The sequence below is a fragment of the Halichoerus grypus genome, chromosome 12, assembly GCF_964656455.1.
Source record: "Halichoerus grypus chromosome 12, mHalGry1.hap1.1, whole genome shotgun sequence".
NCBI classification, from domain to species: domain Eukaryota; kingdom Metazoa; phylum Chordata; class Mammalia; order Carnivora; family Phocidae; genus Halichoerus; species Halichoerus grypus.
Genome location: NC_135723.1, coordinates 87,213,038 through 88,366,470, shown reverse-complemented (window position 1 = coordinate 88,366,470; position 1,153,433 = coordinate 87,213,038). Strand labels below are relative to the sequence as shown.

At 40.8% G+C, this 1,153,433-nt stretch overlaps 4 protein-coding genes, 1 long non-coding RNA gene, 1 other non-coding gene and 4 pseudogenes across 10 annotated transcripts; 7 read left to right on the top strand and 3 right to left on the bottom strand.

Annotated features, from left to right (window-relative positions):
- Positions 1–44,902: 44,902 nt before the first annotated feature.
- On the top strand, positions 44,903–69,315 carry AKR1B1 (aldo-keto reductase family 1 member B). 2 transcript variants are annotated; one of them, XM_036091678.2, is made up of 10 exons: positions 44,903–45,173; positions 53,132–53,299; positions 53,952–54,068; positions 54,866–54,943; positions 55,244–55,366; positions 55,855–55,961; positions 56,275–56,356; positions 56,892–56,975; positions 57,891–57,973; positions 69,023–69,315. In XM_036091678.2, exons 1-10 carry the CDS (start codon positions 45,108–45,110, stop codon positions 69,150–69,152), a joined length of 1,038 nt encoding a protein of 345 aa, XP_035947571.1. In that variant the 5' UTR covers positions 44,903–45,107; the 3' UTR covers positions 69,153–69,315. The 2 variants fall into 2 exon arrangements, with proteins under 2 accessions (XP_035947571.1, XP_035947572.1); XM_036091679.2 differs by lacking the exon at positions 69,023–69,315 and adding an exon at positions 59,954–60,362 and having other exon boundaries at positions 44,909–45,173.
- LOC118535324 (uncharacterized) lies at positions 45,657–49,395 on the top strand. The gene is made up of 4 exons (XR_013442881.1): positions 45,657–45,692; positions 47,356–47,567; positions 48,524–48,631; positions 49,135–49,395. It is a non-coding gene; the product is annotated as an uncharacterized LOC118535324 (long non-coding RNA).
- Positions 69,316–169,273: 99,958 nt separating the features above from the next.
- Positions 169,274–210,479, top strand: SLC35B4 (solute carrier family 35 member B4). The gene is made up of 10 exons (XM_036091690.2): positions 169,274–169,607; positions 175,639–175,752; positions 194,128–194,230; positions 195,800–195,849; positions 198,237–198,318; positions 198,537–198,597; positions 200,084–200,193; positions 201,519–201,594; positions 204,162–204,237; positions 205,076–210,479. The coding sequence occupies exons 1-10, from the start codon at positions 169,531–169,533 to the stop codon at positions 205,317–205,319; spliced, it is 993 nt and encodes a 330-aa protein (XP_035947583.1). The 5' UTR covers positions 169,274–169,530; the 3' UTR covers positions 205,320–210,479.
- A 36,950-nt stretch (positions 210,480–247,429) lies between these two features.
- Positions 247,430–352,040, bottom strand: LRGUK (leucine rich repeats and guanylate kinase domain containing). 2 transcript variants are annotated; one of them, XM_036091688.2, is made up of 20 exons: positions 350,873–352,040; positions 343,657–343,764; positions 341,034–341,115; positions 337,135–337,235; positions 333,551–333,632; positions 323,976–324,100; positions 319,278–319,421; positions 314,239–314,319; positions 312,560–312,646; positions 311,096–311,202; positions 305,932–306,051; positions 298,927–299,023; positions 295,048–295,161; positions 292,229–292,430; positions 291,504–291,599; positions 272,491–272,630; positions 261,717–261,805; positions 259,505–259,627; positions 252,539–252,690; positions 247,430–247,647 (listed from the first exon to the last, which is right to left on the bottom strand). In XM_036091688.2, the coding sequence occupies exons 1-20, from the start codon at positions 351,167–351,169 to the stop codon at positions 247,517–247,519; spliced, it is 2,478 nt and encodes an 825-aa protein (XP_035947581.2). In that variant the 5' UTR covers positions 351,170–352,040; the 3' UTR covers positions 247,430–247,516. The 2 variants fall into 2 exon arrangements, with proteins under 2 accessions (XP_035947581.2, XP_077915705.1); XM_078059579.1 differs by lacking the exons at positions 247,430–247,647; positions 252,539–252,690; positions 259,505–259,627; positions 261,717–261,805; positions 272,491–272,630 and adding an exon at positions 275,392–285,179.
- Positions 352,041–386,991: 34,951 nt separating this feature from the next.
- On the bottom strand, positions 386,992–1,116,385 carry EXOC4 (exocyst complex component 4). Of its 3 annotated transcripts, XM_036091687.2 has the most exons (18): positions 1,116,231–1,116,385; positions 1,094,215–1,094,404; positions 1,083,832–1,084,026; positions 1,066,056–1,066,240; positions 1,058,129–1,058,238; positions 1,043,830–1,044,073; positions 1,025,847–1,026,021; positions 924,642–924,787; positions 920,140–920,228; positions 793,139–793,235; positions 602,967–603,186; positions 546,558–546,694; positions 529,416–529,571; positions 500,865–501,043; positions 452,950–453,091; positions 443,656–443,834; positions 440,697–440,856; positions 386,992–388,498 (listed from the first exon to the last, which is right to left on the bottom strand). In XM_036091687.2, the coding sequence occupies exons 1-18, from the start codon at positions 1,116,314–1,116,316 to the stop codon at positions 388,261–388,263; spliced, it is 2,928 nt and encodes a 975-aa protein (XP_035947580.2). In that variant the 5' UTR covers positions 1,116,317–1,116,385; the 3' UTR covers positions 386,992–388,260. The 3 variants fall into 3 exon arrangements, with proteins under 3 accessions (XP_035947580.2, XP_077915703.1, XP_077915704.1); XM_078059577.1 differs by lacking the exons at positions 386,992–388,498; positions 440,697–440,856; positions 443,656–443,834; ... (3 more) ...; positions 546,558–546,694; positions 602,967–603,186 and adding an exon at positions 671,016–671,991; XM_078059578.1 differs by lacking the exons at positions 386,992–388,498; positions 440,697–440,856; positions 443,656–443,834; ... (3 more) ...; positions 546,558–546,694; positions 602,967–603,186 and adding an exon at positions 779,424–779,540.
- Positions 486,521–486,627, top strand: LOC118535349 (U6 spliceosomal RNA). Its single transcript, XR_004917138.1, has one exon. It is a non-coding gene; the product is annotated as a U6 spliceosomal RNA (small nuclear RNA).
- On the top strand, positions 728,924–729,411 carry LOC118535339 (ATP synthase F(0) complex subunit C2, mitochondrial pseudogene; annotated as a pseudogene).
- Positions 913,713–913,893, top strand: LOC118535347 (U2 spliceosomal RNA; annotated as a pseudogene).
- LOC118535337 (large ribosomal subunit protein eL21 pseudogene) lies at positions 960,161–960,749 on the top strand (annotated as a pseudogene).
- Positions 969,687–970,566, bottom strand: LOC118535336 (small ribosomal subunit protein eS1 pseudogene; annotated as a pseudogene).
- Positions 1,116,386–1,153,433: the final 37,048 nt, after the last annotated feature.

Sequence of the window (1,153,433 nt, the reverse complement as noted above, 5' to 3'; positions counted from 1 at the left end):
GTTTGCATTTTTATAGTCATGCATACTCAGTATTTCAGCCAAAAAAATACTTATTTCCAACAATGTTCACTAAGAGGGTCTTGAATTTTACTGAAACTTATTTGCTTCTGGAGACTCTAATCGGTACCACTTTTGCTCTGTAATGTACAGTGAAATCCCGCAATAATGCAATAGGTAGGGTCCAAAATTTTAATCGGGTAAAATGCGGTTATTATGAGTTTAATGAACGACTGAAGCCGGCCTGGGTGGTTGGGCATTATGGGATCTGAGTACCTCCAATCCCTCTGGGTCACAGCTGTAGTTTGGCATCCACTGGCTGGCGTTTGCTAGATCTCACTCACGTACTGAGGGGTCAAGTCAAGTCCCAAGACTTCCTGGGAACTGCAGGACAGCAGCAGTGACTCCTGGAACTCCAGGTTAGCTGGTACCCCGTTTTCCAGCCCAATCCCAGACAATGGATGGAGGAGAGACATACTCGGGACATGAGGACCCACCACTTTCCATGATAAGCTCCCTTCATTTTCCACACCTGCCTTGGATCCCTTCCTCCCCTGCTACTCCCCTTCCTCTTTCTCCATAAGATAAGGCAAGTTCTCTACACACTCATGGAGTAGAAAGAGTTCATTTAATACACACCTCTAGTGTATACATAAGACTCTCCATCAGGGTGGACGCAGGTTTAGTTGATGACTGCAGTGTTTTATTTCCAGCCATCCAAGAACAGTGAACAGATTTTAGGATGGATTCATTGTATTTGTCAGAATTGTGAGATTAGGGACCCTGAGGCCTGCAAAGTTCTCATTCCTCAAGATGCAAATGTGGAAAATAAAATTGGGAATAACCAGGAAGTTCCTTTTTGTAGAATACATTCTTTTCTCTGTATCAGCTTACTTACTTACCTCTTTTTAAAATATAAGTGAAGTGAAAATGTCATAAAATTCTTACATACTTATTTACCTCTTTGTTAAATGTAAGTGAAATGAAAATGTCATATAAATCATTAATAGGACTCTAATCTTTTTATCCTATAACCTAAGCTTTTTAATCAAGGAAATCATAATCACATGAAGGAAAAAAAATTTATACCATTTTAAAAGCACACAAAACAATCCCATAGATTATTTATGGATGTGTAAATAAATAGTGAAAATATCAAAACGTGGATGTGAAGTGTATCAGTCAGGGTCCAGCCAGGAGAACAGAATGCACTCTAAGCTTGTTGAACATTAGATATTTAATTCAAAGAATTGGCTACCTGAGGGATGGAAGAGCTGGGATATGAAATGGGAGAAGAGCCCGGAGAGGTGACTCAGGAATTAACAACAGCATGAAAGGACTCGGTCCTTGGGATGGAGCACCTAGGAGGAAGTGATGCTCCTAATCCCAGCCGCAGCGTCTTCTGCTGAGAGAGAGAATCAAAGTGGAGGCTGCCTGGCAAGAGTTGAGATCACAGAAGAAATGGGACTGCTTTTGGAGATGCCACTCCAGGAAGAAGAAGGAGAAACACCTGGCTTCTTTCCTCCAGCCCTCCAATCACCTGACCGTAAGTCCTATTGACCAAATCCAGCAAAAGTGGCTGGGAAGCCTGGGAAATGTAGTCCATCGGCGCCCCCCACCCCCTCACCCCCATGACGAATAGAAGGAGGTAAGGGCTGGGAGCAAGCAGGCAAGTGAGCAGCCGGGGTGGGAGGGGGTGGGGGGTGGGGGAGTGGCGCTCACCAACCTGAGGATGGGCACGACCTCTGGGAAGGGAGTCAGGAGAATGGGGAGGGGAGGGTACAGAGTGGTCCTCAACTGTACTGGTAACTATTTCATTAATAATTAAAAAAAAAAAAAGTTTGAAGCCAATATGGCCAAACGTTAGCATTTGTTAAATTTATAAGGTGGGTGGCCAGATGCTCATTATGTTACTCTCTGTGCACTTCTACATAATTGGAATATTTCAGAAGAAATTATTATAGAAAAAAAAATGTTCCAGATTAACGGCAATAACAAACATTTTACTTGTTCAGACTCACTTCCTTTTCCACTTCCACTCCCGAGGATTTGCCATGACTCTTCTTCAAAGAAGAGTGGTACCTTTGTGGGTCTTACAGGCTCTGAGGATCACTGGAGTTGACTCTTGGGCAGGAGGGCATCGTAAAGGCAGAGGGAGAGAACGAGGAAGGAAAAGAGTAGGGAAAGACAAGGAGGGAAGGTACCAGAGGCTTGGGAAGCAGGGGTGACCAATCACGGGGAGCTCTCCCTGTCTTTTTGCCTTTGAAACTTGGTTCAGTAACTCACAACCCGGGTGCCTTTGGACAAGTTCCTTGGCCTCTCCATTCCTGCATTTGCTTTTCTGTAAACACGTGATGGTTGCAAGATTCAAGGAGTTAACACATACAAAAAGCACTTTAAAAAAAAGAAAAAAAGAAAAGCACTTTGAATAGCGTTGGTGCATAGTGAACTCTCAGTCCATTTGGTTATTATTATAATTTTTTATTCTTTTTATCTTTGGATTCTCAGTGTTCTGAGAGTTCCCCTGTGATGGGATCAAATAAGTGGGGTGGGAACCTTGTAATTTGCTTGTCTAAGACAGATTTCCCTGTGATAACCTGCTCCCGGTTGAACATACCAATCTCGATACAACGCTGCCTAAATCCTGGCCTAGGGGCAGGCCAGGCTCAGTGTGATTTCAGATAAGCTTGGCAAAAGTCAGACTCTGGCAGAGAGAGTTACACTTCAATAAAGTGAAGAGAGAGAATCTACGGGGTCATCTTATCAGGAGATTCGGCTTTAATATTCTGTATAGAAGGGGTAATAGCTCCAAATGAGACAACCTGCAGAGAAAACAAGCACAAAGGAGACTATGTGGCATAAACTCTGGTTTAGAAGGCATTCTTTTCTGGTGTGCCCTCAGACCACTCCCCACAAGGTGCTGGAAGGATACAAGAAGGGACCCCACCTCAACCTTCCATCCAGTTGCCTGGAACAGTGTGCTAAGAAGGAGGGCAGGAAGCAGGGCTGAGGGCACCGGAATGAACTCCTAATGGTAGCTAACAATAAGCCTGGTGCCAAGCACGGAGCTCAGTGCCTTCAAGTATCACCCCCATTTATTCTCACAACAGCGTGAGGTGGGGGAACAACACTAGAACAGTTTGGGGACTGTTGTGAGCATTCGATGAGTTGATGACACATGCAAAGGGCTTAGGATGTCAGCACTTTCTGAGCTCACCCTCAGTGGATGTTAGCAATGAGTACAGTCATCCCACGTTTGTGGATCAAGAAAGCAACTCAGGAAACAGGGGTGGAGGGGAGTAGAGTAGCCCAAGAGTGAGTCATGGAGCCTCTGGACTCTAGAAGACGAAAAGTCACACAACCAGTAAGGGGAAGAGCTTTGATGGAGCGGATGTGCACATTAGCATCATGTGGGGCAACTGCTGACCCTTGTTGCTGGGGTCCTCCCACCTAACCACACCCTCATCCACACAAGAGATTCAGATTTATGTGGCCGGGGCTAGGGCCCAAACACCGACCTTTTTTTGTCTTTTTTTTTTTTTTTTTAAAGATTTTATTTATTTATTTGAGACAGAGAGAATGAGAGAGAGAGAGAGAGAGCACATGAGAGAGGGGAGGGTCAGAGGGAGAAGCAGACTCCCCGCCGAGCAGGGAGCCCGATGCGGGACTCGATCCCGGGACTCCAGGATCATGACCTGAGCCGAAGGCAGTCGCTCAACCAACTGAGCCACCCAGGCGCCCATAAGTCTTAAGTAGATACTTTGTTGAATTACAACATACACCCAGGCAAGTGCTCCCAATGGAAGCATAGGTTGATGAATTTCACAGAGTGAACGTTACCATGTAACCACACCAGGAACAGGAAACTGAACACTCCAGACAGAGGAGCCCCCTCTGCCCCCTCGTGCCCCCTCCCGGTCACTCCCCAGACCCATTAGAACCACCAGGCTCCTGGCTGCTAACAGCACCCAGCCGTTGTGCCTGCTTTCGAACTTTATGTCCATGTTTTCATGAAGCCAAACATTGTGCACTCTTCTGTGTCTGGCTCCTTTCACAGCGAAGTTGGTTTGGAAGGTCCATCCGTGTTGCTGAATGTGGATGTAGTTTGTTTATTCCTATTGTGGTATAGCACTCCACTGTATGAGAAGACCACAATATTTGTAGTCAACTCTTGATGAGCAAGCATGAGGGATCTTTCCAGTCTGGGGCTATTAAGACGTGGTGATGCTATATACATTCTCGGATGCGTTTTTTTGGTGAATATATGTTCACCTTCCTGGTGACTATTTCCATGGGAGTGGAATTGCTGAGTCCAAGGGTAAATAAAGCACTGGCATTTGTAAAGAGCTCCCTGGGGGATCCTAAGGCGCTCCACGGTTGAGAAAGCCTTCTCTAGACTAGAGAGCATACCAAGCACCATGCAGATGTTTCTCATAATACTGTCTACTCTGCACGAGCACCCACACCAGCTCACTTGTTTGAAAGGCAGATTTCTGCATCTACTAAACCAGAACTGGTGTGTGTGTGTGGGGGGGGGGGGGTCTTTGGGAATCTACACTGTTAACAACCACACCCCCACCCCAGGTGATTCTTTTTTTTTTTTTTTCTGAGAGAAAGAGAAAGAGAGCAAGGGGTGGGGGGGATCATGACTGAGTGGAAGGCAGACCCTTAAGCGACTGAGCCACCCAGGCACCCCTCCCCCAAGGTGAATCTTATACCAGAGTTGAAGAAAAACTGCATTAGGCCACATTGCAAAGAAGTCAATCCACACCCAATAATACTTCTCAATCCAAGATCTTTTGAAACTGATGAAATGCAGACACTGAAGGGAACGATGGTTTTTTGCCTTCAGTGAGGACTTATGGGTAAGAACAACTCTCAAGCATTATTAGTTTTGAAAGCTTGCTACAAGAATGGGGACTGTTTAACTAAAAATTTTTACAAACTCAGGGCACCTGGGTGGCTTAGTCGCTTGAGCGTCCAGCTCCTGGTTTCGGCTCAGGTCATGATCTCAGGGTCCTGGGATCGGGCTCGGAGCTCAGAGGGGAGTCTGCTTGAGATTCTCTCTCCCTCCCTTCCCCTCCCCCCACCCTGCTCGTGTGCACTCTCGCTTTCTCTCTCAAATAAATAAATCTTTAAAAAAAAATTTTTTTTTTAACAAACTCAGCAATTCCATTCCCATGTGAATACCCACCAGAAATGCGAACATATAGTCACCCAAAGGTACCTATGAGGATGTGCATATTTTTATAAAAGGTTGTAACTCAAGAAAACATTCCGTTGTTGGGTTGCTTATCGCTGGGGCTGACAGCACAGCATAAGCTTCATTTACTTACATGAAGTGAGAGGCATGGGACAGATTTAAGTCAAGACCCGAGCTTATCAGGAATGGATGGAAAGCACACACCGGGTTTCTGCCAGGAAAGCCTTTCTGACCGCTTCTTTGGGAAACACGAACACCAGAACTCATTTGCAGTCCTGTCCAGTCTCTTCCTCTGGGGTCCCCACACCCTGAGAACAGGACTCTTCTCTCTCACCTGGTCCCTGCCTGTAAGAATCCAGCCCCCGCCTCGCTGTTCCCTGTGTCGCTGGTACCTGTTGCCTCCAAGCCCAGCATCTTATTCAGATTAGAAAGGACTCTGGCTTCTGCCAGTACAACTCCTGCTTGTGCAGTTTCTGACTTGTGTTCATCCTTTTCCAGCAGCAGTCTGCTTGCCCAAGCTTCGTCTGGAACAACTCACCCGGGGCCCCGTCTCTTCTTAACGTAGCAGCTCTGCATCTAAGCTCTTAGGCCTTCCCAACTGAGCCCCAGCTTGGGGGCAGGCCCACACCCAAGTCCACTGGCCGTTATGTTTCACCCACACAGCAGGGGCCGAGCGTTATGTCTTTTATGGCCCTAGCCACTTCCTTCTTCCATAAAAATATTCCAAAGCATATTTTATGACTGCGTTGCTATAAAGACTGGATTTATGATGATATATTCGTTAACATATTCATGTTTTTCTTCTGAGTTTGAAAGAAATGAAAACATCTTTGTGGGTCTCTGAAAGTATCATGGGTCGTAGATGCGGTACCTGCCGAGCTTCCGATGGGCCCTGCGTGGAGCCCATTTCCAGGTGTGACAGCCTCAGCCTTTATCTTAGGGCCTGTTTTTCATGAATAGGCTTTAATTTTTGAGCAGTTTTGGGTTTACAGAAAATATGGATGCATTATTATTAACTAACGTCCATAGTTTGCATTAGGCTCCACTCTTTGCGTTGTACCTTTTCTGTTGTACACACATGATGATGTGTGTCGAACATTAAAATATCATACATATTTTCACTGCCCAGAAAATCCTCTGTGCTTGTCATCTCTCCCCCTCCTCCCCAGCCCCTGGCAACCACTGATCTCTTTACTGTCTCCGCAGTTTTGCCTTTTCCAAAATGTCGTAGAGTAGGAATCATACAGTATATAGCCTTTTCAGATTGGCTTCTTGCACTTAGTGATATGCCTTTAAGTTTCCTCCATGTCTTTTCATGGCTTGGTAGCTCTCCACCCCCCCACCCCCGCCACCCCCACTGAGCAGTATCCATTGTAGGGATGTACCACAGTTTGCCTCTCCATTCACCTATTGGAAGGCATCTCGGTGGCTTCCAAGTTTGGGCAATTACAAATAAAGCTGGTGTCAACATTCACATTCACGTTTTTTGCGTAGACACAAGTTTTCAACTCATTTGGATAAATACAAAGAAGCATAATCACTGGATCATCTGGCAAGGGCGGCTCTTGTTTTTTTCTGACAACATTTTTCTTCTGAAACCTTGCATTTATGTTTTACACGTCCAGCCCACCTGTGTAAGGTATCAAAAAACCCACGTGACTTTCTCTGCACTTGTCTCTGAAAAGTGTGTGTTTGCTTGCACCGTGGGAGGGCGTCCCATCCACCCCAACCCTCCTTTTCTCCTCCAGCCTGCTGACAAGTCATGGGGCTTCTAACTACTCAGCATCTTTATGTTCCTCCAGTGCATGCTCTTATGCTGATGGAAACGGGGAGGACATAAGATTTTAGTAAGAAAATTTTTTGTTTCTATTCAGTCAAGTTTCTGCAAATAGACCTGGGTTAAGTAACAGAGCCCCCAGATTACCTGTATAATAGTATAATAGGGAAGTTCTCAGCTATGATTTCTTTAAATAAACTTTCTGCCCCCTTCTCCCTCTTTTCTCCTTCTGGAAACCCAATTGTTCTAATATTTGTACATTTCATTGGGTCCCATAGGTCATGTAGGCTTTCTTCACTCCTTTTCATTCTTTTTGCTTTGTTCTCCTCTGAAGGGGTTATTTCAAAGTTCCTGTCCTCTAGATAACTTATTCTGTCTTGAATTCGATCTACTCTGCAGCAGGTGCTTTCTACTGCATTTTTTATTTCATTCTTTGAATTCTTCAGCTCCAGAATTTGTTTGGTTCTTTTTTATGATTTATATTTCTTAGTTAAATTTCTCTTTTTGTTCATATATATTTTTTTCCCAGCTACCATTGAATTGTCTTTCTGTGTTTTCTTGCTGTTCATTGAGCTTCCTCAAAATAGCTCATTTTAATCCTTTATCAGCTAGATGGCAAGATTTTGTCCCTTTGGGCTCGGTTGTTGGAGAATCATTATTATCTTTCGGTGAGGGTGTTACCTTGATTCTTTGTGCTCCTTACAGTTTTGCATTGCTGCTTTTGCATTTGAAGTAGCAGACACTTCCTCAAATCTTTGCTAGTTGCCTTCAGATAGGGGATACTGTTACCTCGGGGGTTTTCTCTCTGACTTTGTATGAATCCACCTCTCCACACCTCTTGCTACCTCCTGGGGCAGCGCTCTTAAGCTTTTATGTCTTCTCTGGTTCTTTTTTTTTTTTTTTTTAAGATTTTATTTATTTATTTGACAGAGAGAGACACACAGAGAGAGGGAACACAAGCAGGGGGAGTGGGAGAGGGAGAAGCAGGCTTCCCGCGGAGCAGGGAACCTGATGCGGGGCTCGATCCCAGGACCTGGAATCATGACCTGAGCTGAAGGCAGACGCCCAACGACTGAGCCACCCAGGCACCCCTGTCTTCTCTGGTTCTTAAACTCACCAGCTGGCTGCTGGAAACCTCTCTTTCCCTTTTCAGAAGGTGGTACCATAGCTCAAGCTCATGGTTTTGTCCTTTCCTGCAGATCCTGGTCTGTTTCTCTGAAAGCATCCCCTTTACCGGACTCTCCCTGGCTGCCGCACTTGGGAGCATGCATAAGGACCCCGCTGCTGAGTGGGGATATGTGTTTACTACATAGGGCATTGGGGGTGACTGGGGCCTGTGGGCAATCCAGGTAAGATTCTCCTCCCAGCAGCTCATGGGTGGGCTTCCTGCTGGAGTCCTGAGTGCAGCCAGGGCTTTGGCATTTTAGCTGCCCCTCTCCCCATCTCCTGCTCCCGCCTAGTCACGGAGGATCCCACCAATACTCTGGGTGCTGCTGGAGAGAAATGGGTTTCTCCAGCATCTTCCCGCACAGCTGGGGCTAGCTCAGTTGCACACTGTGCTGTCCTGGGGAGGGCTGGTGCTGGCAAAGTGCCTCTTTCCCTCTCCACTGTGTACACTTTTTTTTTTCCGCTCCAAAGGCGTGCTGGAATCTCCCCTCGGGAAGGCTGGACTTGTACAAATTCTCTTTCATCCGTGGGTATTTGCCCACGTCAGCATTCTCCAGGTTTCTCCCCGGGCCGCAGCCAGGAGAAGGCAACAGCTAGAACTGAGGTCTGGCTATTACCAGATGCGCAGGTGGGCAAGAGGCCACTTGGGGGCCCGTGGCTTACAGTGCTGGATCCCACAACTGCCACATTGGCGTTCTTGTGCATGGATGGATGCCTAATTTGTTGTCACACAAAGGACGACAGAAGGAGGGATGTCCTATGCTTCCACGATGCTGCTTTGAGAATTGTCACCAAAGTCCGAGAGAACGTTCAGTTCTCCGTTTCACCCCTTTATCCGAACCTTTGAATTCGTGACTTTTAAATACTTAGAAGAAAAATAGACTAATGTTTAAACAAGGTGGAGAGAATTTCTTTGTCAACTTTAGAGTAAAATTTAGTTAGGAAGTATATTAACTTTTCTGGTTTGTCTGACCGTAAATGCTTTTTACAGATCAGCCGACTGATTCTCTCTCCATCCCCTTCCCACTGAAGCCGCATGGCCTGCCCATTTTCACCCAGACCTCTGACATAGCTCCTACCTGGTCTCTGTGGACCTGCTCTGTTCTCGCTGGAGCAGTGGTTCTCCAAGTGTGAACCCCTGCCCCGGACCAGCATCACCTGCTGTCTTAGCTGGGGCCGCCATAACAAAATACCGCAGACCAGGGGGCTTAAATCACAGAAATTATTTCTCAAAGCTCTGGAGGCTGGAAGTCCAAGATCAAGGTGCCAGCATGGCTGGGTTCTGGGAAGGCTCACTTCCTGGCTTGCAGATGACTGGTTTCTCACTGTGTCCTTAAACAGCACAGAAGTGAGAGCTCACTCACTCACTGATGTCTCTTACCTTAATCCTACCCTGAGGACCACACCGTTAGGACCTCATCAAAACCTAATTACCTCCCAAAGGCCCCAGCCCCTAATACCATCACTTTGGAGGTCAGGGCTTCTACATCAGAATTTGGAAGGGACACGGTTCAGACCAGAGCACCCAGGAGCTTGCTAGAAATGCACACTCTCAGGCCCCACCCCAGACCTACTGAGTTAGAAACACTGGATGTGGGGCCCAGCAGTCTGTTTTCACAGGCCCCCCACTGGTTCTGACACATGCTGGAGACTGAAAACCGCCGCTATAAATCATTCTCTAGACTATACACTTCTCACAATGAAAACGGATCACGTTCCCCCTGCTTAAAAATTCACCAATGAGTTCCCACTGCTCTTACAGCAAAATATAGACTTCTGAGCCTCCAAGGCCTCTGTTCTCTGTCCCCTGACTGCTTCTCTGACCTCATCTTGGGCCACACTCCTTTGCTTATCATGTGTCACACTGGCTTGCTATTTCTCAAAGATTCCAAGCTTTTTTTCCTGTCCCAGGGCATTTGCACTTGCTTTTCCCTCTGCCTTTAATCATGTACTGGCTCTCTGCAGGGCTGACTTCTCTCTTCAGGTCTTAGCTCAAATGTCTCCTATGAACTGATAGGCCTTCTTCCCTGATCAGCCCGAGTGAAGTGGCATGCCTACCCTCTCCCCTCAACAACTCTCTACCTCATATTCAGTGGATTTATCCCATCAGCTTATTAGAATCTGAGTTAATGTATGTTCACATTTTGCTTTCTTTCTCCCATCACAAAATGTAAAACTCCATGTGGAAGAAATCTTGTCTGTCTTGCTCACCACCATCACCCCATTGCCTGAGAGAGTACCTGGTCCATAGGAGGTGTTCAATACGTACTTCATGAATGAATGAACAAAGGAATGAATGAGGTTAGTGAAAGTCTTAGTCTTCAAGGGAGTAGGCTCCAGAGCCTGAACTATTACCTAAAAGTTTGAGTCAGTACACTTTTTTTCAAAAGTAACCAATAGCTATCTCTATCTGCTTACTTTGTATCTAGTATTTGTCATCTTCCCCATGACCAGAGGGAACTACTTACCCCCCTCCCCCCCATGCTTGGTCTCCTATTTCTTCTTTGTACACAGCTGCTGTTACCCAGGCTGGCTGACAGTAGAAAGTTCCCGGAGGAGAAATTTGGGATAAAAGGTGAAGGAGGGAGTATCCAAGCAAAAGTCACAACATCCCATTTGATCCCAGTATTTGACAAACCTCCCATTCAAACAGGACTGTCTGAGAATGTGCCTTAAGCCAAACAGCTACCCAAGCATGCAAAATCTCCCTTTAGTTAAATAAATGGCAGGTGAAAACGGTCCAACAGTGCCGACTTCACATAGACTCCCTTTGCTCTTTAAGCAAATATTCAGTGAATGAATGGATTGTAGAATATTCGAGCCAATAGAAAGAGAAACCATCAGGAATATAAAGGAAATTTTTTCAATCTGGAAAAAGTCAGGAAAGCATGATGAAAGGAAAATAAGATTAGATAACAGATATATGATAAAACTTATCTTTATTATAATAGATATAAATATTTTGAATTTACCTATTAAAAGTCAAAGTAAACTGCCATGTTTTTATGGGCAAGGACCCTGTCTTATTCACCATTTATTATTACCCAGACTAACCCTTATGGAGTGCTTATAATCCTTCTGAAATTGTGTTAATGCTTGTGAGACACTAAATCTGGCAAAACGACCCTCTGGTGTCCCTTGAGGATTACGCTTAATAAATATTTACTGAATAAATATGATTAATTCAGTGCATGATCAAGGCCTATCAAATTCAGTAAAAAAGCTAAATCTAGGGGTGTCTGGGTGGCTCAGTTGTTAAGCGTCTGCCTTCGGCTCAGGTTGTGATCCCAGGACCCTGGGATCGAGCCCCACATCGGGCTCCCTGCTCCGCGGGGAAGCCTGCTTCTCCCTCTCCTACTCCTCCTGCTTGTGTTCCCTCTCTCGCTATGTCTCTCTCTGTCAAATAAATAAATAAAATCTTTAAAAAAAAATAAAAAAAAAGCTAAATCTATATGACATGTTTTTAAGAGACAAACGAGGATAACACAGAGCAATATCTTTCAAAAAATAAAAAATTTTTAAAAAGTAAAAAAACAAAGGAGCAATACCTTTCACTAGATTAATAAAGAAACAACAAGGAAGTGACAAATACTCCTACGTAGAAATAAATAAGCAAAAAATAACTAGAAATACAGAGGAAATTCTACAATTTTTGAAATTATTTGACATAATTCCATACTAATCCATCTTAAATTATGGCATGTTTGTATGTATAGGTTGCTAAAATGTACTTTTTTTTTTAAAGATTTTATTTCATTTATTTGACAGAGAGAGACACAGCGAGAGAGGGAACACAAGCAGGGGGAGTGGGAGAGGGAGAAGCAGGCTTCCTGCTGAGCAGGGAGCCCGATGCGGGGCTCGATCCCAGGACCCTGGGATCATGACCTGAGCTGAAGGCAGACGCTTAACGGCTGAGCCACCCAGGCGCCCCCTAAAATGTACTTTAAAAGGAATAGGCAACCTAACCCTATAAATAACTATGGAGAAAATGAGGAATTTGTCCAAGAACAGTATCTCCTTTGCTCTGAGCTCCTAAAACACGACAGGTCCAAAGGGGTTTAAAGGTGAATTCACTTCCAACCTTCAACAAATGAATAATTCCCCTATGTTTTCACACTTCCAGGACCACAGAAAAAGAAAAGCTCCATAGTTTCCCCCAAGAATTCATTGAGACACTCTTACCAAAACTTCACAAAGACAGTTCACTGAAAGAAAGCCACAGGCTCTGCTCTACATGGATGGACCTTGAGGGCATCACGTGAAGTGAAATATGTCAGGCAGAGAAAGACAAATCCTGTACGATCTCACTTACATGTGGAATCTAAAAAAAACCAAACTCATTGAAAAAGAGATTAGATGTGTGTGGTTACCAGAGGCAGGGGGTGAATGGTGTGTGTGTGTCGGGGGGGGATTGGATGAAGGTGGGTCAAAGGGTACAAGTTTTCAGTTATAAGATAAGTCCTGGGCATGTAATGCACAACATGATGACTGTAGTTAACAGTGCGATAGTTAACAATGCTATATTTGCAAGTTGCTAAGAGAGTCGATCCTAAAAGCTCTTATCGTAAGAAAAAAAAATGTTTTTGTAACTATATGAGGTTATAGATGTTAACTAAATTTATTACAGTAATCATTTCACAATATATACGTATATCAAGTCATTATGCTGGACACTTAAGCTTAATATAGTGTTGTATGTCAATTATATCTCAATAAAACTGCAAGGGAGAAAAAACACTATGGATATTGGTGTAAAGATCTTACGGCATTAAAATACAGAATCTAACACCGTTTCAAAAGAAGTCTACCTATGATCAGAGGAATTCCATGCTTAGATCATGTATTAACAGGTTAAAGGAGAGAAAAATATATGGTCCAGTGGCTGGGAGTGGAGGGGTTGGAAAGAGTGACTGGGCCATAAGACAGGGCTCCCAGAGCCCTCAAAGGGCACTGCAGTATTAAATAGGGAGTTGGCAATAGCCCTCTTGCAGGCTGGATGCACGAAGAATTAGGGATCAGCTCCAACCTAAGAGGAGCAAGGTAACTCCATGCTTAAATTTTGGGGGCTTGGTATATTCCCCCAAAACCCTGCCACCCCAGTAGCGTTAACTCCAGAGCTGGGGCAATGTGGCCAGAGGTCAGAAGGAGCCTCGGCAGCTATCGTATGATTGCTGAAGACTAGGGTGGGAGAAACGGCAGGGGCGGGGCAATAGGACATCACTGCCGACTCTGTTCTAACCCCCTAGTTGTCAAGGAGTGTTGGTCTTGAAGTCACCCAGCACTAGCAAGATCTGCTGAGGAGGGGTCTCCGAAAGGTGGTGCCCCCCGACACTTTTGGTAATGAGCAAACATTTTCTTTGCTGAGAATCTGTGTTCAATTAAGGAAAGTCTCATCTGAAATAAAATAAAGTAGAGCCCTTAGCACAAAGACTGCCCCCTTCGAGGATGCCAGTCCCCTTGCTCCCTTTACCAATAGTTCCCACCTTGTGATGCCGAAGAGTGACAGGGGTATGGGCATTAGGGTGTTCCGTAGCAATCGCTGGTCTCCTTCCGGCCAGCCTTCAGAACATCGAATTTCATGATAAACTTCCATTTAATCTAATGCTGCTGTTTTCACTGCACAAGAAAAGGTGCTTAATCATCACTTTTAATAATTTTCAAGGCCAGGGGGCACTTGCCAGTGTGTGCACACTCCCGCTGGACCCTTGCCCTTACCTGGACAGGACGGGGGACCGAGGGCCCCACCGGAGGGAGACAAGCAGGCTGTGTGTGCTGAGCAGGTCCAGGAAGCTCAGAACAGGAGCGATGGGGTGGTCATGTTCGTGGTGCTGGTGCTCACCCTTGGGCTGGCGAGGCCTTGGAAGGCAGACCGTACGATGTCGGTTACAGTCTAGGGATATGCGCTGGTCAAATGAAAGCATGAATCTAAGATGTTGTCTTGTTAAGAATCTCAAAAGCAGGCATTCTTCATGAAATGGTTCAGGGAAAATCTTCCCAAGAGCAGAAGAAAGTAAGTCAGAGGGGGTATTTAGGAGAGACTGGACTGGGTTAAGAGAGAGTAGACTGCCCTCAGGACACCAGTCTGCACTGGGCCACTGTCCTGATCATCCCAAGGGCAGGAGGGGCCTGGACCCCGAGGCAATGCTATCAGGGAATTTCCAAGGGCCATCGCCACGGCCATCCTCAGCCCCCTCTCCTCACCTCCCAGATCCAAGAGCGCCAGATTTACTTTCTTCTCTCTCATAGTTTTGTCTTTATCTTATCTCCCGACCTTGCTCAGGGGACCTGACTTGCTTGACATTGTCAAGGCTAGCTGAAGTCCAATCATCAAAGAATGTTGCCTCGCTTTCAACATTCTGCTCAAACACAAAGGACAAAACCTAGCAGATGCAAACCCCTCATTACACATTTTGCATAAAACACCAACCTTCACCTTGGGTCACGACATAAAACACGGGACATTTAAGAGAAATTCCTTGGCCACTCCATTATGTAATAATAACCAATCAATAAAATGTCATGATGCAAAGCAGTGTACGCTTGGTGATAGGTTTCATGACAAGCTTATCAAAAGAACAAATGAGTTTTGCCTTCTCTTCTACGTGAAGAGAATAGAGGTTGCTTCATTCTGCAATAAATTCCCACTGACCTACGACAATTCTAGGCCGGCTACTTCCCTACCTTTCCGTGAATGGCAGGAACACAGGTAGGCAGTCTTGTCGGGTCTGCCTTGGTCTACCCAGCTCATGAACTGGCCCAGAAGGTATCTCCATGATCTTTCCTATTTTAGCCGACCCCAGTCACTCCAATATGAAAATATGTACAATGATCCTGCTCTATCTACTGGCTTCCTACCTCATATCCAAATATAGTTCTAGCATTGGTGACTCTTCCTTTAAAATGTCTCCTATTTCAATCCCTACCCTTTGTCCCCAGCCTCCACTTCAATTCAAAACCATATAGAATCACCCAAGGCCATTGCTATGGCCTTTTGCTTCGCTTTGGCCCATTCTTCCTCTTACCCACTGCCATCAGATCGCGTGAGAGGACTTCCAAAAGCGTGGTCCATGGAATAGCTGTCATGTGAAAAAGACAAAAAAAAAAAAAAAAAAAACAATGGATGCATTCAAAAAAGTTTGGAAAATTCTGGGTTAACTGAATTTAAATCGGTTTCTTTTTCTGCAGGACTTGTCAGAGCCTTTAATACACTAAGCATGTGCATTATGAATCTTGAAGTAGAGGTATAATATGTGGTTGTTCTAAGCTTTTTTGATCACAGAGTGTTATCCTCCCACTCTTACCCTTCTTTGTCAGTAGATCACCCTCAAGCTATAGAACACACTGTGAGAAACAATACTAAAGAAAACTTATTTTTCAAAAGCTATGTTCTAGTAGTCCAGAGGGCTCTTACTACATACTTAGAATCTTGCATTATATGGAAATAGAAAGTACTCTTTGACATTTTAATTTTAAAATTTATACCATATTTCATACCTACAAAAGAATAAACACAGGGGCGCCTGGGTGGCTCAGTCGTTAAGCGTCTGCCTTCGGCTCAGGTCATGGTCTCAGGGTCCTGGGATCGAGCCCCGCATCGGGCTCCCCGCTCACTGAGGAGTCTACTTGAGTAAGATTCTCTCTCCTCCCACTGCCCCTCCTGCTTGTGCTCTCTCACTTGCACGCTCTCTCTCTGTCTCTCAAATAAATAAATAAATCTTTAAGAGGTAAATAAATAAAATAAAAAGCCAGAACTAATCAAGAGAGCAGACCATTTTTGTCCTCTTTCCTGTGAGAAGAACATGAAGGATTGCTTTATTCTTCGTAGACCATGTGGGCTGTCACAAAAATTCAACTCTGATGTTGTAGCATGAAAGCAGCTATAAACATTACGGAAATGGATATAAACACTATGTAACAGGGGCGCCTGGGTGGCTCAGTCGGTTCAGCGTCCGCTTTAGGCTCGGGTCATGATCCCAGGATCCTGGGATTGAGCCGCACGTCAGGCTCCCTGCTCAGCGGAGAGCCTGCCTCGCCCTCTGCTTGTGCTCTCTCTCTCTCTGACAAATAAATAAATAAAATCTTAAAAAAAACAAGACTATGTAACATTTTGTTTACAAAATAGGTGGCAGGCCAAGTTTGGCCAGTGGGCTATAGCGGGCCAACCACTGAACTGGACCATGGCCAGCTCCATTGGAGCTCCTGTGTACACATTTCCGTTTGTACAGCATTTGCTCATGCCAAAGGTTAATCCCAACAATACACATTTGGATTTTTTTTTTTTTTGAAGATTTTATTTATTTATTTGAAAGAGTGAGCACATGAGAGGGGGGAGGGTCGGGAGGGTCAGAGGGAGAAGCAGACTCCCTGCCGAGCAAGGAGCCCGATGCGGGACTGGATCCCAGGACTCCAGGATCATGACCTGAGCCGCAGGCAGTCGCTTAACCAACTGAGCCACCCAGGCGCCCCACATGTGGATTGTTTACACTTTAAAACATATATATATAGACAGTTCTTTAAATATGCTTCAGTAAATTTCTTTTTTTAAAGATTTTATTTATTTGTCAGATTGAGAGAGAGAGAGAGCACACAAGCAGGGGGAGCGGTATGCAGAGGGAGAAGCAGGCTCTCTGCTGAGCAAGGAGCCCGACGCGGGGCTCAATCCCAGGACCCCGGGATTATGACCTGAGCCGAAGACAGATACTTAACAACTGAGCCACCCAGGCGCCCCTAAATGGGTATGTTTTTTAAAAAGCAGTTTATGTATCCATACTGTATTTATGTCTGATTTCTATTGGAACTGTGTGTCCAGAGTACTGCTTGCTATAATTTAGGAAGCATAGATAAAATTAATGTTGCTAAAGGTGATAAAACGTATGATAATACTGATGTTGATGATCAGATTTATCGCGAGGTTGAATTAAAGCCCCTGCAGGACGTTGTATCTATGGGAGAGACTTGGCCTGAAGATTTAGATTTACTTAGTGATTGATTATGGTTCTTAATTACACAACAGATGTATAGCATATTGTGCGAGCAGCTATAGATCAGGGAAGCAAAAGATCTGTAAAGTTACTACAAAAATATGAGATAGTTTGTGGCAGAATTATGGGATGCTTTAGCTATCTGGTTAAATCTAAACCAACCCCTCCCTGGCTATTGAAAACGTCTGGAGGGCCCCTGGGTGGCTCAGATGTTTGAGCGTCTGCCCTTGGCTCAGGTCATGATCCCAGGGTCCTGGGATGGAGCCCCGCATCGGGCTCCCTGCTCAGCGGGGAGCCTGCTTCTCCCTCTGCCTCTCTCTCTGTGTCTCTCATGAATAAATAAATAAAACCTTAAAAAAAAAAGTCTGGAAAAATCTGTACATACATTTCAATGTCTATCCGATGAGGCAATGTCATGAGACAAGTAAATGCTGTCAAACTAGGAGTGATTGCTTTGTTGTAAAAAGGCTTTGACCATGGATTGGGGTGGCATGGGGGGCGGGTGCGGGAGGTGGGATGAGTTGTTAGAGTTAATTCCGGTAGGCCTGGGATTATCCTCAACTGTGTTATGGAAACAAGAAATGTACTTCCGTGATGTTATGCGTGATTTGCCCCTAGGGCTGGTGAGGCCCCCAGAGGAGTCTGGCCGTGGAGCTGGTTAGTAGCAAGGATGTTGACATGATCCGTAGAGTAAAAGAGGCCCCAAAGGTGTAAAATGATTTCAGAGAAGGGTAGGCAGTAAAGGACAGACAGCTGAATTGGCCTCTTGGATTTTTTCCCCACCTATCCATTTTTTTCCCTCCTCTTTTCTCTTTGATTACTAGTAACCACGTTATCTTGTGCTTTTCTTTTTGACCCTTTTCCCAAAACCAGTTGATACTCTCCATAGCAGCCTGCTGATCAGTCTCCCTAGTAACTGGGTTACCTGCATAAACCCTAGGATCACAGATGAAGTCACCTCCCTTGTAAGATGGAGACTGGAAGGCTATTGCGTGTATTACTTACAAGGAGAGGGTCTTTTTCGGGATCCCTTCCATTGCTGTCTCCTACAGTAACCTTTAAAGGAAAGCCCTGGGACTAAAATTCCCAGGGTAGGTTCCCAGGGCTCCTCAGTGGTCATCACAAGCATTGTTCTTGACAAAGGAAGCCTGCAGACAGCCGCGGTTGGGTTATTCCAGGATGACTCGTATTAAAAATCATTAGCAGGGGCTGCCCTACTTCCTTCTCCCCTCCTTCTGACCAAGAAGCCATTTCTGCCAAACTGATGTACTGGGCAGGATGTGGGAAAGCCCCTACTGGTCACCCATCCTCGCCTTGAAGGAGATTTGCCACCTCCTCGTGCAGAGCCATGACCTGGGGACCCTGTGTGAGGCGGCATGTGCCACCACTGAGGTCCCAGTGCCTTCTCTCCCACCAGCAAGTCTTCCTGTCGCTCACCATGCTGGGCTCTGAAAAATGCCACCACTCTGGTGGTTCTCAGCAGAGAGGGGGCTGCCTCTCAGAATACCTTGGGATGCCTCCTGAGCATACATCATTTTTTCTTGTCTCTTGTGAAAATAACTCCGAAGTCTCTCGGGCACACCCACCACCCAGGACTACATGACCGTGAGGGCCCCTCACAGACCTAACACCGAATCCGGAGAACTAGCTATGTAATAGTAACCCGTGCTAAAGCTCAGAATATGTGCATATCTGAGGGTTTGTTGTGGAATGGACCTGCAAAGTCGAAGGAATGATTTGAATGCCTTTCTGGGACTCGCCTGGCCCCAAAACTCCAGCTCCCAGAGTCCAGGGCGCGGCAGATTGCACTTGCGAGACGATGACCAGCAGGGGGCAGCACATACCTATGCACCTGGCTTTCCAGCCGAATCTGTGAGATTAGCTACAAGCCTACCGGGCGATTAAAACACATTTGGAGCACAATCTGAAACTCAAGCCCAGGTCCAGGGCTAGACCAAGGCAATGTTCAGAAGCTGGAAAATGTTGTCTTTGAATCCTCACTGTTTCCGGCTCTGTTCCTCTTTGCTTCTCAAAGTACGGGTGGGGGACGGGCGGCATCAGCCAGAACTAGGAGTTTGTCAGATATGCAGCATTTCTGGCTCTACTCCAGGCCCACTGAGTCAGAATTTGCCTTTCCACAAGATTCCCAGGTGCTGTGTGTTCACAATTGAAGTTTAAAACACACTAGGGTAACCATCCACTTCTCTCTCTATATACATGCCACCCAGGAGCCTACCCCCTTCCCTGTCCCCAGCCTCTCCCTCCACCTCCCCTTGCACACACCCCACAACACTGCAGAAGAAGCTTGCTGCCGGTTCCAGGCTTACCAGACGGGGGCCGGCCCATAGTATGGACTGAAACGAGCACCTCTGAGATTTCCCCTTCCGGCCACTCAGGGGCTTCCAAGTCTGCTTCCAACCATCCAGCTCTATTTGTCCTTGGGTAGCTGCTCCTGAGCCAGGGCACCCTGGGGCAAGATGCCCAAAGAGATTAAAAAAACAAAAACAGGGGCGCCTGGGTGGCTCAGTTGGTTAAGTGTCTGCCTTCAGCTCAGGTCATGATCCCAGTGTCCTGGGATCAAGTCCCACATTGGGCCTGCTCAGTGGGGAGTCAGCTTCTCCCTCTCCCTCTACCCCTTCCCTTTTCCCTCCTCCCCCCCACTCATGCTCTTTCTCACTCTCACTCTCTCTCATATAAATAAAAGCCTTTTAAATAAATCTTATTTATATTTCATTTATTGACAATATTGCTCATTATATTCCTTTATTATCTTTTAATATCTACAGAATGTGTGGTCATGTCACATTTCACATTTCTGATATTGGTAATCTGTGTCTTCTCTCTTTTTCACCTGATCAGTCTGGCTAGAGATTAATCAATTTCATTGACTTGCTTTAAAAAAAACATATTTTGGACTCTAGTTTTTTTCTATTTTCCTGTTTTCTATTTTCATTTATTTCTGTTCTGAACTTTCTTTTTCTTTTTTTTTCTTACCTCGAGTTTCATTTATTTTTTTTTTCAGTTTTTTATGGTGAAAATTTAGGTTTTTAGTTTGAGACCTTTATTCTTTTTAATAACGGTGTTAGTGTTTTCAAGTTCCCCCACAAGTACTGCTTTAATAGGATCCTATAAATTTTAGTATGTTGTGCTTTCATTTTCATTCAGTGAGTTCTAGATAACTTCTAATTTACCTTTGATTTCTTTTTTATCCCAGGGGTTACTTAGAAGTGTTTTATTTAGTTTCCAAATACTTGAAGTCTCTCCAAATATATCTGTTGTCGATTTCTAATTTAATTCCAGTTTGGTCATAGAACACACTTTGTATGACTCAAATCCTTCTAAATTTATTAAGACCTATTTTATGGACAAGATTATGGTCTATCTTGGTAACTATTCCATATGCATTTAAAAAAAACATATATTCTGCTGTTGTTGGGTGGGGTGTTCCATAAATTTCTATTAGGTCAAGTGGATTGATTATGTTATTCAAGTTCTATATATCCTTACTGATTTTCTGACTACTTGTTCTTTTGATTATTGGAAGGGGAGTATTGAAATCTCTTATTACTGTTGTGGACTTGTCTATTTTTCTTTTCAGTTCTTTCAGTTTTTGCTTCACATATTTTAAAAGTCTATTACTGGGTGCATTAATGTTTAGGATTGTTGTATCTTCCTGGTGAATTGACCACTTTATCATTATGAAATAACCTACCCTATCATGAAATATTATTGGCTCTGAAGGCAAGTTTGTTTGATATTAACATAGTCCCCCCTAGTTTTCTTTTCATCAGTGTGAATATAGAATATAATTCCAACCCTTTACTTTTTACCTAATTGTTTCCTTATAAACAGTATATAGTTGTGTTATGCTTTTTTTTTTTTTTTTTTTTACCTCAGGGGATCATCTTTGCTTTTTTTTAATGAACATATAATGTATTATTTGTTTCAGAGGTACAGGTCTGTGATTCATCAGTCTTATACAATTCACAGTGCTCACCATAGCACATACCCTTCCCAATGTCCATCACCCAGCCACCCCATCCCTCCCACCCCCCTCCACTCCAGCAACCCTCAGTTTGTTTCCTGAGATTAAGAGTCTCTTATGGTTTGTCTCCCTCTCTGGTTTCATCTTCTTTCATTTTTCCCTCCTTTCCCCTATGATCCTCTGTCTTGTTTCTCAAATTCCACATATCAGTGAGATCATATGATAATTGTCTTTCTCTGATTGACTTATTTCGCCTAGCATAATACCCTCTAGTTCCATCCATGTCATTGAAAATCACAAGATTTCATTTTTTGATGGCTGCATAATATTCCATTGTATATATATATACCACCTCTTCTTTATCCATTCATCTGTTGATGGACATCTAGGCTCTTTCCATAGTTTGGCTATTGTGGATATTGCTGCTATAAACATTGGGGTGCACGTGCCCCTTTGGATCACTACATTTGTATCTTTGGGGTAAATACCCAGTAGTGCAATTACTGGGTCGTAGGGTAGATTTTCAACTTTTTCAGGAACTTCCATACTGTTTTCCAGAGTGGCCGCACCAGCTTGTATTCCCACCAAAAGTGTAGGAGCGATCCCCTTTCTCCGCATTCCCGCCAACATCTGTCATTTCCTGACTTGTTAATTGTAGCCATTCTGACCGGTGTGAGGTGGTATCTCATTGAGGTTTTGATTTCGATTTCCCTGATGCTGAGTGATGTTGAGCACTTTTTCATGTGTCTGTTGGCCATTTGCAGAAATGTCTGTTCATGTCTTCTGCCCATTTCTTGATTGGATCATTTGTTCTTTGGGTGTTGAGTTTGGTAAGTTCTTTATAGATTTTGGATACTAGCCCTTTATCTGATATGTTATTTGCAAATTTCTTCTCCCATTCTGTCGGTTGTCTTTTGGTTTTGTTGACTGTTTCCTTTGCTGTGCAAAAGCTTTTTATCTTGATGAAGTCGCAATAGTTCATTTTTGCCATTGCTTCCCTTGCATTTGGAGATGTTTCTAGGAAGAAGTTGTTGCAGCTGAGGTAGAAGAGGTTGCTGCCTGTGTTCTCCTCTAGGATTTTGATGGATTCCTGTCTCACATTTAGGTCCTTCATCCATTTTGATTCTATTTTTGGGTGTGGTGTAAGGAAATGGTCCACTTTCATTCTTCTGCATGTGGCTGTCCAATTTTCCCAACACCGTTTATTAAAGAGGCTGTCTTTTTTCTATTGGACATTCTTTCCTGCTTTGTCAAAGATTAGTTGACCATAGAGTTGAGGGTCCATTTCTGGGCTCTCTATTCTGTTCCATTGATTTATGTGTCTGTTTTTATGCCATTATCCATATTGTCTTGATGATGACAGCTTTGTAATAGAGCTTGAAGTCTGGAATTATGATGCCACCAGGTTTTGTTTTCTTTTGCAACTTACCTCTGGCTATTCGGGGTCTTTTCGGGTTACATACAATGGAAAAAAGATGGTATTTTGATAGGGATTGCATTAAATGTGTAGATTGCTCTAGGTAGCATAGACATTTTCACAATATTTGTTCTTCCAATCCATGAGCATGGAACGTTTTTCCATTTCTTTGTGTCTTCCTCAATTTCTTTCCTGAGTATTTTATAGTTAGTTTGAGTACAGATTCTTTGCCTCTTTGGTTAGATGTATTCCTAGGTGTCTTATGGTTTTGGGTGCAATTGTAAATGAGATCAACTCCTTAATTTCTCTTTCATCTGTCTTGTTGTTGGTGTATAGAAATGCAACTGATTTCTGTGCATTGACTTTATATCCTGCCACTTTACGGAATTCCTGTATGAGTTCTAGTAGTTTTGGGGTGGAGTCTTTCAGGTTTTCCACATAAAGTATCATATCATCTGCAAAGAGTGAGAGTTTGACTTCTTTGCCGATTTGGATGCCTTTTATTTCTTTTTGTTGTCTGATTGCTGTGGCTAGGACTTCTAGTACTATGTTGAATAGCAGTGATGATAGTGGACATCCCTGCCGTGTTCCTGACCTTAGGGGAAAAGTTCTCAGTTTTTCCCCATTGAGAATGATACTCGCTGTGGGTTTTTCATAGATGGCTTTTATGATATTGAGGTATGTACCCTCTATCCCTACACTGTGAAGAGTTTTAATCAAGAAACGATGCTGTACTTTGACAAATGCTTTTTCTGTATCTATTGAGAGGATCCTATGGTTCTTGTTCTTTCTTTTATTAAAGTATTGTATCACATTGATTGATTTGTAGATATTGAACCAACCTTGCAACCCAGGAATAAATCCCACTTGGTTGTTGTGAATAATCTTTTAATGTACTGTTGGATCCTATTGGCTAGTATTTTGGTGAGAATTTTTGCATCCACGTTCGTCAGGAATATTGGTCTGTAATTCTCCTGTTTGATGGAGTCTTTGTCTGGTTTTGGGATCAAGGTAATGCTGGCCTCATAAAATGAGTTTGGAAGTTTCCCTTCCATTTCCATTTTTTGGAACAGTTTCAGAAGAATAGCTATTAATTCTTTAAATGTTTGGTAGAATTCCCCTGGGAAGCCATCTGGCCCTGGGCATTTGTTTGTTGGGAGATTTTTGATGACTGCTTCAATTTCCTTACTGGTTATGCATCTGTTCAGGTTTTCTATTTCTTCTTGGTTCAGTTTTGGTAGTTTATACATCTCTAGGAATGCATCCATTTTTTCCAGATTGTCTCATTTGCTGGCATATAGTTGCTCATAATATGTTCTTATAATTGTTTGTATTTCTTTGGTGTTGGTTGTGATCTCTCCTCTTTCATTCATGATTTTATTTATTTGCATCCTTTCTCTTTTCTTTTTGATAAGTCTGGCCAGGGGTTTATCAATCTTATTAATTCTTTCAAAGAACCAGCTCTTAGTTTCGTTGATCTGTTCTACTGTTCTTTTGGTTTCTATCTCATTGATTTCTGCTCTGATTTTTATTATTTCTCTTCTCCTGCTGGGTTTAGGCTTTATTTGCTGTTCTTTCTCCAGCTCCTTTAGGTGTAGGGTTAGGTTGTGTATTTGAGACCTTTCTTGTTTCTTGAGAAAAGCTTGTATTGCTATATATTTTCCTCTTAGGACTGCCTTTGCTGCATCCCAAAGATTTTGAAGAGTTGTGTTTTCATTTTCATTTGTTTCCATGAATTTCTTTAGTTCCTCTTTAATTTCCTGGTTGACCCATTCATTCTTTAGTAGGATGCTCTTTAGCCTCCATGTATTTGAGTTCTTTCCAAGTTTTCTCTTGTGACTGAGTTCTAGTTTTAAAGCATTGTGGTCTGAAAATATTCAGGGAATGATCCCAATCTTTTGGTACCTGTTGAGACCTGATTTGTGACCCAGGATGTAATCTATTCTGGAGAATGTTCCATGGGCACTAGAGAAGAATGTGTATTCTGTTGCTTTGGGATGGAACGTTCTGAATATATCTCTGAAGTCCATCTGGTCCAGTGTGTCATTTAAAGCCTTTATTTCCTTGTTGATCTTTTGCTTAATGATCTGTCCATTTCAGTGAGGGGGGTGTTAAAGTCCCCTACTATTGTTGTATTATTGTCAATGTGTTTCTTTGATTTTGTTATTAATTGGCTTATATAATTGGCTGCTCCCATGTTAGGAGCATAGATATTTAAAATTGTTAGATCTTCTTGTTGAATATACCCTTTAAGTATGATATAGTGTCCTTCCTCATCTCTTAATATAGTCTTTGGTTTAAAATCTAATTTGTCTGATATAAGGACTGCCACCCCAGCTTTCTTTTGATGTCCATTAACATGGTAAATGGTTTTCCACCCCCTCACTTTATTTTTTTTTTTTTTTAAAGATTTTATTTATTTATTCGACAGAGAGAGACACAGCGAGAGAGGGGACACAAGCAGGGACAGATGGAGAGGGAGAACTGGACTCCCCGCTGAGCAAGGAGCCCAATGCGGGACTCGATCCCAGGACACCGGGATCATGACCTGAGCCAAAGGCAGACGCCCAACAACTGAGCCACCCAGGCGCCCTCCACCCCCTCACTTTAAATCTGGAGGTGTCTTTGGGTCTAAAATGAGTCTCTTGCAGACAGCATAATGATGGGTCTTGTTTTTTTAATCCAATCTGATACTCTGTGTCTTTTGATTGGGGCATTTAGCCCAATTACATTCAGGGTAACTATTGAAAGATAGGAATTTAGTGCCATTGTATTGCCTGTAAGGTGACTGTTACTGTATATTGTCTGTGTTCCTTTCTGGTCTATGTTACTTTTAGGCTCTCTCTTTGCTTAGAGGACCCCTTTCAGTATTTCTTGTAGGGCTGGTTCAGTGTTTGCAAATTCTTTTAGTTTTTGTTTGTCCTGGAAGCTTTTTATCTCTCCTTCTATTTTCAATGACAGTCTAGCTGGATATAGTATTCTTGGCTGCATATTTTTCTTGTTTAGCGCCCTGAATATATCATGCCAGTCCTTTCTGGACTGCCAGGTCTCTTTGGATAGGTACGCTGCCAACGTAATGTTTCTACCATTGTAGGTTACAGACCTCTTGCCCCGAGCTGCTTTCAGGATTTTCTCTTTGTCCCTGAGACTTGTAAGTTTTACTATTAGATGTCGAGGTGTTGATCTATTTTTATTGATTTTGAGGGGGGTTCTCTGTGCCTCCTGGATTTTGATGCCTGTTTCCTTCCCCAAGTTAGGGAAGTTCTCCACTATAATTTGCTCCAATATACCTTCTGCCCCCCTCTCTTTCTTCTATCTTCTGGGGTCCTAATTATTCTAATGTTGTTTCGCTTTATGGTATCACTTATCTCTCGAATTCTCCCCTTGTGAGCCAGTAGTTGTTTATCTCTTTTTTTCTCAGCTTCTTTATTCTCCATCATTTGGTCTTCTATATCACTAATTCTCTCTTCTGCCTCATCTATCCTAGCAGTTAGAGCCTCCATTTTTGACTGCATCTCATTAATAGCCTTTTTGATTTCGACTTGGTTAGATTTTAGTTCTTTTATTTCTCCAGAAATGGATTCTCTAGTATCTTCTATGCTTTTTTCAAGCCCAGCTAGTATCTTTATAATCGTCATTCTGAACTCTAGTTCCGACATCTTACTAATGTCCATATTGATTATGTCCCTGGCAGTCGGTATTGCCTCTTATTCTTTTTTTTGAGGTGAGTTTTATCATTTTGTCATTTTGTCCAGAGAAGAATAGTCGAATGAGAGGAAAAAAATGCTAAAAGGGTAACAACGCCCCCAGAAAATTATACACTAAACAAATCAGAAGAGACCCAAAACTGGGGGGAAAAAAAAGAAAGAAAGAAAGAAAAAAGAATATGATCAGGCTGGTGAATAGAACAGAGCCACACACTAGATTTTGGGTGTATTTTGGTCTGTTAGAAGAAACTGCCTCCCAAAATTTTAAAGAAAGAAAAACTTACATATATATATGAAGAGATGGAATATGACTGTAAAAATGAAAATTAAAGATTTTAAAAAAGGAACTGGTTAAGATAAGAAGTTGGTTGAAAAAAGAAAGAAGAAGTGGGCGCCTGGGTGGCTCAATTGGTTAAGCAACTGCCTTCGGCTCAGGTCATGATCCTGGAGTCCCTGGATCGAGTCCCACATCGGGCTCCCTGCTCGGCAGGGAGTCTGCTTCTCCCTCTGACCCTCCCCCCTCTCATGTGCTCTCTCTCATTCTCTCTCTCTCAAATAAATAAATAAAATCTTAAAAAAAAAAAAAAAAGAAAAAAGAAAGAAGAAAAATAAAAAAAAAAGGAGAGAATGTGATCAGACGGGAGACTAGAACAAAGCCATACACTGGATTTAGGGTATATTTTGGTCTGTTAGAAGAAACTGTATCCCAAAATTTTAAAGAAAGAAAAACTTATTAAAAAAAAAGAAAGAAAGAAAAACTTATATATATACAAAAAATAAGGTTAAATACAATGAAGGGATAGAATATGATTGTAAAAATGAAAATTAAAAAAGATTTAAAAAAAAGGAATTGATAAGATGTTGATTGAAAAAGGAAAGAAGAAAAATTCAAAAAAAAAGAAATTGAAAAAGAAAACGTAAGGAAAATTAAAAAAAAATAACTTCGAAAGACTAAAGAATCAGGAGGAAAAAAGCCATGAATTCTATGTGCAGTGTTCCCCTAGCACTGGAGTTCTGCCGTTCTTGTTGATCGGTAAACTTGGTCTTGGCTGGAGGTTCTCGCTGATCTTCTGGGGGAGGGGCCTGTTGCCCTGGTTCCCAAATGTCTTTGCTGGAGGCGGAATTGCCCCGCCCTTGCTGGTCCGGGCTAAGTAATCTGCTCGGGTTTGTTCTCCGGAGCTTTTGTTCCCTGCATGCTTTCAGTACAGCTTTGGAGGACGAGAGTGAAAATGGCAGCCTCCCAATCTCTGCCCCAGAGGAGCCAAGAACTCGGGGAGTGACCGAGCGGTTCTATCTCTGGCACCCGACTCGGTATGGAGTCTCCAAACCCAGCAGATCCCTGCAGTGCGCTCCCGTGTCGCTCCTCCCGGGGGAGGAAGGGGAGTCTCCCCGGATCTGCCGCTTGTTGGGTCCCTGCTGGAGGAGCAGTGGCCCAACTGTGCCACGGATCACGGTTTATGGCAACCCCGAGCTGAGAGCCCGCGCCTCGGCTCCGTCTCTGCAGCCAGCTTCCCCGCTCCGATAGCTGGGAGTTCTGCCGCACTCAGGCACCCCCGGTCTTTCTGTTACCCCGAGGATCCTGAGACCACACTGTCCCGCGAGGGTTCCATCCCCCGCTTAGCCACTGGAGCGACGTCCCTCAGCGGAGCCGACTTCTAAAAGTTCCAATTTTGTGCTCCGCGGCTCTATCACTTGCCAGAAGTGACAGACGGAGGCCCCCTCCCCCACCATCTATCCTCCTGAATATCGCCTCGGATTCACTCTCCGCACGTCCTACCTTCCAGAAAGTGGTCGCTCTTCTATTCAGAGAGTTGCTGCTATTCTTTTCTTCAATCTCCTGTTGAGTTCGTAGGTGTTCAGAATGGTTTGGTAACTGTCTAGCTGAATTCCTGGGACCAGATGAAATTTAGGTCTCCTACTCCTCCACCATCTTGCTCCTCCCTAGAGAGAGACTCTTAAGCAGACTCCACACTCAGCACAGAGTCCATGGTGGGGCTCGATCTCATGACCCTGAGATCATGACCTGAGCCAAAAATCAAGAGTTGATCACTTAACGGACTGAGCCACCCAGGTGTCCCTTAAATGTCTCTATTTTTAACATAACATCAAATTTTTGCTAGTTTGCTTGCTTTAAAATTTCATACTCCAATTCCTTATTCCAAGAATGGAAGGAGATAATAATGGAATAAAGTTTTGCCACTTCTGATTTAAGGGAAGATTTAAAAAAATGTGATAGGCTAAAATTTGGAACCAAGCCCAACACAATGAGGTTTGAATGAGCGTTAGGGTTTAAAGAATCTATTGCATGAACACAAACTAGGAGAGCCCTAATTCTTGGAGAAACTCAGAAAAAATAAGGATTTGCTACCAGCAATTCCGTAAGACATAATAGTGCAAAAAATAGAATGACAAATCAAGGAAGTTGATAGGCTCATTGCACTTGGCTCTGGTTAGATCCTTTCCAGAGAAATTCTCTTTTCTTGCCATGTTGTGCCGAGCCCAGGAAAAACTGAATTGCACTAATGAGAAGATTAGAAATCAGGTCAGTAAAGGCATTGCGATAATTGAGATTGTCCTACAGATTGACAAAATTCCTCCCAAATCTCTGACCTCATCAAGAACAGAATTATTTTTTCCTGGGTTGGGTGACCCACTATTATGAATGCTGCAAATGATTTCTCGATGGGGAATAGTAGTAAAACTTTATGGCAGTGGTTCTCAAACTTTGGTTTCAGGATCCCTTTACACTCTTAAAAAATTATTGAGGACCCCAAAGAGCTTTAGTTTAATGTGGGCTACATTAACCAATATTTACTATATTAGAAATGAAAACCAAGAAATTTAAAAAATAGTGATGTATTCATTCATTGAAAGATAACGAGAAAACCCCCACTGCATACAAATTACATATTTTTATGCAAAAAAATGACTACATTTTCCAAAACAAAAATTGAGTGGGAAGAGTGGCATTATTTTGCATTTTTACAAAACTCTTTAATGTAGAGTTTCATAGAAAGCTGAATTCTTGTGTCTTTTTTTGCGTTTGCTCTGTTGCAATATTGCATGTGGTATAGCCTCTGGAAACTCCACTCTACGCTTGTGGGAGAATAAGAGTGAAAAAAGAAAATGCTGTCTAAGTATTGTTATGAAAATCGTTTTGGCCCCACGAGCTCTCTAAAAATATCTTGCATATCCCAGTCACACTTTAACTCTGTATGGTCTGATAATATCAACCCAAATTATCGAACAAACAATACTACATGAATAAGCCAGGCTCTCCCCGTCCAGTGGGAGGATTCTACTTTGGAAGAAAGCATCGACATATGAATTCATCAAAACCCAAAAAGATCGTTCATTATTTTTTTCCCATATCAAGATGTAACAAAATCTTCGACTAGTAGAAGGTCAACACCCTTCACAGCATCAAATCACTGGCAGGTATGAATTTCAATAATTCACCTGCAAAGAAACTGTCTTGAAAACATTTCATATCAGGGTCATGTCAACGTTGATATATCTATGAGGAAATTTAAATTTGAAGTTGCCCAAAAAGTAATTTCTTAATTCAGAAATCCAAAATCAATGTTTAATGTACAAGTAATTTTCACTGTTTCCTCAGTTCTGCATAAGCTTTATTATAATTACACTCAAACATGTTTACAGTTGAAGAGGAAGAAACTCCAACTTGCACTGAATTTTTTAAACTAAATCTAAACTTATATGTTTTCACAACACTAAAAATCTTTAGATCATATTTATGAGAACACATTTGCTTCTGCATATTCAAATTTCCATTCCATTCCATGCAAAAACATGTCCTTATATATTATGTTAAACCTCAGGCAGATTCAGATCAAAACGTTGGGCTAATTTATAAGCAATACAAGCTTATTGCCACTGAAACTATTAAATTGCCCTGTCTAAATATTTGCTTTTGTGGTACCGTATTACAAAAGCCCAATATCCAAGTGAAATCCATTTCCCTACATTTTTGTACTGCTGTGGTATTTAGATTATTCTTGATACAAGCCAAGTTTATGGGCTAATCCCACAGCTTATTCTTAGTAACTGGATAATAATTACAGCATTTGTTTACTAAAAAATGAAGCTGTCTCATCATTTTCCAAGAGGATCCAACTCCCTGAACTTTTCTGGCTTTTTTTCATGTGTTGCTAACAATTGCCTGGTTTGCCAGTTTCTCTGTATCTCTCATGTGCTCTTTTAACCTAGTCGTCTGATTTTTTTCTACTATGGTGATCTAATTCTTAGGTAAGGCTTCACTTCAGTAATTCAATTCTTTAAAATTTTCTCCACATGAAGTTTTCCAACTCAAACTTCACATAACTGCCAACTTAAGAGAAGGGCTTCTTTGGAATGTTGGGTCCCCCAAATCACACCAAACAACCTGCTGATCATTCTAGGCTAATGGAGGTAAGGGGAATGCTGCCTTTATGGAGTCTTGTTAGCATCTCAGAGGGGAGACAAGGCAAAGTTGGGATATTTCTTGAGATGTTGAGTCTGGTCATTTGAAGGAGGACAGAGTGTGATTGGCACTGGATTAGAATTGGGGAAAAATGATGACAGAACAGACTAAGCTTGGTGGGTCCCAGAAGGTAAAGATTTTGAGGATAGCCTTCAGAAATTCTTGGGATAAACTGCTATTTGTTGCTTTGTATGAAAGAGTTGGTGGGCCTTTTAGGAAGTTCCTGAAATGAACAATATAGTTATCTGCCATTTTTATCTTCCTGGGCAAGAATCTCCTTGAGGCATATGTTAATGAAGAAAATAAACTCATATGAATGTAGACTGTAAGTCATGTGGTACAGATGGTTTCAGTTCTCAGTATCCTTCTCATTAAAAGAACACAATTTTTGTAGAGAAAAGGATGCCTCATATATAAGTATTTTTATAAATTATTTAGTTTGAACATATATCATATGTAAATAATACAAATTATAAAAATAAATACACTTATAAATAAGTGATTGGGTGAATGCATGGAAAAACTGCAGCTCGGGAGGAGAAGCTGACCAAGCAGCTTGATTCTGTCCCCCCGGTTTCTCCTTCCTCTTGGAGCTCTAATATTTTATGCCTTTGTCGCCATCATGCCAGACTTCCCTGAGAACAGTTTACAATTCCAATTTTTGGAACAAAAATATCCTTTCTTTTCAATTCCTTCTTACAATTCCAATTTTTGGAACAAAAATATCCTTTCTTTTCAATTCCCTGGCATAGCTCAGTTAGGCAAGAATTTTAGAAATTATAGCTAGCTACTAAGAAAACACTGAGAGAAGTGAACAAAGAAATGACCCCAACATTCAAACAAAAGAATGACATCTACAATAACCAACGGTATGTCTACTCCCAACAATCGGTGCTGAGTAAACAGAACCATCTGTTTACTTAGTAAAAATTCCACGGTTGTTTCAAGGCAAGATTGCTGATACTACTTTAATCACTGCTTAACCATGTACACACTCTGATTTCCTAAGATAATTCTCATAGCAGTCCACAAGATGAAGTTAGAGCTCCTTTGCTCGACACTCAAGACCTACGCAGTCTGGGCCAGTCTACCTTCCCAGCCACATTCTCCGTCCCTTCTCTTTCCGCAGTGCCTCCCTGACCATCTGTGCCAAGGTACTTGCCATTTCCTGACCCCACCATCTTTATTCACGCTGACATGCCTTGCTTCTTGTTGTAATCACTTCTTAGAATGCCCTCCCCACTCTTCATGACATTGCCCAACTCCAAGGCCAGGTGTAAATAGGACCCCCACTGTGTAAAATTTCCCATCTTCCCATCTCTGCCTTTCTATCGCCCTTGCCCCACCATCTCACAGTCAGTTCTAGATGTCTGCTCTCTACCAGGCTCGCTGGCTGGAGCGCGGTGGAACACACCTCGGTAGAACAACATCGATTTGACTTGGTTTGGTTTGATCTAGCTTTATTTAAGCCTGCCACTTTGCACACCTCTATGGCTTTATTGTACTTTTAACCTCTGTGGTTGTTTCCTTATTGCATTACAGCACACACATAAGAAAAATGGGAGAAAAATAAGGACAATCAAGAAATTTACCAGAACTATTCCCTGTCAAAGTTGTTTTTCTCTTGCTTCTGGTTTCCAAGCAGGAGGCAAATAGAATTTTATTTAAAAACAGATATTTTTAAATATTACTCTTTTTTTCACCTGAAGTATAACTACCTCCCCACCTATAGACAATCGATCCTGGATGTTAGGAATTAATTCAAGGAAGGAGTGAAGATTCCATTTTATGTAGTCTGAGACTCATGAATGTCTCTCTTCCCTTTCCTTCCAGATAGCTGACTGGGGTTGGGAGGGCACATCAGGCAAGGAAGCTTTGTAGGCTGATCAGAGTGTTTCTTATTGTGAAAAAACAAACAAACAGTCATATCTCTCATTTCCCCCATCATCTTTGAGAACCCCTGCCTTCCTGCACTCTTAACTCTAGTGCTTATGACAGCGACAGGCCTCAGTCCCTTAGCTGATCTATATATCAAGTATCACCTGACACTGCAGCGGCCATGTTGGATAGCCCCGACAAAGGATCTAGGGGAACAAAGGGAAGAGGACATATACTTTTTACAGTGTTTTGTCTTGGCTATGGCAGACATGGGACTGGGGAGAGGGCTCCCCATTGCCCTCCCGACCCACAGGTAGAAGGACCTGTAGACCTACCAAGGCATAGATGGGCCTTCATTGGGATCCTCTAAGCCTTGAATCCCAGGAAGGATAGAGGCCCTCTCCTACTGAGGCTGAGGGTCTCCATCTTATGTTATACCCAGTGCCTTCCAAATTTCTTCAAAGAAATGGGAGGGGGAGTATATGTCCTTGGCCCCATTTCCTACAGAGATAGGGAAGCCTGCAATCTGGATAAGGCAAGAAGCTAAACAATGATCTAGAAAGCAATCCGTTGTTTGTGTTGTCTATAACAATTTATATGCTGTTGTAGTTGGTCAAGACACACTTCTTTTTGCTAAGAAACAAAATATAACTTAATGAATCTTAAGCACAGTAGGTATCACATATTTTTTTGGTATCACACATTCATATTAATCATTTTTACTTTCACTTGTAATACTCTAATATTATTGCATGTATCCAGATCTGATGCTTTAATTTTATCTTTTTAGTTGTTGATTGATTTCCTTTACTCTTTATTCCACTACTCATGAATTCTGTCAGTCTTCAAGGTTTTTCTCTTTTGATAATAACTAGTGGAAAAAAGAAAATCCTGAGTTTCTCCTTGCAGATGATAAATAGAAGAGATGATGTCTGCTAAGTGACTCACTCATGTCATAAATGAGACTGTTGGCTACAGAAACAGAAAGACCTATAGATTCTCAGTTTAGCCACACAAAGGCTTGTGGCCTTACTGTGAACCTCCATTTCTTCATCAGTAAAGCATAAGTAATGAGAAACCTATTTCACAATGGCTTTGTGAGAGCTCCATGAGATGACATGTGTCACACTTACTCCGACTGCTATTATTAGATTCAATGACATGAAACTGACATTTTTGTATTTTAAAAAGCTGAATTTTATAATTTTTTTTTTTATGATTCTATCTTATGTTAGCTAGTAAGAAGCAAAAGTGGAATCCAAACTCCAGTCTTCTGGGTCCCCGCTCTCCACACTTCCATACCATGCTAACTTTCAGTGTTGGTGAAACTTATTTTTAGAAGGAAAAGTGCTGATAGTGGAATTACGAAATAGCTTAATACAGGAGATGTGTGACGAGAACAACCAGTGAGAGTGGGAGAGAAAGAGAAGTTACAGAACTGGTGCAAACTTCTAGACATTACAAATATAATGGCTGTCTAGTGATTTTGCCTTTCATAAAAGCAATGAGGTATATGTGGTGGAAGATTCTGGAAATCTCATCAATGTCATTCATTAGGGATTGTGATAGTTAATTTCATGCGTTCACTTGTCTGGGCCATGGGGTGCCTAGACATTTGATCAAACATTATTTTGGGGCTGTCAATAAGGGTGATTACATTTGTCTCACTAGACTAAGTTGATTGCCCTTGCTGGTGTGGGGGAGGGGGGAATTCATCCAATCAATTAAAGATCTGAATAAAAAAAAAAAATTTTAAAAAAAGGCTGAGCAAGAGGGAACTTTGCCTCCCTGACTACTGGAGCTGAGACATCAGTCTTCCTCTGCTCTCTAAGCAGAACTTATGTCTCTCATGGGTCTCCATCTTGCAGACAAGCTGACTACAGATCTTGTGCAATCCATAACCATATGAGCCAATTCCTAATAATATTATCTCGAGAGAAAGAGAGAGAAAGATTGTAATGTCTATATTATATTATTATATACCTACAATCTATATATTACATGTCTATTATATATCTATTTATATTTATATTTTGTATGTATTGGTTCCGGTGTCTGGAGAACCCTGACTAATGCAAGGATGGATACCAAAGGTTCTGTTAAGTTAGTAAGTTATCTTTAATAATGCACTCTGAAGCTGCCATCCATAATTATACCTACAGGATTCTTCAAAGATAATGATACTGGGGGGCGCCTGGGTGGTTCAGTTGGTTAAGCGTCCAACTCTTGATTTCGGCTCAGGTCATGATCTCAGCATGGTGAGATTGAGCCCCATGTAGGGCTCTGTGCTCGGTGGGGAGTTGGCTTGGGATTCTCTCTCTCCATCTCCCTCTGCCCCTCCCTGCCCCCCCATCAATAAATCTTTAAAAAAAAAGATAATGGTAATTACTTTGTAGATTTTTTTTAAGTCTGAGCACATGGACCCCAGATCTGTCATTTGGCAGCCAGCTTTGTTCTGTCTGTGAAGTCATGACTCAAATCCAAAGGCTTCCTGTGGGTAAAAAGGAATGCATCTCAGATTTCAGTGGGGCAGTGTACTGGACAGGACTTGAGATTGGATGTCAGAAGACCTGCATTTGAATTTCAGCTCTGCTCTTTATTGGCTCCAAGAAGTAACTTTTTGAGCTTTGGCTTTCTCACCTACAAAGTGAGCATAATAAAGACTAATTCAAGGGATCTGGGAAAGACTTTAGACAATGTATGTGATCTGCTCTTTGCAACTCCATAGTTGAAGCATATTGGTTGCTGGAATGGATTATTGTATGTTGAAAGGAGCATTGGTTTTGGACCTGTGTGCTTAGGTTAGTTAATCTTTTTGAGCCCAAGGATCTTCATGTGCTAAAGATTGACAGAAATTACAGCCTACCTTTGCAGGGTTCTGTGAGGATTGCCTTTCACACGAGTCATCTTAGCAGGACCTCTTTGTTCTATTTCTGTAGATTCTAGGACATTCTGCTCTCGGAGAACTCCTTAGAGGGTAACATTCATTCCCTTTTGCCCATCCCCTCACTTAGTCTTCTTTAAGGATGGTGGAATGACTTATTTGGTGAATCCTCGTGTTTTCCTGACTTTGAATTGTGCATGATTGGCACAGCCTTTTCTGGATTTGCTCATTCTCTCCCTGTCTTCGGGTTACATACATTTTCCACCAGATGAATGACCTTCCTCCGAGAGGAAGATGCAGTGGTGTGGCTTTGCCTGACGCTGGTGGGCACATCCAGTCCTGGGGGGCATGTTCTGGAACATGTCTACAAAGTTCAACCCGTATTTTCCAATTCAGCCTTGTCAGAAACAAAGCTGAGATTTATTTCCATATGCCCAATTCTTGTGTCTATTACTCAGCGTGTTCTCAAAGGAGAGCAGTCGCTCTCAAACTCCAACAGAACATGACTAATATGTGTTGACTATTATTTTGACTTTCAGTTGCCTAGAGATTTCCATGCTAGGAACATACATGATGGCATTTTTCTGAACATCACATAAATGTGTTTTTTGTTTTGTCAAGTAAGCTCTGATACTCTTAAAATAGGGAAATCTAACTTTAGTGTATGAGGGCATTAAATCCATTTATGATTTGGGTAGATATTTTCTAAGTTTTGCTGCAAAGGCTAGCTCTCTGGCGTTTGTTATAATGGACACTGAAGAGAGCTTTTGCAAATACTTGCTTTTGGTTTTGCCTCTAAAATCAATATCCATATATCGTCTTGACTTTGGCAATGCTATATACAAGGTTGGTGACTCTTCAATGCCATATTTAAATCAAGGCACTTAACTGGGTTTACACAAATGGTAGGTATCTGTTCATTGGACAAAAGCAGCTCATAAACCTTTACCAGATAATGGTCCTTAAGGGCACGGAGTTCATCTCTGCCTCTGAGAAAGGCCGTATCACGGAGGGCCAGACAGGGAACCCCACCCAGACTCGGAGCCCCGCCTTACACCCGGGCTCCACCTTACTCTCTGTGATGTGTGATACTTTTCATATGGTACATGCTTCGATTTCCTCTTTTACAAGTTGGGGGCGGGGGGGGGGTGGATAACAGTAACTATCTTCAAAGTTTCCGGTGGGGTTATTTGAGTCAGTACTTAAGTGCTTGGGAAAATGCCTGGTATAGAGTAAGAATACTGGTTCTAAAGCCAGACTGTCTAATGCAACCTGCCACCTCCTCAACCTCTGTGGGTCTTGGCTTCCTCATCTATAAAACTGGTCTAACAGCTTGTACCTTTTTGGGTGATTATGATGTGTAAGTGAGGCCAGGTGTGCAGTTTGTGGTAAGCAGTAGCATAAATAAGATGGAAGTTTTCTTTCTTTCTTTCTTTTTTTTCTATCATGAAAAGGAAGAAGGCAATCCAGGTCTGGTATGGCAGCTGCACCACTTAAAGAATCCAGGTTCTTTTTATCCTGCGGCTTTACCCAGGCTATCTCACAATTCCAATAGGCTGCTTGAGCTCCAGCCATTATATCCACATTCCAGGCAGCAGAAAAGAAAGAAGAGACAAAGAAAGGCTGCTATAACCCTTTACTAGCTACTAGGTTTAGCAAGAAATGTTCTCTTAGAAAACTCAATTCCCTTTGCTTGGTTAGCATGGAATTAGAATACTTTCTCAACTATAATTTTACTTCCTATAAAATTTGAGAAGGATTTTTCTGCATTAATAATCAGAACTGATCATGTCGTCTCAAAACACATGTTCCTCCAAGCAGTATTAAAGATTTGTTGACAGTCTTACAATTCAGTTTGGATGGTCACTTAACCATTTGCAATCTGTGGATTTATAGTGTGTATTTTTATCATTTACATTTTATGGAAGCTGCTCTCTGATCATCCTAACTTTTGGGGGCTCAGAAATCCATATGAGGGTCTGAAAGAAAGCTCTGAACTCCTTCCTGGAAAAATGCACATAAAAACATCCTCCGAATTGTGCCTTCGTGGATTTTTATTGCATTGAAAAGGTATTTCCTTCACAGAACTAATATGTAAAAACCCATACAATAATTAATGACTCCTCCATTCTCATAAATGTTCAAGCTTGGCAAATTATTTTGACAATGGGCTTTCCTTTCTTCTTAACAAAAGAAAAAAAAAACTGCCAGAAGTTTGATCATGTGCTTCCAGAAGGCTTCTGCAAAGGCAGTGAGTTGGAGTGTGCTCCCATTTCTTGCTAAAATCTTGTGATTCCAGTGGTGATTCAAAGCCCAGATTCTGATGAAACTGATGAGGACTGCAGCAGCAAACAAGACTTCTTTCAGGATTTTCGCAGAGTCTTTGAAATCTCTAAGGAAATGTGGAGCCTCCTCCTCCGAGACCAAAGGAGCCCCTCCCCCACTCCCAAGCACTCCCCACTCAGTTACCCTGTTTTAACTGTTTCCATATTGTTACCACTATGTGGAATCAGGGTCTCCATTCATTTAATGACTTTATTCCTTCTTAAAATATCGTATTAAAGTCTCACTTATCATGATACCTGAGGGTTTTTTGGCGCTGCGTTCAATTTTGAACCTGAGGAGGTTGCCTCACTTGACTCACCCTGATCTTGCCCCCCACCCGGCTTGGGTAGCTTAAAATAGGTTTGGGAGAGGAGGAGTATCTACTTACCGCACAGAAACTAACCAGCACTGCAAATCCCAACTCTTCCTGTACCCCCGCCCCTTCCCAGGACACAGAAATGTTACACATTTATCCACACACCCTGCCAACAAACCTCCTCGCCCAGATCCCTTGGACTATTATCCTGTATCTCTTCTCTGAATGTTCATTTCACTTGCCCCGCAGCTCTCTTAAGAGGCAGCTGGTTTGTTTCTCTGTCAATCCTCCTGCCAGTGAGCCTAAAAGTGAGGTAAATATCTTCCTTGGATACTGCAGCTCTCAGTCCATATCTTGTCTCAAGATCCAGATACTTGCAAGTGCACGGCATCTCATTATATGCCCCAATATCTCTTCCACTGGCGTCAGGTCATTCTTCCTCCGTTGTCCGAGATTTTACTACGTACCACTACCCCCTCCGTAATCATTCTTGGTGACTTACAACATCCTTCTAATTCTTGGTGCCTCTGATATCTGTTTACCGACTCTCTCAGTGGTTATGAACTTTTCTTCTCTCTTCTGCCATTACCAATAGATCTACTACCATTAAATCTCAAATTTTAGCATCCTGCCTACTACCTCTTACCCCATCGTGTTTCCTCTAAAACTCATACTTCCATCAATTCTTTGACACCATAAAGACCCCTAATCCACTAACCTTATCTCATTTCACTGTCTTATCACCACCTTCGTAGACAGTCACCGTCTTCCCATCCTCAATTCCCGCTTTATCCAGCTTAGATTCCGTGGTCTATCCCAACAATTACTCCTTGCATTTACGTTTCACTGGCAAATAAATGTTTTCTGTTTTCATCAATAAAGAGGATCAGAGAGCATTTGCCTTCAGACAGAACAGGCAATAGTATTGTTTACAGTTGTGCCCCAGGGCTAAGTTAACTGTCTTGCTCTTTGTCATAGCTGAAAAATATCTGGACTTTATGGATATCCCGCATTGATCCACTATATCAATGGCATCATGCTAATTGGCTTGTCTGAGCAAGAAAGGGCTAACACATTAGAGACTTTGGAAAGAAACATGCCTCCCAGAGGGTGGGAGATGAACCCTACCATAACTCAGGTTGCATACCACACCAGTAAAATTTTGGGCATCCGATGGTTGGGGTATTCTGGGACACTCCAACCAAGTAAAGGAAAGGACAAATTATTGCGTCTTGCAACTACCATAATGAAGTCACTTTTGCCAGCAGACACAGCAAGAGTCCCATTAAATTATAAGCTCTGACTATTGCCTAGGTTTTGGGGGGCAGCTTGTGCCTTCTAAAGTGTACATCAGGTCATGACATTCCCCTGTTAAAAACCTTCCAATGGCTTCTCATCACATTCAGAATAAAACTAAATTATTATGTGATGGCCCTTTCAGGCTCTAGATGTGACTTGTGCCTACCTCTCCCATTGCATCTCCAACTTCATTTCCTAGGAACCTTATCATTATCAGGCCAGAAATTACATTGGCTTGTTTATAGATATGTTTACTAGTGATCTCTCCCTCTAGAAAGGAAGCTTTATGTGGTCAGAGACTTTATTCTCTTTATCTCTCTAATCCCAGGCCTCAAACAGTACCTGGCCATATCAAATACTCTGTAAGTTATTTGTTGGATAAATGAATGAATCTGTTGAATGAATACAGGTGCCAAACTTAATAATACCCCATGCACTTTGCCTGTGCACAGAGATCTTTTCTTCCAGTAGATTTGCCCAGCAAAGCTGTGGATCTGGCCATTACGGATGAAATAAGAGCCGGCAACCAAGAAGTTGTCCATGGCCTCATGCAAATCCATGCTGATGGGAATGACCAGCGGGCTCCGTGAACTGCTTAACAATACCAGAGCCTGCGCTAGCCATTCCGTAGTTTCATTGTCCTCCACCCACCCGCGCTGCCACCCAAGCCAGGACCCCAGATCAATAAGGAGACCGCTCCATCTCACCAGTAACCTATTCCTAGACTGGAGTACAGGAGACTTATTTGCACTGCGAGGCCTATTGCCCCGCAATGATGTATAGGTACGTCTCCCCTCTTGCCACCTAGTACCCCAAGTCCGCTCACTTAGGAAGGAGAAGCCACAGATCTGAGGAGATCCTCAGCCACTGGGAGAAAAGGGGGTGGAGTCACTGCCACACAGGACGCTCACACATGTCCTCACGCCTGCGCTGTGAAGAGCGTGGCAGTCAAATCACTGCAGTGTGGAAAGCGATTGCTCTGGGTGAGTAACTCCACCTCTCTGGGGTTCTCTTTTTTATTTTGATGCCCTTAGGTACTGTGAAGCAAATGAGGCACTTGCCTCAATGCAGAATTTAAGGGAGGGACGGCACCCCAAATATCAGTAATCAAAATAAATTTGGGGTGCCTCAGGGGCTCAGTTGGTTAAACATCTGACTCTTGATTTCAGCTCCGGTCATGATCTCAGGGGCGTGAGATTGCGCCCCACATGGAGCCTGCTTGGGATTCTCTCTCTCCCTCTGTATGCCCCTCCCCCGCTCATGCTCTCTCTCTAAAAGAAAAAGAAACAGAAAAACCCCAAATAAATTATATTTTAATGCAGGATTTTAAAAATCTAAATTAATGCAAGAAGAATCCATGATGAACAAAATATGAAACTTTTAAAGAATGGCTACTTACTAACTTCTTGGGCTTGGGCAAATTAATATTACCAAACCTCAGTTTCTTCAATCTGAAAAATGGGAAAGCTATGGGGTCATGTCTTTTCCAGGAGTTCGTAAGGATAAAGTCAAGCAATGTGTTTGAAGTGCCTAAGCATGGAAGGCACCCAGAAAATAGTGGATGTTATTATTTACAAGAATGTATTGGATAGCTATGCTAAAAGTGACAAAAGGTTTTTCTTTCTTTTCTCCTTCTTCTCCTTATTCCTCTTCCTTTTTTTTTTTTTTGGTGTTGCTATCATTCTCCAGTATCTATGAGGAAGGTTAATATTGATAATTCTCTCAATGATGTTTGCCATCTAAACTTCAGCTCGCAAACAAATACGAATAAATATTGACACCCTGGAGCCAGCTTCTCAGCTGACCAGTCCCTGAGGTTTTAAGGCCAATCCCCCCTCCCCGGCAGGGGCTGAGCCCTCTGTCCTGTTCTTACGGCTTCCACACTTTCTCTTTTGCCTCATTACCTCTCCCTGCTTCTACCTACCAAAGGACCAGTCTTAGTTCTCATCCTATAGTTAGGACTGCTTGGCCGAGGGTACAGAAGGATGGAGTGGGCAGAGATGGGGAGAAAGACAGTTTGCGGGCATGGTAGAAAGGCTCCCGCTGTGGATTTCTCCTGGAGCTAGCATCATGTCCCTTGCATGTGGCTGTCATAGTTTTCCTGCCACCTGAGATGAGGCGTAGTGGCAAGACCACAGAGTGGATGGAAGGCAGAGGTTTTCCAATCCTCAAGCCACGATCTGATAGTGGGTCATGAAATCATGTATTGTTGGACCAGGAGTGAATCATGATTGAAAGCAGCACTAAAATAATCCAGAATATGGGGCACTTGGGTGGCTCAGCCTGTTAAACGTCTGCCTTTGGCTCAGGTCATGATCTCCGGGTCCTGGGATCGAGCCCCGTATCCAGTTCCCTGCTCAACGGGGAGCCTGCTTCTCCCTCTCCCTTCCCCTTGTTTTGCTCTCTCTCTGTCAAATGAATAAATAAAATCTTTAAAAAAAAATCCAGAATGTGCCATAGCAGAGTATGCCATACATCATAAGGATGAGAATTACTTTGTCAATATTTTGTTTCTGTTCTATCTACATACATGTGCACAGTATGTGTAACTATGAGTCCCAGTAAAATCATTGGAAAGCCACCAGTGCGGTGGTTAAGAGTTTGGGTACTATAGTCCAACTCCTCAGGTTTAAATCTTGACTCTGCCACTTACTTGCTATGAGACCTTAGCAATTTACCTCTCTTCCCTGTGCCCAGTTTCCTTATCTGTAAAATGAATTAATAATAGTACCCACTGCAAAGGGTGGCCATGAAAATTAAGTGATTTGATGCATAGCATGCTTACAGAATAGCAAGCTCAACAGATGTGAGCTATTATATTATTACCAGCAGCAGCACCAACAGCAACACCTTCCTATAATGTATGTAAAGGGCCTAAGACTGTGCCCGAAATGTAATAAAGCCTCAACAGTTGTTTGTCATTGTGGAAGAGACTTCCGGTACTTACTGTATTCTACTACATTCTGTTCTCCTCTGCTTTCTGGCACATAAGAAGGCGACATTTCCCCATCCCAGTGAAGCTAAACGGGACCCCCTGAATAGGTCCGGCCAGTAGGCTGTAGAGAGAAGTGAGGTGTCCCACTTCCAGGCCCGAACAATTAAGCGCTCATTTGAGACTCTCCAGTGCTCTTTGGCTCCCCTGAGGCAGAGCCTGAAGATTTGGATTGGGACAGCAGTGAAGCAATGTCGTTAGAACCTGTAGCCTGGGTCCTTGAGCCTACTGCCCCCCCTTACCCCACCGGCCCGGGTTGGACAGATCTCACATAACCTTTATACATTTGTTTGTTTGTAACATCTTTATGGAGATATCATTCAAATGCCATAATATTCACCCCATTAAAGTATACAATTTGGTGGTTTTTCATATATTCACAGTTATACCAGATGTCACAGGACCTTGAATACCAGGCTAAGGAGTTTAAGTTGTATCCTATGGGAATCAGAGAGTTAATAGGAAAGTGTCTTGTAGTTGCAAAACGTATTTAATTAATGATAGTCTGACAAACAACTTTCCCATTTCCTTTGGCTTCTTCCTAAATTTATCTATATGGTACATGCTTTTTTTCATGCTTATAATGAGGCCGTATTTACAATTTTGTTCTCTACTTTCACCTTCGTATTATTTCAGGTACACTTTTCTCTATATATTGTCTTTGATGGCTACATTGCATTTATTGTCATAGTTGGACACTTACAGTTTTACTTTATGTGGCTAGAACTGTTTCTCTCTCTCTCTCTCTCTCTCACACACACACACACACACACACACGGCAAGTGAAGTGCCCCTGGGTGTCAAGTTTAAGGAGGTACTTACATCCAGGCTGTATCTGAATGACAGCTCACCTCCCTTATCCCCAGCCCCAGGGCTAGCCTGTGTGTGCGCATGCGCAAACGCGTTGCTTTTACGTGATTTCTTCAGGATGAGATTACTGGTTCAGAACATGAAGATTCTTACTGCTCTTGATACGAAATGCTAGAATGTTTCTTGAAGCATAATTTTGACACGTGCACGATGGCCTCTTACAAAGCTGACACCGGCCGTGGGGCAGTTAGGAGACTATCACAATATGTCCTGGTGATAGTACTATTTTTGCTATAGAAGATCCCCAGGTATGACTTTTCACATTTGCATAACCCACACAGAATACTCCCAAGTCAAAACTTTAGCTATACCTTCATGCAGTCAGCTTCCATCCTCAGTCGTCATAGAAACAGCAAGACCTTCACACTGAGTCCATGTCCCTAACAGATGACCCCTCTGTGTATACCAAACTGGTCATTTAAGGTGTATCATTTTCCCAAGGGACTAGCCCCTTGGACAGCAACCTTTGGATATAATCTGTCAGCAGAAATCTTATGAATGAAGAATGTTAGGCTACTGCTGTTTTATTACAAACCAAGTTCCCAGCTGAAAGTTCTAATTAAAATTCCATTCTGTGAGGACAAATAGCATCAGAATTTGCCAATTAGCAGGTTTTTATAAAAGTCAAATGGAAAAGTATCTGGGCTAGTCTGTTGTGTATAAATTTTTCCTAGGGGGCACTTTTTAGAAGTCACCAAGTGGAAAATCACTAGAATGGAGTTTAGCGAGGTCTGGTTCTTGAGTCATTGCCCTGCAGACGTAATGCCCAATCCTGCATAATTAGGAAAGATTAGAGGGTGATGGAGCAAAAAGAGCAGGTTTGGGGTAGGACAGAGAATCAGAGAGAGAGGTTGTTGAAAAGAAACCAAAATTGTCTTCAAAGCTCTTTCCAGCAACTTTTGGGTGTCTTGGAAAGTAATGTCTTCTTGGCTGACAGGGCTGATCAATTTATTATTTAGCACCTCCTAATTTGAAACACTTGAAGCTACAATATTAAAGTTAACTTTTCTTCGGTGGGTTTCTGCCTTTTCACTCTAGAAGTTTCATTACTGAAACTTGGTTTGATAGTCTTATTTTCTGAAGACCTGATGCCATCCAGGGGTTCTGGACCAAGCTCATTAGGGATTCCTAACCTCAAGAGAAGCTGGCTTTTGAGGAAGGCTTGCTCAACCACACTCAGTGGTACAGACAAAACCCGCACCTAGGGTGGGATGCCAAGATAGCCCTAAGAGCCTACATACAAGCTGTGTAAACTCCAGTCTCCAGGAGGTGTTCTGCAACAAGACTGCAAGCCATTTCTCTGATATGCACCTTTCCAAAAGCAAAGTGCGCTGCTCAATTGTACCTGTAGTCAGTATGATTCCTACAGATGATAAGACATCGGTCCAGTTCTCAAAGAGCGTGACTCTGGCTTGGACAACAGACCAATGTATCCTTCGGGGCTCCTTTAAAAAAAATAAAACCCGAACTCCTTCCCAGTCTACTTATTTATAGGATGTCTGGTACTTTTCGCTGAAGCATTCTGGTTTCAACGCGCCCCACTGCCCGGTGCGGTCTCCACCGCCGCCGCCAGGTGGGGCGTGGGCGAGCGAGCCGAGCGGCAAGAATCCGGGCCCTCGGGGACCTAGCGGAAGGCGCGTCCCCGCCGAGCCCCCCGGGCTGCGGCGCCCCAGCCTCGGCGCGGGCCGGCCAATCAGAAGCCGCCTTCGCGTAGCCGCGCGTTCGTCGGACCCGCCCTTCCTGCGGGCCTCACGCGCTATTTAAAGGCGTGCGCCGCAGCTGGCGCGGCGTGGTCCTCGGGAGCGGGTCGGCGGAGCTCAGCAGTCATGGCCAGCCACCTCGTGCTCTACACCGGCGCCAAGATGCCCATCATGGGGCTGGGCACCTGGAAGGTAAGTGCTCTCGGGAGCGCGCGCGGCACGGCTCGTCTCGGGCTCAGCGCGGCGTGGGGCGGTAGGGACCTACAGTGACCCAGAGCGGCCCCCCGCCGGGGATGCCCGGTCTCCAAGGAGCTATAGTTGGGCTGGCCGGGCCCGGGCGGGACGGGGGGGGTGGGTCCCCACGGGGACCGGGGCACCGGGCGCTGGCCTGCCGTCCCGGGGGCTTGGGTGGGGGACTGCTGCTGTAGACGCTCGGCGGGTGGGATCCCCAGGCCGCACTTGGAATCCAATCCCGGTTGGAAAATCACGGAGGGGGGTTCCCCGCGCCCCGCCGCTCTGCCCAGGGGGCGGGAATCGGGAGGAGCCGGGGCGATGGGGCCGAAATGGGGGGCCGTCGCGCGCCGGCGAATCGCGTCTGAACCGCACCTGTCGCACCTGCGCCTTTGTTTCTTTTCTAAATAGTTTATTCTTAATGGTTTCCGTTTTTACTCTCTCAGGAATAAGCACTCCGCTTAAGCCCGGAGACTGCAGGTAATTAAATTAGCTGCCACGAGTTTGCCCAGGATGCATCTATCTCCGTGTCCCCAAACACGCGACGCCGACCCCTTGTAGCCGAGCTTGTCTCTCGGGGTTGCGGGTGGGGGCGGTTGTCGTATGCGGGGCAGACCTTCGCAGAGAATCTGGGCACCTGTGGTTACCGCCCAGAGAAAACTCTTAGCTGTTGCCAGCTGTTGCAATTGAAGATTAGTAAATATAAGAAATAAGAAAAGGGTCAAAGAGTTGATTTACACAAAGTTTCTTGGCCAAAGTAATCAGAGTATGTGTAATTTGTGTTTCCTTCAAGAAGTCCAGTGAGGGCTCTAAGGGTGTAATTGAATTATGACCGTGATACAGAGTTATAAATTTCAGCTGTTGAGGGTTATTCTCTTGGAATGGATGTGAAAAGACACTTTCTTGGCAATAGTAAGTTATTACAGTTTGTATAATGATGCAGGCACGCAGAGACATACGCATATAACTGGAACAAAAGAGCCACAAAACACTACTAAGTGGGATGAATTCCAATATTTTTATTCTGTTTTGTGTTTTCAGAAATTATGTTCCTGACCTTGGTCCATTGTTTGAAAATTACTGCTCTAGGGTAAATAAGGAATAAAAGTTGTTAAAAGGATTTTTAGAATTTTTTAAAAATTTTTTAAATGTTTTATTTTTTAAATTACTTTTTTATTTCTTATTTTTAAAGATTTTATTTATATATTTGAGAGAGTGAAACCGAGAGAGATCACAGAGGGAGAGGGAGAAGCAGACTCGCTGCTGAGCAGTGAGTCGGATGTGGGGCTTGATCCCAGGACCCTGAGATCATGACCTGAGCTGAAGGCAGAAGCTTAACTGACTGGAGTCACCCAGGTGCCCCTGTTTTATTTTTTTAAAAAAGATTTATTTATTTAGAGAGTGAGAGTGCGAGCAGGGGGAGGGGCAGAGGGAGAGAATCCTCAAGCAGACTTCCCGTTGGGCTCAGAGCCTGATGTGGGGCTCAATCCCAGGACCTGAACTGAAATGAAGAGCCGGACACTTAACCAACTGAGCCACCCAGGGACCCGTATTTTTTATTTTTTAGAGAGTGAGCGTGCATGCAGGCACGATTGGGGGGGGGCAGAGGGAGAGAGGGGCTGGCATCTTACAGCACAGAGCCTGATGTCATGACATGAAATCATGACCTGACCCCAAATCAAGAGTTGGGACACTTAACCAACTGAGCCACCCAGGCGTCCCTTAAAGAGTTTGAAGTCCTGCACCTGTGCACTTAATGCCCTGAAAAGCTGTATATTTATTTAACATTATAAAATCTATAGTTAGGTCATTCATTCTGGCAGAGTACGTTCTTTGAGGGCGAGGGTAGCATCTGTCTTGTTCACAAATATTTCCCCCACGTCTTACAATGCCTGGTAAACAGTAGGTACCCAAAAAATATGTTAGATAGGTACTGAATTAATACAAAGAAGTAAGATAATTTTGGATGGTGGGGGAGGTGAGGAGATGAGGTTTGTACAGAATCGTGTTGAGGTGTGAGAAGGGAGGTAACTGAAATAAATAGCACAAGTATAGGCTTAGAATGGATTCCTTTTTTTTTTTTTTTCTTAAGGATAGCAGATAGTCCCCTTTCCCCCATATGTGTGTACATATTTCTTCACAGATGCTGGACAAAAGAAGGGGTGACCCGAGAAGCGTTTGCTTATCTTTGTGAGAAGTGGGGGAGGCTCTGAAGCGGGTACAGTTCCTTGTTCTCCTGGATCTTTCCTATCATGGCATCTGTGTTGTACCATCCAGACCCTTCGCGGGGCTCTAGTGGTCTCTGATCTGCTTTTTGCATCAAAGGTCGTCAAATCTGCCCTTCTGTCCTTGGAGGTGAGGCTTTCAGGCAGATGGGAGAGCATCTCTGCCTCAGACCCCGTGTGCCATAGCGAGTGTTTCTCCCCGGCAAGCTTGCCTTCCCCATTAGACAGGAAGTAAACCCACCAACCTTGTTTTGCCAGGAATCCGTTAAAACAGATTTCTTTTGATGCCCTCTTGCAGTCCTGTTGCTAGTAAATGTTCTGACCTAGCGGAAAAATTGTTGGTAGTTTGGTTATTATAACACACCCACATGCTCCAAACTGAGGAGGGGGGTACAACTGTGTTTCTTAACCTCTTTTCCATTATCTCCACCCCTGCCCCATGCAGGAATCTTTGAGACATTCTTCCCTAATTGCCCCCCACATACAATTTTAACATCAGGGATAGACTGTATCTGTTTATGTCCTGTGGCCCTTCAGAGGGCCGCAAACCTTTGTGTAAGCTAAGATTTATTTTTTGCCCCCACTGAACCAGTTTTTGTCTCTTTGGGGGTGATATCTCCCCCTTTAAGAACACATGAGGTAGAGAAAATGCTGAGAAAGACTTTCTGTCACGTGCCGAAAGTGGGACAAGCTTGTATTGGCCCCAAGATCCTGGGTTGGGGGAGGGGGGAAGAGGTGCTGGCTTTGGAGCTGAGACCATAACTTGGTTTTACCGTTCACCTGCCTCATCTCCCTGCGGGCCTCAACCTGGCCCTCTTCAAGATCAAAGATAGTTAAGTAAGTCTTCCCCAAGCAGGGCCAGCCCTGGTCCAGTCCCATCTCAACCAAGTGGAGATATCAGTGTCTTAGAATTCAGCAGAGATTGATTCAGGTTGGGTGGGAGGAAGCTAATTTCAGTTTTATTAGTTGGTTTGTGTTTGTTGCCAAGCCTGATTATGAGCTTTGATGCCAAAGAGTAGCCAGATTGACTGTTTTCATGTGATAAGGCAAGTGAAAAGGGTGGTCAACCCCTTATCATTTGTACAGAACTGCAAAATGATGTGGACGTACTGATCATGAGCCCAGTGAGGTTGGCTTATCTGCACCAAACATTGAAAAGCACACTTTGTATTGACCGTAGATTGGACACGAGAGGTAGCATGTTGTTCTTACTCTCTGGATTCTCCCCCATGCTTGGTCTGTTGGAATCTTAGGAGTACGGCAGATTTTAAGCCTTGTTTATACAAACCACCGGGTCCCCAGTCTCCCATTTGTGCAGAGTGGAGCATTGTGTGCCCTACAGAGTGAGGAAGCCAGCTTGCTCAGATTTACCCGAAGTTGATTGAGATTGTATTGTCAATTGGCTAAATTAGAACTGGGATTAAACCCTTTTGGTCACCAAAATACCCATGTTCAGTATCAGAATACCTAAACTTTTCATTATCATAATACTGAATTGGACACCAGATATTTTATTTGTGATTAGGAATTAGGACAAATCAAGGCTGGGCCTCTTGCCTAATCCCCATTTCTTTGTATGCTCTTCTGGCGTAGAAATGGGCTGGTAAACTATAAGCCACAGACTGTTTTTGTAAATAAAGTTTTATTAGAACACACCTCCTGTGTACGTGTTATTTATGACTGCTTTTGTGCTGCAGCTGCAGAGCGGGGCACCTGCATCGACCGTCAGGCCCACAAAGCCTAAGATATTTTCTGTCTGGAATCTTATAGAAGAAGTTTGCCAACTCCTCTTCCAGAAGATTCTAAGTGAATGGAATACATTTTGAGAAGTAACAAATGCCTGTTACACTTGCATCTGGTTGAAATGACTTACACTTAAAACGAACACTTAAAATAGAAAATTATATTGTAAGACCACTAGTATTTAAACAAACCTAATAAAAAATGAGTTTCTCTTAGACGCAGGTTGAGTTTCTCTAAAGAAAAGCTGGTTTAATCGGAAGAAGTTAAATAATGTTTGTGGGGACGGCTTTTCTGTGATCATGGTATTTTTAAAGGCTTTAGAGGTTGATGGCCCTGTTTCTTTATTAAGTCTAAGTTCACATAAAAAGTTAGGTTTCCTATTCCTTACCCTAGGATTATCATTGGCACACTGTTCTCATACATCTTACCTAGGATTTTCCCCCAAAGTTAAGTTTCCTTCATTCCCATCCCTCCTTTCATTGCAAAAGTAATACCCGCTAACTAGAGAAAATTTTTAAAAAATACATCAGAAAGAACATAATCCCCTCTTTCAGAAATCCCCATGGTTAATATTGCAAGGGATTCAGTCTCTGAAATACTTTTTTTTTTTACACCATTGATGCCATTTTATAACCTTTCTGGTTGAGCCTTGCAGAGGGAATAGAGGGAGGGTTATTATTTTAAAGTAACAGGTAAGAGCTACATGCAAAGGGGAAGATGATTAGGTTTTTACAAGTTGTGTGTGTGTGTGTGTGTAAAGGGCGAGGCACTAATAGGATCTGAGTTGGTATTAGCTGGCTTCAAATGTTACAAAGCGAGGAGATAGGCCTATCTTGTGGAGATGGTGGGGGGCCCCCGGGGCCGAGAATTCTCTGCCATCTGTTGATGCCATCGGCTCAGACCATTGTCAGGTTGCTGCCTGAGCTAGTGCTCTGGACCTCTAAGGTTCAAGAGAGTTGGGCATCCGTGGGTTTGCCGAAGTCACAGGGCAGATTATTGGCAGAATCGAGTTAAAACATGATTTAAGTCTGTGGGATTTGTACAATTTGGTCATCTGTAATTTGAATGTTTCCTATAACGATTTTCTGCACATTTGCTGTGAGATGTATGGAAATACGCTTTCATGATTTATTTTCTTTTCAAAGTTTCAGTTTGGACCACTCCTCCTGTTTGCATTTGTAAATGTGGCATGAAATGGAGAGATGGTATAATCGCATACTAGCATTGCCAAGTTTATTGTGTGATTTTTCACCGTATCTTAAATTGGCTGATTCGTTAGTGGTAAGAGAAGTTCATTTAGTCTCTTTCTCTGAAGGGTTAGGTTGAGATGATGAATAGTGAATGTAGTTTGTGGACTCTGGTACATTTTCATTCCAGAGAATGATTTTTTCAAGCCCAGGAGACTTAATCCTTTCACTGACCAGTGTCTCGTGCCTCTTAGGATCCACACAGGAGGACAGACCTCTAGGCAGAGCATGGCTCTAAGGTCCTTCTGCCAATGTTTGAGTCCTGACATCTTTGACCGACTGTGATCATGGGCCTGTTGCGTCACCTCTCTGTGCCTTTCTTTCCCTAGCTATAGAGATAACTGTATCTGCCAGGGTTGTGGTAAAGATTCAGTGTATTAATGTACTTAAAACTGGTAAAAATGGGTCCATATTTTCAGTTTGAGCCAGTGTGTGCTAAATACCCCACTGGTCAGTTTCCATTCAGTGACATGATCTGCCCTGGCGCAGGCTTTCTGGGAACCAGGATGCCTGTTCCAGAGTCAGCCCAGGGGACAGCCATCAGTCCCGCGGCAGAGCATGTGGCCCCGTGTGGCCTCCCTGTGGCTGCAAAAGGTGTCCCCAAAAAGGGGAGGCTGGGGGCGCCTGGGTGGCTCAGTCGTTGGGCCTCTGCCTTTGGCTCAGGTCATGATCCCAGGGTCCTGGGATCAAGCCCCGCATCAGGCTCCCTGCTCCGCGGGAAGCCTGCTTCTCCCTCTCCCACTCCCCCTGCTTGTGTTCCCTCTCTTGCTGTGTCTCTCTGTCAAATAAATAAATAAAATCTTTAAAAAAAAAAAAAAAAAGAGGCTGGCACACAGCCCCCATTCTTGGGAGTCTTGTCACCGATTGCTACAATTTCTGCAGACTGAATTTATAAAATGCCCAACAGTCCTTGCTTCTGTTTTTCTTTACCTTTAGAAAGCAGCGTGGCCCACTTCCCAGTGCCTGTGTCCCTGGCTCATCTCTTGGTCATTTCTGCCCTTGGCTTTTCTCTGAAAACATAACGTGAACCTTTTTTCAGTTTTGTGCCACTCTTTCGGCAACCTTGATTATCCTCGTTTACACTTTTCTGGCTCCAAGTAGCTGAATAATTCTGTTGGGCAGAATAAAAAGTACGTTTGAGGTGGGGACTCCTGGGCCCACAGGATGCCCTCGGGTGTACCAGAGTCAAGGCTGTACGTGATGTCGCTCCGAGCAGTCTCTCTCGGCCCTCCTGTCTCTCAGCCCCACTCTCTTCCAGCAGCCCCTGGCTCCATTCCCCCAGGTCGGCGACCCCAGCAGGACGGGAGCCTGTCCTGGTAGTAGTTGCAGAGACCGAGTCCCGCGGGCCAGGTTTGGGTCATGCCTCTGCCTTTGCCCTAGTGGCTGTGCCCGATGCGCTGTGTGGCCATGCCGGGCCTGGGGAGTACGCCCGCCCCTCTGTCCGGGCCTGGCCGTCTCTCGGCCTGCTCCCTTGGATCTCCAGTGGTGGGGAAGGCTGTACCTGTCGCTTCTTTGTTCCTCCAGGGAAAAAAAGAGATAATCAGGTCATCTGGAGGTGTACCCTCTCTTAGACCTGAGGTTAGCATCCCGCCCCCTGCTCCCTCCTCGGGGGTGAGCAAGCCCAGTGTACGAACAGGCTCTGGGCATCCCCTTGTTCCCACTGGTTCACAATCTCCCCCCCTGCCCCGGGCCTGTTCACAACAGCTGATGTCAAAACAGCAAATGTCTGCAGCTGCTCATAGCCCTGGGGATTTTCCTTTTCATTCTCTTCTCCCCCAGCTCTCTGGAGGAATGCACTATATTCATGTCACAGTCTGTTGCACATGTGTGTATTTTTCACCTCTCTGGTCTGAGTAGGATCAGTGAGGCGATGGAGTAAATGTCCATGAGGTCAGTCTGGGTGCTGGCGAAGCTCGAAGGCCTGGAGGAGCCTCCTCTTCCCTGACAGCTAGGCTCTGCCCTGTCCTGGGCACAGAGGTGGTCAGATGGCTGTTCAGTCTCCTTGCAGCTCTGCCCACACATTAGTGATGCCCATTTCCCCTCTCCTTCCAACTCCTTTCTGTCTGCTGGTATCTCAGAGGGGCCGTCTGCCACCCCTGCCTCTTAGAGCAGGTTCTTACGTGGTCACAAAGAAAGCACCAGCCTTTGAATCTGTATCAGTAATGTCCTTGACTTTACGATGATCTCCTAGAACTGCTGAAAAATGAATGATTGCCAATGTCAGAATCCACACCGAAAAGAAGAGAAAGTAAAGCATGGGCGTTTAGTGACAGCTCAGAAACCAAACGGGCATTGGGTAAATATTTACAGCAGTTATTAAAATATTCTGAGCTATTTGAAGGACATGGTGTCTCTTACTGTCTTGGGAACCTAAAAGATTCAGATAGGGTGGTTTTTTTATGTGGTGGTTTGTAAATCAACATGTAAAGAAGCAAGGGAGACCGCTCTGGCACATCTTTTTAGGGTGGGCTAGGCTGCCGTTAAGTGGTTGTCAGAGTATGCTAATGTGAAGCCATGCTGCATTTCACCTGGGCTCCACGCCCCCATCTGAGAGCAGATGGTTTGGGAAGCCGCTGGCCATCTGCAGCCGTCGGAGAGGGGCAGGAGCTTCAGCGAGGAGCGGGGGGCTCACACTGCCCTTCTTTCTTCCTGGGTTGCTTCGTTGTTGATTTTAACTCCATGCCTTCCGGTCTTTTCCTTTCAGTCCCCTCCAGGCAAAGTGACCGAGGCTGTGAAGATGGCGATTGACCTTGGGTACCGCCACATCGATTGTGCTCACGTGTACCAGAACGAGAACGAGGTGGGGTTGGCCATCCAGGAGAAGCTCAAGGAGCAGGTGGTGAAGCGTGAGGACCTGTTCATCGTGAGCAAGGTGCTGCTCGGCAGGGGGGCCCAGGCGATTGGCTCCTTCATGTTCGTACGATGGCAGAGCCGGCTTGGGAGCCGAGGCCGTTCTGCCAGGGAAGCGGGTTGACTGCAGGCCACAGCGGGCTCCGAAGCTCGCCTGTCCCCTGTGTGTTAGATGGTCATGTGGTGGAGAGCCATTGGTTAGAGCCCCTTGTGGATGAGGCTTAGGTTGTGGGTTGGCGCTCCCTTTCCACGGAGTTACCTTTGAGGACAGAACTTGGTTTCCATCTGGAGACTGGATCTCCGCTGCTGGCCACGGTCTTTCACCTGGAGGCTTTGGGTGCCCAAAGGGACACTGGGTGGGAGGGTGAGGCTGGCTCCACAGAGACCAAGCCTTGTAGGAAAATGGCCTTGAGAGCTCATGTTTAGGGCCTGTGCCTTCCCGACCTGTCCATTCTACATTATGCCTTCAGTTTGGTCCCTCTGCCGGATTTCCCTGACCTGATTATCCTGCCTGCCTTTGGAAAGTTGGGGTCCACGGTGTGCAATGGAAACTCCCTCACCACCATTGACAGTGCCACAGGGAGAGGGGTGGGTTTTGTCGTCGAGCTGTCTGGCTCCGGCTGGGGACACCACCTCCTGCACGCGGGCTAGGACGTGCTCTCTCCCTGCTTCAGCTCTGGTGCACGTTCCACGAGAAGAGCATGGTGAAGGGAGCCTGCCAGAAGACGCTCAGTGATCTGAAGCTGGACTACCTGGACCTCTACCTTATTCACTGGCCAACCGGCTTCAAGGTAGGCGACACAGGGCTCAGGCCAGGCCCCGTCCCTCCGTGTAGCCTGGGTGTGCCAGGCCCTCCTGCATTGTGTGGGTAGAGGTGGGCACACGCTGCATGTGTGTCCTTACTGGCCCAGGCCCCGTCCCTGAGGTAGCTGCCAGTGTTGTCACCTGGGAGCTGTTAGAAATCAGCCTCCGGCCCCCCAGGCTACTGAATCTGAGCCGTAGGCGACTCGGTTGCACGTTACAGAATTTGAGGAGCGCCATGCTTTGTCATTTGCTGCTTGTGGTACCGTTTCAAACTGTGACTGCGAACGTGGCTCAGGTGACATTCTGCACGTGGCCGGAAGACCTCATTGGTTGTCACCCTCTGCCTGCATGTGTGGGGGTGTAGTCCTGCCTTCTGCACACAGGCCCCATCCTGTGGAAGCCTGATCAGTATTCCCTGGCAGCCTGAGTCTCTGCACTAAACAAACTCGGGTTATTACCTCCTTTGCCTTCTTCCTAGCCACAGGGTCCGTTTTCTGCTTTGTCCGCTGGATTGAAGGCATGTGGCTTTTATCCTCTAGCCCTGTTGTATTGTGCTGGTTCCATCGGGCAGTCAGCTGCAACCATTTGAAAGGAGAAGTGTCTGGGGGCTTCAGGACTTGTCTGCCTATTTCTTTTTCCCACTGGCCTGTGCGTTTGCCCTTGATTATCTTCTGAAAACTTAGTCAGCTATGGAAGTTAAGAGTAATTTTTTTTTTAGAACTTTGTGTTTAAAGATGCAGGTCTGTGAAGGGCTGTCATTGATTGTTTGCTCTTGTAACAACAGCACGGGAAGGAATATTTCCCACTGGATGGGGAAGGCAATGTGATTCCCAGCGACACCAATTTTGTGGACACGTGGGAGGTAAGGCAGTCCTTGACCCGGTCTTCTCCCTCCTTGCTGTTTTCCCTTTCTCCTGTGAGTGATCTGCTCTGCCGTGTCTTTCCCTGCATTTTGGTGTTTGATCACCATTTTTGCTCTTCCTGTCTTATTAAAGCCAGCCTGGCTTTTGTCTTGGTGTCTCTTGGCTTCTCAAAGGTCTAATTTGCTGGCACCGATTAGTAAGGGCAGGACCTGTTGAACTGACTGGAGCCAGAGATGCTTTTCTCGTCCTTGTCCTCTGGGACACATGTCAGGAGCAAGCAGCCCCTCTTTTGTTGGTAGGCCATGGAAGAGCTGATGGATGAAGGGCTGGTGAAAGCTATTGGAGTCTCCAACTTCAACCATCTCCAAGTCGAGAAGATCTTAAACAAACCTGGCTTAAAGTATAAGCCGGCTGTTAACCAGGTAAACATCGGCGGGGGAGGGGTGTGCATGGGAGACTGTTTGGTTACTTTCTGAAGCTGGCAGTTACTTCTGATCCGCGTCCCCCGGGGAGCAGCCAGTAGGCAGGTCCCGATTCGGGATTGAGAATGATGGTGACCCATCTGGGAGCTGAGCTTGCAGGAGAGACGGGGTTGGAGCCTGGCTTGTGATGACTCAGGCTCTCCCGGATTATCGGCGTGCAGACGTTGAGATCCTCAGACTCATCACAGTTGATAAATGGCCAAAGCCAGAACAAACCCTTAGGGCCCGTGGCCACAGTACATCAATAACAACATTATTGTTGTTTGTGTTGAGGACACTAGCTGGGAAATGGAGACCATTGTTACAGCTTATTGGGGAGCTCAGACGTTGGTTATACATCGTTTTCTGTCTGGGAAGGGGGGGCACTTCCTGTATGTCCCCACACCTGTGCCCACATGCCACCACCAGCCCCCCATTTGCATCTGCAGATCGAGTGCCACCCGTACCTCACTCAGGAGAAGTTAATCCAGTACTGCCAGTCCAAAGGCATCGTGGTGACTGCCTACAGCCCACTCGGCTCTCCCGACAGGCCCTGGTGAGGTTCCCACTGGATCGTGTTCTCTTGTCCATCGGTGAAGGTTAGAAATGGCTAGAAAGAAATACTCAGCGTCAAGGAAAATGCTTCTGGCGCCAACTTGCAGACTTAACCCAGGAGCCTCTTGCTGGGTTTCCTGGTTGTCATTTCTAGTAGCAAGATGGCCGCTCTTTTTCTAGAGGGTTGGGAGTTTGTGCCCGAGCTTCAAATCAGGAGGAGACTGGTGGGCTGCCCTCTAAGGTTGAGGGGAGTTAGAGCTGCCTTGAGTGGAAGTGATGATGGGTGCTCACACAGGCCATCTTTCTGTCTCCAGGGCCAAGCCTGAGGACCCTTCCCTGTTGGAGGATCCCAGGATCAAAGCTATCGCAGCCAAGCACAAGAAAACCACAGCGCAGGTATCGTCCTCTCCACGCGCCCGTGACTGTTCCCAGAAGTCCCTGCATTCTTAGTGGTCCCCTTTAGCGGGGAGGGAGAGGCGAGCAAGCCCAGCCAAGCCCTCCCTGGAAGTGCAGCTAGAGGTCCTGGAGCGGGTGGTAGACAGGTACACAGACTAGGAAGCCAGAAGATGGCCACGTGGTGGGGATGGTGGTGCCCGCCCCCCCACCTTTACAAGCCGCCCTGAGGGGCCGTGTTTGCTGACGGAGGTGGGAAGCTCATCTGTGCTCGCAGGAGAGCACTCATCCTCAGCTGCCTGGGAAATGTTTTTCTTCTCCCAAGTGGTAGGATGGCTTCCTCCTCGTGCCCAGTACACCTGGGAGACGCGGAAGCACATGGCATGGCTGGGGGTGGGCCTGACCTCTCTGAGCCTCCCATTTTCTCGCCTGTGACGTTCTGGAATTTTCGTCTCCGGGGAATGAATGTATATAAGACTAAGTGACATAATAATGTAGATTATTGGTGTACGTACACCCTCGGCCCCTCTGTTCACAGATTCTGATCCGGTTCCCCATGCAGAGGAATTTGGTCGTGATCCCCAAGTCCATGACACCCGAACACATTGCTGAGAACTTTCAGGTAAGACCCTGGCTGGTTGGCCAGGGTTTTTTCAGCAGATTCGGAGACAGGGCCTGTCATCTCGTGCCTGGATTGTCATGTGTGGGACCCCACCGTCCTGTGCCCTCGCAGGGAGCAGGCTGTGTAGACAACTGTGCAGTGTTTGCACACTTGCCCACAGATGTAGCTGGCGAGTGTGCAGCACTGTGCTTTCTGGACGTCATGGCATGGGGGCCTTCCTCGTCCCCAGGCGCGCCGCCCCTCCCACGCACCGGCGGCTGCTTTGGGCCCGCCTGCTGGCCTCCCTGATGGCTGAGTTCTTCCCCGGCAGGCATGGTGCCCCTCCCGACGGACCTTTCTTGTCCTCTCTGTCTAGCTGTTGTTTGGCTGCTTAGGCCCATCTCAGATACCTTCTTTGACTACATCCTTCAGCTGCCCGGCCGGACTTCATTCCTAATTCCTCTGGACCCTCTGAGTGCTTTGTATAGCGTCTCCCTACAGCGTGCGATCGCGTGTTCCATGTGTTGCGCTTGTTGAATTACCTCTTCCCTTCGCGTCGCTGTAAACTGAGGCGGAGACACTTGTGATCCATCATTTTCTTGACACTGCTGCTTGTCACAGAAATGCTCAGCACCTCTGGGGTTTTGACCGTCACTAAGTGGACTCAAAAGTACCGTTTTGCTCAGAGGCTCCGAAGGGAGGGACTGTCTTCCCGTTTTGTGTAGTATCCCGCCAGCACGTGGCGTTCTCCGGAGAGTCCTGCAGTTCCGTTTCTCTGACACTTGTCTTCCTCCTGCCTCCCCACGCGGGGCCACGCAGGGCAGCGGCTCCCCAGCGGCCCTGCACACAGCTGTGTGGGCGCTTCGTATTCTGGGCTTGGCCTTTATTTGAAGAAGAATAACTGGGTTTTTTGTTTCTGTTTTTTTTTCTTTTGAGGTCTTTGACTTTGAACTGAGCAGCGTGGATATGACCACCTTACTCAGCTACAACCGGAACTGGCGGGTGTGCGCCTTGGTGAGGTGAGTGCGTGCCGGGAGGGGGCCTGAGGCGGCGGCGCGAGGGAAGCCCCCGGACGCCGTAACGGCCGCGTCCTGTCAGCCCAGCGGGGCGCCCGCTGCCGCTCGTCGTCTTGCTTTCTCACCCGTGCGCAGTGGGAAACGCTTGAACCCGTGTCAGCTGACCTGACACAGCCCAGGGCAAAATGCCAAGAGATCGGTTCTAGATATCTTCTCCCTCGCCGGCGGCATTGTTGGTCCAACCTGCAGCAGCCACAGACTTCAGCATTAATTTTCCAATCTCAGTGGCTCGTCTGAAACCAGGTGATCCGTGGGGCTGCTGTGCCCCCTTCTGGAAGAATTCACACGTGACTCTTACACTGACTTAATCGGAGGGGTTCGGTGGGAAGACTGGGGCTTGGGGCTGGGGAAGCCTCTCGACCCCTCCCTGACCGACGGTCACCCAGGGCCCCTCGAGCTGCATATTCGCTGGCTTCTTGTATTCCCTGCGATTTGTAGTTCGGAATTTGAGGGAGATGACAAGGAAGGTTGGTTTTTGGTTTTTGTTGTTGTCGTTGTCGTCCCCCCCGCTTGTCCTACAGTACAGGAACTAAAGTTTAAAACTGATTCTCTGCTTTTTAAGAAGCCTTCGTTTTACAGTGGGGACTGCGAGCTTCCTCTTTCACTATGCGTATGGCCTCTGTTTCGTCCCCATCTCCCGGTGGTGCGTCTCCTGAGCAAGGCTTGGACTTGCCCCGCGGTGGGGTAGGGTGCTAGCCTTCTCTCTCCTGCCCTGCTCCCTCTGCAGTGCCGCCCCCACCCCCTGCCCCCCGCCGTGTCTGCCAAGAACTCTGCTGCGCTTCGGCCGGGAGCGCGCCTGTGAGCGTGTGGCCGTCCCAGATGGGCCCTCACACTGCTCACGGGGGGCCGCAGGCACCGCGCGCCAGGCCCTTTCCGATGCCCCTGTTTGTGTCCGTGGTGCTTAACTTTTAGGCATTAAAATCCTTTTTGGACCAAGTGGGTGAGGGAGAGAGAGGTGAATCCTTCGCCAGGTGACGTCTGTTCCCTGTGGGAGTCTCTGTATCGTTCATTCACGTCCCTTTGCCCTTCCCACTGCTGACACCGCGTATGGGCGCTCTCGGGGCTGACGGACCGCAGTGGTTTTCCAGTGGGTCCCTTTTCCCTTAGACTCCCTGCACTCTCCAGTGCCACTCCAGAAACAGCTGTCGGGTGATTCTGCGGGCTGTCGATGGTTAATGGGGATGGGCTGGGGCTGGAGTAGGGAGGGAAAGGCCGGGTCACCTAGGAAGCTTTCTCACTAGACCTACACCTACGCTGCCTCTTTTTGGCAATTACTGCTTTACTGAGCCTCTGTTGCTATGGGCAGGGCCTATTACTCAGGCTTGCAGGGAGGTGGAAAAAGGGGCAGACTGTGGGCCTGTTTTGAATGGCTCCGAATCTTTGACTGAGAGTTCCGGGCCCCGTGCTGGGTTCACCTTAGGCCTTTCACACTATGCCCAGCCAGTCTTTCCAGTGTGAGTGCCAAAACTTGTTCCAGCACGAGCCACTGGCCCTGTTCACACGCAGCCCCAGCCTCCTTCCTCCCCTCTGGCTCTGTCGCACGTGCAGACTCCTGACCTCTGTCTGGTCACCCTCTTACTGTTGCACCTATGGGATACTGTCTGGTGCGGCCAGTTAGACTGAGTGACCAGGAAGCAGGACCGGGTCTCGGCGCCCCGCCCACCTCAGGCACAGTGCTGGGCTCCCGGGGGCGGGCGGGCTCCGTCATGCCTGTGCAGACTGATGAGAGCCTGAGGCAGAGAGGCCTGGAGGGGGGCGGCGGCCCGCAGGTGCAGACCCATGATCTGCAGTCTGGAAACTGACTCATCGCTCAGGCTTCTATTTCTGCTGATAACGAGACACTCACCATTGCTTTTCGTTATCTGTTACGGTTGAAATCTCTTCCGGAGAAGCTAATGTGTTCCTCTCTTCTCCCCCCGACAGCTGTGCTTCCCACAAGGACTATCCCTTCAACGCTGAGTTTTGAAGCTCTTGGTGCCTCTTCCCCCCCCAGGTGACCTGCCGCCGTGTTCCCCGCGCCCCTTTCCCTGTGTGGAGTGCAGTGTGGTCTCTGCCCCTCAGTGGTGGGTCAGCGACTGCGGACGGGCCCATGAGGGCTTGGCCCGCTCGGTGTTGGGTGTGAAGGGCAGTATCAGTAGGTTAGAAGCTTCTTCCAGTTCTCTTTGCCCTTCTTCTTGTCCAGCTGGGGAAAGTAGGACCTTAGTACTCTTTCTGACTAAGTTGAGTCTACAAAGTTGAAATAGTGCCACTAACACTGGATGTTGGCTGCTGGGAACTGTAACCCTTTCATCCAGATTTCTTGCCTCAAATAAAAGTTGTTTTGTGACTTGTTGCTGTTCGTTTTATTTTGATTTATTGAAGCAATACACCGCTGTCTGTCTCAGCCTTCATCCCCTCTATACTTATAAAGCAGACACTCAGCTGGGCAACGAGAACGAGTACCTGACCTCTTTCCCTCTAGCTGGGGACCTGTCGTCCCAGTACTTCACCCATTTAGCTTTAGGGTGGTTGATCTCATCTGGGCACATTCGAGTCACCTGGGAAGCCTTCAAATCTAGTGCTGTCTGGACCTCACCGCTGGGGACCCATCTGATTGGCCCAGGGTGTCGCCAGGCCCCTCAGGTGTTCCTACTGTGCAGCCAAGGTTGAGAGCCACCGCTTCAGGGCTGGGAGGGGACAGGAATCCATTTGTCACTTCCCGAGTTTCTCTGTTGTCCCTGCTGCCCGGCACGCCCCAAGTCCTATGTTTACTAAGCAGCCCTGTTCACGGGGAACTGCTTTCGTGAAGCTCATGGTCTAGACGAGAGGGAAGAGAAGCCTCAGTGAACGGCATCTGAGTGAGCTGCGGCCGCCGTAACAAAATGCCGTCGCCCGAGTGCGAGAAACAGACGTTTATGTCTCTCAGTTCTGGAGGCCGGAAGTCGGATCAGGGGGCCAGCAGGGTCTTGTTCGGGTGAGAGCCTTCTTCCTGGGTTGTAGACTATCCCCTTCTCCCTGTATCTTCACATAACTGAGAAAAAGGAATGCTTTAAATAGGATCACACAAGTAAAGGTCTGCTTTTAACGTTTACGAATGCTGTTGCTTATTTTTATTAACATTTTCTTTCCCGGAGTTAAATTGACAAAGGGATGAGCTAGACGAGAGTCGACTTTGGGTTTCATAGAATTAATGGCTTTGTTGTGGAGTACTTCCGGGATGACCGTAACCCCTGTAGGTGATACTAACTGCTGTGCAGGTTGTCCACAGGTAAAGCGCACCCCCAAGGTTTCAGATAACTAGGCCTCACCCAGGGATGCAGGAGAGCACCAGGCCCCTGCCTAGCGGCAGCCCACACCCTACAACCCTGGGCCTGGACCCCTCTTCCTGGCACCTGTTCCTCACAGCGGCCCAGTTTCCCCTGCCAGATAGGCAGGTCCCACCTTATCCCAGGTTAAGCAGCAAACTTCTGCAGTCACCCTCTAGATCATCATTTTATTGTAAATTGAGTCAAATAATCTCTGACCTTGTCCCCACCCTCTATCTCCAGTTAGCCCAGAGTTGGTTGGGGTGATCACTAGTAAAGCGTTCCAAGCCAATGCCAGGGTGCTAGATCCCTGCTTGAAGAACACTATCAAAGTAAGATAATTTGAGGGTCAGCAAGAAGCACAAGTTAAAGAAAGGCCCCGCTCTGGCCTTGGTCCCTACTTCGTAGCAAGACTTGGTTCACATCTAAGAACCTGTTCCTGAGAAGGAGTCTTGCCTGGAGTGGGGAAGGGGAGGAGAATTAAAGCCTCTTGATTAAAGAACTCCTGCATTTTGAAGATTAAAAAGGGGTGTGGCTCGCTGGCCCTGGAATGTGGCGTGAAGGACCATAGGTGCGGCCAGCCTTGGCTGGCCAGCTTCATTCCACAGGGGACTGATCCGAGGGTGGAGCAGATAGACACGGGGTGGGGTGGAGGGGGGGTCCTCCTAGAAACAGGGGCTGCCTTCCCAGTGCAGAGTCCCTTTCTCCCTTCCCGTTGTGCAACTAAGACCCCGACAGCTTTGCACATTCCGGGGGGGGAGGGCAGGTTTCCGATCCAGCCTCGGCACTCAGGTGGACTCCTTGTCGTGAATGAAGTGACTCTCCAGGGGGCCAAGGCGGTGGGAGTTCTAGAACAATAGTGCCGGTCCCATCTCTGAGGACCTTTGCTGGGGCCTCTGAACACATTCACAAAATAGTTGGACTTTTACCAAAACAAAGTTCCAGCCAAAGAGCAAAATTGTTAATAAGATAATGAGACCCACTGAAAGACGGAACTAAATTTAATTGAATCACATAGGCGATTAAGACCTGCACTTGAAAATCTAGCTGAACAATGCAGACTTGATTTCAAACAGTACAATTTCTCAAGGGCCAGTTTCGCAGAGCACGGTTTCTCAACACTGTCCTGCTTCACGTCGGTACAATTGCCGAACGAGCTTTTTAGTGCAATGTCTGCGGTGCTCCCTGGCAGGACCCCGGGAACTGCCCAGGCAGGAGCGGAACCATCCGTGTTGGGTCCAACCCCGGAAGGCTCCCTAGGGGGGCAATAGGGACTACCTCTGGGGGTTCAGGTCTCCCTGGGACCCAGCTCCAGGTCACACCTAGTCTTTCTGTCCCTTGAAGGCATTTTCTAGCTGTGTTCCAAGAAGACCCCGGTCTTCAGGATCCTGAAGGAGCCTCCCCTTCCCTCCCCAGAATTTGGCTACAAGTAGTCAAAGCAACTGATGGCTTCTCAGGTCCTCCTCCAGCCCAATGCCCAAGCTCGGCCAGAGGGAGCATCAGTCTCTGCTTGCTTTCCTTTCTATCCGTCGTGCCTAGAACAGCCCTGGAGCACAGAGCAGGCTTTCAGTAATGCTGTTTGCATGAACGAGTGAGCAAATGAATGACGAGCTTTTCTTATAGCGACAGATTATGACAACCTCCTAGTGTAAAATCAGTGCATTTCTGACCCAAAGAGGAGCTGCTCAGTTTTGAATTGTGGCCAGGAATACATGAAAGAGGCAAAGGGTTCTACAGATGCAGACGGACTGAGACTTCCTTGCAGCTCTCTTCCTAATCCTCGACTCCGGCAAACTGGTTAGCCTTCCAGCCTCTATTACCCCAATCTACAAGATGCCTACCTCCTAACGGTCATGGGGGTTAAATAAGGTATATGGAATGTAAAACCCCTATCCTGGGCCTTGCCCACAGCCCTCAGTGCCTGCTTGCCCTTAGTCTTACAACGGAATGTTGGCAACAGGGGCAAACCCATCCTCTCCCTCACAGCCTGCAGCTGGTGCCCGGGGGATGGAGCTCTGCCCAGCAGCGCTTTCTCCACAGCCTTGACTCTGGCCACCTCACACCCAGAAAGGGCAGCGCTTGATACACTTCTCAGTGAGCAGCACACTGTGGGCTCTTGTTTCCCATCTCAAGGACGGTGCGTCCTTCAAGAAGAGCAGGCCCTGAAGAAAATGCTGTCGGAGCGCCAGGGTGGCTCAGTCGGTTAGGCGTCTGACTGTTGATTTTGGCTCAGGTCATGATCTCAGGACTGTGAGATTGAGCCCTGCATTCAGCTTGTGCTGGGAATGGGGCCTGCTTGAGATTCTCTCTCTCCTTCTGCTCCCCTACCGCCGCAAAAAAGAAAGAAAGAAAATGCGTATGTGTTTGTAAGAAGTATTTTTTTGTACTGATAGATGAAATCATTGAGTGTTGGAGGTCATCTAAATCTACTTCTTTCTTTGAAAGAATCCTACATGGATCCTCAATATATAAATCAGAAGGCCGAGCTGCTGTGGTTTAAGTGGGGGAGGAGTCTGGGAACCAAGCCAGTCAACACCCTCACACACAACCCCATAACCATGAGGGCCTGAACACCATCGCAAAGCCTTGGGATCCAACCCTTTGTTGTTTGTTTTTAAGAGCGATAAAGATTTTTTTCACATAGTTGTTGGAATTCAAGAATTCCAGAGTGGCTTAGCAGGTTGTGGATGGGAGTCTCTCATGAGGTGGCAGCAAATACGGTGGCTGGGACTGCATCATCTGGAGGCTTGACTGGACCTAGAGGATCTGATTCCAAGGTGGTGCATTCCATCACTGGGAAGACAGTACTTGCTATTGGCAGGAGGCCCCAGTTCTCACCCCACGTATCTTTCCACAAGGCGGCTGGGGTGTTCGTGACATGGTGGCTGACTCTCCCTGATGAGTGATCCGAGCGATCACAAAGTGGGAGCCATATTGTCTTTCATTATTTAACCTCAGAAGCCATACACCACCATCATTTCCACAAAAGATCAGCCCTATCCACTGGGTACATCTTGGAGGCTGGTGACCACAATTTGCAAATCTAGAACTGCATATGTTTAGAAAGCATTTCAGAAGTAATTATAAACATGCAACCAATATTTCAAAAGAATATATGTTCTGATTGTCATGCCCAGCCAGGGCAACATTTTGGTTTTACAACAGAAAACCCTGGGGATCAGAGAGGTCAAGTGACCAGCCAAAACTCACAGAGCAACTTAGTAACAGAAATGGACCTAGAATCCAGGTGTCTAGATCTAGTCTATTGCATTACATCATGATATTCCATTTAATAAAAATTATAGTAACTTGCACACGTGTACAGCCTTATCCAGGGGATCAAGCTTAACATCAGCAGTCGTAGGTCATATTCATAATATGTGCTCTTGACATGATGTGATGAGAATGGCCCTTTACCTCCACGATCTTCCTCCCCCAAACCCATAACCCCAGTCTAATCAGGAGAAAACATGAGACAAATTGTTTTTGAGGGATGTTTTACAAAATATCTGACCAATACCAATACCCCTCAAAACTGTTAAGGTCATAAAAACCATGAAAAGTCTGAGAAGCTATCACAACCAAGAGGAGCCTAAAGAGACACGACGACAAATTGTATGGGATCCTGGGACAGGAAAAAGGACATTTAGATGAAAACTAAGGAAATCAGAATGAAGTCTGGACTTCAGCTAAGAAAAATTTATCAATATTGGTTCACGAATTATGCCAAATGTCATCTGTTATACTAAATATACTAATGTAGTCTGTTAATAATGGGAAAGTAGGTGTGGAGTATATGGGAAGTCTGTACTATCTTCAAAATTTTTCTGTAAAACTATTCAAAAATAAAATGTCTATTAAGAAAAAACTTTATAGAATGCTCAGAGCTGCTTTTCTAAACAAAATATAACAAGGCTTGTTTACTCACTTGCTTTAAAAAATGCTCACATCTCTCTTAGATCAAGCAAACAAAATAACTAGTAAGGGTACAGATTTGAATGACATGATCACTAACCTTGCTCTTGGAGAACACATATTTCCAAGCACATGTGGGATATTTATGAAAATCAGTAATATGCTAGGCCCAAGTGCTGGCCTCAACCAATTTCAACAAAATGATATCATATGGATCATACTGTCTGACCACGATTTAATAAAAATATAAAACATTAGCAAAAAACATGAACGTTAGGAGCTGCCCATCCCCATATTCACAGTTCGAAATTTGAAAACAGACACAAACAACTCAAGGGTTAAAGAAAAAATAATAGCAAACACTCTATATGGCATTTATTTTATTTTTTTAAGATTTTATTTATTCATGAGAGACAGAGAGAGAGAGGCAGAGGGAGAAGCAGGCTCCCAAGGAGCAAGGAGCCCGATGTGGGACTCGATCCCAGGACCCTGGGATCATGACCTGAGCCGAAGGCAGACGCTTAACTATCTGAGCCACCCAGGCGCCCTCCCTATGGCATTTACTAATGAATTATGTGCCATGTAATATTTTATGAGTTTTATATATTTTTTAATCCTCCAATCAACCCTTTGAGGCTGGTCCTATTATCATTTCATTTGCAGACGAAGAAACAAGGGACACGTAGAGGATGGACAACATGCTCAAGGTTGGGCAACTGGAAAATGGTGGCACTGGGTCTGCATGTGGGCAGTCTGGCTCCAGACTCTGTATTCTGGTTCTGTTAGGCTGCCTCTTAATATAAAGTAGAAAACACACGTGGAATGGTAAAAATAAGACATATCAAAATTTTGGGACGCAACTAAAGCAATACTTAGGAGTCTTACAATTTATGGAGTCTTAAAACCACTGAAGAAGTAGAATAACTATTAAAAGTATTTCCACAAAGAAAATGCCAGATAGAGATGGCTTTATAGAGGTGTTGTGATGTATCATAACATGCTAGGTACAGACAATGCCAATCCAGCACAAGTTACTCCAGAAAGCAGAACAAGAGGGAAGACTTTCAAAATCATTTTATGCAGCCAGCACAAATTTGATACTCAAATTACTAGGGCAGTTCAAGAAAGGAAAATTACAGACTAACCTCACCGAAGAACAGATATGTACAAATCCTAAACAAAATAGACTTTTAGTCACATTCAATAATGTATAAATGATCAATGCAATTTTATCACAGGAATGCTCTGTTGATTTTATATTAGAAAATCATTAATGTCCTCTACCATATTAATAAATTAAAGGCATATGTATTCAAATAAAAAATGTTTGATACATTAAAATCGTTTAATGATAAAATCTTTTGGCAGACTCACAATAGTAGAAAACTTCTTTAACTTGGTAAAGGGCATCTCCACAGCCATCTCATATACCCACCATGGCGTATCCTTATGGTGTATGATCTACCACTATATGCTTTCACATGAATAAATCTCAACAACAGAATACCGAGGCAAGAAAAGTTAGTCACAGAGAAATGCACACAGTAAGAGTCTACTGATACAGGGGCGCCTGGGTGGCTCAGTCAGTTAAGTGTCCAACTCTTCGTTTTGACTCAGGTCATGATCTCAGGCTCAAGCCCCGTGTAGGGCTCTGCGCTCAGTGGGGAGCCTGCTCAAGGATTCTCTCTGTCCCTCTGCCCTTCCGCTCGCACACACACTCAATCTCTCTCTATGAAATTAATTAATTTTTAAAAATCGCAATGAGATATCACCTCATACCTATTGGAATGGTTATTATAAAAAAGACAAGAAATGATGTGTTGGTGAGGGTGTGGAGAAAGGGGAACCCTCGTGTGGTGTTGATGAGAATGCAAATTGGTGCAGCCATTATGGAAAACAGTATAAACGTTCCTCAGAAAATTAAAAGTAGAACTACTATATGGTCTAGCAATCCTACTTTTGGGTATATATCTAAAGGAGACGAAATCACCATCTCGAAGAGACACCTGCATCCCGAGGTTCGTTGCAGCGTTATTCACAATAGCTGAGACATGGAACAACTTAGGTGTCCATTAATGCATAAATGGATAAAGAAGATGTGGTATATACATAATGGAATTATTCAGCCATGAGAAAGAAGAAAATCCTGCCATTTGCAACAATTTGGATGGACCTTGATACATTATGCTAAGTGAGATAAGTCAGAGAAATAAAATACTATATAATCTCACCTATGCGTGGCCACTAAGCACATTGAACTCATAGAAACAGAGATCAGAGTGGTGGTTGTCAGGAGCTGGGGTGGGGGGAGGTGGGGGAAATAGGGAGATGTTGGTCAAATGACACAAACTTCCAGTTATAAGATGAATAAGTTCCGGGCATCTCATGTTCAGCATGGTGACTTTAGTTAACAATATTGTATTGTGTTCTTGAATGTTGCTATGAAAATAGGACTTTATTGTTCTCACTGTAACAACTGCAAAATAGTAATTATGTGTTCACTAACCTTATTGTGGTAAACATTTCCCAATATATACCTGCATCGAATCATCACACTGTACAACTTAATTTTATACAATGTGACCTGTCCGTGATATCTCAGTAAGCTGGAGAAACAAAGACAGACCCGGAAGACGCAGACAGAAGTTACCACAAAAAGATAAAAAAAAAAAAAAAGGAGGTCGGGTGAAGTTTGACATCAGGAAGGGACGTGAAAAGATTTCTAAGTTACTACTTATTTTTCTTACCCTGGGTTCTGTGAATATGCATGTTTGTTTTATTTTAGTCCTTAATTTAAATGGGTTGCAGAGATTCTACACATTTTTTGTATATGTATTTCATAAGAAAACATAAATGCTGAAAAATACGAATGATCTCATTGGATCCTTGCAACACCCCCATGAGACCCATGTGTCATGATTCTCATTTTATAGATGAGGAACTTAAATCAAAAAAGTTCATTGCTATGCCAAATATCTCACAGCTAGTGCATGGTTCCGTCTTCTCATTCTGGGGCCAGGATTCCTACTCAATCACACTGAAACTAATTTTTATGACTATTTTTTTTTTAAGTTTTATTTATTTAAGTCATCTCTACACCCAACATGGGGCTCGAACTCACAACCCCAAGACCAAGAGTCACGCACTCTACCAACTGAGCCAGCCAGGCACCTCTTTATGACTATCTTAACTCTGGACACAGAAAACTCTTGAGTGCCCAGCTGCATGTTATTGAGCAAAATAAAAGACAGGGTTGTTTGCTTGTTTATTTGTTTAAAAACAGAATTGTCTTTTTTAAAAGATTTTATTTTATTTATTTATTTATTTATTTATTTATTTATTTATTTATTTATTTGAGAGAAGGAGAGAGCACAAGCAGGGGAAGCGGCAGGCAGAGGGAGAGGGAGAAGCAGGCTTCCCGCTGAGCTGGGAGCCCGACTTGGGGCTCGATCCCAGGACCCTGGGATCATGACCTGAGCCGAAGGCAGACGCTTAACCGACTGAGCCACCCAGGTGCCCCTAAAAACACATTCCTGCTGTACATTTCCACCTGAGCCTGCAGCGAGGCTCCCAGCCTGGGTCTGGGCACTGAGAGATTTGTGCAGGCTTCCCTCCCAGTCACCATAAATCAACCAATGTGGACAAGAACATTGGCTCGGGAAGAGCTCTCAGAGGTCATATAGTTTCAGTTTCATTGTGTAGGAGGGCCCAAGCCCAAGGCCAGCCAATTGGTGGAACAGCCAGGATCAGAACTTATGTCTTTGGATGTTTATCCAGCGTTCTTTTCCTACAGGTCACCTACACTGGTGTCATCTTGGACTGGACACATCATTTTGGAAACCTCAAACCCTCACTTTGTGGCCTCATCTGAACTCGAGACTAGACTGGTTTGTCATCCAAGGGTTTCAAACTGCATTTTCTAGGAAGGTTGGATTTGTGGGTCAGGGCCGAGGGTCAAGAAGGGTGGCATAGGTCTCCTCTCTCCTTCCCCTTCCTGCCTCAACCGGAGCAAATTCCTTTTTATCTGCTTTGTGTTTTGGAACTGTGTAAGATTTCATTTGTGGAAAAGGTTCCGGTCCTTAAAAGTTGCAGAAAAATTAAAATCACTCAATGGTGAATCAAATTGGATCTCTTGGGACTCTCTCTCTCTCTGCTCATTTCCCAAGTTTTAGTACCTTCCAGTAAGTATTCTTGGAGACTTGAGTTCTAAGTTCAGTTCCGTGGCTAAGGGGCACAGAAAAGAAGATCACTCCATCCTCGAGGTACAGATCCATGAAGAATTCCTAGGTTAATCAGTCACTTGGAGGAGGGAAGCATTTTCCCTTAGCAACAGTTTAACGAACACTTGTTCAACTTGCCTGTCTCGTGCAGTGTTCCTGCCATCCTACTGTATTACATCTTATTTCTGGGATGTCCCAGAGGAGGATTGCAGAGGGATAGGGCGATATGATCGTGACACCAACGACTTGCTAACTCTCTGCCTTTATAAAATAGGGACGATTTCTCTCTATATGTGCACAGGTAACTCTAGTTCAAAAGCCTTCCAGATTATTCAGTACAGGACAGCATAAGGCAATTATTAGCTCATCGTGGAAGAAGAGAGGACAGAACAGGATGTCCTAGGTTGGATGTTCCTCAGTTGGGCACGGCCAGTGTGAATGAACACTGTTGGCTCCTGGGACTACCCGGAGAGCAGGTGAATAGGTAGATAACAAGACAAGTTTAAGGAGGGAGTAAGTGAGACTAGACTGAGAGGCCCCAAATTGTATGCAGAATTATTCCCAGGACCCGAATGTATGGCTCTCTCTAGTCACTGCTTGGCTAGGATGGGGTATATACAAAGAACTGGTCTCTGGCCCTGGCCCTGGCCTCCCCACAACATTCCTGACATCGCCTCAGTGTCTAGAATGGGGACTGGACAGCCTTTTTGGCACTGGGGGCCGAGCAAAGGGGGCAGAAGGAACCTAGCTCGTGGAGTTCATTCTGTGGAAGCAGAAGGAAGTTTCCACCCACACACATCGCTGCCCTTTCCTCCTCAGCCTATAGTATGGTGTTTGCTGTCACCTGCTGGCCACATGTGAGTCAACCCCAGTGTTTTCCTGACTTGCATTGAGCCCTAGTTGACTGCTGGGAAATGGGTCTTCATAGTGACAACAATAACCACAATACCCTTGCTAGAACTCTTGGTGGAGGGCTTATAAAAATATACCAGACACCGCACCGAGCTTTTTACACACGTCATCTCATTTAATCCTCAAAGCAATTTTGTGCTTTAGGTAATTATTACTCCCACTAAACAGGAGAAACTGAGTCAGTTATAAGATCGTGCAAAGTACATGCTAGCAAATGGCAGGGCTAGGGTTGAGACCCAGGGGTGTGAGATTTCAGAGTCCACATTCCGAGCCACTGTGCAAATTCATGTTCCTGGCAGGCTGTATCCGGGATGTGCTATGCTCACCCATACGCTCTTGTCAATAGAGACAGCGACAGACCCACCGTGCCTTTTTACTCCATCCATCCACATCTTGGCAACCTCTCACATTCCTTTTCTTCTCCACCTCTTGTGCCCAAACCTACGATCATTACAGTCTTTTTCTTTTCTTTGGATCTTTGTGCAATTTGCCTCCCTCTTGGTGTGGCAAACATTCGCCCTAGTGCAGGGGTTTTGAAAGTGGGATCCACAAGAGGCCTGAGCAGAATCACGAGGTCTGTGAACTTGGACAGGGAAAGAGTTGTATTCTATAACAGAATACAGAAAACAAGCGGAAATACTGTGACTTTGTCACTAATAGAAATCATAGGCGTTTCTGTATCATGTTGCCATTGTTACAGAGATCTCAAAATATCATTTATGCTCATCACTGCTTTATCAAACCAGTCACAGATCTGTTATTTAATCACCAATAAAAAGTATGTATATTATGACATCACAAATTCATTTTTTTCAATATTTTGATAGCATTCTCTGAAAATTATGGAATTCCTCTGTAATCCTGTACATTTTTTCTGTATTAAAAAACTATGCTTAGAAATAAGTCAATCAGAGAAAGACAATTACCATATGATCTCACTCACATGTGGCATTTAAGAAACAAAACAGAGGATCATAGGGGAAGGGAGGGAAAAATAAAACAAGATGAAATCAGAGAGGGAGGCAAACCATAAGAGACTCTTAATCATAGGGAACAAATTGAAGGTTGCTGGAGGGGAGGGGTGTGGGGGAATGGGGTAACGGGGTGATGGGCATTGGGGAGAACACGTGATGTAATGAGCGCTGGGTGTCATATGCAACTGATGAATCACTGAATTCTACCTCTGAAACTAGTAATACACTATATTTAATTAATTGAATTTAAATTAAAACAAAACAATTATGCTTAGAAAGCGGTTCAGAGGCCTCTGCAGCTGGATGAAGGGGTCCTGGCATGAAAAATAAGAGCCACTACCCTTGATTCTATGCCAGGCTTTGGTCCTCCTGATCCAGATCAGGGATAGGAGTGTTTGCAGTTCTCCAAAAATGATGACCTTTTGGTTTATCTTCCAAACCAGGAGGCTTTTGAATTGAAAGGGGACACTATTAGCAATTCCCCTGGGACAACAAGTGTTAAGCCAGGACGTATATTGGTCACCCCACCCAAAGAGCATGTACCCTGGAACCTGAAGACTTAGATAGGAAAATGCCAGGTGATTAAATGTAACTTACAAACATCAACATAAAACTCTGTAAATATGCTGCTGACAAAACTAGATTATCTCCTAAAGTCCAGAGAAACCGAAGTATAACTAATATAAAGTACAGGCTTTCCCTGCTATCCAAAAGTAGAGTGGTCCTTCCTATGAAAAACCTTCCTAAGCCCAGAGGGGGTAAATCAAAGAAAAGATTACCATTAATTTATATGGAAAAAATTTTGAGTATTTCCAGACCCCAAAAATAACCTCTGCCAAGCTTTTCTGGTACCTGAGGACACATCTTGCTAGCGGATGGACAAAATACACCGAGATAAAGCAGGTGCTCACACAGTTTGCAGCTTGGGGGGCTTGATGCTGAGAGGCTGGGTGTCCTTCCTGGGTAGGGGCTTGGGGGGGGGCGCCCTTACTGTGCAGGGTACGCATTGCCTCTCTAAGGGCTCGCTGAACACTGTTGGCACTCTCGGCCTTTTCTTGTAAAAGCGAAATTCCTCTTTGGATTTCTTTCAGTTGAAAACAAGGACTAATGTAGGTCTTTTGTAAAAGGAAAGTGGTGTAATGAGGACTTTTGAGAAGTGGGGGATACCTGTGCACTGGCGTCAAAGAAATACCTCTGTTATACAATAATAATAATGTAACTAATGTACCACTTCTGTTGGATCCGGTGCCGTCTGCAATAACAGGAAGGTACTATTATCATTCCCATCTTGCCAGTGAGGAGGCTGAGCGGAGTCACACACCCACACACACGGGCTGCCACATCGGTGGCCCGAACCACGGTCTCCACTGCCTCTTGGAGCCCTTGTAACGTTAGGAGAGGTCATGTTCGGAATGGAGTCCAGCAACATAAGAGATGAAACACAAAACATGGGTCTGTGTCTCTCCAGAACTGGACAGGCTAGCAGTTGCTTTTATTCTCCGTGACTAGATCCAGTGATTTGAAAAAATTCCCCAGACTGGAAAGGGAAATCTGGACGGTTCCCATAGAGCAATAGAAGGATTCCTTTGAGACTCCTAAATTGTAAGTAACTGTCCCCAGGCATTCACCCTTTTTCCTTTGACTGCAAGCCCCCGGCTCCCCATGAGACGCGGCATGGGGCCGTGATGAGGAGCAGGGGCCTGAAGGTCAAGTCCCGGGCACCAACTACGCCGAGTACCCTGGGGCATGTCACATAGCCTTCTGGGGCTGACATTTGCTCACCAGCAGAATGCAAATAATGATAAACCTTACAGGTGATGGTGAGGAGTAAATGAGCCCGGAAAATACAGCGTCATGATTATTATTTTCTTAGCCTCCAACCGATTTATATCCCCAAACTCAGCGCTCCTTATTATTCTGAGTATTTCCATGGGTTCAGGAATTTTCCGCGCTGCTTTCTCTTCAAGTTCGTTGATCCTTCCGTAGCCACCTTTGGATGACTATTAGAACATTTGCTTATGCAGCGTTTGAGCCTCAGTTTGCTGAGGAAACATAAGCTTTGACAACTGTGGGTGAGAACAGGGGCCGTGCTCTCCTGATTACGGTGTATTTCCGATCTGCCCGCTCCATAACAACATTTGTGCCCGAGCTCCTCATTTGCATTCTGCTGAGCTGATGTGAATTTTTATAAGTTCAGGGGTGTCCAGAGAACGCTTCAGTAAGAATTGAGTTGACAAAAAAATGGGATGGATCATTTATCACCTTTGTAGAAACAAGATGAATTTGTTTTCAACTGAAATAAGAAATTACAAAGGACTGCCGGGCCAGGCCACATGAAAAATTAAAATGGTACAAAAGAAAGATAATTCAATATAAAAAGGTAAGATGCAGCTTGGGAAATGTTTACATCAATATGGAAAGGGCCTAATAAATATGTACTTATAAGGCCAACTTTTAAAATTTTGCCTCATGACCCAAAATGTACCTAAACTGAAACAAAAGTTTCACACACAAAAAAACACACCATGCGGGAAATTATATTTTTATTTAATTCTGATAATATTATCAGAGAATAAGTTTTTTATGTTTTTATTCTATTCTAATTTTTAATGCTTGTTATGAGCCACTTAATTGATTTCATAATCTACTAATGAATTGTGACTTATAGTTTAAAAAAACAGTGATAGCAAGACCTCTTATAAATACATATTGGATAAAGAATATACATGGATACTTCTATGTATAAAACAATTTTTTACACTTTTTAAAATCTGGAAAAACCACCTTTAAAATATAGCAGAATCTCAGCTTCAGTACTCACCAAGAGATACAAATGATAACAAGGATAAAATACAATTGCACTGATTAAATTAGCCAAAATGAAAAACAGTGACGGTGTCTAATGATGATGACATTATAGTAAAGGTTTTTCTTCAAAGCCGTTGTTTATTTATACCCCACTTCAGTTCAAAACACATTTGAGGTGGCTTTATGTACCCAAATTGCCAAACACAATGGGTGACAGAATCTACTGATGCAATTTTGCTTGAGAAGGAACTGGGTAGTACATTTGTGGAGTCATAAACATGTTCATACCCAAAAGTAATTCCACTTCTGGGAATTTGTCCCAATGAAGCAGTTCAAAGAAAAAAAAAAAAGCTATACACAACTTTTTATATCTATCGTTACTTAAATAGTGACAAATGAAAAGCAGTCTAAATAGCCAAGAATAGCACAATATTTAAATAAGTGATGCTACATTAATTCAAAATATTTTGCAGCCAATAAAATAATTATGGCTATGAAGCAACATGAGTAAATGCTCTTGCTAACAAACGCGAAAGTTACAAAACAAAACGTTGTATGTGTTTCAGTTACCATGGCTGCATAAAAATTGCCCTAAAACTTAATGGCATGAAACAACCATTTTTTATGGATCAGGAATTAAGACAGGACACAAGTGTATGACTTCTCTGAAGCCACAATGCTTGGGGCCTCAGCTGAGCCCGGATCCTCCCAGGCTCATTTGCTCACATGTCTGGTTATCAATGCTGGCTGTCAGCTGAGACCTCAGTTGGACCTTTTGGCCAGGACACCGGGGTGTGGTTTGGGCTTCCTTGAAATGCGGTGGCTGGGTTCAAAAGCTGAGCGTCCCCAGAGAGAGAACCAGGGGGAAGTCAAGTCACCTTATATGACCTAGTCTCAAAAATTATGTGCCATCTCATCTCCACTCATTGAGACAGTCACAAAGTCCCAGCCGGTTTGAAAGGGGAAGGAAAAGAGACTCTATGAGAGAGTGACAAGTTTCGGGACCAGCATGAAGGACTGGCAATGTTGCTCTGGCCATTTTTTTCAGAAAATACAATCTGCTGAGATCTGTGCGCTGTGGTTAAAAACCACATAAAAATCACAAGAGCATTAGGATCGGGACTGAGAAGAAACTCCGGAGGAAAAAAAGCTCGGTTTAAAAAAAATATTCCTGTTATTGGTTTGATAATGTTCTTTGGGCAATCGGGGAAAATTATTCATAAAGGTATATTCACAAAGAATTAAGATGACAAAACCTTGGGAATTGTTCCCAGGGGAACCCCTGCTCCCCTGGGCTCCTCCATTTATAAGATTCCACTGTCCCCACTTCCGGCTGTCAATGCTCAAGCCCCGGCGCGGGCGATGTCCCTGCCACTGATGAGAGGTGGGCCTGGAGCAGACACCAAGAACCCAGGGCACTCGCGCATCACCCACACACGGCACTGCGATCCTCTGTCCCCCATCCCCTGACGCCTCCCCGCTTGGGCAGCCTCATCTACAGATGACCTCACTCTGTGATCACTAAAGGAAGAAGGAGATGGGGACAGGTCTTGGAGAGAGAGGCCCCTTCTTCCTTCACAGAGTCAGACCCTCCACCTGTTCTCCTGTTTTCCCCAAGTTTGAGCGGGAGCTCAACCACCACACACTGACAGCCTCTCATCTTCCTAGCACCTTGATCTTTTCTCATTGGCTGCATCCCTTCTCTCTGCCCAGGTCCCCCTATAGTACCGTTCTCGCTGCGCCTCTGATTGTCATCCGGGGTATTGCTTGCGTCTACCCCACGGACAAGCCCTTCGAAAGACGCGCGGACTCTAGCTCTTTCCATCACCCACCCACTCACTCAACACCAGGATTTACCCGGCAGCTTTTTCTCGGGGCACTACTCCCACCTGCTTCTGAAATGTCTCCTGTCAAATGACATGAGCCTTCCTGCACCTTCATCCTCCCTTCTTCTAGCAGTGGTCTGGCACTGCTCACCGCCGGCTTCCTGAACGGATGTTTCCAGGCTCTCAGACACCACGGGCCCCAGCCTCTCGGCACCAGTCTGCCCACCCCGTCCCCTCCCCCAGGCTTCTGCTCTCATTCCGCCCACATTCCTCAGGCACCTCCGGTGATTCTCAGAGCGCCTACTCCCACCTACGGACTCCTCCACTGAGCGGAATATTTAACCCACGTCACATCTTGGGTGTACAGGATTGAAACTGCAATTTTCAGATGACGAATAAAGCTTAATCAGGCTAGGTAACTGTCAAGTCCCTTAGGTGTCTGTTCAGCCTTCCTTGGATTAGGATGCTGGGTCTTTCAGCTGCCATGGCCCATCTCTGCTAGAAGAGGCCCCTGGCCGTGGGGGCGCTCGTCCAGTCCTCCAGTGGGGTCACCGGCTCTCCAGGATGATGACCTTGGCCGGCCTCTTGCGTGCCCTTACGGCCTCTGATCTTGAACCAGCTGCTGTGGGGTCTGCCCACCTGGGTCCCGGTCAGGTTGTTAGATGACAGGGCCCAGTCTTACCGGTCGCTGCCTGCAGAACCCTTAGCCTCCCGCCCCTCCTACGGCCACCATCTTCTCCTTCTTCTCCCTTAAATCACCCCAACCAGCCGGCTTTTTATTTTGATCTCCTTATGTCCCATTACCCTCTTCCAGATTTCTACCTGAGCCTAAAATTCCGGGCAGGGGCTGAGCTCTTAAGGAACCAACAGGGAAAGTGGGAAGTAAAGGAATTTGGTGAATCCTCCCTCAAGATAGCATCCTGGCTTAAAGATTATTGTCCTGCGGTGATCCTATTTTGAATGTCAAAAGTTGAATTATCAACTTAGTTTTTTCCTAGGCAATCCTTCTATAACAAATTCTGATCTCTTCCCAGACATCTGGTTGCCTGAGGCAGACTATGTGTAAAGGTCATAGACTCGTGAAGACAAAAGAGAAAAATCGCACACAATTTCAAATTATTCCTCCAGTTATGTTCTTGAATATCTGTATCCATCTCGACCCCAGTGGCTTTCCTGAGCTCAAGCTTATAACAGCTAACTGCCTATTGGACATCTCCAAACACCCCTAAAGCCAAACTCATTCTCTTCCCTCTAAAAGTTGCTCTTCTTATTATGTTCCCAGCATCACAGTTTAAGGGGACTGAGAACAAGTGGGGGCGGGGGGAAGGAATCGTGAATATTTAGGACCAGGTGTTTTTCCAAAGCCGGGGCTCTACCCTTCCATTCCCAGAGATTCTGCGTATGGCTTGGGCATCTGCATCTTTTCCCAAACAAGCCAGATGATTCTGATTCTGATGAAAGTGACGGTGTGGGAACCACATTTAGAAAACACGCCTCCAGCCCGGCCACCCGGGAACCAAACCGGAGAGGGGGTGGAGCCACGGCCCCTGGGGAGACCCCGCCCCTCCTACCGCCTTGCTTAACCACATCACCATTTGCCCGGTTGAGAAGCCTGCGAATCCTCTGGCCTCCTCCTTCATTCTCACTGCCGCCCCTTGACGATCGGCTGACCTTTGTCCTCAAAGCAGTTATGGCATCCATAACCTTCCCTGGATTCCCCCTCCCAGCACCTGGCTGAGACCCGTGCCACGTTTAGCGGGATGACTGAGTGCTCTTATAAAATGAAACTCTGATCATACGGCTTCCACTGTAAGGCCCACAGTGGCTGCCATTTCCCCAGATCCAAACCCTTAAGAGCTGACGCCACACTTCCAGAAGCACCTGACTCCCTCCCGTACAGATCCCGCCCTCCAGCCAAACCCGAACTTGCCATCTCTGCGCTAGGCCGGGCTCTCTTAGTCCCCCGGGCCTTGGCTCCGGGGGCGCCCCTCGCCCAGTCCCTCCGGCCGCCCCGCCCGTGTTTGTGCTGCGAGAGCCCGGGGCTCCTGCTCTGGGCGGGCCATTCTGGCTAGTCCTAGATGCTGCCACTCCCTCTAGTTTAGGAGTCCCCCCAAGGAAAGTCTGCTCACCTTTGCATCACCTTTGCATCCCCAGGCTCAACGGCTGAAGCGAATCAAACATCCATGTAGAAAGCGTCCGCTCCAGCGCCCCAAGAGCGAAGCCACGTTTTGTCCCCGACTGTGCATCTTCCTCAGGTCCTGACCACGGTTAGGTGTGGCGTGGACTCCAGATCCGGACTCCGGGGTGGGATCCGGTCCCCCGTTTGCTGCCAGATCCTTGGGCACGTTGCGTAGCCTCCCTGTTCCCCCAGTTTCGCCATCTACAAAATGGAAGCGATAATAACACCCGGGTCTCAGAATTGTTACGAAGATCAGATGAGAAACCAGGTGTGAACCGCGCTGCCCAGCTGCGAAGCGCTCTGCGTCCTGGGGCGACATGGCTCTCCGCTGGAATATGGCCCCCTCTTCTGAGTTGCTGCACTGTCAGTCCGTAGACGGGCTCCAGGCCCTCCTCTGCCCCTCTCATGCCCTTCCATGATAAGGACACGTTGTCGGCCACATGGTCACTCCAGCACCAAGATTTCCTGCAGACAGGCGGTTGACTAGACAGACAGGGGCCTTACCCTGCCCCACAAGCCCCATCTTGGCGACTGACTCATGGTCCCTCCTCATGGAGTAGCCTCCCTCCTCTTCATATGACCAAGTTGTGGCTACCCTCTCTGGCCAGCCCACAGGAGCCCCTTCCTCCCGGTCCAGGATGCTCGAGTCTTACTTATGACTCACAGAGCAACTGTATGTAGAAAAGTACCCAGCTCCTGGTCGAGGGCTGAAGCCACGGATCACCCCGGGGATGGAGTAAGATCTAGATTTGGTGAGGCTTCGCAGGCAGATATCTTGCAAACCAAGTTCTGAGGCAGGCTTCAGAGTAGCTCTGAGGAGAGCTAGATGGTTCTATTTGTGGGCCAGACCTCACCCCCTGGGGACCTTTGATCCAGAGGAAGCACATTTCTGCCCCACCATCCTGATCTATGTCCTAGGAAGTCAGTACTGAAAGCAGGATGGGCTCACGAACACCAGCAGCTCCTGGCCACGGAGAGCCGTGAGCACTAGCAGGTCGGTCTCCCCCTGAGGGCTCAGTTTCTGGAGCGGCTTGCCAGGGACCATCTCCCATGGGTTTCCTTCTTTTCCTTCCACCCTTGCCTCTGCTCTGCTGGCTCCACCAAGCCTGCCTCAAGCCCGTTGTTAGAAAGGATTCCGTAGACAGACACTCCTGTTACCTCACGGTCCTTCGGGGGACAGATGCTGCCACAAATCCTTTCTTACCACCAAGGTTCCTGCACCAGGAGCCTCAGACCAATCTCAGAAAGTTTTGATAATGAAAGAATTTAGAGCAAAATGGCTAGTGAACGATTTTCTTAAAGTACAAGGGGATGGTGGGAATGGAGTCTGATGCTGGTGGAGAGAGAATAGATCTCCCTCCCCCAGCATCCCCCCACCCCGAAACACCGTGGGGAGCCAAGCCTGGGGCTGCCTCTGCTGGTGTATTCAGCACCTTCCTTCAGCATTCCAGGCGAGGATTGGCCTGCTCCTGGATGTGGACTCCTGCTGAACTCCTGTCCCATATATCTATTTGAATCCAGATGGGCTGAAAAAAAGTTCCCTGAGCAAAAAAGTGATCCAAATTCTAACCTCCCTTGTGTTTCTAGAATGAAATAATATGTCCTAAGTATTGGGTAACCCCAGACAAGGCCAAATTGAAGAGCCCCTAGAAGGGGCCACAGGGCACATTAGGAGAGAGGCAGCCAGACCTTGGCACAACCCAGGGATACAGGGGAGGGCTGAAGTCACCCAGGGACACCTACCTTGAGAGAAATGGCTGTGTGTGTGTGTGTGTGTGTGTGTGTGTGTGTGTGTATGGTGAGACCTGAAAAAGCTGTACCATCAGAACTGCAGTATCTGGGGCCTGGGCTTGTGGTATCTCGTTATGGGGTGCCCCCGAGGGAGGGTGACAAAGAGGGGACAAGCAGTCTCTCACCTTACAGGACTTTCGTTGTCCGGCGAGTCTGCACGGGGTTGTCCAAGGCCAGTAGGCACAGGCCAGAGTGAATTCAGTACCTCCGTGGGCCTAGAGCTGCCAGGGGCATGAGAAGGGCGGATAGCAGGGGGCCACCAGGATGGACTCACAAACATTTGTGAGCACTTTTAGCAAGACTCAGAGATACGTGGGGTGAGGCAATCTGCGGGGGGGACTGGGGGGCCTGCAGACTGAGCAGGCCCAGCCCTGGGAAGCGGAGCTGTAAGGTAAATGTCCTCTGGCCTGGATTCTCAAGCTCAGGAAGATCAGAGCCTAGAGTTGCTGTCCCTCTGCATTTCTGATTGTGGGAGTGGCCCGCCCTCAGGCTCCTTGGTCCTGCTCCATCCATTCCAGCCCTGCCTACAGCAAAGTACCCCCTAGCCTCTAGAGAACAGAATTTTTGGTATGGCGCTACTTTCTTCTCTTGCCACTACCCCCATGCCACCTTTCAGGGGTCTTCTACTCTCTTCTCTAAAGCCACAGAAGGGCCTGGGCTGGCTTCTGAGGTGCCCCATGCCAGGTGGCCAGCTCTGTGGCCCCATATGAGTACCTTCCAGCCTGATACCCTGGGTCATCCTGGGCAAAACACTTCTACCAGGAGGATGAGTTGGACCAGGTGGTCAACACGGTTTCTACCAGATCTGTCACTCTGTAATTCTGGGATTAATTTGGAAAGGAGCACTGAAAAAGGTCCTGCCTAAACCCTTGGAGATGTGGCTGCTGAAGACTCCTTCTCCAAGGCCCAGCCTCACACATGGCTTCATGGGAGGTCCAGGGGGCAGAGGAGACCAGGAAGGAAAGACACTAAAGGCCCCAAAGAGGGGTCTTCACGAGCAGGGCCCCTGTTCAGGTTTGAGATAAGAGAAGAGATCCCACCAACTCTCTTACCCCAACTTCGGCCTGCATTCGGACCACAGTGGAAATCTACCCTCTGGCGGCATGGGTAGTTGTGGTTTTTTTCCCTAATACCTTTGTGCTTTTTTGGTTCCCTAAGTTTTTGAGAAAAGGTTCCTCTTGGAAAATTCCAACTCAGTCTCAGCTGAACACAAAGGAAGGGGGTTTTTCCACAAGAGGCTGTGGCAGATAGGGGGACCCAGAGCCCCTAGCTGACACTTGTCTGGAAGCTGTAAAGAACCAGGAGCTGAGATCCATAGTAAGGGACATCCCGGGAGGACTGGAGTTGAGGTGGGCCTGGGCAACACCCTGCTCTGCTCTCCCACCACCCTCTCACCCCGGACAGGGTGGGGTTCTCACACGCTGACTTGTTCTTCTTCTAGGACTCAGCATTTGGGTTCCATCGGAACACAAATTGTCCAACATAGTAAATCAAGTTAGAGGATGAATGCCTCAGTTTGCAATCCTCTTCCAAAAGGAAAACCCTCTGCCAGGAGTTGGTCCAGGGAATCTTGGAATATTCTTTCCCTTCTCTTTACCTCTAAGAGCCACTCTGTGACTTCTTTCTCCTCCTCCTCCTCTTCTGCTTCTGCTTCTGCCTCGCCAAGTATCTGAATCTTTTTTAAAATTGAGATAATTCCCCAACATAAAATTCTCCATTTTGAAGTGTACAGTTCCGTGGCTTTTACTATATTCACAATTCCCTGTGACTTCTTACCCCATTGACATCTTCCCCGGGACAGAGAGGAAGAGACCTGGGGCTGGAAGTTTCCCTGACGAGGTAGCAAGGCACCGCTGTCGGCTCAGATGGTAAAGGCCTGTTGCAGCCTCGTGACAGCCACACCCTTCTCCGGAATTTCTGGGGAAATCCTGTCCCCGGAGCTGGAACCCTGCCACTAATGGAACTGGTGGGTTCTTAAGCAAAGTTTTCCATGTATCAGAGCCTCTAACATCAGTGGCACCAGGATCAACCCATAAGGGGTTGGAGAACCCTGACCCCACCATGAAGTCAAGCCCTGAGGGTGAGATGAGCAGGTCAGGGCCTCAGGCTTGGGGAGATGACAGGGTCTCAGCCAATCATTCTGGAGAAGAGAGTCCTGGGGATACTGGTAGAGTCCTCAGAGTCATGTAGCTTAACTCCTTCCTCCAACCGATTGAGGAAACTGAGACCCAGAAACCAAAGAGTTGAACAACCCAGCAATGGCAGACCCAAGACCCAAGACCAGAACCCAACTCTTCTGACCCCGGGCTGGTGCCTTCTGTGCCAGCTAATTCATTCAACAGTAAATGTTCATTGAACCTCCCTCCTCTGAGCTGGGGACTCCACTGGGTGCTGGACAGGGGTGACCTGGAAGTCCACAGAAGGCCACACCCCCCTCCCCAGCTCTAGGCAGTGGACCAGGGAGGACTTTGAGGCAGCCACTCCATGCCCAGTGGAGGGCTAACCTCGAGAGGAAAGATCCAGAGAGAAAACCCCTAGCGTGACCCAGAAGCTGCCTCAGAAAGCCCTCTCCTGAGAGCTAACTCTCATCAGCTCCTGTCAGCAGCTCCCCCCAGGCTTGGCTCCGGCCCTCCACCTCTGGCTTTATGGTGGTGACAAAACATTTCTTGGGGCAGACTGATGATATGTTGGAACTGGCTCCTACCAGTTCATGAGATCCGACTGTCACGGTTTCAGGAATTTTGCAAAAACACAATTTATTTTTTAAAAAATGATAACATAATTAAATTATATTAGATACAAAGGTAATAAATACTCAAAACTCATCACCTCCTAATTATTTTATTACATTTTACTATGATCTGTGCTCTTGGGGTTACTTACAATTATACCTATCTGGTAAAATACTACGAGATTGTGCATCTCTTCTGTGTTCAGTGATGTCAACATCGTGGCTTGAAATAGGCTACAGTGGGAGTATTTACACCACAGAAACAGGCAAATGCTACAAATGAAGGTTTTGTTTTGTTTTTACATGTATCCACCACCAAAAGGTCCATGACATCCTCAGATTAGCAGATTGTTTGCACGTAACTACTGAACCTCCATGGTAGAGCGGCTCCCTCCCCATCAGCCATTGTGGAAAAGGACCAAGCGGGATTCAAACCAGAGTTGCCATGGGGTAGGTTACAGGGATGGATTGGAGGGGAGACAGAAGAAGAGAATGTTGAAAGGAGAGGGCACACATATCTGCTCCGCTCCCTCCTTCTCTTCCTCTTTCGCTCCCTCCTTTCTTTCCCTCCCTCACTCCCTCCTTTCCCTCCCTCCCTAGGAGTCTGTCTAATTTAAAACTTACAAAGGGTGGGGAAAGCAGATCTGTTTCAAGGGAAGGGCTGAAAGGTCCCCAAATGTAACTGGATTACTCAGGACTAAAACGTGGGGTAAGTACTTCAGCTTAAGTAGCTTAACTCGTCCTGATTTAACAAAAAAAGTAAGGATCTTAAAAATCATGGGTCCAGCAAACAAAACTCTAGTGTTCAGCGGTTGCATTTCCCTTCAAGTTTCTCTTTTAAATGTGATCGTTTCCTCTGCTCACTGTCTTGACTTTCTCTTTTTTATAGAATGAGTTCAGGAAACCTTCACAGCTCCTCATTCATTGTCTTCTGTTCATTTTCTGGTCCCCAATTTTAACATTCCCCAGGCTGCCCAGGATACCTGTTAAAAATGCAGACTCTTAGTCGCCATCCCCAGAGGTTCTGGCTCGGGAGGTCTGGGGCGGGTCCGGGAATCCGCACCGTTACCAGGCTCTCCAGGTGATCCTGAGGCAGGTCTGGCAGAAGAACAGCATGTTGCAGAGTACTTCCCTGTGTCACTGACAAGCTGTAAATAATACAATTATTTATTGTTTTTCCGCCTTGAAAGGATTCATTTCCACGGCTCCATTCCCACTTGCTTGCTATCCTTCCTCGCAGTTGTTTGAACTGCGGCCAGTGCCCGTGAGCCAGCTCCATTCAACCCTATGCTCTAATGAGCCAGGCCTTGGATAAGGTTTGCCAGGTAACTCCGAGGACAACGAAGTTCATGAACAACCGGCAGGCAAAACTGTCATTTGCAGTTTCACCACTTGGTGGCGCCATTGCTCCACTTCCCGTTTCCGGGCAGTTTGGCGTCCTGAAGAGCTCCTACTGTTTTGCTGACGGTTTAGAGGGGATTGCTGTTGTTGTTTTGATGTTTTTCATCCTTTGTTACAACTCTGATTCACATACACAGTGACACAACGGCGAGCCTGGAAAGGGATTGCATTTTGTCTCACACTCGCCGGATTTGGGGAATACATTCTGGATTGATGTAGGGAAGATGGTTCCAAAGCATGGACAAAGATCCGGATTGGTGACAATCAAGTTGGGAGAGGCTGATCCATAGCTCAGAGTCATGGGGAGTCATTTTTCTGGCCCCCTCCCCTTGGCCCTAATGCAGAGATTGCATATCCGGTGTAAGGGAGATACCTAGTATTTGTTGATCACCTCCTGTGTGCCAAGCTCTTTACGTTCACCCCATCTAATCCTCACGCTGATCCTGTATTTTGTGTCTCTCTCGGGAGGGAAAATGGCAGGCCTGAGGAAAATGAGACAGAGATCTCTCTAAATCCCGTATGCTTTCTGTACACAACATGGTCTCTGCTCATTCACTGCTCAAACATTGATAACAAAGCAGATTTGCAAGCGATTCTATTTTAGACAAACCGATGGGCACTCAGGCCTCTGCCTCCACTCAGGAAGGAAAATACTGAGCCCCCAGCTGTGGAGCAGTGGACACAGACTGATTCACTTCTTTCGCCAAGGGTGGAGCAGATTAAAAAATAAATGGAAGGGGGCGCCTGGGTGACTCAGTGGGTTAAGTGAGTGTCTGCCGTCGGCTCAGGTCATGATCCTGGAGTCCAGTGATTGAGTCTTGCATCCATCGGGCTCCCTGCTCAGTGGGGAGTCTTCTTCTCCCTCTGCCCTCCAACCCGCTCGTGTTCTTTCTCTCTTTCTCTCAAATAAATAAATAAAATCTTTAAAAAGAAATAAATGGGAGGAAAGGAAATGAAGTCCTTTCTAATGAACAGGCAAACAGTCCCACCAGCAGCTAAAATCAATGAAGCAACAATAGGATGGCATTTTAGTAAGTTGGGATGAAGGCTTACTATCTCCTTCAGTTTCCTAAGGACATCTCCTGTCCCTCTCGCATCTGCAGACTCTGCTACGGCTCCAAAAGCCACTGGAGGGGTGTCCAGCTAGAGTCACATAATTTGATGATGTCCTGTCTATATGAATAATGTGGAGACAGGCAGGGTGGTGTTCCAGGTTAGTTAAGGTACAAATAGAACTTTAAAAGACCTAAATTTAGGAATGACATAATGTCATTAGGGGAACAATTAAAAGCAGATATGATCTGGTAGGAAGGAGCCATGTCTGAGCAGAACTATGAGAAGTGAGATGCAGAGACTGTTGAACCCAGGCAGGAGATGGAGAACGCATCTATTTGCGTGGGCAGCCTGTTTTCTTATTTTAAATGCCTCTTGGGCTCTTTTGCCTCACTGGTCTTCCATTAGCCACCCATACACCCAACCGGCTAACTAATCCCAGCATCTGAGACCCCATCGGGACTTTCCTGAGATCAACTCTACTCTTAGGACTCCAAATTGCCTGAACAAGATAAAAGGGGGAAAACCTAGCTAACGGACAACCCGTTGAGGTGACATGCAGCCGAGGGACTATTGGATCTGATTTGCTCAATACTAAACTGTGTGTCAAAGCACAGTTGCAACTGGAAAGGCATTGTGCTGTCTGGCCTCTCCATAGCCACTCACGAGCTGGGCATTTGCTTCACGTATTGGTAGATGGCCAAATCTGGCTGTGTTGGCACCTTGTGGGCTCTGTCTGTGTGTGCTGGGCATCACTGATACACATTTGTTGGTTCACGTACTTCCTCTGCTAATGGCCATTGAATGCCACCCATTCTGTGCCCAGCAGCCCTTCTAGGAAGTGGAGGCCAGATGGGTGGGCATGATGAGGCCTCTGCTCTTATGGAGCTTATGTTCTAGTGAAGGGAGACAAAGAATCAGCAAACAAACAAGTCAGGTGGTGATGAGAGCCAGGATGGAGGTAAAGAAACGTGGAGTGACCAAGCATGACCAAGCACTTAGTTTAGAGTGGTTGGGATCGGTCCGCAGGAGCCATGCATACTTTCCCCAACAGCACACTTTCAGGGATTAGCTCAGCCCTGGTTTCTGTGGGAGGACAACCAAGGGACAGGCATCATGGCAAACCGGTGAGGTCATGGCTTCTCAGTGATGCTACAAGTCCACGGATGGGACAGAAGATAAGAAATTTCTGAAGGCATTGCCGCTCTGGCCCTGATCAGTGTGCAGAGGAGCTGGAGATCTGGAGTAGCCTGTTGTCTCCCTGGGGCATAGACTGCTCCAGCTAAAAAAGACCCAGGCTTCCCTTACAGATGAAAGAACTGAAGCTAGCCAGGTGGGGTGGGGGTGGGGAGTGCTTCTCTGACATCACACAACTACCCACCTAATATTTATTTTCCATTCCTCCCCTGGGTCCCCCTATTTTTTGGAAAAGGAAGGGAGAGTATGGAAAAATTGACAGTAAGTTCTTTTGATTTTCCAGATTCCTGGTTCCGCCATACATGGCAATACTTGAATCAATTTGAGGGGGATTTCTAAAGTCCTTTCATGATCTACTAATTCTGATGTCACCAGTTGCTGTGCAATGGGGGTCTAGCAGGATCAGAGTTGGCACAATAGCCGCCCTTCCAGAACACCTACTGTGCCAGGGAACCACGCATGACTTATCGTACATAGACCTTTATATCCACCCTCCCAGTTGGGAGTTCACTCACGAGGAAACTGAGGTTTGGGGAGTTTAGGTAACTCGCCCAAGTGGCACACTCAGTAATAGAGTCAAGATTTGAGCACCGATCTCCTTGACTCCAAAGCTTGTCTTTTTTTCTACTACAGCATGCCAAGAGAAAATGAGAGTAAGAGAATGAGAAATGAGAGTAAGGAATTAACCTGTAATCTTTGCTCAATATACCAAAGCTCTGAGCCCACGTTGTCCCAGCTTCTGCAAGTTGTGCACTCAGATGCTGGCACCTCAAGGGAGGGATCAGCTCCCTGAGGGCAGGGATTTTATATATAATCTTCTCCACTACGGAATCCATGGGGATCTGCAGCACCTACTACATTGCAAACTCAATAACTGTTTGTTGAATGAATGAATGAGTGAAAGAGGAACACAAGTTCATTCTCCCCATGAAATACAGTGGGTTCTGAGGAAATTGAAGTCTTTCTGCAGGGAAATTTTCCAGCCATTCTTTGGCTCTCTGGCTGCAGTGGGAGATCCATACTCTTGGTCTTATTGCTCTCCTCAGGACCTCCTTAAGAAATCTACCTCTCCGAGCCACAGGGGAAGCCTGGTCCCTGAATGCCAGCCTGCCTTAGGATCTCACACCCTCCCATCTCCACCCAGCTCTCAACCCCCTCCTTCTCCTGCCCACCACCCTGGCAAGGCGAGCTGGTTTCCTCTCTTCTGCTCAGAGCTTGGCACCTTCACTCTTCCTTCTTTGTTTGGTTCAGGTCAAGAGCAGCTCCCAGAAATATGCCTCTGTCCTAGACAGTCTTGTTTGAAATGTAAATCACTGATAATGAGGAGGAAGACACTTGGATGGAAAGGTGAGAGAGAGGGAAGGAGGCACCGGGGAAAAGTTGCATGCAGGTTGGCAGTCCCTATCAGCCTCTTTGAGGATTTTTCCTTCTCTAGCAATGAAGGTAGAGTCACACTCTACTGCCTTCCCTGGGACAGGGGTGTAGCTCCTGATGCCATTCCTTTGCTCTTCAGGTTTCCTGTTTGGGTGTCCACGTTCCCCTTTTGAGAGGATGGTTGGTGATGAAGACAAGGTCACCACAGATTCCATTTCCTTCTCCTTCAAGTGATGTCAAAGGTAACACTGAATGAATCTAGCAAAGAAGTATTTTATAAAACTTTTGATTCTGAAATGGAATCATTAATACAAGATTCAGCAACTCTAGAGACCAGATAACCTAACCAGTTAAGACCACCAAGATGCTGCAAAGGCAGATTCTCCTCACTGGGAAGTCTAGCTTCCAGAATGCACATGGGTTTGCCTGGTCTTGCAGGTAATTCCCCCAAACGGTCATGGCTGCAAACATTAGCCTTGGTTGTTGCATAAGGATCTGCCACTTTGACTTCCGGTCATCATCCACTTTGTCTCTTCTTCATTCCTCACTCCCATTCTTTTCAAATCCAAGCCCTCTCCACCCACCTCCCCCAGCTTTCAAATGACTGTTTCAAGTTTAGGCATAAAAGTCCTCAGCCTGCTGTTCCAAGACTCGTGGCCATGTGACACCAGTTTATGGTTGGAGGTTATTTCTGTTTTCCAAATCAGCACCTTCCTCTCTTGCCCCGCCTACGGTCAGCTGCCCCTGGTAGCCATGCATGGCAGACCTGACCCCGGCCACTGACAGCTCTGGTTCTTATTTGTGAAATCCTGGCAGCCTGTGAAGTAGCCATTTATCAGATGGTATCACGTGACTTAGCTTCTACAAAGCCAGTAATAAATTGCATCCCTGGAAAATCTATATTTCAGTAGTCGTATTATTTACATTTTTCATTTATTAATCCTATTAGGAATGTTCCCTCCAGGAAAAGAATAAAGGTAGAACAACAATAAAAAAAAAAAAACAAGACAAACAAGCAACTATGAAAAAAACATCCCATTCAAAGGCTTGCTGTTTCTCTTGGGCACCGGCGTATCTATCACCTGTGTGCAAAAAGGACATCTGACTTGGTGCAGATACTAGACCATCTGCTGCTCAAAGTGTCTCCTGAATCCCCCCAAAGACGCCAGGAGATCCTAGCCTAAAGAGTCTATTTTTCAAGGAACACCGCAGCCAAACATTTCTTTAAAATTCTGGTGATAGCCCTATCGAATGCTACGAGAAGTGTTGAAAAAAATGTTGAAAACAAAATGCAGTTTAGAAAAGAGCCCAGCGGTAGAGCAAGCAGGTGTGGGCTGTTTGGTTGGCTGGCTGGTGGTCACGCGTGCAATGGCTCAATACTGACCTGATCGCATTAGCAGTGTGGTGAATGTGGTCGCCCTCATTTTAGCCCAGGGCTCAGCACTCAGTAAGCTCAGGATCATGAGTTGCCAGCTCCTGGGGTTGTCACTGCTGTCTCATCTGCCAAGGATCCGCGTGAGGGATTAGCTCTCGTGCTGCCTCTTTTGTCAAAGCATTCCAGCATCTGTGCCTGCCCTAAACTCCTGACGAATTGGGATCCTCTTCTTTTCCATAATGTGGTAGTCCTCTGCCTATTTTATGTCCCTTACCGGATGGCTTGCTCCACAAGAACTGTGATTTTTATTCACTTTTTTTAAACCCTTCCCACCTCATCCAGTAGGGGCACAATGAATAAGTGATACAATCACGACGTTGACAGTTGCCATATTTTTGTGTGTGTTTGCTTCCTAGCTCTTGTAGGGTAGCTTCAGAGATGGGAGGAAGAGGCTACAAAGCAGACGTGCATAAGAGAAGGGAAATTCTCTTTCTCACCTGCCTTCATGCTTTAGCCTTCTTGGATTTTGGTCAATTTTTGTAAAAATTGAGAAATGCAACCCATTTTTGGAATATAAGGCGGAGGTATAACTTCCCTAAGCAGTAATTTTTTCTCCTCTAAGATAATAATTCCTCTTGTAGCCACCTCACAAGACTATCATGAGGCTCAAATAAGATAATGTGCATCCAAAAGCTTTTTGCTAGTGCGAAAGCATGATATGGGTGTAAGGTATTATTATCTCTTTAATCTTTCTAGTCTCATAATGGAGAAAAATTTCCAAAGACAAATTGGGAGTTCATTTCAGGCTCTCAGCTGCCTCCCGCTACATGAGGTCCATGACAATTAAATGCTGCAGAAGAGTCTGGCTGAATTCAAATAAACAGCGCTGTGAAATACATATGTCAACCCTCCAGCGCTGTTGCAGACTGGCAAAACTCTCCTTCAGGCCTCTGGGACTCCCCCGCTGGCTGAGATGCCAATTTGCATAAGACTGCAGATGCCATTCTGAGTAAGACCTTTATTTCATGCCTTTCAATTTCCTGCTCTTACCATGCCGCCAAGGGTCATTCTGCAGGAGAGCGTGGCTGTGCCCTGTGATCACAGAACGCAGAGCCTCTGGAAGTAAATTCTGGGAGCTCTGCCCAGACCCTCCCACCCTTTAGGATTGAGGGACCTATTCCCCCCAGCTGATGGGAGTCATGGCAGCTGATGGCTCTCAGTTGAGTCCCAACTGGGGCATTGCCCTCAGCCTATGAGAGCCCCTTATTCAAAGCCAATCCCCTCCCATATCCAGTGACTGGCCAGTGATGGGGAAGGATGGTTTCCTTGGCCTGGCTCATTTGTCTCTAAGTGGACAACCCTGAAGGGCCATCCTGGCTCCAGAGCTTCTAATGGGATCCTCTGAAGTCTCTGATTTGGGGCCACTTAACTTATCCTGTTGCCCAATTCTGTACCCCTCATCCCTCACAGGTGTTGTTCTTGAAAGCACTACTGGATAAAGCTCCTGTGTGCCAGTCTCCAAGAAACTTTACCCATGACACCTCTCAAACAGTGAATGGGCTACTGGTCTGCAGGGACATTGATCTTCTCAGCCCCTGGAGAAGCGAGGTCGGTCCCACGTCAATCTGTGTCCACAGGTGAGTTGCCCTGGCCATCGGCAGCATCCTCCACTCACTCTGGGTTGCCATACAAGCATTATTTTCCAGGTCCCATGATGAAAGGTTGGGAAGCACTAATGTAATATGTGGAACACTCGGAAATAAATCTGTTTTGACACAGCATGGTTGTCTTTCCAATATCCGTTCCCTCTCCTCCTTAATAATGGAACCCTGATTTTAATTCCACGCAGTAATTTTCTCAGCTGAAAAACAAAATAAAACAAAAAACACATTTCCCAGGCTGCTCTGCAGCCAGGGAGAGCCAGGTTCTTAGTTCTTGCTCTGTGGAGAGAATCCGAAATTTGTTACTTCCTTAATAAAGGCATCTCTCCCCTTTCACTGTCTTCCTGTCTGGAACAGGAATGGGAGTGGTGACCAAGAGGAAGCCCGTGTGTTGAGTGAATTCATCATCTATTGCCGCATAAAAAAACTACCCCCACACTTGGAAGCTTTGAACAAACATTTGTTATCTCACAGTTCCTACGGGTGAGAAATTTTGGGGAAGGGGGTCACTATGATGTATTCTCTTGGTAACACGGCTCAAATGTGGTATAATATGGGAGGGATCTACACAAGGATGTAAATAAATAGCAAGAGGCAGGGATCATGGGACCTTCTTAGAGGCTGCCTACCACCATCCATCCTTGGGCCCCAGTGGTACACATCCATCCCATGTGCAAAAGATTCTCACTCTCTGCTCCCACCTGCAGAAGTCTCATCCCATTCCAGCATGAACATATGACTCAGAACCATGTCACCTAAGTCAGATCCAGATGTGGACAAGGTCCCTCGGGTGTAGTTCCCAGAAGCTCCTCCAAGACAGTCCCCCCCCCCCAATTCATGTGGTCTCTATAGCATGACATTTTCGTTTCATGACTTGTGTGAATGTGTCAGGAAGAAGGGTAATTTGGCTGTTATTTTGACTCACTGCACACTAAACTAAAATGTGCCTATATGAACCTGGACATACACACATACACCCTTTCTCCAAAGCACTCTGTGAGAAGCGGTGATCTAACCATGTATGTAGGCAAGACAAAGAAGACAGCACTCAAGCAGAAATACCAAAGCTAATATTTTTACGATGAGAACAGCAATGTGATCAGAAATGCTGCTCACATGTGGCTGATTCAGCAGATGCCAACCGAGGATCCAAAGGCTTCTTCAACCATCCCTGAAGCTCCCCACAGAAAGCAGTGATGGAGCGAGAGTGGGCTGGGGGAGGAGATGCGTGGCAAAGTTAGGACAAGGGCAGTAGAGCTGGGAGCAGGAAAGGAATAATAGAGAAATGTATAGGGCAGTGTGCCTGTCTGCACTTCATCATTCCGAGGAGGCATTGCTCTGACGTTTTACATTGCCAAGTGAAACACTCAGTGTTCTGCAAAACGAGGGGCACAGAACCCCCCTCTCCCGGTGAGAGTATCTTCAGTTGCTGAATTGCTTAACTGTGAGCTGAGGTCCCTCATTCCTATCTAGTTGATGGCCCATCTTTGGTGTTTGCCCTCATTTCTGATAACCATCTCAGGTTTGGCTAGCTAAGCACTTTCTCCATTGTGCTATCTGTGTGAAGAGTCACACTTGAGGGTTCTGGGAGGATGATTCCAGATACAGATAGAAAAGCCAGTCCTGAAAACCACTCTACCAGCTTTGCTGTCTAGGCAGATGTTCCTAGAGATTCAATCACTTTCTGCATTTAAAGTTCATTCTATAAAATTAACGTTAATAACCAACTGAAACTCACTTTTTTTTTTTTTCCAACTGAAGCCACCAAACCAGAATTTGAGGTTTAATCCTTTTCATCCTGCACCCAAATAGGAGAAATTTAAGAGCATAAACCACCTTGGCTGTTAGTCCCTATCTGATCTTGGTCTCTTGGTTCCAATAATTCCCCCTGCCTTTTTCCATTTGGCCAAGCCTTTGTCCTGAGCCCCAATTCCAACTAAATCCTAGCCTTGGTTCCAAGAACTCCAGCACATCCAAGAACAGGATAGCACCTTATTTCGCATCCTCCAAGGATTGATGTCTTATTTTGAACCCAAATTCCTAGAGATGGATGTTTCCTTCTACCTGATGAGAGTCTCCCCTGGTCCCTTCTTGTTCCAGACAGATCCTTCTTCCTGAAACTTGTGTTTGCTAGAATCCAAACTATTCTCAGGTCAAGATTGGTGGCCTTTCCGCTATGCCTTTCACTTGTCAGACCACCTATGAAAATACGGCATTCATGACTGGAAGGGACTTCAAACATCATTTAGTCCAACATTTCCAACACACCTTTCCTGACGGTAAATTCAGGGAATCATTCACACACTCCCCCAGATTCAGAGCTCTCCCCTTATCAATGCTAAATAAGAATGGTCTAAAGTCAAACATTCCAAAAAGTTTCTCTCTAGTGCTAAGGGTCAGAGTTGCTTTGGAGGTCTAGAGATGCTATTTTTCAGATTGTTTTAAAGACTGGCTAATGGGTAGAGGAAGCCTGGCCATGATTGCCAGACACAGAGCCAAGTTTCATACAGCAAAGAGGGGGTAGAGAATGAGAAGGAGGCACCCCCTAGTACTTCTGACTTAGAGCCATAGCCAGCTTGTTCTCTCTGAGGCTGGATGTGGACACCTTGGTTGGCTCCTAATTCAGTTCTAAGACATGACCATCTCAAATGCTGCAGATGAGGCTTTTGCCTGAACAAGGAGGACCAACCTTATGGGTTTCAGTTTTTCAGATTGTTGATGATCTAGGAGCCTGTGGATCTAAACTGTTCCAGGTGGCCCTTTAAAATAAAGAGGATCCTGGGGCACCTGTGTGGCTCAGTCGTTAAGCCTCTACCTTCAGCTCAGGTCATGATCCCAGGGTCCTGGGATCAAGCCCCGCATTGGGCTCCCTGCTCAGAGGGAAGCCTGCTTTTCCCTCTCCAACTCACCCTGCTTGTGTTCCCACTCTCGCTATCTCTCTCTGTCAAATAAATAAATAAAATCTTAAAAAAATAAAATAAAATAAAGAGGAACCTTCCTGGACTCATGGCCAGCTAAGAAGCTATGGACAGGCCATGGAAACACACTCCCATCTCCACCCAGAGCTTTCGAGCTTCTTTGCAAAGCAACTACTCCCCAACACTACTCCTTGTAGGTTTAGCCCTGTCCCGTCATATAGCTGCACACTGGTCCTTGACCCAGTTCTAGTCCCTATGTGCCTGAAATTGCACTCTTACAGACCAGCTAGTGCACAAGACACCCTGACAGGCCAGATGGCCAAACACATTAGGAGAGGCTGAGGGTGTGTGCATGATGCTTTTGTAGACATGGAGAAGGCCAATCAACTAAATCTGGGAAGCCCACGAAGTGTGGCAGATTCTGGGCAAGATGGAATCAACAGGGACACAAATAATTCAAAAGCCCTGCTAGGAGCTCCAAAGTTGCTGCTGCTGCTTCTTCTTCTTCTTCTTCTTCTTCTTCTTCTTCTTCTTCTCCTTCTCCTTCCTCTTCCCCTTCCCTTCTTCCTCCTCCTCCTCCTCCTCCTTCTTTTTCCCCAGAGTTTCTAATAGAAGGCTCCTTGACTTTACCCAAACTCCTGAAAGTCAAGGGCACACTTCCTAAGGTGATGGCCAATGGCTGGGCAGAGGGAGAAAAACATGGAAGCCCAGGGACTCAGATGCTTTGGCTGGGCCACTTCTAGATTATTTATAGAAGCAGGTAGTTTGGAGGTAGCTAACCAAATAGCCACAAATTACTTAGTTGTTTAACAAGATAAATCCCTGGGTAGGGATGGGGCTCCCCCAGGACTTTTTGAGGGGCTGGGGGAAGGGCGGTGACATTGTGCAACTCTCAGCCCGTGTGTCATGTGTCAGCACAGAGACCTCTGACGTCTGGGGGCAGAAAATACCGGTTTGACCCTGAGCAAGGGGAAGACTCCACAGGGGCTTCTGAGAACCAGGAGCAGAGCTCACTTCCAGCAGCACCTAGGCAGGCGTGCGGAATCGATGGGGCACTCTCAGATACGCAGAACTTCCCCGGGAAAGGCAATTCCAGAAGGGGAAGGCAGGCCTGATTAATGCACTGCAGCCTTTGAGAAGATTAATGTGTGGACAAGGGGAAACCAATGAATGTAATTTATTTAGACTTTCCAAAAGGCTCCACACTAACAGCTATTTTTAAAAGTCACTGTGCAATCTGGGTTTTAAAGGACTAGCTTTTGGAGGTTAATGCCAACGAAGACACCCACATTTTCCTGCTGCCACCACCATAAAATATGGATAACGTGTGACTTTTACCCAGTGTAGTGGTTTCTGAGCAGGTTCCCACCACCTCTCGCCCCTCAAGAAGTGACCTCCCGCTCTCTCCCTTCTGAATTCCCAGCTTGTTCCTCTCTTACTTAAGACTTCTTACCGTGTGTGTAATATTATGTGCATAGCACATTCCCTAATAGACTGGAACCCACCCAGGACAGGGATGGTGTCTTAGCCATTGTTATATCCTATACAGTACTCTGACCCTAAGTCGGAGAACACAGGTGACTTCAGACCCAGGAATCTTAACCACTACAGTTTACTCCTGGGAATACTGCACAAGCATCTCCAATTTGGCCTCACTGCTTCTGCAGCTGTCATCCCCCACTCCCGTCACACCCAGCTGCTCTCCCCGTGCCCCGCTCCTAGTTATGGCACCACTCCCCACCCACATGGAAGTGCGACTTCGCTTCATCCCCACCGCACCTGCCTTAGCTTAGGCCCTCATGCTGCACCTGTATTATAACACCTCCCAACAGGCCAAATCCTTCAAAGGTCCTGGGGCCAGGTGGAGGGCTCCTCCCGTCCCCTCCTGCTTTCCCCTCCAACCTCATCCTTTGGGCCACCCTTTGTCCTGCCTGCCCCACGCTAGAGCCACTGCCAGATGGGGGTCTCTGCAGGTGCGTGATAGCTATTGCTAATACTCCTATTATCTCCCGCTCTTTCCCTCACTTCCTCCAGTTTCTTCCTGTAGTGAAATCCTGCTTCTCCTTTATATCTCAACTCAAGTGCTGTCTCCTCTGAGGAAATTTTTCTGAATCCTCAGTCTGGATGTATTGCTTTTCCTATGTGCGCGTTTATTTATTCCACAAAAATTTCTTGAGCAGCTACGACGTGGCGGGTGTTGTGTTATGCAAGGGTGATAAAATAGTGAACAAGACAGACATAGTCTCCATTCTCACAGAGCTCAGCATCTAAGGAGGGACACAGATAATTTTACAAGGAACTGTGAAATATGTAGTAAGTATTAAAATAAATGCTCCCTTCTGCCACGGGGCCTTTGCATATGCTGTTCGCCCACTCCCCTCCGCAGAACTCTCTCTCCCCTTTGTCTAGTACTCCTTCAGACTTAAACTCAGTTCCCCAGGCTAAATCAAATCCTCCTCCTTTATGCTTTTTTCACATTTTGTACTTCTCTCTCAAAGCATTTAACACAATTATAATTTCATATTTATTTGTATCATTAGCCAATTAATGACTACTATATCCTCTAGACTGTAAGCTTCATAAATGCAAGGCCATGTCCATTTTGCTCACCTGAATAAACCTAGAATAACAGAAACTCAATAGGTATTTGTAGTATGAAGAAGTGCTAGGGAGGGGCGCCTGGGTGGCTTAGTCGTTAAGCGTCTGCCTTCAGCTCAGGTCGTGATCCCAGGGTCCTGGGATTGAGTCCCACATCAGGCTCCCTGCTCAGCGGGAAGCCTGCTTCTCCCTCTCCCACTCCCCCTGCTTGTGTTCCCTCTCTTGCTGTGTCTCTCTCTGTCAAATAAATAAATAAATAAAATCTTAAAAAAAAAAAAAAGAAGTGCTAGGGAAATAAATAGAATTACCGAACCTGATTTAAGTGGGGGTTAGACAAAGGTGTCCAGAAGACATGATAAATTGGAGACCTAGAAGGGCATATAGAAATTAGGCCCTGAGTAAGTGGGCAGCAAAAGTGTTCCAGGCAGCACACACAGCTCTGGGAAGACTGTAGCTAGATGGCCTGATGTTTGCAAGCACAGGTTTTCAAAGTAGGGTGCTTATTCCCAAAGGGGTGCATAAATAATCCATGATGAAGCAGGAAGAAAGAATGGTCACCTACTTATGCTGGATTTTTAACAGAATAAGAAATTAAGCTCTATTATTATCTAATAAACAGGCTGAAACCAGCAACTCCCTTAGAGTCAGAGGGTCACATGCTATGGGAAGTACATGGTGTATTCTGGAAGCAGAATGGCCATGCCCTAATGTGCAGCTCTCATGGGTTTATTGCTTAGTCTAAACCTACGCAATATAAAGTGTGGTTTAAAGAGGTTTCTGCAAAGGAGCCACAGATTGAAGGTATGTAAGTAGAAGTGAGCAAGAATTTTCTTCTGACCACTAACTTTCTTATACCATACACAAAAATTAACTCAAAATAGATTAAAGACTTGAATGTAGGACCTAAAGGCATAAATCTCCTAGAAGAAAACATGAATAGTAAGCTATTTGACATTGATCTTGGCAATGAATTTTTGCATCTGACTTCAAAAGCAAAAATAAACAAGTGGGACTATGTCAAACTAAAAAGCTTCTGCATGGCAGAGGAAACGATCAACAAAATGAAAAGACAACTTACTGGACAGGAGACAATAATGATATATTGATGATATATTCAATATCCAAAATATACAACTCATAAAACAATAGCAAAAAACAAACAATCCAATTAAAAAATGGGCAGGGGATCTGAATAGATATTTTTTCCAAAGAAGACATACAGATGGCCAACAGGCACATGAAAATATGTGATGCTCAAAATTACTCATCATCAGAGAAATGCACATTAAAACCACAATGAGATGTCACTGGTTAGAATGGCTATTATCAAAAAAACCCTAAGAAATAGCAATGAATATGTGAAAAAAAAGGGGACCCTTGTACATCGTTAGTGGGAATGTAAGTTGCTGCAACCACTTGGAAAACAGTATGAGGGTTCCTCAAAATATTAAAAATAGAACACCATATAATCCAGCAATTCATTTTCTGGGTATTTATCCAAAGAAAACAAAAACATAATTTACAAAGATATATGTACCCCTATGTTCATCATAGCATTACTTATAATAGCCAAAATACAGAAACAACCTAAGTGTCCATCAGTGGATGAATGCATAAAGAAGATCTGGTGTTTATATATAATGAAATACTACTCAGCCATAAAAAAGAATGAAATCTGGGGCGCCTGGGTGGCTCAGATGGTTAAGCGTCTGCCTTCGGCTCAGGTCATGATCCCAGGGTCCTGGGATTGAGTCCCGCATCGGGCTTCCTGCTAGGTGGGGAGCCTGCTTCTCCCTCTGCCTCTGCCTCTGCCTCTCTCTCTCTCTGACTCTCATGAATAAATAAATAAAACATTAAAAAAAAAAGAATGAAATCTTGCCATTTGTGACAATGTGGATGGATCTTAAAGGAATTCTGCTAAGTGAAATAAGTCAAAGACAGATACCATATGATTTCACTTATATGTGGAATCTAAGAAACAAAACAAGTGAACAAACAAAATAAAACAGAACAAAATCACAGATACAAAGAACAGAATGGTGGTTGCCAGAGGGGAGGCATGTTGGAAAGTGGATAAAACCAATGAAGAAGGTCAAGAGGCACAAACTGCCAGTTATAAAATAAGTCATGGGGATGTAATGTACAGCATGGTGACTACAGTTAATAATATTCTTGAGGATACTTGGAACTTACAAAGAGAGTAAGTCCTAAAAGCTCACTTTGTATGATGACAAATGATAACTAGACTTATGGTGATCATTTTACAAGGTATACAAATATCGGATCATTATGTTGTACACCTGAAACTGATATAATGTCATCTGTCGATTATACCTCAATTAAAATTTTTTTGAAGATTTACTTATTTATTTGACAGAGAGAGAGATAAAGAGAGAGGACAAGTGGGAGGGGCAGGGGGAGAGGGAGAGAGAATCTCAAGCAGACGCTGCACCGAGCGCAGAGCCTGATGTAGGGCTCAGTTCCACGACCCTGAGATCACAACCTGAGCTGAAACCAAGAGTCTGATGCTTAACCAACAGCGCCACCCAGGTGCCCCTATACATGAATTAAATTTTTTTTAAAAAAGAATTTACTGGGCGCCCGGGTGGCTCAGTCGTTATGCGTCTGCCTTCAGCTCAGGTCATGATCTCAGGGTCCTGGGATCGAGCCCCGCATCGGGCTCCCTGCTCCGCGGGAAGCCTGCTTCTCCCTCTCCCACTCCCCCTGCTTGTGTTCCCTCTCTCGCTGTGTCTCTCTCTGTCAAATAAATAAAATGTTAAAAAAAAAAAAAAGAATTTACTTCTGAACCGACACTGCCTCATACAAGTTCTTTGTCAGCCACATTATGAGATAAAAACAATTATTTAATCAGATCTGACAAGAAGTCTGTCAAAAGAATACAAAATTATCACCAAGGCTTTTTGAAATATGTATGTGAATCCTCTGTTGTCAGTGTCAAATCTTTCCCTATTTATAGTTCTCCTTGTCTTGATATATTAGTTATATGTATACAATTTATAAATAAATATACATATCGTGGAGTGTGCATGTGTGTGTGTGTGTGTGTGTGTATGAACCTGGAAGGTTTTTGCTTATTTATCTGTTGTGTTCTAATTGTGGTGTACAACCAAGACTTTGGAAACTGTTTCATTAAAGAATGTCAATATAGCAGAACTGGAGAGTAAGGGAGGACCGTGTTGAGAAATTGGACTAGGGAGGTAAATAGGGAACATATCTCTATATAGCATTTATCGTACTATTTATAATTATTTATTTTAGGGGTTCCTAACCTGGTGTATAGGGTTAAATTATACTCAATAGCTTACGTGTATAAGCATTTTGTGGAGATGATTCATAACCTTCTTACAATTCTCTAAAGGTTTATATCTTAGTGAATGTTAAGAACTATTGATTTAGTTAATGGTCTGCCTTCCCCAACTAAACTGTGCTCTGTTGTTCAAAGACTCTCATTTTTAGGATCGTCATCGTGATAGATATGAAACAGGGCCTCAAAAATTATTAAATGACTCAGTAATTTACCTATTGCGTTCTCTTCCAGCCCTGGAAGACAAAGCAACTAGAAAACCCCATGCAGCTAAAATTGATTCTTTCATGAAAAGAGAATTTTACAGATTCTAGTCAACGCACACTTACATGACACCAACTGTGTGCAGATGGAGTCTAAGTCTTCTGGTGACGTAAACTCATTCAGTCCTCGTAATAAATCTAGGAGGAAGGTGCTGTCACTGTCCTATTCTGGGGATGGCGAAGCTGGGATGAGAGGTTAAGTGGTCTGCCAAGCGCATACAGCTGGTGAGTGGTAGAGGCAGGGATCAAACCCAGACAGTCTGGCTGCAGAGTCTGTGCTTGGCACCGTTATCCCATGGCGTGACCTGCACGTCAGCCCACATGATGAAAGGGTCAGTGTCATCAGAAGATACTCAGTGCAACCTGACAGCGAAGACCCCCGCTGTAACCTCCCGCATAACTTGGCAAAGAATGCCCTTCAAAAGCAAAATAGGGAAAAGCAGAGTTAGATCCAAAGGGATTGAATTCATACAGCTACAGATGATTGAGAGTTGAGTGGATAGCTCTACTTTTTAAGACAGCAAAGTGCTCACAAAGGTGTGAGATTTCATTGTGAAAATCCTCAAACGTACTCAAAAGGGTAGAGAAGAATACAATGAGCTTCCATTTACCTGTCACCCAGCCCCAACAATTATCAGTACATGACAAATCATGTCTCATCCATACTCTCACTCGTTCCCCCATTTTATACTTTTTAAGTAAACTCCTCGTATATGATTTCATAATCGGACTTTAAAATACCGTATTACTCATTTAGAAACTGTCTAGGATTGAAATCATGGAATCTGAGTTTGAGTCTTGCCTCTACAATTTTCCAGCTGTCCTTTGGCAGTAACTTCTCTGAGCCTCAGTTGCAACTTCTGTAAATTATGGATGATAAGGGAAACAAAGGCAAAAATGAACTATTGGGACTTCATCAAGATAAAAAGCTTTTGCACGGCAAAGGAAAAGTCAACAAAACCAAAAGACAACCGACAGGATGGGAGAAGATATTTGCAAATGTCTTATCAGATAAAGCGCTAATATCTCAAATCTATAAAGAACTTATCAAACTCAACCCCCAAAGAATAAATAATCCAATCAAGAAATGGGCAGAAGACATGAACAGACATTTCTCCAAAGAAGACATGCAAATGGCCAACAGACACATGAAAAAAATGCCCCACATCACTCGGCATCAGGGAAATACAAATCAAAATCACACTGCTCAGAATGGCTAAAATGAACAAGTCAGGAAACAACAGATGTTGGTGAGGATGAGGAGAAAGGAGAATCCTTTTACACTGTTGGTGGGAATGCAAGCTGGCACAGCCACTCTGGAAAACAGTGTGGAGGTTCCTCAAAAAGTTGAAAATAGAGCTACCATACGATCCAGCAATTGCACTACTGGGTATTTACCCCAAAGATAAAAATGCAGTGATCCAAAGGGGCACCTGCACCCCAATGCTTATAGCAGCAATGTCCACAATAGCTAAACTATGGAAAGAGCCCAGATGTCCATCGACAGATGAATGGACAAAGAAGATGTGGTATATATATATACAATGGAATACTACTTAGCCATCAAAAAAATGAAATCTTGCCATTTGCAATGACACAGATGGAACTAGAGGGTATTATGCTAAGTGAAATAAGTCAATCAGAGAAAGAACTATCATCTGATCTGACTCATGTGGCATTTAAGAAACAAAACACAGGAGCATAGGGGAAGGGAGGGAAAAATAAAACAAGATGAAATCAGAGAGGAAGACAAACCATAAGAGACTCTTAATCATAGGAAACAAACTGAGGGTTGGTGGAGGGGAGGAGGTTGGAGGAATGGGGTAACTGGGTGATGGACATTAAGGAGGGCACATGATGTAATGAGTACTGGGTATTATATAAGACTGATGAATCACTGACCTCTACCTCTGAAATTAATAATACAATAATAATGTTAATTGAATTTAAAGATAAATAAATAAATAAATAAATAAAATAGAGTTTGGGTAAAACAGTAAATAAACAACAACAACAAAAATTATGGATGATAATGCCTGTTTCACCGTATGGTTTTGAGGATTAGAGAAGTCAACATTTGTGAGAGTAATTTTTCAACTGTAAGGTTCCTGACTGAACTTCAGCCTAACTCTGCTTTCATCTTGTTACACCACAGGGAGTTCAGTGATGGTTAATTTTAAGTGTCAGCTGGACAACACTATAGTGTCCAGATATTTTGGCCAACACCTGTCTACATGTTGCTGTAAACATAATTTTTAGATGTGATTAACATTCACTGTCAGTTGACTTTGAATAGAGCAGATTACCCTCCATAATCTGGGTGAGCCCCATCCAATCAGTTGAAGATCTTCAGAGCAAAAATTGATGTTTCCTGAAAAGAAAAACATTCTGCCTCCAGATTGTAGCATGGAAATTCTGCCTGAGTTTTCTGCCTTTGGACTCAAGACTGCAACTTCAACTCTTACTCAAATTTTCAGCCTGCCAATTGCCTTAATTTTGGACTTGCCAGCCACATAGTCATGTCTGGCTTCAAACTGGGATAAACCAATGGGTCTCAGCAGCAGGTGATTGGAGGGTGAAGAGAGAGAGGGGTTGGGGTATTTATTCCCATGGCTCTCTCCTGGTAGCTGCTGCACCTCTCTACCACGGTGGTCCTCTCCCCACTGCCCAGGTTCAGCACTGCTTCCTTCAGTCCCCTCCAGATGGTGGGGTGACGATGCTCTCCCCACATTGTTCCCAGCCCTGAGCACTGTCTCTTGTGGTTTCCTCACGCTGCCCACGCCTTTGCAGTCTCTTTATTGGGCTCCCCTGAGTTCCCCAGTGTGAGTGCTCCATCTGTTTCCTTCTGGGCCTCCAAGCAATACAGATGCCAGAGAAAGCAATTTAATAGAGACTCCGTGCTAGGTCTGTGGATTACACATTTCACTAAGAACTCTATTAGGAGAACTTCAAGTGCTCATCAGTATCACTTTTCCCAAGTCCCCAGACTGTCATTTCGTAAGCTCTCCCGCTCTCTGGGAGACTCAGCTAATGCATGCCTCCTCCACATCCTCCATCCTCTTCCCTTACAAAGGCTTCCCCAGCTGGGCGCTGGAATCACTCAGGTCCCTCAAGTCTGCCCCTTGACCTTTGATGGTATCTTAGCGGGGGGGGGGGGGGGGGCGGAAACCAACGTCTCCCCTTTCCCAGAGTATCACTTCATCTCCTTCCTTCCACAACACCCGCATCCTCTTTCCTGTCCTCTGAGCCTCGCTCCCTCTGGCAACCACTAATCCACAGCCTCTGAAGCCAGCTCAGTCCGGTGGTTCCCCGGTCTGCCCCAATGATCTGTATGGACCCACATCACCGGCACGTGTGACATACTTTGGTTATTTAAATTACTATTGTCACTTTTCTTTTAGGTGTGGTTGATTCACCAGCTCGGCCCTTTGTGCAGCACTGCAAGGTGAATTTCCACCCAGAGCTAATTGGATATCCCTTCATTACCTCCATGAGTCCCCTAGTGTGGCTCCCCACCCCCGCCCCCATAAATACTTACAACTGCACTCCAAATATTAGCAGTATGTTTTAAAAAAACATATCCAATTTTACCAGGAATCTAATATTATGTTCAAAGCCAGTCACAGCCTTTCCCTCCTTGGCAGCTTACTTTGGAAGCAGGAAAACAATCTTTCTTGTTTATATATATTAAAAAAAAAAGAAAAAGAAAAAGAAAAACTTGACCTCTAATCACCAATGCAACTGTGTGTGGAAATTTTGCTTTAAATAATTAAAAACACTGATAAACTACTAAGCAGCCCTTCTCCCCTGTTACAGCAAGAGATGTCCATTTTAATGAGGCATTGATACGATACGATATAGCCATTCTGATGTTTCCCCCGATTCCATTAAAATAGGATTATGTATGGGTGGCCGTGTGTAGCCAATAAGGACAAATTCAAAGACCAAAAAGTACAAAAGCCGTTTGAAAGCTAATTAAAATGGCCTTCAGGATTCAGGGGGCAGGGATAAAGTAAACACCATCTCCCTGCCAACTACCCTCTCGGTCACGAACATACAGTATGTAGTCAGCCAGCGTGTCTGCTTTCGGAGTTTATAACTCAGCTGGTTAATGGCCTGTGGCCGTGAAGATTGCCCACCCCGGAGTCATCAGTCAGCTAGGACCTCTTTGACATCCTCCGTCACCCAAACCTCCATTAGAAGCCATGGCACCTGGCAATGCGGGACCCTCCCCAAGTAAATCCACCCAGCTTATGCAGCCAGGGAAGGATTTTCTACTCAATAGTGAGCAGATGTAGCCTGGGACAAAGCTGAGAGTCTCTGGGAGTCAGGCCTCCTGGGGACCACAGCTGAGATCTGGGCATCTGGGCCAGCCTGACCCCACCCCGGGCCTCACTGCCCTCCCAAAAGAGGAGACAGCAACCAGAGGGCCCACACAGTCCTCACAGCTTCCAAGAGGAAAGTGGCTTTCCTTTGTCCTTGTTCGTCACTAGCCTCCGTACTATGGGAACTGCGTGGGAACGGTAGGTGAGGAGTAAAGAAATCTGCCCAAATCTACCTCTTCTGACACATTTCACTACCCCGCTCTCTAAACTTTTCCTTCCTTCACTCACTCCACCGTTCCCCCCAAACCCACTCAGACAGAGGGCATCAAACAGCCAAGGGAAGGAAAAAGGTTTTACATGGAAATGTTGGTCTTTCATATTTTGTCTCTGGAATTAAACAGCAAGGTTGTGTGGAAGCACATCCATTGGGATGTTCAGCACTTATTAATTTGTCTTCATATATCTGGTAAGGGTCAGGTAGACCAGGGTCAGGTAGACCAGGTTGCTATTTATTATTGGACGACTTCGGGATGATATTTGACCTCTCTGGGTTTGCAGTTTCTCATTTGTCAATAGGAACTACAGTAAGGCCTAATAATGGGACAATTATGAGGATTAAGATAGTTAATGAATATAAAGGAACTTCGGGTAGAACTTGCAATGTATCAGGTCTTCAAGATACCACGCTATCTGCCCAAATCATTATAGGAGCACAGAATTCACATTTTCTTGGAAACCAAGGCTCATTCTGTGTGTAGAAATCATGACAATTACCAAGGAGGAAACCCTAGCCTGGAAACTTTGAGGGACAGTCAGAGAAGTTTCACCAAAATACTAGGCTTCCAACAACTCTCATGAGAATTAAATTCTTCTCCATGTTTCCTTTCTCCCAGCTGCACTGGGGGCCACTCCCTTCTTTTAAATGGAGCAGAAGCTCAAATGAGGACATGATCCTGTTTCTGGGTCTAGCTCTGACATTTCTTCCCACCAACTTAAATTAGGTCTTCTGGTTCCATTCTTCCTCCCACTACATTCTATTCTTCTCCCAAACATGAGAGGAATTTTCTTAAAAATAAATCAGGCTGTGACACTCTTCTGCTCACAATTTCCTCAGGGCTCCTCATCTCACTCAGGGTAAAATCCCAATTCTTCATGGTGACCAGTAAGGTGCTCTATGACATGTCCTTTCCCCCACCCCATCTCTACTGTCTCTTCAAGCTCATCTCTCCAGCCACACTGCCATCAAACACACTAAGCATATGTCAGCCACAGGGCCTTTGCACTTGCTTCCCTTGACCTGAAAAGTTTTATTTTCCCCACTAGAAGTCTAAATGATTTGCTCTGTCACTTCTTTTAAGACGTTTCAAACACTACCTCATCACTGAGGTCATCCCTAACCACCTAAAAAGTAAAATAGTTTGCACCCTTACTTACTTCTATACCTGTGTGTTGCTTTATTATTCTTCACAGTACACATCACTAGCCAACATACTATGCATTTTTAAATAAATAGACTTTAATCTAGAGAAGTTTTAGGTATACAGAAAATTTGAACAGAAAGTACAGAGAGTTTTCATATGCCCCTCCCCACCCAGTTTCCCTATTACTAACATCTTGCATTAATATGGTACATCAGTTACAATTGATGAACCAATACTGACACATTATTATTAACTAAAGTCCACAGTTTACATTAGGATTCACTCTTTGTGTTATGCAGTTCTTTGGATTTTGACAAATGCATCATGTCGTGTATCTACCAATACAGTATCATACAGAATAGTTTCACTGCCCTAAAAACCTTGGGCTCCACTCATTCTTCTCTTCTCTTTCCCAGCAACCCCCTGGCAACCACGAATCTTTTTACTGACTCCATAGTTTTGCCTTTTTCAGAATGTCCTATAGTTGGAATCCTACAGTAGTTAGCCTTTTCAGGCTGGCTTCTTTCATTTGGCAATACACATTTCACTTCCTCTCCTCATGTCTTTTGTAGTTTAATTCCTCATTTCTTTTTTATCACCGAATAATATTCCACTGTATGAAGGTATCACAGTTTGTTTACCCATTCGCCTGTGGAAGGATGTTATGGTTGCTTCCAATTTTTGGCAATTATTAACAAAGCTGCTATAAACATTCATGTGCAGATTTTTATGTGGACATAATGCCAAGAAGCACGATTAGTGGATCATGTGGTAAGAATATTATTAGCTTTGTAAGAAACTGCCGAACTTTCTCTAAAGTTGCTGTTATCATTTTGCATTCCCACCAGCAATGAGTGAGACTTCCTGTTGCTCCCCATCCTCACCAGCGTTTGGTGTTGTCAGTGTTTGGGATTTTAGCATTCTAATAGATACGTGTGGAATCTCGTTGTTTTATTTTTTGTCTTTATTTTTTAGATTTTATTTTATTTATTTGACAGAGAGAGAGAGAGAGACAGTGAGAGAGGGAACACAAACAGGGGGAGTGGGAGAGGGAGAAGCAGGCTTCCCGCGGAGCAGGGAGCCCGATGTGGGACTCGATCCCAGGACCCTGGGATCATGACCTGAGCCAAAGGCTTAATGACTGAGCCACCCAGGCACCCCTCTTGTTGTTGTTTTAATTCGCAGTTCCCTACTCACATAGGATGTTGGACATGCCTTTACATTTTTATCCTAGTTCATCAGCCCTACAGTATCTTTTAAATGTTTGCTAAACGAATGAATTCATCTTTTTTTTTTTAAAGATTTTATTTATTTATTTGAGAGAGAGAGAAAGAGAGAGAGAGTGCATGAGGGGGGGAGGGTCAGAGGGAGAAGCAGACTCCTCGCTGAGCAAGGAGCCCGATGCGGGACTCGATCCCGGGACTCCAGGATCATGACCTGAGCCGAAGGCAGCCGCTTAACCAACTGAGCCACCCAGGCGCCCTGAATGAATTCATCTTAAGAAGAGCAGGTTTTAGGATTTTTAGTTTTTACTTGCACCTCATGTCCAAGATAACCCCCAATGTCTTGTGGAGACTGGGCTTCCAGCCACAGACCATCACAGACTGACATCGTGAAGCTAAACACAGCTCCAGAAGGGGTAGGGTAACAAGTACACATTCTTCTATCTTGGGAACTATAGTGAGCTGAATAGTAACCCCCTAAAGGTGCCCACAGCCTCATCCCCAGAACCTGTGAGCATATTGCCTTACATGATAGAAAGGATTTTGCAGGTGTGATTAAATTAAGCCTCTTGAGGTGGGGAGAGTAGCCTGACTCAGCCAGGTGGGTCCAATATAATCACAAGCGTCCTTATAAGAGGGAGGCAGGCGGGTCAGACTCAGAATGAGGGTCATGTGATGACAGAAGCGGCAGGTTGGGATCTTGCAGAAACAAGCCAAAAAATATTGGCAGCCTCTAGAAGCTGGAAGAGGCAGACAAATGGATTCTCCCCTAGAGCCTCCAGAAGGAACACAGCCCTGCTGGCTCATGTTCAACTCCTGACCTCCAGAACTGTAAGAGAATAAATTTATCTTGCTATAAGCCGCCAAGTTAGTAGTAATTTGTTTCAGCAGCAATAGTAAACATACAGGGAGCAAGAGCATATAAGAAAATATGAAAATGTAAGAGAAATGCTAGAATTGAGACTAATCTCTCTGAAGGACTGATCTCGAAAACAAAGAAAACTCTGCCTCCCAGCAGTGTGCTCAGAAGGCAAGGAGAAATAAGGGGTCCGTCCCCTGGAGCCCAGCCCCCCAGTGGGGCAGAGAAGGAAGCGTTCTGTTCCTGTAGATGGTGTGTTGATTGTCTCTGTGTGCCCAGAGCCTGGCGAAGCATCAGGCACAGAGTTGGTGCTCAGTGAATGTGTTTGGGATGAGTGGTGTGGCTTGGAATGGAGTGGAAGAGAACACTGGGACAGAGGCAGGGGTCCTTCTAGAAACTGCCGAGATGTGGTTACTGGCAGCTGTTAAGGTGCTGAGGTCCCTCCTTGAAGAGGCAAGGAAATGGTACTTCAAAGATGGTCAGAGGAGGTGGTCGCTGGGGTCCATTTCCAGTAGTTCCTAAGTTGCATCTACCCTGGGCTACAGACCTGTCTGAGCTCACCTTCAGCCCTGATGGGGCGCAGCTGCTTGGGCTCCATTTGCAAAATCGAGGACCAGGTAGGCTGCACAGGTTCAATTTCAAAGACAAGAAATGTGGCCTCGCTGTACAAATGGCAACTGGTCTGTCTCCCCTTCTTTTATCTGTGTCTGTGACCTCTGTTTCGCCCAGAGTGGGCATTTACACCATCAACCCTATTCACTGGTTTCCATAAGAAATCCAATCGAACCAAGTATTTTATGGTTTTTAATAATATTGATTAGGATGAGTCCCACTGTGCAACACATGGTCTCTACCACCCACTTTATTCTTCCTCTGTTCTATTCTCCTCTTTCCCTTCTCCAAGACAAAATACAAACATAAATCGTTTTCTTACGCAGAATAACTTTGGCTCTTGCCCTGAAACCATGGCACCAGAGAATAGCTATGCTTCAGAGGAATTGACTACACAAGTGAGCTTATCAAGGCATTTTTCTCAAAAAGGCAAGTCTCTTCCTAAGATAAATTCTTGTACTAGCTAGTAAGTGGATGACATTTTCCCTATCTCATTGTACCTGGGAACTGTAGCTGAGGGCAGTAGGCATCTGTCACACAGACCATCTCCTGGCCTGGACCCCAGGTGCTCATGGCTGAGTTCAGCCATAAAAGAGCAAATCAAATCTCAGCTTTTTCATAATCTCCACCGGACTCTGATAACACAAGACACCGCCATATTGGATCCTACAGCTCTGCCCTGGTGGGAGAAAGTGCCAGGGGCTTCAGAAGTGCTCCAAGACAACTCCCTTGTTTAGCTATCTAGGCCTTCACAACAGATACCAGCTTGTGGCAGCTGAGTGGTGACCGAGGGGGAGAATCCATGCCCAGGTGTTGCTTTTGGAGTTGGCCCAATCTGATGTCATCCAATTAACAGGAAAAGGAAAACTGTAAGTGCCACTGTGTAGCCCAGGATAACTAATGCACAGAATTCACATGAGACCCCCTCCCCTCCAGGGTGTCTTGGATGCTTCAGGAGGAACTTGAGAACTAAAAAGATGAACTGACCTGGGTTCTCAGCAGGGGTGACCTATCAGGCCTCTCTGTCAGATTTCTGTAACAAATGGGAAATAATCCATGAAACAAAACATGTGCTTTGTGAATTTGTCTTCCATGGCACATAGCAGTGTGACTTGTCTTGCTCAAGGTTATTTAAGAATAACTTCAAAGTGTGGAGGAAAGTGAGCTTGGCTGACCCTCTCTTCTTCACTGTTCTCCCATCTCCCTCTCTCCTTCCATGAGTATGGAGACAGTGGTTCTTCTTGGCGATTCAGGAAAGGGCAGAGACGGCTCCATCTCTAATTAAACATTAGAATCTTCGGATTTCCATAACAATGTCCTCATCCCTTCATTTTGCCCAGATCTCCCAGGCGACTCAGTTGATACCTGTGAGCTAAGATCTTGGTGCCTACGGATAAGCGAGGCTGAAGCTACTTCTGTTAGGCTAGACCTCCTGTTCCCATAAATCCACATCGAGCCAGTGGCTTTACAGCCTGCTGAATCCTCTAATCATTTTCCAGAGTTGAGCTGGAACCCTTTTCTTCCATCTGCTCCACACACCTTGTGTTGTCATCAATATCCTTTTCAGCTCTTTAAAATGTAAATAGATGAGCCACAAATTGGGGAAGACAAGAAATACACTGGAAGGGAGTTGCCAGGTCAGTACTATTGTAAGCTTTAGTTGGTGTCAATACTAATTTGTTTCATCCAATGATCTGCATGGGAAGAAGCATAAAGAGGACAAGAAAGTTGTGCTCATGGTTATAATTCTTGTACTTGAGTTCATAGCTACCAGCAGCTTCCATGGAGACCCTTTTGTCTCTGCCTGGCTCTCTCCTGGTGTTCAGAGCCATTTAAGCAATTCCCCTGTGCAGCACTGCCTCCAGATAGAGGTCGAGGTCACCCAGGGGCATGCCATCTTCCTCCTCCCCACAACTGCTGCTTCCTCCCTGGCACACAGGAATGGGGTTCTGATAGGCTTCTCAAAGGCTGGATGTTTGGGCATCAGTATACTTTCTTTCTCCTAAAACTGAATTTCAAGTATTTCCATCAAACCTCTGTGGGTTTTCTGTTGTGTAGGTTCCTTGGTATTTTTAACCAGCTCCCAATATCTGTAGTTTTCCCTCATACTGTACATCATTTAATTTTTAATACTTTTTTATCTTCATTTTTCTTGAGAGAGAGAAAGAATGTGTGTAGGGGGATGGGGAGGGGCAGATGGAGAGGATCTTAAGCAGGCTCCATGCCCAGCACAGAGCCCAACGCTGGGCTCAATCTTACAACCCTGAGATCATGACCTGAGCAGAAATCCAGAGTCTGACACTTAATCGACTGAGCCACCCAGGTGCCCCTGATATTTTTATTCTTATTTCTCTGTCTTACACACCCATGCACACAGAATGCCTATACTCAATACTTCATCTCTTAGAGTTCCTTTTACCTACACAGTTATGCACTCCCCATCTCACTTTCTACTGCCTGTGATCAGAACCTTAGACTTATAAGGGCCGCAGTCTTTTATACCAAGTAAAATTGGCTATTATATGTTGAGATCTGTGTAATCCCTGAACTAGAGATGAGGAACTTGGGAGTCAGAACGTTTGAGAAAACGGTCTAGCAGGTGGTAGAGCTGGGACTTATGTCGGGGTCTTTTTGACTCTAGATCATGTTGTCTTAACCCATGGCCTCGTTCTGGTACCGAGTATTTGAATTCAGTACTGACACTGACATCTGATCACTATACTACTCCCCCTATATTTCCAGATTCCCCATTTTTCGTAACATACCTGTATGTTTGGAAGGATTGGGGTGGGGGGAAATCCTTGTGCATTCTGTTCCAGTTTGACATTGCTAGGTCCAGGTGTCCTAGGCTTAATTTCACCTAACAATCCCCCCAGGCCATGCTCCCATCATCAAATCTCCTATCCTTTCATTCATAGGCCAGATGAAGCAACTTCCTTTATTTCTAGACCCTACGTATAGAACTATTATTTAGGATCATTCTAGCAATAACTTTAGAAAAAGTGGTAGTGTTTATCCTTGACCAACAAAGTTAAAACTTGAACATGACCTTCCCAGCCTTCCCAAATTTCCCAGCCTGAAAGTGAGGAAAACTTATGGACTGAAAATAAAAGGATTTATAATGGCTCATGCATGCCTATGAAATATGAATAACAAAATTCACTAAATACACAAAATTCACTAAATACACATAACAAAATTCACTAAATTCACTAAATACACATGATCCCATCTGAATAAGATCCAAAGATATTTTTGTTTTAGGGTTTCATTATTTTTTCTGGGCTTGTATTGAGGGGCACAAGAACAATTTATTCTCAACCTCTCTGTGAATTGACTTAGAGGTCTGTGCATCAAGGAGGCAAAAATATCTAGAGCTGGGACTGAGTAGTTGTGAATTCCAGACTGAGGGCATTTAGTATTTCAATAAAGTACCAGGTTGACTAAGGCTCTTTTTATATTGATGCCTGTCTGCTCTCAAAATAACTTCTAATCTGGATTGTTTCGATGAATTTAATATTATTAGAATATTTTCAAAATGTTCTTAGCTATTCTCACGTGTTCTCCACATGAGCCTTATTACACTTCTGATTTCTAAAAAATAGTCCCATCAGAATGTTGATTGGGTTTTTAATGAATGGATACATTAAATTGGGAAGAATTAACATTTTTTACAGTATTCAGTCTTATTATCTAGAAGTATGTGTATGTCTCCATCTTTTTAACACTTAAATTTAGAAGTGGTAAGCATATTTTGCTGTTTTACCTCCCAAATTAAAATAATTTTCTGCTTTTTAAAAAATGATTCTTGCTTTTACCGCTGCCATTTTATTCCCTCTATTTTCTTAAGATTTGTTTTCTTCTTACTATTCTCTTTTTTCCCCTCCAAATAAGAACATTTTTTGCATCCATGAGTTTCCCTATTAGTGGAGCTTTGGCTACTTTCCATTAGATGTCATCGGTGACCGATATAATTTTCCCCTTGTTTTGTAATCATAGTTTTAATCTTCTGTTTGGTTCAACAGTAGGTTAAGAATGTTTTACTTTATCTTAACTGATTGGGAGTTTAGGTTAGTTTCTTTAAACTTTTACTATTTGGGGTAATAGAAAATGTGACCAAAAAATAACACTACTTTAGTAATGATACTGATAGCTGACCTGTAGGGAGTGGTTATTATATGCCAGCCACTATAATAAGCTCTGTAGAAACTAATTTACTCCTCATAATACCCATAGAAGTTACCTATTATTCACATTTTACAGATTAAGGAACCAAGGTTAATAAGCCAGAATGTGACCCCAGAGTTTCTGCATTGTATTTTCAATCCTCATAATAATTTTCACTCATTTGAATTTGTCCATGTTATTAGGGCTCTGATAGCCCCCCGTGGGGCCTTTCCTCATTGTCCTCTTACTGCTGTCTGTGTCTCCACCAAACTGTGAGCTGTAAGAAGGCAGAGAGGTCTGCCCTCTTTGTGTCTTCCGCATCCACCACAGTGACCAGGAACAGGGAGGACATTAGTTGCCCTGAGGGGTAGAGACGTTTAGGAGATGGCTCTATGAGTGGGATCCTGCCATGTGTGCAAGAAGGAAGAGAACAGAGCTGCCTTGGGAGGATGAGTTGGAAAGTTCCAAAAACCCCACCACCTTCAGAGTCTCCCAGATTCCTTTGCCACGGTGTTTGAAAATTTCCACCTTAGTGTCCTTTGTTGGAAGTACTGGTTCTAGAAGGATAAAGTTGAACTGCACTTACGTTTTTTGGCATCAAGAACCTATTAGCACACATTATTATAATGGCACAGATATAAAGAATTACCAGTAAGTGTCTTCTACATTTGCAAAGCACTTTGACTTATAAATGATGGAAGTTCTTTGAGGGTTTGAATTGTCTTAACATATATTTTTATTTTTTCCATCCCAGCAAAGTTCCTGAACATAATAAGTGCTCAATAAAAGTATGTTGAGTAAATGAATGAATGACTTTCAAACATGTTATTTCCTTAAATGCTCACCTACAAAACCCAAAGCCAGGAGAGACCCTGACTACAAACCTCCTGATGTCATTTACTGGAAGGAATGGGCCATTGAGAACCAGAGAGGAGATGACCCAAGATGACACACTTGGCTGATGGGTATGCATGTTCATTCACAAACTGGGGCTGGCAGGAATAAACTTTGTGAAGAGCAAGGACAATGATGGATTTACCTGAGCCCAAAATAGGTGCTGAGATACCTCTTCTGAATCCTGCCGATTCAGCAAGGGGTTAATGGAAGCTTTCAAGCAAGCTAGATAATTAACAGGATTAAATCTCTACCTGTCAATTAAGCCAATATATTTTAGTATAATGCTATTTAATTCTGTACCAGGAACAGTGCAATAAATCAAAGTTTACAGATGTCTTCAGCAAGCCCTTGATGGATGAAACACTGTAACTCAGAGGTGCATAGAAAATCTCAAATAAGATAACCTCCCATGTGATTAATATAGCTGTCTGCATTGGCATTGGCTCCAGAAGGTTCTAATCCAAACATGTTTAACATCACATACTTTATTGTGACAGATTTAGACACCTGAACTAACTAACCAGGCAAATGGTGCTTAATTATACTGACTCATTATGGACCTCAGCAATAAAGCTGGGTCACAGAATTGTGTGTTAATTCCCACCTCACACAGTCATAGGCAACATAAGCAGCCCAGTGTCCAGAGGGCTTTACAGGTCTGGTGCACAAAGCACAGGGTAGAGGAGCAATCTGATTCCTCCAAGGCACACTTTCCTTTTCTCTGTTCAGTGGTGCTTGTCCATATGCATCGTTCAGACTGACTGGCCGGCAAATGTATACTAGTGATCACAGGAAGAAAGAGGCAATGTCTCTATGAACATCTCCCCACTTAAAAACCAAAAGAATTGAGGTTCAAGTCTTTTTTCATACACAAAGGATGTTACCTACAAAAGTACACATGCATGACTGGAGCTCTTGTTTAAGAGGCCAAACCAAATGCTTATCAACCCTCTGTATTGATTCTGGAATGGAATGACCTTCAAACAGGTACACAGATTTTAAGCTATCAGAAGTGAGCTCGAGACTCCCAAATACAAAATTCAACTTTTCCAGTAGGATCAAGTTGTTTGACTTCATCTGTGCTAATGTCACAGTGGAACCGCGAGGGGTGGGTCTCCGTCATTGCTTGCTGATTGACGGAAAGATCAGTAAATTGTGCTAAATGTGTAACGATGGTCTCTGCTCTCAAAACCTACCTCATTTATTTGGGAAGAGCAGCTTAACACATACTAAGGATCACAATTATGGTGTTGGCTATACGTGAAATAAAAATTCATTGAAGAGAGACCAGCATAGGCTCGAGTTAGCCGAGAAAGCCTTCATGAAGAAGGTGAGTTTGAGACAAACGTTCAAGGGATTTGGACGGGCAGAGAAGATGGAGTAGAACATTCAAGATGGGAGAAACAACACAGAAGTATGGAAGCAGGAGTTGACGTGTTAGGTGAGCAAGGCAGTGAGGGGAGGTATTTGAAGAGTGAGGGCTGCCTAGGAGTGGTGGATGGGATTAGCATAACAAAAACACCTCTGGAAAAACACCCAGAGACATCTGAGCTGAGAACCAATGACAGGAGAGAGACCTTAAACATAATTGCATAAAGATGTGACAAAACGAGAAGAGGATTTTAAGAAACTTCATCAAGCAGAGGCATATGAAGCAGGGACTGGAGAAAAACGAGATGAGCTGGAAGAAGCAGATGAGAAGTTATGCAAAATTGATGAATAAAAACGTGGGCATCTTTAGCATCTTTAACACAGTAACATGTGGTAGTGTTAGGAGAATTAGGACAAAAGGAAGGAATCAACTCAGCAGAACCAAAAGGGAGAAAATGCCCCAGCACGTCTGTTTCTCTGACTGTAAATTGGGAATAGAGCTAACATCTGTGATAGACTCCCCAACATCCATTCACTCTTCGTCTTACACCTACTCTAATGGTTCTAAGTCAGTCCTGACAATTCTGTCCTTCTCACCAGGGATGTTTTCAGGGTTGGGCATGTGACCACTTCGGGCAGATGAGCAGTGGTTTGTGAGAAATCCTTCCTCTCTTTAAGTGAGAAACACAGGATGAGATGATGGATCTTCTCCCTTTGAACATTGCCCCATGTGGATGTGACGTCTGGAACTGCTATACCTCCTCGCTATCAGCTTTAGAAAATAATCTGAATCCTTGACAATATAACCGAGCTGCTGAATGAACTAATCCTGAACCCCACAAAATCTCTAGACTTTTGATAATGTGAGATAATTCGCATCCTTATTGTTGCAACTAGTTTTGGGTTGGGGGCTTTTGCTATTTGTAGGCAGAAACATCCTAACTGATCCATAGTTGTATCTTCTCAGTAGAAAACCTTTGTAATGCACTATACAATGAAAAGGTAGGGGAAAAAAGGTGGGGGGAGTAATAATTCAAAAGTCACAACACAATTTAAGTTGAAACTTGTTTTTAAGTTTTATTTCATGAGCCTATTGCTAGTATTTTCTATTTCCATCAATAGAGTTGCCACTAACTCAAATGGGGATCAGTGTCTTCCTCCTTACCTCACATGAACAGGTGTTAATGATGGCAATAGGTATTTCTTTTTTTAAAGATTTTATTTATTTATTTGAGAGAGAGAATGAGATAGAGCATGAGAGGGGGGAAGGGTCAGGGGGAGAAGCAGACTCCCTGCTGAGCAGGGAGCCCGATGTGGGACTCGATCCCGGGACTCCAGGATCATGACCTGAGCCGAAGGCAGTCGCTCAACCAACTGAGCCACCCAGGCGCCCGGTATTTTTTTTTTTTTTTTTTTAAGATTTTTATTTATTTAAGAGAGAGAGAGTGAGAGAGAGAGCACGAGAGGAGAGAGGGTCAGAGGGAGAAGCAGACTCCCTGCTGAGCAGGGAGCCCGATGTGGGACTCGATCCTGGGAGTCCAGGATCATGACCTGAGCTGAAGGCAGTCGCTTAACCAACTGAGCCACCCAGGCGCCCCGGCAATAGGTATTTTGATTATCCCTTAAGAACGCTGTGGAATGGTGGCTGAACATTTAACTTCTAGTATGCTGTGTGATTCCAGTCTGTTTGGAGTGTTGACAAAAGTGATAGCCAGCTAAAATTACACGGTGTACCAGTTAGGATAAGCTATATGATGCTGTAGTAACAACACAAATATCTCAGGGGCTTAACAATAAACAGTTTGCTTTGGATCTGGAAAACTCTCCAGGCAGCTGTTCTCCATGTGGTGGCTCAGTGGTAGCAGGTACTTTGTTCTTGTGTCCCTCTCAACACAGGATTCCACGATTACCGTGGCAGGAGAAGAAGGCTGGAGGTTCTCACCCCAGCAAGGAAACATTCAGCCCTGATAGGACACCCCACTTGCAGCCCGTTGGCCAGCACTCATCACACATGGTCAGCCTAACAGCAAGGATTACAGGGACGCATAGCCCATCCACGTGCCCCTAGGTGTGGGTGAGCACCAGAGTCTCTGCCACACATACTAACATGCTGTAAACTTCTGAAGGGCATTACCCAGTCCTGCTGGTTAGAGTCTGATGAGAAATGCAAGACCTTAAAGTGTCATCAAATAAAATAAACATAAATTGGCAATCAGAACCATGCCAACAAGGGGGTTCTTGGTAGACTTTCAAAAAACTGCCTTTTAGTTATTAAGTCCCCTAGCTTGAACTATTGTCCACCTTGACCACTGTCTTCCCAGTAGCTCCTAATTCCTTGAGCTCAGTACCTTGTAAGGAAAATAGAATCAGGGAAATTATTTTTTTTTAAGATTTTATTTACTTGACAGAGAGAGACACAGAGAGGGATCACAAGCAGGGGGGGTGGGAGAGGGAGAAGCAGGCTCCTGGCTGAGCAGAAAGCCCGACGCGGGAATCGATCCCAGGACCCTGGGATCATGACCTGAGCTGAAGGCAGACGCCCAACGACTGAGCCACCCAGGTGCCCCAGAATCAGGGAAATTATTAATAAAGATAAGGCGGAACTGGATCTACTAGGAGTAGGGGAAGTATTGGGAACAAATACCCAAGGACGTCAGACATCCCAGACTTTAAAAAGCTGTACGACATGGAAAACAGAGCAGGCACTGTTCCAGATTCTCCCACTGACAAACCGTGAAACACTGTCCATTGCTTTGTGAATGGACATAATGCAATGTGGTAGATTCCCCCCAACACAAATTGCTCAGTATTTGGAGCAACGGAGCTGTTCAGGAAAAGTCAGCTTCCAGTCCAGTGGGCGTCACACTAGCAGGAGAGCTTCTCTAACCAAATTCTTGCAACACAGCCGTTAAAAATGTCATTTCCACTTGGTACTTACCAGCATCACATTTTACCCAGATCTTTGCGTTTCCCTGGCAATCTTTCCTTTACCTTGTTAATAAAAGTATAGAATAATATCAGCTCTCTGAGATTTGGGAGACTTTACTTTTTTTTTTAATAAAGATTTTATTTATTTGTCAGAGCACAAGCAGAGGGAAGGGGCAGAGGGAGAAGCACACTCCCCGCTGAGCAGGGAGCCCGAAGTAGGGCTCGATCCCAGGACCCTGAGACCATGACCAGAACTGAAGACAGACACTTAGGCATTTTATATACTTTGCCTAAGTATATAGGCAAAGTATATAAAGGCATCCGTGGGAGATTTCACTTTTTATACTCCCGCTAGAGTCCAAGGGAGATGTTGCTCAGATAGGAGTGTGTGAATGGCAGGAAGGTAAGAGGGATTTCTCTGCCCACCTGAAACCTCATTTCCACCTCTTATCTCTTTCTGCTCTTCTTACTCGGTCCTCCTCCCCAAGGATTGATTGATCAGAGAATAGGACGTTCATTGAGTGCATATTTGCAGAGGTTAGAATATCTGCATCTACAGTCAGTAACCTGGGATCCGCTTTCTCTCCTGATTCTTAGGGGCTTAGCCAACCATCAATAAAGTGAAAAGTGGGCAGAAAAAGAGACCGAAAGTGATCTCTCCTCCCGCTCGAGTAGCTAGTGTTTGCAGAACAGGAAGCAGATAGAAAACTCCTGAGACAAATTCCAAGAGACATCTATTCCATATTTAAGGGAAGCTAATCTGCTGGATATGTTGCAAGGATATGAAGTGGTGCCTGCCACTTAATAGATGCTCACTAAACATTTTTGAACAAATAACAGTGGATTAATTGGGTTTGCATCTGGTGATTGTTTTTCTTTCATAATTGAAACAGGCCTTCTGTGAATCCCAGCAGTGCTCCAACTTGCTTTGAGGCCTGGGGCAAGTTATTGAGCCTCTCTGAGATTAGTCTTCTCATTTATCAAGTGGAAATTATGATGATAGTAATAATACCCCACAGTGTTGTTGAGAGGACCAAGTGAGACAAAGTATATAAAATGCCTGATAACCATAATAATAATTTTATGATAATAATGATAATAAACCTTAAATGCTCTCTCCATCCTCTTTCTATAATTAATGGATTTGACTGAAGCATTTATTTGGTAACTCATTTCAAAGTTCCTAATAGCAGAACACTATTGTCATATCAGCAACTGGGAGTTTTCCCCAGGCCCTTTGTCACTAGAATGTCAGTTCTATCATTGGTCATCTGGTAAACTGAGCCAGCTTCCATCTCCAAGCTGTATTTTCCAGTTTTTACTGGAACTAGAAGAGAACTAGTCTTGTTTTTATTTTCATTTTTACTTATTATTTTGGGGTAGGCAGTAGATGGGGTCAAATATCAAAATGAGTAAAAAGCCATACATTGAACAGGCTAATTCTCTCTCTGTCCTCACCTATACCCTTCCTCAGCTTTAGGCCCTCTCTGATAACTATTTGTATTATTTTCTTATATATTCAGTTTGTCCCTTTCCATATACTAAAGGTAGCATGCTTTATAAAGTGCTCCGAGTATTGCTTTTATCACCTAACAATGCATCCTAGGCCTCTTCTATATTAAAACATATGGAGTTACTAGATGCTCGCCTGCTTGCTTGCTTCTTTTCTTTCCTTTTTCTTTCTTTTCTTTCCTTCCTTCCCTTCCTTTCTTTTTTGGGATTCCACTGTATGGATGTACCATGGTTTAATTAAACAAATACCCTATTGTAAACACTTACGCTATTTCCAAACTTCTGTTATTACCAATAATACTGCAGTAAATAATTTCATACTTACATATTTCATGTGTGTGGAGATGATAAATTCTCAGAAGGGGTATTGCTAGCCCAAAGGGTAAGTGTACTTACCATTGTGATAGATATTGCCAATGTGGTCTTTACATGAATTCTACCATTTTTCCACTCCCAGCAGGAATGTCTAAAAGGGTGAAACAAGGATGCTTAAACCAATTTAGCAAAGGATAAATGAAAATAAATAATGAAAGCAAGCAGAACCGTGGGTAAAGAGTCCCCAGGAGTGGTGGTGCCCTCAGGAACTCGGGATCCTAGCTATTTCTCTTTCTCTAAGAGAGAAAATTAGCTTTGATAATCAAATGAGATAAAGCTCTATGGGGTCTGCATGTGGTGCAAATACGTCTATGGAACAAAAATGAAGAATCAGTGGAGAGCCATGCTTTATGGCCTGCAAGTCCCACTTCCCCTGCCCTTGAACACCTTCTTCTCTTTCTCTTAGGGCTTTGCTCCAGTCCCTGCACCAATGGAACATGCTGATCAAGTGGGCCCAACCATGACTGCGTCTCAACACACACCAGTTTGTGAATGATCCACGGTTTTTAATGCCTGAGTGTGGAGTTCAGGTGAGTCCCGGGGAGAAAAGGCTAGAATGATCCATAGTGTAATGGATTAGAGTTGGCAACTTCAATATGAACTCATGTTTAGTTTAATATAGATATAGATGGATACGTGTAGAGATATTTATAGATATGTACATATACATAGGTTAGTAAACACACATTTCCTTGCTCTGTTAGCTAAGAGAACCTAGAAGCAAGGACACTGCAGCAGAAATGAACACATGTAGAAATCAGATCTTGGTTTCTAATACCATTCTAATAAAAAGAAGCAAGGCTCCTTGCAGAAATGATCAATTCCAGAACTGGGGAAGGAAATACAGAATGAATCTGGAGCATCTTAGAGTGCCAAAAAACAAAGAAGTGCTGAAAAAACAAAAGTAGAACCAGAAAACCGTAATGATAACTTTCTCAGTGAAAGAGAATGGGGTGGTCCTTGGCCAGCTTGCCCCGGCCTTAATCCAGAGTGAGCAGCCAGCTGGTGGATGGTTGGAACTGATGATGGCATCTGGAGTTAGCATAGGGGCTCGGCTCAATGACCAATGTGGGGGTGTGTCTTCAAAATCTGAGCCTGCCCTGGAGAGTGTTGAAAATTAATCTTTCCCATCTGGCTTGCCTGAGGACCAGTGGCTGTGCCCTATGTTAGGGTACAGTGGAGGATGCTCCAACAAGAAAACCAATGGGCAGTGGAGTTAATTGTGAAAGAGTGTGTTTCTTTGTGACTACAAGGTCCAGGGTGGGCTGTCCTGGCCGGAGGGGCAGCTCTGTTCCATCCTCCTCCTCTCTGCTTGCTGTCCCACCATGCTGTCAGGCACTGGGTCTGGATGGCCAAAGCTGAGTCACCTCACCCACCTCCCTGCTTGCAGAAATTTAGGAAAAGGAATTTTCTTTTTTTTTTTTTAATTTTTTTATTGTTATGTTAATCCCCATACATTACATCATTAGTTTTAGATATAGTGTTCCATGATTCATTGTTTGTGCATAACACCCAGTGCTCCATGCAGAACGTGCCCTCCCCAATACCCATCACCAGGCTAACCCATCCTCCCACCCCCCTCCCCTCTAGAACCCTCAGTTTGTTTTTCAGAGTCCATTGTCTCTCATGGTTCTTCTCCCCCTCCGATTTCCCCCCCTTCATTCTTCCCCTCCTGCTACATTCTTCTTCTTCTTTTTTTCTTTCTTAACATATATTGCATTATTTGTTTCAGAGGTACAGATCTGAGATTCAACAGTCTTGCACAATTCACAGCGCTTACCAGAACACATACCCTCCCCAGTGTCCATCACCCAGTCACCCCATCCCTCCCACCCCACCCCCCACTCCAGCAACCCTCAGTTTGTTTCCTGAGATTAAGAATTCCTCATATCAGTGAGGTCATATGATACATGTCTTTCTCTGTTTGACTTATTTCGCTCAGCATAATACCCTCCAGTTCTATCCACGTCGTTGCAAATGGCAAGATCTTATTGGAAAAGGAATTTTCTTTTAAGCAACTGTCGCAAATTGGGGGGGGCCAAATTGCAGTCTCCACACCCACCTCAGCCAGTTACTCTCCATTCCCTTCTCCTTGGTAGTTCCACACCCAGGGTCAATGCTACTGGTCCAGGAATGTCAGGAACCCAGAGCACCTGGGTGCAGGTACACTATTGTAAATGCAGAGTGTAGCATCCCCAGCAACCGGCTGTTTTCAATGTGCCAGTGAGAACAGAACGTAAAATATAGACTTAAAATTCAGTACAGAGACACACAATTGATAGAAGAAGGGGCTGTCATAGAGGAGGGGTTAAAACACGCAGGCTGCGACACTGGGAAAGACTCTAGAATCATCATCTTTCCTGCAGGCTTCTAAAACGTGATCATTTCCTCCTGGAAACCAGAAGCCGGGCAAGTCGAACCCTTGAACTCCCTCCAGATTTATGATTCTTATTACTGCAGCCGCTAACAGGCTTGTCATCCCCCTGCCTCCTCCTACCCAAAAAGGGGGAAAAAATCAACTTTAAAAATAGTCTGTGTAAAGAGAAATGCTCTCTGAAGAAAAAAAATCAATTCCTAGATAATTCTACCTTCACGTTAGGGGATTCTGTTCCTTTTATTTTTCTGACTTAGACTACTTGCATGGAAGAAGAATCACAGATCAGTTCCTTTGCCGGTGCCATTTCTCTGTGTGTTCATGTTCTCGTCTGCTCTGTGACATGACCATCAGTCGCTGTGGAGATCCTGTGTTAAGAATAGACAATTTCATAATTTCAGGGGCAGGATGACTTCTCCATCCTCGGCTGATAGTTTCTGTGATCATTTCGACTCCTCAGCTGCTCTTGTAAGAACAGGAAAGATCTCCTGTTGAAAAGAATTCTTCTGATTAATGTTTTAAAAACTTATTTAATTCTTTTCTTACTCTGGACTTGCAGATTGGTGCCCAGCTAAAGTCACGGTCACTTTACAGTTGTGGCAATTCCAAATGTCAACAAAAGACTGTCCCCTGGTTTTTGGTCTTGCAGAAAACAAGACGAGGGTATGCATTCAGGAACAAAACATCACCATTTCCCAAGGGCTGTGAGTTAGTGGACATCTGGCAGAAGCCTAGAAGGTAACTTATTTCAAGGCTCTGGGTAAATTTCTGTCTTTCCCAAAACATATTTCTCAATCACATGAAATTTCATAATTAAAAATTCCTTCCTTGGATGTCTGCTGGAAGGCAAATGCTACCTTTGAGCTCCCGCCCCCACCCCATTGCCTGGAAAGGCTACAAAAAGTAGTGACCCTGGGGATGTGGAATGGGTAGGGAAATGCATGAAGCACAGGTAGAGGGAGAAGGGGGAATGTGGGGATACAGGAACCAACATCCCTTTCTTAGAGTTTTCCCTGAAGGCAAGAAGAGCGTATGGCAGAAGCTGATGACGCCCACCCATCTCTCCTCTGTGCACCTGAAGTCACCCGTGCAGCTCAGTGGGAAGTTCCCACACAGGGTGATGGCTCAGCCCATCAAGCACCCATTTGTCTTGCGGGTTTTCTCCTGCCTCATACTAGGAGCACACAAAGCTTACCCATGGAGAGGTCAGAAGTGCCCCAGAGTTAAAGCCCAGGAGCAAATTTCAAGTCAGTAAGACGGAATTGGATGAATCAAAACCTTGCCTTCCTAATGCCCGAAGTCTTACTCATGGCTGCATCACTCTTCATTGTCAGCCTTCATTGGAATGCTTCATTGTCTTTGATAAATGCAGGTTTTTTCCCAGCTTTATTTTTAGATGCTTACCTGTTTGGGCAGTGAGATCTAACTTCAGACTGAACTTTCTCATGCTTAATCTCAGGCTAGATGTAAGGGTATTTGTGAAATTTAAATAAAATTCCGTTACTCATTTTCAGTTAAGCATGAAGAAAAAGTGATTGCATGTTTAAAAACTGAAATTGTTCATTTGGTGATAAATGATTGATTCCAAGAAAAAAGAACACTTGGGTATTCCTCATGTCTAAGGACCCCATGGGTCCGAGCGCCATTTGCCCACGGTGCCAACCCTCTCGTTAACGCACCTGTGTTGGCTTTCCCTCCACCCATCCTACTTTCCCACTTGTTCACCATGCTTTCTGAGATCACTTCCTGAATAAACGACTTGTGCCCCATTCCTCACTCCAGGTGTGCGTTGGAGGGAACTTAAACGACGACAGCACGTCTTCTCAAACTATAACAACTCATTCGTATCCCACCATGCCACGCACCAGCCTACATCTCATCCTCACAAGTCCCTGCAGAGAAACATCTGTGTCAGACACACCCTTTCCCTGCTGTCCCCTGATGCCCATCTGGACCCACATCCACATCTTTCATCACATGCTTGGCCTCCCTGGAAGAACATTTCCTGGCCTTTCTCCCTGCCTAACTCCTTCAAGACCCATGACGCCAGTCCTTGATGTTTCTGACAAAGTGATTTGCCAACATTGTAAAGTCCTAGTGGGTCCATGTCGTCTATTTTCCTCATGACCATTTCTCTGTTTAATTGCCTCATTAGATACAAGTCTATGCCAAAGATCCTATCAGAAGGTGCAAGAAAGAAGGTGCAAGAAATCCATCCTTGGCTTAACCTGATGACCAATGGCCCCTCTGTACCCTCAAATGACAAATGCTGGTCACAAAGACACCTGCACAGATAAGCATGGTAAAGATGAAGGGATCATGCAAGGGGTGGGGGTACATGATCCTGTGAGAGGAAGCAGTAGTGGGTTCTTATTTTCTATCTTAATGAAAAATTGTAAGTTTTACACTCTTGCGGAACAAATAGAACTGTGACTTAGGCTTCAAAATTTATGTAATTGGGTACTTGGATTTTTGACAGTTCTACCATGCTTTCAACAAAGGTAACTTTCTTCCCTAGGAATAAGTTGATCATGTGGTGGTGGGAGTGGGTGGTTCAGGGAGCCCTGATTATTTTCCTTTCTTTCAACTGCAAGACAATTACTGCCTAAATCATTTATTTGGCACTTAGCAGAAACCACCTTGCATTTTTAATTCCTTTTTCTACCCACAAAAGCCCAGCTTCCCCAGGAAGGCATCTTGCCTTGTACTTCTCCTAGGATCTGATAATTGCCAGGCATCTAAAAATAGAAAAATAAATTTTTCTCATTATTGATGAGAATGTTGACACTTCTCTGAAATGTATTATAAAATTGTCTGCCTTCTTGAAGAGAGATGCTGGCAGAACTGGATCTCAGCAATGGCACCATGCCCTAATATGATACTACCCTGAGTTTTGATTTTCTGCCTTCTTCCTCAGCATCAGGCCATTAGCCAGCTCTCCTACCCCATTGCACCCATCTCAGACACCTCCCCCTTCTGCGCTACAGGCCCCTTCTCAGTTCCCAGGTTATAATCTGCAGCAATTTAGGAATCTAATATCCTAGGTGGGATCTGGCATGGAGGGGAGAAGGCAGCAGGCATCTGCCCTTTCCTCAGCAGCTCTCTATGTCCATATGGCTGGACACACCCAGTGCTCACAGATGGTTCCCTTCCTGTTTTCAGGCTGGGGCTGTCAGTTGCAGAAGGCCAACATCCCTATGTACATGGGGTCTTGGGCAAGTGTGAGCAGTGCCTGGTCAATGTTAAGTGACACAGACAAAGGAATCATTGATGCCCTAAAAGCCAGCACGAAAATCTCCTGTGCCTAGCTGTGACTCATGCAATTCCACTCCCAGCCTTGGTTTCCAGGACTGGAAAAATAGAAGAGATCTCATGTCCTCAGAATTCGGAAACACGTGTGATCAGCATCAGCTTTGCCCACAGAGGACAACCTTCCTCAGCGCTCCCCTCTGTCAACACTGCTTTGGCCTGTGGCCTGAGAACCTCACCCCTTGCGGGCAACCTCAGGCAGCCACCTGGATCCACCATGGAAACTAACTGAAACCCATGTCCTCAAAGTATTTTATTTTAAATAATGTTTTTGACGATAAATATAGGCTGCATAAAATTATAAAATATTTAAAAGTATAAAGGAAAAAAACTAAAATTTCATGTAATTTCATGTAATTCACATACAGACACTCCTGCCATAGGTAGGATCTTGTTTCATGTCATTAAGAAAATCTCTGGTGACGTCGTATTGATAGCTGCTTATTCCTTAATTTTAGAGGTAACCGATTTAATCCTCTTGTTGTAAATTTTGAGGATTTCAAAGTTTTCATTTATATAAATAGTGTGTTGATAAATATCTTTGTGCGCCTGAATTTCTGTTTGCTTTTAAGTTTATGTCTTTAGGAAAGTTCCTAAAACAATTACTGGTAAAGATGATCACAGAACCACCTTCCATTCAAGACAGCTACCACCAATACCAATAATTATCATCATCATTATTATGGTTATTACCATTATGTGATCTCTCACCTGGGACCCCATCACGTTGTGTCACCTCCCTGCTGGCTCCCCCTTTCTGGTTCCCCCACTGCTGTTAGGATAAGATTCAGTCGCTTTCATGTAGCTTATAAGGGCCATGCATGAGCTAACCTTGTCTTGCCCTCTCTGTCTCATCTCTTGCTATTTTACCCTTGAACTTCGTGTTCTAGCAACATTATACAACTTGCCGTTTCCTGAATATACAAGAAGGTCTCCAAGATTTTGTATATGTGGGTTTCTTACCTGGACCACTTTCTTTACCACCAGCCCCCAAATTTACCTCCTTAGTTCTTGCTAATCTCTCCAATTTATGCTGTGATATTTTCTTTAGTAAAGAAGCCGAGCCACCACACTGCGCCCCATCCCAGGACTGGGCTACCCGCCCCTCCTCATGCCCCCATTGCCCTGGGTAGTGTCCACCCTATCATTCCTCTTGCGGCAGTGTAACTGACTGTCTTTCCTACCAAATACTAAGCTCCTTGAGAACAGGACTGTGTCATACTGGCTGTTTTATCCTCAGTGCTTTTTGCAGGTCTGACCTCTGGTAGGCAGGGAATAGATATTTGTTGAGTGAACAGAACACAATCTGTGTGTAAAGTATTGGTTTGCTGCTCTGATTGAATGAATCTGAGAAAGTACTCAGGAGCTGAGCAGTTGTGGACCCCGAGGAGGTGCCATTTTCTTGAAGGATTTTTTTCTGATTAGAAAATAATGCACCTCAGCAGAAATGGCAAGAAAGTCAAACCAAATGTGTAAGGCTCTGGTTAGTGAAAAGGCACAGAGAGAGGAGTAAAGTGCATCCATCTGTCCTCACACAGTAAATTTAGAGGGTAGGTCTAAATGCTAAGTTCAAATAGGAAATTCCCATTCTCATGGATTGGCAGTGCAGGAATGGATGGGTAATTCCTACTTTCAAAAGCCCACAATATGGAGATCATCATCCCATCATGGCCTGAGGAGCAAAAAAAACAAAAAACAAAACAAAAAACCATGTCCAGGGAGATGCTTGCCATACCTGTTTTCCAGATACAAAAAGGAAATGTCTTCTCGTGTATCCAACACTTACAGATCAGCTACCAGAATGAGCTACCAGATTCCAGCACTTTCTGGAATCTTCAGAGGAGATGGGCTTGTGGTGACTCATCCCTCCGTGCTCTGCCATCTTTTCTCACCCTTGAGCTGATGCGTCAGTACAAATACTTCAGGGCTGGCCAGCCTCCAAGCTATCAGAAAGCTGGACGGTGCAGTGGACGGATATAGAATTGGACATCAAATGACCTGAATTCTGGTCTAAGGTTTGTAAGTAACTTGATTGTGTCTACTTCTCTATGTGTCTGTTTCCTCACCTGGAAATAGAGGTGTTGGGGGGAGGTAAGCCCCTCCTGAGATCACCTTTTAACTCTCAGATTTTTCTGATTTGACTCCTACACGGCCCTGGGCTCGGCATTATTGGGAATCATTTAAATACACAACATGATTTCAGACCCTAGACAAATTTGTGGGGGAGAAAAGACAACCTGGAGTGGTTTACACATTCTTCCATTTCTGTAAATGCCAAATCAAGGGTTATTATCACACCATTGGAGATAAAGGAAAGGCTTCAGGGGTGGACGGAATTTGAGCCTGTCCTTAAAGTAAGCCACTTAGCAAAGGCCCTTGACAAGAAATAGCCCCGGCCATAAGCCACAGCCAAGGGATAGTCCTTATGTAATAAAATTTACCCTCCACCAGGATCCTAGAGGATCCCTAAGAGGGTGGGTGCTCAGTAAAGCTTGTGGGATGCAATAAGACAGGTGTACTCATGTCCAGTCTATGCTTTGCCACCATACTTGGCTGTAATACCTTATCCAGAGACTGAGTCTCTGTGACACCACTATTAATACTTTTAAAAATTGTTTTAGCTCAGCATCGTATGGCATGTCTGTATTTCCAAAAGGTGTTGCCATTAGTCCGTGAAAATGGAGTCTTAATCTCTGACCCTTCACCTTGGAGGAAAGAGGGGTTGAGAACAAAAGCTGGGCAGGCACTGAGTCAGGATTAGACCACACAGCCCCTCCGTGACTTGTACCTCCCCCACCCCTCTCCCCATCTGGGTCTCCTATTACCCAAATGAGTCATCTACTGCTTGCCTCATCTGGCAGGTTAGCTGCCCAATGAAGCGTGGGGCTTTAAAGGCTAAGAAATTTTCCAATTGTTCACCATGTACACCCCTCCTGTGTTCACCTTTGGATTTTAAAAGGGAAAAAAAATGGGGGAGAGGCACATAGAAATGGAAGAAAGGGGAAACAAAAGGGCAGAAGGGGTGCTCTGGAATTGTTTATCTGGCTTGGAAGTAGGAGATGGGCATGAAACCAGTGGAGGACCATCTCTGTGCCACTCCAACTGGCTCCATGTCCCACCTAAGGCTTCAAGCCTCCACTGTGTACATGGTCGCTGGAGAAGTAGCAGGGTGATCTGTAAATCATGCAATGTGGATTCACGTTCTTAATTTCATTTTTCATATGCTGTTAAAATTAATTTGGACTTGCCCTTATTAAACAACAGGGAATTCTCACAGGTTCTTAGTCAAGGGAAGTACTTGAATATAGCAGCTTACATTTTGTATCTGCCAGAATCACAGCAGGAAACAAAGGGCACATTCCAAAGGGGTGTTTGAAGAAAGCTCATCAAAGAGATGATAGTCGATGATGTGGGTGGATGTAGGGACTCCAGCAAAGGAGAATGCAGGAGACCTGGAACGGCCACTGAAAGTGGATCAAGCTCTAGCTTTGGGAGACAGACAGCTGCCTGCCAGAAGCTGTTGGTAGAGGATCACAGTGTGGCTGGAAGGGAGAGAGTTGGTGAAATAGCTCTGATCTCCCTTTCCTCTCGCCTTCTAGTCCCCATGAAAGCCTCCTATTGGCTCAACACAGTGAGATCCACTGAGAGAGCAGGAGACCCCTGGATGATCTCCATTCAGGCCAGCTTCCCAGCATCACAACAGGGTGGAGATGTGAGGTGCTGGGTCCTCAGGGGCAAACAGAGAACACCTAGCTTACATCTGTGTAGTATATTATGATATCCAGAGATATAGATCTGTAGACAGAGATCTATTTTGTAATCTCATTTGGTCCTCACAACAATCCTATAGGGTTTTCTTGGTTTTCAGACAAGGTCAGTTTGGTTCTCAGAGATCAAATCATTGACCCAACCAGAAGACATGGCAAAGTGAGGACATCAATCCAGGTTTTGACTCTTCAAGATGTCACTCCCTGCCTGTCTTTTCTCATACCCTACTGTCCTCCTTCTCTTCACCTACCCAGGGTTGACCTGTGCATCGGGTTTAATTCAAACCTACTTGAATGAAGTCACTCCATCAATCCCATTCCTTCTGATAGCCAAGAGCCCTTGGTGGTGGTCAACACCATAGAACGTTAACAGCTATTTGTATTGTTCTGAGGTGTTGATCCCTGAGTTCCAGAGTCTATCTTCTTACGATCAGTAGAAGATTCCTTTGGATGGCAACCTCCATCAGCACTGGGCACATCCTTCCACTCAGCAAATGATCAATAAATACTACCTAAATTTAAATAAGCAGCATGGGAAGGCAGTCAGGAAACTGTGCATGTGAGTGAACATACATGTGCCGGGCAGGGTTCAAAGCAGGACACAGAACCACTGTAGCTGAAAGGGATTGGATATCAGGAATCATGCACTCTCATAATTATTGGGTGGGCAGAAGTAAGGGGGCCACCATTAGGCAATTGGCTTCAAGATCAAATTACTCTGGCTGTATTTACAGGTCAGGGAGCTGTTGCTGCTTAATGACACCACACAACTGCTCACACTTCTCAAGCAGTGACCAGACCCTGGGAGTGGAGCGAAACCACCACACACATTCACCTCTGACTGACCTTCCAGCAGCCACCGAGCAGGCAGATGACCTCGGCGGGCTTCTTCATTACTCATGCAAATTCACTTCACTGGCTCAGCCTGAATTACACCTAGACCCCTAGCTTGAAGAAAGAATGGGAAGGCAGTTTTTGGCCTCTTCTCTCTTGCAGTATTGAAGGGAGCAGAGAGGGGGTTGGGAATGGATTCTAATGCTAACAGAGCGCAGACAGACGTAGGGCGTCTATGTGCTGCCATGATTCAGAGACTAAGACCACGTCATCGTGCCTAGATACCTAGGAGTGTCAATAGGCTTGGTATGGTAGATGGTTTTGAGGTGCTCTAGATAGAGTGCTTTTATTCCAGTCTGTGAAATTTGATGGGGCCTTCAAGATCAGCCTTGGAAGGGAAGCACTGTCAAAGAAAGAGTCTGCAACATGAAGAAGGAGTATGTGGAGAGGAAAGGCAACTAGCCATCCCTGGGAGCCAGCAGGGGTGTAGAGGGGGGAGGCCGGAATACCTGGTGCTTTTAGGAATATGAACCTGAGTCTCTTGAGCACCATCAGCTCATTAAAAGTTCCGTCTCAAGCCCTCTACTCCCCTTACCAGCCAAACGCAGCGCTGAGTGGGGTTACGGTCTTGAGCCTTTCTTGATCAACAGGGCCCCCTAGTGGTGTCGCAAAAACACCGTGGTCTCTGTAGCCTCCCAGCAAGTTAGCTAGCTCAGTTTGAACTCAACTTTTAGATGGAAAAAACCACAAATCTAAATGAGACAGTGAGCAAGTTGGAACCGCAACTCATAACACTTAGCTCACAGGAACTGGGGCAGCCTCCAACTCTCCTCCTGATGTGCCAGGCTGACTTTAGCTGGTCATGACTTAGACAGTGGTTCTCAATGGGGGCAGTTCTGTCCCCCCAAAGACACATTTGGCAAAGCCTGGGGACACTTGATTGTCACTACTCAGGAGAACGTGCTACTGACATCTAGCGGGGAGAGGCCAAGGATGCTGCTTAAACACCCTACAGTGCACAGGACAAGAAAGAAGCCTGCAGTCAAAATGCCGATAGTCCCTCAGTGGAGAAATTCTGCCTTGGAAGAGGACAGTTTTTCCCTCAGGATGTCACCGGGCTCAAACCCTCTGCATTGCTCTACAGTTCTCCTCAAACCCAAGACACAGAGATGCAAAAAGAAAAGGCTTAAAACCCACAAACTTCACAGTCATTAGGATGGTAGGATGACTATTATTTTAAAAAAAAGGGGGGACAGTGACAAGCGTTGGGGAGGACGCTGGCAGGAACGTAAAATGGCACAGCCACTGAGGAAAACGATATGCTGTTTCCTCCAAAAACAAAACATAGAATCACAGGATACCATCCAGGAATCAGCAGACACCCCAAAGAGCTGAGAGCAGGGACTCAAATGGACACTCGTACAACCGCTGTTTATGAAAGCATTACTCACAATGACCCAACGGGGGATACAACCCAGATGTCCATCAACAGAGGAACGGGTAGACAAAATGTGATATATGCTGACAATGGCAATTACTCAGCTCTAGGAAGTCATGGAATTCTGAGATCTGCTCTAACAGATGAAATCTGAAAACAGTAAGTGAACTAAGCCAGACACAAAAGGACAGATATTGTGGGATCCCCCCCCTCAAATGAGGTACCTGGAATAGGCAGATTCATTAACACAGAAAGCGGAACCATGGTTGCCAGGGGCTAAGAGATGGAGGAATAGGGAGTTCTTGTTTAATGGGTACAGGGTTTCTGTTTGGGAAGACGAAATAATTCTGGAAAGGGATGGTGGCATTGCTCACACGACATTGCGAATGTACTTAACGACACTGAGTTGTACACTTGATCATGGTTAAAATAGTAACTTGTATATTATGCATATTTTATCACACTCACACCCCCCCCCAAGCTTGGGGTTCACAGCTCTTTTAGCTCAAACAGCAGCTAAGGTCAGCAGGGTCCCCCACTGGCCAAGACCCTCTGCCTGACCCACAGAGGCCCGAGCGTGGGTTTGCCAGGACCTATGCCAGGGCATGATGTATTAGCTGAGGACTTGTGGCATAGGGATTTGATTGCCTGGGGCTCAGATTGGATTTCCTGGGACTGGGGACAGCTGGTAGCCATGCTGCCGCCCCTTTGGTCACCAGGAAGGCATCATTTGAAAGTCTGAAATGGACTGCACTGAGGGGAACTTCCTGGAAGGCCTTCTGGCTTCCATTGCGGATTCAGCAGGACCGCCTTTCTGTGGGGAAGAAGATAAGAGACAGGGCTGGAATGAGGACAGTGCCACGTCTTTCTGGAGGCCCCCAATTCTCTGCTGCACCCGTGAGAGGTCAGCTCTGCTCAAGACAAAGCTAATTCTCCGCTCTTAGTCCATTGCACGGGGGCCATCTCACGCTTTGTGCGTGTGCATGCATGCACACAAGGGTGGTTTGTTTACCATTGTCCTCTAAGTCTGTGATCTCGGTCTTTAGAACACAGGGAGGATGAATCCAAGGCTGTTGGTTCAATTCCAATTACAAACCAGTTAGCATGACACAGTGAAAACTGCTTTGGGTCTCAGAGAGCACGCTGGTCTGAGCCGGCCAACTGGCACGGGGAAATCAGTCAAGGAATAGGGATGAGACCGGACAAGCCGTCCACACTGAGCCTTGCCCCAGCCCTGCAGGAAGTGGAAGGCTTTGTACAGCAGTGAGTAGTGCGGAGAGATACCGGTAACTGGCATAGGGCACATGCTGATTTTCACCCAGAGGATGCTGCAGACCCCAGGGATACCCTGTTAGTGATAGTCAGCACTTCCAGCAACGGAATTAACTTCATGATTCTCTTTTTGAAGTTGCAGGCAGGGTACGCTGTGTATACCCCAATCTTTTCCCAATAACCATTGGGGATCCGCATTGAGAGGAGTCCATACCCCGTGACGGTGGTAGCTGGGCAAATGTGGGTCCTCAGCTGTCAGGACTGGGGATATCCATATATCCAGCCCCTGCAGAATCCACAGGCCATCGGGCCACTCTCCTGGTGGAAACCTTGACCAGCATTGTTAGCAGGATGGCAGGATTCTGCTCAGACCACCGCAGACAAGTACTTCACCACGGGACTGAGGATGGCGTCACGAGAGCCATGATCCTTGAAAGCCTGGATGGTAGGGGTAAGACCACACCCTGGTGCGCCCATCAAGCATGTCCCTGTCCATTGCCTACTCGTGCAAAGTTTGTGGCAATATGAGAAACAACAAATCTCTTGAATCTCTTTCCTGTACCTCTCTACCCAAAAGTCAGTGTAATAATTCCCATCCCTGTGTTGTGTTCATGTTATTCTCCCTGAGCAGGTTGCCTTCCCATTCTCACTCATTTATTCGATTTCTCCTGGTTTCTACCCATCTTTGTCCATCCTGGTATTTAAGCAAGTTAAGTTTAAGCAAGCCATCATATAAAACGGGTTTCTTCGGGAGCCGATTATTTGCAACTCCAAAATCCTCCACCAGGTGGCGGCAGCATGCTGCGCTTTGCTATCCCGGGTCCCACGGGGAACTGACGTTTGCTGGGAACCCACTGTGGGTCAGGCACTCACTTTACCCGACAGTGACCCTAGGTTTTACAGATGAGGAGACTGAAATTCTGAGAGGCTAAATAAACAGCCCAAGATCACGCCACTCATCAGAAGTAGAGCTGGAGTTTTGAGCCCAGGTCTGGCTGCTTTAAAAGCCCACGGTATTTACCTTGAGTTGTGCTCTCGAGACAGAGTTTCTCGAAGAAGCTCCTTACTCTCTGCTGCCCTTCTTCTCATCGTATGTGCTGCACACTTTGCAGGACAGCCAAGGCCCTCTCTGGCCCCCGCCCTGGGAACTAGATTGCCACTCTCCATGTTCTGGACCTCCTCCACCTTCCAGGCTACGTGGGACTCCCAGAAAGGGTTCAATGCCTTGTAAGGGCTAAACTGGTGCGACTTTCAGCATGGGTGGGTGGCTGGGGGGGTGATGGGTGCTTACTAAACGTTAGCTCAAGGGGGTGGGGCCGCCAGGGCTGCCAGCTAGCATCTTAAAGAGGAGGAGGGGGTGAGACTGAGCGGTGGGGATTCAGCCTGTCCGTGTGGCCCGAGACAGCTGCAGTCCAAGCCCAAAGCGTGACCTTGAAAACTCACCAGGGTCCCCAGTTTCCCTTGGGCGCCCGCAGCTCTTGTGAGCTTAAGAAAGTAGCTCCAGATAGGGGTGGACCTCCATGGAGGAGGGATCAGGGAAGATGGGGCAAGAGTCTGAAGAGCTCCTGGGTGCACAGCCAGTGGTAAGTGTTACATCAGCTGAAGGGAAGGGAAATGGGAGAACCCAAGAGCAGAGGGAGATACTGCAGGTAAGAGTCGGGGATGCATAGGAAAGTGGCTTCTGGTCAGTATCCTGGGCTCGAACAACAATGTGAGTGTGGCCTCTTCTGATCCTCTCAGGCTCCCAGGCTCCCTTACTTACTTCCCAGTGTCCTTCCCACCAGGGATGATCCTGAACTAGTACCACTCATTCAAATGCACCCCCCCACCCCAAGAGGAGGTGCAGAGTCTGCCAGCATGGTAGGTGGGGGCTCCTGCCAGGCTGGTGTGGCATGCTTTCCACTCAATATCTGGATGGTAACAGAAGCAGATAGAGCCAAGAGCCAAGTTCTGAGCAGAGCGTAAAAATGGAGGAGGTGGGAGCTTACAGGCCTGAACCGAAAGGGCAAGAAGTGGAAAGAAAACACAGAAGATGGACCCCGGAATCCACGGTGGAAGAGGCAGGAGCAGGGTGCTAGTGGGAAATAAGGAGAGACCCAGCTTCCAGGAGATGCTGTTAGCCTAATCTCCCTCTAATGTGGCTCAGGGGGGCTGCGGACAGGGAGGGTCAGTGAAGCGCACAAGTCATGTTGGACCCTACGAATGGAAAACGAGGTTCTGGAGGTTGGCTTCTAACAGTGGCCTCCAATCCTAAGAAGAAACTCCCAAAACGGGCCCCCAGACTCAGCTCATGGTGTGCTTTCATTTAAAGTGATGTGTGATGTGGGGCAGCAATACCACCAACCGTTGCTGCGCTAGGAAATCATTGCAAAAGCTACTGGTGCTTCTGATGTGGCTGGACTGGGATTTAGCTAGAATTTGATGGCGGTGTAAATAGCTTCTTTTTTTTTAGATTATTTATTTTAGAGGGAGAGAGAGCACACAAGCGGGAGGGGCAGAGGGAGAGGGACAAGCAGGCTCCCCAATGAGGGCGAAGCCCGATGCCGGGACTCGATCCCAGGATCCTGAGATCATGACCTGAGCCGAAACCAGGAAGCCAAGGGGAAGGCACTAGAAAGGAGAAGAATACAAACACCGAACTGGACAGATAGATGCCAGCTTGCTTGCACCTTGTGCCACCATTGTTATCACCAAAAGAGACATCCCTCCGTGACCCCCAAAACCGACCAGCCAGAGCATCGTGCTCTGCAACTCCTTTAGCAGTCAAACCGCCCTGTTGGTAGAGAGAGAATATTTAACCCCCCTAAGAAGAGTCTCTGATAAGAACCCATACTGTTTGAGCCGCCGGAGTCAAACCATCTTTCTTTTATCATTTCAATAGTATTAGGAAGCGAAGAAAATCAACTGTCCGACTCAGCCCTGTGTCACTGTGTGGTTATATTCGGCCCACAGGCTCCAAGGTCTCGCTGTGGCTGACATCTGCCCATCACGAAGCCCTTTCCCACGTGGAGTCTTGCTTGAGGCTCACAGCAGTGGTGGAGTAGACCAAGGTCGAGAGACTGGAGGTGGCTCTCGGAGCCCATGGGTGAGTCGGGACTTGAACCCAGGACCTTTAATTCCAAATATCACCCCCACTTCATTTCCTCCTCCCCCCCCTTTTTTTTAATAGGTCGGGGATAAATGATACAAAATAAGGTCAATCTGGGGAGTTTTTAAAAAGCTAAAATTTTCATTTTGGAAGATTGTCCTGTATTCTGTGATGATTTCCTTCCTGCCATTTTGGCATTGAAATGTCCTTTTTTTTTTTTTTTTTTACAAAATGATGCTGATTGTGGATGGTAGATTAACACCTTTTAAATTCAAGCCCCACTTGTCACGATTAAAAAATGACAGCCCTATGTCAGCCTCCAAAATTTATACTGGGAACTTCTCTGGTGTTTGACATCTGAGAGCCCCGGGGACAGTAGCCTGCGGCATACAGTGGTCTCAGACTGCCAGGTGCTTCCAACACCCTGGGAACCCTGCCAAGCCCAAGTTTTCAGACTGTCCCCGCCATAGTCCGCGTCAGGGACGCTGCTTCTTTGCCGAGGGAGTGACAGCCCTTCTGCTCCGTGGCTGCTGCCGATCTTAGCCCCGTCACCACCTCGTGGGTGTCAGCAGGGACGGGAGAGGCTCCACTCAGGTCAAACGGGTGGTGGATTCCTCCAGGGGCTGCAGCTGCTTGCTGTCTCTTGGGAGAGAAAAAGACCTTGCCATATGTCTTGAGCAACTTTGTTATCTCAAATATTCCATTATGCAAAATGGATTCAGTACTGCACCATTTGGAAGGGAGGTTTGTGAACCACTGGATCTCAGCTGTGTGCTAGCTTGGGCCATAACCTTCCAATGCCTTCTCTATGCCTACACGTTAACGTGCAAAATCCTAAACTTGGGTCATGCCAATGCACAGTCTGGCCCCATTGCCCTTTCCAGGAAACCCCAGCCTCCCTCCCCCCCGCCACTGACCATTCCACAGTATTCATGGAAGCCAGTCCATTCTCCAGCACCCCCACATTCTGCCCCATCCCACCCCTCACCTGTCATCGCAAACTTTTTATTTATTTATTTATTTATTTATTGAGGGAGGGAGGGAGAGAGGGAGAGAGGTATGGGAGGGGTAGAGGAAGAGAGAGAACCTTAAGCAGGGTCCAAGCCCAGTGAAGAGCCCAACGCGGGGCTCAATCTCATGGCTCTGAGATCATGACCTGAGCTGAAGTCAAGAGTCGTCCACTTAACTGACTGAGCCCTCCAGGCAGGCCCAAACTGTTTTTTACAGTAAGCTTTACACCCAATGTGGGGCTTGAACTCATGACCCCAAGATCAAGAGTCTCATGCCCTACCGACAAGCCAGCCAGCTGCTCCCACACTCACAATTTTACGCAGAGTGGGGAGGATGGATGGAACTGCAGCTCACTTCCCCATTATCCAAGGAAGTCTGCCATATTCGTGATGTACTTAGCATCTCCCTACTGCGATGCTTGCTTAGCAAATTGTTGCCTGTCTTGTGTTTTTTTTTTTTTTTTTTTTTTAATGACTAAAGCTCAACCAAACTACCCCCAATCAGATGTCAACATTCCCAGGGACCATTACTAAGAGAGTTGTAAAAGAGGAATATAACTTGATTTGCTTTATGTCTGATATAAAAGCTAGATGTCATTATGGGCTCCAGAACCCCCCTGCAGTCCACTCTGGCTCCTTAAGTGGGTGACACGTACTTATCTAACTTCAGGGATTTGTTGACAACACCTTTAGTCCCTCACACTGGGAAAGACAGGAGCTGTGAATCTTCTGTGGTCCCTTGGTCTGAAGACTTCACCTCCCCAAGTCCTTTTGTTCAGTGACACCCCCCCACCCCCACCCCCACCCAGGAGGACTGTGTTGGAGATGTCTGTTCTCTAGACTCTCGGTGGTTGAAGACAAGGCTCCTTCAGAATCACTAACCTGCTCACCCAAGCTGTGAAGCCTCACTGGGTCCGTATGGTACCCACTGTCCTTGCTGAAGGATCAAAGCCACCAAGCTCTGCTCTTTGTTATAAACCTTCTGTGACTGTCCCTCCCACTTCCCCCCGTAGCCAGGGCGGTGGCCCCACCGAGCACAGTCCCTGCATCCTGCCTCTGCTTGAGAAAGTGCTGCTGTCCGGCTCAAGCTGGCCCACCACTGTCTTACTTGAGGGTGGAGAGACCCCAGTGGGGATCTTCTTGTTTTCCCTATCTTAGGCAGATGGGCAAATGGACCTTGAAATGCTATGTCCCCCGGGACTAGACCTGACTTGGGAATCAAACAGTGTTGCCTGTCGTTCTGAGATCCTTAGAAGGTTGTCCCATGTTTTCACTGTCTGCCATTGGAAAATATGAGCCAGGGCCCCTCCGTAGGGAGCCGTGGGAGCGATCAGCTCAATCCATCTGAAATGGGCTTCCTCAACCCCACACACAGCAGCTGAGCCAAGGTGTCTCTCAGCAGTAAAAGCATGTCCAGATGTACCTTTCTGATACCCACTCTCCATGATGTGATGTAGAGAACAATGTCCTCCAAAACATCTTCCCCAGAATTAGCTAAACTCAAGGTTAAGGGCACACGACTCCAAGATGCCAAGTAAGTCTGCCCAAGATTTCTGGCACCAACTGCAAGCTTGGGGTTTTCCCAAAACCATCCTCAGTTTTGCTCATTCACTAGAATGACTCACAGAACTCAGGAAAGTGCTATATTTATGCTTACAGTCTTTTCTTCATAACACAGAGAAACAAAGCAGAGCCAACCAAAGAAAGATACACAGGGCAAAGTCTGGGAGAGTCCCAAATGTGAAGCTATTGTGTCTTCAGGGACACGTTACCCTCCTGTCATCAGTGTGTGACAATACAGAGTGTTGCCAGTGAGCTCACCCAGGCTTCAGTGTCCCTAGTTTCTCTCCTGTAGGCATGACAGATTGAATCTGTTGCTGTGAGGTTGACCAGAGCTCCAGTCCTCTAATCACATGGCTGGTTTCTCTGGCAGGGCCATCTTCACCCTAACTCACCTGGTTAGCATAAACTATCCAGTGAGACCCAAGGGGCCCACCACCAATAACAAGATATGTCTATCACTCAAGAAACTCCAAGGATTTTAGCAGCTACCTCCCAGGAGCCTGGACAAAGACCAGACCTCTGTGTGGATAAAGTGAACTCTCCACTATGCACATCTCTAGGATGAAACAAGGATCCTCAGGTTGTTTGTTCTAACATTCCACCATGTCTCATAGACCAATGTCATAACACTGAGCACAGGTCAGAAAAGTCATCACATGGAGCAGAGCCCAAAGTCATGTGGGCGAAGTGTGAGGCTCTTTTTATCTGCCTCATATCAGGGGTAAACTAGAGTATTTAACAGGATATCTCCACTGCACGCCCTATGCCCTAGTGGAAAACTTCCAAAAATAGAATTTCTCTCAGCTAAGCTTTTGAGAGCTATTGAGGCAACTTACACTCTCTGATAACCATTGGAGAGCAGATATTTCATGTATGGCTAAGTGTCAAACCATGTGTCTTAAGAGCCTGCCCAGTGAGGTGTGGGAATGACATCCTCTGATGAACGTAGCAGAGCTAATGAGGATACATACCTACCTACAGAGACCCTCCCCACCCTAAATGTGACAAACTTTGGAGTATCCCTAGCACCTGAATGGATTAAAAATATATCCCACTTTCCAAAATGTACGGCTATATATCAAATTAGCAGCATTCTTTCTGCCAAAATATCTTTCCAGGTCTATTTTTAAGTGTAACACTTTGGCAAGCAAAGGTATTCAAAACTCTGTAAGCTCAAGGAAACCTTGCAACTGTGCATAAAGTAACTTTTTAAAAAGTTTCGGCAATCAAAACAATGTATTTTAATGAATCTCTGAAAATATCCCTATGCAGTTGACAATGGGGAGACATAGTTACCGTTGGATCCATTTTTAAACAATTGTATCTATTCCCTGCCACGTCTGATGCTTATTTAATTGGAACCCCTTGACTGTGTATGGTCTAAACGGCCCATGGAAAATAGTGTGCACGTGTCACCAAAGAGCAGGGTTTGTCAAGCTGGGATCAGAAGACCTCGGTCTGCCTCACCAAATCTGTTCTTTGGGGAAGTTTATATCAACTTCACTGATTATATCAGCTTCCTCTCATTTTAATGGTAGAGAAGAGCTGATCCATGGAGTCACATCACTTTCAAGAGTAGATACCATGCAGTCAATGACAAGAAAAACTGGCAAAAATTAACATCCTTCTACGAAGCAGAATTTATCAAGATAACTGCTCGGGGACCCCCACAAAAGCCAAGAGCCAAAATCATCTCTTCGCCCTTCTTCCCTGTGCCGAGGGCCTCACAGCAAGTTGGCTACGGTACCCTCCTGACAACCTGCCTTGTCCTAAGAGTGTGGTTGAATCTAAGGATTCAGCAGCAGCAGACTTACCTTGTCTTAAGCTTTCCACAGTCAAGAAAAGAAATGCTCAGGCCAAACTGCTTTATGGTAAATCAAGAAGCAAAGTCTACCGAAGGAGTCTTTCTGGACCCCGCCCTGCTTTTGTGTTTCTGTGATAATGTGGCACCAGAACGTCTAGCAATGTCATCGTACCACTTTCCAAACCATGCTGGGCATGTCATCAGCAAAAGTGCAAGATTCTTTTTATAAATAACCCTCAGTTCACTTTGTGTGAATATTTACATATATCTGGGCTTGGTTATTACCTTGGAAGAGGGTCATTACATGTTTTCAACATCCCAAAGGACCCAGCACTGTGCCTTACACCAAACAGGTGTGTAATAAATAATTCATTAAATCGTGGATGGGTTTTAAATCAGCACATTATAGACTCTCCCCGGGGCAGACTCCCTAAGAGAATTTCTTGTGTTGTTAGAGTTTGGATATATATAGGAAATATTACTGAAGCAGTGCACCTGAACTCTATCTAAGCGGAATTTTGAAGGAGATCAAAGGAGATTCGTAATGGTGGAAGAAATGAAATCGTTCGAATTGCACTTGGCAATTCCGGAAGTGTAAGTTACTCCCAGAGTATGTATAGCCCTAGAAGGTTCTAGTCCTGGCACACCCTAGAACAAGTTGGCGGATTCTGGTTTCAGCATGAATCCAGAACAGCTATAGCCCCAAGCATGTAAATTATCATGTACATATCAGTTCCTGTGCATGCTCTAATTTTTGTTGTTGTTGTTGTTGCTATTTTGATCAGCCATTGCTGAAAATTGTTGCCGGTAGCCTAGAGGAGAAATAACATCTTCATGGTTCACAGTTTACAAAATACTTTCATGTACATTATCTCATCAAATCCCTTCTAATAGCCAGGTAAAGTAGATACTATTTTCGGAAAAGGATGGCTTATAAATGTTGCACCTTGCCCAAGCTGGGTGGGAAAATTGTGTCTCAAAACCAGGATTTCAACTTCAGAACTAGCTCTCCCCACTCCGCCGTGGCTTTAGATCATCCAACCCTGAAGAACATACTTAAGTGGATCAGAAGGACAATGTGGACACAAACCCAATTTGGCTAAAAATGATTATCTTGCAAGTTAGTAATTTCAGTGGATTTTAGGGTTGTTTTGTACCCTTTATTGCATGTTGAGGGAATTCTGTCCAATTTTCAAAGTTCTTTGGGGGGAGGTTTCAATCCTTTTATTCTTTACTTATAATTCATTCCCAATCAGTGATTCTGGTCTGCCTCATTTGTTGTTGCAAGATAGTGGGACAGACAAAATGTCCAACCACAGAAGATTTATTAGATCAAACTCACTATGTTGGCTTCTCTGCTAGAATTTGGAGAGCCTCTCTCTTTTCTGTTCAGTCGCCTGTGACACTCTGGAAGCTGAGTTCCCATGCTCTTCTGGTCTCAGTCTCCCCTTGCCCACCCAGGCTCAGGCAGGAGTCCAGGGGCCATGTGACAACAGGACTGACAAACCCTCTGCTCACAAACGCACCTCCTCACTGATGGATGGGGAACACCAAATATTAAGTGCCACATGGTGATGTGCTAATATAAAAATTAAATTGTAAAACAGTAAAAAAAAATCCACTCTCTTTACTAACTTCGGCTGTAGACCAAGGCAATCTTTTTTATCCTAATCAAGATTTCATACACTTTTCCTTCTCTCCTCTCCTACCCCCACCCTACCGTATGTATGTATTGTGCACACGCACACACACACAATCATTTCGGAGGTCCAGTCCTCACGTGACAAGGATTTAAAATGAGAAATGCTGAGGAGGAGGGGTAGAGGAAAAGAAACAAGCTAGCTAGATCGACGTGCCTCCAAATCTCAGGGGGACTGGCTAATGTTAGTGCAGCTTGGAGACTGCCTAGTCATTTAATGAAACACAGGGAAGAGAGAGATGCATTTGCTATTCTAAAAAGCCCCAAGTCAGTGAATGCAAATGTGCCCTATTCAAGAAAACCAAATTAAAGGAGCTGCTGGGAATTCTCTGCATAGTTAAGCAGAACAATTTTTCCCCCTTTAAGGCCATGTTTACCCTTCAGAAATCACATACCCTTAAGCACAGAGACCTAGAAATGCATCATTTTCAGGAAGGATGTGTTGCATTAGCCCAGCCTTGTCCTTCAAAGGAAGAAAGGAAAAATCCATCATTGCCCTAGACATCTTCTGCCACGCTGTGAAGAGAGAATGGGCCCCAGGGTTCCCATCTGACTCTGAGGTGACAGGTGTCTGGAGCGGTCAGAGCCCTGGCCTTGCTCTAGCCTATGGACACACTCCAGCGTGAAGACAGGTCCAGAGATTGTAGACCAGGGAAGCGTCTTCCAGAGCCAGAGACAAGAAATAGGCAAATGAACAGGTATGTGGAGAGCTCGCACCCCAGTTCCTGAAATTTATCACTGGGTGACTTGCAATCATTGATTCGAGATGCATATTCTTTGTTTAAATGGCTAAGAGAACTATCTTCCAATTGTTCTGTCCCCATCTCCAACCAGCTCATGTTGGTTTCAGGTTATGGAAATACACTCAGCCTAGTCCAAAGCTCAGAGGGGATTGATGGGAGGATTCAGAGATCTATCTCATATGGAAAAACAAAAACAAACCCAGTGTGGGCAGGGGCATCTCTGCCTCTCTCTGGGTGTCTGTGGGTCTATGTCTCTCTATCTCTCCATCACTGAGACTGTGTCTCTCTTCCTGCGAGGATTTTTCCTCTTGCTTTCTCCACATTGTCTTCTCTGGTAGGAAGTTCCTTCCTACAGCTCCCGGAGGACTTGTCTGCGATGCAGGTGACCAGCCAAGACTGATACCAGTTCTGATTCTCAATTCCAGATTCCTCGAAAATAGAAATTCGTGAGCACAAAGAACATACCCTTTGTCTTTATGGAACTGTCATGTAATAGACAGAAAAGGACCCTACCAAAAATAGGCATGGAAATTTCTAAGTTACTAAGTGAGAGGAAGACATATGCAAAAGTACAGACTGCTGTGGTAGAGAAGAATGGTTGGGGCGGTGGGGGCTAGACACTGAATGTTTGTGTTCCCCAGAATTCAGGTGTTGAAACTTAATCCCCAAGGTGATGGTATTTGGAGGTGGGGCCTTTGGGAGGTGCTTAGGTCATGAGAGTGAAGTCCTCAGGAATGGGATTGGTGTTCTTATAAAAGAGACTCCAGAGAGCTCCCTCACCCTCTTCCACCATGTGAGGATACAGCAAGAAGGCATCCATCTATGAACCAGAAAGTGAGCCCTCACCAGACACGGAATCTGCCAGCACCTTGAACCTGGACTTCCCAGCCGCTAGAGCTGCGAGAAATAAACTTCTGTTGTTTATAAGCCACCCAGTCTGTGGTATTGTTATAGCAGCCAGAATGGACTATGACAGGGAGGATTATATAGATTGGGCGTGCCAGGAAGTGCTATCCTGAGGGAGTGACATTTAAGCTGAAAAAGAAGTAGGAATTAGCCATTTGAGGGGAAGGGGATGAAGAACATTCCAGGCCAGGGAACCACATGAACAAAGCCCCAGGGGCAGGGAAGAGCTGAGCTTATCTGAGGACCTTAAATGCCAGTGTGGCCAGAGGTGAATGAGGTAGAGCGTAAACTGGGATGAGCTCCACCATGCTAGGGCTCATGGCCATGTTATGAGATTTTATAGGAAGTACAGTGGGAAGCAATGAAAGAATTTTCAGCAGAGGCATCACTTTCCTGTTTGTTTTAAAAGACCATTCTGGTGACAGCATGAACTGACAACTGGAAAGCAACAGTGGAAGCAAGGAGGCCAGCTAGGAGCCCATTTGAAGGGTTCAGAGGAGAAACTATGCTCGCTTGTTAGTTCAAGGTTATGACAATAGAGACAGAAGAGAAGGATTTGGGATAAATCTGGGGAATAGAAATGGCAGGTGTTGGGGATATATTTGATGTGCATGGGACGGGGGACAGCTGACATAAAGAGTAGAACTAAGGATGCCTCCCCAGACTTCTGGTGAATGCAGGTGCCAGTACTGAGACCAGAGGCCCTGGAGTAGGAGCAGATGGGGCAGGAGGGGAAACTCTTCTGTTTTGGACCCATTGTACTTCAGCTGCCTCTGAGACATCAAAGTACAGTTGAAGAGTGGGTAATTGTGTATGTGTATATAATGGTATATATGAATCAGAAGAGAGCTGGCCAAGAATGATACAGGTGAGAGCCATCAGGATCAAGAGCATTTTTAAATCATGGGAATGGGTGAGGTCACCCAAGGAGAAAGTGCAGAGTGAGAACAGGGCCTAGGACCGAGTCTGGATAACTCCAACATCAGGAGCTTAGGGAGAGAAAAATCAACTAGGAAGTATGAGACGAAATAGCTGGAAAGAATGAGGAAAACTGGGCAAGCTGGCTGTCACAGAGCAGGAAGGAGAGGGGGCTATCACTCCGTTCTGGTCAGTGCCCCAGAAGGTATTAATTAGCTATTATACATAGCTAATGATAATTCTATCCTATTTTCCTTCTGGCCCCTTCCTGTTTTATAATTATTCCAAGTAACCTTTTTATTCTAAACTCTAAATTGTAAGCATTCAGTCATCCTTCTACTCACCTATTCATCCATCCATCCATCCATCCACCCTATTATCCATCCATCTACCCATCCACCTATCCACCCATCTATTTACCTAACCATCCATCTACCTATCCGTCTGTCCATCCATCCATCCATCCATCCATCCATCCATCCATCCATCTAACCATCCATCTACCTATCCATCCATCCATCCAAATCCAACGTCCCACGAAGGTGCAGGGCACACTAGAGTCCACAAGGAGGAGCCCTCAGTCCTCTTTGCTTTCACTGTTCCTTTTCCTTCTCTACTGGTTTTGTTTTCTGGCTCTGAAGGAATTGTGCAAAATTTGCTGCACGTACATATAATGATATCCATTCTGGTAGTTGGTCTTGGGAAAGCGCCTCAGATCTCAGTTTAATTATATGGAGTTAGTAGTAGTAATAATAGCATTTATAGTAATACCGTGATGGGAACAATCTTCCTTTTAGTGAAGGCAAGGAATATTTCAGTGTCCATGTTCTCCTCACTGTGTTTTCATACACTCTAGATTGCTTCTAACGCATTTGAGCCCACTTTCCCTCCATTCACTCAGTTTCTTTCAACATTTGCTTTTTCTTTCAGCCTGTCAGCATGAAACCCCCCCACGTAGTGATGTGGTAAAGGCCGGTGTTGTACCTTCACAAGGGCTGAGAGTATTTTCTGTTGTGCTGCTTCATTCTCTCCCCACAGCAGAGGCCCATCCTGGTTCAGCCAGCATCCCTGCCCATGGCCGGTGTCCTCCCGAACTTCTGCCACCACTAGAACTGCAAGTGTTCCCTTTTTAGTGGGTCCCATCTTCCTGCCACCACCCAAATTTGCCTCTTCATCATGTCTCCTTCAGCCCTAGAATGGCGGTGGATTTCTCCCAAGCTTCCCCTCAGGGAGTCACACATGACTTAAGGACCCTTTGTGACACAGATGATACCCTAAGGCGCCACCAGCCTATCCTCAAATCTTCGACGGCTGTCAACATTGGCTTTTTGCCAGTTTCTTCTTTCTTTCTCTAGACCATTTCAAAGCAACTTGCAAATGGTGCTCTCACTGTGCCCCTCGGCCTCTCTACTCACTGCCACTTGGCTCGTTCCGGTGATGCCAAGTCCAGCCTGGATTTTCCTGTGTGGAGGCCCTCCTTGGTCTTTCATTAGGGCAGCATATTATATAGCAGTCAGCTCTTTTACGTTCTCTTTTTCCCTAAACTCTGAGCCAGCTCCATCAGCGGGTTGCCTCATACCCATTTGGGAAGCAGGTAGGGACGTAAATCCTTAGAAAAATAGATAGACTCCATCAGCTTGTGTTTGCCATGGTGGGTGATGAATTAGGGGGATGAAATTTCCAGCGAGTGAGAGCTGTTAACACTGTAATGGCTCCACCAAAAAGAGGTTTTTGAGTGTCTTTCCCTGGGGGTCTTTCAAAATAAAATGAACCTGCTTCAGATGATTTAGGGGCACAGATTAGATGACTCTTCAGAATTCCTTCCAGGGCCGAGTTTCCATTTGTCTCTCCCAGACTCTGCCCTCTGATTTTGGAAGGCCTAGTGAAGTTATATTGGGATGGGCTGCCCCGCCCTCCCCACCTGTGTTTTCTGTTGCCCTGGTTTTATTGATGGAATGAGGTAACTTCTTGTAAATCCATCAAAACCATATCTGAAGAATGCTCTGGGGGCACATATGAAATCTAGAAACCTGATGTCCTTTCATTCTGTCCCCGAATAACAATTAGGCATCTATTCCCACACTTGGCCGTGTCTTGGATTTGCCAATCTGATGATTTCTTTGCCTGTGTTCATCTTACCAAGTTCTGAGTGAATGGCCACTTCTCCGAGCCACTGAAAGTCTCCTGAGAAATAGTTCAAAACATGGAATTCTTCACTTGAGAGGTTAACTGTGAGCCCAGACGTGTACTCCTGTGAAGCCTTTTAAATTTAAAAGCCGAAGAGGATTGATTCTCGCCATCTTGCTCAGCCCAGGGGCCTTGTATGGATTAACTGGGTAGCTGTTACTCCAACAATTCATTGCTCCGCAAACATTACTGAGCACCCACTATGTGCTGTGCCCAGTGCTCGGGAGACTTCCAGAGACACAGAGCATGGCTGCCTTCCAAAAACATAGCACATCCTACAACAGAGGAGGGAGAGAGCAGGGAAGAGGAGGAGAGCCTGGACTCTGGAGCCACACAAACCTAAGCTTTTTTTTTTTTTTTTTTTTAAGATTTTCTTTATTTATTTGACAGAAGGAGCACAAGCAGGGGCTGCTGCGGGCAGAGCCAGACGGAGAAGCAGGCTCCCCACCAAGGGGGCTCAATCCCAGGACCCTGGGATCATGACCTGAGCTGAAGGCAGACGCTTAACCAACGGAGCCGCCCAGGCGCCCCCACACCTGAGCTTCTAACCAACCCCAGCCGCATCACTCCACAGCTGTGGGACTTTGCCGAATATGCTGGTATCTTGATCTTAGACTTCCCAACCTCCAGAACTATGAGAAATAAATGTTTGTTGGTTAATTGTTAAAAAAATCTTACTAAGACTTGGTTTCTTACTCTGTGAAATGGTGCTAAATGTAAGATTACTGCAAGGGTTAGGTGAGCAAATGAATGTGAAATGTTCAACCAGTGTGACCAGTGTGCAGAGCCCATCAAACATGTAAGGACTACTGCCAGCCCCTGAATTTAGCTGGGCTGTTTGATCGAAGGCATGTCTCAGCCCGGGGCTATATTCAAAAGAAATACAAATTCTCCCACAGAAGGTTTTGAAAGGTAATATAAGCCTTCCCTGAAAGTGTCTCAAGGAGGCAGAGAGAATTGCGTTACACAATTGAGGGAGAGCTGGGCTCCCCAGCAAGGATCGTTATACCTCTCCCCCAAATCCCACCTCTCATCCATGACCCCACCTCTCTACTTTCCATAATCCTCCTCACGTTCTCCCAGCCTCCTGGCTCTCATGCTCCTCCCTCTCGCTCCCAAACCACCCCAAGCACACCCCCATTCTACCTTCTTGCCACCAGGAAACCTCCTCCTGGAGCATTCTGAGTTGGTTTCAAGCCATGCCAGGCATTTATCAGCATCTCTAAGGACTGTGCAAGCCGTTAGCTCGAGGGAAGTGATTTTTCCCCCTTGTGTTAAACAAAAGTGGATTTTTTTTTTAAAAGATTTTATTTATTTATTTTGACAGAGAGAGACACAGCGAGAGAGGGAACACAAGCAGGGGGAGTGGGAGAGGGAGAAGCAGGCTTCCCATGGAGCAGGGAGCCCGATGTGGGGCTCAATCCCAGACCCTGGGATCATGACCTGAGCCGAAGGCAGATGCTTAACGACTGAGCCACCCAGGCGCCCCCAAAACTGGATTTTAAACACAAAATCTCCAGGAGAATCTGAAAGGATGGAGGAGAAAGCAGGAAAAGGTGGAAGGCAAAGGTTTTCCCCTGCTTTGCAAGGCAGAATGGGCACTTGCCCTTCCAAAGTATGGAGGGAATAACTATCTATTCACCGTGGGAGGAAAGCAGGGTCACCAATCACAGTGAGATGTGAGTAGCACGCATTTCACAGGCTCCGGAGAACCTCTGCTTCCTCCCCACCATCACTGAGAGAGCAGGGCGTTCTGCAGAATCTTCGAGAATGCAGTGGAGCACCCCGCATCCTTCCCCGGGAACCCAGGAGAATGTGCACATACCCCACCTAGGAAGAAAGCACAGAAGAGACACGTGTTTGCTGGTGCGACTTGTCATCCAGCTCCACACTCCCAGGCTGAGCTGACTTCCCCAAGGTCACACCCTATCTCCAAAGAGGAACAAAGCATTAAAGGATCTGGATTCAGAGCAAAGTTGGTGTGCAGTAAGCAGCTGCCCAAAGCTCCTCATGGGGCCCCAAAGCCTCACATGGCTCTGGGTGTGACCCAGCCACTGTGACAGTGGGTATCTGGAGACACACTTAGCAACAGCTCTCTCATACATTAGCAGAGCCTTCTCCATTAACCTTGGCTCTGCATTTAAGCTGATGCACTTTAGGGCGGATGGAGGGTAAAGAGAGACTGAAATTCACTGAGTACATTCCATGAGCTTTACCTATGGGATTTTATTCCCTTTTATAGATGAAAAACTGAAGCTGCAGGGTTTTGAACAACTTGCATGAGGTCACATCACCTAATAAGAAGCAGAGTCAGGATTTGACGCCAGATGCATCTGATTCCAAAATAGCTACTTTTCCTGTCACTCCACGCAGGTTCCCTTCCTTCAGTGTTTTACCTTAAAATGAAAGCCGTTAACTCTTATGGATCAACTTACACCTTCGCAAATGAGAGCTCGATGAAGAGACCCTCCAAAGAATCGTTTTCACAGCAACAAATCATGCATGCTGCGCTCAGTTAAAATCATCAATCCATCTATGACTCAAAACACTGCAGGTACTGTGCTATTTCCATCCCTGGATTTACTTATTTCCTGGGCATGTTCAGAATGGATAAATGACCATGACATCTGACATGCAAGTCAGATAGGATTTCTCTGCAAATGGGGGAGGAAATTCTCTTTTTGAGAACATTAGGGTCCAGGTCTCAGCCCGACACAGGCTCCGAGCGGTTAAGATTATTTGCTGAGATAGTTGGTTTACCCAAATCACACTGAACAATTAGGCATTCCGTGCTGCCATTCAGCATTTCAGGAGCCAAAATAAACCTGTGTAATTTTTTTTTTTTCTCCACAAAATGTAGAGTCAAACAGCAAATGAATCTAATTCCTTCCCTTCAAAAGCACATTGCCCAGATGGGCTCCCTTTGTTCACCCAGTTAATGAACTCTCTTCACTGCCAGGTGAAAGACCAAAAAGAAGGGGAAAAAAATCTTTGATTAAAAAAAAAGAAGAGGAGTCATTTAATCATTACCCACCTAGTCTGGAAAGTCTGATGAGTGTCTGAGGTGGCTCTATTAACACTTTCCTTAAAAAAAAAAAAAAAAAAGTACTTCTTAACTGGCACCTGACTTTTTTGTTCTTACTTATCTGATTTGACCTTCCCAAATGACATCTGGGTCTCTAAGGAGATGGGGTGTGGTGTCTCAAAGAGAAGAATTAGGGGAAGTCAATGGGCTCCAGAATCTTTGTTCTTTTATCATTTCTCTGCGCCTCAGAAGTAGGACCGAGAGGTCTGACCTGACTTGCTGAGCAGCTGGGCAGAGAGAAACCTGCAGAAATGAAGAAAGACATGAACCCTTTTGAATACACGAGGAGATGGGAGAGGAAAAGCCAAGCCCAAGGGTTCTCTCTGTCACACAGCCTCACAGTACGTCCCTGCAAGTCTTGTGTCTGTGGCCCGTCCACCCTGGATTGCCCCTGGCCAGGCGGTCACCCCTGAGATCCTCTCTGGGGCAAACGTGGTCTCAGCGGCTTCCCACACAGTGACTAGCACAGGATGGCCTCGTTCCCCAAGACGACAACGGTTGTCACTTGAAAGCTCCTGGGAAACTCTCCTGTGTGGCTCTACTAGGGACTGGGTCTGCCCCCTCCTGGCCCCCGTATTGCTATCTGGTGCGTCGTTGACTCTGTACTAATGACAAAAATAAAAAGGCTGCTCACACCTGCCAACCAAGGAGCTGGAGGGGAGAGACCTCTGAATCCTCCTGATGCATCAGCAATTGCAAGTTGAGGGCACTCTTTGAAAACTTGGGTTGGAAAACACATTACCAGCCACGTACGCGGCCATTAAGAATCCTAACCAGATGCGAGGCAGGAAAAGCACAGCAGCGAAGAACCTCTTCCACCCTCTCAGCTACTTGGAACGGCGAAGCGCACAACCAGTTGAATTATATATTGTGCAAACAACGCATGCCAGAGACTTCAGGTACCTGTAATTAGCGGCAGAGGGGAGTTGGCCCAGATTTATAGATTTCCCTATAATGAGATCATTACTTTCTACACTTATCCAATTCCGCGTGTAGAGTTTCTAATATATAATCTCTTACATATAATCTCTTCATGATTTCCCAAAAGTTTATGCAATGCAGGAGGCAAGGAGCTTATAGACATAAAACTTGGACTCTGGCAGGAGATACTCAAGGGCCCCCAAGAACGGTCTGAAAACTCGGGAGCTCCGGGTTTAAATTGGCCTCCTGCAGTGCGAAGGTGTCTCAGGTTGCAATGTTGTGCCTCAGTTTCCCCATCTGTAAACCGAGGAGAAGACCACTAGTGGATCCCACAGGACTGTTGAAAGGATGAGAATTTTAAGAGATTAAAAATACGCTGCAGACATAAAGCACACATGCAATTTATAAGGCTCCCTGATTCTGAGACAACCGAGGCACAGCAAGTAAACTCACTTAGGTAACATGTACTGAGCCTCTGCTGTGGGGGGCCAGGAAGTGATCTGGGTGCTGCTAATGATGCAGGAGTGAACAGAACAGCTAAGTCCCTGTCCTTAAGAAGCTTACATGCTTAGTCAGAGGAGACAGAAAATAAACTATAATATAATGTAACGTAATGTAATAATTTCAGGTACTGATAGGCATGTTTTAAAAATAAAGAGTAAGGGGCTGGAGGGGGATGCGGTGGGGAGGGTACTATCTTAGGGTGGCCAGATACAGTCTCTCTCACAATTTGGCATTTAAGCAGAAACCTGACTGAATGCGAGCACCTCGGACATTTGAGAAAGGAACAGTCTAAGCCGGGGATGGGGGTGTGTGTGTGCGTGGAATGCAAAAGCTCACCCATTGCTCAGTATCACAGTCAGAAAAGAGACAAAGATTTGCCTCTTCAGGTAGAGGCTGAGCAGGTGAGCTCCAGGGAGAGGCGGAGACCCCGCAGAATCCACAGGCTCTCGCAGCCTGGGCAGGAGCAGGTGAAGACGTGGGAGGTCTGGTTGCAGTCCGGGGGACTCCATCAAGGAGCTGACAACCCACGACTGTGTTAAGATGTCATCTGGAACAGCCTTCCACGGTTTTCTGAGACCCATCTTTCTCTGACTGTGAAGATCCTTCTACTTTTTTTTTTTTTTTTAATGGGGGTTGAATTGTGAGTGCTCCCGAGCATGGCAGCAGGAAGCTTTGTGAGTGACCTGACTTACACAAAGCAGGACTCGTCCCCACCTCCACCACGCCTGGGAGGGGGCAGCCAGCCGAGCCAAGCCAGGCTCCCACTCTATACCCACCAAGTGCCCATTACCCTCTCACTAAATATTATTTTTGTAAGGGCTTTAGTGAAATTGCAAGCCACTTTGCAGGCTGAATACACCCCACTGTAGTGCGTATATTATCCTAAGCCATAAATGTTTTGAGGTTTCCTGGGATGGGAATGGGTATAAAATTACAGTCCATTATTATTATATATTTCTTTGCATTACTCTTTGTTATTTTTCTTAGGTCTCACCAAAATAATTCTTGCTCGGCTGACTGTTTACAACCTTCAGATATAAGTAGATGGTCCCCAAGTTCTCCCCAGAACATCATCTCTGGAGCTCTTGCTATTCAGTTCTTTTAATCTTTCTTCATAAATCCAGCTGTCCTCCTCTGTCACATCTGTTGATTTTCCCCCAATATTCGCCCCATTTGTCTGCACCTGGCTGGTAATTAGAGGCTCAGAGCTGAGCACAGCTTTCCAGGTGGGGTCTCAGCAGGGTCGTCTGTTACTCCAAGTGTTGCTTAGCCAATCCATCTCCATCTCCTCTTGGGCCCCACATTTCACCCCAGACGGGATAATACAAAGGGAGCACAAAGGAGAACAACACAAATATTACCCTGACCCAGGAAATGGGTCCTGGGAGGAAGATTACAAAGCTGAGCCCTGTTCTGTTTGGATCCCAGAAGCAGTCCCAGGAAGACAGTATAAAGAGAGTGGGGATTCATTTTCTCCTTCATCTTCAGTAACGAGAGAGCAGGTTTTACTCCACAGCGGAGACATTTTGTCTTAAACATTATTAAAACCTACACAGGGCTGAGCTTTCTGTGGTTTCTCTCCTTCCAGAAGTCACTAGAAGTTTCCTCTCAAGTGAGATGAGCCACAAGGAGGAGCATCCCGTCCCAGGAGGCTGCTGAGGTCACAACTCAGCATGCTCCTCCTCTCTCTTCTCCACACTCCTTCCCTTCTCCCCATGCCCCTTCCTCTTCCCAGTCACAGGGCAGTTTCCTAGGAGCTCACAGACTGTGACCTGGGACAGATGCATTTTTTCATCAGCAGGTTTAGGTTTAGGGAAGGAGAGAAAACTGCATGCACAGAGAGTTTGCATGAGCTCATGTGAGTCAGTCACACCTTTCTGGCAATTTGGTCAGCTCAGTTTTCCCTCATCTTGTTTGCACACCCCAGTCCTGGAGAACACGTATCATAGAGTAGGAATCTGACAGGGACTGGGGAGATGGCCCCAAGCAGTGGATTAGAACACGTTTTTGTTGGTGGTGGTGGCTGGTTGTTTTTTAGAGAGAGAGAGCATGCATGCACGTGTGAGCGGGGATGGGGGGCAGAGGGAGAGGGAGAAAGAGAATCTCAAGCAGAACCCCCACTGAGCATGAAGCCCAACGTGGGGCTCAATCTCATGACCCTGAGGTCATGACCTGAACTGAAATCAAGTGTCCAATGCATAACTAACTGAGCCACCCAGGCACCCCAGAATGTGTTTTTAAACTGGACTGCATTGGGCCTGTGGCCTCATTTTCCTGTCAGCTGTACACTTTTGAGTGGGCAACCTAATCAACCTGGGCCTCAGTTTCCTCATATGTAAGACAGAAGCATCTCACTGGGGGTTTGTGAAATGGAAGGGAGGGGGCATAAGGAAGGCTCCTGATACTTACTTAACAGGCATTTATTCAACGTTAATGTTTCTTCCCTGGGAGGGAAACCTATAATGGGGGGCTTGCTCTGGTAGAACTCATGATATCTCATGCTTACAAAATTTCTGTAATTATCTCTACTTAGGGAAAGTTAGTGTTTGGAAGAAAAAAAATTCAAAGAATACTGTTAGTCAAATCCATTAGCAAGACAGCCTAGAAGTTCATAACCTAGCTTTGATCTGCAATTTAGAGGAAGGAGTTTCCAAATACTTGAGGGATCATTTTTCCCCCTTGATGTGATGTTGGAATTTAACTCCCATTAACCGTTACAGATATAATGAGTTGGCATCCAGGGGAAACATACCCTCTAGTGCTTAATGAACACAAAATAAAACATTTCCTTTTATCTTCGACATCCACCAGAGTAATTTGAATGATGATATTCATATTCATGATGCATAAGACCCTTCCATCAGCTCTGTATTGTCACTAAGACTCCTATGGAATGCCAGTAAGTATGCTGAGACCTTTTTTGATGATGTTGTGGTCTGGAAGCTGCCGCTGCAGATGAATCATGGGGTCCCAGGTCAACAGAAAGTAAGAAACATTCCACAGTCACTGTGTCTTTCCACTGGAGCCAATGGATGTTGGTGGCCTTGAAATAATCACTTCCAAATAGAGCATAAATCACCTTTAATAGAGCAGGGCCCCTCTACCACCTGATGGGATGAAAACAGGGCTGTGGCAATAATGAAAACTGTTCTCCCAGGCATGAGGCTCTGCTGTTTTCCCAGCTAGGGCTAGAAAGGGCAGACTTGGGAGTTTGAAAAGGACCCGGGGCTAGGGAGGAAGGCTGTTCAGGCTGTGCTCATGTCTCATGCTGAACGTGAAAAAATCTCTGCAGTGAAGCCAACTCTCTCCCTCATTGTATCTGTAGCTCCTTGAGGCGCAAGAGTACGTCTTTCATGTCTTTATTTTTCCTATATCTCTTAGCGCAGAGCCTGGTGCCCAGTGGCTGACAGTTTTGAAGCCTTCACTGTGCACCAGGCCCTGTGTTAGGCATTTTACGTCATATCATCTCACCTGTTTCTCATTACAAGTCTAGGAGAGAAAAAGATAGTATAATTAGTCCCTTTTTTTTTTTTTTTAAAGATTTTATTTTATTTATTTGACAGAGAGAGAGAGACAGCTAGAGAGGGAACACAAGCAGGGGGAGTGGGAGAGGGAGAAGCAGGCTCCTGGCCGAGCAGGGAGCCCGATGTGGGGCTCGATCCCAGGACCCTGGGATCATGACCTGAGCCGAAGGCAGACGCTTAACGACTGAGCCACCCAGGCGCCCCTAATTAGTCCCTTTTTATAGATTAAGAAACTGAGGTTAGTTTAGAGCATTCTAAAAACTTGTTCAAGGTCACCCAGTAGATGTCCGAGCTGAGACATGAATCCAGGTCTGTCTGATGCCATCATCATCTGTGATCAGAGCTACGCACTCGGAGGTACTCAGAGAAATGTTTGCTAAACAGCACTGGAGTCAGGAACAGGGTCAGCATGTGCCAAGGCCGTGTGGCTTTTATACATGAGTCTGGATACAAACAGAAATTCCAATATGGGATAAGTCTAGAAGAGGTATGTAACAGTCTGTAAAGGGCCATGTAGTTAATATATTTTAGGCTTTGTCATAACTACTCAACTTCGCTGTTGCAGCATGGCCGAGGTCCAATAAAACTTTATTGACAAAAACAGGCAGTGGATGGCTCTGCATTGCCTCCCCCATCTGGAATTTGCCAATTCTTGGTCTTGCCAACAAAACCAATGGCTACATTAATTTGGGGGGGCAGGTAGACTCCAAAGAAGATAGAGCAGAATTTGATGCTATCTCTTTCAGGATCCCAGAGGGAAATAGATAACACACTCAAAGAGTTAATTAAATAGAGTTTTATGACAGGTGTTCCCACAGAAATGTGTACAGAGATAAGAGAACCAATGAAGGATGGTGAAATATCCAGGGACCAGCAACACTGGGAAGACATTATCAACCCTAGGCCTAAAGGGACAAAGGGAAGAACATTATTACTGGAACATGGCATGAGTGATATTCATGGGAAAGGAGCCCTCTGTCAGGGATTCTGGCTCTAGGTAGAAAGATGGAGCCCTTGCTTGAACCATGGCCCAAGGGACGAGGGGAAGGAGGAATAAAGACCCAACCTCTCTCTCTTCCTGCCCTCTGATCTCCTGGCCTTCTATTTGTCAAACTCAACTGGAAACCAGTGAGTAAGGGAGCCTGGGTGATGTGTTCCAGTTGAGCATAGTTCCCAGGGCCCAAAGCAGGACAGAGAAGGGTGGGAAAGAGACCTGGAAGGATAATGGAGAATGACCATCATGGTTTTCTATGATAAAGTTAAGCACTGCTCTTCTACTGAGATGCTGACTAGTTTCCATGAAACCACCAGTATTCTTCTAAACTTCCTTTTCCTCATATCTTTTTGGGCCAAGAAACTAGAAAAGGGTACTTTCTGAACAAACTAGTAGTGTCCTACAGAACGTAGCTCCTTTTGGAGAATAACCTTGCAGTTGCCTCTCCAGATTTGTTGGAAAAAGCTCTTTATGTACAGTTGCCCTGTGTCCCATCAGCTGAGTGCAAATGTGAAACCGGGTAAAAACTGAACAACACATACTGGATCAATGAATACCAAGGGAGAGTTAATAACACTATTAAAAAAGAAGATGCTGGAAGGTTGTGATCTCTGGGTGATTTTTCTTCTTGATAACTTTCTGTGTTTTCCTTTTACTCTATGGTAAACAGGAAAAAAATCCCAAAAAATAAAGAAAAAAGAAGAAGAAGAAAGAAAAGGGAGATCTATTTTAATAACACACTTTATTGTTCAGAAAAATGTCAAGGTTTACAATTCCAGGCTCTCCCAAGAATGTGTTACTGCCACCTACACAGAGTTACTAATTCATTCACTCATTCATTTCACAAGTGTTTATTGAGCAGCTACTATGAACCAACTAGGATGCTAAGCACTAGGTTGCTGGTGCTGAAGAAGATAAGCACAGCCCTGCTTATATGGAGACACCAGAAATAGATGAATAAGGCACAGGGTCCTTGACCTTGAGGTCTCCCCAATTCAGATTCATTGAGTACCCAAGAGAGTAAGTGTTATGAGCCAGGTAAGCAGAGGAAGCTATAAGGACCCAAAAGGGGCACTTACCCCAGTCAGGATTAATGGAAAGCTTCCTGGAGGATATAATGCCTGAACTTCTATTGGGAGATACACAAAATTTATGCAGAAGAATAAGGATGGCAAGGTCAGTCCAAGCAGAATGACCAGCACAAGCAAAATGATGCAAAAAGTGGGGGTAGATGGCTCTAGAACAGTGTTGTCAAACAGAACTTTCCGTGACGATAGAAATGTTCTATAAATCTATCCAAAATGGCAGCCATACCCACATGTTTCTGTTGAGTGGCTAATCTGACTAAAGAACTGAGTATTTAATTTAATTTAATTTAATTTTTTAAAAAGATTTTATTTATTTATTTGAGAGAGAGCAAGCGAGCAAGAGAGTACAAGCAGGGGGAGCGGCAGAGGGAGAAGGAGAAACAGGCTCCCCGCGGAGCAGGGAGCCCGATGTGGGGCTTGATCCTGGGACCCTGGGATCATGACCTGAGCCGAAGGCAGATGCTTAACCGACTGAGCCACCCAGGTGCCCTATCATTTTATTTAATTTAAAATTTTAAATTTAAATTGCCACATGGGGCTAGTAGCTACCAAGTTGGATGGACAATGCAGTTCTAGAAGAAAAGATTGGGGTAGGTAGTGGTTCACAGCAAGAGGGCCATCAGTTGGACCATATTTGATGGGTAATGGGAAGCCACTGAAGAGTGTTAGTCTGGAAATGACCCATGGTCAGAGTTGTGTTCCTGGCAGATTGCAGCGTGTGCAGGATGAAACACAAGGTGCTCTTAAGATGGAGCCCCAACTCAGGATGAGGGTGGGGTGGAGCATCACAGAAGAGGAGGCCACACCTGAGCAGACCTGAAGCCATGAGCAGACATTTGCCAGGCGGCCCTAAAGGCACCAGAGACCTCGACAGACGCAAAGCGACTAAGGTCGTCATGCTCGTGCTCAGGGAGTCCCAGGCGGTTCTCATAACCCAGGTTCTGGCGCAGGTGGTGGTGGGCGTGAGATGAGGCTGGGAAGACGGGGTGTGGAGGGCTCTGGAAGGAAGTTTGGGGTTTTTCCTGTAAAGAGATCGGGAATCAATGAAGACTCGTAAGCAGAGAAGCGGATCTTAGGTGTGACCCTGAGTTAACTATCAACCTATCTGAACTTCTATTGCATGTTTGGGGAAATGCGAAGCATGGATAATGAGCATCTCACCCCGCACAGGTCTGCGTGAAGGTGGGGAAACTTTCCTGCACCAGAGGAGCTGCCTGGCCTCCCCCCGCCCCCCCCCCCCCCCGCTGCCCCATCACCACGTGGCGTCTCGGGGTGTGCTGCAGCTTCCCCCTTCTCAGCTGTCACTGCCACAAGCTTGATGCTGAGCCATCTGGAACTTCTTTTCAAATCCACCCCCACCACCACCCCCAACACCCCTATGCTGTTCCATGAAATTATGGGTGTTGGGGGCGTAGAGGAGGAAACCAAAGCTGACTCTGGAACGACAAAAAGCATCCGGATCGTTAGAAGTTTTGTTAATAAAGAAATGCCAAAACTTTTCTTGGTAAGAAAAACCCAGGCCGCCACATTGGCGCCTCATGGGAAACAAAGTTGGTATTAACGAAAGTACTGCCTGCCCTTACCCCTTCCCCCAAATACAAGCTCAAGTGAATGGGGTAGGCTTGTTAAAGGTGGAATCTTCCAGGTCCACATTCAAAGTACGATTATTCTCCAGCAGGAGATCAGGGACTGACTCTCCACTTTCCCAGGGCATGACGCAACGTCCAGCAATCTGAGCCGAGCCGGTCAGGCTGCTTGTAAAAACCACACTTGGAAAAAACAAAAACAAAAACAAAAACACCTGTTGCTACATCATTGAAAACTTTGGAAAGCCTTCTGCACAGGGATAAGCCTTCCTTGTGTCAGAGGGGTGGGCGGCGACACCAAACCTCCTCTGCCATGGAGTTGCTCTGACCACTCTCCTTGTAACTGTTTGCCGAGTTATTTGTTCTTTCTGAGCCATCTGTCGTGGCTGAAAAAAAGCTGGGGGATCTGAAGCATCCTGGAGGAAATCGGGTCCTGGATAAACGGCTGCCCGGTGACCTGACCCTTGTGCGGTTGTGTGTGGGTGTTAGGCCGGAGCTTGAAAAGCCCCTGATCCATTCTTCTTCGCTGTCCTGTTAGAACTTGTTGAAATACCATCAGAGCAAAACAAAGGAGAGACTATTGTCTGCTATAAGCTTTGCAGATACAACCTGCAGTCTGCAAGGAAGCCCTGGGACAATGAACTCTCTCCATAGCAGGAAAGAGCACATCCAGATCCCGGCTCAGCCAAGGAGCCCAGGAGCACCTGGTTCCATTTCTCTGAACTTTGGTTTTCCTTTCTGTGTCTGTAAAATGAGGAGAAGATGATATGCTTCTCTCATCAGGGTGTGACAAAGTAACATATGAGATGGCGTAATGTAAAACATCTGGCAAAATGCCTGGTGCAGAGCTGTTGTTCAATACTTAGCAATTATCTTAAAGATAATTGCCATGTAATAAAGTAATTTAGTCATTTGGCTAGTACATATTGAGCACTGCTATGTGCCAGGCACTGTTGAAGTTGCTGGAGGAACATACAAAGCCGCTGGCTTTCTGGAGTCTACTATCTAGTGGAGGACACAGAAGTTAAAAGTAAATCTATAAAAAGATAGCCAATATCATGTTAGGTAATGGTAAAATAAAGAAAATAAAGCAGGATACATCCAGAAAGAATGTCAGAGGATGTTATTTCAGAGATGGAAGGGTCTCTCCGAGGAAGTAATTTAAGCACAGAAGTTAATGAAATGAAGGAGATTGCCACAGATAAAGCTGGAGGAAGAGTGTTCCAAGCAAGAGGAACAGCAAGTGCAAAGGCCCTGGGGCAGGAATGTGCTCGGCATACTGCAGGAACAGCAAGGAACTCAGTGTGGTTAGAGAGCAGGTTCACAGGGAAGAGCGATGGGTGAGTGGAAGAGAAGTACCAAGGGCTGGGTCATAAGCTGGAGTGTTTTGAAAAGTGGTGGTAGTTTCATGTGTGTTTATCGTATCTCTCTGATGAAACTGAAAATCTCTTGGGTCAGTGGAGCAGAGCAGTTATGACTCTGGTCTCTAGAATCAGATGGATCTGGGTGTTAGTCAAGTTCACAACTTTATATCACTTTGAAAAGGTCTCTTAATCTTTCTAAGCCCCAATTTCCTCCTCTGTAAAATGGAGATCGTAATACTGCCTATCCCACTGGATTTTTATGAAGATTAAATGAGATAATTTTAGTAAAGTGCCCGGCATGAAGTGCTCCATATGTTAGCTATTATTATCGAGGGCAGCAGAACCATTCTCTGCACTTTTCCTTTATCAATCAACAAATAATACATATTAAGCTCTTACCTTTGCAAGCTTTGTGATATATAATCCCATACTTCCCACGTGTGTGTTGAGCACATAACTCGACTCTTAATTAATTTTTATAGCCTTACAAGACAGCAATAACTTTCTAACCTAGCAATCAGCTGACTGATAACTCTATGCAGAACCCAAGAACCAGAAAGAAAATAAAATATGTCTTTGAATTCCCAAAACACCTGTCAGAAAGATTATGCACTAAAGCTATAAACTTGAATCACGGAGAGCTCGTCATTCCTTACACGCTTTTAAACCCAATCCTATGCTCAGTCAGTCAGGTTTCTGAGGTTACAGAGGGTTGGAAGGGACATTGGCCAGAGGCCAACACGCTCAATGTACAGAGAGCAACAGTACCAAAGACAAAATTAAAACTAAAATGAGGAGAGAATTCGAACTATTCACTCACTCTTTATTTATTCAATAATTCATTCACCTAACAAATATTTATGAGTGACTATTGTAAGCGAGGCACTGTTGTGGGGAGCTGGGTACACAAAAGTACCAAGAACATTATCCTTGCCCTCACAGGGCTTACAGCGTGAGGCGAGGAGACGGGCAAGGGATCCATCTCAATAGCATGTTAAGCTCTAGGCTAGGGTGAGTACTTGACAGCGGAAGGCGCTGGAGGAGCACCGATCAGTCTTGGGCCACCCGAGACCATTTCCTGGAGGGAAATGGGGGGCCATTTAGTATCAGGGCACTCAGGCCATGGTTCATCCAGTGACTCAGTAAGAATCCCACACTGCAATAATGACTGCTCAAAACCACGATGCTGCGTGCACAAGATGAGGATAACCAACGTTCACTGTGTTACATTTGATAAGGTGGGGAATTACATGAAGACATCCATTCAAAATTATTTCAGTACAATTTTCGGTTCGCTTTCAGTCCTAAAGTTCACATTATCTGGACATTTTGGCTTAATTACCAGGTTGAAATCTTGCCCTTGTGACACTAACATTTATTTCCCCGGTGACAGTAGATCTCTGAGGAATTATTGTGAGGCTGCGGTTTTCAGACAATGTATGAGGTATACTATATAATATTTTGTATTGTACATAAGTATTAAAGTAAATATCTACTTTGGTCTTTTTTTTAAAACTATCTGGTTATAGGGAGATGGTTTAGGAAGAAGCATTCTTAACTACACGAGTCTTGTGAAAGCTTGGTACTACCAAGCTCGGTCCTTGGTACAATTTTGAATCAGTTAACTTGACTATGATTCATAATTAAGTAATGGCCAGCTGTCCCTCTGTTTGGTTTACTCAGAAATACATGCCGTTGATATTCAATGCAATGCTGTTTGCTAGAGCAAAAGATGGAGAACAATCTAAAAACCCAACAACGGAGGACTGGTTAAATAAAAGATGGCAGATCCATAAATGGCCTATTATGCAGTCATTAAAAAAAGAACAAGATCGTGCTAATGTGGAACATTCTCCAAGATATAGTTAAGGAAAAAAAATAGCACCTAAACTTTTTTTTAAAACAACTATTTTGTAATAAATGGGAGGATGCACAAGACATTAGTGACAATGGTAGTCTCAAATTAGGGGTGCTGGGTGACTGGAGTTTAGGAGAGGAAGGAAAATTATTTTACACTGGTAAATTTTCATGTATTACAAATTCAAAAACAAATCTGCAAATAAAATTTTAAATGAAGAAAAAGTAAAAAAAAAAAGTATCTCCAATCCCAAAGGGAACATGTTGGGGCAAGATGGTGGTACAAACTGAGCAGGGGTCAAGGGAGGGCTGCCTCCTCCTCGTCCTGGCACCGTCATTTGGGGTATGATCAGCGGTCATGAGCCAGCAGTCTGCAGAGAGAATCTGTCTCAAAGATGGCTGTGCTCCATGATTTAAAAATGTGGATACAAAGGACTTTGAGTACACATTTCTCCAAAGAAGACATACAAGTGACTAATAAACACATGAAAAGATGCTCCACATCCCTAATCATTAGGGAAATGCAAATCAAAACCACAATGAGACACTGCCTTACATCCATTACGATTGCTACTACCAAACAAACAAACAAAACCCCAGAAAATAACAAGAGTTGGGGAGATAAATGGAGAAAAGGAACTCTTGTGTATTGTTGCCGGAAATATAAAATGGTGTGGTTGCTGTGGAAACAGTATGATATTCCTTAAAAAACTAAACATAGAATTACCATGATCCAGTGGAATGATCTAGCAATTCCACTTCTGGGTACGTACCCAAAAGTATTAAAAACAGAGGCTCAAAGAGATATTTGTACACCCAGGTTCATAACATCATGATTCCCAATAGCCAGAAGGTGAGAGCAATCCAAATGTCCATCAATGGGTAAGTGGATAAACAAAATGTGGTAGATACATACAATGGAATATTATCCAGCCTTAAAAAGGAAGGAAATTCTGACATATACTCCAACAGGGATGAACCTGGAGGACATTATGCTAAGTGAAATAAGCCAGTCACAAAAAGACAAGTACTGTATGATTCTACTTAAATGAAATACCTAACTAGTCAAATTTATAGAGCCAAAAAATTAGGATGGTTGCTAAGGGCTGGGGGAGAGAAGAACAGGGAGTTATTGTTCAATGGGTACTGAGTTTCAGTTTTGCAAGATGAAAAGAGCTCTGGGAATGGATGGTGGTGATGGTTGTACAACTGTGTAAATGTATTTAATACCACTGAACTGTACACTTAAAAAGGATTAAAATGGTAAATTTTATGTTATATGTACGTTAAACAATTAAAAAAATTTTTTTAAAGATTTTATTTATTTAAGAGAGAGAGTGAGCTAGAGAGCACAAGCAGCGGGAGGGGCAGAGGGAGAGGGGGAAGCAGACTCCTGCTGAACAGGGAGCCTGATGCAGGGCTCGATCCCAGGACCCTGAGATCATGACGTGAGCCGAAGGCAGACGCTTAACTGACTGAGCCACCCAGGTGCGCCTAAAAATATTTTTTAATGTGAATTTGAATGTATCCAGACAGACTTTCCAATTCCTCGACAAAATTCTTATGTTTTGCAGCCAGTTTCACACATTTACCTGAAAAATCAGTTTGGCACATGTACCTTACCTGCCTGGCCCCACATGCGTTGAAATTTGTGAGCCTTAGAAAATACATTTAACCTTCTTAACCCTCAAGTTTCCTCCCAGGAATAATAATCCCTATCTACCTTACATAATTGATGGAGGGGTTGATGAGGTATGTGCGGAAGCTTTCATAAGCTGAAATTGTCAGACACTGTGATGTACTGCTTTCCCCCCTAGCCCCCCACCCCGGAACAGATCAAAGCATGTTTCAGGACAAGGGTTAGTGACAGCTTCACACGCACTTAATACCCGAGTTGGGCAAAAGGTGACAGAACCAGTGTAGGGAAATTGAAATTAAATGATCCCATGGGTCTGGTTTTTTTTTTTTTTCCCTTAAAATCTTCTCAGTCATTCGGGGTTGGGTGGGGAGAGGGGAAATGCAGTACGTAACTCTGAGACATGTCACACCATGTAGAAAACTTGGTTCTCTGCTATCATTTTTACTAGAAGTAGTGTAACTGTCTTTTCCTCATAGTTAGATTTTCCGCCTCAATTCAATAATACAATTTAACAAATATCAGTTTAAACAGAAATGAAGGAGGAAACTGCAAGGCACATAGGTCATCAAGGAGACAAGATTCCTGCCATTCCGGAGCTGGCTTACAGCCCCAGGTACTAAGGACTGGTGCTTGGTGGCACTTAGGCACTTCAGGTAATGATTGTTAGTTGTATCTCCCATGGCAGGTGGCACTTTCAACCCCTTTCCTGTTTGTGTATAAAAGTTCCCTAAAGGGACGGCTGGGTGGCTGTTGGTTAAGATTCGACCTTCAGCTCAGGTCATGATCCCAGGGTCCTGGGGATGGGCCCCAGGGAGCCTGCTTCTCCCTCTGCTTGCTGCTCCCCCTGCTTGAGCTCTCTCTCTCTCTAATTTAAATAAATTTAAAAAAAGTGTTCCCTAAAAAGGAGCTGGTTTTGCTAAAGATCCTTCCTTCTCCCTTCCATCCTCCCTCCCTCCACTTGTCCCTCTGTCTGTCCCTCCATCCCTCCATTCCTTTTTTTCTTTCCTCCTGTCTTCCTTCCTTCCTACCATCCAATCATTACTAACTGAACATCTGCTCTAAGCCAGACATATCTAGATGTAGAAGATACTGTGGCTAATAAGACAAAGTCCTCAACCTTTGCCACTAACATTGTGGTCGGGAAGATCGCCTTCCTAGCCCAAACTCCAAAACTATGTGTCTTAATGTAGTGCTCTGAAAAAGGAAATCTGTCCTTGAATAATGTCCTTGAAGAAGCTAGAGTGCATACATCTATCAATACGCTGGGGCATTGCTTGAATCTGACCTCTGAAACAAGCAACAGAAATATTTTGACTCTATAAATAATACCTTAAGTATATTTATAGTGTGTCTTTCCAGGACACAGCTCCAAGCACCTCAAGATTTATGTGATATAGAGAGAAGAAAATCATCCTCATGTGGTACATCTGGAAAATAAGTTTAAAAAAAAAATCAAGTGACAAATCCCTGTAGGATTATCAACTTGAGGACACTTGTCAAGCACTATTCCACAGGAGTCATCTTACTTAATTTTTTTGTCAACAACTTGGTTAAGTGGATTTTATAAATGATTCAAAATATGTCTGAGTGGCTGGCACTAGAAGCAAAAATGGTTTTTAAAAACAACCGTGACAGCGTTTCCTGCTGACAGACAAGGAGGCAGAGATGATGAACGTGCCCAGAGTGATAGGTCCTTCTTCGCCAGGGAAGAGGGTTGTATGAAGGTTGAACTCATTGAGCCCGGCTGCTGTCTAAGAAATTCTATTCATTCAAGGATGCTAGAATTTTGAACTCAGGGTAAAAAGAAGAAAAGGTCTGGGAGATGAAGGCTTGCCTATACTGCATAACTTTGGTTTTACGATGAAACAATGAAAATATTTTTTTAAGATTTTTTTATTTATTTATGAGAGAGAGAGCATGAGATGGGGGAGTCAGAGGGAGAAGCAAACTCCCCCGCTGAGCAGAGAGCCTGATGGGATTCGATTCCGGGACTCCGGGATCATGACCTGAGCCGAAGGCAGTGGCTTAACCCACTGAGCCACCCAGGCACCCCAAAACAAAGAAAATCTTAAAGTTGAAATGACCCCTAAAAATCCCCTGGGGTGTCCCACTTGTTGATTTGCAGCCTCTCAGCTCCAAATTCACTCTTCATGGCTTTGCATGTGGGGCTGGAGCTGGATCCTATGGATGTCTTTCCTCTGCCAGGTCACCCAGTGGGTGCTATGGGAGCAGAGCAGGAGGAGGTGGTTTGTCTTGTGGGTTCTGGTGTTGTCCCCTCTCTTCTTGTTCCTGCAGCCCCAGAGGTACCCTGTGGCCCTGCCCTCACCTCAGTGAGTTCATCAGTACCCTTACAGATGGTGACTAGAGAGTTCTGCCAGACCCCAGCCAGCTACCTAGAAAGTACGATACCCCCAGGAAGCTTCCTGATGAGTTGGCCAGTGACCCAGCTAGACCCCAGAGGGGGTCGCTCACAGTGAGTTTGATCAGCAGCTCACTGAACTTCTCTGCTAGCCAGGGGGTCGCTCACAGCGAGTTTGATCAGCAGCTCACTGAACTTCTCTGCTAGCCAGAGGGCCATAATCACACTCTTTTCAGTGAGTGAATCTCAGTTTGGCTCTCAAGAAGGCCCTCTTCCAAATTTGTTCCTTCCTTGGGTTGTCTGCCTTGGTCCTAAGTAATAGCTGCGCCTTGTATCTGTTATTTGTATCATCTTGGGGGTTTCTTAACTCCTTATAGTAATGAATTCTCTGTTACTAGTTTGTAACTCTTTATAAAAACTTTCCCCATTCACTACTGTGTGAATTCTGTTTCTTGACTAGACCTTGATGAATATACTCATATCCAACAGAAACGTGTGCTTAAAAGTTCACTAGAAGCTATGTACAACAAATTCCATAGTAGCACTATTTGTAATAGCCAAAATGCCCATTACCAGCAGAAGAGAGAAATAATTTGTGATATATTCATGGAAAGAAATGTTGGAGAGCGATGAAAATAAATGAACTACAAATACATGCAACAACACAAACAAACAGAAACAGAATGTTGAGTGAAAGAAGCAGAAACAAAAGAAAATATGCTGTATGATTCCATTTATGTGAAGTCCCAAAACAGGCAAAACAAACTCTGGTGCTAGAAAGAGAAAAGTGGTTATTCCTAGGGGGCATTAGTGATTGGGAGGGGCAACAAGGAGCTTCTGGGATGCTGGTAATGTTCTGTTTCTTGGCCAGGGTCTTGGTTATATAGATCATCATTCGTGCAAATTAATTGAGCAGTGCATTTTTTGATGTTGGCATTTTTGATGTTTAAAAATTAGTTATGCTGAAAATATGTAATATTTAATAAAAATATTTAATAAAATGTACATATTTATTGAATTTATGAGGTACAAATTATTTGACTCAAATAATAAAGCAAAGCTCATTCATTCAACAAAAAAGCATATGTACATAGTATGTATCAATCACTGTATATGATGCTAAGGATCAAGAGATGAATTAGTTATTCTTGGTTTTGTCCACCAAGGGGCATGGTCTACAGGGGAGACAGACATGAATATGACAACTACAATACAACATGCTTCATGGCTTTGTTCAGGTGGTACGGATGGAGTGCTACAGATAGAAGAGGAGCCAGGAATGGTGCATTGAAAACCTACATGCAGAAAGGTGGTGTCTGAGAGGGGACCTTCCCTCCGCACAGTGCAGAAGTATCTACTTGCTCCACTGTCCTCTACTGCCATAGAAGGATGAGTAGGAGGTGACCAAGGAGAAAGGCGGTATTCTGAGCAGGCAGAACGGCATGTGCAGAGATGTGAATTTTGAAAGTCATTGTAAACTCAGAAAACAGAGTGTTTAATGTGGCAAGAGTCTGGGTAACACTGGGAAGAATGGCAGGAGATGAAACTAGAGAGGTAAACTGAGGCTTGATTGTGACATGCTTGTACATCTTCTACAAGGGTAAATTTTACACAAGGTGCCAAGAAGTGCTATGTGGCTAGTCTTCAGAGATGCCCTCCCGCCCCACACCCAACTGATGCCTTTGTTAGTCCTCTCCCACAGTGAATTTGGTTAGGCCAATGAAACCAATAGAACTTGGTACAAGTGACACTGTGTGATTTCTGAGGCCACTGCGGCTTCTGCTTTGATTTCTTGAAAAACTTGTTCTAGGGGTGTCAGTCATCATATAAGAAGTCCAGCTAGCCTGAGTCCACAGTATTGTGAAGAAGTACAGCCTAAGAGCGACCGTGTGGAGAGGGCTGTTCCTCAGCCCAGTCAAGCTTTCAGGTGACTCCAACCTCACCTGACATCTGACCACAACTGCATCAGAAACTCCAATGGAGAATGGACTTGCTGTGTGTTGAATGTGTATAACATAAAGAACTGTAAGAAAGAATTTTTCTTTTTTGGATCTACACTATATTTTGAATCACTACACTTCAGGGTGGTCTATTATGCAGTATTAGACAACTGAAACAGACATTTTGGAATAGCAGCGTGACATAGTTTGAGTTTTTGGAAACACAGTCTGGAGACAGCATGGAGGATGGTTTGAAGAAGGCAGAGGTTGAAGATACCAAGACATGTTCAGAGGCTTTCACAGGAGGATAAGTGGATAGAGAGGCTGGAATCTAGATATACTTGTGAGGCATACTTGACAGGATGTAGAGATCAAATAACTGTGTGGTGGGAAGGAGAGGAAGACTGTGAAAATCTTTCAGGTTTCTGCCCAAAGAGAATAGGTGGTAGATAATGTCCTTAATAGAAATTAGGGCCTATTGGGGCACCTGGGTGGCTCAGTTGGTTGAGCGTCTTCCTTGGGCTCAGGTCATGATCCCAGGGTGCTGGGATCGATCCCCTCGTTGGGCTCCCAGGTCAGCAGGGAGTCTGCTTCTCCCTCTCTGTCTGCCCCAACCCCTGCTCGTGCTCTCTCTCTCAAATAAATAAATAAAATCTAAAAAAAAAAAAAAAAAAAAGAAATAAGAGCCTATATGGAAGGGTAGATGAGCTGTGTATATGCTTAAGCTGAAGGGTTTACAGGATATATTGCTGAAGAAGTCAAATAAGCTGTTGGAAAGTTTTATTTAAGGCACACCGGAAATTGGGGTTGTACATGTACATTTATACACACATAGGCTCACAGTTACATATAATGATGGTTGAAGTTACAGAGATGAGATCACCAATAGGAAGGGTTTAGGGCAGTAAGAAGAGGGACAAATAATGGAACTTTGGTAGAGTTGGGGCAGAGGTACAAAAGCCCCAAACAAAACTGAAAAAAAAAAAAAAAGTCAGAGAGGTAGAAAGAAACAGGAGACTCATGTCTTATAAGCAGATGGACAAGAGAATGTCAAGAGGATGGAGCTTTCATTGTCAAAAGCCACTGCAAGATCAAGTAAGGTGAGCACGTGGCATAAGGTTTTGACCATTAAGAGGTCTTTAGGAGTCTGAATGAGACTACTTTCCATAATTGGGCTTTGATCAGAGTAAAAAGCAAAGACTATGAATTTAGATTGCTCTTTAAAGATACTTGGTGGCCAAATGAAAAACTAAAGTAAGTTTGTTTGAGCAGGATCATAGGCTATGAGGAAGGAAGAGACTAAGGACAGGTTGGCTGGCACAAAGTCCCCGAACCAGTAGGAGGGGTGGGATAGAGAGGTCTCTCGAGTCATCTGTTTTATAGGCATCTGCTCTTCAAAGTGTGGTCCACAGACCAGTAGCATCAGCGTCACGGGAGAACATGCCAGAAACGCCAAATCTCAGGACACACCACAGTTCTAGTGAATCATAACCTGCATTTAAACAAGATCCACAGAACCAGGTAAGATAGGCATTACTGTTTCTATCTTTACCTAGGATGAGACTCAGGCTCAAAGAAGTTGACTGACATAGTGGAGCTGATTAGGGACTGAGCCAAGATTCTAGTCTAATGTTCTTTTCAAGAGGTAGACAAGCGAGTTCACAGGGATTTCTACTTTCACTCAATTCAGGAGAATTGTTTCAGATGATAACACCTCCGACAATCCATCAGGTCTGTAGTTCTAGTGCCGTCAGCTGTGAGTTTGGTGTTACAGCGACGGACGAATTCCTTCCTGAGCCCTCGGCGGCCTCGCAAGAAACCACGTTGACAGCATTGGAACTTCACTTCCCAGCAAGCCCAGCGGCCTCTTTCCGCGCTAGGCATGACGGGCACCTCGGCCCACTCTCCTCTCTAGCGGAAGAACCCTGAGGCGGGACGCCACACAGCCTGACGTGAGGGCGCGCAGCATCCTGGGATGTGTAGTCTAGCTGGGACCGGGACGCCCCCTCGGATGAATGGGGCCCAGGCTGGCTGCGAACTACAGCTCCTCGGCCGGCTACGTTGGTGGCGGCCGCGGGGGAAGGGGAGCCGGCGGCGGCGCCGAAGGAGAGCCGCGCTGTGGCACTGTGGGGATGTTCTGTGCCGCGGCGGACGCAGCAGCCCGGCCTCTTGGGGTGGCGGTATAAGCGGGCGCCTCATCTGCGCGCTCGCTCTCCTCTCCCCGCTCCGGCCATGCGCCCGGCCTTCGCGGTGGGCCTGGTGTTCGCAGGCTGCTGCAGTAATGTGATCTTCCTAGAGCTCCTGGCCCGGTGAGTGACCTTCACGGGCCGCACCCCCGCTCGCAGCGCGCGGGGGCGGGGGTGGGACGGCCTGGGACCCGGCGGAGGCGGTGGCTCCGTGGTCCTGCGCGCTGGCCGCTGTCCTGCCCAGTTTGTCCGCATCCTCGGAGGGGAGCGCCGGGGGTGCTGCTGTCCTCACCCGCTCTCCACACCCTGGGGGATTGAAGGCTGCAGAGTTTTTCTCGTGACGGGTCCAAGGTCGGCAGGGAGCTCGTGCCAGAACCCAGGGCTCCTCCAGCTCTTTTCGCGATCCTGTTAATGCCACACGTTTGACTTGAGCAAAGCTCTTTGACTTCTAACGCAGTCTGATTTTGTACTCGCAGCAGTGAGTTTCATTAAGGTGGCCCCTAAAGCATTTGTTTTATTGGCCTTAGAGATGGTTATGAGTACTTGACCCAAACATACATCCCGATGATGTAGTCGAATGGATTCTTAACTTATTCACAAGGCCCGTCCACTTGACCAGAGAGAATTCCAGCTTTTAAGATATTACAGTCTCTAGATTGAGAAACATGCATTTCGAGGGGTAACTTTATAAATTAAGAATGATTATGACACTTTCCCAAAGGGAAACTAGGTTAGCTTTATTGAGGTGGCACTCAAATAATGTTGAGTAATGTGCAAAGTTCAGTGGAGCTGTTGTTACAGAAAGACAACAGGTAGACTAGAAAAGGCTCAGGACTGAATCTCAAGTCTTGTTTGGGTCCTCCTTTTTATTTAGCCGCTCTGGGCCTCCCTTTTCTGGCTGAAGAATAAACTGTATGTGGTGTCCTTTAGTGCCATATATCTGAATGTGCACATCTCCCCTGACCATCAGAACAGTCTTGTGTACCAAATAGGTCAGGAGGTATAATCTCTTTTACTGAAAGTGAAACAGGTCCCAAGAAGTTAGATGGTCTTTTACTACTTGTAGGTGGCAGGGCCAGAACTAGAATCCAAGATACCTACACCCTAGTCCAGTACCTTTTGCAACCTCCCTGTTATTTTTGAACTTGAGCAGCCCACAGAATTTTGGTCAGTGCTTCACCTGGAGCCTACTACAAATGTATTTATTTTGTTTTCATGATAGCATTGATTAGTCATTCTGAAGCAATCAGTTTACTTAAGGTGTGGGTTAATTTTTGCTATTACAGAGCTTGAAGTCTTACGCAGAAAGTGTTGATAAAGATCTGCCACTTATTTGGGGCATAGTTGGAGAGAGGTTTAAAAATAAAAAAAATTAAAAATGTATCCGCTTGTCAGTCTGGTATACTTCAAAGGAAGGTCATTTGGGAAATTGATTTAAAAATATTTAAAAAGTGAGAAAATCAGGCCAGCCATGGAAATGAAGGTCATAGAATAATATATTATGAATATATATATAAATATAATACTTGTGTTGAATATGCCATTAAATTAAATCCTGCCAAAGGCAGTATGACGTCATAATATGCTAGCACCTGAAGGCCCTCGTTACTAAGTGTGAGCTCTTGGCTAAATTACTTCATCTCCTGAGTCTGTTCTTTGAACTGTGAAAGGCCGGTGGTGGCTCTCCCAGCCTCACAGGGTTTTGAAGGGTTCAATGAAATGCATGTGCAAAGCACCTGAAGCACACTGACTTCTTTTTTTTTTTAAGATTTTTAATTTATTTATTTGGCAGAGAGAGACAGCAAGAGAGGGAACACAAGCGGGGTGGGGGGAGGGAGTGGGTGAGGGAGAAGTAGGACCCTGCCGAGCAGTGAGCTGGACACGGGGCTCTATCCCAGGACCCAGGCGCCCCAAACTGACTTCCTCTTGTCTCTAACAACTTCGGTTTCAGTAAGGGTAAACCTTGTTTTATAAGCTACTCCTGAAAAGTTGTGGATAAATCTAACTTTACAGAATGTTTTTGTGAATTATAGGAGCTTCTATTTAGAACGCTTAGAAGAATTTATATATAAATCTTCCTCATTTATCTTTTTTGTAAATCTGACTTTTTGGATACAGCAATGGGTTTTCGTAAAGCGATAAGGGGTACATTTATTAATTCCGTGAGTGGTGTACATCAGACTGAATAGCAGCTTTTTCCTGATTGGCTTGGGCAGCTCACAACTTACTCTGTTAAAGAGCAATAAAATAAGAGCAGGTTGGACCAGATGGTCTTTAAGGTCCTTTGTAGATTTGGCCTCCTCATAATTTTTTACTTTATCTTGGGCCATCACAGTGGAAAGCTCATAAATTTTTATGGAGCAGGAACTGTGCTCTTATATGGCTTCCTTGGAACCATTATGTGCCCTAGTAAGTGCCAAGTAGAACACTAAGTATAAATGGAAATGCTAGAGTGACTTGTAGGGAGAAGGAAACATTTTTCTCCATTTTCCCCAAATTGGAAAACAAATCTAGGTTTCTTCTTTTTGATTTTTATATCTATAATTGGGATCTATAATAAAAAGCACCACGCAGTGTACAAAACAGACATGAAGTCATGAATGGATGCCTTGATCTCCCTCCTGAAAGAGCTTAGAAACAGGATGCACACACATCAGCTAACTAGCTAGCCAAGGTAGCGCATGTCTTACTTCAGGAAAACAATCTGAAACATTTTCTTTTTCCTATCTTATTTTACAATCAAGTGCATCATTTTGACTCAAGTAGGAAGTTTCCTAAATCTGAAAGAAGAAATATGAAAGGCATAAACTTCTTTCTCTTCAAAGTTGCTTGTCTTTGAAGTAAAAATTTGAATGCTTGCCAAAGAGAATTCAAAGTAAGAGAAACTTTGCAGTTGGTGATTATAATTTCTAAGGAGTAAAGTTCAAGAAAACAAGTGATTTAGGGAAAAGGATCCAAGTTTTTACATTGAAGTTTTAAAATGAATTATTAAAGTTAAAACAAATAGTTCCATTGGTAGCCATACAACAGTGTGTTTCCCAAAAAGCTAAGTTGATTTTTTAAAAAAATTTAATTATGTGAGTACATTAGGGATATTTTAAAATCCTGTGGAAATAGACACAAAGTAGAATAGGGTTGTCAAGGGATGGGGGAGGGGGCAATGGAGAGGGACCCTAATGGGTATGAGATTTCTTTGGGAGGTACCCTAAAATGGTAATAGCCGCACAACTCTTAGTAAAAAACACTGAATTGTAAACAGTAATATAATGGAGTCTGCAAACATCACTTATTTGCCCTGTGGCTCTGTGAGACTTCCCTGAGTCAGTGCCATGTGGCCCTCAGTGTCTTTAGCAATGAAATGGGCATAATTACAACTACCTCTGTAAAATAAAGGTAAAATTTATTATGCCTTTTAAAAAAATCCTGTGAGGTATACACTTGTAAAGTGAATCAGTTTTAGAAATAAATGATTTTTTTTATCTTTCATACAATATTTTAGGTCACCCTCACATTCATTCAGCCGCTTGAGTGAAGGCCAGATACTGGGCCCAGAGAGCGGGGCATGAAAATGAATTGGACACCGTCGGTCCTCACCTTCCCTGTGTGGCACTGGGTTCTTATCTGTTTCATACTCTCATGTTTGCCTCATTCATTACATTGTCATCTCCTTAAGGGCTCAGGTCTCCGTCACATCGGGAGCTCCCCAGCACCTAACTTTACATGTGATATGTTCTCCTCAATTGTTCTTTAATTGAATTGGCCTCATCTTTTGGTAAAGAAAAAAATGGGTGGGAAGCAGGGAAGCTTGATGAACCCCATTTGGGCTAAGTCTTGTGTTGGCAATTTACATTTTCTCATGGAATCCTCATTACAAAATTAAAAATCTATCACTTGCACTTTATAGGTGAGAAAAATTGGTCAAGATAAATGTCTTTATCTTTAATTGAAGACCTTCCAGGGTGCAAGATCCTAATGTTAGTCTTTGCCTTTTTCCCTCTGTGGCACACTATTAAGTGCTTTTCAGGGACTGGCTTGTTTACTCTACCGTAAACCAGTGAGATAGGCACTAATACTGTTCGCATTTTAAAGATAAGGAAACAAGACTTAGGGTAATTAACTTCCACTCTAGAGAACTGGATCCTGCCTGTCATTGTGTAATTTTAACCACCTTGGGTGGTTCTCATCCCTGTGATAACATATGGGAATCACCTGCCCATCTTACGTAGGCGCATACACACACTCCCACACACATCTTCCAGCACTTTCCCCAGACCTACACTAGTGGTTCTCAGCTCTGGCTGCACCTCAGAATTAAGCAGAGAGCTTTGAAAAGTACAGGTTCCAGGGCCCTACCCCACAGCAGTCTGAGCAGAACTGGGGGGTGGGGAGGGTGCTCCTCAGGCACGTGGGTTTCTAAAGAGCAGCCTAACCAGAGTTGAAAAGCACCGTGCCAGGAACTAGGTAGAGCTAAAGTACCTTCTCCTGTCACTCATAACTAGGCTAATGGTTTTAATTAGCTCTTTGAATGAGGTCAGTGTCTTCCGTGATTGTTTATGGCTTCTTGCAATGTTTACCCTGTATCCCTTGAACATAAATGCTAAAAGAAATGGTTGAATATAAAGCAGTAGTTTTCAAGAACAGTTTCATAGAGCCTAAAGAGTAGCCACAGTTGTTGCACATGGTAAGCATAGCTCCGCACAAGAGTGGCTTATGTTCACGGTTATCGCTTTTATGCCTGATGGGTGTATTTAAGAACTTGTATACTTGACATTGCTGTTGAATAATAATACCACCAGTAGAGTGGGCACCTGGGTGGCTCAGTTGGTTAAGCGACTGCCTTCGGCTCAGGTCGTGATCCCGGAGTCCTGGGATCGAGCCCCGCATCGGGCTCCTGGCTCAGCGGGGAGCCTGCTTCTCCTTCTGACCCTCTCCCTTCTCATGCTGTTTCTCTCTCGCGCTCGCTCTCTAATAAATAAAATCTTTAAAAAAAAAAAAACCACCAGTAGAGAACGAGGTTGTTTTTATAAATAGCATTATATTATATTTATAATACAGTAATCATCTAATCACTAGCCTCTGGTAAATAAATGTCCTTGATAAGATGAGAAAACGGAATATGAAGCCTGAGAAACCTGGAAGCTTCAGGGAAACAGAGACAACTGGTCACTTTGTACTTCCAGTGACTGAGCAGAAGCTGATGGAGGACAAACTCCAAACCACAAACATTTTAAGTAACCGGCTTTTCGCAGAGTGTTTCAAGAGTGAGGTCAGAAGGACTTTTTCTGCCTTGTAAATATGTTCCTAACAGATACTGTGGAAGAATCCTCAGCCCTTACGTGGATCACTGAAGAGGTTCGATTCAATTCCACCGTTTATGGAGTACCTAATATACTTGTGTTCAGGCTGTGGGGAACAGTAGATGATAGTAGTGTTCTTCAGCCTTTTCTCATTATTGCTCCTTATCTCTCCTTACCCCTGCCAAAGACCCTTTGTCTGTAGACATTTTTTTCTAATCACCCCCTAGAGATACAATATATAGTGGGTTCATGTGCTGTATTTATATATACTTGATACTTCAAAAAAGAGTGCTTGATACTTCAAAAAAAGAGTATGAATCTCCCCACCCCAAGAACCAATCGTTGCTCCCAGGGGGACTTTCTCTAAGGTGATGTCCCAGTCACCAACAATGGGTGCATGTCTTCTGTTGACAGTAGTCTTGGTGGTTCCTGGTCAGGAGGCTATGTAAACATTCCAGGAGACCTGAGCATATTTCTGTGCTTGGGCTTTGCTGCTGAGGCTGACTAGGATTCTGACTAAAGCCAATTCGATGAAGTGAGTATCCCAAGTACATACGACCAATTTCCCACAGTTTACTAGAAAAGTTGTATGGTAGTTCTGAGAATGAGTGTTAGCACAATTCTTACTCATGGCCTGCTACACCTAGGGAAGAGTGAAATAAGCAAGCTTGACATTCTTCTCTGCGAGCTCTATTGATAGATGTGTGTGATCCATGGGATATGAAATCTGAGATAAAGGACAGTGGGTAATAGAAATCGGTCCTCCCTGTTACTTGAAACTATCAATATAACAAGTCTTGGTGCCCTTTATCTCAACTTTTTGTACCTTATTTGCCTCTTTGTTTTTTACTACACAGGAAGCATCCAGGATGCGGGAACATTGTGACATTTGCACAATTTTTATTTATTGCTGTGGAAGGCTTCCTCTTTGAAGCTGATTTGGGAAGGAAGCGGCCAGCTATCCCAATAAGGTATGGCACATTGAAGTCTCTTTTAGCCTTTGTTTTTTTTTTATTTTTTTTTTAAGAAGTTCAGGACTTTTCTGGTAACTAGATAGGGTATGAGATATCCTTTTATAAGATCTGTGTCAAAGATATTAGTAGAATAATAATGGTAATTCATTTTCTGAATTTAATATATTGTGAGACTCCAGGGAGCCTGTTTTTAGAATAAAATTCCCAGTGCAATACAAAATAATTATGACGGAGACTACAACGTGTGTATGTGTGTAATATATGGTTGGTAAAAGGCTTAGTGTGACCACAATGTTTTTTAATAGTTTTGTATGCTAGCCTCATGTTGGCAAAGTTATCAAATACACTAAGAGTGGTATTACTGGTCCTTTTTAAAAATGAATGGGCTTGGGGAATAAACAGAAGTGGTGCTTATGCAGCCTCGTGATATACTAAATGCCACTGAATTGTTCACTTTAAAATGGTTGATTTTATGTTACGTGCATTTCCTCTCAATTAAAAGGAAGTGAATGGCAAGCTAAGGCAAAATTGTTGATTCCAGACCTCCACCCATTAGTCCAGATTTGCATAACTGTACTCAGGGGGCCAAATAGAAAACAAGACAGTTCTTCTAATAAACAGTGTATTGAAAATTCTACATTCTTGCTGAGAGGGACTGGAAATAAAAGTGTAATGCATCCAGTTGTGAGTGTGTAGTAAGATCAGGACACGTAATCCTGTTGATAGGGATTTTCCTGGTGTGAATGTATCCAAGGACCGGTTAAGGCTCATGGTGGTTGGTGTTCTTTTACAACATTCCCGAGTAGCCTGCTATAGAAAATGTGGTTGAATTTTGTTATTAATATTGTGCTTTTGAATTTCCCAACGTGATGCTAAGTATTCTGAGTAGGTTGTTCCTTCATTGGCTTTAATATTTACATAAAACTTTCCGTTCCCTAGACCAGCATTTACATCATGGTAAGAGCCCCCACTTTTTTTTTTTAAATCACTCTATTGTTTTATCCTATTTTCAAATTTTTATTTAAAGGTTAGTTAGTTAACATACAGTGCAATATTGGTTTCAGGAGTAGATTCAATGATTCATCACTTATATGAGACACCCAGTGCTCATCGCAAGTGCCCTCCTTAATGCCCATGACCCATCTACCCATCCCCTACCAACCTCCCTCCATCACCCCTCAGTTTGTTCTCTACTGTTAAGAGTCTCCTATGGTTTGTTTCCCTCTCTCCTTTTTCCCCCCTTTCCCATATGTTCATCTGTTTTGTTTCTTAAATTCCATATATGAGTGAGATCATATGGTATTTATATTTCTTTGACTGACTTATTTCACTTAGTATAATACACTAGCTCCGTCCATGTGGTTGCAAATGGTAAGATTTCTTTTTTTTTTAATGGCTGAGTAATATTCCCTTGTATATATATGCCACATCTTCTTTATTCATTCATAAGTTGATGGACATTTGGGCTCTCTCCATAGTTTGGCTATTGTTGATAATGCTGCATAAACATCGGGGTGCATGTACCCCTTCAAATCTGTATTTTTTAATCCTTTGGGTAAATACCTTTAGTGCAATTGCTGGATAGTAGGGTAGTTCTATTTTTGAGTTTTTGAGGAACCTCCATACTGTTCTCCAGAGTAGCTACACCAGTTTGCATTTCCACCAACAATGCAAGAGGCTTCCCTTTCTCCACATCCTCACCAAAACCTGTTCTTCTTGCATTAATTTTAGCCATTCTGACAGGTGTGAGATGGTGTCTCATCGTGGTTTTGATTGGTATTTCCCTGATGAGTGATGTTGTGTCTGTTAGCCATCTGGATGTCTTCCTTAGAAAAGTGTCTATTCATGTCTTCTGCCCATTTCTTAAGAATATTTGGGTTTTTTTGTGCATTGAGTTTGATATGTTCTTTATAGATTTGGGATTCTAAGCCTTTATCAGATATGTCACTTGCAAATATCTTCTCCCATTCTGTAGGCTGCCTTTTAGTTTTGTTGAATGTTTCCTTTGCTGTGTGGAAGCTTTTTATCTTGATGAAGTCCTAATATCTCATTTTTGCTTTTGTTGAAGTTGCTGTGGCCAAGGTCAGAGAGGTTGCTGCCTATGTTCTCCTCTAGATTTTGATGGCTTCTTGTGTCACATTTAGGTCTTGCATCCACTTTGAATTTATTTTTGTGTATGGTGTAAGAAAGTGGTCCAGTTTCATTCTTCTGCATGATGCTGTCCAGTTTTCCCAACACCATTTGTTGAAGAGACTGTCTTTTTTCCATTGGATATTTTTTCCTGCTTTGTTGAATATTAGTTGACCATACAGTTGTGGGTCCATTTCTGGGTTCTCTATTCTGTTCCATTAATCTGTGTGCCCCAAATAGCCCAAGCAATCCTGAAAAAGAGAAACAAAACTGGAGGCATCACAATTCCAGATTTCAAGCTATATTACAAAACTGTGGTCGTCAAGACAGTATGGTGAGAACAAGGATCCCCCACATTTTTTATTCCTCTGACTCTCCGTGCCCCCCCCCCCCCCCCGCCATTATCTCCTTCCATTCAGGCTGCCACTAGCAGTTCAGGAATGCATTCACTCTCGCCATTAACTTTTTTAATGGTGTCCTAGCTGGCTGGCCTCTTGCCTCCCACCCCTCCGTCCCCGTATTTCGACTTCCTACCATTGTATTGTGACACCCCCCTCACAGGCACTCAGGCGTCACCAGTAGGTTCAGAGGGAAGCCCAGCTCCCTAACCTGGCCTTTGAGGCTCCCCAGGATCTTGCCCTAACAGTCGTACCTCCATGTGTGCCCTGTAAAACTGGCTGTTTTATTTTCTGTCTGTGAAGCTGCAGTCAAAATCTTGACATCGTGGGGATACCATTCATCCCCAGGAGCAATTTTTAGGCCATGCTGTGTAGACAGCAATGTGGAATACTTGGAATTCATTATCTTTCCAAAAGACCTTGATGAACTCTGTCTCCAAATGGCATTGTTTCAAGATAAGACTAAGAAAATTTGGCAAGAAACCTTGTGAAGTCACCAGTAGTATTTTAGAAACTGTGAAATAGCTGTTCTCAGTGTTAAAAAAAATTCAGCTGAGTAAATTTGAAGATCTAATTGGTTTTATTAAATGATTCATGAATCAGGCAGTATTTCATCTAGCAAGAAGAGGGGAGCTCCACTGAGCTAAAGAAGGGAAAGGCTTTTAAAGGCAGAGGGCATTAAAAAAAGCAGAAAGGAATTTATTAGCAAGATATGCATTGTTGAGGCAAGGTTGCCTCGAAAGGAGAGCAAAGGGGGGTCTATCAGAAAATTCCCTAGTATTGACCAGGGAATTCTATGTTGACTGGATAAAGGTGACATTCCAGGGAGGGGGGATTGGTTGAAATTGCACTTGGGTAAGGAATTAAGTCTTGGTTTACTGACCTGGGTCCTTAACCTTAGTGGCACCATTTTGGGCTAGTGGTTTTCTTTTGAGCAATTACCCCTTTTTGATCAGACTCTCAGCTTAACTGAGAGATGTGATAAACATTTAAGGCCTTAGCACCACTCTCTGTTACTGCTCTAAGTTCTTGAAGTTTTTGTTGTTCCTTTGTGTGGTGTCCATAGTCATGACCGTTTTGCTTAACGTCTGATATTCATAGGTCATGGCCTCAGATTGACACTCCTTTAAGTGGGTTATTTTCTTTGTTCCGTAGATGTTCCAGTCTTAGGGAGAGCATTTGCTCGATGTACTGCTACATGTATCTCAAGCTTTTGAAAGAATACAATGCACTAGGGAGATTATTATCATTACATAAGTAGGATAAATCGCAATATTTGGAGTGCAGTTTAGAGCCATGGTCCCCAAGACCCAAACCAATCAAAATCAAATAAGCCAAAGAAAGACGCTGTGGAAGGAGTCACCTTCTTAAGCCAAGCGACTTGTTCTTTGATCTTACCTGAGTTTCAGGGTCGACAAGGGTCAGGTGCAGGCTCAGCAGGTGGTGTTGACCCCACAGACACCGCCTTCGTCAGCCAATAGATAGTTAAGAGCTGTTCCGTTACCAAGGACAACTTTGGCTAGAGAGTTTAAGGGTATTTGTTGGGCTGCTATTGCTTTAACAGGTTTTGCAGTAATTTTAAGAATTAAGGAGCAGTTCTTGATCCTAGCCTCATTTACATTTATCCCTAATCAGGGAAATAGACACCTGTCAGAAGGAGTGAATTGTGAATCATGAATGTCTTCCAGTAGGCCCTTTAAAAAAAAAAAAAATTATTGGACGCCTGGGTGGCTCAGTCGGTTGAGCGACTGCCTTTTGCTCAGGTCATGATCCCAGAGTCCTGGGATCGAGCCCCACATCGGGCTCCCTGCTCAGCAGGGAGCCTGCTTCTCCCTCTGACCCTCTCCCCTCTCATGCTGTTTCTCACTCTCTCTCTCTTAAATAAATAAATAAAAATCTTTTTTTTAAAAAATTATTTATTTATTTTAGGGGGTTTGCAGAGGAAGAGGGATAGAGAGAATCTCAAGCAGACTCCCCACTGAGTGTGGAGCCTGATGTGGGACTCAGTCTCAGAACCTGAGATCCATGACCTGAGCTGAAATCAAGAGTTCAACTTGGCTCAACTGACTGAGCCACCCAGGCGCCCCTGGTAGGCCCTTTTTAACTCACCAAAATAAATTTAGGGGAGTCGACCAATGAGATGTCTTATTTTGTCTGTGAAAAGTTAGGGGCACAGTTAGATTTTTTTCTGTCCTGAAATAAAAAGTTGTTTAAATTTCAGAGGTTGCCCTGTTACAAGGACGTTAGGATGACAAAAGTCTGGCAGTGAGGGGCTATTTTTGCAGAAGCAGAATGGACTTTATCCACATGTGGCACAGTCTTACAAATATAAAGGCTTAGTGTTATTTTTTTTGACAGTGCTTTCCATGTAATTTACATATCAAATAAGCCTAATTCATTTAACAAGTCCTTTGGAAAATTTTAGGTCAAAAAGACTTCACTTAGAATTTGGTTTTAGGAAGTTAGTCAAAAATATTTTTTTTAAAGATGTTATTTATTTGAGAGAGAGAGCATGCTCGAAGAGAGAGGACGAGCAGAGGGAAGGGCAGAGGGAGAGGGAGAAGCAGACTCCCCCCTGTGCAGGGAGCCCGATGAGGGGCTCCATCCCAGGACCCTAGGATCAGGGCTTGAGCCGAAGGCAGTGACTGAGCCACCCAGGCACCCCAATCAAAAATATTTTTAGAAAAGGTTTTAAAGCACTTGCCTAAATAGGATCACAGATTACTACAAAATCTAATACTTAAAAGGTAAAGAGAATTTTAGTCTTACCCAAATGACACCAAAAGCCCAAGAAAACTTTTTCCTTTTAATAGAAAACCAAATTCTAATTTTGCACCAGCTTACTTTTGATATTAAAACCCATTTTTAAAAATAAATTTATTTTAATCTTAACCAGGTCGACCACACATGAAAGTTCCTGTCTAAAGATTATTTTTCCACAAACCTCCTACAACTTTTTTTCCCCTATATTCCAATTTTGTCTTATGTTTTTTTCCCTTTAAACAGTCAGCCTCATTTTAGGACAAAATTACTTTTTCTCCCCTTCACAAAAAATGTATTGAAAGAGGACTTTGGCTGCCTCCATTTTGACCTCAAACTTTCTAGTTGGGTTCTTTCCAGCTTGTCTCTTGGCTCAGGCTGAAGACCCTGTGGGCAAAGCATCCCACGATGGGAACCGAAACTACCCCCTCGAGCAATAGAGACTGCCCTAAGCTAGCAAGGTCCCACCCGTGTTTCACTTCAAGACAGTGGTTAATTTGACTTTCACTGCCCCCCCCCCCCCGTACATATCCACCCACCTTTGCTCCACATTTTCTTATATATAAACCTGGAAGTATTTTCAGCACTTTGGAGATAGTCTCTCAGATGCTAGTCCCCTGTCTTCTGGGTGTTGGTCTCACTGAAATAAATTCCTGTTTCACCACCACCCTTTCTCTGCCCTTGGATTTTGTGAGTGGCCAGTGGCCAAACCTGGTCTGTTTGGGACCCCCGGAGCCAGGTGCTCTTGCGCCCCTGGGCCCCGGCTACACCATCTCCATTTATCACACCTTTTTCTCCTGAAAACACATCCTACTTTCCTGCCATACAGAGATGTTTTCCTTATTTTTAGTAGCTTTAATTACATATATTTGAGTTCTTAACCCTGAGAAACCTTAATTTTTAGTGAAAACTAAGAAGTAAATTGTGAGCTGTTGGTTTTACCAGCATTTTTTTGAATTTGAATTTTACGAATACATTTCAAAAATTTTAAAAGCATATACCTTTTTAAATTTGCCAATGGAGTATTAACATATCCAAATATCTTTTAGTTTCTTTGTAATAAGCCAAAAGTAGATCAACTTATGTTTAGTAATTAATGTTTTGGTATTTTGTCTTTTTTGGAAATGATCTAGATTTTATTTTTTTTTAAGATTTTATTATTAGAAAGCACACAAGGGGGAGTGGCAGGCAGAGGGAGAGGAAGGGGGAGAGGCAGACTCCCTACTGAGTAAGGGAGGGGCTCGATCCCAGGACCCTGAGATCATGACCTGAGCCGGAGGCAGACGCTTAACCAGCTGAGCCACTCAGGAACCCCAACCTAGATTTTTTAAGTTCTTATTTTACTTCCAGTTAGTTAATATACAGCGTTATACTAGTTTTACATGTACGATATAGTGATTCAGCACTTTGATACATCATCCTGTGCTTATCATGACAGGGGCACTACTTAATCTCTATCACCTATTACCCCATCCCCCCCCCACCTCCCCTCTGGTAACCATCCGTTTGTTCTCTATAGTGAAGAGTCTGTTTCTTGGTTTGTCTCTTTCTCTCTTTTTCCCTTTGCTCATTTATTTTGTTTCTTAAATTCCACATATGAGTGAAATCATATGGTATTTCTTTCTCTGACTTACTTAGCATTATGCTCTCTAGCTCCATCCATGTCATTGCAAATGGCAAGATGTCATTCATTTTTATGGCTGAATAATACTCTGGAGTGTGTGTATGTGTGTGTGTGTGTGTGTATATATATGTGTGTGTGTGTATGTATATATATATATACATACACACACACCACATCTTTATCCATCAATCAGTCTGTGGACACTTGGGCTGCTTCCATATCTTGGCTATTACAAATAATGCTGCTTTAAACATCGGGGTGCATATATCTCTTTGAATTAGTGTTTTTGTATTCTTCGGGTAAATACCCAGTAATGTGATTACTGGATCATAGGGTAGTTCTATTTTTGAGGAACCTCCAGACTGTTTTTCACAGTGGCTGGACCAGTTTGCATTCCCCAACGGCGCAAGAGGGTTCCTCTTTTCTACATGCTCACCAACACCTGTTGTTTCTTGTGTTGTTGATTTTAGCCATTCTGACAGGTGTGAGGTGATATTTCATTGTAGTTTTGATTCACATTTCCCTATGATCAGTAATGTTGAGCATCTTTTCCTTGCCTCTTGGCCATCTGTAGGTCTTCTTTGGAAAAATATTCATGTCCTCTGCCCATTTTTTAATTGGATTATTTGTTTTTTGGGTGTTAAGTTTTATAAATTCTTTATGTATTGGGGTACTAACCCTTTATCAGCTATGTCATTTGCTAATATCTTCTTTCATTCCAGAGGCTGTCTTTTAGTTTTGTTGATTGTTTCCTTCGCTGTGCAGAAGCTTTTTATTTTGATGTAGTCCCCATATTTTTGCTTTTGTTTCCCTTACCTCAGGGAACCTGTCTAGAAAAAAGTTGCTACAGCCAGTGTCAGAGAAGTTACTGCCTGTGCTCTTTTAGGATTTTTATGGTTTCATGTCACATTTAGGTCCTTAATCCATTTTGAATTTATTTTTGTGTATGGCTTAAGAAAGTAGTTGCATTCTTTTGCATGTTGCTGTCCAGTTTTCCCAACACCATTTTTTGAAGAGGCTGGCTTTTTTCCATTGGGTGTCTTTCCTGCTTTGTCAAAGATTAATTGACCATATAATTGTGGGTTTATTTCTGGGTTTTCTGTTCTGTTCCATTGATCTGTGTGTCTCTTTTTGTGCCACTACCATACTGTTTCGATTACTACAGCTTTGTAATATAACTTGAAGTCTGGAATTGTGATGCTTCCAGCTTTTTTTCCCCCCTCCCAAGATTGTCTTGGCTATTTGGAGTTTTCTGTGTTTCCATAAAAATTTCAGGATTGTTTGTTCTAGCTTTGTGAAAAATGTTCATGGTATTTTGATAGGGATTGCATTGAATGTGTAGATTGCTTTGGGTAGTATAGACATTTTAACAGTATTTGTTTTTCCAATCCATGAGCGTGGAATGTCTTTCTATTTCTTTGTGTCGTCTCTTCAAATTTCTTTCATCAATGTTTTCCAGTTTTCAGAGTACAGGTCTTTCACCTCTTCATTAGGTTTATTCCTAGGTATCTTATTTTATTGTACTTATAAATGGAATTGTTTTCTTAATTTCTCTTCTGTGTCATTATTGATGTATAGAAATGCAAGAGATTTCTGTAGACTGATTTTGTATCCTGTAACTTTACTGAATTCATGTGTCAGTTCTAGCAGTTTTTTGATAGTCTTTAGGGTAGTCTTTAGGGGTAAAGATTTTATTTATTTATTTGACAGAGAGAGACACAGCGAGAGAGGGAACACAAGCAGGGGGAGTGGGAGAGGGAGAAGTAGGCTTCCTGCCAAGAAGGGAGCCCGATGCGGGGCTCGATCCCAGGACCCCGGGATCATGACCTGAGCTGAAGGCGTATGCTTAACGACTGAGCCACCCAGGCGCCCCTAGGAGTAGTCTTTAGGGGTAGTCTTTATGGGTAGTCTATTTAGTCTTTAGGGTAGTCTTTAGGGTGTGGTAGTCTTTAGGGTTTTCTATACACAGTATCATGTCATCTGCAAGTAATGAAAGTTTTATGTCTTCCTTACCAATTAGGATGCCTTTTATTTCTTTTTGTTGTCTGATTGCTATGGCTAGGACTTCTAATACTATGTTGAATAAAAGTGTTGAGAGTAGGCATTCTTGTCTTGTTCCTGACTTCAGGGGAAAAGCTCTGTTTTTCCCAATTAAGGATCATGTTAGCTGTGGGTTTTTTCGTATATGATCTTTATTATGCTTAAAGGTGGATGTCTTTAGGTTTAAAATGAGTCTCTTGTAGGCAGCATGTTACCTCTAAACCTATTTTGTTTAGGGTTTTTTATCATGAATGGATGTCGTACTTTGTCAAATGCTTTTTCTGCATCCATTGAAATGATCATATCGTTCTCATCCTTTCTTATTTATGTGATGTATCACGTTGATTGATTTGCAAATATTGAACTACCCTTGCAACCCAGGAATAAATCTTACTTGATCCTGGTGAATTATTTTTTTAATTTATTGTTGGATTCAGTCTGCTAGTATTTTGTTGAGGATTTTTGCATCTGTGTTCATTAGAAATACTGGTCTGTAGTTCTTTTTTTGTGGTGTCTTTTTCTGGTTTTGGTATCAGGATAATGCTGGCCTCATAGAATGCATTTGGAACTTTTCCTTCCTTTTCTGTTTTTTGGAATAGTTTGAGAAGAATAGGTGTTAATTCTTCTTTAAATGTTTGGCAGAATTCCCCTGTGAAGCCATCTGGTTATGGTCTTTGTTGTGAGTTTTTTGATTACCAATGCAACTTCTTTGCTGATACTGGTCTGTTCAAGTTTTTCTATTTCTTCCTGTTTCAGTTTTTGTAATTTATAGGTTTCTAGGAATTTATCCATTTCTTCTAGGTTGTCCAATTTGTTGGCATATAGTTTTTCATAATCCCTTAAAATTGTATTTCTGTGGTGTTGGTTGTTATTTATCCTCTCTCATCTGTGATTTTATTTATTTGGTTCCTTTCTCTTTTTGATAAGTCTGGCTAGAGATTTATCAATTTTATTGTTTAAAAGAACCAGCTCCTGGTTTCATCGATTTGTTCTATTGTCTTTTTAGTTTCTACACCATTTATTTCTGCTCTAATCTTTATTATTACCATCCTCCTGCTGGCTTTAGGCTTCATTTGTTCTTTTTCCAGCTCCTTTAGGTGTAAGGAAGGTTGTTATTTGAGATTTTTCTTGCTTCTTGAGGTAGGCCTGTATTGCTGTAAACTTCCCTCTTAGAACTGCTTTTGTTGCGTACCAAAGATTTTAAACCATTGTTTTCATTTCCATTTGTTTTTGTGTACTTTTTAATATCTTCTTTTTTTCTTTTTAAAGATTTTATTTATTTGAGAGAGAGAGAAAGAGAGCACAACAGAGAGAGCACAAGCAGGGAGGGGGGCAGAGGGAGAGGGAGAAGCAGACTCCCAGCTGAGCAGGGAGCCTAACATGGGACTCGATCCCAGGACTCTGAGATAATGACCTGAGCCAAAGGCAGATGCTTAACCAACTGAGCCACCCAGGCACCGTTTAATTTCTTTTCTTATTTCCTGATTGACCCATTTATTGTTTAGTAGCATGGTACTTAACCCCCATGTATTTGTAATCTTTACAGATTTTTTTTTCTTGTAGTTGACTTCTAGTATCATAGCCTTGTGGTCAGAAAAGATGCATGATAAGACTTCAGTCTTCTTGAATTTGTTGAGGCTTGTTTTGTGGCCTAATATGTGATCTGTTCTGGAGAATGTTCCATGTGCACTTGAAAAGAATGTGTATTCTTCTGTTTTAGGATGGAATGTTCTGGATACGTCTGTTAAATCCATCTGTTCCAGTGTGTCATTGAAAGCCGTTGTTTCCTTGTTGATTTTCTGTTTAGATGATCTGTCTATTGATGTAAGTGCGATGTTAAAGTCCCCTACTATTACTGTATTATTATCAATTAGTTCCTTTATATTTGCTATCAACTGTTTTATGTATTTGGATGCTCCCACGTTGGGTGCATAAATATTTCCAGTTGTTATGTCTTCTTGTTGGATTGTCTCTATTATTATTATTATTATTATTATTTAGTGTCTTTCTTCATCTCTTGTTACAGTCTTTATTTTTTTACAGTCTTTGTTTTAAAGTGTAGTGTGTCCAATGTAAGTATTACTATTCCAGCTTTCTTTTAACATCCATTTGCATAAATGTTTCTCCCTCCCTTCACTTCAATCTTTAGGTCTAAAGGTGGATGTCTTTAGGTCTAAAATGAGTCTCTTGTAGGCAGCATATAGATGGGTCTGTTTTTTTATCCATTTTGTCACCCTGTATCTTTTGAGTGGAGTGTTTAGTCCATTTAAATTCAAAGTAATTATTGATTTGTATTTATTGCCATTTTATTACTTGTTTTCTGGTTGTTTCTGAAGATTTTCTCTGATCCGTTCTTGTCTGTCTTTCATGGTTTGCTGGTTTTCTTTAGTGGTAATTTGGATTTCTTTCTCTTTATTCTTTGCATATTTATTAGTGGATTTTGATTTGTGGTTACCATTAGGTTTGTATATATAACATTTTCTGCATATAGCAGTCCATATTAAGTTGATGGTTGTTTAAATTTGAACTTACTCTTTAGTCCTCTCCTCATATTTTAGGTATATGGTGTCATATTTTACATCCTTTTATTTTGTGAGTTCCTTGACTGATATTTTACAAAAATATTAGTTTTTATTGCTTTCGTGTTTCCTACCTTCATATTGCCACTTTTGGTCTTTGCTTTCCACTTAGAGCCCCCATTAATATTTCTTGCAGGGCTGGTTTAGTGGTCACAAACTCCTTTAGTTTTTGTTCATCTGAGAAACTCTTTATCTCTCCTTCTATTCTGAGCGATAGCCTTACTGGATAGAGTATTCTTGGCTGCAGATTTTTCCCATTCAGAATGTGCTTTGAATATATCATGCCACTTCTTTCTGGCTCGCAACATTTCTGCTGAAAAATCCCTTGGTAGCCTTATGGGGTTTCCCTTTTATGTAACTGTCCTCTCTTGTCTTGCTGCTTTTAAGTTTTTTTCTTTAGCACTATGTTTTGCCATTTTAATTACAATATGTGTTGGTGTGGATCTCCTTTTGTTGATGTTGTTGGGGATTTTCTGTGCCTCCTGGATCTGGATATCTGTTTCCTTCCTCAGATAGGGAACTTTTCATTTATTATCTCTGCAAATAAATTTTCTGCCCCCTTTTCTCTCTCCTTGTGGAACTCCTATAATGCAAATGTTATTACATTTGATGGAGTCACTGAGTTCCCTAAGTCTGTTCTCATTTTGCATAATTCTTTTTTCTCTTTTGTTCAGCTTGATTACTTTTCCATTACTCTATCCTCTAGGTCATTAATTCATTCCTCTGTTTCTTTCAGCCTGCTGTTCATTGCATCAGGCATGGTTCTCATTTGATTTATTGAGCCCTTTATCTCTGCTTTGTTATTTGTTATTGCTTTGTTAAGGGTCTTACTCATGTCTTCCACTCTTTTCTCAAATCCAGTAAGTATCTCTATGATCATTACTTTAAATTCTTTATCAGGCATGTTACTTTTATCTGTTTCACTTAGATCTCTATCCATGGCCTTTTCCTGTTCTGTCATTTGGGACAGATTCCTCTGTCTTCTCATTTTGTCTAAGTTTCTGTGCCTGTTTCTGTGTCTTAGGAAAGTCAGCTACATCTTCTGTTCTTGAGGGTAATGGCCTTATGAAGAAGAGGTCCTATAGTGCTCTGCAGTGTAGTGTCCCCTGTTATCTAGGCCCTGCCACTTCAGGGAGTATCTCTGATGTGTGCAGCATGTGGTCTGTTGTTGTGTCCTGGCCACTTTATCCTTCAGGCCAGTCGTCTATAGAGGCTTTCTTTGCCTCCTGTGGGCAGTGTTTGGTGTCTGGCCTGAGTGTGGTGCATTTTAACAAGTTGTGCTCTGGTCTGCTTGTGAAATGAGACCTCTCACCACTGCTGCTGGAACCGAGCCTCTGCAAAACTCCCAGTTCAGGAGATGTGCTGTGGGCAGGGGTTTGGGCTGGTCTTCTGGGGGAGGGGGCCTGCCTCATTGGGTTTGAGGAAAGCATGACTGGAATGGGCAGTTCCAGCAGTGTAAGCCGGTTAGTGTCAGTGCTGGGCTAGTTCCCGGAGGTGGTGGTTCTGTGTTTATGCTAAGGAGCGGGGGAGGGAAATGTCTCTGCCAGTTTCTTTGTTGTTCCCGGAGGGGTCTCTCTGTGAGCTGCCTCTCTGGAACAGGTCTGAGATGAACAACTAACCTCTTCACTGTGTGCCCCAAGCACTCTTCAAATCACTGTTTCCATGCTGTATGTCCTTGGACTGTCTGCCCTGCCTTCTCTCCAAAAGCAGCCCCAGTGCCTCGGGGCTCTATCTGAACCAAACCCACTGACCTTCAGAACTCCAGACTTTAAGCTCCACTGGTTGCAAGAACTCAGGAAATTCAGCCTCTCTCACTTTCCAAGCCACTTGCTATGGGGATTTATTTTCTTCATGGCTCCCACGTGTGTTAATCTGTCTCTTGCCCTTCTCTGCAACAGCAGCTCCTGGAGTCGTTTCTCTCCCAAACCACACATCCACACTTCCTACCTTCTTCCATGTGGCCCTTCTCTGCCTTTAGTTGTGGAGTCTGTTCTGCTAGTCTTCAGGTCAATTTCTGGGATATTTAGGATAATTTGACAGTTATCTAGTATGAGGTGAGCCTAGGGTCCTCCTACTTCTAGAAATGATCTAGATATTTAATGAATTTAACTTATCATTTAACCTAATTCAGCAAAACTTTAAGGTTTTAGGTTACCAAAAAAAAAAAAAAATTGGGAAAATTAAGTAGACATAAATATTCTTGAAAAGTTCATTTATAAACTTTTATCTTGTTTATATCTAATTTACTTGTTCTTAATAACTATGTTTAGATGACCTCTAAAAATGGTATTAAACATTAGACAAAGTCAGCCATTATCCTAAGCTATTAATTTTTGTTCACAGATCTTGGAAAGGACAACATGAACTTATTTGGAGGCTACTAAACTGAAGTAGAATAGAAGTTTTATATTTAGTGTTGGTAACTTTAAAGACATGTCTTTTTAATTAAGCCATCCACCTTAAACTAGCTTTTATATCAAATATTTTTTTCAAACCATGTGACCTTGAAAAATATTTGAGTTAGTTTCTTTCTTTTTGAGAGTTTTAGAATACACAATCCTTACAAGTGCTTGCCTTCAAACCAACTAAATAGAACTCTTTTACAAATTAATTGTAGCAATACCACCCAGAAGTAGAAAATACCACAGAGCTACAACACATAAATATAGACACACATGAATATAGGACAGATAGCCCTTATAGTTTTAAGTTACTGCCATGAAGTAGGTACAGAATTTACTAGTTATAGTTATAAAAGTTAGATCTCAGTTGTTTTTCTGGTAGATGGAATAAGGTTATCAGTCTAGATGGCCAGAGTTTTTTTAGTATTTGTGAAGACACTTAAGATTTGAATTTCTCCTTGGCAAGTCAAGTTCCAAATGACCTCTCTCTGCCCCTTGTGTTTTTTCTTGACAAGAATTACCACTCTGAAATTTGTATTTTAAAGAGATGGACTAGAAAGGATTTCCTAGAAAAGATCAGTAGAGTGTTGAACATTTACATCTTAAAGACACAGGGAAAGAATGCAAGCTTCCCCTAGAAGGACTCTTGTTCCCTTAAAGTCAGAATTTTTACACTTACAAGTCTTTTGAGATAGGGGATTGGCAAAAAGGTTTGGTAGTCTTTGAATTGTTTTGGAACTACACCTCTGATCCTGTAGAGACTAGATTTGTGAGATAGGGACAGCTATTTTTAATTCCTATAAGAATGTCTTTCTTTTGGGTGCCTGGCTGGCTCAGTCGGGAGGTAGATTGTGCAGCTCTTGATCTCGGGATTGTGAGTTTGAATCCCATGTGGGGTGTAGAGATTACTTTAAAAAAAAAAGTGTTCTTTCTCTCTGGGTTCATATAGCTTAGGAGAAAAGTCCTTAAAAAATTCCTCTCAGGCTCTGAATCTCAGTTTCCAATTTGACCAAATTCCTGATTATAAAGGTATTAAATCCTTTCAAATATTTTGTCAGGGCAAATGGTAAATAATTCTGGCAGTATTAAATAACTTCATGGATCCAAGAGGTGCCCTCAAAGAGGGTATAAAAGATATCCTCTTCAGAATATTTAGAGTCACTCCCAATGATAGCCAAAGAAAGAACCAACAACCTGCATACTCCAGACAGGCAGAAAGCCAAGCCAAGTTCTTAGGATATATGGACTGGATTTGTGATGCAGGATTTCTTTTCCTTTAGTGCCCGTGGCTCTTGGTCATGCTGCTTCAAAGAACGAAGAAGTAGACCAGCTGAAGACTGGTGGGCAGCAAAGCAAAGTTTATTAAGTGATAGTACAAAGCTCCCGAAGAAGGAGGTGGGCCTGAGAAGGTTGCTGCCAGAGTTTCTAAGTCTAGGGGTTTTTATGAAAATGTTGGCGGGTTGTTTTAATCTGATTAATCAATCCTCCATGCACCTGTCACCCAATTAGGTTTTTGTCCACACGCTCATCTACCTATCAGGTAGTTGTTCACAGGGGGAAAGGATGGAGGGCTCCTTCCAGGGTGGTGTAAAATCCTTTTAAAGGTAGTTTCCTCTTACGGCTGGGGTGGGGGTGAGGGGTGGGCCTTGTTGCTGCCTGCCTTTCTTCCAACTATCCATTATTTGTAAAGGAAGGGACAATGTGAATTTTTATTCCTCTCTCAGCTGGGCTCAGGAAGTGATATATTTACAAAAACTCTTGAGGATTCTCCCCAGGTTTGAGAAATTATTCAGCTATGGACTTTAGTTTGGCCTTTGACCAAGGAGTGAAGTGCCTATAGTCTCAACTGGTTTTCTTCTAAAAGTAACTGTTTAATAGTCTCTTTAGAGTGAAAGGCAGTTCATAAGAGGCTGACTAGGATGAGTACTCAAAAGACGAGGGGAACAGTAGCAGTTACGTCAGTTTTAACAGTCTTGTTTTAGGTATTTTTTTCTCATTTTCATTAGCTGTTTACGTGAGTCTTTTAGTGAGACTATTTTGGAATTTTGAACCTTTTGGAGGCTTCTGCTTGCCATTTAGAACAGATACCCCATTCTGTTTAATTTGGGAACCCTTGCATTCAAGGGCACTTTTTAAATGACCTTATCTAATTGGAACATTCTCCATCATGGCCATTGTAATTCTAGGTTCTTTTCAGTCCTTTATTTCTGTAGCTGTTCACAGCTTCCAGCACCATAGTTTTTAGACTTAAAATAAGCAGGTATGCCAGAAGGTGGCACGCTTGATTCTGTAGAATTTAGGGACCCCCAAGCTAAGCCTTTGTTTACACAAAAAAACAAATATGTGTACCTTAACACACCAGTAGTAAGTAAGAGTTGTTCCTGTGGACTAGCCAAGAGAAGACCATGGGCAAAACCAGCAATTTACTGGGTGGACTAAACCAGCAGACTCCATTCAGGGAGACGATGGACTGGAAATGGGTAAAGGATTAAACCACCAAACCCTGGTAAATGGGGAGTTCGGACTGGAACTGGGGAAGGAATGCCAATATGGAATTGCAGAATGAACCAAGGGCCAAGGACTGGTGCTCTATTAGAGGCTCCTGTTTGTCTAGACCTGTTAACCCTGGATTAGGAAGCTAATTAGATGGGTAGCTTAAATGCAAAAAGAGTGGAGCTGAAACCAAGAGGGACTTACCAATGGCCCTTGGAAACAGTGAGGAAGACAGAGAACTCAAATGAGTTCTTGGGGCACCACGCCTGTTTCTCCTTGTCCCTGAATGCTGTCAGAAGTTTGCTTTGGATCCTGATGCTGCCACCAAATGTGTTTAGAAAAAAAATTCAGCCAAGTAAATTTGAAGATTTAATTGGATTTCTTAAACCGTTCATGAATGGGCAGCATTCCATCTAGCAAGTAGAGGGGAGCTCCACTGAGTAAATAAGAGAAAGATTTTTTAAAGGCAGAGAGAGGGCATTTTTAAAAAAGAAAGGAATTTATTAGCAAGATATGTGTTGTTTAGGTAAGGTTGCCTGGTAAAGAGAGCAGAAGGGGGGTCTATCAGTCAATTCCCTAGTATTGACCAGGAAATTCAATGTTGACTGGTTAAAGGTGACATTCCTGGGGGGAGGGGGAGGGTTGGTTGAAACTGCAGTTGGGTTAGGAATTAAGTCTTGGTTTGCTGACTTGGGTCCTTAAGTTAAGGCACCATTTTGCATTTTGGGCCTATGGTTTTCTTTTGAACAGCAGTAGTTTTGCGTGTGGGTAATACTGTGTCCTGCATTCATCATGAAGCTCCTCAAACTTTACAGACTGTGTTAATTTAGTCCCAGCCTGGCTGATGGTTAGGGCATGTAGGTCCATATCCAACCAGCAACATCAGGTAGGTTCCTGTCAAGGAAGATAACTGGAATCTCAGTGCTATCATTCTTCAGATGTGCCAAGATGAAAAAGGTGGGAATCTATGCTCAAAGACTTTTTTTAAAAAAATAATTTCTTTTAACCTTTTTTTTTTTAAGATTTTATTTATTTAGCCATTATTTCAAATATTTTTCTTTTTTTTTATTTATTTTTTTGATCTTTTTTTTTTAAAGATTTTATTTATCCGAGAGAGAGAGAATGAGCAAGAGAGAAAGAGAGATCATGAGCAGGGTGGGGGGGTAGAGGGAAAAGCAGACTTCCCGCTGAGCAGGGAGCCCGACCTGGGGCTTGATCCCAGGACCCCAGGATCATGACCTGAGCTGAAGGCAGCCACTTAACCAACTGAGCCACCCAGGCACCCCTCAGATAATGTTTTTTGAAGCCTAGTTTTAAATTGCTTGAAAAAGGGGCGCCTGGGTGGCTCAGTCATTAAGCGTCTGCCTTCGGCTCAGGTCATGATCCCAGGGTCCTGGGATCGAGCCGCACATCGGGCTCCCTGCTCCACGGGAAGCCTGCTTCTCCCTCTCCCACTCCCCCTGCTTGTGTTCCCTCTCTCACTATATCTCTCTCTGTCAAATAAATAAATAAAATCTTTAAAAATAAATAAATAAATAAATTGCTTGAAAAATACTAAGAGTATACTCGACAAAGATTAAAATAGTGTTTCTTTTATTCATTTATTTGAGAGACAGACAGAGCATGTGGGGGAAGAGCAGAGGGGAGGGAGAAGCAGGCTCCCCGCTGAGCAGGGAACCCCATGCTGGACTCGATCCCAGGACCTTGATATCATGACCTGAGCCAAAATATATTCTACAGTTCAGACTTTTTCCATGTTAGTTTGGCTTTGGTTGTAGTTTTGTATGTGCTTAGTATTGACTTCACATTATAGTAGTGATACAATCTTTTAATCTAGAGGGACTAAAACGAGATATTTTTCTAACCAAAAATAACTATTTCCTTCTATACTTGATTTTCTTGAAATAGTAGATTTTGTGTGATGTGCTGTGATCTCTGCGTTTCAGGTACTATGCTGTGATGGTAGCCATGTTCTTCACTGTCAGTGTGGTGAACAACTATGCCCTGAATCTCAACATCGCCATGCCCCTGCATATGATATTTAGATCTGTAAGTGCTGCCGGCTTACGTATGTATGTTGCTCTGGGAAATCTAAGTGGGTCGATTGAACACTTGACAAAAGTAGAAAGGTCTTATAACTAGTAGAGTCTAGCGTCTAAGCATAGGTCTCCCAGATGCATGAGCAAAGACTGGCTTTCATCTGTGCGGTAAGGCAGAGAGTGGACAGTTGACTGTCATCCCTCTGAGGTCTAATGGGTGATCAATAAAAGGAGCTAAAATTTCCCTGGGAGGCAGATTTTATGTTTAATTTCCCTCATCTGGTTGATTTTATATTCAGACTTGCTATGAATGTTACTTATTTCTCATCACTTTTGATTTCTTTCATAAAATTACATTTACTTCTAGTACATAAAATTGATACTTCCCTTTTTTGATTTTTTTTTTTTAAGCAAGAGACTTTTGAGACCATTAAGTAAAGGGAAATTCTTATTTTTAAAAAATATTTATTTATTTTAGAGAAAGCATGCACACGCACAGGTGCAGTGAGGAGCAGAGGGAGAAAATCTCAAGGAGACTCCCCGCTGGTGTGGAGCCTGATGCAGGGCTCAATCTCATGACCCTGAGATCATGACCTGGGTCGAAACCAAGAGTGGGAGGCTTAACTGACTGAGCCACCCGGGTGCTCTAAATAAAGGGAAATTCTTAAAGATTTTTATTTATTTGAGAGAGAGACAGAGGATGAGGGGGAGTAGCAGAGGGAGAGGGAGAAGCAGGCTTCCTGCTGACCAAGGGAACCCGATGCAGGACTCAATCCCAGGACCCTGAGATCATGACCTGAGCCGCCAGACGCTTAACTGACTGAGCCACCCAGGCGCCCCAATAAAGGGAAATTCTTGATGAAGGTGGGGTTTCTCCCAGAGCAGCAGTGGCTTTTTCCTTCCTCTCACGTTTGGTGGGAGATCTGTATATAAATAAATAAGAACAGAGTGCTCCCTGAAGAGCAAGAAAACTTCAAGGGGAATGTAGTTAGGATTGCAGAAGAATGCAAAATTGGTCACCATTGGAATTATAACATTTCTGTGTAGTCTGAGATTTCTGGGAGATTAAAGGTGCTATCCTCAAAGGGACTTCTCAGAGCTAATTATACTTATAAAGATGACTTTCAAAGTACTGAGCACATAATAGACTTTCAATAAACCCTTGCTGATTGAGCGACAGCTTTCTAGAGAAGAGAAAGATCCCTGCACGCCTTCTTTCATTAATTAAAACCGGGGGTGAGGAGAAGCCTAGCAAAAGCTCTCATAAATCAGATGGAAAATTTAACAAAATTAAGTCTACAATATAATTTCTGCTAGCCTTAGTTTCAGAACTCTGACCAGTATTTAGAGAATGATCATTTTTATTCTCATTGTTATCTTCAGAAGGTTTTATTAATTTACATAATAGATTTGTATGGTTTATACTTTTTGCCATTATAAGAACAAGTGAACCTTACTAATTATTCATTCTAACCTCCTCCTTTCTGGCTCTTTTTCCTGCTTGTCGGTGTTCTTATTTATCTTGAATTATTTTCTTTCCCTGGTGCACTAAAACTCTGTTACTGTTGTCCTTTTACAGGGTTCTCTAATTGCCAACATGATCCTAGGAATTATCATTTTGAAGAAAAGGTAAACAATATACTTTCATATTTTATGTGTAGGAAGGATATCCTGAGCCCCATCCATAAGCTGGATTCCTTCTCTCGTAGTGGTGATAAGTTTGCTCTTGATCATCCAGCTTGTGTCTTTGTTCTCTCCGTGGCAGTGCTGTGTGTCCTGAGGCAGTGGACCAGGTAAGGGGCCCCCCTGTGGCTTTGGAGACACATTTCCTCTGTGTAGAACGAAGTAGCTCTTGTCACCACGGAATCTTCAGTACCATAGTAACCTCCAAAGCCAGCTGATCTAGAACTTCACTGTCCCATGTGGTCTCCACTAGCTGCATGGGACTATTTACATTTAAATTTAAGTTATTTAAAATTAAATAAATATTTAGTTTCTCACATTTTAAGTGCTTAGTAGCCACATGTGGCTAGTGGCACCCATGTTGGAGAACCCAGCTATGGGACATTTTCAACTTCACGGAAGTTCTTGGACGACGCGGTAGTAGAAGGTGTTTATCAGTACAATGTGATGAACTGACGATACCCATGTTAGAAAGAAAGTTCCTAACAAAGACCCAAATGGCCAAGAAGATGGGGTGAAAACTTTCAGGACTGTTCTATGTGGCTGTCACCAGTGCCTGTCTCTGGGATATGGTTGGGAAATACCAGAAATACCTGGGATACTTTCTCAAAGTATTTGTCTTCCACCTTCGTTCTGGGCCTTACCCCTTACTCCCAAGGAGGAAGGGCACTGGGGAGAGTCAGCACATTCAGTCTGGAACATTCCTCAGGGGAAGTTCACCCTCACTGTTAAGATCACAATGGTACAAGCTCACGCCAGCTTTTCTCTGTATTCAGTATCTAGCCCCAGTGTTAGAACTCTATACCAGCTTAGAAAGTGCTGCCAGTTAAGAGTGTGGGAACCCCGAGTATTTAAGTAATAAGAGCAGTGTCCTAAGAAGGACAGTTGTCCTGTCCTGCTAGGCTCCTTATCATGAACGCTTTATCTTCTGAGGCTTATGTATTCCCCAGATGAGTACAACTGCAGTTGACTTCTTTTCCAGGTCTCCACATTAAGTGTTCATATGTAATGGGTTTGTTACATTGAAGTGACTGCTAAGCTTCTTGGTAGTGTAGACTTGACATTGGGACAGACCTGCAGGCCTTCCAACCTTTGATTTTGCTCATAATAGGGCTACAAAAGAACATATTATAAAAGGAATGTATTCTCCTGATAGTGCTCTGAAATGTCAGGGGCCTTTCTTAAACATCTCTGTTTCCCTGGAGAACTTGTTTTGGGTCTGTCATCTTGAATCTATCCAAGTAAGCCTTTTTGACTCTCCTTGGTGTGTATCACCCAGAGAGCAGGAATTTCCCTAAGGTGACCATCTAATATCAGGAATTAGTAAGTTGTTATCTTCTTTTGTGTATTTTGAGCAGAGCCCCTTAGGTTCATAGTGTGTTCCTCATTCTGGGATTTGAAGACCAAGTCTGTACTTACCTGAACCTGCCCTTTGTTAATTTTTAGGCCTGAGTTACAAACCTCTCCCTGTCTGGATCTTTCCAGATTGAAGAGTTCCCTTACTTTTCTATCTGCTTCCTCAGGGCCTGTTACCTCATCCTGCCTCTGTCCACTAGCAGGTTGCTCTTGGCCCCGATCTGCTGCTTAGCTAGTCCTGTTGGCCTTTTATGAGGTGATGTGATCAGAACTGTGCAAAGTGTTTGACTAGAAAACCTCGGATGGTTCATCCTATAAATTTAATTCCTTTTCATTCTTGCCTGAGGCCTTCTGCTTTATCAGTAAGAGCCCAAGAGAGATGTTAATGATGTTGTTTTAGTTATTATGAAATGCCACTGTTCTTATTACTAGTAGTCCTGTTAGTGTAATATTTCTTCTTTTATCCAACTGTGCTGACATTTAAAAACATTTAAGTCATTCAGAGGTGTTAAAAATATCCTCTCCCGACAATGGACAGTTGAATGATTTTTTTTTTTTTTGAGCATTGAGTCCTGCTACTTGTCTCTGATACTCCGTTCTTCATCTTGTCTGGTGTGTCTCTGACACTCATGTTTGGGCCCCTGAAGACCAGAAAAGCCACAGGAGGCAGTTAAGATCTGCCCAGCTTTCATTGGGACTCAAGCAGAATGGAATATCATGTCTGGTCTATGTCTTTTTTTGTTTTTGTTTTCTGATGAAACAATTTCTCGGTCCACAAACTAACGGAAACTATTTTAAGCAACACTAAAAAAGGGTGTTTAGTCATTAGTCAGCACCCTGCTTCCTTCATGTGTGTGATACCATCAGCTGTATTTTGGTGATTTGTGCTCTTATGCAACATTTGACTGTGAGCATCATATGGAAGTTCGTATTGGTGCTTTTCTTTTCTTAAGGTGTTCTTGTTCTTGTTTTTGCAGATACAGCATATTCAAATATACCTCCATTGCCCTGGTGTCTGTCGGGATATTTATTTGCACTTTCATGTCAGCAAAGCAGGTGGTAAGAATCGCTTCACAAATCATTTCTATTCACTGCTTGCCATGGGGGCCCCGGTACTTTTATTGATACGGTACATTTACAGGCTTATGCAATAGAAGGATCCGGGTCTCTGCAAGAGGAGAGTGGAAGGGACTGGGTAACACAGATTGTTCCTTTCTACCCAGGCACCTTGCATGTAGTTCTGGTCTCTCTACCTGGTGTTTTTCTTCCCTTCCTAGACTTCCCAGTCCAGCTCGAGTGAGAATGACGGATTCCAGGCATTTTTAAGGTGGCTACTAGGCAAGTACAATAATTACAATAAAGCTAATTGCCTCTGCAGTTCTGTTCGCTGAGTTTTCTCCCGAGGAACAGGTTTCTTGGCAAGAAGCTTTGGCTAAACAGATTATGCCACAGAAGAGAGAGGCACCTGGGATCACCTGTCTCTGAACTTTGGTGTTCAGAACATGAAAAAAAGAAAATGTCCATGTTCAGGGTGGTGTGTTCTACAACGTGGATCCACGATTTCCTTGGTTGCCACTGGTATAGAAAGAAAAGTGCATGTCAGTTGCCTGTCCCGCTTTCTGGGAGCGAGGGCTTCGAGTGTCCTCCTTTTCTTCATGATCTGTCTCCCGAGTAGAAGCAGTAAATTTCCAGGGGACTCATTTCTAAATCTTAGATTCATTTTCTTCATAAGTTAGCTCTTCCATAATGAGTGTTCCCAAACCTGACTGATCATCAGAGTCTCCTAGGGCATTTTTAAAAATGAGTATCTCTTTGTGGAATCAGACAGCTCCCGTAGAGCTTTGGCCTCGTGCTGTCGGATAGGAGGGGAAACGCTTTCCAAGGGCAGCCGGTAGCGGCAGGAACAGATCGAGACGAAGCCGCAGAGAAACAGCAGCGCAAGAACTCGATTCTCCCTGCTGCTTGGCTTCGAAACTTCATCCCTTCAGGTCGCTCTTCTTCACATAGAAAAATCTTCATGAGCTGTTAGGAAACACTTCAGCCAATAAGAAAAATTTGCAGAGGATATGCACATACAGTTCACAGGGAAAAATTAATATCTGATTATTAGGTTCAGCCTCAGTAGTCTTGGAATAGAGAGATGCGAATTGAAACCAAAATGTAGTACCTTTTTATTTTTGGCCTGTTAAAATGGCAAGAAAATAAACGATTATTCTCATTGCTGCTGAGGGTGCATTTTTGTGTAAACTGTTTATGGTAGAAATTGATACAGCCTTTCTGGAAAAATTTATGTAGTGAGTTTTAAAAATGGCTACAACTTTTGACTCTGTAATTTCATTTAGGAAAGTTTATCCTAAGGGAAATCATCAACATTTTGTTTAAAGATTTATGTACAAGGATGTACATTGATTTGAATGGTGAAATAATTGGAAGTAATCTAATCATTCTCATGTTGTAAGACAGTTAATATGGTCCCTCCACGTGATAGAGTCATGGAGCCATGAATTCATACCTTTGAAAAAATTTTAATCACTTGAAGGAAAATCCAAGAAAAAGATCATGAAGAAAGCAAGATGTACAATTGTATGTTCATTATCCTGTTTTAGCATAAAATATATACATAAATATATATATAGAGAGAGAGAGAGCGCAACCTATCAAGGAGTAGGTAGTGATCCTGTGGTTGATTTTTATTTCTTTTAAAAATTTTGTACATTTCTACAACTGGCTTGTAATTAGTGTAGAACAGTCGGTGTTCTTTAGGAAGACATCTGGAAATGAGCAAATCTAGTATCTTGTAACCTGATTTTTGTTTTTTTTTTAGGAATTGGGGCACTGACTTTTGCACTTCTGATGTCAGCAAGAATGGGTATTTTCCAAGAGACCCTATACAAACAATTTGGGAAACACTCCAAGGAGGCTTTGTTTTATAATGTAAGCAATTTCTTGAACCTGAGGAAGATAAAAAGTACTGAGTTGTAATCTGTTATTTCAAATGAAATATGCATTTTTCTGATGTAGTCGAAGGACCAAGTATTTTTAATAGGCTACTAATGTGTATTCTGAGCCCCAGTTCTCTATGTGAGATGATCATGATCAGTGTGAACCTAGCGTGTCTGCTAACCAGGAACAAGTCTGGGGATGAGAACCTTCACCCCCCCAATGTTCCGGAGATGAAATCAAGTTAAAACCACTATGGAAACTTGGAACAGGAAAATAAGTTCCAAAAACAACATGTCGAGGGGGACGTTGGCAGGCAGGTGGGCAGGCATGTGAGAGAGCGGGGAAGAGGGGTGAGCGCAGTCCCTCTGGGGAGCTCTCTCTACTCGATGGAGAGTTCATTACCTACTTCTGTGTGCTTCCGCTGCTTTTTTGGAAACTGCTGAGCCAGAGCTGCCCTCTCTAACTGTGCTCTTCCTCCAACCTCTCTCCTATGGAGAGAACATCCACAACACAGCCCCTCAAGGTTCTGGGTGGTAGAGATGCCTTCGGCTTCAGTGTTCAGGTGGAGTCGGAGTCAGATGAGTCAGGTGTTCCTTCACCGCCAGCTTTTTGTACTGAAGTTGCAGACAGTCCGGTTGAGATACTTAACTGGAGCTGGAGTATGTGGCTGGGAGTTTAAAAAATAAGGAACAGTCTATCTGGTTCACAGCTTTGAGACCAGTACCTGGCACAGAGTAGCTGGCCCGTAACGTTAGCTGTGATCCCGTACTGTGGTGCTGGTGCGCTGCTGTCAAGCACGTTCACCTGTGCTTACCTGTCATTCCCTCTCCTCTTCGTCCTTTTTATTCTTGTCATTTCATTTTCCCTGACCTCGTATTGTCCTCAAACCTCTTTTTCCCACAAGTTACCTAAACTCCCTGAAATCGACCTTTGCCTTCTTTATAATTTTTAAATCCTTCTGTTCGCTAAGCCATTCTCAAAAGTAGCAAAATGTAGCAAATCCTATGGGCCGAATGGCTGTGAGTTCAAACTTCGCTTTTGTTGGAGGAAGGATGCTGGCTCCGTTTTTTTGTTTAGTATGTGGTGATCATCTGACTCCATTCCGTAAGGGCAAGAACTGCAGTTTGGGGTCAGTAGCACGCTGGACAGTGTCACCTGGTCCGAAGCCCTGGATACATTTAACCTAACGAGTCTGAATTGCTTTTCTTGCTGCAGTTTTACGAGTTGTTTGACAAGCAGTAAGTCATTGTAAAGCTGCTTCACACGTTGTATCATGTGTCTGTATTTAAATTGACATGAAGTCTTTCTTCCCATAGCATGCCCTTCCACTTCCTGGCTTCATCTTCCTGGCTTCCGATATTTATGACCATGCAGTTCTGTTCAATAAGTCTGGTGAGTGGGATGTTATCCGGTAGGATTACCTGACAGGTTCTGTGGCCACCTCTCAGTTTTGCTATTGACTTGACCGCTGCTTTTTTCACAATCTTATCCAAATCACCGCCCTTTTGGGAGCCATCCCCCCTCCACCTCTTGGGGATACAGTGCTGTTCAGCAGCAGCTGCAGCGGCAAAAGCGTTTACAGGTGCTTCTCAGTCATTTGCAAACGATGGAAGAGAGTATCTTCAGATTTTCTGTTTTGCTTTGGAATTTGTGTGTTTGCATTTGCATGTGTGGAACATTTGATGTTTTGAGAATGTAAAAAAATAGCGATACCCCCCTGCAGAGGTGGGACCGTGAGAAACTGGGCAGCCGTCCAGCTGTGTGTGTTCCTGCTCTTCCTTTGCTGCTGGCGAAGGCAGACCCGCTCGCACACCCCGTCCTAGCTCCTTTGGAGCGAGGGGAAACAAGAACCACAAGGGGGCTTTTTTCCAAGATACAGGGTAGGTAGGCAGCAGGAATAAGCAAAATTAGTTCAGATGTCTACAGGGTAAGTTAGCTATTGTTAAAGGGGCTATTTAATCAACTAGCTATAAATTGCCAATTAACTTGAAAGGAATTACTTATGTGACTATCGACTAAAAGACATAGTGTGTACACAGACACATGAACACACAGGAACAAATAAACGTGTAAAATTAAGGCTTTATGTTGCTCGTATCTAAAATGGCAGGTGTGTTTTGTGGTAGGGGCAGTATGTGCCCTGTTAACTTGTTTGCCCTCAGAACCTGCGTTGGGAAGTTGTGAATGCTTCCTGTTGGAGTTTGCAGTGTTGCCTGTCCCATTTACCCACCGAAAGTGTGTAATGAAGGTAGTGTGTCAGGAAGTTTTTAAGGCTCCAAATTACTCAATCATTTCTGGCTTTTCTTTTCTTTTTTTTTTGAAGATATAATCGACACATGGCCATTTTTGACACAATGATTTTTAAGGTCTCTTGAGAATTCCCACATAATGAAGGGCTACTGACATAAACATATTACCAGATTCCTTGGGATTGATTTTGATTTAGTTACTAGAATGCTGCTTCTAAAAGTCACAGGGATGGGTATAAAAGTAAAATCTTTTTTAGAGTCTGCCTTCAACGTCTTCAAAATCATCCCTGAGTTAAGTATATGCTTTTTTCTTTCTCTGGCTTGCCTTGAGGTTATCTCAGATGAACCTGTTATCCTTGAATTTGTTCAGAGAATTGAATATCCACCTAAATATTTTGAGTCCTACTGATGGACTCTTGCCCAGCAAATTGATACAGTGGATCTCTGAAGCTATTAAATAGTAATAATACTTGTTAATTTTCATTTCAGTACATGCTAAGTGTTTCAAAGACAGTAGAATACCAGATTATGGGGATTAGTCCAGACAGTTATATTACCTTTCTTTATATATACGTCTTTCTGTGTTTTGCACAAGAGAAGTAACATTCATTCACTAACCAGACCTCACTGTCACTGTGAGAATTCCCTGGGTTATACTGTATAATTCAACTCCCCGAACAACTGAGGAATTTTTAAAAACAGATCTTTTGAGGATTACTGTGTCCTTACTCTCTTTGATCTTGAATATTTTATTTCCTCCCAAATATTTACTATGCAAGCCTCATAACATAAGAATGTATTTAAAGGAAGAAAAGTTACAGTTCCATTGCCTTAGACGTCAGCTAATTTCATTTTAGCAGTTTCTTTCCAGATACTGTTTACATATATTCTTACATAGTTGTCATCCTTGTGTAGATAAATTTTATACTTGCTTTTTCACTTGCCTTCTTTTTTATGTGAGTGTATATAATCTTCGTGATTCTTTTTTTAATCAGATGTGTCCTGCCTCATTTAGTGGAAGTTCTTTGCTTACACAGCCATTGCTCTAAGATTAGCCATTGAGATTGATTCAGTTTCTCCTCATTATAAATAGTACTCCCATCAATGGAGAATTTTCTTCTTCTTTTGAATTCATGAGGACTAATTCCTAGAATGAATATAAATAACTTGTATTGTCCCTTAATATAAGCATTATGAAATTGATTTTTAAAGACCACACCCCAGTTGATACTACTACCAACTGAGTGGCTGCCAATTCCGCTACCACCTTTCCAGATTAGGATTTTATAAGTTTTTAATTGCTGTTTTAATAGAGTATAAAATGGTAGAGCCTTGTTCAGTTTTGAATTCTTCAATTACTAGTAGGATTGAGTATATTTCCAAATGGCATTTAGTTACGGGTTGTCTTTACTCGTGTGTCGATTGTCAGTTAAGACCATGTCATTTTTAACTTCTCTGTGCCTCACAGTGTTTCTTTGTAAAGTGGGGTCGTAGTCAGGTGGATGGTGAAGAGTTTATTTTACAGGTAAAATAAATAATTTAAGAAACCAGTGTAATGACTCTTAAGACCTATGTGGTCTGGAATCAAGGCAAGTAAAGTGGTCTACTGTCCAAATCTACTTGCAGGGGAAGTACTGTTGCTGTCTCTGTTATGTTCAGTCTCCATTAAGCTGTCAAAAATATGACGGTCTCCCCTCTTTATCTTTGCAGAATTATATCAAGTTCCAGTCATTGGTGTGACAGTGCCCATCATGTGGTTTTACCTCCTCATGAATGTCATCACTCAGTATCCTTTGCACTCCTCTGCCACATGGTCTGCTCCGTGGTCTTTTGACATAGGAATGTTTATTCTTCTAACGGTGCGGTGACATGAGTTTTGTTTCTGCCTTGATCTGTTCTGTACTACCGGAGACAGAGGTGCCTTCGTGGGGGGCCAGAGAGAGGTTAGTGCTCCAGGAGGTCAGTAAGTCACTGGGCGCCATAAAGGAATTGCTCTGGATAACTCAGTGGATAACTAAGTATTAGTATATGACATGAATGCTCTGTGATTTCTGCTGGAGTTTTTCAGTAACCTAGGATATGTCACAAGCTGCCACAAAATTCTGCAAGAAATTTCAAACTAACTAAAACCTAATTTTTTCAATGGTTCTTTTGAACAACTTTAAGTATGTTATAAAAGTCATGAAGGCTTTGAAACCGTGGAACAGGTCGAGATTGGTTTCATTCCTCTAACGTCACCTAATAGATTTGCTGGCAGAGTTCCTTTTTGGACGAGTAGGTGGAGCCCGGGTCCTATAAAGTAAGTTTGCTGACCTTTATTGAAAGTGTTACCTACCTTCTGTCACTACTTGGGAGGGGGACCCTCACCGTAAACCGTGTGAAGAATTCGGAAGAAGAATAATGGGAGTTCTGCAGGCAGTTTCAAGTTAGGATCCACAGATGAATGGTAGGACATTCATTCTGCAGGATGTTCCACTAAGGAAGAGCCTCAGAGCAGCCATAACCCACCCCCGTGTTTTCTGGTTCTTAGAATATGAACATTTAAACCAAGAGCGATGCCAGAATGTTCTCCCTGGTGTTCTCTCTGTAGTCTACCGAAAACCACCTTAACCCCACCACTCCAGGTACGTGTGCATCCGGGGCGTCTTCATTCTCACCACAGAATGCGCCTCCCTTACCGTCACCCTTGTTGTGACTCTACGCAAGTTCGTTAGCCTCATCTTTTCCATCTTGTACTTCCAGAACCCTTTCACTCTGTGGCACTGGCTGGGTACCTTGTTTGTCTTCATTGGGACCCTAATGTACACAGAAGTGTGGAACAACCTAGGGACCACAAAAAGCCAGCCTCAGAAGGACAAGAAAAACTGAGGTCTGCGTGGAGCAGAGACCAGTGTCCTAACGTGCCAGGGTCTGGTGAAAGTCTGGCCACCATTTCACGTTCGTTAATGCTGAAGTATTGAACCAACCTTGTACGAGAGAATCCTCAGAAGGAGGGACTTCTCAGATTTCTTAAGGCTGTACAGACCGTTTGCGGACTCTAAATGGACACCCCTCAACCATGAAGTAGAAACAAGAACACTTCTCTGCTATTGAACAGCCGGTTTGTTACTTGTTTTGTTTACCAAAATATTTAGTACTGTTACTTGTTTATTGAATTGAGTCCCCACAGCTACTAGTTTTATATGCGTGGTCTCAGACGAGTTGATCTCTCGTTGCCGTTCTGATGATTTTCTGCCACACAGTCATTATCCTCCTGTGGCCTCGTCCCTTCTTTCTGTCACCTTTCCCCTCCCCCCACCACCACCGCAGCACTGTCAGCCAGTCAGATGCTCCAGCCTCATCCTTGGGAAACAGCTGAGTGGCCCTGTGAATTGAGACCCCAGTGACATTGGGCCCGGAAAAGAAGCGGTTGTCCCTGTGAGCAGAGCCTTGTCACCCCGAGCAGGGCCGGTGGGAATTCTTTCCCCCAACTTGCTTTTTTTTTTTTTTCCTCTTAATGCAAAAGTCTTTTGCTTTCTGTGATTAGAACAGACCTGCGGCGCATCTCTCTATGGCACAGAGTTAATAAGAAAGGTTTATGTGAGTCGGGAGGGAGAGATGTTTTCCTCCGTCTTGTACATGGAGCCCTTCAGCTCAGAATGGAGATGGTGCTGCCAGGGTGGCCGGGAGCAGCTGCCCCTCGGCGGCAGTCAGAGAGCCCCAGCTCCCCTCTGAGCCCAGCCAGGCACGCACAGGGCTGGTTCCCAGTGGGTGCGTTAGCTCTTTGAAAGGCTTCTTAACCAGAGATGCCACTCTGCCTGTCAGTCTGATAGAGTCATGGGCAGTCAGGCTAAGGAGTAGACTAGTATATGGTGGGCGTGGTGGGTAAATCAGGTCCAGTCACAACAAAAATGAAGGTGGATTTTTTTCTTTCCTATGAGGTATCTCAGTGTTCTTGGTGGTTATTTACAGGTGGTTGGGAGGTAATGTGTTCTGCTGTGTAGAAACATGATGCCCCTTCCGGCTAATCATTTCGGAGGTGTGGTTTTTCCTTCCTGGGATAATTTTGAGAAAGAGGAACAGTGTCAGTATAGCATGTGTAAGGGTGTGTGTGTGCGTGCGTTTGTGTAGTTCTGTGATAATACTGGAGGAGAAAAGAGCATGAAAGTCTGTTCTTCTATTTCCTCATTCTTCACTCAGCCTTGGACCTTCATTAACCTCACAGAAGTACATGCACTTCCGTCTTTTGCACACAAAGCCCTTCCTTTGGGCATAGACTGTGTTCTTACATTGCGATGTGGTTCTCCAGATCTCCTTGTCTCATTCTGTAGTGTGGATATTTCCTTATCTGCAGCTGTTCTCTGATGGGGTCTGAGATAAGTGTTGGGTCATTGGGTCGCTTTGGGGAAGTAACTTAAGCTGCCTCATTGTTTCTCCATGTTAGTCACCGGGTTTTCAGACTAATTTGTTGTTCTGAAGGACAACTTTCCAGAGCTAATAATTGGTCTACCCTAAAAGATGCCAAATTTGGTGTGAACCCGTTCATGGAATCAAAAGGCATTTTCTTTGAAATATGTAGAGTTCCTCAGGCTGATGATGCTATAAATAGCATGTGTTAAATGTCCTCTTAAAAACAATTAATAAAAGCTACTTTTTAAAAAATCACTTAATAGAAGAACCTGTCCCTAGGGGCTATTGGATTGCTATGTATCTGGAGTCTTAACAGGCTTTCATAACTTAGTGTTATCCTTTTTATGTTGATGAAAATTTTTAGTTATTGAAATGTGTTGGTGTACATAGACAGCATTTAACTGGGTCTATTAGGTTTTAGATTCTGGTTTTAGAAAGTACATGTCCCTCTCAGTCTGAACACCTCTGCTGGTTTTATTAACAAGAGGTTATGTATGGACAGATTATGGCACTTAAACAAAAAACGAACATATGTAAGAACAGAATGTCTGAAGTGCCCTCTGAGTTGATTTTCTCTCTAGTGGCCAGATGTAAGAAAATATGTCTAATGGACACTAATACTTCCATTAACAACTTTTTTTGGACCATTTATTTCCATAGGATAACTGATTTTTCAATCCAGGTTGAAACTAATTTCAACTTCTATTAAAGAGGCAAATAAACCATTTTGTAGAGGACCAGACCCATGCAACTGAAGGAGAAATGTCTATTACAGTGTTTCTCCTCTTCTCTGGGTCAAGACTATGTAACTGTGTACCCTAGAGATAGAGTTTGTTTACAAGAGAGATTGGTGTTTAAGACAGCCAAAACTCTATCCTTAGAGCAAAGATCAAATAGCAGATGCTACTAGCCAGAAAGTATACTGTGTGTGTGTGTACATGTGTATACATACTTGGGTACCCACTTAACAACTTGACCACTGTCATAGATAAAGTAACAGGAGAAAATGGTAGATATTTGAATTAATGTAATACCTACATCAGCTTTTACACAATTCTGTTGTCACATTATAAATGCTCTTTTTCATTTTTTTCATTTTTTTTTTCTTGATCCTTTTTATTTTCCTTTTCGTCTAAAACAGTCATTAATGTACTTGGTAAATGTCTATCAAGTTTTAAAATATTTAGACACAATCTAGTTTTTCCTCCTTCTTCCTGCCCAGTTATCCAATTATGAAATGCTACAGTATCTTATTCTTGTGGGAAGATTACCTGACATTTTTAAAGCATTCTAATAACTTGAGGTCATTTCTTGAGCACCTTTCCTCCCTTCTGCCCTATTTTGTTTCCCTCCTAAGCCCCACCTCCAGTGTCCTCACTGCAGTCCCTGTTCACTTGTGTACTTTTCCACACCTGTAATCTTGTATCTGTTTATGCCTCTGTTCTCTGGGGCCTCTCAGATGTTTTTCTGGATTTTTACAAGGTATTTATATCTGTGTAGCACGTATTTTGTTAGACATTGTTATAAGCATTGATACTTGGAGTGTGAGAAGATCTGGCCCATATGTGAATATATGTATAGATAAGTATGAACATGAGGGTAAATGTAAAAATGTTTATATGTTTTGTTACCTGAAACCGGGGCTGAAAATCTTAACCCCCATGTTCTTCTATATTTGGAAAATAATGTTCTTGTTTGCTCTTTTCACCCCACGTTGAGCTCACTTTACTCACCAGTGCCAAATGCCAGGGAGAGGGGAGGTGGAAAACCTCAGGAATTATTCAGAGCCAGTGAATTAGCTGTGGGCTGGTGGATCAGTTGGCATGTCAGAGTGAAGGGGAGGAAGAAAATTTCCTGTCCAAGGTTCTTCCTGCTGGACTAGGAATTACATTTACATGATACAGATTAACAGGAGGAAAAAAAAAATCAGTTTTATTTTGTGCACCCGGAGTCCCAATAAGGAAACTGAAACCTAAATAGAAGACCAAAGCAGGCATTTTTAAAATACACATTTTAGACAGTAAACCTGTCAGGACTTGACAGGATAAAGAAAACGGATGTTTGGGAGCTTTAGTAAGGAATTCGGGCTGTGGTAGTAGATTAGTAAAAATATAACCAGGTTTGTTTCTGCAGCTTTCTTGGCTTTAAAGATTTTTTTTTTTAGTTTTCTTAGTGCAGGGAGGGTACCTTTCACATGGGAGACTTATTTTCTACTTTCAGGAGGATAGAGGAGGGTCTGAGTGTCCTTGTACATGCTGTTTCCCACATAGTTTCAATTCAAAATAATGAGTATGCCATTGTGGTACATTATGGGGCCTGCCCTTGGCCTCTGCAGTTCCCTCCACCAAAATTTCCCTGGAAGTTTCACACATTAAAAGTTCCAGATTGTTCCATTTCAATGAACCAGTCTGGGTTCTGACGATAACGTCAGTTTAGTTAAACTCATTTCAGGAGGTGGTGATGTGTTCTCAAAGTTAGTCCAATGGTTCGAATCAGGAATGAATAAGCCATTTCTATGGAAACAAAAGCAATGGTTAATGATTGGATCAAATTATAAACCAGTTTCTGAGGGGAGCAGTCGAGTGGATTTCTGGATGACTGTGGCAGTCTGATGTATTTTCGTGGTTTGTAATTGGAGTTTCTGTGATCTTTCTGAGTCATCCGTAGAGCAGCAGGCATGGAGATCGTGTACATATGAGCTGTTGCCACTTCTCGGAAGCTTAAGTTGTTTATATGCAGTTTGCAGGGCTTCAGGAAAAAGTGCAGTTTTTGGTTAGCAAGCCAAGTAAAAAGGATGGGGAAGAAAAACAAAAATGTTAGTTGGGGGAGTTGTAGCCAGGCACTGGAGAAAACCACAAGAAATCAGGATCTTATCCAGTTTATAATGAAGTGTATTAGAATATAGTATTCACAAAGGTATGTTATTGGAAGTTTTTCTCTTTATAAGCACACTCATTTTTACCAGAGATAGCCCAGTTGAGACTAATTGGTTTGCAAAATAAGTGTAGTTTTTTAGAACTTGGTCTGATTCCTTATATAAGTGCAGCAAGAATAGCGATTGACTGTATAGGCTCTTTTTATAAGGACTCTCCAGACTGAACTTCACAGCCTCTCAAGGTTGGAAGCCAAGCCAGATGCTTGCCACAGATTGCACCTGTAAGATTTGGATTGATTCTTTCTCAAGGTCCCCAAAGTACCCCAAGGTTCTTTTTCCTGCCAGAAGTGACCATCTCTCTTCAACTGGTAAGTTTGTTGGGAACCCTGTCAGCAAGATATCAGGCTATTTTTCCAGGGGGCTTTATTGGCTCCATATAGTCAACCTTAGTTCCTTAAGCTCTCTGGTAATATCTGAGTTTATGCAGGTCTCCCTCAAATACGACATTCCAGTCAAAGCCTTGGTAATATAACCAGGGTTTCCAGTTGTGTCCTATTACTTATTGAACTTATGCAAATGAATATATTATGAAAATATAAGAATACTGAGAGTTTTTGAATTCCTAAGGGATCAGGTAGAGAGAAGATAAAGGTTTTATTCACAAAGGTATATTTTATCAAATTGCTGTAAGTTATCTTAATTTCTTTAAATCTGGATAAACAATGTTTCAACAAAAGAAAGTCATAAAAATTATAATCATCTTCCATTCAGTCCCATGTTATTATTGTTTTGCTTAAATCTAATTCTTTCATTAGTTCTGGAAGTTCTTACCGAGTTCAGTTGCATGATCTTAATATTATCAGAAACCTGTACTTCAGTTTCTTTCCATGAGTCTCAGCGCAGACGAAACACATTTGCAGGACGGCTTGTAAAAGCATCTGAGTATAACAGTCTGGAAACAACAAAAGACTTAAAAGTGGCCGTTGTTAGAGATCTGATTACAGTTCATAACAATGCAGTTGACAAGGAAATTCGGTTATTTCTGTGACATAGAACACTTCAAACAACATACTAGGACATACCTGATTTCTAAGAGCTTCATACAGTTTTTAATAACATTTCTATACACTTATAATCTCAGAGAGTTCAGTATCACTCGACAGAGCTTCCCATTTAACTTAACCAGCCTAATTAGTGTAATCTTTTTATAAGGAGACCAAGTATCTGTGGGCCCTCTGGAATATTTCAATTAGATGGTGATGAAAAGACTTTATTGACAAACTTTCCAAAATCAAACATCAAAATGTTTGAACATTTTATTAAATAGGATCGCTGATCATTCTGAAATATTTAACCAAAGTGACAAAAGATTTTAAAGGCAAATACCCAAGGTTACATAATTGTGAGCAAAAGTTGGCTCTTTTAATATTGAAGACTCGGTTTTCCTGAATGATCAAAGATCTGATGAAGACATAGAATCTTAGATTATTGGTTTGCTTTTCATAAATTATAAACAAAACTATTTAATGTTAAAACTTAAATTTATTCTAATCTTAGCCATTACTGACCATATATAAAATTCCTTTTTTACATTCAGATTTTGTTCTAAGTTTTTCCTCAACAAAAATGTCTTTGCATTCCTCATATCTTTCTCTTAGTGAAAGCATTTTCCTTGTATAAAGAGTGGTTTCTTTTATTTGGGGTAGCTTTAACCCATTTAATTTGAATTCTTAGGTGAAGTTTGTGAAGTAGGAAAACCTTGATCTCCCCTTCTCTGAGGGCTGACTAGACAGCTTCCCATAGAGAACAGCGAGAGAGACCGACATGGTAACAACTGGGAACCCCCACCCCAACACTGTAAACTGCAGTGGGGAGGGATAGAATTGAGGGACTGAACAGATTTATCTGCCCTGGAATGCAGATAATAAATATTCTAGTTGCCTTTTTAAACCATGGCTTTTTAAGGAACTAGCTCTCTACCAAGCAGTAGGGGGCCTGCTGGAACACTCTCCGGTCAGAGAGGCTGCAGCATGCGCCTGTTTACACTCCTTCACCCTGATAATGCAGATTTAAATAGGATCCAGGCTCCCGGGCTGGCCTACTTCTGTGAGCCCAGGGCCCCAGCACATACTGGGTATACCTGGACAGCATAGACTACAGCTCCAGCTGTATCACCAAGGTGACACAGGGGCAAAGCATCTTGGGATAGTCCAGATGACTTGCCTGAGCACCCCCCTGCACATGGCTGGGGAACTTTCCACCCAGGCCTCCTGCGGCTCCAGCAGTCTTACCATTATGTACCTTGCAGAAAAAGCCCCGGGCTCCCCCAGCTTGTCCCTACTTCAGCTTCAGCTGTCCTGCTGGAGTGCTCTCTGCAGAGCCCTGGGATCCCCAGTCCACACACCTGCTACAGCCAGCCCAGTGGCCAGGCACACAGTCTACACCAGCCAGCCTTCCACAAGGCAATTTCCTCAAGTTTAGAAAGGAAGTAACTATTCTACCTATTTCATAGAAATAAACACAAAATGAAGAATGTGCTCTAACCAAAAGCACAAAACTTCAGGAAAAAAACTAAATGAAATGGAGATCAACAATCTACCTGATAGACATAAGAGTAGATGAACTCAGAACTTCAACAAAGAGAAAATATAAAAAAGAGCCAATCAGAGGGAAAGAATACAGTAACAAATGAAAAATACACTAGAAAGAATCAACAGCAAATTAGAGGATGCAGAGGAGTGGATCAGTGATCTGGAAGACCGGCTAATGGAAAGCACCCAACCTGAAGAGCAAAAGAAATTTTTAATGCTGATAGGTTAAGAGATCTCTGGGACAACATCAAGCATATGGATATTCACATTATAGGGCTCCTAGAAAGAAGAGAGAACTTAACTAACCTGGGGGAAGGAAAGAGACACCCAGGTCTAGGGAGCACAGAGAGCCCCAAACAAGATGAACCAAAGGTGGTCCAAAACAAGACACATAATTAAAATGTCAAAGATTAAAGATAATCTTAAAAGGAGCCAGCAAGAAGCAACTAGGTATGTACAAAGAAAGCCCCCCCAAGGCTATATGATTTTTCAGCAGAAATTTTGCAGGCCGGAAGGGAGAGGCATGACACATTCAAAGTGCTGAAAAGAAAAAAACCTATAACCAAGAGTACTTTACTGAGCAAGATGGTCATTCAGAATTGGAGAGAGAAGGAATTTCCCAAACCTAAGGTAAAGGAGTTTATCACCACTCAACTGGCCTTACGAGAAATGTTAAAGGGAATTCCTTTTTTTTTTTTTTTTTTTAAGATTTTATTTATTTATTTGACAGAGATGCAGAGGGAGAGGGAGAAGCAGGCCTCCGGCGGAGCAGGGAGCCTGATGCAGGGCTTGATCCCACGACCCTGGGATCATGACCTGAGCCGAAGGCAGATGTCCAACGACTGAGCCACCCAGGCGCCCCAAAGGGAATTCTTTTAAGTGGAAAAGAAAAGCCCATAATTAGAAGAAAATTAGGAAAAGGAAAAAAATTCACAAGTAAAAGCAAATATACAAAGTAGTGTATCAGTCACTATAAAATTAATGATTAAAAGACAAAGGTAGTAATATCAATTATATCTAATAGTTAAGTTATATCTAAATAGGGACTCAAAAAATAGGATGTAAAATATATACATAAAATATGGAGGGGGCTGTAAAATTGAAGTTCTTTTAGAATGTGTTCGAACTTAAGCAACAGTCAATCAACAATACAGACTTATATACTTAGGATCTTATATATAAGCCTCATGGTAATTACAAACCAGAAATCTATAATAGAGACACAAAAATAAAAAGGATAACACTAAAGAAAGTCATCAATTACAAGGAAACAAAACTATAACCAGGAAACAATGAACAAAATGGCACTAAATACATACTTAGTAATTACCTTAAATATAAATGCTCAAATCAAAAGACATAGGGTTCTCTCTCCCTCTCTCTCATAAATGAATTAAAAAAGGGGGCACCTGGGTGGCTCAGTCACTTAAGCGTCTGCCTTCTTCAGCTCAGGTCATGGTCTCGGGGGTCCACACAGAGGCTGTTTGTCCCTCTCCTTCCCCGTCTGCTCCTCCCCCAACTTGCGTGCTCTCTCTCTCAAATAAATGAATAAAATCTTAAAAACAAAAGACATAGGGTAACAGGATAAAACAACCAGACCCATCTATATGCTGCCTACAAGGGACTTACTTCAGACCACTTACAGAGTGAAAGTGAAAGGATGGAAAAAAAGATTTCATACAAATGAAAGGGGGAAAAAAAAACTGGGGTAGCAATATTTACACAAAATAAACTTTAAAACAAAGGCATTATATAATGATAATGGGATCAATCAAGAGGATATAACAATTATAAATATCTATTCACCCACCATTGGAGCACCTAAATATATAAAGCAAATATTAACAGAGGGAGAAATTGACAATAACAGGAGGGGAATTTAACATCCCACTTGGATCGATAGAGCATCCAGACAGAAAATAAGTAAACTGTTGCTTTGATGGGTTTTACAGATATATATAGAACATTCCATCCAAAAACAACAGAAACACATTCTTTTTAAGTACACATATAACATTCTCCAGAATGGATCACATGTTAGGCCACCAAACAAGTCTCAATTAATTTAAGAAGATTGAAATCCTATCAAGCATCTTTTCTGACCATAATAGTACGAAACTAGAAATTACAAGAATGGGAAAAAAAAGAAAACAACACATACGCACATGGAGCCTAAACATGTTACTACCTAACCAGTGGGTCAATGAAGAAATAAAAAATAAATGAGGGCGCCTGGGTGGCTCAGTTGGTTAAGCGACTGCCTTCGGCTCAGGTCATGATCCTGGAGTCCCGGGATCGAGCCCCACATCAGGCTCCCTGCTCAGCAGGGAGTCTGCTTCTCCCTCTGACCCTCCTCCCTCTTATGCTCTCTGTCTCTCATTGTCTCTCTCACAAATAAATAAAATCTTAAAAAAAAAAAAAAAAAAAGAAAAAATGGAGACAAATGAAAACCTAACAGTCCAAAAATCTTTGGGACACAATGAAAACACTTCTAAGAAGTTTATAGCATTAGAGGCCTACCTGAAGAAATGAGAAAAATTTCAAATAATCTAACTTAACATGTAAAGGAACTTGAAAAAGAACTTTAACAGGGCGCCTGGGTGGCTCAGTTGGTTAAGTGACTGCCTTCGGCTCAGGTCATGATCCTGGAGTCCCTGGATCGAGTCCCGCATCGGGCTCCCTGCTATGGTCAACTAATCTTCGACAAAGCAGGGAAGAATGTCCAGTGGAAAAAAGACAGTCTCTTCAACAAATGGTGTTGGGAAAATTGGATAGCCACATGCAGAAGAATGAAACTGGACCATTTCCTTACACCACACACAAAAATAGACTCCAAATGGTTGAAAGACCTCAGTGTGAGACAGGAGTCCATCAAAATCCTAAAGGAGAACACAGGCAGCAACCTCTTCGACCTCAGCCGCAGCAACTTCTTCCTAGAAACATCGCCAAAGGCAAGGGAAGCAAGGGCAAAAATGAACTATTGGGACTTCATCAAGATAAAAAGCTTTTGCACAGCAAAAGAAACAGTCAACAAAACCAAAGGACAACTGACAGTATGGGAGAAGATATTTGCAAATGACATATCAGATAAAGGGCTAGTATCCAAAATCTATAAAGAACTTATCAAACTCAACACCCAAAGAACAAATGATCCAATCAAGAAATAGGCAGAAGACATGAACAGACATTTTTCCAAAGAAGACATCCAAATGGCCAACAGACACATGAAAAACTGCTCAACATCGCTTGGCATCAGGGAAATCCAAATCAAAACCTCAATGAGATACCACCTCACACCAGTCAGAATGGCTAAAATTAACAAGTCAGGAAATGACAGATGTTGGTGGGGATGCGGAAAAAGGGGAGCCTTCCTATACTGTTGGTGGGAATGCAAGCTGGTTCAGCCACTCTGGAAAACAGTATGGAGGTTCCTCAAAAAGTTGAAAATAGAGCTACCCTACGATCCAGCAATTGCACTCCTGGGTATTTACCCCAAAGATACAAATGTAGGGATCCAAAGGGGTACGTGTACCCCGATGTTTATAGCAGCAATGTCCACAACAGGCAAACTGTGGAAAGAGCCAAGATGTCCATCGACAGATGAATGGATAAAGAAGATGTGGTATATATATACAATGGAATATTATGCAGCCATCAAAAGGAATGAGATCTTGCCATTTGCAACGACGTGGATGGAACTGGAGGGTTTTACGCTGAGCGAAATAAGTCAATCAGAGAAAGACATGTATCATTTGACCTCACTGATATGAGGAATTCTTAATCTCAGGAAACAAACTGAGGGTTGCTAGAGTGGTGGGGGGTGGGAGGGATGGGGCGGCTGGGTGATAGACATTGGGGAGGGTATGTGCTATGGTGAGCGCTGTGAATTGTGTAAGACTGTTGAATCACAGACGTGTACCTCTGAAACAAATAATACATTATATGTTTAAAAAAAAAAAAGAGGAAGATAGCAGGAGGGGAAGAATGAAAGGGGGGAAATTGGAGAGAGAGACGAACCATGAGAGACGATGGACTCTGAAAAACAAACTGAGGAAAGGAAAGGCCATGGGGTTGTAAGCGCCAAGAGCGCCGGGACGCCGAGCTCCTCCGGGTTAGAAGCAGAAGCAGCCCCTCCACCTCGGCCGACCCAGTAAAGAGCTGCCACTGTATCTGGCTTCTTGGGATTCGCGTTAATGTGGATCTTCCACATAAACGATTTACGGATGAAATAAAAGCCCTTTAAGAGTAAAAAAAAAAGAAAAACTGAGGGTTCTAGAGGGGCAGGGGGTGGGGGAATGGATTAGCCTGGTGATGGGTATTAAAGAGGGCACGTTCTGCATGGAGCACTGGGTGTTATACACAAACAATGAATCATGGAACACTACATCAAAAACTAATGATGTAATGTATGGTGATTAATATAATAATAAATACCCATAGGCAGGAATCTCTGGGATGTTGGACTTAGCAACATTTTTCTAGATATATCTCCTCAGGCAAAGGAAACAAAAGCAAAATGAAACTATTGGACTACACCAAAATAAAAAGCTCTTATATAGTGAAGCCATCAACAAAACAAAGTCAACCTATTGAGTGGGAGAAGATACTTACAAATGATATACCTAAGGGATTAATATCCAAAATATGTAAAGAGCTTATATAACTCTAAACCCCCACCCCCCCAAATAACCTGATTAAGAAATGGGCAGAGGGGGGCGCCTGGGTGGCTCAATTGGTTAAGCGGCTGCCTTTGACTCAGGTCATGATCCCAGGGTCCAGGGATTGAGCCCTGTGTCAGGCTCCCTCTTAGCGGGGAGTCTGCTTGTCCCTCTCACTCTCTCAAATAAATAAAATCTTAAAAAAAAAAAAAAAGAAATGGGCAGAGGACTTGAACAGACATTTTTCCAAAGAAGACATTCAGATGGCCAACAGACATATGAAAAGATGCTCGACATCACTAATCATCAGGAAATTGCAAATCAAAACTGCAATGAGGGGGCGCCTGGGTGGCTCAGTCGTTAAGCGTCTGCCTTCGGCTCAGGTCATGATCCCGGGTTCCTGGGATCGAGCCCCGCATCGGGCTCCTCGCTCAGCGGGAAGCCTGCTTCTCCCTCTCCCACTTCCCCTGCTTGTGGTTCCCTCTCTCGCTGTGTCTCTCTGTGTCAAATAAATAAATAAAAAATCTTAAAAAAAAAAAAAAAAAAACTGCAATGAGATATCACCTTACACCTGCCAGAATGGCTAAAATCAAAAAGACAAGAAATAAGTGTTTAGTGAAGGTGAGAAAAGGGAACTCTCATGCACTGTTGGCAGGAATGTAAATTGTTGCAGCCACTGTGGAAAAGAGTGACAATCTCTTAGAGGAAATGGATCAGTAAAACCAAGAGTACCCCACCAAATTTTTATGAAGAGTAGCTAAGCCCAAGGAACTAGTTCGTCAATATTTTCTCCTGCTAATCTAAATTTAGAAAGAGAAATAAAGGTTCTCACCATTCTCAACCCATTGAGTTCTGTAGACAGAGGTTCTGGGAGGCTGATGGGGTAGGAAATCCTACCTTCTGCCAGCTATCTGTCAGATGTCCTAAGATCTCAAAGCTGCAGAATCTTCATGGCAAATGTCCAGTGGAAGTTTATCCTGCCAACAATGCCAATTGAAGAGGAGGAAGAGATCTTCTGTCCAAGATTCTTCTAGCTGGACTAAGAAATTTACACGAGACAGATTAACAGGAGAAAACCACCATTTTATTTTGTGCACAAACAGACCCAATGATGAAACTGAGAAATAAATGAGCAAGGCAGGCAGTTTTTATACAATTTAGACAAAGAGACCATAAATCTGTGAGAAATTGACAGGATAAAGAAAATAGGTATTCAGGAGCTTTAGTAGGGGATTCCTAGTGGAATTTGGGCTGAGGTAGTAGATTAGTAAAAAAGTAACAAGGTTTGTTTCTACAGCTTTCTTTTTAGTTCTTAGTGCAAGGAAAGTACCTTTCATGTGGGAGATTTTTTTCTGCTTTCAAGAGGACAGAGGAGGGTCTGAGTGTCCTTGCACTGTGGTTCCCCAAGTAGCTTAAATTCAAAATAATGAGTATGCCATGGTGGTACATTATGGAGCCTGCCCTTGGCCCCTGCAGGGGAACATAGCAAAGACCTGGGCAGATGCACAGTGAGAAGATCCATATCATAGAGATCAGAAATCAAGATCCTATGTTTGTTGTAGTTTGTTTCTCTTCAGCTTGGAGTAAATAGAATTATGAGTAACTCTGCCCTTAGATAAAGCGTTTTGGTCTCAATGGCTTTATTCTGAAAAACAGGAGTAGATCTTACCTGTGACAGTTTATTCTTGGGTTGAAACAACTGTCAATGTAGATAAAAATCCATTAATATATTATTCTGATTGAAGTGACCTGTCAAAATGAGTATAAACAATATTTGTAAGTAAAAACTAGTCATAAACGTTGGGGTATGTTCAGTACGGACCAAGCTAGGGCGGAGACTTTGTAGTGTGCTCTCTCTTTCCAGCAGCTTCCTACCAGTAGACACTGCAGAGAAGGGAGGGACCAGGGATCACATCTTATTCGGTTCTGTAGTGCCGGCCCCAGCCTAGTGTCGGACTTGGGGAATAAGTGAACGCTTGCCAAGATTTCTTATTCCATCAAGTTTCTGAGAAACCTTTTATCGGTTCCTGATACCTGTTCCCGCTCTCCATTAGCTGGTTGGCAAGAAAGCAAATAAGAGGAAACCTTTCGGAGACTCGTTTATAAGATTTCTAACATTCCTAAGAAGGAGTGGACGACACACACAAGGGATTGCTGTCTGATCGCAGGTGGCGTTCGGGTGGGGAAGAGCATCCTGGTGTCATCTGATGCTCTGTGCAAGGAGATGCCTCTCAGGGTAGCATTAAAGATTCTCCAGTTTCTGAAGCAGGCTGCCCGGGGGTGAAGCTTACATCTTTAGAGCTGGTCTGGCTGATGCCTGGGGCTTACTATGTGTCTATTCTCAGTACCATTTTGAGACACCTCCCCTGAGCTTTACCTACTTAAATTGCTAACCATTCTACCAAATATCCTCAATTTGAACCAAGTAAGGCAGGCTGCAAGGGTCCCAGAGATTGGGGGCGGGGGGGAAGGAGGAAGCTTGGTCTACATTTAAGAGAAATAAGATCCATACCTTTTAAGAAAAAAAGGGTATAATAATTTGTTGACCTATTGAATTATTTTTATCTTTTGAGATGGGAGAAGAACCAAGGAGAAAAGCAGTGGTGGTTCCCGAGCACAAGGAAAATGTCTGTGCATCACTTGCAATCACAGGTCATTTCTGTGCTAGTTGCTCTCATCCAGGGAATGGTATCATCCTCCCAAAAAGGGGATGGTTTTTAAAGTGGGATTTTTGAACCAAGTATGTGGAGGAGGGGTGGGAAGGGCCAGCGGGGATTGGATTTACCCAGCCTCTTAGCTCTTCATTCAGTATCCTGCTTGAAGAACAAAGACCCGGGGGAGGAGAAAGCTGCACAGCAGTGGGGGGTGTAGAACAGCTAAGACACATTAGTTCATATTCAGATTTCGAGCTTATGAATATCAAACACCAGCTTCCAGCCTTCTGAGTTCTCTGAGCAGAGAGTTAGGGAGGAAAGGGAAATTTTGTAGAATAAAATGTTTTGCCACACTGACCATTTTCACCATGATTTCTTATAAAGAGTCATTTTCTATCTTCTGAAACAACTGATCAGACACCTGGTTTTTATCTTGAATTTGTACATTGTTTCTTAATAAAAGTGATAAATTTCTTGCAGGTGTTTCCCATCACCATTACCTTTCAAGTGCTTGTGTGCTGTTTCAAAAGCTCTCCAATTTTTGCCTCATATAGTGATGGTGGTACATGTTACTACAAACGATCGTAAGCAACCTGTCTTCCTAATGCCTAGCAGCTGGATCAATCATAAACCACTTCTCAAGCTACAGGTCTGTTTCTACTTTAGAAATGTAAGGAAGATCAGTCTACTTGTGGAGGTTTTAGAGGTCACGCAGTAAGTTGCCGTAGCCACTCTCTCAAATCCTCTTTGCTTTAATGGGAACACACTGATTTTTGTAATGCTGCAATGGCCAGTTCTCTTTATCTCCAATCTGTTGCTTTTAAATGAATCTTAACCTGAAAGCAACTTTCCAAGCAGTTGGCCACACCTAATCTATTTTTAATGTTACTCAGTAGCCCCTCGATCCAGAACGCTGAAAGAAAAAAATAAACGGGAGATTTTGCATTAAATATAGCATGATGGAAATCTGTCTCCTTAAAAATCATAGCACAACCTTATCAGAAGGATGGGGCTTGATGTTCCCAACTGGCCCTGAGCCTAGGATGTAATGCTGGACTGGCCTTGCCTGCCTCTGAAGCCCCTTCGTGCTAAAGTTGTACAGGCTTAGAGGATGGGGAGTTCTAAAATGGGATGAACTGCAAGCCTACAAAAAGGAAAGAACCCTCTGGGAGACTAAATCATGGTTTAGTTCAACACCTTAGAAAATTGTGTATCTCACCCACGGAGCAGTCTTCTACAGGAGAGCTTGTGATCCCAGGGCCAGCCTCGAAGTGTAATTGCAGATAACACAGCAGTGTCTCAGCCTGAGATTTCTCTCATTAATAAGGGCTCAAGCACATAGGTGGATGTCAGAAAAGATCCAATTTCTTTGTCCCTGTCTTCTATTCGGCATTCAAGCAACCATCAAAAAAGCACAGATCAATGAGTTGAGTGTGTATTAATGTCAAAACTTCTTAAAGAGAAAGCCCATCTGGCCAGGCAAGTATTTGTTAATAGTCAAAGCTTTTCAGTGATGTTCTTTATCTGCAAATTAACTTAATAAAATCATCCCATCATTAAAATTAAGTTATGTTCATGTCTGATTGTTTCTTAATCAGCACGTCAAGAATTTAGCATCTGGCTTCATTATTGCACGCAACTCTGGTACACAGATGCGTTCTGAAGCTATGGGAGCTTCTGATGATAATTATTGGAGTTTTATTATTTCCTGTAATAGCTTCAAATGAAATTTACTGCATGAACATATTCCTTTCATGAAGGCCACACATCTGTGTCAGTTTCCCAGAGTCATTAACATGGTTGCAAGGATGGATTTCATTCCAGCAATTGAATGGAGTGACACGGTATTAATAGTAAACATATTTACCACGTGTGAGGAGCTTTGCTCCGCCTAATCCTCGTGACAAATCATGGAAGTTAGAAAATTATCCTAGTTTCACAGATAGGGGAAACTGAGGCACAGAAGAGCTAATGCCTCAGTTAACCATTAAGTGTTGGAGCTGGGATTTGAACCCATGAAGACTGATTCCAGAATCTATGCTCTTAATCACAGCACTATGCCAGCTCTAAAATCTTCGTAAGAGTCCAGTTGGTATAGATCTCTATACGCTAAAAGTCAGCAATTAGTCTTGAATTGGTTTTCTCGCTATGATGTTAACATCTGTCTTCGAATTCAGAGCTTATTCTCTACCTTTCCTCTGAAAGCTTATGGTCTGCAATGCAAGCAAGAAAATAAAAACCAGAAAGTAGCAAAACAGCACTCTGAAATGGTTCTGGTTCTTAAATGGTCACATCACCTGGTATCTGAATCATAATGGCTTTCGGGTTAATCAATAATATCAAATACGCAGTATGGAAACTTAGGTAATTAAATCACAAAGCCTTTATCAATAATTTGCTTAAGTAGCTGTAATTTACAGAATGTTTAATGTATGCGTTAACCATTCTTCTAGTTTCTCCAAGTCCTGTCTCAGAAAGCATTTAAATTATGTTATCTCATCTACCTGGGTACATGCCGTCCCTGAATTATACTTTGATAATAAACCTTCAACCATTATACAAGGATCATTACAAGAGTTTTCATTTTCAACGATTCACTGTCTTTGGCACAAATGGAGTTTAATGCGCTATCCATTATCCACTGGATTGTCTAATATCCCCCTTTCACACAAGAATCAAGGTTACAGTATTGCTCAAATTTTGATTCTAGAAAACACTGGTCTCTGCAGATATGTTTGCATATGTAATTCTATCAGAAAATGAAAACCCAGCTGTCATCCTTTTTATACAAATATCATCAGGATTAACTGTGTGTCACAGAGACCCAAACCACAGTAACTTAACCTAATGGCTTATTTTTCACAGGAGATAGGCACACTGGGGCTAGTTCAGTCCCTCGAAGTCCTCAACGAAAGCAATGAAAGCCGCTATACAATGGCGCATCTGCAGAAGCCTGCCTGTGTGCCCAGAGTTGCCAGAGGGTCGGTTATATGCCTCTCATTTCTGCCTCCCGCTCACACCAAGTACATGTCGTGGGGGAATCTATCCCCCAACACTGCTGGTGAATATTCCGGGGAATGTAGATTCCAAGACTCCCCAACCCTCTGCTACAGGGGGAGAGATTAGAATTAGAGGGGCAATCCAGCACACTCAGCCCCGTGGCTGGACTATTAAATAATACTATTTTACATCCAAACGAACAATGGAGTGAGCAGCATGCTTCTGCCTAATATGATGTGCCACCTCTCATCCAAACGCACCATCCAGGTCAGCTGCAATTCCCTTTGAGATCCTGGAACCTGAAACTAAAAATTAAGCCAACCATCACATCTTGTGTAAAATGAAATGGGGGAAGGAGATTGGTCACTGATCATAAAATTAATTTGCTAATGTTACTAATATATTCATAACAAAGCAAGGAGCAAAACGGGCAGGCTTGCGACGGTCTTCATTTTCTCAACTGTCTGTGAGGCCATAGTTGGCGTTTACAGCTTTCTTATTCTGCTTGCCATGCTGTTCCCTCTGCCCTCTGCCTGCTCCTCAGCTTCTCCAGGGTCTTTACCTTGTGGAATGACCCAGACCTTCAATCCTGAAGTGCAGGGAGCCTGTTGTTGCTGTACCAGTGGTGGTGTCTTCCATTAACTTGAACCTCTGGACATTTCAGTACCAGGAAAGGTTCCGAGGGAGTGCCCTGACTTGCAAACATTTCTTCTCCTCCTGGTATGGCAGGATCCTTGTTTCTCTTTCAGGATCCAAATTCCCCCGAACAATGACCACAGTCCTTTTCTTTGCTTATTGCTCCAGTGACATAAGAAGCCAAAAACGACCAGGTGGCAGTCTCAACTTCCTCCCCACCTGAACCTTTGCTGCATCCCTTGGTAAAAAGTATTCCTCCCTTGGAATCTCAGACTTCTAGACCAGCAGCCCTTAAAGTTGTGGGACACAAGAAATAAACATTTTGCAAGGGGGTTTACTGAGGGGTGAGGGTGTGAATCCACTTCACATCTATCCCAATTCTTGGTCCTGGGTTTTCTCTCTTGGGGTAAAAAGGACCGTGTAGAGGTTGCTGGTTCCAGCCGAGATGGCATCTTGCAGGACCGTAGGTTTTAATTGCTCCTCCAACACCTCGAGACTGAACCAGGATGTGTCCACTTACTTACCTAGAAGCTTTTCTTCCGGCTGCCACACAAGAGGCCGGTCTCAGGTGTTGGTTACTGGTTTAGGCCAACTTGAGTGACAGAGTTGGCCTGGCTCGGTCCATCTGTCTCTGGCATCTTCGTCAAACACTGCTTAGACACATGCAAATGAACACACACATTTTGCAGGGTTTCTGGTGTGAATCCCGAAAGCTACATTTTCTCTTTTTCTCTTGAAGGCTCCCCGTCCCCCGCCCCCCCACTCTCTTTGATGGGCACATTTCCAATGTGTTAAATCTAGGAAAAGATGTCATCAAAGGGAGAAAAACAGGTGGGGAAGAAAGAGATGAAAACACTCTTTGACAGTTCACTTCTGTTTTGCAGCTGCGAGGAGAGCCACAGATTTGAATTGCATTACCTCCCTCACCAAGCTAATTAATTCTCCTTTTAAAACAAAACAAAAAACGTCTCCTTCCTTCAATCAGTGTCAACAGCCAATTACAATCTTTCATCACCCAGTGTAATAACACAAATGTTATCAAGGAAGAAAACAGTTGGACTGACAAGATTAGCAATTCACTCCTTCTTTCTTAATCTTGTAATCACATGGGATGCAGCAGTTTACAATAATATATACCCAAGTTTGCCAGTAAATTACCCCATAAAGGCCATGTGTAAATTCCCCATCATGTCATGTCTACTTTTGGCATAGAAGCACGTGTCTTCCTGTAGGAGACATGGGATAAATTAAGATCAACTCCTTAGAGAGCTTTTTCCTCATCCATTAACCACTGCAGAAGGTTGTTAATTATGTAAAGAGGGGCATACTTGGTAGAATATATAACCACGGATGGCATTTAGGGGCAACAGAAAATGGAGGCAGCTGACAGTGACAGAAGGTATTTGGCCAGTGATAAGATCAGCACTTTGCTGTCATGTGCTGGAAGACAAAAGGCTTCTTGCCTTGTTAGGATCAAATATTTGTTGATATGATTTGAGTTTTTTCCCTGACATCTTTGGGAGGCCTGACTTGGTTATCAGTGCTGAAAAACCACACTCCCTACAACTCTAGCAGTTGTGAGTGTAATGGGTATGAATTTTAAACCACAAACTGGATTGTGAAAGCAATGTCACAGAGAATTGATAAAAAGAAACTGACTTAAAGAACTGATTCCCAGCCCCCATCCTGTCGGGCTGGTGGGGGTCTCATCCTCCATCTTGGCTATGGCTACTGCATCTCCTTGGGGTTGAACAAAGACCCAGGAAGCTTATCTGATGTTTAGAGAATGAATGAGGGGCTCTGATTTCTGTTCGTCCTTGGGTGTTGGGGTTCCTGAAGCCTGGTGACCCTGCAGCTCCAGTGCCTGCCCTGGAAACACTGTCTTGGTTTCCCCTTGGCTGTGTTGCTCTCAGTTATTTACCTGGTCCAAATGCTCAGCTTACCTCAGGTTGGGGAGCATGGGGCCCGGACGGGTAACTAACCACATAAAGGCTTTAATGAAGCAAAAGAAGGGGAAGGCAGAGGCAGACCAGTGCTCTGTGCAAGTGTAGATCTTGCTTCTCCTACCTTGGGTGGAGAAGGAATGGGGGCTTTCGTTTAGAGCCTTCTGTGTGCCTGGTATTCTAGCTTCCAAGAGGACTCACCCCCGCCCCCACTGCGGTCAGAGCAGGGTGCAGCTGCTGCCCAGTGTGGTCTGGAGGCCCCTCGGCTTCTGCTGCTACATCCATACTTGACTCTGGCCCCTGAAGGAGAATTTCTCCTTCCTGGGTAGCCAGAGGAATTTTAGATCTTTTCTGAGAGCCATCACACTTCGTTCGGACCCCCTCTATTGAGGAAACTGGAATACATTTCCTACTTTCCCGAAGTCCTCATCATTTCTGCCAGGACCTGTGATCTCTAGCTGAAAAGCCCAGGAAGGCATGAAGAAGCAGACCCCACAACCAGCCGCCACTGGGAGTCACACACTTTCCACACAGGGTCAGATCTTAGCAGTGTGAAAGAAACATCAAAATGGAGCCACTGCTAAGAGAGTGATTTAAAATGGAGCCATTAAGGAAGCAGAGCTTATGCACGTCTCCACTGAAAGATAAACTTTACAATATAGGTCGCTGCCAAACCACAAGCATCCCAGAGCACCAGCAATGCTGCCGTGTCAAGAAATGAACTTTTTTCTTCTACTTAGAAACCGACTTTTTGCTTAGCGATAGCCCTTAGCAACCAATCTACGTGCAGATAAGAACAGCTTCAGCTTGTCAACACCAATCAGAATTCTTGACAATTTACGTGGCTTTACTGGAAGTCTCCGCTTTGCCTTTATAAGCCCACCTCTTCACTCCCTGCTTTTGGAACAGATTTTTGACTCCCCCTCCTCTGTGTCTCCCAAACTGCAATTCTAAGGCTTCAAATGAAAGCCTTTCTTTGGTTTGCCTTCCAGTCTTGCTGCATTTCTTGTTCAACGGCAGTCAACTGGGTAATACGACAGGATCAGAATATTTCTTAATGAAAACATATGTCCCAAATCTCCCAATCATCCTTAAGTAGCCAAAATGCAATCACCATAGATAATTTATGGAAGCCACTGCAGAGCTCAGCATGCGTAGTGCCTTGTGTTTGACAACCTCCCACCGGAAGTGAATGGAAATATATCTATTTCAAATCAAAGATGCACACGCTCTGCATGCTGAGTTCACTTCACACAACTAAGGCATAAATTCCACAAAAACACTTTGTCATGGCAGCCCGCAGGCTTCAAAGGCTGGCGAAGAGTGTGTTATGTGCCTCTGAGCCTCTGCCATTTCCAGGCCGCAGAGTGCCTGTGGGGGACGTGGCTGGCATGGCCCACCAGCCACCTGTCTGCAAGCAGTAATATATAACGATAAATGAAATTTGAGAATACATGATCAATGACAAGTTGTTGATAATGGGCTGTAACGGATTAAGAATTTTTACTGTTTTTAAAGTGCATTTTCAAATTAACTCTTGAGTACCACAATTCACAAGTGCAGTGCTAAACTATAGCAATACGAAGCTAAGAAAAAACTTGGTACTAATTTGAAGGTGTTTACAGTCTAATGCAGTAGTCATACTTACTGGTGATTCCCACCGCCCAAGGACAGCTACTGAAAAATACTGGTATATTTCTTTCCAGTTTTCTCTTTGCCTGCATATCCTATACCAAAATTAGGATCATACTGCATATTCAGTTCTTTTTTTTTTTTTAAGATTTTTTTCTTTATTTGAGAGAGAGAGAATGAGAGCGAGAGAGAGAGAGCATGAGGGGGGGCGGTCAGAAGGAGAAGTAGACTCCCTGCTGAGCAGGGAGCCCAATGCGGGACTCGATCCCAGGACTCTAGGATCATGACCTGAGCCAAAGGCAGTCTCTTAACCAACTGAGCCACCCAGGCGTCCTGCATATTCAGTTCTGTGTTCTGTGTTATTTATTTAACACTGTTTTATATGCGTTTTTTATATTCTTTGAAAACATGAGTTTTAATGACATCATGACATTCTTCTGTGGATGTCCCATAACTATTTGAACAAATTCATTATTGTTGAACATTTCACATTTATGGTTCCAAAGTTACTTATCAATAGTGACTGCATGAACATCCTTGTATATAAATCTGCCTGCATTGATCAGAATTCTTTCTTAGAATGCATGCCTTGAAGCAGATTTATGGGTCCACAGCCTGTGAACAGTTTTAGATTCTTAAAGATATATGGCCAAAATTTTGTGGATCTATACTTCACATAATTCATTAAGCAAGTATTTTATAACCAAGCTACTGTGTGCCAGGTATGGTGGTCCAGGACAAGGAATACATCAGTGAGCAAAATCAACAGGGTCTCTCTCCTTAGAGAATTTATAAGCCATTAAAGAGAGTTTAGATATAACCTGAGAAGTGGAAACAAGAATCTTTGTAGATTTAATGTTTTATTTCATGCAGAATTAAGAGCTTTGGGGAAGGAAAAACTAAGAGCAAAATGAAAATTTTGACTCTCAGGCTGCCATTTAGGCAAATAATTCTAACAAATGTTAAAACTTTCTAAGCATTATAGCAGCTGTCAAGTTGCCCATAAATGATGCAATTACCCATAAATTATGTGTTCAGTCAGTTAAGGTTATAGAGGAATATTAGAAATTGGTTTAATTCCAAATGGTACTCAGTGGGAAAAATAAAAAAATAATTATTTTACTTCCACAATTTAAAAATGAAAATGAATAACTCACATGTCAAGTGAGTTGTCTATTTTTCCAAAAGGTTATCTAGGAAAAACTGCCAAAAATGCTAGGAATGGGAAAATTTAAGAGGCAGAGTCTATGGGGAATTTTTGATGGATTAAGCCAACATGGATAGATCCACCTCTCTTTCCAAACACATAGATATTTTGGGGGAAAAGTAAGAAGGAAGAGAGGGAGGGAGAAAAAGGAAAGGAGAAAAAGTAGGGTACAAACGAGGAGAACATATTTGTAATACATACAACTGATAATGGATTAATATCCGGCATTTATAAAGAACTCTTAAAATCAGTAAGGAAAAGACAAACAACTGCAAAGAAGAACAGATGACATGAACAGTATTTCACAGAATAAAAAACACCCAATGGCCTCTAGACATGAAAGGATGGTCAATCTCATTCCTAATTAGAGTAATGCATCCTAAAAGTGGAGTGACAGATCACGTTACATTCACCAGACACTGAAAAGTCAGAATATAGCAAGTGTGGACAAGGAGTACATCAACAAGAACTGCAAATTGGTATAGCCCACTTGGAAGATAATTTGGCATTATCTTTTAAAGCTGAAAATGTGTCTATACTAGGACCAGAAATCACTCCTGGCTATACCTACAGAGAAACAGAATGTCTTTCCTTGCCTTTACTGTTCTTCTCTTTCTTTCTTTTATCTGGCTTTCTGAGTCATATACTGATTGGGTTTTTAAGAACTTGCCCCAATTACAAGCAAGTGGAGTTGTTATTTAGGTAAAATTAGTGGCCCAAGAAAAATCTTTATGTAGCAAAACCCGTGGTTAGATCAAGAATTTTGCCACAATTTACAAGTACTGCAATTTCAGGAAACATTAGAGAATTAATTAATTAATTTATGGAGGGGAGAGAGAGAGAGAATGAGCAGGGGGAGGAGCAGAGGGAGAGGGACAAGTAGACTTCATGATGAGCTTGGAGCCCAATGCAGGGTTCCATCCCATGATCCTGAGATCATGACCTGAGTAGAAACCAAGAGTCGGATGCTTAACCAACTGAGCCAGACAGGTGCCCCTCAGGAAATATTAGATTGGATCTCTACACCTAATCTCAAAGATCCAGTAAATACAAAACTTAAATATTCTACAGTGGCAATTCAGGATATTTTTGACTTTGCATTTGGTAGGAATTACTATTTCTTATAGGAGTTAGAGAATTAGAGGTATGCATTAGGATAATAGAATTTTCAAGAGAACCTTATAAACTAGGGTGAAATTAGATTTGGGGCTTTAGTGTCTAGGATTCTAATTTAACATGCTGTGGAATTCACCTCATCAAATTGCTGAACTAATCTCTCACGTCAACAACTGCTTGGGTTCATAAAAAACCGGGAGCTTTTCACATGTTAATAAATAAGAGAAAATATAAAACCGCAAACCTTTCTCCTCCTTAAATGCAAGCAAGTGGCACATGACCTTAGCTAAGCCACTGTGATTTACTGGAGGCGTTCTAATTAGTGGATCAAATTGCTCTCATTTTTCATAGTTCTTGTTCAACAAAACTTGCTGCATATGCTTTTTGAAAAAGCAGTGATACCATAGATTCTTTCTGATGCTAGGCTGATTATTACAATGAGGCGTTGTTCTTTATGCGTCAATTTCATCATCTTTGTAAGCAACTTCATTATCAACATAGTTTGGGATTGGAGTGCTTTCATTAATCAGATACTTTAGGTTTTTAGGCATGACCACTTTTCAGAAAAGTCTGAAAACAAAACCATACAGTGCCTATGCATTTGGAGATCAAAGCAGCATATATTCAACTATGCAGTGTCTCATCAACAATGTTATGAGAAATCTTTAAGGTGTTTAATGGGGTTTGGGAGAAGAGGATGCAGACAGTTTGATTCATGTCAAGCCAGGGAATTTTATCCTGCTGACTATGCCAACTGTTGAGGAGGAAGAATTTCCTCTGCCCTTCAAGGTCCTTCCAGCTGGACTAAGAATCAGATTGACATGAGACAGATTAATAGAAGAAAATCAAATTTAATTTCTTAAGTACAGGGAATCCACATAGACATGAGATTCCAAAGGCAGTCAGGCAGAATGAAGTATATAGGTCATCCTGAACTAAGGAGAAGGTGTACGGATCTGGGACTTAAAAGGCAAGGAATGTAATACATACACAGGAAGATGAAAAAGAATAAATGTTTGGTAAACACAGGTTTGCTGGGCCACTCAGAAACAATGGGACATAGAGGACTTCGACCACATTGGCCTTGTTATGTTCCTATCTGCCACACCTAGTTCATATCATAATTTACTTCTCTATGGTGATGGCTCTCTTCCTGGAGCAGATCCTTTAACTAAATTATTTTTAGGCAGTTGAGGGAGAGGTAAAGAGTTTTTTCTATATCAGCTGGGCTTTAATTGGTTTTAATTCAAAAATACTCTTCATGCCAAAGTGGCCCATCTTGGGGTAGCCTTCCCTTGGCCCGTACAGGAGCCAGGTTATTCTCTGGGTGCCCTCACACGACTTCTCCCCGACCAGGGATTCTGCTTGGCCCCTGCACTGTGAGAAAGGGCCCTGCCTACAGAATTGTTGCTATTCACTAGCTTCCCGTCATGCCCTGGTTTTTTTTCTCCCATTCTCTTTTAGTTTTTGGTTTGTTTTACTAAGGAGATAAATATGATGTGTATATATAAATATATTATAAACATAAATATATTTATATGTATATTATGTACAGAGATATGTACTGTTCTCCAGATCTATTTTTATTGTTTTATTTTCTATTTATATTTTTATCCTGTTTTACAACTTATTTAATCTTTGGATACTTTGTCTTTTAAGATTTATCACTACATGTCTTAATGTAACACTTTAAAAACACTTATTTTGAAATTTTATTTAAAAATTGTTCTTTTAGGGGCACCTGGGTGGCTCAGTCAGTTAAGCATCTAACTCTTGGTTTCAGCTCAAGTCATGATCTTGGGGTCATGAGATTGAGCCCTGATTCAGGCTCTGCACTAAATGCTTTTCATTTAACAAGTCCAACATGGAAATTTTTCCACTACAGTATTTCTTATTTACTCTTCTATTTGAGTTTTTTTTCATTCTTGATTTCCTGGTTTTAAAATTCTTGTTCTTAAACTTTTAAGTATCTCACTAATTCAATTTTATATCCTTCTATATTTAAATTATTTTATTACTCACATTATATGAATAGAAATGGAAAAATTGACCCCACATGACTCAGATGTAGAATGAACATATAAATTAGTTGTCTACACTAGGATGCTTTTGAAAATGAGTGTGCCCATTTATAATTTTGCTGGGACAACAGGCATAAAGTGGGACAGCCCCAAGCTAACTGAGACACTAGATCACTTAACCCATAGAACCAATTTTTAGGTCTTCTCTTACCCCAGCACTCCCAGGCACCATAAAATAGAGTAGTATTTCTGGTTTTCCATAATAGATCCTTCATATCTTCCAAAACTGTCTTGCCAAAAATACTTATAAAATAAAAATTGCTATGTTTATAGAGCATTTATCATTTGACAGACACTTTACGTGGACAATTCTGGAGGGAACAGAGTGCAAACTTCCCCCGAAGGTAGATGTAGCCTCTTTCCAAACTGATATAGTATAGCTATTCAGTCTGCCCTTCCCATGCAAGGTAGGTTTTTTGTAGTCCCTGTGTCCAGTAGTCCCTGATGTCCTTGCCAACAATGTGCTATCACATTGTGTGCTACCACACCAGAGGGAAAGGTCAGAGGAAGGGTCTACTGGCAATGATTTCTCAATAGCCCTGGCTGACTTGGCAAAACAAAACAAAACAAAACAAAAAAGACATAACCATAGGGAAATGGCATTGGAGGGGACATGGGCATGCTGTCCACTTGCTCTCTACCTTCCTCTAATCACATATTCTTATGTTTATTTGTGGTTTAACTCTTCTCCCATGTTAAAAAAAAGGAGTTTCTTGGTACATGCAATTCCTTCATTATGAGGAACCTGGAAAAGATGGATAACACAAGAGTTAGCCCTAGCAGGGCTTCTTCATAAAATAGGAGAGCCATATCTCTGACAGAATCCTAACTGGACAGCTGGGGCCCTCTTAGATTGCCAGAAGTGTAGAGGGATCCATTCTATCTCCCCAAACAGACCTTGCCTGCCTCTGAAGAAAAGCTGGTCTCTTACAATAATTATCATTACCATATTTTATTGAACTAAGATATTATAAATTGTAATATATAGCATCATTTTATATTCCACCAAGAAAGAAAAATAATGCTGTCAAGTCAACTATGGCATGCCATCAATTTTAAAATGTGCCTTGATTTAAAGATATTAAAATGCAAAAAATGTGCCTCCTAGAATCAATATTTTTTTTCCTTCAATTTTCCACCACCTGATTATTAATTTTCTTCTAAGACCCACCACAGGGGATTGGGGACTTGAGACTGGAGACCTGCAGGCTATTGTACAATCTGATTCATTACATCCCTTCACCCTGCCCCCCACACCACTCGCAGTTCTGTGAAGTGACATCTCTATCAGTCCCTCTGTGACTGAGCCTAGCAGTTGAAGAAACAGAGAGTTGAGTAAATTGCCTAAGGTCAGGATGGCTTCACAGGTGAATTCTACCAAACATTTAAAGAAGAGTTAATACCTTTTCTTCTCAAATTATTCCAACAAATAGAAAAGGAAGGAAAGCTTCCAAATTCATTCTATGAGGCCAGCATTACCCTGATACCAAAACCAGACAAAGACTCCACAAAAAAAGAAAACTACAGGCTGATATCTCTGATGAACATAGATACAAAAATCCTCAACAAAATATTAGCAAACTCAATCCAACAATACATTAAAAAAATCATTCATTACAATCAAGTGGGATTTATGCCAGGATTGCAGTGGTGGTTCAATATTCACAAATCAATCAGCATGATACATCACATTAACAAGAAGGAGGATAAAAACCATATGATCATCTCAATAGATGCAAAGAAAACACTTGACAACACCCATTCATGATAAAAACTCTCAACAAATAGTTTAGAGGAAACATATCTCAACATAATAAAGGCCACATATGAAAAACCCACAGCTAACATCATTACATGGTGAAAAATTGAGAGCTTTTCCCCTAAGGTCAGGAACAAGACAAGGATGTCCACTCTCACCACTTTTATTCAACATAGTACTGGAAATCCTAGCCACAGCAATCAGACAACAAAAAGAGATAGAAGTCATCTAAATTGGTAAGGAAGAAGTAAAGCTTTCACTACTTGCAGATGACATGATACTATATATAGAAAACCCTAAGAACTTTACCAAAAAACTAAAATGAATTCAATGAAGTAGCAGAATACAAAATTAATATACATAAATTTATTGCATTTCTATACAGTAATCACGAAATAGCAAAAATTAAGAAAACAATCCCAATTGCAATTGAACCAAAAATAATAAAACATCTAAGAATAAACAAGTGAAAGACCTGCACTCCAGAAACTAGAAAACATTGATGAAAGAAACTGAAGGTGACATAGACAAATGGATATTCCACATTCATGATTTATAAGAATTAATATTGTTAAAATGTCCATACTACCCAAAGCAATATACAGATTTAATGCAATCTCTACCAAAATACCAAAAACATTTTTTCACAGAGCTAGAACAAATAATAGTAAAATTTGTATGTAAACACAAAAGACACCAAGTGGCCAAAGCAATCTTGAGAAAGGAGAATAAAGCTGGAGTTATCATAATCCCAAATTTCAAGATATCTTACAAATCTGTAGTAATCAAGAACAGTATGGTACTGGCACAAAAAGAAACATATAGATCAATGGAACAGAATAGAGAGTCTACAAATAAACCCATGCTTTTATGGTCAATTAATCTACAACCATGGAGGCAAGAATATGCAATGGGGAAAAGACAGTCTCTTTAACAAATGGTGTTGGGAAAAGTGGATAGCTACATGCAGAAGAATGAAACTGTACCACTTTCTTACACCATACACAAAAATAAACTCAAAATGGATTAAAGAGGGTGCCTGGGTGGGTCAGTCTGTTAAGCGTCTGCCTTCGGCTCAGGTCATGATCCCAGGGTCCTGGGATCGAGCCCCGCATCGGGCTCTCTGCTCCGCGGGAAGCCTGCTTCTCCCTCTCCCTCTGCCCCTCCCTGCTTGTGCGCGCATGCGCTCTCTCTCTCTCTCAAATAAATAAGATCTTTTAAAAAATGGATTAACGACCTAAACATGAGACCTGAAACCATAAAACTCCTAGAAGAAAACAGAGGCAGTGATCTCTTTGACATTAGCCAGAGAAACATTTTTCTAAAAATGTCTCCTTAGGCAAGGGAAACAAAAGCAAAATTCAACTATTGAGACTACACCAAAATAAAAAGCTTTTGCACAGTAAGGAAACCATTAACAATATAAAAAGGCAACCTACTGAATTGGAGAAGATATTTGCAAATGATATATCTGACAAGGGGCAAATATCCCAAATATATAATGAATCTATACAACTCAACACCAAAAAGACCATCTGCTTAAAAATGGGCAGAGGACCTGAATAGACATTTTTCCAAAGAAGACATATGGATGGCCAAGAGATATATGAAAAATGCTCAACATCACTAATCATTAGGGAAATGCAAATCAAAATTGCAACAAGATATCACTTTACACCTGCCAGAAAGGCTAGAATCAAAAAGACGAAAAATAACAACTATTGGTGAGGATGTGGGAAAAAAGGAACCCTCATGCACTATTCATGGGAATGCAAATTGGAGCAGCCTCTGTGGAAAACAATATGGAAGTTCCTCAAAAAATTAAAAATAGAATTGCCGTATGATCTAGTAATTCCGCTACTGGGTATTTACTTAAAAGAAAATGAAAACACTAAGTCAAAAAGATACATGCAGCATATTTACTGCAGCATTATTTACAACAGCCAAGATATGGAAGCAGCCCAAGTATCCATCAGTAGATGAATGGATAAAGAAAATGTGGTATCTATACACAATGAAATATTACTCAGTCATAAAAAAGAATGAGATCTTGCAATTTTGCAATAACATGGATGGATCTAGAAGGTACAATGCTAAGTGAAATAAGTTAGTTAGAGAAAGACAAATACCATATGGTTTCCCTCATGTGGAATTTAAGAAACAAAGGAACAAAGAAAAAAAGAGACAAACAAAAAAACAGACTCAAATACAGAGAACAAACTGGTGTTGCCAGAGGGGAGCTGGGTGAGGGGATGGTGAAATAGATAAAGGAGGTTAAAAGTACACTTATCATGACAAGCACTGAGAAATGTATAGAATCAGTGAATGATTATATTGTACACCTGAAACTAATATAACACTGTATGTTAATTATAATTCAGTAAAAATATTGCCTAAGGTCAGACTCCGAGCAAATGGCTGAATCAGAATTTGAACTCAGGAATTCTGACCGTAGTTTCCCATTGCTATGCTATAGTGCCTTCTTACTAGTTAGACAGAGCCTCTAAAAAATTGCTTTTGTTTGAGGGGGAGGGTGGCATGAAGGGATTGTGATTTTGTATTACATAGTCGATGCTGGAGGACATTACAAGAAATGACTGTGTCAAACTCAAGACTATTTAATGCCTGTAAGGTAAAGAGGATGTGGTCCACCTTTTCACGGTTCCCCCTTTGGGAGAAACTAGGAACAGAAGGTCTCTGAAGTCTCACTCTACAGAAAAGCTGTACTGTTCCTGGGTAACCATTTGACTTCATCTTAAGGTCACTGTGAATCTTGAAATTACGGAACTGATCATGTTTCCTTTTTTACTGTGACCAACCAGGAATCCTACTTTTGTGACCCACCTCTAAGAATTAGGGCTCGCACTTGATATATTAACCAGTCTTTTTTTCTTCTTTTTTTTTTGCCCTGATAACCTTACTTTTTCATGTTCTGTTCTATTGAATTGCATGTACCACAATTTCATGTCCTCAACCTTTTTGGAATGCACTGGTATATGATACAGACATACATCTTCATGAGCTCTTGAAAATTTAATGCTTTCTAGAAATTGAAATGCAGGTGTCCAGGTTAATATGGCGGCATATAAGCAACTACCTATCCTCACTTCCCATTCAGTGAATCCTGAAAGACGTCCCCCCCCTTATAAAATCCAAACAAAACAACAACAACAAAAGTAACTAGCACTAGGAATCAAATCTAAAGGTCAGCCCATATGCCCAAGTCCTATTCTTATCCACTGAATGCAGCATCCTAGGGAGAGCAGAAAGAAAAGAACAGAGAATATACCCTGGGAAAAGAATAAATGTTAGAAAAATGTTAACAAGTTCAGTCACCTGTCACCTCTCATTTCTTCCACTGGAATACAGAAATCAAGCAGATTCTTCCATTACTACGCAGAACTATTTCTGAAATGGTCTCCTTCCCTCACTTTCCCTTTGCGACTTTAGGTTAAGAATGTGACAATGAGAAAATCATCATATACAACAATTGGTAGTAAATACTGAAACTACTGAAAAATCCAGAGAGAAATAAAAGAACCTAAATACTTAATATAAGGCCAAAGCAGCTCTTGAAGATTTATTTGGCAAAAAAGAGAGGTAAGGTTCTATAAACTGAGTCCTAATTAAATTTATAATTATGGAGATGGGAAAGGATGGGGGAGGGGAATAAAAACATTTTAAACTCCATGATACACATCAGAATAGGGGGAAATATACCTTCCAAGTCACTATAAATGAAAAGAGCAAAATATGTAGCAAAAGCCAAAAGCCAATAAATGAAACAGCAAAAAAAAAAAAAAAAGTCTCAACTCACCATAAAACATAAAACAAAGTGACATAAGTAGGACTGAACTCATCTGTATTAAAAAGAAAAAAATAATTTTGCTTCATAACTGAAGTAAAAGAGACTCTGAATGAGTTAAAGAGCATCCAACTATATGTTTCTTATAACACTGAGACCAAAATCAAATTACATAGAAAAAAATAAGAGAATAAAATGAATCAGGCAAATAAAAATAAGAGGTGGCACTGATATTATCAAAGGAAAGTTCAAAACAAAAACGATTCGATGAAACAAAAACACATTTTGCACATTGAAACAAGCTGAAATTCATAATTAGATAATAGTTGAGTATTTATGAGTTGATTAACATAACCTCAAAATTTATGTAGCAAATAACTATTTAGTATATAAGAAGAAAGAGACAGAAATACAACTACAGTGACATACTAAAATATCATCTATGACAGAGCAAGTTGTTAAAGAGGATATATCTAGGTAGTTTAAATAATGTAATTAGTAAAATTGAATTAGTAAATGTAGCAAAACTTTATACCATAGACATTCTTTTCAATTCCACTGATGATTTTTTAAAACTAAGTACCTGCCAGGGCATAAAGAACATGAATAAAGTTTACAAAATATAATGACAAAAAAACATATTTTCATTTCTTCATTATAATTCATTGAAACCAGAACTTATCAGAAAAAAACTCTCAAAATAACTGTCAGGCCAATAAAACCCCAAACTGAGATGATAAACCCTTTAGAATTGCACTGTTCCATACAAGAACCACTAGATACATGTGGTTATTTACATTTAAATTAACTAAAATTAAAAATTCAGTTCCTTAATCACACTAGCCACATTTTAGTCTTTAACCACATCTTAGTCACACCACAGCCACAGGGAGCTTGTGGCTGCCACACTGGACAATGTAGATATTTCTGTGCATTTCCATCATCATAGAAAGCTCCAAAGAATAACATGACTTTTAGAAAATAGAATTCACGATAATAAATGGGGACCAAATAGTTAATCCCCAGTAGATATAGCTCTCACAAGAATGTAAGAGAAAACACGAACATTCCAGGATAAAAATGTAACAAAGACATGAACAAATAATTCATAAGAAGGAAATGTTAACCAAAAGTAAGCCTATGAAAAATACTAAACATAACATCATTTTGCAACTATCAAATTAATAGTGATAAAAAATTATAATATACTTCATACTAATTAGAGTGTGGTGAGTCACTCATAAACTGATGAAGGTAAATAATAAAAACTTTTGACAAAATCATTCTAGAAAACCCCCATTCATTAGTCATTCTAGAAAGCCCCAGTCCAGGAGCAGTGGTTCTGACACCTAGCTATACATTGGACTCTCTGGGGACTTTAAAAAAATACAGTATCTGAGCCTCCATACCCACAGATCCTTATTTAATGGCCTGAGATGGAGCCTGGGCATGGGTACTTTTCAAGCTTATGGAGAGTCTGATGTGCAGACCAGACTGAGAACCATTATTCTAGAGTTATAAAGCTTCAGGGTCTGGGGTACAATAGAAACCTCACTTGAGTGTGAGGCTCTAAGAGCAAGGGCACTTATGCCTACTGTTTGGCTCCCCATATAGAGCTGTAGCAGGTAGCCAGTCCTCTGAGTTCCCAATGTACCCATGTGGTGGGAACTCATCAGGGAAAGAAGACTGTGTGGAGGTCAAGGCAGAGAGGGTCTAAGGCAGTCCTCTGGCTCCAGAATGACACAGGGAGAAGTTGGTTTATTATGTGCTTTCATGAAAAGAACCCAAATTATACCAAAAGAGGATTGACATACCTGGAGTGGCCAGAATGATGGGGATGCAGCAACAGCTATATTCATGGACCCTGGAGAGTAGGCAAGACCCAAGGTTTTCATGTTAATGCGGGAAACAGATGCGTCCCTCCCCACCCCTACCCCCACGTCTTAAAACTCTGTAACCATCTGGAAGTTGGATGCAATCCCAGGTGAAAAAGCCAGCGAGGAAAGATGGAATGGATTGAGACTGTCCTGAATTGACTGAGACTAAAATAAAGTTTCTTTACTTTGGATTTGAATTTAAATTTAAGAGTTTATGGTCTGAGGTATTCTTACTCACTACACATTCATTATCTAGTGTACTACTCATCACAAGATCCCAAACAGGCACTCCTGTTGTAATCGTGATTTTATAGATGGTAATGCTTTGATTCAGATAGAAAATAATTTACATTTCTAACACCTTTTGCTTTATGTACTTTGATGTTATAGGACTCAATTCATAAGGGCTCATGACTGTTATGTCTTAGTAATGAGATGCACCTGGTTTTAATGTAAAGGGTGTTTTATGTATCATTTAATGATTTTTGTCCTGACTTCTTACTTTGATTATAATATTATATATTTGACTTGTGCTTTTTATTTGTGTAATGTTACTTTTGATGCTTCTATAAGCATTTCTTTTATGTACCACTAATTTTTTTACAGTCAGCAGGTAATCCAGGAGGGGAAGGAGGGAGGGAAAGAAGGGAAGCAACAGAAACTCAATCACTGTGATGGGTTTTTTAACATCTTAGTATAAGTGGGTAGAAAAAAAAGAGCTAAAAAGAAAATAGTTTGAATATAATTAATATGATTAAATTAATACATACCTCAATTTTTTATACCCTACAAAGAAAACCCCTTATTTTCTATACTCACTCATGGTAAAATTCATAGTAAACCAGGAATTAAATGAAACATTTTTTTCTAAAGAAGTTTATCTGCCAAAAATCTATAGCAAATCTATTTATGAGTGCAGCATTAGACATTTTTTTTCAAAAAATCAGAAGTGAGATTAGAATGCTCACTATCAATTTCTTCTATTCAACATTATACTGGAGGTTCTCTCCAGGGCAGTTTTTTGAAAGAAAAAAAATGAGAAAGAAAAAAGAGAACAATAGGAATAGAAAGGGAAAAAATGGCATTTTTGATGATATTACCTAGATGGAAATCCTGAAATAATCTACAAGTATATTATTAGAATAAGTACCCATGATTTCTATACTCCAGTCACAGAAAATACAAAGAATATTCCAATTACAAAAACCAAAAAGAAGTACCTAGGAATAAATCTCAATCTTGCTAAGGATACGTATGTTCTTTATGGAGAAAATTACACAACTTAATTAAAGAAAACCTACACAGGGCGCCTGGGTGGCTCAGTTGGTTAAGCAACTGCCTTCGGCTCAGGTCATGATCCTGGAGTCCCAGGATCGAGTCCCGCATCGGGCTCCCTGCTCGGCAGGGAGTCTGCTTCTCCCTCTGACTCTCATGCTCTCTGTCTCTCATTCTCTATCAAAATAAATAAATAAAAATCTTTAAAAAAAAAAAAAAAAAAGAAAACCTACACAAATGGAGCATGTTTATAGACAGAGATATCCAATATCATAAAGAAGACAAGCCTCCTCAAATTTATGAATTCAGTGTAATTCTAATCAACTCCAAGGAAGGGCATTTGTAGGGTTTGAAAAACAGATTCTAAAATTACTTGGAAAAGCAAAATGCAAAGGACAGCCAAGATAATTTTAAAGAATATGGAAGTACACAACTTGTCCTACCATGTTGTAAGTCTTGTTACAAATATGTTACACGCAACTATTGTTCATCATTGTTGAATCACTGAACACTATATCAAAAACTAATGATGTACTGTACGTTGGCTAATTGACTTTAATTAAAAAAATATTGGCAATAACGTAAGTAAAGGGGGCATATGGTCAATATAGCTATTGTTATGTACAAGTACGTGCACCTGGCTTTAAGCAGCAGGTGCAGTGGAGAGCAGACTCTGGATTAGGAATGGAGAGACCTGGATTCAAATCCTGACAGTGCTGATCATTTGTTAAGCAATAAAAATTATTTCTTTTTCTCTCAAAAAACAAAAACAAATATATAGTAAATAAAACAGTGAGTTAGACGAGAGCGCCTAGAAAGAGACCCAAGCATTTACAAAAACAATTTATGAAAGAAATGGTTTTATAGATTAGAGAGAAAAAGAGATGGGACAACTGGAAAAAAAATTCAGTTCTCCCTCACGTCATACACAAAAATCCATTCCAGGAAAAGTATAGACCTAAATTGTAAAAGCAAAATTAAAAAACAAAAGGAATTTAGAAGAATATCTAGGAGATCTTATTCATGACTATGGGATAGGGAAGGAATTCATAAGACATAAAAATAAAAGGTACCAGCCATAAAGAAAAACACTGACAAATTTAGCCATAATAAAAACTTTTATTCATTCAAAGATACTATTTTAAAAAGTGAAAAGACAAGACACAGCCTTGGAAAATACACCTGTAATACACATAGTTAACAAAGAATTACTAACCCAAATTCTGAAATACATAAATCCTGCAAATTGATAAGAAAAATATAGTAATCCAATGTAAAACTAGGCAAAACATATAAATAGGCAATTCACAGAAGAGGAGCCATTAAGTGGCCAATAAACTTACAAAAAATGTTTAACTTCACTAATAATTGGAGGAATTCAAATTAAATACAAAAATGAATTTATATTAACAGCCTTTGGATTAGCTATTAAAAAGATTGTCAGTTCCAATCCCAAGATGCAGGAAAACGGGGACTTTCTTAGATGTTGGTGAAGGCATAGTAGAGTAATCAATGTGGGAATATCTGTTAAAGATTTGCATGCCGCAACACAGCAATTCAACTCCTAGACAAGAATGTTTTTTGTTTTTTGTTTTTTTTAGACAAGAATGTTTTTACCTGCATCCTTTGTAAGAGAAAAAAAAAAAAAGGAAGCAAATTCAGCATTCATCAACAGGAAACTGGATACACTGTGGTTATAGTCTTACTGTGGGATAGTATATGACAGTGAAAAAAAATTAAAACTAAAACAACACGATCTACATGGATTAATTCCACACACATAATGTGGAGAACAAAGTTAGTTGCTGAATATATACAGTATAATATGAAGTTTAAAATCATGGTGAACAAAAGTATATATTGTTCAGGATAAATACATATGTACAGAAGTCTTTATCAAGTTGAGGAAATCCTCTTCTGTTCCTAGATTTTTTATCATGAGAAGGTGCTGGACTTTGTCAAATACTTTTTCTGCATCAATCGATGTGATCAGTGATTTTTCTTGTTTAGCCTGTTATTAGAGTGGATTACATTGGCTGCTTTCAACTGTGGAACCAAGCTTGCGTTCCTGGGATAAACCCCACTTGGTCATAGTGTGTAATTCTTTTTATGTATTGCTGAATTTTATTTAATATTTTGTTAAGGATTTTTGCATCTATTCATAAGTGATATTAGTTTGCAGTTTTCCTTCTTTGTATGGCCTGTCTGATTTGCTTTCAGGGTAATATTAGTCTCATAAAATAAGTTGGAAACCTTCCTTCTTGTTCTCTTTTCTGGAAGAGACTGTATAGAATTGGTATGAATTCTTCTGTAAACCTTTGGTGGAATTCTCCAGTGAAAGCATTTGGGCCTGGAGGTTTCTTTTTCAAAAATTGAATTATCAGTTCAATTCAGTATAATTCTTCAGTTTCTTTAATATATTTATGGGGTTCTTTAAATAATCTATCCCATAGTGTGTGAGCTGTATTTTATTTTGCGGAATTGGTCCATTTCATTTAAGTTGTCAAATTTATGTCTCTGGTTTGTAGTATTCTCTTACTGCCTGCCCTTTGATGTCTGTAGTCTGTAGTCTCGTCCCATTTCACTTTCAATATTGGTAATTTAGGTCTTCTCTTTTTTCTTTGTCAGTTTTACAAGAGAGGGGTTGGCAATTTTATTGATCTTTTCAAAGAACCACCTTTTTGTTTTATTAATTTTTCTCTGTTGTTTTTGTTTTCATTTTCAATGATTTCTGCTCTTATTTCCTCCTGCTTACTTTGGGTTTATTTTGCTCTTTTTCTAGATTCTTGAGGTAAGAGCTTCTTGATTTAAAAATCCTCCACTTTTCTTTTTTTTTTTTTTTTTTAAGATTTTATTTATTTATTTATTAGAGAGCGAGCGAGAGAGAAACAGCATGAGAGAGGAGAGGGTCAGAGGGAGAAGCAGGCTCCCCGCTGAGCCGGGAGCCCGATGTGGGACTCGATCCCAGGACCCTGGGATCATGACCTGAGCCGAAGGCAGTCGCTTAACCAACTGAGCCACCCAGGCTCCCTAAAAATCCTCCACTTTTCTAATGTATGCATTTAGTGTTATACATTTCCCTTTCAGCACTGACCTGGCTGCATCCCACAAATTTTGATATGGTGTATTTCACGTTCATTTAGCTTGATGTATTTTTAAATTTCCTTAAGAGTTTCTCATAGACCCACGGGTTATATAGGAGTATGTCGTTTGTTTCCAGATGTTTGGAGATTTTTCTGTTATCTTCCCGTTATTCTAGTTTGATTCATTGTGGTCAGAGAACATACGCTGTATGATTTCAATTCTTTAAATTTGTTAAAATTTCTCTCATTGTTATGTAATATACCTCTCTGTCTCTGGTAAAAATTTTTGCACTGAAGCCTACTTTATCTGATACTAATCACCGTTCCTGCTTCCTTTTGATTAATGTTTGCATGATATATGCAAACACATTTCTATCCTTTTCTTTTGACCAGCTTACCTTGTTAAATTTCAAATGAGTTTCTTGTAGATAGCATATAACTGGGTCACGTTTTAAAATCTACTCTGCCAACCTCTGCCTTTAATTGGTGTATTTAGACTGTTTACTCTAATGTTAATTGCTACTATATAAGGGCTTAAGGCTGCTTTTGTTTTTTTGTTTTGTTTTTCGGTTCTCTATTTCTTTTTTCTGCCTTCTCATGTGTCACTGAAATGTTTTTAAAACTCCATTTTTATCTATCTGTAGTATTTCTTGGATGTATCTCACAAAGTAGCTTTGTTAGTGGTGTTCTAGGTATTACATTATTCATGTGATTTATCACACAGTCTACAGTTTAACAGTTCAAGAGAAATGTAGAAAGCTTACCTCCCTTTAAGTCCTTTCATTCCTGTTTATAATTGCCTTAAATTATGCGTAACTTCTACACATGTTGAGAATCACATTAGATGTTATAATTTTCCCTCAATCATCAAACCTTATTTAAAAAACTCAGGATGAAAAGAAACTTCTATTATATTAATCCATATTTTTACTTTATTGTTCTCTTTCCTTCCTGTTGTTCCAAATGTCCTTCTTTAACATTTGCATTCTGTTTCAAGAACATTCTTTAGCCATTCCTTTAGGGTATATATCTGCTGGCAACATAGTCTCTTTGTTTTCCTTCTACCTGAGAATGTCCTGATTTCCCCTTCATTCCTGAAGAACATTTTCACTCAACACAGAATTCTAGATTAACAGTTTTTTTTTTTTTCTTTTAGCACTAGAAAATGTTGATCTACTTCCATGGTTTCTGGTGGTACCATGATTTCTGATAAAAAATCCATTATCATTTGATTTGCTATTTCTGTATAATGAAGATGTTTTCTCTCTCATTGCTTTAGGATATTTTTCTTTGCCCTTAGTTTTCAAAAGTTCGATTATGGTGTGTCTTGTTACAAATTTATTTGTGTTTCTCCTGTCTGGGTTCCATCATCTTCTTGAATTTGTAGATTTTTGGCTTTTGCCAAATTTGGGGAATTTTCGGTCATTATTTGTTTGAATACTTTTTCAGCCACATACTCTTTTTTGCTCTCCTGGATCGCTAATGACATAAACATCAGATCTTTCCATATAGTCCTACATGTCCCTGGAGCTCATTTTGTCTTTCAGTCTATTTTCTTTCTGTTGTTCAGATTGGGCAATTTCAGTTGCTCGGTCTTCAAGTTCACCGACTTTCCCCCGCTCTGTCCTATCCATTTTACTGAGTCCATCCAGCGAGTTACTGTATTGCTCAGGTATAAAATTTCCATTTGGTTCTTCTTTATATCTTCTATTTATTTGCTAAGATTTTCTTTTTTTTTTTTTTTTTTTGCTGAGATTGTCTGCCTTTTTCATTTTTTTCAATTGTGTTTATAATTGCTTCTTGAATCAGTTTTATGATAGCCGCTTTAAAATCCATCCGATCACTCCAGCATCTGTTTCACCTTGGCTCTGGTATATGTTGATTATCTTTTCTCATTAAAGTTGAAGTCTTCCTGATTCTTGATGAGTTTTGTTTTTCTTTTTTTAAAAAACTGTATCTTGGACATTTGGGATAGTATATTGTGAAAGTCAGTCTTATTTAAATCTTAGCCTACTTTCTTCAACACCATGCTAGTGGGGGAGGGGGCACTGACTCATTCCTCCCAGGCAGAGGTGGAAAGCTAAACTCTCCATTTGGCCTCTCTTGACACTTAGGGTAGGAAAAGGGGGAATGATGCCTTACTGATACTGGGTGGGGTAGAAGTTTAGGGTCCCCACTAGGCCTTCACTGACATCATCCTGGCTCAGATGTTGATTATCTTTTCTCATTCAAGTTAAAGTTTCCTGATTCTTGATGAATTTTTTTTTTCTTTTTTTAACTATATCTTGGATATTTGGGGTAGTATGTTACAAGAATATGGATCTTATTTAAATTTTCTGTTCCCCACCTGGCCTCCACTGACACTGCAAGAAGATAGGTCAGTGGTAAAAGTCCTGGACCTCCACAAGACCTTCTCTGACACCACCCTGATGGGAAGGGAAAGAAGTGTCTCATTACTATCAGGTTGGGAATGGGAGTCCAGGTCCCTACGTAGCCTTCAATGACACTGTGGGAGGGCATTCTTCTTAATATTGGGGAGTGTTGCAGGTCCTGGCTCTCCACAAGAACTTCTCGGACACTATCCCAGCAGGGAGAAGGAGGGAACCTCATTATAGCCAGAAAAGCCTTGGCTGACAGGGTAGAGAGAAAGGATGGAGCCCAGTTTCATCTACGATGTCTGACCAAAGTAAGGCAGTTATTGTCTAAACGTTTTCTGTCTTGCCAGGCTGCCCCTTTCCTAGTCCTTTAGCTAGACAGTGCAAGCTTTTGGCTGGAGATGTGTGGTCTTTACCATTAATGTTTTGAGGTTATAGCTTCTCTAGCACCCAGTTCAGGATATCTGAGCCAAAAAAAAAAAAAACCCCAGGGAACTCACCTCTGTGTTGCTACTCAGGTCCCAAGGTCCCCAGCTGGCTTGCCTTCTTCCTGCTACCTCTCAATCTTCTTATGTTTATTTTAGATACAATTTGTAGGATTTGATTGTACTTAGTGGAAGAAATAGGGGAAAGTGCATCTCCTCCATGTTGTCTGAAATTGGAACTCTTATTTTTATATCTTCTGGTGTTTCTAAAATATTTCAAAATAACTTAAAAGATTAGATGATGCTGGTGAATATTAAAGTATCCTACTCTCTGCCTCCTCACTGCTCTAGAGAGGACTAACTCCCTTTTCCTGCTCAGCCTTGTCCTTTTCTTCAGGTTCCCCCCTTCCATCCCCTCCCACCAACCCCAAGAAAAGAAATTTAAGCAGCTTCTGTTGAGAATAGGGCTAAGTGGCAGACAGAAGCCAATAGCAAATCATGTTACATCCAAATTTGATCATGGGAAAAAGGGTTATTTAAGGGGGGTTTAATATTTTTATTTATTTTTTATTTTTTTTAAAGATTTTATTTATTTATTTGACAGAGAGAGAGAGAGCGAGACAGGGAACACAAGCAGGGGGAGTGGGAGAAGGAGAAGCAGGCTTCCCGCGGAGGAGGGAGCCCGATGCGGGGCTCGATCCCAGAACGCTGGGATCATGACCCGAGCCGAAGGCAGACGCTTAACGACTGAGCCACCCAGGCGCCCCAAGGGGGGTTTAATATTTTTAAAAGGGAAGTCATTAGAGGGTTATAATATTTTAAATATTTAACTATTAGTACAGTACTATGTGAAGGTTCTTGCTCCCATGAATCATCATGCACAGAGGATTCAGAAAAGAGACCATCTACCAATCCAAAGAGATGTGTTTCAATATTTTAAGAACCAGGATAGTCTTACTGGCACATTATCAGCTGAATACCAGCCTTATCTATAATAACTACCCAATTTTTTTTTCTGCCAACAGTAGGTAGTGAAACTATAAAGATGAAGAAAGTTGTTTAAAAATATTTCTAATGACAAGCAGTACTTAATCAGAGTCAGGAAAGGGTGAACTAAAAGAAATATCTGATAATTCTTATTCCTTCATATTGCTAGAGGAACTCAAGAACCATGAAAAAATACATTAATTAATTCCTTTTGAGAGATGCAGTCGAGATCCTGTTGGTCACGAGTTAAACGGAACTCTACAATCCTTTCATAATCAGAAGAACAAAATATTTCAATATCCCAGGGTATACACTAATGTTATAAATGGACACACTGAAATTTCAAAAGCAGAATCCCAGTTGGATATATCCAAAAATCACTATCCACACAGCAATGCAGAGATCTTGGGAGAGTTTGCCGTCTGATATTTCAGAGCAGGAAGCAGTTGGAAAAATCATTAAGAGCTATGAGAAAAACTGAAATTACATTTCTAAAAGCTAAGAATAATTTACATTTTAAAAAGACACTATTTGGAATCACAAAAAAAATTGACTGAGAGAATTAAAGGCATGTAGAACATTTCTTTTGTAGGTAGTTGGTTGAGTGGGAAACAGGATCCATGGCCAGGTAAGACAAAGGGATTGGACATTGATCAGAACAAGTTTTGTGTGTTAAGACCAAATGTCAGCTCCTGGTCTACTTGCGGCCCTGAGGGATTGGAGGGAGGATGAGTTTGGTGTTGAAACCTGGGTGGCTGATGACCGAGACCATGTGTCTTCTGTGTTGGACAGACCCTTTGTCACATGGAAGTGGCTGTTTACATAGCTCTGTAAGACATTAAGAAAAAAAAAGACAGTACATAGAGTTAACCTCCTGGTACACAAGAGATTTATTTGTTTACAGAGAAAATAAACATTGCAATGTTGTAAGCACCAGAATATTGTTTAGAATTAATTCATAACAAACTAAAGGGAACAAAAGACATCCAAACAAGAAAAATAGGGGATGAGTTTCAAAACACATCATGTGCAGGGTTGGATGAGCCTTAGGCTGTGTAGACTTGCCCAATGATCAGAAGGCTGGAACCCCAAGTAATCCCATGTTACTTTTCTATCCCGCTCATACCTTCTATAATGATGCCTGGGACCATATTCTTTTACAATCATACCTAACCTGGCTTAGTGCACGCGTGCGTGTGCACACACACACACAGACATGCACCCATATATATCCTAAAGTCCTTCCTAGAAAAGCCTCATCCACTGTGCTCTAAAGTTGGTTTGTTCACCAAGGATGAAGACACCAAGGATGTACCATAAAGTTCCATTGGGGACTATGGGCAGCAAGAAGAGTTTGAAAGATAGAGACTGAAGGTAGAGCACAGAGTGGCCACAGAGGAAGCCGAATTCTCCCTGGGGAGAAGGAGTGTAGCAGGGATTGAGGAAGTGAGGCAGGGGATTCTACAGAGAATGAGAAAAAATGGAGTGACCCATACCATAAGATTAGGAAGACTCCATCTATCGGGCAAACAGAAGCAATCTGAATCATGAAGGGAAATGGGCCTTTTTAAGGTATAATCAGAGCAAAAAGGGCACATTCCATGAGATGATACTATGTTAACAGAGGACAAAAAAAAAAAAAAGAAAGAGAGAAGAAAATGAAGAGCTCCTCCTTGTTTGCTGCTGCTGGTGCTTCTTTTCTTCCCCCCTACCATGGAGATGTTTTTCAAACTGGAAAGGGTAACAAAAACATCTTAAAAGAAGGAAGGCCCTGAAGAAGAAAGAAGACAGTGGAAGAGTAGGCCTCCTTTCTAAATCAGTTCAAATTTCCACACCCAGGGAAGTTGAATCCCAGGGTGCTGGAGTAAACTACAGAAGTGCTTTCAGAGTTTGGTCTTGGAGAGCTCACTGACAGCAAGAAAAGTACAGGAGACAAAGGACACTGCTTGGAACATGCAGAACAAAGGAAACATGGGAACAAAGATTTACAAACTAGTGCACTTGACTTCAAACCTTAGCAAATTCAAGTTTGTGAAAGAAATGGTTTGCGCATTTATAAAACACCATAGCGAGTGATAAGTGTTGGAAAGGGTTTGCAAATTATGTCAAATTAATTATTTCAAATTAACTTAATTTCCCTTTTATTTGGGCAGTCAACAAATGTATAGCCCATAGGCCAAGTCTGGTCTGCAGTGTGTTTCAGTAAATGAAGTTATTGGAACCCAGGCTATGACAGTTACATATTGTCATATTTACATATTGTCTATGGCTGCTCTCACACCACAATGGGAGGGTTGAGTCATTGCAGAAGGCTCTAGCCCTTCACAGAAAATGCTGACCTCTGAGTTAGAAAGCACCACTGAAATAGTCTTGTCTTGATTTCTGCAAGGCACGTATCAGAGTTTCTCACATAAGGACACTAGAGAGATGTGAGTAGAAATCACATGGCAAGTAGGCTCTCCCTGGAACTGAGTCCCCGAAGACTTGTCACAGGACACTACTCTCGGCCAAGTCCTGGATCCTGCTGTTGGCAGGGACTAGGACAAAGGCATAGGTAGCATGCTTGCTGGTTTTACAGAAATTTGTAAAACTGTAAATATGGAGGATGAACCAACACCCAAATGATCGAATTAAACTAGAATGTGGGGGGGCACCTGGGTGGCTCAGTCGTTAAGCGTCTGCCTTCGGCTCAGGTCATGATCCCGGGGTCCTGGGATCGAGCCCCACAGCGGGCTCCCTGTTCGGTGGGAAGCCTGCTTCTCCCTCTCCTACTCCCCCTGCTTGTGTTCCTTCTCTCGCTGTGTCTCTCTCTGTCAAATAAATAAATAAAATCTTTAAAAAAAATAAATAAATAAACTAGAATGTGGGGCTGAAACCAAAATAATAAAAAGAAGAAAATAAAAGCTGCCCTCACATAAGAAGAAAATCAAGTGCCTATGTGTTAGATGACGGAAACCTGGTTTGGCAGTTCGTGTGCAAAAGACAGGTGAGCTGAACTGACCCGGAGCCAGTCATGTGACCTATTGCTAAGCAAACCACCCCTGAGAGACACCGGCAAGACGGCAGACTGGGAATCTCCAAGCCCTTGCTCCCCTGTGCAAACACTGAACAGTGAGACTAAGTGAAACAACCTTGTAGGAGCTCAGTGAAAGAGCCCTAGCAACCAAGCGAATGCCCAATCAAGAAAAAGCCACATTAAAAACAGGAGGAAATTTCAGGTTTTTTTTTTTTTTTTTTTTTTTTAAAGATTTTATTTATTTATTTGACAGAGAGAGACACAGCGAGAGAGGGAACACAAGCAGGGGGAGTGGGAGAGGGAGAAGCAGGCTTCCCGCCGAGCAGGGAGCCCGATGCAGGGCTCGATCCCAGGACCCCGAGATCATGACCTGAGCCGAAGGCAGACGCTTAACGACTGAGCCACCCAGGCGCCCCGGAAATTTCAGGTTTTTTTGCCAACCAGAGAGAGTAGAGCACTGTGCTAACCTGCCTGGAGGCTGCCTGATGGGTCTCTGTGTCCCCTAACTCGGGTTTCAGAGGGCCACGAGTGACATGGCTGGGATCCCACACAGCTGAAGCTGCAGGAAGAAGTAGGTAAGGCTAGTGAAGACCCAGAACTACGTACGCCTGGGGCAAGACATTACTAATTGAAGAGGACAAAAGAACATCTTCATAAGGTCCCAAGAAGAAGCTAGGGTAAGACTGTTAGGGAAGTGAAGACTTTAAAAAGTGGCTGTGTATGCTGGGGAATTGGAAAAAAGCATACGCATAGGTCCAGGAAAAGTACATGCCCAGAAAAGGACTGGAAAGACCTTAAGCCTTCACACTAGACTGACCCTGGGCTCAGGACAAGACCCGGGGCGGCCTGCACCCTTGGAGAGGTGGCTGCTTTTTCAAATGTGATGTCAAAACATCACGGCACATGGCACATAAAGAAACAGGAAAACATGGCTCATTCAAAGGAACAAAATAAATCTCTAGAAACCATCCCTGCAGAAAACTACCACCATCTTCTGCTTATGTGTATACAAATTTATAATACCGAGTAGGTATCTAGCACATGACTTCTTTCTTACACCACACCCCATCTTGTTGGTTCTAGATAATACCATATATTACATTATAATATACATGTATATTATATAATTATTATATATTATATATATTATATAAATATTATATAATATACATGTATATTATAACATAATATATGGTGGTATAGGATGTTGCTATATTACCGTAGGACAGATCTCATTCTCAAGGCTCAGACATGATCTGATTTGCCCAACACTATGCAGTCAGACAAAAGTAGAAATGGAGCTAGAACCTGGTCTTCTGATTTTGAATACAATGTTATTTTCACAGGTAACAGCCCGCTTCCACTCTGGTCAGACTGTTTGGAATGCAGTTTTTGACTCTAAGTATCCCATTGAAGGAAGGGTACAAGAGGACAGAAAATAAGATGCGAAAGGTCTGGAAACACTGTCCTATGGGACACCAGAACCACGGTGGGCCTTGGTGACACATTTGGTCCAGGGCTCCTGGAGTTTTGTCCTCAGGCTCCTAAGTGGCAGGTCACAGTCTTTAAGGGGTTCCTAGAACACTCCCCACAACTGGTGAGATGACAAGAAAGTGTCTACTTCAGAATCTGGGATAACTCCTGGAACTTTGGTCTTGGGACTCTAATCCTTACCGTCTGTGTCCACCCTCACAAGTAAAATGCTTGAAAACACCTTATCTTGGCCGGCTGTCCTGAACGTAAGGACAGCTGAAGAGAGAGTCCTCCACCCTTGAGCTGGTGAGAAGCTGCCTGTTTAGGAACCCTGCCTTCTGGACATGCCAACCACTGTGTCCTCTTGTCCCTGGCAAACTAACAAGTCTTTATTCTCTTTCTGGTTCCCCTGGTCACCCTAAGGAGGGGGTCCTCACCTCCCCTCTGGGCTCAGGCAGAACTTCACCACCCACCCAGGCTATAAATGGAGGCTCCCTGTTAGCCTGCAGGTCCTACGGAATCCTCCAAGTTACTCATTGTTCTTCCCATCGCTCACAGAGCCCCACCTTCTATCCCAACACCGGGTTACTTTCTCCCGTTCTCTCTCCTTTCACCTCTAGCCCTTCAGTCTCCACAACACCGTGCAAGGTCTTTACTCGCTGTCATTTGTGAACACCCCTAGTATGCCCAGAGACAAAAATGCAATGCCCCTCTTGTCGGGGCCTGAGATACGCATTCACCTGTGTGTTGAGGAGCAAGGGGCATGAAGGGGGGTGACGTGGCTAGGCTGGGCCAGATCCTTTAAATCTAAAACCAACGGGATTCGGCCAGACTCCCAGGGCAGAAGATGGGCCAGCAATCGGAAACCTTCCAGGCTTCTCTTCACCCTCACTGAATGGAGCCCAAGTCCTCAAAGACCTCCTGCGGAGAGCACGTGCCCGCAACCTGGGAAGACCCCTGCCGGCAGAGTGGCTCAGTGGGCAGAACAGCAGCCTATTCTAAGCCCATTCTAAATGGCCTAAGTAAGTGACCTTGGGCACATTCCCGACCTTTCTGAACTTCGTTTCTCATCTCTAAACAATGGGAGACAAAAAACCCACCCTACCTCAGAGGAGAGAGTCTGACTTAAAACACTCATTTAATTAAAAAAAAAAATCAGGAAACAGTGGGAAATAGATATAATTATGATATTAACATTTATATGAGAACCGTATGTAAAATGACACATACCTTTTAGGGCCTGATCGGCCTCACTATCACTTACTCCTGATCCCGGGCGGGAATAGACGCTGCCCTCTGGAGGCTGAAAAGCCATTTCTTTTGACCATGGATAAGAATGAAATACTGTAGAATAGTTCTTGGTAAGGTGGGAATCCTTGCCGCTGAAAAACAAAAAGTGCATGATCCCGTTGAGATGACAAGCTCCCGAGCGCCACACGATCTACACCTGTGACCGCACTGGGTCACCTTTCCGGAGCCGTGTCAGGGTTCTGTGCCCGTCTCTGTTGAGCTCAAGCGATCAGCGGTCCCTGCGGCAGGAGTTACGCAGCACCGGGCATAGTAAAAGCTGTCCATATTAGCATAAACCTCTCCTCCAACCGACAAAACATAGCTGAACGCCTACTAAGGGCAAAGCATCGTGATGGATACTGGAGCGTACACAAGATGAGTAAGGCACAGATACTATGCCCAGGACTTTAGAATCGAGTGCAATTTACATATGGCATCTCCTGCTATTTCAAGGACAGAGGATATGAAAACGTATTAGGACAACACACTGGGCAAACCTAATGAGAGTTTTGGGGACTATGATTTTATTCCCCTTTTAGGATAAGGTTCGGGTGTGATTAGCGTGCCCAACATCCCTGTGTTTGGCCCAGTGCACTTCCTGCCACCAGGTTACTCTCCTTTGGGATTCACCTGCTTCTTGGCTTCGGAGCTCCTGGGGTGGGGGAGGGGGCGGGCAGCTTCACGGACCGGAGGGGAGAGGCTCATCCTGCAGAGCACTGTGAAGTAATTGGGCTTTGTTGCTTTGTTCACAGCAAGATTAAACATTATTTCTTAATCTTTAAGTTTATTCATTTATTACTTAGCTTTTCTCCTGTCATTTGTAAACTGTCTTTTCCTCATTTACCTTTGGAGGATCTATCTTCCTGTTTGCTCTATCAATTTGTGTGAACTCTTTATATATTGAATGTTGACTCTTTTGTTACATTTTAAATAGGCTGCTGTTTTTCCTTTTACATTTGTTTTGGACCTAGAGAAACTGAAGATGTTTATTTAGTCAAAATGTACTCACTTTTCCCTCTGTGATTTTTCTTATTTCTCCAAAAACATTTCATTAATATTTTAAGCAACTTACTGGGGTTGACCCTTGAACCATGTGAGGGAGGGTTAGGGGTGCTGACCCTCCCTGCAGTCAAAAATCCACATATGACTTTTGACTCCACAAAACCTTAAATACTCACAGCTTATTGTTGACTGGAAGCCTTACCGATAACAAATATCGGTATATATAAGTTGATTCAATCAACATAAGTTGATTAACACATATCTTGTATGTTGTATGTATTAGATACTGTATTCTTACTCTTACAATAAAGGAACATAGAGTAAAGGCTATTAAGAAAATCATAAGGAAGAGAAAATACATTTATGGTACAGCAGTACACTGTACTGCAAATAACCCGTCTATAAATGGACCCACGCAGTTCCAGTCTGTTTGTTCAAGGGTTAACTGTCTATACATATAATTAAAACTAAATTCTATTATGCAGAAGAGCTTATAATAAAAAGCAGCAATCCAAGCCCTACCTCTCCCAACACCACTTGTACTCTCCTGAGAGTCAACCATTTTTTTTTTTTTTTAAAGATTTTATTTATTTATTTGACAGAGAGAGAGGCACAGCGAGAGAGGGAACACAAGCAGAGGGAGTGGGAGAAGGAGAAACAGGCTCCCCGCCAAGCAGGGAGCCCGATGCGGGGCTTGATCCCAAGACCCCGGGATCATGACCTGAGCTGAAGGCAGACGCTTAACGACTGAGCCACCCAGGCGCCCCGAGAGTCAACCATTTTTAACCACATCTGTTTTTAGATATTCTGACAATAATCTTATTTGTAAATAATATGTTACTAGCTTTTATTGACTTATCAGTTTTTTTTTTTTTTTAAGATTTTATTTATTTATTTGAGACAGAGAGAATGAGAGAGAGAGAGAGAGCACATGAGAGGGGGAAGGGTCAGAGGGAGAAGCAGGCTCCCTGCCGAGCAGGGAGCCCGATGCGGGACTCGATCCAGGGACTCCAGGATCATGACCTGAGCTGAAGGCAGTGGCTTAACCAACTGAGCCACCCAGGCGCCCATTGACTTATCAGTTTTAAGTCGAACTTTGGTAGATATGGATGTCTGCTATCATCAGAAAGGATTCAGCTCACTTAATAACACTCCCCCTGTTTTTCCTCCCCCAAAGAGCCCTATCACTGTTTTCAGTTCCTCCATCTGTCAAATCTACACCTTCATGTATCGTATTTCAATCCTGCGTTTCTTGTTCCATCAACAACAGATGATGCATGTTGACTTTCCACCCCTACCTCCTCAACTTTGTCATTAGAGCTCTACTTTTCACTGCCAGTGTTAATTACAGTAAGTTTTGTCGTCAGAGTGTTGTCTTTTCATTATTTAGCCAAAGATTAATTTAAAATGTTGAAAATTAAGAGGTAATTGTTTACTGCAGAGCCTGGTGGTTGAAAGTGATTACACTTTCTTCCCTGTAGTTCCAACACGATGACTACTATTTCAGCACAGAAGTACATTTCTGGGATCAAATGTCAAATTCAGGTTGACCTCCACTTGTTCACACTCCACATTTAACTTAAGTTCATATCTTTGCAGTAGCAAAGGCTGATGCAAATCGGGTCTATTCAGGATAAAGCTTGTCATTTAATGAGGGTGTCTCTGTCTACCAGGATGATATTATGACTGTAGCAGAGATGAAAAGGGTAGAAGCAAGTTTTAATGAGCTGTCCCCAGGAGTTCAAGGCCCTATTACTAGGAAACACAGTCCAATTAGCTATCTGGGCTTGTCCTTGACCCAGGAGGAAATGTAGTGGGTGATGTAGGCATACTGAGGGGACACGTCCAATGTGAGGACACTCATGCTGTCTGGGTTATGTCTGAATGGCAAGCAGAAGCTGCAGTTCGTGGGTGGTAGTCCATGGCTGGAATCCAAAATCAGCTCTCCTGGAAAGCTCCCACACTGGGCATGGACACCTGCCTTCTGCTCAACCTATCAACTACAACTAGGGCTCGATGGCACCAACATTCCCAGGCAGAGACAGTCCAGGATTGAGCAATCTCCCTGCAGCTAGGGTTCTGCTTAGACGTTTTGAGTACTTGTAGGGACACCTGGGTGCCTCGGTCGGTTAAGCGTCTGCCTTCGGCTCAGGTCATGATCCCAGCGTCCTGGGATCAAGCCCTGCATCGGGCTCCCTGCTCAGTGGGGAGTCTGCATCTGCTTCTCCCTCTGCCTCTCCCCTGTGCCCTGCTTGTGCATTCTCTTTCTCAAATAAATAAATAAATAATCTTAAAAAAAAGAGAAGAAGCTTTGAGTACTTGTTATCAACAGTTATTCTATCTATCTCAATTTTTCTAAATTGAATTGCTCATTGGAAGGAGGGAATCCCTCATACCAGGTTGGACTGAGTTCTTGGGTTTGTCTCTTTTTGTCAGACAACAATTTTTGGAATCCCTTCACAGAATACTAGTCCCCCTTCAGGTAGAATACCATGATCCTAGGAGACTTTGTTTTCCAACCTCTTGCTCCCACATAAGGTAATTGCGTTTGTCTAAGAAGCACTTCCTAAAGAACTGAGACCAATACTGCCAACTTCTGGATTTCTCAGTGACTGAACAGCTCTTTCTTCTTGCAGTGGACAAGTGACATTAGTAATCCTGCTTGGGAGCTTCTCTCCAGAGTATACTAGACTGAATCTTGTTCTGCTAAATACAACGTTAGATGCATTTATGTTTTATGAGCTAGACCTTCTATTCCAAACTATAGAAGCATAAAGTTTTCTTCCTTCTTTTAATTAAAACACACAACAATCCATAGATTGTATGGCTAAATCTCTAAAGTAATACCAAGATAGTATGTTGAAGGGAGCACAGAAAGAAAATAGCAAGAAAAATGTCACTGGATTTTTAATACCTATTAGTTTGTTAGGTTTGGTTTAGCAAAGTACTGTGAACTGAGTGGCTGAAATTTAATGTCTCACGGTCCTAGAGTCTGTAAGTCCAAGATCAAGGTGCCAGCAGGTTTGGTTCCTTCAGAAGGCTGTGACAGAGAAGCTATTCTAGGCCTCTCCTCTAGCTTCTGGTGGTTTGCTGGCAGTCTGGTGCTCCTTGGTTTCTACATCACCCCAAGCCCTCTTCCGGTGCGTGTGTGTGTGTCCAAATTTCCCCTTTTTATGTGGACACCAATCATATTGGTTTAGGGGTCTACCTTACTACCTTACTCCAGTATGACCTTATCTTAACTAATTACATCTGCAACAACCTTATTTCCAAATAAGGTCACATTCTGAAGGGACGGACTCCAGCAGGTGAATTTGGCAGGGGGTGAGGTGGGGATGGGAGGGGCACAACTCAACCCATAACACATGTTCTGGTCTCTTATTTTTGAAAAAGACAGTAGGTCTTCATTTAAAGCACACACCAAAAAAAAGGTGGGGGGAGTCACAGAACAAGGTCTGTCTTTCAACAATTACTTTTTCCTTTCTATCAAAGAAAGTATTAAATGAAAATGCTTTGAAAGACAGATGTAAAAAAGTGGTAGAGTTAAAAGACACACATATATTACCACCAGCGAATGGTCAGACTTGAGGGTAGGTCTGACCCCCCCCTTTTCACCATGGGGACAGGTGATGTATAAGCCCAGTGTGGCCTGTTAAGCATATTAATTCTCTGTTATGGTATGAATGTATCTATCCTTCTCCCTTCAATTAATATTGAATATTAATACTAATTAGAATACTAACTAGAATACTAGGGCCTCTAGTAGTTGGTGAAATGGTAGGCCTGAAGGAACCCCTTAGAAGGCAAGGTTATTTTTCATCATCAAGTTTATGGGAGAAAATCCAAGTGCTACAGCAATAAAACTCAGAAATAAAGGAAAACAGCACTCATTTTTTAAACTGTCATTCTTATGACACATGCCATCAAAAAATATCCCTTTGCTGTGGCAGACCTTTAAGATAACTTTTTAAAGTGACGTTAATACTTCAAAAATTATTAAATATTCACCACTGAAAATATGGGAGAAGAACAAAGAAATAAAAATTGGTCATAATCTCATCACTACAAGATAATAATTTATTTATTTTTTTATTTTTTTAAATTTTTTATTGTTATGTTAATCCCCATACATTACATCATTAGTTTTAGATATAGTGTTCCATGATTCATTGTTTGTGCATAACACCCAGTGCTCCATGCAGAACGTGCCCTCCTCAATACCCATCACCAGGCTAACCCATCCTCCCACCCCCCTCCCCTCTAGAACCCTCAGTTTGTTTTTCAGAGTCCATCGTCTCTCATGGTTCTTCTCCCCCTCCGATTTCCCCCCCTTCATTCTTCCCCTCCTGCTACATTCTTCTTCTTCTTTTTTTCTTTCTTAACATATATTGCATTATTTGTTTCAGAGGTACAGATCTGAGATTCAACAGTCTTGCACAATTCACAGCACTTACCAGAACAGATAATAATTGATTCTATTTTGGTGTATTTTCAGTATTTTTTTTTTCTATACATACACATGAATATTTTTAAACCTAATTACACTGGATATACATATGTATCTCAATCTCCATACTTATTATTATATCATAGGCATTGATTGTATTTAACGCCTTATAACTTTAACATTTGTTTTAACATGTAGAGTGATGTGAGAAACTTAATTGTATCTAAAGGGCCAATTTTTTCCATTTATTAAATATTTCATCAAACCATCATGGATTCTTAGTTTTTTTTTTAGTATACAAAAATAAAATATGTATCCTGTAAAGACAATTTACAAGTTACAAAAAAAGGATAAAGAAGAAAATAAAAATATTTCTAGAGAAATCTCCCGTTAATAATATTCTAGTGCACTTCATTCCAGTCCCATTTCTTGTCTATTATGTTGCCATGGATTCAGACCCTGCAGAGACTCTGCCAAACCCACACGACCCCTTCTGAAGAATTCTCTACTTGGTTCTCTGTCACTGGTCTGGCCATAGATAATCAGATAAAGGATGGGTGCTTGATATAGGTGCAACCAATCCATAGACCAGCCTGTTTCCTACGAGGGCTCTAGCTACAGATCTCTATTCAAGAGTGGCACCCCTAGTAGATGGTGATTGACCCAACCAGCCAGATCTTTGCTTGGGAAATTTGGATTCAAGACCTATGTATGGAGAGATGGTCAGTTGTAGAAGTAAACACAGCAGAAGCAGGAACAGGATGTAGTAGAGAGCCTGCAAAGGCCAAGCACTAAAATCAGTGGTGGAGTGTCAGCTGTGGTCTATATGTGGTCTTCAGCTTAACACCTACTCAGCTTTTGAACTACACTTTGATATATTAAGCACTGGAACCCTGAAATGCCCTTTTGTATATTAGACACCAGCTGGTAAACATTTAGAAACACAAAGCTATACTAATCAGAGATGTTAATTGCAAATTACAAACACCAACTCTGGTTCATTTTAATACCTAAAAAGGAGTTACTGAAAAGCTTTCGTGTAGTTTATAGACTAATGAAAAACTGAAGAATGAGACCTATAAACTGGGCAGGAACCAAAGTAAGCTAGGTGCCAAGAACACAGCCAGGTCTCAATACGGGAAGAGATAGGTAGATCATCACTGCTTGCCCTCCACAATGGATTCTTGATCTTCCATTACCGGTGTCTTGATGGATCTCTAACTGCCCTTGCATCTTTGTGTCACTCCCTCAAGATTCAAAATCCCAGAGAGAAGCTTTCAATTGGATGAACCCAGGATATATGCCTGTGTCTTCCCTGGAGGGCCCTTCAAAGTCCATGGTGGAAGGTGGGGCCCTGCTCCCCAGTTTTAAGATTTCTCTGAAGCTTAGGGAGGAGTGCTGTGATCTTAGCTAATCAGCAGAAAATAACTGATTTTATTCGACAAAACTCAACTCACCTTTTCTCAGAATACGGTCCAATGGGAGCTTTAAAATAATCTTCACAAAGCTCAAAACTTTTCTGTAGTTCTAAAGCTGTAAAATAATGTAGACCATTGATAATAGGTGCTGGCACCGGACCCCTGAAATCAGAAAAAAACCAAACAAACAAAAAAACAAAGAATTTTGTAACGATACCAAGCATACACACACGTAATACCTAAATACTGACTGATATACCCACATAAATGTAAATGCCAATAAAATCTATTTGGAATAATGTAATATATCCACTCAACATTTACCCCAGAGCTTGTCTTAAAACACTAGCATTATTATATTCTAATTTGTAGATTAGGTGAATTTGTATTGTTTTGAATCTTCCTTATCCGTTAAGTCACTAATACAGGCAAATTATCTTCCTACTGATTAGTATGTATTCTATGTATTCTATTAGAAACTCTAGTCCATTTGTTATGTGAGTCCAGCAATGTATCAACTGCTATAAAAATTGAAACAGATATTTTCGAATTTTGTTTCTAATCCAGTGCTTTGAAATGATACCAGAATAAAATATTTCTAAAAATTCTAATATTATACTCTCAACTGAACTCCAGTGTAAACTATTCTTTTTTCATCTTTACTAGCCTGTTTCCCCAGAGTGACTTGGAAGAATCATTAACCATTTTTAGTGAAAAAATCCTGTTGCTATTCACCTCAGACTTGCTAAATAGAGTTGCTGTGTGCAAAGTAGCCCAATTGCATATAAATGCATGCAAATTCGAAGCATCTATCTGTCCTGGTATGACCCATTTGGAGCTCATATTTAAAACTGCTTCGGTTCTCTGTCCCCAGCGTTTTAATAAGCATGGCCCTGCTGCTGGTCAGAGGTCACACAGACTCCAGCTTTGCTGCTCTGGAAGACACTGCCTATCTCCTGGCCATCACCTTCCTGGCCCTTCAGTAGAACTCTGTGTATGCCACACAGCCTATCTTTTGAATCAGACTATCCAAAGATAGCCTATCAATATGGAGAAAATTCATCACACTTTTTGGATATGTAACAAAGTGACAAAACTTGGTTTCATTTATATTGGATGAAGATTTTCAACAGCTTAAAATTACAGATAATAAAAAGAGCTGAAATTGAAAAAAAAATTTAAATGGCTTCTTTATTCTGCTTCCTTGAATCACTGCATTCTAAAAAGCTTTTTAAAATGCGATAATTAAGGTCTTGTCATGTTCTTACTAGCTTTCTGAAAACAGGGACTTCACTGTATTACTCAAATTTTCTAAAATGTGACACAGGAAAGAGAATTCAGAATATCAAGGCCTATAACATTAATGAGAAAATAAAATGCAAACATTCTATAGCTATACTGTGACCCAGTTATTCATTTTGAGTAAATATTAAAGCCTAAATGTACCTCTTGATATGTAATAATTAATAGTACAGTAATTATTATAGCCACTAACTTCATGAAGCCTTTACTATACAGAAGAACTAAGTAAAAACTTTCATATTAAGAATAGAGAATTCAGGGGCGCCTGGGTGGCTCAGTTGGTTAAGCGACTGCCTTCGGCTCAGGTCATGATCTCAGGGTCCTGGGATTGAGCCCCGCATCGGGCTCCCTGCTCGGCAGGAAGCCTGCTTCTCCCTCTCCCACTCCCCCTGCTTGTGTTCCCTCTCTCGCTGTCTCTCTCTCTGTCAAATAAATAAATAAAATCTTTAAAAAAAAAAAAAAAAAGAATAGAGAATTCATAGGTTAATAAAGATACAATGATTCCCACCCTCATGGAATTTACAGTTTAATATGGAAAGGAGGCTTTAAACAAATGACTTTGCACATAATTACTATTGTTTTGAGAGTCATGATGGACAACAGCAAGATATACAATAGGATATAATGAACCCTCAGTCATGAACAGCCTTGGAGAAGGCGGATATATATATTCAAATTTCACCAGAAATACCATTCTTTATAGGCTTCAAAGAATGGAAAAAAAAAAAAAAAGCCATCAATTTCTAACAGCTATGAACACATTATGTCTTTTTAAAGTATATATAAATGAAAGGAAAATAAAACTTCTAGAACTAGGTTTACTACTGAATCACTGGGTCCACTTTAGTACAGAGGCCCCTGTTCACGTTGATGATTCATTTGGTATATTTGGATACTAGAGAATCAATCTAAAGATGCCCAGGTGTAAATAAATGTGATATATCACTACCTTTGAAACAGGAGTGTATGATGAGGAGGTATCTTTCCCATCAGGGCCTGCCGGGCTGTCTCATATTGTCTCTCTATAGATGCTCTTTCCTAGGCAAGGAATATGATCAGAAAATTATACTGATGTTAAAAATATGTCAGACGGTGAAAGTAGCTATAATCAATATCTTCTTACTAGAGATTGTCAAATATGTGGAAAGAAAAAGGGGAGAAAGGACTAAAAAACAACTGGTATTGGTTCAGTGGAAAGAAAAAAAAACTTTATAAATTAAATATTTTTATGAAGAATACAATATATCAACTTCATTTGACATCTAAATAATGTGGCAATTCCTTGTTAATGTTTATATATTTTTTTTATCTTTCCAATGAGATTATCTCTCAAGGATATATATTATTATTGTCTTTTTGTCTTCCCAGATCTTTGCACACAGAGTAGTCAACTGATTGATTATATCCAACGTTTCAGTACCACCCTGAAATATCTCCCACATTTCACCAGCATGTCACCATCACTATATACTTTAGTAAACATTTGATGGGAAAACAGAGACATAAAAGACACAATCACTGCCTTCAAAAGGTTTATAATCTGGTGGCAAAAGGGGATTTAAAAAGACAGAGGAAAGAAAAACAAGATAGCACATGCTGTTTTATAAATAGTACAATGTGTGTCTATATATGGATTATGTAATGGAGTGTGATCGGTTTAGCAACCGTCCAAGTGCTGGATCTCCTCACTTTAAGCAAAGCTGATGTATAAAATTCTCAATTTACAGAAAAAATAAATCAGCAAATTGCTTATTTATTTTACATAAAAGACTAAAGGATAAAGGGATTTATAATAACATTTATTTAAACAGCAATCTTTGCTTGCAGTAACTGAATCTAAAATAAACCTCTTTTGATTTTAATGTGACTACCAGGTTCGTCTATGAGTTGATATTTAGTTAAAATCACATAAGAAATGACAGCAAACAAGTACACTAGGGGAAGAATACCCACCAAACCTACGGTTGTGAGCCCATAACTCCGGGCTAACCACTTGTTCTGGCCTTGGGGGCTACCATAGTTTCAAGTGGTTGCGTGTGTTTTGGGGGAATTTTTCAAGAATCAATTTTTAAGGGGTAAGTTGATGTGATTCTAAAAAACATTTTTGCATTACAGAAATTAATCTGCAGGAGTGATGTCAAGGTTGGCCCAGTGAACATCCCTAGGAAACAAGTCACACCCCAGAGACCAGAAGTCCCTTTGGTCACTCCTATGTTTCCCTGTACACAGCATACACACACCTGAGCATAAAGTGGGAGCTCAATCTACATCTTTAATGTACAACAGTATATATTTGGGGAGATAATATAAAGTGTGAATAATGTCTACCATTCTTCATGATCTGGAATAGAATTTGCTGTCAACGGTTGCTAGCTTGAGAAATTCTGGGTCATGCTTTTGAAAGTGTTCCTTAGACACCATGACACATGAAAGCTAACGTGCAAACTCACTGAACACAGGCTCTCGGGTGTCTATTTGGTCGTCAAGACCATTTAACGGTGTCCCTGGCCATTAGCTCTGTGATTCTGTCTAAGCAGGACAAGGAGAAAATATCTGTCGGGCTGGAGGGATGGAGTCTGTAATGGGACAAGAAATGAAGAAAGAAACTCTATTTAAATTTCACCATTTAAAACTGTTTAAATAACCCCATAGTCCTTGCACTATCATCTCCCACTTAAATTGTTTCACATTACTACAAAATTACTATATATTGATGAACTCTGCTGCCCTATCCACTCTCAGGTTAATGTGTTATTATTTTTCCTCAATTACTCAATAGCAGTACATATATTCTCAATTGTGATTTTACTTTATACCATCTTTATTTTTTTTCTGTATTGATCCTCAATTTCAATTATATCATGACTGGGAGGATATGACAGTAATAGTGGAAGTACAGTCTGGATCTTTCAGAATTCCCACACAAAAATAGTCAGAGCAAGCCAACGGCAAAATAAAAAACATATCAAAACAGCAAGAAAACTAGGTGAAGAGATTCCCCTCAAACCCCAAATCCCCTCAAACCCCAAATCAGAAGAGAAATCCCTTCAAACTCCAAAATACAGGTGATAGTAGCAACACCACCACATGGTACCAGTGTCTATGCGAGAGGAAGACAAAGGAAGCAACAGGGGAACTAAAATACCTGAGAACAGGAGAACCTCAAAACAGCTAAAAAGTATTCACTGGGAAGAAAAGCAACACAATTGGGCACCACAGCTGGAATCCAGGGGAGCCTGTTCCTACCCCAATAGTGGGTAAGAATAAGGGGTCACAGTAAGTTCTGAAACTGACCCACTGGGGCCGTCTTCTAAGACAGGGCCCCACACCAGAGAAAAGCTGATAGGAGTGGAATCAGAATTAATTAGGGTAGAGTCAACAGAGACAAAGAGAAAGTCTAGACCAAAATGGTGGAGGGGAACAGAGCCCAGAAACCCCCAAAAGAAAACTGCCATATATTTAAACACAATTCTAAAGAAGCACGCTTCCTTATAAAAGTTTGAAAAAACGAATTTCACATAAAAATGAGAAATTTCCTAGTAAAATCCCAAAGCTATTATTTTAAAAAGAGAAAGGAGCAGGATAACCCCTTTATATACAATGAAAGTGTGCTCATAAAACAGATAAAATCTGTCATCTACTATTTCAAAACTAACTAAAAGACATTAAGGAAATAGCATAAAACATTAAGAAACAAATAAATTACAATTTTTTTTCCAGAGGGAGAGAGCACATGAGTGGGGGGAGGGGCAGAGAGAGAGGGAGAGAATCTCAAGCAGGCTCCTTGCCCAGTGCAGAGCCCCACATGGGGCTCGATCTCACAACCCTGAGATCACAACCTGAGCTGAAATCAAGAGTTGGACGCTTAACCAACTGAGGCACCCAGGTGCCCCAATAAATTACAATTTTTAAAACTCCTAAGGGAGGTGACAGACCTCAGGAAAGAATTAGAAATATATGGGGAAAAAGTTACTTCAGAAATGAAAACTGAACCAGAGGGAATAGAAGAGTGAATAAAAACAACAAATAATACCTTCAGAGGACTAGAAAGTGAATGGAGGAAATTTTTTAAACTCAAAAAGAAATCAAGAGGTAACAAGATTCAAGAGAAAATGACAAATATTTAAGATAGACAAAGAAGATCCAACATGCAAACAAGAGCCCTTGATAAAGAAACCAAAACAAGCAAACAGGATAGGTCACAAAAACTACAATTCGAGTCTCAAGTATGACAGACTGTCATCGACAGGCAAGAACTCAGGAAATGCTGCCCCCGTAGCCCTTCCTGGATCTAGCAGAGAATGCGCCTAGACAACAGAACTACTAGATATTGGCCTGAGGCCTAATGATGAGTATCAAGTGTGTATATATTTGAGAACTAAGACAAAAAGAGTTAAAAGGGAGCGAACACATGACTATGTGCTGAGAGTGTAGCTGGAACACAACCACAAATAACCAGGGCTGGGGGTGGGTGGAGAACATGTGCAAACAAAATTTTTAACTGTTCTTGGTCTTTCTACTGGGTGCTAGTCGTATTGGTATTGTTATTCGGAGACTCTTCTGCCCACGATCTGGATAAACCATGTGAGAAGTTTAGTGACACTGTAGTTCTATCATCTCCCATGTCATTCAGAATCAGGATGCTCAGTGTGAAAGAAAGATATGTAATAGAGAAGAAGACAAGTAAAAATCCCCAAGTCTTGAATCTGAATTGGAAATATTAACTTGAACTCATGAAGTTCATCTCATCTATCCACAGAAAAAGCCTAGAAGCAATGACCACCCCAGTAGCGACAAGCACTCCTGGCAACCACGTGTCCTTGCACTATCATCTCCCACTTAAAGAAACCAGGGCTGCTTGGAGAAAAGATGGTTTGCAGGTCTGGGACAGGGAATGCACAGAAGAGCATAGAAGATCTCATCCTAACAGAGAGCAAGACGGCTACTAAAGTCGACATGGATCATATTAAAGGACACAGGAGCCACCCTTAAGAGGCTCTGACTGGCCAAAGGTAGAACAATTTGAGTTTCAATAAAGATACAAAATGCAGTGGGTAGATACCATTCAATACATACAAATCAAGAACATAATGATCATAAACGATATTTAAAAATTAATTGGTCACCGTCAGAGAATAATAGGAAACCATTATCTTGAAAAAAGCAGTTAGATAGCTGATCCTATATGATCTGTGCCACTTGGTAGCCAGGTGGTAGATGAGAGGAGCATCTCTTTATAGTATTATTCCAGCTAATAAATCTGGTGAATGCTGTGCCCTGAAAAATGCATCTGAGTAGATGAAAGCACTTTTCTTTTGGAATCAAAATTGACATTGCTAAGCTGTGTGATCTTGGACAAGCTCTCTGAGCTAAGCTCTCTCACAGTATTGAAAAGAAGTGGTGCTTAGTAGATTTAGGTGCCCAATATTTTGTCACCACAGATCCACCTTCTCACTGGCTTTCATACATTCAGGTACTTCATGGGATTGGACTGCACTAATCTGCCACACACACACACATTTGCTAAAGTGTCTTTGAATGAATCAGCCATTCAGCAGTTTTTCTGGAGAACTGGATTTCAGTAAGCTGGTCTGCCCCAGGAGTGAGGATGGTCCCTAAGGAGGTCAGAAGACCTGGCTGAAGAAACAGATACAATTGAAGTTCAAGTGAAGGTTGAAAATCAAGCTTCTTCTGGAAGGCAAAGATCTAGTCATAGTTCCAGAGCAGAAAATCTTCACTAAGCCATCATGTATGTGCAAGAATGTTCGGCCTTCCAGGCAGCCAACCATGCAAAAGGGGGTTGCTATCAGTGAGGGGAAACTAAAACACAGTGATATATAACAAAACTCATGAACTTCAACTTCTTTAATCAATAGTATATGTGTCATATAAATAAAAACCTTTTACTGGATAGTGTTTGTTACATACTTTTTGCAATGGTAAGAAAAGAGCTGTGCGTTTGTTTTGTTTTGTTTTTTACTCAAACCTTAAAAGAAAATTGCATTTAAGAAGTAAGGCTGATCAATATTTCTTTACAGTTCTCCAGGAATCTTTCAGAGATGTTCAAATTAATATGCTCTGGGAGTCGTTCAGAAAAGTAAGTACCATTTAAGCTAAGAAGAGAGAAGAAATGAAACAACAAGGATTGTATAAGCAAGGAATAAGGAAATACACTGAATATTTTATTACTATTTAAACTCATTAAATTATGGTCATATTCATGGAAAGTATTTGATATTGATAAACTATTAGAGTTACAAGCAAGAAAAGTGATGTTAACAGATGTTTTTCCAGATTTGAAGACAAAGAATAACACTCTTGGACATTTCTTCCTAACAGAGAAAAGCCATGTGGGTCCCAGTGATCCCACAGTTGAGAAACAAAACATAGCTGTTGGTACATTAGATGTCGGTAATCCTGAGGACGTCGCATGCTCCATTAGCCCATTTTCTACTCAAAGAAAGAAGTAAGTGGTAGAAGGGCTAGAGACACCGACCTCACACCCCACCGACGAGAGGAGACCAGAGGCATCTCTACCAGTCTGTTCCATTCAATAAGGGCAGGGATCAGCTCCACTTTGTTCTAGTGTCTAGAACAGGGTCCAGCAAGCAAATACCTGCTATCTACTGAAAAGCAAATCTAATCCTTATACATGGTAGGAATTCAACAAATTCAAGATATGTGAGGAGAAGGGAAGATGAATGAGTGAGAAGAAAGGAAGGGAAAGAGTTAGGGAAGGGAAGGGGAGTCCTCTGCATATGGGAAAAGACAGGATGGCTATGACAGCAAAGGCTCTTCCTGGGATTGCTCAACTAGCAATGACAGAATGCACTCATCCTCCAACGAACCATCACGCAGACTATGGACACTACTTTCCCCCATGGCCACACCTCCCATAGCTCATTATTTCCCTTTTCCCAGATTTATATCCAGGGGGACAGGAAGCTAAGTCTCAGCCCTTAGCAAGCTCTCACCCTAATGTGCTCTACTGCTGTGGTCTGGATTCCTCACTCTCTTCGAATCCTTCAGATTGATCATGTAGTTGCACCTGTTTGGTTGTGGTTTCAGCATCACCCTTGGACTAAAACCCTGTAGACTGCCCTTGATTTTTCAAGCTGCAGGAAATCCTACCCAATCCCAGAGAGGTTAAGTAACTCATTGAGGCTTGTCCAGCTAGTGAACAGACAAATGGCCCTCATTCCACTACACCAGGTGCCCTCCTCCACCCCCAAGTGCCAGCATCCCTTGCGTCCTTTTCAACCTTTGCCACCTCCTTCCCTCTTCCAAGATAAGCACTCTCCTGACTGTGACGGTCACCACTTCTTTGTTATACTTTTACCACCTAAATATGCATCCCTAAGTATTATGGTTTAGTATTGCCAATTTTTAAATTATATATTATTAGAGTCATATAGTGTGTACTCTTTAGAGTCAAGAATTCTTTGGTTCAACAGGATGGTTGAGAGAGACATTCATGGACCAAAGTTTGTTCATTTTCATTACTGTACATATTTAACTGTATGAATATTCAAAATTTTACTTGGCCAATCTACTGCTAGTGGACACTTGAATTTCCAGTTTAGGACCACTATACACAAGGCTACTACGAACATTCTTGCACATACATTTTGGTGCACATGGCCACGCATTTCCATTGGAATCCCACTGTTGAGGCATAGGGTACGTGTATGCTCAACCTCAGTGGATAATGCCCACTTACTTTCTAAAGTGTACAAATTGAACCTTCCACCAGTTGTCTTATAAAAATTTCCACTATTCCACATCTTAACAGTCAGCTCAGACTTTTAATGCAGCAGTATCTTACTGCGACTATAATTTGCATTTCCTGATATGAGGTTGACTATCTCTTCACATCATTATTGGCCATCTGGATATTATCCTTTGTAAAGAGGTTTTTCCATGAGTTATTTTTTCTTAATAATTTATAAAAGTTCTTTATATATTCTAAATAAAAGCATTTTGTTATACTTATTATAAATATCACCCCCTCCCATGTGGTTTGTCTTTTTTCCTCTTTAATACTGTTTTTTTAAATACATGTTACTAATTTTAATGTTCCTCAATGTTTTAAACTTTTCCTTTGTAATTAGTGCTTTTTGTATTACATTTAAGGAATCTATACCTGCCTCAAAGTCATAAAAATCTTCTCTTACATTATCTTCTAGAAGTATTCTTGCTTTGTCTTTCACATTTATCTAGGTAATCCACCTTAAATTTTGTAATCACACCTTGACATACATGAAGTTAGAAACTCTGCATAAGGAAAGGGTGGAATATTTGGATGGGATGAGACAGAAAGACCTCACGTGCACAGGGAGTTTGAGGTAGATTTGAGCAGAGAGGAAGAACGCCGAGAGGAAGAACACTGTCTTCAATTAAGTGGGAAGGAGCTTCAGAGAAACAGAACTCAGAAAGCCTAGATGATGGAAATTTCCACCCATCCATTACTGTCAAATGGCTCTCTTGATAGTTTCTAAAGGTAAATATGAATACATTAAATCTACAGTGAAGACACCAAAAAAGGCACAAAAATTTCTACTTTTTGGGGGGAACAATTTAAGATACAGGTTTTTGACAGAGGAAGTTGCAATTTTTCTTCAATCCACTAAAAGCTTTCAAAAATACATGGAAATTTATGTTGGGGAAAGTAAAATGAGCAAAATAACATCTTCTCCAAAGGGTTGCAATGAAAGGTACATGAGATAATTTACATGAAAGCCCTTTCCAAATTACAAATGCGGTGTAAAGGCTATTTATGTTCTCTAACATAACATGATAACGTCTCTCTAAAGCTTCTGCTGTCATGTTGCCCATTTTGCATTGTTAACAGCTACACAAAAGATTAATAACCTAAAATCTGAAAAGTACTTAAAATTTAAAAATAGTATTGAATCCATCATCTTTAAAAGAAAATGAGGCACTAAAAATAACTTTAGGCACATTCTACCCCATATATATGACAGCAGCAATCTAGTATTTTGCACCTATTTCTGAAGAATGTATCTACCTGTTGGTTGTTGGGGGATTTGATTTGCTTCTCTGTGAAACTGCTGTTACATCGTATCTCTGCCAGCACCGATGGGCAAAGACCCCAGAACCTGGAGGCTGCAGGGAGTTTGAGCTTGTTACCATCGGGAATCAGTCACTGCTAATGCTCTAACAGGGGACACAAGAGATGTTCTAGGCCAGGCTCTGGATGCCCTGGATTATGGGGCTGAACAGTTTCTCAGGGAGGTGACTGCAGGGAAGGAGTGACCCCGGGGATAAGTTCATGAGACTACTCTTGACCACAATACCTGCACCCCTCCCCTGTCGACCACCACCAAGGTGGCCCCTCGTACTATCACACTGCCTTTTTATCATACTCTTCCCTTTCCAGTTTCTCCAAACTCTTCATTAATTTTATACTGAATTATTATTATCGATTATTTATTATTATTATTGGTCATGAATTATAGCTAAGAACACATTGTGTGTGTGTGAGTTTTTTTGTTTTTCCCCATCTCTGTTCCTTTTATCCTCTGTTCTTGCTCCTAAATACCTGAGTGCCCTTGACCTGACAAAAGCTGTCTTTAAGCCTGGAGTTTCTCTAACAGGTGAAATTCAGACTGGTCATGTTTAAATAAATCATGATTACCCACTAACGGGCAGAGGGGTGTGGCAAATCAATGGTGTGTGTTGCTCATCAGTGTGTGTGAGGCTGTGCGGCAGGACAGCAGAAGTGGGATGTGAGGGGTTCTGGTTGGCAGAACACAGACTTTATCATGAAGGAATAACAGTGGCCAAGGATTTGTTCTGGAGTTTACGCTATGGATATGCCACGTCCTGGGGACATAAAGAAGAACCTATATTTGCAAGTCTAAGCCCCAACACGCATAAAGCCATATTATCCAAGGACAGGATAACAAGTGTAGAGAGAAAGGGGGGGGCTGACCCATAAAGAACTGAGGTTTCCCAGGATGGAAAGACAGAGGCTGAGAGGCTCCTCACGGAGAGGGAGCCCCCTAGGGGTCAGTACTAGGTGAGGGTACTGGTAGTAGAGGATATGGAGAATACCAGCGCCACTGGCTCAGAGTGGAACTCAGGCTCTTAGACTAGGGGCATCTCCATGGTAACCATGGTGGCCTGGAAGCCAGGGGCTCTCCCCTAATCTTCCAGGATGGTGAAACCCTCAGGGTTCTTGAACTTGATCCAAAGAATGGGAGTGATCCCAACTCTTCATGACTGATATTTGACTTCCCACAGATCCTGGTGGATGGCAACAATTCCAGAATTGATTTATTTTGGATAAATCAATGATATTTCCTGCCACTTAAGTATCATGGTACAAATTCATATTATTTATAAATGTTTAGAGCGCACCCACCCTCTGTTCCTCCTAAGAAGCCCTGATCTGTACCCGTGCTGTTTGCCCTTCCACAGGTGACTGGACAAGCAGTCTCACATGATCTCTGTGGAATGGCTTGAAAAGTCCAGCTGGGCCAATTAGATTCTCTTGCCTCCCACAATATGAATGACAGAGACAGAGAGAAGTGACCAGGAATTGGGAGCACAGAGCCAAGAGGCAATGGAGAGTCAGGGCTGCTGTGCATGAGAATGAGCTCAAATTAGGTGGGAGGGAAGCCTGTGTGAGTGGACGAGGCTGGCCAGGAGAGAGAGGAGCACAGAACACTTGAGAATCAGGAGCAGAGACGACAGGAACTTGATGCCTCTGGAAGGCAGAGAAATCCGAGCACCTCACTCGTTCATTCCAGTGCTGGGCAGTACCTGTGAGGTATTTCATCCCTGTTCATGATGCACTGGGAAGCCCCTCGCTACATTTTTTCTATGGCACCACCTCTTACTTAAGCTGACTTGATCGGGCATCTGTTTCTTGCCCGTTGAACACTGGCCTCGTAGGACTTAATCTGAGCAGACTGCGGAGCTATGCCTGCGTATTCTGCAGCCCAAGATTATTCATCTGAAGTAACCAGTCGGATTCTTCCGACCGCCGCCTATGGTTCTGACTTTAGAGTATGATGTGATTATTTGCTGACAACAGCCTCGCCTTCAGGAAACACGAACTAGGAGCTGACAACCAAAAGGCAAGTCCTGTAGCATCTCTGGCGACCGCAGTGGCCGTGACTTAGGCCTCCTCACACTCCCAGACCATCCTATAAAACCATGACAGATGGAAAATGAGCACAACCTAATCTGCGTGCAGAGCCAACTCTGCACGCAATCCTCCCGCACGTACCGATTTTTCTGGGTGGTCCAAGAACTGAGTTGGGACAGTTATACGACTGGCTTGAGTGCTGCAAAGTTATAAGACAGGGTCTCTGAGTGGACTCATTTTGAAGGCTAAGCACAAGAACACTTAACGTTTTACTCTAACAAGAAAGCCAGTTTTCTCTTGAAATACATATTTTACCACGTTAGTTCTGTCAAAGTCCTTTTCTATTCTTGCTAAAGAGAAGAGCTGAGTGTCCGAGTTTTCAACTAAGGGCTAGAGAAAGGTACTCACAAAAGCTACACTGAATATTCTTTGTAGAGCCCATGTCTATTCCTACAGGTGTAGAAAGAGACTTAAAATGTCTTAAGCTCATACCAGAGAAGAGTTTTGGCGAAACTTAGTCTCAAAATACCCAAATCCCCTTTTGGTCTGAGCCATGTGATGCTCAGATGAGGCTCTATCCCTCCCTGCCCCCCCCCCCAATCCTTACCACTGGGGTTTTTTTGGCTGCAAGTTTGGCCCATAATTTCACAAAGTAGTTTCTGTCTGTAGAATCCAGGAAATCACACAAATTCAAAGTGGAGAGCTTCCTAGAAAACTCCTCAGATTTCATCGGAGATATCTTAATACCTGGTAGGGAAGAAAGCAAAGTTTACAAATAAAAGGCATGAAATAGGATAAGGGAAGTTCCTGAAGTGACAGAAATTTTTTGTATCTGGATTTTCCCAAACACAGCAAACTAAATACTTAAAGTCTGTGCATTCCAACTTGAGAGTAAGATAACAAAAATATGTCTTAGGGGCTCCTGGGTGGCTCAGTCAGTTAAGCGTCTGCCTTTGGCTCAGGTCATGATCCCAGGGTTCTGGGATCAAGTCCTACATAGGGCTCCCTGCTCAGCGGGGAGCCTGCTTCTCCCTCTCCCTCTGCCTGCTGCTCTGCCTACTTGTGCTCTCTGTCAAATAAATAAAAACTTTAAAAATATAAAATAAAAATATGTCTTAGAAAACAAGGTAATAATTATTATTGATTATAGTAAGGACAGGCCACAGCACCTAGTAGAACGTGTCCCGGGAGCACACTTGGTGCTCTCAACACAGGCTCATGAAGGGAACTGAAGTAAATCTTGGTACATACAATACCTTCCAGACACTTAAAAGTCACACTGATAATTACTTTCCATTTGACAAAATTCTCCTAAGAGGCTAGAAAGAAAATAAAACATGCAACGCTGAGAAGAAACTTAAAAAAATAATGGAATGGATGATGAGGTCACTGTTTGACAGAATTTATTCATAAATAATGCTGAAAGTTTCCTTTAAAACACTAGAATGTCCAGAGACCTAGAATATAAAGAATCTAAATTTCTATTACTGCTCATCCATAGCGAGCCCTGATGTAAGTGCTTTTGGATATATATGAGCATCAACTCTTTCAGGAATATTGCTTTAAAAGTGCTAAAATAAAAAATCTAAAAATGCCAAAATAAATTATTTCCACATGCCCCACCAGTCAATATGGCTGACTGAACAGACATGGGAAGCTCTCCTCACCCAAAGACAAGAAAACACTAGATAATATATAACAGAAATTTGTCTTGCCTACATAGCACTGCTGAGAAACCAAGAAAGAAAAATTTCCAGGTGCTGGAAGTGAAGGTTCCAAGTCAGAAGAGTGGGAATCGATGCCAAGAAGTCCAAGTGCTCCTGGGGCTGAGGTTTCTGGACTGAGAGAGGCCAGTCCCTGTGTTCTTGATGCAGAAGTCCTGGGCTCTTTGATAAGGTGAGAAGCCACAAAGGGGGTGTCTGGAAATCTCAGCCCACGGACCGAGAGACTGTGCCTGGACACGGAGTCTCGCCTGGACTGAGGGTGGAAACACCTGTGGAAAATCAGGCCTCTGATCCTGTGTTGTGTGCTGGTATGGAACCTGAACTCAAACTCCCACCAGATTGTGTGGCAATCCCAGGCCAGTAAGATAAGGAAAAAACTTGTAGGCAAGTCAAAATATTTAATCATGTCGGAAAGTCTAAAGCTCCACAACCCAACACTTGCCTTGAGAGAGAGAGACACAGAGAGAGACAGAGACTCAGAAGATACAACAGATGAGTGAGTCCACACCCGAGGAATTCCAGGCAACAGAGCAATCTGAGGAGCACTGAGGTAACTACGGTTCTAACAGTCACAGCGATAGTAAGGGATAATCGCATGTGGAGACCTTCTTTGTTAAATCTTCATGATGGAAAAGCCATTCAGTCCATATTTGTTGAGTACCTGCTACGTGCCAGCTAGGGCTCTGGACGCTGGAGATACGGCAGTAGACAGAAAGTCCTGAGCTGTGGGAATTACCTTCTCAGGTTGGAGAGAGACAGACACCACATCAGATGCTATCGGTGGCGGTATTGTGCAATGAAGTGAATGGGAAGCCAAATAAGGAGCCAGAGCCAGAGAGGGCGTGATGGTCAGAGAAGTCCTCTCTGAGGGGGTGACATCCGGGACAGGCAACTAAAATCACAAGAAAAGCATTCAACTACCTGGGACAAAAGCATTATCATGCAGAAAGAGGTGCTTTGTATAAAGACCCAGGAGCATGCCTAACTGAATTAAAGAATGGAAAGGGCTGAAGCAAGGGGTGGGGGATGGGATGGAGATGATGGAGCCTGTGATCATTTAAAAAGAGGAAAGAGGGAAAATACTTGTCCTCTTGATGGGACTCTAAGAACCAAAAGCACTGTGAAAAAGACCAGATGAATTTGAGAAAAGTTAAGATGAAAATTAAAGAAATGGAAGCTATATATTCATTGAAAGAATTTCCACAAAAATTTCCAGTCTATGTGTCAGGGTTCCTTTTTCTACTTTCTGAGACATCAGCAATTTGTACCATGGTGTGAACAAGTCAAGTTCAATCTGATGATACAATGGAGCTATAATTCCAACAATTTTATGTCTTTAAGGTTTCTCAACAATAAAACATTTTGGATAAAGATAATGTGTTTACATTACTATTAAACTATCTTGTAATGCCACCACTTTAATGACTTGGACTCCTATAATGAAGAGTTTCGTACTGTTCTTAAAACAGTTACTAATGTCTTAATACATCAATGGACAGGGATCCTGCTTCTCAATTATATATATAATTACCACTGTTATAATACCCTGCAACAAAAGTTTAACATATCATATTCAAAGTATCTACATTAAAGACAACCTTGAGGCAACGTTAAAAAATATAAATTACAGTCCACAAAAACAACCAAGTCCCTCAGTATAAAGGCTAGTTAAATGAAACACAAATGAATTTAATGATGCATGACAGATTTTAAAGTTATTTTATGGATTAGTATCATTATTAAATGCATGAAAATATAAATGAATTACCCGGAACAAGTGGAAGTACATCTCAAATTAGTTCTAAGTAGCTTAGACCTTTTATTTAGACTTCTATCCCTTTGCAGTCCAGTGAATTAAAATAATTTGCATAAAACTTTTTAAAAGCAGCAGCATAGAATCCAAACTAAATAACAAATGCAGTACGAGCCATGTACCTAAGAATAAAACATGTTGAGCATATATTTAATATCATGCCATCACACAGACAAAACAAGGCCTTTTCTTGCACAAAGGAGGAAATACAAAACCGGCATGCGGCCACATATCCATGTCAATAACTAGGAATAACATTAGAATTTGGGAATCAGACTGTGAATATTTTGAGAAACAAAAACCCCTACTTTAATAACCAATGTTTCTACATTAATGAGATTAGTTATATAGCAAAGCAACTAAGTCATTTTCCTGTTCAAAAATATGAGACTAAACACTTGTAAATACACATTTTTTTAATGTTTAAATAAAACCCTGGGAAAAAAATCAATCAACTGGAATTTGTCTCTCTTTGAAAACCATGTGAGATGTATGACTTGGAAACAGGCTTTAATTTTCAAACAAAAGTTCTCAGATAACTGGATGGTTACAGAATCGTTCATTCCCCCCCCCAACTCAAATGGGGTTTAAAAACAAACAACGCATGTTTATTTAGGTAATAGTGAGGTTTTTTTGTTTTTTGTTTTTTTTAAACTAGAGAGAGTAATTTATCCCTACCATGAATAAACCCATATACATATAAAATATACTTGTAAAATCACTGTAAAGGAGTAAATACTGAAATATGTAACCATAAAAAAGGCCAAAACCAAATTAATGCACAATAATCTGTGATACAGTATTTATTTTTAATGAGAGTTACATAATTTTAGTGGAAAATTAAAGGAAAGCTCAGTTCATTGGGAAGTATCACAAAACTAAAGGTTCTGAAAGAAGCTATTTTTCTAGGGCAGAATTAAATCTTGAAAGTCTTGTCTATCTGTGCTTCCAAGTAAGGAATAAAAGCAACTAAAATTTCACATAATAGCCATAATAATTTTCCATAGCAAAATAAGCTTTTATAGTGGAAAGCTACCAAATCCAAGGAAATGGAGTAATAATGTTCATGTTATACATGATAAAATGAATACACTTATTAAATCATTCTAACAGTAAAGTGCTCTGTTCTTGAGTTTCTAATCAAAGGATAATCAGCTAGTTAAACAGAGTCTATATCAAGACAAAGGAAAGCATGTGAATGTATATTCTCACACAGACAGAATGAGGTACAAAAAAAATGTTTCTTTTCATTGAATTTCACACTGAAATCTCCTCCATACAGCTGAACTAATGGGCTCAATATTTGGTCCCTGCATTTAGAATGTCCTAATTAGAACATATAACAGGGGTGCCTGGCTGACTTAGTTGGTGGAGCATGAGACTCTTGATCTCAGGGTTTTGAGTTCGAGCCCCACCCTGGGTGTAGAGCTTACTTAAAAATAAATACATATATAACTTAAAAATAAAATAAAATAAAATAAAACATATAACAATAGTACCCTGAATTTTGTGTTTTTTTTTTTTTAATGGATGAGTTTATCATGAAGTAGTTAATTGATGCTTTGGAGGAGATAAGATATAGGACAGGCAAATCTCAAGACTGGAAACTTGATACATAAGATCTGCATACGTACAGCACTTGGGCAAGAGAAAGGAGAAGCAGGAAATAGGAAAGAAACATTCAGGGAGCCTGGATACACAGGAAAGCCTTCTTCCCCTTTAAGTAACATGTTTGATAATGAGGCTGGTAATGAGACTTCCACCCAATCCTAAACTCCCACCTCTGGCAAGCGCAAGGTGCTTCCTAAGGGATCATCCTTCAAGAACAGCTTTTTCAAAGATGTTACTTCATTGGTCAATTCCTCTACGAAAGACTTTTTTTTGGCGGGGGGGGGGGGGTCTTTGTTCACTTTTCTTTGTCGGTGGAAACTGAGGGTCTTTAAAATTGGGTAGCTTGTAGAAGTCAGTCTTGGTCTCAATCCACCACAAAAGGAAAACAGAATGCCCACTATCTGGTAGCTGATTCCGAGTTAAATAACTTGACAGCACTTATTATCTAACCAATTTGAAACACAGAATATAAATGGCTTTGACTTTGTCAATAAAGAAATAACAGTAGCAAAAACAATAGATAGCATTTATTGAGCATGTACTATGTGCCAGGTGCCATGACAAGCCTTTCATGTGTGTATCACAAGTAAATTTCATAATAGCCCTAGAGCTGATGTTTCCCTACTCACTTCTCCAAACTGCAACGCTGCATGTGAAGGTCTATGAAACAATCTCTTGATCTCAGTAACATGTTGCTCAACTACAATTTCTTCCCAACATTATCCTAATTCTGTTTAAGCTCCTTAATTCGATCAAGGTTGTGAAAGTTTTTAAAAGGATTTTCAAAGACCATCCTATTTGCCAAACATTTCTACCTAGTTTGAACGGTTCTTAAATCCAATTAATGATAAAATGCTATGTTTAAATTTTTTTTTGCTGCTTACATGTTAACACTAATACTCCTATACACACTTACTATGTGCCAGACATTGTCTTTCAATTTATTAACTCAAACTCATTTACTCCTCACAATAATCTTGAGGTAGGTACTGTTATTGTCTCTACATGAGAACTCTGTAACTTGCCCAGGTCACACAGCTAAACGGTACACAGTGTTGGAATTTCCAGTGATTATTTTGACTGTTAGTGTTATTTGAAATTATGAATTTCTAAGGTTACAAACTTAAAAAAAAAAAAAGCCTCCAGCTTTCGCTAATCATTCCCGCACTCTCCTTATCACCTTGGAGATGAAAGATTTGGTGGTCTGACATTATTTATCTATCATCAACACAAAGAAACGGGTAGGCTCTTCTTATCCTCTTTTCTGAACGCCTGGTCAAACAAAAAAAGTGATTTCTAGAATTATGTCTTTCAGATTGAACTAAGCAATTAATTAAATTCATTTATGAACATATTGTGCTAGAGACTATATAAATAGCGCAATTATCTAAAGTGGAATTTGGAGGATCTTTTATGTTAACAAGATGATTTCAGGGTTGTCATGGAGCAAAAGGAAAGGGAGTCAGCTAAGTACTTAGTGCTGAAAATACTACTGATCAAGATTTTTTTTTTTTTTGCTTTACAGAAGAACTTAATTTTTATGCACAAGAATTTTGGACATATCTTCTCTGGAGCCCTAATACTGACAAAGAGCATAACTGCCAATCCACTGGATCCTTGCTATTGTCCCAGAAAGGAATTCAGCATAGATCATATGTCAACCCATCCCATTACACATGAAGTTACCAGAGCAGGGAAGCATCTCGTGAGCAGGCCTCTAGGAACGGCACCAGAGCAAAGCTCCAGAGAGCTCAGCGCAGGGGTTTCCAAACTGTAGGTTGCAAACTAAATTGTGGAATCCATTTTGTAGGTTATGACCAGCATTTTTAAAAATTAGGTAGAGCCAGGTGTAGTAAATGGATATCATAAAAGGAACCTTAAATTTTATCCAGCCCAACTGATCACCCGACATATGGAGGCTTCTTGTAAGATTCCCAACACAGAGCCTCTAAGTTCTAAAGAAAGCCTATTTGTTCCTTTGAACATGACTTCTAACTTTTAGAAAGTTCCTCATTATGCCAAATTGAAATAGAACATAAGGTTGCTCTTTCACAGGGCAGATTTTCATATATGTGAATTTGATTCTATGTAACCTTTCCCAAATAAACACAGGTTCGTTGTAGAAAATTTGGAAAATACTACAAAGCATAAGTGAGAAAATAAAAATTATTCATAATCTGACAACCCAGAACTCACAACTGGAACCATACTGGTTCTACCTCCTTAACCTGTTTTCTCCTTAATATGTAACAAATATTTTCCTCTTCTCTATATTCTTCTACAACATGATTATAATGGCAACATAGCGTTCTAGCATATAGCTATACCATAACTTTTCCATAACTTATTTTTAAAACCCCATTGGGTGGCTATATTATTTCCAGATTTTATTATAAAGATATTAATGGGAACATCCTTCTAGGTCAGTTACTTCCTTGTGGTAAGTCGTAGATTAGACTTACTAGGTTAAAGATAGGCAAAATTTAAAGGCTCTGACAGATATTGTTCAACTGTCCCCCAAAAGTTGTACCAGCTTACTTTCTCAGTGATGACACAGAAAGCCTGTTTCCCCTTAACCTCACCAAGAATAGGCATTAATTTGCTTTCCATCTTTGCCAGTTTGGCACCCCCCACAATCTAATCCATTTTAACTTACAGAAGTGGTGAAAGCTAAAAGCTTTTTGACATGTATTTTGGCCATTTTTCTCTCCTCTTTTGTGAATTACCTGATCGTGTCCTTTGTTCCAATTCTCTTTTGAGGCTTGAAAATAACTGATTTAGCTCTTTAAATATTTGAAGAAGGCTCTTATGCCCAGTGGAACTATTATCTCAGTTGATTTCAATACGAGCTGCCGGACTTTAAAAAGCTAGAAATCATATTAGCTAATAGAGGGACTAAAGTCTGCCATGTTTTCTGCTTTCCCATAAAGATCACTTCGCTGAGGAATACAGCAAATGGAAGTGATGTGAACTTTGTAAACGTAGATGGAAAATGACAATTCTTATACAGCTAAAAAGCAGAAGTTTCCATTACACTGAGAAAATCAGTAATAGCAGTAAAATCCTCCCACCACAGAGGCGTCAATGATTTTTGCTACTCCCTTTCTTGGACTATAAAGTGTTGCCCAGTTGCACTGAACCTAGGACATTTTGATATACTATCCAAAACACAAACTTTATACCATCACCAACACCCGGGAAGGGAGCTAGAGCTTCCTCTAAGTCGAACAAAGGGAAACTTGGCTTTTCACTTCCCTTTAGCACCCTAATAAAAATGCGAACCCGAATGCCTTAAGGAGTCTCAGAACAAGTTGCCCGAGGAGGAAACCATGTATTTTTCTTAAGTTCTCACCTAAGTGAGGTATCGGCGCCTCTGAAATGCACCCTTCATGGCTCATAAAACAAGGGGTGGTTATCCTAATTTTCTTCCTTTTTTTCACGTCCATCCTCCCCCCTCCCCACGTCCAATCCAGATACTTCCTCAAATCTGTCCATTCCTGCCACAGTACCTTATTTCAGGCCCTTACCATCTTGTTAGGACTACTGCAATAGTTTCCCAGCCATCCTTCCTACCCCCTGTATTGACTATCTTAAATTTATCCTCCATACCAACTCTAGACACGTCTCTAAGATAAAAATTTAACTATTCAATGGCTCCCCATTGTTAGATCAAGTTTCCAAACTCGTTATTCGCATAGCACAAAACGCCCTCTGGACCTACAGATACCTACAGCTCTCCTGACATCTGGGTCCTTAGAAGAAATGCTGTGTCTGCTCTTACTGCCATGCCTAGTATATGCTGTTCCCTCCTCGAAAAAACCTTCGCTCTCTCCCATCATTCTCATTTTGCAACCTTGATAACTTGGCTGAAAGATGACCTCCTCTTGGAAGTGTTTTCTGATCCAATTCTCCCATCCCAGGCTGGATTCAGTGTCCTTCCTTGGTATCCTTAGGGCATACTGGAAAAGTTAATAAATGGGTTTGCCTGTCCATCTGATGTTAAACCTGGCCCGGTGTGCAGTGGGGCTTCCAGCTGCCCCAATCACATGGAGGTGTAATGAACTCTCTTATCTGTCTCCCTGGATAAGAGAGAGAGCTCCTTGGGTGTCTCATCAACGCTACGTACGTCCATCAGCTAGCACAGTGTCTGGCACATAGGCGCTCAATCAATGCTTGTTGGATGACTGAACTAACGCAATAAAAATAAGTTATTTTAAAAAACATTCACCTTATTACTGTCATCTTTGACAAACCAGATAAATCAAAGGGTAATTATTGGCATAACATAGGCTCTCCATTTTACAAGAGGATTCCTGCATCCTGGATTTTAAAAATGTCAATTTCCTCTACTGAACTTGAAATAACATCTGCCATACATACAATTTCGTGGACACATACCTTTCGTATATGGTAAGATCCATTTATACGGGCATTTAGTCCTCAATTTTTTTCTATTTTTTAAATATAAGATGCCAAACACAGCTTCAGATGCTGCTATATACATAGTAAGCACTCAATAAATAGCTTGTTAACTCTCTAAGAGCCAAATCTTGGGTTGGCTGCTTTACTCATAATTACTGCCTTCCAGGAACGCAGTTGCCATGTACTCGAGGAGGGGGACCCAATGGTTACGTGTCTGGGACCCTGTCTCTGCCCAGAGTAGATTGATTAGTTTAAGGATGAGCACCTGACCCAAGCCAAGCCAACTGGTATCTTTCCCTGAAATTTTTTTTTTTTAATTTTAGGATTAAGGAACATGTAAATTAATCCCTTTCTAGTAGTGGGAGCTGCCACATGTAAAACCAGATGTAAGACTTGAGAGGTACTGGTGGCCATGTTCCTTGCCATGTGCAGAAACTTCGATGTAGTCTGTCTGAATCAAAAGGAGCCACCATGGAGAAAGAAACAGAGAAATGACGAGAGTGCAGTTGATGACAGAAAATACTGGGGATGATGAGAGTCTGGGTTATGTTCAATAACTGGTCCCCAATTCTGAGGCTCTGCTATACCTCCGCCCTCCCCACAGTTTGGTTGTAGGAGATATCCCACTCCCTTCTTATAGATTCCCGTAAGCTGGCTCAGGTTGGACCCCAGTAATTTGTCAGCAAAGGAATCCTGATGGTGTGAATCGATAAAGGAAAACTGATTCCCCTCCATTTTCTCCCCACTAACCCTTTTAACTGATTCAACCAGGTGGCTTGGCATAATGAAGGCATGGGCTAATTTACATGAGGTTACTATTCGGAGAGAAAAGGAAGGTATTCAGTTTGAAATACATTTCCAGCAAAAGTAAGGTTCAGGTCACACGTGCCAACACAAATCCAAAGCACTCATCAATCACAGTGTCCCATGTGCAAAGAACTTGTTCCCACAAATTAACCACGGGTCTAGAATCTTTGCCGGAGTGACCAAGACCCAGAAACTGCAGAGGCTTCCTTTCTCAGTTCTCCTTCTGGATCCCTTGATAAGGTGAGAGGCATGTGACACTTTTCTCATCTAGAAGTGAGTTTTCCTAATGAATCCAACAAAAACAATGGCAACGTGACATTGCTTCGGCCAGAGTTGGAACGCATATTGGAATTCATGCGAGTCTAGACACGGAGGCTCCCTGCTGACACCAATCTTTAAGACCAGCTCTATCGCTGGCCGCAGGAGCGCTGTTTGCTGGTGTACCCCGCCTCGAGGGGCTGCTCTTCCAGGCTACAGTGGCAACCACAAGAATCTGCACAGACTAGCTGCCTTCTAAGAACCCAATGCCTGGACAGGGCTGGTGCCCACCGCCCCCCATGCTTACGTGGGGCGGCAGAAGGAAGCTGATATATGGGCTCATAGTGCCCCGGCCATCACTGTCCTTTCTGTGACAGCACTGGCTCCAGGGCGCACAGATGTTAAAGACCCAGTGCTCCAGGGATGGCTTAAACCTTGGGGCTCTGACTGCCCCTAGATCGCAGTCTTCCTTTCCAGCTGCCCCGCTCCTCAGTGGACACCTGATTCTGGGGTGCGGCAGAGCTTCTGTCCTTTGGTGCTCCGCCATGTCTCCGGCTGTGTTTGTCTCGTCTCTGGCTTGCTGCCTGGAACCCTGTCCCTTTGGACAGACCTCTCTCCGGTCTGACTGGTCCCCTTCCGGGCTTGCGTCCCTGTGATGGGCTGGGTGGAGGCCTGCTCTGGGGAATCCAAAGCAGTCTCTCTCTTCTGAAATCTTCTGCTTTTATGAGCCTCTTCGTTTCTCCTCCGATGCTGCCTAGGAGCAGAATCATCTGGTCTTGACTCTGCAGAGGACGTTTCACTCTGGAGAGGTCTCCTGGGCAGGGGCCGACCCTCCTGAGTTGGCTGACCGCCACTGAGGGTAGCTTTATTTTCCTGAGACAATCCTCCAGAATTCTCTTTTTTCAAGGATGGCCCTTTTTTGGACATAGCTACCTTCTGAACCAGGTCATCTGGGGGGAGGTTGGCACGGGCCTTTTTTCTGGAAGAATGTACCTTTACCCGTTTCTCTTCTTGTAATTGGGGATCCTTAGGCAATGGTTCAGCGTGGGGTGGCTCAGGAATTTCTGGTGTGTGGGCTTTTCTCTGCTGGTTCCCCTGAGGACTCAGAGGCGGGCTGGGATTAGGGTGGTCTGGTACCTTTGGGGGAGTCAGCTTACTCTGGGATTCTGGCTGCAAGGCTGTCTGATGGCTTCTAGGCGGTGCCTTTTTCAGATGCCCTGGTCCTTTAGTTGTCTCTCTTTGGATAGGGAGTTTTTTTTTTCCTAGCTTCCGTCTGCTGCACTGGCTCTTGGTTTTGGGGTAAGGCCCGCACATCTTAAGTCTTCTTCCTGGAGGCGTGGCCTGCTTTTGGAGCTTGCCTTTCCTTCGCAGGCCTCGGATCATGGCGAGGCCCTGTGTTCTGAGGCAGCTGCTGTTCAGAGAAGGAAGTGGGAATTTGTGGGAGCCTAACCACCTGGGCCTCCTCCTCCTGGGGCGAATGGGGAGCGGGCTGCGGCATGTGCTCCTGGATGGGGGAGCTGATAAGAGGGAGTTTCACCTCCCTGACCTTTTCTTCCTGGACTTGCTGAGGACTGTGGTCCAGATGGGGGCTCAGATTTGGTGGTGGTTTGGAATGGGGAGGGCTGATGGGAGGAAGTTTACTGGGGTCTCCCTCCTGAGCTAGTGGAGGCCTGGGGGAGGGAATCACGGTTTGATCTGAGGCTCTTCCTAAAGCTTCCTCCCTGCTGGGTGAGAGGAGTTTGGGTGTGGGCCTCCGACTCTGGAGTGGAGCAAGGACCTGAGGCTGGGGCAGCCTGGTGGGAGCCAGGCGGCTTCTGGGAAGCAAAGTCATTGGGTCTTTCCTGTCCTGGGTCTGTTTGATATCTGTTGAATCCTGAGGACGTGGCAATTCTGGGTAAGGAGTGCTAACCCGAACAAATTCTCCTTTGGGGGTTCCCTCCTCTAGAAGTTGTTGAGAATCTTCTGGAGATGGTCCTGGTGCTTTGGCCCCATTAGGGTGGGAAGAGTCTCTTGGAGGCTCATAAGGGGTACTGTTGGGTGGCAGATCGGCTGACTCAGTTTCCTCATCCTGGGTTCTCTGGGGGCTGAGGGATGTTGGGCCAGACTCCTGGGGAGCCTCAGATGGGGGAGGGCCAGTGGAGGTCACCTTGGCCTCCCCTGATTCCTCATCTTGGTCTGGCTGAGGGCTGTGAGCTAGAGGTGGGTCAGGGTGCTGAGAAGGCCCTTGGGAAGGAACGATGGAAGGCTGCCCTATTTTACCTGCTTTTGCCTCAGATGTCTGGGACTCATTTTCAGGGAGATCTGTCGTTACTATTTTTGAAGAAAGATCCAATTGTTGAACATCCCCTTCCTTCTGGTTTGGGGATAAGTCTTGGGCCTGCTGGGAAATACCAAGTGCTGATGAGCTGGGCTGTGGAGGAGGCTCAGCACTGACATGGCTACTGGGAGAAAATTCTTCTTGATGGGTTGCTCCCGCCTGAGCCAGCTCTTGGTTCTGGGAGGGGGCTGGGTTCTGATGCTCAGGGACCTGTGCATGAATCTGCATTCCAGAGAGAGCCTCTGTTATCTGGCCATCTGCTTGCAGTTTCGCCAAGCGCCTTGGGGATGGGACCAGGTGTGCTGGCACCCCAGAGGGGGTCTTCTTGCTAGAGGGAGCTCCTGCTTTGATATAAAAAGAAGTTAGCTAAAAACATCTTAACACATACTATGTAACTAAGTAACTTTAGAAATAACAACAACAAAAAAATACCTTTTCCTTTCCTGATGCACATAGGCCCTTGAAAAGAATAAAATTACACATAGAGAAGAATTATAACCGTTCCTTCCCCTTGGGGATACTAGGTGCCTAGAATTCTCTTATTTAGTAGTAAGTAGAACAATCTTAGTCAATTGAAATCATGAACATAAAGAGACTGATTCACAGAATCAAAATGGTTCTGAGTGGCAAGAACAATTTTTAAGCGAATGAGATTTAAAACTTCCACAGCTTAGAGAGGCCAGTGCTGCTTTTGATGGTAGAAACTAGAGGGAGGACATCTAAGCCAGGGGAAGTCCTGATTGTTTAATGGTAGTCCTCTTCAAGAAACTGGGAGCTCTATGAGGAATAATCAGCTTACCAGGGAAGGGAAGGGAAGGCAAGGCAAGGTAAGATACGGGAAATTCAACAGGCACTCAATAAGTCAGCAGTGAATGGAAGGAGGCAAAGAATGGATCCCACGGAAGGCTGAGGTGCCATGGCTCGGAGGACCTGCTCCTGAGGATCCGCCCCACCCCCAGGGCTACTCTTCTCCCTCCGAGTCTACCCCGGTTTCAGCAATGGCTCTCAGAGGCCACCAGCACATTAACGTTGCAGAGGGGGACGCTTCCTTCGATTACCATGGGAGCAAGTTCTCCATATGATTCTGGTCTCGTGGACAAACCATGGACACAATCAGCTCAGCAGGCACTTGGTTATGAGAGAAGCCCATACATATTCTGGTGGCCCATATAACATCTTAACGGAGTCCTAAGGACATGGCTCTGAAATGCTGTGGCCAGGGGCGGGGCACACCAGTGTGGAACAGCCTTGAAGAAACTAGTCTCAGCCCACTTTGAGGGAGACCTGATGCTCAGAGACTGCAGACAAAGTCAGACCTCCAAGGTGACCCCAGGGTGGTCCATCCCCAGAAGCAAACCAGGCTCCCGGCCACTGTCCATTCTCCCCCACAAAGCAAGATGAGCTTGGACTACTCTGGGTCATCCCTGAACCTCCTCGTCTGGGCAGATACCCTGTGCCTCCAGCTGAACCAGACGTTTCTGGGGAGGGGTTGGGGAAGAGTGGGGACAAGGAAAAGTTTGCCTCCTGGTGGGGTTTCTGAGGGGATGGCCCTGCTCATCATTCCTATCTCCCTAGTTCATGACAGTTATAGATTAAATACAAATTTAGTCAAGAAACAAGGCTAAATTAAAATATAAGAACAGTAAAAATGTCTAGACTAGGTAAATTCATAGAGACAGAAAGTAGATTAGAGGTCACCAGGGGCTAATGGGGGAGTTATTGCTTAATGGGAATGGAGTTTCTGCGTGGGAGGGGTGAAAACTTTTGGAAACAGGTAGTTGGGATGGTTATGCAACACTGTGAATGTAGTTAATGCCATTAAGTTGTATACTTAAAATGGCTAAAATGGCTAATTTTATGGTTTTTTAATCACACACACACAAAAAAAGAAATAAAAAAAATAGAAAGGCATAAGAGTGAAACCCAATGCTGAAGGCTCTTTCTATTTGTAAACCCCTGGTTTCCTAGAATCAGACACACAAGGATTTTTTCCCCACTTATAGGATTCAACAATTCACATCATTTGGCAAATGATACCCTGTCCTTTATTAGAGATAAAAGCACCACATGGGGAGTAGTAAATTGCTCAAGTGCCCCTGTTTGACTCATCATCACCATCATCATTTTCCTCTATCATTAGTCAGATCTAAATAATGATTTGCAAATATAATTTTATTTTATGATTTCTATAGCAGGAACTCAGAGTGGTAGTTGGATCAGCTTTTTAAAAGCTTTATTGGGAGCAGCAGATAAGTATTCCAGAAATAGGTTGTATAGAGACACATGGAGGGTAAAGACGTCCCTTACACTGAGTTGTGAATAGAGTGAGTTTTTTCTTATTTCATAAAAACTGTATTGTTTGCTCAGGATTTTTTTAGTCTTCATGCTTTGGAAATGAATATTACCTGCACTGCTATAGGGGAAGAAAGATAAGATCATCCGTACCATGGTTGATAAACATTTTTAATTAATGTACATCTCAGTATTTTGAGGTTTTATAATCACTCTGTACCTAAAGTTACTATTTGTACGTGCATTTAATGGAAATTCAGAGTCTTTCCTCTGGTAAAGGTTTGCATTTCTGGGTCCAGACGGATGCGGTTGTTATACTGATAGACTTCAGGCTTACTTTTATGACTTTGTTCTAGTTTCATCATTAAGAGTAGAAATTAAAATTGCATCATCAGTTACAAATTAGCAACATGAAATTACTAAAGATAAAGCTATGTATTATTACTTCAAATATCTAGGAATACTTCCCAATTGGCATTGGTACAGGATTCCTGCTTCCATGAAAACAATACCATTGGCCACCAGATTTCGATTTGTACTGGAGCCTAACTTATAGGCAGTCTAATCTAACTGGGAAAAAAATCTCAGCAAATTCTAGAATGTTCCATAATATTAAATGTAGTTGGCCTTGTTTTTCAGAAATTTTTAGAAATGGAAGTTCAAAGTGATTTCTCTAATCAAATTAATGATTACTGGTGAAATCTGGAATACAAAACTAAGGTTTCCTATTTCCAGTTCAATTTTCTAATTGTTCAGACTGTCTTTCATAGACTCTTAAATATTTTTTACTTCAATTTCTTACCTTTGACAGCTCAATTAAATGTTAAAAATATTCCACTCTGCTAAAATTATTCATCTTTTCTTCTAGGGGTCTCACTTACATTTAAATAAGTAATATAAGTCTTTATGTAAACATACCTGAACTACAGAACTTAAAATCAGAGGGACCCAGCTCAGAGTGGAAGCAAAAATTTAAGAGCCAGCCAGGCCTGGGGTGGTGACCCTGCTGGGGCTCTGGTCTCTTTTTGGGGAGTCATGACGCTCATTTTGAGGTGGTTATGGTTGGGCCCTGCTCGCCTGCAGTGAACCTGTGAACATCTGGGCCTGTCCTCCTTGACATACACTTTACAGCCCTGAAACGCCAAGAGGCCGTTGGCTCTACTCTTAATGCACTAGAGATCCTTTAAAAGCTTTATTAGAAAGGACTATGCTCTTAGAATTTTTATTTTTTATTTATTTATTTATTTATTTTTTATGCTCTTAGAATTTTTAAATACTCACTTGAATCATGTCTGGCCTCCACAAAGTCACTTTATGTGCAAGTTTATCCTGAAACCAGCAACTGAAGACAGTAACATCTTCCACAGATTGACTATTTAAATAAAATGAGGTGGTGTGGCTTCTTAAGAAAACACATTATTTTCCAAAACACTAAACCTGCCAGGAAAATGGGGGTCTACGGAGGTCCGGGAATTGATGTATTAATTATAAACCCTCCCCTCTACTTTTTAAAGCTGAGGCTCTATTAGTCAATAACTGGATGACCCAGTTTCTGTTATTAAATGTATCTGAGAGGGGTAACATCTTAACAAATTCTGTAATTCATACTTTCCATTAAATCAGACAGGCCGAACCTAATTGGTCCAAATAAATGAAGTTTTATTATACCCTTTGAAATGGGAGTCTGTTTTCCTATGCACACATTATCTGGTCTATTAATTCGCCAAATGGCAACTGCACCCAATAGTCAGCGTGCTGGTGGTTGCACAATATGGAAAGATGGAGGGCTGGAGCCCCACTGGCTTAGAGGCAGAGTCCTGCTCAAGCGCCACATCTCAGAGGTGCCCTCTGTGCTACGGACTGACAAACATGCTTCTCTCCGTTCCTCAGAACTGCTCAGGCTCGGGGGACTGACTCACGCTCATCTAAATCCACAAGGGGCTGATTTAAAAGTCAGAACACCAACTTATTAATTTACAGTGGGAGATGGGCCCGGCTCAGGGATCAGGGCAGGGTGTTCTAACGTAGGAGAGCGCCCCCAATGGGACAGCTCCACCCAGGAGACCAAATTAAACATCAGAAGTTGCTGGGTTAGCAAAGATTAAAAGCAAAGAGGGTCAGGGCGCCTGGGTGGCTCAGTTGGTTGGGCGACTGCCTTCGGCTCAGGTCATGATCCTGGAGTCCCTGGATCGAGTCCCGCATCGGGCTCCCTGCTCGGCAGGGAGTCTGCTTCTCCCTATGACCCTCACCCCTCTCATGTGCTCTCTCTCTCTCATTCTCTCTGTCTCAAATAAATAAATAAAATCTTTAAAAAAAAAAAAAAGCAAAGAGGGTCAGATTTCCTCATGAGACACTTCTATCCAGCTACCAAAGCCTCGTGAGATATACTGTGCACCCTGCCAGGCATGGACGGCTTTCTAAAGAACCGATGGGAGCAGTGCTGGATAAACACATGGGCACGCTCCTCATTGAATGTCCCCCCTTGCACAACAATGTGAATATACGTAACACAACTGAACTGTACACTTAAAAATGGTTAAGATGGCAAACTTTATGTTATGTGTATTTTTATCACCCTAATGAAGAAAAAGAAGGTCCCCTCCGGTGGGCTGAACTGCTTTCACATATCATATTGTAAAACGTTGACGTGAGACCCTGGCTTGCTGTGTGTTCGTGTGCTTTTAGCCTTTGTGACTCTTGGCCCAATTAGGATTTCACGGGCCAGGTTGAGGCAGGCCTGGCCACGGTTTTGCCAGAGTTCAAACTGATGGTGCCCTTTTGCAATTTTACACATTCTTTTCAGGTCAGGTACCCTTGGAATTCTGGAACGAGGTCAGTGTGAAACTGGTAACAACCAACAGATAACAGAGTGAGGCTGTCCTTCTCCATATGTCTTTTTTTTTTTTTTTTTAAAGATTTTATTTATTTATTTGACAGAGAGAGACACAGCGAGAGAGGGAACACAAGCAGGGGGAATGGGAGAGGGAGAAGCAGGCTTCCCGCGGAGCAGAGAGCCCGATGTGGGGCTCGATCCCAGGACGCTGGGATCATGACCTGAGCCGAAGGCAGACGCTTAACGACTGAGCCACCCAGGCGCCCCTCTCCATATGTCTTCTAGGAGACAGGTGACCAGGGTATGACTTCCCACCTTCAGAGGACCAGAAGAAGGTGTGCCCTGTGCACAAACAGGCATTCATGGAGGACTGCACAGTTCAGTTGTGTTACGTACATTCACATTGTTGTGCAACCAAGTCCATGAGTCCTTTTCATCTTGTAATAGTGAAACTCTGTAGTTGTTAAGCAACAACACTCCATTCCTCTCCCTCCCCCAGCTTCTGGCAACCATTCCATTTTGCTGTCCTTGTGGATTTGACTACTCTAGGTACCTCATAAAAGTGGCATCAGACAGTATTTGTCCACTTCTCAGCTACTGTGAATAATGCTGCATTCACTGGTGTACAAGGACCTAGCAAGTCCCTGCTTTCAATTCTTCTGGGTAGATACCCTGAGGTGGAATTGCTAGATCATATGGTAATTCCATTTCTAATTTTTTGAGGAACATTATACTGTTTTCCATCAGATCTATACCATTTTACCTTCCCAACTTCTCTACATCCTTGCCAACACGTATTTTCTGTTGTTTTTTTCATAGTTAGCCATCTCAGTGGGAGTGAAGTGGATTGGGGAGAACCTTCTAAATGCATCTCAAAATACTCAGGTACCAAAATTCTAAGTTAGGGCTTTAGAATTCCTGGATTCTGAGGAGATACACGGCTCTATAGCCCATGTCGTTTGCTGCAGATACTCCATGAGGCATTAACTCTCCTTTAATGGAGAGCATTAACTCCATCTAGCAGGACAGTCCACTGAAGCTCCAAACAGCACAGCAGCTTGCCCAAGGGAGCGGGAGGGCCACAACCAGGCTCATACCCTCTGACCATGCTCTTCTACTATCCTCTCTAGTACCACACTTGGAGGACTGTGGCAATGCAAAGAAAAGGAGAAAGAAACCTATTGGATTAAAACAACGCTAAATACAAACCTGCTGAGCAGAACGCCACGTCAGCTCCCTAAGGGAGCCAAACTTCTAGAAGGCTGAGATCTGAACCGGGAGGCTGGCCCTTATTTACCATTAACCTCCAAGGAGGCAGTGGCCAGCATGTCCCTGAAGGACAGTCCTGTGAGTGCCGCTAAGGCCACCCAGACAAGGAGAGGGACAGGTCCGGGGGCTGATTCACGCGGCTCACTTGTGGGGACCGTCACACGGGAGGAAGGACAGGGATTAAAGAGTTAGAACCAGCTTGAGCCTGCTCAACGAGTACCTAAATAGCAATTCACAGACTTGTTTTCCTGGCACAAAAGGGAGAGGGTAGTACCTGCAGTTGGAGCCAAATTCTTGGATGTTTCCTCAGACAACCCAAGGTACTCTCTGATGAGATGACTCAGCTTTTGGTAGGCAACTTCCAGATCATCTACAGTAAGTGAGAAAAGGTACTTTAAGGCAACAGAATCATACCAAAATACAGTCAGTTTGCAACTGTTGGTGGTAATGATTTTTTAAGCCACATCTAACGTTGTGACTATTGTGGTAGGCAGAACTCTAAGACCCTCATGACACTTCACCCTCATATAACTGCCTCTCTTCAGTGTGGGCAGAACCTGTGACTGTGAGGGGGTGTTACTCCTGTGATTATGTCACGTCAAATGGCAAAAGGGATTTTTGCAAATGTAATGAAGGTTACTCATCAGTTGAGTTTGGGCCAGTCAGAAGGTAGACTACCCAGGTGGGCCTACACATGATCACAGGAGCCCCATACAGGACGAGAGTTTTCTGGTAGAAGAGGAAAGCAGAGACTTGAAGCATGAGGAGAATGTGATGTGCCGTCACCAGCTTGAAGACAGAAGGGCCACATGTACAGGACCTGGGAGCAGCCTCTAGGACAGAGGGCAACCCCTGGCAGAGAGCCAACAAAAGAAGCGGGGACCCCAGTCCTACAACCAAGAAACTGCAGTCAGCCAACAGTTAAGAATGTACATTAGAGAGGATTTTCCCCCAGTGACCTTACACTTCAAAAATAAAACTTTGCTGAAAGTTACTGACCTGCATTGATGATTGCATCAAAATATCCTGGAAATTTCTGGTTGATTTTAATATAATGGTCCACTCTAGAGACAGCAAATTCAATCTCTACACGACTAAATAATCCTTTTCTCCGCAAATATCCCTCATATTTTTCCTTGTTCATGGGCACCACCAGGATATATCGAGGCTCAAAATAGGAAAATTTCAAACTTCTTACACCCTATTTGTTTAAAGAAAAGGGAATAAATTAGAACCAGATACACAATTTAGAAATCATGCTGGAGACATCTGACAACATAGGTATAATAAGTAGTCTTGTATTAAAAGGTTTATTTGGATAATTAGCTATTATTTTCCTGTAAATATCTCAAAGCTGGATTACTTCCCTTTGTTCATCAAATATTGTTATTGGAAATAAAAGAACTACCTGGTTATCCTCTAACTAACTACTCTAATAAACATGAGGGTTAAAAAAGAAAATTGCTAGGGGTCCCTGGGTGGCTCAGTCGGTTAGGTGTCCGACTCTTGATTTTAGCTCAGGTCATGATCTCAGGATCATGAGATCGAGCCCAGTTTTGGGCTCCACACTGGGCATGGGGCCTGCTTGAGATTCTCTCTCCCTCTCCCTTCCCCCCCTCCCTGTTCATGCTCTCTTTAAAAAAAAAAAAAAAAAGAAGAAGAAAGAAAAACAAAAAGAAAATTGCCAGAATAAAACAGGTACATTCACAGTAGTGCTGTATCTTTAGTACTGAAAAGTAACTTCTTTTTTTCTTTTTTCAGATTTTATTTTTAAGGAATCTCTATACCCAATGTGGGCTCAAACTTACAACCCAGAGATCAAGAGTTGCATGCTCTACTGACTGAGCCAGCCAGGCACCCCACTCAGAAGTAATTTCAAGTCTACATTTCAAAGAGCACCCTTACAGCTCCAGGAGATAAAGATCTTACCAGGGAAGAAAGGCTCCTCTGTTACCCCTTTGTCATCTCCTTGGGACTGGTCCTATTCCTAAACCAGCAACCTGGTTGGATGGTTCCTATTACATCTCACAGCTTCTACCCAGAGCAAGGGAGAGCCAAGCTGCCAGGAGCCCATGCCAAGAAGCAGGGCTGGGTGGTGGTCTGTAGATCAGGAGGGCTGGGTGGTGAATAACTGCGGCTCCCCAGCTCCTGCAGACCGCGAGCAAATCCCACAATTGCTCCCCGAGCACTAATTTCCTCATAGCTGAAATGCAAGAGCCCTTCCAAATGAACCCTAAAGCTCCTTCCTCCTCGATCCCATCATCAGTAGTTTAGTTTAACATTCAAAATCTTTGTTTTAAACATTCAGCGGGGGGAGTGGGAATGAAATATGGGATCTTTTAAAAAATAATTTCTAAAAGTGTCAATGACTAGAGCAGTTTGGAGAAATGCTTTCACTTGGGAGAATCAGGGACATCAGGCCTGGTTTATAGAGTCAACCTCTTGAAAATGAGTAGGAGAAAGTTCTCAGGGAGGAAAAAGACAGGAGCCAGCACTCAGAGAACCAGTGAACTGGAAGAAGGTAAGCACAAGGAGCTGGAGAGTTTCTGCCTTGTCCGAGGAAGATATTTTTGATTATTAACATAGAAACACAGAAAACCTCCTTAAAGATGCAAACGTAATCAATTGTGGAAAGATGAGAACTGCAGGATTTTGAAGTTAGAAAAACGGAAGAGCTGGAAGAAACGTGACCAGTTTCACTGAAGGGAGGCAACGCCCCAATCCAAGGAGCCAAAAAGGAGTCAGTCTCCTCCTCTGCCCAGTTACAAAGGAAACAAGTTTTTTTTTTTTTTTTAAAGATTTTATTTATTTATTTGAGAGAGAGAGAATGAGAGACAGAAAGCATGAGAGGGAGGAGGGTCAGAGGGAGAAGCAGACTCCCTGCTGAGCAGAGAGCCCGATGCGGGACTCGATCCAGGGACTCCAGGATCATGACCTGAGCCGAAGGCAGTCGCTTAACCAACTGAGCCACCCAGGCGCCCCAAAGGAAACAAGTTTTAAAGAAGTTTCTGAGTCGATAGTAAAGGAGTATCTGACCAGCACAGATTCTGTTTTCTATAAGTTTGATCTAATGGAATCATTTTTCTAACTTCTTTCTCTGACTACAAAACTGTTAGACCGCTCGGTGAAGGTACCTTAAAAAGACAATCAACTGTCTTTCAAGACTTCACATAGTTAATAAAGCTATCTATTTTTAAAACAAATAAGTAGGATAGTCATGGTTTTACTCTGGATCTGGATTGGAGAGAAACTTCTGCATATTCTAATTACAGAAGGTCACTGGGGAGGATGGGATATGGGGGCAGAGAGGGAAGTCTCCTGAATTCTGCAAGTCTAAATCGCTCAGAGCGGGAAAGGATTGGAACCAGCGAGCAAGGGGGGTCAATGAGGGCATAGCGCACACGTCTCCCCCGAGGAAGCAGAGAACAAGGGCGGCTGCGCAGAGCTGCCCAGGCAGGTCCTGAGGGGGCCACGCACCTGCTCCACAGCCTGTGAGAAGGACCTTTACCTAGTATCACTTTATATAAACAGAGACCATGCCCTAAAAGGGATAATTTGGTGAGGAAATTAACTTAGAAAGTAAATCCCGAGGAGCACTTCTATCCCGAGGGTACGTACAAGCCACGTCTTGTAGCGTAACTCCTGTCGTTTAAGTGTTCACGTCTGGCCCCCCCATAGGAACTATAAGCTTCCCCCTGTGCCTGGCAGTGTGCTCCCTGCATTCGTGGCCCCCTCCTCAGCCCCAGATATATATATACAGACTCACACACACACACACACGCATTAAAAATAAATTGACTGAATGAAAAAACACTTACTTCTATTTCCATGTGAATACAGCTTGCTAAACCGTCTCTGGCAATACCTTCTATGGTGTCCCTATTTAATCCATAACTGTGATTACCATAATTAAATGTTAGAATGAATTTCCCCTGAAATTTGAGAAGTACAGAGATTTTCATATAACAGCTGCCATAACGAAAGTTAAACACAAATGAAATTATTTGATGTCTTACTTTTACATGCTTCCATAAAACTTACAAATCGAAGGCTGACGATGGGCTTACGGAACTTAATATCAAAATGTGGTAGAGAAATTTATTCAGAAGTCTCAGCTGGCAAAAAAAAAAATTAAGTTTTTGGAGCTCCCGGAGTCTGCTGACAAAACACGTGGGGAGAGCGAAGGCGCTGAAGCTTCTGGTAGAACAGATCATTTTGCTTGTTTACCTGCTTCCTTGCCAAACCTGCACCATAAACGGTCATTACTGAGAAAGCAAAACCGACAGCTCGCCCTTTGCCATGTCAGCTATGCAGGCAGGCCAGGTACCCCAGAAAAAGCTCCCATTCTTGAAAGCCCTGCATTCCCAGATAAGCCTGAAGGCCATGAATTACAGGGACATCCAAAACCCTTTGCATCCTGAGATAAGCCATGAAAAACAGACCCAGTTCTGTTTTTCCTTATAAAACACAGCTTTTTATTGACACCGCCCCAAGTGTTTTTCAACAGAATTGCTGTGTGCCCTATAGTCATTTGAGGTTTAAATACTGCCTTCTATCTACATTCTGGAAGCCCAGTTCTTCCCAAAGCTGTACTCCCTTGCAAAACAGTCCAAGTTAAAACATGTCTCTGGAAGCTGACCTTTTCTTTGACAATGTTATATTTATTAAGCTACTAGGTCTCATCTAAACTGGAAAGCTGGTCGCAAAAGAAGGAATAAAAATATGGATGTTCTTGGCAACTGTGGCTCCTCATGCGCGGGATTTTGGAAGAAATGATGAAATGAAAACTTGCAAGGCTGAATCCCATCAACTGAATCCCATTGAATGGCGGCATCATCATTAAGAACAGTAGCAATTAGGAGTCCTTTATGCTACTTCTGCCTCCTGGCCCCAGACGTCCTGGAGATTTGGGGATCGGGGACAGGCTATCTGTCCCGGGACGGGGGGCCTGGAAGTCCATGAGACACAAAATATCTGCTGTGGTGGGGTGGGTCTCTAGTGAATGTGTCTGCTAGGAGTGATGAGGAAAATCTACACACCTCGTAATCCAAAGAAGTTTATATCATGCATTCTAAACATTAAAAACTCAACAATAAATATCCTAATATTTTACTCCTTCAATGTCATACCTTCTTTGTTCTTTGGAGAAAATACTAGGACATCTTTTATATATATATATATATATATATATATTGCATCTATATAGGTAGATAAGATACTGAATCTCCCATCGGGTATATACTTTTTCTTGTTTACTGTGACTCACCCTGTTTTCAAAATGTATTTTTTTTTGGCGGTGGGCGAGGGGCAGAGGGAGAGAGAGAACCTTAAGCAGGCTCCATGCCCCGTGTGGAGCCTGACACGGGGCTCAATCTCACAATCCAGAGATCATGACCTAAGCCGCAATCAAGAGTCGGACATTTAACCAACTGAGCCACCGAGGTGCCCCTCAAAATGTACTCTTGAATCACGTTTCAGATACATACTACGCATCTGTTTACTTGTGTGTACACAGGTGCACACAAGGGCCTCCCTCTGTGGACCCCAAAGATATTTCCTGGGAGAATGCAGAGCTGGAAGAATCTGACATTGTGCTTTTATATATAAAACAGGCTTTGTTAACCTTTTTTTAAAGAATTGAGATTAAGCGGTCGTCCAGCTTCTGGCTGGGGATACATCTTCCTGCTTGCAGATTTCTTAGTAAACAGCAGTAATCATATTTCAGGAGCCTCCAGGTCTGTGATCTTACTTCAATAAGAGAGGAAGAATATCTTCAGGGAAGTGACTGCATTTATGTCCTTAAGAAAGGTTCACGTGTCTGTAGGCATGTGGTGGGGTGGCAATTCCACGTGTTGGTGATGAGGGAATGGAGGAGTGGGTGGGTGTGACTGTCCACAGGAGGTGTCCAGGGCCTGGGTACGGCAGGGTGGACTGCCAAGGTGGGGTGGCAGGCGGTCTGGGTGGCTGTTCCAGGGAGGGGGGTTGTATATACAGACAGCTGAGTGTGTTGGTGTGACCAGAGAAGCTGACAATATGTCATGAGTTATAACCTCTAGGTTTGCCTCTTTTTTTTTTTTTTTTTTAAAGATTTTATTTATTTGACAGAGACACAGCAAGAGAGGGAACACAAGCAGGGGAGTGGGAGAGGGAGAAGCAGGCTTCCCGCTGAGCAAGGAGCTCGATGCGGGGCTCCATCCCAGGACCCTGAGATCATGACCTGAGCCAAAGGCAGATGCTTAATGACTGAGCCATCCAGGCGCCCCACTAGGTTTGCCTCTTAGAAACAGTCTCTAGCTCGCTTTAAGGAAAAGGAGCTCAGAAGCAAAATTCAAATTGAAGAAAATGACATTATACTGAAGTAATATACGTTAGAAGAAGCAGTAAAAACAAGTACTACGCACCCGTACAAGCATTTTGTAGAGGGAGTCAAACTGTAAAACCAAATATGGTGTGTAAGTACAGCGATTTCTTAGACTAGGAATTGAACCAGACTTAGTTACTACCGATCCAATGAGGTATGGAACATCAGGGGAGCATATGGGGTACTGAGAACAGACGAACTGAACCAAGAAAAAAATGCCTCAGACTCTAACAAGAGAAATTAACATGAATTTCGGCAACTAGCTGTCTTTCAACCCAAAGAGTCCTAAAGGAATCCTTCTTACTAATATCAAGATAATGCTTCCTATCTCTATTAAGGCTTTTAGAAATATAAAAATCCCAAAGTACTCTGGATACATTCAAATGAACTACCAAAATACAGCCCTAGGAGAGAAGATTATAAAGAATCTCCAAGATGTTCTTTTGACAAGGTTAGAGGGGAAACGGCCTAGGGATTACAGGACTTTCTCACTTGGGTTTCTCTGTGAACGCAAGAGAAAACATGCACTATGTGTAAAGCTGGCCATTCAAAATTAAACTCATAGAAACTGCAGATCCCATGCTTAATTGTACCACAATTACCTGCACTGATGTATAATGTGGAAGATTAAGGCTATATATGTGTCCAGGACAGGCAACTGAATGAGACACACCATGATGAAATGACGCTTAGAGCTACAACCAGTAGAAAGCACCAGTGATGGGGCACCTGGGTGGCTCAGTCAGTTGAGGGTCCAACTCTTGGTTTCAGCTCAGGTCATGATCTCAGGGTCCTGAGATCGAGCCCCGCAACAGGCTGTGCACTCAGCGCGGAGTCTGTTTGTCCCTCTCCCTCTGCTCTTCCCCCTGTTCTCTCTCTCTCATAAATAAATATAGAATCTTAAAAAGAAAAAAAAGCATCAGTGATAGCAAACAGGAGTGGTCTCTGGACAGAACACTCCAACACCAAGGGAGGCTCAATTCATAAGCTTTGCACATCAGCTCTGTCTGTGAGAGTTGCCTATCTTGAGTAAAGTCTGATTAATAACAGCAGCACATGATAAACACAGATCACAAGAACTTTTGTAGTGCTCTTATTTCCATTTTCTTAAAACGTCTACTCATTGAGCTTTACTGAAAATTTACAACATTCTCTCCAAGATCCTAAAATAAAGCTGCATGTCAACAAGGATGTATACCTGGCTTAAGAAAAAACAACCCAAGAACACTTCTCTCATAACAAACAACATTTTTCTCTTTGTTGTCACTAGTTCCTAATATTGCTACCAGAGGACGTGTGTTTCTTGTGTAATACAAACAAAGGAAAATGTTCTTACCATGTTTAGCATTTCATCAAAAACTTCCTGAGAGATAAAATGATAATCAACTCGATCCCCTTCTCCAAAGTAAGGCGGTCTTGTGGTGTGGCAGGCCCTGAAAACACAGTAGATAACCGGTCTACTTTCAGCAGCTTGGGATTCAAAATGCAAAAGGTCTGGGTAAAAGTAGGTTTTAAAAAGTTGAAATTCATCCACGAATCATGAATTGTGAGGTTAACGAACGTAGTTCTGAAAACACTGTGGTTCTGAAGTGCTAGACTACATTCAGCTGCTACACTCTACAAGGATTATACAAATTCAGGATTATCCACACCAAATCTTGACCCATTGTTATTGATCACCTCTGAACCACCTCCTCACACATACTACTTCAGTTCATTACTCATATATTTCCACCCAAGAGTCTTCGTGTCCTCTCTGCTCTGTGGGCATTTCCCCACGCCCCTCCTCATCCCTCATCTGGCTGGCCCACCTGTCTTCCAGGACTCAAGTTAAGTGTCTCCGCCCGCCCGCCCCCCCCCCAAAAGCCTTTCTTGACCTCCTATCGCTGATTATGCACCTCTTCTTTACATGCTCATAGCCTCAATGCCTGCCACTGCCTGCATCCCAGTTCCTTGTTCAGCACCCCACCTCCTCAGTGCTGTCAGTGCTTATAAACACCAAGTATGAGCCTCCCGTGGGAAGCCATGAATGGAGTTCTCAGCTCAACCAGAGAGACCCTTTCTGATCACTGTATGCGACAGCATCCCCTCCCCGTCCCCACGCCCCCACTTACTATCACCAAAACTGCCTTCCTTTATCCACATATCAGGGTTTTCCCTGTCTTCCCCAGCAGGACGTACAACTCATGAGGAGAGGACTTTATCTTGTTCATCTTACTTGCTACTGCATTCCCCAAGCCTGGCCCCCATGCAGGCAGTCGCTAGTTATCTGTAACATGAACCAGTAAATGACACCTGTGAGGGGGGTAACAGGCGTGACCAACTCCATTTGGTGGAAGACAATAAAGATGGCTCGTCTAAGGCCACAGAACCGACCAGTGTCAGTCCCAGAAATAGACAATGGGGCCCCAACTAGCCCACGACTCTCGATTTCATACCATTCTGACTTCCTAGTGTTAAGTTTTGGGAATGCAATGCAAACTGATCTTTGTAGTATCCTGTAGTTTTTAAAGGAGAAGATGAGAATAGCTAGACATTTGACATGTTATTTCATTCCTTCCTCACAAAAAACCATGAGGCGAGTATTGCCGATTCCATTTTACAGATGATGAAACTGAGGCACAGGAATTAAGTAAGGGGACTAAATAGCAACGCCAAGGCGACTCCGCGTCAATTCCTTTTACTATCGCGCCAAGAGCGTAGAGGTGTAACCTCAAAAGCCTCTCCTGTTACAGAGTCCAATTTCTATAATTTGTACCGCTGTTCCCCTTCCATTATCATCAAGAATTAACTAGACTAGGGCGCCTGGGTGGCTCAGTTGGTTGGGCGGCTGCCTTCGGCTCAGGTCATGATCCTGGAGTCCCTGGATCGAGTCCCGCATCCGGCTCCCTGCTCGGCGGGGAGTCTGCTTCTCCCTCTGACCCTAACCCCTCTCATGTGCTCTCTCTCATTCTCTCTCTCTCAAATAAATAAATAAAATCTTAAAAAAAAGAAAAAATTAACTAGACTAGTAAATTTTAAGTTCTTAACATTGTATTTAAATTATAGACCCAGGAAGGAGAGTATATTCTAAGAAAAGACTGTCAAAACACATGGTATTTGTTTTGCTGTGTGAATACGCTGGCATTTCTTCACACACCGTGGCAGGGCCCTGGGACCCTCTGTCTATTGGTGTCCTTGACAGGCGGGGAAGATAATTCAGGGACTTGGCATCCTGCGCTGCACACCCTTAGCGTAGCCTTCACACGCAGTGTTGGATTTGCATTTTCCAACAAAGGAATTGAGCGGCAGGAATTTTTTCAGTATTTCTAAAAGGAAGACAAAGCAAAGAAGTAATTTGAAGCTTCTAGGCAGGTAAATAGAGAGGAGGCTTCAGTGAGGTGGAGAATGCGGATGACAGAGCCCGTATCCGCCGCAGAACCTTCTATTACGAAGGACCTAAGATGACCTGTGGGTTTTTGAATCCTGTCATCCAATTTTCACATGCAGAAATGTTCGCTGTGGAGTATGCTGCCCAAATGTGAACATCTTAAAAAGGAAATTCTGCACAGTGAAAGCAGTGTTTCACTAAACTTAGAAAAAAAATGATGCCAAATTTTAGACAAAGAAATCTGCTTGGGCCATCACCTTCGGTGTCCTTCTTCTCCCTGGTCTCAGTACAATTCCATTTGTAATTTAGATTTCCATGAGTTTCTTATTTACTAATTAATTTACTAGTTAAGTCATGGTGAATTAGTTAACTCATGGTTTGCAATGGGAGCCACACCAAAGAAGTGAGTTAGAGATGAACGCCAGACTACAACACTGGGCCTGAGAGTCTAAGAGTGAGTTTAGACATTCAAAAGGCCCGTTCATGGCCCAGCCGTCCTGGAGGATCCTAACAAATCAAGTCTATGGAGAAGAGGAGATGATCAGGAAGGGAAGGAATCCGCAAGGTCAGACCAAACAGTGGAATGGCAAAATATTCAGGGAAATGCAATGGGAAGAAAAGATGTCTGAGAAGAGCTAGCAGCTGGATGAGGAGTAGAAATTTTTTGAGTTTGATTCAGAAGCATGCAGTTTTAGAATTTCCATTCTGGACCAGATGGCCTCAGGAAATAACAAACTTCTTGTTACTGCAAATATTTAGGCAGAGGTTTAGCTGTGAGCACATCTAAATTCAAGCACGTGTTGTGACGAGCACTGGGTGTTATGCACAACTAATGAATCGTTGAACACGACATCAGAAACTAATGATGTGCTAGATGCTGGCTAGCTGAACATAATAAAAAAAAATTTTAATCACACAGGAAAAAAATAAAAGATAAATAAAAAATTAAAAATAAATAAATTCAAGCACATGATAGCACGCCGTACTGTTAGTAAGTGAACTCTTTCAAAGGCTATTCACAAGAGCCCAGGTCTTCCTAGGGCATTCAGTAGGAAAATTAAATTGGTCCTAACCCTCACTGCAAATATACATCAGTTAACTGCTGGGCATTTAAAGAGATCGTCAACACAAGATTCCAGCAGCACGTCTGAGTATCCCATTCCAGGAAGCCACTGCCCTGTCCACTTTCCAGTAATGGCATGCTGCTTTCTAACTGATGCCTTTGTGAGCTGTGACTGTACCCCAGCTGGCCCCCCTGTCTCCAGTACACCCCCCCCCCCGAGCTTCCCACAGGGCACACTTCCTGGAATGCAGCAGTCCTCGTGACACCCCCTGCTTACCTATCCTTTACGCTCAGACTCCTGTCTATGTCTCTGGTCTTATCTTCTGCCGTCTTCTTGCATACTTCCAGTACTCCGGCCTGTACTTACAGCTCATCAGACCTGCCTGTCGTTCCTCCCGCCTGGAAGGCGCTCCTGCTCAAGTTCCACATCCCATGTGTCTTCCACATCTTCTATCCCAGAGGCTCTTTACTCCCCTCAGCACAGCACCCATCACACCATCCTGTTGGCCAGCACTGACCTGCCTGAATCCAATACTAGATGGTAAGCTCCCAGGACAAGACCCCCGCCTGTCTGTTCTACAGTTCCTGCTGGCACATGGCTGGTGCTCAATAAACACTGATTAGGTGAACAAATGAACCATTCTACGGGTTTGTCACATCTGGATAAACAGACCTTAGATTATTAGACTGCACGAAGGTAGCTGCAGCTCATACATCTCAGTTAGCTAAAGAGCTGTGGTCTTTTACTTTACTGTACTATCGTACTAAAAGTAAAGATGTTTAGTAGTTGACATCAAGAAAAAGGTTATAAAAAGAGAGACTGCTGTAAAATGGAGATCTCAGAAAGAAGAATAAAGTTTTCCTTTCATGACTATTCAGCTCACTCTCAAGGCCTTAAATCTGGAAGTTGGACAGGTATACCAGCATTGTTTTACGTTTCTCTCATTATTCATTACTCTGCCAGGGAGCCACTGGTTTGTGTGATAATATTAAGGTTGGAAATAGATTTTGAAGGCAGTAAATTCCTATCTCCATGTAGAACTAATAGAGGTAAAGAAAGAACAACCAACCTATTTCTAAAACCAAGAACAAATAGAAAAATCAAAACCTAAAGCGAGAACAAGATCTCTCAGCTATTCTAATACTTGTTAGACCACCACGTTATGCTTTTAATACTGATATATCCGGATATACAGCTCAGTGTGTGAGAATTTCACTGAATGTCTCAGTCGTGGGTCAATGTAATTTAAAAAAGGGAAGACAGAATACCATGAGAAAATGAAATAGATGGGAAAGAAGATTCAAGCAAATCGCAGAGAAAGTGCCTTTGTAAATACTTGTATGTTTCATGATGAAACTGTTTTCATGCCTTCCCCCCATTTAATTAAAAATCAATAAAAATTATGTTGGATAAGGAATTAAAAAATCTAAATAAGAGCAATGACTTGCCTCTGAGGATGTGCTTTGGTTTTATCATTTGTTTTAATCAGAAAGTTGCTGCATATAAAGTAGTCCTGCCTTACCTTCTCCACAGATGACATTACTAGCTAGCTAATACTTTTTTTTTTAATCCAATGATATGATCTTTGATCCATGCCTCGATGGAATTTTTAGAATGATGCGCCACTGAGCAAGCCCCGATCTCTGCCTCCAAGGGGACGCCAGTGAACGGCGGGCCAGTGCTTCGGAGCCTGCAGGGGAAGTGGGGGAGTGACTAGGCAGTTAGGAGTGTCTTTCCACACGTGCCACTAATTCCATCCGGAGGAGAAAGACAGCAGCAGCAGTAACCCTGCGGGCACGAAGCTAGTCTTAAGGTTCTGTTTCGCTGCCTTGTGCCTCCCTACAAACTATGCACGACACTAATTAAAGGTCTGAGTTCCCCACTAGATTACAAATCTCATTAAAGCAAGGACATTGTCAATCTTGTTCTCGCTGTATCTTCAGGGCTTAGCACATGGGAGGAATTCAATAAATATTTACTGCAAGAATTGGTCAACAAATGAATGAATCCATTCATGTCCCCATATATCCATCAGTGGTAGTTGTGGAAAATCACCTCTGTTTCTTGTCACAGTAATTTCCCACGAAATGTGGCTTATAATACCCTTAATTCATTCATCCTGTGCACTCACTCAATCTGTCACTTGGTTAACAAGTATTTCTCATGTAGGTATTAAGTTCCTGGTCATCTGCTGAACTCCGAGAACCGAACAGTGGGCAAAGCTGACACTGGTCCATACCCTCCTTGGGCTTACAGATGAGTAGGGAAGACAAACATTAAATCAATCAATCACAAGCATGATGGATAAGCATTCTAATGGGGGGAAATGGGCTTTAATAAAAATGAATAAGAAGAAGGCCCATCCAGGTGAGAAGAGAGAGGCAGACTGACTCACAATCTTGGTAATGAGTTAATGAACACCTCCGAGAACACATCTGATCCCGCACGCCTCCGTAACGAGTATCACAAACACATCTGAAGGACCTGGCTCTCAACCTTTACAACATAATTAAAAGGAATTTTAATCCGAGAAAGCCTTGGTTCCCAGCATTCTGGTTTGCTAAAAGTTCCGGGTTTACATTGGCACTATAGTTGGGATACACCTCTCTGCCCGACTTTGACCTTCCATTCATTTCGTTCTACTTATCTTTCAAAACAGGGTCGGTACCCCTATACAGGCAAAATGGCACTCTATACTTTTTTATTCTAATGTTAAGTTTTAATTTATTTTTGTTACTTCAGGGGGCTTAAAATATATTAGTAAATAAATCATTCTATATATTTGGATCCCAGAGTTGTTCAAATGAGGGATGTAATTTTAGATATCTAAGTAAATGGACCTGTTTCTTTCTTTTTTTTTTTTTAAAGATTTTATTTATTTGACAGAGAGAGACACAGCAAGAGAGGGAACACAAGCAGGGAGAGGTGGGAGAGGGGGAAGCAGGCTTCTCGCGGAGCGGGGAGCCCGATGCGGGGCTCGATCCCAGGACCCTGGGATCATGACCTGAGCCGAAGGCAGACGCTTAACCATCTGAGCCACCCAGGCGCCCCTAAATGGACCTGTTTCAAATAGTATTTACATTGTTTGAACATATATAGCTTAAGGGAAGGAAAGGCATTAGAAAATAATTTGCATTTATTTTTCTTGCTGTCCGAAATAGCTTTGCAGTCCCCTCCTCCGGTCACCAACAAACATTACTAATCTAAAGGTAATTGCTTTGCCATAGGTAAAAATTAAGAGGAAACCAGTTTAAAAGACCACAGTGGTGACTCTAACTCTGACTCCCAGAAACCTTTAAGTAGTCTGTAAGTCCAGCTGAAGATTTTTTTTGAATGGTCATGTTTTTGATATTCTCCTCTATTTTAACTGGACCATGAGGGAAGCACACAACAAAACGTTTGCTCCAGAAAACGGGAGTGCACTGAATGCTAGCCTGAGGGAAAGGAAAGGAAATGAAAAACATTTGCCGTCATTTCTCTTTCCTTCCTCCTGAAATAGGCCTCGAAAGAGGACGCCCCGCATGGAGATGAGTAAGTGGAGGTGCAGTCGGTGTGAGTCCAGCGGAGGAGGGGAGAGGAGCTCACGGGTCCTCCGAGCACCGAGCCCGCCACCTGTCACTGCACTATCCGTGCTGTGGCGTCCCGTGGCCACAGGACAAGCCCGGGCTCCGACGCCACCACGCTTCACTAAAAACACGTGGATCTTCAACCCTTGGAGAGTGATGTGAGCTGTCAGTGAAGAAAGGTAAACATTTGGAGGAATAAAGTACAACAAATAAAGTACAGGGTATCTATCACAGTGTAATAAATGGCAAAGAAGCTGATGAGCCTTCTCTGCACCTTTTTGAGCTTGCTTAAAATTAGCAGCCACAGCCGACAATGTACAGCCTTACACGAACACACTTACCCGTATCGGAAGTATGTGCTGAACTGTCTGCAGAGGTGGTGAGCCAGTTCTCGTTTCCCACAGGCTTCAGGACCAGCTAGCACCAACATGGGATAAGGGGCGTCCAGGCGGGGCAGAGTGCTGGAACATAGGGCAGGCAGTGACGGCCGGTCCTAGTCACATACACGCCCGGAGGGCAGGGGCTGCACCACAGTCACTCCCAAGTCAGGGTCTACACCACAGTCACACCTAAGTTCGTGACTGAGCACGTGCTACCTGCAGGCCCAGGACAGGAGGCTGGTCCTACTTTCCTGAGCAAGTTGATGATGATAGGCCAAAAATAATATTCAAAGTGTAGATAACAAGTCAAGTCCAAATGTATGTAAATTTACTTTAACAACATTTTTAAAAGGAAAAATACAGTAAGATATGTTAGTTCTTGGTTGATAAAGTATTTCCCCAAGAACTTCAAAACGGAAGAAGAATGCTCTCTGAGAGGTAAGCTTTAACATCCATACCCCCTGAATTAGAACACAGATATGCAATGAAAATGGTAATAATTAAAATTTACCTGAGCAATCACTATGTGCCAGGCACTATTCTAGGAATCTGACGGGCATTACCTCATTTAATTACTACAGGAAGCGGATGAAGACGTTTCTATCATTATCTATCATTATCCCCATTGCATACACAAAGAAACTGAAGTACAGAGAGGTTGATTAACTTGCTCAAAGGAACAGCTAATAGCTAAGAGCTAATATGGGAATCTAGGCACGGCTTCTGGGCCTGAAAGACTGGACTAAGGAGTGAAAACATGCTGGCTGGAGTGTGTGAATTCTACTCGTGCCACAACTATAGAAATACAGAATAAAACATATTTTAAAAATACATGCTAAGGTATAGATTCTATGATGAAGAATGGAGGTGGTGGTAGCATCCACAGAAAAAAACAGAAAAAGTTAAGAGCGAAAGCCCATGGATAACATGTGTAACAAAACCAGATGAGAAAGTATCTCCATGAACCATAAACCCACAAGCCTTGCCCAGTGATGGAATCCTTCTTGGGGGGGTGGGGGGGGTGGGGATTTGGGGCAGCAAGTGACAGGCCTGAGGAAAAGGGAACCCCAGCAGAGTCAAGGGGTATCCACTGGAAAGCAAGCAGGCAGATACTGTACATGAGCAAAAATCTGTACATCAGTATTCCTAATAGCTGGATTTGTAATAGCCCCCAGACGGAATCAGCTCAGAAGTCTTTCAAGAGATGAATAGTTATCTTATAATGTATTATTTGTTTCAGAGGTACAGGTCTGTGATCCAACAATCTTACACAATTCACAGCACTCACCATAGCACAAACCCTCCCCATAGCAGGAAGGGAAAAATGAAGGGGGGGAAATCGGAGGGGGAGACGAGCCATGAGAGACTATGGACTCCGAGAAACAAACTGAGGGTTCTAGAGGGGAGGGAGGTGGGGGGATGGGTTAGCCTGGTGATGGGTATTAAAGAGGGCACGTTCTGCATGGAGCACTGGGTGTTATGCACAAACAATGAATCGTGGAACACTACATCAAAAACTAATGACGTAATGTATGGTGATTAACAATAAAATTTAAAAAAAGAGATGAATAGTTAAACTAATCGTGGTGCATCCATACAAGGAATACTACTCAGCAAAAAAAGGAATGAATTGTTGGTATATCCAACAACTTGAATGCATCTCCAGGGAACAAGGCTAAGTTAAAAAAAAAAAGCCAATTCTAAAAGGTTATACACTATATGATTCCATTTGTATAATATTCTTAAATGACAGCACGATAGAGATGGAGACTAGACTACTGGTTGCCAGGGATTAGGGGGGTTGAAGAGGAAGGAGGTGGCTATGGCTCTAAAAGGGATCCTTGTGACAAAAGTCTTCTGTAGTGGTGCTCATATGATCTACACATGTGACAAAATTGCATAGAACTAAATGCATACATGAGTACACGCAAAGCTGGTCAAATCTGATCAGGTTGGTGGGTTGTATCAATGTCAATTTCCTGGTTTTGATATTCTACTAGAGTTAGGCAAGGTATCACCACTGGGGGAAACATCTAGAATTTCTCTGTATTATCTCTTACACTGCATGTGCATCTAAAATTATCTCAAAGTTATATGCAACTTATGAATCATTGAACACTACGCCAAAAACTAATGATGTACTATATGTGGGCTAATTGAATTTAAATAAAAATAAAAAATAAAATAAAATTATCTGAAAGTAAAAATTTTTAAATGATTTAAGAGAAAAAAAATTGAAAGTGACAAATATTGAATATAGGCCAAGGAGATCTTCTTTCTGAAGGAGAAAACCAAAGCAAAGGAACAGAACAAATATTAAAGACTGTAATTCAAGAAAACTTTCCTAAAATAAAAAAATAAAACTATGCATTGAAATAGTACACAGCATACCTGAGAGTATTAGCCCAGAATGACTAATATTAAGATACAGTCTAGTAAAATGACTGGACTTAAAAAAAATCATTCAGATAGAAAAAGAGAACACATGACTTATAAGGGAAAGAAAACTGTCTATCAGATTTTGATAGATGTTTTGCACCCCCCCCCAAAAAAGAGTAACATCCTTTATATAGTCAAAGAAAGAGCCACAGATTTCAAATATAACAAAAATGACTTTCAAGTATAAAGGACAGAGAATATTATCAACATGCAAGAGGCCATGGGATACTGATCCCATAGCTCATCCTAAGGAGTCTACTGGAGAACAAGCTCCACACACCCAATTAACTCAGGAGACATCAATACAAGGGCTGGTCGGGAGCCATAAATATGCAGTTATCCACAGAACTAAGACCAAATGACAGCAAAGGAGGAAGTACGGTGTGTGATGGATACACGTTCTGACAATATAAATATGGTACACTATTTTTAATGTGGGTGATTGACACATAAAATGTATACAATAGGCAAATTCACAGGGATAGAAAGGATATACGAAGTCTCCAGGAACTGGGAGTAGCAGGCAGTGGGCAGTCACTGCTTAGTTACAGCTTTTGTCTGGGGGCGGGGGGATGGATGAAAAATTTTGGAAACAGGTGGTGGTGATGTGTAAATATAATTAATGCCACTCAACTGTACACTCTAAAATGGTTAAAATGGCAAATTTTATGTTATATATACTTTACCACAATAAAAAATGGCGGGGGGGGAGAAGAGTATAGGCGAAATAGGATTTTAGTGTTTTCAGTAATCATGTTGGTGGTACTATTAGCACTGATACTGCTGTGTTGCAATAAGGGATTAGAAAAAAGTAATTATGGGATATTTTAAATCCATCTTCCTCTGTGTTTTTGATGTGGGAGGGAGGACACAGATGTAATAGAGAGGAGGATAAGTAAAAGCTCAACCATCGCCTTGAAATTGAATTGAAAGTATCAATATGAATTCAGGAGATCTCTTATCATCTACCTATAAATAGATATAGATCTACCTAGATATAGACTAGATATAAGCAGATTGAATAGATGTAGATAGAGACATATAAACAGATAAATAGGATAGATAGAATAGACCAATGGGTGGATGGATATATGGGTGGGTGGGTGGGTGGGTGGGTGGATGGATGGATGGAAGGAAGGAAGGAAGGAAGGAAGGAAGGAAATACATTCCTAGCTCTGTCCACTAAAAAGCCTAACAACAATGACCAACTCAGTAGCAAGGATAACCTCTAGCACCCATACTGTGACTGGGAAGTACCGTTTCTCACTAAAACAAACCAGGGCTTCTTGGAGAAGTGGTTGATTCCAGAGTTTGGACAGGGCTTGTAGAAGATGAACCTGGACGACCTTGTCATACAGGAGAGCAAGAAAGCTATCCACGACTACCAGGCCAGAGTCAACATTCTGCCATGTAATTTTAGTATTGTATCCTCACCCTAGTTGCACCAGGGGAAGGGACGGTGTTCCCCAATAATGCAGCATAAGAGTGCCAAGGTCAAGAGTCAGGGTTCCCTAGTGGCCCAGCTTGGGAAGGGCAATGGTAGGCTTGCCCCTGTCTCTGTGAGCTTCTCACAATGAACACTGCTCCATTCTGGAGCATCTGGGGCTGCTTGGCCACTTTGCTCTTGTCTACTTGATAGCCGCAAATGATGATGAAATACGTGTTTTTCAGACAGTGCTGTAAATTTCTTTGATACATATTTTTATATAAATGTACCCTAAAGCATGAAACAACTAGCAATCTCATAAACTAGGAAAGAAATACAATGAGGATATAAATGCCCTTCTTTTAAATCAAATGTGCTTTTCCAGATGTATGCAAATAAATGATAAATCATTTCACCTAGAGGGCGACCATAAATATATAAAACTGTCAATGTCTGTATTATTAAATTACATGTAAAAAATCATGTCCTGGATGCAAAACAAAACATTGTGCTCTCTGTGGGAAACCAACCATGTGAAGGTACAGAAGCAAATACCACATAAAGAAGGGAAGCCATTTGTAACGAAGAGATTTTACAAGTATTTTTTAAATGCCTTTGGGTATTGATAGAATTTCTGCAATATACTTATAGCATAAAAGGCCATCTGCTCCAACAGATTGTTTAAAAAGAAACGGAGAAACTGTGGTAAATCTGTCTTTGAACTTAGAGGTGAGAGACTCTGTTCATGTGTTCAACTAAGCTGCGTGATTCACGGGCTCAGTGCAATCAGTATAAAGACTATTTCAGGTTTCCCTTGGGCTAGCTGGGCTTCCTTCTATGGACTCTCTCATAATCTGCATTCATGTTCTTTGGCAGGGCTATCGAGCATTTACTCACAGCTAAGGAAAAATTTACAGTGGACAGAAATCATCATAATTCTCTGTTAATGAGGCAAAGGTCTATGGCTCTATCCTACAGCAGGAAAGTTGACACATTTTTAAACATCGTGTTTCACTGTCCTATGTCAGAGGCTAGCCACCATTCAAGGGGCTGGATGGAAAAGGGAAGATGAATCCACTCATCTCCACACCTGGGAAACCACCAATGAGTAAATCCCGCACTCAAGCATGCGATGATAATCGCTAAAACTGAGACAGCCAAATAAAGACAAATAAAGACAAAACAGAGTGCTAGGGCAGACGATGAGGTTGTCCTGTGCTCGCCACCCTGAGTTCTACCCTGGGGATCCCTCACAAATACCTGTCAAAGATCCTCTGCGGCTGCATCACACTGTTGACAACATGGGTCAGGTGATCTTGGGCTGCGACCACTTCTGGGGGAGGGTCGTATCTATTCACGGCAGCAACCTTTGCCAGAATTAGAAATGCAAGAGGAAAACACGTTTGACTTCTTAAAAGAAGACAAGTCTTAGATTTTCTTGAGTGAAACATTCTAGACACGCAACCAGGTACGGAAAATAATTTAATGCATGCTCACTGACCTTTGTGCTCAGTCTTTGTGCTCTCACTTTCCTAAAACCTAAATAAGGATGATTATCTTAAAATATGGAGCTGGAGTCCCTGGGTCCCCCACTTCTTTATGCTCCCGGGTTTGGAAGAGAAGCAGCAAATACAAAACCTCTAAAGCCCAAGATTACTTTTAATATAGTAAACATTCCCACTTTGAGTATGAGAGGAAGGAATAAAATACATAGTTCTAGATTCCAGGTCGTTGATACCACGGGGATGTGTTCCTCATGCCATCTCACCAGGAGCAATTCCAATGATCTCAAATTCTACCCAAACCTCCCCCTCTTTCAGCAGAGCTCTCTGTGTTCAAAGATAGGGATCTTTCCCTCGTGACATAGCCTTCTCTATCCATGTGTCCTTGTCACCCCCCTACACACATGATCTTCGTGAACCCCACCTTTACTTAATGCAGGCTTTTGAATTGCATTCCCTTCACAAAACATTAAAGAGAAAAAGAAATCTAGCAAGTGCCCCTGAGTTTGAGAATAACAACGCACTAACATCTGTAACTATTTAACAGCGATTTCCAAAACGCATGTATGAAATGGAATATCTGCCCCTCTACATACTTATACCTGCTTTCATGCTCATCTCAAATGGGTATTTAGCGTAAGAAATCCCTGGTTAGTGGTGATTTCAGCTGTCCCCAGTCACTAAAGCAAGACAAAGTAGCACCCCTGGCATGGTGGCCGGGAGGCACGTGCTAGTGTGTCAGGTCCGGTTACTCTGGAACCGTGTGTCCAGGGGGATCATGATTTTAAAGAGCAGAATTAAGGGTTTAAAATACCAGGAGAGTGATTTGAGTACCTTTGGATTGTAAATGTAGAGTGACATAATAATAAATTTCATTATTAAATGAATGTTTAGAGCAACACAGTGAGAATCACACACGCTCCCTTATGATAGTTATCCAAGTTAATAGACTGCCATCGCGCTGCTGCCTGGACCCACGGAGCGCAGCTTCTGTCCCCACTGCTGGCCTGTTGACTGTGCGAGAGCAGCACCTTCGCCGCATTCGTGCTGATGCTCAGCTTTGCAGGGGGTTAAACCACAGAGTAAGGAAGCACTCCCTAAATAAGTAGTTAATTCCCATATTGTCACGTGTGCCATTTATTGATTACATCGGTCCTCCGGCAGAGAGCAAAGCCCTTGAGCACATTAACTCACAAACACGTGGAATAATATGATTACATACCTTTTCTTCCACTTTGATTTTCTTCTGATCTAATTCTGTTAGTCGTAGGAGCATAAAAATCACGAAGAACCAATATTCAGATTTTTCCTATTTAAAATATCAAGAGGAATATTCAGTTGCCTTCATGAGCAAGCACTAGCATGCTACTCTCACACGTAGGTGTTTCAGCTTCTACCCTATCCACACACACACACCCTCAAGGTGTCTGCAGTTTCACGCTTACCAGTCCCCTCGTATTAACTCACACGCAGACTGTGCCTTGTAGCTTTACAAAGCTCTTCAAACGTGTGATCTCGTTAATCTCCCTGTGACATAAGCAGGATGGGTATGATCATCTTCATTTCTAAAGAGAAACTAACTAAGCCTCTGAGTGGTGAAGCATTTCACCTAAGATTCCATGGCCAGTGATTCAAATCCTTTTTCTTCGAACTCCAAAGAGTTTCATTATTGCAAATAATGAACATTATTTATGACTAGTTTGTCATCTATTTTGTATTAGTTTGAATTAATTTGTACCATTTTGAATTTATTTTACAATAATAAATAATATTCATTTATAGAACAAATTCCTTATTACTCCCAACCATCTGCTATGTTAGGATTATCTAGCTTTTAGAAATATAATTAAAGTTTTGTATTAAGAAGCGACATCTTTGAAGAGAAAGGTATTGGTGGGTGATGCATTTCATAGATAAGAGTGCACATGAAATGAATATACAAAGGTATCTTTCTTGTCCTTTGATGTGTGAGTTGGGGGGGGTTGTGTATATAAGTGAGTTAATGTGTGTGATAGGGTTTGTGGTATTTATTTATGGGCATGCACAAACATTCCCCATGGCTCTAAAAGGGGGGGCGGTGTTCATGGTTGCTTTGTAAGCCCTGCTCCTTTCTTACCAGAGATGCGTTTAAGTTGCCAGCCACTATTCCCGTACCAAGGATTGGATTTATTTTTTAATCTTGTTTTTCATTTTTGCTTTTGCTTTTTTTCTTTTTGCTTGTCCAGACATGTTCATCAAGTTACACACACACAAAAAGGTACTCAGAGATACATTTAAATTCAAGAGTCTCTGGAAAAGGAAGGGCAGGGTATAGGTAGCAAAGTCGAATGAAGGACAAATGGAAAAAGAGGGAGGGAGAGAAGCCAGGAGAGAGGATCTATCAATGGTAGGAAACAGAGAGGTTTGAAAAACAGTGGATTTTTGAATATCAGAGGTGAAGAATCCATAGGAAATAGAGTATTTCTTTCTATAATCGTTTTTACAACATCACCAATTTCCCACCTATATCCAGACAAATTACTATAGGTATCTGATCTTAGACTTTCTTTCCCCTATTATACAACAGGAACCAGAGTCTGTCTATACCTCCAGCATGGCACCTTCTATAACGTAAAAGGACATTGCTCCAGTCTCAGTAGCTGTGTCACGTGACCTTTATTACCAGCGGGGCTGAGTCACACTTGACCACCCGGAGCAGGGAACTCCAGGCTCCACTCTCACTGACAGCATGAATAGCTGCTCCTTGGCCTAAACCTCCTCAATGGCCAAACCTCCCTTAGAGATTGAGAATGAAGGTAAATACAGTGCATGCACATCCCTGATGCTCCTTATCAAAAGTATTCCTTGAAGAAGAATTCCAAGAAAGTCCTCACCCCCTCTCCGCACATAAATCTCTCTCACCTGAACTGGATTTCTTAGAAAATTGAGAACCCGGAGGAGAGGTAGATTTTCAATGTATTCTATTTCACCCAGCTCAGCAATCTGTTTAATAAAAGAAACAAAGTATTATCAATAGATTAACTATACAACCAATAATATAAAGTACTGTAAGAGGAGCTGGTACGGATCCTCACACTTCAACTTATTTTAGAAACTGTTCTGTTGCATATCTAGCCTTCTCATGAGTATTCCGAATGCAGAACAAGGGAATTACTGCATGCGCCTTCACTAAATGTGAACACACATAGCCACATTTTATTTTTTTCTTCTCTGGCTAAAAAATAGTTCTCTGAACTATTCCTCATCTCAGCCATATTTATTTTAATTAATTAATAAATATTTTATTTATTTTTTATTAATTGATAAATATTTTATTTATTTTAAGGCAGAAATAACGTAGTATGCAGAATCAGAGAAATAGGACAAAAAATGCAGGTGGGGGCTCCTTGGTTCTCTCTCCTCAACCCTAATCCTTCCCAGCCCTCCTGTTCCCCAGTCTCCCTCCCCAACGCTGCCTCTGCTAGCCTGGCTACTTGTGACCGATGAAGACTTCTTACTACATGTGCATGTGTAGCTCTATTGTTTTTTTAATAAGAGATAATTAGTTTAAGGAAAGATAAAAACAGAAATGATATGACACATTTCTTGACATGGGCATTCACCTTAAAATTTTTTGTTTAAACTGCACCCTTATGTTTTATACTCTTTTCTGTGGGGGTCATGTGTCACAACTTTAAAAAATGAGGGGAAAAAAGGCTGCTTGACAGTTCCTTAATTTGACCAAGGAGAGAGCTTAGGTTGCAGAATGCCTGGATTTCCCACTAAAGACAAACAGTTTTACTTAAATTTCCTGTAGTTAGCATAATTATAATTTTATTTCAGATGTGGATACTAAACTTCTGCAAAAAAACTAATAATCGCTTCTTCATTTCTGTTTCTCCCCAAGTCATTTCTGTGTGCATTGTGAAAGCTCTCCAAAGGTAGTCACTGATAATTCCTGAGTTATCCAAACACAAAATGCAGCTAAAATTAAACTACTCCCAGCGCTAAATCAGGGGAAGAACATATGCACCATGTTCAAGGGATGCCATTTTCGAAGACATAATGTAAAAGGTAAATTCTGAGTCACCGCACAGAGCCTTGCATTAGTTCTATATGCTTATTAATAAGCATTAATCTGCTTATAGCAATGCTATGCTATCAGACACAGCTCTTTCAACACAATGACTAGATCCATGAGAGTGGCATTTCGATCCTCTGCAAGATAAAAGGATCATTTTTTAAAATATTGTGTGATTCAGGAAGGTGGAAAAGTCAACTCGGTTCACACTGCTTGGTCAGAGCTGTGGCCTGATTTTCCTCTAGGACACAGCTCCTGTGCTTTGACCCGACACAAATGCAAGCAGGGGATGTTTTCCTGCGGTGAACATGTCTCACCACCAAGTCCTGGCCACATGCACCGGCACACACTGCTGATGAGGGTGGAAACTAGCACGTTTTTCCTAAGCTGATGTGTTATGTGTACATAAGCTATGAACCAGGTACCCACCCTCAAGAGGTTTACACTGAAGAGATCATCAGACTGGCAAACATTAGATAAAGAATGTCTGGGCTAACATTTTTATTAAAAGTTTAAAAATTCCTAAATTCTGAAAAAAACCCATCATTATGTGATGAGTTTAATGAGCACACAGTACAGTCCCATAATAGGAACACTATGCACTTACTTTAGAAGATGGTGACATCTCTGGTAACTGACATGGAAAGATCTTGAAATGTTACAAACACATGAATAGTAGCATGATCACGGACTACAAAAAATTGTAACTAAAATGTCAGCTGGGATCACCTGGTCTTTTGAGAGTCACATGAGAGGGATCCAGCTCCCTTACCCCCCATAGTCCTTCCAAAGGTAGGAAGAGGCTATTAAGGGCAGAGCCAAGCAAGTATGGGCTAGCCCGGCTTCAAGATCCCACGCCTGCTGAATTGGCCACATTCCACAGATACTGGCTGTCCTGCATTGGCCCCCCACTCCCTCTCCTGAAGACCTCAACCCACAGCAGACCCACCCGCATGTCTTCTTCTCAAATGCCAAACCCAAGGCTGTGTGCATCACAGATCATTCATTACAGTGGATGTAGGGGTACAGCACCCCGAATGACTTAAGAGTAAAACACTGCCAGAAAGGTTCTATTCTTAAAGGAACATCAGCTAAGAATGTCACACCAGCACAGCTGATCCCCAGATTCCAGACGCCCCTCTTCGCAAACCTCCTCTGCCCCTGTGGGTTACTCCCAACCCCTAGCAGCCTGTCAACTTCGAATTCCTAGGGAGAGCAGTTTAGTCAACTCTCAGTTTGCCATTTCCTCGTAGGCTATGCTCTCCAAGCCCCAGTATCCACACCTAAAGCGGCCTGTGAAAGCTTTTTCTTTGATTAATTGATTGATTGGCTGACTGATTTATGAAATAATGACACTAAAAGAAGGAAAAGCATTCTCTAAGTAACTCCCCAACCAATGTCTTGTTTCTAGAAGAAAGGACTGAGGTTATAACAGAGTTAACATTTGGGGGATAAGTTTTAAATGCTAGAAATGACATCCACTCTAACAAGGACTCTAGAGAGTGATAAGGGCCCCCAAATCACCAACTGATGGGAAACATTTGCAAAGGAACTTAAAAGAGATGTTGAAATGATCGTGTGAGAGTACAGCAATGTGTCAGCAGCTAAAACCAAGTAAATAATACTGATGAAAGTGCAAATGATAAAATATCAAATTAATCATATGAGGAGCAGCAGCTAAGTTATGTTTCTGTTAAATGACAAATTTTCCATCCCTGACATGGTATTCTCAGTAGTACTGGGGAAATCTCTGAGGAAATCTTTGGAAGGCACAAAGAACATTTCAAAGTACTGTTGGTTGCTCCCCAACCTGCCCAGTGGGGAGCCAGGGAATTATGTTACTGTTATGGACTCAATTGTTCCCGAAGGATTCCCTGCTTTGGGACACATGGCCACTTTTTCTTTAATGGAGTCTCTTGAACATTTGAAAATTATAAACTCCTTTACTCACTCAATGATACCCCTCTTTTTTTTCTTAATCGTTTTCAAATGTAACTTGAAATGTCTCTTGAAATGGAAGAGAACGATATATTTATTCACGAGGTCTTTCTAGAGCAGCACTATCCAGTATGGTAGTCACTAGCCACATGCGGCTAATTTAACACCTGGAATAGGGCTAGGATGAACTGAAATGTGTGTCAGTATAAAATACACACCAGATGTCCAAAACTTAGTATGGGCAAGAGGTTATAAAGTGCCTCATCAATGATTTTTCTGTAGATTACATGTTGACATGATGATATTTTGGATGTATTGGGCTAAATAAAATATATTATTACAATTACTTTTACTTGTTTTTACTTTTTTATTGTGGCTACTAGAAAACTTAAAATTGCATATATGGCTCACATTTATGGCTTGCATTATATTTCTAAAAGAAAGCACTCTTCTAGAGCATTACACTATATGCTCTTCTGAAGGATAATTACTGTATTATCCTTCAGTGTTGAGAACACGGAGTCTGGAGGCAAACCATTCTATATTTGCATCCTGACTCTGCTATTTGCTAGACGTAGAACTTTGGGCATGTTACACTTAACCTCTCTGTGTCCCAGTTTCTTCATCTATAAAATATGACAATAGCAGGGTTATAATGAGGATCAAATGAGATGTAGATGTGAAGTGCTTAGAACAGTGCTTTGTGCACGGGTACTCAACAAATATCTCTAGATGATCTTATGACTGCAATTATTACTATTATTACCATTAACCATTATTCTTTTTCCTGAATTCTGAGATGCATTCAGTTGGGACTCAATGGATGCATTCCATACCTTTTCAACACTCCCTGGATATATGTGAGAACCATTTTCATGGCAATTTCATGAAAAGACACTAAAACTGTATGAAACAGAGACTGTGCTGACTTCATAAGATACGTGGCACAGGGAACAAAAGTTAAATGAACTTAGGAGCTGACAAAACAATTTAATATACAAATCAAGTAAAAATAAGGATGAACAGTTTTGTCTGTGATTAAAAAATCTACTTTTCCCCAGACCTAAAGATGGCCTTTTCTTGATGTTTAGACGAACAGGTGATGCGAGTTCACTGGAGAAAGAGTCATCAGACATAACTGATAAGCACCATCACACCTGAACAGAGAAATGTCTTCACAGCGTCACATCTCACCCCAGGTAAGACCAATGTCTCTTTCAGGGCCAGCCAAGTTTGCATTTTCAAGGAGAAATAAACAGTCAACTTCCTTATGAAGTCTTTCCAAAAAGTATGATAAAGTACTCAGTAAGAATACAATTGTTTTATAGACATTATTGCTTAAGTAGTCAGATATACCATGATTATGAGCACAAATACTTCATTGAAAATAAAGTATAATTAAAAGTGGACACCAATTTATATAATTTATGAAACAAAGTGTGTATTAAACCAGATACAGAAAATTTGAGTCAGTCCAATCCCCAACTCCTATGGATTAGGAACATACACTATTGTTACCAGTAGAATATAGGAATTCACTCCCTGCGCCTCTTCTCCTTAAATGATAGGCACAGGCAACACCAGCCTGAGGCTCTTCTCATGTCTCCCATTTCCCTGCTCTGACATTTCAGACACTCCCAAGGTCACCTTTCTACACAAAATTTTACACGAACACATCTACTTCAGAAAGTCATGTCCACTTGGTTGCAATTTAAACCCTTAAAACAATGTAATTAGGAATAATCAGATTTCCAAAAATTAAGAATCATATTAATTACAAACAAACAAAACAGTCCTTCTGCAATGACTGCTCCTGGAGATTTTCTAGAATAATGTTTCTAAGCAGGCATTTCAAGTGACAGCCCTTGAAAAACCAATAATGGGACTTGGTATGTCCTCTTACGCAGACACTGAAACCAGGACAGGTGACGTGTGACGTTACCTTATTATCCTCCAGGTTGATCACTTCCAGGAAGTCATGGTTCTCTAAGCCCTGGAGGCTGCTGATCTGATTATGGGACAGATCCACACTCTGCAAGGCTTTTAGGTCCTCCAAACCCGTGATCTTCTCAATCTGGTTATTGCTCTACAATTGGTAAAATACAACCAATGTCTTAGAAGCTTCTAGTAGGAAAAAGTGTAAGGCCAAGTTTTCATTCTGGATTCTGCCCCAATCTCCTAAAATCAGCAAGCCATTCTTGTTGCCCTGCACCCTCCCATTTCCACCGATCACCTCGATAAACACATATACATACACTCCAGAAAGAATTCCCAGTTTTTCAGTTGGAAGATTCAGAATGTCATATTTTCACTAAAGTTCATGCAAGATGAATGTTTGAATCAGTAGGACAGACAGAAGCTAGGTAGTGTAAGCTTTTAACATTATTTACCTAAAGCTTAATAATAGCATACCTCCGTGTTTATCTTCAGAAACATTTAAAATTGTAATTCTTTCAGCGCCATCATGTTACACCACTAGAATAGTGTGATTCCCACATATGCTTGGTTTTCAGGAACGTTCTAAATATAATCACTTCATATCACAAGGGCCATGGTAGTCTGATCCATGGCTTGAGTTATTCATGCTCTTGAGCAGGTCCCTCCTCTTGAATCTAGGCCGGACCTACGACTTGCCTTAAGAAAAGAATATGGCAGAAGTGTACCAGTTCCAAGTCTAAGAATTAAGAAGGCCTGGCAGCTTCCCTTCTTGTGTCCTGGAGCCCTGAGCCGCCATGTAAGGACTCTAGCTACTCTGTTGGGAGAGGATTTGTGGAGAGGTCGCATGGAGAAGAAGAGGTCACATGGAGAGGGGTGCTGACACTAAAGAGAGAGAGGAAAAATACAGCCATTTCAGCATCCCCGCTGAGCGCAGCCCCCAGCCAATCTGCCAGCTGAATGAGGCAAGAGCAGCAGAAGAACCACCCTGCTGAACCCAGCTCAGATGGCAGAGCTGCTAGCCAAAAAAATGGTTGGTAATACTTCTCCGTGCACCACACTTGGGGTGGCTTGTTATTCAACAATAGATAACTGAGTTCTTCAATAATTCACACATAAGCATCTTCTCAGACAATGAGCATAAAACAAAGATTCAGAGATCCTCTTTCCCAACCCCCATGGACCCATAACAACAAATTATAGTGGCAACAATAACCGGCATTTTCTTGTGCATTTTCCAACATACAATTCCTTGGGTTTCTTAGCCTTGAAGTGTAAGAACATGCCACAGTAAAATTACACTTTTAGTTTAAGTTGGGAATCATAAAGACAATTTTGGGGTTTCAATTAATGATATAAAATGCCCATCTTTAAGCTTTTAATACTTTTAATAAGCACTTAACTGAAAAATTAAATTATAGCATGTTCTTCCATCTGCAATATTTTTCCTGATATATGTTTCCTGGTACATTTTAATAGCAAGAGCTCATTTTCATCCTATCTTTCATAAGATTTCACTTCAATAATGAGCAAGATTTGCAGTCATTAGTTTAATTCTGTGGCTCTTTAAAATACATTAATAGAATGTTGATAATCTACAAAGCTGGGTGATAATACATGGGGGCTCATTAAACTATTCCCTTTTTTAAAATATATGTTTGAACAATTCCATAATCAGAAGGGAAAAATACTCATAACCCCCATTTGCCTAAGTCAAATTTCCTACTATTCAGAGTTCAAAAAATTTCTAAAAAGTGTAATAGAAAAGTAAAAGAAAAAACAGCACTAAAGTTAACATAATAGCCATACTAATTTAACTTATTGAAATAAGACCTCACTATCCTATTTAAAATATGCCCACATATAAAATTTATATACAATACATTTCTTCCCGAAGGACTTTGAAGTGCTAGAACTATGGAAGATAGACTGTAATAAATCTTTACAGCGTCTCTGATGGCTTTCAAAGTGGTAGATGCATAAGAGAAGAGTGAGACATAGAAACGTTTAATTAGCTAGCCTATGGTCATAAAGGAAAGCAGAGTGGCGAAATATTCAGAATCACAGAATTTCTGAGTTGAAAGTCATCTAGTCAAACCCTTTATCCGATGCTGAAAAATGGATACATTGCCCCTCAAAGTGGACATCCAGTTTCAGCAAGAACGGTTCTGCTTTTCTTTTTTGTAAAATCGTGATCAGCAGGGAAAAGGGGGCCTTTAGAGAGAAGCTATTTTCTTAAACAGACGAAATGAGAAATGTTCTTCGTCTCCCCAATTTGGAAAGGAAGAAATAAATGGCTCTTACTAAGACAAAATGAATTTTAAAGTGTGGAATCATTGTCCTTACTTGCTCAAAGAAGTGGTTGACAGAATAGCCCATGAGTAAACCACATTACCCCCTTACATTTATTGTAAAAGCTGATGGTAGAGAATTAACTGGTTTGTATAGCGAATTATTCTCTTTTCTCTAAAAAAATGTAAAATGAATTATTTGCAGTAGTAAAGCAGTCGGTTTTCTAATTCCACAAACTAAAACATAAAAGCATTAATTATTGAAACAAATGTGTATCATTTTATCTTCTATATTTCATTAACATTTGTGAAAGAAACCCTTACTATTCTCAAAAATTTTAAGGGGAAATGAATGATGGCATGGTCCGTATTTTCTGATTCATCTTGGGTGATGGGGGCAGGGACTGGGAATAATCCCCCTAATTTATTTGTAGAAAAAATAAGTCTTTTACGCTTTTTATAAAAGCTGCTTGAGATGGAACTGTCAACATGGATTACTTGTTTAGTTATTGAAACAAACTCTTGTTTAAAGCGCTATGTGTAGGGGCACCCGGGTGGCTCAGTCGTTAAGCGTCTGCCTTCGGCTCAGGTCCTGATCCCAGGGTCCTGGGATCGAGCCCCACATCGGGCTCCCTGCTCGGCGGGAAGCCTGCTTCTCCCTCTCCCACTCCCCTGCTTGTGTTCCCCTCTCGCTATGTATCTGTCAAATAAATAAAAATCTTTAAAAAAATAAATAAAGTGCTATGTGTTAATCTTCTTAATCATGAGTTCAGTTCTCCTCCCTCTAAGCACACCCCCCTATCTCTTTCCACATACCATGCTCCACTTAAAGTTACTGGGAGCACCAATACAAAGAGATGTAAAGAAAAGGATAAGGTTCTAACAAGGTACCAATGGAGCAGTACATATTGCCAGTACTCCTTTAAATTATCATAATTTTTTTAATGTGACTTTCTTTTATAATTTTTAAATTTGTCCACCAACTTCACAAATTCATTTTCTTTTATGCTTTGCTAACATGCCCCGGTGGGCAGAAAACATGAAATCTTAAGGACATTATTAGACCTCTCCTCGCCTACGGTCTGTCCTTGGTACTGGAACCAGTACTTTGCCCTCACCTAACTTGCCGTAAGGAGGGGAGTCTCTTGAAAAACCACTTCAAGCTCTAAGCTCAGGGAAAGAAAAATTAACACTAGCCAACCTTCCACTATCTGTAGTTAAGACAGGAATAGTATATTATAAATGTCATAAATCTGCAGATAACCCCAAGATGTCATTTCAAATAGCAGTTCAACACTATCCTGTGGGATAGTTCACATAAGAAATTAATAAGCTACCAGCCTTATGGCTTAAAATCCTCCCTGCCCACCTTGTGACAGATATAATAAAAAATAGCAAAGCCATCCAAGAGTAAGACATAGGAGAGAGGAGGAAAGGAAGAAGAATCCTGAATAATCCACAAACTATATAATCAACTTTTAAATTAGTGAGCTATACAGTTATTTCAAAAACACTGTATATATCTTTGGAACTATTATAATTCTGCTGACTTTTTAATAAATTATCTGCATGTTTATTCATAGTCACAGCACACATCATAGAGCTTAAGAAAAGTTCTCTCTATGGGAAAAAATTTAAAAACTTCGTTTCTGATTGGAATTGTTCCTTTATTCTCAGCATCAATTCTGGTTTTCTAGAATGGGAAACTAGCATATATTAATATAAAAGGGCTGCCAAAGTTCAGGCCCAGAGAACATCTTATGGTTCATTTGAGAACAAAAAAGGGTAAACAGCAGTAAATATTATGCTTAAATGTTATTTCATCAGTGAGACATTATGAAATGTATTTTTAATAGTTGTTAAAAGTATTCCTTTCCTTCTCAGGGTTGCCTTCCTCTGCCCCTTTACAGCACAGGCACACTTCGGGGCAGCAGGATAAATTAGACAGAGACTCTGGAAGAATCGGAGGAAGAGGGGCACCTAGGTGGCTCAGTCGTTAAGCGTCTGCCTTCGGCTCGGGTCATGATCCCAGGGTCCTGGGATCGAGCCCCGCGTCGGGCTCCCTGCTCAGCGGGGAGCCTGCTTCTCCCTCTCCCTCTGCCTGCCGCTCCCCCTGCTTGTGCTTTTGTTCTCTCTCTTTCTGTCAAATAAACAAATAAAATCTTAAAAAAAGAAAAAAAAAAAAAAGAGTAGGGCACCTGGGTGGCTCAGTTGGTTAAGCGACTGCCTTTGGCTCAGGTCATGATCCTGGAGTCCCGGGATCGAGTCCCACATCGGGCTCCCTGCTCAGCAGGGGGTCTGCTTCTCCCTCTGACCCTCTTCCCTCTCGTGCTCTCTGTCTCTCATTCTCTCTCTCAAATAAAAAAAAAAAAATCTTTAAAAAAAAAAAAAAGAGTAATTTTGGTTAGACTCACCAGACAAAGGATTTTGATTGGCAGCATGCCTAGGCCGTTAATTGACGTGATCTTGTTCTTGGCCAGACTCAGGTACGTTAGGCCACTACACAGCTCTAGCCCACGGATCTCCTCTATCTCGTTGCCTATGCACCACGACTATGTTTAAGGAAAATGTTATGAGAAACATTTTGAAGAGGGGCGCCCGGGTGGCTCCGCCGGTTAAGCATCCGACTCTTGATTTCCGCTCAGATCATGATCTCAGAATTACGATACTGAGCCCCACTTCAGCTCCACACTCAGCACCGAGTCTGCTTATCCCTCCCCCTCCACCCCCTGCTTATGCACACACACTCTCTCTCTAATAAATAAAATCTTTAAAAAAAATTTTTTTTTTTGAAGAAAAAGATAGTCAGTGTCAGATCATCATTAGAAAAATCAGACAACGCCATTAATAAAGCACTAATACATGCCCAGTACAGGATGAACACTAAATCTTGAAATATATTTTTTTCATTATAGAACTTAATACTGGCACTGCTTCAATTTTTTTTAAAGACCTAGCTTTTGAGTATGCTCAGCTGCACTTTGCATTCATATGTGACTCATTTAATCAGTGAGGAAAAACAGTTCAGTGTGCTTTGGAAGCTGCCTCCTTGGCAGTGTTTCTCCTTGGTCCCTTAAGGGTCTCCACGAGAACTCACGTGCTTTCCCACAGGCAGGACTTCCCAATACAGGGTCACCTAAGCAGGCAACATGCACCAAGCTTCATCACCCTCAGAACCAGGGGAATAGCGGGGAGATATCACCTGTGCAGATCGGTGGTAAAGAACCAATACCCTGATACAGAGAGGAACAGCCTTTCTGCCTATATTGGTTTCTCTTCTCCCTTTAAAATAAATGAGGCCTAAACTCCATCTTCATTTCCTCATGTTGAGTTTCTAGTCACTTTAAAATTTAAATTTCTTCTGTGTTCCATCCTTACAGTCACCTAAAATTGCAGTCCCAACATCACCAATTCTATTCTCCTCTCTCTGGTCTCGATTTCTTTGGCAAATTTTTGGGATTTAGTATCATTTGCCCACCACAGCTCAGTTTTCCCTCCCAAGTATTGCGGAAGACATCACGGTTCTCTCAGCCACTTGTAATCTTCAGGGCATCCAATCAATCAGCAAGAGTTGGCATTTTTTGCTTTAAAACATCTCTTTAATTATTCCCTTCCTTCCCGTTTGCTCCACTGCCAACTTAATTCAGCTTTAGCACTGATGGGTACCTCTAACATCCATTTCTTCCTGCCTCAAATCACCTGACACACTGTAGTCAGGTTAATTTTTTTTCAAAATATTGATTGGATATCATGTTTCAATCAAAAAATTCTCACAGGACAAATTCCAAATTCCTCACTCTGGCATCTTAAGCCCCTGACTTTTAGCAAAGCCTATTTATCCTGTTCCATCTCCATTATAACCCAGTGAGAATTCCCTAATTCTGCCAGGTCAGTCTTCTCGGCAGTTCTGGAACGTACCAAGAACTTTCTTACTTAGCAGTGTGTCTTTTTTTCATGTTGCTTTCCTACCCTTCCTAAACCCTGCCTATTCCTCAGGACTCAATTTCAAATTCCATTTCTTTTCTTTCTTTAACATTTATATTAAATCAACTTAATTACTTCTTTTTGAAAAATAGCCTCATATTCTTATTTCTGTTGCTCTTAATTACTTAAGTACATACAAATGATAGGCTTGCAACAAACAGTAGATGAAGGATTCCTATCTAGAATACATAAAGAATGACAATAACTTAATAAAGACCGAACCACCCAATAGAAAATGAGAAAGAATATAGGGAGAAAATTCCCAAAAGAGCAAATCCAAGTAGCTAATAAACATATTTAAGAGACTCTGCTTCACCCTTAATCAGGAGAATGCAAATCAAGATGCCATTCTTCACCTATCAGTTTAGCAAGCATTTTAAAGGTTCTGCAGAACAGGTTGTTTCCTATGACTAGGGCTTCATTATGTTGGAGCCAATTTGGAAGCAACTTGGCAGGGTCTGCTGTAATTGTAAATTTGTCACAGCAACTTCAATTCTTGATATTTACTCTGGACAAACCATTTCTTCCCCGGAGCCTTTTCTGGTCAACTTCCAACCCCCCGCCTATCTCCTTCCATTAATCATAGAATCAAAGAATTTTTAAAAGGGGATGGAAGGGATCATTAAGGATCACAAAAACAGGTATTTTGCCTCATAATTCTTTGTAGTTCTCCTAACTCCACTAGTTACTCATTATGTGACTTAACTTCTCTCTGTTCAGATTTTTCACTGGTAAAGTGGGAATAACAAACAACAGTTTGTCATGAAAACTGAAAGTCTGATCATGGAAAAAATCTTTGGAATGAGGTTCACAAACCATAAAGTTCTTCACAATTATAAGGCAGTTATCATTACCACATTACAAGCATGTGAGGTCAAGGAATCACAACCTCTACCCGTTGGCCAACAGCACAAAATGGAAGATTGAAGGCCAGCATCTATTCCGAAAAGATGTAGGCCAGAGAAAGAGGTAAATTAGGAAACTAGAAGGAATGAGGAGAAAACGTTGCCAAATGAACCAGACATTCCTAATTTTTCTTCATTGGTTCCAGACGTGATCCTTGGGCTGAAACAGTTTCACTGGTCATCAAATATGCATTTTCAAATGTACTTTCATAAAGCTTCCTGCCAGAAGAGCTCTACAAAGAAACATTTAGGCTCACAAACGCCACACTCTTTCTGCTTCCGTTTCCTCTGGGCTGTTTAAATAATCATTCTCGAACGAGAACGAAGACCAGATCTTTGCAGATACGGATTGTAACAAGGGATGTGAAATGTGGGAAACAGAGATTAAATTCTCACACAGCTATAGATGAAATGAAATGTCCTTGGAGTGGCAATCTTTGGCAAGAAAAATTAGGCAAGGAAAACTTCAAATGGCCGTCTGTCTCAAGTTAGCAGAGGATGCAATAATCTTTAAGTCCTATGTTGGGGCATTAGTGTCCTGATAAGTCTGCTCCAACCAAAATGAAGATACTCTACAGGTAAGAGTAAAACAAATGCTTGTGGGCCCTGAGTCAGGAAGCCCTCCCATGGGAAGGGGGCAAGGATCAGAAAATGAGGAAATAGGAATCCTGAAACTATCAAGAGCTAGCGGGAAGTGAAAAGGCAAGCTTGTTTATTGTGTATGCAGTAATTTTCCAAGATATCCAAGGCTAACCCCAGTTCTCTCAGTACATCTGGCTCACTCTCCTGCTTTGACTAATATGGCAAGTCAGGTTTCATGAAATCAGCCTCGCAAGAGGCCAAAGGAAGAGGAATACAGATGGCTCACTGCAATGGTAATCCTGGCTTCTGCAGCTACCTCTGCAGTCACTCACAGCACTGGGTGCAAAGGCTTGAGGAACTGACTGCACATCTCTGCTGAGATATAAGTTCATTTCAGAAAAATTGTTTATTTCCCAACTCTTCACTACCCCTTAAATTTTGAGGGATCTCAATCATTATAAATTAATCAGGTTCTTGAGTGAAGAGTACTTTTTACAGTGGCCCACCCCCCCTGCCACAGCCTGCCTCCATACTCCCAAGGTCACATCATCTGTGACCATGAGTAGTGATAATGGTCAATATGCAGGACTGGTCCATACAGAGCTCTGAGTTCACAGCTCACTTTCGGGAATACCTTTATCTCCCTCATCTCGCATTTTCTTATTTTAAGAACCTGCATGAAATGTTACTTGTTCTTCCTCTGAACGTTATTCTTTTGCATTCTTTCATATAGATCGTGGGACTTTCCAATAAGAAGAAATATAATCTGATAAGTCACTAAGCTATTACAATGAATTAGCTTACTGGGTTAACCCTCTTATGTATGTTTTAATTTTCAAAAGGCTGCTATCAGAAGAAGGAGACTCAAAGAACTCAAAATCATCATACTGCATTCCAGCTCTAAAGTTTTACATTTCTGTGAATAAATCTTTTATGGTGGAATTTTAGATCCTCAGAAACTGAATGAAGGAACCCAAAGGCACGTAAGCATAACTTTACAGTGAGGGAAAAGCCCCACAACATATTTTTACATTTTGGTGATGCTGTCAGCAGTTTGCAGACCTTGACATGAATTATTCACTAGTTCGGTATTTGCTCTTATTCATTTGTCTACAATCATAAAATATGGTTCGGGTGTATAGAAAACAGTTGCTGAGAAATAAGTAGGAAATCCATCACAATTCTCTTAGTAGAGAGAACCGCAATGATAGCTTTAATCAAAACCAATCCTGAAAGATCTATATCACCTTACCAGTGAAAAATGTTCTTCACTATGGGAGTGAATCTCTAAGAAATGAAACACACATACACTTTAAATAGCTAGGTGATAAAAGTAGTAATTACTCAATGAATTGCAGCATGGGGAAAACAATGGAATTTAGAGGACTAATCTCAGTTCAACCACTGACCAAATGATCCTGGACAAGTTACGGAGCCTCCCTGGGTCCTAAGCTCCTCTTCCATAAAAGAACAGTTAGTAGTAGATAATCTCTAAAGTCCAGTCTGGATTTTAAAATTCTGTGAATCACTTTTTAAAAACTCCATGATTCTATAATCATAAAACAAATTCCAGTGAACAATCAATCTGTCAATATTTACAGGTAAAGAATACACAGAATTCCTTCTTAAGAAATACATTGACTTATCCTTGACAAAGTTTATCAGCTTGTGATTTAGGATGATTATCAATTAATCAGTCATCCACAAATGGAACGACAAAATAGCATAAGATAAACCAAAAACTTGATTTCTTATAGTTAGCCAGTCCATTTTGAGGCACTAATCTACAATCACAATGTCAGCATCACCAGGTTGATTAACTGATTTGTGTTTATTTTAAAGGAGTGCTTTTTAGTGTTGATAATTGCAATTTTATTTAATTATATTTTAAACAAAAGTGCACTTGTTTCCCTCAAATAGAAAAGACATATACGTCCCCTAAGGAAAACTTGAACAAATATAAAAAGCACAAAAAAGATAACCACCAAACCCCTAAAAGGGACACACGAATGGCATCAGATTAGGAAAGCATCCCCAGCAAGGTACAACAGAGAAGACTGGCTAGCTTGAAGCTGGGGATCTTCAAGTGCACTCCTCAGACCAGCAATATCGGTATCACCCGGGAGCTTGTTTAAAATGCAAATTCTCAGGTACCACCCCAGACCTACTTCACCAGAAGTTCTGAGGGTGGAGGCCAGCAAGAGCTGTTTTAACAAACCCTCCAGGGGATTCTGATACAAGCTCAAGTTTGAAGCTTGGTAAATAACTATTTTCCAAGAAATCAGTAATTTTCAGATTTAAAACCTTTTTAATGGACACAGATACACCATTTGCCCATACACGGCCTACGTATATTTATTTAAAAAAAAAAAAATCTAATGAACACTCTTGAAATGGCCCCCGCCTCCAGCCCAAGAAGAACGTGAGCAGTAACTAACATCTACCTCTGCACGCCCCTCCAGGTGCATCCAACGCCCCCCTCTCCGAGATGACCAGTATGCTGAATTGTCCACTTCCTCTTCCCTTTCCCCTTTGGTTTGATACTAAAATTATATTTAGTTTTATTAAGATGCATCCCTACTGCTGCATGGAGATATATTTCATTCATTTTCACTACTGTATGATATGCTATTATAACGTAGTTTATGCTTTCTCTTATCAATGAGCATATGGGCTATTTCAATTTTTTGCTATGACAAGCAGCGTTGCTATGAGCATTCTTATACAAGCCTCCAGATACACGTATGCTAAGCTTCCCATATGTAGGAATGAAATGCTAGGCCACAGGGAATTTGGATGTTCAACTTTATAAAAGAACATAAAATGGCTCTCCAAAGTGGTTGAACTAATTTCACACCCAAAGGAAGAAAAAAAGACATCCTCTTGACCTACATGTTCTCCAACACTTGATATTTTTAGATTTCTTAAATTTTGTCAATTGAATGGATGTAATATAGATCTCATGTGGTTTAGGGTTGCATTTCTCCGAACACAAATGAGGCTGACATCTAGTCTTATGTTCATTAGCCTTATCTGACTCATTTTCTGTAAAACTCTTTTTATACATCTTCTCCCATTTTCCTGTCTGGGAACATGGAATATATTTCTCTTTAGTTGGGTCTTTAATGCTCTTTGATAAAGTTATATATAATGGGAGGAATATATATGGGAGGAATATAATGATATTCCTCCCATAGGCCTTATTCATTGTTACTAAGATTCATTTTTATTGCTCTTGTAAATGGGGTCTCTGTTTTAAGTTGTGTTTTCTAATTGCTTGTTCGTGATGTAGAAAAATACAATGGATTTCTGTTTATTGAAATCATATCCAACTACTTTGTTGAACTCTCAAAACTATCATTTCTAGTAGTTTATTGCAAGTTATTTTTGATATTCTCTATGGACAATCAGAATCATATCATTTGCAAAAAAAAATGACTTTTATCTTCTCCCTTCAATCTTTACAGTTTCAATTCTTTTTTCCTCTTGTTTTATAGTACTAAAACCTCCAAAACAATGATGAATACAAGGGGCAACGGTAGAGATCTTTGTCTTGTTCCCAATTTTAAAGAACGCTTAGAACATGTCCCCAATTAGGATAAAGTCTGCTTCAAATATTTTTATAGATCTTAGCAAGTTGAGAAAATTCCTTATTACTAGCTTACTAATAGTTTTTATTGTAAATTAGATTTTATTAAATTCTGTCTATTGCATTTCTAAACCTACTGATTATATGGCTTATTCCTCTTAATCTGTTAACATAATGACATGTATTGACTTTCTAATATTAAACTATCCTTACATTCATGAGATAAACCAAACTTGGTCATGGTCTATTATCTTTTTTCAAACACTATTAGATTCAGTTTGCCAATACTGGTTTAGGATTTTACATCTAGATCAAGAGTGAAATGAGTCTGTCATTTTCCTTCCTCTTACTGTTCCTTATATGCTTTTGGATATCAAAGTAATCTCATTAGAATGGATTGTGAATATGCCTTCTATTCTTAATCTTTGAAAGAATTTGTTCATTATTCGAAGATCTGTTCTTAAAAGTTTGGATCTGGTGGGTTTTTTTTTTTTATATGAGTATGTTAATTTAATTAACTTTACTTTAAAAGAACTGCATTTATAATTACAGGACTACTCAGGGTTTCTATTTCCAAAGCAGCATTTTGGTGCATATTTTTCTAGGAATTTATTCATTTCATCTAAGTTTTCAAATGTACTGGCATAAAAATTTTGTTTAAAAATTCTTTTTTATTGCAAAGCTTTTCAGTCTTTTCAAAAATCTAATCTAATAACATAATTATACACAGTATGTGTGACACTCTTGAACAGAGCAAGAGGCATATTCAGTACTGTTTAAAAACCAGCCCACTATCTTTTCAAAATGGTAAGCTAAGAAGTTTACTTCATTAAGAGTTTATGAGGGGGAGGGGTGCCTGGGTGGCTCAGTCAGTTAAGCGTCTGCCTTTGGCTCAGGACATGATCCCAGGGTCCTGGGATCGAGCCCCGCATCAGGCTCCCTGCTCGGTGGGGCGTCTGCTTCTCCCTCTCCCTCTGCCCCTCCCCTGGCTCGTGCTCTGTCAAATAAATAAATAAATAAAATCTTTAAAAAAAGAGAGAGTTTAGGAACTCTTTACAAAACAATGACTTGTTTTGGCTACTGTGTTTGCATTTTAAAAAACACAGGTGAGGAATGCTGCCATGTTACTTTTTAATTATGTGTCCATGTTCTGAATTTCAGTTGGTTCTGATGTAATGACGACAGCTTTTTATACTTTGGAGAGAAGATAGAATTGCTACCTCTAAAGTCAGGTTAAAAAAAAAAAGTAAAACCCCAATTCCTTTCTTCATGATATTTGACATTTACAGAGTCATAACAGTTTCTTACATGGAAAAAATAAATTTATATAGAACTTAAGTCTTCCACAACAGAAATGTTTTAAACTGCACCCTCTGTCCTGAGTCCAAAATCCTGTGGAGTTGTTTTCACTGGTGGTCCCATGCTACACACAGAAGAGTATTTTTCTGGGAGACAGAGCCCAGATTGCCACATGACCGCCCTCATTCAGGGTACCCTGAAGATTAGATGGAGCTCTGGATGCTCATTCCTCCCTTCTGGCTGGTAGGAGTCTTGGGCGCAGCTGACTTCTAGACCAGTGCTTCTTGAGCTTTACCATGTACTCCCATCACCTGGGGGTCTTGTTAAAAATGCAGGTTCTCATTTCAGGGGTCTGGGGTAGAGTCCCAGAGCCTGCATTTCTAAGAAGTTCCAGGCAATGCTGATGCTGATGCCATTAATCTTCCCTGAGCAGTGTTCTTCTAGGTGGTCTGAGTGGATTTCTGAGTCAGGTGGCTTCTGGGCAGTCAGCCTCTCTCTACCTCCTTGCAAATCCAGTATGTATGACTATCAAGCATGAAGTGAAAAGTTCTATGGACAGATGCTGGGCTAAGGTGTACTACTTTAGTTTGCCATCAGAGCATTTCATTTTGATCATTTTCTCATTAGGCTACATTTAGGAGAACTTGCTCACTTCAAGAGTACCAGCTAAACGTCCACTAATGGCGCATTTTCACACACCAGTTCTAAAGAGCGTGGCGCTATGTTCTAAGTTTCTCATCATATATGAAAAAGGTTTTTTCCCAACAAAATACGTCTTCAAGACAATATACCTTCTGTTCTCCCCACATCCGTCTCATTACAAGTGTAGTGTTCTAACTGCTGCCCTGTCCCTGCAATGAGGCACCCAAGGGCAATCAATTCATTCCCCACTCTGCCTCGAAAAATCCTCAGGTGGGCAGAGAGATACTGAGAAAGAGAAGATGCTGCTCCCTTATCACCCAGCAAACATCAGTCTCTGGTGTAAAGAGACTCAAGCTCATTAAACTCACAGATCCCCAATTAACCCTTTAGGCTTTCAAAGTTGGAGTGTGTGTACTTCAAGGTAGATGCTCTGCATGGGAGCCTGACTCATGCAGTAGATAGGTTCCTGAAGTTGGTTGCTCATCAAAAGGGGCTGGTTTTGCTTTTTTTAAAAAACGAAAGTACATTTTAAATACGCCAGAGAAGCCTGCTATTTAAAGGGAGATCACTATAAATTCTTTTGTAAAATAAAAAAAAATCACTTATTTTCCTTTTGGTCATATCTGGATTTCCAGAGACTGACTTTATATAAAACAGGGCACAAGTTTAAGTAAATTTGAAGAAGAGAGTCAATTAAAACAGAACTTATCTGGTTCTAGAATTAAAAATAAGCCTATGTTTATCAGAAGAATGACTGTCTTATGTTGCTTTTTCAGGTGTAAGATGCTCTTGGCAAGCTCTGACTTACAATCTTACTCCTTGGTAAATAAAATATCTTTCTTCATTTTGTGAATATCAATTCTTAGTCATTCAAATGAGTCACACATCTTCAGTAAATTGCTGATCTGGTACCACTCCAAGTCATCCAAGTACACAGTTATTAACAGGCCTATTACCCAAATTTCCCCTTTATTCATTCAAAGGATACTGTCCAAAATTAGTTTAGTGAGAGCCTGGTATGCTGACAAATCACACATTTCAGAAATTTGATTGTAGGAAAAATCCACCTTCTGATGAGAAAAAGAGAACAATATGTCAAAGTTTATTTTTCATCCGCTTAACCACCATAATTCCTCACATAAGAAGGTCTTTCTGGCTGTGGGGTTAGAAGTCATTACTGAAAATACGCCAAGGCTAACATAGCCACCCATATCTAATCCTGTTCTGCCTGGACCCTTGTCTGTTCAGCCTGAGGGAGACGGGGGAGGAGGCTCCTGCCCTGGTGTGGACACCCCCACCCCCTAAATGCTTTCAATTCCTGCTCTTCCTCTCTCTCCATTTCCAGCAATCACTTCAGACTTTCTTCATCTTCCCGCAGAATTCACCTCAATTCCACTTTTACCACCATTTCTTTCATTTTCTCTACTGTCCCATAAGTGGCATTCACTTAGTTCCCGTGCTCATCTTTTCTCTGCCTTTTCTCCTCTCTCTCAATATATTCTCCCATGTCACCTCCCAAGTGCCAGAAAAATCTTTTTTATTCATCCTTCAGGCTACATCTCATCCACTTAACACCCTTTCTCAAAACAGACTATTTTAGGAAAGCCTTTCCAGCAACATCAGTTGTTCTTACTCAAAAACAGGAGACTAAAGAAAAACATTAAATAACTAAATATTCACCCACAAGCAAAAGATGAACAGTAAGGATTTAAAAAAAAAACACTTTTTTAAAATGCTGCATTGATAACTTGCTGGGCACATGTAATAATTTTCTGGAAAACTATCAAACAATGATCTAATGAGCACAATTCTTATCTTCTTGTGCCCTTTAGAACAGTGATTCTACCCCCAAAAATGTACTAAGAATATTTTATCAATGTATTAAATACTAAAAACTTTAAATACTGAAACTTTAAATACTGAAGAGAAGAAAACTGATTAAGTTGATTACAAGATAGCAACAGGACCACAATGTCAATAAAACACAAGTGTGTGAACCATGTGAAGAAACAGTAATGTGCAAACAAAATACTGTTAGTCCGAAAAAACCAAACAGAACACAAAACTTGATGCCTATATAAACTCCAACTATGTCAATCGCAGACCATGGCTGACCTAAGAAGTCAGTCTGGCTTGATGAAATGAAGTTTCATATTCACTTTTGCCTTCTAGGTAATAATGATGGACTGGAAGTCAACATAGTGATCTAGGCTTACCTACAATTGACACTTTTTCATCAACACCTTCCGTTCCTGTGCCATGGCTGGGTCTGCTCCTCTCTAACTCTACCCTTCTCTGGGCCACGCGCCCATGCTGTGCCCTCTCTGGGCCACGCGCCCATGCTGTGATACCAGGTGTGTTGAGAGGCCTGAAAGGGTTCTGATGGTGCTCTGACTCCCCCTGGGAGTTCCACTGGACCCGAAGCCTTGCAGGGAGTCCCATCCATCAAATGAACCTGCTGGACCTACTAAGAGCAAAGCATTCTGGGAAATACAAAGCGTGTATAAGAACAAGCCCCTGTGCTTTAGGAAACGTATGTCTTCTCTGGCTGGTAGCACAAAGCTCACAAATAATAAGTGAACAGGATGCTGAGCTTTCTGAGATGGTGGGACGGCGTACACATTTCCTGGGAAGACATAGGCTTGGGTGGCAGACATTGGGCTCCATCCCGGCCCTGCTACCTCCCAACAGAGATGACATGTGATTTGCCCTTTCTATACTCTGGAGTCCTCATCTGTGAAATGGGACCATCGCAGCTGCCTCACAGCTCTATGGGGAGGATTGCCTAAGATAATGCCCTGAAAACACCAGCAGGCCTGGGTCACTGCCTCAGGCTGATACAGGGTTCACAAGGGCTTGGAGCACGTCATCAGAAGCGGCTCTTTCCAGGCACTTCTCTACAGTGACCGATAGATTTGCTCTTAACTCTCTGGGAGCTCGGAACCTTAAAGATGAGGTATCTGCATTGTTTTTGTTCATTGGTGAAGCCTTCTTGGAGGGGGGAGAGGGGGAATGGAAGAAATTCCAAGGAAGTTTTTCCCAGGGAAGGGGTTACATGGTTGCCATGACTCATTTCCCTGGGGCTTAGGACAAAGCAGAATGGGACAGCAACTCAGGGAGAGATGAAACAGCTCCGCAAATAAAATTGCTGATCACCTGGAGACCACGTGGCCCCACACCGAGTACAAATAGGCATCTTGCATGGCTTATTTGGACAAAGGAATGTCACCCTGGCAATAAGTATAATTTCAAAGGGGAAAATTTTTACCCCACTATTGAGAAGAAAAGGGTGAACAGAAGAAAAATTAAGAAGAGCATCTCACGGGGCGCCTGGGTGGCTCAGTTGGTTAAGCGACTGCCTTCGGCTCAGGTCATGATCCTGGAGTCCCGGGATCGAGTCCCGCATCGGGCTCACTGCTCGGCAGGGAGTCTGCTTCTCCCTCTGATTCTCCTCCCTCTCATGCTCTCTGTCTCCCATTCTCTCTCTCTCTCTCAAATAAATAAATAAAATCTTAAAAAAAAAAAAAAAAAAAGAAGAGCATCTCACTAGCAGTATGGGTGATGTCAGATTCTTGATTTCAAACAAACTTTCATATTTGTGCGAGCCCCAATAGAATGCTTGGGCTCTAAGTTCATTTCGTTTGTTAATAAAACAAAATAGATAATAAAAGCAATAACTGATGTCCAATTCTAAAAATATTTAATGAAATGTATTAGTCTACTAGAACACTAATCCCAAGCTCACAGCAACGGTTCCCAAATTTGTCAGCACATTAGAGCCACCTGGGGGTCTTTTAAAAATTCCATATCCAGGCCTTACCTGGGGCCACTTGAATCAGACTCTCTGGCAGTGAGAGCCAGGCGTGAGTAGGTTTTGAAAGTCCCCAGGTGATTGCAACGTGCAGAACAGTCTGGGAACCACGAATCTATACCGTCTCTGCTTCCGTGTGGCCCACGGACCACCAGCAGCAGCGTCACCTGGGAGGCTGTTAGAAACCACAGTCTCAGGCCTGACTTCAGACCTTCTGGGTCAGAATCCCTAGTTTCACAAGAACCCCAGGTGATCTATACGACATTAAAGCACGAGACAGAGCCCAGAGCCTGCTGTTCCATCAACTACCGTTCACAGAGTTTAGCTGTGTGTCAGATGCAAAAGGAACTTCAGAGAAGCAAGATCGGAAATCGTTGTGGAAAAAAAAGAAAGTAAAGGTTGGATAAATAAGGAGGGCAAAATTTGAGCCCCCAAAGAAATTTTTACAGGTTTTCCAGGTATAAAATTGTTGTACTATACTAAAAATATACAAATAATAACTAGTATTTAGCTGTGGGAGAGAGAAGGAAGTTAGCTTCTCAGCCTGAACACTATTAGCAAAGCTTCCTAAAAAGATTATCTGCAGACAGACCATCTTCCTTTTTCATCAGTGATACCCAAATCCCTTTTTATTTCATTTCAGACATTTATACTCTTTACTCCCATATCTTAGGGTGTCTGAATTATCTGTTTAAGCACTGTTTTGCGTGTTAATGTACTTTGCAAGCCGGTTAATGAATGAATGTATTGATCAAGTCTACCTTGAGATTTTTGGGTGGCTTGAAATTGAAGAATGTCGTCAGTTTATTGTGAGAAGCATTAAGTTCTAGAAGGTAAGGCATACAACTCACACAAGACAGATCTGGGGGGAGAAACAAATACAGAATAAGGTAAGCCAATAAAATCAAAATTAGACTAAGTCATTAAAAACACCTTATGTTACATCAGAGCATGTTCTCATTATGCCAGTTGCATGCACTTCTTAATTATTGCAAGCAAATGAAATGAATAAAAATAGGAATCCGTGAAACACACGCCGTGTGGAGAACTCTCCATGAGCTCCTAACTTCACCTTCTTCCCCAGGGCCTTCCCTCCTCTTCCATCCCTTTTTAAGTGACAGGTGCACCCTCCAGGTCCCAGCTCACTCTCCCAGGAGCTACTAACAGCCAAATGCTTCAAAAAATACCAGCCTTGGAGGAAAGGACGAGAAACTAAAGCCATAGATAATCCCCTTGATAATTAGCCCCTAAGTGACTGAATTCTTTTCAGAAAGACTGAAAATGCCACAATTAGAAAAGTTTGTTCGTTATAAATTTTGTTTTAGTTGGACTTAGTCCTAAATCTCATTAATTCTTTGAAGTGATTTAAATTATTGCTATTATTTTACGTTGGCTCTGGATTGGTTCAGAAGTATGTCTGAGTTTTGCACTTTGTCCCAAGCAAATATTCTAAACCTCGAACACTAAGGACAGCCGTGCTCTAATGACAGTAACATATAAAACGTAAAAATGGTGAAGTACTGGGTTGCCTTCCTCTGCCCCTTTACAGCAGAGGCACACTTCGGGGCAGCAGGATAAATTAGACTCTGGAAGAATCGTAGGAAGAGGGGTGCCTGGGTGGCTCAGTTGTTAAGCGTCTGCCTTCGGCTCGGGTCATGATCTCAGGGTCCTGGGATTGAGCCCCACATCAGGCTCCCTGCTCTGCGGGAAGCCTGCTTCTCCCTCTCCCACTCCCCCTGCTTGTGTTCCCTCTCTCGCTGTGTCTCTGTGTCAAATAAATAAATAAAATCTTTAAAAAAAAAATCGTAGGAGGAGGATTTACAGCCCTGTCTCCAGCAGGAACTTAAGTCTCCACCTGAAAACAGGAATCATAATAGCTTCTCCCTCTCTTTTCATTCTAGGTCACAGAACCAGCTATTACGCCTCCCGCGCCCCCCCCCCCAGGAAGGCCCCTAGTGGCAGAATGGAGCCTCCACACCCGAAGCCAAGAGGACCACCCTGACCTGTCACCAGGTGACAGATGCACCCAGCCTAGGAGAAGGGAGCAAGGCCAGCAGCTGGGGTCTTCCCTGGAGTAGGCACCATGAGCAACCCCCTCAGCCCACCTCCCCCCAGCATCTTTCCTTCTTGAGATCCCACCAAATTCTATGTCATTTCTCTGGTCTAAATCACACCCTTCTTAAACCTGTCTTTATGGAATTGTTCTAGGGCAGACAATACACTGAGACTTTAACACTTTGGTGGGACTTAATGAGTGAATCAAGGAAGGCTGCCTGGAAAAGGAAACCTAAGGTGAAACTGTCATGACTTTACAAGTCTTGCCTATTTGTCCTTTCTGAGCTCAGCTCCACATCTATCAGTCTGTCAACTCTATTAATGTCCACCAGCCCCCATGTGTCCTTGGAGCTGATCTTTCTGTGGGCAGGTAAGTGCTGTACCATGGAGCTGTCCTGAAGCAGAAGCAGCTGCTACCACTGAAATGGAGCTACATCCCAACTTTGTAGATGACTGATCCTTTCAAATCACTTGGACAGAAAAAAAAAAAAAAAAAGCATGATCTTGGTTGCTGGGTTTCTAACCCTGGCTGGCCCATTAATCCCTACTTGGTGCAGTGACCTCCATGTCCACCAGATGGCAGGAGCTCCTTGCGTCTACAAGGGTGGTTCTCAAAGTGTGGTCCTGGATCCAGCACGTCGGCTTCCCTGGGGAACTAATTAGAAATGCACATTCTCAAGTCCCACCCCAGAGCTACAGAATCAGAAACTCTGAGGGTGGGGCACAGCCGGCTGTGTTTTAACAGGCCCCCCAGGTGATTCTGATGCAAGTTGAAATCTGGTCTATATCAGAACAGAAGCTGTTCTCACAAAAAAGAAAAATATACTGTGCCTTACACATAGTAGGTTCTCAAACACTGGATGAGCTAAGAAAATGGGCCCTAAAAGATTAAAGGAGACTGATCTGAGGAAAGCTCCATTAGCAACTGTGGGGTCCCGGCTCAAGCTGCCAGGGTAGGAGGCCACCACTGAGCATTGCTGCAGCCTCCCATCACGCTGCAATTCCTCATCCAGGGAAGGAAACCAACCTGGGAGTGGTGGGGTGCGGGGCAGCTCCTGCCAGTGACACTGAAAAACCCTTTCCGATGATAGGTATATCTGGGATTTGCTTTAAAATACTGGGGGGGGGGGGGGGCGCCTGGGTGGCTCAGTCATTAAGCGTCTGCCTTTGGCTCAGGTCATGATCCCAGGGTCCTGGGATCGAGCCCCGCATCGGGCTCCCTGCTCAGCGGGAAGCCTGCTTCTCCCTCTCCCACTCCCCCTGCTTGTGTTCCCTCTCTCGCTGTGTCTCTCTCTCTGTCAAATAAATAAAATCTTTAAAAAATAAATAAAATAAAATAAAATAAAATAACCCTGGTGGGGGCGCCTCCCTCCCTCAGTCAGTTGAGCGTCTGCCTTTGGCTCAGGGGCTCAGGTCCTGATCTGGTCTGGGGGAATCGATCTCCCTGCTCAGCGGGGAGTCTGCTTCTCCCTCTCCCTCTGCCTCTCCTCCTCCCCCTGCTTGGGCTTGCTCTAAAATCTTTAAAATAACCCTAGGGAAGTTGGGCAGGGAGGTATAGGTGAAACCAGATGGGCCATGGGCTGATAAATGTTGAACCCGAATGTTCATTACAATAGTCTCTTGTGCACGTTTGTAATTTTCCATAAAAAAAAAAATTCATAAAACTAGAAAAAAAATAACTCACAAACAGTAGCATTAGAGGGATAAATTATGCTGGAATATTTCTTAGCCACTGAAAAGCAAGGCTGGATTTTAATTATTGCTCTCTTAGGAGGCGAAGCAATCAGAAAGGAGCCAGAGAAAACCGTATCAGCACCATTTAACCGTCATAAAAAAGACAGGCTAAACAAGCGAGTGGAAAGATGACCAACAAAGAAAGCAGGTGGGAAATAACAACTGCTGACTTCCCTCCAAGTCTAAACAAAAGAAATTGGACACTTTAACTTCAAATAAGATCAGAAAATTAGGAACAAGAATCAAGCTTCGAAGAAAATGTGACTAATTTCATTAAATGTGAGCAAGATGTCACAACAAATACATTACAGAGAACTACAAATGGTGAAGTTGAAAGAATCAGATACATGTATAGAGACAGTAAAAAAATTTAAAAAAAGAGGAAAAAATAAATGTGTGAATCCCTGGCACTCAAGAAGAAAAGAAGTAGCTGGCCAGAATTAAAATGTAGACGCAAAAGCAAAATAAAGAAAAGAATCCATTAAAGGAAAAAAAGGGAGGAGGGGAGGACTAATTCATCTGTACTGAATAAACTAACAGGGGGAAAGACAAGGGAATCATCAAATATTCAGAAAGTAATAAAGAAGTAATGAGCCGTCTCTTACAAGGAAAAAACAAAGCAAACATTCCATGGGATACTCTTCAACATCACTGAGCACCTTTGAACCATAGCGTAATGTTGCATGTTTGCTGACTTTACTCATCACCCATGGTGCCTTTTTTACATGCAAAGTAGAGCATCGATATGTAAATGAATCCACAATAGCGCTTATACCAAGTTTTGTAGTATTAATTTATGTTACATACTGCAAAGGTTAAATTTTGAAATAACCGAATGATCTATCAATCTACTAGAATGAAAATTACATACCTTCAATTTTATTTACTGAAAGATCCAACTTCTGTAGGTGAACATATTCACAGAGAATCCTAATGTCAATTAAATCACAACCCTGAGAAAATAAAAGGTAAAAAGACTTTAATGCTGCTTTAACAGGTTAGTACTCAGCCATCTCCTGACACCTGGAAATAAGAGTTGACAGAAAGAAATCCAGAATTTCTGTAAGTATAGTAAGTATAGTATACTAGAGTTATAGTAAAAGTATAGTAAAAATATACTTACTTATAGTAAAAGTATAGTAGTTAAATGAGAGAACTAAATCTGAGGCCTACTACTAGCAGGATCTCAAAGCAGAGGACAAACCCATTTAAAAAATGCATTCCTCTGAAGAAGAAAAGAGCTTGGAAAATTAGTGATATTAGCAAGAACAAATACAACATGAAAAGGCAAATTAAAACAGTGTCAGGTAGACCTTTAGAGCAGAGTTTTATTATTAAAAAAAAAGAAGAAAAGAAAACCCCACATAATAGCAGTAAGGCCAAAGCCTTTCTCTAGTAGAAGAAAAGGCAGATGCCTAGAATTTAAATGAAATGCTAAAGAGATCTCACAATCATTAATAACACTGTCACCTACATTTTCACAGGGTCCTGTTCAAAGCTCCTTCACAGTAATCTCATCTGACCAAGTAAAACTGAGATCCATAGGGTGGACTATTCCCAATTTGGCGATGAGGAATATGAGGGACAGAGAGGGATGTAAATAACCTAAAATCACACAGCAAATTAGCAACAGAGAAGCAGATCCAAGTCTCCTAATCCTTCTCCAAGATTCTTTCCACGAAATCTTGCTTCTAGAGAACTTCAGGATGGGAGAGGGGAATTTGGTCCCTTGGAACAGACTCTTGCGGCTGGTTTATGGATCTCAGTTTTACTTGGTCAGATGAGATTACTGTGAAGGAGCTTTGAACAGGACCCTGTGAAAATGTAGGTGACAGTGTTATTAATGATCTCCTGATGATGCCTGAGATCTCTTTAGCATTTCATTTAAATTCTATTGGCCACGACCTCCTCTCTCAGGACCCCATCAAATTCCTCCTATACCTCCCTGCCCAACTTCCCCAGCATTAGAAAAAGCCAACCAATGAAGTATCATGATGAGCAAGTTCTCAAATATACTGATGATAAAAATGTTTAATGAAGGCCACAAGAATAGTGTAATAAATATTAAAGAAAACCTACCATGCACAAGGCATTGTGCATCATGAGAATTAGGGGTAGAGCTGTACTGTGCCCTTAAGAAACTTAGGACTTTGGTAGGAGAGAGGCTATGTACATAAGTAATAAGAAAAAGTAAAAAATAACGTGTAACATAAGATACAAGGGGGGACAAAAATCAGGCAACCATAAGAAAGTGTATGCAGTAAGACAGGTTATAAAGGCAAAGTAATTCAATATGTAATATCTCAAATGTAAGGAGGTCAGGGGCAAGGTAAGTTAAGCATCAGTCCATCTAGCTGAAATAAGATTTAAAGGATCTTTTTTTTTTTTTTGCAGATCAATTTAAGGCATTGCACTACATACGTAAGTAGAATATTGATTGAAATGGACTTGTGCGGGGATGTATTGGATGCTGGAATTATCTACCCTTCCAATGCCCGACACAGGGCAGTGTACACAGGATGCTCCCTGTAAGTTACTGCTTAACTGGCTGAGTCATCCATAAAATGTTATAAAGTGAAAACAGTAAAAGATTACAGCCTTAATATGCTGTCCTCAAAGGATATGCCATGCAACCAGCATGGGTGGAAAGAGCTTAACATTTCTTGGATAGTTTACTAGCTCAAATCCAAGATGGACCAAGATTATGAGTTGTATATGCTTTGCTTGCTGTGAATTATATATACTTTAGCCAAATTATAGTACAGTAGCAAAATTTCAGTGTGCTTTTTTTCACCTACATATCTGCATTTACTGTGTGGATCTCCAAGGAATATTTAATACTTTACAATATAAGGAAGCAAAAAGAGTTAAATTATTTTTCTAGGACTATAGAGAAACAAAAGGAAGAAAGAATTTGAAAAATGATGAGTACTTTGCTTACAGCTTCCCTTAAAAAGTGAAGCCAAGATTATGTGTTAGTATTGATATCTTGAAAATTGAACAACACATTGTTTTCTTTAATAATGGGGTATCTTTTGGAAAGTGAACTGTGGCTGAAAGCTACTTATTTCTTGACATACTTGGGGGGGGGGAGTCAATACCAAAATACTTTGTTCCCTTGGATTTAGATATTAATTTTAGTCCTGGCACTGATCAGAGAGAAAATTCTTAGAGTTTTTGATTGGTTTCACAGAGTCAAATTCAACTTCTGGAAAGAAAGCATTGATTACTATAATACAGACTACTTAAGATGAAAGAAACAGACTGATGGGAATGAAAACAAAGGAATTCAGGGGCTGATTACTGGACTGCCCAGAGCTCTTTGATTTGATACCTCACATAACATAAATAACTCTTATCACCAGTCTCCATCAGATGAAAGACTCTGAGATCTGGGGCCACCACAAAAGCTATGAGTCCCAGAAAAACCAGATATGGTCCAACGAGTATCAAGATGTAGCCCAGTCAGCCCATGGTGATCTTGTCGTACTCACTGATAAAGCTAGATTGAGATAGACCTGCTCAGTCCCGGAGCCTGAGCGCCCCAACTGGTGAAGGGCATTGGCCACGACCTCCTCTCTCAGGACCCCATCAAATTCCTCCTGCAAAAAAAAACACACAAAAACAAAAAACCAGAGAGGTGGACAAAGGACTTCCATTAGAAAAGAAACAGTCCAGGGGCACCTGGGTGGCTCAGTTAGGTTAAATGTTGACTCTTGATTTCAGCTCAGGTCATGATCTCGAGGTCATGAGATCAAGCCCCACAACAGGCTCTGCACTCAGTGGGGAGTCTGCTTGAGGCTCTCTTTCTCGCCCTCTGCCCTGCCCCCGCTCTCGTTCGCTCGTGCTCTCTCGTGCTCTCTCTCTCTCTCTCTCAAATGGACAAATAAATCTTAAAAAAAAAAAAAAAGAAAAGAAACAGTTCACCTCCTCATAGTCAGCACTTAGTACATTACATAATCAGGAGCTGACCCTTCCAGAATTTATCAGCCCTAAAGAAAATTCTATGTTGAAGACACATACATAGGACATACAAATACCTATCAAATCGGTGTTTTCATTGCCACCGAATTTTCTGGTGGTCACTTGCATTAGGCATTCAAAGTGAAATCAACACAACAGCAGTGGAGGCATCACCATTAATGGTGAGTGTTTCTTTGTTCCAGGCACCAAGAGCTTTCAGTGATCAACTCATTGAATCCTCCTGATAACCCTGAGGTAGGTACTCTTAGTTCCATTTGACAGATGAGGAAACTAAGGCTTACAGGGGTTAACTCGCCTAAAACCACATAGCTAGCATGTGACAGAGCCAGAACACAAACTTGAATCTGTCTGACTCCAGGGCACTTCTAACCACTATACTAGACTGCTGGCCTCCACCCAAAAAGATGGTTACATCCAAATTAAGGCAATTACTTTGCTAAATCTGGTATTCTTGCTGGAAAAAAATAAACAAAACAAACAAAACAGGTTCTCAATTTACTTCTTATTAGCTAATTTTACTGGATTCACACAATTTACAAGATTTATTAAAAGGGTAACAATCACTGCCATAGGAGGTTGGCCCTTGGTCTGTAGAAAGCCATGAACCACTGATGAGTCAAAATGCCCTTTCCCCAAAAATAACAAACAGAAGAGACAACAGGTAGATCGGTGTTAGGTTTGCACTGCCTTCAACTCTATAATGACCAACACATTAACACTAACATCAACATGAGGACACAAAATCCAGTAATCCCATCAGTCACACCAATATAGCGAACCGTGACTAGCATGTGGACAATAATGGCAAAATACTCTTTCCAGTTCTATATTAATTCAGGAACCAGCAATGCTGCTCAGGCTGCTGGTACTGAGGCCGTAAGTACATGGGCTTGTGCTACTAGAAAGAGTTTCTCTGTGCCCCGCCTCCATCTCCAGTAGCCCAAGGAAGCAAATATCTCTCATGGATATAAATGGAGATAGCGCACAGGCTGTGAGGCTGGACAGGCTTGGTCTGAAGCCCCGATCTGCCATTTTCAGTTTATGACTTTGGGGAGATAAAGTTTTCTCTGAGCCTCGTATCTGCAATAGGAAATGTTATTACCTTCTCTTAATGTTTTAGGGAGAATGAAAAAAAAAAAACAGTGTAAAGCTCTTAGTGCCTTGCCTAGAACTACAGCAAGTGTTCCCAATAAATGACAGTTGTTTCCACTAATAGATGAAGTTGGAAATTCCGCATCTTACTGTTTCATTCTTCCATACCAATCAACCTGTTTACAAATGGAAGAAAGACACTCACTTTTCTAAATATAGTTCCAACTTCTTACACAAGGCCTGGGAAGGATTAGAGGTGGGGGTGTTACCTTCCCTCCAAAACTTTCCATCTAAACCTCTGAAGTTTACCTGACCCACTGCCTCTATTTCCTGGTGTGAGAAGATATTGCACCCCTGACTGATAGTGGGTCAATGTCTGTCTTTCAACATAGCTACTGATATGGAGACCGGCCTGCTGGTCAGCCTTTTCCCAGATCCCCAAGGCAAGCCTCCCCATGGCAACCCCCTCACACCTCCGTTGAGGTTCTTGCCACTTATCAGCATCATGCCTTTCCCTTCTGATCTTTGGTCATTTTCAGACCTTTACAAGCCCTGCTTGATCTTGGGTGGCTTCAGAGCCTAAGGATGGCCATTCAATCCCCCTCCTACTCCCAAGCACTCACGCACACACACACGTTTCTTCCTCATCTCCACAATCAACTTTAAATTGATCTCTACTCAGCTTCAGCCACTCATCCCCATGGCCATGCCCTGGACCAAGTCATCATGCTGAACTGTTCCACCTTAGAAACCTCAGAACCTAGTATTCTCCTTTGTGATCCTACAACCTTTCCAACCCCTACTGACCCTGTTCTGTGATGACAACAAAATCTCCGGTCTGTTCATCTTTTCCTCTCTCAGAGTCTATCTGTCCCCTCTCACTTCCTTCCCTGCTTGGTATCCCCTGGGCCATTTCAATGTCTCTCTACCCTTAAGTCTCTGACTCCTCGTCCCCCCGACTCAAACTACCGCACACATACCCAAACCTGAATCAAGTACACAATCAACTACCGCTCTGAGGCGGGGACTCTGTCATGCTCATCATTCATTTGGGACAAAAATCTTTATAGCATGCCAGGCACATGCCAGCCAGTATGCTAGGCTCAGTGAACAGATTTATGAATAAGACATGGTGCCTATCCTTAAGGGATTTACAATTCAATCTGGGAGACAGACAAGTACACAAGCAATTTCAGTAGTTTGATAGATATTACAATACGAGTAAGCAGGATGCTTTGACTATAAGCAGGGCATCCATTTTATGTCAGTTCTAGGGGGAATTAGGAGGTTAGCAAAGACTTGCTGGGGGAGAAAGCAATGAAGTTGAGACACAAGTAACTGAGTTACTCTGGCAAAGGAGAAGAAAGGGCAGGAGAAGAGGACCAAGAAGGGTACTGTAGGCAAAAGGGCAACAGGTACAAAATTCCAAAGGCAAAGGTGAACACGGCCCATTGGGGAACCAGAGTTCAAAATAGCTGAAGCATAAAGCAGGAGGGCAAGATGGTGCCTGGTACCTGGTAGGCGCTCAAACACGGCTGAGTGAATAAAAACTGCTCCTGCCCTTGAGCTAGTGAGTGGGCTGGGAGGGGCCCCACAACCATGCTTGCTGGTACCACTCAGGGGTCAGCTGTTAGCTGGGCAGGCTGCTGTTCCAGTCCCTCGTTCTTCATCAGCTCCCACCTTGGCTGCCAGATCTTCATCCTCTCCTTGAGCCTCTGGGTGCCTCCACTCCTTTGACCTCACTCTCAGCAGACACATTGCTCCTCCACTTCCAAGGCAAAGTAGAAGTGATCAGACGCCAACCCCATCAGCGTTCTGCACCTGTCCAAATGCCCTTCATTCGGGTGTCAGAGGCAGACTGCTTCTTTCCTGCCCTCAGGGCCCCCACCTCCTGTTTCCTCAGAGACCCTGCTCGGGGACCCTCCATTTTGCCCTCTTTGCCTGGGATTTCAGCCAGTCTCTCTCCACCATCATTTTGCACCCTGTCAGTTCTCCAGCGGTGCAAGTCTGTGCGTCCCTTCGGTCCCGCACGTTCCTTTAGCTACAGCTACAGCTTCCCTAAATAACCGAGCTACTGCGGAGCTGCTTTTCCATTCTTTAGTGCCCCCTTGCTCACCTCCCATTCACTCTTCAGTGCACGTGAGTTAGGCTTCTGCCTTCGCCACATCACAAAACCACATGGGCAAAGGTCTCCAATCACCCTCAAATGGGCAAAGCTAGTGAGCACTCTTTAGGGCCCTTTCCACTTAAGCTACTGGCAGCACAACTCACTTCCACGTTCTTGAGACTCTTCCTTGCCTTGGCTTCCCCTCACACAGCCCTTCTTTCTTCTCCTCCTCCGCTTCCCATTCCTTTCCTGTTGCCTTCCCTGATTCCTCTTCATCTGCTGTACCCCTCGGTTCTTCCCTTGACCCTCCTCTTCTCTTCCCGGATGATCTCACAGACACCAATGCTGATGATCCCAGGTCTCCTACCCTGAGGCCCCTCCCCGATTTCCAGAGTCATGTGATTCATATATCTGACTCGTGTGCCACTGCTATCCCATTTCCTATTGTGGTGAATGGCCTTACTATGTCCCCAGACCATGCCAGAGACCTGGCAGTCATCCTAGACTTCCAATATTTCCTTAGTAACTGTCCCACCTTAAATATTTTAAATGTCTTCGTCTTTAGCTTCCTTTCCATTCCCACTTCCACTTCCTTAATCCGGACTCTTGCCTCTCCTCCGTAGACATTGCTAGAGTCTTCTCATTGATATCCCTGTCTCCGGTCTTACCATCCTCTAATCTAACACCAGTTGGGGCAGCTACCAGGGCAGCTCCCCACTGCTTAGAGACCCAAGTTCCATGGTCTGTAAAACAGCGTAAAACCCTCCACAATCTGGCCCCCGCCTCAGCTGCTTTCTCTGCTCTCACCTATAAGTCATCAGTAGGAACAGGGGCTATGTGCCTGCCCACACACCCCCTCTCCACCCAGACAAGGGTCTGCTTCCCTCGAAGTCTGCCATGATCTCTGCAATCCAGCTGTCATCTGTACACACCTGTGTATAACGCTTCAGATACTCAATAGCTGTGATTTACTCACATCCTTATCTGACCTTGAGTGCAGGGGACACCTATGTCCTCAATGACGTTCTCGTCTTCTTCTGTCATTACTATCGCTACTAGGCATTACCTCTGTAACTTTTAGGAACCTACTCTGTATCAGACACTGTATCAAGAACTTTAACAGACTTTCTTATCCAATTTGATGTTTATAACTATCCCATCAGTAGACATTACCCACATTAAGTTATGGCAGAGTAGTTTCCATGTACCAAACACATGTCATGTAGTCAGAGTGGCTCCTACATAGCAATCATTCAATGACTGATTGCTCAAGTCAGTGAAATTAACCAAATCACTTAATGAGCTATAGTTAGCAGATAAAAAACACATGTGTTATTACTTGTATCAGTAAAAATATTATGGTAAGTGTTTTACTTAATAGGTTCTCATCTAATTCTCACAACTCTCCTATGAGATAGGTATTATTAGAATTCCCAGATTACAGAGGAGACATAGAAGTGAAATAACTTGCTCAAAATCTCAAAACTAATCAAAGGCAGTATTCTGAACAGCTGGTCTACCTTAAGTTCACCAGGGGCTCCTGAGACTAATTACACTATAGGCACTCAATAACCACTGTGACCATCATAGCATTATAAACCTTAGCCAGGCAAGGAGATGGATAATAAATCTCTGAACATGCAAGTCTAAATCCTTTTAAAAGTTTTCCTTTCAAAAGTTTTCAGTTTATTCAGCCTATTAAAATTTATTAGATACTCTAAAAAGCTAAAATAGGATGTAAGAACACAAAATAAATATTAATATTTACAACATAAGTGGAAGAAAAAATAAACTTTTCCACACACAGCCTACAAGCCAGGGATAACCAGTTCAAGTCAACCCCCCCTATGGTTTGTTAATGGCATACTGAAGACAGATTAATACCAGCACTAATGAAGCCCATAGCCCAAGAGCATGCGTTAATTAGAATAATAAAGTAAACCGGTGATTCATCTGTGAATTCCTTTGGGGTGGACGCTGGTAGAAACCATACAAACATCTCCAAGTTGTAAAAACACTGCTACAGTTTTGCATTTGTCACTGTTAAGGGTAGCAAAGTAGATCAACAAAAGAGGAATAACATAAGTAATAATTTTCTATCGTCCACTTTAAGAAAAACTAATGTGTAACCAGCCCATATAGAAGGAGGTAGAAGAGGAAAGTCAAAATGGGAGAGAAGGGTGGAAAAATGGGCCAAATGTTGAAAATGGATGAAAGGACGTTACGAAAGAAGGGAACCTAAGTGGGAAAAGAATGTAGGTGGTTAACGGTAAAATCAGAGGAACATAAGACAGTGCAAATTACAGACAGGTGAATACGAAGAAATAGGACAAATGAGGAAAGGAGTCTGTGAAAGAGAACGGGAATAACAAAGAAAAACATATTTGGCCTCAAGGCGAAGAGGGGACTAGGAAAACGCACAAAGATGCAGAGCAGGGAAGCCAGAATATCACAGAACAGGGGTCCTGGAAACATTCTATTTCTCTGTATTATATCTACTTCAGAAAAGATTTTGCAGCAGTTTATACCATGAAGGAAGAGGAAAGGGGAGAGAAAACCCTAGAGAAAAACCATTAAAATTAAGAAAAATATTCTGAGTTTCCTGGAAGCCAAGACAAAGAGGAAAACCCAACAGTTTATTGAAAGGAAGCAAATCAACTTATGTTTTTGAAAAAAAGCAAACAATATATTAGAAGCCAAGGGAAGGAAGTGGTAAGAGGTGGAAAGGGACCCAAACCACCCCCCACCCCAAACCAAAAAAAAACAGACAGTGGGGTAAAAAGAATACGATGATGATCAGTGCAGGAAAGAAGTGTAATTGGTAGAAGAGGTACTGTAGAAAAGAGAATTTATAGTAATGTAAAGGCAAAGCCACACCTCAGGCAATACAGATGGGAGGTAAGAAACATTCTCCACCTCCGAAAACGCTACCACAGTGAGCTGGCTGTTTGAACACTGTAAGGGCGTGTGTGTGTGTGTTGCTTGTGTAATGCATTATATACCCCTGGCAGAAGTAATGCATTAGACTTTCAAGTCACTTGGTCTTTGAATTAGCCCTTACCAGCTTATTTCAGGAAAGTAATTTGTTCCCCCCTGGAGGAAGGCGGATGAAGGGACTGGAAGTGGGGGAGAGCGCTGGTGTGCTTCACAATCACGGAAAACGGTGCAGGGGACGCCAAAGACGAACTCCGCCCGCTCAGAATACCGTCGAAGCACAGGTTTTAAAAGCTAAAGCTGTAACTCCCCATACAAATAGGTGGAAACTTTTTCATCAGGACGCTGTGTAACTTGCCTCTTAAGACACCAAATGTGCTAGTGACAAAAAAAGGAGACACTTGGAAATATGCCTGGCAAAGGGTGAGGACACGGGAAGAAAGGAGAAGGAGCCTAGCAGCGGTCAGGGAGAGGCGCTCCGGCGGCGAGAGCCCGAGGGCTGGTGAGGGGTGCGTGCGGAAGCTGCCGCCGAAGTAGCAGGGCCCGGCGGCTGGAGAAGGGAGCGAGGGGGTGGGGGCGGGGGGAAGGCACACCTCCAGATTCAGCATCTCGGACTCTGAGGACTCCTCGGATTCCACTCCGCCCTCGCCCTCGTCCTCGTATTCCTCTCCGTCCGCGTCCGACTCCCGAGAGCGGTGAATGAGCTGCTGGAGCAGGTAGGAGGAGGCTTTATGGAAAGTACCTTTCGGTCTCTGCCCCATGGGAAAAGAAGACCAGCAAGACTGACGCTCTTTTTCTGAGCGCGGCAGAACCCACTGGGCTCCAGTTCGTGGACTGCTCTGGAGAGAGGAAGACATCGGCCACTGGGGATCGCTCCCGGCGGTCGCCATCTTGTTTACCGGGGTTGCCTAGGAGACTGACGCCAGGGAAGGAGGCGCCGCGAGGGATTCTGGGCTGTAACCTCCGCCCCTCCGCGCGTCTTGGCTTACTGTCTGAACCACCGCTGACTCTCGACTTCTTTCTTTTCGTCTGACTCGTCTGGCTGTTTTTTCTTGTAGTTCGTTCAATCGCTGGTTTTCTTTTTACTTGTCTTTCTCATTTTCACCTCTTTTCTTCGCACCCCTTTTGTCTCCGGCTGGTTTCTCCTGACCTGGAGGTCCCTCTTGGAGATTTTTCATCCCACCCTAACATCACCTGTGAGCTTCCTTCATTCACCCGCTTCATTCACAGAGGCCTTTTCCGCAGAGTGATACTTTGAAAGTATTAGATGTCTCTAATGCTCTCTGTCGGAAAGCGAATTAACACTGAAACTTTAAGCGGACGGCGCGGTGTTAGGAGACCAGGTTGTGCATAAATGAAATAGAAGGCAAGGCTCCTGTCCTTGTTATTTAATTGCAGATACTAAAGAGAAACTACCAGACGAGGACTGAGAGCTGATTTGCAATTAATTTACATTTCCCCCCTGAAATGATAAGCCATGTCCTTGGGGAGAAAAACCGGGCAGTGGTCTAACAATCCAAACAGGAAAAAAAAAAAAAAAAAAGATTGTCAAATTGACACTGTATCTGAAAGCCTCCGAAAAGCTATTAGCATCCCATAAATAATTGTATTAGTCAAGTGACCTGCATTGGTAATTATTTTTATCTTGTTGCATAGGTTCTCTGTGCAGTTTCATAAAATACTCTTGCGAGACTACAAAGCATGATTTTATGCTAGTGTGATTTTATGTGACCCAAATCCCATAGCCTTGAGCTCCACAAAGTAGACTATGGAAAAGCAGAATGAAAATTATAGTAACTATTATTGCCATAGTGATGACAATACAGATCCCGCAGGGAAGTCGCTCTCATCCTCCTGGCCTTACAGGGCTTTTTTCTCCATGCTTCAGTGATAGCGGTTGCAAATACAAAATGATCCTGTCAATGGCTGTCAGGGGAGAAGAAAAAATCCTTATGGACACCATCCATTGACTATTATCTTTCTCAGTGCTTGAGGGACCGTTAAAACTGACATAAAGCTTTCAGAATTACCTTCCTTCATTATCTTGCTAGCCATAAATGTAAAGGCCACAATGAAAGTATCTCTTTTCGCTTGGCTCATCTTGCTGCTTGCTTATTTCTTTTTCCACTGGGTAGAGACTCCTCCAAGGGATTTTTCCTCATTGTCACCCCCACAGGACCTGCTCTTGCTAACTGACATAGGGAAGAAGGGGGCAGGAAGTCTAAAAATGGAAACCCAGTGTGGTTTTGGTTTCTTAAAATAACTTAATCCGCATTTCTAGCAAAGCAAGATTTGCCAATGTCAAACTATTGAGGACAGTGTCTTAAGACAGAGTTAGTCAATATCTGTCAAAGAATAATTTTCAAAAAGTTAAAAATATGATTCTCATACAAAAATGGAATAAAATACCTATGAAAGGTATTCAACTTATTCATGAATGAGAGAACCAGTAAGATGGTAACAGGGTATTCATAGTCCATAAAGAAAGGCATTCTGAAATTAGTTCACTAAGTTAAAGGAAAAAAAAAACCTGGTTGATACCCTACAGGACATTAAACTGTAGCCTCTGGAGTTATGTATTTCCTTTTTTAAAAATATTTATTTATTTATTAGAGAGAGTGTGCGCGAGCAGGGGGCAGGGGGAAAGGGAGAGAAGCAGACTTCCCGCTGAGCATGGAGCCAGACACAGGCTCAGTCTCATGACCCTGAGATCATGACCTGAGCCGAAATCAGGAGTCCAACACTTAACCGACGGACCCACCCAGGTGCCCCTGGAGTTATGTATTTTTAAGTGCTTTCTTTTCACCTTCACATTTACCCTGTGTCTATACCCATTTGACAGATGAGGTAACTGAGGCCCAAAAAGCTAAATAACTGGCCCAAATTCAAGTGGTGGTACTGAAATCCAAACCCAGAATGACCAATTTCACAGTCTGCCTTCAACTACCGTTTTTGCAGATAGAAAATGTGAGTCAAGATAAAAGTACACGAGAGGTCTCAGAAGAGAAAACATGTATCCGTTAACGTTCTTAAGTAGAAATAAGAGAATTAACTTAGAGAATGACCCTTTCATATAGAATCATAGGATGTCAGAACTAGAAAAAACTTAAAAGCTTATCTTGTCCAATGTTCCGTTTTATAGAAGAAACTCATGGTCCACCAGAGACAATACCTTGCCCAAAATCACCTGACTTGTTAGCAGCTGGGCAGGAATTACGAGTTTAGACCTCTTGTTGCTCAATCTTTATTCTTGCTAGGTCACCAAAATGCTCCTGCTGCTGGAATCATGAATAGAACACTTTGGGATTCTGGGCATCAAAATAGAAGGCATTACCCGCATAAAAGTTATGTTACCAGGTAGAGAAGACACTTGGGCACAGGGAGATCTGCCCTGTTTATTGTATACAAGGCTTACCCTCAGTGCCATCTACATATCTCAATGAATTATTCCAATTGCTCTCTGAAATAGGAATTGATATTCCCATTTTACTAAGGGGAAGAATGATGCTCCAAAATGCTAAGCAAATTGCCCAGTCACACAGTTTGTGTTCACACCAAAATTCCAACTCAAGTCTTATTGGATCCAAAGCCTCTGGTCTTAACCATTAGTACTCTGTCTTCTCCAGACGTATGAATTGGTTTCTCAGGAAGTAATTGTGAGGCACAAAGAGCATGGCCTTGATGATATCCCGAAAATTAGTGTATGTGTGTGTGCATGCATGTATGTGTTGGGGGCCAGTCAGGAAGAGCTCAGGATTCTGGGACCAGGGAAATAGAGTAGGGTGGGCAGGCAGTGGAGTATGATAATCCAGAAGAGCAGGGGCTTCTGGGATAGCCCTGGATCCTTTCCACTGTGAATGAGGGAAAGGAGAAAGTGGAATAGTATCACCGTGATGCTGAAGAGCACCTCCCTTAAGAGGACAAACAGAATAGGCTACTGGGAGGGGACAGTCACAGGGGTGAAGAGCTGTAGTTTGAAAGAAGGTGCCAATTACCAGTTTTAGCGACTAGGTAGCTTGACCCCTATAAGATTATTTATCCTTACTCCTGACTTTTTGTGTGGAACAGGGTCTCCCCCAATCTGAAGCCAGCACTCTAATGTAATTGACAATGAAAAGAAAAGGCAGGGACCAACCCTCTATTTCCTGTATTTGGGGAGAGTACCTTCCCAGGAGTGTGGACCTTGGGCAAAGCAAAGAATGTGTGCCTCCATCCCCTTCATGTACCTATGCCCCAATTTTGTGCAAGGAAAAACAGGTGGGACAATGTTTCTCAGTTATGTTGAGATGGCAGCACCTTGAACTTGTGGTGTTTTTTATGGAATACTTAAATTTTTACAGAATATCATGAAATGGGAGAACACATAGGCGATAGAAGGCACCACTGATATAAGAGTAACAATGAAAACATAACCACTACTGATGTTTACGGGTACTTACTATGTGCCAGGCACCCTTATAAGTGATTTACATATATTAATTCATTTTATCCCCATAAGGACCCTACAAAGTAGAAATTAAAATTATCTCCATATTATAGATGAGCAATATAGGCATAGAGAGGTTATAACCCACTCAACCTACTTTATCACACAGTGGCAAAGCAAGGACTCAAATGGAGAGAGCTTGGTTTCCCAGCCCACATCCTTAATCAAAACACTGTACTTCATGGGGCACCTGGCTGGCTTAGTTGGAACAGCATGTGACTCTTGATCTCAGGGTTGTGAGTTCAAGCCCCATATTTGGTGTAGAGATTACTCAAATAAATAAATAAGCTTAAAAAACAAAACAAAACACAGTACTTCCATTCAACCACTTTAGTAAAACTTTGTGAGGGATGTTATGGACTGAATCTTTCAACCCCCCTCCCCCCAAGTCCCTATGTTGAAATCTAATCCCCAATGTGATGGTATAAGGTGGCGGGCCTCTCGGAAGTGATTAGGTCATAAGGGTGGAATTCTCATGAATGGGACTATAAGAGGCCAGAGAGCTAGCTCCCTCTTTCTGTCCTGTGAGGATACAAGGGGAAGGTGGCAGTTTGCAAGCCGGAATTCTTCCCCAGAACCTGAACCTGGCGCCAAGATCTTGGACTTCCAGCCTCCAGAACCGGGAGAAGTAAATTTCTGTTGTCTATAAATCACCCAGTTTACAGTATTCTGTTATAGCAGCGCAAACTGACTAAAATAGGGGAGACCCTTAAAGTTGAGATAATTTAATGCATTAACATCATACCTTGTTTGCTTTGTTATCCCTTTCTATGAAAAAAGAGATTATTCTTCATAAGGAAGTTCATTATCTAATAATAGCCTAGTGGGACTATAGACATTAAGCAAATAATTATACAAATAATCGTTTAATTTCAATTGCCATAAAGGCTAACGAGGGAAAGTATAGGAGCCATGAGAACATAACCTAGGGCCTTGACACATTATGGTGTGGAAGGATCCTTCAAAATGTTAACACAGACACTTTGAGCCTCATAATTGTTATCAAACAGGTGAGGGAAAGACAATACAACAAATGAGGAACTTCATTTGTTATCTTTGCAGAAATCATTTGCATCCAGACTATGGTGGGAGTAATTAATCGGGCTGGTAGAGCCTGATAAAGTCGAGGCAGGACTTGACTGAGCCAAATAATGTGTTCTAAGTAGCGGCGCCTGGGTGGCTCAGCCAGTTAAGCATCTGCCCTCGGCTCAAGTCATGATCCCAGGGTCCTGGGATGGAGCCCCACATTGGGCTCCCTGCTCAGTGGAAGTCGGCTTCTCCCTCTGCTCCTCCCCCAACCCCTGCTCATGCTCTCTTTCTCTCTCTCTCTCTCTCTCAAATAAATAAATAAAATCTTTTAAAAATATATGTGTTCTAAGTAGATATCAAAGGGATTTGGTGGGGTGCCACACTAATAGGTGCTCTGTATCAAATACTGGTGTTGAGATCAAAGATAAAAATTGCAGTCTAGGAGGACGTAATCTCAAAAGCTCACAGAGGCAGAAAAATCAAGCCAATGAAAAACTGTTTGGAAAGGAATTGCAAGCATCAGGTCGTGAATAAAATCTGAACAGAGGACCAGACAAGGGTTACTGAGAATTTCTAGCTCAGCTTACCTTCACATGCCAAACGGTGGATTTCATCAGGGCAGTCACAACCACTTAAGATCAAAATGATTAAAGTGTGAAAATGGCAAGCAGAAGGGACAGTATGAAATCTTTTGGAAGAAGACACGAGGACTTGAGGATATTATATTAGGGACATTCAGAAGACGATCAAAGAAGACCAAGAGGAATTCAGGAAGAAATCAACTCAGGAGGTAGTAGAAAGGAAAGAGAGTTTGAGGAACATGAGGTTTAATAACCAAAGCATCTCAATGGCACTGAATAATAAAATGGAAGACAGGTGAATGAACTGGGCAAGAAATCCCACCATAGGCCAAACACTTCAAAAATCCCAATATACTTCATCTAGTTGAGAACCAGTTTGAAATGGTGGTGCTCTGTGGAAAAGCAAATCAGGCAGGCTCTGATGGAAAGCACAGGAAACACCCAGGTAACCAATATCACTAACTGATCTCACAACCTATAGAAGAGGGGCCTGTCTCAGGCACTGGATACAAAAAAGGTAAACTCTTGGAACACCTGGGTGGCTCAGTTGGTTAAGCGTCTGCCTTTGGCTCAGGTCACGATCCCAGGTCTCTGAGATCGAGTCCCACATCAGGCTCATTGCTCAGCGGGCAGTCTGCTACTCCCTCTGCCTGCCACTCCCCCTGCTTGTGCTCTCTCTCTCTGACAAACAAATAAAATCTTAAAAAAAAAAAAAAAAAGGTAAACTCTTGATCTTTTTAGTCAAGAATTTTGCATTATGGTTGCACAGCAGGATACAGAGATTTTAAAAAGGAATTAAAAGTACACAAGAGGGGCACCTGGGTGGCTCAGATGGTTAAGCATCTGCCTTCAGCTCAGGTCATGATCTTCAGGTTCTAGAATCAAGCACCATGTCGGGCTCCCAGCTCAGCAGGGAGTCTGCTTCTCCCTCACCCTCTGCCTCTCCCCTTGCTTATGCTCTCTCGGTCTCTCTCTCTCTCTCAAATGCATAAATAAAATCTTTAAAAAATAAAAATAAAAAAATAAAAGTACATAAGAGAAGGTAAGTCCTGGAGGTAGTGTCTCAGGCCCTCAGGGAGGGACTGAGCAGGAGGCAGGTGCAAACCACTCTGCCCAGAGGGCTCACTCCTCCAGGCAGATAAAGCAGGTCAGTCCACGGGAGTTCCCGGTGGAGATAAAACTGTGTCCCCAGACAGGGATGCTCAGAAGCTTCATGGATGAGGTAAGAGATGAACGAGGCCTTCAAGGAGGAGGAGAGTGGGGAGTCAAGCAATGGGAAGTGGCATAAATCGAGGCAAGGAGGCTGGCCTGGGTATGTTTTAGGAAGAGGCTCTGAGAAGTAACGGGTCTAGAAATAAAACCTGCTCACAGGAAGTTGGGAAGAAGGGAGGGTGCTGACTTTCTCGAAGAAGAGGGGCGTGCGTGAAGGAGCAGATGAAATTCCCTCGTGTCAAAGTATCTTAGAATCTAGGGGATGACAGTAAGAAAAAGAGAAGAGATGGGCTTCGTAAGAGATTCTGACAGTCACGTGGAGAAGGCAGGAGCCATAAAATTCTTGGGGGGCTCTGCTGGTCTCTGACATACCGTGTATTTTAGCCATGACACAATTCACATCTACACCTTGTGGCCAGACTTCCTCAGTTACCTTTCTCCACGGAGGGTCCCTCCCTTCCTTGCAAATGCGCCCTGTACATAAGCTTTATAAAAGTGCTTTATAAACATGTACTGACTGCTCGAAAGCTTAGCTTTGTGGTCATTATACCGGATGCAGCTGCTGCCTCATTCCTCCTGAGTGAAATGACCTCTGCGCAGATGAGTGTATGGAATTAAATTAGCAGGATGCCTGTCCCAGAAAGGACTACCTGGACCCTGAAGCTGCCAAAGAAATCAAAAGCTACAAACCAGAATTCCCGAATTCAAAGGATCTAACAGGACTCCTTTAGTTAGACTTGGGATCTAATCCAAGCCAGTCCTAATGCCTACCTCCCAAGGTTACAGGGAGAGTTCAACCAAAGGCATATAAAACTAGGGGCTCCAGTGTGGTAGATGGCAAATACAGCCACGGATTCTTCCGTCCCTGTACGCACACCCCTTGCAATGTGACTTCAGCCCCCACCCCCCATTAAGAGGTGGAGCCTATTTCTCCACTCTGAGTCTGGGCTTGGTCCAGCAACTTGCTTTGGCCCACAGAACAGTCGCAAATGTGACAACAGCAGAGACCCGAAAATGCTTGGGCATTGGGCTATTCTTTTTTGCTGCTCCTGGGAAGACTGTAATCATCCTGTGAAGAAGCCAGGACCAGCCTGCAGGATGATGAGAGGCAATGGGGTCTAGTTCCCTGGGGCTTTGGCCAGCTGCCTCCCATTACCAGGCCTGTCAGTGAAGCCAGCCTAGCTCATCCAACACCAGCTGGCCTGCCAACTGACCCAAGACTTCTGAGCGAACCCAGCAAAAACCAGATGAGCAAAACCCCAGCAAAAACCAGACCAGAAGAACTGTTCAGTCAACCTAAAGAAGCATGAGCTAAATAAATGGTTGTTTTAAGCCACTAAGATCTGGGACGGTCTGAAAGGCAGCAAAAGATTTATACATAGAGTGTCTGGATTGCCTACAGTCTCACCTCACTGGTTAGTGACACATTGATGTTAGAATCTTTATCTTCTGACTTTCATTCAAGTGATTTTTCTTTTCTTTTAAAGATTTTATTTATTTGTCAGAGAGAGAGAGAGAGAGAGCACAAGCAGGGGAAGCGGCAGGCAGAGGGAGAGGAGAAGCAGGCTCCCCGCTGAGCAGGGAGCCTTACTCGGGGCTCGATCCCAGGACCCTGAGATCATGACCGGAGCCGAAGGCAGACGCTTAACTGACTGAGCCACCCAGGCGCCCCTTAAGTGATTATTTTCATATTGGCCTTTGCTATTGTCAGTATTAGGTTCCATCATAAATAAGTCTTTGCTGCCATAAAGGCCAAAAAAGAAGCTGCAAATCTTTCCAAAAATGCAAGTGTATTAGTCAGGATTTTCCAAAGAAACAGAACCAATAGGATATATATGTATATATATTTAAATATATCTATATATGATTTTGGAGGCTAGAAGTCCCAAGATCTGAAGTTGGCAAGCTGGAGACCTGAGAGAGCCCATGGCATAAGTCCCGGGCCAAGAGCTGAGGAAGACAGATGTCTCAGCTCAGCAGTCAGATAAGCAGAGTTCCCTCGTACTCGGCCTTTTTGTTCTATTCAGGTCTTCAATTTTTTTTTTTAAGATTTTATTTCTTTTGAGAGAGAGAGTGAGAGAGAGAGATCATGAGTGGGGGGTGGGAAGGTTAAAGGGAGAAACAGGCCCCCCCCCCAACTGAGCAGGGAGTCCAACACGGGACTCAATCCCAGGACCCTGGGATCATGACCTGAGCCGAAGGCAGCCCCTTAACTGACTGAGCCACCCAGGCGCCCAAGGTCTTCAATTTTGATTGCAGGAGGCCCCCCTATATTAGGGAGGGCAGTTTGCTTTACTCAGCCTACTGATTCAAATGTTAATCTCACTCAGAAACCATCTCACAAATGCACCCAGAATAATGTTTGACCGAATGTTTGGGCACCTTGTGGCCGGATCAGGTTGACGCATAAAATTAGCCATCACAGGAACAAACACTTATGAGTGGTTTCTAAATAAGGGACAGAAACAAAGTCCTCTGGGATTTGTCCGAGGGAAAGAACAAATCTCACACCTTTTCCCATCAGCATACCAGCGGCCCTGTCCAGCCAAGGGAGCCTCGTGGATACTCTGAACACCATCCTCTATTTTGTGCCCCACTGCCTGGGAGAGCATCTTGTGTTCCTTAGGTCTGTGATGATGCAAGCCACTAAGAGTATTAAAAAGTCTAGGGTGTACATAGGAATAATGGTAATAATAGTGATGATTAAAAAATGGAAAGAGCCACACTTACATGAGAAATACAAGTAGATGAGAGGTATTCTAGAGTTCTATTCCCTTCAAATGGAACATTCATAAATGGGAAGAGGATGACAGAGAAGTCATACCTGGAGTCATGTCACAGGGCCTTTTCAGAGTCATAGGACACAGGCAATGTACAGATCTGGAGATAAAAATCAATAACCATCAGAAGAAGAGGACAGGGTCCTGCCCTTTGGCCTCTCACCGCCCTTAGATACCCAGGTGAGCAAATCTCTGTTTGAATTATTTATCTGCTTTGTAAAGAGTCTTGCAGATACAAACAGCTCTGAATATGCATAGTATTTTCATGATATATAAATAAGGCTTAGGGTATTTTTCAAAGTTCATTAATTATTGAGGTCCCCTCAAGCAGCTCTCACTCTGTCTCATTTTGATTTTTGTTCCTGACCAAATCAAGTTACTGAAGAGTCCATCTTGATTGGGAATTCATTCAGGAAGTGATTTATGGCTTTTATAAAATTCCTTTGCATAAAAATCTCGTGGGAGAAACTTGATTTTGACCATTTAGGTTCTGAGTTGTTCTTCATACTACAGCTTTTAAAAAATGTGGCACAATACACATAAAATTCACCATCATAACCATTTGTAAGTGTACATACAGTTCAATGACATTAAGTATATTTACATTGCTGTGCATCCGTCACCACCATCCATCCCCAGAATTCTTTTCATTGTGCAAAACTGACTCTATACCCATCAAACAATAACTCCTCATTGCCCTTCACCCCAGCCCCTGGACACCACCATTCTGTCTTCTGTCTCTATGAATTTGACTAGTCCAGGTAATTTATGTAAGTAGAATCATAGAATATATGTCTTTTGGTGACCGGCTTATTTTATTTAGCATAACATCCTCAAGGTTTTTCCATGTTGTAGCATGCGTAAAAATTTTCTTCTTAAGTCTGAATAATATTCCATGATATATATATACCACATTGTGCTTATCCATTTATCTGTCAGTGGACACTTGGGTTGTTTCCATCTTTTGTCTGTTATGAATAATGCTGCTATGAACATGGATGTGTGGAGGCTCTGCTTTCATTTCTTTTGCATATATACCTAGAAGTGACATTACTGGATCAGATGATAATTCTATTTTTAAATTTTTAATGAACTCCCATACTGTTTTCCATAGAGGCTGCATCATTTTACAATCCTAATAACAGTGCATAAGGGTTCCAATTTTTGGAACATCCTTGCTAACACTTGCTACTTTCTGGTTTTTGTTTGTTTGTTTTGCTTTGTTTTTGGATAGTAGTATGGGTGTGAAGTTGTATCTCCTTGTGGTTTGGGTTTGCATTTCTCTAGTGGTTAGTGATGTTGAGCATCTTTCCAAGTGTTTATTGGCCATTTGTAGATCTTCTTCGGGGAAATATCTATCAGTCCTTTGCCCATTTTAAAATCAGGTTACTTGGGTTTTGTTGTTGAGTTGTAGAAGTTCTTTATCTATTCTGGATACTAATCTTTTATCAGATATATGATCTGCAAATATTTCACTCATTCCATGGGTTGTGTTTTCACTCTGTTGATTGTATTCTTTGATGCACAGAAGTTTTAAATTTTTATTAGTCCAGTTTATCTATTTGTACTTTTGTTGTCTGGGCCTTTGGTACCACATTTGAGAAATGACTGTCATCATCTGGAAGCTTTTCTCCTATGTTTTCTTCTGACAGTTTTATAGCTTTACCTCTTATGTCTAGGTCTTTGATCCATTTTGAGTTAACTTCTATTATGATGTAAGGCAAGGTCCAACATCATTCTTTTGCATACAGACATCCAGTTTCCTCAACATTATTTGTTGAAAAGACCCTACTACTTTTTTTTACATTTAAAATTATCAAAAGAAACAAGGATTGTCTCTTTAGGCAGAGAGTATTACCACTGTACAGGATGGGACTAATTATAGGGCAGGTATTCCCAAGCACATGACCAGTACTAATTTAATAATCTGTAAGGCATAGGCACTGGTTAGTCTCCATTTCTTCCCTGCCCCATCTGTTCCCTTCTAGTCTCCGTATCCCTGGAGGGGCTGACCCCTGCTGATGATATCATCTGGCTCCCTTGCCTTTTGTCTTTTAATTGATTTTGGCCAATGGGAGGACAGGCAAGAGAATGGTCAGAGTTTCCCTTATACCTCCTGTATCCCTCTGTGACTACTGTTCCTGTCTAGAAGCCCCCTTCCATAGCTTCAGTTCTCATTGGGCTCAATTATAATATTGTTTGCTTCGCTTGATCCTTCAGTTCCTGCTTCAGCTAGGCCCTGATATCTCAACATCCTTTGGTGGTTTCCTTAACTCTACCCATAGTCTATTAAATTCTCTTCGGAAGCCTAACCAAGTGGGCCTAATATTTCCTGCTGAGTCCCTCACTGATATGAATGATAAGTGAACATGAAGACAGCCTTTTGTTCTGTTTTTTTTTTAAGGTTTATTGATTTATTTGAGAGAGAGAGCATGCGTGCATGCGCACAAAGGGAAGGGGCAGGAGAGAGTCTTAAGCAGACTCTGCGCTTGGCGTGGAGCCTGAACCAGGGCTTGATCTCAAGATACTGAGATCACGACCTGAGCGGAAACCAAGAGTTGGTCACCCAACTAACTGTGCTACCCAGGCACTCCAAAGACAGCCTTTTTTAAGGAGCTAGTGAAGCTAATTAGCCTAGGGAGATATTCACCATGGTCTTTATATCCTGTTTAGAAGTTGGAAGGTTGAGTGAGAGAGGCCTAGGAGACATCTCTCTTGCTCTCTTCTTTTCTTTTTTGGATGCAAGGGAAGTCTAGGGCTATACCACCCTGAATGTGCCCAATCTCATCTGGATGCAAGGGAATTAGGGAAGAAGGGAAGGGAAATTATGAAGTTTTTTTTTTAAGCTAAGATTGCAAAGGGAAAACAATGTAAAAGACCAACACGCCTGCCAAGTATAAAGAAAACTATTATAAGCAGACTAGTAGTAGGATTTTATACTACTAGCAAATTAGAGCAACCAGAAGAGCTTCTCCAATCTCCCCAAACCCAGTCAGGAAGTTAAATGTTGTTTATATATCACTCAGCCATGAAGATATGTTTAATATTTGGTCACAAGAAGTAAACCCAGGGCTGAATTACATTAAACAATAATTTATATCAGAAGTTAATGAGATACCCAAGTATTCTATTTCTTTTAATCTTGATCCTTTAGTCACATCTCAAAGGAATTGTCTCTTCCCTTGGCTCATTTCTCTTCTATGCATTTGAACCTAACTAAAGGGCAAACTCAATCCACACGCAAACCTCCTCACTTACTAAACTAATCTGTGTCTGGAAGGGACCTCTGCCATGTCGCTGGACTTGACTGGAATCATTCTGTAAACTACACCCAGAATGTTGTACCCTAGGGGTGAATCCTGGGAACACTACACTTCCTACACCTTCTGGCTACCCACATTGCTGATTCAATCCATAAGAAAATGCTTCTGTGCTTATAAATATCCCCAACCACCTCCTGGCAGCAGCTTTCAGAATGGCAGGCTTATAACCACAGAAGGAAATAATCCAGTGCACTACCTGTAGGATAGTTTGTAAACCCAACCCCTTCTGATGATGAAAATCATCACAATTTAGAAGGTGGCTAATGCCTAATCTTCTGCCATCTCAAAAATTACCCTTTACCTTAAAATTTTAAAGAAGTAAATGGATATGGATCACAGTTAAAAATAGAGAGAGATCTTCTTCATGTCCAATCAGCTCATACTTAGTCAAATAATGACTAGGAGTCTGGGACAGAGGGCTTCCAAATTTGATTCATTTCTCCCCATTCAACCATTTCTCAAAGAAACTGCCAAGTCTTCTTAGATAAATCCTAAACAATATTTTATATTTTCATTATGCTTGTTTTTAAAAATGAAAGTAAAAAGACAAAGTATTTTTCACCCTGGCAATAAACCTGCAGAGGCAGAGAATTAGATGTCAGAATCTTTAGTAGCAGCCACATTATTTAGCTGATGAATTAATAGGAATTTGTGGAAGAGGAGGTAGGATTTAAAGTCAAAGCTGAATAACAATTAGGTCTTAGTGTCATTAAAATTCTACTTTCAGCTGCTACTAATTTTCTTTCTGACCACAAAAGACATTAGTTTTTCTGAGTAAGGAGGAAAAAGATCTATATTGTTTTACAACACTACCCACTAAAGAGGCTGCGAGTGTAGGAAGAGGTTGCCATTTAAACTGCATAGACAGGAATGAATGAACAGAAGAGGGGAAGATTAGGCAAAAAAAGAATGCACTGGGGTGCATATGAGGATCTTGAAAGCATGAACAAATTCAGTGGTAGGAAAACAGATGAAGGAGTGTAAAAAGAAATAGCAGAGGCCAGCTGCCTCGACACAGGGGGTAGAGAGCACTGGACACCAGGTGTCCATTACTGAGAAAAAAACAGGTGCTTTGAAAGGGAAGGTCGGGGGTGTCACACAAGTCCAAAGACAAGTCAACATGACTCCAAATGACAGTGTAGCTATTGGTTTTAAGCCTTTAGCAATTTTCATCATTGAGATACTGGTTAGTATTTGGAACTCACTTGGGGGGCAGCACTTAGATTCACAGCATGATTATGCCTCACCACCCCTCCCACCCCAAAAAAATGTTGGTCTACTACCAGCATCACCGGGAGTATCCTCCCACCTGATTTCTGGTTAGAGATAATTAATATGGAACCTGAATGCATATCACTATGAAGCAGGTCCCTTCATGCATTAATTGAGAGATAAGGGCACAGGCCTTTTAATTACGTGATAAACTGTAGAATCAGAGCTGTAGACTGTTAAGACTACAATTCTGAGCCCAACCATTCAAAAATGGAATCATCGAAGGTAAGGGAACATTACAGTATGAGTAACATGTGGAAATCCAAAATAGAAGGAGACCCTCACTGCTAAACCTCAAGACTGTAAAGCAAATCTGATAAACACACAGCCCCTGGAGAAGAGCAGTAAAAAAAAAAAAAAAACAAAGCTGATTTCATAAATTTTGTGCTACTCCTACTAGAACAGAGGAAGAAGAATTCCTCTCAAGGAGCAGCAGTTAAAAACAGAGCTGCCAAGAGAGGTTGAGATAAGAAAGGAATGACTCAGCAAGAAGATGGCAGCCCTTGAAAACTGAAATGTGGGTCAGAGCCTCAGACCTTCTTAGCCTTCCTAATGGCTCCTCTGAGGACATTCTGTTAACTTCGCAGCCATCCCTTAAAGATGAAAATGAACATCCCATGACCTCATACAACACTAAAAGGGGTCACATTCTAGTTAGCAAATGGCAGGCTCTCTTTATAATTTACATACTAAACAGAAGCTTCTAGATTCCTGGAATTTCCCTGAGGGAGACAAAATAAATAAGAAAAGGTGCCTATGATAACCCATTGTCTAGTGGGAGAAACTGAATTAAGTACAGATGATTCCTACAGATGGGTGGCTTTTGTAATACAATGTGAGAGATGCTAATGACAGAGCGAGGACCAAGTAAGTGCTAAGGGAAGGCAGAGGAGGTTTTGGCTAAGGGACCCCATTTGGAACCCATCCTTTCTCACCATCATAGGCTAGGGAACTAGTGCAGGGTTGAGTCCTAGTGAGGAGAGAAAACGCATGCCAATGTTTTCCCTTTTGTTTGGGTCCCTTAATTTGCTAGACTGGCTATAGGTGCCTCCCATCCTTGATATTTATGAAAAATGCCTTATTGTACTTATTTTCTCAGAAGACTCTGTGGAATTATAAATTATTTCATATGTTTCCCCTGGAAACAAATCTAGGATGTCAACCCCCCGGCAAATTAATACACAGCTGGCCTACCCACTATTGCTACGGTTTCTAATACAGATGAAGGGATTTCATAATAAAGGTACTTGGTATGTGGCAGGCACTATGCTGGGGTTTTCTTTTATACTTTCTCTTTCTTAATATTTATAACAGTAGGAACTATTATCCCATTTTGCAAACCAGAAGACAAGAGTTAGGGAGTTTTTGTCTAAGAGTACATGAGCCAATATGTAGGTGGTCCAGCAAAAAATGTAACAAAGGCAAAAGAAAAATTAGATTTCCATATTACATACAGCCCATTCACAGGTCCTTAAAACAGGCAGATTTACATCCGTCTTGGAACTCAGCTGTCTTGATGTTAGTACTTTGCTAAGGGCAAAAGGCAACCTTAGCCCAAACCCCAGGATCCTGTAAGTCTACTTTAACATATAAAGATTGCTTTGGAAACTTCCTTGATCTCTACCTACCCCCTCCTCCTAGATACATGTTGGCAATCATCCTTCAAGCCTATGACCCATAGGCTTGGTCTTATGACTGAGTGTTTACTAAACAGTAATAAATGACTGACCTTTTCCTAACAATAACTAGCACCCTCAGGATCCTGGAAACCTTGCTTCCCAAAAATACCTGGGAGGCTATCCCAAACCCCCTCCCAACTTGAAAGTATATAATGGGCCACTTCTCATGACCCCAGTGCAACTGTTTCTGCCCCATGCTTCAATAAAACCACTTTTTGCACCAAAGATGTCTCAAGAATTCTTTCTTGGCTTTTGGCTTCAAACCCTACCATCTTTCCTACATCATTCTGATCCCAAAGCTTATATGCTCTTTCTACCACATTCTGTGCATCCCCCAGAAACCTGAAATACAACCCGGTATCAATGAAATCTCTTAGAAGAAAAAAGCTGATGTTTCACTAGTTTAACAAGTAGAATTAAAACACTGGGTCATGAAATACCCAGGCTGGAGCACTATCACTAACATCTGTAGACCTAACATCTCTTACCCCCAATCTCCACTCCACCCCTCCTTCCTCACAGACCCTGGACCTCCTCAGGAACTCTGCCTACAAGCAGACAGGTGCTGCTTCCTGGAGCCTGGCCCCACCCAGTGAAGGCCCTGCTGCGGCCTTGATTGATTTCAGTCAAGCAGAGTGCCCCATTCCTTGCTGGCGATTGGCTTAGAATGTTTGCATAGAACTCATCTGGCCAATGGTATGTCTCCACTGAAGGAGCTTCTGGGAATGGGTTCCCACTTAAAAAAAAAATTTCAGAGGCAGAGATGGTCTCTTCTTGCGTGGTTTGGGGACACTCCCATATAAGCCTCTTGGAACTGGGTCAGCATAAAATCATCAGCCTTTGTAGTCAGTGGGATGGGGACAGAGGGAGCCTGTTTTCTGAAAAATGGCCGTCCTCAGCCCAGGTCAGGGACCACCTTGGGTCTTTCATTACTTGCCTTGATCATGGGAACCATCCTTGGATATTTCCAATGGTTAACTGGTTATTTGAATTAGTTTGCCCTTTTTTTTTTTTTTTTTGGTAGAATCTGGAGCAGTTAATCACTTCACATTCATTTCTTTTGTAATTTAGAGAGCTTTCTCTGTGAAATGCAGAGCAATTTCACAAAAGCCATAGGAAACTTCTCTCCCCACGGTCCCTTATAAGATCAAACAGGTATCTGTCAACAAAGGGCAGTCGTCCCTGCTAGAGCTCTTTAATGTGATAATGAGATAATGCCGGTCTCTGATTTCTCCTGGGCTTCTCAAGGGTCTGCAAGACTGCACCCCACCTGCACCTCTTCTCCCAATTCATCCCCTTTCAGCATCCTCCTCCCACCTCTCTCTTAAATGCAAATGAATTTCTCAATATCCTCTCTGTTCTGTACACCTTTAACCCTTTCTCCTTACAACTTTATGCTTACAGGGCACCCCACATCTTTATCCTTATAGTCAATTCAACAAAGGCATATGGAGTACCTACTAGGAGCAAAGCGCTGTGATAAACAAAGTGCAACAAAGAAACCTGAGTCAAGTCCCGGCTCCCAGTTAGTTTAGACTCTAGTGGGAGAACTAAGTCTGGGTAAAGTAAGCAGAAAGTAAAAATCAGGCTCCCATTTTTTTTTTTTTAAAGATTTTATTTATTTATTTGACAGAGAGAGACACAGCGAGAGAGGGAACACAAGCAGGGGGAGTGGGAGAGGGAGAAGCAGGCTTCCCGCGGAGCAGGGAGCCCGATGCGGGGCTCGATCCCAGGACCCTGGGCCGAAGGCAGATGCTTAACGACTGAGCCACCCAGGCGCCCCCAGGCTCCCATTTTTGACCAGTGGCTGCAGAAAGGGCAGGTGGGACTGGGGGGTATGAGCAGACAGGAGGCGCTAGACAAAAGGGGGCTCCTCAGCTCAGCCTGCCTCACATTCAGTTTGCAGATCAGCTACAGACTGATTACAGATGAAAGATGCTTCTACCACATCTTCCACCTCACCATTTCTGTGATCCTTCTTACCCTATCTATTGACCCTTTCTGTGCATCTTTACCTTCTCTCTCAAATGAGGAGCTCTCTTCACTGCTTAAAAAAAAATGGACTGTTATGATTGCCATTACCTTCAGCTCCCTTTTTCTTCTAAGTTGGGTATTTCCTGGGATCTTCTGAGACTGGGTGTGAGGCAGAGTCAGCTCCAAGATTCAAGTAAGGCTCCATCCCTCCGTCTGTGGGGATAAGAGTTCAGTAGGAGAAGACAGGGCTGAGGCTTTGCAGGGTAGTGGGCAACTGGTTTACCCCCTTCTATGGATAATGTTCCCTGCCCAGCTTCACTGCTGTGCTCAGTGGGACAGGATGAGGGGAGGTTGGTAGGGCAGGTCCAATGACCCACATGCCTTGAACAGATTGTGAGACAGTCTTGGCGCATCTCATGGGCTGTCTCTGTATATCTCGTTCACTGTGAAAACTAAGGAAACTAAGTACCACTATTTGTAGGGTTGACCTCTGTTCTGGTGTTACTCAGAACTAAAAGGAACATTAGTACTGGAAGTTAGGACTTCTCACTGGTCACTAGCTGTTCCTGGTAACATGTACATGAGCAAGGTACTTAGCTTCTTTTATCTCCAGTTGTCTCATTGAAAGCTGGGAGCAATGAACATATTGCCTGGTCTCGGCGTGAGGATGACATGGGCTACTGTAGATTTAGCACCTGCCATAGTACGCAGCACAGAGACAGCCCTCCGTGAGTGGTGGTTCTCATCCATCCCCCCAAATTCCTTTCCATAAACATTTACTTGAGAGTCTACTTTGGCCTTAGTACAAAATACTATTTGTAAGCTAAGTCCTGTAGCCAACCTTTCAATAAGAGGAGATATCACAGAATATTGAAGACATTTCTAGCAAATTCATTGGTCAAAAATTTCGAAGTAAAGAAAAATCATCTATTTTGGGAAAATGAGGCGGGAACCCTTCAGCTGATGTGGATGAACAGCTTAGCAAGGATGAAGTCCCCCTGGTTCAGAAGAGGCAGTGGGACACTCTCAGACAAGGTGGCCACAAGTGGCTGCTGAACCCTTGAAATGTGGCCAGTGTGAACTGGGATGTACTGTGAGCATAAACAGACACTGGATTTTGAAGACTTCATACACACACAAAAAAACCATAAAATACCTCAAAAAATTTAAATATTAATTATGTGTTAAAATGGTAATATTTTGGACATATTGGGTTAAATAAGACTCCATCCTAGGACCCTGTGTGTGATGAGGAGATGTCCCAGGGGCAATTCCGTGCCAGGACAGTTGTCCCCAGAACAAGAGCTGGAGTTCTGAACACACCTCTGTGGACTCCTTCACCTGGAACGGCTAGAGGCTGTGCTTCCAACTGTGACCATGGACAGAAGCAAGGTTGCTTTGAGCCATCCCCACCCCTGCCAGCAGCTCTCCCTTCCAGAGCAGTTAATCTGCTATTTAAGATGCAGATCTTGATTTCTTTTCACAGCCTGCTCAGCCACGTTTGGAGGTTTTGATTAGTAGATAACGCCTTGTGTGCAAGAACTGGGTCGGGTCACACCATTTAATAAAGCTATCACGACTGATGTGAGCACTACACACAAAAGGGAACAGGAGTCATACAGCTGTACTCCTTGTGGCATGAAATCGTGCAGCTTCCACTTGGGTAGGGACCTTTTTGATGTCACAGAGTGAGGGATTAAAGTCATAATTATGTAGATCTAAATTACCTTCCAGCAAACCTACTGGTGGTTCTTCATTAACATCGCAGCAGGCTTTAATTCCAGCATAAGACTGATCACCCTTCAGCTGCCCACATCCAGCCTGCAGAATACGTTTGGAATTAAGCAGGGACTTTGGTGAAAAGAACATCAGGTGCCATTTCTCTACTTTGTCTCAGACTCGATTTTGATTAATAAGTGCATGTCCTCCTTTCATGATATTGCCTGGATGTGTGCTTGCTGGTTCCACACATTTGACTTCACTACCCAAAGCTCATGACACTGAAATCTGAGAGCCTAGTAGTGATTAGGGACCTTGGATATCACTGATCACCTGAGTTTAGGCAATACAACTCCAAGTCAGATTTCTTCCAGAACCTTTTATAACTAAGGTGGCCTGCTGATAGGAACATGAACCTTTGCCAGGCCCAAATTAGATTTAGAGCCACAACATCTTAGTGTCTTATCTCATTGAGATAATGAGGAGAAGAGGTTTAGAGATAAAAGGAATCTGCTAGGAACTTGGATGTTTCCATTCATATCAGGTTGTGGAGGTTGATACCTGGTCAATGGGCAGGATGCCTTACGATTGGTAAGTTGACTCCTGTTCTGGATCACCCAGGAACTTGTCTCAGCAAGGATGTCTATGAGCCTCAACTGTCTCCTCCATCTTCCACTGCAGTAAACCAGGGAGGCTGCCTCCTAACGTTAGATAAGATAAAACAGCCTTACTTTAAAAGATTTTCCTGCAAGCAGTAGACAGTGAGATCTACTTCTCTCCATTAAGGAGGGAGATAGGCTTTCTCATACTCATCTTCTGGGATTGGTTACCCATAGACTTTTTTTTTTTTCTATCTGTAATAAGGAATGTTCTTCAGTTAAATCAGGTAACGTTTAGGGTCACCTGGGTGGCTCAGTCAGTTAAGCGTCTGCCTTGGGCTCAGGTCATGACTTCAGGGTCCTGGGGTGGAGCCCCAATTTGGGCTCCCTGCTCAGTAGGTAATCTGCTTCTCCCTCTCCCTCTGCTCCCCCGCCCCCGTGCTCTCTATCTCACGCACGCACTCTTTCTCTCTCTCGAATAAATAAAATCTTAAAAATAAATAGATAAATCAGGTAGTGTTTAGCCCTGACAAAAGCATAGAGGACATGACAGAGTTGGGAGGGATAATCCGAGCCAGTGATTCTCCAACCAGAATTAGCTCCTGGGCTGAAACAAAAGGAAGACATTGCCATGTCTCACAATGAGGGTAGGATATCAACATCTCCAATGATGGGGAGTGGGATTTTTTTTTTCTTAAGCTGCCATGAAGCTTAATTTTAATTCCAGCAACTCTCCTCATTCTTCTGTGTGGTTTCTGGTCTCTGTTATTTCTTTATCTTAGCTTGTTTGTGGATGTGTCATAATTCTAGATCTACCTCAGATTCTTTCTGGAAAACAAATGGTAGTGGTAGTGGTGGGTGTAAAATTATAAGTAAATTTGAAAACAGAGGTCATCCGGAAAAATCCTGTACCCACTAGAGAAGGAAACCACATTCATCATCTGTGATAAATGGCCATTGATCTCTGGTTGAAAATTGTGAATGACAGGGCGCCTGGGTGGCTCAGTCAGTTAAGCGTCTGCCTTCAGCTCAGGTCATGATCCTGGGGTCCTGGAATCGAGTCCCGCATCAGGCTCCCTGCTCAGCGGGGAGTCGGCTTCTCCCTCTCCTCTGCTGCTCCACCCTCCACTTGTGCTCTCTCGCTCTCAAATAAAATAAAATCTTAAAAAAAATAAAAATAAAAGAAACACTTAAAAAAAATTATGAATGACAGCAGCACACCACTTTAAATGTGGCTTACTCCATGATAGGCTTCTCTCGTTGTATAGAGTTCTTCCTCATATTGAAACAAAATTAGCTTCCCGGTAACATTTCTCTATTGATCTTAATTCTTTCCTTTGATTATTTTAAAGGATTTTTGCCTCTCAGCATTTATTAGTTACTATTGCTGCATAACAAATTATCCCCAAACTTAGCTGCTTAAACAAAAGACACAGATGGTGTGAGATACACAGCTTCTGAAGGTCAGAAATCCAAGAGCAAATTACCTGGATGATTCTAGCTCAGGGGCTTTCATGAAGTAATGACTGCGATGTCAGCTGGTGGGGCTACCATCATCTGAAGGCTTGACTCAAGCTGGAGGATTGGCTTCCAAGGTGACCCAACCACATGGTTGTTGGCGGGAGGTCTCAGTTCCTTGCCATGTGGCTCTCTCCATTGGGCTGCTCAAGTGTCCTCATGACAAAGCCGCTGGCTTCCCCCAGAGCAAGTAATCCAAGAGAGCAAGGAGAAGCATCAGTGTTTTTAGTACCCGGTATGGTCACCACCATCATTTCTGCCATATGCTACTCAATAGAATTAAGTTGCTAACTGCAGCCCAACCCAAGGGGTGCAAAATTAAGCTCTGTCTCTTTAAAACAAATAATCTCTATTGATATTCTCTATTTGGTGGGACATTATTCTTACGCTTCCATTTAATTCTTAGTTATGGTTTCCTTTAGTTCTTTTTTCTTTTTTAAGATTTTATTTATTTATTTGACAGAGAGAGACACAGCGAGAGAGGGAACACCAGCAGGGGGAGTGGGAGAGGGAGAAGCAGGCTTCCCGCTGAGCAGGGAGCCCGATGCGGGGCTCGATCCCAGGACCCTGGGATCATGACCTAAGCTGAAGGCAGGAGCTTAATGACTGAGCCACCCAGGCGCCCCTCCTTTAGTTCTTTAAACAAATTTATAATAGCTGATTTAAAGTCTTTATACAGTAAGCGCAACATCTAGACTTCTTCAGGGATGATTTCTATTGACTGCTTCCTTTCCTGTGTATGGGCCATACTTCCTGTTTCTTTGTGTGTCTCATAACTTTTATTGAAAATTAGACATTAAAAAATTTTACTGAGATGTCACATACCAACCATAATATTCACACTTTTAAACTGTACAATGCAATGGATTTTAGTACATTCCCATGGTTGTACAACCATCACCACTATCTAATTCCAGAACATTATCATCACCCCAAAAAGGAACTCCATATCCATTGAAAACTGGACATTTGAAATAATATAATGTGGCAGCTCTGGAAATCAGATACCTTCCTCCACCAGGGTTGCTGTTGCTGTTTTTGTTTTGTTTTATTTTGTTTCGTTTGTTTGTTTTGGGGGGCAAGTGGGGAGGGGCAGAGAGAGAACGAGAGAGAGAGAGAGAGAAAGAGAGATAAGCAGGCTCCATGCTCAGTGGAGAGCCCGACACAAGCCTCAATCTCATGAGCCTGAGACCATGACCTGACCTGAAATCAAGAGTTAGACACGCAACTGACTGAGCCACCCAGGTGCCCCGTTGTTGCTGTTTTGTTATTGTTTGTTTGTTTTGCAACTTTTCTGGACAGATTCTGTGGATATGTATTCCCGGTCATGTGTGACCACTAAAGTCTGTGTTCAGTTAACTTAATGGTCAGATAATGACTGAAGAGAAATCTCCATAAATGCTTTGAACCAATTAGTCTCCACCTTTCCCAAGAGACACTGTGTGTGTGTGTGTGTGTGTGTGTGTGTGTGTGTGTGCATGCGTATGCGCTGGGGCACACTTCCAACACTCCTGAAGTATACAACTTCCTGATCGTTTAAGTTCTCAGGGTCAGCCAGTGGTGAGAAGTTGCAAAGTTCAGTCCTGCTTATGTCTTTCCGGAGTGTTCTCAGAGTCCTGCACATGTGTGTGGCCTTCGATCCTGTGTTAATGTTGGAGCTTTTCAAAGCCCCCTGTGCACAACTCATTTCTAAGATCTTCCTCTTAAATTTTTGGCCAGGCTCTTGTTGGCCCCAACTGGTGTCCAGCCTCAGACACTCGTAATGCTAAACAATTGCTGTTTATTGTTTTTGACAAGTGCCCTAGGGATTAGGCTCCCTCCTCCCTCCCTGCCCCCAGTGAGCTCTGAATCAGGTCAAATAATGACAATGTCCTATGAATAGGGCTTTCCATGGAGCTATAAGACAGGTAAAATAGTGACAACTCTAGGCGAAAGGGGCTTTTTGAGGGCTCCAAACTCAATGCACCCCTCCAATGGCCATGAGGCTGCTCATTCTCACAGCTACCATGATTTTGAAGCTGCTGGTTTTCACGACTGCAGAGCTGGGGTGAGGGGCGCTGGAATAGTGCAAGTTAAAAATGCTACAACATTTGCTGTTCTTATGAAGATTTAGCAGTTTTTCTTGAATAAGTGCTCCTTGGGTTGTTGGAAGCCTTTGGTTAACTTCCAGTGTTTCGAAATGTTGATTTTGACAATTTTTACAAGTATTCTTACTGCTTTTATGGAAGAACGAATTTTCAGAAGTTCTTACTCCACCATTCTGGAAGTCTCCAAGGTCTACCTCTTGAAGGGAAGAGTACCAGAGAATTTTGGACATATTTAAAACACCGCACAGCATCTGTCCTCAGAACTCAAATCCAAAGTCTCACCTGCCAACCTGGCACAGAGGGGCCATTAGCAGTTATGAGATGTGGCAGTGGAATTCAAGGTTGGGGCGGCCTGTCCTTTGGGTGAATACTTTTTTTAGAGTTGAACCAGATGATTTCCCAGGGTAGCTCATCCTCTCTTTGACCTCGTGGAAAGCCTGTTTCCTCTGTAACCACCTGCCAGCCTTGAAAGCTAGGGAGGCATCTACATTCAAAGAAGCCTGCTGGAGGCTCTCCTGATATAGAGGTAATTTTAGGGCAGTCCAGGTATTCAGCTGTGATAACTTGGGACCTTCCCTCTGATCAGCTTTCCCGTTGACATCACTCATTGTGCCTGGTAGCTCTTCTTCTGGCCTGGATGGTGCCCTACCAATTGGCAGCCATGTTCTCACTTTTGGCCAGCCCCTCTGGCACTTTTTATGTAGTCCACGGTGTCCTGATAATACTGTCTTTTATGCTGTCTTGAACACAACGAGAGACAAGTCTCTTTGCTATTGGACAAATAAGGACGTAACCATGGCTTCCACGGGAGTATTTTCGAATTATAACTTAGGTCTGTGCAATTGGCTAAGTAGCTGCCTTCACAGTGGCCATTTATATATGGCGTTCTATGTAAGAACTGATCAGTAGTGGGCGCCTGGGTGGCTCAGGTGGTTAAGTGACTGCCTTTGGCTCGGGTCATGATCCTGGAGTCCTGGTATCCAGTCCTGCGTCGGGCTCCCTGCCCGGCAGGGAGTCTGCTTCTCCCTCTGACCCTCCTCCCTCTCATGCTCTCTCTCATTCTCTCTCTCTCAAATAAATAAATAAAATCTTAAAAAAAAAAAAAAAGAACTGATCAGTAGAAACTCCACCCTCTTGGCTGAGCCATGTTTCCAGAAATGAACAGCTGAGACTATTTCTCTCTCTTTCACACTGAAGGGCCTTCCCAGGAGAGCCAGGATAGCAGCTCGCAGGAGCCAGACAGCCTTGGTTTGCCTCATATCTAGGTATCAGAATGACATTACAGGGGTTCTTTTTTGTTTGTTATAATAAGCTCAGTTTTCTGTGGAGAAGGAAGCTGAGAGATTTTCACTTTAAAATACACTTACAAGGAGGAAGTGGCTCACACAATAGAGGGGCAGAAGGAGAATAACCAGAATGTACATGCTAGACCTTGCCTTCTTGGTGATCCTGAATTAATAAGTGTGACAGGGGTACCTGGGTGGCTCAGTCAGTTAAGCGTCTGCCTTTGGTCAGGTCATGATCTCAGGGTCCTGGGATCGAGCCCCGCACCGGGCTCCCTGCTCAGCAGGGAGCCTGCTTCTCCCTCTGCCGCTCCCCCTGCTTGTGCTCTCGCTCTCTCTGTCAAATAAATAAAATCTTAAAGAAAAAAAAAAAAGAAAAGAAATGTAACAGATTAAAGATGGCTAAAAGTTCTTTGAGAGTCCTTTTACTGAGAGGTGGGATCTATTCCTAGCCTTTTACCTTTTCACCTTTAGAGTATGGCCAAAGTGATGCAAAGCTAGTTGCAGGGCTAGCTTTTTAAATGAACTGGCAGCTTGTCTGGGTGTGTTCGTGTCCCAAGCCATCATGAAAAAGACCAGCTACTCTGCTGGAGAGCCCACATGCAGAGGCTCTGAGACAATGCAGGAAGGGAAGAGGACCCTCAGAGCCATTCCTGCCAACGTGTCAGTCACGTGAGTAAAACCATCTTGAATGCTCCAGACTAGCCCAGCTGCCAACTCAATACCACGGGGTGACCCTGGTAGATGCCACATGGAGCAGAAGAATTGCCCAGCTAATCTCTGCTCAAATTCTGGATTCAAAGACCCATGAGATATAATAAGATGATTGAACTATGAAGTTGGGGCCTGCACACGGGCCTGTCCTGTGCAGCACTGGGTGGGATTCCTGGTTGCCTGGAGGTGTACAAGCCGGCCACGCTGAAGTAGAAGCCTCTTGGCATACAGCGTGTCTTGTGCTTATGATTAGCAAATAAATATCTAGAAGAGAAACTATTGAGTCACCAACATGTCCATTTCTAAGCTTTTTGATACACACTGCCAAGTTGTATTCCGGAAAGTTCCTACCAATTTCTAGTTCCTTCTACAGTCTGAGAGAGTGCCTGCTCCCTGCCCCCTCAGTAACACGAGCTACTATCAGCTGTGGTAGTAACTGTAATCTTATGAGTAACGGCATCGCTTTGCTCATCTTGGTATCGTTGCGCCTGGCAGAGTGTCTGGAACAAAGCAGGTACACAATAAAGATTTTTTGAATAAATAAAGGCTCAAAAGGCTGCAAAGTCTATTCCTCCAACCCAAAGCCCTCTCCTGTCTATTCTTTTTTCTCTAGATGTCCCACAGTTGCTTCAAATTTATCCACTCACTCCTTCACCTCCAACCCTGCTTCTCCCCTCCCATGGTGTTCCCGGTCTCACTGACTAGCACCTCACCCCCTCAGGTAACCTAGCCAGAAACCTGGGAACCTTCCTTTGCTCCTTTACCACTTCCTCTGAACTCCTCCCAGTCAACCAATGATCGCGTCCTGCAATTCTATTCATTCCTCACCCTACATTCATTTTAAAAATATTTTTTGATCATCTAGTATGTCCCAGGGACTGGTCTAGGTGTTGGAAATCCAGAGAACAAAAGATACAGATACCCCAGCCCTCATAAAATGTATATTTTAGATGGTGAAAAAAAAGTCCAAATTAACAAATAAATTCTATGGGACGTCAGATGGTGATCAATGCTATGGAGAAAAATTAAGCAGAGAAGGGTGACAGGGCATGGGAGAGGGACTACTGTGTTAAACAGGTAGTCAACGAAGGATTCACTTAGGTGAAATCCAAGCAGAGACTGGAAGGAGGTAAGGGAGCCATCATGCTCCATGCCTCCTGAATCTATCCCCTTCTGTCCATCTCCACAGCCACCGCCCTAGTTCTAGCCACCACCATCTGTCTCCTGGATTATTACTAGTCTCCCTGCCATCCACTTTCTAATTTATTAACCATCTTCCTCCAGGGTGATATTTCTCAAGTCAAAACCTGATCCCAACTCTCTTGCTTAAAACCCTAAACTCTTCGAGGTAAAAACTAAAAATTCATTCATCTCTCCTACAAGCCCCCAAGACCTTCCAACTTTTTGTTCCCTAAGTGCCCCTGTTGATAGCCATGGCTACTTATAGTTCCTTCGATAAGCATGGCGCTGAACTTTCAAAAACCTTCTTAAGCTCCTCTTTTCTCATCCCTTAAAGAAAGTAACAGGCCTCTTTTTGTTGTTGCTGTTGATTCATTTTTATTTGGATTGGAGATGTATTTCAGAGAGCCTGGCTCCCTTTAAAAGAGCCATTCATTCAGAAAAGGTAGGTTTTGGGAGAGGATGAAACTTTCTAATCAGTAAGGTAAGAGCTAATCATGCAAATGAGGGATGTCTGTAGCTTAACTAAGTCAGGGACTGCAGCTATACATTATTAATAAGCTATGGGCTGGTGGCACGGCCCTGGATATTAATAGCATAAGGTAGATGGTGTGATAAGGGTACAAAACTCTGTACCATTGGAGAGGGAGCCAGTTTGCAGCAGCAACAGGGGGTTAGGTTTGGGGGCTCTGTGTACCAGTTTATGGGGTTTGTGGACCAGACTTCATGATTGTGGGTGAGTGGGGTAGAGTGCTCAGCGGGTCAGAGAAGTGCCGCATGACTGGGGCTGGGGCTGGCTTTGTTTTTGGGGGCACTTAGTCAGTGCCTTTGTGTTCTGAGGCAGGCTGGGACTAGACCCTGGGTCCTGCCTGACAAATTCAAGTTGTAGGTGCCACTGTCGTGTGGACCACTCACTGCAAATTCATGTCCACAACTAGGAAGAAGACCATTAGTAGATGTCCTAATGTGCGGCATTAGAGGAATGGACACTACCTGAAGGGTGGGATATTAATGAGAGGCAGGATAGCCCAAGCATGAGAGGGATTAGATGTGGGTGGTAAAATGTGTCCAAGATATATGCTTGGCTGGTAAGACTGTTGGTTCTTCCACCTTTTCATGAATGAATTTAAAAAATAAGTAAGCCAGTACCTACAGCTATGGAACCAGACTCCAGGACCCAGATCCCCCATAATTAAAGAACTCTGTCTCCAGATCCGACTAGAAGGTGAATCTGATCCTGCTGACAAAACATTGTTGTGTTTGCCTTGGAATGAATGTTCTAGTAACAGTGGTGGTTTGAGAGCAGGGACAGAGAGGGGGAATTCACTGAACTTACAGAGCATCTTGAAAGATGACTTTCATCCTTGTTAATAATGTTGCTAATAAATGTTGTCTGCGGCCTGCTTACTGTGTCACATACTACCTGCTAGCAAAGTTGTGGGGAGGAGGTAAATTGCTCCTCCTTACTTCTTATGGTTGAAGGCTACTAATATTTACCAAAGGAACCTGACAAATACCAATGTCAAATTGACTTAGATCCATGCTATGGTCTGAATGTTTGTGTTCTTCCAAAATTTATATGTTAAAGTCCTAATCCCCTATGTGATGGTGTTAGGAGGTGCGGTCTTTGGGATGCCCTTAGGTCATGAGGGTGGAGCTCTCAGGAATGGGATTAATGCCCTTAAAAAAGAGACCCCAGAGAGCTCCCTGACCCCTTCTACCATGTGAGGACACAGTGAGAAGGTGCCATCTATGAACCAGAAAGTGGGCTCTCTCACTAGACACCAAATCTGCCAGTGCATTGGTCTTGGATTTCCCTGAACTGTGGGAAATAAATTTCTATTACTTATAACCTACCTAGTGTCTGGTATTTCATTATAGCAGCCAGAATGGACTAAGAAAATCAGTCCTCAATGGAGGGGTGGGATGCAGGGCAAATTACATAGATATTTTTACTTCCCTTCCAAGCTCTGAGTAGGGTCTAGGGCAGTGTGCAACCATCTCAGGGGTCTGCTGGGGCAGGACCTGTGCCATGACTAACTGTATCTAGGAACATGGAAATAAAAATTCAAGCAAACAATAATAGTTAATAAACCTGCAAAACTTAAGAATTTCTATAATCCCTGTGAAAACACTTTAATGCTTCCTATCTTGCAGATGAGTGAATTGTAGCTCTTTAAGTACCAAAAGACCCAGTTCCTTGTGCTTTATTAGTATCTTAAAATTAGCTGAGTTAACAGCATTTCAGTGTTATGTTTCCTCGTTTTAAAATTGCAACTTCAGATATCCTTCACAACCTTTAACATTTACTTCCATTGGAACACCAGAGAAATACAAGGAACTCTGGGCTGTTGACAAAGACGGTAGGGAAACAGAAAACTCATTTTTCTGCCAGTCTTTTTCTTTTCTTTTTTTTTTTTTTTAAAGATTTTATTTATTTATTTGAGAGAGGATGAGAGGAGAGAGAGAGCACATGAGAGGGGGGAGGGTCAGAGGGAGAAGCAGACTCCCTGCCGAGCAGGGAGCCCGATGCGGGACTCGATCCCGGGACTCCAGGATCATGACCTGAGCCGAAGGCAGTCGCTCAACCAACTGAGCCACCCAGGCGCCCTCTGCCAGTCTTTTTCATGTTTTTGTGAGTGGACCTAGGTTATCAGAGGATAAAAACTCAATTCTAGGGATTGGTATTGCACGGCCCTGTGATGGAAAGCTTCTAATCATCTCGCTGGCCCAGTGAGATGATTAGACTTCAGAGAAAATTCAGGAGCAGAGATGTGTGGCCCCTTGGTAAGGCATTTTCAAGCTTTAAAACAGTTAATTGTAATGCTCTGTTTTTCTCTGTATGTAGTGGGTGTCTCTAGAAGCTTTCCTATGAATGATCGAAAATACTGAACTAAGGCCTGTGTAGGTGGCCCACTAATACCAGGAGTATCGGGAGTTCAAGGAAGAAGGCAGAAACATTAAAAGATGTAAATAAAGTGGGAGGCTCCAGTGTCACTCCTTCAGTGAACAACACATCCCTGCTGCTTCTGTCTCTAGCACAGATGTGCTGACGGAGCACTGGATACTGGCAAGGAACTATCTCTGCTCTCTCGAGTCCCTAAGTTTGGCTTCTATTCCCATCACTCCACTCAACCAGTTCTCTTTGATGCTAATAATTTCATCCTTTTTTAAAAAAGTCCTTTGCTCTTTCTGCTCTCATCAAGGTCAGTCTCTTTGTCGTGCATATTAGTCAGGACAAGCAAGGTTATGCTGCAGGAACAAACAACCCCCGAATTTCAACAGCTTACAACAAAGATTCATTTTGTTCTTATATCACATGTCAACTGCATGTCAGCTGGGGCTCTGCTCTGCATTGTCCTCCTTCTGGGACCCAAGCACACTGGACGGTCGCCATCTGGCATGTTGCTGATGTTGTGGCAGAGGGGGGCAGTGAGCTCTGGAGGCTTGCACACAGTAATTAAATGCTTTGGGAAATGTCACACTTCTACCTACAACTCATTGGCCACCTGATCACATCGTTCCACCCAAACACAGAGGAGACAGGAAAGACAATCCTACTATAATCCTGGAAGGTGGAGAGCACGAAATCAGGTATGTTGCCCTGTTCTTTCCATGGGAACATGTCATGTCTTTGAAGGCAGGGCCTTGCCTTCTACCACTCTATTTGGTAGCTTACCTGTTAGGGGCACGTGTGGGCTCCCAAATGCAGGGTCCCTGGGATTGGCAGTCAAGAGATCTAGATGCTGGTCCCGCCTCAGTCACCAAGTGTCCGCACTCTCTTCTCTTGGAGATTCTTTTTTTTTTTTTTTTTTAAGATTTTATTTATTTATTTAGGGAACACAAGCAGGGGGAGTGGGAGAGGGAGAAGCAGGCCTCCCCGCCGAGCAGGGAGCCCAATGCAGGGCTCGATCCTAGGACCCTGGGATCATGACCTGAGCCGAAGGCAGACGCTTAACGACTGAGCCACCCAGGCACCCCTCTCTTGGAGCTTACTTGACCACTCAGAAAAGTGAAATGGTGGGGACAAATGCTCTCCAAAGTTTGATCTGCTCTTATGAATCCACAACAGATGCAGTATTGAGAAACTGATGTCATTGCTCCCCCCCAAATTAGAATAAAAGGGATATCCCCTCCCTCAGCTACCTTATAGGAAGATTATCTGGGGACTCCCCCTGAAGCCCAGGCTCCCTTTACCCCCCAGGTGTCTGGTTAATAAACTTCCTGTCTCAGGGACACCTGGGTGGTTCAGTCGGTTAAGCGTCTGCCTTCTGCTCAGGTCATGATCCCAGCGTCCTGGGATCGAGTCCCGCGTTGGGGTCCCTGCTCAGCAGGGAGGCTGCTTCTCTGTTTGTCTGTTGCTCCCCCTGCTTGTGCCCTCTCCCTCTCTCTCTGACAAATAAGTAAATAAAATCTTTTAAAAAAATAAATAAACTTCATGTTTCAGGGCAGAAATGGAAGAATAAAGGGAGGGGACAGGAGAGAGTCATTTGGGAAACTCCCTTAAGCAGGCTACTGTCTCGGAAGGTCTAGGACCTCCCTGTGGTGGAAAAGAAAACACACTTCGGCATTTGGAGCAAAGAGGGGAGAACTGACCCACCTGGAGTGTCGGTCCCCAAAGCTGGGAATAGATAGGCAGCTCCGGCCTGCGCCTAGCTCACAGTGCCCCCAGCAAGGCAGGACCTTGGGTGGGGGTGACTGTAGGGCATGCCTGTGGAGGCTGGACACTGTGGCAGGAGGCCCCCTCTGGATGACGCCTGGGGACACGAGACAGGACTTCCACATCTGGAGCAGCAGAGGGCATCCGGAGCAGGGGTGGTGAAGTGATGAGGAAACAGAGGATAATTCTGTCTTCACCGCCATTTTCCCGCCGTGCTTTAGCAGTGGAACGTTGACACAACCCAAAGGAAGGGAAGCCTCTTCCCTACCTCCCTACCAGGAAACCGCAAAAAATTACTGCAGTTGAGGTGTTTGCTGAGAATAGTAAGTGGGAGCTCGGAGCCAGATTTGATTTAGAGGAAAAAAAAAAAGACCTTTTTTTTCCACTTCACTTTCTTAGATCAATTTATGAACTTCTTTTAGAGATCCCTGATCTGACATTGCTCAGCCTAGGCTGGAAGAGTAACAGCAAACTCAAACCCCGGGCAGAAGGCCGTTCTGTCTGTTAAGGCCTGGTCCCTAACGGGTCCTGGAGCCTTCAGAGTTTAATGAGATGCGCACGATACATGCGCAGGCAATGAGATGCCAACTCACTACCAGCTAAAAGGGAAGCAGACCCTGGAGGGCAGGTGTCCTGTGCTGGAGAGGGGGCTCAAACAATGCAGTGACAGAGTTTGAGCTGCTGCGGTCTGGTGGCTTCAGGCTTCAAGTACAAGCAGCAGCATCCGGGGCCCCGCCCGGCAGATCCCAGGGCTTTCTCACAACGAGCCCTGTCAAGGTGGTTGCGCTCCTACGCCACATCCACAGAGCAGGTTTTCTAGATATTGGGTCAACAGCTCCTCAAAGAAACAGACAAAATATTATTAGATATGATGCAGATGTCATATTTATTATATGGCAGGTGCTGAACACCTTGTTTACTCTATACAGCAACTGTGGGATAGGAGCTGCTATTATTATTATTATTATCATCATCCCATTTCACAGATGAGGAAACTGAAGCTTAGGGCATTTCATAGTTTATACAACAGCAAACCACTTCTATAAGGCTGAGGTGACATCCTGAGCCAAGGTACAGAGGATTCTTTTTTTTTTTTCCAAGATTTTATTAAATTCAAGTTAACATATTGTGTATTATTAGTTTCAGGGGTAGAGTTTAGTGATTCATCAGTTGCATAGAACACCCAGTGCTCACTATGTCAAGTGCCCTCCTTAATGCCCATCACCCAGTTACCCCATCCCCCCACCCAAGGTACAGAGGATTCTAAAACCTGAGCATTTAGTCCCCGTCCCCCAATGTTCCAGCCTTTGGTCCAGCTATGGGTCCTCAGCCTCCAGCTGGCTGGGCCCGGCCCCTGGGCCGAAGGTTCTTGTGTTCAAGAATTTTGTAGATATATTGGCCATAGGGAGCTGAGGAGCAGCAGAGGAAGAGTGGGAAAGGCAGTCTTAAATTCAGTCTGGGAGTGGCTCCCTCTGGGGAGAACGTCACTTGGAGCTCAAATATAGCACGTGAGGGTCTCTCCTTTGCCCCAAGGGATGAGAAGAGAGGGGTGCCAAGCCTGAACTCTGGCGTTGGTATTGTCTGGGCCACATCTTAATGTGAACCTTGGTTTCTTCTGCAAAGTAGGGACGATAAAGGTAACAGTCTCATAGGATTTTTTGAGGATTCATTGGGATAATGTGGTAAAGCATTTAGCACAGCATCTGACACGGAATAAGTGCTCAGTAAGTGATATCTACAATAACATAATAGCAATCATAAAAATAATAGCAAAAACCGGGTGCTGTTTTCCTGATCGCTTGCAGTAAATACACTTATGAAAGAAAGCTCAGCCTGGTAGGCAAGTACATTTGGGATGAAGAGATGGCCAGTTTTTCTCCTCTTATGCAAAGTATTGCATAAGTCAGCAGGAATCTGAGGCCACATTTCTAAAAGGGATGGAATAGGGGCGCCTGGGTGGCTCAGTCATTAAGCGTCTGCCTTCGGCTCAGGTCATGATCCCAGGGTCCTGGGATCGAGCCCCGCGTCGGGCTCCCTGCTCGGCAGGAAGCCTGCTTCTCCCTCTCCCACTCCCCCTGCTTGTGTTCCCTCTCTCGCTGTCTCTCTCTGTCAAATAAATAAATAAAATCTTTAAAAAAAAAAATAAAAGGGATGGAATATAATGGGAGCTACACTCACCCGACAGCTCCTAACCTCATCTTTTTTTTTTATTTGTGTGGACACACAGAAGCTGTATATACATTTAAAAAAAATACATGTGCAGCTTTTACAGGTCCCTGCATTCCCAGACTCCCAGGGACGCCCGCTGCAGGTGTGTGAAGGTCCCAGCAATATCTTTAATTACAGACACGAGTCCTTGGCAGGGATGTCGAAGCAACCCCTCAAACCACGCACCCTTCCTCAGACTCACACCTCGTCCCATTAGCAGAGTCTTCTCTCGGGTTTGCCTCTGAGTTCCCTTTTAAAGAGATTTCCAGCTCAATTCCAGTGGCTTTTGCATCTCATTACACTCGTGATAATTAGCTGTATCTCATTACAGCCCAGCCCCGTTGGAAAAGGATTAGTTGTTTTCAGGTGTAAACCCGTGGTGGGCCGCCTACTACACCTCTTCAAAATTCCAGGCAGGCTGCCCGCCTCAGCCAAATTAGGACAACTCCTTCCAGCTGTGTACACTTCATTACAACTTCCATTTCAGGAAAAGGCTCTGCTGTATTTCACATCTGGTCACACGCTTATTAATTATGCACTTCTTATAACAACCAGGCCTAATTAGGACAGAGCTGAGACCTTTGCTGAGCCAAGTCTTTCTTTGTTTTCTTCTTCTGGGTACCTCATTACCCTCCCTCCAAATTAGGCCCAATTTGTTTTACGTCCCTGCCCCATTAAGACAATTGCTCTCAGGTGTGTGGATTTCCACACAGACTCTGCTTCTTCAAGCACAGTCTGGTTGATGGGGACACTCCTTGTTTTCCTATCACCTCCCGCTCCAAGGACAGCCTCTTGGCTGGGCTTCTCATCACATTTTGCCTCCAGTGGCGTGGAGACCAGCTAGGGCTTGTTGAAGCCTGATAGCCTCTGTTTTTTACTGTGAAATTTCTGTGCCCCGGTGCTGGGAGGCAGCCACAGCTGTGCTCCTGCGTGAGAATCTGAAACCCAATGGCCTCAGGCTGTTCATGGAACCCAGGAGGCAGGAATCCATTTGTTCCATCCACACATGGTAAAGGGGGAACTTTCAGGCTCTGGCTAGCCAGGGAGGGCCCAGTGAACAGTGAGATACAGTCCCGAGCTTCCAGAAGGGCAAAGCTCAGAAGCAAGCAGCAGAGGGTCAGGCTGAAGATGTTAGTCCTCAATCCCAGGAGATGTCTTCCTAAATGAAAGGGTGGTTTTGGTGGATTGAATGGTAAATAAAAACTCTGGGAAGGGTAAGATCGGGGTGGAAGTTGGGTAACTCTTTGTCAGACTGGAAGTATAAGCTCCATGTCCTAAGGGACTGCTTCTCTTGCTTGCCACTACATGAATCCCATATCACTGTAACAGGTAATTACATCTTCTTGACCGAATGAATGCAGCAGCGCTAAGACATCCATGGATAGGACTTGACAGGAAGATCATTGGGTTTGGTTGCCAATTCAACTTGGCTGTATTTGACAGTTTTTCCCCAAGCTATTTGAAACATAAATTAATGATGGTCAGGCTGAGAAAACATTCAGGCAAGAATGAGGTCCTGGAGAGGGGCTGGGCTTCTATGAATGGAGTCCTTCCATCTGCATCCATTTGACCATCCACTGAATAGGACACTGACTGTCCTTGACCTGTTAAAAAATGAGTGATGTGCCATCCTACAAAGAAATCTGTGCCTTGAATGTCTTGGACAGAGAGGCATAGATCACTTTTTTTGGAGCAGAACTGACATTTTTCAATCCTATCATTATTGTAGCAAAGCAGGGATTCTACTTTCCTCAATGCTCCCCTGCAGCAGCCCATGTGACATTTTCCTTCTGGTTCTCAGTGTTCTTGGCATTCTACGCCAAACCCATGTCCCCTTCCACATCCAATAAAACCATCTTAAGCATTCACCAATCCACCCCTAGCTCTTTTGGTATCCTTGTAACCACCCAGGGTTCTATACCTAGAGTGGAAGGAAGGAGAAAAGGTACCAAAGCTATGCTGGGAAGCTGTGGCCACTAAGAGGAGGCCTCCAAACCGAAGGGGTCGGCTTGAAGTTCCCTCATCTCCCTTCTCCCACCCCCACTTCTTGGGTAGACTACTTTCCTACGATGTTGTTGTTTCCATGGTTTTCTCCTACATGGATTCAACTTCTTTCCAACCAGGCCTCTGAAGCACACAGATTTACAGTATTCCTTCTAGAACCCTCTGGAAGACCATCTTTCGGCTGCCTGCTGAATTCCCACTGTCGGTCCTGATTTCTAACTCAGCTCTGAGTGCACATCCATTAGGGTTTGGTTAGAATCCAGTGCCCATACTCTGTCTTAAAGGTAGATAACGAGTGGCCTCCCTCATTGTCTAGTATCTGCCCCTATGCTTAGCAGCATTTGGCCCACATTAGGCCCTCAGGGAATGTTTGCTGAGCAAGGAACACAAGAAAAACAACACACATTTCAGCTTTTCAAAACGTTTTTTAATTTTCTGTTTTTCCTACCAAGACCAAAGCTGTACAAACAGGTATACAATTTTGGATCATCACAATGTGAGGCCCAGCTGCCGTGTATGGTTAAAATCCTTTCTGCTCTCCTCTCCACATGTTTCCCAGGTGTGTCCCAGTCAGTGCCTTGCTTTCTCCTGTGACATATCAACCATGGGTAGCAGGAATGCTTGGAGACTTGGGGGGCAATGGCGGGGTTCAGTGTGCCAGGAGAGGTGAGCACCCAAACCACCTGGGAACACTTTAGAAATGGCCTCCGCTGGTGGGTGCACAGAGGTCGAATGTCACGCTGTCCCATCTTCCGTGCACTCAGCTGAGTGGACCAGGGCATCTTTCTAAGGTGAGAAAGACCTAGGGGCTCACATCGAGAGCAAGTCAGCATCTAAGAATCACTCACATCCAAACAATGTTTAACTGAGAGTAAAAGTTCTCTACCCATTATTTACTCTTGGAAAGTAGAGGTTAAAAGATCAAGAGGAGGGTGGACTGCCTTTCATTCTTCCATTTTTGTGATTAATTTGAAGGCTCTTGGTTTTGATGCAGCAGAAGTAAAGACGAAAAGGCAATACACTGACTATATTCTGTGTACAAACGGCCGCACACAAAACTCGCCCAGGGACTGAGATAAGAGGACTTCTCCCGGTAGCCCTGAAGAGGTCCTGTTTTGGTTAGGAAAACTTGTTGAAAATTACAGCCAGCTGAGAAGTCGCTGATTTGATGTTGGCAACAGAGATAAAAAGCAATGCACATATGCTTATTTCACTGTATTGTAAACTGACAGGGTCAAGAGAGTAAAGATCTACTCTTTGTGTAAGAGAACCCTATGAAGTGTTTTAAGAAGGGACTAAAACTGAGGGAGCAGTCTGCTTTCTAAAGACTGTTGGGGAGTTGTAATTTGTGCATTCATTTTTTCAGAGTCCAATTTGATACAACCTTCCTCCCATCCCACCCTACTCACTCAACTCTTTGGAACTGACTGCATTAGAGTAGACGTTAAATCAAAACATTCTGTACTGCAAACTCCCGTTACAGTTTATATGAAAAGCCCAAAGTAAAGAGACAGAAAAAAAATATATCCTCTTGTCTTCTCTCCACTAAAGTATCAGTGCAGAGAAAAGCAAGTCTGCTTCGAATATACCAAATAACATACCGGAGAAAGCAGCAAGTGTGACTGAGTAAACAAAAATAGCGCCCCCACCCCCCACCTCCAGCAGTGTGCTCGATTAAACCGTAGTTATTTTCTTATCCTTGGTGGCTTGCTTGATGGCAGCCTGCTCGCAAATGATCTCCTTGAGCCGCTGCAGCCTCATGTTCTGGGTGGTCTGGTCTCCCACCCCAGTCTGACTGCGGTGTAGCAAGGTCAGGGCGTGGATGTACTCTAGCTCCGTGTACTTCACGCCCTGGTCCACCACCAGGTTCAGGAGTTCGTCGGCCGTGTTGTATAACATCTCGTAATATTGCCTGAGGAAGAAACAGGGGACACTGTTCACCATCTCCATTGTCAGCCATTTATGTGGTTTCAGTGGTGATGAATATGCTGTTTATAGATTACTTATTCCATAAGCATTTGTCGATCACTAGACATTGTTCTAGGTCCTATGAATATAATGGAGAACAAGACAAACACGATCTCTGTCCTCTTGGAGCTCAGTGAAGCTTTCTTCATGAGAATAAGTCTAAATGAAGGTTCTGGGAGAACTCACATCTTTCAGGGTCTCCGTTCACTCAAGATTTGCCCTAATGTTATATTCACCTAGGAAGATCCAAAGAAAACGAAGTAGGGGCAGAACCAGGAAGGAGAGAAATAATCATCTGGCAGGCACTGCGAAAGCTGTTTTTGTCTTATTCAATCCCTCATTCATTTATTTATTCGCTGGAGGCTCTGTGAAATGTATGGTTTTCTCCTCCATACGGTGGGATAATAATAGTACCTACCTCTTAGGGTTATTGGAAGAATTCATCCATATAAAGCACTTGGAATGGTGCCCGACAAACATACATGCTCCATAAATATTAGCTATTATTATGTGAAATAGTAATAATTAACAGGAATGTAATGATAGTAACGTAAGTATATAATGATGAGCAAGACAGGGCCTCTCTCCTCAAATAGCTCAGAGATAAGTTGGAAAGATAATGAAAAGTAGGGAAATAATGATTGCGTTTCTGTTGACAAAGTTCATTTTCATGTACTGCGTCATTTAACCCTCACTACACCTAGGGAGCTATTAGTCACTTTTTTCAGATAAGGAAACTGAAGCATGGCCAAGTTACAGGACTTGTTTAGCATCCCAAAGAAGTGAGGGGCTGTGGCAGGATATGCACCCAAGTTTCTCACTCTCCTTCTTCACAGATACAGACAAGAATAATGGCCCACGTGACATGAAGGAAGTATAAATGTTATAAATTTATAGCAGAGGAAGGAGAAATCCCACCATGCTGAGGGGAAGGTGAAGAATCAAGGAAGACTTCATATGGGGTACAATATTGTCAGGCAGGGCTCCCAGGGAGGAAATTCTAGATTAAGGGAAAAGAGAAGAGCAGAAGCACAGACTCCTCCTGGGAAGAGGAATCTGGTTAGCCTGGGGAGTGTAGGTGGACAGCAAAGTTGTGGGAAAAGGCAGTTGAAGCCAGAAGGCAGACTGTTTGACATCAGGCTAGTTCAATTAACAAAGAACATTAGACTTAGTCAAGTCAGTAAAGGACCTCCCTCCCTTACCCTCCAAGGTTCTGTTGAGAACAGAAGCACCATCCAAGTTGTGCTTCTGGAAAATTAAGGTGACAGTGGTACACAGAATGGTCTGGGGGGGGCGGGGGATTAGCCATAATTCTCGCAAAAAGTTGCAGACTTGAGATCCATTTGGCCGCAAGGCCATTTTCCTGGGTGGAGGAGAGAAGAGTAGTACCCGTAAGAGAAACAGGCATTACAGTGAGTCTCCAATGCAGAGAGAAGATGGGGGAGGTAGGAGTCAGGAAAGGAGAAGGCAGCCATTTACCCTTCTTAAAACCAACATCATGCCACCACTATCCCTCACGGAGTCTGCACTGAGGCTCAGACTTGCACGTTTACTACAAATTACGCAGGAGGTAAAGTTGAGTACAGGCTCTGGGCCAAGCGATGCTATCACAGCTGGTTAGGCAAAGAACAGAGAAGCCTTCCCAGGCACAGTTTACTTCCTTCTCTCTCCCTGACAGGAAAGGCAGCTCTGCCTCAATGCAGGGGCAGACCAAGGCAGAAGGCCCAAGGCAACTCCAGAGACGAAGGGATCTTGCGGACCTACCAGGATCATTGGACTTGGGTCTTGCATTTGTTTCTTGTTCGTCAGGAACATCTTGATAAAAAGAACATCCTCTGGGAGAAGTAAGCTATCCTTGTAGTAAGGAATATATTCTGGGAGCTCATAATTTCAAGAATATTTTATAAATTGTTGTTACAATGGGAATATGGTCAGTAAGGGCATTAGTGTCTTTTCACATGGCTAGTTCCTTTTCCTGCTCTGCTAAACCTCCTTTTCTAATTAACATACTCTTAAAAAAAAAAAAGAATACGCTTTCACAAATATTTCCTAAATAGTGGCAGGAATAATAAGTGCTCATCTTATATTGGCAAGTTTATGAGTGACTCCAGGCAGCAAAAAGGGTCAACATCCTTGTGTAGAGGGTCCTCTTGGGGCTAGTTTTCTGTAAATGAGCGTTCACTTTAACTTCCTGGAACCACATATTTAGAAATCACTGGTCAAAGGTAACCTTGATGTAGACAGAGGTACTTCTAATAGAAGAGGCAAATTAGCCTCCAGCCTGCAGACTTCTGGGAGCCCAGTAGCAGATACGGTCAGGAACTTTTCTGAAGCTTCATGTTCAGCATAAAACCCATGTGAACTATCCATACTCCACAATACATCTGTTGTAACTTAAAAATACAAATTTTAAGAAAAACCTGATGCTGCAGGAAGATGCATCATATTTATCTGATGGCTTCACATGTCCCCTGGCACACCGTGGCTCCCTCCCTGATACCAGCCCCTGTTTTGAGAAATGGGGCCCCCTGCATCATCTAAGTTGGTTTCCCATGGATGCACAGGTGAGGGAGAGAGCTGCCCATTTAGGGAACTACCTAAGAACACCTTTTAAAACTCGCTCGAAAAGAGTACATGTTCAAATTTAGACTTAACTAATGTAATGAGAGAGAATTGGGGGGCTCATGATTCTTTCAAAGCTAGAAGGGACATGATGGCTGCAGTTCTCGGCTGGTGGTTCTCCAGCTAGAAAGTGCTTGGGGGGCTTATGAAAAGTGCAGATTCCTCAGGACCCACCCCAGCTACTGTGATTCCCAAAGGTCCCGAACCACCTGGGACTCTGACCCAGAGTCTCTCTGGTGTGGGAAGAGTTATAGAACCATTCCCATCTCCTTGAGCCAAGGACCTAAAACCATTAGGGAAGGAGACAGAAGCAGTAAGTGGATGGTTATGCTTTTCACTGAGATTAAACCAAAAGAATTGGGTTTCTTTGTATTATGATGTTGATATTTTCATCATTTATCTTAAGAAGTAACATCGAGCCCATCTAACCAGATGAAATTGGATTTCTTTTGAAAAATCTGATGAATGGTTTCCAGGGATACTGGCTGGTTTTCTACAGAGACCACTGTTCCATGCTGGGAGCAAACAACAAAACAAAGATGCCTGGATTTCTAGTCCTGGATCCTCCAGTGTGGTAAGTGATAAAGGGTGAGCCACTTAAGTCCTTAACGTTTCAATATCCTCTGTGCAATGAAGACCTTTATAAATCCCAGAATGACACTCTGAAGTGGACTCGGAGACTAAAAGAGTCCTCTAGAGCCTCAGATGAACACTGTCCCAGAACTGCAAAGCTGAGTTATTAAACAAAATCGACAGGTAACTGATGGTGTATTTTCTGCAGTTAGGGAAAAAAATTACCCATAACCATGATGATATATTAGGTCATGAAGAAACATAAATATTTAAAGATGGAATGAAATTCATTCATCTTGCAGAATAGTACCCGGTAGCAAAGACGACACTAAATCAGCACAGCAACAGTTGTAATTGGAGGTAGAGAAAGGGTTCTACAAGATGCCCCAAGGAGAAAATAGGAAAATGCCCCCAAACTGTACAATTAGAATGGGCCTCCAGGATAAACACTGACACGCGGAAATGAAATCATGTAACCCAACTGGGATAAATAATTTACCAGCACTCACTGAAGCTCCAGGAAAATGAAAGCTTGATCTTTATCATCAAGCATTACAATAGCAGCCATGGCTTCCAGGTATCACATTTTGTAGGAGACAGGACTTAGCTGCCCGGATGGGATCAGCGAACACACATTTGATTTAGGCCTTTTCTGGCTCATGACTTATACGGCAAGTCTCTTCAAAGCCCATAACATTCGGGAGCCAACTGCCAGACGTGGACTAAGGATCCTATTCTGGAGACCAGAGTTCCAGGTCACCCTGATGGGTGGAGGTGGCTTCCTCCCATGGTTTCTCTCTCTTTGCTGTGCACCTTTGGGCAGCAGTTCCCACAGTGGCCTGAGTGTAGAGGGAGGCGGGTGGAGCAATAGGAGAGCGGTGGGGGTGGGTGGGGGTGTCACCTAGACTGGTCTCCTGTGCCCAGTCCAGAATCTGACAGCGTCCATACTTTGTTCTGGTGCAGACAGATTATGTTCTCATACCTTCTTCACGTTACCTTTTGCAATGGGCTGTTCTTCCCTGTGTTTTGTTCTTCTTACTTTTGTAACGGTATTGAACTGTAACTCCTTCTCCCCATTGATGGCGTTGGCAACTATCTACACAAGGGAGGTCAGGAAGGGCATGTTGGGAAGCTGGGCAGGGCTCCTCTTTAAAAGTTTTCAGGGCGCCTGGGTGGCTCAGTTGGTTAAGCGACTGCCTTCGGCTCAGGTCATGATCCTGGAGTCCCGGGATTGAGTCCCACATCGGGCTCCCTGCTCGGCAGGGAGTCTGCTTCTCCCTCTGACCCTCTCATGCTCTCTCTGTCTCATTCTCTCTCTCAAATAAATAAATAAAATCTTAAAAAAAAAAAAAAATAAAAAAAAAATAAAAGTTTTCAAATGGAGTTTATTTTATCTTTCTCTGGCTGGGAAATTAATTTACATGTCATATAGACTATATGGACTCAACACAAAGATTAAACAGAAAAAAAAAGATTACTCCTATAAATCCTTTATAAAGACATACCACGTTTTTGCATTTCCTTCCAGTGTTTGTTTTCCATATGTGATGTTCTACCAATTTCTCTACTACAGTTGAAATATGTGGGTTGACAGACTATTGGACACTTTTGTTTCCAATTTTATTTATTTATTTTTTTAAAAAAGATTTCATTTATTTATTTTGAGAGAGAGAGAGACAGCATGAGTGAGGGGGCGGGGCAGCGGGAGAGGGAGAGGGAGAAGCAGGCTCCCCGCCGAGCACGGTGCCTGTACGGACACTGGGCTCAAGCCCAGGACCCCGGGATCGTGACCTGAGCCGAAGGCAGACGCTTAACCGACTGAGCCACCCAGGAGCCCCTTTGTCTCCAATTTTAAACACTTTCTCTCCTGAGGATAGATTCCAAAGCAGATTTAGTCAAAGACAAGTATAGTATTTAGGACTTGGGCAATGCTGCCAAACTGCTTCCTAAAAAAGTTGCTTCAATTTTTCTTCCTACCAACAACACAGGACTGCACCTACCTCCTCATATTCTTTTAACATACACGAAGTTAAACCATTTTTCACCTACTTACTGTTTTTTAATGTACATAAGTCTGTATGTACATATAAACAAATTGTTGATACCTTTGTATATTTTGAGTATAAGTGCTCTTCTTATTTAAGGGCTCTTCAGAAATTTCCATAAACAAGAAGCAAGGACCATCCTAGTCTCTCATCCCTGGTTCTACCTCCCACTCTGCCATACTCATCATAAAAGTTATCACTGCATCTCTGAAAGCTATTGCAAACAGTTTCAGCTCTCTTCTTTGTAAATTGAGGAAAGCAAGCCCCGATAAAACCAGCTATTCCCACACAGCAACTGTCAATTTTGGACCTGCAGGCAGTCCCGAGGGTCTGGGGGTAGGGATGGAAAGAAGGTGCTAACTGGGGGCTGTCCACAGTCCCTGGGGAAAGCTTTGCCATCTGCCTCCCTTTACAGGGTGGGGTCCAGAGTCCTAAATCCCTGAAGGAAAACTGTATTTTCTTTTTTTTTTTTTTAAAGATTTTATTTATTTATTTGAGAGAGAGAGAATGAGAGACAGAGAGCATGAGAGGGGTTAGGGTCAGAGGGAGAAGCAGACCCCCTGCCGAGCAGGGAGCCCGATGCGGGACTCGATCCAGGGACTCCAGGATCATGACCTGAGCCGAAGGCAGTCGCTTAACCAACTGAGCCACCCAGGCGCCCCGAAAAACTGTATTTTCCATGGCTACCTAGTTATGTCTCATGCCGGGTGTGAGAACCTGTCTTGATTGAGGTACTATTAATAATAATGTCTAAATTTTAGGTGCACTGCCATATTCAACCCTGTGACGTAGCTGCTGCAATCATCCACGCTGCACAGATGAGCAAACCGGGCTATCTGTCTAAGGCTTCAACATCAAGGACTGTGAACCTGTACTCACTCCAAAGCCACTATAATATGGACAGAATGGAAGCTGTAAAAAGCAAAAGTACTAACTGCAAAGAAAAGTTGTATAGCAAATTTTAGTCCTGATTCAGGCAATAGGGACAAAATAAAATCCACATACGAACTCAACTCTCTGCCTTCCACTGTAATGGAACAAGCCAGTATTTCGGCAATTCAAAATTCATTTACACACTTTGTAGTTATATTTGAACAGCACTGGATTTGATCTGGGAATTCAGCACTCTGAAACAAATAATGAAGTCATGCTGTCCAGTCAGCATTCAAAAGTTACAGAAATGAGTTTTGGCTTTTTCATTTTGTCGCCTATTTCTCGCTTTTTGCCCCTTTCCAAGCGGGTAACAGACAAAGCGACCTTTATTTCCAAAAGCTGGCTGCCCTTCTGACTGATTACTTCCTTGAGGAAGAGGGATAATTAAGCAAAGTCACTGTAAAGGCTTTCTCATCTAGTCCTTCCTGAGATAATGAAAGTAATAATGTCAACAAGAGAATTGGGCTCTGAACTAGACTTCTCAAATTTAAATTTTGAAGGAGGAAAATTTTACCTGAATATAACTTAGTATTGACAGTAGCCCCCCACGTTCTTTTTAGCCGACAGCTGCAGCATTTTGAGAACTTTAATCAAAAACCCAGTAGTAGATGGGTCACTAAATTGTTGGATAAAACATTCAACTCTTGTTTTTCTCTCTTCACTCAATGGCGTCCATGGTAATAAGCAGGGAAATGGAGAAAAAGAAAGGAACTGAATAATCCATAAACTAGATAATCATCCCATAAATAATTAAGAGGTAGTTATAGGAGAACGACTTAGAGAGAAGTAAATACTCAAGAGATCAACTGAGCTCAGATTCTGGTTAAGTCTTTCACTCCCCGCTAACTGGTTGTGTGACCCTGGGCAAAGGCTGTCGGCTCTCTGGACTTCTGCTTCCCATATGGAAAACAAAGAGGTCAGAGCAGATGCTATTTAAGCATTTTTGGATTTTAAAACCTTTATAGCGTCCTCCGCTTGCTCCTTTAAAAACCACAGGCTTCCATCAGAATTAGCTGATGCTGATTTTCCCTGAACCGTACGTAGTAGGTGAGACGCTGCACTGATTGATTTGGAAACATTCTGAACAAGTGTAAACTTAGCTCAGATGTGTACTTTCCAGACCAATAATAAAATGGATGGTAATCCTGTGTGTCAGAAGAATAAATTAGTTTATTAAAAAATATAATATAATTGCTCTCATTTGTCTTCCCCTTCAAAGAGCTTAGAGTTTATTACAGACATGATTGAAAATTCTAATTTGAAATCGGGGAAGTTATTTCCATTTCGGGAATGAGAAAACTCAGGTAGAGAAAAGCGAAATAATTTTCAGAGAGGTGGGGGCAGAATTAGATTTATGGTTCTATAGGGATGGTTTTTAACATTCCTGACAACAGACTGGGTGCAGATTTTTGTTCGGATCAGGGGATTCCAGAAGAGAAGTGCGGTCTTTAGAAAAGACAGCGTAGAAATTGCCTCAGCTGGTGGCAGTAGAAAATCATTCAAGAGGAAGTCAGAGCCTGAGAATCTGCTGTGCTAAGGCTTGTGCAGGCTTGAAGGGGCATCTACCTGCATCTTCTTCATGGAAAGTGGCACACACACACGGCCTTCATGGACAGCACTGTGCTTAAACCGCAGTTACCTGCTGGCCGAGTTCTGATAACCAGCATGCTTCAGTAGTAACGGCAAGTGTCTCTCCTGCGGAGATGTTAAAAGCTAAAGTTGGCTGTGTTCATCCTTCTCGGGAACGTTACTCTGATATTTTTGATAGCAGCCTCCAGAGCCTTGCTTTATTTCTCTTCGGAGAACACCACCACTCAAAACAAAGGAATTCCTTGGAGGTCCACCACTTTTGAGATGATGACCCTCTCCCAAGCTCACTGATAGTCCCTGAAATGGGAAGAAAATTTCTTCTGGTTCCCTCAGCTAGAAATTTTGCTCCCCACCTTCGCAACACCTTCTAAATTTATAATATCTGGGGCTGAAATTTTCTCCTCAACAACTTAAGGATTCATATGTCACTCTCTGCTCCATCAGATAATTTTTTAAATTAAGTTTTCTGCAGCAGGGCTAAAGGAAGATCTGCATTTTAAATTCAGTACAATTAAAACTGTGTCTCTCTGGTCTGGCACGGCCTTCGGTCAAACCCCATTTGTATGAATAATTATTCAGTCCATTAAGAAGTCTGCTCAACTCCTTCTCCCATTTTGAAGGTTTTAATAAATATTGATCAGGCACATTTCTGTTTGCCTTGCCAAAGCAATTCTGATGGATTCATCTTCTGATGTTATCAAATAATGAAATATGAAAGAGTGAATAGAATTACCCTCTTGTTCTGTGATTTTTATTTAGGTCCGTCATTTTACTTGCATAATTGTGTTTGTCTCATACTCCTGTAAACGTTCTTTTGATTATCAAAAGGTGAATCCGGGTTAAGGAGAGTTATACTGTGCTGAATATCACTTTAGAGAGTTTTTTCAATTAAAAAAAATAATTTATCGAAGATCACAGGTTGATAAAAGGAGATAGTATTATGTACTTTGGTGGTCTCAAAGCTACATATTGTTTACCAACTAGCACAAGGCCCTTATGCTGTATATTATCTATATTTCCCAGATTAGCCATCTGGGAAATGGTTGCTGACATATGCAGAACAAAAATAATTCAGAGGCCCTATGGCTTTTTCAGTTTTAAGCATTTATCAACTTTTCAATAAATAATGCAAAGGATTTCTTCAAAGGAAAATCTAGTATTATTATCACTAGTACTTAGAAAGCTCTAATAACATCTTAAAAGTTAATACAGTAATGCCCCCTTATCCACAGTCTTGTTATCTGCGGTTTCAGTTATCCGCGGTCAACCATGGTCCACAGCCATGGTCCATATGACTCTCCTCTTGACGTATCACTAATAGCAGCCTCATGCTACATCACATGCCTACGTCATTCACCTCACTTCATCTCATCACATAGGCATTTCATCATCTCCCACCATCACAAGAAGGATGAATACAAGATATTCTGAGAGAGACCACATAACTTTTCTTACAGTGGATTGTTATAATTGTTCTATTTACTATTAGTTACTGTTGTTGATTTCTTACTGTGCCTAATTTACAAATTAAACTTTGCCAAAGGTACTATGTATAGGAAAAAGATAGTATACATAGGGTTGAGCGCTATCCGTGGTTTTAGGCATCTGTGGCGGGGTCATGGAAGTCATTCCTTGCACATAAGGGGGGACTACTATATAACAGAGAAAATTACAGAGGTATAGTCCTTGGCTTCAAGAAGCTTCTTTTATCTACACTTTAAAAAATACAACCCAGACCCAGATCAAAGGTATCTAGGACACTAGGTAAATACTTTACAGTAAAATAAATCTGGGCTTGCCAGCCAGCCTGCCCATTCTGCTCCTCTCTCTTGGTATGTGGTAAAGAAGAAAAAAGGGAGGGTGCTAGACAAGGAACAGAAGCCAAGGACAGGATTCTGCTCCAGTGACTACCAGTTAGTGATGGGATGGAGAAGTGAAGGGGTAACTGGTGTTGGGTTTCCATATTTATAATATGGAGATCCTTCTCTACCTGTAAGTGTTTGGGGAGAAAGGTCAGTGAGGATAGGCATGGACTACATGGCTTCGATGGAAGAACTTGCCATTAGAATATTCCAGTAGCTGCCAGTTAGTTCTGTTCTTTAGCCATTGACTCTGCCCCTAGCCAGCTACCTCACAAGTGTGTTTAGACAAGGTCTGGGTAGAGCTGAATGGATAGTTCACTGCAAGCCATCATCACTGCTGGGGAGCCTAGATGCAAGAATTGTTAATTCAGCCATCAGTTGGCTAAGTTACTCAAACCCTTACTAATGATTTTTGGCCTTAGTTAGGGACCCCAGCATACTTCTCAATATTGTTATAGGGGATTTCTCTACTTTGCTGAGACCAAAAAAAAAAGTATCTTTTAGGACTGAAGGGCCAGAAAGAAAAATGGGTTTGGCAGAGGAACAAAAAAACCCAGCAGATTATTTGAAAAGCATGAGCATATGCAAATCAGCAGGTCCCAATGGCAAATACTCCAGGGTGTTATTTACTAAATCCTCAGGTTATTTACAGAAGCGAGAAAACCTAAATAAACCAAAGCTACAAAATGGGCCATCTGAGATTCAAGGACATGTGATTCAGAACCGATGTCAATTAGAAAAATGATAGACTAAATCAGAAAGAGCTAATGGAAATATGTACATATCCAGCAGGGTTTAATTAAAAACCCAAATACTCTGACAAATGTGATGGATAGCTTTGGGTAGCAATGTGAATTTGGTGGATGAAAAGACCACTGTGGCTGATATATATGTGGATGTCAGTGAACCATTTTATACAGCGCCTCTAAAAAAAATATAACTAGCAATATGAATTTATTTTGAATGGCTACCTCTGATAGGACACAGGCTGAAGAACAAACAAAGGGTAATGATAAAGGCAAATCAACAAATTCAGAGAGAAACCATCTAGTGAATGCTGAGAACACTGGCTTATAACTGATCTCACTTAATACCTTAATTAATGTGCGAGCACATACAGGTGCCGCAAAGGGCAAATGTTACTAAATGCGGAAGGGCTGTGAACAGCAACAAAGAAAGAGAAAGAATGTAAAGGACTCCAGAGAATTCAGAGTTAGGGGCAGAAAACAATGAAATGAGATACATGTTGGAAAAACCCAAGAGAATTTCTCTAGAGGAAATTCTACGCTTCTACATTTTATAGTGGGGAGAAACCTTAGAACAGCACTGGTAAAAATGGTTTGTGAGGGTATGTGTGGGGGGGCGGTGTAAGGACATGGAACCAGAGAATTTTCTTACTACCTGTAAAAAAAAAGAAAAAAGTACCAGTTATAGGTCAAGGAGGTGATGATAACCCCCCTTTGTTGTGCTTCATAGTTCTGTATTGCTTTATACCCTAAGCCAACTGAAAGAAAATCAGAAAAGAGCATCAAATGGGATTAAAGGGACAAAAGGTTGGAGGAAATTAGAGGATTAAAAGAAATTCAGTCCAATGTTTGTTCCAATGTCAGCTTATGAATGAGCGAGGTTTTCCCTGACCACCTTCTCGAAAAGGATACCTGCCCCACTTACCAAGCTTTGTCCTTTTACTGAGCTTCACTTCTGTTTAGCATCGATCTTCATCTAAACATAAATGTATATTAAAAATGTTTTCTGGGGACAGTTGTATTTTTATGTTATACGTATTTTAAAAATGTATGTACATATAGAGACACAGCGTCTTAGAGTGGTTAAGATCACGGACCCAGGAGCCAGCGACCTAGGTTTGAATCCTAGTTCTGTCTCTTACTATTTCTATGCTCTTGGGCAATTTACTAATCTCTCGGTGACTTCTTTTATTCATCTGAGCAAGGAAATGGTAATACAGGGTTGTTACAAGGATCAAATGACGAAGAAGAGTGGCTGGGACGGTGTTAAGTGTTGTGTAAGTATTTACTACATAAATGTCTGCTGCCCCCTCCCAGAACACAGGGGCTGTGATAGGGTTGGCTTCTGTCTCACTCCTTATTACCCCCTGGCCCGAGAACAAGACATCTAGTGGGTGTGGAATCATGAAAAGGAATGAATGACTGAGAGAGCCAACAGTCAGTCCCTCTCATTAAGTGACAGAGGACAAAGTAAAAAGCAGTCTGTGATTCTTTGACACTGAGTGGGGAGGAACTATGAATAAAATAGCTATTCCATGTGAAAGGCAGAGGGGTCTTCTGACACTGCTCCAGGAGGGAGATATGGAGCATCTCGGTATGGGCCAACTGGTGGCAAATAAAGAAGGGGAGGACAGAGGGAAGAGACCCATTTCTGGCTCATGATGCGCAATCCTCCATCTTTTCTTTCATTCTCTGGTAGAATTAGACACGAATCCCACAACTTTTATCTGATGCGTATGACCTTGGACACTTCTTGGTTTGTCCAAACTTCAGTTTCTTCATTTATACGTGGGGTAGGTAATGTAACATCACAAGTTAAGTTTGAGGATTAAATCAAATGACATGGTAGGACACCTGCCGTGTAAAAACGGTAGCAATAACAGCTAACTTTTATTGAATATTTACTATGGACTCTGTACTGGCCCTGTATATGGTATGTCTTTGGATATTCAGGATCGTACGAGGTATCATATTCTCCTCACTGAAATGGTTTCTTACTAATCCTTTCCTTGTGCCTCAGCAGAGGGATTTCTTTTCTTTCCTTTTTCTAAGATTAACCGTCTGCCTTTGATCCCAACGCTGTCAGGACCCTGCTAGGGTTTTGTTTTGTTTTGAACTCTTGTATCTAGTATATACCCCCTTCCCTGGTTCTTTCATGTCTGCCTTCAAACATCCTTATAGTTTCTCCTCTTTTGAAAACAAAAAACAAGAAACAAAAAAAACCCAAATCCAAACAACAAACCCCAAGACCTTCATGCAATCCTCTGTCTACTCTATCTCTCATCTTATTTCTTTTCTCCTTTTCATTATGAAATTTCTTGAACAAATCATTTGTATTCACTGTCTCTCCTAAAGCCTCCATTTTATCTGAAATTACATTTAAAAAAGTCACCAATGACATCATAGTAGATAAACACAATGGCTTTTACTTAGTCCTCTTCCCCTTGACGGTTTTCCATTCTGAACTCAACTCTCTTTAAGCCACGTTACTAGGTCCTCCTCCAGCTCCCTCAGATTCTTCCATTTCTTTCTTGGCTCCTCTTCTGTCTGTTCGCTGCAGGCATTCCTCACAGACAGGCCTTGGCCCTTCTCCTCTCTCTGCTTCCAAAAGTCTTAACTGTGCATGAGGTGTTCTTCCTCAAGATCTGGTCTCTCAACAGATCCAAGCTTCATTTTCACGGGTTTCCAGACATTTCTACTAGATGCCCTTATCAGGTGCCTAACTTCCAAAGTTTGCAAAACCTCAAAATATCAATGTCAGTTTTGACTCTTGTCTGATTGTCACCAGGTGTAACAACTTTTATGCTCCTTGCTTATCTCCAGTCTCATTACCGCAGATCGGAGTCTCTTCTCAGTAGGTTATGACAGCTATCTCCTACTGGAGTCTCTCAAGCTCACTCACTCGCCCAGACTAATCTTCTCTGGTTCCAACCAGATCAGATTACTATTCGGTATAAAACAAACAAACAAACAAACCCAAAACAAAAGAACTTGTGTGTTCACTGGTGTCAACAGCGTCAAGCCCCCAAACTTCTAACACTGACATCCAAGATGGCCCCCATTCCACCCTTTCTTCCATTCTCCCCCTGCATCAATCTTCTATTGAAGCCAAACTGAGCTAGTCAATGTCCCTAGAACATACTTCGTCCTTTTTGGCACTGGACTTATGTATCAAAGCCTAAATAAACCTCAAGACTGATGAAATCTCTTTCCTCTATGAAGCTCTCCTCTGAACAACTTCTTTCTTCTCTGCTACTGCATGGGCCCCCCATTTAACATGTGACTTTCTGAGCAGTATCTGCTTTTGAAAGAGGTCATTAGTGATAAAATAAAAAAAGTTACTAGGGTCTAACAGGAGGCTACGATAGTACCTACCACATAGAGTGTTAGGAGGATTTATTGAGCTAATACCTGTAAAGTGCTTAAAACAGTGCCTGGCACCTAATATACAAGTGTTTGTTAAATAAGCAAAATAAAAGGTACAAAAAAGCATATAGTACTAAGCCTTTTTTTTCCACTCCTGTCTCCTAGCTAGCCACCCTGTTTCCTTTCCTAGAGCCCATCACTGTTACTAGTTTTCTGGGTATCCTTCCAAATACATTTTATACATATCCCAGCGTAGTTGTGTGTGTGTGTGTGTGCATGCGCATGAGTGTGTCTGCGCATGCACGCACACGCATATTTAAAGAGAAATGGTGTTTACATGCTCTTCTGCACTTGGCTTTTCCCACTTAACTATATATCTTGGAGATGGTTATACTTCAGTACATATTGACCTGCCTCATTCTTCTTAATGGCTGCAGAGGATTCAATTGTTTGGATGTACCATAATATATATTTATTATCTTCTCCCAGAATGCAGGCTTCTGATGCCAAAGCCGATGTCTTATGACTCTCTGTAGCTTCCTCAGTGCTGATATCGTGCCTTTCAAAACCATTCTTTGTTTATTTGCTCAACAAACATTTAAGCATCAATTACGCATCAGGTAGTCTCTAACAGGACTAAGATGTATATAATCATACATAAAATTCTCAATTAGGAGTACGACCATCATCTTATTTAATCTCTTGACCACACACAACAGGCTTGATAACCCTAGCCTGGCAGATAAAGTGAGAATCTGAGAAAAAGGTCACAAATCTTCATGGACTGACAGTGGATTCCAAGCCTGGTCCGTGGGATTCTCCATGGGGATTCCGGGAACACTGGTAACTGAGAGCGTCCTATTGCAGAGCAAGAATTTACCCCAGATTCTTCGTTTACAATCGGGATTTGAGTCTGGGGAGTGTGTGTGGAGGGATATGAGGTATAACAGGATATAATTAACCCCGGGGAAATTCGTTCTGAGAGTCTGCAGAGAAAATCTGGCATGGAGGGACAGAATAGCAATTTTTTTAAACTGGCCTTTTCCATATAAAAAGACTAAATTGAGACTGTTCAACAATGCCGTTCTCCTAAGTCTATAAATAAAGAAAAGGGTGTTTGATGGGGAAAATATATATAGCATTTGCATTCTTTTTGTAGGAAGAAAAAAGTATCAGATTTGAAAAACTTCCCAGAAAGGGCACCTTATAAGAGGAAGGTCTTTGAGCGCGGTTAATACCTCTATTTAAATGCTAATGCTAACCTATAGCTCTGGACCACACAAAAACGAAAGTTTTTCAAAGACCATAAAGTGAATTTAAAATGAAAACTTAATTTCCCGAATAAAAGATTTTTTATTTCGGCAGAGAAGCGAATACACGGAATTGCACGCATGAGAGGAATACCCTGCTGATCAGGATAAAAACCAGCTGGCAAACCACCACAGTGGGCCAAGATAAGTGGCAGGGACAGGGGGCTGCCTCTGTCACAAATCGGGGCTTCCCCTCAAAAGACTTCACTTTGGAGCTCAGCGTTTGCCTCAGACTGTACCTGATGGAGGGTGCGGCTCCCCCCTCCCCCCTGCACCGGCCGGTGTGGAGGGAGCCTTGGTGTTTGGAAGGAAAGCTGGAGCCCCGGGCAAGGAGGAGGCTCACAAGGTTGGGGGGGGGAGGTCACTGGGCCCAGAAGAACGAGGAGGACACAGAGTGCACAGCTCGGGGCTCCTGGGAGGTTTAGTGTTGCTTTATTTCCCACGGGAACCAACAGTCATGAATGCAGTGACCGAGGCCCGGTGGCAGCAGGAAAACATCTGTTCTGAAATCCGAATGTGGCATAGCCTGTGAGAGACCACATGTTCCATGTGGGTGTGCAGGGACAGCCACTCAGAAGACTAACATTAAACACAATCAGCAAGTACCTGGGGGTGGGGGTAATGACTAGGAACGGGGCGCACAAGGAGGCCTCTAGGCTGATTCTAACAGTCTGCATTTTTAGGTGGGTGATGGTCACATGGTTGTAGCCACGCTCTATAATTAAGTCTTGTAATTTACTGTATGTAGGTTATATCTCAATAAGAGCATATTACCTTCCTCCCCCACCCGCCTAAAAAACAGAAAAGAAAATGAGAGCAGGTGATAGGCCAGGAGTTGGGGTGGGTACCTGGAGACTTTTCAACTCAACCTCGCGTCCTAACATTACGACAAATGCTGATTTTATGCACTTCAAAAACATTACGGGGGTAAAAGAAGCTAGTCACAAAAGACCACATGTTACATGATTCCGTTTAAATGGTATATCCAGAAGAGGCAAAGCCACAGAGACAGAAAAGAGATTAGTGGCTGCCAGGGGTGGGAGTCGGGAAACGAGGAGTACCTGTTAATGGATACAGGATTTCTTTTTGAGGTGATGAAAATGCTCTCAAATTATCTAGTGATGATGGCTGCCCAGCCCTAGACCATACAAAAACCCCACACGAACCGCACACTTTAAAAGGGTTAATGTTTATGGTATGTAAATTATATCTCAAGCTGTTATAAAAATGCTAATTTTATGAACTACAACCCTGACTTCTTTAACTATACCGATGATGTACACCCACAGCCAATAGTGTTGTGAAGATTGATCCATTAATCAAGATATTTGCTGCAGTTCAATGTCCGCCTGGGACATTTGCAGAAAAGACTCCGTCAGCTGACAGATATGGAAACATTTTCACCAGCTCCCATTTCCACCAAGTTCCCCTGAAATGTACCAAAGCCGTTTCTCAGGGCTCCATACTTTCATAGGTCCTCCCGTGACCCCACCTCTAACATCTTTGCACTGAATGCCTTTGAACTCCCTCTATTCGTGTACGTTATTGTCAAGAAAAGTTTATGACAACTAATAATGAATAACCCTTACTGGAAAAATAGGTTAGAATTGGGAAGAGTTTTATACACATGATTATGGAGTAACAGAAATATAACCAAGGGGCGCCTGGGTGGCTCAGTCGGTTAAGCGTCTGCCTTCAGCTCAGGTCATGATCCCTGCTCAGTGGGGAGCCTGCTTCTCTCTCTCCCTCTGCCTCTCCCCCCAACTCATGCTCTCTTTCTCTCTTGCTCTGCACTCTTTCTCAAATAAATAAGTAAAATCTTTAAAAAAAAGAAATATATTTCGAGCTGAAGATTCACAATTGATTATATTAATGTGTTGTTAAGGGCAACAATTAGTATTTATTTAACACTACATGTCAGATGCTTTCCTGGTCTCCTGGGTTTCAACCTCACAGCCGGAGCTCACAAAGGCTAAATACCTACGGTCACCTGGTTGGCTAACCACAGCCTGACTGAACTCCGCTTGCATGATAATACCCTACCCTAGCTTACCTCGCCCAGATCATTCCAGAAAAACTCTGAAATGGGACGCGAGAAAACAGTTTACACTCGGGAGCAAGCCTGGGGAGACAAAAATGTTGATTCATAATGGAGAGACCCACTGAGATCCTATTTGTGACAGCCCTGTGTAAACTGTAAAGTGTTACGCAAATACACCTATCTGGCAAAAACATATTATTATTATTTTAGCCTGGGTGTTGGACGGGGGTAAAAATCAGAAGCTGAGGTGCAGACAACTCCTCACTGTGTGGCTGCTGTGCTAGCTTATGCTAAGTTAAAGCAAAAGAGGAGACTTCTTGCAATGATCTGCTCTACACAGCTGCCCTTCGGGTCTTTATTCATGGTAATGAGTGACTTTTCAAGGTTGAGTTGAGGCTGCACGAGATAGGAAGGGGCAGGGTAGGACGGCCTGTGATCCCAGTGGGTACAGGTTTATAAGAAAAAATATATTCAACCTCAGCCGCAGCAACTTCTTCCTAGAAACATCGCCAAAGGCAAGGGAAGCAAGGGCAAAAATGAACTATTGGGACTTCATCAAGATAAAAAGCTTTTGCACAGCAAAAGAAACAGTCAACAAAACCAAAAGACAGCTGACAGAATGGGAGAAGATATTTGCAAATGACATATCAGATAAAGGGCTAGTATCCAAAATCTATAAAGAACTCATCAAACTCAACACCCAAAGAACAAATGATCCAATCAAGAAATGGGCAGAAGACATGAACAGACATTTTTCCAAAGAAGACATCCAAATGGCCAAAAGACACATGAAAAATTGCTCAACATTGCTTGGCATCAGGGAAATCCAAATCAAAACCTCAATGAGATACCACCTCACACCAGTCAGAATGGCTAAAATTAACAAGTCAGGAAATGACAGATATTGGCGGGGATGTGGAGAAAGGGGAACCCTCCTCCACTGTTGGTGGGAATGCAAGCTGGTGCAACCACTCTGGAAAACAGTATGGAGGTTCCTCAAAAAGTTGAAAATAGAGCTACCATACGATCCAGCAATTGCACTACTGGGTATTTACCCCAAAGATACAAATGTAGGGATCTGAAGGGGTACGTGCACCCTGATGTTTACAGCAGCAATGTCCACAAGAGCCAAACTGTGGAAAGAGCCAAGATGTCCATTGACAGATGAATGGATAAAGAAGATGTGGTATATATATATATATATATATACAATGGAATATCATGCAGCCATCAAAAGGAATGAGATCTTGCCATTTGCAATGACGTGGATGGAACTGGAGGGTGTTATGCTGAGTGAAATAAGTCAATCAGAGAAAGACATGTATCATATGACCTCACTGATATGAGGAATTCTTAATCTCAGGAAACAAACTGAGGGTTGCTGGAGTGGGGGGTGGGGTGGCAGGGATGGGGTGGCTGGGTGATAGACACTGGGGAGGGTATGTGCTATGGTGAGCGCTGTGAATTGTGCAAGACTGTTGAATCACAGATCTGTACCTCTGAAACAAATAATGCAATATATGTTAAGAAAAAAAAAAAAAGAAGAAGATAGCAGGAGGGGAAGAATGAAGGGGGGGAAATCGGAGGGGTGATGAACCATGAGAGACGATGGACTCTGAAAAACAAACTGAGGGTTCTAGAGGGGAGGGGGGTGGGAGGATGGGTTAGCCTGGTGATGGGAATTAAAGAGGGCACATTCTGCATGGAGCATTGGGTGTTATGCACAAACAATGAATCATGGAATACTACATCAAAAACTAATGATGTAATATATGGTGATAACAATAAAAAATTTAAAAAAAAGAAAAATCACAAAAATACCAAATATAAAAAAAAAGAAAAAAAAAAGAAAAAATATGCTGATTTTCAATAGGAAAAGTGGAAAGTTATTCAAAAGACAGCAAAAACAGCCTGGAAACCTGAACCCAGTGTTTCACAAATATTGAAGAAGGTTGCAAGGAAGAGCACGAAAGGGCGTATTCCACTCCCTTCACGTTTGCTACCTTCAGAATCAGCGTCTCCTAATTTCCAGTGCTTTAAAAAATTGAATGAACCCCACAGTGCTTCACATATGGCCTAGCGGGCTCTGGCAGCAAGCAGGATATGGCCTTCTGGTTATTCTGTGGCCCCAGGGAAATGCTGCTCTCGTGATGTGAGGATCAGTGGAGGAAACTCAACGAGAGGAAGATGGCACAGGGGATTATTTGGGGTTATCCATGAGTCAGGAGAATTTCAAGCAAGCCCACTCTGCCCGGACCCCCAAGTTGCTGGTCTAGTCACTAGACCCCAACATTGTCAGGCCAGTGCTACTAATTAAGGTTATCCCAAATACCCTGCCTCAAATGAGCACTACTGGGTTGAGCTGCAGACGCTAAGCAGGGGAGTGTGGAAAAGAATGGGCAAGAAACCAGTAAGCCTTGGGTCTGTTCTTTCTACAGTGAGACTGTTTGGGCCAGTTTCCTGCCTCCCCCCCTCCACACTTCCTTCTCAACAGTCTAAATTCAGGGGCAGAGGAGAGAACTCAGCTGCTGCCCCAAAACTTAACTGGAGCGGAGCGTATCTGTTACAGTCAAAACCAAAGGATTCGATGGTCTGAGGCTATGCTGGAAGAGGTTACATGTTACTTACAGGCCAGGAAGGAACCGCTAGGTCCGGAGGGCCCTGATGTACCAACCAGGCAGCTGGCAGTATCCCTCCCAAGGCAGGTTTGTACCTCTGCTGAGCTTTACCGGGAAACATTTCTAGTGCTTTCCAAGAGAAACATTTCAAGTGCAGTGGTGAAACAAACATTGGTTTGTGACCCAAATGTTTCTGCAAATGTTTTCTCAGGCTGGGGGGTACATGTGTTTACAAACCATTTGGGCAGCAAACCGGCAGGGATGTTTCAGAAATACTTGCTTGGAGGGGCAAAACCACAATGCTATCAAGTGCAGCCAGGATGTCATTAAGAAAATGCCTCTGTGTTCTTTTATATTCCATGTAACAGTGTAGGCATGACATCTGATGTTCATGTATTCCAGCCCTTGCCCTGTCACTAGCTCATGAGTGATCACGATCATAGCACTTAATGTCCCTGTACCTCAGTTTCCCTATCTGAAAGCATACATGCGTTAGACTAGAAAAATGACATCTGAGCACCATCCCAGCCCATGAGGGACACTGAAGTGGGAGGAGAGGCAGCATCATTGTTATTATTTCCATTTTCCAGGGAAAGAAATTTACGCTTTGGAGAGATGAGCCCCCGGGTCATACACCTCATCAATAGGAGAGCTTCCGATCTTTATCTCCTAAACCACAAAGCCTGTAACTTTTCCATCACACCACATAGGCTCGTGAATGTTTTTCTGGCTTCCTGGGTGCCTCTGTACTGAACCACGGTGTCCCCGGTCATAGATGGCCCACATTTATTATTTGTCCTCTTAACTTTCGTTTCTTCCCCACCATGCATTGTGTCACTCAATCTGCCCTAGAAAAAGAATATGTTTTTGACAAAAGCACTGAGCACCCTGGGAATGCAGTAGATGCAGCTTGATTTCAGTGCATATTCCATTGAAAGTAACAGTGCCTCCATTGTAATAAAAAAGCTTTACTGTGCTTTGTAATGAAGACACAAAGCACTTAGTTGAAATCACCAGTCTTTTAAGCTCATCTGCTTTATACTCTACTGCAGAGATGCAGATACAAGGGGATTCAAAGGGAATTCTACAGAATGATTCCCTCACAGAAGCCACACTTCTGAGTGGGAACCTCAGCTTTGCCCGGGGACTACCTCTTGGGTCAGCGTTTCTCATCTTTTCTCTTTTCCTCACCATGTTTACGGCAGGAACTCTCTGATCTTTCTCGATGCTTATTCTACTTGTGAGGACTGACAGGCTTCCCCAAAAGCTCTATTACACATTACATGATCTCAATCAGGGTATACAAACCCTGTCGCACCCACCTCTATACACACACACACACACACACACACACACACACACACACACAGAGCCACACAAGCACACCAGAATACGAGACCGCTCGCTCAGTGGGAGGAGAGGGAAATGAGGATTTTCAAGCCTTTAAATAAAGATTATAACTGTTGTTGGGCTGTACAAAGATACAGAGTAATTAAAAAGCTCTTCAAAGAATGGAATAAGTACATTAAATCCAGTTAAATAATTTTTCAGAAACACTGCAAGACACCCTTCTTGCTGTTTCATTCTCTTACAATGAACTGAAGGAAGAATATCTCATTCTCCAAATGGAACTTTATGGAGTTTCAATAAGCCCCCTCAGCACTTATCTGAATCTTTAATTAGTTCTATAATATACTGATGATATCAAGCCTAATTAAATTTATATAGATAAGGCGCAATGAAATTCTAACCAAGTGAGCTGGAAAGCATATATTAAATAGTAAATTTAATGGTTCAAGCTGAGAACTACAATTTTCTATCAAAAAATTAAATTCAATTTACATGTTGTATTCAAATTGATTTTGAGTGTGCAAATTATTGGAAAAATCTCTTGAATATATCAGTAAAATTGCTAATCCAGTCTGTTTAAATATCAGTTATTAATGTCTGCATTTGCAAATAAGCCACACACATTTGCATTTTTACTGCATATAGTAAAAAATTATCTAAACCTTATGCCATTTTATTAAGAATACTAAGTGATTTTTCTTTTAGCTTCATGCATAAATTAAGGAGCCAAAGAAATGACTATTGGGTCTAAAGAAGAGAGAGTCAGCAATTCAATATATAGCAAGGCAAAGATGATACATATTTTTTGCTGACTAAAGTAGTTTACGTTATTCTTTGGGAACAGCAATTATGATGGGAAAATCCTTCCTTATTTAGAATCCACTGGAACGGAACCATACACAAAGATCTGATGCCATAATCACAGGGAGAGGTGGACATAACACACATTTGGTGGTGTTTGCCATCAGTTTTGGGAGGGGAAGGGAAATGCATTGTTATGTTTATCAAAGGGTAAAGGTACACACTCACATTTCAGCCAAGAAATATGCTTGGGAAGCAATATTAAATATTCACTTGACTAGTCAAAGAGAAGGCCCAACCACCTATACCGTATAAGATGATTAATACTAGTGCCATGGGTGGTTGGCTACCATTTAGAACCATCAGCATTAAACATCTTTTTCTTTACTGACATACAAGAATATTGAAGATGTTACAAATATTGTTAATTGAGCTTCAGTGACCTCAGAATTTGCTGCATATTTGTAGTAATTTGTGCATTGATTACTTGGGACCGGCCATTACCTGCTTTCCCCAAAACATACCTTTATTACCCTTGGATTCTACTGGTTAGAAAGTGATCTTTGAAATGACCAAATATTTTTAAACATCTATTATATGTCATGTGCTTGCATTACGGAAGATACAAATAATAAGTCAGTGATGTCAGAGAACAGAAAAATGAGTGTCAAATAGTCGAACATTCCAGAAAAGGGGTGGTAGGTAGTGTGATGCATTTTGAAGAGTGGGAAGTTTAAGACAGAACAAAGGCATGGAGTCCCATGTAGGGAGCACTGTGAGATCAGTGGGAACAGAAGTTTCTGGGATAAACAATGAGAGAAGAAGCTGGCCAGTTAAGAAAGGACAGTGAATAAGATAATTTTTATTCAAGCCTATAAAGTTTGGGCTGGATAATTTATAACAGAGTTGCTCTAAGGATTGAGCAAAAAATTAATTTAAGGGAAACGGTATCATAAAGGATTGCTGACACTGGAAAGATATAAATACCAGCTGAAGGACTGTTGCTTTATCCTAAATGTGGGAGAACAGTGATAGCGGAAACAGTAAAACAGCAGTGGAACCTAGAACCTTCTGGAGGAAGAGTCAACAAGTCTTTGTGTTTAAGTGGATTAAGTGGTTGACAAGACTGACAAATGAGCCACAGAGGGTGTTAGAAATTTCTATAATGTAAAATCTAAGGTTAAAGCACTAAGGTTCAGCTTTGGCAGACCTGGAGCCTATTTTTACAGAGAACCAAAACCAGAGTGAATGAGCCTGTCAGTCTGCTATTATTATTTGAAAACTTAGAGGAAGAATTTCTTGGACCTGGTAGAGATGATGAAAGAGAATTGTGCGCCAATGATTATCCAGATTTCCCTCCTGAATGGAGAATGCTCTTAAGTTTGGAAGTGGGAACTTGCTTTATGAGAGAATAAGATGAACTCTTTTCAAATGTAAAGTCTTCAACAAAGTGAAAGCCTATGTATTCTGACATTGTCTTCCCCATCCCCCACCCCCGTGGCTGTTCATTTTGTTGGGGTAGCTAAGCACCACAGTCTGAATAGCTGGGGGCTGGTGGTCAATTCTGAACGGGGTGATGAAGGGCAGTGAAGAGGGGGACACTCAGGCCTGGCAAGATTATATCATTTCCGCATTAGTATGATGGCCTGTTCTCATCCCTCACCTTTGTTCAGAATGTTCCAAGGATGAGAGAGTAAATACAGAGGGTCCAAGAAAACGGACTGGGACTCTCACAGCACCTTTTGAAAATTTAGTAAAATCATGGACTGCCTTGCCAGAAAACACTAAAATCGACATCAACACAGATTTTGCATATAATCCTACGGTTTACGGACCCCCTGAAGCTCCCTTATGCACTCCATGTGAGGATTACATGGTTTAGACTCTAAATATCACACACAGACATCACCCCCCACATATACATACAAATATCTGCATCTTCACATAGAGACACTCATCTTTTCTACACCAGGCTTATATGTGTGCACACCTATTTACTAATCAAGCTGCACGCAGCTCTCTTTCACCCACTTGTAATTCTGATTAATCAGGATCCCTATTCACACCGGATGGAAGCAGGAGAGTGGGGCAATTTAAGGTGGGTGGATCTTTCCATGTGGCAGGCAGGAAATGAAAGAAGAAACCTCCATATCACCGCAAGTAGGAACGCAGGATACGGGATTTATCGGTACAGACACACACATATGCTCATCTTTACATGGGCACTTCGAGTGCTTTGAGACTGCTGGATAAGCAAATGTTCATTCACCTTCATTCTCAGGGCCCTCACCCAGAGCTAGTCAAGCTCCAGGAGGGTGTTGGTTCGACTGACAGCCCAGGGAGCTTACAAGAGCCCCTCGCTATTCCCGAAGGTAATATACAGAGATGGGGAGCATCCTGTGGTGTGGCTGCTCCGCTTGGTAGAGGCCTCCTCCCACCACTACCTGCAGAGACGAGGGTCTGGGGGCCATGGGGGGCAGTGAAGGAACATAAGGTAGAAATAGGGAAATGAGTATAACAGAGCTGAGAATAAATCAGAAGGAAGAGACGGGGAGAGCCGAGGAATCAGAAGGAAGTAACAGAGAATAAAATAATGTATTGCAAGTGATTTCTCAAAAAAAGATTAATTTACCCACCTAATTCAGCTCAGCACTCTACGACAATTTAAAAGACAAATTAGAGAGGCCAACATCTTCTGAATAACTGACTCCATGCAGTGGCTCTTGAAGAGCATTGATGTAAATATAGGCGCCCAGAGTATCAACACAGCACTTGGGGAAAATAGTTTTATTCTGCAACGTGTTATAGGCCCTGGAATTAATAAAGGCTGAAATCTTTTTATGTGTTCACTGGATCACCACGGGGGAGTCTCAGGCTGCTGCAACTTGGGCTGCATGTTAAACCCCCAAACCCGCTGTGCGAAAGCTCAGCAATGCCCAGCCGCCCGGGGCAGATGCCTCTCAGCTCAATGAGTTCAGACTGTCCCCATCTGCCAGATATGCTAATTCTTACACAATCAATACGCAATTCCTGAGCCTGCCTTGGAGAATGGGATGTCTGTTCTGCTGCCGGGTCCACAGAGCGGGGAGGAGGCAGATGCTGCACCGGATTTTGTGCCCATCTTGACCTTTCAAAGGGAAGTGGTGGAAAGACAAGCTACCTATTTTAGTTCCCTGTTATTCAGAGTGCTAGGCATTTAGCAAAGAACTCCCTACATTCAGAATCAGTTGGTAAGTAGCAAGATGACGAGGATTACTGGCATGAGAAATATGTACTTCTTCAAGAACTTCTGGCACTCAGAGAAGAAACGCAGAGGGGAAGCTAGCAAGATGCTGTCTCCACTCAGGACTGAGAAAGCCCACAACGAGGAATGGGGACAGCTCACTTCTAAATTGTGCCTAAAACATTCATGGCAAAGCGTATGAAGCCGTGGATATGTTACCGCCACAGGAAGACGGTTGTGTCTCACTGTCTTGGTGAAGGTTGTGAAGGGTGCAAAGTCTAACACCAGGCCCTCATCTTGACGGATGGGTGTTGGAACTAATTGAGATGATACATTTGAACTTCTCTCAGTCTCCCTGCTAGAGAAATTCAATCATTATTGAATTATAATCCTCTAACGTATTTTATCCATCATCTCATGCTTTTTGATTATCTGAGCCTGATTTCTTTTTATAATTCAAAGTGTTTCAGTGAAGAAATAAAGTTACCATGGTCTCCTGTGAGGAATCCATTCCACTGAAATCCCCTTCAATGGAGCTCCGTAGGATTCAGCTCAGGGCGCTCTGGGAGCAGCTTGCAGTCTTTGATTGAGAAAACTTGGTCAAAAGCACGGATATCTTCACCCTTTGGTCTTTACCCTTGCTGCTTTTCATCTCTCCTCTTGTTACTATATTCATGCTTCAAATGAAAATCAAATTCTTCTGACTTGCCTAATTTGACTCACTTTTCCATAATGTTGGCTGACTATCAAACACATAAAAACTGGGGGACCAAGTGCTACACACCCTCTTGCATGCTACCATAGGAAGAGTTAGCAACTGCTGACATTCTCCTTCTATTTATACTATTGGCAGTTTCACTTAAGCCTTAAAACCACCCTAAAATGTAAGCAAACTGCCTCCATTTTTAGAAATAACTAAGGCATCGAAAGGTTTGGAAACTCCTGGAGGTCATGCAGCTACTAGTAAGTGGGAGGGTTGGGATCCAAAGCCTGGTTTGCATTTCATTTCCACTTTGCCAAGTTGCAAAACAAGGAAGTTTTGAGAAGAGGCACAGAATCCTTCTCCTTATATAGAATCCATATATTATCACAAAGCTATAGATTACATCTAAAGAGGAAGGATCTTTTAGGACCTGTGAATTATACAAAGCTATTTAATCAAAGAAAAAATTTACTTAGCAGCTCTGAGGATCCTGATTTGATACACAGAAAGAAGGAGCCTGTATTTCTAGATCTCAAGAGAGAATTCCTGAACAAGGCCACTAGACAGTCACTGTGGTCCTCCCTCTGAATTATGTCTATAATTGACCTACACAGACAACAACTTTTCCTTGGTAGGTCTATTGGTATGAAACCCTATCAATTAGAGAGATAAGGTAACAGTTGTCATGTTTAAGTCTTAGGTTCATGCTAGAATACAAACTGCCATTTCCAGGGACCTTCTGCCAAGTCAGGTCAGCTGAGTAGCTGTAAGAAGGCAGTGGTCCATTTCTGTTGGCACTGTCTGGTTTAGGGGGGTGTGTGTGATATGGTTGGGGCCAGTAAGACATGTGAGGAAGTCTGTTAGCGGGACTGCTGGAAAATGTTTCCTTGAGACAAAACCAAAGCACAAGGAGGGAAACTCTTTTGCCACTGGATGTTTCTGTGATGCTTGGAAGTGTAGGAACCAGCCTGGGACCACAGAGGGGGCTGTGGAGCATGAAGCCAACAGACCTTGAGGAATGAAAAGCAGAGAGCTGGCAAGATATAATATACACACAATGGAGTATTATTCAGCTATAAAAAAAAAAAGGCATGAAATCTCACCATCTGCAACGATATGGATGGAGCTAGAGAGGATAATGCTAAATGAAATAAGTCAGAGAAAGAAAAATACCATTTGATTTCACTCATGGGAAATTTAAGAAACAAAGCAAATGAACAAAGGCAAACAAAGGAGAGAGACAAACCAAAAAACAGACTCTCGCTTTTTTTTTTTTTTTTTTTTTTTTTAAAGATTTTGTTTATTTATTTGACAGAGATACACAGCGAGAGAGAGAACACAAGCAGGGGGAGTGGGAGAGGGAGAAGCAGGCTTCCTGCAGAGCAGGGAGCCCGATGTGGGGCTCAATCCCAGGACCCTGGGATCATGACCTGAGCCGAAGGCAGACGCTTAACCATCTGAGCCACCCAGGCGCCACCTCTCGCTTTTTTTTTTTAAAGATTTTTATTTATTTTTGCGAGGTGGGGGAGGGAGATCTTGAGCACGAGAGGTGGGGGTCTGGCAGAGGGAGAGGCAGACTTCCTGTTGAGTAGGGAACCAGATGCAGGCCTCAATCCCAGGATCCTGGGATCATGACCTGAGCGGAAGGCAGATGCTTAACCAACTGAGCCACCCAGGCACCCAAGAAACAGACTCTTTAACTCTAGAGAACAAACTGATGGCTACCTGAGGGGAGGTGGGTGGGGCGATGGGTGACATAGGTGATGGGGATTAAGGACTGTGCTTATCATGATGAGCACTGAGTCATGTATAGAGTTGTGGAATGTTTTAAATGTTTTAAGTCACTAAGTCTCTTACCTCTACTGTATGGAGCCAGAAGTACCCTAACAGATAAACCTGGTGTGAAAGACAAAAGTACAGCTCACCTGCAATACCTCTCTCCTTTTTCCAGTATTTTATTACTTCGGTATAAAAACACTGCCCTCTATAATTTAAATAATTAACTACCTAGACCACTATGTTTATTTCCACTAATCTGCCTGCCCCCACTTTTTAAGAGGAAGCTATTAATGACCCTTTTGTAAACTTTTCTTCCTCTTTCTACGGTCCACACGCTGCCTTCCACTGGGGCCCTGGCTTCCATTTTCTCTCGGCTGCATTTTTACTTTTGTCTGTGTTGTCCTACAAACACAACTACCTGGGTTTCTCATGCTTTGTTGCATGACGACTGGTGAAAGGGCATTTACATCATTGTGCGTACCACGTACGGCTCGGTGCTGGACTCGGTACTGTGTAAGGGGTACATTTCCCTCTTTATCACTCAGTCATAACTGCTGGGCTGCTTTTGGAAGTCTGCTTTGTATTTGGACCATTTATTTCTTGTACGGTTTTTTTCTCCTCAAAAACTCAGATTGGTTTTTCTTTTTCTTTCTCTCTTTCTTTTTAAAGATTTATTTATTTATTTGACAGAGAGAGAGAGTGAGAGAGGGAACACAGCAGGGGGAGTGGGAGAGGGAGAAGCAGGCCTCCCCCCCGAGCAGGGAGCCCGATGTAGGGCTCGATCCTAGGACCCTGGGATCATGACCTGAGCCGAAGGCAGAAGCTTAATGACTGAGCCACCCAGGGGCCCCTAGCTTTTCTTTTTCTTGCATTGTTTATATTTATCATAGCTTAAGGTTTTTTTTTTTTTTTTTAATTTTTAATCATACTATCCATCTTCTTGAATCCTTCCGCTCCCAGAGCTCTTTTCCTGGGGGTGCTGTATCCTGTCACCACGAACTGGACTGGTTCTTCTTCAAGTCTGCTTCAGGGCTGCCCTTTCGAGGTTTTTCTGAGTGGGATCAAGCATTTTTTTAGACATCATGTTTTCTAATTTTTTGGTTTATTTACTTGCTTTGCTTGAATACATCCTTAGTTAGTTCCACAGGAAGAAGAGCATGAGAAGTAAACTCTCTGAATCCTTAAAATTCTAACAATGTCTTCATCTTGCCCTCAGCATGGTGGATACACCCTTTGGATATACGTTTCTAGGTTGAAATCATTCTGCCTCAGAGCTGAGCAGGTATCACTTCATCACTTAGTGCTGTTGATCACAAGTCTGATGCTGGCTGACTTGTTTTTCTCCCTCTCTCGCTGAAGCTTTTGGGAACTTTACTTTTGGCATTCTGATAATTCACGAGGCTGTCTTTAGGTGAGGCTGTTTTTTTTTTTCATTTACCGCACTGGGAACCCAATAGACTCTTCCACTGTGAAGACATGTGCCCTTAGTTTTAGAAAAGCGTGTCTACCAATTCGGCAGCACTTACCCTTCCTTTTCATTTTCTCATCTCTTTTCCTGCGACTCCCGATTAGTTGGATGCTAGGCCTCTAAGTACAGGTTGGATCATGTTTTTAAAAAGCCTCTCCTCTTGGTGGGAGAGAGTTCTGCCTGCGAGTGTTATGTGGGTGGTGCTCAAAGTGCTAATAGGTAAGTCTGTTTCTCTTGCGGGTTAGCGGGTGAGGTGCCAACTGTCAGGTGGGAAACCTCTCTCTCTGATGCCACACGAAGAGGGCTTGTTCTGGGGCTGCAACAGACACACCAGATGCCCTGACTCTCCCTAAATATTTCCCAAGATGGCTCTTTCAGGAATAAATTCTGGGTGCCAGCATTTTAAAGGGGCGAATAAAACAGTGCTATAATGACATTTTCAGATTTATGAAATTTTCATTAGTCCCTCTGTTTTCAGTTTCTCTTGGCATTCCCATTTTTAACTGTGGATTATGAACCTGGAACTTCTCCAAAGCACTCATTGCACATTCTATCCAGAGGTTTTCCCTACCAGTTTGCCCATTAACTGTATCCCGTCTTCTTTCCATCTTCCAGAAATCTGTTGACCACTTTTGTTCACTGGTAAAGCCCCTTCTATTCTTTCTCAGCTGTGGATTGATTCTTGTTTATTTCTCTGCGAAAGTACAGTCGTGAGGGCTGCCATCTTGAATCCTCCATATTATTTAACCCTCACAAGCTTTGAAAAACACTGGAGATGATGCAAAATGTTTTAACACAACTTTTAACGCGCGGCACTGAAAGGCAGTGTGTGGTCAGGGAGAGTACAGTATCGTGTATTGTGGGCACCTAAGCAGGCACAGGGCGAAGGAAGCAGCCGAAGCTGTCCATTGGGCTTGCAGGAGCTTCAAATTGCTATCAACTCCAGAAACAAGCAAAGAGAAATGCTGGGCTCTAATGTGTTGACTCTTAAAGATGCAGGGTTCTTGGAGTCCCCAGGTCGAGTCTCACTGAGAGGCCCAGCTGCTTCCGCAGGTTGCAAGGTGACTATCACGAACCCTTCATCAGTGGAGCCACCCAGCCCCGGGCTGGGCTGGTCCCAGTTGGTGCCATCGCTACGAGGGTGGTAACGAGCAGTGGCAGTAACGGGTGTCAGATGGCTCGGAGCCTGGGGTGGTGAGCAGCTTCTGCACCTTGATGTGGCATGGAGAGGTGCCAATCAGTCCCATCAGCAGCGGGCAGACAGTGGCGGAGGCAACAGCTTGTGTGTGATGGTGATGACAGCAGCCAGAGTGCCAGCCGGCTGGCAGCCGCCACCAATACCAGAGGGGCAGCACTGGACAGCGACAGCACCTACAACTGCAGGAGAAGGTGGTGACAGGCCTAGGGCGACACATACCTACAGCTTTGATACAACAGATGGAAAATCACTTCCAGTATACACAATGCTGCTTTCTAGGTAACACGGCTAGAAGCGAAGACCTCACGACGATGCTTAAAGATGCCTATGACGAGGTGGCCTCCTTCTAACAGCAAGGTCAGAGAACCTTCTAAAGAGACTTGGTCACCATCTCTCTATCACGGATTCTGCATTTCAGCTCGCAAGGCGTTCATCTGTTTCTCAAAAGGCCAGTATTTCCAGAAGGGCTGTACTCTTTGCTGTCATCAGGTGGCAATAACGAGTCATAATTTATAATCCCAGATGGTTTGGGTTACTAGGGAGATCAGACATGTAGAATTTTAAATCACGACCTGCAACTCATCTCACCGCCTGCTTATTAAAACAAGCTAAGCCGAGAGATTCACGAACAAATGAAAGCTCAGAAAAGAAAAATCTTCCTTGCAAATACAAAACAAAAGAATTCCTTGTATTTCCTGAGCTATTCTTAACTTAATGGACCTATAATGGAGCCTCCGATTCTTTCTCTTTCATTGGATGCATCTATTTTAACTTCGGGATTGCTTTTTCTTGAGCAGCTTTCGGCAGCATCGCTCCTTTCCTGTAAAAAGAAAGGCTTCCTCCAGCTGGGATCAAAGTGTTTGTCAGATTTCGAACTAGTAATACCTCTCTCTACCCTCCCAAGTGCAATTTTCTCTTTGTCTAGCTGCAAGTTCTGTAGTCCTAATTAGCTGCATAATCAACTCTTAATAATGATTTTAAAAAAAATCATCAGGAGCACTAAAAGCATTCCCTTACTTCCAGAGGCAGTGTCTGTCCTCCACCACAGACAGCGATTCCCTTTTGGGGGCAGGATAGGGAGAGAGGGAAGGGAGGAAGAAAGGAAGGAGGGAGAGAGAGAAGGGGGGGGAGGTGGGGAGGAGAAGAGAGGGCGAGAGAGCCGCTCCTTGTCATTCTTTACCACTATTTTCAATATGAGTTTTTAAAAACAGCTTTATCGAGGTGTAATTCACATACCATATAATTCACCCACTTCAAGTGTACAATTCAATGGCTTTTATCATCTTTATAGATAATGTGCAACCATCACCACAGCTGAATTTAGAACACTTTCATCATCTCAAAAAGAGACCCTGTACCTTTTGGGCTACCACGCCCCCCTCCCCCCACCCAGCCCTGGACGACTACTAACCTACTTTCTGTTTCTATGGATTTCTCTTGTTCTGGACTTTTATATGAATGGAATCATATAGAATACGATCTTTTGTGATGGTCTTTTTTCACCGAGCATAATGTTTTCAGGATTCACTCATGTACTTCAATCTTTTATAGCCAAATAATAATCCATTGTGTGGATAGACCACATTTGTATATCCATTCATCCAGTGATGGACAAATGGGTTGTTTCCACCTTGCAGTTATTATACATAGTAATGCTATTTATGTACACGTTTCTGTGTGGACATATGTTTTGTTTGGGGTATATACCCAGGAGTGAATCTTAGGAGGTTTTAATATCCTTTCTTATCTTCATCCTCTCCCTCATAATTGATATCACATTGTATTGCTCTCATTACTGAGCCCACCCTGCTCTACCACGTACAAGCAGGAACTGGATCCTCATCTTTGACGTTCCAGTAATGGTTAGCTGTCAAGTATGTTCAGGAACCATTTGATGTATGAATGGATGACCCCTTGCTAATCTGTCATAACCACTGCGAGCAACTGACTTCTTTAGGAAATGCTTCAGATATTGAAATAGTTTAAATTATATGCTTTTGTGCTTATACATGGAATATTCATTAAGGAAATCAATGGTAAGAAGCTCTCAATGGTACATAGTTCCAAAGACGTGTAAGAGCCTAAGAAGAGGCTGTTTTAGAAGGTCCACCAAGGGTGGCTCAGTCGTTAAGCTTCTGTCTTCGGCTCGGGTCATGATCCCAGGGTCCTGGGATCGAGCCCTGTATCAGGGTCCCTGCTCGGCGGGAAGCCTGCTTCTCCCTCTCCCACTCCCCCTGCTTGTATTCCCTCTCTCGCTGTCTCTCTCTCTGTGAAATAAACAAATAAAATCTTAAAAAATAAATAATAAGAGGTCCACCAAGGTGCTAATGTGAAACAGAAGCTTAATGTACAATGAACACAGGAGAGATCAAGTGCCACATATTTGGGATAATGAGACTATGTTATTCCTGAACATATGAAAATAACCCATTGGATGATCATGTCTTGGTCTAGACAAGGTCTACTGCTTCGTATTATCAAACTAAGGAAACCATCCAAGTAGACAGCCTATGTTCGAGTTCTGCTTCCTCCCTCCTAACAGCTTAGAAAAACCACTTTGGGGCCTAAGGGTCCTCTCAAGTCTACTCACTAGGTATGGTGGGGTGGCTGAGAATGTTCTTTCAAGGCAGAGAGCAGGTATTTCAATCAGACTAGGTTCCTCTCAGGGAGAAATAAGAATCTGAAGGTTTTTGTAAGTGACCCCAACACTAAACCTCTGCTCTCCTTCATGTTGGTCACAGATACCCAGATTCTGCCTGTCTACCCGGACCTTTAAGGGTGTTTCTCTAAGTTACTATCATGAACTTGGGCTCAGGAAAAGAACTCATCTACCCCATGGAAAAATGTTCATTGGAGGCAGAAGATTAATACCCGAGTTAGCATATAACAAGCCGGTGACAACACTCAGCCTCCCATCCTGGGTAACTGCACTGTGTCCCTCGGTTCGGTTCGGGAATCCAGCTGCCCTCCACACTGGCAGTGACCTAAGATATCCCGGTTCTCCTGCTAAGGATCTGACTTCCGGCTCCTTAGCAGCAGAAGTCTCCCCCTGCAGTCTCTCCCTCTCATAATCACAGTCCTTATATTCTGTTTTGACTTCAAGTTTAGTAGAATTCAGATGGTAATTGTGTTATCATTTCTATTTTAATTTGCTTAAGAAAAAAGATTCAAATTGACGTGGGCAGAGCAGATATTTATAGCTAAGAAAGAACATGGTACTATCAATATCAAAAGCTAATAAAACAAATAATCTTTCTGTATTTACTTAATAACAAGGATCTGAGTACGTGCAGATAGTGAACAGAAGTCATAATTATTATCACATAATTTCTGTTTATAAAGAAGTGTCTAGCAGCAATATTATTCTAGTCTTAGAGAAGGCAAACACTATGGGGAGTGGGGTTAACAAGATACCCCTCGAATTGTAAAAGAAACTGGGGGGAGGGGTTCAAACCGCACGAAGATGATGATACTCCTTTTCCTGAGATTGCCTGCCACTGCCCGAGGACAGCACTGCTTCCAATGGGAATGTGAACGCTGGGAAAGTTGACATCAGCCTATAGAAGGCCCCGAGTCCTGGGGTGTGGGGTGGGGAAGGGGGAGTCCCGACCAAGGAGTCAGGAAATCTGAGTTCTAGTCCTACCAGAATCTCTCACTGGCCAGTGTCTCCATCTCTCTGGGCCAGTTTCCTGCCTGTTAAAGGAAGGGGACAGATGACACCACCTCAAAGTCCTCACTAATGAAGACTTCCTAGGTTTCTATGAAGACAATATAAGTAATCTGAGAGCCAACTGGGACTCCTCTTGAGGAAATTCTAAACTCATTTCTGCCTTCTACTGCTTTCTCCTTTTGCCAGTCTCAAGGAAACTATAGTTAGTTCAGCCAGGTCAGTTTTGCTCTTTCTCTCCTCATACACTCCCCCAACCCATCCTCAACCCCCCCCCCCCCACCCCAATTGGTTTTCAGACAGGGCATGGGGAGGGAGCTGGGCTTACGTTCCTTTCCTCCTTAGGGCACCAGGGAAGAGCTAATTAATTTACATTCAGGGAAACCTTCAGCCTCACAGGAGGGCTATAAATACAGAAATGCAGATTACTATTATTTCTGGTAATTCAGCATCTATTGTTAATCAAAATGACAGAGGACAAGTGAATATATATTTTCAAAAGGCTTTTTTCTCTTAACCCTTTGATGGCAGTCACCTTGGAACTTTATTTTTGTAGGAGCCCCTTAAACACTTGAGACACCCAGGTGTCACATTCAGGGTTACAAAACACTTCTTCAGATCCAACTAAATTGGAAACTAAATGGTACAACACACTGTAGTAACCAAGCTCCTGATTTTCTTAAAGGTACAGTTTAAGGAGAGCAGCTGCATCCAAAAATTAGACTTTGGAAACTTCTCTATCTTTAATTGCTTTTGGTTCTGGAGAAAGTAACCTTTTCTCTGTCTATAATATCCTCCTCCTCCTAAATCTCCCCTCTCTCAAAGTACAGCTCAAAACTGCGTTTTTTCTCTATTTCAACCCACTCTGAATAGTGTCCTAGCAGCACTTCCATCTAGCTCTTTCCATAAAATAATTTTTAAGTGTCTATCTCCTTTGGCACCTAATAAACTCAGTACTGCCTATGCCATTCACTTATTAAATTTTATTCATTCAGTACACTGTTATTGGGTATAGTAACTGTATCTTGTTTTTATTTTTCCAGGATCCATCCCACTTCTTTTGGTAACAGAAGCTTTCCTTTTCTCTGGAACACTTTCTACGAGTCTGGGCGGACCGATCAGCCCTTCACAACAGGTGTGGACACGTGATGTGGGCTGTCCAATCAGAACGCCCGTTCTTCCCGGCCGCAGCGATCGGCTCGTAGAAGGACAGGGCTGAGAGTCCCTCCGTGAAATTTGCTGTATGGATTTTGAAAGCGAGAGGGTTTCTTTCCCTAACATTTCCTGCTACAAGTCTGATACTAGTTTGGGGCTACTATTTTGGCCACATGGGAGATAGGCTATATAATAATAAAGCCAAGCAGATGCAAATGGAACCAAGAGTCTGGTGGACAAAAAAAAGACTGAGTCCTGTTGATACGGTTTGAATCCTTGGACAAAACTATGTCTAAAACCAATCACCCCTTGAATATCCCAGTTTCATGATTCAATAAATTCTTTTTTTTTTTTTTTTGCATAAGCTAGTTTGGATTTGGTTTCTGTTCCTTGCAACGGAAATAATCCTGACAAATACATTGGATTGCCTACTCTACTTGGCACTGAACATTTAATCTGCAGTCTAAAGTTTAGACATAGTGGTAGCTAAATCCCCAAGGTAACCCCTATGAACCATGCCTTCCACGTAGTCCCCTCCTACACTAAATGTGGGCTAGCCCAGTGACTTGCTTTAACTGATAGAATGTCGCAGAAGTGACACTGTGCTAGTCCTGTGTCCAAGCCTTAAAAAAGGCCTGGCAGCTTCCACTTTCATGCTTTTGGGAGCCCTAAGTCACCATGTGAGAAGTATGACTACTGTGATGGAGAAACCACGTGGAAGAGTTATGTGGAAGGTAGAATCTCTCAGACTAAATGAAGAGAGAAAGAGAGGGAGCTAGTCATCCCAACACCACAGCTGAGCCCAGGCTTCCAGCGATCCCCACCAGTCACATGTAGACAAGATAGCTTGGATGTTCCAGGTCAAGCTGCCATTATCTTACAGCCATGGGAGACATCCTAAGGCAATCCAGCAGAAGAACTGTACAGCTGAGCCCCAGTCCATCTGCTAAATCAATAGAACTACTGTCATGGTTGTTGTGCTTGGTACTAATGTTTGGGGATGATTCATTATATAGCAATAGATAATGGAAACAAATGTATAAAACTGATAATTAAGTTTTCTCAGCTATGCGAGCCAAGCCTCAGGGCATGCAAACCAGCCAATTTTGTTTTCTCTTTAAAAATTAAAACTTATTGATGGGTATTTAAGTATACTATAGAATTAGCCAAGATAAAGAGATATTGTATAACTTTATATAAAAACTTTATTAGTGATCAGTAATAATCAAAGTTGACATTAAAACTTCAATAGTAATGAGTAATAATGTAAAACTGAGCTTTGCTGAGGACTGAAAGAATTAAAAGCTAAAATTTACGAGATTCACTAGATTTTACCATGTATATGTGTGTAACAATCAAGGTTGTAAGTTGCAGAGAAGGAATTACTGAAAGGATACTGGGTAATTCACAGGTGAGCCAGGAAGACAGGAGACTCAGACTTGGAAAGTGAGCAGGAATAAACCAAGTTAGGCGGCAGCTGAGATCATGGCCATAAGCACGCCAGAATCACTCTGCAAAGACAGTTGAACAAAGCTACCATTGCTGTGGCGGCTAAACACAAAACAATATCCGGCAGGACCGGATACTGACTATGCCATGGCTACTGCTGTTGCCACTAGCCACTGCTGCTGATGCCACCTGATACAATTCTCCATTAGCCCTGAACCTGGAGTCCCTAGCTCCCTGATTAGTCCGGAGTAGGTGCATCTGATTGGCTGGTATAGGTTGGGTCCCCATACAGGAAGCAAGCCTGGACTTTGTGTTTTTATGATGGAAGATGGGCTCTGTCTCCCTTCAAGGCCATGTTGCGGAGAATTCTCTAAACACAGGAGGAGATTTAGAAGCTAAGTGGTCAAAAAATGACAAATGTCAATCATAAATCACTCCTTTTATTTTTCTTTTAAAATGACTGGGTTTGGGGCACCTGGGTGGCTCATTCGGTTGGGTGTCCAACTCTTGATTTTGGCTCAGGTTGTGGGATTGAGCCTCGCGCCGGCCTCTGCACCTGCTTGGGATTCTCTCTCTCCCTCCGCTCCTCCCCTTCCCACTCGTGTTCTCTCTCTCTAAATAAGTAAATGAAATCTTTAAAATGACTGGGTTTTCTATTGATAGAACAAGAACACATATCGTCTTGCTTTCCCCTCCTTTCTGAATATGTAAAATTCATCGAAAAACCATAATAGCTTCTTAAAAGCTATTTAAGACAATTTCATTTCATTACTCATTGTATTACCACCACATGCAGGTGTTCTGATACTTGGGGAATTAGGGTTTGCACTTGGCCGTGACTCCCATCTCCCTGTGCTGTCTGGTCCAGCCTTCCTCCCTGACCTGGACACTCTCTAATGCTTCCGTGTGCCAGCTCTCAGAGGTCCTACAGCCCTCCTGCCTCTGTTGGGCCTAGCAATAACTGTGATCATTCCTAGAGAGGCATTAGGTGCTGTGCCAAAATCCTCTCTCATAACCTTTTTGGCCTCCTTTTGTTTACTCCCACAGACCTACAAAACAACATCTCCTTTCAATTTCTTGCAGGGAAGATAAAAAATTATTACCCCTCCTTGAAGCCCTTTCAACGAAGAACACCCCGTCATCACCATTTCATAGCATCTATAAAATCCCCGAGGCTGTGGTATATCTTCTTGAACTACTAATGCATTACATTGTCATGAGCTGTATAGAACAACAGCTAAAATGCAGATAGATCTGGCTTTGAATCATGGTTCTGTCAGTTGCTAGTTGTGTAGACCTTGGGCTACTTAATCTTTCAGACTCCATGTTCCCATTTGTAAAATGAAAATGCTAATACCTAAGCACACTAGGTTATTATAAGGATTACATAAGATAATGTGTGTACATCACATAAGTGGAGCGCCTTACACAAAGTATGTGCTCAATACATGGTAGTTACTGGCAATAATGTTAACAGTAATAGAATAAAAAATATTTTAAGCAGTTTGTTGTTACTACCTCGTCTTACTTACATGTGGAAAACTCAAATGCTATGACAGAATTATAGTGCTTTAAAAACTCCACGATGCAGCATGGGAAGAAAATAAGGGGTTACAGTTGTAATCAGAGATTCTGGCTTAAACTGAGATATCATATTGCCACCAGTTTTTAATAGACAGAATACAGTAAAATGGACATAATGCTAAAACTATACTAAATGCAATAGTGTTCTTTGATGATGGATGGGATCTTCCAGTCTCAGGGACAAACATCATGAACACCAATGATCATTGCAATGAAAAAGCTCAGAAGTCCCAGTAAGTATGATTTTCCATACAGAAGAATTATCCAACAGACAACCAATTAATAAATAAGATAAATAATGAGACAACCAATTCTTACTGCTCTTCTATTTGATTCTAAATATAAATGATAGTTTGAAGAGACAGATTAATATTGGAAAGGGAAAAACTTACTGTTCTAAGTAAGGGATAGCTTGATCCAGGAGATTAAGCAAACCTTTGAAGTTAGGATTTATGATGGCTCACCAGTCAGGAATGGACAAGATAGATTTGACAGAATAGAAGAACTTAATATTAATACTATAGGAGTTAAAAAGAGATATGAACACGTATATGTATAGTTCACATCTTTGGGGTGAGCCAGCCTTAGTGCTAACAGTAAGATATCTACCTGTGATAATGTGTCATGCTGACCAAGATATGGTCCTCACTACTCTATCTGCTTGGGTAAGGACCTCTTTTACGATGGTTGTCAAAAGGAAATTTCTCTCTTATTCTACAGGTGAGCTAACAAAGGGGTCAGTGTCATCCAAGCAGATCCGCACAGGCCCTACCGAAGAAAGGGACCCCAGGAAAGGAGCTGCAGATTTTACTGGAAACTTTTCCTTCTTTCTTTCTTTCTTTTTTTTAATTTAAAAAAAGAGAAAAGAACTATTAGAGGCTCTTTGGCTTCAGGGCCCGTAATTTAAACATATGCTATTGGTGAGACGGAAGCTCAGAATGCCCAAGAGCACGTTCTTTCCCTCTGCACCACAAACAGTAAATATTTAAGGCTCATTAGAGAAACTGGCAAATAGCTAATAGCCAATAGCTACAAAACTTAACTAAGGCAATCAGCTCCCTGCCAGACATATGCTTCCCTTGTTCAAATGTTAGTTATGTGTCATTATCATTTCAATACTTTCATCCCCGGAGAACTAGGAAACCAAGAAAAGAAAAAGGGAAAATTTCTGAAAATTGAAAAATAAAAATGCTCCTATGCTATATAATTAAAGTTAACAAAAGAAGCAGACCCACTGCCATGTACGTGGAGCGGAGCGAAGCTGAAACTTGAGATGACTGATTTATCACAGCAAGTAATTACTTCATGTTTTTCACAAACATTTGAAACCTATTATTACTTTCACAGCAGCACACATCGACAGAAGACTGTCACCTAAGGGAGAAATGGGGGAACTGGGCTGTAATTAATTTCTGCTCTAACATATCCACAAAGCCTTTAATGTTGTCAATAAAATGCTCCAGCCGCTAAAAATCCCCAACCGCTCCTTCCTCTGTCCTCAGTACTCCCGAAATGTTTCGTCAGCGTCTTTGTGAACGAGATTGCCGCAAGGAAGAGGAGATGGGGTGCTATTGCCTGTGGGAGAGTGGAGGCCACGGATCCACTCCTTCCCCTGACCCGGGTATCGAGAGAGAGAGAGAGAGAGAGAGAGAGAGAGAAGTCAATCAAGAGCTGGCCTCTCCTACCCCGACTCGTTCTCTCTCATTAGATTCCATCTGCAATTGAGCAAAATTGGAAGGGGCAATTCTTTGGAGGAATTTAAACATGTAGATGCCAGCAATGGAAATCATTACAGCAGCAACTGAAAGCCTAGCTCTTTAAAGGTTAGAACACAAAGATTAAGAGTGCCTCCAGGAAAAAGTGAAATGGCTGATCTGAATAAAACCTTTCCATCAACTGGAAAACCACAGCAAGGCAAAGGAGATGAAGAGCTATAGCAGATGTGACATTTATATTTTTGAGCACCTACATGTTTATTTTTTGAATTACCGTTCAGAGCCTTATAGGACGTTTATAGGTCATGCAAAAGCAGTAGCCAGCTTCTGTCTGTCTTACTCTCCAGGAGGTGTGGTGAGCAAATGCCACAACTGCAAGCTTGACTGGAAGAGACTGGGCTCCGCTCCTTCTGTCTTCATTCATATATACACACACATTAATCTGTCCACCCAGTCATCAAATATTAAAAGTGCCTGTTACGTACTGGGTATCTGAGAAATCTTTACAGGACCTTTATGGAATTAGATTGAAGTTAATTTGCTTCCTTTCAAAAACCTTTCCTGTAACAGCGTCTTCTGAGAGCTGGTGGCCGAGGTGGCGCTCGAACTCTGAGCCCCATCTCTGGCTCTACCTCGTGCAACTCTGGGCGGGTCATATCTAGAGTTGACCTTCTACTCAGAGCCTTATTTTTAGATAAGGAAATTTCAGTGAAGAGAGCTGAAGTCACTTGTCCAAGTTTTACCACAATCATGGATTGAATCTGTTTATTGGCCTTCTACTACATCAGTGAAGTACTAGTTTACCCCCAAACTTCCAAGAACACAGTTTGATTCTGCCTCAAAATAGTCATCATCATCATCACCATCACGGTGACTGCCCTGAGGGGTGATGCTAATGGGTCCACTTAGTCCAGAAAAGGGCTTTCAGGCAAGTTTTACTTTCACTGCCCGCAGCAGGAGGAAGAAGGAAAGTGGGGGACTAAAGGAGAATAAGGGACTGAGAGAGAAATGGCCTACTGTGAATCTCAAAGAACATAGAGTAGGCGGCATTTCTCTAAGAGCGTCCAAGAGCCGCCTGCATCAGGCTCTCCTGGACACTTGCTAAGTAAACTGCAGATTCCTGCTCCCCACTCTCCCAACCTCAACCTTCTAGATTTGAATTTTTAGGGATGGAGTCAAAGAATTCCACTTCAAGGAAGTCCCCTACAAAATTCTTATACCATCTAGCCTTTGAGAACCACCTGGTTAATCTGCTTGGTGTTTTAAGAGTATAGCTGTATGTACTTGGGATCAGTGATAGAGTTTACCCATGATATGATCATGTGCTAGTTCTAATTTGTGGTATGGTTCTGAGAGAGTGTTCTTTTTTAAGATTTATTTACTTTAGGGGCGCCTGGGTGGCTCAGTAATTAAGTGTCTGCCTTCGGCTCAGGTCATGGTCCCAGGGTCCTGGGATTGAGCCCCGCATCGGGCTCCCTGCTCAGTGGAGAGCCTGTTTCTCCCTCTCCCACTCCCCCTGCTTGTGTTCCCTCTCTCTCTCTCTCTCTGTGTCAAATAAATAAATAAGATCTTAAAAAAAAAAAAAGATTTATTTATTTGGGAGAGAGAGCACGCGAGCGAGCATACATGTGGGTGGGGGGTGGGGAGAGATGGAGGGAGAGAATCTGAAGCAGACTCCCTGCTGAGCGCAGAGCCTGATACAACAGCGGGGCTCCATCTTACAACCCTGAGATTGTGACCTGAGCTGAAGTCAAGAGTCAGACACTTAACAATCGACTGAACCACCCAGGTGCCCCATGAGAGAGTGTTCTTGAATGTCAAGTGGTATTGCTCCAGGACAGTTGCTTGGAAGGGGGACAGACCAACAAAGCGCAGTACTGAGTACCAAATGGCTAAGCAAAACCAACCCTCCCTCACACATTCCGGCACAGGAGGGGTCTGCAGAGCCCTCTACAGTGAAACTGCTAATTAAAGCTAATTAAAAGTGCCAGAGACCAGAGCTTGATGGAAATCAAGCGGGAAAGACAACCAGAAAAAATAAAGGAAAAGAAAACGTTTGAGAGCTAAGAGCCTAATTGAAAAATGAAATCATATTTTAATTAAACAAAGCAAACAGAGACCCAATATTTACCAAATGAGAACCCTGATTTCACATGGCTAAGATTTCACATGTTGGACTGACCTAAGTTTGAATCCTAAAACTCTTATCATGTAAACTGAGAATTTGCTTAGCCTCTTTAAGCTTTAGTTTTTTTCATCTAGAAAATGAGGTCATAATAATTACATATAGAGTTTCACATAGGGTTTCAGGGAGGATTCAGTGAACCAGTATAGGCAAAGCACTTCTTATGGTTCATCTCATGTACTGAGATCAATTATATAACAGTAATAATACTTGCTCTTATATCATCACTGCAAGAAAGTGATTTAGGCCTGTAGGTAGTTTATACTCAAGTTGGTTGTCTTCTAGAAGCTGTCCTTGTTTCGGTGAAAGTAGGGTGGAGTCAGAAGTCTAGGCACATGTTTACTTCTTGGTAATGTACTTATATTTAGCTAAGGATGCTCTATGAAACATACATGGAAATTCATATTTATCAAACACTCTGAAACGCAAATCACATTCATAAACATTTTAGATTGCTGTAACAGAGCAGTACAGGGGAAAAAAAATCCCACCCAGAAACCAAAAACAAAACACAATTATGGTAACTAGTCATAAGAACCGTCTAATGAGAAAGGCGCTGGGAGGAAGTCTGGCCTTGATACGGTTTGTCTGAGGTTGTGGCTCTGTTTTCATAGCTATAGCAAATGCGCCTGTTTCCTACGTTTAAGCACCAAAATTAAACACTATATCTTCATTTAGAAAACAAGAAAGGTCAGCTTCCAGCCTCAAGTTTTTCAGTAAGAATTCTAATAAAGTCAGTAAATGATCATTCTTGGGCTTGAGTCAAGAACAAGCTTCATATCTTTTTAGTACATATCTTTTCAGCAAAATCATTTCCTGGCAGAAAAATGGCCTCGCTGGGTGAATTAATTTAATTTCCTAACTGTGACGACTACAGAGGTAGTGCAGGGTATATAAATAGCACAATTTGATGAGAGATTTTGGGCAAGTCACTTCTGATTTCCAGTCCTTGGGATCTTTATTGGAAATAATACCGCCTTGTCATCCATGCTAATCTCAGAATCATTCCAATTCCAGAACATGTGCCACAAAGGGAAGACTGCAACTATCTGCCAAGAATCTTGAGGACCCCTAAATTATACATTGACATGATATATGTACAAGGTATGGTGACATTAATTGAGCATAATCAAAAGAATTCTTACTTAATCAAAGCCTTACATATAAGATATGACCAATCAAACATCAGTATGGACAGGTATTATTTTTAAGAGCTTTATAAATACTCATTTTGGGGGGTACTCTATGGGGGATAAAGAGCCCTCATTAAACAATTAGTGATCAGTTAATTGCTAGAAGGTATGGAACCTACTATGAGTGCAATAAACACAGAAAAAGTAGATCAGTAGAAAGAGGGATGGTCAGAAACAGCGTAGCAAGGTCAAATGAAGTTAATTAGGGAGATGTAATATTATTTAAATCTACTTACACAAAATTTTAAAGAAAATTTTCTCAGAGATCAAGCATACAAATTTTGTTTTATTATTAAATTTTATTAATGGGTATATTTCCTTCTACCTGGCAGCAAAAGCTATTTAACCCATCATATTTCCCAATTTACTGTGGCCCCCAGGAAAGTCAGGGCTAGCTTTGTATAACCATTAAATTCAAGAGATATAACAGAATTTTTAGGGGGTACCACCATTAAAAGAATTTTGGTAGCAGACTAATATCTCCTAAATAAATCCACATGATTAATAATCTTGAGTCAAAAATCTGGAGTTTTACAGGTAAAGGTTTGAGAAAAGGGACAGGTTTATTCCAGGACTGGAGAAGCAGCTAAGACCAATGGCAGAATAAAGGTGGGAAAAAAATAAGCAGAGAAAAGAATATGAAAAAATATATATATGTAATTTTTCAGAAACAGAATTGCTCTTCTGGCATTCAAATAACATTTTATTTAATAGGTGGGGGCATTTCCTATTTTCAGCCGAATCACCTCCAAAGCCTACTTTAGAGGCAGTACCCACTCTCGATTCCCGTGAGTGATGGGGATTCAGGGGACCAGAGATACTCATCTGTCTGGATGTCTGTGGGTGTTTCCAGTAGATGGCAGCATGTCATTGCTAATTCCTGTCAGGCTACACCCTGGTCAGTCCAAAGAGGAAAACCCATACCTTTCCTGCAGAAAACCAAAGGGCTGTTCCTGGTGCAAGAGGTTTGGGGGAAGGAAGTCGGCCTAAACAGCCGCCTTGGAAGAAAATTCAACATGCTCAGCCATGCCAGAGATCATTCTTGGCCTTAGATACAGCACAAGGTCAAGGATGCAGCACAGATCTGAACCGATATATCTTAAGTCTCTAGGCTGAATCTAGTCACTCAGTCTGTCACCTGGAGGAAGGCACCTTAACAGTTTGCCTCAAAGAGTCGTCACAGAGGTTAAAATGGGAAGATGCTTTAATTTACTGGTAAGAAAGGTGCTACATCAATTCATGGGGAAAGGACCACTTCTGAGCAGGCAGCACATTCATGCCCGGTCCTTTTCCGCTTTTGTACCTCCCCTATACTCTTATGGCCTTTACATGCTGGCGTTCCCCAGGGCACGTTCCTCTGTCCACAGTGCCGATTCCCTCCAATGGTTTCAAACCACAGCCCGAGGCTGATGAGTCCCCACATCTGTTTCAGCTCCTCCCACCCCTGGCTTCTAGCTCACATGTCTGGTTGCATGTTAGCCATCTCCACTTGGAAATCTCACAGGCAACTTACACTCGTCACATCCCCTGATGATCTCCATCAAACCTCCCTCTCCCTCCTCCTGGAGGCTTATATTTTTTTTTTTTTTTTTTTTAAGATTTTATTTATTTATTTGAGAGAGAGAGAATGAGAGACAGAGAGCATGAGAGGGAGGAGGGTCAGAGGGAGAAGCAGACTCCCTGCCGAGCAGGGAGCCCGATGCGGGACTCGATCCCGGGACTCCAGGATCATGACCTGAGCCGAAGGCAGTCGCTTAACCAACTGAGCCACCCAGGCGCCCCGAGGCTTATCTTTTTAAAAAAAATATCTAATTGGCCTTTTCAATGATTTCTGAATTGGGCAGCATCCTATCTAGCAAATGGAAGGGTGCTCCTACGACCCACTTAGATACCCATGTCAGAAAGTACCCTGATTCCTTTTTCTTTATTCTCATAGTCAGTCACTCCCTAAATCCTGCCAATTTTAGCTCCTACGTATTTCTCAACTGCATGTCCTCCATCTCCCCCACTGCGGACCTGGTTCAGGCCCTATACCATCTTGACAATCACCTTCCACTTGGTCTGCAAGGCCTGAGGTTTATCATCCTCCTATCCACTTCCCACCTAGCTGCTCACGTAACCTACTTAGAATACAGATCTGCCATCTTCCTCTTCCGTTGACTCCATTTACTCTACAGGATAAAGTCCGAACACCTTAACATTTCCCCGACAAGCATCTTCTACCACTCCCTTCCTCAAGCATCTGCCCCAGTCACCCTGAACTGCCCTCTCTGTTCCAAATGGCTCCCTCCCCACCCTGGATAACTCTGTTTCAGATTAATATGAAGCATCACCTCCTCCAAAAATTCTGCCTTGATCTCCTACCTCCCTGATGGATTGGGGGAACTAAAAAAGTTAGATATTTCCAACCCAAAGTCCCCCCACAGATGTAAGTATAAAACATGGGCCTAAACAGCTGCGTTGGAAGAAAATTCAGCATTCTCAGCCATGCCAGAGATCATTCTTGATCATTCTTGGCCTTAGATACAGCACAAGGTCAAGGATGGAACACAGATCTGAACTGATATATATTCAGTCTCTAGGCTGAATCTAGTCACTCAGTCTGTCACCTGGAGGAAGGCACCTTAACAGTTAGCCTCAAAGAGGAATCAGAGAGGTTAAAATGGAAAGATTTCTTTCTCGTTTGGTTCCCAGATTCCAAATGGTTCCTTCTTTACCAGTGGGATTTTTCTGTTGGCTACTGTGAAGATGTTCCTACGTATGTGTATTACACATAGAAGATACAGGGCTTTACTGGTTAAGTAAATATATATAGAACAGCTCCAAAGCTAAACCAGAGTTGCTGGAAGGGGGTCTACGGCTGGAGGAGGGAGGGGTGGGGCACGGAGGAGCAGAGACTGCCCTTCCTTAAAAATAAAACCATTCAGAGTCCTTCTAAGAGACATCACAACTCCTCTTCATCATGGGAAACACATGTTGAATAAATATGCTGGGAAGAGCAGGGCTTTCTTAGTAGCCATTCAATGAGAAAAGAGAGGGTGCCTATTTGGTCTTTTATATATCACACCAGAAACACTCTAATTGCATTTTTGTTTGTCATGAATGCATCAGACCCTACCACAGAATTGAGCAGTGTGAAGCCTGTTCCCAGAGCTTGTTTCTGCACTAGGTAAGCTGTGTAGAGAAGATTAAGGAGTGCAAACCAAAGCATTTCAGCCCTCTTGTCAGGCCCACCAGTGCCCCAATTCTCTATCCGGAGCTAATTTAATCTACTAGCACCATTTGACACAGATGAAGACACTCTCCTCTTAAAACACTTGTTTGTGGGACACAGACCTCTCTCCTGCTATTTTCCCTGCTCCTTCTCAGGTTCCTTTGCTGGTTTGTCCTCAGCACTCCAATATCTCAACAGTGGAGTACCTACCCAAGGCCCAATTCTTGGATGGCTTCTCTTTTTTCTCTGCTTGTGTTCTCAGTAAGATCTCATCTCTCACTCCATCTCATGGCTTTAAATCCCATCTACCTGCTGATGATTCCCAAACTCCTATTTCCAGCCCAGACGTCTTTCCTGAATACAGATTTATACATTCAGCTCTCTCTTCACGATTTCTATTCAGATGTCTAATGTGCATCTCAAACTTAGTATTTCCAAACCCAAACTCTGGATACCCACCCCCTTCCTATCTGCCCTATTGCCACCTCCCCAAACTCAACCTTTCTGGCTCATTTTCATTTTAGTAAATCAAAACTCCATCCTTTGAATTGCTCAGAACAAAAACCTTGGAGTCACCGGTTTACTTCCAATCCCTCAGCAAATCCTGTCAGCTCTACTTGTGAAATATATCCTAATCTGACCACTTCTCATCTTCTGCAGTGCCGCCATCTTGGTTTGAATCACCACTATCTTTCCCCTAGGTTATTGCAGTAGTTTCCTGACAGCTCCTTCTGCTGTTGCTCTTGCCTGCAACCTCCCCTCCCCAAATGTCTACTTACAAGATAGTAGCCAGGAGCGATTCTTTACAATGTAAGTCACATTATGGCAGTCTTCTGTTCCAAGCCATCTGATAGCTTCCTACCTCACTCCAAGTAAAAGCCAATTTACTGCAACGGTCTTCAAGATCTCAGCTTCTTAGATGAAACCTGTGACCTCTGACTCTTCCTTTTGCTCATTCACTTCAGCCAAACATACTGGCCTTTCTGCTGTTCTTTATTTTTTTATTTATTGTTTTTCCTCTCTTTCTTTTATTTTTATTTATTTTTTATTTTTTTTTAAATTTTATTATGTTAATCACCATACATTACATCATTAGTTTGCTGTTCTTTAAATGCCAAGCGTACTTCTCCCTCTGGCTCTTTCCTCTTACATGTCTTTTCCTAGTATGCTTTTCCCCTGGATATCCATATGGCTTGTTCCCTGTCTTCCTTTAGGTCTTTCCACAAATGTTACCATATCATTAAGGGCTTCCGTGACCACTCTAAAATTGTGGGTTACCTTCATTATCCCCTGGCATACTCTCTTCCCCTTTCCGTGCCTGATTTTTCACCATAGCATATATCACCACCTGAGATATTTTATATTTTACTTATTTATTAGTCTGTCTTAATTGCCTGAATTACAATAATGTAAATTCCATAAGGGCAGGACCTAAAGAGAATACACACTCAATAAATATCAGTTGAATGAATGAACGAATGACTAAAAGGGTGAGGAAGCTTTCTTATGTGTTAGAACTCCTCCCCTTATCACTTCCTGAATCTAAGCTTTCATTTCCTTATCTTTGTCGGATTTATGAGAGATGCCAGTCTAAAGAAAAGCAAAATGAGAAAAAAATCGAGGAGAGATGAAGCTTTGAAGGAGAAAAGCAGGAACTAGAGGTGGCAGGAGAGATGTAGGAGAAAGACAACTGTAAAGGGAGAGAGAGATACTGGAGGGAAAATGTGGGGAGAGCGGGAAGAACTAGGAAGAAAACTCTGGACTCATCTACTTGAATAATGGCTTCACTTAAACTACAAAGACTGTCAGATCCACTTTCGGGACTTCAGTGCCCAGCCAGACTTCTCCCGTGACGCAGTGCCTGGAATCCTGGGTTGTTTCAGAGACTCAGTTCTGGAGAAGTGCAAGGCAGCTCAGGGGAGATGATTTCTGATGAAAGGAACTAAAAAAAGCCACTCAAGAAGCCCTTCCATTTTCTAGTTAATCTGCAGTCATTTTCCAGGACAAAGTATCATCTTGAATCTGAAAACGTACAGTGGGGTCAAAAGGGTCAAAACCATAGCAAAGATCATTACCATGGGGGACAGGGTTTCTCTAATTCTGGTGATTATGCAGATTATGCTGATCCTTTGCTCACCCGAGATTTATCCTCCTACTGGAGGTGAGAGTAAAGGTGTGTAGAAAAAGAGATCGACAGCAATGCTGCAAGTAGAAGAATCAACATAAATTGAATCACTCCAGGTTCCTCTTTATTACAGAAAGGGTGTTATATTTTCTACTGGCCAGGGAGCCTATGGAGGTGAAAAACTACAAGAGCCTTGCAACTTCTTGTTAAGTAAGTTTTCTGACACATGGCAACTAGTGATTAATTACTGCATTAGAAGATAACATTCCTATAGAGATTTGCTGGAAATACAGATGCTGCCCATGCTTGATTAGACACTGCTTAAGGAACGCTGAGGCACACTGCTGCAGTCTATTATTTCTGGCTATTTTGGTATCGCTGTTATATTTATTTTACATAGCTTCAAATTCAGTGGAATTGATGGAGCCCATTTCATGAAACCTGTCCCTACCAAAAACAGAAACAGAAAAAAATAAGGCTATAAAGTGTGTCTATGTATGTTGTACGTATGAGAGCAAGAGCAAATGAGGGAGAAAGAGACAATGAATAGTAGGGATATATGGTTCATTTTATAAAATGCTTTCTGCTCCAGGGAGATGCTGTTCCTTGTAAGCCTGTAAGAACACTGACCCATGTCAGCTAGTTAAAACTTTCAGGGTATTAAAGACAGAAACTTTGTCATTATCTAAGCCCTTCATCAACACCAAAAGAAGCCTTGATTGGATACCTATCCATTCATTCAAGACACATGATGAGCACTTACTCTGGTCCAGCACTGAGAAAACAGAAAGCATCTCGGTCTCTTGGGACACAGAAGTCTAATAAGGAAAGGTCTTCTGAGGAGTGCCTGGGTAGCTCAGTCGGTTAGGCGGCTGACTCTTGGTTTCGGCTTAGGTCATGATCTCAGGGTCGTGAGATTGAGCCCCATGTCGGGCTCCCCGCTCAGCAGGGAGTCTGCTTGGGATTCTCTCTCCCTCTCCTTCTGTCCCTCCCTGCCACACGATCTCTCTCTAAAATATATAAATAAATCTTAAAAAAAAAAAAAAAGGGAGAGGTCTTCTGAACCAAGATCGGAAGGACAGAATCATCCAATGCTACATATTTATGCTGCCTATTTCCTTTCATAATCCATTAAGAGTAAAGAGCAATAGTAGCAGTACCTCTCCCAAGTGGTCACATTTCAGTCCACACCCACTGCCTTGGACATCATTCACAAATCCAACTATAAAAGGCACGGCTCAGTTGCCATTCAATTACTTCCTGAAGAAACACTGTTGGCACACAGCCCACTGATGCCAACCTCAATACCGCCCAGTCAACATTTCATTATTCAGATGCTAGTTTCTTTAGTACGTGTTCGGGCCCCATACTGTCTGCCAAAACCTGTTAATTTACTTATTTCAGCTAAATAAAAAAAATCATTTAAAAAAAGATGATTGAATTTAAGAATTATATTCCTCAGAGAATTAGTAATGCTTTTCTGTATCCCTCAGGCCTCCCTGTTCTTAACTTCCCCTTGTCAATGCTATTATGAATAGACTAATTCAATAATGAGATCATTCCCCATAAGAGCGACCAAATAAATGCAGCATTCAGTCACACCTGGTTTCCCTAATCTGAGCAAAGAAGGCTTTCTACCAAATTTAGCCTAAAATAGGGAATTTAATGAACACGCAACACACACACACATGCACAAAGGAAGAATAAGACAGGGAAGGAGGACAGAGAAGCAGAGGAACAGGGTAGCAATGGAACAACAAATGGGGGGATAGATTGGAGAAGAAAAGTTAAAAATGAAGATATATGGTTATATGCTATCAAAACAAAGATCCTAGCATATATGTCTTGATAACTGTCAACGTAATGTAATATTTCATCATTTCCTGAAAAATCTTAAAAACTGTTTCAAATTTTTCTGGAACTTCTTGAGGAATCCAAAAATCAAATGAAATGACACAGAAGTACAAATGTTAGGCAGGAGAATTCTGGGGGATTAAAAACAAATGACTTCCGGGGCGCCTGGGTGGCTCAGTTGGTTAAAGTGACTGCCTTTGGCTCAGGTCATGATCCCAGGGTCCTGGAATCGAGCCCTGCATCGGGCTCCCTGCTCGGCTGGAAGCCTGCTTCTCCCTCTCCCACTCCCCTTGCTTGTGTTCTCTCTCACGCTCTCTCTCTGTCAATTAAATAAATAAATAAAATCTTAAAAAAAAAAAAAAGACTTCCTAGCCATAAAGGAGTTTATGAACTAATTCACCAAGGTACAAACAGCAATAAAATACCAAGATACCATAATCATCGTCTATCCTCTTCAAAACTGTTTTAGCTTTCATTGAAGTACCAAAGGTCTGATGATTTAAGTAAAGTATACAGTGTTGAGACCACATGAAGAGAGAATAAAACAACCCTTCAAACTTGAAAAAGTGCATTATAAAGAAACATTAAAAATTGAGATCAGCAAACTAGGAAAGAGAAAGAGTGGTCTTTAAAAGAAGAGCCTTTAAGGACATGAAGGGTGAGCATGGCTGATGATGAGTAACGACTGTCCCCACAATGAAAACAAGAAGAGAAGAAGGATTTCAACTGGGAAAGAGAGAAGAGATGAGGAAAAGATTCATGAAAACATACATTCAACATACGTTATTTATAAGAGAAAAAAAGGGAAAAAAATCCTAATTTTACAAATTTGCAAATGATTAAATAATGTCTAACTTATACCATGGAATATTTGTTCAGGTATTAAAAGTGATAAGTGGACCCTTGAACAATGTGGGAAGGTAGGGGTGTCAACCTCCCACACAATCACAAATCCATGTATAACTTCTGACTCCCCCAAAACTTCACTCTGAATAGCCTGCTGTTGACCAGATGCTGTACTAATAACATCAACAGTTGATGAACACGTTTTGAATATGTATTATATACTGTATTCTAATAAGAAAGTAAGCTAGAGAAAAGAAAATGTTAAGAAAATAAGGAAGAGAAAATACATTAATAGTAAGGTACGAAAAAAATCTGCATGTAAGTGGACCTGCACTGTTCAAACCCATGTCATTCAAGGATCAACTGTCCTTTCAAGAACTATTAGTGGCTTTGGGAAAAATAATGTTTTCAAAGAATGTTACTGATACGGGAAAATGCAATTAAACAAATATAAAATTACATTAACGTAGTTCCAATTTTGTACAAAGACAAGTTACATGCATGCATAATATGAAAATTCACTTGTATCCATGGCGGAGGCACAAGGCCAAGAGAAATTACACCAAATGTCATAGTCTCCAGATGAAAGGCTTATGAGCCATGTTTATTGATTTTTTTTTTTTTTTGTATTTTATGTGACATATCTTATGCAATGAGCAAATATTACTTCTAGAATAGGAAAGTTACTGAAGTTTTGTAGTAAGAAGAACTTAGGTTAGAGAACAGGAAAACTCCCTGCATAAGGGAGGTTAAACAGCCAATAGAATCGTAGAGAATTACCTTCTCTAAGACTGATGAAAATCCAATTGTTTCATTTTTTCTTAAATTAACTTTTTAAGTACCAAGAATCCATTTTTCTAAGTGATTCTGATAGGCAATGGGATCTTGACTTTGGTACAAGGGACCAAGCCTGGTCCTTCCTCCTACCTTGCAAAGTCCAGGTCTGCCTCCCGCGACATGGTGATGTTGGTCAAATTCTGCTGCAGGACAAAGATGTTCCTACACATCTTCTTGATGCCAGACTCACTGATGCGCCTGAAGTACTGGGCACCATTAATGAGGATGCAGGAGATCAGGTGACCCAGGCCTGAGGGGCCAGCACAGAGCAGTGGCGGGGGGGGGGGGGGGGAGCGGGGGGGAAGAGAAGACAGATTAGTGTCACCTTGCATGAATTTACACATGAATTTGGAAGGATTTCTTTCTTCAAATCCTCCACAAATTTAAATGACCAAAGAAAACATATCTCTGAGGGTTGCTGCACCCACTGATCTTACAACAGTTTTGGAATATTTATACATTGTCCTAAAAGCTACAAATGGAGAGGCTTTATGCAACATATCCATTGCTCCAGCACTGCCATATATATATACCTCAAGCCACCATGTCAAGGGCTTAGAAAATATGTCAGGTTGTTATAAACTATTGAAGAGCATTGGAACTCTTTTTTTCCTGTAAAGAGATTCTGGAAGCATAGAACAACACATGCAAATACAATGATCTGTTTGGTTTCCTCTTCCTCCCACAAAAAAAGACAGGGGTGTCTTTTTGGCTCAAACATTGATTTGGAACCTAATAAGCAAAAATATGTCAGTAAGAAATTGATGCATGTGGGTTACCATTCTTCAAAGCTTCCCCTGGAACTCTAAAGCTAATCTGGCTAGTCACAAGCAGCCTACTGTCTTCATGATTTCCCTCTTCTGAAGTCATAGTGCCTCCGTGGTGAAGGTTCGGGGGGAGCTTCAGGATCCATGACTCCCTCGGTCTGCAAAATGAGTTTCCCTTGACTAGGATGAAGGTAGAAAAGGGAGAGGAGGAGCATTCTCTCTTGCCTCAGCTACACTCGTGTAGTGTTGCTTCTAGACCACAAACTCACCTGTACGCGCAACTACTTAAAAGGGAAGTAAGAGGCTTTTTACTCAAAGAAAAAGAAACACACATATGGATTTTACATTTAAAGCCACTGACTGATGTGAAAAATCTCTCTAGGTCAAGTCTGAGTGTGATTTTACTGAGCCCATAACTCTGGGTATAATTTTGTTCTACCATGGTAAAAGGCAATCTGCCTACGTGAAGGTAATGAGGGGGGTGTTTGTAGAGAATAGTGAATAATAATAAATATATTAAATAAGTAAATTTAGGGGTGCCTGGGTGGCTCAGTCAGTTAAGCTTCCTACTCTTGATCTCAGCTCAGGTCTTGATCTCAGGGTTGGGAGTTCAAGCCCCGTGTTGGGCTCCATGCTGGGCATGGAGCCCACTTGAAAAAAAAAAAAGTAAATTTATATAATAAGTACACATAATAGATTGTAATAATAATTAAAAATAAAACCCAGTAGAAGTCTGCTTTATATTATTACTATACACTGGCAATTTCAAATAATATCTGTGATAAAATGCTCTTTTCTGCCACACCAAAGAAGACTGAGACCCTGTCATCCCCATTCCCCACCCTTTGGGAAATTCAGTATTATACTTTGTGAATTTTGAGAGTGGTATTCACAGAGAAATAGCTAGAACTTTTTATTTTTTAAAGATTTTATTTATTTATTTGTGAGAGAGAGAATGAGAGAGAGCATGAGAGGGGGGAGGGTCAGAGGGAGAAGCAGACTCCCCGCTGAGCAGGGAGCCCAATGCGGGACTCAATCCTGGGACTCCAGAATCATGACCTAAGCTGAAGGCAGTTGCTTAACCAACTGAGCCACCCAGGCGCCCTAGCTAGAGTTTTTTAAACAGAAGGTCTCCAATTCATGATTTCTTCATCTCTTTTCTACATCAGAGTGTTATACCCGTATTTCAAGAAGATGTTGCTACTCATCAGGATTAGATGTTAAGAAATGTCTGGGTAAATGATAGGGAAAGTCTGGGAACTGTGAATGTTGATACACATGGCCCCTAAATTCTCAGTGCCATGGAGAGAACAGTTAACCTTTTAATCACTAATACTTTTTGGCTAAAGTCTTTTGGGGATAGTTCCTTTCAGAACATATCTCCATCTTTATGACATAATTTAATGGGAAAATAGGATTTTCAGTTTTTTGGTCCAAATTTGAGGGGACATAACTGTTTAATAAAGCAAGCAATAGCCAAGCCTTTCTTTCCTATCTCCAGGTTCTACAATCCTTTGCACAATGCACTTTCTTAATTGTTTTTAATATCATCGCTTTAATTCTGACAGACACCACAGATACTTCTGGGACTCAGGCCTACATACAAATAAACCAAAACAAGAAAGAAGGGAATATAGTTTGAAGTCCTAAAAGTCCCCCCCATGGGAGGAATTCAGCATGAAAAATTATTTGCCTGGCATCACATATCTCAAAATCTTGAAGGTGAATGCCTTTAGATGGAACTGTCTTTCGTGCCCTTCCTTGCCTGCCTGCCCCAAGGCATTTATGGATGCAGCCTTCCTAAAATCTCTGCTGATCAGAGGTTTCTGTTCTTTTCAGACAATAGTGCATTCTTTGAGAGAAAACCTCCCTTTCCACTGATAATTTTAGTCATCGAGAGATCTCTTTTTGGAGTCCTCTTCTCATTGTATGTGTGCTTCTTTTTCTTTTATGAGCTTCTCTTGAGCTAACTCATGGTCCACTCTACATATTTACCCAACTCTCATGAGTGGCATGTCAGGGAGGCAGCCAGGCTGCCATCTGCCTTATGTTGGATTAAATCTTATCAACCAGGAGCAGATGGCAGCCATATTGTTGTCTACCTAGCCATACGCAGAGAGACTAGGTATTGCAGCTTTAGTCCAAAAAGAAAAAGCCAAACCAAAACAAAACCCAAACAACTACAAGTTGTGAACTTCAATAGTAGAGAACAATAAAAAAAAAAACAAAACCCTTCACCCTTCCTTCCTCCCCAAATCCTAGGGACACAGACAGGATCTGACCTTCAAATATATATTGGAACTTGTGCTGCTGAAGGCTGGCACTCATGGCCTCTTCAATGGCGCTGATGTCTTTGTTGAGCTTGACCACCAGAGGGTCATAATCCATACTTTCCACATTAGCCACGATGGCATAGTTCCCCTCCTTTGCAAGGGGGATGAGATAGTGGAAACAGTGAACCCTGAAAAAGGCAAAGATGCACAGAGCAGTTAGTAATACATTTTCCTGATGAAAACAATAATCTTTTTGGGACAGACCACCCAAATATTTAAAGCAGCAGTGGCCCCATAAATATTTACGTCCTCTTCCGCTTGTTCACTGGAAAGCCATCTAACGAAGAAGAGTGATCTGGAGCAAGTCAGGTTCTGTGAGCCACGCTTGCTTAATCCAAACATCGGGGGTGAGGAATAAATGAGCTCTAAAATTCCTTTCAAAGACCGGATTACATGCCTAGTGTGAAAAGCATTTTATCTTTCAACAGATACTGTTGTAGCAAAAATGAGAGGCGCAGGTCACAGAGCTCGAAAGAGCTGGCTCTGGAAGGAGACTCCTTTGGTTTCAGTTCCCAATTCCAACAACTGCTGGCTGCGTGGCTTTAGGCGAGTTACTTTCTCTATGTCTCGGTTTCCTTACCTGTGCACCTGGGATGGCAACAACACTTACCTCATCAGGTGCTCTGAGGAGCTACTGAACGCCAAGCACCTGGCACAGGCCTGCACGGAGCAAGTGCCCAGCAAGCGTTGGCTATCATCACTATTACTGTAATTCATCTGTTACTTAAGTAAAACACCAAAATAAATTTACTTATTTATTTAAAAATAAAATTGTGCTGGGCCTTAGGAATGTGAGACATGATTTGTGCCCTGAAAGACTCCACACAGCTTAGTGGGGCAGGCCAAAAAAAAAAAAAGACCAAAAGAAGGCAGTGTCTCACTCAGAAGCACATGTACCAGAGAACCATGGAAGTCTGCCATGGGGTGTCACAACACAGGGTGACACTTAAGTAAATAAGATGATTTGAATGAGCTTAAGGAAGGAGGGCATTCCTGTGTTGACATGATCTCAGTCATTCTGACCGTGCACACTTTTTAGGTTCTTTTTGGTAGTTATTGGTAACTGCCAAAGAAGTCTGAGATGGGTAAGGATTGGCTACTCCATAATCTTGGTGTTAAGCTGTAACAAAAGCAAGTTTTAGTCCAAATAATTCTACCACACACACAGGCATTTTTAAAAAACAAAAACAAAAACAAAATCCTCCATCCATTGGCAGACATAGTTCAAATAGGCTGTACTATAAACTCAGTGAAGTCTTAATTATTGTTTTAGGTGCTCTGTCTGATCATGTCATGGAAGGTTCACTAGAGGTAGACGGGAAGACATTCAGAGTCAAAACTCCGTTACCCTTACAGTCTGTACCAGGTAATAGGAAATATTCCTAAACAAAAGGCTGCAAAAGTCTTGGGCATTAGCCCTGATGATGTATCTTCAGGCTTGACTATCATCTTTCTTTTTTTAAGTAAGGTTTATTGAGAAATAATTTATAAATAGCAAAATTCACCCTTTTCAGTGTATAGTTCTATGAGCTTTGACAAATCCACGCAGTGTATAATCACCACTATAATCAAATTATAGAATAATATCATCACCCCCAGAATTCCCTTGAGCCTCTTTGCAGTCAACCTCTACCCATACCCTAAGGATCTGGCAACCACTGATTTATATATGCTTCCTATACTTTTGTCTTGTCTGAGTGCCATATAAATGGAATCATATAGTATGTAGCTTTTGGAGTTTGGCTTCTTTCACTCTGCTTAGGGCATTTGTGATTTACTCATGTTGTGTTTGTTCCTTGTTACTGATCAGCAGATTCCTGCCGTATGGAGATACTACAATTTAACCATTCACCAGTTGACATCTGGGTTGTTTCTAGTTTTGGGGATTATAAATAAAGCTGCGTCATGTACAGGTTTTTGTGTAAATATAAATATAAATTTTCATTTGTCATGGGTAAAAGTGGAATTGCTGGGTCATATAGTAAGTATATTTTAATTTTATAAGAAACCGTCAAACAGTTTTCCAAAGGAGCTACGTACGCCATTTTGCTTTCCTATCCACAACGTACAAGAGTTCTGGTTGCTGTGCAGCCTCACCAGCACTTACTGCTGTCAGTTTTTTTAAAAGGTTTTATTTATTCATTTTTAAAGAGAGAGAGCTCAAGGGGAGGAGCAGAGGGGGAAGGAGAGGTACAAGCAGACTCCAAGCTGAACATGGAGCGCGATGTGGGGCTTGATCTCATGACCCTGAGATCACGACCTGAGCTGAAATCAAGAGTAGGACACTTAACCGACTGAGTCACCCAGGCGCCCCCAAATTGTAAGACATTTTAAGCACACATCATGATTTGATTTGATATACATATATCGTGTGGAAGGATTCCCCCAATCTAGTTACTTAACACGTCCGTCACATATTTAACCTTTTTTTTTTTAAATGAGAACATTTAAGTTCTACTCTTTTAGCATCTTAGCAAATTTCGATTATATGATATAGTGTTATCAACCAAAGTCATCATGTTTTATATTAGATTCCGAGGCCTTATTCAAATCTTATAGCTGAAAGTTTGTACCTTTACCAACCTCTGTTTCTCCCAACCCCCAGCCACTACTTTTCTATTCTGTGTTTCTATGATTTTGACTTTTTTTGTTTTTAGATTCTGCATATAAGTGATATCACGCAGTATTTGTCTTTGTCAGACTTACTTCACTTAGCATAAAGTCTTCAAGCGTTTGTTAGTTTAAAAAAATTATTTTTAGTCATTCTAACAGATGTATAGTGGTATCCCATTGTGGTTTTAATTCTCATTTTCCTAATAATGAGAATTATTAATTCATTAATTATCTCATCAAATTATTAATGATGGTGGGCATATTTTCATGTGCTTATTTGCCATCCATATACCTTTGTGTTCATAATTCTTGCCCTATATATATATATTTTTAAAGATTTTATTTATTTATTTGACAGAGAGAGACACAGCGAGAGAGGGAACACAAGCAGGAGGAGTGGGAGAGGGAGAAGCAAGCTTTCCGCTGAGCAGGGAGCCCAATGTGGGGCTCGATCCCAGGACCCTGGGATCATGACCTGAGCCGAAGGCAGACGCTTAACGACTGAGCCACCCAGGCGCCCCTTGCCCAATATTTTTATTGGGTTGTTTTCTTAAGTTTTGAGAGTTCTTTCTATGTTCTGGATACAAGTCCTTTATTAGATGTGCATTTTGCAAATATTTTCTCCCACTTTTTGGCTTGTCTTTTCATCTTAGTGATGTCTTTTGAAGAATGGTTTTTAGTTTTGATGAACTTCAATTTATCATATTTTTCTTTTATGGATGGTGTTTTTGGGGTCATATGTAAGAAATCCTGGCCTAAACAATGTCACAAAGATTTTTTTCCTAAGTTTTCTCCTGGAAGTTTTAAGTTTTAGGTTTTATATTTAGATCGATGATTCAATTTTTTTAAATCTTTTTTTTTTAAGATTTTATTTATTTATTTGAGAGAGAGAGTGCGCACACAAGTGGGTGGTGGGGAGGGGCAGAGGGAGAGGGAGAAGCAGACTCCTGGCTGAGCAGGGAGCCCAATGGGGCTCGATCCAGGACCCTGAGATCATGACCTAAAGGCAGATGCTTAACTGACTGAGACACCCAGGCGCCCTGATCCATTTTGAGCTAAGTTTTGTATAGGAGGTGTTATATTCTTACAACCTGCTTATGCAGGGGAATCTAAAAATCTTGACAACCAGCTCATTTTCATTATGGGTGATCATCTAATAGCTGCATCAATTAATGACTAATTTCGCCAATAAAAATTCATACTGGCATTCCTGTGTTAACTGGCAAGGTGTATACTGTTAATCAAGACACCAGTAGCTGCACTGGTTGCAGCCCCCTCTGGAATGTGACCTTGCTGATAATCATGAAAGCTGACCAATCCTGGAGTGGGATTCACGACTAGGGAAACTGATTGCGACTGTGGCTGAAATTTAAACTGAGCAGCTCTTAGCTGAAAAGAAAATCAAGCCATCAATGCTAAAGTATTTTTATAGTAAATTACAGATGACATCACTCCAGACAAGGGGAAGACCATGTACAAAGGCATGAGGGTGTGAATGAAGGCTGGTTTTCAGGAATGACAAGTGGTTCCTTTTGGTACACACAGATCACATGTGAAGACAGGCATGAGGTGAGCTCGGGGAGATGGGCAGGAGGCAGGTCGTCATCAGCTTTGGAGGTCAACTACGGACTCTGGACTTTGAGAAGCCATAGGGGGCCTTAGGAGGATTTTAAGAGGTGAAAATGATATAATCAGATAGGAGCTTTGGCAAGATCATTCTAGCAGAGTGTAAAGGATGGACTGATGGCGAAGAATGGAAGCAACTGAAAGTAGAGAGACTACTTGGGACAGTCTCAGGAATTGGAGGTGAGCGCGTATAAGATCCTGAAGTGAGTGGCATGGAAGAGAAGTAAGACTACTTCAAGGTACTGTCTCCCTCTCCCAAAATGTTTAGAGAGGAAAAAGAAATTAAAGTAGTTACTGGCAAATGTCAAATTCAAAAAGTGTTTTCTTTTCTTTGGATTCTGGCATGTTGTTGCTGACCTTAACATGACTTTGGCATTAAGGTTTTCTGCAAATATTGCTGATTACACAGCAGGATGGGTGATTTTCAGAAAGTACACACTTCGGATCCCAACGGTGACAGGCGGTTGCCGTGGAACCCACTTAGAGCCCTCCTGATGGTGAGAGAAATCAGCTGATAAAGGTGACATTCCTGGCATCTTGGGACTCAAATGGCAACTTCATTTTCTTCTTCTAAAGTTCAAATAGGAAAAAACAAAACAAAACCAACCCTCAACAATTTTTGATGGTCTCACCATGTCTTTCATCTCTTGGGAGTGTCATTTGCCTTATGCTTCAAACTGTGGAAAGAGGCTGCTTGTTGGTTAAATGTGGCCTACAGTGACATGGGTAAAATGTCAAATGCTCTTTGGATGGGTCCTTCAACCTAGAACCTACTGGATTTGAGAACACTTCCTGGTTTGAACTTTAACAATGTTACAGAAAAATATGGGCTACAGACATGACGGTATTTTGGTGAATAAGATAAATTTTTGGCATTTGAAGTTGTTCTGGACTTCTTGCTAGCATTTCCCACTATTTTTTCCCCATTCATTTCTTTGTCTAGTCTATCTGTGCTATCTTATTCCAGTGGCTTCTGGGGTACAAGTACCAGAGACAGTACCTAACCGGCCACTTCTTCATTGCACCAGCTCCTGAATGACAAGGCCTAAGTCCTAATTCTCTTTTATGGCAGGATGGGAACAAAACAAACACTAGGAGATTATGGTGACAAGGATGACGCTGGTTGTGCAGCCTCCGTACTTCCTAGATACATGGAGCGGACCGCTGTGTGAAAACAGTCTCCAAACCAACTCATTTCCTTTAAGAGCAACAGGTTTTGTTTGGACAAACAGCACTTATTTTGTCTGGGTTTGATTTCAAACCAGATAACTCTCAAGAAGCATTCAGGTTTTTATTGAGCACCTATTACTGAGCAAGACTGTTCCAGGTTCCGGGGCCGAGTAATAAACAAGGCACACCTGATTCCTGCCTTCTAGGAGCCAATGGTCTCTCCTATCGTCACCCACTGTGGATACGGGGCGTGCTCAGCACTCTCTTTACTTTGGCATTACTATAGTACAGTGTTACTGATGTTACTGATATGCTAGTGATGTGCTTTGTTCATTTTGTATTATCAACTGTATGAACACACGCACACATACACACACACAAGTGCTTGTTACTGTGACAAGGAATGAATGAAGTATGTCAATATTCATTTCCTGAGCCATCCATGGAGCTCTCTGCCTAGTTTTATCTACCATACTTTAAAAGGAACAAAGACGGTATGGAGCATATTCATAAGAAAGCAACCTGAATGTTGAAACCATGGGATATGAGAAGGTGGGGGAATTTAATTTAGAAACAATAAACATGTTTAGTGCTTTTAGCGAAAGTCAAGGGAAGAAAATTCTGCATCCAGGACTCTAAAACTCAGTGCTTTTTGTTATTCATTCTTACAACGATCTTTTTCTGTGTTTAAATGATTGCTGAAGGAGATACAGCAATGGGTGTTATCGCAATGAATGGTTTCTTGTAAAGTTAATAAATAATGACTAAAGTATGTTCAGCATTAAGAATAGTACCGTCATGACATGCAAAAATAAAAAGGGCAGAATAGAGGTTAAAGATTTAAAAGACTTACTCAAAAGTGTTGAAAATCTCCCACTGGGAATTAACAACACTACAAGCGGCTAGTTCTGAATGTGGAACACTTTGTGTTCCCAACACAATCCATAGCATAGATTCCAGGAGCTGTGATAGTAATTAATTTGGTGTGCCCTTGCTTTTCTGTGCAACCCGGGGAACAGAGGCATCAGAATGTTACTGATTTTTGCTTTTGTTTCTGTCTATTGCATTTATCTACTCAGAGAAATCACCTGATTTATTTCACTGTCAGCTTGTACGTAAACAGAAAACAAATCTAAAAATTATTGTAAAACAAATCAGGGAACATAGAGGAAGAGCCTTTCTTTCTGGACAGCTGCATGTAAGAAATATGATCAGAAATGAGGCTGAGTAAAACATTTCAAACCTGCAATGCTTCTTCTCTTACTCTACTCACAAGCCGCTCACAAGCAATTAAGAAGTAACTTGTAGGACAAGATAATGAAGAACGAAAAGAGCACGAGGCATACACAAGAAATGCATCCACAATACATGATCAATGATGCTTTGCCTGAGCACACCTGAAAGATTTCCAAGTTCTAACTGGAGCCCAGACATGAACCAAAACCCTATTTACATTTTTAAAACCTCAATCTAGTGAAGACTCCAAAAGAAAAAACAAAATGCTCTCTGAACTTTAATGTCTCATGGCAATATAGAAGATGTATTCCTATACACTTTCTGATCTTGAATTTTCTGATCCTAAAGTTCTAAAAGTCTATATCCACCAGCTGTCTGTTTGACCTTGCTACCTAGAGGTCTAGTAAGCATCTCAAACTAACCGTCTCCAAGATGGAAGTCTTAATTTCCACCCCTCCCCCAACCCTTCTCCTCACGTAGACTTTCTCACCTCAGTTAAGGGCCCCAGCACCACAGAGTTACCCTGGCTCCAAAGCTAGTGGTTTTCCTGAGTGCTTTCTTTCGCGGCCACCAGCCCCTGTGCCCAATACAACTGATCAACACATTTCATCAGCTCTACTTTTGGAATATATCTCAAACCAACTCTTCTCACATGTCCACCTCTGCCACTCTGGTGCTCATAACTGGTCTCAACGGTCACTAGGCTTCCATTCACATGCCTTCTTACAATTCCTTTTCCAAACAACAGCTAAAGTGCTCTTTTAAAAATGAAAATGAGGGGTGCCTGGGTGGCTCAGTCAGTTAAGTGTCTGCCTTAGACTACGGTCATGATCCCAGGGTTCTGGGATTGAGCCCTGCATCGGGCAGCTAAGCTGGGAGTCTGCATCTTCCTCTCCCCCTGCTTGTGCTCTCTCTGTCAAATAAATAAATAAAATCTTAAAAAAAAATGAAAATGAATATGAATGAATGAGTGAATGGATGGATGAAGCTCTCTCCCTTGCTTAAAACCTTTCTATGTCTTCTCAATGCCCTTAGAATGAAATCTGAACTAGTCGCTTGGTCTGCGGGTCACGATAACGTGCCAGGCTTCACGACCACACATGGTCAGGCCCCAGCCTGCCTCTTTCCGTATCCTGGCACTCCTCCTCACCTCCTTGTTCACAGTGCTCCAGTCACCCTGACTCTCCTCCATTCCTCAACACTGCCAAGCTTGATTGTCTCGGGACCTTGGTGTGTTGCCCTCTCTATCTGAAATTCTCTTCTTCTAGGTCTTCGTACACATGGTTCCTTCTTGTTACCATGTCACATTTTCTTTGACCACACTATCTAAAAAACAAAAAAGCCAATACCCCTTTGTAGTCAACTCCAGCTACTCTCTGCCATGTCCAGAATGATAGCACTAGCCACGTGTGGCTATTGAGCACTGGAGATGGGACCAGTCTGAATTTCAATGTGCTGTAAGTGTAAAATATGCAGATTTGAAAGGCTTAGTACACAAAAAAATGCACAATAGCTCATCAGTAATTTTTACATTAGTTACATGCTGAAATGATAGTATTTTGGCGTTACTGGGTTAGATAAAATATATCATAATTTATGTGTTCCCTTCTACTTTTTCAAATGTGACTATTAGAAAATTTCAATTATCTATATGGTTTGAATATATAGCTCACTTTATAGTTCTACTGGACAGCACTGCTTCATTTCATTATGTTATTTTATTTTGTTAGTTGTACTTATGTGAAATTATTTTTTTTGTTCATTCATTGGCTGTTTCCCCCCATTAGAATGTAGCTCCACGAGAGCAGGGCCCTTGAGTCATTTTTTCACTGCTGTATCCCAATTCCTAGCACACTGCCTAGCACAAAGAGGGCACGCAGTAAATGTTTATTGAACGAACAAACGATTGAAAACTTCCCAGTCTTTTCTTTCTACCATTTCCATAGGTGTGATAAGAGAGGCCACCAAAGCTAAGAATGTTCTACACTTCAGGGGAAGGAACAAGAGTCCAAGAATATGGCATCTTTGCAACTGCTGTCCTGAATTACGATTTAACGTAATCTCCTCTTGGGTCTTAAGTTCTTGAAGGAAGGGGTCATGGCTCTTGCATCTGTATACTCCCTTACTGATTAGCGGAGTACGTTCGTAAAAACGTCAGTGACCATAAAGTCACCATAATCACAAAGCTACCACATTTTGAGCATTTATTTTGTGGCAGGCACTGTACTAATTATTTATTATATCATTTACAAACTCTGTAAGTTAGGAATTATTGTTTTATTTTTACAATGAGAAAACAGGATTAGTAAAGGTAGATTAACTGACTTAAGGTGGCCTAGCTAGCTGGTAGAGACCTTCAAATCCAGATCATTCTGATGTCACAGGCCATGCAAACTCTGAATCACCATATTTACGATACAGCACGTGCTTAAAAACTTTTACAGTGATTAACACTAAAAATCACATTCAGTGTAAAAAAAAAAAAAAGGACATCAATAATAGGAATCAAAAGTTACGGGGCTAGTCTTCAGAAAGAAGCAAGTGATAGATGACCCACTGTGCATTTCAATTGCAGTCTTGGGCTTGGCTGTGTCATACCTGACTTCCAGATGCAGGACAAGCAAGCAGCGGTCAGCCATATCCTGGAAAGATTTGGCAAGTTCACTCAGCGTCTGCATGATCTGCTCCGACACTGGGGGCAGATCCATGGTCACATGGCTCTCTTGAGCAGGAGACAGCACTGAAAGGAGAAGAAGAAAACACCAGTCACTGAACTAGATGCCTATAGGTTTGTTTGAAATGACATCTTACTTTGTTGCTCATCACGTTTTTACCAATTTGGCTAATGCTGGTGTGGGCAGCATTAGACGTCCAAGACATGGTAGACTATTTCTGTACTTGATTCAACACTGATTGTCTTCAACCAATTCACAGGTTAATAGAACAGAACCTCAGCGTTGGAAGCGACCTTAACAGGAATCCGGCCCGACCATGTGGTCTATACTTGCGTCTCTTGTACATCTTCCAGTGGTTGCTGTGCTTCTGCTTGCATACTCACATGAATGTTTGTGAAAGAAAACTCAATACCTCTTAAGGCAGCCTATTCCATCTCTGAAAGATGTGACCATCTATATCTACTGATATCTGTTGCCATTAATTTCTAATCACTGTCTCTGATTCTAGCAGCTTTGCAATCATTCTCATATGTGTTAGCACTTCCAGTATTGAAGATATCACGTCTTTTGGCTTCCTTGAAGTCTTCCCTTTTCCAAGCTAACTAACCCCAGTTTTTCAGCTATTCATATAATCAGAGTGAATTATTTTACAATTCTCATAATTTGCCAACAAAACCATTCCAATTGTTCTCTGTCTCCCTTGAAATGTGGCACTCAGGGCCAAACATAATAAATACTACAGAGTAGGTCTGTGCTGTCTAGAGAGAATGATCACCTCCCTTGTTCTAGATGCTATGCTGCTTGCACATAAGCCTGAAATCTTCTTGGAGGGGGAAGGGGGGTTAGAAGAGTGTGCTGTATTCTACTTTAACTCATACAGAGCTTACAGTCAGCTCAAAGCCCCCAAAGGTCTTTTTGGAAAATCTGATAGACCTATCTTCTGTATCTCTACCAAGTAACTGATAAAATATTTAAGGCACTTGGACATTTTCTTCAGGAAAATACTGAGTAGCAGAAATGTGAACTATATTTATATCTAGGCTTTTGTTGCATATCCAGTTCCCCACAATTTCTCAAAGATCACCAACAATTAATTTGGCAATTTCAAATTCTTTTAGGACTCTAGAATTTCCAAGACTGGCTTTGAATCCTGTCTCCACTACTTACTCATTATGTGACCAAGAGCTAAATGCTTAAATTATGTCTGCCTCAGTTTCTCACTGTAAAATGGAGATAACACTACCTACCCCATGGGGTTTTGGGGAGCATTAAATGGGTTAATGTGGGTAAAACACATAGAATAACATCATATCAACCTCACTTAATATTAATACAAATAATAAGCACTTATTATTATTCTTTAGCATGTGATTTGTCCAGGTTAAGAGTCTTAAGCTTAATTATAGCGACACGGTACTTAAAAGATAATTCCATCTTGAGATTCCATTATCAGTATTTTTTGCTTTTCCACCTGGAAATTCTTCTGTCAGAGAATGCAGAGTCTTTTGGAAGAAGGGCACTTAGGGCACGTGAGATCTGGCTAAGCATCACTGACTAGCTCAGGAGGGGTTCACCTTGCAGGGTAGAGTCACAGGTGGCTGCAGCAGAGTCTACAGCCACAGGCTTTCAGAGCTGCATCTGTTTCTGGACTTTGCTAAGCCCAGGGAAGGGCCTAGAAAGACAGTCCAGCCTCATAAGGCCAAGTTCTCCTCTGGGAAACCAGGCTTGAATAAATTAAGATTTATGGCAAAGATTAAACAAAAACCAAACAAATTCGGGCCAAGGGAACTGATCTGTAAGGAAGAATGAAATGTAACAGGGGCGCCTGGGTGGCTCAGTTGGTTAAGCGACTGCCTTTGGCTCAGGTCATGATCCCGGGTCCTGGGATCGAGCCCTGCATCGGGCTCCCTGCTCAGCGGGAAGCCTGCTTCTCCCTCTCCCACTCCCCCTGCTTGTGTTCCCTCTCTCGCTGTCTCTCTCTCTCTGTCAAATAAATAAATACAATCTTAAAAAAAAAAAAAAAAAGAATGAAATGTAACAGTGTAGATTTAAAATTCCTACCAGCCTTGGCATCATTCAAGAGGCTCCCTAACTCCATCAGCAGGAGAGTGGATATGTGGCATGGCTCCCCCTCTCCGGGGTTAACACTGCCCAGCTTGTAGGATTGCAAGGCGAGATCACTGCCTTCATAATGTTTTCGTCTGGCAGGCCAGATGAAAGCAACTATAAGTAACACTATTCTAATACTTCAAAGCATGTTAGAGCCCCTGGACTCTGCTGTTGAATGATACTGTGGTTTGAGAGCTCTTTATGTGCCAGTGATGAGGGGCAGAAATCAGCCCCGAAGACAGCAGACTCATGGCTTAAGGTTCAAAGTCATACCAATCTCCTAAACTCTATCAAAGACATTCTGGACAAATTCCACCGAGAAAGTTAAAAAAAAAAAAAATCCGAGTTAATGGAAGATAAAGAGTCAAGATAAAACTTGGAATGAGTGAGGTAAAAGGAGGTTAGAAAAGTAGCACATTGCACATTTCGCTTGACTGTAATCTACAACAAAAAAACAACATTTTAGTAAAGCAACATGAAAACTCATGCCCAGAGTTCTATTGAAAAGCCAGCCTGTGAATTCCTGAGGGCTCACTGAAATTTACAAAGTTTTCTTAACAAGAAGGAATATACTGAGCAAAAAAATGCTGAGCATGGCAAACAAATACAACACAAAACAATGGACTCTCTCTTAAATGTCAAATGGAAACCTACAAAAGAGCAATGCTGACAGAATTGGCTTGGGATACAGTCGAGATAGGAGGTTACTGGACACACACCTGCGCACATATCCTTTTAGAGGCTACGTGGTGGTTTATCTCAGGGATTGCTCTTTGTATCAGCAAAGCCCACATCTACTGGACTTTAAAAATATTAGTACTTGATCATTTTATTAAGATACACACTTTGAGCTGTTCTGCTAATACTAGGGATGGGTCACATCAGATCATTCATAACATCCTGTTCCTCTTATAACCACTGTATGAAAGCAGTCATCTTTGAGACTCCTAGCTAACTAATCGTGGCAATGGAACTGCGGCTTTCTGTACTAAACTGATTGGTCTACAGGAGGATGCTGAAGCTTGCTCTCTGGGGCAGGCACTGCTTACTAGGTGAACCAACACGTATTTCCAATTCTCCCTTGCTCACGCTGCTACAGACTCCAGAAAGTTAAATGTTTGCATTCCCAGCCTTGCTCGTAGCGAGAGGAGGCCACGTGTCCCCATCTGCACAAAGATTCTTCTGTGGCAACTTGATCTAACCCCGGCTAATTCTGCAACTCATCTTTTGACAGGGAAACAAAAGTATGGATTGTTGCCGCTAAAATTTTCTGGATTTTAATCTCAAAAATGCCTTCAATATCACTTGCCCATCCTTCCCTAGTGCTTGGCTAGCTCCTTTTCCCCCTCTCAGCAACTTTCCCCAAATCATGTGCTTTGTCCTTCCTACTCTCTTGTCACTCCTCTCTTAAGGACCTCAGATTCTCATTAAGCCTTCAAAGGAATCATCAACACTTGCTTTCTCTGTGGTCTTGCCTTCTATTAACTCTTCCACATGCCATAATCCTTCTGCCTTCACCTCTTTATTAGAGCATTATTCTAATCATCACCAATGATATCCTAATTGCCAAATCCAATGGGTGCTTTACAGTCCTAATCTCAGAAAGGCCCTCTGCTATGTTCAACATGACTGGCCATTTCCCTCTTAAAATTCCATTTTCTTTTGGCTCATATGGCACCCTACTCCTCTGGGTGTCCTTTAACCTCTCTGACATTGTTTTCATCATTTCCTTCCCCGGATCCTCTTCCTTTAGCCCACCCATAAGTGCTGGGGTTCCCAGAACTTTTTTCTCCATTGGTCTCCCTTACTTGTCATTCTGTATGTTCTCTTTGAGTGAGCTCATCCATCTTCATGGTTTTTGCTATTATCTAGGGATTGAGGACCTCTAAACTTCATTTGGTCAACTGTGCAAGCTAGTCTTACCTGTACATCCCACAGGCATCTCAAATGCAATGTGTTCTAAACTAAACTCATTATCTTCAGCATCTGCTCTTTATCCTGAATTCCCTCTGCATCAGTGGTGTAGCAATCTAGGAATCTCAGCTGCAAGCCTGAGAGTAATTTTTGAGCCTCTCCTCTCCCTCACTCTCCTTGGCAAAGACTAATTTCTGCCAATTTCATTTCCTAAATGTCTCTTAATATCTTTTGTCTTTTCTGGATCTGCTGTGACTTTCTTGGTTTAGCCCTCATCTCTGCCATGAACATGCCTGGCCCCTACCTTAATCCAATCCTCCATATTCAGCTCATTAAATGAGTTAGAGAGTCAGAGTTATTTATCAAAAACATAGATGAGACTTTGTTAATTTCTTATAAAAATAACATCAGTGGTTCCCATTGCTTATGCACTGAAGTCCAAGCTCCTTAGCAAGGCTTTCCATGATTTTTGGTTTCTGTCCAACACTGCAGTTTTTCTCCATTTCCCACCATTTTCTCCTTCCTCTCCAACTTCTCTCCTTTCCCTTCCTGGCCCATCAATCTGACACCTTTTTAAAGCAGATTCCCTAAACATATCCTGCTGTTTCAGGATTCTATATCTTGGATGGTTTTTAATCCTCTTTCTAAGCTATTCATGCTTTCTGGCTCAGAAAGTGTTTCCTGATTCTCCAGGCTGGGTCATTGGCATCTCTGGGTTTGTTTGTTTGTTTGTTTGTTTTCCCCACACAATTCTATCACAGTAGTTACCATATTCCATTGACATCCGTTTATCAGTACATCTTCCTACAGATCATTAGCTCCGTCAGGGCAGGGATTATCTATATATCTATATCTATCTATATTGGTTGGAAGCATACAGGAGTTCCATCAATGCTTTTTTATTAAACAGAACAAATGATTTAATTAACCAATGTGACAAGACAAATAATTCACATAATAACAGATTGATGAAAATCAGGAACAAGAAGGCACAGCTTGCCATTTCCAGCTGTAACTTTTCCCTTAGCTTCTTGAGTACATTCTGGGGACAGAGTGGGGATATAGAAGTAGTTCATGATAGCTGGTTTTCTGGGCTGTTCAGGAATCTTGCAGAAGTAGAGTCTAAAGGAATTCCGGTCAATCCCTACAGCCCCAGCACTTTCGTTATAAATTGTGTTGCCTTTAGAAGCCACTTTAATTTCATGAGTCCACCTTGTGGCAACCAAGCCTTGGGGGGTCCTCTCTTTTCCAAAGACATAAAATCCCTGGCATATCAAATAACCAGTATCTTTCAAGGAAAGCCAACATACTGTCATGGAGAAGCAATCAGCCTAGGACATTAGGATGTCTTAAGTGGTTCCACATCCTAATATTAACCAGACTGAAATGTGTTTAAGTCTTAAAATTAGTCAAAATTGGACTCATTCAGACCCAGAAGAGCATCTGTTTTCAAGGATGCAGCTGCTACACTCTCAATGGCAACTTACTGTGACTTCTTTAATTGATTCATAGGAGGATGTCCTTGTGCATCTGCAATATTATCTAAAATTGTTACAATATTAGCTTAGACTGGTATCAGCTGTCAGCAAAGTGATAAATTGAAAAGGGAAAGCTGGTTATCATGGCAGAAAAAGAAAGGTTAACTGTGAATTCAAACTTTTGAGAAGATGGAAAAAAGACAATGAAGAATGATCTCATGAGATTTTCTCACTTGAAAACATTTTAGAAGATCAAATTTTGGTACAATCATTATTTCTGACTCTTCTTGCTATTTGTACAGAGAAATGACAGACACCACATAATGATGTCTGCTTGAACCTGGGATAAATTTATTTAATTTCCAATCTTCAGTTTTCCTATTTAGAAAATTGGGCTAATAGCATCTTCCTAACTCCCAGAGCAGTGTGTTATTAGGTTCTGCAAATAATTTCGAGATCCTTCGATGTTGTTACATGGCTGACATTTTTTTAAAAATAGGAATGCTGATTAGGCCTGTGACATTAAGAACTTGAGGGGCTTACAGAGTCAGAGGGGGCTGGGACAGGAGACCGTCCCCCTAACTCTTCCCTCTCCCTAAATGCCTGCGGGATGTGCTACTACCGAGCCCAGCACTGGGGAAGGACTGAAGGGCGTCAGACACTCTAACGCTGCGGGTCCAAGTGTGGTTCAAGCGGTTCAGTGCCGGCTAGCTCTGTCCTCGGTCTTCTCAATTTCCCTGTACCACCATCCCTACCTTTTACTCATGCCCTGGAATTATCTGCAAACCTATATAAGCTAACCGGCCCTGACCCCAGTGCTTTGTACACAGTAGTCACTTTGTAAGTGTTTCTTAAATAAATCACTTATCTATTTTTGAAACCGAGTGGCTTCTAGAAGCGGGGGTGATCTTCACATGCTAGAGGCTCTACTGTCTTCATAGTATTGAATTTGAATTATTTATTTATTTATTTGACAGAGAGAGAGAGAGAGCACATGCAGGTGGAGCAGCAGACAGAGGGAGAAGCAGCCTCCCCACTGAGCAGGGAGCCCGATGAGGGACTCAGTCCCAGGACCCTGGGATCATGACCTGAGCCGAAGGCAGGCACTTAACTGACTAAGCCACCCCGGCGCCCCGAATTAGAATTTTCTTAGGATAGAGGTGTCCTTTCATTTCCTTTTTTTTTTTTTTTTTTTAAAGATTTATTTATTTATTTGACAGAGAGAGACACAGCGGGAGAGGGAACACAAGCAGGGGGAGTGGGGGAGGGAGAAGCAGGCTTCCCGCCAAGCCGGGAGCCCGATGTAGGGCTTGATCCCAGGACCCTGGGACCATGACCTGAGCGGAAGGCAGATGCTTAACGACTGAGCCACCCAGGCGCCCTGGTGTCCTTTCCTTCTTAAGTCAATTACTCCAAACTCAAGTTTCATGGTGACTCTTTTTGATCATTCTTTCTTTCTCCTGAGACACATTTTTAAAAAAATTTTTATTGTTATGTTAATCGCCATACATTACATCTTTAGTTTTAGATGTAGTGTTCCATGATTCATTGTTTGTGCATAACACCCAGTGCTCCATGCAGAACGTGCCCTCCCTAATACCCATCACCAGGCTAACCCATCCTCCCACCCCCCTCCCCTCTAGAACCCTGTTTGTTTTTCAGAGTCCATCGTCTCTCATGGTTTGCTGAGACACATTTTTAACCCCTCGCTGTTCTTTGCCAGCAGTCCTAGCTTTCCGCACTGTCATTTATTTATTTAGCAAGTCATGTATTTTGTCACCCCTTCCCACCTGCCGAACAATCCAGAACCTAGTCTAAACTTCTTCTGCTATGCTTCTATATAAGGACCAGCCCTACGTAAGAAACATGTTTGGTAGATTCCCTTCAGTTTGCTTCCTATTTCAGAAGCAATGGCTCTTCTGCCCCTAAATAATACCTAGTTCTTTTCAGTCCAGATTTCCTTTTCATTGCTGCTTCTGGAAGGAAGCTGTCTTTTGTCTACGCTTACAGGGAAGAAGGATAAATGGAAGGGATTTTTTAAAAAAAACTGGGGTGGTTAAAAACGGAAGAAATTCATTATCAGGAAGGACAAAAGATTAAGAATGGAGGAATTGGAGCACAAAGTGAATGTGTCTTACTTACGTTTGCTTTTCTAGGGTCTAATTACCTAACTGATATATATTTATGGTAAAAAAAAAATGTCTCCAGTGGGTACAGGAGGCAAAGGCCTACTTTCTTGTCTGTGCTATCGTTTGTTATTTAAACGATTACGTGTTACACCTTTTCCTCCGTTAGCCACAGACTTACGGGCAATGGAACTTCATGTCCTTTGGAACATCTCTCTTTCAACCCTTTCTCCCTCCCTTCTGAAATGTCTTATATTACCCTAACTGCAGGCAGTGATGCTTTGGGGGAGAAAAGGTGTGTTTCTCCCACTCACTGCCCAGCCTAATGACACAGATGTTCAGTAACATTTGTTTAAGAATGTGGTATTATAAGGCAAAAAAATAAAATAAAGACCAATGATCAAACCTTTATAAAGAACTCAGTTTTAAGGATGCTGCTTAAGAGTAATTTTCATCTCTGTGAAACCATACTCTTTCCAGCTGCTTCCCAGAGGACTAGAACTTACTCTCTCGCTGATTATTACCCCTAGAGCACAGTTCTTAACAACTGTCAGACTCATCGTCCTCATGTGTCTCCTCAGAGAGTTGCTGTGAGGACCAAATGGGGAGCACGGCCCCTCCCACGGTGCCTGCCAAAAAGCTAGGACCATCCTTTGAACTCCAGTAACACTAGGCCTCCCTCTTCCTTTTCCAGTCTTGGCACGGCTCACTTCATGCTGTAGAGAGTCCCCAGTAGCTTGTGAGATCTGTGAGAACAAAAGCCATAACCTACTCTTCCTGGCATCTCTCACAGTCCACCTCTTCCTTACACTCAGCAGTAATGCCTGTTGCATTGAATCGGCAGGTTAAAGACAAATCAAAGAATTCTGTATCTTTTTCTTTTCATTATAGCTCCACAGTGCCTTTAACCTAATGTCTTCCAAATAGCTTATTAGCTTGGAACATTATTCTGTTTCAGGGTAAGAAACTGAACCGACAGAAGGCCCATGAGTGAAACTGAAGAATTATTCCAAATATTGACCTATCGAGAGAAAACAAGGGAGATCCATGTAAGGCTCATGGTGAAGAGCAAAACAAAAATAAGAACCAAGATAAAAAAAAAAAAAAAAGAAAGGACTGTTGTTCCCTTAGGCTACCACAGGATAAGAGGCCAATTCGGAGCCACCAGGATAAACTACACACCGCAGTGTTGTACAGGGCAGCTCACACCTAGTAATTCATGAAACAGTGCTTGACGGTAACAAGCCTGAGCAAGCCCCGGGTCCTCCAAGACGGTGAGCTTTAGACTCGACTTCTATACAGTGTAAACCAGCCCAGACACACTGGTTTTTACACCTTGTGAGTGACAGGACAGACCTCAGTCCCCTTCGGTCCTGGGGGGAGACATTAAGATTGATTTTTCCTTTATTCCGAATAATCCTCCCTGAGGCCTGGTAAAAACCTAATCATCTACTAAAAAGGCGTGTGGTGTGGCCAATTCAGCTCCTGCCGGATATGAAAGAGAAATGGAGGAAAAGCTAATGAACAGCTCCTGTCCTTGTGCTGAAAGGCACTATTGTGGGACTCTATTAGATTTCCGTGGACTTTGTAAGCCTTTTGTGTTTCTGTAAAGCCCTGCATCAAAAAAGCATCTTAAGGTGTTAACAAATACTTAGCCAGATAGTTTACGTGAGTAAGCGACACAGATTTAAGTTTCAAGAGAATTTCAGAGGCAAAAATATTATGTGGCAAGGAGAGAACATTTATTCATGTGTCAACAGGATCCTTCCAGCTTTAGGATTTGTAAATCTTCCAAAGAGCTTGTGGGGATGGCTTGTTCACTGTGTAAATTTGAGACATGAGGTCCATTTGCAAATGGTGAGACTGAACCGAACAGAAATAAAGCATGCTTCCTGACAGGGCACGGCGAACAGCTACCACACGTGGAGACAGAGCTGAGGGAGTTAAATGGGAAGCCCTTTCTGGGGTCGCTCTTGCATGTGACTTCTCCCATTGGCCTTTTTCCCTATGACATTCCTCTACAGGCAGCTGCATCGTTCATACATTTGCACTTGGGGTAAAAAATCATCATCTTCTCGACCTACAGCAGGTACAACTTCCACTTTTATCATCTTACCTACCTCACAGGAGTCTGATGATTCAGTGAGAAAATACACAAAGGCTCAGAACAGTGTTTGACACACAAGTCCTTAATACATGGCAACTACTATTACCATCACAACAACTACTAATACTATTACTATTATTTATTCAATATTGATGTACTGAATGAATAAATAGCAAACCCCAGGATCCCTCTCCTCCATCCATAGCTTTGAGTAGGCTTTGGAACAATTAGACTAGCTTTCTACAGTGAATTGGCAAAACCTGATGAGCTTTTATTAGTGCAGAACAAAACAGGTAGAATCCTAGAAGCACTGGTCACTCTGATCCTATCGCTGTGAGGACAACACATAGACAACGGACTTATCTGGAAGCCAGAGCGGACAGTGCCACCAAGCACACAGACCAGCACCGAGACTAGCCGTGTCGTCCGTGACGGCTCCCTCTGAAGCATGCTGGAAGTAAGAAACACAGAGAGGATGAACCTGCTAACACACAGTATAGGATTTGCAGGTGTAAATTTTGCCGAGAGAATCTCTCCTCAGTGAGGACAAGGGTGGCCACTTCTCCAGCGCGCAGTAAAGATAACAGTGAACTAAGTACCTCCCCTTTAATCTCTCTCGTGTCAGATTTTGCTTCTGTAGGCTAAATGGTTGAGCTGGTGCCACACACATATTGACTAATGCCTTGTGAAGGTTAATATACAGCCGTATTTCTGTCTCTATACATTAGTAACACATGAATACTGTTCTCACACACATTCCAGCCTTGCCATATAATCCCTAGAATAATTAACAATCATATAGATGCTTCCAGAATCAACTGTCCTAAATATCAAAAGATTCATAATCTGTTTTTATGCCAGTTAAGGGTAAGCTACGGAGAGAAGCAATCATTTATCTACCAAGTGATTATATAATCTGAGGATACGTATTAACCTCACTCGAAATCTAAGTAACTTTCTCTAAGTAGAAGGACATACGTGTTCTTATAGTAACTATGAACCCCACATTTTCTACCGTTACATAACAACATTTCTCTTGGACTGACCAAGTTTAGACTCAGAAAGTGGTGGCTAAATTCTGACTCAACCACATACTAACTGAATAACCTTGGGCAAAATTACAAAGACCTTGAACTGGGGTGATACCAGTTTCAGCCTCAGAGGGTCATCGTGAGGATTCAGGGTATAGAGAGCACATAAAGTATCTAGAATGATGCATGGCACATAGTAAGTGCTCAGTAAATCTCAGTTACTATTGCTGGACCCCTTGCTGGGAACTCTGGAAGACTGGGACTCTTAGACTCATCTCCTTAGTCATCAAAACACCTTGCAAAACACCGGCGAGCTGTGGGCTTAGTTGTTCATGTGGCTAAGGGACAGAAAGAAACCAATGTAGTAAGACATTTACATGTGTAAACTCCTGACATTCTGGACCTTAAAATAAGGAATCACAAAAGTAAGAGAACACTACAGAAATCCAGCAATGTTCGAAGCAGTTTAGGCAAATGGGAGAAAAAGGGACTACAAGTGGCAGGTTTAAATTTTACCTTTTCATCTACAAAGCGAGAAGGACTTTCTCCCAAGTTGTCAATTCAATAAAAGAGGTGGCACTTCAGGCAGGCATGAGGAAGTGGAGCTTGCCGGGGAAGCAAGGAAGGACACCCGGAAGCAGCTTGGGAGGAGATAGAGTAGGTGTTTCTCATGTTATTTTGAGGGAGGAATGACAGGGAAATTTCTTTTCAAGGAAAGGATGTCTGTAGTGCTTGGTTCTTGAGCAAAGTGAACTTAGGCGTTATCTTAGGAATTCAAAAGGATATTCCACAAAGCTTGGAAATTGTGCTTTTGAGAGATCAGGTCTGCCTTACTCACGCAGGGCTCGGAAGGTCGGATTTGTATTCTGAATCAGCATTTACTTCACGGTCACAGATTCCTTTGCCCTGGCCAAAGGCACGATGAGGGGAGAGGAGACGAAATGCACATGGGTGCGTGTCCATGGGGTACAGCTAAGCAAGTAGTGATCAGGAATCTATAGAGCCCTAACATTCTGACCTGAAGTGATCAAAACTGTTATTTTCACCTGAAGAGCCAGAAACCCTGTTATAAATTATTTCCAGATGCACATAAAGACACTGACAAGTCAGCTCTTCTGTGGAGGCTTAAAACAGCTGAAGGGGGCTTATTTTGGCAAGATGTTTTTTATCTTTACTACCAGAGAGAGGCTTATCATTTTATTTTTTCTTGGGAATATGTTCCCCTTGATATTACCCTCGATTACATTTATTGTAGAAAGTGAGATGAGAAAATACACTTGTGTCCTGGTCCGCGGTCAACTCGGCATCATCCCCAACTCCTTTCCTGGAAGCTCAGGAACGAACTGTATTTTCCAACTGCTTGCCGGCAGGGTTTTGGGTTTAGCCCCTGCCAGCAAGAGGCACTCCCAAAAGATGTGGAAGGCAAAGAGAGAGGGAAGACATGCTCCTCCTCTTGCACTGGTAGAAAGATGCTCAGGCAGATGGCAAATAAGAGGGCTGCAGCTGTTTGCAGGAGAGCTCGGCGACAGCTGCTTCCTCCCAGCAGTTGGTGAAACCTCTGGTGCCTTCCCTCTATGTCCCCATTTCCTGCAAGCCGGCATCTACTTTCCTTGCTCTTTGCTTCCTTCCAGCTGTTTTCTAAGCTTTTAAAGCCCTTTTAAAAACACCTAATTCCTTGTATTAAATTCTCTCTTGCTTGAAATACCTGAAATGGTTTCTGTTTTCCCGACTGAGTCTGGATGAAGAAATACAACCTTCTACGCACGAGATATTCCTGAGAACATCTGGAGCAGGAGGGAGTGGCATGAAGAGTCGCTAAGAATCCATTCCTGGGCTCCCCTTTCATGGAAGCTTGTGACCTCTAAGGCCAGGATGTGCAGAACGTGCTCAGCAGAGCTGCTAGTCTCCCCATCTCCATTCTCTCGGTTTCCACCAGCTCCCTTAATCAGAAAAGCTCCACTTTTATTTGTTACCTATTAAGATTTGGCAGTAAAAATCTGCTGAAAGAGCCATTTACAAACCACTGCCCTTGAAGAGGAGGGATCTGGTCACAAGCAAACCATTTCCCGTTGCACTCCAGCCTCCAGATACCAGCCAAAGTAGGGATAAAAGTCAAACGCTTAAATTACGGCACAGCCCCTAAAGACTGAAAATGAATGGCAGGAAAGTCTACATAAATATTTACTTAGAAACAAGTGACCAGCTTTCTCCTTATTATTTTAGTCACATGAATTCTAGTATCTTTTTTAAAAAATGTGTTTACTGAGTACTGAACAAATTATAAATTGCTCTCATTTTGAACAAGACCTGCCAAGACTCCCTTGCAAAGTAGATTCAACCTTTGAGCTGTCCAATTTTTCAGAAAAGCGTACCATGAGCTTCTCTACTATTTTCTAATGGAATCCCAGGTTAAAGATGTAGACTTCCACAAAGCTGACTTCTTAGAGAGGTCACTCCATTTGGAGCTGCTTTCAACGATTATATAAAAAACTTCAGCTTAATACTGAATTTTTTTTTAGAGGGAGAGAGAGAGCACACACATGTGCATGCATGTGCCCGTGAGTAGGGAGTGGGGAAGGGCAGAGAGGGGGAGAGAGAGAGAGAATCTTAAGCAGGCTCCACGTCCAGCATGGAGCCCCATTGATCTCACCACCCTGAGATTATGACCTGAGCCAAAATCAAGAGTCGGACTATTAACCAAAAGAGCCACCCAGGCGCCCCAATACTGAATTTATCTTCTAAAACAACTCCAAGTTTGTGAGCACACTAAGCATGTAATACCTTCCAGGCTCCACAGTTTGGATCACTGGCCCTTAAGTCATGAAATTTAGAAGGAACCATCTACTGACCCCTAAAAGCTTGAATCTCTTTGTTCTTAGGCTCATTCATCAGAATGTTTAGTTTAAAAAAGTGGGTACTCATCAGTTTTTACATCTTTCTCTGCTGGACTAAGTAGAATTTTATTTTCAGAGAAACAATAAAATGACATTGGTAAATCTTGGTTTGGTAAGACACAAGAGCTAAACTGAAAATATATTCACATTCATTTGGAAATTAAACATACACATCGAGATTATAGCAAAACTTGGTCTCTGTCCGCTAATTTTATGGATATATGCACAGTGCCCCTGTTCCCTCCACTACACACCTGGGGACCCTTGGACAGTGAGGACCCTTTTCTTTTCCTCTTGTGAGCCCACGGTGGCCTCTGCCTCTCCCCACATTCCTCTCTGGGTGCCAACAATCATATTGGTTCTTGGGATCATGGCCAAACTTAAGTCTATAGTTTCTAGAATTTCTTCAGATTTCCCTGTTTTGAGAATAGGAATACATGCTGTAACCTGGTGTTATGTCATCTTTCACATGTTCTACATTTTCCCAAATTCAGCAAATTTCCTGAATACCCCAAGATAATCTATTTGAATTCTACTTTAAAACAGCCACAGGCCATCGATGTTTTCCTCACACTTGTTTCTTACTATGACTTGTCTTCCATCTTTTCATTTGAAAAATGGTCCCCTTTCTAAATAAAACAGAAACAAAAGAAAAGTAGAGTGGTTCTGCCTTCTATTAGCATCACCTTTACCATTTTGCCAATTGTGGGCCCATCCATTTCCTGTTCTTTCTGTGTCTAAATATGGCTAAATTTTATTGTCTTCAGCATCTCTAATGACCATCAAGTGATTCTGGGTGTTTGCTACCCTGACACTTTACCTAAGGCCCACCTTACATCTTCTCTGCCTACTATGCACTCATTCTTTCATTCTTGTGTCCTTCCATGTGGGCTCACCAGAGAGCTCTTTGGAGGCGAGACCATAGTGTGGTGATTCAAAGTCCAGACTGGAAGCAAACTGGGTAAGTTCAAATTCTGGCTCCACCACTGACTGCTTAATAGCTATGTGCCCTTGGGTAAGTTATTTTACCTCTCTGTGCCTCAGTTTCCCAGCATGCAAAAATAAGAGATAATCATGGTATTTGCTTCATGGGGTATTGTGAAGATTAAATGAGAGAGTGTGTGTGTGTTTAATAATATACCCTAGCATAGAGTATGTTTGATATTATTTCTTGTTGAAACGATTTAGCCTTTTATGGTGCAAATTTTATGTTGTATCATCTCCTACAAATATGAACTATGTTCTCTTTGATAGGCTCTAACCATGGGATCACAGCAATATTTTTTCTAAATGTCTGAAAATTTAACTTCGTGAAAATGATACATCCGGCCATGCCTGGTGTCTATTTACTGTGCAAACTCCAATATGATATGGTAACATTCTCCAAAGACTATTATAATTTTCACTTTCCCACTGAATTCTTCCTTTTGGTCAGAATTACATACAGAATACTGAGTCTCCGCATTTTTTTCCCTCTTGGGAAGAAAAGTCATTCAAAAGACAACTCGAGAACTTAATTCTCATCCTATTTTAGCTGAATTAGACTTTTGGAAACTACTTGAAACCTCCCATCACTGCTGCCACCATGTCACTTTCATCATTTTATCCAGAAAGCATCACTCAGAGCCTGCATTTCACTGAGTGGACTGCAGTACGCTTACAGTATACTTACTTGCTTCTACAGAACTCAAAATAAACATACGGGATTGTCTACAGAGTTTTAATTTCCTTCAGTGCTACAAACGGTCCATTTTGCACTCTGCCATTATTTTAGGTGAAAGCATCGTATATAAAACAAAGATTTGTTCGCTAATTACTAGTAAGTAATTAGCGAAATCAGTAATATAGTCAATTCTCAATAAAACTTGTACAGGATCCTGTATTTTATTTTTTTTTAGGATCTCATATTTTAATTTTAGTTATCAGCATCATCCTGTTTCTTCATTAAACCACTCACAAGAATTACTACTAAGTTGAGTTACTTTAGGGGCATTCAGATGCTTACTGCCCAGGGTGGGCATCACCTCCGAGTCCTGCTCGGTTATTTATCTTGTAATTATTATAACATGTTTATAATTTCATATGCTAACCCATAAGCAGAATTCTTGGTTCACTCCATCTCCCAACATGGGACAAATGCAGGGCAGGAGACAAATGACTTTTGAATGAGTCCATTTTGCTGCTTCTAGACTAATATCTAAGGTTAGATTTGTGTATTAGAAATCAAATACCATTATATAATTGTCTCTATACTGAAAATATGACTCATTCAATTGAGTATATCTAAGAAGAATTTTTTTTACAATAACGTTCTAGTTCAACTACTAAATTTGGATAGTTTCCTTTATTTGCTCATATTTATGTCTGAGCTGTACTACACATCTGTGATGTGCAGGTACCGTTTCATTTTAATGAGCGTCACTCCAGCATATGGCTCTACTGGCAGAGCTAACTCCTTGTCCCAGCACAGGGCTTGGCACAGGCACAGTCCACCAGTTGCACAGACAAGGAATCTGGAAAGGCTTTTGACGTCTGTATCCTGCACTGCCTATATTGAATTAGTGAGGAATGTCTGCTGATCATTCTTCCCTCATATCTCCGAAACCATCCCCACTGCCTCCATCTTGGTGCGGTCCTCCACCATTCATCACCCGTGTTGGCATAGCAGGTTTCTAACTAATCTCTTTGCCTCAAGACTTATTCCTCTCCGATTTAGCCTCCTAGAGTCCTGCTGAAGAAATCACTCCAAAATACCATTTGATCATGTTCCTCTTATGTCTAAAAATCTTTCGATGGCTTAGCCTTACCTGTCAAATTACATCTCAACTTGTCCTTGCTCACATCTCCAGCTTCATTGCTTGGGGCTTCCCTACCATGAACGTTATGGGCCAGCCCCAGTGAACACATGAATTACCCTGAACTCACCCTCTTTTCTTTCACTTCATAGCCTTTTCTCCTCCCCTCCTCTTCCCTTTTTTGGTTTCTCCTCCATAAAATGCCCTCTATCCTCTCTTTGCCTGGTGAATTACTCTTTAAAGATCCAGATCAGCTGCCCCCTTCTCCAGAGGCCTTCTCTGATACTTACATTCTCCTTAAAACATGCTTCCTGCATTCCCATTGTATGTTGTGTTTACTCCATTGTTGCCCAATCACAATATAGTGTAATTACTTTCATGCCTGTCTTTTCCATGACCTAGAAATCCCCTGCAGGCAGAAGGTGGGTCTTGTTCACTCATGGCCCTGAGGCCTAGCATATAGCTGTGTTATTTGTTAAGCCGAGCTGATCCACAAATATTTACTGAATGAGTATCTTCTCTGATGGCCCCATGAGACAGTGCTGCACTGATTTAGTTTAATTTCTATTGGATAAATTCAACAGAACACATGATTTATGAATTCTTCTCTATGCCTATAACCAGTGTGGCTCTCCAGCTGATTGACCATGTGTCTTTTTGTCTCCTCAGTAGGGAATGTCTACTGGAGATGAATGGAGAGGAAAGCAGCTGGCCAAGCTGGAGAGTGAAACAGGACAGTCAGAGGACAAAGGCAAAAACAAAGGAAAGCCAAATTGACTTTTCTAGCACCACTTTCAGGTACTTCCTCATTCTCTGCAACTCAAAGAATCCATAACACAAAACATTACCCCAAAAATCCCTTCAGACAGTGAAAATCTCTGTGTTTCTGCATTTATAGTGTTCATCTGAGTTGCTTTATTTAAACATAAAGACTTGAAAATACTGCTCCCTCCGCACGTCCTACCACAGTATGCTTTCCAACATGCTTTGAACTTAATGAAGCAATTCTGGTATTTCAAAGTTTGTTAAAATGTCACATCTGTTTTTATTAGATAAGGAAGCAAGTTAAATGATAAGGAAGAGAAGTAAAGGACTTTTTCATCCAGGAAATAGGACACATGCCCAAGAATCGCCCGAACAGATTTTCAGAAAGAAAGAAAGAAACCCCCTCACATGAATAGCTGGTAAAAACTGCCATATGAGAAAGTAGAAATCATCGTTAGAGTGGACAGATGAATCATCAACAGTGAGGGGTGCTGCAAGAATGTATGAGAAGGAAAAAGCTAGAGAAGCCAAGTAACATTTCTTCTCAGTTTAATGGAAAGTCATGTGGCTCCCAGATCAATGTCCCAGCTCTGCCACTGGCTAAGCCTAGATCATACTTCCATGTTTCAGTTTTTCCATCTGTAAAATGGGAATAAAGATGCTAGCTTTCTTCTTCTTATTCATTTCATGAGTTACTTCATTTAGATAAGTTTGGACCGTGGCTGTGGGGATTAACCAAATGATGACTACCGTAGGAGTCACAGATGGATAGTGAGAGAGGGTTTCTGCCAGGGACGTGACAGGAAAGAGGGAAGGGAAGTAAATACAAAACGGATGGCATGACTTTTTGGGTAACCCTGGAGTGCTCATTTCAGTGAAGAGAGGAGGGATGCCCAGTGAAGCTCAGAAAGGGATGTCAACTCATCTGAGATGAGCTGTGATGAGCGGGCCTGACTGCGTTCGCGCCCATCAGCTCAGTAAACACTAATGATGAAGAGAGTGCAGACTGCCACTGGTGATAAAGAGCCAGCTAAACACTCTATTAGTTTTTCATTTTGTGAATGAATGTTCTTCATGGAGTGTGTACACTAACCAGTAATGAATTGGCTCCTTAGAACTGCCTGGGGTACTCCTCTTTGCTTCTGCAAGAAGGCATAAATTTCACATGGAAATCAGCACTTTTAAGGAGGCAATAACTCCTTTAGAAGGTTTGTTTTCAATTAGTTTCTACACACATCCTGCTTTAAGAAAATTTGCCTCTTTTCAATGAACCGTCCATCCTTCCCTATAAAGATTAAAGAAAAAAGAGGCAAAATGGTCTTCCATAAGATTTTATAGATAAATAGATCGCTCTGATTTACCTAAGAGCCCATGTATAAACTGGGAATATTTAAGAAAACCAAAAACTCTGAAGCCCTATTAGTCTTCCATAACAATAAAGTGAAATCAATCTCTTACTAGTCAAGTCTTGCACATTAAGCCTGATGATTAGGTTTCCTCCATTCACCAAGGCCCTGCGAACCTTATCTACCCCCGCAGAATTAGAAAGTCAGGCCCCGGGCCTCTGAGACACATAATCGTATTTCATTTCCCTGGGTTTAAAACCGCTATAGCCCACGAAGGACTCTGCGGTGAGGGCTGAGGTTCTCTTTTCAGCCTTTAACCAGTCTCTCTGTGAGTTTTTCAACTAGAAGACATTTCTTAAAAGAGAAGGGTCTGGGGAAGGCCTTTGGAACCTTCTGGTGGTGGGTGTGTGCGCCCTGTGGTTGATAATCCTGACCCAGTGAAGCGTATACTCATACAACAAAACTGAGGAAAAGCCTGAGAGAAAAATACAGTTGTTTCTTCAACTTAGTTGGCTTTCTTTTTAATATAAAAAGTTAATTTCAGGGAGATTGCATACGGACATAAACAACTACATGAGGAGCCAGGAGGTCTGAATTCCATGACTGGTTCTTTTGCTGATTTTCTAAAGAGGGCTTTGGATTTATTTTCTTCTCTGAGATTTATATACTGCTTGTTTTCCTAAGAACTTAAAGTTCCTTCTCATATATTACCTTATATTAGTCTTAGAGATTTTAATTAAAAAGATATATTACATACATAATAAAAACCTCCTAAAATATATACTGCTATTTCTAAACTAACATTCTTAACATTCATCCCTTCAAGTCTAACCTATGGCTTTGTTCTTTTCTCCATAATCTTCAGTATGGAGATAACTCCTAGATAACTGTGTTAAAGCAGAAACCCCTGTATTGATTTCACTGGGTGTCTGTATTCATGTCCGATGTAGATAATGGCCCCACTAGGCTATAAGGCTCCAAATGACCTGGGCCTTGTATCTTCCGTTCACCACTGAATTGACTTGCCTAACAGAGCAGGTTGAATGAGTGAAGTGACAGAATGAATGAAGGGACACATAACCTTTCTTGCTTGGTGTCATTTTCATCCTCCTCTTTCCCTTCATGGGGGTTCTCATCTCTTTCTTTTTTGATGTTTTAGTATTATGGATTCCTCTCTAATAATTTAAGTATAAAATCAATCCTTTCCTCAAATCCTTGACAGTAATCATCCCACAGTTTGGTGCCCACAACATTTATTATCTGTCCCTTTTATCCCCCACCCCTTGCCTTACTCGTCAGACAACCCTCCTGAACTCTGGCATTTCTTTCGTCCCTGGACTGTTTCTAGTCTGAAAAGAAGTTCCTAAAAGCTCACAATTCCTGTGTTCTCCTATGGAGTGTATTTTGTAGTTTATTGTACCACAACAGCGCTTAAGTAAGGCTGATGGTTTTTCTTGTTGCTCAATTAGCATTTATAAAACACTTAAGTATACTCTAAAATGTCCTCTAAAACTAAAAGGCATTCACAGAGTTGGTTTTAAAAAAAAAAATTCTGAGCTTTTCAAAGTGCTGAGCCCTTTAAATATGGCAATCGGTCCCCCACAAAAAAGAGGAGCCCCATGCCAACCATTCTGTGATAGCTGATAGAGAGTGAGTACAACTTCAGGGAGTGACTAGCTGGGGCCCCAGGCTGCTGCACGCCTTCCCCTGGGAGCTGGCTTTTTGTTTTTCTAATGCCTGCCACCCTAGAGTCTCAGAGCCATCCCTACATGGACAGCATGTGAAAACATATTGAAATCCTCCTCAGATCACAATACATCTGTTCTAAGAGGCTGGATGAGAGATGCCAGGGGAACATTAACTCAGAATTTCCTAACTCAAGTGCAATTAAAATCTCAGCCACAGTGAAGAATTAATGTAGCCCTTTGCATTTGAAATACATATTTTAATTAAATGACACCCATCTGCAGAATATGAGACTGCATTTTTATTGAGGATTTCAAATGATATAATCTGTTCCTATGAAGCATAAATGGCTTGGTTCATGTTTCCAGAAACCTCAGAAGAATTATATAGCCCTGGCATCAGCACATGTGGTGACACTCAACTTTGCTTCAATTTAAATCTGTTTAACTTGCATGATAAGTGTTGTTTGTGTGATAAGATTTAGATTGTGTATAAAAGTGACAGAAAATAAGAGCACAGCCATTTAAACGTCTTGCATCATTTCTGCGGCGAGTCTGTCGCGGCGAGTCTGTCGCGGCGAGAACGCCAGGGTCAAGGGCAGTGCATCTCCGCCCTGGCCAGAGCTGTGTAGCCACGGTGATAAGCTTTTAACTCATTTCGCCTAATGAGAAACTTCCTCTAAGGTGAAAGATATGCTTAATGGGCCCAACGACTGAAAAACAGACAGGACAGCTACCTGGGAGTGGCACAAATCCATGTGACAGAAATGATTTCCGGTTGGTGATAAGTTTCAGGAAACCGAACTACCCTAACCAGAAATAGACAGCAAATGCTTCCCTTTCTCTTTAGCGCGGTTATTTAGTATCTCTGCTCCCTGTGGCTGTTTCACCTGTATGTCTACATTAAGTACGATCTTCAAGATAGAGCCCCTACAGAGGGCAGGACGGAACCTGGATTCCGGACCTGGCTGAGGCACCCCGCTGATGTGTGACCTCGTTTGGCTTGCAGTTTTCCTGTCCATAAACTGCCTCCCACCTGGTTGGTGTAGAACCAATGCCAGTTGTTACTGCAGGTGAGAGTCAGGTCTGGGACTCACACCGTCCTAAGTTCTAGTCCTGGCTTTGCCACTTGCTACCTGCATGATTTTAGAGAAGTTGGTCCATCTTTTGAACCTTACTTTTGTCAACTAAAAATCGAGATGATAATGCTTATTGTATGTTTCCTATCGCTGCTTTGACAAATTACTACAGATGCAGTAGTTTAAAACAACACACACTTATTATCTTAGAGTTCTGGAGAGTAGAAGTCTGATATGGGTCTCCCTGGGCTAAAACTGAGGCGTCAGAGGCTGTGGGGTGAATTCACTTCCTGGTCAGTGTGAGCTCCTAGAGGCTGTCCACACTCTGTGGGTTGTGGCCCCTTCCTCCATCTTTAAAGCCAGCAATGGAAGGGCAGGTCCTCACAGGGCATCACTCCCACCTCTCATCTGTCTCCCCTTCACTTTTAAGGACCCTTGTAGTGACACTGGGCCCACCTGGATTATGCAGGATAATTTCCCTACCGCAAATTGAGCTGAGTCGCAATTTTAAATCCCCTTTGCTGAACATACTTGCAGGTTCTGGGGATTAAGACGTCAACACCTTTTGGGGGCTACATTCTGCCAACCGCACTTACCTTCAAAGCACTATAATAATTAGAGATAATGTTCTAAAACTCCCAGTATAGTGCCATGTGCATAGTAAGTTCTCAGTAAATGGCAGTGTTCATCATTGGAGCTGCCTAGCTGACTAAGGTCCTGTCAATCTTGGAAGTTCTGTTATCTTATAAGAGAGTGAAATGTTTTGCTAATAGCTTTATGTTTTGATCATAAAGAAGTAGGTTCCAAGTTCTGATCATATATCTGTAAACATTTGTCTGTTAATGGCCAGAATATTGTTAACAGCATAATATCTGACTTTCTACTTAATCTGTTGGTAGAAATTTAAGGCAAGTTAAATCTTCTGCTGTGATTATTATACTCCTAGGAGGATCTGCCTCAAAAACTCTGTCAGATAGCTTGTGGAAATATCTTAATAGTGAACTGCTTATATTATTACTTACGGGGGTATAATGTTGTAGCTCCAAATATTAAACACACTTGAATTATTTTACCAGTTTTTCTCATGTATATTTATTTATGCATGCACATATAATATAAAGGCTTAATATTTCATTATATGTAAAACTTAGTAAATTATCAGGGTTCTACTATTTCTTTTGGAAGTAGCTGAGAATCCAGTTCTGTCTACTCTGTGTTAGGCATCCTGTTGGTTGTAGCTATCCGATAGCCCTTAAGAAACCAGAAAACATCTTAAGATAGTGTGTCCATAAGCAAGGCAGAATATAGGCAGGCCACCTGAGATCTTATTAAATATTAGATAGGAGAGCTCTTATTATCTCATCTAAACACAAGCAAATAAATTATGCTGGTATGATTCGGGTTTGGTGGTCAGTACTAGGAATGAGGGCAGACTACAGTTACTCTCATCATCAGTTTCACAGGAGAAACTGGAAGTCCAGATTCCAACAGACATTTGGAAAGTCTGTTTTTCTCTAGTTCCTGGATGTCAGGAAGACTGGAATTTTATGGACAACAGGTTCTTCCTTGACTGGGTCTACCTAACGTTTTCATGCAGGACTGTAAATTATTCATTACAATTGATCATAAACTCAAAAGTGAAGACCCACGGAGGACTTCTACTACTGTAATCACTTTTTAGTTCACTTTTTAATTGTAATCAAAGCTAGAGATGCCCATAAAGAGTCATTTTTATAAGCTTTTTCACGAGGCAACCACTTTCAACTCTTTTAGTTGATTTCCACAGTTCTCAGCCCTCTATAGTTAAAGAACTTGTCCACTTTGCTGCTCCTTGATTTTCCACTTCTCGGTGTTTGTTTCCCTCCTGCTAGCAAGATGAGGACTTAGCTCCCTCCACATATGCACACTCTTCCCACTGCTTTCCTGCTACTGCTGCGTCTTAACTTTGGCGAGATCCGTATGTCATGTTGACGTTATTCTAAGTGCCCCTGACATCTAAGGCTGTGGAGTATGCCCTCCTAGTTTTCCCCCCTTGAACCACAGGCTTGTTTCCTCTGGTGCTAATAATGGCCTTGTTACTTATTCGTTTGCTTAGTTTCTTATGTACTCAGGGATCATTCAACCCCGAACATGTCCCTGATCAAACAAATTCTTCTCTCCATAAATCCAAACACAGTGGGTATTCTATCAGTATCATCTTCCTGAACAGATGTCTCCCGAGACCTTCTGAATGTTTCATCTCTGGGCCAGTTACTTCTTATGCCTGTTGCAATAGCTGCCCTCCTTGGTATCTCCTGTCATTACCACGTTGGGGTTCTTTCTCTGTGTTAATGATCTCCGCTTCTTCTCACCATGCCTTCCTATCTTTATGTAAACTCTTCAAGTTTGGTAGATTCTGAAGAAGGCTGAATGGAAAAATATGTTTTTTGAGATCTTAGATATGCCTGAAATGTTTTTGTTCTTCCCTCACACCAAACTGACAGTTTGGTTAGGTACCGGATTCTAGGTTGGAAATAGTTTTTCTTAGAACCTAAAAGGTATTTTTCTATTATCTTCCTGCTTCCAGTGTTACTTCTGAGGAGTCATTGCCTTTCTGCTTCTTGATTTTTTTCTATAAACCGCTCCCCCACCCCCTTTTTTTCCCTGGACAGTGTAGGGTTTTCTCTTTATTCTGAAGGTTCTGCAATTTTGTGATGACTGCTTTGGTAGGAGGAACCTAGCTCGGTTTTCATCCATTAAGAGACTCCGGTCTTGTCCAATTTGAAAATCAATGTTTTTTCCTTTGGGAGGCTTTTTTCATTTTTCTTTGCTGTTTCTCTTTCTCTCTTCTCTCTGTGGCCCTGTTATTCAGTTGTTGGACATACCGGCTGCTCCTCGAGTCCTTTTTATTTTTGCCTAGTTTCTATTTGTCTTTATGTTGTCTTTTTTCTTTTCTTTTCTTTTCTTTTTGATATTTCTTTAACTTTTCTTCTAGTTTGGGACTATAATTTTTCACTTATTTTTATTTCTGTGAGTTCTTTGTGTTCTTTGAATGTTCCTTTTGTATAGGATACTACTTTTGTCATAGATGCAGTATCTTCTCTTCCTTCTTCTTCTGGGATACTAACTATGGGGGGTGTGAGTGCTTTTTTCTCCTGGATAATCCTTGTTTCCTCTGAGTTATGTTTTTTTGTTTATTTTGGTCTCTGTGTTTCATATTATCTGGTTTCCTCAAATGTCTCCTGTCACTGGCTATGTGATCATATTTAAGTGGGACTGACTGAAGTTTTGCGTCTGTGGAGCTGGAGCCTGTGGACTGTGGTCATCGTGGTAGGTGATTTGGTTGGTCTGCTTCATTGGGGAACTATGGATGTCGGTGTCTTTGGGTTATGTTCTTGTTTTTCTTCTCTTGGGCTGCTCAGATTCTTCAAAGACTTTCCAGTCTCTTGTCTGAAGTTATATACCTGGCTGCCAGCCAGTCGGGGAAAGAAGGCAGCTCTCTAACAGTCATTTATGTGAACTGTGAATTAGCTTCCCTAATTTCAAGATGGTAGCCCCACATTCAACTATGACTTACGTCCTGCAGTCCAAGGAATCTCTATCTTACCATTTTTAGAAAACAAACTTCCACTGCTCTGTTATGATTCGATAGGAGCAATGCCACAGCTATGTGAAAGAGGGGAGAGAATCTGAGAGTAAATATCTCACAAACAGCTTTCAACAAGTCTTCCTGTTTTCAGCCCCATCTTCATTCCTTCTTTCAGAGGTAGTTAGCTACACCAATTTTTTTTTTTTTTTAACGTTAAGTTGTATAACTTCTTGGTGTACTCACTACTGGTTCAGAAATTAGCTTTCTTGGATTTTTCTCTTCTCCTATTGTCTTTGTTCCTGTGGACTTATACCTTTAAAATTCCCCTTTGCTTTGTTTCAGTGGAACAATGGAAGAAGGACAGATAAATGTGTATGCTCATCCATCACCTTTTTTTTTACAATTATTTAAGGTTCATACTAAGTGACAATTATTAACTTTATCATTCTATTGCCATGTGGTTGGATCTGGAGTGTATTTTACTCAGAATGGCCTTCTTCAACTTCCCCCAATCTATAGATCCATCAAATTTGCTGAACGTGCCTCCTAAATTCTAAAATTCTATGCCAGTGTCTTCCTTGGCAAACTGCATGCCTGGGTGTATCAAAGCGATATTTTATGTAAGATGGGAGGCATCACAATTGATCATGTTATCCTTCCTACCTCAATGTCTTGAGAAGAAATCTGCTAGGAACAACATAAAAGAGAGAGGTGGCAGCTTTTATTGATTCTTCATAGCCTCTGACTCTGTGGGCATGAACGATTCATAGCTAAGTCTATGAGTTGAGTTCAACACTAATCTCCAGTTACAGCATCAAGTTTAGAAGGTGCTCTGGTTAGAGTAGAAGGTGGAAAGCCTAGAACTCAGGACCTAGCTTGCTCAGGACTCCTCCAAACTGTCTGGAAATCACTGCTCTATGGCAAAAAAAAACGGGGGGGCCTAAATCAACAATTTATTAGTCTACTGGAGTAAACCTAGAATTGTTTTCTGAGGAGGATTTGACTCGGCCTATAGCTTCTCCTTTAGCCCAACTCCAGATAGGTTTTTTTCACTGGCTTTCACAAATGTTTACTGGGTTGATGCCACAATATTGCCCTAGTGAGAGAGGCTATTCTTATTTATACTATAGCATTAACTATAGTCCATATCGTATTATTTTAGATGTACTCTCATGGTAAGTAAATGTTAGAAATAAAAACTAGGGAGTTACTGGGATTGTAGGGGTAGCAGGTGGGGAGGAAAGTTCTCTCTGAGACTGCTGCATAGGGGACTGTGTTCTTGGAGTCATCCAGATAGAAATATATACTACCCCACCAGAATAATAGTATTAATGAAGGTTAAGGTCGATTTTTTTTTGTCCATTTATGTTAATTGAAACAATCCACATTTTTTCAGCCCCTTCTATGTACTGGTACCATATTAGTTAGTATAAACAGGAAAGAAACCAAGTCCATATTTTCAAAGTCCATACTTTCAAAGTCTGGTTGGCAAGGTAGATACAGAAACAGATAAATGGCACAATACGTGTGCAAAATGCTAGAGATAGCTCTTGGGTATGACAGAGCTCAGATGAAGGTTACTTAATTCAGTCTGAAAGGGCCCACAAAAGTTTGTGGAAGTGGTGATGCTTAAGCTGAATTTTAAAGGAGGAATGGGTGAAGGAGAATGGGAAAAGGTAGGAGAATGGCCATTAAGTTCAGAGGAGACAGCTTGAATAAAGATAAGGGACTGAGAAATGGCATGACATTGCAGGAAAATTAAGGGCAGTTTGGTGTTCATAAAAGCAGAGATACAGATTGTGAAGAACATTCTAGGTCATGTTAAGGATCTTGGACCTTGCCCACAGGACGACGAGAAGCCACTGTAGCAAGCTGTATGGTCAGATTTGCCTTTAGATAGATCACTTTGGTATAGCAGTTGTAGGAGGAGAAGAATGGAAGCAGGCTACTGAGAGGATTCGGGTGAGAAACAATGGAGGTGTAAATTAGGGCAGTGGCAGCAGGGATGAAGAAGAAATGACAGATGTCGAAATATTTAGGAAGTAAAATCAGCAGATCTTCATAGCAACTATCAAAAATAGGCATTATTATTATACCTAATTTAGAGATGAGATAATTGAAACTCACAGAAATTGAAAATCATGTCGCATATCCCGTAACCAGAAATAACAATGTTTCTATGGGGGAAATGCATTCAGAGTTTTAAAAAAGAACTTCTGGATCGCAACACATCCATCAGTTGGTGAGTGAATATTTGTGCCAAAACAGGTACTGAATGAAAGATTAAGGAAAGGAAAGACCAGTCCAAGTAGAAGGTCAGAAGGAACATTTTCAGTAAGTAAAATCCACATTTAGCAAGGGATAAAATAGGTATGTAATTAAATACATTGCTTTAATTAAGGACATTAGAGTCTAAAAATACTTGAAAATCCAAAGGTACTGTTTAATCTTAGGAGAAATTCTTAATGGAGATAAATAGATGATTTGAAGGGAACCTTCCTATGCTCTGTAAGATAACTGTTACTATCAGTGCTTGAAAGGAGAGGAAGGAAGAAAGGGAATGGGAGTACCTGCAGATATAAGAAAAAAGGCTGGCTCATGTGAACAAAGATTTACCAGGCAGTTCAGCAACAGAAAGGTAGCAAATTTCAGGCTCTCATTGCAAGCACTTTGTTAATTTAATTTAATTTGATGAAATATTTACTGAGTACCTGCTATGTTCAAGGAGCTATGGCTGAACGGGTTCTGTTATTGATACTGATAATTATACCGGCCTTGTCAATGTCTGTATCACCACAAAGAACTCACTGGGCCCTGTGCGGCTCACCCAGGTTGGCTGTGGTTTCTACCTGGTGCTTTGGTTTATAATCCGAGCCAACGTGGAGCGGCTGATGAGGGAAAGCAGTCTTAGTGCGAGCTGATTTGGCAGTGGTGGCTGGGTTGTTAACTAATTCACATAACTAATTCAGTGTGGAAAGTAGGAAATTAAGTGAATTGCAACATGGGTAATTGACCCCTAATGAATTCAAGCTAAATAGTTATTTTCACTATTCTAGTTTCTCAGTATATTACCGGGATGCATTTTTCAACCATTTAGATGTTTCAAATGGCTCTGCTAAAACTGAAAGAAGCTCTGTGATAATGAAACCTTTTTGCTGTTTCATGGTGTATGTGAAACCTTAAGTGATCCTTGGTAAAAGACTGGTATACAAAGAAAATCAGGGAATAATCCATTAACCAAATAGTGGACGTAGAAAATACCATATTAGCACTTAAGAATCTTAACTTTCTAATCAAAAGACTGGAGTGGCTTGAACTCTTTACAGTCTTTTATTTTCTTTAATTTTTTTTTATTATGTTCAGTTAGCCAGCATATAATACATTATACGTTTCTAAGACTAAAGTTATACTTTGCCCTCAGGATTTTATTGAAGACTGAAGATTATAGTTTAAAAAACTGAGTACTTTAATCAATGAAATAGAAATCAAAAGAACAGTAGAACAGATCAACGAAACTAGGAGCTGGTTCTTTGAAAGGATTAGTAAGACTGATAAACCCCTGGCCAGACTTATCATAAAGAAAAGAGAAAGGACCCAAATAAATAAAATCATGAATGAAAGTGGACAGATCACAACCAACACCAAAGAAATACAAACAATTATAAGAACATATTATGAGCGACTATATGCCAGCAAATTAGATAATCTGGAAGAAATGGATGCATTCCTAGAGATGTATAAACTACCAAAACTGAACCAGGAAGAAACAGAAAACCTGAACAGACCCATAACCACTAAGGAAATTGAAGCAGTAATCAAAATCTCCCAACAAACAAGAGCCCAGGGCCAGATGGCTTCCCAGGGGAATTCTACCAAACATTTAAAGAAGAATTAATACCTATTCTTCTGAAACTCTTCCAAAAAATAGAAATGGAAGGAAAACTTCCAAACTCATTTTATGAGGCCAGCATTACTTTGATCCCCAAATCAGACAAAGACCCCATCAAAAAGGAGAAATACAGACCAATATCCCTGATGAACATGGATGCAAAAATTCTCACCAAAATACTAGCCAATAGGATCCAACAGTACATTAAAAGGATTATTCACCACGATCAAGTGGGATTTATTCCTGGGCTGCAAGGTTGGCTCAACATCTGCAAATCAATCAATGTGATACATTAATAAAAAAAAGAACAAGAACCATATGATCCACTCAATAGATGCAGAAAAAGCATCTGACAAAGTACAGCATCCTTTCTTGATTAAAACTCTTCAGAGTGTAGGGATAGAGGGTACATACCTCAATATCATAAAAGCCATCTATGAAAAACCCACAGCAAATATCATTCTCAATGGGGAAAACTGAGAGCTTTCCCCCTAAGGTCAGGAACACGGCAGGGATGTCCACTATCACCACTGCTATTCAACATAGTACTAGAAGTCCTAGCCACAGCAATCAGACAACAAAAAGAAATAAAAGGCATCCGAATCGGCAAAGAAGGAGCCAAACTCTCACTCTTTGCAGATGATATGATACTTTATGTGGAAAACCCAAAAGACTCCACCCCAAAACTGCTAGAACTCATACAGGAATTCAGTAAAGTGGCAGGATATAAAATCAATGCACAGAAATCAGTTGCATTTCTATACACCAACAACAACACAGAAGAAAGAGAAATTAAGGAGTCGATCCCATTTACAATTGCACCCAAAACCATAAGACACCTAGGAATACATCTAACCAAAGAGGCAGAGAATCTGTACTCAGAAAACTATAGAAAACTCATGAAAGAAATTGAGGAAGACACGAAGAAATGGAAAAACGTTCCATGCTCTTGGATTGGAAGAACAAATATTGTGAAGACGTCAATGCTACCTAGAGCAATCTACACATTTAATGCAATCCCTATCAAAATACCATCAATTTTTTTCAAAGAAATGGAACAAATAATCCTAAAATTTGTATGGAACCAGAAAAGACCCCAAATAGCCAGAGGAATGTTGAAAAAGAAATGCAAAGCTCGTGGCATCACAATTCTGGACTTCAAGCTCTATTACAAAGCTGTCATCATCAAGACAGTATGGTACTGGCACAAAAACAGACACATAGATCAGTGGAACAGAACAGAGAGCCCAGAAATGGACCCTCAACTCTATGGTCAACTCATCTTCGACAAAGCAGGAAAGAATGTCCAGTGGAAAAAAGACAGTCTCTTCAACAAATCGTGGTGGGAAAATTGGACAGCCACATGCAGAAGAATGAAACTGGACCATTTCCTTACACCACACACAAAAATAGACTCAAAATGGATGAAAGACCTAAATGTGAGACAGGAGTCTATCAAAATCCTAGAGGAGAACACAGGCAGCAACCTCTTCAACCTCAGCCGCAGCAACTTCTTCCTAGAAACATCGCCAAAGGCAAGGGAAGCAAGGGCAAAAATGGACTATTGGGACTTTGTCAAGATAAAAAGCTTTTGCACAGCAAAGGAAACAGTCAACAAAACCAAAAGACAACCAACAGATTGGGAGAAGATATTTGCAAATGACATATCAGATAAAGGGCTAGTATCCAAAATCTATAAAGAACTTATCAAACTCAACACCCAAAGAACAAAGAATCCAATCAAGAAATGGGCAGAAGACATGAACAGACACTTTTCCAAAGAAGACATCCAAATGGCCAACAGACACATGAAAAAGTGCTCAACATCACTCGGCATCAGGGAAATCCAAATCAAAACCTCAATGAGATACCACCTCACACCAGTCAGAATGGCTAAAATTAACAAGTCAGGAAACGACAGATGTTGGCGAGGATGCAGAGAAAGGGGAACCCTCCTCCACTGTTGGTGGGAATGCAAGCTGGTGCAACCACTCTGGAAAACAGTATGGAGGTTCCTCAAAAAGTTGAAAATAGAGCTACTGTATGACCCAGCAACTGCACTACTGCGTATTTACCCCAAAGATACAAATGTAGTGATCCGAAGGGGTACGTGCACCCCGATGTTTATAGCAGCAATGTCCACAATAGCCAAACTATGGAAAGAGCCAAGATATCCATTGACAGATGAATGGATAAAGAAGATGTGATATATATATATATACACACACACATACACACACATACACACACAATGGAATATTATGCAGCCATCAAAAGTAATGAAATCTTGCCATTTGCAATGACGTGGATGGAACTAGAGGGTATTATGCTAAGCGAAATAAGTCAATCAGAGAAAGACATATATCATATGATCTCACTGATATGAGGAATTCTTAATCTCAGGAAACAAACTGAGGGTTGCTGGAGTCGTGGGGGGGTGGGAGGGATGGGGTGGCTGGGTGATGGACACTGGGGAGGGCATGTGCTATGGTGAGAGCTGTGAATGTGTAAGACTGATGAATCACAGACCTGTACCTCTGAAACAAATAATACACCATATGTTAAAAAAAAAAAAAAAAGATAGTAGGAAGGGAAAAATGAAGAGGGGGAAATCGGAGGGGGAGATGAACCATGAGAGACTATGGACTCTGAGAAACAAACCGAGTGTTCTAGAGGGGAGGGGATTGGGGGGATGGGTTAGCTTGGTGATGGGTATTAAAGAGGGCACGTATTGAATGGAGCACTGGGTGTTATATGCAAACAATGAATCATGGAACACTACATCAAAAACTAATGATGTAATGTATGGTGGTTAACATAACAAAATAAAATAAAATTTAAAAAAAATTAAAAAACACCCAAAAAACCAAAAAAAACCCCTAAGTACTTTAAAGTTATGGTAGATGTTTTAAATTAATGCATATAGCTATTTATTTTTAAAATTCGTCTCTATATGGCATTAATGAAGTGTTAGTATCCTATACACCATCCTAGGGGTATTCAGGGCTACTCAGACATTTAATAGTCTATAGTTATTCTGCTTTTAAAAAATAAAAGTTTATAAGACATCTAACTGAAAAAAAATTCATATGCACAATCAACTCAATGAGACATGTTATAATTCCTAATGAGAAAGAGAATGCAGGTGAACACAGACAGGAGCCCTCGATGCCCAAAGGGCTCTGGGCTTGGATGGCCTGTCATTTTTGTCACCGTTTTTACTAAAACCACCGTGCAGCAGCTTCTTCATTTCTATGTCTCCTGATACACTCAAGTGCACGTTTACAGAGAAAGTCATTTAATGAGAGCTGAGGTTTAACCTGAAGTTTTGCTCGCTGTGACCCTGAATAAATACCCCTTTACCCTATGCCTGAGTTCCATGGCGACATGGCTTTTGGGAGGCTGTGAAGTGTAAGGGCTCAAAGTCTAATTTCAAAATGCAATGCACCAAGGATCCCTTGACAGTGAAATTAAATTCAGGCAGACTGGCCTAGTTAACAACAGGTAGGATAGGAGAAGGGGGTAAACAACTGGACACAGACCTGGGCATTCCACACTGAGTAGCACTATGGGCAAATATTGGCAGCAGAATGGAAGAGTCAGAAATAACATATCTTCAGGATGACTAAGAATGGAGAAACAAGCTTTAAAGAGAAGAAGCAGAAGGAAAAAACCCTACCACTGATCGAGAGATCACTGTTTGCTAGGCACTGTGTCAGGTGTTGTGCATACATGAGTTGACTCGATCCTATGAGAAACTGATAATACAGATAATCCCATGGGTGATATTAAAAGTGCCTGTCCAAGGCCAAGCTCATGCTTGTCTGCTGAGTTACGCTGGTGCTGAGGAACAGGGGTAAGGCAGGAGCGTAACACTAGATGTAGGTCTTGCCTCAATACTCCATGGGTAGGGCTGGGTCAAGAGAAGAGAAAATCTGGGTACAGTGCTGAAGAGAAGCACGGCTCCCACTCGTTTGTAGGCGGAGTTTCAGGCCACTGGTGGTGCGTGTGGCAGCCATGTGTCCGTCAGTGAGCCGTGCTCTGCTTCCCCGAGCGAGGCAGATACAGCAGCATACGCAACCGTCTTTCGTGGGGGCGTTTCTCTAGCACACTTCCAAGATTTCTGTGAAAAGCCCCAAGGCTGCTGGCTGGAGAAATGTGGTAATTGGGCTGTGGTACCTTTAAACAAATAACATGAAGGAGTTTTCCTCATGCTCCCTCTTGTAGAAGCAGGCATGACAGAAGTTCTGAACATCTCCTCTGTCTGAGTAAAGTTTGAGCAAATATTTTTCTTCATAAAGCCAACCCTAAAGGATGGCCTTCATAATTCCTGTATGAAGAGAGACTCTGATGCTATTTCTGTCTTGGTGCTTACAATAATAATCCATAAATCTTAAAATTAATATTTTGGTAGGAATTTCTCTCTGCGCTTTCGCAGTATCCTGGTATCACTCTTTAAAAGACTGTACTGTAAAAAGTCAGTCTTGTCATCACAGTTCTTGAGTGAAGTTCTATGTTGCCCTAAAAATTGTGTAAGAGACTCTCTTGGAGGAAACGGACAGGTCCTCTCTAGACCCACAGAGTTTCCAATGAAGGGAGAGGACACGTGACCACTTTATTCTGATCCTTTGTTCAGCCTGCCTCACCTAAATCTCCCAGAGATTCCTCACTATAAAGAGAAGATGCTTAATTAGAAAATAGCCCTATTGTGCTCGCTTCGGCAGCACATATACTAAAATTGGAACGATACAGAGAAGATTAGCATGGCCCCTGCGCAAAGATGACATGCAAATTTGTGAAGCGTTCCATATTTTTTGCACAAACAATGAATCATGGAACACTATATCTAAAACTAATGATGTAGGGGCGCCTGGGTGGCTCAGTCGTTAAGCGTCTGCCTTCGGCTCGGGTCGTGATCCCAGGGTCCTGGGATCGAGCCCCGCATCAGGCTCCCTGCTCAGCGGGAAGCCTGCTTCTCCCTCTCCCACTCCCCCTGCTGTGTTCCCTCTCTCGCTGTGTCTCTCTCTGTCAAATAAATAAAATCTTTAAAAAAAAAAAAATAAATAAATAAAACTAATGATGTAATGTATGGGGATTAACATAACAATAAAAAAATTAAAAAAAAAAAAGAAAATAGCCCTATTACATGACAGTGTCCAACACAGAACCTGGAGTAAAAGGTAAACACCTAAAACTGTATGTTACAGATCAGTTCTGAAGCTTAGAGAAAGTATATGCTTCTTTTAAAAATAATTCACTAAGAACCACAGAGAACTAATTTTTTTCAGACTTAGAACATTAAGATTCTCAATAATGAGCTATATAGAGAAAGCGATATTGTTTGAATTTGCATTTCTCCCCCAGGTATTAGGCTAATGACTTTATCATTTTCCTTTCAGGAAGTTTCTCACATAAAGACAATCTATATACAGAGACCCACTTACATAGCTTATCACCACCTTTACTGAGGTTCTATAATATAATAATTCTGATAATACCTTGGTTTGTCTTCCAACAACATCAGGCTTCATAATACCTCATCTTCGCCCTACGCTGTGTGTTTTAGAAGAATGAGGCTCCGAGGAGATACAGAATACACACATATTGGAAAATAAAAAGAATAAAAAAGAGGAAACCCTCAATTGCAATTAAAATGCAATAGTCCTCCACAACACATCCCAACGCTAGTTAATACAGACATTTCCAATAACTTTAATCTTTAAGTGGTGATTGTCAAAAAAAAAAAAAAAGAAAAGAAATCAAGTTTGCGTTTCTTAAAAGACAAGAGGGAAGAAAATGACTTGTCATATCTGACTGGTTGGGAAATATAAAATCCAATTCTGAAGAAGTAGAGATAAGAAAAGTGCTGGGAAGTGCCATCAGCTTAGCAAACACTAAATAATGAACAATGCAGAGACTGTCCAGCATGATAAAATACTCTATTAGAGGGACTGTTTTTAAATGAGTGATAATTGTGGCCCATCCACAGAGAAAGGTTATTGAATTTTTATCTGTAGCAAGAAGCTTTTGACAGACTTGCAGAAAAGTCACCTACAAATAGTACCTTCTTTAGATGAATTTGACCAAAGGGGTTTTCCAGCATGTGGCATCTTTCTGACATTTACAGGATTTTTGCTTCCTTGAAGAATCTGATCAGATATTCTTAGTTTCTAGAAAGACACTCAGGTTTTTCATCAGTTGTACAGAAAAGTCCTCATTATTCTTCCTTTCATAAAAATTGGATTAAGTTGTTCGTTAAGGACTCCAGTCAAATCCACCCAGGATTCAATGAACAGCGCTCAAAGATGTTAGTACCCAGAATTAACTGCTGTTAATAAACAACACTGTGGTCTTGGAAACCCATACCTGATGTGTACCTATATCTCCCATGGAGGAGGAGGTCTTTTACATTTTTATTGTATGATTTACAATACTGGATACACATTTATAGTATTGAATTTAGGACAATAAAGTAAAAAAGAACCTTTCCAAAATACATGACTACAAAATTTGGTTCCAAAAGAGATCCTCGTTGTGGATGGGGGAGGGGAGGCGGTACAGCTTTTAAGCTTCAGCTTCTTAAAATGGGTGGAATGTCAAGATCACTTACCCCCATGTCCCCTTTTATTTATTTATTATTATTTTTTTAATTTAAGTAGGCTCTACACCCACCGTGGAGCCCAATGTGGGGCTTGAACTCGCAACCCTGAGATCAAGACCTGAGATGAGATCAACAGTCGGATGCTCAAACGACTGAGCCACCCAGGCGCTCCGACCCACGCCCCCTTTTAAAGCTCACTCAATGCCATTCATGCCAGGGATGCAGCATCACATTCATCTTGCTGTAATTTTGGGAGACAGCTGAAGAAGAGCATTACCCCTGGGGGGAAACAGAGGCACACCAGTAACAGGTGATTATGTTGTTTTTCTAGACACTGTGGTCTGCACTCAGTCAGGTTTTAGCCTAGATTTTGTCACTGTCCCATTTTGACCTTAGGCAAAGGTCATATTTCTGTTTCATGATCATGCTTTGTAAAACTGAGAGAATGAAGGCTGGCCTGTCAACTAGCTTGAGGCAGGGATAAGGGATTAAGAATGAATGATTACAAAGGACCTTGAAAATATGAAATGCAATCTAAACACTGAGTCCGTTATGGTCATGGTGATGCCCTTTGGGACTGCTGCGTGCACACATGATTCGCACACAGTGCCCGACTGCTACACTTGACTGGGGCTGGAAGTCTGGAAAGGGTCCTTATGCACTACAGATTAATAAGTAAGCTGTCTGAAAAAGCATATCCAGTTTACATTTAGAGCATTTTTCTAAATTCAATCTCCACAGACGGTAATTTCTTCCATTAAATCTGGGCCAGCCCTCTATCCTCTTCATTTTTTCCCCGTCAGGATTCGTCTCTCCTACCCACTGCGCTTTGTGGCATACCTAAACTTAGTTTCATGGGTGAAGAAATTAAAAGACACACTCTTTTTCTAGTGAGGAGTTCATTAAGTCATGGTTAGTGGGCTTATCTCAAGTTTTAAAGCACCCAACTACCTCAGGGCTTCTCTAGATAAGAGCTTAGATTTAATAGTACAATCCATGCCTTCAGGTACAATCTTTCACTCTATCCTCATTGTAAGAGGCTTCTGTTATTTGGCAGCCAAATCAGTCCCCTTAGGTTTTTTGCTCAACTCCTACTGCCCTAAATAGCTACTCCTCCTCACCTCAGGTAATCCTGCATCTGCCCTATCCTCCCCAGTCTGACTCCTCAGCACGCCATTTAAGAGCCCTCTCTTGTTTTCCAACCTCCTCTGGCCTCCCCCCCTTAACCAAAGATTTTCAGTTTTATTTCTTCTTCCTGTTGCCATTTTATAGTTTTGTTTGCAGATACAATTGTTCAGCTGGAAGCTCCCAGCCACCATACTTAAGTATCCATGATATTACCATATTTTAATAAAATACTTCCCTTACGGATATAAACGTTGGCATTTTCAGAGGAACAGCCACATAATTCTTTATGGACAGGTACTTAGAGCTCCGTAATTATGTTGAAATGCCCACAGCACTAGGCTTCTGTAGCTTCACAATTGATAATCACCTCTTTGCCGAGCGAGGTTGGGTACTGCTTTCTAATCAGTCCTCAGGACAGGACAATGAACTCTACGGATGACCAGCTGACTGACAGGAAGGGAACTGTTTTCGATTCTGTCTTTAAATAATAACTGAGCCCTCTTTTCATAGTTCTGAAGAACAAAAAGGGTATCTTTTGGCGATTCAACTTTGGCTTCTCAGATGGGCACTTGTAGACAGAGGTGACTCTCAGATGCAGGTCCATTCTCAGACACATTCCCATGACCTCTGAAACACTGGGGAACTCTGTGCAGTGAGAGCCATGATTTACTAGAAATGATTCAGGAGCACAGATGTTAGAGTTTGAAAAGCAACCACAGGACTTGAGATCAAAGAGAAGCCCAAAGGGGCGGGAGGAAGGTCAAGACCCAGCACTAAGGGAGGAGAGCAGTGAGTGCGAGCTCTAGTGAGACGGTTGAGAGTAGGAACCCCGGGAGCCCCATCCTGAGTCCCTGTGCTGTGTAGCACACACTGCTAACAACTCCCAAGTTCATCATCCCTTTTTTTTTTTTTTTAAAGATTTTATTTATTCACTTGACAGAGAGAGACAGCCAGAGAGAGAACACAAGCAGGATAAGTGGGAGAGGGAGAAGCAGGCCTCCCGCTGAGCAGGGAGACCGATGCGGGGCTCGATCCCAGGGCCCTGCGATCATGACCTGAGCCGAAGGCAGACACTTAACGACTGAGCCACCCACGCACCCCTCATCATCCCTCTTAATGGTTACAGTAACTTGATGAGTTTGTATCATCGTTTCTATTTAACAGGTAAAGAGACCTATTTAGAGAAGGCTATTCGGAAAGGCTAAATAATTTCCCTATGGTGACACAATAACTTGCCTCACGTATCTCCAAGTGGATCTGACTTCAAAGTCACATACGCGCTATATGCCTGCCTCCTAGACCAGGAAAAGTATGGGAGAGAGTCTATGGATTAAAAGAGCATCATAGATATTCAGGGAGAGGCAAAAATGGCCCTGATTTAGGAGCCATGTGAGGGCACTCAATGAGAGGAAAGGGAAAAAACAGAATAGAAATGTTTAAGAAGAGGAGTAACCATTGTGTATCAGTATTTAAAATGTACTAAAAGCAAAGCAACATGGGACAGCCTGAAGCTGGGACGATAATCAGCAATAATAGTGCATAATGCACCAGTATGGAGCAAGAGTTAGAGGGGTCCAGACGGTCTTCCTTATAAAATGAGAGAACCACCAGCATCTCTACTGTTAGTAACAACAGGGTTTCAAGGGAGTCCTAGGAATCAGGTGAATACCCTAAGCACAGGGACTTTCTACGCAATTCCTTCTTAAGATGAATTTCAATCAGTTTATAAATAACAGAGTACAATTAAGACTGAAAATGAACAAAATGGAATCATCATAAGATTATCATTTGGTGTTTTTTACTCCTACAAAACATATGATTAGTTGTGAAACTGGGTACAACATGGGAACATACTTGGACATTATTTTAAAAAGTAATAAAAGCTCATACAAAAGTAGAAGTAGCTTCAATTAAGTAAGATCAAAATAAATGCAGAGTTGGACAGTGGGCAGGAAACTCATGAAGGAGATGCTAAGACCAGTGGTAATTTAATTTTCTCAGTAAAAAGCATGATCATGAGGGGCACCTGGTGGGTCAGTCGGTTAAACATCCAACTCTTGATTTCAGCTCAGGTCACGATTTCACAGTTGTGGGACTGAGCCCCGCGTCAGGCTTCATGCTCAGCGTGAAGTCTGCTTGAGACTCTCTCTCCCTCTCCTTCTGTCCCTCTCCCCGCTCATGTATTTTTTCTCTCTCAAAATCAATAAATAAAATCTTAAAAAAAGAAAAAAAAAGCACGCTCATGAAATTAACCAAGGCAGTGAACGTGGACAGTATCACCAACAGAGGAAGGAGAATGGTAAGAGTGAAGCCACAGAAGGACAGTCAAGAAAATGACAACTAATAAGACCAAAAACTGATGATGGCCTAGAAAGCCTAACCTCGGAAAGATGATGAGAGCAACTGAATATGTACAGTCGTGCTAAGGAATACCTGACGGGGAGCTGTCTGATAACAGTCCACAAATATCTGAAACGTGTAACTACTGCAGCAAGAGAGGAATTACCACGTGTGGAGTTTTAATTAAAAATAATCAGATGAAATTATGACAGGGAAAAATCTGGCTTAATAGTTTGACAAATGCAAAGCTGAAACAGGACAGTGTCCCATGAGATCTTGCCTAGGGACATTTTTTTTTTTTTTTTTAAAGATTTTATTTATTTATTTGACAGAGAGAGAGACAGCGAGAGCAGGAACACAAGCAGGGGGAGTGGGAGAGGGAGAAGCAGGCTCCCCGCGGAGCAGGGAGCCCGATGCGGGACTCGATCCCAGGACCCCGGGACCATGACCCGAGCCGAAGGCAGACGCCCAACGACTGAGCCACCCAGGCGCCCCTAGGGACATTTTTATTCACATTTGTGTCAAGGCAGAAAAACATACAGCAGTAGGTGTGTGTGTGGAGGAGTCTGCGTTTTCTCTTTCATGTACCGGTAAAGCAGAGAAAGCAGAGAAAGTATGAGAGAATTCATAGTCCATCTTCTAGAAAATGATAAATTACAGCAGGCAACCAATAAAGGCCTCCTGGTACGCCACAAAACCACGCACGGGAGGGATGGGAGTACACAGACCTGGACCTGTGCCATCCTTAATTTCAGTTACACAATTGACTTGTACACAATTCAGCATTCATTCAATTGGTTTGGGAATTGCAGCCTTTTGTATTAAGGGAGACAAGGATTCCTTGTGCCCTTCTCATTTGGCTGGCTTGAGAAGGGTAAGAGGAACGTTTTTATTTTTAACCAAAGCTGAGACACAGTTTGGCTAACTAAAAAACTGCTAAGCAGAAGTGGGTTGTTGTCCTGACTCTGGCATAGACTCAAAGTATAACATTTTGTGCCTGGTGTTCTTGTCCAGAAAATAGGAAGTCATGTTAATCCCAAGCTTTTGAGAATAGAAGAACTGGCAAAATAACCAAAAATAATTTCCCCAACAGAAGAGGAAGAGAGATTAAAGAAGACACTAGGGGGGCTCCCAGTCTGTGGTTCTTCATCTTGGCTATTCGCTGAATCACCTGGGGAGATGATAAAAAGCACAGTGGTCTAGGCCTCTCCCCCAGAGGGCTGAGCGAAAGCTCCATAGGTGATTCTAATATAAGCCAAGGATGTGAACCAATCCTTTAAAACAGTGGTTCTCAACCTCCGATCTGATTGGTTTGGGGATGCCCAGGCCACATGTTGGAACAATTAAATGGAAATCTCTGACAGTGGGGCCCAGCACCAGGATTATAAAAGCTCCCAACTGATTACAATTGATGTGTAGCCAACTTTGAGAATTGCTACTCTACACTTCCCAGGAAGCAAGTCTCACTCATACACAGGCCTGGAGTCAGCTCTGTACATTGATTTTTTAGTAAAGAAAATTCAGATAACTCTTTTAATCTCAGCATGGCTTTGTCTGAAATACGACTGTGTACGTTTTTAAGGAATGTTTAGCACGTATGGCAGCTAAGAAGTGGCTGCAGGCCCTCATCAAGTGGCTCAGGGTAGGAAAAACAGCTCCTCCCACACAGACTCTCAGACCCATAAGATTATAGAATCTATATCAACTGCATAATTGTTTAAGGTAGACAACTATTTTCTTTAGCAGCTATTCAACTTGTCCAAACATTGGGCTTATAAGAGATGCATTCATCATGTTAAAAAACAGTCACTAGAAAGATAAACACACAAAGCAATTTGTGGTGGAAAAGTGGAAAGTCGCTCCAGAATTCAGAAGGAACTGTCTGGAAAGGGCTACATGAATTGGAGGCATAAAAATCAATCCCAGAACATCATCAGTGATAAGTCACATTGATAGGAGTTATTCTTGAAACGAATTGATGAGAATAGCACTTTATCTCTGTGGTTTTCCTTCCCAAAACCCGTTAAGTCCAGTCTAATCATGAGAAGAGATTAGGCAAACCCATACTGAAGGACATTCTGCAAAATACCCGACCAGTTTTCCTCCAAACTGTCAAGGTCATCAAAAAGGAAGAAAGTCTAGGAAGCTGCCGCAGCCTAGATGAACTTAAAGAAGAAATATAATGCCTAAATACATTATGATATCCTAGATGGGATCCTGGAACAGAAGGAGGACATTAGGTAAAAACGAAGAAAATTCTAATAAAGACAAGACATTAGTTAATAGCAATGTATCAATATTGGTTCATTAGTTTTGATGAATGTACCATATTAATATAAGATGTTAACAGCAGAGGGAAACTGGGTGTGATATATACATGGAAACTCTGTACCATCTTTGCAACTTTACTCTGAATCTACAACTATTCCAAAATAAAAATTCTAATAAAAAAATCAATCCCTGGACCCCCACAATGGACATATTAGCATTTGACAATGAACTGAGGGGTGGAATTCTATTAGAGTCTTTGCTAACTGTGAAGAAGGTGCACAGTGACTGGAGAAGTGTCAGTGTCGTAGCCAAGTTTGAAACAAGCAAAAAGGAAACCATAGTCATTTTATATTGGTTGACTCGAACATTTCTAAAAATGATTGAACAAATCAAATAATCAACCAAATTGCAACAGAAATCATCTGATGGTGTGCAAATTTGCCAATTATATGAAATTACATTCCTGCAATAGCAAAACATCTGTCCTGTCCTGTGCCTGACTGTGCAGGGAGAAATCAAAGATTCTAAACAAATTATATAAATATAGCACAGGACAGTGTTTCCCAGAAGTCGTTCCACGGAAGCAAAGTCCTCGGAGATGTTCTGCGGAGAGAGAATTCACTGCTAAGTTTGGGAAACACTGCATTGCTGTCAATGTGGCTAGTGTGACTGAGGAGCTGAATTTTTAGTTTAATTTAATTTAATTTTAAATAGCCACCCAAGGGTAGTGGCTACTGTATAGGACAGTGTAGTAGCTAGAATTTATTACACAATATGGCAACAAGACAGAGTTTCTAAGTTAGCAAATACTTGTAGAAGAAAAACAGAGTGACAAATGTGAGAAATGTGCTATTCTCAACGGTGATGAAATTCAAAAGGGATATATGCAAAAATCCTGTAAATTTAAGGAAGAGAAATTCTGGTTATACACCAGCAATGATGATCAGAAACGATCACAGGTTCAGTGTTGGCATTAAAGCACTTGCATTAAAAAATATGATGACCCTCCTGAGTGGTTTAATAGAAATATGGCATTAATGGCCCCCCTAGCACTGCCAGTATTGAATCTTGGTCCTGGTCAAGACAGTGATGTAGTGGAGAGAAAATTAAACTGGGAATTTGAAGACCTGCTTCCCTACCAGCTCAGGCATAGACATGCAGTGTGACCATTCTGAAGCCTTAATTTCCTCATGGGCAAAATAACTGAGTTGGACCAGATGATTTCTAAGATCCCTAGCAATAATTCCACTTTAAGAAAGAAGTATAGGGGCGCCTGGGTGGCTCAGTTGGTTAAGCGACTGCCTTCGGCTCAGGTCATGGTCCTGGAGTCCCGGGATCGAGTCCCGCATCGGGCTCCCTGCTCAGCGGGGAGCCTGCTTCTCCCTCTGACCCTCCCCCCTCTCATGTGCTCTCTCTCTCTCTCATTCTCGCTCTCTCAAATAAATAAATACGATCTTTAAAAAAAGAAAAGAAAGAAGTATAATTTGCACACGCATATTCATGGCAGCATTCTTCACAATAGTCAAGAGGTAGAAACAACCCGAACGTCCACTGACAGATGAATGGATTAAAAAAAAGGTGGTAGATACATACAATGCAATATTATACAGCCATAAAAAAGGAAATCCTGTCACATGCTTCAACATGGATGAACCTTGAAGACATGATGCTAAGTGAAACAAGCCAGTCACTAGAAGAGAAATACTGTTTGATTCCACATATATAAGGGTATCTAAAGTCAAACTCATAGAAACAGGAAGTGGAATGTGGTTACCCAGGGCGGGGAGGGAGAGGAAAATGGAAAATTGTTCAGTGGGTATAGAGTTTCAGTTGTGCAAGATGAAAAAGTTCTAGAGATCTACTGCACAATAATATATTTAATACTACACTACTGTATACTCAAAAATGGTTAAGATGGGGGCACCTGGGTGGCTCAGTGGGTTAAGCAACTGATTTTTGGTTTTGGCTCAGGTCATTATCTCATGGGTCGTAGGATCAGGCCCCCCCCCTCCCCCCCAGGCTCCATACTAAGCATGGAGTCTGCTTGAAGACTCTCCCTCTCCTTCTCTCTCTGACCTTTCCCCCACTGGTGCATGCACTCTCTCTCTTTCTCAAATAAATAAATCTTTAAAAAATGGTTAAGATGTATATTTAATATTATGTATTTTTATAATAAAAAAGTACATAAATAATTGTAAAACTAATACTACAATTCCTGAACCAATTCCAGAAACCAAAATTATGACATTTACTCACCCTGGAGGTTAGAGGAATGTTTTAACCTTTGGTTTCTCAGACTGGAAAAGCCTAGGGTATGATATTTTATTGCTTATCATCTGTGCATTTCAGCAAGAAATCCAGTCATGGGAACTGCGAGCAGAGGTGGATAGCCTGGGTCAAAGGAACCCATGGTAGAGCCCACATTCACAAATAGCCAAGTTCACCAACCAAGAGAGTGTGAGTGAACTTGGGCCTGCTCTGGGCTCCTAATTCTGCATGTTTGGTTGCCCTTGATTCAGAGACTGGGATTGTCAGGCCAGATGTCTTTAATATCTAGAGATGGGCAGGTAGAAGCCAGGGAAGTATTTTCAGATACATCTGTATTTTATGGAGAAAATATTCAACATCTAATTTCTGAAGAATAGGCAGAAGAAAGAGGGTTAGACTGAAGCAAAGGGACTTAGAAAGAAAGAAAGAAAGAGAGAAAGAGAGAAAGAAAGAAAGAAAAAGAAAGAAAAAGAAAAAGAAAAAGAAAGAAAGAAAGAAAAGGAAAGAAAGAAAAGAAGAGAAACGAAAAGAAAAGAAAAGAAAGAAAAAATAAATGACCTCCCAGATGGTAAGGTTACTTAAAGAGCAGAATATGTAATCAAGGAGGTTTTAGGATCTCTAATCCTGGAGATTTTTTTACAGGATCCAAGACAGAGAGGAGGCCCCCTGAGGAAGCAATGCAGACAAAATAAGCCCTTGAGCCCTCCAGTTCTCTGTAGTCTGTTTTTAAAAGCCACACATATCTAAAACAAAAGGATACACTACAAAAGAAAACCATTAATGTTCAAATTGAATACACTCCAACAATTTTTATGTAGGTCACATTTGCTGAGAAATTTCTTAACTGGAACAGTTCATCTCAGAGTCTTTGTTTAGGATTCTTACACACAGCAGATAGTACAAAGGGCAGATGTTATCTTCAGTCTGTACTACAAGGTTGAAATTGTGATCCATGGGGGAAAATATGTATAAACCTAGATCCTGAATGCCCAATGCTAAATATGATCCTGCTCAACTTCTTTGCAATGAAACCATGTCCTGAACATAAAGGAGTTCTAGAAGGGGGAGCGGGAGACAGAGACTGAGTTGCAGATGGGGAGAAAAACAGAGTCAGAAAACAAGGCTTATACAAAGAGAATCAGGGAGAATCCATGAAAGAAGGTCAAGCTGGGTCAATCCAAGGCCTTTCTGGAACTGTTTCTGGAGCTCTTGGAAAAAATGTTCTTTTTTTTTTTTGTCTGGGATCAAATAATTCTGTGGCTGCTGGTGGCCAAGGATGCTGACATATGGAAAGTGCTTGCCTGAGATGGAAAGCAATAAAGAGAAAATGCCAAGAGACAGAGGAAGGGAGACAGAAGGGCAGGGAGAGAGAGAGAAAGTGTGCAAGAGAGCATGCGGAGGTGTGTAAGCATGTCTGTGACAGGATGCTATCTTGTAAACCTGGATCCAGCCACACCTGAAGCCTTTGATTTACCAGTTTTATGAGTCAATGAATTATTTTCCCTTCCATTGGTCTGTTTCTTTCAGTGGAAAGAATCCTAAGCAGAACAGGTACGAGGAAGATGAGGGTGGTGGGGGATACCAGAAGAAATGGAGCAGGAACCCAAAACTGCAGGAGGACGAAAGTAAGAGCAGTGCCTTTGATGTAGTCAGGACCTCTTTGAGGTGAGGAGACCCTTTTAAGCACAAAGAGACAGAGTGACATTTAGGCAAACGATAAAAGAGACAGAAAAATTATCTTTGAAGAAATGGTCAGCTTTCACCTCTCAGACAAATGGGCGACCACGCCCTGCTGCTAAAATGCAGTACTCTGTTCTGTGTGACATGACACGTTTTAGGTGGATGGCAGTCCTGCTGTAATGTCTGGAGAGATATTGTACTATGAAAATAATTTTCTGCAAATTTCCTCTACTCCATCAACACTACTAGCTTTGTCATTCTATCAAAACCACGTATTTACCAAATAGTTAACAGAATGTGGAGCAAGAAATGAACCGAAATCTTCTTTTCTGGATCTCTTCCCATCCTGCTGAGTATCGCTGAGTGCTAGACAAAAGGCTGGCATTTTCTTCATGCTACCTAGTCTCCAGATTTGGAAACTTTTGTTGAGGTAATCATTTGGTTCACTTTTCAAAGGAATAATAAAGAGCTACCCCTTTTTCCCTTTCTAGAGCCTCACTGACATGGAGCAATCAAAGTAACCCATTATCAGAGAATTCCCTGCTTTGCTCAAATGATAAACATCAATGGGCATCTCTCCTGGGAATTCAAAGAACAGATGAGTGTGGGTGAGCCAGGCTTGCTGTTAGCAGAATAAACCAGGTTCGCTAAATGCTTTGTTTTAGCAAAGACAACATAAGTAGTGATTACAGTTCACTTGGGTTTTGTTCTGATCGTCAAAATGCTGACAGTCACTTAAATCACTCACTGGGTGGAATAATCACCCTGAAAAGAACTGAGAGAGTACAACTTACATTATAAAATGGAACTGAACACAGGAGACAAAGTATTAACGGGTGTGGTAGAAGAGATCTTTGTCAGAGTAACAGAGATGATTAAAGACAAGAATTAGACATCAAGTGTACTGGGTACTCTCAGTGACATGAACACAACAGGTGAATTGTTCCATTACAAAGCTGAGCGGAACTCAGAGAACATCCTTCTCGTTTTGAAAACAGCTGATGTCAGGTTAGCCTGTGGGAATCATTCGGGGGCTGGCTGTAGAGGTTACGGACTGTTTTGCTTTGCAAAACCCTTTTCTAATGGACAGAACAGAAATCTGGAATGCTGAGCCACTGGAAATAAGAGACTGCATTATTAAATATTAGATGTTGATGGCCTACCAAACGGGAGGACCCCTTCCAAATGTCACTAGTCAACTGACCCCAAGCAGTCCTGCATTTGTAGGGGTCAAAGGAAACCGGGAAAAGCAGCATGTGACCCCTTTACCAGAACTGTTTATTTGGCAATTAGCAAAAGGGGAATTAGCTCTGACTTTTATTTTTGGTGGAGTGGGGTGGGGCTGGGATAAACTGGATAATTTAGACTACTGCTTGTGACAGATTGCCTGATACTGACAGGATTAGAAAGTTGAGGGCCTTTCAAGGATATCTCCTGACGAAGATCTGCTCAGGCCCCACACTGTGCCCAAACTATCCTATTCTTACAGATTCCGAGACTAAATATGTGTAATTTTAGCCTCAGACAAAAAGTAATGTTAAATAAGAAGCATAAAAATAAAAGTATAAATGAAAAGTAGTATTTCAAGAAGACTTCTAAAGCAGAGTATATAATCTCGCTCAAAAGCTCCCTTCCTTCTGTCCATTTTCCCCATCCAGTACTGAGCGTTAGGATAGCTACATAATCAGCACCAGGCGGGTTTAGCAGTGAGCATTCAAGGGATCCTGAGCCTCTAGGGGGCACGTATTTCAGGGAAGAATTTACCCCTGTGAGTTTCATCCCCACGGCTTCCATCTCGAGGCTGGAAGCGTGGTTAACAAAATCACGACTTTTCAAAAGACAATGATAATAAATAACTTACTCTGAAGTTCACAGTCCAAACAATGCGGGCCTTTTCCTTCTAATTATCTCCTAACAGTTAACTCTAATATTAAGTTCAAAGCTGAGTCTGTTTCTCTCATGTTATTGCTGTTATTTTACTTTCTCCTGCTGTTTATTTATGCACTCAAATCTGTCAGCGCCTTTATTCCTTCTTCCTAACATTTTTTCTTTGCTTCTATTTTAACAGCCTAACACATACTTCTGAACTCATGCTTTTAATGTGCCCTAAAGTATTTATTTCATTGCTAGTGAATAAAGTGTATGTGCCCTAAAGTTTTCAAATTCTTTTTCTCAGAATCATTGGTCCTCAATAGAAAAAAGTCCCATTTTTATTTCATATCCTATCTCTTCCTTTCCTTGAATTCTGTAAGTTATCTCTCAACTGTTCCTTTTCGGGAATCACTGTTTTTCTCATTGTCTATTTTCTAGCACCTTCGTCACTTCTATTATTCTCTTGTTAGACACTCTTTCATTAGCTTTACGGCAGTTATAGTGCAACCACCAGCCGTGTGCTCAGCTCTGAGACAGTTCCTATTCTTGAGAAGTTGTAAGGAGGACAAAGGTACTGTTTTCTGTTCTGGAGACACAACCACTGTGTTCTTCCACGATTTTATGTTTTGAAGGTTTAATATCAAGCTATGTGAACGTGAACCTTTTTTGGCTTTCCCTGCCCCACCCAGGGAAGCCAAGATTACTTCCTTCAGCAGAATCACAAAGTATGAGAGGTGCAGCCCAAGCAGAATTCTTGCACGGATCTAGCACCTTCTGACAACCTGGACATTCCCTCATATGGGGACATGTATACGCACCCGTGTTTCAAATGAAACTACTCAGTCTAGTTCCTTCCGCTGTCCCCACAACCGCCGCCATAATAGATACTTACTCTGGGATGTAGAAAGATTGGAGAAAGCTGACTTTGTTCGACCTGCTAGCCACTCCAGGCTTTCATGCATGTTGGCCAAAGCTTTGAGGTCACTGACATCACGGAGGATGTCTTGCGGAGGGATTAACTTATCACCCAGGTTCCCAATGAGAACTTCCGACTCCTTGCCAAAGGCTGCCCTGAGAAACAAATCAGAAACATATTTCACATACAGCACGGAAAAGAGAGAGGTGGGCAATACTGTTTTAGGCAGGTCTAGCACAGTGGTTATTTGTCAGTATTTCATAGCATGCTATCTTTACAACAGGTTTACTGTTGTGAGAAAACGATCATATACCTGCTTAAAATTATTCTAGTAGGAGAAAGACAGTTCTTAGAAGAATGCAGTTTCCCTGATGCTCCTACCTTCAAGAGGAGCCAGCATGGGCCTCACCTAGACAGTGATGGTCCCTGGGGATGGCTTTGATGCCCGTTCTCTGGTGGGTTTTTATCTTGCGTCTTCTGCTATGGACGTTGGCCAATAGCTTAGGGCGTGAAAAATGTACATGGTTTGAAGGTTATTGTCATAAATAAAACCACCAAGTTGACCAGCTAGAAAATGTTTTAAAATGTTTAAAAGCAAAGAGGGTCCAGTCTCTTGAAGAGAGCAGATTATAGTTGAGATATGACAGACCTCATTCATTCACTCATTGACTTGTTGTAAAAGGATCCGAAGCAAACTACGAGGCATTAAGGTTTGTACTATTTGAAAAGAGAGACCAATAAAAACCAAGGCTGGATCCTTTTACTGACTGGAAAAATACAGTCAGATGGTCTTCGCACATAGCCCAGCATGTTCATAATGTTTGGGGCGGGGGGAGGCTGAAAAATTGAGTTCTGTGGGGTCACAGAAGGAGGGAGTCGGAAGGGCCCCAAGAGGCAGAAATGGAGGCTCGGAAGGTGAACCATTGTGCCCCCATGACACACGAGTGGCAGAGCTGGGACTCCATCTCATTCCCACGGCGCCCTTTCTTTCAGAAAGACAGAGGGCTGAAATGCCAGAAGACAACTGAGGATGCTAGGGAGAAAAATCTCGTCTTTTAGGGAAAGTTCCATGCAGGTGGGGAAGCCCAGCGGCTGCTGGTAAAGGTTGGAACAGGCACCTGGAGATTTCTCTGTAAGTCCCAAAGCTTCTTAAAACTCAGAACACCTTAAGGGAGCAGAGGCAAAGGCTTTATTTAAGTAGCAGAAACCATATTACGTTTCAAGCCGGCAGTGATCAGTAACAGCTGACAGAGAGTCAGGACGAGGCTTAATGGACACACCGGCCTTTAGTGCCCAGCACGATAGCAGACCCTCCACGTGGAAAGAAACAATGGCTGTGAATTAAAAACTTACTAAAAAATGTTTATGCTACCAAGTAGTGACTCACCATGAGGCTTCTTATTTCAACGCAGGGTTACATTTTTCTAAGGAAAAGTCATACTCGATTGACTGAGTTGGGTAAGCTGGGGTCATGGAGGCAACTGAGACTCAGCACAGGAACCGGAAGTGTGCATACTTCCGGTCTTGTAAAAGGTCTCGGGGTGGGACCCAAAAGTCTGCATCTCTAGTTTCAGGCTACTGTCTGGGAAGCACACTTTCTTTGAGTACTAAGAGTTAGAGCGCAGACTTCAAAGTTACACAAACCTGGCGCTGAATCCTAACTGCCATTTACGGTGGGACTCGGCTTTACTTCTCTGAGCATCGTTAGCTGGGGGTGAGAGTGCTGACCTCAGATGAAGTAATGTAGACATTGGAGGGGGCTTTAAAAACCTTTACTGGGACAATTTCAGTAATTCCAAAAGTAGAGAGAAGGGTACAGTGATCCCCCATGGGTGAGTCTTTTTTCATCTTTCTCCACACCCCACCCCCCTTGGAGGATTTTGAAACAATCATTCAGGGGATGTGAGGTGCATGACCCAGGGCATGGAACTTGGTGAAAGCTAACAAGCTGTAGTTATCACTCTACAGTCTGTTGAGACGGCTGGTTTATTTGGCGTCAACCCAGGGTAAGGCTATGATGAATGAACTGAAATAGATGAGTGATCAGAAGTAAGTAAATTAGATCTCAAGGGCTAGTTTTACAAATGGAACCTTGTAACACCACAGCAAATGTCACCGTGTCTCAGAGTCCAGACTTTCCAGAATCTTCAAGAGACATGATAGTGATAGGAACCACTAGTCACCTGGCCAGTATCCATTATCCCATGCCTTCTTAGGCAAAGGACCCTGGGATTGTTGGGGTCAGCCATGTTTAAAAACAAAACAAAACAAAAAACCCCACTCAATTCCTAGCCCTTCTTGCAGATATGGTGGTCAATGAGCTATAAACCAAAATCAGTAAGTGGGCTTCCAAGAAAGCCCTTTTAAGCAGTCTCAGCTGGCAGGGACCTCTTGTGCCCCCTGCCTTTCTGGAATGCAGTCACAGCACGTGAAGCTGCAACAGTGCTTCCTCAAACATCAGGTAACCTTGAGTACGAAAATAATGCTGTGAATACTAGAGCCAATGATTAGGAGGGCATGGGTGTCCCAATGCCACCACGGAACTACACAGCAGTCCCAGACAATACACTTCTGGGCTTCATGTCACAGGAGGGACAACAAAACCCTATTTGTTTCAGCCACTGCTATTCCAAGTTTCGGGCTACCAGCAGCTAAATGCAATTTCTAACTGACACAATGATCGAATTAGCATAAATGATGTCACCCTCAGAAAACTTTCCCTGAATTTAGATATCCCTAAAATCAAGTTACTGGGAAAAGCAAAACAATGTCTCCTCCTTGATTTGAGCCCAGCAGACAGTTCTAGCATCTTCTCTGTGGCCGTCACTCAGTCAAGCTGTAAATATTTAGTTTTCTTAGTCTGTCCTTATATATCAACTCTCCCAGCCCCTTAATCATCTTTGATAGATATAACACAAAAAATGCCTTTGAGCCGGGTGGTTAAAAAGCAACAGGGGAGGCAAACAGCTTTGAAAAACAGGCTCGGAGGCGTTTTTATGCATGTAGGTGTAACCCTGGGTGGAATGTGACAATCAAGACAAATGTATTTATGTAGAAGTCTAATCTGCTTGTATGGGGATCTTTGGGCTTTGGGCAGGTCTGCCGGGCGCTTCCAGCCCTGGATGCCTATCCCATTTCCCTTTGGCTCACTTAGATTTGCTTAACCTCCTCCGACGGGAGAGCAACAGACTGAGAAAAACACAAACTGCCTCATGTTGAATACATAGTACACATCTCATTTGACAGGAATCCATAATCATCCCCTAACAACCTGGAGAGAGCACAGAAACCATGACATCGGGGATAAATGATTGACAGCTATAACCATTTCACACAAAAAAATCATTCCTTCGAGGATTTGTGTGTGTCAAAGAGCTTGGTGGACAGTTTTTATGTGTTACAATAACCTTAAGGGGATGGCTTTAGCCGCTCGACTACAGATCTTTTCTTAAACCTTCTAATTTCTTAAATAAATTATGGATATCCACGCTATGGAAAACTACACAGGCATCAGAAATTATATAGTAGAAAACACAATGCCATAGAAAAATGTTGGCTATGGCTTATTTTGAGCCATGATCCCCAGCTGAGTGAAATAAGCTGTTATAAAACGGTATGTACTGTAGGATATTAAAAAAAAAAATGATTATATGTCTATCTAAACCAAAAAAGACTGGATGTCTACATACCCAAATGCTAACTGTGTAACTAGATCATGCTTGGTGCTTGGTGCTTCTCTGTATTTTCCACATTTTCTCCGAAGAACGTGTTTACTTTTTAATTAAAAACAAAACTTGGGAACCCTACCACAAATGAGAAAATCTTTTGAAGGGAACACATCAAGGATTTTAGCAGGGAAAATTAGAGGACGTGGATGTTACAGTTACTTAAGCCAAACTGGGAGGCAATGGGTGGTTGGCTGGTCTGACAGCTGGTTTGGACCGAGGCTCCAGGCTTGCTCAAGATGCCGTCAGCGTCCGCTATAGAGGATCTCGCTGCCAGAAAGACGACCACCCAGCATCTGGGCCAATACTGTTTCCTCTTTCTAGATCTGAATTTCTATGTACTCTTCATCTTCTGCTTCTTCTGTGAGCCCATTAATGAAAGAAGACATTACATATATTGGGCTGAAGTGGGCAGCAGAATCATCATTACCTTGAAAAGGTGGAGTAACAGAAATTCAGAAGGAACAGGCACTCATTCGTGGCCCACAGATCATCGGACAGCGCCGGGAACAGGAATCAGAACCAAAGCTTGTGTTCTAGCTACTGAGGCCCATGGGAGGAGCCGCCTTCATCAGGGATAGGCCAACATGCTCACGTAGACGCCTATCAAACTACACAAGTGTCAAACCTGTGAAGCTTAATTTTAGCACACAATTATAATCTTTAAAGAGCCTGATCTGACAAGAATTCATTTAAGAGATTTTTGCCAAGAGTGTAAAACCCGTTTAATTTAATTTTACCACACAATTATAATCTCGAAGGAGGTCTATCCAACAAGAATTCATTTAAGAGGATTTTGCCAAAGATGCTGAAAACTGTCTCCATTTAGTCTTTAAATAGTTCTGTTATGGGCTGAAATCTTAGAAAGGCCAAAAAAAAAAAAAAAAAAAAAAAAAAGATCTGCATCTGCAGCAGACTAAATGCACTTATGAAAGAAACATCACGAATAGTTTCAAAATGACTGATCTGCAGATCTGGGCTCTGTTTGGTCACATGACACGTACACTCAGACTCACTGCTTGCTCTCCCCACAAATTTCCCCCAGTCTTCCCCCGTGGCTTCCTATTGCCCAGGAGCCTCGGAAACCTGCCAGAGCGCACTCCTCTCTGATCTGGGACACGGCAGGGAAGAACAAGGACCGGCTCAAAGAGCGAACCAGACTCCCACAGGCTTCTTGCCTCTCGGAAGGGGCAGTGTGGTACCCAGGCCATCACAGCCACTTAAAGTACGGAACTGCTTGCCTTGCCTGAAATGTTTCTACTAGCACCACTGTCAGATTTCCTCGAGGTCTTATTCACAATCATGATGACCTACTCAACAATGTTTCTGGCCAGGAAACTTCTTTTACAGCAAAAGAAGTATAAGGCAGGGCTCATGTTCCCGGAATGCCCTTCTCATTGCATACCCCATCCCCCAGAAGGAGCTGCCCTGACAGAGGGGTGCAATGGCCCATGCAGGATTCGGCTATGAGTCCAGATGGAAGACAACACTTACAAGGCTGGAGGACTGGAGGGCTTGACTCAGTGATACCCCTCCCCCCCCACCTCATAACAAGAAAATTATACAGGCCTGGGAACTAAGGAATAAAAGCAGGAATGGCCCCTCCTCACCTGACTAATAACACTTAGAGAGGTTCTCTTCTTGCCCCCTCCCCCAACTTTGGGCTAGACAGGTTTTCAGGTATTCAGGAAGGAATGTCTCCACCAGAAGCTACAACAATGACCGCATTAAAACTGGTAGTGGAAGGGCGCCTGAGTGGCTCAGTCGGTTGGGCGTCTGCCTTCAGCTCAGGTCATGATCCCAGGGTCCTGGGATCGAGCCCCGCATCGGGCTCCCTGCTCAGTGGGGAGCCTGCTTCTCCCCCTGCTTGTGCTCTCTCTCTGTCAAATAAATAAATAAAAAATCTAAAAAAAAAAAAAGACAAAAACCAAACTGGTAGCAGAGACTGTCATCTGGGCTTTTGGGCTTCTCACCACTGAACTACCAAGCTGAGAGGGCCAACTGTGATGCCAAGGGGGCAGTATGCCACTTCTACACTGTAAGGGCAGGCACACTACGTCAGAGTCACTGGGACCCATCTTCGTGTTTCCACATCCATAGTGAAATTAAGGAAGAACCCAGGACAACCTGATAAAGGCAGGAATGCTAAGAACCCAGCTTTTTAAGGAACAAAGTTCAACACATACAGGTGGTGAACTCTGTCAAGCTGAGGTGCCGGCAGAGGGCAAGAGTGGGACGGGCGGGTAGAAGAAGGAAGGAAGAAATATCTGCTGCTGCCTGTGAGCAGCCCGGCGTATCTATGCATATAACAACCAATGGTTTCCTTTTGTTTTCCACTTTCCCTACTACTTTTTATTTGTAGTAAAATCTACATAACATAAAACTGACCATTTTCACCATTTTTAAGTATACGGTTCCATGGCATTATGTACGTTCACACTGTACGACTATCATCACTATCCCTTTCCAGAACTTTTCCATCATCCCAAACAGAAACTCTGTGCCCATTAAACAGTAACTTTCCATTCCCTCTTTCCCCCTAGTCCCTGGTAACCATTATTTGAGTTTGTGTTTAGGAATTTGCCTGTTCTAGACATCTCATAGACGTGGAATCACACAATACGTGTCCTTCTGTGTCTGGCTTATTAGCATGTTTTCAAGGTTCACCCATGGGGTAATATCAGAGTCTAATTCCCTTTTTAAGGCTGAATAGTATTTTCTTGTTATGTACATACCACATATTGTTTATCCATTAATTGGCCGATGGGCATTTAGGCTGGTTGTCAATAATGCTTCCGTGCCTGCTGGTGTACAAGGATCTGCGTCTCTGCTTTCAGTTCTTTCGGGTACATACAGAGAAGTGGAATTGCTGAGTCATATGGTAACTCTGTGTTTCGCTTTCTAAGGAACTACCAAACTGTCTTCCACAGTGGCTGCACCATTTTACATTCCTACCAGCAATGCCACAGGGGGTCCAATTATTCTACATCCTTGCCAAAATGTGCTATTTTCTGGTTTTAAAAAATTTAATTTTTTAATAATAGCCATCCTAATGGGTTTGAGGTGATATCTACACCACTATTTTATATGAGGAGCTGGTAGAGATCACTTTCCAATTTTTCTTTTCTTCTTCTTCTTTTTTTTTTTAGAGAGGGAGAGAGAGGTGGGGAGAGAGGCAGAGGGAGTGGGAGAGAGAGAGAGGGGATCTTAATTAAGCAGGCTCCACACTCAATTTCACAACCCTAAGGTCACAACTTGAGCCGCAATCAAGAATCGGATGCTTAACCAACTGAGCCACTCAGGTGCCCCGAACTTTCCAATTTCATTCAGAGGTCACCAGATATAAGAAGTCACATCTGAGACATGACCATGGAGGACACTGGAAATCCTAGACTTGAGATGAATACAATGAGTGTTGAGCCAGGCTCTCCCTTATTGGGGAGAGAGAGAGGGAATGCCTTTATATGATGAATAGCACCTGATATTAAGCAGAAGTATGAAGTTCTAAAATATGGGCATAAGGGTGAGAATGGATACAGAGTAACAAAAGGGGTAAGACTCTAAAAGTCCTAGGACTGTTTGCCCTAAGATCCATTCCTCATCTTTCCCTTGCTCTGATCTGTACCGGGGGTGGGCAGGCAGGGGCTGACCCCTGCAGGCTGTTTTCCAGGCTCCCAGCTGGGTACTGACACTGGGAGGCCCTAGGTGGGAGGACACTGAAGGGCAAAGGAAAAGGAGAAGGCAGGGCATTTGTCCCCCACCCTCTCTGCCTTTTGAGTGATGTCTCCAGCAACAGATGCATCTATCTCCTTCTTGTCTCTAGCTCCTACCATGCTGTGTTCTAGTAAATTCCTTTCTCCTTCGGCATTCCAGCTAAAGGGAGGTAGTGGCTTCTTGCTGTTGCTAATCTATGGGTTATCTTAATGTTCCTGTTTGATAGATCCTCATTAAAATGTATAACCAATTCCCTACATTAAATTCTCTCGGAGGTAAACAGTTGATATCGTTTCTATTTTCCACGTTAGACCTTAACTTATACGTTAGATCTAATAACGATGTCTGGTCATATTCAATGCTACTGGGGACTGAGTCAATTATCTGGCATGGGAATTAATTAGTCCTGTTGTATAGGCAGAGAAACTGAGACATGTTAAGGTGACCTGTAGACATCACTTAGCCATTATCTGTCAGAGCCTAAACTGATGAAGGTTATAAAAAGGTCAGGTCACCTACCTAGATTCCTAATAATACCGACTGATTCTATTGAGATGTGACAATGACACATCCATTTATCACTTCTGCTTTTTACAACTGCTCAATCTTCAACCCTTTCAAAACTTAATTTGTCTGTGTCAAAAATAATGGGGGTAGTACCATTCTGATGGGTTCTTTAATCAGGTTTTCAAAAACTGTTTTTCTAAAATGATCTTGGCTAAACCCTCATAAATAAGAATAAAATAGCCCAGTTATCTTGATTACAAGATTATTTCTTTCCTCCTAGAAACTGCTAAAACTCATCACTAAGTCTATCCTTCACTCGTTTTCATGCATGTGCATTTCATCACACTCTCTCATGTGAACAGCTATTTTTCACATTTAATAAGTAATTGCTCCTCTTTAGAAATTTGTCTCCGTCAATAATCACAATCAAGGATTTTTTTCATTTGCTTTCTTTGTCTACTGTCCCTCAGCCATGTAAAAACTTGCAGTGCTCTGGCCTGGCTAATGACACTGAGCAGTCCACAATTCTGTGCAGGGACAGACTGGGAATGAGTCTAGGAGGCGTCCCAGGGTGTTCTCTCCGATCACGGTCAATGTATAAAATATCAGCAACTTCTCTGCTTCCTGGTCCTGCTTGGGGCTTAGAACAATATTAATTTATTGTTCTTTTTTTCCTGGTTGCAGGGAAATTGTAGTTTCTGGATTTCTACTCACAGATGACAGCCAGAAAAATTAATCATGACCATCATGGGGGTGGAGGTTTGACCACCAGCTCTTTCTCTCATTTCTTTTATTATTATTTTTATTTTTTTAAATTTTATTATGTTATGTTAGTCACCATACAATACATCATTAGTTTTTGATGTGGTGATCCACCATCCATTGTTTTCGTATAACATCCAGTGCTCCATGCAGTATGTGCCCTCCTTAATACCGATCACCGGGCTAACCAATCCCCCCCTCCCCCCTCCCCTCTAAAACCCTGTTTGTTTCTCAGAGTCCATAGTCTCTCATGGTTCATCTCTCCCTCCAAATCCCCCCGCCCTTCATTTTTCCCTTCCTTCTCCTAGTGTCCTCCATGCTATTCCTTATGTTCCACAAATAAGTGAAACCATATGATAATTGACTTTCTCTGCTTGACTTATTTCACTTAGCATAATCTCCTCCAGTCCCATCCATGTTGATGTAAAAGTTGGGTATTCATCCTTTCTGATGGCTGAGTAATATTCCATTGTATATGTGGACCACATCTTCTTTATCCATTCATCTGTTGAAGGGCATCTCAGCTCTTTCCACAGTTTGGCTATTGTGGACATTGCTGCTATGAACATTGGGGTGCATATGGCCCTTCTTTTCACTACATCTGTATCTTTGGGGTAAATACCCAGTAGTGCAATTGCTGGGCCATAGGGTAGCTCTATTTTTAAATTTTTGAGGAACCTCCACACTGTTTTCTAAAGTGGCTGTACCAACTTGCATTCCCACCAACAGTGTAAGAGGGTTTCCCTTTCTCCACAACCTCTCCAACATTTGTTGTTTCTTTCCCTGTCCATTTTGGCCATTCTAACTGGTGTAAGGTGGTATCTCAATGTGGTTTTGATTTGAATTCCCCTGATGGCTAATGATGATGAACATTTTTTCATGTGTCTGTTAGCCATTTGTATGTCTTCTTCAGAGAAGTGTCCTTTCATATCTTCTGCCCACTTTTTGACTTATTTGTTTTTTGGGTGTTGAGTTTGAGAAGTTCTTTATAGATTTTGGATACCAGCCCTTTATCGGTAGTGTCATTTGCAAATATCTTCTCCCATTCTGTGGGTTGCCTCTTTGTTTTGTTGACTGTTTCCTTTGCTGTGCAGAAGCTTTTTATCTTGATGAAGTCCCAAAAGTTCATTTTTGCTTTTGTTTCACTAGCTTTTGGAGATGTATCTTGAAAGAAGTTGCTGTGGCCGATGTCAAAGAGGTTACTGCCTATGTTCTCCTCTAGGATTTGGATAGATTCCTGCCTCACACTGAGGTCTTTCATCCACTTTGAGTTTATCTTTGTGAATGGTGTTAGAGAATGGTCGAGTTTCATTTTCTGCATGTGGCTGTCCAATTTTCCCAGCACCATTTATTGAAGAGACTGTCTTTTTCCCATTGCATGTTTTTTCCTGCTTTGTCAAAGATTATTTGACCATAGAGTTGAAGGTCCATATCTGGGTTCTCTATTCTGTTCCATTGGTCTATATGTCTGTTTTTGTGCCGGTACCATGCTGTCTTGGTGATCACAGCTTTGTAATATAGCTTGAAATTGGGCAACGTGATGTCCCCAGCTTTGTTTTTCTTTTTCAACATTTCCTTGGCGATTCGGGGTCTTTTCCGATTCCACACAAATTTTAGGATTGTTTGTTCCAGCACTTTGAAAAATGTCATTGGAATTTTGATCGGGATGGCATTGAAGGTATAGATTGCTCTGGGTAGCATAGACATTTTAACAATGTTTATTCTTCCGATCCATGAGCATGGAATATTTTTCCATCTTTTTGTGTCTTCTTCAATTTCTTTCATGAGTGTTTTGTAGTTCCTAGAGTATAGATCCTTTACCTCTTTGGCTAGGTTTATTCCGAGGTACCTTATGGTTTTTGGTGCTATTGCAAATGGAATCGTTTCTCTAATTTCTCTTTCTACAGTTGCGTTGTTAGTGTATAAGAAAGCTACTGATTTCTGTGCATTGATTTTGTATCCTGCCACATTACTGAATTGCTGGATGAGTTCTAGTAATTTGGGGGTGGAGTCTTTTGGGTTTTCCACATAAAGTATCATGTCGTCTGCGAAAAGAGAGAGTTTGACTTCTTCTTTGCCAGTCTGAATACCTTTTATTTCTTTTTGTTGTCTGATTGCCGTTGCTAGGACTTCTAGTGCTATGTTGAACAACAGTGGTGAGAGTGGGCATCCTTGACGCGTTCCTGATCTTAAGGGAAAGGCTCTCAGCTTTTCCCCATTGAGGATGATATTCACTGTGGGTTTTTCATAAATGGATTTTATGAACTTGAGGAATGTTCCCTCTATCCCTATGCTCTGAAGAGTTTTAATCAGGAAAGGATGTTGTATTTTGTCAAATGCTTTTTCTGCATCAATTGAGAGGACCATATGGTTCTTCTCCCTCCTCTTATTAATGTGTTCTATCACATTGATTGATTTGCGAATGTTGAACCACCCTTTCATCCCGGGGATAAATTCCACTTGGTCGTGGTGGATGATCCTTTTAATGTATTGTTGGATCCTATTAGCTAGGATTTTGTTGAGGATTTTGGAATCCATATTCATCAGGGATATCGGTCTGAAATTCTTTTTGATGGGGTCTTTGCCTGGTTTGGGGATTAAAGTAATGCTGGCCTCATAGGATGAGTTTGGAAGTTTTCCTTCTGTTTCTATTTTTTGAAACAACTTCAGTAGAATAGGTATTATTTCTTCTTTGAATGTTTGGTAGAATTCCCCAGGGAATCCATCAGGCCCTGGACTATTGTTTTTTGGGAGGTTTTTGATCACTGCTTCAATCTCGTTACTGGTTATTGGCCTATTCAGGTTGTCGATTTCTTCCTGTTTCAGTCTTGGCAGCTTATAGGTTTCCAGGAAGGCCTCCATTTCATCCAGATTGCTCAGTTTATTGGCATATAGTTGTTGATAATAATTTCTAATAATTGTTTCTATTTCCTTGGTAATAGTCGTGATGTTTCTCCTTTCATTCATAATTTTATTAATTTGGGTCCTTTCTCTTTTCTTTTGGATAAATCTGGCCAGTGGTTTATCGATCTTATTAATTCTTTCAAAGAATCAACTTCTAGTTTCGTTGATCTGATCTACTGTGTTTCTGGTTTCTAATTCATTGATCTCTGCTTTAATTTTAATTATTTCTCTTCTAATGCGTGGCTTAGGCATTGTTTGTTGCTTTTTCTCTAGTTCTTTAAGGTGTAGAGTTAGTCAGTGAATTCAGGATTTTTCTATTTTTTTGAGTGAGGCTTGGATGGCTATGTATTTCCCCCTTAGGACCACCTTTGCAGTATCCCATAGGTTTTGGACCGATGTTTTCTTTCTCATTGATTTCCATGAATTGTTTAAGTTCTTCTTTGATTTCCTGGTTGACCCAAACATTCTTGAGCGGAGTGGTCTTTAGCTTCCAAGTGTTTGAATTTCTGTCAAATTTTTTCTTGTGATTGAGTTCCAGTTTTAAAGCATTGTGGTCTGAGAATACGCAGGGAATAATCTCAATCTTTTGGTATCAGTTGAGACCTGATTTGTGACCCAGTATGTGGTCTATTCTGGAGAAAGTTCCATGTGCGCTCGAGAAGAATGTGTATTCTGTTGTTTTAGGGTGGAATGTTCTGTAAATATCTATGAGGTCCATCTGGTCCAATGTGTCATTCAAAGCTCTCGTTTCCTTGTTGATTTTCTGCTTAGATGATCTGTCCATTGCTGAGAGTGGAGTACTTAGGTCTCCAACAATTAACGTATTGTTATCAATATGTCTTTTTATTTTGGTTAACAGTTGGCTTATGTAGATGGCTGCTCCCATGTTGGGGGCATAGATATTTACAATTGTTAGATCTTCTTGTTGGATAGACCCTTTAAGAATGATATAGTGTCCTTCTGTGTCTCTTATTCCAGACTTTAGTTTAAAATCTAATTTGTCTGATATAAGAATTGCTACCCCAGCTTTCTTTTGAGGTCCACTGGCATGGAAGATGGATCTCCATCCCTTCACTTTCAGTCTGGATGTATCCTTAGGTTCACAATGAGTCTCTTGTAGGCAGCATATGGATGGGTCTTGTCTTTTTATCCAATCTGCAACCCTGCGCCATTTTATGGGAGCGTTTAGGCCATTCACGTTGAGAGTGATTATTGAAAGATATGAATTAATTGTCATCATGTTGCCTGTGAAGATGTTGTTTTTATAGATTGTCCCTGTAAATTTCTGTTGTAGATCACTCTTGGGGTCTTTCTCCTTTTATAGAACCCTCCTTAATATTTCTTGCAGGGCCGGCTTAGTGGTCACATATTCTTTCAGTTTCTGCTGGTCATGGAAGCTCTGCATCTCTCCATCCATTCTAAATGAAAGCCTTGCCGGATAAAGTATTCTTGGCTGCATGTTCTTCTCATTTAGTACCCTGAATATGTCTTGCCAGGCCTTTCTGGCTTGCCAGGTCTCTGTGGATAGGTCTGACGTTATTCTGATGTTCCTCCCTCTGTACGTAAGGAATCTCTTCCCCCTAACTGCCCTTAAGATGGTTTCCTTGGTTCTGAGATTTGCAAGTTTTACTATTACATGCTGGGGTGTTGGCCTGCTTTCCTTGATCTTGGGAGGGGTCCTCTCTGCCTCTAGGACGTGAATGTTTGTTTCATTCCCCAGATTAGGGAAGTTCTCAGCTACGATTTGCTCAAATACATCTTCTAGTCCTCTCTCTCTCTCCACTCCCTCCGGGATTCCAATTATTCTGACATTGGAACGCCTCATGGTGTCACTTATTTCTCTGATTCTATTTTCATGGATTCTGAGTTGTTTTTCCCTGGCCTCCTCTTTTCCCTTTTTATCTATTATATTGTCTTCCAGGTCACTTATTTGTTCTTCTACCTCACTTACCCTAACTGTTAGATTATCTAGATTGGATTGGATCTCATTGATAGCATTTTTAAGTTCTGCCAATTCACCTTTCATTTCTGTCCTTAGAGACTCTATGTTGCCATTAATTGATTTCTCCATTCTAGCCATTGTCTTCACAATTGCTAGCCTGAATTCCATCTCCGACATCTTGGTTATGTCTGCATCCATTTGTAAATCTGCAGCATAAGTCATAGTCTCTGAGTCTTTTCTACTTTGGGGGTTCCTCCTCCTAGTCATTCTGTTGATGGGTGTTTGAGGGAATGTATAGAGTCCAAATTATTGACCAGAACCCAAGCAAGATGCACCTGTTTTCTTGGGACCTTAGGGTTGCTGGCCTCTTGTTTTCCAGCCTGTCTTCTGGGGGAGGGGCCTGCCGCGCTGTTACTCAGGCAACCCTGTTTGGGCAGAGTTGTCCTGCGCCCCTGTGGCAGGGAATGGGCTCAGTGGGAATCAGTTTTCGGGGCTTTTGTTCTCTGGCGGCTTTCCCTGGTGGCTTTCCGCGTCTCTTCTGCGAATCAGAGCAGAAGAGATCGTTTCCAACCCTCTGCCAGAGAGACCAGAGTCTGTTCTTCAGTGAGCTCTCCAGGCCACACCATCTCCGCTTCTGGCCGTGCTGCTATAAACTGCAGCGGCCTGGGTTGTGTGCCCCTCCGCAGCGCCCCCAGTCCTGCCTCCAGGTCCGGGCACGTCTCTGCCCTTTGTGCTTCTAAAACCGCCAGCTGCTCCCAGTTTGCACTCGCGACCCCGCTGCTCTGGGTTTCTGTCCCAGGGGCTACAGTTCACAGGCGCGACCCCGCCACTCTGGGTTTCCGTCCTGGGGGCTGCAGTTCGCCGGCGCAACCCCGCCACTCCGGGTTTCCACCCCAGGGGCTGCAGTTCGCCTGCGCAACCCCGCCGCTCTGGGTTTCCGCCCCAGGGGCTGCCCTAAAGTCCTTTCCCCGCCGCTACCGGTCTGCGAGTCTGTGCCCGTCCGCAGCACGCGAGGGTGTCGCTCACTGGAGGTGTAGGATCCCCACGGCCAGGCACCCTCCCACTGCCGTTTATCCTCCGATATCTGCCTGTGGAATCACGGCTCCCCGATTCGTACCTCAAAACCAACCGCCTGCGATATTCTGTTTGTAGAGATCCAGATCTTCTTACATCTCAGGCTGGTTTCGTGGGTGCTCAGAGTGGTCTGGTAGATATCCAGCTCAATCCTGGGGACCAGTTGAAATAGGGTCCCCTACTCCTCTGCCATCTTTCCTTCCGTCTCTTGTTTCTTTAAATCAGCTCGCTCACCACGACAGGCACAAAACACTGGACTCATGGATTTATGATATTCTGGCCCTGAGAGGGATCTTGGTAGTTAGTTTAAACTAGCGGTTCTCACTCTGGCTATACATTAAAAGCTGAACTAGGAAGGTGTAAACAAAATTCTCCATGCCAAACTCCATCTATAAAAATTGATTTAATTGGTCATGGGTGGGGTTTAGGCATGGGCACTTTTAAAAATAATGGCTTTATTGAGATATATTTCCTATGTCATAAAATTTGCCCATTTAATATGTGCAGTTCAATAGTTTTCAGTATAATCACAGTTATGTGACCACACCACAATTTAGAACAGTTTCATTACCAAAAAGAAACCCTGTACCCATTAGACTTCATACTCATTTCCGACCCCTACCCTCCAGCCCTAAGTAAATGCTAATCTAATTTAGCCTGTATAGGTTTCCCTATTTCAGACATTCATCTATGATATATACTCCTGTAAACGGAATCACACAATATGTCATCTTTTGTGACTGGTTTCTTTTACTTAACATGCTTTCAAGGTTCATCCATGTTCAAGCCTATAGTAGTACTTCATGTCTTTTATTACCAAATAATATTCCATTGTATGGATATACCACATTTTGTTTACCCATTCATCAGCTGAGGGACATTAGGGTTGGTTTCCATTTCTAGGATATTATGAATTTTGCTGCTATGAACTTTTATGTATAAATCTTTGCATGGGTATGTGTTTTCATTTCTCCTGGGTATATATACCTAGGAGTGCAACTGGTGGGTCAAAGGATAACTATCTTTAACCTTTCAAGGAAATGCCATATTGTTTTCCAAAATGGCTGTACCATTTTCCATTTTCCACTAGCATATGTGGATTCCAATTTCTCTACATCCTTGCCAACTCTTGCTATTATCTCTCTTTTTAAAAATTCCAGTGACCTTAGTGGACGTGAAGAGGTATGTGTGTATATATATATATTTTTTTTTTTTTTAGAGAGAGAGCATGTGTGCACAAGCAGTGGGGGGAGGGGCAGAGGGAGAAGGAGAGAGAGAATCTTAAGCAGACTCCATGTGGAGCCCGACGTGGAGCTCAATCTCACAACCCATGAGATCAGTCCTGCTGCCTCAAGACATACAAAAATTGCTTCTTATCAAGGAATTAGACTTTCTTGAGCACTCTACTCTCAAGTAGTGCTAAAGGAGGGAGGACATACACACATCTGCTAAACCTCAGAGTAGAATCCCTTCATAATAACAGGCATCTTTCTACTTTTTAAAACCAAGCCTAATCACAGGAGTCCTTAAAAGTGGAGAACCTTCTCTGGCTCTGGTCAGGGAGAGAGATGTGATGATGGAAGAAGGTCAGAGAGTCCTTTGAAAATGGAGGAAGGAGACCAAGAAATGAGGGCAGCCTCTAAAAGCTGGAAATGGCGAGGAAATGGATTCTTCCTTAGAACCTCCAGAAAGGAGCACAGCCCTGTCGACACCTTGGTTGTAGCTCATTGAGAACCGGGTTAGACTTCTAACCTATAGAACTGTAAGAATATGAGTTTGTGTTATTTTAAGCCACTCTGATAATCTGTTACGGCAGCAACAAAAAAATAAATATATATCCGGTAATAATGTGCATGTGTAGGAGAATACCCTTGTTGTTGGGAGATGCATGCTCATGTGTTTAAGAGTGAAAGGTCACCACGTTGGGTAGCCTACTTTTGATGGTTTGGCAAGAGACAAGTATGTGCATTTATTTGGCGAGAACAGAGTGGGTATGGCAAGATGTTAATAGTAAATCCAAGTCAAGGTATACATGCATTCATTGGACAGTCATTTCAATTTTTCTGTGAATTTATCATTGAAAAAAGTTTAAGTTAAAAAAAAAAGAAGCGAGAAATAGATGGATAATTGTTGTGCTTTTCAAAATCACTTCCTAGGACAGTAGTCCCCCAGGAATCACTTTAAGTTTCTTCCCAGCGCACTGAGTTTCTGAGAATGAAGCTTAGTACAAGGTATAACATAACATGCATGGTGAGACTTTAATGCGCCAAATTAAAAACTTGAACAATATTACGAAAGCAATCAGAACTCTCACAAACTGTCTTTGCCATTCTTATTTCAGATCTGGAAAGATAAAATTTAGAATGACAGCCAGTTATGTTTTGACAGGTTTAATCCATGCAGGCATAAATGCATAATTTCTCCTGTCAGTCCATCTTTCTGTCCTTGTATAAGAATTCTGGAATAGTTTATGTGTTGTGTTCTTATGGGTGAGCACAGAAAAATTATTATGCTCAAATAACTTTCTTCTCAAAGAAAAGGGCTTGGAGCCACCAAGGTGATGGCAGGGCAAAGGCACCACTCTGCTAAAGGCAATTTCACCTCTACGTGGGTTCCCTGTCTAAAAGAGAGACATAAAACGATCACTTTTTTCATCATGAAGCCTATAGAGGCTGGGCTGGTAGCAAAACACCAGGGTTCAAATAGTGAGTCTCCAATTAGAGGCCAAGATTCTAATCACAGGTCAATGTGAGTGGCTGGGTGATAAGTCCAAATATATAATGGGAGATTCATTATGTAAAAACACAACACAACAAACCTCTGTTCCTATTTGACTCAGAACTGTGTAAGTCATATGACAAACAATTCTTTAAATTTTTTCTATAATTATAGTTTTGTCATTTTTCTTCTCCAGTAGCATGACGTTTCTTCTTTTGCCTGTATTACTAACAATATATTCTACACATTAAACAGCTAGCTTCTTTATTTCTGGCTCATTTCCAATCACTAGTATAAAATTACAACTCAGACTGTAGGCAAACAGATAAGTATTTTCACCCTGCTATGGACTGAAATGTACTCCCCATTCCTGAAATTCATGTGGTGAGGTCCTAAACCCCAAAATGATGGTATTTAGAGGTGGGATCTTTGGGAGGTAATTAAATTATGAAAGTGGAGCCCTCATGATGGGCTAATACCCTTATATGAAGAGACATGAGAGCGATCTCTCTTTCTCTCCCTGACGTGTAAGGAAATAGCAAAAAATGGGCCTCTGCAAACCAGGAGGAGAGCTCTTAGTAGGAACCAAATTGGCCGACACCTTGATCTTGGACTTCCCAGCTTCTAGGACTGTGAGAAAGAAATTTCTGTTGTTTAAGCCGCCCAGTCTATGGTGTTTTGTTATGGCAGCCTGAGCTGACTAATACATACCCATACTCTAAGGCTCCTTCTATGCTATCCTTTCACTTCTTTTAATTCCATTACTGCATATCAAGTAATACATGAGTACTGACATACATTCATGCAACAAGCATTCACTGAGCAACCACTGTGACTCACGCTAGGTCTGGCATTCAATACCCAAATTCTAGAGCAATGATACTAGGTAAGTACTCTGGTCATTAACCCTATGCTTTTGATATCAAGTGTTGAATCCCAATTTATTAGGAACTTGATTTCAAAAGCCTTTCAGGCAACCTGTGCTTTTGTGACAACATTTTTCTGGAAAACAACAGTCATTGAAGAATTGACCAAATTTTCTTGTAAGATCAGCTTAATAATTAAAGGTTGTGATTTGGAGACATCAAATGAATGATGAATGTTTGCAAAAAATATGCCATAAATGTAAATATACTAAAACCAGAACCCTGAATAGTAGCTAAAACATAGTAAAATTATACTAAAAATTCTACAAAATGTACAGAATGTTCTAGGTGTATGATTATAAAAGGGCTCCATCTACTCTAAAATGTAAGTATACATACAACATAAAAATACAACTCTACTGGACATTAAACATGACCTAACGTATATACACACACATACACACACACACATACACACATCCCAGCGTGTAAGTTCTAGAATTAAAGATTGTCATTTACAGAGGAGGGACAGAGGTGCAAAGAACTGAGGGGAGCTGGCTAAAGACACAGAAAACTAGCAGCAAGGTGAGGCAGAGGCCCAAAAGTCAGTTCAGGGTTTTCTCCACATTTTGTACCTCCTTTTTGGAAATAGTAGATGAGTATACTGATGTATCAGTGGGTAAGGAGAGTGAAGAATTCTACGGAAATTGATACTAGGTTGGGGCGCCTGGGTGGCTCAGTCAGTTAAGCCTCTGACTCTTGGTTTTGGCTCACTCAGGTCATGATCTCAGGGTTGTGAGATCGAGACTTATGTTGGGCTCTGCGCTCAGCAGGGAGTCTGCTTGAGATTCTCTCTTTCTCTTTCCTTCTCCCTCTGCCCCTCCCCTGCTCTCGCACGCGCCTGTGCTCACTCAATCACTTCCAAATAAATAAATCTTAAAAAAAAAAAGAAAGAAATAGATACTAGGTTACAACAAGCAAAGAGCTAATTGTGAACAGCACATTATTTTCAGGCTGATGGCACCCGCTTAGAGTTTTGATATAGAATCCACTTGGAATAAAATTGCATTGAAGTGCTCTGATAGCACGGAACATGCTTTCTTTAGCCAAGCTACTCAAATAAGCCTGGCTACTAAGTTTTCTTTGTAGCATGTTGTCAAGCAACACTGGATATAAACAATAAGGTACAAGTTTTTTCTATAGGTGCTAGGACTTCTGAGGTATAGTTTTTCTGCCGTGAGCCACTGTAAGTTATGCATTTATACAAATAGCAATAGATTTCTATAAAGAACATTTATTAAGCTTCAAAACAGATTATCAAATGTAGGATTAAAATAACCAATAATTATAAGTTGAACACATACTTTGGTTTTTCAGCTACCAAGAATGACTGCAGATTTAAAAGTCAAAATTCATATATCACTGAGCCTCCTCACCTGAGTATTCCAGCTCATTGATCATTCTGGTTATTTCTCAAATTATCATATAATTTCCTTTTGAATAATCTAAATCTACTCAGAGCAGAGACACTAAACAACTGATCTCAAGCAAAGGCAATGGAATTATTCCCAAAGTAAGCAATTAAGTTGCCTGTCTTCAAGTAGCTTTCTTGGAACAGAGAAGGGAAGGAACTGAGGAATGGGTGGGGTGTAGGGGTTATAGGAGGAAGACAAAGAAAGAGATGGGAACTTCTGGGACTAAGTGAGATAATACACAGAAGAGTAAATGCTTTGCATAAAATTGGCAGAAAAGTGAAGATGACTTAAGATTAAGATTTTTTTGCAGGGATAAAAAAATGTTAGAATGATGATGTATTTATAGAGAATTAATGAACTGGCAGTGAACAGTAACAGGGTTTGAGGATATGTGGAATTTTTTTTGGGGGGGAAACAAAAAATTAAAACCTAAGTAATAATTACTCATGGTTAAATAACTTAAAATGCTGAGCAGTGATCCCCTGTCCGACCCCTACCCACCCTTAGTCTTGTGCCCCTGAAAAAAGCACCTACAGCTTCCAAAAACAGACTATTTTGGTTCCTAATTCTTCCAGTGGTTACATCCATTGTTGATGTATTAATTTTAGATAGTTTGATTCTGACCACCCTTCTTCCCTCCCCCCAGTTATACCCAATTCCCCTTCCTAATGTTATATTATTATTTTTAGTTTATCTACTGGTCTCTTAGATTTGTATACATGTCCTTACCTCTAGCAGGACTCCCCACACTATAAACTGCTTATTTAACTACCCTCCTGGACTCTGAGCTCCTAAGGCAGGAGGGAAGCAACGAGGGGTGCAGAGCGGGAGACAGTTTTTGGGAGGAAATGCTGAAGGAGCTGATACCTGAGCTTTATGTTGCAAGCAGAACACGATGGGGGGACAGGAGGCAGGGGTAGGATGAGCAGAGGGCATTCCAGGAAGAGGAAGAGGCGTGGCAAACACATAGAGGTGGAAAGAGCATGGTAGATGGGGAAGTGGAAAAAGTTCAATGGGGAAAAAAAGACGTGGGTGAGAAGGTGAGTGGTTCTTCATCATCTGGAAGGACATCAGCCTGTAGCAGAGAGAGGCCATCAGCACAGACAGAGCTGGGGAGAGACAACAACAGGCACACGCCTTCTTGGCAGTGCTTTGGCCTGTCTCATTGCTGGCTATTGTCTTAAGAACACCTCTTCTTGTCCTACCCAGGCTAGGTAACAGGTATCCCTCCCACCATAATGGCAGAGAACATCATTCTCAGCCTCTTTCTGAAGGGCTGAGTGGGACTAAATTAGGCAGATCATTATCTTTTCTTTGATTAAGATTCCAATTGAGAGAGAGAGGAATGGTGTTAAATGAAGTAAAATCTAAGTTTAAAAATTTAAATAATTCCATGACCTGAAATTACACAAAAAACACAATGTAGGGGCGCCTGGGTGGCTCAGTTGGTTAAGCGACTGCCTTCAGCTCAGGTCATGATCTCAGGGTCCTGGGATCGAGCCCCGCATCGGGCTCCCTGCTCGGCGGGAAGCCTGCTTCTCCCTCTCCCACTCCCCCTGCTTGTGTTCCCTCTCTCGCTGTCTCTCTCTCTCTGTCAAATAAATAAATAAAATCTTAAAAAAAAAAAAAACAACACAATGTAGAAAATACTGTATCAGTGACTTTTTAATAATACTAGTGAATAATTATAACCCTCAAATAACTGTCTAAATAGATTAGCATTTATGCAATATATAGGAGAGATTTTAAGGTTTTTTTTCATTTACTGCCAATCTTATGCTAACAAGAGTGATATCATTTTAATACAATAACAAAGTGCCTAATGCAACCGTCTTGAACATTAATTGATATGTTTTGTAGCTAAGTCTCCAGTTAATTACCTGTCTTTTTTGTCTAATTTTGAGATTTAAGTCTGCTTCTATCCAATCTTGCTTGGCGTGCCTACATCCATCTATGACCTTCATCTTGTTTAATCGAGGGGAAAAAAAAAAAAAAAACATTTTAGCAAAGCATTTTCTACCCTTGCACTTACTTAATATATTCATATTTTCTGATTCATCTTTCCTTTTATAATTATATTTTTAAAGTCATATTAAGCCTGCAGAGATAGTGGAATATATGTCTCCATTCTAATGAACACTTTGTTCAAGTTAGCTAGCCTATTTTACTTGTTCCTTCAAATTCATCTAAAGATTCTTCAATAGCTATAGTTATTGGGAACCTTTTTTTTTTTTTTTTTTAAGATTTTATTTATTTGAGAGAGCGTGTGAGAGCAAGAGCAGAGGGAGGGGCAGAGGGAGAAGCAGACTCCCCGCCGTGCAGGAAGCCTGCTAAGGAGGTGGATACGGAGCCAAAGGCAGAGGGAGCCAAAGGCAGACACTTCATCAACTGAGCCACCCAGGCGCCCCCCCGCCCGCCCCTTTTTTAAAGTAGGCTCCATGCCCAGTGTGGATCCCAGTGCGGGACTTGAACTCACGACCCTGAGATCAAGACCTGAGCTGAGATCAAGAGTCGGACGTTTAACCGACTGAGCCACCCAGGCACCCCGTTACTGGGAACCTTTTAACAACTTTCTTCATATTGTTTTGAGAACTTTTTAAATTTCCAAATGGAATTTTTATGAAAATTGTTTATGCTCTACTTTATTCATACCATGTTTCATCTAAACATATTTCTAAGCCCACTAGATTTCTGCCTCTCTAATCTGAGGTGGTTGAAGAAACCAACCAGGTGTAAAGACCTACCAAAGGCAAAACCGAAATAAAACAGACTAATTAATGGCCTTGCCAAGGACTAGAACCTGGGCCTGTGAGCTTCCAAAAGGAACATGTTCCTACATGTGCAACTTTCAGAGGCCACTGAAGGCATTTTCTTCCAATTAAGACACTGGCTCACCATTCTTTACATTTTATTCTTTTCATATGAAGAGTGGGTGATTCTTCCTATTTTTAAATTCAGTTTCATTCATCCAACATTTACTGAGGATCTATGATGTACTATTAGGGTTTCACAGAAGGAAGGTGAATGTGCAAACTTTTCTGCTTTCATTCTCCTTTTTTTCATTAACCATTTAATACAGAACTCATACCAAATAAAATCTCAGGAATGGCCTTGCTCTTTGAAATAATATTTTGCTGTTCTTTAATCACACTGAGTTCCTAATTTCATAAGACAACAAAAAGCAGCCTTAATAAACACAGCACTCACTTGATTCTCCAGATAAAATGAAAAGTTATCTTCTAAAAAACTCAGTAACTAAAAATAGCTAAAATATCCTTACTCTCTCTTCCCTATTCAGGTCTGCATTACACTCTCTCTGAAACCTACATAATTTCTTTTATATCCTCTTTATATTTTCACCCCCTTTGTGTCATCTTTCTTTTTTCAACAATGATTCTTTTTCTTTTCTTTGATTAGGCAAACGTAAACCTCAGAGAATTCATAACAATGTAATACAATGAATACTAATAATTGCAAACTAAATCTAGAATAAAAGCACCTATGTGAAAAATGTCTGACATTGGCATAAAATGATTAGAAAACCAGTCAAGATTATAATGATCGATGAAAATGAAGGAATAACTCAAAAGTCCCAAACTATAAATTCCTGATCTATTTTTAGGCTGGTGGATCATGGTGGGGTAGTTCTTAGAGCTAGACCATCTGGGCTCAAATTTTAGCTCTGTCACTTAGTAGCTCTGTGAATCTAAGGAAGTTACTTAATTTCTCTACCCCTGTGTTTTCTCATCTGCTGAATGAGAATAACACACCTGAAAACTCGTAACGTTGCCATACAGTGCCAGGCACTCTCAACTCTGATTGTTGTAATCGTTGAAACAGATTGTACGATTTTTTATCATTCATCTTTCTGCCTGCTATACTTCAAGACTAATTTGTAGGCTTTATATATTCCTTGACTTCTATCACCTGAAAACTCTGGTCCTGGTCTCACCAATCATATCTATCTACTTAAGGTTTTTCAAACCTGGCTCTAGAGAAATGATTCTTATTTTTGAAATCCCAGGTCACTGAGTGAATTGGGGTTACAGATTTTTGGGGACAGTCTAATACAGATGGCCTCCCCAACTCCTAGACAATCCCTCCCCACTCCGTTATTTGTCCTAACACCTTACCTTTTCTGTTAATTACATCTCCAGAAAGCGGGACTGCTTTTATCAGTGGATATTCATTGATCTCAAAAGGATAAATATATACATATATATGACAGGTGCAGAGACAATGGGCTAGAAAGCCTGCTTTCAGCTTCTTGGGAAACAAAAGGATATTTGCTATTTTTCCTTTTTCTATTAAAGCCCTGGCTTGACCTATTTTCCCCCCTCTATTCAAAGTTAAGCCTGGAAATAACATACTTTATTTTTTAGTTAAAAAACAAGAATAGGAAAGGGCCTCATTTAGTAATGAAGGGAACATAACCTTTATTCAATGCAAAGGGCACTGGATTCTATATTCATCCGTGCGCCAAATAGCCCTCTGCGCTTTAAAAACTAATTATAGGAGGGAAGTGTGACTTTTCAGTCTTTTTGGCTCCTGCCATGCTCTGTGGTACTCTAACGTGCTAAATCAAGGCTCTGTCACTCTACCACATTGGAATATCAATAAAGGGTGTTCTCTCCTACTTATCTTCACTTTCAACAGCTAATCAGGATAGAGAATGTGAAAGATTAAGAGCAAAGAATCACAAACAAAACAAAACAGACTGAAAAAATTATTTTTCTATTGTTAAAGTAAATATAATTTGTTTTCAAACTATGTCTACATGCAGAAGCATGGACGAATCTCTTGGGCATAATGTTCAACAAAATAAACCCGATACTATGATTAAACTTATATAAAATTTGGGGACATTCAAATCTGATCTATGGTGATCAAAGTCAGAATAGTGGTTACCTTGAGGGTAGGCTGTCTGGGTGCTAGGAGGGTTCTATATTTTGATCTGGGAGGTGATTTCATGGGTATAATCATATATAACATTTCACTGAGTTATATACCTAAGGTTACACTTGACTTCATGTATGTTGTAATTCACCAAAAATTTTTTTAAATGTATGTATAAGTTGTTTTGCCTTCAAATTTAAGATGGAAGGTGATACAACTCAGTGAGCAAAGCAAGAATAAGAAAGCTAGGGACCTAATCTAGCTTTTCTGTATCAGAAGCATGAGGTGGTACACAGACATGCAGCCCTTTGGACTAGCATTCTCTTTTCTGGAAGAGGGCTAGAAGCCCATCCCTTTAAGCTACTGGAGATACTAATAAAACCAACTGAAAATCTCTTTGCAAGCATGGAAGACAACTAAGGAGTTACATAATAATAAGCTGAGGAAACAGGAAGATTTACATTCATTTAAAGTAACCTGAAAAATTGGGAAAAAATAATTTATCCTCTAGAAATTGCTTCTAATAAAACCATTCAGGTTATAGATATGATTAAATGGATACACTTAAAGAGAAAAGCAGAACAGAATATCCAAGAAGTGTAGGAACAATTTAAAAAGGTGTAATATATGGACAATGGGAATACCAGAAGGAGAAGAAAGAGAAGAAGGAACAGGAGAAATATTTGAAGAAATAATGACTGTGAATTTCCCAAAACCAATGACAGACATCAAATCACAGATCTAGGAAGCTCAGAGAATACCAAACATGAAGCGTGTGCGCGCACATACACACACACCTACACCTAGGCGTATAATATTCAAACGGCACAAAATAAAAAAGAATAAAATCTTGAAAGAAGTCTGAGGCAAAAAATTACCTTACCTACTGAAGAACAAAGATAAAAGTTACATTAGACTTCTCTTCAAAAACCATGGAAGCAAGAATAATGGAGTGAAATATTTCAAGTGTTAAAAGAAAACAATCACAACCTAGAATTTGGTACCCTAAAAATTATTTTTCAAAAGGAGAAATAAAGACTTCTTCTGCAAACAAAAATTGAGGGAATTTGGGAGCTCCCCACTACTTGCTAGCTGGGATGCTGCCCAATTACGAATCACTTAATAAAGCCAAATAAAAAAATGGAGGGAATTTGTCCCTAGAGGACCTGCCTTACAGAAAATGTTAAAAGAAGTTCTTTAGGGCAAAGGAAAATTATTTAGTTCAGAAATTTGGATCTACGGTAGGTAAGGAAGAGCATTAGAGGAGGAATAATAAAATCTTTTATTTCTCTTACTCCTAATTGATCAGATAACAATTTGTTCAAAAGAATAATGGCAACATTATACACAGTGATTATAGCTTATGGATAAATGAAATACATGAATGACAGCAATGTTATAAGAGATGGAAGGGGGGAATTAGGAATACTTTGTTATAAGGTACTTGCATGACCCGTTTTAGTGGTCTGGTGTTAAGCAGACTTGAATTAGTTATAAATGTATATTGAAAATTCTAGGGAAACCACTAAAAAAGGTAAAAGAAAAGTATAATTTATATGCTAAGAGAGAGGAGAAAATGGAATCATATAAAATATTCAAAATTAAAATCAGAAAGCAGAAAAGCATGACCCATAAAAGAAAAAATACAGCAAGCTGGACTTCATTAAAATGTAAAACGTCTGTTCCACAAAAGAAGCTGTGAAAAGAATGAAAACATAAGGCACAGACTGGGAGAAAATCTTTGCAAAACACATATCAGATAAAGGACAGTATCCAAAACATACAAAGAGCTCTTAAAACTCAACAATAAGAAAACACAATCCAATTAAAAAATAAGCAGTATCTCAACAAAAATATATATACAAATATCAAATAAGCATATGAAAAGATGATGTTCAACATCATATGCCATTAGGGAAATACAAATGAAAACAATGAGATATCACTACACACCTGTCAGAATGTACCAACTCCAAAACATTAGCACCAAATATTAGCATTAGCACCAAACATTAGCACCTCTAGAGAGGATGTGGAGCAAAAGGAACTCTCATTCATTGCTGGCGCGAATGCAAAATAGAACCACTTTGGAAAACAGTGACAATTTCTTACAAAATGACACATACTCTTACTACACGATCGAGCAATCTCATTCTGTAGTATTTACCCAAATGAATGAAAAACTTACATCCACACATAAACCTGTACATAAGTGTTTATAGCACCTTTATTTATAACTGCCAGAACCTGGAAGCAATCAAAATGTCCTTCAAGTGGTGAATGGATAAACAAACTATAGTACACCCATACAATGGAATATTACTCAGGGATTAAAAAAAAAAAAAAAGTTATCAGGCCACAAAAAGACATGGAGGAATCTTAAGTGCATATTTTTAAGCACAAGAAGCCAATCTGAAAAGGCTACACATGATTCCAACTCTATAATATTCTGGAAAAGGCAAAACTATGGAGATGGTAAAAAAAAAAAAATCAGCAATTGGCAGGGCTTTGGGGAAAGGAAGGCAGGGATGAATATGGGGAACACAGAAGAGTTTTAGGGCAGTGCAGCTATAATTCTGAATGATACTGAGATGATACATCCATTTTATATTTGTCAAGACCCAAAGAATTTACAACATGAAGAGTAAACCCTAATGTATATTATAGACTTCAGTTGATAATAATGTATCAATATTAGCTTATCAAGTATAACACATGTACCACACTTAATGCAAGATGTTAAAAACAGAGGAAACTGAAGGTGGTAGGTAAGGGTATATAATGGGAACTATACTTTTTGCTCAATACTTTCTGTAAACTAAAACAGCTCCCCCCCAAAATAAAGTCTATTAATCTAAAAAGTAAACTATATATATATATATATATATAGTTAAATTACAGGTGAATTTTTGAGTCTCACGATTTTGATACGGTTTTAAATGGTACTCTAACAAATTTTCATAATAAAAGGTTGGTAAAAATGAGGCACTAGCATTCATGTATGAATACAGGTAACTTGGTGAGCAGTAAAAACCTATTTATCTACAGTTGCAACCCACATTCTGAGAAAAAGATGAGCCCACAGTTCTACGATGAGTTAAAAGTAAAATATTGGCCATTACTTCCTTTATTCCTTTTCTGGTCTTTGCTTTTTTAGAGTGCTTTGATTTTATTTTTACTATTTATTCATTCACCTGGATATGCAAAAAACAGTAAGAATAAACCTAATTTTAATGTGACAAAGTATTACTTCATTTTTTCCTACTTTACACAGCTCTACAGTGACAGAGGTGGAAATACTTCACTGTGGCATGCCACGTGAAAATGAGTACCTTCACTGAATGAGGCCACAGTGTCATGGCTACGTAAAAAACTTAAATTGTACAAAGGTAAATGTCAAGTGATAAAGCTGAGACCTTACTTTTCTCAAAATAAGTAGGAAACAATCAGAGATAATACAATGTATTTGAACAAACATGAGAAGCTCATTTATATTTCCAGAAAGTTCAACTAACAGTTCTAGTAACTGAAGAGCATGCTAAGAACAATTTTAAAAGACTCTGTATGGGCAAGAACCTTATGTCATTAATTGTCATCTTTCCAAGGTATGGCACATAACAACGTCAATACAGCTTTGCTGAATAAATAAATGCATTAATGAGTAAATTGCATGCTTCCCCTTAGAGGGAAAAATGACCTACAAATTAAAAGATATTTTAACTTGATTTAACAAATCTCCAAATTTGATATACATCAATCCCTTCTAGAATTTTGAGTACAAAGCATACTTACATGGGAAATGAGGTGTGTTAGGATAGAAACAGACTTTACTAAGTTCAGTTCATTGCTGCTTGATATTTAGAATTGCCCCAAATTCCATGAGTTAGCTAAACAGATGTTTTTACTCCCACTGTTTAATACAACATAGAAAATAAATCTGTTACCTTATGAAATCTTCTTCCTCTTCTCTTTTTGGCCTCAGCTGTTTGGGTTGAGCCATGTTAATCCAGTTTGGTAGAGATTTCAAGAGTCTGCTGATATCATCATCTTTTGCCCAAGATGCACTGATGACAAGCTTCTCTTCTGACTGGACAATGCCCCTGAACACAATCAGTGGAAAAGAGACACTTCAGCACATTGCCTGGTATCCAGTTAGCATTTTTCATCTATCTTTGCTGAAGAAAAAAAAAATACCACAGCCATCTCTCTTATTAACATAATCTATTATCTGAGTTGGAGTCCTGACATCCATTAGCAGGTCACATTACTGGGAAACCATTTCTAGATTTTGTTCTTAGTCTCTTCACTGCTGAGTAATTGTGAAAGGTCCATAATAATACTAATTTGTCACCCTTATCATAGTTAATCCCTTAGGATAAATAAAAACATATGGTAGGTTTTGGGGTGGACCTTTCAAGAAAGATGTTGAACAAATAAGAATGTTATGAAATAACAACATACATGGTATTGGAAAGGTGACGAAGTGTTACAAAAGGTTGTTCTCTGACTTCTTGGTTTAAAAATACCAATTAGTTCTACTTGAAGGTATTTTTTGAACTACGGACAGCCCTCTATTCAAAGTAAATCTACCATCATAGAGAAACCTTCTGCCCCAGATGTCAGGCAGAAAAAGTCTTTGATTATTGCTCTCTCCAGTGGGCTTTGACTGGTGACCTAGAGTGACAGGCTTCAAGTCCTTTAATAGGGCCCATGGGTTAGTTATCAATACTGCGCTTACCAGAAAGTACCTGTAAATTCATCTTAAACGTTCAATTTCAACCTAATTAAAAAGCTTCTCCTTCTGTTCAACATTTCTGTCACTATAACTAATTTCAATGGTCTAAAAATCATCAGCAACTCTAGGTGACAGGAATGACATTTATTTATGAAGGGAGTGCTACTTAGCTGGCTACCCCCTCTCAAGTTGACCCAGACTCCAGGAGGTTTCCCCCTGTCACAGGCAGGAATTTATGTTGGTGTAAGAATCATAACTAGGGGACATTATGCACATCTTAATATACAACATATGTATGGTGGGTATTCATGATAAAAGCTCCTTAACCAACAGACAATTTCATGTCTGTCAACAAAAGAAGCTGAAGCCTAAAAACTTTGACTCATGACAACCTGACTCGAGGTAATAGGATTTCAGGTTGTAGGGAGCAGTATCGCTCTGGTTCTCTGAAAATAAGCTAGAATTACTAAAAAACCATAGCTGATTTCTAGCATTCTTCTAACTCACGATAAGCAAAAGTTTTCTAACAGTAACTATGGTCAACAATGCAGAAATTAGACTTCAGAACCTTTCTTCAGGTCTCTCAAATTACTCTCCCTGGTACCTTCTATTCTCATTTTTTCTCTTGTTATTTTCTTGCATCTTTTCTGTGCTATTTATGGATTAGTCCCACAATCTGACTTTTACCCATACATATGTGGGGTGCTGGGTACCATCTCACATTCATGATGTCGTATGCCGGGTGGGCCGTCAATGTTCTTTGGCCTTCCTTTTACCTGCTTCTGCTCAACTTCCCGTCCCATTCCCTCAATGCTACTTTTTAAACCTTCACCTTTTATCTCCTCATTGCTTACCCCCTACATTCTTCCTATCTGACACAGAAAGGAGGCTTCTTAATTATATACTTTCAAACATTCCACCTCTATCCCCCACAGAAATATCTTCAAATCTGTCTCATCTTCATTCACTTCCAGTTAATCTCTCTACCTAGGCTCTTAGGGATCCTCCCTACTGCCCCCAAAAATCCCCTTTTCCATATCTTGTAGCTCTCTCAATGTATCCCCCAACCCCGTCATTTTTTTTTTTTTTAAAGAATCAATCTCTTCCTCAATCCAGCATTTCTCTCCAGTGAAGCTCCTCCCTACCCTTCACAGACCCTGTCGCCCAGTGAGTGGCCTTCAATGATTTCTCTTTCTCACCTCTCACTCATTTTATCAATTTATGACTCTCTCTCCAGGATCTGCTCTAGGATTTAACCCATCTATTGCTTTTTTGAAATGTTTTCAATTATTGTATTTTTCCTTTCTAGATTTTCTCTTCAGCTCTTCTAGAAATCCACTGGCTTCCCTCCTCCAAAATGACCTGCTCTTGAATTATGGATTCTATTCTTTACCTTTTTGAATATTTTAAAAGCAGCAATTTTAAAGTTCCTCTCATGTGGCTTTACATTTTTTGTTAGTTCGTTGGATGTCAAATGTCCTGTTAGTTGCATTTTCCTTCTTTTCTCATGATGATGAGTTTTCTCATGTGATGTGCTATTGGTCTGCAAGCTCCACCTCAGTGGGATTTGTCCTCTATGGGAATCCCACATTTGCCCTGAGTTTTAGAGATGTTACTATTAGGTGGTTTGCATTCCCCTCGTCTGGATCCTATAGGTTTCACTAGTTCCAAGTAGGTTTTAAGTTTTTTTTTTTCCTTTCCTTTTTTTTGGCTTAAAACATTCTCTCCCAACAGGGGAAGCGCAAATGGAGGTCCTTACTTGCACCTGTGTGGGATTCTGATCTCTTCTAGAGGCCACTTTTCTACTCTCCAAGTTGGGTGGCTCATTCCCAAGTCTAGAGTTTTCCTGGTTGCAGTCATAGGTGGAAAAGTCCCTTGCATAACTTCTGCATGGATAAAACTCCCTGCCATGCAGGTGTTCAAATGCCAGCCCCTACTTGGGTCTGAACTCGGCTATGATCTGAATGTCTGTGTCTGTCCAAAACTCACATGTTGGAATCCTACTATCAATGTTATAGTGTTAGGAAGTGGGGCCTTTAGGAAGTGATTAGGTCACAGGAGTAGAGCCTTTATGAGTGGGATCAGTGCCCTTACAAAGAAATCCCACAGAGCTCCCTAGCTCCTTTCACCACGTGATAAAGCAATGAGAAGTCTCAGACCTGGAAGACGGCCTCACCTTACCCTTCTGGCAGCCTAATCTTGAACTTCCACCCTCCAGAACTGTGAGAAATAAATTTCTGTTGTTTATAAGCCATCCTATCTGTGCCATTTTGTTACAGCAGCCCAAACAGACAAAGACAATTGCCATATGAAGTCCTGATACTTTTGTGGGCCACTCAGCATCACTATTTGCTTACTGCTATGGCACATAGATCCTATATGCTATTTTCTTTCATTTGCGGCATCTGGGGAATTGCTTTTCTTCCTTTTGAAATTGGCTGAATATTTAAAATTTTTTAAAGATATATATATAAAGATTTTATTTGAGAGAGAGAGAGAGCATGAGCAGGGGAAGAGGCAGAGGGAGAAGAAGCAGACTCCCCACTGAGCAGGGGCCTGATGCGGGGCTCGATCCCAGGACCCCGAGACTATGACCTGAGCCAAAGGCAGATGCTTAACTGACTGAGCCACCTAGGTGCCCCTAAAGTTATATATTTTTAACTGGACTTTGTATGTGTTAGAGGAGTAGGAGAAGGGTTTCCTAAATCTATCAATTCCACACTTTTGACTGAAGTCAAAATTCAGTCTTAAATCAACTGCAATCAGGGTTCTAGAACCACCATTCCTGTGAAACTGCTCCATTGACCCATGGGTGTATTTTATTCTTCACATTCTTTGGTTATTCTAAAGCACCTGATACTTTTGATTATTCCCTCCTGAAATATTACTCCTTGGGTTTCCACATTATCATCTTTTCCTGGTTCTACGCCTGCTACCCTAACCTCTTTCTTAGAAAAATTGATGGCTCATTTCCTCTGTCCATTCTCTTAATATTGGTGTTCCATTCTGCATTTCTCACTTGGGCAATTTCATCTTCTTGCCAGATGTGACTGACCTATATTCTGATAAGTCCTAAATTAATATCATCATGGCTGTCCTCTCTTCTGAGTCTTGGACCTGCATATCCAAAGGCTTCCTGAAGATTTCTATTTGAAAGTCCTACTAGCATTTCAAATTAAAATGAATCAAAGGAACTCATTTATTGTACACTTTTCCCTCTCTGACTAAACATCTAGTATTCCCTGTTTTGGTCAACAGTCCAACCATCCATCTTGTTACTCAAGTCACGAACTAAGAGTCATCCTATTCACCCACAGTCACAACATCCTGCCAATTCGACCTCCTCAGTATCTTACAAATCTGTCATTTTCCTGTTTAGGTCCACTGCCATTAACCTTGTCACTTGGATTTGGCAGTAAGTGGGCATCTTGCTTGGAACTTCTAGACCATCAGTCCAACTTAACACTAGTTGGAAGAGTTATTTTCCTAAAACTGTTCAAATACAGTCATGTTGTTCTCCTTAGAACTCCATTGATTCCTAATTCTAAGACCAAGTCCAAACTTAGAGTATGAATGAACATCCATGTTTTCAGCTAGCTTTCCTCCTCTGTCTATGTTCACTATTCCCCAACACCCCACCTGTGTTGGCTAAATACCCTATACATAATAAGTATTCTAGAGTTTTTTTCAATGGGTGGGGTAATGTTTCCTACTTCTGTGTATTATCTCTGCCTGTAAAGCCTTTTCCTCATCTCCTTGTTTGATTCTACTGATTAAGCTTTACTTCGATTCCTCCCTTAGGACAGCTGAGTCTTCTTCTGTGCCTCATCACCCTTATGTCAGAGATTTCCAACCTTGACGGCACATTGGGATAACATGGGGAGCTTTTAAAAAAACCAGACACCAAGTCCACACCCAAGCCAAAGTAAATCAATCTCTGGGGATGGAACCCAGGCATTAGAATTTTTACAAGTTTGCCAGGTGATTCCACTGTGCATTCAAAGGTGAGAACCAGCACCTTACACACACTTTTACTATCACTGGTCCTACGGCACTTGTTTGCAAGTTGGGATCCCATAGTGGATGATGAGTTCTTTGAGGACAGAGTGAATTTCTCTTTGGTTTTTGTGTCCCCAGTGTCTAGTACAATACCTGGTATTTGGAATATATATGAGAACTGAACTAAAGCTAAAAATAAGCTCTCTTCAGTTTTAGGAGTCTAGGTAATTTATTAAACTAAAACCATCTTTGTGGTTTTCTTTTACTTCTCTGTACTAAATGACTTAGGTGAGATATCAAGTCATTTGATATTTTAATCAACTTAGAGATCACTCTGCCAGGCTCTCAACATACCTCTCTGAATTTAATACAAATCAGACTCGTGATTATAGGTGTGACTCCCTCTGAAAAAAATTCAACATAAAATAAGTCCTGACTCACAAAACTAATAAATTACGGAGTGATTATTGACATGCTTTTCCCCCTTTTACTCCACTTGTTTCTCAGTGGCATGTTTTTGCAAAGTCTCCTCAAAGTCTTACCTTCTCTGTGAAGAATTCATTGACCATGTCAGCCTACAATAATCTCTCCCTTTGAAAAGCAAATGAACAAAACCCCTCCTTTATACTGATCACCTAGACTTCAAAATTAGAACTTTGTCCTATATACTGGGTTGGGTAAACTATCACCAATGAGTCAAATTTGCCCCACCAACTGAGTTGGTATGCCCTGTAAGCTATGAACGGGGTTGACATTTTAAGATGCTTTTTATTTTTTTAATTTATTTTATTTTTTTAAAAGATTTTATTTATTTATTTGACAGAGAGAGACACAGCGAGAGAGGGAACACAAGCAGGGGGAGTGGGAGAGGGAGAAGCAGGCTTCCTGTGGAGCAGGGAGCCCGATGCGGGGCTTGATCCCAGGACACTGGGATCATGACCTGAGCTGAAGGCAGATGCTTAGCGACTGAGCCACTCAGGCGCCCCTTAAGATGCTTTTTAAAAAAAAATCAAAAGAAGAATATTTTGTGAGATGTGGAAGTTATACAAAATTTAAATTTTAGTATCCATATCTAGAAAGAACTTTGGTTGGGTGGTTCAGTTGCTCTTAGACCCATAATGCGGGGAAATTCTGCTCCACAGAGTTAGAACCCGACTTAATTTTCCAGCATCTATATCTTTGAGCCCATGGATGCTGCCCTAGGGTTCAGGAAATAGTTTGGGTGTATAGATGTGAGATGGTATTGTACATTTTGGGGATCTAGAATTTTTTTCATTTTGGCACTAGCTGAAATGAAAAAAAAAAATAGCTTAGTGAAATACTACCTTAAAGTGCCCACATTGTTCACTTACATATATTTTTTAAAGACTGGCTTAATTCAATAGTTAATATTTTATTACTGGCTTCACTAATATTCATAGATCCTATTTTATTAAAAAAACAGAAATCAAAATGAACTAACATGCTACCTATATACTGCCTTCAACAATAAATTATTAATTCATTCTGGAACGAAGATCAATCCCAAATGTCATTCCAAGTATTCTAATTTGAAATATTGGCATTGATCAGCGACATAGAATTACCCTAGAGGGATTTTTTCATTCAAATGGCAAAATCTCCATCCTCACCAACTGCATTTATTAGTTTATCATTTTGTGATAAGCTGGATTGTGCAGGCTACAAAATCCTAGGACATACCCAAATAGCCTCAAAAAAGAAGAGCTAAATTTCCAACAATTATTCCACAAGAGGAGTAGGGTTAATCACCACTACCAGAACCATAATCTACTAATTAATTCACAGCTCAATGGGCCACAGACAGGGCCATCTGTGTAACTATTTGTACCCGTTCCCAGGAGGAAGAAGAAAATAGGTATACCTCTTGGAACAGGTGATAAGCCTGCCATGAGAAGGGTCTACCCTCTAGACACAGTTGAGTGAATTTCATTCCGAAAACATCTGCTGGTGTTGACTGGCTCTGATGTGCATTGCTTCTTCTCTGGAGCAGTTGGGAAGTGCAAGTGTGCCTGGTCCCTGGACACAGCTGGGGTGAGGAGTCTTTCATTAGGTAAACAACCAGGGGCAGGTGGGGCTAATTGGATTCAACTGTTTGGTGACAGCCAGGGCATGACGTTTACTTTCCCAGGCTGAATCTTTCAGATACTTCAAAAACTAGGAGCCAAGCTAGAAAGATGAACCCCGGACACGGATGGTTCAAATTAAGCTGCTGTAGTGGGCTTTCAACTGTGAATGATGGGACCTACGGCAGGTCAAACTGTAGCGCAATGTCCACTACCACAGTGATAGTGACAATGAGTAAGAAGTAGTGCTAGGCCGCTAACTGAAACAAAACAAACACAAAAAGAAAACCCAGAAATCCCTTAAGATAAGATGGAGCAGAATAAGTAGGACAAGAGCAGAGAAACATTAGGCTATTTTTATATCACCCTCAAGGCTGGTCAGCGAGCTTGATGACGGTATGGATTTCTACCTAAGAACCATAACTTCAGAAACATCTGATTACTCTGGAGATGGCGCATGGGAAACAGAAACAATTCAAGAGGACCCGTGGAAAAGGATTTGAAATTTGAGAGTTTACAAAAGGTAACTCTTGGGCATAATTTAATAACAACCTTTAAATAGGCAAGTTCTCATAAGAAGGGTTATAACTGATATTAAAAAAAACAAGGAGAAAAGAATTATATTGTAACAGAGGACCACAAATTAATATAAAATTTGTCTTAACTGTCAATGGTCAGATTTTTGTTATAAGCAAACTGAAGATCTTTATGGAAGGACATCAGACCACGTAACTGCCTGTTTCAACCCTAAATGCATGCCTTCTTATTGCATTTAGAATAAAACTCAAATTGCCTGGCCTTGAGATCCTTCGTCAATGGTCCTTAATTCTGGCACACATTAAAACACTTGGGAAGCATTTTAAAAGTATATCAATTACACATTCTGAAGTGCGGCTCAGCATGGATAGCTTTAAGCTCTCACGTGATTCTAACGTGTAGCCAGAAATAACCCGAATGATCTGCCCCTTGCACCTGTCCATCCTTATTCAATATTCACTTCTCCCTCCTCTCTCCCTCTGTTCCAGTTATACTAAGCTTAATGCACTTAAGCTTTGAGCTTCTTGCCATCTTCACACCTCTCCCTCCTCTGCCTGGAATGTTCTTCCCCATATTGCCACATGGCTCCTTCTCAACCTTTAGAATTTAGCTCAAACATCAGGTCCTCTCTGAGATCTTTCCTGATGCTGTCCCTCACCTTGAATCTTTCTTTCTTTTTTTTTAAACCACATCACCCTTATTTCTGAGAAATTTATTGTTTGTTACTTGATTGTATTCTGTGTCCTTCATTAGGGTGTAAAGTCCATGAAGGCAGCAGGACCCTGCCTAGTGTATTTACTTCTATACTCTTAGATTTAGAATAATGCTGGCCCCAGAAGTGCTTCATAAATAACTGTGGAATAAATAAAATAACGCATGAATGAATGATAGCAATGAAGCACAAAGCACCAGGGAAATAACAGAGGTTATAAAAATATCTTTCTTTGGCCATCTTATTAGTGAATAACAACATTCTCAATGAATTAATTTAAAAAATAAATAATAAACACCAGCAGTAATAACTATCAGCTGACAGCATTTACTAGGCATTGTTCCCAACACTTCACATGTATTAACTCTTGCAATCCTAACAATCCTGTGCACTAGGCACGGTGATTATTCCCATTTGACAGACAGATACCAAGGCCTGCTCAGGATCCAGTGGCTGAGGAGGGCAGAGCCGGAACTGAGCCCGTACCAACTGCTCTGGAGTCTGTGCTCCTGTTAGGATCTCTCTCTTAACCATCTGCAACATTTCTCAGGTTCCCTGTTTCCTCTTTAATTCCACCGCCTCTTCTCTGGGCTTCAGAGCCAGACACACTTGGCTTGGAGCTCATACACAACCACCCCCGCGGCCTGTGACCTTAGCTGGGTTCTGGACCTTTCTGAACCTCCATTTTCTTATCGGTAAGGTCGGGGGAGTCTCATCTTCAGGATGGTTGTGGCTGACAAGACGGGTTAATGACTGACAGTCCCCAGCACAGTGGCTGAGTGCTTTCCCCAGTGTGACCCCATTCCAGTCCAGGTCGCTATTTCTCTGTAGCAAAGTTCCTACAAGAGGCTGCTGATACTGCGGTCGGCTGAGCTGCGGGGAGAAGATTGGCTGCTTGCTATGGAGACTGTGGGACGCCCGGCTGTGTGGGCAGCGACCGGGTCAGCTGGTGTGTGCTCGGGAGGCCGAGGGAAGCTCCTCATTTGATCGATAAACATGGGGGCGAGGCCTCTATACAGACTCACACTAAAAGTTGGAGGTGATTATGTGGGAAAAGACACAAGAATTTCCTTCTAGGGCGCCTGGGCGGCTCAGTTGTTGGGCATCTGCCTTCGGCTCGGGTCGTGGTCCCAGGGTCCTGGGATCGAGCCCGGCATCGGGCTCCCCGCTCAGCGGGAAGCCTGCTTCTCCCTCTCCCACTCCCCCTGCTTGTGTTCCCTCTCTCGCTGTGTCTCTGTCAAATAAATAAATAAAATCTTTAAAAAAAAAAAAAGAATTTCCTTCTAGATTTTCAAAGTTTAGATCAGTAACACCCATGAGAATCACTTCTGGGACATTTTAAACTACTCGTGCCCAGGCCCAACGCTCAGCGAGCCCAGTGTGGCAAATCCAGTATGGGTGCTTTGAAATCGCCCCAAATAAGTACCATGTGAATCCACAGTTGAAAAACAATGTTTTTGAGAGAGAAAGACATGAAAACCAGTAACTGATCAGATCATGCATACGAAAAAAAATTTTAAATTGCAATATAATGGGATGCCAGAATAGAGTTATACATAATAAATTATAGGAGCAAATAAAAGCTCTCATTTGCTGAGTGCTCTCTATGAACCAGATAGTGTACATATTTTATAAGTGTTCTTTTGTATCTCCTCAATATTTAATAAAAATGAATATATCAGTGCCATGTAAGCCAAGGGGGTAAGGGACAGAACATAGTTTCAAGAGGCAACCAGGAAGCAAGCTTGCATGGACCTTGCAGAGAGTTCCCTTGGCTCTTTTTCTGATTCTTTTTTTTTTTTAGATTTTATTTATTTATTTATTTGAGAGAGAGAGAAAGACCATGCACACATGAGTGGGGGGAGGGGCAGAGGGAGAGGGAGAGAGAATCTTGGGCAGACTCCGAACTGAGTGCAGAGCCTGATTGGGGGGGGGTGGTAGGGGAGGGGAATGACTTGATCTCATGACCCTAAGATCACGACCTGAGCTGAAACCAAAAGTCAGATGCTCAACCAACTGCACCACCCAGCGCCCCTCCTTGGCTCTTCTGAGGTTCAAGGTTAGTTTAGACTCTTGGTTTGGCTCAGGTTGTGATCTAAGGGTCCTGGAACTGAGCCCTGCATTGGGCTCTGTGCTGAATGGGCAGTCTGCTTAAGATTCTCTCTCCCCCTCTCCCTCTGCCCTTGCCCCTGCTCGTGCTCGCTCACGCTCGCTCGCGCTCTCTCTCAAATAAATAAATAAATCTTAAAAAAAAAAGTTTAGGTTTTCCAACTTTTTCTCTTTGATTCCACTGCCTATTCTTTGGGCTTTAGAGCCAAACAGACTTAGCTTCTGGCTCATGCACTCCCACTCCCATCCCCTGTGACCTTAGCTGGGTTATGAACTTGGCAAGGCAAGCTCAACCAGGCTCTCATTCCTGCAGGACCCTGGCCTCTGGCTACTCAGGAAATCCTCGGGCCTGAAGACCCATCACAGGTCCTGGTCTCTTGTTTGTGCTATTTAACACAATGGGGCCCCTGAGATCTTAGAACACCGCTTTGATCATGGAGAAGGTAGGTCATCCTCCTTACCAAAACCTATGATAGTATTCCCTCACTTAATATGGGAAGTTTTCAGAATTCCCTATTCTGCCCATTCCTACCCAACCACACTGTCTACCTAGTCATTTTGATTTCCCAAGCCCTCCCCAACACATCGCATCTGCCCACGCTACCCCACTGCTTGCTCATCCTGTTCAGTCCGTTAGGAATTTCCTTATTCATTCAGCAAACACACCGAGGGCCAATGAGTTGCCTAGGCCGCGGACAGACCTGGTTTCTGCCATCAGCGATTGCAAGTTTATCCCCACGTCACTCTCTCTTCATGCTCTGGCGTGAGTTCTCTGTCCTGTGTGAACCCTGAGGATGGTTATACTTTCTCCTAATAAAAACATGCTGGGGTTTCCTATCAGTTGAGTCACAAAGATTAGAAGATGTTTTATTTGTATTCACTATCAGGCCCAACCAATGCAGAAAGACCAAAAAAATTAACGGACTGATGCTGAATTGGAAGAGGCAGAAACTTTAAAAAACTGTGATTTCCCATCTTTTAATGACTATTTTGGGACACCTAAGCTGCTGGTTGTACCCCAGGACAAAGAGGATGAACAGAGGCAGAGAAGCACTCAGCTTGGAAGAAGCAGGCCAATGGGCCAACTGCCTGATTGCTAATGCAGCACAGCGGAGAATCCACAGCTGAGTTTTCCTCTAAGCCCCAAGGGGTGTGACTAATTAAGGAAAAGACTTCTAGTCCTCATTACCCTTTTAGGAAACCTCTCTTCATCCAAAGCATGTAACATGACATCATTAGACACTACAGTCTTTCTCTCCAGAGTGAGGTGCTCACGGAAAGGTGAGATGTTCCTGACCTTCCCTCAGATCTCTTAACTCCCAGTGGATGCTCGGGTTCTTGTGGTAAACTTAGAAAACAAGCCAGCTCTCAGCAGAGGGCATTGTGAGCTTGTGGATTTGATCATTTCTGTAAAAGATATCTGCTGAGAAAGAATCAGATTGCAATGTTTTCCTGCTCCCCTCCTCCTTCCCCAATGTTACATCATTTTGGATCATTTGAATTGTATATGGCTTTCTATTTAAGTCAGTCATTTGCTGGCAGCAAAACTAGAACATTTCCTGTTTTTCCTCTCACTGTAATCAGGATTTGGCTGTCCAAATTAGGACTGCCCTAATTACTCCTCAGCAGGTGCCAATCTGGGGGAGGGTAATAATGGGAAGAGAGGAAGTAAGGACACTTTGCATCTTCAGAGTCATACAATAAGAAAACACTTTCTCTCTAGCTTGAAAAACCTGATTAAGTAATAGGCAACAGGCACCATGGAGTTACATATGGGGGGGGGGGGTGGGGGTGTGTGTGTGTGTGTGTGTGTGTGTGTGTGTGTGTGTGTGTGTGAAGGAGAGTGTGTGTTGTTTTGTAACAGCCATATAAACGATTTTCTATTTTTTCCCCTTCAAAGCTTCACAGAATTACTTTTTCCATCCCTGAGATAATTCTTCCCAGGCCGATAATTCAGCAACTGTGGTAGATCGTTGCAGATACTACCTTGTGTGTGAAATGATCTGATAACGGGCACCAGTAAGTGGACACCATTCCAGACAATTTGGCCAGGAGGGAGACCATGGTGGTATGGACTCCTGGGGGAAGGAATCAAGATACTCATGATGACCACAATATATCAGGAGCCAAACCAGAAGCAGTAGCTATGTTCCAGTAAGAAGTAATATAATGGAGATACAGTTGCACTGTTTGGAAAAATGGTGAAACATAAATGACAGAGAAAGAATTCAATCCCTAGAAGAAGGACAGGCCACAGCAAACAAAACTATCCATGTTCCTGCCCAGAGCCAGTCACTCCACCTGTGTATTACATCCTGCTCCTACTCACTAGCCAAAAGCAGAATTTCAGCCATTTGCCCCTTTCTCTCCTCCATCAGCAACCTTCCCTTTCTCTTAAGTAATACTCTTCTAATACAAACATGCACTGATTTCTTCTATTTAAAATAACATATAGAATGACAAAACACCCTTCGTGTGACCTCAACTCTCCAGCTACCACCTCATTTCTCTGTCCTTCCTGGCAGCAAAACTCACTGTAGGGGTTTCACCTATACTTACAAGTCCCCCGCTCTCCGTTTCCTTCTTTAGCCCAGGCCCGAACAGGTTTCGCTCCTACTGGTCCGCAGAAACCACTCTGGTGACGATCACCAACGACCTCTGCGCGGTCCAATCTGTCACTCCGTCAGTCCTCAGTTCGAATGCTGACCCGATGCTGATCCTCCCTCCACCCCGTGACTTGGTTTCCGGGACACCCCACTCTGAATCTGCCTCCTACGTCACCGACTGCTGCTTCTCAGTTGCCTTTGCTGGTTTCTTCTCTTCCAGCAAACTTCTTCAAGTCCACAGTCCTCTTCTCTGTCATGTTTTTGTTCACTCCCGTGAGGTGTCATCTCATCCATGGTTTTAAATACCATTTGCACGTACTCTTTATATGTCGATGGCCAGACCCCTCTCCTTTGGATGCCTGCTCCCTATCTCCATGGGGATGCCTCAGAGATCCCCCAAATTTAAGTCCTCACCTGCCTGCCCTGTGGTGTCCTCCAGCTCCATCTCAATAGCTGGTGACTCCATCTTTTCATCACTCAAACAAAAAAATCCCAGGAGTCACCTTCGACACCTTTCTTTCTCTTACACTCTAACTAATCAGGCAGGGAATTCCAAATATATTCAGAATTCAACCAGTCCTCACCATCTCTGCTGCCACCAACCAGCATGAGCGGTCTTCATCTCGCACCCAGATTGCCACATCAGCCCTCAACTGCGCTCCCTGCTTCCATCCTTGTCCCCCTATAGCTTACTCTCAATACGGTGTAAGTCAGATCATGCTGCTCCTAGGGACGGTTCCTACAGTGGCTCCCCTTTTCACTCAGAGGAGAAGTCAGCATCCCTACTGTGACCTACAAGGCCCTGCATGGTCGGGCCCTCTCTTCACTTTGGGACGTCCTCCTAATACCCTCTTTGCTCACTTTACCCCAACCACACTGGCCTCCCTGCTGCGGCTCCTGAAAAGTGTCATGCGGAGTCCTGCCTTAGGGCCTTTGCCTTCTGCCAGGGCACTCTTTCCAGATATTTTAGCCAACTCCCCAAATTCCTTTGAGCCTCTTCTCAAACCTCAACTCGAGTGGGCCCTCTGGAGCACCCTATTTAAAATGGCAGGCTCCTTCTCCTATACTCCAGAGTCTATCTGCCCTGTTCCACTCCCCCCCTGCCCCCACAATACTTATTATTTTAAAATTCTTTGTGTTTATGCATTCTATTTATTCATTGTCTGTCTCCTCTCTTCCATCTCCAACAGAATGTAAACTCCATGAAAGCAGCATCTTGTCTTTTGGTTCATTGCTATATCTACAAACTCTTACATAAATACCCAGTAAACACCTGCTGAATGAATGAAATCCTAGAAACCAATATGTTGCTTTGAGGATGGCGTAAACCAACTGTGTCAACAGTTACTGAAACTAAAGAATATTCTGACAGGTTTAATACATTTAGGCAAGGACCTTGGGGCACAGAAATAATTCAGAGCAGAGAATCACAGAACCATTCCCGATAATCTTAGAGGTATCCTGGCAAATGGTGAAAAATGCCTGAGAGCAAAGATGTTCATAAAAGAAAAGAAAGTAAATGACAGAAATCGGGTGAGTTTGGAGTTACAGGCAAAATTCTAGAACAGATTATTAAAGATGGTTTGTGAACAGTTAGGAAGTGGAAGCGGTCCTCACTTGGGCCCGGGAAGACCTCCCAACGTACAAGTTACATGCCTTTGTTCCTATCCTAACTTGGGAACTCATTGACTTGACAGAAGAAATGGTAAATCTGGCTCAAGGTCAAGAGTCCTGGCTTCCAAGGGTAATTTGTAAGCTGTTCAAGAAGAGCAAGAGCTCTTAACAAAGGTTCAGAAGAGCAGGGAGCAGCGGGTCCTGAAAGTGGAAGGATACCTCGTACTGTCCTTTGCACACCGGTATGTGCCCACTCTGGGGAGACCTCAGGGAGGGGGAGCCGCATTATAAAGATTAGGGCTGGAGGGATACCAGCAAGAAATCTAACAAGTCTCTTATAGGGGCAGATGATAAAATACAGGAGGTACTATCGTGAATGGTGGTAAGGGTCATCTTTGTCATTAGAATCACAGCTAATCATTTTGGGGGAAACTTACTATTTTGCTAAAAACAGTTCTAGAAGACTAACATTTTCAAAACAACCCTATGAGGGAAGATCTATTATTATCCCTTTTTTGCAGATAAGAAAATTAAGGCACAGGGAGGCTGAGTAACTAGTTGTTCAAGGTCATATAACTAATAAGTGGCAAAGTTAGCATTCAAATGTAGGTTCCAGAGCCTGCCCTTGAGGTATAATCTGGATTCACATTTAGAAAACCCCATGAACTCCTGAAGTACTGAGTAATATAGGAATGAGAATCTCAAAGGAAGTCTCGAGAGGTATGCCTCCCAATTCTCAACTTAGCTCTGTCCTGTTGAACATTTTTTTCAAATGACATATATAAAGAAACTAAAAGATTGCTTATAAAATCAGGAATGACAAGGAATTTGGGGAAGAGCTAAGATTTTTTGATGACAGAATGAGGATTCAAAAATATCGCAAAAGACTGAAATGATGAGCTAAAAATAACATTAAATTTAATGGGTAAACATGAGATCTTGAATTCAAGTTTAAAAAAATCTTATACAAATACAGCATAGAAAAGATAAGGCTAATTTCAACTTTACCCCCTACAGCTAACCAGTGGCCATGTCCTACAAATTTGCCTCCTAGTGTCTCTTGATTTGTCCCTTTCCTACCACCTCCTTTGCCTCTTCTTCAATTCAGGAACTCGTTGTCTCTCTTCCTCTCCCTCCCCCTCTACACTCTTGCCTTTCCAGTCCATCATACACGAAGCTCAGAAAAGTCTCCCTGACGCACAGGTCTGGGCCTGGTACTCCTCATTTATTCTTCCTCAGTGGTTCCCCACTACCTAATTTTACAAGGCCAAGTTCCTTGAGCTTGGTGTTCAAGATCCTCCATTTTGGCTCAGCCTTCCTTTCCAAAACCCAAACATTCATCAGTCGTTCTTTCTTTTCCTACTCTTCCCACCTCCTTGACAATGCTCTGGTTCCTTCCTTCAGCTCCTTTAGCCCAAATCCTGTCTAACTCCTCCTCATTCTTCACAAGGCCTCCTTCCTACCCTTCACAGAGGCACTCCTGTCCTCAAGTCGTTTCTTCTTCCTAGAGCATGTCTACCTATCTTTTACTTTCTATCACAAATTAACACTGTGGACATACCTGTCTTGGTCTCTGATTTACTTTTCTATTCTCTACCAAGAAGGTAAACTCATTAAAGGTATAATCTCTGACTGACTGACTGCTTTATCCTCACACACTCACACTGTCTCGGATCTGGTAAATGCTCAATACATCTCTGACAAATGCGATTGTACGATGTAATGAGAAGCACCGCGTCCAGCACTGGGTTCTACACAAGGAAGGACTTTTGCTGAACTATCAGGCAACCATACTGGTGCTTCCCCTGCATCCCTGCAATGTCCTTTATTCTGTCCGCCTCCCTACATCCCATCTGTCTTTCTAAGGCCAGCACACATCTCACCTGTGAAATCTTTTCTGACTCCAGTCTCCCCTTCTTTTTCTCTCTCATCTTCCATTCCTTCTACTCTTTTGTCCCACATTGTGCAAGTAGCACCTGATTACATACTCTACTTTCCTATCTATCCTTAATTATATATCACATAAAATTTAGTATTATACACTCCTTTCTTCCCTAATTGTTTCAGGTCTTGTCAACCAGACCATAATTTGTTCCTATTATTAGCTTATTACCAGAAGTGCTATGATCTTTTCCATGGCTCGGTGAGATTTCTGAGCTCAGAGAAAAGAGATCGGAGGGAAAACTAAAGGTTTTCAAGTTCATAACAATGGTTTTTCAGTTCTGCGCATGCTGGAAACAGGTGTAGCTGTCCTGTCATGACGGTAGAAAGGCTCTAGATTAAGTATCCAGAGAAGCACATTTTAAGAACTAAAAAGAAATCATACTGTAGATTATTAAGGGATCCTAAGAATTCGAAATTGCTTTCCTTTAAAGACCTTTTAGGATCACAAGATGGACTAACCACGATCTGGCATTTCCTCAAAGACAAATCTTAATGATTCTAGGTTTTCATGGAAATCCAGGCTGACATTTTTTCTCTGTCACTCAATGGCAGGCCTACGTGGCTCTGTCCCTTGGTCCCTCGCATTCCCTCTATTGGTGTGACTACATATGCATCTAGGAGGCTATTTCTGTGGCATGTGCTCTAGTCAGAGCCCTTGACAAACGCAAAACTGGTCCTTTTCTAGAATGGTGGAAAAACAGTGCCTCCAAGCGGGGCACTGGTCAGGTTCACAACCGAAGCTCTACCTGCAGGCCGCAGCACAGGTGTCCTTGTACTCCTGCAGCTTCACGCACACCATGTTGAGGAACTGATCTGAGTACGCGCTCAGGTCGTGCATCAGGTTCATGAGGTCCTGCACTGTCTTCTCCACAATGATTGTGCTCTATGAGAGGACACAGAAATCCATGAGTTGTTTTTTTTTTTGTTTTTTTTAATTCAAGTCATGTGTAGGACAAGGAAGGACAACTGAAAGGATGCTATCATTTAAGACCTGAGTTTCCTGGGAGGATGCGACACTGACAAATACCGATTAAAAACAGCCAAATAAGTATCTTACATGACGCCGGTCTTCCAAAGGCCTGAGAAAGTACTTTCTGCGGAAAGATGCAGGACAGGGGTTTATGGATTGGTTTCATGGAATTCTTGGTATCCACAAGATATGGGTATGGCTTTTAAGAAAGAAAATGCATATTTGGTTGGAGACTGAGTTATTACCTCCAGGGCTGCACTTTGAGATTAGGGACCTACGAAAGGCAGCTCAAAGAAAATGCCCTCCAGGATCCATTGTAAAAGTTTCAAATCCATCCACCTCTTCAGAACAACAACTAACATTTGTATTGTGCCTTACAGCTTGTAGAATGTTTTCACATACACAGCATATGTTCTCTTATTTGAGACTCACATTAATCATGGTAATCATTAACACTGGGTTCTTCCAAGTGCAAAGTGCAGGGGTAGGGGGGCGCCTGGGTGGCTCAGTCAGTTAAGCGTCTGCCTTTGGCTCAGGTCATGATCCTGGAGTCCCGGGATCGAGCCCCGCATCGGGCTCCCTGCTCAGTGGGGAGTCTGCTTTTCCCTCTGCCCCTCACCCCGCTCATGCTCTTTCTCTCTTGCTCTTTCTCAAATAAATAAAAATCTTAAAAAAAATTATTAACAAGTGCAAAGTGCAGGGCTAGGCATGCTACACACTTCAGCTCACTTCATCCTCTCAACGTGCCTACCTGTCAGGTGAGTCCCACAATCATCCCCAGTTTAAAGATGAAGAAACAGGCTTAGAAAAGGAAGTAAGCAGAGCCAAGGGCTGCACGCTTCGCTCTTTTAACTACACCACTCTGCCTCGGAGCTAGCCCGGAGTTCCCCTGCTTGTAGTCCTACCATCTTCTCGTTAGATCAGAATATTTCCTATTGTTGCTGAGCACTGGCCAAAGGGACTCAGACATATTTTAGAAACAGAATTAGAGCAATATTCCAGGGAAACAATAATAAGCCCATCTTGCAGCTAGAGACTGATAGCACTGTGCAGCAGATCAGCGTTCTATCTGCAGAGAGGCATATTCATAGTCAACTCTAAATCTTGGATTAAGACAAGACTGGGTGGTTGAAACCATTAGTTCATGCCTCTTTCAAAAGGTAAATTACACTGGAATAAATATTAATCACAAACCTAGCACCTTGGAATCCTTTGATCAATAACTGGTTTGTTGAAGATGAGTTATGTATTTATATATGTATTTATTTTACATAGAATTATAGAAGCTATGGTAGACTTGGCCATAAAAGTAAACATTAAAAAAATTTTTTTTCCTATGCTGACAGTGACCTGTGGAAAAATATCAAAGGCATTTTATTCTGCTTAAATGCAGACTATGGGTACAGGGTCTTAGTTAATTTTTTTTTCTTCTAAAAATAAAAAGAATGGATAAAATTGTACAGCTTTTCTCAACACAATGGAGGATCAGCTTGAGTTATGAGTTCCACGTGTGTGCTTATTCAAGATTATTTGGCTGCAGAGGTTTCTTATCTTCTGTCCTGCTCCCCCACTACCCCCCCCCCCCCGCCAAAGTAAAATAATCAGAAGGTGAAAAGGAAGGAGCAGTTATATTCTGTAAGGCAAACCTCATAGGAAACCAAATTACAGTCTCTATAGGATCCCCACAAGTTCAACTTCCTTTTCTGTATTGATTTTAAGAATAAAGCACTGCAGCTTCACCCTGATCCATAATCCCGCTCCTCTGTATTTGTGTGTGAGTGACAGGAATTGATTCTGCTTTGCTACATGTCCCCACGCTGCTCAGAAGAATCTAAAATCCTCATCCTGATTCAGAACACAGGATATCCTATAACATGTGGACAGCAATTAATAAAGGAGAGTGGAGTTCAGCCAACCTAACAAAGCCTCCTTAAAATCTAAAACACCATAGGGAAGAGGAGCACGGGGAGACTGCTTGGGTTTACTGAGAGAAAGGGCCTGGTTCTATTTCCAATTAAGCTATTGATAATTAACTCCAGGCAGGTTTGGGTAACCTCTTCCTTTCTTATGACTCAATTTGGGTCTTTTAATAACCAAGGATGCTTTGGTGACTCCTCGACTGGCCTTCATCACTCTGGGATTCAATCAGTGGGCTGGTGCTTTTACACAGAGGGAAAGATGTCTAATTGTTCTCAGGTCATCTCAGGTGTGTTTGGTCTTCCTGATTAGATGGTCAACTTCTCAAAAGCAAGAGTGGCATTCTTCATTTCCCTTTGTCCATCTCCCATCCTTCCCCTCCCCCACCAGTTTATGATTTCTCAGGACCTTCAGGACAATGCAACTATAAGAGAAACAGTACTAATAATGTTAGCACACATAAATAAACTTCTCCGAACGTCACATACATCGGGGATGCTAGACATGGGCATCTCTGCATTCTGCAGTCTCGCTGGGTGGGTTCAGGGTGGTCTGTGTTTATTCCTGTGACTGTCGGAGGGGAAGGGGAAAATTCAAGCACATGGGAACATCCCCTGGAGATAAAGGTTTTGGGGTAAATAGGAAGTACCTATAAGGGAATGATTAGAATGCCATAGTTTAATTCTAATGATCGTGCTCAACAAAAAGCTTATGTGATGCTATATGATTACATACAATTTTCCAGCTATTTGGTTGGTTTACCTTGTCCTGGCAGCACTCTGGATAATCAATCACTACATTCTCTTCAAGGAAAATGACACTGTAGTTTGCCAAATGATGGCTATTTTTACAGGGGGAAAAAAGTTCCCATTTTCCAAGAATTTATTATAATTTCCAAATCAGTGGCTCTGACAGGTAAGTGTTGAAAATATCAAATTTCTAACAAGGTCAATTCTGTTTTTATTTATTTGATCTCTTTGGCATCTCAAATGATGTATTGACTTGTTAATTAATTTTGGGATTTGCCAATGTTGAATATAATGACTTTATAATAAGTAAAACCCTGATTATATTCATGGTAATTTCTACCAAACATATCACAAGTGATTGATATTTGTTTAGGAACAACTCAATTCTCATTTCTTGCAACTTATTACCAGGTAATAAAGTCTGGGCATGACATGAAAAATGAGAAAAGGAAAAAAAATCCCAAGATAGCGGATGCAATAAAAAAGCCATTGCTATGAAAAATAACTAAAGTTTCTTATAGAGATGCACCAGTGGGCTAAAATAGAAAGAGGGTGTACAAGGACCAGCTCTTTGGTTCTGTGCTTTAAAAAAAAATTTAATGAATGAATGAAGATGATTGGACCTTTAAGACCTTGTCCATTGTTTGCCAAAATGGGGCTCTGCAGCATGATACTAATAGTAATATTATAGAAAATGGACTCTAAGTTCAAGTAATTTGGAAAATGCTGAGTTAAAGAAAACTGAAGTGATTTCTTCACTGGAGGACTTTGGAAACTTTTACTATGCTAATGTCATTGTGAATCTGAAAGAGGTAAATGTGGTATTCAATCTTCCCTTAATTATTTAAGAAAACATTTTTCATAGCACAGCACAGATCTTTTCACATCTTCTGGAACAGAGCTTCCAGAACACAGTTTGGGAATGACTCGCCAGTTCTCTGGTTGTACTGACGAGGACCCCATGCCTAGCGACATGCTTGAGGACTCATAGGGAGTCCAGCTAGGAACAGGGTGAGAATCTGAGCCTCTTCCTCCTCAGTCCCTTTCCTACATGCCCAGCCTTTTAAGTCCTGGCCCCTGCCGCACCTCTCTAACCTTCTCTCCAGCTCCGCTGAGCATGCTAACCCTGTGCTCCAACCACAAGAAACTATTAGTTACTCCTTGACTGCATCGAGCTACTTCCTGCCTCTGTGTCTTTGAGCTTCCTAATCTCTGGGCCTGGAATGCCCTTCCTAGCACATGTCTGCCATCCTTGAAAATCAGCCCAAAGGCTACCTGCTCTGATTTAGATGCCCCGCCTCAGTGCTACCAGAACACCCTAGGTACAATTTAGCCCAAGCCCTCAATGGAGTATGGCACCCACTGGTTCGCTTGACTGTCTCTTCCGCTAGACTATCTATTCCTTTGATCAGTGACTATCCCTTCATATTTCTACTCCTTAGTAGCGAAGTGTCCTTCATATTGTAGGTGTTCAAGAAATGTTTATTAATGAAAATGCACAGCACATTCAGAACGGTGAAAAGACAGATTTAGAGTAGAATTATGATGCAAAATAGTGAGCCAAAAGCCTGACCTGTGAGGTGGAATCAGACCACAGCCTCTTTATTACTATATTACTGTATCTTAATTCCCACTGTTCTAACGACTGAATATTTATTGTGACTACAGATTTTAGATTTCTCTACAAAAATATTCTGAATTTCACCTGACTGTATGATTTTCTGTAATGGCAACCCATTATACATACAACCAAATGTGCTAATTTTAAGAAATATAAATAAATTCACAATTCAGGAAAAACAAAACCAAAAACCTTGAGTTTGGAGAATGCAGTCTCTGTATGTGTGCCGTTTTAGTCCCTGGAGCAGGGATGGTTCAGAGATGCTACAAAGACCCCAAGGTTCTTGAAAACTGCTTTAGGAAGCACTTGAGAGAAAACAGTAAATTCAGATACACCCCCACACTACCACACACACACCAGCAATTGTGGAGGGAGGGGGCTTCACAAATGTTAGATGAGGACAATAATGTTTCTGTTTATTGGGACATATTCAACTACAAGTCAGTAAAGCTTGCCATACCATACCGTCCTTCCAGTTATTATCAGCTTCACGTGAAAGCTCACTATATAATAGCTACAGTAATGACAGTAATGCTGGAAGCCAAAAGGAAGTCTGCTTCTCATTTTTTAATCTATATTTTGATTTGTGTGATGTTTAAAATGTTCTGAAAGGGTCTGTTCCTTTAATAAGCTATCTGGTAAAAGTCTACGCATCCAGGGAGCTGGTACCTGAGAAAATGCCCTTCTATTCTCTTCCCCATCATCCTCCACCTCACAAGCAGAGGGATCTGTTAAAAACTTATGTCTCCTACAGAAATGAGTGCTTATGTCCATTGAAAGACATGAACACAAGGAGTCACAGCAGTTTTATTTATAATAGCAAAAAAAAGGGGCGATTGTTGTGTGCATCAGTAACTGAAGGGGCAGATACCGTGTGGTGTATTCACACAATGGAATACTACAGAGCAATGAAAAAGGACGAGCCACCACTGCATGTGACAACATGGATGGATCTCACTGACCGTGAGCTGAGTAAAGCATTCAGACACAAAGGGAAACAATGTCTGCCATCCTTGAAATGCATGACTGCTATTATTGTAGTTCAAAAACAAGCAGAAGTCATTTCTGGTGGTAGAAGTCAGAACAGTGGCCACCCTTGGAGGGGGTGGGTCCTGACTGAGAAGGCGAGAACCTTCCAGGTATTGGAAACATCTTGATTGGGCAGCTGTTCCATGAGTAAACACATACGTAAAAATTCTTCACACTTAAGATTTGTACGCTTTATAGTTTGTAAGTTTAATGTCAAAAGAAAACATTTAAAGTGATATCTGATTATGTTCTCACCAACTTAACTCTTGAATGCATGAGGCCCTGCATTCTTCAGATAACTGGCAAGGCCCTTCATGACAGGGCTTCTGTCTACTCCTCCAGCCTCATCGGCTACCATTTCCCCTTGCCTCTCTGAGAACCGGCTACCTGGGGCTTCTTCAGTTCTTCATTCCCATTTCAGGGCCCTGTACTTGCCTACAAAGTTCTGTCCCCTGTCTTCCTTTCTTAGAGTACTTTTCCTTATCTTTCAGATCTCAGCTAAAACCTCCTTTCTGTAGAAAAACTCTTCCCAACCCCCATTAGGTCCTCCTGTTAGAAACACCTACAACATCTCTCTCCTGCCCCTTTGGTTCTACTTCTCTGGAGAACTCATATGAATACACCTTCGTTAGGGGCGGGGGAGATCCTGACTGGGAGGGACATCTGGTTGGTGGTTACGTACATGCATGTTAGATGTCAGCCGTAAACAATTCTGTCCAACCATTATACGAATGAATAGGTACCCCTTCAACAACTTGTCTGAGAGTACCGTCTGTACGTGCATAAGTATTCTAGTAGAGTGGTTTTCACTCGTGGGCTATGCTTAAACTGTGAAGATGTAGCCATATTGTTGGCCACACCACTACAGACCACTGGATGCCAACCGTTGGGAAGGACCAGAAGCTGTCTGGGGATAGGGCAGGGAACTTAATTATTAAAGAGATACACCTTTATTACACCAATATTTTCTCTGGGCCAAATAGTAGGCTAACTGCAGGAGATAAAAAGCCAGATGAGACAAGGTTCCCACCCTCCAGTGGTCTTAGGTATTAGTAGGAAGAGACCAACGAGTTCACAGATAAAGACAATAAAGTCTCATAGGTGCTATACTGGTCAGCCGTGTATTTTACAGCAGAGGCAGAGAGAAGGAAAGTTAACTGCACTGGGGTGGGGGTGAGGGAGTGCTGGGAAAGAGGAAGTTGTCATTGAATGGATTTCTGAAAGATCACTAGTGACTTACAGATTGACAAAAATGGGGAAATAGTACTTCAGGTAGAGAGAGCAGCATGAATGTGAAATAGCGTGGGATTCAGGGAAGTGTGAGTTGTTCTTTGTGGCTGTGATGAAGGGGGTGTGTGTGTATGTGTAGATCGGGAAGGCTGTGACAGGAAGTCAGAGCTAGATGTTGGAGGTCCTTGCATAACAATATGTGTACTTGGTACCTAAATATTTGGAATATCCCCTTTTACCCTCTCCAGCAAGAAAATGCAACAAACTAATTCTGTCTGATGTCACTATTCATTAGATGATCCACTCCAAGTGTAGGAAGGTAATTTCAAAAGGTTCTACTCTTGAGAAAAGACAAACTTCTATAACCAACAGGGAAATACATTCTGAAGCTCCATTTGGCAGGGTGAAGAGAATTATAGTTTATAAAGAGGCTTCATCAAAGAAAATATGAGGTCAAATTTTGGGCAACCAGCAATACTATATCTCTTTAGAATTCACATACATGATTGTAAAATTTACCTGTCAGTTAATAACTTGGAAAATGTATACGATGTAAACTACTCATAATATTTTCTTAGCATTTTGGCTAGAGGATCACTATGCTTGAATAAAATCTGTGCCTAACATATCTTATAAGCACAGCTGGCTCTTTATGAGGTTTATTTAGGGGCTTGTGATTTCATATTCAAAACAAAACAATGTAGCAGGAAAGAGGAAAGAAGTATACAACAGTTGTGCTTAATTAGACTGTCAGATCCCAGGGGGCATCTTTGTTTCCTTCCATGCTTCCAATCAGTATGACTGTATATCCAGGTTATCAATTCCCCTGGAGAGGTAATGGAACCCAGGGAGTGGAAATGTATCAATGAAGAGGTGAACGTTGGCACCTGTAAGAGATATACTCAACTCTAGCCCCCAACACACACACACACACACACACACTCTCTCTCTCTCTCTCTTCCCAAATAGAAGACACAGAAGTAGAACAATATTAGTAGCTATAGTACTTCTTTTGTGCCAAGCAATGCTCTTGAAACAAGTGATATTTCAAGAGAAGATGCCAGTTAAGTGCAAAAAACACAGTTTTTCTGCTTGAAATAGCAGTGAAAAGGTGGGAAAGACTGAACTGGGATCTGGAAGATGGTGAGGTTCAGAATACATGGGGAGGAAGCAGCAAGGTATTTCAGACCAGGGAAAAGCTGGTTTTATGTAGCAAACAGGAGACAAGTGTGGCTGGAGGGGGAGATTCCTGTTGAGGAACCAGAGGAGAAAGGGTTGACTGGCCAGGGGGAGCCCACCTGAGGAAGGCCTGAATGTCAGGCTGAGGGCTTCCTCCTGTGGGGACAGAAGCAGGGCAGTGGATGAGGGGGTAGATGGAGCTCAGAATCTCAACCTTAAGAGACAAAAGGAACCCTTGCTATCCACAGTCCAATTCTCTGGCTTTAAAAAAGAAAATCAAAACAGATATTGAAGGGCCTGTCAAATGTACACAGCTAGCTTATGACACTTCAGAATCTAGAATCCAGGTCTCCGAGCTCCCTCTGGCCAAAGCTGATGATTAGAGCACCAAATGGAGTAAATTATTATAGTTGATGATTTTTATTGAAAAACATGAAAAATCAATACAGGAAGAAAGAAAAAAACTGTTTGTCACCCTTCGAGGTGACTATCGAATCGAATTCTTTGAGACCTGATAAAGAGAAAGAATTATGCATTTACTCTGTCTTTCCAGTAGGAACCATATCTATTTCAGGATTATCAAATAGGGAAAGCTCTCCTTTAATGAAGAATGCCAACTAGGAAATATAGAAGAAGTAACAGAATTAGAAAATCATTTTACAGCCTCTAATAAAACAATTGATTTGGGTAAAGATTATCAATTGGTGTTAAAACAAACAGATGAAAGTTGACAGGGAAAATGAATGTTTTTGTAGTGGCAAAGATACACCACACAGATTACTTTCTGGTCACACAAGGAAAACCATAATTGCATGATGGAGGGACCAGATGGTCACAACTCTCATCCAGGGGTCAGCCTTCACATCACTAATGTTAGGAAGCCAGCTCTTACAGGTCTGCGGACGTGATGGAACGTGAAATCTAACATCATCTATTATATATATATATATTTTTTTTTAAAGATTTTATATCATCTTTTATATATTCTTACTGACACCATTTAACTTCAATCTAATCACACTTTTAGATCTAACATCGAGTAAGAGGAAACTGAGGAAGCTATGAGATGAATACAGAACATGGGATATTGTAGAGCACAGGTGGCTGGGTCTGTTCAACACATCAGCGTTGGGGGAAAAAAAGGACTGTTCTAGATTAAAAGAGCCACATCACAATTACAGTCCTAGATGGAATCCTAGTTTGGCCAAACTAGTTGTAAACAACATTTTTGCAAAGTGTGGGAAATTTCAAATTTCTAGATATCAGAAGATATTAAGAACTTACTGCTCATGCTCATAACTGTGACAATGTGATTGTGATAATGAAGAAAATGCTCTTGCTCTGTAGAGAAGTAATACTAAGGTATTTTGGTAGGAAATAGCTTGAAGCCTTGCTTCAAACATGAGAAAACCAGATGAAACATACGAAATACTAGTTCTCAGATGCTGGAGAAGGAAAGTAATTGAGGTGGGCCCCACGAATGCCCCCAGCTAGTTTCCAGGCCATGGTGCAGGAAAGGGGGGACCTGCATGGAGCCTGGGAGTCGTACTGAGTGAAGGAGAGAATCTGGAGCTTTGGAAGATTAAGGCAAGTAGGGCTTTGTGGAGTGAAATACTGGAGGGGAAGGAGGTGTACACTGAGAGCAAGGGAGAGGGAGAGATTGAGATCTTTCTGGAGGTCTTTAGCAGGGTCCCCTCAAATCTTTGGCTGAGTACTGATCTGTGCCCGTGGGGCAGGAATTACTAATACTGGTGAAAGAACTACCTGGAAAAAGCAGGTAGAATTCCCAGACTTCACACAGGGCGAGGGATGGTTCCCATTAGCCAGAGTGGATGAGCAACCTCATAGATATGGCATTGGGTTGAGTCCTCAGGAAGGTACTGCGCCTCGGGTAGTGGGGTCAAATTAGCCTTAGACTAAAGGTTGCCCTGGACATGTCTCACAAAGCCTGGAAGCAAACCTCGAAATGATCAGTGTAATTCTATCACTAATATGTGTCCTAAAACAAAGCTCAATAATATTTAAAGCACTACAACAAAATCCAGCACCCAAAAATGTAAAATCAATCAATCAATCAGTCAATCAATCACCATGCCCAGTATTCAACAAAAGGTTACCTGGCATGCAAAGATGTGAGAGACTACATAAGAAAAAGGAAAATCAGTTAAGAACAGTCCCAGAAATGACACAGATAATAGAATTAGTAGACAAGGAGGTTAGAACCACCATGATAAATATGCTCCTATGTTCAAGAACATAAAGCAAAACATGAACATGACAAGAAGAGAAATGGAAGACACAGCAATAGAAACTATCCAAAATAAAACACAGAGAAAAAAATGACAATGATGAAACAGAGAGTCGGTGAACTGTCTGTGGGACAATATCAAGCAACCTAATATATGTAACTAACGTTCCCAAAGGAGGTAGAGGGCAGAAAAAAAATATAATGGCTGAACCTTTTCCACATCTGATGAAAACTATATGCCCACAGATCCAAGAAGCTCAACAAACCTCAAACGGAAGATGACAAAGACTACAGCAAGGCACGCTATCACCAAATTGTTGAAAACCAGTGAGATTAACAGAAAAGAATCTTAAAAACAGCAAGGAAAAAGGAAATGAAGTCTGAAAGGAAAAATGAAGAATTCAGGCCTTTTGACTCTCATTTCAATGTTCTCTCTAGTGCCCCCAACACTGTGCCCGGTCCTGGGGAGGGTGGTGTGAGACGGAGGTGGACGACGCTGACACATGGAGGTGAGAGCCGTAGGACATCACAGCAAGCAGACTGCCCAGGGCCCCAGCAGGAGTCCATGGTGGCTTGACCAGCAGTGAAAGGGGGAGAAGAGGACCCAAGAAAGAAAAAAAGAACAGGGACAAAGAAAAAAAAGTGAGGAAAACAAAGTATGCAAAAAGCCAAGAAAGAAGAGTTTCAAGGAAGAGGGGTCGTGTAAGGGCCTCTGATCTTTATGAACAAACAAACCACTCACAAAATCCTCCAATGGAGAAGGAAAAATCTCCAACGTTAGACTGACTCCAGGTAACAGTGTGCCCTGGAACTTTATGTCCCAGTTGTGTATTTCTAAATATTCTCTTTCTGCTTAAAGGGCCCATATTATTCCATGCTCTACCATCTAATTATATACATATTAAAAAACAAAACCAAAACCAAAAAACCCGTCCTTCATTCTTTTCCTTAACCCAACCAACACAAATTGTTTTTTTTAAAAAAGGTAATTTATGGGGCGCCTGGGTGGCTCAGTCAGTTAAGCGTCTGCCTTCGGCTCAGGTCATGATATCAGGGTCCTGGGATTGAGCCCCGCATTGGGCTCCCTGCTCAGCGGGGAATCTGCTTCTCCCTCTCCCTCTGCCTGCCGCTCCCCCTGCTCGAACTCTCCCTCCCCGTCAAATGAATAAATAAATAAAATCTTTAAAAAAAAAAAGTAATTTACACAAAGAAAAATTTAATAACAAGAAGCAGCATAAAAGTAAAAAGGCATGAAAAAGAACAAATATAGGTGAACTTCCATGAAACAGGTATATATTCAAATATAACCAAAGATATCAAGTTAACTTGATTGATGAATGTAAAATACTCAAGTACCTTTATTTCCTTTCTCTTATTTTGGATAATACCTGTAAAAATAACCAGCATTTATGGGATATAAAAAACATGAATGTGAGAACAAGCTACCTACCTGCCTATCCATCTGCCAGTCTAGCCAATATTTACTGAACACCTACTACGTGCCAGGCATCATCACTATGCGACATTCTGGAAATATAACAATTACAAAGAAGGGTGTCACATAGAGGTCTAAGAGCTTTATAGGCATGGGATCGAGTCCTGCATCGGGCTCCCTGCTCGGCGGGAAGCCTGCTTCTTCCTCTCCCACTCCCCCTGCTTGTGTTCCCTCTCTCGCTGTCTCTCTCTCTGTCAAATAAATAAACAAAATCTTTAAAGAAAAAAAATATAGGCATCATCTCATTTAACTCCTTATAAATTCTATTTAACTATCTATAAGATGGGTATTACTATCCCCACTTTACAGCTGAGGAAACTGAAGTACTAAGAGATCAAAGAGTTGTCCAAGGACACGCAACTAGAAGACTGTAGCTTCAGTCAGGATGTGAACCCAGGCAGCCTGAACCTTTTGCTGCTTCTAGTAAAAACAGAAACAGTGAGTGATGAGTTACCTCTTCAGGCAGTCTACGATGCCAGGTGCGGCCGGTCAGGGCGAGTAAGGACTGACATGGAAGGGTGTCACCATGACCTTCAGACGACGGTTTCAGTGCTGCCGCTGGTGGAACCAGACCCAGATTTATGGGAAGCTGTGGAGGCAGCGTGTGGTGAGGGGACACAGCCGCTCATCTGAGACATCTGCTAGTGAGAGGGAGGTGTGAAATGACTCAGCAAGGAGACAGGACAGAGTCAGGATAGGAAACGGAGACTGAACTCTGCTGCTGGTCACTAGGCCCTGTGTATGAGCAGCCTTCTGGGGGCGGAGGCCACGCCAATGCCCAGCCCAGCCGAGAGCGAGCCAGCAAGGGCTCTAGGCTCCTGTCTCTTCGTACTTTCCCGATATCCGGGCTCCTTCGTTCACCCAGAATGGCTATCTCGTGCGAAAGCACTGGACTATGGACCTAAGAGACTGCCATACAGGCTCAGGCTAATAATCCAAACTAACTTAAAGTTATCTTTCTGAAATGATGTTTTTGCTTAATTTGCCATGCCCTGCTAACAATATCACCATAGCGATTTCTAACACCCTTCTTCCCGAGAACTCAGAGAACTTCGCAAGTATCTCAGTCAATATCCCAACAGATTGCGAGAAAGTGGAGCAGTCCTTATCATCCCTATTTTTTAGCAAGTCTAACACTTAAAGCAGTTTCAAGGAACAAGTATAACACTTAGGAAGACGATTTTAAAGAACTCCAGAATATCAAGCTGCCACCAAAGGTGGCCTTAAGTGTTTGCATTTCTTTATATTTCTCAAATCCTCGTTCCACTCTGACTCGTTTCTGTCATGTTACAAAGCATCTGTATTCACAGAAACCCTTCTCCTGAGGTAGTAGTATTATTCAAGCGTTTTATGTGATTGTTTTGTCCTTTTAAAGATTTCGCGTCCTTAGCCGCTCCATTTAGTGCCAGCGAACAACCAAAGCTGGAAATTCACAGAGCAGGACCTTTACGTTTCTTCTTTTTGCCGGCAAAGGCAAGGTCTCTTTGGCAGGAGGCTCAGTGACCCCCAGTGTGGACACGAGTCGTTAGGGAAGCGTTACGAATATATAAATCAACGTGTCAGAGGAGGAAGTCCGGCCGACCCAGTGGGAGACACACACTTCGCACACACTCGCTCCACTCTGTGCAGGCTCACCTGTCTTCGGTGGCTCGTTCCATCTAACAATCAATTATGCTGACAAGTTTCCCTACACATTGTTTCAGCCTCAGTTACTCATGTACCTCAGAGGTGAGATCTGGAGCCCTCTTAGGAGAAGAATGAGCAGGGAGCTTGGCTTCCAGGAAAAGAGAACATATGGAACTGGCTGGGGGAGACAGCGTTCGAGCAAGCGTGCAAGCACGCACACACAAGGGAAAATTTGTTCAAGGGTAGAGATACAACTCAGATATGCCTCATACTGGGAGAGACGATAAAATTTGTGAAGAGCGAATACATTTTTAAAAAATAGGCCTTGTTTTTGACAAAACTGGCTGTTGCAAACCCAGCATCCCAGCCTATTCTAGGAATAAAGTTAACGGCTCCATATGATCACTGCACATTGAGCAAACCAGTATGCGCCACTGGGCAAAAGTCAGATGACGAAGACACAGGAGACCTGCACTCCGAATATGGTTTTAAGACTAACTTTGAGACACTGAACAAGTTATTCTTCCTTTCTTCATTCTCGAGGAGTGTAATATTCTTTGTCAACCACAGTGACATTCCAGCTTGCCCACCAACTTGGCCTTTAACCCACCTTCCCAAGTTTAGGAGATGAGTCATTCGCATTTATCCTTCCTGGATTTACATTAGTGATGAAGAGAGAGGCCTACATGAGATCAGAAATTACCACAATGGATCCTGATGAACTAAATTCAATAGCATCCTGCCAAAGTTTGTGTGAAACGAATGGCAGGAGAACCACCCACATACTGCCCAGGAAAGCAGCTTTGCTCCTGAATCCAAGAACGGTTAGTGGTTAAAAAATCAGAATAGTGAAGCTTTGATGTGTTTCCTTCTAAGACAATCTCTTCACACAGCAAACACCCACGCCCACTGGGAAGGATATAGCCAACACATGTACAATAATTTCCAGACTTTAGGAGTTCACCAACCAGGAAAAATAAATGAACCAACATAGATCCAACTCTTTATTTTGCCAAGTTATGATGCTTAAAATAAAACAAAACAAAAACGGATCACTTACAATACCACTCTTTTTATAAAAGTATGATAAAAACATGAATATTTTAACACTAAGAAAATGGAGGAAAATATCAGAAAAAAGTCCTTCCCAAGAAAGTAAACTAGAAAACACACACACACACACACACACACACACACACACACGCACACAAACACTACACTGACCCTAGTTTTCCCATTTCCTGTGCATCCCATGTTAGACTGGCTGGCCCAGGTGGGACTGAACTGGGGACCACTGCACTACGATTGGAGGGGTTTAGGAATCACTATCAGAGCACATGCTTTCCAGATCACTATGCCTAATGAGACACAAATGCTAAAGGACAGTGTTCAACTGTTGTGATTGTGCTCAACCTTGGGGTGGGGTGGGTTTTGATTTTAAGTAGGAAATCATCATTCTACCAAACTGGGGCTTCATATTTATTCTAGAGTCTCTTATTAGACCAGGGATGAGAAGATGAGACAGACTTATATGTTTTTAAAAGCAAGAGAAATTAAGTACACAAAGATTCAGCTGTCACAATGTTATCTTTGGATTTTAAGTATAAATTTGTTTAAAACACAGAATTAATACAAAACTCAAAAGTATTAAATGGAATAATAAAATTGTTCAAAGTCTCTTCATGTGGGTAACTTGGAAGGCACTTTAAGAGCATGAGGATACAATTTGGAAAGAAAACTCTAATGATTCATAAAATTACCACAGTTCCCATGTAACTGAAAACAATAGAGCCTACTGCAAAATACAGACAGAGCATTCAATTCATTTTAATGGTTTCTCATTTTTCTTTTAAACTCTCTGCTCCTTTTATCACTAAGATTTTTTTTTTAAATGAAAAGTAGAATGTCCCTGCTGCCCATTTTCTTCTTGTATTGTTTCCCTTTTGTTCTAAAAATGAGGGTAAAATTAAGTGCTTAGATCACTAGAGATTTCCAGATGGTCAGACAAATGGGTCCTGAGGCTCCTGGGCTTGCGGTTTTCACAGACACAGACAGACATCTCTCACTCGGGCTCCATGGCTCTTGCTCAATACAAATTTGATTTAGCCTAAGTACCTTCAGTGTGTGACAACCACATTTCTGCCTAGAATGAGGCTCCAAATTGGCTTAATTGCTTCAATCAAAATGGGAATTTTCTATGTATTTCTAAAGTATCCCTTTATTTTCCAGGTACATATATTTGCAGTAAGACAGAAAAAGTTTATATTACATATATTTGAATCTTCGCAGATTATGCGGAAATGCGACTATTTTTCTTCTTATTTGTTGTCTCCCTTCCTGCTCTCGACCCCTCCTCTGGTTTATTTTGTTAATCCTTTCCCTGGTTCCCTAGAGCTACTGTTCCTGTGTCACCACCCCAAAGCCAGGTCTGCTCTTCCTTATTTTCATGTGTTTCGTTTGCTCTTCTAGAATGGAGAACTTCAACTCTCCACCATACAGCGAGTCTGCAGGTCAGAGCTGGGTAACAGCTCCCAGTGTAGCTTCTGGTAAATACGTATGCATATGTTGCCTACTCTATGCCACACATTATTCCAGGTGCCCTTAAACTGTTAACTCATTTATTCATGAGGTAGATACAATTATCTCCACTTGCCAGATGGTAAAACTGAGGCATTCAAAGCTCAAGTTCAGGAACAAGCCTGAGGTAACACAATACAGTGAATAGTACGGTCTGAGGAAAAGCCAGTCAGTCTGGCTCCAGAGTCCTGGCTTTTAAGAAGAGTAAGGAGGAGGGGGAAGGAGAAGGAACGGGGAGGGAGAAAACAGGGGTACAAAGAGAGAATTAAGATGAGCGGGATGGGGGGAAGGGCAGCCTAGGAGTGGCTATGGATCAACTGTAAAAATCTGGGCTTGGCGTTCCTGAGGGCTCTGGGCAAAGAAATGGAAGGCAGGCATGGCCACAATGGAGGAAGAGTTTTGTCACCTTGAAGAGAAACGGTAATTGATGTGGCTGAAGGTCATTAGTGACGGTAATATTGGCAGCAGAAGAGAGTCCCGTGACTGGCAATGTGCTGGGAAATGTCTGATCACTGGCTCTCCAGGGAGACAAAGGGAGTCCCGACTGGTAGTGTTTGCTGGTTTCCATGTGGATACACTCCCAGCATGGCTAGATTTCACTACCAATGTGATGTCCCTGAACTTACAGCTGGGGAGAGATGCCCAGTAACATCCAGAAAAATATAGTATTTCTGGCATTAGCTCAATTGATGCAAAAACCCAAGAGCATAGATAATAGTAAAATGTGGTAAAATAATCAAGAAGTGATGGGTTTGAGTATTTATTTCCTTTGTTTTTAGTATTTTAGAACTTACTTTTTTTTTTTTTAAGATTATTTATTTATTTGAGAGAGAGACAGCGAGCACGAGCAGGAGGAGGGGCAGAGGGAGAGGAAGAGGGAGAAGCAGACTCCCCGCTGAGCAGAGCCTGATGCGGGACTCGATCCCAGGACCCTGGGATCATGACCTGAGCCAAAGGCAGACGCTTAACTGCCTAAGCCACCCAGGCGCCCTAGAACTTACTTTTTAATAATGACTGTGTTTAATAGCCGGCTTACAAAATTTCTGAAAATTTCACAACCAGCTCTTAGAAGCCTGTAGGAGCCAGCAGCCACAAACCATGGGGGTGATGCACCGAATACATCTATTCTCAGCTAAGTGGATGGACAGCGATCTAGAGACTTGAACCTCATAAAGTCCCAGATTCACCACAATGAAGAAATGAATGCAGGAAGAGGGAGACAAACAAAAATGACAGAGCTTATGAAAAACAAATTATCTACTCTAATCTGAGGAATGAAGAAAGAGGTCAAGTGTGAAAAAGAGATTTTGAGAAGGTAAGTTCGGAGAAGGCCTGAGTCTGTGTTCTCGAAGACGCTACAGACACCACGAGTGGTAAATCAGAGAACCCTGCAGAATGGTGCCACCCATCCTCACGCTCCCTAGGTGAGGTCTTGCATCTTCATTCTCTGTTCTATGTAGACTCTTTATTTCTGGATATGGACAGAGGTCAAGCTGGAGACAGAGGACATTTCATTAACTGGCAAACTTTAGGTGAACATTAATGACAAACTGTGCAAAAAGAACGTAAGATCAGGAACTCAACAAATACTGTTTGTATGCACATCTAGATATGGCACAGAGAAAAATGTGCATGCAAAGCTCTGAACCACACAGAAGAAAAGCTCAACTATCAGAGGGAACTGGCAATCTTTGGAGAAAGTCAATCTGTCTCAGTCAGCAAGGCTTCCCCCGAGTCAAGCGCGATCATATTCAGTAAATGTCTTTTTCACTAAATGAATTTCCATTATATCTGTTCCATGAGGTAACTGTCTTTGAAATTCTTGTCACTTGAATACAAAGGGACACTGTGTGTGTACGGCTGAGACCTATTTTTTATGGAAAACTTTCTGCCTTTTTCTTTGTTGCTCAAGATTCTAGTAATATTTGAGAATTCATGAGCTCACAAAGGAATGCACATTTAAAATTTCTGACCTCCAGCTCTTCATATAACCTTACTAGGTGCAGCCCGATACAGAATTTTTATGTATATAGCACTTATCAAATGCTTGTTGAATTCAAAGATTAGTGCAAGATTCATCTCATTACTCCAAACTGCCAAATAATGGGCTATTTTGCTAATTGACACCTGAACATATAATTATAACTGGCAACCCTACACAGCAGAGCACCTTAGGTCAAAAAATCAGCTAGCTTCCAGATCCCAAGTGGCAGAGTGTGGATTGAATTGGAAGTTAGTTAACATAGTTCTCACTTTTATAATTGCAGAGAGGAAGCACAGCTGCAAGCCTCAGGATGGCTTTGGTAAAGCCAATACTGAGACTGAGGTCCTTTCAGTTTTATTGAATATTGTGTTCCTGCTCCCCTGGTCTCCCCTTACTTGAGCAGTAAGGATTTCCTGCCATAAAACTCCGGTTGATGTGGTACAACTTGGATACAGAAAAGTATAATGTCTAATGAAGAATAATGTCTAACCTTTCTTTATCAACTTTTTCCCAGAACAATCGCTTAGTGAATATTCTTGGGCATTTACGACAAGCATCTCCTACTGCGCTAAGGAGATGTAAACACAGAAGTGGGGGGTGGGGGGTGGAGGGAGCCAAGCTTCGTTAAGTACCTTCCGTGTGCCCGGGATTACGCTAACCAGTGCCACACGTATCATCTCATTTAGTACTCACGTAACTCATCTGACAGAGAAGATAGGGAGCTTCAGAAAAGTTAAAGTCCCTGTCCAAGATAACATAGTAGGTCATGGGGCCCAGAGCTGCCCTCAGACTGATCCTACTCCAAACCCGTGCTCTTTTCCACTATTCCCCTTGGCAACTTAAATCCCAAATTCTCAGGCCAGGCAGGGCATTAGGAGACACAGTCCAGTTTTAGTCTTCTTGGAGAGGATATAAAAGATGTACACACAGAAATTCAGCTACCCACATGTGGAATATACGAGCGCTTTTCATCATGGCCTGAGATACTCTCAAAGGTTTTATAGACAAGTTACAATCTGAGTTGGGGCCTTCAGGGAAGGTGGATAGAAAAGATGGATGGACCCTAATGGCATGCGGAGGTAGAAAAGAAAGAGGACAGGTATTCCACATTCCTCCAGTTACCTGAGAGGAGAGGCAAGGCAGGGCCTTCTGAGTAAAGACACAGGTAACAGGAGTGAGAATGATGTACCTAGGCGAGAATTTACTTCTGGGTAAGGAAAACAGATTTAACAAACACATCTCTTCTCTCTTGCTCCCCAAATCTCTGAAGTGACAGTAAAGAGATTATTTTTGTCCAAGACATAAACCTCTAAGGATTAAGAAGAACAGGAGGGGAGAAGACAAAGGTAACACAACTCTGGAAGCTGGAAAGCCCATCAGAGTGGTCAATGGTTCTAATAGACTCAAGAAAGTACAATCCTAGGTCAGAAAGTGGAAAGCTGAAAAGCAAACCAATATCTGCTGTGAATTTCCGACAGCCCTAGGCACATCTGGATGTGGGGGCAAAAGGAAAAGGGTGGTTACTATAAGGATTAGTTGAAAGTCTATTTAGGAGGGAGTCAGTTTCTCAGATCCTTCCCCCCAGTGGAAAACAGGGTGGTCTCTCCTCATCTCTGGTAAAAACCTGAAGGCTTATTCTCTGTAAAACAGAAGGTCTCTGGACTAGGAGACAGGATAAACAATTAAGAATGGGGGAAAAAAACAACAGGAGAATTGAGTGAATTTATGCATACCGGAGGCCAAGAAATCCCAGCCCTGTCTCCCATTCTCTTCCCATTTGGTTTCCTGGATGTTGGCAGGGAGGCCTTCGATCTCCAGAGAGCAGATCAGAAAATCCTCTGCGGAGCCTGTTCCAGGAATGACCTGAAGATACTCACATTGGAGGTTTCCCAAACAAATGGCCCAATCAAATCTTCATGGTTCTATGACCCCAGCCCAAGCCAGGAAATGAGATCAGAAGAATAAATAAAAGCTAAAGAGCTCTTGCCTTTAATACTAGAAAAGCAGAATCTCTTTGAACCAAACTCCACCTAGAATTATTACAAAAGACAGTTTAAAGTATTATAATTTACCTACAAGAGCAAATCCTTCTTATTTTTTACCTTCTGTGTTCCTGGCAATTATTTGATTCCCAAATTGATGAAATAACCTCAAATTCATGCTGGTTTAAATGAGAAGGCCATTAGCACACATGCTTTAAAGATCCCTCGGAATCATATAGGGAGATAACTCACAGTGCAGTGCACACGCTATCATCTTCCTTTAATTAAGTTAATCAATACACATTTGCTCAGGGTTCTAGTGAGAGGACCTGGTGTCTTTCAATATGCACACCTACCTCTGAGGCTTCTAAAAATTAGTCTTTGGGAGGTTTAAGTAAGTGATTAGAGTTTTCCGCTGTTACCCTACAGGTCATACCATGTATCACACTTAAGTAGATGTGGCAGGATAATCTTCTGAGACACTAAATCGTGGTCTGACACAGGAAATGCAGGGGGGCAGGTGGAAGGGGGGAAGAAGGACTCAAAAGAGATTCTTCTCCTTCCCTGCTCCCATTTGCAAAAAAAGAACCAAATCTTTGTTTCTCTGGGGAAAGGATTAAGAGTTTCCTTTTGCCTCAAGGAGCTCCCCAAAAGAAAATCTACCACCCAGGTCTCTGGGAAAGGAAGAAGCTGGACCGCCTGAGTGAGAAGGGGCAGAAGGTCTGCATGCTTCAAAAGGATGATGGCAATGATGGAAATGATGGCAACACCAAGCTTCTCCTGAGTGCCCACCAGGTGTTAGGAAGTTTGCATAGCAATAGGCAAGTTAGAAATGTACACGTTAATTTACTTACTTCTTTGGACAGCCTTGTGAAGAAGGTACTGTTACTGCTATTTTGTTTCAGAGAGTGAGAGAGAGCGGACAAGCAGAGGGCAAGCATGGGGGGAGGAGCAGAGAAAGAATACCAAGCAGACCCCCCCCCCCACAACCTGCCCTGCATTGTGAGCTCGGAGCCTGATGCGGGGCTCAATCTTAGGACCCTGAGATCATGATCTGAGCTGAAATCAAGAGTCGGATGCTTAACTGACCGCGCCACTTAGGTGCCCCTGTTATTGCCATTTTACATGCACAGTAATTCTTCACTATTCACTTTCTTTTTTCAGACCAGGATTTCTCAAAATCCCAATTCCTAACAGGTGGTTTACTTATTTCAAAATAATATTTAACAAAAAAAATTCCAGTACAACCATACCTGTTATATATAATTTCTTACACTCCCATCTTTGATGATTTTTCTAAAATATATTCAAATATGGAAAAAAAGTGAATAAAGACACAAACGTTCACCTAACACATAAATTCACTTAAAATAGTTCATATATTTAAATGTAAATGCAAAGCTATAAAAGTCCTATTAAAAACACAGGCGAGAAACAGGCTCCTGCTCAACAGGGAGCCTGACTCTGGGCTCGATCCCAGGTCCCTAGGATCATGACCTGAGCCCAAGGCAGACACTTAACCAACTGAGCCACACAGTAATCAGAGAGAGAGAGACAACCCATGAGAGACTCTAGGAAACAAACTGAGGTGTGTTGGAGGGGAGGCTGGGTGGAGGGATGGGGTAATTGGGTGATTGGGCATTAAGAAGGGCACTTGATGTGATGAGCACTGAGCGTTCTATGCAACTGATGAATTACTGAACTCTACGTCTGAAACTAATGATGTACTATATATTGGCTAACTGAATTTAAATAAAAAAACACAGGGGAAAATCTACAGAAATTTTGGTTTGTGATTTAGATACAACATCAAAACCTTAAACCCTGATAAAAATAATAATGTGGAGTTTGTGAGGTTTTGCCATTTGTGATAACATGGATGAACCTAAAGGGTATTATGCTAAGTGAAATAAGTCAGAGAAAGACAAATACCATATGATTTCACTCATATGTGGAATCTAAAAAGCAAAAAAAAAACCCCAAAAAACAAAAACCAGACAAAAAGCAGAAACAGACCCATAAACACAGACAACTGGTGGTTGCCAGAGGGGAGGGAGGTTGGAAGATGAGCAAAATGGGTGAAGGGGTGGTGACATACAGGCTTCCAGACATGGAATGAGTAAGTCATGGGGACAGAAGGCACAGCATAGGGAATAGAGTCAATGATACTGTGACAGTATTGTATGGTGACACATGGTGGCTACACTTGTGGTGAGCACAGCACAGTGTGTAGACTTGTCGAATTACTATGTTGTACACCTGAAACTAATGTAACGTTGTGTGGCAACTATACTTCAAATAAAAGCGAGTAAATAAATAAGTTCATACTTTCTTGCCCATTGGAGTAGAATCCACAGATCTTAAGGTAACCTCGTAACGACTCATTACAAATTAATGATTCACCATTATTAACATCAACCTTTCTGTTTAGCAATAAGCCATGCCCTTAAAGGCTATCACGGCAGGTAGGAGCAATTTGCAGCCCACTTAAATGGCTCCAGGCCAGCATGTTTTTTTTATGATTTTTATATAGTTTTTTTTTTTTTAATTTATTTATTTGACAGAGAGATAGCACAAGTAGGCAGAGCGGCAGGCAGAGGGAAAGGGAGAAGCAGGCTCTCTGCTGAGCAGGGAGCCCGATGCGGGGCTCAATCCCAGGACCCTGGGATCATGACCTGAGCCGAAGGCAGACGCTTAACCGACTGAGCCACCCAGGCGCCCCTATAGTTTTTCTTATAGAGACTAGCAGCCATTAAACCTCAATGCTTTGAATAAAAAGGAGCAGTAGATTCACTGTTGTCAATTTCTGCAACCGCTAATTTGCTGCTTAAAATATTGTGAACCAGAAAACCAGACACTTTTCTAGAATAGGCTTTGACTAAGGGTCTGTGGGTAAAGCATATGGGCTCTGGCACCTAGGTTCATTAGGACCACTATTTATGAAACTCAGAAGTTTTCTTTTTTTTTAAAAAAAAGATTTTTATTTATTTAAGAGAGAGAGAGAGCACGAGACGGGGGAGGGTCAGAGGGAGAAGCAGACTCCCCGCTGAGCGGGGATCCTGATGCGGGACTCAATCCTGGGACTCCAGGATCATGACCTGAGCCGAAGGCAGTTGCTTAACTGACTGAGCCACCCAGGCGCCCCAAAACTCAGAAGCTTTCAATTTTGCTTGTACTAATCAACTTTTGGCACTTATTTTCTTAATCAGTCAGTACTGAGAGGCAGTAAAATCAAAGGCCATCTCTATCCTCTACAACAACCTGGTATGCAAAAAGTACTAAGAATATTCTGATGAATGAGAGAGGGGTCATGATCTAGATGTATGTGTCATATGCCTGTGTTAAAATTTAAATTTCTTGAAAGCAAAACCTGGTCTTACTCACTTCTATGTAACTCAGAGCACCTAGCATTGTGCCCTATACATAGTTAGCTATCGATTATTATTTATTTCTTGAAATAACCATTGCCTGATGAAAGAGGTTAACAGTTGAGCTAGTAATATTTAGATATTTGAAGGTGGGTGGAAAAGCATCCCAGCAGAGAAAAGTGAAAGAATGAGAACACAGAAGAATGCTCTCAGCATGTCAAGGGGAATAGCTGAGTTTGGCTGAGGTACCTGAATTATTTCTAGTGATACATGGAAAAAAAAACATATACATGTTGACACCATGCATGGCTTGCATACAATGCATTTAGGTAGATGATGAGATTATACGTATGTGAAGGCTCTTTTAAAAGTTTAAGGTGCTTGCACAGGGTATTAGTACTCTTTCAGGACCTGAAGAATTTTTTTTTTTTTTTTGAGAGGGACAGAAAGAACATGTGCGCAAGCGGTGGGGAGGGGAAAGGGGAGGGGAGTGGGGGGGGGGTTAGGGAGAGAAAGAGAGAGAGAGAGAGAATCTCAAGCAAGCTCCATGCCTGGCGTGGAGCCTGATGCAGGACTCAATCTCATGACCCTGAGATCATGACCTGAGCTGAAATCAAGAGTCTGATGCTCAGTGGACTGAGCCACCCAGGCGTGCCCCTTAAGGACCTAAAGATTTAAAATGCATGCCTAAAACTTGGAAATAAAGAGGAAAAAGAGAAATAACATCCATTAAGCACTTATGTATCTTGACTATATACTAGACACTTTACTATTTGATCTTCAATTCGCCAACATTTCTCTGAGATATTATTTTCCTTAGTGTGAAACCAAAACTATTAGACATTAAGATATTTGCCCAGGGGTGCTTGGGTGGCTCAGTCATTGGGTGTCTGCCTTCAGCTCAGGTCATGATCCCAGGGTCCTGGGATCGAGCCCTGCATTGGGCTCCCTGCTCTGCGGGAGGCCTGCTTCTCCCTCCCCCACTCCCCCTGCTTGTGTTCCCTCTCTCGCTGTGTCTCTCTGTCAAATAAATAAATAAAATCTTTAAAAATAAATAAATAAATAAATAAATAAATAAATAAAAATAAGATATTTGCCCAAAGTCACATGGCAGCTATATGGGAGGGGTGCAGGGTGGGGAGGAGTTTTGCATTTAATTTGTTTTGCAGGGTTCCTTCTTCCCTCTCACAAACGGCCAAATGACTCCCCAGAGACCCCGAAGTTTTTCACTGTAAGTGGCACTTTTTAGGAAGGAGGAGTTGCTGGCTCATTTCCTTTCTTCCTCAGAACTTCTAGTTTGATGTCTCTCCTGCTCCGTGAGCTGGACTGCAGCGTGCAGAAGCACTGTGGGAAATGAGGCTGAGCTAGGGGACGTGAGCTGGCCAGTGTGAGCCAGCCTGTGTGACCAGCTGTTCCCCGAGGCCTGCACCGCGGAGGCCTATTTCTGACTCACGCAGTTTACAGCTCAGAGCTGGGCTCCTCTCAAGGACACATGGGCACCGGCCTGCAGGCTTTGCAGTTTTTCAAAGGGGAAAACAATCTACGGTGCGGCTGGCCTTCAGAATGGTATCGAAAAAGCCAGCACAGTATAGCTGGGACTACGTGAAATTGCCAAGAGTTGACCTTGTTTGACCTCTAGAAGGAGCCATTTTATAACTCCACAGAAGCGTTCCAGATAGGTTCTCAGGAATTTCCAGGTCGCTTCCGGCTCTGCTTTCTAGATGACAATACAACTACTTGTTACAGAATTTCCTGCATTTTAAAAAAGCTTGAGCATACAAAACAATGCCAACTACACTTCCGAGTGCTCAGGGCATTTTCCAGCCTGCACTTCAGCATCCGGTACATGGAACATGTGCAAGACTTCCCTGCTTTCTCAACTCTCAGAGCTCTGAGACGGACCTCTTATGTTAGGTCATTTGTTCTACCTCGAGAAGGATTCTGTGACTTCACTCTCTAAAAAAAAAGAAAAACACCAAGCAAGCTGTCTTAACTGATCACGGGTGACGCGAAAACAGCTCTCTGGTCCTCATCTTCAATCTGATTTCCTTCCAGCGCTAATGACTGGAAGCCACTACCCTGTGAATAAACCCATTTAGGTCTCCTAACACCAGCTGCAAGTAGGAAATTACAGTAAATGGGGAGGCAGGCGCTGCGGCAGTTTCGGTGTGGGCACCCGGAGCCAAGAGCCGCTCATCCATTAGCCAAACAGCAGCACTTGCAAACCCAGTGGGAGCCAGTGGCCTCCCTGCTGAGAAACAGAAATTAACTTTGTGAGGAGATAATTTGTCTTTAGATGGTTGTCATATTCAGAAGCGCTCTCTCAGGATGGGGTGCTGGGAAGAGAGGAAGGGAAGCTCCTGACAAAACAGCCACATACAAAACAAAAGCTTAGATAACAGGGAGCCAGGTGGCACCGAAGATTGATGTTCTGCCGCGCTACCTCTGGGACATGTGCTTGAAATGTAGCAGGAGCTGTGGTGACTTCTAATGGCTGCTTGGAAAAATGAAGACTGCACAAACAATGGTTGTCGAGTTAGCTCAACCAGAGAGGACCAATGAGACAAGTGGACTAAGGTACTGGAAAATCAAATTGGGGCCAAGGGGTGGGGTTTTGCAAGGTTTTGGGGAGAAGAGTCAAGCGGCGGGAGGGTACCAAAGATGGCGGCACAGAGACCTGCTGGAGTGGAAGGCTGTCACAGAATAAGCAGTTAGAATCTGAAATGCGCCCTGGGACCGGACAGCAAGCTGCAACAGGATGCCGCCTGCTGTTCCAAACAGATGAAGCAGAAGAGATGCTTAAGAAGGTGACACTGTTTTGATTTATTTGAAAATAGTTGAATACTACAGGGTTTGGATTAACTGCCATGGGGCAGAAGCACAGGAAAACTCTGGGGTCTGTGAACTGAAAAGAACCCCATTTATTAATTTCAGAATCAACACTTCTTGAGCACCTGCAAAATGCCAAATCCCTACCCTCAAGGAGTTTCCAAGATGTATTCCACGAGGCACTCAGAGTGTTTTCATCAGATCTATCTGGCAAAAAAAAGATGTCTGCTTAGTCTCAGGGAAAACAGCTCTCTGGTCCTCGTCTTCAATCTGATTTCCTTCCAGCGCTAATGACTGGAAGCCACTACCATCCAGGTAGGTCAAGTAGAGGTATTACTTCCAAAAAATGTTCTACTTCTCTACTGCATTTCTGGCCTTAGATAAGATCCTACTGAGCAAAGAACTTGAATCCAGAGGCCTGGAAAGGCAGGAAGGAAGCAGTGTTGTGGGTTTCATACGAGCTACCTGAACTGGCCATTGCCCTACCAATTCCAACTGATGGTCATCTTTACAAATCAAAGTGATACCTATGAGCTACCACAGTATAAGACGAATAGCAGATAAAAAAAATCACATACGTGTTTATGCAAAAGACCTTTCCTGAGCACCTCTACATGGCAGATAAGCCACTAAGGAGATGCACATGCAGTGAGAATACAGTCTCTTGAGTTTCAAGTAATTCCCACACTTGTGGGTGACAGAGGAAGATAAGCAATTCCAAAAGAGGTGATGTCACACGCTGGTAAGTGACAATGTCAGGAGTAAGGCCTGGGCAGCATGTCCCAGGTGCTTAACCAACTCTAGTCCCTACAGCACCACACACATATTTTCCCATTTATGACTGTGCAGAACTTGCATTCATAATGTATTCTTTTATGCATTACTTATTTAATCCCCATACTGATGCTGCAGGGGTCAAATTGGTATTACAGTTGACCCTTGAACAGTATGGGTTTGAACTATGTGGATGCACTTATATGTGGAGTTTTCTAAATACAGTACAGTACTATAAATATATTTTCCTCTTACATATGATTTTCTTAACATTTTCTTTTCTCTAGCTTACTTTATTGTAAGAATACATTATATAATATATACACAAATAAGATACGTTAATCAGTTTTTATGTTACATGTAAGGCTTCCTGTCAACAGTAGGCTATCAGTAGTTATGTTTTGGTAGAGTCAAAACTTTATGTGGATTTGCTGCACAGGGGGGAGGTCAGTGCCCCTGACCCCCACATTGTTCAAGGGTCAACGGTATAGGCTCAAGGAAGTTTGGCTTCCTGTGGAAGGCCATGCAGCTAGCAAGCAGCAGGGCTTGGATCCATCCCCATGTCTAATTTCAAAGACCTTGCCCCCCCCTTTATTTTAAGATTTTATTTATTTATTTATTTGAGAGAAAGAGAGAGAGGGAGGGAGCAAGTGTGGGGGGAGGAACAGAGGAAGAGCGACAAGCAGACTCCACACGAGCACAGAGCCCCACGCGGGGCCTGATCTCACGACCCTGAGATCATGACCTGAGCCAAAATAAGAGACGGACGCTTAACCGACTGAGCCACCCGGGTGCCCCAAAGGCCACGCTTTTTTAACTACACAGGCCAGCTGCTTAAAATCAATATTCATGGAGGGTTTCACTTTACCAAGTGCTTGTCATGTTCCAGGTCATTTAATTTTCCAGACAAGGCTGTAAGGTAAATATCTCAGATCATGGGTAAGGAAATTGAGGCTCAGTGGTGTTAAGAGATAGTATCCATTTACAGGGCTAAAAAGTGGTAAAGCCTAAGGCTTACAACCAGGTGCCGGACTCTAAATCGAAGCTTGTCCCACTAAGGTGTACACATGTAATAATAGTGTGCCAATGCTCTCAAGTGTGAAAGGGAATACAGGGTTAACTAGTTCGACTTGCAGATGAAACACTGACGTGATGCCTACTTTTCCTGTCACTGGTTGCTTCTACCCTCTCCCCAAAGAAAAAGGTAGACGCTTTTTAGAATCCTTCATCATTCTATGTTAAGAGTACTATTACATCACCATTTGGGCACTTAGCACAGAGAATACTAATTTGGAGATCTGAAGGTTATATAGGTTAACCTATGGATCTCAAGGCCCTACACTCAAAGCCACGCACCTCCAAAAGCAATTGTGCTGGCATCTTGAGAAGAGAGATCAAGAAGCAATCCTGTCCGCCCAGCAAGGGAGGTCATATGGACATGGGTGTTCTTATATCTTCTTTTCATATCTTACTGGACAGGAGAAATCTTTCTACTGTAGTAGAGAGTAGCAATTAAAATTCACAGGTGAAACTAAATTGGTTTTCTGGTTCAGATTATTAGATCCTTCCAGGAAGGTTGGTGATTTGAGAGGGGTTGAGAAAGGAGTAGAAAGTGGCAAAATTACTCTCTATTAATAATGCCTGGGAAAAGCTCATAAAACATGAGAAGCAACTGTCCAGTTCTCTTGGGGGCTAAAAACAGCTAGTTTGCCAGTACCCCAGGAATACGAGGGGGAGCCATTTACAATACATGGTCAGCTGGAGGGCAGCGCTGTGTTACCTATTTCCTGCATATAAGAAAGACATAGGGCCACTGGTGACTCACAAGAAATAGGGGTCATATGCCACACGAGTCTCTAGCTGATGGTCTAGTTCATAGGGCTCCTTCTTTCTTTAATTAATGCCAAAAGACAAGTTCTTTTTTTTTTTTAATTGATTTCTAGGGAGTAAAGGAAAGAGACAGTGGGGAGGATACCCTCCAAAAGGAGTGGCTGAGAGGGACTATTTGAAGGTAGGGATGGGGGGAGGTTAAGAGGCTCCAAAGTTTAAAGTGCTTTGGGGCCCCACAGAGTCTCTCAATTTTGCTGACAGCTGCGCTTGTGTTTTTAAAAATAAAATATCTGCTGAGTGGATTAAAAAGAGTGAATTGAATTCCCGAGGCTCCGATTACCTTTCCCTTTGCCAGTTTTTATTGGCAACGATCAGTAAGACTGTCAGGTCTGATGTAAACTTCTTCCCTCTTGCCCTCTTTTTAGCTTCAGAGCATATGAAGTACAGGATTAATTTTTTTTCTCTTTTGAACAGTTGAGCCCAGGAGGAGAATGCGCTAGAAAAATACCCAGTAACCAGGATACCAATAAGAGAGGGCACGCACGGGTGAGGGGATGCTGTCCTCAGGGTCTTCGGGGCCCTTCCCTGCATCAGTCCCCGGGGCCCCCCAATCCCTGTGTCTCACAAGCCCCACCCCCACTCACCCCGAGAACGGTCAGCGTCTGAAGAGGCAAGTGTACAATGACACTGCTAGTCTGTCATCGTGAGTCCTCGCCCCAGAGTCCGACGGGATGGACCGGTTCACACACACTGTCTCCCAGGAGCGCAGCCCCTCTCCAGTGAGGCTGCTGCCGACCAGCTCCTGGGGAGGGTTGCTGCTTCTGTGCACAGCCCACCCGAGGGTTCTACAGGCTACCTCCACCCGGCAAACGTAAACACAGCATACCCACCAGGGACTGGGAACTGCCAGAACCTGCTAAGGAGTGCCTCTGTGCTCACAGACAAGCCAGCGAGGGAACACACGGTGGGGAGCTCTCGACGGGGAGGCAGGGAACGGCGCAGTACGGACGCTGTCCAGCCGACAGGCACCGACAGGTTCTTCTGAGGTTAAACCCGACCCGAAGCAGGAAGGGTCTCCAGAACAGCATCTCTGGGCCCCCAGAAATGAATATGAACATGAGCATATAGGGAGGGCTCAATAAACACTTGCTGAACTGGACCAAACGGATTCAAGATGACTGAGCGGCAACACGTGCGAATGGTTTGCGGGGCCTCGGGGGTGCCCAAGCCGCATGCTGAGCAACTCAGATGTTAAGGCAAAGAAGGATTTTCTTTCCCCACAAAATAGAGGCGACGATTACCAAAACAACAGATGAGCTCTTGCCAATAACAAGGTTAAGAAGGAGTGGATGGTGACAGAACTCGGCCAGCTCTACGAGGCAGGTGCTCCTGCTGTGACTAAGCGCCCAGTCAGCTTTGCGTCATGCTGAAGGACGGCACTGGTCCCAAGAAGGCTGAGCCCACCCTGACTGCCTAACACCCAGCCGCACTGCGCTCAACCTCAGGCTAGAATCATTCACTGGGATTCTGAACATGAGGAGCAAAAAGACAGTTAATTGACTAAACCTAGCTTCTGGGAACTTAGCCCATCTCAGATCTCCTAGGCCTATAAGGGAGGCACTTCAGAGCCAAGGTACTGACGGTCTTGTATTTATTTATTATGTTTTGTGTTCTTAACAAAGTGTTGGCTTCTAGGTCACTGTGCCAGGGCTCAACAAATATAAACTCGTTTTGGGCAAATTCATGTGACGCAAAGGTGTTAGGTGACAGCAGATCCTGAGGCTCCTTTCTCTTAGAGACATTGCTTTTGTCAAAGACGACTCCATGAGTTTTGCTTACTCCCTAATCTCCAGCCTGACTGGAGTCAGGAAGATGCTGTGATTATTTATTCATTTTTTAAAATGGGAGAGAATACATTTTAGAAAGACTTGATTAAATTTCAGTCATCTTTTGGATTATGAGCTTTTAAAAAAGCAAATGTGATCTAAGAGCTATCTTGCATTCACGAAGGTGTTATGTTAATTTTCTTTTCCTACAGGATTAGTAGACTGAGTGATCTAGAGGTCTTCCTGTATCTTGAGGGCTAGCCTTATGGTAAAAATATGGGGTAGATGACAGCTCATGGAGTCAAGTATTAGCAGGCAGTTGAAAGGCTATATACTAAGAAAGAGTTGCTTACTGGGTTCTTTAAACCCGAAGGGACACTCACAATAGATTATAGTCCTTGGAAATAACCTGTACAACAATTTAATTAACAATTTTGAATAAGGACATATAAGATTTATTAAATTTTAAAAACCCAGACAACTGAGACTACTGCAATCAGTACTGACGATAAAGCCAGGGTTCAACAGTATCCTGATAATCAGGAAACCAAAATTATGGACTTTAAGAGCAACAAATGTTTTTCCCTTAAATTCCAAACTACTGGCTTTGTCAAGAGCATTAAAAAAAGAAAAAGGCGGGGCCTTGCCCAGGGGTGCTTGGGTGGCTCAGTCCTTAAGCGTCTGCCTTCGGCTCAGGTCATGATCCCAGGGTCCTGGGATCGAGTCCCACATCAGGCTCCCTCCTCAGCGGGAAGCCTGCTCTCTCTCTCCCACTCCTGCTGCTTCTGTTCCTGCTCCCGCTATCTCTGTCTCTGTCAAATAAATAAATAAAATCTGAAAAAAAAAAAAAGAGAAAGGCTGGGGATTTTAACTTATCAAAAATCAATAGGATTGAGAATTTGATCAGGTTTAGAAAAATAATAGCAACAACCAAAAATTCTGGCCAGAATTAACAGTAGTAGAATATCCTAGCAAATGCAGATCACTGTCCTATCAATGGAGATAAAATAAATTGGAATTACTCTTTAGAAGTTCATTTCACTCTCTGCTTTTCTGAGTATGCTATGCTCCAACACGTGGTCCTTCTTCCCTGTGACACCACTACCCACAGATGCTCCCTCCTCGTTCCTCTGTATCATTCAACAACAGTTCAAACATCACCTCCTGAGAGTCTTTTCCTCACCACTGATCGAAAACAAGCCACTTCCTTCTGAAACACTTTCTGGCATAACAGACGTTCCTGTTTTATTGCCCTTATAACAGTTTGGACTACTTGAGATCACCTTCTTTATTTACTTATTTTCTGATTTCTTTTTCCGCCACTGGATAGTAAGCTCCATGAAAACTCTGACCTGCCTCTTATTGCCTACTGTTTTCCCACTGTCTAGCATGGTGCCCGAAGTAGAACAGGGGCTCCAGAAGTATTTGCTGAATGGAAAGCTAAACGTCTGTGCTTGGCAGACCACAGCTGACTATGTTCAGTTTTAGGTATCTCATTTGGAGAGGGAAATATAAATTATTCAGAAGAGAGTAATTAGGATGAGAAACTTCCTCATATGAGGAAGAGATGAATAAACTGGGAATGTTCCATTTAAAGAAGAGAAGGCTACTGGGAAACATGATAATTATCTTGAAGAAATGGAAGCAAACTTGTTTTGCTAATATTCCAGGTGGCAAAACTAGAAGTAATGGATAAGGTACAGAGAAAGAGATTTTTGGCTCAATCACAAGGAATAACTTTGTTTAAAAAAAGAAAAAAAAAAAAAACGAAAAAGGACAGGAGTCCAGCAATGGAGTAGACTGCCTTGGGAGTGCCAAGTTTCCTGCTAGGGTGGGTATTCAGCAAAGGCTGGATAGCCATCCAGCAGAGGTGAAGTAAAATGGATTCCGATAGGTGGGGGGAGTGGGGAGGTGACCTAGGTAACCTTTAAGGCCTTTCAATTCTAAACATTACATGATTCTGGAAGTCTGTTCATATACAAGTGTGATACTTTTCAAGCATCATGTGAAACTCTTCTGAAAACAAATTCATGGGGAAACAGTATATACTGTGTCCACTTCTGGAATGTACTACTGTAAAAATACCTGTTTAATGTTAAAGTAGTTTTTTCCCCAGCCCATTTTTACTTTGAAACTGGTTCTCATGCAGTACCATTAACATCCCCCAACTGGATCCTGTGGAACGCATTTTGGGAAGTGTTAGCCTACGCTATGGGAAGAATATTCTTTTCTCCTTAAAATGCCTTAAGTGCATTTAACTTCTAATTCTGGTCAGTGACAAAGCTTTAGGCTGAAAACATGGGAGTTCTGCAGGACCCAGAGAAAATTGTAAAAAGTTTTGCAATTTTATAAAGACAAGTAATCTACATATCACAGGAATTGGTAGCGTTTTGTTGGTTTAGAAGAACACAAACAGATCAAAGAAATTGACATTCTATTGAAAAATAGTTCCTGAACATATCTATATTATATGAGTTGTTTCTTTGAACACTATGCCCGTGAATAACTCACATATCTTTAGTTGCACAATATTGAAAACATTAATATTTCATACACTGAAGTGCTGAGAGATGAACATTCATAGTAAGTATATTGTCAGAGCTGACCAAAACCAAGAAAATAAAATGTGGTTTTTAGGGAAAGAAACTCTCATCTTTTGTTTCAAGGCGTGTTAATTTGGTGAGATTGAAATGATTCATTCAGTCGACAAATACCTGAGTACCTACTATGCGCTAGGCATTAGCGATGCAAGGGTGAGCAAAACAAGACATTGTGCACGTTTTCAGGAAGCTCATTATTTAGGAAAGGAGGCAAACAATTAAATTAGCCATTATAATACATTGTGATAAAAATAGTGATGGGCTGGAGCTGGGCCCTACTGGCTCTTAAGAGTGAACTGTTCCATTTTTAAGACTTGGTGAACCACAGGCATTAATAAACCAACACATATTATTATTATTATTATTATTATCCATGCTCTTGAGGTTATTTGAGTCTACTGTGTCTGTATGGTGAGAATTCTATGTAATGGTGTGATACCGTGCACCTCTTCTCAGCATTCAGCACCATGCTGGTAAGATTAAAATTGTCCATGGTAGGAGTAGTTACACTACAGAGATTCGCAAACACTATAAACCAGGGTTTGATTTATTGACCTTCCCCCTCCCCACCCCCCCACTCTTTTTCCCCAGAGAGCAGGTTCTTGAACATTTACCAGAACACCCCTGGATTAAAAACTATTTTCAAGTCCCAAACCTTCAGGTTAAAATAGACGGGACCTTCATTGAAAGGTTAAAGCTACCCAACAAAATTTTTTACCCTGGTATTCTTGGCTTCTGAAAGGCTCTCCTATACCAAAAAGCGTACTTACTTCTGCCCAAACATATTTTCACTCAAGAAACATGTATTAAAAATATCGTATGCAAGACTTGAAGGGGTCAAGAAAATGCCATATGTGCTTTTGAAGATAGCAATCAGACCAATTAGAAGCTATGTTATACAGGATACTTCATTCTACGTAACATAGTTATCTTCAACTATGGAGATATAAAATAAGCATCGTGTTTTACTCTTTTTTTGCTATAAATTAAAATTTTCCCCAGTGTGTGTGTGTGTGTGTACACGCATGCGCATGGACATGTATGTGCACGTGTGCAGTGCGTGCGTGTATATGGGGGGGAGTGAGGAGTTGAGAGCAGTCATCATAGAATCACTGCAAAGTCTCTTGGTTTATTATGGTGAACAAACGCCTGCCTTTATGTTCTTTTAAACCCTCGAAGACCGACAAGGTTAGCCAGTCAACCAGAGACATTTCACTTCCCCCCCGAAAAACAAGAGTGCCCGTCACACTCTGACACCATGGCGGCAGAGACCAGGTTATTGTGACTTGGGTTCCTGACATGATTCTAAAGTGGACGTTTAACCTGTTAACGTAAGCACAGCCGCCTTTAACTCACTGCATGGTAACAGGAAGTGCAGCGTTTTGTTTCAACCAAGCTCCCAAGTGGTATCAAGACAGATGTGATTTGCTGGGTGAGAGGGGAATGGCACGGCTGGGACACGTGGCAGGAGTGGTGCGCCAGAGAGCTGCCACACGTGAAGTGTTTCTGTCAGGGTGAAAGCCCACCGAGCCCCACGAAAGGGTTTGCTGACTTTTCTGGGAGAACCAGATTCCAGATGGTTGGGGAGGAGTCTAACGCCCAGATGTCCCAGTCAGTAACCTCTGTTACCAATCCCGCTGTCTCTGCTAGTCGGCGACACTCAGTACATTTCAACTGAACGGAATGTTCCATCACCCCTCGTAAGACGGCTGCTTGTGTGGATGCTACGACTGCCCTCCTGCACTAGGAAAACAGCATAAAGCAGGTGCCTACCTAGTCAGAGTCGGCCTCCATATCATCCTTCTAAATAGGTAACAGTTTATTCAATCAATTTCATTTAAAGAGAGAACATGCAGCATTACAAACCGAAGTTCCCATGATGTCGAGGCTACTTACACACACCAATCTTAATTTCAAGACATACGTTTGGACTTTCAGGTTTGAGTTAAGGAAAGTCCCTTTTAAATCAAAAACAAAACAAATCCATATGAGTAAGATAAAAATCTGTCACAGTCAAAGTAGAAAATTTAGTGTGGTTTTCACGTAAAATGCAGATATTTTCAGGAGGTAGTGTAGACCTTCTTTTTAGTCAGGAATGGCCTTCTGAAGGGGATTTTTGGTTTGGTTATAAAAATGGGGTGGAATCTGAGGAAAAGGATAAAGCAATGCTGTTCCTCTTATGAAAGCGTGGCAGAGATGTATGGCCAAGGACAGGAAAAGAAGACTGAGCAGGAAGGACTGCATATGTCAGACTGGTAAGAACACAATGTGTGTGGTGGAGCAAACACTCAGCGAAGCTCCACTGGGTACAAAAGTAAAACAGAGTATGTACGGTTTGAGGTGACTCCTGGAATTAATGAGTGGGAAGATGGGCGACTGACCGATTTTCTTGATAGGATTGTGGGGAAAGTAGTAGTGATTTATACTCATCTGAAGAAGTAGGTATGAATAATAACCTTTGGGTAGAAAAAGAATGGGCCTGACAGGAGTGAGAGCTACAGCAGAAAAGCCCTCGCCAGTATGGAGACAACATTCCTGGTCTCAACAAATGCCATATTTCTAGTTGACAAATTAAAAACTTGGGTCCATACCCAATGGAAGCAGCGGCCACATGATTCTACGGACTGATCCCTTTCATGACCGCTCTTCCTTTTCCTACTGTCTATTTCAGAGGTTTTCACCTTCAGAAAAAAAAAATCTTTTATTGTGCAATATAACCCACATATTTCACAGTAACATATAAATGAAAAGGTTTATGATAATGTGTACTCATGTTAATCATGAAGCAAACACCCAACGGAACCACCAACGTGGTAAAGAAACACAACTTTCCAGCATCCCAATTACTCCCCGCCCCAGACAAAACCTTCTCTCTTCCCACCTGTGGCAATCTTTGTAATAAGCCTTTTTCCGCTATTCTGTATGATTTTACCACTTGGATTTTACCACTTCCCTCAACTATAAAGTATAATTTTGCTTCCTAAGAACGGAATCATATTTTACATATTCTTTTGTGTCTTGCTTCTTTTTTTGAATGTTATTTTGTTAGATTCATCCAGATGATGTATAACATGCAGTTCGTTCATTTCCATTGCTGTATGGAATTCCATCACAGGTATGTAGACAATGTATCTATGTCCCTTAATGTGCTATGCTATTTCATTGCCTCTATATTTTGTTCACGTCTCTTCCTCTACTTTGAATATGTCCCACCTTTCTGGACTCAGCTGAAATATCATCTCCTTTTTGAAACCTTTCTTGAATGACCAGTCCCCTTCCTGAGCTCCCAACGTGCTCAGTACAAATGCAGATAGATCATGGCAGGCCTAATGCCGATTTGTTGATATGTCTGCCACTCTCTTCTCAACAATAAACTTGACAGCAGGACTCAGGTCCTTTTCATCTCTGTGGCTCCCTATCTTATGCCATGCTGTGTTTTGAGTATACAAAGTATACATGCTGGCTAAACACATGCAAGGAGACTTAGATAACTTTCAAGTTTCACATTTGAAACCTCAAAGAAATAAAATACATGTGACCCGTATCAACAGCCAGATTTAAAAGCTGAACCTGCAATGCTGGCCTGAGGTTCAGAAGTTTGGATTTCAACCTTCCCATACAGTACCTGTTGCTGTATGATTTGGGTACTGAGTGCACAAGCCTTCCACGGCTGATATCCTAAAGCTCAATACTCTTAAATCATTACCACCCTTGGTCTTCATTCTTTGTTGATTACCAACTCATTTGCCCATTTCTCGGCTGCCAGCAGACGGGCAAATGCTAAACAACCTCGCCAAGGAAAATACAGTGAAAATGAATTTATTAAGAGTGTACATTCTTCACCGGAGCACAATCTTCAAAGCAATATGCTGCACTATCATTATCTCATTACAGTAATTTCAACACTCGCTCCTGTTAACTTATTAAAAAACATTTTAAATCATTTTCTTCATTGCAGGCACAACAAACTATCTCATTACCCAAATATGGATTGGTGCCAAATGATATGGCAAGGGATGTGATCAAAGAAATGCACACAGGCAGGCAAGAGTCGGAGTTCGGAGAGAGACATGCCTATAACAATATATAACTGTAAAACCACTCCTTGCCAAACAGGGAGTGGGTTTTCAGGTCGTCACATTATGCCACCACAACACTGAAACATGATGCCTCTCACCTCCTTTTACGTCCTCTAGAAAGCAAAGATATCTTGTCTCTTGGCCTACGTTTTTGTCTTGCATAGTATCTTGGTAGGGCACAAATTAACCTCTATCCACTTTATATACGTGCCTCACATTGTAGAACAGTCTCGTGTAAACATCCGGATGAAAACCTTCAAGTTTAAAAAAATACATACATCATTTCAAAGACACTGTCTAAAGCAGGGGTGGGCAAACTGTGGCCTGCCAGCCACATCCAGCTGCGGCATTTTGTTGTTGTTGCTGTTAGTAAAGTTTTATGGGAACACAGCCACGCTCGTTCGTTGACACACTGTCCGTGGTTGCTTTTATACCATGATGGCCCAACTGTTCAAACAGAGGCCATATGGCTCGCACAGCCGCATGGAAACATTTGCTCTCTGGCCCTTTACGGAAAAAGCTTGTTGGGCCATGGCGTACAGCCTTCTAGTCAAAGGACAGCTCATGGACCAGCAGCTTCAGCATGATTGGAGTGCTGTTCAAAATGTACAAACTCAGAACTCAACCAGACTGACTGAGTCAGAATATGCATTTGAAAAGGACCCCCCTGGTGACAAACATGAATGTTAAAATTTTAGAAGCACGGGTCTGAGGAACACAGTACTAGAGATAAATAAAATGACACAAAAGAGGAGGGCCTACTACTAGACTGACAATATTTTATTACTGGACAACAGAGGAGAGGGTTACTGGCAAAGATCTGCATAAAGATGAAGAGGAAAAAAGAGGTAGGTTGAAAATTATGGAGAGCATTAGGATTGTATATGAAGGGGAGAGAGTTCTAGCATCCATTTATACCCCTACAGAGGATGGGACATGCACAAGCTACTTTACCCCAGATGGCTAGGGTTTTTTTGGTAAAAGAACCATTACTGCTGAAAGCAGGTCTAGGCCCTGTATCACTCTCCCCAGTGAAAAACAACAGGTAAATAAGAAACAAATTTGCCCATTTCAACCAAGTCCATTTGGTGGTCATATTCATTTCCTTTTTAAATACTCCATTTTCCCTGTGTAACGGGAAAATTGTTTTTCCAATAAGGCAAATGGGTTATGATTTGCTCCCTGAAATAAACATGTTATAAAGCCCACTTTAAATCTCTATTTTATTATGTGTTATTTGTGTTCCATTTGTAACAGGCTATATGCTGTCATTTTGGGTTTGCTTTATCCAACACTGGAAGGCCCTGACAGAGATGAATACCATTTCCTCTCAAAGCTACAAAGCCTGATCTATCGTTAGGTTTATATTTCATATCGTTATGTTTCCTAAGTTCCCGGGTTGGCAAGTTCCTTGACTAGACACCTCCAAAGAAAAAACTAGACACCTCCAAAGAGAAAAATAACAATATCTGAAGAAGCTCAAGCACCATTTTGTGACCTTCCTTCCACCCAACGGACAGTGCAATTAAGCCTTATGAAAAACACATGTTAGAATCCAAATTCTCACTGGAAAAACGGCTTCATGAGATGGAAAAAGGATGTCAGGCTGTAATTTGAGAGGAAAAGTTATTGCTCCTGTGAATAACAACTTGCAGTTGCTCAGAGACTGTCACCTTCTGCTCCCAAACACGCCCTGCACTGGGCACCTGGGGCTCACCAGGTAGAAAATACATTCAGGAAAAGGCAATCCTTTGTTTAAGAGCTTTCAGACGAGACCGTCTTTGATTTCAGAGGTGACAAACTGACTTCTGTCACGGAGAACTGATACTTTTTACCACCCCCCACTCTTCGAATTAGATCTGACAAAGAAGGAATGTGGCTGATACTTGATGGTCTTTTCTTCAGAACATCAGGGAATGTTACAGCTGGAAGGACATCTGAAGAGGACCAGTATCCTTTGTTTAGAGATGAGAAATGTAGACCCAGAGAGGTTAAGTGCACTGCCCAAAGTTGGGTCACGAGTGGGTAGCAGATCATCAAGATATGCAATCCTGGAGGACAGTTTCCTCTTTTCTTTTAAATTTTGCACCTTTTTAAAAAAAGACTTTATTTATTTATTTATTTATTTGAGAGAGAGAGCACAACCAGGGGGAGCTGCAGAGGGAGAGGGAGAAGCAGGCTCCCCACTGATCAGGGAGCCCGATGCGGGACTCAATCCCAGGACCCTGAGCTGAAGGCAGACGCTTAACCGACTGAGCCACCCAGGCGCCCCTACATTTTGCACTTCCTAATGCTCAGTCCAGTGCCTGGTACACAGCAGGCGTTCAGAACTTGTTTGTTCAGCTGCGAAGAAATCCCTGAATTCCAGTCCCAAGTTTCTTCCATTATACCGCTTCTTCATGTTTGACAATGGATTAATCTCTCTTTTATCTTCCAAAAGAATCAGAAGTCATATTTCAAATTATGCTTTTACACAGGTATAATTAAATCTTTAAAAGGTGGGATGGCAAAGAAATTAGAGGCTAGAGCGTAACAGACATTTTACAACCTGCAGATGCCAACAGCAGGCAGCCCACCCTACTCCGCCCCCCTTCCCCCACAGTGTAACGGCAATTATATTCCAGGGTGAATAATATAATTATCTAAATGAAACCAGGAAGGGGAAAAAAAAAAGGATGCAACATAAAAGGATTAGCTGCTCAAGGACTTGTGGTTGGGGAAGGGAGGAGGATAGATCCAGGCTGACAATTTCATAAAGTAGCCATCAATTATTTAAATCACTGTGACTTTTCAGACAGCATTCTGGACAGCAAGGGAAAAAACAGCCTAAAATTTTGAAAACCATAAATTAGGAGAGAGATGCTTGTTATTTGGTTTTGGAGTGAAACGTGCTCTGCCTTTAGAGAAAGGAGCAAAATGGAAAGCAAAGTCACCCTAAACAGGAGGGGGTGCAAGATGTTACTTTTTTTGGATGTTCAGCAGAACAAAATAGTTTCCTTATAGTACAAGCGTTGGGGCTGCTAAAATCCCATGTAAATAAATTACTCAGTATATGAAAGGGTAGCAGGCTTTAAACAATACCACAGGCAGAACAGAAAGTGAACTGGGTCAGCAAAAGAGGGGCCTGGATTTCTACTAGTGGAGCTGTCATTTATCAGATGTGTCATGTTAGACCAGACACTTAACTAGCTAAGCTTGACTTCAGTCACAGAGCGGGGTTAAAATTCTAGCTCTACAGTTCTTTGGGAGTCTAGTCTTTCCATGATAGAAAACACCAACACTAACTGGGGAAGATGTATACTATACCACGTACAATCTTTTTCTAAACAGAGTGAGGACGTACACAGAATATTTGTCTCACGTATATAAGTTCAGTTACAACAGTCCTCGTCTACGGAGTTTTATGTCTGTTATATAAGTAAAAAACCAGCATGTGCCTCTATGTTCAGGAGCTGAAAGGAGTAAGGAAGTAGAATTAAAATAAACCTCAAATCTGTGCCAAGTCTCGAAGTATCTGTATTTGCTAAGCTAGCTCTACAGTGATTGGTTCTTTCTACCCAGGTATGAGGTCTGCAGCTGGGTTAGAACTCAGGAGGTCAATCTGGTCCAGAGGTTCATGAGCCAATTAGCTTGGTTTTCCCTAGACAGAGTTAGTTGGGAAAAAGTAAAAACAGCTTTCGATCCAGTCACTTATGATTTTCTCTGTAAAACTACTCCATAAAAAAGCAGACATTATAAATATATAACTAGTCACATAAATATTTAACTAATGCATTTTAGACAAATATATGAGCTACAGCAACATTTTAAAAAATAGAGTTACCCAGGGATTAATTAAAAGCACTCACCAACTAAATTGTAACATTATAAATTACAACTTCGCTCTGAATTCTTTTGTCTTTCACTTAAAGAGAAATATTTAATTTTCTCTTATTTATGTTCTGTACATCAAAAAGTCTCTGATTACTGGCAGCGTACAAATTTCTTGTCATGCTGGGTGTTGGAGAAAGTTCTCTCTTCACTTAAAGTTTGGTCCCTCTGTCTACACTCCTTCCACCCTTTTAATTCCTCTACAAACAAAGAGGACTTGCTAACTGAATCAAGCCTCTGAGCTCGTGCTCTATTTTACTATTATCAGGTCGCTGGACATTCAAGAAGGATGTACACACACCACCTCTTGTCCATTCCACCTCCCAGGCTGTAAACACATTTTTTCTTCTCGATCCATCTACTTCACTGCTGACTGGTACACAAATCAGGATCCAGTTGGCCCAGCTGACCCTGCCATCCAACATTTAAAGGTGTGCAAGCAGAAAACCAGAGGCCCTTTAACAGACCCCTGGCATCTCTTCTGGGACGTTTAACACGAAAGCTCTTCTTGAAAGACACAAGCCTAGCTCTTGACAAAGCAAGGATTCATTCTTATGTGGCTAGTTCCTTTGGGTTTAGCTCCTTCTATAAGAAATTCCTGGGGTGACTGGGTGACTCAGTCGGTTAAGCAGCTGCCTTCGGCTCGGGTCATGATCTCGGGGTCCTGGGATTAAGCCCTGCATCTGGCCCCTGCTCAGCGGGGAGCCTGCTTCTCCCTCTGCCTGCAGCTTTCCCTGTGCTCTCTCCCCAGCCCTCTCTCTCTGTGTCAAATAAATAAATAAAATCTTAAAAAAAAAAAAAAAAAAGAAATTCCTGGAGGAGGAACCCCAAATCCCAGAATAAATTTACTTATTGTTGGCACTGAATGACTTGGTCAAATAATTTTATTTGCTCTTTTGGCCTATGAATTCCATGTTTCCAGAAAGCAAAAAATCCCTAGTCATTTTTTCTCCTTCTAATGGGCAGGAGCTGTTTTTTCACCTTTACATGGATTTTCTCTCCTACTATTTGAGTTGGAAGAAGACACAGGATTAAGTTCTGAAGGTGTCTGTCACCAGTGAATTCCTAGGACTATCTCTGGAGACAGAAAATTTTTGTACCACCTGACTCACTGTCTTTCCTGTGGCTGTAGCAACAGGTCTTCAGCAAGCTGGTTTTACTAGGTGCGGGGGGGGCTGGGGGGTGGTGGTGGGTGGGTTGAAGGGAGAAAGATTTTCCTAGAAAGGAATGCTAAGTATTTTAAAAAAAATAGAACCTAAGAGTAAGTTTTAGAATAGTACTTAAGAGTAAATTTAAGTATTTTTACTTTTGCCTTTTTCTTATATTCAAGTTTACTCATCATGTTCATACTTTTATTAAAGCACTTACCACTGTGATATATTTATTTATAAGTCTGTCCTCACCACTGTTGCAACCCCATTCATCCTCACAACTTCTAGAAACAGCTAAAAACAATATCCAACCAATTTGAAAACTTATGATCACATAAAAACCTACAGGTAGATGTCTACAGCAGCTTTATTCATAACCATCCTAAATGGAAGCAACCAAGATGTCCTTTAATAGGTGAATGGATAAATAAACTGGTATATCCATACCACACGCCACATCCATAACTCATACCATGGAATATTATTCAGTGATGAAAAGAAATGAGCCGTCAAGCCATGAAAAGCCATGAATGAATCCTATGCATATTGCTAACTAAAGAATCCAGTCTGAAAAATAGCTAAATACTGTCTGATTCCAATTATATGAATTCTGGAAAACGCAACACTGTAGTGACCGTATGAAGATTAGTGATTGCCAGAGATGTGGGCAAAGGGGATATGGGTTGAAAAGACCAAGTACAGAGATTTTTGGGGCGATGGAGAGAGGTGGTAAAATCCATTTTGCATGAGGCTGTAATGGCAGATACATGACGTTACGTATTTGTCGAACCCCACAGAACTTTAAAGCACGGAGAATGAACCTTGATGTATGCAAAATAAAAAAATCATTTAAGGAGGTTAGGGGCTCCCAGGATGTAGTGCAGAATGTGACAAAACCATCTAACTGCATTACAAAATGTATAAAACAATCTTCTTGAAAGGAGTAGGAGAAAAAGGCACTGAACCAAGCAATTTCAGAAATCAGGACGTAAAAATAAAGGCAAAAGAAATTGTACGTAAGAACTATGCATGAGTTGATAAAGTTGCTTCCCACAGGGTGCGGGTTAATAATTCTGACATGCTACACATGTGTGCTGGGCTAGAACAGTCAAGCAAAGGGGTGGCGGGTGGCGGGGCAGGTGTTTCACTGTTGGAGAAGAAGGTTACAGATAAAGAAGGTAAGAAGAGCAGGCTAGAATGATCCATATAGTAATGCATTAGAGTTGGAGATATCAGTATGAACTCATTTTTAGCTTAGTATGTAAATACACGTAGGGGCGCCTCAGCGCCTCAGTCTGCTGAGCGTCTGGTTCGGCTCAGGTTGTGACCTCGGGGTTGTGGGATCGAGCCCTGCGTTGGGCTCTACACTCAGCGCAGACTCAGCTTGAGATTCTTTCTCCCTCTTCCTCTGTCCCTCCCCCCCTCTAAAATAAATAAGTATTTTTAAAAATATGTAAATCCAAGTAGCTACATGTAGAAATATGTATGGATAAGAATACATATGAGGGTTAGTATAAATGCATATATTTCTTTTCTCTACCAGCTGAGATGACCAAGAAGTAATGATGCTCCAAGTAGCAACAATCATACCAAGTCCCCTGATCTTGGTTGCCAATACTGTTCTCCAATAACAGCAACTGGGGCTCCTTGGGAACATGGCTGATTCTAGGACTGGGGCAGAAAATATACAGATGGAGCTTGGATATCTTGTAGTGCCAGACAACAAGGAATGCTAAAAAAAAAAACAAATCACAAAGATGGGGACACAGGTGCCAACTGAAAGAGCTCCCAATGGCCAACGCTGGAATAATCCGAGCAATAAAAAATAAAGTAGTATTGCATTATAAACCCGCTGTCTCCAATAAAAATCCATGAGTCCGTACTGACATCAATTAGCAATTAAATATAAAAATAGGAGAGAAGAGACACATCTCTCTTGCAGAAGCATTCCAAATAATTTATGCAAATACTCTACCTTCAAGGGAGTGGAGCATAACTCCCTACTCCCTGAGTGTGTGGGCTGCACAGCGACTTCCTTCCATAGAGTAGAGTATGGAAAGGAGGGAGGAAGGTAACTTTCTAGTGGAGAAACCTGGCAAACACTGCCTCAGCCAGGTGCTCAAGGTTAACTTTGACAGTGACAAGTCTTGTTGACAGCATGTCTATCTGATATGATGTGATAAGAGTGGCACTTTAGCTCTGGGGTCTTCCTCCCCGAAACACATACCCTCTTGTCAAATCATAAGAAAAACATCAGACAAACCCAGATTGCTGGACTTTCTATACCATACCTACCCACTGTGAAGGCCATTAAAAAAAGGGAAAGTCTGAGAAACTGCTATATCCAAGAGGGACCCAAGAAGTTAAGACAACTAAATATAAGGTGCTGTCCTGAATGGGATACTGGAACAGCAGAAAGACATATAAAAACCAAGGCAATCTGAATAACTATGGACATTAATAAGTATGTATCAATACTGGTTGGTTAAACGTAACAAATGCACCAGACTAACAGAAGATGCTAATAACAGGGGAAACGAGGTATGGAGTGTAGGAGAACTCTCTGTAATGTCTCGGCAACTTTTCTGTAAACCTCAAACTTTTTGAAATAAAAAGCTTATTTAAAAAACCAAATACTTAATGCTACTTTCCTTGGCAAACAGCACAGGTTTGCTTCTACAAAGCATATCCCTAACTGTGTAAGCCAGAGGCCACCGTTTAACATAACTGTTGGCAATTTCCATTTTATTCATTCACCAAATGAGCACCTACTATGTGTCAGAGATTCCTTTGGCTCTAAAGCAAAACTCTGAGAGGATGGAAGAAAAGGAGACTCTTCTTGTCCAAGAGGCAAGAAATGAATTGATAGCTCAGCCCTCTCTACAAAGGCGGGCTGTTCATTTTGGTAAAGTCTTGGAAGCTAGGGGCAAACACAGCACGCAAGGTCACCAGAGCACGTCTGTGAGCACCTGATAGGCAGCCTTGACCTTGGAATGACCAAGGGGAGAACAAATTAAAACATGCTTTGTGGAATCAAAAGGAAGAAGCAATTAAGCTCCTGTGGCTGAAATGGGGCAAGGAGAAGTCGTACGTGTCCAGAGAAGAGAGGTACAGAAAGCCTTTCATTTAAGTGCAGTCATCTGAATTTGACTTTGTAGCTATTTGCAAGTGAATATACTCAGGGTATTCTGGGCTCTAAAGATAGGACCATCCATCATGGGAATAGCTGTAACTATGGAGGGAAGAGAAGCAGATAAAAATGAGGAAGAAAAAGAAAGGGAAACTAGAAGCCTAGATGGATTTTTTTTTTTCCTTCTCAAAAGACTCTATTTCCAATATGCACAATCCAAAAAGGACATAATGACACAGATAACCTGTTAATGAGCTAGCTGCGTGCTGCCTTTTCCCCAAAGCAGGACTTTAACTGACAGAGCTCCTGGGTGTCTGAAAAGGTAATAAACGAGAAATATACAGCTTAATCTTAAGAACCCCATCCAGTCACTGTCTGTGGGGGCTTGGAGAAAAACTTGATAGAGCACAATACTTGTCCCAGAAAGTCTGCCTGTTTGACTAATTATGATAAGCAGTCAAAAGAATGACTTCAAATGCTGAGCTGAGCAAAAGGTGGGGGCACCCAGGAGGTCACTACCTGAAGCTTCGGTCTGCAGAGCAACACTCACAGGAAACTTTGTCTTCCCTTCTGAGCTGGACTCCTAGATCCCCTCCTTGGATGGCCTCCCTGACCCCAGGCTCACTACTCTCTAATCCTGTCTGTGAACTGCCGAAGCCCACTCTCCCTTATCAGCTCATCTATCCGTTAGGCAAGATCAAATCAGACAGGAGCCAATGAGCCCCTTCACTAGAACCTTTCATGACTGTACCTCTTCCCACTTTAAACGTAAACTGTTCTGCTCCAAGTTTAAGACCTTAAGAGTTTTGTGCCCCCTGTCAACCTGATTTCTCACTCTGCACTCATCCCTTCACTCAGGTAGTCTAACCTCACTGTCTCAGGAACATACCTTTTGTGTCTCTACTGATGTTACATTCCTTGTTCGGGTTACTTTCTCCTCTGTTGTCTCTATTTCTACACAGCCTGTGATGCCCAGGTCGGGACCCACAGCTCGCCTAAAGTCTCTTGAATTCTCTAGCCCTCAGTGCTCTCAACTCTCAGACCGCAAGCCTTCTGGAACACTGCGTTCAGTGCTAGTTATAAGCTCTCCCCCACTGCTCTCGGGTCTGCAGGCAGGAGGAATTTCGATTCCCTAACTAACCTGGAAGTTCCCGTGAAATGGGATCCCACACTTCCTTTTCCAGTGATGGCATCAAGCAGGTGTTTAATCAAGATTTATCATTTAATGTTATCTAGAATTTCAACAGTAGAAATTACTCAACTGCATGCGCTGTATCACTCGTCACAGTCGATGGATCAGATTTTTACCAGCCCATCTTACAGTGTCTAAAGGAACACAAACACATGCAAGTAAAAAGCCAGACAGAGCAGGAACAATGGCTTTATTTGAACAGTTACTCTTGAAGGGCCAATTAACTTTCAAGCTCAGAAATCTGCTTTCTCCCTCCTCATTTTCTCCCTAGAACATATCCACAAGCCAGAGCTGCAACATTCAGACAGGGCAAAAATGACTTAGGATAAGAACCTCAACAATTCCCCAAGAGCAGCAGTTGTGTCTGTCTACACTCATCTGGCTCCTACCAGTAATCTTGCCAGCTCAGCAACCGTGCTGCTCCCAAGAATGATAACTATCATTTGCTTGGGCTGTTGAGCTAGGCTTTTCTCTCCTGGTATCTCTTGATGGGATGTTCTTCCTCTTCTCTAGCATTTAAGGAAAAGAAATATATCTGAAGATGCCTTTGTTAGCAAGTGAACTCAAATACGCATCGGGCAAAGGCAGCTCTCCACGGATCTGAGCAACAGCGTCTTGATGTAGTTCGGTCCCTGTCAGCAGACCTGTCGTAAGTCGTTACCTCCTCTCCTGCTCATCCACCAGGAGTGCACAGAGGCAAGATCAAAGCAGACAGCAGCCAATCAACATCTCAAATACCCCAAATGAGCCGTGTTTCGTAGAACAGCCCAAGTGACAACTGAGACGGCCATCCGTGGGCCTACCTTGACTTAGAAAATACATTCGGAATCATCGTTTAAAACCCAGGGCTTGTCCCTATACTGATGTCACTCTGAAACAGCCTCGCGCTCAGACAAGTTTCTTAGTACCAAGCAAAGCCGGTAAACAAGTGTCACTCACTGTAATTACTTTCTCATTCGGCAGTCCCTCGTGACTTCTCTATCCACGTGGGTAAAGCCTTCCAGCTGGCTTTTTTCTAAACTGACCTCATAACCCAGATATAATAAATTCTTGAAAAGTTGCATCTAAATTAAAAGCTGTTCCAAACACATTATGAGGGATGATAGATTGCTGAAGAAAACATTTGTAATTATAACTGACTTGTAAAAACAAACTTGGAAATCATTAATAATTCTTATACCATGCATAAGGCTAGTTGCAAAGATTTTCTAGACACATACAAAAAAAATCTTCATTTTTAGCTGCTCTGGGTGCACATGTGCGCGTTCTCTGTCTATATTTCCCCCTCTCTCCTTGCTTTGCAGAAAGTTATTTATAGAAGTCTAGTTAAGGAGGAACTTTCTAAGAAAACCGTATCATTCAGAGATAAGACTATAAAGATATTTATAAAAATTCAAGTTGACCATATTACGTGTCTGTTGTCTGCATATAAAAATCACCTCTCGTTTGCTCACTAGTCTTTTCCATTGATAGTTATGACGACAGATTCCCTTATGATATCATATCAACAAAGGTGGTACTTACAGATTAATCACAAGCATAAGCTGGTCCATTCACTGTTCCAAGACACTATTTAAAAGCTTTTAGAAACTGAGTACTTTTAGAAATTGAACAAAGCAACGACTTTCCCACTTAATTTATTTCTCTTTATGTTCAGATTTTTTCTAAGATATTAAAAACCTGTGAACGACACCACGGTAAAGCGCTTAGGGCGTGACTGGGAATTCACTTCGGGGCCGGCTGAAGAATTAAAATGACCGGGTTTGGTTAAGCTATGAAACAAATACAGCATAAAGTGTTCACTGTAGAATCTGGATGGTGAGTGTGTGGGTGTTGACCGCACAATTTTTTTCAGCCTTTTTAGGAATTTAAAATATTCATGATACACTGTAGAAAAAATATTGCCAGGTTCTTACACTGGTTGTCTAATCATGCATAAGACACACTGTTGGTAAAAACTGGTGAAGCTCTTCATTTAATAGGAAACATTTTTCATTCCCGTAGGTTTTTTCTTAACACCATTCCCTTTAATGCTAACGGATTTTCCTGAATGCAGTGATCAGGTGCGTGTGTGGGCCAATAATAGTAAGTTATGAACCACCAAGTCAAAATGGAGAGCCGTTCCCAGAGCCCTGCTGAATACATGAGCCCATACGGATTTCTCACCTTAGTTTTATGAGGTAGCTTGAGCATCCTTCCTACTTTATAGATGAGGGAAGGGAGGGGTGCCAGGGAAGAGAAGTGGCTTGGGCTCGTCTAAGGTCACTGAGCTGACAAGGAGACTAGATCCACATTTTAGATGCTTTTCCCACATGCCACGATAAAATTTACATTAGTTATGTTCCCGAATGCCTATGAAGCATCACAACATAAATTCCACAAAAATAGAAGGTATTTAAGCTAGTAACAGAATTAATACTACAAAACCAACACAGATACGACAATTTGAAGACACAAGTGAATCTTCTAAGATCCTGTAAGTCCCCATTAGTAATGAAAGATTTCATTGGCTCAGCTGTCTCAGAAGTGAACAGGTGAGTGTTGAAAGCCACAGTGACAACATAAACAACCAAAGACAAGAATAAAGGCATCTTCTACTCCATCTTCCTGGCTAAAGCCTGACGCGGCTATTAGTGGTTGGTTATTCGAGGCCCCTACTTGTCATAAAGAGACCAAATAATATTGCTAGTGAATAAAATAGTAAGAGTAAAATCTGAAGAACATCAACACTACAAACTGTGGTAAATTAGTATTTCTTTCAGTCTAGAGAGACACTGAGGATCAGATTAGACCCCAAGGCATTTTGGTTCTAAGGCTTATTTTAACACAGTGGGACCATCAGCGCCACCTCTCAGAGTGCACAGGGGGGAAAAAATCAATTGATCAGCTCTCTTTTCAACTTAATGATTTTCATGATGACGTCCAGCAGACCTTAAATGGGACTAATCTATTTACACTAATAAAAGCTGAATCTATTCTGTACCACAGAGTGGACGGTAAAAACTGGCCGTGATGCAAATACCACTCAAAAGCAATATTTTTCATATTAACATAATTTGATATGATGAAGACGCTGTGCTATCGCTTCCGGCGACACTTCCTTGGGAAACCAGCGAGGTTACGGGCAGTACCTTGGCTTTGGGCATCAGTGTAATTATCTCTAGCAAATCATTATACCACAGGCAGCCGTGTCTACCAGCCTTTGGTGAGACTCGCTTGGAGCTCCAGCAATCACTCAGCCTACCACAAACTGTCACTGGGAACCTTGCTGACACCAGAATCTAGACCATCCCGGCCCTATTGCCCGAATAGCAATACTTCTACACTGCTTCCTGTCAGAGGGTTTTCAAGGAACATGCAGCAAATTAAATACACTGCATTCCATGTAACTTGCTTCCAATGATCAACTATAGCCACTTGAACAGTGTTCCCCCAAAATTCTACACAGAACCTCAGATGTGATCTCACTTGAAAATAGGGTCTTTGCAGATGTAATTACAGTAAAGACTGATACCGATACAGGATCAGGCTGGATTAAGGTGGGCCCTAAATGCAATGAGACTGTCCTTCTAAGACCCAGAAAAGGATGCGTGGAGACACAGAGAAGAAGGCCACGTCAGGATGGAGGCAGAGAGCAGAGTTATGCTGCCAGAAGCCAAGAAACGTCAGGCCCACCAGAAGCTGGAAGAGGCAAGGGAAGGTCCTCCTCTAGACCCTCTGGAGGCCATGTGGCCCCTGGCTTCCAGAACTGTGACAGGATACGTTTCTGCTGTTTAAAGCCACCCAGTGGTGGTCATTTGTTATGGCTGGCCTAGGAAACAGATACACTAGCTTTAATGTAATGAACACTGCATGCTACTTCCGCTGCCGAAGAACAATCAGTGGACAAACTCCAGGAAAAGAGAAAGAGGTTAAAACAGTATCATCACGTGCTGTCACGCTAGGGTAGGGGGAGGCAGGAAACAGAGGTTACTAGGTGGGTGCTGGAGTCCAAAGGACAGGAGCAGGTAAATACAAATTAGTGAGGAGAGGAGATGCAGGGGTTTCTGAAATCGAGACAGATGGCAGGGGTAGGGGAGTCCGCAGGAGTCAGAATTCTGTAAAGGCGAGGGTGAATCAATGCTAAAATGTACACACATGTGACATGGGGAAGGAAGGAGACACGTTTTATAAACATTACTCCACCTAATCATTAGAAATAATTCCTGTGTTCCTTTGACACCCATTTTATTATTCTCGTTTTATAGAGGAGGAAAAATAGGTACAGAGGAATTAACAATTTGGTCCTGGCCACAGAGTTATCAGATGAAATGGCTGCGATGTAAAATCATTTGTATCTGATTCCAAGGCGTATGTATCAAAGTTGGTTCAAGGTATCAAAGACAGCCCTCTGTCAAAAGCCTGACTGAATTCAAGAATGTCTCAACTATAATTTCGTATACACTTCCTCTCAGGGCAATAATTGATTCTACGGAGTAGAAAGATCTGGACCAGTGGCACTAATTCTGGCTGCATGCTGGGGTCATCTGAGCATCTTGCAGAACACTGATGCCCAGGCCCCGCTCCGGATCAACTGAATTGAATCTCTGGGACGGGATCTGGGCAGGTGGTGTTTTCAGAAAGCTCCTGGGTGATTCTAACGGGTCCTGCTGCTGGGAACCACTGCCCTACGCTCACAGGTAAGAGTGGCCAGTGCAGCTGGCTGAGGAAGAGATGGGTGTGGCGAAAGCTGGCAACTCTAGCCATGTCACATCTCAGAAGTATTCTGACAAATACTGGGGCAGTGAGGAAAATGAAAAAAACGCTTTAAATGTTTCAAGAATGCCTATGTTTTTACTTGCACAGCTTATGCTTTTTTCCTCCAATGATGTGGGAATTTGAGCCTAAGCATTAGGAAAGCTGCCTCTTCCTCTCATCCCTGCACGAGCCAGAAAATGTAGGCTCATCCTGTGTTTGGAAAGAACTCTGTAAAATTCAGCAATGTGCTAGACTAGGAAGCAGCTTCTGCTGCCACTGCAAATATTGTTTTTACAATTTCTGGGCCTGTATGAAACAAAGCTGGATAGTTGTTTTTTTTTTTTTTTTTTAAGTGACGTCTCTTATTCACTGCAATGCTAAGAGCCCACGGTGTTAGCTCCCATTTCCTAACTTCCAGCTGGGCATGGTGGTGTGATACATTGCAACACTTCTAAAACTTCAGTCTCTATCAAAATTACCGGACCCGGCAGCGGTGGGGGGCGGGGGGCTAATTAGAACAAAGATTCTTTCAGGAACTTGCATTTCTCACCAGCTGATGCTGACGCCAACAATCCACGGGCCACGCTCTGTGTCGCACTGGTACAAACCAGTGCTTCCCAAACTCTAAATGTGCCTGGAAATCATACGCCGATACTATACAAATACAGATCCTGACTCAGAGGTCTGAGGTTCTTTTCCACAGACCACTCTCCACGTAGCAAGGGTGTAGCATATTCCATTGGGGTTGGGGGAGAAAACTTTCTTTGTACCTTTGTTCAGACGGCTGGAGGCCCATTCAACAGTTTGACAGGTTAAAGACAAGACCCCTGAGCACTAGCCTTCTAACCCTTTTTCTGGATGCAGATACTACAGAAGAAATAAATTAAATGACCTCCCCCAAAACTGAGTGGGTGTTTCCTCATGTCTAAGGAACGAAAACTTTGTAGACTCCTATAGATGTATAAAGTAGTTGAAAGGATATCCACTTCAACTGACCATTTCCATAGCTCCATGTCCACAATGCCAGAATGCTCATTTCTCTCCTAAGAGATTTCCTTAATTTGAATCAGTGTGCTTTGCCTTGCAACAGGTGGAAGCCATTTTGGAAAAAAAAAAAGGAGGGGGGATGGCAACAGAGGACTCAGACAATAAGACCGTGAGGGATATTCAATCCTGCCTTCATGTGGATAGACAGCATCAGAGGAATAAGAACTGTAACATTTTAGTTTAAGTTTGCCAACAATCTTAAACCCACAACCACAAATCTCGGGGGAAAACATGCACATACATGTTCTTGTATTAAGGAAGCCATCAATTCATTCACTTTCAATCACTCAACCATTCATCCATTTATTAAATATTGAGTACCTCCCTCTATAGCAGACACTCTTCTAGGAGCTGAATATTTAGGCGACAACCCTCTGCAAAAAATATTCAAGCTATTTCATCTACTGGAAGGTACCTTGGGCACCAAGGTGAGATGATTGCTTCTGTGCTTTCACTTCTTTCTCTCGGAGGCAACACAGAGGAGTAAGAAATCTAGGGCAGTGTGTCCCGAACTACGGTGAGAGCCCAGGCCAGTCCCACCACCCCATCTGTTGTACATTGATACTTTAATAAAATACATCAAAAACTGATTAATAAAAAAAATTTAAAACCACAAAGATACACAAAGCACAAGTCCCCTCCTTTTTTTGTTAGTTTCAACAGGCAATGTCGAATTCCTTTAACAGGAGGGAGGGCATCTAAATGCTTACTCTCAAATTCTGTGCATCTCACGGCGGACTGGTAACAAATAGCCTGCAGACAAGCACACTCCTCAGGCTACATTTTGAGTAGAACTCATTCAGACACTGGACTCCAGGGTTAGGTTGCCTGGGTGTGAATTATAGTTCCAGTACTTGCTAGCTATGTGACTGTGGGCAAGTTATTTAATTTCACTATTTCTCAGTTTCCTCCCCATAATAAGAACGCCACCCTCACAAAGCTGTTGCCAATACACGTAAAACACAAGTCAACACATACCAAAGAATCAGAATCGTGTCTTGGCTCATGAAAGTGTTAGCTGCTATCATTACTACTATCTACTGGTAGGAACACAATCGTTACAATTGCCACCATTATTACTATTGGTACGATGCGTACCGTTTGGGGCCAATACCTGCACAGTTGTTTCACCTATAAAATGGTGTTTGTCATCTCCTCCTTCCTATTTACTTCCTTCCCTTCTGTGAATTCTGTACCTAGACAGTGAAATTCTGGATTCGAAAGCACGTTACCACCCATGGAAATGCCCCTTTGTAACAGACTGTCTATACCGCCCCGATGCCATTTCAGAGAGGACTATGTTTGAAAACAACTCTCAATGATTATAAAGCAAGAGAATGTCTCGAGATGCGAGAGGAAAATAACCATCTCATTACTTTTTCAATCTCATCACTCTGAGAATATTAAATTTATTGATACGGTCTAGCTAATTTACATTCTCAGAAAATAAAATTTTTATGAAGAAAGAGAGGGCAACAAAATAAATAAGAAAGCAGGTGTTTTGGTTGTGACAACAAATTTGGAGATTAATAAATTGAATGACCTTAGTTTAAAGATTTACTCACTTACACAGAATTCTGTCTTGACTTGGTCAAAGAGAGGAGAGGTGAAGTTGGGAGTTCTCATCTATCCCTTAGAATGGAGTAATCGATTTAGAAAACAAGAGGCATAGTAACACTGGCTGGTGACGAGGTTGGGAGTGATTTAATAAGGTGGCAGTAGGCTGCCCTGAGGTGTCTTATAGCTGGCAAAATGTGGCCCTGACTTGGCTCTGATTATAGTCCACTAGTTATGAGTTGTAATGTGTTTTTGCTATTCAAGCTGAAAATTACCATGTACAATAAGTCAGCATCTTTACTATGCAGATACGCTCCACAGTCCATTGTTGCCTTTGTTTTCTTTGGAATTCAGTACATTAAGCATATTAAAGTTGCTCTGCACAGCAGGGAGCGTGACACCTCGGGGACAGAAATACTGAAAGGTTTCCTGAATGAGAGGAAGTTAATGATATGGTCAGACCAAAGCTAGATACAAACAAGGTTTTGTCACTCTCTCTTTCTGGTCTTCCCACGCCGACTCTGCAGTTATTTCTGACTCTCGAAGCTTATCCACTGTGTCTATCCATCCATCCATCTATCCATGCATGGATGCATTCGTTCAATAAATTATTTATTGAACACCTTCCTGCTTCCTGGTCCTGTACTATGCTTCTGGAACTTACATTCTATTGGGAAAAGACAGGTAATAAACGAGTTAGAAAATCGATGAACTAATAAATATGGTGTCTGTGTTACGACGAAAGAAGAATCAAAGTGTTCAAACAGAGACTAACTGGGGAGATTTATTCAGGATCTGGAGAAAAAAAGAGAATTCCATGCATGATTCACATGAGGAAACATTAATGCAGAGATGGAATTACAGAGGTATGGGCAGAACTGAAAGAAGCAGTGAGGGATGGTGAGGTACCCAGAGACTAGTAAGAGCAGAAAGCTCTGATCAAGGGGAAGAAATGACACCACCAGAGCCCAGTGAGGGCTGGAGCTGTGGAGTGGGTGTCATCTGGCAGGACCTCTGGTTACGGAGGGAGGGGTACACCCACAGCCAGAACAATGATCCAAAGTGGAGAGGGAGGAGATAAGAAACAGCCCTAATCTCTTTCTTCTCTTACCTCTTCCAATCTGCCGCTAGTGCTTCCTATTGGCAGAACCAGATCTTAAGTCCCCTGGCAAGGGAGTGTTGGCGATACAGTCCAGGGAGTTCAGCTTCAGTGTTGGACTGGGTTGGGGTGTCGGAGGGAGGGAAGAATACAGAATAATTAGGGAAGGGGACCTACTTAGGTAGGATAGTCAGGAAAAGCCGCCCTGTGGAGGTGACATCTGAACTGGGCCTCTGAGAGAAGAAGGTCCCAGTCATGCAAAGAGCCAGCGGAAGAGTAATCCAGTGGAGGGACAAGTGAGCACATGCCTTCGCCATTCTCCCTTCCCCGTACCCCATACTCAGTACAGATCCCTCACAAGGAACATATCTCACACAGAGCCAGATGATCCAAATGAAACTTTCCTACGTGTCATGCTATTATTCAGGTTCTGGGAGAGGCGAATGCCTCTATTCTGGTTTCTCAATACCACAGAAGAGTTTGCTCATGAGAAAGAACGCTCATAACTAGAGCATTTGCCTATGAAAGGTCTAGCACTTGTATTAACTCTAAGGTACAAAGAAGGAAAAACCAAGGAACACACATATAAAGGCAGGTAAGGGCAAGCAACTAAAGTAACTATAACTCCTTTCCATTTACACAACTTTCCTTTGAAGAGCTCAAGCCTTCCACACTTTGAGATATCCTCGAATTGTGCAACTTTTGTAAAAATATGCTATTGTGCCCATCATTCTCTCAAAGGAAGAAACACTATAAAGATACACTAACAGTGTAATAATAGTTAATGTACATATATAATTTAAACTCATACTAATATACTTTTAGTTTAAGATTTACCTCCAAGTCACTGGCTAAAATGGATATAAAATAAATACCTCAAGCCTATAAATCCAAATATCTGCTAACAAATTACTTCATTTCTGTTGCCTGGAAACCATTTCTTTATATAACCAAAGTACAGTTTTCAATATTAACAAGATCCTGAATTAAATGATCTGACTTTTAAAGGCCAGTTTACTGGTGGGTTCAAATTCACTGTGAGTTAACCGAACTCTTTACAGTAAGTCTGCCCTAAAAAAAGGGTTTTCTTGTTGGTAGTTGAGGTTTGGCACAATAATTTCCTTCCCTGAAGTCCTTCATACTCCTGGTACATTCACAAGTGGAAAAAGAATTCCCTTCAGGGAGAAGTTCCAGGCAAATAATGAGTTGCCTGCATGTTAATGAGACTCACCATCTTCCATATGCAAAGCCAACCACTTTTTTCTTAAAGATCTGAAGGAATTTCCATTATCTCTACATTAGTTCTAAATTTCCCCAGTGCCGGTTTAATTTATCTCCTCTTGTTTTGTCTCTGATGAATATGGAAACAGATGGTAATTCTTCTTTTTGTAATTTGTGCCTCTTGCCAAGTCAATGAAAACTGCTGACAAAAATAGTTAAGTTCAAAGTATATTATTACCTGTAGGAGAGGCCGCTGCACCCCCATCACCTTCATGGTGTCCGCATTAGCTAGGATCTTCAAGGGGTCAGATGTTTTGGTGACTCCTTCAATCTCCTTGTTGATCTCTGCCAAGACCTGATTGAGGAAGATGTTTTTGATGTACACGGTGAGAAAGTCTCGAAGAGGGCACTGTTTGGCTGGGCCAAGTCCCAGGGCATGCTCGATCTCTTGAATAAATCTGGAGGACAACAGAAGAAAATGGTTGTCAAATATATCAGAAAAAATACTTCTGGAAATATCACAAAACACATATGGGTATTTCTAGCTTTGGCCTCTCTTTCCATGAGAGGTGAGGGGAGATTCCCAGAATTCTTAACGAGAACAGGTCATCACTTTATTATTTGTTTCTGTATTAGATGTTTCCATTTTTCTAAATTATTTCACTAATTGAATAAAAATAGGACAAAATAGAAAACATGACTTCTAAACTCAGGGGAAAAAAGGGAGACATCAAAAGATATTTGTATTAATTCAATAAGGAAATAAGAATACAAGAAGCGAAGGCAGGCATGATGAACAGAAAACAAATTACAACACAAATTTAAAAGCACACCCCCAAATACTGCATATTTCTCACTGAGATCTTTATAAGTGTAGACAGAAATGTTTAAAAAAAAGGGAGATTTGCATTTCCCTGATGATTAGTGATGTTGAGCAACTTTTCATATGTGTGTTGGTCATCTGTATGTCTTTTTTTTTTTTTTTAAAGATTTTACTTATTTATTTGACAGGAAGAGACAGCGAGAGAGGGAACACAAGCAGGGGGAGTGAGAGAGGGAGAAGCAGGCTTCCCACTAAGCAGGGAGCCCGATGCGGAGCTCGATCCCAGGACCCCGGGATCATGACCTGAGCCGAAGGCAGATGCTTAACGACTGAGCCACCCAGGCGCCCTGGTCATCTGTATGTCTTTGTAGAAATGTTTATTCAGGTCCTCTGTCCATTTAATAGGATTATTTGTTTTTTTGGTGTTGAGTTGTATAAGTTCTTTATATATTTTGGATACTAACCCTTTATTGGATATGTCACTTGCAAACATCTTCTCCCATTCAGTAGGTTGTTTTTTTGTTTTCTTAAGGGCTTCCTTTGCTGTGCAGATGCTTTTTATTTTGATATAATCCCAACAGTTTATTTTTGCTTTTGTTTCCCTTGTCTCAGGAGACATATCTAGAAAAATATTGCTAAGGCCAACGTCAGAGAAATTACTGCCCGTGTTCTCTTTTAGGATTTTTATGGTTTCAGGGTTCACATTTAGGTCTTTAATTCATTTTGAGTTTATTTTTGTGTATTTTGTGTATGTAGAAAGTAGTCCAGGTTCATTCTTTTACATGAAACCACAAGGAGATATCACCTCACATCTATCAGAATGGCTAAAATCAAGAAGAAAAGAAACAACAAGTGTTGTCAAGGACATGAAGAAAAAGGAACGCTTGTGCACTTAGTGGGAATGTAAATTGTACAGCCACTCTGGAAAACAGTGTGGAGTTTCCTCACAAAATTCAAAATAGTGATGCCATATGATCGATAATCCCCCTCCTGGGTATTTACCCAGGGAAAATGAAAACACTAACTCAAAAAGATATATGCACCCCTATGTTTATGCAGTATTATTTATAACAGTCAAGACATGGAAGCAACCTAAGTGTCCACCAATAGACAAATGGTTAAAGAAAATGTGGTATATATATATACGCAATGGAATATTTTTTTTAAAAGATTTTATTTATTTATCTGAGAGAGAGTGGGGGGGAGCATAACTGGGGGGAGGGGCTGGGGGAGAGGCAGAAGCAGGATCGCCATGGAGCAGGGAGCCCAATGTGGGGTTCAATCCCAGGAAGATCATGACCTGAGATGAAGGCAGATGCTTAACTGACTGAGTCACCCAGACGCCCCTATATATATGATGGAATATTACACAGCCATTAAAGGAGGATGAGGTCATGGCATGTGAGACAACATGCACAGAACTGGAATGTATTATGCTAAGTTTCAAGTCTAACCCTAACTCTAACTGAGAAAGACAAATACCGTATAATCCACTCATAAATGGAATCTAAAAAAGATGAGTAAGTAAACAGAAAGCAGAATCAAATACAGAGAACAAACTGACAGTTGCTGGGGGGGGGAGGGTAACTGGGGGGGTGCAAAACAAGTGAAGGGGAGAGGGAAATACAGGCCTCAGTTATGGAATCAGTAAGTCACGGGAATAAAAGGAGCATAAGGAATACAGTCAGTGATATCATAATAAGGATATAATGGATGGATGGTAGCTACACTTGTGGGGAGCATAGTTTAATGTATAATCTTGTCAAATGGCTAAGTTTTACACCTGAAACTAATGTAACACTGTGTGTCAACTACACCCAAATTAAAAAAAAAAGGCAGAGGGGAGAGACAGAATAAATGATACTCTTTTAATTCATGATGACAAGTTGGGAGGTAAAGAAAGAGAACAGGAAGGGAGGTGGGGACAAAGGAGAACTTCAACCTTATTTGTAACGATCTGTTTCCTTTACCGAGAATACCGAAAGCACAGAGAGCAGAATGTTAGTACCTGTCTAAACACAGATGAGGATGCAGATGTTTGTTACGTTCTTCTTTGTACTTTTTTATGCTGGTACTTCCTGCTTTGCATGGTTTTGATATGCACAGATTTCAGTTACTACCACTTAGTTAAAAACACCAGTCCCCCAGAAACAAGGTTTAAATTCCAGATACTACGTCTATTAACTGTGAGTAATGGTATAAAATGAAAACTTTGCTGCTACCTCTTCAGTCCAGAAATCTCTATGTAAATAATTGATGTTCAGCATGATCAATGGATCAATCATGGTACTTCTTTCAAAGTCTGACAGTGATTGATAACTGCACATCTGTTATTCAGTTCATGTTCAGGCAGCAAAGCGTGTAGTTGTGTTGTGTCCTTGACTCCCAGTGATAAGCCCACCTGGCATTTTACAAAAATGGATAATTAAAAGAGGGAACTGGCCGAAAAAGATAGAAGTACAGATAAAACAAACTAACAGTGATAACATTGGGAGTGAAATTGGAATGGAATGTAAGTGGAGTTAAAGAAGAAACTGCTGGGAATGTCGACACGGTACCCCTTTAAGAGGCAAATGCAACCAGAGGGAAGGTGAACTTATCCACCTCACCAAGGAAAGTCTTTGTGGTGAAAGGGATGAAGGCATCCCAGAGGAAGTGAGGCGGCCCAAACTGCACACTAAAGGAACTCATGAAGGTATTTCATGAAACTGAAAAGCAAAGAATAAAATACTGGCAGATCCAGACTTAAAGCAAGTATGACATTTCACCCACACCTAGAAAAGATGCTCGCTGTGTATCGTAAAGTATACGATAAAAAGAAGGTGGCAAGCACTGTTCAAACTACTCTGATGAAGATTTTAACAAATAAAACACTTCATTTATTAATGTTTCTAATGTCACAGAGTGCTAAGTATGTATTAGTTTTCTTAGTTTTTCATTTTTGGACATATTTGTAACTGACAGGAAGGGAGTTTTTCATGTTTTGGCAAAAACTTGCTAAAGTTGAGAAACAATTGTGATTTTCCCCAGTGATTAAGATTGCTTTGCACGGTGATTTTTACATTTCCAGAATGCTATGCAAAGCAAGGACTGTGTTGTATTTTAAATTTTCTTCAAAAAAAAATGTAGAAGGGAAATGAAATGAAATCAAATCAAACAAAATAAAGACAAAAACTGAATGATTAACTGGGAAGATATATTTGCAACTTCTATCACAGATGAGTTAGGAAAAAAAAAACAATTTAGTAGAAAAAAATGATGAAGGGACGAAAAAAGACAATTCATAGTAAAAGGAATACAATGGCCATTAAACATGAGAAAAAATTCTTAACTTTGCTCATAATGAAAAAAATGAAAAGTAAACTATACTGAGATGCCATTTTTTTATATCCATGCATTGACCAGACTCCAAAAATTTGAAAACATACTCTTTTGGCATAAGTGCGGGAAGAGGCATTCTAATGCATTTTTGATGGGAATGAAAACGGTACGACCCTTATGAAGAGCAAGTTGGCATCATCATTCAAAATTATGAATGCATTTCCTTTTGTCCCAGAAATCCCACTTGTAGGAAATTCTTCTGACAGCTGTATCTAAATATGATTACACAGACCCGTGTAGCAGTGTTTTTACAGCAAAAGACAGAACAACTAAAAAATTCCATCATTTAGGGATCAGTCAAAGCAAGCGTGGTGTATCTACACACTGGAATACTGCGCCTAACCTCAATCCCCAAACGTGGAAGCTTTCGATGCACTAATGTGAACAGATCTCCAAGATAAATCGTTCAGTGAGAAATGCAAGCTGCAGATCAATGTGTATTTAGTGGTACTCATCACACTGACCTTTCTGTAAAAATTATGTATCGTCATTTGTTTATTTTCTTATAAAGAAACCCTGGGAAGACTCACAAAGAAACTAATCAAAGGGAGTTCCTGCAGGAAGCAGGGGTGGGGTGGGATCTGGAGGAGAAGTGGGAATTAGACTTTTCAATTATAACTTTTAATAATCATCTTTGATTTCTTTAAAGATCAAATTGGCTTTATTCAACAATTTATGAATCAGACAGCATCCCAGCTAGCAAAGAGAAAAGAGCTCTTATAATCACTGGATTTTTAAAGACTGTGAATGTATTAGCTACTCAAATAACATTAAATTAGAAAATATAAAAAAATTATCTACACATACCAAAGAATGTATTTCATAAATTGCTTTCTAATTAGACCACACTTCAAGTTTCGTGTATAAATGTTCTTTAAGTTTAGCTGTTTGACCTAATAAAGAGTCTCCTTTACTTAATAAATAAATACATCATGGTTAATCTTGCATATCAGCAGCTTAATGTTCCATTAACCTTTGGGTCTGGCTGTGTGTGTGTGTGTGTGTGTGTGTGTACGTGTGTGTTCGCATGCGGGTGTGTGGTGGGGTGGAGGGAAGGGAGGGCTTATGTGTATAGGATTATCACAATGATAAAGTAAGCCAAAGAATGTAGGAAAGAAAGCAGACATTGAAAAGCCAAGAGAAACCTCAATGAGGCTTCTTAATTGACTTTATCAACATGGAAAGGGAGTAAAGGCGTGGCCACCAAACAAGATATAATAAATCTTTAAGAAGGGAGTGAGCGGAAGAAGGTGGGGAAAAATGAAGAAATAAAGGTGGAGAGTTAACCATAATTTAAAAATCTCCAAATCCCACATCCTGCCGCTTTGACCCCTTCTGACTCATCTAACCCTCAGAGAAATCCCTGCCCTCCCCCACCCCCGAAGGTGTATCTTGTTCTCTTTGGTCTGCCTCTAAAAGAAAACCACTGTTTTTAATTTGCTTATGAGTAACCACACCAAAGACATTTTCATTTTATAATTTTCTAATATTGTGAGACTCAATCATCAGAATCCCTCCTTTTTCTTTTCAATGGGACTTAGAAAAAGAGTTTTCTGAGGAGTACTTCCTACATTTTCAAAATCTTTATCATTTGTTAGAAACACAGTTTTACTAGTTAAACTGCTCCTAAACAGTGGCAGAAGGCTCTAAATTATCCACATTTTCTTTTTTTTTCTAGTCCTTTATTTGTCATTTACAATATGGTTATTCACACAACTTTATATTCTGTTCTTCTGCAGAGTATTATAAATTCATTTCATCCCACTAATGAACACATTATTCAACCAAACATCTACTAGGGAATATTAATGCTGCCCTCTGGTTTTATTATAGATAATCCTACAGTGAACATCTTCGTTTTGCTTCTGTTGAATTATTCCCCCAAGTTACCAGGAGTCGCTCCTCATTATTTTTCATGGGCGACTCTACATTTTATTTCCGCCAGATTCTCACAATGTACTGCATGGCTCCTTTTACCTAGTAAGTACTTGAAAATTGATCTGTTGAATGGGAGACAGGAGAGAGACAGTCAATGGTGTGGAGGCAAATCATCAAAAAGCTCAGTTTTTCCAACAATGCTCCTAATCAGTTCTATGGAAGTAAGAAAGCCCTGAATTTTTAACAGTGAAAAGAATCTCATTAGGAAAGAAAACACTTCACTTCAAAGTTAAGCTGGAACACAGATGGAACCCTGTCAAAAGGGTATTATCTAATCTGGTGAAGTGCTTTCCCACTAGGGATTCCCATCCTGTGAACGATGAGAAGGCAAACACAAAGCCCAGGTACATCTGTGTGTATGGAAAGGAGGAGAAGGAGACTCAAAGAAAAGGAGCTACATAATGCCACATGCAGAGCATCTAATCACAGGATTTTGAGGAACCTTATTCAAATCAGCCTCCTAAACCCAAAGCTGTAAAGTAGGATAAACCAAAAAACAAATGAAAGTAGGCAACAGATTCTCGTGGCACTTGAATGTCTAAAGCATGGATCTCATTTCCTAAATTCTAATATTGCTATTCGTAAATATTTAACCAAAGGTTTTCTTTTCAGAATACCACCAACGAGGGTGCCTCCAAAAATATGTCCATAGTCAGTACCTATATTTTAAACTTGCTCTTTCTTACAGCAAGTGTGTGGCCTTTGGAATGCATATGGAAGTACACTACCTATATGTGACCTAGTATTTTCAAAATTTTTATCTTGATTTGATTTCTGTCCAGGGAAATCGTAAACTAATTAAAATTTCACTCAAGCTTCTTAAGCTCCGTGGATAACCCAGCCTCCTCACCGCAAATTCTGTTTCATTGTAAAGCTCCATTTCTTCCATTTTATTTCAGCCCAGAATTACGGCTGCTGCCAGCTGGAAATACCCTTGAACATGGAGGGCCTATATTGTATTTTGGAAGTTGCAATGGGAGCAATGATATTTATTCATTTGAATAAAAGTAATTACTCACAGTAAATATGTATTCCTAACATTCACACCCTAGTGAGTTTTAAAAATTCTATGGCAAACATTATCAGCAATGGGACAAGCCGATATGTACCTCCTGATAAGACAGAAAACAGTACAGCATCACTTCTCTGATATTCTTGCCAAAAATGCGTAACTTGAACCCAGTCATGGGGAAACATCATCTTTCCATAAAACCAAAACACAAAATCAGAGGTGCAGATTTCAGAAAATTCACATTCCTCTGGCTTTTGGAGCACAGGAAATTCAGTCATGTCTCTCCCGAACAGTATGTCAGTTTATCGCTAATTCCATTTTTAATGTATACATTTGTATATAATCTGTATCATACAACATATGATATACAATACACTAATTCTTTCACTTTGATGCTTCCTAACTTTGCTCTATGTTATCACATATATGTTTTGGTATTTTGGGCTGCATAATGCACATAAAACATTCGTCTGAAAGGCTTGAGGATTTTTCTCCTGATCCCATGCACTGGAACTAGTAGAAATGTGTAGAGGAACTTACCCCTCTGACCACATACGTTCTTCAGCATCTCTCAGCATTACCGGTTCTACTAATGTACCTTCAAAGCTAGACTCTCTGCAGAGATGTACCATGCTTACCTCCACCAAGAAGGTCTGAATCTCTTCCACTACAAAATAGCTTTAAAGCCATTTAAAAAAAACTGGAACCATCCTCTTCCCTTCATTTTAGTCCACGGTTTCTATGTGAAAAGTTGCATGATATTTGCAGGCCTGCAGAAGCTCTGCTTAACTAGTCAAGCACACTCAAAGGTAAGTCCCCATGGCACCATACTCACTGTGTGACACTCTACTGCCTCATTTCATAATGCCACATGACACAGATATTTATAAATGCATACGTTAAAAACTTAGTTAGCAATCAGTAATGATGCACGGTTCATGACAGAGACATGGAATGAGTTACTTGTGCTTTAAAAGCCAGAATTCTGAATTTGAGTTTTCTGAAATCTGCACCTTTGATTCTGTGTTTTGGTTTTATGGCACGAATGCAAACGAAAGCAGTAACAACCCCCCCATCGCATGAGCGACACGGGCATTACAAAGAGAAAATAAAACCACAGTTCCCCCCAAATCCAGGAAGTAGAAAGAATCTGTGGACACACAGAGAATGAAACACTGAGGGCCAAATGCAGAACTCTTCTGCAGAAATCTGGGGCCATGGGAAATGATGCCAAGCAGCACTGGTAACAGTCTTGCATACTGATGACCCTGTGCTGCACTTGATTCTAAGAGGAATAGTAGACTTTTATGAGAGCACAGTATGCTCAAAATCTCTGCCATGCTTGATTTGTATGAAAAACAGCAACGTATAACCCATAGTAAAACCCATTCCCAGGCATGAGCTTATCCTTGCACAAAGAACTGTAACCGGTTAGATGGAGTACTAAGGTAAGTGGGCCTTCGGAATCAAACCCCAGTTGAGACCACGCAAAAGGCCAGAAACAGCTCAGTGCACACAAAGAAGCTGCCCAGCAAGCATGACTCCTTTAAGACATATTTCGTACGCACTCACTTATTCTCAGATGTGACATTTAAAGCACAGAACAAACTAAAACAACTTGGGGCAAAAAAAGAAAGAACGAAAGAATGAAAGAACGAAAGAACAAAAGAAAGAAGCCTCACAGGAATTGATCGGAGATATATTCAACTTACTTGGATTATCTGACTCAAAAAAAGATCATTTGGAAATGATTTACAAGGGACTCATTCAGAAACAGTAGCAACAGGCATATTTCAGACCATACATCAGTGGAACATGAAAACCGAAGAAAAATCCATAAAGGTTAATGCACTTTGGAGCGCATTTGCCTCTTAATTCATGGGAGTAAGTCATCGGCACATCAGGAAGAGGCTCCCCCAACAGTCCGTAATTGTTCATGCTGAGTCTAACCACTATCTGTGCCTTTTGTATATAAAGATTTTCTGGGTAAAAGTGCAAAATAAGCTCATCATTGCAGAGCCCAATCATGTCCTCAGCCCATATCCCTAGGAGACAATTTGCTGAACTAATGAAATAAAAAGGGATTTAGGTGCTCTTATTTGTAATGAGTAAAATTCATGACTAGCACTACAGGAAAAAAAAGAGGTAAAAATCATTAAGTAAAGGGAGAAAAGAAAATTATCTACAAAATTTGAACTCTGCAGGCTTGTAAACAAATTTAACTTTAAAAAATCTTACCGTGAGTACACTGTAAGTGATTTGTGACTGCATTTAAGTGTTCCCTCCAGACTGAAAAGCACTTTAGGTAAAATGAAGTAAGCCTCTTTAAAATGACAGCTGTTTAAATTTTTTAAGCATATAATTTGGAAATTGAAGTAATTCAAACTCTAACCCTTAATATCAAGCAATCTTCTTTTTTAATGAAAAAAATGCATATAAAGAAATTAATAAGGGTTACTGATCTAAAACTCTGAGGCAAAATGATAATTCTGCTTTGCCAATCGGCCTGGAATGCTGTTTTTAATCCCTTCTACTTATTTATAGCCAAGAAACTTCTCCTTTGTGTGTATATATATATTTTACAAAAGATAAGCCTGTCTGAAAAATTTTCAAGAAAAATAGCAACTTACTACAAAATGTCTATCATATCACCTGGAAACTTACATGTAATGTATTCAACATGTTATATTTTAGGGGTTCTGTATCAGTTTGGCCTTAGATATTCTAATGCAAGACACAGGGGAATCTGGCAAATCTTCTACCTATTGCTGTCAGTAGGAGCTCCATTAATAATTGCTTACATCCATTCAGCTCTTACCATGTCCTGATTGAAGAGCTTTATATGGATTCTTTTATGCAATTCTCACAATAACTCTATGAGGTCTGCACTATTGCTGTCTGCATTTTACATACAATGAAACTGAGCAAGTGAAAAAAATATTATTAGCTGACAGTTACATTGTGCTCATAACATGCCTGAACTGTTTGAAGCAACCACTATGCTTTGCTTCACTTCTTCCTTACAATGCTACAAAGAGTACTTTTATAATTGCTATTTGGAAGAAGAAATGAAGGCACAGAAAGAGTAAGGACTTTCCCAAGGTCATAGAGCTACTAAGTGATGGGGCCAAAATTTGAACTTGGATGGTTTGGCTCCAGAGGCCATGCTGGACTTAACCGTCACTCTATACAATATACTCTTCTAAAACCGCTGCCTCCCAAATGTTCACCCTGAGGGTTAGGACTCTTGAAGGGAGCTGGTAAGGGGAAGACAATCAACAGAAGTCCACGTGAAAAGCCCTAGAATGTGCTGATATAGTGGAAGCTTGCATGGACTGAGAGAACCTTAATGTTGCTAAATACAAATATTTGGATATACATACAAAAGACCAAATTATTTCTCTTGAAATACAGTTTAGTCTTATGTCCAGCCCTGACTTCCTCCCTCAAGATCCTGATCTGTATTTTTAATCTGTTAGATATTTCAACTGGATGTCCTTTTGACAATTCAAACTATCTCTAAAATGGAACTCTTCACAGCTGCCCTCCCACTATTATTTCATTTCTCTCCCTCTATGTTCTCTTTTTTTGGTACTATCCTTATTCTGGTTACCCCAGTGCAAACTTAATCATCTCTCATTTCTTCCTCTCTTATTTTCAGCCTTGCTACTCAGGAAAGCAGCTTCCAGGCTTAGAGGCATTCTCTTCATATGATCTCTTATGGTCATGCATTTATTCATGTGTCCATTTCTTCATTTATTTAGGCAAGTATTTGCAGAGTGCCTACCTTATGTCTGGTAGTGTTCTAGGTTCTACAGCATCCACAGTGAAAGAATCATGCCCCAGGGACCATCACTGACACAGCTAGGATAGGAATGGTGCCCCCTCAAGTAGTTTTGTGCTGGAGGCCTGGACAGACATTTCTGTGCCTCCATTTGTTAACATCCAGCACCATAATTCAGGCTTTTATTAAATTAGATGATGTAGATGATGTAGATGATATAGATGGATGGACAGAACTTAATATAAGGCAATTTCTTTTCCAGGCCTTCCTAAAACAATTTCCCAACTGGTGTCTCCATCTTTAGCCCTTCTTCGTCCCTTCTTAGTCCCTTCTTCGTCCAACTGATCTAACGTATAGTCCCTTCTTCGTCCAACTGATCTAACGTATAGCTGTTACAGTAGTCTAAGGCACAGAGTATCTAACTGCAGCTTCCTCAGTGCGCCCTACTCCCTCTTGCTTCCAGGTCTTGGCCCATGCTGCTCCATCTGCTAGAACGCTTCCCTCTGTACCCTTTCCCCCCAACAGTCCCTTGGCCTACAGCCACTAGCTTAAATACTACTTCCAGGAGGCCTTGCCCCTTGAGTCTTTTTCGAATGCCCTTCCACTTTGCCCCCACAGTACCGTACGTCTACAGAATATTCCTGCTGAGGTGTCTGTAGTCCCGGCTAGTTTCTAAACATCCTGAGGAGAGGGAATGTGTCTTGTCTTTGTAGTCAGTGTTTAGTGCCCAGCAGGTATCAAGAAATAAGTCCAATGTATCTGTACTTCTACTCACCAGCAAGCTTTGCTTTCTGTGTATTCTTTGCATTAAAAAAAAAAAAAAAAATCCCATGGCTTTTCCCATGATGTCTATGTGGTCTACTTTTAGTACAATCCATTTTCTAAACTGTGGTATATAAGCTAGAGTGGAGGCTTGAGGAGCTGTCATTTTTGCTACAACCTTCCTTCAAGGGCCAATTCAAAGCAACTCACTCAAAGTTTTCCCTGATCTCTCTTTTTTTTTTTGAAGCAATCTCTATGCCCAGTGTGGGGCTTGAACTCACAATCCCGAGATCAAGAGTTGCATGCTCTACTGACTGAACCAGCCAGGCCCTCCCCCACCCCAATCTCTCTCAACTACTTTATTAATTTGAAATAGTTTACTTCATTACATAGTGTTAGTTCCTTTCTCCCTATTTATTTTCTCTCTCCTGTTAGAATTAAGCTCCTTCAGAGCAGCAACTGTGCTTTGTACATTTTTGAATCATACTTGAAGCACTTAACCCTATGTCAAGTATAGTAGACACAGTTAATGTTTTAAAGAAATGGTAGTATTATGTTTCTAACACAACTTACTTAGGTTTTATCTTGAAAGGCCAGTGGTTTGTTTTTTTTTTTTAAGATTTTATTTTTAGAGAGAGAAAGAGTACGAGTGTGGGGAGGGGCAGAGAGAATCTCAAGCTGACTCCACACTGAGGCGGAGCCTGACATGGGGCTCGATCTCACAACTGTGAGATCATGACTTGAGTTGAAATCAAGAGTTGGATGCTTAACCGACTGAGCCACGCAGGTGCCCCTAAAAGCCAATGCTTTTTAAAAGGATTACAATGCATAGATTATTATAAGGCTATGTTCTGGGGAATAAATATGGCTGGCCAAAAAAGTAAAAAAAAAAAAAAAAAAAAAAAGAACAGAGTGAAAGAAAAAAGAGAAGATTGTGAAGATAAATGATGTATGCATTATGTTAAATTACTATTTTTTTAGGCATTTTAAGGCAACCTACTAGCAAATCAAAACCTGTTTACATTTCTGGTAAAACACGAAATTTAGTGAACCTGGCCCAATTTATGAATACTCCTTGGGCATCACTGAAGGAAGTCAGAGACTGAAACGCATTTCATGTGTCAAAAACATGAATTGTGAGCCTGCTGGGATAAAATTACACTATCTGTTTGCTGGGAGAAACAGGCTGGCTACTTGGTTCTCTCCTTCACTATTCCTGAAAAGGATGATTTCATTACATTTAATAAATGAATGTTTTGGAAAACTCAGTTTGAATTATCTCTAATGAGCCTATTTGGCAGCTAAGCTTCTTCCTGAACTTAGCTTATGATGATTTCTTATCCCACTCTTGTTGTTTATTATCACTAGATTAACTGCCACCCTGAATGCAAAGTGCTCTAAGTACCTGGAAAACAGTGAATGATCCCCTAGTCAATGATTTGGATATCTATGAGTTATAGACATCTCTTGTTCCCTAAACTTTTCTACTTTTATCCCCTTTGTTCCATACTTATTTCAAAGAAGCCACGATGGTCTTCTCATTGGTTCCCTTCTCTGCATACACACTTTCCCAGACCTGTATCTATAATGATCTTGCAACAATGCTCACAAAGTTATTTTCCATAATGGCTCGAAGTTCTCCTCAAATTTACCTCCCACAGAGCTCTTTCCTATTTGGAAGAGAGTTTCTGCTTTCTGGAGTCTCCTCTTGGCCATCTATTGTCCTATCACACTCTTGAGAGGCTTTCAACATCACACAATGAGGTGGAGTAACAGCAACTTAACACTGATCACTTTTAAGCCATCTTAGCTGCCATTCTGTTACGGTCCTACTTTCCCTCCAGGAGCCTCAGACTCATGTCCTTCTTTACAGTTAATTTCATCAATAGGTCCACTTAGTGGTAGGAATTAAAGACTTTATAGTTCCTACCATTCTGTTTCATTCAAGTTTTTATATCCTTGGGAAGGCTAAATCAGTGTTAAAAATTCTGCTAACAAAGCTGAGCAGCAGAAAAGTATAGATAATTACATTTGTACGTGGAATAATACAGAAAAAAAAAATAGCCTCCTGCTAGCTGATTACTTGTAGGTGAATATCTATCAGTCATATAGGCATTAAAATGATGGAATACACAACATTTCCAAAGAAAAACTAGAGCCTATTGAAGAATTCCGATTACAATATAACTGATATTCCTCTGGATTCTATTGATGACAAATACCTAAAACACACAGAAGACAAAACAACTGCCCACCAGTCAGTGTCTGCAATCAGGTCACTCTGCTCAGTGAATTTACACTCTTGGGCTGACTGTTGCTACTAATTACAGCTGAATATGCAAGACACAGAAAAAGCCTACAGAAAGAACTTCAAACATAAAAAAAAAGAAAAATCAATGTAATCCTGGTTTCATCTGAGAAATGTTTCCTATTTTCAAAGCAATGGAAAAAAAAAAAAGGTAAGGAATATATGCTTTATCGCAGCACACAAAGGAAGTATATCTTAATGGAAAAAATTATTCCAGAAAACTATCTGGTCTCATATAAAACTTGTGAAAAAATTTCTAGCTCATCAGACTGACAGCCAGTTTTTTTTCTGGACAGTTTATTTTCAATATGGTAGTATACATAAAATTGCCCATTTTTATGAAGTCAACAATGTAAAGTTATGGCCATAGGCATGATAGCCAAGAGGCACAAGAGTTAGTTTTGCATATAACAACTATATATTCAGGTTGTCACTTACTTATTAATACCTTTTGGTCATTTTTCCCACATGCATATTTTGTTTGATGAGCTATATATGTAACAAGCTTCTCTGGCACAGGAGGTTTTCATGTACTCTCTCTCCTTTTAAAAAGTATGCAGCAGGGGCGCCTGGGTGGCTCAGTTGGTTAAGCGACTGCCTTCGGCTCAGGTCATGATCCTGGAGTCCCGGGATCGAGTCCTGCATCGGGCTCCCTGCTCGGCAGGGAGTCTGCTTCTCCCTCTGACCCTCCCTCTCTCATGCTCTCTCTCTCTCTCTCATTCTCTCTCTCAAATAAATAAATAAAATCTTTAAAAAAAAAAAGTATGCAGCAGGATACCTTCTAATCTTTGTTTTTGACAAATTTTTGGCAATAATCATTCATGCAAGTTCCCAGCAACAATCTGAAAGACGATGGTAAACCTCCCAAACATTTAATTAATTAATTAATTCAACTAACATTTACTGACCATGTATAAGCCATGCCCTACAAGTTAGGGATGAAAAGTCCTGTAAGTCAAGAGGAAAGAGATGATCTCTCTTATCTACAGCACATGTTAGCACTTACAAAGGACTTTCACATACTTGAACCTCACAGCTTTGGGGGCTGTGTGACAGTGATAGTTATTTCCATTTTATAAATGAAGAAATTGCAGCTCAGACAAGATAAGTAATTTGCTGAAGGTCACACTGCTATCAAGTTTTAAGACTGTGTCTTGAAGTTAGATCTGGCTCCTAATTAGTTCACCATTCTTTCCTCTGTACCATATCCCAAACTGGCAGAGCCCATATGCATAGAAATTCAGAAGAAAGCAAACTATATGGTCACAGATTCAATGATTATAGAAAATTTCCCAATGTGCTCATTTCCAAAGATGGAAAGGCATATTTTTCATAACGAAGTTTTAGATATTTTGGTAGTTTAAAAAACACTGGGAAAGTCAAATGCATACGACTGTGTTGGAAAAATGAGTGGGCAAAATGCATGCATAAAAAAGAGTGAGGTGACAGCCCCTCCTTGCTGGTGTGTCTGCCTCTACAGGAAGGATCACAGAGTGTGTTATGACCTGACACCAATGCCAAACACAGGCCCGAGCAGCTGGGAGAGATGTGGAATTTTATAAGACTCAATCACAATGTTAGGCCAAGTACAAACTCTGCATCTTTTGCCTCTTAGTTCAACGTTCTATTCTTCAATGACAAAAGTGAAAGAGTAATTAGACTATGTGGGTTTCTCTTTAACCTGGTTGGCCATTTCTTCTAACAGCACAATTACCCTGCTAATGAGATTACATTTGGTTTAACTAGAGGATTATTTCACAGCAGAGCCCTGCTGACTCCAGTTCCCAAAGGCCCCATCGTTCTGTAGATGCGCCCATCTAACATTCGTTTGTCTTAATGAAAGCCAGACGTAAAAATTGGGCCTGCACAGTTGCGAAAAACACAAGGGCTTTTGTTTATACTGAAAAAGAGCCTCATTTAGTCCATCTGAATCTTCCTAATACCCAGTGAAATATTTATTAATGAGTATCAGCACAGCAACCCAGAAAGTCTTATTTGCATTAATTTAAACCATAAATAATTGAAGGTAGATTTCGTTCCTTGAGTCATGGATTCAGAAAAAATCCGCAATTGCATGCTGCATAAAAAGAGACCATTAGCAAAGTAAAACGTATTAGAAGTTGAGGGTGGTAGATATTTTGCCTACTCTTGGACTACATGGATCATTTCTCAACACAGAATTCATTATCCTGCTTTTAGTCACTTCTGTAGAGGTGACAGGACGGGACAGTAATTTTTTCTAATTTCTGTCAGTCAGGATTGTAGGGAATCTATCTGTGCTATTCATCAGGTTGGACCAGAAATCAGTGAGTATATCTGGGTATCTATGTATTCACTCACACAACAAACATTAAGTGTGCTAACTCTATGTCAGGTACCACCCTGTAAGAATAAAAAATAGACAAAACATAGTACTTGCTCTTAAGAGAACTCAGGCTAAAGCAACGTTGAATCCAAACCACAATCCACGCCCTATTAGTGGTCATGAAACAAAATTAAAAAGTTGCAATCAGCATTGAGAGAGACAGGGAGGTGGAGGGGGACTTGGTAATTTGTTTACATACCTTATTCCCCAACAGGACTTAAATTCTTTGAGGGTAGGATACTGGTCAGCTTTATCAGTGCCTTCCCCTCGGTGCCTGTCTTACACACTCAATGTAAGCCTCCTGCCCCCAGTGGTAAGTTAAGGCGGCTTTGAAAATGGCCATGCTATAAACCAGCTACCTGAGGGTGGCGTTTAGCTGAACCTATATGAGGAAAATATATATTCATTTGCTGTTGGCCAGTGTTCATGGTCGTTTTATACTTTCATCTTCTCTATCCATGACAATTTGAGCTAACTTCCCTTGTGCAAGCTCTAATCAACTCACAATTCAAAGTCTCTACCTTTAGGAAGTATGGAGAAATTACAAAGAGTATTGCTGCTAAGACAAACTGTGCCTCTTATTGTCTGGGCATACACTGGTGTAGGGGGAGGGAAGTAGGCCTGTTGATTATTCATGAAGAGCGAATATAACACACTCAACCAACAAGAGGACATCAGCATGAGGGGATGCTAGTAAATAATGTGTAGCTCACAGCCAAAAAGAAGAAAATCATTGCCAAATACAGTCCATGCCTCTCATCTCATTGCTCCCCTTGGAAATGAGCACAGGGGTAAATAGCATTGTTAAGAAAGTGATAACGAGTGAAGAGAGAGTCACCTTCATGCTCTCAAGTCACGCCGGCCCCACATGCCAAGTCTTCACCCTCTGCACTCACTATGGTACGGTATCTAGTGGGTGTCTGTCATGCAGGTCGTGGCTCTTGGCCCCTGGCATATGACAGTTCTTGTTTTCATCTGAAGAAAGATGGGCTTGATCAACTTTGACCACAAGGCCGAGCCATTCTATTTCCCAAGGTAATTTATGTAAGTTTCAATACTGGAAAGGAACAAAAGCATATGATGCTCTTAAAATTTGTGTATCTTGACTTGAGAAGTTACCCGTGCTTGACACTTTGTAGTGCTGTTACCAGAGAACAGAAGACACCTGCCTGTTAGGTGTCTATACTGGGAAAGTTTAATCAGATGTCAACACTGTTACTTGGGTCCCCTAAACCTGGAAAGCAATGACCAGGGGATGTCAGTGAAATGTTTCCATGAACAAACTTCTTTTGACTGTTGTTCTAAGACTGCCTGAACTTTTGAAACAAAAGACAGAAAACTGTATCATCAGAGGCTTGAACATTCAGTGCAGGAATATTACTTAATAGGATGACTATTACTTAATACCGTCTTATGAGGAAAATAAAAGGGACGTTATTAAAACAAATCAGCACAACTTTTCTTCTTGGAGTTGTGACTTTTTCATTTACGGCATCAAAAAGACAATCAAAGTGATTATTTTAGGTCTTGGGAGGAAGCAGGAAGAGTCCCCTCCTCTTTGGTCAATTCTCTAGAAGGGGCTGTCATAAAAATGCAGAAGGAATCATAATAATTGGAAACTGGATCATTGAAGGATATATTTATTTTCAAATGTACAAGCTGTCTATACATCTACCTATGTAATCTAAATATGATTTTAAGAGAATCCCAAAGGGATGAAAACAAAATAATAATAATCATAATGTTTCAAATTTGTCATCAGAATGAATCACTTTCATATCCATTACCTAATTTAATGCCACCAACATCTTACAGTGCTACACTGGGACTGTTACCTGTGGAAGTAAGGTGTCTGACTCTAAGTATAAATTCAGAGAGGGAGGAAAGAATACAGGGATGAATAGATGGATGGATGGAGGGAGACAAAGTACATTGCAAAAAGCTATAGTTAACCATACGACCCAGCAATTGCACTACTGGGTATTTACCCCAAAGATACAAATGTAGGGATCCGAAGGGGTACGTGCACCCCGATGTTTATAGCAGCAATGTCCACAACAGCCAAACTGTGGAAAGAGCCAAGATGTCCATCGACAGATGAATGGATAAAGAAAATGTGGTATATATATACAATGGAATATCATGCAGCCATCAAAAGGAATGAGAGCTTGCCATTTGCAACGACGTGGATGGAACTGGAGGGTGTTATGCTGAGTGAAATAAGTCAAACAGAGAAAGACATGTATCATATGACCTCACTGATATGAGGAATTCTTTTTTTTTTTTTTTTTTAATTTAAGAGAGAGAGAATGAGAGAGAGCACATGAGAGGGGGGAGGGTCAGAGGGAGAAGCAGACTCCCTGCCGAGCAGGGAGCCCGATGCGGGACTCGATCCAGGGACTCCAGGATCATGACCTGAGCCGAAGGCAGTCGCTTAACCAACTGAGCCACCCAGGCGCCCTGATATGAGGAATTCTTAATTTCAGGAAACAAACTGAGGGTTGCTGGAGTGGGGGGTGGGGTGGGAGGGATGGGGTGGCTGGGTGATAAGACACTGGGGAGGGTATGTGCTATGGTGAGTGCTGTGAAGTGTGCAAGACTGTTCAATCACAGATGTATACCTCTGAAACAAATAATGCAATATATGTTAAGGAAAAAAAAAAAAGAAGAAGCTAGCAGGAGGGGAAGAATGAAGGGGGGGAAATCGGAGGCGGAAACGAACCATGAGAGATGATGGACTCTGAAAAACAAACTGAGGGTTCTAGAGGGTTCTAGGGGGTGGGAGGATGGGTTAGCCTGGTGATGGGTATTAAAGAGGGCATGTTCTGCATGGAGCACTGGGTGTTATGCACAAACAATGAATCATGGAACAGTACATCAAAAACTAATGATGTAATGTATGGTGATTAACATAACAATAAAAAATTTATATTAAAAAAAAAAGCTATAGCTAGCCAATTTGCTGATTTCTTGATATTTAATCTGTTCCTCTGGATGTGCATTATTCCCTTTAAATTACTTTAATGAGATCAAGTAAGGTGAAAAGGCAACAGAATCATCTCCAAACAAGTCCCATCTCTATGACTGGTCTAGAGTTCTGGTCTAAACCCTCTTCTTCTAGATTATTCTGTGTCTAGACTGGTCTTTCCCATTCCCGCCTGTCATTTCACCACCAGATTCATCTACACCAAACATCTCTTTTGTAGTGCTATTCCATTTCTTAAACACCTTCAATAGCTTCTACTTTCATCACATGAAGCTAAAATTCCCTCTCCCAGGGTCTGGCCCCATTTCCTTCCCACGCCTCTGCAGGAGGCTCATTTGGTTCTTGTTTCCTAAGAATCCAAAATTACTCCTACCCTGCACCATTCAGTGAGGTTTTTCCACTCTTTCAGAACCCACCTCATTTCGGGGGAGTTTCAGAATACCCATATTTTATATATATACACACACACACACACACACACACACATGAAATCAGTGATTCACAGGCTGAGAGAAAGGGGGCAACATAATACAGCAAGGCATCTGGCCTACCATCCTACTTGATGGGAATGTTGTCCCACGGGAGGCAGGCCAGGGCGAGAGACTTGGATCCAAGTCCCTCCGTCCGACTCACCTCCTGGCTACTTTTTATGGCGTCAGCATCTAGCCCCTCCGAGTGGGACTATGTAATCTGGTACTTTAAAATATGTATTTTAATGCAATATAATGCCTATTGTTCACAGGGCAAATACTTCTTTTGAAACATAACTAGAGAGGGGAAAACCCGAAGGAAAAGGTAGCTGCACTGTATTTACCACGCTGAGAGACGGCAGCTCATCGCCAACCTGTTAAGTGATTTTCATAGGTAATCACGATGACATCCGGTTTTCACCTTAGGTACAGGAGTAGGTTCTAACACCCATATATGACCGGAACTCTATGATACATCCTACCGAAATTCTACCTGTCTTTTCAAAACTCAGCTTCAGGCTGCTTATTTCCAGCCCACGTTCATCTCCCTCCCTTCCCTCGCTTTCATAGTCCAAGGAACACAATTATGTGTTTATACCTCATCTTTCACTGTCCTCTGTTATTTCTCATGTAATCATCTCTTCCCAGCTATATTTTCATTTCTCTGAGTAGAGAGACTGTGCTTTTTTATTATATTTTTTCTATTTCCCATGGCTCCGAACACAACATGCCACTCAAATATTAAGAACTCCACAACATGATCTTTAGCACAACGTGGTATATGGAAGAGAGCACGGGGCCTGGGGTTAGAAAGCCCTGGGTTGAAATCTCCACACTCTCAGATCCTTAACTATAGGACTTCGCTGACCCCCTAGGCCCCTAATCTACGAAACAGGGGAATGGTATCTCCCTTGGAGGGTTATTGTAAGCTTAGCACTGATATACGATCTGCACTAATGCCTTCTATTCACCTAATGTATATAAACAAAGTGCCTGAAATATAGTAGCACTCATCATGTGGTAGTAATACTCCTAACAATCAATTCATGATAACTGATTCATCATTCAATAAATGATAGAGTATCTGTATCATAAATGTTGTGTCACAACTGAGTCTCTTTAGGTAGGAAATCCTTTGAAAATTTTAATGCCTTAGTTTACACTGATGGAGCTCTCCAGAGCTCCCCTGGAGCTTACTAACAATATCTTAGGTCTGTATATCGTTTAGAATTTACAGCAGCCGTTCATACGCGTTATTGGACTTTCCCAACTTGCAAACAGGAAATGCTGGGGACCTTGATCAGACAAAGGAACCTGGCAGCACCTAGTGTTTTGGTGGTGACACTGACCAAAAATACTTCAAGTGTGCTCTGGGTCTCTGAATGTGCTGGTCCCTCTGCCTGGGCTGCTCTCCCTCCGGTCACGCCACTCACCCTGTCACTGCGCCCATGTATGTCATCCATCTTCTGAAGATGTTTGAGGAGGGCTGAAAATAGCTCTCTAATCATTATCTCCTTTAACTGCCTCTTTTTCTTTGTAGAACTTATCATCATCTAATGCCATATTTACTTGCTTATTTTCCACTGTAAAGCTCATGAGGGCCGGAATGGAGGCTGGTTCACAGCTGCCCACCTAGAACCTAGAAAAGTACGTAACACATGGCAGGGGTTCCAGAGACACTTGGTGAATAAATGTGAACTTGCTGGACTCCTGTCTACTCTCCATGAACTCCAAGGACTGGGAACTGCAGTGAGTTCCAATGAGTAAGAATGGAAGCAATGTCTGTCTTTACTATTTCTCCCCCATCAGATCCATCCCAGACAGTTGTTCGGAGAAGACGAAAGCCCCAGAGCCTAGTTCTGATCCCGAATGGTCATATTTAACCCATCCAATGTGCCCCCTGACCTCCAGTGATGCCAGGCAGTAACACTGGAATCAGTGAAAGAAAAAAAAATTTGTGCTTATGCAACACGGCCCTAGACCTTGTCCCCTCTCTCTGATGCCTCATCACGACTATCATTTGATGATCACGCCTGAAAAGTAAGAAACAAGTATGAGTCTAATGACATTACTTGGGCAGAATAGCTTACATTATTTTTTGAATTATCACCAGTAGCACATTCTTGCATGTTCAAATCCTGCAGCTCTCAATCTGGCCCCCTGTAAAAAGTAACATATGCTCACAATAAATCTTTAAAATGGCTCTATTAATAGAGTGGCTGCAGTGACAGTTTTATAAATGGGCCCCATCTTTATGCAAACTGTGTTTTATTAGATTGCATTATAATGATTTGTAATAAGAATACAGAGATGGGTTCTGAGAGAAGGTACTCCAAACGTTCCCAAGCCGGTCAGGGGTTTCAGAGCCCATGAAGTCTGTGTGGCAGACTGTGCGTTCCGGGAACAACAGACATCATCAGATTAGTTTTGCTACAGTTGTATGCTTCTCCGCCTGCTTTTTCCAATCAGATAATAACAGTCTAATAACTGGCTTTGTGTCTGTCAATCCAATTACTTCCTATTTGGGATGTGCTGACACTCCATTAAATTGGCAGGCAGATGGCAAGGTCTTTCATTACCCTCCGACTGAATAATTAGCTTCCTGGGCACATAACTAGGGAAGGAGCCCATCTATAAAGTCAGGTATCTTCCAAACAGAACCAAAGACACAGATCACTAAAAATAATCCTGTTAGCCTCATGTTATGTCAGTGCCATGCCTGTAATAGGCAAAGCCGTCTAGTTACCCTTCAGTCAACTTGGAAGCCTTCATGGGCAGTCTTGATCAGGAGTGGCTCTCTGGCATCATTCCCACTAGAGTCCTCTCCCCACCAGTCTGCTTGGTAGCCGCTCCAGGAAAAACACAACCACAGTCCGGGATCCAAATCGTGTCACCTTGGGGAAGTGAAACTGTTCTTTCATCTGACCTGATCTCACTAAGAAATGAAAGGCGCACAACACTCACTAAAATAAACCACCTATAGAGAAAGTTAGGTAGAATTTAACCAAAAACTTTTAAGACTAGAGGACTAGATGCCTAGAGTAAATTAAAATGCAATCATAAGAATTTTAATGAAGTTCTCTTACAACTGTAAATCTTCATGGGATGCATATAATACAGTTAAGGAAAGAGAATTTAAGAGAAAGCACCATCATGGGTCTTCCATATTTCCCACTCTATTTACCATAATGAAATGCATTTAACAGGTGTTCCATCAACTCTCTGGGAATCACCTTAGAAACACTTACACAGAAGTTATGAACATCATGATGCTAATTGTTACAGGGAAAAATTGTGATACAGTTGGTGAAATTAGTGCCCCCAAATATAATGAGAGTTTACTTCTTTTTTTTTTTTTTTTAATTTTTTTTTTATTTACGAGAGAGAGAATGAGAGAGAGCACGAGAGGGAGGAGGGTCAGAGGGAGAAACAGGCTCCCTGCTCCCCGATGTGGGACTCGATCCCGGGACTCCAGGATCATGACCTGAGCCGAAGGCAGTCGCTTAACCAACTGAGCCACCCAGGTGCCCAATGAGAGTTTACTTCTAAGAAACAACATGCTTGGCAAGAGATCCTTTTCTATTCCTCTGCCCTCCTTGAGCAGCTTTGTCGCAAATGTCTCAACATTATGGTTCAATTCTAATAAGACATTTGGCATTTCATGCTTTCGATGGCTAGAATCTCAGATGGAAAAGGTTAATTAATATGGAGATAGCATGCGGCCATGAAAAGAATATGGCCTAAGAGGGAAAGACCTGGATCCCAACCTGCCTGCCCTTCTCAGTTTACTCACTAGATGAACTTCCCAGATCCTCTGGTCACAGCTCTTGCATTCCATGATTCACTATGGGGCGCTAGCATGATTTGGCCCAATTTTTCAGCTTTCCTCATTGCTAAGAGCAGTTCCGTCGGGGCCCTAAAATGGACTGGAGTATCGCTGCTATCTCATTATGAATATTCAAGTTCAAAGGCCACAAAGACTAATAAACTCCCAGCTGCAGGGAAGAGAGGGTCAACAGCGCTGAAAGCAAGGATACATTAGTGTGTTGAAGCACTAAAGCAGATAACTTTATAGCCCTTTAATGAGGATGGTATATTTTCATGGTAGTGGTTAAAGGGAGAAAAAAAAAAAAACCAGGCCCATTAACCGTGGTTCTCTCTTTTCTAAGGGTCTTCTTCATTCCTTCCTTGTTGAGGGTACTGGTTATAATTCAACAATAGTTCTACGTGAACTTGGTTGTGTCAGACCTGATTCTTTGACCTCCCAGTCTCCTGACTCAACAATTAAGAAAACACTCACAGGGAGGAGTTGCTTTGAAAACCAGAGTGCTTCACGGCGGGTGGGGAGGGGGCCTCAGTCCATGGAGCCACAGAATGCAGCTCCAGAAGAAGAGCAAGTGACCCGCGGCAGTGGCCTGGGGCACATTCGGGCTGTCATCCTTGGCCGGACCGCTTCCAAGGAAACGAATATAATAATGGAAGGAACTCTTGGGCTCAAAAAATTGAAACCTGGATGAACTGAACGGAAGGGAAGGGTAACGACTCTCAGGTGCTAGGAGAGAAGACATGGAACAGCCTGGTAATTGAAGTTCCAAATCAGGAAAAACATGATTTAATTTTGAGATTTTACAAGCACTGAAAATGAAGCAAGAATTCCAAAAGCAGAGGTAGGCTCTACTGCCAGGCTTGCGAACGAAGCCAAGGAGTTTCCGTGTCACTGGGACACATGACAAGGGGCTGGGCTGCCGGTGGCTTTCTGAAGTAATTCACCACTTAAAATGGGAGGGAGACACATAGGCCACGACACATCTGGGCAGCAAAGATGAAAATACCACCCTACTTACAGAAGTCACCTGAGTGTATATGACATAGGATCTTTAAAGAGTCATTTTTCCAACAAGGGTCAACACATTCGGAGCCCTGACGAAGGAGTCAAGGTCGATTACAGAAACTGGAAAACAGAGAAAGGAAAATCCCACTCAGTAGCAAATGATGGGCCAGAAATGAGAAGAAAATGGCTTCCCGTGCTCAAGGACCTCAAATCTCATTTCTCAACCAGTCTCCCGCTGTATCAGGAGAGCCGAGAGGGGAAATGACGTATAAACCGCAAGGGGGAGGTTTTCACTGTGGCGCGGGGGGCAGAGCTGCAAATCCCCCTGCGGTTGTGTGTCTGAGACTCCCACTTCGAGAGTGATCCGAGGAACCTGAGAAATGCAGTCAAGATCAACCGAGCACTACGGCCTCTGCTGCCTCTGTTAGAGTCTCTTTAAAGCACTAGAATTAAAATCACCAGTGAAGATGATGAAATGGGGTGAAGAGGCTTCCTGCTCAAGCTCCTCTTTAAGGATTTCAAGGCCCCAGTTTTATTAAATGTCTTCATTTGTCAATTGAACATGTTTTACTTGCTTTTCCTAGTTATCGAAGTATTTTCCCAAGAGAAAGGGGGTGTGGGGGGTGGGGGAGAGAAGGCCTCAAAAAAGGGAAATGAATGTCCACCTTCACCTTTCTTGCACCAGTCCTGCTGAGGCTCCAAAGTTGAGGAGAACACGCAAAATCCATTCACACCACCTGAAGTTGACTTCCTTTTGACACCTCCTCTTGAAGAACCATAAATGCACATTATTTGTAGACACTTTTTTTCAGGGCATCAAAACTGTCTCAGTTTTTACAGTTCCATTTCGGAATAAAAACGCATATTCTACAATAGCTCCACTTACAGCTTCATCATAGCATGGTAATTTAGAATTTTGCTCTTGTGAACAATTTTCTTTTACATCAGTTTTTTTTTTTTCACTTTCCATATTTAAAAAAAAATGAAAATGCCTTAAGTTGTAAATAATCACTTTCAACGGACAATGTGGAAAGTACCTGTCGGAGGATTTTAAATGATGAAATCTTACAGGCTGTTTAATTCTGATCTGAGTAGAAGCAAATGTGAAAGGGCTCAAGAGAACATCCCAAGCCAAGAGGGAGACAAAAGGAATGGCAACACAGTCCCTACACCAGTGTCCTTAACCTGGGCTTCACGAATTGCCTGATACGGTGTGTAAAACTCCACAGGTCTGGGCATCCGAGTATTTCTCCAGGGTCTGTGGGTGTCATCAGATCCTCAAAGGTAGTGATACACCTCCCCCCCAACCCCCTGCAAAATACCCCAAACCACACAAAATTCCCCTGAATAGAGTCTCATCTCCATGTGAAAAAACAATATTTAATTCAGCTTCTGTATGCCACACATAATAATAAAAGTAAAGGAGGCAACTATAGAGGTAAGTTTTATGTAGAGCCACAGGTGTTTGATTTCTAAAGCTTAGATAACACCTTTATTTCACAAAGATTAAAAATATAAAGAAACATGATCTGTTTTAGATAATACAGTTTGTAGTGGGAAAACTGTGGACCAACAGCTCTAGATTCTCATCTGTATTCTGCCACCACCTTGCTGCTCAAGCTGGAGCGAGCCAATTAACTTCTTTGGACCCTAGGTCAGAACTGTTGAAAGCAGTTTACACATCTAGAACTTACTTTACTTACTCATTTACTCTGAGATTTTGTTTTGAAATATTTTTACCAACTCCATTACATTTATTAAATCAATTTCTCCTTTTAAAAATCAATTCAAGTTTATATAACTGCCAAAAGAACTTCTGGTCAGTTCTTCTACCCATTTGTCCAACCATCAAACCAATAAATATTAAGTTCTTAGCCATGTGTGAGGCCATCCATATTCAGGGAACCAAGGATGCGTAACTGACTTAGGCAGACCCAGCCCCCATAGTAGGTGAGCTATGCCTTGAGCGGATATAACTCCAGCCAGAATGTAAATAAGCCTATTGGTAATTTTGCGACCAAGCTGAAAGCACATCCATATTCAGGAGTATACCAAAAAGAAATTGTGAAGCTTATCACCGACTTCACAGATTCTAGGAAGTGGGAATCCTGGGGCAGTCAGCTGCTGAGTGAGATCAGCAGGCAGACTTCTAGTTCGAAAACACTAGGATCTCACCTCTCTAAGTGGAGAAGACTGATCCACAATTCAGTCCAAGTCCCTGATATCCAGCCCTAATAAAAATACTTCAATGATTACAATACTCCCACATCTCCCCAATCCACACAAATGTCTTCTTTCACTAAAACCTAATTATGTCTATAACTAAAGTAGATATTTATACTGATAATTCAATTTCTGTAATGTACCTCTTCCTCCATGCTTCAGAGAGTTGAGTTTAAATGCCTTTTTTGATTACTAATTACTTTCTAAGTGAGTTTAATGCTTGTGAATGCTATTGGGACCACATGCCTGAGGAGGTATGTTCTGTTTGACAAGCAGATTCCACAGAGCCCCCAGCAGTGTGTGGCGTGAAACTCTACCTGCAAATTTCATTCTAGAAAGGCTTGTTCTGTGAAGCTGAAGAATGTTTCAGTCATGAGACCTTCCCTTCAGTCACTGGCTAGTTGTAAATCTTAAATAAGAGGATAACCTAGCTCTAGCAATAGGAGATGCATTACAGGAAGAATTTGCCTAACCATTTATTTCTGGTGGAATGCATGTGGTCACTCACAGAATAAAAAATTATGTGAAATAGGGCTAATATGTGAACTTGTGATGAAAGCAAATAGCTTCTATGTATTTTCTACCAAATCATGTTTCAGTTCCATCGCTTTGGTGCAATTCGAAGGTTTGCGGTTATCACCCCCATAGTTCCAGGAAATTGAGTCACAGTTTGCATCATTTGCTTCAGCCTACTCAGTAACTCCAATGGGGTGGGCAAAGACTCATTAGCAGCTTAAAGCTTTAGGACTATTAAGTGGTCTCAGGTGAAGACATCTTCAGCCTTTTCTAGTGAAAATCAATTCATCAAATTCCTTTCTTGTCTACATTCTATTGCATGCTCTACTGCTCCTAAAAAAACTTGTCTCTCTTCCAGCTGGGGTAACTGCAGTTCACTCAGCAACCACTGATTCATTGACCATATTGTGGACTGTAAAGCAGGCTGACTGTCATTTCTGCTGGCAAGATCAGGTTGTGTTAGTTATGTGCTCATTATCTACCAGGCTGGAGGCAGCTTCTGACTCCCTTAGGAGCTGCCTAACACTAATGGCGTCAAGTTTGTTACATGAGAATATATATTTCTCCTAATTATGTGGTCAAGGGGCTGGTGATCTTGCTCTCCAGAAAAAAATGACAAGTCCTTGGACACTTTACACTAGGTGATCAATATGATGACTACAGCTAAGAAGAAGAGGTAGTCACTGAATCAGTAATAATATGGCTGGGATGGTTAAAGTCATTCACTACTTTAAACAACAGTGTGTTCTTAGAAAATGCAATGAAAAGGACAGTCTTTTTCTGTCATCTCCCACCATCAATACCACAGTAACATTTTGCCTCTGAAATAAAGAAGACTTAGATTGATTAGTAAACCTGCAATTATTATAATGGCAACACAATCTTGTTAGCTACCTAAGTAACTAAGGTATTGAGTTTTGCCATTTGACCAAGGGTATACATCTAGGTCAACACTAGGCCTAGAACTTAGGACTTTCAAATCCCATTTTGATCTTCTTTCCAATACACTGCATTGTTTTGTTTTATCATCAAATGGTAATCTTATATTGTTAGTGTAGCACACTATAAAATTCTATTAGGATGCTTCCTGGAAGTTACCAACTGAACAAGTTAAGTGTGGCAGAAGTGCATGCCGTTTTGTAGTGGGGGAGGAGAGACACAGAACCGAATAAAGGGCAGCAAAACACAAAGTGGCACAAAATGGAGAGTTCCTGTATAGCCTTAAGCCTGAGGAAAATTCTTAAGTTTTCCAGAACTTTTCAGATACAGAATTTCCTTCCTTCCTTCTTACATACTAGCTTTATTAAGATATGATTCACATGCAATTCACCCATCTAAAGTGATTTTCAGTATAGTCACAGAGTTGTGTAGCCATCACCAGAATCCACTTTAGGACATTTTCATCACCCCCAAAAGAAACTCTATCCATTAGCAGTGACTCTCCATTTCCCCCACAACTCTACCCCATCTTTGGCCCTTAGGGTACCAATCATTTACTTCCTATTTCTACACATGTCAGTTCTGATTTTTTCATATAGATGGAATCATACAAATAGGTGGTCTTCGTGACTAGCTTCTTTCACTCGGCATAATGTTTTCAAGGTTCATCACGTTACTGCATGGAGATGTACTTTATCCCTTTTTATGGAAGAATAACAAGCCATTGGATGGATTTACCACATTTTATTTATCCATTCATCAGTTGGCAGATGACCCTTCCTTTTGAAATGCTAAAATCTCTCCTCTGGGCTCTTCCTTAACTTACAATCCACTGCTATGACTATTTTTATTTTTCATTCATAATCATTGATGGAGTAGTGTTTTTTATCTGAGGAAACCAACACAGTCCAAATATGAATGGAAAGCCAGATTAAGGATAACTGAAAGGTCATGGATTAGTAGGAATAATAATCAAATTAATGTCAACCATTAATGAAATACCAAAGGAAGTGGTGTGGATCTCAGGAAGTAGGTGACGTGTTACCCAGGAAGACACGGGGGTGTAGCTACAATGGCATCCCCCCAGAGTAGTGACTCAGCAGAGACGGTGGTGTTCCTTGTGCCTTCCTTGTGACTTTCACTACTTCATTAGAGTAAGGCATTGCCCCTGCCAGAGTTAATCACTTGCCCCTTCTCATGTCTTACACATCTCTGAACCTCCCCAAAAGCCTAGAATAGCATCTGGCTGAACTAGAGTTGACAAATATTTATTAAACAAGCACATAGTCCAGCTTCAGGGTTCCCTGTGAAAATGCCAGGATCTGTCCTCACACTGTCCCTTAGACTTTCTAAGGGACAAGCTCTTTGAATTTGAGTTCACACTCACTGTTGAGTGTGAACACATCTGATTCTCAGAATTGTACTTCAAATGACTGAATTGGTTAGTGTTGAATAAACATCGGAACACAACTGCTGATCAGTTCACAGGGATTTTTTTATTGAGGATCCACTGTGTGGCAGGCACTGCTCTAGACCCTGGTGACCCAAGAGACAAAGCTGCTGACAAATGCGGCTGACATTCTAGTGAGGGGAGACGGACACGAAACAGACGTGTATCCAGCAGTGATGGCTGCTAGGAAGCAAACGAAAGGAGACTAGGAAATGGCAAGTGAAGAGTGGTTGCTCTTCAAAAGGAAAAGGAAAGGCCAGGAAAAAGCCTGTGGAGAAGGTGACATTTGAACAGAGAGCAGAATAAAGTCAAGAGTGATGCAGATTTGCGGAGCAACAGTGTTCCAGGATGGGGGGATAGCAACTGTGAAGCTCCTGAGGAAGAACGGATTTTTAGCATTCGAAAAACATTAATGAGGCCTGCGTGGGTGAAGCAGGAGGGCAGAGAGAGCGATGAGAGGCCACACCAGAGAAATCACTGGGGGGCCACGTCATGAGGACTTTATCCGCCATGGTAAAGAATCTGGATTTCCCCCGATTGTCAGGATCTACTCTGTGTTTTAATAGGATCACTCGGCCTGCCATGTGGACAACAGAGTAAATGGGTGACTAAAGCTGTAAGAACTTCAGACAGTAAGCTATGGCATCAATGCAGATGAGAGATTATGGTAGCCTGGGTCAGGGTGGGAACAGTGTAGATGGTGCAAAGTAGTTAGATTCTCTATACAGTCTGAAGGTAGAGCACACAAGATTTGTCAAAGACCTACTGCGTGTAGGGTATAAAAGAAAAGTGTCAAGCATGACGTGGAGAGTTTTGGTCTGAGCAAACAGAGGGATGGAGCTGGCATTGACTGAGATGAGCAAGACAACAGGAAGAACAGGTTTTAAAAGAAGTTAAGAGTTTTGTTTTGGACCCATTTAGATGAAGACGCTCATGAGACATCTAAGTGGAGAGATCAAGTGAGCAGTTGGCTATATGAGTCTAGAGCTGAGAGGAGAAATTGGCAGCACGGATAAAAATGTTGAAAGTATTGGTGCAGAGTTGGTATTTAAAGTCATGAGACTAGGAAGTGCATCTCCTAGAAAAGAGGAGAGGAGAGGCCCCCAAAGACTGAGCCCTAAAATGCTCTAATTTAGAAATAGAAAAGACAAGGAGGTGCCAGCAAAGGAGAAGCCACAGAAGCAAGGGAGGGGGAGAACCAACGAGGAACTCAGTGATTCCAGTGTTTAGAATATATATGAACTTTATTCCCTTTCCTCTCAGAAATTCCCTAGAACGTATCATATAATAGCAAAGAACACAAGCATTAGGAAGAAGTATCTAGGTCATGCTGCTACTAGCTGTGTGACCTGGAAAAAGCTGTCAACCTCTATGAGCCTGTTGCTTTATCTATAAAACAATACTACCTACATGTTGAGGGGTTAAATGACACAATCCATAAAAAGTGCTCAATACAGTATATAACAGAAAATGCTCAATAAATGTTACTTATCATTATTGTTATTCATGAATCCTTCCACTTTTATGTCTAAAGTACTTTCCATCTATATATGGATCATTTGGGATTTATTAACAACCTTGAAGTATAATAGTAACTACTTCTGTATTTGTGTCTTATGTTATCAACTAAAGGGGAGTTTCTTCTCTGTTGCCTGGATGTGTAGAAGGGAAATTTTAATATGCCGCACACTGTATGTTCCTTGAAGATACAGAAGCCCAAGTGTTGTAAGAGCCAGGATGATGACGTCATCACTGTTGGAGCTAATGCTGCCTTCCGTTGGATTTCTGGGGGGCAGGGGAAAGGAAGTGGCAAACTACTGAATAAAGGTCAGCAAAATGTGGAATAACACAGAGTGTAGACCTTCTATGTGACCTTAAGCCTGGGGGAAAATGCTTTTCTAGACCTAGTGTTCCAAACTTCTCAGGTACTAAAATAAGCTTTGAGAACTTTCACTACATTTCTGGAATGGGTGCTGGTCTAGAAAGCTCTTTGACACCTTCTTTTTGATGAACTAAAATGAAGCCTCTGGGACCTTAACAACATGGACACTTTTTGGATGGCCTACCCAGTGGTCTCCTTCTCAGAGGAGAATCCGCAACCCCAGAAGGGTAGACTGAAACGAGTTTTTCTGCTGCATGGCCCTGCCTTTGCACTACTTGGTTTGTATAGTGTCAAGAGACACTTGGCCAAAGTGAGGGTCCTGGGTCATGGAACAGGAGCATCACTGAGGACTCACAGATTCTTCCTGCTGACATCCCCAGAACTGCCCTGGTTTCTGTCCTTCCAAAGGTCTGGATTCTATGAGACACTCTATTATCCTCCCAAATTTTCCTTTTTTTTTTTGTATTGGTTTCTTTTACTTACAAAAAAACCCAAACAAACCAACCAAAAAAACTTCTTCACTGATATATTTGGTATATTGGACAGAGGCTGAGCTTGGAAGAACACTTTTTTAGTGTTTCTAAAATAAAACCAAGAACACAGAACACGTGCCCATTTCCTTCCTCCATCTCTTCCTTAGCCTCTTGGTTCGGTGCCTGGAGAAACTGGCGTTTTCAGGTGCTGAGGACGGAAGGAGCCAGGCAGTTTTGAGAAAGTAAGTACACGCTTCGGGAAGAAGGAAGGAATATGGGATGGCTTTTGCTCAAGTCATCCCAGTTCCTCCCTCTGCTACCACTCTATCCCTGTATTGCTCTGTAAACGAAGAGATGAAAGTCCTCAATCATGATACAGTGTCATAAGCCAGACACATATGGGAAGGAAAAAATCTAGTGGGAGAATATCATTTCTCTAGAAGTGCCAAAGAAAAAACAGTTCACGAAAAAGCAAAGGCTTGATCAAGTGCTTGTACTGTTTTTTATATTTCAAACGGGCATCACAACTGATAACTGAAAAAAGTATGAGTTGGTTTTAGTCCCAACACTTTGGACACCGAACGCGTAAATATTTTCCACCCCCACAATCAATTCTCCAACACTCTGGACACCAACTGGATGTCCAATGATTCAATTCAGTTCTGACACTAACTACCTAGAGTGTTAGTGTGAGACACCACAAGTTAGGGGCCCAGGCCCACAAGACTGCCTCCCTTACAAATGCCAACCACGAGCCCCAGGCCTCTCCTACATCTGTTATAAATCAGGGTTCCCACAACTTCTTGCTCAGGTTTGATCATCTGCTACAACAGCTCACAAAACTCAGGGAAAACAGTTAGCTTTTGATGACCAGTTTACTATAAAGAAATAAATGAACGGCCAAATGAAGAATACATAGAGTGAGAACCAGAAAGGCCCCATGTGCGGAGCTTCCGTCCCAGTGGAGTTGGGGTGCACTGCTTTTCTGACACGTGGATGCGTTCACCAACCTGGAGGCTCTCTAAATCCTGCTGTCTAGGGGGTCTTATGGAAGTCTCATTATGTACGCATGATTGATTAAATCCTTGGCCATGGGTGATTAATTTCCAGTGTCTCTCCCCTCCTAGAAGTCTGAGGGGTGAGGGGCAGGGGGGTCAAAGTTCCAATTTCTAATCCTGCCTTGGTTTTTCTGGTGACCAGCCCCCACCCTGAAACTACCCAGTCACTAGTCATCTCATTAGCATACAAAAGACACTCTATCACTCCAGACATTCCAAGTGTTTTAGGAGCTGTGTGTCAGGAATCAGGGACAAAGACCAAATAAATATTTCTTATTGTACCGCAATTCAAAATAATACTTTAATTCTAAAAATTGTGTCCCTAGCCAGGTAGGCATAAACGTCATAGTTTCAAGGTATCATTTCAATAGTGACGGTGCTTTGGGGCTGATCAATAGAGGTGCTTTCCGTGCATCCCCTTTGGTTATGAGGCGGTGAGATGGCAGATGGCTAACTAGGGCTGGAGATAGGATAACTGGTGATTTAATTTAGCGAAGTTAGCTGCTCCTGTGGGAACTGAACTCACGACATTGGTCTCACTCAAACTGTGCTCCAATTACCTACAATATATTATTCTGGGGTCACGGAGCGGCGGCTAGCTGCCTGGAGTAGCACAGCTGTTCAGAGTAAAAACCAGCAGCTAAGGGGCGCCTGGGTGGCTCAGTAGGTTAAGCGTCTGCCTTCGGCTCAGGTCATGATCCCAGGGTCCTGGGATCGAGCCCCGCATTGGGCTCCCCGCTCCACGGGAAGCCTGCTTCTCCCTATCCCACTCCCCCTGCTTGTGTTCCCTCTCTCGCTGTGTCTCTCTCTCTGTCAAATAAATAAATAAAATCTTAAAAACAAACAAACAAACAAAAACCAGCAGCTAAGCAGTTAACTGCATTTGGGAAAGAAAAAAACCCATTTTTTAAAAATGCCTTCTTTTTTTAAAAGTTAGCCTGATTGCAGCTGTGATTCTTGAACAGCTTGTTCTGAACCACATGGCCTTACCAGCCTCCCAATCTTCCCACTATGTTCCATGCTCAACTGGCTTTCAACAGCCTTCCCGAAGCAACTCTTCAGCATACTAAACTTGGGATTCTTTAACACCAAGTCACACTTTTCTCTCTTTAATGGGATAATTTAGCCTTCTGACTTTCACAGCAGATGCATTTAAGACTTAGTGATGTCATTTAATTACAGACTCTGAAGAAATCTGAAAGCATCATTATAACTAGCCTGTGCTGTCAGCTCTCTGATGGAGCCCACCAGCAATGCCGTGTACAAGAACAGACTCCAGGGAGGAAGAAAGAAGAGAAAAAGGCGCACAGGTCAAGGCCTGTGCTCCATCACATGAATATTGATGTCCAACCTTCTCCATCTATCACCTAGTCAAATGCAGATAAAACCCAGAAAGGCAAAGACTGAGGGTCCAAATTAGCAGGCAAATGAATGATCAGGTCAATATACCTACAGAACAATCATTAAGGTGTATTCTCTCAGTTAGAGTGATCAAATTAAGATATCAAAGGTACATTTTTCTGTCCTCTTAATGGTCTCTTGAAGTCTTAACCACTAGAGTTCAATAGCTACTATGAGCCATTACAAGCACTTGCATGTGACCTCTTTGCCTAGTAAGAGAAAGATGATGAAGATTAAGAGAAAAAAATATGAGCAAAGGAAAGCTTATGTGTTAATCAAACAAGAAAGTGCTTTAAGAAAAAAAGATTAAATGGTGTAATTTAAAATTTTATTGATTTGAATTATTAACATAATAATTATTAATATTACCATCGGAAATGGAAGGATGGATAAATGTTTTAAACCGATGATTACTATTCTTTAAGAACATAAGAATGGGGGTGTGAAGAATTTATCACATTCTAAGTTGTCCCAAAAAAGCAAATCAAAACACATAAAAAATAAATATGCATCTCATCTACTGCTTAAAAAAATTTTCTTTCGGTACTCACTGCCGTCAACTACAGGTCAGAACAATGGAACTGTATAGAAGAGTTTAGCAAAATGTGAAAGCATCCACAACCACAGATCTGTATTACCTCCTGTTACTGAGAACATGTATTACTGGTACACTGTACGCAAAAGACAACTAAGTTATCTCTGTTTGTCAAAATCTGAACTTCCTGCCTTGCAAATAATTTACAATTTTTAGAACTACCTATAAGCAATGATCCCATACACTAACTCTCCACACAGTTCACTGAATGCGTACTTTATTATACCACTTAAATGCAAGAGTTCAAGAGCACAAACATGGATGAGTAATTTGGTGTGGTGAATGAGATGAACATTCTGGCCTTCTGCCACCAGGAATCATATAAAATTCATTGTTCATAAAAGCAGTTATGTCTGAGGGAACTGCAAGTAGGATGATGGCCAAGGCCATGACTGATATGTCACACAAAGCAGTGCTTCACATGCAAGCATCAAAGGCCACCTGGGTATGTGACTATGATCCACTCTTCCAACAATCAACCACAGAGCTAGTCTTGGCAGCCTATACAGCAATGGAGACTTAAGGATGCCATGAAAACATGGAAGCTCCAAGTCCCTTACCACTGGGAAGGAACCGAAGAAGTACAGTTTTTAAGGGCTACAATGGCTCATATCCATAGTAGAGGATATGAGTTACAGAAGATTCTTTAAAAAGTCATTTACTGAATACTATGAACCACATGAATTACTATATACACTTTAGTACTAACCCTCATCATACTCCCATGAGATACACATCCCTATTTTAAAGATGAAGCACATATGTACAGAACTTGGCCACTGTCACTAGGCAAATAAAAATGGCACAGTTGTGCTTCCAACCCCAGTCTGTCTGGATGCTTGGGTCCTTCCACTCTGTCACCTTGCCTTACAATGGCTTGAGCCAGTGACCAGGGCTGATCAACCAATATGTAGCCTTGAAACCAGAAGTCAGGTCTGTGGAGACTTGTCTTTTTGTATACACCGCAAAAATATTGCCAGCCTTTGATATCATGCCCCTTTCCCTCCATGCACAGGGTAATTGTAGTTAGGTACCCAGGCAGTAATTCTGGTATTCATTTAACCAGATTTTATCTACAAAAGAAAGTGTTTCAGGGGCCCCATTAAAAGTGTGATTTGCCCCAGGCTCCACTTCTGCTATAGATGGATGCTGTGAAGAAGGTTCCCATGTTGGGATCATTTTTCTGCCCTGATTCGAGACTTAGCCTTTGACAGTTTTCAGCCTGCCTGATCTGAGTCTCATCTGTTCAAGTAGATTATTGCAAAAGAGGCTCCTTGCCTAGTGAGATCAACATGCAGGGAGCATCAGATAATTTTTAATTGAATTTTGCATCACTTTGATTAATGTTAACATCCTCAAGGCCCCAAGGATGGGTGCATTTTTGTGATTTGAAATAATCCAACAATTTTGTAAAACCACGAAGGGATATTTGCTTATTTGTAAGCCCAGAGGCCCAGGTATCTAACTAGTTTGCATCCCAGAATGATTGCATGCCCTCAGAGGTTACATTTATTTTAGTAAACTTAGATATGTATAAATATAACATTTCCTAATGCAGCATTTTGACAAATGACTAGCAATGTCTGCATTGATGACTTCCTCTGAGCTAAAGAAGCTAAAGAAGCTAAAGAAGCTAAAGAAGCCTTTCTACAAAGGCTTAAAAGACACTGAACATAGACAATATCTGCAACCCTTGGCAGCATCTTGATACTGACCCAACTTGGTTGTATTCATCCCCAAAGACAAATTAGTAGAAAGACTCATACACATTAGGATTACAAAGGAATGATTTATTTTTTTTTTAATTAGAAGCCGTAAGGGAATGATTAAAATTAGAAGAGGTGGATTCCGACATAACAAAAGCTTTTTTTTGCGTTGTCACTCCTCAAGTGGCGTGTCTGGAAGAATATTATTGGTGTTTTGTAGCTGGCCAAACTAAAAATAAGTTAGACAGCTTGCCCAAAGGCATAGTAGCGGTGAATCAGTCAAGAACACAATTGGGAGTTGAGGTCCTGAGCCCCTTACCTCTCCACTGATCACAGTGAGTTACTGCGGAGCCCCGAACGGGGGACTCACAAAGGCGCAGAAGGCCCACCGCAAGGCAAATTCTCTGGAGACATATCAAGCTCTCCCACCAGTTTCAGGTACAGGGGTGGTTGGGCTTCAATCATCTGGAAAACCCCCACACACTGGTTTTAGAATCAACAGATTTTTAGAATTAGAAAGGGTCTGTGCATTCACTGATATTCCAATTCCTGAATTTTTCAGATAAAGAAACAAACCCAGAAAGACTAAGGTGCTGAAAGAACACAACTAGTAAGTGGCAGAGCCAGATCCCAAAACTCAGGTCTACCAATTCCTAACTCATTGCTCTGTTATCACCACTCTGTGCACAAACCATCCTTAGACTTCAGAACTGACAGAAAACCAGTTTATTTTTATAGTGACTCCAGGAACCCCAAGAAGTCTAGTTTAAATGACCTCTGTCAAACTAGGCTACCAACAAACGAACCAGATAATCTAAAACAGCTTTCTCCACAGACTGTTTTGAATTTTATATTTAGAGAGGTTTTGTTGTTGTTGTTGTTGTTGTTTGCTTCTTCAGACTCTGTATTTCCCTTATACAGGAAGACATTATCTAATAGTTGTCATTTTCTCTTGAACCGAAGTGTTGTAAGGAACATAGGCAGAATGTTCCATTCTCGTCAGTGTTGCTGACACAATGGCCAGTGTCTCATTCTCCCAAAGACTAATAAAAAAACCATCTGCTCAGTTTTGTGGTGTCATATGTGGAGTCACCATGAAGTAGGCCTATTATAACCAGAGCAACTTCTAGAAGATAAAGTAATCACTTGGCATTTTAGGAGGCAAAATTGAATAATTCTTGGTTTTAAAAATACCAACATGCTAACAGGGACTCTGGCAGCCACAGAAGTTCTCCATTTAGATCTCCCTTTAAGAGAATGTGCTGTGGGGAGCAAAGGTGATTGTCAGCCTTGAGGCACCATACCTCTGAGTCTCAGTGGTCACGCCAGGCCACAGACGGAGTGTGGCAGACATACTTAAACTGGGCCACTGCAGCCCAATGTGAGATTCTTTATGACACTCCTATGCTCGAAATGAAAAAAAAAAAAAAAAAAAAAAAAAGACGTTGCTCCTTGAGAATTATTCACAATAATTCTGGTAGACTCCTGGTAAATCTGGGACAGTTGCTAAGTCCAAGCAAGACATTGTCTCTATTAACATAAAAGGGCAGTTTAAAAATACATATGCATAGGAAGAAACCTGTTTAATGACAAGCTCTTAAAACCAATTTTTGAGCTCCCAAACCCATCACATCTGAGGCTGCTAATATCATGAATGCTTCCCTTTTCCACATTTACACAGTGTGGCTTTTTAAAATTCTTAAAAAGCAATTACAGGAAGGAGAAATTATTTCAAATATGAAGAAAATGAAGGATTTGAGGGGAAGGTCGTTAACTGTGAATGTTAAGGCAGTTAGGGTACTGCTTGATGGCTAGAAATAAAAACATCACTAGTTGTAAAAAACCGTCAGTGACCATTAGTTCTGTGCTAATGTCACTTGGTAGAAAAAAGCCTATCCCTTCAGCATCCAACGCCTGCTCTTCCAACCTACCAGAACCCACTGCTCTGCTCCCCAGTAAATCATGAGGATAAGTCCTCTGACCTGGACATCAAGAAATCACTAACTGAAATTTCCCCAATGATCCAAAGGCCCTCTGAGTTCTGAAACATTTCAAGGAACAGAATTGCTAAGTTATTTGTTCCTTCTCTTTTCCCCCTCACTCTTTGCTTTTTATAGTACCATAAATCCATGTTTCTCACCTAGCAATACAGCAAAAATAAGAGTTAGTAGTATTGACAAAGCCATTTAAAAAAACCCTCATTTTTATAGACAGGGAAATAAAATGCATAGTATTTAAACCTCTCACTTATACAATGAAGATGGCAAGTAGATATAAATTTTACAGTATTTAAAAGCAAAACCCTGTGGCCTACCCAAACAAAATTACCTTTCTAATACAACTTTGCAATGGAAATTTCAACTCCAAAGGTAATTTTGCCTCCAAGGTACTTACTAATATATGAATTACATTCACAAAGATGAATCAATAGAACTTGTTTGATAGCTTCATCATCCATCATTACAGCAAATCTTCTAAGGCAGCAGGAAAGATCATGAGGATGTTTGAATTGCCTATCTGAAGATGCAGAGGAGGCCAAATCCTATCATACCTATTACAGAATAGAACCTGACCATGAAATCTTAATTAACACTGTAACAATTTACTTAAAAGTCTATGACGTAGCCCATGTGAAGCGAAATCAGAAGGGAAATGCTGTTAGCATTTTAGAAGAATTAAATTGAAAGAAAAAAAACGACACAGCAGAGGCCACATTACAGACTAATAAGGGATTCGATAAGGCAATTATTGCTTGGGTATTGTTTCTGCTACGTGACAGAATGAAAGGGAAATAGTTCTGAAACTTTGGCTAGATTATAACTTTCCAAATGAATAATGGTGGGAATACAGTAAGTGGTCCACAACCTTCCGACTTCCTCCATACTCTAAAAATAGTGGAGAAGTCTTAACATGAGATAATATCTCAGACCAAGTCCTTTTTAAAGTTAATAAGGGAATCATGAGGAACTTGGTTTCCTTTTTTTTTTTTTTTCTGATTAATTACCCCCTTAAATCAGAAACAAGAGAGAGAACAGGATGAAAGGCAACTTGGGTGAAAGCTCTTACTCTCCACACTTTGGACCTTTCCTTTGTCTTAATCACAGTACCAGGAAGAATGCTTACAATTCTCATCAATCAAGTATACTTTTATAAGCCTTTCAGGGATACTTCTTTTTTTTTTAAATGAAGGATAAAGTAAAGGGTAATGTTAGTAAATACCTAGGCTGCAAATAGCACAGAGGTGTGGGAGAGATGTAGTTCCAGGGAGAACAGAAAATCACTTGGCTAAGGTATGGCACCAAGACAATCTTCATAATGAATCAAGATAATAGAAGGTGTTACATATGATACATACTAATTATATGCTAGAGGCTGTCTAAGAACTTCATATATATTAACATGCTTAATCCTTACAACAATCCTTTAAAGGAGGTACTGTTACTGTCATCCCTCAGTACCAGATGAGGAAACTGAAAACAGGCTTAGTGACTTTCTCAAGGTCACACAACTAAAAAATGACTAGGCCAGGATGTGAACCTAGGATGGTTTCTAAAGTCTGCATTCTCAACCACGTGCCACTCTCTCTCGTCTATACTACTCATCTGCTTCTTACTATAATTCCAAAACAGACCATCCCTGATTCCGTCAATAATCCAAGTATTGCCTTGTTCTTAAGAATGACATTCACTAAGAACGTGAAAGCATTTTTCAGCTCTAGAGTAGCAACTTTTTTTTCTTAAAAATTTTATTTATTTATTTGACAGAGAGAAAGACAGCGAGAGCAGGAACACAAGCAGGGAGAGTGGGAGGAAGGAGTAGGCTTCCCGCCGAGCTGGGAGCCTGATGCGGGGCTCGACCGCAGGACCTTGGGATCATGACCTGAGCCGAAGGCAGACGCTTAACGACTGAGCCACCCAGGCGCCCCATAGAGTAGAAACTTCTCACATGACCATCTGTAGGAAGTATTTTTACTGTATGCTGTGGTTCAAAAAGAGATCCTCAGGTTATATGACTCAGACCTAAATATAAAGTCCAGTACTGAGGTTCCCTGATAATATCTTCTGAAGATATATGTGTGAAAGCAAAGTTAGTTGACAAAAAAACTTTTTATGTATTCTCAACAGAACAAGCAGAGGCCTAGAAGAAAGAACAAAGTGTACATGGTTTTTAATCTCAGTAGGAATACTGAGTAGAAATATTCTCATAAATACTATGTTCAAAGAATTCTCCTTGACAGGGAATAAGAATCATTAAAGATTCTAGCAAAAACATTTTAACTCTATAATTTTAGCAGACTAAATATAAAGAAATCAATAGCAAAAGATAATTATAAAATAATGTCTCAAAATATAAATTAAGTAATCTTCTTGACCCTCAAGTGGTCCTATATTGACACAAAATTAAAGCTTGTGCTCTTTTTTGTTTTTACTGTAGTTCCTTTCCAGAAGGCTAAAAGGGCCTTCTTGTTACAACTTTGTTTCATATTTTTAATATGGTAGTGAACTACACTTAAGTATTCTTACATACAAAGCAACTAAGAGGACATCAGTAAAGCAGGGAACAAGTTTGTGGCCTGTAACTTGCAATAAAGAAATAGAGAATATCGTACTTTGTTAAGAACACCCATCTGAAGACCCAAAGCAGTAGGTTTCTGAACTTAATCCAAATTATTTGGCATATGAATAGGCTTACTCTGAGCCAAATGTTAGCTCTTGAATATTTGATAACTCTTAAAGAATAATACGTTGATGACTTAAGAGGATACAAATCAAATATGATTTATATTTGCCATAATTTACACATGATCTTAAAAATCAGAGACAAGAATAAATGAATCCTGTCCACATTCACAATGGAACTCAACTCTTCATTCATTACTTTGTACCCCTTCATTCACAAAGAGGTCAATTAGCCTTCTTTGGCGGTCCTTTTTTCCACATAAAGACATTGGGCTGGGGGTGGCACATGCCTAAATGTCTGCAAGGAGAGACAAGGTGTTCAATTAACTCCTGAAAGATGGTGGAATAAATTAATATAAGACTGAAAATAAGGTACAAATCATGTCAGTGCAGTTAGCATTTGGAAAAGGAGAAGAAGAGTAGCCTGTAAGATGGATACCACATTGTTGCTTTATTGAGCAACAACATAAAGATACCATCATTTATATTCCTTGCACCAGAAGGTGAAATGAGAAAACAGACTGTACAATAGTAAAGAGACAGTGAACAAAAGAAACCAAAAAACTCAATTTCCTCAGGTGACTAACCTATTCCTTAAAATCATACTTGCAGTTTGAAGTCTCCACTTCTTTGAGCTTTCTAGCCTGGGCAGAATTAGATCTCTACTTTATTTTTCCTTATTTCTTTAAGAGTGTTTTTAAAAAAAAAGTTTGCTTGTTTGTTTGGTTTTTTTTTTGAGAGAGGGAGAGAGCATGCATGTGCGCACACAAGTGGAGCAGAGGGGGGGCAGAGGAGAGGGAGAGCTCTTAAGCAGACTCTGCACTGAGTGCGGAGCCCCATGTGGGGCTCGATCTCAGGACCCTGAGATCATGACCTGAGCTGAAATCAAGAGATGGACATTCAACCGACTGAGCCATCCAGGCGTCCCTAGAGTGCTTTTTATCCACAGAAGATCCATAAATGTCTAAAAAAAACCCAAGTCCATTAACACTATAATCAAGGAGAAGATGTATTTCCTTCAAGAGAACTGATGATGTGGTTTTCTTCTAGCATTAAGTCTAATTTTATACTTCCTAGGAATCCTTTCTGAAGTGCCAGGAATGCCAAACTTGAGTTGCTCTTTCATAGACACTAGAACATCCCAAATGGTCAACAGCCATGACTTACCTGTATTGAGGGCCCCATACAAAACCTACTATCTCTTATGTATAAGGATTTAGGACACTCAACAGAAAAATAAATGAACAAGTTTGTGGAATTATGGGTGCCTCACAGGAGATATGGACAGGGAAAAAGATCTCATATTTTCTTGGATATTTTGATGCCTTAACTGTGTCACAGTCCTCTCTATTGTATTAAATCCACAGAAAAGTATAGGGAGAATATGTCCCAGAGAACATTAGTATAGCTATGCACATATTCTTCCAGATGCATCTGCTATATGATTGACAGAGAAAATTCGTCTTCCTAACTTTATTAAAGATGATAAACAAAGCAAGAGTGGAAGGACAGTGCTACATTGTGTACACAGATTAAGAAAGGCATGTGTTTGCAGATCACACTGTGTGTCTGTCCACTTGACTATGTCACTCAACGGCCGAACAAGAGGCTTGAGGTCATTTTGCCATGATGTAGGCTAAGAATGATCAATATATACTCTTTCAATTTACATGAGAGCTTCACACATGGAGGCTGTGCATGTCATCCAAATCGATTTCTATTCCTTTCCCCCAAAGGGAAGGTATATTGCAGATTAAAGAGACAAAGAAACTCTGGTATGTGGCACTTCATAGTAAAGAGTTGAGAAGAAAAATGGAATTCCTCACTTCTGACATGACAAACTAAGGGAAATAAACCATGTAAAAGATTGTCTATCTTTTTCAAAAATTGCCACAACTATGACTCTGTGAAGAGTTAAATCCTCTTAAAACCCACAGACCTAGAGCCCTGACATAAAGGTGATGCTCCACCATCTGCCATTTGTCTGAGTCGCAGCTGGAGGGACAGACTTTGGTCAGGTTAGCCATATTTTCATCATTATCCATTATTTACTCAATTCGTGGCGAGGGTCAAGTTGAGTGGAGGCTTAGAATCTTCAGGGAAAAATCTCACAAACTTGACATTGTGAGTTATCCATAAGCCTCAGTGATTCTTGAAATTGGTCCAGGGATGAGCTTCATACACCCCATTTAATTTACCTAAAAACATCTAATCCACTAAACCCAATGGAAATATGAACTCAGAACTCATGTCCATAAGTTAAGGACCATATACTATAATATGCACAAATAGAGCAAGAAGTTAGGCTTGAACTAAGTGGATCTGTAAAATTTCTTTTTTATAAGAAATCAAGTTAAATGCCTTCAAGTTACTATGCTTAATATCCATGGACAATATGCCACTCATTATCAGTAATAACTTGAGTTAAACAGCAATGGTATAGGAATAATAGTAATAACCTCAACTGGAGCTAATATTTGTTGAATGCTTACTATGTGTTGGGCTCTGTCTCAGCTAGTTTTATATATATTATTTCATTATCTTTGTCTTCTTTTCTCAACATCTTTATTCGATGTCATGCTACTTCCTACTGGAATATCTTTAAACCTTTACAAACATTAGTAGGAGTCCACAGCTGGTACAGAGCCTGTATTCATTTAGAAAGCAAGTGAACCATTATAGTAACACATATGGAATTGACTAAGCATACACTTTCTGCTCATGCCCGAGAATAATTTAAGGTATCAGTCTGGGTCTTCAGGGATGTTGACGGTCCGCACTCCTGTACCCTTTCCAACTCTGCCCTGGGGCTGGGTTAGCTCACTGGATAGAGAACCATACAATGAGGTCCAGAATATGGCTTAATCAGCTTTCTGATACCAGTTTATTTCACACAGAGAGTAATCACTCAGCCTCACACATTGTATCCTTAATCCCAGCTACGTGTTTTGAAAATATATCTTTGTGAGGAGACCAGATTTAACAGGGAGTGGCTTCAAACTCAGCCCTATTATTAGAATGATGGGTGTGGGGAGAGTAGAACTGCCACAACCGTAACATAGAACAAATCTCAGACACGTTCTCTGCTGGTAGTGGACGGCAGACCTCTGTCGACAGACGCTGGCCGTCTGCTATGCACGTCCATCTAGGTTGGAAGGTGGTAGATGGAGTGTGGTGGAGGAGCTGGGGTGCGGGGGAGTGGACAGCAGGGGCACTAGGCTGCTGTGTGTATGAGTGCATAAGAGCAAGGAAAGGAAAGTCAGTGCCTCCAAGAATTTATGTTACCAGCTTACTGCTGACATTTCAACTTCCAAAATGTAAGAGTTAATTAGAGCCCACAAGAAAGTATCCAGAGATTTTAGCTGCTGTGGAAGGTGGCACATTTTGGGGATATGATCTGCTCTGGTACGGAGCATCTCCCAGGCAGTCAGCGAGGGAGATCAAAAAGCAAAAATAAAACAAAACCTAGCAATTGTATAGACTCTCAAGGCTCCACTGCAAACCTACTTACTGCATTAGGTTTTTTCTTGGGGTGCATGTTGATAGGAGAGAAGTCAGACAGGAGCAGGATCTATACTTTTAAGAAAATCTCTATCGAATTCCTACTTTGCTATGCTCGGAAACCACCACCTAGAGACACTAGTTATGAGAACTTGGGAGTTGAAAAAGATCGAATTTCTGCACATGACTTGACTAGACATGTCTCTAAACAGGAAAGAGAAACTTAGTGGATCACCTGTTAAAAAGTATAGTTTTCAACCAGAAAGTTCCAGCAAGCCTTCTTATGCGCCTCAGTGGGTATTTATGAGGTCTAGGTAGGTACTGGGTAAAGATGACATATGATAAAAGCAAGCAGAGGGTGGGGCGCCTGGGTGGCTCAGTCGGTTGAACAAGTGACTCTTGGTTTCAACTCAGGTTGAGATCTCGGGCTCATGGTATCAAGCCCCGCATCCGGCCCTGAGCTTGGCAGGGACTCTGATTTGGATTCTCTCTCTTCCTCTGCCCCTCCTACTTGTGCTCACTCTCTCTAAAATAAATAAATCTAAAAAACCCCCAAAACAAACCCCAAGCAGAGGGCAACACAAGATTGCCCAGAGTCCTACAGATGACTGTGGAGTAGCTTCCCCATTTACACTCACTGCCACCTTATATAAGGAAGGTATGATTTCTATGCCCATTTTACAGATGAGAAAACTCAAGGTCGGAAAAGTCTAGTGATTTGCACAAAGTCACTCCGATAATAAGGCAGGAAGCAGTGCTCTAAAGGGAAAGGAGGCACAGCCCAGGAGTCAGGAGAATGGAGTTTCAGCTCAGGCTTACTGTGTAGTACTCTGGGCCTCAAATGTCTTTGCATGTAAAATACAGGGACTGGATTAGACCATTCGGAAGGTCTCTAAAAATTTTAATAATTTATGAGCTTAAGTTGTCACAAGGAGGGTTTCTGCTTAGTTTCTTTCCTGTAATACTTCATTACCATGTTATAATGGTGTTCAGCAAAAGGGGGCGTTAAAATTTTAGGTGAGATACTACTGCAGGAGTTATCCAAATTTAAGGTTTACATATAGGAGAATAAATAATTTTAATTAATGCACTGCAGTTTCTGCTTTAGGAAAAATGGTGGTGGGGGTGGTGCTAGTGGTTTGAGTTCGACAGCATGGAGGACTCGGGGAAGACTCTTTGTGTTCTAACGCCTAAGTTGCAACGATAAGTGGTATCTTCCATGAGACCAGGTGTTAGAGAGTACTGTGTGAGATGTTCCGAAATACTACCACGGCTGGCTGCAGTAACAGCTCTGTCTGGAAAATGCATGCCCGGCAGAGCCTGGGATGCAGAGCACATACCAAGTGGGAAACATAAATGTGCAGAACGGCTGTATAATTGTTGAACTTGTGCCTCATATATTCATAGTTAATTTTGGCAAACGATTTCAGTTACGGGAAGGGGGAAGATGGGGAGGGGGTGACTTCTCCTGTCCTTCAACTTCCCAGAAATGTATTAGAAATGACAGCCTATGATTGCTGCAGACGGTATCTAATTAACTGTCATTATAAAACACATGTCAGAGCCTGGGGCCTATGAGGGATCTGATGTCTAATTTCTCTCCAGAATAATAAGAGTCTCCTTTGAAACAAGCTGGTGAATGAATTTTGTTGTCTTATTAATCAACTGATTTCAATCTGACCCCCTATTTCCCCTCCCATACCTTACTCTTTCCTGCTGCATCCCCTCCCCCAACTACTTAGGAACTCATGTTTTAGACAAGTGATGGATTGAAAACAGCATCCTGACATCTTCTGCCTAGGCAACCTCAATAAAGAGCTACTGCAGAAATATGATATGGAAATGGGAGCTGTTTGTAAAACCTATTAACTCAATAATGAAACAATTATTCCTAAACAACCATGAAAATTACTTACAAGCCTTATTTTCTCTCATTTTGCCCTACCATGGATTGCGATTCTATTTTCATTCCTATTAATTAGAACAAAGAATTTAATCCTTTTCTCCTTCTATTATGCAAAAACAAGCACGGTTATTAGGGAGCTATCTAGTTTCCAATTAATTTTATTTAGGGATGAATTGCAGAGACAGAATCATTACTGATGTCCCCTAACTAGGGAGTTAAGACGAAATGGGGCCTGAGTCAACACAGAAAGTAAGTAATTTCCCTCAGTTCGTCTTTCCATTCACAAGATTACTCATCAGCTTCCCCCAAAACAGATCCATGACAGTTTGCAACTAAGCAAGGAACGTTTGCAAATGAGGTTAAACTAAACAAGAAAAAAGACTGTCAGTTGATAGAAGTTGTGTAAGATCCCGCATATAATACATCCATGGTACCTCCCACTCACCCCCTCCAGCAGTGGTATAATGTACATCCATATAGGATTTTCTGGGAGTAGAGGCCACATTCTGTACCCGTTTAGTCTGTGTTACTGATAATGACTAAGCAGTGTTTTTCAAACTGTGCATCATAACCAAAACAGAATGGGGTGATAATACAATGGAATAGGACACAACAGAAAATATCAGAGTATACTGTATGTAGTAATATGTTTCTGCATGTCTGTCCGTAAGTATATATGTATATATGCATATTTGCACACTGTTGGTTATGGCAAAACTTCTGAAAATCCTTGGACTAAGACAAAGGAATTGGTCAACAAATATTCATTAAACACACATATGACCCCAAAGCAAACTGAACTAGCATACTGCTTGTCAGCTACTTAATGTAGACGCTACTCATTAGACACACCTGCTCCCATCTTTCCTCCACGAGGAGTAATGAGCCAGTGTGAGAATGATCCTGGTGCCAAAGGTCTAAAGATAACCCTATGACTGACTGGTAAAGTCAGTTGCAACTTCCGTTAAGAATTAGGTGTGGTCTGGGATGCTGGTAAGTGTTGAGAAAGCTCCATGATGTGCATTATAGAAATGTAAAATAAGCCATAATATTTTATCTAAGTGATCAGAGCAGATAATTATGTTCAATTTTTAAAATGGTACGATCTTGACTCCACAGTCAGCAGTCACTTAATTATGACATACTCAAGAGCCAATAAAATCCAGTAATCTGTGCATACATTAAATGATATTTACATCTGCCCATGAGAGTACTGATAAATAATTACCATATTGAAAATCCCATTCTGGGTTTTCCCACATTAGCTCTGCTTGCAATATCTTGCCCAGAGGCTTCTGTGGCTCGGGCCTTAGATGGTAAAACTGGCCCACAGGCTTAACAAAGCTAAAGGACTTTGTGAACTGGGTTGCTATACACAGGGTCAGCTCAGGATAAAATTGTTCATTTGTCTCTACATCGGTTTATGGATCCAGCTAGTATTTACCAAGTGACAACTATGTATCAGGCATACTACTGGGGATATGTGCATAAAGGCATGTTTTTTGTTCTCAAAAACCGTACCATCTACTAAGAGGAAAACACACAAGCACACCGAATACTAGCAATTCTGTGACACAGATATAGTCAGTGTCTAGTGGGAAGGAAAGGAGGAGAAACCAGTTCTCAGGAGAGGCTCATCAGAGGACAGCAGATACTGAAGCTGGACGATGGCTGGAGGAAAAGAGGACAGAAAGCATTCGGGGATGAGAGAGGCACCGATGTAAGGCAAAGCAAAGTGAAAGAAGAACCTGCGGACAGAGGGCCAGATCTTCACTGGAGAGTTCGGACTACACCCAGAAAGGGGGGAAGGGCTGTAGGTAAGGTAACAAAGTAACTGGCCAGGTAAGTTTTACAAACCCTGCTCTGGGAGAAAGACTATACTCAAGAAGTTCATTTATAAGTTACTGACTATGAATCTCTCAATTTAGGGTTTCTCTCCTCAAAATTATGCAATCTAGCTTCCTCAGCACTTGATTATTTAATACCCTCATGTTACATCCCGCCTAGACTTTATCCTAAGTGCCTTAGCTGAGGCCACCTTTTAAAAAGGAAAAGAGTGTGCCTCAAGATTTCCCCTCATTTCCTTTATGCTGGGGTCAAATACATTTGATTGGAGAATATTTATTTCCAACATTCACTACACTTCTAGATAACTGAAGCACTGTATAAAATACCATAAATAAGATGCTTACTTCGTAGATGAAAGAAAATTTAAATTTGGTGCATGGGTGATAGTTCTCATCCCTGTCGCCCAGCCTAAACGTCACCCACCCCAGGTGTAAATATACCCTAAATCTCTTGGCTAGAAGTATTTCTAACCCTCTTTGAACTGCCACAGCATTTTATTTAAACTTCTTAATGTACCAGCATTTTATTTATTTTTTAAAAAGATTTTATTTATTCATTTGAAAGAGAGACAGAGAGAGTACAAGCCGGGGCGGGGGGGGGGGGGAGGGAGGAACAGAGGGAGAGGGAGAAGCAGACTCCCCACTAAGCAGGGAGCCCGATGTGGAGGCACAATCCCAGGACCCTGGGATCATGACCTGAGCCGAAGGCAGACGCTTAACCAACTGAGCCACCCAGGCGCCTGTAACAGCATTTTATTTAAACTTCTTAATGTACGTGTTACAGCACCTTTCATTCCGTGTCTCTTCTACAGGGTTATTAGCTCCTTAAGGAGCACTAGCAGGGCACAGGCTTTTGAGGAAGACAAACCTGAGTTGGAACTTCAATTCTGCCCTAGGTAGCTGTGTAAGCTTCGGTAAGTAATTTCTCTGAGCCTCAAATTCCTCACCTACAAAATAGATGTAATCACCAACCACCTTTCAAGGTTGTTTGCAAGATTAACTAAAGTACCTAGGACAGTGCCTGATACATAGTTTGGGCTCAGAACTGCTATTGTCTCCTTTTCCCTTGATGAGGGATCATACATCTTTATCTCTTAGAATTGCCTAGGAAGAAATGATACACATTGAAGATATGCAAAAAATACTTGATGGTCGAGTAGATAAATGAATGAAAACAATACATTAACTCAGGAAATCTCCAGTAGCAGAGTTCAGTTGCACTAGTCGACTCATGGGAGAAAGACTTGTGGACGTGGGAATGTCCCTGGAACCCCTCACATGAAAGCATGAAGATGACAGGTTCATGACTTCATGGGAGCCCTACTGTTAGGGCTATAGAGTGTGAAGAGTCAGTCATATACTTTTGTGGATTTTTTTGGGAGTTGTGAAATACGTTGCTGATTAGATGTAGAGTCACCCTGAATTATTACAGTCCAACTGCCTACTGGAGGTGATTTATGAGTTCCAGTCATTACCAATGCTCCCACCCCAACCACCACTCTGGGTCTGGAGGCTGTCAACAGCAACTTCTATACCTCTGGATGAGACTTGGGTCTTTAGAGTCAGTCAGTTTCCCACAGGGGCCAGGCATGATGCTTTTATACGTAAAAGGTGTTAATCATTCAGGATTTTCATCAGTAATTAATCAATGGAAGACATCTTGTTTACAAGTTGCTGGAGCAGATGCATTTGGGCTATCTTCTTTAGCAATACAAACATGCCACAGGACAGAATTTTCTATTAGGTCACAACTAAGAAAATTTTTAAAAGAACTGCTTCCCATAATACCTTCTGTATATAATGATGTAGTGCTCCATAAAAGGCAAAGTAAAATATGCTGATGGAAAGCAGACAAGCAACACTATTTTCGAGATATGAAGCTATTGGGCCCTGTGTTCTTTTTCAGTTTGGAAACTTACTCAAGATCCTCCTCCTACCACCAAGCTTCCATGCCTCCTCTAAAAATATAGAAATTGCAACTGATATATTTTATCACCAAGTGATGGAAGTTGCTTGAGTCATAGTTGAATTCTTAAACATACATAATTCTACAAAGAAAACTTTTAAAAATAAATTAAAAAGTAAGTTCTTGGGGTGCCTGGGTGCCTCAGTCAGTTAAGCGTCTGACTCTTGATATCAGCTCAGGTCTTGATCTCAGGGTCATGAGTTCAAGCCCTGCACTGGGCTCCGCACTGGGCATGGGGCCTACTTTAAAAAAATAAATATAAAAAAGGAAGTTCTAACTGCTGTTTCACTTATAGATTATTCTTGCTCTTAACCCTAGTCCTAGATTAGAATCCCCCTTGGTAACTCATCCCGAATTCATTTCTTCAAATTGATCAAATTTAATTTGTGTGAAAGCTTGTCGGTGGCACCAAAACTTAGTTTATGGTGGCTTAAATTGCACTGGAAAAACATTCCATGGCTATTCTTTAATTCATGCTGTTGGAGACAATGTCCAGGAGGCTTTAGATGGTAGGGTTCTCTCCTCTGTTTACGCAGGAAAAGAGCAGAAAGTTACAGGCTACAAGTATGCTGAGAATAGTTTAAATTGCCTCTAACATGTCACCTTGATCAGTCATTACTTTCCCAAATTATGTGGAAGAAGACAGAACCCCTCCTCTTTTGCACTCAAGTTATTTTTAGAGCAGTCTACACTAGCGGTTGGTACTGCCTCAGCCACCTGAATGGCTTTCACAGAACATGCTTGCCTGAAAGTGACAGGTGATCTCTTGATAGTGCTCATCCTTTCTATGTCTCCACGTCATCTGACATGATCACCATCATTTGCCCCCTCACGTGGGAAGGAAACACATGGCTATTTTTCCATTCCTTGAATATTTCCCTTTTCTTTCCCCACTCACTGTTCCTCTTTGATCTCTTCAGCTTCATTTCTTCCATCTAACCTTAAATATCAGTCACCTACTTCTATTTTTTTACTTTGCATGCCCACACTCAACATCATTATTGTAGTAGCTTCAAGGCATCTTCTATACCAATGACTAAATGCAAAATTCATGACTAGTGCTTCAGACACAAAATTTCAATTGCCTGCTGTACGTTACCACAAGCATGATGTAGAGGAAGCTCCAATTGAAAATGTACAGCATGACTGCTAGCTCCTCTCTCAATCCAGACCCTTGCTCTTCCTACTGTATTCCACATATTCTGGTTAATGGCATTCCCATTTGCCCAGTTACTCAGTTTAAATGTCATAGCCTCTGATATAATATCCTCTCTTCTATGTTCCCATAACTTGCTCTTTATATTTTTCCATAGCACATATTACAAAATTTTGAAATGATCCATTTACTGATCTGACTTCTTCACTAGCCCATGGGATGTCTTTTTCCTCTTGTACACAGTTCAGTGCCTCGTAGTCCATCAAAAAGTGTTTGTTGAATTCAACTGAACATCTGTCCTAAATTCAGCATCAAATTTTAGGGGATTCATTAGTGTTAACATGTAGCTAGTAGATATTGCCTTCCTGTGACTCTAATACAAATGTCCAATGGTAACAAGGAATCCCTCTCAAAAAACACCGCAGTGTGTCCATTTTGCCAATTAAGGTTCATTACCTAACCTTGGTGATAGTTTAAACTAGATGTAGATGCTTTACATATGGCATTTGAGTGTTCTTCTCTAGCCCTAGGTGGCAGACACCACTGATAGCCCCATTCTATAAATAAAGACCCTGATTCTCAGATGATTGGCAATTTACCTGAAAAGGCATGCTTTAAACCCATTTCTGTCTGGAGCCAAAGCTAAAGCTCTTGAGATAAGAAAAGTTTTCGATGTGAATTAGGGAGAATAAACAAAGAATAAATGGCAAAAAAAAGTTGATATTTTAAAGAAAGAAATTAATTTTAAACTAAATGAAGGAAAAGAGAAGACTCAAGCTCTCTGAATAGATGCAAGGATACATGCAAATGAAAGGGGACAGTTATGCAAATAAGAGTTCTCAGCTCATCACAAGGTAAGTGGGAAAAAATTTTTAAAAATATCTAGTGGGAGGAAGAGTGGGAGGGAAGGGGAAACCTTTGGAGGAAGGGGAAAATGTCTGAAACTGAGAGAAGATGAAAAGAATGAAAGAGAAAAGACCTAACTCTGTTGGAAATCTTATTTTCACTCTAATGATAATGATTTGCAAGCCTGAGAAAACCTCTAAATATACTAGGTACCATGAGTGATTATAACCAAGTGATTTGGGCGATCTGACATTAAACAAATGCTTCAGAGAAGGTATTAAAAGGTAAACTGCACTTGTTGGGCCTTTGAGGATCACTGTCAAGTACTAATTCTCTCCCTCTCTCTTCTAGAATACGTGATAAGGAGTTTCAGAATGACAGAGAAGGTTTTCCTTAACAGGTGAAAATTTATCCTTCATGTGTGGATAGCATCAGTTGGTGGTTTGGTATAACGTTGACCATTATATTCTAAAATTTATTATTCCCAATTACAATTTGATATTAAAATAACTCTGTTAAATTTTAGCCAGTCCCAATTCCACTGAGTTAGATAAATATTTTCCAACTACCATTCTAATAAAATGTCACTATTATTATTTTAGAAAGCATATTACATTGGAATTTAATTTAAATAGCAAGTGAGTTGCTTTCCTTTAAAGAATTACACTGTTTCCTGTGTTAAGCAAATAATAATTAACACAAGTACATACAGTTATAATTAGCAGGGAATTTAATTAAACAAATATGCCAACATAACCAGATGCATGACAAAGTAATTGTAATATGCCTTGCCAATGTATTCTTTCCCACTTCACAGTTCTTACATAGTAATTATAAAGCTCTCTCTCTCTTTTTTTTATATAAGCATAGAAGTTCTAAATATGAGCCTCCCAAAAGCAAGTAAAAGAAAGCAAATAGAAGAAATCTTACTGAAGAGGAAGCATCAATAACGCAATTATTTCACTCAGAGCTCCTGGTAAAAGCTCAATTGAATTGGATTCTTTAACTCTGCTTTAACTTTACCAGATTTCATTCTACCTCAGTTTTATGGGGTTGAATCCCTAAGCTGGGCAGAAAAGTGTGTGTGTGTGTGTGCGTGTGTGTGTGTGTGTGTGTGTGTGTGTACAGTTCTCTTTTAAAGCCTGAATGCCACTTTGTGTCCCAAAGGAGTCTCAAAAGAGAAGAGGGAAATAAATTATAAAAGGGAGAGTAACCATAATTCACAGGTAAGGTTTAAAGTGTGTATGCTTATTTAACACTGAGGAAATAAAAATGATGGGTTAATCTGAGAGTTTCCTTATAGGAAATTTGTAATACAGAGGAAGGTGAACAATGCAGAAAAAAGAAAAATTTTATTAGATTATTTCCAGAATAACTCCAAGTATAAACTTTACCACAACGCTATGTTATTAAAAGATCTTAAAATACATTCCCCCCCCCCCTTTTTTAAGATTTTTTATTTTTAAGTAATCTCTACACCCAACGTGGGGCTTGAACTTCCAACACTGAGATCAAGAGTTGCATACTCCACCACTAAGCCAGCCAGGTGCCCCAAAATACATTCTCTTGTTATATTTATCCTATACTTACAAAAAAAAAAAATGATACTTTTAGTGATTAAGAAACAAATGATTGCTCATGGTAAAAAAAAAAAAAAGCAAAAAAAAAAAAGCACATCTAGAGACATATATACAACTTCTAATTCCCGAGTCTACCATAGTTAGAAGTATGCCATGAACCTTGGGTTTTCAAAATGAGAACCAGCCATTTTCAAATCCTATCTACATTGCAAAGCTGAATATTCAGATTTTAAATTTTTACCTAGCACAGGTTACATGTGAACCAGTGACAAATTCAATTAAAAGGCAGGTGGGTTATGACTATATCTGCTAGAGATCACTTCTATTTAAATATTAAGATCTGAAAAAAAATGTTAAAACCTGAAATCAAGGGGAAAAAAACAGAGATTCTGATTAGATACAACACCCAGTTAAATGAAAGTACAAACTCTCCTGAAGCAACAGGATATGCTCATTTTATAGGAAAACAAAACAAAAGCTTATGTTCACAAATAATATAAGACAATAGCCTAAAAGTTCCACCTACCGCTGGGTAGGACTTCATAGGTTATCAAAAGTTTTCACACATTTTAGCTTATCTGATGTCACAACTATATGATACCTAGTGATTATCTATATTTAATTATGCAGGAATTGAGATCTGGAGAGAATAAATGTCCTACCCAAGATCACATACCTAATAAATGGCACAACCAGGTCTTTGAATTTTTTTTTTTTTTGTAGTTTTTAATTTTATTATGTTAGTCACCATACATCATTAGTTTTTGATGTAGTGATCCACGATCCATTGTTTTCGTAAAAACCCAGTGCTCCATGCAGTACGTGCCCTCCTTAATACCCATCACCAGGCTAACCAATCCCCCCTCCCCCCTCCCTCTAAAACTCTGTTTGTTTCTCAGGTCCATAGTCTCTCATGGTTCATCTCTCCCTCCAATTCCCCCCGCCCTTCATTTTTCCCTTCCCTCTCCTAATGTCCTCCATGTTATTCCTTATGTTCCACAAATAAGTGAAACCATATGATAATAGACTTTCTCTGCTTGATTTATTTCGCTTAGCATAATCTCCTCCAGTCCCATCCATGTTGATGTAAAAGTTGGGTATTCATCTTTTCTGATGGCTGAGTAATATTCCATTGTATATATGGACCACATCTTCTTTATCCATTCATCTGTTGAAGGGCATCTCGGCTCTTTCCACAGTTTGGCTATTGCGGACATTGCTGCTATGAACACTGGGGTGCATGTGGCCCTTCTTTTCACTACATCTGTGTCTTTGGGGTAAATACCCAGGAGTGCAATTGCTGGGTCATAGGGTAGCTCTATTTTTAAATTTTTGAGGAACCTCCACACTGTTTTCCAAAGTGGCTGTACCAACTTGCATTCCCACCAACAGTGTAAGAGGGTTCCCCTTTCTCCACAACCTCTCCAACATTTGTTGTTTCTTTCCCTGTCCATTTTGGCCATTCTAACTGGTGTAAGGTGGTATCTCAGTGTGGTTTTGATTTGGATTTCCCTGATGGCTAATGATGATGAACATTTTTTCATGTGTCTGTTAGCCATTTGTATGTCTTCTTCAGAGAAGTGTCCTTTCATATCTTCTGCCCACTTTTTGACTTGATTATTTGTTTTTTGGGTGTTGAGTTTGAGAAGTTCTTTATAGATTTTGGATACCAGCCCTTTATCTGTAGTGTCATTTGCAAATATCTTCTCCCATTCTGTGGGTTGCCTCTTTGTTTTGTTGACTGTTTCCTTTGCTGTGCAGAAGCTTTTTATCTTGATGAAGTCCCAAAAGTTCATTTTTGCTTTTGTTTCACTAGCTTTTGGAGATGTATCTTGAAAGAAGTTGCTGTGGCCGATGTCAAAGAGGTTACTGCCTATGTTCTCCTCTAGGATTTGGATAGATTCCTGTCTCACATTGAGGTCTTTCATCCACTTTGAGTTTATCTTTGTGAGTGGTGTTAGAGAATGGTCGAGTTTCATTCTTCTGCATGTGGCTGTCCAATTTTCCCAGCACCATTTATTGAAGAGACTGTCTTTTTCCCATTGCATGTTTTTTCCTGCTTTGTCAAAGATTATTTGACCATAGAGTTGAGGGTCCATATCTGGGTTCTCTATTCTGTTCCATTGGTCTGTATGTCTGTTTTTGTGCCAGTACCATGCTGTCTTGGTGATCACTGATTTGTAATATAGCTTGAAATTGGGCAACGTGATTCCCCCAGCTTTGTTTTTCTTTTTCAACATCTCCTTGGCGATTCGGGGTCTTTTCCGATTCCATACAAATTTTAGGATTGTTTGTTCCAGCACTTTGAAAAATGTCATTGGAATTTTGATCAGGATGGCACTGAAGGTATAGATTGCTCTGGGTAGCATAGACATATTTTAACAATGTTTATTCTTCCGATCCGTGAGCATGGAATATTTTTCCATCTTTTTGTGTCTTCTTCAATTTCTTTCATGAGTGTTTTGTAGTTCCTAGAGTATAGATCCTTTACCTCTTTGGTTAGGTTTATTCCGAGGTATCTTATGGTTTTTGGTGCTATTGTAAATGGAATTGTTTCTTTAATTTCTCTTTCTACAGTTGCGTTGTTAGTGTATAAGAAAGCTACTGATTTCTGTGCATTGATTTGGTATCCTGCCACATTACTGAATTGCTGGATGAGTTCTAGTAATTTGGGGGTGGAGTCTTTTGGGTTTTCCACATAAAGTATCATGTCATCTGTGAAAAGAGAGAGTTTGACTTCTTCTTTGCCAATTTGAATACCTTTTATTTCTTTTTGTTGTCTGATTGCTGTTGCTAGGACTTCTAGTATTATGTTGAACAACAGTGGTGAGAGTGGGCACCCTTGACGTGTTCCTGATCTTAAGGGAAAGGCTCTCAGCTTTTCCCCATTGAGGATGATATTTGCTGTGGGTTTTTCATAGATGGATTTTATGAGCTTGAGGAATGTTCCCTCTATCCCTTTACCCTGGAGAGTTTTAATCAGGAAAGGATGTTGTATTTTGTCAAATGCTTTTTCTGCATCAATTGAGAGGACCATATGGTTCTTCTCCCTCCTCTTATTAATGTGTTCTATCACATTGATTGATTTGCGAATGTTGAACCACCCTTGCATCCCGGGGATAAATCCCACTTGGTCGTGGTGGATGATCCTTTTAATGTATTGTTGGATCCTATTAGCTAGGATTTTGTTGAGGATTTTGGAATCCATATTCATCAGGGATATCAGTCTGAAATTCTTTTTGATGGGGTCCTTGCCTGGTTTGGGGATTAAGGTAATGCTGGCCTCATAGGATGAGTTTGGAAGTTTTCCTTCTGTTTCTATTTTTTGAAACAACTTCAGTAGAATAGGTATGATTTCTTCTTTGAATGTTTGGTAGAATTCCCCAGGGAATCCATCAGGCCCTGGACTCTTGTTTTTTGGGAGGTTTTTGATCACTGCTTCAATCTCGTTACTGGTTATTGGCCTATTCTGTCAATTTCTTCCTGTTTCAGTCTTGGCAGCTTATAGGTTTCCAGGAAGGCCTCCATTTCATCCAGATTGCTCAGTTTATTGGCATATAGTTGTTGATAATAATTTCTAATAATTGTTTCTATTTCCTTGGTGTTAGTCGTGATCTCTCCCCTTTCATTCATAATTTTATTAATTTGGGTCCTTTCTCTCTTCTTTTGGATAAGTCTGGCCAGTGGCTTATCAATCTTATTAATTCTTTCAAAGAACCAACTTCTAGTTTCGTTGATCTGATCTAGTGTGTTTCTGGTTTCTAATTCATTGATTTCTGCTCTAATTTTAATTATTTCTCTTCTAATGCGTGGCTTAGGTGTCGTTTGTTGCTTTTTCTCTAGTTCTTTAAGGTGTAGAGTTAGTTGGTGAATTCGGGATTTTTCTATTTTTTGAGTGAGGCTTGGATGGCTATGTATTTCCCCCTTAGGACCGTCTTTGCAGTATCCCATAGGTTTTGGACCGATGTGTTTTCGTTCTCATTGATTTCCATGAATTGTTTAAGTTCTTCTTTGATTTCTTGGTTGACCCAAACATTCTTGAGCAGAGTGGTCTTTAGCTTCCAAGTATTTGAATTTCTGCCAAATTTTTTCTTGTGATTGAGTTCCAGTTTTAGAGCATTGTGGTCTGAGAATATGCAGGGAATAATCTCAATCTTTTGGTATCAGTTTAGACCTGATTTGTGACCCAGTATATGGTCTATTCTGGAGAAAGTTCCATGTGCGCTCAAGAAGAATGAGTATTCTGTTGTTTTAGGGTGGAATGTTCCGTAAATATCTATGAGGTTCATCTGGTCCAATGTATCATTCAAAGCTCTTGTTTCCTTGTTGATTTCCTGCTTAGATGATCTGTCCATTGCTGAGAGTGGAGTATTGAGGTCTCCTACAATTAACGTATTGTTATCAATATGACTCTTTATTTTGGTTAACAGTTGGCTTATGTAGATGGCTGCTCCCATGTTGGGGGCATAGATATTTACAATTGTTAGATCTTCTTGTTGGATAGACCCTTTAAGAATGATATAGTGTCCTTCTGTGTCTCTTATTACAGACTTTAGTTTAAAATCTAATTTGTCTGATATAAGAATTGCTACCCCAGCTTTCTTTTGAGGTCTGCTGGCATGGAAGATAGATCTCCATCCCTTCACTCTCAGTCTGGATGTATCTTTAGGTTCAAAATGAGTCTCTTGTAGGCAGCATATGGATTGGTCCTGTCTTTTTATCCAATCTGCAACCCTGTGCCGTTTCATGGGAGCGTTTAGGCCATTCACGTTGAGAGTGATTATTGAAAGATACGAATTAATTGTCATCATGTTGCCTGTGAAGATGTTGTTTTTACAGATTGTCCCTGTAAATTTCTGTTGTAGATCACTCTTGGGGTCTTTCTTCTTTTATAGAACCCCCCTTAATATTTCTTGCAGGGCCGGCTTAATGGTCACATATTCTTTCAACTTCTGCCGGTCGTGGAAGCTCTGCATCTCTCCATCCATTCTAAATGAAAGCCTTGCTGGATAAAGTATTCTTGGCTGCATGTTCTTCTCATTTAGTACCCTGAATATGTCTTTCCAGGCCTTTCTGGCTTGCCAGGTCTCTGTGGATAGGTCTGACGTTATTCTGATGTTCCTCCCTCTGTACGTAAGGAATCTCTTCCCCCTAACTGCCCTTAAGATGGTTTCCTTGGTTCTGAGATTTGCAAGTTTTACTATTACATGCCGGGGTGTTGGCCTGTTTTCCTTGATCTTAGGAGGGGTCCTCTCTGCCTCTAGGACGTGAATGTTTGTTTCATTCCCCAGATTAGGGAAGTTCTCAGCTACGATTTGCTCAAATACATCTTCTAGTCCTCTCTCTCTCTCCACTCCCTCCGGGATTCCAATGATTCTGACATTGGAACGCCTCATGGTGTCACTTATTTCTCTGATTCTATTTTCATGGATTCTGAGTTGTTTTTCCCTGGCCTCCTCTTTTCCCTTTTTATCTATTATACTGTCTTCCAGATCGCTTATTCGCTCTTCTGTCTCAGTTACCCTAGCTGTTAGATTATCTAGATTGGATTGGATCTCATTGATAGCATTTTTAAAAAAATTTTTTTTTTTTTTAAAAGATTTTATTTATTTATTTAACAGAGAGACACAGCGAGAGAGGGAACACAAGCGGGGGGGTGGGAGAGGGAGAAGCAGGCTTCCCGCTCAGCAGGGAGCCCGATGCGGGACTCGATCCCAGGACCCTGGGATCATGACCTGAGCCGAAGGCAGAAGCTTAACGACTGAGCCACCCAGGCGTCCCTCATTGATAGCATTTTTAAGTTCTGCCAATTCACCTTTTATTTCTGCCCTTAGAGACTCTATGTTGCCATTAATTGATTTCTCCATTCTAGCCATGGTCTTCACAATTGCTAGCCTGAATTCCATCTCTGACATCTTGGTTATATCTGCATCCATTTGTAAATCTGCAGCATAAGTCATAATCTCTGAGTCTTTTCTGTTTTGGGGGCTCCTCCTCCTAGTCATTCTATTGATGGGTGTTTGAGGGAATGTATAGAGTCCAAATTATTGACCAGAACTCAAGCAAGTTGCACCTGTTTTCTTGGGACCTTAGGGTTGCTGGCCTCTTGTTTTCCCAGCCTGTCTTCTGCGGGAGGGGCCTGCCGCGCTGTTACTCAGGCAACCCTGTTTGGGCGGAGTCGCCCTGCGCCCCTGTGGCGGGGGATGGGCTCAGCGGGAATCAGTTTTTGGGGCTTTTGTTCTCTGGCGCCTTTCCCTGGCGGCTTTCCGCGTCTCTTCCGGGAGTCAGAGCAGAAGAGACCGTTTCCAACCCTCTGCCTCAGAGCAGAGAGACGGCAGTCTGTTCTTCAGTGAGCTCTCCAGGCCACACCGTCTCCGTTTCTGTCCGTGCTGCTATAAACTGCAGCGGCCTGGGTTGTGCGCCCCTCCGCAGCGCCCCCAGTCCTGCCTCCAGGTCAGGGCGCGTCTCTGCCCTTTGTGCTTCTAAAACCGCCAGCCGCTCCCAATTCGCACGCGTGCGACTCCGCCGCTTGGGGTTTCCACCCCCGGGGGTTGCAGTTCGCCGGTGGGACCCCGGCGCACCGGGTTTCCGTCTCGGAGGCTGCAGTTCCCGTACGCGCGACCCCGCCGGTCTGGTTTTCCACCCCCGGGGCTGCCCTAAAGTCCCTTCCCCCCCCCCCCCCCCCCCCCCCCCGCTACCGGTCTGCGAGTCTGTGCCCGTCCGCAGCGCGAGAGGCTGTCACTCACCGGCGGTGCAGGATCCCCACGTCCAGGCACCCTCCCGCCGCCGTTTATCCTCCGATATCTGCCGGCAGAATCACGGCTCTCCGCTTCGTACCTCAAAACCAACCGCCTGCGATATTCTGTTTGTAGAGATTCAGATCTTCTTACATCTCAGGCTGGTTTCGTGGGTGCTCAGAGTGGTCTGGTAGATATCCAGCTCAATTCCGGGGACCAGTTGAAATAGGGTCCCCTACTCCTCCGCCATCTTTCCCCCTCAAAATCCAGGTCTTTGAATTTTGAATTTACTGTCTTTCCTACCACCTTGCAGATGTCACACAAAGAACAAAGGTCTATACATATGTATAACAGATCTCAAGGCTCTCCAGATTAGCAAAAGCTCGGTCAATATTAAGCAACTTCTTAGCTAATAGCAAGTAACTTACCAAGCTACTCAATACACTGGAAACTCTTAACTTTCTCGTTATTTCTAATATTATGCAAAAGAACACTGAATGGAACTGTACATATCTGAGATACAGAGTTTCTTTCCTAACTATCTTATAGGAAATCAGTCCTCTAAGACTAGGAAGTTTTTGAACTGAGAGCCTCAAACCAAACAGATCCAGTGCGTGTCTGCCTCAGTAAAATGCAGTACGCTTGGACCAAATCCTCTCGGCCCAGAGCATGCTGGAACTCTCCTAAGAGGGGTCAATGGATTTGTCCCCAACTTAGAGGCACCATAATGAAACATCCATGAGGCTTCTTGCACTAGAAAAGAGGGCTTCATATCTTCACTGCACGCTTAGAGCACCTCTTCTCCTTTTTAATGGCAGGAGTATCAGAAGGATAATTTTTTTTTCAATTGCGACCTTCTGGAGAAGTTTTTCAGAAAGGATGCCAATCCCAGTTAAAAACACCTTGACATCTGTTCAACGTTTGAAAACCACATAGAAATTGTGGGATGCAGAAAGATGAGCAGAAGTGAAAGTGGGGAGGTAAAATAAACACTTATTACGTTGAATCAACTGTTTGCTTGGCACTCTGCTCACTCATGTAGCCACAATCCCTCATTTAATCTTCACATGTAACCTATAAGGGAATCAGTACTGTCACCATTAAGGTAAGAGACATGGGCAGAAGTCACAAGGTTAAGAAATTCTACTGATCCACGACAGTTATGTTTTTTTTTTTTTTTTTTTTAAGATTTTATTTATTTATTTGAGAGAGAGAGAATGAGACAGAGAGAGCACATGAGAGGGGGGAGGGTCAGAGGGAGAAGCAGACTCCCTGCCGAGCAGGGAGCCCGATGCGGGACTCGATCCAGGGACTCCAGGATCATGACCTGAGCCGAAGGCAGTCGCTTAACCAACTGAGCCACCCAGGCGCCCCGACAGTTATGTTTTTATGGCTACAAAAATCAAAAGAAAACTAAGAAACTTTGAAGTACTTTTGAGAGGTCCCATAGTTGGTAAATCCTGGGACTGTGAGGGCCACTAAAAGCAGAAATGTCTAGCAGAAATCTGTCAAACTGCTTTGAGAGAACATTTTTCTCCATAGTCCTTTCCCCAAGATTTGTTCTTAATAAAAGGGCTCTAATTTTCCTCTCTTAAAGGTGCGTGGTGTTGCAATTTTTTTTTTTTTTTTTTCTTTGTTGTTGTCGCTGTTTTGCTGAATACTCAGGTAACTTTTCTTTCTTGGAAAACATTAAAATGCAAGCAGCCCTGTATAAAAGCAACACCAGCTGCTAGCGTTTATTAAGCACTCTTCTAAAACTTGCATATTAATGCATCTAATCCTTCTAACAACGCCATGAAGTCACTTTACAGATGAGCAAATGGGCACCGGGAGGTTAAGGAATCTACTTACCGTCATATTGCTAGCAAGTTAAAGGAACCAGTGGTCTAATTCCCTTTTTTAGGATTTTAAAACTGGGCTCTTTACCACTTAATTCATTCAATAAAGCAACCAACATAACTGAACATTTTTCTTGTTGCTGCTAGGTACTATGCTAGGTGAAGGGGATCCGGAGAGGAAAGGCATGGTACTGAGTCCTTAGGGCAGACACATAAAAAGACAGTGAACAAACTATACTCCAAACTTTCATTTGGTAGAGCTGGGTGACTTACAAAGAGACAACCATTTATACTTGGTGCTCAGTCCTGTTTTAAATAAACCTAACCACCATTCATAAGTTTCTGTGTGGTCCCCAGGCTAGCAGCACCAACTCCACCTGGAAACTTCTCAGAAATGCAGATGTCCATGGTTCTAGGTAGACATGCCACCTTTGGCCAGGCAGACATCCTGACTTTATATATTGATGTCCAGAAAACAATTATTCTCCTTCCACATTATAAAAGCAATACATGTTAATTGCAAAACAATGAAATGTACAAAGGAAATAACCATTGTCAATGTTTTGGTGCATTTTCTTATTAGAGACTATATAGTTAAGATCACATTGTATATACCATTCCGATTCTACTTTATTCCCTTCTTATATCCCAGACCCTTTTCAGTATCATTAAAAACACTTGGTAAAGGGACGCCTGGGTGGCTCTGTCGGTTAAGCGTCTGCCTTTGGCTTAGGTCATGATCCCAGATCAAGTCCCGCATTGGGCTCCTTGCTCAGAGGGGAGTCTGCTTCTCCCTCTGGTTGCTGCACCCCCTGCTCAATCTCTCTGACAAGTAAACAAATAAAATCTTTAAAAAAAAACCACACTTGGTAAATAGCATTTTAGTTATTATATAACACTATGTCATATGGCTGTAGCACAATACCATTCCCCTACTGCTAGTTTGTTTCCAATTTTCTGCAGTTATAAGCAAGCTGCTGCGAACATATTTGTGCAAAAATATTTACTCACATATCAGTGTACTACCTGGATATAAATATCTGTAAGTGAAAAACACTAAGTTTAAATATTTCCATACTTAGTGGTTGTATCAATCAACGATCCCCCTGGCAGAATAGAAGACTACCTGTTAGTTTACCATTTGACAAGGGTAAGGAAATGGTTTAAGGTTCAGTTTTTTGTTTCTAATAATGTTTAATATTGACCAGCCATTTATGACATTTTTACACATACAGGCTCTCACTTATTGATTTTTACTATTTAACTGAAGCCATATGAAATTGCCCTTTTATAGGTAAAATATAGTTGAGAGTCAGCAATTTCATTTTGTTCAAATCGAATAGGTTAACTTTCAGGATCTGAAATTTTATCACTTAAGATGAAAATTCTATCACTGTATACTGGGACAGGACATATACACGTGAAAACAAGAAAAAAAAATCTTGTCAATTTCAGTATCCTCTTGGGTCCCACTCAGAGATCTGTCTCCTTCTACAACCAAGTATCCAATGGGATTATAAAATTTATAATCCCATCTTAATGTTTTCCCTTAACAGCATGTCAGTTCCTAGAGTAAAAAGGAAGAGGGGAGGGAGGGCTATCAAATCACTGGAAATCCGTCCCCTTCCAATCTCAGAATCCTGTGTCTTCCAGAACAAGTCTCCATTCCTTTTACCTGGCTACCTGATGTTACCCCACATCTGTGCTTTTTCTTTCCTGTTCCAAAGATGTAGAGACAGAAGTCCAGACATGAGAGAGACAAACTCAAGGAGGCAGTGAAGAGCATTCACATATCTCTTCGTATGCTTTTTGCTCACTGCTTTTTTTTTCTCTTTTGAGAGAGAGAGAGAGAGAGAAGGCAAGTGGGGAGGGGCAGAAGAAGGAGAGAGAATCTTAAGCAGGCTCCACGCTCAGCACAGAGCCGGACAAAGGGCTCGATCTCATGACCCTGAGAGGTCACGACCTGAGCAGAAATTAAGAGTCTGACACTTAACCGACCGAGACATCCAGGCACCCCTTTTGCTCACTGCTTCTTGGTAAGAAGAAGTGAAGTTTCATGTGAGGAGAGAGAAGAAAAGCCTTCTGACGGGAACCTAAATTGTCCACTCTGTCAGTCTCTTCAGGATAGGTAAAAATCACTGTGCCCAGGTGAAAATGGTTTGCTTACTGATTAGTACTGCTGGTAAGTTATAAAGGGAGGTGGTTAGAAGTGAACCAAGTCATACAGAGAATACACTTACCAGCTATTATTTCAATCAACAAAGTTGATTTCACACTGAAAAGGAAGTCAAATACCAGTCAAGCAATATGGTGGGGTGGGAAAAGCAGTCAACTTCTCTTCATCTTTTCGGCAATCTGGGGTCTAGCCCTGGCTCTTTAACGGAAACTAGGTATGGGACTTTCAGGGAGGTGAGAGCCAATCTATGCATCAGTTCACTCTTTGGTTAAAAATTAAACAAAAAAGATAGTTTAGAAGCGCTCTAAAGTCTCCTTCCAGTCCTCAATTCTATGAAGACATTGACAACTGGATAATCCTACAGGCAGCCTCTTTTTCTTTCAACTCTGGCAACAGTACATTCTGCCAAGAGAGCTTCATAGCAAATCTTTCAAAGTAGGCTCTTAAGCACCCTTAAACTCTCACATATGCTAGAAAATACAAGGGTTTTTATGAGTTTCATGAGTCTATTTCAGATGCTTTAGAAGAAATAGTGTTATCCAAGTTAATTAATTCATTTCATCTGTGTGGCGCTATGCAATTGTTGGGATTTTTCCAAAAATGCTCCTCAGGGTATCTTCTGCTTACATTGTTTTGTTCAAAATTTCAGAGGTAAACATCAACAGAAAATGCTAATCTTCCTTTAAGACTTCTTAATTAGGGGAGGTGAAGCCCCAGTAGATTTGTCGTTAATACTAAATTCTTAATTTATCGGTTTGTTTGACAATCTTGATCATGCTCATTTTCCACCTTTTCTCCTGGAAGCACAAGTTCAGTACTTCCATGTAGCTCCAAGAGTCACCATCTTTGCCTACAGTCACAGTGACTGTCCTAAACTAATCACACCCAAATATTCAAAACTCACTTTAGTCAATCTGATCATTGATAGGCTGATACATGCGAATTTTGGTGTGGGGTTGTGAATGGGCTGTCTTGTTTTCGCCATCAAGTTGTAAAGGTGGGTATTACACAGGTCAAATAATGATAATGGAAAATCCAAGAAATGATATAAATATGTTTACTCTGTTATAATTTTGCTGTATCAGCTACTGCTTACAAATAAGGAGACCATTTCCTGGGCCATGTAAATATTTTTATTACAGAGAACTTTCTGTTGTCTAGAAAAAAGACTTCTTTTAAATTAGCCTGATAAGACATTAGACATGCTATGTTAATTCTAACTTCTTTCTTTTGGAAAGATTTTGTAGTAGAGTGGAGATGAAAGAGGACCAGTCAAGGTCTTTCCTAAATGAGACCTAGGATGGCAGAAGGTCAAACCAGCTGGGCAGAAGGGAATTCACTGGAGGAGCAGAGAGAAAGCGCAGGTGTGCGTATAGCATCAGATAGAGAGGTCGGGGGAGTGGAGACTTGTCCTGGAAGACACTGGATTCTGAGATTCAAAGGGGACAGGTTTCCAGCGATTGGATAGCCCTCCCTCTGGTCTTCACCCTTACTCTAGGAACCGACATTCACTAAGGGAAATATTACAATAGTGTATGTCCTTCCTTATCCTACTCCGTCACTGAAACCCAGTATTTTGAAAAAATTTCTGTTAAGAAGAAAAAAAAAAAAGTAGTACGAATCCTCAAACGTAGTTACTGTCCAGAAATACTACACCAAAATGCTACTCTCCTCACTAAAAAACACCAGCAGAGAAAGGACAAGGGTTCCTGAATGTCTCTGTTGTACAAATCTGACTCAATATATTTGCTGTGTCCACAGGGTCTACGAAGAGTCTCACTACATGGAACTGAGCATCACAACAGGATGGGTAAAAACGGAGGTTATCTCCTGGTGATTTTTCCTGTAAGGGATTTGACTTGTCCTCTCATTTTATCTCTGGTCAGACTGGTGCTGACCTGGAGGCAAGGATTAATTTTAACCTGTACTCTGCTCTTCATTTTTCTATATTTCTTGTGTCTTCTTTTCTTATGCTAGAGGCTAACTCTAGACCAAACTGGAAAGCAGGTGAAGGGTATCACCACTCACGCACTTTACTTTTCTTCTATTGGACTCCTTCCTGAACTCTGACCACCCTCCCTCCCCTCCCCACCCCCACATTCAAAGACCAGCACCCTTTCTCCTTACTCCTCTCCCTCCTTGTCCATCAGGACTCCGACTCAGCAAGGTGCTTCTCTCGGCTTGCTGGCATGGAGAAAAGGGGTCAACGACGAAGTGCTTCTAGGCCGCACATATCTGCTAACTTTATGTGTGGCACTACCCAGTGGGGATAAGAGAGAGGTCCTAGAGTCATGGCTGCAAGGTCTGAATCCTGGCTCTGCCATTTACTAATTGTGTAACCATGACACAGGTATGCAATCCTGATAAGCCTAAATTTCTTCATCTGTAAAATGAGGAAGGTCACAGGATTGTTGTATTTTATAAGGTAATACATATAAAGCCACTTTAGATCTGCGCCTGGGATACAGTAAATATGCACTGAAGCTTAGATATTATTTTTATTACATCATTTATTTGTTATTATTAATCATCATCGATTAGCTTCTCCCAGATCCATTAGAATTTTAAATTCAGAAAAATAATGTCTTCATCTAATATTCCAGGAGAAAAAGAATTATGTGGTCATATAAATTTGGGAAGTCCTGGTATAAATAAAAGTAAATGATTTTTTTTCTTATTATGGGACTTTTTAGGATCTTTATTATCTTAAGGAGTAATTAATCACTAAAAAGGGAATTAGTTGTAGTGTTTTCCAATCCTATTCTTATTTACTTATGGAATTATTCCCCTGCCTAGAACATCTCTTAACATTTTGCAAAACAGAATTCTACATAACCCATTTAGGGCAAAACGCCTTAACCTAGCAGATTTTAATGGCACAGTTTCAGGCACTGTTATAAGCTGGAGGGAGGGAATCTTTGGCATGGGGAGCAATCCCTGAATCTCAAAGTTTGACCATATTTAAAACTGCCTAGCCTATCAAGTTGCCTCTGGCCCTTCTCCACATTCTTCTCCACCCTCCAGAAATGCTTGGAAATTTCAACTTTTCTTAAGTACTTCAAATTGCCAAAGCACTTTAATTCTTGATTTTTTCCTCAAGAACAACGTGATCTTTATATTCTTTATAATCTAAAGATCGAAAAAGCACAATGTATCACAGAAAAAAAAATACTATATATTTTAGTTATGTTATTAAACTTCAAAGATTAAGAATCCCTTGGGTATCCAGGCAAGAAAAATTAATGCTACTTTATACATACACACACCTCACACACATGCACCCACCCACACTTTTCAATGTATAACTATATACGGCGTTCCTGTTCTACTTACAAAAAATCTATATACATACACAAAATAGGGGTGAAAAGAAGATTATGTGTTCATCTCCAATGAGCTCACTGCATTTGAACATATTTCACTACCGAAACTCTCTTATCCTAAGCGTACCTGCTGGTTTGCATGTCTGTCTCCCCTAGACAGCAGGATATGCCCCTTGGGGACAGAATCCTGGTCTTTTCATCTTTGTATCCCTAGAGTCTGGCATGGTGCCTGAGAGATCACAGGCATTCAATAAATATCCATTCAATTCAATGAATAAATTATGCATTGATTTAATTCTTTTATACTAGCTTCTTGACTTTCCTTCTGGGTCAGTCATAAGCAGTAGCATTTTAAAGATGTTTCCTAAAGAGTCCAGCAATTTAGAATTCCCTGACTGAACAGAAAATAAAAGCAATCCTGAAAGTGATCCTTCCTTCACCTCTCCGGATAAGAAAGCAGGATGTGGATCCAGTCAGCCTGAGTTCCAATCCCTGCTTCACAACTTACTTGCTGTGTCAACTCAAGCAAGTTATTTACATTTTTTTTAGGACTCAGTCTCCTTGTCTGTTTGAAAATGGGGATAATAACAGTACTATATTAGTCAGGGTTCTCCAGAGAAACAGAACCAATAGGACGTGATAACTCTTAGAAGAATCCATTATCTTGTTAGCACAGTCTCAAGAAGTCTCTTAGTGATGACTCCACAGTCTCTCAGGAAAAGAGCTGTTTGCTGATATTCTTCTCTCCCGTCTCAACTAGGGCATTTCCAAAGCTGAAGCATCCTCTTGATACTTCTTTAAACATCTAAATCACAAAGCAAACAACATCTACATCTTAAAAAATGAGACGCTTCATATTTTTTTTCTAAAACTACTTTTCCCTCCTGTCTTCTTTAACTCAGCAGAAAAATCCCAAGCAATTTAACTAGAGCCATAAAATGTAACTTATGTTCAATGGCTTACATTCAACATTACACCATTTCCCCATTATAATCACATTTTAAAGTAGGAGCCACTGCCTTCCCATGTAGGAAGAGGGTCTCATCTGTGTAAAGGCAGGATGTCGGGATCTGCTTATCCACTTACAAACAGTAAACAAAATCTTGACCAACCAATTGCATAGACAGATTTAGCAATAACGTACAATGAAGCTAGGGAACATATTTAGTCCTTTAATACCTACTTTTTAAAAAATTTTGTTTATTTATTTGGGGGGGAGGCGAGGAGCAGAGGGAGAAAAAGGGAGAATCCCAAGCAGGTTCCCTGCTGAGCATGGAGCCTGCCACGGGACTCAATCCCACGATCCTGACCCTGAGGTTCACGACCTGAGCCAAAACCAAGAGTCAGCACTCAACGGACTGAGCCGCCCAGGAGCCCCTTTAATACATATTTTTAAAGCACAGCCAGACAATCATGATCATGCCCATTTTCCCCCTTTCCTCCTGGAAGCACGAGTTCAGTACTTCCATGTAGCTCCAAGAGTCACCATCTTTGCCTACAGTCACAGTGACTGTCCTAAACTAATCACACCCAAATATGCAAAACTCACTTTAGTCAATATTTTTACGTAACTTTACAGTGTGCTTGATACGTGCTTTTTTAGAATTTCTTCCCATTTTCTGCTTTCTTGGTTGCACAATATTAGAGAAAGAGGAACCACATCATTTTTCCTACCTCCCAAAAAGGAAATACTTTCTGAATCCTGTCATTTCCATAAATTTTCCTTTCCTGTGCTTAGAGCAGAAGATTCTTGGTCCCCAGATGGTCTTGCATGAAACATTTTTTGTGTTTGTGCATTGTGGTATTTTTAAATGGAGAGGGTCCAAAGCTTTCACCACATTTTCAATGGGGTGTAGGACAAAAAAAGAAAGAAAGAAAAAAAAGCAAAGAACTACCAATGCCATCAAGGTTTATTACATTAAAATGGAGTCACAGACCGGCTACATTGTAGAAGGACTTTAGAAATAATCTTAGAGACAATAAAGCTCAATACCTTCATTTGACAGTTGGAACAATGGAAGTTCAGAGAGGTTAAGTGAATCTGAAAGAACTGTTTTTTTAAAAAGTGACATTATCAAAATAAAAACAAAGTGTCAGTGGAGGTTTCCTTAGCTATTTAAACATACCCACCCTCCCCCTTAACTTGGAACACAGGTACTTAGAGAAAACAAGCAAGAAGTGTCATCAAGATGGTAATTATGGGTGATTTATTTTCTGTAATGGGGTAATACTGTTTTTATAATGAAAATGATAATTATGAAAATTATATGGAAATATGAAAAAATATGATGTGTAAGAGGAAAAGCAGAATACAAATTAGTACATGTGGTAGTGTACGAATATATATGCAGGAGGAAAATGACTGGAGGCTATGGAACTAAAAAAAGGCTGTTATGTTGTAAAAGAATGGTAATTTTTTTTCTTCATCCACATATTTCACTGGTATCAATACTGTTTTCTCGATGATTTCATGGTGCAGGGAGCCACCATGCAGACTTTGGGGAAATAAGCTTGGAGGATGAAGGGGTGCCACAGAGAAGGGAGGGCAAGATATTCAGAGCAAACTTTCCACCCTGAGTCGACATAAAGAAATTACAAACGGGGACATCTGAAGAAAGAGCCTAAGAAGCTCAGCGTGTGTGGGCGCTGGGTTGTGAGGGTAAGAGAGAAGACATGTATTGTACCTATTGGCACAGAACCTAACCCATAATAAGCCTTCAGCGAATGGAATTCAGCGTTGCTGTTACTGTACTGTAACACCTTTGAAAAATTCTACACAGAAGGCTTACTGATTACTTCCTATGGCTTCCCAACATTGTGAAGAACTTTCTACAGCATCTAGTAGGCCTTGTGGTAACTAAGCTGGGGAATGCAGGATTTGTTAGCACTTGTTTCTGGTGGTCTTTGGTCTGATCCTCAGCAGCGGAATTATATTTGAAATAGACTATGTTTACCGAGGAAGGCATATGGGAGAAACGCAGCGTTGGCCTTTATGCCAAGATTTTCTTTTTCTATAGGAAAATGATCATTATCAAGAAACATTTACTAATCACCAACTAAAATACGCTGTTTATAAATCTATGGGAAAATGTGAACTATTCTTCCTTGATAACCGCAAGGACATGTGTGTAGAGAAAAAGAAATCAATTCAGTTTCTGTGAGCAGCTTTAGACCTGATCCTAGAAACAATACTTAGTAGCTCCTTTAAATTCTAAGAGAGAAAAATACTCAAATTTAATAATTATTAACTTATAATTTACTAATAATTAGGCATGGGATGTTTTATCCTATTTGTTGGCATTAAATTTAAAGTAAAACCAAGTTGGATTTTAAAGTGTTACTATGTATCTTTCATAGTACATCACCTCACGTAACCAATCAATACTATACAGTCATGACGGATGGACATTTTATCGCTGTAAAGAGCTACAGTAGGGGCGCCTGGGTGGCTCAGTCGGTTAAGCGACTGCCTTCGGCTCGGGACATGATCTCGGGGTCCTGGGATCGAGTCCCATGTTGCGCTCCCTGCTCGGCGGGGAGCCTGCTTCTCCCAACCCCCGCCCTCCGCTTGTGCTCTCTCAAATAAATAAATAAAACCTTAAAAAAGAAAGAAAGAAAGAACTACAGTAGTTTGTAGTGGTATCACTTGGTCCTCCTTCCTCTGACCATTCCTGAAGTGGGGGTATTCTCTAAGGTGTCACCCTTACTGAATAAACTCCCTAGTCCATTTCGACTATTGTCATGGCTTCAACTACCACCCCAATACCACAGACTCCCTGACATATATGTCCCCCCGCGACCCACGGGAGCTCCTGAGAGGTATTCCTAACCAATGCTCTCCTCCTGGGTATCTATCTCATCAGGACCAAGTGCTCCAAGGTCGAATCTAAACTTACCACCTTTGCCCTGAAGCCTGCTCCTAGTCTTACAGTCTCGATCTCAGAGAAAGGCACGGCCACATACCCACCTGCCCGAGGCAGAGCTGGAGAGGTCGTCCTGGCCTCCTGCCTCTCCTTCACCTCCAGTGGATGGTCCCAGACCTGTCAATTCTGATGAGACCCCTTCACTCCAGCCTTACTCAAACAACCTTAGTTCAAGACCCCATCGTTTCTCAACCCAAATGTTATAATACACTGTTCTCATTGCCTTTGATTTTGCCCAGTTCAGAATATTCTCTACACCAGTGAGTTAGTACACATGAAGGGTGTAGATACTGTCTGGCACGTTGTTGTTAGGAACAATATCATTTCCTCCTCCCTTTCCTCCACCTTCTTCTTGACATGCCAGCCATTCTTTGACTTCAATTCCTTCAATGCTCCCCAACTCGGAAAATCCAAACTTACTAGCCCTCTACGTAACAGGCCCCCAGGCTCCAGCCATAGCCCAATCTCTCCAGCCTCTCCACACATGCCCAGCACTCTGGGTTCAGGGGGTGACTTGTAGTTCTGCAAATGTGTGAGCATCTTTCCAATGTTATGCTATCGGCGTGTTCAATTTCTCAGGTTAGGATGTCATTCCTTCCTTGTTCACCTGAAGAAATCTTTGCCATCCTCCAAGATTTAACATGAATAATTGCTATGGTCTGAATGCTTGTGTGTCCCCCCTCTTCAGTTCATATACTGAAATCCCAGCCTCCAAAGGTGATGGTATTAGTAGGTGGGGCCTTTGAGGGGTGATTGTGAAAGTGAAGCCCTCAAAAATGGGGCTAGTGCTCTTGTGAAAGAGATTCCACAGAGTTCTTTCTCCCCTCTCCTCCTGGGATGGTGAGGATAAAACAAGAAGTCCACAACCCGGAAGAAAGTGCTCACCCACACAGGCTGGTACGCTGATCTAGGATTTCCACCCCCCAGAACTGTGAGAAATTAATTTCTGTTGTTTATAAGCTGCCCAGTCTGGTATTTTCTTAGGGCAGCCTGAACAGACGAAGACAATGGTGTAATGGTCACAGAGGCTCCCTGGAACTCCACGTGGAGGTCATCTGATTCCTCCTGCACATCTCTGCAGCGCTGAGGACATCTCCCTGACCTATGAGACACTGACAGATCTCATTTCTAGAGTTTTGGGTTGTTGTTTAGGTGGAATCTAAGAACAGCCTGACTGTTCGGTAGTATGCTTCCTTACTTAAAAACATCAAGTATCTTCCATGTGTCATATTCTTGGGTGTGCCGGTGATCCAACAATGAGTATTTTCCAGCCCCTGCTTCAGTGAGATCAGTGTAAGATAGGAGATTTTAAAAAATAAATAGGTACAAAGAAGACTACAGAATTGGTCTTGGGAGAGAAAAGTTATTCCAGCTTCTTGGTATCCACATTCCTAATAGATGAAAGATTGCTAGACTTATAAATTTAGGCTGAAAAGATTCAGAACACACAAATAAAGCACATTCTAAAGAGATTAAGCTCTTTGATCTTTGAAAGAGATGGTCAACACAGTGGAGAAAAACATCCAGAGTATTCCACAGGATAAAAGGAATGGCGTCAGAGTAGCAGGAGAGACCACATCACAGAGAAAGGAAGCAGGCTTCTCCTAGGCAGGGTAACACTAACAAAACACGGGGCCAGATGCAGGCAATGATGTGGGACGGCGTCCGACAGGGCGAGCGGAGAGTTCAAAGGTTCAGACAAGCTGGAAAACTCCAGACTCTGGAGAAAGACTTGCAAACTTTGCCAAGGGCAGCAAAGCATGGCCCTATTGTAGCTCATCTTCGATGACAATATCCCATGAAGTTAACATTTATTTGCATGACTTCTCTCAGTCTCCCTCCCCTGGCCAAAAACCAACCAAACAAAACTTTGATGGCTATGGACTGAAATTCATATATTAAAATTCATATATTAAATGTCACCCTAAAATTCATATATTAAAACCTAATTCCCAATGTCATGGTATTTGGAAGTGGGGCTTTTGGGAGGTGATGAGGTCATAAGGGTACAGCCCTTGCAAATGGATTAGGGCCCCCATAAAAAAGACCCTAGGAAGCTCCCTTGCCCCTTCTGCCATGTGAAGAATCAATAAGAAGAAAGCCATCTATGAACCAGGAAGGGGGCTCTCTCTAGATACTGAATCTGCTGATGCTTTGATCTTGGACTTCCCAGCCTCCAGAACTGTGAGGAATAAAAGTCTGTTGTTTCAGCCACTTATCTATGATATTTTGTTATAGCAGCCCAAATGAACTATGGCAGCTTCTCTTTGTTTCTCCCCTGAAATGCTCCAATGGCCTTCTGTGCGCACTCTTTTTTGCTCTTCAACAGTGATCATGCTTGTAACTACTTTAGTTTTAATGTCCACTTTTCCCACTATACTGCAGGCATCATAAGAGCATAGACCATGTCCATCCATTTTGACAGCCCTACTGTTGGCACAGAGCTGGGCACAGGGTAAGTGCTCCACACATACTCTGAAGGAAGGAACAAAAGAATGCACACACCAAAAAATGAACAAATAAAAAAACAAACATTCCAGAAAGATGGGTGCCATTAGTCCCATTCTATGATGAGAATATCCCCACTCTGCAAAGTAAGCTGACCGGACCACACTCAGAGAGACCGTGGACAGCAAAGCCAGTCATGAACCCAGAACTACTCAGACTCTCCCACCCATGCTCTTGCCTCTTAATTCCACAGTTTCCCTTCGACTGCAGCACAGTAAGAGCAAGCAGTGGGGAAAACCAAATTCATAAGTGTTGCAGACACATAAGTGAGTCCCCAGGAAAAGGAAGAGTAACTGGCAAAAGAGATTTTAGATGCTGGTCCTAAAGAAAATAAATTCGACAATTCAGCAGCTATCATAGAGTAGCTATTCCAAATGAAAGGAGTGGTAAGTAAGAGGGTAGTTTCAGGGGCTCCTGAAACTAGTTAAAATAGACAATTAGACGTATCACACCTGCGTTTTAAGCCAACACGCAAAAGCCAGTATGACAAAAAGAGCTGTCCATGAAACTGTGGTTTCGATGGAAACAAAGAACAAAGCCTAACAAGCACTCAAACCGAGATGCTGCTATATATGGAGTTTACTCACTTACGTCACCCACCTAACTTTTGCTTTCCTGCTTCAATTCAGTCCATGAAAACCAATTATACTTGAATGAAATGGAAACCAAACAGTTTCTTAGAAGATGTAACACCCTCTTACATGCTGACAAATCAAATTTGGGTGGAGGCAAAGCAGCAAGGAAATTTCAAACTATTTTGGGTAGTGTGTTTTCTTGGGTCTTTCCCTTACTAACCCTTCCCACCCCAGATATTTGACTAATTGGAACTCTAGATTTCAAGCAGAAGTCTTGAGCTGTAATTTGTTACATCTGCTTTAAAACGTGAGTGGAATCTCAAATGATTTAATTGTAACATTTGGGACTGGTGAACACAAGTGCAATTACAAATAACTACCAGAGAAATGCTAATAAATGTCACTTTGTTGGGAAAGGAAAAATACAGGATCCAACTTTACGCAAGCAATTAAAGGTGCTTTTGTGACCATCAAATACACTGGCCTTCCAAATATTTTAATGGTCTTCAATGGAAACGAGAAACTCAAAGGATTCAGTAAACCAGTCAGGATATCAATTACTTTCTCTTTGGTGGTCCTCCTCCATGCTAATCTGCATATGTGGATATAAAATACAAATGACTTCTCCAGGTAGTTTGACTTGCATTTCAAGAATCTTTGCATTTTCCAAAAATTGGTTTTCTCAAGTTTTTCCATCGAAAAAGCTCAAAATAAGTCTATAATTCCCTCACACATCAGCTACTCATCTCTCATGACCCACACTGTCTCACTTTAAAACTGGTCTCCCCACAGAATGATGTACCATAGGCATTTCTGCTTTCTATGTATATTCATTCCAGAAGAAACCAGTGATCTACCAATGGTACTCCGAATCTCCATCTAGGGAGGCACATATAAAGCCAAAATGAGAAACTGGTGTTCAATGGACCCACTGGAAAAAGTGTTTTAAGCCAATGATTCTTTTTCTTTTAAGATTTTATTTATTTATTTATTTATTTATTTAGTGAGAGAGCATGCGAGCAGGGAGAGGGGCAGAAGGAGAGGGAGAGAGAGAATCCTCAAGCAGACTCCCTGATGAGTGCGAGCCCCAATGTGGGGCTCGATCCCAGAACCCCGATATCATGAGCTGAGCCAAAATCAAGAGTTGGATGCTTAACCCACTGACCCACCCAGGCCCCAAGCCAATGCCTCTTATATATACTGGCACCTAAATATGCTTGAAATACAAATTTCCACTAACGTTGATAACCATGGCTCACTATTAAGAGCATACAGAATCCATACTCTTGGTGACAATGGGAGGCAGACGCAGTAGAGAAACAGAAGCCCATGTGATCTGAATCCCCAGATAATTCTAATGCACACTCCTTTCTCTGCAGATGAGCAGAAAATGCTAGCATTAGGCCTCGTAGCTTTCCTTCACTTCAGATAAATTTCCAGAGATCTCATTTTGGTCTCAGAGGCATATATGTTTAGTTTTCATGGCAACAAAATCTAGTGGCCCAGAAAAAGCCAGCTAACCTGTAGGAAAGGCAACAAAGAAGGGCAAAAGTATGTTCCCTAAGTAGCTAGGATTCTTCTTCTTATGCTGAACCTCAAGGTGGTGTAAAAAGGGGAGGAAATTAGTGAGGAAAAAAGATTCTACCACTGATTTGATGTTAAAATACTAGTTCACCCCGGATCCTGCTCGGTGCTTAAAATAGGGTATTTTAGACATAATACTATCCCTTTGAAGTCTGACCAGATCAGAACCACCTACGGCATAGACTGAACAGAACTTGAAACAATTAATTCACATTTTTAGAATTCTTCAGTCTGATTAATACATAAAGCCTTTTAATACAGGCTCCCATTCATCAGGATCCAGAGGCAGGGATAAAATTATAAAGTAGGTCATCTGGAGGAAATCTCTCTCCTTTTCACCACCTCTTTGGACTTCACTGAAGTCTATCAGCTAGGGCAGGGATTCCTAAAAGAAAGAAGAGCACGACACTAGACTCTCCTGATTTTAGTTTCCAAGTAATGAAGATCCCCCAAATTACTACCACAATGAATCATCTTTGCTGATATAAAGATGGAAGTGTTTCATATCTCTGAGAACGGAGATCATACCTAAAGCCAACTGTCCTGGCTCTTAAACCTACACGTCATGTTGCCCGTTAGCTGTCTAGCAAAAACACTGAAGCTTAGTACCCTTGTGCAGAAAACGGCTAACACAGTAAGCCTGAGGCTGCTATCTTAAGAAGGGCCTGCTTGCAAAGTTGGCCCCTGGCTAATATTTGTAAAGTGTTCTCACCTTTCTCTAACTGATAAGGGTGGTTTACTGTGCCTACATTATTTGTTGTACAAACAATGCGGTTTATGCCAAACACTGGGCTTTCCTTCCTGGAGTCTGAAATTTTGGTATATGCTAGGCAGAGGATGCCTATGTGACCAAGCAACCAGTCCCTGACCTTGGGTGCTGAATCTCTCAGACAGACACACTGTTGCATTTTCCTCCACATGGGAGGGAGAGAGCATAAGAGAACCAGTACATGAATTCCTACAGACCTTACCTGTGCTTTTTTTCCCCCTTATCAGCCAAATGTATATCCTTAGTTACTACATCACTGTAATAAATCTTAGCCATGGTACAACTATATGCTGAGTCCTTCTAGTGAATCTCCAAACATAGGAGTGACCTTGGGGACCCCCCCCAATGAAACTATGAAGTGACTTCCCAGTCTGGTGCTTTCCACTTGGGACTTCCCAATCACGTGGTTTCTCCCATCACGAGGGTGCATTCATTGGTAGGCTTCACATTCCGTCTCTTGAAGCTTGTCCTAGTTTACACATAAAATGTGTTAATGAAGAAGAGTCATTGTAGACCTCTGGGATCGATCTAAGGTCTTCCTTCAAAACCACGTAATTTTAAACAAGTAACCTTCTGAAGAAAATATCCTCCGGTTGATTGACTAATCCGAAGTATTAATTCTGCTAGTAGACATCTAAGGCCAGGTATAAAGATGTTAGCTTAATAACTGGTTAGTAAAAAGTATTTTGTCTATTTTCTTGGTTTTTAAATATTTTTTATAAGTAATCTCTATGCCCAAGACCCTGAAATCAAGAGTTGCATGCTCTACCGACTAAGCCAGCCAGGCGCGCCCTAAGAAAAAATATTTTGGAGTGACGCAAGCTTTGCAGTGCCTCAGCTCATACTACACCAGCAGTTCCCAGATCTGCAAATAATGGGGTTGGCCTAGCACAAAAAGAAGATTTAAGGGAAATACCCCTAGGAAGAGAAAAGCTACTGGTCTCCTAGCCTCTGAGTGTGGATTCTTTTCTTCAGTGTGAGAGCAGGGAGCAAAAAGTTAACGATCAATTCTAAATCTAAAAGACTAAAATTTTAATCAGGATGTAGATGTCGCAATCATGTGGTGATGGTTGATAGGCGAGAAAATAATAAATACTCTCCCTGGTTGCTGGTTTTTCTTGCTGAGTCATACAGATTTTAAACACTGCCTCAGAATAGGAACAGTTACGTTGAGTTGTGGGTAGAGAGGAGCAATAAAGAGGCTAACATAGATAGGCTGCATGCTCAGTGAGGGGTCAAATCGCTCAAACCGCCTTTATTTTTGAGCAGAGCAATTCAACACATAAAGGTCAAAAGATACATCATTATCACTTTACCAACAGACATTTCAATGTATGTGAACTTCAAAACCAATTCACAAATTATTAAATATCTTAAATATCTTGGCTTTTATCTTCAAAATACAGAATCTTTTACACTGACAGAATAGACTAGGGGAAATTCTTCAAAGAAGAATTGGATTTAAGTTGGATTTAAATGATACTTGAAAGAAATATGGAAGGAGGGCTCAAGGAAAACATGAAGAATTTGCCACTGAAATTTGCAATCCAAATATGATGCTTTTGCACTTTCCTGGGACAAACATCAACTTTTCTGTATCACTGTGTTATGCATGGTGGTCTTCAGGGATGGGAGGAAGAAGAGCATCCAGGGAAAGTGAACCAAGCCAACAGAGAACTACCATCTAGAAATGAAGAGGCTCCCTTTGCAACTTTTTATACTTCCCAGATTATCCTGGTTTAGGATAAAAGTCAGCAGGATGTTACTTACCACTTATTCTTTCTACTAAGTATATAGTCTTTATTCTATGTAGCTGTCTTTATTCTAGACTATGTTACATTCTATAGTAAGTGCTCTGCGTGTGTTCATTGCAACGCATTCCAATATTATATAAACAAAAAAATAACAGGTCTTAATTTACAGCAATAATAGAATTTCAGGAAACGGAATTATTAGCAAGTTGGAGTTGACCTGACTTAAGGACTCAACGAAAAGAAGACCTTCAGAGTGACAAAATGCTTTTCCACAATTCACTCCATGCATCTAATTTATGTCACTTCTACCACGGATGATGTAGATGCTTTCCTAAGTGCTGCTTGAAAGAACTTATCTTTTGTCTTGACATCCCTTTCCCCTGGTGTGGCTGTGCCAGGGTAACCACCTTCTTCTGAACCTCAGACTCCCTCAGCCTATTTTCTTCTCTCCTTCTCTCTGGCTCCTTTGTTTTGGCTCTCTCCAAAGTGCTTCATTGAGCCCCTCTTTAGAAAAGAGAAAATTCCGGGCTGACTTCTAAGAACCATGGTAGATGAGCTGCTGTCAGTCTGGCAGATGAATAAGGAATCATGGGAAAGATGGGCTGCATCTCAGCAACTGTGAAATTTTTTAGCAACAGATGAAAAGGTTTCTGCATTCTGTTTGAATTGACCCTGTGTGTATCGTTACAATCCTCTTGCTGAAGTTTCTTCTTCAAAAATGAGCACTGAATTATAGAGCTATCAGAGAACCTTATGAATCTCAACCCTGAACGCAAGGCCTACTTTTACTGCAAAGCAAAATCTCTGGCACAGAAACAAGTACCTCCTCCCACTCGCACATGCGCATGTAACTCAGCCTTAGGCAGAGATGCACCCACCAGGGCTCAGTGGGTGAAAAACATACCAGCGACTCTGGCACTGAGAAAATTAACGCTGAGTAAACCACTGAAGGAATCCACGCCTAAATTAGCCTGGGTACAATATTTTGAATTTAAAAACTGGAATATTTCTTCACTTACAATAAGGCTTTACGGTAATACGTAACTAGCAAAAACAACTGAAGCTCTCTACGTAACTCGGAACTGCCAATTATCCTCACTAAAAAAGAAGAGCTTTAGTATGTTTAAAACCAAATTGTGGAAAATGAACCCACGTAGGATTTTTCTAGATGGATTAAGAAGCTAAAGAAAAAAATTAAAATCAATAAAGGCTGTGAGTTGGAACGGCCACTTCAAAAAAACCAAGGCAACATGTAATGTAAGAAACATTTTCTTAGTATGTGCTACCTCACCATGAATTGCAGAGCGATGGTACGCCTTTGGGAAAGCTGAGATAATGTTTTTAAAATAGCTTTTGCCACCCTAGTATAACAGAAATTTTCTACTAGCATAACTGGAAAACACTTCCGGAACAGTAAGAGAAATAAATATATTCATTCAACAAACATTTATTGAAGGGATACCCTCTGGCAGGCACTAGACGCAAAACATACAATGGTGACAAAGACCACCATGAGTTCTTTCTCAGAAAACTTCCATTCTAGAGGGAGAGACAATCAAAAATCAAGTAAACAGATCAATAAAACAACTGTGTACTGTGATAAGTACCTCAAATTTACCAGCTCCCCACCCCCCCCAAAAAATCCTAAAAACAACAGCTAAAAATTAACAGGAGGCAATGGTTCTAAAACAAACCACAGTGGGTATTTTGGTCTATTTTATCACAGGCCTTTTAAAATTGCTTAAGTGCTTGTTTTCATAGTTGTAATCCTATGTCACTTAATATACAGTATCCTTCATTTAAAGTTCTCTCCTGAACATCTTCTATACTGAAATACATTACTAATGAACAGAAGTGTAAAAACCGTTTTCATTGTTAAATATGCTAACACTTACAGAGCACTGTGTAAAAGACACTTTCTATGTCAGCTCATTTAATCTTCATAACAAGCCTCTAAGATAGGTATTTCTATTATTCTCATTTTATAGATAAAAAAACCTAGAAAGTTTAAGTAACTTACTGAAGATTATATAGTTAATTTAGAGCATAGCTAAGATTCAAACCAGGTGGTTGGACTTGCACTGAAGCTCTTGTCACAAAACTAAACTATTACTGCCTTAATGGTTGCATAATATTCCATCACTCTTATTTAGTACTTGGTACAAAAACTTTTTATAGGATAAAAATGAAAACAACAAAGACAGAACATATGGAGTGGCATGGAAGCAACAAACACATTTTTTTTTTTTTTAATAAAAAGCACAGAAGCAGAAAAAAGCTTCCTTTGCAATTTCTAAATAAAATGGGTCTAGGGAGAAGAGGAAAAATGAGCTTTCATAAATTATCCCCTTGGCAAATTTCTAAACATATCTAATCCAGAAGTGATTATGTATTTAGAATAACTTTTTTTTAAGTAAAGGAACAAATGCTTATTATGTACTATTTTCACCATGAAAGCATCAGCTAGAACCTTCCAAACATTTGGGATCGTGGGCAATAAGCAGCAAAGAATTCAGCCACCAGATGTGTCCAGGCTTAGCTGCATTTGCAATGCGTTGGCCTCAGCGAATCTAAAGGGTACTTGGAATCTTCTGAGGGCCTAGACACAATCTCACAAAAATGCCGGACCCCAATCACCAATCAGGAGTGGTCTTACTTGCTGGAAGTTCTACATATAGAAGGGATTCCTGTATGCGAGCCAAACCAGTGGGGGAATAATATAAGACCATTTGTTATATTAAAGCTAAAGAACACAACTCTCACCAGAGCTCTAGTTCCATCTGTGTCTCCTCATCTCACTTTTCAATGTCTCTGCATGTGTGTTTTATTCACTATTCCCCATCCCCACACCGTAGCATCACTACCATCAATTAGATCTGAGTTCACTGAGTCAAGACCATGCACTTCAAACATTTCCTATTCCCCTAGAAAGTCTTTTTATTAAGCCTCAAGTAAAGATTAAAATGTAATAAAAGAGTTAAGAGCTTGTGCTTTGAAATCAGACTGTCCTGGATTCAAATCCTGGCCCCATCAGTCGCTTCTGTTCTACAAATGTGGAGTGGGGGCAGAGTTTATGATTTCCTGTATCTAGGTAATCTTCCATAATGCTTCATACATAGAAGGTGTTCGATAAACAGCTTCCTATTATATGTCTGCATATCTACATTTTCTTTGTATATTTAACAAGATCTAATTCTCTTCTCCATTTTTTTTTTTTTTTTTTGCCTCTAGGAAATATGTACCTGGCAGATGTTTAACAGCTACATATCAGCAGTGAATGAAATGATGTTGGTACATAATTTGGTTGTAAAGTTTATAAAGTGCTTGGAGCTGAGAGAAATAGTGCAAATGAAGACTGTAAATGGACATAAAACATGAAATATCTCTCTCACGAACCTACCTTTCTCCCTAGACTTATCTCTCCCAAACTAGGGATTCCTCTGTTTGTCTTTTGCTTTATTTTCCCCTTCCCCTAAGAGGAAGACACACCAACCTCATTTGCAGCAAGCAGCAACAGGAAGGGTCTGATTTATAGGACTTCCAGCACCAGGGCACAAAAATGTCAAAGTAGCTCCAAACCAAAGATGAGGCTACTTCACTTACGAAGCCCAATAAATGGATGGTAATCCCCGTCAATTACAGCCACAAAGAACAAGATCCAAAACATGGTCCACACCAGCAGCCATGAGATTTTGAATTATTTCATGGTTTGTTTGTTTTTTTTTAAAGGATGACATCTAATTTCCAAAAAGATCCCCTTTCTGGCGAAAATCCATCCACTGTCTTCCTCTGGAGCTCTGATACATGACATGTCACCGCGCTCCGGAGCGGGCTTCTGCCAGTGGTACGAACACTGATGGCGGGAGACAGGTACCGACAATGGCGCAGCTGCTGATGGCGACACTGAAATCAGCGCCTATTCTTCCCACGCCATCATGCAAAGCCCCTTTGACTGCTCTAAAACAAATACAGCTTAATTTTATTTCCTGCCTGGCTTTGTATAATTCTGACATGTCCTCAGTCAAACACGACCCAGTCCTTCAATCAGGCCCTATTTTTCTGGAGATGGGAAAACAAGAGGAAGCTAAAGTAATTATTGAAAACTCATAAGCAGCAGCTTTAGCCTAATTACCTTGACTTTCCTTTTTAATTTTTCCATCGATTGTCTCTTGTTAATATACAAGTATTGACTGAGCTGGTAGAGCCTGGTGCTGCTATGATAAGAACAGATGCCGTTGGGAAGCGAAATGTAATTAGGAGACCCGATGTTCTGTTCTTCCTTTTTCAGAAGCACACATGTACAGCACAGACTTTAGTTTGAGACCCTCTTAAGAATCACCAGCAGCATCACACAGCGAGAATCTTTGTTAAATGCCTTTGCTGTCTGGTGTGCCTTGGCCACCAGGGGGCAGCTGGGAAAGAGAAAAACAACCCCCTTTTCTTTGTTCCTCTTTTGATGTTAAAATAGGTTTCCCTTATTTTTCAGCACACGTTCTATTAGAACTCCCGGGTCAACAACTCCAGGGGGATGAGCAACCCAGGAATGAAGGTGACATCCTTTTGAGCTGCACGTGTTGCCTTTTAAATGCTGTTGTATTTAAAGTTTTAACTGGAAAATAACTAAGCAATACTGGGTGAGTGGCCCTGAATACTAATGTATCACTGACAAATGCTTTTAACAGTTCCTGATTCCTTGGTCAGGGAGAAAAGTGAAGTTTTCTTGCTGTAAAATATAAAACTCATTTGAAAAATAATTATTTCTAAGGGATTTTCAACTTTTCAATTTCTCATGTATCCACATTTTTGAGAACTTTAACAATATGTTGTAGGTTGAGAGTCTTAACTTGTTATCAAGGTGCACCTCACTATAAGCAGACACAATTTAGTAATGTTCTGTGGAAATCAGTTTTCTAGGAGCCAAGAAAACCTTGGCAAACCTGGGTGTCACGTTGCATTCAGTTTTATTTTATCCCTTAAAGCAACTCTAAGAGAAAATCAAGCAGGAGCAGTTAGCAATGCTAAAAGTAATCACAAATACCTGAAAGGAGGAATTCTCAAAGCATAAACCCTGGTTGCAAATTCTATTACATAGCCCAGAAAGAAAGCAGCATTCTTAAGGACCGGCAATAGTCATAAAAACCAAGATGGTGGTGCAAAACCCAAGAAACATGGGGGATAGTGATAGGAGAAGGAAGCCAATGGATACGAAGGGGGTAAAATGAATGCAAGAATCGTTAGACTACAGAAGTGCTTAAAAAGTGGTATTCAGCAGAAATGGTGCACCGAGCAGCGGGAGCAGAAGTAGCAGAAACAGTTTAGAACCTATAAAATGTATTCTGATGACAACAAAGGTCCATCAACTATAAAATGACAAGTCTGCAGTGTTTGGGGGGCAGTTAGTGAAAGGGCAAATGGATTTCTGTTAAAATAACTTCGTCAGTCCCTGAGGCATCATTGTAATCAGCTAGTAACAGACATAAACATATCATCAATCCAGATTAGCAAATGGCAAACAATTCATTGGAAGGTACTGATAAACAGTCATACTATGATCTATACAATAGCGCATAACCATAAAAGTACATAATCTGTGTTTAAAAAGACAAAGGTAGGAAGAGAGATAGAGATAACTTGCTGGGAGGCAACCACAGGAGACAAAGGGAAAGGGAGACAAAAAAAAAGAGAAAAACACAGGGTAATCGTTCAGAAATTCAACTATAGCTCTTACTGACATCCTAGACATGGTAAAACGGAAAGAACCTAAGGAAGGATTTGTTGTCACAGGACTTGAATTGAAATCTGAGCTCCGCTATTTACTATGTATGGGACTGTTTCAACCAGGATTATTTCACTACAAATAATAGGAAACTGACTAAAGGTCATAAACAGTTTCATTCTAAGAAAGAGGAACCACTGTAGTTATTTTAAGCAGAGATTTAACATAAGAAATTTGGTGCTTACAGTATCATATTAAGAGCTGGTGGAGTTGGGTTGAAGCTGCGTTTCCAGGAATGATTCCAAAATAACACTGAAGAACTGACTCACCAGAGGAACTATGACAGCTGTCGCTATCAGGAAAGGGAGGGATTAGACTACAATGACCTCTGGGTAGTCCTGAAACTAGTCAGTGGCTTTTAATATTGTTGCAAAAATGCCAACACCTCCATACTTGCTTCCAGAAAACAGCCAAACCATAAGAAAACAGCCTTCACCTCAGTTCCCCGTTACAAATATCACATGAATGCATCTTGTAGGAAGAACCTACTTTATCACCTAAATTCTGCTGCAAGGGACACCAGGATACATAGTCATGGAAGGCAACGAGCTTGGAATAATTTCTGAGTGCCAAACCACCAGATTCACAAGTAGCTTAAACAACAGTGATAGACAGCAGCATTCATGACAAGAATTCCAAAGGCAAGGCAGTTTCAGAACTGGTTAACTCAGCGACGCTACAATATCATCCAGGACTCAGGGTCTTTCCATTTTTCTATTCTGTGAACATCAGAAGCTTGTCCCTTTTTCGCTTGCAAAATGGCTGCCACAGTTCCAGGTAACTCATGTACCTTCGACATTGCTGACAGAAACAAACAGGCCTATTTCTTTGTATTATCTTTCAGTCAGAGAAAACCTTACCCCAAATGCCTCAGTAGACCTTCTCCAGACTTGCTGACCAGAACTGTATTGTGTATTTGTGGCCTTGACCATTTTTGGCAAAAGAAACAGCATTAGCATGACTGGTCTAGACAAATCATGTTGCACCCTGAGGGAGAAAGGACCCTTCCCTGAGCACATCGCCTTGCAGAGAAAGTCACCAGAATAAAGTTACTACTTGATAGCTAGGAAGATGAGGGGGTGGGGTACGGGGTGGTAGGCAATCAACAGGTTAAGCAAGTTGCTTGAAACCCACTCTCTGTCTTACTTTCCTTAATTCGGATGCTAATATCACCCCACTCAGCTAAGAGGGGCATCATGCCATGGTAACCTACGCCTATGATCTCACAGGACCATCATTCCTGGAAGATCATGTGAAGTGACATATAAAAATTTCTGCAGACAGTGTGAGAGATCATCATTATTACTGTCAGAGGGAGTGAGGAAGGAGACTTCTATTCTCACAAAGTACCACCCTCTCCAAGTAGTGTTAATTGAAAGGGCAAATAATTGTCTCGAGGGAAAGCAATTTGCTGAGATGTGTGTTTCTGAAGCGTTTTATATTGTCATTATGGACAAGAAGGCTAGAATCTATCTGAAGAAAGATGACCAGTAAACCATGAAGCTTCCCAACAGTTGGAATGTCTCCAGAGAACTTTTTTGTTGTTTTTAACCAGAGACTATCTTAAGCAGTGTCACTATGTTGATGAAGCAACTGCATTTATGATGCATGTTAACTACTATTCCAGCAGGTAATAATGGATAGGGATTATTATTAATGCACATGCTAATATCCATGGAGGATCTCACATATAAAATGTGTAGATAATTGCAAATTTCATAGTCTTGGGTTTTCAAAACGTCCTAAGCTTACCTGTTGCTTTCAGGGTATAAGCTAATGCATATCAATTCCTTCTGCCAAGTTCAAACTTTTTTTTGTACACTCAGTGGAATTTCATTTCATATAGGTATATGAAGGTAACAAGGATGACTGCCTATTAATATGCTAGCTGTATCTTTCTGCTCACCAAAGTTAATTCACTGAATCAAATTACATTATAATATGAAGTATTATTATAGAATTGATCTCATAAATTGATGTTGAAACTTTTCAAAGGAATCTCCCCTAATATTCTCATTTATTTACTCTCCATTTCGCTACATTGGAACCCTATACCTTCAAATACATTGAGCCATTATATAGGACTCTCAGCTCCAAGGTAACATTAATGATGCAATTCTACAAAGTGGCTATACCTGGAATTTTGTCATCCAGATATTATGAAAAGGCTGGGAAAAGCTTTGACTTGTAGAATAGTACCCTTTTAAGATGATAAAGAAGTTACTCAGAAGGCTAATTTGTTATTATGGTAGCTTTGTAATGGGTGTACTTGGCCAAGCTAAACTCCATTTCCTTGAATTCTCTTCCCTGGGTGTTCCCAGCTGGATGGGTTACAAAAGACATTCTTGCTTGAGATGTGAAGGATGGAAGTGAACCAGGAACCACTGTGTTCTATAGACTCAAGAGGCTGGCATCTTAATGCTGTTGCTGGTTCAAATCCTTGGCCTGGGCTGCTCACCTTTCCTTGATTCTCCTGGAGCCTCTTGGACTCCTATGCCTGGCATGTTTTTGCTCAGTGATGAGGGGCTCAACACCTCCTGTAGGACACTCCTATCATCAGGGTCGGAGACAGTGAGAAGCGACGCAAGTTCCAGCCCATTCTCACGGGTTCTAGCTCGTGCTTGCTCTCCCTCACTCGCTATCCCTCCCCCAGGTGCTACATGAGCTGTGAAGAAACTGTTTAACCAGAGTCCATGATTGCATAAGGCCAAGTCCCTGTAATGAATTTTTTATTATGAGTTTTTAAATTATATACACACAAACCTGCACGTGCTTCTGCTTTTCTAATTGAACACCAGTTTTTAAAAAGATTTATTTATTTATTTGAGAGAGTGCAGTGTGTGTGTGGGGGGGGGGGGGGTGGTGTGCAAAGGGTGAGAGAGAATCCCAAGCAGACTCGTTGCTGAGTGTACAGAGCCCAAAGCACAGGGCTTGATCCCACGACCCCAAGATCATGACCTGAGCCGAAATCAAGAATCGGACACTGAACCAACTGAACCACCCAGGTGCCCCTGAACACCAGTCTTTAATACCATAATTAATTTGTTGGAATATCATTCCATGGCATACTGCCCATAAAAATCTTTATTTTGAAGAGAAATGATCAAAAGTAAGTTTTTAAAGTTCCTATACTGCAGTAACTGACAGATGTATGAATCATCAAGAAATGGATAGCCTTCTTAAAGAGGCAAGAAAAATTCCTACACATTTAAGAGAGATTTCCATTTGAAAAGGTTCAAAACTAAGTTTTAGCATTAAAAGCTAAACTTTAATTATCTGCTAAATTTTGCTTTCAAAACTTCTTATTCTCCTGTCATTGTAGAAAACTTTGCCATTGCCGTAGTTGAATTTTTGACTTTTCAAATCACATATATTAGAGCAAATTATAAAATGAAAGTAACAAAGAGAATGTTAAATATACAGATCTCTGTATTGGGGAGGGTAATCGCTGCATCTATTGGTCAAAAGGGTTAAGAACAGGAGTCTTCTAAAGCATGTTAATCATTATTATGGTAAATATGCATAGATATGGTTCTACAGTGAAAGTACACTGAAAGTGGGGTACCTGGGTGGCCCAGTCGGTTAAGCGTCTGACTCTTGATTTCGACTCAGGTCATTATCTCAGGTTCGTGAGACTGAGCCCCACAATGGGCTCTATGCTCAGCAGGGAACCTGGGATTCTCTCTCTCTCCCTCTGCCCATACTTGGCTCGCTCGCTCTCTCTCTCAGATAAATAAATAAATCTTAAAAAAAAAAAAAACCCACAAAGTATTAGCTTGCTTCATGAGTTTTAGATGTAACATTTTACCTCAACAACTTACAGGAAAGACTCTATGAGTACCTCTCTTATACTAATGAGGAAACTAAGATGAGAGAGAAATAACTTTCCTAGGATCACCTAAGAGGAAAGTGGCAGGACAAGGCACTGGGCCCACTCTCGTATTCCTACTCTCATGCTACAACTTTTAAAATTTATACAAAATGTTTAGAAATTGAGATACTGCTTATAATACTCAATTACTCAACATATAATGCCTCTGTCTTATCTCAATGCCCCCACTTATATTCCCTAACCAAACCATCTAGGTATAATGAGTTTTCTCTGATCAGAATGTAAGTTTCCTGAGGCCAGGTCCATAACCTCTTCATGACACTTCCAGATACTTCAGAGTAATAGGCATACAGTCATGGTTTTTGTGAATCAATACTTTGTGGTATTTAAATGCCAACTAGTATAAGCCTCTTAATGCCACATACCATATCTCCTATTTCTAATTCTTTACAAACAGCAGGTACTCAGTCAAGCCCTATTAATTTTAATAGTCAGCTGGCTTTTTAATCTGGCAACACAAAGTTGAAAACAGATACAGACCCAGCTTTTTTTCCACTGAAAAGATCTACAAAAATGATACATAGACCCATTCACCAAATGGCTTAACTCTACAACAAAAGGGGGGGGGGGGTCTATCCTGAAGCTTAAAGGTCATTTCAGAACAAATCCAAGAAAGTATTAGAAACAGGGGCGCCCAGGGGACTCAGTCAGCTAAGCGTCTGACTCTTGATCTCAGCTCAGGTCTTGATCTCAGGGTCATGAGTTCAAGCCCTGCACTGGGCTCCACACTGGGCGTGGAGCCTAGTTTAAGGAAAAAAAAAAAAAGTATTATAAACAATGGGTAGAAGATGTACAGAACTTGTTGTTATTCAAGGAAACAATGCAGATTCAAAATAATGAAGACTGTAAAAGAGTTCTGATAAATTAAAAGTACACATTCATTGTGAAAAAGATAAGATAGCTTGATGTCATGAAGTTCAATGTTGTCCTTTCACAAAATGTCTTTTGTTGCTCTGTTAGAAAAAGCATAGTCCTACACTATGGTGGGTATTCTTGAAAGACTGTAGAGGGAGGAATATCCGTTTTCAGGCCACCACACATAATTTGCATTCATATTACACTTTATAGTTTAGATTGCACTTTTGGATCTCAGGTTTTATTTCAGTCTCCATTTGGGCTAGCTAGTTTCATTCTCTTCCACAGCTATAAACTTTCAAAACAAGCAATCTATTTTATCACAAGTTCTACATATATTAAGGAAACCTAGAGCATGTTCATTTCAGTTCCTGGGGAAGAATTAAAATGGAGTGGAAGTAACAACATAACTTGGAGTTGGGAGGGAGCTCACAGACATGCTGGCTGATACAGTAGCCCATCTGCAGCATCCCTGGACGTGTCGGTAACATTACCTTCAAATCGGAAGAAGCTAATAGTTGAGACAATTTCTAATGACTACTATTTGCAAAAAGATTTTATACTGAATCACTATGATGTACACCTGAAACTAATAGGTTATATGTCAATTATTCTTCAAAAAAAAAAGATAACTTCCTAATTAAAAAAAAAAAAAAAGAATTTAAGTCATGTTCTTTGAATGTGATGTTCTCAAAACACCAAAAATACATTTCCAAAATTATCTATGCAAACAGGTCATGATGACTGGAACAGCTCAGCTTTTGCAGACATGCAGAGTCTCCTAGTTAATCTCTAAAGAAGGCTTTGTGGCAGGAAGCTCAAATAGCAAGAAGTTATCAGTTTGTCATTCCATTATCCATACCTTCAAGTATAAAACTCATTCTGCTAAAAGAATTTTTGTCTTTTAAAATGTTACTCTAAGCACTATGCTGCTTCCCAGCAATGCTAACCGCAAAGGTAATGATGCTGTACATTTAATTTTTCCAGCCTTCATGTGTCTGCCAGCATTATAAATGAGTCATTAACAGTCTCAAATAGATTGACATTGTTGTTTGCTACTGCTGAGAAATCTCATTTCTTTCAAGACAGCAGGAGACAATTTGGGTTTAATAATTGAGGGTCACCAGAAAGCAGGCAAAGTTAAAAGAATCTAAAAGGATATTGGTCCAACTTTCTAGGATATTTATTTTGTCACTGAACTCAAAAGCTAAATGGTGTATTTCATGAAAAGGTCCAGGCAGGGAAGACAGACTCTAGCTCCAGGAAACACAGGAGTTGTCTCTGAAGAGAAAGTGAAAAACCTCATCTTTACCTTACGTAAGGGGAGGGAAAGAGCAATTTGCCGGACAGGTCCCATGCATCACCATCAGCCACCAGCGGCCTTCTAATGTACAAACACTCTTGTTAAATGTTATCCAAGCAACCAGAAACCTGAAGCTACTTAGCTCCATACTGACTTTGGAAATCAAATAGCATGAGAAGGATCTACACAGTCTAGAACTTTCATGGCGAAAACCTTCCTTCCTAAAGGATTCAGAAAAAAAAAAAATCAGAAGCTTCATAAGGTAGAACATTTACACAAGAAAAGGAATGTCAGAAAAAAAAAAAAAAGTTTAGAAATGAGAGAACACTCACAGCCCAGTTTAGCTGAAGCACAGATTCTTGTGGAAGAGTAAGGGGGATGGATTAAAAATGCTGGCAGAGACCTATTATCAAGTGCCTAGAATTTCACGATAATTGTATTCAATTCCAGTCAACAAGGAGCCATAGAAGGTTTGAAAGGGCAGAGAAAATAATGGAACTGTGACTGAAAAGTAACCTAGCAGCACTGCATAGTACATGGTACAGACCAGCAAGTGGGCTACTGTCATTGTTCACATGCAGCTAGAACAAGCTTAATGGCTGTGGAAAGATTAGAATAGCAAACTGAGGACAATTCCTAAAATGGAATCTATAGGATTTAAACAATAACTGGTAGTGACAAACAGGAAGATGAAATTGAAGATGAGTATGATGCTTACGGCACAGGTGGCTGAAAAAACAGAGGCTAGAAAAAAAAATTCCAGCAAGATAATAAGTTCTTCTTTGGACATAAGGACCAATAGTAAATGGAGGTAAAGAAAGATGTCCAGAAGGCAGTTTACTATGAGGATTCTGGGTTTTGGTACAGAGTACAGGGTGATATTACATAAATATAAAGGTAAGGCAAGGAAATAAGATCACTGATCTAGATTATATCAACTAGAAGACCTACCTAAGTTAATAATTTGTGCTGAAGCAGTATTTTAGGAATAGGAAGGAGGAAGAGGAGGCAGAACAAGACAGAGAAAATGAGCAGTCAGAAAGGCAGGAGATAAATACAGTGTAACTGTTCCAACCATGAATTCATGAGCTTGAGGAAAAGGTTTTTTACCTATTTTGAAAGAACCAGTAAGTCAAGGATACATATTGGGGAGAAAACCTATTGGATTTAACAATTAGGAGGTTATTATAATCATTAGGACCAGTGGTTCTCAACCCTGCCACACATTCTTCTGGGAAAATTTTTTTAAATTATCAATGGAGATACTCATCACTGACCAATTAAATCAGAATTTGTCCAGGTGGTGCCCAGGCATATGTAGTTTTTAAAAACTGCCCAGATGATAATAGAATGCAGGTAGGGTTGAAAACCACTGTTCTAGATGGAATGATGGAAGCAACAATAAAAACAAAGAAGAAGAAGGGGAAGAAGGAAAAAGATTAGAGTCAGCAGGTGGTAGAGAAGAACACAGTCTACTCTGTGGATACAGCTGGGATAAAAAAGAGGTCGTCATCTTGAGAAGATCTCAGGTCAGGAGGAGGTTTCCTTAGGATAAGGAGAGAATGAACATGTTTATGGGTAGAAAGAAATGAGGAGGTGTCGAGAAATTAAGTATCTTCTGGGAATGAAGAGAGGGTTGAGGGTGGGTAAAGAATAATGGAACAAGATCCTGGAAGATCTGGGAGACAATACAATCAAAAGCACAAATGAGGAGTGAACTTGACATGGCTGAAGAGGATTTACTCCTTAGGAGAAGGAATACAGGAAGAGAAGAGAAACTTTTGAGGTAGAGTCTAACAGGGGTATGCTAAGGGAATCCTCTTTAGATGATCTCAATAGGCAAATAAATAAATGAAGATTTGGGGTTTCAAGAAATGGAGAAGGACCACACATCTGAAAAGGTGGAGAACCTAGGATCCCATTTAACTGAGGCAGGTAAATGAACTTCTTACGTAATTAATCAGATTTCTTAGGAGAAATGACCGGGGAGATGACTAGAGTAGCAAAGAGGACTCAGATAAACTTGTGAGTTGTCTGGAAGTGGTTTATAAACAATATGGCTGAAGATCAGAAGTCAAGCAACATTAGAAGGATCCAGACAGCCTGGAGCTTTTATGGCAAAGGCTTTCCTTCCAAAGGGATTCAGAAGAAATTAATAGAACTTCCTGAACCAGTTTCAACTCACATCTACATTATGTCTGAAGAAAGTGAAGTTTTTTTTTTTTTAAAGATTTTATTTATTTGACAGAGACAGAGCGATAGAGGGAACACAAGCAGGGGGAGCGGGAGAAGGAGAAGCAGGCTTCCCACGGAGCAGGGAGCCCGATGCGGGGCTCGATCCCAGGACCCTGGGATCATGACCCAAGCCGAAGGCAGACGCCTAATGACTGAGCCACCCAGGCGCCCTGAAAATTAAGTTCTGATTTAAGCTTTAATTTAGGTACGGCTTTAAAACAGTACTAACACTAAAATTTACTTTACACCTCAAGAAATACTGACAATGAACTGTGAGTCACAATTTGTTAAGTCTCTACAATTTCAAAAAGTTGCATGAAATCAATACAGAAAAATTAGAACGTCAAGGAATTCCTGGATTTCTGGAAAATGTAACAAAAACTAGAAAAATAAACTCTAAATAAAATTTTTCCAATAAAGGGAGTCTAACAGAAACGATCAGAGATTGCTTAAAGTTTTAACCTCATACCCATGTTGCAAAAAAAAAAAAAAGTGAATTATCATGAGTAAGTGAACTTTGAAGATTGCATTTACATTCTGCCAGGTCCTATTTAAAAAAAAATGGAAAACCAATTTCTGACCCATCACCATCTCCCTGCTTCATGTGATAATGACTGCACAGGCTTAAAAGGTTTAATTTTAAATTCTTTCTAGTACTTGGGATGTTCCCATCAATAATCTGAGTTTTTAAGTGTCACCAACTCTCACCCTGGGCTGCTAAGGGAAGCTGTCCCAGTAATACAATGAAGCTCTCCTGTGGATAACAAACAACCTACCTGTACAAATTTGATCTGCCAAAGGCGCTATTGTCTAGTGCTTGGTAAATGGTTTGTATAAAAATCCATATATTGAGTTGAGCAGAGATGAAATAAAGTCTGAGCAGTGACGGAATGTCAATTACGGAGTTGGTAAAATAGCCCCTTTAAAAAGTTGTTAACTTCGGCACTTTCTTGACTCTAAGAATTTTATTTAAATATCATATTCCTCTGTCTCAAGCCACATTTTGAAAAACAGCACAAACTATTTGGTGAAGAGGAGAAAAATTATTCTTTTAGGTGATTATCTTCTTGGGACTTCACAAAAAGTAAGTGAAAATTTGCATTTTTAAATTGCATCTGCAGGACATGTCTGGAAGAGGGGTCAAATAAGCAATACTCCCCTTGTTTATCTAAATAACAACAGCTATGTCTCGGTCATCTGCATAGTATCTTGAAGAATTAGAATTGAAGGACAGTCTCAACAGATCACTCCAACATATCTACAGAGATGTGGTGGGTTCCAAACACTGAAAAGGACTTCATCACAGACATAAAAATCAAAGTTTAGGGGGCGCCTGGCCTGGCCCAGTCGGAGGAGCATGCGACTCTTACTCTTGGGGTCATGAGTTCGAGCCCCCCAAGAGAACACCAGGTACCTGGCTTAATAACATATAAATTAACATTTGAAATACCAGTTCTGATTTTCAGAATACTTTGGCATAATTAACTCCTTGGTTCCTTACAACATCCCTGTGAGGTACGTAAAGCAAGCTTTTTTTAAATACCATTCTAAATAAAAAAATCTTAAAAAAAAAAAAAAAATACCATTCTAGATTAAATGTTGGGGCCAGGATTCCAAGTGAGGTCTCATCATGCCAAATTTCATGCTAGTCCACTGCACCGGTGAGTGACTGAGTGTTTTATTTGGCTGTACAAATTACTATTTCTCTATCCTTTCTCTCTGCTATTTTGCAAATTAAGAAGTCCAAGCAGTTAGTATTTCTTCCCCATGGCATCCCAGCAGTAAGCAGAATGTCTTCAGTTAGCACCTACTACTTACCAAGAGTACAAGGATAAAGGGCATTCTTTTATTTATGTCCCACAGAAAAGAAATCAAAAGCATTAAGAAGGGGAATGAGGCGCCACTGCTTAGTGGATAGGATTTCAGTTTGGAAAGAGGAGAAAGTTCTGGAGATGGGTGATGGTTGCACAACAGTGGGAATATATTTAATATCCCGCAACTGTACACTTAAAAGTGGTTAGAATGGCAAATTTGATGTTAGGTATATTTTATCACAAGAGAAAGCAATAAACCTTTTTTTCTTTTTTTTTAATCACACTAAAACCTCAAAATTTTGCTGTAGGAAAGAAATTACTACAGGGTAAAATCTGTTTTTGATTATCTATGTTAAATACTCTGCTGTTCTATTTAAATGTGACCCATATTTTAAGTAAAATCTAAACTAAAAAGAAAAAAAAACCTAAATCCCATTTTCCATTTGAACAACTAGATTCACTTTGTAATGATTATCAAGTGAGTCTTATAAAGTCAAAATGAATCTAACAGAGAAGAGTAGAATATTTAATCTTACTAAAAGCTTATATCTTTTATAGCATTAAACATGAAATGACTGAAGCTCACCAAAACAGCATGTATCTATTAATGTGAGTTAATCCAAATAAAACAGGAAAAAAAATAAAGCTCATAATTCTAAATTGTTTAATATTCAACATTGGTATTTTTGGACACCTTTTCCAAAATGCTTTGGATTGTCAGCTCCACGAGCATAAAGACTTGTCTTACTCTTTGCTGTATGTTCAGAATTTAACAAAGAACAGAAGGAAGGAGGGAGGGCAGCGAGGGGAGAGAAGGAAGACAAATGGCTTTATAAACACATCCAAACAAGCATCCAGAAAACTTGGGATCTGCCAAATCTGAAATAGTTGGTAGTCGAACAAGTTGACTTGATTATATCAAAAAGCTATTTTTTTTTTCCTAGAGCCATGCTCAGCAGATATGGCGGCACTATTAATAATATTTTGCCAATCTATCATCTGTTTGAAAGGAATAATGGGAATTTAGAACATTTCAGTAAAGGTTCATCATAGGCAATTAATCCTAAGGCTCTGTACTTGCAGATCCTGCTGACTAACCTCTAGGATTTCCTCTGTAAGGTCCTTGTCCAGGTAGAGAATATAATTTCAAATCCATTTAACAAGATTTCCATTATTGTCACCAGTAATTATTGCCTTTTTTCCAATCATCTCATTTGTCAGAAAGAAGGTCAGTAAAAAGTGACCTCAGCTGCCTTTGAGATCTATAGGGTGATTTCTTTTTCCTTTTTTGTTTTTAAAACCTTCCTTGCTTTGCAGTTGTTAGAAATAGTAGCAATGTTAGAATAACAGAAAATCAAAGCCATGCTATTACTTGAGTAAAGCATACATCATTCATTCCTTTCACCTAAATCTAAGAAAAGCAATCACAGTTGCCAATGATTATTCATGTGAATGCTATAGTATTTAATTTCTAGAGGTCAATTACTTTATATCTTGCTCTGGGAGGTTTCCAGATTAAGATTTAATTAGTCTTATTCCTTTGACCAAGAGACTAAGCTATTTTAGACCTAAAAAAGGAAGTTTTCTTAGTCTTCTGGTAAGGGGAGAATCTAGCTCCTGAATTCATAGGAGGGTTAAGGAAAGAATAATGAAAGTTGATTTTAACTATTTCAATTCTTTAAAAAAAAAAAATACAACTGTGAGGCTTAGAAAAAGATCTATGAAATCTAATATTACATACAAATGTATAACTAAAAAATAAGACAACATCAGGAAACTTGAGAAGAATCTTACTATGTCCCAAGCACCCAAGAAGATCTCCTGTAGGTAAGCGCGCTCTTCCAGTCATGCCAGATATTGTTTCAACAGGAAGTGCAGGGGGTCCTTTTCATTACTCCCTGGTGAACGGACAGTACTGCCTCCCTCTTCTAAGTAATTATTTACCTGGCAGTATCTTTTATATATTTCTCCTTTCCCCCATTCCTTCACAGAGTAATCTGCAAGATTTGCACCATAGGCCAACATGAGTCCAAATCCATTGATTAGTGCTGAATAAGCAAGTAGTTGTGCTACATAACTATTACACAAACACTATTACCATCTTCTCAAAAGTATAAGATTTTGAGGCGCCTGGGTGACTCAGTCGGTTGAGCCTTCGGCTCGGGTCATGATCTCAGGGTCCTGGGATTGAGCCCTGCATCCATGAGCAGGGAGCCCCTCTTCTCCCTCTCCCTCTGCCACTCCCCCTGCTTGTGCTCTCTCATTCTCTCTGTTAAATAAAATCTTTAAAAAAAAAAAAAAGTATAAAGTTTTTTTTAATGGCCTAAGCATATATTTACTCAACAGAGATTAACCAAGTCAGCTGTTGATCATTCCCACATTTCTTCTTACAGCTTGCCCCAATTTTTATTTTGCAAATAAGGGGTTTTGTGGGGGTTTTTGTATTTGTTGTCTGTAACTTTTCCTGAAACTAATGCTAAAGAAAAACAAAGGGAGAAAATTTATCAATAACCAACATTATCTGAGAATCTACAGGGTTTATGCAACAGAACCATGTTCTTGTCATCCAAATAGTCAAAGGACGATTTTGTGGAAGAGGGATCAGACTATTTCCTTAAAAACCCAAAGGCGAGAGCTGAAATGGACAGGTAAGGCTGCAAGGAGATAGAGCGTTTTACACTAAAAGAAGGCTTTCCAATGGGTAATTTCACTGAATGATGCAGTGAGTTTCCTCAAAAGGTGGAGATACTGGAATGGGTAAAATTCAAGATAGAGAAATACTATAGGAAAGATTATATGTTGGAGGATGGCTGGATTAGAAAACCCTAAATGTTCTTAGTAAAATGACCCACAGATGGAAGTCATTCTTCTCTTCTTGTTGTTAGCTAATAAATAAGTGGGTTAAGAGCCCAAGAGGAGTTTACAGAATAGAAAAAGTTTACATCATGTTATAGGGGAACATTATGTAGATTACGAACAGCAAGAAGGCAATTAAGTAGTAATTATTACTTGTCTTAACAACAAGACAAATTACCAGCATATACAACCGTTTTCCAAAGGAAGGACAGACAAATGCAGCCTAAATCTGACAAGGGAAAGTACTCTTCGGTTGATTCAATGTAGAGGCAAAAAGGTTTGAGCCATTCTCTATCTCCCAACGTTATCTACAGTTCTGAAATGAAAAGCTGTCTTCAGTAAACACTATGTGACAACATCAATGGAAAGTCTCGGTAAGAATTTCCCCAGTACACCCTGTCACAGAACCAAGCCTTTCAAGGCAACTCCCTAGCAAATCGTTATTTTCGGGAAAGAACAGGTCTGCTTCTCGCTGCTGAAGGTTCCCAAAGCCACCAAGGAGAGGTCTGGCTCTCCACGTAACTCTCCCTTCCTCCACCGGATGCACTACCATAAATTTTTAAGGCAACGTTTTAAGGTCTAATGAAAAAGTTATAAGTATTGACTTTAGCTGCAGCTCCCTCTCACTCAGAGATGCTCCACTGATTAACAAGAAAAGTGGCATTTTGGGGCAAAGGAAGAATCAGACAGTCATGTGCTTTCATCAAGTTAATAAACTGCCAAGTGGCAATTATTTAAAAGAACTTCAACAAAGATCGTAAGATGAAAAAAAGAAATTCACCTATAATTAACTTCAAGCATAGAAGTTAACGCTTAATCCTTCCAACGTAAATAATTTAAGAGGAGGTATGTGCAAGAGGAAGTGATAAACACTTTAAGAGATAAAAACAACAATCTCTTTATGATTTTTCCTTGAACAAACTTGTTTGTTAAATTATTTACACTGAAAAGATCTTGCTATAATCTGACACACAGTAAATGCATTAAGTGCAGTCAATAAATATGACTATCTCATTTAATTGTCACAAAACCTTATTTGTCTTAATTTACAGGTAAAACAATGGAGCCTCCAAGACTTTCAGTTACTGAGTGAAGTCACAAGCCCATAATGGCAGAGCCGGCATTGAAAAACACGTCTGTTTTATACCATCTTCTGTGCTTATAATCTCTCCACTCTAGGGTCCTCCTCCTGCTTACAGGGAGTCTAAAATACCATGAGGGAATTAAAACCAACAACTGGAATCAGATGCAGAGTTGGGGGGAGGTGTTGTAGAACCACGACAAGGGTGTGAGAATGGGTGACAAGGAGGCCTGGTGGGAGGGAGAAGTGGGGAAGTATTAAGAGAGAAGAGAGCATCTGAATTGGCCCCTAATTGCTAAGATTTCAACAGGTAAAGAAGGACAGAATGGCATTTCAAACATCAAGGAATTTGAAGAGGATGAGGAAATAAAAACACGTGGAATTGCTGGACTTATCGGAGCCCCGTGAAGAGGTGCTGCAGTTGGGCTCACAGCCTGATTAAAGTATCAAGTCCTGGTCAAGGAGCTGGACTTTATTTTGCAGGCAAAGGGGATTCATTAAAAGCTTCTGAACAGGGAGTTCGCGTCTTACGGCTCAACAGAAGCTAGAATAGAGTAGTGGGGGGCCAGTGATTCACTGACTCCACAAATGTACACGTGGCCACCATGTTTCTGGAGCATTTGGTAAGTATTGATGAATCTCTCCTTGACACGCTCTCATTTGGTTGCTATGACATCACTTTCCGGGTTGCTCTGACCCTTCCTTATAGTCTCCTTGGCTGTGTGGTCTCCTAACCTGTTTTACCTCCACACACTGGAGCATGCCAGGGGTCAGCACTCAGACCTTTTCTCTTCCTCAGCAGACTCTCACTCTAGGAGATCTTACTCATCCCCCCCAGGTTTAATATCATTAATTTCGATGACTATCGAATGCATCTCTGCAGTCTAGACCTCTCTGAACTCTCGGCTCCCCCTGGATGCCAACTAGACATCTCAAACCTAACCAGGCCCAAATCAACTGGGTTTCTCCTTCCAAATCTGCTCCTATCAGGTCTTCTTCATCTTAGTAGATGGCAACTCCGTGTCATCAAATGTAGAGGACAAGCCCCTTCAAGATACTGCTTTAATCTTCTCTTTCACATCCCACGTGCAGCCTCTTGTCAACTTGACCTTTGAAGCACAGCCTGGTCCAAGTCATCCACATCAGAGGTTGGCCAACTACAGCCCAGGGGCCATATCGGACCCACCAATAAAGTATTTTTGAAACATGACCATTTGAGTTCATTTACATGTTGTCTGTCCTGTTTCCCTGCTGCGATGGTGCACTTGAGTAGTGTAATAAGACCACATGACCTGCAAAGCCTACATCTTTACTACCGGGCACATTACAAAAACGTATCTGCTAACCCCTAGTCTGGATTATTACAGTTGCTTTCAAAGTCTTCTCCCTGCTTCTGTCCCTCCACCTCCCTACATACCATTCCCCACAAAGCAACCGATGAAAATTTAAAACTATGAGGTCCAATACGCTAGCCACTAGCCACATGTTACTATTCAAGTAAAGATCCTATTAAATGAAAAATCCAGTTCCTTAGGTGCATTAGCCCCAGTTCAAGTGCACAACAGCCACAGGTGGTTAGTGGCTACCTTACTGGACACCATAGACTCTAGAACATTCCAACATCACATTAAGTTCTATTGCTCAGCACTGCTTTAAAACCTAGGATCAACTCCCTCTACCTCTCTAAACCCTCCATTAACTTCCTTTTTTATTCAATGTCAAAGTCTTTGCTAAGGCCTATTATTTGATCATCCCCTGTCTCCATTCGCCCATATGCTTCTCTGGCCTCATCTCCTTTCACTTCTCCTTATCATTATGTTCTAATCTTATGGGTCCTCCCACAGAGCCCTCCAAACACTCCAAATGCTAAGGGTTTCAGGCACTGCACTTGCTGTTCCTTTTACCTAAACATCTGTCCCCAAATATCTGTATGAATCATTTCCTCACTTCCTTTGGTCTCTGCTTGGATAACACCTTCACAGAGAGCCCTTTCCTAACTGGCTCATCATTCCACTTTACCTTTCTTCATGGCACTTGTCACCAACTGAACTATTACATCTCTATCTTATTATTCACTAATAAAATAGACATTATTAATATCTGTGTTTCCTCACCAGAGTATAAGCTCCAAGAAGCAGGAATTTTGTCTTTTTGTTCTCTGACATATCCTCAGAGCCTTATGTCAGCTACACAGTGCATACTCAATAAATATTTGTTGAATGAATGAATGAACAAGAATACCTTGCGGAAGAGGCTCCAGAAGAATTAAGATGTACGGGGGTCTGTTTTAAAGTCTGCCTTGCTAACCTATCTTCCAGATGTGGGTTTAAAATTTTGTCTTTTACTCCCCAAAAAAGCTTAGTCTGACTGAGATCTTTCTGTTGACTTTGGAGTAACTGATGAAATGAAAGTTTCTCAACAGCTCCAATTGGGTCTCTTCTGTCTCAAGTTATTCGACAAGACAGGGTGTACGACTGGAAATACCAGCTTGGAAAAACCAGCCTTCATCTAGCTGCCCAAGGCCTGAGACCAAATTTACCAGCCCAAGGGCAAACTTGCCATTACCAGATCTGCCAGCCTGAGGTTATTTATTCATCTTGGTAATGGGATTTTGGAGTCACATAATTTAGATCGGCATGACTAGCAATTACATGTAAGATTTTTTGTTTCTATAACTCAGGGCTTTTAATTTTGAGTAAGTCTTTATGGAAAAAAGTTAAGCTTCTTTAGTAACTCTAGATATTATTCACGATCAAGTCAAGAGGGATTGTCATGCTGCTGCCCAGGGGGAGACACGATTCCTCTTAAACAGAGTTCTCTTTCTCCATCCCAAAGACTCCACTGAGGATTTAATGAAGGAAACACATAGGAGGTAGAAGGGTTAACACAACAGCTCAAGGCTGGGGGAAACTGCCAGGAGGTCAGCTGCTACTAGTTATAGCAAGGCAGACTTTGACACGGATCACCTGACCTCTTCTCTGCCCTTCTGAATGCTTTGTATTTTTCCCAAACCAGCTCCTTTAATGGGCAACAGAGGAGTAGCACAAATATATGCACCCATCTGACAGCTTTCATTTGGCAAATTTGTAATGTATGAATTCCAAAGCAGGTAAATAATTTAAGATTACTAATGTAAATGGAGAAGTAACATTTAGCTTATAAATAATACTCATAAAGAAAGGAATTTTTCTCCTCTGAGGCATACGAATAAAAGCAAATCCATGAGATGATCACTGACCTAGGAAAAGGTTAAGAGCCGCTTAAATAATAAATGCAGAGGTAGAGTTCAGACTGACATAAATTTATTTTTCTTGCAATTGCAACCATATGGCAATAATCCAATCTGAGAAGCTGAGTTTATGTGGTAAGGGCATAACTCAAAGCCTGCTTGTTTAAAAATTCAACAATTTAGGGCAGCTTGGAGTAGCGATATTACACACCACTTTGCATTCTGAATGGCAGGGAAATTTTACATTGATTTTCACAGAAGACGCTTAAATGAACACTCTAGTAAAAATTAATGGATTATTCTCCCTTTCCCGATGACCTTTAAAATGCCTAGAATTCAAGGGGAAGTACCTACCAGTTATCACTCCTGCTTACTGCACCAGGTATATTATACCAAAGACCGAAAGTTTCAATAATGTTTCCAAATTGGCTACTGATAGATACATGTAATTGCCCAAAGCCAAGTTTAACAATAGCCAGTTTGCCTTTCCCTGTGAAAAGGATGTTTCTTCTTCTTCTTTTTTTTTTTTTTTAAAGATTTTATTTATTTATTTGAGAGAGAGAATGAGAGACAGAGAGCATGAGAGGGAGGAGGGTCAGAGGGAGAAGCAGACTCCCTGCAGAGCAGGGAGCCCGATGCGGGACTCGATCCCGGGACTCCAGGATCATGACCTGAGCCGAAGGCAGTCGCTTAACCAACTGAGCCACCCAGGCGCCCCGAAAAGGATGTTTCTTCTTTAACATTTCTCAGTCTGCAGAATCTTGATTTTTTTCTATAGGAGAAAGAAATTAACTATTTTTCTCCATTTAAAGAGCCTCTGATTTCCTCTGAACCCTAGATAAATGCAAGAGCAACTGTAATTTAGTGAACTCAGGTAAAGCAGCTGAATATGTGTAGCCAGAGAAACTGGTCTTCCCTAGTGTTGTATCTTTAACTTTCAAAATCAAAGCGCCTTATTAACAGATTTCCAACATTTCACTGTAATGAAACAATGGTTTTAAGGCAAGTCCCAAATGTGGTAATAGGTAAGATCTGTATAGCAAGAAATTCTTTTTCTTTTTCTCTTTCTTTCTTTCTTTCTCTTTCTTTCTTTCTCTCTCTCTCTCTTTCTGAGAGAGAGCATGAGCATGAGTCAGGGGGAGGGGCAGAGGGAGAGAGATTCTCAAGCAGGCTTGAACTCACAACCCTGAGATCATGACCTGAGTGAAAATCAAGAGTCAGACGTTCAACTGACTGAGCCACCCAGGCACCCCTGTTTAGCAAGAAATCTTAAAGTTACATTTTATATCGTGAGTTCTGACTTCTTCTTGCTTGTTAGAACGTAGGCATGCCAGAACTTATATGCAGTTGCCAACTGCCTCAGATGCGTAACTTCATCTCTGTACCTTCCTTCAAAATCAATACGTTCAAACTCAACTCTGTCAAGAACTGTAATGGGTCTGAGTTTTTACCCTACTTGCAAGCTAACAAGTTAGTCTGCCACAGTTTTGAGAATGCTGGCAGGAAAAAACCCAAAAACCCAAAAAACCACCAGCCCCCTGGGTCAGAGACAAAGGACATTTTACTACCTGCTGTAGTAATAGTAGCCAGAGTACCATCATTTCCTTGCTCTGCTTCCTTGAAGCCTACTTCCCACTGAGCCCGATGATGCGGGTCAGGTAATGAACGACACGTAGTGGGCACAGAACAAGAGGGGCATCCTGGGCTCAGGAAACCCAATCCTTTATAATGGGCTGTAAGCAAACCTGCTCAATCTTCAGTCCCTATAGTGAGATCGTGTTTTTATGATACTGGACGGCAAAGAAAACCATCCTTTGCTCCGGAGAGGAGACATTCTTTTCTTGCCACAAGGCTGTTCACTGAACAAACACCCTTGAGAGAGCAGCCCAAGACAAAAGTCCACAGTGTCGTGCTTTTCTGTTCACAAGACATGAAGAAACACAAGAAGCTCGTGGAAAACTGTCTCCCAGCCCACATCTTCTTACCATGTATATACCTGCCCAGTGGTTACATTTAAAAAAGAGAGACACCTAACTTGCTAGGAGGTCACAAAGAAGACCTGGTGCTTTTGGTTGACTACAAAGGTTCGAAAACTTCATCTTACATTCAGCATTATGTTACATCTGCATTTTTATTTCCCTGAATCTTAAACAATGACTTATGTCTACTGTGATAAAATCTGGTCTCTGACATAGTAACAATATCGGGAATAGGAATGAGACCTCCTGACTTCTAAACATATTTTTTCTGCCACACCACACTGCCTCCATATGAGAAGAGATTCTCTATCTTATTAATGGTTCCAATTATCAGTTTTGATTCCTGGTTCTTTCCCTTAGGATACTCTATGAACCCCAAATAGGTAGCACTCAGAAGGTATGCTTGATGATGTTTCCAAGTAATTGTCTTTATAACAAGCTCCTAAGAGTATGGAAGGTCATAAACTGCAAGGTGATGCCGCTGCTGATAAATGGACAAAATGCTGAATGTTTTTCTTAATCTTAATGAAAAAAAATGGAAATGAAGAGCCACATTTTCTCAACTTCACCCAAAACCAAGGCCAGTCCATTAATTTAGTGACAAAAAGAAGGAGTTCTCTGAATTTCAAGTTCTCCATTTCTCCCTTAATTGGATAGAGATAGTAAATGTAAGGACAAGTCTACCAGAGGCAAAAGGAATAGAGCAGAATGACAATTGTGACATCAAACTTGGTTACCTATTCACTGTAGGAAAACTGAAGGGTCCTATTTAATACTACGAAGTTCTATTTTAGCCCCAAATTATTTCTCCTTAAAATTATCGGATAAATTGAGCCCTGAATAACACTCCTCCATTTTTGAGGTGGCTCATTTCAAGTATCAGTCAAGTCGATCTCAAGTTACCTGTCCCCTTGCTGGAATGTTAAATTTTCCTACATCTCCAAGTGGTCTGTATTTTGCTTATCTACCATGGAAACATTACTGTGTGCTGAACACCACAGCTGGGCTTCCGTCAGTATCAGCAAGCGAAGCAGAATATTGTTCTGTCTCTCTCAAAAGTTTTGGGTTTTTCTCTCTGATATTTTAACAGTAAAGAACTGAGGAAGGAAAACCTACTACATTGTCAGAAATTTCTAGAAATTTTACAACATGAGATATCCCTTACGTAACTATTTTTTTGTTTGTTTTACACGAATAAGAAAATAACTTAAAAATCAGACTCTAAGGCTGACTGGTTTGCTTGTGAAAGTTGAGAAAAAGAAACCTCACCTGAAATGGAGTTAGAAAGCTCTGAGGGGAGCTCTCACACACTAACCCCTGTTGTCAACTGTAGACGCCCAACAGGCATACACGTCCCTTACACTCTCCAATGAGAAGAACCTTAAATTACTATCCCAGCAAGACAGAGAAAGATTTCCTTCTTGCCCAGCAACAGCTCCAGCCAATGAGAAGACATCACTACTCAGCAAAAGAGAAGCCACCACTCCTGAGCTCCTCCAATGAACTCTTAGTCAATGTAACCCCTTTCCAACCTCCCCCTTTGCTCTACGCAAGGAAGCTCCTCTCATTTGTTCTCCAGATTTGCCTACGGTTTGTCACAGCTTGCATGTCTCTAATTGCAATTCCTCTGCTATTCCTGATTAAACCCATTTTGCTGGTGAATTAACTGGCTGTTTAATTTTCAAGGTCAAAAAAATGGTGTTTCCTTTTTGGTGGTTGTGCCTCAAATTCTCATAGTTCATAGGCAACACTCATGAAACAATAACCTCCAGATTTAATTATAATTCTGAAGTACTTTTTATTACATTTTAACTATCACTTAGTAGCAAAAGAGGTGTTATACACATTTTTACAGATAAGGAAACAAAGGCTCAGAGATCTTAAGTAGCCCAAGGTTCAGAACACAATCCTTTATCAGTAATGTACTCTCTCAAAATCCCATGTTTAACCTTATTTCAGGAATAGAGTCACTTATTCAAGAAATAATGAAAGACTACTCTAGGCATTAAGCTAGGAACTGGGGCTACACTGAGAACAGAGGCACAATCTTTGCCCCAAGGGGCCCCAGTCCACGGGGGGTGATGGTGGGAGACATGAGACAATCATACACAATCAACTGTAATCCAGTGGGGAAAGGGCCATTAATTCTGGACTGCCTTGCAACCCATTAATTCATCCACCCATCCACTCATCCATCCATCCATCCATCCATCATTTCTTGATTAGTCTCTATCAAGCACTATGCTAGGCAGGATTGGAAAACAGAATGCTAAACAAGAGATTGCAAACTTTTATAAAGCTCTGACTTACTACATTAAAATTATCTATCATCCATCTATCTATCTATCTATCTATCTATCTATCTATCTATTTACTTGAGAGCTTGTTTGGAGGTTCTAGCAGGGGACCACAGCTACTTGTATACCCTTGACCGTATTTGAGATAGTGCATGCACAAGCAGAGGGTGGAGGAACAGAGGGAGAGGGAGAGAGAGAATCTTAAGCAGGCTCCACGCTCAGGGCAGAGCCTGAATCGGGCTTGATCTCATGACCCTGAGATCATGACCCGTGCCAAAATCAAGAGTCGGATGGATGCTTAACTGACTAAGCCACCCAGGCTCCTATTATATTAAATATAAAAATATTTACTTCTTGAAAAGGGGGTAGGACTGTTTCTAAGTTTCTGTCAATTCAATTTAATGAGAAATCACCAAAGTCCACTTCAGAGAAATGTTTTGTATATATATATGAACTGTTTTTACAATGCTAAGCCTCAAGCTGTGCATACAATGAAGAATAAAAAGCAGATGGACACAGGTCTAAAAGCATACTGCAACTAAGATTATAACTAAGTAGATGAAGGCTAATGGCAGACTGAACAGAAGTCAAAGTTCAAGCAACTCAAATCCACAGCTTCCTGGAAAATAAATTATTTTTAGCCTATAAGGTCTTCCTGTTTTCAGTTTCTTTACCTTTTAATATACCTGGAGTGCCTACCACCACATTATTTTTCTGAAAAATTCCTCTACATGTCATGTTTTGACAAGAAAATCTTCAATGGCTCCAAACTGACTGGAAGATGACTCTTTAGTCTTGAATTAAGAGCCCACCACAAATCCAGTCCTATTTTCCCCAAAATAAGCCCTTACCCTGACAAAACTGGTCTACTCGCTGTCCCCAGAACATGCCTGCTCTCACGCGAACATTCTCACTATTCCCTTTCTTGGAAAATCATTATCCTTCCTTCATGGCTAATGTTCACTGAACATTTACTGGGTGCCAAATGTCTGTTTTATTTAGCCCTCACTACAATCCTATGAAGAATGAATTATTATTATTCTAATTTCACATTTCAGAATACTGAGGCTTAGAGAGGTGAAGGGTCTACAGTCACAGAGCCAGTAAGCGGACAAGCTAGGATTTGAATTAAGGTCTCTATTCCTAGGGCCCAAACTCTTGACCACTGCAGGGCAATAAGCAGGGTGATCTGATGGTGACCCCCAGAGCTCACTCAGGGTTGCCTGGACAAAAACTAGGCTACAGTAGGTGCACACCTTTTTCCCAGCAGAAGGGGCTGTACTCAGGATCAGTTATCCACAGCACTGGCACCTTTATCCTTCAGAAGAGGAGACTGAGACTTCCCATGGGTCTGAAAGCATCTAGGTATGAGGAGCTGACACTCCCAGACAACTTCTATAGGCAGCTGGCACACCAGTTTGAACTAAGCAGCCCAAGGATTCTCTCAATGACAAGGATGCTTTCTCATTCTTGCCTGGTGGTAAGGCAGAATACCAGGAGAATTCAAACCCACTCTGCAGGCTCAGCAGAGCAGAAGCCCCAGTGTACTTCTCTGTGGGATGATGCAGAATGGGGGGTACTGTGCCTTCTTCTGTCTTGCTGACTTAGCTATGTCAGTTTTCCTTTTCCCTAGTAAAATCTATCCCTTAACTCATGCTGGGTGAGGTTGTGCAGTCAGTCTTTGCTTTGAGACCTGGATGGAACCTAATGGACAAAACCACCATCCATGGTGCCTTTGGGCATACATCTTACCAACCCTTTCAGGGTTGTGCTAAAATCCCATTTCTTCTACGGAAAAGTTCCTGATTCTAATCCTTAGTGAAAGGAGATCCTTGAGCCTCTAAACTATAGCAAAGGCTATCCTTTGGCATCTCAACAAAGCATATCTTTGATATATATCATTATTTAAGGCATCTTTTCCACAAATACGCATTTATTTTTTTTTAAATTTTTTTATTGTTATGTTAATCCCCATACATTACATCATTAGTTTTAGATATAGTGTTCCATGATTCATTGTTTGTGCATAACACCCAGTGCCCCATGCAGAATGTGCCCTCCTCAATACCCATCACCAGGCTAACCCATCCTCCCACCCCCCTCCCCTCTAGAACCCTCAGTTTGTTTTTCAGAGTCCATCGTCTCTCATGGTTCTTCTCCCCCTCCGATTTCCCCCCCTTCATTCTTCCCCTCCTGCTACATTCTTCTTCTTCTTTTTTTCTTTCTTAACATATATTGCATTATTTGTTTCAGAGGTACAGATCTGAGATTCAACAGTCTTGCACAATTCACAAATACGCATTTAGATTCCATTGAAATTTTAAGCTTTCCAAATGTAGGGGAGGGACCCTATATATTTAGCACCTTCAACAGACTGGGTGGCAACCCTGTACACAGGCATTTAATATATATTTGCTGGCTGTATGTGTATAAGAATGTATGTATATTTTGTTCTTCAGAGGGCCACATTTCATCCACTCATCACACATATATGAGCACCTAGTATATGCTGAGCCCTGTGTTGGGCACTGGGTCTACAATAACACTGTTCTGACACAAGGAGTTCCTAACATAACAGAAAGATGGATATATGAGTGTATTATAATAAAATCATAGAGAACTATGGAGGGGAGTAGAGAGATGATCATGGCGAGCTTCACAGATGGGGGTGTGGGGAGTAAGGGGGGCAACCCATGGACAGAAAACTCACAGTTTTATTGGGCCTTGATGAATGAACCAGACTAAAAAGGAAAAAACGTCTACAAATGAATGAGAGAAATACACCAACTCTTTAGTTATTAAATGAATAATGCTAATTTAAAAGGAGATGATTCCTATCAGTTGTAAAATTAATTTTCAAAAGTTCTTTTACCAGTTATTGACCTTGAGTTACACAGAAAAGGGCAACTTTACTGATTTCATTCTTTGGCATTAGCCACCTGAAAGGGTAAGAAAGAGTAGTGAATCTTTCAGAAGTTCTAACAATTCCTCTTTGTCTGGGCCTCTTTTTCTTTTTTCTTTCTTTCTTTTTTTACAGCTAAATCTGAATCTATGGGAAATATCAAATAGAATTACTTGCTATCAAACCTAAAAAAAAACTTAAAATGAATTAAAAAATAATTTATTGTTTATTTATATCTGAGTCTGAGGAACACAGAGCCAGTGTGAAATATTGCCAAATGAAGAAATCTACTAATTTTAAAGAACATTTTCTGAAACTAATGTAAAAATACAAAAAAAACAAAAAACCCTCCTTAATTACAGAAAAATACTCTAGAAGAAAGCTCCAATCAGGGGGTATTTTTATATTTCGTGGCAGGAGACCAGATCTGTATTAAAAATCATTTTAAGTCTTCAAGTCTAACAGGCAAGGCCAGATATGAAAAATGCGTATTTCTATGGCGATCAGGGAGGATGTCTCTCACAGATCCTTCCAAAGCAGTGCTCTCCTCTCTCAAAATTCTCTAAGTCCACATTTATAAATAGATTGTATTCACATAAGAGCCTCTCCCATACACAGGTATTCCAGCTCTCTAACAAGCCCTTGCAACCACTTGCTCAATTCACTCTTTCCGCCATATTGAAAGCCTCTTGAAGGTGGAGTCCCAGGCCAACTTTTTCATGGCTCTGTCTCCAGCATTTAGCAGTGTTCTGCACACAGGAAGTACTCAATAAATATTTGCTGAATGAATCAATGAATGAATGGAATGCTTCAAGAAAAAGACTATTTCATAAGTATCAAGGCTAAGACGAACCTCTCTGAAGATAGTAGTCTAACACTGTTTTTGAGAACTTGCCTATAATATTTTTAAGAAAAAAATTCTTCATTGGGATATGGTATGCCTTCTATTAACTCAAGGCAAAGCTAATTGCTTTACCTATAAATGGTGATCCCCATTTGAACAGAAATAATATGGCTATTTGACAGTAACTTTCTATGAAGAAATACGCTTTCTAGAGTAAGACTAAGAGTTTCGACAAGAAGTAACCTGCCTAGTTTCATGTGTCTATACCACAAATACCCCCTCTGCCCCAAATAAAATAATTAAAGGCTCTGTGGGCACCCTGGTATCCTTCTCCTCCCTGCTCCAAATGCCCCTAATAGTGAAGAGAAGACAAACAAGCAATGTCTGGTGAAACAACACACAAAATGCAGAAGAAGGGACCATCTTTGAATTCATCACAGTTAATTAGGACAGACGGTCCCTAAGCAGCAGCATAGGAATTAAGAGAAAAATAGAGAAGAAGAGCAGGAATAGGCCAAAGAAATTTTTAAGTCCCTAAATTCACTCCAACTATAGGGGCCTTTATGTTTAAGACTCTAAGTTATTCTTTTACTTTTAATCTTTAACCTGGGATCTCTCCCATTTGTTGAAATCCCAATATTACCTCTCTGAGCTCTTTCTCAAACTCATACAGTGACAGAATAGAGGCTCAGTATTATTTATTCCTTTGTAGTCCGGTGGTATTTTTACATTATGACAGTGATTATGATATGAATGGGAAAGACAGCTAGAGTTGCATTCTGAAGATGAGGAACTTTAATCCTGGCCGAGCCTTGGACAAATCATTTCACCACTAAATCCTTTGTTTCCACTCTGTTAAAATGAGGGTGCTCACTAACTTACATAATTGTTTCCTAATGTGACACCATATATGTGAATGTACAATAGACCACGGAATATAAATATCCAAGGTGATCTATCCACCAGCATGCTTCCAGCGGCACCAGTAAGACGATCTATTTTCTCATACAACAGTTAAGTCCCAAAGGTGGCGAGGGCTGCAGGAACGGTAAAATCAAGGCTCTTGCTCCAGCTGTCTGTGATTCTCTTGGCTCTTCACTCCTCCACGGTCAGCTTGTCCTCAGGTTATTTTCCTTTTAAACTGCAAAGGAGAGAAAACCTCTCTTCCAATTCTAGAATAAAAGCCCTTCCTTTTAGTCTGATTGTGCCAGAAAATAATTTGGACTTCCATCTTCTTTAGTAGCTAAGCTCTCTTAAGAGCACCTAAATGAGCACAGTGTTAGAAGGATTCAAGGGCTAGTACAGCAGCACTGACTATTTGCAAACAGAGCCCAGGCCAGCAGAGTCTGTGTTCCTCAAAATGCAAGGGGTCTTATCAGTATCTAGTGGAGTCTATTTTCCCTATAAACATCCATGAATTGCTTAATACCATGTACTTCCTTGAGACACTCAAAAGTGATCACGTGTATCTTATCTGTGGGTTTCAGTTTATGCATCCTTCTTCAAAAATCCATGAAACTCTCTACTTTGAGTTTCACTAAATCCATTTCTCTCTCATTTCAGCCTGAACATTGCAATCCAGCTCCACAGGTAGCAAATTGAAATGTTTAGTGGCCCACTGCAGACAGATTGAATCTGAAAAGAATACGGCAATAAGAAAGAAGCAAGGCATCAATATCATATAGTAAAGCTCTGGCCAACGACAGTGATGATGTAGGTGAACGATTGAGCATTTGTTAAACTTCTCCCATTGTGAAAGTAACCTATTATTTTCCTGGTTGTGCAATGAAATGCCTCAGTCACCAAAAGAACAAGTCAGTAAAAAATGATACGGCTTATTTTCTACTGCTGTTGTTCTATGGGGATGGCATGGCATCCACCGGAGTCCACTTGACCAACAGTGTGCTTCATTTATCCCTGTCTGGCGTTCATTCTGTAAAATGTTTCATATGCTGGTGGTGACGCCTTTTCCTTTTTTTTCTTTCTTCTTCTTCTTTGATTTTTGTTGTTGATCACATTAAGCCTGACAGAGTTGAATTTTAAGGCTAACATGACATGGTTACCTGATTCAGGATTACTCATAAAAAAGAAAGTAAAAAGCATGTGGCAACAGCATCACAGCAAAACAAAGAGAAATGTGGAGCAGCTGCCTTGGAATATGCTCTTTGTCTGACTGCACAGTAGAAACAGTTGAGGTCAGACAACAGGTCTCATATAGGAGCATTTCATAGCTGCAACTACCAATTTATATCCCAACTGGTTTCCACGTCCAAATCATCTGAGCACTGAGAAATCCCCACACACAACATGAGCCACGGCAGCTACACTGACCCAGGGCTGTGAGCAAGAGGGGAGACACAGGCGGGCACCTATGAGATCAGATGCAGAGGAGATGAGCGTCCTCCCGAGGTCTACTCCAACCTGAGACAGGAGCCTCAACATTGCCTATGCGGTTTCTGCTGCGCTTCTTCCCAAGTGCTACATGGACTGAATGCTATGTCCCCCTAAACGTCATGTTGAAGTCCCAATGTGATGGTATTTAGAGGTGGGGAGCTTAGGAAGTAATTAGGTCATGAAGGCAGAACCCTCATGAATGAGATGAGTGCCATTAGGAGTCATGAAAGAGACGATCTCTCCGGACATGTGAAGATACAGCAAGAGAGGGGGCGCCTGCAAGTCAGGAAACAGGTCTTCACCAGACACAGACCTGCTGGCGCCTTGATCTTGGACTTCCAGCCTCCAGAACTGTGAGCTGTAAATTGCTGTTGTCTGCCACCCGGTCTATGGTATTTTCGCTATAGCAGCTTCAACGGACTAAAATACCACACACTGTGTCCTCGATGCCTGATGGCTACTCCATGCATTGTTTAATTAAATTCACAAGGTCTTCCATGGCTGATACAAATTTGTCAACATTCCTAGGCAAAGTACTGGGAATCTAAAAGTAAATGTTCTTGTTCACCTGCCATCTGACGCTAAGAAAACAATGGTGACCAATTTAAGGGTAGCATGGTAAGACATTTGTAACAGTAACAACAACAATCATAGTCACAGTCCCTAATACCTGTAGCATTCACCATGGGCTAGGTACTGGTGTAAGTGCTTCGCTCACGCAAATCCTATCAAGTGAGTTCTACTGCTATCCCCATTTTACAGATGAGGAAACAGAGACAGAGAGACCTAAGGCATCTGCCCAAGGTTTCACAGCGAGGAAGAGAGCGGCACCAAGGTAATCGAGCCAAAGAGCCACAGGCTCTTCACCACGACACTAGGATCTCACACCTCCCTGAAAAGGGAACAGAAAACCAATGATGGTAGTGATGACTCCATCACAGGAAATCTTAAAAAACAATGCTAAGTTCGCCTAGCCAATGAAGAGATGTCATCCCCCAGCTACTAGTCTGGGATTTGACCTAACACATACTAAATACGATTATGCCCCCTCCCTTGGGCCAGATGTAATCAAAACCTTAATCCGATAAGAAATAAGAGGACGATACCACTTGGCAGGTGCCAACTCTAACCTGCCAGGGCAAAGCCCAGAGACAAGCTGCTGCTGATCATCAGTTTGCAAAAGTTTTCACTGTGGCTGATCAGGATTTGGGAAACTGTCTTGCCTCTTTTTTATCTTTTTTTTTTTTTTTCTCTTGATGTCACCTCCCTCATTCTATTCCTTCACAAAATCTATATTATTTCTCTAGCAGCCCCACCAAAGTCAACCTTGGCAGACAGTGCCTGATTATAATTGGCTGTCCTTTGCTATTACACAGACTACACTATTAAAGAGGCAATTGCTTATCAGAATCACATTCTGAAGATAGTGCCCATTAAGAATCTTCCTGTTGTTGCTGAGGGGAAGCAGTCATTTGTGCTACCAAATCAGACTAAACATATCACATGTAATTGCTTTTGAAGACATAGCTAAGCCCAATACTACAAAATGACTGCTTTGAAAAAAAGCAATTGAATGATGAGCAAACCTAGAGGTTCTAACATTATTAAACGCTGACATTTGGAAAAGTATTCTCATAAAGAGGGTGACCTGGGAGACCGTAGTGCAACTATGGGGTAAAGGGGGGTCAGACAGAACAAGGTTTAATTACTGTTCCTGGTGCTTACTGGCTGTGTAATATTGAGCAACTTACTGAGACTCTGTTTTTTCATCTTTAAATTGGAAATACGATAATGCCAGAGGTTGCCATAGGACTTTTGAGAGGATATCAAGTAAGTACCCAGCACAGTGCCTGCAATGAAATAGAAACTTCTGTCCCACCAGAATTTAAGCTCCATGATGGCAGACATTCTTGTCTTTGTTCCCCAGAACATAATAAATGCTCAGTAAGTATTTAATGAATAAATGAGTCAACATACTGGTTGCCTTTTTCCTTGAAACGATGCCAGTTAAAGTCAGATCCTCTTTTTCAGTGATGCAGAAATTCTTTTATTAGGACTCAGTAAGTTACCTAACCCTTCCAATCAATATGTCCCTACCTAGCGAACCAGAATATTTGTTCTTTTCCAAACTCAGTATCAACTCAATTAGAGCTTGTGATGATACATGCCTCAAACTCATTATTCATTTTAGTTTGCAAATCACTTATGAAGAATTCCTTTTCCTGAAATGACCACATATTCTACTTTTTCTGTCTTCTTTCCCTATAATTCTTATAAATCAGGAGATTCTGCTGCATTCCAATAGAAGAACTAAGGGGTCTTTAAGTCAGAAGCAGGATTTACCTTGGCAGACAGCTAGGTGGCCTTGTTTCCAAACTTCTCTGAGTTTATATTAGGTTCTATCTTGAGGATTTCAAAAAAGCACTTTATAAATAATATGAACTATAAAGCACCATGCAAATTTCAAGTATCATTTTTATTATTCCATTATCTAAGTGATTGTCCACTGTCACTTAAGATAACCAGAATTTCAGAATTTCAAAATTTCAAGACCTTGTATCTGTCAGAAACAAAAATGTTAACAAATTTTTCAGAAATAAGCATTTGAGAGTTGAGAAAAAAAAACTACAGGTCTGTATAATCTACTTTGTTTTTTTAAAAAAGATTTCATTTATTTGCCAGAGAGAGAGAGAGAGAAAGAGAACACAAGTAGGGGGAGTGGCAGAAGGAGAGGGAGAAGAAGAATCCCCGCTGAGCAGGGAGCCTGATGCAGGGCTGGATCCCACACTACCTGAGCCAAAGGCAGACACTTAACCAACTGAGACACCCAGGTGTCCCTTCTATAATCTACTTTAAAATAAAATAGGAAACTGTTAATCAAATTAATTGGTATTTCATTGTCAACTATTTTTCTGTATCTATTTAACAGTGGGTTTTTTTTTTTTTGTCATTTTAACTAATCCCTGGTTGATTTCTATCATTTTACCAGTAAAAGCTTCAATGTAAATCCTTCAAAGCAACTGACAATTAATTATATGCTAAATGAGTCTCTTGGCTTCAATTTTACGTTGGTTTTAAAAAAGACAAACATGTAGGTAAAGGCTAGTGAGTATATACACATACACTAGTGTGAGAACACACTTGAGATATGAAAGCAGTCCCTGTGTGATGGACTCAGTGTTTGTGTCCCTCCAGAATTCATATGATGAAACTCTAACCTCCAGGGTAATGGTATTTGGAGGTGGGGGTCTTTGGGTGGTAATTAAGTTTAGATAAGGTCACGGGGGGGGGGGGGGGGGTGGAGGGGAGCCTCCTGATGGAATTAGGGCTCTTTTAAGGAGAGGAAAAGATAGCAATGCTTCCTCTTTCCACCCTTTGAGGACAAAGCAAGGAGGTGGCCATCTGTAAACCAAGAACAGGGAACTCACCAGAACCTGAGTATGCTGGCACCACGGTGACCTTGGACTACCAGCCTGCACAAGGGTGAGAAATAAATTTGTTGCATAAGCAGCCCATTCTAGGGACTAGGACACCCCTTTCACATTCATATTAATTGGGCTTGAGCTATAGCAGGTGCAGAAACTTCCATTTGCAATCTCTTTTGAGAAGCAAATTGGTCAAGTAACTGCGCCTCCCCTCAGAGCAGCTCCGGGCCCTGCCCTCCACAATAGGAATGTTAATGAGAGCTTCCCATCTCTGCAGGCTGCCTGCAACTGGGAGGCAGGTAGGCTTTTCTTCCCCAACCTGAGAAGGAAATCAGCAAGGAATAGAAATTTCTGTGGTCCTTACCCCAGTTTTGAATTTGAAAAATGTGGCTTCTGTCAGCAAACAAAGAAAAATAATTCAGGCAGCTCTTTTGGCAGATAGTCTTTGTGTCCACATATATTTAGAAAGCTGTCTTTTCTTTCCTTTTTTTTCCCCCCTACCCTGTGGGGTTGTTTTTTTTTTGAACTTTCTATAGTAAAGAAGCAGTGATTACTGGAGAAGCTGTTAAACGATCTCTGATTTCACCCTCACTTCACTATTCTCGAAATCCCCATCCTCCTTGCAGCTCACACTGGGTGTGCACACTGATGATAAACACCCAAGCCTGTGGGGTCCCAGACAGGAGCCACAAGCTACATGCAGCTGTTAAGCGTGTGGCTAGTCCAAACTGAGATGTGCTCGAAGGATAAAATACACACTGGATTTCTAAGATGTAGTATGAAAATCAGAATGTAAAATATGTTATCATTTTTATATTAATTACAAGTTGAAGTTGTGGAAAACTAATAACAGGAAATCTCATTTAGAAAGGAGGCCGGCAGGGGGTGCACTCATGCCCTACCATTCATCAATTGCAGACGCAACAGGAAGAGAAGCACCTTGGACAAAGACACTTCTTTACTATCTCAGGAGGAAGAAGAAAGGCTTTCCTTTGCCCTAGCAACAGCCTAGCCAATGAGAGACAGGCACAACTCAGCCAATGAAAAACAACTGTATTTGGAACTCTGTTTACTCCAATGAACTTTTTGTTTCTAACAGCCTTCCTGACTCCCCCATTTTCTCTATACCTCTCCTTTGTTGTCCAGAAGTGTCTGTGGTTTTCCCACAGCTGTCCCTGACTGCAATCCTCCGTTATTCCCAAATAAACCCATTTTTGCTGGTAAAATAACTGCCAGTTTTATTTTTTAAGATGAACAAAATGATATTTTGGATGTATTGGGTGAAATAAAATATACTATTAAATTTATTTCAACCTTTTCTTTATCTTTCCTTTTTTTTTTTTTTTTTTTAATGTGACTCATGTGTCTTTGGGAGGGTGCTGCTCTGTACACTTATTATAAGTCAACCAAAAGTTATGTCCAGTGTTGACTTAGGAGTTTGTATATGTGTATAAATGTAAATACAAATATACATATATGTGTCTATCACCATTGCAGTAGGCATTTGTAACCAATAAACCAAATTTGTAAATTCTTACAAAGGAGAAGGAAGGTACCATGCTGGAAACAGTTTAACTAGATGTGTTCATCGTAATAATTTAATAATATTGGGGCAAATGAAACTAATAAAATAAAAAGGTATACACATGTGTAATTTTTCACACACACAAACTTGCATGCCTACAGATACATGGTGGTCATACAGGTGACAATTCGAACTAGTTGGGAGGGAAGTCCATTCACACATTAGCAGAAAGGACAAGTGAATACTACACTTTTATCTTAAAAAAAGCTTTCATCGGGGCGCCTGGGTGGCTCAGTCGTTAAGCGTCTGCCTTCGGCTCAGGTCATGATCCCAGGGTCCTGGGATCGAGCCCCACATCGGGCTCCCTGCTCTGCGGGAAGCCTGCTTCCTCCTCTCCCATTCCCCCTGCTTGTGTTCCCTCTCTCGCTGTGTCTCTCTCTGTCAAATAAATAAATAAAATCTTTAAAAAAAAAAAAAAAAAAAGCTTTCATCATTTCTAAAGTCCTATAAATGCAGCGGAACTTCCAGCTAAATGCTGTCTAGTAGAAAATATAATACACAAATAAATCACATGTATAATTGGCATAGCAAAGCCCCAGTAGAAGCAAGGTCTTTAACAGAACCTAAAACAATTTGATTGTTAGCTTTTGATCTGGTTGATCTTGTTTAATTGTGTTAATATTCAATTTCATTAAAATCTTTAAGGTAATATGCTTCAACTCAGCTCCAATTCAGATTATCCTATCACAGACTGTGAATTATGCAATCCTATTATATTCTGCACAGATCTTTTTGAGGGTGTGTAAGAGCTATTTGAATAATGGAAAATTTCTGAAGTCTAGGACTACATTTTAACCCAGAAAATTTTTATTCAGTAAAATTCAACTAGGAAAATTATGACTTCCTAGGTGTTTTATAACCCTTTAGTGCAATACCACTTGCAAATTTAAGATACTATTTATTTTCATTGACATATATCTCCACATTTGTATTCTCAAATCTCCTGCTTATCTGGTCCTTTCTGTTTTTTTCACCAGGTAAGAATATGCTATAAGATAATTGCTATTCTTAACAAACATATGATAAAGTAAACATCCCAATAAGAGTCTTTCCACAATACTTGCCTATGGATGGAAAATACTTGCCTCAGAGCTGCTGCCGCTGTTAAAAATATTCTACCTCAGGAAATGCCTTAAAAAAATGAAGTGATGACATATCTTTATCTATTAAAGATTTTTTGGACCATTTAAAATCATTTAAACCTCAGTCTAATGAATGAAGAAGTTAATAAATTAGGTACTTTCATTTGATGTTACAAAAATATTTGCGTGTATATACATACACATAAATATATAGAAGTATATATAAAAATATATAGTAATATATAAAGCAGTTCTACTTAATTTTTGGGTCCTTAAATTTGCTCTAAGGTAATTCCAAAGGAAGATTTAAAAAAAAACAACAAAAAACTGTGGAAGGGAAGGAAAAATAAAGTAAGATAAAAACAGAGAGGGAGGCAAACCATAAGACTCTTAACTATATGAAACAAACTGAGGTTTGTTGGAGGGGAGGTGGGGGGGAATGGGGTAGTTGGGTGCTCCATTAAGGAGCACACTTGATGTAATGAGCACTCGGTATTATATGCAACTGATGAATCACTGAATTCTACCCCCAAAACTAATAATACACTATATGTTAATTATATTGAATTTAAATGAAAAAATAAAAAATAAAAAATAAAAACTTGAGGCAGGGGAAAAAAACTGGAGCTTTGGTAGCATTTTTTTTATATTAAAAAACATATTTAAGGGTACGCCTGGGTGGCTCAGTCAGTTAAGCATCTGCCTTCGGCTCAGGTCATGATCTCCAGGCCCTGGGATCCAGCCCCACGTGGGCTTCCTGCTCAGCAGGGAGTCTGCTTCTCCCTCTCCCTCTGCCCCTGCTCGTGCTCTCTCTCTTGCTCACTGTCAAATAAATAAAATCTTTAAAAATAAATAAATGAATAAATATTTAAGTATTTTTATGGATAAAATTAAATTAAATGATCAAATCTGTAATGTTTAGTAAAAAAAAAATCAGTCTTTCTATGATACTTCTAACATGTCAACTAAAAAATCAGTTGCAAAGGCATGTTTACTTTACTTTCTTCTACATTCCTAGCTTAGACTCCTAGAATTATAGTCTACTTCCTTTTAAGTAAATGGAGAGAGAGAGCTGTCCAAAGTCATCAAGCTAGAAAATGGTGGAGTCTCCAGTCTGGTGGTTATACTCCTTCCACACTAATTCACAGCTGGAGCTCCCCCTTCCTTTTTAAATTCAAATAGGCCTGCTATTGTCATTCTCAAATTCACAATTTTTATTTTGTGTGGATTCTTTTTTCCAGACTACATTTAATCAAATTAAGTTACTTAGTTCTTGAGGAAACTATAAAAACTCAATTGTCCTTTCTACTATCACGAATTCCACATAGTGATGGCAGTAATACTCCCTTATACTGATTATTCTGGACACTAATGGGTCCTTTCTCTTTACAACCAGTGCTATGGATTCTCTCCCCAAATCCACAATCTCTATTAGCTTGCAGAGGTTTCCTTCTGAAATTACAACTACCTCTAACTGCCCTCCTATAATTAAACTTTAATTCATATTAAGCCTAGGATTTGAATTTGATCAAGTTAGATTTTCTGAAAACAGATACTATTAAGTTAGTATTTAATAGCAGAGAAGGGCTCTGGTTTTTTCCCTTTATTAACTAACAAATAAACTATAACAGAGAGTGGTCCCTGCAATGTTCCTTGGACCACACTGGATAACTAAATCTCCATATAAAAAACAATTACCAAGTCAACCTACTTCAGGCAACAAAATGTACATTGAGTAAAATAAATGAATGTGGATTGTCCAATGTTATTTGTTATAATACTATCTGACATATACCTCTGGACTAGGACCTATTAGCAAACCAACAGACTTACCGGCTCAAAATCACGGGACTCCAAGGTTGAGTATTTGACCATGTGTCTCCCCAGATATCCCCTTTATTAATGAATAAATGGAAACAATTTCCTGCACTTTTGGAATTTGTCAAAGCTCATAGAGTAAATCAGAGACAAATCCAGGAAAAGAGTCCACAACCAATATCTTTCAATTTTTTTTGTTCACAAAGTCAAGATGACTTTGATATAAAGAACTTGAATCAACATCATACAGAATTCATTTAGAACAGCTTCTCTAAATTGTATCTTTTGAAAAAAAAAATTGTCTCTCCAGAGAAGAGTAAATTTAAAGAGGGGGTTAACACATAACTTTGCAAAATACCGCCTGCTCTATCAATCTCTCTGGCACTCTGTACTTCAGCACATCATAGTTCAGAAAAGTCCTGGAGTAAAAAAAACCTATTAAATTTTATTTAACCCAGGCTTTTTTTCCCCCCCACTAAATACTATTCTTTTCCCTTACTGGCCATGACTCCAGTTACATTTCCTGGGGCACTAGTGTCTTATGGAACATAGTTTGGCACATGCTGGTTTATTGAAAAGTATATAGGACTGAAAGACAAATGAACATAGTGTCAGACTCAATTTAAGGAACCTTCTATATGACTGTAGCAAGCTCTTTAGCTACTCTGGATCTCAGTTTTCCTAAAAATAATAGTCTTAATATAGATTTCACAATGAATAATGCAAAATCAATTGCTCTAGTACATTTTCCACTGCAATGGCAAATAATAAACTTTATTCATTAAGCCAAAATCAAACATTTAGAGAATGTGCAACGTTTTAGACTCTGCTGGAGCTCCTGTAATGGTCCTTACATGAAGGAGCTCACAGTAGTAGTACAGAAGACACACACTCAGATCAATCACTACAGGAAGTGATTCAGCCTATTCACTGATTAATCATAAAAAGGGTCAGGCTGACCAAACTCAACAGAAGAGTGGAACTGAGGGATGATCATCAATTTGCTCCAGGGGATAAGGTGAAGGGCACCCCAAAGACAAAGGAGAGTTTAAGAATATGAAACTTTCAACAGTCTAACTAAATGTAAATATATCCCTCTGAAATACAGTTCATACTAGCCTCTGTAACGTGTGTTGTGATTTCACTCTTGCAAACATTTATATCATATCAGGGCGAATGTTGATACTAATTAATAGTAACAGTACTTTTCAAAAGCTACCTCAAGGTTAGTGCATAGTTTGATGAGAAATAATATATGCATGGCATCAAACTGGTAAAGCATATGCCTACTCTTATGGACTAATTTATTATCAGGACCCTATTTATTTATTTATTTTTTGGTAAAGATTTTATTTATTTATTTGACAGAGAGTGAGAGAGCACGCACAAGCAGGGGGCAACGGCAGGGCAGGCAGAAGGAGAGGGAGAAGAAGGCTCCCCGCTGAGCAGGGAGCCTGATGTGGGGCTCGATCCCAGAACCCTGGGATCATGACCGGAGCTGAAGGCAGATGCTTAACCGACTGAGCCACCCAGGTGCCCCAATCAGGACCCTATTTTTAATTTCCATATTATAGACACACGACACCATATAAATTTACCATCAGCTTCCAAACTTTAAAGTTCTATGCAAAATCTAAATACATGGCCTCAAAAACCATCCAGAGTGAAAAATAATAGCCAATGTATTTGACAGAAATAAAAAAAAAACAAGACATGAGATCCTGGTATGGAGTAACATGCCCGCTATATGTTGGTAGCTGTTTTCAATTTAAGAGATATATAATCTACAGGGCTAAAAAATAAAGTTGCATAATATCCTTATGCATCTTCTTTAAGATTAATAGTCTCAACTCAAAAATGAAATCACTACTTTAAAACTATACACAATACAAAAACTTATATACAATACAAAAAGCCTAAGGCTTTTTTTCATGGAAAGGCATCGATACACAGAGCAGGGGGGTAGGGGGGAATAAAATCAAAGGCCGCAAATATAAAATCAACTTAATCTTTTTTTCCTCATAGAGCATTCGAGCTTTTTTTTTTTTTATGAAGCATCAACTTATTTGTGTTTTCTTTGTTCTTAAAACTGAACACAAATGCAGTTAGCACAGCACGTTTTTAAAACAGCTGATTTCCATTTTATAGCACAGCTGGGTATATTAGGGGAATCGAAGGTGGGCTCCTGAGTTACACAGCTCGGGGTTTTCATCCATACTGTAGCACTAACTAGATGTGTGACCTTGTGTAAGATTTTTTATGTTTTATGGAAAAAAATGTTTTATGGAACAAAAATGTCTTACAGTAAAAAATGAGAATACTACTATTTACTTCCCAGAAGAACTGTTAACAGTTAAATAAACTAATATTTGTTAAAGTGCCTTCCTCTTCCTTCAGCATTAAAATAAGCCATCATCTCTCCATTTTACTTCCAGTTTGCTTTTTTCTTTTCTTTTTTTTTTTAAGATTTTATTATTTATTTGAGAGAGTGCGTGTGCACACACGAGCGAGGAGAGGAGCAGAGGGAGAGGGACAGGCAGACTCCCCACCGAGCACGGAGCCTGACATGGGGCCCAATCTCAGGACCCTGAGATCATGACCTGAGCTGAAATCAAGAGTCAGAGTCTTAACTGACTGAGCCACCCAGGTGCCCCTTCCAGTTTGCTTCCCTGAATGAGAACAAAGATAAATAAAAGGGCTCCAGGGTGGCTCAGTCGGTTAAGCGCCTGCCTTCGGCTCAGGTCATGATCCCGGGGTTCGCGGATAGAGCCCCACACCAGGCTCTCTGCTCGGTGGGGAGTCAGCTTCTCCCTCTGCCTCTGCCCCTACTCCCTGCTTGTGTTTTCTCTCTCTCTTGCTCACTCTCTCTCAAATAAATAAATTAAAAAAAAAAAAAGACAATGACAAAAGATAAGGAAGAAGACTAACCAGTCTACGTAAAGACCTACCGTCTCTTTATCATTCTGTCCTAAGGGAACATTAGAACTATCACTGGGAGCTTTCAGATACTAGCATCCCAGGTCCCAGACTTTCACCTGTAGCATCTGAATGACAAGGGATGGGGCCCAGAAATGTGGCCTGTCCTTAATGTTCCCTAGGTAGTAATTCTCATGCAGCCAATTCCAGACCAGTGCTTAGAATAAATTTCCTAAAGCAGTAAACACACAAAGTTGGTGCTTAATAAATCTTTATTAAATGAATATATTGTGCATGACTGACTGACAGAGCCATTTGTGATACCATTTAAAAAGTAAAAAAGAATCTAGTAATAATGCCCTCGGTGGGCATGGGACACTGACAAGACTTCCTGCCTTCAGAGTTTAAAAAGGGAGGCTGACATGTAAACAAATAAATTAAAATAAAATTATGATAAATATAATAGAAACACAGTAAAAAGGAGAGGGGGATTAATGTGCTGTTCAAAAGCAGTTAATTTCAAGAACTTAGTACATTATGTCAATACAGTATCAACTACAACAACACTAAAAAACCCAAGAGATTATGAAGAAAAAAAGACCAAAATTTAAGGGGGACTATCAATTTGTTTTACATTTACATTGTCATGCTTTAAACGCTCTATGATCAGTACTATATTTTGTTTTTTAATGACTAAAGAAATAGTACAAATAATCTCTGAAATGTGGAGAACACACCAACCAGGTTTACATGTTAATCTTCATATAAGACAATATTATTTCAAGCAATCCTTACTACTGCCTCATTTGAGTACAATAAATGAAAGTGGACAGTCCTTTGGCTTTTATTATAACAGGATTTGATGCACGCAAACATAGCTGTTCAGATAAGCATAATTCAGATAATTCTAGAATTGCACATCAAACTTATAAAATGTGGAGACACTTAATGGACATCACTGATACTGATGACCAGAAAAGTTGCTGTCACTATCAGTTTAACTACTATCAACGAAGACTTAAGCTGTTAATGGGTTGGCTTTGACCCAGCCATTAGATAATATTGGAAAGAGGCTCAACTCTTGAGGGTGAAATGTTGACTCTTGCTATCCACAAAGTCTACTTTCTTATCTAAAAACAAATAAAAAGAGAATATATCTTCACCTGCTTCTCTCCCAAATACTATTGAACCAGAGACAGGCAAGCTAGGTGTGATGAAGACACAACTCTATTCCTTCTGCTTGCAAGGACAGAGGTGAAAATAATATTCAAATTCTTTTTTTTTTTTTTTTTTAAGATTTTATTTATTTATTTGAGAGGGAGAGAGGTAGCGAGAGAGAACTTGAGCTGGCGGTGGGGAGAGGGAGAAACAGATTCCTTGCTGAGCAGGGAGCCCAACGCAGGGGCTTGATCCCAGGACCCCAGGATCACGACCTGAGCTGAAGGCAGACTCTGAACAAACTGAGCCACCCAGACGCCCCTCATATTCAAATTCTTGAAATAAGCCATGTGTTCTCACCTCTGAGCATTTAGAGTGGTTCTCAAAATTGAACAAGTATCAGGATCACCTGTAAGGATTTGCAAAAATGCAAATTGAGGAGCACGACCTTTAGTGTTTCTGATTCCACAGGTCTGGGTGGGATTGAGAGTTTGCATTTCTAACAATTTCCCAGGGGATGAGATGGTACTGGGGCATCGGTCACCCTGTGAGAACCACTTACCTTTTCTTTTCAGAATAACCCTACACTATTTGGCCACACCCACTGAAACTTTCCTTCACAATAATCTCTTCTCTAAAGCCTTCCCTGAGACCCTATCTGTGCTTTCCTAGCCTGCTTCTCCCTTCTTCTAACACAAAAAAACATTTCTTATAGCCCTTCTCTTTTAGGGGCTGCTCAGACTGAGTTCAGTATGGCTGTCTGGACAGGGACAGCCTTACACACATTTTTACTGATTTCAATGCACATGACCGTGAAGACAGCAAGCTCTGGTATCAGGCTGCCTGGGTTTAAAGCATGGCTCCGTGACTTCCTGACCATGTGATGAGAGTCATGTTACTTCAAATCTTTGAACCTCAATTTCCCCCTCCAAAACAACAAAGATCTCAACAGGGCATACCACACAGGTTTGTTTGTGTAAAAACAGTGCATGTGAAGTGGTTAGCATGTTGTCTGACATGGGGCAAATGCTTAACAAATGTGACTCATTGACAATATTATTAAGATACATGGATTTCTAAGAAGAAAGGGATGATAAGTTGCTGCTGGAAAACCCTTGAAGAAAAGAGGATGTTTATAGCTTCCTTTTGCTCTTCCCACACATCCCCCCCACCGTCCGCACGCCCCTCTCTGTCTTCTCTGCACTGGGAGCAGCTCTCCCACCACAGCCCCTCAGCCCCTGAACATGTCTGCCTGTGCCAAGTTCGTCTCCACCCCCTTCTTGGTCAGGAGCACGTCTCAGCTGTTGAGCCCATCACTGCCTGCAGTGGTCCTAAAACCACCAGAGACACTGGCAGATCAGAGCCTCAGCAGCTGGGCAGCCCCATGCCCCCTGACCTCACTCATTCCTAGAGGCAGTTTCCAAACCAGTGCCATTTCAAGGGACATCGACACAGCAGTCAAGTTCATTGGGACTGGGGCTGCCATGGTAGGGGCGGCTGGCTCTGGGGCTAGAACTGGGACTGATCTTGGGAGCCTCATCATTGGTGATGCCAGGAACCCCTCTCTGAAGCAATGGTTCTTCTCCTACACCATTCGGGGCTTTGCCCTCCCAGAGGCCATGGGGCTCCTTTTGCCTGACGATGGCCTTTCTCATCCTCTTCGCCATGTGATAGAGCCATGTCCCCTTCCCACAGGTCTTCCCACAGGTCTTCCTCCCATGTCTCATCTGCCCTGTATGTTCCTTTTCCTGGACCTCCCTACGCAGCCCAGGGAAAGTGGTTGGCTCAGGGTTTCACAGAGGGAAGATAAATAAATACTGTGTTAGTGAGAAGAAGAAGAAGAAGAAAAAAAAAACCAGGATCTTTATAAAGTTTTGCTGTGAGATGAATTTTAAAAAGTGATTTTTTTCCTCTTCAAGAAAATTGGGAGTAAAAGTCTTTATTACTTCACAGCTCTCAGGATTGGACTGGTGTGTGAAGACTCGGCCACAGGATTACTCAGCGTCCCTGACTTTATTGTGCTAGAGTCAAGAGATGGGATAGGAGCTGGGTGAACACTCAAGAAAGAAGCTTAAAATGGTCAGGGAAAGGATTTTCAGCATGGTCATGAATAGTCACTCCACTCTGAGAATTATTTACCAAGATATGGCTGGAAGCATGGGTTGTTTTATTTGGAGATCAAAACAGAGTTTCACGACTGGATTTCTTAACTATTTGACCTACAGCAATAAATGTGGGGATGAGAAGGACTGGGTTGCATATGGAAGAAACTATAAAGATGGATAGTAATAAACAGCAATATAACAAGAACAGTAATAAAGAGTATTGTGACAAAAATATGTAAGGAAGGAGGGCATTCAACGATTTCAGACCGTACACAGAATATTGCAAATGTCTGCCTGGTAGAGGAGATACCATTATTTAATTCCAAAAGAACTGGCACCCTTTGGTTTCTCAAGTACTCAGAGTGTAATATAAATGTCAAAACTTTCACCCAGGAACCAATGAACCATCATCTCCTGACAAAGAAAAATGGGCCTGGACCAGGGGGCTATGTCTTCTGAAATGTTTAAAATGACAGACAAGCTAAATTACGTTTGAAGGTTTTATTTTTCTAAGGCAGACAAATGACATTTTTACTAATACTGAAAGATAATTTACTTGTTTAAAAAAATATATTCAGGCCATGTTCTTCTAGTTCCAGAGCTTCCTATACCACTTACAACAGAGAATACTAATGACTAATAAAATTGGGCACCATTTCTTTCCTTATCCATCCCAAAGGAGCAATAATCATCACTATACTGTCATTTCAAATGTAAAGTAAAATCACTAATCCACTGGGACTCTTAAGTAGAAAGCTGCAAGGTATTGTTTTATGGCTGCCACTTTTTTCAAGACATATTTTCATCTTGTGGAAGACTTCATTCTAGTTAATTAAAGGCTGTGTTGATCAAAGGAAAAATGCATGTAGATATATACCCCATATAATGCCTATTCTATATATTGTGTGCCTACATACAGAATTCTATTTTCAGCTGGTTTCCCAAAGAGGCCAGCTCTTTCAGAGTTAATCATGCTAATAAAATTTACTACCTTCTTCTTGGCTTTGGTGAAGATCCCTATAAAATTACACAATGACCTCAGGACATTTCTATTTGCATTATGGGGTGTCTCCATCATGATTCTAACTCTGAGTTCAATGGCATGTAAAGTGATGCTAAATAGTTCTACTCTAGACCAACTATTTTAAGGGTGCTTCAAGGCAAATATGTCCGCTAAGCCTACTTTAAAAAATAAATTTTACATATGTCTGTACACATACACACAGTTTCCTAGATTCATACACTAGTATGTTAAGATTTAATACAAATATTTATGTTAAATAAATACCCTTATCCAATAGGTTTTTTTTCTTTAAGTCACATTTCCTGGCAACTGATTAATAACCAGGTAAGCTAAAATAATAATGAACAATTGATTGAATTTATTTTAAGGCCAGATTGAAGAATTTAACTAGCTTGGAGAAAAGTTACTACTTGTATTAATAACCAAGTCATGAGGTGTGGGGAACAAAGGTGTTAAGAGGCACTAGAGAGGGGCAAATACCATCATAGTAATTTACACTGAAAATACATGAAACAATAAGGATACTAGAGAAAGCCAAACATTAAACTTAGTACCATTAACTTAGTACCAAACATTAAACTTAGTACCATTCTTTGCCTACAAATTTATCAAAACTGTGGTAGCTGGTTAAGTCTCAGTTTGTGCTAGCTGGTTAGATGGAAATCACTGCTGACTGTATATAGCTGGGCGTAAAGAGGAAATCAAGTAACTACCACTATCACTGAGTACACCTATTCCACACATGGTCCCTGTTGGTGGGGTCAGCCCAGAGACCTTGTTCTACAGCATGATGACATCCTACCAAGCTGTAGCTAAGTGGACCAAGGGTAGGCATCTCACCCAATGGCAGCCAACTGAAAGCTGGCTGGAAGATCAGATTCTTACTCCTAGAAAGCTAAAAATTAAAATGAGGCAAAGAAAAAAGCAAATGAAGCATCATGATGTGTAAGCCCAATTTTTAAAAGAACCAAACTGTGAGAACATAAAACTATAAGGAGGGCAAAGCTAGCTTGCAAGTTAGCTGAGTCATTTACTGGAAGATAAGTATTTGTGGGCAAGTTATCATTCACATTCTTTTTTCTCCTGCTCAGCTTGGTAATGTTTACTACCATTCCTGTGATTCTCTTGCATTTTTTTAGAACTCCCAAGTACATCACATACATGCCATAACACTTGCAACAATCTGAATGAGTCTCTATTTGCAAAGAAAAGATCCAACTAAATGACTGAGCAAAAGTTTTGCCAAGGGATTTGAAAATCACGTTAAATCTCCAAGCAAGCTGTCATCTCCATCACCCATTTTTCTCCATTTGACCGAAGTGCCATCAGAGAGAAGAATAAAAATGGCCCATAATGGCCTCACAACCACCATTCTTAACAATTTAATAATCGGAAACTACTTCATTTCCCACTTGTCTTTCCCTGGTCTCTCCTCCCCACCCCTTACACCCTTACAAGGACTTCATTTATGGTTGACAAATCACAGTGATTGCCAGGTGTTTAAGAAACGAAAAATAGTCATCTTCATCAAAATAGAGCATGGTATTTGTTATTATAGATATTCAGAAGTGCAGAAGATTTTTAAGAATATAAAGAATTTTCAGTGGTTTCATTAATGATATAAAAGTTCAAATTCTACCTTGTTCGTTATCAAACAACATATCCCATTCATAAACAATTCCCAGACTTCAGCCATAAAGTTCTGTATCTCCTATTTTACTTCCTCCTCTCCACCCATTTCATTAACCCCCCCTTGCCAAGGTTCAAAAATCTCCCAGTCAGGTAAAAGTGATTTCATGCCAGACCTGCTTTGATCTTTCTCCTATGTGTTTTAACTATTCACTTAACCCAAGAGGTAAATAGGATTCACTTAATCTCTATCCTCCAAATCTTTTCAGACTAAGTATATATTTCCTTCAAGATGTCACACAGTTCCGATTCATTGAATCTTCTTATTCCTGTTCAAAATTGGATTATAAAATACTCACACAAGTATAAAGACTAATGAGCACCCATGCAGCTGCTACCCGGTTAAGGAAAAAACAAAACAAAACACTGGAGTGCAGTCCTCTCCAATCATACTCTTTTGTCACTATACTGACTTTAATGTTTTTCATTCTGAACTAGGTGCCTTTATCTTATATACATGTATGGACTACTAAAGAATACACAGAGACACAGGTACATTTTGTCATATTTTTAAACTTTATATAAATGTCATCATACTATATAATTCTTCTTCAAACATGAAATTGATTCATGTTGAGGTACACAGTTCCTGTTAAATTATTTTTTACTGCTGGATAGTCTGGGTAGCTTTTCATTGTTGTAACATATCACAATGTATTTTTTATTATTATTTATTTATTTATTTCTAAGATTTATTTATTTGACAGAGAGAGACACGACAAGAGAGGGAACACAAGCAGGGGGAGTGGGAGAGGGAGAAGCAGGCTTCCCGCCGAGCAGGGGGCCTGATGCGGGGCTCCATCCCAGGACCCCGAGATCATGACCTGAGCCGAAGGCAGATGCTTAACAACTGAGCCACCCAGGCGCCCCCACAATGTATTTTTTAATCCTACTCTGGATTAACAGAACGTTTCCAGTTTTTAACTACACTTAGCAATGCAGGTTGAACTTCATTGCTAAGTCATCTTTTTTTCCTCTCTGTTTGCTTTTAATGTATTAGCTTTGACTTTGGTGTTCTATAGTTGTATTTTGCTGCGTTAAGGTATGGGTCTCTTTTATCTTTCCTGTTTGGAATTCGTTATGCTTCTGGGATGCAAGGATTCATGCCATATTTATCAATTCTAGAAGTTTCTCAATTTCTACATCCTTAGATATTACCTCTTTCCCATTCTTTCTATTACCTTCTTTTGGAACTTTGTTTATATGTTTGTTGGAACTTCTTGTCTTACCTATTCCATTTACCTACTGCTGCATAAAAAAATCACTCCAAAACTTAGTAACAACTGCCATTCTGTGGGTCAAGAATTCTTTTTTTTTTTTTTTAAGGTTATTTATTTCAGAGAGAGAGAGAAAGAGAGAATGAGCAGTAGGAGCAGAGGGAGAGGGAGACAGAATCTCAAGCAGACTCCAAGCTGAGTGTGGAGCCAGACATGGGACTTAATCTCATGACCCTGAGGATCATGACCTGAGCCAAAACCAAGAGGTGGACATTTAACTGTGCTACCCAGGCATCCCTCTGAGTCAAGAATTCTAATAGGGCAGAGCCTGGATGGACTGTGTTTGTTCCATGATGTCTGAGACCTCAAATGGCAACACTCAAAGTGACTAGGAGTGACCTGAAGAACTGGGACTGGACTCTCTGTCTTGTTTGATATTTCTCAAAACACTGTAGCCTCGGGTAACTGAATTTCTTTAATGTCAATGCAGGGTTCCAAGAACAATCATTCCAACAAAAAAGATAGAAGCTATATAGCCTCTTATGACTTAGCCTCACAAATTACATAATATTTACAACACACTCTTGGTTCAGTCACAAATCTGCCCAGTTTCAAGGGCATGGACTCCATGTCAAGATAGGAGGAGCATCAAAGAACTGGCGGTCCTTTGTACAAGAGCCACTCCTCTTTCATACTTTCTAAATTTTTTGTCTTTATACATTGCCTTTTAATTATTTCTTCAGATTTGTTTAGTAGTTTACTAATTCTCTTGTGTGCCTAATCTGATATCTAAACCATGAACTAAATTCTTAATGCAACGATTAAAATTTTCACTCCTGGAAGTCTTTTTGATTCTTTATCAAGACCGCCTAGACTTTTTTTTTTTTTTTTTGACAGCAACTCACTCTTTTATGTTTTTGATGCAAATTTTTAAAAAATGTTTGAAACATACCCATTTTTATATTCTGTAACTAGTAATCCCATTTCTAAAATTATCAGGAACGAATTCAACTGTGTTTTGTTTCTGCTTGACTCCAGCTCATGGTTACATATCCCCTGTGTATTTCTGTAATTTCAGGGTGTGAACTCATGTTTTAGGCAATTTTATCCATGGGAAGAACCAAGGCCTAAATTTATGGCATATTCTTCTAGAGAAGAATTGTTGGCTTTGCTGGGACAAATTTCCTTATCTGTCTTTGCTGATAAGTTGTTTTTTTTTTTTTTCCTCTTCTACTCTTTTACTAAAGTTACAACCCTTTAAAAAGTCTATGCTTCAGAGGATGGTTTTAATTCTAAAATCCCCTCTCGTACAGGCCCAAGGTCCTGTCTCCAGTAGTGATGCAGCTGTTAAAACTTAAACCTCTTGGTTCCTGAGACTGACAAATGCCCCCAAGTGGCTGTGGTATCAGTATCCGCTTACTGCTCTGGTTTTTAGTTTTCTCTTTATTTTCATCCCCAGGAGACCTCTTACTAACAAGGTCAGCAATACATTTAAAAGGAGGTTTATTACATTACATCCAGCATTTCTAACTGCTTTGTACTGGGAAATTACCCAGACTTTTTAGCTCTCAACCTTGCCAGAAATCAAAGTCCCTTCCTTTTATTTTTATGTGGTCACTTCAAATATTGTTTTCTTCCCCATTTCCCTCAACCTAGGACCCACATATGTCTCATATCGTGCAAAATCATTACTACTTCATCAAACCCAATCATTAAAAAGTTGAGGTAATTTGGTATTTTTCAAATTACCAATTCTTAAAGTTGAAAATCAAATATTAATATGGTAATTTTGTACTAAAATTCTTTGTTTTTGTAAGTATATCAAGTTTGTAATAGTATAGTTAAACCATTACTTTTTCATCTTTTGCAAAGTTACAAGAGTGCATTAAAACCCAAAGAATACAGTTTTCTGGCATTTTAAGTATATTTTAAATTAATTTTAATTCAGTATATTATCATGAAGGATTAATGCTTTATTTTTCATTTGTAAAACACTGTATCATAGTTTACATGCAGTCCTGCCAAAGGCAGAAGAATGATATGACATCTAGAGGCATCTCTTCTGAGCTATGAGCAGTCTCATACAGGTTTGTCCTCTGTGTGCTAAGTAGCATCTGCTAATTCAAGTTTGTTAGAGCAGAGGTGTCTCAGCTAATTGGATAAGCCACACGTGTTATATTGGCAGAATAATACATCTTTAAAATAGCAAATGTGATTTTGTGACTTTCTAAAATGATCCAGGACACCGTGCTAAACACATATAAAGAAACCTGGGAGCACACTGTGATCATTTGCTTAATATGCTATGTTTTAATTATAATAAAAAAAGGTGGGTCAAATTTCTGGTTTTCTAGGTATTTTATTTTATATCCTTATATTCTAGATGTGTAGATATATAGGTAAAATATCCATATTTTGGTGTTAATATATATTACCTGATTTTTTTCCCATATGAGTGATGTGTCATAAAAATGACAGCTATTTTAACAAAACTGGCAAAACTGCTTTTCTTGATTCAAGAATGCCTAAAATCTCATGAGTGCCCCCAAAACTCGGTAAGAGAGACAGCGTGCTGTGCAGAAACCATAAAGCTGTACGAGAGGCAGGGCTTTCAAATAAGGATTCTGCTGAAAATTATTCTAACCTTAAACAATATTTAATGATCAGTGAAAGAATAATTATCACCATGTGTTTTTATTTGATTCAAAAGCTACAGATATTAGTTATAATGGCTCAGATGAGCAAATTATAAACCATTCATTCTTGTATTGCCAGCCTTTTGACAGTTTAATATATATGTTAGATCCTGAGCCCTGGGAGATGAGCCAACACTGCATATGAAATCGGCACACTGTGAGTTAAATTAACAAGTCAGATATAGAATAAGCTGCAAACTGGATACTGATCAATTATGCCCCAAGCAGAGCAATCAAGGAGCGCTATCTTTGAAAGTAAGCCTGTTGACCTTAAAGAATGAGAAACAACACTCACAGTGGTTTTACTCCTTCTAATGTGTCTGATAACACTAACAAAATGTGTCAGCTGGAATGAGCCACATAATATCAAAACACGGGGAAGGAGAAGCGAGGCCCCATAAAGAAAGACAGGAGTAAAAGGAGAAGAGAGATGACATTCGAGAGTCACAGTGCTCAGAAAATCAAGGTGGGAAGGGTAGTCTTTCAATCAGGTCCTCACACTAGTCCCCCCCTTTCACAGAATGATAAAGTCTTTGAAAGATCAGGACACCAACTTGTTTAAAGAAAAGCATTTCACGGTGTTCGGCACAGAAGGGAAATCCATACACCCCTTTGTCATGTGTGGACCAACTCTTTTCCTTCAAAAGTGCGTATTGGTGCTTGAGAATACAATGTGCTCTGGGACCCAGCAGGTGTAGCTTTTGAGTCATTCTGACTGAGAGCCTCAGCCCCCAGGAGATGGTAAAAGGGTCTGTCTGATGGTAAACACTACTTAACATCTGGTAAGGAACTAGCAGGTAATGAAATTATAATGTGTGCATGAGAAAGGTGGCCCATGAAACTGCTCCGGCTCTGCTCCTCTTCCATAAAGCCATGTGTGGCTACCTGGGTATTTCTTTAGTAAATGTTACGGTATGAACCTGGTATGCGAATTCTCAGAAATGGGGCAAAATGGGTGGTTTGTAGTTCGTTAAACTTTGGGCTTTACCTCTCTATGTCTCAAGTTCCTCATCTTAAAATGAGAATAATAACCACAACTATCTCATAGGTTGTAAGTTTTAATTGTAAGGATTAAATCAATTAATATACATCAAGTGTTAGAAGCTGCTGATTTGTAACATTCCATAATTAACTATTCTAATAGAGTGGCTGTTATCATGCTTAACAGACTTGTTTTCCTGACTTCTATATCATTTATCCAACTTACACATTTTTAAATTTCTCATGAGCTTCCATTTCAGCCATTTTGATGTAATATTCTTCTTCCACAGTAAATGAAAAGGTATTTGTTACATGTGCATATATTTTTAAAATTTTTATTTTCTTCAGATTTATTTATTTACTTATTTGAGAGAGAGAGAGAGAGAGAACAGGGAGGAGGGGCAGAGGGAGAGAGAATTGTAAGCAGACTCTGTGCTGAGCGTGGACCCTGGCACGGGGCTCGATCTCAGGACCCTGAGATTATGACCTGGGCCAAAACCAAGAGTCGGATGCTCAACTGACTATACCACCTAGGCACCCCTACATGTGCATATTTTCAAAGAACATCAAATAAAGTGTTAAGAGCTGATCTGCCAGAAGAAAAAACAGCCCAGTGAAAATGTGTAACAGAATTGCTCTAAAATGGTAACAAGAGATAGTAAGTCAAATTTTCACATGGTAGCAAAATTTCATTAATCAAATTTTTAATTACACTGACATACAGATTCTCTCCATTAAACACAATGGATATAGTACACAGCGTACCATTTCTTTTGAATAAAGTTATACACCTGTATGATTCTTCCCAAGTACTAAATTTTTTTTTTAACATTTTATCTTGAAAAAATCGTACACTTACACCAGAGCTGCAAGGACAGTACAGAGAGTTCTATACACCCTTCGCCTACTTCCTCTTACTTAACCATGGTGTCATTAATAAAACTAAGTTAACACCAGTACAATACTGTTGACTCCACTACAGCCTATATTCTGATCTCCCCAGTTCTTCCACTAATGTCCTTTTTCTGTTTCAGGGTCTAATCCTTGCTGCCACATTGAATTTAGATGACATGTCTTAGTCTCCTCCAATCTATGACAATTCCTCAGTCTTTGTCTTTCATCATTTCAAAACTTCTGAAGAGTACTCACCAGTTATTTTGTTCCTTTGATGTTTTCTCAGAATTTCAATGGTGGTTATGGATTTTTGTGAAGAATACCACAGAGGTGAAGTGCCTTTCTCATCTTATCACATCAGGGGATACATGATATCAACAGGTCTTATTACTGGTGATGTAAACTTTGATCACATGCAAGGTGGTGTCTATCAGGTTTCTCCACTGTAAAGTTACCCTTTTTCCATTTCCAGGGGTTTGTCACAATGTCCAGCCCACACTCTAAGGCAGGGGAATTAGGTTTTGCCTCCTGCAGGGACAAGCATCACGGCATCTGTGGACTTCTGTTAAAACCTCCATAGTAATTAAGAAATACTTTGGGAGAGATACTTTGAGGCTATACAAATATCCTGGTTCTGTAATTCAGATGTTTTCAAAAGCCATTTTTACATATACCATTTCCTTTACCCTTCCTAAGAAGCCTTTACTTAATGACTAAATAAACTGAAAATGATGGACACGGCTCATTGTAATTAAAGTCTAAAGCAGATTCCCAAGTTCATGCTACAATCGTAAACCCACATGGCATTGCTAATCTTGTTGCTCAACACCAACATTGGAAGATTTCACTGCCCAAACAGCAACGCGGGCATAAATAGGCATGCACACTCATTGGGATCAACTCACCCTACTGAAGACAAAATTTGAATAATAGAAAATAAGGAAGAGGGGTGGGCTAGAAGACAATCAAGTGTTTGATGCTTGAGCTGTGTATCACGTCGTTGCCACTCCCCTTCTAAATCAAGAGTATTGTTTAATGACCTCAGAATGTCTATTTGGCTCTTTTCCCATAATAAACTGGACTCTGGACTACCTAACCAGTTCTTCATTGATGCCTGAATCCCAATGGGGACTATAGTTTAGGATTAAGTCTAAAATACAGTTTGAGATAAATCTATTTTCTAACTGTTGAATCATACTTCATTCATTCTTTGTTAAAAATTTCAGTAATTATCTTTAGTTAATACCATTTATACCTGAAACTCCATAACATTTAAATTCTAAAAAAACAAAGCCTAGATGGAATATTTTGTATAATTTTAGATAATACTTATAAAGCACTTCCACATACATTTCTTCATGCAATCCTCTCAAGCACATTATCAGATAAACAGAAAAAAATGACCTTATTTATCTTTTACAGATGAGACTTCTAGGATTTTAAGTAGTTTACCTATGACCAACTATCTAATAACTGGTAGGGTCAGGACTTGAAACTAGATAGAAATACATTATGCTGTATACCTACGTTTGGACTAAACTGGTGGATATTTACTCTTTTTATTTATATCTGAATTTGCCTGAGCATACTTGGATATATCAGGTCATTTCTTTTCAACAAAATGCATTCCCAGATACTATGTTGGAGCTATTGACACTTTTTCAAATCACATTTTTTTTTTGCCGCATAGAACATATGCTCATCTGATGAAAACATTAAAAATACAGAAAAAATTAAAAACTAGAGAGGAAAAAATACCCAGGGATAACTATGTTAATTATTTGTTATATTACCTCTTAGTAGTATTTGACATAGTTAAAGATCACAGTGTATCTATAATTTCATATTCACTTGAAACATACATACTTCTCTTTACTAGCAAAAGCTCTCCATGCACACAATTTTAACATACCGCTAATAAAAATAGCAAGGATCTCTAGGATGTTTAATGCCAGTCACTGTTCTAAGTGTTTCACACATACGAGTTCATTTAGTCTTCATCTCAGGCCTATGAGGTGGGTATTATTATCTCCATTTCCCAGAGTAAGAAACTGACTTCATGGCCATATAATGGTACACCATCTGAAAATACCATAACTTACTTAGCCTTCCCACTATTTCTTGATTTTTGAGGTTGTTTACAATTTATAAAGCTGTAATTGGCATAATGTTCAGTTCTAACTCTGCATGTGTTTTTAACATAAATGTGTGCTCATTTGGCTGAAACTGTGGATTAGGTAATGTAAGAAGTGAAGCACCATCTTTATTAGTCATTGCTGGAGTTAAGTGGTACCAAAAGGTAATAGAAAGCAAGGCTGTCTTTCTATTTTCAAATGTCTTGAATGGCCTGTAACACTGACTGTTAAAGTCTTATGGCCAGGAACCCAGTGAATCACATTTTTACCTGAAGAATAGTCATTATAGGTGATGTCACCTTTCCTCCACGACCATAACACTTGGTGGTATGGCTTAGGTGAAGGAAATGGTGATGGGGCAAAGCAAAAGCACTCAGTACGATCAGTCAATACACAGCCAGCTGGATCAGAAAAACTGCCTGGGTTAACTAACTATTTTGGTCTGGCAGACCACACTGCCTTTCAGTTTTAAAACAAAATAAGAATATTCCAAAAGTCTTTCCGAAATGTTTCTCTATACTGCAGTGGGAAGACTGAGGTCCAAAAAAGGAACAATACTGAATGTGAGCCGAGGCCCAGGGACTGGGGAAACTGGCTTCCTGCCGGTTTGGAATTGTAGGTAGGAATAAGTAGGTGTCCTGTTTGTTATAAATACGGACTTTACTCACTACAGATAGAGAGAGTACACCTCTTTTTAAATTAAAAAACAATTCCCCTTTGAAGCAAGCCTCCATCATTCAAAAAGATATCTGACGCTGAAATGCCCTCTACGTGCTTTATTTACATGAGAAACACGACAGAAAGAGACTTTATGCTCTCTACCATCTAATTTCTCTAAGCTACAGCCATTGATTCTTTGTAAGTTTATTTATTCAAAGCAACAGCACAAACAATTCTTTTTTCTTGGGTCAGCAGCTTACTGAATTAACATCAATCATCAAAGGAGACGGGGCTGAAAGGAAGATGGAAGCCCATTTTCTCAGAGATTGATTTTTTTTAAGCCAAAACACACAGGCATAAGCAGGAGGCTATTTGCCATTGAAAAGGTTCAACTTGAAAGTCACAGCCAAAAACTGGGTACTCACAGCACAGATCAGTTCCCTTGAAATCTTAAATTTTTTTTTTCCCCCCATCACTTAAATTTCTTTTTTGATGGCCTGGAGCGTTTGATTCTTCACTATATAAAGCCCACCTGAATAGCTTAAAACAAGGGGAGGGCAGGTTCCAAAGGAGAGAGAAGTAGATCAATGTTGGTGTTTATTATAATGATTTTCTAATGGCTTTCTCTACTCTCTTTACTTACTTTGATGTATTTAAAGTGGGAAAAGTTCATCAAAGACCTCTGTGATTAGAGTCTTAAATGTATTTAAACAACTACTTTTGGCATGTTTGAGAGGTGATTTGCTTCATAGGTCCCAGTAAAATTATTCTTTGAAAACCTTGATCTGCTTCTTGCTCAGAATTCAGCTCAATTATTTTTCCTTGCAAGGTGGGGGTGGAGGGTTCTTGCCTGAAAATGAAGTCAGAGGGGTCAGTATTCCTGAGACTGCTCTAAGAACTGCAAAAAGTAATTGGTTTATATCCATTTTACATCCTGTCGTGTCAGGGGAATGTGTTTCCTTCCTACAGCTTTTCTGGAGATTTATGTAAGGTGAGGAATGCATTAGACCCAGCATATATAAACTACTAGACTCCTAGTTCAGTAGAATGTGCTATATTCTTCATTTCAGATATTTTTAAATGTTTGCTATGTTGTTAAATCAACTTTAGGACAAAATGTGAGATTTTCAGTCTAGGGTACAAGTAAATGGAGGAAGACAAAAAAGAAAGCAAAAAGCAAAAAGCAAAAAAGCCCCATAAGCCTGAGTTGGCTGGCAGGGCGACCTCCGTGTTATCACCGTTTCCTCTCAAATTGAGACAAAATTTATTTCAGTTAAGACTTTGATATCAAAGCCATCAATCACCCTCTTGTCTGAGAAGGAAGCAGGAACATCCACTTGTTCCCCAGATGTAAAACAAAGATTTTTAGCCTCTAATTCACAGGGATTGCTGAGGAGTAAAGGTGGTTCCTTAGAAGGAACAAATAAATTCATTAAATAAAATCAATAAAAACCACAAAGGACTTTCACCTATTTTTTTTTTTAAGCCCATTACTTAACAATGAGATACTGTGATTTGTTAACTACTCTAAACTTTCATTTCTATTTTCTCCCATACTTAGATCACATGCAAATTAGCAAACTAATTTGTTTGTCCTGTATATATTATCCTGTATATATTGTCACCTCGGGCCATTTCTGAGTAATCTTTTAGCTCCAACATTCTACAGAATGTTGTACACTGAGAAAATGCAAAATCCAGGAGAAAGAAAAGGCCTACCGCAAATAATGATTGGCAATGTCAACCAATTATAAAGCATTACAGTTCCTATAATGTCTCTACCATTCCATGGGGAGAGGATGGGATTCAAGCAAAGGTAAAACAAAACAGAAGAAAACTAAATTCCCCAGGGGCAGCTCTTGGGCACATTACAGCAGTTTCAGTAGGAGCTCCTCACACATCGGGCGCAAGGTTCTGCTCTGAGTGGCTCTGTGATGGACATCTCCAGTGAGAACACATCTCAGAGCCCTCAGAGCATGGACAGAGGGATAACTGATCACCATCCCTTATGAGAAGGAGAAATTCAAGACAATATTATTCATAAAAAATGCCTTGAGAGAAGGTAAGTTAAAAAGCATGATTTGGAACAAAGGTGGCAAAAGGTAAAAAAAAAAAAAGTCTTTGTAAAATTCTGAAAATAAAATTTCCCCCAAATTTTGAAATGGTGCATTTAGGTTGATTTCTCTCCAAATGAACAATTTATGGAAGAGAAGCATCAGACTTATGGGATAACAGGTAAAAATATGTCCTGCTTTTCCAACTTTGGGAGTGTTGACAAAAACACTGCAAGGCAAGGGCCTAAATGATTAGTATGTGATGAGCCTGAACTAAAGAGAAGTCCTGAGACTAGTTTGAACAAAGAAAGAATAAAAAGAGAAATACAAAAATAAAATAAGTGAAAGAAGTAACGGAGATCAACCAGGCAGGAAGAGAGTAGGAGCCATCAAGAGCGGTGTGGTGACACAATGTGGAAATTTAAATGGGGGGAAAAAAACAAAACGAGAAGGACATCAGGTGTGTGATTAAATTTATGACCTCCAAAAAAATAAAAAAATAAAATAAAATAAAATAGTTTCAAAATAAACATAACCTTGAGAAATCAGTCACTTTAATAAAGGGGTCAGCATGAGGGAAACAGCTGGGAGTAAATTGCATTAAATTATTTCCCTTTGAGTGAACACACAGTGTAATAAGCTGTGAAGAGCGTAATTCTGTACTTACATTGTGTTTTGCAAGCAAAGTGGGAAATTGAGAATTACTGAACCTTGCTGAAGTTCTTATCCAAATGAGTGTTTCAATTAGTTAACTAAGATTTCCCTATGTTTTAGAACTGGAATTCGTCTGTGGAATAAAGCAGTCCATCTATGGTGCTGCAAAATGGCCCTGCAAATTTGTTATACATGCGATTAAATCTAACCAAAGAAAGCTGTTTGTATTTATAACACATGGCAATATTATTTAGATATGATCATGTATATATATATATACACACACACACACACACACACATTCACATATATACATAGACATACAGACACACATATGTAAAAGCTTTACTAAAATATATTTAGTATAATTTCCATACCATAAAATTCACCTTTTTAAAACGTTATTCTGAACCTGGAGAAAATAGAGCCTTATTGAAAACAGTCAATGAAAGTTTAAGAGTATAATTACAGGGACGCATTTTAAGCCCAGTATACTGTTGAACACATTATGGGACCTGAAATAAACATTCTAATTGACTAAGTGATGCAGGCTGTAAAACATACCTATGGACCAGTGAAGGAAACTTAAACAAAATGTATAAAATCTTTTAGTGAACACTAATAACAACAAACCAGAGCATTCTATTCTAATGCTATTTAGCAGAAAGAGAAGGATTTAAGAGGGATTGCTTTTTTGGGTTGCTCTGCAGTAGGAAAAAGGAAAGGAGCTTTCATTTACCTTTTTAACTGTCTAGGTGTTGAATACAATTCTTTGCACATAGTGAGCATTTTAAAAGTACTTGCTAAGTTGAAGAATAAAGGAAGCTGGAATGTAGAAGGAAAGCAAAAGCCAAAGTAAAAACAAAACAAAACAGAAAAACAGACTTTAAAATACAAACCTATAATTCCAAATTGAAGCTTTGGAATTTTATTATGGTTAACTCAAATGATGTTTTTTTTTTTTTTTTTAAATGCACGGAGTGTATTTGACATATGAGAAATTCTGCTATATAACCCTTGTGGGGAGATCAGTATGGCCCTGACAAAGATGGAAGTGTCTAAAGATGAAATCATGGATCAAATCAAGCACAGTAAATCACCTGGATAGGGCCGTTTGACCCATGGATTTGGCAGAAGGTTTGTGCAATGGTAAAGACAAGGGGATTTGTCATTAAGTTTCTAGAAACAGCAACACGTCTTAACCATAACAAAGATGTCAACAAGAATATTTTAATTCTTTTTTCTAGAACTTAAAAATGAGAGACAAGAGAAACACTAAGAGTTACCAAACCAGTTAGTTTTGATTCATGCACAGGCAAGAGGGAGGCCAAATAAAACAGAATAGTATTCTACAAGGATCACACAGATATTATCAGTATAAATGAGTATGTCAGAATAAAGGAGGCAAGAACGTGGAGTCTTGGAGATTCATCACTTCATTCTCATTTTTTCTACCCCCTCCTCTCTCGCTCTATCTCACACACACACACACACACACACACACACACACACACACTGTATTTGTGTATCCCCGAAATGATAATTGTATTAAGACCTTTTGAAAAGCATTCTGTAATATACATGATAAGTACCTCCTACTGGAAATAAAAGGTCTTTTCACTAATGAAAATCATCAGGAAAATAGTTCCAGAGTATACATACTTGACTCTTTTTTTTTGTATTTTTTTTTTTAAAGATTTTTATTTATTTTTTGACAGAGAGAGAGACAGTGAGAGAGGAAACACAAGCAGGGGGAGTGGGAGAGGGAGAAGCAGGCTTCCCACTGAGCAGGGAGCCCAATGAGGGGCTCGATCCCAGGACCCTGGGATCATGACCTGAGCCGAAGGCAGATGCTAAACGACTGAGCCACCCAGGCGCCCCTACATACTTGGTTCTTCCATAGACATACAGTATCCTACTAATTAATATATTTACTTAGTGGAAGAGAGAAAAGACTGCCTTGGGGGAAAAAAGGAAAGAGTGGTGGTTCATAAATTGCCTTATGGGGAATTCATGAATCCCAGAAAGTAGAGCGCTCTCCTTTCCACTTTATATACTCAGGCCCCATCTTGAATACTGTATTCACTCCTGGTCCCAACACATGAAAAGGGCAATACTTTACTAGAGAAGAACCAAAGAAAGGCGATCAAACTACTCAGAAAAAAACAACTGTTGAAGAACTAAGGTCACTTAGTCTGCACATAAGGCAAATGTGACTAATTTATTTAACGGCTGTCATAAAGGGATTAGTTCTACTCTGTGGTGCTTTCCAAAATAGGCAATACTCAGTGTTTTACTCATTTAAAAAATAAAACTTGAACACATTCTCAATGTAACGTGCTGTGCTAGATGAGGTGGAATATACAAAGGTAATCAGACAAAAATCCTGTTCACAGAGTACACAGTCTAGAAAGGAAACTAAGGCATCAAGTTAGAGTATGTGCGTCATCTAGCATCTGGAACAGCACGTGGTATATAATGGGCACTCAGTAAGCACTTGTCTTCAATGAGTGAATGACTGCAACTCTCACCCCACTGATCTTGCAACTCCCTGCCTGAGTTGCATCAGCTGATGTGGCTGCCTCATGTTCTTCATCAAAAGACGAGCCATTCTTTTTTTTTTTTTTTTTTAAGATTTATTTATTTATGAGAGAGAGCACAAGCAGGAGGGGAGGGAGAGGGAGAGGGAATCTCAAGTAGACTCCACCCTGAGCGGGGAGCCCGACAAGGCACTCGATCTCACCACCCTGAGATCAAGACCCGAGCCGAAACCAAGAGTCAGATGCTTAACCAACTGCACAAACCAGGTACCCCAAGATAAGCCATTCTTTATTCATGATGCAAGTACAGATAATACACAAGGTGGAAGCAATCACCTGCCAAAGAGACCCAAAAAGTACTACGTGAATTTAGAAGTTGAAGAAATCTTTAAAAGTAAAATTTATAAGAAGGCAGATTTTATCTCAATCTAATAATTGAAGATGTCCAACCAAGAAACGAGTACTGAACCCCTAGCTCCCCAAATCAAAATTGTGCCTTCGGAAGCCTCTCATCAGAGGGTTACTTTACACTGTTCCACAATAAAATTATGACTTTAGCAAATGCCTTTGAGTGAAATGAGAAAATCCTTTGATACCTATTTTTTTTAAATGTTAAGTTTATAGTTGATGCCTCCATTTGGTGACGACTCTGCTTATCATTTGGGGGTAGCAAAACACAGTCACCAAATCATCTGTCTATGATTCTATTACCATAAAGGTAAACGTCAGCATATCCTTCTACCATGTATATACTTCTAAATAAATAAGCAATAAAATTTAATTATCTCGATTTTGAAGACTGAAAGATAAAAATGCAATATAAAAGAAACACTAAGTATTTTGTGTTTATTGAGGTATATATACCTCTACTTTGCAATACCTAACTTCACTCAGCACTCTTCCTTTTAAGACGTTATGAGTGATTTAATTTCAAAGAAAAGCCCTAGCAATGTATCATGTGGTAACTATGCACAGCCAGGGAGAATCAAAATGGAGGCACACTGGAGCTGGTAGTAAATGCCTCAAGCTAACAGTCCGATGAGAACCTTGACTGTATAAGCATTTCCATGAGCTTATAATTTAAAGCAGAACTATCACACTGGTAACCTATGAACCAAAACCAGAGTGCTGACATATGTGATAGGAGACCATGATATTTAATTTTTAAAAATTAGATGACAATTGAATGCATGAGGATTTTATACAATAATCAAAGGCATCTGACTTTTTGCTTGTTTTTCAAATTTAGACAATCTGGCACCACTGGGATTATCTTCTAAATGACAGTGATTAGCTGGACCGACATAGGCTAGCCCCTCCAGTTTGGCTAAGTCTCCATTTATGCCAAAGTCACTCATTTATGTTATCAGTCGAGCTCCTACAGGCATGTAAGTTTGTGACCTTTTATTTCAAGGAACAAACGTCTAATGAAGGGAAATAAAAGCAAAGATAATACAAAGATAACCCGAATAATCTCAATATAATCAGGTACATATTTATACACACAGAGTTCTAAACATTCATGAATATTAAGTCTTTCTGGATTTCAACCATAAAACAGGATGGCCTTATCGACCAATGCCCATAGCGAGATATTTCATTTATTCACTTCATTGAGGATATTTCACTTATGGATAGCTGACAGGGTCATCTTGCAAAGTTCCAAAATAATAAACTGATAATGTAGGAATCACAAAACAGTGTCCTCCTCTGCCCACCTACCCCTCCCCCGCCACTGAAAATCCAAGGATTTTCCATGGATGAAGATGGTAGAAAATATTAACCTAACGTGTATTTATCACAAGAAACCATGTGTTGTATAGTTTTAAGAACACTTCCTTACTCTGAATTGCTAATTTGGAGTTGATATAATCTTCCAAAATATTGCTAATATGACGGAGTCTTTTCCTTCCCCCAGCCTCATTACATTCGGATGCTGGTACTAAGCATAATGTTAAGCATTGCAATTCTGCCTTTATTAGATTCAGGTATATAAATGGCATCCCAGTGAGCATGGTGAATTTTGATCATTATTTCTCCACTCAAGTTGTGTTCATCTTCCTGCTGAGAGGATGATCACGGAGTTTTACCACAAGCCCAAGGGACCCATTATTTATTATATTACATTTTATGGTGTGGAGTAAATAAATAGCATTAAAGTGCTAAATTCATTCATAGAGATGAACTGTATTCATAAACTGAAGAAATTCTTTAAATCAAGCCTATGCTGCTAATAGGCTCTTCATAAAAATGCAGAAAACATCCATTGTAATATGGCAGCAATAAAAGGAGGCAGCTGGATTAACACACAGAAATATTAGAAGGAAACATTCTAGGCAAGGCACACAAATGGCGTGTAACCAAATCATGAGGTTAAACACACAAACTTCACTTACTAATCTGTCATTTTCATGTAAGTGGACTGTAAAAATTCACACCTTAAAAATAATATAATTAATCATAATAGCAGAATTCAAAATAAACTAAGTGTTATCAATGTGTGAAGAATTCAGCAACCCCAACCCCTCTTAAGATGTGCCTTAATTAACCATGCACTTTGTCTTAATCAGCGTGTCTTACATTAAAAGGCCATTTGGTAGGGAATGTGTGTGCATTTGTCTTTTGTATTATATATAATCCACTCCCATTTCTATCTCTGATTTCTAGGGTCTCCCACAATTGCTTTTGGTATGGCTTTTGACTATAAAAGATTTTCTAGCCACCAATCCAAAGGGATTTTCTTTCCCCATCCTTCATGTGACTTTTAATCATTTAAGACAACCTACAATTCTGCATTTTTTCCTTGGCAGATTTAAACTCAGTAGTGCTTGGGAGTGACACAAATTCCTTGCCGCCCTTGGACTTCACTACAGAAAGTCACTGTGGGTCTCAAGCGTCAGGCCCCATACTACCCTAGCATCTGTTCCTCCTTATTCAGTGCTGTGCCAACACTACCCACATGACTGAGTATTTTTAACAATAGGAATGATAATGAATTTTCTGTCAATTACAACATTCACTGAGTGTTTTAAGGTGGTACAATATAGAAATAAAGAACAAGGAAAATGAGCATTAACAAAGTATCATGTGTAATTATTTAAAGTCATACTTAAGAGGATAACCATAGAAACTATAATCAACATATAAAAGGGGGCAAGGAGAAAGGCATGGCTGTTGTGTCTTTGTTGATTCCTCTCTCAGCTAATCAGAGATAATCAGAAGCAGTGTATCAAATACAGAATGGAAGCCAAGGCAGAGCCAGGTGCACAGAATGAAGTCAGAAGTCTGGGGGCAAGGGAGAAATTCCAAATGAAAGCATATGAGGGAACAGCAAGACAAGACAACAATGTGTGTGGTTAGACCAAGTAACAGTCTGAGTCAGGGCACACATAAGAACAATGAATGGAACTTTTCAGAACAGGAATAAATGAAGAAAAGAACTAGGGAAATAAAATACACAAGAGAATAGGCAGAAGAGACAAAGCAGACCGTCAACACAGAGTCCAGAAGAACTAACAGGGAATCTGGGAAAAGGAAAAAAAAATTCGATCTAGGTATCACAATAACCAACTTAATAAATCACACCAGTGTTTCAGGGATTTGGGATGAAATCATTTGCTTCTTCCCAGTCATCCCCAGTAACTTCTTCATTTGATCCTAAAGGCTGTGCGAACAGGCCAAGTGTACAAACAGCTTCCAACTTCCTTACCAGGGATTCCCTTTAAAAGGGATTCCTTTAAGGAATCAATACCTGAGAGGCAGAGTAAGGAAGAGGAAATGTCTAGGGCCAGGCAGATAACTGGTTCTTTCACTTCACCTCTGAGATAAGAGGTGCTGAGGCTGTCTCCATACCAGCTTCTCCAAAATCATGTCCTGTGAGGACTAGTGAGGGGGAGATGGTGGTAGGTCCTGGTGGGAAAGGAGTAATAAGCACAGTTTGAGATTTCCAGAAGGTAGGTGTAAAATTTCAGTGTGCTGACATTACATAAGGGAGCATATTTCCCGAAAATGAGTTTGTAAAAGCTGACTGAGTGATCCACTGGTTTGCTCAACGTTCTTCATTTTGCAAATATGCATAAAGCAACAACTATTTGCTGGGCTGGACGAGAGCCATCCTTAAAGAGGTTAAGTCCTTAAGTGATTCACTGTATAATGAGGGTGATGGATAGCCTAGCAGCATCTGACAGAGTTGGTCCCTCTCCTTAAAACACCTCCTTCCCATGGATTCCTAAAAACCACCTTCTCTTGGTCTTTTGCTTCCTCACTGTCTGTTGCTTTTTGAACATCCTTCGTCAGGAGCACTGCATCTTCCTAACCTGCATGATGGAGATCCCAGGCCTCAGAAGTCTCTTCTTTACCTGTGCTCCCTCCCAAGTGGATTTTACCCTGTCTCAGAGCCCTTCACAGCACTGGAATGTTGGTGACTTGCAAATGTTTATCTATGGTCCTCCATGCTGGCCAGTACAGTAGCTCTAACCACATGCAACTCTCCCATTTTTAATTCAAATTCATTAAAATTAGGAAAAATAAGAAATCAGTCCCTCAGTTGCACTAGCCACATCTGAAGTGTTTAATAACCACATGGCTAGTGGCTATCATATCGGACAGTGAAGCTTTTATAAACCTGTAAAAGCCATAGGACGGAAAAAGTCCTATGGACAAAGCTGGTTTAGTTCTCACTTCCAAACTGTAGAGTCTTGTATTCGACTAACTACTCAACATATAAACTTGGCTAATCTAACAGGCATTTCAAATTTCCATCTCCAAAACTGAACTCAGGATCTTACTCTCCAGTAGCTCTTCCTGCAGTCTTCACCCTCTTTGGAAATCCCATCTTCATTTTTCTTGTTGCTTGGGTCAAAAACCTTTTGAGATCTGCTTGACTCCTCTTTCTCACTGGCCAGTCTTCCCGGTACATCCAGAGTGTGACCCCCCTCTCATCTCTGCTGCTGCCAACCCAGTTCAGGTCATCATTTCTAACCTAAATTATTGCAATGGCTTTCTACTCTTTGCTACTACTTTTGTCCGTCCCTATGGTATATTCTTCATATGGCAGCCAAAGCTATCCTTAAAAGAGTTAAATCAGATTATGACATTCCTCTTTTCAAAACTCTCCAATAGCTTCCCAGCCTCACCCAGGGCAAAATCCCAAATGCTTACCACCATCTAAAAGGCCTTAGGGTGGGAGGATGGGTTATATAGATGATGGGGATTAAGGAGTACACTTGCTGGGATGAGCACTGGGGGTTGTATGAAGTGTTGAATCACTATATTGTACACCTGAAACTAATATTACACTGTATGTTAACTGGAAATTAAATAAAAACATAAAAACTCTTTCCTCTGCCTAGAGTGCTTCTCTCCTAGGTATCTCATGGTTTGCTCCCTAATTTCATTCAAGTCTTTTCTTGAACACTTTCTTTGAACACCCTATATAAAACAGCATCTTATCTGGCTCCTTCTTACCCTGTTTTATTTTTCTGCACAGTAATTAAGATACCTGAGGTATTTTAATTTGTTTATTATTTGAATCTCCCATTAGAAATATAAACTCCATAAGAGCAGGGACTTCATTTTTTTCATTGCTTGACACATAATAGAAGTTAAACATAATAATAATAAAAAAATGTGGTGTATATGTAAAAAAAATAAATAAATAAAATGAAGGTGGGAAAGTTAAAAAAAAGTTAAATAAATACTTGTTAAATATAAACAAAAAAGTGTATCATTGTGATAAATGCCCTCACAAAGGAATGTATGTAAGAACGTTCTCCAGATCCGTCGACTCAGTCAACCAGTTGGGATTTATCGCCATTGGGCAAACAATATCCACAAATGTAGAGACTCAAGTACTAACGAACATTCAGGAGAGCTTCTTACTAATAACAAGTCACAGGTGGGGAGGAAGAGGCAGAATTCGGGAATCTAGGAAGGAAAGCAGCAAGTTCGGAGAGCTCCCACTCCTGACACAGAAGCAAAGTAGTCTTTCAGGCAGCCCCCATCACTGAGCGACTCAACAAAGAGCTTCCAGTCAGACTGCTGTTCTTTCTCTGTCTGCTTGTTAGCAATAGGCCAAAAGCACAGAGTCAGAAATGAAATTAACTAAAATAAACCACACATTCACTGGGCAGCTAATAAATGCCACGACTTTTCCCCTGTGTCATTTGAATAGACACAAAGAACACTGCCCACTAGTTATCTGCCCCATTTTATAGGTGAGGAAACAAGTTCAGATGATTCAAGAACATGCTCAAAGTCACAAGGCTGTCCAGGCTAGAATTTTAACCTAAGCGTGACTCAGCATCCAACTTCGCGATGTAGACCTCAGCCTTTGAACCAGACACTGAAATCACAGCAGAACACCCACTCATACGAGTTACTTGCAGTCTTAATGCCCATCATGGAAAGGAGCTGTGAGTCTGTACCACCCAAAGCTGAGATAACGAACCTCCAGAAAAACCTACCAAAATTTCATCAGAAACCTCAGTCTTCAAAATAAAATGACTTCCTAACTGCACACTCCCCTAATCTCAGAGCTACAGAACCAAATTAGACAAGGAAAATAACTATAGGAAAATAAAATGTTTTGATAGAAACATGCAAGAGAAACAACATCCTTTAGAGTCCTTTTAGGTTAGGTGTTCCTCAGAAATGAGTGTTCTCTCTCAGTGGCCTTTGAGAAGCTTTAAGTGAATTGAAAAGACTCTCTTCTCAGAATATTCTGAAGGATTTTGTGTCTATCCTCCCCCTCTTTCCAACCATCCTCTCTTACTCCAAACATACACAATTACACTTCACTGCATTTAGAAGGTTCAGGGTAAAGGAACATAGCTTCTTGTATGATCAACACAGACCATTTAACGAACATGGTTCTTCACTGTGATGTAGGAACATTTCCTAAAATCCAATTTCCCATACTAAATTTTCCCAGGATTTGTCACTATATCACAAATTCTGACTCATCAGACAAGCAACCAGAGGTTCCGTTCAACCCTCCACCCCCACATGCATACAGATCCCTCAGCTTCGCCACGAGTTCGCACTGGTCTTCTCTCCCCCCCCTTCCCAATGGCTCCCTTGGAGCTGATGCAAGAGGCCAGCTCTACACTCAGGCAGCCTCATCACCCACACCCCTGAGCGGGGATGCCAGACGACTCCTCTTCCTTACCCACTGCTAGAAACATCCTTGTCCATCCCCTGGCACCACTGCAGGCTCTGCCAGCCCCGAAGACAGCTTGTTCTGCCGCTCATCTCTCCCCTCCACATGTAGCCTCCTTGAGGAAGCGAGCGTCTGTGTTGATGCACTGCTAGTGCCAAGGCAGAAGAGAAAGATGAATGCCATCTTATCAAAAGCAAGGGAGTTCACCCAATACTCCTCAGTAACTAGGAAGGGAAAGAAGATGGAGTAGGGTACAAAGAGGCAAAAAGAGCAGAGCAATCCTGTTGTGCCTACCAAGAAGGATCCAGTATACTCCCCACCATGAGCAGACCCTCATCACCACACTTTCCCTTCCCAGAACTGCCATCTCACCCAGGCCACATCTTGCTCCTCACACCAGTGACCCCTGGAAACTCTGCCCCTCACCACCTACCGCTCTCAAGTAGGAAACCTCTGCCCAGGTCTTTGGTAACCACAAGTAGGTCATATTGAGGGTAATGTCCTTATTCTCTAAAATAAGAAGATTGGACTGGATGATCTCTAAGGTCCCTTTTATTTATCAAGTCTCAACATGGCATATGAGCGTCTGACCTTGCGGCCAGCTTTCAGTAGGAAGAGATGTGCTCTCAGAATCTCAAGCCAACTCTAAATCCATTCCCAGACGCATGCAAATATTTTAGTAAAATTGAGAAAGCTACAGGAAGACGCTAGAGATAGATTGTGGATAACACTGTTTTGCAGAGTTTTGCACCAAATAAGATCATTTCTATGAGAAAATGCATTCTGAGTTCCAAACAACTAACTAATAAATGAACCAGACATATGAACTATAACCTATTCACAAGTATGAAACTATATTATTATGATGCTACTGGGTACCGTGTTACAGAAAAGCTTCAGAAAACAGGCAGTTTGGCAAATGACCATGAACATGACCTAAAGATGCCCATGGACTATTATGCAATGTATACATTCTTATTTGACTTCCATACATTTCTGGAACACATTTATAAGAAAAGCAAGGCCATCTTATAACTTATTTTTCATTCATACATTTAACGGTTTTTATTCTCCTGCCTAGATTTATTGCACTTCCTCTGACATAAAAACAAAACAAAACAAAAAACCATTCAGAATATAACCTACACAGGGCTTCTGTAGTGCATCAGATTTTAACAGTGAGTCACTATGTTCATTTGTGGAGCACAGAGGAGGGGAGCTCCCCAGTGCCTAAGACACAACTTGGTTATTTAGGTAAAACACCCTAAACATTACGATGGAATAGACAGCGGGTGAGCAAACCACAAAGCAAAAAAGGAACAGACATTTTGTGGGAAAAGGGCAAAAACTTTATTTGACTATAAAGACTATTTATGTAATCATTTGTGCCAAATACACGGATTCTTAGAAGTTCCAAGTATTTGAGGTAGAAAACTTCTGATCAGGTATCATCTGAGATGGAGTCTGATGTCATGGAAGAGTCAGGAGACTTGTATTGTTGTAGGCTCTGCTTCTACTTCTATTATCCTAGGTAAGTCACAAAGCTTTTCTATACTAGCTTCAAATTCCTCTCAAGTTGCATACAGGGGCTAGACTAGGTGATTGCTAATCTCTTCATAGTCTCATGAATACAAATCTATAGGTTTAGCCTAAGTGTGAGCAGCAGGGAAGCAGTCTGTTTCTCTTTCATAGGCTGCTACTCGGTTGGGGGGGAAACCAGCTTCAGAGAATGAGATGAAACCCTTCTTGGCTGTTCTGGCAAAGTTGGGTTGTCTGCCCATGATCACTTCCAGCGCTGTCTGGCAAGTGGATGGGGAGAAATGGCCATGTCATCAGCTCTTTCAAGTGTGTTCTAAAGAACACTAACTCCAAAATCCACTCCTTGAATAACGTGTTTATTGTTCAGATAACCTTAAAAAATGTTACATATACTATTTGCCTCTGGAAAGTCACAGGGGGCCTTGTGTAGTAGAGGCTCTGAAAAGTTCTGCAAAAAAGAGTTGCTTATCTTAGTACCAGGCAAACAAAAAGTATATTACAGTTTTCATGGTACTAAAAAGAATTTACTAAAATTGAATTTCTTGGGAACAAGAACTGTGTCTTTATTCACCTTTCTGGCCCTGGCCCCGAGCACAGTATCTGATATATAATAGTGTTCACATTTTTTGAAAAGCTGAGTGACGGAACCTGGAAAAGCCTAGAATCTGGTAGTATGGCTGATGTTCTTCCTAGGTCTTACATTTTTAACAGTAAAATGTATCAGGGAAGTGTAAATGTAAAAGTAAAATGTACAACAACAAAACAACAGTTTTCCAAGAGGACAAAAGAGTAAATTCAAGCCAGTACATTCCATGGAATACTCTCCTCGAGCAGAAGGAGGAAAACTAGAAACAAAATATACTGCACGGGGCTTATGAAAGTATTATGTTCCACAGGAGCTCAATTAACATTAGCTGATGTTTCCCAGCAGCGTCCATAACTTATTTATCTACTCACTCATATGTTCTCAATACCTCAATTTCCCTGTCTATAAAACAAACAAATATTTACTGTAAAATAAAACAGCAATCCATACTCTCTGAGGAGCTGGGAGGCTTACTTTTTGTTACAGGAGCATTTGGAAAAAGGCAGATGATGGATGGGGTGTCAATCATCATCATCATCACAACTGCTATCGCGGTGAACAGGTTAGAAAGACAGCATGCCAACTCTCCCGGCTGCTATGTTTGCTGTCATGGGAGATGTGTCCTTTTTATACAACCACACACTGCTCAGTTTCTTAGGTATGGTGGAAAAGATGAGAATTGATTGCTAAGGCAATAGAAGCGAACATAGCTAAGTTCCAGTGATTTGCCTTAATAAAGATTTTCTTTTTTAATCTATGACAAGTATTTCTACCTACAAAGTATTTAGAAATTAAATTATTTACCAGGGAGAGCCATGATAGAATAAAATAGTTAAAAACAAAACAAAACAAAACAAGGTACAGGTTGGGGCTTTGAACACAGAGTCGGGAGAGAAAAAAAATGTTTGATTAGAATCTTGACTGTATACCACAGGTTCCTAAATCCATCAGTTTGTAAATTACTTGAGAACAGGGACTGTGGCAATCACTCTTAGGTCCCTAGTGACTGGCACAGGGTCTGGAATACATCAGGCACTAAGGAGAAGTTGAAGGAATGAGAATGCATGAATACCCATGCCTCAGTGTTTCATCCAGTAATAATGAAAATATAACCAGCTACGTAAAGGCTGACACTAATGATTCAGTTGTTTGTAAAAGGCTTTCAAGGAAAATTTAAAATGTTTCCACCCTCATTAGCATAAGCTTTACAAGTAGGAGAAGAGGGGGAAACCCCCCCCCCCAGCATCTGTGTACTCTACCTAACATCCACCAGCTTAATGTAGGACATGCCTATCAATCTGTACAGCGGTCACCCCAATCCATTCTGGAGAAAAATCATTGCTTCTAACATAATACGCTAAAACAAATTTATAAATGTTAATAAAATTTTTAAAAGGTCAGGTCACTATTTCCTGTAACATATGTCAGGGGGACCTAAAATATCTCAGTATCAGGTCATTGGCAGGACAGCTATAACATTAAAGAATGGAGAAAATGGAATTTTTTCTCTTTTAAAATTAGTTAACCAGCACATCCGTCTGTTTCCCCCCTTGGTTGCCTGGTATGCAGCAAGCACCGTAACAGGGGAAATTTATTGAAACATACCATTAAATCAATATGGCAGAGCACTCTACTTTATAAGGGGCTGTAAAAGTCATGCATGCGGCAAAGCTGAAGGAAACAAACTGACACTGAGAATAAGAACAAAAATGTTTTTAAAAAGTAGAGGGACTCCTCGAATTTACAAATTTAATAGATCAAGCAGCAAAACCAGGGTCTTGAAATTTGCTTTATAATCCTTTCTTTTGAGGCTAAAATTAGAGATAGTCCTCTTATTCAAGAATCTAGCACGAAAATGACAAACAAAAGTGAGGGTTCTGGCTGAATTATCAGAAATTACTTTGGAAGAAGGTAATAAAACTGGATTTATAGAAAAGAGTCATACCAGGGTTTTATTTAGTAACAAATGGAGATGCTATTTTTTTTGTAGATCATCCATGGAGATTCAGAGAGCAGGGAAATATGTTGTCAAATAATTCTGCTGGAGAGTAAAATGTGTTCTGAATATCTGAGAAGCAAACAGTGAAAATACAGTCTGTGTAGGTCATACTGACATTCTGAATAGATTAAAAATAATAAATATGTATATATTTATATATATGAAATATATATATGAAAGATACATTTACTGTAAAACCTGGGGTTCCTAAGAGTTGACCATAAATACATACATAACCCAATTATCTAAGTTTATAGAATATACTAGAAAGATTGCTTTGGAAGTCTTAGAACACTTTAGTTCTATCACTGAAAGGAGTCTTAGAGATCAACTGGTCTAATCTCCACAATGGCATCATTAACTTAAATGTTTATAGTATTTATAAAGCATATTTATACATATGTATTTGAACCTCATAATAATCAGGGGCAATAAAGGAAGTTAACTGATTGCCCCAAGACTACCCAGCTGACCATGTGAAAGTCAGAAGGGGAGAAGGACGTCTAGGTAAACAAGCTCTTCACTTAAATTAAGAGTGGGAAAGGAATCCATGGAAAATAAAATCAATCACTATAATAAAGGTGTAAGTGCCTGTAAGTAAAAATAACAAGCAACTAAAAAAATCACTTTTACAACCTGCACGACAATGCACATGCCACAGAAAAGGAAACAAATGAACTATACCAGGTTGCTACTGAAGATAAAGAGCACTGCATTGCTATTTACTACAGCAGAGTCCCCCATCACTGTACAATGATAAGGGCCTAAGTATCTTTTACAGTCAAAATGCATGTGCTTACAAAAAGGAGAAAGGAAAAACAGAGATACCATGAAAATCACCTTGAACTTGGCCGGCGGGCTGTTTCTTTGCATTTTTTTGTATGTGATTCTGTTTTTTATTTTCATTACCATTATCTAAAGAAGGAAAAATCCCCACCTTGCATGGCAGCCGAGCCTACAGAGACCCATTTTGTCACAGGCCATTAGTGTTCATCATTACATAGCTTAATGCAGTTGTCTGTTCCCTTTAGTGAACTCTGCAGAGATTTATCTTCAGCTAATGCAGCAGAGGCTAAGGGAAACTAAAAAGGTCTCTGGGTTTGCTTGTCTTTATGGGATAGCATTTTGAAATCATTTGGGCCAAAGGACCCTACAGAGTTGGACAAGGTAATATGTGCTTCTCCCCTCACACTGGCTCTAACAGGCCATGTTTACTCACAGGGAAAAAGATCTGGGCACTCAGAGGCACCTTTGTTCAGAGGTGGAGAACTCTCATCTTGGCTCTGTAGCTCAGAAATCAAGAGAAAACTTTTTTTCACAAACACACATATACGTGCATACCCTGAACTCCACAACCCTATTTGAGGCTCTGAAACTTCACTCATTCATTCAACAAACATAAATGGAAGGTCTACTCTGTCAGGTACCATTCTAAGTAATAGGAAAACAACAGTGAACCAAACAAGACAAAAATCCCTACCCTTACGCAACTTACGTTCTTAGTGGGGGAGGTGAGGGGAGACAGTCAGAAAGACAGATTCAAGGTCAAGTATGCAAATGGTGACAAGGGAAACAGGGCGACAGGGACAGGCATGTTACAATTCTCAATAGGACAGCCACGGAAAGCTTCACTAGGACAGTAACATCTGAGAAGCGCCTTAAAGGTGTCAAGGAAGTGACTAACAGGGGTATCTGGTGGAAGAACAATAGCGTTGTTCAAAGGTTCAAGGAGAAGTTCAAGGAGAATGGTGTGGTTGGAGCAAAGTGACCTACAGAGAGGGCTGTAGAAAATGCAGTGAGCAACGACTGGTAGGGGCAGGTCATGTAGGGCCTTCTAAGTCACTATAAAGAATTCTGGTTTTTCCTCTCCATGAATTGTTATCAGAGAATTTGGGGCCCCAAAGTTTATATGACATAACTTACATTGAAACAGGATCGCTATGGCTAAATGGGAGGAGAGCAACAGATCAAGCATGAGACTAGTTAGGAGCATAAGTCAATTATCCAGGCAAGAAATGATGGTGGCAGAGACCAGGATGGTAATTATGAAGGTGATGAGCAATGGTTCGATTCCGGGGTTTACTTCTGGAAAAGTCAAAAGGATGTGCTGATGGATTGCTTCTGGGGTGCGAGAAGAAGGGCAGACTCCTAAGCTTTTGGTCTGAGCAACTGGAACAACAGTGCTGCTTTCTATTGAACTGGGGGACCCTTTAAAAGGCAGCAGTTGGAGAACCGATGGTGTGGAACACTGGGATCTCGGTTTTGGACATTTTAAATGTGAAATTCCCATGTGAAAAAGAAGCAGAAGTGTCAGGTAAGCCAAAAGACCTAGGCTTTCTGGCTGGAGTCCACTGTGGCAGTCCAGGCTGGAGATACGAATTTGGGAGTCATCCACTTGAGGTGGGTTTTAAAGTCCTAAGATGGGCTGAGCCCACCAGGAAAGTGAGGGTGGCCGAGAACCAAACCCTGGGTGCTCCAGGCTGAGAGGTCAGGTTGGGGAGGGGGACACTCATGAGTGCATTATCCTGGGGGCCAAGGGAAAAGAAGTTCTGGGGAGGTGTGGACAGAAGCCGCATCCCATACTGCAGTTTTAATGATGAGTGCAAGGAGCGGGTCACAAGAATGGGGACACTCTGTGCTGACTAGCAGGAAAAGTGGAGACCAGGAGACAATGCACAGAAAGGGAAACTGAGGGTTATATCTATTCTCTACCATCCCTATCTCTGTTTCAATTTCTCCAGTGAGGGAAAAACAAGAGGAAATTAGCCTTACTCCTTACACGTGTTATATTTATGAAAAATGACCAAGCCGTAACATGTTTTGAGGTCTTAGGAAAAAAGCACAGGAAATCTCACTCCCAGCAGAGCCCACGAATACACTTATCCCGTCACCTGTTGCCATCTGTCCACTACTGCTCTGAGTGCATCTTTTCCAGGCCAAAGACATTCTGACATTCTTCTGCTATTCTCAATACGCCAGACACTCTGCTACTTCTCCCCTTTATCTTATATATGGACTTATTTATATATTTTGAACGTGAAAAGGAACGGGACAAAGAAAGGGAGTGTCATACATGCTCTCATTTGCTAAAAAACTGTGCAGAACTATTATCCTCAACTAAGTAGTGCTCTTGAATGTGACATCCAAGGATAATGATGAATAAACAAGTCCAAAGCTGCAAAAATGAAAGACATATTGAGGTATGATTAAATGCTGCACTCAAAATTGCTCTACTCAAAGCTCCCAAAGACATATAATCGCTCTATCTAATAATTTCTCTTCTTCTTGATTTCTCTGCAGCTTTTAATAACTCTCTTCTCCTTTAAACCCTCTTGCATCGTTTCCATAACTGGCTTTACTTCTTTGTCCTTTGCTGTCTCATCACTTCCCTCGTCCTCTTTACATGGCGTGTTCCAAGATTAAATTGACCTCAGCTTTCAACTCTATGCAAGGCTTAAAAATCCCCTCTATGCATAAATTACAGGGATTAAGAGCTTGGACTTAAACATCATCAAGATTTCCACTGAAATCTCACTGTAACAATTACTAGTTGTGTGACCTATGGCAAACTATAAAAGTCTTTTCTGTACCAGTTTCCTCATCTGTAAAATGTGGATATTAATACTACCTGCTTTATGGAGTTCTGTGAAGGTTTAATGAACTAATCCATGTAAGGCTCAACATGAAGACTGGCACGTATTAAGCATGCAAAAAATGTTGAATATTAGTGTGATTCCCAAATATAAATTCTTAGCTCTGGCCTCTCTTTATTTCAAGTGCACTTTCTCCTGCCTACTAGAATTAGTCATTTGAATCCCTCAAACTCTCTGTGAACCAAAACCAAAATAATTTAGGATTTGTAGGTTAAAGAAAATCTACTGTTGAATCATTAATAAGTCAATTACAGCAAATCTTTGAATAAATGTTAGCCTAGAGAGCGATGAATAAAATGGCATTTCAGTATTGGAAACCTAACTTGAAATAAAGACAGTGTCTAGAAAGTATTTAGCCTATGCCTCCGACAATGCTGTCCTATTCCATCTTTTTTGCCTCACCAGCCTGCATCTGGTCAAGTTTCATTCTTATAATTTTTACTATTTAAAAACAGTATGTTTATTCAATCAATCATCCTCTCCCACCCTAGAGAAAAGTCACTGGTCTAGAAAATTACAGAAGAGTTACAGTTACTAGAAAACTTTAGAAGCCCATGATTCTTTTTTTTTTTTTTTAATTTGACAGAGAGATAGAGAGCACAAGTAGGTAGAACGGCAGGCAGAGGGAGAGGGAGACGCAGGCTCTCTGCTGAGCAGGGAGCCGGACGTGGGGCTCGGTCCCAGGGCCTCAGGATCATGACCTGAGCCGAAGGCAGCCACTTAACCGACTGAGCCACCCAGGCGCCCCTAGAAGCCCATGATTCTAAGGCACTCTCCTCTTAAATAAAAAGCCTTTTTACTATTAATGTATTTTCAATAATAAATCATTTCCATTCAAATATTGTATCCTAGGGCACCTGGGTGGCTCAGTTAGTTAAGCAGCTGACTCTTGATTTTGGCTCAGGTCATAATTTCAGGGTTGTGGGATCGAGCCCCACATCAGGTTCTGTGCTCAGCAGGGAGTCTGCTTGAGATTCTCTCTCTCCCTCTCCCTCCACCCCCACTTGCGCAATCTCTCTCTAAAATAAATAAAATCTTTGAAAAATATATTTTATCCTATTATCCTGAGAGTTGTTAGGGAGGTAGTACTAACAGAGAACACTGAGCACCCACCCAGAGTGGTCTTGTTCTCACCTATGAAGGCACCCTGAAGTATGTTCTCACACCCAACTCCTGCTGGATACGTAGCTCACTGCTTATTTTTAATGGGATACTCTGTTTGTTGTCAAAACCTAAATTGGCCAATAATCTTTTTTTGAAATCTAGATTCTCACTGCCATCAAACTCCTTTTATTTCACAAATATATAGCCTTTCACCATAAACACTTGATAAAATATAACCACAGGGCCAGTAAAATGTGTATTTTACCATTTCTGTGTGCGCTTCCTATATACTTTACAGCTATAAACTTTTTACTTTTGCCCCGAAGAAGGAGACGGAGTATCACTACAGCTCAGGGTTTAGAGGTAGTTGCTAAAATGCACAGAACTCCTCCTGTATTGCTCCGTGACCACACACAGTAAGATGTGTATATGGTTCACGGTAATTTTGTGTTTCTTTCCCTCCAATGGCTGTTTTTTTTTTAATTCAAGTAGAGTTGACACACAATAGATCATTGGTTTCGGCTGTACAACAGAGTGCTGTGACAATTGCATACATTATACAGCGCTCACCACACAAAGTTAGTACTACTGACTATATTCTCTGTGCTATACTTTTCATCCCCATGACTTATTTTATAACCGGAAGCTTGCACCTCTCAAAGTGGGAATCCCCAGCACCGTACTCTTCGAACAACAGCTGCTCTGCTAGCCTGGACAGACAGAGACCCAGGTGAGCACGCAAGTAGGGTACGCTCACCTTCGTTTCCCCTCTCGTTCAGCTATCTCAACTGCTCCTCCCCTCCCCTGAAAATGCCCCGGCTGGCTTCAGTGATGTGCTGGTGAGCAAACTTAAAAGTCAGACAGCTAGGAGTTCAAATTTTAAATTCACCATATGGTACTGTGTTCACTGACCTTGAGCAAATAATTTTATCTCTTTCTCAGATTCCTGAATTTTTAAATTAAGTGATTGTTCTGAAAATTATGATAAGTCAAGACGTGAAAAGTCGGTGGTATACAACAAGCACTTAATAAACAGCAGTTCCCAAGCACAGCCTGGCACATCTACCCTTTTCATAACCCTGCACTCCATTTTAATGAGGTGTTTGTTGCATATCCCCACGGAATCGAAGTGGCACTGGGTCTCCCCATGAAGTAATCAGAAAGAAAAAAGTTAAGAATGGTGGGGGGGGGAGGAAAACCCTAAATTGCACTCAACGGTTTAATACTCTTCAGATTGGATACTTTTAAAATTTGCAGGGTTCCAACAGACCCATTCACTGGGGGCTATATACTTTCCCACGGCTTATAGAGATCAACAGAAAACAAAACCAACAGGCATTCAAGAGTTGTCTGCCTGCTATCAAGAGGTCTTTCACATAATGCGGCAGAAATGCGACCTCAGAGGGACAGGCATCTTTACCAGCATTCTTTCTCCCCTTCCATTTATTCTTTTTAAAAATTACTGCCGTCAACACAGGCAGCTGTCTCTCTACGCCTCAACATTTCCCTGCACCCTGGCTCCCACACAGTCTTCCCATCCTCACCTCTGCTTGGAAAATAATAAAGAAATGAGTAGAAACAAATTAGTCATTCTGCAGTCTATTGATTAAGCCCCATTAAATCAGGGTCACACTTGGTGTGCTTTGGGGGAAGGGAAACAATCAATTCAAGGCTGCAAAAAAAATTAATGAAAACACACTCAGAAGTTTCAGTCCTTTTTACTTTGTTATTAACATTCAGGAGGTGAGTCCTGAACGTATGGCCCAGGGGCCCTAACAAACCCTACGACTGGGAAAGGGAAAGCGCATTATTACGTTACACTGGGTGGCAGATGGGTGCTAGCTTCTGCTTCTTGAGTTCTAGAGAAATGGATGCTAGTAAAAGAAGATGTCCAGGGTGGAAGACAGTTCAGTCAGATCATACTTATCTCTGGAAAAATCCATGTCATTGAAGGCTGCTAAGAAAGTACATTGCTGTTTCTCCATCTGAAGTAAAGCAAGGAGGCTTTTTCAGGATCCCAAGTGACAGAAAGCTTATATAATAGCAAGAGTAGGAATGTGACTGCCGGCGTTTCTGAAGCGTAGCACCACATGAGAAGTCACTGAGACCACGTGATCCTACACGGTGCCAACCTCAGTGTGTTTAGGAACCACCTGGAGAACCTTCTTAAAATGCTGATCCCGTATGCTGTGCCCAGAGTCCTGACTCAGCAGGTCCTAAGTAAGGACCAGGAATCCACATTTTTAATAAGTTCCTCTGCAGATTTAATACAGGTGGTTCTTGGAACTCACTTTCACAAACACTGTAAAAGTATAAGATAGAACCAAAATAAGCAATAATTTTGATTTGTTGGAGGGGGTGGAGAAGAAAGAGATTGAAGTAACAAAATCAGTCTTCTCTCCCTGGAACCAGGCTAGATGACAAGGCCCTTTGAGCATCCTCAGTAGATACTCACTTTGGGAATAAATGAGTGAGTGTTCTTATTTATTGAGTACCTATGTAATCCTCAACAACTCTATGAAATGGGTACTACTACTCTAACCTCAGGAGAAAGATACAGAAACCAAGAATGAAACAACTTGCCAATGTAACACAATCAAAAAATTGTGGAGCTAAGTCCACCCTACCCAACAGCCTACCTGCTCCTGTGCACCATGGGATAGTCAATTGCAAATGATTTGAAGGCCTTTCTCCTAAGAGGGGACACCACAGCTGCTTCTGTCCTGGAGAAACTGGCCCAAATAATGGCATTTTCTCCTATTTATCTTAACCACAAAAACAGCTTCCCTCAATTCTGGAACTCCTTATCTGGACACAGGACAGATTAAAGTAATTTTTAAGGGGCGCCTGGGTGGCTCAGTTGGTTAAGCAACTGCCTTTGGCTCAGGTCATGATCCTGGAGTCCCTGGATCGAGTCCCGCATCGGGCTCCCTGCTCGGCAGGGAGTCTGCTTCGTCCTCTGACCCTATCCCCTCTCATGTGTTCTCTCTCTCTCATTCTCTCTCTCTCAAATAAATAAATAAAATCTTTAAAAAATAAAAAAATAAAAAAAAATAAAGTAATTTTTAACCTGCTAGAATTCTGTAAGACCCTAGAAATATACTGGGAGGGGAGAGGCCCATAAACACCTGGTTGTACTTTCAAGCCAAAGTCAAGGAAGAGCAAGGGCTTAGTGACCAGACAAGTTCATACTGGCACAATCTGGTGCTGATAATATGGAATCACTGAACTTGATAGTCAAGGTCTTAGACTTGACTTAAGTCTTAAGTACTCACAGATGTATGTGGAGATCGATCTCTCTCTCTCTCCCTCCTACCCCTATCCCTTACTGCCTTTGCATAGGACAAATTCTCTGATAGGAAAGTTCTTCCCCGACTCCTAAGGATAACTCACCCTGCAGGTCTTTGTACAGATATTTCTTACATTATTAGAAGGACTTCCCTGACCCTTAAAGGCTGTCTCTACTGTATTCTCCCATTCTTTGTGGCACTTAACTACTTTCTTTGGGCATTCTTATCCTCTCCCCTAGCCTGTAAACACATGAGGGCTGGGAGTGTTATTCATGTCTGTTTTACTCCCTATTGGCTTGCAGAGGACCAAACACATGTATTGGTCTCCCTGTAGCAATATGAGGTGGCTAAAAGCAAAGACCATGACTTGATTGCTCTTGAAAGCACAGACCAAGGCAGACCATTAAATGATGAATAAAGGAAACCCACATCTCTTGGTTCCAAATTTTTCCATGTAGCCTCAGTAACCAGTTCAATTATCTTCCAACACTGATTCCACACTCAACCAAGACAGGATCCACATTGATTTGTAAAACAGTATTGAAACTCTCGTTAGATGAGAAACTCAAAAAAACACACTTTTCCAAAATAATATGCTCAGAAAAATGAAGGTCATTTCTACTTAAACTACAGTTTATACTAAAAGTATAATGGTCCTCTTTAGTGAAAGTATATTTTCAAATTTGTAACATCACTGAAATTCAATTCTGTCGGGGCAGTTGGGATAGATTAACAAAACTTCCAATGGCATTTAAGATCCGTGCTAAAAAAAAAAGAAAAAATGCTCTTACTTAACAAAACGCTATTCTCAGTAACAAAACCCTAAGAACTTAATAGCTATAAATGGCAGTCTCTTGGTGGTGGTGAATGTTAATTACGAGCAAAAAGAAACTGATGTCATCAAGTCTCTTTTGCTGGACTTCATTAGGTTAAAAAGAAGTGAGAAGTTATCAGCAACCATCATCATGTAGGTGGCAGGACTTATTTCTTTTTGTTTTTATTTTTTAAATCATGCCTCAGTTCCCACAAGAAATACCATTTTAACTTATTACATTAAGAACGACAACAACAACAAACCAAATAATATCTGCCACTTCTGATGATCTCTCTGGCTGTCTTCTTATCTTCACAGGACATGTTAGATTGGACAAACGTGTCTGTTTCCTAAGTGTCATTTATTCTTGGAAATGCTCTTCTGAATTCTTCTGATTGCAAGTCCCCAAATCAGATATTCTTCCCTGCCCCCAGGAGTTCATTCCTAAGTCTAAACGTCAGAAACAAAATACAGGCAAATATCATACAAAACGTTGAAAGAAGTCACTATAGACCAGAACTACGTCATGTTGCAGTACTGTAGCTGGTGTTACCTTCCTGGGCCACGTCCTATATAGAGAGTCAGGCCTGACTCAATTCATTCAAGTCACTGCAACCCCTGTTATTTGGGGGGTTGTTTCAGCTGAAGTTGGAAACATTTTCATCCAAGTAGCTGCCCATTTCTTTATTCTGTTGGGGTTCACCACAGCACTCACTTAGATTTAATTTGTTTAATGTAAATGTGTCTGTGATGGGTAATTTTATCTGTATTCTGACGCCACTTCTTTTGCAACATTATTCTAATTAATGGGTCATTCATCATTTTACTAGAGTTGTTTTATATTTGAGGAGGCTACAGTTACCTTCGTAGTAGTTTCAGAATTGGAAAATAATTCTCACTACTCCAGTCACATACTTTGGATATGTTACAAGACAAAATTCATTTTCCACTTCTCTCCATCTCCAATTTTGCTAATGTCTTTGCATAGGCAGAAAAGAACATAGCATTCTCTATTTATTAATATGAAAGCCCCCCAAATGACAGCTTTGCCATTAAAGCTTGAAATTCAGCCCTTAATTATTTATTAAGTGTAAGCAATCTTTACCTAAGTCCTCCTATACTAAAAATACAGTGGTGGAGCAATATATTCCGTTACTTTACCGTGAATGAGCCCTGAGCAATGGGAAAGGGAAAGAAAGAGAGGTGCTCAGGCCAGGCCTGAGGTAAGAGGACAGGGGCAGACATTCCACACACAGGGCCCCCCACCTTCAGTTTGCTCTACCTATGACCAGCAGCCAACAAATGCTAAGGCCTCTGGGATCATCTAAAGATGGCAATGCATTCAACTCTCCATTTTCAGTGTCTATGACAACAACCTCTACAAACATCATTTATCAGGACCTTCCTGTTTCAAGTACAAGTTTAAGTAATCTATGTACATTGGTTCATCTTCTAACAATCCCAACAAAGTCCATGGTATTATTCCCATTCTACAGATGAAGAAACTGAGACTTTTGAAAGTTCAAGTGGCTAAAATGGGAATGGAGTCTAGACTGGTTTGACTCCAACACCCGAACGTCGATAGCATTTCTTCAGGGCTAAACCACCTTCCTCAGAGCTCTCAGCAACCTAATGAATTTAAGGCACTCCTTTAAATTCCTAAGGCATATTCTTTCATGCAGAATTGATTTTTATAAACCCTTATTCACGCATGCATAGAACCAGTCCTGGAATGACAGGGATGGCCCAGTGCACTAGCCTATTTCTTATTAAGGAAAAACTCCATATATTAGAAACCCTATTTTATGAGTCCCAAGGGGGAAAAAATACATGATATCTAGGAGGAAACTCATTTCTTCCCATGACTGCCTGTATCTTTCCTGACAAGTTTTCTTTATTATAATTAGAGCTTCCTCACCTCCTATTCCTCCAGCCCTGAATTCTCTGCTGTCCTGGGCACTCTCACACCATACAAGTATAAAGACAAAGAGCTATGGACAGACAGCACACCATTCTCACATATTTCTGTTGTTTTCACCTCAATTTCTGCTGTGCAGTTCAGAAACAGAAGTTGTTTGGAAAGTAACAACAAGAAGGTTCATAAAGTCAGGCTTCCTCTTTCTTACCTGTCCAAAGAGAGGAAAACGGAGCTATACAGGGAAGAAAATGCAGGCCTACAGGGAAAAGTATCTGCTAAGCTTTAGAGAGTTTACAAGGAATAAGAGGATGTTTGCAGAGCTTAAGACACAGAGGAAAAAAAAAGATTAGAGAAGGTATTTACCCTGTTAACCTGCCAGAAAGAAGTGAATATTCTAAGAGGTAAATGTGTTGCTACTGAGGGGTTCAGAACAAGTCTCCCTAAAATGTGCCACTTTGGCATATGGACTATTTTGAGCTGAAGGCAATCAAGACCCAGCAGATTCAAGAAAAACTTTTATCCCTCCCTTAAACTATTTAAAAGAATCTAGGTAGGGGGCCTTGACCAGAAACAGAGCTATTACCAAGAGCTAACTTTTTACCTGACCTATCTGTATAACACGATAAACATCTAATTACCAAACATCTGCTCTTACCATCCTGTGAATCACCTTCCTTCTCCCTTTGAAACCCCTAACTCCTTCCTTAGCTCAAGATGGCATATAAGCCTCAATTGCCCAGCTTTCCCTCGGGTCTCATATTCATGTGGGGTCCTGTATGTATGTAATTAAATTTTTCTTCAGTAATCTGTCTTACGTTAATTTATTAGACCAGCTAAATAGCCTGAAAGGGTAGAGAGAAATTTTTTCCTCCCCCATACTGTGTGTGTGAGCAAATGCAAAATAGTGTAAAAATAGTATAGTTTTGCATACCCTTCAAAAATTACTTTGAGATATTCCTTTATAAATAAAAAGGTGTCTTGATACAGTGGGTATTTTCACCTATAATAGGCAAATACATTGAGAACTATTTCATGATAGTAAAGTGCAGATGTTTGCCTTGGCCTTTAGGGGAAAAAAAAAACTTCTGAAAGCTGAGTTATGGTTTTGGATTCCAAGCCAATTCAATGTAACAGAAAATATAATATCTACCTACAATTATAAAAATTATTAACACTAATAATGTTCTCCTTCCCTTCTGAAGTTTCATTAGAACACACCCTCAGGCCCATCAAAATCTACAGGAAAATACTACATATAGAAGTAAATATATTAAGTTCAGGTCTCAAAACCCTTAAAGGACACAATCTCACTTACTCACTAATGTTGCTCTCTTCCTAAAATTTTCCCTAATTAGAAAACAGTAAGTATTGCCATTGTTATTTATAGTTCTGAATTCCTATAATTTCTTTGTTCTGGAGATTTTTACTCTGTTTTTCTTCTTTTCTACCAGGAAAAAGTGGTGTTAACATTTAAGTCCAAAAAGGGCCTACTTTAATACAGTGTCTGGCCCATGAATTTTTAGGATATTGCTACAAAAGCATTAAAGCTATTTTCCTTTTTATATCTCTAAGTAAAAAATGAGCATTATGAGTAAGAGTTTGGGGAGTGGAAAAAGTCAAAATTCCATAAAACAGTAAAAACAGCCATTTGCTCTGAGGCTGACAAACCAAGGTAGCCACACAAAGCCCTTGGCCCTGGGGCTGCTTTCTGTCCTCAGCTGCCCTGCTGTATCCAGTTCTCTCTTACCAAGGAGGTCTCCTCCTTGAACCGAGACTCATTCTTTCCCCCACTGTTCCTCCTCCTCTCTGGATCCATGTCACTCTTTCTTTTCTTCTTTACTTGGCTTCCTTTGGCCACTCGCCACTCCTTCTTTTTGCTCCATTCTCTCTGTTAAGTGGCTTAAATGGAACCAAGATGTTTTAACCATTTTTGTGTTTAATAAATAAAGCACTAAAATCTCTATGGTATGTTAAATTAAATATCTTATATTTCTCTAAGAACAAAAAAAGAAAAGAGAAAGAAAACATTTTACCAGTATGTAGCCTTAAATTTATTTTTGGATAATCAAGAGGAAAAATGCTCTTCCCCACCTCCTACTTATCTTCATTGAAAAGATACTGTACCTCTAAAGCTGTTTGTGACAGTAATCACAATTCACACCTTTTTCATAGATCAATTTTTAAAAATACATCCTTATAGCCTGAGCACTTATATGCTGGTAGCTTTTCATCTGCAGTGAGAATATTTACTGTAGATATCACAGGAAAAATGGCAGTTATAAGCCGTCAACATCATAGCCAAATTACCTGGAAAAGGAAATCAACTAGCTTTTCTGTTTATCTCTAAGCTAATAATGAGACTCAATCTACCAAGCACTACCTGCCTACTAGAATTTTGGAGTTACACAGTGAGGTCCTTGTGTGCAATTCTGATATCAGAAAGAAGTCCTCAGAGTAATATTTAAAATCATCCTAGTCAATGAACAAGCAATCTGTATCTTCGTATTATGGTTTAATGCTATGAGGCTAATTCATACTATAAGTGATCCAAAGCCTATTTCTACTAGAGTCAACAATCCTTTTCTTATGATAATGCAATAATTTTTCAGACTAATGAATCATGATGTTTTCCTGAAAATGTTCACTTCAAAATAAATATAGAATCTGTAGTGCTAAAAGATTATAGGTGGTTTATTTTTTTCATTTTGTTTTGATTTTTAATTTTTGGAAGATGTATCATCCTTCTCCTCTAGATTTATTCAAGTCTGAATGAAAAGTTCCTGCTTCAGTTCAGATCTTTGATCTTCTTGGCTATGATGTCTTCCTTGGCCTAGACTCTAATGAGACTAAGTCTCTATGCATGCTGTCAATCTTCTACATCAAATGCTGGGAGTAAGGAGAAAGCAACTTTTATTACAGAACTTTGAGGCCCCTCTTTGGGGAGAAAAAGGAGGAAATGTGGTGTAACATTTCTTTCAGTTTTTCTTCTTTCTCACATGGGGAGAATACATTCTTTGGACATATTCGAAGAACCTCTTATGGTTATAATAATTAAATCAGTAAAGAAACTCCCTTCCCCCCTTTTTTCCTTTCTTTATACAAATCCAGAAATGAAACTGACCAATCTCAATACTAAGAAATCTTTATTTATAAACTGAGATGAACTTCTTTGTATTGCAGGATAAAATAACCAGGGAAATAAGACTGTATCTGCTAGCTTTTCTCTCTCTTTGAATTTCTCCCACTACAGTTATTTCACAGATTAGAGTTAATCCCCCCGAACAGTGACTATCCCGCAGGGTAGGTTATTGATTGTATCTTACAATAAGAATACTACTCCCAATTTGGGCTTCAACACTTTATGAGAAGTCGGCCAGAATTCTTAGTATAAAGTCTTAACATATGATTCATTTTCCTGTTCCAGGGCATAATGACTGTAGTAAAAGGACCTTGAAATGGCCACTCCATTAGTTTTAAGTGGTACTAATTAGGATTTATAATTTAGATTCTATGTAATACACAGAAACAAACACAGACTGTGTGAAGTTTTGGCTCTTTCTAGAAGAAAACACCAATTTGAAGATTAAAAATACGATTAAGTAGTCTTAAAGGGCACAATTTTCATTCTAGAAAGGAAATAAGCAACCTCAAGTTGCTGCCAGTGGGAGGAACAACTGAGTTTAAAGCTCCATTTCACAAATTAAATTCTGGCTGCATTTTTTAACACCAAGACTTTTTTTTTTTTCCTTCACAGTGCCAAAAATACATTCCAGAGCCAATGTTCTCAAGTGAAAACATACAGTATTTAGACAAGCAGTAATTCGCTAGTAATGTTTCCACATAATCATTTCACACATAATTGCTAATCATGCCATGTGAGAGAAACCTCTAAACAGGGGAACATATATATGGCCATAAAATTAAATTATCAAACTGATAAACAAAGGAAAAATGGTCAAATAAAAGACTGCGTTCTAAGCTCCTTCAGAGTATTAATAAATTCTGTTTTGGATAGCTTTGGATATTTACAAAAAGGGTAGAAATCTGGAACATAACCTAATCTTAGAAATATAAACTTTCTTTCTCTTATTCCTGAAATACGTGGCGAAGAAACTGTTTCCCCAAGTAGTGATATAATATTCAATAGGTTCCCATTCTCTTACTTAGCATGATAACTTCCAATGACTAAGCTCTTCAAGAATTATTTATTGAGGTTCATGCCAACAGTGTTACCACCAACCACACTCTCCTCTTAGTCCCCTCACAAGTCACTGATGGGCAGCAAGAGAGAGAACTCTGAACTACACCAGAGCTTCTGAGTTCATTCTCTTACCAAGAAGCAAGGCCTGGCATTCAAACCAATTCCATTTTTCTCCTCTTCTTCAAAAGGAAAGACACAGACGGTGGTGATTGAAAGCATCAGTGAGATTTACACAGAGGAAAGCCAAGAGAACACTCTGAACAGGCACACCATGCCCTCCCTTCTTCAGAAACACAAATGAGCATGGAGGAAGTCAAAGTTATATATAATCTTTAGCGGTAAAAAAGTAGTAATGCTTCACACATGGCAGGATCTGGCAGAGTATGTTACGGAGGCAGCTCATGAAATGCTTAGCTATCAAATTAATTCCAGTTGGCTGGGATATGAACCCTGTCACATATATTGAAAACTAGATGAAACATAACTAAATGTAATGATAAAGAGCAATGAAAGTGCTGCTGGAAAAATAATTATGAAGCTTCAGCCTTGTTTAATGATTTTGTCAATATCTGGAAAAGAGGAATTCTATGGAACCAGAAGAAATCCCAGGGGGATTCTGCAAACATTAGGAAGAAATTATGCAGAAGGTTTGCAACGCTAGTACTTTAAAAAGGGGAGGGGGCATTATTTTATAATAATAAGCTCAAGAAAATGCAAAGCTAAATTTTAAAGCTTATAATGATTTTTCCTTTATGAGTCATATGCTGAGAGCACGCTACAAAAAAAGTCTACTGAAGATTCACTGCAATCCACCATAGAGAAGGAATCATTTCTCTTTCTTCTTAATATTTAAGGCACTTGATGGAAAAGCACAGGTCTATTAGGAGAAATGAGTAAAAAAAAAAAAACTATAAACATGTCCATTGTTTTCCTTTTATAAATTGTTTCTGGCATGGTTTCCCCACAACTTCAGTTTTTAACTGCACCTCAAACAAAAGATTTAATCAGCTGTCTCACATTGTTTTGAGAAAAGCATAAACACTAAATGAACAAATAAGTGAATTTTAAAAATTAATGAAATTTCTGAATCAAAGTGCTAATCATTTACTCAGACTACCCAAATAAATATATAGATGTGTCCATTCTTCTTCACAAAAGATTAAGGTTTAGCAAGATGGCACTAACAAATGGCCTGGGTAAGTCAGAACTGTTTTCCCTCTCCTTTAGGGCCCCTATTATATCATCCTGCTCTAAATAAAAAACAAGGAATATATCATATATAGGGAGATATGAGTTTAAGGCCAATTCATAAGTGTCATGAAGACTAAATATTTGAAAACGTTATACTAATCATATCTCACTGAAAAAAAGAAGGGCCCAAAATGGCAGAAGTCATTTGAGAAATAACGTAAAACCACAAAATACAGGGAAATGCATTCTTTTTAGAGGATAATGCCAAGAGAGGATGTTTATAAAGAAGACATTCCTGCAGGTAGCATAATTCTTGAAAGTTTTCATTTCACATCATACCAAGACCCAGAGCTAATATGGAAATCACAGTGTTCTATTCTAGAAATATTCAAGTGCTCCTTCTTTCTCGCAATGGAGACATCCCTCATCTGTGTAGTGAAATTTACCTTTAAATAAATTATATTTTAAATCTATTTTGAAAATTTACCTTGGGTAAATTTATATAATGAAAGTCCTTACATTATGCAAATAAGTATGCCCAAATCAACCAGTTAAATTCATAAAGTTTTCTTCTGAATCAGCCCAACTATTTTTAGATAATTATCTTTTAGAAATAAGATTAAGAGAAGAGCATAGTGATTCGAGTAGACCACCGTGAGATAGTACTCTGAGGTTCTCATCTTGACCTGGCCTGAGATGTCTCTGGGACCCAGAGCTGGTCAGATTATGTCTTTCATCTGAAATTTTTTTAAGAGAAAAATGATTTATTCTAACCCAGCAGGAGAATTATGTTTATGAACTGCTTCCAGAGTGTCCTACTGAAGTGATAGTCCTGACTCAACCAGCCCAGTAAGAGTCACCATGAAAGAGGCCTGGAGCTTGAGAAACCTCGTGTTTTCAGGGTTTTGAATGAAGAGTAGAAGGCAAGAGCTAGGGCTCTGGAGTCCTTCTGCCTGGGCTTGAATCATGGCCCCCGCCATTTACAATAGTGTGATCTTGGTCAAGCCACTTCAACTCTCTATGCTTCATGTGAGGTTCCTTAGCTATAAAACGGGGATAATAATAGTACCTACCACATAGAGTTGCAGTGAAGACTGAATCAGGTAGTAGATGCTAAGAATCAAAAAACATAGCTGGGCTTTCATTAGGGCTCAATAACTAGTTTTATTATTATTTATTTGAGTTGACAGAGACCTTTATGATATATAAGCAGACTGTAAAAGTGAGACCCAGAATGTACACTTAAGACAATTCTGTTCTGCATTACCCCAACATTCCTGGAATTCAGAATGTTGCAAAACTATTACTTATGCTCATGTATATAATCTAAAACACAAGGATTCAAGATGTATGCTCATTACTATTTCTCCATACAAGCACAATCTCTAGGACTGCATCAGTAACCTGACTCCTTAAGGCTTTGGTGATAGTTTTCCTGGAGTTTGCTGTGATAATGAGTCTAGACAGCCTTGATCCATTAAGGACCATGCCTGCTGTCTTAATGCATTCCCTCAAGTAATTCAATCATGTTTATTTGGGAGAGACTCTGAGTTATCTTAGGGACATTCAAATACCAGGTTTCTTGAGATATGCTAATATATTTAAATTATAGAGGGGCTTCCTGATTGCATTAGAAATGCATCCATCTTCTCCTTCTTGTCTTTGCAGAGGGCATGCCACAGGCTTTGTCACAACCAAATGCAAACTTCTCCTAGGTTGGGACTGCTAATTATATTTTGAGGAGCAACTCGTTTTTGTCTCAGTAGTTATTCATCATCCACCAAATAAAATAATATCTGAAATATGTGTGGCACACATAAATGTCTTTCACCCAACTCCCAGGAAAATACATGTGTGGATGCGTCCCAAGAGTAGGTTTGGTAGACAGTCTCAAAGACTGAGAAGAAACTAACAGGAAAAATAAGCAGACATTTCAGAAATACCAGGGTTGGAAGAAAAAAACATCTACTCCCTAGTAGTACAGTTCACATAAATTGCTAGAAAGGTTTCAAACTGTCAGCAGAGGCTTCCTTCCTTTCCCCGATCCAAACTACGAGTAAAACTTTCTGCGGAAGCACCAAAGCCAATGACAAAATTCCTCTAACATTTACATCTGTAATGGTTTTTCTTCTCGAGAGAAGAGGAAATATGGGGAAATGAGATTTTTGACAGGCTTTGTGATGTTTAGAAAGGTAGAAGTATGTTTGCAAACTTCAAACCTGAATGACTTGTTCTAACACCTTTTCTGACAGGCAACATTAAACAAATGTCTAGCATAGGAGGTTCCCCTGGCGTGTGCGCCTGGGCTTGAGGAAGGGAGGAGAGAAGGAGTTTCATGTGCTGTCATGGGAAATTAACGGTCTACCTTAAGGTGGTTTACGGACTGTCATTTTTAATCAAACACAGGCAGCCCATCCGCTAACATAAGCATTCAAGAGAGCAAATTAAGCCACTTTCTAGTAGGAATCAGGTCTCCTTAAGTAACTGTACCACAAAACACATTTGGAAATTTATCTTCGGAATTTCTTTCTTTGGATACCAAAAGCAACCCTGAGAAGGTACAAATCTGTTTAGGTGGCAATGACCCTAAGGCACATGGGAGCACAAAACCGGAACCATGACTTGTGTATGGTCACCTAACAACCAGCTGTCTCTCCTCATTATCATGGTTCTGACGGTGAGAACCATAAGACATGGCTCTCCATGAAAAGCTTACATTATTAATTTACTCACCCAACATTTACTGAGAAACTAGTTTGTGCTAGACGTCAGCGAAGTCCCGGGTATGCAAAGCCAATCAAGAAATGGTCACTAATATCTTCTTTATGAGGAAGAAACATGAGAATAAATAGAGAATAATTATGTGTTAGGTCAGCAAGGGCACAGAGGAAAGGGGAGGAGTAAGAGAGGTGTCAGACGGTATCCTGGAAAAGATGTTGCTCAGGGATGAATAGAAATAGTTTAGGATGGCAAAACAGACTATAGGAAGTATTTAAGAAGATGAAGGAAATGAGGTTTAAAAGACAGGTCTACAATCCTGTTTTTCTCATCCACCTACTAACTGGAAAGAATGTGAGAGCCTAGATGTGAGAGGAGCCAAAAAATGGAGGTGACTTAGACCCCCAATCACCTTGTAGTACATCCCATGAAGAACCTCGGACAGGCTCTCTCCATGCCTGCACTACCATCCAACATGGGGCAGAAAGCACAGGATTTAGGCAGAAGCCACAGGCTCATGTCCTGTCTCCAATACTGTGTTGCCTCAAAGAAGGAACTGAATGTTCGAGCCTTCAAACTATTCCTCAGGGTTGTTATGCTGGCAGAATAAGACAATGTACTTGCAAGTTGCTATTTTATTGTTAGCTAATGCTATTATATAATTTATATAACTCAAATACATGCATAATCATAGTAATAAAGTTATTATTTATGTTCTAGTAGATCATGGCTTTGTATGCTGACCTCTCCTTTTAGACCTTTATAATTATAAAATAAATATAGCCTCGTTCCAATAAGTTCAGAAAATATAGGAAAGTATAACAAAGAAGATAATCCCACATTTATTTCTAGGTATATATGTCCTCATAAATAAAGATATATATGTATATATTTTGATCAAAATGTGGTCATGCTATATTTCTGTTTTGCAACCAGCTCTTTACTCAGTATATTTAACATATCCTTCTATGTTAATAAAAATACATCTACTATATAATTTTCAGTGGCTGGACAATGTTGTATGCATAGAACATAATGTATGCAACCAATATCCTCTAGATAGACAGCCTAATATATGAATATATATAGATCTTAGCTAAACATTCCCTGTGATCTGTCCATTTCAGTCTTTTACTCCTTCCCTTTAACCCACCCTCCCACTCACATACCTCTGTTATCCTTTTGCGTTGTTTCTTTGCCAGAACATTTGTATTTGATCTTGAGGATTTTCTGTAAGTCCTCAATTCTGCATCATCTGATTCAATATTATATTAAGCTTCACTTTACTGTACAATTTTTCAATGACTTAACCTATAAACTCTCATCTCCACTACAAAGGCCATTAGCACATCTGGCTCACACCTTTCATCCAGGAATCCCCTTCCTGTTCTTCACAAATACTTTCTCCTCACACCCATCTCCAACTTCCAAGCAAACATCTTGAGTTTGAATATAATCCAGTTTGTTTCTCATCCCTAATCTTGTACCTTCTTCCAAAACATCACTATTAATTGTGGATGTTTTCTCCTAATAGGGGCATTATTTTCCTATTCTAAGATTTTCATTGAGTGTGGGTATATATTTTTTAAATGTTATTATTTATTTAAGAGAAAGAGAGCACGAGCAGGGGGAGGAGCAGAGGGAGAGGGACAAGCAGACTCTGTGCAGGGCATGGAGCTGACACTGGGCTAGATCCCAGGACCCAGAGATCACGACCTGAGCTGAAATCAAGCCTCTGACACTCGGCCGCCTGAGCCACCCAGGAGTCCCTCTTTTCATGTGAGACATAATTATGAAAAGAGTGACTCTGGATGTGTGGGAGCAGGGGAATCAAAGTTTTCTAGGTGGACTCCTGGATTCTCCTGGATTCAGATCACTGGAGAGCTGGCGGCCTCATCTCTCGGGACAGGGAACACGGGAAGGGAAGAGGCAGATGCAGATCAGCACACCAGGATGTAGGTATGTGCACAGGAGTAGAGGCTGGGAACGAAAGATTTAGGCAATAAGACCAACAGTTCAAGTTTTAGAACTGAACTCGCTTCCTGGACTTTTTGAGAGAGTTCCAGTTTGGAAATAGTATCTTGCAAGTAAGAGCTAAAGCTACTGAATGGGTGGAGATAATGGTGAGTACACAGAAAACAGTCCAAGACAGGCTCTGTGGAGGACTTGCATTGAGGGAGTACACAGAGAGAGTAGAACCTCAACAAGCCTAAGAACGAATGGTCTCAGGTAGAACCAGAGGCCAGAGATGGCGATGACGTCAGTAGGTCAGTAGAATATAGACTGAATGGGAGGAGAGAGAAATGAGCAGGAATACTCTCCAGCAGCTTAGTAGGAAGGAAAAGAGGAATTTAATTAGTAGGTGGGAGAAGGAGGATGGGATATGCAAGTTTAAGAAAAGAGATTTTATAAAGGGCAGAGATCGAGCACATTTGTAGGTCCCAGGGAAGGAGCCAGCAGATCAGAAAAGACTGAAGACCCAGGAGAGACCAGATTAAACAATAAGAACAAGATCCCAGAGGGGATGGAGGGGAATTGGATTCACTAGAGGAGGAACAGCCTCTGAAAAAGGAAAGAGCACACAAAATGGGCTTTTTTGTCATGGATTTTCTTTTATTCTCAAATTACCACAATACCTAATTAGGAACAAAACTTCCATAAAGGCAAGGACAATGTCTGGCACATGGTAAGCACTCAGATATTTGTTGAATACAATGAATAAATGGATGAAAATAATAAACAGAAAAACATGACTAAATTGAAGAATTTTTCCCCAAAATTCAGGCTTTCTTTAAGTACACTCAATTCCTATTGAATGTAGGAGTTGCATCTTGAAAAATCAACGTCAATCAAAACGCACGTAAAAAAGAAAATGTAATGAATTAAGGCGTGTAAAACAGAAGGACTTCCAGCTTTCAGAGAAGGATGTTGCTTCCTCTTTACTCTTTAGGGAAATCCTCATTTCAATTTTCTTGAAAGCTTCAAAATAAGAAAAAACTGTAGATTCACTCAGTTGCATTTCTGGGCACTGATGCACCTTTATCAAGCCTGCTCAGCATTTAGAATTTCATTTTTAAAGAATGGATAGAGTGGTCTCTTTTTATACAACTGTTTTTGCTTTTCTTACTTCCACTCCTATATCCAAATTTTTTTCCCAGAATACTCTTCGGGACACCTGGGTGGCTCAGTCGGTTAAGCGTCTGCCTTCGGCTCAGGTCATGATCCCAGAGTCCTGGGATCAAGTCCCGCATCGGGCTCCTTGCCCAGAGGGGAGCCTGCTTCTCCCTCTGCCTGCCGCTCTCCCTGCTTGTGCACTCACTCTCTCTCTGACAAATAAATAAAACCAAAAAGCAAAAGTAAAATATGCAGACATGATATTGATGGCATTGCTGGTGCTGGCACCCTGAGCACACTGGGCAGGGGGAGGGAGCTGCGGCTAGCAGGGCATCGCTGCCAACAGGGACTTGTAGTGACCACCACCGGAGAGGCTGCAGTCGTAGGAAAGCCCAGAAGGCAAAGTGGCTATGGCACGTGTGACGGCACAGAATATATATTCCATAACCAAGCAGCTGAAGTGAAGGCAGTGAATAACTGTAATTAACAACAGGTTCAAGATGGCATAAAGAATTCAAAATACAAATGTTTTAATTTGCAAGAGTTAAAATGCAAGGTTGTAAAGATCTACTGAAAGAATATTTCATGTCCATCAGGTTCATCTTGTGCTTTTAAAACTGGTCCACCCACTTACCCATAATTTGCTCATTTACTCAAAACATTTTTACTCCCTTCCTATGATGGACCAGAACCACGTAATTTACATACCTACTCACTAAAATTATGTTAGTGCCTCCAATCTAGCCCATGCCCACTCATTGCTTCCTGTGATACTCCTACAACCCACTGGTTCTTGGTTAATCCTTCATGTAACACTTCACCGCCCCCACCTGGCTGAATATATTGTTCCTAAACACCAGCCTACATATTGATGTTTGCCTAAGAATGCTGATTTAAATTGCCAATTATCTTACTTTGAAAAGGATGGTTCCTGAGATCAAGACCTGAGCTGAGATCAAGAGTCAGCTGCTAAACCAACTGAGCCACCCAGGCCCCCCAAGGTAATATCATTTTTACTTTCCTTGGTGTTCTAATTCATTCTCTTTAACAAAACTGGCAACCTATGTTAGTTGCCAATTATTTTTCATTGATTCAAAAATCTCAAAGTCTAGGAAATAGAGAGTCAATTAATTTTAGCTTCCCTGGCGTTTACTTCCAAGGTTGTAGGACACAGTCTATATTCCTCATCTAGTTAATGTGACTCTGGGCACCCTGGCTCACTGCCTGGCTAGGACATGGAAGAGCCCCTAGATCTCTTACTTGCCTGAGAGGCTCCTTGGCCCCCACAAGATAGGAAATCAAAATATTTCTTGAAAAGTTGTTTTGAAGAAGTTTAAATAGTAAGCAGTATTTAAGACCATAAGATCCTAATGAGTTCTCATTTATTCCAAAATAATGATTGAATATTGTGTTCTTATAACTGCAGATTTCAGTGGTATACGGATACAAGGGCTAACATAAAAGAACCAATGACTGCTGTTACTACCAGTGTGGGTGACTAACACAGACATAGTGTTGCACAAAAGCTACCAGACACCAAAGAGGACATACTGTATGATTCCATTTATATGAAGTTCAAGCACAGGCAAAACCAATCTACGTACAATGACAGAAATCCTACTGATGGTTACCTCTTATGGAAAGGTATTGACTGTCAATATGAGAAAGTTTTCTTGGGCACTGAAAATGAGCTACATCAATGTTCTCTATTTTGATCTGGGTCATGATCATACTTGTGTATACATAAACAAAAATTCATACAAATATATGAATATATATACAAATACTTAAGTAAAGAGTTGTACATGTTAATGTATGTATATCATATTGTAATAAACATGAAAAACAGATTAGCTTTTAAATTATTTTAGATTCTGAAGTCACAGAATCCAATTAAGATACTTCCATATTCTTCCACTAAAGAGTGATACCCTGGAAACTTCCTGACATTACGCTGTTTTCTTCTTGCTATGTATCAAACACTTTCTCACCTATATGATGTGGTAGCTTACAGGAATAGGCTTTAGAGAGTGCTCCTTGAGTTTAAAAATAGTAACCACCAAATAATTACTTTTCTTCCACAAGTGCAGAAAACTACTTGAGGATATTGAAAACTCCAGTATCTATTCCAACTGCAAAACAGAAAGACAGATCCAGCACCTCCAAGGTCAAAACCACCGCTCTTCCCAAAAAATGAAATTAAGGTCATTAAAAACTAAAACTTCTCTTGTGATACTTCCAACTGTATTCCGGTATCTGCTGTTCTTGCCTCCTTTGCTTGTATCAAAGAACTTTCCTTTCTCACTTATGAAATAACAAAGTTTCAAGAAAATATTTTTGCTTAGTTTGAGGTTTCTTCTTGTCGGTTTTTAACTACAAAAAGAAGATAAAAAGGGTTTTTGCCCGTGAAATGGAAAATATTTCTCTTGAAGTACTACATATTAAAAAAAAAAAGAGTAGGCAATATTAATGATTAAATGTCAAATGATAATTACTAAAAGTAAAAAAGTTAAAAATGACCAAGAAGAGCCCTTGGTGTTAGAATCCCTTGAAACAAAGCAAACAAAACAGAAGTAAGAGAATAAAATGAACAGGAGTGTGTGTTTGTGTGTGACAGAGAGAGAGGGAAGGTTTTCTGAGGGGCATGCAAGGGGAATAGCAAAATAATTTTCCAAATCATGCAGAGTATATTCAACAATGTACAGCTAACACCCAAAGGAAAAGAAGTTATATGTAAGGGACCACGTTTTTCCTGTAGGTATTCCTACATTATTTTTAATACCAAATTACATTATCAATTTAGGTTTCAAAATCAGATGTAAATGGGCCTGTGGCTAGACATAAGCATATTTCAATGAATGCTGAATAGGCATATTTTGGCTATTGCAGTCCAAGACAAACACATGTGCAGAATACACAAAAAGCACACAAATTATGTAAACATTTTGCACTGAAAAAAATCTCTGCTATCTTTTATGAGTAAGCTAATGTTAATTAATAATTACAAAATTTAATTAATAGAAAAACTGCACCAAAAATATCAGCATATTTAGGTCAAAATCAGCAGCAGTCATGATGATTTTAGGTTTATTTGCGCAGTTTCAGTCCCCTATTAGCTTTTAGCAGAAGAAAGCCAGCTTTCTTTTTGCCTTAAACATCACTAAGAGTTAACTTATATGAACAATTACTGGCACAGAAAAAAAAAAAAGAGAACAATATAAACAAGAGAAGAGAAATAAAAAGGAATGAGGAGAGAAGGAACTCGCTTGCAGGGAAGGGTGGAGTTCCTCTAGCAAGCGTGCTACATACAACATAACATGAATTTCTCTCTTACCCTGTGTCAGGAAGAGGAAAGTCAAAGCTGAAGGATGCAGAAGTCTACTATATACTATAAGTCCTTGGCTTACTAAATGACAGTCATCAGCATTACACTGAAATATGAAAAAGTAACCCAAATGAGCAAGACTGGAAGAAACCGATCTATCTACACAGAGCTCTGAGGTTGCATGGTAGATCAGAAATCACACTCTATGAAATCCTTGATCTCAAGAATGCAGACCTCACAGTTGAACACATAGTTAACTGCATCTCCAGGAAGGATACTGCCTTCCAAGGAAACCTTTCCTAGTTTTGCCAAATTCATTAGAAAATTCTTGTTACGTAGAGTAGAATCTCTTTAACATCCAACCAACCAACTAGTATTTTTTTAACATAATAAAAAAAGTAATTAATTAATTAAAAAAAAAGAATGTCAACCAACTAGTTCTAATCCAGATTTGTAAAACAACAAAAAACAAAACTACTTTATCTCCTTCATGTGACAGACATTCATATATGTGAAAATAGGTGTCAAATATTCTGTTTTTCTTCTCTGTTTCACTGACATTTCCACTTTTTTTCCTCATAAGGAACAGGCTGTACTTTCCTCCTCACTGGACTGCCATGCCCACTTCTCTTATTGTTGTCATTGAAACGTGAATTGGTATTTGGGTTGGAGCCTTGATCATCTCTCCATTTCAGTCGGTAACATAAAATTGCCAGTTAGTCACATTCAGTGTTCAGCCATGTACCACATACCATAGTCTGAAAATACGGAAGTAAAAGAAAAGCTTTGAAAAATAAATTTTAATCTCCGAAAGTTAATTTGAGGATTAAAAGCCTTTAACATTTCTCACATACATTCAAAAGCAGTTGCTCAGATGTGGGGTTTGAAATCTCAATGTACCACTACTCAGTGCTTCACAGACCTTCACGGGTCAGACAGTCTGAAAATATACCACTATTTTTCATAATTCTGAGGACAAGGGAAAAAAAAGGTATGTTTCATAAAAATGCAATAGGGTAGCCACATTTCCTCCCATGCATGAATAATGTATGATCTACAATGTTATTTGCTAGACTGTCTAATTACTAGCATCTTTCAAAATGTCTATATAAGTTTTAGCTCATTAAGAACAAACATGTATCCGTATAAAAATATCACATACCTGTGAACACTCAGAATAATATTCTGCCAAATACCAATACACACATCAAACACAGGTATCCTACTCTTGTGCATTTCTCAAAAATAAAAATGTTGGGAAACGAAATACAGAATTATTTCAGCTTGTGACATTCATGCTTACTCTAAATAATCAAGCTTAAATCCCTCTTTCAAAACATACACACACACACACACTCTCCCTCTCTCTCTCTTTCTCTTCCTCTCTCTCTCTCTCTCTATATATATATATATAAAATCAAGGAATGATCCAGGGACTATTGCACACTTTCTAAATAAAAGTAAAAAAAAAATTGGCAGAAACAGAAGAGGCTAAATAAAAAAGCTTTTAAAGCAAGGCTTCTTCTATTAGAAACAGTTTTATAATCTGGGAAGGGGCTTCTATGATCTGTGAAAGAATGATAAAGCAAAAGTACTTCATACAACCATAAGCTTTCAATGTAGTAATAAGAGACAGTAAAGGTGAAAGGACAAAGTATCTAGGGTTCCAATAAATAACTACCAAAAACAAACTACGAAGCTAAGCTACAAGAGTAGTACTTTAGGATCAATGCTGTAAAAAGAAAGGAAATATAAAGTTCACCTTTATATTTCTCTATTTCATCCTCTAACAAACACTTTTTAGCTACAACAGAAGTAAAAAGAAACCAAAATACAAAAAAACAAAACAGAAACCACCCACTATTATACCACTTCTAGGTACGAAAGACTGATCTATTTCAGTATCATTACTAAAGAAAAAAAATAATTTTCCTTTATACTTTTATTGGTATCTGAAGAAGAAAAAAAAAAACCATTCACTTCAACAGACATGTGCTAAACACCCTTCCAAGTGACTCATTAATTCTTTTTTTTTTTTTTTAAGATTTTATTTATTTATTTGGCAGAGAGCGAGCGAGAGAGGGAACACAAGCAGGGAGAGTGCGCGAGAGAGAAGCAGGCTTCCTGCGGAGCAGGGAGCCCGATGCAGGGCTCGATCCCAGGACCCTGGGATCATGACCTGAGCCAAAGGCAGACGCTTAACGACTGAGCCACCCAGGCGCACCCCCGACTCATTAATTCTTTAAACAAGTTATTTATTGTGTGCCCCGTTCATGTAGAAGATACATTTGAACTGCTCTCCTCCCTTTATTGTAGAAGAAATGTTAGAAAAGGAGGTGAGAAAAAAAGACTGAAGGGCAGAGATCTAGGCTGTTACAGGAATGCAGATTTGGAGGTCTGAAGACCTAAAATGGTCTTACCAAATTCATTCACTTACGAGCAACAGTTAGTGCCAAAAAGTTGGAAAGATCTTTTGTGCTAGGCCAGGTTTAGACTAATATATACAAAATTCATAAGGAGTTCAGTGATTACCCAGAGTTATTTTCTATAAGAAAAAGAATTAGATTTGTTGGCAAAGTTTATTACACAAACCCCACAGGCCTTCTGCAAAGCAGCCCACCAAACCAAACTTCTTTAGGAGAAAACAACCTATAGTTCAGCCACAACCGCTCTGTAAAAACTCTCAGGTACCTAGAATGTCACAGGGAATAAATCCTTAATAACATGTTGATAAGCTAATGGCCTAATAACATTTGCTCAGTATCTCTGGATAATATTATCAAAGTGGACTACATATTTAAGGTTTATTTTCCCTATCAGGAGACACGAGTGTCAGGAGGGACAGAGATTTTTCACTATCCCGAACAGAGCTGTGCTAACGACTTCACCCCTACAAACAGGGCTTCCTGAGTGCCCCACATCCAGTAAGATAAATCTCAGAAAATAGTTTTTGCTGGTAGTCATTTTATCAGGCTTTCTCTAAGCCTTCAAAACCTTTGGAAGTTTCAGATCTAGTCCCAAATGCTTCTTATAAATTTAAATATAATGCCCTCCTTGTTGTTTTGACAAAAGAGAGAAGTTTCTACCTTGACTACCCATGTACGAAGCTCCTCACGTATCTGTCCCAACACGTGCTGCATGTCAGCAACACATACCCGTCTTCACGTCAGTCTGTTCACTGTTTCTTCGACATCTCCTCTTCTTCCTTTCCACCTACCGTTTCCCCCGCCTGGGTCATTTGGCCCTAGATATTCACACAGCTGCCTCCGGTACTTCATTTTCCAGTCTGACCAAAAGTCATTTTCTCAGAAAGCTCTTCTGACTGCGCCTTAACTAAAATAATGCCCCCACCTCCAGCAGTCACTATTCAAATTCCTCACTTTCATCCCTCATTCTTCCTAAAACTGTCACCACCTGATACTGTTTTCTATGTGTATTAGTTTACTTTTTTACTGTCTGATTTTTCCACCAGACTACATTCCACAAGGGTAGAGACTTAGATGGAGAGGAGTTGGCACAAAGTAAGTGCTCAATAAATTTTATTAAATGGATGAGCAAATGGATTTTTATAATGCTTAATTATAACAATGAATTTTATATGCCTTGGATCTACCAGTATTGTCAATGTGATAAGTACTATAATAAAACAAAAAATATAAAATGCCAAGTGTTAATCACAATTGACATTTACTGTGGAATATCATTTTTAGCAACATAACCTACTATGTTAATGGCATAATCAATTTTGGTGCCTTTCCTCGTTTGAGGTTTGGTTTCAACCACTTCCTGACCTCCTAACTTCAAGCCCTGCTTAACAATTACAGCGATTTCACAGCCAGGCCCCGGCGACCCCTTAACCAATTCCCTACACTGCTGCTAACTGGCAGTTGCTACATCTGACAAGATTAACTTTTAGAAGTTACTCTTCTCTGTAATCAGAGACAAACACAATTACATGTGATGATAACGTTTACTCGTTCTCCTGCCATTTGCCTTAAAAAAGGCACACAGCCAACCACAAAAATTCTGACCATCGTTATAGCTCAAGTTGCCAGGAAGTTTTATCTCCCTAACTAATCTAAATGCCAACCTACTCCTTACTGACCAATGAATATTTCATTTTTTGTTCTGCCCAGAAAGCCTTTAATTGCTGTCTGATTTTAATGAAGTGTGGCTGATAATAAATAGTGAAAAACGCTCACAGCCCAGATATTCAATATTCGAGTTGTGTTCAACGGAGGAAGCATCAGTGACATTTTTGCAACTTTAAATACCATCATCATCCACTGTCTCCAGCCTCTTACCTCTGCCAAGTCACCCCACTGTAAACATCTGTTCTTCAATTGTCTCATAAGAAACGTACTTCATATATGCAAAGTGATCATTACCCTAAAGAGCCAAATGTCTTTTAAAAGCTAGTTGAAGCAAATAAGCAAAAGAAACACATTGTCATTTGGACTTTTAAATTTTAAAATGCCAGGCCTTTGAAGTCCTTAAATATTATAAAAGCATTTTTCGGTCACAAAATCACAAACTTGAGAGGTAGAAAGCAAAATCCAGACCAACCAACTCCTTGATTTTATAGATATGGAAAACTAAGACACACAGGGATTTGGTCAACAAAAATTAAAATGTGGTCACTCGTACCCCCGCCCCCCCCAGCCCACATTCAGTGGTCTATCTCTCTCTCATGAAATACACAAAACTCCTTCCCATCTAAACACTGGCTCCAGTGCTAAAAGAATGATAAATTAATCACTTAATAAATTAATTTCCTGAGTTTGTTCTAATTGCAAAATTTAATGTACATTTTCTGCAATAGATAATTAAAGTTAAATGAGGTCATAAGAGTGAGACTGTAATCCAGAAAGGCTGGTGTCCCTATAAGAAGAGGAAGAGGTCATGTCAGGACACAGTGAGAATGCTTCCTTGGACTCAGGTGTCCTTACTCCGACCTGTCCCAGCTCTCAAGACTAGGGATTTTTGTTTCTCTAACAGTGATGGGCTACATGAAATCCCACTATTTCTCTTTGATGATTCTACCTTTGAAACTGAAAGCCTCCAGCTGTAGGAGGGTTGAATGCAACAGAGTCAAGGGCATAACTTTGTTTTCAAGAGCAGCACTCCCCACCAATTTGCCTTATTGACCCAGAAGGTATGCAATCACAAATGCATGCAATAAGTAAATAAATGAGAGATTAATAAAGCTTGAGAGTGTTTTTAAATTCTTTAGTTAGACGCTGCAAGCATTTCGATTGGTAAAGGAATAATTTTTGTTGTCACTCAGTTTTTGCTATATGAAGGAACTGTACTAACAATCTAAGGAACCATATATTCTCTGCTGGGGGGTTAGAGAATAAGGAATAGTGATAAATGAAAAAACAAAGGGAGAAATAAATTCTCTGCCCCTCCCCGCAAAATCCCACAAATAGCAGCCACAAGGTAACTTCAAATTTCCAGAAATGGCTACATTATATATTAATTATAACTACAAAGTGCTACTCTGTCTCTGTGATTGATACCTCAACAAAATGTATTTTGTTGATAAAGTTTACCATGATGGAACTATTCAAAAATAATTTGTGTAAAAAAAAAAATCCAAATGCATGTCTGCTCTAGACAAAAGAAATACCGTCATTCAGATTTCACCATTAACGTATTTTCTTTGTGTTTCCCAAATTGAAGGCCTATAAAAGAATTTATTAGAGTGAATCCATCCATTCCTCTTGACTGTTTTCAGAGAAAGGGAAAAAGCAGCAACTATGTCAGTGAGGGTGGTACTAGTTATTCAGCCTATCATTTTCAGGGTCTCTATTTTGGTGAAAATATTTCAGAATCTACCTAGGTTTAAGCAGAAACCTCTTCATTTCAGTATGTTTTGTTCACTTAGAACCAGAGGTAGCAAAACTGATTAGATAAACTCTTACCATCAAAAGCTTACATTAAGGCTTAAGTTTCACACAATGTGTTGTTAGGCTAAGAATAAAGCAAGCAAGATAATGCTATAGACCTCATTTTTCTAAAACATCATTCTCTGAGACAATTTTCTGGTTTCTTACCCAGAAAGAGAAAATAGTAAGGAAGAGCATTAAATAAACAAGTCAAAGGGGCCAGCAGAGTTAAGGGGTAGTGAACAGACTGGAGGTCCGTAGATTTGCCTCCGACACCCTGTGAGATTTCCTAGGGAAGAAACTGCAGTACTTAGAAGAAAAGTACAAAAATAAACTCGCAAGGTTGCCAGATCTGGGACCTTGTACAATGATTTTATGGGAGAACAGTAAAAATGACGGCTGAGAATATATAAAACAGCGTAATAGGAATGTGCTGTGTGGTGTTCTTGAACAGGGTGGTTCCAAGTTTTCAGTACGGGAAACTTTTATGCAGCAAAGAATGCGCTGCCCACTAAATAAAAATGATGGAAAGGACATTTTTAATAAATGAAGTATACACAAGCCACCTGCAGCATTTCAGGAAGAGAGAATACAAGTATCGCTAGACGTAGGGGAAAAGTAGCAAAGGGAAACGAAAACTCCATTCCCATGGAAAAAATCTCAGCTCCCTGAGAGAGACAGTGCAAGAAAACAAGGACAGTGTTTAAATGGCTGATAAAAGCCAACTTGTAGTAAGTTCCTTCTGAACTAGAGTTTGGGGACTTAGGAGAGGAAAACGAGGAGTCCCTGCATCTGAGCAGAAGCACGCAAGGAGGCGAAGTGCTGGGTGAAAGGTTATGCACCGGCTCACTACTGTCCAACTATGTACGGGAAAGGCTGCAGTCATCTACCTCCTGGTGCAAGAGATCCCACTCATCTCCGTCCTCACCAGTCATTGGAGTTTTGGGGCTTCTCAGTTTTTGCCGCCCATGCAACTACCAAGGGAACACCTTTAGGCAAGGATTCGATGTTATTTTTTCGTTTCCCCAGGACCTCGCATAGAATCAGGGCCCAATAAATAATCAGTGAGTAAAACTGAACAGAGGAACCTGGATCTGAACCTAATTTGTTGCACTTTTCACTTTAAATTTCAAATCCTATGCTTTAATTCCCCATCTTTCCATTCTTCTATGCTAACCCTCCCACTAGGTTATACGGTTTTGTAAATAGTAATATGCTAAATCACATTCACTTTGAGCTAGCACGGAAATAAAATGAGGGGCATTCCAAAGGATGGAAAATATATGTATGCATATTTTATTTAAATAATCCCATAAAAATAGGAGTGACTATTTCTAAAGAAGAGTCCACACCGAACTTAGAGAAGGAAAACATGCACCGTAAGTGTTCAATATACATTTGTCGATCATGAATAAATGAATGGCTACAGGAGAAATGAGAAAACTTTAAATATATAGAGTAAAAATGAAATGCACTAGTATAATGCACACTGACTCTCCTCATTACCAAAACTAAACTTCCAAGCTTTAGAAGAAATAATAAATCCAATAATCAACAAATGCTGAAGTGTAAAAACTAAAATTAAAAAAAAAAACAACCAAAACTATAAGATCTTAATCATTTGAAATTCCATAAGCCCATTTTGAGGTTTCAGCTGAGACTTTATAATGGGTTTGAGAAGCAAGGTTACAATTTGAGCCAAAGGCTAATTTAAAGTCTATAATGATCACCTGCTTAGAAAGGAATTAACTTGCCTCGCAGACCCCATAATATTCTTGTGACTTCCATTAAGAGTTACACAGAGAATGAATGTAAACTGTATCATGCAACAAAACTTTTAATCAATAATAACATTCAGAATGAAAGCAGAGACCAATCGAGTGAGTAAAACTAGTATGAGTATTATCAAGTCTTAAAACAACTCTCTTGTAAAGAAGGATAAATGCTAAAAAATAATTGTTAAGAATTGCAATACATTAAACTCTACTCATACTTTAGCAAAAATGCATTTTATTAACTGTCAGATAAGGGTAACTTTTCTTCCCCAATCTCCTAACTTCACATTTATAAAGGGAAAAAAAAAAGTTTATAGAGAAAAAAAATCTCCTGAAAAGTGACTGACAACCACAGCTAAAAAACTTCCAAAGGTCTTCTTCTATGCTTTGGAACAAACCTAAGCATAAGGATTACATTTATCCATGCCATGGCGTAACTTAGCAGTAAATTATGGCATTAAATCTAGGTTAGAAGATGCCTATAATGATTAAGGTATTTTCCCATTTTCCTAACAATTAGCAACTTTAACTAAGTAGAAATCAATTTAATTGAAGAGGAGAGTGAATACTAAACCAATTACCAAAGTCAGGTGTAATAAATATGAGCACTGTTACTTAATCTAGAAAATCTAGATGTTGTAATTTATGTATTTGTATAGAAAATCAACTAAATTTATAGAGGAATAGTCTTAATTCTCTTAATTCCAGGATTCCTAAATTATATGATTTACTTTTGCAAATGTTTGCTAAAACAGATTTTTCAAAAGATTAATAATGCTTCTTTAAAAATCTCTTGTTATTGCATGAAAGGATTTTTTTGTTGTTTAATTTACATATTTGTGTTTCGGCATTTAAAACTAATTGGGTGAAGTATTCCTGTACAATTTTTAAACCTGTTGCTTAGGTAAGAGATCTAAATTGAACTAGTTCTAATGATTTCGATTTAGTAAGTCTTGGTTAATGAGAAGGTAGGATAAGGATAATTCCAGTAATAAACTGCTTATGTTTTAGAAAAGTATATTCAATATTTATCTGGACGATTCAGCAGCATTTGCTTAACTGTTATTTCAAATGCCTCAAATATTATAGAAGTTACCTGAGGAAGTTAATGTGATGATCTGAGGCACCTAACCTTAAATGAACCCAAGAGTTTCTGGTCCATTATAGGAAAAAGCAAAAATATATATTGGTTCATTGCAGAGAAAACATACAATTAATATTATATTGGATATCTATGTTCAGAGAGTACCCTTTTTTTTTTTTTTTTTTTTTTTAAAGATTTTATTTATTTTTTTGACAGAGAGAGACATAGCGAGAGCAGGAACACAAGCAGGGGGAGTGGGAGAGGGAGAAGCAGGCTTCCGCAGAGCAGGGAGCCCGATGCGGGACTCGATCCCAGGACCCTGGGACCATGACCTGAGCCGAAGGCAGACGCTTAACGACTGAGCCACCCAGGCGCCCAAGAGAGTACCCTTTTTTATTGTAGCGAATAACGCTTAAAATATAATTCGCCATCTTAATCTTTTTTAGGTATACAGTACAGTAATGCTAACTATACGCACATTGTTTTATAACCAGGTTTCTAGAAATTTTTCATCTTGCAAAACCAAAACTTTAGATCCATTGAAGAATAACTCCCTTTTCCTCTCTTCCCAAAAAAGTTCCTTTTTAAAGATATTTAGGGCTTAGAAGTTTTTAAAATGCAATTATCACACTTTTATTTTTTTATAATCATCGGTCCACAATAACCTGAGCAATATAATAGATTTCAATCTAGTCAGCATCAAGTTGTCCTTTAATATATGAAACCATATACATGACTGCTATAATGTCTTTCAGTTTTTATAAGTCATGTTTGTTTCAAGACTTGCCAATCCTCAGAGGATATCTGAGTCATTAATATAAATTAGGGAGATAGGTCATGGGTCTGCCACTTTTTCCTGTAAAGGGCCTAAGTGTAAACATCTTAGGCTTTGTAGACCATATGGTTTCTCCTGCAAATATTCAATTCTGCAACACTGTAGCACAGAGCAGCTATGGACAGTGCATACACAGATGAGCAGGACTGTGCCAAGAAAAATGTATTAAAAACAAGAAAACCAGGTGACAGACTAGATTTCTCTTATGGGCCATGTAAGTTGCCACTCCCTGAAATAAAGAAGGGAATGGAGGGACAATGACAGAGAGAGGGAGAGGGGCCAGGGACAGGGAGTAGGAAACAAAGAAAATTATAAAAAAGTATTTATGGAGTATTACTCCAGAGAACAAATAGGTACTTAGCGGAGTTGACATTATTGGTTTTATTGACAAACTTTGATAGTGAAGCCCTAAAAATGGAACAAGTTTTTGTTTTGTCTTGTTTATTTATTTATTTAGGACTTGTTTCAATGCTGACTGACCTCCTGGCATTCAGTACGTCAGCAAAAATAATGAAAATAATGACTTTCAGTAAGTACATAGGATTCGACTTACCTTAGTAATGGGTGGAATATGACAGTAATATTTCTGGCTCCAGGTTTGCAGACAAATTTGGTTCCTCCACCTTCAATTAAGTTATCATCAGGACCCCCTTTCAGGAAAAAGAAGACAGATTTAGCTTATTAGAACTTTTATTTTTTTTTTAAGATTTTTTATTTATTTATTTGACAGAGAGAGACACAGCGAGAGAGGGAACACAAGCAGGGGGAGTGGGAGAGGGAGAAGCGGGCTTCCCATGGAGCAGGGAGCCCGATGCGGGGCTCGATCCCAGGACCCTGAGATCATGACCTGAGCCGAAGGCAGACGCTTAACAACTGAGCCACCCAGGCGCCCCAGCTTATTAGAACTTTTACAAAAAAATAAACCAAGGCTATTGAGATGAATGTTATGCTATCACAGGAAGGATTATCATTGAAAACAGTTGCCTTCAAACCTATACAATTATTTTGAGTGACTGGATCCAGTGAGTCTTCCTCGTTACATAAACTGTAGAGCAGCATTTTCACTCTGGAGTGAGAACATGGAAGCTCAGTAAAAAATAAATTGTGTTTTTAAAGAAACAGTGTAGGGCAAATCCAGTTAAACTTTTAGATCTACAATCACCAGTGTCCATCTTAGATAGCACAGCACGTGAAACTTTCCCAAAGAGGAAGTAGCATTCAAGGTTGTCCAGGGCTGTAAAGGTTAGAGCAAAGACCCATATAAACCTAACCTGACCACACTTCATCAAATCTAAGACCCCACCAATTTTAAGATACACTACTAACACTAATCTTTTTAAAAATCCTACTAATGAAACTATACAATGCTTCCTTATTACCTAGAAGGTTTTCTTTTCTCATTAAAAAGCTTCTTACAGTTTAAATATATACAAGTAGGTTATATAATTTATAAGTAAATATTTAAGATTTTTTAAGGCTTTAAGACTTTTAAAATAAATAGGTGTTTATCGTAAATCTCACACACATTTAATACAGAAATATAAGAAAAATAAATTAAGGTGTTCTTAAAACTACATGATTTTCAGAATCCAGCTTTTCTTAATGACTCAGAGTTGTCAATATCCTTGTTTTCTAAATGGTGTCACTAAGTGGGTTTCTTAAAGGAGTGTACTAGTATTTTATTCCAACTGCTGATACTGATTCTGCAAGGTTTAATGTTGATATGCACCTGATGCTATCAGAAGATTTAAAGGGAAGGTGTTCCTATACCGACCAAGATTCATAATCTTTCCTCAACCTATCCTTAAGAGGTTCATTAATTGAAACATTGAAGGCTCATGGTATGAGGAATATCCACTCAAGCTCACACCAACTGATGCAAAACAACTCATTTTGGCTGTCTTCTGGTCCACAGCCAGGAAGATGCCACTGACTTAAGATAACATCCTAATTTCAGCTGCTTTAAAACGTGAAAAAATGTGTATCTCAGGATGTTGGGAGAAATGCTCCCCCTCCCACACACACTACTCATGTTACCTACTATGAGAATGAAAATTAATGTAATCCCTGGCCTCTCTCTGTCTTTTACCCACTCTAGGGGAAGTGAAGTAATTCCCCTGGTAACATTGAGAAGACAAAGCCGAGCATGCAGGTCTCAGCAACCTCCTTATTCCACTTTAGAAACCAGAATGCCTGCAGATGGTAAGTGTTGTCTTGCAAAGTTGAACAATAAAGTTCTTGCTTTGTTCAGAGAAGGATGAAGTGGTCTAGTCCCTTCTGTAAGTGGGTGAGTAAATTTGTCTAATTTTGATGTTCAGTTAGCAAACTCATTTGGCTCTCAAACTAGACCACATCTTCCAGTCTAGCTTATGTCAGTATAAAAGTTGGAATTTCACCTTCCATCTACCTTATGTTATTTCTTAATGTTTCAGGAATCTGACAGTAAAGATAGATGCTATTTCCTGGGCTTCCTCAAAATTCTGACAGCCTACACTTAAAATATTTTTCTTTTTTCTAAATTCAACATTTTCTTTCTAATTATAGCTCTTTGCATGATACCAAACACAACTAAATCTCATTTGATTTATTATCTATCTTAATGGTCTCTGAGGTATCGTGGAGATTGACTGATAAAAACACGTGAAGCCTCAGAAATCCATACCCCGGATCATCAAGACTTCCCAGAGGCATCAGAGTCTAGACAAATCCCATTTGGATCAGTTGTTTCTACCAACTAATCACAGCATGGCTTTTCTTCAGAAAAACAGAAAATATAATGGAATGTACAGCTCTTGATTCAAAATCATGAACTATTTTTTCTCATTTGAAAAAAAAATCCATCTTGTATTACTATATTTGCACCAGAGATATTAGTGTTCTGCTAAGTCAGTGGTTTTGCAAAAGGAGAGCATCGAGACTATCATAAACACTACCCCTTTCACAAAACCCTCCTCTAAAAGTCACATGGTATGGTTCCAAACAAACGGAACAGAATAAACAGATCTTCTTTATCAACACTTCTCTAAGATCATAAAACGAAGTCAGTACTGAATTACCAAGGAAACGTGTATATGTGTAGAAAATAAACAGGTTATATTCTGCACTCCAGGCGCAACGTAAATAGCTTCCTATGAAATAAATATACACAACAATATAATGCATTCATTTACGGAAGATGGGCATCTCTTCTAAGGACAAATGCGAGTTAGACTACAAGATCTCCAATGATTTCTAAAAATTTGTAGGTTCTATGATTTTAGATACTCAATAATTATATACAGACCTGATGAACCTAGCTCCAGTCAAACCAGTAGCAGCTTCGGGCACACCAAACGCATTGGCTGTGGGTGCATCGCCGTGTCCTGCTCCGCACCTGGCTTCCATCTGGAGGGCCCTGCCCCACTCTGACCAGTTCTTTAGGCACCAGGTCTAGCCTTAAACTGTTGAGTGGCCCTCTCCTAATGTCCACAACTCCATTAGCAGTGATTTTATATAAAATAACCTCAACATTGGTCACCTGTATTGTCACTTGTTTTCTAATGCTTATGTAACATTTTCCTACCTGGAATGGAACTTCCTGGAAAGTGGTTCTAAAAGCATACATTTGCTGAATGAAGGAAGAAATGGACACCTTAGTAGAATGTCATTGGAATTAGATGAGAGAGTATATGTGCAAGTCCTTTGGGAACTGTCAAAGACCTAACAAACACAAGCAATCCCCTCTGTAACCCCAGAGCCTTACAGGTAACAGGTGCACTTAATAAACATTTGTTGATGACAATCATATAGGGAACATAGATAACAAAAGATACAATACCAAAAATAAGGGCCATGGGCTGTGAGAAATGTCAGCGAGAGGAAGATTTGGCTGTGAAAAGGAAGGATGAGGGCTAGCATCTGGCTGGAAACTAAATAATAGTTGCATTTGTTCCTTGTTAGCTCCAGAAAGATGATTACTGCTTTACAGAGTGGGGTTAAACTGAACAAAAAGTAAACTTTGGGCAGGAATACCTCAACCCCCAACCAAAATTCCTCCTACAGGAGCCTCATTATAGGTTTCCAGGCCCATCGCAAACCCCACCTACCCTGCATTTGATGAGATTTCCTCTTTACTGCAAGTCCAAATCCAGCTTACTCAATTACCAATATCAGCACCAAGCCAGGGAAAATATTCTTGAAAATACACAGGTCAGAACCAAAAGTAAAGACCACGGCCGAAGACCGTATGGTCCAAGTGTTGAATCCTCTGAGATTTAGTCTAGCATTTCAAAATTCTGAATGAGAAACAAAACTCGCCTCTCCTCATCTGCCTTCCCATAATCAACTAATCTGGGAGCCGCTGTCACGAGCATTCCGAGGGAACATGTTCCATCCCAGGAAGAGCACGCACGGGCCAGAGCATCTCCTTCACCTTCATTCATTATGCTTACAGTCTGATCTCAGCTGTCAGAGGCCGGGTGATAGGCACCAGAAAAATTGCTGAATGATGATGGATGGTTGGAAAGAAAAGGAAACCGACAGTTGTATTACAAGTAGAATATAGCTTGTGCAGAAAGGAGAGGAAATGCCCCAGTCATATTTCAGTTTCTAACAATGAGGACAATGATTTGACAGGCTCTTGCAGACACCTGGCAAGAGGCACGGAGGCCACGCAGGGACTGCTGGGATGACAGCATATCAGGGCTCACAACCTAGGCCTTTCTTGGATAATTCACTTATACAGAAGTCATTAGCTCCTCAACTTATTTCTTCCTTGATTCTTCCCAACTGGAATTTGATGTCATTTACAATGAATATAGTCATTTTAATGAAACAGAAAAAGAAAACCACAGCCTGAGAAATAGAAACAAATGTCCTCGCTGACAGGTCTAGGGGACAGTGGAAAAATCACTAAGATCAGTGTCAGACCCCAGATTGCTACTTAATACTGGAAGTGTGATAGAATTATTTAAATTTTCTGAGCTTTAGCTTTCCCATTTATAAAATACATACTGAAATTAACTCTTTCAAAGACCTGTGGTGATAACGTACTCCTGGGGATTCAGTACACTGTTTGACACTCAGTATATCTCAAATAAATGGTCTACTTTTCTCATTAGAATGACCAAGCAGTTAAGGATCTACCTGATCACATACACACACACAAAACATCACTGGAACATAAACTAAAACACAAAAGATCCAACTTACAGAATGTTATTCTTGCTACTTCAGGCAGCACTGTATGAGTCAATATTGTTAACAGGAGCAATTAGAATATGTCTGTCTTATCTGGGGGGATTACTGCAGTGAAAGGTTAGAAAATTGCTGAGAACACTTACAGCATGACAGAATAAAAATAACCAATATTAAATTATAGATGTAAAGATTATGAATTGTCTGTGCCAAGTGCTTAGAAGAAGGCAGTATAGAGTCTGATGGGCAGTCGGGCTGAGCCACAAAAAACAGCATACCTTATCTGACATGTGTAATATGGCCTGGATTTCAACGTGGCCCTTTCACATTGTAAAGAACGACAGTGAAGATGATTTTTTTTTTTTTTTACAGCAAATACTTTGCTTCATAAACACTTTCGAAGGATTATGAAAATGCATTCTGATTGCATCAATAAATAGGGTCTTTAATTGGCTCTAAGAGCCTGCTGAATGGTCTAAGAATTCCCTGAATTCACAGCTGTCACCTTGTTCTTTTAGATTAAGTTCTTTAGCAAGTACCCATTCAAAAGCACAGATTATCATCAGGACTTAATGCTGTTGCTGTGTTACCACCGCCCAACCTGTGACTAGGGACTATCTATCTATGAACTTGGGGTTTGGTACTAGATTAGGAAGAAAAGAGAAGTACAGTACTTATTCTTACCCTCGAATAACTTACTATTATGGTCAAGTCAAGCAAATCAAGATTGGTGGTAACATTCTACTTCTCATGGTAAGTCGCTGTCGGACCTGGGAAGGAAATCTTTGGAACCCTTTCAAGGAAAGGATCATCTTCTGGTCTCAACTCACACCAAGTCTATAATTATTAACAACAATATAATTTTGTTCATGGATGTATCTCCTGTGCTTATAATAGTTTCTGGCACATGATAAGCATTCAGTAAGTATTTGTTGAATGAATATATGAATAAACAAACGAACAAACCGATAAAATGATAATGTCTCTTTCAGATCTAGTGAATTCTAAGTACAGACCACCTAGGAACAAACAGCAGTTGTGTTTTGCATAAAGTATGCTAAGTAAGGAATGCATGTTTCAGTAAAATCCTGAAAAATTATAATAAGATATTATTTGTAGAAAACAATCTCCCAAGTAGAAACAAATTAGTTATCCCCACCGTAAGAGGAGTAAATGCCTTGTCTATGTTTCTCTGCTCAATTACATTTTATTCCTGGGCAGCTCTAACATTGTACTGTGTAGATAAGACAGGTGTCAAGTATTAGACAGAGTCCGCAGGAAGAAGGTCAAGAGGCCGGAAGGGGACTCTCATTTATTAAACATCTACCAGGAACCTGGTACTGTGCTGGACCCTTCACATAAAATAAAATATCTCACTTAATCCTAGTAATAGCCCTGTAATACTATTACCCAACACAGAGATAAAGAAATGGAGGCTCATGGGCGTGGGAGGAGGAGTACAGAGTCTTGCTCAAAATCAAAATCACAAATGGCAGGGTCAGTATTTAAACTATTTTTCCTCAACTATATATACACTACAATGCACTTAATATCACTTTATGTTCCAAGAAACTCATGGGTTGAAAAAAAAAATGACACAGATGATGGGTGATACAGGAAAATTCTAAACCAGGGAGCAGTAAACCCTGATTTTATGGTGGTCTGACACATAAAATGCATTTTCTATGGAATCAACACTAAATATAACAGTTGGTTATCCAAGTCAATGCACAAAAAGCCTCTTTGATCAAAAATGTAAGTGGAGCCTGAAAAAAACAACATTTTGTAGATAAAACCATCATACAAACAATGATTCTGGGGGGAAAACACTTAATGGTCCAACTGAGGCCAGAAAGAACACTTCCTCTCTAATATAGTCCCAGCAGCAAGAACCAGAACCAACTTTACTTTTCCCCGTCTCTCCTGACCAGCCAGTGCAGGCTATAATGAACCCTTCAACTCCAAACTACTGGCTAGGGCTCTCTGGAGGCCCAGGAACATGCAGGTAGGCAGACACGGAAGGGTCCAGCCCTTCAGGGAGGGAACTCTGGAGAGTTTGCCCGTATCGATACCCAAAACACTGACAGAAGCCCATTTTTTTCTGCTTACCCTTTTTAAGAAAATTCCAGTAACTCTCCCTTGCTTTGTTTTTTACTGTTACTTCTGATGGATTTCTTGATAATCCTTCCATACTGCTGAGGGCCCAGGGGAGAGGAAATTACTGCAATTTGTAGCAGCACCATATTATTATGGAATATTCTAGAGCAGAAATAAGAGTGGAGAAGAGAGACTCCGAGAGTTAGAGTTGAGGATTTACTAGCTGGTTGTAGCAAAAGAACAGGGGAAAAGGAGTCAAAGGTTCTGATAAGAAAGAAAGTCAGATGATTGACCATAGATGGGTCAAGGCTTGATAAGAAATAAATGAGATTTGGAAAAGACTTGACTGACAATAAGGCAACGCAAGCTGACATGTGGGAGTTCCTCTCAGATAAGAATATTGATGGCTGAAAGTCAGAGGGAGAGAAGACTGAAAACGAATGGAGGTTGTATTTAGACAGGGACAGGCTTAGAATTGTATCTTTCCTTGCCTTCCCTGTGGTCACCCCAGGAAGCCCTCCCCGAGTTAGAAATGGGGTGGGGCGAAACAGTAAGTTCGATGTTTGGTAGTAAAGAATTAGGGAGTAGCAAAGTTTGGAGGTGGGCTGAGAATGAGAAAGGAAAAAATAAAGGACAGTCCAAGGACCTCAGCCCTGAGGAAAAAGGGGAAACTCCTTCTGGTCCCTTTCTTGTGTCACCCGTAGGTATAAAGCATAATGTACAGACAGAGGATCTAAATTAGAGACCGCCTAATGACAGGTTATTGTGAGACAAACAGCCCATGTCTTGAAGTATAAGGAGGAGTACAGCAGATGAACGTGCAGTACCTTACGTCTGCTGGAATCTCAGTGTGAGCAGCCTGCTAGGAAGCAAACACCTCGTCCGAGTTTTGCTTCAAGACAGACCCTCTCTCCCAGATGTTTGGCTAAAGACCATGAAATAATTATTTTTTGGTAACCTAACAGTGTTGTTTCACCATGAAATAATTTTTATAAAGAAATAGAAATAAAAATCGTATTCTTTTATAGTTTGAAAACTGAATACATTCTAGCTCCCAAATAACAAGTGAATTTTATAATAAGCTATTATTCTGGGGTGGTATCTTGGCTTACAAAACAAAACAAGAAAGAAAAATCCTTAATTATCTTCCTAACAATAAATTCAATGATGTTTTGGAGGATGGAATGACAAGGAACGAAAGAACGAAAGAAAGAATGAACGAAAGAACGAACGGAAGAAAGAGAGAAAGAAAAAAAAAGACAAAATTTTAAGGTTAATAATAGCGCACTCTAAGCCATCAGTAAAATGTATTCACCTGGAGCTCTTCCATGAGCATAAGTCAAAGGCGGCTCCATTAGTAACAGGACTGACCGTTTCTCTAATGGAGTCTGAAATGTCATGCTCTACGAAGAGCAAAATGTAAGATACGAGCCAATTACCAGAGGATCCACAGGCACGGCATGCATATTTTTAAATGGTTGATCAATAAGGCACAAGGGAACTTTAATTGACCATTTTTGAGAACCATTCCTATCTTGGTGACATTATCCTCCAACTCACTTTATTTTACGGCTACATAAGGAGACTGCATTGATTCTTTCTTCTCCTTCCACTAACAGATTCCCTAGTTTTAATTATCTTGAATCTACTAAATAGGTTTTAGTGGCAAGCCAGGTATATCTACCTCAAAGATTCTCATGTGTGGAAGCTGGAGTCCTCTCCCTTACTTATCATGTGTCTGATTTCTTTCATTTAGCATGTTTTCAGTGTTTATCCATGTTGTGGCATTTATCAGTACTTCATTTCTTTTTAAGGCGATTAATATTCCAATGTATGTATATACCACAGTTAGTTTATCTCTTCACCAACTGATGAATGTTTGGGTATTTTCGCTTTGGGCTATTATGAACAATGTTCCTATGAAGATCCATGTACATCCGAGTTCTGTGTGGACATAGGTTTCCAATTCTCAATATATACCTAGAATTTGAATTGCTGGATCATATGGTAACTCTATGTTTAACATCTGGAGGAACTGGCAGACTGTTTTCCAAACAGTCTACACCCTAATGTCCATTGCTGTTATTTTCTTTAATAAACTAATTATTTAGAAGAAAACCTGGGTGGGTGGCGCTGGGGGTGAGGGGGTGGAGGTAGTGTGTGATGAGCAGCACACAAAGGAAGTATGAGTAGTTTGTTCTCTAGAAAAACCCTTTCCCCCCAAGCCCGAGATCTCCCCCTTGTAGGGGTGGCCCTGTTTTGAAGGATCATTGAGGAAGCATTACTAGCGTAACACGTGATGGCAGGGCAGAAGCCTCTGGAAATTGGTACAAGTGGGAAACGCTCTATGCTACCTATAGTGTTTCAACTAAGTGTCTGTGCTGGTTCATCAACCATGATTAAAACCGACCATGAAGATTCTCTCCTCACTCAAGTTTCAGATTGCTGAAGAGTTTACTGTTTGCTCACTAGTCTTGTCAAAATAAAGTCAAGAGTGATATGAAGGATGACAGAATGCAGCGAAGTTCTCTAATCAGATGAGCCCATCTCAGTGCTGACCTAACATGTATGTTGGACTAGTCAGGAGTCTTCCGATGATGTCTTGCCAGCTGAGTGGTAATTTATGGTGCAGATAAGCATCAAGCTGAAAACAGACTGAGCCCATCAATCTTATTTTGCCTGTGAAATGGTCTACGATGGAGCCCAGGCCTCTGGAAATGACGGATGCACAGATACACTAGGTCATATAGACGAAGTGGTATTGTTAAATGCTGTCACTATCTCCATGCTCAGAAATGTGCTTAAATCTGAGAATGCCCAAAGGTAGAAAGAAATTATTTTGAAGGGCTTGATGTGACAGGTAGAAAGTATAATAACCCAAAATGACTGTAAAAAGACAGATAAAGGTCTCCTTAAAGACAAATTTAGAGTCAAAATACAAGTTGCAAACCATGGTAGCATTTAGCTTACTGACAAAGATAATGAGTGCTGGCATCCAAACAGAAACAGCATTATTTCATGGCTCATTGGAAGCATCTGGATGACTAAGGCACAGGTGGCATTAAATAACTTTACCAGCAAACCCACAGTCACTCTTTAGGTTTATTCAGCAACAGTCAACTTTCCAGCCACTCTAGGCAACAGCTCTTGGAATATTCTCATAGAATTAAAATTGGTCTTCCAAGACAGCTAAGCATGAGCCATGACATGATCAACACTCAAAAGTACAGCTGGCAGGTGCTTTTTTTTTCTGTTTCTACATAAATAGAGCATAACATAGGATTGTGTATGCCCTATGTTCAGCAAAAAAAAAAAAAAATTGTTTTAAAAAAATAGTGTTTTAATCCATCCAGACTACCCATCCCCTACAGCTCTACAATGTCTAATACATTTTTTTAAAAATCCAAACCAAACCAAAAAGTAGTGAATTTTTCCAATCTTATTTCCTCCACATTCATCTGGCATGCTTCCACCATGCACTTCTCAAAATTTTTATTCTCCATTTTATCAGTCATGATGGTTAAAAAGCAAATAACCTTCAAAGTTAACATTTTACATACTACTTAACCCCATAATTCCAGTTCTTGGCATTTCCTCCCACCCCGAATAAAAAAAAAAACACCATCATGGGTGAACTTAAGATTTGGCAACAAGAGGGGCGCCTGGGTGGCTCAGTCGTTAAGCGTCTGCCTTCGGCTCAGGTCATGATCCCAGGGTCCTGGGATCGAGCCCCGCATTATCGGGCTCCCTGCTCCGCGGGAAGCCTGCTTCTCCCTCTTCCACTACCCCTGCTTGTGTTCCTGCTCTCGCTACCTCTCTCTCTGTCAAATAAATAAATAAAATCTTAAAAAAAAAAAATATTTGGCAACAAGAATGTTTATCACAGAACAGCATCTTAAACTTTTAAAAAGTCACTTAAAACGCAAAATAACAGGGAACTGATTATAAATCTACACATATCTCAACATATACATAAGTGATATAAACACGCATGTATGTATGTGTAACTAGAATATGACACAGACATTAAAAATATATAGACACTACGATAAGGCAAGAAAACAACTTAACATGCAGAAGTCATTATGGCAGAAAGTTATTAATTAAAATAATATTGTTAGATAAGCCATTATTATGTGTCTCATAACTGTAATACTGAATATCTTTGCTGATTTAATTCTTTTGTCTTCCACCTCTGTTGAATCTTGTTCCCGGATTCTTTTTTCTTTATGTATCATGTATCATATTTATTTGCATATGTATTTGTGCATGTGTGTGTGTTATTTAAGTTCATATTCCTTAGAAATTTATCTGTAACAATTCTTGGAGGACTGGCTTAAAGGTAGGTACCATCAGAATATGTTAGCACTCGCTTCTGCTAGTTGACCTAATAGAACTACCAAACTGGAACTCATTTTAAACTAAAGTCTCACTTTAAAATTTTCTCACATGAACCAGAGGATGTTTATTTTGGCAACAAACCTGGTTTTTCTAGGGATTTTCCCTGCTTTCAGTCTATGCCAAGGTGACCAATTTTCTTTCAGTCCCTTAAAGGAGGTGGGAAGATTATGGGGAAAGGGATGGTATTTCTAGATGATCCATGTGCTCTATATGGAGTTTGGGGGTAACATTCTATTAGACTCCCCAGGTTGGGTAGGTTCTGGGTTTTGTTCCTATTCTGTGCCTTGCAAGTTCACTTGGGTTTGGCAAGTATTTTCAAGTAAAGACTGGCTTGGAAGTACTTTTCTCAATATCTCTCTGCAGTCCGTTTTTTGCTTCCAATAATCCTAACTTTCTTGCCAGCCCATCAAAGCTATTTAACACAGTTTTAAATGTTTCACCCAACACTTTAAATTTTTTCATGGGAAGATCAGCAAAGATACCAGTCATACTGCTAGAAAGAGAAGTCTCCACACAAAATATTCTTTACAGAATAGTCTACAATTTCCCCTCTGAATTAAATTTTTCCGGTACAAGCATCTTTGGATTATATTTAGATATCCCTATTACTGTTTGTTGTTTGTTTTTAATCAATTCTCATAGTTATCCTAAGATAATCATTACAAATACAAAAAATAAACAGAATAAAAATAATATAGCTTTTCCTTAAATGTTATCAGTTAACTTGATATACTGAAATAAATGATATACAATAAAATGCAATTTGATATAGATTATAATCAAATGTTAAGAACTGAAGTTCTTTCTAACATTGATATCAAGTAATTTTCTGGCAACAAGAAAGTTGCTTAACCTCTCTGAGGCTTCTATTTTATTTTTTATCGATAAAATAAAGAGAATGAACCGGATAGTATACTCTTGAGAAACCTTTCCATCTATGAATTTTTATTTCCTAGATCACAAAATGTCCTTTGGAATATATTCTAATAGGTTTTATTTACATTTTCTGATACTGTATAGAGTAACATAGTAGCACCTTTATCAAGTAGAAATTTATGCCAATTGTTATAATCATTGAGATACCATATGCAATAATTCTAATGGGATTTTAAATGGGAATGAATGGCATTTTTGCTTTGGGATATTAGTTATGCTTCAGGAAAAAATAATTAGTATCATTTTGGGCTGACATTTTTATACCACCTAATTATGATTATCTATGCTCTCTTTTATGAGAGGCATCTTAGATCCTGCCTTGATTATCACAAGAATTACCCAATGCTGAGACATAAAATGGGCAAAATTCATGCCGTGTCTGTGCAATTTTAACCTAAAATGTTTAATAATTCACCCCAAACCAGGTATCACAACTTTACAAAAATCACTATAATCGATGGTTTTCAAGATTGCAATTCTGACAGAAATGTATTTAATAGGAAAACACTAATTTAATACAATCTAATAATTAGGAACTCAGCATCTTGGTGCCTAGGAGTGGACTCATGATGATATAAACCTAACTAATAGACACAGTCCATGACCTCAAGAAGTTCATGCTTTCATTGTGGTATGAAAAGGAGCACACCAAAAGTTAGAGACAAAGCTATTATAAGATACAGCAAAATAATTAAAATACAGCATTCCACAAGATAGAAGTACTACTCTTTAGTTTGAAAACCAACTTACATAAGCATAATAAAATTCACGGGAAGACATGTGAGGTTATGGTTGTTTGGTAGAGAAAATACGACATTGATCCTCTACAAAGTAGCCTGATATTAATAATACAAGAAAACAGATTGACAAAAGTAACATGTAATACAGAACCCCTAATATTGGCATAATTGGTATTACTGGTATCATTAGGTAGGTCAATTCTCCCTTGGGCTGAGAAAAAACAGTGATTCAATCACATAACAAAGGAGCTACTTATCAACATTTTCTAAATACATATAAAATTCTTGCTACAACTTTCTTCCTGGAAAAGTACATTTCTTTTGTATCTCTTCAAAGATCAGTGAATTTGCTTTTTAAATGCTGTTGTTCAAAAGCCTAAAATATAGACAAGGCTTTTATTAAGATAAAATGCACAAAAGAATGACTTGTCAATTCAGCTGAGGGGGACCAGAGAGGGGCAGAGGTTACTAACAAAAAGGCTCTGAAGATACTAGACAAAGCAACTTAGTATAAAGTAATGGTCTGTGGACACAGCTTCAGTGTAAACATTTTTTTTTTAAACCCAAACAATCAAGCACCACTCCAACGGTAGAGAACTAAAGGGAGACAGAACAAAGAAGATGGGAGGCAGATTAAATTCAAATACATTCAGCAAATATTGATGAAGTGCCAATCATGTACAGGTTCTGCACGAGGTCCCGGCAGTAGTAAGAGCAACATCAACCTCTGGTTGCTCATGTCTGCAACCCTGGAGTCATCGTCACTCTTCTGTTTTGTTCATGCCTCTCATCCCATCACCAGCAAATCCTAGCAGTTCAACCTTCAAGACACAGAGTCCAAGTACTTTGCAAACCACTTTCTAAGCCACCACCATCTGGTCTTTTAACTGGTCTCCCTGCCCCCTTTCAGGGAATTCTCAATATATAAGACAGAGTAATCCTGTTAAAATACAAGTGAGGATAATCCAGTTACTCCCCTCTCCAGAATGCTCTGCTTCCTATCTCATTTGGAGTAAAGTCTGAACTCCTTGCAATGACCTAGAGAGAAGAGTCCATGAGATCTGTCCCTGTCATTTTCTGGGTTCATCTCCTACTTCTCCTTCCCTGCCTCACTCTGCTCTTCTGTGAAGACACCATACACACACCTGCTTTGGGGCCTCTGTTCCTCCTGTTCGCTCCACTTGTCAATACTCTTCCCCACGATCTATGTGGCCTCCTCCCTTACCTCCTTCAAGTCTCCACTCAACTATGTCCTTCTCAGTAAACCCTTCCCTGGCATGCAAAATGAGAGTACAATAAGATATAAATAAAATCATTTAAATAATAAATTTAGTCAGTAGAAAGCATATATTTCTATATACAAGCAACTGCAAACCTATAAAAAACTAAGTTCCTGAAATCTGGCCATGATGATATAATTCTGAGGAAGACATTACACAGAGAATACCCACTAACCACACACATACACATGAAACACTGAAACCACATGTATATAAATGTCTGAGCTAGCTTTTTGCTCCTACCACTCTATTCTGGGTGTTTTCCCAAGTCATTAAGTATTCTTTAAGAATATAAGTATTAAAGATTGCATAATATTGTAGAGATGCACCAAACATTCACCATTCAACAGTTATCAGCAAGCCAGCTGCATGCCAGGCACCATGCTAAGTACCAGGAAAAAAAAATGGTCAAAAGGCCTACCCCTGTCCTTCCAAAGTTGACCGTATTATATTGAGATAAGACCTAAAGTGATCACAGAAATACATAATTACAAATTGTCTTCTGTGTTATGAGACTGGAACAGACTGGCAGGAGAGACCATGATACCTCTCTCTATAATCCCATAGTATCTATTAGGGACTAATTTACCCCAAAGACAGACAAAACTTCTCTGAGGGAGTGACATTAACACAGAGCCTGAAGGATGAGAAGGAGGTGGTCTGGAAAGAGTAGAGGCAGGAGTGTCCTAGGCAAAGGGAAGAGCATGTGTGAAGGTCCTGAGGCAGCAAAGAGAGAGGCCCTTTGGAGGCACCGAAAAAAGTTCAGTGTTAGAAGGCTAGTGAGGAAGAAGAGTTAACTGGCAGGGGAATTAGGCAGAGCCAGGTCACAAGGGTCTGGGAGGTTATGCTGGGGGAAACAGGTTTTTTATCCTAAACCTAATAGGAAGCTGTTGAAGATCTGGAGAAGGGAGTGATAGGATTTAATGCGAATATAAGAAGATCCATGTTTTAAAGACCCAGAGTAATCTCTAACACAACCCTCTCCCTAATTTTTATCCTGACAAAGTCTTGCTTCAAAACGCCTCATGAATCTTCTCCAAAGCAAAGTCTCTGGACTGCCTTCTTCAGTTCTCTCTGCCAAGCAGCACACAGGGTCTGCAGCTTCTGGGACCACCACCAACCAAGCTAAGGGTAACACACCTCTGGCCACTATACCCAAAGCCCACCACATCTCTCGTCCCTGTGTCACTGGCCAGTCTCCTGGAATAGTAACTAACCATTTCTATCCCCTCATAAGATCCTGAATTTCCTTGCTCCTCATTCAGATCTCACTTGTCTTCAATCTCCAAAACCCCTCACTATTTATTGTCCCCTGGTTTTCTCCCGTGAACATCATTTCTCCACAGGTCTCTAAAGTGTTGGTTATTTCCTCTTGCATAGGCAGGAGAACTGAAAATCTAGACTGGGTGGCATCCCAAAGCAGCTTCCCGACCACTGTACCTCCAACACTTGAATAATAATATATATTTTTTAAAATACTGATACTTTACAGCCCATCCCATTGTGCTGTGTCATCCTCTTTTGCTACCACTTACTAACTTCAGCTCCTGGTTCACAATCCAGTATCTAGCATGATGACCTCAACATTCATGTTTATGGCCAAAAAGAGGCCTCTAAAAGCTCTGATATTCTCATCACCAGTGACCTCTTTCATTCTACCTCGGCCCCTGTGGTCAACACAGATATGCACGATCCAGCATACAGTCTCTACCTATCAGTCACACCAGGGTCTGCCTCAGCCACAGGGAGCCTTTTCTCTGGAGGCCCACATCCAGTGACTAAGTAGGCAGGAGTATTAAGTCCCAGCTATTTCAGCTGAATGCAAGGCAATTCTGATGGGTAAGATCTACTCCGCTGATTTCTGCTGGGTTGGCTGAGGCTCTAAGGAGTCCCCCCTCTCTCCAATTTGACTTTTCTTTCTGCTAAACCCTACTTCCGCCCATGTGTTTTCATAGGTGGTGACTCCCAAAAGATACCTTGCATATTACTGACTCTGTCTCGGCGACTGCTTCTGGAGAACCCAACCTGTGACAGCCACTCACTCCCTCAGAGCCAACCTGGACTTACTACCATCTGTTACTGCTCTAACTACACATTTACCACTCTCCTCGCACCATCCTGACTCCATCATGACTTCTAATCTACAGGCCCTTTACCTTTCTCCCATTTCATCACCTTTCAAGGTTTTTCGCTTTCCTTATCCTTCAACAAAGGTCTCATCACGTGTAACGTAAGGAGCACCCTTGCCAACAGCATCAGTCATCCTTCTGTCCTTTACATCCCACCAGTCTGGTAAAAGCCAACCACGGTGAAGCCTGAATACCTGCCTTCTCGGGGTTTTCACCAACCACTGCTGCAGAGAATCACCAAACAAGAGGTAATGGCTAACCAAAATGAGCCCTTCAGCACTACCCAGCAAATCAACTACATTTCTCTAGGAAAATTCATTCTCCCACTGTCTACAGAATTCCTCCACTCTCCAATCTTCTCCACATGACATTCTCCTTAACTCTAACAGATGACCTTACAGAGAAAATTATTTTTATTTTACAGAGAAAATAGATAAACAACTTGGACATTCTTCATCTTCCCCTATGCAGAAAAACAAATGTTCCTACACCTGTACCCACTTAATCTTCTTCTGAGCATTTCAAACAGAGTTCCCCCAATCTAAAGCTAATACCTAAGAGTCCTAGAACACTTTTAAGCTTATCACATGAATGAAAATTCAGCCCCACTCAAAATAACCAAAGGGAATTGACAGCACACATTAAACTCTGACATAAATTCAGTATTATTTAATGAGGTGTGACAAGAAAGTAGTAAGACAAGTTCCATACACCAAATTTATTTGTTCAAAATTTATTATCCTATTGCTTATGAAACTAACAAATTTCTAAATTTTAAAATTTTAAAAGAATGAAAAAAAATTATTAAGAGAGCAAAAAATATATACCGTGCGTGTGTGAGAGAGAGACATCTGGTTAGGTCTAAAACTGTAAGATGTTTATTACATATTCATATAATACAGTCAGCTGATTCAGCCTAGAGAAAGGTATCTTTGTCCTATGACATAAATCTCAATGAAAGCTGTGTCTCTACAGGAAGGAAATATTAAAGCCAAATCTTCTATTTATTGAAGATTCTATTTCCAAATAATTTCCTGATGAATAACCCTTCAGAGACGCAGGTAACACAGTAATGGTTCTTCACCTTTGGTGAGGTCACAAAAGCCTTTTGGAATCTGATCTGAACTGTGGCTCTTCTCCTCAGAAAAATGCACATATACACGAGGACAAAATTTTACAAATAATTCCAGGAGTACACAGACCGCCTTAAGACCAGAGACCCCAGGTTTAAGAGAATTACTAGAGTTTCTAGAGTCAGAAAGATCTGGATTCAAATTCCAGCTCCACCACTTCCTCTTTGTGTCTCTCCTTGGCCAAGGCATATAACATAGTCCAACCTCTGTTTACTTGTCTATAAAAAGAATCATACTCTTCTGTGCTCTCAAAAAGTTATAAACAAATAAAAGTATGTGTGTGAAGGTTTTCATAAAATTCTTGTAAAGCACAGTATAAATGATAGTTATTATAACATGGAAACAGCTATGTGTTTTTGCTAATCCCCACTAGGAAGTGGCTCTAAGAGTCAAATCCTCACAGGAAAGCAGATTCAAGTCATTGTTTTATTCTCAGGCATAAAAAAACAACAGGGTAGAAGCAATGTGAAATGTTTAGGTTGGAGGAATAGGAGTGTGGGGAGGAGTATGATTATCGTTTCCAGATATGTAAAGTGTTACATTAGAAAAAGGAGTTAAGTTGTATTCTGTGGTCCTAGGGACAGTAGTAGGACAAAGAGGTTGGAACTTTCAAAAAGGCAGATTTGGCTTTCTAAAAGGGCACACTTACCAAGGACTGGAAGAGAATGAAAAAGCAACGACTGTTTTAGGAGACAGTTTCTTCCTTGTAACTGAAGGCCTTTGTTTGTTTTTTCCTAAGACAAGACGGTTATCCATTTGTCGTGGTATCTTAAAGGAGACTTAAAGCAATGATTGGAAAGTAAGAATGAGTCCCAACAGTGAGATTCTGGCATTTCATAAAAATGTCCTGGGATTAAACCCATAAATATAATTAAGTCAAAGACCATCACCAAGGATTCTGCAATAGTCAACAGCCCTAAAGATTCACTATTATATTCTAACACCATTATGTAGGATCATAAAAAAGGAATTAAACTTATAACATGTCTAATTATATCTAGTTATGTCTAGTCATATCAAGAATAAAAGGAAATACTGCACACATTAAAGAGCAAATGATTACAAAGCAACGTGAACACTGGTTTGTTTGTTTGTTTTTAAGATTTTATTTAATTATTTGACAGAGACACAGCGAAAGGGAACACAAGCAGGGGGAGCGGGAGAGGGAGAAGCAGGCTTCCTGCTGAGCAGGGAGCCCGATGTGGGGCTCGATCCCAGGACCCTGGGACCATGACCTGAGCCGAAGGCAGACGCTTAACGACTGAGCCACCCAGGCACCCCTTGTTTGTTTTTTAAAGGCTAAGAGTACAAAACAATAAAGCATCATTTGGATCTCTCATTGTACAGGCAAAGTCTTCAGTGGACTGTAACCAGTGCTGTGCTGGTCAATGTTTAATAGCCAGCTCTCTGTGGGAGGCAGAAGCCCTGATTTGTAGCCTTGCCTGATTTCTGTGGGGTATCTAATCCCATCAAGGCCAATTTTAAGCTACCAACATGATATCCCTGAACACACAATTGGGTGGAAAAGTTCAGGGTCATCTCCAGCAAGCCACTGTGAGGCTGCTCTGGCCCATCTTTGAGTCTAAAACTAGCCTCATGACTCTTATTATATAACTCTACTGTGACCCTACTCTTCCCCACAAAAAAAGAAAAACAAAACAAACAAAGAACAAGTACGTAAAGTAATGATACCTCTTCTTTACATACAGGATTTTCCCATTTGGGCTATAACTATGTTTTACACATAGAAATTTGTATTTATGTCTCAATGTGAGAGCTGTAGTTTATAGGAAAATATTCCTCTGTTAAGATTTCTCCTCAGCTGACTTCCACATACTCCCTGTGCTTATCACACAGAGGGAGAACAGAGCAATTGCTAGAGTTCTATTATGAATTAGTAATATCAGAAAATTATTAGTTTCCAACTTGTTGCAGGCACAGTATATATGTAATTGGAATATGCTAAATTCACAAAAGCCAAAAAATCATTTAGCATAAGTAACTGAATCAAAATCTTGAACAAGTGCAAGTTCAATTTAAGTACATTTATATTGGATTTCATATAACAAAAATGATTTCTTTTCTCTGTTGCTTCCTTTTAGTGGATGAGCCCTATATAGAGGCAAAATATATAATTAGAGTTCCCAACATTTCCATGGGGCTCAGGACAATATTACACAATTGTCAGAACTGTGTACACCTAAGAAAGTATTCTTAGCATTTAAAGATGCATATTCAGGTATGCAGGGATAAGATGACATCATGTCTGGAAATTGTTTTAAAATACTTCAGCAAAGAATGAAAAAGAAAAATAGGAGATGAAGCAAATAAAATCGTAATAACTACTGAATGTGGATGATGAGTATACACAAGATACACACACATACTATTGCCCCAACTTTTGTGTTGTTTGCAATTCTTCCCCCACTCCCCAAAATAAACAAAGCTTCCAGAAGTATACTAGTTATATTTAACACAGAAAACATTTAATTAATTTTCTGTGGATCTACTAGAGACCTTAGTAAACATCCTCCTAAATCCTGTTTCGGCATGTCTGAATACAACATACATATTTATTGTTATAAACACTTGAAAGATAACAAAACTGTGGCTAGTACTCCCAATTCCAAAGTAGTTACATAAAGCCATAAGGCCTTCCTAGGGTTCTTTATTTGACCTTGCAGAGGTATCTCTCATGGCATTCATAATAATAATTGTTCTTCTATTAAAGGAAACCCCCTCAAGGTAAACACCCACTGTTAGTCATTAGATTTATTTTGCTGAGTACTGGCCTGGCAAATAACACATACTCAGCCATGATTTAGGCAAACTGGAAGGCTTGACAGCATGGCACTCAATGTAGATCAGAAGCATTGAGTTTAACAAAAAATGCTTACGGGTGGCATTCACTAGTCTCAAAAGTATCTAACTAAGGAAATAATCTGGGGGGTGCCTGGGTGGCTCAGTCGGTTAAGCGTCTGCCTTCGGCTCAGGTCATGATCCCAGGGTCCTGGGATCGAGCCCCGCATCGGGCTCCCTGCTCAGTGGGGAGTCTGCTTCTCCCTCTCCCTCCGCCTCTCCCCCCCAGCTTGTGCTCTCTCTCTCGCTCACTCTCTCAAATAAATGAAACCTTTAAAAAAGAAAAAAAAAGGAAATAATCTGGGTCGCCTGGGTGGCTCAGTCCATTGAGCGTCTGCCTTCGGCTTGGGTCATGATCCTGGCGTCCTGGGATCGAGCCCCGCGTGGGGCTCCCTGCTCAGCGGAGAGTCTGCTTCTCCCTCTCCCTCTGCCTGCCGCTTTGCCTACTTGTGCTCTCTCTGTCAAATAAATAAAATCTTAAAAAAAAAATAAAGAAATAATCTGACCTAACATATGCTTACAGTACTCCTGCAAATCATAAGGCAGGCTGGAAGCAAAGCATCACAATTGGGTAAAAGATGGTCACAAGTTTCTTATAACCAGAGCAAAGTTTCACATTCTAGGCCCAGGACGAATGACTGTCCTGCCAAACAACTCTCATGCATCCTGTACTTTAATATTTTATTTCTTCTTTATTTGCACTGCATTTTGGAACAGTTAAATGTGTGTTATTTTTTTTTTTTCTTTCTTTCTCCCCAGGGTCTGTGACCATCTTGAAGGCAGGGCCCTTTTGTCTCCTACTTAGGTATAATGCCTAAAGCTCTAACATAGTGTTCAATTGATAAACACAATAAATATAAACCTTTTCTGAGCAGGCAGAAACTGCCCACAAACTTAAATGAGGTAATCAAACAAATTGTTAACCTAGATATCTTTGAGGAATATAAGAGAAGATATTCACTAGATTTATCCTCCTGGTTTTTACAAGAGAAAATAAATTTCCATTCCTGTTCTCCACCTATCCAACCAAAAAATAGTCCCAAATTCAGATTAAACTGTTCTATATTAAAGATCCAGAATGTAGCTTAAAACAAAATCCCAGGAAAATTCTGCTGTAAAACTTTGAACATCCTCAAGTTGAAGCATATTCTATTAAAAATGCCTTATTAAAAAAATCAAAGAAAAATTTTCTTATTCTACTCGTAAGTAAAAAAAATCAATAAAGGACTTAAAATTACTTAATGATATCAATTTTTGCTTGCTTTTTCTTTCACATATCTTCAGCGCCATACTTGTTTGCCTTCCCAAAATCTATTTTATACATGACATATATACAGTTTTACACAATGATCCATTTTATATCCCTCCGTGAACAAGAAATGATCATACGTTCCCACCATAAAGCAGGCTCACAAGCACCGATGCAAAATTTGTCCATTATAATAATTTGCATTTCTACTGTTAAATGCTTCTGATGAGAAGCCTATAAAGTGATAATAGTCTTCTGGTCTTAAAGCACAATAGAGAAGGAAATATTAGAATGATCACAGAATGCTTGTGGTAACACAATTTCACTCTGATCTCTTTCATGTACAACTCCACAGAGATCTCGAAGGTTCTTCTTGGCACACTATAATTATTTATTTACTCAATTTCTGAGCCTGATGCCATGATATGGATTTAAATATTGTCATGCAGATGATGCTTAGGTACAATGTCCTTCTAACGCTGCTTTATCTATTTTTACTCCCCAATACTATGTTGTCTAAGATCCAACACCATATGCATTGAAATAAGTTGTTCTTCAATGTTTCAAAACCTGATTTATTAGTTGTTCACATTCCATCTGCCTCTGAAAACTGCAATGTTTTACTTTCACTGGCTGCACAAAAGGTTGGGGCTCGATTTCCCTTCACTTTATCATTTGATCAGCATAACTGACACATGTGTTAAGTTCTCCTTTCCACTATATCAACCACTTAAAATTCATGTATTTTTTTAAGATCAGGTCAGTACAGCAGGAGTTTGACTAATGCATTTGTCATCTTCCATATTTACTAATGTTTCAAAAACCTGGTCTCAAAAAACCGTCCTTGCTATTGTAAAGCACAATGAGGCCAGGCTGAAACCCAGGCTTGCCCAAATTGGGAAAACTATCATTATCCAATACATATTGCATGATCTACAGCTAGGAAAAAGGTGGAACAATCTTAAGGTCTGAAAATAACTACAACAAGGAATAAGAATAGATGGAATTATATGAGGGGGTGGGACTTTTTAGGGAGAAGAGAGAGAAAATGGTCTGGAAGAGGCAAGGAAGACACCTATCACGTGTCTGTATGGCACAGAAAGAGCCACAATTTACAAGAGCAGCAAGGGAAGCAGGCTCTCAAGGTGCTAACAGGTTTTAGTTCTAGTTGCTCTTGGAAGAAGCTTAAAAAAACGTTCAGTACAGACGTCTGGGATACAAGAGATCTGCAACGATGAGGTGGGTAAATTCAGAGAGAGGACGGGGGTGGGAGGGATGGAGATGTAGCAAGCAGTATTGGGGACAAGGGGCCTCACAATGTTGGGTAAGTGGGGAACCATGGGCTCTTTGTGGTAACTGATGTGGCTGACATACAGGGCATGAAGACATGGAACAGACTGTAGATACGAGCCTATAAGAGTTGTGGAGGAATGAAGGCCATGAAATTGCTAAGAATATACATAGTTCTAGAACTCTCATGTTTACTCTTTGGATGGTGGTTTGGAAGCTACCTTCTTAAAATGGTCTTAGTCAATGAACAATTCTCAATCTTCATCCTTATCACTGGATCTAGCAGTATCAACTAACAAAATCAACCTTCCCTTTTTTTTTTTAAGATTTTATTTATTTGTCAGAGAGAGAGAGAGAGCACAAGCAAGGGGAGCGGCATGCAGAGGGAGAAGCAGGCTCCCCGATGAGCAAGGAGCCCCATGTGGTACTCGATCCCAGGACCCTGGGATCATGACCTGAGCCAAAGGCAGACACTTAACTGACTGAGCCACCCAGGCATCCCTCAGCCGTTCCTTTCTTTTTTTTAAAAGATTTTATTTATTTATTTGACAGAAAGAGACACAGCGAGAGAGGGAACACAAGCAGGGGGAGTGGGAGAGGGAGAAGCAGGCTTCCCACTGAGCAGGGAGCCCGATGCGGGGCTCGATCCCAGGATCCTGGGATCATGACCTGAGCCGAAGGCAGACGCTTAGCGACTGAGCCACCCAGGCGCCCCTCAACCGTTCCTTTCTTAAAACAATTTTCTTCACTTAGCTTCCAGGACTCTATATTATAATCTCTTGATTCTCCACCTTACTCCCTAGTCAGTCCTTCTCCATTTTCTTGCTGATTCCTCCTCATCTTCCTGATCTTTTATCATTCAAGTATCTCTGTGCTCAACCCTTGAACCCATTCTCTGTTCTAGATACAAGCCACAGAAGATTCTAGTTAAATATCATCTACATAGGAATGATGCCTCAATTCACATCTCTAGGCTAGACCTCTCTCCTGAACTCCAGACTTGGATGTCCAGCTGACTACTCAGGATCTCCACTGGAATTCCAGTTGGCATGGCTCTAATTTAATATGTTCAACAACACACTCTGATCCACCTCCCATTCTCTACTTGCTCCTCCTATAGTCTTCCTTTTATCAGTAAAAAGGGACAACGTACTGATTCATGCTACACTGCAGACGAACCAGAAAAACAATATGCTAAGTGACCAAAACTAGACACAAAAGGCCACATATAGTTTCATTTATATGAAATATCCAGAATAAGCAAATCAACAGACAGAAAATAGCCAGGGGCTGGGGAAGGAGGGATGGAGAATGACTGTTAGAGACAGGTTTCTTTTGGGGGTAATAAAAATCTTCTGGAATTAGATAGGGGTGGTGGTCACACAACTCCGTGATCACACTAAAAATCACTAAATTATACACTATGAAATGGTGAATATTGTGGTATGTGAATTTTATCTTAATAACATTTAAAATTAAAATAATAAAAGATTATAGGATCTTTGTTTTGTTTGCCCTTGTATCTCAAGCACCTATAACAACATCCGACAACAGTGGCTACTCAAAAAATATTTGCTGAATAATTGATAAATTAGTCTCTAAAGTTCATACATATATATACACCTACTACTGTGTACATACTCTACGGTCCCCACTTATTTATACTTCATCATCTAATGATGTATGATTATTTAATGAAGTATGAAAGACAGAGATAAGACCAGAAGTCCACTGTTATATCTTGAAATCAGTCCTAAAAATTAAAATAAATATGAAAAAAAAGAGCTGAATAAGAAGTACCAAGTGTGTTCAGAACTCTCTTGAGATAAATTTAGGTATTTGCATAACACTGCATTTAAGCTTAAAAATTAAATTTGTAATTTAAATTTTGGTAGAGCACAAAGGGCAAATTCTAAATCAACCCACAGACAGGTATCATAAAAGCATTTCTGTATGGTACAGTGACAGAAAATAAAAAGTCTAAGATACAGTGCCCAACCCTCAAGGAATTTATAACCTACACAAGTAGAAAATAAATCCCCAAGTCCTAAAACTTCCAAAGTTTAAAGACTAGCAAGTATGGGCTGCACAAAGTGACATCCTTCCCAAAAAAGTACATACAAAATGGACTGGGGGAAGAGTAACTTTATAGAGGAACAACTGGACAAACCCTACCTCAGCCAGAGGATCAATGTTATCATCAACAGAAATAAGTCATCTTGAGAACCTGCGCCTTTGATATGAAGTGTTGTGAACTAAATTTGCCCTCTCTGGTCTTCCTCTTCAAAAACACATAACTCCAGGGTAATTATAAGAGAAACATCAAGTAAATACCAACTGGAGAACATTCTACAAAATTCCTGAGAGGTACTCTTGAAAAATTTCAGGGTCATCATATAAACTCTAACCAAGAACATCCTAAGGAGACACCACTGCTAAATGTAATAATGAGGTATCCTGAATGCGATCATAGAAGGAAAAAAGGTAAAACTAAGAAAATCTGAAAAAAAATGAACTGTAGCTAATAACAGTATATCACATTGGTTCATTAATTTTAATAATAAACCATAATGATATGAGACTGTAATAAGACAGGAAACTGGATCTGAGCTAATGTGAAATCCTGCACTATCTTTGCAAATTTTCTATAAATCTACATCTATTTTAAAATAAAAATGTATAAAGACACCTGTTTACTTAAAAAAAAAAAAAAGACCAGCAAGTAAAAATAAAATTATGTATGATTTTAATTTGGTAGCAACTGAAAAAAAAAAATCACATATCTAATATTCTTAATATTTTTCATCTGGCAGTTTTTCTTTCTACATGGAAGAGAACTTATCATTAACTGGGGTGGTAGTAGATATTCAGTAACTGTTCTCATTTAGATGACCCTAACTTCACAGTATATCTTAAAACCTAGGGAACCATATCCCTTCACACACACACACACACCCACACACACACCCACACCCACACACACACACATTTTGTTTCCAACACCATAGGAAGGCATCTCATTTTCCATTCCCCATTGGCAGGCAAAGAAATCACTCCTAAAAGCACAGGTTTCCCAGGTGAGCTGCTGCCTGGGGTGCTCAGGCCAACGCAAGAACACACCTGTCAAGAAGAAAGGCCCAGCTGAAGCTGAAATATCTGATTGCCTAGATTTCACCCTGCCATATCCTATTCCTCAACCTGTTCATCCATAATCTCTTTTGGATGGGTTTCTCTCCCTTCTCATCATGGCAGTGTTGTTTTGTCTGAAATTCAATCACAAATGAATTGGACTTTAGGAAATATTCCCATTCTAGTTCCGTAGTCACATCAGAAACCCTAGACCCCATGTTAATTTTGTTACAGCTTTTAGTTCTCACATTTCAATGGAAAATCACTCTTCCCTCGAGAATGCCACTGATATTGGCAAGAAAGCACAGGGGCTGCCACACAACTCCATCGCCAATAACAACCGGGGAAACTCAACCCTCAGCAGACATTAGTAATCATGGGAAAACAGCCAGAACTTTAATCACAATTCTTTCAAAAACAGCCAGGGATTTCGAAATGCTGTTATTCTAGGATATGACCCTAATACAGTGCTTAATCAAAGCCACTGCCAGTACAGGAATAACCTGCAGACTTTAATAAAAACCAATTTCATAAAAGTCAGTGTGACGGCATCATGCCGGACTGAACTTAGCAAAATTCTAAAAAGTTTACATATGTACACATTCTATAGATAAAATGAGATACCATATAGCAGTTCTATACCCAGAACCGTGTGTTTATACAAACACACACACACACAAACATGTGCATCCACACAGGCACTGATATTTAGACATGCAGTCACACAATTAACGTTAGATAGTCAACCGAAGTACTGGAAAATGTGAACCTGTCTAACGGGTGACCAGCTGGGTGGGCAGGTGCAGGATCTGGACTGGACTGCCTCCATGTCCCAGAGATGATCTGGAGGCTTTCTTCAAAATAGAAATTTGGGATAAAGTGTTTTTGGTGCCAAGCCTCTGCTACCAATAGACACAAGTCCCAGATGTTCAGGAAGCTGCGAAGCTTGACTTAACTCTGCCATCAGCTCTGTTTTTGGACTATGTCCTGGCGGAACAGCAAAGGCCATGGTCATACCTTAAGATACAGCAGCTGTCACAGTGACTGGTGTAGCTAGAGAGGGCTCAGTCGAGCTGTCTTCTGTCCTCAAGTAGAAGGAAAGAAAAGCAGACAACTGCTAGGCCAGGTTCTCTGCTATACTCTCACTCACAGGGCTTGTCTCTTTGCTCTAACTAGGAGAACCGAGAAAAGTGGCAGGGGGCAGAGGGGCACGGAGACCCACAGGCTGTTTTAAAATGTTTTATGTATTTATAAAGATGATTTCCATCAGGGAATAGATATAATATGTAATGGTGGGTTAAACAGTAATTCAGAATCATTCACAGCCTATTAGAATTGAAGGGGATGGGTTCACTCTTAATTCTTAAAAATATATATGCATATATATATATATGTATACACACACACACATACATAGATATACACATACACACATAACTCCAAACATTTCCACAGATGGCTTTATAGCACCAAATATTTCCACCAGATCTTTCCGCTTATAGAAGAAATGCCTCTGAATATAAATAATGTGACTATGGGTGAATGTTCCAGGCCAATGACACCAATAAACATCAATTAACTAAAAAGCCAATCAGATTTTCTACCCTGAAAAACACCAGCCCAATCACAGAGAGGTCTATGAAAAGAAAAAAAGAGAGAAAAGAATATGGCAAATAAACTATTTCTTAGTTGTTGTTGTTGTTGTTTTAAAGCAGCATATAAACAAGAAAGAGAGTGGGCAAGGGCGTCTGTGTCTGTCTCACTTCCATGCACTGTTGCCAGGGCAATCTTTGAGATTATCCCCAGGATACGTGATTCAGAGCAAACCTGCTTTCAAATGTGTATCGACAATATTTAATTGTGTACTTTCTTGGTATAATTTGTATGCAGTTGATGCTTCTTTAGAAGCTAAGAAAAAGGATATTTCTCAAATGTCTGCTTCTATCTGACTAGACAGAGGTTTGAAATATTAAGAAAATAAGCCAACAATGCTTTAAGCTAGAACCCTTCACTGGTTAGAAACATAGATGCATTTCTGCCCCACAAGAGTCCATAGTGGAACAAAGGGATAAGATAGCAAAGTTGTAAAGTTTCTTATTTTCTTCTGAATAGGACAATTTTGTTGTTGTCTTTGATTCTGGAATTATGAATTCTCTGAACATGAGAAAGACCCATATAAAAATGAAAATACTGAAATATTTTCTAAATGATTTTCTAATTGTCTGCCTTTTTGGAAAATGTGCAATGCTGATTCTCTCCATTAGTGCAAATAAAAGAGAGTACTCCGTATCTAGCTGACTGGGCAAGGGGAAAACTATGCAACCCTCCCTTCCCTGAAGAAGAAAACAGGTCTACATAAATAAAAACACCTTATAATAACACAGCTACTTAATGTCCAAATTGCTTTTACAATCACTCTCTCATCTGAGCCTCACAGTACTGAAGTAAAGAAACCAAGTGCTACTAAAGTAACTGATGAGAAAAAATCAAGATATCAAAAGGGGAAGCACCTTGCCTAAGATCTTAACAGATGGTTAGTACTTTAAAACAAATGGAAAATGTTAGGATTGCAAGGAACATTCAAACATCTCAAAAGTTAAAGGATCTGGCTAGCTTCCAATACCTGCTCTATAATTAATTTGTAGTGTGATATTTAGGGGAAATAATGTCAAGCTGGACAAGAATCTGTACTCTGTAGGATAAGAATCATACCACTTCCCCCCAACTATCTCATCATAGATACCAAAATAAATGAAATAATAAAAGGTAGGCTTTGGACACAAAACATTCCAAGAATTTCAAGGAAAAGACTTAATCTGTGCTCATCAATCTCAGAAACAACCAATGTTTAGGATGAGCTTGTAGTAGATGTGGAAGTTAATGTGAGAAAGGCTGATTCGGGTTCTGCCATCAAGACACAACAATACACCATATTGAGTGAAGTACAGCACATGAAGATTACACAGCATGGTCATCTTCTGTCAAACAGCAATTAGACATCTGAGGTAAGGGAGGGCCAAAGGGAAGCATCAGAAAGGGTCAGGACAATGTGAAAGAACAAGAGAGGAACAAGAGGAGAAAGAATACAGCAGAGCAGAGGTAAAGCGAATAGAATATAGTAGCATCCAGCAAGAATAATATGACAAAAAGATAACCCACAGATCTCTCTACTCATCTTGGAATTTCTGCTTCCTCAAAAAGCAGGAAATGTTAGTGAGCCTCTTCATTTGCACATGGGGTCATGTCCTCAATTGAGAGATGAGGCTTTACAACAGTGCTGACCAATGGAAACATGTGAGTCACATGTCATTTAGAATAGAGCTACCATACGATCCAGCAATTGCACTACTGGGTATTTACCCCAAAGATACAAATGTAGTGATCCGAAGGGGTACGTGCACCCCGATGTTTATAGCAGCAATGTCCACAATAGCCAAACTGGAAAGAGCCAAGATACCCATCGACAGATGAATGGATAAAGAAGATGTGGTATATATATACAATGGAATATTATGCAGCCATCAAAAGGAATGAAATCTTGCCATTTGCAACGACATGGATGGAACTGGAGGGTATTATGCTGAGCGAAATAAGTCAGTCAGAGAAAGACATGTATCATATGATCTCACTGATACGAGGAATTCTTAAGCTCAGGAAACAAACTGAGGGTTGCTGGAGTGGTGGGGGGTGGGAGGGATAGGGCGGCTGGGTGATAGACATTGGGGAGGGTATGTGCTATGGTGAGCGCTGTGAATTGTGCAAGACTGCTGAATCACAGATCTGTACCTCTGAAACAAATAATACATTATATGTTAAAAAAAAAAAAGAAGAAGAAGAAGATAGCAGGAGGGGAAGAATGAAGGGGGGGAAATTGGAGGGGGAGACGAACCATGAGAGACGATGGACTCTGAAAAACAAACTGAGGGTTCTAGAGGGGAGGGGGGTGGGAGGATGGGTTAGCCTGGTGATGGGTATTAAAGAGGGCACGTTCTGCATGGAGCACTGGGTGTTATATGCAAACAATGAATCATGGAACACTACATCAAAAACTAATGATGTAATGTATGGTGATTAACATAACAATAAAAAAATTTTCCAGTAGCCACATTAAAAAAGTGAAAGAAAACCAGTGAAATTTCATTGATATTTTAACTTAACCCAATACATCCAAAATATCATTTAAACATGTAAACACATTTAAAAATTGGCATGTTTTATATTCTTTTTTATACTGTCTTTGAAATCCAGTTTGCATTTTATACTTAGAGGCACAGCTCAATCCAGATGTTAAATTTTCACCCAAAACACCTGATCTGTATTTATGCATCATAAAATCTCCAACTAAAAAAGATTTCACATATCCAAGCTATTCTAGATACAATTAAAAGTTTTCAGTAACTGAATCAGTATCAGTTTTTAAATTAATTAAAATTCAATAAAATTTAAAATTCTGTCCTTCAGTTGCATTAGCCACACTTCAAGAGCTCAAGAGCCTTCTGTAATTCACGCTACTATGCTGAGCAGCACAACCACACACATGAAGTTCTGTAGGCTCCAGGACATCAAGCATCATTTTGCCCACACAGGCACAGCTTTCAAAAGGACAAATGGAGATGAACAAGGTCCAAATGCTAAATAATTGATCATCTGTTCACTAAGAGTACTTAGACTGGAAGAGTGTAGCAAAGACTTAGTTGTAGCCAATAATCACTCTGCCATACTAATAACTCTCCTGATTTTTAGTTGAGCATCTTGAAATTCAGATCGTATTTCTGGCTCTCTCTCATAGTAAGGTGCAGCTCTATGACTAAGTTTGGCCAATGGGATAGAAGCAGAAGTGTTGTAGCTTCTTAGAATACCCTTAAAAAACAGCTGGACAAGCCCTTTGTCCCCTTTCTATTTTGTCTCTTTTTCATTCAGTGGCTGCAATAGCCATCATCTTGGACCATGGTTCTGCCACAGAAGGAGTTGGAACTCATGCCAGGACCATGAGTTGAAGGAACCCAACCATACAGAGATTTTTTAGAACAAGACCATCATACACACCTGAACTACATAATTCCTGACTTCTAAGTAAGGCGGGGGGGGATGTCTATTTTGTAGAAAAATGACTACCTTATATAAGCCATTGTTATTTTAGGTCTTCATTACTTACACAGAACCTAAGCCACACTGATAGAGTGGTATTCTAGTGGACATCAATTCACCAAACTTGATCTGCATGATCTGACAGGCTGAAAGGATATTTCACGTATGTTAAAGAAGATAAACAAAACTGAAAATCTGGCTGGCTACAAATTCACATCCCATACCGCCCCCCATCCCCCTGTTTCCTCCTTTCAAAAGAACTCTGATTTTGTTCTTCTGGACAGCAGCATGCTGTATGGAACGCTGACCCCAAGGCCCTTAAGGGTCAGAGCTAGATTTAGGCAATGGTCTACAATTCCGGCCAGTGAAATATGGCATCTTCTGAGAAAGGCTCTCTTGTTTTATACAGGAAATCCAAACAAGAGGTGGGCCTTTGTTGCCTCTAGAGTTCTTGTGTGGATGTGATAGCCATGAAAGCTAAAGTGCTTGGGTGACTGGCGCCATCTTGGAGACAATGTCAAGATGAAGTCCACACTTGGAAAAGGGAAGACTCCATGAGAAGAGCAGAGAAAGAAAGCTGGAAGCCCTCGGTACTAAACCAGAAGACTACCCTACTGGAGGAGCATCATGCTGCGCTGATTGGGAAGCCCATTTATTAATGGGAAGAGGTGTGATTCTATTACTAATACCCAAAGATATATAAAATGATATAAGAATGTCCCCACAGAAGCATCCCATTTTTTCCAAGCTCCAAAACAAACAAAAAACATGAAATTATAAACAACAACAAAATACACCAGTGAGTTAGGGGAACAAAGGGATTGATGATGAAGGATGGAATTTAATAGCAGGAAAATCTGATTTTAAGTAGTTCTATTCATTTTGCAAATATGAACAATTTAATGCATATTCTCCCTACCTTAAAAACAAAGTTAAAAAAATAAAATATATTGAAAAAAATAAAATAAAGTTAATGTTGCCTATTTTTGTCTTTTTTCCAAAACAAGGCAGCACATTAGGAATAAAAAAAAAAACAAACAGCCAGAACTCTCATAAAATTTCTCATAAATCCATGGTACAATTTCTTTTTGCAATGTAAAGAACCAAAAAGCATTTCTGCTATTGCAGTTAAGACAAGGACAAGAAAGAAATCCAGATTAGGTCAAGGATTGGGATACCCAGCAAATCGAGGAGCTACACTGTGGGATAAGAGAAAAGCAATGGCACCGGGGGTAAAAAGGGGAGATGGAAGACACACGAAGAAAACTGTGGGGTGAGAGCAAAGCTGGAGCAAGGCAAAGGGTGGAGTGGGGGAAAGGACCAAGGCCACTTGGCAGCCACACCTCACGCTACAACAAAGATAGGCAGACAGAAGTACCAGAATCTGAGTTTCGACTCCTTAGGAGCCAGAGAGGACAGAGGTCCGACGGGGAGGAACTTGGGCAATCCCCAGATCCAAGACTCTCCATCAATTCCTTGGAAAAAAACTGAAAGAGTTGAGAAGTTTGGTGAGAAGATATAGGAAGTGGGAGATATAGGAAGGAATTTATTGTTGGTGTTAGGCGTGCTTTAGAATTCCAAAGACCAAAGTTCAAAAAACAAAGGTCAAATTTGCTAGAACAGGGGCATCTGGGTGGCTCAGTCGTTGAGCATCTGCCTTCGGCTCAGGTCATGATCCCAGAGTCCTGGGATCGAGTCCCACATCGGGCTCCCTGCTCCGCGGAAAGCCTGCTTCTCCCTCTCCCTCTGCTGCTTCCCCTGCTTGTGTTCCCTCTCTCGCTGTGTCTCTGTCAAATAAATAAAATCTTTTAAAAAAATTAAACAAATTTGCTAGAACAAAGAGAGAAAAGTCTCCAAATGGAAACTTTTTCTGGTTCTTTTCCTATCCTATCTCTTATAACCAGCTTTTCTTTTCTTCCCCTCTAGATTTTACTGTCTTTCTCCTCTATAAAACCTCACACAAAGCCTCCTTTTGGTCTAAGGAAAGCACCATTTCACCTGCATCAAACTGGTTCCCCTTTAAGGTTTCTGGCAACTGTTAGATTCTAAAATTCCTCTCTCAGTTTAGGTGGGGATAGTTTTGCTTCCATGACACCCCGATTAGTTAAGAGAGGTATGTTTGGTTTGAGGATAGTCTCTTCATCACTATGCCCCAATTCTACTTGTTGGGAGAACATGACTTATTTTTATCTTACATACAGCGAGGCATCACAGGATTTTTTTTTTTTTTGATAAATGCATTTTAAATTATTATTAAATTTTACTATGTCTTTATGTAACCACATAAAATGTGGATTCTGATAGGAAATTAGAATGCATTTATTCTTGTTTCAATATTTAATAATTTTAGTATTTAATAATAGAAGCAGGTTTCTTTTTGTTTGCTTAATAAATTCTTTTGTATATTGTTTTTAAGATGTATATTTTACTACATTTGCTCAAATATGATGCTCATCTATTACAGAAACACACCATTACAAGCATTTTGGAGAAGTGAGGTGCAGGAGTTGTGACAACTGGATGTAACCAAAAAAAAAAAAAAAAAGGATTGTCTTTTAAAGCCAATCCTTCGATGTATGGAAAATATAGACATGAAAAATCTAAAAGCAGGAGGGATCTTCATAATTTAAGAGCTTCCATCATCCATAAAGATCTCCTATGATTATTTACTCTACAGATCTGACAACTGGACTTCATCAGCTATTCTCAACCCTGACTCCCAAAGACAAACTGATTCCCATTTTATAATTACATACACATTACCAATTCAGGGAGCCAGAGGGCCTCTGGCTTAAAGATTTCCAGCTGGATTATCTCAGGCTCTGAAGGTTATGCCCGCTAGGTAAGGATTAGCAGAGTTAATTTCAGATAGTGAACTGGAGATACCAACACTAATGAAGAAATATCAGAGCCTACAACCAGAGCAATAAAGCAGCATCTCCAATCCTGTCTTGACAAATCTCTCCTTGCCCAGATGTTATTCATTCTGTTTCACTTGTAGAAACAAAACAGCACCACAATACTTAACCTAACGCACAGAAGTGGTGACTATTCACAGTATTCTCTTTTCTTTCTCATCAAATGAAGCCTGAGAAGAATTACTAACACCAAAATGGAAGACTTTCCTGATTTTTTTGAAAAGTTAAGCCCTTTGATTAGTATCTATCAATTTGGTTGCTGGATGGATCTTTCAAGGGCTCTCCAGATGTGAACATCACAGATGTGAACATCACAGATGTGAACATTCCTGTGTGCAGTATATAGTGGCCAAAAAGAATCCTTTCCAAAGGCTTCTAAGGCTGCAAGGAACTCAAGTCCAGACCTTGCCATACTTTTGTTTGGCTAAAGAATAATCACAGATTGGTGATTTTTAGAGGTCTGAATGGGAAAAATTACAAAAACTGGTTAGTCCTGACAGAGTCAAATTACACTCTCAAGAACACAGCGCACAGCACCGCCCCATGTCTGCATATGTGCATCCACCCTGTTGCCACTGCGTGGGGCGAAAATGAACCAATTCTCAAACTTACATTCATTCAATTTCCCAAACCAAGTGTCACCTTTTATAATCCAATAAGCTGCGCATTCTGTCCAGGAGGGTGCAAACCTAAGAAAAATCATTTCTGCAAACTAACTGTTCAATAAGCCCCTTAGCAAATTCATATCAGCAACTTAGTTCCAAAAGGTGTATTTTTTAACCAAATATATACAGTGTTAAAAATGAAGGAAAATAAGCAGTGCTGCTAGGAAATAAGATGATTATATATATCTATATCTATCTATATCTATATCTATATATATGGACTGTATCCATTAATAATGTACCCATTAATTAACATGGGATTACATCAAAAGAGCTGAAAAGGGAGTAAAAAAGTGCTAGGCCTTCATTACTTTTTTTTCTTGGACGTTTATATAAAATAGAGGATAACAGCAAAAAGGCAACCTTTGTTACTGTTTTACTGAATGTCTAATAAATTATTATGCTCTCAAACAGACCAAAAAGACTAAAACAGCGTTTTGTTTGCTTTTAGGATGCTATTTAATATTTTCAAATGGTGGGGTGGGGAGGGCCAGGTGAAGAAGGAAAAAGGAAAGGAAATCATTCATTTTGTGTACATGGTATTTAATTTTTTTTCTGAATTGAGCGGAGGATCTGGGTCTCATGAATCTAAATGCTGCCACATGGCTCAGTTCCTAATGATTGGTCTATTACACGACAGTTGGATTTATTTGAACAATTAAATGACTTGTCCAAAACAGAAGGCATTCCTGCCTTCCAGTAGATAAAACACACAAATTCCCTGAGGGGATGAATATAGGGCAGGAATACAAAGAAGGGTGTCTAACAATGGTAAAAATGTCAGGAAACAGAAAATGTCAAATCCCCAAGGGAAAAACAAACTCAAACTTTGGTTAGAGCTCAGGCGCCACTTTTTTGGTGATGAAATTAGTCTACAGTCTCCCCTAAGGGAACAAAATGCTCGAACTAATCAAAGTATAGTGCTCGCGGGGTTTTCTTTTTTCAAAGTTCAAAACAGGAGCAATAGCAACAACACAGCTTTCATGTCATTGTTGGCAGGAAATTTAACTCTTCTCAGGATAACTTTTCTTGGGAAAAAACTGAACCAGAAATAAGAGTTGCACATTCTGAGTTCCTCTTTCTGATTCCAATTTCCTGCCTGCTACGCTGGAAGCTAAAGCAATCCGGAGGACAAATTTAACTGTGAATTACATATTCAAGCTATCATCTGATTTTGCTGTGGGTTCAAACAATGATGGTAAAACGGGCATTTTCCTTGGTGATTTTTGTTCGGTCTGACGCGCAAACACCTCATAAAAGACAAAGGATTTGAACAAAATTGGCTGCAGCCTCCCCACCCTTCCAAGGCCAGTCAAGTTCAGTTTCTGTGTGAGCACTGAAGTTTCACTTAGTTCTGAGCTCAGAGGTCCAGTTTTCACTATGAAATTCAATGGCACTGCCATCTTCATTCAGTCTCCAAAGAACAATTAACAACGCCTAATGGAGGCAACTAGTCTTTATTCTTCTGGTTTTGATTTTGCAATCCTAAGTGCCTGGCCTGATAAAAATTAGATGAAACAAGTATTAAATATTTAACTCTCATGGAAGTCCACCAACCTCCTCTTAGATACGAAGGCCTTTTCCAACATTTCCACCATTGCCAGTTATACTTTGATATTCTATCAGTTCCTTGTCAGGATGATATATTTTCACTGCAGCATAAATGGGGTGAGGAATACAAAGAGCTGACACAAATTGTCCCTCAGCACAAGGAGCCCATCATGGAGCTGAGGTCACAGCTGACTGCACACACACACATCTAGATGGACAACAGCATGTCATGGACTAAGTACTAAGAGTGTCAAGTGTGCTTCAGAATTTCTAACGAGAAAACTTCTCAGAGAGGCCTTCTCCATCCACCCCATCTCAAATTTCAACCTTTCCTCACGCCTCCTTTCCTGCTTTAGTTTTCCTCCTTAGCCCTTATCATTATCACATTATATGAGATTTCTTATCTTGCTTAGCATCCTAAGTTCCATGATGGCAGGGATTTTTGTCCATTTTGTTCAATGCTACATCCCCACTGCTCAGAGTAGTGCCTAGGCAACTATTCATTGAATGAATGAGTGAATGAATGAGAAAACCCAAAGGGACAGAGATCAGAAATATTAACTACCATGGTTCACATTTCACTTTTTCTACAATTAATTTCCCTATACAATAGCCTCTTTTACAAATAAGGGATCTGAAATTGAGTAAAGTTGTTCAAAGCTACACAGATAATAGGTAGCTGACGAGGATTTGCACAAAACTCTTTACACAGCACCACGCTGCCTCCTCTTCAAAGAGGAAATGAGACTTGAATCGTTGAGTTTGATCTTTGTGTGAGAAGGATTGAAGGCAATGGAAACAGCCTAAGAAAACACAGACATGAAAACTCACGAGGATCAAATACAGCAGAATGGCAAACCCACAAGATATATGCGGAGATTTATGTTAAGAAAGAAATTAGAGGTAGACTCTGGAGGGCCTTGAATGCCAGGACCTGTACTCTTACAAAGGAACACTTGGAAACCTTATTTTTCTTAAACAGAAGTTTTCCTCATCATTAGAAAGCTTATATTAAGTCAATAAAAAGTCTGAGAGAAAATTCTGAAGAAGACAGGTTAATAGAAAACGACAATAGACTAAAAACAAAGGCCTAAAAAACAATGGCACAAGTGGAAAAAATAAGAAATGACAGGTTTGAAAAGTCCTGTAAAAGAAAATAAATGAAAGAAGTTGGTGACAGATTAGGCAAAGATAATGGCCAGAGAGGACTCGCAGTTTTGGATTCTAATTGCATTGCGAATGCTGCTATCTTGAGAGAACAGGGAAATTTAAGAAGAAAGGGGTTTTGAGGGGAGATGATGACTATGATTTTAAGTCAATATGCTCTCCTCCACACCTCCCTCCATCCCCTACATGGGGAAGCCCCCAAGGTTCTGTTCTCTAATTCTTTGCTCTTCTTACTCCCTCCCTGAATGATCAAAGGCACCATCATGGTATCAACTCCCACCTGAATGCTAATAAAACCATGCTAATAGAGCCCTGGCCTCTCTCCCAAACTCCAGATTTCACCTATCTCAGATTTTTCAACTTCAACAATCCGAAAACCTCGTCTCTACAACTGTGCTTCTTCCACCAAAACAGGACCCTCTACCACCCAAGTTCCCATACCAGCAGTCATCTCAACGCTCCTTCCTGTCCTTCATACCTTTTCCTTTCCACATCCAATCATCACAGGGAGTGAAGAAAGAGCTTCAATTTTACTTTACAACCTTTCTGCATTGCTTGAATCTCTACATAACTTAAAATCTATAAACAGAAAATAACCACTGTTGGTGGGGCTGTGGAGAAATTGGAACCCATGTGCACTCCCAGTGGGAATGGAAAATGGAAAACAGTATGGCAATTCCATAAAAAATTATAAAGAAAATTACCATATGATCCAGTAATTACACTTCTGGGTTTATCTCCAAGAGCTCCCTGCACACCTGTAATCACAGCATTATCCACAACATCCATATATTATTACTTATATCGCTACAAGCAGGAAGCAACTCAAACATCCATCAGATGAATGAATGAATGGATAAACAAAATATGGTATTACATACAATGCAACCTTAAAAAGGAAGAAAATGCACTCTCTCTCTCTCAAAAAAAAAAAAAAAAAAAAAAAGGAGGGGGGTCATCTGGATGGCTCAGTCGGTTAAGTGTCCAATTCTTGATTTCGGCTCATCAGGTCATGATCTCAGAGTTGTGAGATCAAGTCCCGTGTTGGGCTTTATGCTGGGCGTGGAGCCTGCTTAAGATTCTCTCACTCCCTCCCTGCTCCACCCCACCCCTCCCCAAAAAAGGAAGAAAGTTCTGACACCTGACACAACATGAACAAACCCTGAGGACGTTATGTCAGGTGAAATATACCAGTCACAAAAAGACAAATACTATGATTCCACTTATATGAGGTAACCAGACTAGTTAAATTCGCAGAGACAGAAACTAGAATGGTGGTTGCCAGGGACTAGAGGAGGGGGCAATGGGGTGTTATTGTTGAATAAGTATAGCATTTCAGTTGGAAGGATGAAAAATTTTTGCAAATGGATGGTGGTGAACGCACCTAATAACACTGTACTGCACACTGATTAAGATGGTAAATTTTATGGGTGTATTACCACAATTAAAAATAAATAAAAATTTAAAAGTCAATGAAGCAACTAAAGAAACCCTAACTACATAATAAAGGTAAACAGATGCGCTTAAACAAACAAACAAGAGTACACGGGCACCAAAATATATTCATACTATGTCCTTTCCCATTTCTTACCAAAAGAAATGATGCACTGCAAGGATAAACAAATCATTTACTCTTTTTTTTTTTTAAATGTTTTATTTATTTATTCATGAGAGTCAGAGAGAGAGAGAGAGAGAGAGAGAGAGAAAGAGAGGCAGAGGCAGAGGGAGAAGCAGGCTCCCCGCCTAGCAGGGAGCCCGATGCGGGACTCGATCCTGGCCAGGACCCTGGGATCATGACCTGAGCCGAAGGCAGACGCTTAACCATCTGAGCCACTCAGGCGCCCAACAAATCATTTACTCTTGTCAGATACTACTAAATTTTCATTTCCAAGACAAAAAGCCAATAGATTATACTTTATGCTTCAATATCCCTTCACTGTTAATCAACTTTAAATGAAACTCTTTATGGATGACTAGAGACCTAAAACTCAAGTATCAGTATACCATTAATATTTTAATTAAATCCATGAATATTCATAGGCATTTATTTCTTTAAAGAACAGGGTAAGATACCTGAATTATTCTAATATGCAAATTTCAGCCCTGACAAGACGTCTTACCTTCATCTACATTACAAAAACCAATGCATTTTGGGCCCATTCATTATTTATGTAATCCTAGAGTTTTTCCTTTTTCCGGTTAACAAGAGCTATTGAGCATAAGCAACATTTTCTCAGATGGGGGCAGAGTAACTGTGGTGTTCCAAAGTCATTTTGTCCCAGCCACCTGAAAGAGTTGTATTTTATTTTCTCATGATTCCAAACTAATTTCAACACCACCCCCAACACCTGTTCTTCACTACAAGCCCAAGAGAACTAGGAAAATGCAATGTTATTAAAGACTTGTTCATCTGCTTTTTCTTTCAATGCCCTGGAACACTCCAGCTCCAACACTGCAAAAAATCTTAAGAACTTTGACAGCTATGCCAACTGTTTTATAAAACTAACTGTGCATTCCTTCAATTTCCAATTATAAATAAATTTATGCAAATTGATGGATAGTCTCCCAAAGTGAAGCAACACATTTTGATGCAAAGGTACAAATAACCTATTGATTCAAGGAGCTATGCAAAATACATCACCACATCACATTATATATATTTTAAATCATGTCAGTGTTGCAGGTTAGTCACGGTGATAAGAAATAAAACAGCTAAAAACTCTATGAGATATTCTAATTTTCATTTGAGATGCAAAGATATATCTTAGGTTCAAAAGCCTTGTGACTGGAAAACAAAAGCTGGAATTTTAATTGCCCAATAAATAATCAACAATCTGGGAACCACACTGAAGGTTCTGTAGCATCAGGTAAGGTAAAAAGATTCCTTTCTATGGACTAAGGACAGACAGGTAAATCACGAAAATCCCACTAAATATCTGATGAGATGTGAAACAGTTTTGAAGGGACAAATGTGGCCAAATGCAGGATACAGAATCATGACTTGCTTTTCTTTGAATCCCATGTGATAACCCCATGACTTATGTATTATAATTTCAAAAAATTAAGGCAACAGTGTAAGAATAACAATTTCAAATGTATACTGAGTTGGAAAAAATGTACATCTACCTATTGGGGGGGGTTATGAAAGGAACACCTGTACAATTTTCAAAATCTAGAATCTCTACCGTGCTTCATAATTTGTCTCCAGTTGTGAACACTTAACTTGTGCAACATCATTGTGCTGGTATCTTACAGTGCAATGTACTTGCAAATAAGCAGGTAGATCCATCTTGGATTCTTTTTTTATTTTAATGGGTTTTTTTGGGGAGCAGGGGAGGTGGGTCAGAAAAATTGCATATGCAAAACAAAACTATCAGTTTCATTCAGTCGACAAATATATATTGAGTATATAAGGCCTGTGGAAAATAATGAATTTGAACTCTATAATTCGATTACTAAAACATGGATGAAAACTGATAATAATTGGTAGACAGAGAACTACATCCTCTCTACTTCTACAGGCAATTCATCCGGACTGAGAACACAATGGGAGTAGCATGACAAGAAGCAAGAGTGAGCAGGAACAAGGAAATCGAGGTTCTTTTTTGGACTCTGTGACTTAATTTGTTGTGCAATCTCAAGTCCCTTAACTTTTGGGGCCACAGTTATCCCTTCTGTAAAACAAACTAGACATTTTCCTAGAGATCTTCTAACTTTATAGTAATCATTGGAATAAATGAGGGAACAGTTATTTTAGGAAGGGTTATTACCAGGAAGAGAATGAAAATGTTTACAATGGTGTTCCAGGAATTTACAAGGCAACACTTTTATAGTTCAAAATTTTTTCATGGAAAAAAAAAACCTTTTTTTCACAGAGAAAAATATTATTAAATTGAAGTGGAGGGCACCTGGGTGGCTCAGTCGGTTAAGCGTCTGCCTTCAGCTCAGGTCATGATCTCAGGATCCTGGGATCGAGCCCCATGTCAGGCTCTACGCTCAGGAGGGAGTCTGCTTCTCCCTCTGTGTGTGTGTGCTCTCTTTCTCTCAAGAAATAATTTTTTTAAAAAATCTTTAAATTGAAGGGGAAAGAAGATAAATACAAGTTTGTTACTTCATCATATACTTGCTAGCTTCCTAAAGTCTGACGAATGCAGTAAGTGAATATTTGAAGGCAAAGGGAGGTAACATACTTTGTTTTTCTAATTCAAAATATTATCCCAACTTTAACAAAGGTGGATTCCAGCTCCATCGTTTGTATAATTTATTCTTTTTGATTATGTCTATCTTTAAACTACACTGTAAGAGAAACTGCCAAGTCCAGCTTCCATGCCTACAGGTAGGAACATCTTCTTCCATTTATTAAGAAATGAAACTATATATTCAAACTTGAGCATATGTTCTTCTCTTTCCCTCATGCAGCACTCACATGCATATAGTGAATAAAAGAATTAGAAAGAAAACATACAAATTAAGTTTATTTAATCTTAGCATCTTTCTTATAAGCAGAAAGAAGTAACTGTAATCACCATCGTAGGAATTAGGTGTTATAAGATCGGTATACGATTCCAATGCTTTCACAAATGCTGAATTAATAATTAACAGAACTATGGATATTTTAAAGGTCATCCTATCATTTGTCATCACTGAAGTTAAGTAGATGAATTAATCTGCCCTATATTGCAGGGTCTTCTATCAAGACTTGCTGCTTATGTAAGGGCTATAACGGTACAAAGGCCCCATGGTTACCTCTCCAACAGCACACTGTAGTCCAATACCCTGTCTCCACGTTGGTACCCAGAGGTCCCATTTCTCACTTCTGGATTCTTTTTCTACTGAGACTGCATGAGATTACCTCTAGTGTTATCTGGATGGTGACTGGTACCCCTTTAAGAAACCATCTTTATAGATCTGGGATTATTGGGATCCCCTCCTTTGCTCATTTTAACTTTGCTGGCTGTTACTAAATTGGCCAATGTAAAAGAATGTTTTAAATAATTCAAGCTCAACTAACAGATGCCCCCTATAAATGGGTTAAATAAGTTTTTTTAAACAGGCATAGTAATACACTACATAATGGTAATTTGACTGTGACGGAGACAGTGGATTAAAATGAAAGAGACAAGCCAACCAATCACTTTTCTTAAGGTGTGATCTGCCAATTATCTCAACCAACACAGATCCTAATATTATCATTCTAGGCCATATGTGTAATTCTCAGGCAAAAAATAAATCTTTTAACAAGTCTGTAAGAGCTATTGGCACCCATTCATGCCAGCCTGCACTAACATCTTGAGAATTTTGTCTATTCCAAAAAATATATAATGAGGAGGGAGTCGAAGAGGTGGGAGAGAACCCAGCCATAAACGTGATTTAGTTAGAGGTTCAAAAAAGATGTAAAGACCCAAGCAATTCTTTTAAAATCTGCTGATAGATAATAACAAAAATGCTGGCAGTGCTCACCACTCGTGAGCTGAAGAAGTATGCGGAGGTCCAGAACATTTTCAATATTCACTGGGCCCATCTGTCAGCAACACAGTCACCGCACAGAACGAGCAATTACCAAAGCCTTTTTCAGATATAATCTGTCAACCACATCTAGTTCTCCTGCCAAAAGAAATCAGAACTGAGGAATGCAAAAACAGACTGGCCTTATGGGACCAAGGAGGGGTTCATCTGAGATGAACCTGGAGGTAAAGAAAGGAAACAGGAAAATTAGAGGGACTGTTAGGAGCACTCACTAGAATATATTTGAACCGAACACTGGGCATCAAAGAAGCATGAAAGGAGAGAGGCACCACTAGGATATAAACCCACTTCGCTCTACTGCACTTACTACAACTTTAAATTCAAGAAATTGTCTACTCATTCCCAGAACTGGTTCTCTCTGGACAGGGAACATACTGGATTGACCCCTCTACAGCCACCCCATTCCCAGACCCTACCACCAAAATGGAAGTTTTAAATAAAGGAAATGTTTCAATTCTTCAAAAATTTATTAAATCTTCTCAACATCTAAAGCAGTATTGTATGTGCTATGGTTCTATAATTATTTTTTAAAGTAGGGAGAGCTCTTTTAAAGTTAATGCTCTACTACAAACCAGCAGCTCCCCTGTCTACTTTGTGATCATGCCCAGAGCCTAGATGAAACTAATGTCCCCTGAAGAATGCAGTGTACACAATGGATCAAAATTAAGAGAGAGAACATTCGGTGTATATAACTTGGTGTAAGGTCTGACGAAGACTTGAACAACGGGGTAGCAGTGATATTAGGAGCCACTAGAGATAAATCTAAAAGAAAGAGGAAATGACAAGATGTGAAAGTTCTAGGGGATCTAGTTCTAGAAAGATCTAGGGGATGAAAGAAATGTGGTACCTCCAGAAGTACATGAGATGGATACATACTGACTTCCTTGGGGGGGGGGGCTGCAGGGAAATCACTTTAAAACATTTTTAGCTGAGAATTAAGCACATCTCTTTTCAACAAATGTGTATAATCAAATATAATTATTTGATTATTGGTGAGCGCTTCACTGATATAGGTAATTTAAGAGCACACTTATTTTCATGAGTAGTATCTATTTCATGAATAGTACCATCTTCAGTACAATATTCCTTCCAAAAAGTTGGTTCTAACAGATTTGTCATCACCACTGGAGATAAAGGACAATATTTTAACTCTTAAGAGGGTCCAAATCTTCACCAAATAGCATCTCTGCAGGTGACATCTTTCCAATGCATTTGGGTGGAAAGGGCAGAGGCAAAGCTGTAATGAAAAAAAGATGAAGAAAAGGAGAGCAGCCAGCATGAGATCAAAGTACAACAATATTAACAAGAGTGAGGATATTTACATTTCAGAGAAGCAATGGCGGTGCTGACCGGGAGCTTCATCTTTCAGACATGTGAAGAACAGACACTTCAGGATAAAGGCAGTTATCGGGGGTGGCAGATCAGCAGCCCTGTAGACAAACTGACTGACTGACACACACACAGAGCCCTGACCTTAACTGTTCTTTAGAAAAAATTTCCACCATACTTAGTACTAAAATCATGGCAATCGGCAAATATTTTTACTCAGTGTTTATTAAGTGAGAGATACAACAAGGTAATTTAAAAAATGTCTACTCTCAAGAAGCTTACAATCTGGTTTAAAAGTTTATAATCTAGATTCATTCTAATCCTTCCCTAAATACCTAAAGAAGCATATGTGTGTGTGTATGTGTGTATTGTTATATGTATATATATTTAAATGATACATATGTAAATAGATTCTACATACATATACATTGTATGTATAATCATATATAGAATTACACACACACACACACACACACACACACACACACACACACCCCAACCTCTGGTTCCATTCAAGAGCCAGAGCTACTTCTTCTATATACTATACACTTTCCACTCATTCCTGCTAGATATGGGTTATAAATAATAATGTATAATTACCCAAACTATTAGTAAGAACAGCAACTTACTAGAAATCTTACCTAATAACCGATGATATTAAGAAGTACTTTGAGAGCACAAAATGTTTTATATATGCTAAATAATAACTGGAAAAAATTATAACCAAAAGTACTTTAAATTTTTACAAGGCTGAAGAACCTCTCTTCACAATAGAAATAACATGTCCAACATCTTTACTTTGTGCTTAACCCAGGAACATGCAATCCTTACAGCTTGCATCAAAACCCCAGGTTGGCAGTTAAAGGCTCTAAGTCCATGAAGTTCTGCACACTGTACTTTGGGGCGCATCACCACAAGCTTCCTGGGTTCCTGATTCCCGGGGTTGGAGTTGCCTCTTATGATTCCTTAGCCGGACCCAGAGTAGAAGAGTGGAGGTGAAGACTTGCCAGAGGTTGAGGACTCTCTGTACTGTCACTGAATCTGGGCCTTTCTCCATTCTTAGAAGTCGCTCTATGGCTTCTCTGGATTGGTGCCCAAAATATCTGGGTTCCTACTTGTCTATGTCAATAACTAGTCAATTCACCTCTCCAGCTCTGTCATTCTGTAAAAATGGGGTTCCTTTCAGCTCTAATAGTCTTTGTGAAGTGATGAGTATCATATATACCATAGACTAGTATCGGCTTTTTTTTTTATTAATCAGAAACTTCAAAGTCAACATGTTAACTATATTCAAGATCTAACTGTTCATGTATTATCACAGCTATATGGCCACACTCTTTTGTTCCAGAATTGGTAGTTTCAAATTATCTATATATATAGTAAGTGCTTTATCATATGGTCGTATCCTTAAATGTTATCTTAGAATCTGGCTAGGGCTTCCTGATAAGTGGAAGATATTTAATTGAAAAATTCGAAAATAGATTCTTTGCCAGTTTCCTCCTTCTCTCCAGCACCCTGAGGCCGTGCTGCTCCTCCAACTCAGGCTAACCAAGGGCACTGTTCCACAGTGGACCCCTCTCTCTTTTCACCTCATCATTTCCATCACTACTGGCCCCCTTACAATTCAAGCAGCTCAACCCTCTCACATCTTAAAAAAAAAAAAAAAGTCATCCTTTGTTCTCTCCTCTTCACACCAAAATTCTAAAAGTTGTTGTCCACAGTCACCATTCCCAGCTCCCCAGCTCCCATTCACTCCCTAAACAGGTTTCTGCTCCCAGCAGCTACCTACAAAGCTCACCCCAAGGGCATCAGGGATACGCTTCTCTGACCCCAAGGGCATCAGGGACACGTTTCCAGCCCTCTCCTGCTGGAAAAAAACAAAACAAAACAAAACAAACAAAACCACCCAAAAACCAAAAATAAAACTAAACCCAAAAACCCCACAAATTCTCCATTTTTATAGTGGGGAAGTGAGTTTATTAAGTTGTAAAGTTTCTAGTAGTTATGAGTAGGAGACTGAGTCATAAGCCTTAAGTCACTATAGATCATATTCAAATACCAGTATTCTTGGATTATTACTCAGCAATCAAAATCACAGTTTCAGCAAGATGAAATTTAGAGATGTCCCAAAAGCTTCCCCAGAATCCCAGCAGCTCTTCAAATCAGTAACCTATCTTCCCTAAAGTTTATTATTTTATTTCACTAAAGTGATTTTTGTTATGCCAGAAGGAATTCCTTTTATATGTTGTTTGTTTGTATTTCCTTTATTCTTCTATAACCTTTCAAATGTTAGAAATCTTTCATATACACACATAAAAACTATCAATTTTTTGCTTACGTTGTTCAAAGTAAAACGATTATCCAAGCAACTCGATTGTTTATTATTTTTGATTTATTGCTACCTTATATTGAGTAAGCTTTTATAAGTTTTTTCCTATGCTTATTGATTTTTCAGTTCCAGTCTTCTTTTCCAGGCAGGCTCATGTTTTAGTCTGCTCAATTATTCAGTGCTATGATTTTGATGTACTATTTACACTGCTACAAATTTGGAGAAATTTAGACAGCATTCTAGACAAGAATTTAGCCTGAACAATGCAGAAACAAAAGAAAAGAGGCTGGAAAGTTGCATTAAAGTACCTCCAAGCACAAACAAGTATGACCATTCAAATAACTGACTGGTTTCTTTAACATCCGCTGACATTTAAATTCTTCTTTCGGAAACAATACAGCCTTTTCCATCGGATTCTCTCCACCGTCTTCTAGTTGATTTCCACCCGCTGACTCAGTAAAACAGGAAATCTCCACGTCTACTTTCTCAGTGAATTCTGATTTTCCATTAACCTTCCTTCTAAAGGATTCGTTTTTATTAGTCATTTCCACTCTCACTGGCTCCCTTCTGTCTGATGACATCTGGTCTGCAGGGACCAAGTCACCACTCTGACCCCCACTGGTCTCTCCTGTGAACCACTGCACGACTGAGAGCCACACAAGCAATCACTGACTCATCACTCTAATATTATTCCTTAGTTGTTTATGGATTTAAGTTGTACGTTCCACAAAACTATACGTTACGTAAAGGCCGAGTTCTTAAACAATTCTAAAGTCCAGCGTCTAGGAGGGAAAGACCACCCAGGATGCACAATAGGATAATGATTGGAAAGCATGGAGATACCAATACTTAAATTAGCGTCTCTAATCAGTTTCAAAGTAAACTGTTTCTTATACCATTAGTTATCATAGTCTTATTTCTTTTAAATGCCTATATAAAGGTGGCTCATGCTGGGCAATTGTACTTTGGTTATTAACAAGCATACATCACCATAAACAGTGGGTTATGTTGATTTTAGCTGCTTGCTACATCTTATACCCAGCCTCTAGATGGAGTCAATCACTACACTTTCTGTAACATGAAAGTCACAGGTTAAGAAGATAGAGAAGGGGCAAAGAGTCCTGGTTTTTACCACTTCCTACATGTGTGACCATGGATATATAATATCTAACTACTCCAGCTTTACACATGACATGGGCCACGTTTCTCAAAGTATGGCACAAGTACCATCTTTATCTAGGTGGATACTTTAAAATGCAGATTCTTGGGCCCACATAGCAGACTTGCCAAATCAGAGTATCTCTGAGTTGGAGACCAGGAATCTGTATTTTTACCAAGAATCTGTATTTTTCATTGAAAAAGCCAATGAAGCAAGTCAGAAAACCCAATTGTTAATCACGTCTCTGACACCAAATCTGCCTTGTACACCGTGGGGGGGGGGGGGGAGGGAATTTTTAGGTTTTACTCTCCAAAACTATAAAAAAAATATGACTGAACTGGACGATCATTAACTCTAAGGCTATAAAACCTCAGATTCCTGATCCCCAGTCTGAAGAGACGTGGCAACCTTTATTCCCCACAGTATTAGAAGTCTGCAGAGGCTCTAAATGCATGAGGTCATCAACATTCATACAGCACCATCTATTATACATTATATAGTGACACTACTAAATTGACTTTTATATACCAAATTTGAACTGACAAATATTTCCAGTTAATCCACGGAAGCCTTTCCTGCCTGCTCACAATTCAATTTCAGCAGCACCACCACCTTGGTACAGAGGCAGTGAGGCAACTGTTTGATATCGTATTGCATTTTGGCGTTATCTTATAAAAATTAGTGGTGAATAGAAAAACAAGTGTGTGCACTGGTGATAAGCGTAGGTCTCATAAATATATTCCAGTTGAGACACAGATATAAAACATAAGGTGGGCAAAAGCACAGAATCTCTAGCAGCCACCACACCCTCACCACAAGAGGACTCGAAACCTGAAGACTCGATTATGAGGGAAAAGAATAATATTAATCTTCATGCATGAAGTGCAAAAGACTGTCAAAAATTGAAGAATTATTAGGATTTTATACTTCTTGTGGCTCTCCGGGAGCAAAACTCAAGGCCTTACCATAATATCTGTGTATGCGTGTGTACATATACATGTCCACATATGTATACATATACATATACACACACACGTGAAATATAATCCACATACACTTTGGGTTTTTCCTCCAGTATTGGGTCTTCTTCACTGTTTATTCTCTTAAAACACTGGGTTAATGCACATTTAATTGTAAAATTATCTATCTCTACTCTGCTTTAAAAACAATTTGCTTTCTTTTCCAGTTGAAAATAACTACCTGCTGGTACCTGATTCATTTACTTCTCTGAAAGTTATATCAAGTTACACACTCCATCTTATGTTCAAAACTTAAGCTGTTCTCTTATCACTTATGTCCTTTAGACATATCTAGCATCTTTGCTGTCCCCTTCATTCAAGCCCTGTAGAGTGACTGAAACTCTCTGCTTATTTTCAATTGTACCAAGTATTATACATTTCCCCACATGATTAAGCTTCTTTTCCTTTATCACCTCACAATTTATTCCACCACCTTTCTACTTATCTGACCTCTTTTTAACTAATATTTTGGCCTTAAAAAAAAAACCATGGTTAATGATTCTTAGTTCTTTCTCAAGGGAGTTCCAAAATCATAAAGTTGGTATGTTACTATTCTTAGACTACCATCTTCTCCTCCATCTTGAAAACTGGCTCTCTCAAATTTGTTTCCCTAGTCCTTTTTTTCTTGTAGCTACAAAATATATCACTAGGGATGCCAGGCTTATAAATGTGAATCATATCATCAGTTAATCTATTCATACCACACACTCAACATCCTTCTAAATCAATCTTTCAATGAGTATCTTATAAAACAAAATTGTTTTAAGACACTAATTGGTTCAAAAATTATTATGGTCTGCATATTTCTTTACTGTGAGTCCTGTCCTTTCTTATATGCAGAAAGAATTAACCCCAAATATCTTCACCGTTGTACTTACTATGCTTTTTGTGTTATTATTTGTATAATTTGTTTTGGAAAGTCTACCCATCCTACTAAGCTATAAGGTGGTGCCCTCTAAGAGGGCATCCACCAAAGTTCCTTGCACATAAACAGTACTCAAAAATAAGTAGTTCAATCAGTGAGGTCACAAATAAAGCAAAATCAAAGCAGAAGTCAAATGATTTCCCCATCTTTATATCTGGATAATTTCCAAACGGATTGAAAATTTTAATGTAAAAACATTAAACTAAAAGTAATGGGAGAAATGAGAAAATTCCTCGTATAATAACCTCAGCCAGTAGAAGTCTTTAGTAACTGTGTCATAAGGAATCCATAAAAGAAAAGCTTGTTATATTTAACAACATAAAAATCAAACAGTTCTCATGGCAAAAACTATGGTAAGGAAAGTCAAAAGATAAATAGGAAAAAACTGGAAATTCATAACTCAAAGCGCTCAATTACCTGTTAAAGAATTCCTACAAATCAACAGAAAAGTGGGAAAAATAAGCCAAATAAAATTACTCAAAATAATATAAATAGACAGGTCGCCAAAAAGGAAATATAGAAAGTCCTTAGGTATATAATAAAAGTTGAACTCCAGGAGAAAAATACAAATTCAAACTAAAACAAAACATGTTTTTTTGTAACCCATCAGAACGGCAATGAGTCAAGAGCTTGGTAATATGATGTGTTGATAAGAATGCAAAAGAAACAGTTTCAAACACAGTTTGGTGAAAGTATAAACTGGCATTACCACTATGGTGGGCAGAATGGCAGGGTCCACCCAAACCACAAATGTCTGTAGACTCCACCTCCAGGAATGTATCTTTCAGATATATTAATATACACATGAAAGGACATTTATATTGCAGCTCTGCTTGTGGTAAGAAAAAAATCAGAAACATGTCAAATGCCCATTAACAGAGGAGTAGTTCTCTAACTTATGGGGTATCAATACAACGAAATACTCCCACCATAAAAAGGAATGATATAGCAAATGATAAAGCAAATGAAAACAACCATGTTCCCAACAGTATTTATAATGTGCTACCGTCACTGTAAAATAAGAGAAAAAGGAATATACATATACTTGCTTATTTATGCAAAAACCATCCCTGAAATGAACCATAAGCAACTAACGGTATCAGCTGTCTGTGGGAAAGGTGATAGGGTGGCCGGTATACAGAAGCTGCAGAGAGATGGTCACCAAAGACACTTTCCAACTTCTTCGTCCTGAATTATAAGAATGCATTACCATTTACACTATTTAAAATTAGTAAAATTGAAGGCTTTTTCATTTTTAAGATTTTTATTTATCTATTTGACAGAGAGAGAGAGCGCGCAAACACAAGCAGGGGGAGCAGCAGAGGGAGAGGGAGAAGCAGGCTCCCCCCTGAGCAGGGAGCCCGATGTGGGCTGGGACCCTGGCACTATGACCTGAGCCGAAGGCAGACACCCAACCCACTGAGCCACCCAGGCGCCCCTCGAAGGCTTTTTTAAGGTAACACAGTACATCAAAGTTTTAAAAGAAAGTAAAAAAAAGCCAAGTGACATTATTCTCACGTCAGTACTTTTACAGAATACACAAACGTGTGTGAAAACCTTTCTGTTTTTCTTCACACTCTATGTGATTCTGTATAGGTGCCCAGTTTGTTACTTAAGATATTCTAAATCTTTATTCTAGTATTATTATATCCACAAAACATCATCTTCCAGTATAACAAGATTATCTATGCCTAACCATAACACCTTTTAAATATAGTTTGTTGAAAACATCTGCAATGGCAGTCATCCTTCATTCCTTCCACAAATATTTATTGAGCACCTCTTAGGTGAAAGACATTGTCGAAGGCACAAAGGATAAAAGAGAGAAGAAAATGAGTATATAATCCTGCCCTGACAGAGCTAATATTCTAGTGGGGAGTAGACCCAGTAACTCAGTTTAAATATGCACCTTTAATCAACGCATATTGATCATGCATCACGAATAAATGATGTTTCTTGGTTTAAAAAAAAAACAACAACTTAATTCAGAGGATTTATTTACAATGGGTTAAGAATTTACTCACCAGAGAGAAAACTTGAGTTTTATTACATCCTAATCCTACTGAAGCACTTACTACATGCTAAGCCATGCTGGATGTGTACTCTCATCTATCATGTTCACAACCACCTTAGAAGATAGGTACCATTGTTATTTCCACTATACAAAGGAGAAAACTGAGGCTTAGGTGGGTTAAATACCATCTAACTCTAAAGCTCATGAAACAACCACTCTCTTACACTGCCTCTTGTGTGTCTCCAATTTCTGGTTTCTGACTTCAGAGAGATTATAGATAAAGTAAGATGAGTTTCAAGTCTGGCCCTTGGCCCTCTCACTCCAAACCCAAAATATCATCCCTGGCATTAGGCTATAAATCTAAAATTCATGAAAATGTGGCTAAATTAAAACCATGTTAAAAAAATGGAATCTATTATCTTCACTTCATTTAGGCCAATGCATTTACATACCTTCCTAAGTGATACTGAACTCATGTTTTTTTAAAAAATTATACCACGTATCCATAACCCCCACTGAACTGTCCCTATTAGACACTAACATTACTGCCTGGTATCTTTGACATCCTTTGAACTTGCAGAGAACTTTATCTACATCTTGTGCTAAAGTTATTTGAAAACAAGGGTTATCACAGTCCTCAGTTCCATGCAGCTGCAAACACTAAGAGGTTCTCAAAGTGTGGCCCTGAAATGCTAGCACCAGCAGCTCTTCAGAATGAACTGACAAGCAAATTCCCAGGCCCACCTAAACTAGAGTTGCCAGATTTAGCAAAAAACAGAACAAAAAGCAAGGTGCCTGGTTAAATTGAGAGTTGGCGGGGTGAAGCTTGAGTTTACCTTGAACACTACAAATTCAGATTGCTGGACATGGTCTTAGCAACCTGAGCTCATAGGCCTTGACTTGCAGTCCCAGAACACCCTGTAGCTAAGCCCAAGGTTAGGACATATCAATTCATGTTGGTTTCCTCTTTGTCCTCATAATTACATGTCAAAGGCCTCACATATTATAAACTTTGAAAAAATACTAAATGAATAGTGAGAATCTTAGCCTGCCTCCTACTGGTCAGTCACCAAAATTCAGCATTTTGACTGGTCCGAACCTTTAAAATTGATCATTAGAAGTCGGTGTAGTAAGGTATAGTTGAAAGTATGACATAAAGTGACTAAGCCATCTAATTCTTAAGTGGAGAAAGAGGGCACAAAGGTAAGAACTTGATTTCACCTGCAACGGAGTAGGCAAAATATAAGAATTCCTATGAAGCAAATCATGTTTCCATAAAGCTCAATTTTTTTTAAAATTTTTTTAAGGATTTTTATTTATTTATTGAGAGAGAAGAGAGAATGATAGAGAGAGAGCATGAGAGGGAGGAGGGTCAGAGGGAGAAGCAGGCTCCCGCTGAGCAGGGAGCCCGATGCGGGACTCGATCCCAGGACTCCAGGATCATGACCTGAGCCGAAGGCAGTCGCTCAACCAACTGAGCCACCCAGGCGCCCTCCATAAAGCTCAATTTGACTCATACCCATGTCAACAAAAATAAATTCTCATCACCTTCATTTTTTTCTCTAGAGTAACTCCATTCTACAGAATCATGCCCAATAGAGTAACTCAGCAGGAAGACTCAGATGGACAAAGTGGCTGATGTCAAAGAGAGTGGTCTCAATGTGCAATGAATTCAATTCCTGGCAATTTTGCCTCAACAAATCTCCATCATCGCCCAATTTTGCATTCGTGTTGAAATCGTAAGCAAGTATATTTGAACCGCTATGTTTTAAGGCCCTATTTTGCAAGGTCTTCATCTACTATTGGGTTTGTCTCATATTTTCCAACTCATGCCACTGAGTTTTACCAAATCCATTTCCACGAAAACAGACGGGACAGACAGACCATGTACCAGACACCTCCCGCTCACACCACACATAACTAGGCTACAGCTGGTGCACATGCAATTCAATTGGTAACAGGTGTTTGGAGAAAATGCTCTAACAGACAAGTGCACTTGTCTTTAGGTTCTTAAAAATAACTAGAGCATCTTAATTCTTCTATACAAACAAACCCATCTGACCCAGGCAACAGTAGAAAACAGGAAATCAAGTGACCTATAACGACAGGGAAGCAACGGAGAAATAAAACGGGAAACCTCACAGCCAACAGCAGCTGCAGGGCAATGAAACTCAATGCTTACAGATGTTCACGAGAGCTAATTTGCCCAATTTTGAATTACTTTTTAAAAACATACACTTCTTGAGGCTTCAGAAACAAGCCCATTTAATTCTGGAAACTGTAATAATTAAAAAACATAGTTACCCTCCCTTCTGACACCTCAGTCTCTTTCAATTTCATATGCCAATAAAAATGGCCATTAAAAATGACCACTAATGGCAGAGTGTGACAACCCAGCAGTACAAATCAAACAAATGAAATTTAACACTCAACCTCCCAAATGCTGACCACAAATAGTCCTCCTTGGCCTGAAAGAGCCATTTGAACTGTTGTGTTTTTTTTTTAAAGTGGCACTAAAATGACCAAAATAATTTCACCTTCTTTTCATGACTTCATGAGTCACGGGCCTGTCCCCACATACCAGTACGTTCCTGATGAGTCTTTCTATTATTAAAATTAATGAGTACTCGGTTTGGCCACAGGGGGGCTAGCAATACAAAAATGTGATGACTAACTCAGGGATTAAAAATTAAAAGCTCTTATGAAGAAGCACAAGGATTACCAAGGACACATTAAGATCCTTTTATTCTAGATTTCAGAAGTAACAAGGTCCCAGTATGATACATGAGCCCCATAATGCATTGGTTGTATCATTAGACACTACAATGACTCAGTGCCCTCAATCCTCCTTTCAATTTGTTGCCGTAGTACAAAACAAGAATATTTCAGCTGTGCTTATCTGAAACTAATTGCAATTTTCCAACTCTTCACACACTTGTGAAAACAGCTATAGCTAAACTAAAGCTAATATTTTTCCTAGGTAAGAAAGAACTCTATTTGTCAGGGGCATGCCATGACTGCTGAAGCAATGAGACCTAATAAAAATGACAAGTCTGGAAGTGCCAGATGAATGGGATTTTAGAGAACCACGTGAACCAGAAGCACAAGGCTGCAATTTCAGGAGGCCGAGGAATCCAGTAAAGCAGAACCCAAGAGTCAGAGGAGCACTGGGAGTCTAATCCAGAGGTCAGGCGTGGCCCAGGGAAACTTGTCTCGCTGCCTTCTCTATCACGCCAGCAGAAACCAACCCCCCCGGCCTGGGCAGCCTGGAGCAGACAAGCAGAACCGACTGAGACCAAAAGCACCCTTCACAGAAGTTCAACTACTTCTTAACACTAAAAAGCAAATGAACAAACACGGGGAGAGTCACCACTCCAACTAATGAGGAATGGCCAAGGCAATCAAGTCTTAATGAGTCAAGGAATCATTGGCATTTAAAACTGAGAGCAACCAAGTGTACATGACTTCTAGGGTTTCCAGGGCCCTCTCATGCACTGCACAGCTGGTAGCCAAGTAGGGAGGAATGGCTTCTTCGAAACCCTTGAGGGGAAAAAAAATGAAGACTTAATTAATTAAAGGGTATAGGGAAATACTGGTTTAAGAAGATAAAGAGGAACCTAATCACCTTTGGCACAAAACTGGGTTTGTACCATTTAAAATATTTCCAATGGTGACTTTCACCTTATTTGCAAAGACAGACGGAGAGTGTTGACTGGTTATCCAAGGCCAAGCCAACCTCACTTACCATGACAGGGAGTAAAATGCCAAATGCTGGCTTTTGTCAACCTTATCTGCACAGAGGAGAGGGGAGGAGAGGTCAAGTGATCAGACATAAGCCCAGGTGATCTGAAAAAGCTTTCTTTTTTCTGACAACAAGGGGACAAACTGACACATCCCATCCCTTACCCTTTTGCCTCAAACATGAATATAATGACTGTGCTGCAGTGGCCATCTTATGGCCACCAGAGAAAAGCCAAAAGAACTATACAGAATTAGCTCTGATCTCCTTGAGTCACTGAACCAACTGCCTATTTCAGACCGTTTATGCGAACAATAATAAGCTCCTACTGTTATTGGGTTTCCTGTTACTTAAAATTGAATGCATTCCTGATAGAAGTGCCATTTTGTTGTGTCCTAAAATTCAACCCCTACAGAAGATGCAGCCCCATCATGTACCTCAATGTAAAGAGATATCTCTAATGGCAGGATTACAGGAAATCTTTATTTTCTTCTTTTATTCACATGTGTTCTCTAAATTATTATTATTCCATGAAACTTTATTTGGTTAAGGAGAAATTACAAATGAATATTCATTTGACACCAATATGGCCAGGTAAGATAGTTTAACACAAAAGACAGGTAAAAAAAAAAAAGAGAGAGAGTTATACCATGATTCTAGAAGATAAGCTCAGAAAAAGAAGCCCATTCTCGGCTTATAAATCTATAAATTCAATATATTCCCATCCAAAAAAAAAAAAAAGAAAAGATTAGATGTGTAATGGAACTTGACATGCTAATTCTAAATTTTATCTGTTAAAACAAATACCAGCCAGTAATATTTTTTAAAAGGAAAAAAATTAGAAAGTACTTGTCCTACTGGTTTCTAAGAACAACAGCACCTAACACTGAACTGTAACAGACACAGGTAAATAGCTAAATTATAATTTCTAGAGAGCCCAGAACCATACCCATGTACCTAACGTACAGTGGGCATCTAAGGAAGTATTAGCCTTTGACCAGTCATTGTACTTTTATCCATATGGTTCTGGATGGGCCTGCCTTTGTTCTTACATGACTTCATTTCTAGGACACAGTGAAGGGGAGCTGACCCAAACAGATTTTTAGACTAAGAGCAAAAGAATCAGCCTCTTTCTGGGTAGATGAAAAGCCCAGGAACCATTTATAAAAAGTCTATAGTGAGAAGAATGAAGCCAAGATGATGAGAAATAAGAAGAAAAGAGAAAAAGAATGAAAACCTGATGGCATTTGAGTCCTTGGTCATAGCTGTTTTCCCAGGGAAGGTTTATTTAAAAAAATGCTAAAGACCAAGAAGCTGTAAAGGAAGAAAAAGACAAAATTAATGACACAAAATCTTAAACTTTTGCATAATGACAGATATTACAAACAAGGTTTAAAAAATGAGCACCAAAATGGGAGAAAATAATTGTGCCATATTTAACGACAAAGGATTTCCAGAATATATACAAATCACTAAGAAGTACAGAAAACTGGTCAAGGGATAAGAATTTGACAATTTGGAAAGAAGAAAATAGAAATACGTATCAAATGCAAACCTAAGTTGGGGGTAATTGGTTGAACTGCTTAAAATAAGATAAGCATTTTACATAATTACTATATATCCTCATAAATTTCTCCTCATATGCCCTTCAGTCTTCAACTAGTAAAGAGGGCTAATGTGGTCAGTCATATGGGATCCCCGAAGGTCCCCTGGCTGGGTACAGAGTTTCCTTCTTCTGCCCTTCATGCTTCTCTTAGAGGCCACCAGTATCATTCTCCTTCTGAGCAACTGAAAGCTTATTAGATGATTTGAAGAAGTAATCAACAGCATTAACTTTCAGGCATCTTAAATGATCAGGATTCCATTAAATACAATTTACATCTTTTCTCTCTTCGGTGAATACATCTATGTCTATGGGGACTATCAGAAAAACAAAAACATTAATTCTTTTAAAACTAAAAAGAGAATAGGAAGAGATTTAAAGAATATGTGTAACATTTGTGTGTAGTTTCCGAAATTATTGTTCTAATATTAGAAGCAGGGAGGTGTTAGCTTAAACACATTTTTCCCATTAAAATAGTTAATGCCTACAGACCCACCCAAAAATGCCTCAGGCATTTTATGAACTTAAAAGAAACTATTATTCATACACTTAACTGAAGAAATTATTATGAAGTTATAACTAAAAAATGAATGTAAAATAAAATACGCAATAACTTTTTTTTTTTTTTGAAGATTTTATTTATTTGACAGAGAGACACAGCGAGAGAGGGAACACAAGCAGGGGGAGTGGGAGAGGGAGAAGCAGGCCTCCCGCGGAGCAGGGAGCCCGATGTGGGGCTCGATCCCAGGACCCCGGGATCATGACCTGGGCCGAAGGCAGACGCTTAACGACTGAGCCACCCAGGCGCCCCCGCAGTAACTTTTAATTTCAAGTTATACCTGAACTCTAAGAAGCCACAATTGTAGCACTGTTATTAGATTTCCCTTTCACACATTTCCTGGGAATCACATTTATAACAGATTCCAGGACAAAAATGTTTTTACTAAAAAAAGAAAGAAGAAAACCAAAATGTCAGCTAACATTTCCTTTCAGGAAGCATCTCACCATGGGTGTTTTAACAGGCTTTGATCAAGGAATAAAAAGCAGATGAATTAACAAACATATGACACAGGTCAGAAACAACGCGTGAGGGGAAAACACTTATCACACTAATTCCCCATGCTTGTGCTCTTTTAAGTACAATGAAAAATGGACTGCTGGATTTGGGCAGTTAGTATCAGGAGAATTTTCTTTGCTAGTCAGAGCTCCGTAAGCATCACGCGCGTTTTATGCACCACACACTTGTATCTCAACATCCTGACAGGTTCTAAGGGTATGAATCTAGGAACTATTTATGCAAAATAAAATTCTAATTTTTTTAAAAGCTCATGAAAAATGGAAGGCTTTGATTTTAAAACTGAATCACTAACACTGGGCTCATGAAATCCATAGGCCATTTATAGAATGCATATGGCATATATCAATTAACTGGCAGAGAATCAATATGCAGCTTCAGATTTTTGTTTGTTTCACTTGGGGAGGAGGAGAGGAGGCCAGGTGGTATTTAAAAGAGTGTGATACCTACAACATTCTAAGCAAAAGGGGTTGAATAAAAGCTGTATTTTTTATGTTGAAGGGATGGGCATCTCCTGATCCAATACCCCAGTTAACTGCTCTGGGTTAGCTGCTGTTTTCTGAAGAGCTCAATGGCCAACATGATGCTGAGGTGAAAGGCACTCAAGACTCCAAAGAAAGCCCACCCTCTACCTAACAACGGAATTTCTCTCTCCGGCTTAACTCCATTCACACTCACTCACTACTGAAACACATGGGGGCAGAACGGGTCAATGAAAGACCTGGTCAGGAAACCCAACCCAGACTTTGGATATGGGGAAGGTTCCCTTGCTTGCTTGGCTTCTTCTCTTTCCACTTCTACTTCACTGTGGATTACCCGGAGACCAAGTCCTTAGTCCTCCATTGTTGAATCCACCCACTGTTTCAGCATTTAATTCACTGTTTCCACCAATACCCGCCAAAAACACTCCGTTAGGGTCTTCTTTTCCTCACATCCAGCCCCATAATTCCTCCCAAAGTGGTTAATTCTCCTTAAGACTCCTTCTGTAGGTCTCTGGCATCTAAGCAGAAATGCTTATCTGAAACACCAAAATCCATCCTTAGCGTGGTACCTATTTTGTTTCTTTAAAAATGTGATACGGTATATTCTATGAAACGTAAAGCTGGAACCTGACTACTTTTTCTCCCTGGCCAGTGTGGAAGTCATGAATTTGGCAGTGACATAGGAACTGAAGATGGAGGGGAACAATAAAGAACTGGACACTGAAGTCAAGCTCATCTTAACAAAATGAGATGGGAAAAGCCGGGCAAGAAATCTCCTCTCAAAGTAAGAATTAACTCTAGATAGGTATGGAAATTCCATTTAGGCTAAGAATCAGCGACAGGAAACAGCCAGAAGGGACTATTTGTACTGAAATACAAGCCATTAACTTGAGCCAAGCTAAGAGCAAATGACTGCAGTGGCAACTGCCGGCTGCAGATAATTAGTTTAGAACCTATTTTAACATGAATATTTTATCATGCAGCACAAAACTCGTTATGGAGAAGAATTAGAGAGCCAGGACGTCTGAAGGCTCTGGAGAGGTGATCTGTCAGTTCCCAATAAAGAGCCTTCTAGGAGAAAGCAGGTTTAGTGATTCAGCAAGACTGGATTTCATTAAAGTTACAGCAATCCATTAGGAACATGTCGGGCAACAAAGAGTTCAGGTGCCAAGCTACACTGTAACAATGTCACTGTGGGCAGCAACTGACAGGAGAAATGAAGTCAGTGGAAAGTCCCCTCAAGTGGGTCCAATCTCTCAGCGATGCACACAGCCCGTTTCTATCAGCAACAACCTAATGTGCCTGGCCAATTCTGTCATCGAGGCATAAGTACCCTATGTGCTTACGTATAGAAGGTGAAACATTCAACATTTTGAAAATTAAAAAATTGCATTTTGCCAGCTATGTAGAAAGTGTCACGCTATTACTTTTACTTCGAAAACTGTTGCATTTTGAGAGTATGTTATCATAGCTAATAGCCATTGGTGACAGTCTTAGGGGCATTATCTATTTATCCTCAGAATCACCCTTGGAGGTAGGTACCACTGTTGTCCTTATATTTTGTAGATGACCCAACAGCTAAGCGATGCTAAAGTAAACTTGTCTAGACTCATGCAGCTGAAGGAGCAAAGACAAAATTTAAATTTAAATCTGGCAGTCTGATTCTAAAGTCTGGGTTCTTTCTATGTGTATTTCAAGTGACCCTAGGGCTTCTGAATATGAACCTGGTTCATAGAAAAACAAAGTTCATGTCTGTAAATTTTATTTAAAAAATAAAATAAAAATAGGGGCATATAGGTATTACAAAAAAAAAAAAACCTACTATTGTGAAGAAATAAATTCTTAAAAAATTAAATTATAGGTTATTTTTGAGGATGAAACATGAAATGTCTTGCCTGAGAAAACAGTTAACACATAGCTAATGGACTACCTTCTTCTTAACCACAACACTCTCAGTGGCCAGCAAAGAAAAAAAGATATTTTAATTATTGCTACTTTTTCCATCTATCAAGATACCTTGCTCTCTACACAGAATAGCCAAATCTCCACAGTTCCCTAGGCTGATGGGGGACTCAATAAATATTTGTTCATTGTTATTTAGATAAATTACTTGCCCAGGCCATTCTGTGTTAAAGGAATTAATCCATACCCCAGGGGCATTACAGGCTAGATTCAATTTTCCAATAACTTCTAATCCACTGCTTGCCCAAATATTTTCCATCTATAGCAATGTCTTGGAGGTTTCTATGTATTTTATGACATATTGCCATACCTAAGGGGAACTAGAAGACGAAGAATCTCATGCTTGTTAATCTATCTTTTTTTAATTGAAGTATAATTAACATACAGTGTTACATTACTTTTAGGTGTATAATATAATGATTCAACAATTCTATACATTTCTCAGTGCTCATCAAGATAAGTATACTCTTAATCCCCGTTTATTTCCCCATCCCCCACCACCTCCCTTCTGGCAACCACCAGTTTATTCTCAGTTAATCCATCTTTTGATTCCATAAACATTGACTGCACGTAAGTTGCAAGGCACAGGGTGATTAAAAAATTAGTAAGATAGGATTCTTGCCCATAAGGATCTCACAGTCAAGTTGGGGAGACAAATGCATAAATAAAAAATTGTAAGACAATGTGATGGTCATTAATATATAAGGAACTACTGAAACACGAAAGAGAAGACACTAAACTCTAAGAGGTCAGGTAGGGCTCTATTGATGAAAAGTGCTCTGTGATCAGGATTATGATTCATGGTAATTTTATCAGAGAAAAGTCTATTTGGTTGTATTTTGAAGCACAGATAAGGCAGAGTGCCAGAGATACCACCGTGGCACTGGATGAAGGTTGAAGGACAGAAGCAATGAACTTCTCTACCAGAGATCAATTTATTTTGAAATTGACAAAAATTATAACAACTCCATTTTTGGTGCAGCGAGTTTAGGAACCTAGAATTTAAACATATTTCAAGATTCTTTACTCAAACCTTATTAACAATAAAGACTTCTAGAGAACAGTATTTAACTACTGAAAGCTAAAGCTTAAAATTTGATCAACCTATGGTAATAACATCTATTAGGTTTTACAGCTCTCAGGAATAGGCCTGGGCCGCATTCCTACAGATATTAATGCTAACAAGGGATAAAGCATGAATTAAGAAAAGTTGACATTCAGATCTCTAAATCTGTATAACAGACATACTGAAGTTTTCAACGTACAACTGAATTTTCACTTTCAAGGTAGCTCACCTCTGAACAGTATATTTCCTAAGGAATTTACATCGTAAGATTTAAAATTTGTATTATATATATTTTATAAAACAGGAATACTTATAGATGTACATAAGATCTACCCATTAGGTAAAACAAAGCTGAAGCACCATAGAATAAACACAGCGGGGGGCAGGAGGCACTGTGGTGACATGCTACCACAGCTTTCAGTTTCCCAACGGCAAAATAAACCCTGTGCTCACCTCTCACCGTGTTGGGAACACGGAAAAGCAAACTGGGTCCTACTGACTCCCCCTGGCTGTCATCCCTTATTCCTGGTTCTCATTATCTACTCCATTCCTATAAAAGAAAATTTGGGTCTGGTAAAGTGAGAAAGATACTTACAGGCAGAAAATCATATTTGAGATGGACTTGGAAAGACAGACTTTACTGACTGGATATGAAGTAAGTTTTGAAGGGAGAAAGGATCCTAGGGAGAACTCAGCACATGCAAAGCTACCAGAGGTGGACAGTATAGTACGCAGATCAGGGAGTGGACCGGGAGGAAGAAGTACAGGCATAATGAAGTCTTGAAAAGGAAAGCAATATATTTGGAATATTATTTGAGGACGACTCAATACATTCCATAAAAGCCAGAGATAAGGCATTTCTTTAGTAGAAGACAGACAAAATCCAAGTGTGAGGTAGCAAAAGGCCTGAATTAATTGGGGCAGTGGGAATGAGAAAAAATAAAGTACAGACATACTGTGATGTAACAGTATCTCTTACATGCATATCATACTTTATAAAACACTTTATATCCATTATCGTATTTGATTCTCATAATTATCCTGTAAAGTAAGTAGGGTATATAATACTGTCCCTACCTTATCAATAAAGAATCAGTGCCTGAGCCCTGCCCAATGCCACCTGCCCACTAGTAAATGGCAAGGGGAGTATCAGAGCTCAGTGCATGTCAACCCAGGATCCTTCAACTATACAAAGAAAGCAAACAGATCATACATGAGGAAGGGTACATTCTGTTCCTTCCTTTGTTATCTCAAACATATTTTGTTCAAAGCTTTAATTTTTGAAGAAGAGAAACACGACATAATAAGATGTGCCTTGATTTCATAAATGCCTAAATCTGAAAAAAAATATGTTTTACTATCAAGAAAATATGGTGTTTAGTACTTTGCACCAGACACTGTGCCAGGTGCTATGAATAACGTGGCGGATACATTCATGTGGTCTGATTGGGCTGATTGTGTTGATTAGATGCATATGATCGGTTCCATCGCCAGTCCCAACTGGAGATATCCCTCCCTCCAAGCCCATTCCAAGTCACTATCGAGTCTCAGCAATAACTATTCAATTTGCCAAATGCTCCTGGGGGTGGCTGTGGTGGAAAAGAGGTAATTCCTAGTGTATCTGGCTTTTGAAATAACTTCAAATATCAATAATTATGCCTCAATTTCCCTAACATGTGGGTATCAATAAAATACCCCCAGATAAAAGTCTCAGATGTGTCCTAAACTGTAAACAAGAAGTACCTTTTTGTTTTTACATGACAACAGTAACACAGACATCTTCAGTGATTTCTGCCCTGTTTATTAAAACACCTGCTTCGAAGAGAAGCTAAAACATTTCAGATGCAATGTAAAACAATGCTAGCTGACACATAAACCAATAACTCTGTCTGGAGCTTAGAATAGCATTTTTATGAGGTCTGAAAAACCAGGTTCAATGGGAGCCATTTTTTTTTTCATTTTTGAAATCAAAGATTCTTAATGATATAAAACAAATGCAACATCATGAAGTCGGAATGCAACTAGCTCTATTACTTTTTATATTCAATCAAAATGCCAAAATGCCATTCACAATACCATTATTCCCGAACCATGAAAGCATGCTTAAATTCATTACTATTATGCTTAAAGATGTCAGAAATGATCTACCTCTATCTTCTCATAAAGACTCAATAAAATAAAATAATTAATTTTCCTCTCCACTCCGCAAGTCAGAAATGGATACACTGCTCCCCGCTGTTAATGAGGTAATAGAAACACAACTGCCTTGGCACTAAGGCACTCACTCAATGAATTATGTTTTTTCTTGGTAATTACCATAATAACAGTAACTCATCCCCAACTTCAGCATCTTAACACAAGCACATTATCTCCATTTCCATATTTAGTTTGCTTACCTCGTGGACAAATTTAAATGAATGAAAATCAGCTAGATTACAGGTGGTAAGGACCCCAAAAGAAACACCATATGGAGATCCATATGCTTTGGCACTTTTTCAGCATGTGACAGAGTCCTGGAATGTATCTTCAGAATAACTGACATCCCGTCTGTATCAGTCCTCTGTACTGGTGCTCTAGAACATTCACATTTTCAACCTTATGCTAACATATTCTATGTCTTAACTTCTCAATGCAGTAAATCAAAATGCACAGCAGTTACTTTCCTCCTTCCAAAAAAGTAAACAGAGCAATTTCAAAACAACTAAAATTACAAAAACATTACCTCCCTATACTCTAGCCCAGAAAAATCACAAGATGAAACTTTCTTTCTGAAGAGAAACCTGGGGGGGGAGGGGACTCAAATGTCAAAGCAGTGAGTAGCTACAGCCCTGCAGCTGATGGCAGCTATGTGTCTGAAAACGGTATGCAAAATGCAAGCACCTCTCACCCACCAAGGGTCACACAGCAACCGACTGACGTAGTAGGAACCACGCTTTGCATCACACTTTTCATTAGAAGATTACCAGAAACCGCCTCTCGGAGGGGTAATTCATCAGTCATGGTTCAACCAGAGGAAAGCACCAGCAGGAGACAAAGGTGCAGAGATTACAAGGCAGTAATCAGGGGCTGGCTAGGCAAGTCTGAAACCCATAGGGAAGGCTCTCAGAGAAGGACCGGCGCTACCTCTCAGGCCCCAACTGAAGTTGTTGTCCACAGTCAGAATTTCTTCTTCAAAGAAGTGGCAGCTCTGCTTTTAAGGCCTTTCACTGCAATCGGGCCCACCCATATTATCTGGAATCTCCCACATTTAATGTCAACTGATTATTGACTTGAATCATAGCCCCAAAATACCTTCACAGCAACAGCTAGATTGGTGTTTTATTGAATTAACTAGGAACTGTACCCTAATCAAGTTGACACCTCAAAAAGATCATCACGGGTAATAATTTGAAAACTAGCACCATTTCCTAATTTGTAGGGTTAGGGGACAGTAGACAACACTCATCCAGTTCTATCTCAGCTAAATTTGAATGTTTATGCTTTTTTAATTTCATAAAAATGGATGCTACAATACTGAAGCCTTATATTAATGATGTTGGTGGTAATAACAGGAAGGCCATTACTCTTAAACAAAAGCTGATATCATTAAATACTAGAAACTGCTCAGAGATAGAGGTTTCACAGTCTTAACCAAGGAGCTGTTTTTTTTAAAAACCTTTATTACTTACATTCTGCCAGAAAAATGACGGTTATTGTGAATGACAACTATATCTGTACATAACAAAACAAGCGTAATCAGGGTGTGGTACTGAATGTAACTGAACACAGTACACTTTGTTGTGGAAGGGCTGGGCTGCAGTCGAGATCTTTCACAGCGAGTACCTACTGTGTGTCTGGCATTCTGCTCGAGGCTGGCATCAGAGGGGAACAAGGGAGACGTGGCAGCTGCCCACACAGAGCTTTTTCGGACAATATAAATTGTTTACAGCATAACATCTCTTCCCTACCACTGTAGGGTTGTGTAATACCTTAAAGAAAGTGACAAGAGTTTCACAACAAAAACCATGACTTCAATTCAAATACAGAAGAGTCTTACAACATGCTTCACAAAAATTTTGATTTGTAAGAAAAAAATCAGTTGAGAAACGAAATTCATTGGGTTCTTACCCCTTATGGTTAATGTTAAGTATTAGGCATATATACACATTTCAAATTTAAAGCTGTCAGGGACGGGGTGCCTGGGTGGCTTAGTCGGTTAAGCATCTGCCTTCCACTCAGGTCATGATCCCAGGATCCTGAGATGGAGCCCCACATTGGGCTCCCTGCTCAGCAGAGAGTCGGCTTCTCCCTTTGCCTCTCCCCCTACTCGGGTGCTTGTGCTCTCTCTCTCTATCAAATAAATAAAATCTTAAAAAAGAATAAAGCTGTCAGGGAACAGAAATGACAGAGAGAAATAGGTTTTGATAAACAATGTACCATATGATAGTTTCAAAGTCACACCAGTGGGCAGAAAAGGTTAGACTATTATGTAATGGAAATGCAGGATGAAAATTGTGCTCCAGACTTCCACCTGCCAAAGTTTCTTGTGTTGTCCTCAGTTAAAATGGATGTGTAAATAGAAGCAGAGTAATGTTCTTGGACAGATGAAAGCACAACACAAAAGAAGACTGATAAATAAATGTCAACTTAGACGATGTTCTGTGGTATCAAACAAAGGTTCCATTCTTTGCTCATCTCTGGTCAGCCTTTGACTTTTCCACAGTGTGGGTGAAAAATACAGCCAAATGCCTATCAAGTTCATGCATGCCATGAGACTGGGAAGACAAGAAAAAACAATTAAGATTCCAGGAGATCATGACAGTCTAGAGCTATCTATGCACCCAAGCTAAGATGAAGAAAATTTAAAAGCATAAGATCAAGGTCTATAATAAAGCAGAAAAATCAGCCATGTAAGAATACAAAAGTATCTAGAAAAGGCAAACTTACAGGGACAGGAAAGATGCCAGAGGCTGGGGATAAGGAAAGAGAATGACTATAAAGGGGCTCTACTAGGGAACTTTTGGGGATGAGGAAAATGTTCTATCAGTTGTGGTGATGGTCACATGACTGTATATATTTGTCAAAACTCATCAAGTTGTCCTCCTAAAAAGACCGAATTTTACTTTATGTAAATTAAATCTCAATAAACTTAATCTTAAAAATAAAATGAACAAATCTAGCTTTAAAACAGCAACAATGAAGACCCCTTAAAAGTCAGTATGAATCAACAAAGTAACTAGCGAAAAGATATATCTAGAGTGATACTTAGATTAACTAACACATGTACAGTTTCTAGAACAAGAGAAGTAAATCATCCAGTTCTCCTCTGGACAGGTCAAATCATGTCTGTAATGAGTATCCATTTTCTAAGAGGGATTTGAACCAACTGAAACTATCAAGAATATCAATCAGAATGTCAAGAGCACTGGAGACCCAGAAATATAAACTAGGAACCGAGTGTTTTCATCTGGAAAAGAAGAGGCTCGGTGGGAACATGCTGGTCACCTTCATGAATCTCAAGAGCTGCCATGGCAGGCTGAGATGAGCTGGTTCTCTGAAGCTAGCTGGGGCCAAGCTAGGACCAGTAGGCTTAAGCATTGATATAAACTGGAAAACCAGCAGAAGAAGTAATACAGAGTAAATTCAAGTATTAGGAGAATAGTCAAACTAGATGGCTTTTTAAATCCTTTAACATTGAAAATAGTTCAAGTGAGTGATGAAAAGAATCTGAACTGGGAACCTGTAGCTAACATGGAAAGACAAGTAAACTATTTGAATATAAAATCTAAATGTTTTTGGGACCGTAAGAATGTGAAGAAATCAGAGAAAGGTAAGTTAAATCAAGTTATAATATTCAATAGGAAAGAAGAAAGAACCTAATGGCTCTCTGGTATCAAGCGCTATTCTAGGTATTTCATACAGGTTTAATCCTCAGAATAAACTACTGAAGTGGGCATTATTACAAGCTCATCTTTAGAAAGAGGACACTGCGGGTCAGAGAGGTTCGACAACTAGTTCAACCTCTAAAAAAATCAGTGGAGCTAGGATTCTTACTTGGATTTGACTCAAAAGCCCATACCGTGTCCACTGAACACCAATGTGATTCCCAGTGGTAAGATTTAGTTATCTGGAAAATTAACTTTTGAGAGACACCTCGTTTCTTAATGATACTAACAAATGAGGCATTGCTATACTTCTTCTCCATAAAGCAAGAGTCTTGAGCCTAATGTGTTGGAGGGGTAAAATATCTCATTTAGGAGAATTTGGAAGCGAAAATAACTACCACACAAGCAAAAAAAAAAGTCACTTTTTATCCCTTGCAAATTTTCAACCACCAAGCATATCCACAGACCCCTTGGCTTTTAAAAACCTCAAGTGAAATGGAATTAAAAAACAAAATAATCAGAACAAAAGGTGAAGAATTATCCTCCTACTCATTCAAGCCTTATCTCTCTCGTATTTCATGTCTGAGATACAAAGCTCTGAAGCATGCTGACCAGGAAAAAAGAAGGAAGAAAATCTACAAATGGAAGATAACAAGGTTTTTTTTCCTCAGCCAATCAACCCAGCACATCAATATCCTGTTGCTTTAGAAACAGAACATAAAAGGTTACTGCTTTAATTCCCTTGATTTGGCTAAACCTCAAATTTGACAGAATACCATCTAACAAACTTATTAGCATGGTCTTGGAGAACAAGAACAGAGGAAAGGGGGAAAAAAACGACAGTGCTGAGGTTCTGAAATTTCAGTTAAAATGCAGAAGAAAAAGGCATCAGACACTGTGAAGTGACCTAATTTAATCTGTTCTAGGAGTTGGTAAAATGGGTTCTGAAGTCCTTGATCCTGACTGACAAAGAAAAGACAATTTCAAAACAAAGGTATCAGAACCACACGGAGAAGTAAGGTAAATCAGTTTCCTACTGGGAAAACAAATGAATGGCCGAAGTTACTATAAAAGTCACTTTACCAGCAGGAATTGTACTAGATTTCAATTTAACTTGATCTTTAAATGATTAGAGGACTAGTAGGAAGACAGATAAAACATTAGTCCTCCACATGCTGAGATTATCAAGATTTAAAAATTTATTTTAGATCTGAAAAAAAAAAAAAAACCAAAGCACAAATACCTGGTAAAAATTTATCTTAAACATGTATTTTTCAGTCTATTTGAGTATAATTTTCAAGTTAGGCTGCAAGCAGAGATGATGGGGAATCTTTTGTTCTCTTCGGGAAATATATGCTGAGTTCTTAACACTTTCATTTTCCCAAAGCACCATTACTTGGTGCTAAAAGCCAGGTAAAAAATGTATGTATATAATAATAATCAAAATGTAGCCCCTAGCCTTTACTATTTAACTTTGTTCAGAAAAGTATAATTCAAAATTTTCTAAGTAATGCTATTTCTTGGAGAAATAAGATAAACCTAATTTCATTTATAGGCTAACTAAAGACAGGGTCCATTTATCATTTTTAAAATGCTAGCCAGCAGATAAGATTAGTTTCTGTCACTCACAGCACTGTCAAGATGACTCAGTATGATTGCAAAGTCGATTTTTATGGCCATATTTGAACAAATAATAAATGTTCCCATGGAGGCTTCAGTTTGAAGATCTCCAAGAATTTGACTGATATAGAGGATAAACGACAAGCACACTTCCACCAATAGGTTCATTTGATAATCTCATACTACTGTTTTCTAAAGAAGACCTAGAAGAAGCCACTAAAATTATTAAAGCCTGATAAAAGCTGTATAGAAATAAAGCTTAAAGAAACTGCGATTATTGTAGCTGAAGAAAAGACAGCATAAGGATAACCTAATAATAGTTATTAAATATATAAAAGCTTATTGTCGGAAGGATGGGCCAAGCTGAGCAACTCAAGCAAAAAATGGAATTAAAGAATCAGGTAAAATAAAGAAAGCAATTTGCCCACAGTATAATCACTAGATGTATTTTTTTAAAGATTTATTTATTTATCTGAGACAGAGGGAGAGAAAGCACACATGCACACACACCCATGCTCACACACGTGGGTGCACGCACGAAAAAGGGGAGGGGCAGAGGGAAAGAACCCTGAAGCAGACTCCCCACTGAGCAGGGAGTCCCCCCGGGGCTCGACCCCACAACCCTGAGATCACGACCTGAGCTGAAACCAAGAGTCAGACGCTTAACTGACTGCACCACCCAGGCGCCCCTAAATATTCAAAGTATAAAAATACTCCTTTGAAACTCAACACTAGGAAATATCAACTGAACAACAGCTTGGGTGGAGTGAATAGAATTAATTAAATTATATCTGGGTACTCGAAGTAATCTACTGAAATTCCCAAGAAATAATGAAACAAACAAATAGTAAATTAAATAGAAACATAAAAACCTGTCTTAAGAGAAAAATCTTAGGCTGTAGAGAGATTATATTGGGATACTCAATTTACATACAAAGGGAGTTTTGGAAGAGTTATAAAAAACCTGATTGCCTTCTTAAATCATTACCAAAGGGAACTAAATATCAAAAACTAAACTGCAAAGGCAACCAAGAGTTCAGGGACAAATCTAAAAAACTCAAGTTTCCCAAAACACTTGTGCTATTAGATTTGTGGTCTAATGAAAATGAGCAAAAATTCATTTTGACAACTGTGGTCATCTTACAGCTCTCAACTGACATATTTCCAGTCTAAATACACTTATTAATACTTTTAATCTCTAATTTTAATTTTGAATCCATCAACAAGCTTGAAAAGAACAATTCTAATTTTCCTTAACACAAAGAAAAATAAAACTGGTACTGATAAGCAAATATAAAGTTAATGCCATTCACTAAATCAGTTTGAAACTATTTCAAATCATTTTGTGAATACCTTTAAATAGGCATTCTCTCTGTATCATCAAGATGACAAGGGATAACAAGTGTTAGCCAGGATGTGGAGATGAGAGAACACTTGTATACCATTGGTGGTAATGTAGATTAGCGTAGATACTATGGAAAACAGTATGGAGGTTCCTCAAAAAATTAAAAATAGAACTATCATATGATCCAACAATTCCACTTCTGGGCATATATCCAAAGGAAATGAAAACAGGATATCAAAGAGATACCTACATTCCCATGTTTATTATAGCATTATTCACAATAGTCGAAACATGGAAACAACCTGTGTCCAACAATGGATGAAAGGATAATGATGGGGTATATATATATATACACAATGAAATATCATTCAACTGGGAGAGGGAAGGACATTCTGCCATTTGTGACAACATGAGTGAACGCTAAGGGTATTAGGCTAAGTGAGATAAGCCAGACAGTAAAAAAACAAATACTATATAATATCATTTCTATGTAGAATCTAAAAAAGCTGAACTTGTAAAACATTGAGTAGAATGGTGGTTACCAAGGGCTAGGGTGATGGGAAAACTGGAAGATGCTGTTCAAGGGTACAAACTTGCAACTAGTAGATAAATAAGTCCTGGAGACCTAATGCACAGTATAGTGGTTACAGTCAACAATAATGTATTATAAACTTCAAAGGTGCTAAGAGCCTAGATCTTTTTTTCTATTTTATGTTATGTTAATCACCATACATTACATCTTTAGTTTTTGATGTAGTGTTCCATGATTCATTGTTTGTGTGTAACACCCAGTGCTCCATGCAATACGTGCTCTCTCTAATACCCATCACCAGGCTAACCCATCCTCCCACCCCCTCTAGAACCCTCAGTCTGTTTTTCAGAGTCCATAGTCTCTCATGGTTCATCTCCTAATGTCCTTCATGCTATTCTTTATGTTCCACATATAAGTGAAACCATATGATAATTGTCTTTTTTAAAAATAAGTTTATAAAACGGAGTTACACTGTATGCTTAAAAAAACAAAGCAAAACCAAAAAAAAGGCAGAATCAAGAATCAAAAGTGCATAACCACCAGAAGAGAGAATTTAGCCTCTGCCTCCATCACTGGTAAGGTAACCCCTCACATGATGCAAATATAGTGTCGTGACAAAACTTCTTTCCCCCCAAATTACTCCCAACACTGCCTAGATTTTTTTTTACTTTATCATATTGCTAAAATATCCACCAAGTAAAGACCACAGAGAAGTCCACAGATAAGATTTTTCTTTAAAATACAAATGTTCCGGGGTGCCTGGGTGGCTCAGTCCTTAAAGCATCTGCCTTCGGCTCAGGTCATGATCCCGGGGTCCTGGGATCGAGCCCCGCATCGGGCTCCCTGCTCAGCGGGAAGCCTGCTTCTCCTTCTCCCACTACCCCTGCTTGTGTTCCCTCTCTCTCTCTCTGTCTCTCTCTGTCAAATAAATAAAATCTTTAAAAAAAAAAAAAAAGTTTCTCCAAGTATTTGAATTCCTTCCAAATTTCCTCTTATGACTGAGTTCAAGTTTCAAAGCATTGTGGTCTGAAAATATGCAGGGAATGATCCCAATCTTTTGGTACCAGTTGAGACCTGATTTGTGACCCAGTATGTGATCTATTCTGGAGAATGTCCCATGTGAACTAGAGAAGACTGTGTATTCTGTTGCGTTAGGATGAAATGCTCTGAATATATCTGTGAAGTCTGTCAGATGCAGTGTGTCATTCAAAGTCCTTGTTTCCTTATTGATCTTCTGCTTAGATGATCTGTCCATTGCTGTGAGTGGGGTGTTAAAGTCCCCTAGTATTATTGTTTAATTATCAATGTGTTTCTTTAATTTTGTTATTAATTGGTTGATATAATTGGCTGCTCCCATGTTAGGGGCGTAAGTATTTACAATTTTTAGATTTTGTTGTTGGATAGACACTTTATTATGATATAGTGTCCCTCTTCATCCCTTAATACAGTCTTTGGTTTAAAATCTAACTTGTCTGATATAAGGATTGCAACCCCAGCTTTCTTTTGATGTCCATTAGCATGATAAATGGTTCTCCACCCCCTCACTTTCAGTCTGGAGGGGTCTTTGGGTCTAAAATGAGTCTCTTGCAGACAGCATATCAATGGGTCTTGCTTTTTTATCCAATCTGATACTCTGTATCTTTTGATTGGAGCATTTACCCAATTTACATTCAGAGTAACTACTGAAAGATATGAATTTAGTGCCATTATATTACCTGTAAAATCACTGTTTCTGTGTATTGTCTCTGTTCCTTTCTGGTTTGTGTTACTTTGGGGCTCTCTCTTTGTTTACAGGATCCCCTTTAATATTTTTGCAGGGCTGGTTTAGCAATTGCAATTACAAATTCTTTTAGTTTCTGTTTATCCTGGAAGTTCTTTATTGCTCCTTCCATTCTGAAAGACAGCCTTGCTGGATAAAGTATTCTTGGCTGCATGTTTTCCTCATTTAGTACCCTGAATATACCATGCCAGCCCCTTCTGACCTGCCAGGTCTCTGTAGATAGGTTTGCTGCCAGTTTAATGTTCCTACCCTTGTAGGTTAAGGACTTCTTGTCCCGGGCTGCTTTCAGGATTTCTCTTTATCTCTGAAATTTGCAAGCTTCAGTATTATAAGTCCCAGTGTTGATCTATTTTTATTGATTTTGAGGGGGGCTTCTCTGTACCTCCTGGACTTGACTGAATGCCTGTTTCCTTCCCCAGATTAGAGAAGTTCTCAGCTATAATTTGCTTAAATATACCTTCTGCTCCCCTCTCTCTGTCCACTTCCTCTGGGACCCCAATAATTCTAATATTGTTTTGCTTTACGGTATTACTGATCTCTCAAATTCTCCCCTCATGTTCCAGTAATTATTTATCTCTCTTTTGCTCAGTTTCCTTGTTCTCTATAATTTCATCTTCTACATCACTTATTCTCTCTTCTGCCTCATTTATCCTAGCAGTAAGAGCCTCTATTGTTGATTGCATCTCAGCAATACCCTTTTTGATTTCAACCTGATTAGATCTCAGTTCTTTTATTTCTCCAGAAAGGGATTCTCTAGTGTCTTCCTTACTTTATTCAAGCCCCGCTAGTATCTTTATAATCATTGTTCTGAATTCCAGCTCTGACATTTTACCAATATCCATATTTATTAAGTCTCACAGTGAGTACTGCCTCTTGTTCTTTCTCCTGGGAATTTTTCCTTCTGCTCATTTTGTCCAGAGAAGACTAGACGAATGAGAGAACAAAAATGAAATAAAAATATCAACCATGACCCCGGCGAAATATACACTACACAAATCAGAAGAGATCAGAAACCAAAATTTTTTGTGCAGAGAAGACTAGACGAATGAGAGAACAAAAAAGAAATAAAAATATCAACCATGACCCTGGCGAAATATACACTACACAAATCAGAAGAGATCAGAAACCAAAAAAAAGGCGGGGGGAGAGAATATAATCAAACAGGTAGAAGAACAGGGTGACACACTTGGTCCTGGGTGTATTTTGGTCTGTTTGTTAGAAGACATCCGATCCCAAAATTGTAAAGAAAGAAAAACATATATATATATACACCTACACACAAAGGGGAACCCTCTTACACTGTTGGTGGGAATGCAAGCTGGTACAGCCACTCTGGAAAACAGTATGGAGGTTCCTCAAGAAGTTAAAAATAGAGCTACCCTATGACCCAGCAATTGCACTACTAGGTATTTACCCCAAAGACACAAATGTAATGATTGGAAGGGGCACATGTACCCCAATGTTTATAGCAGCAATGTCCACAATAGCCAAACTATGGAAAGAGCCTAGATGTCCATCAACAGATGAATGGATAAAGAAGATGTGGTGTACACACACACACACACACATACACACACAATGGAATATTACGTAGCCATCAAAAGAATGAAATCTTGCCATTTGCAATGATGTGGATAGAACTAGAGGGTATTATGCTAAGCAAAATAAGTCAATCAGAGAAAGACAATTATATGGTTTCATACATAGGTGGGATATAAGAAAGAGAGCAGAGGATCATAGGGGAAAGGAGGGAAAACGGAATGGGAAATAATTAGAGAGAGCGACAAACCATGAGAGAATCTTAACCGTAGGAAACAAACTGAGGGTTGCTGGAGGGGAGGTGGGTGGTGGGATGGGGCAACTGGGTGATGGGCATTAAGGAGGGCACGTGATATGATGAGCACTGGGTATTGTATACTACTGATCAATCACTGAACTCTACATCTGAAACTAATGATATACTATATGTTGACTAATTGAATTTAAAAATAACTAACTAACTAAATAAATAAAGTACAAATATTCCTGTGTGGATGATTCACACCTAAAAGCAACTATTTATAGGGCACCATGGATTGTTATTCCCAAGTGTTTATGACCAACACCTTTCATAGGTATCAGGGAGATGCTAACCAGTGCTAAAGAATGGAGTAGGTAACAGTGACAGACATTCAAACACAGAAAATTAATCCAGGTGCCATCTGGCAGAGATTTTCAGAGATGGCATACCTAACTTAGGCTTCCTGGGTAGTGTTCACATTCTCAAATTATTTGAAAAAATAGGGAAAATCATTTCCAATAAAAAAAAAAGTAAATAAAGACTATAATTAGCTTAATTAAACCTAATTATTTCATGTAGACATAGAAATTCAGAAGATGGACCATGAGTTTCCGTATTGTTACCTACTGTAATGTGAAATCTTTCATGTTCCTAACTATATTAAAAATACATTGGTTAGTACTGTCAGAAAAAGAAAAATAACTAGCAAGAAGTGCTTTGATTCATTATGTAAAAATACCCCACACATCAAGGGATTCCAAATTTCAAAACAATATATGTTTTTAAAAAGTTTTTTGATGAGAAGTAAACAGAGAATAAATCAATGTATTTCTGCAAGAACGCCTTTCTCTGCTTTCCAAAAGGAAGCTATTAGCTGTGCAAGTGAAACTGGCGAAGTCTATCAGGTCAATACGTTGTTTCATAATATATAAATTGATAACTGCTGGCAGGAATCGTCAGAATAAGAGACCCAAAGCTTTTGAACAAGGAAGAAATGGCAATTTACCAGAAAAACACACACATACACATATACAATGAGCTATGCATTAGCAAATGAAAGCCACAGATTTGGAAATTATGTTTATAAATTTGAAAGTAAATATAAAGGCAACTTAGCAATTTAGCAATTGGTTACAAAAATGAAGCCATGCATGGAAAACTTATTAATGTTCTTTTAATAGTTTTCTGAGGTAATAAGAACTATGATGGGGTAATCAGTTGGAGTTACACTGGTTTTTAACATGTTTTCTTTTCCTGGGCACCAAGTAGCATATATTCCTAAGAAATTTCCATTAGGGGTTCACTGACAAATGGGACAGAAACAGTATTCTAGGGCTGGAGTTTGAAGAAAAAGAAATCCAATGGCAACATTTAGATGGTATGTGGTTTACCACAGATTATATAATGACAAAAAGTGGCCATCAGGAATAAAATTGCAGCTCCTGTAAGCAATTGCATTAGTGAGGCAGGTGGTACGTAAGTGATAACAAGTAATGGCAATAGGTATAACAAAAAATGCCTCATGTTTATCTAATACCTTCCTTCGAAAGTACTCAAAACTACCAAGAGGAAATAGCTAACCATTCCTCCCAGGTTTTGGAGGTTGCTGGTGGTGATTTTTTCACATAGCGGAATTATAGAATGCTTATCAAAGAATCATAAAGCAAGAAGGGATTCTGAGAGAGTATCTACAGTGATCCCATTACCTCAGAGCAGATGTGCCCCTACATCAAGCCTCCTCAGAATTTTCTGGGAGAAAAATCTACAAATTCTCAAATCTAAGGATTTATAAGTTTCATGGAACAATGAACTTCTTCCAGAAGGACAACTAAATATTCAGGTTATATCCATGATGGGATCTGGGGAAAGTTTTCATGCTTACAAAAAACATATTATAATTTCTTTTCCTATCTTTGAAAACTGCTAAGTCACACAAAAAAGAAAAAACTCCAAATTATTAAATCATTACAACCTACGCAGATATTATGGTTAGCTTTTAGAGAGAACCTATGCCTGAGACAAATGGCTTTTCTTGTTCCTGATAAATAGGTACTAAAATAGCCTGTCTTCACTTACATCAGCACAGAGTAGAAGGCAACTGAGATCCAGAACTCTGTGAAGTCACAGTCTTGCCAAAGAAAGCTGGTTCCTGAGTTCATAATTTGAGTTCATTTTAAAGTTCACACATTGGCAGTTATTCAAAATGGAAAAATACAGCCCAAGAGCTAAAGTGAAGGACAAATGAGATACAGTTGAGTTGGCTATTTGCATCAGATAGTAGCTTACGACAGTAAAGAAAAAAATTCTCTTACCTAATCAAAGCATCACAGCGCTTGAAGCAGAACAGAAGGAAGAAGGACACTATCCCCATTTCTGTGCAGGGGTAGGATACTCTGCCACTGTCTTTTCTGTTCCACCTTTTATAATTATAAGATGATGAAGTGTGTTTGAGTATAAATCTAAAATTGTTCTTTCTAGATGTAACAGAGTAAAGCAGCATCTTAAGCATACCACAGGTACGAAGTATCAGGGTAAAAGATAAAGAAAGACAAGAAAGTACACATTTCTGAAACAGAGGATGACAGAGCAGTATCGGTTTATTTAAAAATGTGCAGCATAAAGAATAGTAAAAGAAAAAAAAAAATACACATGCAGCAATTTCACTGAGACAGGTATGCCAATGTGACCCTTTCCTCAGACATATATTATGTATCCCTAAAGAGGTTTTAAGCTCCTTGAGAGCATGGGCACGATTTTAAAATATATAATAAATTCAATCCTAGAAGAAAAAAAAAGGAATACAGGTAAAAGATTTTAAAGAAGGAGATCTTTGTTAAGCTACGGATGAAGAGAAAGCTATTTAACAGCAAATGAAGGAACCAACCCTACTCCAGCTGAACATGCTGATAAAAATGATGGTTCTCCCATCAAGGATGGTCCATCCATTCTGGAAAGGCAGCAACAGGGTATTCTGAGAATTCAGTCTGCAGTAAGTAAAAGAATGCCCTGACTTTCCAGCTCATGTACGATGGTACAAAAGGAAGTGAATTTGGATTAGAAAAATCTAGGTTTGAGGCTTAGGTCTGCCGCTTACTAGTTATATGACCTTGGACAAGTTACTCAACCTCTGAAACCAGTTACTTCACTTACCAAAATAAAAATACTTTTATGGCCTCATGTATCTCTCAATCACAATAAATAATGTGAAAAAAGCAGGGGTTCTTGTAATTGTTGCTACCAAAAAAGGAAACATCTATAAAAGAAAACAAAATGAACTACTATGTATGAGCTATTGTGACCGATATATAAAACTGTTAACAATTGCATCTTCAATACAGTTCATAATTACCCTTGACTGCTGATGTATCTTAAATATGGACTATATTTCCACAGATGCTTTGATAAAAACTGAAGAGTGCTATACCACCATTATTTTGGTGGAAGGCAATCTTAAAATTCTACATATTGGACTACTTTCAGAGGAATGTGGAGAAAAATCCAACATGGCTTTCTGCTAGATTTGACTGCTAAGTGTGCAGTCGATGAACACGGTAGCTGATTCATGCGGGAACAAGGAATCCGACCAGTAGAGACAGTTTCCTCTTGGTAAAATGAATAAAATAGAGTATAGGTGATATTCTATTTCTACAGGTAGTGTGGACTTAAAAAGATAAAGTGTGATACAAGAAGTAAATGGGCAGCAATATAAACGGTGTAAAAGGATTTGATTTCCTCAGGCTTTCAGGAGATAGCACATTTCACATAAACCAACAAGCAGACACTGCTGCTATTTGCCCTCGAATCTCTAGTCCCTCCTTCCCAGTGTATGGATGCCTGAAACATACTAGTTTCCTGAGTCTTCCTTACAGCTAGTTCTGGCCAATGATGTGTAAGAGGAAGTCGGTGTGGGCAGCTTCCAGAGAGAGGAGCACATCCCACTTTGCCCCTGTCTACTTGCTGCTGACTAATATGTAGATAAGCTGGCAAGAGTTCAAGTACCCACCTTGGACAAAGAGATACTAGGAATGGAGCACACACATGACGAAACATTAAGAAGAGCGAGCCCGGGTCCTCAAGGACGCCATGGATCAAGGCCACAACCAGGACCTGACTACCAGAATTGCATGTGGGAAAAGAATAAAATTCCATCTTGTTTACCCCACTGGTGAGTCCCTGTTGTTCAAAGCTACACCTACCCCTACAGCCAAGTTAAAGATGTTTGGTAGCAAGTCTCCCGACCTAATAGGGAGAGGTTTAAAATAAATCGACAGGAGGAAAGAAACAAGCTCAGAAAAAACAGTCAAGAGGGGAGACAATAGGTGTGATTGGGCAAAGGAGAATGAGGAACACTGGACCCAGGAATGTTTTTGCTGAAATGAGAAGTCCGGTTAGAAACAACACTAATGACCCTACTAGTCTAATGCCAATGACCAGAGCATGGTCAAAGTAATCTCCCAAGTGGATGAGTGTGGTCTCTTAAGAATCACTAAAACTTGGGGTTGTGAATAGAATGAGACAGAGAGATGGAAGGAGGGAAATACAGTTACTCTAAGTAGGGAATACAGCAGCCATTTCTTTTTGGTTGCCCTACTTAATCCTCACCGTAACCCAACCAATCCCTACTATTACAGATCAGGGTAATGTGGCTGGAAAAAGCCTAGTAACTCAAAAAACCAGTAAGTGGAGGAGCAAGAATCATAATTCAGGTCTTTGTCTCAAAAGCCCACACTCTTCCCATTACACAATGCTGCTGCCTCAAAGGAAAACTTACTGGGCTCAGAACAGAAGCAAAGTAAAACACCCAGTCTGGCATAACAGACAAGAGAAATAAATGTGACAGCATTCTATTAATCTGAGCCATCAGAAAAGAAAAAGATAATGTGAGAGTAACGGAAATCTTGGAAGAAAATAAGTATGTTCTTTCAGTTTAGAACAGCAACACAATGCATGCTAGAAATATGTGAACATGCACCCACTAGTCTTAGAAGAAAGGAAATGACAACAGGCTTCAAAGATACAGTTCCAGGGCTAGAGCCTACAGATGAAAATACAAATTGGCAAGGTAAAATTTTTAATCAGATAAAAGAACTGATACTACTGTAAAAACATGCATGAAACTGGTTTCCATAAAGTAGTACCAGAATCCTGATGCCTATGCTGTCCTTATTGGTTTGAATGCAAATCCTACAATCCTCCCAGAAGATGTTGGCGTAAACTGTGGTAACATCCTTGCTTTCCCCAATGTTTCCACTATCCTAAGTGAAGTCGGGATTCACAATAGCTATGGTCATTTAGATATGACAGTAAGCATCAAGGTATGAGGAATTTTTTGAAAAACTGAGACAGACCTCGTCATCATTTTCTGGCATCATGTTAACAAGTCACAGAAGCAAGGCAGCTGCTACGTGGTGAAAAGACAAAATCACCAGAACTGGAGAGTCACAAAGACTTGTATGCAAGGCCCAGCTTTTATGTATGGGTAGTGTGACTCTGGATGAGTCACTTACCTACTCAGACTTCATCAGTGAAGTCAGAATGACACTTAGCTCCCAAAATAAAAATGCCATGTCAAAAGTCAGGTACACAAAGACATTAGGTTTTACAGTGAATACTCAAAATACAGTGTTTAAGTTTAACCGATGCACAAAAAGGTCGTTTATGAAAAACAAAAGACACTTGTTTCACAAGCTCAAGCAGAGATATTATATAATGTGACCCCATCTCATCTCCACATAAGGCCTCCCACGCCTTTGTAACTCTTGCGCCTCACAAGCACCAGAACCCAAATGTGTGTTAACACACCTGCACAAGTACCACTGAGAAGTGAGTGACCACGTGGGGCAACGTCAGCTCTGAACATAAAATCTATCCCATCTGCCCCACAGTTTCCCAGCTCATGTCCCCGAAGATAGCATATTTTCAATCAAGCGGTTCTTCAGCTGGATATGAGTGACCCAATGCCCCCCAAAGATGAAGATGCTGTTTATGTCTGACTTGAAATCACAAGAAAAGCCATCTTCAAAGTCTATTCTTTCCTTCCTTTGTTTGAGTCAGCCTGACTGACTTGGAATGCTGATGTGACACTACTTCTGTGTATGTGTATGTGAGCGTATACACATGTTAATGTAATTCAATAGTACTGGGTTAAACTACAGAGAAAACATTTCTCAGCCCTTGATTAAGGCCTGCATTAAACCATCAGACCCCATCACAAGCCTTGCTGATGAGTAGCTATTTGGACACACACAGAGCTGTGATTTCCATCCACTTTACTAATCAGCAAGTTCAGATTTGCTGCTAATGTGACATTGATGAACAGGAATGATGCTAATGTGACAGTGATGAACAGAAATGACAGCTCAGGGTTGATTAAAATTAGCTAAGGTTCTTCAACCCAGGACCAAAATGGAAGGGCTCTGAAAACAGCTACAGCCAACATGCATCTCTGAAACAGAAAGGAAACACCAAAAACATATGTTTACTGATTACACATAAATTTGAGCAAATATACACTGCAATGTGACATCGTTTAAAATTTAGGCAGTCATTATTCAAATCCTACACTAAATCAAAAATGGCAATAAACACGGATACACAGAAGCCAAGTGCCGAGCAAAGCACGGTGTCAAAAGGTAGAGGATATGATTTGATGATGAAAACACTGGGCATACTAGAAACAAAAGCAAGTACGTATCAGAGCTGAAATAAAATTCTCTGCTCTACAGTAATGTAGGAAGAGCGTTCTCATCTGCCATGTAGACTTCTCGCATTTGTCACTGTGAGAGGTTGGAGTTAGAGATCTTCTCCCCAGCCTTCAGGACAATCACGTCACATTCCTCACCTCCCCTTTCCTCTCCATCTACTCCCACGACATCATGGCCATGTTGGTATATTAATACATGGGGCAACAGAAGAATCACTGAACTGGGTCTGTAAGAGTCGAAATATACTCCTGGCAAAACTAAAGAAGCTGGGAACATAGGTCTCTTTTCCAACATAGTGGTCTTCACCTGTCCACCAGTGTTTCTGGCAGCATAATCCAGTTTCAAAGAACTGAAAACCAGAAACCAAAGCCAGAAAATCTACACAGAAATGGTGTAGTCAGCTGTGGCACTACCATGGCTTGTCATGGCAAGAAGCTGACCATAAATAATCCACACTGAAGAGGCTATGCTCCTCAGAGCTTGAGTAAAACAGAATACAGTGTTTGGTTTGGTTTTTTTTTTTTTAAGCAAAAGTCCATTCATACAGGCTGCCACTGTTAAATTCTAAATAAAGTGACCAGATTCTCATGTTGACAGTATTGAATTTAATTCCCAGAGACAGATTTACTCAAAACCTAACAGTAGGTCATTCTAAAAGGGTTGGTATCCACAAACTACAGTGTCCTGCCACAGGTCTTCATACTAGCACTGAAGATCAAGACGTATTTCCATATAAATATTTATATATATGAGGTACTATAAGAAATAAGTGTATTCTATGCCAAAAGTATTGGTCTTGGAATTCTAGCAAATTTTAATTCAGGTTTTGTATAATGCTAATATATTGCTAACAACTGAAATATTCTACTGGTAAACACTAAACAGAAATGGTTAATTGGCCTTCTAAGAATCCAAAAATCTACAAATAGACCAGACACATTTTACAAGCATTTCTGAAAGGAGGTAACAAAGGAGATCAAAGAATAAGATACAGTGCTCAGAGCTTCTGTAATCAGATATTGAAAGTCAATCAACACAGGCAAATCTTCAATTACTGTATTCCCAGTGGCAATCATTGGCAGGGCTGTTTCTGGGTCATCCTCCATCCATGTAATTTTCACCCTGAAATCTCAGGGAATAGACTATTTTCAATGAGAATCTCTCATTTTGAACTCTAACATCTATAGTAAGCTTACTCTCTTTTTAGTAAATAGTCTTTCCTCATGCATAATTGTCTAAATTATCCTTTATTAGAATTCCTTCGCAAAAGTAAATTTTCTGAAATTATCTGAATTACCTTATTGCTTCTAAATAAGTCAATTACAGGAGCCTCTAAACAAATTTATATGGGAGTAAATAATTCATCGTGTGTGTGTGCGTGCGCGAACGTGTGCATGCACACATGCGCATGTTCGCTAAAGTTCAAAATCTAACATGGTTTCCAAATTTAGGAATAAATGTGGCTAATTTATGACCTGGCCACACCAGTCTTACTCACTTCCAAAAGCTAAGGGTATCAAAAGCAGGCTTTCTCTTAGGTCAATGGTTTCTTCTAGCATTGCTCTTCGCTTTATGACATTAACTTACCACCACAGCACCATGTATGAAAAGCTCTCTGGTAAATAAATCACCTACACACCACCTCTTGGTTACTCTGCCTCTCTCTGTTTACACAGTGGGAAAATGCAATTGATATTCATTTCCTAAGAGATTTTTCACTTAAGCAATTTATCCTAACTCTTCTCATTCTGATAATCCCTCTAAAATACTTAATTCTGACCAGTCACATGCTAATGAATACGGTTAGTAAGTCAAGTTCAGGCTAATGGTGAAAAGAAAAAGTTCAGAGAATTTTTGGAAGGAAGTGGGCTCCCCAAAATTATAAATAGTAAATACCAGGTACTTGTAGGTCCACTGGGCCTCTGTTTCCCAAAACTGATTTCTAAAAACTACCCAATAAAAAATTAATAAAAACTATCACATTATTATTAGACAGATTCACTGAAAAGAAGTGGTACGACTGAATTCTCAACTCCAAGAAGGATTTATGTTCCTAAGGACTACTAGATTTTTCACATAAAAAGAATTTTTTTCATGCATTTGTTCTTACAGAGTTTGACAGACGCTCCCTAGCCTTCCCTGGGCCTCCGAGGAAGGGCAGTGCCACAGGCCCTGGCTGTAGCCAAGTCTTTCTTGGTTTTATCACCATCTTCCTTTGTCTCCCCTCCAGTTTTCACCTACTTGTCAACATTTTACACATGAATATAAATTCAGTTACTGAATCTGTACTTAGAAGCCAAGGAGACTATACTGTAAGTCAAAAGCGCTAAACATGAAATAGTTTATTATATTAAAACTAATTTAAAAAGCATGAATACTCTCCAACATGGATGGTCAGTTTCCATACAATACGGAAGGCAGCTTCTGTGGTTCAGGAGTTAAACCTAGGAAAGACCACATACATTCGTCTATAGTCAACAAAATAAAGATACCTTCTCATACAAAGAAAGAATCAGCTATAATCTAAAAGCTACGAATAACATTGGGTACTATACTATTAATTTTAGTTAAAATCTCTTCCTCAGTAGAAATGTTATTTTGTTCTTTTCCTACAGTGCTATTTTGCTACAGAAAATTGTGCATTAAGAGGTATGTGGTTGTATACATAAACCAAGAGGTGTCTATTATTCCATCCACGTTTAATGTTCAGTCTCTACTAGGTCCTGCCTCCCTGAATCTTGTCGTATGTCTCACAGATGTCTTACAGAGTTTAACCAGGGAAAAAAAGGTTAGGGTAAGCCCCTCCATCATGTTCAAGGTTATACACTTAATAGGCCAAAGCACCTGACATCATTTGTTCCTTCCTCACAGATGCCTTGAAATGGAAAGTGAATCAACTCACATCCTTTGCTTCCTTTTACCTTTGACAAAGCTGCAAATGTACAAAACCTCTAGCCTTTCTCTGTCACTGTTTCTGACTTCTTTTTATTCTCAAAGCCCCCAGCTCCTTCCATTTATACCCAACTAGAGTGACTTAGAAATCATATGACCAACTTTCTTGGATTAATCAAAAGTATGCAGAGTAAATTCATCTGTACTTTAACTTCTTTTTAGGAAATCTGTATCTGAAGAGGGATAAATGTACCTCTGTTTAAAAAAAATATAGTTAGCTGGTGGGAAAAGAAAATGGCCAGGTGTTCAAATAATTTACCTCTTTTCTAGGCTACGGTATCACACCACTCCCATGTGGTGGCACCGTAGCACATTGAGAGTGTGAGCTCTGGACTCTGATAGCTCTTGCCCCACCATATTCTTGCAGGCTGTGCGAGCTTGGGCATATTACTCAATTGCTCTGGGCGTCCTTTTCTACATGTATTCCTACACTTCCTAGAGGATTAAATGAAATAATGCCTGTATGTGGCTGACATGTTGTACTCTCCCAATAAATGTTAGTGGAGAGGTTGAAATGTTTCTCTCTCCAATTACAAAGGAGGCTCCAGACTGCTATTCCTCGTCATCCCTGCTTACTTCATTTGCAAAGACCGAATAATTCTCCAAATTGAAAAATGATGACCTAGATATGCCTTTGAATCTCCAGATGAAAGTGGTATTTTAAACATGATTTCTCTAATTGTCTTTTTGTTCTGAATAATCATGCCTCATAAGCAATGATGCCACATGAAAAATGAACATAGACATACAACTCATCAAAAGGTAACATAATAGGGATTAGAATCAGAAAGGTACAGGTTTGAATCCCTGCTCCACAATTTACTAATTGAGTTATTTGATCTTTCTGATGCTCAGTGCCCCATCTACAAAATGGGATAATACTTATACTCACAGATTTATTACCACCATCAGATGAAGTAATATGAGCGAAGCACCTGGCACAAAATAAGGACTCAGACATAAGCTCCCTTCCTTGAGGAGCATAATGAGCTTAAACTAAACCCCTTCCCCCAAAAAGTTGCTTTTTATTCCCAAGGGAGCAGGGATATCTGGATGCTAGGGATTTATTTGTGGAAATCTGTTCTTAATATCGTTCTAGTTACATAAACAAGTGATATGTACTAATTACACTGGGGTTTTACTTTTTGATATAAAGGCACACCATACACCATAAACATAATAAAAAGCAAAATAAGAAGGAGAAGAGGATAACAAGGGAACAGCTGGTATAAACTGTGCACATCATTCAGAGGCAATGGGGCCAACAGAGTTTTTCAATAAAAGCAAAGAGAACACTAGGTGGTAACGAAATGGATACTTTAGATCTTGGGAAGCAAAACATATTCACTACTCTTTGGGATGCCAGGGGAGGCTTGGATAACATCTCCTGTCTTAATGAGCTATCCTTCATTCCCAGCTGTTCACAACAATGACAGAGTTCACTGCGGCAGAGAATCCACATACAAAAACTCCACAGTCCCTAGCGCCAGAGGTGCAGGGCAAATGCTAAATCATACATCTGTTGGTGTTTGGAAGTATAAATGAACAGGGATTTAAAAACACACACACACACACACACACACACACACACACACACACACAAAAACCACCTTGCATATCTGGGATCTTTCTTCTCCAGTAACTGTCAAACCTATGTATATTTTCTAATTCCTTTTCCTTTTGTTCAGACAAACGCGTTGGCTCTGAGCACTTTTTATAAAAATGAACTCCCTTTTATTTTTTAGACTAGTTTTAGGTTTACAGAAAATTGAAGAGTGTAGAGAGTACCCATATATCCTCTCAATCTGAGCACTCTTAAGGGCCCTAGCTCATTTAAGATATTAAATGGTCATGCAGAATTTGAATAAACCAATAAATTAAGTGACCAAAGAAGAAATTTTGAACCCTAGTCCCTATTTGGGTTTGCATAAACCAAATGAGGTTAACAACAATCTGAATACAATACTATGATCACCCACTAAAAAAAACCCAAACAAAAATGTGTAGCTGGTAGTTTTCCAGGGCATCACTGAAGCCAAACTCAAAATCATAGTAACTGATAAAATATGAAAATACGTTTGTAACAATCAGAATTCTAACAGCCCATTAACAACATCAATATATCCTTTTCCTTAACCTCCATATGTGCTAAGACCATAAAAAAACATTTCATAATGGATCTCCAATCTAAAGAACTCTGAATGTTCCTGAGATCAAGGTTCACAGCTTTGTGTTCATTAGACAGCCTCTTTTAACTATGGAAGTGTTCCCTTCTGTTTTTTACAAGATGAGGTGGTCTACTGGGTCATGAAGACACATTAAGCAAAAGATTATCAGGTAAGTCTTCACTGCCACTAGGAAATAATTAAGTGGGTAATAAAGTGCAGAGGTTCTCAAAGTGTGGCACCTAACTTGTTAGAAATGCACATCCTTGGGTCCCACTCCTGACCTAATAATGCATCAGAAATTGAGGTGGGGGAGTGGTACCCAGCAGTCTGTGTTTTAAGAAGCCCTCCAGATGATTCTGATGCAAATAAAGTTCAGGAATGAATGATATATTCAAGGACATCTGTCCATGAAAAATAAGTGAAGATAAACAGTAAACATGTCCCCTACCATCCTTTTTTTTTTTTTTTTGCTAAAAATAGGAAAGAATTTTGATTATTTTTAGAACAATGTTGCATTTCATTTGTGAATTTTGATGACTGTTTTGTAGGGCTTCCTACAGTGGTCTACTGAATAGAATACTTTCAGCTGCTGCCATTTTCTCTACTGGGGGCAATGCACATTTTTCATTGCATCCCAAAAATGAACAAAACCTTTTGTTTCATCCATATACAATTTTTCCCTTCTATACAATTTGAAAGCAATTCTAACCAGGGTTCTTGACTACATTTTTTTCTTTAGTTTTACAGTGACTTTCCAGCTTTCCCAAACTACACTCCAGCACACTGCCCACATCCCATTCCTCTGCCTAGGCCTCAGGGTGGGATACAACAGACATGCCACAGGAATATCGTAGGTTCAGACAAATCACGCAAAGGTCTCTGTTTGTAGGCTCGAGCCCTTAACCAACATAAAAAAACCCAACTACTGCATAAATATATGAAAAAATATTCATATATTTATGAACATATATATATATATTAATTACACACACACACACACATATATATATTCATTTCAAACCAATTGCAGATACAAGAAAAATCCAACTAATGGGAGTGGTATTATGATTAGTGTCCCAGAAAATTTTGCTCCCTTTTCTACCGTCATCTAAATCTATTTCCTATGATGTCTCTGTAGTAAAATTACTACAGAGTAGTAATTACAGTAGTATAGTATAGTATAGTAGTATAGTAGTAAAATTATATTCTTACTGTTATTCCCCTCTGATGTGCCCAGAGAAATGAAATGCCTTTGAGAATCTATTTGCAAAACTAGATAGTCATGATATATTTGTTTGCTGCAGGAAGCTCTATCCTGGGAAACTTCTCTCCTGAGAAAGAGAATATAGGATCAATGGGAAAACTTCTATAGAATCTTAGATCATGTATTTAAAAAAAAAATTCTCCTCAAATCAATTTGGTCTTTCTTCTTAGACCAGTGAGTAACTGGTTTACTTCAAATTACTGATCCTATATCACAAATTCCCAACCTGACATCAACTTGGATAAAGGAGGAGTGGTCAACATTTATAAATGGGATTAACTTATTTCAGCAAATTGGAAAGAAAAAGGTTGGGTATCTCTGTCAAACTGATTTATGCTTGGGCGCCTGGGTGGCTCAGTCGTTAAGCGTCTGCCTTCAGCTCAGGTCATGATCCCAGGGTCCTGGGATCGAGCCCCACATCGGGCTCCCTGCTCCGCGGGAAGCCTGCTTCTCCCTCCCACTCCCCCTGCTTGTGTTCCCTCTCGCGCTGTGTCTCTCTCTGTCAAATAAATAAAAAAAATCTTTAAAAAAAAAAAAAAAAAACTGATTTATGCTTTTGGTCTACACCATCCCAAAGAAATAAGAATTTCTCAACAGCTTAGGTAACAATACTGTATTGGTCTCTGAAGTGAAGAAAGAGCCAATTACTAGGGAAAGGAAAATAATGTACCCAACATACGTCTCTTCTGGCAGAAGACGCTGAGGACACCGAAGCCTTAGCAGCACTATAGGACTCATCTGCTAAGGTTTAGGGAAGTTAGTCCTTCAGGAACCAAAGGCAAATAACTTTCTCTCTAACTTGGGAATATTAGCTCAGGAAAAATACTGATAGGAAAGCAGGAATCCCTTTAGGAAACGGCTTCTTAATCTGGGATCCATGGATAGAATTCAAGGAGTGCATGACCGTGGATGGGGAAAAAGCTTATCTTTATATTACTAACTGCTAACTGAAATTAAGCATTCCCTTCCATTATGATCACAGGCAACAATAGTATGAACATACCTGCAACTCTGTCACCAACGGACATCAATAATATTTTCATAACCTATTACGGTTGTTCTAAGTATCTCAAAATTATGCTCACAACTGCTCTGAAAAATAGTATCATCAGACTTGCCATTAGATCTTGTTATTATAACTGTATTTCAACGGAGTTGGTTCATTTTGTATTCCTGTGCATTTTTAATCCATTTAACATTATTATGGGAAGGTGAAAAGGTTCACGATTCCAAAACTATTAAGAACCCTACTTTAGAAAGAAGGTAGTATGGAAAAAAGGAAATACTCCCAAACGGTCCAAGAAACTCTAGCAAAAACCCCATTATGAAGAATTTTCTACGAAAAACATAGGCACATTGTTCTCTTCCGAAATCCACAACATGTCAGGAAGCAACAACACCAGCTTACTATTCTCACTTGGAAACTACAACAAAACCTTTAAAAGGTTCAGATGCTTATTTGGTCTCAATAAGAATAATTTCCAGCCATCAGTTTGACCTTGGAAAGATTAACTGAACAGCAGTGGCTATTCTGGGAAAAGGAAAAGGCAGCTGAGTGATAACTCAGCAAACACATCATCAGGGGCCACTTTTTCCTCAGTCCAAGATATTAGGTAAGGTACCACTGATAGGACCCTATGAGGCATTCCAAGAACCAACAGCCCTTACAATATCAAAGCAGTAACTAGCAAATAACCTATGGTGGATAATTCAAATGGCTAAATGTCACACTTACAAGATGGAATAGGTCAAAAGCTCTCTGTACAGAAAAGCTTTCAAATGCCCTGACAACAGAATAACTTTGTGCAATTCCAGACAGGAGATGAAAACAATCACAAACCAACAACTTTGTAATTATCAGATACGCTTTGATGGTTCAAACTCTGTACATAGTGGATATTCCTGAAATAATGGTTTATAAGTCTGATACTTTCAATGTGCTAAAAAAGAGTGCATTACTGAAAGGAATCTTACAGTACGATTTGAGTTGTCTGGGACCATGCTCTGAAAAACCATGTCAGTAAATTATGATCTCCATGTTACATGGATCTACACAAATTAATTTATAGGGAACTATTAACCATAAATATATATAAATCATCATGGAATTTAATATGTAGTGTCTGCTTGAACAGAGGTATGCACTACCTAACTAGTCCTCTGACCTTTATGCTATGAGATTCTAAATTTGAAGCTTCATGATGTTTTATTCGAAGCTATCCCAAAAGTGGGTAATCTCAAGCAATCAATACATAAGAAGCTGAGGCATATTATAGTCATTAGCTGGAAATGTAACTAAGGGTAAATAACAATTAACACTATGATGCAGCTCTAGATGTATTTATTTATGACATCAGGAAAAAGCAAACACAGAGTGGAGAGTAAAACACTAGTGCGCTACCTGATTTGGTTCAGGAGGGAAATGTCACAGATGCCCTTCACGTGGGATCGTTTCTGAAAAGAGTTCAAAACAAACCAGTTGGCCATGGCTTTCCAACGGCCATGTCATAGATTCTCGGGCAGATAAGCTTGAGTTTCATTCTCGTCACTCCTACAATGAAACAACTTAAAATCATGTGTGTGCAAGGGGTACAAAGGGATATTTCTGAGACAGATTCCGTGCATTTAAAATGCTCTGCAGCTGAAAAGAAACACTTTTTCCTTCTCTGAACAAAGAATTTTCTATTTTCTATACAATTGTGCTATAAGCCATCCCAATTCTTTAAAAATCTGAACACACAATTATGATTCAGTTGAAAACAAAGATAGTGCCACTATAATTGTGCCCAATGAGCCCAAAATATTAAACTTTTATTTTCAAGTATGGCTTTCATCACTCCCTCCTCTAATGGGGTATATATGATAATATATTATTTGTTATTCAGAAGAGGAAGAGTTCCATACAAAATGAATGACTTCAATTGCCTTATAAATAAAACATGGATAAATGTCTTGGCAAAATAAATTAAAGGAGCATTTGTATTTGATCACTTCATCATATTACTGTCTTTATCTACAAGCAGAAGAAGCTGTTGTTGCCTATTTCCTGAAATTCATTACGTGTAAAGTCCATAATGGAGAAAAATTGCTACTAAGTTATGGCTGAAACTCAAACAAATCACACATATTATGCACCTGAGAGACTCAAAACACATTAGCGGCACAAAACTCAGAAAAGATAATGGTGGCCCACACCTGTAGTTTGGGGCTTTGTATGTTTGTTTTGGAAGGGTTTTTGCTAGCTTGATGATGTTAAAAAATTAACACATTATGAAGGTTCATATTAAACTCTATTGTCTCTTCTTAAAACTTACTAAAATGGCTGAAGAGGACAAATATTAGTCTTGATGAAATACCTTTGCTGATTTTGATTTAATGAATAGAAGCCAGGAGATAAACTACTTAAATCCATTTTTAAGGAAAGCTGAATCCATGTATTGCAAATACATATGAAACAGAACTGGAATAAATCATAAACAATAAAGAGTATTTATTACTGTGGGGGTATAATTCTAGGTTATCTTTCATTTTCCCCCCATTATTAATTAAAATGCACTGGGAGCATACAAATTTCAAAAACTATACAAATTAAGCAACACTTACTGTTTAAGAGAATGCATTTTTAAACAGAGATGGCTAAAACGATTTCAGTGAGAAAATTATGGTGGGGAAAAAAACACCTTTTTTCTCACAGGCTATGGTAGAGTGACTTACAAACCTAAAATCTTAATTATAGCCATCATTTAAGATTCGGTAAAATGAAAATCATCCAATTTCTAAGGATTTCAAGTTTTCAAGAACTGTTTCCCGTAGCATAAACAGCTCTAGAAGAAGAATCTTGATGATAGTATATTCAATGCAATAAAAGTTAAAGCCTGATTCATACAAATGTCACTCTGCAAATTTATAAACACTATCATTTCCATTAGCCAATATTAAATTGGCTCAGTTTACCATCCAAATCATGTAATTTGTACATAATAGCCCTGAAGGGTCAACATTCCACATAATATCCTTTCATTTATTTTATATATCACCCACAGTAGTCATCCTGCACTGGAAGCTTACTTCCCATCATACTGGGATTATCTGAAACACACACTTGGTTGATTCTTATGGCCAAGTAGGGAAAAGCATAAATGGAACTCAAAAACTTCACTTTCTTACTGAGCTTGTTGTGGGGAGGGAAAGAGGGCATGAGACAGGGAAAGAGGAAGGTAGGAGAGAGAGAGAGAGAGAAAGAGAGAGAGAGAAAATGATAAAGAAAGGAGAGAAGTGAAATAAGACCAGAGACATGAAGGTAGGGCTTCAGGAACTGAAAGAGAGCAGAATTAACAAGGGCAGCAAAAAGATCTCCCATAATTTATTTAAACTAATAATGTATAATATGACTCCAACAACCATTCCATTTTTTGTTGGAATATATATTTCATCTTTCAAAATCTTTTACAACAAAAGTCTACATTTGTATAATAATTTAACTGAGCACTTTTCTGTCCTTTACTCAAATCAGTATCATCAACTGAAATGCATTTGCCAGAGGGGAGAGGGCCTGGGGGACAGGAAAAATGGCTGAAGGGGAGTGAGAGGCACAGGCTTCCAGTGATGGAATGAATAAGTCATGGGAATATCCCTGTGGCAAACCACCAGTTTGTTCTCTGTATTTGTAGATGTGTTTCTACTTTTTTTTATAAGCCTCTTTTGGATGCACCATAGACCTGGGCATGTCTCTTTAATGTACTGACTGCAGTGGTTTTTTGTTGTTGTTTTTTTAATTCTTTTTCTGTCTGTCTCACTCAATGGGGGTACTCTATTCATTTTCACATTTTTAGGGACAAGCACAAAATCTAGCCTATAGAAGGAACTCCGTAATATCTGAGTATGAAGAATTGGATGTTAGGACCCCTGCTTTACTGAGGTGTGAAATGCTTACAAATGCATTTCAGTTGATGATACCAATTTGAGTAAAGGACAGAAAAGTGCTCAGTTAAATTATTATACAAATGTAGACTTTTGTTGTAAAAGATTTTGAAAGATGAAATATACATTCCAACAAAAAATGGAATGGTTGTTGGAGCCATCAAAAGGAATGAAATCTTGCCATTTGCAATGATGTGGATGGAACTGGAGGGTATTATGCTGAGCGAAATGAGTCAATCAGAGAAAGACATGTATCATATGACCTCACTGATATGAGGAATTCTTAATCTCAGGAAACAAACTGAGAGTTGCTGGAGTGGTGGGGGGTGGGAGGGATGGGGTGGCTGGGTGATAGATATTGGGGAGGATATGTGCTATGGTGAGCACTGTGAATTGCATAAGACTGTTGAATCACAGACCTGTATCTCTGAAACAAATACATTATATGTTAAAAAAAAAAAAAAAAAGAAAAAAGAAGAAGATAGCAGGAGGGGAAGAGCGAAGGGGGGGAAATCGGAGGGGGAGACGAACCATGAGAGACTATGGACTCTGAGAAACAAACTGAGGGTTCTAGAAGTGAGGGGGGTGGGGGGATGGGTTAGCCTGGTGATGGGTATTAAAGAGGGCACGTTCTGCATGGAGCACTGGGTGTTATATGCAAACAATGAATCATGGAACACTACATCAAAAAACTAATGATGTATGGGCGCCTGGGTGGCTCAGTTGGTTAAGCGACTGCCTTCGGCTCAGGTCATGATCCTGGAGTCCCGGGATCGAGTCCCGCATCGGGCTCCCTGCTCGGCAGGGAGTCTGCTTCTCCCTCTGACCCTCCTCCCTCTCATGCTCTCTGTCTCTCATTCTCTCTCTCAAATAAATAAATAAAATCTTTAAAAAAAAAAAAAAAAAAAAAAAAAAAAAAACTAATGATGTAATGTATGGTGATTAACACAATAAAAAAAAATTTCCCTAAAAAAAAAAAAAAGGTACAGCATAGGGAAAACAGTCAATGGTATTTAAAAGCATTGTATGGTGATAGATGATAGCTACCTGTATGGTGAGTACAGCATAATGCAGAGTTTTCAAATCACTATGTAGTATACTCAAAACTAATGTAACACTTTGTCAACTATGCTTCAATTAAAAAAAAAAAAGAGGCCTGTATCGGTAAGGACTTCAGTCTTTCTGCCATATTTGCCTCAATATTATTCACAATTTATTTTTTTAGCTTTTAATTTTATGTTTCGATTATAAAGTTTTTAACATTTTTATGTAGCAACACTAAATTATCCTTTCCTTCAGTTCTTTTAAGTCTGCATATCCAAACACTTAATATTTACTTTTACCTTCTAATTTTTTATGTTTTGTTACATTAACTCTTTCAACCATCTGTAATTAGTTTTGTCCGATATTTCATGAATTAGATTTTTTTCCAAATTATTCTAATACTGTTCATTGACTATATATCCATTCTATGCTGGATTATCACATCCAGTAAGTTCTTAAAGAAAATAGGAGGTCTATTCATTCCCATTGCTCTAATGGTCTGTTTTGCAATAAGAAGTTCACCTGAAAACTGTTTCCTAATCTTCCAACCTTTCAACTTCTCGGTATATACGTAAGCAAAACAAAGCTTATGGCCACACAAAATCTCCCACACAAATGTTCAAAGCAGCCTTATTCATAGTAGCCAAAAAGTGGAAATAACCCCAAAAGTGAAAATAAACCAAATGTCCTCCAACTAGTGAGTGGATAAATAAAATAGCTACACAATGGAATATTATTCAGCAAGGAAAAGCCACGAAGGCTTGATACATGCTAAAACATGGATGAACCTTGAAAACATAAGTGAAAAAAAATAGTCGCAAAATGCCACATATTGTATGATTCCATTTATATGAAATGTCCAGAAAAGAAAAATCTATAGAGAAGGAAAGTAGATTAGTGACTGCTGAGGTCTAGGGAAAATGGGAGGAAATGAGGAGTACTGTACAGGACTTCTTTTGGGGATGATGAAAATGTTCTAATATTGATGGTGGTGATGGTCATACAACTCTTAATATCCTAAAAACCACTGCACTGTATACTTTAAATGGGTAAATTGCATGGTCAGGTGAATTTCAATAAGGCTAGATGTTAAAAAATTTTAAAAAATGGAAAAAAAAACCTGCCCCAAACTTTCTAGTGTTCATAGAGTTGCAGAGATTGTCATATGACCCACACTAGAGACTGTATTTTCAACACTGATGCATCATATTCTTTCTAGTACTTTAGGGGTGCCTGGGTAGCTCAGTCAGTTAAGTGTCTGACTCGTTCTGGCTCAGGCCATGATCTCATGGGTCGTAAGATCGAGCCCTGCATCAGACTCTGCACTCAGCGGCAAGTCTGCGTAGGATTCTCTCCCTCTGCCCCTCCCCTCATGTACATTTCTCTCTCTCTCAAATAAATAAACCAATCTTTTAAAAAAAATTCCTTTCAGTATTTTAAAAGCATTGCCATTGAGCAATGATTCAATTCAAAGATATATTGATGAGATGTCAATTAATATCAAAGACAGATTTTCTATTCAGACTGATGAAACCACAGTTACTGACAATAGGGCTCTTCAGTGGCATGTTTTCATTACTTTGATAATGATTATAAATTGTAAGAAGACACGGTGCTTAAGAAAGTGGCTGTACTGGAACATTTATTTTTGCTACAGTAAAGAACTGGGTTGTGACAAGTAAGTGCCATTGGAAAATTCAGTGCCCATGCCACTGGTAGACCGACCTTCAAGGTCATTAGATGAAAAGATTTACAGCCCACCTAAAGAAAGTATGCTCTGTAGTTCTTGCAATACACTGTACTGTGCATCAATATTAACTGGTCACAAAAAAAAATTAGTCAACTTCTTTATTACTTTCACAGTGTAATAATTAAAACCAACAATAGTAGAAAGTCGTATCACCAAAAAATAAGCAACTAGTAATCAAAGTCAACTACCTTGTAAAGACATGTACAGAACACCTTGGGTGGCTTAGTTCTTTGCATCTGAGCTTCGGCTCAGGTCATGATCCCGGAGTCCCGGGATCAAGCCCCACATCGGGCTCCCTACTCAGCAGAGAACCTGCTTCTCCCTCTGCCCCTCACCCCACTCGTGCTCTCTTTCTCTCTCAAATAAATAAATAAAATCTTTAAAAAAAAAAAAGACATGTACAAGAACAACAACATGCTCTAAAAAATTTCTTTTGACATTAATATAAGAACTAGAGTTTAATACTTGGCTTATCAATCTGAACGTCTGATTAATAATACATAATAAACTGGTAGTGGCAACAAAAAGTTCAGAATATCCTTAGTCTAATGCATGAGAGAAAAATTTCCTTGTATACAGAGAATTTAGTACAACAAACCAAATACTGGATCAAAAATAATCCCTATCACCATAGGACCCCAATTTTTCTCATTTTAGTGCCTAGTTCCTAGCACCCCTAAGTCTAAGCTCTGAAAGTTTCACTTGCTATTTAATCAACTCAAAAATGCTAACATATTTTTAGTTACACACTTTTGCATTTTTATTATTCTCCTTTTAACAACTTTGATGCTTCTTGTTGCCTCTATGGACAGTTTCCAAATCTAGATTAGGGGGCCTCTTCTCAATAATTTACCTACTGAAGAGGTTATCTGATGCTGCACAGAGCACCTCTTTGTCCAATTTTCTAAAACATTCATTCCAGAGGTAGATTTATCAGAAATTACCTGGAGGAATTTCTATTTGTTTTCAATACAGAGATGTTCCTAAGAGTTGAGTATGAGAGCAAAATTAATCAAACTGAGTTACATAATAGTAACAAAATATTATCACTATCATTAATACATGTAAATCACCTAGAACAATGTCTGGATACAACACTCCAAAATGTTAGGTATCACACTACATACATTAACAAGCATGATGTAGGGCCCTGAGCCAGCCACAAATGTGCTAGAAAAATACCACTCAATGGAACAACCAATTTTGTCCTCTGCCCAATTACCTTCCAGCAATTTGGACAGCAGATAGAGCTCACATACATCCGGCAATTACCTGACTCCAGATAATAATCAAGAATTGAAAGTAAACAAAAAAGGCCTCTCAGGGGACAAGATGGATGTTAAAAATTTCATAAGCCTTACTACTCACCTCAGGTCTATTTACTTTTACTTTACACAGAGCAACATATTCTTATATCCAATTTCTATGTCTAAAAGATAGAATGAAAACAAGATTAGAAGAAAGTAAAAAGCAGAAGAAAATGCCTGAAAGGAAACAGAGACATAAGAAATAAATAAAAATTAAATTAAAAAGCAGAACCTAGAAAACAAAAAGGATGCTGGATGATCTGAATCAAGGACAAACAGACCTAAACTTTAGTACAGTATACTGTTTCAAGTTCATAATAATGACTCCAAGTTATCAATAAAGAGTTGTGTTCTGTTTAAAATATTCTTTTCAAGACAATGAGAAATATGTAAAATATCTCAAAGTTTTTTTTCTAGAAAATGGATAAAACCTTTAAAAATAAAAATAGCATCAGGCATGGGGCTAAAGTTTTCTGATACTTCACCTTCAATTCTAAGTGCTTCCTTAAGTAAAATATGTATTTGCACACCGCAATTTAGAACTATAAGATGGTTCTCACCCGCCAAACCCTATATACCAAAACGTCACAACTTGTGCATTTCCAGAAGGATCCTAATACAGTCACTACAGCTTCTGCTGTGATCTGTACCACTCTGTCCATAATGAACCTAACAAACTATCATGACAATACTAATTAGTCATTTGCAACCCTGTGGGTCCCATTATCACCACCCACAGTGCGTTACGGAAAATCACTGTAACGGTGTGATTTGTATTTAATGTATGCTCTTAAAACAATCTCATTGCTTATATGTCTCCAGTGTTTAGCTTTTTTAATAAATGATCTCTTACAGTATTTCATTTCATCCCCACAGCAACTCCACGAGGAAGACTGTGTCATCACCTTTTAGAGACAAGGAAATCACATGGTTCAGAGATGAGCAGTTAGGTAACGTACCTGAGGTTACCAGACCCTAGGTGTAGGAGCTAATAAGGTTCAACGCCAGGTGTGTCAAAGCCTTGCAGAGGAATGTTCATAGCAGCATTATTCAAAAGAGCCAAAAAAATAAATGGAAGCAACCCAAATGTCCATCAGTCCAAATGAATGGATAAGCAAAATGTGGTATTTCCATATAATGGAATGCTACTTGTCAATAAAAAGTAAAGAACTACTAATATATACAACATGAATAAACCTCAAAATACTATGCGAACTGAAAGAAGCCAGATACAAAAGACCACATAATCGTAGGATTCTATTTATATGAAATGTCCCAAAAGGCTAATCTATAAAGACAGAAAAGTAGATTAGTGATTGTCTGTGGCTGGGGCAGGAACTCACGGTGAATGGTTCAAGGGATCCTCTCAGGCTGACAAATATGTGCTAAAACTGGATTGCGGTGATGTTTGAACAACTCAGTAAATTCACCAAAATTCACCAAATTGTACCCTTAAGATGGGTGAATTTTGTTATTTTAATGATACCTCAATAAGGCTGTTAAAAGTAAAACAGGTATATCTGACTCTAAAACATGCTATTTCAGGAGGAAAGAAAAAAAAAAAGGTATAAGATGACAAGGATGAAACCATAAGTGTGAAATCATTTTTTTTTTTTTAATTTATTTGACAGAGAGATAGAGAGCACAAGTAGGCAGAGAGGCAGGCAGAGGGAGAGGGAGAAGCAGGCTCTCCACTGAGCAGGGAGCCCGACGCGGGGCTCGATCCCAGGACCCTGGGATCACGACCCGAGCCGAAGGCAGCCGCTTAACCCACTGAGCCACCCAGGTGCCCCTCATTTTTTTTTTTTAAGATTTATTTATGAGAGAGGGAAAGAGCGAGCGTGCATGAGCTTGAGCGGGAGAGGCAGAGAGAGAGAGAATCTCAAGCAGACTCTGCAATGAGCACGGAGCCCAATGCTAGGCTCGATTTCAGGACCCTGAGATCACAACCTGAGCCACCACCAAGAGTTGGACACTTAACTGATTGCGCCACCCAGGCACCCTGAGTGTGGAATAATTTTTAATGAACTTACAGGGTCAGCGTCGAACGTCTCATAGTTTTGGAAGATATACCCTTCTTTAAAAAGAGAGAAAATGCAATCTTCAATATTAACGATTTAAAGGTTTGCTTGCAAATAACAGAAAACACATACAAATTGCTTTTAAGACAGAGGTTTACTTCTCTCTCCAATCTGAAAGCATACACTCAGGGCTGGAATGCTGACTCTGTGTGCACCAGGACTGGGGCTCCTCCCTGCTCTACAACGTTAGTGCTTGCCCTCCAACCTGAAGACAGCCTCACGGCCACAGCTGGCTGCTGCAATGTTAGCCATCACACCCAAATTCCAGGCCGAGAGAAGAATGAGAGAAGAGCTATAAAAGGTTACCTTCCAGCTGAGTCAGGCGCTTTAAGGAATTTTCTCAAAGCCCTATCCAACCACCTCAGGTTATATTTCATTGGTCGCGCTTAAATGCAAAGGATGCTGGAAAATTTATTTATTTAAGCTGTGAACATTACCACTTAGAATACAATCAGAAGGTGAAATAAAAAAAAAAAAAAAGAGGTAGGTAAATAGACACTGACTGAGCAACCAGCAATTTCTACTGGATTTCCTTCAAAATTGCTCAGGACCAAAAATAATCAAAAGAAAGTCTAGACTAGAAACTCAAAGAACACTAAGGTACAGTTAAACACCTAGTATAAAGATGGTACAGGTGTATATTTTATTCTTTTCAAGAATGTAGTGTGCCTTGAAGTATCTAAACTGACTCATTTTCAATTCAAAATTAGAGTCTGATTTTCTACTGGGATAACAGTTCGGAAACTAGTCCTTCATCCTTCTCCTAAACATTTCTCCATCTCCAGTCTGTAACTGATGCATAAAACTCAAATGAGGGAGACTTGTACAAACACCCAATTACAGAGCCTGGCAATTGTTAATTTGTTACTATAGCTACACATTTTATGTCATTTGATGGGAATGTGTCTTTTCAAATTGCTCTAGGCCCGGGGGAAAGGTATAAGGTTGATGATCTCTTAATGCACATGCATAATTCTATTAGGTTTGATCTCCAGCGGAAAGAAGATAATTCCTAAGTGCTATGGTGTAAAAGAGGCAACAGACACAGCTGGTCAAAGACAACAGGGCTATCTTGACTAGCATCACCATTCTTCATGTTACTGCAAGGTTTTGAGAGTAGTGCTTCTCAAAATGTGTTCCCTGGACCAGCAGTATCAAGCATCATATAACAACATGTCAGAAATGCAAATTCTCAGACCCCACCCCAGACCTACGAAATCAGAAACTCAGGAAATGGAGTCCAGCAGTCTCTGTTTTAACAATACCCTCCAAGTGATCTCACGTGCTCTAAAATTGGGAAACAACGTCTCGGGATATACAATCATATTTCGCATCTTTCACAAAAAGGTTTTCAAGGACAAATAAGAAATGTCATTATACATTCAGCTAAGTGCCTTTATGGCTATAGATTAAAGTGACTGTGTATTTGTTGATTTTTGATTTCAAGAGGAGAGGACTTATAATGCCCTAGTTTATAATTTATACCTCACCCCTAGCTGCTGGTGATGGAAAAAAAGTCAACTAGTCATGCTACAATTCTTCCAGCCATACTCAGCTATGGTCCACAGCCAGGAGGTAATTCTTCGTGGAGGTCTTAAGGAATAGAACACAAAACTGATTACCATGCTTTCTACAAAAATACCCCATGTTGGACCATGTATTGCTAGATAAGATAACTACGCCCTATTTGCATGGCAAATGTGTTTTACCTTGACAGCACATCTCAACAGAGTGAGATGCTCATTTCTGGGTCTGCAGTGGTGCAACCTACAGCAGGTTACTAAACACCCGTTCCTCCTTTCTAAAAATTACAGCAGATGCCCGTTCACAATCTATCCAGAAGACGTATTAAGATAATCACAGTCTATAAAATAGACTTCTTTTTAGAAGAAAAATTAGAGTCAAGTTGCTACTTAGCAACTAAAGATTTAAAACATTTTTTAAAAGACTTAATAAAATTTTGTAATTTTATGTTGATAGGAAAATTTTTTAGACTGCTAATTAATTGACCATATAAGCATAAATTAATTTCTAGGCTCTCTACTGTTCCACTGATCTATGTGTTTGTGCCACTACCACTCTGTTTTGATTACTACAGCTTGGTAGTATATCTTGAAATCTGGAGTCGTGATGCCTCCAGCTTTGTTCTTCTTTCTCAAGTTTGGTTTGGCTATATCCAGGGACTTCTGTGGTTCCATACAAATTTTAGGATTATTTGTGAAAAAGCTATTGGTATTTTGATAGGGATTGCACTGAATCTGTAGATTGCTTTGGGTAGTATGGACATTTTAACAATATTAATTCTCCTAATCCAAGAGCATGGAATTTCTTTGCGTCCTCTTCAATTTCTTAATGTTTATAGCTTTCAGATTACAGGTCTTTCACCTCCTTGGTTAAGTTTACTCCTAGGTATTTTATTCTTTTTGGTACAATTGTAAATGAAATTGTTTCTTAATTTCTCTTTCTGCTACTTCATTACCAAAGGCAAGAATATACAATGGGTAAAAGACCATCTCTTCAATAAATGGTGCTGGGAAAACTGGACAGCTACATACAAAAGAATGAATCTAGAGCACTTTCTTACGCCATACACAAAAATAAACTCAAAATGAGTTAAAGACCTAAAGGTAAAATGTGAAACTGTAAAAATCCTAAAAGAGAACACAGCACTAATTTCTTTGACATTGGTCATAGCAACATTTTTCTAGGTATGTCAAGGCAAGACAAATAAGAGCAAAAATAAACTAATGGGACTACATCTAAATAAAAAGCTTCCACACAGTGAAGAAAACCATCAACAAAACAAAAAGGCAACCTATCAAATGGGAGAAAATATTTGTAAAAGATATATCCAATAAGGAGTTAATATCCAAAATATATAAAGAACTTATGCAACTCAACACCAAAAAAAGCATACAATCAGATTGAAAAATGGGCAGAGAACCTGAATAGACATTACTCCAAAGAAGACATACAGATGGCCAATCGACACATGAAAAGATGCTCAACATCCCTAATCATTAGGGAAATGCAAATCAAAACCACAATGAGATACACTGCCTTACACCTGCCAGAATGGCTAAGATGAAGAAATGTAACAAGTGGTAGTGAGGATGTGGAGAAAAAGAAATCCTAGGACATTGCTAGTGGGAATGAAAAATTGGTACAGCCACGGTGGAAAACAATATGCAGGTTCCTCAAGAAATTAAAAATGGAAACAGACTACTAAGGAAGCTGAACTGCTCTTTGGACTAACCGAGGATGTTAATTTTTCCTTAATTTTTCTTTAAGTTGGGAAACAAACTTCATAAGAACTGTGAGACACTAGAGGAGATTACCCAAGGAAAACTGTAATTTCTACTTAAGAATCTTTTTTAAATGTCTATCCATCCATCTGAAAGAAATTATACCACCAAAAACATTGCTAGGTTAATGGCTTTAAATTTATTTTTAGAAAAATATTATTTCCTCCCCAAATTAAATCTAAGGGTCAGACTAGGGAGGGAAAAAAAAGCATAATACATTTACATCAAGAACATATAAAGAATATCTAGCAAAAATAGACAACCCAATAAAAAGCAGCAAAGGGGTAAATGATTGAATAGTATTAGACTCTAATTCAATGAAAAAACTACAAGGGTCAAATAAATGCAGAAAAGATGCTAAACTGGCTAAATCAGGTATGCACTTGAATTTCTTTTTCTTTTTTTTTTGAGAGAAAGAGAACATGCATGTGCATGAGTGGGGAGGGGCGAAAGAGGGAGGGGGAGAGAGAATCTTAGGTAGGCTCCACACCCAGCGTGGAGCCCCATGTGGGGCTCCATCTCATGACCCTGAGATCATGACCTGAGCTGAAATCAAGTTGGACGCTTTACCAACTGAGCCACCCAGGCATCCCTGCACTCAAAGTTCTTAAAAAATAGATAATGTCCAGTGGTGTCAAGGATATAAAGAAATGGATTCTTTCATAGACTTTCGGAGAGAGTGTAAAATGGTAAAAAAATTTTTTAAATGTGATTTGATAATCTATTCAAATTCAAATTTTTGTATTCCAGTTTTGAAAAGGCTTATCCTCTTAACCAAGAATTCCTCTTCTAGACACCTATTTTAAGGGAGTAGTCACAAATGTTCATGAAAGTGTTCAGGGCAACATTCTGAAAGAGCGACATTTGGAAAATGTGTATATGTGAAATTATGTAATTCATATATAAGTGCATAGAGAGGGAACTGGAAGGATGCACACCAGATTCCTTACAATGAATAGTCTGGGCAGAGGAACAAAAAAAGAATGAGAAGTTGAAAGATTTTACTTAGCTTTTAAAAAATTCAAACATGACCAATGATTTCATGGATAAAATTCAAAAAACACAGAAGTATACAGAGGAACACTTGAAAGAAAAAAAATCTTACACACTTACATACTTACAGTGATCATAGCGTAACATATAGAGCTGTCCAATCACTATGTTGTATACTTGAAACTAATGTAACAACCTGCATCAACTCTACTTCAATTAAAAAAAGAATCTTATATAAATTCCAAAATATCAGACAAAACAATAAACTTGAGCCCCCCTGGTTGAAGCTTTCAGGGGAGGACTAGGCATCTTGACTGGCCCATCAACCTTTTCAGGCCTGTAAGTATACTAGAGGATAAGCTCAGTTTTCAAACCACCAGACTATATGAACTCAGAAGATACTTCCTAGTCCCACAAGAGAATATGTTTTTGAGGCATTTAATGTCACTGAAGTCCATCCAAATTTCAGTCACATACATAAGAGTACATTTGGATTTTAGACCACTGCCATGGAGTTTGACCTTCAACTTAAATCAATCATCTGTCAATATTAAGAAATGTATCTTCCTGGCCATTTAAATATTCTAAGACAACCTGTCAGCCTACTGCCAAATATAATACAACTACCAAATAAGCCACCTGCTATGGAAAAAAGAGTATTTTTAAAAATATTTCTTCAGCATGTCTCCCATTTTAAAGAAACTCTAGTTGAGGAACACCATTTGAAAGTTATTTGTACATTCACTGAAACACAAGGAAGGGATTATTCATTCATCCTGCACTAAATGCCTCTTAGGAGCAATGATTGCACAGTGAGTAAGCAGGAGACCTCAGCAGTGGTTAATGGCAATTAAGTTGAACACAACCACAAAATCATAGTAATTTAAGACTCCCAGAGAGAAATGTGAGAAGTCATCTAAGCCACTAATCATTTATAACATTTTTTATATTATTTAAGAGAAACCAGCTATGGAACATCAAGCTTTTGTTCTTATACTATCAAGCTTTTGTTATTACACTATCAAGCAATTAGAAAGAAATCTGAAAACATTAATGTGATGTGCAATAGTACTTAATGCTTAGAAGAATCAGAGCAAGTGTGGGGGTCCCCTCAAGAACCTGGGAGGCTTGCAATCACCTGGGCTTCAAAGAAGGTTCATATAAGAGATGGAGAGAAATCCGCGGTGTTTTATTAAAAAAAAGTTCATTTCATGTCATCAGAACAAGTTATTTCCAATAAGGATGTGATGCCATTAGTTACTCAAACATTGTTTTTCACTGACCATTATTAGCACAATGGCTGCAAAAATCCTACAATTCTAACTCAGGAACTTGTAGTCAAGAGCAAACTATTAAACCATTAAAAAAATCTTTGCTGGTGATGTTTGGAAAAGATAGCTTTAATATTTTTATTAGATATACTTTAGATATATTGGGCCCACAAAGGTATAGTTATCAAAAGCAAACATTTGATTATGGTTACTGGGAATCACTGAGGTTTTTAAAAAGCTGATGGTGGAGGATTTTTACACTTATAAACCTTAACTGTCCACTTGTCTGCCCTCTCCCTAACTTACTGAAGATACTCCTCAAGTTCCATGAGGAGTGAGGTTGTCAACCAAGGCTTAGTCTTGAGCTTCTCTTTTATCCTGACCTTAAAAGCTCAACGACCCCAGGGTTTCTGTCTACCACACAGATGATTCACATATTTCAACTCCTGACCTGAATCTCTCCCAATTCGTTGCTTGGAACTCCAAGGTGTCAACCTTTCATTTCACTGGCCTACACTGACCATCAGCTCATAAAAATTGGATTTCTTAAATTACAGTGATCAGGATCCAAAAAAAAATAGGCTTCTTTGTGCCTATACTATTTCTGCTAGAATAAGACATCCTTATCAAATCAAGTATTTTAATGAGAAAAGGGATTAAAAAATAGAGGGTTTCAGGCTTTCAATAACACTGTAATTTTCCCAGTACAAATTTCAATAAGAATTAAATATTTACCTGTATACTTAATAGTTAAATATCTGTATCTATACAGGAAGATATAACCATATAAACACACATGAGTCAACCACTATCAAAAATTGACTATGTTATACTTAAAAGTAAAAGCTATCTTTTCCAAATATCACCAGCACAGATTTTTTTAATAGCCTACGCCCACGTCCATCATCCACCATAATATAAACTGAGCACACAGCAAAGCAAACAAAGCAGAAATGTTGCCAACAGAACAGCTGACACGCTCACCCCACCACTGGGAATTTCAGACTGGAATAAGATTATTAACAATTGTGAGCCTCTTAAAGCAAATCAACTTCCTTAATTAATTATTTGATGAATTGAACTATATCAAACTGTAGTTTTTAAAAACCTAACATTAAAGGAGGGGGAAAAAAGCCATAGAATATGCTTGGTTTTTCCACTCCACTAAACAATAATCCTTGCTTTCCTTAAAAAGATTCATATTTAATTAGAATGCCTCTCCTGATTAATGTTCCCAATTTTGATAAATTCAATTATTTCTGTCTTTGATACTGAAATAAATATTTGAATATAGGTATGTCCACACTTATTACAAACAGATATCATTTCATGTGCTTTTGTTGGAGTTGTTTTATTGTTTTCTTCAATAGGTAGTAATATTGCTTTCACAGTTAGGAACTGTATTTATATATGTACTTGTGAATATATGTGTGTTTACATGTAATAATAGCATTTTACTACTATTATTATAATAGTAAATTTGCTATTACTAATATAAGCATATTACTATTCCTAAAAATAGCATTATTACTATTATTTGCTATTATGAAAACTAGGCACCTTCTTTCCCCTTCTGCCACAAATCTGCATATAATGCTGGAAGCAGGCTCCCTGAAAGCCATCCACACACCACCCCTGCACCCTGCCATACACGCACATATAGTTATGAATCCTTCATTCATCTGCTTAGGCTCCCCGTGTGTGGATCTGGAAATGCAGAAACATTTTCCAACAAAGAAAACACCTATAAATGTAACCCTATAAATTCTTTCAGCAAGTATTTATTGGATACCAAAAAAGCATATAATCATCAACATCTAAAAACATGAAGACCAGCATTTGAGGCTGATGGCTACAAATCTGACAGGATCAACTCTTCAGCCCCTGATTGGCAGTTTTTCCTCCTTTCCCCAAGATTAAACTGCAGCCAATTTCCATCCAGCCGGTGATAGATACTCTTCCCCAACAAAGGAAGGAAGATTAAGCAAGACTGACAAATAAAGCTGAGAATCCATAGTGGGATTGCAAGAATGATAGACTAGATCAATGAATCTTGTTCCTAAATCAGAGATGCTCTAGGGAGAAAAATGCAATGACAGAAATCACTGATTATAGAGTCACCATATGGTCTCTTCCATTCATGTTTAGCATAGTCCAAAAACTGCTTATAAATCTGTTTTTTAAAATAACCCCCAAGATTCTAACAAAAGCACCTACCCTTTATATAAATAGAGGAGATCCACACTGGAAGAGCATGAGAAAAGCCAGATTCAAAACCCCACCACCACCACCACAGGCCTAGGTAGGGCTCATCACCCACGTTCCATCTTAGTACTGGATGCAAACAATTTCCCTGATGTCAATAAGCAGGCAGTCCACAAATGTATATCCTGACAGCTTCAGATGTGCATAGCACCATCGTGAGTGCAAAAAAACAGGGCAGTGAAGAAAACACTGGATGACTCAAAGTACTGACAAGGTCCCTTTACTTAAAAATCTTGGAATCTAATGGGTAAAGAAGAAAAAGGTAAGAGTCTCACCCTGGCAGACTGCACTAACACAAAAGATACATTGCTCCTCTAGTTCTCAATTGAAATTAGATGTCTAAATTAAGAAAAGAGGGGGTGAAAAATATTTTCCAGAACAAATGAATTTTCATTATGTTGTATTTCCCTGGAGAGCACCAATTAATGCTGATGACAGAATACACCGCTTTACACGAGGTCTGGGGCTGCATTACTTCTTATCTCGGGCACCTAAGCTCACAAAGGTCACTTACCATTAAGTAGTAATCTATGTCTTGAGATAACTCGCTATCTAGATTATGTCTCAATTGATTTAAAATAATTAAAAACACCCCCCAATAAAGAAACAAAATAAAAAGACTCCCCAAAATAGCAAACTACCATTTAGAAAAAAAGGTTCTTTTTCTAATGAAAGAAATGTTGGCTTCTCTCCAAAGCATATAAACCCTTTAAGTATTTGTTCAGCAATTGAATAGGTAAACAAAATTTATTGGAGAAAAATTACATAATAAGTAATAATGCAGGAACAAAAAATATCACTGTGCTTCTAAAACATATTCCAGGCAAACATTTACAACAGCTACTTTGCATAGCAAATAGGCCACTAAGGAATCAGGCATTTCAGGTTCTTGCATTTTCAGATTTCTTGTTCTTTCCCTTCTCTGAATTTCCCACTGCCTTAATGGCAATCTCAGAATTGAAATCAAAAGACTTTTTTTTTTTTAACATATAAATTTCACACTCCCCCACCCCCGCTTTGCTGTCAAGTGTCTGACCCTGGTTTGATAATCTCATTTCCTGAGAATCAAAAAGCTGGAAATTTAAGCTTCCTAGAGTGTTAATTGCAGCCCTGCTCCATTGCTAATCAAAAAATTGGATGTTTTGCATGAAAATGCTTCTCTAATTAATTCTCAGTCATAAATCGCCCTGGTTTTAATAACCCCTCCTTGATTGGATAGCCTTTGAAGAGACAGTGCAGCTAATCCGCTAAACTAGAAAAAACACACGCAGAGGAAATAATAAGTGGGCTTACAAGGTATGGACTAGATGATTGTATTAATACTGTCAAACTAAAAAAAGTGAGTCTCCTTTCTGGGCTTTTCATGCCTCACCCTGCACCCTAGTAAAATAAACCATGAAACTAAGAATCATGAACAAAGTCAACTGTCACAGAGGTCATGCATCAGAAGTCAAATCTTTTCACCCTCCTTCCGTAAAACAGCTATTCCTCTCATTTTTTTAAAAGAGGCTTCCCTTGGCATTTTTTTCCCCTAGAAACTGGAGATCCAACAATGTCCACTTGTCACATTGTCTATTTTAATAAGACAGGGTTTTCGCTTCCCTCCTTCCCTCTGCTTCTGACTGACAATATATTATCATACATATCTCTAAGAGGTGCTGAACTGGATTTTCATTATCCAAAATGTCAAGATTCGTTTTTGTCATCACAGAACACAGCTGGTCTACACCAGCAGTGCTTTGATTAATTCAAATGGAACAAGTCACCTATACATAACTTCATTTTCCTTAGACTGGGCCTTGCATTCTGCAAATTTTAATTTACAGCTTGTCAGTAGTAGATACCATTTGCTGCCATGGTGGCACTCAAAGAAAAAAAGCAAGTCTTAATTAGCAGCACTTTGCATTAATCCTATGATTACTAATAAGGCAACAATTGGGAATTTTTAGCTTCAGAGCAGGACTTGTTTAGAATTCACTCACTACCTGTTTAATAATATTGTACAAACTTCCAGAAGATGCTAGAACAATATAGATGCACAATGATGAGTATATTTAACAAACACTATTTTTAACATATAAATGAATATAAATGTGGCTTTCCAGTTGACCTGTGAAATAGTTATGTCTCCTTGCTCTAAATTCATGAAGGTAGATAAAAAAAAGTTATGCTAAAAGAAATGACAGAGTAACAGGCCTGGACTAATTATTACAACAAGAGAAAAAGGACTTGAGGTTGATTCTGACTTGGATATAGAATGTGCAAACCCACAGGTGTATAGCCTTCTACCATCAATAAGATTACATTAAAAAATTCACAAGGCACCATGAGATACCACTGCACACCCACTAGAATGTCTGAAATTAGAAAGACTGACAATACCAAGTGTTGGCATATACTGCTGGTGGAAATATGAAATGATACTCTCACTTTAAAAAACTAGCAGTTTCTTAAAAAGTTAAGCATACACCTACCACAGGACCCCCAATTCTACTCCTAAGTATTCCCAAGAGAATTGAAAATTTATGTGCCACACCAAGACTTGTACACGAATGTATACAGCAGCATTATTCACAATAACCAAAACCTGGAAACAACCCAAACACACATCAACAGCTAGAAGGATAAACAATGTGGTATATCACATCTCTATTGTGGTATATCCATACAACAGAGTACCACTCAGAAGTAAAAAAGAAACAAATTACTGATAGATGCAGTAACATGGATAAATGTCAAAATCATTATGTTCTCAAAGAAGCCCGTCACAAAGCTGTATACTACATGAGTCTATTTATATAAAATTTAGAAACTACAAGCTAAACTATGGGAACAAATCATGTCAGTAGTTACCCAAGGCTGGGAATTAGAGAGAGAGATGGTCTACAAAAGGGCAAAAGGAAACTCTTGAGTGATGAAAATGCTTGGTATCATGACAGGTAAACACATCTATCAAAACTCAATGAATTGTTCATTTTAAGTGAATGTGGCTTATTGTATGTAAATTATCTCAATAAAAGAGAAAAATACACAAGCTATTTCAAATGCAAGTTATTTTGCAAACCCTATATAATAAACTCCATGACATTAATTGTTCAACTCTATCATTTATCAGTTGTGTGACTTTGGTCAAGTTACTTAACCTCTACGAGCCATGGTTTTCTTAGCCATAAAGAATCAGAAAATAAGGCCTCCTTTACAAAATGATTCTGAGAGTCAAGTGATAATTATCCTATGTACTCCAAAAAAACGGTATCTCAGTAACTTCACTCTCTTCTCTCAAATACTAGTTTCCCTTAACTTCCTTCCTAACATAATTTAATCTGTGATATATTCATGTATCCCCTCAAGTATTACTAATATATTGAAAAAAGTTCTAAGCTTGAAAAGACCTAAACTTCTACCTAGTTCACCGTTTGGTTAATGTGTAAACTGAATTTCTTTTCATTTGTAAAAATCATGAATATTTATTGGGTGTTTACTATAGATGCCAGACACTGTATGAGGAAATTGAGATGTAAGGTAAATTCAACCGACACGGTGCCTGTCAGCTTGGAACTTAGGATAAATAATGAACGTACATTTTACATAAACAATAAGAAAACACTGAGTAATTATAAGCATGCCATGTGCTACAAATGAGAAAGCTAACCTAGTCGGGTAGGGTAGGGAGGGATTTAAAAAAAACAAAACAAAAAAAGTTTCTTCAAGGAAGTAAGAGTTGAGAGAATAAAAGAAGACACTCCATGTTAAATTTTTTAGAACCTGATTGACACATGGTAAGTACTTAATAAGCATCATTTAAAATCATACAAGGCAGAGAACTACCTTAAAGTTGACAACTAGTTATCAAGGAGAAAGGGAAGATGGGGTGAGCCAATTCCAGATATAGGGAGCAGCACATAAGGAGGCCCCAAGGCCTGAATGGGGATGGCATGTCCTGAGAAGCCCAACGTGATCAGAAAGGAGGCCACAGAGAGGCTGTGTGCAATTGGTGCCCAAATCAGGCAGAACATTATTAGGCATATTAAGGACATAGAACTTGGTACTAAGAGATATTTAAAAAAAAAAAAAATCACTGAATATTTTTTAAGTCACTCTGGTTCCAATATAACAAATGATTTGGAAGGATTCAAGGTAGAGGCAGGACCAACCAAGAGATGATGGCAGTTAGAACCTGGGTGGAGGCGAGTCACTTTTAAAAAAATAATGAGTTGATGGGTTTGTAACAGTAGATGGGTTAGGAGACAGTATCAGCAGGATCTGGGAATAGATTAACTGCTTACAGAAAAGGAGGACGACTTCCAGGTTCAGCAACTGGTAAGTCGACAATGCCATTTAATGAAATCAAATACACTGCAAGAAGAGTAGGTTTTGGGGTGGTGGGGAGAAGGGGAGATCTTGGGTTTGATTTGGACATGTTCAGGGTTGGGTGCTCGAGAGACAGCCCAGTGAGGTAATAGAATCTGTACCACTTTGCCTCAGACAGTCATCATGATGGCGATGGTTTTGTATTGTTGTATATATAAATTATTTTAAATGTTTTTAAGCTGTCATTTCCTACTGTAAAGTCTACAAACTACAGAAAAACTACTAGACCTTCATCCTTTCTCAAAGGCCCTCTCAGCTTCCAAATCAAAATCATAGAGAACTGAAAAAAAAAGGAAGACTGACAGCTAGAATAAATCTGGTTCCTTTCCTTGCTTACAGTAAGAACTATTCTAGCAACTTCTATCCATTAGTCTAAGGAAATTTTTGAGAGTCTCAAAGGGTCAATCATGGAGTATTAAGACTGGGTTGTATATTAGTATTCTATTGACGTGTAGCAAATTACAAGTTTAGCAGCTTAAAATGATACAAATCTATTACCTCACAATTTCTATGGGTCAGAAGTCCAGGCATAGGTTAGCTGGGTCCTATGCTAAGCGTCTCACTAAAATCTAAAATCAAGGTGTCAACCAGGGCTGCAACCTTATCTGAGGCTCAAGGTCCTCTTCCTAGCTCATTTGGGCTGTTGGCAGAATTCAGTTCCTTTTGGTTGTAGGACTGAGGCCCTTGTTTTCTGGCTGGCTGTTGGACAGGGGTTCCTCTTGGCTCCCAGAAACCACCTTCAGGTACTTGCCGTGTAGCCTACTCTTACCACAAGAATTACTTCCTCAAGGCCAGCATCTGCTATTGCTTCTTGTCTCTTTTAAGGACTCACATGGTTAGGTCAGGACCACCAAGGATAATTTCCCTTTTGAACAACTTAAAGACAATCATTAGGGACTTTAATCACATCTGGAAAATTCCATGACAGTTGCCATATAATGTAACCTAATTGTAGGAGTGGTACTCCATCATATTCACAGATCCAGCCCACACACAGGAGGAGGAATTGTAAAAGTTGTGGGTGATTGGGATCATTTTAGAGTTCTGCCCACCACCAGTAGGAATATCAATGATACATGTAATAAAGATATAATTCAAAATAGAAAGCCATTGACCAAAAAGTGGCAAAGAGGAAAGAGAGGAGAAATCTTTATATTCTACCTCAAAAGTTCTAACAAACTAATAAGTGATTTCTCGCAAGAAAGGCCACCTGAGAATTCGGGGTAAAAATGTATATACATAATCAGGCCTTTCTAGGAAGAACACAAGGTCACTTCTCTATAAAAAGCTGTACTATAAATCAGTGAATTGGGATAGCCTGTACACTAAATAATCACATCCAGAAACTCCTGCCAGATCGAGGGGAGGAGAAAAGTAGCACAGTTAGGGAAAGCTCAGAGATTCTTTTTAAAAATGAAAACAATAGAAGCGCCTGGGTGGTGCAGTCGGTTAAGTGCTGACTCTTGGTTTTGGCTTGGGTCGTGATCTCAGGGTTGTGAGATCAATCCCCCTATTAGGGTCTGTGCTCAGCACAGAGTCTGCTTGAGATTCTTTCTCCCTCTCCACCTCGTGCTCATGTTCTCGGTCTCTCTCTCTAAAATAAATGAATCTTGAAAAAAAAAAAAATGAGAACCATAAGGTAGACTACACATCCACCAGAATGGCAAAAACGTAAGAGGCTGATAAAATCACATTTTAGTGAGAATGTAAAACAACTGAAATTCTCAAGCAATTTCTCATTAATTTCTATAATTGTAAAATGACTATTAGTATCTTCTAAAGCTAAACGTATGACTATCTCATGATAGCCAGCAATTCCACTCCTAGGTATATCCCTAAACGAAATTAGTGTTTATGTACAAAATGGTTTATAGCTGATTTGTCATAGCCCCCAAGTAGACTATTAACAGGAGAATGAATAAATTGTCCTATAATCATACAACAAAATATACAGCAAGAAAAACAAACTGATACATACAATAACATGAATGAATCTCACGGACATCATGTTGAGGAAAAGCAGCTAATACACAAGATGTTGTATCATTCTACCTATACAGTTTTAAAGAATAGGCAAAACTAAGTGACAACATTATGAATCAGAAGAGTGGCTACCTTGAGGGGGTGGTATTGACTAAGAAGTGGCATGAGAAAGCCTTCTAGGGGCTAGTTACATGGGTGTATCTATATGCAAAAATTTAGCTCTATATTTAAGGTAAATGCACTTGATACACTATATTGTAGGATATTCTACTTCAATAAAAAGAGAAATAATAAAATCATGAGAATAAGAAAATAAGGTAGAAAAAGGGAGGAGCAGAAAGGATTCAGTTCATAGGGACTAAAGCTCATATGCTACAGAGAATCTGTTTATATAACATATATTATAAAAGTAATTGAGACAGCTACAAATTTCAAAGTGTCAACAAACAATTATGGCTAAAATCTCAGCAAACACCATCTAAAATTGAGCTAATTGTTCCCTTTGGGCATTATATTTGCCCAAAAATGTCCTAGAAGTGAAGGTATAAAGAGAACCATACTACCATTTAGGTAATAAAGGATTTCAATTTCTTAGGAAATTAAGTCCAAATTCTGTATTTGTTCTGAGGAAACTCTATCTATTGAGTTCATCAGAGTAAACAGTTTAGAAATTATCAGAGACAGCCACTCAATTTAGATGCTAAAGAATTCTTACGGCACACGATCTTCTTTTGAGAAATTCTTTTTAAGTGATTCAATAAGGTATTCAAGAGGAGTCAGGATTACTGATTCCCAGTAAGAGTCACAGAATCTAGAAAGGGGAGATAATCATAGATGAGTGGTGTGTCCCATCAGCAGCCTCGCTTTTATCTGTCCTCCTCTTGCAACCACGCTGTGGGGAATGATGGTCATAAACAGTTCATTGCTCACCTTCCAAGCCAAGTCAAAAATTTCCCTTTCAGATCAGTCGCCATCTTTTTTTAACTAGTTTCAGTCACACACCTTTTATTGTTTTTAAGAATTTATGTTGTTTTCAAAAGATCATTTCCCTTTATGATACTCATCTGAGATCTCTGTTAGCTCTAGGATTTTTTAGGTTAAGAGTTGTTAGCAAACTACAAGTTAGAGTATAACTCCTTTCTCTCTGTTTTTGTTTTTACCAGTAGCCAGGAAGTGACTTCAGAATGAACGTAAGGGGCAGGCAAGAAAGACAACAGTGTTTGTAAAACATCGCCAAATGATCAGATGTAAGGTAGTTCATAAAGAGAAGGAATGACCTTTCCATTTTAACCTCCTATTTTGCCATATACTAATCCTCCTCAATTATTTACAGACTAAAATGCAGTTAGTGGCACTGAATAGCAAAATGATTTTGAAGAGAAATGGCCACTTTCATTATTGCCATGAGTATTTACCTCTGGGGTGGATATAAGTGGTAAGAACAGGTCACTAAAAAGTCACTAAGTGCTGCCTACCCAGACCACTGCAGTGGATGACACTTAACATGACATGATTGCAATGATCACCGATGTAAGCACAGTTTTTCAACACTCTAGAAGAACTTTTATCAAAGAAAAGAACGGGGGAAAAGAAGTTTCTAAGGACCATTCTAGGAGATTTTACTGGAATGTATTTGTCTATTAGCATGCCTATTCATTCACTAATTTAAAAAAATCTGTCTCCTATGTGTGAAGAATGATGCCAAGTGTTGGGGGGGAGGGCATACCCCAGATAAATTAGCAGTATTTAACATTTAATCAGTACTTAATTCATGCCATGCACAGTTCTCAACACTTTACACGTGTTAACACATTTCAGCCTCACTATGGCCCTATGACGTAAGTATAATCAGTTTATAGAAAGTGAAACGGACACACAAAGGAGTCGGTTTGCCCAAAGTCACCCAGGCAGTAAGCCTGACTGCAGAGACCATGCTCTGAACCTCTAACTAGTCCTCAGACTCTGATCTTTAGGAACAGACCAAGTGCTGAGAATCAAGAACCTAGACCTTTGGACTGACTGAGAGTCATAAACATCATTTAACTCCTCTCTATTAACTGAGAAAACCAATTAAGTGACTGGCCACAAAATCACAAAGCAAGATGTTAAGAAAAAAGAATGGTAGCTTGATTTTAGTAATAGAAATACAGGTCCATCTAGGAATAAAAAATAATTGATATTTTTCAGAGAGTTTAAAATGAGTACTCAAATTAATAGATCAACCAAAGCCTAAAAAGGAGAAGGTAATATCTGCAATTTTATAATAATAAAGTAAAAAAATAAAATAAAATAAAATAAAATAAAATAAAATAAAAGGAGGAGGAGGAGGGAAGGAAGAAAACCCTAGCTCCAACACCAGACTTAGGAAGGTGAATGGTGATGGGTAATCAAACACTGCTGAATGTATTAAATATGAGGGAGTCGATAACAGATTTGGTTAGATTAGATGTGGTTAGATTAGACTAGGTAGATTTAAGCAAAACTAAAAGAGAAACATGAAAATATATGCTTTAAAAAAAAAGCTATCTTCACCCCTATCTAACACTCCATAAAAACTACCCTCTTCTTGCACCAGAATGGAAAACCGGGAATCAGCCAAAATGCCTATCTTTCCTCAAACTCCACACAGAAGGAGCCATCATATCCACCTGATTCTTCCTCGAAATTGGCTTTTGGATCTACTCCCTCCCTCCACCCTCTCTGCTGTTACCTCCTAAAAAGCTGGCATGATCTTATAAGCTCTCACCTGAAATAACAGTACAACTTGCCTCACTTCACTCAATTCATCCCCCACAGAGCCCCTGGGATACTTTTTCTAGAATGCAGATTTGATTATGTCACTCTCTTGCTTCAAACCTTTGGAGGACTCCTTATCACCCAGAGGACAAAAACCATGTCTTCTTGCTATTATACCAGTCCTCTGAGACCTGCCCCCCCCATCTCCCTTTTCTAAGCCCTATCTTTCCCAACATTCTCTGCTTCAACCCCCAAATACCTACTATCCTATGAAGCTCTCATACGTGGAGGTGTTGTTTCCCATCCTCTCCCTACTTGCGGTGAGTGCCCTTCCCCGGGGTAGGTTAACTCACCTTTCCAATTGCAGTATAAAGATTCCTCCTTTGTTAACACCTTCTTTGACTCCCCCTGGCAACGTTCAGTGTTTTCTCCTCCATGCTCCCAAAAGTATTTATAACATTCATTAAAACTGTGTCTGCTTGCAAGTCTTGTCTTCCATGACACCTAGAACTCTCCTATATGCAGATGTTCCAGGAACAGGCCTAGAATACAGGTAGCCTAGAAATGTTGACTGTATGTTGTCACCTCTGATATGTCAATTGATATAACAACCCTAAGAAACAGGCAGGGTAAGTGTTGCTAACTTCATTATACAGATGAGCATTCTAGGGCTCAGAAAGGTAACGTGACTTGCCTAGTAAAAGCAGGATGAGTAATAGGTACTCCTTCCACTAAACCACCGTGCTCCCCAAGCTACTCAAAGCACAAACAGCTGCACCAACATTCCACATATGAACATCACTAACCAACTGAACAGGGATATGTAAATTAGTTAACTGGTGCTGAAATCAGACGTTAATGTGCAAACAAACAGGGACTTATTTGAGCTAAGTGGGCATGAATATGCAAATGAACTGGCTGCAATTCAGTAGATGTCATCACAATTCTAGGAATGAACATCCTATATTATGACTATTACAATATTCATGTAGCATTCATACATACTATCATATATTACTGTAATATGGGCTTTTTGAGTTTAAAATTGTGGTGAAGCCAAAAGTAACTTGATGCATATTTTCATCCACACAATTACAAGCTGGAAATCAGATGTGAGCACACAGAACTCTGCAATCTCCATACACAACCAAGCTGCCATTTGCAGTCCAAGCTGAACAAGGTACTCCGGAATTAGGTTAGGCTGGTCCTTCATGATCTGGCCCCTGCCAATATCTCCAGCCAAATCTACCTTGCACAGCCTAATACACTACAATAGTTGTATTTAAAACAGTTGTGTTTCCTACAAAAATTTTAATAAAGGGGCATAGTTATACCATTTGAATACCCCTCAGAAAATCCTGAGCTTTTACTCAGGTGTAACATGACTTTTACCTTCCTATCATCACCAGGACACCATTGGTTCTATCAATTCTTAACCTCGTGGCTATCATGAACAACGGCCCAAGCCATTCTCAACAGCTTTAGTGTCCCTTCTATTATCTCTGGTTCCTGAAAGTAACAAATTATAATCAGTAGTGGTCTGTATACATAAACTGATTTCCTTAACAGAAAAAGTTAGAGAAGCCTGGGTGGTGCAGTCAGTTGAACATCTGACTCTTGGTTTTGGCTCAGGTCATGATCTTAGGGTTGTGGAATCGAGCCCCGTGTCCACGCTCAGTGCAGAGTCTGCTTGAGATTCTCTCCTCTCCCTCTGCCCCTCACCCCCCAGTGTTTTCTCTAAAACAAACAAATCTTAAAAAAAAAGTTATATCCGTCTAACTCACGTTATGAAACGAGAAAAGTGTATATGCTTACACTTCCATACATTTATCCCTGCCATGTTCACTGTCTGAAATGCCCACCCCTCTTTTATCTGCAAAGCTTCTCTTCATCTTTTATAAGCAGCTTGAAACTTAAATACTTATGAAAGCCTCCCTGCCTTCCCAGCACTGTATACACATCTCAGTTACAGATCTACACAATTCCATCATAATGCATATCACAGTACTGTGATCACTTGTTTGCATGTTGGATTAATCAGGATATAAGCAGGGCTACAAGTAGCAGAGAACCAAAATACCATGGACTTACAGAGAAGTCTGGGATGGTACAATGGCTCTGGTCATCAGAGGCCAACGCTGCACAGTCTCCAACTCGGCTGCTTCTATCTATCTCATGGCTTTACCACCTCATCCGCACGGTCGAAGATGGCTCCCCACCCCAGGTCACCCATACTGTGCATCACAACACGTTCACACACACTGGGCTGGGAAAAAAGGGACAGCCTGTTCCTTCCCTTTAAATGTAAGACCCGAAGTTATACACATCACTTTCATGCACATTCTACTGGTTAGAATTAAACTACATGTTCATGGCTGGCTGCACGGAAAGCTTAGAAATGTTTCTATTTGGGGTGGCCATGTGTAAAGGCTAAAAATCAGGGGCTCTCTTCATGTGGAGGAGACATGCTGGGGCACAAGTGCCAGCCTCTGGGACACAGTCATGGTCCCTTTCTGCTCTTTTGCCCTTCAAAGGCAAAACTTGGTTCTGTTCATTATCGTATCCTAAAGGCCCCACCCAGGACAAATAAATGTAATAAATCTGTATATATTCAATAAATAAACAAAAAGTCCAGAAAACACAAGACACAAAAGTAGACTAGCAGCTGACCTCACCAGGCACTGGGTTCTGACGGGCTAGATGAGGCTGAGGTGGGGGGGTGGGCAGGGAAGTTGGCAGGGAGCACTCCAGCTCCTGGAGCTGTCTTCTCATGAACTATTTTAGGGACAGTTGGAGGTCAGTAGTAATGCAGAGCTGCGGCATGGACCTGACGTTGCAATGGAATGGTGCAGGCCATGAACCAATCCGGTTCTCACAGAACACTCCAAATCTCCTGAAGACTTTCCTGTAAGAGCATTACACTACAGGTGGTTGTGTCTCTGGAGACTTAAGAGGCCTTTTACAGATTATTATATTTGTACTTTTTATGAAATGTATATCTGAATGTATAGGACATTTTAGTACAGTTTTAAAAATACAACAGCATCTCCGTCACTTAGTTTAAGAAATCGAACAGTACTATTATCCTTGAAGCCTTGGGCTCCTCTTATTATACCTTCTTCTATCCTTTCCAGAGGTGATCTCTTTCCTGAGTTTTATGTTCATGCTCCCTACCTTATCACATTTTCATCACATAAGGGTATATGCCTCACAAGGTTAATATATGGTACAGTTCATTCATTTTCATTGCTACATAGTATTCTACTGCACAGCTATGCCGCGATTTATAAATCCATTCTCCTGTCTACGGTATTTGAGTTACTTCCAGATTTTTTTTATTATGTTATGTTAATCACCACACATTACATCATTAGTTTTTGATGTAGTGTTCCATGATTCATTGTTTGCGTATAACACCCAGTGCTCCATGCAGTACGTGCCCTCTTTAATACCCATCACCAGGCTAACCCATCCCCCTACCCCCCTCCCCTCTAGAACCCTCAGTTTGTTTCTCAGAGTCCATAGCCTCTCATGGTTTGTCTCCCCCTCCAATTTTCCCCCTTTCATTTTTCTCTTCCTACTATCTTCTTCTTTTTTTTTTTTTTTTAACATATAATGTATTGTTTGTTTCAGAGGAGTTACTTCCAGATTTTTGTTATTCAAACAATGCTACTACGAACTCAAGTGTCAATCGGTTTTGCTTTTCACATTTCAGTTCTCAACGCACCCAAAATTTATTTCCCTAAATAGGGGATGAGTTTCAAATTCAACATCTTTTTGTTGTTGTTGTTTATGATTAATCAATTGTCTGACCACCCACTATTGATTCATCTGTCCCATCCCTACAAACCTATAATGTCATCTGTCTCCTTATCAATTTTCCTTTGTATAGCGCTCTGCCTCTGGGAGTGTTCAGTTTTGTAATGGTGCCTCGGGTGCTCCATAGAAGAGAGGAGCAGATGGAGGCGGGGTCTGGGCAGGTGGGGCTCTGAGTCCTGGACCCCATTTAGTCAAGTCACCTCCACCTCAATCTGCTTTCTATACTCAACTCTGAAATAAAACATACAGAAAACAGGTTCTAGGACTAAAATAATGAGTTCAAAAAGTACTAGGTTAGGGTCGCCTGCGTGGCTCAGTTGGTTAAGAGCTTGCCTTCAGCTCAGGTCATGATCTCAGGGGATAGAGCCCTGAGTCTGGCTCCCCGCTCAGCGGGGAGCCTGCTTCTCCCTCTCCCTCTGCCCTTCCCCCACTCGTGTTCGCTCTCTCTCGCTAATAAATAAATAAAATCTTTTTAAAAAGTACTAGATTGGGGCGCCCGGGTGGCTCAGTCGTTAGGGCGGCTGCCTTCGGCTCAGGTCATGATCCCAGGGTCCTGGGATCGAGCCCCGCATTGGGCTCCCCGCTCTGTGGGAAGCCTGCTTCTCCCTCTCCCGCTCCCCCTGCTTGTGTTCCCTCTCTTCGCTGTGTCTCTCTGTGTCAAATAAATAAATAAAATCTTTAAAAAAAAAAAAAAATACTAGATTATGAGTTCCAAAGCACTTGCTACTATTAAAATCTACTGTTTTATTTTCTAGACCTCATACTACATGCATGTGTATGTCAATTTCTTCTAATTTTGATAATAGATCACTTCAGATAAGGTCATCGCTAACTATTAATATTCCTGAAAGGACTCAACCTTCATTCTGAAAACATAAAACTATCTCATGAATTGTGTCTTATTGGGACAATGATCAAGTTGTTCTTTGGCATTCTCATCAGCCTAAAAATTACTTTCCCCACTACAGGCCATGAATGTTTCTGGTCTTCTCTATTTTCTAAAACAGGTCAAGTCAGATTTAGTTGCAATATATAAACTACTAAATTTGGCAAAAATATAATTTCTTACAGTCCTAAAGAAAATCTAAGAAAATGAGCAAAGCTGTTATTTTATATTAATTAAAAAATTAATGTGAGCCAAATGATAAAAAATATGAGAAGCTAACTTTTAAATTTTTCTGATACATGCTAGAAATTTGTGATTTTTTTCATGTTTTTTATATTTAAAAAAAACCCTTATCGCTTCTCGGCCTTTTGGCTAAGATCAAGTGTATATTTAAAAAAACCCTTTTAACTCAAGTATTATATAAAGAGAGATGCCTATGTATCACTTTTCAATCTCAAATATGTATCTCACTTACCAGTATTCACTCTTTTCCCGTATCTGCCTGGGTGAATGAATAAATGGGTAGAACAAAGTTTCTTAAAAATAAGGTTATAGCTCATCAACTAGTTCTGCATGATGACCAAGGATCATTTCTCAAGAGTGAGGCTCACAGGTTTTCCTAAGGCTCTGTGAAAGCTGCTTTACACTCTCAGGATCTGCTGTCTGTCCCATGACCTCTAGGCTCCTCCACATGGCTCAGATACCAATGGTTTGTCCAAGAGGACTTTGTATGAACTACAGTTCTTCAGAAAATAAACCCATGTCATAAATTAAACCAGAAACAAAGAACATCTGTAAGTAAAATAAACATCTACATTGCAACAATTACGGCAAAGAGGTGATACACTCAGTGACAATCCTGGCATAAGAATACTTTTATTTCCTAAATGATTTGAAATAATGCATTAGTCTGTTCACGACCTGAGGAAAATATATTTATTACTTTACTACTTCTTAGGAATATATAAAGAAATTAGCATTTATAAAAATTCTATTATAATTTCATTATGAGACAAATCTTCCATATGAGGAAGTTAAGATCAGTATTTTAAAAAAGCAAGAACATAAATATATAAAAGGAAGGGGAATCAATTTTTATATGCTATTTTAGAACCTAAAACAGAACAGATAACTATGAAAGATTAAGGTTATTTTGAAATAGTTATATGCAATTTTAAGAAGTAAAAATATATTTTTTCATGTCCCCTGCATATTGCTACATAGTTATTAACAAAGTCATTATGCAAAATTTAAGACTACAAAGAATTTTCTAATCGTATTTCAAGATATAAAGCTTTACAAGTGCTTCTTATATTTAAGGCTGTGGAACAAACGCACGGAATGAGTATAAAATTGCTGTACCTCACTTCAGCCAAAATGTCCTTGAAAATGTGTGCATAAATGAAATCTTGCTTTAAATGCTCCATTATAGAAAAGCTTGCTATTTGAGAGACTCCTATTATAAATCCTTTTGTAAAAAAGGATAATCAACTCATGGCTAATGTATTTCAAATATCACTCTACCTTAAGGCAAGGTACCTCCAAAAAGATTAATTACATACGATATCATTAAGTATTCACAACCCCAGTCAACAACAACCCATTAGAGAGAAAAACTCAGAAAATTCAGGTCAGGCCAGTATAAGAGCCCAGTTTTCCCTGATGCCAGTACTTCCATATTTACCATGTAAAGCAAATCCTCTTAGAGAAGTCAATTCTCAAGTGGTTGGAGCTTTACAGAGTATCTAAATGTCAGGGCTATAGAAATGCCACTCATTAGGCTAACGGGAATAAAAACAGCACTCTAAAGGTAATATTATTGAGTACAAACAGAAGTACTACGTAGCCCCAAGACAGAAAAGAAACTGTAATCAAAACTGAGTATACATTTCTGCTTGGATCACAATTAAGTGCTCTTCCCATTCGTGAGTTTTATTATCTTAAAAATGAATGAAGAAGATAAATCGCAGGACTCCTACTCTGTGTGTTAAACTTCCCACTAGGCTTTCTCAAATAAGTAGGCCTGTACCTACAAATAAGGAGATATTGAGGATAGAGGCTTCCTCCATCCTATACTTTTTGAGTGCTTAATTCAAGCCAAGCATTGTCCCAGGCACTGGAATGCACTAATGAATAAGACTTGCATTTTGGGAATTCAGAGGCAAGTGTAGAAAATTACCAAGTGAGAAAGACATGTAGAAATTAAGGATTATGAGGAAAATAAAATAACATGTGATAAAGAATGATAGGATGGGGAGTGGGCAGGATGTTGGAAGAGGTCAGGAAACAATAACAAGATTTGGACAGGAGACGTACATCTGGAAGTCACCTGCACCTAGGTGCTAAGCAAAACTTAAGTCTGAGCTGAGACATCGGGGGAGAGTCTACAGGGTGAGCACAGGTAAGGTCCCAGGACTAAACCTCAGGACACTCTAACATGTGGAGGAAAAAAGGAACATGGCTGGCCAGAAGACCAAGTGAGATGAACACAGGGAAGCAAACACTAAATCTGCCAAGATGGGGATCGCTGGTGACCCTGAGAGGAGCCAACTCAGGGGAACAGTGAGACTGGAGAGAGGGGCAGAAAACAAGAGCTAATGAAGTCGGTGCAGTTCTCCCAATTCCTCCATGTTAAATTTTTTAAAGCACCATTTTAATTTAAATCAATTACAGCTATTGTAATTTTTCCAGAGTTTTAATATCTAATTGTATAGTCACAATATCCCCCCTAAAGTAGTCAGAATTGATAACAGCTCTATTTTTCAAATGAGAAAACCATGGCAGAGTGGGACTGAGTAACCTAAGACCTTATTTTGGTCACGAGCAGCAGTATTTTGAGTTTTTTTTTTAAACCCTCATGAGATAACATGTTCATCAGTTATCTTATTCTCCCAAAGAATCCCACGTTAAACCTGAGAAGTCATATTCGAGCTAAATGTTCATTAAGACTATCTTTCTAACCTGTAGCACAGCTGTCTAAGCGTACAATGAAGCAGTGAGAGGCTCAAAGCAACAGGGAGTCTCTGATTAATGGAGATGCACAAGTTAGATTTCCACCTGTTATGTTGCACACTTTGAAACAGCACCCCCACCTCCTCGGCCCAACTGCCAACGGCAGTACCTGAACGGAGCCAACTGACATGGGTTGATGATACCAGAGAAATCTCATTTTTACATTCTTTCTTCCCCTTGTGTGTTGTTAGGTTGAGTAACATTTTTAATTGCATGATGAATTGAAAATGTGGCAGAAACTTAACTTTTATAAAATTAGAGCTTTTTACTGTTACTTTGATGGTCTTTCTGGTGGATTTTCTTTGCCACAGAAGGAAAAGTTGACCTCTGAACCAAACCACTGGGAAGCGAAGCTGCAGCTATATGGCTTCTTCTGCCAGCCTCTTAGGATTTGACTGAACTCTTCAATTATACCTTTTCAAGGATAAACTGAAATGCAGATCTCACTGTGGTCCTTGGACAAGTCAGATGAACAGAGTAACTGAAAAAGGCTGGCCGTTTTTTAATGGAAAATAGGTGTGATTTTCCCCTTTTCCTGCTGAACTGTTAAAAGCATTCATCAGAGACACTTTTGCTCCTCAATGAAATACCATCAAACTTTTACAAAAACTCATCAGCTGGGCTATTCTCTCACCATGCATGTGATCTGTCAGCTCAGCTAAATTATTTTTTAATGAGTATTATGAACATGATAGGTTTGCTGACTACTTTCTTCCCTGTAACCAGAGATAAATCCTCCTATTTTGCTGAACACTGGTAAGTAAAATATACTATCGCATTTGGTTCCGTATTTCAATTAACTTTCTGAAAAACGAGGAGGTTCCTAGTTAGATTATAGAGATTCTTCAATTAACCACCCTCACAGAATGAACTTCCTCCATAACGTAGTTGGATTTACACATGTCTTTCAATTATATACAGCAGTCCTGTCCTAGGCCAGACAGCTCAGTGGCAACATTCCTACTTAATGAAACTACATATGACTGCAGAGAACAAACACAGATCTACACGCAGCCTCTACTTCTCCCCAACTTAGAAACTACTAGAACCTACAAAGCCGATACTGGCTCTCAGTGACCACATCTCCCTTTGGGGCCCTTCCTATCTCTCCACGGGAAGCCCTCTATCCCACGTTTGATGTCAACTCACCTCATTTGTTCTGTCGCTGAGTCAGTCAGTATTTATTGAATACTTACCATACCAGGCACTGTGCTAATGATAGGAAATAAAATTGTATTTCTCTCCTGAACTTAGAGTTTCGTGGTAGGCTCAAACAAGTGAGCACTGATCCGCAACACAGTGTGGAAAGTGCTCAGAATGGGAATGTTACAGATGCGGTAGGAGAACACCACAGGGGCCACAATCTGAGAGGGAAAACGGGGGGAACAGTCACCAGACTAAGTGACAACTAAATTTAAGTTGGAAAGCAGAGCAGGATTTAGCTAAAGGGACAGAGAAGGAGTAGAAAAGCTGAAGTGCTAGGACTGAGCGAGAACAACGGGGGCTGGAGGAGGACGACGACATAACACTTCCTATTCGGTCGGCACTTCTCTAAACACTGCTCATCGCTTACCTCAACATGGCTTTCACAACAACCTCGTGGGGTGGGTACTGTTATTTCTGTCTCCATTTAGGGATAAGGAAACCGAGGCACAGAGGTTACAAAACTAGTCAATGGGGAGCTAGATTGTAATCTGGGCCCAGAACCCTCTCCTCTTCATTGCTTTTTTTCAGGCTCTCTCCAGAGATCGTGGACCACCAGGGCCACGGCCGGAAAAGCCATTCTGCGTGGCTGAGAGTGCAGAGCACTCGCTATTCTCACTAACAAAAAAGAAGAAAGAGTCTACCACCAGTCGTCTGTCTTGGTTGACTAATTATGCTCAAAGCTGAATAAATGACAGGTTGCACTGCTGTCCTGTTAATTACGTGGTCTACCTTTTCATCTCTACGAGTCAAACAAAAGGCTTCCTTGTGGTGGGGATGTTGATATGAAGGGGGGCTGTGCGTGTGTCAGAGCAGGGGGTATGCAGGAAGTCTCTGCCCTTTCTCCACTCATCTTTGCTGTGAGCCTAAAACGGTGCTAAAGAATTAAGTGTATTGATGAATAAAAAGTGAAATGATCTAAAAGAAAAAAAGAAAGGCTTGCTTTGTCCCCAATTAAAGGAATTTCATGTACTACAAACCAAATGGAGAGAAATTATGGAGGTAAATTTAAAGTTTCTTTAAGTCGATTCTGCAATTAAAGTAAGGATACTGAGTACGGAGGATCACTCTAGCCCTAAATGATCAGCAACAGCCCCTGAGTGGCAGTTCAGGTATGATCAGTCCTATGGGAATGTGTGCTCTGTTACCACCATTTCCTTCCAAGCTTCTCAGTCCACTCTATACTACCACGAGGCAGCTGCTTGCTAGAGCCTGGGTCACCTTCTGCGTTCCCTCCTTGACTTGTTCCAATCCTAACTGCCCCCTGTACCCATGTACTTTGGGACTCCAAGATGCATACTTCATGCTTCCAACAATGTAGAGCAACATTACTACTAAATAAAATGTTGGTAGGCTAATTTCCTTTTCCTTATATCCTCAAACATATTTCTAGACTTTTCATTCTGGTAACTATACCCGCGAGCTGTGGAATTATTGTTGTGATACAGGCATGAGAGAGCAGAGCAGCTTCTTTGGAAAAATTTACAGGTATTTAGATTAATGATGAAGGTGGAGGTAGAAATGACTAGGTGGTAGTCCTTAAATCAGAAAGGCTAGCTGGTTACTTCATAATGTTTTGAACCATGATAAATCTTGAAAACTAAATATTTAATTGTGTAGGCTACTCACTGAAAAATATTTCAAGTGCCTCTAAGGCATCTCCCCAAAATGGAAGTGTTCTTATGCATCCCTCATACAGGAAGCCCACAGTTTTAAAATAATTTAAATCATCACTCCCTTCTCTCAACTCCTCGAGCATTTTCATGCACACCATCTTCTTAGTTGTTAGCACTGACTTCCCGATAACATTACTGATATACATGCCTTACTTTCATAGTTGGATCATAAGGCTTTATCTTTTCTTTCCTTCTACTCAACCTCCATCCCCTCCGATGATGGCAGGCACTTAGCAGGACTTCATAAATCTTTCTTAATTGATTGCATTTACCATGATTAGCATCCTTCTTGTCACAGAAGAAAATGTTATTGGATTTTTAATTTAATTAAATTTGCTTACGATTTATTTTCTCAAGTATTTTCTTCTACAGATTACAACTCTTTAGTAACCACATATGGGTATCAAATATCCTGTATATCAAAGCTAGCTTGATTACAACATCCCACTTAGAGGCATCTTTCTTCCTTTTAAATAACGACAGAGGCTGCATTTGCCCTTTTCCCAATCCCACATACTCCTGCCATGTTCCAGAAGGTATGGAAAGCACTAACTAAGTGTAACGGTGACAGCCATAGAAGACTGGCGTTCCCCGAGACTGTGACTGGACTCGTGTCTGCCATGTTCAAGCACGAAGAGACTGGCCTCCTATCTTTTTGCTCTGAGTTCTCATGCGAATGGTAGCAGGTCTATAAACCCTGTGGCCATGGCAATAGTTTCAGCTGTTTGGCAGCAGATGCTGGGAAGTACAGAAGAAACAGATTATCAAGTCTTTAAATCTTTGCTATCTTGAAAGAATCCTGTGAAGGCAAACCGCAAATTCACATGCGCCGAACACTTCCGATCTTCCTGCAGAAACTCATTTTTCCGGAGAAGTTCAAGCACCTACCTTGCAGCTCTCCACTGCGACTGTAGAGCTCCCGCCTCTGCTCCCGCAAGTAGGCGCTCATGCTGATGGCGTGGGAGGACGACTCAAACCTGAAAGGAAATGCAGAACAAACCAAAAGGCAGTCACCCAACAGGCCGTGTCCAGCCATGTATTCCAAAACTATGCCACCCTAGTCTGTGGGGTGCTCCCTAATGTTCCACGACCCAAACATCCTGGCTCTTCCATGACAGGGCCAAAGCAGGCTGCCCCAGACTTGATTTATGAACAATATTCCTGGTTAATGCTCCTCCACAATCCAAATAGGATCATTTGCTCCTTCTTCATTTCAGCTGACATAACTCTCATCTGTTGCACTTTCTTCTGCCTCCAGACCCTTTGCCAGGATCCCTACGCACACGCAATAAGGGTATCCTACAGAGTCATTCGAATTGTACAACTATCCAGTTCACGAGGCACCCCAGAAATCCCAGCTCCGCAGGGCGGACATCTTGCTTCTCTCACTCCCCTGGTTAGGGAACTAGCACAGAAGGCATGCTAGCAATGCTGCTGAATACACCAAAGCAGCAAGGCATCTATGGTCTCCCCTTAAAAGTCCTCAAAAGCGTTACAATTTCTAAACGGTTTCTGATCTGCCACCTACAACATGAAATACTCTCAAAACTATCAGGCGACAAAGTGTGTGTTCACCCCACCCCAGGAATCACTTCAGAGGTCAGCAACATGGAAGATAGGCACATGATATAGAACAGGTTTCTAAAGGCGAAAACACGAACTCAAGAATGAAAAAAACAAAAGAAAATAAATCACAGTCTTAAGAGAAACTTGAAGGGAAGGGCGGCAGGGGGGTCGGGGGGACGGGCCAGGTAAACTAAAAACCATATCAACAGTAAATCCTTTGACGTGTTAAGAAATTCCATTTCAGACCTGTGGTTTTCAAAGTCAGAGGAACAGGCTGACAGGAGGAATCCTCCTAAGAATGATTTCCACTAAGTGGTAAACAGCAACATCACGAAAGAGCAACAGTGATAATGGCTTAGGTTTCTGGCACCAAAAAAGGAACGCCACCCCTTTCTTAATTACGCCTTCTTTCTCCATTCTTTGACAAGGAAGATGAATGTTAGTCAGAGGGAGACACTTGGGTTTCTTGATCCTCTCTCTACCCCCTGCCAAGAACTGAGAGGGCCCTCACAGCCAGAAGGAAGGCAAAGTACGCAGTCCTTCAAAAGCGCCACCTGCCAGTCCAGTGCAGGAAAGAAGCTGCTGACCTCCAAAAAGCATGCTGACAGCTATTGATCAGAAATGGCAAGGGAAAAAGAAAGAAACTCTTGAGCGAAGAATAGAGAGAACTTAAACACACTTAATTAACCTTGGCTAGGGGCAATTAAAGAGAGTAATAAAGTCCTTCACGGGTGTCATAAAAACAGATTACAGCTCACCCAAATCTTAATCCTTTATGACCTGATGTATTTTGCTACTCAGGAACCCTCTGTATGTTTGCCACAACTCACAGATTGCTATAATTTTACAGTAAAAGAGGCACTAAAGATGATATGGTCTCGCCTCCTTATTTTATAGCTAAAGGCACAGAGGCCCACTATGACAGGAGACCTGCTCTGGTTCGCACGGTTCATTAATGGTAGAACCAAGACCAGAAGCAGGCAAATCTGTAAGAATGGTCTAATTCTGTGTGGGTGATGAGTTTTTATTACTACGCAGTAATAATAAATGTTTAACAATTACTTAAGTTCATTTATTCAGTTCTAATAATTTATATGTTTTTCAGTATCACAATTTCAGGAATGGCTAAACGTGGAAAAATGTATATGTGGTCTGAGGTTGAAAGTTAAGGGTGATGGTTGAGAGCATGAAATCTTAACACACTGAAACCTGCTTTCTGCAATACGCCTCGATTTACAACAGTGAGTTGAGCTAGGAAGAGAAAGAGAGAGAGAGAGAAGAGAAAGCATGCCAGAGAGCAAGCAAGCAAACAAGCAAGCAAAGCAAAGGCCTAAGGATTAGGCAGCATCTCAGGCCGTCTTAGTTAACCACCCTTTTTCTTCCACTATCTTCCCTGTTTGTTGGCAGAGCCCCCATTCTATCTGGGCATTCGGCTTCTTTCCTCCCTCTTCAAACAGCTATGTGCTAAGGAAAAGTGGTTCCTCTCTAGCCCAAGACTATCACCAGAGATGACCCCTGACTGTTTTAAGACAATCACTGTGGTCCGCCAGTGACCAATGGGCATAAGACCCAATCCTAAAACCTGAGGAAAACTTGCAGAGGGGCTTTGTCACTGGCAGAAAAGATTAATAAACGGATAACAATTATTAATTAAAAAACCAATCTGAAATGATATAGCCATTTTGTAAGACAGTTTGGCAGTGTGTCACAAAGCTAAACATGACCCTACCATATGATGCAGTAATCATTCTCTTAGGTGTTTATCCAAATGAACAGAAAACTTACATCTAAACACCTGCACGTTTACAGCAGTTTTATTCACAATGGCCAGAAATTGGAAGTAACCAAGATGTCTTTCAACAAATGAATGGAAAAAAACCAAGGTACATGCACACAATGGAATATTATTTAGCAATACAAAGAGATGAGCTATCAAGCCACAAAAGACACGAAATGCATATTGTTAAGTGAAAGAAGCTCGTCTGAAAAGGCTACATACTGCATGATTCCAACTATTAGATGTTCTGGAAAAGATAAACTACAGAGACAGTGATTATCAGGGGCTCCGGGGGTGGGGAAAAGAGGGAAGAATAAGTGGAAAACAGGATGTTGAGGACAGCAAAAATATTCTGTATGATAACGTGATGGTGCATATATGACAGTGAGCATTTACCAAGACGCCCAGAATGTACAACACAAAGAGTGAACTCTAAGGTAAACAATGGACTTTAGTTAATAATGACCAATATCAGTTCATCAGTTGTAACAAATGTCCCATACGAACGAACGCAAGGTGTTAACGTAAGTAGAAATTCTGAGGAAGGGGGACATAAGAGAACTCTTTGTCTTGCCTGCTTGATTTTTCTGTAAACTGAAAAGTGGTATGAAAAAGAGTCTATTAATTCCCCCCCAAAAAATTTGCAGAAGAATCCCACCCTTTCCTTGGCATCACCACTATACTGGAGTGGGACCGAAGGCAGAGAGATGAAAGGGTTGGGTCCTGGAGGATACTGCAGTCGAATGACGGACTCCTCTATGTTCCTCCTTACTGTGTGAGGTAAGGACCCCTTCCAATGGGGTCCTATGTTACCTGGGGACTAAAGCATTTTAACTAATAGTGCGTCTATCCTCTGAACAAAATGGTAAAACACATAAAAAAAGGATGCATTCAATACACAGAATGCATTTTACTCTAATGCAGGCACACTCAATCTCCTCTCCTCTAGACACAAGATGAATGCACTGTTGAAACCTTCCGTAATGACTAAGAACTCTATAAATCTATGATATAAACAAATCTCAAAAATGAATCAATAAAAGATACTGGAGCTTCAACTATTCAAAAATAACAAATTCAAAATACAGAGACAATACTTCTGTAGTCACTTTATACGCTTAGATTTACAAGTACAACTGCTTAACCAGTTATCTCCCGACTCCTCAGAAGAACACATAGATTGACAAAGACTTAAAGCCTGCTTCTACCAATTGCTAGCTCTGCGAATTTACTTAAGTTACTTAACCTCGCTTGGGTCTCAAGTTTTTATGTGCAAAAAAGGATTAAAAATAAAACCCCGACCCATAAGGTTGTAATGAGTCAATGAGACAATCCATGAAAATGGCTGCATGCTTTCGCTAGTACTTAGAGAGGATTCAGGGTTAGCCGCTACCCCTGCTGCCGAAATCTGACATAATCTGAGTTAAATTATGTTTGAGGTTATTTTGAGAAACTCATCTCCCCACAGTACCTGGTACATAGTAAGCACTCAGTGGTAGCTGTTGCTGTTGTCACTATTAATGTGAATAATATTAACTGTCAGCTGTTACCAAATGACATACACTTAGGAACATGGCCTGCTGCTGTCAAGTAAGATGGTAATTAGAAAAAAAGAACTTCCAGATTGTTCCTTTATTAAACTAGATAAAATCCAATGCTACTTAGCTAAGGAGATTTGTGTAAACTTCAAGGTTATTTCTTGGCACTTGGGGTTTTTTCAAAAGCTGACATATTTCATTTCATATAGAAGTCCCCAGAAACAACTGGCAAGTTTCATTTCCCTTCATTTTATATAAAACACCACAGGAATAAATTCTAAAAATTTTTATTAAAAGTCCTAGATAGTCCATTAACCGTAATCCAAAATAGCCACTTCCCCTTCCAGAAAACAAATGTATACAAAATAAAAAATAGATTCACTTCCTATAAATTTTTTCAAATCAGCTTTAACTGGGTGAAGTACCGGCTGCCAATAAAGTAGAAAGCCATCCTACTTGGATCAAACACTTCTTGACACCTGCTATCTTACCATCAAGGAGATACTTACTTAAAAAGAGAATTTTTTGGCCTTTGAGGTTTCTTCTTGGCAAAGAAGGCTGCAAAATCTCGTCCAGTGCTGGCATAACTTAGTTGAGCTGATGGTTCAGAGGCCGTACGAGTATTTTTCATATCCAAGTACTCAGTCAACAGCATCTATACAATCAGATAAGCAGTTTAATACACATATTTATGACATGCTACTAAGAAAAGCAATTTAAAATGATGAAAACCTAATTTTAAAATCTCATCCTTGACATTCAGAAGTATATGAACCTAGGTATTCAGACTTCTAGTTGTAGATCTGAGGAAAGATTCATTAAAGCCACAAAGTCGTCTAATTGCCATCTACACCTAAAACTAAGACTAGGATGTTATTAGGCATTTGAACTTGGAGGTAAAGGGGAACATTTTTAGTGAGGGTCTGCTATGTGCCAGGTACTGTGCCAAGTGAGTTAATCAACATTTATAACCGTCGGAACTGCCAATTACAGCAACATCAGCAGCAATGCCATAATATTTACTGAGCGCTTACTATGTTGTAGGCAAGGGGCTAATTTACATGTATTATCTTATTTAAAGCACAACATCTGATCAAATGAATTCTCAGATTACAGATAAGAAAGTGGTTTAGGGATTGAGGAATGAACCCTGGGGGACTCACTCTCGAGCCCATGTCACACCCCTCACTCAATAGTGAAGGGGATTAAGCGACTCTAGCAAACCTGCTAAGAGGTATCATGAGCCATTGCAGGCTAAGAGGTGCTAACCTACAAATGATTTCTAGGGCCACTGCTCATCTTCAAAGCAAGAAAACCAACAGCTTTTTAAATCACTACTGCCAATGGGTAATGCTTATAAAATCGATCCACTTTACAGCCTCAGAGGATGGGGCTTGGGCTAGAATCAGCTGTTATATTTTTTTTTTTTAAGATTTTATTTATTTACTTATTTAAGGGGGGTGCACAAGCAGGGGTGGGAGGGGGAGAGGGAGAGAATCTCAGGCAGGCTGAGCTTGGAGCCTGACACAGGGCTTGATCTCATGACCCTGAGATCACGACCTAAGCCAAAATCAACAGTCGGACATTTAACCGACTGAGCCAGCCAGGCACCCCAACTGTTGTATTTCTAAGACAAGTGCTCTAAAAAGTTCCCACTGTTATGAAAGAAAGTAGCAGATCTGGAAGAGAAATCACCATGGTTCCTAAGAATATCCAACCTGGGATTAAAGCACATCAATTCATTTCTGTAATCACCTGCCATATTTAAAATTTTAAGATAACCAAGTGTTACAGTACACGTAAGCAAGCAATTCTACCCATGACTGAAATAAAAGCTTTGCAGAGACTCAGGTTTCAGTAACTATTCCTTCCTGTCTGCAGATGTATATTCATTCACTTGCTTATTCATTCAATAAAGTTGTGAGGACCTATTAAACGTTATCATCAAAAAGAATTTATGAAAAACTCTGTGAGCATGATGCTGTCCCAAGTTTTAAAGCCAATTATGTCTGTTATGAGCACATACACATTACTAAATATTTATCAAATATCAGACATGTTTAGAAAACGATCCTAATTCAACCTTCCAATCTATGAAGCTAGAGTGACTATCTATATTTTAAGGATGAAGAAACAGATTTAGAGGTTTAAGAAACTAGCCTATATGCATGTGTGGGTACAGGAATTAACGGGAAATCTCTGTACCTTCCCCTCAATTTTGCTGTAAACCTATATATATGGTCTTAAGAAAAAAAAAAATGAAACTAGCTTACGGTCTTATAATTACAGAACAACAGACCAGGATTTCAACCCTGGTGTAGTTGACTCCGGAGCCTGGCTCATGCCCACGACACTCTACTCTTACTGAAAGCATAAATACTGCCAATGAGAGTGGCTATGGGTGGCAGTAAATGGACTTATTTAATTTTCTGTACAAAGGAAATTTCACTGGGAAACTATAAAACATATTAACAGATTGGTCAGTGTTTTTTTATATATGTTTACGAGGCTACCAGAATATTATTCAGCACAGTGATAAAGCAATATATTGACAAATACTGTCTCTGCTAATACATCATCCAAACTGCCCAAGAGTTAAGGAGAATATTAAATTGGGTCTCGACTTTAGTAACAACTCAACTGAGGGACTTGATGACTTTGTAGATTTGGCACTCAATTACTTGGTAGATCTAGCGCTGATGCTAATAAAGTTTGTGGGAATTTGTGATCAAAAGAAGGCTAGTAAACCAGAACAGAATTTCAAATTGATAGGATCACAGAAAGACGTCTACAAAGGCACTTGTTTCACTCAAGTGTTGGTTTTAACACCAATCAGTATGACAGAAATATGTTTCTACCGAAGTATGAAGATACACTAAACCAGTAATTCTTCTGAGGTACTTCTTGTCCTAGAAATCAATGGATGGTCTTGTACAGTAAAATATTGACTGATCAGGGCCTACCTGACGAGCATCCTTAAAACTCAGGTAATTCAACATCACTGTTCTTTTTCTCCATGTCAGTAAGTCCTCTTAACTATCACCTCTTACTTTGTTATCTATTCTTATACACTTGCTTCTCCCCTTCTTTTGATAAACACATACTATTTCTACCTTCTTAACCAAAATCTTGCTTTGGTCCTCATTCTCTATAATCTCCCTCCCCTTTTGTCCTTAGGTTCCAAACTTACAAAGCAGCCTTCACACGTATTTCTGTTACCATAATGTGGTTTAGTACCGATTTCTCTCCCACACTCCAGTTCCAACTGTGTGACTGCACGCTTGATATACTCACACATTTCTCTGATAAAATCAACCCTAAATTCTGAGACCTAAGTCCTTTTCCCATAAAATGGGTAATTCCTTCTGTCTTCTTTCTGTGAGTAGTTTCTTATTCTTCCTGGCCTCCAGGTTTAAAACTTCAGAACGGTCTTTGGCTACCTTCCCTCACCTTTGTACCGGTGCAGGAATTAGTTCCCCGGGGCATCAGTCACTCCTTCTCAACTCTCTATTAGTTTGTTCCTACCCATCCATCTGACAGCCACCAACTTAGTTCAACTCATGCAGTTTCTCTCACGGTCTGCCTCTCGTCTTTTCTTCTTCCAGTCCCTCCCATACACCATGAATAGAATGGTTTTCCTAAAACACTGTTGCCAATGTCATCTTAAGGCTAATTTGTCATCTGCATCAATCTGACCTCAGTATCTATTCCCGATCATATCTTAAGTCTTCTCAACATGAACCCAGAACTCAAAGAGAATCAACTACTTACCTCTTCCCTGAACATACATGCCTGGGCCCTCTCATTTTTGGAATGCCTGACTTAGATTACTCTCTTTCCTTGATACCCTAACAAACCCGTCCCAAAAACAATTCCAATGTTTTCTCTCCAATGACTCCTTCCCAAGACACTCTAGGCCAGCTGTCCCCCTTTCTGAGCTCTACAGTACCCATTTGATACATCGTTAAACAAGTGTTCCTCAAAAACTGCCTGATATGATGACATATCATTTAAAGGAAAAGACACCTGACTACCCCAATTTTTATAGTTCTTTACTTCCATCACAGAGCCATGAAACATACCAGAAAATCAAATATATATAGAGTGAATCACTGAAATTTACAAAATGTGGTAAGAAGCCTTGATGTATATGTGTTTAATACACATGTTAGAAATAGTCTCCAAAACAGAATGAGCCCTGTAAATGATTTCTCAGTATAAAAATCATTTATAATACAAGTAAAATTAAAAAGGGATAGCTATGATTTTAATCATAGGCTTTGCCATGTTTGTTTCCTTCACCGTATTCGCCTCTTTTTCCTAATATCATTTACCAACAGCTGGAAAATACTGCATTAAAACAGGTAAAGTTTTATTTTGACACCAAATTATAAAAAGTGCTTTTTAAATATCTCAAAGAACAAAAAAGCTCCTTTTTCTAAGATGCTTGAAATTTGTCTGAATTAGGTGAAATCTTCTACTACCAAGTCTTGACACAAACATCAGACACCTGGTATTAAAATATAACCATGTAATTTCTTGGTGATTCCACATCATTGTGGATAATGTACTGCATCTTCTAAATTGTACATAAACATCCTAAACCATTACCTATGAGTTCGAATTTCCATTTTTATGAAAGGAAATAAGCCACACATGTTGTCTTTTGCCTGGGGAAAATCACCCAAGACTGGAATTCTGGCTGAGAGGGCGGAGTTCCATGGTTACAAGCATGGCAACCAGAGTCCACTGTGTAAGGGGTCATTATATATGATAGCAAACATAACTTGCCCATAGAAAACCTACAGAAGATTATCGCATGTTCTTGCTGACTCTAAATTCCTTCATATCTTTTCTCTTTTTAAATACAGGGAATTCCTGTAATAAAAGTCAAAGTTTGGGGTGTCTGAGTGGCTCAGTTGTTAAGCGTCTGCCTTTGGCTCAGGTCATGATCCCATGGTCCTGGGATCGAGCCCTGCATCAGGCTCCCTGCTCCACGGGAAGCCTGCTTCTCCCTCTCCCACTCCCCTTGCTTGTGTTCCCTCTCTCACTGTCTCTCTCTCTGTCAAATAAATAAATAAAATCTTAAAAACAGTCAAAGTTTATGGGTGTTTTAAGTTCAACTTCAAAGGTATTAATTTATAAAACCAAAGACAAGAATTATGAGAACATGGTTGGAAAGCACCAGGATATCTATATATCCCAGTGATATTACGATTCACTATATCTTTTGAGTACCTGGTATGTTAGATGGTTCTGCAGTAGAAGCCAAGAAATATAATGCTTTAAAGAACATACAAATTGGGGTGGTCAGGCATCTCTTCTGCTATAATATTTGATTAGCAGTTGCTAAGATACTAGTCAGAAATCTCATGATGTATAAAGCAGGGCCAAGATTTTGAGATTTAGAACTTGCTTAACATTGGTAACATCATTCTAAATGAACCCCTCAGTTACCATTCAACCTTCTTTATTTAAAATATTGCTTGTGGCTGTTTATGTCATACACCAAGAGTTTCCTAAAAATAAATACGGAATTTACCAGCTTACAGTGAACACATCTCCTGTCTTCAGCTCCTACATTAATCTAAGTAGAAACATCCAGATCCTTCTAGGTAGTTAATATGGTAAATCCCTTTCAGTAGCTTCCCAGCTTAGAAAATCCTCACTTCATCTAAAAATTGTTCCCCAACTACACAGTGGACTCTGGTTGCCATGCTTGTAACCATGGAACTCCACCGTCTCAGCCAGAACCTACTCTACTGGGGAGACAGCCAACCCCCAAAAAGGCCATCAGGTTCCCTTTCCCAGGAATGTATTAGTGGGATACAGTCTCTCCTGGTCAATGGAGATGAAGAGATGTAAATTCTTTAGGGCAACCTTCTTGTTCTGTGTGGATGAAAAACCAAAGAAAGCCAATCTGCAGAGAGAGAATAAAAGAATGAACTAGATGACCAGATACAGAGAAAGAGGAGACCCACAGAAGACAGATTTAAAGGTTGCAACCTAAGTTTTCCATATTTTACAGGTCTCAAATCCAGTTGCTAATAACATCTTAAATTTTCTACTCTTTGGTTCCACAATATATCCTTTTGGCCTTTAATACATTTTCCTTATTTTTTCTTATGATAGCTTGAATGGGTTTTTGTTTCTTCCCCAAGATACCTACGGATAAGTGAATATACACTAACATGTATCTAGTGACATTTATATCACAATTTTTTGCATAACACTGGTATCTCGTGATAATAAGAGGAGCAGTTTATACAGATTTCAATCTGTGCACTAAGAAACCAATTCTCCTCACTACTAACTTCAAATATTCCATGATTTTACAGTAAAGCCATACTGTACTTGTCCCACGTGATGAATCTGAACATTAGATTGCTAAAGACAGAAGCAATAATAAGGTGAAAAGAAATCACTATGAACTAAGACTCTACTTCTCTTGAGCAATATCTTGAATGTGCCTATATTAAATACTCTTATTTTCATATCTTACTTTTCAAATGCAGATGTCCAGTTTTTGTTTCAGGCACAGCAAAGTAGCTTCCACTGGACTAACACTTATACCAATAATAATTATAAAAGCTAAAAAGATCAGACCAAAAAAAAATAATAACTTGAAGGCCATGGAGAGAAACCAAATTAGGCAGAAACTGGTAGCTATGATCCCTGAAAGCATACTAGTTGAGGTCCTCTGGCTTCCTCCCAGAGGGAACTTCCTACTTTCCATGGAGCAAGGGTAGAATCCAAGCAGAAACTACAGTCTCAGTGGATGGAGGAGACAAGGCTAGGTCCAGGGACACCAGGATGTCCAGAATTTGAGAAGAGAAATCCAAAGAAGGGGGAGGAGCAAATTCAGTGTAATATGCCCCTCAAACTATATACCTTGTATATATAATCAATATCAATATACCTTGATTCCAGAAAATATTAAAACAGAAACTGAACAATATTTTAAAAATTAGGACCATTTAAAATTACTAAAAACTATCAGATTTCCCCCATGTATGTTGCTAGTGAATGAAATGTTAATGACAAAAAAAAAAAAAAAACAGAAAAATTTAGTTTTTCAATGTTACATTTTCATTTCCCCGTTGTATAAGGACTAAAATATTCCGCAGTAAAGAAACTAAAAGAAAAATAAACAGTCGTTTTGAAAATGGAATGGCTGCCTGCTTAATTATACTCATTATCAACTGTAATTGTGTAATTAAAACCACTATTAGTATGATCTTGTGAATAGTTCCTTAGTGTTTAAAGTAAAACAAACCAAAAAATTCAACGCGCACACATGTGTTTTCTGGTCCTGTACCAAATACCTGATCGGGAAAAACCTAGATCATGTTTAGCTCCCCACCAACCCCAACAGATGTGTTCTTAACAAAGAAAACTCAGTTAATATCTTCCAAAAAGAGTTTTCATTTTTTTATTAAACATAATATTTAGTACCTAAAATATGCAAAGTATTGTGCTGGATATAAAAACAAGACTCAAAAATAAATCCTTACTTAATAGCAAAACAAATGAATTTTACTATATATGTAAAATTGTTTAAGTGTTAAAATTTTTAAAGAGTTAAAAGCCAAATCAATCAATCAGACCTTCCTGTCATATGCTTATCTATAGACAGATACACACATGAATGACTACAATACAAAGGAAAGTAGTAAGCATCAGGACAAAGAAATTGCTATGAGTACTTATCAAAGGACAAAACTACTCCTAACTGGAACAGTGAAACAGGGTTTCAAGATCGTGGCACATGCAAGATATAAATAAAATCTTAAAATGTGTAAAAGCCGAAAACCAAAATGGTGGAAGGACAGAACAAATCGAGAAATGGTGCTGGGGAAATTCAGAGTATCTTTAGTGAAGAGCAAATAGTTCAGGTAAGAGCAAAATTAATAGAGGTAGACCTGGCAAGTTGGTAAATGGACAAACTTCTCAGGACCTTTAACACCAGGCTCAGGCATTGAAGCGAATACAAAATTAGATGGCAATAAAAGGTTGTGAATAGGTCAGTAAAATGGTGATAAATATACTTTAATTAATCTAGCAGCATATGAAATAACAGATTAGAAGGGAATGGGATTTGGGGCAAAATGAATGATTAAAGAAATAATTAATGATTAAGGAAGTACTTAACACATGAAGAGAAAACCTACCAAAATCATTTAAAAAAAGAAAAAAAAAGGAAAAAGAGAGGTGCTCCTGGGTGGCACAGTCAGTCAGGTGTCCGACTCTTGGTTTTGGCTCAGGCTCCGAGCTCAGCAAGGAGTCTGCTGAAGTTCCTCTCTCTCTCTCTCTCCCTTTGCCCCTCCCCATGTGTGCACGCTCTCTCTCTTTAAATAAATAAATCGTAAAGAACAAGAGAGGTTAACTAAAATAGTGGAAATGGGATTGTACAATTAGGGATACCTCTGAGAGTCAATGCAGAGGGGAAAAAAATGAACAAAATTTAACAACTTATTCTGCAAAGGAAAGAGGGGGAGAAATAAAGAATAACCAAAAGATGCTCATCTGAGGAAGAAAAATCCTATGGTTCCATGAACAATAACCAGGAAGGCAGGAAGAGCCTGTTTCGTATAGATAATAAATTTAGTTTGAAATATACTCCCTTGTGAAGCATATGAATATTCATATTCATGTGTACCCTCAAATGCATAATTGTGAAAGGGGAAATAATGCTGATGAAATTTCCATGATTTATACATTAATTAACTTGCATTAGGACTATTAAGTATACTTCTATATGCTCTCTGAAGGACACTTTGAAGAACATATGCCCTTGAATATTTATAAGGTGATTTTATCCCATAGTATCTTTTAAAACAGCTTTGTTGAGGTATATGTACCATGAAATTCACCCATTGTAGTGTACGGTTTATTGATTTTTAAGTAAATGTATACAGTGTAACCATCACGGCAATCATTCTAGAACACTTCTGACACCTCAAAATTTCCCTTATGATGTTAGCTGCAGCTTTTCCATAGAGCCTTTCATCAGGTTGAGAAAGTTCCTTTCTAGTCCTTGTTTGCTAAAGGTTTTTGTTTTTTAATCATTGGGTGTCAAGTGCTTTCCTGTGTCTACTGAGATGATTAAGTGGGTTTGGCCCTTTATTCTATTAATAACTGTGTATTACACCGTTTTTTTTTAATAAATCCCACTTAATCATGGTGCATAATACAGTTTTATGTTGACAGATCCAATCTGCTAGTATTTTGTTCTAGAATTTTGCATCTATGTTCATGAGGGATATTGCTCCATACTCTCCTGTGATAGCCTTCCCTTTTTATCAGGCTGGTACTAGCCTCACAGGGTGTACTGGAAAATGTTCCTTCATATCTCTGGTTTCTAAACAAGTTTGCAGAAGATTGATATTATTTCTTCTTTATATGTTTGACAGCACATCGGTGTGGCTTCGGTATCTGTAGGAAACTGGTTTTTCTATCTCCCACACCCCTTCACCCATTTGCCCAGCCCCATAGCCCCCTCCCCTCTGGCAACCATCAGTCTGCTCTTTGTACCTATGGGTGTTTCTGTTTTTTGTTTTTAGGAAAATTTTTAGGTTAAGGTTAGGGTTAGGGTTAGGGGTTAGGGTTTAGGGTTTGGGGTTTGGGGTTAGGGTTATTACTAATTTGTTGGAGGACAATTCAGATTTTCCACTTCTTGAATCAGTTTTGGTATTTTGTGCCTTTCTAAGATATCTCCATTTCATTTAAGTTGTCTAATTGGTTGGCATAAAGTTGTTCATAATATTCCTGTATAGGCTTTTTTAATTTCTTTAAGGGGTGTGGTAATGTCTCTTCTTTCATTCCTGATTTTAGTATCTTTTTAATTGATCAGTCTAATTAAAGATTTATCAGTTTTGATCTTTTCAAAGAATCCACTTTCGGTTTCATTACTTTTTTCAATTGTTCTTCTGATTTTTACTTCATTGATTTTCACTTTAGTCTTTATCATTTCCTACCTCTGCTTGCTTTGGGTTCTTTTTCTCTCTCTCTCTCTTTTTTTTTTTTTAAGCTCTTAGGGTGCAAAGGAACATGGTTGATTTTCGCCCATGGTGTATTTAGAAGTTAGTTGTTTTATTTCGAAGTATTTGATAAGATTCAAATTTTCCTCCTATTGTTTAGTTCTGTTGTGGCTAGAGAACATACTTATTCCATGATCTAATGTGTGGTCAAATATGTCGCTGTGCAATAATCTCTGTTCCGATGGTGTGGGGTAGAGTGTACCTTATCCATCAGCTTCACTCAAGATGCTTAATCTTGTTGTTCAAGTCTTATGTTTTCTGTCTAGCTGTTCTATTAATTATTGAAAAAAGTATTGAAATCTCTAACTTTAACCACTGAATTTTCCATTTCTTTCAATTTTGTCAGTTTTTCCTCCATGTATTTTGGACCCTATAATATTTTGATGGTTATTTTTAACTCACTCAGAGAAAACAGAAGACAAGTAAAAGAAACCATACCAGGGTAGGACCCAGAAGTGGTCTCAACGCCCCAAGGCACTTCTCTGCCTGCTTCATTCAAACATATTTTAAAGCTCATTCTACCTATTTCTATCACTTTCTCCCTTTTTCTCAAACTTGACTACCAAGCTCCATAATTTTCTTAACACCATTACAAAGTGAAACTTCCGCTACTGGTTCAGCTTTACTTTGTATGAAGACTAAGATGTTTCATCACACTATGTTAATGATCCCTTTTCTCATTATAGAGCCTTTCCCAGTCTCCTCAATTTCAAAGATGTCTCCTCTATTTAACGTTCCTGCTCCTTTGAAAATACTCCGTCTCCGTGGTCTCCAACTCTGAATCCCCCTCTCTGACCACAATATTCTATTTCCTCCCAACTAATACATACCTTTCCCTTCTCAGCTTGGGCTCAAATTTGGGAAAGACTGGTCTGCACATTAGAATCACCTCGAGAAGTACTTTAAAGATTAATGTGCCCCCCCCCTTAGAAAAGCAAAATGAGAGGGTGACATGGAAATGCAGAGAATGTGTGCTTGAAATTGACTCTACAACTCACTAGCTGTATGACCTTCACAGGTGGCTTCACCAGGCTAAGCCTTGTTTCCCTCATCTGTGAAATAAGGATAACAGAATCTACTCCCTAGAATTAATATGAGAAGGAAAAGAAAAAAATACATAAAATGCTTAACACATAACAGGCTCTTATTATCTCTGGGGATGAGGCTCAGAAGATCTGCTGTGTTTTTTTTTTAATGCAGCCCAAGAGCCATGTAACTAAGACATTATCTCCCTGCGCCTTAAAACTTTGGTTTTCTCAACTGTAAGACAGGAGTAATAATACCACCCGCCCCAAGGAACTAGCATCAGGATTAAGTGAGTTAATGCTGTCAATCTCTTAGAACATCGCCTGGAGCACAGCAAACATATTATCAGCATTATTAAATAAACAAAATTATCTCTACATCCTCATCATCTTCCCACTGCTATCACTCTTCTCTTTCTTCTTTCCTCCTCCCCTTCTCTCTATAATAAAACCTCAATGGCTAAGTCTAGGTTTCTGCTAATACTCATTCTCTAAACTTCTAGAACACTTGCACTTCAGTGAGTCTTCTATGTCGTCCAATCCAACTGTTTGCATGCTGAATATCCTTACTCTTGTTCTTGTTCTCTTCCATTCTAGTTACTTCTACATTTCAGATGATTCCCAAGTCTCCCTCTACCAGCATACTTTCTCCCAAGTTCTACAGATGCACTGCCATTGCTTACAAGGGCGTCTGTCTGGTTCCCACACAATTATTACAATAAGGAGATGAAAATAGCACAACAGACATGAACAGAGTGCTGAGGCAAGGGGTCAACAAACAGCCTGACCAAACACACTCTTTAACACCATCATTCTTCAAAAGGAGGTGGGGAGGAAAGAAAGAAAGTTCCCCTTAGCTCCCTTCATTGTTAATACCATTATCATTTTACTAATCTCCCAGGATGAAAACCTGTAGTTAGCTCTGACTCTTCTCAGTCTGGTTGCCCAAATCACCTGCCAAGTCCTATAGATTTTACACTATGTATCTCATGTCCATTTCCTCTTCTAAATATTTGCATCCCTACACTCATCCTGTTAGATCTGGTCCCCATTATCTTTTTCATCAAGTATTACAGTAGTCTCCCAACTGATCATTCTGCCTCAAACGTCTCGTGACCATCTATCCCACAGCTAATGCAGAGCACAATGTTCTCATTCTTCTTCTCAAATCCTTCAATGGCTTCCCCCTTGACTGCAAAATAAACCCCATCTCCTCGCTGTTATTCAGCACCTTCCACAGCCCCCAACTGACCTCTGTAGCCTTAGTTCCCATTAATTGGTTTTACATAGTTACTGTTTGGTTAAACTAGATTTTGTCCTGTTCCTTATATAAGTCCCAAGGTGTTTTTTTTTTTTTTTTTTTTGTCATGTCTGAGTTTATCCTTTTTTTTTTATAACCCTTACCTGTTACTACCTTTTCCATCTATCAAGCATGGGGTTATGAGATCAAGAAAGTGAATTTAAGTATAACCTGATTGATTTTATTATTTTTTTTAACTTGATTGATTTTTAACAAACTACAGGTGCTCCATTCAGATACGTCCGGAGGCATATGTCAACCCCAGGTATGAGGAAGCAGAGGTAGGTAAACCCCTTTGAAGTTTTATCTTCTCATGGAGGTGTAATCTCCATCCTCTTCTTTCAAAGTTCTTTTTGTAGTGGTCTTTTAATGTCACTTACCCTTAATCTTAAGATGACAGCTAGCTGCCTCTATCTTCACATTAGACGTAAATGTGTGACACATGCTGGTGGGTAGGACAGACCTTTTTTACCCTCTTTTCTACCTTGAGGTCAATATCCCAGTAGTAAGCTGACAACCAAATTGAGACTATCAGACAACCAGTGAGCTTATCTCCAAAAGGTACTGGCTCTTTTTCTGGTTTTCATATACTTATCACACTCATTTTAGATCAACACTAGACATTGATCATTTATACCCCACAGAGGGAAACATGTGAAAACTGTAAATGCTTCTGATGATCTAACTCATATTTTACCATTACGTGTCTGTGTATATATATATATATATATATATACACACACACACACAGGTATTTATTCATATTGACAGATATTTATATATACTGAGAAAATAAACATGAGTGGGCATGCTGTGTGGACATGTCATAGGTCTCTGCCTTCTGAGAGGTTACCACCTATCTTAACTGCTAACTAGGATATCGCTCTCATTAAAACCCATGCAGCCATTTGTATTGCTCAAGGATTTTATCTTATAGTTGCTTGCCTTCTCTTCTGCCTCTTAGTTCAGGCCATGCCTCTCCTTTGTATCTCTGTTAACATCTAGCAGAGTGTCTTGAACAAAGTAGGTACTCTCTAGTAGGTCACCTAAATTCAAAGTAAGATGCTCTAAAGAGCAGCTACGTATTGATGTTTTACATTCACAGATGAGCTCCTTGGAGTAGAACTATAGCCCCCATGGTGAAACTTCAGGCTTTTTAAGGTACGTTAATTTACTCACATCACAGGAATACCATTTATTAAATTTCTGCTCCAATGAGATAAGTGCTACCCTAATGACCTGAAAGAGTTAATGCATCTTGGAAAAGACCCAAATTGCTCTCTGGAGACAGTTTATTCAATTAAGTGGCTCCGACGCAGAATTTTCAATTAGCAGTTCAGTTACTACAGAGTCCTTCATATTGGTTATCTGTAATCTGTAAACTTCGACACATGTATAAGAAACAATGTTTGGGGCGCCTGGGTGGCTCAGTCGTTAAGCGTCTGCCTTCGGCTCAGGTCATGATCCCAGGGTCCTGGGATCGAGCCCCACATCAGGCTCCCTGCTCGGCGGGAAGCCTGCTTCTCCCTCTCCTACTCCCCCTGCTTCTGTTCCTGCTCTCGCTATCTCTCTCTCTCTGTCAAATAAATAAATAAAATCTTTAAAAAAAAAAAAAAAAAAAGAAACAATGTTTGCTTATAGTTCAATCAAAATAGAATCTTTAGATTTAACAAGTGCAGATGCAGATTCCCTTAACATTTATTTCGTACCTACTGAGTGCCAGAAACTGTGTTAAGTACCTTCTCATTAGGATTTGAGGGGAATATTCTGAAGAGTGGGGGATAATGGGGCTTGGAGGAACTGAATATACAAAGCACGAGGACACAGAGACAAATAAAATGGTTCCTTCTTTAAGGAATCCACAAAGATCTCAACTGAATTCATCTAAGGCTTTTCAGAATCTGGTTTTGGGCTATCTAATCACATCTTACACTCTTCTTATGAATTATGTATATGGTAAATTCAGTAAGGTACTGTTATGAATACGTTCATATTATCCTTATCTCGAATGATCCTCACCTTCTTTCAAAGACCAGTTCAGCTCCTATCAAACACACAAAACCTTCTCTGACCAACCTATCTTAAGTCATCCTTTACATTCCTGCAGGATCCACAGATGGTTACCTGGACTTGGTAATTAATCATATGCTGCTGTTTACTGAACTTTTCCTGAATTTATCTCTTAAACACCCAATGTGACTTGATGAGAAGGCACTTTGTCTAATATTTCCCTGTATTACCATAAATTCATGTCACACTGAAATACCTTAACTAAAACCCTTCATAATCAAAGAAACAACTTAATATCACTCATTTCTGGACTTTGTCAACTCCTACATCGTAAGAAAGATTCTGTCTATGATGTAAGCAAAATTCTTCTATGTGAAGGTGATGAAATACATAGATATCCCTTAGGCAAGACACTAACCTGATGACATATACCTGTCGATGGCTTGGTTAAAAAATAATCCTACTTTACCAGTTTTATTTCCGGGAAAAAAAATTCCACATCTATACGAAAATCTGTGATTTTTATACATTATTTCTACTGAAATGTTCTATGTTAATTCAAAACATGGGATTAAGTGATTTATCTACTACACTTGAGGTTGGCCCATAATCTGAAAGGTTAACCAAATTAACTGTGTTGCTGGTGCATCGTAAATATAAAAAGTCAAGGGTTCAAAAATAGAAACCTACTTTATTGATATTTACGGCATTAACTTTTAATTCTTTTAGACTGGATTTCCTATTTAACTTTACTCTCTCCCAAATATTTCTTTGTTTTATTTTGATCTTTCATTTGAAAGTAATACATGCTCATGAGTACAGAAATATATAAACATATACAGCAACATGTAAAGATTCGAGTCTTTTAATAGTACTGTTATATGCAATATATTTTATTGATTTGCCTTTGTTGATAGTCCATGTCATAATTTTCTCGTCATTCCTCTCAATGATAATAAGCACAGTGTTCTGCACAAATAAAGGACCTAATAAATGCAATTATGTCCATCCAGAGAACCCAATTCTATCAGCAAATGAAATAAAACCTGCCAGATTGGCAGCATACAGTGCCAATAAGAATCTAGCCCCCATTTTCCATACACCACAGCACATCTCAGTTTGTAAGCCATACTACACCTGCCTGCTGCAACACATTTAACTCCTCCCTTCTGCCCCTAGGATCTAAGGGCAATGTCTGAACAGCTGATACCAAAGAGTTTAGAAAATAAGTTGCATGCCGGAATCATCTCTCTCCGCAAAATCCACATCTGTTCATTTTAACTCTCAGAAGGACAACCATGCCCAGCAGAGGGATGCAATAAAATGCAGTGCGGTAGGATGGTTAACCTGACTCCTTACCACTTGAGAGCGAATGTCTGTCAACACGGCTTCAGAACCTCAGAGGGAAGGGGAAGCTGAGCCTGACCCTCCTGGTCACGAAAACTGCCACAGCTCCACGCAACTATCCTTGGCCCTAGTCTCACTGGGTAATGAGCTCATACCGTAAAAGCCAGTCATCGAAAAGAAAAAGACAGCATGCTGTTTAAATACCAACCGTGTTAACTCGGAAGCAATACAGTACAATTCATGTACCTCATGTTCTCTGCTAATTGCTTAAGACATCCTGCCTTGGAGGAGACAGCATCAGTAGCCAGGACCTAGTCTTCTTTAAATGCCAGCTCTTAATAACAAACTCCAAAAAGGTCTTAATTGCATTTACCAGGAGCTCATGAACTTTAAAAGTTGTTAATCAGATTTCCATGTAAATGGAATGACGATTAAAGGTTAAGTACAGGTTTCTGAAATTTCAGAAGTTGAGAATATATTGCCCTTCATAGGGAAAAAAAAACTATCAGCCTTGACAGGAACCAAACATCTTAATTAAACATGCAGAAGTACCATGCTTATTTTTATGTGAAGTTCTATTTTCAAATGTCAAAGTTAATCATGCACTCGACTAAAAATGTGCACTATTCACTCTGCCAGAGAAGAAATGCCTCAGTATTCTTTTCTGAAACAACATCTGCAGGTCTCCGAAAACTTCTTGTGGCCCCTCAGACCCGATCCCTGCGTATGCGACACGGAAACCTGAGAATCACAGTGAAATGCCTTCCACACAGAGATCTTAATTGCTCTCCATTTGAGGAGTAATCTAAAGCCACACGTTTTCAATCAAGTCTGCTTCATATTTATGGGGCTCAGGAGAAACACGAGATGCTTTCCCCATAAATTTGCTGCACCTGTGTCCCTGGAGTGACATGTTGACAAATGAACATGACATCTCCTCAAACTCCAATAAGAATTTATGATTCCTGGAAAGAATATATTTGATCAATTATAGTGTCATCACAGTTGAAAGCAAAACCGTGTCTTTGGAGTGCACTTCACAAAATTTGCGAGTGCTTGTATTCTGCAATAGGATAAATGACAGATCCCAACCCCCCGAGTCAGGTCCTCCTGCTCTAATACTCCATCTCAGATTCTCCAGCTTGAGAGGAGCTAGGCACAACAACCACTGAGTAGAATTAATGACTAAGATGAATAGCAGGGTAGTGCCCTAGACAAAAAAACTGCAGAGCTCGAAATCGGAAAATATTTGTAGTGTACTATCTAGCTAGTAAAAATAATTATTCTTTAAGCTGGTTACCTACTTGTGGAAGAAAAAAAAAAATCTCTTCTGCAGCCTTACTTTTTCTGCTTTTGTCCCTGATTATACTTCTAATTCTCCCTTCTAAGAGTCTGAGCAAATTTCAGTGTTTGCTCAATACAAGGTACCTACAGCAACACTTTAATAGGAAAGCATAGGTTCTTAGTGTTCCTACCAAAGCTACAGCTACAACTGCTGTTAGAATTAGTTCTAGTAATTATGCTAGCATGATTACATTTGGCCACAGAGCAAACCCAAGCTCTTGCGTTTTAAAGAAATCCAGAAATGGAAAAAGTAATACAATATAATAATTAGCTCATTTAAGGTGAAAAGAGAGGAAGCAGGGAAGAATTTTTAAGTGGTTCTTTTTGGAAAATGCTTCTGCTGAGCTCTGAGGTCCTCTGAGTAGCATCTGTGCTTCTCAAGAACTGGCACCACAATGGCCTCTACCAACTTTCAACCTTTACAAGGGGCTCCCTCTTCCTGAGGACAGAGTGTGAATTTTACATTTGATTCAATCCACCACATGTCGGTAAAGCTTTTAATAAGCAATGTGATTGAGAAAAAAATCCCACTCAATATGGCAAGCTCTAAGGTGCTGAAAGATGGATGTGCTGAGAAACCACACTTGCTTCTTGCTAGTGGCCCTTTGTGACCAACAGCATATGGTAAGGCAGTGGATCAGGAGTTAGGAGATTCTGAGACAGCATGTTCTTCTGTGAGATAGAGTTTCTCAGTAGAAAAGTGTTTCATTCTCCTTTGTATTTCCCCAAAGAAGATTACTGGGTGCATATGTGTGTGTGTGTGTACATTTGTGTGTGTGTGTGTACATGCAATTAATGCCAACTGAATAAATGGTTTTTATGCAGATGAAACCCATAAGCTTGGGGTGCCTGGGTGGCTCAGTCAGTTAAGCGTCTGCCTTTGGCTCAGGTCGTGATCTCGGAGCCCTGAGTTGGGCTCCCTGCAGAGTGGGGAGTCTGCTTCTCCTTCTCGATCTCTGCCCTTCCCCCGCTTGTGCACGCAAGCACTCTCAAATAAATAATATCTTTAAAAAAAGAAAGAAAGAAAGAAAGAAACCCATAAGCTTGTCCTCACCAGTACCCTGTTCTCCTGAAGTACCCAACAAGATTATCAGGACAGGGCTTCAATAAAGACAGAACACAAAATACTTAGGAACTGGTCTTTAAAAACAACCTCTTATCAACCATTACCACCACAATATCCACCATAGGCTTCTAATGAGACTGACCTATCCAACGTCTCACAAAATTGAACAACCTCATTCCAATATCTGTGCCTTTATTCACAGAGTTTGACTAATTTGAACAACAGGCTCATTTCCTTCTGCTGCAAATTCAATCACCTTTTAAGAGCCAGCACAAGTATCAGCTTTTCACTAATGTTTCTATTCATTTATCAAACATTTATTGACTATAAGGCACTGTGCTGGGTACTGCACATCCAAAGATGCAGGAGACAGTATTTGCCCTGAAGGAGGTCTAAGCATTGCTCAATGGTCTTCTGTTCCTTTGAACCACGGCATTTAGTTTCTCTGCTAGCTGATATAAATAATGCTGTACATAAAATTAACCTTAAAAATATTACAGTATCACACCAAAAGTATATATTCAAAAGTAGCACTCGAACAGATATTTCAGCTACTGACTTGGCTCTTGTCTCGGTTTTCCATATTCTCTGGCCTGGTTCTGTGATTTCATTTATTAGTTTAATCAGTATTTAAAAGTGCCTTCTGTAGGGTAGGCACTAACCTAAGTACCTTAATTTGTCACCGAACTGCTACGTGGAATGACCCAGTTCTCCAAATCACCTATCACGTCCTTTATCCTGGGCTCTGTGATAACTGATTTCATACTTGGGATGAAATACTTGGCAACAGCTGCAGCCCAACAGAAAGCTCTGAGAACCTGGGCAGGTACATCTACCGTCGGGTACCTTGTTACAGAGGGTTATCTGCACCATTCTGAGCAGCTTGCGAGCTCCATCCATGATGTCTCCTGACTTTTCTCATACATGAGACACTGATCAGGGAGTCTAGAATCTAGTTTTCTCTTATTACCCAATCTACCAGAGTAGCCCCATCTGAAGTTTCTCTCCCTCCTCAAGGTGTTCAATTATGTGATCACATCAGTGTAAACTAAGACGGTGTGCTCCACTAAGCCCACAGGGCTTATCATTCCTGATAGTGATGTACTTTCATGCAGTGAAGATATAATAATAATTAGTTCTGGGCACCTGGGTGGCTCAGTCGGTTAAGCAACTGCCTTCGGCTCAGGTCATGATCCTGGAATCCCAGGACTGAGTCCCACGTGGGGCTCCCTGCTCAGCAGGGGGTCTGCTTCTCCCTCTGACTCTTCCCTCTCGTGCTCTCTGTCTCTCATTCTCTCTTTCTCAAATAAATAAATAAAATCTTAAAAAAAAAATTAGTTCCTATTTTGTTGGCCTTGGTACAGCTATTCTTTCTTCTGGACCCACAAAGCCATTACCTAAACATTTTCTAGCCACATAGCCACACGCAGACCCCTCAGAATCTCATGACCCATATGAATACAGTGATTCTAGGATTCAGTTCCAGTAACTCACATCATTAATGACAATGTATAGGCTGGGATACAGTTGCTTTCATTTCCTTTGCATTTACTTTCAACTGGACAACAGGTATTTACCTTTAAATAGTAGCTTCCATGGATAAAGGAGAATACACCTAGATTGAATGCAGAATGTAGCATAGCAACCAAAAACAGTTCTGGTTTAGCGTAACATGGAAGGAAACAAATAGCTAACATAATTAATTTCTTATGATATATATTCTCAGAGAGTGAAGTTATTATAATCAATAATCCTTAAATTAATAAGTAACAGAGTTAAATAATATAAACTTGTGATCTGGGACACGATGGATGGGGGAATAGCTATCTGCACCACTGATGTTTTGTGGAATTCCGTTTCTTTTGCTGCCTGAAACATTGCTAGAACCACAGATAGATCATTCCATTTTTAAGTCAAAAGAGCAGGAAGTTAAAACCCATAAATCTACAGAATGCCAATTATGCATATTATACATGCAATTTTAAAGGTACAGTCAGCACTTTTCCATCCCATCACTAACTCAGCCTTCTCCATTGATTAGGTTTCCTATATATATATCTACCACCTGAAGTTTCAGATCCATCAACTCTGAAACAGCTTTCCAAGAAACCTAGACTTCTCATAATAAAAAGGTTCTACAGAAAATAAAGACTGTTATTTGTTTCTCATGTGTCAGTCATGATACTTAAAAAAAAAAAATCAATGGAATCTAGATGGTGGTATTCTTGAGCTTTGTCATAGATGGGCTGAAAGTTGGCAAGATAATCATTCTATTAAATAATCATCACATATTGCCACCTTAGAAATATCTTCCATCTGTAGCGGAGAAAAGGTTTTGTTTTGTAACCTTCAGCCTAATGATGAACCAAAGCAAATCCTCTTAAGGAATGAAGGTAGTGCTGGAGAAATAATTAAAATATAATACAAAACATAAAAGCAGAGTTATTCCAGTATGGCAAAAATCTCCTTCTGGAAACGAATTAAAAAAAAATCTCCTAATCTATTAGAAACTGAATATTTAGAATGTTTTCAGTCCAGTTATGTGTGAATAGGGGTAAAAATGTAACAGCAGTCTGTCTCTAGTTTTCTTTAACACTTAAAAGCGGCCTGAATCACACAATTTAGAACTTAATCATATATTGTCTTGAAATGTCAGTGCTGTTAAAAATAATATTAGTTTGATCTCTACTAGGAAACAATCTAAGAACAAGCACCATCTTATACTTTTTCTTTATCTCCTGCATTTTAGAGGTTGCTCAATTCCAATAACATGAATAAGGCACTTTTTATCTAAAAAAGAAAATCAGCCTGCTTTCAAAATGAAGTTGTGCGTTTAACATAGAATATGTAACTCTTAACCATGTGTGTTACATAGTACAAAGAAAACTTTCTAAAGCAAGGAATACCCTGTTTGCTAAAACAGATAATTAACTGAGAAGATGCCTTTAGTAGAGAATACTCTAACACATGTTTAGAAGGTTACTAACTTACACGTTTATGATTAATTTTCCTTAGAAAAATCTTATTAAAATAGATACAACAGGAAAAAAAAAAAAACAATTAAGAGATTCTCTGGATGCTTTATCAGTAGCCCAAAAGTTAATCACTAATTTTGGAGAAATGACTTTTTAATTAACAGAAAATGTAATATTTGAAATTTTCAGTACAGACTTTCAACTTTAAAAGTATTAAAAATCTGTATGGTATTATCTAAGAGATAATACCTATGAGAAAAGGTAAAGATTTCATTTGAGGATACCTTGATAGCAATAGAAAGCAAAGGAAATCTCCATTAGAAGCAAGCATTAGTATTCCACGTTATCAATTATCACCGAGAATTTTCACTATGGAACTTTCTACTATATTTCACAGAATTTGGTCAACCAATGTTATTAAAAATCACCGAGCCTTATTGTAGGAAGAAGAACTATATTCCTGCTTTCATATAAAATGATTTCTAGAACCCTGATGTATTATTTATAATTCACAGTGATTTTTATATTCTCACAGCCTACTACAGATTTTTCTTAGTGATTTATGTTAGGCTCTTTTAAAGCCTCATTGCTATCTATGGTTTATTCTCCTCTCAGAAAAGGTAACAATCCATGCCATGTATGTGTGTCATGATAAACTTACCAGACTGACAGATGGTGGACACACGTGGACTTTACATAATGGAAAGGAGACTGATGAATAGCTGGCCCTTATAAGGTACTTTTCACATGGAAGAAAAATACATATGGACTACAGAATTCAACCAACCTCCCAAGACATATATTTCAAATGTCCATCTATTGCTCGTTTGCTCAGAGTAAACACAAAGGCTAGCAGTTCACACATGTAACATTTTGTTGGCTGTTCTGTCACTACTGTGAAGAACATGTTTCCACCGTGTGTGTACATTTGTTAGCCTGTCAGCCGCTGTCAATAACCCATAATGGTGGACAGTCAAAACCATCTCGTTAAAAGTAACTTTTAGAGGGAAAAGAACCATTGTCCACGCCTAGGAGCATTGCCTATTCTGGACCCGCGAGACAGGCGGAGAGCTGACGGCTGGGTGGGGTATGGAGACGGCATGGCTGCTGGGGCCGACGCTCCTTCACACTCTGTGTCCGGGCTGTGCTCCGGGGCTGCCTCCTTGCTCACCAGCGTTCTCCTCAGACACAACATTCACTGCTTCTCATCACCGCCAATGACACTTCCCTGTATTTTTTAGGCCCCAGGGTACACACTTCCTTACATTTTAACGTATCTAAAATAGTTATAACGGCTCTCAAAATAATTATCAACAGTTTTATACAACAGATGTACACATTCAGGTACTTTTCCTTTTTCTTCCTCATCTTATATTTCTTAGGATCTCAGCATTAAGGACCCTGCTGTAAGGTCTATTTCTGATCGAAGCTTTATTCCTCTTCCCTCCTCTCTGTTTTTCTCCCCCTGCCCCTTTTTATGTCTTTAGTTGTTCTTCATCTACCTCTTTAATGGAGAACGCTGGGTTGTTCAACAAATCAAATGCACTGGACCAATTATCAGACCCTCACCTTTTCTCAGTAGGAGAAAGACTCAAAAGCAACACAGCCATGTGAATACAATTAACACTACAGAATTGTACACTTTAAAATGGTTAAGATGGTACATTTTATGTTATGTGTCTTTTAACGATTACAATTTAAAAAAAAATAAGAGCAAGGCACATGGTCTCTCTGGAGTCATCCTGTTATACAGTTATGTTTTCTCAACTCAAAATTACTGACCTCCTTCCATTGATCGCATCAATTAGCTATGGGCTAAGCACATCTACCCTAGTGACACACTGCTAACTGGCATCATGCTGGAGACCCCAACCGAAGAAACATCAGAACTGGGGGTCCATTTCATCCCTCACACAGCAGTTCACTGATGGGCAGCCAGCCACCAACTCAAACCCCTCAATAAATGCCTGTAACTCTTCCTCTGTCTCAAGGTTTTTAAATAAAACATGTCTGGGCTTGAGGGAGAATAAACACATAGAAAAAAAAAAAAAGAAAAAGAAAGATGTTCAATACTATGAGTCTATCAAATGAAGAAAGAAAAATTCATCTGGTCAAGAATGCAAGAAAGAAAATTAATAAGTAAAATGTTAGCAAGTTACCTGAGTTAATAAATATTTATATTAATCTGTGTTGAACATATACATTTATAATCCCCTTTAACACTAATGAAAATAAGATTAACAGAGGATCTTGACCTAAGTTGCAAGTCAATACAAAATCTGTAAGAAATGAGAAACAAATACCAGACTTTCAAGTTAAAATGTTAACTTGGTATTAGACTCAAGTACCCCACACAGTCTTTCCCATATACGTGCTACAATATCCAAGAGTGCGAAAGAAGACAAAAACAAACAAACAACTCACGGCGCTCAAACTCTGGCCCGCACACAACTACTGCCAAAATCACTAAAGAACTTGCACGAAATATGAGGCTGATGGAATGGGGTTAAAACCTACACCTTTTTGGTTGACACTTAATGGTTTAACTGCGGCACCCCTGGAAGCAAAGTTAGTCTGCTTGCCTGGAAGGAGGTACAAAAAGCCCTCCCTCCTCTTCCGCTGTCCATACTCTCCAAATCAAACAAAACTGAGTAACGTCCACTATTACACAGACGCTGACTTGAGGCGGCAGGCCCTCCTGTTACCACTTCACGGGAGCACGTCTTGTCCTACATCCATTAGGAAGAGCCCTTCACATGAAGCAGGCTGCTAGCAAGGAGGAGAGGCCTAGCATGGGGCCCTGCCAAATACAATCCTCTTAGGTGAAAGACTGGAGATAAGGACAAAAATAATCATGGAAAATGCATTTCTGTTTATTTTCATAGGCCATCTATTCTCTACGTATCAGGGAGTCAAGCAGAAATAAAGGTTGAAGATTCCATCTCCAGGAAACAGATTTGCATTACATAAAAACCAGGAACTGAACTGGTAGATAGACACATGACCCTGATTTTTAGTAGTAAAACCCAGAAAATGATTTCATTAGCACCCAAACGTTTCAGTAATAAGCTCAAAAGCAAGTCTTCATATTCCAACAGTCGGCAGAGTCTAGGAGGATTTCCTCTCCTTGGAGAATGAGTAAATGGGAAAAAGAAAAAAGAAAAAGTGAGCAAGAGAAATTTCAAGAAACTAGAAACAAGAAAACGTCAATAAATTCTGGCATCTTCAGTAGCATACAAGAAGAACACACAGCCTCTTGTAACAATAAAAGGAATCTGTGAAAACAGACTGAAAGGAAAAGACATCAGGATCAGATAAAAAAAAGGACAAAGGAAAGATAAGAAGAATTGCAAGGAAAATAGAAATGCTGTAACAAGAGAGAAACCTACAATAAGTGCAACAGGTTAATAATTTATATTCCATAAAGTTAAATTGGAGGTGCAAAAAACAAATTTGAGAAGTATTCCCAAATGGGGATGGAAATAACAACAAAGATTGAAAAAAACTGAGAACAGACGACGGCCATCAAGATTTAAGAACAGGGATTCAACCTGAGAATTCTAGAAACAAGACTTTTTAAAAAAATTATGTTTACATCTGTACACACACACACACACACACACACACACACCATGAATTGTATTTTCTTGCATTGGGGAAAAATATCATGTATAAAACGAAAGAATCTACCACATTTGTGGGGGCAGGAGAGGAGAGGGAAAATGAAATGACCCTTATTTAGTTCGATCTCATTTGTGATGTAAATGAAAATAATTAGGCAGAATAAAGAACTTCTAAAAAGAACACAAATGAGAATAGCTTTATACTTTCTCCAACACTATATGATAGAAGACTATCGAACACTGTCTACGGATTTTTAAAAGAAAAGAGAGGGTCCAAAAAAAAAATTATCCTTACATTTACAAAAGCTCAGAGAACATAACTTGACAGACTTCAGAGAATAAGGAACCAGTGTTCTTGGGAGTATATTGGTTTCTCAGGGCTGTGCTAATAACAAAGTACCTCAAACAGGGTGGCTTAAAACAGTAGAAATTATTCTCATGGTTCTGAAGAAATCAAGTACGAAATCAAGGCGTTGGCAAGTCCATAGCTCTCTGAAGGATCCAGGAGAGCCTACTTCTTTGCCACCTCCTACTTTCCAGGGGTGACTTGCAGAAACATCACTTCAATCTCTGCCTCCAATATCACATGGCAGCCTCCCTTTTTTCTCTGTACCCAAATTTTCCTCTTAAAAGGACATTAAACTTTACTTTTTTAAAGATTTTTATTTATTTGTCAGAGAGAGAGAGAGCACGCACAGGCACAAGCAGGGGGAGCGGCAGGCAGAGGGAGAAGCAGGCTCGCCGCTGAGCAGGGAGCCCGACACGGGACTCGATCCCAGGATCCCGGGATCATGACCTGAGCCGAAGGCAGATGCTTAACCGACTGAGCCACCCAGGCGCCCCAAGACATGAATCTTTAGATTAGGGCCCACCCCAATACAGTATGACTTCATTTTAACCAGATTACATCAGCAAAGACCTAATTTCCAAATAAGGTCACATTCACAGGTACCAGTGGTAGGACTAGAACATATCTTTTTGGGGTACACAATTCTACCCACTATGTCGTGGAGAGAGGAAGGAGAGGGAGGAGCTTAGGTACTCTAGGCTACCAAAGATGAATCGAAATTAGGACTGAAGACATAAGGAAGTCATGACACAAAGGACTGCTGGGCTTTCCCAGACCTGACGTTAAGAACAGAACTGGACTGAGTGTAGCAGAACACAGTGGGCAATGTGGGCAGAGAACACTCCCCTGATCTGTGCCTTCCCTCTTCTGCCCCTGACCTACACTCACTTATTTTGACTCACAGTCAAAATGTTTCAATTAGACACTTGAAACAATAGCAGTGTTATTCTTTCTACCACTAATAATGGCTCAACTATTTTAAGCACATTTGGGACATTATTCCAGGAGAATTACTAAATAGAAAGTATATTGTTCTCTCTAAAAAAGAATAGCTACATAGAGCAACATAATAGCCTTTTTTTTTTTTTTTGGCCTAGAAACTTGAGAAATAATTTCACATCTTTGAAACTCATACTGAATTACTTGAATCATTGGGTTTTTTAAACGAACTCTTCTCTCATCTAGGTCCTATGACTACGACTGTATTATATATGCTTAAAAATAATTAGGATATGAACTCAGCTATTCTTTAAAAAATCAAAAGTAAATAATACAAATGAAAGTTAAAAATTATCCCTGGGATATAGAATTCTGGGTGATTTTTAAATTTCATACTTCAAATACTTTCTCTTTCTAAACATGTCTATAATGAACACACACTACATTTATAAGTAGAGTAAAATGGCTTATTTAAATAAGTGCATAGAATTTTACATTCCCAATAGGATGACAATTTTATGATTTTTAATGAAGCAAAAATTTAGAGAAGGAAATTCACTAAAATGTAAACAACAGTTATTTCTAGGTGGTGGGAACATGGAAAAATTAACTTTTTCCTATTTTTCTGTATTTCCCAAATTTTCTGTAGTGAGCATGCCTTATTCTTGTAACAGGAAATAATAATATAAGAAAGTGGGGAGGGGACTTGCCCGGTGGACTCTGCAGGAAGAACAAACTGAACCCATCTTCCCTTCCCATCTGTAAGATCTCTGTATAAACTCTGGTTGGGGAAAAAGCAAGCAGAAGTCTCTGATTGCCTAAAACACTGTGTAATAGCAAGGAATCAACGTTGTTTTTATGCCTCAATATGCTTTAGAAAATTATATATCTTCCAGAACATAATAGTGTAGAGCCAAAATACATCTGAATATGAAAAATGATGAAATGCTTAGTTGACTTGGCCAGACTCACTTTAAAATGGGAACAGAAGCTGCCAAAGCAATTTCTCCTTTAGTCCTTGACTTGCAGTTAAAAATCCAACATTAAACCTGCCAAAATGTTCCTGGGACTTCAAAGAGCTAAATAAATTTATGTAAATGTAAAGGTAGCCTCAGGGGGACGGGTGAAAAGTATCAGAAACAGGGAACTTTAGAAAGTTACATAGTAACAATGGGGCACCTGGGTGGTGCAGTGGGTTAAGTGTCCAACTCCTGATTTCCGCTCAGGTCCTGGTCTCATGGGTTATGGGATTGCTCTGTGCTCAGCATGGAGTCTCTCCCTCTGCTCCCCACTCCCACTCTTTCTAATAAATAAATAAATCTTTTTTAAAAAAGTATTTCTTAGAAAGGAAAGAAAGAAAGAAAGAGAGACAGGAACAAACAAACATAGTAATACTACTGAGGCTGGGTTCTAGGCTGATTCCCATTGCCAGGAACTTGCGGTTTACCTCTGGACTGTTTATCACTCCATACTCTCAAAATAGTCCCAAATCAAGAATATCATCACTGCTTATCTGGGAAAAAGTAGGGGTGGTCCTTACTCCTCTCGGCTTCTACTGGGTTCAGGGATCTAGTCCATGGCTTCTGAAATTATCTGTGAGGATGGATCAGTTTTGATACTACTGTAAAACACAAAAAGTAGAACTTTAAAAACACTAAGATAAAAATCAAAGCTCCCAATTCATATTTATTATTCAGACATAAAATTACTTTGTCCAATCACTAAGAGTTTCTAAATGCTTACTCTCGTTTCTATCTTTATTTTGTCCAGGATAGGTAATAGTGAGCATGCCTTGAGTCACAGCACTAGTCTGGTCAAGCTAGAAGCAAGCATGCATTCACTAGCTAACAGTGAACAAACTGGCATTTTACAGATAAACCTGCATTAAAAGCTGGGAGTAACTATTCAAAATGCCATCAAATCACCGGAGAGAAATTTATAGCACAAAGAATGGAGCACAAATACAAAAGCATATCTCCCGATCCTTAAAAAATGGACAAAGTCCCCTTTTAAATAAGAAAATCATTTTATTGGCAGTTTTTGGTTGTCATTTTATTGGGCTGAGGGAAGAGAAGGGCTGATCCAGCTTCAGCGGTCTCAGGTTCAGGCAGGGAGAATGCGGATGCCAGAGAAAGAATGTGCACTGCATGCGCACTCGGAAGGCAGTCACAACACGAGGAAGGGCTCTGCCTGTGATTTTACTGGCCAAGAAAAGAGAGGCCTTCCTTACCAGCGTCATTAGAAAGTCATCACCCGGGGAATGTAAAAACTATGTATCATTGTCCAGGCCTCTGGGGCAGGGCCTGGGCATAGTGAGTTGGCTTAACTCTCAACAAGGACTCTAATGTGCGGCCCAGGCTGAGAACCCCTGAGGTAGTGGAAAAGGGCCCCAGCACGGAAATTAAACCCTTGGGTTCTAAGACTGGCCCTAACAGTTCTTAGTTGTGTTGCCCTGTACATGAGTCCCTTTAGAGTCCAAAGCCTTGCTCCACACAATTGCAAGGGAAAGCGTAAATACGACACTTCCCTACCTCATGGGGGTTTTGAAACCTCGGATGTGTGTTCACTGTAAAGCACTCTACACATGTTCCAGCAATCCTTTTCAAATACAATATTTACTAAGAGAGAGATTTCAGGGACTCTTAATAAATCTGAAGATCAGAAACCTATGACTGCAATGCACATTTGAGTAGATTCTATAATGAGTTTAAGAAAATTTCAATTTGTCAGAATATAAGTTGAAAACTTTGAGAAATGCTGTCTTTTAGAATCAAGTATATGGCAGGAGAAACTTGGCAATCAGTATACATGATTCAGAAACACGAAAAAAATATATGCACACAGGAAATCATATTCATGTCCCCGAAGTTGTGTCCAGCGCTTAAAAGTCTGTTCTATTTAAAATAAGATGTTTATATGCAGTTATCTCTAGGCAAATAGACATGATTAAAAAGAGCCTCTAAAAAGTGTGAGTTTGAGATCTCATCCAGTCCTGTGACTTTAAAATACAATCTACTGGCTAAGACCTCTAATCTATCAGCCCAGACCTTTCTAGTGAGCACCCAGATGCATACACCCACCTGCCAGCTCTGTATCTCGTGTCTCACAACCACCACAAACTTAATATGGCCAAATAAAGCCCAGTTCTCCTCTCCCTTTCCCCAATTTTAATGTGGCTCTTTCACAACATTCAGGACTCAACTCAAATGTCATCTCTTCAACGAGAGCTCGATCACCCCAGCCTGAAGAAGACACCTCCAGAACAAATCACACCCTGCAGTATTGTTCTATCATATTCTCTTTTTCATAAGAACTCATCAGGAAGGAAATTATCGTATGTGTGCATGAGTTTATAGTCTCTATCTCTGGGATTCTAAGCTGTTCATTGCTCTAGCCCCAACATGTAAAACGGTATCTGGTACAGAGTCAGTCCTCAATAAATATTACTCTCCACCTAACCTTGTTTGTGTCCAAATAGAGGCATTTAAGAAGGAGGGAAATTCAAGAAGATTAACAGCAAAGGAATAAACTATGCACAGATGGTCAGGCTTTTTCAAAGACTGTCTCTTTTTCATACCTGAGACTCCATGTACACCATATAAAGACACTCACTCTGATGCAGTAAAGTCCTCCAGGCTCCACTTGCTACTTCCTGCTTTGATCCTTCCTTTCTGGTCTCCTTGGTCCATTATGCTAACTCTCATCCAGAATCTCCCTTGTCCCTTTGGATTAAAAATTCCTTTAGTGGGGCACCTGGGTGGCTCAGTTGGTTAAGCAACTGCCTTCGGCTCAGGTCATGATCCTGGAGTCCCGGGATCGAGTCCCACATCGGGCTCCCTGCTCAGCAGGGAGTCTGCTTCTCCCTCTGACCCTCCCCCCTCTCACGCTCTCTGTCTCTCTCTCAAATAAATAAAATCTTTAAAAAAAAAAAAAATTCCTTTAGTCACCAGCTTGACTCTATAATTTGGCTTTTCCTGAAGACTACACTCGGATTGAACTGCTAGCCAACCACAGTCAGTGAGTGAGCTTACACTCTACTCTGATGCAGACCTACTTCTCAGCATACCTTTCTGACCAGGATACCAGTACACTCGGGTCTCCTGGGAACAAGAGAACAGGGAGTGGTCACAATTCCCTGAACCACACAGCTTCTGGGGTCTGTCATTTGTCCCTGGTCCTGGCACCATGGTCAAAATAAAGGAAATACTCCATCACAAGCTTCCTTTATCCTCTTGCTGCAAATACTTCTTGTACAGCTCAAGCTTTCTGTACACAGAAGATAACACCTCACTTAACTACCACCTTCCACTTTGAGGGACCATTTTCCAGCTGGCCTTTCTGGGCATAGAACTTTGAGAGATAAGGATGAAGCCCCAGGACCCACAGTAGTAGGCTTGGTTCTGGCTCCTCATTGCAGCCAAGAAGATGGGGAAATTTTCCTGAAGGCCCCTCATACCACCCACCAACACCCCCAGGGGGCAAGCCAACAGGCATGCAACTGAATCTGCAGAGACAAACACTCATCCAGGGGATCTGCTGGATTCTGTACCTATAACCATAGGAAGGGTCACTGAGAAGTTTTTGATATTTGTGTTTCCACCACCAGAATCAAGTGACAAGATGCAGGTGCAACTAATATGCACTTCGCAGACCAAGTCCTTACCTACAGGGCTTTCTGATTCCATCCAAGCCTACCCAGCTGCTCTCTGGTCAAGAAAACGGAGCTGAGCTCACATTTGGCATTCCACATAAGAGTTTACCAAAAGGCAGGTGTGCTAATGTTCATTTCCCCTTGTGCTGGGCCTCTCCTGCTAGAATTTCCTGCAGACCCATCCTTCTGCATCTACCACTACTTGCATTTTTTACACCAGGTCTAGCCTGGACAAATGCATCACCTCTGGAAGTTTGTCTGAGGACAAGAGCTGTGGTGCCACCCCCACAAGGAAACGAATGGCTTTCAAACTAACTCTTTTTGCCTCCTTCCACAGCAACTATAGCTTCTCACTCCACCACTTGCATGAAGCCCCCACCCCCACAGACACGTACTTCTTCTTATAGATCACGTTATCATTATACTCCTCTCTGATCAATGGTGCTCGCCCTTATCTTTCACAGGTCAACCTTATCAACCTTCACTACAAGCTTCTTATTGGACTGCAATCATCTCAAACTCCAATGGCTTTAATACCATTCACCTTCTCCTTACTAGAAACAGTACCACCGTTCTTTTAGTTACACAAAGCTTGGTCAGCTTTGATTTATTCCTTTCCTCAATATTTAGCCAATCTTCAACCCCCTCAAATGCCTTCTCCTTATGTCAAAATCTATTTACTCCCACCCCCTCCATATTTCACTTCGTTCACTAACCTTTCCATCATAAAACCCTCCTTACCTACTAGGTTCTCTCCTTCAGCTGTATAAATAGGCTCCAATCCCATCGCTCGCAAGCTCCCCTGTGTCCCTCCACCATCCCCACTACACTGAGGAATCCGTCCTATTTCCAAAGCACTTCAGGACTATTCCAGCATTTAGCACATCATGTTGTCACAATTTATGTGACTGACTGCCCACTAGTGAGGGCTCTTTAAAGCAGAGGTTCCAGCTTTTTCTACTTCAAATCTCCACAGTACAATAAATTTCAATAAATGTTTACTAAGTGAATAAATTCTCCCTATAAATCCTCTCTAATAACTGTCCCTTTCTATTCTCACTGTCCTTACAAAAGGGTCTTTTTAATTGGCCTTGAGTCTTATCCCCTCCAGTTCATCATGAAAACTACATCCAACACATCCTTCTTAAGACAGCAATTTCATAATATCAATTCCAGAGCTTTAAAAAAAAAAAACTGTATACACACACACACACACACACACACACAAAGACACACACACACAAAACAAACAACAAAAAATCTCCAATGGTTCCCACTGGTCATGGCAGGACTTGTCAGCAGGCTGATCATTAGTATTAGATGTGAAAGGCCACGTGGGCAGAATTTCTCTCACAGCTTCCTAGGATGGCTCACAAGAGAAGAACTCAACCAGCGGAACTGCACTGTCCTGCGCTCTGCTGCAGGCCTCTCGTCTCAGGAAGGTCCATGAGTAAGTACGCCACGTGTGCACACATGCACACACATATCCAAACATACACAAAGGCTCAGCGGTTTTAGTCAGAATTAGCCCCACTGTACCATTCACAGGCCCTGTCCCTCAGAGGATGGATTAGAGCTTTATAGGGAATGATAAATGCCTCTTTAAGATGTCAGGAACTCTTGCTCCCTAAAATATAAAACTGAAAATCTTTAGCTGGCATTTCTAGGCCCTCCGCAATTGGCCCCAACCTACCAGCTGGGGTTCTCGCTCGTGCGTGTCTTAGACGTACAGCCTCCGTGCCACCTCACGCAGTATCGCCCCTCCCCCAACACACTCCTCGTCCTCTCCTGCCTCTGCCTTCCCTCTGTAATACCACTTCCATCCTCAAGCAGTTTCCAGCCACTCCATAATTTCTCCTTTCCTTTAACTCCCCCAGTACTTGGGAGTCCGTAAGACTGGCTTGCCACTTACCACTCTAGCTGTTAAAGTTACAACTTTTGAAAGAGAAGATTTCAACCAAAATCTCCCAGTAGTACTAAAATACCTCCAGTCAAATCATGACCACTGATGGCCAAATGTAGCATAAGAAGTTAATCCTCAAGCCAAAAGTGCCTGAAAGGAAGAGGGAATTGAATGGGCAGCCACGGGGAAGAGATAAAGGTAGGAAGAATAACAAAGTGAGAGCCTTCATAAAAGTACCTAGTTGATTCTAGTACTTTCCTCTGTATCCCTTAATATGTCACCCAGGAACAGTAAGACTCAGTAAAAGCATGAAGAGAAATAAGATAGTCCTTGTAGTTTTCAGGAACTACTGTTACTTTTTTTTTTTTTTTTTTTTTAAGTTTAAAAGGCAGTTGGTGTTACCCACGCAAGACCTGGTTTGGGAACAGTTAAAATGTGTGTGGGGGGGGGGGCAGGTATAGGAGAGGGTTGCCAGCAAGTGATTATTCAATTGAATCACTAAACTTTTTATTTTAAATGCTTTTAAATGAACACATTTAATTAAAAGGAAAAAATAAAGAGGTTGTAACTCATGAGAAGCATTGTGCTAACCTGAGTTTGGTTTCTTTGAGCTGTCTGAACTGAGTGATAGATGGAAGAGTTACCCACTGAGTTATAGTCACCCTGATTACGTTATTGTTCGAAATCTCTACACACTCCACAATTCAAGAGTGAGGCAGATCCAGGGGAAACACAGGAAGGGTCACCTGAGCTAGGAGACTGAGAGTCTCCCACTACATCTTTGCTTCTTTTGTGTTACAGACTTTATGCCTCTTAATAAATTGTGATTCTTTCACAAGTGCCAGGCCAGTGATACATCTTTATTTGGTTCCAGGTAATCATATGTCAGTAGTTAGAAGACAGCTTTGTGTAGCATCATTATCCTCATACACACACACACACACAGTCAGAAGTAAAAGCAATCCTGGAATCCAAATCTCCTGATATAGTATTGTCTTATATTCTATAAGCTCGTCAACAAAAATACTGAAGAACTGACCCAGTGTTACATGTAAATAATAGGAAATCAAGAAAGTTTTCAGATGAGGAAGACATGAAGAAAACAATTCAATATACCATAAGCGTAAAACTCAGGGACAAAGTCACTTCTGCTCATTATGACAATTCTGAGTGCTCAACACAGTACCTTGCAGATGGCGGGCATTTCATAAATTAATTTGCAAATGAACATTCGCAGATGAAAACCTGGCTGCGGTATTTAAGGTGATGGCTAGCAGCAGAGAACCCAGGTAGCGGGCAACAGTACACAGCAGCAGGGCCAGCGGACCACTGCGTCCAAACCTCCTGGATGCCTCCTAAAAATGCAGTCACCTGGCCTCCTCACACGCCAAATGTATTCGAATTTCTGGGCTCAGAACCCAAGAATCTCAGCTTTCAACAAGCATTCCACGGTGATTCTCCCGGCCATCAAGGCTTGAGACCCCGAGTGTATGAGAAAATAATGACCTGCACTGGAGGCAAGGGAAAGAAAGGAACTGCATAGAAATCAAAATTTAAATCTAAAGAACATAGGGCATTAGAGAGAGAAGAGACAGAACGTGGACGATGGGGGGAAAAAAAACAAGGACAAGTTAGTTATAAACTAATGTAAGAACCATTTAAATATAAATGTACAAACACTAAAGAATCAGCTCTGAGGAGCCCTGGGATGAAGGATTAATTCCATTAGTGTGCAAGAGGCCAGGAGTACCATAAGAGACATCATTAGGATAATTAAATAATTAACACACATAGGATTAAAATTCCTCTTGGGGAAAATGATAATGAACAAGAAACACCTAACGTAGTTTCACAAATGACTCTTCAAATATCTACAAAGACAGATCTGAACTAAATATGGAGGAAAGTGTAAAGTACCTTGTTACAGTCAGCTAAAACTTATAAAAGACTCAGAGGTAGCAAATTAATTCATGCTACTCAAATAAGTCAGACATGAGAAGATGAGCTTTTAAAATCACCAAGGGGGGGGCGGTGGGGAGACGGGGAAAAGAAAAATGCTGCTAAAAATGGAGTGGGGGATGGAATTAATGAAGACTAAACCAGCTCAGAAACTGAACTAATTCCTTTTAATATGTCTTGGACAAGAAAAATGAAGAAGACATATTTGTATAATTAGAATGAAGACTTTGCAGAAGTAGCGACTGACAAAAAGCAGATGGGGAACACTTGACAACACTGAACTCAGACCAATCAGCCGGCCTGCATGATGGGAAGCTAAGTCTCTTAAGGGAATTCACTCACATACCTGAGGAGTCATTTACAATCATTATGGAAAGATCACAGAAAAATGGGGAAACAGAAGATTTGAAGGGAAAAAATTAGACAACGAAACATCCTATCAATCTTAAAATGGTTATGAAGAAAGAGGATGGCAAACGTTAGTGGTAAAAGCCATGACATTTTCTCCCATGCAGACTGTGGGCTCCATGAAGCCAGAGACATTCTTCTTCCCTGTGTGACATTAACACCAAGTTTGGAGCAACCAGCAATTGATCACCAGGTAGCTGAATATGTATAAAGACAATGAGCTAGAAAGTGAATGGTACCAAACTTTTCCCTTTCTTCTGAGCAGAAAATTGCACCACAGAGGAAGTTATAGACCATTTTTTTCTCTTGCGTATGAAATAATATAGGAAAAGGTAGAATATGTGAACATCTGGTAGCCAATTAAATCATAAACCATGATCAGAATAAAACCCTAAACACTCTAGAAATATAAACAGAGTAAATTTGAGAAACTATAAAATAAAAGCAAGAGATGTACAATATATACCATAAATTCAAGCAAATATTCTCAGTACTTTCTTTATAAAGAAATCCTCTAAAATATTTGGAAAACATATTAAGCTTAAAGAGAGGCCAAAAGATAAACAGAAATCCTAAAATCTACCTTTACTATGATCATTATAATTCAGTGAATCATGGATTGTCTCACACAGACATTCCAACCCATCCCCCATGAACGTCAAACACCCAAATACTCTTTTCAATTAATTTATCCTTAATTTATAAACAGGGCAGACAGGCAAATTTATATAAAGGCATATGCTTTCAGGAGGCTGACACTAAGCTAATGGGAAAAGATCTCAAAGAGTTATAAACAGAAGCAAAAAGACTAAATGCTACATTCCCCACAAGCTAAATTAAAAGGGGGAAGATTCCATCTTAGGCCATCTTCGGGTATCTCTTTATGTAGAGTATAGCGCATTCCATGCAATACATATTCATAACTACACACTGAATAAGCCAAGTTGAAAGCCACTGAACTCACATACAGGAAAGGTATAAGACACTTAGGAAGGCTGCTTCCGTCACAGGTCAGTCCTAGCTGTCTGATCAGGTCCTCTACGGCCTTAAGGATTAGGCTAGCAGACTATCCCTTAAGAAATGAGTGATGTTCGCTTTTGGCCGGAACCACCATCTTCCAGTAATTGGCCAAAATGACCAACACAAAGGGAAAGAGGAGAGGTACCCGCTATATGTTCTCTAGACCTTTTAGAAAACATGGAGTTGTTCCTTTGGCCACATACATGCAAATCTGTAAGAAAGGTGATATTGTGGACATCAAGGGAATGGGCACTGTTCAAAAAGGAATGCCCCACAAATGTTACCATGGCAAAACTGGAAGAGTCTACAATGTTACTCAGCATGCTGTTGGCATTGTTGTAAACAAACATGTTAAGGGCAAGATTCTTGCCAAGAGAACTGATGTACGCATTGAGCATATTAAACACTCAAAGAGCCAAGATAGCTTCCTGAAGCATGTGAAGGAAAATGATCAGAAAAAGAAGGAAGCCAAAGAGAAAAGGTACTTGGGTTCAACTGAAGCGCCAGCCTGCCCCACCCAGAGAAGCACACTCTGTGAGAACTAATGGAAAGGAGCCCGAACTGCTGGAACCCATTCCCTATGAATTCATGACATGATAAATGTAAAGAAAATAAAAGACCTCAAGACTGTAAAAAAAAAAAAAAAAAAAGAAAAAAGAAATGAGTGATGTTCGCCTTCTCTCAGGAAAAAGGAGATGAATAGGAAAAGGGTATCAGCCCTGATTACTGAGAAAGGGGGTTTCATCATTGATGAGTCTTTATGCCAAAAGAAGAGCAAAGGAGAAAACAGACCCAAAGGTACTATCATTTATATGAATACCGACAGCTCTGGCCTACAAAGGATAGCTACAGTCAAATTCAAGACCTCACTCAGAGGGCCAAGCTCCGGGGGGCTGGATGGGGCACCACAGACGTACCAGCTGAGGGAGCAGAGAGGGAGTACAAGGAAGGCCAGATCACTCTAGGTCTGACCCATGTCCTTTCCGGTTTGTCTAGATGCCAAGAAAAAAAAATCTCTCAAAAACAATCAAGCTGATGTAAGAGCACCGATCTCTTGAAATAACTGGCAAGAATAAATTCTATCTCCTTAAAACAAAGCAGAACAAAACACATGCAAAAAAAAAAAAAAAATGCTGCTTAAGAAAATTCGAACACCCTTATTCTACCTCTAGGAATAAAAGATTGGCAAGAACAAATTAAGAGATTGTTTCTCTATGTTCACTGTTGTAGATAATGCTGCAACCGAAGTGTCCATCAACAAATGAATGGATGATAAAGATGTGTGTGTAAATACATGTATATATATACACATATACATACACGCATACACACACACAGTGGAATACTATTCAGCCATGAAAAAAAGGAAATCCTGCCATTTCCAATAGGCTTTGAGGGCATCATGCTAAGTGAATACAGGGAATCTTATACGTGGAGTCTTTAAAGAAAAAAAAGTCAAACTCATAAAAAGGACAGTAAAAAAGTGGTTGCAAAGGGCTAGAGAGGATTAAGGAAATAAGAAGAGGTTGGTAAAAGGGCCCAAACTTTTAGCCATAGATGAATAAGGTTGGAGGATCTAATATTTAAAAAAAAAAAAAAATTAAGAGCTAATTGGAAAAAAAAAATCTAACCAAGGGCTTGACTCAAAGGAAAGAAAAAAACTCAAGCACTTCAGGGTCAAAAGAAGCAAGTTTAGTTATTCACTTATTCATTCAACGCAATCCAGGTAGGACCGGAAGCAATGGCAGAAACTTCTACCTCACCCAGATACTTCTGGAAATGAACAAATTTCTAAATAATGAAGCATTTTCTCCAAAAATGGATGTCCATGGAACATCTAAAACTCAAATGACAGACATACAGACACATGTGACTAGGAGAGAGCATTCTATAATAAATGTGTTTTGAGTGTCATTTGACTGCTATCGTTAGCACAATATTACCTAATTTATCTGGTAACCTGGACCACTCAGAACTTAAAGAACAGGAAAGAAAGAGACATCTCAATAGGCAAAATTTACTTAGGTTACAAAATCCATAGTTAAGAGCTCAGGCACTTGATACCAGTTGAGTGTTCTCTTGATTACATATTCTACCTGCAATTCTAGCGACCTTGGTTCCTGCCTTCCAAGCTTATACCACACTTGTTAGGCAGCTTAGAAGGCACGAGGAGCTTGTCTGAGACAGACATAATAAGCATCTAGATAGGATAACCTACCACCACACAGCAAGGGGAAAAAGACAAATGGCCTGAAAAGCAGACAAGTGAGACAGAAAGAAACGTAAGTCTGGGGCTGGTTCGAAGTGCGGACAACACTGTACAGGCCTCTGGAGGTGACAAGGGGACCTCTGACATGCTGCAACACATTCAATAAAGGGTAGTGTGCAGAGTTCAAATGAAGCATCAGTTCACCAGGTTCAAAATGATGGCCCTTCAAACCATCAAGGTAAGTCTCAATGTGCTCGGGATTTTGTGGCAAAAAGACCTGAAAGAGTTCAGAGCACATAACCCCAAAATAAGCCATTTTGGCATATTTTGAGTTAAAGCCACTTGAAAAACAGCAAATACAAGAAAAACACTCTGACCTTCCCTCTTCTTCTTAAGAGCAGGAGATGAAATTCCTCCATGAAAGATGTCCTCTCTAGACCAGAAGGAAAGTAACATGCTTACCATCAAGGACGAGAAGCTGGGAGTGAAAGAACTATACACAAATAGGTCTTGTTAAAATAACGCTCATCTTCCTAATTTAGCCTCCTCACATAGCTCAGTCACTTGTCCACAGTTGCCTTTGTTAAACCTAATATAACAAAGCAAGTAGGTTTCACCATGTCTTTGAGCCTTTTTTTATGAGGGGCCCCAGGTCATAGAAAACTTACATGAAAAACATTTGTATGCCTTTCTACTCTTAATCGTCTTTGTCCATTTTCAAACCCAGCCAGGGGCCCTAAGAAGGTGAAGGAAAACTTTTTCCACTCCTATAGACCTAATGTGAGAAATATATTTTATAAACTTTTCCACTTAAAAATGTTAGAATACAACCTTTGGTCTTAAAGGAATGAGATTTTGCTTTCTGAAATATTAAGCTGCATTGAAAATCAGATTCCTAGACAGTGTGAAAGAAATTAGACATTACCAATCTTCTTTTTAGAGAAAATATGATACAATAGTTAAGCGTTTACTTACAATAAAGCAATCAGTCTCCATCAGAACTAAGATTTAGTTTAGATTTAGAGCCATTTAAGAAAAAAAAAAAAACAGTAAGGATAAAGCTTTAATTACAAAAACAAAGAGCCATATGGATCTGGCTATTATGACAGCACAATCCCGAGGTCTGTGAAATGCAACTCATTTCGGTCCTGGCACACAAGCCTTAAAAAAATGGTTAAACAAGCTCAAAGTATCTTTGAAGCATCAATGGTGCACTGGGTTTCCGATTTTTTCTGCACTGAATTAAAAGTTAATAGATGTTGCAGGCAGTTCCTCTACATTCCTTAATCTGCAACCCTCCAAACTCTAGGAAATAAAAGCAGCCCCTACCATCGCTTTGCAGTCTGGAGGAACAGCAAAATGACATGGTGGGGGAGCTTTGAAGTTTGTTAATAATAGAAAGGGAAATATACCATCAATGCCAGAGGGGGGAGCTCAGAGCAAAGGGAAAGATCATGTTTATAATGGGCAAGAAAGAGAAATTCTGAAAACCTTCTCAGCTTTCACATAATATCCTTTTTTCTCTTTTTTTAGTGTTCTCTTTTGAACGATGGGTTCCAATACCCTTTGAAATAAACAATCCCCCCCACCACCACCGCCATTTTTTCCTAGGTAGAGGGAAAATAAATAAAAGTACTGCCAACAGTAACCAGTTTAAACACTGGGCAGGTGTCTGAAACCTCTGCTTTAGGGAAGTCTCCAGCACACAGCCTCCCCTCTCTAATCAGTTTTGTTTGCAAATGAACCTACACAGAAGGATTGGCATCTAATGATGCTGGAGGCACAGTGAAGGAATTAGCCCAAGACAATCATTATTTTAAAGAGGTGTCTGGCTTCCCCCACTTTCCTTTATATGTTTACTTCTAAAGACAAAATGGAATTTTAATAGGCTCTTTCCATAATTAAAGAGACTATCTTTGTATATTCACTGCCCTTTTCACCACTAAGGAAATGCAATGACTTTACCAAAGAAAGGAGTCACTGGCCATTATCTTCTCCTAGAAACAACTTCCAAGTACAGACAGGTTTGCAGAGATAGCCAGGGTCAACCATGCACCCTTCTTTCAGCTCTGAATTGTTAGTATTCCTTTTAACTGGGCTTTCAATCCTGAACAATTTTGTCAGTGACCAGAGACACAAAATTGGCATTAAAATAGGTACAATCAAACAATAAGGTTTTTGATTCTATAGGGAAAGTTTAGGCTCCCAAATCGGTACATAAAGGAAATCTTTATAAGGAAACAGCATCCCTTTGTAGCCACAACAATACTGAGTAACAAACCACATTAAAAACTCAACAACAGGGGCGCCTGGGTGGCTCAGTTGGTAACCAAGCGACTGCCTTCGGCTCAGGTCATGATCCTGGAGTCCCTGGATTGAGTCCCGCATCGGGCTCCCTGCTCGGCGGGGAGTCTGCTTCTCCCTCTGACCCTCACCCCTCTCATGTACTCACTCTCTCTCATTCTCTCTCTCTCAAATAAATAAATAAAATCTTTAAAAAAAAAAAAAAAACTCAACAACATACAACAATAAGCATTTCTTTCTTGATCACATATATGCTGGTTATCTGGGATTTGGCAAAAGACCAAATCCAAATGCACAAGCGCATTTCAAGCCCTTGCTAGTGGCATTATCTGCTGATGCCACTGGTCACGGTAGGTGACATGTCCGAGACCAGTGCAATGGAAGGAGGAAGTATACTCTCACAGAGACAGGGCTGGAGACGGGGTTAAGGAATGACTATCTGCTGAACAGTCTACCACATCCTCAGATACAGGCTGCTGGAGGTTTCTGTTGTTTACCCACACCTGGTATCCTGCTGTTAATGGAATACGAAAAGGTCTCCTCACTACATCATCTTGGTGAAAGAGACCTAGTTTTATAAGCTTCCATTTAGAGGATCACTAGAAAATAAGAACAGAGTGGGAAAAAAACCTTTAGAATTGAATTATATTGTATTTCTGAGTATAAATGGACATGATTAGGAATTTTATAGCATCTCAGTAATCCGTTAACTAATAAATTGTCTACCTTACACCAGCATCAACAATCTTTTATACAATTTTAGCTTTACATAGAAATATCCTTCTAGGCAACAACATTACAAAGAACAGAGAAGGTAGAAAAAATCATGCCAAGGTTTCCAACTTGGATAATGTAAGCAATAGCGATGGCACTGGCAAAGACTGGAAAGCACTTAACAGATTTATAGCAATTATTAACAAATCTTTACAGTAAATAACATTATAAGATCAATTTAAATCTTTTTTTTTTTTTAAGAGTTTTATTTATTTATCTGACACAGAGGGAGAGAGAGAGAGAGAGCACAGGCAGGGGGAGGCAGAGCGAAATGGAGAAGCAGGCTCCCAGCCGAGCAGGGAGCCCGACACGGGGCTCGATCCCAAGACCCCGGGATCACGACCTGATCCAAAAGCAGACGCTTAACCAACCGAGCCACCCAGGCACCCCTATAAGATAATTTTAAAAGCCTCTGATTGTCCACATACATTTAGGAGTTAACTTGTCAACCACATAACCAGTTAAATCCTACTGGGAACAAGATGTGGGATGGAGATAGACTGGAGTGTGTGTGTGTGTGTTGAATGTATGTATCTAAGTATGCGTGCACAGACATATAACAAAACGTGATTAGGACAGGCCAATGAACCCCAGGTTCAGATTCCACTGACAACTACTGAATGCCTACTATGTGTCCCATACAGTATCTCACAAAAGCCACACTGTGAGGAATTACTATTTTCCATGTTTTATAAATGAGTAAAGTGAGCCTTGGTGAAGTTCTGTGATTTAAACAAGATTACTCAGGGGTAAGTGTATGCCTTCAGCTCAGGTCATGATCCTGGGGTCCTGGGATGGAGTCCCTAGCCCAGTGTCAGGCTCCCTGCTCAGCGGACAGTCCGCTTCTCCCTCTCCCTCTCCCTCTGCCCCTCCTCCCACTCACACACTCTCCCTCTCTTTTGCTCTTACTCTTGATGTCTCTCAAATAAATGAATCTTTAGATAAAATAAAATAAAATACAATGAAATGAAATAAAATAAGATTACTCAACAAGTTAGTCACAGAGCCAGAATTTAAACATAAATCTTCTAAATAAAAGCCTATTTTCCCCCTCTACCACCCCATGCTAATCCCTAAAAATGCTTTTATTTCTTACCTTAGCCAAAAGGCAGATTTTTTTTATATTTTCCCAATCTCAATGCCCAACACTACATGAATGGAGTAAACCAGAAACACAATTATCACCTTAACGGCCTTATAATGCTCCCTAGGAGATGTCCCACAGATATCGACAAATATAACCAGAGTTCGGGAATCTGTTAAACCTCTTACTCTAATACCAGGTATCAATCAACTGGTGACAAGTTACAAAAAGGAGAAAATCTCAATACGTTCAAGTAATGTCTTCATATTCTGCTTCCTGGAATGAGTTTTAACTGAAGTAATTGAACTGTTTCCCATAAAGCCTTATAAAATAAAGACTTTGTCAAAAGGAAGTGAAATGTATACTCTTTGTATTCAAAGGCTCTAGATTTCTACCTACAGTCTATAGCTTTTGCACAGTGATTCTCAACTTCATTAAGGGTCCAGTCTATAAACCTATCCTTCATGGCACACAACTCCACTTAACATGCAAATGTGGCTCCTTCAAGAACACTGCCTCAGACACAGGGTAATCTATGCTTACTTACGCTATGCTACATTTAACTTATACATATATTACTCCGGAAGAGCAGAGTAGGGAGGAAAGGCTGATAAAATGGATTCCTCCATCCACAAGGGTGATTAGGAAAGAAAAGAATACTAGTAAATAGATAGCAAACCTCCATTAACTTGTCTCACTTTTAGATAATTAGTTGTGAATTTTTTAAGGCAAGTGACTCATAAGGGAGGGTGCAAATTTATTGTCTTCCACAATCCAATAATCTTGGCAGCTATGAAAGTTATCTATTTATTGATGGGCAACTGTAATTTATCTTCCCTAGGTAAAATGCAGTTATTTAAATGTTTTTCTCCTTTTATGAACGCTGGCCTCAGCAGTAAACATGTAAATGACTTCACAAGAACAAAAACATTCATTAAATGTCAATAAAGCCCAAAGCAAAGCTATAAACTGTCAGAAAATGCTATAGGAGGTCAGCGAGGTCAGCGATGGACCACCAAGCTCAGACAGAGGAGTGAATTCAAGAAGACTGTGAGGCTAAGAGCTGGGCAGGGAAATCAGGACCAAGGATTCTAGCTGTTGCTCTGCCATTAAGTCTGTGTGTGACCTTTAGAAACTCACCTGATCACTTTAGGCATAATTTTGCTCATTAAAAAACAGAGGAGTTGGATTACATTCATTTATTCAGAAAACATTGACTGAGCACCTACTCTTTTACAGCACTGACTAGGTGGAGTGGATATAGCAGTGACCAAAACAGACAAGGTACCGGATCACAGGGACCTTCCATTCCCATGGGAAGATGGATTCATTAGAAACCCTCCAGCTCTAAAATTCTGTGACCGTTCAAAGCTTCAGGTCATAACTCATTCCAGTACACATGATGTTCCAAAAGGCAGGAAACAAATGGTAAACTTATTTTTAACAGTATGTCAGTTACATTTCAAACAATATGCCCAATTTGGTGGGAATATAACATGGTGCAGCCAATTTGGCAGTTTGGCAGCTCCTGAAAAAGTTAAACAGAGTTACCATATGGCCTCAAAATTCCATTCCTAGGTATACTCAAATTCTAAATACATCTTCACGTAAGAACTTGTACATGAATGTTCACAGCAGCATTATTCATAATAGCCAAAAGTGGAAACAATCCAGAAATGCCTCAACTTACCAATGGATACATCAAATGTCCACACAAAGGAGTATTATTAGGAAATAAAAAGGAATGGTGTACTGCTACATGCAATAAAATGGATGAACCTGAAAAACATGATGCTAAGTGAAAGGAGTTAGTCACAAAAGATTATGTATTATACCATTCCATTTACATGAAATGTTCAAAATAGGTAAATCCATAGAGAGAAAGTAGATTGAAGGTTGCCAAAAGGCTAAGAAGGAGGAATGGGAGGGAACTGCTAATGGTGAGTTACTGCTGATGACTAGGTTCCTTTTTAGGGTGGTGAACATGTTCTGGGACTAGGTAGTGATGAGGGATGCATAACCTTGTGAATACACTAAAAACTACTGAATTGTACACCTACCAAACTATTGAATTGTACGCTTCAAAAGGATGAATTTTATAGGACGTGGATTCTATCTCAATTTCTTAATCTTGAAAACTAAAACAATTATGGAAAAATACTGATCCCAAAAGGTAATAAAATCAAAGTGGCACATTGAAATACAAAGTAGATGATTTGCTAGTGAAATATTTACAGTATTCAGATTAAGATTTCAAAGTAAATTTTACACTTGGCTCATTATTTTAGGTCCAAGGCAAACACTGTTAAAGTCAATTAAAAGATATGAAAAGCCATGTTTCTATCAGTTCTCTCTCTAATATTCTAAGTCTTCATTGTTCCAGTACGCTTGCACCTAAATCAATATACTCCCTATTTCTCCTTCCTCATTGTTTTTTTTTTTTTGTAGTTTTTAATTTTATTATATTATGTTAGTCACCATACAATACATCATTAGTTTTTGATGTGGTGATCCACGATCCATTGTTTTCGTATAACACCCAGTGCTCCATGCAGTACGTGCCCTCCTTAATACCCATCACCAGGCTAACCAATCCCCCCCTCCCCCCTCCCCTCTAGAACCCTGTTTGTTTCTCAGGTCCATAGTCTCTCATGGTTCATCTCTCCCTCCAATTCCCCCCCCCCATTTTTCCCTTCCTTCTCCTAATGTCCTCCATGTTATTCCTTATGTTCCACAAATAAGTGAAACCATATGATAATTGACTTTTCTGCTTGACTTATTTCGCTTAGCATAATCTCCTCCAGTCCCATCCATGTTGATGTAAAAGTTGGGTAATCATCTTTTCTGATGGCTGAGTAATATTCCATTGTATATATGGACCACATCTTCTTTATCCATTCATCTGTTGAAGGGCATCTCGGCTCTTTCCACAGTTTGGCTATTGCGGACATTGCTGCTATGAACACTGGGGTGCATGTAGGCCCTTCTTTTCACTACATCTGTGTCTTTGGGGTAAATACCCAGTAGTGCAATTGCTGGGTCATAGGGTAGCTCTATTTTTAAATTTTAGAGGAACCTCCACACTGTTTTCCAAAGTGGCTGTACCAACTTGCATTCCCACCAACAGTGTAAGAGGGTTTCCCTTTCTCCACAACCTCTCCAACATTTGTTGTTTCTTTCCCTGTCCATTTTGGCCATTCTTTTTTTTTTTTTTTTTTTAAACATCACAAATATGATTTTTTATTTGTCACCATTAAATGTCTGACTTTTAAACAGATTCTTGGACTGGTGGTTCATATCCATCAGCTCGTTCACCTTTAGCACCGGTCTCATCCCCAGTAGCTTTTCCAGAACTACTACCTGCACCATGAAGCTCCATGAGCTTTCCCAATTCAAACTTGGGCTTCTTCAGCATTTTTACTTTTCTAACGAACACATCATGGAGTGGATAAATAGACTGACAAGCCTTTTCTATATCTTTTCCGATGCTGTCTGGAATCAATTTATTGACCACTTCTTTCAAGTCATTTGTTTGCACCTCTCGGGTCACGATTTCCATCATCTTTTTCCGAATTTGACGGACCTGTTGGTGCTGAGCATAAGAGGTCTTCCAAATCTGACTATTGCGTTTTTTAGTAAAACCAACACAAAATAGACGAAGCAAATAACCATCGGTAGTCTTGACATCAACATGAGCTTCAATCATGGTCTGCCATTTTTTGACCATGGAGCACATTTTGTCACGGGTAAGATCCATGCCATGGAAATTAGTCAGGCAGTTTTTGCCCTGAACATCCTCAGTAATTAGCTTGAATTTCCTAAACGCAACTTCATCGTTCTGCAAATCAGCAAGGCTCACTTCAAAAACACGACCCTTAAGGCCATCAGATGCGATTTTGGTTCCTTGAGTTCTTGTGACTAATGTTTTTCCAATATTTCTTATATTGAACATAGCTGGTGCTTTCACATCATACCAATCTTTCTTAGAAAATGGATCAACCACTTTCTTCTTGGCTCCCTTTTTGCCACCTTTCGTAAGGCGCTTGTTTTTGCCGACCGCCATGGCGCTGCTCAGGGAGCCAAAAGGCCCATTTTGGCCATTCTAACTGGTGTAAGGTGGTATCTCAGTGTGGTTTTGATTTGGATTTCCCTGATGGCTAATGATGATGAACATTTTTTCATGTGTCTGTTAGCCATTCGTATGTCTTCTTCAGAGAAGTATCTGTTCATCTCTTCTGCCCACTTTTTGACTTCATTATTTGTTTTTTGGGTGTTGAGTTTGAGAAGTTCTTTATAGATCTTGGATACCAGCCCTTTATCTGTAGTGTCATTTGCAAATATCTTCTCGATTCTGTGGGTTGCCTCTTTGTTTTGTTGACTGTTTCCTTTGCTGTGCAGAAGCCTTTTATCTTGATGAAGTCCCAAAAGTTCATTTTTGCTTTTGTTTCACTAGCTGCTGGAGATGTATCCTGAAAGAAGTTGCTGTGGCCGATGTCAAAGAGGTTACTGCCTATGTTCTCCTCTAGGATTTGGATAGATTCCTGCCTCACACTGAGGTCTTTCATCCACTTTGAGTTTATCTTTGTGAATGGTGTTAGAGAATGGTCGAGTTTCATTCTTCTGCATGTGGCTGTCCAATTTTCCCAGCACCATTTATTGAAGAGACTTTTTTCCATTGCATGTTTTTTCCTGCTTTGTCAAAGATTATTTGACCATAGAGTTGAGGGTCCATATCTGGGTTCTCTATCCTGTTCCATTGGTCTGTATGTCTGTTTTTATGCCAGTACCATGCTGTCTTGGTGATCACTGATTTGTAATATAGCTTGAAATCAGGCAACGTGATGCCCCCAGCTTTGTTTTTCTTTTTCAACATCTCCTTGGCGATTCGGGGTCTTTTCTGATTCCATACAAATTTTAGGATTGTTTGTTCCAGCACTTTGAAAAATGTCATTGGAATTTTGATCGGGATGGCATTGAAGGTATAGATTGCTCTGGGTAGCATAGACATTTTAACAATGTTTATTCTTCCGATCCATGAGCATGGAATATTTTTCCATCTTTTTGTGTCTTCTTCAATTTCTTTCATGAGTGTTTTGTAGTTCCTAGAGTATAGATCCTTTACCTCTTTGGTTAGGTTTATTCCGAGGTATCTTATGGTTTTTGGTGCTATTGTAAATGGAATCGTTTCTTTAATTTCTCTTTCTACAGTTGCGTTGTTAGTGTATAAGAAAGCAACTGATTTCTGTGCATTGATTTTGTATCCTGCCACATTACTGAATTGCTGGATGAGTTCTAGTAATTTGGGGGTGGAGTCTTTTGGGTTTTCCACATAAAGTATCATGTCATCTGCGAAAAGAGAGAGTTTGACTTCTTCTTTGCCAATTTGAATACCTTTTATTTCTTTTTGTCTGATTGCTGTTGCTAGGACTTCTAGTACTATGTTGAACAACAGTGGTGAGAGTGGGCACCCTTGACGTGTTCCTGATCTTAAGGGAAAGGCTCTCAGCTTTTCCCCATTGAGGATGATATTCGCTGTGGGTTTTTCATAGATGGATTTTATGAGCTTGAGGAATGTTCCCTCTATCCCTATACTCTGGAGAGTTTTAATCAGGAAAGGATGTTGTATTTTGTCAAATGCTTTTTCTTCATCAATTGAGAGGACCATATGGTTCTTCTCCCTCCTCTTATTAATGTGCTCTATCACATTGATTGATTTGCGAATGTTGAACCACCCTTGCATCCCGGGGATAAATCCCACTTGGTCGTGGTGGATGATCCTTTTAATGTATTGTTGGATCCTATTAGCTAGGATTTTGTTGAGGATTTTGGAATCCATATTCATCAGGGATATCGGTCTGAAATTCTCCTTTTTGATGGGGTCTTTGCCTGGTTTGGGGATTAAGGTAATGCTGGCCTCATAGAATGAGTTTGGAAGTTTTCCTTCTGTTTCTATTTTTTGAAACAGCTTCAGTAGAATAGGTATTATTTCTTCTTTGAATGTTTGGTAGAATTCCCCAGGGAATCCATCAGGCCCTGGACTATTGTTTTTTGGGAGGTTTTTGATCACTGCTTCAATCTCGTTACTGGTTATTGGCCTATTCAGGTTGTCGATTTCTTCCTGTTTCAGTCTTGGCAGCTTATAGGTTTCCAGGAAGGCCTCCATTTCATCCAGATTGCTCAGTTTATTGGCATATAGTTGTTGATAATAATTTCTAATAATTGTTTCTATTTCCTTGGTGTTAGTCGTGATCTCTCCCCTTTCACTCATAATTTTATTAATTTGGGTCCTTTCTCTCTTCTTTTGGGTAAGTCTGGCCAGTGGCTTATCAATCTTATTAATTCTTTCAAAGAACCAACTTCTAGTTTCGTTGATCTGATCTAGTGTGTTTCTGGTTTCTAATTCATTGATTTCTGCTCTAATTTTAATTATTTCTCTTCTAATGCGTGGCTTAGGTGTCGTTTGTTGCTTTTTCTCTAGTTCTTTAAGGTGTAGAGTTAGTTGGTGAATTCAGGATTTTTCTATTTTTTTGAGTGAGGCTTGGATGGCTATGTATTTCCCCCTTAGGACCGCCTTTGCAGTATCCCATAGGTTTTGGACCGATGTGTTTTCGTTCTCATTGATTTCCATGAATTGTTTAAGTTCTTCTTTGATTTCTTGGTTGACCCAAACATTCTTGAGCAGAGTGGTCTTTAGCTTCCAAGTGTTTGAATTTCTGCCAAATTTTTTCTTGTGATTGAGTTCCAGTTTTAGAGCATTGTGGTCTGAGAATATGCAGGGAATAATCTCAATCTTTTGGTATCGGTTGAGACCTGATTTGTGACCCAGTATATGGTCTATTCTGGAGAAAGTTCCATGTGCGCTCGAGAAGAATGAGTATTCTGTTGTTTTAGGGTGGAATGTTCTGTAAATATCTATGAGGTCCATCTGGTCCAATGTATCATTCAAAGCTCTTGTTTCCTTGTTGATTTTCTGCTTAGATGATCTGTCCATTGCTGAGAGTGGAGTATTGAGGTCTCCTACAATTAACATATTGTTATCAATATGACTCTTTATTTTGGTTAACAGTTGGCTTATGTAGATGGCTGCTCCCATGTTGGGGGCATAGATATTTACAATCGTTAGATCTTCTTGTTGGATAGACCCTTTAAGAATGATATAGTGTCCTTCTGTGTCTCTTATTACAGACTTTAGTTTAAAATCTAATTTGTCTGATATAAGAATTGCTACCCCAGCTCTCTTTTGAGGTCCGCTGGCATGGAAGATAGATCTCCATCCCTTCACTTTCAGTCTGGATGTATCTTTAGGTTCAAAATGAGTCTCTTGTAGACAGCATATGGATGGGTCCTGTCTTTTTATCCAATCTGCAACCCTGTGCCGTTTTATGGGAGCGTTTAGGCCATTCACGTTGAGAGTGATTATTGAAAGATATGAATTAATTGTCATCATGTTGCCTGTGAAGACGTTGTTTTTATAGATTGTCCCTGTAAATTTCTGTTGTAGATCACTCTTGGGGTCTTTCTCCTTTTATAGAACCCCCCTTAATATTTCTTGCAGGGCCGGCTTAGTGGTCACATATTCTTTCAACTTCTGCTGGTCGTGGAAGCTCTGCATCTCTCCATCCATTCTAAATGACAGCCTTGCCGGATAAAGTATTCTTGGCTGCATGTTCTTCTCATTTAGTACTCTGAATATGTCTTGCCAGGCCTTTCTGGCTTGCCAGGTCTCTGTGGATAGGTCTGACATTATTCTGATGTTCCTCCCTCTGTACGTAAGGAATCTCTTCCCCCTAACTGCCCTTAAGATGGTTTCCTTGGTTCTAAGATTTGCAAGTTTTACTATTACATGCCGGGGTGTTGGCCTGTTTTCCTTGATCTTAGGAGGGGTCCTCTCTGCCTCTAGGACTCGAATGTTTGTTTCATTCCCCAGATTAGGGAAGATTAGAGCATTGCTCTAATCAGCTACAATTTGCTCAAATACATCTTCTAGCCCTCTCTCTCTCTCTCCACTCCCTCCGGGATTCCAATTATTCTGACATTGGAACGCCTCATGGTGTCACTTATTTCTCTGATTCTATTTTCATGGATTCTGAGTTGTTTTTCCCTGGCCTCCTCTTTTCCCTTTTTATCTATTATACTGTCTTCCAGATCGCTTATTCGCTCTTCTGTCTCAGTTACCCTAGCTGTTAGATTATCTAGATTGGATTGGATCTCATTGATAGCATTTTTAAGTTCTGCCAATTCACCTTTTATTTCTGCCCTTAGAGACTCTATGTTGCCATTAATTGATTTCTCCATTCTAGCCATTGTCTTCACAATTGCTGGCCTGAATTCCATCTCTGACACCTGAATTCCATCTCTGACATCTTGGTTATGTCTGCATCCATTTGTAAATCTGCAGCATAAGTCATAATCTCTGAGTCTTTTCTGTTTTGGGGGCTCCTCCTCCTAGTCATTCTGTTGATGGGTGTTTGAGGGAATGTATAGAGTCCAAATTATTGACCAGAACTCAAGCAAGATGCACCTGTTTTCTTGGGACCTTAGGGTTGCTGGCCTCTTGTTTTCCCAGCTTGTCCTCTGCGGGAGGGGCCTGCCACGCAGTTACTCAGGCAACCCTGTTTGGGCGGAGTTACCCTGCGCCCCTGTGGCGGGGGATGGGCTCAGTGGGAATCAATCTTTGGGGCTTTTGTTCTCTGGCGCCTTTCCCTGGTGGCTTTCCGCGTCTCTTCCGCGAGTCAGAGCAGAAGAGACCGTTTCCAACCCTCTGCCTCAGAGCAGAGAGACGGCAGTCTGTTCTTCAGCGAGCTCTCCAGGCCACACCGTCTCCGTTTCTGTCCCTGCTGCTATAAACTGCAGCGCCCTGGCTTGTGCGCCCCTCCGCAGCGCCCCCAGTCCTGCCTCCAGGTCGGGGCGCGTCTCTGCCCTTTGTGCTTCTAAAACCGCCAGCCGCTCCCGCCGGTCCGGTTTTCAACCCCGGGGGCTGCCCTAAAGTCCTTTCCCGCCACTACCGGTCTGCGAGTCTGTGCCCGTCCGCAGCGCGGGAGGCTGTCACTCACCGGCGGTGCAGGCTCCCCACGTCCAGGCACCCTCCCGCTGCCGTTTATCCTCCGATATCTGCCCGCAGGATGACGGCTCTCTGCTTCGTACCTCAAAACCAACCGCCTGCGATATTCTGTTTGTAGAGATCTTCTTACATCTCAGGCTGGTTTCGTAGGTGCTGAGAGTGGTCTGGTAGATATCCAGCTCAATTCCGGGGACCAGTTGAAATAGGGTCCCCTACTCCTCCGCCATTTTTCCCCTCTCCCCTCATTGTTCTTCTAACCCATATTATTAATTACCTCAATCCCTATTCTCAAATCATTATCTCTCTTGGTTAATACTTGCCCTGCCTCTCCAGCCTTTCTAACGCATCAATATTTCTACCATCCCCCTTTAATCAGCTTTGACTCATAACAAATTAGTATTCTTAGATATATATATATATCTAAGAATACTAATTACTTTGAAATCTCATATTAGAGAGAGAACTGATAGAAACATGGCTTTTCATATCTTGCAAAAGAGCAAGAGATTAAACACAAAAGTGCAGAAAAAGTGAGGATACTCACTGTAAGCAATTTTACCAAAATTAACTTTAAGTCCTGATATAATCCAATTCAAAACTAAATATACACAATAAGCACCAATAAATGCTGGAGGAATAAAACAAGTGGAGTAACAAGAAAATGCACCGATGTAGAATGTAGCTGAAGAAACCTCGAAATTGTCAGACAAGTCACAAACCGCAACTACGGGATCTGCTTCCTGACCTGTAAATTCGACAGCAGCAAATTCTGAACATGAAGTCTGTGCATTCTTAGCCAAACCTATAGCAGCTCCAGGGATTTTTACAAGAACTATGTGAGGGCCTGCATTATAAATATAATAAAATATTAGCATAGAGTGATGGCCATCTGTTCTGAGATTGTTGCTTCTTCCTGATCATTCTATGGCATGTGCTCTAGTTCATGGCACATGCTTATGGCCACTGGAATGACAAATGGCATTTAGGTGTCAATGAACAACAAAATCAAGGGTCAAAGAAATGTGAGTAATCCTCTGAGAAGCCCAAGAGGGAAAGAACTCCTTAGAGCTCAGTCTGGTTGGGCCTGACCAGAAACTTACTTGTGGTAGAGAAATTTTACATTCAACAAGCCTACAGACAGAAGAGCTGCTCCTCACATCAGACCAAGTGAATAAAATTGGAAAATTTTAAACCAGGACATTCCCTATGCTGAGGTTTAATAATCCATAGACATACAAATCACTGTCAAGTGTGATCTAGCAATTCTGAGAGCTGAATTTTAAGCTTCCATTAGGCTGGAGCACTTTTACCATGATCCTATCAGTCATAAGCTGAGAAGCTAAATACCCTATTTCTCAAACTCTTGAAAGCATCACAGACTGAAAGCAAATAATTTGCAAACACAAGGTAGTTATGTCTCTCATCCTTTTCTGTAATAAAAAAAAAACAACTGATTTTATCCTCAAAATATACCAATTGATTTTTCTCTTCCTTTTAATGAGGATTATTAAAAAGTAGTATAATTGCTCTATGTGGGAATCTCAATCTGAAAGGAGGAACAGCAGAACAGGGGATCCCCAAGGCGTGTGTGTGTGTGTGTGTGTGTGTGTGTGTGTGTGTGTGTACTGCCCTCACTCCCACCCTCCAGAAACACAGTAAGAAAAATTTTGGCCACTAAATTTAGCCTTCTGAATTTTAACCTCTACCACGGCAATCCATGGAAAGGATAGCAAAGAGAGCCCCCAAAGGCAAGATGTTGATTTACAGAGTTCAGCAGTTCAACCTGCCTGTGCCACCCCCATGTTCTCTAGCACCCCAATGCACATGTAACCACTAGATGGCAAAATTAGGTTGGAGAGTAACAGATACAAACTAATCCAAGATACAAAATGCTCAGTTTTCCTTTTGGAGTTGATGTTAAAATTCCTCCTCTACCAAAAATTAAAGCAAAAGTCTATTTTGATTCTTCTTCCTGTTTTGTGAACAGATGATTAATCACAGAGTTTGGCATGCCATAAGATAATCGTTTCTAAATTATGTCAAAATATCAAGGTTGTTGATGAAAATGCACAGAGGTGAGCAAAATGCCTAAGATTTAGCATATAGAGAGCAAACAAAACAGTAACCTAGGGAAGGTGTATATCACCCTATTGAGGGAAGCATTCAGTGGATTAGCATGGCCTGGAAAGTTGGATAGAAAAACAATTACTCCTTATCCCACCCAAAATATTGCCTAGCTCATGAGACATCTGATATATAATCCAATGATATATAATCCAAGTGAATGACCCACAAGAATTGAAAATCTTGAAAGACTAAAAGAACTCATCTAATTACCCCTGATGTACCTCAAGAAGGATACACATTCAGGAGGATGGAAAGTGACAGCAGGATGCAGAGGTTTCTTTAGAATGTGTGGGCACCAAGCAGACTTTAGAGTCATCTTTTCAAAAGGAACCCAATCACTCATTAGCACAAAAGGCAGAGACCTACACCATGGATCACACTGTCTATATAAACTGTTCAATTCCCTGTGCTCCCTTAAGAGAGGAAACATCTGGGGGCGCCTGGGTGGCTCAGTCGTTAAGCGTCTGCCTTCAGCTCAGGTCATGGTCCCAGGGTCCTGGGATCAAGCCCCGCATTGGGCTCCCTGCTCCGTGGGAAGCCTGCTTCTCCCTCTCCCACTCCCCCCTGCTTGTGTTCCCTCTCTCGCTGTGTCTCTCTCTGTCAAATAAATAAAAAAAATCTTTAAAAAAAAAAAAAAAAGAGAGGAAATATCTGAAGTTCACCAGGGAACATCAAAAGATGTTCATGAAAACAATCAAGAGAAAGTCAATCTGGACTGAACTACATGAGTAATAATATTCAATAATAAATACTTCTGTATGACATAATGATGCTGACGATGGCATTTGTTTAAAGCAAAAAAGCCCCACAGACAATTAACAATTCTTTCTTCACCATGTATATACACAAACACTATCTTTAGAGCTGCCCTTGGCAAGGCAAGGATAGCAAGACAAAGCACAGTTTTCACAATTTCAATAAAGTATTTCTGAAACAAAGGCAAAGGAACCAAGTACTTATCATTTTCCACAGGAAAATCAGCAGAAAATTGAGTCATGTAAATAAACTTACCATAAACATCCAACAGATACTATTATTATCCCACACTTCATGAGCAACAGTTATTTGCATGTAATTAATTTGCTTATTTCTGGTGCCTCAGACAATATAATATGTTTATCAGCTTGGTTTCTCAACAATAAGTGTTTAACTCTTCCTTTTATATTTATAAGAAAATATTTATCTTGCTCTTTCCTTGACAGATTCAGAGCCATCTGCAGGCATAACACACAGAGCTGCTTCTGGGGCGATTGCAGACATAACCCCAACTGGGGCATGACGCCACCAACTTTAGGGCGAACACAGAATCAGCCAAGGTTGAATTCAGCAACACCTCTTCTATCCAGGCAAGTATGCTGACCAGTGATACAATCTGTGCCAATGACATCATTGCCAGAGACAGTATCTCATGGGTGGGGTGGAGGCAATCAGCACTAAACCCACTTTCTAAGTCCTGTGCTCCCTTGAAAGGGCAATACCGAGCCAACTTCCCCCCACCCCTGCAGCTTTCATGGCGGCTCAGCTCAGTGTCTCAGAGCCCCGGTCTACAGACCCGTACCCACAATCCAGGGAGCACATCCCTTCCCCCAGAGAGCACCCTGAGAATGTCTTGCGCCTCTCTTGAGCTCTGGCCCTGGGAAAAAAGCATGGTTTCCTCCACCACAGTTGCTGTCACCGTTGACTTAGTTTGTGGCTGTGAGAATTCCCCTAACCTTGTCTACCCACTGGCCAACCGAGATGAAGCTTTGTCTGCAGAGAATTTTGGTAGGTATTTGCCAAGTCATGGGTTAAAGATGATAAATGTCCCACATACTGATCCCCCTCACTTATTCTTTTCTTGCTTTAAAGTTAGCTTCTCTCTGACAGAATATAAGAAATAAGAGTCAACTGATCACATTTTTTGTATTTACCGACCACATTTGTCGTGCTAAATCTCATATCAAATATACAATATCCTAAGAGACTAAAATTGATGTTATGTATAAATATTTCTGGCATACCTTTGTATGAGTGATACTTGTAGAGTATAGGGTTATGTGAATAAGTAACAAATATGCACTCGTTTATTCAATAATTAGTGAGTACTTACTATGTCCAAGAACAATGCCAGGTATAGGGTACATATTGACAATGAGGTCATTACATGGTTCTCATTTTTTATGAGCTTAAAATTTAAAGGTGGGGGGTGGTTGCCTGGGTGGCTCAGTCAGTTAAGCGTCTGTCTTCAGCTCAGGTCATGATCCCAGGGTCCTGGGATCAAGCCCCGCATCAGGCTCCCTGCTAAGCAGGGAGTCTGCTTCTCCCTCTCCCTCTGCCCCTCCCTCTGTTCGTGCTCTCTCTTGTGCTCTCTCTCTCTCTCAAATAAATAAATAAAATCTTTTCAAAAATAAAAAGTAAAATAAAATGTAACAGGCAAGAACCTGACCAATGCGTAACATGCATACACACACACACACACACACACACACACACACACACACACACACACACACATTTCCCAAATGAGCAAAGTGATATGAAGGCAAGATAAAGAGAGTGATGGGAAAACGTGGCCTTAAAGAAGGCAAGAAGAAAAGGTGGGATAAAATATCTAAAGCCAGTATTAATTTTACCTGCGGTTTCACTCTTCTGTATTATGAAGTCTCCAGAACAATTCTAGAATTAATCTCTAGGATTCTCACTTCAAAGAAAATTATTTAGCTCATCCTTGGGTTGCTCCATTAATTCTATTACTTACCCTAATGATATTTGCAAAATAAGACTAAGATAAAGCATCACATACTTCTCTAAAATTCTAACAATAGATTTTTTTCTATTATTAAAAAGAATGAGATTCCTAGTTTTTTTTAATTGCTCCATAAATCCCCAAGAGATTTTCCACCAATGCCCATTTCAATCAACTCTAAGTTGGATGTCATTCTGAACTGGGTCATTTTGGAAAGCTGCATAAGCCAGTAAAACATATAACCTATATAACCTCCACATTAAGAAAATGTGGTTCTAAAATCAGTCCTACGCAGTTTGACTACAATTTCACTGGCTTCCATCTCATTTCAGCACCCATTATGTAAGGCAAGCTACAGAAAACACAGAACTCTCATAATAGGTGCTCTTTTTACTATGCAGTGCCAGCTACATAAGCACCCTTTCATTACATAACATGAGCTATAGGGAACACAGAACTCTTATATTAACTATCCGTTTTAGTGTACAATGCGAGCTATAGAAGTACCCTTTTCATATGCAATGCTAGCTTATAGGAAACACAGAACTTAAACACAGAAATGTTCAAATCACCCTCACATAAGGGTGACCTGGTCATCTCAGGGGAGCAAATAGTTTCCCTGAGCAAGTTTTTTTTAAAAAATTTCACATCTGAGCTTCTGTTTTGTCTTGTTTCCATTTCCAGTTTTGCCTACATCACTGTAATTCCCTCCACCTACTTTGATCAAGAAAGGTACATGTGGTCATTCGGCCGGGCCTGCTTGCAGTGCTCTGAGGCAAAAGGCAAAAATGATAGGTCCCAAAGCATCAATCAGGACCTTAGTACCAAGTGAGGGACAAAAGGGCTTAGCCGGGGGGGGGGGGGCAAAAAAAAACACAAGTTTTTAAATGGCTTTAAGTAATATTATCGAGAAAAAGATAACGATTGCCTTGGGTGCCTGGGTGGCTCAGTCGGTTAAGCCTCTGCCTTAGGCTCAGGTCATGTCCCAGGGTCCTGGGATAGGGTCCTGCATTGGGCTCCCTGCTCATCGGGGAGTCTGCTTCTCCCTCTTCCTCCCCCTCCCCACCCCCACCCTCCACCCCTGCTCATGCGTGCTCTCTCACAAAAATAAATAAAATCTTAAAAAAAAAAAAAGATCGCCTATAGGAGTTGCACATAGTACTTATTTTTCTTTCTTCTGCCTGATATTATAGGTGGTCATTTACATGTCCATCTCAGTAAATTAAAAATTGCTTGAGGGCAAGGATCATATTTCTTGATTTCACATTTCTAAAACATCCTGAAAAAAAAAAAATTCAATGAGGAATATAATTGGCCTTTAAAAACAAATTACATAGGGGAGAAAAAGGAGTAAGTAGTTTGGGGATTAAAAAGAAATTTTAAGTACCATATTCATTGGCCTACACTTCAGCTCTCTAGTTGAAGAAAGTAACAGAAAACTCAGAATAGCTTAAATTAAAAAGGGAGTTTAATTTATGAATTTAGAGGTCTATTACACAACTCAAAGGCAAAAATGTAGCCAGAACTAAGAAAAGCAATAGGGAAATGGAAAGCAGACAAGATCCCTCAGAGTGAGTCCTCTCCATTATTCTGATTCTTTCTGCAGGTCTAATTTCCCTCTACCCTCTGTGGCAAGCTTTCTCTATTACTCCACATAAAAGAAGATAGCTACGCTAAAGCTTCCTTGGCTTCTAGTCTCCTCACATTAGATCAGCAAGGCCAGAACTGGTTTTTTTTTGTTTTGTTTTTAGATTTATTTATGTATTTATTTGAGAGAGAGAAAGCACGTGCGTGCACACATGAGCAGGGGCGGGGAGGGGGTGGACAGAGGGAGAGAGAATCTCAAGCAGACTCCTCACTAAGCACAGAGCCCCATGCGGGGCTCGATCTCATGACCCTGAGATCATGAAATCAAGAGTCAGACACTCAACCGACTGAGCCACCCAGGTGCCCCATGAACTGTCATCTTCTGGTCCCAAATTCAAATTCCAAGATGGGGAATCTGTGTGGCCCTGTTTGGTTCAGGCATCCATCCCTGCTCTGACAGACAGACTGTGGCCAGATGGGCAGGATCAAGGCACAATCATAACTTTTAGGTGCCCGTTTCTGTGGGAAGAGGATGGCACTGTGCATCAGGCACATACAACAAAAGAAGTCCACTGCAACATTATAGATGGCTTTACAGTTTGCCAGCAAGTGTTCACACCATAACCCTGTGAGAGGGATGCTAGAACTCACAAGAAAACAGGGGCTGAGGATAGTTCAAAGACCTCCCCAGGGTTTCTCAGCTATTAGGACAGGGATAAACACCCAGGTCCAGTACTTCCCACCAACTCCCACCATCCAAATCGAACAGTGAAAAAGAACAACGCTTTTTCAAAAAGTCAAAGTTAGGAACTCACAAACTCTGAAAGAAGTGTCTGACAGCACCACAAAAGTGGAAAACACAACGCTTAATTGGAGGTGGGGGAGAGGATTGTTAGTGTGGGCAACAGGAGACACAACAAATTCTCTGATGTGAATAAGCCTTTACACAGATCATTTTCGAGTCATAAAACAATTGACCTGACTAAGCCGAGCCCAAAGAACTTTCTTCTCCCTCCATGAAACTCTTTTGGCATCTACCATCTATAACACTGCTTCTTACCATGCACTCACCTGGGGGAATATAGTTAAGATGTAGATACTGATTTAGTAAGTGCCACAGACAGACTTTAAGATGGCCCTCATGATCCCCACTTCCTGGTATGCGCACTTTTGTGTAATTCCCTCTCCCTGAGCCTGTGACTTGCAGAATATAGCAAAGATGACAGGATGTCACATTATGTTATATAAGACTTTGTCTTGCTAGTAAACTCTCTCTCTCTCTCTCTCTCTCCACTACCCGCCCTGTTAGTCTCCACAGTTAGCTCGTTTTGAAGCAGCAAGCTACCAGGAATCCTGGGGCATCAAGGAAATGAATCTGGACAACAATCGAGGAAGCCTGGAAGCAAATTCTCTCCAGTCAAACCTCAGAGGTAGGCTGAAGCCCCTAGCCTGCAGCCTGGTGAGAGACCGTGATGAAGAGGAACCAGCTAAGCTGCCCAAACGCCTGACCCACAGTAACTGTGACTTAATAAATACGTGTGCTCTTTTCAGTCAATAAGTCTGTGGTAATTTATAAGGCAACCACAAAAACTAATAAAGTAGGTCTAGATTGGGGCCTGAGATCTGAGCCTCCCACTTTGAAGAGCACTACTACTCATCTGACACCAACATGCGCTGCCTTCTCTTCGGGCTCACCTTTCAAGTTGCTCTTGTCCCCATCAGACTACAACCTCTTTATAATATAAAGCATTATACTCCATGGCTCCCAGGACAGTATTCAATAAATACATGAGGGCTGGCTCTCTTCATGTCACTGATACCTTCCTGGCTCTCACTTTATTGAGATGCCAGTTTATCCTTTTAAATCAGCTTCACATCAAAACACCACATTCAGGTGGCAAATTTCTTTAGTGTTGGTTCTCAAAAATTACTTCTTAATTCTTTCAACAATGAGTGCTAAGTTAGAGTTGGAGAATTTCAAACTTGCCTCTGTGAAGAAGCCCTATTCTGTTCCCTGCCTTGAGCTTCCTTTCCCTCCTGACATTTTCCCAGTCCTACTGACCAGACATCAGCTCATCTGCCTCCGGTACTGTTATTCCATAATCACCAACATTCTCACTAGATGATTCATCTGATGTCCCTCAAATTGAAACCACCTGGTTATTTTCTTGAAATCATTTCTCCGCTCTACCCTCTTTCCCTCTAGCTAGACACCCTGCTACTTGAAATAACACTGATATTCAGAGGAGCCGGCTGTACTACATTCCTTGAATTCACTCATACCAGAAAGATCATATTGAACCACTTAATCACTTCTAAACACAGCCAAGGATGACCTTTTCCTAACATTGGAAATATCAGATGTCCTTACAATATTTTCCCATAAATGTCCATTTCTTTTCTTTTTAAATTTAAATTCTAAAAGCTTATCATGTATGAGGGCTTTTATCTTATCCTACATCCTACAGAAGAGTTGCTATAAAACAGCTGGCCAATCAATTACAATGGTCTCTCAGTCCCAGAGTATATTCGCCAGCACTACTCTTCTCAATTCATCTTCTATCTGACAATATTTACGATAATCCCAAAAGTAGTTATAGGTAATGGTATGCATAATGATTCCAAACAGGTTAAAAAAATATATAGAATCCAGGGAGTGATAGCTACAGCAGAACCTTAGGAGGTAGGTCATGTATATTCAGAAAAGATTTTTCCAGAGATTTTGTTATGGTCCCTTGAAGATTGTGGCTCCTACCCTCACCCCAAGAGAATCAATGTACTGATCCATTTTTTCTCACCAGCACATCCCCAACCTATGCACATTTCAGACTTTCTTCTTAGTAATTTCTAACACATTGTTTTCCATTAATGCTCTGACTTCAATTGCATAGTATCTTAGCAGTGGGACATGAAAGCAAGAGACTGATTATTCAGTATTCTCTAGGAACCAACACACAATCTTAGCAAGGCAAAGAGCTAACTGGCCAACTTTGTGATCCAACCTATTTTTCCATTCCTTTCACATACAGATGAAGCAAGAGATACTGTGGCAATCAATGCTAAATTTCTGGGCACTCATGGACCATATCCAAAAAAAAAAGATTGAGTTTGGGATCCTACAAGATCACAGCCGACAGCTTATACATGCTAAGCACTAAGCTGAGAAAGAAACCAATACATGAATTCTGTACTAATTAGTTGCCCTTTATATCCTGGACTTGGTGATATGTTAGAGGACATTTTCTTCACAAGATGGGTGAAACTGATAAAACTACTATGATCTTTCTATGACTAAGAGGAGATAAAAGGGGGGGAGAAAAATTAGAAAACAATCATTTAGAAACTGTTTTCCAGTAAAAAACAGAAAAAACATTTAGTTATTAACAGTATGGCCTCAGGGGGCACCTGGGTGGCTCAGTCGGTTAAGTGTCCAACTCTTGATTTTGGCTCAGGTCACGATCTCAGCACATCCATGCCAGGTGTGGAGCCTGCTTAAGATTCTCTTTCTCCCTCTCCTTCTACCCCTCCCCAACTCCCTCCATTAAAAAAAAAAAAAAAAAACCAATATGGCCTGATCTCAAAATCAAAAATTCATGTATCAATTGATGCCAGTAAAAAGAAAACCATGCAAAAACTTTAAGTGTATAAAAAAGTTCATGTTTCACTGCACAATCAAATTTAAAAATCCTTAGTTTTTATTTCAAAGAAGTTAATGATAGTTATTCATTCTAAAATGAAATTTTAAATGAAGGTAAAACACCACATGGAGCCCAAAGGTACTGATGAGATGGAGTGGTTGAGAATTCCTGCAAGCAACGGCAGATAGGACTGATGGGATGATATTGTTAATGTGAAGACTGAAGAGGCAGAAAAAAGGAGGTAACTATGGCCCAGGAATTCCCACTTGTCTTCAATCTTTGGCTCTTCTCTGTCCATAAATGATGTCCAATCTAGCTTGGACTCACAGTCATTACATTTTCTCTGCTCTTAACGAGAAACTACATTTTCTTACCCCATCAACCTTGTGATCATAGAACCTTTTAACAACCTAAGTGCTGTAGAAAGGTTTTTAGCTGACATGCAGTCAGAACTTCCATCTTCACATCCCAGCCCCTCTTTGTTTGAATCCTTCCCCTAACAGGAGACTCCCTATCTCTGGAAAACACTGTATTCCAATATTAGATAGCTCTATTATTGGTAAGTTCTTTTACTCAGCAGAAATCTGTCTTACTTCCAGTTACTTAGCCTGAGTTCTGTCCGCTCATAAAATAGAATTAAAAGAATTACTTAACCATACGGGAACTGTTCAAACATTTAAAAGGAAATTACTATGTCTCCACCAAATCTTTCGTTTGCAGCCCTGTGAATCCCTTCCTTTATATTGCACGTCCTGTGTGCTTTTCTTCAATCCCAGCTTCCAAAGCATAAAAATCACATATTCACATAGACCTCATCATTCACACTATCTAAATTCAAGTGAACTCTCGGTGTTGCCAGACAATGCATTCAGTCATCTGCCTTTTATTTCTTCGCCCATACAAAGATATTGCAAATGCTCTTCATTCTCTGTAATAACCTTACATTGTCACCTCCAATATCGCAGGACCTTCACCACACACAGGACACTGGCCACACAGCCCGTCATCCTTCTCTACTCCAACAGTGGCTTACCCCGCCTCCCTCCACCCCTCATTTACAAAATCTAACCCTGCCATCCTTTCTGTGACTTCTGGAATTACTTTCCTCAATTATATCCTCTCAAATACCTGGGAAGGGAGGAGCTCTGAGGGACTACTAACATTTATTGAGCCTGAGTTAGGTATTTTGTACACCCTTTGTACACATTGTTATCATTCAATCGTTCCAAATTTTTGATGGCTTTCCCATAAAGTCTCTCCATGCTGAATAAAGTTGTTCCTTTTAAAATTAAGATACATTATTTATGCATCTACTATATGCAAAGTACTGTGGCTGGCAGTGGTTCAAAGATGAATAAATCACCCAGTACTCCTTCATTCAAAGGATCTTAAGAGTTAGAAAGAGAAACAGCCATATATGCAAATAACATAATGCTTTTAACAAGGGAGGAAGGAGAGAGGATATGAATAAAGAAGTAGTCCCTCTCGCGTTTCTAAATCAGAACACTGTTGCTGTGGTGCCACTTAGAAATTCCAACCTGTTCACATGGATGACGGTCAAGTACTAAACCAAGTCCAATGCACAAGGCTCAATCAAGTGCTTTGATCCGTCTTTCCTTTTAAGCTATTGCCCTATTTCTCTTCAACTCACTGACCTTTTGAATGTGTTTTACTCTAGTTTTTTCACACACCATATACTGCTTACCTCCTACAATTTAAATCTCACTTCTAAAAATCACAACTCCATCCTTGGAGGATATTAATGAGCTGGTTACTAAATTAAAAAGTGTTGTTTTTTATTTAACAAGACCACACTCTCTCCCTCTCTGCAACACGTGCCAATGCTGACAACACTAACCTGTGTTTGTACTAATAAATGATTCTTCAACTTACACATTTGGACCAAATTTTATTTCTTATATCTCACCAAAATGGAAGCATGCACCAAAGCATTTCCGAGATTTTTTTTTTTTTTAATCCTTCCACAGAAAAATTTTCTACTCTCACCACATCGACGATCATTTTTGGGTAGCTGCCTTTCTCTGCCCCCCACCATCTTCTTTGTCTATGTATATTTTTTTTTTTACATACATACACACACAAAAACAGAAAATAATGTAATGGACAACTATGTTTCTACCACCATGATTTAACAAATGCTAATAGTTTGCCTTACTTGTGTCATGCCTTTATTTTTTAAGAAGTAAGATGATACAAATATAGCTAAAGACCCACTCTCCCATCTCTTCCCATTTTAATACTTTGATTATACATATATAATAAGAAACAGTACATACTGTTAGCCTGCATGCTTTAAATACACATTTTATACACACACACACACAAACTTATGAAAAAATGATCAACATCATTAATCATCAGGGAAACTCAAATCAAAACCAATCAATGAGGGGCGCCTGGGTGGCTCAGTTGTTAAGCGTCTGCCTTCGGCTCAGGTCATGATCCCAGTGTCCTGGGATCGAGCCCCGCGTTGGGCTCCCTGCTCTGCGGGAAGCCTGCTTCTCCCTCTCCCACTCCCCCTGCTTGTGTTCCCTCTCTCGCTGTGTCTCTCTCTTTGTCAAATGGATAAATAAAATCTTAAAAAAACACACACACAAAAAAAACCAAAAACCAATCAATGAGATACCGCTTCACACCCATTAGAATGTTTAAAATAAAAACGATGGCCAGTGAGGACAAGGAGGAACTGAAACCAACATATGCTCCTGGTGAGACTGTAAAAGGATACAGCCACTTTAGGAAACAGATTGGTGGTTCCAACATAGTTGAACTGTATATACATAGTTACCATATAATCCAGCAATTCCACTCCAATGTATACACCCCCAAAAAATGAACACACGTGTCCACACAGAAACTTGTACACAAATGTTCATAGCAGCATTATTCATATTATGCAGAAAGTGCATATTATATTCATATTATATTCATATTATGCAGAAAGAAACCCAAATGTCTACCAACCGATGAATGGATAAATCAAACATGGTATATTTGCACAATGGAAAAGTATCTGGCAATAATAAATGAAGGACTGATACATGCTACATCACGTATCAACATTGAAATCATCAACTATCTGAAAGCAACTAGTCACACAGGAGCACATACAGTGTAATTTCATTTACACAAAATGTCCAGAATAGCCAAATATAGGGAGACAGAAAGCAGATTAATGGTTGCCTAGGGCTGGAGAGGATGAGAGACTTGGGGATGGGGCAGAGCAGCTACAGGTTTCTTCTAGGGATAATGAAAATGTTCTAAAATTGATTGAGGTGATAGATGAACAATTCTGAATATTCAGAAATCCATTGAATTGTATACTTCAAATAGGCGAATTGTGTAACATGTGAATTGTATCTCAATAAAGCTAGTTTTTTTACACATATAAAACATGGTATACATTATAACTATATTATATATACAGCATATACCTTATTATATATATTATATACTCTTTTACAGCTTATTAATTCAGTACTACATTTCTGAGATTCATCCCTGTGGAGAACTAGTTTATTTTAACTGCTCCAGTGCATGGGGGGGGGGGGCGGTGGGCAATTACACCGCACTGATCAGTACCCCTACTTTTTTCTTCTATTTGAAGTAGTGCTAGCAAGAACATCCTCGTGCATGTTCCTTTTATATGAGTGACAATTTTCTAGGCTAGCACCTAAAAGGAGAATGGCTGAGTTGCAGAATATGCACATCTTCAACTGTACCAGATATTTCCAGATTGCCTGCTAAAAATATTAGAGAATTTACTCTCATCAGTTATATGCAAGAGTTCCTGTTTCTTCTCATCCTTGCCAACACTTGTTGTTAGCAAACTGATTAGGTTTTGCCAATCAATGGGTGTAAAATGGAATCTCACCAGGGTTTTACTTTTCATTTCCCTAATTATTAGTGATGCTGAGCATCTCTCATCATAATTGACCATTCAGTCTTCTTCCTCTGTGAAGTGCCTAGTCATATCCTTTGCCTGTTTTCTACTGAGTAGTTTGGTTTTTTCTTACTGATTTGTATGACTTTTTCCAAACTCCGGATACTTACTTTTAATCATTTAGAAGAGTTGCAAGTATGTACTCCCAATCTGTGGTCTGCCTTTTCATTTTCTTTTTAGTGCCTTTTGTTATATTGAAGATTTTTATGTTAATGTATTCCAAAATGTCAGTCTTTTCTTCCAGGGCTTATAATTTTTATGTCTTAAGGAATTCTTCCCTATCACAATGTCATGGAAAACCGCACTGTGTGTTCTCTTATGAAATTTTTAGAGTTTTGCTTTCCACATTTAGACCTATAACTCATCTGGAACTTAGTTTTTTCTGTAGTGTTAAGTGGAGATTTAATTTTAATTTTTCCATATAGATAGCTCTAAGTCCATTTATTATTTGTCAAATCCATCCTTACCCCACTAATCAGTAACTCCTACATTACTTTCAAATCTGTATTAGCCATTTTATAATCACCAAGATAATCATTGATTCAGGCTAGAATCAAAACTGGATGCAGGCACTATCTGGTAAAAGGTTAAGAAAGCGGATAAACAAATGGTCTCTAGATATCACTCTATAGATTGCTTGTTATAAAGATCTGTCCCTTTACAAAGAAAAGAGTTGGAGGAAATATTTTCATCAAGTGATCAAACCCAGCATCACCAATAACAGAACAAGGCGATATATACTTCCTGACATGAAAATGGAAAGCACACACTACCTCCTATGGGGTCTTAGTGCCACACTTGGCCAAACTGAATCTGATCAGGAGGAATGAATCAGACAAATCCAGATGTGGGAGACTCTTACAAGACAACTGGTCTGGACTCTTCAAAATTATCAAAAACAAAAAAGGTGAAAACACTGTTCCAGATTAAAGAACATTAAATAGGCAGGACAAACAAAAATCTAAAATACAATCCTTGCATGGATCCCAAGTTATTCTTAAAAGCCCAACTGTAAAAGATATTTTTGAATAATTGGAGAAATTTGAATATGGACTGCATATTAAGTAATATTGTATCAATATCGTGTGTAATAACAGTACTGAATTCAGCCATGTAAAAGAATGCTCTAATTGTAAGAAGACATAGGCTAAAATATTTAAGGATAAAGTGTCCTGATGTGTGCTATAAATACACACATATTTCTATACCTTTTTGTGTGGGTAAAAATTTTAAGAACTGGCAAATGGAGGTAACAGTTCTATTAATGTTTATTGTACTGTTCTTTCAATATTTGTTTGAGTTTAAATTTTAAAAAAAAAGCTGGAAGTAAAAGTTATACTGCCTCTCGTAACTTCTATTTTGAACTACTACTGCCTTTTGCAATTTCATCTTTGACCCCCACTGTCATTTTGATATTGACCTAAAGTAAGTATCTTTTCCCCAATATAACCTCCCTTTCTAACTTTCCAATTTCTATGTTGCTTTAGCATCACTTTCTCTATTAGACTCAAAATCCTGTATTCAACTTGTAGGATACTAGGAGGTCATTAATAAAAACCATAATATTTATTGAGACCAATTTGGTTGATTTTTACAATTATAGTTTAAAAATTATTTTACCTAAATAGACCAGTAAGTGGAGAAAGAATGTGTAACTCTGACAGAACTAAACTGATAAATCTATAACAGACAAGGTAAATCAAAGGAGGATTCTCAAAGAAAGCTAATCCAAAGACATTCTTCATCAGAGAGATTGCATACAGGCTTGTTCCAACACCAGACCTCTTGGAACAAGAAGCCATCAACTGACAAGACATCTTGGAGTCACAGGGCACAGCTGATAAGGTATCAGGATCTTCTATTAACCCAAAGTTCTGGGATGCGTCATTAATATGCAAAGCAGACTTCCAAACCTCTGCCAGAGGAAGTACTGATGCACCCCAGCATTGTACAGTATTCCCAGATTCTGTGAACCCTCAGGGCTAGAAGCAAGTTGTTTTGACTGTGAGAATTTGACCACTGCTGGCCCAGTGCAGAATCTTTCATCAACCTACTTTTAACAAGCATTTCCTGAGTGCCCATCACATGCCATAAACACCATTCCAGGCGCCAAGAAATCAAACATGAATACACCATGGGCCCTGGGCTCAGGAAGGTCAAAATGAAAATGGCTACATAAACACAAAAGTCCCTCAGTGTGCCAAGTCTGAGGAACAAATGTATACAATATGCAGACCAGGAAGTTAACAATTCTGTTTAAGGAACTGAACAGGAACGTAGAAGGCTGACTAGAATTTCACCAGGTGGACCACAGAGACAGGGCTCACAAGCAAGAGGAAACAGCAGGTCCACAAGCAAAGACGCCTAAGAGCAGGACACTTCCTGGCCCGCTGTGCTCACCGTGGGAACACAAAGGTTAGGAGATGAGAGGGGAGTACCACGATCGAGGAAAAGCTCTTGGCTGCTACACTAACAAGTGTGTAGAAGGCAAAACTGGAAGGTTTTAAGCAAGAGACGCCATGTGACGCCATGGGTGCAGAAGGCGTGCGGGCGTGCGTGCGGGCACGTGTCAGCAATGACACTGTGATTGATAAATCTATTTAAAAGAAATAGCACTTACTAAACACTAAATATGTGCCTGACATTATCTCATTTAAGCCTCTCAACAGCCTTATGATATCTATATTAATTCCCTCACTTTACAGACCAGAAATATAAGGCAAAAAGAGGCGAACAATTTCCCAAGGCCACACAGCTGGTGGATGGCAAAGCGCCATTTCTCTCTCCTATTTCATTAGTACCTATTGACTCTTGCTTCATTCACTCTCTCATAATGATTACTCCAGACTCCCCTCTGTGAGATCCATATGGATGCCAGATTAAACATCCTAACACACTGCTTTAGCATGTTAGTTCTCTGCTCAAATAATCTCAATGACCCCTTATCACCTATAAGTAAATATCCAAATTCCATAATTTAGTCTCTATCTTCCACACTCCCCAACTGGAGTCCTCAGAAAATAGCCTCTGAAACAGAGTTTAGCGTGCAGGATGTTTATTTAGGAGTACTCTTGGGATCAACACCCACAGCTTCCTTTCAGAGAAGAGAAACAGGATGGAGGGAAACGTCAAGCCACACTAAAGGCCCAACAAGAGCATCAGCTGATGCCATGGGGAGCATGGAGCTAGAATAGCCCTTCAGAGTTGTGAGACAGCCTCACCTTCATGCTCCTTCACTGATCAATGTGTGCAAACCCAAGAATTGGCACCTTGGGCAGTCTCTGAAGGCACTGATAGCCAGAGTCCGGGCCACCAAGATCTCTGATCTGATCAACAATGCAAATATGAATGGTCCCCTATTCAAAACTCTTGAAAGACTCCACTGCCTTTCCAACAAAGTCCAAATTCATTAAGCATGGCCCACAAGTACCCATGAGGTTTATAAAAAATTAAGTCACTTGTGGGGTGCCTAGGTGGCTCAGTCAGTTGAGCACCAGACTCTTGGATTTGGCTCAGGCCATGGTCTCAGGGTTGTGAGATCGAGCCCCATGTCAGTTCCAGGCTCAGCACGGAGTCTGCTTAAGATTCTCTCCCTTTCCCTCCCCCTCCCCTTCTCCCCCACCCCGCCCCTCTCCCCACTCACGAGAGCACACACACGCACATAAATAAAATCTTAAAAAAAAAAAAAAAATTAGGTCACTTGCACAATATCCCAGAGCCAGCCAAGATGGCTAAACTGAAATCAAGCAGCAATCTGACATCAAAGTCACTTCTAATGTCTAACATCTCACCAATACAATGCCATTGCAAGGGTATGGAAGGGGATTCAAGCTAGGGCTAACTAAAGAAAGACTATCTACAGCAACATTTTCTTAGGGTACTTTTACCATTTTACTAAGTCCCAACAAGACATGACTATTAAATGAGCTAAGAATGCTCCCTAATAACTCCTTTAGATGTAAGCACTGAGCAAAATAACAAGGAATTTGGATTTGAAACAACCAAATTACCAGTTTCAGCATGACCTCCGTCGGAGCCTATAAATCAGAAGAAAATTCAACGAGCTGTGCAAAAGGAAAATCACTAACTCAACAGAAGGAATCATTCTAATGTGGGCCTTCGGTAGATGGAGCTCTCCCCTCTGAATTGGTGCTGAACCACATGGAGCAGGAAAATCTGAAAAGCTAGAAATACAGTCATTTAGACAAAGGTTCTGAACATTTGCACTGATTAAAATGCCAATCACCCTTCTCCTAAGAGCACTGGCATTAACCCTGGTGTACCAGCCACATTTCAACTCTGAATAATGTTATTATTAAACATGAACTGGGCACCAATAATGCCTTCAGCACCTGTAAGAAAGAGCACTTGCCTGGTAGTTTGCCATCAACCAGTGTTTTGAGAAAGCCACTCCTGGATTTTATTTTCATGGAGGGAAAAAGAAACCCTCAAAGTTTATCTCTTCCCTTAAATTTAATATGATTCAGCGGTTTATTTACGGGAAAATGTTCTTTATGATTGTTACTTTTTCTCATGCTTGCTGCTGTCACATGAATTAGGCTTATGACCAGGCTCTGTTTTAATTAACTCAGGATATTTGATTCTACATGTTGGCTTGGGATTAACATACAATTGTGAGGTTGCAGAATTGGGCTACCCTTAGACAGATGCTAAAAAGCTATATACCTGGATGTCATTACCACAAATAAAAATGAAAATATTAAAATATCCAAATACAAACAGAAGTATATTTAATCCTCCAAATGCCCCACACAATATGCTATATCAGATAACTAAGGCCAGCCCACCAAATACTGGCCCAAAAAAAGCTGAATTCTGTATGGAAGCAGCCCAAGTGTCCATCAATAGATGAATGAAGAAACATGTGATACACACACATACACACACACACACACACACACACACACACACACAGGTCTATTATTCAGCCATAAAAATGAATGAAATCATGCCCTTTGCAACAACATGTATGGATCTAGAGAGTATAATGTTAAGCGAAATAAGCCAGTCAAAGAAAGACAAATACTACATGATTTCACCCATATTTGGAATTTAAGAAACAAACAAACAAAAGGTAAAAAAGACACACAAACCCAAAAACAGACTCTTAACTACAGAGAGCAAACTGATGGTTACCGGAGGTGGGGTGGGGGTGGGGGGATGGGTGAAATAGGTGATGGGGATTAAGAGTACACTTATCTTGATGAGCACTGAGTAATGCATAGAATTGCTGAATCACTATATTGTACACCTGAAACTAATACAACACTGTATGTTAACTATGCTGGATTTAAAATTTTAAAAGACTTTTTTAAACAGCTGAACTCTGAAGTACTCAACAGATATCAATCAGGAATTCTGCATACTCTAGAAACTCTTACAAGGCTTAAAGTTTAGATTGTCCACTACAAAGCAGGACTAACCTTGGCCCAGCAGTCAAGTAAAAAGCAATATACTCTTATAAACTAGCTCACTAAAGGACAGGTTATTATTAGTCCATGATCCACTTAAACGGTTAGGGTCCTAGCTCCTCCTTTCAAAGGCCACACTTAGAAGTAAACTACACCAGAGAGGAACAAAACACTTGAAATTCAACATCAAGGGGAAAAAATTTGCTTTGTTAGGATGATTTACCCCATAACTTTTAAAAAAGACAGCAGGTGAGAACATACATTGAAGTAATTCAGTATAAATGACACTGCATGAGTTCCAAATAAACTACCATGTTCCACTTGACATTGGGACACAGCTTTCCCTGAGCTGGCATACTTTTGTGACCTTGAAGATAAGTCTCTCATAATCTTACCGTAATTTGTACTTAGAGATGCCTTCACTGGGCTATTTGATGTTGGGATTTTTATTCAAATTTCTTGAGAATGTCAATATGTGTTTAGATGGAATGTAAAGACCAAGAAATTGTTCTACTTTTGCTGATGCTGAGTCCTGAAAATATTAAATCTAAAGGTACAAAATCTGTGAGAAGTTAGAATTCGGCAAGTGTAAGAATGTGCTAAATGTACTGGCAGAGGTCAGAAAAAGCACAGGAAAAGGGAAATGTCTTTATAATGCATAAATGACTAAGAATATTTCTATGTAATAAGAACTCTCTAGTTTATTTCTAATGACATTTCAGAGACTACTAAAGACAACGCTATGGTGGGTAAAGGGATTTAATGAGGATCTAGGATCTACAGATGGTAGGAAGATGCTTCAACTTCCTTCTACTTGGTTAACACTTCTATAATCAACTATCTAAGGCCCTTCCCTTTGTATCTAAAAATGACTCTACAGATATCATACAGGATGAAGTTTAATGGTTTTTCTTTTTTTACAAAAGTGGATGAGTTGACACATTATTCTGCCAAGTTCCTTTTGATATAAAAGATGGATATCTTCAAGATGGCTGACCGTAACAATGATTTTTATATATTTTATAGTTTATAATATGTAGCCAAAAAAGAGAAAAATAAATGACCTAAAGATCACTGTTATCTGTAAATTTAGCATTTTAAGATCATAGTTGCATCCAACGGAGTGCTGGTCCTAAGCTTTAGTAAGATGAGAGATGGTGACCTAGCACAATTTAAATGGTCTGACAGCAATGTAGATTTCAAACCAATTTTAGCACCGTCTTTTGGAGACCTTAAATGTATTTATTCAAACAGAATACAAAATAAAGACAGGAGACAGATGCCCACATACGCACATTGTGAACACATGTATAGCCACACACAGAGAAGACATTCCTCAGTCTTAACGTTCTTTTGATAATCCTACACAAACTCTAATTTCCCTAATAGAATGCTTTTTTCTCAAATACAATGTTTTCTTTTCTCCCTTCTCTGATATCCGGTAAGATGGATAAGTCCTGATAAGGAGACTCTGAGCTACCTTGAAACACATGCCCGACACATTATTATGATCCCTCTGGGTTAACTGTGTGATGCTCATGGACATAAAGCCATTTCAAAAGTACACGCACTATGTATTGGCTCAGCAGGATGGGCTGTCTGGAGGTAGGGGGAAAAAAAGAAAAGGCAGCAAGGCCCAGGTAAAATATAATTTCATTTCTTAGCCTGGAAAAGAGACTCCCTGCAAATCCATATGCTTAGCTCTTATGTCTTTATTTGTTAAACAAAGCTAATAATTCCAAATATTCTCTTAAGAACATCAAACACAGAAGCTAATTAATAATAATTAAGAACAAGAAAAATGTACAATTCTTTTAAAATGTTAACTGACAACAGATTTCCCTGCAAGTAAGGTCCAGTGATTTCTGGTTCTTTCATTCAACTCTCCTCCCTAGCCGGGTAAGGTTAACTAACCCAGAGCCTGGAAGACCAAAGTATTTCCAACAGGCTAAATTTAACATTCTTCGGAATACCAGATCCCTGGGGTAATTAAAATATACAGAAAAGAAAGAAGGAATTAATTGAAGGATAACAGCCTGCCAAATATCTGAATAAGGCTAGTTGTTAATATGTTCCATAGTAAGAAAAGTTGAGCAGGGGTCAGGACGAGGATAAAAGAAAGTCATGCCCACTGCTCTGAGCTAGTGATCTCAGACAGTAATAACGGAAATGCTCAGAGAAACAAAAGCAAATCAACTCCTCTGGCCTTTTCTGGAAATATTTGGAACATCAACAAAGAAATTTAGCCTCCAGCACATTCTGCCTCTCATAGCTGGTGATACTACACATGATTGCTTTGAGGGGATCGGGATTGGGGGGGGGGGGCACTACGTTAGCTGCAATGTGTAGCACAGACATTACACATGCATCTCTCCTCTCATTTAGGCAGTATGCGGGTTTTGTAAGAGGACTGAATTGAGAGAGTAAATCTAATACAGCCAAAATTCTAGCATTTTTAGACTATCAAAATGGTAGCTTTGTAGTAGGAAAACAAAACCTCAATGAAGTGGCAATAAAGCCTGATCATTCTGTTATTGTATTTTAGCTAAACATTTATAAATCTGCTCGTTTACTGTATGATCCCTCATGAGCAATGCACAGCCTATGAGTAAAAATGATGATTTATCTATATCCTAACCTACTGGGAGGTTTATCTGATTTTGATTACACTTCTCTTCTTACGAGGTCACTCCAGATAGCTTCAGCAAGAGAAAAGTTTATGTAAGATGGTGGTAACACAGGCTACCTGCGGTGCTTCAAAAGGTCTTTTGGTCTTATAAAGTGTTAAATATTAAAACATGCAAAAGCAAATGAGAAGAATCATGGGTACCTGTTCAATTATCTTCTCCTAGCCCCACAGTCCCAGGATCCATGTCAGTACACCCTGAAAATACATCGAATTCGCATATGATGGACTGAAAAGAATGTAGGCACCAATCTAATATTCCAGTGGAATATACAGACATTGGCGTCAGACTAATTGAGATTCAAATCCAAGCAAACACGTCCTTTGGCAAAATCATGTAATGAGACATGGACAAAGCATTGCAATGTAGGGGAAACAAGATTATCACAGAGCTCAGGACAAAAAAAAATCCTAAGGAAGAGTAGCTGCCAACTCCAGCCCCACCACTATCACCTATGTCCTCACCACCACCACCACCCAACACAACACTACCATCACCACCACCATCATCACCTACATCAGCGTCACCAATACCACCTCCCTCACCACCTTCATCATCATCATCATTTTACTGGTTTTGGAGTCACGTTTGGGTTTAACTTCTGGCTGACCTCAAATAAATTATTTGTTCATTTTAGCCTCAGGTTTCTGGTTTGGCATAATTATTGAGAGGGCCAAAAAAATTAAATGAGACCAAGGATACATTTATAAATCTAGGTATTCAATACAAACCACTTCAAACCTAAATTCTACTTTCTGTGTTTGTTCTAGTTTCATTTTAAAAAGTATCTTTGCATCAACCAAGGAAAAATGCTCCATAGTTTGGTAATTCTGGCACTATCAACATTTTGTTTAAACTGATCTAACTCTAGTAATTTATAACAATCCTTTTCAGTTAGCTGGAGACTTCATCTTACAAACATCTTGTCTTGCTGCACGCTGGTATTCTTTCATAGTTGAATTTTCAAATATTTTATATTTTAATATAGCCAATATCCCCTTCCTTTAACATTGAGGCACAGTGACTTTAACCTTTATACCTAATCGCAGACTTGATTACTTCAATTGCTTTTGCTGTTGTGAATCTATTAAAGAGAAAATCATTCTGGGACACCTGGGTGGCTCACTAGGTTAAGTGTCTGACTCCTGACTCAGGTCATGATCTCAGGGTTGTGAGATCGAGCCCCATGTCAGGCTCTGCGCTCAGCAAGGAGTCTGCTTAAGATTCTCTCTCTCTCTCCCTCTGTCCCTCCCCTCCCACGCACATGCGTGCTATCTCTCTCAAATAAATCAATCTTTAAAAAAGGAAGAAAATCATTCTGATGCCTGTTAAAATGGTAAGGAAGACTTCATTCAAGTCTATTGCAATAGAGTTATTGCAACAGGGGAGAGAAATAGAGCTCAGCTCTGAATACAGCCAAGGCAGCTGGGGATTTATATATGACAAGCTGAGTGAAGGGGTCAGTGGACCAAAAAGTACAGAAGGAAACACCAAGGGTAGGAGAATTCTTGCTAAACACAGGTCAAGGACTTAGATATCAAGTCCTTGGGGATGAGGAATTTGGATCAGTTATCAAGAGTGATCAAAAATCAAGAGGGGAGGAGATTCTCCCTAAATTGACTTAGGATTATTGCTAAAACTGAACCCAGTAAGAACAAACACAGAAGCCCAAGGTCAAGGCCTAGTCAAGAAGATGGCTAGAGGAACCTTATTAAAGTTTACTCATGGATAGGGTATTTGTCAAATCCAAGAGTAATCCCTAAATGAGTGCAAGGAGTAGCCATCCTAATAAAGAACATGAGGCTCACTGCATACATTCTGGGACATTTACACCATCAGCAATAGACTGTTTCCTGTCACTCTCTGTCCAAGTTCAGTGTTATAATACCACTTTTCATTCATTAAGCATAGTATATTTAATAAACCACAGTTACATTCATTTTTATCAATTGATACTGTCAATAAAAATGACTATTACCTAAATACTTCCTGTATAAGCAGATATAAACTAAAGTGAACTATGAGAACTACATTTTACTTTTATGCTAGAATTCCAATAATATATTCTTTCTCTAAAGTTCCTTCTAGCTATGAGAACTTCATCTTTTATATTTTATCAATATAGCAAAGAAATTACAAGAGGCGAAGACAACGAGTCAAAAAAATTTCAAAAAATACTATCCTTTACATTTAAATTAAAAATACAATCTTAGAAAACCATTGGGGTAAAACTATGATTTTAATGTTTTAAAGCAATAGAGACTCAATAGGTAGTATAATGGACACAAGTTAGGTTGTATTAATCCATAATGCTCACAAATTCTAAGCACTGGAACACATGCAGTAATTTTTGTAAGTATTTTTCACACCATGATCTTGAAAACTTGCTGGGGTTCTGTGAAGTATTCCACAGTAGCCCATGAAGAACAGAATGGTTTAAGAAAATGGCATGGGATTTCAAATCAGAGTCTATCCTGAATTTGTTTACTTTTTCCTGGGTCGCCAGGTGACTTTGTGTAAATTACTCTCTGCCTTAGTTTCTTCATCTGTGATGCAGAAATAAAAGATGAGGCACATGAAAGAGCTTTGCAAGCAGTAAATCACTATGTAAGTATTAACCACACTGAGAATACCAAAGCAGATTCATGCTTGAGATGTTTTTGTAAATTATGGACATATTTTAAGATCATATACATCTTGCTGGCAACCCCAGCATCTTGCCCATAGTAGACTCAAATATTTGCAAAGTGAGGCAGACGGATGGGTAGATGGGTGGACAGAATTTCATTTTCTTGCTAGCACTAACTTATAATCCCATTACCACCGTATGGTGGCACATTTGCCCTGAAAGGCAAAAAAAAAAAAAAAAAAAAAAAAAAAAAAAAATCACATTCAGAAAACAAGAAGTTATACTATCAGTATTTGTTGGTAATACTTACATTATTTGACCATAATCTGAATAGAGAAACCACAAAAAAGGAAAAATAATCTTATTTTTAAATAATTTCCACAACCTCTCTATCTCTACTCAAATATTTATTATTGGTTTTAGGATGATTATTCTAGATCTTTTACTTCCTCCTTCATATTTAATATGGATCACTGACTATATACTAACATAAAATTACAAATTTTGTCTTATTGAAATTTGCTCTACAAACACCATCAAAACTTTACTACTAAATCAATGTGGTACAATTTTAATATAAAGTTTCCATAGCCTCAAAAGCACCGTAAATTCTGCCTTAGCCAAATTTACTTATAACTTTTTTTTCATTGACTATTTTTTTTTTTTAAAGATTTTATTTATTTATTTGACAGAGACAGAGATAGCGAGAGCAGGAACACAAGCAGCGGGAGTGGGAGAGGGAGAAGCAGGCTTCCCGCCGAACAGGGAGCCCGATGTGGGACTCGATCCCAGGACCCTGGGATCATGACCTGAGCCGAAGGCAGACGCTTAACGACTGAGCCACCCAGGCGCCCTTTCATTGACTATCTTATTCAATAAATACTTCTATGTGCCAGGCACTAAGAATACAGCTGTGAGTCTTTTTCACAAATGGTGCAGAGGAACCTAGATATCCACATGCAAAAAAAAAAAATAAAGTTGGACCCTTACCTAACATCATATAAAAAAATAAAAATAGATTAAAGACCGAAATGTATGACCTAAATATATAAAACCCTTCGAAGAAAACATAGGGCAAGGGTTTCATGCCACTGAATGTAGCAGTTATTCCCTGAGTGTGACACCAAAAGCACAGGCAGCAAAAGACAAAGTAGACAAATTGACTTCTTGAAAACTTTAAAATTATGTGCATCAAAAGACATAAAAAAGGCAAAAAACAGTAAAAATGCAACCCACAGAATGGGAGAAAATATTTGCAAATCATATATCAGATAAGAGATTAATATCCTGATTATAAAGAGAAGTCCTAAAACTTAACCAAAAAAACTACCAGATTCAAAAATGGGCAAAGGACTTAACAGAAATTTCTCTAAAGAAGATATATAAATAGGGGCGCCTGGGTGGCTCAGTTGGTTAAAATGGCTGCCTTTGGCTCAGGTCATGATCCCAGGGTCCTGGGATTGAGCCCCGCATCGGGCTCCCTGCTCGGCGGAGAGCCTGCTTCTCCCTCTCCCTCTGCCTGCCGCTCTCCCTACTTGTGCTCTCTCCCTCTGTGTCAAATAAATAAATAAAATCTTTAAAAAAAAAAAAGAAGATATATAAATAGCCAAGAAGCACATGGGAAGATGCTCAACATCACTAATCATTAGGGAAATGCAAATCAAAACTATAATGAGATACCACCTCATGATCATTAAGATGACTACCATTCAAAAAAAGCCGAAAACCAAACAAACAACCACAAAAAAGAACAAATATCAAGTGTTGGTAACGACATGGAGCAATCGGAACCCTTGTGCACTATTGGTAAGAATGTAAAATGGCACAGCCACTGCCAAAAAATTAAAAATAAAATTACCCTATGATTCAACAATTCCACTCCTGGAAAGCGGGGTCATGAAGAAACATTTGTACAATTGAGTTCATAGCAGTATTATTCACAGCAGCTAAAACATGGAAGCAACCCCAGTGTCCATTGACTACTCATAGACAAGCAAAATGTGGTATATACATACGATGGAATATTATATAATATTTTAAGATGGTATATGTTAGGTGCATTTTACCACAGTTTTAAACATTGCAGGAACCAAAAAGAATATAGCTGTGCACCAGACCCAGTCCAGCTGAGCTAAGAACAGGCAATACAGGACACAAACTTCTAGAGCATCAAAGTACAGAGGGCGTTAGTAAGTTCTACATGGAGATACCGAGTCCTCCCTTGGAGGTTCAGTAACTGCCTTCCAGAAAGCTTGACATCAAAGTTGAGAAGTGAATGATAAATCAGAGTTACCCAGGGAAGGAGTGGTGAGAAAAGGTATCTTAGGCAAAGGGTACAGTAAATGTAAAAGTTTGGAGGCAGGGAAGAAATAGGACCACATCAAGAACTACAATTGACCCCTGAACACAGCTTTGAACTGCATGGATTTTTCCCCCCGATAATTATAGTACAGTACTGTAAACGTATTTTCCTTACGATTTTCTTAACATTTTCTTTTCTCTAGCTTATTTATTGTAAGAATACAGTATATAATATATGTACCATATATGTATTATGTAAAATATGTATTAACTGGATGATAAGGCTGTCAGTAAGGCTTCTAGTCAACAGTGGGCTATCGGCCCCTCTAGCCCCCATGTCATTCAAGGGTCACCTGTAAAGTGAGATGTAAAACTGCCAGGGCCAGACTCAAGAAAGGCCTTGTATGCCATGTCAAGGAGTTTGGACTTAGCCATCAGAGATTAGATATTAAGGAGGGATTCTTCATTTAGAAAGATGATCCACAGGGTTAGAAATTCAGTTAATAGGTGGTACAGTGACCTGGGAGGAGAGAATGATGCCCTTAACTAAAGCTGTAGCCTTGGGGTGGAGGGAATAAGAGGATTTTAGAGATGTAAGGGGTGGAACTGTTAGACTTTGGTGAGTGATGGGGGATGGTTTTGCCTTGGAGCATCTGGAATGGTAACATTCCAAAGTCAAAAAGGTGGAAAACACACTCAACACTGAGTTAAACAAAAAGGCAGGAGCCAATAAATAATGTTGGCATCACTCTAGTGGCCAACCATTGTAATAGGCCAAATTCTCTTCTGCTAACAATGACAACCCACAGAAAAGTTCAGAACTTGCATTCTGGGTCAAATGTGTTGCCCAGCAAGGAGTCTTTCCACAAATACGGTAGGCTTACAGTAATTAGGGGAAAGGATACTGAAGGACAAGAGTAGAGATCACAGCCCTTTAAAAACCCCAAACAGCTCCCAACTTCTCAAGGTAAGAAATGCTAAAGGATGGTGTATGTATGTATGTGTGTGTGTGTTCTATCCTACAAGTAGAGACATTTCTCCCCTTGTTCCAGTAAATATTAGAGTCTTGCTATTTAAAGTGTGGTCCAAGTGGTTTTGGCACCACCTGAGAGCTTGCCAGAAATGCGAACTATCTAGCCCCACCCGCAACTACTGGATAAAAGTCTGCATTTTAAGAACAAGTGACTCATATTCATGTTAAAGTTTTAGAAGCACTGAATTAGGGTACCTGTCCACAACTCACCTTCCTAAATCTCAAATAAACATGACAGCATTGCTCTCCCCATAGCTGTTTGAAGGAGTAACTCAACAACAGCCCTCAAATTCTCCAACATACACAGCAGTACACACTGGTACTTAACGGCAATTAGCGTGAGTCAAAACGTAACTTAAGTATTTCCTGTATTCAGTACACCACAATGCTTAGGCAAAACTAATACAATTATGACTTGTTCTTGTTTTAAATACTTTCCAGAGAACAAATTCATTTCCACTTTATTTAGTATAGCAATAGATAACTTACATACCTATAACTCATCCTGGATTTTCTGGTTTCCCAAAGGGCTTTGCAAAGACCTTAATTATGTACTAGTCTGGGACAACTATTTCATTAGCTAATTTTCTGCCCGCCCCCTTTTGTCAGGTGAAAATGTGTTACCACGGTTCCTAGTGAAGGCACAGTTAATGTGTTTTGGATAGTGATTTGCCTTAAAAGGGGTAGCTAATATTCTAGTTTGAAAATAAATACCACATCTATTAAAAGTACTGCACTTAGAAAGAGATTAAAAAGTTGAAGAAGCTAAACCTATGTCAAAATTTAGACCAAAAAAAGAAATCATGCAAATGTCACTGTATATGTTATTTAATACGTTATTTTTAAAAAATCTTCAATGAAAAGACTGATCATTTATCCTCTGATTATTAAAGAACATAAAACTGTCCATGTTACAAAAGACCAAATTTTAGGACAACTAAGATCACCGGGAAGTTAATGGGCTGAATATGAGAGAAGACAGACCGTTCCCTAAATCTGGCTCAGTATTAATACAAAGCCACTACGAAAAGGCTCAATCTTTTCAGAACACCCAATAAAAAGAGGTGTGCACCATGGCAGCAAGGAACAAGACATAACAAGTGGTGGCGATCAAATAGGGTTCTTAGACACACCAGAATAATATTAAAAATCATGGCAACTCTTCTAGGTGGTTGAAAGAACTGAAAGAACACTTGAAAGACCTTTTTGTAACGTTCACTGCTTCCTGCACGACTTGGGTTATGAGTTTCAGAACCTGACGTCAACTACAACCCTACGGCTACAGGCAGCTCCTCAGGCCACCACCCCGAGGTCTTGCAGCTTTCCACTTTGTGTCCTGTTTCCACCGTATGTATACGTTTCACTGCCTGCATCTGTTCTTTTTCTCTACCACGATTTTCCATAGTACCCACTCATCCACCCATCAATATATGCCACCTGTCTCGATATTCATCCCCCCGTTAACTAGTTTATTAACCCGCCATCTAACACAAAACAGGGGAACAAGACCTCTCAGAGGGGTGATGGAACAGAAGGAGGGCCCGAGACAAATTTTAGAGTTGTTATGGCGAACAAGCACTAAAACTGGGAGAAAGAGGTCAAAAGTAATTCCTCAAAGAAATCTGGCTTTGGTTCCTAAAATGATGGAATGAGAAAGAAAAAATGATAAACCCTAAACTAGATTCAATGACCTGACATTAACACACAGCTGTAAAAAAAAGAAAAGCAAAAATTCCTAAGAAGAAAATGGAGGGGAGAGCATTGTAACACATCATCTTCAGTCAGAGGGTGATTCCTACATAACTGGTTATCTATAATATTAGGAAGTCAATTATTAAATGGTTGCCCCCAAACTAACCAGTGCCAAGTGAGCAGTGGGGCACAGAGAGCAACGCATCAAACCTGGTATAGAGATGTACCTACAGTAGGTGACTGATAAATACCTACCAACTAAATACTCTTATCACCTGTTAACTGTTCTATTGGATTATATGTAAAATAATCAAGAAAACCTTAAGTCTCTATTGTCTAGGTCTAGGGTCTTCGAGTAGCTGGATTTACACATTTTAGAACCCAGCCTAATCCGAGGTCTCATCATCTCATGTCAGATCAACCACATGGCCTTCTAAGGAGGTTTTCCTGCCTCCAGTCTCTCCAGTTCTCTCTCGGCTGTGCACATGTTTTTAGTGCCACTAACCTCTGCATCCACGGCCCCAAGTGCCTTGAGTATATGCATATAAAAGCACTGAGCCATGCCTAACATAGACAATGATCAGTAAGTGTCAGTTTACTATGAAACCTTAGCCGACATTCAAAAGCCTCAAAAATCTGGCCCCTACTTACCTCACAAGTTTGAAGGCTGACTATGCCTGTACATGGCTCCCCTCGCCCAAACAAAGCGGGCTACTACCTGTCCCCACAACATGCCCCATGCTAAGGATCTATTTCCCCTGCTGGGAGTACATGCCACTCCTACCCTCCTCTTTTCCCTTCTCGTAACTCAATCCTAGTCTTCTTCTCCAAGCTCTCCACCCAGCTCTAATCCCACTTCCACGTGAAGCTTCCCTAAAAGGGCCCACCACCGTCGCTCCTGTGAGGTCCAACACTGCACTGAATGCCTAGAGCATTCAGGAGGTGTGCGTCTCTTTCCATGAATATTAGCAACTACTATAAACGGTGAGATAAAATTTCTGAGCTGCAGAAGAACGACTTTCATAAATGAAATATCTCAGCATGAAACTCATTATGCCCATAATTCCAGCTATACCGATCTATCTCTTGTCTATAAGGCAGAATCTCGCCCTCAAATGAACTTAATGAACAAGCGAAGGGGCAGCTTCAGAGATCCTGCTAGTGTGTTATTTCTTGACCTGGGTATCGTTTACATGGGTATGTTCAGTTTGTGAAAATGTGTGAAAAATACACTCTTATGATGTGTACACATTCTCATCTGTATGAAAAAGGCAAAATAAACAGGTGAAGAAGGTGGAAGAGAAGGAGAATAGAAAAACTTAAGATCCACAATCTGTACAAAGAAAAAATTCATTCTCACCTACCAGCCTGGCAGCCATCGTGGTTCCAGGCCCTACTTACCTTCAAGAGTATTACAAATGTTTACCTTTAGAGGCTCAAATGCTATTAATCACTTTCACCCTTTTAAAAACAAGCTATAGTTTGGCTGAAATAAAAATAGTAACTATAAACTAAAAATGTCAACATTTCACAGGATAATACCAACATAATTTACAGAAATGCCAGGAGGACCAGCTAATTTACATGAGTAAAGCACTTCGGAAATGTAAATGGTATACAAATTCTAAATGATGATGGTAATGATGGTTGAGTTATCAATATTTTAACCTTTATAAATGTAATTAAAAAATAAGCACTTAAATACCGCTTTACATTCTCTAATCAGTTTAGAGATACTAATTAAGCCACAGGTCATCCTCGGAAATACATGTAAATAATTCCATTTAGAGAAAATGGAAGTCAGGTCACCAAGTTAGGCTCACACTGAAAGAACAAAAGATATCCAGTTCTCTTTGGTGCTCACACCTTCAACTGAGAATGTAGAACATACTGACATATGCAAAGGAGGACAAGAAAAACTCAATGGTCTTGCTCGGCTTTTGGCCCCTGCTGTAAACTTTGCTTAAAGAAAGAGGGGGTTACTAGGGAATGTCTGGAGAGGAAATTTAAGTAAAATGAAGATCAGGCCCCACTCTGCTGTAGGCTACACCAGAAGCTCAACACAATTGACCGAAGCAAATGCGGAGAGCAAGTGTGAACTACAGAAAAGGGTTTACAAGTGAGTATACAAAGCCACTACGATCCTGGATTGAAAGGAACTGCTTCAACTATGAAAATGCTGATACAGCCCTACTTCCTCATAGAGCCATGTATACACCCTTCTCCTTGCCCCTACATTGGAATCCACTGAAAATGGCACCCAAGCTTAAGTATGACCTCGAGTGAGGAGACAGTTTGACCTATGTGAAATAAATCGTAACCCGGGAGGTTGTAGCCCCATTATGGCCTCCTATGTGTGACATTCAGGTCCCTCCACTGGAAGATTCTTGAGATTTTATGTGCAGAAGTTCTGGCCTGGAGGGCCTGCCTAGTAGTCTCTAGATGTTTTTTTTCTTTTTCCAACTGCAACAAGCATATGAAGCTTAATATATGAGCAAAATACCATAGTAAAGAGGAGCAGACAAAGCCATAAAGGTTTAGATAAATGTTGAAAAACAATGGAGACAATACATCACAGTGGTTAAGCGTCTAACTGGAATTAGACAAAGCAGAGTGTGAATCTTGATCTCACCACTTAATAGTGAGGGAAGTCACTAGACTTCTTTAAATCTTGCTTTTGTCACCCAAAACTAAGAGTAATGGCATTATCAATGTGGGGATTAAATGGAATAATGTATGTGAAGTACTAAGTTTAAGCATAGTGGCATATGGTAAACACTCAGTAAATGTTAGCTGTAATTTTTAAATGTTTTAATTATTAATGGAGAGATTAGGTTTAGAGAGAACAAGAGGATAGGGTATCTGCACTAGGGGAATGGCAAGTAGAACGGCTCAGAGGTAAGAGAAAGGGGAATTATGAATACTGAAAGATAAATGGACTAATAGAGGGCAGGCGTGATAATAATAGGGAAAGTCAGAAAGATAAGGATCAAAATATTAATTCTTTATGAAATTACTGAGTGCCTGGCTCAGAGATGACACAGTATTAGTTTATAGATTAAAAAAAAACAAAGAAGTCGTCCTCAATGCTAACAGATCAAGAGCTATTAATTCAGCTGCAGAGCCTGCGACTTTTAGGTGACAGGTGGGGGGGGCGGGAAACAAACAGCAGCAGAGGGTATGTCCAGGCTTGGATAAGAAGGCAAGCCTGGCTCTGTTTGCGATAGATCCTGGCTGGTTCAAAGGCTGTAATGAATCAAGGCTTGAGATGGATGAAGCCATGATGGTTGTGACAAACAGCAAAGTTACAAGTCAAATAAATACTCTAGGTTTGCAAATGGACTCCTTGATAAAAACGTACATAAAAGTGAACTTCCACGTCTTGGTGAGTTTGTATTTCTTTGCTCTTTGAAAGATCGGCAGCAAAGTTTCAGTCGTGCAACACTCACATAAATGGAAATAAACTACAGCTCTTCTATTGAATAGCAATGAGGACTTTGAAAAAGTCACTCCACAATGCTAATTTTCCCAGTTTTGAAGCAAAAGCCTTGCTGCAAAAGGGGTGGCACACTATGCAGGGAAGCCAGTCATCCAAGGAATCAAGGCTCCCAGGAGGAAGCATGTTTTCCACTGAGATTTCAGGCTACCTAAATGAATACAAGGAAATAAAGGCAGAGATGCGCTAGAACAGGGTTCTAGGTTTACACCCTGGGCCGCTCTTGGCACCCAACTTACTGTGGAACCTCTTAGTTCCTCCCTAATGTAAGTCACTATAGGGGAGCCTGGGTGGCTCTCAGTCAGTCGTTTAAGCGTCCAACTCCTGATTTCGGCTCAGGTTGTGATCTCAGGGTCATCAGATCAAGTCCCAAGCTGGGCTCTGTGCTCAGCACGGAGGTACTTGTCCCTCTCTCCCTCTGCTCCTCCCCACCGCGCACATGTTCTTGCTCTCTCGCTCTCTAAAATAAATAAATAAGGGGTGCCTGGATGGCTGAGATGGTTAAGCGTTTGCCTTCGGCTCAGGTCATGATCCCAGCATCCTAGGATCGAGCTCCACGTGAGGCTCCTGGCTCAGCGGGGAGTCTGCTTCTCCCTCTCCCTCTGCCTCTTCCCATGCTCATGCTCTCTCTCTCTCTCTGTATCTCTCTGTCTCAAATAAATAAAATCCTTAAGAAAATTTGTTTTAAAAAATAAAATAAATAAATAAAATCTTTGGGGGGAAAAAGTCACTATAGTAGTCACTTCAATCATTCTTTTTAGAATCTCCTTATTTAATAGTAGTTAAGACAATAAACATCGAAATCAGACCAGGATCCAAAGCCTGGCTCTACTGCTTACCAATCATGAGGACACAGTCCTCACGTGAGCATGGGTATAATACCACCACGCTCTCTGAAATGCTGTGAGGACTGAAAAAAAAGAACATATTTAAGGCTTGGCCTGGGTCACAGTCATTAGCTTAAGTGAGTCTGAGTGCTTAAGTTTCTTGAAGTAACACCAGTATTTCCTTTTTATACCCTAGTGTCTAAAATTCCATGGTTCTCCTGCACATCAGAATCACCAGGAGGGCTTGTTAAAACAAAGATCACAGAACTCCATCCTCCTGGAGTTTCTCAGTCAGTGTGTCTGAGACAGAGCCCTAGAATTTGTACTTCTAACGGGTTCGCAAGTGACTGATGATGCTAGTCTGGCGACCACACTGTAACCACTGGTCTGTCCAAAGTCATTCCTGATGCCCCTGTCCACCCTGAGAACTTTTCATGCTAAGATAAAGGAACGAACCTCTTCCAGAAGGAGTCAGAAAAGGCTAACACTAAAAAAACAACTGTTGGCCATGTATATGGGCAATAAAAAAAAAAAAAGACAGCATCAGCTGAATTGAGCTAACCAGCCCTTAAAGAGAAAGTCTGGGGTACCCCTCCATACCCCCTGGCACTCTATCATAAAATATTAGTGCAGTTTATTCCGTACAAATCCCAAGTGATTCAGGTCAGATTAAATCCCCACAGAAATGTAGGCAGAATGAACAGATGGCTTTTTCTTTTCTAAATACTGTGTGTGTATGTATAAGTTTTTTTCCCCTTTTTTCACTTGAGCAGTAAAACTCACTGCCTTCAGAGTCACATGGGGCCTAAATATGAATAATCTCAGCTCATTCCGAAACACCACAGTTCCGGGATCCTGTTCACTTGCCCTTTAAATACCGTGAACTGCTCATACCCTATTGGAACCCAGTCGGTCATGAATAGAGATAAGAGAAGATGGAAAATGAAGAACATTATAGATCTAGAAGATGAGCGTTCTCCAAGCTCTTCTGGTTGCCTCCGGGTTTTTGTTTTCAAGAAAAGGGCTCTGCTCTCCATGGCATACACTTTCCCACCCCTCTAGTCCTCTGATTAATGACCCCAGAAGATGAACAACAACTGCTCCCACATACTGGAATGGAGTTTCTGTGTAGGTAGAGGAAAATTATAAGACTATTTTATATTAAAAATGCAAACTTTCTTTAAACTGAACATTTGAAGTGCCCCTATTTTGCCCTAGGAATTTCACCTTCACCCTTCCACAAGTAAATGGATTTATCATCATCTCAATTACTACCAGGTTTAAAAAAAAAAAAAGGCAAAAGTACTGCTATTTGACCAGCAGCAATATAAAGACTTGGTGACCATGACAAAATTATACTAATTACCACAGACTAGCTGGACATCTTCAAATTGAGGCTCTCTGAAGTAATTTACTACGATAAACTGACTGAATTACAGCAATTTTAATTTCATATTCTTGTACTCTTTTCCCCCCCGTAACTTTGCTTGTCTTTAAAAAGGCCACTGTGAGGCACTTTGGGTAGGAGTTTTTTTTATGCTACATTTGTAACATTCTCTTGAAGCTTGAAATTAAAATTTCTTTTTCCTACCAATTTAGTCCCTTCCCATTTGGCAAACATCTTTTTTGATTCTTGCATCTCTAACGGAGCTGAAAATTAATATGACTTTTTGCTTAATTCTTTGATTATGCAAAAGAATCATCCATGATGTTAGCATGGTTCTTTCTGCATAGTAGGGAGTTGTAATAAAAACCTTACACTTCTACTGCACCTCATCTCCCAGAAGACCATAGAACACTTCAAAAACTATACTCAGAGGGACCATCTCCACGCCACTCACTTGCAGCTGCCCCTCCAGTGAAATGCATGCTCTGATTAAATGGCATTTACTCAAAAGAATTACATGATACCAGCCCTGATGATTCTAAAGAAAGACTTAACACTTAAAGAAGGTAATTACACACAAAAGATATCACCGAAAGAAGTGGATTTGATGTACAGCAAGTGCAGTTCATTTATAGGAAGATATGCAGGAAAACTTTACTAAGGATAAGAAAATGGAAATGAAAAATCAAAATGTAAAATCTCTCCCTTTTTTTTCCCCCCAAAGAACTAAGGACAATTTTGGATGGTCTCATTTTGACTTAACCCATTATCAAATTTGTCACCATTCTTCCAAATGTGTTGTCATACCCGCATTAAAAATGATGCCAATGAGTGAGCCTGGGTTAGCTAAGAACGATACTGTGATCATCTCCATTATTAATGGTTTCTCCATTAATAATGGCCAACATTATTCACGCCCCTTATCTGGAAGCCTGAGCTAATCGGCCTGGCCAACAGAAACCCTGGAAATGATTTAACTACTGTCCAGTTTAAGAGAAAGAAGATGAAATGGTCTCCTGGGAACACAGCAAATCTTCAGTTTTATGATTCCTCTGCTACATGATTTTTAAATCTACAAAGTTTATCCCATTTACAAGGCATTTAAAATTCAATCCTAAATCAATCAGTATCTAGTGGGTATCAACTACTCATTCATTCAAAAAATATTAGGTACATACTGTACCTAAGCTTTGCCAAATTCTGGGGAGGGGGGACAATGATTAATAAACAATGTCCCTTATCTCAAAATACGAGCTGAAAAAGGAATCAAAAACTGCAAGTGCAAAAGCACTGTGAGAAATGGTCCTCCAGAGGACTTTTATCTGCCTGAGAAGAAAAGATTTGGATTCAGTAGAGGAAAAGAAGTAACTATGAGAGATGTCAAATGAGTAGTAAAAACAAGAAGCGCAATGAGTTCTGGAAAGGAAATTATGGGTGCTTCATGGGTAAGACAGAACTGACTGGAGCACAGCAGAGAAGGTATTCAGGCATGCGGGCAAAGATGGTGGGAAAGATGTGCAGTATAAAGCAAAATACTGGTGCGAAAAGGACAGAGTCCAACTTCAAGGGCAGAGACACTAATTTAACGAAAGCATTTCTACAGGAAAAGTGTAAAACTAAGCATGGAAGAGTAGGCTCGTCCCAGTTGTGGAGGCATCTAAATGCCAAGCTAAGAAAATAATCTTATCCAACAAAAAAAGTTTATTACAGGGAAGCAGACTGTTTGTAGTGACCTAATATTTAGTTTGTATTTTCAGTTTCTTCTTTGATTATGCAACGATGCTGCTCCAAAGCCTGGCGCATCCATCAACGTCACAGCATAGGGAGTCAAGCTGTTCTTCAAGATCCCTTTCCCATGCAAGAATTTAAAATTACCACGTTTCGAGACACCTGGGTGGCGCAGCTGGTTAAGCATCTGCCTTCAGCTCAGGTCATGATCCCGGAGTCCTGGGATCCAGCCCCAAATTGAGTTCCCTGCTGGGCGGGGAGTCTGCTTCTCCCTTTGCTCCTCCTCACCGCTCGTATTCTCTCTTGCATGTGCACTCACTCTCCCTCTCAAATAAATAAATAAAATCTTTAAAAAAAATTTTTTTAAATAAAATTATCACATTTCTACAGGACACAGGACGAATCTGTGGTCATCTAGCCTACTGAATATCCTTTTTCTTTACAGTAAAATCCTGCGGGGGGGGGGGTTGAATTGGCATTCATGCCTACCGTTCTCCTATTCCCAAAGCACCCCTGGGAGGCCAGCTGGCAACCCTACTGGATTATTAGGTATCTCTGAAGAACACCTTGACACTCTCACACCAGCCTACTCTACCAAGTTTATCTGCCTTCAGTAAGGGACCCTAGTGACCCTACCTGTGCCGCATCCCACACAGAAGAATTGTTCTATAGAACCGGGTCAACCTCAGGGCAGTGAATCTCCACCGTACCCTATGCCAATCAGCAGAGCATCTAAAATGTGCCTGCGTGGAATGGCTAAAATTAACAAGTCAGGAAATGACAGATGTTGGCGGGGATGCGGAGAAAGGGGAACCCTCCTACACTGTTGGTGGGAATGCAAGCTGGTGCAGCCACTCTGGAAAACAGTATGGAGGTTCCTCAAAAAGTTGAAAATAGAGCTACCATATGATCCAGCAATTGCACTCCTGGGTATTTACCCCAAAGATACAAAAGTAGGGACCCGAAAGGGTACGTGCACCCCGATGTTTATAGCAGCAATGTCCACAATAGCCAAACTGTGGAAAGAGCCAAGATGTCCATCAACAGATGAATGGATAAAGAAGATGTGGTATATATACACAATGGAATATTATGCAGCCATCAGAAGGAATGAGATCTTGCCATTTGCAACGACGTGGATGGAACTGGAGGGTATTATGCTGAGCGAAATAAGTCAAACAGAGAAAGACATGTATCATATGACCTCACTGATATGAGGAATTCTTAATCTCAGGAAACAAACTGAGGGTTGCTGGAGTGGGGGGTGGGGTGGGAGGGATGGGGTGACTGGGTGATGGACACTGGGGAGGGTATGTGTTCTGGTAAGCGCTGTGAATTGTGCAAGACTGTTGAATCTCAGATCTGTACCTCTGAAACAAATAATGCAATATATGTTAAGAAAGAAAAAAAGAAGAAGAATGTAGCAGGAGGGAAAGAATGAAGGGGGGGAAATCAGAGGGGGAGAAGAACCATGAGTGACGATGGACTCTGAAAAACAAACTGAGGGTTCTAGAGGGGAGGGGGGTGGGAGGATGGGTTAGCCTGGTGATGGGTATTGAGGAGGGCACATTCTGCACATAGCACTGGGTGTTATGCACAAACAATGAATCATGGAACACTATATCTAAAACTAATGATGTAATGTATGGGGATTAACATAATAAAAAAAATTAAAAAAAAAATAAAATAAAATGTGCCTGCGTGGAGAAAAACAAGAGATGGTATTTCTAATCACAGTGGGTGAACAGATCATCAGCAAGGACCCAGAATCAGAGAGGAAATGAGAAAGCCTGCAGGGATATTCAGTCTATTTCCCTAGTGACATACATTCAATTCTGTCAGGATCAAATGCCCAAGGAAATTCAACCCCATTTTCCTAGGGGACTATCCTGCAGCCCAATAGTTCTCACCGTGGAAGGATGTCCTGACATTCGGTTTACAGTTTGTGTTTCTTCTTTCTTTCTGCTGCGCTCACCCCGACTGGTGTGGAAAGTAATTCCTTTATTTCTTATTCGAATTTTTAAAAATTGTAAAGTCTCACCTTCATTGTTCCCAAGTCTACCTTTTGCATTTGTATTTCCGATCAAAAGCACCTGAGCTACGTGATCGGTTATTAGCTTATATTCCTTTTTCCCAGAAGAGCAGGCGCTGCCGTATTCATTTGCTCCCTTGATAAAAAACACAGTTGACAAAAAACAAGAACGTAATTTTACTTTGCAGCTATCTGTGAAATAGCTTGAGTAACCCCTCCAACGTGTTCTGTACTAAAGCAATGCCAACAACTGAGGACTCGTAACTGTTGTGAGTGACGAACTTTAAAATGACGATATTTCTTCAGTACCATCCAATCTCCAAAAAGGCTACCGTCTCTTTGCTTCCGTGCTCATTCCTAAACATGCCAGTTCCTCTAAAAATCCCCGGAACTTGCCTCATCTGAAGTCCTTAGTCACTGCAGATGCTCTGCTCAGGACTTCCACACATTTGTCTATCGTTCCGGTGCACTCGTGTCCAACAGAGCATCTGGGATGCCGCCTCACCAGAACCGGGCAAGCAGGGATGCTCGGCCCCAGCTCCACACGGACATGCGGTGCTGTGCGGCACAGCCAAAAACAGTGCTGGCCTTTTGCATTGCCATATCACGTTGCTAACACCTATCTAACGTGCTGTCATTCATCACCCCCGTGAGACTGGCTATTTGGTGCGGAGCTTTCGTCAGCTGCTGTAGTTGCTTGGCGGCGGCCCCTGTTTTTCTGAGATGGAATCCCATCCCAAGTAGTGGAATTTGTTGTCATTGTTCACTTTGTATTTTCAAAATCCTTCAAAACTTGTAGGGAGCTAAACGAAAAAGGTTCATAGCTATCCTCACCAGTGTGACAACTCTTTGGCAATACCAACAAATATTTCCGGGAAGCCCAGAACTACTAAAAAATAATAATTGTAAGCTTTGAATGCCATAAAATTTGATACATAATCTTATTAAGGATTAATAAATTTAAGGGATTTTTAAGAAAATTCCCCTGTGAAGGGCCCATTATCTTTCTCAGTGCCTCACTGTATTACCGACACAGATTTGACAGCAAAACTTATTCTGTCCATCCTTCTACAACTAGGTAAATACATACATAAAACACAGATGGGTGAATACGATGCTCTTAAAAAGTTTAAAACAGATATCTGAGTAACACATTTTCTTAAGATACTTTGAGTTAGGAAGGACTTCTTTAGGACAATCTATAATTTTAGTGCCTTCCCATTAACCACATTCCCTGGAGTTCTGATGGATGTAAGACAAAAGAAACAGGAGAGGATACCAAGAGACTCTTGGTGCCCACCCTCACTACCGGGTTCTCGGTCATGGCGTCAGCCAGGCTGGCAAATACAGGGATCACGAGGGAAAGAAATATCAAGTCACCTCAACTCCAAGGTCTTTTCCTTATGGCTGGCCAAATATACTTTTTGCCCTGCTCACTCTACGTCTTCACTTCCTTCCAGGCTCACTTCTGGACCAAAAAATATACAATTACAACATTTGAGACAGCTCAAAATGTGAACACTGACTGGATTATTTGGCTATAAGAAAATTATGTTTTTAGGTACTGTTATGCTTTTTTTTAAAGGAGTCCTTATCTTTTAGAATTCATACTCTAATATAGCTGAAACAGAATCAGCTCTAGGATTTTTTTCAAAATAGTAAAAGAAAGGGAAATGGACAGTAGTAGAAATAAAACAATATTAGGGCACCTGGGCAGCTTTGTCAGCTAAGTGTCCAACTAGATTTCAGCTCAGGTTGTGATTTGGGGTTGTGAGATGGAGTCCCAGGTTGGGATCTGGGCTCAGCAGGGAGCTTGAGATTTCAGCATAACATAAAACTTTCTAAAGAACCAACCAACCAACCAACCAACCAACCAGAAACCTCCCTTTTCCCCAGGTCTCTAACATACTAGTTGCATTATGCATTCAACCCTAAACAAACTGAAATGTGAAAGTCTCACCTTGACCATGAACTCAACTACTTTAACCCATTCTGACCTCCTCCTTCTCTGGTCTTCCTCTAGCACTGGTGTTCACAATGAAAATTTTCTCATGGGATCATGAACTGCTCTGTAATTGTCCTTGATCAATGTTTTTGTCTTCACTCCCTATAAGATTATGCTTTCTTAAATTCCTTTTTTTTTTTTTTTAAGATTTTATTTATTTATTTGACAGAGAGAGACAGCGAGAGAGGGAATATAAGCAGGGGAGTGGGAGAGGGAGAAGGAGGCTTCCCGCTGAGCAGGGAGCCCGATGCGGGGCTCAATCCCAGGACCCCGAGATCATGACCTGAGCCAAAGGCAGACACGTAACGAGTGAGCCACCTAGGCATCCCTCTTAAATTTCTTTTAATGAACATGTTTAAAAAGGATGAAATACCTTTTTCCCCTCAGTTAAAAAAAAAAAAAAAATTCCATTAACATAAATTTAGAAAACTCATACAAGTAATGAATGGAGATGGGGGGGCAACACACAACCCCCCCCCCTCCATTCTTAATAACAGACAGTAAAAAATATTCTGGTACAATTGCTTCCAATCCTAAACACAGTCTTGAATGAAATAATGTATTTGTCCAATTCTAAACTATTCAAGTCAAAAACAGTAATTACCTCCTAGCTGTCCTTGGGCTGCTACTCTAAATAAAGCTGTTCAAAATCTGTGAACAGAGATCGGTGACCGCACAATCATTTAGTTTTTCTTTTCCCTTTAAAATATGTGTATACTAAAGCATTTTCTCCCATCTATATGGAGTTTCAACATCTCAACATTTGTTGTCATGGAACACAGACACTTCTAAACATGCAACAGTGACCTATCTTTCAAAATTAAACTAAATTCACTTTTTATAATTTTCTCTTATTCCTTATGATTGTCTTTAATAGCTTTGATTTAAGTATGACCAAACCTCTAATCCTGGCTCTCAACTGGGAATGTGCATTAGAATCAACTGAAATCCTATGGAAACAGGCTCTCCAGAAGTGGGGCATGCAGGGAATTGTGGTTGGAATCCTCACCACTTACTATATGACCTCCTGGTTCCTAGCAGGCCCCGGGCCTCAGCCCAGGTACCCCACACCCTGATAAGCACACCATCTTCATAGGGACCCTTACAGCATCAGTAGCAATACAAGCCTGATGGGCACGTGACTTACAATGCTCCAGCCTCTAAAATCTCAGACAAAACCAGAGAGGGAAATAAGCTTTGGAAGTGGTAGGCTGCCATCTCTCCCGCTAGACCAAGATCTAAGCAGACTCTGCCTGGGTAACAAGGAATTTAAGGAGAACAGACTTTCCACCAGATCTACTTACTCTGGAGTATCTGCTGCTAAGCTACTATATTAGCGACTTTGGCCCAATGTATTAAGATGTCCATGACATTCACCTCAGGTTTCACTGGGCATGAGACACCTTAGCACTTGCCACATTTGTACCAGGAGCCAGAAGATCTCCTTGGCAGCCCATCAGTTCCTGCTTTAAACATTAACAGTAGTGAACATAAAGTAATACAGGGTGAGCCCTGATGCTATGGAAACTGGCTCCAATTTCGAGGAAGATTTCTAATTTAACTTTCTAATATAAACTCAGTTCTGTTCACCGGGCAGCATACCACCCATTGACAAGACACGACAAAACTTCCAGGAGCAAAAGCACCTTTCTGGAGATGCAACGGCATGGCTGGCAATGACTTCACTAAAAGCCACCCAAAATAGAGGCTATCAAAAAGTTTTAAAGGCTGAGAAGTGAAGAAAAACTACTTCTGCAAGGATAATCTGACAAGTTATCTGGCTTGGAATACTGAAAAAAGCGGGTTTTACTTTAAGGTCTGGAATCCTCAGCTAACAAAATATCAAATGAAACCAAACCTAAGAATAACCTAGTTTCAGACCTGGATTCAAAATAGAAATTGCATTTTTCTCCTTGAAAAACTCCTCCAGGTCATGGATCAGTACCAGTAAGATTTGTGCATTTTCTTACCTGACAGCAAACTTCAAGTTCTCTCTGTATGAGGCTAATTTTATCACTATTTAAACATTTATGTGGCAGTTAGCAAAAGTAAAATGATTTTACATTCTGTCTGTGTTGATCTCCAGAAAGAGAGATCAAGGCACAAAAACGTTAAGTGACTTGTTCCGGGTGTCACCGTCAGTGGTAAACAGTGTAATGAGAACCCACTGCCGCCACCTACGTAGAGAGCCCTGCTTAGCACACCACGGGGCTTCACCTTCCAGCCAATAATAGCTAAACGGGCAGTTGGTTTTGCAAGGAGATAGGAAAGAAGGAGACTGTTTTTTTTTTAGCACCCTAACACCTGTTCAAAGTGGTCCTCTCATTTCCTGTTGGGCAGAATTCCACAAGAAATAGAATATTTTGTTTCAAGTGTACCACAGTCTTATGCACTTGAAAATGTGCAGCCAACAGGATGACAGGCATGTCACCAAGTAGGTGACATTTTGGAAGGTGCTGCCGCTGCTCAGAAGGGCAAAAATATGTATTTCTATTATCACAGTTTCAAAAAGAGTGTAAAACTGCAAAAGGAGTGCAGCGGTGTGTGGTCACGGGTCTGACACCAGGAGGAAACTCTGACACCCTGTTACTAGGATGACTGCAGCCTTGTCTCCTCACAAGGCTGTCTCCAGACACAAACATGCTGAGACAAACGAGCCTTTCAACTGCAGGATGGATTCTGCCAGCCAGGGAAAGCCCAGGTTCCAGGGAAGAAAAGCTGCTGAAGTCTTTAAAAGGATCAAAAATCATTTTCTCTTCCAAGATTTAATAAACAAAAGAACATTTCAATTTGTCAGCAAGAAACATCTTCCATTCAAAGAGACACTGAAACCCAAACTCTGCGTACGGAGCTCCATGCACCGTGTAATGCCATCACCTCTGCTCAAGCTGGTGCACACCAAGGATGTGAAAACAAAATTGGCCTAAGCAGAAAACTTGACACGGAACTTAAACCAAGAGTCTTTTTTAAACCCTCCATGTTGGTTTAGGAAAAAAAAATAAAAAATTAAAACACATTCTCCCGTGTTACTACTCCTGCCAAATCTCTAACAGTGAATTTAGTGGAGAAACATACGCTGCAGGTTCCTCCTCACTTCACCAGTGAGCTCTCCATCTTGTGTTCATCTTTATTCCCTAATACCTAGCACACAGCTGGCCCCAATAACTTAATACTGAACCACCGTTAAAATATCTGTCACACTGGAAACCAGATTCCTGAGCCGACTACATGGTGTTATAGAATTTTCTGGGTGTTAAAGACTCCCGAAAGGTTTACAAATCCTTCTCTCCCTTGTATTCCTTTACCATGCCCCATGAAAGTGTGTCTTGTTTATTTCACTATTTGACAATACCCAAGTAATATCATCCACAGACTCTCCACTTGCCTACAAACAGTTTCCCTGCGTTAGTCTCTAGCCACTCTGCTCAGTCCTTTTCAATGCCAGCACGCTAATCCTACTTCAACTCATCCCAACCCGATCAAAATCCCCAGTGGTCCAATATTACTGAAAACAAACGTCCCCAAACTTCAGCATGCATACAAATCACCTGAAGGGCTTGTTAAAACACAGATCATACAGCTGCATCCCTAGAGTTTATAATTTAGTAAGTATAAGGTAGGGATAAAAATCTGCACTTTTCATATGTTCTCAGGGAACACTGGCCCAAAGCAATGGCTCCCAATTAGAGGATCCTAAATAAATAGAACAGAATCACCTCAGGACCTAAAAAAAAAAAAAAAAAAAACCAACCAAAAACAGAAACAATAGAATCCAGTCCTTATCCACAGTGATTCTCATTCAGAAGGTCTAGAAGGGGGTTAGGAATCAAGCCCTGGGTAAGTTAAATGCATACCCTGCCTCAGAAACCATCAGTCTGAAAATTATCACAAATGCCTTACATGACACTAAAGGCCTTCCACAAGCCGCACCCAAATCCACCTAGCCAAACTTACCTAGTCCACAGAAGAAGCCGTCACAGCTCAGCCATTCTTTTTCTCACTTATCTCCGAAGACCGTTGTCCATTCCCTCTGAGCCACGTAACACCATCTCACTTGCCGTTCCAAGTACCTGGAGAACCACTGCCATCTCCTCCCCGCTCCTGTGACTCCAGGAATCAGCTCATCATCAACCCCAAAACCCTCTATTGGTCCATTCCACATGTTTCAGCACAATTATATGACACACTGTGCCAAATGCCTTGTTATATCTAGCGACATCAGTTCATTTGTGTGCCTGCCACTGCACACACCCAGTTTATTGACGGGTAACAGCCTAATATCACTCAGTAACCTGTGGCCTAAAATAATTTTTGAAGGAACCAGAAAATACAGAGCTAAAAACAGTTTAAAAGTTGCAAAATAATTTTTATTGTATAATAACCATTTAAAATATTTAGATGAACTTCTTATTCAAAAATGCTTCATTTCTCAAATCTGTGGCTTAATAAAGACAAGTAGAATAGATAGTTAAGAAACAACCACAGATTAATCAAGTCGTGACCAAGGTCATTCTTCCAACATATGTCTAAGAAAACAAAAAATGGGGGCAGCAAAGTAGGTAAGTAAGAGGAGGAGAAAAATGGACTACAAGAAAGGAAAGAAGCAAAGAACAGTCATACCTTGATCTCAAACCAATTAAACAGAATAAATGAAATGAAATGATATTTCTATGTGAGACACCTCACCTTGTATTATTAGATCAATTTTAGTTTGATATTCTTTATCTGTCAAATAGCTTATGCCAATGACACATGAACACATTAACATCAAATAGTAACAGTATTTCCAAATGCATGATTTGGGTACTACCAACTTACTGAGAGCTGTAACACACAACTGAGACTTCTTTTATGTCTTAAAACACATCTTGGGGGGGTGAAAGCAGGGAACAGGAAGTAACTGCCAATGGACACAAAGTTTCTTTCTAGAGTGTTGAAAATACTCTAAAATTATATCGTGGTGATGGTTGTACAATTCCGTAAATTTACTAAAAACCACTGAAACCTATACTTTAAATGCATGAATCTTATGCCATGTAAATTATCTCAATAAAGCTGTTTAAGTAGGCAAAACAACTCAAATCATAATATGAAGGTAAGATTCCCAAATCACTTCATTTGAAACCAAATGGGTGAAAGGTGTAAGTCATTCCATGAAGCCACAAACCTGTATTTTAAATCATGTTTACATCTCACCTGTTCCTGTCTGATGGGACTTCCTTAGTTCCTTAGTATATTATAAACATTTTTAATACAAGTTGGTGGGGTTTTGTTTTCAAAAGTGTGGGAACTGTATATGTTGGACAAATTCAAACTAAGTAGAGCTAAGTAAGGCATATCTTACTTTGTTCAAAACCATAATTAATTCTTCATGATAGTATTATAAATACCATCCTAATAGACTTAAAAGTGGTTTTCAACTTACAACATTAGTCTAAGTTGGTCAAATATCAGAGATCATAGGAATTTATAAAGTATGAAATACCACGTATTCTAATAGTGTCCAACATGTTTGCATAATACAAATTACTAGTATTCCATGGTATCTCTCTTTCTATTCATATACTTTTAATCTACCTATATTTATCTATCCATCTATCTATCTATTCGAGAGAGACAGAGAGAGAGCATGCAAGCGGGGATGGGGGGGAGGGGCAGAGGGAGAGAGAATCTTAAGCAGGCTCCTCACCCAGCACAGAGCCTGCCCTGGGGCTCAATCTCACAACCCTGAGATCATGACCTGAGCCAAAATCAAGAGTCAGACACTTAACCAATTGAGCCACCCAGGCGCCCCAAACTGTATCTTTATATTTAAAGAGGATCTCTTAAACCCAAAGTGACAAACCCAAAAAGACAGGGGTATGTTCTTCAAAATAGCACTGAGAAGTGAGTGGACATTTTTGTCATTGGTTCCTCTAAGCACTGTGTCTTTTTCCTTTGGCTATCTTTAAGACTTTTTTCTTTGGTTTTCAGCAACCTGATGATGATGTGTCTAGGTACTGGTTTTCTTTGTGTTAATGTTGCTTAGGATTTGTTGAGCTTCTTGGATCTGTGGGTTTATGTTTTTCAACAAATTTAGAAATTTTTGGTCATGATTTCTTCTGAGAATTTTCTGCCCCAATAACTCTCTCCCCTCTCCTCTGTACCTGCAACTACAAAATGTTAAACTGCAGGATACTGCCCCATTATAGACAATATGGCTTTGTTCAGTTTTCTTTGCAGTCCGCTTTCTCCCTGTGCTTCATTTTGGATCATTCTAATTGATTCATCTTCGAGTCATCTGATATTTTCTTCTATAGCAGGCAATCTGCAGCTAAAGCCACCTGGTAAATTTTTCATTTCAGATATTAATTTTTATTAATTTTCTTAAATCCCAGTTAGAGTCGCATTTTTCTGCTTTTTTACAAGCATAAATGTATGCTGGACACCGTGGATGCTTCACTACTAAAAAGGTGGATTGTCTTACTTTGGAGTGAGTTTTGCTCCGGCAGGCAGGAAATGTATAGGTGGATCAGGCTGATGCTGTGGAGACTTGGTTATGCAAGATCTACAGTAACCCCTACCCTATAGCCAGAACAGTCCTCTTGCAACAACATAACCTTTCTGAGGCCACATCTGAAAGAACAGGGTGCTCAGCAAGTTCACCCCGCTCTGGGCACTCTGAACTCCGACAGTCCTAAGCATCTGGCAACATCTGGAATTGCGGTTCAACATACAGTCCCATGGTGGCCATTTTCTGCCAAACCTTGTGGTGCGTCTATGTAACTCTGTATTTGACCAAAGGCCCAATGGCACTCTTTTCAGACTGATGGGGCACCTCCTCTATGCAATTCCCTCTTCTCCACCTCCACCATCCCAAACCACAGATACTAGCTGCCTCCACATCCCCAAACTCTCATCTCAGCCTGCTGCTGTCTGCCTCAACTTCAGTTCCCTATGCCACAGCGTGGCAGGTGTCCCCCAAGAGGAAGCCGGGATGAATGCGGGATTCACTTCATGTGTTCTCTGCTCTCAAATGAATGTGCTGACTGCCTGAGTCCATCCGGTTTTAGAGTTGCTTACAACAGGAAGTAATTTCACCATGGCTAGAACCAAAAGTCCCTCATTCTATTTTTGAAATGGCTTTGAAGTCTATTATCTCATTTTATCCTTAAAATAAACATGGGACATGTCTGTGGGAAAAGCCATATATCCATGATATTAGTAAATCAAGATATAAAACGTTAAAGAACCAGTTTCTTTTTTTTTTTTTTAATTTTATTATGTTATGTTAGTCACCATACAATACATCATTAGTTTTTGATGTGGTGATCCACGATCCATTGCTTTCGTATAACACCCAGTGCTCCATGCAGTACGTGCCCTCCTTAATACCCATCACCGGGCTAACCAATCCCCTCCCCCCTCCCCTCTAAAACCCTGTTTGTTTCTCAGAGTCCATAGTCTCTCATGGTTCGTGTCTCCCTCCAATTCCCCCCGCCATTTTTCCCTTCCTTCTCCTAATGTCCTCCATGTTATTCCTTATGTTCCACAAATAAGTGAAACCATATAATTGACTTTCTCTGCTTGACTTATTTCGCTTAGCATAATCTCCTCCAGTCCCATCCATGTTGATGTAAAAGTTGGGTATTCATCTTTTCTGATGGCTGAGTAATATTCCATTGTATATATGGACCACATCTTCTTTATCCATTCATCTGCTGAAGGGCATCTCGGCTCTTTCCACAGTTTGGCTATTGCGGACATTGCTGCTATGAACATTGGGGTGCATGTGGCCCTTCTTTTCACTACATCTGTGTCTTTGGGGTAAATACCCAGGAGTGCAATTGCTGGGTCATAAGGTAGCTCTATTTTTAAATTTTTGAGGAACCTCCACACTGTTTTCCAAAGTGGCTGTACCAACTTGCATTCCCACCAACAGTGTAAGAGGGTTCCCCTTTCTCCACAACCTCTCCAACATTTGTTGTTTCTTTCCCTGTCCATTTTTGCCATTCTAACTGGTGTAAGGTGGTATCTCAGTGTAAGAACCAGTTTCTAAGCAATAAAGATATTTTACTCAATAAACAAATACTCATCAAGCACCTACTATGGACACATGGTAACAGACAAAGCAGCAAAAGGAACTCAGGGCATGTAGTTGCAACCTATATTCTTTTCACTGAGCCATCAATAAAGCACACACACTGCACCAAAAAAAATGTCTAATGAATGAATAACCAAGAATCCTTCATTCAATCCAACAGGACACACCTTATAGTCTTAAAAATGACTACAATTTACATTCATGATTTATTTTTTCCTGCAAATACTCCTATTTGCCATGCAAGTAATTTCATTCCTACACAGTTATATTTTTCAATTTCCTACATATACTTAATTTTTTTCATATTAGTAGGTACTATCTAACCAAGTCACTTCCATTTGGCTATGTCAAATTTGCTTCAGCTAACTCTTAATCGTATTTCCAATTCTCATCTAGCCAAATCAAATATATTTTCCTAGCACATGGAGAGGAAATATAATAAAATTTCTAAATACCATCTCTGCACCATCATACCAAAGAGTAATAACATTTCTCCAATCTTCAACAAATCAAAGTGATACATTTATACCTTACGGTTATTTTCATCTCTCAAAACAAGCTCTTGACCTGTCATTTACCCCAATATATGCAAGAGACGACTGTAGGAAAATGGTCATAAAACTAAGCTACATGTTTATAAAACACTGTTTAAGAACATTTTAATATTGATTGCCTTAATATATGACTAATTCCAGTGAAGCCAAGTACGTTACAACAGAAAGCCAAATACTGTACATCCTTGATTGCTACATACGGAGAATCTCCTAATTTTAAAGCCTGGCAAAAAAAAGTTAAAAGGTCTTTTTTGAAGATGATAGAAGTTGATGACATCAGCTAGCAACACTGCTTTCTCACTGTTTGTGAGTAAGGGAATATTTTAGGTGGCAGATTTTTCATCCCAACCTGTTATTCCAAAGCAAGATGGCACCGTATTTGTAAAAGGACCTCACCTGCAGAACATCTTGGATCTTCACCCACACGTCCGCCATATCGTACAATTTGATGTCTTCCTGCTGAGTAAGGGGGGCCACAACTGTGTCCTGCAGGTACCCCAGGACCACGGAGTGTGCAGTGGCTACAGCATTAAACTTGTCAAAGAGCAACTCCAGCAGTTCTAGAAGCAACCTGGTGAAAAAACAGATAATATTTACATCCACACACGCACGCACACGAAGATGGCTTACAATGGCCTGCACGAAAACCATCAACCATGGAAACAGCGCATCAGATTTCCACAGATTGATGTCCAACAGTTGTATGATCGAAGCAACTTTTGAAGTCTAAAGCTCAGTTTTCTCTGCTATAAAACGGAGATGATGCAAGAATTTAAAAACCAGCTGTAACATCCCTAAACCAGCAGTAACAGCTCATGTTTCCTTTTTAACAAATTTCAGCGATCACCACACTACTACTCTGTATTCACATAGGCAGTTTCTCCGAGAAATTCAGGCAATTTTTCAGACAACAGTTCTGATGTTACACAGAACATGCTATTTCCCAGCAATAAATTGGGCACTTTGGTAAGGATGCTAATCCTTTTAGTCATGGAAAGCTGTGCCTACCATTCAGATGTATGGCCTAAGTTGCCTGAAAAAAAAATACACACCTGCCAAGCAATCTGACTTTCACCACAGGAAACAGCTTAGGCATCTGCACTATCTCATTTTTCATAGTGAGAGATGCTGGACACATATTATTTCATCAATTTTATATACTCAAGGACACTAAATGAGGTTGTACGGCAGCTGAGCCTAGAACAAAAGTTGATTTCCATGTCGGTGCATTTAACCACGTACCTCTTGCTATAGTTCTAGAATGTAAATGTGTTTTCAGAGATAGCTCGAAGCTTTATGTCAGAAATTCCAAGTAATTCCTCTATCACTGAGCCTTACAGCTTCACTGATCACCTAGGCTTGGAATCATTCTTTCCTCCTCTGAACTTGTATTTTATCCCACTTGTTAGGTACTTACATGTGGCTCATATATGTAACTCAATAAATGTGGGTCACAGGTATTTACATAGAAATGTTTTGCCTCCCTTCTTCAGTATTAGTCTTTCAATGTGGGAAACTGCTTTATACATCTCTGCATACTTAGGAGCATTTAAAACATGATCAGCAAATATTTGCTGAATTTAATGTGTATACCATGAATGAGTCTAGAAAATTCTGGAATGTGATCTTTATTGTGTATTGTGTATTGTGGGCTCTCAGTTCAGAGTTCCTAAGTAGACTCACAAACCAACCTGAAAAGTAGAAAAGGGAAGCAAAAGAGCTTGTCAGCAATGTCAATTAACAAGATTTTATTACCATAAATAAGAGGTTATAACTATAATTTCATCAAAATGTATAGCCTATTATCTATTCCTATGGCTACTTTACTGCCCAATTACTATAATTAATGTGCCAGTGTGACAGCCAATAACTATCTTATGATAAAACCCTAATATCTGTTTGACATTTTAATTTAGATGAGACAGAATCAATAAAAATTTATGTAGTACTCCCAGTTTAGAACACACATAATCCAGAAATTAAACATTGTATTTGTAAATAGGAGCCATTCTACTTTTGGAATGATGGTTGGGTTTTTTTTAATCTTTTAAAGGTAAAATCATATTTATACGCACATATAACTAAAACAACTCTTTCTCATCTGTGTTACAGGAGAAATACTCAAATATCAGCAGAGGGTACAGAGGAAGATGTGTCTCACATTAACAGCCAAAACAATTAATCCAGCGTAGGGAAATGATCTATATAAAACTGGTATCTGGCATCATACAGAGTAAATTCCTGATTAAGTGAAGGTTCTACTTTTCAAATAAAGATTTAAGTTAAGTATGTAAGCCTTATGGTTCCCAAATATCGATCCACAGACCACAGGGTATTTTTCAGGGATAGACAGCAGAATAAGAAGAATAGGAACACACATCAGCTTTTCACAAAAGTAAATTCATTTGGTATTTCTGGCACTCTCTTGATAGGAATATCTCATTCTCTATCACGATGGCAATTACATTGCCAAATGTCCTTACTTGACAAAACTAAAAATAACCTTATACTATATGCTAACAGTTCTTGAAATCTTATTGATCCAAGACATCCAGAAGCCTGAGGCACACTGGTGTCCAACTGCCCAATGGCATGAAGCTCCAGGTACAGGCCTGCAAACCAGCAATGAAGCAGAAAACACTGGAAAACAAGTGGCTCCTCTGAATGGAGGGTGCTGCTGTCTGATCATCTCCAGGACCACCAAGCTCCATGACTGCACACCCTGACGGCCACTCAAGGACAAGAGCAGTTCAGCAACCAGGGGCAGTGCTCTACTTAGAAAAGAGATGGATCAGGGAACTGAGGTTTAGGATGAGATTCGTGGTAACTATTGACATCATGGAAACAGCAATCCTTTGATAAAATGCTGACACATTGCCAGTTTCCCTCAGTCCCGAACGATCAAGGCCAAGACAGACCTGTTGTCGTATGACCATCACAGCCGTAAGAGAGGCCACACAGGGAAGAAAGAAGGGAGAAGAAACAGGCTGAAAGTGGAGAGAGTCAGGTTGCAGCTCTACCTACATTTGAAACGTCGACCCATTTCAAAGACAGGGACACTCTCCTTTGCCGTAGCACACAGCACAAGCATGGCAGTATAAGTAAAAGCCACAGTTCTTACAGCAAAATTAAAGACCTCTGTGCTGCAGATGACACCATCAAGAAAGTGAAAAGACAGACCACAAAATGGGTGACAATATCTGAAAATCATTTATCTAACAAAGGATTTGTATCTAGCCTATCTAAAGATTTCTTACAACTCATAATAAAAAGATGAATAACCAAATTTTAAGACGGATAAAGGTTTTGAAAATATTTCTCCAAAGAAGATATATGAATAACCAACAGGCAAACAAAAGACATGCAACATCAGAGAAATTCAAGTCAAAACCACAAGATACCATTTCAGCCCATCGGGATAGCTGTATTCAAATAGGCAAGCGATAAAAGGTGTTGTTGGGGATGTTGAGAAAAACTGGAACTCTCAGTACAGTACTGGTGGGGATGTAAAATGGTACAGCTGCTCTGGAAACCGGTTCGGCAGTTTTTTAAAACATGAAACATAGAGTTACCGTATGAACCCAGGAATTCTACTCCTAGATATATCCCCAAGAAAAATGAAAACGTATGTGTGCACAGAAACTTGTACACAGATGCTCATGGCAGCATTATTCCTAAGAGTAAAATATTACAATAGTAAAGGTGTAAAAATGGAAATAATCCAAATGTCATTAACTCATCAATGGACAAACATAATGTTGTGTAATTGTACAACAGATTATTATTTATGGCTATCAAAGGGAATGAAGTGCTGGGACACACTACAACATGGATGAACCTTGAAAATGTGCTACGTAAGAAAAGTCACAGAAGAATACATATTTTATGACTCTATTTATATAAGATACCCAGAACAGGCAAATTATAAAGAAAGAAAATATATCCGTAGTTACTTAAGTGAGTGGGAATTGACTACTAATGCATATGGGGTTTATTTGCGGGGGGACAAAAATATTCTGGAACTAGACAGTGGTGCTGGTTGCACAACCCTGTGGATACACTACAAACCACTGAATTGTACACTTTCAATGGATGAACTGTGTAGTATGTGAATTGTATCTCAGTATGTCTATTTTAAAAAGAAACCCATCAGCTATGGCATTGAGTGAGGACAGCAGGGCCCAACACCTCCCCTGTAGTGAGAACATATAAAACAGTGAAAAAGGAAACTCATGTCTCAAAAAGTGAAGTATTATGAAAGCGGATTCTTTTGGAGTCTTACTACAGGAGGACATGAGCTTTTCTCTTTTGGTCGACTCCTTTTGGTCTGTTCTTTCCACTAATATAAGTTACCTGTAAGAAATCAAGATTCACGTGCTTTCAGAGCATCAATAATTCCTATGTTTTTTAATAAAAAAAAATCTCAACTTCTCTAAGTGTTCCCATCCATAAAAACAAAGTATTAATTAATACCTGCTCTAGGGGTCTCACTGAACTGCTGGAAGGAGCACAGCAGAAAATGGACAGAACCAGGTAGAGGGAAGAGAGTTCAGGGCCCCTCTGTCTGGGTTTCTGGCTTGAGCAACTCTGAAGATGATGGTTATCTTTCCTGAGAGTGAGAGCATTCAACTGAAGGCAGAAATTTGGAAGGAGAGATGTTGGGTTTACATCTGGTTACATTTAAGGTGTTATTTATTTAAGCACTTGGATATGCAAATCTGGAGCTCAGGGGAGAGACTGACACTGGAAAGAAATCTTTAAGAATGATAAATATTTGAGAGGAGGAGATCACTCAGGGATAATATGCAGAGTAAGTAAGGCAAGCAAGGTCCACAGCCAACTCTTCCCAAAAGAGCAGCATTGAAAAGATGGTTAGGAAGTAGCTAGGGAGGAAGAATGAAGCCAGGAAAGAAAACTGTAGAAGACAAAGGAGAAGAGAATACCCACAGTCAAGGCTACGCTGAGGTCAGAGAAGGTAAAGACGGAGAATCATACAACTCACAGGTCCCAGTGACCTTGACTAGAGGATTTCAGAGGAGCACTGGAAGCTGACCCCTCCACAGTAGGATGAGGAGTGAATGGCTAATAAGGAAAAAGAAACTAAAGTCAAAACACACACTTTGCAAAGGCACACCATATGCACTCCTTAAAAAAGAAAAAGTAAGACGACTCTCTCCTGAAGCATCAAAGAATAAGAGAGATTGGGAATCACTCACATAAATAGAACATAAATCCACACTAGTCTGGCCCAATTTAGAGCCACCAGAAATCAACTGAAACAAGATGAATATTCATAGACACTCGCCAATTGCCCACACGACACTAGATTGAGAAAACAAGTGTCTGCCTTCAGCTGCAGACATACTCAGGGTCACCCAAACACACAAAGCCCCACTGAAGTTATTCCCCACTCCCACCACAAAATTTAAATAAATAAAAGAAATAAAACATTCCATTGCAGTTAACTCAGTCACTTAAATCATTTTAGGCTCAAGGTTTTCACCACTGATCTAAAAGACAAAAGAGCAGACAGAATTAATAAAGTACTAGAGACTCCTTAAACGGAACTCAACAAAAGGCCTCATATACAAAGAAGCCTAAGAACCTCAGAGATTAAAATTTCAACTAATTGCCATTTCTATCCTTCAGAAAAAAAGCACACACATTCTCTCTCTCACATGTACCACAGAGATTATTTCTAGAGCCACAAAAGAGTATGCACTACAGCAACACAGCATCACAGCTGGTAAAGGGAAATAGTAATCCTGGGATGGCCAGACAGTATGCATGCCCTTGAGGACCACAGACTTGAAGCCAGCTCTCCGCTGCATATCATGGGGCCTTCAAGACGTCACGAGGACATTCCATATCGCAGGTCCTCAGACACAAACTTCTTCAAATACAGTTTCCTAATCACAGGTGGTGAGATACACATGCCAAAATGTAATAGAAGTATACTAAAAAAGCAAACCTGAAACAACAGTAAATTGTTTTCTGTACCTTTAACAGTTACCATGTGGAAGAGGCGAGGGGGAGAGACCCAGGAGATGCGCCAGGTGTCTGCATGGCCCAGCTGCATCTCTGTCCTTCCTTCAGCTCCGTTAGTAAGATATACCAGCTTGTACTCCGTAAGATATAGCAGCATCATTCCCGTAAAACTCCCGCTTCGATTTCGTTGGATCTGGGATCTGGCCTCCGAAGGAGGCCTAACTCACAGAGTAAGGGTGAATTCCTTCATTCCTCTGGGATTCCATACTCCCTCCAAAAACAGACGCTCACAATGGACACAGTGTAGTGACAAAACAGTGACATACATAGCCTCCTGGGCCAGAAAGGAAGGGCAGAGCCCTTGGTTTATGCCTCCTTGTAACCACACATCTCTTCCAACACAAGGCCCAACGCTCCCGAATGGAGAAAACAGTCAAATTTCACGGGTGCCTGAGTTCATGAGTCAAAGAATGAGCAATGTAGGGTGGCGGCAATATTAGAAGTCTAGGATCAGAGACACTGACCTGGGGTCCTCAGCATGGCGCTGGTAGCTAAAGCTGGCATAATGAAAGAGAGCTCTGAAACAGGAGAGCTGAAGCAGGAGGGGAAAGAGGACGATGACAACAGCGACAAGGGCTGTAACAAAGACCACGATGCCAAACACAGCCACGCTGATTCTATGCCAGGCACTGTGGGAAGTGCTTTACTTCAATTATCTCATTTAAACCTTTGGACAACCCTATGAGGAAGGGACTGCTTTTATCCTCATTTTATAGACAATGAAACTACAACGCAGATAAGGTTCAAAGAAAGGCCTCAATTTTAGAGGATGTTCCTTTTAAGGCGTATTAGAAAAAAAGGAAGTCGTTTTTAAAAAGAGGCCAGGGGTCCCTGGGTGGCTCAATTGCTTAAGCCTTCAACTCTGGATTTCAGCTCAGGTCATGATCTCAGGGTCGTGAGATGGAGCCCCGCGTTGGGCTCCTCGCTTAGCAGGAAGTCTGCTTCAGATCCTCTCTCCCTCCCCCTCCGCATGCTCTCTCACTCTAATAAATTAATCTTGAAGGAAGGAAGGAAGGAAGGAAGGAAGGAAGGAAGGAAGGAAGGAAGGAAGGAAGGAAAGGAGGGAGGGGGGGAGAGAGAGAGAGAGGAAGGAAGGAAGGAAGGGAGGCAGGGAGGGAGGGAGGGAGGGAGGAAAAAAAAGAGGCCAAAGAGATATCAGTACTATACAATGCCAAGGAAACCAAGGCTGGAAAAAGTGTCAATAGAACTGTCTATACGGACTCTACCTTCTCACCGTAAACTAGTTTTTACCCCTGGTAAATAAAACAAGAACACAGAAGTGTCAAGCTGAAGAAAGTGTTTGCTCTTTAAACATACATCCAATTACCTGGCAGGTTTTGGAAACAGCCCTCTTATAAGTAAAATGTTACTTATTTCCCAGATCCTCTACTAACTTCCCACTTGCAGCTACACCTGTCTGTCTCGTCCTCAAGAAACGTAAGAAGAAAATGTTAAGGAAGCGTTACAAGGGGACAAGGAGTGTCTACGGTATAAAGCTGTATCATCAAGCTGTGAAAAATGTTCAATATTTAAGGTGAGATACAACTATCTGAATCTAAATTTAACATCCAGGGAACCTTGAATTAGTCATTTGGCTGGAAAACTCATGTTTGCAGCCAAGGAGCTGCCTTACTTGGTCACGAAGCAGAGACACACACACGAGGTAGAAAATCAGTTCCGTTCCGTTCTACTACTTCCTATCTGCAGCTCAGCAGAGACTTCAATATCAGGATTCTGCATTTTCCCACTGACAGACAAAGGCAAAAACCACAGACTATTTATTTCCCTACCACTATGCTCTAAGAGATAAGAAAACACTGACCTCCGAGCTTGGGTCTTATGTGAAAAATTAAAGGAAACTGATCATCAATTATTTCATATCAAGATGGTCTTCGTTTTACATGTCTCCACCTCACATACACGGTTTCCTAATAAGCTTGGCTGAGCGAGTATTTTCCATTTCAAACAGGACAGAGATCCCATTTAATCTTCAGGGTTATCTAATACCTACTCTTAAAGAGGTAGAGATAAGTTTTGCCACTTATTAATAACAATCTTCATGTAAAAAGAAGTTACTATTTGAGGAATGCTGACTAATTCTCCATCTGCACGATGAAAAGAACAGGAAAAAACTATTAGCAACGTAGAAAGAAACAGAGCAAAAATAAAAAGCACACTGTAGTGGGCCCTGGCGCTGGGAGCTTTCGTCCTGTGTCGCTTCCCCACTTGTAAGTCAGCCTCTCATGCTCAGTGCCTGAATCCCCTGTAGATGACCCCAGTGAATTAATTCTAACATATGTCAAACTAGCGACTAAAATTAGAAAACAGACCCAGGGGCGCCTGGGTGGCTCAGTCATTAAGCGTCTGCCTTCGGCTCAGGTCATGATCCCAGGGTCCCGGGATCAAGTCCCACATCGGGCTCCCTGCTCGGCAGGAAGCCTGCTTCTCCCTCTCCCACTCCCCCTGCTTGTGTTCCTGCTCTCGCTCTCTCTCTCTCTGTCAAATAAATAAAATCTTTGGAAAAAAAGAAAAAAGAAAACAGACCCAGGCCTTCTTCCTTTTAATTAAAGTATTAGCATCATTCTTTGAAAAGCCTTTCCCAGGATAACCTCCTCAATAGAAGGTGCTGGGAATACTAGAAGCCACATGGAGAAGAGTGAAGCTAGATCATGATCTCACACCATACACCAAAGTCAACTCTAAGTGGGGTAAAGACTCGACTGTAGACCTGAAACCACAAAACTCTGAGAAGAGAATATAAGTAAGCTCCTTGACATCAGCCTTGGCAATGATTTTTTGGATTTGACACCAAAAGCAAAGACAGAAAAAGTAAAACAAACAATTGGGACTACATCAAATTAAAAAGCTTCAGCACAGCAAAGGAAACCACCAAAAAAATGAGAAGCAACCCACAGAACAGAACAAAATATTTGCAAATGATAGGGGCGCCTGGGTGGCTCAGTCAGCTACGCGTCTGCCTTCGGCTCAGATCATGATCTCGTGGTCCTGGGCTCGGGCCCCAAGTTGGGAACCTCCACTCAGCAGGGAGTCTGCTTCGTCCTCTGCCCCTCTGCCCGCTCGTGCACGCGGGCACGCTCTCGTTCTCTCTCAAATGAATAAAATCTTTAAAAAATATATTTGCAAACGATATATCTGATAAAGAATTAATATGTAAACTATATAAAGAATTCATACAACTCAGGAACAACACCAAAAAGGCACATACAAACAATCCAATTTAAAAACAGGCAGAGAACTAAATAAGACATTTTTCCAAAGAAGATACACAAATAACCAAAAGGTACACAAAATGGTGCTTAGCATCACTCATCATCAGGGAAATGCAAATCAAAACCAAAATGAGATACCACCTCACACCTGGTAGAATGCCAATCATCAAACAACAAGAGAAAAACAAATACTGGCAAGGACAAGGAGAAAAGGGAATCCTTGTGCCCTGTTGGTTGGCAATGTTAACTGGTGGAGCCCCTATGAAAAATAGTATGGGGGTTCCTCAACAAATTAAAAATGCAACTACCATATGATCCAGCAATCCCACATCTGGGTATATATCCCAAAGGAAATGAAAACAGGATCTCAAAAAGACGTCTGAGCTCTCATGTTTGTTGCAGCATTGCTCACAACAGCTAAAATGGGAAAACAACTTAAGTGTCCATCAATGAAAAAATGGATAAAGAAGATGTGGTATGCATGTGTGTGTATATGAATGCGTATACATACACACATGTATATGTACGTACAATGAAATATGACTTAGCCATGAGAAAGAGGGACATCCTGTCATTTGTGACAACATGGATGAAACTTGAAGGTATCAGGATGAGGGAAGTAAGTTCAGCAAATACTGTATGTTCTCACATACAAGGAATCTAAAAAAGCCAAACTCAAAGAAACAGACTAGAATGATGGTTGCCAGGGGCTGGGGGTGGAGAAAGTGGGGAGTTGGTCAAACGGTACAAACTTGCAGCTGTAAGATGAGTAAGTTCTGGGTAGCCAATGTATAGCATGGTGAGTATAGTTAATATCATATTATAAACTTGAAAGTTGCTAAGAGTAGATCTTAAGTTCTCACCACAAAAAAAGAAATGGTAATTAATTGATGTGATGCAGTTGTTAGCTAATGCTATGGCGGTAATCATTTTTGAAATATATAAGGATGTCCTATCAACATGTTCTACCCCTTAAATTTATGCAATGTTGTACGTCAATTATACCTCACTGAGGCTAGGGGGAAAACGTCTCTCCCCCATTCCAAAATAATATTTCATCATTAGTGGAACACGAGAAAAATTATCCATAAATCCCCTTCTCAGAGATAACCAAAGATGTTAGGTGTGTATTTTTAGTACAAGAATGTGCCAGGTCCCTAGGGGAACTGCTTGGGTATCTAAGTCATCAGTTTAATTCTCAGGTGAGCTAATTAAGATCCATTTACTCTGTGGTTGCTGATCACATTTCTTTTTTTTTTTTTTAATATTTTATTTATTCATTTATCAGAGAGAAAGAAAGAGAGAGAGCACAAGCAGGGGGAGCAGCAGAGGGAGAGGGAGAAGCAGGCTCTCCACCGAGCAGGGAGCCCAATGCGGGACTCGATCCCGGGACCGTGGGATCATGACCTGAGCTGAAAGCAGACGCTTAACCGGCTGAGCCACCCAGGCATCCCGCTGATCACACTTCTTAACATGTCCAGCCATCTCTGAGAGGCCTGTCATTGATCACAATGGGGGGTTTGGGTGGGAGAACGGATACGTCAGTACAAATATTGCCTTTCTCTGGTGGAGAAACAAAATCAGGCCCAGGAAAAGGAATTAGGAGCGTCATCTTTATAGAAAACAGAAGGCAAACTTATATGATGGAAAGAGACTACTTCCACTCTTAATTCCACCACCACCAAGCTTTGTGAACTGTCAAATTATTTCGGCTTTCACATTTCCCTGAGTACATCTGGGATTAAGAATAAATGCCCCTACCTGTGATGAGGCAAATAGTGAGGCTCACTCAGGTGAGATACCAGATGACTGCTTTGCAAAGCATAAATACTACAAAAGTAGAAAACTCTGCAATGTCTGTGATGATACAAAGAGTGTTCTCAAACTTTGACATGCATGAGAATTACCTAAGGCATAGACCCCTGCAGGCACTGCACCCAGAGATTCTAATTTAATCACTCCTCCATTTCTAACTTCCAAATGGCATTGGTGCTGCTGATCTTTAGACCCCACTCCTGTAAGCGGTGCAGACATTTTTTTAAAAATTCACTTCCTCTTATTAAAAAATTATCTTCTTAGCATCTTTTTCTTATTCATTCATTAAACTTCTTGGGCATTTAATACGTGCCCAGCCCTAGATCAGGCTGCAAAAACACAGTTAAACCCCCTCTTGCAAACTCATAGTCCAGTCTGATTAGAGACCATAATAATGAAATGGGCCAGGAGTTAGACAAGGCCCTAAGGTACGAAATACAGCCTAAGAGACACATGACGATGCTTTAATCCCATCTGATATGACCCTAAACATCAGCAAGGGAAAACTGTCACTTGACACAAGTGTTTTGTGTTTTTGCAATGGAAGACTTAATGTCAGTTTGAATATGGAATACCTTTCGTCTAACACCAACAAGTGCACAGAAAATAAGACCTAAGGCAGCTACCACTATTTGCCAAATAGAGAAGGGGGCCCCGATGTAGCCATGAAGGCTCACATCTAATTGTTATCAATATACCATGAAATAGATTTTAATCTGCCATTCCTTTAACTTGTATGATCTCTAACTCGAACCTGCAATAGCATGCAAAACAAGAGAATTCAAAAGCAGGTTTTGTTGGGTTTTTTTTTCACCCTGACAAATGTAAATAAAGATTTAAGCAATCTAATATTAAGACCTGTCCCATTTAGCCAAACACCCTTTCTCTGAAGACTATTAACTCAAGAACAATACACAGTCACAAAGACAGCTGTCCAATTTCATGCTTACAAAAGAGTAAAGAACATTATTAACATTACTAATTCACCTGATATGTTATGAAGCTATTACCAATTTATTTATTAAGCCTTACTAGAACATACATAGATTTGGAACCAGTACTACCTTCCATGGTAATAAATTTTATGTTTTAGTTAACAATTGGTATATTAAGTCCCACATGTAAAGAATTAACTCCTTTCATTTGTTCTAAAAATATTGCAATAAAGCTGCAGGGGATATGTTCTAGTTGAAGAACAGTGGAATTTCTTCTGTATGTCATTGGTTCATCCTATTCACACCCTTCAGTATTTAACAGTTGAGTATATTTAAAGCATGTTCTCACTGATATGTGTAATCAGAAGTAGAGATTTAATCAAGTGATATCATAATCACTGAAGTTAAATTTACTTGCTTCCCGCTTGCTTTGATTCGAATTAACTACTCATCTAAATTACATCAAGGCCCTCCCTGATTCCAAGCATGTCCAGGCGCCACATGCAGTGCTTGGGAATGGCTACAAGAAGCCACAAGGACAAATGCTTGACCTTGCTTCACAGCTGCTCTTAAATGACTTTTCTGTCCAATAAAATGACCAATCCCACAAAATCCTACATTTCAGAGACTTAGGAGAAGAGTAACTAATAGAAAAAGGAAAAAATGAAAGGAAATGCTACTTATTTGAAAAACACTCATATGCCTGACTCTAGCCACAGGTCTAAAAAAAAAAACATGAGAAGTGTTTCATTTATTTGTCTTTTCACAGACACTGCATTTGTACTACAAAACTAATCTTGGGGGGCGCCTGGGTGGCTCAGTTGGTTAAGCGACTGCCTTCGGCTCAGGTCATGATCCTGGAGTCCCGGGATCGAGTCCCGCATCGGGCTCCCTGCTCAGCAGGGGGTCTGCTTCTCCCTCTTCCCTCTCGTGCTCTCTGTCTCTCATTCTCTCTCTCTCAAATAAATAAATAAAATCTTTAAAAAAAATAAATAAAAAAAAAAAAAAAAAAAACTAATCTTGGGGACTGAGCCTTTAGACTTCCTCATAGACAGAACCACTTTCTAAGAATACCCTATTATATCAGTATGCCCTCATTCCAAGTTCTGGACTCAGAGTTTCAAAAATATTCTCAAAAGTTTTTTTTTTTTTTTGACTTTTAAAGCAGTAATTCAATCATTTCTACAAACCTACCAGCCAAAAAAAAAGTTTTAGGAAATGAGGCAAATACCAACCTTGAAAAAAAACCCATGACTATAAAGTAAATGATTCAGTGTTAGAATTATTCAGCAAGCATTCAGCTAACACTGACAATCAATTACATGGCAGATACATAGGAGGCAGAAATGAAAGGGGCATACAGCCCATTATAATACAGTTCAGTAAGTGTTACATCTGTTTAAAAGTGGTGTGGCCACTCCTTCAGATTCCAGATGTATCAAAGACATAAATATTAAAAATGGGACTATATAAATACAAGAAAAAAGTTGAGAAATTTTATTTATAGTCTAAGAGTAAGGAAGACCTAAGTTTGACACAAAACTCAGAAGCTATGAAAGAAAGCTTGATAATATAGCCTCATAAAAACAAAAACTGTAATATATAATAATAATGCCTACATGGCCAGACATCTTAACAAAGTCTCCCATCCAAGTACTAACCAAGCCCAACCCTGCTTACTAGCTTCTAGGATCAGATGAGATCGAGCGCGTTCAGGGTGGTATGACCATAGACCATAAACAAAGTCAAAAGAGAAAAAGTGAGGGGAAATTATAAAATAAATCCCAAAGAACTAATTTTCTTAATAGATAAAGAGTTCCTACAAATCAATAAAAAAAAAAAACCATACCAGAAAAGTAGATAGTTAACTGAAAAGGAAATAAACATTATCTGAACCCTGTATTATTAAAAATTTCAAATTTTAAAAAGGAAAAAGAATAGCATAATAAACTAATATACTTATTGAAAAGTTCTTTGATTAATGCCTTTCTTCCTCTCTGGACTTTAAACTCTCTAAGGACAGGGACTATGCCTTATTTCTTTGGCGTTTCAGCCCAGTGTCTGGTCCATGGTAGATATTCAACGTATCTGGGAATTCATTCTTTCACTCAACAAATATTGGGTCAGGTGGGCCCTGTGCTACATTCTGGAGATAGGGTGCTGAGCAAGGCAAACTCATTCACTTTCAAGGCTTCCATTCTAAGAGCAGTTAGAAGATAACCAAACACACACATATATCATAGAAAGTAATCTAATGGTCAAGACCCTGTTGGTCTCCAAACAGGTATTAATTACATTTTTCCACACTGTTACCCCCATTAGGCATTTTCATTTTCAATGATTTCTTCTATTAAAATAACTTTGGTATTTGAATTCTTAAATAATGAATTTATTTTTCACTAGAACTTAGTAACAGTTACAAAATAGAAAGGGAGGAAAAATCTACATTATCCAAACACAACTACTTTTGGCATTAAAGCATATTTCTTTCTTGTGTTTTCCACAAATCTTTAATATCCCAGTGGGCACAGAACATGTAATGTTCTCTGCCTTTTAGATCAGACACTTAATCTTCCGTCATTCCTAACCAAGATGAAGAAACATGGCAAAATGATCTCTTTCCAAAAGGAAAACGGGTTTCCATAGCAGCCATGGTTTCAACTCATTCAATCCCTTCTGCCCTCTTCAAGACCAGCATTTTTACCAAAGCTGAGCAGCCCTCCAGCACCTCCCCCTTGCAATGATTTGCTGCCTCTACATTTAAAGGGGCCCATTTTCAAATAGATGGAAGAGGTGCCTCCCACCTGCCAATCACTGTATTTTCTCATGTCTTTCTCTCCTCCATATTCTTGATACTGCACCTGGAGAGGATTTTATTTCTCTTACCTCTTCCTCGTGCTTTTCCTATTTGTTAATTATTAAAGAACTTCTTCCAGCTTCTTGGAACAAAAATTGCTATGAAGTGCTTATGAGCTAGATTTTGGGAAAGAAGCAGTCATTAGGCAGCAGGAGATGAAGAAATTGGTAAAGAGCTGCCCAGACTGCGGACCACATGAGCCATCTGAAACTGAAAAACACTGCCTGTCTTCCTGAGGAAATTATGGGTAGCAGGAGGTTCTGGGAGATTAGTAAAGCACATGTTGCTCTAAAGTTTATCCTGAGCTGGCAACAGTATTTGAATATTTTTCTTTAATAGTAAGCAGAGGTTTATAGACACTTCATAGATTATAAATGAAAAGAAAGACTATCTCTCCTATAGACAACAGATAGTTGGGAGCCGGGGGAGTGGGGGGGTGATGTCAAAATAAGTGGGTCACCAAAGTGATTTTTAAAAACTGGCTGTGGGAGTATTCTGGCTCTGCAGGAAGTGAAGCATGACAATTTACTAGCCTGCTTCCTTCTTTTCTAGCAAAATAGCACACCACATTAATTCTCTTTACATAAAGACAAATGAAAACAGTCTTGCAATGCATCACAACCAGAATATATTTAATAAGATGATGTTGAACAATGAAACTTTTAAGGAAAGTTACAGTACTGTTATCTTGCCTCAGAGTAGCATTTATATGCTAATGATTTAGAAGAGGTTATTTCACTGGGGGGTGAGGGAAAGAATGTGCATATTGGGGAAAAAAAGGATTTATGGTTCTTTTTGCCTACACTACAACTTTAAGAAAAACAGATTCTTGTATTTCAGCATAAGATTCCTTGAGTGGTAAATAATATGAAGTATTATGACTTGACTTCTTTCTAAAATAAATGCCACTAACACATCCCAGTACAGTTTGATGAACACAAAATACCATGCAAGCTTCAAGGGATAATCTGACAATATCCCTTCTAAAATCTTCAGCCTCTAGAAGCAACAATGCCAATCACTTTTGAATGACATTTCCAAGGTCATTAATTTGTGAGTTTTAAGGCATTTGAAAGCACAGTGCCACCACAGACTAGCTCAAAATTATCAGTCATTTGGAATCCCAGCCCAAGACTTTAATCTTTGATCTTCAAGAAGAGTGGTTCACCCCAAATATTTGCTTTCTCTGGACTACTTTATCTGTTAATAGTTTGGGCCCAATTTTTCAGATTTGTACATTTTATAAAATGGGATCATGTTATACACATGAAACCAAGAGAAGCAGCATGTTCACTTGCCAGTGTCCAATATATCCTTCCTACAAAAGCTCTAAATACTGACAACAACAAAAAAAACTTAAAGAGTGGGGGAAAAACCCTTCTGCTAACTCATTCCTCACAGAGAAACATTTATTATTTCCTGGGGCAGTATGCTGAATTTCTGCTTCTACAGCTGTAATTTCCAGTTGTGAATTCTGGAAGGGGCTTAGGGAACAGAAGAGGAAGGAGTCAAAATCCTATGAAAGACACATTGCTTTTAAGGGTACTGTAATGAGATTTGCAGAAAAGTTATTGATCCGTGCCCTTTAGTTTTATTTCCAATATACACTATAGTCACGTTATTTCCCTATGAAAGTTCAGTGTATTCATCTAGGGACTTGCAGCACAGGGCAAATAGCAAGCCAGAATTCTGGAGTGTTCATTACTAAGGAGGCAAAAGGTCTTCACGGAAATCCAGGCACCAGGCAAAGAAAGAAGAAAAGCAAAGTTCAATTTAGAACCATTCCCCAGCCTCTCTGGATCACAATGTGAGTGATCAAAGAACATGGAAGTTCAGGAAGGAAGCAAGAATAAATAAACACGTGTGTTCATATATACGTAGGCATGTAATAGTTCTTACTGGCGCTACTCTACTAAACTCTAATCATGACCTCACCTAGTGCAAGCAATCCTCTAAGATAGGATTATTTTCTTCAGATTATAGAGCTGGCATTCAAAATCAGGTCTGCTTGACTCCAAAACCCATCAAAACATGTGCTTTGAAATGATCTATGGCAGGAAATGGGTGGAAGATGGTTTCTTCACCAGCTGCATTTTTTTTTTAAACACTATTTGTTTGAGAGAAAGAGAGAGACCTAGAGAGAGTAAGGGGAAGGGCAGAGGAAGAGACCCTTCAGGCAGACTCCCCGTTGAGTGCAGAGGCCGACACAGGTCTCGATTCCATCACCCATGAAATCATGACCTGAGTCAAAACCAAGAGCCAGACACTCAACCGACTGAGCCACCCAGGTGCCCCATACCAACTGCACTTTTGAAGGAAGTTTTCAAGGGAATTAATTTTTGAAGAGTTTTAAAGTATAATCAAAATCAATGTTATTTAGATATATCAAAGAATATAGAAAATACAAATAGAACACATTAATTTTTCCAAAGTATATAAAGTCTGAGGAATTCTAAGTAAGCTATTCTTTCTCCTTAAATTTATTTGCTTTAAAAAAAAAAAAAAAACAACTTTTAAGTCCTACGTACAAACAGTAGAATTCCCTTAACAACAGGTCCACAATATTATGATCCCTTCTACACACTGTCTGGCATCTCCCAGGAACTTAGATTATTTGAGCAACTGAGAAGACCTGCTCCACTTTGCCCTCTGTTCTCACATGAAATTGCAGTTTCCACTGGTTTCTTTCCCCACACCCCACTGTGACAAATCCCTGGTAAACATGGAGGGTTGGGGGGGGGGGCGGAACAGCAGAGAAGGGGGTGGGGAGAGAACAGAGACCTGTGTAGAGTATATCTTGGATTTTCTAGAAAAGCCTCAATTTCAAGTATCTTATCCCATGGTCAAGTGATATTAGTCTATTATGCCCGGAACTCTGGTTTGGCAGACATGATCTCTCAGTGTATGAGTCAAGACAGAGTCAGGACTGTAGTACAATTTCAGTTTCCCCTTATAAAACAAGAATTATGAAATCCAAATCCTATTAGCTATTTTAAATAGATACAGGAATTCCTGAAACCTATTTGCCTTATTGGCAAATATCACCACACATTAAAGAAGAAAGCATAGGACAGAGGAAAGACCATAGAGATGCATTCAACTCCAAGGCCAGCCACTTTTTCTGTGACCTTGAACTAATTACTAGTTTCTGAGCCCCAGTTTCCCTAATTGTAAAATGTAGATTCTAATAAGTAGCTCATAAAGTGGTGGTGAGAATTAAATGAGATACTATACATAAATGCCTTGAATATGCTTAGTACTTAATATTCAATAACTACATTTTTTTTCATTTGAGTATGAATAATATGCTTGAAAACTTCTCAACTATATCAAAAACCAGCTGCATTATGTCTATTCAGCTATTTTCAGCAATCTGAGTTCATATGGGCTCTAGTAGCCCAAGTTCAAGAAATAACATCAACAGAAGTTGTTCACCTATCCCCCATCCTAGAAAACGTAGAATTCTCAAAACAACAAACTGCATGCCCGTTTACCTTGGTTGGTTCTCCACAGTGAGGTTCTCTCCCCTCTGATAGCCACTGTCTGCCACCTGGGTTGTAGACCTCTTCACAATTTGCTGTAGCTCCTGCTCCAAGCGTTCTTTGATCGCCTTAACGGTCTCTGGAATCTTCTTCAGTTTGGCCAGTCCCTTGATGAGGATGCCCATAAAAAGGGTGCTGTTCTCCTCTGGATCCGATTCCAAATCCTCCTTGATATCCTGCAGGTTAATCTCCCTTACTGTAAAAAAAAAAAGAAAAAAAAAGAAAAGAAAAAGGTTCCATTACAAGATTCAAAAACAGAATGGGTTGAATAAATGAGATCATAGCTTTGATAACTCCCTTAAAGGAATTAGAGAAGATTTTTCAATTAAATTTGATTAAATTATATTTACATAGTGACTAAGAATCACAAAGTAACAGTTATATTCCTCAAATCATATCCATCAGTTAAAATAAGAGGTGGAAGCCATTAAAAACAAGCAAATCACAGAAAGTTTTCCACAGACAGCCACTTCTACAATGAGCCAGTCAGTTCATGACATTTATTAAGCATTCGCTGTTGATAAAATGCCATACTTGGGTGCTGCAGGAGAATTCTAAAGAGCCAGACCACAGTCACAAAACTCTTATTTAATAGTTAGAAAAGATAAGTAACTTGATAAAAAGAGATAAGTTAAACAAGGTAAATTAGTTAAAACAAACGACAAGCGATGAAGAAAAATGAAGAACAGTATGTGCAACGTGAGACAAGACTCTGAGGAAAAGAATAATGAAGACTTTTCATAAATACAAAAGAACCACCTTCTACTTTTCTTTAAACACAGGTCTACCATAACACACACTACTGAAAATAGGTCTTGCTAATCCATGTTAGTTTTCTGAGAAGTAATTTTATATGTCAAAAGTCTCTGTACATCTATAGCCTACAGCTTTCATCACAACCACCTGATTTTGGAAGAAGACAGCCTAGCACAGTGGTTCTTATCTCCCACTGAGGAGCTGGGGAAAGGCAGGGATGAGGATCTGAGACCTCTGTTATCTACTGAAAACCATAGGCCTTCCCTTCAAACTAATGCACATACACACAAATACGTGCCCCAAAATACCCAAAAATAACTATCTCATTTTAAAAATGGTTGGCGTAAGATAGAATAAAGCAAAAGTGAGTAAAAGCCAGAAGAATGACGAAATTCCTAGGATCTTCTTTGCAACATGGAAGACATTTGATGACGTGGTATTCCATTTAAAAAAGTTTAATACTAGTAAAGTGAGAGTAGAACCAAGGTGGTTTAAGCCTCTGAAGATGACAACTTTGATGGCCAAAAAAAAAAAAAAAAAAAAACCATGCCACTGAATTGTACAATTAAAATGGTTAAGATGGTAAATTTTTCATTATGTATATTTTATCATAATAAAAAATGTTAAAATAATAAAAAAAAATCAAAAACAAAAGGCACTGATATTTCCAAATGTGACATTCCAAGAATAGACATTTTAGTTACTGGTTTTATTTTATTAAGAACTAGACCCCTCAGGCCATAGAATTCCTCCATCCCGCAAAACAAATCCCAAATCCCAGCAACAAGAAGAGAGAAATACTTAGCAGCCAACGAGCCATCTAAATTCAGCATGTTAGGGGGTTGGGGGGGGGGGGGAAGCAATGAAGCACAACTATAAGCAGAGCTTCAGGCAGGGAAAAAAGTAATAGAAATTTCGCTGAGAGAAAATGATCTTCACAAAAGAGCACATGTGAGTCACAAACAGACACAAGCAAAGGGCCACCTGTGTGTCGCAAGCATCTACCGCGAGAGTGATTGGTGAGGAGATAAACATAGTGAAATCCATGAGCCCCTAGACGGTGTGGCGTATAGCTACTTATATGGGCACTAATATGATAGAGAGCCTATTAAAAAATAACAAATAAGCAAGGTATGAATAATAAAATGCCACAGCCCCAAATGGCACATTTGTTTAGAACCTTATCTTTCTGTTTGTCGCCTGAAATCTCCTAGAGCATAAACACTGAACAGATCCAATATTAATTAATTTATATTATCTATTTCACTTACATCAGCTGAAAATTAAAAGGCAATTTAAAAGGATAATATAATCAACCATGAAGACTAGTCCAATAATTTCAAAAACCTGTAAGGTCAGATAGAACTATTGGTGCTTTATGGAAAAAGTCTTGTACAAAAATAATGTAGCTGAAATTCAGTAAGGGCCTCACACCACAATTAGAACAAAATGTACATACTTCCAAACAACTAAACACCAAATCATTCCCTTGTATCTATAATGATATAGTACTTACCGCGCAGGTTTTAGAACACTTTATAATTAGAAATACTGTACTCTCTCACCCAGTTCTCCCTTATCTTTTTGCTCTGAAGATACTTATCAAGTGAGGATTTCTTGAACCTGGTTTTGAAGACCCTCACTGGCAGGACAGTGCTAAATATTAAGATTTTCATGTTCTTCCCCATTATTACTACTAAGATCCTATTGGCCCCAATTGTTCCTTATTACATGCATAGACAGGGAAGGAAGGAGGAAGATACGGATGTGTAGGTATACATGCCTAAATGGATATAAATCGTGTCTATGGTTTGAGGCTAAGCATAGATTCGTGAAGGTTTAACTAAGACACTTTGGGACTCATGAAATGATTAACTAGATGGTATCTCCAGTCCCTTCAAGCTCCACAATTCCATGATTATATCAACTTAGAGTAAATCTATACATCTCTGGCTCCATGGCCTATAGCTAATTATGTGCACCTAGATTATAGATAGCCCATTTAAAAAAAATAACAGATAAAGCGAAAAACCCATTTAAGCAGGTAAGTGTTCTATAAAAGAAAACTACCTTTTGTTTCCCAGTGAGTACAGGAAGCAACGTAGACCAGTCTATAACTGCTTTCTTTTCTTGGTACGTTTGGTAAGAAAATATTAGTAACACACACCATGGCTATATACACACGTCATCAAATCTGCACAAGAACCCTGGTGATACACTTTAACTTTGTAATGAATAAGCTTCATTATTTAACTTAACATTTATGCATGTTAAATTGTAAGAGATAACGGTAGCATTTACCATAGAAACTCCTGGTAAATGTCATGCTTTATACTATGCACGGTAACTAAAGTATGTAAATATGATATATCTGATTTCGACCTGCATACATAACTTCATTTACATGTTGTATTCAAGAACAATATGTCTATATAACAGGAGAACTGTGTCACTATTGAACAGTATTCAATATAAAAGGAGACTTCAAAAAAAATCACCAGGCCTAATTAACCCAATAAAGTACCAAGAGAATTACATACCTACAATGCTGCCCCCACAGACGGGAATCTGGCCTCAGAAGAGTGACAATACTCTCAAATAGAAAATAAGAAAGTGACCACTTAACAATAATTCTGGTCAAAATGGCACTATAAATTCATAGTTGAGGTAGCCAATCCCAAAACACAGTTATACACAAAATAGAAACTAAGAAGTTATGAAGAAACAGTCTGGTTCAAAATTGAGAGTAACACCTCTGTGGACAAGAAATAGAAAAAAAGGAGTGGAGCCAGAGGATGTGTCCAACGACCTGTGTGTGGAGAAGCAGGCCAAGGCGGGCAAGGTCTAGCCCATGGGGTGTTACAGAGACTTCACATGCAACCACTGGCCAGATGAGCTGACAAATCCCCCACCAAGGGCTACAAGCACAGGACCAAATCAAGCTCTAGACCTACGTATGCTTCTGGCCTCATCAAATCCTTATCTTCCATTCATGTCTCAGTGGAGATACCTGGTCAACTATTTATCTTAAATACCATTCGTTTTACCAATGAAAAATTACCTCTAACATCTTTTATTCTAATTAATGCACCCACTGGTACAGATTGAGAGAGCAGTCTCTGATGCACTGGTTGCCCCTGGAGTATAGAATCTTGATTAGGGTCTTTCAAATGTTAACTAACTACCCCTGAAGTGTGGATTCCTGATTAAGGTACTTCAAAAATGTTAACTAAGCACCCCTAAGGTGCAGATTAAATTACTTTAAAGGAAACTACAGACAATATAACACCCTACTCCTGAAAGGAGGCTGCCAAAAGCTATTGCCAACTCTGCTACTAGGGGCTCTCATTTACATGAAGCTAGGGGTTTTTACAGTCTCAGCACAGGAATAGTTACAACTCGGAGGTGGACATTGAAAGCACAATGAATGTGCGCTGGTCCGCCCATAAGTGAAAGTGGGCTAAGGGGGAAATGATGGTATGTTTCAGGGAAAGGTAGAGTGGAGGGTAGACTATTAAAACAAAAAACAGGGTAGACTATAAAAACAAAAATGACACCTGTTCAGTTTCCCTTGAAACAGCACTTAACGTACGTACATTATCTCTTTTAGAGCAAGGAGGATGCATCTTTGAAAGTCAAGAAGTAGCCACCAGTGGAGAAGTGGCTACTAACAATTTTAAGAGGGCAACAGGATAAGAGAAGACACAAGGAACAGATGAACAAATTGATAGTTTATATTAATATTCAATAATACGTGTTAGGCTTTGTAAGTTCAAGCGCCTAAAGAGATAGCACGATGTAGTTAAAAGAGCAAGAAAAAAAAGAAAAAAAGAGCAAGAGCTGGGCATCATAGGACTTGAGATCTGATTACCAACTCTACCACATGCTAACTGGGTAAATCTCTCTCAAGTCATTAAATCTTGCTGGGCCTCAATTTTTCCATCTGTAAAATGGAAATAAAATATTATCTACACAACTGTGTATATTAAATGAGGTAATAAGACATCAAAACACAAAAAGAAACCCCCAAGAAAGTAAACAAATGTACTTTTAAAACTTCTAGCTTTAGGAACTCCTGGATTGCTAGAGACAACGGTAGTTACTTAGGTCCCCATTTCTCCTTATTTCCTCCAAAAACAAACTAGAAAAACCAGAAGAACAAACAAAACTCATACAAATCATACCCTCAGGATAACCCGGAAGACAGAAATAGCCCAAAATTCACAACAACTGTCAATAAAAGTAAGAAAAAAAAAACACCCAATCCCAGCAATGGATCTCCCAGGCTCCTGCCTGACCCCTGCTCTGCCACAAGGCTTTGTTGCAAGCAAAAGCAGGCTGTTGAAGAATTATGAAGAGACAAGGGGGTTAGTGATGATCCTAAGATTGATCTACAACTATCTTCTAAAAAAGACTATGTCCACCCTAAGTTTCAAAATACTCAAAAAGTATCCAAGAGATGAGAGCATGGACTAGAGGGAAGAGAGTTTAAAAGCAGACAATTTGCAGGAGCAGTATTTGAGACCTCCAGCTTCTTTGGGAGAAATAAGACAAAAGGAAGAGAGAAATGCCCTTTGGCTACTGAATAGTGAAGGGAGAAAGAAGCATAAAGGGAAAATTCAGAATCCCACAACAGAGTCAAAATTCTGAGAACAACTTTCTCCTACCGTCAAAACAATAATCCACTCAAGTATTTGGATTTTGCTATGCTGACAGAAGAGGGAGCCAATGAGCTAGGAATTCTATAAAACACCCCAAACCCATAAAAAGAAAACAGAAAAACATGAACAAATTCGTATGAAGGTATATGGGGGGGGCGGGGGGGAGTGTCAAAAAATCTAACACACATTAACAGAGGAAAATTCCCTGCAACAAAACTACCATGAAGCACAAGAAAATTAGCTGACAACACTCCAAATGGAAGAAATATATTCAAACAAGAACTTGGGGATACAAAGTCACCTTGAGTCAGAATCCCAAAACTAAGAACAGACATGGACAAATAAAAGAAAGGTGAGAAGAAAATGGACTAAACTGAGAAGAGATCATGGAAAAAACGGCTATCATTTCAGACAGGAAGAATAAATTATAAAATACCCAAGAGAAAACAGACTCAAATGAATAAAGGGTATTAAGGAAATTCAGGGAACCAAAATAGAGAATAAAAGGGATATAAAGTAAGAAGTACAAAGACCAAAGAGAAAGTAGTAGAAACGGAAGACAGGCAAAGAAAAAGGTCACATATTAGAAGAAAAACAAACAATACATTACTTAAAATTATAAAGAAAAAAAGTCTTGAATCTACAAAATGAAAGAGCCCATTGGGTATCTGGGAAAATTAGCCATCCAAAAAACAAACAAACTCCAGGGCATTTCCTACTACAACTGTTAAGTTTCTAAGTTAAAAAGTCATCAAGGTCTACAGGATCACAATTTACAAGGGCAAACAAGGCAAACTGATGCAGCCACTCTGGAAAACAGCATGGAGATTCCTCAAAAGTTAAAAATAGAAATACCCATGACCCAGCAATTGCACTACTAGGTATTTATCCAAAGGATAAAAGAATAGTGATTCAAAGGGACACATGAACCCCAATGTTTAGAACAGAGATATCCACAACTGCCAAAAAATGGAAAGAGCCCAGATGTCCATCAAGAGATGAATGGATAAGAAGATGTGATATATATACAGAATGGAATATTACTCTGCCATCAAAAAGAATGAAATCGTGCCATTTGCAATGACATGGATGGAACTAGAGGGTATTATGCTAAGCAAAATAAGTCAGAAAAAGACAAATACCATATGATTTCACTCATATGTGGGATTTAAGAAACAAAACAGATGAACATAGGAGAAAGGAAGGAAAAATAAAATAAGGCGAAATCAGAGAGAGAGGCAAACCATAAGAGACTTTTTTTTTTTTAAGATTTTATTTACTCATTTGAGAGAGAGCAAGCAGGCACAAGCAGGTGGAGTGGCAGAAAGAGAGGAAGAAGCAGGCTCTCCACTGAGCAGGGAGCCCGATAATGGAGCTCGATCCCAGGACCCCAGGATTATGACCTGAGCCAAAGGCAGACACTTAAGGAACTGAGCCACTCAGGCGCCCCAAGAGAATCTTAACTATAGGGAACAAAGTGAGGGTTGCTGGAGGGGAGGTGGGTGGGGGATGGGCTAAATGGGTGATGGGCATTAAGGAGGACACTTGTAATGAGCATTGGGTATTATATGCAATTGATGAATCACTAAATTCCACCAAGAACCTAATAATAAACTATAAGTTAACCAACTTGAATGTAAATAAAATTTTTAATTAAAAAAGTAAAAGAATTTTCATAAAACACACAAAGGAAGACAATAATGAAATAGCATTTTATAAAAAAAAAAGAAAATCAGGAAGTAAAAATTGTAAACTAAGGAATTTATACCCATCTAAACTGTCCTTTAAGTACCAAGACTATAGGAAAAGAAAAGAAAAAAGAGAAAAAAAGCACCTATTAAAGGAATTCTGCACCCATGAGCCCTTTCTTAAGGAACCTTTTGATAAGCCAAGAGATGAGTGGAAAAACTTCAGCAAAAAATACTGATGATGAGCATTTAAAAAATTTAAGTGTAGATTTAAGACAAAATCACAAGTGGCAGGTGTGGATGGAAGACAGCTAACACAAGAACGTTATAAAAAATAAAAAGTAAAAAACACAACTAAAAACTGGCAGAAAAGAAAGGAAAATGAAGTCATGTTGTTACTTAGGCAAAAGATGGGGATTAAAGGATATCCACAAAAACAGAAATGTGAGAGTGAAAGATTAAAGCATTAAAAAGGGACTAAGAGCATTTTTCTAAGTTTTTAAATACATTAAAAAGACAATTGCTAGGGGAAAAAAACACCTCTTAAACAACAACAAAAAAAATTGTTTAAATTAAGCAGCAAAGAATTAGTATCTCAGAGAAAAAGAAACACAGCAAATTATTTATAAAATACTATGACAGAGCTAAGACAAAACATTAGTCTTATCAATATACATCAATGGATCATACTCACCTATTATAAGAATAGGATTTTCAATTTGCGTCACAAAGCAAGGCCCAACAATATGCTATACACAGATCTCAAAACCAGTAATTTAGAAAGGCTAGAAATATAGAATGAAGATGCCAATCAAAAAGCATTAACCATGATGACGAAGGGCATCTTTTAATACCGCACACCACAATTTGCAATAAGGCTACAACACTTACAAATATTTATATACCAAATTAAACAGCAGCCACCATTTTGAAACAAAAACTACAAGGGAGGTAGAGACACAGGAAAGCCCACTAATAGAAAACTTGAATACATCACACAAAACAAAAAAAAAAAAAAAGAAGGAGATCAAAGACCTAAACAATAAATACGGCAGATCTTATGGATATATATCAACTCTACACCTGATAACTAAGAATGTACCTTTTACTCAAGTACCCATGGGACATTCACACTGATCATGTATCAGGTCATGATCTCAGGGTCATAAGATCAAACCCTGCACTGGACTCCACTGAAGACTCTCTCTCTCTCTCTCCCTCTGCATGTCCCCACCCTGGGCTTTCTCACTTAAAAAAATAATAAAGAAATAAAAATAAATAAATAAAAAGCTACTTGGCAAGTGAAGTTTAAAATGCGCAACATTCCTATACATATATAACACACATGGCACCCTAAGAATAGGGCTTCCTCACTTTGGAGGCATCATGGCACATAGAGAAAATAATAGTACTTACCCAGCACAACGAGGATAAATGGAGGTGGCTGCATGTAGCTAAGAGAACTTGCCTAGAGATTCCGACTGCCTCAAGACCCAACTGGCTACCACAAAGGCTGAAGGGTTGAGTATTTCAGATATATCTACAACCCATTCCCAAGAGATCAGTGTCTGGGAAACTGTCCTACAGAAATACATACAAAAATACTCACTGCTATAAGGTTCCTAATAATGAAAAACTGCAAACTTATAACTTGTCTATCTATAGAAGAATGGATAAATTGTGATTATATAATAAAATACTATACAGTAGTTAAAACTAATAAACTAGAGCTACATTGTAACGTAAGAAAATCCAAAAAATACCATGTTGAGTTCAAAACCCAAGTAGTAGAATGATACGTATCATACTATACAATTATAAGTCAATGAAATTATATCATTAAAATCAAGTAAATAGGTAAATTAAGCTATACAATTTACTTATGCCCTAAAATACTCAAAATAACATGCTTTGTATATAATAAACAAACATACACAATATTATAACATTTACATACAAATATATGCATATATAAATATGTAAATTATATGTATTGTTTCTATATTTACAAATACACAACATATATACATACATAGACACAGTAAAAGTATGAAAACACACAGGAAAAAGATATGGAACAATTTCAAAATAGTTATCAATAGGGTAGAAGAGAGAGGAAAGGAAGAATTCATGCATTCATAGGGGGCTTCAATTGTACCCGTAAATTTTTTTTAAAGAATCTGAATCAAATATGGAAAAATATTAAGATTTATTAATATTAAAGTACATAATGATGGTTATATTCATCTCCAATATATGAATATAATATTCATATTTAATAAATGTATTTTAACTAACAAACTCTGGCCTTGCTTTATTTTTACATTTATAAACATCTGAACCATTAATTCCATTTTGACTCCCCTGTATACAGTCCTCAGCTCTACTTATGATTAATCATAGAAATCAACCAAGATACTTAACAGCAAAAGAAGGATACTTTTCGGAACAAGTGATTTAAAATGCCAAGGGAGGCCCCAACCTCAGGACAGAAGTACCTCAAAAGGCATCACCTTGTTTTGGAGAACTTTCACTATTCTAGACATGTGAGTTGCAAGAAGAAAAATTTCATCTCCTTTTATGTTAGGATTCATAGCTCCCACTCCATGTAGAGAGAATTTAAATATCAAATCCTAAATTTTTAAGAAAAGTATCAAGTCCCAGAACAAGACTTTATGAAATAAAATGCACATGAGAAAACAGCAGCAAAAGAAAAAAAAATCATTTAATTTGTGCTCTCTTTAGGTTTTATTGCTTAACCTATGCTGGTACCAAAAAGAAAGGAAGTAAGAAGTCCAGTTTCATTATAGTTATATTCACAGCAATCCCAGCAGGAGCATGCATAAAATGAATACAGAAGCCACAAATGAAATGCTTGTGTACCCCAGGAGTAATTGCTCAGTCAAAACGTTCCAAAGGCAGCTTGCCAAATGAAAGGACATACTGGGAATCCAAAAGCTTAAACCAACATTTTACTACAATTATTGGCTTTTCTCCACACTTCTCCCATCCTTTTACCTAAGTTATAGTTGAATTACTACATCTAAATTAGACATTAGTTTCCTGTACATTACAAAATACTATGACTGATGAGAAATAGGAGAAAGGCTGGCAAAATACATCTCTTACTTATTTAGAGTGGGAACAGCATGAGGCTACCTTCCAGCAATCACCATCTGGTGGACCTGGACTGATCACTCAACCTCTGTGGATGGAATATATTTATAAAGTGAGTTTTAAAAATAATACCTGATTAACTAGAGTATATAAGCAATATTTCGTATATTTACTACACAAACTGCCTATTCATGTTTATGCCTATTTTTTAGTAGTTTACATTTGCATATTTTTGCTTATTAACTTGTTTTATTGATTTACAGGGGTTCTTTATATATTCTGGATACTTAACCTCTGTTGGATAAATGCCAGTCTTGCCATGTATATGGACTCTTCTGTAAACTGCCCATCATTTGTCCAGTTCTTTAAGATGCCATTTCTTTTCCTCACTAATGTGTAGGAAAGCTAAATGGATGCTAATCATTTTTCTCTTAATGGGTTTCTTGCTTCTGCCAACCTGTGCCTTGATTTTAAATTTTGTAATTAAATATTTTTTAATTGGATGCTGCATACACATCTATAGTTCTGTACTTTTATAACTTAAGTATTTAACAGACTGAAATGGGATAGATATAAAAATAATCATCATGATAATGACAATAGTACCTGCCATAACTACCTCATAGGACTGCTGCCATCAGTTGAATGATGGAACATGTCTTGCAAACCATAACATGTAAACTAGAATAGAAAATCTCACAGAAAAGTCACTCACACCTCTACCTGTAAAGAAGACATTTGAAAAATGACTCATTTGCAAACAATCAAAATGCTTATTTAATTAATAATAATCTGAACGTCCTCAGGAATCACCTCCAACCTAAATTTATGGCACCCTAATGAGAGATCTGTTCTATCTGGGGATTCCCTATTTGAACTTTCTCTATAAAAATGTCACTTCTAATGGATTACACCCTCCATCCTACTATTTCACAAGATGAGAGGGGAGTTTTAAAAGCCTATGTTAAATTCCTGCTGAAAATGACTATTACTTTCAAGGCTGACTTGCAGGGCACTTCACAAAAACACTCTTAGGACTTACTGTTCATTAAGAATAAGAAAATATCTGCCCTTTATTTATAGGGTATTTCATCAGCCTCACTTTTATACGTACTTAGTGACATTTTATGCAGTTCTCTACATAATTTACATCTTCCTCATTTACACAACCCCCTTTAATAATGTGACCCAGATTAATATAGTTCTTAAGACTGGAACTGCAATGATTTAAAAAGACTTCACACATAATTTCAAGAAAGTCAAAATTTTATATATTGGCTCCTCAAGATAACTCAAGTCAGAAAATAGGCACTGCAGAATATGGTAAGCAGAATGACGGTCCCCAAAAGACATCCATGTCCTAATCCCCAGACTCTGTGAATATGTCACATGTCAAAGGAGACTTCACAGATGTGATTAAGGTTAAGAACCTTAAACTGGCAGAGTATCCTGAATTACCCAGGTGGAATCAATCTAATCACATGAGTCCTTAAATGAGGAAGGAGGCGGCAGAAGGGTGGGTCAGAGAGATGTGACCGGAAGGATGTGACACACTGTCACTGGTTTTGAAGACAGAGGAAGAGGGCAACAATCTGGAAAAGTAGCAGCCCCTAGGAGCTGTGAAAGGCAAGGAAATGAACTCTCCTGTAGAACCTCCAGAAGGAACACGGCCATGCCAACACCTTGATTTTAGCCCAATCAGACCCATACTGGACTTCTACCCTACAAAACTGTAAGATGATAAATTTACATTGTCACAATTTGTTGTGGCAACAAGAGAAAACTAATAACCCAGAGCATATCTAGCTTTTTTGCAGGAAAAAAAAAAAAAAAACTGGTTAGAAGAGTACATTCTGGAACCCAGCTCCTTACTTGAAATGACAGCTCTACTCCTTGTCAGCTGTGTCAACTTAAACCAGTTATTAACCCCCCTAGGCCCCGGCTTTCTCATCTGTAAAATGGAGCTATTAGAATAGTACCTACCTACAAAGATTGTTAAAGGACTGAGCTAATTCATGCGAAGCACTTAAAATACTGTTTTACATATGGTAGGCACAAAACACACCTTACCTACTGCATTTCAATCGGTAATATTTCAACCATCTCTTTTGGTCACCCACAGAAAAATCACGAGATCAACAGCCTTAAACAGTCAAAGAAATGAGCCCTTCTAAAAAGAAAGGTTTGTAGCTTATGTACAAGCAGTCCCCACGATGGTCCCACCTCTACTCAACTATCACGCGGCTCTTCAAGAGTCATCCCCAATAATGAAGGAACAGACTGCCGAAGGCAAAGTGTCACCGTGAACTCCACGAAGTGAGAAATGCTAACTACAGGGCCTGACAGAAGTGCCCATCAAAGAGTAAGCTGTCTTATTAAAAATAATAGATGTAGCAAAATTAGTTTCTACTGAAATTTGCCATAATTGGCATTTTTTCAACTTACTTGGCATTTACACAGTGCTTTTCATTTGCAAAACGCCTGCCCTATCATTTCTTCATAAACAATTAAAATTTTTATTTCACTTGGCCATTGACTCGGCAACATTTACTTAAATTGCTATAACAAAGGTAAGCAATGATGGCTCATGCTATAAAATCACGAAGATATAACAATTGATAATTTCTCCTGGAGGAAAAGGTGAATTACAAAGCATAAATATAAATGGTGTTTCATACTTCCACACTCTACAACAGCTCGAAGAAGTGTCGAAACTCAAAGAATCACAACACTACGTCAGCAAGGAGAAAGCAAACTTTTTAGCTCCAGGAAGAGGCTTGAGTACAAACCTTGTAAAGTGTCATAATAAACATAAGTGTTCTGAGTATTTTGTTTTTGTGGGGTTTTTTGAATCATTAAATAGACTAACAATAAAATCTATTACAAAATAATTTCTACACTTTTCCTATAGTAAAAGCAATAAACCTCAAGATTCCAAGCCTAAGTAACCCTTAAACTTAATTAAATGATATTATAAAATAATTAAATATGCCTCAGCAACAACAATATATAGTGAGGCTCTCAAAAGAAACACTTTCAACTAGGTACACAAAATGTATTGATTGGCTCCAAATTATTTTTCTACCTTTCCACTTTTTCATTATTTCAAGCTCTACAGGACTATAGAACTAGAAAAGAACTGTAAGAACTAATTTATACCTGTGAAGCCAACGATAATCAACATTACTCATTCCTTAAAAGGTACTGAGGACTTTAGCTGTGACACAAAGGCACCTATGGGACCTCTCAGGAAAAACATCCCATCGCCTTCTCCTCAACCCAGCGCTGCAAAAGTTGAAGGCTCTTTGCAGAGGCCCAGAGACAATCTGAGCCAAGTTCAGCTGAACCCTCTGACAGCCAGTCTGAGCCATTCCTGAAGAAATCCCCTAAATCTGCGTTCAGATTCAAAGCATACCCTCCCTCTCCAACTTTAAATATAGGCCAAAATGGCTCTTATTCAACAGAACAGTATGTAGCCCAAGAAGAAACATGGCTAGTTTGTGGATATAACCTCAAAGTACATTGTATGTGTGCATGTGCACACCCACATGCGGGCACATGTGTAAGTGGGGAAGGCGCTGGAAGATACAAGGTATCCGTGTAGAGGACACAGGATCTAGAGCACACACTCAGAAGCTCTCAAGCACCAGACAGAGCATGTAACATGTACCGCAGCTACAGAAACAAGAGAGGTTATTGGGGGGGGGGGGGGGGGGAGACTCTCTGCATCAAAAAGCATTCAAATTCAACTTCAGAAAAACCAACAGTTCTGATCAAATAAAGCGTAACTACATCTGGATTCAGGAGGCAGGCCAGATTCAGCTGCCAGTTTAAAAGCTGATAATGCAACAGGCCCAACCAGTCATCTTCTATCTTACTCCCTCTGAGGGTGGCACAGAGCTCATCAGAGGCTCCAAGGCACTAACCTCAGGACCTCCCAGCCCTGACCCCCCAGATTTCCCCAGGTCTTTGCTGAGGAACTACAACATTATGAAAAGAAGGTGAGTGGCTAAAGAATTAAATACTTACCACTTGAGCTTCCAGGAGTAGAAAACTGAGAGGTATCAAGGAATTTTCGAGGAGTTGGAAGGTTTGTAACATCAATCAGAGGAACAGGAGAAGCATCTTTTATAAGGGAGCTGAAAGGGAAAGGTAGGTAGTTACCACTTTCCTCAAAACCAGCTGAAGTCCCACTACCTGCCCATCCCTTATCACTTTGGCTTTGGCATGAGCCCTTTGTACACTGTGATTGCAAGTGTTTTCCAAGTATATTTCCAGTGGTGACTGTACAGAGAGGGGTACAAAGATGCAGCCTAAGGGTTCCAAGTTTTCAAATTTTTATCTTTATTTCAATGCTAGCTGGGTCTAAAAACATCACTGTAAATAGATCCTGGATCATCCGGAAGACTACCTTGCCACCAAATTATGCCACGCAATTTCAGTACCCTCCTCTGTTCCTATGTTAAAATTAATTTATCAGCAAAGAAAGATCAAATGTCACCATATCATGATAACTGAAAGAAGGTTTAAGTAGTTAAGCCTTGTTTAGCTTGTGTTTTTCAAGCTGGAGTTTTTGATATAGTCTGGGAGTTCACTACATTTAGTTTTCTTTAAAAGAGGTTCATAAATTTCACCAAGTTGAGAATCATGACAATAAAAGATGACTTAAGGAACTCAAACAGGTTAATTCAGTATTTGATTACCCATTTCACCTTTTCCATAAAGGTATCTCATCTTAATGATTAACTTTATCATCTCCAGAATAAACACATTAATTTTAAATGGCACAAAGACTATATAAAAAAACAATTAAATTTTCAAGTTAATTCGCATTTATAGCCATCTGTTAAGTGAAAGAAGTAGGCAATTCCAAGGCAAGTCACACTTATGCTCTACTCTCAAGAAACTGAATCATCTACGGGGTGCCTGGCTGGCTCAGTCGGAAGAGCATGGGACTCTTGATCTTGGGGCCAAAAGTTCGAGCCTCATGTCAGGTATAGAGATTACTAAAAAAAAATAAACTTAGAAAAGGAAGAAAGAAACAAACAAAATCATCTAATCACATTGCGTCTAAAACAGAAAAGCTTCTCTAAGTTCCAAGGGTAGACTGGTCAAAGCCATAGTTCTCACCTCTTCCCAGTCCCACCACCATCATTAGCAGCAGTGGCTGACCACAGATGCAATTCTCACAGTGGGTTATAAAGGGAGGGCAGGCACAGTGGGGGAAGCGGGGACAAGACTACACCTTAAGGAAAGATTTCTCCAAATGGGAAAGACGTGTGCACTGTGAACATCTGCATCCACACATCCCACAGTGACATACCCCATCTCCCTTCCACCACTCCTTTTGGATCCACAGTGCTAGGTACGTGTGTATTTTTAACCTAATAAACGTATGCATGTTCTTTCAGAAAACTGAAAAAGAAACTTAGGTGAAAGGCAAAATCATCAATTAAGGTTTTTTTTTTTTTTTACATGAAGCAGAGTTTATTTGCATATCGAATGTTTACATTTAGAAAATTTCAAAATGCCAGAAAACAATCCTTTTAGCCTCATTCCTTCCTAAGTCTGCCTTCTGGACCAGTCTTTCCTTCTTCTGCTCTCCACTTCAGCCATCGTTGAACCCAAAAACCTTTCCAGCCCAGCTTCCACTGCGAACCGGGACTGAACTTCTAGCCACGGATGATTTGCTCCCTTTGCCTCTGGAAACATTAGGTTTGTGGCAGCCTCTGGATAACATATGTCGGTGCTTGCTGTGAACTGGATGCTTTTCTCAGTGGTGGCAAAATTGAGGTTTATTTTTATCAAGTACCAATAACATGTGAGCTACTGTCCCAGGCCTTGAGGATAACGGACAGTTACTAAGGTCCCCCTTCTCACTCACTACAGGGAAGAAGGAATCACGACTCAAACAAGTCTGCAGCATCGAAGTGTCTGGCACAGCGCTCGTGCCGAGGACCCAAGCATGACTGCGATACGAGCGGAACCAAACAGCCTATTTCCAACTGTTGGAATCACTTGCAGACTCATGCGAAACCTCAAGTATAAGATATAAAAGTAACAAAAATAACACTTACCTGGAATTAAACTGACAGAGTTCCCATAATTCTTTTCTTCCAATATAAGGCTGTTTAGTTCCTATTTACCCATAAACTATCTTAAGAAACAGAGCATTCAAATCCACTGATTTGTCACAATAGTTTGTCTATTGATTTGTCTATAAATCAATAAGATCATAGATTTATCCAGTCATCTTTTGCATATTGACTACTGCTCTCATCTCCGGTTTTCCCTCGACTCCCTCACCTCATCCTCTGACCTGCATGTTAGTCACAACTGCAAAACTGGCTCCATACACCTCTCTAGCCCAGATTCACAAACCCAAAGAGACAGAGGATAATCACGGACGTTTACAGCGCTGCTACTCACTATTAAGAAAAAGTTCAGGGGACGGCGGTGGGGGGATGGGTCAGCCCGGTGATGGGTACTAAGGCGGGCACGTTCTGCACGGAGCACTGGGTGTTATACGCAAACAATGAATCGTGGATCACTCCATCAAAAACTAATGGTGTACTGTATGGTGACTAACATAACATAATAAAAAATTATAAAACAAAAAAAACAGTTCATTTCCATTCTAAATGATAGAGAAAATATAGAGTATGTTTCATAAATATTTCCATAACAAAAATGGAGAAGTTATTTTTAAAGCACTGATAGACGAAGGTATCAATTAACAGGGAAGTTCAGGTGTATATAGGTGCAATTCAGTGTGCCATGCTTACAAATGAAGTCATACAGTGAGTACGTATTTGTGTGCAGTGATATGTGTATTTCTGTGAGTATAATACACACTTCTATAAACACAGATGTGCACAAGCTCCACTTTAGATTGAAACCTACAATTATTTTCTCAATTTTAACCTAAAAGTATGTTTCAGTTAAATACGGGGTGATAAATGTCTTGCCATTTTAACTTTGAAAAACATAACCTACTGACTTTATTACCAGAGCCAGAAGGGCCCTTACACTCCATCAATAAACTTTTAGAAAGTCAATTTACTGCAAGACTATTTTCATAGACTCATCTCTCTAAAATTTTCCCCTGGGCTTCAATTTTCTCCTTTGTGAACACTAACCCAAAGGCAAGTAACTCTGGAAATGACTTTTAGTGTTTCTGTTGTTCTGTTATGAAAGGAATTAGTCTCAAGAGTTCAAGAGAAAGTAGGCACACCCACTCACTTAGTTATGACAGACATGAAGCTCAACAGAAAAGTAGGTGCTCTTACAGAATACTGCATTTAAATAGTGTGTGCGTCCGTTTCCATTTCTGAAGAAATAAAGTTGAGCACGTATGAGTACCTCCAAAGGGTTCTGAATATCTCTGAGGAAGTATTTTTGAAAGCAAAAAATAAAATCAAAATTAGACTGTTCTTATCAAGTTTGTAATTAATTTGAACGCACTGAACTGCTTTATTTTGAAAGAAACATTGGTACAAAGTATTGTTTTTTTAAAATATCTATGATTACAAATTTTTATTTTAAATCCATTTAGTCATTCATAGCTAAGTTGTAAAAGACAGCTGTGACGTACATAAAATACTTCCCGGCATAAGACAGTCCCCCCAAAATTACTAATTGCTTACTGCGATTGAATGTGGTTTGCTATTTACTAACCACAGGGTGGCAGACAGGAAAACTGTAAAGCAAATTATACCAAAAACAACCCCTACCACCATAACCCTAAGGACTTTTTGGCCATTAACCATCCATCTAGTAAAGATCTACCTCTATGCGTTTGACTTCAATAGCCACGAAAGGTTTGGGTTTTGTGGGGGGGTTTTTAAGAAGGGTTAGAAGTACTAACAGCTTATTAAACATCTGCTTTTTAATTAGAACTCATTTCTGTTCCTTCACTTCATATGTCCAAACATAACATAATAAAATAAAATTTAAAATAATAATAATAATATGTCCAAAATTGACAGGGGCAGCTCCCTTGGCTGATTTTATTGTGAAACTAAACCTTGCAGAGGTGAGGTGAACTTTAAGTTGTAAATCTAGTAATGAACAGACTCACCTCTATAACCCCCACAGCTGGCACAGTACCTGGCAAAGAGCAAATGTTCATAGAAGTTTGTTAAATCAAACTGAGCTGAGAAACAGCTGTCAAAGATAATATGCCCTTACTAAGAAAATTTAACTGAATAATGAAACAGGAATGGCTGGCAAAGTAATTCTCTATAGTTCTAAGATCAGCCTGAACATACAGAAAGAAAAATGAATGATTCAGAGGGTCTAAAAGTCAAAAACAGTCATGGTCTCAAATGACAGATCAAGAGTGAAGACATGTAATACAAAATAAAGTGAAACTAAAATCTAGGCAAAGAGGAAAAAAGAAGAGAAAAAGAACTGAAAGATGAAAAGAAAACAGACACAAAAAGAAAAAACTTTAGAAGACAAAATAGGGAACAAATAACACAACAGGGTCAGGGACGATCTTTATGCCCCCGCCCCCAGACAAATACGGACACCAAAATCCACGCGGCTGAAACTTTCTCCTTCATGAGCAAAAGAGCATCCAAGGAAACAAGGTCAAATCAAGTATTAACCCAGGATGCATGAAGTAAAAGGATGAACTTAAAATAACTTTTTATTGATTTTATCAACTTATAAAGGTATTGTAGGTTTTTAAAAAATATTAAGAAAATAAAAATAATCTACTAATATAATTATAACGTAGTGCCTTTCAAAACATTTGACAGAAAAGAGTCTGTCTATCCATCCCTGCCCCCCTACACATACACATACATACAAAAATGTACGCACTTTCTTTTTCAACACTATTTGGATCATCCTATATAGAATTTTAAATCCTAGGTTTTCATTTCAGTAGTAAGCATTTTGCCATTTCATTAAAAATAATCTTCAGGATGGCTCAGTCGGTTAAGCGTCCGACTCTTGGTTTCAACTCAGGTTGTGATCTCAGGGTTGTGAGATTGAGCTCTCCGTCTGGCTCCATGCTTAGTGGGGGATCTGCCTAGAATTTCTCTCGCCCTCTCCCTCTGCCTCTCCCATCCCCCCTCTCTCTAAAATAAATAAATCTTTTTAAAAAATAAAAATAATATTCAAAAGCATCATCAATAATTGTATTACTATTAAAGTAACAATATATGCTCATGATGAATACATTCACAGTCCTAAGTCCTTCTTTCCTATTTCCCACCCACCATTTCCATTTCTCATAGGTAATTCCTTTTATCAGTGTCAGCACTATCCTTCCAGGAATTTTCTATAAACACACAAACATTTATGCCTACATATAAAGGATACATTTTTAAATACATATCCTCTCAATTCTTACACAAGTAGGTTCATCCTGTATATACTGTTTTTCAAGTGGCTTTTTTTGGACCCAAGAATATATATTAGAAATCTTTCCCTATTGGGCGCCTGGGTGGCTCAGATGGCTAAGCATCTGCCTTCAGCTCAGGTCATGATCCCAGGGTCCTGGGATCAAGTCCCTCCATCGAGTCCCTGCTGAGCAGGGAGCCCGCTTCTCCCTCTGCCCTCCCCTGTCTCTTATGAATAAATAAATAAAATCTTAAAAAAAAAAAAAAAAAAAGGCAATATTTCCCTATCAGCACAAAGAGATCTTTCTCTTCCTTTAAGAATTACATACCACGGATATGCCATAATTCATTTAACTATACGCCTCTTGATAAACATCTAAGTCGTGTATTTTTGTTGTTTTATCAACAATGAATATCCTGTTACATATATTTTTATGATACAGTACTATATTTGTAGGATATGGGCCTACAAAGCCTCTTCTACACACATTCTCTTAATTTTTTCTAATGCTAGTTAAGTTTTATCATGTTATTTTTAAACTGAATTAGTATTTTTTGCATATAGTAACAGGTAAGCATCTAAATTTACTTTCTTTAGCCAAATGTCTCAACACCAATTTCTAAATAGCCTTCATTCCCTCTACTTACTTGGATTATTGTTTAAAATTACTGAAGTCCCATATATCCTGCATATGTTTCTAAATTCTGTTTTGCTATAGCAATCTGATTTTCTATTGCATACCTGTACTGTTTCGATTAGTTTTAAAATAGTATTTTAATATTAGATAAGAAAGGCCTTATTATTTTTCTCCAATATTTTTAAATAATTCTTATTCATTTATTCTTCTATGTGAACTACAGATCTGACAATTTCAAAAAACCCAACTGGGCTATAACTGGGACTGATCTCTTTAAGAACATGGAAGGTCTCTCCTCATTTATTTAGGTCTTGTTTCATATCCTCCAAATACCATTTTTATTATTTTTTCCATGTAGCCATGTAACTCTCTCTTATTATATCTACTAGTTGTCTGTTTCTACTTCAAAAATATCTGTTCTTGGGGCGCCTGGGTCACTCAGTCAGTTAAACGTCTGCCTTCGGCTCAGGTCATGATCTCAGGTCCTGGGATCGAGCCCCACATCGGGCTCCCTGCTCACCAGGGGGTCTGCTTCTCCCTCTGCCTCTGCCCCTCCCCTCACTCATGCTGTGCCTCTCTCTCAAACAAATAAATAAAATCTTAAAAAAAAAAATCTATTCTTTTTATGTATGTGCCTTCATGTGATTTTTTTGTTTTCTCCCACAGTAGAAATTTGTTGGGTGTTTGTGTATTTATTTTTGGATACCAACAACTGGAACAGTCTTTGTACTTGGAAAGACCCTCCACTGTCTGGGTCAAAGCAAAAAAGAGGGCCTAACTTCCTACTATAAAAGTTGAAGGAGGCCAGACATGTCTCAGGCTCAACAAACTGGATGCTTCCACCAAGGACTCTGAATCTTGAGGGGATAAGGACAGATGCAGGGACATTTAGAGATCACTGAAAAATCCAGCAACTGCAGGCATGGTGACAGTAGGGCATTGGCCCCCACCTAACACTACCCTCCACTAAGGAACTAACATTCTATCCAGATCCAGTGTTGAAGTTAAGTCTCAGATACATAGCCCAATTTGTGTGCCCGGCAGAAGATTTTCTAGTGCCCATATGCAGAAAAGAGATAGAAACTTCTCTGTCAGGGTCTTGGACTGAATTGAAGCATCATGCACAGAGTTGGCAATTTCTGTCTGAACAGGATAGGACTTCAAAGACTTCATTCCCAGCATGCACTGCTTCCAGGGCTCCTCTTGTCCGTAGCTAGATGAAAAAGTATGAGCACATGCATTTTGGCAGATACTGCTAAAACTACCCTCTGAAAAGATCTTATGGCTATTTTAAAGGCATGTTGGAAAGACTAGGACACGCACAGCTATCTGATACATGTCAATAATGTTAGTATTCTACTGCCTTAACAGTCTTAAGATCTAGTCTTACTCCCTACCAGGTCTAGACTAACCTAATGAATTTCCTGAGTCCACACCCACGCCCTTAAGTAGAGGCCTATGCTACGATCAGCCCAGGGATAAAAGTGTTTTCTCTGAAGCGCTCCTGAACTATTCCAGAATGAACATTGTCTAAAGCTGAACACAACCCTAAGGAACAAAGAATCTTTTAACTTCAGTTCAGACACTTATATTTCTTCATTATGCTGACTGTACTATACAACTTAAGGATCTTTTTCTCTTCCTTCTGAGGTATGCCAGAGTATCTCTGATCCAGTATAAAGGCCCACAGTAGATGTTTCTTATCTTTACATAAAAGGATCATAATAAATGTGCAACGAAGGAATGAAGAAACTTTGGATGTCAGCCTTTCAGAACATGGAGCATTTGCTATTATAAAACCGCCTTATAGTTTCAGGGACAGTATGTTAAAAAGTAAAAAAAAAAAAAAAAAAAAAAAAAAAGCAAGAAGTAAATAAATGGCAACAGTATTTTGGGAAACAAATAATATTCCTTAAAATTCTCCACTGCCACAAGACACTGTAGCTAAGAGCCTCTTTAACTAACCTCACTCTCCCTTTCTCCTTGTTACGCTGCACAACTCGGCTTGTGGATTTGATGTAGAGGTGCCGATGCAGTTCATCTATGAGCACCAAGTGGAGGTTCATCTTCTTACTGTGAAGCTCCAACCTAAGGTCACTCAGTCCTTCCACCTGGAGCAGGGGGCCCTCCAAGGACTCGACTGCTGACACCTGAAAAGGAGAAAAAAAAAAAAAGATTAAGTAGGACAACTACATAACCGAGCAATATTAGAAATAGGAGACTACTTTTATTTGAGACCTTCTTTTATGAGACTTTGTGACTTTAAATAGGAGAGTTTATTTTATAAAAACATATGACCTTATTTTTAAAAGATATGGTCAAAAGAGAGTTTATGAGAACCTTACCAACGTACATCAGACTTTGAAGAGTATAATGTGGATAGGCCTAGTTCTGCCTTTGAAGGGTCTAACATCTAAAGAGAAATAATGCTGAAGAAAACAATCTTGATAAACGTGAAGGCATCTAAAGCACCGTAAAGCTGTACATATTATTTATTCCCCCATACACTGCTTATTAACAGATACAAGTCAAATGACCTTCCCAATTAAACTGTATCATTCATATTCTCACAAGAAGTCCACATACTAATGATTTAAATCAGCTTTTAATCAAATTTAGCTTTTTAAGACTAAGACGAAATAAAAGCACACTACATAAATTTTTAAATAATTCTCATGGTGACCATGAGTCAGAGCTCGGTTAGCCTAAGTCTACCTGCATGTCTACATATAGTTAGATATGCATCTCTCTCGCTCTTTCTTATATACGCATACACAGAGGGAAATGCATGTTTTACATAAATGCTGTAAGGAGAAAATAGCAGCCTTCACCTCTCCTTGGCCTGATCCAGTTCGACAGAAGAAATGGGATATGAATGGTGAACAGGAGATAAACTATGGAGAGGGAAATACTCCTGGTGTAAAGTGCAATTCGGGAGATTTTAAGACAAAAAAGATTGGATGAATAAAAATGGTGTAGGAATGCCTGCAACAAATGAAGATGAAGAATTCAGCGAGCCTGGGACAACTCACTTTGAAAGCAATAACCAAAAAGGAAAAAAAAATTATGTATTACATGATCCCATTTATCCATGTATGTAAAGATTCTATTTGTCTTTCTGTAAAGATATATATATATTTTTTAAAGTAGGCTCCACACTCAGTGTGGAGCCCAACATGGGGCTTGAACTCACATTCCTGAGATCAATACCTGAGCTGAGATCAAGAGATGGATGCCTAACTGAGTCACCCAGGCACCCCAAGACCTATTTTTTTTTTTTTTTAAAGAAAATAACAATGAGAAGAGTATACTCTAGGTACTATTCCTTAGGAGAAAAATAAAAGCAAGAGAGAAATACAAAGAATGTAATAATAATAGCCCTGGTAGTAGTAGTAGTTATAAACAGAAAAGAGGACCAGCTGAACTCAGAGGGAAAAGAGCCCTACCAAGCTCCCCAAAGGGATTCCTGTGCTATGACCATTCCCTACTTAGGTTATACTTGTAAATATTCCTAAAAGGTACAAATAAAGGCAATAACAAATAATACTTCAGGGTAAAAACAATAAATGTAATTAGTGATATAAATATGCTCCTAAAAAGTACGGCATGTATATAAAAGCAATAAATAATAAAAGCCATGAAACATACCAACAATCCAGAGGGTTGACCACAGACCCACACCAGTATACAAGGTCATCTGGGAGCACGTGGACAGTGAATACAGAAAGCCTGCAGCTGCCAAATACAAACTGGCCTTGGACAAGGAGGAAAATGCAATGGCTTACCCACAAACACATCACCTGTTCTGTGATGTGCTATGATCAAATGTCAGTAGCAAATAAGTTTCTTTAAGTTAACCAAGAAAGAATCAAGGCATGAAAAAGTGACAAGCCCTAGGCCAGCTCTGCCCCCTGCAGCCTGCCGGTTCATTTTCATGCTGACTTGCAACTGCCCGTGGGACAAGAGCCCCTGGGCCTCACGCGAGCTGCCAATGATTCCAAATGGAAAAGCAGCCGCACAAAATGACCACTGTGTCCCCAAGGAGGAAAAACAACAACAAATTCATTTACACTTATGCTCTAAAATGGATTTTAACTCAGGTCTCTAACAGAGAAAAGAGGATGCATTAACCTTTAGTGACATCAAGATCCAGAAAATGAAAAATAATTTGGTAAGCCACTGGCCCATCATGTAGCCTTATCCCTTAAGGTAATTAAATCCAGCTGAGATATTTAAGCTTAAAAACCACCCACTGCACATCCACACTCAATTTGTTTGTAGGAATTTGCATGAAGATTTTTAACCCAAACAGTTCATGTTCCAAATACAAAATTATAGGATAATATCAACTTTCAAAGCCACTTAATTTTTTTTTTTTTTTTAAATATAGGTAAAGCACTTACCACAGTGCCTGGCACATTCTGAGTGCTCACTGAAATTAGATTTTTAACAGAATCTGTGGATTTTGATAAAATCTCTGGATTTTATCCACATTATTCTGTGGATAAAGAAACCTCACAAGATGTTATTACTAACATTGCTAACGCTACATTTCCAGTAAAGTGTTGTTTGTTCATAGAACCATTACAACCATTTAGATGACAAACTTTCTGAATATGTTTTCTGGACCCAAAATAGAAGTACAATTAATATATATAATCAAGATTAGTCTTAGAATTTCAAAGACTTGAAGAATTTACCACAGAGAAGACAGCATAGTCTTCTTTTTATATGAAAATACGGTGCTCTAATTTTCTGGCCTTCACTTATTAAAAGCTATAATTATGAAAGCTAGGCAAGGTCATTGTCCTCCCCTCCTCTAATCTTACTAAGTGGTACTAAAACTGATTTTAAGAAAATAGTTGTCAGAAGACGACACACAAATGGCTAACAGACACATGAGAAGATGCTCAACATCCCTCAACGTCAGGGAAATATAAATCAAAACCACAATGAGATACCACCTCACACCAGTCAGAATAGCTAAAATTATCAAGTCAGGAAACGACAGATGTTGGTGAGGATGCAGAGAAAGGGGAACCCTCTTACACTGTTGGTGGGAATGCAAATTGGTGCAGCCACTCTGGAAAACAGTTTGGAGGTTCCTCAAAAAGTTAAAAATAGAACTACCGTAAGACCTAGCAATTGCTACTACTAGGTATTTATCCAAAGGATACAAAAACAATGATCCAAAGGGGCACGTGCACCCCAATGTTTATAGCAGCAATGTCCACAACTGCCAAAAAATGGAAAGAGCCCAGATGTCCACCAACAGATGAATGGATAAAGAAGATGTGGTGCATATATACAATGGAATATTACTCAGCCATCAAAAGAATGAAATATTGCCATTTGCAACGACGTGGATGAAACGAGAGAGTATTATGCTAAGCGAAGTAAGTCAGAGAAAGACAAATACCATATGATTTCACTCATATGTGGAATTTAAGAAACAAAACAGATGAAGATAGGAGAAGGGAAGGAAAAATAAAGGAAGATAAAAACAGGGAGGCAACCCGAAGAGACTCTTCACTAGAGGGAACAAACTAAGGTCGCTGGAGGGGAAGTGGGTGGGGGGATGGGGTAACTGGGTGATGGACACTGGGGAGGACACTTGATGTGATGAGCACTGGGTGTTTTATGCAACTGATGAATCACTAAATTCTACCCCTGAAACTAATAATACACTTTGTTAACTAAATTGAATTTAAATAAAAAAATTTTTTTTTTAAAAAAGTGGTAGCAACATGCTACAACATGGGTAGAACTTGAAAACATTCAGCTAAGTGAAATAAGCCAGACACAAAAGGACAAATACTGTATGATTCCACTTATATCATGTACCTAGAGTAGGCAAATTCATAGAGACAGAAAGTAGAATAGTGGTTTCTGGAAGCTGTGGGGAGGGAGGAAAAGGGGAGTTATTGTTTAACGGGTACACAGTTGCAGTTTGGGACGATGAAAAAGTTCAGAGATGGAAGGTAGTGATGGCTGCACAATGTAAATGTTCTTAATGCCACTGCACTGTACATATCAAAACGTTTAAAATGGGGCTCCTGGCCGGCTTAGTCAGTGGAGCATGCAACTGGATCTCGGGTTTCTAAGTTCAAGCCCCACATGCGGCATAGAGATTACTTAAAGTCTTAAAAAAAATCATTAAATATCCACCTACATTTAGATATACATAACTACTGGTAAAAATACAACTAAAGAGTTGTGTTTTTTTAATGTGGTCATTTTATGAATCATTTCACTGTTTCCTAAATTTAATGTCTACAGAGCACTTTTTAAATACCACTGATGAAACATTAACAAGAATTCAAGAGATGCAGTTGGATTAGACAGCAACAAAATGGTCTAAAATGGTCTCACAGGTGAGTTGCTATAAGAAATTATTAAAACTGGGTTTTTAAGTGTGACGTGTAACATCAAATATATATTATTACAGAACAAGACATACCAGATAAAAAATCAAATAGATAACATGCAATACAGCAGTTCATTGGTAAGTGCTATCTACACCTCTATCACAGATGGAATAACACACACTCATACCCCGAATGATCTCTAGTATGACCCAGAATTCTCAGATAGGCCACACCATCTCTTAAAGGTAGATTAATACATAATGAGCCAATTAAATGATCTGGAAGTTTTCTCACACATATTTTCAAAAATAAAATGATGGGGTTGGGGGAGATACTACAAGCAGGGAATGTTTTCTTACAACTCCTATTACCACCTAATCAAACATTAGTATTCTACTCACCACAGCCGGAAACCGCTTAGATAACAGAACTCCGTTCTAGACTTGAAAAACATGTCCTTTAGGATTATGAAAACAAGCTAGCATTTACAAAATATTTTAATACATGATACTGAACAGGACAGCATGTTTTGCTACTAGAAACCTATCCACTGGAAGAAAACGGAAATCCCTAAAAATGTTTCCATAACTAAGTATGTGAAAGGTACGGTTAAAATGCATATAATCAGGAATTACCTGGTATTGCAAAAAAGTTTACGTTAAGCTGAGAGCTAAGTTTACAACAAAGGCCATCTTTGTGATTACGAACTATAGGAGCCTTAAATTTTCTTTCCCAAATGTCTATTTTTTCACTTTCATTCTAGTTTAAAGTACGAAATTATTGTTTCATAGTTAGGTGTTTGTCTTCTGCTAATCTCACTCAAGTTGAAGAGGTAAAAAGATCTAGTTTTGTGCTTTAACATGAACTAATAGAAATGTTTTGGAGGAACACCAAAGTTGGCCATTCTCGACAGCTGTTTCATTGAAGAGATACTAGAAAAGAAACTACTGATCTTTTATTATTATTATTATTATTTTAGTTGGGGGAGGGGAGAGACACAACGGTAACTGACATTAGTAACCGTTTCTAACTAAACCATCTGCTAGCTAAGGAAAATGCTTATTTCGGCAATCACGTTCCCCTAAAGAAAGCAAATGTGTTGCCACTGTTGAGTCCAAAATAAGTATTTCCTTCAGGACTCCAATAATTACATGGTTCCAAAATGTTTTATCACTTTTCAATAGATCTGTATGTCTCCCTTAAGGAACTGTTTTTCTAGGGAGACAACATAACCATTCTGAAAATGTTGCCTTGGCTCAACTTACAGATGCAGTAACAGTAAAAAGATATGAAATTAGGCTATTCCAGAGAATGGATACCTTCTCCCTTCCTATACTTAGGTAAGTAAGTAAATTTTTGCAACAGTCTCAACTAAGAATACCAGAAACCTTTGGCTATGAACAAAAGAAGCGGGCCTTGGAATCTGACATTGACTTAGTGCCCAGGCCAGTAGGCAGCTGCCACCGGGGCCCCGAACTGCTAGAAGACAAACTCTGGTGGCTCCACAAGACAGCCTCCACCCAAAAGTCTCCACATTCAGGCTCAGGGAGTCCTAGACGGACACACGAAGTCTCCTGATTGCAGAATGAGCCATACCCACCTTTACACAAGCACTGAAGATGTTTATCACCAAGAATCCCAGATCAATCACTTACCAAACATTTCCATTTTGCTACACCCCATTGCCCAAGCAGAAATTTGGCTATCAGACAGGAATTTTTAAAAAACCAAAAACCAAAAAAACCAACAATAACTAAACGCAGCTTTAAACCCTCGCCAAAACAAAAACACAGTATCTTTCATATATTAGTTTGGAATTTGAACCGTAGGAAACTGTTTCTACAAGTCAAAAATGACCCAGTATTGGCTGTTTCATAGGGTTTATTCTGTTAGTTTTAGGAGATCTAAAAGCTTTGATGCATCTAGGACATCACAGGGCTGTTTGTGGAGCACTGTGGCCTTTAGAATAGAACCCTATGTATTCAGTCGCATCACAGAAGCTAGGAAAAATGTGTGTGTGTGTGTGTGTACGCGCGCGCGCACACACACACACACACACACACACATACATATGACATAAAACCACAAACATGTGACCCCAAAGGATTTTGTTGAACAAAATCCTCTTAAATATAAACTGAAAGCAACCTCCACTCGACCTGTGTTTGTAACAGGACACCAGACACCACAGGGGACATATGCAGAGGATGGCTTAGACTCCTCTTCATACAAAAAGGTTGGGGGAAATGGGAGGAGAGGGACATTAGAAGGCAGAGTGTGGGGCATACAAAGCAGAATGAGGGAATCCATTCAAGGCCCAGGACTATAGTGGAGGTTTAGAGGAGTCTTAGGGGATCTATAAGAAAAACAGAATCCCTGATCCCAGCTTTCCTGGAGATTTGGCTCCCTATGGTTCTGTTTTGCCATTGACTGCAGGCCTCCAGGCTACTGACAGCTTGGAACTTAGGACAGACTTCCCAAGAAAGCTGCAGCACACGGCAAGGCCAAGAGCCTGGAGCAAGAACACTTTTTTCCACCCTAACTCCTCAGCCTGCAGCCAATCCACAGTGATCAAATCAGGCAATCAAAAATGCCCATTCTTACAGTCAGTTTGCTAACAGAATATTGATCAGCCCCATTCAGGTGCCCTTGCTCCCTCTGGAAACCCAATACCTATAATGCAGACTCAGCATGCTCTCACCATTAAAAACAGGATGCTGTCTACTGCCATTCCCTTTCATTACTGCCAGGGTTATTACATGTTTTTATTTAATAAACCTTCATCAGTTCAAATGAAGGGCTGTTATTAGTTGTGCTAACAACCAAATGATAATGCTCCAGAGAGGTATCAGTGCTTGTTGGTGCATTAGCAAAGAGAGGAGAAGGGCTGAGGTCAAGCATGTGTCAATGTAAATGAGGCAATATTAGGTAGAAAAGGCTTAATGCAATAGACTGCCGGGGAGCTAATGGAATTTACAGGATAAAGCAAATGAGATGAAGTTATTGATAAGTGAATAAACGGAGGGGGGCCTGCAAGATACAGCGCTGTCAAAGAAAAGCCCTTTCTTTCACTTGTGAATTTCTTCTTTAAAGTATCTTCAAATCTATCTTGGAAAACAAAACCCATGAGAGATCCAACGTGACTGCAGGTTTCACCACAGAGCTCAACCCACCACTGCTGTGAGACACGGGCTTGTTCTAAAAGCGTACCATTTGACTAAGCTATTCTTAAGTCTTCTTTGGGCCTTCCACCTCTTTTGGTTTTTGTTTTTTCCTCAACATCGGGACATTCCACCACAAATAATTCCCATAACTTAAGCAAAAATCTTTGTTTTTATCCTCTTGTAAAGTAGGGGTGGCAGGTCTTGTAAGATATTCCATCAGTCCAAGCCTCACAGAAGGACAGTATCTGAAAAATGAAATACTGTATTTTCTATTGTAAGAGACCTTAAAAGGCTGTTAGGACTGGGATCCCACCCTAATCTCACAGGTTTAAAAAAAAAAAAAGGCCCAGAAATGTATGTTTCTTAACCTTTGTTTTTCTTCCAAATTGTAAAAATACGTGATCAAGAAAACTTGAAAACCACAAAATCACAAAGGAAAAAGATGGTCCACATTCTCACTAATCAGGTAAAATATATTTTAACCTGATTCCAACTGTTTTTCCACACAAAGTTTTAAAAAGTATTATTATTTTTAAATATGCGTTTTCCATTTGGCCATATATTGGAAACATCTGCCCATTACCCAACATATTTTTAGCATTCATACCCATAAACTGAATATTCCACAAATGACTTAAACCGTTTCCCCATACTAAGTAATTGCTATTCTTTTATTTTCACATATCCGCCTGTGATAAAAAAAATGTATACAAGGATAATTATCACATAATTAAAATTCTTAACTCTTTCCTTAACACTCTAGAAGTAGAATTCCAAGTCCAAAATAATGCACATATTTAGGGCTTCTAATACATAATGCCAAATTAAGAGCCTTATTTGTTCGAAATGGACTTATAACGGATCAGTTCACAATTACTTCCTGATGAAATTAAACTATACCTAACACCTTAAGAGACAGTTAAGAATTTTAATTGCTTATGGAAAAGATCACACACACAAAAATCCTTCACTGTTCCTAATCTTATGGTCCCTCCAATTCTCAATTCCCATCAGTGCTCCATAAAGACAGCATTAAATCCTAGGTTTCTATTCCAAAATACAAGAGAAGAGACCACTAAGGAAAGATATCCTCATTTGACAAGTGTCCCAAAGTCACTTCCTGTCATCTTATTTGTTATTCTGGGGCAAGAAACAGTTACAGAGTTGGCAAAGGTCTCTGAAAGTCACTGCAGGCTCACACTTAAATCAAGACAATTTTGCCCACCCTCCAAGACCCCCAAATCCATTAGAAGTGCTCAGCACTTACACAGCTCTTTACTAACATCAACTATTAAAATCCTACAAAGGAATGTGAGAGGAATATGGCTTTTTGCATTTTCAAAGCTAGGAACAAGTCATTGGTACTGGGATGAATCGAAGAGAAGCCAGACTCCAACAAGCTCCTCCTATCTCGTCAAGCCAAGCAAAAGCTACCGATCCGCCTTCTCAGATCATAGTCAAGTTGACATAGAGCGCTCCCATCAACAACATGCATCATCACCTGCACCAATTTATACATATATAGGGTCCCCATCTAGCCACAGATTGACCAATGAGAAACCTGTTCAAGCGAGTCCATATGTGAGGCTGAAACCCAGCATATGACAGAGGAGGTCAGCAAAGGACTTGTGTATTATTCTTGCCTGAGTTTATTCCTCCTACAGACTAAAGTGTATAAACGTGTGTGCACACACAGGTAATCTGATTAAAACAACATGTATGCATTAGTGATGGTAGCTCCAGGAGAGAAAGGCTGCGCAGTATAAACAAGTCCCAGATGACTGCTTTTTCTCTTACCTGGCACTGTGTGGTAGTAATGATGCTACTTACACTTTTTTAAATTTGTATATTGCCTTACGTTTTACAAAGCACTGTACCCTTACAAAACTTCATTTTTATTCTCACAGCCATTCTATAACCTAGACAGGGTATGTGTATATCGACTCTACAGAAGAGAACACGACAAAACAGGGAGAGAAAGTGATTTGTCTAAGCTCACAGAACTGGTGAGATGTTGAGTCAGGGTTGGAATTAAGAACGTCTAGCTTCTAAATCCATTTTGTTTGCACTATACCACAATGTACCTAGCCACCACTTGTCAATAAGTCAATTTGTGCCCCAATTTCAACCCATGAAATCCCGGCGATGTCAGATAAGAAACCACAGTAAGAATGCAGGAATTAGAGCACCAATGGGGAGCCCTAAAGAGTTCAAGTCAGCCCAAACCTGGACAGCATCTGATTTAACCATTTAACAATGCTCCTCTTGACCAAATCATCAGGCTGTAATTCCAGAGTAAGAGCCACATACTCGTCAGCTCTATCCAAAATCCACAAGAGGATGGCAACAAAGCAACTTCAAACTACAACATCTGTCCATCACAGTATCAACCACCCTGTGATGTCTGTCATATGCAAATAAGTGGTTTCTAACTCCTTAGAGCTGGTGTTACATGAAGTCGAGGACAATTAGTTTTACTCTGTTGCACAGCACAGATAGGCTATACCCTAAATCTACGGCTCCAAATTTATCTGTACGTTGGAATCACCTGGAGAATGTCAAATTACTGAAGCTAGTGTCCACCACCACAGATTTCAATGTCATCAGTGTAGGGTATGACCTGGGCTTTAGAATTCTTGAAGGAGTCCCTAATGCACAGTTTGGGAATCACTGTCCTACAGCCAAGCGAGCCAACTGAAAACTGCTGAACCTTATGAGGTTTAGTGCAATCTAACAGAATTTCTATGTGCTTTAAAATAAAACAGGCAAAGAAGAGCAGATAAAACAGCAAACTAAAAGGGAAGGAAAGTTAATACAATAACCTGGTGCCTATCAGTGTGGCTTTTAGAAACCCTAGCCTTCAAAAACAAATATTAAAAAAAAAAAGGGCATTGAGCACCAACAAAAGTAGTTTACAAGCCCTGTACTTTTACTCTCCAGGAGTAAAATGAAGCTGCCACACTAAGGCAGCTCATTTAATTTTAGACAAACACCAAGGTTTCTCGTTTAATAAATTTGTTTTCAGCTCTTCCTAAACCTCTTTGAAAAGATTGGGTGTTTGAGGGAATGAAGGGGTCTCAAGTACAGTTCGAAGCAGCTACAGCTGACCACCTTATTTAAACAGCCAACCATACTACCCCACCCCGTCCCCAATATTCCTGGTCCCCATTTCTTGTCATGCTCATCCTGATACAAGACACTACTTGTTCATCTGTCTCTCCTTATTAGCATGTAAGCTCCTTCAAGGTTAAGGCCACATTCATATATGTATACCAACAACACAAGTGATCAACAATGGCACCATCCCATTCTTTGTAAGTCTATCAAAACATGTGCCCAATTCTTCCCTGTTATTAGTATAGAATATTGGCATTGGTCTTTCAAATCAATATACTACACCAGAAACAGATGGGCTTAATGGTGGCTATTTCATTATTGATCACGGATATATTTTTTACCATGTGTAGAGAAATCTATATGGAATATTGAAACATTTTTGCAGTCACTTACCACTTTCAGGTTAAGTCCAATAAGTTCACTAGAATGTTCCAGCTCTCGATATTTATAGAGCTTTCACCTCAATACCATTCCCACGGTCATAATGAGAAAAAACAGTCCTGTGAGATCTTAGAAACTCTCAGACCAGATGAAAGGATGTGCACTTTGGCCCCCTTTTTCTTTCTTGTACATTAATCATTTGATAGTGGATGCATGATCACCCCTTCCCTGCCCACAGTCTGAGGAAAGAATTCATCTATTTGCTAATGACACAGTTTTAATGGCAGCAAAAGGAACAATCTCACTGTTCCACTGGTCCTGCCACTTAAGCACTGACAGAAAGAATAGCTTAACATCAACTACTTTATAACACTAAAATCAACATTATTGATAAGCACCCTCCAATAGTGAACTGGCTTATATCCAATTACAATACTAGCAGAAAAATACATTTAGTTACCTAAGAGTAGATTTTGCAACAAACTGATCCTAGGCAGTTTACTGACGAATTGCATCGCTTATAATTAGACGGTAGGCACCCTATGAACATATACTTAAAGTAGGCCAAAAAGGTGATGGGCACAGAATCTGAAATTTGTCCATGTCAAATCCCAAATATATGGCAAAGAACTTTGGGGTCCTGATCACCTTTCGGTGCATGTGTTAGATCAGACTAGACTTGTTTTTGGAGAAAAATCTTATCTCTTCCTGCAGGAACTCTTTTGTATAAAGTGTGGGGTAAGGCTGCCTGGGTGGCTCAGTCGGTTAAGTGTCTGCCTTTGGCTCGGGTCGTGATCCCAGGGTCCTGGGATCGAGCCCCACATCGGGCTCCTTGCTCCACGGGAAGCCTGCTTCTCCCTCTGCCACTCCCCCTGCTTGTGTTCCCTCTCTCACTGTGTCTCTGTCAAATAAATAAATAAAATCTTTAAAAATAAAATAAAATAAAGTGTGGGGTAGTCTTTCATTCAGATAGATGTCCATTTGAGGGAAGAAGGAATCAATAATGCTTAACCTAGCCAGCCCTACTTCAACTCTATCAGCTCAAAGCAAGGACACCTCTGACCAGTTTTTGAAATTATAACATGGCAGCGATCACCATGCCCTTCTTAGAGTATCAGTTAATCAATTCATTATAAACATTTCTAAGCACTTACTGTGTATACTGTGCGGACTTTACATAAATAGCTTAGTATCTCATTTAATCCCTTCAACAATGCTTGGGAGTACCTGTAATTCTCAACTCCAACTTTCAGCAAAGTCAAATTGAACCATTAGCCCCAAGTCATTCAGCTAGTAAAAGTCAAAGCCAGATTCAAGCACAGGTCCATCTGACCCACGCTAAGACCCATGCTGACATTCACAACCTTGATTGTTATCCAACAAATGCAAAGGATCTTGTGAGCTGAAAATACTACAAATGTCTTTTTATCATAGGAGCTTAGAAAACTATGCAACTAAGAAGCTGCCTTACTCCCTCTCTGCCAGTTGTGGCCACATTTTCACAGTGTGAGATGTATTTCCACCACACCATTCTCTCAAGGCATCTCTGGGATTCCCTGGGAAGAAGGCAACTACATAAATATTAGTTATTATTATAATAATCCTTATCTCACTATACATACTATACAGCTATGACTTTTTTTAAAAAATGTAAATAAATGAGTAAGAGACATTCAAAATCTCGACCATCTCAGGAAGACTTAGGAATGAAAAAATTTAGCGACAGGCCCTGTGACTGTCAGCCAAAGTGCTTCAAAACCACTCGCACTGGCTTACTTTCCACTGATAGAACACATTTATGAATGGACTTCTATGGGTTGATAAATCGGAACTTGTGTAAGTGGTTTTCAAAGCACATCTGTGCAGTTTTAGTCTGATGCAGACTTCCCCATAAATTTCCTTTAAAAAAGTTCATAAAAATATTAACTATCATCAAATCCCTTCCTGGTTAGCTCATGCCACTGGGAAGAAGCTGCTATTCTTATATTAATAATTCTTCCCAGAATTAATCAGTCATTGTACATTAGAACCAGCAGCTGGAGTGTTTTGAGTGATAATGAAACCTGTAACAAGGCATCTTCAGCCGTCTTTTCAAGACAATAAGGGAATTAAAATTTCAATTTAAATGCAGAGGTTTGAAACACGCTTCACTGGCAAAATTACTTCAATTAATGTGAGTGGAATACAAAGGACAGACTGCAGAAATATGATGCAGCAACCAGAAATTATGTCATTAATGTGCTTGCATCAACCCAGCACAATGACTGCAAAGGTCTAATTTAAACCCTACATATCACAAAGCTACAGGCTACAATATTAATCAAGTCTCTGATTTCAATGCGACGGATACAGGCTTCTTGTTGGACCACTTTTAGCTTTTCATAAGCTAACAGCAGCTGTTTACCTTGAAGAAGGAAACAAAAGGCCATGCCTATTTGCAGACAGTCCCTGTCATGACAATTTAATTATTTTATGCAATACTCAGGTTATCATATCAAAAGAAGAAATAAATATCCCATCTAGAAGCCAAGTCTATAGCTTTCAGAGCAGTGTGAGGGTGAAGCAGGAATTGCAGGAGCTGACAAGAGCCATGGGTCACCACTGATTTATTTACTCTGGATTTATGAACCTGAGTAGGGATTAAATTACTGGCCATCTGCACCTGCCTTACCATGGAAATGAAAAATCTTTTGATAAACAAATCCAGGGAAATCGGAGAGTTTCGGAAGACTCGAGTTTTGTTTTGTTTTGTTGTTTTTTTAAAGATTTTATTTATTTATTTGAGAGAGAGAGACACAGCGAGAAAGGGAACACAAGCAGGGGGAGTGAGAGAGGGAGAAACAGGCTTCCCGCGGAGCAGGGAGCCCCATGGGGGGCTCAATCCCAGGACTCTGGGATCATGACCTGAGCCAAAGGCAGACGCTTAACGACTGAACCACCCAGGCGCCCCCTGGAAGACTCGAGTTTTTGTCTTCACTTTCCTCTGATGTCTTTTAGCAGATTTTTCATTTGGACCCTTGAGATGCCTTAAGTAGATTTTACTTCTAATAGCACATAACCATGGGGAAAGGAAATGTGATAATTTTTTTTATAGGAAGTCCAATGAAAGAGCAATTATAGACCTTACTATTCACTCAAATACAAAGGGCCAAATTGAAGGAAATGTCCAACCTTTTAAGCACACCTTGAATCCTACCTTCATGAAATCATCATTGTATATTAGGATAAGCCAACTCCTCAGATCATGCAAAGCAACTACCTCGTCTGGAAAATAGGGGTCATATCAGAAACCTCTCTCTCATAGGGTTATTGCAAGAATTAAATGTGTTAACAAGTGTAACAGACTTGAAGTAGTAACAGAACATAATGAAAACTCAATACATATTAGCTGTTATTGTAATTATTGTTTGTTGTTCATTTAAATATTGCAAAAAGGAAAGGCTGGAGACTAGAGAAACTTGCCGTTAAAACAAACACTGAAACCAGAGAAAAATCAGACCAGAGCCCCTAGAGAGGAAACACCCTACTATCTGTTTAGTATATTAAAGTCTTTCTCATAGTTACCCATTTGGCTAATGATCTGTGAACCCTAACTAGATGAGGCGCACTATGCTAAGGACAGGGCAGACAAAAATAAATAAGATATAGCCCTTGCCCTCCATGACCTACCATATAAACAAAAGCAATTGTATTACAAGGAAGTACGTGCAGCTTATGGAAACAAACAAACAGAAAAAGCACCGACTCAGGCTAACTATTCTTACCACAATAAAAACAATACCTCATTTTTTTTTTGAAAAGAGAAAAGCAGCTAATCACCTGGGACATTCAGAGAGCTAACGAAATTTGAGCCAAGCCTTAAAAAATAAATCATCATTTTCCAGGCAGACAGGATTGGGATTAGGTTCAGGGAAATACGATCAATTAAACAACATCTATCACATCCCTACATTAGCAACAAATAACTAGAAGTTGTCATTAATAAAAAACCACTGTTCAAAAAAATGCAAAAGCAAGAAATAATATATTTAATACCTCTAAGCAATACATTACTAAGCATTATTATATGGAACATAAATGAAGACATCAATAAATGAGACCTACTCACTGAAAAGACTCAATAGTACAAAGATGAAATTCTTACAAAGTGAATCAATCTCATGACACTTTTTGAGGAATGTGACAAGTTGATACTAAAATTCATATGGAAGAGTAACTGGCCAAGAATAGCACATATAATTCTGAAAAGCAAGGTGAGGGAATGTCTCCACCTGCTAAAATCAAGATATACCATAAAATAAGAGTAATTAAAACAGCATGGTTTCGGTGCAGATATAAACAAGACCAATTGAACAAAACAAAGAACTCAGGGGCAGACCCATGCATACATGAAAAGTTGGTATGTGACCAAGATGGCATTAGAAGTCAGGGGGAAATAAATTCAGCAAATGGTCTGAGCCATGTGGCTATTTACACAGAAGATAAAATTAGATCCCTAGTTCATCCATATAGGGAAACAGATTCCAAACAGATTAAAAAAGACATAGTAGATTCTCTATATGACACTGGGATAGAAAAAAAAATTCTTGAAATAAAAACTGGATATGGAGCACCTGCGTGGCTCAGTCAGTTAAGTGTCCAACTCTTGATTTCCGCTCAGGTCATCATCTCAGGGCTCCACACTGGGCGTGGAGCCTGCTTAAGATTCTCTCTCCCTCTCCCTTTCCCTCTACCCCTCCCCCTGCCACTCATGCTCTCTCTCTTTCAAAAAATTGAAAAAAACTGAAAATAAAATGATTATTCTAAAAAAAAAAAACTGGATAAAGGAAAAAAATTTTATTGCATTAAATTTTAATACTTCTTTGTAACAAAAGGCCTCATAAACAAAGTAAAAAGATATACCACCAACTAGGAGAAGATATTTCAAACACATCTGACAAAAGATTAGTATCCAGAATATATAAACAACAAATGGCGGGGGAAAGGAACTTCTGGAAAACATGACTCATACACTCACCTCTTTCTGGAGGTAACTGCTCTTCCTTCCCACCCCACTCCCCAGATCCCCACTCCCCCCAACCACATAATTTTAATTGGAACTGACAATCATAGTACTCAAGCTGACCCAACCTAGACCCTACTCCCATATTTTTTAATTAGAAAATTTTCCTCTGCAAAGCTTGAAAGCTACAGGCCACAGCCACACCCCTTCTTCTCTCCCAAACCCCCAAACCCCACCCACATGTGGAAGAAACAGTCTACAGGAGAACACTGAAGACAACAGGCAGAAGGAACATATAGGTGGCATTCCACATATACTCCTGTCCTTTTAGCTGACAGATTACGTGAACTGCTTACTGTTCACTCCTATCACACAACCAGGTTTTAATATATGATAGAATATCATAGCATATCTCACGTCTTGGTTACCAAATTCCCTTAAAAGCTTCTTATGAAGGACTTATGGCAAAATTCTTCTTGAAAATCTCAACTGGAACCACTTGGAGGATTTACCCTGCTTCTCCCACCAAGTCCCCTCAGTATTTTTTCCAGTGTTACAGCCAATCTAACTTGGTGAAACAAAGATAAGGGACGCTCACCGATTGTGGAAAAAAGAATCCAAATGAAGTCATCTGCTAGAGGGCTTCTGCAGTCCCCAAACAATTCTGAATCAGATGGCAGTGGGGGTGCTTGTGTGGAAAGGGGAGGTAGACAGAGCAGCCCTCTAAGAGCCACAGGCCCTGAGAAAATGGTCTTAATAAGTAACAAGATATATATTTTTTATTCATCTTCTTGACACTCAGCCACACGCACCAACAGTTGCAACATTCTCTGAATATCTGTTTCTAATTCAAAAAGTAACAGAATGGGGCAGCCCACTGGCTCAGTCAGCAGAGCACGGGACTCTTGATCTCAGGGTTTTGAGTTCAAGCCCCACGCTGGGTGTAGAGCTTACTTTAAAAAAATAAAAGTATCATCAAAAACTAATGATGTAATGTATGGTGAGTAACATAATAATAAAAAATAAAAAAATAAATAAATAAAAATAAAAGTAATAGAATGGCCTCAGAGGCTAAAGGCCAGGCTGCAGAGTACTCTTGCTTAACAAAGTCCCTTCCAGAATTATTGCTCCAGAATTATTTTCTTTCTCATCAATTTAAAGGAAAAAAAAAACAAGCCCTCACATAACAATCCCTTCAAAGAACTTGAGGAACATCAAGTCCATCAATCTCCTACAGTTGTCTCTCATGCAGATTTCATTCTTTAAAATGGGATTCATTAGGGGAGCCTGGCTGGCTCAGTCAGTAAGCACACAGCTCTTGATCTCAGGGTTGTGAGTTCAAGCCCCACACTGGGCATGGAGCCTCCTTTAAAAAAGAAAAAAATCAGTAAATAAATAAATAAAATAAAATGGGACTCATTAGCCATCTTCCTCGGAAACTCAAACACCTCTCATTACCATGCCAACATGACTGAGGTACTGGGTTTTTTTTTTTTTACCATTATACGACCTGCCATTGTTCCAAAGGCAGACAATACATAAATAATCGCCTACCATTTCCAACACTGGAATTAGGAAGGGAGCCCATGAGGCTTCACCTGCAAGGGTTCATGAACCCCAAGAGGGCAGTTTGTAATGTGCTCCCTGAAAGCTAGCATTCCGGGAACAAGAGCGAGGGCTCCCCGAGCTGAGCGGAAATGACCTCTCACCAGCATGTCCGTGGCATTGAGATAGTGCTTGCTCGCCATGCACTGTTCCAGCTTTTGAGGCACTTGCTTGATATTCTCAATCTCGTCCAGCAGGTTCAGGACATGCTTATGTTCAATTCCTTCAATCCACAATTTCCGAAGCTCATCCCTTTTGCAGTGCAATAGCATCTTGCATGAGAGCAGATTCTCTTTTACCTACGATAAAACAGATTCAATCTTAAGTCAGTCCAAAGTCTTGCCATCCTAAACCTGTAATCTAGTTAAGTTGTCTTCGTTAGTGTCACTAGAAGTAAACCGTTCCTCCCTTCCCCTCCCACCTATTCCCATGGTTGGTTGGCTTGCAAAATTCTAATCCTGGTCCTGACACTGATTCACCGGGATGGGTCTCCACCTCCGTGTGTACTTTGCTCTCCTGTGAAATGAGTAAACTGCTCCTAACCTACCTTTGAGTGAATCTAGAAAAAGGGACTTAGGACATAGAGATCTCCAAAAATATGTTAAAATATCTACCCACTGATGTTAAAATATCTAAAAGAGAATGACTGATAGAGGCCATGCTATTATTCCTTGCCTGTTCTTCTCTGCATGTTTCTTATTCAGCTGATAAGTCACTTGGACCATCCTACATCTATAAGTCAGCTCAAGTTTAGAGCCAAGGAACTGTACATTCATCTCAAATGACATGAAAATAAGCCCACTTTCCAGAAAAGAGTAGACACATCTAGAAATAATCTCAAAATAAGAGGAACTGGGACATACCAAGGATTTTTAGATAGTAAATAAGACAATTTCAAACATTCTCAGAGATCTGCAGTTTGGTGACCGGTACGGCATAGCTTGACAAAACAGGAGGAGGGGCAGGGAGGGGTAGTCAGAATGTACCTGAGGAGCACATTTTCATATTCATAATTAAGACTTTTCCATTTTTATGACATGAAATAAAAAGAATCACGACCTTTCACAATTCACAGAGCTACTCTCATATACTCTTGACATTCCTTACATGTATTTTTATTTAAATTAGAATTTAGTATTTGATTACGGTTTTTTGGTTTTTGTTTTTTTGTTTTTTGTTGTTTTTTTTTTACAGAGAGAGAAGGGGTGGGTGTGTGGCAGGAGACAGGGAGAGCAAGAATCTTAAGCAGACTCCATGCCCAGAATCTTAATCAGGCTCTATGCCCAGGGCTCAATCTCACTACCCTGAGATCACGACGTGAGCCAAAATCAAGAGTAGGATGCTTAACCGACTGAGCCACCCAGGCACAACCCAACTTTTTTTTTTTTTTTAAGAGAAAGAGAGTAGTTATTTTGTGTTTTGTTTTAGGTAAAATTTATGAATACATGTCAGGTATGCCATTTGATGAATTTTAGCAAATGCAAGACATCTATATAATCCAAACCATCAAAATATAGGACATTTCCATCACCCTAGAAAGTCTACCATGTTTTTGACCATTGAATATCTTTCTTCTACAAGATTTGGTGTGGTGGTGCACATACTCACAAATATTATGCTTCTGGTGATTATGAAAATAAATTTCAACAGTTTTCCAACACACATGGAAAATATAAAGATTAAATGCTAAGATCAGAACATTTCTTGAGAAAGCATCTACTCTATTGCTATAACTTTAGAGCAATACCTAATCCTACTTTTAAGAAACTCTCCAATGTAAAAAGAAGCCTAACTAAGGAGACTTTGTAATCTCTCTTGATAAGCACAATGGAATGACTACTAGCTTTTGGGGGAGTCACGGACCCCTTTGAAAATCTATTGAAGACGGTCCTAATTACCTCCATTCCTTCCTGCACTCCCAAAGTGATTAAAAAAAAAAAAAATTCTGCTAAGCATAAAGCACCTAGAAAAGAGAACAGAGAGGAGGGAATGGCATGTAAGAGATGGTAACAAAACCTTTGAAGTCAGCAAGAAAGCAGAACATGGGTAATTTAGCAGAGGACAGCAATCTGAAAGTCCCAGCATGAAGTGGGGTTTGCTACCACTGACAAGGGGACACCAAGAACACTGAAGGCAGGAATACAGGGCTCACACCTTCTATAAGGTGTATTTGGAGCCCTGGATCCTCAACAAACCACACAGATGGGAAATTCCCTCCCCCCAAACATTGGCCAAATAGAAGGTTTATGAACTGAAGATCAGAAAGGATCCGGGCAGAGGGGACAGCAAACACAAGAATGAGATCACAGTGGGCCTATGGAACAGTAAAATCCTCAGTCCCCTTCAGACCCTCAGCCTCCTGCTAGGGTTGCCTCTAAATATACTCAGCTTGATTTTTAGCTCCAACACAGGAAACGTAGGGCTTTCCCTGGGAAAGGTGACCAGGCAAAAAGACCTAGAGTTAGTGACATCTGAGGTCTCACCAAGGAAACTGCTGGATCCCTGCCCACTCATCACTAGACAAGGCCCACAACACGCTCTGAGTTCCCAATCAGCTTCGTACCACCTCCCTCTTCCATTCAGATAGTTAGCCAAGGATCACCAGACAGCCAAGGAAAGCCTGGAATATGCAAAGTCAGGCATCAAAACAAAAAGAAAAAAGTGCGGGGCAGGGGGGAGATGGGACAAACACTATGCAGGAAACAGAAGTTTTTTAAAACTATAATTAATATCCTTAGGAAAAATAGAAGAAAGCACTGCATCAATGAAACAAGAATAGGATGCTATAAAAAAAAAAAAAAAAACAGAATCAAAACTACTCTTGGAAATTAAAATAGGTTAGAAAAAAAAAAATCCAATATAAAGGCTAGAAGCTACCCTTGAGGAAATCTCCAGAGAACAAAACAAAAACAAGAGAGAAAAGATAAAAGAAAATGAGGGGATTGATCCAAGAAGTCCACTATTTGCCAAATAGAGGAGTTCCAGGGGAGGAAAAATGAGACAAATGGAGTAGAGAAAAATACCAATAAAATAATAAAAGAAAATGTCCCAGAAGACATGTGTTTTTAGATTGAAAAAGCACACCAATGTTCAAGAAAATGGAGTGAGAAAAGACCCAAGCCAGGGCACGTTATCCTGACATGTGAGAACACAGGGATAAAGAGACAATCTTAAAAGCTTTCAAGGGGGGTGAGGGGAGGGACAAAATCCATACAAAGAGCTGTGAATCAGAATGCATCAGACTTTTCTCAACAGCAACACTAAAAGCTACAAGACAAAGGAATAATATAGCTTAAAAATCCTAAGAGAGAATTATTTCCCAGAAAAACTATCAATCAAGTATGAGGTATAATACAAGTATAATAAAGACATTTTCAGATATATAACTCTCAAAAACAAACAAACAAACCTTATATGCACCATATCTCAGCAAGCTAGTAAAGAACGCGCTCCATCACCACAAGAGAAAAACAGAAGATAGGAAACACAGGATCCAGGAAAGGGGAAAACCGATGCAGAAGAAAGGCAACAGGAACATTCAATCAGTAACTGCAAGGAAAACAGCAGCAACAAAATTGCAGAAGCACCAATAGTATGCTGGATGGCTTAGAGGTAAATATTTACATAGTCTTAATAAAATAAGCACTATCTATTTAACGAAAAACTAGGATACAACCAGAGAGACAGAGGTTGAGGGAAGAAGATGAAGTGGGGTAGGGGAAAGAGTGGGAGGGGGACCTAAATCCTCATCTTCCATAGCCGGAAGCTCCTACACCATGTCTAAAATAGAAAAAATCAAGAATAGTATAAGCATTTTACAAAGAGTAAAAGTCAGTGCCTCTGAAGTTTTGCAGTTGGCATTGGGGAAGGATGAGGTAGGGAAGTACTGGTCTTTGTCACCACTTATGGTTTTGACTTTATTTAAATTTTTAATTGAAGTATAGTTGACATATAGTATTGGTTTCAGGTATACAACACAGTGATAGGACAATCATATACATTATAAAATGCTCACCATCATTAAATGCAGTCATCTGTCACCATACAAAGTTGTTACAATATTATTGACTATATTCCCCATGCTCTACTCTTCATCCCTACAACTTGTGTATCTCTTAATGACCATTATCGGACTTTTTAAACGTATTTCTCAAGGCTATTGTTCCCAGATCCTCTTGGGAGTTCTTGGGCTCTGGGCTAGGAACTCCAGCTATTAAATCCATTCTCTCTTAAACGTTAGTTAAAATCTGTTAGAATTTGATTTCTGATATTCTACTCTTCTCACCTTGGTTCTGCAATTCTCAGATTTTTCTTTTGTTTAATGGTTACTATGGAAATTGTTAAAAATAAAGTTTATGTCATGCAACACCCTACCAGGCTCTTGATCAAGAGAGGGAGGGATAAACTTACTGTGGGTCAGTAAAGCTTGGCAAACTCCTTTCTGATTGGAAAAAAGACCATTATGGTATTTCACACTAGGATGTAGTCAGCTCACTTCTCCTTTTTGCCTACTAACACAGAGGAAAACTGAAAAGGAAGGTAGAATTTCTGCCTGTGTTTAAGGGTGGGGGAGATGGCATCAGGCTGTGTGGAAATGAACATCACCAAAATTATTCCCTAAACTAAGTTATTAGCCAAAGCCGCAGACACAAGAAGCTACAAGAACTTTTAATATTAGATTGCCCTGAGGCTTCAACTTTTTGATTAGAAAGTCACAGTTATGAAGAAATGTCATTTTAAAACTTGGGCAGCAGGAGGAATACTACTCAGCAATAAAAGAGAAGAAATACTAAGAATCTCAGAAACATTTTGCTGAACAAATGAAGCCAGGTACAAAAAAGTACATACTGAAGTTCTAGAACATGAAAAATTTTTTTAAATAATCTATAGTGATGGGATTCAAATCAGCAGTTGTTTGGAGCAGGATGTGGAGGGGGGTAGGTGGGAGGGAGGGGAACATAGAATTTTGACTCCAAGGAAGCGGGGAGGGGGGGGGAGCTCTCTGGGGTAGATGGGAATACATTCAAGGATATGTACATTTGCCAAAACTCACTGAACTATACTCAAAAATACTGCATTCTACTGCAGGTAAATTATAGCTCAATAAATGCTTTTTATACAGGGAAGAGAAACTGCACTGCAGCCATCAGTGAATAAGAACATCTAAAATGTGAGAACAGTACCAAGTTACATCTAAACTTTTATTTCTTGATGTGGTGACAGCATTTTAATTCCATTCTACTGAATTTATCAGGATCATTAAAATTGAAAACTTATGTTACTGTTTGTTCCTGAAATAAATCCATAGAGTCAAGCTATTCAAATCAAGACATCAAAACCCAAGTACAGAAATCCTTCTTCAAACACGTTTCCTTTGCTTCCTTAGACTTCTAGTAACTTCACAGTTGCTCCTAACCACCCGTGCAGCCACAGCAAGGATTTCAGTCTCAATATACAAGCACCTCCAGCCAGTCTAATTAGAGCCTATTAGAAAAAGAGAAAATCAGGTTAACAGGCCCCAAGAGGTTATTGTGAGTGGGTATGCGAGATGATACCGAAAGCACAGAAACAGAGCTATCCGCAACCCTGCCTTGGGGACGATAAAGAGAGGAAAACTACCCAGGGCCTCCGAGTAACAACGTGGTCGCATTTGTGAAAAGAGGAACAGATGTATGTAAGAGAGGCTGATGGATACAGGCTTCACGTCACCAAATTCAAAGCTTTTCTGATTTTGTTCAAGGATAATGGGGAGAGGGAATGCCTTTGGGTGTGCATAGTATCTGTAATAAAGCACAACAGATAGGCAAGCACCCCACTGAAACTACAGACTAGAAATAGTCCACAAAGTTCCCCACAAGCAAGGGATGGTAAATGAAATTAACATAACAGTCAACGTTATTCTTAATTCTAAAAGTACAAAATTTATTTTCTCTTCTGTAGTTAAAAATAAATCTACATACAAACATGCTCATGGGTATTCTCCTGACATGTGTCGAAACCCATTTTTTTCCAAAGTCTTATACAAAGTACTTGGAAGGAATGATGTGCAGAAACACTACTCACTGTTCTGTTTTAAAGCCCTTTAGAACGACCGATCACTTTTAAATTACCCTTAAGCTTTTGTTCCCTTCGTTTTGTTTTTGTTTTGTTTTTGTTTTTGTTTTTTTAGCTGTCATTCTAAGGTCTTAAATTGTCTGAGAGGCTCCACTGAACCCTTTCCAAGGGCAGTGCTTCTCCTTTAAGTTGCATATAGTACACAAATATGGATACAGTTAAATTTAATGGAAACACTACCTCATAGTTCTTGTGACTGCCTTCATGCACTCTACTGCCTAGATTTTAAATTATGCTATTACATTATTGCCCATTGTTTAGCATGTCCCTTTCTAGGCTTTTCTCCCTTTCTCATAGAAGCAGCCAGGATTTTTCCATCTTACATATGGGCTGTAAATAATTTCCTACCACATCCATATTGCTCTACTGTGACATTTTTTTTGTATCAAGGTTATTCTTTGTTCTTATTCTGTCTCTCAAGGTATATTTTCATATAAAAGCCACAAAATTATTTTAAATGTTAAGTAATGAATGTTGCACTACTCAAGGATTAAGCCCTTAACAACTTCATTTGAATAATCACATATAGTTATTTCTAATTACAGCCAAGAAAAATGAGTTAAGGGCTTGATCTAGTACCAACGGGGCAGCTGAAACTGGGGTGAAATGTAAAGTGTGCACATTCACAACAGAGACAAGTATGTTTTCCCTTCAGCCTACCAGCTCCTGGGATAAACATGGGACAGATACTTAGTGTCTTTAAAGAAATCTGATGTCCTCTCATCCACCCCCTACAGCACAGAGCAAACACTCCAATTCAAAGACCAGCAAGTATGACCTGTGCCACCCAAGTCCCCAGCTTGTACCCATTCATATCCATCTATTTTGGTGGTGCTGCTATAACAGTCATTATTAGGAGACTGGCAGAACCTATGGATTCTGAGGTTTTCTAGTGCAGTAACATGGCATTCTGACTGATATCAATATGCATTCAACAGTAATAGGATAACCTAAGTATTCTGATTATCCACATTACTTGACCTGATCAATCATACACACTTTTATTTACATGTATTTTTTTAATCTAGAAAAAAATTCCCAATAGACCTGACTATCTAGGAAAAGAGTCAACTCTTATCTGTCATCTCATTATCCTCAAGGACTTAGATTCTACCAATGTAAATCCATATATGAAACTATTATCATAATGGGAAATGTCAACAGTTCTGTGTTCTCAAGCTCTAAAAGCATGAATATGAACATCTTCATCTGCCTTGGTCCCCACTAAAATCTACTCAGTATAGCAGCTAGATTAGCCCTTTTAAAATGTTGTATCATGCCATTCTTGTGTTCAAAAGTTTATTACAATGGATTCCCACCATACTCGAGTTATGAAACAAGTCCTTACAGTCACCAAAACCCCATGTGACCTGACCCACCACACTGCACCTCATCCACCAGCTCTCTGTCTCTCCAGCCACTCTCCCCTCTCCCCATCCCATTTTGCTCCAGCCCCACTGGCCTCCTCGCTGCATCCCCCAAATTCTAGTCATGTTCTTGCTTCAGGACCTTTCTGCACCTGCCATTCCTTCTTCCTAAGGAGCTTCTCTTGACTCTCCCTCACTTCCTTCAAGTGTTGGTTCAAACGTCACCTCAGTCAAGCCTTCCCTGAACAATCCATTTAAGCAGCAACTCGCAATTCTCCCTTCCTTGCTTTTGGTTTGGAAAGCAGAGCACTTCTTACCATCTGTTATACCACACTGTACTAATTTATAGTGGGTTTCCCTTGACTAGAATATAAACCAGAATGTAAACTCCACAAGGCCAGGAATTTGTTTTATCCACTTCTATACCCCAGAGCCTCAAGCAATGCTCAGCACAAAACAGACACTTCACACAGAGACTCAATCCGTGTGGTTAAATATCACCTACTTTGTTTACGTCAGTTCCATGAGGACAGGGATAGGTGTTTCCCGTGGGTACAACCCCAGCAATGAAAACAGAACCAGGCACACGGCTAGCACTCCACAGATATTTGTTGAATGAATCCTCATTACATTCTTTTGGCAGAGAGCAGAAAGAAGATTTCAACTCACATCTGCACATTCTCACTATCTTGCTGGATGTGAAATAATATAGCCCCATGATGATTCAATCATCCCCACTTCTATTTTAAAATATGCATAACTATACATACCTGTATTTTGTATATAATCCAAAGTGCAATTAAAAACCAAAAATGACAGGGAAAAACTAGTAAGAAAACATCAGTGTTTCCCTGGTGATAAGAAATGGCCTTTCACAGTATAAAACTGTCAATTTATACAATAAAAACAAATTCACTTTCATTTTTCCAACATTTTTCTTCTCCCATTTATCAATTATTAGAGGCTTTTTTGAAAGGAGCGTTAGCCCTTTCTCTTCCCAATATTGAGCTAATTCATAATAGAATTAGGTGAGACTGACTTTGACAACTGTCTGATGTAATAAACACAAAGTTTTCTTTTTGTTTTCTTTTGCTCAAAATTCTAGCGTAATTAAAAATGAGGAGAGCGAACAGACTGTGGCTGCTAAAACAAATGTGAAACGATCAAGAGGAGACTCTTTCAATACCAGCCAACACTCTCTGGGCAAAGAGGCTATCGACTCCAAGGGATAGGGAGTCCAAGGCAGAAACCACTACAGGCTTCCCTTGACATCAGGACAAAGTCCTTTCAGCCAAGCGGACTAATCAGAAAAGAGAAATACCAAACCTTCACCCTTTCTGTGATTACCCGGGGCAAAGCCAGGTCAGCAGCAGTAGACATTCATTTTCTGACTCCTCTTGAGCTTAGTATATTGGGTCAAAATGGACTACAGTTGACTCTGAACTGATCTCTAGCTTTACCTAGTTTCACAGATTATTCCACAGGATGAACTCACCAATTGTAAAGGCGAAGAATTATAGTATTCCTTTTGAAAATGCCCAGTTCATTTTACAATGTAAAGAGGTCATCAAATTGTTTCAAAAAAGGTTAAGAGCTTGCTGATTCTCAAACGGTCCTCTTAGAGGCTGAAACTCATGTGTCAACAGCATTTTTCGAAGAATAATTTAAGTATCTGCTTAGAAAATTATAAGGCAAGGTCTAGAAGACAGACAAGAGAACACGTGGGAAAGCTGTGAGCATAGCTGTTACTGGGCAGGTGCAGTCCAGGGAGCTCCCGATCAACAGCACAGCCAGCACATTTCTAATGGTCTGCGCAGCCCCGTGGCCACACACAGGTGCTGGAGGGGCAGCTGCAGAGTTTCAAGGAGGGGACCAAGCATGAAGCTCTGCAGCTCTCACCCCAACCCCACACAGAGGCAACTGGGACGTTGGGGAGATAGCTCATTTTCAGAAGGGCGGTTACTGCCTAAAATAGGTCTGAAAACCCGCAGCGAGGAGCTTAGAGTTAGGGAGACTAGCATCCAAATCCTAAATCTGTTGAGTGAGGAACGGTCGTGCCTGGCAAAGAAGCAGTGCTAAGTGGTAGCAATTACTGTTAGCAGAGTGGTACGAAAAGGAATTAAAGGACTGATCTTCCAAACACACAGCCAGAGACCCCAGGACTATGATGCGACGGCCTCCAACGGTCAGTTCATCCCTTCACCAAATACAAAAATACCCCTTATGAACCTACTTTGTCCTTTAGGCAGTAAAAACATGGTAGCCAGGAACCAAGAACTTTTCAAGGATCCACTACAAAAGGAGGTGGGCAGGAAGAGAAAGCGGGCAAGAAGCAGAAAGAGAGGAGGAAACAAAGAATGAACAAGAAATCGCTGCAAAATATAGGGAAATAACAAAACAGAAGTTACTGCATGCTTGTCACAACTAAGGAAGGGCATTCAAGAATTTCAGTATTCATAAATAGATGTTTCGGTAATTTGTAAGTTGGATTTCCTTGTCAAGATCATACCTAGAATATCTAATCACTACAGAGAAGCCACAACCAACTTCAACGAGGGGACATACTCACAGCTGAAGTTTCAAAAAATGTTTCAACTGTTACAGCAATACACACACACAGAGACACACACACGTGCACAATGTGTGACAGGAGCATATGAAATACACTGGATACACAGAAATGGGAGCCTCTAATAGTAAGAGGCCCTGGAGTCTTAGAACAGCTCCCCTTTCCAATGTCCTCACGTTGGGGCCACCACCCCCACATCCTTTCACACCGCTATGAGAAGTAGCAGCAGAAGCCAAGGATAAGACACAGGGAGGAGGCAAGCCTACGATGCCCTCCATGATCCTGTTCAGTCAGGCTTTCCAGACACTGCAAACCCCCAGAAAGTGTCGTTATGAGTTCCTCCTAAGGCCAGTCGCCGCTATCATGGCACCTCTACACGCTACAAACCCTTGGCCTAACGGCAAGGGCAACGACCACAAGAGGAAAAGGAGGCCCACCTGCTTTATTTTATTTCGGGAGCTGGTAATGCGCTCTGTGATGCTCTCGTACGTGCGAATGGCTGTCGTCAATTCCGTGTAGTGCTGCACAATCAGCTCATCCAGGTCATGGTCGCACTTCTCGTAGGCTTCTTCGAGGCGCCCCTTCTCACTCTCCCGGTCTTCCACATCATCACTGGTAGACAGGGTCCTGGTGAGGACAGAGGCTGTATCAAGCTTAATCAAATTTAAAAGCAAAAAAGTAAAAGAGGAGTTAATACACGAGCACATTCACCTCATTAAGTAGGGAGGAAATGAACAAGTGACTAACAGAAAATACTGAAGCCACCTTCCTAGTAAACTGCAAGAGCCCACGTAAGTGGGTTTGTGTCGGTTGCCTATCCAAGGAGCCTTTCCCTCCCCTCTTTCCTTGGCACACGAATCTTAGATAGCAGGCAGCGTGAACTGTGCGAGAGTCTGGGCAGGTCCTGACTTGCTTGAGTGAATCCCAGGAATTCCATTCACCTGTCAGTGATAAGTGTGACCAACGAGACCGAAAGACTTCTAGGAGTAGTCTTCTTGCAAGATTAACAGGAAGCTGGATATTGGGTTTTTGTTCCCTCCACACCCCCCGGACACTGGGTATTGTTAAACAAAGCTAAGATACTCAAATATTTCACCCGCCTTACAACCCTGGAAGGGAAAGCCAAGAGAAATGCCAAGCTACTGCACTGAAATCATTGGGCCCCCAAAGCAGCCAACCCTGCTGCCTTCCCTCAGGACTTCTCATTAGGGGTGATCACAAATACCCACTGTTTAAGTCACCCTCAGTTGGTCTTTTATATAAAGCTAAAAGTGTACTAACTGATAAAATTACTTGTACATAAGAACTGCATTCCAAATAGCTCATTTAAATGAACTAAATTTGGTACAGAGCCCCAGCGGCCTGGAAATAAGGTCACATCAATTCTAAAATGTCACAACAGCAATAATATAAGCTTTACTGCAAGACAATCCCTACTTTTACTATTCATCCAAGAGCACTAACAAGATTGATATGAGTCAATAATAACCAGGGAATGAGACAGATACACTTATTAAAAGTCTTTCAAGGGGCACCTGGGTGGCTCAGTCGTTAAGCGTCTGCCTTTGGCTCAGGTCATGATCCCGGGTCCTGGGATCGAGCCCCACATCGGGCTCCCTGCTCAGCGGGGAGTCTGCTTCTCCCTCTCCCACTCCCCCTGCTGTGCTCCCGCTCTTGCTGTCTCTCTGTCAAATAAATAAAATCTTAAAAAAAAAAAAAAAAAAAAGTCTTTCAATAACTTAGTTTGATACATGGGCCACAGATCTTTGTTTCTTTTATTATCTTTTTTGGATTTTTTTTTTTTTTAGTGTTCTAACCGGTAACAAAGAAACCTTTTTCTCTTATCTGTTGGCTGCAGTAATTTAGAGTTTCATTAAATTCCCTCAGATTTGTCAGCTTATATACATTCAGCATAGCTTATTTCATTTATCTTTAATTTAGGGAGGGGGTAGTTTAGGCTTTCAATGATGGATGCAATCAATTATAAGTCCATCATTAGAACTGCTTTCAGAGATGGTCTATCAGTGAATCAATCACATATCTACTTCCAGATATTCACAAGCAAAATACTGTATAACAGTTTTTTCCCCAACTGTCATTTAGAGCAAGAGATCTTAATTCATGAGCCACATGATATATAAAACTTCCTTCTCAATTTAGGGGGAGATTCAGCAGGCCAGTCTTTGACATCAATCTAATCTCTAAAAAGAATTTCATAAATGTGTTAGGGATGCCAAGAGACCAGTTCTAGCAGGAAATGGTGGGGGGGGAGGACAGGACAAGAAATATAATGAAGGAAAGTGCAAAGCATCTAAGGGTTGTGAGGTACGCTCAGGAAGGCAACACACTAGGAACCCCGAGACTTGAAGGAAGGCCTTTATCGTGTCAGATCCTGTGTCCTCCTCTGTCAACTGGTGATCCGACATCAGACGAACTACCTCCAAGATTACTTTCCGATAGAAAATACTGCACAAGTATTTGGCTAATAAAATAAATCAGAGTGGAGAACCTAGGAGGAATATGGTTTCAAAGATGGAGCTACCAATGATCACTTGCAGTATTTGGGTACAGGGAGCTAAGCATGCCTTCCTATTGTTTCTATGATACATAACTTTGCTCTTTAAATCTGAAACCTTCCAGGCTGTTAATCTAAAGTAAAGCACAATCAGAAAATGCCTCCAATTTATCAACTGTTCCAAAGGGAAGAGTTCCCAGGTATTTACCTCTGATTTCCCCTTCTAACAGCAAACAGCCACGGATTTGTCAAAGCTACACCGGATCAGTCTGCCGTCTTTACAATGCTTGGATTTCCTCTCCACCACCATTTGTGGAAGGAAACATGCCAAACATTTCACGTTGTTTACATTAACTAGGAGAATTACCATTAAAGAAAATGTCAGGCCCAGAGAGGACAGCTTCTCGGGCATCAGCTGTCACTGTAACACATTACTGCCGCATTAGGAGTTATTTATGAAATAGAAAGGGTTACTAAAATGAAGATTAGAGAGTAAATTGGGCCTATAGGGAGTTTTAGCTCCTATTTTCATTTTTAGAGAAAATATTTGTATAAGGAAAGAGCCTATGCCAGGTTTGTGCCCCTTTAATTTCATCCTCTTAATGTAAACTGCGCTGAATGACAGTTTGCTTTTAGTTGGAAATAGAAAACAAAACCATCCCTTTATTTTTTTTTTAATTAGAGAAAAGGAAGGCAACAAGGTTACTAATAACAAAAATAGCCACAAATATTTAGAGAGGCTTACCACAGCTGCCAGAAACCAGCAGTGCTGTGCACTCTATAGAATGTATGCTGAATCCTCCTGACAGCCCTTAGGAGTGATCCTGTTAGCATCCTCCCTCTGCGTTTTGAATCCTGACTCCACCACTTAGTACCGATATGACCTTGGTCATGGCATCCCATTTTTTTTAAAAGATTTTATTTATTTATTTATTTATTTATTTATTTGAGAGAGACAGAGAGAGAGCATGAGCAGAGAGAGAGAAAAGCAGACTCCCTGCTCGGCAGGGAGCCCAATGCAGGACTCGATCCCAGGACCCTGAGATAATGACCTGGGCCGAAGGCAGACGCTTAACTGACTGAGCCACCCAGGCGCCCCCATCTCATTTTGCTCATCTACAAAATGTAGAGAATAAGGATACCTTCCTTATAGGGCCATGGGTGAGAATTAAAGGAGATCCAACAAGGCCTGGGAGATCATCAGCACTCAACGAATGGCGGTGGTTGGTGCAGACTGCTCCAGCAGTCAGAGCCGCAAGGGCAACAGCAGTGTTCCACAACGTCATGCAAAAGACGTCCTCTGGGAGACACAGATTCAAATTCTATCACACCCCCAAACGCTAGATCATTTGGCACTGGGCATGAGATTTAACCTGACTCACCTTACTCCTCAACGTCAAGAACTGTAGAGAGTCTGAGATCTGTATCCTACTCACGAGCTAACAAGTTAGCCTGCCAGAGTTTCATGGATGCTGCTAGAAGACACAAAACTCGTGGGTCAGAAACAAAGGACTTTGTTACTCCCAGCATAGCACGAAGCAAGGGCACCGGCATATCTGCAGTAGCCCCCACCTTGGCCCCAAGTCCCATGAGGGTTAGGCAACTTGACCCAGCTTTATGCCTGTACACGCCGTGAGTGACTAAACAGGAACCCGAACATGGAAAACTCCATCTTTTATACTGGACAGGACACATGCCTGCCCATTCTTCTACAGGGAGAAATCATCTCTATCTTCCAAACATCCAAATACATATCCTGGACAAGACCGTCTAAAACAAAGGGCACTCGGTGCTTTGCTCAGAAGAACTTCAGAAACAGCACTCCCAAGGAGAACGGCCCTCCCACAATAATGAACCATAATTCCCTGGGTTCCTTCAGGGACTCCATGGTGTCAAGCAATAGCAGACAGTATCCCTGACCTCTGTTTTCTTTTCTGCAAAATGAGACCAGAAACGAAATGTCTCCCACAATAAATATTGGCACCACAAATGAACAACACACCATGAAAGCAGACTAGAAGTCTAGGGAGAAAGTATCCATGCCTGCTACCCACAGCAAATTTCAATGTGGAATTACCTTACTTTAAGCCAGTCACTTGACCTGAACTGAGAGCCAGGTATAAAAGAACACCTGTCATCTAGCTCACCTCGCCAGCCAGGTCAGGAACCTCTCCCCAGCCTTCTAATAAGCCTCTGTGAGATGGAAAGCTCATTAGTTCGAAAAGCCATTCACTGCAATTTTGAACAGCTCTCCTTGTTACAAAGCCTTTCATTAAAATAAAATCAGGCTCTTTATAATTTCTACCCATTGATCCACGTTGCACCTTTTTTCGGTTACATGAGTCTATCCCTTCTTCCATACAATTTCTCTTTAAATGGTAAAGGGCTTTCAGTACTTCTTTCTCAGGTTAAACATCTCTAACTGCTTCAACTGTTTCTCCCACAACATGGCTCCCACACGGCCCACCATCCTTGTGGATTTCCTCTGAAGTCCCTTCCAAAACAGCTAACACTCACATAGAACTTACTGTTTGCCCGACGTTAATCTAAGTGGTTTATGCCTAATAATTCATTTATTCCTGACAACAACCCTAAGAGGTAGGTACCTTTATTACCTCCCTTATTACAGATAGGAAACAGAGTTGTGTATTAGAGGCACAGAACTTTTAAGTAGCAGAGCCAGGCCTCAAACATGAGCAGTGTGGCCCTTAAAAGCTTACCTAACCTATGTAGTACTAGAACTGAACACAACACACTCCTCATATGGTCTGACCAGTCCAAACAGGAAGAGATTTTTATATCCTATAGTACAGGCACTATATTTTTAATAATCAGGTCTAAAACTACATCGCATTTTTGTAAATACCAACTCCAAAAATTATCCAAGATCCCCCAGACAGTAAGTGCTGACAAGCCAGCTCTCACTCATCTATTGGGAAATTTTCAAACTAAATACAGAAATGTACATGCATCCTTGGGTCCTACATTTGAGAAAGGGAGAATGAAAGTGAAGCACAAGATATTAGTGTCCATTATATGCCAGGGAATGCAGTGGTTCTTTTGCACACATAATCTCAGATAATCCTCAGAAAGTCTGCTGAGATGGAGTCAGAGGAATAGAGAGGTAAGTTAACTTTCACCCACACACACAGCTAACATGGGACCTGGACTTGAAGCTACGTATACCTGACTTCAAAGCCCATGCCTTTCCCACTATGCATGTTATGAACTCCTACTTCTTGTGCCTTCAGCTCCTGATCAAGCTACAGCTCACATGTGATGAGAAGAGTGAATGGGTAGAGATGTAGACAGTACTGAAAAAGCTGCTAAGTGCTCTAAGAGTCTTGAGTCTGGACAAGAAGCACGAACTGAAAGCCTCGAGCACAGGAGAAACGATCTGAAGTTGCCACCCCAAAATGCATTCATGTTACTGAATCGTTTAGATTTTTTTCTCCATTCCTATCTCAAAACCATTAAGATTTAAAAACTATTGCCAAGTTCACAGAGGAACATAAAAATATACACTAAATTCTAGTTAAGCCAGACACAGAGACATTTCTGTGTCTCTTTTCTCTAAGACTTTTCCAAAACTTTTCTCTAAGACAGCTCTGGCATTTTGCATGATGAATTACATCTTTAACCATGACTAATTAATCCCCAGGAAGGAATTTATTTACCTAATGGGCTAAAAGGACCATGGTGCACTGTTAGGCACCTGTTAACAGCACCTAGTAGGCACGCATGCTATATGGTTCTAGTGAATTCATAGCCAGCAGCTCCAAGCGAGCCTTACTCATAAGCATTAAACCCGAGGTAAGTAACTGCAGATCTGAAACTGAACTTACCACTTTCCCTTTTTTATACCAGTTTCTGTATTTCAGTCTAGTTGGTCAAGTGTTTTGAAAGGAAAATAACTAGTCACCATCACTTACTCCTTCTATGGAGCAATTCTGCCTTCACTTTGGACTTAATAGAGCAATGGAGTCCAGACAGGGGGAAAGCACACAGAAGTCAATATTACTCTTTAAAAAGACAAAACTAAGATCAAATAAAAAAAAAAAAAACACAGCTATGAAAATAAGGTTAGCCACCCCAAAGGTAACCCATCCCTCAAGAGAAACCATAACCTTCAAAGACCAAATGAGAGGATGCAAAAAGAACACGAGTCTAAAACACTGCCAATTTGGAATATGTTTCTGACTCCTCTCATCATATGTGTCAACCATGAGGTGTTTGCCACTTTTAAGCTCTTTAACCTTGGGCAAGTCACTTAGCTTCTGCGTCTGTTTCTTTCCTGGCCAACCAGACAAGATAGTAAGAGTACCTGCCTCACCAGGTGGTTGCGACTGGCAACGTATGTGAATGTGCCTGGTAAAATACAAAGTGCCATCGATGTGTGGGCTGACACATTATTAGGAACCATCTGTGAATCACAATATTGTTAGCCCAAAGCCTACCCCCATTTGAAAGTTCCTGAAGATATTTACTCACGAATTGAGGTCAGACCTTCTCTTTATATTCTTAACGGTGCCTGGCACATTAAAAGTGCTCAGGAAAAGCTAAATTATGAGCAGCAGCAAGACGCAGGCTCTGAAGAGGTCACGGAGGGCAGTCCTTTGCCTTAAGAAACAAATGCTACTAAATTATCTCACACAAAGCAATGCTTGTTCCGAAATACCTAGGAAAGGACAAATAATAGTTACAGCAACCCTACTGAGTTCATTTAGTCATTCAACAAATAGTTATTAGACACCTAGTACTTGGCAGGCAGGTTCTAAGCAGCTAGAGATACAGCCAGGATTAAAGCAATCCCTCCCCTCAAGAAGCTTACATCCCAGTGGGGGAAGCAGGAAATACAAGAGAAATATACAACACATGCAGGCCAGGAAGAAACAGTAATGGAAAAAAACAGAAGTCAGGGAGGACGAGGGGGAGTATACAACAAAAGGAGACCAGAGAAAACCGCTCAGATAAAGATGGCATTTGAACAGAGCTTTCTAGAAAATGAAGGGGAGAGAGGAGGCACTATCTGGGAAGCAGATTCCAGAAAGAACAGAAGATGCACAGGCCCTGAAGCAGGGTATGTTTGGCTTGTTCAAAGTACAAGGAATGGCAAGGAAGTCAATGTGGCTTCAGAGAAGCAAGAGAGGGGACAGTGAAGAGAGGGGATCAGGTAAGAAGCTGGAAGCCAGATCAGGTACAGCTTTGTGGACTTTTACTGTAAGTGTTCTTTGATGCCACCTGGGGGTTAGCACCCAGGCAAAAAGAATGAGAGCTTTCAGGGCGCCTGGCTGGCTCCGTAGGAAGAGCATGCAACTCTTGATCTGCGGTAGTGAGTTCGAACCCCACGTTGGGTACAGAGAAATAAAAGAAAAATAAATAAAAACTTTAAAAAAAAAAAGAATGACAGCTTTCAACCAGTATTTAATAATGAATACTGAATGGCAAATATTCAACAATATTTCAAGTTCCATTTTATATCTATCCAACCTCTTTCTAAAAAAGATCGGAGACCATTTGTACAAAAATGAAGGTAATACAAATGAGAAAGTCAAACTAGTTAAGGAGATACAGGACAAAATGATGCCATACAAATGTAGAACACAGGTATGCAGGGCATGTGGGCAAACACAGTTGATAGGAAATGAGCTCTCAATCTAACTGTGAGGTTCCTAGCCATGCAAAAAGGGAAATGTAGCCAGTTAAATCATTCTCATTATCAAAAAGATGGATTCCAATTCCTCTGTTGAGGAAACAAACTTTAAGCTACTCCTAAATTCTAAAAGAAATCTTTCACTTAAAAAAATAAGGAAGACAATATACAATATAGTGAACAAGGTCCTCAACCACCTTCTAAAAACAATAAATTTTACATGGTCATTTAAGTTCCTTCCAGAACAGAACATTAAAACACAACTCAGACCAAGAGACTGTGACTCTGAACATAGTCCAAGCATGAAGCTTTCCAATGACCCATTTTAATCTAAGAATGGAATTTGGGGAAAGTATAGAATGAAATGGATCAAATCATGTTTCATTAATTCCCTCTTCTCAGCAAGCCCTTTGATAGTTCAAGCTGACCAGACAGCAATTCTTTGAAGAGCATCGACAGTACAAGTATTTGGTATTAGAGGGTTAGCAGGGGACTGTCAAATATCATAAGCCAGAAAAGCACGTAGAAAGGTTGCCAACCAATTGTGAAAAATTAACGACCTGTCCAGGGCTCTAGCCTGAGCCTCAGGATCACCTATAGGCAATAACAAACTGTCACTCTGAAAGGATTTTAGGGTATTTTAACAAAGTAATAAGAGTCTCCAGAGTACCACCTGTTATAGACTAAATTGAGACACACCCTCCTACCACTACCAAATTTATTTTGAAGCACTAAGCCCCAATGTCACTATTTGGAGATTAGGGTCTCTAAAGGAGGTCATATGAGATACAATTGCTGTCCTTATAAGCAGAGAAAGAGACACAAAAGAGCCCTTTCTCTCCACACACAGAGGAAAGGCCATTTGAGGACACAGCAAAAAGGTGGCCATCTACAAGCCAAGAAGAGAGGCCTTGCCAGAAACCAACCCTGACTGGTACCTTGATCTTAGACTTCTAGCCTCCAGAACGGTGAGAAAATAGATTTCTGTTTAAGCCACCCAACCTGTGGTTTTGTTATGGCAGCTCAAGCAGACTTATACACCACCCTATAAAACACAGGCAGTATTATTTTGCTTGGCTAAAATCTCAAGGCAGATGTTATTGGTCACGCCCCTTAGCCAGAGCAACACAGATTCTCAGCAAATCCTCAAGAATTAACTGCCTAATACAGCCTCAGATAACTAATTAACCTGCTGTAATATTTAATATAATACACCTGAATTTTGATGACACCTGCAGAACAATTAGCATTAAGTCATGCTATCTGAAAACAGTTAATACGCTTAATTGCCTACTAAGGGCATTCCTTGTTGGTATCCAGTGACCTCTCCTCCAGGAATAATAAAGATTAACAAAACAATTAATGTAAATCCCTTCAAACAACCCAGAAAAACTAAGTAAGGTCCCACATATCCAAAAATCACTTACCAGGAAACTAACAGCTCTACAAAGCTCAATCTACAGTAGGAATCAAATCTCAGTGATATCCTTTCTGGGAAATACTCAAAATAGGCCTCTTACAGAAACCTGAGGTCCCCAAGCCCCTGCATTTTTACTCATCAGGCACCTGAACCTCTCAACCAGTACCACCTTCTCTCGTTTAGGGCAATTCTAATGAATTTTTTTAGTCACATAATGGAAAGAGCATCAGACAAGGGGTCATCTTTATTTACAAAATATTCTAACACGTTATCATAAGGCAAAAATTGAGTATTTTTAAGCCCAAATACAAAAGGGTTAACTAGTTTCAGACCATCACTCCAAGTAGGAAAAAAACTATTAGCTTATTGAGCTCTCTAGAATAGTCCTTTTTGTTACTGATGCCAACACAGAAACAAAAAGTCTAGAGCATACATGATTCTTGAAAACGTGAATCCATTTTCTTTACCAAACTGCTTTTAGATTACACTATTAGATCTATTTAGCCCTTATTTCCAAAGTGTGAGAGTCAGATTTTCTTTTCCTTTAAAGCGTGAAACAGCCAACCTAAGAAATGCCTGACAGGAACATGTCAGAAGCGTAACTAAAGACAGGTCTAGGGGCACCTGAGTGGCTCAGTCAGTTATGGGTCTACCTTTGGCTCAGGTCATGATCCCAGGGTCCTGACTCCCTGCTCAGCGGGGAGTCTGCCCCCGCCCCCCCCCCCCCCGTCCTTCTCATGTGCACGTGTACCTGCCTGCGCGTTCTCACTCAAATAAAAAAAATTTTTAAAAAAGACAGTTCTAGGTATGAGTGCAAATCCACACTAAGGAGAAGGAAAAGAGATCACCAAGAATATAAACGCTAACAAGTTGAGAAGGGTCGTCAAAACCTAGTCTACTAAGCAGAGCACTTTGTAGATGATGATTCATCTACAAATGCTTCCAATGAATTATAAAAAAAAGAGACCCTCATAATTCTAAGTTTGCATGAAAAAAAAATCACACATTAAATGAGATGTGTATCACTATATAATCACCTAAGACATGGCTTCAAAGCATAACCGAATCTACATTACACTTTTTAATCCGATTTTATTATATTCAATTATACACTGCGACTGCTTGTTTCTTAATTATGCCTTATTAGATCCCACAAAATACAAGATAATCCTGTCCCAACTGATAACAATTCATGATGACAAGTCCCTCTGAAAAACTTTTCTGATGCATAAAAACAACATCCCTTAATTCAATACAAAGATTCATTTAATATCAAGTGACAGTAAACAATTTCTGCTTTAAAGTCAATTGAAAATTCACTGGTGTCTTGCTTCAGACAGCACTTAGGGCCAATTACTACACCCAACACATGCAGCTTTTCAGTATTTCAATTAACTCAGTCATACAAAATACTTCTGGGGACCAAAAGCTCTAAGTCTTCTAACCAACAGAGAAGGCCATTATCTAAAATTAAGTAAAATCAGCCTCACTACAACATAAAACTGAGTCCAGGATTGACAGATTGACAATTTAAACTCTACCCCCTACTCTTCCTTAACTGAGACTACCTCTTTTCCCACTTCCACTTGAAGCTCCACATCCTCCTTAAAGCCTTCTCCAGAGTGATCTTATTTTTCATCTCCAGGGGAATGTTTTAGTTACTACAACACATTATGGCATTTGGTCATTTTAAAGGTGTAGGCTACTTCCTAATGTGGAGTTTCCAGTAAGTGCCTCAGAAATCCCGTTTTAGAAGACATTGGTAGCTGTTGCATGGTACTAGGTTATCTTGGAAATTCTGGATCCCACACAAATTGAAGCATAAGTTTCTTAACTGCAGACATCCAGGAGACTTTAATATGTTTGTGTGCCAGGTGTCCTGGGAGGAAAGGCAGAAGCTGGGTGGACAAGACATGAAGATTATGTAGTATTTCTTAGATTTATTCATCTATAGACCCTTGTAATTACCACCCCCTTCCCTCTCCCCAGTCCATAAACACACATGTACATTTTCACGGCAATTTTCAAACACGTCCAAAAACTGAGACTCCTCAAATAACCCAGCTTCAACAATTATCAACACATCCCAATCTTGTTTCATCTATACCCTAACTTGAACATACACCCCCAGTTATTTTGAAGCAAATACTAGACATGATATTTTTATCAGTATATATTTCACTATGTACCTCTTAAAAGAAAATAGTCTTAATGCCAGTATAATTTATAGTGTTATATCGGTTTCAGGTGTCCAATACAGTGATTCAACCACTCTATACATGACTCAGTGCTCATCACAGTAAGTGTACTCTTAATCCCCATCACCTATTTCACACATCCCCCCACCCACTTGGGCTCTGGCAACCACCTGTTCTCTATAGTTAAAAGTCTTTTTCTTTATTCATTTGTTTTGTTACTTAAATTAAGAATATTTTGTAAAAACAGCCATTATCTCGGCTTTAAAAAGTTAATGCTAATTGGTTTATTTCCCCAACTAAATTATTTCCTAAGGGCTACTCAAACTCTAACTTGCATTCAAATCACCTGGTAATCCTGTTAAACTGCAGATTCTGCTCAGGTGAGCCAGGTGGTGACTGAGTCTGCCCCCCCCCACCCTTTTTTTAAGATTCTACATTTCTAGCAAGCTCTCAAGTAGTATTTTAAGTATAAAATGATGTCTCCCATAATATTTAGCACAATGATAGGCACCAAATTTTAAATGGAAAAACCCTTTTTGAATTATATGCCACTTTATTTTTTGCAAGGGCTTTATAAAAATTTTTTTAAATAAATGGTCAGAAAAGGTTCTAAGGAACTTAAAATATTAAGTTTTCCTACCATGTCAAATGATGCACAAGAACTTTCCTGTTAAATGGTGAGTTTCCGTGTTTTTCAAGGCGAAATTCCCAACACATAAAGGACTGGCTACTAAAAAGACCAGAACTCATTTCACGGCTTGAAAGCAGTTAAAAATGTAAGTAGCAGCAGAGGAGAAGACCAGAGGGAGCAGGGCTCACCACTGCAAACTGAAAAATGCAAGCACAGACTGGAAACCTCCAAATGCAAGCAAAAACAAAAAAGCAAAACAAAACCACCACCAACAAAAATAATCTAAATGCTGTGCCGCCCAAAGAAAACCAATTACCAGCTCTACGAGAGCTCGGGCTACAGTGAACAATACTATCACTGGCAAACAAACAAAAACAATATTTTTAAAAATAAAGAAATACATAAACAGATGCAAAATAGTTCCAAAGCACTTCTAGGAGTTCTGAAGGAAAAGTTCCCAGAAAAATACTATATGAAGTGGAAGTGTTTAACTGTTTAATTAAATACTCGGCAAAATCAGAAAGGTCACTAGGGCCGAGATACCTCATGCCGTACCTTTATACAGCACATCTGATTACCTTATTCTTCCTTCTGCACTTATGCAACTGATGAAATCTGACCAATGGAAATGAATCTTTAAAGATACTTTTCAAAATATGAAGCACTGACAGACTTCCACTTCTGGTCTTGATGAAATAACTGGGACTGGATTTGTCCCAGCATCTGAACGTAAAAACAACCCCCCCCCCAAAAAAAAAAAGATTTTGAAATCTTAAACATTAAGGCAGTTAGAGTTTGCAGGGCAGGTGATGGAGAGGAAAGAGAACTACAGAGCACTCTGGAGACCTGTAGAAGGGCTCCCTTCAAGCTTCAGCACACTATCATCAGCGTGTGCCTGAGAGAAAACTACTCAAGGCCACGAAAAGAACCACCAGTAAGGATTAGGGGCATAATTATCTGAACTCACACACAGCCAGAGGGGAAAATCTCATGGTTCACACAGCATTGGGGTGGAGTACTCAAAAGGATTTTGCCATAGTAGGGAAACAAAATTGGCCCTACACCAAATGTGGCTCTGCCCCCATGAGCAAAATTTAAAATAAGACCTGAAAGGACCACAGTTTCCAAGTAACTTAACAAATCCTAGAACAAAATTCAGGAATATTTACAAGAAAACAAAGACATCCTCTATCAGTATCCAATAAGGTAAAATTCAGAATATCTAGTATCCAAAACGTATGTAAGGCATGTAAAAAAGGGGGAACAGATATTAATCAACTGAAACTAAATCCAAACATGACACAAGACAAAATTAGTAAACAAGAACATGAAAATTATATCTGTATTTCATAGTCCAAGAAGCTATAGGAAAGACTGAAGGTGCAAGGAGAACTATTAAAGATTTTTTCTTAAAGGACCCAAAGCAAACTAGAGCTCAAAACCACAATCTAATAAAAACTACATTACATAGGATTAACAACAGATTGGGAATTGCAGAAAAGATTAATGAATTTGAAGACATGGTAATAATAGACTGGGGGAAAAACATCAGCATTCAGTAAGGTGTGGGACTTGAAGTGATTAAAGTACTTCGATAAATCTGACCAATAATATGTAAGACTTACACACTGAAATCTATTTTAAAAATTGCCAAGAAAAATTAAAGAATTAAATGAAGAGATACACCTGTTCAGGGATAAGAAGACTCAATACGGCTAAGATGTCAATTCTCCCATATTAATCTGTACATTCAATGCAATCCCAACCAAAATCCCAGAAGGTTTTACCACAGAAACTGAATAATTCAAAAACTGATATGGGAAAATAAATAAAATAAAATAAAATAAAATTGATGTGGGAATGCAAAGGACCTAGAACAGCCAAAATAACTTTTGTTTTTTTAAGTAGGCTCCACGGAGCCCAATGTAGGGCCTGAACTCACAACCCTGAGATCAAGACCTGAGCCAAAATCAAGAGTCAGACACTCAACCAACTGAGCGACCCCAGCACCCCATTCAAAATAACTTTTAAAAAGTAAGGTACAGATGGAGAGCACACACTGTCTTCAAGACTTCTAAAAACAATAATCAAGACTGTGTGGTAATGTCATCAAGGTAAACAGATGAGTGAAACAGACTAGAGAATCAAGAAACAGACGCACATCGGTCAACTGATTTTTGACAGATATGCAAAAGAAATTCAGCGAAGCAAGCATAATCTGTTTAATGAATGGTGTTGGAACAACAGGATACCCTTGCACAGAAAAATGAACTGGAAAAAAAAGGACAGGGATGCTGTAAGTGTTCGTCTCTATCCTGATGTGGGATCAAGCCATATACTTAATATATATGCACTTTACGTATGTATACCTCAAAAAGGGAAACAAATAAAGTCAGCACATAAGTTAGCATATAGAGCCTGGCTGGGTCAGTCAGTAGAGCGTGCAACTCTTGATCTTGGGGTTGTGAGTTCGAGCCCTACACTGGGGGTAGAGATTACTTAAAAATAAGTTAGCACATAGAGTAAGCTCCTATATTTATTTAAAAAATAATATTTTTTTGTTTGAAATAAAAAAATTTCTATCTATCCATCCAACATTTCGTACATACACACACAGCAACGTCTGGAATTAGGTTCAGCTAATATCAATGACAGTAACTTACAAAGGATAAAATTTGGAATAATCACATCTTCCAGCATTTCCATTGTTTGAATTCCTTATAATGAATGTGTATTATTTTTATAACAGTACAGTTACTTTTTTTAAAACTGGAAGCAAAGTTATTAACAGTGTTTAATTCTGGGTGAGAATATGAGAGTTTATATTTTCTTCTCTGTAATTTTCTATATTTTTTAATTCCCCCACTTAAAAAATATTTATGTAACTCCAGAGTATATAGCAACATGAAAATATTTTGTTATGCTAAAAACATGTTGTTTGTTATAATTACAACTACTAAACTTCTGTATGTACCTAGACAAGATCCACACAAAAACCTTAAAAAGGAAAATAGGTAATATTTGGGAAATGAGTTTGTTGGACTTGTGTCTTTTTTATGACTTTTTTTTAACAAGTTTTTGTGATACAAAAATGGGGAAGTTGCAATGACAAGTGTGCACAGGAAGAGAACAAAACACATGGAATGTTGTTGAAGAGCCCACATATGTCCAACAATGGAGAACAGAGGTCATCTTTTCCATAAATGGTGCTGGGACAACTGAACATCCACCTGCAAAGAAATGAATCTAGACACAGATCGTATAGCCTTCACAAAAATTAACTTGAACTGGATAACAGTCCTAAGTACAAGACAAAATATGAAACTCCCAGAAGTTACCACTGAAGAAAATTTAGGTGATCTTGGATATGGCACAGACTTTTTAGATTACAACGCCAAAGATATGACCCATGACAGAAATCATTGATGAGTGGGACTTCATTAATATGACAAACTTCTGCTCTGGGAAAGACTCTGTCAAGAGAATAAGACAAGCCACAGACCGGGAGAAAAGATTTGCAACACGCATATATCTACATACATCCAGCTATAACACACAACTAAATGACAGGGAGACAAATACTCTCCTCTTACTCACAACTGACTTAATAAAGACAATCATCAAAAACATCCAGTTTCTGGCCAGGGCTTGGGAAAACAGGTGAGCGAATACACCACTTGCGGGAGTGAAAATGACCATCTTTCTGGAGGACATTTTGACTGTCAAAATACAAAATGTGAAGATACTCAGATGCAGCTATTCCCCTGTCACTGCCATGATTTTACACCACAGGTCTACTCCCCGATGTATATGAACACTCACTTTGTTTTAACAGAAGATTTAAAAAAAAAACTTAAGTGTTTGTTATAAAAGGGGTGGGAGAAGGACCACCAATTAATTAGATTATGGTGTATCCATATGACAGAATGCCACATAGCCACTACAAAGATTGAGATAGATCAGTATGTGCTGCTAGAAAAAATCTCCAAAATAAAGAAAAACAAGCAAATGAACAAAGGGTCAAAAATATACATAGTATGTTCCCATTTGTTTAAAGAACATATAATTTTAATGAATCTTCCTTAAATGTATATAAATTCATAAGTTATATTAAATATTAAAGAATATATATCTGGTTTAAAGATTATATATTCACACATACTTTAATACAGTTTTCTATTTCTCTCAAGGAACCAAAAGCACGTCAGGAAGGAGATGAACAGGGTGAAAAGTCTTCATTTTTTATTTTGTTCCTCTTGAAATACTTGAATTTTCTAAACATATAACTAACTTTTAAAAATTATAAATGTGATTTTAATGGCAAAAAGGGTTATGTAGGCAAAGAGATCCAAGGCCTTTCAATTTGCTGGTTTATAAACTTTCTGTCTTCAACCTAATAAATGTTTTATACTTTGTTTATATTTTATGTTTTACATGCACACGTAAGCATACATATATTTAAATCTAGCTTCTGTGGCTGACTCTCAAATTATCATTAATTACCATCTTAATTCAGCTGCACGAGGTTTCTTGGTTACAACGTGAACATTCTGACAACTGGAATCAAACATTCAAGCCAAACTGAAAAGGATATTTCTGACAGAAAATTAACATCATATCCTGGGTGCTATCTGGTGAACATTACAATCAAGTTTCTAACCAGAGAAGCAGCAGATCCTGAAAAGGAAGAAATGAACACCTATGTGTGTTCTCTATGCCAAACTGTGTTAGCCCCTCCTATACATCTTGATTTTCCCCCCAAACCATAGATCATATTATTATCCCACTTTACAAAGGAGGGACTAGACACAGTGGTCTGAAACAACTGGGTAACACAATCCAGTAAGCTTCTACTAACTATACCTCAACTCCCACCAAACACTGTGACCATACCTATCCACTGTAAGTAGTGGCTTGAAAAAAACCTGACCTATCACCCAACAACACACCTCTCTGCCTCAAAGCCTTCAGGAAATCCCAATGTTAAAAATTACACATGGGGTTAGAAACTAAAACATGAATTCCCAAGATACTAATTCTTCATGTTTAGCAGGAAGAAAGGGGGAATTATTTTGCCCCTTCTATCCACATAGGTTGTCAGATGTCCTAGGACTTCGAGAAGAAAAAAGTGTTTAGTCTCCAGACAGCCTGGCAGTCATTTTCAAACAGTACTGCATTCCCAGTGCCAAGATGCCTCAGGGTACAAAGAGAGAACTGGAAACCCGAAAAACCATAACGAGACAGGCTCAGATGAAGAGAAGAGGTGTTACTGGAAACAACACTAACCGCCTAACACAACTTCAGGGACTCTCCTCCAAACAGAGTGACCATGTTCCTTTCTGCCACAAACTGTGTCATGGACCTCAAAGCTGTTTGTTCAAAGCCCTGATCAAAGCCTGGAACCCTTCGACAAAGCCTGCTTTGAATTAAATATGGGGCTGACCAAAACACTCTCTGAGGAGGAAGGGAATTTAACAGGTGTCTACAATAAAGGATTTTCTAAGTTTTTGAAATTCCAACTTCTGTGAAGACATGAAAGTTGATGAAAACGTGAGCCTTCAACCGCCTTCAAACCTCCTTGACATCTGTAACCAGAGTCTGTCTACAAAAGCTCTACTCTGAGGTTTCAATAAGGTTGCCTAAAGTCACAGCCAAAGTTTGTCTTCCCAATTAAATGGTCTATTAAAGGCCAACTTATAAAGAGAAGAGAGTCAACATTTAATTGGAAAGCAAATCACCTAACAGTAAGTGGTAGACACATTTCCCAATTAAAAATCTGACAAGAACTCACAAAAATAAAACAGCATCTCCAAAATGCCATCTTGCTTATTCCTCATTTAGAAAGGCTGCCTGCTCCGATTTCACACCAAACAAAAGGTTAGGGAGGGGGAAAATCAATAGAAAAGTAGGAAAATGCTGTGTGTGTGCGCGCACACGTGTAAAACTGTCCAAATTTACATCAGCAGGTGATCGAAACTCTGTCCACCCAACTAGTTCCTTTTTAAAGGGCCAGTGGCAAGACTTCAAACCAAAAGCAGTTAGCAGTGGCCTCCGACAGACTTGGTCCCAAGCACTGTCCATCTCCTCATCAAAACCCCACTTCCCAGCGTGAGGACCTCTTCTGCAATACCCCAGGAGTCCACCCTTTGAAACATCTGATTGTCCGGAAATATTTTTATTCAATACTTTTTTTTTTTTTTTAAAGATTTTATTTATTTATTTGAGAGAGAGAGTGAGAGAGAGAGAGAGCACAAGAGGGGGGAGCGGGAGAGGGAGAAGCAGACTCCCTGCTGAGCAGGGAGCCCGATGTGGAACTCGATCCCGGGACTCCAGGATCATGACCTGAGCCGAAGGCAGTCGCTTAACCAACTGAGCCACCCAGGCGCCCTATTCAATACTTTTTAAATGGTTAAGAATTTCATTTATGAGTCTCAAGGTACTTAAATACCCATCAACCAAATGCAACATTTTCACTACTATACTAGACTTCTTGAAACTGTTTTGATTTTTAAATTCTTGAAAGTGATGGACAATCACACTAGCAAAATAGTCATTATTTAACTATTTGGTACCACAGCTGGAAAGAGTGACGAGATATGGCTAGTACCCATGGTTATACCTACTGTGCCCTTAGGTAGAACCCTTATCCACCTGTTGTTTTCTCACTCGGTGTTAAAAGATGACTAACAATACTGTTTCAAGTTACAGAAATAGCTTTAAATATATATGATGTGTTATGCTAGCACATAATAAGGTATAGAAATGACTTTTTTAAAAAGATTTATTTATTTATTTATTTATTTGAGAGAGAGAGGGAGAGAGCACGCGTGCATGCATGTGCACACCAGCGGGAGGAGAGAGAATCTCAAGCAGATTCCCCACTGAGCATAGACTCACAACCGAGATCACAACCTGAGCCGAAACCAAGAGTCGGACCTTAACCAACCGAGCCATCCAGGCACCCCCAGAAATGACATTTTTAACGTATCTGAGCAAACGAACCAAAGGAGAATTTTTAATATTCACTATTCAAAAAAGAAAGCAACAGCTCAGTGATATAAGAAGATAAATAAAGCTAAACTAATCAAACTTTTCAAAAGATTATCACTGACAAGTCACTTAAATGACAGGTCCAAGGAAACAGAAAAGAGAACTGGCATGTATCAGATATATATCTTCAAGGAAGCTCAGAATTTATAAACATGAGCCTAAAATGGGTTCAGGAAAGCTTTGGTCTATGAGAGAGAATCTGAAAAGAGGTTAAGGAGAAGAGGAGTTAATCCAAGTTTTACATGAGGAATTAAGAATCAGGAATACAATGTTGCAAGAAGGGGTAACACAAAGAATACAAACTGAACAGAGAGACAAAGAGGCAACTTCAGAGTGACAGAACAATTTACTAACAAGAAATACACATTCCCCATTCTTTTTTTCCCTCAGTTTTAGTGGGTGTAATTGACATATAACACCATAGTCCTTTAAGGTGTACAACATGGTTTAATATATTGTGTATATTGCAAAATGATTACAATAAGGTTAGTTAACAAGCATCCATCTCACCTAGTTACAATTTCTTTTTCTTGTAATGAGAACCTTTAAGATCTACTCTCTTAGCAACTACATTCCCCATTCTATTCTCCTCTGAAGTACTCTCCCCTGTTTCTCCCCACCCAAACACCAAAGTAATACTACCATCCTCCTCTCATTAACTGCCACTGTTCATGAAATTTAAACCATTGCATATGTTCAAAAGCACATCAGGGAGGAAACAACAAGGGGAGAGAGCTGGCAACACTCTCACGCCAACCCAACAATTTTCCTGTGACTCAAACAAATATTGAAAAATAAACATTAACACTCGAGAAGCAACATCATCCAGTCTTAAATAAGGTCATATGGAACCATGAACTCTTATCCTTACTAAACATGCCCAGGATGCTAGATCTGGACACTCCATTATACCATGCTAGTTAACAGATGTAATGAAAGTATTATTCAAGTGGTCTGAGGTGGTCAAGAATAAGGAAGAAAAATGGAAAACATTAATACACAACAAAATTCAGCATAAAAATTGTGTAGGCCTAAATCATGGTGATACGTGAAGGTAATATAGATGGGCATAAGAGATGGGTGAATGACCACAAAATCATATTCCACACCATCCAGTGGGAGAGTCCCCCTGAAGAACAAAGGAACAGTCAACCAAAGGCAATGTATTTCTGAATCAGCATCAGTTAAAAACAAAAAAACAAAAACAAACAAACAAACAAAAACCCTTTAGTTTGGTTTTTATGCTTTTTTCAAATGTAGGGCATTTAGAATGAATGTAATAGCCATTTAAGAAAACTGATACACAGCAGAAAAGAAATGGGTAAAGCCTACAGAATCGTAAGTGCACAGCTGAAATGGTACATTTATATACATGTGTTACCTTCCCTAACCCCCACTCCACTTAACCACTCCTTCTTCTGGATTCCCATATTTCACTCATCTCTGTTTTTAGACTTATGTCATAGTTTTTACTTCCATATTTTCTCTCTCAAGTGAACTATACTCTCAGGGGTAACATCACATCTGATTCGTCTTTGCAAAACTCAGGGCATCCACTCATTTGTTCAACAAATATTTATTAAGTATGTATTAAGTCCCAGGCACCATACTACAAACTGGCACTAAATACATAGTTTAAGTGAATGTTGACTATAAGACAGAAAAAATAAACAAGTTCAAAAAAGAATCCAAATAAATTCATGTATTATAACTCCACAAAGGATTAAGATGGGACGCTACCAATATTCTAGTTGGAATTTTAGTATCATCTATGCTGCTTGTATTGTCACAAGAATGTGGGTCCACACTAGACCAGCGTTCCCTTTGCATGGCCTACCAAGTTTATTAAGCATTTCCACACAGAGAATTATCATCTTAGATCTTTAAAAAAAAACAAAAACAAAAACCCCACTTAGTAATAATGATTTCATGACTTTAAACTGGAGGCCCCTAAATAACACCCATGAGATGGGTCTTTATCAGTCCATGAGTGGTAGATTGCTTTAAAATTCCATCTATTCATACCTTCAAGCCCCTACTACCTACCAGCTACTGTTGAGGCTGGGTTTTAGACAAATCATCAAGACATTGCAGGAGCCCTCCTAGAACTCAACTGCAAGTTTAGCATGGGGTGGGGGGGTCAGGAGGATGGGGTTTTACTTTATGAAAAATACCTGAGTTGAAATTCAAATGTCAACAACGTAAAAACGTGTTATAATACATTTTATTCAGGTTGTTGTAATCACTTCCTGTATCATCCTTAATGATGTCTGAAAGGATTCCCTCACCTTTAATTTATTTCACATTTTTAAAAAAAGGAGCCCCTAAAAGGTCCACCACTCCCACTCCCACCATATATATTCTGGGAAAATAACATGCATAGAAGATAACTCGAAATTTGTTTTGTTTTGAAGGAACAGACCGGGATAGGAAGGCAGAACAAAAATCGAGAACGACTGTACGCCTTCCAACCCACAGCCCTTCTACAAGCTCACTACAGACTCTTGTATTGGAGGCTGTGGCCATTCACAGGTGGCTGGAGGTGTCCGAAGTGTGAGAACACAATCTGCAACTCGTGACAGTAGTCCCCGGACTTCAGGGCCTTACACCCAGAAATCCAGGAAACAAGGCGCCTTCCCCAAGTGAGCGCGGCCGAAGGCAATCCATAAATAAACGCTGTACGAATAAATGAACACACCTGGCTTTCTCTACCAAGCCCCAAACAGCGTGCTTCCAGGGCCCAGGGACCTAATGGAAAGCTCAGGTCCCAAAGAAAAGATAGCGAGGCGGGGCTCCTCCCTCTAGCCCAACCCCAGACGAAAAGGGGGAACTGCGGGGGCCCTTCGGAGGGGCTGGGGGGGAGGCAAGGAGGAAGGGGGAGGGGTCGGCAGGGTGGAACCCAGCTAACCCTTCTCCCTTCCAAAGCGGAGGTCGAGCCGCTGCCCGCTGCCCCCTGTCCCCTGACCCTGCCTCCTGCCTCCCTCACCTGATCACAGAGATGAGCAGCCCCGAGGGGTCTTTGCTTTTGCTGACTGTGCTTCTGTATTTCCCACCAGCTGCTTCTGCCGCCATCTTGGTACCGGGCGGAGGGGGAGAACCGGTGGGCAAGAAGGGCCAGAGCGAACGTAAACTCTGTAATTGACCTCTCTGGGAAGTAACCAATGGAAGAAGAGAAATTCAGAGACGTGAAACTGGACAGTCCAATCGCTGAAGTAAGGAGGCGGGACCGAGGCAGCAAGTTTCAAGGTCCCGCACGCCCTCTAAGCACTCTGGGAATTGTAGTTTTCTTCCCTGAAACTACACAGGAAACTAAACCGGTAGCAACTTGGTGAAGTCTCCTAATGACTGTCTGATTTGTATTTACTCTGATCTGATGTGGGTTTGTTTTTTTTTTCCAGTTTTCTTGTTTTTAGATTTTTATCATGTTTTTAATCAAATTTATCTTACAATGCCAAAAAGTGTATATAGGGGCATGTATTTACATGGGGGGGTATGTCTATGAGCAAAATTTTACTTTAAAACACAAATGGTTTAATAAACAAACAATTTAATACTGCGTCGGGGTTTCATAGGTAGCAAAGCAGCTCCCTCGTTGCAATCTCTTAAAAATCAGCCCTTGACACACACAAAAAAGAAAAATTTTAAATAAGTAAATAAATAAAAACAATTCAATAAAATGCGAAAATAAGACACAGAAATGCTTATTCTCTAAAACTAAATGTTTCTACATTCGTTTTATGTGTGAGTTCAGTTATCTTCCAGTGTGGCTGTATTTCCAGATAATCCTAAAAAAATACCTGCAAAAACACGCAAATTGGATATTGACATAAAGACCAAAAAGCTAAACCGACCAAATTGCAGATTTTTTTCCTTCCCAAGCTAAATAAAATATACATAGTAATAATTTTACTTGTGCTTTATTAATATTTTTACTGGTAGGTTTTTATATTTCTTGCATTTGACTCTACTGGCTTAGTCATTAATTCAGAACAGGAAATAAGAAACAAAGATTAGTGTGTGTATGAAAAGCATAAATCAAGGAACAAGAAGAAAAATAAATATGAAACAGGAGGGAAGGATACTGCTTAGTAGCAGTAAAGATTTAGAGACCTTCAGAGATGAAGAGAATGCAAATTCAGAGGTTCTGGAGTTGTAGAGTAGCAAACACAGAACACATCAACTACTTTTATTGAAACAACATAGAAGTATTAAATAAATTGTAGAACATCCATATATGAGGATATACCATATAGCCACTGGAAATCATAATTTTAATGGCTCTTAATGAGAATGAGATTTTCATGGTATAAGTAGAAAAAGCAGGCTATAAAGTTAAACAACTTATATGCAGAGAGAAAAGAATTGGCCCTACTGGCTAAGAATGCAAGCAGTAGGAAAAAACCATGATCATTGCAGTTGATGCAGAAAAAAATCTTTTGACAAAATCCAGCACCCTTTTCACAATGAAACACTCAGAAAACTAGAAATGGAAGGGAACTTCTTCAAAATGATAAAGAATATTTATTAAAAACACACAGCTAACGTCATACTCAATGCTGAAAAACTGAAAGCTTTCCAGCTATGATCAGGCACAGGACAAGGACACCCACTTTTGCCACTTCTCTTCAACATAGTACTGGAAATTCTAGCCAGAGCAATTAGGCAAGAAAAAGAATAAAAGGCATCTAAATTGGAAAGGAAGAAGTGAAACCATCTCTGCTTATAGACAATATGATTTTACATATGGAAATCCTAAAGACTTTTTAAAAAAATGACTAGAGCCAGTAAGTTAACTCAGCAGGGTTTCAGGATGCAATATCAAGACAAATCAGTAGTCTTTTTGTACACTAGCAATGAACAATCCAAAAGAAACTTAACAATACAATTCCATTTACAATAGCATCAAAAAGAATAAAATACTTAGGAATAAATTTAACCAAGGAGGTGAAAGACTTCTACATTGAAAGCTATAAAACATTGGTGAAATAAATTAAAGAACTAAATAAGTGGAAAGACATCCTGCATCCATGAATTGGAAGACAATATCGTTAAGATATCAATGCTCCCTAAAGCTATCTACAAACTCAATGCAATTCCTATGAAAATTCCAGTGGCTTTTTTGCCAAATTGGAAAAACTGATCCTAAAATTCATATAGAATTGTAAGGAGCCCCAAATAGTCAAAGCAATCTTTAAAAATAACAAATTTGGAGAACTGAGTCTTCTTGATTTCAAATTTACTAAAAAGCTATAGTAATCAAAAGTGTGGCACTTACATAAACACACAGATAAATGGAATATTATGGAGAGTCCAGAAATAAATCCATATATCTATGATCAATGGATTTTCTATGAGGGTGCCAATATCATTCAATGGAAAAAGAAAAGTCTCTTCAACAATGATTCAGGGAAAACTGGATATACATGTGCAAAAGAATGAAGTTGGATCCTCTCTTAGTCCACTCAAGCTGCTATAACAAAATATCACAGACTGGGTAGCTTATAAACATCAGAAATTTGTTTCTTCCAGTTCTGAAGGCTTGGAGTCCAAGACCGAGGTGCCAGCATAGTCATGTTCCAGGGAAGGCCATCCTCCTGGTTCATGGTCAGCACCTCATACTGTGCCCTCAGTGGTGGAAGAGACTAGGGACTTCTGTGAAGTCTCTTTTATAAGAACACTAATCCCTAATCGCCTCCAAAAGACCCTATCTCCTAATACTATTGCCTTTGGGGTTAGGATTGAACATATGAATTTGCAGGTCAGGGAGAATACATTCAGATCTCATAGCATTTTACAAAATGTAACTCAAAATGAATCAAAGACCTAGACATAAGAGATAAAAGAAAAAATGGAGTAAATCCTTATGACCTTAGATTTGGCAATGGATTCTTACATATCACACTAAAATCATGAACAACAAAGGGAAAAATAGATGATTTGGATTTCACCAAAATTAGAAACTTTTGTGTATCAAAGGACACAATCAAGAAAGTGAAAAAGAGGGACACCTGGGTGGCTCAGTCATTAAGCATCTGCCTTCGGCTCAGGTCATGATCCCAGGGTCCTGGGATCGAGCCCCACATCGAGACCCAAATCGGGCTCCCTGCTCGGCAGGACAGCCTGTTTCTCCCTTTCCCACTCCCCCTGCTTGTGTTCCCTCTCGCCCTGTCTCTCTGTCAAATAAATAAATAAAATCTTAAAAAATAAAAAAATAAAACACCAACCATTCAAAAGAAAAAAAAGTAAAAAAGACACCCCACAGGGTGTAAGAAAATATATGCAAATCATATATCTGATTTGGGTCTCATATCCAACATATGGAAAGAATTCTTACAACTCAACCACAAAAGACAGAAACTCCAATTAAGAACTGGGCAATGGGGGCGCCTGGGTGGCTCAGTCGTTAAGCGTCTGCCTTCGGCTCAGGTCATGATCCCAGGGTCCTGGGATCGAGTCCCACATCGGGCTCCCTGCTCAGCGGGAAGCCTGCTTCTCCCTCTCCCACTCCCCCTGCTTGTGTTCCCTCTCTAGCTGTCTCTCTCTCTGTTGAAAAATAAAATCTTTAAAAAAAAAAAAAAAAAAGAACTGGGCAATGGACTTGAATAGACATTTCTCCAAGTGAAATATACAAATGGCCAACAAACACATGAAAAGATGCTCAACAACATTAGTCACCAGGGAAATGCAAATCCAAACCACAGTGAGATGCTGCTCCACATCTACTAGTATGGCTATAATTTTAAATAACAGAAAATAAATGTTAGAAAGAATGTGGAGAAATTGGAACCCTTGTACGTTGCTGGTGGGAATGTAAAATGGTGCGGCCAATGTGGAAAACAATTTGGTGGGTCCTCAAAAAGTTAAAATTACCACATGACCCAGAAATTTGACCCATAGGTATATATCCAAGAGAATTGAAAACATGTGCTCAAAAAAACTCGTACACATTCATAGCAGCACTGTTCACAATAGCCAGAAGGTGGAAACAACCCAAATGTCTATCAGTGGATGAATGTGGTATAATATGTGGTATAAACAAAATGTGACATATCCATACAATGGAATATTCTTCAGCCAAAAAGAGGGAATGGAATACTGATACATGCTACAACACTGATGAACGTTGAAAACATTGTAATAAGTGAAAGAAACTAGACACAAAAGGCTACACAATATATGATTCTATTTTTATGAAATACCCCAAATAGGCAAATTCACACAGACAGAAAGCAGATGTCGGGGCCAAGGGCAGGACACCCCAAGTGGGCCACTATAGCATAAAGATTATTTTGAGTTAAAAAGCAAGCAAAATCCTGCAGATTCAGGAAAATCTCTTAACCTCCCCCTCAACTGCTTTAAAAGAATTTAGATAGTGGACCTGCTCCAGGTCCATAGATAACCATATTGCAGTATGAACTAGGAATGGTAGATAGGGAGGGACCTAGCAAGGCCTGTTTGAAAAAGTCTTCTACGTCCCATTGTTTCTGCGTGCCCCAGTAAACATTTGTTTATCAAACATATACTCTTGTTCATCTTCCTATAAATTGCATTTCTTCCCTTTGAAGTCCCAGACCCCGATCCCCTTCTCCTTAGTTCAGGATGACATATATACCTCATTCTGCCAGACTGCCTTTAGAATCTCATGTCTGTGTGCATTCCCTGTGCATATGAAACTAAATTCTATTTTCTCCTGTTAATCTGTGTCATGTCAATTTGATTCTTAGTCCAGCTGGAAGGACCTTGAAGAACAGAAGAAATGATTCCCTAGGGTTGTAGGGAGGTGGAAATGGAGAATGACTGCTTTATAGACACAGGATTTCCTTTTGTGAAGACGGACATGTTCTGGAACTTGATAGTGATGATGGTTCCACAATTTTATGAATGTATTAAAAGCCACTGAATGATACACTTTAAAATGGTTAAAATAGTAAATATTATGTTATGTGTATTTGACCGCAATAAAAAAAATAAAAAATGCAGGTTGTGCAATAGGACCACCTAGATTCAATCCCAGCTCTTCACTTACTGGCTAGGTTACCTCAGGGAAGTTACTTAACCTTTCTGTGCCTCAGTTTCCTTACCTGTAAAGCAGCGATAATAAGGAAGTCCCTTAGAGAAAGTAATTTGGAGACTGTATGAGACATGCATGATCAGCACTTGGCAAATATCAGCTATTATTACTAAAGTAAGGTACTAGTTTTGTTTAAAAACACACCTCTGTGGGTATTATGAACTTGTTTTGAGGAGCAAGAATACAGGTATTTTTTTCCATTTTTTAACACCTTTCTGTGTTTTCCAAATTTTCTATGTATGAGTTGCCTTTCTAAACAGAAATAAACAAAAGAACTTTTTTTTAAAGCAAGACTTGGATAAACACCAAAATGGTGGCTACTTTTATCACAAACTGGAAAAGCAATTATGTGATAATTAAATCAACACATCCCAATTAAACCTTAATTCAAGGAACTGCTTTTGCTTCTCTATTCCACCTCCTTTATATCCCACTTCCAGAAACCTTACCCATTGCACCTTTCATCTTCAGGTGACAGGCAAACCCTTTCACACTGCCTCTATTCTAGGTGACCTTCATTTTTTTTTTTTAAAGATTTTATTTATTTATTTGACAGAGAGAGAGATAGCGAGAGCAGGAACATAAGCAGGGGGAATGGGAGAGGGAGAAGCAGGCTTCCTGCCGAGCCGGGAGCCCGATGTGGGACTCGATCCCAGGACCCCAGGATAATGACCTGAGCCGAAGGCAGACGCTTAACGACTGAGCCACCCAGGCGCCCATCTAGGTGACCTTCTAACCTAACCCCAAACTTGTGCTAAACTGTGAACAATGAAAAAAAAAAAATCAAGGGAGGGCTTAGTGGGTCTGCCCATTTGTAACCTTCAGCCTTCAACCACAGCCTCCCAAACTCACCAGGCTACTTGGAACCAGATAAAATGTATGACGATCTAAGGGACTGATTATAGACGTTGCTGCATGGAGGGATAACCTGCTATTCAGGGAAGTAAAAGAAAAGGAAATGACCATAAATCACAGCATCTACTCAGTTCCCGAAGAATAAAAGCATAAGGGCTGCAGACATTTCAATGGGAAATAAGCAAGGATGGCTATAGCAGTCTTCATGGAACAGGTGGGTTATAATTAAGCCGGACCGAAAAATAAAATAAAATAAAATAAAATAAGAGTATTAAATACCAGAAGAGGAAGAAAAGGACTTTCTAGACAGGTGGAGGTGCAAAGTGCAAACATGCATCCTATGTTAAAAGAATAATTTGAATAGAATAAAGGATTCATGGAGAAGAAATGGTGCCATAGGGGAAGAGATCCATGGAGATCCGTTCAGAAAGGACCTTGAACCCCATGGCCAGGCATTGGTTATGTTTATGCAGCGAGGGTGAGAAGCAGTGTATGCTCAGGTCTTGTTTTATGTTGTCTATATTGTAAACCAGGGCAGATTGTTTCTTATTATCACATTTGTAAATATATCCAGAGGCTCTTAAAGCCATGGGAACATCCAATTAAATTAAAACGCTTTGACCTCTTTGGATGAGAGGTTCTATATAAATCCAAGGTATTGATATTCTTATTACTGCGGATAAATGAAATGTGTGAATAAGACTACCTCAGCAGCACATTCATTAAAAAATGCCAGGCCTGTGTGTCTGCAGGATGCCCAGCACAGACGCAGCGGATTTTAAAAAGAGTGTCTCATAACGTCAGCCATGTGGGCAGAACTCTGGAAAGACAGCCATTTCATGTCCTCTTCAACATTGCCTGCTTACAAGAGTCACTTCACCTAAGGTATAAAAAATGTGCTTTAGGCATGGCTGAAGAAATCAAGGCACAGCCTATAGATTAAAACTGGAGGGAAAAAGTTAACGATGCTTTCATCATGGAAAAAAACAATGGTTTTATTCAGGATTTCAACTTATCAGCTTTTTCAATTACTTCATTTTACATAAATCTTACAAAAATATAAGCTTAATTTGAGATATACACACATTGTATTCTGTTTGGAGGAAAATGTTATAAGTAGATCACAGGAAGCTGTACAATGTCTCACCTATTGATTTTGTTTGCCACATTCTTGGTACCTGGTGTAGTCTATGTCATCTAATGGCAGAAGTGGGGTTTAATCTTCATGTTGCATTTGAGTTAGAGGTTGGCCAAGAATAGTCTTTTCAATAATAAAGGACAACAGGGGCGCCTGGGTGGCTCAGTCGTTAAGCGTCTGCCTTTGGCTCAGGTCATGATCCCAGAGTCCTGGGATCAAGCCCCGCATCGGGCTCCCTGCTCCACGGGAAGCCGGCTTCCTCCTCTCCCACTCCCCCTGCTTGTGTTCCCTCTCCCGCTGTCTCTCTCTCTGTCAAATAAATAAAATCTTTAAAAATAATAATAATAATAATAATAAAGGACAACATTCTTGAAAGGAGAGTGTCCTGTGTTTCTGCGGGACACCAGCCTGACTGCTGGTAGCCAAGGCAGCAACTGTCCCCCAGCTTCCCTCCCAGATTCCAACATCCAACAAATGCCAAGTGCATAAAATGTCCCAGAGACCATCCATAGCCAAGTACCTTCTGGCACTCTCCACCCAGATTTTCAACCAGGCCTCCAACTGAACCCACTTTTCCTACCCACTTCTATCCCTACTGTCTACTTCCCATGTGTTTCCTGTTTCAATAAATGGCTCAAAAATCTGCTGAGTGAAAAGACATCCTATGTAGTGGGACCAAATATTTGCAAATCATATATCTGTTAAGAGTCTAGTATCCAGAAAATAAAGAACTCTTATAATTCAGCAACAAAAAGACAAATAATTCAATTTTTTAAATGAGCAAAGGATCTGAATAGACATTTCTCCAAAGGCAATATACAAACGGCCAACAAGCACATGAAAAGATGCTAAACATCATTGGTCCTTAAGGAGATGCAAACCCAAATCACAATGAAATACTACTTCACACACACTAGAATGGCTATAATTTTTTGAAAAGGAAAATAACAACTATTAACAAGTATGTGGAGAAATGGAAACCTAGTGCATCAACTGTGAGAACATAAAATAGTGCAGCTACAGTGGAAAACAGCTTGCTAGTTCCCCAAACGGTTCAACCTAAAATTACCATATGACTCCGAAATTCTCCATGTAGGTATATACATGAAAGAATTGAAAACAAGTGTTCAAATAAAAATTTGTACACAAATGTTTATAGCAGTACTATTCACAATGTCCAAAGGTGGAAAGAACCCTAATGTCCATCAATGGGTAGATGGATAAACAAAATGTGGTATATCCATACAGCGGATTATTACTCAGTCATAAAAAGGAATGAAGTATTGATCAATTCTACAAAATGGATGAATCTCAAACACATTACGCTAAGTGAAAGAAGCCAGACACAAAAGGTCCCATACTGTGTGATTCCTTTTCTATGAAATATCCAGAAAAGATAAATCCAAAGAGAGAGAAAGTAGATTAGTGGTTGTCAGGTGAACATAGAGAATGACTGCTTTATGTGTACAAGGTTTCCTTTGGAGGTGATGGAAATGTTCTGGACCTGGATAGTATTGCATACCATTGTAAATATAGTAAATGCCACTGAATTTTACACTATTACATATAGATAATAGTTATATATATATTACAATATATAATATATGGTTATATATAAATTTATAATTTATATTTTATAATTTTATAATAATATAAAGTTATAATACATACATATAATGAAAGAGAAAAAGGAAGAGAGAGACCAAGCAAGTTCTATCAATTGGACCTGCATGATGCTTCTTAATTCCATTTCCTTCTTGGCATCCTTTTCCCATTGACTTAATCAGGTCTTCATCATCTCGCCTCTAAAACTCCCATTAGCTTCCTACCTGTGACTCCTTTCTCTTACATAGCCCTCGTTCGGATCTACCCACCACACTAGTCAAAATCTGCCAATTCAAATGTGTTGTACATGGTGTTTGTGGCCTTTGCTGACTTGAGGCTGTTCTGTGAGGTTTGCTTATCAACTAATGATTTAGGGATCCAATTGTGTAGCAGTTAGTGCATTCTAGATGTTAAAAGTTTTTTCTTATGCATTAAATCTAATCTACCACTGTACGAATGGAAAGTAAGACTTTACGTACTTTTTATGTGTTGTAATATTTCTTAACCTGACTCTCTCCTATACCCCACCCCCAATACGAGGAATCTGATCCTTTACCCCTGCTTTAGGAACATCCAAGGACTCTCATTGCCCATAGCATTATTTTTCAAATTGTTTACTAGAGAACCAGTTCCAAATGATCTTTCCAGCTTCCTTATTGATTACTCCCCATTAAATCTTGCTCTCTAGCCATGTCTCAAATACACCAGGTATTCTTATATTTTCCTTTGTTCTACATGCTTTTGCTCAGCCTACAATGTCTTTGAGCCCCAGATCCCATATCTTAAATATGGGCTTAAAACGTGGCTACCCATCTTCAGGCTTGTTGAGAAACTCAAGAGATAATAAGGTATGTATGTAGGACACTCAACATATGGTTATTTTTAAGAAAGAATGTCTTTCCATTTACCTGGTTAAAATTCTGCTTGCCCTTTAAGGCCAAAGGTCAGTAGCTCACCTAAGCACTCAATGCACCACACATGCACGCACCACAACTCCCTTAATTCTCCGTTAGCAACAGTTATGGCAAGACGATACGGTTGTTACAGGGGCTGTGTCGGTTTCCTTTAGGCTTGTTCATTTGTAAACTTGAGTGCAAAAACATGCAAACTTGAGTGCAAATACACCGAAAATGAATTGTATTCATTTTCATACCCTCGGCACCTTCCACAGAGCAGGGTCTCAGTATTTGTTGAATTGAAATATCCTCTACACTCCTTTAATATATAATGGGCTAAGACCAAATCTTCCAAAAGTACTTTAAGGAAAATTAACCAGAGCACCTGGTAAATGTCACCACAGTCATCAAACTAGTAAGTGATCTAAACACAGTAATTCCTTCAGCAACTTAAAAAAGACTTTACCATTTTAGTTGAATTAATTCAAATTTAAGTTGCCTTTTGGGAACCATAATAAAAATAGAAATCATTTTTGATAGATTTATAGATTATAATCTCATTTTACTATATAAAATCATGAGGAATGTTAAAATAGAATCAGCAACATCATTTCCTATCTGTAATTTTTCATACTGTCTGGACTAAAATCCTGTAATGTGTTGTCTACATGTTTCATGTATATAAGTAAAACTGTAGGCAATACAAAGATCGATGTGTTTGATCTGTAAAAATGCTTATAGATGTTTATTGTGGAATTAAATATTCAAAATGCAAAAGCTTGTGAATTTTTATTTAAATAATCATTTGATAATATTTCTGTCTTTAATTGACTCGTCAATGGTTTAAAAAGCAAAAGATACTTGTGTCAGACAATGAAACAATGGAGTTGTCTACTCCAAGATTTCAAGGATTAATGTCTCCAGAAGTTCAATCACCCTGAAATCACACTTCCCACTGCAATGGGATCAACAGCAAGGCCATCATTTATCTTCAACTGTTCTAAGAGAATTTTTAACCATCTACCAAGAAAAATTTGTTATGACAATGCCGTCTGATATCTGGAGATTGGCAGGTGTCCCAGGGGAACCTGATTCACAAATGGGATCAATTATTCTGCGTGGATTGAACAGCTATTGAACAGAGATTATCAAGTTGAATTGGTTCAGCTAGTAGATGAAAACCAGCTACCTACATGGTGTAACTTGATTAGCTCTTCCAAAAGTAACTTTCCTCTGTTCGTCCTATTTCCTAAAAACCCTTACGAAAAAAAGCCATTGTGTGTGTGGAAGAAGTGAGAACATATTAAGATTTATTTACATCATATAGATATATATTTTTCCCCAACAGATAGAGGACTACATGTGTACAAAGAGAAAAGTAAAAGCTATTCATAGCAGCATGATTCATGATATCCCCAAACTGAGCATTACAAGAAAATGCCCAACAGCGGAATGTAGAAACAGTGTCATAGTCATGCAACAGAGTACCCTAGAGCAGTGAAAAAGAAGCCAATTTCAGCTACACACAACATGAATGAATCTCAAAAATGTAATATGGAATAAGCAAAGACAGACACAAAATCATGCCTACTGTATAGTCTCACCTATGCAAAGTTCAAGAACAAGCAAAATAAACTATACTGTTATAAGTCAAAATTGTGGTTACCTTCTAGGTAAGAGGCACAGCGTAGCAGCTGGAGGGGGAGGGGCCAGAAGTGTTCTCTTTCTTGATAAGGTGGTGGTTACATAAATAGTCAACTTTGTTTTATACCCCATTTCTATTTTATTTTTTACATTCTAATTTACTAACTTTTCTGAAGGTGACAACAATGTATTGTCAAATACACTGTTTGCTTTTTGGAATGTGACCATATATACTGAATTTATATATACTCTGAATATATTATACTTATATATGCATTATATATCCTTTTAAGAATACAAGAAGCTGATGAAATAATCATCTGAGTTGGGGTATGTGGGCGGCACAGTCAGTTAAGCATCCAGCTCTTGGTTCCAGCTCAGGTCATGATCTCAGGGTCGAGAGATAGAGCCCCACATCCAGCTCTGCACTCAGGATGGAGTCTGCTTGGGTTTCTCTCTCCCTCTCCCTCTGGCGCTCCTCCCCCCCCCCCACTCTCTCTCGCTCTCAAAATAAATAAATAAATCTTAAAAATATATATATAATCATCTGGGTTACCTCTTGGGAAGGAACTGGGCACCTGGAGGATAGGGATGTATTTTAAAATTTTTAACCCATATGAATGTACTATCTGTTCAAACAATAATAATTTAAATACATTATTCCAAGCTTTATCCAACATCCATAGTTCTGGCAGAATTTAATAGTTTCGAGATTCTGGCTTTTACTTCCTGTGCTTTGCGTGCGTCAGCCATATCTTACGTTGCACCGTGCTCACACTGGTGTCTTGGAAGGTGATGACAGTCCCTTGACGATTACCATCTATTTGAAAAATTCGATGGTATTTCGCTCTTCCCGTTTCCAGTCGTTTTCCAGAACATTGTGTCCATGTTCCATTTTAGCCTCCAAAACTCCCCTAAGATTTCACTGACAATTATAATACAGATTTTTCAGGGTTCGGACACAGTTCGGTCACTCTTATACATTCTTAAACTTTTAGAAGTTTAATTAAATGATTGCTCAAAACCTCACCAAATTCTTCGGTTATGTAAATAATTGCTCAGAAGCACCATTTTTATAAACACTTGTGTGCACTAAGTAAACGCAAAACAGATGACATTTGTTTAACTTTACCGGTTTGTGAGATTTTCACACTTAATTTCAAAAATATTAAGTAAATAAACGCTCAGCTAGGCACACAATTCTTTTTTTTTTTTTTTTAAGTTTTTTTTTTTAAATTTATTTATTTGACAGAGAGAGAGCACAAGCAGGCAGAGCGGCAGGCAGAGGGAGAGGGAGAAGCAGGCTCTCTGCTGAGCAGGGAGCCTGATGTGGGGCTCGATCCCAGGACCCCGGGGATCATGACCTGAGCCGAAGGCAGACGCTTAATGACTGAGCCACCCAGGCGCCCCTAGGCACACAATTCTTAAGAAACAGTCATTACCACCTGCTACCTGTTCAGTGCCAACATTTGTAAATTAATAAATATGGCTTTCACCTGAGCACTGAATGCTGGGTTCTTTGGCTGGAGTGATCATGGAGAAAACGTGTTCTTCTTTGGGGAAACATAAATAAGATTTTTATATATAATACATGTGTGTGAGTGTCACGAAAAGCAAAATGCAGAGAATTATGGGAAAGGGTAACCAGGGGACTTACCACCTTAAATAGTAAGAACTGCTAAACCCTGAACCTATTGAGTGGACTTGACAAAATAGCAAAAGTTCTGAAATAATTTTTAACAATAATGTCAGTTAACAGATGGGAAAACTGAAATAGACACAGAGTGATCTGGAATGTGTCTATTCAAGGTTTTCCTTCTTCTGATCCAGGAGTGATATTTTAAAAGTTAAGAATGATATGACACAGGGACTGACCAAGTAGAACACATGTCTCAACCTTGGTCCTGGGGGTCATCGGCATGCCAGGAATTAAGATGTTAGGTGCTGTCGTGTGAGAGGCGTGAGGAAGGGAGTACATCATGGGGGCTTCAGGCAATAGCTATTTACTAACAATAAATAGCATTTCGGTATTAATGTCATTGTGTATGCTGGTGCATATCAGCAGAATACCAGCCCTGTTCTAATCCCAGTAACAATCCTGATCATCCCAATAACAAGTGCTATATATATATATATATATATATATATATATATATATATATATATATATATATATATGCGAGGCTATGTTCTAGAGTTTCTAAATATGTTATCCCCAGTTCCTCTCCAATCTTTCTAGGTAGAAATGATTATTCCAGATTCTACCAAGAAGAACCATGAGGCAGACAAATGATTTTCAATTTCCACATTCATTCAAAGTGACTTTTTGGATGTAAGAACAAAATGTAATCCATGAACCTTAATGGGATCCGAGATTTTAAAAAAGCAGTAAACCAATTATAGCAGACATTTTTGAGACAATTCTTGAATTTTAATTTTTTTAAGTTTTTTTTATCCATTTATTTGATAGAGAGATAGAGCACAAGTAGGCAGAGTGGCAGGGAGAAGGAGAAGCAGGCTCCCCACTGAGCAGGGAGCCCCACACGGGGCTCCATCCCAGGACCCTGGGATCATGACCCAAGCTGAAGGCAGACGCCCAATGGACTGAGCCACCCAGGCGCCCCCAATTCTTGAATTTTAAATATAGACTGTATATTAATCTTTTTTCTTAGGTGTCATGATAGTATTGTGTTTAGATAGGAAAATGTTCTTGTTTTTAGGAAATGTGTGTTGAAATATTTATGGATGAAAAGTCATGGTTTCTTTATTTCCAAATGGTTTAGAAAAAATATATATATGTGTATAAACAGAAAAAGCAAATGTGGCTAGAAGTTGGCAATTGGTAAACCTAAGAATATGGTTTTTCTTTCTACAATTTCTCTGTAGGTTTGAACATTTAAAAAATGCGATGTTGAGGGATAAAAGAAAAAGTATAAAACGTGTATATAGAAAAGGCATATTTGCTGGGTATTTAATACATACATAGCATACATATGTATGTCCTCCAGACACGGAGGAACATAAAGAAAATATGAAAATAGTGCTCACCTTGTAGTAACACACCAGCAGTTTGGGAAATAACACAAACATGGTTCATGCCTACAATCTGATGTTACTACATGGTTTTAGAAACAAAGTGTTTCAATAATAACACCTTCAGTCAATGGCATCGGGAGGAAGAGGATGTTTAATGGGGTTATCTAGAAAGTACCATAGTGTAGCTCAGAGCAGGATCTTTAGCTGTCAAACAGGAAGTAATACTTCCTACCAAAGGGGGATGAACCAGCTCTGTGATCGATCACCACCAGACAGGGAACATGGAATGTGCCAAAGCAAAAGCAGAGGCCAAAGGGACCCAAGTGTGCAGTGCACTCTGAGTGGAATGAGAGATGCTAGAGCATCACGCACCCATTTTTGTTAACGAGGTAGTCAGGCAACCAGCAAGTAATTCATATGATACATGGCAGAGAGGCAAGCCTTCCATAGAAAATATGTAATAAGGATCATTCCTTAGAGGTGATGCTTTGACAGGCAAGTACATCTGCATTTGCAGCAAGAACAACATGAAATATGGAGAAGAGGACACAAACCAGACCACAAAAAAACCAAGGTGTTTCTCTTCAACACCTTGGTTAAGGGGTTTTGCCAGGGTGTTAAAAGATACGCTTTAGAAGATGCTTAACTTAGGTGCCTCGAGAAAAATAAGCTATTTTCCCTACAGAGAGTGCACTCGGCCTTTCTCAACAAATCTTTTCTGCCAGTTTCATAAAGTTCTGAGACAAGGAATTTGTCTAAGTATTACTATATTTAGATACCTGGACCCAACAAACCCCATACCATTAAGTCTGGATCCCCCTGTCCTGAATAGAAGCTAAGTGACCCCCTGCAAAAGCCCATTTCCACAGTCTTATTTCTGTCCAGTATTTTACACTAACATGGGGGGTGCCAAGAGTAGAGGTCTTAAGATGGGAAGCTGAGAACGGGAGTAGGAGAAATAAAATTGAGAGGAGTGGGAGGGAAACATTAGTAGGAAACCCAGAAGGTGATGTGAGGTTATGCAGGAAGGGTTTGCTGAATAAGGATTATGAGTCACACAGGAATGAGTGACTACTCTGGGAAGTAAATCCCCCCAACACACACGCTCACAGCCTCACACACACACATGCACGCATGCTCACACACACACAGTTTTCAAAATCTGCAGGTCATGAACATTCTCCTCTCCCCAGAAAATCAGAATTGTTCTTCCTACAATAGGAAGTGCTCCGGGGCTGAACTCCCCTTCACAGCCATCAACCCCACCTTCTCTATCCTTCTCGATCACTAAAATAAAAAAGCATAAGCAGCAGCCTGCAGCCAATTCTAAAAGGCCTTTGGCATATCACATTGGTTTTGCATCAAATTTATTGCTGAATTTCACTGGCTTCTCCTGATCTGGTTTATTGCTGATTTTAATCTTGTTTGCTTTAGGCTTCTGAGCCCCACTGCAAAATACCTAATATACTCTTTGTAGCTAGACACTGTATAAATAAAATATATTATATTCCCATTAAAACCACAGTAGATCATCCACATTATGAAGCACCCATAGGTGGCCTACATTTTTAATTATTTCCCCTCAAAACTCTAAATTACTATGATGAATTTAGAAATGCCTCTACTTCTCATCAGAGTAAGTAATTGAATACTCCATTATGATAATAAACCATTTTTCGTCGTAAGTGCTCATTCCCAGAGGGCTTTGCTCTGTGCAGTAAGGCTGTAGGCAGGGGCTCTGGAAGGGCACCGTGCACTCAGATAATAATATTTGTGATTTTGTCTTAGATCTTAAACCACTTTCACTCTAACGAAACCTTCCAGTATTCTGTTGCAAAATGTATCAGAGGAGCTCCATTTTCTGGGTAGAAAAGCAATTCCTGGTACAAGGAGGGCACCCTTCTCATGGGAAATGTTATGTATGACCTGTTTTTAGGTGGAAAGAGGGGAGGTCGGAGAGCCCTTTCTGCATCTCCTGTTTCTCAAGTACCTTCAGCTGAGGGGCGCCTGGGTGGCTCAGTCGGTTGGACGTCTGCCTTCAGCTCATGTCATGATCCTGGGGTCCTGGGAATGAGCCCTGTATCAGCTCTTTGCTCAGCGGGGAGTCTGCTTCTACCTCTCCGTCTGTCCCTCCCCCCGTTTGTGCTCTCTCTCTCCCTCTCTAAATAAATAAATAAAATCTTTTTTAAAAAATCAAGTACCTTCGGCTGAAAATAATCGCTATGCCAAAGTGGCATATTTTGGGGTGGTGTGTCCTCAACTCCTCTAGTAGGAGGAGTGGGCGTGATGATGTTGGAGGCCTGCAAAGGAATCTTGCACAGATTGATCGCCTCTAACAAGCCACAGGGGTGAAAAATCACTCATCACTCCTCAGCTTCACATCAGAAACTCTTGAAAATAAAAATAAAAACAATGATGAAGGGGCGGAGGATGATTAGCATCTGGTCAGCTCTCCCTTCAAAAGCCTGCAAGGATTCCTGATCTCCTAATGACAGATTCCTCCCCTAGCTGTAGAGCCCTCTACTAAATGGCTCCAGACTGCTTTTTCCAACCTGAACTCTTGACAACTTCCCCATTTATCTTAGCTCTGGGTCTTCTGCTCATCGAGCTGCTGCAAAAGTTCATTCTAGCTAGAAATACTTCGTCCCAAGGCATCTTTTCTAAGGGAGGCTCTTTACTCAATCTGGGCACGGGAAACCTCGACAGCAAATACCACTAAAGCCCAATGACTTCCTCTGTCTATCCCTGGCAATACCTAAAGGGTTTGCATAACAGCAGGGTTTAATTGCCCACCTGACAATGGGAAATTTATAGACAGTAACTAACAGTTGATCTTCAGCATAAACCCAGCTATAGCTGATAGACAATGTCGTTCTCTTGCACTTCCCATCCTTTTACACTAAAGGGCAACATGTGCTGTACACTCAGCACAAAGGGAAGAACCTGTTCCCTGGCGTGTGGGGGAGGTGGGGAGAAGGCCCCTGGGGGATGGGGGTGCGGTGCCAGGGATATGAGAAGCCACAAGGCAAACAGAGCTTCCTTCTGGATCTCGTCCTTTGCACCATGTAGCCATTGTTGTTAAAGCACACAAGCGACTGGCAAATAACTGGTAGAACATTTGGCAGATAAGCCTATCTGCCACAGAGAATCATAGAGATTCAAGACTTAAAGACAACTCTTTCACAGGAAAATGCAAAGGGGCAGGAGGGACCTCCGCAATGCTGGTCTGGGTGATAGCTACGTAGCAGTGCTCATTTTGTGCAAATTCATGTAGCTGCATACTTATGAGTTGTGTACTTTTCTATATGTGAGTTATACTTCAATTAAAAAGCTCATTAAAGTATTAAAGAAAATTGAATATATTAAGTGTATGCACTAGTTGAAATTTTAAAGGAATTTTAATTAACTATGTAAATGGCTAAATATTAATCAGTTTAAAATTTATTGTTCAAAATTTGCTAATTGTATAAAATAGAACAAGATTTATAAACTGAATTTTAAAACTCAGGGAAAATATCATTCATCCATAAAAAGGAATAAAGTACCGATACATGCTACAATGTGGACCAACCTCCAAAACAGGCTGAGTGAAAGAAGCCAGACACAAGGTCGCAGATTGTACGATTCCATTTCCATAAAATGTCCGGAAGAGATAAATCCACAGAGACAGAATGCAGATTGGTGGTTGCCAGGGCCTGGGGGAAGGGAAATGAGAAAAAACTGCTTAATAGTAATCTGGGTAATCTGAGTTTAATTAGATTAGGGTTGCCAGATTTAACAAATAAAATACAGGGCGTCCAATTAAATTTGAATTGCAGATAAAGAACACATTTTTTAAATCTAAGTATATGCCATACATTGTTTGGAATACACTTATTTTTTTTTAAAGGGTTTTAAAATGTATTTGAGAGAGAGAGAGAGAGAGAGAGAGCACGAGCAGGGGGAGGGGCAGAAGCAGACTTCTGGCTGAGCAAGGAACCCCATGCAGGACTCGATCACAGGACCCAGAGATCATGACCTGAGCTGAAGGCAGACCCTTAACCGACTGAGCCACCCAGGCGCCCCTGGAATATTCTTAGACTAAAAAAAATCATTATTTCATCTGGAATCAAATGTAACCGAGTATCCTGTATTTTATCTGGCCATCCTAAGTTCGGGGTATGCGTGCGTTTAGGAGAAAGACACTGAGGCTCAGGGAAGACTTGGTGCTTCTCCAGTTTGCTCCATCTTACATGGTAAAACAGGGTCTCTTCATTTTTTGCCCCAAGATGCTGTGAAAAGGTGAAATCCTGGCCCAAAAAACTGTGGTTTTCTTAATTCCTGTCTTTCCTGATCCCGCCGTCTTGCCTCTGTCTTTCTGCTTTATGGCCAAACAGATTTCTCATTAACCTCTTCTGTCCCTTATATCGGCAATCATCCTCATGGTTTATGTCTCCAATGAACCTGTCCATTACTGCCTGTTTTCTTGTCCTGCCCCTGAGGTTTAATTCTGTTCAAGAGTCTTCTCAAAACAAGTAGAAAGTAAATGAGGATCGTCAACTTAACTCAACCTGGACCAGGTGTGGGGAGGGAGGCAGCAAAACATGAAGCAAAAGAGAAGAAAAAATAATGTTTTACTTTCCCCTTTTTACTATCTCACAGAATGTGGGACTGGCTGTGTCTATGTATATTTACCTTAGAAACAAGCTTTGTGTACATGCGCTGAGTCCCTTGACCTCAGGTTTTTCAACCATAAATACAAATAATCTCAACCCAAGACCACAAGTAAGAGAAAAGGGTGTGAGAGTACTTTAGAAAATGCTAGGGCTAGGAAAGTTATTTTATTTATCTTTATTTATAGAGAGTTATGGGAGATATTTCAGGATGTGTTTTTTTTCCTCCTGGAATACCACATCTAAAACAGGCTTCGATCCCTTTTTTTTTTTTAAAGATTTTATTTATTTGAGAGAGAGAGAATGAGAGACAGAGAGCATGAGAGGGAAGAGGGTCAGAGGGAGAAGCAGACCCCCCCGCTGAGCAGGGAGCCTGATGTGGGACTTGATCCCAGGACTCCAGGATCACGACCAGAGCCTAAGGCAGTCGCTTAACCAACTGAGCCACCCAGGCACCCAGGCGTCAATCCCTTTTAAAAGAAATGTTGTCAATACATTCTCTCCACCTGCACCCTAATCCCAACAGCGAGTCAGAGGTGTTATGAACAGGGATAAAGAAGCTTACCTGAGTTGGGCCAAGTCCCACCTCCATCGTAAATCACCAGCACCCAGAGGTTGCCCTGGGTTAAGGCCCTTTGTTGGAGAGCCAGTGATGGTCAGAGAAGCAGCCTTTTTTATTTATTTATTTTTTAAGATTTTATTTATTTATTTGAGAGAGAGAGAAAGACTGACTGCACACAAGCAGTGGGGAAAGGGAGAAGCAGGCTCCCCGCTGAGCAAGGAGCCCAATACGGGACTTGATCCCAGGGTCCTGGGATCATGACCTGAGCCGAAGGTAGACACTTAACCAACTAAGCCACCCAGGTGCCCCAGAAGCAGATTCTTTAAAGCCACACTGGAGTCTCTAAGAAATGTCAATGCTTCAGATGCCTGAAAGAAAATGTTCTGGAGCTAAACACCAGGAAACATCTATCAAAACACAAAGGAAGTGACAAATTACTTTATAATATGCAGAAAAATATGCATTTGAATGATCATCTCTTAAGACTTTTGGAGGGGGAGAATAACACATTTGTAGATGTTATGCAGAAGGATGGGTGACTGCTTTATTCTTCTATTAAATCTTCCCAGAAAAGGAAACCTTAGAGACTCAAAACGTGCTTGCAAATCATTTCTTACAGTTTCTCTCTTTATCTATCTAGCTTTCTCTGACTTCTGCTCTCAACAGACATCACAACCCTCATGTTCCATCCATCACCCCTGTTGGGCCTTGGCTGCGATTTTTTGGTTTTGTTGTTTCTAAAACGTTCATCTTGTGGTCTCATCTTTTCAGCTCCACAGAGACAGCTAAGTGTTTTCTAGCCATTTGTATTCTTACAGCCCTTGCATTTAATGTAGTGTCGCAAATCCAAGTTACAGGGATCCCCTTCCTCTTACGAAAGGGGATGTGCCTCTCAGGAGCCCTTGTTGGAGGCCTTATATGTCTATTTAACAGCATTTGTCAACCTTTGTTGCCACCAAAGGACAAGACCATAGGTCTCTAAAGGGGGAAGGCAGGGGAGACACGTGATATTCCAGGGATTGTGTAAAATGGTCCATTGGTGTATGAGGGAAAATAACAAAACATCGATTTATTTCTCTTTTAAAAAGTAAAGGAGTTAAACTTTAATACTTATTCTACGGATTGGCCCTGCCACCCTCACTTGTCCATTCAGGCATTTGTCACCAGTGGTCTGCCAAGTGAACTGGCAAGAGTGGGGGTTCTACAGTGAGTTGAGATTGACTATGACCCCCATTCTCATTCACTGTATTTGATGGAATTGTGAAATGGTGTAATTTGCATGCATACAGTTACATGATCTTGCAGATTATCTTGTGTGGGTTTAATTCACTAAATGAAGAAGTAGCTCTAAATATTTCTACAGAGAGACCATGAATTGAATTGAATTTTAATAATGCCAGTGCAAAGGAACAACAAGAAATTGGCAAAGCTGACATGTTGCCTTCTCCTGGCATGGCCTCTGTGTCAGCCACCTTGCAGGTGAAAACAGTGATGATCTAACAGGGCCGATGCATTTCTCTTGCTTAGTAAGTTTGTTTCCATTGAAAATAGAAAGTTTTACATCAAATAAATGGGATAAAATCTATTTTAAAATACTGTTTATTTGGGGATGCCTGGGAGGCTCTGTCAGTTAAAGCGTCTGCCTTCGGCTGAGGTCGTGATCCCAGGGTCCTGGGTTCAAGTCCTTCATCGGGCTCCCTGCTCAGAGGGGAGTCTGCTTCTCCCTCTGTCTGCCACTCCCCCTGCTTGTGTTCTCTCTCTCTCTTTCTCTCTCTGACATATAAATAAATAAAATCTTAAAAAAAAAAGATTTAAAAAATACTGGGTTTTTTTTCCTTAATTTTTTAACATATTAGTAGAGTAGTACATGTTATTTTGCGATTGTAAACTCAAAGAATTGCTCCTGGTAGGTATACACATATAGGCTCATGAGAGCTGACTGTTAAAATTTTAGGAACTTCTCAAGCTGTATGTTAAACACCGATATTATTAAAAATTTACTTTTATAAACTTACAATTATATAAATTTTGTTAAAAACCAAGGTAGTAATTATTTGAAGCTTTTTATTTCCTAACTGTTTTACTACTATTATTTTACTATCTGTTCTTGAGGTTATTTACATCTATTTTATCTGTATCGTGGTGTATTAGTTACCTACTGCTGCATTAACAAATTACCCCAAAATTGAGCAGCTCAAAATAACAATCTGGATTAGCTCGCCAAGGTTCTAAATCAAGAATCTGAGAGCAGCTTAGCTGGGTAGCTCTGGCTCAGGGTTTCTCACGAGCCTGCAGTCAAGATGTCTCAAGGCTTGACTGAGGTGGAGGATTTGCTTCCAAGCAAATGTTAACCAACACGGCTGTTGGCTAGAGGCCTAAGTTACTTGCTTGCATGGGTGTCTCTATCAGGCTGCTCACAACATGGCAGCTAGCCCCTAAGTGAATGACGAGAGAGAGAAAGAAAGAAAAAGAGAGAGAGCACAAAGCTGCAATATCTCTTATAGCCTGACCTTGGGAGTAACGTACCATCACTTATGCCGTATTTTATTGGTGACACAAACCAACACTGGAACAATGCGGGAATAAACACTAGGTGTGAATACCAGGGAGGCTCTCTTAGAGGCTGGCTAGCACAGGTGTAAATATTATATAATAATGTGTTACTGTGTATGTCTTCCAAACTCTGCATTCAGTGACATCATACTGATCGTTTGACATTGACTGTGGTAGAAGTATTTATACCACAGTAATCAACAAATGCTACAAATCAAGTGGTTTTTGTTGTTGTTTCTTTGTGGGTTATTTTGTATGTTTGGTTTGAGAGGAGAACAGTTGTTAAACGCTCACCAACACATTCTAGAGGAAAGTACACACTGTGCTGAATTTGGCAAGGTAATGGGGGAAGAAGCAGGTAACCCATAGGTAGGAGCATGTGGTGGGGAGAATTAGCTGGAAGTTATTTGGGACCACATGAGGGTTAAAGAACCAAGACAGAGGTAGCAAACCAAGATTGAGGTGGCGGGAGGTGGGATCAAGTGAGGAGCTGGTCTCTCAGTGGTTTGGAAGGAGAGCAGAGTGGCCTGCAGATCGCTGCATGCTCATTATAAATGTCTAGGACAAGGAAAGACTAGACAAATGCTTACCAAGTATGTGGTGTGCATCCAAGGTTTCCACTCCCTAGGGGGCTGACAGACTGCATCTGATTTTTGACCTTGAGCTCATATCAATGCCCTAATCTGAGACTGAAACAATAGTCATTTAAAACTGAGCAAGCAAGAATTTGAAGCAATGGTTAAAGAAACAAGCAGAGAAGCATGGTAGAGGAACAAAAGACAATGTGAATGGTCTCTGGATAATAAAAGGCTCTTGATCAAGAGTGAGCAAGATAATGATATTAGTGATGAGAATTGAATCCATCCTATGAGAAGAGATCTCTTTCAATCTCTGTTCATACTAGATAATGAATGTAGCTTTGTTTCATTCTCAACTTAACCATTCAGAATTCAATTCAACAAGTACTTCTTTAAGGCCTGCTATGTGCCACAGAATGGGCTGAGCTCCCGGGAACAGAGGTTGGGCTTGGAGGTAAGAGAACACCATCCAAGTCCAGACACTATGCATTAAATATGGAAGCATAAATTCATTAGCCAGTGTTAGTGAGCATGACATGGATTGAAATGTTTTAAACCCAAATAAAACAAGGCTTTAACCTACATCATATAGCTGCTGATGAATTAAAACTGAAAATTTAAAGATTAATGAAAAAATGGGTTAGTCGATTAATTACAGAACTGAGGAACAACTGAATGCAACCTGTCCAGCAGCAAAGACCAATTCCTTCAAATACACACTTAATGAGGGGATTACGTGGGCTAAAATAAGAATTATAACTGTGTCTTTTAGAACTTGGCCTCTAAACTATGAATGGAACTCAGAATTACTCTACTTTGACTTGCATATCTCTTACCAGATAATATTTTATGTATATATAAAAACATTATAAGTATATAAATAAAATATATTAAATACATAATTTTATTAATTTTTTTGAGAGAGAGAGAGTGAAGGGGGAGGGGCAAAAGGAGAGAGAGAATCTTAAGCAGGCTCTACACCCAGAAGGGAGCCCAACACAGGGCTCCATCTCATTGCCCTGAAATCATGACCTGAGCTGAAATCAAGAGTCAGATGCTTTACCGACTGAGCCACCCAGGTGCCCCTATTTTTGTTAATTTTATATTGTATATTTTATACATATTTAATAGAAATGTTCTAGAGAATCCAGTGGTCTGCTTCCCCACCCCACCCCCACTGCCTAGACTTGACAGCTAGACCTATTTTATTTTCAATCTTAGGAATCATACCATGGGAGGAGGGTTGGGAGAACAGGTGTGAAGATTAGGAGAATGGGAAATAATACACCTCAATTCAGTATTCTTCAGTTTTGAATTTTGCCAGAAGCAGTGCTTAAGACAAGTATTCAAGTGCAAGTAGTTTCATCTGGAGGGGCAGGAAAGAAGCTCCATAAGGGAGTGCGGAAGTGAGACAGGGATGGGAAGACAGCCAATAAGGTGTGCATTATCAAGCTAACTTCCATTTGAGTGACTGCAGCTTAATCCTGTAAGAAGCTCTGGTAAATGTTACAGAACACACAGGTGCATCACTCAAGCCAAGGGTGGAAGGAGCTGGGTACTGGAGAAGAAAGATAATTTTCTCTGTACCATTCTGAGTTCTAAGCTGAGGCCCCTGTAATAAAAGACAGATTAATAACAGAAAAACAAACAGAAGTTCATTAAGATGTATACCTCATACATGCATGAGAGATACATAGGGGAAAATGTGTAACTCTCTGAGGTGGCTTAAAATTCAGGCTTAAATACCCTGGTAATAGGGTCAGGGGAGGGTCAATGATTTTTTAGGGAAGATGAATGGATCCTTAGAAGAATATATGGAAGGTATGATAGTTCGTGACAAAATCTGTCCAGTGCAGTGTTGACTTCTGATCTCCTCTCCTGTGATAAGAACCCATCTTTCTTGGTTGATGAAACTCCTGGAGAGATTTATGACAATTGAGTTCCTTTTGGAGGGTGTGTCTTTAGGAGATAAAGGGAGTTCACAGAAAGCTCTCCTTGCATTTGCTGTTTCTCAAGTGTTGCAGCTCAAAATAATATATCAAAATTGCATATTTTGGGGTGGCATATCCTGAACTCCCACAGTCCTATTTTGGGGTGGTATGCTCTGCGATTCTCCAGGATTTATACACAATTCCAAGTAGTCATTGTTTGAGGGCTATTCCCATGGGTGGTTAAAAAAAAAAATAGCACAAAACAAAAGGCTGCATTTGAATTCATATAAGAAGTTGGAGAGGCAGACCGAAGACTGCAGGAACCTGAAACATGATGAGCAGTTAAAATTTTATTCTTGGTATCAAGAATTTTATTCAAGAATTTACTCTTGAATTATTGGAAAGCATTTCCATCATCATGGGGACGAAAGCATTTTCAGCACGGGAGTGTTATCTGGCTAAGTTCTAGTTAAGATTACTCTGGCTGCTCTGAGAAGAATAAATTGCAGGACAGCAAGAGCTGAAACAGAGAAACCAATTAGAAGCTGATGGATGGATTAATTGATTATTGGAAGTGATTTTAAATTACTAATTGGGACAAGAGATGATGGGGGCTCAGGTTTGGGTGATGGCAACAGGGATTGAGAGTCGTGGCCTGAGTCAAGATACATTCTGAGGGTAGAATAAACAGCACTGCAAATAAAGAGTGAGAGAAAGAGGAAAGTAAATGCTGGCTCTCAGGTTTTCGACTTGAACAACTGGATGGCTGCCAGTGCTTTGCTAATTCTGGAAAGGCTGGGGAGGGACACGTTTGGCGGTAGCAATCAGGAATTCTGTTTTGAATGTGTTATGCTTGAGATGTCAGTTAGACACACATATGAAGCTGTTAAGTAGGCAGTTGGAGCTATAAGTCTAGATTTTAAAGAATTCTGGCTTGAGATATAAATTTAGGCCTTAATAACATCAATTTAGGTGACAAATATAGAGATAACATTTAAAGCCAGAAGACCAAACTTCCAGTTTTTAAATAGTTGCAGAAGACATTTCTGCCTCTGTCACGCATCTGCCGTCCGTCCCTCCAGACTTACAGAAACCTTCTGTTTCTACACTGCTTTCTGCCTCGAGGGGATTGATAGGTATGGAGGAAGCCACCCATGGTCTCCCTTGCCCTCTGAGTCCAAGCTGAGGGCCACCCATGGGGGACCCTCCCTCCACCGCCAGGAGATGAGAGGGAGGAAAGATGATGAGGTTCTTTGGTCGCCTCCTTACAGGCTCTCCTCAACCAAAGGCTACTGCTACTCTCTCAGGATGGCTTCCTCCACTTAACTCTCTCTCTTTTGGATTCCATTTACCTCTTCCCGTTTTTCCCCCTCAGGCTGGAGGATGGGGTGAGCAACAGCTCTGCTCCAGCCTCTGGCACTGAGCTATGCCCTGTGGTTCCCCTCCATCCAGCTCATACCTTTTACTGAGCAGTCCTCAAATGATCCCAAGCTCAGTATGCTATGTGCTTCCTCTTGGGATCCTGACTAATACACCCCCTTTCTCCTCTTAAAAATCACTCCTAAACACTATTGAAAACAATGAACAGAAGCACAAACTTCACCTTGTCATGTGTAACCCCAACTCACACCATGTGAAGGTGGAAAAGGGGGTGAGCAATGATGAACAACTTTGCAAAGCTTGGGAAAGCACCAGATTGTTTGGAAGGAAGGGGTACAAAGGGGTAAAAACAGGAAGATGGCTTAAAAGGCTGGCTAGCAATACACATGTCCCTATCTCTACTTCAAATCCAGGGCAGGTAGTATCACCCACCTCAGCAGGAGATAAGAGATTTCTTTTGGGAGAAGTTAAAGCAGAGAGAGTCCAGATTGTAGCAGGAAGTGGAGGCTCCAGGAAGACTATTTCCAAGAAATAAAAATTAGAGTGGATCCACTTCCTGACAAGTTTGACTATGAAGAAAATTCTGTGCAGTGGCATTTTATATTTCTCTGTGATTATACAGGAAAGCTTAACTATCCATTCAAAGAATATTAAGCAAATGAAAAAATGAGTATATTTTTAACTCCAGGTAAAATAAAAATTTGCACAAGAAAATAATCGTAATTATGGCACATCAGTTGGCTCAGCAGTGAACAATATTTATATATTCATTATACTGAAAACAGATTTAACATGTTATTATGTTGGGAAGAAAGGGAAGTGCCTATTAACTTAAAATGCACATACCTTATGGCCCAGGAATTACCCCTAAAATAATTTATACTGTGTATTTGCACATACTCGAGGATATTTATGACAATGTTGTTTAAAACAGCAAAATGTCAAAAACGACCTAAAGGACAACAATAGCATTAAATCAGTAGTATTCCAAAAATAGAATAATATTCAGCCATCCAAAAGAATGAGGCAGTGCCATATAAACTGACACTGAAAAAAATATCCAAGGTATATTGTGAAGTGAATAAGCAAGATTCAGAGTGTTATGCAAACTTTATGTAAAGGTGTGTTTGTGTTTGTACACATCTCAGAGAACAAATTGATGGTTGCCAGAGGGGAAGTGGGTTTAGGGGTAGGCAAAATGAGTGAAGGGGAGTGGGAGGTTTAGGTTTCCAATCATGGAATGAATATGTCATGGGGATGAAAGTAGAGCACAGGGAATATAGTCAATGGTATTGTAATAGTGTCGTAGGGTGACAGAGGGTAGCTACACTTGTGAGCATAGCATAAAGTATAGAGTTGTCAAATCACTATGTTGTACACCTGAAACTAATATAACATTGTGTGTTAACTTTATTTCAATAAAGAAGAAATTTTAAAAATTATTTTTAAAAAATGAACTCATAGAAACAGAACGGATTGGTGGTTGTTAGAGGTAGGGTGGGGTAGGGGTGGGCAAAAGGTACAAACTTCCAGTTTTAAGATAAATAAGTCCTTGAGATGTAATGTACAGCATGGTGACTATACATACATACTATACATACAACTCTACTATATGTTTGAAAGCTGCTAAGAGAGTAGATCTCAAAAGTTCTCACAAGAAAAAAAAATTGGTAATATGTGTGGTGATGGGTATTAACTTATTGTGCTGATCATTTTGCAATATATGCATATACCAAATCATTATGTTGTGCACCTAAAACTAATGCAGTGTTATATGTCAATTATATCTCAATTTAAAAAGAAGCCAAAAAACTAAGAATTAAAAAATTAAATGTGGATATACAGTCAATCCCACCAAAGGAATACACAAGGCTCTTCGGCAGTCATATGTTTTTTAAATGCTGATTTCAAATCTGGTCAAATTTCTGAACTTCCTTATCAACCCTAGTAGTTTTAATTAATTATCTTGAACATTCGAATTAAACAGTAATTTGTGATGAATAAAGGCAGTTATCCGACTTTCCCCCAATATTTGTGACTTATTTCTTTGTCTTCAGGCTCAAAGCTCCAGTACAATGTAGAAGATCGGAGCTGACACAGATACCCCTCCTGCATCCTGATTTTAGCTAGAATGTTCCTAATGTTCCCCCCCCTCCCCGGAAGTTCTACTGCTTGCTCTGAATTTATGACAGAGACTATTATCAGGTTAAGAGTGTTTTCTTCCTTTCCTATTTTAGTTTAAGGTTTGTAATGTTAATCAGAAATAGGAATTGAATTTGAGCAGATTTTTAAAGCATACATTGATGTTGATTTCCCTATTTGTTAATATAGAAAATTACATGAAAAAGATTTTCTCCATTGCAATATCCTTAAATTCATGGGATTAAATGACACTTGGCTATGGTGTGGGTTTCTGAGATTATATACTTATAGATCATCATTTTATAATACATTAGTTAGGATATTTATTTGTATTTATAGTTATATATATATATTTGGTTCTATCCATGGATATATTTTATCCATGACCACATAACAAGTTGGGATGCCTTCCATCTTTTTCTATTCCTGGAATAATTTATATAGGAATTATCTGTTTTGTGAACATTTGATAGTACCTGTCTATAAATTTTCTGGGACTGAGACTTTAAAGGATAGATCTTTCATTACCTATTCAATTACTTCTATAGTTATTGAATAGTTCAGTTTTCTACCTCTTATTTCTTCGTAAGTCAATATGGAGATTTATATTTTTCTGGAATATCATCCATTTAATCTACACTTTTCAACATAATGGTAAAAAATTTACATAATCTTGTGGAGTTAAAAAAAAAAACCCACTGCTGGACCTTTCGTCTGTTTGCTTTCTTTTTTCTAAGGTTTATTATTTTTGTATTTTCTCATTTATCTTTGTAAGAATTACCAAACTGTTTATTTTGCTGCTCTTTTAAAATAATTCATTTTTGTTTATATTAATCAAGTCTACTATATTTATATTCTGTTTCATTAATTGTTTTTATTTTTATAATATTTTCCTTTTACTCTTGTATACTTTTCAAAGGTTCTTGCAATGAATGACTAGTTCACTTTTTAAAATCTTATTTTCTAATAAATACATTTAAGGCTATAAGTTTTCTTGGGTACACCCCGCAGGTTTTGATATGTGGGACTACTGTGGCCATTCATCTCTCAATAATTTGTAATTTCAGCATTGACATTATTTGTAAACCAAGAATTATTAGAAGTGTGTTTTAAATATCTAAGTTACATTTTAGGGGGACTTGAATTTCCTTTTTGATACAAGAAAAAGCACGACAATGTGAATATACTTAACACTACTGAACTGTACATTTAAAAATAGTTAAGATGGTAAATTTTATGGTATGTGTACTTTATCACAATTTAAAAAAATTTAATACACACACACACACACACACACACACAGACAAGTGGATTTCTGGGTGGGTTCAGAGTAGTCACAAGACAGAGGCAGAAGAACCAGAGAGATAGCAGCATCAGAAGGACTTGGCCCATCCTTGCTGATCTTGAAGATGGAGAAAGGGGCCCTGAGCTGAAAATGCAGTAGCTTGTAGAAGCTGGAAAAGACAAGAAAACAGATTCTCCTCTAGAGCCTCCAGAAAGTTCTGCCAACACCTTGATTTTAACAGTTAATTAAGCCTGAAGTTCATAGGAAATACTGCCTTCTTAGCCCCTTTCTATATTTGATATAAAACTAATGTAAGCATAGTGATCTGTATGGCCTGGCACATAAGCCATAGAGGAAGTCTTCCTATAATATACACAAAGCCTTTTCTCCCTTCGCCATCCTTTTGCATGGCCAGTGCAGACAGCATCATCGAAAGTTCTCAGTGAGAAAATGGAGGCGGAAGGAAGTTAGGCTCCTAGACCTCAGGATCTCAGTGCTGGACGGGTAGAATTTACTAGATCAGGCCTATCTCCACCATCCTAACTGAGCTCTCTCCAGAATCCACTCTACCCAGCCAGGATTGGAACACAAGCCCTTGGCACCCAGTCCCAGCGAGGCCCAAAGAGTAAGAGCTTGGGAAATATTAACCTGGAACACTATTAAAACTTTCACCTGCAGTGATTAGAATGGTAGTGGAGAGAAAGGCCACAGCCCACCAGGCTCTTTGCCCTCTCAAGGGCTTAAGGGAATTTCATTCCTGGAAATGTGTACAGAGTCTTTGCCACTGTGTCCCAGATGTGTTCCACTTGCTTATCCTGTGAACTTTAGATTGCATTAGAAAAGCTAACATTTGCTTGTGTGGAAGGAGGCTGAGCCTCTTCTCTACCCTTCTCCCTGGCCATTTGAGAAAGGTCCGAGACAGAATGATTCCTTTAATAAATGGATACGGCCCTGCATCTTGCCAACAATATTTTGATCAATCTTTTCTTTTACTATTTTTAAAACAGAATTCAAAGTAGTTCCTTCTAATTTTTAGGTCTTTTCATCGATTCTTTGCATGGAGCAGGAACAGGAGATTATGGCCAGGTAAGGCATTTCAGCCCTTTAGAAAAAACCTTTTAGTAATTAATTCTATTTCTAGATCTCTCTTCACTTGAGTGCCTTTACATCTTTGGGTTTTCAGGTTTGGTACAATTCCTCTGACCTATGATTTTCCAAGTTCATGGATCAGTGCAGGCCTATAAGGTGGGGAAACTGAGGCAGGGAGTTGGAGAGTATTGGAAAGGGAATTTGAAAACCCATGACAGCATTATGAGTTGAGGAGAAACTCAACCAGAGAGTTTCCACTTTTTCTCCTCTTCCCCTCAATGATTCCTCAGCATTTTAGAATAATTATCTCCTAGGCTTCAACTGTAGCTCTCTTTCTACAGGGCAGAAAATGAAGGTGAAGATGAACTCCACATGTTTAAAGCTGAAGCAATGCTTTCTCTCCTACCCTGCCTCCCCAAATCATCCAAATCATATCTGCAGTCTCTGAGTCCTGAAAAAGGCTTAAAATCTCCTTTAAATGGTTTCCATTTTTGGTGTTAAAATGCTCCAAATGTGAGTTCTGCAGGCAAAAATATTTGCACACAATAATTTTTATTAGACTTTTACAATGTATAATCTTTACAAATGACTTTCTTCTGCAATATTCCTCAGAAAGTAGTTTACTTAGGAAGGCAGTTTATGAAACTTGTAAGTTGTTAAAAAGTTACTAAGGAAAATCATTTATGTGCAAAATAAAATATTGATCAAATGGTTATAACTTGAAGTGAGCTCTCAGATAAAAGAAAAATAAAACCCAAAGATGTAAAGGCACTCAAGTGAAGAGAGATCTAGAAATAGAATTAATTACTAAAAGGTTTTTTCTAAAGGGCTGAAATGCCTTACCTGGCCATAATCTCCTCCTGTTCCTGCCCCATGCAAAAAATCGATGAAAAGACCTAAAACTTAGAAGGAACTACTTCAGCAGAAGCTGTTAGAAAGGGGAGTCACTGAAATGCCTCTTTAAGCTAAAGCAATTGCCAGGAATTGATGGAAACTATGAAAACATTTCACCCTGAGTCTACAGAGCCACGGACATGAACCATCTGATGAATTGTATGACTTTAAAACAAGGACTAAAGAGAAATTTTAAAAAAGATATTTTAAAATCAAGTCTTGGGATAAGAAACTATGCTATGGATGATCGTGTTTAGAATCTGTAAGAAATGAACTGAGTTTTACATTATACCAGGTGTTTTTTCCCAACTATTGCCCATAGATGAGTGCATCTAAAGCAAAGGGCTCTAGAGATGGAATGGAAGTTTCGCCGATATCCAAGCCTTTTTTGTCCCACCTGAACCCGCCAGGAGACAACATTCCCCTTCCCAATTTACAGTTAGGTGTGACCTCTCGATTGAGTCGAGCCCTGGACTTATTACGGCACTGTATTAAAATCTCCCAGATCCTCCATAGATTCTCAGTCTCCTTTCAGTTCCTGGCTGGAGGTGGCTTTTCCACCCAGAGGACTCAAAGTCCCTAGAAGATGACAGAACCATGAAATGGAAGGAGTCGGAGTCCTGGAATCTCCACATGGAAAGCAGCCAATCCTTTTGGATTGGGACATGAGCAAGAAATGAACTTTTTCTTGTGTTAACCAACTGAACCTTGGAGGTTATTTGTTATGGCAGATAAACTACCTTAATTAATACGGTGCTTATTAACATTACAGTTTCCTCCTGCCAAGATATATTGAATCAGAAACTCTTGAAATAGGATCCAGGACTCTGGAATTCCTAAGTTCTCCAAGCAATTGTATGCACATTGAAGTTTGAGAAGAGCTGCTTGAGACTTCGATTCCTTTAAAAGTGATCCAACTATATATTAAAATGAATCTTTTCTTAAAGGTGTTAAGTCAAACTATTCAAAGAGTTTTAAGGGGCGCCTGGGTGGCTCAGTCGTTAAGAGTCTGCCTTCGGCTCAGGTCATGATCCCAGGGTCCTGGGATCGAGTCCCACATCGGGCTCCCTGTTCGGCAGGAAGCCTGCTTCTCCCTCTCCCGCTCCCCCTGCTTGTGTTCCTTCTCTCGCTGTGTCTCTCTCTGTCAAATAAATAAATAAAATTAAAAAAAAAAGAGTTTTAAATCTGTTAATATAGAGCAATGCTTTAGAAGCTATCAGAAACAATCAATCTTGTTTTTAATGCCACACACATAATTTAAATCATGTAGGTCTGAGTGTGCAACATATATTCAACAAATATTTATTAAGCACTCATTATGTGCCAGGAACTGTACCAGATGCTGGAGATACATGATCTACAAAACAGTCACGTCTCCTACGGGTATGGGTAACTATAATACGTTGTGATAAGTGGAAATACCTGGTGCTCTGAGAGCATATGAAAAACATTTAACCCAGATGTGGTGGATTCAGAAAAGACATCTCAACATAAGCATGAAGGATGAGCAGGAATTAACTTGTTGAAGGGAGGAGGAAACATTTTTCCAAATAGGCAAACTAAGTAGCATGCACTAAGATGAAAAAGTGAGAGAAAGCATGTGACATGGTGTTGAGGATGGGCATGAAGAGACTTGGGGCTAGGGAACTAAGCATGGGCCAGGGCAGAAGGCAGTGGAAATCAATTTCAGGAACTTGGAAATCATCTTGAGGGGAATGAGGTGCCATTGAAGTGGTTTAAAGGAAAATGCACTTTATCAGATTTGCTTATAAAATATTCCGGTTGCATTGTGCAGAATGGATTGGATGGGCCAAGACTGGAGGAAACCAGTTAATAGACTGGTCTGTATGTGTTACAGAGTTCCAAGTAATAAGCTAACTGATTAATTTATTCATTCAACTAAGGCTTACTGATCCCCATCCAAGGGGCTTGGGATATAGTTGTGACAAGATAGATATGATTTATCCTCATGAACTTTAAAGCTGAAAGAGAGAAAGAGATTGAGACCCAATATGTAATAAAATGATAGTGGCCCAGAGTAGCCAAGGGAAGAGTGGAGGAACTACTGGTAATTGAGGAAATGTAGGAGGGGAGGAAGGAGAAGCCCAAGATAATGCTCTGGTTCCTGGCATGATGAATGGTACCACGATTCATGGAAATAAAGAGGACAAGAGTAAAATTAGGTTGAAAGGAGAAAATGTGTTTAATTTTGGACTTAACACTACCTGATTTCAAGACTTATAAAGATACGGTAATCAAGACAGTGTCGTATTGGCATAAAGATAGATCAATGAAACAGATTAGAGAGTACAGAAATAGATGCACACATATATGGTCAATTGATTTTCAACAAAAGCACAAAAGCAATCCAATGGAGTAGAGCTAGTCTTTTCAACAAATGATTTTGTAACAGTTGAACAACTATATGCAAAAATAATCCTTGGATCTATATCTTATACCATATAAAAAATAAACTCAGGACATATTTTAGATCAAACTGTAAAGTCTAAAGCTAAAACTTCTAGAAGAAGATATCGGTGGCCTTAGACAAAGATTTCTTAGATATGATACCAAAAACACAAACCATAAAAAAAAATGGATATATTGGATTTCATCAAAATTAAGAACTTTGAAAGAGAGAACGTCATCAAAATTAAGAATTTCATTAAGAGAATGAAAAACCACAGACTGGGAGAAAATATTTGAAAATTATGTATCTCGTAAAGAACTTAGATCCAGGATATATAAAGAATTCTCAAAGTCCAACAATAAGAAAAGAAACAATTATATTAAAAAATGGGCAAAAGATTTGGGAAGTCACTTTACCAAGGAAGATAAATAGATGACAATCACATGAAAAAATGTTCAACATCCTTAGTCATTAGAGAAATACAAATTAAAACTATAATGATATGCCACTGTATACCCATTGGAATGGCTAAAATTAAAAGAAAAATGAACACATATGTCTATACAAAGATAAATCTGCATTGCAGATTTATTTGTAATAGCCCTAAACTGGAAACGACACAACTGTTTGACAACAGGTGAGTGAGTAAACAAATTGTAGTCTAGTTATACAATGGAATATGACACAGCAACTAAAGGAATTAACTATTGATTCAGGCAATAATACAGACAAATCTCAAAATTATTATTACTGAAAAAAGTCATGAAAAAGGGTATATGCCATATGCCTTGATTTGTTTAAAATTCTTAAAAAAAATTTTTTTTTATTATGTTATGTTAATCACCATACATCATTAGTTTTTGATGTAGTGTTCCATGATTCATTGTTTGTGTATAACACCCAGTGCTCCATTCAATATGTGCCCTCCTTAATACCCATCACCGGGCTAGCCCAACTCCCCACCCCCCTCCCCTCTGGAACCCTCAGTTTGTTCTAGAAAATCCAAATGAATTTATAGTGACAAAAACCCGATCAGTAATTGCCTGTGGACTGACAGGGAGTGGTGGCATGAAGGGATTGGTGAGAGGGATGACAAAGGAATTCAAGGAAACCTTTGGGTGATGGATGTATCCATTATCTTGACAGTGGTGGTAAGTTTCAATATATACAAAAGTTTTAAAGGTTTTCAAATTGCAAACTTTAAATATGTGTAGTTTCTTGTCTATCAATTATACCTCAATAAAACTGCTAAAGTACTTTAAAAAAACCCAAATTATGTGGGTGGGCCCCATCCAGTTGGTTAAAGACCTAAATAGATAAAAAGCAAAGAATTAATTTTCTCTCTGCTTGTCTTCACACTGGGACATCAGTCTTCTCTGCCTTCAGACTTGGACTCAGACTATAACTTACACCATTGTCTTTCTTGCATCACCAGCTTGGGACTACAGATCTTAGACTTTTCAGCTTCCATAAGTGCAAGAATGAATTCCTTAAGTAAATATATACATATATATACACACACATATATATGTAAGTACATACATATAATTATATACGTGATCTAGAATTCTATAAATTTATATAGTTATTATCTAAATATCATATTTATATATTTTATATGTTACCTCTTAGATTATATACATAATTTTATATAGAGATGTATTACAGAATAGAGAATAGGAGATATGTATACATATGTATATATTTCCCATATTATATATAGGTTTATGCATGTGTGTGTATATATACATATATATGTATATATACACACACACAAATGTAGATAGATATAGATAGATATAGATAGATATAGATATAGATATATAAATATAGATATATAGATATGCAGATATTTCCCATTAGTTCTGTTTCCCTGGAGAACCCAGACTGATACAGAAGCAAAGAATGTAGACAGATCAGTCAAGGAATGCTCTTGAGCCAGGTGGTAGAATTGGACAGACAAGGAGACAAGAGTTGAGGAAGATAAAGCAGGGAAGACAGAAGAATGGGGCAGCTGGGTATGGGGGAAACAGGGGGAGGGGCTGGGAAGTAGAGGCGTCCAAGTGTAAATTAACAGATACAGAGGGGATAATACGTGAATGAAATAGTCATCAGGATGAGAACTTTAACTGAAACATTTCAGAAACAGACTTCCAGATAATGACAAGATCTAGGGACATGGAAAGTAGATGGCTGAGAAAAAGAGGAAGTGATGTTGATTGGCATTGTATCATACAAGGAGCTGATTGACCAGGGAGTTGAGTCATCCCTGTGCTCTTTGTGAGAGGAAGATTCCAAAGAATTCAGGCTGGCTGGTATCAGCATCTCCCACTTGCAGGTTTTGCTAGTTTAAATGATTCAGTACCCCTGTAGAAAATTATACTCCTAAACACATAAAATGATCACGGAAAATATCATGCCTGAAATATTTTGATCAGAAAAACTGTGTCTTTGGCATTCTAGATGGTCTAGCCTTTTCTTGTCCTTTCATGGTGTTTTCAGCCTTGCAAGCTATAGGACTTAGAAAAATCTTATTAAAAAAGTTCCTTTCCTGTGATTGATTGTTCCTAATCCCTCACCTGGCAGCTCTGCTTTAGCCCAGTGACTTGAGTTAGTTATGATTGGATAGGCCCTATGAAATGAGGGCATTGGATTAGATCAGTGAGAGGTTCTGGACCTTTTTTTTTTTTTTATTGTGGACCTCTTTGGAAATTTGATGAAAATATGAGTTCTTTTTCCAGGAAAATGAATGTTGCACATATCCACATAATTCTGCATTCAGCTTAAAGGCAGTTCATAGGCTGTCACTTAATATAACCTGAATTTGATTACCATGGGTATCTTTTCAATTCTACAATATTATGACTACAGTTACACTACAAAATCAGTTGGTTTGTTAGCAAAAAAAAATTTTTTTAATTTAATTACAGTCTTTTCCCCTCAAGTTGTCCCTGAGATCTCTTTCTGTAATTGGTGAGGTCTAGAGCTACTGTATGCATTTCTCTCTGATTGTGGCCTGATATTTCTCTCCTAGTGCGACCCTTCCCTTTCAGAGCACCTGAGAGTCATGTTATTCACCCCAACAGATTTTATTTAAAAAGGATCAGTCTCTTCTGTGGAAACAGCTGAGCCTGACATCCTGTTTGTCGACTGGCAACAGCCCAACCCCGCAGCTGAAGTGCCGAAGGGACATCAGGGACTCCTACTATCTCTTGCCAATTCACTCTGAACAGGGAATACAAGTTGGAGAGATGAGTCTGGCACAGAAGGGAGTTGAGGGAACTACGGGCTGATGGCAGGGTCTCTGCTGCACATATTTGTGCTTGTGGTCCCAAGAGTGCTTAGAAATGGCAAGCCTAGGAATAGACCATGGAGCGAAATGAGGAAAAGAGAAAAGAAAAAAAAAAAAGTCCTTCCCAAGCAAGCAAGCAACAAACATACACCATTAAAAAATCATCTCTAGAGATA

Coding starts and splice junctions, on each gene's coding strand:
- LRGUK (XM_078059579.1), bottom strand. CDS start 351,169: ATGGCGACCGCCGGGAGCGATCCCCAGTGGCCGATGTCTTCCTCTCTC. Junction 292,431..295,047: donor GTATTCACATGGAAATAGAA/GTAAGTGTTTTT, acceptor TTAAACAAATAG/GGTGTAAGAAGTTTGAAATT. Junction 285,180..291,503: donor GAATTTGGCTCCAACTGCAG/GTACTACCCTCT, acceptor TTTATATCAAAG/CAGGAGCTCCCTCTAGCAAG.
- SLC35B4 (XM_036091690.2), top strand. CDS start 169,531: ATGCGCCCGGCCTTCGCGGTGGGCCTGGTGTTCGCAGGCTGCTGCAGT. Junction 194,231..195,799: donor TGCATATGATATTTAGATCT/GTAAGTGCTGCC, acceptor GTCCTTTTACAG/GGTTCTCTAATTGCCAACAT. Junction 201,595..204,161: donor AGTTCTGTTCAATAAGTCTG/GTGAGTGGGATG, acceptor TTATCTTTGCAG/AATTATATCAAGTTCCAGTC.
- EXOC4 (XM_036091687.2), bottom strand. CDS start 1,116,316: ATGGCGGCAGAAGCAGCTGGTGGGAAATACAGAAGCACAGTCAGCAAA. Junction 1,084,027..1,094,214: donor CCCGAAATAAAATAAAGCAG/GTGGGCCTCCTT, acceptor GTTTTATCGTAG/GTAAAAGAGAATCTGCTCTC. Junction 388,499..440,696: donor GCAGACCTGGACTTTGCAAG/GTAGGAGGAAGG, acceptor TTTCTTCCTCAG/GCAATATTACGAGATGTTAT.
- AKR1B1 (XM_036091678.2), top strand. CDS start 45,108: ATGGCCAGCCACCTCGTGCTCTACACCGGCGCCAAGATGCCCATCATG. Junction 54,069..54,865: donor ACTGGCCAACCGGCTTCAAG/GTAGGCGACACA, acceptor TTGTAACAACAG/CACGGGAAGGAATATTTCCC. Junction 55,962..56,274: donor GGCTCTCCCGACAGGCCCTG/GTGAGGTTCCCA, acceptor TTCTGTCTCCAG/GGCCAAGCCTGAGGACCCTT.